Source organism: Rhea pennata, chromosome 8 (genome assembly GCF_028389875.1).
Source record: "Rhea pennata isolate bPtePen1 chromosome 8, bPtePen1.pri, whole genome shotgun sequence".
NCBI lineage: Eukaryota > Metazoa > Chordata > Aves > Rheiformes > Rheidae > Rhea > Rhea pennata.
In genome coordinates, this window is record NC_084670.1 from 30,069,722 (window position 1) to 31,089,968 (window position 1,020,247).

The 1,020,247-nt window shown below is 45.6% G+C and overlaps 22 protein-coding genes and 2 long non-coding RNA genes across 61 annotated transcripts; 8 read left to right on the forward strand and 16 right to left on the reverse strand.

Moving 5' to 3' along the window:
• Positions 1–4,908: 4,908 nt before the first annotated feature.
• On the reverse strand, positions 4,909–138,457 carry CACNA1E (calcium voltage-gated channel subunit alpha1 E). Its single transcript, XM_062581373.1, has 48 exons — positions 138,149–138,457; positions 118,216–118,482; positions 106,347–106,452; positions 105,715–105,854; positions 91,237–91,340; positions 89,124–89,276; positions 88,594–88,775; positions 73,823–73,926; positions 58,526–58,641; positions 57,254–57,307; positions 56,710–56,844; positions 56,204–56,413; positions 54,638–54,750; positions 54,214–54,326; positions 53,951–54,082; positions 53,539–53,611; positions 53,024–53,141; positions 52,586–52,653; positions 50,995–51,092; positions 46,358–46,960; positions 45,018–45,301; positions 43,359–43,518; positions 41,299–41,428; positions 40,411–40,470; positions 39,912–40,018; positions 35,391–35,402; positions 32,770–32,866; positions 31,420–31,580; positions 30,858–30,995; positions 30,077–30,278; positions 29,720–29,884; positions 28,738–28,848; positions 27,019–27,102; positions 26,776–26,901; positions 26,509–26,574; positions 23,848–23,939; positions 23,051–23,216; positions 22,612–22,739; positions 15,309–15,405; positions 13,360–13,465; positions 12,058–12,165; positions 11,431–11,531; positions 10,845–10,951; positions 9,886–9,994; positions 8,305–8,433; positions 6,436–6,616; positions 6,050–6,243; positions 4,909–5,584 (listed from the first exon to the last, which is right to left on the reverse strand). The coding sequence occupies exons 1-48, from the start codon at positions 138,421–138,423 to the stop codon at positions 5,045–5,047; spliced, it is 7,125 nt and encodes a 2,374-aa protein (XP_062437357.1). The 5' UTR covers positions 138,424–138,457; the 3' UTR covers positions 4,909–5,044.
• A 63,247-nt stretch (positions 138,458–201,704) lies between these two features.
• On the reverse strand, positions 201,705–203,041 carry IER5 (immediate early response 5). Its single transcript, XM_062581372.1, has one exon. The coding sequence runs from the start codon at positions 202,956–202,958 to the stop codon at positions 202,209–202,211; it is 750 nt and encodes a 249-aa protein (XP_062437356.1). The 5' UTR covers positions 202,959–203,041; the 3' UTR covers positions 201,705–202,208.
• Positions 203,042–212,386: 9,345 nt separating this feature from the next.
• On the forward strand, positions 212,387–227,949 carry STX6 (syntaxin 6). Of its 2 annotated transcripts, none has more exons than XM_062581368.1 (8): positions 212,387–212,453; positions 214,270–214,439; positions 215,052–215,146; positions 217,071–217,133; positions 219,425–219,547; positions 220,870–220,976; positions 222,744–222,838; positions 224,963–227,949. In XM_062581368.1, exons 1-8 carry the CDS (start codon positions 212,419–212,421, stop codon positions 225,037–225,039), a joined length of 765 nt encoding a protein of 254 aa, XP_062437352.1. In that variant the 5' UTR covers positions 212,387–212,418; the 3' UTR covers positions 225,040–227,949. The 2 variants fall into 2 exon arrangements, with proteins under 2 accessions (XP_062437352.1, XP_062437353.1); XM_062581369.1 differs by lacking the exon at positions 212,387–212,453 and adding an exon at positions 213,317–213,338.
• A 2,632-nt stretch (positions 227,950–230,581) lies between these two features.
• On the reverse strand, positions 230,582–234,852 carry KIAA1614 (KIAA1614 ortholog). Its single transcript, XM_062581691.1, has 7 exons — positions 234,244–234,852; positions 234,083–234,135; positions 233,267–233,419; positions 231,805–232,996; positions 231,566–231,675; positions 231,299–231,507; positions 230,582–231,194 (listed from the first exon to the last, which is right to left on the reverse strand). The coding sequence occupies exons 1-7, from the start codon at positions 234,850–234,852 to the stop codon at positions 231,001–231,003; spliced, it is 2,520 nt and encodes an 839-aa protein (XP_062437675.1). The 3' UTR covers positions 230,582–231,000.
• Positions 234,853–236,439: 1,587 nt separating this feature from the next.
• Positions 236,440–354,935, reverse strand: XPR1 (xenotropic and polytropic retrovirus receptor 1). 2 transcript variants are annotated; one of them, XR_009959063.1, is made up of 16 exons: positions 354,737–354,935; positions 346,923–346,974; positions 282,949–283,050; positions 276,650–276,873; positions 272,318–272,467; positions 271,925–272,008; positions 271,338–271,419; positions 266,959–267,146; positions 266,540–266,719; positions 260,554–260,719; positions 258,622–258,816; positions 246,216–246,382; positions 245,510–245,649; positions 244,450–244,671; positions 237,852–242,826; positions 236,440–237,505 (listed from the first exon to the last, which is right to left on the reverse strand). XR_009959063.1 is itself a non-coding variant. In XM_062581048.1 (15 exons), exons 1-15 carry the CDS (start codon positions 354,803–354,805, stop codon positions 242,766–242,768), a joined length of 2,082 nt encoding a protein of 693 aa, XP_062437032.1. In that variant the 5' UTR covers positions 354,806–354,935; the 3' UTR covers positions 236,440–242,765. The 2 variants fall into 2 exon arrangements, 1 of the variants encoding a protein (XP_062437032.1); XM_062581048.1 differs by having other exon boundaries at positions 236,440–242,826.
• Positions 354,936–362,712: 7,777 nt separating this feature from the next.
• ACBD6 (acyl-CoA binding domain containing 6) lies at positions 362,713–450,471 on the forward strand. Of its 4 annotated transcripts, none has more exons than XM_062582013.1 (8): positions 362,713–362,905; positions 368,588–368,652; positions 369,281–369,377; positions 387,945–388,027; positions 398,864–398,969; positions 405,976–406,065; positions 446,013–446,043; positions 449,856–450,471. In XM_062582013.1, the coding sequence occupies exons 1-8, from the start codon at positions 362,726–362,728 to the stop codon at positions 450,008–450,010; spliced, it is 807 nt and encodes a 268-aa protein (XP_062437997.1). In that variant the 5' UTR covers positions 362,713–362,725; the 3' UTR covers positions 450,011–450,471. The 4 variants fall into 4 exon arrangements, with proteins under 4 accessions (XP_062437997.1, XP_062437999.1, XP_062438000.1 ...); XM_062582015.1 differs by lacking the exon at positions 449,856–450,471 and adding an exon at positions 447,183–447,584; XM_062582016.1 differs by lacking the exon at positions 449,856–450,471 and adding an exon at positions 446,826–447,162.
• A 2,207-nt stretch (positions 450,472–452,678) lies between these two features.
• Positions 452,679–463,127, reverse strand: LHX4 (LIM homeobox 4). Its single transcript, XM_062581524.1, has 6 exons — positions 463,034–463,127; positions 456,032–456,203; positions 454,524–454,726; positions 454,298–454,452; positions 453,154–453,325; positions 452,679–453,064 (listed from the first exon to the last, which is right to left on the reverse strand). The coding sequence occupies exons 1-6, from the start codon at positions 463,107–463,109 to the stop codon at positions 452,679–452,681; spliced, it is 1,164 nt and encodes a 387-aa protein (XP_062437508.1). The 5' UTR covers positions 463,110–463,127.
• A 3,055-nt stretch (positions 463,128–466,182) lies between these two features.
• Positions 466,183–483,215, reverse strand: QSOX1 (quiescin sulfhydryl oxidase 1). Its single transcript, XM_062581692.1, has 12 exons — positions 482,948–483,215; positions 479,740–479,840; positions 476,584–476,632; positions 476,266–476,368; positions 473,820–473,910; positions 473,255–473,400; positions 471,759–471,893; positions 471,240–471,369; positions 468,354–468,476; positions 468,096–468,240; positions 467,814–467,993; positions 466,183–467,063 (listed from the first exon to the last, which is right to left on the reverse strand). The coding sequence occupies exons 1-12, from the start codon at positions 483,213–483,215 to the stop codon at positions 466,243–466,245; spliced, it is 2,292 nt and encodes a 763-aa protein (XP_062437676.1). The 3' UTR covers positions 466,183–466,242.
• A 4,950-nt stretch (positions 483,216–488,165) lies between these two features.
• CEP350 (centrosomal protein 350) lies at positions 488,166–564,133 on the reverse strand. 7 transcript variants are annotated; one of them, XM_062582012.1, is made up of 39 exons: positions 564,064–564,133; positions 552,991–553,076; positions 551,361–551,404; positions 550,353–550,467; positions 549,477–549,609; positions 547,137–547,765; positions 546,504–546,614; positions 542,839–542,952; positions 539,507–539,650; positions 537,663–538,318; positions 536,937–537,058; positions 535,375–536,438; positions 533,592–533,745; positions 532,189–532,352; positions 529,184–529,373; positions 528,486–528,706; positions 528,208–528,371; positions 527,452–527,562; positions 527,068–527,208; positions 524,706–524,842; positions 524,212–524,331; positions 523,315–523,481; positions 522,593–522,789; positions 521,763–521,947; positions 521,158–521,245; positions 520,634–520,780; positions 519,185–519,342; positions 515,281–515,403; positions 512,037–512,236; positions 510,163–510,380; positions 508,766–508,910; positions 505,069–505,229; positions 504,422–504,558; positions 503,525–503,607; positions 500,483–502,584; positions 499,054–499,455; positions 498,819–498,965; positions 497,506–497,628; positions 488,166–492,139 (listed from the first exon to the last, which is right to left on the reverse strand). In XM_062582012.1, exons 2-39 carry the CDS (start codon positions 553,061–553,063, stop codon positions 491,975–491,977), a joined length of 9,555 nt encoding a protein of 3,184 aa, XP_062437996.1. In that variant the 5' UTR covers positions 553,064–553,076; positions 564,064–564,133; the 3' UTR covers positions 488,166–491,974. The 7 variants fall into 7 exon arrangements, with proteins under 7 accessions (XP_062437996.1, XP_062437993.1, XP_062437994.1 ...); XM_062582009.1 differs by lacking the exon at positions 515,281–515,403 and having other exon boundaries at positions 505,069–505,238; positions 537,663–538,315; XM_062582010.1 differs by lacking the exon at positions 515,281–515,403.
• Positions 564,134–569,248: 5,115 nt separating this feature from the next.
• Positions 569,249–580,362, reverse strand: LOC134143609 (torsin-1A-interacting protein 1-like). The gene is made up of 6 exons (XM_062581783.1): positions 580,180–580,362; positions 579,855–579,923; positions 575,956–576,069; positions 575,358–575,414; positions 572,772–572,831; positions 569,249–571,771 (listed from the first exon to the last, which is right to left on the reverse strand). Exons 1-6 carry the CDS (start codon positions 580,328–580,330, stop codon positions 570,969–570,971), a joined length of 1,254 nt encoding a protein of 417 aa, XP_062437767.1. The 5' UTR covers positions 580,331–580,362; the 3' UTR covers positions 569,249–570,968.
• A 1,977-nt stretch (positions 580,363–582,339) lies between these two features.
• TOR1AIP2 (torsin 1A interacting protein 2) lies at positions 582,340–591,135 on the forward strand. 4 transcript variants are annotated; one of them, XM_062581749.1, is made up of 6 exons: positions 582,340–582,608; positions 583,435–583,608; positions 585,470–585,772; positions 585,916–586,236; positions 586,610–586,774; positions 587,597–591,135. In XM_062581749.1, the coding sequence occupies exons 2-6, from the start codon at positions 583,575–583,577 to the stop codon at positions 588,352–588,354; spliced, it is 1,581 nt and encodes a 526-aa protein (XP_062437733.1). In that variant the 5' UTR covers positions 582,340–582,608; positions 583,435–583,574; the 3' UTR covers positions 588,355–591,135. The 4 variants fall into 4 exon arrangements, with proteins under 4 accessions (XP_062437733.1, XP_062437735.1, XP_062437736.1 ...); XM_062581751.1 differs by having other exon boundaries at positions 586,610–586,708; XM_062581752.1 differs by having other exon boundaries at positions 586,709–586,774.
• A 4,649-nt stretch (positions 591,136–595,784) lies between these two features.
• On the forward strand, positions 595,785–617,214 carry LOC134143261 (ADAMTS-like protein 2). Of its 7 annotated transcripts, XM_062581185.1 has the most exons (18): positions 595,785–595,883; positions 600,713–600,855; positions 602,996–603,071; positions 603,563–603,665; positions 604,682–604,827; positions 605,612–605,735; positions 606,995–607,075; positions 607,496–607,671; positions 607,960–608,389; positions 609,078–609,498; positions 610,381–610,487; positions 611,510–611,636; positions 612,177–612,390; positions 612,807–612,962; positions 613,401–613,571; positions 615,522–615,698; positions 616,360–616,504; positions 616,625–617,214. In XM_062581185.1, the coding sequence occupies exons 1-18, from the start codon at positions 595,785–595,787 to the stop codon at positions 616,741–616,743; spliced, it is 3,015 nt and encodes a 1,004-aa protein (XP_062437169.1). In that variant the 3' UTR covers positions 616,744–617,214. The 7 variants fall into 7 exon arrangements, with proteins under 7 accessions (XP_062437169.1, XP_062437163.1, XP_062437165.1 ...); XM_062581179.1 differs by lacking the exon at positions 595,785–595,883 and having other exon boundaries at positions 600,757–600,855; positions 612,174–612,390; XM_062581181.1 differs by lacking the exons at positions 595,785–595,883; positions 616,625–617,214 and having other exon boundaries at positions 600,757–600,855; positions 611,507–611,636; positions 612,174–612,390; positions 616,365–616,498.
• Positions 617,215–619,306: 2,092 nt separating this feature from the next.
• LOC134143412 (protein FAM163A-like) lies at positions 619,307–622,089 on the reverse strand. The gene is made up of 3 exons (XM_062581468.1): positions 622,009–622,089; positions 621,537–621,651; positions 619,307–620,565 (listed from the first exon to the last, which is right to left on the reverse strand). Exons 2-3 carry the CDS (start codon positions 621,627–621,629, stop codon positions 620,167–620,169), a joined length of 492 nt encoding a protein of 163 aa, XP_062437452.1. The 5' UTR covers positions 621,630–621,651; positions 622,009–622,089; the 3' UTR covers positions 619,307–620,166.
• An 11,103-nt stretch (positions 622,090–633,192) lies between these two features.
• Positions 633,193–653,923, reverse strand: TDRD5 (tudor domain containing 5). The gene is made up of 15 exons (XM_062581693.1): positions 653,692–653,923; positions 651,719–652,123; positions 650,785–650,909; positions 649,562–649,645; positions 649,153–649,209; positions 648,428–648,581; positions 647,214–647,374; positions 644,251–644,471; positions 642,788–643,000; positions 642,160–642,226; positions 641,003–641,203; positions 640,005–640,166; positions 637,225–637,374; positions 634,171–634,387; positions 633,193–633,389 (listed from the first exon to the last, which is right to left on the reverse strand). Exons 1-15 carry the CDS (start codon positions 653,921–653,923, stop codon positions 633,193–633,195), a joined length of 2,646 nt encoding a protein of 881 aa, XP_062437677.1.
• A 2,465-nt stretch (positions 653,924–656,388) lies between these two features.
• Positions 656,389–663,407, forward strand: NPHS2 (NPHS2 stomatin family member, podocin). Its single transcript, XM_062581550.1, has 8 exons — positions 656,389–656,665; positions 657,933–658,036; positions 659,037–659,109; positions 659,422–659,504; positions 660,466–660,669; positions 661,382–661,437; positions 662,285–662,363; positions 663,129–663,407. The coding sequence occupies exons 1-8, from the start codon at positions 656,389–656,391 to the stop codon at positions 663,405–663,407; spliced, it is 1,155 nt and encodes a 384-aa protein (XP_062437534.1).
• Positions 663,408–667,433: 4,026 nt separating this feature from the next.
• On the reverse strand, positions 667,434–688,826 carry AXDND1 (axonemal dynein light chain domain containing 1). The gene is given in 25 exon segments (XM_062581694.1): positions 667,434–667,543; positions 668,260–668,399; positions 669,254–669,345; positions 670,633–670,764; positions 670,931–671,041; positions 671,255–671,365; positions 672,460–672,556; positions 673,285–673,487; positions 676,585–676,678; positions 677,343–677,556; positions 679,245–679,479; positions 679,935–679,998; positions 680,839–681,005; positions 681,575–681,676; positions 682,299–682,419; positions 683,076–683,180; positions 683,615–683,755; positions 684,281–684,402; positions 685,073–685,181; positions 685,298–685,354; positions 686,471–686,624; positions 686,973–687,076; positions 687,732–687,832; positions 688,190–688,374; positions 688,733–688,826. Coding segments are annotated over 25 exon segments (3,165 nt in total).
• A 2,585-nt stretch (positions 688,827–691,411) lies between these two features.
• Positions 691,412–763,862, reverse strand: SOAT1 (sterol O-acyltransferase 1). Of its 2 annotated transcripts, none has more exons than XM_062581812.1 (16): positions 763,848–763,862; positions 717,185–717,314; positions 708,996–709,054; positions 705,015–705,148; positions 704,860–704,919; positions 704,317–704,424; positions 702,421–702,703; positions 701,259–701,337; positions 700,461–700,542; positions 699,719–699,764; positions 698,459–698,588; positions 697,863–697,960; positions 697,195–697,293; positions 695,949–696,084; positions 694,981–695,126; positions 691,412–694,122 (listed from the first exon to the last, which is right to left on the reverse strand). In XM_062581812.1, exons 2-16 carry the CDS (start codon positions 717,306–717,308, stop codon positions 694,066–694,068), a joined length of 1,641 nt encoding a protein of 546 aa, XP_062437796.1. In that variant the 5' UTR covers positions 717,309–717,314; positions 763,848–763,862; the 3' UTR covers positions 691,412–694,065. The 2 variants fall into 2 exon arrangements, with proteins under 2 accessions (XP_062437796.1, XP_062437797.1); XM_062581813.1 differs by lacking the exon at positions 763,848–763,862 and adding an exon at positions 720,370–720,384.
• On the forward strand, positions 736,346–785,716 carry ABL2 (ABL proto-oncogene 2, non-receptor tyrosine kinase). 7 transcript variants are annotated; one of them, XM_062581807.1, is made up of 12 exons: positions 736,346–736,520; positions 768,349–768,519; positions 769,293–769,588; positions 770,249–770,521; positions 771,310–771,394; positions 773,113–773,290; positions 773,988–774,172; positions 774,481–774,633; positions 776,111–776,200; positions 777,371–777,544; positions 778,744–780,458; positions 784,448–785,716. In XM_062581807.1, exons 1-11 carry the CDS (start codon positions 736,346–736,348, stop codon positions 780,441–780,443), a joined length of 3,480 nt encoding a protein of 1,159 aa, XP_062437791.1. In that variant the 3' UTR covers positions 780,444–780,458; positions 784,448–785,716. The 7 variants fall into 7 exon arrangements, with proteins under 7 accessions (XP_062437791.1, XP_062437790.1, XP_062437792.1 ...); XM_062581806.1 differs by lacking the exon at positions 784,448–785,716 and adding an exon at positions 781,384–783,018; XM_062581808.1 differs by lacking the exon at positions 736,346–736,520 and adding an exon at positions 758,813–758,897 and having other exon boundaries at positions 778,744–780,439; positions 782,927–785,716.
• LOC134143626 (uncharacterized) lies at positions 766,532–775,754 on the reverse strand. 2 transcript variants are annotated; one of them, XR_009959146.1, is made up of 3 exons: positions 775,618–775,754; positions 769,457–769,608; positions 766,532–766,691 (listed from the first exon to the last, which is right to left on the reverse strand). It is a non-coding gene; the product is annotated as an uncharacterized LOC134143626 (long non-coding RNA). The 2 variants fall into 2 exon arrangements; XR_009959145.1 differs by lacking the exon at positions 775,618–775,754 and adding an exon at positions 772,664–772,753.
• Positions 785,717–785,859: 143 nt separating the features above from the next.
• Positions 785,860–793,793, reverse strand: TOR3A (torsin family 3 member A). Its single transcript, XM_062581815.1, has 6 exons — positions 793,393–793,793; positions 792,531–792,644; positions 791,528–791,793; positions 791,238–791,413; positions 788,820–788,944; positions 785,860–788,098 (listed from the first exon to the last, which is right to left on the reverse strand). Exons 1-6 carry the CDS (start codon positions 793,682–793,684, stop codon positions 787,848–787,850), a joined length of 1,224 nt encoding a protein of 407 aa, XP_062437799.1. The 5' UTR covers positions 793,685–793,793; the 3' UTR covers positions 785,860–787,847.
• An 8,729-nt stretch (positions 793,794–802,522) lies between these two features.
• Positions 802,523–829,741, reverse strand: FAM20B (FAM20B glycosaminoglycan xylosylkinase). Its single transcript, XM_062581338.1, has 8 exons — positions 829,654–829,741; positions 821,395–821,925; positions 818,527–818,613; positions 815,929–816,038; positions 813,597–813,768; positions 807,286–807,477; positions 804,907–804,966; positions 802,523–803,719 (listed from the first exon to the last, which is right to left on the reverse strand). Exons 2-8 carry the CDS (start codon positions 821,769–821,771, stop codon positions 803,488–803,490), a joined length of 1,230 nt encoding a protein of 409 aa, XP_062437322.1. The 5' UTR covers positions 821,772–821,925; positions 829,654–829,741; the 3' UTR covers positions 802,523–803,487.
• A 33,597-nt stretch (positions 829,742–863,338) lies between these two features.
• Positions 863,339–982,514, reverse strand: RALGPS2 (Ral GEF with PH domain and SH3 binding motif 2). 10 transcript variants are annotated; one of them, XM_062580927.1, is made up of 22 exons: positions 981,627–981,750; positions 981,426–981,492; positions 964,017–964,105; positions 958,226–958,357; positions 955,561–955,668; positions 944,810–944,860; positions 934,497–934,580; positions 927,570–927,659; positions 923,352–923,444; positions 918,115–918,241; positions 892,641–892,778; positions 891,612–891,702; positions 888,901–888,968; positions 888,135–888,270; positions 886,950–887,101; positions 883,432–883,486; positions 879,454–879,531; positions 877,832–877,937; positions 877,022–877,114; positions 869,255–869,360; positions 867,589–867,680; positions 863,339–865,677 (listed from the first exon to the last, which is right to left on the reverse strand). In XM_062580927.1, the coding sequence occupies exons 3-22, from the start codon at positions 964,035–964,037 to the stop codon at positions 865,648–865,650; spliced, it is 1,851 nt and encodes a 616-aa protein (XP_062436911.1). In that variant the 5' UTR covers positions 964,038–964,105; positions 981,426–981,492; positions 981,627–981,750; the 3' UTR covers positions 863,339–865,647. The 10 variants fall into 10 exon arrangements, with proteins under 10 accessions (XP_062436911.1, XP_062436905.1, XP_062436912.1 ...); XM_062580921.1 differs by lacking the exon at positions 964,017–964,105 and adding exons at positions 978,668–978,923; positions 979,985–980,249 and having other exon boundaries at positions 981,339–981,750; XM_062580928.1 differs by lacking the exon at positions 964,017–964,105.
• On the forward strand, positions 895,366–914,652 carry ANGPTL1 (angiopoietin like 1). Its single transcript, XM_062581612.1, has 5 exons — positions 895,366–895,712; positions 901,694–902,551; positions 907,898–908,091; positions 910,323–910,593; positions 911,504–914,652. The coding sequence occupies exons 2-5, from the start codon at positions 901,726–901,728 to the stop codon at positions 911,689–911,691; spliced, it is 1,479 nt and encodes a 492-aa protein (XP_062437596.1). The 5' UTR covers positions 895,366–895,712; positions 901,694–901,725; the 3' UTR covers positions 911,692–914,652.
• On the forward strand, positions 982,239–990,607 carry LOC134143153 (uncharacterized). The gene is made up of 4 exons (XR_009959044.1): positions 982,239–982,431; positions 983,244–983,391; positions 988,855–988,927; positions 990,452–990,607. It is a non-coding gene; the product is annotated as an uncharacterized LOC134143153 (long non-coding RNA).
• Positions 990,608–1,020,247: the final 29,640 nt, after the last annotated feature.

Genomic DNA, 1,020,247 nt, shown 5'->3' on the forward strand with positions numbered 1-1,020,247 from the left:
TTCCCAACCTCCCTCCAGCCTCCTGCCAGCCTGGCCACCAGCTTGAGTCTAGTCCTCAGCACCAAACTGGGAACCAGTTGCATGGGACTGGAGAATTTGTGCCAGGACAGTGATTTGTCAAAGAGCACCAGGCCCATAAGCAGAGGTTGAAACATGTCCCCATTTTCTCCTCCCACCGTGGCCAACTGCAGCCAACCACCTCCAGAAAAGCCCCACTTACACCTTTCCAAGCCCCGTGTGCAGCACAGCTATCTCCTGGCATGGCTACACATTGTCATCTGCCACACCGGAGCAGCTGGAAAATCAGCACCCAGCACCCCCAAGGTGCCTGGGAGCTGAAGTCCCCTTAGTGCGGACGTGCCTTCTCAGTCAGCAGCAGCCCGAGCGCAGGCAGAGGTCTTAGCAGCAGGATCCCCTTGGTGTCTCTGAGGTGAAGGAAAGGTCTCTAGGGCCAAAAATCCTCTTAGGCCATGGAAGAGAGATTGTACAGCAGCAAAATGAGTCCAGCGACTTAAAAAGGGAGATGCAGGCTGCAACAGCGCCTCAGAGCCGGGGTTTCTCCTCTCTTTTCCTCAGTCATCCTGGGGGTTGTTTTTGGTTTTACAGGCTTGCTTTGGAGGTGCCACCATGTCCCCATGGATCCCTGGCCTGCCCTCCTGCGTCCAGGCGTGGGAGCAGGACCACCAGGTATTGCACAGTAGACAAGATCAGGCCATTTTCAGGGGATCACCAGGAGGAAAAGCGCTCCCAACCTCAGGGTTGTGTTCTGCTTCGTACACACAGTTTCAGCATGTTAGTAAAACACAGATCTTACAGGAAGAAAAGCTCAGGTCCCACTCGTCTCCACGCTATTGGGGCTGACTCGCGACCCTCGGCTGGTTTTCAGCGAGGTGCGAGCGAGGACGGCGCTCCGGGGCGAGCGGCCCGCTGGGGAGCAGCTCGGGAGCAGGGGCGGCCGCCTTTCCACCGGCACTCCTGGCGAAAGGCCCAGGCGGGTCGCGCCCCGGCCCCTCGCCGGAACAGCACCCGAGCCAGGCACCCGGGCTGCGACGCCACAGCCATGTAGAGATCCTCCAGCACCAGCGCTGGTGCAAACGCTTTGCCAGCTCCCTCATACCCGCACCGACTCCAAAACTTGAATCTGCTCCAGCGATAGGACCCCCATTCCCACCCCCACCTCAGCTTCCCCCAAAGAGCCAGCACATTGTAGCCCACCGCTCTGAGACAGTCCCTCCCAGTACGTCCCAGTGCACTAGGAACCCAATCCTGCACCACCGCTGCACCCAACCAGCCCCACACAAAGCCTGCAACCCCCCTAAATAACGCTGTATCCCTTCTGATCCCCCGCCCAGGCACAACGTGCCCTCAGCGCTGAAAGAGGCCACCTTTCGCTTACAAGATTTGCTAAGAAATACTGCAAAGCATCACTGCACGCTGCTTACTGGCCCTGTTCTGGGTCAGAGGAAAGCAAATGCCCAAAGCTTCAAATCCACATGAAAATCCCACCCCCCCCGCCTTCCCCCTGCCTTTGAGAGCCTCCCTCCCCCTCAGCAAGCACAGACACAAAAAGCCGCCTCCTCACCTACCCTCGGGTTGTTACTCAGAGCACGGCTTATTGTCAGGCACCTTTCTGCATTTAGAAGTAGACGACGCAGCCTCTTTATTTATAGCACGTACGGCATTTCCTCCCCCAGCCTGCAACGCCACCCCCCTGCTCCATCCCAGGGCCTCCACGCCATCCCACGTTGCCCATTGCACCCGTCTGCACCAAACTCGTCCCGAGCACCCGCGGGAGCCCAGCTCCACGCAGCCTGGGGTCGAACGCGCAAAGCGCATCCCGACGGCAGGAAGGAGACGGGCGCTGCCTGCGCCACCAGCCAGCACCAGGGACCTTCCCCACAGCTGCGTGGGGCAGGACTTGTCCCGAAACACGGGAAGGAGAGCACAGAGGCTGGGTGAGGAGAGCAGCGTGGAGACGGTTCCCTGGGGACTTTCATATCTTTTGGCAGAGAAAAGTGTCTGCCCAGAAAGAAAGCAAAGGGCTCGTGTGGGGGTTGCAGGGATGTGGGTCCATCAGCCAGCAGGAGAGCAGAGGCACCACCAGCCAGGAGGGACATTTCAAGACAGCAAGAGGTTTTAGGTCTATATGAAAAACCTCTTTTTTTTTGGATGAGGAGAGGACAATTTGGCAATTAGGAAAAAGACGTTTGGTTCACGACTAAACTGAGGAACTGGGCAGCTTTCAGAGATGGCAAGATTCATTTCTCACAAAGCAGAGCTGCTTCTGAGGAGCTCAGTAAGTGACTGGGGGGCAGCAGCTGAGCTGCACATGCAGAATCAGGGCAGGAGAATTTGGTGATCTGAGGGTGGGACTAAAGCATTGCTTGGCCAGAGCTCCTGTTTGGCTGGCCAGAGGGCTTGGAGAGAGCCAGGAGGAAAGGGGCTACAATAATCCTCAGCAGAGCAAAGCAGCTGGAGGGAGAAGAGCAGGGACAAGGGTTGCTTTGCTCCCCTCTGCCTGGCTCCGCTGGCTCCTGGTGCAAGCAGGCTTAAGGTTATCTCCCACCTCTGCACCTGGACACGCACAGTCCAACTACACTGACCAAACCTACTGCTGTCCCGACCTCCAGCTCCCAGAGCGAGTCCTTCCCCTAGGTGCCAAAGAGCACAACGTTCTCCAGCTCCACAGGACCACCTGCAGGCTCATGACATACAAAACTCACTGCATGCCCAGCAGAAGCATAGCTGATCTCTACAGTGAGAGGCCAACAGCCACAAGTCCACTAACATCTCCCCATCCTGGCAGGCAAAGCACCACACTCACAGTCTTGTGTGTGTGCAGAGGGGAGAACTAGAGTTGACAGCATGTAATTACCAGATTAATTAATGACTGGAGCTGGAAGTTGGCCCTGCACTGCATTTTCAGTGTTTGCACATTACGTAACGTTCCCAGCCAGCTGGACCTCAGGAGCAGCTCGGCTCTCACAGCACTGCGCTCCGCAAGCGGGCACAGCCGCGTCTGCCCCAAGCTGGCGCAGCAAGCCTCGGCCAGCAGCGTGCTGGCCCCAGGGTGCCTGGCAGCCCACCCTGCCCCAGCGCAGGGGGACACCGTGCTCCTCAGGCCGGCGTGCCCATGGGGCACAGATTCACCCGGGAGCAGGGAGCTCCTTGGCCCACGTGGAAGAGGCATACCCACAGCACGTGGCACGGACCGTCCCCACCAACCCCAACCACCTTGGAGGCTCGAGCTAGGCCCGTTGGCCTGTCTGTCCTCCTGAAGCGGGGCACAGCAGGACATCCCCTCTCCTGGCAGCCTGGGCATCCCCTGCAGCCCCTCCATCCCCACAGCCACCCGGGCACAAGCCCTCTGCCCATGAACTGCGCTCCCCTCCAAAAGCCACAGCCAAGCTCTCGAACACCCACCAGCCCACAGAGGGCCCCATGCTGGGGCCAAAGGGTTTACAGACAGCAGCAAAACCCTCAGCCCCTTGCCCACCCCTGTGGGGGCACCAGCCCCAGGGAGAGGGCAGCAGCAAAGGCTGCAGGGAAAACCGAGGCAGGGGGGCTGCAGAAGCTGAGCTCCACCGCCTGCAAGCAGGGATCTTACCGCGATGTCACGTGCGCGCAAAGCCTTTCTGAAAGCCACGTTCTTCTGCCCGGCCTGACCCGATGGCACCGGGGTGCTGGGAGGGCGTGCAGGCCTTTCTGCCGTCCTCCTGCTGACGCACAAGGTGCAGAGAGACCCGAAGCAAAGCCCTGTTGGAGCTGGCGGGACACCTCCTGCACGGGCTGCGGTTTTGCCGTCACAGCACAGCGGACAGAGAGAGGCTTGCACCAAGCAAGCCATACGCTCAAGGGCCTGGGAAGCAGCCCTGCCCTTGTCCCTTGGGCTCCCCACCCGCTGCCCAGCCCCATGGCACGTCCAAGAGAAGATGGGCCTGAAGGTGACGTCCTTGCACCTTGCTCCAGCCAGCTCTAACCCTGCAAACACTATTACTGCTCCTGCAAAACATTCGAGATGGGGGCAAGAAGGCAAGGGGAAACTCCTATTTCTCTTTCACGTTGACTGATTTCCAGCAATCACCCTGACAGCACAAGAGACTTGGTCCTGCCCTCACCAAACGGGGTGCAGATAGTAAAAACTCCCACAGGCTACTGTAACTGCTGGCCGGGGGCTTCCCAGGGCAAAGGCGGTCCTGGGCAGCTTCATGTGTCAGATGACTAAAACAATTCCATGTATGTGTATATCTTTATATATACAGCATATAAATATATATACACACACATACTGTATATACACACACACACACCTAGAGTTCTTGGTATATAAATAAATATATGTCGGTGTGAGATGGGATACATTCAGCAGCACTGAGCCCCCCCTCCCTGCTCCCATCTCTCCTCCCCGTATCCCATGCCCCCGTACAAACCAGTCGGTTTTGCTTTTTCCCCTCCTCGAGGGCAGAGCTGCTCCTATCTGCCCACCGGACACCAACCTGTTGTCCTCTCCAGCCCATTCCTTAACAGCTCACCCCTTTTCCAGGCTGGCGTGAGACCCTCTGGGAAGGAAACTTAAAGCCACAGGCAGCACAAACCCGAGCGACAGCACAAAGGATGCCCCTGATAGCCCCCTGAAGAGACACCAGGCAGAAAGCCATCATTAGAGCCATTCCTGGGGGTCCTGCATTGGCCTGCGCAGGGCGCCCCGTGGGGCAGCGAGCGAGGAGAGGGGCTGTGGCCGTGGGACCGTCGCACACCCCGCCAGCACGTGCACCCAGCTGGGCTGCTGGCTGCTCCGCCTTCAATCAAATGCTTCTCTGTGCAGAAAAAAAAAAGTGATAGTAATAAATGAAAGTCAACAGATTTTAATTTTTTTTTTTGCACAAAGACTTTTTTTTTTCCGTTCCGTTCCGTTTGGTTTGGTTTTTGTTCTTGTTTTTTTCATTTCCCCTGCATTTGATTTTGGTTCTGTTTCATTCCCAGGCGTGGCGAAGAGCATGCATTGGAGAGGGCAGGGCGGAGGGGGCTAAGGAGAGGGCAGCTTCTAGCACTTATCGTCTTCCTCGGTGTCGCTGAGCACGTCGATGCTGGCCCCGCACATCATGCCCTGCCCTGCTCCTCGCCTCCTCCGCCGGTAGTGCCCATTGGGCATCTGCCAGCTGTGCCGCAGCGGCGGCGCCGAGCCGATGGTGTTGGAGCGGCCGAGGCTGGTGGCGACGGCTGCTTCGAAGGTGAGCGTCTCCTCCTCCCCGCAGTCCGAGGCGTGCGAGTCGTCGTGCAGGGCCAGGTAGGGCTCCGAGATGTAGCGCTGCGGGGTCGATTGCCGGCTCTGCTTCCCCTGCGGGGAGCTGGAAGACTCGGTCAGGCAGGCGGCGTTGGGCTCCAGGGCCTTGGAGAGCAGCGGGGACCCCCCCTCGCTCTCCTCGGGGGGCGGCGAGGCGTCTCCAGCGTGCCGCAGCATGGAGGCGTAGGAGAGGAGGGGACGTGGCTTGGGGGGCACCGGCGGGAGCTGGCGGCGCCCTCGCCGGGGGGTGCTGGTGTCCGAGATAGAGGGGATGGAGCTTTCGCTCAAGGAGCCCGTTCCCTGCAATGGCACCAAGACCAGAGACTCAGTACAAGAATTGTTGCTCACTGTTCTTTAGCTGCCGGTCTCTCTACAGGCAGCTTTCTAAGGACAGACCATCTTCACGGGCTTGAAGCATGCTCAAGCGCTGGCACATCCAGGTTTTTGCAGCTGTGATGCCTTGGCCTTGGCTCAGAACAGACACCTCCGTGGTGGGACCAGCCTGAGGCCGCGGGATCAGCTAGAGGCCTGCTTGTTTCCCCAAACGCACTGCAGGCTGCCTCAAACAGCCCTCGTCCTTGCAAGGCACCAGGGCTACGCTCAGCCTCACAGGGGACACGGACAGGAAACACTGTAGCAAGGAGAGACAGCGGGAGCTCCCAGGGTTTGGGTTCATCTCCCTGGCTTTGGCAGGCAGCTTTTTCTAAGTCTCCTTTTGCATTCAGACAGGGGTTTGTCACCCACTGGGGCTCCCACAGTACCTACCTGCCTGCTGGGTGTCTGCGACCTGCCCTCACTGGGTGACCGGGATTCACGCCGCCTCTCCGGAGATTCGTCATGCGCCTGGGGACTCCTCTCCTCCGAGTTGCAGCGGGAGATGTCCGGGGACAGCAAGTGCTTGCGCTCTTTGGATCGCCCCCGCTCCCTGCCACCTGAACGATGTCCGTCAGACCTGTGGCCTGCAGAAAACTCAGGTTAGGCCCTATACCCCCCTGCCCAGAAACAGCAGTGACGGGTAGACAAGGCTTTGCTCCTTCTCTGCAGTGGTGTGGGACCACCAGCAGACCCATGCAACGTGTGGCCTCCAGGCAGCTTGGAGCCAGGTGCTAAAATAGCTTCTTTGCTGACTGCCCCGTCCTTGTTCTACTCACCTGAGTCAGCATTGAGGCGTCGGGCGGTGAGCTGGAGCGAGGAGTGATAGCTGCGCCGGCGGGACTTGTAGGTGTTCTCACTGCTCCGTTCCATGGAGAACTCATCCAGCCAGGAGCTGTTGGTACGCTTGTCCCGGATGGTGGAAAACGATCGCCGCATGGAACTAGTGTCTGTGACCACCTGCAAGGAAGCCCCAGGGCCGGTTGGGGCAGGGGCATTAGCAACAGGGTAAGGGGGTCAGAGGAGCCGCTTTGCAGGACAGCGGTCGAGCAGTTACTGATTCACATGTGATCACTGACACACCAGCCAGTGGGTTAGCTCTTTAGTACGACGGGGAGATTTGGGGGGGGCTTGGGGGCCCGGCCCAGCCCTCCCCAAACAATCTCTGCACAAATGAGTGGTGGGAGACTGTGACAGGAGGAAAGGAGGAGCCACAACATGTTTTAGCCTTTGTGCTTACAGGTTTCCCCGCCCCAGTCAACTGCTAATCGTGCTCTGAACGCAAAGCGAACAACTTCACTTCAAGCCAAGGCACTGAATTTGAGAGCAAGACCAGCAGCACCAGGCACAGAGACGATGGGGGCTATTAGACCATTGCCCCCAGAGCTATTTCAGCATCACTACTTACTTTGAAAAGTAGGGACTGAGCAGTGGAAACAGAGAGACATCTAAGAAGAAATCATTAAGAGAGGGGGAAGGCCTTGGCTCTTCCAGTGCCTGAAACCACTTGCATGGTGTTTATTTTCCAGGCTCCTCCCTTACCTTCCTTTCTTCCTCAGCTACCTTCATCCCCCATTGCTCTATGACCTCTTTCCCTTGCCTTTCCCCTGTATTCCCCTCTTTCCTTGCTCTCGCTTTTGTTTTATTGTCCCATCAATCCTTCCCTCTCCCTTAGTTTATCTCCTCTGTTCTTCTCCCTCCTCCTACCTTCTCCCCTTCCCTCACTTTCCTTATGTCCTCAAATGTTTTGTGCACATCACCTATTTGTATATTTTCTTTTGTTTTATTTTAGCAGCTCTTCCTCTCTCCAGCCTTAGGGTCATTCTCTCCTTCCTCTCTCTCTCCCTTCCTGCCTTCTCATGCTACCTCCATTCTGCTCTCATTGCCTTTTTCTGATCATCACCTCTACTGCTGAATGGTCAACAAAGCACACAAAGAAAAGCTTCTCTTGCTCTTCACATTCCTCCAAAATGCCTCTACAGTCAGGCAATGTAATGTTGCACCAGCACAGATGCAAGAGCCTGGTGCTTGCACCACTGCCGCTAGGAGAGAAGAGACTCTGAGATTTCACAGCAAAAGGTTGCAAAACTGAACTCCATGAACACTTTTGTGCCTTGGTCAGAGCTGAATACAGACAAAAGGACAAAGAAACCAGGCAGACAAACAAGGAGGTGAAACGTGGCTTGGGTTCCCCTGGACAGACTGTCCAGGGGCACAGGCAGAGATGTGTGTGTTGGGACAATGGGAAAGGAAATAAAAGGCTTCATCATCTGCGAAATCATCTTAGAGCTGGGCAGCGACTCTCCAAACCTGTGTCTGCAGCATGGACCGATGAACCCAGCCAGCATCCAGGGCTGGAGAAAAGGAGGGGAGTCCCACAGCATGGGGACCACACAGCAACATCCCGGCAGGGCCCTGCTCCACAATGGACCTCCTGTGTGAACCTGCCCTTAACTGCTCTCTGCTGCTGTCCCCACCACAGAGGGGGACAGCAGCTCTCTCCTCCTTGTGAAGCAACTTGAAGATGGAAAAAATATTCTGTAGCAGAGCATTGGGGATCCAGGAGGCTTAGAGGATGTTCTCAGCAAGGAGAGAAGCACCAGTGTTACCTGGTAGGCTTTGCTTGGACTCGGCTTCCTTGGTTTTACCTGGGGATCCACAGTGAGACGAGGCATGGAGGAGGCCCTCCCAGATACAGCGTGGTCCTGAGTGTCCACGGGAAGGTAGTTGCCACGGTTAGAGGGCTGCACTCTTTGAAACTCCCTAACCTCTGGCTCCTGAAAATAAAGACACAGCCAAACTCTTGGGATTGTGTTGGAGCAGGACAGCATGATGCTTCTGCCAGTGTCTGCAGGGGACAGCCCAGGTCTCATAGCTTGGCAACGGGGAGCAGATTTGAAGTTGGCCAAAAAGTAACTCTAAGAATTATTATTAGTCATGTTGCAACTGAAAAAATAATTTCCATTCACAATCCATTCCAGGCGAGCCCAGAAATGGAGTTTCAGGCTCTCGCCCATCTGATGTTTAATCCACCTTACACCGTTTTCTTTCTAAAATAATACTGAAAAACTTGCCCAAATTTTGGTATACCCTTGAAGACCTAGGCTCTAACTCCTTCCCTTTCTTTCAGAATTGGATCACGTGGGATTTTATCTAAACCTGCTTTAAAGGCTTTCTGGCCACATCCTATTTAAAAGAAAGAATGCCAATTGTTGCACTCTGTGTTTTAGTCAGTTCTCAATTTGAAGGACTGTTGATCTGGTACAGGAAGCAATGCCAAAGAACTATAGAAATTAGCAGGGAGTGACACTGGATATGTGCAACTTTGCTGGAAGGCTACACTTTGAGGGGAGGGATCTCAGCATCACTCCTCCCTGCCAGCGTGCGCCATGCCAGAGGACTGCAGTCCCCGTCTTGGCCGGGGGGCGGGTGAATGGTCAGGGCACATGGGGCGAGGAGACAGCATGTGTGTGTGGTACGCAACTCACAGAGTACTACAGACTCCAGGGGACACAAATCGGGCCAGAGATGTACAGTGATACAACACTGCAGTCCAACAAGTGTCGGGGTGGTGCATGAATGCACACACACAGACATGGAAATATATATAGAGATATGTATATATATACACACACACACGCACAGAGACACTACTGCTGCCGACCAGCAGGTGTGTGGGGCCAGAAGGCTGTGTTCCTGTTGGTGACACAGTTTCACAGCTCAGTTTGGATCAGGGACATCAGCACTGACAACAAAATGAACACAAATCCAAAAACATCAGATACCATCACTCAGCATGGGATAACCCACTGAAATGAGTGTTCAGTGAAAATAAGAGTAGCCTGTGAAGAGAAGGATATTTTACTACAGGACATCAAACCATGATTACAGGTCTCAAGAGGTTGCAGAAGTACTTGCTGCTGTTTGGTGCCAGTGGCACAGAGCCAAGGCCAGCCTAGGACTTGCCACATTCCTACTGCCCAGGCAGAGGCAACAGGCAGGAGCCACAGGTGGCAAGATCAGGGAATGTTCATCCCCTGTTTGGATCTGTACATGACCCAAAGGCTGTCATTGCCTTCGCTGTGCTCACTGCCCCTTCACCTTGTCCACTCCACAGCCATAGGAAGCAGCATTTCACCTCGGTGCTGATACACCTACACCTCCCCCTGCCCACCAGCATCCTTGCGGGTGCCACAGGAAAGCACTTGTAAGGCAATGCGTGACTTTACCAGGGACTGCTGCTCCTGGAACTGCCCATGCGTCGAATCCATGCATGCCAGCTGGAAAATTTCCTGCGGCGAGAGCGGGCTCAGCGAGGGGAACCCACTACGGCTGCTCCTGCAAAGAGAGTCCAGCTTCAGGGAGACCACGAGCTTGATGCTATGATTGCCGGGTAATGCCTCTCCTGAGGCTCTCCTCCTTGCCAATCCCTCACGTTGTCGAGGCTAAGAGCATCAGGACAAATATCATGCTCCTTGGAGAGTGAAAAGAGCTGGGTGGTGGTGTCCAGCCAGGAGAGGGCACCAGCCCCTCAGATCCCACGGCAGAAGAGCCCAACAACCTCTGCATCCAGGGGGCATCCCAAGGTGACTGCCAGCAACTCGTGCTGGCTCCCCTGCCCACCCTGCACCACTGTGGGACGTCCTGCTGAACTGCTCCAAAGCTGTCTGAAGTTCAAGAACTACAGTTTGGCCATCCCAGCTTGTTAAGAATGACCCTGTTTACTTAGTGCAGTAGCTCATGTGAAAAGTGTCCACCTCATGGGAGGATGGGAGGAAGAAAAGCCTTGGTGTTGTTGTCTCAGTGAGCTTTTGAATAGGGAGGACAGAGGAATTCAGAGACAGACCCAGAACCACCTGACATGTGCTTTGCACACTCATCTCGCAACCAACAAAGACAATCCTGGGTTCTGGTAAGGTGCTGCAAGAGGAGTGTCCGCAGACATCTGATCATCCCCCTCTTTGCTGCTCCTGGTGATGCTGATCATATCACCAGGAGTAGCAAACCAGCTATCTGGGATTTTGCCTGCGGCAAACAGGAGCTTTGTGCTGGGAGATTTCTGCCCAGGGACTGGATTTTCACCACTCTAGGTAGCTCTATCACTCCTCACACATCACTAGTGCCAGCTCCAGAAAGCAAAATGAAAAAGCTACAGGAATACCCTGCCTATTCTCAAGGCAGTACTCACAGGCCTGAGAGGGTGTCCTGCTGAAGATAAGGCAGAGCCTTAGCATTTGAGATGATTTCTTGTGGCAAAGAAGAAGGCTCCATGCGCTGGAACATCGGAGCATTTTTCTGTATTGAAGAAAAGAAGAATCTAAGAAGAATGTATAAAATGTGGAAGAACATCCAGTGCATCATCAATAAGCACCTGTTGCTTAGAAAGCTGACTGTGTGTTTATGTTCCTTGTTGGTGACTGGGGATGCTCTGCACACGTTTCTGTATGCTGCAATCTGTACTGACATACTTGCGCCTCAAAGTAGCTACCCAAACCCGCTCAGCAAGCAGCCCTGTGCTTTGCACTGTCCCCTAACAGCCTGGAAGAACCTGGTGGGAGGTGATACCACATTAAAGCTCCTCAGACTTTGGTGTGGTCCAGAGCTGGAGGCCATCATCTCTCCAACTGCTTTCAGCACAGCACCAGCCAGCTGGCTGCTGAGCATCCCTTTGGCAGGGATGCGGTATGAAGCAGCAAACTCCCTGCAGCACCATCCCTGTGAGAATGCTTTGAACTCACCCATTCTGCCCACTTCATACTGCTGTTGGACCTCACCTGTTCCTCCAGCTGCTGCCTCTGCTTCTTCGCTTTGCTTTGCTTGTAGTAATCCATGATCATCATGGCTGCATATATTTTGCCAACAGTCAGGTCAGAGGCTGAGAGCATGAAAGGGGAAGAAGAAGGGATACTTTTGTTTTAAGAGAAACAGCAGGTCTGAAGGCATCAGTGCTGACCGCAGGAAGAGCCCTGACAGCAGATACCTTGGTGACCCTCAAGCTCTGCTCACTGCTCTGAGGGAGAGAGAACTAAACACTCAGACATGCTGGCAGGAATGAAATGGATGAAGGTTGCTTGAAAGCATCATAATAAAGCATCAAAATGCATATTTTTGTCATATCATCAGATGTAATGAAGTAAGCACTTCTCAGCCTCCTGCCCCTATATGCTCCAGAGATGACTTACAGGAGACTGAATTTGGCAAGAGGGGAGCACTGTATTTTTCAAGAGGGTTAATAAGCAGTCAGGCAGAGCAAGACAGAACTAACTTCTATTAGCATACTCCTTTCCCCTCTTCTCCCCCTGCTGTGGGTTGGTATGACTGCTCCCTGCCTTGCTTTGGGAAGATGCTGCTTCAAGTATGACAGGAACTTGGTAATGACGACAGCCCACAGAGAGACTCACTTTTTGGCATGGGTACCAACAGGTCAAGCACCTTCTGAGACAGATGAGGCCAAATGGTCAGGATCTCCTTTTGAAGCTCAGAGTCCAGCTGCTGCCAATCAGCACCACCTGGAACAGCAGGGAACAAAAAGCTCATGTACATCAACACCTAGTGCCAGGGCCCAGCTAAACATATCCCTCTCCAATCCTGAAGCTAGGCTTGTCTGCATCAACAAGCAGCAACCAACTCTTTGGGCTGGGAGGGCCATCTTGCATTAGTGAGACCAGTCTCCTGCTCTTGCAGGCAAACTTTCCTATCATCCCTTCCATATGTGCCTCCATCTCCAGTCCCCTGCCCTCCCACTCAAAGCTGCCATCTTCAAGCTCTCCTTGGGTCTGTCTCTGCAGCTCCAAACCCACTCCAGCCCACACACACCTGCTGCTGCCCCACTTTCTCTTTTCTAGTAACTGGATCATGTGCTGGTGAAAGAGCAGCTCCACTCGGTTGTAATCCTTAAATTCTCATCAATACTGTGTGGGGAGGAGAACACAGCTCTTTGGCCAGCAGTGAAGAGATTCACCAAGCTGTGGAATGCTCAGGCTCAAAAGGAGAGACCCAAGCCCAGAGCAAGAGAACTTGGCTAAGCTAAAAGAGATCCAGGTTCAGTTCCCTGCTTTATCTAGACAGGGCTTGAACTTGTTTTATCTAAGATGCAGGGAGTTCTCTGAGCACTAGGATTATGATGATCTTGCCTTAGATTAGATTTTCTTCCATCAGAAGTTGAGCTTTTCTCAGGGGAGAATTTTTGAAAATTGGATGTTTCCACAAAAAGCTTTTGTTTTGATGAATCAGTTTTGCCAGCAACAACAAACCAAGTCTTCCTGCTCTGAACATTTTATCTCCCCTGTAAGATGGATTTTTGTTCCTCAGCCAGAGTAGGCCAAACATACATGATCTTTCCTCTCCTTGGTTTACTTTTGTAGATCTAGAGGAAGGGAAATTCTCAATCTACCCTATATGCAATGGATATAAAGTTCTGTTTCTGCTTTCCAGGCACAGTAGCTCCTAGGAGAAAGCTGGCTATCTTTTTCACAGAGAAATGTATTTTGACATGTGACAGAAGGTGGCAGAAATTCACCCACCTGGGTCAATCACCTCCAACCACACTCCTAGTTCTGGGCAGCCAGACCCAATTTGACTGTGCATATTCTCAGCCTGTCCGAAGGGACCAAAGTACAACAGAATGAACTGGCTCCCTTTAGCCAATGATGGCAACTCTGAAATACTCCTTCTCTGTCCCCTCTCTATGCCACCAACATTACCTTTGGCAATTTTGATGTCCAGAGCTGTGCGTATCAGTGCCATCAAAGTGGAAGTGAAATGGACTGTCATGTCCTCAGCCACTGGCATGTTCATCAGCACCAGTCTCTGCGCAAGAGAGAGAAGAAAACAGCGGACGGAAAACAATATCGAAAAACACATCGACCAGGCTGGAGGAAAAGAAATTAAACATCAAAAAAGTAAAAAAATAAAAATAAAAAATAAAAAGCAACGAAGAGTGTCAAAACAGCACAGCCAAAAAAGAAGGGCAAGGATCACCCCGTCCTCCTCCCCACTCCACCCCCCGGCTCCTTCCACCCCAGGACACCGGCTCACTGCCTTCCAGGGCTCCTCCTGTAGCCCCCCAGGAATGGCCCCTGGGCCCCTCTCCCCAAGAAAGCGCCTGACACAGGGCTGTCATGGCAACATACAGCACTTCTGGAAAGACACTCCTGATCCATCAGGGATGCAGGCATTACATATGCTCAAGAGGGGGAGATGAGGCTCAGTTTACCGTTCCCAGGCGGTTTGACTTTCCGGCTCTCAACCCTTCCCATCTGGGGCAGGGGAGAAGAGGGTCCCTAACCTTCAGGGACTTCAGATCAGCTTGATTCCTCTAGCATGCTACATCCTGGCGCCCCCTTTTTGCGTCTTTCAGAGATGAAGTTTGCCAGCACATGCACAAGGTCCAAATTATCCAAGGGTGGGGAAGGGAAAGGAGGGGAGGAGAAGTGCAGATGGAAAAAGAGAAGGGCAACTAAGGCAGGTTAGACACGCCATGCTCCTTCCCCACCCTGGGCAGGTGGGGTGCAAACCAAAGTGACCAGATCCACTTTCCAGAGAGTATATTTTGCTTTGCAATTACCTTGGATCATCCCTTCCCCACCCATTCCTTCTCTGCTGGCTTCTCATGTCCTTTCCCTGCCTTCAGCCCTCCCTGATTCTCCTAGACAAGTACAATGGTGGGTGTATGCATGTATCACCGAACATGTGAGAACCAGACAGGATGGCAATGCATTTGCAAGTGTGCAGAAGTCACCCTTCAGCTAGCACCTTTGCCTATACTGCTAAAAGGTCTATGGGCTGTGAAGGCTGGCAGCCCACTGCCAGGAAAGGCTTTAGTTCGCTCCACACCTGGGCTGCAACCCTGGAAGCACATTGCTCCACATCTCTGGGTCTTTTCCCAGTGGCTGCTGCCCTTGGCAGAAGCATGGGCCAGTGGCAAACCACACACAGCTCCCACTCAACATCCTTTAGGGCTTTTTGCTACTCCTGATCTGCAGCTACAAAGCCAGAAGAAAGCTGTGCAAGCATATGCTCCAGCAGTAGGGCACCGCCTACAAAGGAGCAAAGAGGTAAAACCCAGAGCCTTCTTTTGAAGGCACCTCATTTTGCCTGGGTGTCCACCTTGGGATGGCCTGCAGCAGTGTGCTGCTACAAAACTGACTCCTCATATACTGCAGAGCTCTTCCTACAAAATATGCCCTTGGTGGCCTACCTCTCTCTCATCTCCAAGAGCTTTAGCCAAGTTTCTCCACTGGCTGAGTCAAATATGGTTCCAGGATGAGTCCCAAAGCCAATTGGGCCAGTGAGCTCATGAGAGAGGTTACAGCCTCCTGAAAATGCTATGGGGTAACTCATCACCTCATCTTCTCTAGCCCTTTCACTTCCCCACTCTCTGTTTTGCTGATCTCATCCCTCTTCTTCCACAGTGGTCACCTACCCCAGAGCTCCCATGGCTTGCGAGTGACAACAGGGGTGTCACGGACACAGACAGCAAGCATGGCTGAGACTCTTCTGTATACACCATGCTATTTCCAGGAGTGAGCTAAAAACTTGTTGAAAGCCCCAAAACTCCCCCCATCTACCCCCCAAGCCCCACCTCCCGCAACTCCCTTGAGCACCAGCACCTGCTCAGCTCTAGCCCGCATAGAAGGAAGGGTTGATCTACCTTATAGGCCACTTTGGAAGGACATCTCTTGCCGAGGCCTAGTGGTGGTGACATAAGAGTCAGCATTTCATACATCTCAGTGTAATGGATTCGGCCACTGCTCATGAAGGGGGAAGGGGAGGGAGGGAGATGCAGAGAGAGAGGAGGCATTCCCAGAGAGCAGAAAAACATACAAACAAAATAGTACAGGAAAACAGAAGAGAAAAAACAAACGGACAAACAGGAAAAGAACAGGAAACCCGTTAATCAAGGCAAATCATACATGAGAGACTGTCCTGATGTGGATTTATAGCACTACTCACACAGACCCAGGAATGCTCGCATAAAACAGCTCACCCCTCTTCTCTCTGCTGCTGGCCTCAAGTGCCTGTCTCGCTAGCAGTCTGGGAGTTCTTGTCTTGTCTCAACCCCTTTCCTAAAGCCCTCCAGAAGCCCCCAACTTGTCCTACAGGTTCCAGGGCTGTGTGCGAGTGGTATAAATCAGATACACGGCACTCAAGCCATGGGTTATTTGAGATACGGTGGTTTGTACCACAGTGACTCAAAGTGTTCTGTGGCCTCTGTAGCGTCTTCCCTCCCGGGGGCCTGGGTATTGCTTTACATCGCCACCTAACCCATAGCCGGAAGGCTGTGTATCCCCATCTCATAATGTCTATGCAATTGGGAGGCAGCATCTTGCATAGAAGGCAGTGGGCCAGGGTCACTTGTCAAAGGAAGATGCCCAGTTGCTTCCGTCTGGCTCTGCGGATGGACCACTTTCCCACCATGCACCAGTGCAAAAGACATGCTGAATTGGCTGAAAAAACAAAACCAGGAGGAAAAGTTGTACATGCCATGCTCCCGCCCTGGCTCTCTCCCACATGCGGCTGCAAGTTCCACCAGGATGGAGTTTAAAGAGTCTCAGCAGAGGCAGCTGTTTGGGCCTTCCAACATTGCGGTTCTTTTGGCTTTCCCAAGTGAAACAGCTAGGATGGACCCCCACCTTGTGCTCCTCTGCTTTGTAAGAACCTGCCTAGGACTGCTGCGGTGAAGAACACTACCAAAAACAAACAGGCCACTCAACGATGCTCTGAGCTCTCTGCCAGGCAGAAATATTTGGACTGTGCCTCCCTTTCTCCACACATCCTGCAGACTGTTCATATACATCTCCCAGGGGTCCGGGGCTTGGCCACCTCTTCTTCCCCTTGTACCAGGCTTCCAGTCTGCACTGCAGCATTCAGGATTGTTAATGGACAAGGGCAATCTCGCAACAGCAAAGGTGTCAACTATTACAGATGGACTGGGGAAGTGGCTGCTGGAAAAGAACTTCTCTCAGCTGAAGCTGCCTGGAAGAAAGGGAATTGCCAACAAATAAAGTACTCTCTGTAGGATCCTGACCTCTTCCCTAGCCATTTGCTGAGAGCAGCATAGAAAGGGGAGAAGATACTTCCTTTCTCTAGGGTACCAGCTAGTTACAAAGAGTTCCCTGACTAAAGAGGCCCCCACCAAGATTAGTCCTGAAGTTTCTGGTATGAAATAGAGATGTTGATGAATCGTCAGCAGCCACTATGCAAATGGAGCTGTTCAGGATGCAGCCACAGAACAAACTGGGCAAGCTCCATTCCCTTTGTGACCTAGATGAATTGAAAGAGGATTGATAACAACACTGGCATCTATCAAGTGAAATGATCAGGAGAAAATAGCCAGAGCAGGAGGTCCACCACTCCATAAACACATTAGTGTTCATTTCTGCAAGTCACGATTGTTGCAGTGCTTGGCAGGATTGGGCTGTGGGCTCCTTTCTCACTTCATTTTAGAAATTACAGCTCTTCCTGCCACTAGGAAGGTGAAGCTGTACACTGCAGAGCATGAAGCAGGGTCAAACTGAAAGTTGAGCAAGTGCCTTGGGTTTGCATTTTGGATTCTGGTCCACAGTGGCGAGATGTGACCATCATGTGGGTTTTCTTTATTCTTCAGCTGTTTTTCAGGAATTGTTCCAGGCCTATAGTAGAAATCTCTGAAAGACTCTCATGTCCTTGAAATGTCCTCTGCTCAGGGAAGGAGAAGACCAAGGTACAGAAGGCAGAGATGGCTGGAAGGGTATGGCCTCCCTCACAGGAGAGTAGAAGCTAGTCTAGCTTTCTCTGTCTCCACTTCCCCCTTGAGTTCCTTCATCTTTGCTGCACTGCCCATCAAACAGAAGCACAAGAGATCCTGCAGAGCTCTCTCTTATCAGGAAGCATTACAGGTACCTTTCTGAGCACATCTCCCCACAACAGACATAAGCTACACTTTTGTCAGCTCTAGTGAGCACGAAAATCTCTTTCGGGGTATGTTGACGTTTCTCAGCACATCCTGAAACTGGAGAGGGACTGGGAAAATATATCAGAAGAAAACAAAGCTCCAGAACATTCATGCTGTGACTTCTTCTGAATCAGACTCCAAATCTGTCCTGCTGCAGACTTGACTGCTGCCATAGTGAACAGCATTTGCCCAGAATCTCTCCCTTCAGATCCAGAGAAGTCTATGCCAAATAGGCCACTGCACCAGATGATACTGTTTAGGAGAGCAGCCGTTGCCAGTGAAGCCCTGATAGCAACAGAAAAAGACTAGAAATTCTTCCTGAAGGAGTCTTCTCTCTTCAGGGATCTGAGCAAGTACCTTCAACAAAACCCCTTGTCCTTTATCAGGGATGCAACAGAGACGAGGGAAAAGACTGCAAGGACTCTTTCCTTGAATGGATGAGTGTTTTGAGACTCTTGCAAGAAATTCCCACCTTTCTGAAAGGCCTCTTCACTATAGAGATGACGGAGCATCCAGGCCTTGTCTCACTTCCTCTGGTTTACTTCTGGTGTTAGCTTGCTCTACAAGATTTCAGATGTGTGCAGAGTAAATTTTCAATTCTCACACATGCTGGAAAGCAAAAAGATCTTTCATGATGTGAGGAAGGAGATGAAGCTGGCTGGGACAGGGGAAACCTTCCAGTTCCAATCATGACTTTTCTTCTGCATTTCTTGCAGTGACACATGGACTTGAGCACGGGTTCTTAAGCAGACCTTAGCTCATGGAAATGCACTGGGAGGATACTGGTGAGAAGTGTCAGAGCATATTTGCCCCAAAAGGAGTCAACTGAAAAGTGAGGCAGATTCCTGCCCTGTGATCCGGTATACTGCTGTAAAGCCAAGAAAAGGCAAGGGCCATCTTCCCTCCCAGAGCAGACTCTGGGATTCATTCCCATGACCAACTGTGGAGGTTGATAGACCCACTTCAGTGATGCCATCCTGAAGAAGCATTTCTGATGCAGCAGAGAAGGTCTGCAGGCTACATCATACCATGAAGAGGAACCACCTTCCCTTTCAGAACAACAATCTGCAGCTTGGGAGTGTCTGAGCTTCCTTCCTGTATCTTCTTAGGGGCTGAGAGAGGATAAGAGGGAAGGAAGTGCTCAGTGGTCTTGTGCCATGGACAGGGACATGGCCACTGTGACACTTTGGAGAAGGTGGCAGGCACAGGATTTTGCTCAGCTGTCACTGCACAATAGAATTTAAAAGAATGTGCTAGCTAAAGATGCATAAGGAGGCCAAACCATTGCCTCAGACTCACATCTAGAAGCCAAAACTTTGGCCCAAGCAGAGGAAGAGAAGTGGCTGAGCTCTGGAGAGCTGGGACAAGTTTGAATGGCTGCTGGCATCTGTAGCGAGAGGCACAACCCAGGCGTTGCAGATGAGGACGGCCAGCACAGAGACAGTGAGCCTGCTGGCTCCGCTAAGTCCCCTACTCCAGACCCCCCTGCAGACAGCAGGTCCAAGAGTCTTGTTCCCCAGAGAAAAGACTGTGTAGCATCCAAGTGTCACACTTAGAGCAGGTGCTGTCCCACTGTCTGGCATGGCAGGGAGTCCCTTGGATCTCCTACAGGGAAAGGGGTCACTTTGGCCTCTCCTTCCTCCCTTCGCCTTACTCTCTAAATCAAAGTGCCCAATATCCTCCTGCCTTTACTCTTCCCTTCCTTTCCCAGAGAAAATCATATCTGGGCCCCATTCACCAGCAGGGGGAAAAGCCTGCTCTCACTGAGGCCACTTTTAGAAGCAAAAAGGGAACAGAGCCATCGGGCCCAGAAGCCACGCAACTCCATTCCAGGCAGTGCTTGCTCCCTGCCAGGCACGGGGGAGCTGGGCAGCACAGGGGCTTCCCGTGCTGACAGAGCCAGGCGGGGGGCTGGCCTGGGACAAAATTTGTTGAAACCCACCCCAGGAGGCTCTGGGCACCCCCTGGACCCCATTCACGCCTCCCCTGCGGGGACAGCTGCTGGCTCTGGGAAGGCGCGGACCTCTTTAAACTCAAAGGAAAGCAACATAAGGGTTCCCTCAGGAGGCGCAGTGCTGGTGGAGCAGGGGGGGAAGGAGGGGTGGATGGTGCGTCCCGTGGCCAGGTTGTGGCGGAGGACTGGGAGGCAAACCTTGCACGCCACCCTGTAGGGGCAGTTCTCTCCTAGGCCCAGAGGAGGCGAGATCACCCGTACTAATTTGTACATATCCTTATACGAGATCCTGCCGCTGCAAAGGAAGCACAGGTGGGTTAATAGGACACTGAGAGGGTAGAGAAGAGGATGGGGAGCTTAACTGGGGGGTAGGGACTGTCTCCAGGCCTGGGGTCCAGGTCTCTTCTCCTTCTGGCTCTCTTAGACCCAGAGAGGAGAAAGCTGTGAGCTTATCAGCTACTACCTCTCCATTGCAAATCAGTTCATATCTCCTCATACAGACCAACACCGGAGGGGACAATGCCACTGGAGAAATACGGCTTTGGCAGTGAACACTACTCCCATCTCCCTTCCTCCTAGTACCCCTGGCCACTGCACCTGGCGGGATTTTAGACAGGGTGAGGTTGTAACTTGTTTGGGTTCTAGAAACAACAAGCCCTTTCGATGGAATTGTGTCCCATCGCACCACAAGAGAGCCTGGCCTTGCACGGCCAACTCTCTGGTCCTCAAAAGGTCTCAAGAAGGTTGGCAGCTGAGTCAATTGTATCTCCAAAATCTGGGGAACCTGAGACGGGGAGAGATAATGTGACCAGCTGGTGACTGGTGGGTCTGGCACTAGCACTTAGGTCTCTTGAGGGCCAGTCCTGTGCTCTGACCACCAGACCATGCTCTACCAAAGGTACACATTATTAGAAGCAATCCCTCCCATACACACACATCCCTTCTCACCCACAGAAGCACATATTCCCAGACCTGATTGCAGTAATCATGGAATACAACCCATATCCTTCCTTTATCAACAGAAATAGTTAAACAATCAAGGTTGAGAGCAGACCTATAGTGCAAATGCTGAGCTCCCGACACCAGCTCCAGATCATAGTCCTTCAGAAAATGAGACTGTATTGGGTGGAAGTATTGAGGTGCAGAGTGCTGCAGGCCTCCTGGGCATCCTTAGACAAGTTTGGAGGGAAACCACACGAGGAGGCAAAGCATAGCATTACCATTCCGCCTGGCATCTTTGCCTCTGGTTTCACCTCACCCTTCTCCCATCCCCACTCCATTGCTGACCAGAAATAACCCAATCATCAGGTGAAAAGCAATTATTGAGCATTACCAGTGTCAGACCCCGCACAGTCTCCTTGAGAAACCTTTCATGTGACGTTCTTGGTTTTGGTGTTAGGATGCAGAACTGCTGTCCCATTCAAGTAGCAGGACTCATTCAGATCTACTCACCCATTCCTCAGTCAGCGGTGGGGGCTAGGGCTGACTCCATAGCCCCAAAGACTTCTGTGCATGTTCCCTAACAACTGACTACATATCATGACAAAAGAGCACAGTTCACTCTGACAAATCAGAGAGGGTCATGACATCGAGTCATACTCTCAGTGACTGTCCTGGAGACCCACGCAACGACGTAGGGGACAACAGAATTAAATGTTTGGTATGAAGAAGTCCTTTGCAAAAGCCACATGTGAAAAACCCTACATTCAGCAGCTGAATGCCTTATGGCTCTCACTCCCCACCTCTAGAGGTGATGGGCATCTATTTACATGTGCTGAACTCTTCCTCTTTTACAAGGCATAGTCACCTGCTAATAAGCAGAGCAGCTTGCCTAGCAGGGCCTTTCATGGACAGCAAGACTGCTGGGGGGCCACCACGCTGGGTGGAATGCAGCCAGCACTAAACTGAACTGGGTTGTACAGAAATGGCAAAAGAAACTACACCAGGAGCTGATGCTATTAGGCATAAAGAAAAATATCTTGGCTTCAATAGGTCTCTCAGGCTGCAGGAAATTAGCAGTGGAGGTGAAGAGTGTCCAAAGGGAGAGTGTGCAGCTGCTAAGGGCTCCAGAGCTAAGACCACCTGCACTCTCTGGCATGGTGAGGGGTGGGATGTGGTTGTCCTTAGGCTGGGAGAGGAAGGGGTCACACGAGACACCTTCATGGTGCTGGAGCTGAATGGAGAGCAAACTTGCTCCTAAAAGTGCTGAGGGCTTCACAACTGCCCTAGGGATGCTTCAGACAATCTCAGGAGAAGCAGCCGAGAGCAGCTGCTCTGCAGCCATGTTAGGCACAGAGCCAAAACCCTGCAAGCCAGAGTACCTACAGCCTCCATGAGCCCAGCCCATTGCCGGGAACACTCTGCCATCTGCAAATGGGAGCCCTGTTCACTAGGGCTCTTATCATTGAAGGAATGGGTGCAGGAAATAAAGTCCTCCCTATCTCTAGCAGTGTGACTGGGCTGACCAGAGTAACAAGAAGCCAGTCCTCCAGCCTACACAGTTTCTAAAACACATAAAACATGCTCCAGACAAAGCCCTATATGGATGACTGAGTAGGAGCCCAGCAGTTTCCACACCATCTCCCCACAGCTAGGAATAAGCCATGCTCACCCCTGCTCTGACAGGGAGTCATAAGAGTTCAGGGAGGAGGTGATGGAGAGCTGCTGTGCGCCTGCCTCAGGGCTGAGGCTGGTAGATGAAAACAGGGAAGAAAGTTGAGAGGGTTCTGCCCTCTGCCGAGCAGTGTGGTAGGATGGCAGGGCAGTTCGCATGGCCGTAGAGGAGAGGAAGTGCAGGAACCTCCAGCTCTCAGGATAAACACCATGGCAAACCATTAACATCTTTGGAATTTCACCCACTGTGTAGCACTCAAGACACCTCTACTACGAGGCATTGTAAGAACGAGCTGCTATCCTTGTAACGACCATGAGCAAAAGCAGCTCTGATTCCCCTCCCTGACTGTCCTAGGTACCACAGCCAAGCGGTTTCCAATAACAGAACACAGAAATGCATATTTAAAACCAACTCTGTAAGGTTACTTGGGAGAGAAGGAGCTGACTACATACCATGCTGCTCTGTCATACTCTGCCCAGATCCGGACAAACTCATCTAGGTGGTGAGGTCCCAGGATGGAGGAATCCCGAGTCAGGTATTCAAAATTATCCATGATGACCGCCACAAACAGGTTGAGCATCTAAGCGAAAGGGGAAAAGGCAGAGAAGAAGGCAGAGGGGCTCCCACTGAGTCGCATGTCACATCAGTTAGGGATTGCCCAGTAGAAAGGGCCCAGCTCTGCACTGCTCACGGCGCGTGGAGAGGTTAGCGCTAGGGGGTGTCACAGGCCAAGTCGCTGCCGGATTGGTTCACTAGAGGGGCTACCCTGAACATCCCAGCCCCAGGGAAGATGCAGCCAAGGCATTCATGACAACCCTCGGTCTGGGGCATGGGTTAGATATGATGAGAGGGGTCCTGCAAACTGAGGGCTCGCAAAAACAGAGAACTCACCAGGAAAGAGCAAAAGAAGATGAAGGAGACGAAGTAAACGTAGGCCAGGTCAGTGCCACAGCGCTCGTTCTCGTTCTGCCCAGACGTCGCTGTGGTGTCTGGCTCACAGCCTTTGCCCTCCAGACAGGACAGCATGATCTCCTGCCACGCCTCTCCCGTGGCACTCCTGCACCGAGCACAGCCTTGCTCAGCAGCACGCAGCAGCGCGGGAGCAAGCCAGGGAAGGATGCCCCCAGGAAAAGCCAGCTGCCTTAGAAGATGCTAGGTAACCCTCTAGCTGACAAGCATGCCTCCAGCATGCAATGGAGTGAGGCATTGGGTCAGCAGAGAGTGAACTGGACCCACAGGAGTGGAGCCAATGCCAAGGTGATGCTGAGCCCCTTTGGAGGGGCAGGATTTCCAGCACAAGCAGAGCACTCCAGTTGCTCAGGTGGGCTGGTCCCGGCCCCCTAAATCCCATCCCGTGTGGTCCACGCAGCAGAGCTGCCATGCCGTGCACGTCTCTTGTTCTCTGCTCTGACGTGCCTTGCTACTCCACCCCGGTTACTCAGTCGGTTTTGCACAGGGAGATGGCCATTACTTTTTTTTCATATGGTTTCCTCAGCTCCTGCAGCCATGTGATGCTCAACTACTTTTCAGCAACTCCAAAACCTGATGCCACTGATCTCCACTGAGCAGCCTGCAGGAGCATGAGGCTCAGAGGGAGATGGGCAGCCTGTCTTGCTTTGGTCCTGGGATCCCTGGCCCCACAGACAGTGCCAAAAGAATCTTCTATGAGTCAAACACTGTTTGCTTACCTGAAGAGGAGCATCAGGGAGCCCAAGAAGCTGCGGAAGTTGTTATGCCGGTTAATGTGACTTTCCTCATCGAGTTTGATATTCCCAAAAACCTATCAAGGGAGAAAAAGGGATGAAAAACATAAATCTGGCATGAGAGCTGCTGAGCCAGGACGTATACTGGCTCCCTCTGCTAGAGGGCCAACAAGGACAGGAAATGGTTATGTCCCCCTGTGCCAGGCCAAGCCAACAGCCTCCTGCAGCACCCTGGGCAGCATGCAGCATGATGCTTTCACCTGGCAGAGTCCATTCATCAGGCAACAGCTCTGCTCACGGTGAAGCATGTTCACCTCCACCCACATGCGCGTGTAACTCGTGCATGCTGTGCTGCAGGGACCGCTTCCAGCGGGCATACCATCTTTAGTGCCGTGGGCCTCAAAAGCAACTGGAAGCTCACTCACTCCCTCCAGAAACCCTCCAGCAAGCCCCCTCCCTGTAAAGGCCCACCACAAACCTAGCGCGCCGGTGAGGAGAATTGGCACAAGTAGCAATTGGGGAAGGGAGACTCTCCTCTCCTCAACAGAGATTTCTGGCATGCAGTAAAGGCTGCAAGAGGCCAAGCTGCCATGGAAACAGGAGCACAGAAGACCTGAGATCAACCAAGTCCAGTCACTGTGCATTTCACTAGGCTCCGCACGCATTTGCCTCCTGCATTAACAGGAGGCATCTGAGCACCGCATAGCAGCCAGGAGGTCCCTGGTTTCTTGGAGCCACAGGGGCAAGCGACACAATCACTCAGTGCTAGGTTTCAGTCCTAGAGCACTGGCAGGGGTGAATGGAAACCCGCAGGCATATGCCAGCACAGTTGGACACAGCAGCACAGACGGGGGTGACAGGTCTAATCTGGAGTTTGGATGACTCCTGCACAGGCAAAGCTCACAAATGACTGAAAAACTTGTGTCAGATCCATCCAGATCCTCTGCAGCAGCACAGGATAGACCCACCAAGCTCAAATGGCACATAGCCCATTCTCTGTTTTGGGAGCCTTTTTCCTCCACTTTGCAACAGTCCCGCACTGGCTCACTGGAGCAGACCCAGAGAGGAGTCCAGCAGAGACCATCACAGTGGATTGCATGAGAGACAGGCTGACCACTAAGCCACCAAGGACAGCCAGACAACTGAAACTAGTGTGCCTGGATCCTATCCAGGAGGTCCTCGGGGCCAAAAGAGGCAATGAAGCCCCAAACTTGAAAAATATCATAATAATGACCCACAGCCAAGACTATGGAAAGACATAACAAATGTTCGTAAAGTGACTTAAATAGGAAAAATGTGCTGTTATTACCATTAAATATTTATTCTACTTTCCATGAATCTAAAAATACACTAACTGCAGAGTATTTTTTTCCCTGTACAGGTTTTTTGGAATGTGTAATTGTAGAATATTTTCTGCCTCCAGCTATTTTGCTCAAATAACGCCCACAGACTTTACTGCTTGGGGATTTGTTCACAATGGTGTTAAAAAAAATAAATCAAATACTATCACACCGCAGGGAGGGGGTTGAGTCAGATGGCAGTTGTTTAGAGCAGAGAACACCTGGAGCTGGTGCCGAGATGTGTAGGACAGAATGGCCAAAAACAGTCGCTCAATTTTCAGGGCGGGAGAGAGGGGGTGGAAGAGACTAAACACCAGCATTGCCAACCAACAGAGGGAAGCCAGATTCTCTCTGCGTCTGAGCAGGTGGCAACTGATATCCGCTGCCTCCCCAAAATCTACTTCCCCCACCAGCCCTTCCTAACTGTGAGCATCAGGCAATCACATTAGTTATTGAGATGGCTCACTCATCATGCAACTCAAAATCCTAAGTATTAATAGTCAAAGATGCTTTGTCAGATACTCAGCGTGGGTCTTAGTCATCACACTACAAAGCCAACCCTGCAAGGCACTTCAGCACATGTTTAACTCTAAGTGCTTTAACTCACGTGCTTATTTTTTACTGGACTGGAGTCCAAAGCCCACGTTTTTCAGTGCTTTGAGGACCACTACCATCCCCCCCCCGCACCTCCACCCTGTAAGTTCATTGCTTGAGATCCCAAGTAGGTCGTCAGCAGTGTGGCTATCAAATAAACCCTTCACAGAGGGACAAGTAGATACTAGTCTGTAGGGAACAATACGATTAACCATCCGTTCAGATGGAGAACACAGAAGGCTGCTCACCAGGTCTCTCGGACATGAAATCAATCTCTGGAGGCTGGTAGGGACAGGGAGCTGGAGACGACATATAATTTCTAAAACTGAAAGCAGTTGTGATTTGAAAGCAGCTGTCCACGTAGACTGCCCAGCTAAGTCCACAAGGACACATCTCCTGGGGTCCAAATCACCCCAAGGATTCCCTCTCTGCGCGCCTGTCCCTTCGGTGACGTGGGGAAGGCCAGCTCGGGGACTCGATCGAACAAGCAGGCGGCAACCCCACAAGAATATTCACTCCTGCAGCTCATGAACAAACTGTTCTACCCTGAGATAAGACAAATGTTCCACCAGATGTTCCACCTAGATACCGTGACCTAGTAAAGCAATGACAGGCAGGCACCAGGCTGGCTGTTGCTCAGTGTAATGTACAGGACAAGTTCTCTCGAGCCTGTCTGCTCCAGAGAGATGCAATCCTAGCTGTCTGTGCTCACCTGCATCCCAATGATCGCATAGATGAAAAAAAGCATTGCAATCAAGAGGCAGACATACGGAAGGGCCTGCAAGAGAAACATATGAGTCATCTCATTTAGCACAGTCCAACTTCAGAGCAGTGCAGAGAGCACAGTGAGAAGGTAAACTGTGGCAACTCATCCCCTCCTGCAAGGCAACAAGTTGGAAAGGCTTTGTGAACAGCCTGCATTTGGGAGCTTCACCCCAGCCCTGCAGCCCAAGAAGAGACAAGGGCATGCGGGGTTTACCTTGAAGGACTGCACAAAAGTCCAGAGCAGGATTCGGATAGTGTAACCCTGGCGGAGCAGCTTGATGAGCCGAGCAGCCCGGAACAGCTTCAGAAAGCTCATGTTGAAGCTGCTGGTGTTCACCAGCTGGGAGGAGACAGAGCGTGAGAACAAGGCAGAAACCCCCACCCCGTGTCAGTAAGCCCTGCCATTCCCAGCACTGGTACGGAGGCAGACACACCACATGATCCCGCACATTTTCACCTTGGTGTCCGTCAGGATGATCTCTGTAATGCTACCGATGACAGTGATGAAGTCAAAAATGTTCCAGGTGTCCCGGAAATAATTCTGCAAAAGAGAGGAGAGAAGGGAGATGGATTTGAGTACAATGACAGCATGTCTGAACAGCGCTGGGACATGGGCCAAGTCTGCTCACAGGCAACGATGACAGCAGCAGAGACCTGGTCACCCATTTGTATGCGGCCAGAGTCTGGAGCATTGTCTTGTGCTCATTGACTGTGTGCAACAGTGACAGACCAGAACGTGTTTACAGTGAGCAGCTTTTCCTAGGAGATGACTCAGGCATCAAACAGGCCACCCCGATGAAAGGGAGTGCCAAAACAGCACAGCCTTCTCTCACCTGCTATGGTGGAGCCTGAGGGGCAGGATCTCCAGGCTCAGCGCTCCTTATCCAAAAGCGAGAGGGGGAGAGGGTTAAGTGCTCGGTAAATCAGCCCAGAGCCAGGGATGGCACACAGGTCCCCAGATCCTGGCCCCTTGTTTGATTGGCAGGCTCTACAGGCTCCTACACAGAGACCCACCCGTTGCTGCTGCAGGCAGGTCCCTTCTATGCTCTGCCTCGTGAGCATGCAAGCTGCTCCAGCCCTCTGTCTGCTGACACTGCATTCTGGCCTCATGCTCCTGGGAGGCACTTGCAGACCACTTCTCAAGCACCAGAGGTGAACAGGCCCATCCAGAACCAGGAAAGCCAGCCTTTTAGCAGTCACAGTCAACCCTAGTCAGGCTGAAAAGGTAGTGAGGCCTTCAGCTCGTCATACTGACCATTACAGCCATGTGGCTGCTTTGTCCTCTTCCTTCTGGGCATGTGGACCCACCTCAGCCCTCACTGTGTGAAAGGAGCCCTTTCTGCAAGCTCTGCAAGACAGGACTTAACCATGACTGGGGCTGTTGGAAGCAGGGAGGGGGGCTAGAAACTGCTATTGGATCTCACCTACAGGGTCAGAAACAGAAAAGAAACTAAAAAAAAGAGCAAATCCTACAGTTGCTCATAAGCAACAAATACTGGCTAAAGAAAAGGAAGTCCGCAGCTGCAAATCTTAAACAAGCAGCTGGGGACTTGAGGACTGGGAATTAAACAGGAAGGCCTCACCAAGTCAATTGAAACAGTCAAATCTGGTTCAACTGATACAGCCTGAAGACAGCAACAGACTGGCATCTTGTGGCCTTAGTCCAGCTCCCGGAGACAAGTGGTCACACGACGGCCACCGCCAACACAACAGGCGGCAGCAGGCATTTAGCAGAATGACTATACACCATACAGTCTGGACAAAGTACCGCAGAAATGAGGTAAAAAGCAATGGTGTGGTTTCCCTTGGTATGTGCAGTAATGGCAATCTGCTTAAAGTCACAATAGTGCTGAACTTCCACTGTGGCAGGGACCCCTGATACCACAGATGACACTGATCTCTTTAGGACAGTAACTCCACAACCTACAGCAGCTCTGTCTAGTGGTCTGGGAACCTAAAAAGGTTTGCACTAACCAAGGAATCCATCGGTGGGAAGTTTAATGAAAACCAAAAGAGTGATTCCTACACCCAGCCTAAAAGCAGGCCTCAGGCAGACACACAAAATAAATAGCAGCTACCCCACATCGCTAACCCTTCCTTCCACGAACCAGGGAGTTGAACTGCGCTCCCAAGGCCCAAATGAGCTGCAAGCTTGTCAAGAACCGAAGCCACTTACCAGGAAGCCGAAAGCAATGATCTTGAGGACACATTCCAAAGAGAACACCATGGTGAATGCAATGTTCAGGTACTTCAGGGCCAGCTCGTAGGTGTATGGAGCAGAATAATACTGATGGAAAGAGAAAGACGTTACTAGCTAGCACGGGGCCTACCATCATCTTGGCTGCTGACTTTCCCAAGGAAAGATCTGTAGCGATCTGTCTTCTTGCTCTCGGTGCCTTTAGACTGCCTCCTCCTTCCCCATTCCACCCCTCTCACAGGACTGCTGCCATTGCTTCTAAGAAGAAATCACAGAATAAGTCCTGATCTTTCTGCAATAATTAAGAGATCTGAAGCATTCCCTAGTACGGGGAGGGTCTCACCTCCAGTTAGGGGAGGGCATCATATCCATTTTTGAGGTATGTGGTATTTCAAGTGTCAATGCCAAGGGAATATGTGCTGGGACAAGTGTTAGCAGGCAGTCAGCACTCTAGAGTGATCTTGTCACTATTCTCCAAAGGCAGCAGAGATAACTCTTATAGGAATCAGTTTTCTTACATCCTCTCAGTACAAGTTTTGAGGAGAGAATTGCAGCTGGAGGGTGGAATAGAGCAAGTTTCCAGTGTGTGTGGGGGGGGGGAGGGGAAGGTAGAAAAATCCCAAACTCAGACTTGGGAGAGAAGAACTGTGTCCGAACAAGCAAATTACTTTGCCAAATACTTCATCTGGATGTGAAAACTTGCAGGGACCTTCTCAGACCCTTGAAAAGCTGTCCCGGTGCAATGTTGGACTGAACACCATTCACAGCCCCTCAGCACTGTACGCTAAAGACACCACTGCAGGAGCTCAGCTTGTGAATCCCACCAAGCAACAAGATGATGCTCAAACTCTATCTTAAAGCATCTCCTAGAAACAAGCAAAATACCCTCTGATCCTGCCCTGCCTAATCCTCCTTCCCTCCCACCATCCTAACCAAGGCAGGCTTACCCTGGTCAGCTCACCTTCATCATCAGCACCACGGTGTTCAATGCTATCATAGCCATGATGGTGTACTCAAAGGATGGGGAGACCACAAAGTGCCAGACTCGATACTGGAAGGTATGCCGGTTCTGTGGCATGTAGCGCGTGAGGGGCTTGGCGCTGATGGCAAAGTCAATACAGGCTCTCTGGAACAAAACAATGTGCATCAGCCTCAAACAATGGCAATGCAGGGGACAGTGGCTGCCACACTCGCTCATCCACAGGCTGGACAGGCAGGTAGCTCATGAGTTTCTTGCACAACTGGCCAGCTCCAGGCTCTCGAACCATCTGCAACAGCAAACACAAAAACATCCTCTTTTCCCCTCCCCAGACTGTACCTCGTTCTTCTCCAGACTGCACTCCTCCATCATTTTGTCTCCTTGTTCTTGGAATGTGATGATGATGAGAGCCACAAAAATGTTGACGAAGAAGAAAGGGAAGACCACAAAATAGACAACATAAAAAATGGACATCTCCATGCGGTTACTGCGGCTGGGCCCACGGTCCTCCTCCGTCACGTCCACCGAATGTTGCAGCACCCTGCGGGCAGACAGATGAAGAGAAGCAACCAGAGATATGTCCACCACGATTGCCACCATGTGGCACTTTTCACAGGACAAGTATCACCCACACTGTACAGCCACCTCAATCTGCCCACAGTTGTAACAATGACAAGATAAATCTCAGTCTTAATTCACTTTGCAAATATGACCCTTCAGAGTGGCTATAGCTCATTTTATGGTGCTCTGCCTATGCCCCCAATGTAAAACGGATTTTCCAGTGCTGCACACAAAAACAAAAATTGCCCAAGCTCTCTTCTTTAGAATGGAGAGAAGGCTAGTCCTATAGTTACAGGCTTGAAATATACTTCAGAACCACAAGAGAAAGGCTTATCCGTCATTCATTTCCTAAGGAAGGAGCTAGCTGCAGCCATAGTCCCAGCCTCATAAGGGGGCCTATGCTCTTTTGCCCTGAAATTATTTCTCATCCTTCCTCTCCTTGACTGCTCAGCAGTTTCTCTTTCAGCTCTGCATGGATGCTGCCAGTTATTAACCCTACCACACCAATACGGCTGTGCCCAGCATTATTCAAAGAAAGAAGACAGAGCAGGATACTCACTGGGGCCAGCCTTCACCAGTGGAGACTGTGAATAGGGTAAGCAAAGCCCAGATTATATTGTCATAGTGAAATTCATGGCGTTTCCATTCCCGGCACTTCACTTCCATCTTGTTCTTCTCGTGGTCCACATAGTTCCCTCTGTAAGGTGGGGAGAGAGCAATGATCTTGCTTTACACTATCAGTCTACAAGACGGTGGTTTTAAACCATGGGGCAGTGTGCACGTGCAGTGGGGTGGGATGCCTCTCCTCCTGCAGGGCTGGAGGGAGAAACATGGGGAGGCTGGATAACAAAACTGAGGGAAACAGAGAAGAGGAGACAAAAGAGACAGAAGATAGGAGCAGAATATAAGGCTCCCTGTCCTGTGTCCCGCAGAAAACGCACAGCTGCTGACACAGACAGCAGTATGGACAGGGCTCAGCCCTTGCTGTCTGCCCCAAGAAACTACAGCCAGGAGTGAGTCACAACCAAGGACTTAACTAGGAATCCCAAGAGAACACTACCCAGCACCCTGCCTTTGCCAGAGATGTCAGCAGCATCAGACCTACTGAACAGGGCACCTACATGCAGTCTTTCTCCGTGTCCTTAGAGCTGTCAGTACAGTAGAAAAATTTCCCCTTGAAGAGCTGGACAGCAATGACAGCAAAGATGAACATGAAGAGCTTGTAGACAATAAGGATATTGAAGACATTCTTCAGCGAAGTCACAACGCAGTCAAAGACAGCCTGCAGGAGAGGGCATAGCTCACCTTGGGGAACCAACAGACTCAGCAAAGGGCAGGACCAAAACCTTCCTCAAAACTGCCATGTGAAGAGACATTTCCCCACTCCTGATAGGAAAAGGAGGCAAGAGCCAGGCCTCGTCCCAGGCTATTTTGCAGATGAGTAATGTTCAGAGTACCCCCCAACACGCACACACACGCACTTAGCAGCCCCTTAAGGAAGCAGCAATAATGCATATTTATATCCTCCAATGGTCTCTGTAAGCAGGGCAGCAGACAGGAGACCATGATGCAATTAGCAGCACTCAAGACCAATTAGTAAATACTTCTTCGTTTAGCGTCACCTCAAATAATAAGGCAAACTGAATACCTCTGCTTGCACCAGCTGCAACTCCCCAGGCCTCAGAGGCTGTTTCTTCAGCACTAGTTCTCAAAGCATTTTTTTTGAAAGAGAGGAATATCATTATCCCTGCTTTATGGCAAAAACAGCGGTGCCCAGAAATGAACTGACTTGAGCCAAAGTCTGTCCACTGACTGGGAGGAAAAGCTAGGATGAAAAGCTACTTCTGCAGGGTGCCACCCTGTGTCTCATTCATCGGCCCATATGCCCTTGTGAGGAAAATTCAGGGCCTCCTGAATCTCTTACTCCCTGCTGGCTTTATGTCCCTGATGGCTACAGTAGGGCAATCTATAATCCTACTCTCGTTGCACATATAATTCCACTGTTCAGATAGGAGATTCCCCTCTGGTGTAACATGATGACAGCACAGCACAAAAAAAAGGCAGGGGGAGTTGGCTCTGCCAGGAAATATAATGATCTTCAGAAAGAGATCTGAGCTCTCCCAAAGCTGGTGCAGCCTATCGTCAGGAGAGCATCTGGGCTCTACTGCCTTGTTTTCACTCCATCTCCAATTTCCCTGACAGAGGAACTAATCTGATATGTTGCAGATATCCAATTTGAGGGCAAGCTTGCTTGAAATGGCTCATTGGATAGCCAGATGTGAGATGATTTGGAAGGCGCTGTGTTTGAAAACAGGCCTCCTAAACACTTCAAGCGCTCTGAGAATTGCTTGTCTGTTGCTCGTGAGCACATCAGCCCATATGGTGCATACGTAGGGCCTGAGGGCATAATTCTGCTACCAGCCAATTCACATTGGAGGAGGCAGAAATAGGCACAAAATGGGAAGCCTTACCTTGAGTTTGGGCAGTCGCTTGATGGTTTTCAGAGGCCTTAAAACTCGCAGCACACGGAGAGACTTGATGGTCTTGATATCCCGGCCTTTGTTGGTCCTACCATGTTGGAGAGAGGTGCGTGCACCCAAAAATGAAACGGAGAGACAATAACCTTCCAGACACCAGGCTCGACACTCTGGGGTTTTGCAACAGCACACAGTCCCTTCCCAGTACACACACACACACACACACACACAGGAGGGTTACAGTCAACAGCGGAGGGGGAGCAACCACAAACACGTCGCTAACAGAGTGGTTCAGCCCACCTGGGTCTTCTTAACACACGCTGACAACTGCCATAGCTGAAAAGTAAAGCAATCCTCTCCACCTTGGAATCAGCTACCTTCACAAATCCCCTTACTGTGAGAAGGAGTGTGATGACAAGGTTAAGGCAGGGAATGTAACGCGCTCTCAGAGCAAGGCCGTCTGCTTGAAAGGCGTTGTGTCACGCTACACTCCTCTCTGCCCCCAAGCCACACAGCTTGCCAGAACCAAGAGGTTTGCCTCCCTAGTGCAGGCACATGCCATTTGCAAATGGGGTTTTCAAACAACATTGCAAATTGTTTTCTTCTGTTGCTAGTGGCCAGAAGAAATTTGCAATAAAATAAGGAAGACTTATGTTCTCAGTGAGGGTCTACGTACAGATTGCTCACCAAGGGTTGTCTATCACAGTTTAATCTGAACATTCACTGTCCTTACATTCACCTAGGTTAACATTTGCTCTGCATTTGCTTGGTTTGTTTGCCAAACAACAAACGTTTGCTCACTTTGTCTTAGAGCTGCTTGTTGGACTGCAGGAGGGTCTCCCTGCTGGAGGCAAGGGCTGATGGAAGGATAGCAAGGGAAAGGAGTGTTGCTGAAGTAGGGCTGTTGCCCCCTTCTCCCGTCAGCACTACCCAACATGACTGGCCTGGTCCTTCATCTCACACACACGCAATGGCTCAGTCCTCTCTTCATTCAAATCAGGACAGTGCTTGCCTCTACCCCAAGTCAGCTGAGGAAGGCAGAGTTTAGTAGCAGGGCTATTTAGAAAAGTAGTATAAGACCCCTCATAACCCTCACTTCTCGACTGAGAAGACATTTCTTGTCTTTTAGCTAAAGCCTGTGGCTGCCTGTGAGAACATGATCTCTGGATGGTCATGGAATCACCATTTGCACTGATGGAGGAGAGAGGTCCTGGCAAATGTGGCATGGCTTGTATCCACTGCGCATCCTCAAAAAGTGTCAAGGAAATGACTTACACCAACGGACACTATAGACAGCACAGCTCCTTTGCAAAGGTTAATGCAGCAGGGAACACTACAGGCTTATCCGTTAGAGATGTGAACAAAACCACTAGCCCTGACTCCTCCACAGGAGCACAGCCTCACAAATGCATGGGAAGCAACTCTACAAACAGCCCCATGGCCCCAGTTCTCACCTCCCTTGCCTCCTGCTTCTGTTCAGTAACAGCCTAGTAGCTCTCTGACCTGGGTCCCTGGCTGAAGATTTCAGGCCAATATTCACCCTGCATAAACTGCCACCAAGCGTAACTGAACCACTATGTTTTATATCTGCCGAGGATAAGACCTCTTCAGACTGAGTAGCAGGAGTGCCAAGAAACCTGCTGGCATGAATCTGCTTGAGATTCAGCAACGATGTGGATAAAGGATTGGACTACACTCAGAGGAAAGCCTGGCCTTGCTATATCTGCGAGAGGATCAGTTCTCTTCAGAGACATGAGGCTGGCACAAAACACTTCTTTTGCATTTGGGAGGACATCAGGGCCAAAGTCTCTGTGGCATTTCAGCACAGACAAATCCTGACACTGCCAGGATGTCATCAAGCTAAGCTGAGAAAGACCATCCTGCCTTCAACTCCCCCAGAGGCACTGCTTTCCCCATCACCCGCTCCCCTGGGTGTGCTCCCCACCCTGTGCACTTACAGGGTACTTCAGACACTGTGATCAGCAGTTAAAGCACCCTGGGGGAATGGCAGAACAGTGCTCTCCTCTGAAGGAAAGGAATTACATTGCTTTCTAAGATCTCATCCACCTTTTCATTTGGGGACTAGAAATTAAATGTGTTGATACATCCAGGGTCTGCAATTCATAATCTTCCTGCTGTCCACAGTGTAGCATCCTTGAACAGTGGAATGAGTCTCAAGATGCTTGTTCGGTCAATCCAGCTAAGGACACATACTCTTATTAGTGCCTTCTGCGCAGAACAACAAAAACAACCAGGACTTCTTCCTGCACTGAGAGAGGAGTGCATTCCCTGATCTCCAGGGACTCACAAATGCTGTACGCCCTGCTCTCTAACTGAGAATAAAGTTTCCTTCCTTTCTGCTCAAGGTAGCCACCCTTCAGGCATCATCAGTTGGGGTCTGGCATAGAGCTGACCACCTTTAATACATTCCAGGGTGATACACAGGGTGCAGACTAGCACACTCCAATCTCTGCAAACACAGGTGGCAAGAGGGGAAGCTCAGTTAAGAGACAGCACAGACACCAGACAGATGCACAACCACACAACCCAACTCCCCCAGCAACCCACACTCCCCCAGAGCCAGCACCCTGAGGAGAAGCAAACAGCATAGTTACCCCAAAGCATTCCTGTCGGCGATCCGGTCAAGCAGTCACAAACCAGCAAAACCAAAAACACCACAGAGAAAGAAAAAAAGAAGAGAGAAAGAAGATAAGAAAACTGGCAGGAGAAAAGAGTTATCAGGACAGGACTTATCTCCAGGGATATCTCCTTATCTCCAGCATAGGTCAGGAGCCCCCGGTCCTCCTTCCTGGAGGACTTGGGAGGGGAGGGTGTACAGAAACCTCTGTTTCAAGAGGAATCCCTGGATGGAGAGACAGCAGGTGACACCGTGGACATAAGTACAGCCCTCCACTGCCTGGAGTTATTGGGGAGACCTTGAGGTTTGCTGCAACCAGTCAGAGGAAGGCATCTGAGAAGGAACCTATCTGCAAGGCCACAGCTCCCATTCAAACACTGCTTAAATTTGGGAAGTCACCTCCCTTGCAAAACCAACTGAAAATCCAGGAATGGCCAAACTCCCCTGACCTGCAGTGCTGGTTGGACTGGATCTTTTGCCAAGCAGCAAACTAATAGGACTCGGATGAGACAAGCAGCAAGAAAAATCCAGGAGGTCCCCAAATGTGACAGAAGTTCCACTGTGGTTTGAGCTGAGTCTCTGCCACATATAAGCTGAGTGCTCAGCACTACAGGGAAACGAGTCAAAGTCCTACAAAGCAATATGCTTCTTTAAAATCATCCGTATTAAAACAACCCTAGGCTCTACTCATTGAATATGTGTTGATGAAACAGGTGAAGATACACTTAAGAAGTAATAGTTCAGCTTGCTAGCATTTCCCTGATGGAATAAAAGGCCTTTGTCCTGCTCAGTCTCAGACGATGTCTTTTGGCTTTTTACGTGATATTCTTGCTTTCAGACAAAACTTAAAGGTTTGTGGCAATGGGTTCAAGGAAACACTGCTTGGCAAAGAGAAAGAGATAGGTCTGCTGGGTACCTCTGGATGGAGAGACTCCTGCCCTTGCTGATCAGGTCACATTAAGAAGGGGTATGCACTGACCACCCCACTCTGCAGAAATGGGACATGGTCAATCTTTCTTGCTACTGCAAATCCACAGAAATAGGTATTTTCATCTCTTGGCAGCTCTGTAAAGCTGCGGGTGAGTGCTGCTGCTTTGTGTAATGCCTCATCAGAGGGTGCCATGGGAGGCAAAAGCTAGCAGGGTCTTTAGTTATGGTTCTGGTTATTTCAGCTAATTTAATTTGAACTCTTTGGAGATTTATGGTTTTATATTGGGCTTTTTATTTAGGCTGCATTTGGATTGACGTATTAGCTTTCCGTGCTAAGAGCTACGGACGATTGGAGGGAAGAGATGGCCTCTCAATCATGACGTACAGAATCCAAAGGGACAGCAGGCAAGCCACAAGGTCATTGAGAGACAGGGCTTTATGGATGGAAACTTTCTCATTTTTTATTTTAGCCAGAAGCTGGCAGAGGCTATTTCTGTGCCACCCCTGGGGCTCCCAAGGACTATTGACCTGCTTAGGGCAGTACTGTGCCATAAGCCTGCAGGCCAAATCATGAGGGCTAGCAACCTATAAATCCAACATACATTTACTGTTAGTGGATGATGCTGGCAGCCACTGGATTACTTCAGAGACATTTTGCTGACCAAGGCTTTAGAGGAGAGCTGCAGGAAAATCTAAATGCAGAGGGGAGCAAAACTAGCGGAAAACTGAAACACCACGACATGTCCTCGCCTTCCTTCTTCTGGGAAGTGCAAGATCCCTTTCACAAATTCCTTTGTGTACAGCTAGCAATGTAATCCCTCCTGCTGCTCTGCAGGCTGGGTTTTGGGCACCACTCAAGAGAGACTGGTGAACACTGCCACTGTCAGAGGTCCTTCTCCAGCCCAACACTCTTAACCTCCATGAGGAAACATCACCTAAAGCTCTTGCCTTACAGACAGCAGGTCAGAGCAGTGGTTAGATGAGCATATAAGCCAGAAGGGCCAACACAGTGTGCCATCACTTTGCTCAGTCAGCAAAGCAGAGCCAAGGCAGGAGAGAGGTGCACAATTCCTGGGAAGCAGCAGCGGAGAGGGAGGACATGTTCACTCCTGCCCCTCCACCTGCCCATATTGAAGAGCTCATCAAGAGAGAACAAAAAGAATGAAACATCAGCCACGAGGGTTTTCCTCTTGAAACCGCAGTGGAGGGAGGGTGGCAGGTTCGGACATTTATAGATGGGGAACATTCTGTGTCTCCACAGAAGCCGGGGGCAGCAGCTCATAGCCGAGCACCGCGCTGCTCCCGGGCTGTGCTGGTGACGGGCTGCCAACAGGAGAGACAGGTGTTCTTATAAATGCTTTATAATGTAAAAGCCCGTCGGAAACTGCTGTGTTTTCTTTGTTCTCCTCACCCCCAAAGTTATGAGATCATCTCCTCCAACAGGAGCCACAATCGGACGTGGGGGTTAGAGGAAAAAATTCACAGGTTTACATTATAAAGAGCCCTTGTCCACAACACAAGCCATTAGATATCTATCCAACTACAGCCACAACAGAGGGTGGGCAACATATATGTTTGCTGCAAACATACATGATGATGCAAGGGCCTTCTCTGTGTGAGGGGTTATCGGCATTGCAGTCGATGAGAGGTGCTTCCCCATGAGAATTCAGCTGCCCTGTGCCAAGAGAGTCCTCGAGTGGTGTGGAGGAGGCAGGTAGGTTGGCTGGGGCAACACTGCGATGCCGGACACTTGCCAGGGCTAATGCCCGTGCAGCAGTGTTGGAGTGACACCAGCCCATTCCTCCTCGGGACACCAGTGGGGCCAGGGAAGGCAAGGTGGGCTCCTCGGACCCCTTAGTGCTAGTGCTCAGGGACCCCACTATCTTCAGAGCCTCCCCAGGAATCAGGTGCTCTGTTTTCATGCTTCTGGGGTGGGATCAGGGGGGCAGTAAGTGCTGATATGGCAGTTAGAGGTGGTGTGGATAGTCATCCGCTGGGGACCAGGCTGAGCCACTGACCTGCACCTTTTTTGGCCACCAAAACTCCCCACTAAGAAGTCCTGATGAAAGACACATTGGAAGCCAAAGCCTCCATAATTCTCTTTTGAACCACCCAGAGGATCTCCAGGTACAGACACCTCCAAAGCTGCCCAGGATGGCAGAGTCCAAGTGGGGCTGCCTCAGCCAAGGAGGCACCCACGCAGCCCCAGAGGGCTCAGCCTTTCAAAGTCAAAAAGCCTTTCAAAAGCCTTTCAAAGCCAGACTATGGCCTCGCAGCCTCTACGCAACTCTGGGTGGTTCCCAGGGGTTCAGAGCAACATCACCAAGTGTGGGGGTCTGTGATGAGTCCTCCCTCTGGAGTACAGTCCATCCCAGTGTCAAGCGAGCTGAATTCTCCTGTGCTCCTTGCAAAGAGCAGCGACTGAACACACCGGGGAGTCAGGAGGAAAGGGGTTAGGGGAGAGGAAGGGGAAAGGCAAAGCACACGAATGAGCCAGGGAGAGTGTGAGTGAGCAAGAGCAGGGAGAAGGAGCTGCCGTCCGGGGGTGAAATGGGAGGGATGGATTACGGGCTGTAATCCATTGAGTGCCCTTGGGGCTTGGGACCTCAGCGACCCCAAGACCCTCACACAGTACCTGAGCTGTGGACAAAGACAGGGCTTCAGTCTCCGCAGCTGCCAGGCCCTCCCCTTTCACCAGCACTAATGCCACCATCGCAAGTGTCCAAGGCACAAAGAGAGAACAACAACATGACAAACCCATGGCATAGGGGAATACGAGCCTCTCCTCTCCCCTCCTCAAGCACCGTCAATGCACTGTGGCCCCAGGAACCATAGGGACCACTCTCACCATGCCGCAGACCTCCAGCTGATACCAGTGCCCTGCCACATGGCAAAGCCTGGTGGCAGTGTAGAGTGCACATGGCTGTGGTGCAAAGCGCCTGGCTGTCAGTGGGAGGTTGCAGACAACACAAGGCCAGCGGGCTCCTCTGGATAAGGCAAATGCTGCCAGCTATCTGCCAGGCCCTGGAGGGCTCCAGGGAAGCACTACCCTTGGGGCAGAGGGGATGCCACTGGCTGGAGGCACCATCTCCACGGTGAGCACACATTCAGAGGGCAACACCACCTTGCAGGCAGCTGCTTTCACTGTCTACATGCCCCGGGATGTGTACCAGCTGCATAACTCTAGCTTGGCCACCCGTTAGTCTTTTTCTCTTTCTTAATGGTCTTTCTGCCCTCTTCCAAGTCCAGTTTCACCACCAATCTCTTCCTAGCATCTACAGGGCTTTCTTCTTCTTACCCTCCACCTTCTTGCCTGCCAGCTAATCATTTGACAAACAGAGAGAAACAAATATCTGGGGCTACACTCACTTCAGGGTGGCAGTGACACAACCGGGCTTTGCAGGCAGCACTGAGGTGCCATGAGAAAGAGCTGTTTCAGAAGCAGAGCACAGGGGAGCAGGGAAAGCCAGAGAAAATCAGAAGTCTTGTAGTCATAATGCACAGACGCAGCCTCCTCCCACCCTGGCCAAGGAAAAGTCAAGAGCTGAAAGGGAAGACAGCCACTTACGCCAAGGCAAAAGCCACCAGTGCTCCCACCACCACAATGAAATCCAGAATATTCCAGAGGTCTCGGAAGTAGGAGCCATCCTGCAGGATCAAGCCCTGATCGATCATCTAGGGGAAAGCGGTGAGAAAGAGAGGCAGGAAATCAGCAGCTCAGCAGAGTCAAGTGAAAGTGGCCGCAGGTGGGGCATGCTGAGGAACCAAGGATGTTGCTGGAGAACAGCAGACCCATCCATCCTTGGGCCCAGCTAAGCTGGCACTTATGTAAGTAAGCATTGCATTTCTTGGGCTAATGCAGGAGCTCTGCAGCTAGAGATCCACAGAAGCGGTGCTGAGCACTCTCCACTCCCACTGCTGAGAAGCGTGCCTACAAGTTTCCATCATCCAAATTTGCAGACTAAAACTTAAAGACTGAGCTATTTCCCACATGAGATGCCCCACTTGCAGCAAAGATGCTGCCAGACTTGTCACCATCTTTCAGCCAGTCTGCAAGGGACTCTCACCTTGATAACCATCTCGAAGGTGAAGACACCAGTGAAAACATAGTCAAAATACCTCAGGACCTGCAGAGAGAGGGTATAGATGGGATGTTGGTCCAAAACAACTACAACCACCCAGCAGACAGGCTCCCTTGTGCCCACTGAAATATCATTTCTGCCCCACAAGCCAGCACTTGCCCAGTCCAAGTGCAAGCAAAGGGCCTGTTTGCTTGTCCTGAGGCCCAGCCTGTCACCTAAGCAGGCAGAGCAACCATGAATCTAGTCTGTGTAGGAGGAAGATAAATAATTCCTGTGCATAGTGCAAGCTGCTCTGAAACCACTCTGTGAGCCTGAACCATGCCCTGCCGTATCAGTCCCTGCAGGCATCAGTATGTCCCCGCTTTAAGCTACTTTACTGTCAGTCCAGTGCCTTGGTTCTGCTCTCCAGGCTCTACATCTTATGTGTGGGAGGCCCAGAGTGATTTCCAAGTTGGACTGGCATTTTCAAGGAAGTCAACGGGGCAGGAGCTCACATCCTGCAGTGTGGTGCAAGTGCTTCAGCCAGCAGCTCTGAGCTGGGTGCTGCCTGGGCTCCCCTGGCTCCAGCAACTGTGCTATCTCCATGCAGCTCTCTGCGTTCACTGCCCCAAATTCCTGCTCCTACTCTCTGCATTCAGGTAATGGGAAAGGTGTTGGCTGCCATAGCATGCCACCACCACTGCTGCACCTTGCAGGAAGGAGAGAGCAAAAACAAGGCCCCATGCAGCCCTCAGAGCATGTTATCTCATCTCTAAACAACAGCGCTGTGAGAAGAGCCTGATTTTGGAGACAGTCCCTGTCATGGGGACCCTCTCGCCTGTGGTGCTCTGAGGGTCGGGTGGGGTGGGGGAAGCACGGGAGATATGCAATCACTTTGTTGCGATCGGAGTTGGTCAGTACGGGATCCTCTGCTGCCAGGGCGATGCTGCTGGCCGCGATCACCAGGAGGATGCACATCTCGAAGTAGCGCAGGTTCACGATGTAGTGGCAGGCCCTCCGCACCCTGCCGGGAGACAGAGCACACCTGGCCCATCAGCCAGCAGTCCTCATCACAGTCTGCATGCAAAACCCACCCCACATCGCCAGCTGCCAGAGCAGAAAGATGGGCAGCAACAATCAAGGAGCAAAGAGAGGAAGCCCAAGGCTGGCTCGGGCTTGTCCACCCCTTTGCTTTGCTATCCTGGCCCAAAACACCCTGCATGCAGCCAGAGCAAAGCAGTGATAAATCAGTGTACTCATCCTTCCAGCTTCCTGGTGCTGGGCAAGTGCTGAAAGGGCACAAAGCTAAGCTCAAAAAATAAAGAAATGTGCAACAAGCATTGAAGAAAAAATCACAGCTTGCAATTAACAGCAGGAGAGTTCTCTTGGGGTTCAGGGAAGGACACTGGTGTTAAAACTCTTCTAGACAACCTGATTATCTCCCTTTCCAAGGGGATCTCCTTTTCCCCAAGGTGATGTGTAGAGGCTTTCATAGAATCATAGAATCAGTAAGGTTGGAAGGGACCTCCGGAGATCATCTAGTCCAACCTCCCTGCTCTGCAGGGTCACCCAGAGCATGGAAGACAGGGTTGCATCCAGGAGGGCCTTGAATGTCTCCAGAGGAGGAGACTTCACAATCTCTCTAGGCAACCTGTTCCAGTGCTCTGTCACCCTCACAGGGAATTCCCCGTCACAGTCAGGCAGAACTTCCTGTGGTTCAATTCCTGCCCATTGCCTCTTGTCCTGTCACACGGGACAACTGAAAAGAGTTTGTCCCCATCCCCTTGACACCCTCCCTTCAGGTACTTATACACATTGATAAGATCCCCCCTCAGGCTTCTCTTCCCCAGGCTGAAGAGGCCCAGCTCTCGCAGCCGTTCCTCATAGGGCAGATGCTCCAGACCTCTAACCATCCTCTTAGCCCTATGCTGGACTCTCTCCAGTAGCTCCATGTCTCTCTTGTCCTGGGGAGCCCAGAGCTGGACACAGTACTCCAGATGAGGCCTCCCCAGGGCTGAGTAGAGGGGCAGGATCACCTCCCTACACCTGCTGGCAGCAGTCTTCCTAATGCACCCCAGGATACCATTGGCTTTCTTGGCCACAAGGGCACATTGATGGCTCACGGTCAATCTGTCATCCACCAGCACTCCCAGGTCCTTCTCTGCAGAGCTGCTCTCCAGAAGGTCAGCCCCTAGCTTGTACTGGTGCCTAGGGTTATTTTTCCGTAGGTGCAGGATTCTGCATTTGCCCTTGTTGAACCTCATGAGGTTCCTCTCTGCCCAACTCTCCAGCCTGTCCAGGTCTCTCTGAATGGCAGCACAGCCCTCAGGTGTGTCAGCCACTCCTCCCAGCTTGGGATCATCAACAAACTTGCTGAGAAGGCACTGTCCCTTCGTCCAGATCACTGATGAAAAAGTTGAACAGGATGGGACCCAGTACTGAGCCCTGGGGGACGCCACTAGCCACAGGCCTCCAGCTAGACTCTACACCACTGATGACGACCCTCTGAGCTCTGCCTTTCAGCCAGTTTTCAATCCGCCTCACTGTCCACTCGTCTAACCCACACTTCCTGAGCTTCTCTAGGAAGATGTTATGGGAGACAGTGTCAAAAGCCTTGCTGAAGTCAAGGGACACAACGTCCACTGCTCTCTCCTCACCTACCCAGCCAGTCACTCCATCATAGAAGGCCATCAGATTGGTTAAACAGGATTTCCCCTTGGTGAATCCATGCTGGCTACTCCCAATCACCTTCTTTTCCTGCATATGTCTGGAAATGACATCCAGAATGAGCTGTTCCATCACCTTACCAGGGATGGAGGTGAGGCTGACCAGCCTGTAGTTGCCTGGGTCCACCTTCTTGCCCTTTTTGAAGACTGGAGTGACATTTTGCCCCATCCAACCCTCCCCAGTCCCAGTACTAGGCTCATGGTATAAAGGACAAAGAAATATCTCACGGATTTGTTGTGCTGAAGATGAACATGGAACTGTGAGGCACCATTGCTTTGCCCGTCTCACTTTTTTCCTTCTTCCTTTTCTTCTTCTCCATCTCCTCCTCATCCTCTTTGGTCTCTGCCTCCTTTAAGGGGCTGGCCTCTCCGTCTGTCTTGTTGCTAACTGCAAACAAAAAAAAAGTAACCACAAGAGCCTTTGCCTGGCCTTGCATGCAGACAGCTGCACAAGGCAAGCACACAGGCAATAGGAACGTGGTGCCAGGCACCATCAACAGCTGCTCTGCCGTGGGCACAGACGGCAGCCTGCCCTGCCTCCAGTCACGCCCTGCTGTGCTCCCCCCAGGGGCTCCCGAAAGAGTCTTGCAGCTACAACAGCTCCGGGCTCTTCAGCATCACTACGGCTGCTGCAATGCGAATGCAACAAAAATGAATTATGCACCTCCTGAGCAGCCTGAGAATGTCACTTCCACGCAGGGGGAGAGCACGCACATGCAATCTGTGAGCTTTCTGCTTTACATTCCCACTTCTAAGTTGTGCTGTTGCAGAGAGAAAGATCAGAAGGAAAGAAAAGACACAGGCTGCTAGGATGAGACAGACCAAAGGGGTTTTAACAAGACCAGCTTGTGCAGTGCTGTTTAATTAATAACAGTTTAAAGCAGCTCACCTTGACAGCAAGGATGCGTTTAGAGGGTTTGAGTGGCAGCAAGCTGGGCGGAAGCTGCTGATGTGTTAGGAAAAACAGGGGATCCAAATGTTTTGCCCAGGCATTGGCAAGGGGAAGTGGGGGGGAGGGATAGAAGGAAGGTGGAAGGATGCATTAAACAAAGGAGGAGACAGGAAGGAGGTGAGAAAGGGATAAGGAAGAAGAGCTCAAGGGAAGGGGAGAGGAGGTGAGAAAACAGCAGAGACAGTAGGAGGAAGAAACAAAAAGACAAGGACAGGAGGCCCAGCACAAGGACGAGAGAGGGTGGATGCAGCACGTTGCTGTATCCTGCCACAGCAGCCAGGCCTGGCTTTCCAGCACAGCATCTCCCCAGACAGGCTTCCCAGGGAGGGATGTGGGCTCAAGGCAACGCCACAACCACCTCTGGCTCAGAAAGCTCCCGCTTGAGGACATTCCCTGCAATGGAGCTGTTTTCACAAGGCACGGCAAGATCAGAAGAGAGACTGCAGTTTACACCACACACATCAGCTTACTCCAAGCCCAAGTGAGCTGAGTCAAACTGGAGGTCTCCATCTCCACCAGTGCCAGCACTGTTATACTAGAAACAAGCTACCAAACCAATGCCCTGGGCCTACAAGGGCCAGCTCAGACACACGAAGAAGGGAGGATCAGAGCCAGAAGACCTGAGTGGAACTTCACTAGTCTTTGCCCTGTGGTTTCCTATTGGTGCCTCAGCTCTGGCCGGCTGCAAGCCGTCCCCTCTCACGTGAGCCCAGCCATGTCCCTGGTGCATCAGCATGGCATTCTGGGAGGGCTAAGGGCACCGCTTGTCTTGGCAAGGAGCACCACAAAGATGGCTGTCCCACATCAGGCTACAGATGTGGATGGGAAATGAGTCACACAAGTGACCTTCCAACCCCCCAGAGAACTCCTAGGGCACCCCAGCCCCACAGGGGAGCCGAGATACGTGGGCTCAGGAAAGAGAGACAGGTCCTCACTCTGTACCACAGTGGAGTCTTGGACATCGATCATGATGGTGGTGCTCTCCGTGGCCTTTTCGGTGTTGGCAGTGATGGAGGAGAGGTCAGGCTCGCTCCTGCTCACAGCACGACTTGCCTCCAGCTGTAGGCTGCCCAGCAGGGCTTGTTCACTGGTGTCGAGGCTGCTGCAGTCCTGCTCAGTGAGGCTGTCGTTCTTCCCCTGGCCCAGCTCGGGCACAGCTTGCCGGGGGCTTCCCTCTTTGGTGGTCCCAACCAGCTCGGCAGCAGAGACCCCATTTGTCCTGTAGGAGGGAGGGGAGGAAAGGAAGGGAGAAAAAGAGAGGGAAGAAGAAAAGGGGACAGCACCAGGAAGGAACAGTGGGAGAAAATGGGGTGAGAGAAGAGATGAAGTCAGGAGAAGAAAGATTAAAAGCACAGGGAGCAATCACCTCCTTCAGACTTGTTCTTGCAGTTCTTGCATCAAACACCAAGTCACTGCCCAAAAACCAGCTCCCACTCTGAGAATTATGGCAGAGTCCCCCTCCGAGGCTTCCTGTGCTTTTCTTTCTGCCTCAGTCAGTTTTTCTCCAGTCTCTCACGTGGCAGATCGGGATAAGCTCACCTACAAGTAGCCACAAGACTACAAGATCCCTTCTCTTGGCTACAAACACCAAGGGCAGAAATAACAGCATTTTACAGAGCTCATCACCCCATGATATGGCAGCTCATCGCTTCCCTGAGGCCACTCAACTCCTCCAAGACACAATGCACATGGGTCCCTCAAAACCCTCTCCTGGCTGAGAAGCTTGGAGGAGATGGGTTGCAATCCAGGAGGAGAGGTCAAAGGAGTACTCTCCTGTTTTGATGCTCTTCAGTAGCCAAGGACAGGCAATGCATTCCCAGGCTGCAGAAGCCCTGAAAGCAGTAACCTCCAGAGCACGAAGAGGGAGACGTCATGCCCGTTTCGCTCACGTGGAGTCAGACGAGGATACGCGCTGGACAGCATGCAGGGAGGAGGGAGTCACTAAGGCTCCAACTTGGGGAACGGGGGAATTCAAAGAATTGGCTTCAACGCTGGCTCTCATTGCATGACACAGAAGACCAGCAGAGATGGGGACACGCGCTAAAGGGACCCTGGGACAGGCTGGGGGCAGGGTCAGGAATGCGATAAAACGAAAATTAGCTCCACAAAAATTAGATGTAGAAGAAAGAGAGAGAGAACAAAAGAGAAAGAAGAGGAAGTGCTGAGAAGCAGATCTCTCCCCCAAGGCAGACTCCCACGCAACCCCTCCACCTCCCACTCTGCCACCCCAGGGGACAGGGCGTCTGCAGGAAGCAGCAGGGGCAGCAGCAGGTACCTGGTGGTCTCCTGGCTCGCCTCCGGCTCCCCCTCAATCAGCACCTCGGTTGCAGCAGTGGCCCCGTGCCGGTCCCCGTCCTGCATCCCCTCCACGGGGCCAGTTTCCTCTAGGCCTGTTTCCTGGCTGGCCAAGCGGCTCTCCAGGACCCCAGTGGGCTCCTTCCCTTCAGTTCTCACTTTCCGGTGCCGGCTACGCCGCTGGCTCTGTCTCAGCCGGGCTCTGTCCTCGATCCCCCCTCCGCCCCCGTCCTGCTCGCCCGGCTCGCAGTTCCCGTGGCAAGACTTCTGGTGCCACGGCTCCTTGTCCCGCTTGGCCCGGGGCGACGGGCTCCTCCTGTCCTCGCCGGGGTTGGCCCCTGGCGCCGGCTGCTCGGGGCCTTCAGCTGGCGGCCGCTCGCCCTTGCCGCTCTGCTCCTCCTCGCACTTGTCCAGCGCGACGCCTTCCCCGGGCTTCTTCCTCCGGAAGATGCTGGCGTGGGGGTTGACGAGCGGCGGCTCGTCCTTGTTGATGCCCTCCTGGCTGGACATCTGCATGTGCCGCCGGAGCTGGCTGGTGCGCTGCTCCCACACCGACATGTGGTGCCGCCGGCGCCGCTCCCGTCTGCAACGGCGACGGCAAGGGGGTTGGTGTCCCGGCCGCTGGCACGCACCCCCATCCCACCCCGGCCCGCCCCAGTGACGAGACAGACCCACAGGCTGGGGACATCGGGGACGCGCTCGAGCCCCCGCACACACAGAAGAACGACGTGCCCGGCCTGCGGACGTGCGACAGCTCAGCTGCGGGGGGAGGACGGATGGCCGCCAGCGCCAGCACCGTGCCCACGCTGGCCGTGCTGAGGCCGGGCTGCGCTCGCTGCGCCGAGGCCCGGCCTCTCCTCCGGCGGAGAGGAGCCCAGGGCGAGGACGGTGCCGAGGCGCCCAGCCCCAAACTCGGAGGAGGGCGCAGGGCCGTTTACTGCGTGGGGCTGGGGGAGGAAACGCAGTCACGGGGGCTACGGGCTCAGCTTCTGCTCAGTTACCGGCCCTGCAGCGTCCCTCCCGTGCCGGAAACGAGGCAGGAGTGGCGCTTTTGCCCCTTCGGAAGATCGCAAGGTGGAGGAGGCCGCCCCTTCCGGAGGTTTACGGCAGCGCCTCCAGCTCATGAGGAGCAGGACGGGGCCCCGGCGAGCGCCCGGCCCGGCCCGGCCCGGCCCTCGCTCGCGCGCCCCGACGTGCCCCACGGCCTTCGGTGCAACCTTCGGGCGTCACAGCCACGAGCGCCCCGGAGAAGACGGACACGTCCTTCCCGACGGGCCCCTCGGCACACAGAAACGCAACGCGGACGAGCGCGCGGGCGCGCGGCCCTGCACGGCCGTGCGCGAGCGCAGAGGGGCTGGGCACACACGAACCCACAGACACACGCACAAACAGGGGTACGAAGGGGCGCGCACGCCCACGCGCGCCGGCGCCGAGGCGGCGCGCGCGCACGACAAGCACACACAACACGCAACGCCGTGGCCCACATACAGGTGGCTGCTGCGCGGCTCCCACATCGACATGTGGTGTCTCCTTCGCCTGTCTCTTCTGGGGAGGAAAAACAAACCAGTTCAATCGCCCCCACCCCGTCCGCGGACTGCCCGGGGCTCTCGGCGCGTCCGCCGCTGCCCGTTGGGATGCCCGAGCACGCGAGCCGGCAGCAGCCCCCCTCCGCCCGCCCGGCCGGCCGATCCGCCCCGCACGAGCGCCGGCTACCTCCCCGGGTATTTAACCACCCTTCTGTGCTGCTCCCACTGCAGGAAGAAGGGCTATTTGATTCACTTCTAGGGAGCCACACGTTAATTTTACAGTGGAAGCAATGCGTCAGGCCAGCCAAGAGCCGCTCAGAGTCGTCAGCACAGGGTGATGCAGCAGTGTCTGCTCTCCGGAGACAGCAGAGAGGAACACGGATCTCCCCAAGAAAGCAAGGTACGAGCGCGGCGCTGAGGTCTTGGCAGAGCCCGTTCCGCCCAAGTAGCCCCAACACGGAGAGACGCCTAACGCGGCCGTCAGTGTCATTAACCGCAGCCTTCAGGCGGCTCATGAGACTCAAGACTTTACCCTCAGTCTCAGCACACAGAAGATTCAGATCTGCACAGCTCTAAGTAAATAGCCACAAAGAATATGCAAATGCACATGCAGGGATTTACATCTTCTGCTGATCCATATGTGAACGGCATATGCGTGTGCAAGACACGCAAGCAAACATGTTCCACACACGTGAACAAGAGCGTGTGTGTGCGGAACAGGGCGTATCTAGCTGCTTTCACGCAGCTCCAACACCATCCCCAGCAGCCGGGTCAATCACGGTGGCTATTGCTACACGCGCAGGAACAGCCCGGCACCACGCTCGAGGCACGAGACTGCACCTACACGGCCCTGCGTGTGCAGACACAGCTCGCGCAGGCTCCCTCCGCCTGGTGCACGCTACTATTCCCACAGCGAGCGGCCAAGCCTTCAACGGCGACCACGCGCCACAATAGGCAGCAACACGTTACTGCGTCCACATGCGTCCATCTGGACGCCCACTCATCAAGCAGCCCCAGCCATCTGCACCAATGGCGCCCGTGTGCAAACACGGTACTCCAGTCTGCACCACAGCCACCCACGCCAACCTCGCCACGTGGGAGCACTCGCACCGAACGCAGCCGGACCTCGCCGCACGCAGAAACCCATGTACCAAACCTGCCTGCCTCCGGTACCCACATACAAACGAAACCATCTGCGTCTGCAAACACCCAACCACGGAGACCAAATCTGCTTCGTGATTGGAGTTTCCAACGGCCCTGCGGCACCTGCTCTGCTCTTGCTTGCCCCTTGCTGCGATTCCCCACCAGCCCTGCCCCAGCTGCCGAGGAGTGATGGTAGCACCAAAGGGACATCAGAACTGGAGGTGAAAGTGTTACCCTTGCAGCACTGCACACCCTTCTCTGCCCTGGAAATTAATAAGTCTGATGGGGGGGAGGGGGACTGGAAAAAAGATCTGCAAATATCAATACCTCCCATTTCAATGCCACTAAAACAAAGAGATAAGGTTAAAAAAAATCCATTTTCTTCACTAGCTGTATTTGATAATGGCTATAAAATTCTAGCAAGGATGTGCAGCATGGACAAATCCTTTATATGCCCTAATATATTCTATCTTCCCCCTCTTCTGTCATATGTGCCTATTTTCAAGCCTTTACTGCAACCTAAATCCCTTCATTCCCTCCCTTTATCCAACACGTTCACATTGGCAGCCAGAGCCAGCCACAACGCACAGACTCTAAGATCTCAAACCTCCCCCCAAGTATCTTCCCATCAGCCTGTGAGGAAGAGACAGTGGCCAGGCCCAGATTTACATGTTGTTATGAAAATCACTTCACCTCCTGCAAGCCAGGACCGTGTCTGCGGCTGCTTGGAGACTAGGCAGGTCTTAGAGATACCCTCTGGCCCATGCTGCTATTCAAAATGTCAGACGTGCCTGCAAGCTCCTGGCCTTGGACCATCGCAGCCCACTGCTGCAGAGCCAAGGAGTCTGGGGAGCTTGGGCAGTTCCTAGCAAATCAGATGAATTTCGATGCTTTCTCTAACCCCGCTGATCAGAGCTCATCTGAAGACACCAGCCTCTCTTGGCAAATTTGCAAGACATGCTGCAGTGTACAAACTTGGCTTCGTTTCAAAGCATAACGAAACCCAAAATTCCCTGGGAAGGAATTCTATTTAAGAAAAAAAAAAAAAAAAAAAAAAAGTCCTTTCAGCCGTACCGAAATGTACTGCTTTGGAAAACAAATCAAAACGCCTCGTTCCAATGTTGACTTTGAAAGTTTTATGTGATTTAGACCATATGATACTGCAAAATAAAGGGGGGGGGGAAGCATCTAGAAAGGAAAAAACAAAACTTTCTTCTGCTGAAATGCAGAGATGGGGCTTTTTAACACTTTGTCGGAGATTTTATGTGGTTTTGTTTTTTTCTTCCCCAAATCAAATTTCTGTAAAATCAAATGTGATTTTGCAAACCTGTTCCATTTCTCATAACTGCATTTGCTATCAGAAAAGGAGCCTGGGGGAGATTTCTGACACTGCTATTCCTCAGACTCCTTTCTTTCCCCTATATCCCTGGCTACTCTCCTGCACCTTGGCCACAAAAAATTCCAGATGGGAGCAAATGTCACCAGTGTTGTTTCTTCATCCTCAAGAGACGACCGATCTTCCCTTCTCCAGCCTCCTTCCCTATCCCTGGCAGCAACCCTGAGTGTCTGAGCTTTGGAGCAGAAAGCGTCTTTTAGCAGATTCATTCCATACACAAGCATTGAGGCTCCTGCTTGAAGGAGCAATTTGGCAGCCCCAGGTCCTTCCTGGTGGCCTCGTCTCGCTCACTGCCCTGATACCTCTCTGAAAGGCACTGCTGTCTGAAGGGTGCCCACTCACATAGCTACCCATCCATCCTTAGAGAAACACCCTAAGAGGAGGTCAGCTCTTGCAGGGACTTCTCTCTTGCCCAAGTGAGCAGGCAGCACCCCAGAGCCAGCTGAGGCTGGCCCAGCTTTAGGGGCACAGACTTTAGGGCAGCAAAACTCAACTTGCCCACGTTGGGCTCAGGGGGCACTGGGGTGGCAGTGATGGGGGTCAGTCACTCACTCGATAGCAGGCATATTTGGGGCGGACATTGGGCTGACTTCTTTGGCTTTCTGAAGGGCGTGCTTCTGGTTAAAGGCCTCCTCTTCCTCCTGCTCATCCTATGGAGAAAACAGAGTTGCTTAGTGGGATGTTGGCATTTCAAGGAAACATGCACCCATTAGAAATAGCAAGGGCCACACGGGGTTACCTTTGACACCAACAAAAGACCTCACGCTAGGCACAGGGGAGAACGGGGGAGCAGGCACCTGTATTTCCAGGGATAGCCTTTCTTTTCTTCATGTTACAGGAGCACAACTTCCTCACTGCAACAAATCTTTCTGAAGGCGTCGACGCTACTTAAGTAAGTGAACTCAACCTGCTCCAGGCAACAATTGGGCTGTGCGAGCTAAAACAACCCCAGACAGTATAAATCTGCACAGCTCTCTCCTTCACAGTCACAGGGGCGAGACAGGCATCACCCTGGTGGAGTGGGAGGCAAGAGCTCCAAGAATGACCTCGGCAGAGATCATATTACTTTAACAAGCACAGTTGTGTCATTGGGTGAAAAAATTTCATTAGGAGCCATTAATCCTCATTCAGCTTTTTCAAAAGCTCAGTGTTCTCTTAATTGACACTTCAGAGCCACCAGGCGAGGTACAGCACACGAGGGACAGGGAAACCTCGCGATCAGCATGCCCCAGCGCTCTCCTACCCTTCTCATCCGATCGGCAGCCAGCAGCTCTTGGAAGCGCCACCTGCACTAGCCACAGGAGGCAAGGCACTCCCCCATGTGCAGCCCCAAAGACAAATTAGCACCACAAACTCTCCACTCCATTTCCTCTGCTGCTAATGGGTCAGATTTACACCAGCAGGGAGGCCCCTTGGGCAGCCCAGAGGATGTGCATAATAGGCACAAGCTCTGCAAGAAATGGGCAGCGTGGGATCTCTGATCCTATTCAAAGAGCAGCAATGATGCTTGCAGCTTTCACCTACTCACCATTATCCAAATGGTGGCCCAACATTTCAGCATTCCCCAAATATTTCCCAGCACAGCCTTAAAAGCAACCAAATCCAATAACCTTTTCAAGCACCATCCTAAATTGCATCCTAAATCATGTCCACTGCCCCACAGGCAGATGGGGAATAAATATTGACATCACTGAAAAGCGCTTCACACTTTGCATCTCCAGGGTGCTTGACAAATAGTCATCTCTGCATCAGACCCCACCAGAGAGATGAGGGTTATCTCAATCTAGCCTGAGGCAAATAAAGTCAGCAAGTTTAAATGGAGAAACAGTTTAGCCACACTTGATGTGAAGTGTGGGTGCTCCTGAAGAGACGTGAGACAACAGGTTTAAGTACCTTCCTGAATCAAGGTCCAACCAGCTTGCACAATAATATGGGCTTGTGTTTCAGGAATGCTCCTGGAGGAAGAGTCCTCACTTCCAGTTTGACCTGACCCCTTTCAAGACGGTCTGAGCTTAGGGAGAAAATGGCCTTGGCTCTGAAGAAACCATGGCCACAAGTGCTGCTCTTAGTGCCTTTCCTGCTCAGCCCATCCTTCGCAAGCTTCACACCAGCAAGAGAACAAAATCGAGCAATTAGGACGTACCTTGGTGAGCTCCTGAGCATTAGCCAGGTTGTCCACAGCAATGGCCAAGAAAACATTCAGCAGAGTATCTGCAAACAGCTAAGGATGCACAAGTCATGTGCTAAGGGCATGGTGCCAACAAACACCTAGGGAGAAGGAGCCCAAACTCTGGCTCTGGAGGTTCCTGACCAGCTCGGTGAGTAGCAGCTGAAACGACAAACTCCTCCCACATCCCATACATATAGCCCTCGGGGTGTGGGAGGCACAAGCTTTTCCTGACAACCTCCTTCTGTGTGTTTGAAGGTCTGGAGCTGCCCCACATGTGATGAGACTCCCTTGGTTGGGAGAGAGCTACATCTCTGAGGAGAAATAAGGAGTGGGTGGACAGGGTGAATGCCCCTGGAGAGGAAGATGAGAGGGAGTTCTCTCTCACTAAAAGCACAGCAGCCAGGTGGATACAGTTTCCAAACAAGGTGAGGACAATGAAATAGATGGAGGACCACATGCCTGAGCGAACACCTCCCTGGGAGCGAATGCCGTTGTACATCACCTCGTTCCAGTCCTCACCCGTCAGGATCTGCACAAAAACAAGCCAGCAGCTCTATTACCAGTGCTTTCTTGTGACCTAAACAGCCCACTGGATCCATCCCACCCATGTGCACAGGGTAGAGACCCCATTCAGAGAATAATCTAGGTCTACAGCTGCAGTACTTGAACAAGAAGAAGAGAACAGACTCTCTGATGAGAGGTCTCCTCAGAAGAGTTTTGAAACTCTTCCACCTTGCATAACAGAGAAGAGTCATATCCTTTGTTATATGGGAGGAGACAGAGGAAGAGAGTTACACTGCAATGGAGAGGAGCTTCCTTGCTTTAAAAAGCTCCTTCCAGACAGGGGTCAGGATATGACATCTGGGAAGAGTCAGCAGATGGTTCCAATCCATTTGCTTGGTGTTCCAGTACCACCCTGCTCCTACCTGGAACACTGTCATGATGGCTGCAGGGAAAGTGTCAAAGTTGGCTGAAGGTGTCCCATCAATGAAATTAAACCTGAAAGCAGAACCAAAAGGACATAAATAAGCTGTAAAAAAGTCATCAAATTAGAGACTGCTATCCTCTCAGCTCTCTTGTGTTCAGAATGACTTTTCCTCACTTTAAGGAAGGTCTCCTGAGCATTTGGTGCCAGAACCCAAAATGCATCCTAGACAGAAGGGCCCATGCAACCCAGAAGGACTCCCCCCTGCACTGAGAAGGGGCTCTTAAATGGGAGAGGTACCACTGCATACTAAGGTGCAGCCTGCAGTCTTCCTAGGCTCCCAAGAAGGCATCATCATTTGGCTTTGAAAACATCCAGCGAGGTTTCTCTACCCCAGACTTGCAACAACCTACCTGCCTCCAAAGAGCTGCATTCCCAACAGGGCAAAGACTACGATGAAGAGGAAGAGGAGGAAGAGCAGGCTGATAATAGATTTCATGGAGCTCATCAGTGAGACCACCAAATTCCTCAGGGATGCCCAATACCTGGAAAACAGAGGCATTGCTGGAGTGCAAACAGTGAGGCTGCCAGGAGAGCAGGACTGATCAATTTGGGCCACAAGCCAAGCTCCATGCAGGAAGGTGAAAGGCACCTGTTTGGTATGTTTGGTACATACTTGGTTATTTTAAATATTCGCAGGAGCCGGAGGGCTCGTAGGACACTGATCCCAAAAGAAGTCCCTGGTCTGAAGATAGCCCAAACCACTTCGAAGATGCTTCCCACTGTGACCTGAGAAGCAGACACAGCCATAAGAAACAGAGCACGTGCACTTTGAAGATGAGCACAGAGAGCTCAGGTCAGGCTGTAGCAGGAAATCTGCTTCTCATGTCTAAGGATCATGCACCCAGCGACCCTGCCCCAAAATCTGGTGTCTCAGCCCAGCAAGAGCAGGCTGTCCTGGGAGAATGGGCTCCCCTGCACTCTAAGAGGGCTGTCTCCCTTCTCTCCCCCGCCAGTGCCTTATGCTCTCAGTGTTGTCCCAAATCTGGTTCTGTTACCAGCCTGTCAAATATCCCCACAGCATTTTTGGGGCTGCTTACCCCACAGTCGAAGCAGTTGAAGGAAGAATGGAAGTAAAGGCGTGGCCCCATCCCATACATCTTTAGGGACATCTCCAGGAGGAAGAGCCCAAGGAACAGGAATTCTGCATAGTCTGAAAGAGAGAAAACCCAGATGCACAATCCTCAGGGGCACAGAGCTGTACTGAGTGCCCCATTTGCACCCATCAGTAGCCCATGTAGCACACCAAAAGGTGAGATAAGTCAAGGAGTAGGCCGCTTCTCCCAGTTTGCTCAGGCCAGTGTATGAGCTGGAGGAAGCCTTTCTGTGAGGAGCTAACTTGCAAATAACAGAGCACCAACCCCACAAGTTAATGTTTCAGGGCAGGTGCACTGGTGCCCTAGGGATTTCTGAGAAGACCAGAGATGACTAGCATGGGGCAGGGCAGCTCTTCAACATTATACGACAGTGGCTGGGGCATCAGCAAAGATGTTAACCACACCACACTGTAGGGGAATATTAGCAACCTGGATGTAAATCATTGCATATCTGGAATTTGGCCAGTGTAACTGAGGCAAACAGCCAAGAGCCAGTGAAAAGCTCCTCGAGCTATTTCAAGAACATTAGCAGGTAAGAATCTGGCTTTTCACTTTGTCCAAAAGATGCTTCTCACCACAATCAGCTGCCATACCCCACTGTTGTGCTGGGATCCCAGCAGGCCTGAGCATGCAAACCTGGTGCTTGATGGGGACACTCTCAAGGTGAAGTTAGAATAAAATGGCTCAGAAAACAGCACTCTCCCTACTGCAGCAGCTCAGGATTAATACATGACTGCCATGGGGTTGACCATGCCACTCTGCAGTTAGCACCAACACTAGAATGAACATGGATATACTACCTCCAAGACCTGACACGTGGGTCCTTGGCCCACAGAGGGGTGAGGAAATGTTTCAGTAACCAACATCAACCTCTGGAATCTTTCTGTCATGCTGTACCAGCTGCTACTATACCAAAATTTTAACCAGGAGGTTTTTCCATGACCATTGCCCAGACTCCACTGCAAACTTGCACTTTCCAATTTGGCCACTGCAGTTGTTTGTAGGTGTTTAGAGACGGATCTTAATCAAACTTGCCATAGACACTGTTGTAATTTTAGAATAAATCCAACTGGGATTCACAATCTGCTCCTCTTTTTTTCTTTTTTTTTTCTCCAAGAAAAATGTCAGATCTGAAGCGCATGAGGCCTGCAAAAGTCCCCCGTTTGCCCACTGGGCTGAGAGAGTCACCAGCAACCACATTGCCAAGGGCAATAGCAAGTGGCTGTACACAGCCCTTTCATTACCACCAACCAATGTAATTCAGGTTATTCTCCTGACCCCCACCCAAGTTTCATACCAGCACAATGCTGGTGGAATTCATTCCCATGCCTCCTGGGGCAAGAACCCAGCTAGCCCAAGAGATTGCTGCAACCTCTGGGTGCTGGAGCTCCCACACAGTTCACACAGCTTGCAGGAGACAAAAGGTTGGCCCCAGGCTCGGGATGCTTTGCCTTCCCTTTTGTGCCCATGCAATGCTCTAACACACCTACACAAAGACCTGGGACTCACAAAGGAAGTGGGTGAGCCAGGCTGGCTGGTTGTGGTGGACAATGGCCACGCAGGCAGTGTTGAGAGCCACCAGGCTCAAGACAATCCAGTAGAAGACCTGGGATTTCACCATGTGGCGGACAGAGATGCGCAGGAGTCGTTCTTTGTGTCGGAAATAAGAGGCGCCATTGAATCTGGCACCTTTGATGTTGGAGCGACTCAAGGGGTTACCTGAGGGAAAAGAGGGGGGATGTCAAGATGAGTGAACTTGTCAAATGTTTCCAACTGCCTCATGACAAGGAGAGAGGATGGATGGCTCACAGACCTTGCTCTTATGGGACAAAACTTAACCAGACAGCTCCTAAATGGCACAAGACACAGTGGATGGTTTACCCCTCTTTGCTACCACACTAGCAGAGACAGAGGATCTCTGACAACTGCCACATGCTGGGTGCAACCCTCACAACCTGACATGGTGTGCTGGTATAGCAGAAGCTTTGGGGAAGGAAGCTTCATATTGCACTGACCCATGTTTGGATGAAGAGGTCTTCTCTGAGCTAGCCTCCGCTCTCCCACAGAGGCTATATCAACACAGTGCTCATCACTGGAGTCGCGATTCATGGCATCTGTCCGGTTCCTTTTGATGGTTGCTCGTCTGAGCACTGGAAAGGAAAGAGGAGTGGGAATAGGAGTTGTAGTTACCCAGCTCTGGCAGCAATCTGCTCATCAGACCAGGATCTACAAGATAGTACTCGGCTAGCTCAGGTCTGGTAACAGGACAGAACCACGATCTGCAATCCAGCTAGTCCTTTGGGCAGGACCAGATGTCCTCTGGGCTCCACACTCTCCATGGGCTTGTGCTATCCCCAGTCCCACCAGGCTGCTCACAGCCTACCTCCCTACAGACTTCTCTGGGGCCACAGACCTCTAGCCAGGAGGAACCCCTGAGACCATTCCCAGACCCCCCTCCTCACATCATAGCTGGTTCGTGGCCTCTAGAGATTTCAACCTCCTGCAAGCACACACAAGAAAGGATAAGCAGATACTTAGGCAGGGCATTACTCGTCTTACCTTCTAAGGCTGAAGTCCCAGCATTTTTGTTCTCTTCGGCCAACATGACTTCCTCTACGCAAAACACACAGTTTAGCATCAGTATCAGGAAACGAGACACCGTCAGTTGAGGGATGCCGTCAAAGTGCCGCCGAACTTTACTGCCTTGTACCTAAGCATTTTGTCCAGCCCAAAAGTGGTTTATGTAGGTTGCAGGCTCTCATTAAGTGCTAGGTAAGTGTCCATAATCAAATTCTCTGGGATGGCAAGGGTCAGTTACAACACATTATATTGGAAAGAAATATTAATTCTAGCCAACCTTTCTTCCTCCACCATAACCTCACCAAATAGTTTGAATATTGTAGACAGAGAAGCCTGTTTCTGAGCTACGCCTTTTGAGGAGAGACCTTCATATATCTCCTAATGTCTCTGAAGGACTCCTCATCCTAACTCCTCAGAAAAAACACAAAGCTTTTCCCCATACACATTTGCTCACTAACTTTAATCATGGACTCACAGTTTCTAAAAGCTAGTAAATTTGGCTGAGTCTGCTGTAGATCCTACAAAAGCTGGGTCATCAGGCTAGCCAGTCTAGGCAGAAAAGGATCTAACTAATGCACACCAAGCCAGATCTGCATGTAGATAGTGCTAGACTCATTTTAAGAGACTAAGATGGGAGCCTGCAAATTGTCAGCTTTCCAAAAAAGTGATGAACTTGGAACAGCCTGCAAGTCTAGCTGGGACAGGCAAGATGATCTTGGATGCACTGACTTATTAAAACTACCCCACAATGCAGGGATCAACCTGAACTAAACTTCCAGATCCAAATTGCCCTGAGCAGTGGAAACATCTGAATCCAAGACCAAAGCTGAGATCTGTGGCACAGACCTTATTTCAAGTTAACAGTACTTTAAGTCTGTATTTTAGATGTAAGTCATCTTCCCAGAGCAGGATGACTGAACTGGTCCCCACAGCCTAGCAGAACTCTTTGGGTAGCTCTTTCAGTAAGAAGCAAGGAGGCGAGCTGCATGCTCATGACAGGATGGAGGCCAGCACTTGCAAATGGAGCTGGCCCCATCAGAAGTCAGCAGAAAGCCAAGAAGCACCTCTACTGCCACCTATGTTCTCCCTGGTCAGGTCCCTGGTGACCAGGTCACCAAAATGCCGCAGCAACAGATTTAACTGAAAAACCACTGATACCATATGAGGGCAGAGGCAGACAGGGCTCTGGGCCCCGTCACTTTTCTGGCATCTGCCAGGAGCAGCCCCAGCCAACAGCCAGCCAGCTTTTACCTGCTTTGTCTATCCAGGCACGATAGCCGTTCAGCTCCCGCTCGATCTGCTGCTGGCGCCGCAGCTTCATGAAGGCTCGGCGATTCTCCACTCTCTCTCGCTCTTTGGCAAACTCCCTGGAAAAGAGGGGGAGATTTTAGGAGTGCAGTCTGAGAGCAATGGGGTGCACAGGGACCTGGGACACTGTGAGGGAGGACAGAGGGCACTGCTGGCCAGGAGCCCTGAGCGAGAAGCAGTAACTGAGGGTGAGTCCAAGAGCAGAGGAGGGAAGACAGGTGAGACGAATGGCCACCCCCAGGCAAAGTCAGCTAGAGAATGGATGGATGAGAGGAATGAATGAACGAACAGAGGGGGAAAGAGAGGTGGGAGGGGAAAGACACTTCTTCGGTGGAGAAAAGATCCGGACGCACAGGAGCTAACACACCACTGCTCCGCCGTTTGGCCCAGCATGCCCCTGACTAGAAGTTGCTGCTGCTGTTCAAGGAGGACGTTCACACAAGCCCACTCAAAGCCAGTGCCATTTCAGCTTCTCTATGCCACTGCTTTGGGGCACAAAGGTAGGATTTCTTCTGCAGCCCTGCTTGGAGCCGTGCTTGGTCCAAGGGCCCAAGCAGAAGGGGCAGAGACAAATAGAGGGGAGCACAAAATGAGGAGGAGCATGGCTTGCCCCCCGGCTCTCCTCTCCTCTCTTTTCCCTTCCCTGGGGCCCTTCCCATATAGCAAGATCTCAGATGCTCCAAACATGTCAGAAGAGACAGTGCCGAAACGGAGGAATTTACACTCAAGAGAGACAGGACAAACCCAGAAGGAGAGAAAAAGTGCTGTGAAGTCCTTCTTGTAAAGGAAAGGATGAGATGCATGGGGAAGAACAACGACAACGCCCCCATCCAAGGCTCACATAGTTCATTTGCTTCTCTGACAACTGCTACCAAACATCTCCTAGCCCAAAATCCCACTGTGAGCTGGTAACCCAGCATTTACCCTGGACAGCTTCTTGATCTCCAATAAAGCATCACACCTGATGGCTCGAAACCCCTGCCAAAAATCTCGCTCCCTACTAAACCTACAAAGGTAAGTTTAATAGCCATGCAACGGTCACACAGCTTTCTTGCTTCTGACTGCCTTGGCCACACCATGAGGCTGTAAGTTTCATGGCTTTGTGTCATTGCATTATTGTGCAGCTGTGGCTTGTTGTCTTTGCAGTTCATCAGGCCTTCTTCTCGTCTCATGTTGCACAGCAGGAAAGTCAGAAACCCTTAATGATCCTTTGCAAGGTCATTTATTAGGGTGTATGGTTTTAGGCTTGGATTTATGATCTTCCTTTCTTTCTCCCTCTTTTGGAGAGTTTTCCTGGAGCTTCAGACATCCCCTTCGTTCTTCTTTGCACCTCGCTGCTTCCCCAGTTACTGTCAAGGAACCATGACCAGTCCTGCCTCAGCTTCTCCAGCTGAGATCCCACCAGCAACTTACACGCAGACCTTCCAGCATTTTCCCCTATTACTGACCACACACTGCCTTGTGCAACCTGATGTTTTGCACACTGCTGCAGAGGAATAACTGACACACAAAGAGCCTGGGAAGAATGGCCAGAAAAAGCAGCCAGGATGGGTCAGAGTGATCACAGCTCACTCCAGAGCCAGCGTCCACCCTTACAGGTTGGCTAGGTGGAGACCATCCATGAGCAGGCTCAAAGCCTGAAAGAGGAGATGAGAGCAATTGAACTTGCTGCACCTCAGGTGCTTCCAAGGCAGGAGGACAGGCTGTGGCTGGGGTACATGGTGTGCAAATCCCAAATGCGTGATCCAGGCAAGAACTAGCCCCCCTTCCCTTACCCATCCTCACTCCTATCCTACATTCATGGTGCATCCCAAGCCTGAGCTGAGCTGCTGGTTCCTGTCCTGTAGAGGGCTGCAGCCGGGTGCTCCTGCTGTGAAAGCCACTTTGCTCCAGCACCCAGTGGGCCACACAGCTACGAGCTAGTGCTTGGATATGATACTGAGGCTGGTGCTATTGCCATGGGAACTCCGTAAACCTGGCCAGAACCTAGAAGGTGCAATGCTCGGTCACCCAGAGCAAGGTCACATAGCTGCACAGGCTGAGCACCAAGGAACACCGGCCAGGGCTAACACTGTACCCACTGTACGTGCAGATCCGTGCGGTCTCACACACACATGATGCATGGATGTACTAACATCCCTGCGCTGACACACACTCCTAGGCACAAGCATAAACACACTGCTAGGTACATATGACATAAGATTTCACCTATATCCCAGCCAAAGCCGTATGAAGATGCCGATATGCAGCTAAGGCTATACACATTCTCACATTCAGTTAAAATGCAAGACCCTGTTGACAAGCATGGTCCGCTTTCTCATATGCACACATCCGCGGCCATGCACAGAAGGCCTGTTCAAGCAACTCCACCGACAGCAGAAATTTTCACCCACCCTATCTGAAGAAACACACAAAACCCTAAGCATTTATGCAAAGGCCATTGTACACAAACGGAAGTGGAAGTATTTGGCAGGAAACACAGGGGTGAAAACGTAGGCAACCTCACACACACATGCTGTTCTCACACCAGCGTTGTGAGTTGTACATGAGACAACACATTTAGCCTTGCATCTAGAAGGCCTAGTGTTCACACACACCGAGGACCTGGAATGTCTCAACCCAGGTGTTATACCTCTATTGGCAGCCACATTCATGCGCAGTGATGGCGTCCCACACCAGACATCCCCTTAGCACATCCTTTCTTTCTTGCAAATATGCTATTTGGATGAAATTTGCTGGCTGCAGCTCCCCATACAGCACAACAGCCTAGAGATCCCAGCAGCAACAGCCACGTTCCAGTCTGTTAATACACCTGGAGATGGGAGCAGATGGGCAAAGGCCCATGCTCAGCCCTGAAGCCCTGCTCAGCACCCTGAGCTCCCCACACACATGGGGCCACACTCCGTTCCAGTCACTAACTTACAGCAGGTCCAAAGTCCAAGTTGCATAGAGGAAAAAAGCCACTGAGAAATTCAGTTCATAACCTGAGTCCCCTCCCGGTCCCACAGTGCTCTAATTACGCTCTGAAAGCGGCGTGATTGTGAAGAACAAACGGCACTGTGCTTTTTACAAGACAAATGTCTCCTTCCCTGGAGACTAGCAGCATTCTCCATCCTCAAAATATTCAAAGCAACCAAAAGAATTGGTCTGTCTGCTGCAGAGAGAGTTCAAGTGCATTACCCCAGCTGAGCTATTACACCTTTAATGCTGCGTGGGCTTGTGCGTGTGTGTTTGCGCGCGTGTGTGTGTCTGTTTGTGTGAAAAGTCCTAAATGTTCCCTGCATCTCTTGTTTAAGATCCCCAGACAATTCAAGCACTTTCAATTCCACCCTAGGAAGGTTAAGTTTCCTGCCATTCTGGCATTAAGCATCAAATGACTCTCCCCCTCCATCTCTGGATTTCAGACTGAAATGAGACTTTTTCTCTTCCTAGGGCAGGGGAGGGGGAGAGAACAAAAGGAAAGGAAGAGAAAAACAACCTAAATGGAAGGAAGAAGGGCAGGAGGAAAGTAAGGTGACATGGAAGAAGAAAGAACTTCCTATAACCAATGGGCAAATACGCTTCTCTTTTGGGGCACCTCATGTGAAAAAATATCCTTGCGCTACAGAGAGAAGGCAGGATAACTGCAGCTGTGCCTTCATCCCTCAAACCCCTCACCAGCCTCCATTAGCAAATTTGGGGCATCAAGAAAGAGAAGATGTCATTTACAGCTAGAGTCTATAGACAAGTTGCCTTTCTCCCCCTGGATTTGCTCAGCTGGTGAAAGCCAATTCCTCCTGTGCCTGGAAAGTTGGTCCACACAGGCGTAACCTCACACTGGAAAGTTTCTTAGCAGAGAACTTGCACCAGCAGATATACTCTGCCAATGGGAATGCCTGGAAATCTTCCCTCAAATGAAGCAGTAAGTTTTGGACCCATTCACCTGCAGGCGAAGAGCCCAGTGAGCAAGAGCACAGGTCTCTACAAGCCATCCGGGACGAGGCAGCTCTCCTCCTATTACAGTTCCCTGAGTGTCACCTTCTGCAGCTCAGGAGACAGACCTCACAGGCCACATCCTCAGCTGGGATGTGCCAGCATGGCTCCACTGAAGCCAATACAACCACACTGATTTACACCAGCTGGGAATGTGGCTTCCCTCTCTTGCCTCCTGCTTTCCAGAGCACTTGGTAGCTCTTGCTATGCTAAGGCTGGTGTCTTTGCCTCCTTTTACTGCATGGGCTGCTCAGTGAGCAAAGCTGCCATGATGTGTCCACGATGGAACCCAGCCAGAAGGACCAGCTTAGCCTAAAACATCCTTTCTGCAGGAGGGAATGGGAGCATCTTTTTCAGTGATCTCCTTACAAAGCCCCAAGTTTGCTGTGCACAGTTCACTTAGGGAAATGCCCAGCCCATTGCACTGAGGGAACTGGCAGAAGCAGCTAGGCTATTACAGGGAGGGACATTTCCTGCTACCCAGCCATTTACTCAAGGAGCTCTAATTTGCAAGCAGCAGGTGCTCAGCACACTGAGGGACAAGGGCCATTCAGCTGCTGCAGTGTCTCCAAGGGTGACACTTTCCAGACTCCCAGTCCTTAATAGAGTCTAATTGCTTTTGTCCATTAGAAGGAGAAACTGGTGGCAGAGATGGGGGGGGAGTTAAACTCAACTTAATGAATTATTACATTTCAGAGAGACACGTTACTGAGTAGGGCAGCAGCGGGGGCTGGTGACATCTGAAAGTGGGTAGGCGATGCTGACAGATCAAGGATTGCTCAGAGCCAATTTACAGCAGCGGGTAGAGATAATACTGTATGTGAGTGAGAACAGGGCCAGCAACGCTGACTGACAGCCATTTGGGAACGTTCCAAATCAGAAGGAGGGTGGCATCACCGAGAGAGTGAGGCGCCTATCTCCCATTGAAGGATTCTGCTCCTTGGTGTATTTAGGTTACATTGCCAGGGACGTCCCATTTTTGCCTTGCAAAGAGCCCCGGCTAGATGGGCCTGCCCAAGGACAGCAGGGCACTGCTCCTCTGATCAGGGCTGATGTTCTGTGGTTTGGGACATCCAAACTCTGTAAAGCCAGGCTGCTTGGTTACAGTCAGAGCTGTGCTATCTGCTGGGATCCCCACAGAGTGGCTTAAAGGACCCCCAGCAGAAAGCACAGTCCCCACCTGAAACGTCCCTCCTGTCCACCTGGGTCTCCTGGTCAGACAGCTTCATTTCTAGCATGGGAGAGATCCATCACAGGAGCCTCAGCACTCAATAAAGCACAGCTAGACTCAGCAGGGCCTTCAGCATGGGAACATCCACCCACAAAAGCCATCCTCTACTGTGCTAAGCTTGTGCTGCTTTTGACACCTTTGTGTCATTGCAGCCCCTTCCTGTTGGGCCTCATAAAGCCACAGGCACACATGAGCAATGGAGGAGAGCATTAAAGGTTGTGATAGCAAGCAGGAGGGCTTAGTGGGCTGGAGCTAGGGAGAAATAAGCCATCTGCCCTCGTACACACAAGGGCACCATTCAAACTATGTGCTCAGCCCATCTGGGCAGCTAGAGTATCAATGATTTGTTCCTCCTCTCACTCTGCAAATCCTCCTGGCTCCTCACTGCTCTCTGGTCCAACCTTGACATTCCACTCTCATTGCATAAGTGTATCTGTGACCACCAGGCACACCTTAGGGAACACCACCATACTCTGCCTTCTTCAGTAACGCTTTTCCTAGATCACTGTACTCCACTCAAAGGACAGCAGGGCTCAGATCAAGCTTTAATGGGAGAACCCTTCACATGAAAGCATCATGCCTGAAAGTGGGCTCTCCTTTTGAAAAAAAAAACAAAGAACAGCTAAGTGAACAAAAATATCATGGATGCTGCAACATACCTGTATCCTTTCAGGAGCTTTTTGAGTCCAGACTGGGCATACAGCCACTGGGGAGGTCACAACAGCATTCCCACTTCTGTTCTTTGAAACAAGAAGCCATCTATCTTCAAACCCCTTAATCCATTGCTTTTTGCCACCATTAAACATGCTTGCCAAAAGCCAGTTACCAAACAGGTTGTAGAATGGTAAGAGTAGGCAGCAAAAAGGATAGGGTAGGTAGAGGAGAAATATTGGATTATATGCCAAAGATGAGGCAGAAGTACATGCTGCTGTGAAAAAGCCAATTAGAATGGGACTGATAACAAGAAATACTATCTGTAAGACATCAGGTAATACTTCTGCTTAGCAAAGGCTCAGCTCATAGATCACATTCAGTTATGAGCAGCACAATTTTAGGAGAAACACCTTCCTTCCCAGAGGGTGTCAAAAAATGTTATAGGACAGAATTGAAAACAGAAGGTTTGGAAAATGTGGATCGAACAGTAGCAAATCAGTGGGATCAGATGCTATTTACCCAAGAGGCGCAATGGAACTAAAAGAGTGTTGAACTAGCTGTGCAGTGTGTAACCTGCTGCTTAAACAGAAGTTGGCAAACGGACAGTAGAAACGATGTAGTGAATTGCAGACCAGAAAGTCTGACTACTGCACTAAAATGAGAATAAAAACTACATCAGGGAGTCCAAAAGGTACAAAATGCTTCTGTAGAAGGAAGCTGTGCTTCACAAATCCACTCTGAATGAACCAACAGTTATGTGGACAAGAGCAGTCACTTGATTTAAGTTCACATGAATTTCCCAAAAAGGTTTGAGAAGATTCCTTAAGCAGAACTGTCATGAGGAAGTCTTCATAAGAAGTAATAACTCAAGAAAAAAAGGAAAATGGAAACATCCTGCTTCTCATATTCCCTTCTAGCAGCAGCTGCTGGCCTTTGCTTGTTCCTGTGCTCTTAAACAAGAGTCATGTGCCCACCTTATTGTGAGAAAGCTGTAGCAAGAAACAGCATAAAGCTGACTATGCTAAAGAAAGAGAGCACATTTATGGAGTGCCAGCAGACATATGAGTTGGGGAATAAAAAGCTGACAAGCTGTTGGTGACATGGAATGATAAACAGCGAGAAACTATGAGATACAGAGCCTGAGATTACCCATTACATCACTGTCCCATTTAAAAAGGGGCAGGTACTGATGGTACCTTTGAGAAAGCTTGTGATTTAAATCAGATTTTCTTATAGATGTTAACTAATGTCTCTCATTTTCACAAGGTCCTAAAGCCCTAAAGGGGCTTGTAGTAGACAGGATTAATATGAAGCTTTATGAACAATTCAAAAGACCTTGTCATGCTAGTTTGCACTGACACCCCACGCTAATAGGAGAAGACTTTGCTGCGAACAAAAATAGAGGTAGAAAGGAAAGGGAATGACAACATGAAAACACAGAGAAAAGGCAGCCCAAATGGGAAATCATCTCCACAGATGGGGAGAAAACAAGAGGAGACTCCAGATGAGAGGCCAGGACTCATAGTGTGAAAGAGCTCCTTTTATAAGCCAGTCCCTTGAGATAAAGGCCAGTACTGCTCCACATGGGGACCAAGGCAGTGGGACCTGGCCACCCTCAGCTGGCAGAGTTATGGGACATCACACTCTTCCCGAGGAGTGACACTGGTATAGGCACTGATGACAACAGGCTATGGCAAGAGAGATCAAACAATCTGAAGATCGCTTGGGTTCAGCCTTGGGTGGCTTTGCAGGTATCTTTGCAGAGATGCAGGTATCCAACCCAGCATCTGCATTTTAGGGTGAGATCAGCTGAAGGCAGCTTAATGTCTCTTTGAGAGCTTCATGCATGCTCTCCAAGAATAAGAAGCACTTTATGATCAAAGGGAGAAAAGCACATACGGATGCTTGCTTTGGGTTCAATTCAACCCTGCTGTCTCTGGCACTGCTACCTTTTAGAAGCAGATAGGCTTCCCAGGACATATGAGCTCTGCACAACCAAGAGTTTGAAGAGCTTACTGTTTTAAAGTAGAGAAAAATAAATGACAAACAGGATAAATATCACCTGGGGAAGAGAGCCACCGACATTCCAGTTGCAGAGTTCTGGTTTCAATGTCTTTGAGAAGGTAACAATGCTGTGGCTTGCACCTCTGGCCCTTCTGTGCCACTACATCTTCTGGTCATGGTGTTGTGTAGGAGGCAGCATAGCAGAGTCAACTTGTGCTGTCCAAAAGCTAAAGAAAGGTGACAGAGGGTCTTGCAACTGCAGCAGTAAGAACTGGAGATGGAAGCTCCGAACTTTTTTGTGCCTTTCAGGCCAGTGCTGGTATAAGCAGAACAGCTTTACTGCTTCAAGAGCCCCGGGCTTTGTTCACAGTCACTCCCACTGTCTCATGCAGTGCTGGGAAAATGTCACTCCTCTCTTTCCTTCCCATGTTCCATGCACGCAGAGAATAATTTTAGTCCCCCTTTGCAACAGTGATCTGCAGATGAAAGGTGTGGGGCCAATACTGCAGGCAAGCTACAGAAGGAAAAAGTGATGATTTCCAGCAGTTCAGCACATTAACTTCCCAAGGATTTTCAAGCACTCTAACTGAATCCTCCAACAGACATATACAACAAATTCAGAACTAATCTTAAAATGTGAAATCCACAATGCAACTGCTAGATATGTCACTGTCATTGCAAAACAAACAAACAGCCACCCAGTATTTACAAAGAACTGGTAACCTTACATGATCCATTTGGGGGGTTCTGTTTAACTCACCCAACAGAAGAGCCAAACACGCTCTTGTAAGCATGGAGTTGGTCACTTAAGGATTGGACATTTCCAAAGCCAAGCAATCAAATCAAAGAGTTACAGCCACATGACTGTCACAGAATGACAGAAATTACAAAGATCAGGAATAAAACAACTCCAAAAGCAATCTATAGGCAAGAACTATCTGCTGAATGCTTGCATGAAGAGGATTGAAAACTTTCACCCACGGTCTACAGACTATAGGAAGTCCACAGAACAGATCTGCAAGGAGACATGAATAACAACAACACTGAAGCAGTTGAGACCTGCTAGCAAGTAATTTGCACAGAGAAATCAAAGGTGAAAGCCATAGAATCATCTCTTTGTTCTGGGTTTTTTATCCTGTCCAGTCAGCTGTAAGAGGAATCGTTATTTCCTATACCACAGGGGATATGGAAAACCAAACATACATCTCCCACCAAGCAGATCATCTGCAAAGGGCTTGGAGGCCCTCAGCAGAAAGGTGGTAGAATAATGAAAGGCAGAGATGCCCTATTGAATATGGATGCCCACCTGGTTGCTGCATAAAGCTGAATATCTCAAAGGCTCCTTTGCTTCAATCATGAAAGGTGTTCAAATACCACGTTGATGACACAAAAGCTTTCCCAGCACCGAACAAGTGTGCCCAATTCTCACTATACTCAACTCAAGAGAAGGGGTTAGTTTCATGGGTCACCTAAAACACTGTGCATCCCGTGAAGCTGCCAGAAGACCTAGCGGGAGGCATTGGGATGGTGTTGTTTCTCCCCCTTCTCCTGCAGCTCCCCTCTTGCCTCCCTTCCCTCGCACTCCCCTTCAAAAGTAGGTTAAACTACTTCAACTATCACTTTCACCAAGCACAGAGCAGACACAGCCATTATAAGCCTCAGAGCCACTCATAGATACTATACCCATTAAAGAAAATATAATGCTTCCAAGGTTTACTACACCCAATACAATATTTCTTGGGTTATGTTTGCCAGCATCGTGCTATCACTCATAACTTCCCTACAAGCCTTCCTCTATTGTGGCAACACGTCTCCCCACTTTCCCCTCCACAAACTGCCTACCTCCAAGACATTAATCCTCTTTCCACCATTCAGTTGCAAACCACTTGATCCAGCTCAAACACAGGGCCCAGGTTTTGTGTAGAGCCAGAAGAAACCCCTACCTCCATTGAAAATGTACATTTGTTCCTTTAACGTCTTTATTATTAATTGCTAAAACTTAATCTTATTCATCATTTGTTATGCCTCAAAATTGGATGAGAAAAAAATTCAAATTAAGTGAAGTGAAAAGATTTCAGAGATGGTACAGAAGGCTCCTAAAGGAGCTGAAGAATACTCTCCAGAGACTGGGAACACTGCGCTAACCCAACCTGAAAGAAAGAAGATCTTAAGACAAAGAGATCTTGCCAAATTGATCCTTTAATTATAACATTAGTCGTTTCTTTCAAAGGCTTAGTGCTTGAGCTGAGGGTGGGGGACAGAAAAGACTTAAAGGGAGAAAAGACTTAACATCACCACGATGAGTGGAAGCAATTAGGAGGATTTAAATTACTCTGTTGTTTGGTACAAGGCAGATGGATTTCACTTTTCTTGCCATTATGCTCAACTTCTTGCTCTGCCATCAGCTTCAAGGGGACTTCTCTTGAAGCACTACATCAGACCCAAAGACCTGGTCTTTTAGGTTGGTCAGCATCACCTTGCACTCTGGACACACACAGCTACTGATCTGGACTGTGAATATTGGTGATTATAGCAGCTTTTCATCCTTAAAAGGAGTGGAAAGTACAAGACTGTATAGGGGAAAGGAGTCTACCACAGAAACCTTCAACAGGAAGATGGACACTGCAATATGCAGAGGAGGGCTCTACTGCAAACCTGATTTTCTTTGCAGAGGTTGGAGAAGGGAAGATGGAAGAGAGTCAAAACACAGCCTGCCTAGTCTCAGAAACTCTGCATCAGTCCTGAACATTATACCTTTAAGTAGAGCTTACTTTTTCTCTCTGCTCTTGAATCTTTTTAGGACAAGCTAGACATAAGCCATCTTCCTACCAGGAGGGACAAAGCAAACAGGACCTCTGAAGTGTCTGCCTTGGATGGGGCTAGCCATGAGTTATGGTCCTCACCCAGCCGAGACACTGGAGAGAGCATTACTGCTGCTTCTTCACTATGCAGGCCACAAGTCAAGGCCTCAGGCAGCATGATGCTCAGCCAGATCTATGCTGCCAGAGAGCACTGCTGCTTTGGAGATGTACCACGAACAGATACAAATAGTTTCACATGAGAAAAAGCTGAGCAAGAGAAAAAGCCCTGCTACACAAAGAAGGGAGAACAGACCTTTGCAAATCTCCAGCATGGGGGATACGCAATTTTGCATTCCTCTGATTCAGAGCCCATAGCCTGATCTATCTCAGGGCACTGCCTACAAAGGATCAACAGCAGCAGGGTGGAAGGAGGTTCCATCCATACCTCTTATACCTCCAGCAGCAAAGAGATGGCTGTGGCATAAGATTATCTCTCTGCCCAACAGCAGTTCTCCCTGGGTAGAAGTGCATAGCTGTAGGTGTATCCTGCCCCCACCGCAGAAGGATCCTGGATTACATTAACCTTAGGACACACAACAGTACTAAGCAACACTCAATAAGAGAACTACGATCCTTCCTAACTCTCAAATCAACAGAGATCTACATGGCAGAAAACAGGTCATTTTAGCTGATGCTACATCCTCACTTGCTTTGACCAGCTCTCTTCTGCCAAGATTACTTCAGTAGCTTTGGCAGGTTTAAAAGCTGAGCAACCACATCTCCTTGGGCTTCATACCTGCAAAATGTTCTCAAAGTGGAACGAGGCCAATTTTTTTCTTTCTACTTTCAATTAGAATTAATTGATCCATAATTGCACCCATAGAGGTGAAGAGTTAATAGACACAGCAATAAATGCCAAATCTCCAGAAGAACTGGCTCTCCAGTCCCTGCCTGGAGTGACTCCATCTCCTCTTAATAGGGTTAAAACACAATTCCAGTGTGTGTGTATTAGTATTTAGAGAGAAAACTGAGGAGCCTTAGTATGACGGAATTCATTTCTCTTTTTCTCCCACATACTTTATGCTTAGGAGCAGATGGATTCAGGCTGTTTACATCACGGAGGTCATGCCACAGTTTAACAGTTGGGGAACTGACTGCTGAGAGAGATGCCCATCACAACCAGGAGACTGCTAAATCTGGGCTCCAGCAAACTTCTGATGGTAGCAAATTAAACATGCAAATGTCCTTGTCACAGCCTCTTTGCATGCAGGACTTACCTCAGATGTTTGATTGTTTCCCTAATGAAAACAGCTGTCAGGATAAAGTAAGGGCAGAGAAGTAGCTCTGCAGCAACTTATATGTGTGAACTTACAAAAGAAGGATGGAGATCCCAAATGGATCTCATTCTTAGTCAGTGCAGATGGTGCAATTTGCAAGCAGTGTGTGTCCAGGTTTCCATTCTTCATTGCAGATGAGCTTTGTCTGTGTCATAGAGATGACCTTTGGGTTAGGCCAGCGTATAGTAACATCTCTGTAATCCTGTCAGCTGAAGTCTCAAGTAAGCAATGATTTGCAGGAGGGCACAGGACATGGTCTCCTTGGCCAGCAGTGAAAAAGACTTCTGTCCTTAATGGTACCACTTCTTCAAACATCCTCTCCTCTTCCCATAAAATAGCAGGAGGGACCAATACCTGAATAAGAAGGCTACCAGGACTCAGTGCTCACCACAATGCTCTGAGCTAAGAGTCTCAGACTGGCCAGGCGTGAATTTCTTGTGCATGGGAGGGGAGTCTAGATAACAGTTGACGCAGGTGCTTGTACTAAATTATGGTTTCATACACAGAGACTAGACCAGCAGCTGCTTCAAGGTGCGTATGAGCATCTTAAGAGCATTGTGTTGCTGTTTTAGTAATACCATGTCAGACTCCACCAGCCACAGGGACAGAAGCCAAATCCCCATCACTATGGGGACCTCTGCTTCTGCCATTGCTGGAGAGGGGAGCTGATGCAGCTCCTCCTCTGTGGGCATGAGTTCATTCCCTTACAGGCAGGAACAGTCCTCTGCCTCGCTGTTGTTCAGGCTAAGACTCACCACGTTGTCAGAGGAACCTTCCCCCAAAGTAGTGCCATAACCCAAAAGAAACATTTCCTTTGCATGAAGGTGTTTCCATGGCGCTCATCACCAAAGAGACCTTTGCCTCCAAGCTCATCTAAGCTGAGAGAAGTGAAAAGGGAGCACAGATAATCCAACCAGTTTCCTGGGTTGCTCATCTAACTAAGAGACATGGGAATGGAAAGGTCATGATTTGGCTCCTGGAGGAGTGCCAAGTACTTTCTTCTAGCACAAAAGGAATACAAGTGGTTAAAACAATAAAAGCTAAACAAGCAAAGCAGGGAAAAAAGTCATTGAGACCTAATCTTCATGCATTTTCATTCAAAGACCCATGCTGCTTGTGTGCAGAAGCACCTTCTGCCTCCTCACCTCACACCACGGCTCTGCCAGCCACACTATCAAGAGGATGGCCAGCTTCCCCACTGCAGCCAGGGTCTCCAAGGGTGGCACATCAATGGACGCATGTACAGGCAATCTTGGTGCACCTGATGAAGCTTTCCAATCTTGGCTAGGTAGGAGGGCGTGTGTAGTCAGCCACTCCAGTGCTGCTCATCCAGCCACCCCAGAGTAGCATGGGGCACAGTGGACTTGCACCTGGGGTCACAGAGCACAGCTCACCTCCTCCATTCACCTCGCTAAGCCCTCTGGGGAGCTGAGCAGTCATGCTTTTCCCTAGGTATCTGGCACAACACTAGAGCATCTCCATTGCCAATTAGGCCACCCACCCACTTGCATCTTTCCCCAATACAAACCCTATTAGCAATAAACAAACAGTCGAAATGCCAGCCGGTGCCTGGGAAGAGCCCTAGACAACTGCATCCAACTGAGCAAAAGCAGTGAAGAGCTGCCTCGTGCAGATCCAGGATGGGCAAGCACCGAGTCCGAGGTGTCTGTCCATGTGGGCAAGAGCCAGGCAGCCCATGGTCCTCCCACCAGTGCGTTGTTCACCTTGGTCTATACCTAGCTATTTTGCAGGGCAGCGTGGACTTATCTTGCTGAGCTTCACACCCACAGGTTTTTCTCAGCATCACAGAGGCACCAAAAGCCTCACAGTGTGTTCTCAGGACACATTATCCTGGCAGCCTTCAACACCGCAGTAAAGGGCTTTTACAGCTGCCTAGCCCCAAGCTTCCTAACTTTCCTTCTTTGGATGTCTGCAGGAAAAGTCCAGTGTGATGCTGACGTCCAGTTGGACTTTGCTCAAATCCCCAAGTTGGACGCAGCCTCAGAAATGCAAAAGCAGCCCAACACTGCTCAGACATCTTCACAATCCGTAACACCTTCCTCCCCGTAAGGCAGTCTGTAACCCTTACTGCAGCCTGTCCCCCAAAGCCGCTGGGTTTAGCCAGATGCCAGAACGAGACCTGGGGAAATTCAGTCACCAAGACACCCTGCCTGCTGCTCCACCACCACAGGACTCCCAGGGGCATTTAGGACAGTGACAGAGGCCAGTCTCCACATTGATCCCTGCATCCTGGAATGTTCACAAGCACTTCTCCAGCTGGCCAAAATGGTGTTACACCAGCATTTTTGTGCTGGTTTCCCTGAGGGGCAATTAGGTTAAAAAAAAAATCACCTGGCTCAGTGAGCCAGCATCCAGCTGCAGCCTGCTGCCCCACCACTCGCACAGAGGAGCTCATCCCCTCCGTGCTTTCCTCTTGCACTAAGCCCCTGCCAGCGGTTCAGGATGTGCTGATGCAACCGCGATTCATTGTCATGGCGACAAGGAGCCTTTTTCTCTCCAAACCTAGTCTAATAGCTTGGATTAAAATCTCACCCTTGTTCTGGGAAGAGTAGAACGGGGACAGCTGTGTTGTCCTCATGTTCCCCACATCTCCATGTGCATCTCAGGCACACCAAAGCTTCCCTGCTCAGGGCAGCGCATCCCCCCTGACACCAGGCATTGCGACAGAGGTGCCCTGACTCGCTCCCCCATGTGCTTCACATTCCTTCCCTGCATCCGCCATCAGCCACCAAATGCACCCCTTTTCGTATGCATCCTGGCTCAAACGCGTTTCCATAACGCTCTCCTTATCTCTCTTCCCTCCACCAGGTCATGAACGTCCAGAAAATTTACACTGACAATTTCCCACAGGTGACTAAAACACAAGCTTTCCAGCAAGGTGAGTAAGCAATAAAGCATCTTCAACAAGGGGGACAAAACAAGTGACTCTTCTCATGCTAGCCTCGCTTGGAGGTGCAGGGACAACAGCCGCCCGGACGGTGTGCAGGAAGCGAGGACACGCCAGCTGCAGCCCTACCACACCTTGCTGTTTCTAGATTTAATCACACGCCAGCTCCTGCTGTTTCCCAGGCAGCTGTGGAAGGAGGAGAGAGGACCTCACAGCTCCCCAAAGATATGCAGGGCCCCGAGGAAGACGGCTGCGCTGCTGTCCTGCGAGCCGAGCCGCAGGGCTCGGAGGCACACAACGGGCACAACGAGGAAAGGGAAGTCTCCAGCTTACCCTGACAGCACCCCCAGGACGAGGTTGAGGACAAAGAAGGATCCAATGATGATGAGGGGGATGAAGTACAGCCAGTTCCAGGTGGCTCCTAAGGCATCATTGGTCTGGAAGGGAAAAGAAAAATAAGAGCGCGCATTACATTCAACTCTGGCCCAGCCATGGGGAACCAGGGGCGACACGTCACAACTCAGCACAAGATTCCCGGGTGCGGAAAGGATGCTCTTCCCCCTTCGCACTGCCTATTTATTATTGTCTTTATTTGGGGGGGGGAGGCTCGGCTCCCCTCGCTCCCCGGGACAGGATACCCGAGACAGCAGCAGGCTCTGCTTTGCGCAGACAGTGCAGAGCGCAGCCTCGGCAGGCTTTCTGCCTGCCCCCAGAAGAGCGGCGGTGGCGGCACCCTTCATACCTCTCCGCGGTGCCTGGCAGCACCCTCCATGCCCCGCTGCTCGGGCAGAGGCCCCTGCACCCCAGCCCAGCTGGCACCTCTCAGGCAACCACATGGGTGGCAGGGTGAGGACACTGGGTGCCTCATCCCCACGGCCAGGGAGAGCATGGGGCTCCCTCCCAGCACATCCCAGGCAGCTTGACGCAGAACTCCTCCGTGCATCCCACTGAGATGGGAAAAAACAGGCCCACAGCACCCACATCTGCTGAGCAGGGAACAGGTTAAGAGATTTATACGCTGTCTTACAGCCAGGGAAGCTGGCGTCTGCACGAGAGGCTGCCAGCGTTCGTGCTTCCACGCGCAGGGGAAAGGGGCTGCCTTTGGCCTCCCCCCCACCCCTCCGGCTGGGTACTTTGCAAATACCCACCACTGACGCCCTCCCGCCCCGGGGATGTTATCTGGCCCTGGCCGAGGCTGCGAGGAGCTGGGAGCCAGCGCGGGGAGAGCTCTAATCACAGGGCAAAGCCTGACAGCTAAAACGGCTCCTGGCGAGCCCTGCTCAGTATCTCCAGACAATTACTCACGGAGGCTTTTAATAAAGCAGTGCCCCCTCCGCACCTCGCGGCCGCTTCGCGGGCCCATCCGTCCTCCCGCGGCAGGCGGCGCGCGCATGCCGCCGGGCCGGGCGGCGATGCGGCAGAACGTGACTGTCTGGGGGAGGTGGCATCAATCTTGTTGCAATGAAAGACATTCTCTCTTTTTCTTCCCTCCTCGTGCTAATTAAGCCCTCATCTCCATCTGAGTCACCAGCACCACGTCTCCCTGTCGGCCAGCGCAGGAGCCAACTCAAGGCGTTGCGAGACACGAAGAACGTCTCTGAGGAGGGTTGGGGGTCTCCCTTGGACAACCAAGGTGTCAGTGGAAATCCCAGCTAGGTGCCTCTCTCCGTGTGCTGACGGTCCGTGGCCACGGCAGCCCACAGGACCCGGTGCCTGTTGAGATGGGGAGGCCGGGGCGGAGGCACCAGGCGCTGCATGCTGGCCCTCTCCTCCGGGCCCTCCCTTCGCCTGTGCACGGTGCAGCGGGCTCCGCAGCCTGCCCTCGCTCGCCCTGGCTCACCTGCAGGTTCTCGCTGCCGAGAGCGGCAGCAAGGTGGGGACCGGGACAGACGGCCGCGGTGGCACATCTGTGCCGCGAAGGCGCTCGCAGTTCCCAGCCTTCTCACCCGTGCTGCAGCGGCAGCGTTTCCTCTGCGAGAACCTGCCCGGCCGGGGGCGGCATCATCTCTTCCGTCAGCAAACAGGCGCACGCGGCAATTAGCGCATTAGTCCTCGGAGGGAGGCCGAGGAGGCACGGGCGGAGGCAGCAGAGCGGAGACTCGAACCCACATCTCACCAGGCCTCCCTGGAGATGGGAGCGCGAGCAGCAGAGGCTGCTGTGCCATCATCCTCTGGGCTCGGCACTACCCAGGGCTCCTTAGCCTCCCACCACCCCGACGCAGCAGCCTGAAGCGAGCCCGGAGAGATGGAAACCAACCAGGAACGACGCACGAGAACGCCAGCAGCAGGGCAGATGCTCATCACCACCCTGGAGGCACTGGGCACTGCACAAGCCCTGGCTGCGGCCACCGCACTCTTCTCCAGCAGTGCCATTTTTGGTGGCAATGGTCTGCAAGGTGTTCCTGACTCCCCAGGCAGTGCTGAGCGTTTCATGCAGCGGGTGGTGCAAAGGGAGCAGAGCAGAGCGTACCAGCTCTTGCTCCAAGCCTGCTCCAGGTGAGTCACACCACGCTTGCGTTTTCCCTGCATGTTTGTCCACGGGGAGCAATGGCGAAACACAGAGGAAAGAACTGGGAAGCAGGAGCTGCGAAGCGCTCTACAGCGATAGCCGGCTGCACTTGCACATGAAATACATTTGAACAAAAAGCATGGAGCTAATCCCTGGGTGGGAAGGAGGAGAAATAACAAAGCCAGAGGAAGAAGAGAGAGGAGGAGAAGGTGGTCTGCTGAGGCAGACAGCCCATGCTGCTCCCAGACAGGCTGGGAGAATTGCCATCGCTGGAAAAAGCCATCAAATCACATCGCAAGCGTTCTCGCTGTGAACACGCCGTTTGCAAGACACTGGGAACAAAATCCAGGCGCTGCTGGAAAAAGGGAGAGAGCGTGTGTATGGGAGCAATCAAATCACTCCGAGGAGGTTTAAAGAGAGCTTCTGAAGAAATTAACACCATGCAATTTCTTTCTTTCTGCCCACCAGCCAGAAGAGAGGTGACCTCTCAGCAGCGGATTACAAGCAATTTCCCTAGGGTTGTCGGCTAACGACACCAGCAGTAGCTCCCAGACTCCTCTTCCTGGCTGCACACCGCTGCACTTTGCAAGCATGGCTAAAGCCAGCACCACCTGGAGCCTGCAGCCGGGGAAACTGAGACCGCGACTCAGCTGGGGCAGGCTGATCCTGCACCCACATCCAGATGTCATCCTGCAAGGCTGCACACTAAACTGAGGAACAGCCCTGGCCACCACCCTTGCTCCAAGCAGCCACGCGGGTCCCCCAGCTGACACCAGCTTTGGCAGCATCCCCCAACCGCAGGATGGAGGTTGCCGGAGCATGCCCCAGGGCTTCCTACAAAGCCGTGCACTGGAGCTGCCCCATGAGGTGGCCTGGCCACAGCCAGATAGCCAGGAGCTGGGTGGTGACAACCATCCAGCTTTGCCCTTCAATTCCATAACGAGCCGGAAACCTGCTCCAGTCCTCTTGCAACACCCCTGCAGCATGCAGGCTGCCACGGGGGGCCGTGCACCTGCCTAAGCAGGCAGTGGAGGGTCTCCGCTGGAGAAACGAGGGGTTATTTGAGGGGTTTGGGAAACGCACGGGCTGATGGCCACAGCATTTCACAGGCCCTGCTTTTTCAGCAGCTGCTCTAAACCCCTTTGTAGAGACTGAATACAAATACAGCACAGCAGGACATCAGCATGCAGAACAGCATGTGTGCACACGTGCGTGTGCATATATGTATATTTATATGTATTTATATATGCACATGTATATGTATGTATTCCCATCTTTCCACACACAAACCTAAAACACGTCTGCCCAGAAAAATCAAAAGAACCATCAAGCCTGGCCATACGTCCTATTAATCACGACACCTTGACATGTAATATATTCCCTAGCTGAAGTCCACTGGATTTGCCTTTGAGGAAGGATGTGGTCTGCCAGAGTCTTGCAGAGCTGCTGAGTCCAGACCACTGCCATCTCACGTCATGCAATCTCCCCCAGACTCTTTGTGAGCCCTACCTTAAAAATCCACTAATCCCAGTAGAAGGTGTACCCTCAAGCAGATACTCTAACGGTTGCTCTAATTTTCATTCTAAATTTATTTGTGGCCATTTTATACCCATTTGTTCTTTTACCAGCAGTAGTCTTTGGCTTAAATAGCTCTTCTCCTTCCTGTCTCCCATCTTTGTATATTTATAGATAGCAATCATGACCATTCCCAATTTTCAGTATGCTAGCCAAAGTAAGCTAGGTTCCTCTATTTTTCTCTTCTGTGTCTCCCTCCTCATTTTACCTAGGCCCTTCCCTGCTCCAGCCCAAGCTCAGTTCATCCTCCCTAGTCATAGGGGACCGAAAGGGAATGATCCAGATGGGGACCCGCTACCTGGCACAGCACCACTAGAACTTCTTGTGCCACCTGCATGTGTCTGCTCCTGCACTTGCAGGAGCTCAAGGTGACTTGCAGTCACCTTGTGGTCACTAGCTTATTTCCATCCTTCTCCACACTGACATTTTCTAATCAGGAGGACCTGGGATCCTAGATGATTTCTTTGTTATTCTTCCTCAAGTCCATGGCTTTACGTTTTTAACTGCATGTCGTGCCTCCTTCTCCAGGCCATGATCCCCCCACCCAGAGTGATAACCTCCATCCTCCAGTGGCTGCCAACAGCCACTGCCTCAGCTCAGCACCAACCAGTGCCATCTCCATGCTGCTCACTTACTTGCCAGCTTCACAGCTCCTCTTCCACTTCCCATCTTCTCTCGTTCATTAACAGTTTCCCATACCAAATGGTTTACTACGGAAAGGAGCTTTGTGCTTTTCTTGTGCTTAGAAACCAGTTCTCTGATGCCAGGTTAGCCTGGCATGACCTACCTTTGGCAAACTCATGATTCATTTTCCTCTTTTGCCTTCAAAATCTGTTCTGAAATGGCATGTGATTGAGGTCAGGCTTACAGTCCTATTCCTGCCTGGCTTACATTTTTCCTACCCGCTTTTAAATATAGGCATTACATTCGTTATGCTCCAGTCAGATGGTGCCTCCCCCAACTTGATGGAGTTGTTAAAAATACTTGTTACCAGACCTGCCATTTCATGTGCCAGCTCTCTCCAAAGGCTGGGGTGGAGCTAAGCCAGTCGCCAGGTGGATGGGCACAACGGTCTTGGCACTTCACTGCCAGCTCAGCTGTGGTCATGTCCACTCCCTCCCTCCCATGACACAGCCTTCCCCTGCCTCCATCTTTGTGCACATCAAAAGCCGAGATAAAGCACCCAGTGCTGGCTCCGTACCCAAATCTCCCCACCCTTCACTTTGTCTTGCCCTGCTCTTACTTGAAAGGGTGAGGAACCGTCAGCTACTCCTTGAGCACCCTTTGCAAGGTCCATGTCTGCTTGATTTCTGGCAGCTCCTGCATCACCCCCCTACTTCTTCAGCATTAAGCTAGAGTTCTCGTTACTGAGCAGCCCCTTTTCCCACCCTTTGTTGGCACCATTTATTCTTAACATCCCTCATTGCCTTGGTCCATAGCACCTTCCAACAGGCTCTTTCCCTTGTTTCAGACAGCAGTAGATTGCCATGCAGAGAGGTCAGGGTAGACAGAGACCACAACTAATTTAATCCCCAAACTAAATGAATGCTGTAACTCCTTTAATGAAAAAATTCCTTGTTCATGTTCCTGGACTCCTTGCAATGCTTGGCTCCATGTGGTAGAGACCAGGTCCCTTTGCTAATCCAAGGCCTTTGGGAAATTCAGCCTGACAGGCTGATCTTAGTTTATTCTTCCTTTCAGCTTAAGGCAATTACCTTCCTGTTACGTACCACACAAGTCTAAAACACCACTCCCCATGCTCTTCCATGGAAACCAGACCAAAAGATACATTGCCTATTGCATGCAGAAATAGCTGAGCTCCCAATACAAGCAGCCTGAGCTTGTCAGTGAAGATGAAGGAGTTAAAGTTTCCCCGAGGGACAAAGCACCCAGTGGTATTTCTCCTGCTCACCCGGCCGCAGCGATCCCAAGCGATACCCAGCGGGGACGAAATCATTGCACAGCACCGGTCTACTCCCGGCGGACACAGCTTGTCCTCGCTGCCCTCACACATGCTATGCCTGGGGGCCGAGTGCTGCGGGGAAGGTTCACAGCCTAAAAGTGACACAACTCGCCTCCCAGCTCGCGCCACGCTGCAGAGACCTGCGAACGAGCGGGACCTCATGGGGTAACAGGGACGGGCGGGCACGTGCCGCCATGGATCTCCAGCCGATGAAGGAGCTCCTTCCAGCTCACGGCAAGCATGCGCTTCTCAATAGTGTGCTCGGAGGAGGAAATTGCTGGTGCCGGGGAGAATCAGTGGCTGCAGAGACTGATTCCTGGGGACCTGGAGACATCTATTCTTTCTGCAGCTCTTGTGTTTTCCAAGGGCGGGAAACGCATGGAGAGCTGCAAAAGAAGGTCTCACTTGGGGGGCTAGAAATCTAAAGAAGTCTAAATATATACTTAAGTGGAATTCAAAGCACAAGCTTGCAGCCCACACGCATCCTCCCTCAGGCTGCACTCGCATGGGAAACTTTAGGATTTTTTTTTTTGCCATAGGGAAGGAGGAAAAAACCCACAAACTCAGTCTCTCCTACCTAAAAATAAACATAAAGCATTCCTTCAAGCACCACCCATTTCCTGGTGGCTCGGTGAGAGGAATTAGGATCCTGCCTTGGTCGCAAGGCAGTGTGCACCCAACTTGTCCTGAGAGCAGTGAGATCTAGAAAGCCATTGGCCTTCATTCACATACCTGTTCACTTACTTGGTGATTTCTCCAGTGTCTAGTAATAGGGCTGAGCTCTCACTTCAAGCTTCTGGGGGGTAGGTACACAGGAGGGAGTTTTCTCACCTTTACCCAGCTGCCTGTAGGAGCTGTATCCTGGATATCACCGCAAACAGCTCGGGCTGAATTTGGTCAACAAGGCCAAAAATCGCAGACGAAAGAAAAGAAGGAAGAAAAATGGATGGATGTACAATCACTAAACTGTACTAAACTGTGCAGTTACAGAAGCCTTCCCTACTGGGAAGGCCAGGCACAGAAAAAGATGGTCCCTGCTGCAAAACATTAAGGCCAAACTGCTCCATGCAGAGAGAACAGATCCCTCTGCCCCCTCCAAGCTCTAGCAAATGCCTCCCTGCGTATACTAATGTCCTGCATTCAATTGAGCCCCCATCAAAATTCATCTGCATTAGGATAGAGCCCCTGTGATTTCTGTTCAAATCCAGACCAAACAGCACATAATTAGATTGCTATAATATACAATCATTACTGTAACCAACTGTCTGTGACTCGCTCGGGGAATAGATAGCGTTGTACTAAGAGGGAAAAATCCAAACACACGCTTAACCTGCAGTTGTGGGCATCTGCCAGCCACGGGGAAAGGAGAAAACAGCCTCTTCTCCTGGGATGAGGGCTGCAGAGCGGCCCCCGACCCGGCTTTAACTGCTGTCCTTCTGCTACAGCCCCGCAGCACCCCCCATCCCGTGGCAGCGTCACCCCACAGGGACCCACCACCAGGGCCGCCGACGCTGCCACGCCGCTCTGCACGTCTCAGGCGGCACTTGGGCTGCGGACAGGCTTTACGGGGCTGAGACGCTGCGTGCAGACCTCCGCGACTGCCGCAGCAGGGAATTTTTTTAAATTTTAAATTAAAAAAAATATATATAAAAATTAAAAAAATACCCTACAGCACATCCCCTGGCCTAGCCGGCCCCTCAAGACCTCGGCACCCGCCGCTGCTCTCCCCGGCACAGTAACAGATCTCTTTCTTCCCTTTAATAGCTGTAATTTGATCTCCCGCATGCAGGGCCATGCTTCACTCCCCGCCAGCGGTGCCTGGTATCCATCAGCGACCCCGGGACTGTACGAGAGCTGAATGAAAATGCTTTTCTTTCCCAAATTAGGTTAATGAGGAAATTGGTCCATTTCCTCTGCGGGAGGAGGAGGAGGAGGAGGAGGGCCGGCCCTCGGCGGGCCCCATCCTGCCAGGCAGGCCGCGGCGCGGGACGCTGCCTCGAAGCGACGCTCCCGGAGTCCGGCGGGGCCGCTCGGCCGGCGTGCCCCCCGCCGCCCCGGCTGCTCGCCCGGCCGCGGCGCTCCGGGGCCGCTTCTCCCGCGGGACCCGAGCGGCGACGGCCTGGCAGAGCCGCGGGCCCGCGGAGAGGGCCTGCCTTCGCCGCGGGGCGGCGGGGCCCGGCCGGGCCGTCGCGCGATCGCGGGAAGAAGCCGGCCCGGGGCGCAGCGCCGCCGGGGAGGGTTTTCGCCGGCCCTTGGGCGCTGCCGGCGCGGCCAGGAGCCGACAAAAATAGCTGCGGAGGTAATAAGATCTGCGCTTGCTAGCAAGCTGCTAAGAGCGCTGGGTGTTGATTAAATTTTCATACCTCCCCGACAGGATTTTTGTTGTTGTTGTTTTGTTTTAATTTAAAACACACGAGAAGGGACTTCTATTCCCTGGGCAAGTGTTCCAGCTCGAGAGCCTGGCAACGGCCCAGGGCACAGAGGCCTGAAAAGCAAAGCGGCCCGCTGCTTCCACGCGTCTCTCCCATCTCCTTCGGTCACCTGCCTCTCTCCCCCCTCCTCCCCTCTCCGAAACACCCCTTTTTTTCTCCTGCATTCGTGCTAGCCAGACACATCGCTCCTCTGTGCACTGCCAGTTCCCAGCCTTCGGCCTCCGCGTCGCCTCGAGGAGCAGCGGAGCAGGCTGGCAGAGAAGAGTAAGGAGCAAGGAAGAGTCCTCGCTCCTCTGCGAGCGCCCCTACAGCCCACGGCCAGCCAGCACCCTGCAGCTCTCACTGGCGGACCAGGGGCACCGCGGCACTGGGCACAGGCACCCAAAGGAGAGACCGTAGCACAGGAGCTGCAACAGGGCTGTCAGAGAGACAGCTACGAGAGCACGGGGAAGGGACGCGACGGAGTCAAGAGAAAGCAAGGAGCAGTGACTCAAAGCATGCCACCTCCCGGCTCCCGAAAGCGCTGGCTCTGCGGGACGTTTCAGCCAAGGGGAGGCCGTGCCAGGCGCTCTGCTGCGGCCCTGAGCGCAGCCGGGCGGAAGCAAACCCCTCTCTGCCACTGCTGCCCGGCCTCAGTTTGGCTGGGTCGTTTCGTTTCTCTGGCCTTCGGCTGCCCCACGTTAAAGCAGGGGCGGCACCGCCCTCTCTCAGGACAGGGGGAAGGACGCACTCCGGCCTGCGAGATGCTCAGGTGCCGCTCAGAAACGCGGCGGGGAGAGGCGTCGCTCGGCGGAGGCGCTTCGGGGACAGCAGCTAAGCGCCGAGCGTCTCAAGCAGCGACCGTGAAACCCCGCGGATTTAGGCCAATAGGCGATCGGCAGCCCCGTGCGTACACACGCAGAAAGGTGACCGCTCTGCATTTAAAACGGATTTCTTCTCTGAGTTTCTTCAAAGCCACTAGACCATCGCAGCTGGCAGGGAGCAGGAGAGCGGAGCCTGGCGCACATCTCCCATCTCTGTGCTCCGGGGCGATCGGCGATTCAACGCCCCGCTTTCCGCTGCCCCAGTCAGAGCCGCCCCCACACACGGGTTTCACGGGGTACGTGCTTCACCACATTTTAAAACCAGGCTCCAAGGAAAGATCTCACGCTTGGTGCTTCATGCTTAAAACCACCCAGGTCACTGGAAAATCCTATACTCTGCTCGGTAGCGTAAAACCCAGACTTGTGCACACGCCAGGATTTCTCTCGTGTACGAGCGGGGGACAGGGCGGATTCACGGGCTTCTGTGCTCCTTTCGCACCCCACGCTGATCGCCGGTCCTGCTTGGACGCCGCCTCTTCGACGGGAGCTCTCCCGCCCGGGGCAGAGCTGCTTCCCCAGCCCCGACGCCACGAGCGAGGAATCGCGTCTCTCCTGGCCGCGTCCCCGCGGCCGTTATCGACGGCGGAGATCCGAGCTGGCGGCTCCGGGGCCGGCAGGACGGGCTCCCCCGGCCGCCTGCCCCCCGGAGCCGGGCTCCGGCGCGCGTGCAAGGGAGGCTCCTCGGCGCAGCTTGCCCGCTGGAAGCACGTGGCGGCTGAGTCACGCTTACTGCAGATCCCCAGCCCCGCGTTTCAGCTCGACTCCCTGCTTTTTACAGGCGCTCGGCGGAGTTTCTGCCGCGACACGCTCAGCGCCGAGAGAGCTCGCGTTTTGAAACCCCCGTACCTCATTGCTCTCAAGCTTCCCAGTCCCAGCCTTCATGCCACCAGAGTGCTTTTGGCTTTACCATTGGCGCTGGACTAACCTTAAACCAGCGCCCGACTCCAAGGTGCAATTCAGAGGGATCGTGGACTCCCGGGCCAAATCCCCGGCGCTCGGCTGCGGTGGGCGCTTGCCTTCGAATCGCAGCTCCCGGCATTGCGGGGGAACGAGAGGCGCACAGCTGCCTAAAAATCAGGATACTCCTCGCTACCTGCGAACACCGCAGCTGCACGCTTCCGAACCGGGAGGCAAATAAACAACCTCTGGGAATAAACACAGCCCTCGCAGGCAGGGTCGCACGATCTCAAACTCCTCTCCCGTTCTCCTCGGTGGCTCGCGGACCCCCGCCGAGCGCCCGCAGCCGACGGCACTGCCCGTCACCGCGGCCCGGCTGCCCTGCGCCGCGGCCCGCAGCTCCTCGCCAGCCCCAGGGCAGCCCCCCCGGCTGCAGCTCGGCTGTTTAATTAAGAAACCCAAGCCTGGACACTGTCCCGCACAAGCAAGCCTGCATAAGCAGAGAATTAGGGCAGCAGTCCTCTTTGCCAGCATTATTTCTCCCTGTGGTCTCTACAGAAATCAGCTTTAATCTAAATCCAGCCCAGGGAAGAGGTATCTGCTCTAACAAGAATGGGGAAAAAAAGCAAGTGTTTCCCAGCCTTCGTCTTGCACTGCGGCAGGCAGGCAGAGCCAGCCAGAGGAACCTCAAATTCCCTCTGAAAGGAATTAAAGTCCCTCAGGTTCCCAGGGATGGGAGCTGGAAAAGACGTGACATGCCTCGGTTTGAGGGCTTCATTTTATTATTATTTTTTACCACATTGCGATTTCTACATAGCAAGACAGCATCTCATGCTGCCAAGACCAGCGAAAATGATGGGAAAGCAAAGCACACCCATGAAACAACACACGTGGAAAATACCACGGGGCTGATTATCTTCTCGTGGTGCTCCCTACAAATTCTGAGCGCCGCATTGCTAGACCTGGTAAATAGGGGGAAAAAATGGATCTGAAAATCACGATACAGCTACACAGGGGAATACTAGAGTAAGCAATTTCTTTGAGAGATTGCCGAAACATTTCTCCTGTGCTCTGACTCTCCTCTGCATTGCTGACCCGAAAGGAGCCAGTCTCTGCTGCTTTCACGCCAGAGAGAGAGCAGAAGCAGCACCCCCAGTTAGCCCCCAAAAGGGGCAGGTAGCAGGCACAAGCGTGTCCCATGCAAGGGAGGTCCCCCAGCCAGCTCAGCCCGGCGCCACGCAGAGAGGAGCCGGGCGTCCTGAGCTCTGACGCAGAGCAGGAGAAGGGCCAGGTCCCGAATCGCCGGCGCTGGGAGCCTGAGCTTGGGGCACCACGCGTGCACAGCTCCTTCTCTTCCTTGGCACACGTCTGGACATCACAGCTGCGAGAGCGTTTGGCCAGATGGCCTGCTGGCCCCAAGACCACACCAGCAGCCAAGGAGATCCAGGAAACCCATGCCTGCCTCCAGCTAGAGGACACCATGTCATTCCGGCTGCTTTCTGATGTGGCAAGCCCTGTGTGCAGCACCACATCCACCACCACCGGCACGAACCACCTCCTTCTCCCCAGCAGGCTCTGGCCACCCCCAACTCCCCGACACCACTTTACCACGCTCTCTCCTTCCATATCTTTTCTGCAAAAGAGTGAGAAACACATTTTGTTGCCTCCAGTCCCAACTTCTCCACTTGGGCTGCTGTCAGGGGGCCAGGAGGCTCTCCAGCTGCACTCTGAGAACATCCATGCTTTTAATCGCCAAGAGCCTACAAAAGCAGCCAGGCAGCCTATGCACTTCTGTCACTGCACCACCATACGTAGAGGTAAAAGAGAAGCCACCAGCAGAGTATCCAGTCACCAGCCAGACCTAGGAGTCCCGAAGGAGCCAAACTCATCAGGAGCACATCTGTGTCCAGGGAAGGGAGGGGAGGTGCAGTCAAGACAGCCTGAGGAAGAAGTGTCTAAGGGATGGTGTAGGGAAAAGTGGGAGGTGAAGAGGAATGAACAGCAAAGTGAATCAGCAGCATTTTACCACCAAGGCCCAAATCCTCATTCAATTAAAAGCAAAGAAAGGTCCCTAATACTTTCCATTATAGGTAAGTAATAGCTGCTACTCTGCGGAGAAGAACGGGAAAGGGAGGTACCTTACGGTCCCTGCCATTGGGGACATCATGATGGAGAGCATATGGCCAGCGTTGCAGTAGATGCTGGGAAAATCATTTGGTTATCCAGGTGATCACCCAATTTAATAGCTACTGGGTTAAATGCGAAAAAAAAGTAAAATAAAATAAAAACCCTGCTGAGGCCATCTAAGTCCAGCAGAGTCCCACTGGTTTTGCAGCATTTCAATTCTGGCTAGATCTTGGGAGGTGCTAGAAATCTCATTGGTTTAGCTGTCCAGCCTGATTTCTAACCTGATTCAGTCTGAGAGAGCAAGATAATATTTGGGTTTTCTCCAGCTAAGCGCCGAGGCCTTGGGAGAGCCAGGTAAGCCCTGCTGTAGCTGGGAGACCAGCAGCCGTCGCAGCCTGCAAGCACATACATCCACCGCCCCCTGAACAGCCTCCAACAGCCTCCAGGCTGGAAAGGCTTCAGCTCCCAGCTCCACGCCGTAGCACAACAGCGCGTCACCCAGCGCACGTGCCGCAAGGAGAGCAGGAGGTAGCAATGAATCCCACGCAGGAGACCCCGAACCAAGCACATCGCTCCACCACAGGAGCAGGCGGTCACAGCTCACCATTGCCTCTCCCACCAGCACTAAGCCCTTGCCAGGCTGGTTGTCCCAGCTGGGGGGACGATGCTGGTGCCAGGAGAGCTTGGAAACGACTGTTGCATGGGTTAGAGAGGATCAGCTCTAGCCTTCTAAGCAAGAACATCCTAAACGGCAAGAGGTCAGACTTTCCTGAGAGCAATCAGTGCAAACCCGTGAGATGGACAAGATCCTAAATTGCCCATCAGGGTAGCTCACCGGCCCTCTTGCACGCCGCAGAGTGGACTCCCTTGTCGGGAGCCCGGTGCACGCAGCCAGGGGAAGGCTGGATGCGCTGCCTTCGTTAGACCAGCGAGAATGATTCACAGGACAGGGAGCCAGAGGCATGCAGTCCTGGAACGGCGGATGCAGCGCCTCAATTGCAGCCGGTGAAAAGCAGAGGAGGGGACACCGGGGAGCAGGGCAGCCCGCGGAGCCAGCTGCGACGCACCTCATCTCAGCCCCGGCGCCACGCTAGCTCCTCTCACACGTTTGTGGGGAGGAAGGGCTAAGAGCCTGACCGAGAGCCAGGGCCACGCGGCGCTCCCCGCGCCACTGCTGGGCATCCACAGGCCACGATTCAGCAATAGGAATGGGCACTGGCCACCAGACACTTCAAAGGCAGGGGAAACATGCGGCACGCAGATCGGCGGCGGGGAAAAAGAAAAGAAAAAAAAATCACCTTTCATGGTATATTCAATTACACCTGGGCAACACACACTGTAGTTAAGTCTCTAATCGCATTGATACACCAGAAGCAACCGAGAAATGTTCTTTTTTGGCCTCAACTCCCAAGTGGTTTAATTCTGCCTAATTCCCCTGCCGAAGCAGCGAGCTCCAGATGCCGGCCATCTCCTTCAGGATGAGAAAGGACAAATTCTCACGGCGTGGTTAACCCGTTGCCATGAATGCTCCCCTTTTTAGCCTGGTCCAGGTTTCTGCAGTCCTTTCCCTCTGCGCACTAGGCTGCTTGTCCCCTCTGGAAGGACTGTGGGATCTACGGAGGGGAACCGGGCCCCCAAGGCAGGAAGGGCAGCCCCTTCGGTCTGCAGGCCTAGAGATAAAAATCAGCCTTTCTGCTCACAACAGACCAAGTAAATATCCAAGAATGTTTCCCCATCACAGACCATCCGATTTGCCACCCGCAGAGCAATGCCACTCTGCAAGTCTCTGGGCATTATGGGAACCAGAGTATAAAAACATTCCTGGTGCAATGACGCTGAAACTGATGCTGAAATTAGGCTGGGAACAGGACCAGTGTGGTTGTTTCTAGCCCATAAACTAAAACCTACTTATATGGCCAATCACCCACAAAGATATTGCATTTTGTGATAGCCTGTATCTATTTTCTGGTTCCAACTTACTCCCCAAGTGGCTCCCAGCTCAACTCATGGACTCTGGCATTAGAAACTTCATGCAACGGCTCACACATGAGCAAACAACAGAAGCATGGTACAGCTGTTCTACCACCTCATCGGTGCAGACAGACATCTCCAGCGTGAACGCCAAAGGCCCCAGGTCCCAGCAGGACCCCGAAAAGCTTGTCCCTGCCCAGGCACGGACACCACTCGCCCCGCTCTGCCCGTGGCGGTGGTCGGGGCTGAGCTCCGAGGCCGGCACACGCCGGCTGCCATCGCAACCTGCGGCCAGGACAGTCAGTGACATGGGCACAGCCCTCAGGCATGCTGGCACGTCTGCTGCACGGCCCACGGGGAGAGCAAATAAACAGCGCCCAGAAAACATGCTCACAGTTATTAAGCTGCTCTTGGGGAGTGCAAGAGGCCAGCACAGGCAAGGAAGGATGCCTCTCATGCTCCCCAAGGACAGCCCCTGAGCAGGAGGCTTGCTGCAGCCCCTACTCGCAAGGTTTTGCTCTCAGCAACAGGTTGCAAAACCAGCCCAGAGATGAGGCCAAGCCCCTTTGCCCAGGGGACCCAACGAGACATGTAGCACATGCCTCTGCATTCCCCTGACATCTCCTGCCCAAATGGGAAGGACTGGCCCCATCTCCACCACTAAGCACAATCAGGGTTTCAAAGGTTTTCAGGACCTGGAAATATCATCTCCAGCTTCCCAAAGTCATGCCCAGCTGCTCAGAGAGGCCGGAAGCCGCATTACTCACATTGTACAGAACTGTGGTCCACCCTTCCATGGTAATGCACTGAAAGACAGTCAACACAGCAAAGAGGATGTTGTCGAACTGCGTGATCCCGTCATTGGGGCCGATCCACTCCCGGCACTCATAACCTGGGGGGCAACCCTGTGCCCCACATGGATGAGGGGGGTCTAACTCCTCTAGTTCACCTGCAAGCAGACAGCAGAGAGTCAAAGAACACAGAAGTAAAGGAGAAGCAAAGCACAGGAGAGGGGAAAAGCCCAAATGTAGACAGGCTTGACATAGAGCAGGGGGCCTCCACTGGCAGCAGCCCTGGCCGCACACCAACTGACCCCATAAAGGAAGAGAATAAATTGCTATATCCTTAATACAAGTGAGCGATGCCCAGCGTACATGAAGCAAAATGCAGGCTCTTCTCAGCTCTGCGCTTCCCAGGATCACAGCTGCACTGGTTATCAGGACAACACACAAACACAGCTCACCCTGGCTGTTCTCCCCTGCACGGTACAGAGCAGGGAGCGGGGCCATGTCCTCACCTGAATTGTTTGTGTAGCAGGCCCGGTGCAGCTTCCCACTGTAAAATTCCAGGCCGATGATGGCAAACATCAGAATAGCGAAAAAGAGCAGCAAGCCGATCTGGAGAAGAGGCACCATGGCCTTCATGATGGATTTCAGCACGATCTGTAGACCTGGAAGGGGAAAGAGACAGCACAGCTCGGCAAGGTGCTGCAGCCTATCCCACATGTGGCAAGGAAGACAGCAACCACGGACAAAGAGGAAGGGTCGTCAGATAAACACGACAGGCCCAAGCACAGACTGGAGCATCTCTGTTTGGACAGCTAAGGACCGTTGAGGAAAACACTGTCCCAGGAAAAGCAGAAGGTCCAGGGTGCAGAGTCTGGCACCGGGAAGGGGTGGTTTCTGGATCTGCCTCGGACTCACTGAGAGATACTAATCAAGTCCTCCCTCCCGCATTCTGCTTTCCCTCTGGGCTTTGCGTCTTTTGAATGGAAGCTCACCAAGGCAGGAGCCACCATTTGCAATGCATGATACAGAACCCAGCACCACGGCACCTTGATTCCCATAGGACTGTCAAGGTGCTCCCAACGGTGCGCTAACCACCACATCCTCTCAGCCTGCTGCCTGACCGTCTGGGCCTGGCTGTCTGGGTGGGCACCTCCAAGGGACACAGCAAGAGCCATAATCCCTCTGGCGTCCCCCAGCAGCAGTAAGCAAAGGCACATGCTCAGCAAGGAGGTTCATGCCTACCCAGCAACCTGCTTCTCAGGGCAAGCTTTTTCTTCCAAGGAGCTGTAACTCTGAACAGTTCTTCCAATGCAGAACACTTTCCAATGAGAGTCGCACCAAACTGGGCCTGATAAGCATCTCCTCAGCAGCAACTGGTGAAAGGAGCCAGGCTGAGACAGCTCTAGCTAGCAAGGGAAGGGACATCTTCCCCTCAGGATTTCTGTTGCTTGCTTTCAGGTCTTCGCTGCGGACCCTGAGCACTAGAAGCAAGGACTGCACAGCCCCATTGAAGAACTGGCATGTGGTCAATGACTTGCTGCCACCAGCTGTCTGGAGAGGGAAGGTTTTGTATGCCACAGCCCAACTCTAGTAGCCACTGAGATTAAGGGATGTTTTCCTCCTAGAGGAGCTTTTACTGGGACTGCCTTCCAACTTTCCTTCTGGTCCTGCTTGCTGGGAAAGGCTGGGGATGAGCTGCCATTGCCAGTGACAAAAGTCACTAAGTTCTCAGTGCCCCTTGGCTGCACCCTGCTCAGGACACTGGGTTAAACCCCACACAGCACCCAAGTGCAGGAGAATTTCCTAGGGTCTTTAAGGCAGGTTTGCCTACCTACTTCTGCAATAGGTCACAGCTAGCTTCCTAGGACCATTTAGGAGTCTTCTGGAATAAATCCCACAACATTTCCAGAACCTAATAAAGCTGGTGTTACCCTTGATTTCTCCTACTTAAAATTATGGTCCTCTCTGTAGGGCTGCAGCTTGGTACAGGGCTCCATGAAGATTGTGAGAAAGCTCTGAGCATCCAGCAGAGCACTTTTTACATGGCAACAGCAAGCGGTTGGACTCAGAAAGGAGGAGAGAGGAACATGCTCTCCAAGTTATGGATCCAGCATACTGCATGTTCAGTGCCCAAGGAGGGAAGGAAGGGAGGATCAGAGATACCAGCAGCCTAGTTTCTTTATTTATCCCCATTCCTGCAGATGAAATCTTGCAAAAACTAGATCTCCCCTGAATAAGCCTCAGTCCTTAAAGGATCCACCCACTGCCTTCTGGACAGGGAGCTGAACCAGTCTGCGGATCCTGCTGATCTGCAGATCTCTACCTTGTTCTAGCAGAGAATGCTAAGTCTCAAACTGGCTGGTAAGGACGAAATGCCACCTAGGGACACCAAATGTTTCCACACTGTGTAGTTACCTCTTCCTTTTAGTTTACTGAAGGGATTACTGGGAAGATCACATGTAAAATCTGCCCTGATCCATTTGTGATCAGGGAGGTTTACTCTCCCCCACTTCTCTGATTTTCACTCTACATCCAAGGTGGCACAAGGACTATTCTAAATCTGAATGAAATCAGAAGGAGATGTGAACACCCTGGGAGAAGAACCAAGAGCATCCAACTTACTGGGAATGCCTGAGACGAGCTTCAGAGGTCTAAGCACGCGCACAGCCCGCAGGGTCCGCAGGTCCACGTGTGTGTTGAAGTGAGTCCCAGCAGTGGCAAGGATGCTGCAGCCAGACACAAAGAAAGCAGAGTTACTGCAGGCAGAGCCCTCAACCATCCCGCAGCCCCGCGAGCATGAGGTGCCCAGCTGGGTGCCTGGTAACTGAAGCCAGTGAGTCCAGCCTCCCTGAGTCTCCCAGCCGAACACAGCAGCCCCAGGCTATATGAAAAGTCATGTTGAGCAGGCCACCGCCAAGAGTCACACTCCCAAGCTAGGCTTATGGAGCCACAAGGAGGAATGTGCCCCGCTTGGAGCAGAACCTGGGATTCACCTGCTGGCAGGTGCAAAGAGGACAACTTTATGCTGACTTGATGCCTCCCGAAGCCTATAAGCCACCAAGCCCCGTTGAACACAAACACAAAAGCTTACAAGCCAAGCCGTACAGCCAGCCAAAGTCACCCGTGAACACCCAGCCCTGCAGTCCCCCACCTATGCCCCATGTGTCAGGATGGATGGCGAGCCCCACACTGCAGCACTAAACTTCAACCCACGCCACCTCATTGCACTCTTGGAGCTGAACGCTATCAACCTTCACAACTGCAACTTGTCTTGCAGGATTGGTTTGACCTCCCTTCTGGAGGGGAGCAACTCGGACCAGAGATGTAGGTCATCCCTCTGATAATCACTGGGGCTTCTAAAGCCCAGGGGAACCTGTTCCTTCCAGCTGCCAGCCTTACTGCCCAAGAGACCACCACCACAAAGGGTTCAACCATCGCAGGCAAAAACACAACACGTGGGGTGAGCGTTTGCAAAGAAATTCTATTTCCCCCTGCCCCAAGCAGCAAACAGGGCATGTACACCCAGCCTCACCCTGAGGTAGTCAGGGCAACCACATTTAAGTTGTTCAGGACAAGTAGCACAGAAAAAGGTCCACGTGGCCATGACCATGCCTACGGATGAGATTCCAGGCATCTGTCCCATATTGAGCCAACGGGACATTAGCAGAAGTGTCCAGCTAGCAGGCCACTGGCTCATGCAACGAATCCTGTGATGCCAATGACTAGCACTGCTCAGTGCCTCCAACTATCAGCTGCTTTGTGGCTTCTACAACACATGAGTTGCCTTAGAACCTCACCTCTGGGATTTTTGAGAATAAGCTGAGAATCTCATATGCATTAAAAAATATATAGTAATGAAAGTTTGATGACCTTGGAAGGCAACCAGCAGGCAAAAGAAGGACTCCAGAGGTTTTCTTTTAAAACACAAAGAGTTTTAAGTGAATCTCTGGAAAACAAGTTTGGGGAGAGGGGAGCCAGTGCACAAAGAATCCTGCAGGGGAGATACTAAAGGCCACAGCACACGCAAGGGGGACACTGCCTCTGGATGCTGGGAGCAGCGTGGCTCAGACGTCGGACAGAACTGTGGTAGCACTGTTGGGGAATGCAGATTCTCCTTCTCTTCCATGCACCCAGCTCGCCTGGACTTCGCTTGCTTTTCAGCCAAAGCTCTGGGCTCCGCTGTGCACCCGCCCTTCCTGTCGCTCACACCCCAGGGACTACACCTGGCTGCCCGGTTGGGAGAGGGGGACATTTCGGGGGGAATAAACGGAGGAGTCGGGCCACGTGCACCCAAGCAGCCCTGAATCAACCTGCTGCAACCTCTCGCCCTTCTCCGGCTGAAGCAAGCACCCCAAAACAACTTAGGAGAGCTGGTGACAGCTCTGTGCCCAGGGTGCGGCACTGTCAGGATGGAGGAGAGAAGCAGAAGGGTTGCAGTGAGGGAGGAAAGCAAGGGAGCAGGAGAAGGAAGGGGAGGCAGAAAGGAGAGCGGGACAGGGGGAGGCAGCAACCGCGGGGCTGTCTGCGGCAATCCAAAAACTGACGGAAACTGGGTCATTGTTCCACTAATTCATCTAATTACAGGCCAGAACAGCTCTCAGGCGTGCCAAGCAATTAGGACTCTTTCTCTCCTCCTCTCCCCGAGGTACAGCAGGTACCAACCTGCCCCTTCAGAAACACGAGTTCGGTTTCCTAGGATACCCTGACAGCAGAAACTATCTCCCATCAGAAAACCAGGTTGTTACAACTCATTTTCATATTCCCCCTCTTTCTGCCTCCCCCAGTTTACAATGCTTTTCGTGAAAGGGGTCGGACAAAAAGCATCCAGCACGGAAAGCACCTCTCCACTTTTCTCAGTGGCAGGACATAGAGAGGACAGTGCCCACCACCCTCCTGCCACCACTACACCACTGAGCAGTGTGCTGCTGGTGCCTGAGCAGAAGCAGGTCTGGACCTGGCTGCAGTGCTCGCTCTGCAAAGCCGAAGCTGGCTGAAGGGCCGAGGGCGATGAGAGGTGCCCTAGGTGGCCAGGAACAAGGGACATAGTGGAGAAGGACTTGACAAGGGAAACAGAGAGTGAGGGAGGAAAAAAACAGGAGTAGAAAGAGGGTCAGACCAGTCACAGATCTAGAACAGAAACAGAGCAGAGCTCAGAAATGCTGGTGGTCAAGGGACTGCAAGGCGAGCAGAGGAAGGGAGGGGATGGAGGTGCAGAAGGACATACTCCAAGGCCAGCAAGATATTGCCGTGGGAGGGAGAGATTTCCTCCCTCCGTCCCCAGCTTCTCCCACCTCCCGGCCCCCTACCAGGTTGCCTCATCCTGTCATCCTTGCAGGCTCCTGGGTACTGCCAGGACTGCTTACGGCCCTCTGAAGAGGCTTTCTAACGGCACAATCCCCACAACACCTTGCAAACGAAGAGATGGGGCACATGGGGCACGTGGTCTTTCCCCCTTCATGCTACTCTCTTTTCCTCTGCTTCAGCAGGGTCCTTCTGCTAGTGCTTCAGCCCATGAACAGCCTCAGCAAACCACCATGCTGACTGGAGAGCAGAGAGGGACTTAATTAAGTCAGAAGCACCTAGGGGCTCAGGAGAGCTGCTTTGTTAAATTGGTTGTAAGATCAAAATCAATAAGTATGATAAAGCACGACCACTCAGCAGCACGTGGGAGAGAGAAGAGCATAGACATTTTCATCTCTTTCATGTTTTGTGCCAGCAAGAGCCGTGATAACCCAGTACTCTCCAAAATACCAGCGCAGAGGACACCCTGCTCCCAGCCACGCCAATGCCACATGGGAAGCCCCCAGCCCCGCTTCAGCTTTCTTTCCTTACATCTCTACCTTCTGCTGTCCAACCAGCTTCCCAAAGGAAAGAAGGAAACATATTTTGCATTCTCTGAGCTGCCTCTAACTTGAACTCAGCATTGCAATGTGTCTCCAGGAGAACAAGGGTTCTTGGTTGGACATCAGCCATGATTCAACACCAGGACAGTGAAAAGCAAAGGCAGAAAGTTCCTGGAGGAAGATTGGGATTGACAGTTCAGTCCTCCACGACTTGGGCCATGCAGGGGCAGCAAGACAGAGGGGCAGCTATCGCATTTATCCCAGTCTCCATCACAAGAGCTGGTCCAGCCAGCCTTGCTGGCCCACACACAGAGCCACCAGGGCTGGTACCGGCCTCCAGGCTGACATACCTGGTCAGACAGGGCAGAGAGGAGCAGAACCAAAGAGCGGAGTGCTTGGGCTGCAAAGTCCTATGTTAACCCAGATTTGTTTGAAGGGCTTGCGAGCCTTTGTGCTGAGCCTCCAGGCAAGGTTCAGGCAATTTCAGGGCAATACTTCACAGCGCTCTAAATTAGCTGCTAAGAATGGGACTCCTCTGTGGCAAGGCGACATGCTCCTTGTCCTCGCTCGGGGACAGGGGACATCATGAGCTGCCTCAGAAGGGGGTGCAGACAGATCACCAAAGTGGGAAAGGTTGTGCTGCAGACATTTCTCCCAACCACCAGATGACCAGCTGCTACAAGGAGGGTGACTGCACACCCTTTTACAGCTACAGTCTCTGTTTCCTAAGAGAAACGACACGTTGGGCGCAGCACAGCAGCGTCGCAAACGCAACAGCTCTGCCTGCAGCCAGGGAGCAAGTGCTGCCAGAGGTGCAAACTTGTCGACCTCAAAGCCCCAAAACACTCAAGGGCGTCGGATCAGGGGCTGAACTACCCCAAAACTACATATAGACAACTTGAGGCAGCTGGAAAAAAATCCAAGCGAGCTTTCAGGCATGCAAGGCTGCCTTCTGTCTGCTTTCTCCAACCCCTTCGGTTGCTCTAATAAAAGGTATCGCCTCTCGAGCTAGCCAGTCTTTGCTCGTGCTCGCAGGCACCACCACCACAACACTACTGCTAACAAATTGAATGTTCAAAACGTACCCTCCTGCTCTGGACTTCAGCATTTCACCCAGCACCTGTTAACTGTATATTAACCCTATAATTGTGACATTTTTGCACAGTGCGACCCACATTGCACGGTGCGACCCATTTCTGATCTTCCAAAAAGAATCTAATTTGTTTAACACTTCACTCTATGCTTCCTGCAAGTCAAATTGCTCAGGGAAAGACCTGGTTCTGAAATCACATGGGAAAGATCCTCTCTAGATTGTTTTCTAGTCCTTCTTTTTCCCTTAAAATTAAATGTTTGCCATGTGGGGGAGAGGCATTTTTAAAAGCTCAGTCAACTATAACAAATAAACCAACGTGAAATTGGAAACAAGCATTAGGATCAGAAACGTGAAAAGCAGTTTGAGGCAATGGAGAAAGCACACCAGGACTAAACTCCATTAAAAAAATTAACTCCTTTGTGTCAGGGGTTAAGTCTGCGGTAAGGTAAGAACATCTCTTTACTAATCCCGTACTCACGTTCTCGAATATTTTTTACACATTAGGGTTTCTTATTCCTCCTTGCGAAGCACTGCTTAGAGTTGGGATTCAGGGTCTGACAGCTCTTCCTTCTGATGCCAGACAGCAACTCCTGTACCCGTAGAATGATTTAAATCCTATCGAACACTTACAGTATCCATGTCTGATGTACTAATAATTATTCTCTATTTTTAGGCAAAGACCCAAACTAAAATTACATCTCACTATCCAAGTTATCTAAAAAAGCTGGCGGATTGGGCTATAAAAATCCCAATGATCTCATGCTTTTCATCATATGTACTGGAGGGAAAAAAAAAAAAAGAAAAAAAAGGAGTGAAAGCATTTTTATAGGTCATACAGGCAAAGGGGTTAGTTCTACTTTTGGGGAGGAAAGGCAGAAGAGAGATTTCAGGTAGAGAAGAGCAGAGAGGACCTACTGGAAGAATGCAAATGAGAGAGGAGGCAGGATGGGAAATATATGCTAATCCACAAAGTATAGTTGAATAGTGAGCAATCACCAGCAGACAAGAACATGCTTCGGAAAAATCTGATGCTTTGTGCTTGCAACCAGGCTGATTATTTTCTTTTATTTATTTACAGCATCTCAAGTGAGCAGTGAACTCCCACGGCACCTGGTCGCTTTTGGGGCCGGATTCAGACTGCGCCGGGAGGGAGGCAAAGCCCTGGGGCTACGCTCCAGCTGGTAGCCAGGAGAACGCTCCCTTTCGCCTTAGCTCGAGACCTGCACCTACGGGTTTCTCTCTCCAGTGTTCATGTTTGGGGGGAGAGGGGAAAAAAAGTCACATCTAAACCAACCGACGAATGACTCTGCTCGTGGGGCAGAGCTGCTGGAGGGAAAGCAGGACATAAGGAGCGATGTGCACAGAATAAATTACAAGCGGTCTCCACGGCCCCGTCGCATGCAGAGCCGTTTTAGCAGTGCAGAGCATCCTCAGCCCTCTCCCTTCAGAGACCTCTGCTCTTCAGGGTGCAGAGACGCACACGCCAGCGAGCCGCCCCGGCGAAAGGCAGCTCTCAGTGCCCTGGGAGGAGAGAGGATCGGCCGAGACAGACTAATCTCAGCTCAAAATCTGGGACAGGGAGGGCGCTGGCTGGATGACGAGAAAATTAATATTTATAATTAAGTGGAAAGGCCCCTCAAGGCCTGCACTGCCACCTGACTTCACAAGGGAGACTAGTTCATAATTAATAGATCGGCCAAACAACTCACAAAGTAAGTTACCTGATGAATTTACCCCATTCCTCCCCCTTTTCCGCTGGTGAATTTTGCCCCCACCTCTGCAAACGTTTTCCTGTTTAGCAAAGTCTGGCTGGACAAACCCGTCGCAGCCCCTTGGGCTTTCTCCAAGCTTTGCCTTGCAGGCATGCCGCCGGGCTCGCCGAAGGCGCCCGCTTTGCTTCGGCAGTGCTGCCCCAGCCCCGCGGTAGAGCGGTGCTCCCAGGCGCCCTGCAGACGAGCGTCCTGTTCAGCCCGGCGCTCACGAGTTACGCATAAGCCCGGGAACAAACGCGCTCAAAGCAAACACCCGCTCCGTGTGCAGGAGGATACGTGCAAGTTCCACCATCACAAGAGAGGCGGCAACGAAAAGGACCTGCAGGATGTCTCTGTACTTTTGGTTCAGCAGAGGCTCCAGCACGGACCAGTGCTCAGGGAATCGCAGGGTATGGGAGGGACGGGGCCTCCGGAGCCCTCTGGTCCAAGCCCCACTCAACGTGTTCTGGGCCTCAACCATGCCGAGGATGTCCCAGGCCTGTGGGACATTCCTGCTTTGAAGGAGGACACCAGAGGACAGGGACACAAAGCAGGCCCAAGTCCTGCCCTAAGCGCAGTTTAGAGCAACCTCAAAGCTATCGTCATTTTTTCTCGCGTTTTCTAGGTTTTGAGACCATGACACAAGCGAATTGCAGTGCCCACATCCTACGCGATGAGGAGACACCAATCTTGGGGACCTGCCCTTAGACACCCTGCTGAACCAACCTGAGCTGCAGCACACCCCCTCCTCCACCCACGGGATGCCCCGTCAGGCCTGACGGGTCCGTTACCTCCTATCCCACAGAGGCACGAAGAACATGGATATTCACACTTCCTTATGAACTTTTGCCCTCTTTGTAGAATAGCTGAACTAGAGCAGCATAAAAACACCCCGGACTTGGAGCGAGGGGACTGGATTTTCTACCTTCATCAGAGAAGGGCTATGCAGGAGGTGACAGCTTTGCCCTGAGTGCCCCCAGGGCTCCCGGGCAGCCCATGAGCATCCCTAAGAGTCAAGCACCTCTGTGCCGGGAGCTTTGGGACCCTCTTCCCAGAGTTTGCAGTGCTGCAAATCTGCTGATCCTACCGTTCTCCACAGCTTCAGAAGTCCTGAACTGTACCACCAGCTCCCTGCAAGGCTGCGAGGAAACACATAGCTCCCGGCTCGCCTTCCGACCTGCCGTTTCACACCTCCGAGTGGGGCTTCCTCTGCTTGCTGCTTCCTCTGCTGGCTGTTATGAGGCAGCGAAACCCCGGAGCCTCCCCACTCCATGGGGGCTCTGGCTTGGTTCCTGCACGGCCGAAGGCGCCCATGGGATTTTTGGGGAGAGACTCTAGGGAAAGCCCGGAGTGGAGGGGGGCTTGCCCAAGAGCGGCGACGAGCCCGGTGCCGAGCGGCTGCGTGGGAGAGCCTGACTCACCGCTCAGCACAGCAGCTTCTGGGAACCGTCGAAAGAGGAGCTGGGAAGGACGGGGCGAAGCGCGTGAGCGGCACACGGGCCGCATCCTGCGCCGGGGACGGCGGCGGGTCTTCCCCTCGCTGCAGCACAGCTCCCTCTGCGTGCGCCACTGAGCGTCTGTCCCGAAACATCGGGAACCCGAGGAGTCCAGCTCTCACTGGATTTAAAAATAAGGAGCTTTTTACAAACAGGTGCTGCCAGCATCCACGTAGGAGCCGCTCCGCACGGCGCTGAGCACATCTCACAGCGCTGAGGACACGCGAGCCTCCCCGGGCAGCTCTTGGCATCAGCCTGGCCACGTTAGCTCCGTCCACCAAAACCAGGCTCAGTGTGCAGCGCCCCTCGCCGCAGGGTGCGGCACGAGCTAGAGGATCGCGCAGGTACCAGGGCCGCCGAGCAAACGCACGGAGAAGAAATGCAGCAACTCCTTGGCGCTACATCGACGCTGCACCTCCCCGGGCCCTGCTCTTTGGACGAGGTGCCGGCAGCGGGCACAGCCTGTTGCCATGGCATACGGCACATGAATCATTCACAAAGCTCAGGAATTAATTATTCATCCAAACGAAAGACCAAACACTTTTCTAATTGTCCTGGAAGGAAAGAGCCGGGAAGGGAGGAGGGAGATGGGGAAGACATCATGTCGGAGACTGGCTCCCTTCATGAAAGAAAGGGAAAGAAAGGAAGAGGGAAAAAAAATCATGTCTGGTGTGATCAAAGAATTACTCTGTTTTCAGGCTCCAGGGTGTCTCTGCCAGATTACCTTACAAGAGAAACCTTCTCATCTTGCAACGATACGGGCTCTACCATAACAAACCTGTTGGGTGCTACGATTTGTGTTCTGATTTAATACTTGTTCTCCAACCCTGGTAGCCACATCCTGAAACTTTCTTGCTAGGAGATGCCCTTGGCCACATCAAGCCATTCAGAAATCGCTGCATACATATTTGAGGTTCAAAATACCCTTCTCTGCCCCTCTGGTTCCTCCCTGCTCACTGTGGGTAGCGGCCAAACGTGTCCATTGCCTCTGGCAGGCTTGATGGAGTCCTACCACTGGCCAGGATGGTTTGCTGGTGAGGGATGAGTGCAGCCCACAGAGGTGGGACCACACCAGGAGAACCCTGCCGTTCCTCCACTGGGTCCCATGCATCCCGCCCCAAAGGGGCGCGGAGCACGTGGCCCTGACAAGACGGGCCGAGAAACGCTGGGACGCTGCGTCAGCCCAAGGAGGGACTGGCCCTGCAGCGATCTGGACGAACAAGAGGCCAAGAGACAGACTCCTAGCGCTTGTTCGGCCACGAAGAAAAGGGTAGAAAAGCACGCCCACGGGTGCACGTGTGCACGCGGGCACCAGCTGGCCAGCCGCCTGCCTTCGGCGGGGACGGGAACGGCTCCCAGCGCCGCCTCCCCCGCCCCCCTTGCCTGCCGGGCGGCTCTGCGAACACATGAAACTTTAATGGGCTCATTTCTCAGCAGCGCACAGGCTGAATATAGAGCGGGGGGCCAAGGCTCGGATGCTTCCTCCCTGCTCGAGGCAAGCAAGAAAGCCAGCCGGCTGGTCACGCAGCGCGGGAGGCTGGAGCTGGGCAGAGCGCAGGTATAATCCCTGGAGGGACGCCTGAGCGAGTCTCACCCATCTCCTAACCCCTGGGTCGACCCGTCTGTTCTCCTCAGCCTTGTTTGCTAGATCTCTGCCCATTGCTTTCAGGAAGGGGCAACATCCTTAAACGTGGCTGGGGCGAACAGGGACCGTACCTTGCTTAGGGGCTCAGATTGCTGCAGATTTCCCTGGAAGGAAGAGGCTGGGCCAGACCAGCTCAGCACTTTGCTGCTTGGAACGATCCCCAGACAGTTGGAAACACTGTTTGCTTTCAGTTAGGAAAATGCAGACGTCAGCTCTGGGAAAAGAGCCTGTTTCCAGTCGTTGGTGCACGCGTGCCCATATCCACACGCATGCTCTCGCACACGCACGAGTCCTCGGGCACACGGCCAGCAGCAAGTCTCTCCCCACCCAGCACTGTGCGCACAAGCGGGCACCGGGTACCCAAACTACGAGGGGACGCAGAACGTGCCTACCCTGCACAGGGCTACTTCCAGGGCAGCCCAAGAGCTCCCCTTCGATCTCTGGACCTCTGAGACCAAAAGATCTTCCAAGCCATGCAGAACTTGGGTTGCGAGAGGTCCGCTAAATACAACAGGACAGAGACTCTGCTCCCCCTCGCCCTGCCCTCAGCAACGAGGAAACCCAGGTGAGCTGCAAAAAGGGCATCACATGCTTTCCAGGGTGCTCTTCCCAAAGCTCATGCCCATTTCCAAGCAGCACCATCGACTGCAAGGAATGAACCAAGTTGCCTTCTTCTTTGCCATGCTCACGCTGCAGCTCTGCAGCAAGGGAAGAACCAGCCTCCCAGAAAGAGGTCACTCCTGCATCACCCCAGCCACAGCAGAAAGCCGCGTCACTGAGCAGGGTTTCACCAGGATGGCAGAGGGAGAGGTCATCCCAATGCCTGCTGCCTGCCTTTGCAGGGAGAGGACCTTGGTTTCCGCCAGATCAGCCATCAGAGCTTGCAAAAGCAGGGCTTTTCCCCCACTGGCATGCGTTGGAGCCCATCCAAACGGCTCCAAGTTTTCTAACGGCAGGGCAGGTGCTCAAAGGCAACCGGCGAGGCAGGATGCTCTCGGCCGCACGGCCCGGCCGCACGCCAGGCACCGCCGGCGACCATCCCTCCCCTCATCCCCTTGGCCACATTCCACCCACGAAATACCTTAATGAAAAGCACAGAGCTCGTGGGGTTTGCAAAAGGCTTTTCAGGTGTAGCAGTTGTTATTAAACCCTCTGAAAAGCCCTGACGCTAGCGCTTCTTTTTATTGACCCCTGTGTATTCAGCCTGGTTTTACACGGTCAGAAACTCGGCGCTCCTTCCTGCTGCTCCCGTGCAGAGGACGGGGAGACCTCGCTGCCTTGCTCCCACCCAGCCCCACCTCTGCGCGCTCTCCCAGGCACAGCTGTTCTCTGCATTTGACGGGGGTTAATGTCAAAACATTGGGTCTGCCACAGCTAGCTGAAAAGCAAACGCTTTTCCTAACATCTGCAGTGGAAGAGCAGGAAGGCAAAACATGAGCTGGAAAATACAGGGAAATCCACCGACAAGGAGTAGCGTCAGGCAAAACAAAAAAGAAAAAAATCCTTTGTAGCAGCACCGGCAGGCAGCAGCCAGCCTGGTCCTCGCACAGCTTCACAAGGGACTTTTGATTTTGGTCTTTATTTTTTTTTCCAATTTTTGAAAGCCCCCCCCCATCTCTCATGTAACGTGTTATTGTATTAAAGCTGTAATTGCTATAAAAAAAGCCAACACAGCACTGTAATACTGAAGCATCCACGAGTGTGCAATGCACACCCACCCAGCTACGTTCACCGGGAGTTTAACCCCTCTTTGTCGCTCCCGATGCGGCGCAGGCCGCGGAGGGCGCGTTTCGAGCTGGTGCCGGTGACACGGGCCCGGCGCGGAGCACGACGAGCCTGGCCACGTCGGCCTCGCGCGCTGGCAGCGGGGCGTTCCCGAGCCCCGGGGCAAGCACGTGCTTTGCCCCCCTCTCACAAGTCTTCCTCAAAACGAGCGAAGGTATTTTACTCACGTTTTCCGAGAAAAATATTTTTAGCTGGAGGAGAATAGGCTGTTTTTTCAGGCAGTGACAATGATGTGGAAACCACAGGTTATAAAGAGAGCTGGCTTACCTATGTAACTATTAGCATCCCAGTGGAAGCTTTAACATTAGAGAGTATTAAGTGGGCGTTGGTTTCCACCAAAGTGAAAAATCTGGATTTATTGACATAAGAAGCAAACAGCAATTGAATCAAAGTCTGTGTCATCCCTTCCTGCACAGCTTCCCAGGCAAAGGCTCATGCTGGCACCCCCTTGTTACAGGGATTTACGCCGAGGAGATCGCGTCCAGGAAAACCTGCTGCTCACGGAAACCCCAAGTCAGCATCCAAGCCGGTGAGGACATGTCAACTGTCTCCACTACTCTATAGCAGGTCCCTGATGCTCGCAACGTCCTACCACAGCAAACTTCTTGCAGCCACCAGCCCTAAGCCTTGATCAGATCCCAAAGACCATTAATTCTCCCTGGCTTAAAGGCTTCTGTCCAGACACACATATTAATCAAGAGCAAAGTTTTAGTCCGCAAATACAGTCGCGAGACCCAGACTTGTTGAGAGCCAGCCACACATACGTCACCCACGGAGAGGACAGGCTTTGCCACCTGATTATGCAACCAACCTGGCGTGAACTGCAAAGTGCAAATCTCTTCCACAGGCTGTTTGCAAGCGACTCGCTATCCAGTGATATTTGCTGAAGAAATTTGACAATAATTTACAGGCTTAAATGCATGCTAGACTTTCCTAAGTAGGGAGATGCAACCATTACACTGAAGAACAGCTTTTTTGCAAGCTTCACCACCACTGCATGGCAAAACCGAGTTCAACATGGTGCTGAGCAGTACAAAAAGTCCATAACCTGGTCCAGCTGATCCCCCAGTCACCTTATCTTTCTCAGTTTAGATCTCTAAAACCAATCTAGGACCAAAAAAAAAAAAAAGAAGAAGAAGAAGAGGTTGTCTCTTCCATCCATCAAATGACAGAATCAGCCTGGAAAGTGCGGTCTCTCCCACCGGCAGCACCAGCTTCCACGCTCCCAGGCACGATGGGTGGAAAGCCAGCAGCTAGCCTGGTATGTCTTAGAAAGGTATTTTTCCTGCTGAAGCAAAAAATTGGGACACAGGAAAGGAGACACAGCTAAACCGCCCGCTGGAAGACAAACATGCCGCCACCTCTGCGCCCGGCGCGTGGCTGCTGGGGGAGACCAGGGTGCCTCTCCGGGCACCGGCTCGCGTGGCACTAACAGCTCTTCACGGACAATTGATTCCCTGGCAGCGGGCCCAGCGCGCGAAGCAGCGCCGAGAGGAGCTGGCAAGGCGCTTGCGAGTGAGTAATTGCTGAGCGCTGACTCAGCACCGGATCGCTTACAGCCAGCTCGCCTGGACCCGCGGGGAGGGCAGGGAGAGGTCTGTGGTGAGTCTCCCCTTGCAGCCCAGTGCTTCCCCTTGGCTCAAGCCACAAAAGATGCCTGGGCCGGGAGATGGCAGATGGCATTTCTCTGTAACCTGGCCCCTTGCAGGGCCAGCTCAGCGTTGCTGTTAATCCCCTGGTCCCAGGGAGGGCTTTTCTCATCCACAGCGAGGCGCTGGGCCAGCAGTACCCTGAAGCATCCCTGAAGCAGCCATGCCGTCAGACCAGGCTGATCCTCCTCAGCCGACGAGGCTGCTGCCACTAGCAGTGTGTCTCACTGTGTCCCCAGAGATGTGACCCACAGAAGATCTGCCCCTGGCCTGGCCCACCCTCTTTCTTGCAGGCCCACACCGGGACAGCTTCACCCACTGCAGAGGCTCTGCCCAGCTGCTCTCCCCACAGCCCCAGGCCTCTCTACCTCAAAACCCTACCCCAAGAGAGGATGCGGAAGAGCCAGTAGCACCCTAGGCAAAGGTTGGACCTCCACTGCCAGTTCATCTGCAGACAGATGCCAGCCTGTTTGCTGTCCACTCAGAAGCAGCACCCTGCAACTGGCACACCAAGACACCTGACTCGCACGGGCAAAGGCAGTTCCACTCTTCAGCAAGGCCATGAAGCCCACGTCAGACCAAGGAAGACAGACATTCCCAGCCACATTTTCTCAGTCCTTCTCTCAAGCAGAAGCCCAAACTGCACCACTCTGCCACTGAAAGGAAATGACCATTGCCACACCCTTGGCAGCACCAGACTCAACATCAACCTTCCTCTGCAAAACACCCAAACAGGCGCCATCTCCCGCATGGTGCCACCACGCAAGGGAAGGATTCAAACCATGAGACAGCATTGTGTGGCAAGCTGTGGTTCTGACTCAGAAGAGACCTAGCATAGCTCACCTGGCTCCCGTGCCTCAGTTTCCCAGTCTGCCCTGCAGCTGACTAGTCTTCATTAAGGAAAGCCCATGAAGTGCTCAGAGAACCACAGGTGACAAGCACCATCAATTTGCACACATCAAATCAGCTGTCCTGAACATAGTATTTCCACCAGCACACAAAAAGCAATGGCTGTAATCCAGGTCCTCCTTCCCCAGGGCTCTTTGGTGGCTATGGACACCCACCTGCCCTCCATACAACAGTAAGGAGCCGATAGTGGATCACTCTGGGATACTTCTGCTCAAGCCAGTTACCAGTGTTCGCTAGCACAAGCCCAGCAAATTTACTCACTCATTTGTTCTTATGTCACCAGCACACCTCATCACACCCTAGACAAGGACTCAAATCTGGGTCACATCCCTGCCAGGAGACAGAACCAGCTCCTACAAAACTGTGTGCTGCCACTTCAAATACCACTGTTGCACACTGAGATGCTTAGTGAGCATCACCTGGGAACACGTCCCACCAAGATCTGTTTCCCAGCTCTTGGCATGAGGCTAGGAAGGGACCTGGGGAGGCGACAGGAGGAGAGCTTTTCCCCATCCCCCTGTGGTGTTTGGCAAATACCTTCCTCAGACCAACTTGCTCGACAGGCCTTGCTCTCTCGTCTGCCTACTCTGTCTCCATCCTGCTCACCTCCTCCCAGCTCTGATGGGTGAGCGACACCAGGCCACCAGCTCAGGAAAGCATACGTGATGTCTTCAGACCAACCCTCCCTGCCTGATGGAGAAATGTGTCCCACCGCAGGCTGCCCGCTCTGCTGTCAGGGCGAGCAGCCAGGAGCAAGGCCAACCTGTGGCTCTCCAGGACAGGGAACCATCCTTTATCTTCTTGCTGTGACACAGAAACAACACTGACATTCATGAAACAGGGCCTTGCCCCAGGTCCTGGAGCTCATGTCCTCACAGGGATGAGCCCTGTGCCCGGCAGTTCAATTCCCCCTGCACCACTGGACTCACCCACTGAGGACCACGATGAAGTCCATGACGTTCCAGCCATTGCGCAGGTATGAGCCCTTGTGGAAAACGAATCCAAGAGCAACAATCTTAATCCCAGCCTCGAAGCAAAAAATCCCAATGAAGTACGGCTCTGTCTTCTCCTGCCAAAAGGGAAGAGAACACGGTGAGAGGCAGGAATGGGGCCAGGACAAACACTATGCCTGCCATTTTGCACGGGGTGCCTTTGCCTTATGTCACACCCAATTCATGTCCACTCCACCTCCCACCAGTCCTGTCCTCCCCTTTCTGGACTTTCCACTGCCTTTTCTCAGCCAGCATCAACCTTGGAAACGAAAAGGCAGGGTTCTCTTCACACTGAAGATGTCCAGTCCCTCTTCGCCGTTCCACTTTCCATAGATGAGAAGTATGTGACAGCAACCCCCAGACACTCCACAGGGGGAAGGTCCCAGAGGAAGCCTCCTGCATCTCCTGCCCTACCCTAGCCTACGTGGGATTGAAGGAATCAGCCTGTTACAAAGGAATCACTTCCCTCGGCTGGTCCTGCACTCACCCACAGGCACCCTGATGCCAGGACACGCCACACAGCCTGCAGCCCTTTCAGGGCAGAGAGGAGAAGACAGAAGGGTACTTACTAATCTCCGTGACATGGGTGTCTTGTCATCCTCTGGAAGGTGTTGCTCGAGGGCCAGCACAATGCAGTTGGCAATGATAGTCGCCAGGATCATGTACTCGAAGGGAGTGAAAGGGAGTTAAGGAATAGAGAAGAAGTGGAGCACATCTCCAACCCACCAGCTGCCTCCCTTCCCCACCCTTCATTTTATCTGTTCATTAGCCGCAGCTGCTTCCCTGCATGAGGGCATGCACACAGCTCTCATCTCCTGGGCAGGGCCAGGAAGCAGACCCCCATACTGGTTGGAAATAAAAGAACCAAGTGCACCAAAACCATCAGGCCTTCCTCTCTGAAAATCGGTTGAGCTTCATCACCTCCTTTCTGGTCAGTTCTGGTCATAGGTTGCTTAGGGGAAGGGATAATTAATCCATTGCCCTGGCTGGACTGTGAAGAGGTTGTGGAGTCTCCTTCTCTGGAGAGAAGGATGCGATCACGTGCAACATGTTCTAGGTGACCCTGCTTGAGTAGGGGGTGGAACAAGATGATCTCTAGAAGTCCCTTCCAACCTCAACTGTTCTGTGATTCTCTGAACAGAGATTGTGGGCTCAGGACTGAGAGCCAGTGCTTGCAGTGGGAGCTCAGAACATAGATACAACTAAAAAGGTGGATGATGGGACTTTGACCAGGCTGAGCTTTGCCTGGAGAAGGTAAAGGCTTGGCATTGCTAGATTGCACAAAAACCCTCATAATGCCAGGGACACTGTTCCCGGTGAGTTGTCAGCTGGCTAAACTCCGAAGACGGCTTGCACTAGGCACTTGGAGGAAACCTCTGCTCTCCAGATGTCTTCAAAGACTCAGACATCCCTCATAACACAAGCCCAATCCTACCAGCTGGGCACACCACACCTCCGGCCATCGCCTCGACAATCAGGCCAGGCTAGCATCAGAACCAGGGTAAATTTTCACTGACCAGCTGTCTATGTAAAATCCTCTTTGGCTTCTTCTGGGCTGAGGGAAGCGGGATGCTCCTTACCCTCTGCCACAGTTAATAACAGCATTTTAGAAAGCACCAGGAAGTGATAGAAAACCCTAGGGTGTGACAAGGGTGATGGATGCCACTACAGTGAGCAGAGGGAAAGTACCCTCTAAGAATTAGGAACCTTCTGCTCCAAACCTGCTTATCCCAGCTCACCTGCATGATCTGGGTTGGTTTGGCTCTCCACCCTGCTGGTGGCAGCCTACCTGGACTAAACTGTTGCTACTATCCCACTCACTGCCAGCTCCACCAATCTCTCCCACTTGCCCAGGCCCCCACAAAGGTCTTGGCAACAGGCAATGAATGCTTTAGCACTTCCCTCTCTGCAGTGTTTTGGAGGATAAAGCTGAAGACAGTCAAGGATGTCCCCCTCCCCTCCAGCCCAGCTTGGGCTCACATGTTGAACATGCAGCCCCACAGACCCCAGCCAGGCATGTCAACCGCCCTTCATTAGGGAGCTCTGTGGGTGGCTGGATGAGCCTAGGCACCACACCAGCCGCTGCCCTCCTCCCCCATCACAGCTCCTGACAACCTCCTGGGGCACCAAGCACAGCATTTGCAACTCGAGACACTGATCAACAGGGTTTTGTTGGACCCTTAGGGACATCCTGAACTCTGTCGAGAGTTTACAGACCCTCTGCTGAGAGCAAACCAACACCAGGACAAGCCACAACGGATATTAGCACCTTAGGAGCAGAGGGGAGAGGAAAGCACCTCAAAGCAGCTTCCTCGTGCCTTTTGATTTCTAGCAGCTGCAGAGGAAAAGGTGGACGCACAGAGCTCCCTGCTCTCATCTGGCCCGCTGCCAAGTGGCAAAAACAAAGCATTTACAAGTTAAAAGATAGCTGCGTTTTTTGAGTTTCCATCTATCTTCACCATGTCTTTGCAATAAAAACCCTGTTGTCCTCAGGAAAGGTAAGGCGAGAGTCAGCACCAGGCAGCACCCTTTCCCTTCCGCTCCCTCCCCGACAGGAAATCACAAATACGTTACTATCGTCGCTGGCATTAGCGGTGGCCATGGGAGGGGAGCGGGGTCTCCCCAGGCTTCACTCCCCTAGCAAGGCAATGGGATCCCGCCAGAGACAGAGCCGACTGTAAAGAAATCTCGCCAGCTCCAAGCTTTAACTGCTTCAAAGTGGTCTCTGCGTCACGTCACCGGCCATCACAGAAGGCAGCATGGTGGCTAAGGACCCGCCGTGTCTGAGCTAGCAGCTGCTCTTCCCTGCCAGACCAGGCTTTCTCAGACGCTGTGGCCGTAGCCCTGGACGAGGTGGTTTGCACTGCTCGGGCTGGGAGGTGTTGAACGCTCAGGCCTGGGGCACTGCCCCTTGGGAAAGGGATGATTTTGTCTCTCACTCCTTCATTTTCCAGCATCTATCATCCAGGCAAAGCTGCTGACTAAAGCAAAATGCATTAAAACTGGTGGCCCTGAGCCCACAAGACAAGACATCCCGGTGCTGGCTGTGAGCACGGGAAACTGGAAACCGCAGAGGCGGGCGACGGCGGAGGCCAGCCCCAGCAGCCCGGCTGCTCAGCGCTGCCGTCTGCAGCACGCAAGGTAAGAGCGGAGATGGGCTTCGAACCAGGTCTCTGGAGAGCAGGCCAGGAGGTGAAGCCAAAGCAAGCCTACAGGAGCTAGGATTTATTTAGCCTGGCAGGGAGAGGAGCCAGACAGGATTCAGCCAAGACATTTAAAAGGCCACTCAGTGAAATTAATGGTTGATAAATTAAAACCAAATCAAAAGACCTTTGCAGCGCACAGGTCCCTCGCAGAGCTCGCTGCCGCAGGTTCAGGTCTCCGTACTAGCCAGCTGCAGGGGCTAAAAGCGCAAGCCTGGGCACTGCAGGCTGGCAGCACGGAGCAGGCAGCTCTGCCTGCCAGCGCCCGTGCTCCTGGCCAGCAGCTCCAGCAGGACGACAGGGACAGCAATGAAACACCCCATTCGAGGCAGGGTGAAGCACCAAGCCGAAAAACGAGCTCTGCCACGCTCAAGGAAAGGCTAGAGGAATCCAGGGCACAGATGTTTTCCTCTAAGTCTTCGTACAAGTGGGGATTTTATTTCACGGCTCCCGTGAAAGCCGCACGCTTTCTCTGCTTTCCACCAACAGCCACAAACTTCAGCTAATACACAGAACGTAACATTTGGCCACGCGCCATCGGCCTATTTGGGGTCTTTTGTTTCATTTTCCTGAAAGTCTGCAAGCAATTAGCACAGGCTTAAAAGAAAACAGTGCTTTAGCAGGGCGGCTGCTGAGAGGAAGGCAGGTCCCCAGGCGCCAGGCACATTTGCCTGGATGAGAAGTGTGGGAACAGCGTACGGCAAGGCTGTCTGTCAGACCCTTTGCATTTAATCCTGCTGAGCACCCCTCACTCCCCGCCACTCCGGCCCTCCCCAGCGTGCCAGGCGTTTACTACGTCCTCCTCCCTCCTGCAGTCTCTAAAATGCAACTGTCCTGCGGTGGGAACATCCAGGTGGGAAAATCCACACTCTGCACACAGGACAGACCGAGCCCACGGTATTAACATGGGAGTCCTGCCTGGGAGCGGACTGGAGGTCTCAAAACTACATATAATGGCTCAACTCATCCCGAGGCTTGCTTTCTGCCTCAAACAGCTGGATCAAACATCTGGCTCCAGGTGCAGCACAAGGGCAATGCTCATCTGTTACAGCCACACTGCCCCACCACCCGGCCACATCCCTGCTGTACCTCCTATGGGCATGCGCCACCCAGGCTGGCCGTAGGGATGGTGTCCCCGGGCCCTGCTGCCACCGAGGGCTCAGTATCTGTTCCTGCCTGCACGACCCCAGCATGGCTCAGAGACCAACGGGCACCGTAGTGCCCCAAAAGGGCCAAGCGATGTGTTCTTGCTGCCGTCGAATCACAGGGGAACAGGAGCAAAAGGGACCGTGAAGACGGGTCTGCCCCATCCCCATGTATCACTCCCTGCCCACCACAGCATCTCTGACCTTCTCCAGGAGGGCCTGGCGAGGGCTTGGAGACTCTGCCCACCAAGCAGGGTTTGCATCACCAGCTTCAATCTGCTTCATGGCAGTTTGACAGGGAGATGGAGAACACTCATTTCCAAGGCACTCAAACACCATTCTCTGCCCCAGCTTTTTCTCCTGAGGCCAAAACACCCCAGTTCTTTCCATCTGTGACCCTAGGCTGCTCCCAGAATCCCAGCAGCCCATTGATCGGCCCCTCCGCATGACCATGTCGAGTCCCCAGGCAAACTCCCGCACAAGGAGGCAATGTGAAGCCGGGCAGCACCCTGCAAGTCCCCCGCTTCACATCCCCGCACAGCTCCCTTCCCAGGGCAGCCAGGCAGTGCTGCAGACGCAACTCATGATGCCTAGAAAAGCCCCGCGCAGCGGTGGGCTCCACAACACCTGCTGTCACGTGCACGTCTGCTCCCTGGGGCAGGCGGGTCCCAGTGCCCAGTTTTCCAAGGACCCAAACCTGAATCATTACGTCTTAAGCTATGTGAGAGTTCCAAGCCATCAGCACCACCAAAACAAGGACCCCAGTTTTCTCTGTGAATCCAAATATCCCAGGTCCCAATTTTGACAGTCCAAGCGTAAAGAAAATTCCCCTTCAACGGAGAGCAGAACAGGATAAAACTAGCTAAACACAGGGGGATATCTTATCCGCAGGGCAGCCGCACACTCCACCTCTCTGCCAAGTCCGCAAGCGTCCTCCCAACTCAGGGCTCAAGACCACCAGAAGATGCTCCATTACTTTGTTTCCTTACTCATTAGGTGTCTAATTACATGAACTTCCAGCCACCTAAAATTCAGAGTAGCACTCGCTTCCCTCTGAGCCCGGTAATGAAAGCCTGTCTCTCTCTAGCCTTCGCCTCCTCCTTCGTCTAGCTTCTCGTATAGGATCATTAGGGAGCTGATAAAAATAGGTTTTCTTATTGATTTATCTCCTTTATCCAATGCTCTCTCCTCTGAATAGTTGACTTGTTTCCTTAGCAACTCAGCTAATCCCAGCCACACAGCACACCTGCAGGATCCTCATTTCTTTCCCGGTGCACTCGAGGAGGGGAAGGTACCCCGAGGTTGTGCAGCCCCGGCCCATCATCCCCCACCCTCCAAGCTAAGCCGGGGCAGGATGCTGCATGCTAACCCCATGCCTCGCCCTCCACCGTGGGTCCTGCAAGAACCCAAAGCAAGCACTGCAGCAATCAGCCCATCTCACCTCCTGCCACCGCTTTCAACAGCAGTGCAAAAGCGGCAGGCGTTGTGCCACGCAACGGTGGTGGCCAAGAACACCAAACTCGCTGCATCCTCCTCCAAGAGGAGCAGCAAGCCAAAGAAATGCAGCTCTGGAGGAGATGTCCATGAACTGATACATCCTTACTTCTAGCTGCAAGATCTTAATCTGACCCCCTTCTTCACCTCCCTCCACCAGTCACTTCCCCCTTCCTCACAGGGAAAAAAGCTTTGGAGCTAAAAACAGATCCACCCAGAACATATTGCTAATGCAGAGAGTGTGCCCAGCTCTAAGTCCTGAAGATGGATTTATGGTGCTGATAGCACATTGATCTAACCTCCCCAAGTGGCTGGATGTAATATAAATCACTTCCCAGGTCTGGACGAGGGCTGGGAGCTGCAGAGAGCCTCTTCCACCTCACCTCCCCATCCGGGGTTTTCTGCCCGGAAAGCCGTAGGACTGTGTCAGTGTGCGTGTCTCCTGCCCACTTTTTGAATGGCAGGCAGGTATGGAAGGAGCAGAAGAGCCAGTCAGTGGAGGCAGCCATGTGGGCATCTCCAAAAGGGTCCAACCTCTTGGGAAGCACACTTTAAAGTGCCAGCAAGAACAGCAGGAATGATGTAACACCTAGCCCCGACTGCACCACCCAGCCCTCAAAAACTCAGCACCTCCTTAAGTTTTTTTTCCTGGAACCCTCACTTTTTCTCTAGGAGATGCTATGCCAGAAGACTTTCCCTGCTTCTCAGATGTGATCAAGAGGGAAGTTCCTACATCTGCTCCTACATCTGCTGACTTTCCATTTCAGGCCCCAAGCCCACCACAGCTGTCTGCCCAGCACAGACGTTCCACACTCCTCCACCCAGGGCATGAATGCAAACAAAGACCATCTCTACCACCCCCTTCCCCAAGGACACCCCTACCCTGTCCCCTGAGCTCCATACACCAGCAGGAAACCAGCCTCCTCCTCTACAAGGCTGTTTTGCAATAAAAATCCAAAATGCTAAGTAGAGCAAAGAAGGTGAGTAGCCGTAATTCAGCTCAGGGGTTCCCCAGGCTCTCCGTCATCTGCCCATCAGTCCCCAGGGCTCTTTCCCCAGCAGATAAAGCTGTTCGTCATCCTGCAAACTGGAATTCACGACACCTCCCCTAGAAGGGCCATAGAGCTGTGGCCCTGCTAGCTGGATACCTAGCTTGGTGGTGGGAAGACAACCGGCTTCATTTCTAAAATTAGCACTGCCAAGGCCTCACCATCCCACACACACCAATTGTCTGTGGGGAACCAAGCCGGGAAACAGCATGCCGTTATCCCCAGCGCTGACAGCGCTCCGCGGACCCCCTACCCAAATGCATTGTCCAGGCGTACGTCCCAAGCATCTGGGAGCCTGACGGCTGCTTTCAGCCGTGCAGCAAGCCCCAGAAGTACCCGGAGGGCTGTGCGGAAACACAGTGGCTGCTGCTGGGAGGAGCAGCTCTGCCCACCACATACCTGCACCAGGGGTTCCTCCCACCACCAACAGCACCAAGGGTTCCTCCTTCTCCCCCACCTAACCCTGTGCTGAAAACTGGAAATCAGATCTCTCTCCTATCATCCTTTTATATATATATATATATATATATATATGTGTGTATATATATATATATATATATATATGTATATGGGGGGTTTTTTTAAACAAGAAAGAACTGCATCATGTGATTTTCCTGCCTTAACATCAGTTTTTTAACTTTAGTTGCCACAGCAACAGGATGCAACTTGGTGTCACCATGGCAACAGCTGCCTCTGTTTAAAATCACCATCTGACAGGCAGCCTCTCCCTCTTCGGCTGTCAAAAAGATGGACCTGCCATTACACCTACTTGCCCCTCCCCAAAAAACATTTTAAAATCTGATGAATGAAGGGCATAGAAAGCAGCCTTGAAGGAAGAAAAAGGCGAGGAGAGCTTTCCTTGGGTAGTACGAGGAAGAAGCTGCCCAAGAGCAGTGCAACATGGTGCTGCTCTTCGCACAGGCAAGCGAGACCTGCAGAAATCCTGACGAGGCAAAAGCAAAGGGGTCGGAGAGGCTTCCCCACGCACAGCATGGTGCTCCACTACATAGCCTTCCCCACGCCGGCACAGCTGGCCGGCGCTGGGGACGCAGCCTGGCGCACGGAGCCAGGGCAGGGCACATCACTGCCACCGTCCTTGTCAGCGGTGCCAAAGCAGCGTCAGAGATGTGCGGGCTGTGATTCACCGCGGGGGTAGCCACTCGCACCCAGAGAGCTGGCACGTGGAGTGCATGAGGTGCAGAAGCACAACTCACTCCCAGGACACGGCAGGGATGAGTCACCCCTCGCTCAGGATTGGGGTGGGTGCAGCTGTGACACAGCCACGATCTGATACCCACCTAAGAAAAGCTCTGGGTGCTGAGAGGTCGCATTAGAAAGAGCAGCTCAAGCACAGAGTAAAGCTTTGTGGCAGCCAGCAACAACTCAGACATAGAGACCCTCTGCACTGGGTCAAGAGGAGCGTTGGGTGGTCACTGCCTGCAGCTCGGCCACCTCCCCTTAGGTAAACACCTCCTGACACCTCCAGGCCACGCAGGCTCCCCTCCGCAATCACGCTTGCCCCAGCCAGCCCACGCTTTGCAGTTAGATCCCTTGCTGGCTTCTGCTTGTTCTCAGAGCAAAAACAAACGTGTCCTCTGTTCGCACATAGCCAGGAAGGTGTGGAAGCCATCACGAGCAAAACAATGCAGACACACGTGGCTATGCTTCCCACCAAGTGAATGTGTGAATCCCAGCCCAGCCACAAAGGAGAGACGTGAGGCTGGAACGCCCTCCAGCTTTGCCAGGACATTCTTTCTTGCCTGGATATCCTGAACTGGAGACAAGTAGATACTGCTCCCATGTGTATGGCACTTCACAGACACCCCTACTGCTCTCAGCCAAGCCAACTTTCTTATCAAAGCAGCTGAGATAGGACAAAGTCCTCACTGTAAAGAAAAGAAAGGCTCTCAGAAGGCTGATAGATATCCTCCCTTCCAAACTAGGTGGTCAGGTATGAGTGGCTCGTGTACGTCTGCAACAGAAGGCTGTCCTTGGGGACAGAGCCAGAACCACACAAGGTCATCTAGTCTCCTGGGGTGGGAGAGGGATCTTATCCAGGTCAAATGTGATTAAGCAGATGAAGAACTAAGCAGATCTAGATGAGCTGCAGCCCATCTCATATGCTAACTGAATTGTAGCTTTCCAGGCAGCCAAACAAATGAAATCAGGGCTGGAAGCCTGGCCATCAGCTGCTGATCCCCCAGCAGGGAAGAGCAGGCAGGAACAAGGCTTTGTATCGGAGAAGAGAAGGAGAAGAGAAGGAGAAGAGAAGGAGAAGAGAAGGAGAAGAGAAGGAGAAGAGAAGGAGAAGAGAAGGAGAAGAGAAGGAGAAGAGAAGGAGAAGAGAAGGAGAAGAGAAGGAGAAGAGAAGGAGAAGAGAAGGAGAAGAGAAGGAGAAGAGAAGGAGAAGAGAAGGAGAAGAGAAGGAGAAGAGAAGGAGAAGAGAAGGAGAAGAGAAGGAGAGCTACTGTTCTTATAGTCAAAATAACAGCTGTCTCCTGCCTCGTATTTTGAGCGTAAACAGTAAAAAGAGCAGCTCTACTAAAGGTAACAAAGCAGCTTTTCCAGTGCAAAATTCTGGAAAGACTAGATCTCTATAGGAAGATGAATCCCATTCCCATCTTCTCGTATTTCTCTTCCTTCCCCTACATGCATCATCCCTATTTACACCGGGAAGCCAAACTGCAGAGGCTGCTCGTTATAATTATACATTTACCCAGCAGATATACAGGCCTGAATCACCAGTTATTTTTAGCCCTATTACCTAGTCAACTGGAGCTGGATGAAGAAGAGCCTCCACCCCTCCCCTAGCTTCATCCCAGCTCCCAGCTATGTTGGCTTCCCTCTGTGTCATGCCTACTCCAGCCAGCAGCACTGACATTGGCAGGCCTCCCTTTTAAGGCCAGCAACTCTTGTTGACTGTGGCTGAAATTCAAAACTCACCTCCACAAACCACTCTCATCGCAGCCCAGAAACGACGCTAGGCTTCACACTGTGGGCTCCGGTCCAGACGGCTGAGATGCTCACAAAATTCCCTGGCCCTGCTGAAAGGCACTCACAGCTTGTGCCAGGCTACAATTACAAGGAACAGAACAACTTGCCTGGACAACTTTACCAATAACAGCCTGCAATGACAGCGCTCCCTCCTTAGGAGACCTTGCTATGAGGCTAGCATTGCCCCAGGTTACACTGTTTTGAGCTCATCAGTCTCTGAGGCAACAGAATAACTGGCCTGGCATTTCAGGCATCTTGCAGTGCAACAGAAGGTTGCGCTGAGGTCTCCTCCACCAGAAGACGCACCTAGTCTTATACAAAGAAAGATTACTCTACCTTTCCCCAGCTCAAATGATCAGCTTCTAAAGGTCTTTCAATTCCTTTTTTCAACACTTCATCCAATCATTACAGACTCATCACCAAAAAGCCTTATCCATACGCAAGACCTTGAGAGCTCAAGGTGAAAGGCTGTTGTGCAGAAGAGCTACACAAAAGCTCCAGGGCAGATGAGTTTCTTGGAAAGAGAAAGCACTAGTGTGGGAGTGGACACTGAGCCTTAGCTCCTGTTCCTGGAGCAGACGTGAGTGTAATATTTGCACAGGAATATCTCACTTCTTTCGGGAAGAACAAGCCAATCTTTCTCATGCATTGCAAATTCCAGGAAAGAATAACGCTGTAGGATTTTTACAGCATGGTAGCGAAACACTAGTATCTAGGAGACAGAGGCGGTTTTAGATGATATATCATGCAGCACTACACCAGCACGGGACCCTGGCCCACACTGGGAAAGCTGGGCCATCAGCAACACACCAACTAGTTATTGTTTTAAATAAAAGCTGAACAGCGAGGGCCCACCCACACCACACTGAAAAAGCACATGAATAATTTGGCATATTCTGGAAAACAAGACATGCTGGTCTTGCGAATGTTCTGCAGTGCTACGAGCAGAGCTGCCTGTGTGTTTCTGAGGCTAGCTACCCACGTTGCTGCACCGACGCTCCTGCAGGCTGCACGCCAAGCAGGAGCACAAGCGCTGTCAAAAGGGGAACATTTAAGCATGCCACGAGGAATTTAGCAAACCAGCTCCCCCCAAACTGTTCCTTCCCCTCAGGCACACAGTGAGCTCCCTCAGAATCCTTTGTGGTTCCCCAGGCAAGGCTAGCCCCCGCTTAGCAAAGGCTTGACCTCCCCCCTTCAGGGGGGGCTCGGCATTGGCAGGATGACTTTCCCAATGACGTTTAACGCCCCAAATGACCCAACCCATGACCTCATATATTGCTAGAAGGTTTCTCCAAGGTACCTATTGCAACAGACAAGCACATTTCTGCTTTGCATGGCGGCAGGTTCTTCTGCGCCCAGCGCAGGAGCCAACAAGTTAACCAACAAGTTGCAGGAAGAGAAAGAAACAGCAAGACCTGCATATAATCACCACTGCAGAACACAGTTTGGAAAGGGTCCTAAAGCCAAAAGGTGGCCACGGTGAAGTTTTTAGGCTTGGGTCTTTGCAAAGCCCCAGAAGGTCTTAGGGGCAGCAGGGCAAGAAGCAGAGCTGAACCCAGGCTGACAGGAGGGCAAGAGCTGCCAGCGGCGAGGAGCATGCTGCAGTGCTGGGCATCGGGACCTGGCCGCAGTGACAGCTCTGCTGCCTGGGGGTGCCTGCGGGGTGGGGGGAAAGGAGAGGGCACTGAGGGAGAGAGTTGAAAGGACGGAGGAGATCTAGTCTCTCCACCTAGGTGCAGGTCCCTCCTTTGCAACTCCATAGGATAAAACGTGGTCCCTTGAGTTAGATCCCCAATGGGCTGGGGGCGGAGGTGGCAAATTTTCAACCCCTTTCCCTCTGCCACATGGAGCAGGAAGCAGGTCCCCATGGCTGCTGGCAGAGGGGACAGAGGTTGAAGAATGAGGACGACTGTGCCCCTGCCAGGAGTGATCATGAGCTGACGGGGGCAAAGGGGCCACACAGGCACCTGCAGGAAGGGAAGAAAGCCACCATAGCAGAGTCCAGAGACTTACAGGCTCCCAGGGGCTCTATTTCCACCAGGATAGGAGTTTATAGAGGGGAAGAGTAGTGGGAAAAACTCCAACAAGACATTGAGAAACAGAGGAAAGGCCACAGCCCCTAGTCACATAGACAAGGGGTCAGAGAAGGGTGCCTTAAAGCGTGCAGGGCCAACCCAAGATCAAAGACCTACTCAGCACCTCCCTCCTTCCCTAGCCACCGCAGGGGACTTCCAAAACCAAGTCTCAGAAGGAGCTCAGGTCCCCCAAGGTGGGCTCCCTGCAGGAGCCGTGGGCTCAGCTCCCTGTCACGCACCGCGCAGGGGAAGGAAAGAGAAGAGCAAGCACCAGAGAGAGGCAAAGAGCCGGGGAGGAGGAGAGCATCCCTGAGAGGGACGGGATGCCAGGGCATCCTTCTTCGCGTGCTGAAAGGAGAGCAGAAGGCAGGCACTTACCTGCTGGCTAGTGCCACACACACGTGTCCAGGAAGGCCACCAAAGCAAATCCGGGCGCGGGGAAGCAAGGGGAGGTTAGCGAGGGGTGCAGAAAGGATATGGCCAGTCGATGAGCTTCTTGGCATATTTCCTGACTATGTTCTCTTCCCCAAAGAGGAACAACGATCTGTTGACAGTGAAGCAGTTCTGCCGGACGGGGATGGGGTTGTACAGAGCCATAGTCCGGGCTCGCTGCGCTTTGGTTTGCTTGAAAGCTCCCGGGGTGCCTCCCGCAGGGGCAGGAGGTCCTTGCCGGCTCCTGTTCTGGTCGGAGCCTCCATCTCCGGAGCCCAGCCTGCTGGCCACCGCCTCCCCAAAGCGAGCCATCCTGGAAGAAAACACACAGGTGAGCCGAAGCAGCAGCACCGTGGCGGCGAGGGAGATGAGCAAGGCGGGGGGAAGGGGGGGGGGCTACAGGGCGCAATCCCAACCACAGCCCCCTCCTCCTCCTCCTCCTCCTCCTCCTCCTCCTCTCTCAGCGATGCTCAGCTCCGTCTCTCCTCCATCCCTCCGGGGCAGCGCGCAGACCCGGGCGGTGCGCTCAGGAGAGGCAGCAGCCCGGTGGGCAGCCGGCCGCCCCCAACGCGGAGCCGCCCTCCCCTCCCGAGGGGCACGGCGTCCCCCCGGCCGGGTGCCGGGAGAGGGCAGGGAGCTGTCCCAGCAGGTCGCAGCGCGCCGAGCGGAGGCCACGCCGGCTCGGCCCCCAAGCAGCCTGGGCACCTTCCACCACCAAGTAAGGGGTTAAAACCAGCCACATCCTTCCCACCGCTCTGCCCGTAAGCCCAAACCAGCCTCCTTTTAACCCTCCCGTGCAAGACGAGCCCAAGGATCGTCTGCCGGCAGAGCTCAGCCAGGGAAAGGGCTGGGATCCAAGTCCTTCCATCTGCCCGTCGCAAAGGAGAAGGCGGTTTGGTACAGCACCTGGCGGAGCCGAGGGGCGGCGGGGGAACAGGTTGCAGCGCGGTCCAGCCTAGTTGGAGCGAAGCGTCCAACTTCTCCCTGCCGCCTCCATCGCCGGCGGCCTGCGGGAGCGTGGCCCGCGCGCTCCCCGGGGCAGCGAGGCGGAGGCGCTGGGCGCCGCGCCGCCGCCGCTCGGCCCCTCGCTGCCCGGGCGAGGGCACGCAGGCGGCGGCTTCCCGCAGGAGCCGGCCGCGCCTCTGCAGCTCGGGCAGCGCCGGCTTTAACGACGGCGGTGGCGACGCGCGCGCACACGCACGCACACGCATGTGTGTGTGCACAGCCCGGCGGGCGCGTGCACACGCTCGCTCGCTCGCTCCATCCCGCGCGTTTGCTCGGCGAGCGCGGGAGCCGCCGCAAGGCGAAGGGAGGGTCCGAAAGGAACAAAGGCGACGGGGCAGCCCCCCGGCGAAGCCCCCTCCGCGGCGCTCGCCGGCCTCCCGGCGCGCCGAGGTGAGTGCCTACCGCTGGAAAGGGGGCCGGGGAGGCAAAGCGGGGCGCTGCCTCCCCCCCCCCCCCCAAAACCCCGCTCGCAGGGAAGGGGAGATGCTCAGCCCGTGCCGAGCCTGCCTCCGGCCGCGCGCGCGGTCGCCTCCGCGCCCCGGGAAGCCTCGGGGTGCCCTGCCGGAGCCGCCCCGATGCCGGGCGCTGCCTGGGGCGAGCCCTCCCGCTCGCTCACGCGCGGATAAGCCGCCTTCAGCCCCGGCTTGCTATTTTCTTTTTGATGCTCTGTTTCAGCCAGAAGGAGAACAGCTTGTCGGAGACAGACCGGGCTGGATTTGTCCCCACCGCAGTCCTGAACCCGTAGCAAAGAGGCCAGGAAGCGCTGCCGGGGGGGCCGGCCCCAGGGACAGGCTCCCCCGGAGCACCCCTCTGCTGAGATAGGGCAGAGGACCGGGACCTTGAGAGTGCTGCACCCTCCTCTCTGAGGCCACACGGGTGCACACACCAGGGTCCCCCAGACCATGTTGTGCCAGCAGTGCTTGAAGCCTTCTCCCATCCCAGGGTGGGGGGGACGCGCTGGAGGGCTCGCAGCTCCCAAGGGAGGTAGCCCACGTCCCCCGTAGCCAACGGGCAGGGGCTCGCCCCCCCCCCCAAGCACGCCCTCCAGGCTGCGCACACGAGAGCTCCTGGCCCCTCTGTTCAACTCCGATGGGCCCTGTGGCTCTCCCCGGCTGCCCTCAACATAGGGCAGGGCCACTCGCAGCTCCAGCCGGTCGCAGAAGACACCCCGCAGGGCCAGGGTGCAGCTCGACCCTCCGCCCCGGGCCCCGCAGCTGCTGGGCAGTGCCACGGGCGCTCAAGGCCACTCAAAAAAAAAAAAAAAAAAAAACCAACTTTGAACTTTGGTCAGTCCGAGAGGTTTCCGAACAAGCACGTCTGCAGCTCCAAGCGCCCACGTGGCTGGACAGACTGCCACCAAGGTGGCTGCAACGGGCTCGGGCCCACAGCGTGCTCCAGTCTAGGCACAAGCTGAGGAGTTTGGGGCTTCCGTTTGGCCAGCGGCGGGTGGTGGAGAGGACCTGCCAGCCACTATTTACAGCCCCGCCGACTCGTTCTAGGCAGGGTGCTGCCCTAAACACATCAGTCACAATCCACAGGGCCTTCCCTTCGCCTCCCCTTCTCCACCAGCCCCATGTTCCTACCTTTCCCACTTATTAAGCCTCCGTTAGTTAAGCCTGGCAGGTTGCCAGGTGCAAATCCTCAGCCCAGCAAAGCTTCCAGAGCCAGGGCTGAGCTGAGCTGGGAAGTGCTGCAGCCCTCCAAGCCTTTTCCAAGTCCTAGCAGGGCTGCACCACTCGCCTGAACCCACCACTGAGCACCCACCCAGGCATCCCCGCCGGGGCATCGCCGCTCGGGCTCTGGCCATCGTCCCCCTGAGCAGCCCTGCCGGGCTCAGGGGCACCACGGCAGGCTCGCGCCACGGGAGAGGTGCGAGGGGCCGAGCGAGGAAGAGGCAGCGTTTCTGCTCCCTCCTCGAAGCAAGGGCACGCGTCTTACCTGGACGCCTCCGCTCCTGGGGCGGTGGGGTATTCCCCGCTCCCGGCCGGGCTTTGCTCTCTTCTCCGGTTTATATTCGCTGCTGCAAGCACAGGGCTGACCCAGCTGCGAGCCTCTCCCCTGCTCAGCCAGTGTTAAAGGATGGGATATTTATGAGCGCAGCTCCATAAGGGAAGATTGAAAGCAAAAAAAGCCCCAGCTATGCCAAGAGATGCAGGCTCTGTTTCCCAGGATGTTTATTGCCATTCTTGTCCTGACCCTCACCCCAGCACGCTGGGATCTGTGAGTCAGGGAGAAGCGTGGCTGATGCTTACATGATTCAACACAGCAAAGAAATTCAGAGCCAGCTATGTTTTCCTCTGAACAAAGAAAATCCAAGGTGACAGTTGGAGAGTATTGGGACACGAAGGCGCTTGGGTGGGTCTATCTGTTACAGAGGAGGGCCAATTCCTCTCCTCGTGCTGGGCCGGAGCAGTGCAGTAGGGGAATACAGGCCCCCTCCTTGCTTTTTCTCCACAGTCATACCAATAGCCCATGCAGCGGGGCCAGCCCCACATCACTGGAAACAGGCTATCACTTCCAGAGCAAGGCCCAGCCCCAGAGCCATCACCAGCAGCAGCGATGCCAGCGTGCTTCAAGCATCATTGCAGCCTTTCTGGCAGTGCCGCCAGAGAAACTGGAGTCAGGGAGATGAGATTTGCTCCAAGCCTCGCTGCACTGCAAAGCTGCACACATCCCACCACGCTAAACCCTCCACGCTCTTCACAGCCCTGGGGCTTTCCAGCATCCTGGGGACTGTGTCCTCACAGGTGCACAAGGCAGGAGGTGGCCCTTGCCACCTCTCCCCAAACCCAGGCAGGCTGGCATGCCTCTGAAAACGCTTCTCACCATGCCAGGATTGCCATCTAGCGGTCATTTGCGCTTCATTGCAGCCCAAACAGCTGTGCACTACCAGTGCATTGCACCAAGATCGCCCCTCCACATGGGCCCCACATCAGCGCATCTAGCCAGGGCCAAAACGCTCGCGATGCTTCCCTGCTGCTGCAGACACTCTGCTTTCCCCAGCTGGAATCAGGGTAGTTTGATCCAAACTCCCCGCCTGCCCTTCCCCTAGGCTTCGAGGTGTTTTGAACAAGGCTTGATGGACCAGAGCTGCACAAAGCCACCGCATACCTACTGCGATCCTCTGCATGGCTCTTCTCTTGCTCACAACAGGGCGGTTGCCTTGGTGCTGCACCCAGCTCACAAGGACACTAAACCACATGAACTCTCCCACCTTCCTGCTGGGTACCACTCCAGCAGGGACCAAAGGGGAGAAACAGCCTGAGAAGCTCCCCAAAGGAAGGGCAATCGGTTAAGCAAATCCTCTGCTCAGCAGGTTCAAGCTGAAGGCTGCGGTGTGACCCCCTCCTCTTGCTAATACAGCCCAGACAGATGTTTTGAAGCCCAGGGGGCCTGGGGAGTGAGGGCAGGCTCTGCTTTGGTGACCGATGATATTCCTAGTCTGGCTGATGGGCTGCACTCATATTAAAAAGGGGCTTCTGGCATCCTACCTTTTTTCCTTTTTTTTTTTTTTTAATAATGCTTTAGCTATACTGAAAAAAAATAGGATCAAATGAAAATTGTCTACAGTGCTCTGGCCAAATTTCAAGTGAGGACTGGATAATTCTGACTCAGAAGCATGTTTATAACTATGCAGGAATAAGTTTTTTCCAGGAACAAATTTATTACCTGCAATACCAAAAGCGTTCCCCACTTTCGAAAGGGGAGCCAAGCCAGCCAGGCAGACTGCCTCCACAGCAGGGAGGCCCAGAGCCCCAGACCCAGCGTGTGGCTCACGGGGGGGCCATGAAGCTGCGATGCTGGTGGAGCAGGTCCGAGCAGCTCGAGGATGGTGTCTCCAGAGGAGGGTACCGCGCTTGGCAGCGGAGACCGGACCCTCCTCCTGGCACTTCACTGCAGGGGTGCCAGGGGGGTTTGCCCAGCACAGCTGCAGCCAAGTAGAGGCAGCGGCTTCTTCCACACCCAAAGCTGATGTGCAGCTATTAGGACAAACCTGCAGGAGGGACAAGCCACAGAAGCCTCTTCTGGCCAGCATCCTCAGCTGAAGCAGACCCAAAAGCACTCCCGGTCCATAGGGCCCCCACTCTCCATCTCCCTCTGAGAAGGCACAACACGCTCCCCACCACAGAAAACGTGCCAACCCATCTCTGCTCTGGAGAACTAACACTTTCCCAGTCTAGCCCAGGACAGGTATTTCCTTTCTGCTAGCAGCTCTCCAGCACTCTTCCTTTGATGGTGCTTCCCACATCCCACTCACCCCCAGGACAGATTGCCTGCCTCCTTAGGAGGCTTGCCTTTCTCAGCACTAATGGCAGAGATGGGGCATCTTCTTGGATAAATTCCTAGACACATCACCCAGGCATGCCTGAGGAGCTGACTTAGAGCTAACAACATCGTGCACGTACAGAGAAAATTGGCAGCTCAAAGACTAGAGAAAAATCAGTAAATTTCATACCAAGCTATAAATTATGCATCCAAATTTAAATAAGTGCCACTATTCTAAACTCCTCTAGCTCATTCACATGAAACAGCCATGCCAGGTGTCACAAAGCAGCATCAATAGAAAAACTTTAAACTACTAAGTTAAAAGTGTAATTTGCTGGATAATGGCATAAAACACACCAGTAGTCATGAACACTGCTGCTTTTAATCACAGAGACCCAGGAACCCAACATCTGATCTCAGCATCTTTAAAATCAATGGGACAGAAATCCTGCAAAGACATTCTTCCATCTTGGGATGGAAGAATAACCCTTGGGAAGAAGGTTTTGGTCATCTGCTCTTCCAAGCATGAGAAGAAATGAGGAAGGGGCAATGCCACAGCAGGCCACCCCATCTGTGCTGCCTGATTCTTGCAGGGCAATGCAAGTGTGATGCAAAGGGGTTGGTCTCCATAGGTTCAACAGGATGGCCCTGAACGCAGAATGGTCCCTGGTCCCCTGCAGACATGCTAGTCCCCAGCATTTGCAGAGGTGAGATGCCAGAGCTGGCTGTGCTTTTCAGCTGTGTTTTTCTCAGGCTGCTCCAGGCAGAGCCCACAGACAAACCCCTGCACCTCCATCTCTTCCTCCATCCCCCATCGCACCTACGTGCACACACGCACAGGCTTCCTGGTGGCTGGTCTGTTGTGACATCCATCTTTACAAGCAAAAGAGAGACATGCTAAAGCTGTCACCACAAGTCACACAAAATTTCAGAACAGAGCTCAAGCTCTCTATATAAACATGCTTGCTGTGCTCACCCCTTCATGCTCTTTAAGCAATGCACTGGCTTGAAAGGCAAATATATTTTAAACTCTTCCCAGACCTTTTGAAGACACCAATAGGAGGTTCAAATACAACATAAAGCCCTGAAGTAGGATGATCCCCCATGCTGCATTGCTGTGCGACTGGAGCATCTCATCCATCAGAGCCACTAACAGTCAGATGCTGTATCTTCAGTCAAAGGGTGATTTAGCAACCAAATGAGTATGAGCTGAGAGATTCGGAAGAGGTTTATGAGCCAGCAAAAGCCTACAGTCCTGGGCATCTACAGGAGCATGTTGGGCCATGCTTCCCACCCAGAAACGGTCAAGGGAGTTGCTTTTTATGCTTAGTCTCACTCTGCTACAAGCAGCCTCTGTCCTCAGCATCTGGCTGTGCTCATCAGCCTCCCTACAGGCTTTTTCAGTCCTTCGGGCTCTTCCAAAAGCCCAAACTAAACCCAACAGCACCAGAGGTGCTTACCCTTCTAAAACATTATATATTCTTACTCTTCTAGAATATAAAATATAGATAGCAAAGGAAAATAGGAAATTCAAAGCTCCACACATCTTGGGACTGAGGTGACTATGGCTTTCCTGTTCAGCACGCTGCCTCAAAGCTCTATCCACTGCTGCACAAGCGCAGGGTTTGTTGACAGCTCGGGCAAGACCACCTCTGCCCCAACCCACCACAGCCAGTAAGCAGGGCAGCAAAGTGGACACCACTTCACACCACTCATGCCCACCCTGCCCCAAGGCTGCATCCCTGTGCACTGCAGGATGCCGATCACACATTGGGGGAAAGGGCAGTACCTCCTCACATGCCAGCCCCAGGACACTGGCAGGGAGCAGGCAGGAAGCCCCCCACGGCAGCCACCGCTTTGCATTTTGTTGGGACCATCTGCTGCCTAGCTCCTCAGCAGCACCATCTCCCTCTTCATCAGGGTCCCGCTTGGCACTGGGAATTGCTGCCAACCTGGGGCACTGGCTGCTCCTGAGCTCACCACTCTCACCCCATCCTGCCTGCAGCAACCTCACGCGAGAAAGAAAACTCCCTTCCCTGACCTGCCCCTTCCCAGCTTTCCTCCTCCCTAGCAAAACCCTTTCTGCACTGGAGATGGCCAGCAACTGTCACTCCTTGGGCTGTGAGGCTTCACAGCTCAGCTGAAGAGGCCCAAAATAATCACCCATTAATAAAGTGCCTGGAGTGCCCTGCTGCTTTATTTAGCCTTGCAAGGCAGCCAGTAATTAGCATTCACAGCCACATCCCTGCTGCTCCCGGCAGCTCACAGCAATCCCACCTCCTGGAGAAAGCTCTCTGCCAGCCCCTACATTTCCACTGCGCTCATGAAGTCCCATCTCTGAGTCACCATCCTCCAAGGGGCTGCATGATGTATCCTACCAGGCTGTGGTGCAAAGGGCCAGGACCATCACCTCCTGCCCACAGCCCCACACCAGCAACCAGTCTGCACCGGCAGCCACCAAGCTGCCAGTACCCAAGATGGTGCTCTTGCACCCTGCCTGCTCTCAATTGGGTCCAATCCAGTCCTGGGCACCACAGTTCCATAAGGACAGGCTGAGTAGAGAGGGTCCAGAGGTAAAAATTAGGGAGACTGGATATCTCAAAATACCTGCCATGCCGGAAGAAGAAGGGTTGGGCAGCCTAGAGGCAGCCAAAGAAAATTTGTGCCAGGGAGAGATGCCTGGTTCCACCCAGGAAGGTGCCCCAAGGTGCCCCAAATGCATGGGGCCACCAAGCACCACATGTGAGTGAAGACAAGGAAACTGCTCAGAGCAGACAGCCCCACAGCCAGCCTTAGATGCTCAATGCAAGAAAGCTTATTTCTAGACCAAAGGGCTGGATAAGGATTGAAAAATGCATTGTTTCAACCTTCATGCTACCCAGATCAGAGGGAATCCCATACCTTCTCCATCAGCATCCTCGTGCCCCACTTTGCCAAGTATTATCTTTTGCCAAAGCCAACAAGAGATTTGCTTCTCAGATCTCCTTTTTCTCCTCCCAAAAGGCAGGCAAGCTTTGGCTCTCCATGCCCGAGAATCACACTGCAGTCTCTTTGATCCTGCATTTGCGTCAAACACAGCAACCAAGAAACCAGCAAGCAAGACTAAGGTGTCTCCTGCCTTTGGCCTCTAAATAACCTCAGCAACAAAAGCGTGCAGTTGGACCAGAAAACCACTAATCCCGTCCTCAACGTGACAAAACCAAACTCACAGGCTTAGCTTTGTCAGAAGCAACCATGCTTGTCTGCTAGCAAACAGCGAGGCTACAGTAAAAGTTACATTGTCAGGACAAGAGCCAGAAAGAGATGGAGCTGTTGAAGTCTTCCTGCAAGTCTGAACTTCCACTGAGCAGCTGATGCTCAAAGAGCCACAGCGGCACCATGCCTGGATTTCTGCCAGAGAGGAGATGCTGCTTACATGCTCCAAACCTGCAAAAGAAGAGGCCAAAGAGCAAAACCTCTCCTTGAAAGCTATTCAGTGATGGGAGGTGTGAAAAGCATCCCTCTTTCAGTTCCAACAGACAGTCATCAGCTAGAGATCCTTCACACAAACACCCGCACAAATCCCTGGAGGAGCATGGCTGAGCACGTCTGAGCATGTCTTGTCATTTTTTGTGCAATTCTTCAATGGGAAAAAGTTCATTGAAAATTTGCTACACTTATTTCCGCTTGAGCAAACACACAGATGACTTGCAGCATGTTAGCCACTGTTTTACCAACTCATGAACTGCAGTGAAAATAAAGGTCACCTCCACGCAACTCCAACCAGGGGAAAAAATTGACTTGTTTTGTGTAAGAGCTCATGAAGCCGATGCGTGTTTTAACAACGCAACATCCATCGCACTGGTATGCTCCAAGTGACCAAGGAAGCTGCTTCCTGTCAAGCAAACCCTCCTGCACCTGGTTAGCTTCAGCCATGAAAGATCAGCCTTGTAACGCTGGCGCTCTCAAGCTCTCTTTCATCGACAAGACGATGCCATGCCGATCTCCTGCCGCACTGTAACCCCGCAAGGCTGAGGGCAGGCACTGACGTGTTTCCCCCCTCTAAGAGCAAGGAGCCTTGCTGACGTGTGTAATCAGCTCAAAACTAACCAAACAACGGAAACCGCGTGGTTTCGGAGACCCGCGCACCCGCAGCACTGCGCCGAAAGGCTCAGCGAAGACCGCGCATGAGCTTCTCGATCAAGCGTGCCCAGAGGCGAGTAAAGACAAGAAACGCGTCTTTTCTCACCGAGACAGACTCCCTTGATGTTTCAAAGGCTGCTTTTGGAAACCGAGCACCTAGCTTGAAGACTGCTTTGGTATAACTTCAGAGTTCACTTTTCAGACGACTTTTCCAGCTCTCAGGCAGAGCAAGTGGGCAAAGTCAGGCATTAATGTTTGCCAAGCACAACTGCAGCAAATTTCTTTGCAACCCAGAAAAGGCTGACAAGTACAGAAGAAGAGGTCGCAATCTTTTGGAAGAGGTAGAATCAAGATTATTTTCCACACATACATAAACTAGAAATGTCACCATCTATTGTGTTTGGTTGTATAGTTACATAGAATTGCAATTTCCATGATAAAAAAAAAGAAAAAGCCTGCAAGGGAGCAGTTTTTCTCAGGACAAATTGTGCACTATTCCTCACAGCTGTTTTTTCCAAATTTTCCAAAACTTTTTCCAAGCTTGACAAATAATAGGCAATCAAGAAAAATTAAATAAATGCAATTTTAAGTGTGTTAAACAAGAAGTCATTTTTAAGACAAAAAGCATTGCACTTACTGAAAAATGTTAGTCTAGTTGGACTAGATGACCTCCTGAGGTCCTGAATTATCCTATGTTCTTATAATTTAAGTATAAGTAGCTTTTTTAAAACTATATTTAGAAACTGTGAATAATAAATAGCCTGAACCATACGCACTTCAGAGGCTGGAAAGTAATTACCTTGGGCTGGAGCCTGCTTGGGAGAGGCAAACGGATTAGATTATTCCAGTGGAGGAAAGTGGAGAAGGTGCAAATAAGGGCATTAAATATCACAAGTTTCTTTGCATGCATGCGTACGGAGCTCTTTTACAGACCCTGTCCCTTCAAGAGCTGCACCGGATCCTGCACACAGAGCATGACGTGGGGAAACGATACAACACTAGGAGTGGCTGATACACCAGAGGGCTATGATGCCAGAGGGACCTCAACACACTGGAGAGCTCGGCGGAGAGGAACCTCATGAAGTTCATTTAAGATAAACGGTCCTGCCTCTGGGGAGGAATAACTCTGTGCAGCAGGATAGGCTGGGGGCTGACCTGCTGGAAAGCAGCTCTGCAGAGAGAGACCAAGAGTCCTAGTGGATAAACAGTTTGAACACGAGCCAGCAATGTATACTCATGACAAAGGTGCCCAATGGTATCCTGGGCTGCATCAGGCAGAGCTTTACCAGTAAGTCAAGGAAGGTGATCCTTTCATCACCCAGAGACTGTTGGGACTCCATCCCTGAAGACTTTCAGAACCTGACACAGTGACATAGTCCTGGGCAACCTGCTCTAGGTGACTAAGCTTGAGCAGAGAGTTGGACCAGATGATCTCCAGCAGTCCCTGCCAACCACAACTGCTCTGTGATTGAGCCCTGATCAGCCCCAGGCCAAGGGAGAAGCTTTCACTAAAGGCTGATCCCTGGGAAGCACAGAGAAAACACACAGAATAAGCAGCCCACATGCCTCAGCACAGGACACAGCTTCAAAACAGACTGAAGATGTGTTAATGAAGCTTTCTGACACCACTACCAGCAGCTGAGATGCCAGCAAGGGAAGCAATAATAAGATCTGCCAGGAAGCAGTGACAAAAAGCTAGGAAGCATCTCCTGAGCTGAGGCATCCACTGGAAGCTGACTTGTCATCTGCATTCAGCAACTAGTTACTAATGAGCTGAGCTCCTTGAAAGAAAGGCCCCAGCAGTGTAGAAAGGCAGGGAGTGACTAACTGTCCTTGGTGCTGGTGGATCTCCGAGTGCTCCAGGGTCGATGCCCACCTCCCGGAGACCCCTGTTCTTCATAGCCCTTGTGAGATTTACAAAGTCTGGATTCCTCCAGAGTGTGCCAGAAATCCAGACTCCGAGGCAATTCAGGGGAAGATATTGCTATTTCTGTGCTACTGTTAGAACAAATGGAACTAAAGTTGATCTGGCTCAGAAAACAGAACTTTCTCCCTGTGCATCAAAACCATGATCTTTATTGAAAGGAGCAAGGGGAAGGGAAGAAAGAACATGGAGGTTCAAGACAGATACCTCAGAAATACACCACTGTCCAAAGTCAAAGGCCAGGTTACATAACCAAAGCTGTATTTCATTGCACCCAGTGTAAGCAACAGACTTAGCACATCCATGGCCCTTTCTACCAACTGCATTTCTACTCTTCCTGGGCAAGACATGAGCAGGGAGAGTCATCCCAACAGAGAGACCCCCCACTAGGCTCTCAGAGGTTAAGTGCTTTGCCCTGGGTTGCACAGAACTTACATGTTAGATATGTACGCATTTCCCCAAAGGATGCTCTGAGGTACCCAAGCCCCAGCTTTGCCTGTTACTGACATCTTAGGGCCTTTATCTGCAGAGTTCCTGGTAGCTCCTGCCAACTGGTGTTGGATCAGTATTTTTCCTCAGCACCCAAAGGTTCTATTGGGCAGTCCAGTTGAGATGTCAGAGCAACGGAGATGTCCGAGCAGGAGCACGCAGTGGTGGAGGACATGGCTAGGCTACCTCAGACAATGACAGACATTGTAGAAGTGCTAGAAAAGAGTCCTCTGCTTCCAGAGCAGAGTCTTGGAAAGAGGGATTAGGAGAGAGGGTGGCAGGCCCTGATAGAGAAAGGATAGAGCATAACGGGCTGGAGAACAGGAGAGAGCCCAAAAGGCACCAGTAGGTGAGCAGAGAAAGCAGAAGGTGATGATGCAAGTTGCTTAGTCCCCAAGTGGGCTGGGTTCTATCATGCTAAAGTCACAGCTGTATTTCCTTTAGAAATGTCATTCAGCGGCGAAAATTTCACGTAAGAAAAAGAAAAAATGTCCTGGGACTTTGACTACAAAGAACATAGCTTACAGATTAAGGCTCTAATTGAGAGGAGCAACGGCTTGCTCCTCAGAGCTCTGCCTAGAGTTGTTTGCTGTCTTTTTCATTTCACTGAGCAAGGAGGACTTGCCACAGCAGGCCTGGACCATGCACCAGCCCAGCAAGCAAGGTGTGAGGCCTACCAGAGCCTGCCTCAAGCCTCCCGCTAAGCATCACCAACCTGTAACACTCTGTGCTCCAGAAAGGCCCTAAAACGGCAATTGCAGCCTCCAACTCAGACACGACACCTCCAAGAGATGACCTCCACCCTCACAGTTGCTGAGGGTTCACCTCTGTACAGAGTGAGGCCATGGAAAAGTCTCAGACACGCACAAGAAAACTGCACAATCCCAGGAGCTAGAGCTTTAAACTCAGCGAAGCAACTCAAAATCCAGTCACAACCAACTCTGAGTTAGTCAAAGGACAAGGCATCAGTGCACAGTAGTCAACTCCCAGCACCCCCTGCCAGTCTCAGGAAATGACAGAGCCCAAACAAGGCTGGCTATGTGACAGACATGCACAGGAAGAGCTGCACTCGCCGACTTCTTTGCAACTACCAAGACATCACGAGAATTTAAAAACTATACCAGGGATCTGGTGGATCATGTTCAGACTGAAGTTTTCCAGTGTGTAGCTCTGAGCCAGAAAGGACTGACAGGAGAAGAAAATACACCATATATTTTAAAGTATGTATGTAGAAAAACTCAACAGGTAAACTAGTAGAAGCCCCACAGCCTCAAGCCTGCACACATCTGGCCACTGAAGACACTAAAGGGCCCTTTAATACACACCAGGTCATACCCCTCTAGGTGTACATTAATATGAACCAAAAGAGGCATTCTAAGATTAGAGGATTTTCCAACACTCCCCCCAGCCACAGACCCTCCCTGAGAACGTACAACTTCAGGAAGGTGATGAGAAGCCAAGGCAGAGCACACACAGGCACAAAGGCAGCTCTGTCCTATGACAAGACAAGAGCTCCACAGCCATCATACTGAGCAGCTAGGGAAAAAAAAAAAAAAAAAAAATCAGAGGCCTGTGAGGAGGCTCCTCCTTGCCTCCCTCCTCTGGCAGTCAGATGTCCAGGTTCAGCTCCTTGGAGGCAGCCAATGCCCAGCTGTTCCTGCACCAGGACTGCTGTCACATAAACAGCTTTCAGGCACAGTAGCCATCCCCCAAGGAACTTGGAGGTGTCCCCTGTCCCCATCAGGGCATATGCGGAATCTCTCCTAGTCACCTCCTCCTCCACCCCTCAATCCCATCTCCCCACACTGCCTCCGCTGTGGGACAGTGCAAGCACCATGCAGCCTCCTGCTGAACCACACATGGGAACCAATCCAGGTGAGAACAAGCCGCTGAGAGGAGGAGGAAGCAAGGCTGCTTCTTGCAGCAGGGAGGCAGTGTCCACCAGTTCTCAGAGCTGTGCCAGAAAGACACCAGCATCTGTGACACAGGTTCAGCAGAGACATCTTGCAGGAGCCATCCTGGGGCTTGCCCACTCCTTAACAGCAACAGGGCAAGGAAGGGCCGAGGGCAACGGACACCAAAATAGCCTTGGTTGCACTGCAGCAAAACCAGCCTCAGCCAGAGAGCACTTCGTGGGCGATGCAAAGGAGCAAGGCACAGTGTGACATATGTGATCATGCCCTCTCCCAGAGGCTGCGATGCACCGACCCGAGGAACACGGTGCAGGCGGGGGACCGAGCTGGGCTGCCAAGCAGCAGCTCTTATTACTGACCAAGGTCAAAACGATGCCCGTTTCCAAGAAAGCGATAGAAAAATTAGAAACCAGGAGCGAGCAGCGAGCCCAGCGCCCACCCTTGTCTCATTCAGCTCTGGACATGGGAAGTTGAAATTCAGCTTCACTTGTAATCTGGGGTGCAGTGTGCATGTAACCAGGCACAAACCACCAAGTCACAGAGCCACTGAGAGCCTGGAAACACACACACTGCATTTCCACAAGTTCTTCTGTTCTCCTTCTTCCGATACAAGTGCATGTAGCCAGATGACGGTAATATTAAGCTTCTACCCTGACACACTCCAGGTGGTCTGTATTCCAGGTACAGATCAGAAGTGAGCAGCAGAAAGCTCTCCTGCCCAGCTTCTCCATGGACCACAGACACAAACACGCTATCAGGATCTCATTGCAGATTCTACCACACAACCTAGCAAGTTTCAGTTAAATTTAGGATGCTGTTGACATTGCAGGACCTATTGCGGGTGCAGCCAGAACAAGTCGGTTGCCATTCCCCAGCACGCTGCTCTGCTAACATATGACGTTTCCAGCTTTGGGGAATCCAGCATCACTTCGATGCAGTACACTGGTGATTTCATTAAGCCTTGGAAGGCACAGGTAGTGGAGCACCGTGAATACCAAATGAGAGGATATGGCTGCAACAGCTTCTGCTGCATGAGCCAAGGAGAACGCAGTCCAAAGACCGCAAGTGGTCTGCCATATTAATCAGATCGCTTGTAACAGCCCTATCCGTTAGAAGTACCACACTGTAACATGAGCAGAATGCACTTTCCACAGGCATCCAAAATATGCCATTCCTCACCACCAAGCATTCGACACTCTAGGACCGAAGTACGGCACCTACTTCTACACCATAACCTCTGCACAGTGCCCTCCTGCACCGAGACCCAACTGCCTCCCCTCCGGTCTCCTCTGCTCCTACGTTCCCTGACTGTCTCCTGGAAATCAGGTTATTTGCCACGGCCTCACTGCAGCTATTACTCCAAAACGAGGGCCTTCTGGAGCCTAAATTATATATGCTAAATCCAACAAATACACATGTATAATGTGGCTTTAAGACATGCAAGGCTAGTTTGGGTTCTGTCCACCAGAAACTGAGGCTTTTCCCAGGCCAGGGACATTTAAGGTGTCTGCCCACCTTTTTTGCCAGGTAAGAAGCAGTAGCAGCTCTGTTTGGGGAAAAAAAAAACAGGAAATTTCCCATTTGCCTGCTTTAACAGAGAAAAGACCTTTTCCTTTGAGTCCACTCTTTCAGCCAGATGTAATCCCAATGATGCTGCCGGGCATAAGAGGTAGATGCACCAACAGCTCCCCCACAACCATATCACCCCAAGCCCCTAAGCCAGAGCAGATACCACTACGCACCTCCATCCCTGATCCTATTGAATGAGCAGCAGGATGGTGGCTAGGGGTTCGATCTAGGACTCCAGAAAAGCTCCCTAGAACTGCACGCCCCTACAAACAAGGTGCAAACTTCTCATAAGAGCCCTGAACATGCTGGTTTAATTCATCGTTTTGGCAAATTAGTAGGTGGACAGAAAAAAGTCTTTCTGGGAGGCCTCTCTGAAGGCCCGACTTGCTCTCCAAGAGACAGACAGCAGAGCACGAGCTAGACAGAGTCAAATTGCCCCGCCAGGTTGTTCCAACTGCAAAGGAGAAGGCATCGTGGTCAAGCCAGCCATCCTGCTTACACTCACATCACACGAGCAATCTGCTCTGCTTCAAGCTGTGAAAACCCATTTTCCAGGCTCCAGGTGATCTAATGCTGTTTTGCAGATTAAAGATACAGGAAAAAGCCCTGATGACCCTTAGGCATCACCATCCAGCCCAGCAGAAGACTGATGATAGCTTTTCCAATTTTCTGATCATACCCTCCCTTGCACAGGTATCCAACACTTCATTCCAAGGCATGGAGAAACTCCCTTCCCCTCATTTTGTAGCATCCCAGAAGGATAGCTGGTATCTTTCTGCTCCAACCGCTTGTTGATTCCCCCTCCTGAATGCCCACCAGCACCACAGCCACGCTGCATACCTCCAGCCATGCGGGAAAAACAGCTGCAGGAAAACAGCCCCCGCTGATAACTGAGCTCCACACTCGGCCGCTCTCACCAGGAGCTTTAGAGCCAGACCTTTCAGATGAAAATCCCCAGGGCAATTCATTGCATGCCCGCCTGTGAGATAGGCCCTTTTGAAAATTAAATCACAGGGAAATTGCATTACAAATAAAATTATAGATAAGGAAATTAATTTGATTTTTCTCCCTCACATGCTATCCATCTAGTTCCAGGGAGAGCCCACAGCCACAAGGAGACTGTCTCAGCACTGCATAAAGACCTTCGGCAAAGCTTCTGGGTGAGCATCACTGGTTTACGGCCCCGATGTTAAAGCGGAGTCTCCAGTATGTCTTTTGCTGGCTGCATGTTTAGCCCCTCTGGCACACAAGGCTGCACTGGTCCCAGAGCCTGGCGTCCCTGCAACAGCAAGGGCTCCTGCAAAGCTCCAGCACCTCCATGCAGGCAGGCAGCTGCTGTAACGTGGCTATGGAGCTGTGGATATAAGGATCTGCAAGGAAAGAGTCTCTTGGCCAGATCCCAAAGAGCAGTGAGCCTGGGCTGGTAAAGGGAGAATGGCCCCCCAAGGTGGCATTGGGAAGAGGTTCCCACCACATGGCCTCTGCTTCCCAGGATGCAGGGGAGCAGTGGAAGAGGGAAGATGTGTGCCACAAGTGAAAAAAAATTCTCCATGAGAAAGGCTGCCAGACCAGAGGAAAGGGAGACAAACACCAGGACATTCCCACCTGGATCCAAGGCCACAGGGAGAACTGTCCAGACCTCCCACCTAATCTCAGCCAAGGCAGGAAAGCAGAACCTCCTGGTTTTTAAAGCACTCTGAAGTGACCAAATCCAGCATCCAAGAGTTCAGGAACAAAGATGGCTAAGAGCCCCCTGCCTATATCAGCCCAACACAGACCTTCCCACCTCTTTTCCTGACCCTTTCCCAAAGCCCCCATTCCCCTCCTCAGCACATGTTCCCTCCACCAGCACCACAGAACGCTGCCCTGCCCAGCACGATCCACAGCCCTGATGACCCTTAGGCATCACCATCCACCCCAGCAGAAGACTGATGATCACTTTTCCAATTTTTTGATCACTCCCCAAAAAGCCCAAGCACTCCAAATTAGCAGTGCACTGACCCGGACGCTCTGATGCAGCATGCCATGTCTAATAGAGGGGCTCACTGCTCCTTCATCACCCAGGTATTTTACAAGAGATACACTGTGATTATTGCCAATAACAGTGTTAGGGGAGTGACTATTTCCCCTCACAGAGAGCTGTTCTGGACTGGCAATACTGTCCCCTCTGCACAGCAAGGAGCAGAGGGAAGCACTGCACAGCCCAGGTCACCCCACTCCCGCACAGCCAGGCAGGATGACGGTCCCCAATCCCCACCCACATGGTGGTACTTGGACCCTCTCGGCCTGGGAAAACACCTGATTAATAGGCACACACCGCGATGGCAGAAGCCAGGCACAGGCTTCTGCACATTCCCATCGCACTGAACAAGGACGGAAATATCAGACTTTGTGCTTGAGTTACTGCTAGACGGAGAAGCCGACAGCGGTGAAAGGGGCACATCCTGCACAGCGCGAGCAGGAAGGACTCCGGATTCACATCCCTGCAAAGAAATAGAGCTGTAGTCATCAAGGCAGCTAATTAGCGAGCAGCCGTTAGAGGAACTTGCTACACCAACCGACAATTAACGAGGCCAGCCCTCCGCTTCCTGCCTGTCCATGATTTATTCATCTGGCATCCCTAGCAGGTCGCAAAAGATAACAAGGCACTAAGCACTTGCAAAGCCCATATGTCAATTTATTTCCCCTGCACAGGGTTTCGTGAGTCACTCTCCCAGCGCTTCCCCAGGTTCAAACACACAAGCTCGAAGCAGAGAAGGCTGGAGGACGCCTGCCGAAGAACAGCTCAGCTGGCCAGCAGCATCACAAGTTTTATTGCAGGCAAAGCCTCTCACTGGTGCTTTATCATGCAAAGCCCCTCAGAAAAAAAGCCAAGCACTCCAAATTAGCAGTGCACTGACCCGGACGCTCTGATGCAGCATGCCATGTCTAATAGAGGGGCTCACTGCTCCTTCATCACCCAGGTATTTTACAAGTGGTACACTGTGATTATTGCCAACAGCAGTGTTAGGGGAGTGACTATCTCCGCTCACAGAGAGCTGTTCTGGACTGGCAATACTGAAACCGTGTATTCTGCAGCAGCTTACCCTGTCTTTGAGTAGACACAAAGGGAGAAAAAAGTCTCAGTAATTTAATTGCAAGATTGAAGTATGTAGCTGCAGCTTTAAGTGTGTGGCAAGCGCTGGGCAAGGGAGAACAACCCATAACTTGGAGCTGGGGTTTTCTTGCAACACCAAGGCAAGCTATGGAAAGAAGTTAACTATATGAATTAAATGAATGGCCTTAACTCTGCCACACACTTGTTCTTTTCCCCAAATGCACCCAAAAGCCCAGCTACAAGCAAGGCAAACTCTTTCCTAGCTGAACATCAGCAAGCAGAGGTGAGCAGCGTTCTGCGGTGGCCCTGGTCTTCTGCAAGAGAGCTGCTCATCAGGCAGCAACTGGCAGGGATGGGATGGAGACACCCCAGTGCAACATCTGCAGCACAACACAGGTCTGCCCCAGTGCACACCAGCAGCTCTTCATACATAAAGGCAAGACAGATAGCCATCTGGGTCTCTTTTACAAGGCACTGGAAATGAGAAGACGCGTTCTTGTCCACAACCCCACGAGTGATGCTGTCATTGTGGTTCTGACACCAATGTGCAATCTGTCTCCACAGGCATCATCTACTAGCTGCTGTTGGGGTTATGGTCCACTGCTGCCCACAAGAGCTGATGTGCATCAGCTGTCATGACAGTCCACCACCCAAACAGGATCAGCTAGAAGCTATTAGCCAGAAATAGCTCTGCCTCCTCCTTCCTACACGATTACTCTCCAATTCCCACCTCCGGCAGCTGCCACTTAAGTTGTTCCTTGACTTAAATTGCCTCAAGCCTTCAGTGGCAGACCTTGGAGAAAAACTTTGTAAAATTTCTCAAAGCTACCCACACCACTAACAATCTTCTTGTTCAGGATTTAGGGATCCCCCTCATTTGCAGAGGCCTTTCTGCACCATTACGATCAGATGCCATCCTCCAGCACAGACCTGGCACATCTTCAACCACTCTGGTCGATGAATGCTTGTGTCCTGTACACACCACAAAGTTCTCTCACTCCATCTCTCACACGCACACACCACAAAATCACCCCCTGAGCAAAATAACATAATCCAGATGGCTGAGAAACCCCAGCACCGCGAGAGCCTGCCCAGGCGTGCCAAGCCCCAGAGCAAGGACAGGAAGAGCACTGGCAGGTAACAGCAGGAACAGAGGGGACCCTGGAGGGCAGAGCTGCAGGACACAGGGCAGGCCAGCACCAGCAGAGGGGACCATGCTTACAGCACACTTGAGAAAACAAGGAGTTAAAAGGACCCAGAAAAGGTTGGGGGAAGAGGGAAATAAGGGGGAAAAAAAAGAAAAAAAAAGAAAGAAAAAGAAATCTTATCCCCCTTGTCGCAGAAGGTTTCGTGCCTTCCAACATCAGCCTTGGCAGCAGGGGGGAAAATAGCCCAGTTCAGGCACAGCAGGAGGTTTAGCGCAGCTGGTGCTGGTTGCTCCACGGTGTGGCACCTATTGCCACCAGCCCAGCCGGCTGCCCTATGTGCCCCCCCAGCTCTGCAGGTCTGCAGAGCCACTGTCACAGCGAAGGACCCGAAGCAGGGACTGCTCCCACTGGCTGCCCACCTGGGCTGGGGGTTCTCCGGTACTTACTCCCACTCCTTCCTCCGTGCCTGAGGCGTGCTCTGCATCTTGTGAGCCTCGTGTGCTTTGATGATGTCCCTCTGCTCAATCAGCCCGCCTCGCCGGCGCTTGATAACATCCGGGCTCACGGGGATGTACTGGCCGAGGCCCAGGTCGAAGGTGCTGCCGGCCTCGGCATCCCGGGGCCGCGGCTCGTAGAGGGCGTCGAAGCTGGCTGCGCGCGACACCAACGCGTCCGCCAGGCTCTCGGGCTCCAGCAGGTTGCAGGACTGGGTGGTCTGCATGAGGCCGAGCCGATGCTTGCGCCACGTCTCCTCCTCGGGCAGGGCCAGGACATAGCGCTGGGAGCCGGCGCCCAGCTCAGCCGCCCTGCCCGGCGCCAGGGCGCTGGCTTCGGGGAGCATGTGAGCGCTGAGGGAGCACGTGCCGAGTCTGAGCATCCTTGGTGCTGTTGCAGTTCATCACTCTAGAGGAGCACAAGACAGACAGGGGAGACTCAGGGTTTTGCTCCAGAATCGCACACCCCTGCCCTGCTCCTCTGCTCCCCCCCATCCTCCCAGGGCCTGCTGCCAAACCTGTTTCTCATGGGTTTGCTGTGCTAGTCCTCGATCCGGGCACCTGGCACACTAGACTCAGCCCTAGGCTAGGTTGGGGCCTCCTGTGTCACTGCTTTCCTCCTATTTCGGGCACCCCTGCACCCATGGCTCTCTGTCCCCACCACGGCACGGAGCAGGAGTGAGGCCATGGGATGGGGGCAGCACCACACAGAGGCCCCCAAAGGGCCTGGGGAGCCTGCAGCACAGCTCCTCACTCACTGCAGCTGCCCGTGGCCAGACCACAGGGTCTCACATGTGGGAAAAGAGACTCAAGAGACCTGGGTCAAATCATGTCTGCTTTGCACTTCCGGAGGTGTCTTTGCCTGGTGGGGATGGAAAGAGGAAGAACAAGAGGGAGAGCAGAAAGGCGGAGGAGCACCCTCGGCCGTGCCAGGGGTACAAGCTCGCAGCCGGCCCGCCCGCAGCACAGCCGGGGCAGGGCCAGCCGTAACAGCCTCGGCTGTGCTTTCGCCCGCAGGCGGGACGCTGAAGCCCACCCCACTCGCCCACGGGCTGGAGGCAGCGGCTGGCGCAGCCCGAGAAGCCAAGGGATGCAGGCGCCGCGCGCGCCGGCAGATGGTGCAGTGCCCTCGCACCGTGCCCAGCCGCCGCTGCCACCCAGGCAGGCTGCGCCAGCAACCCGGGGGGCCGCGCACGGCGCTGCCCAAGGGCCTGTGGGCACCTGCTGTGGCGACACGTGGGGCTGTCCAAGGCCCCACAAGCCATGCCAGCACCATGCACCATCTCTTTCCCAGGCTTTGCGCTCCCCCATGCAGCACCCCGGTTGCTCCCTGCTCAGCAGGCCCTGCCAGATAGGGCCCTGACACCAAAGGGGCGAGGGGTGTCTATGCAGGGGGCAAGCAGGGCTTTTTGAAAAGGCCCTGTGCCTGAAGGGGCTGGGTGCGCTCACAGGAGCTACCCCTGTCCTCACTCTGTGCTTCTAGAGGCAGAGTCAAGCATGAACAAGCCCAGCAGCTTTCTGCCCAAGAGATGTCTGTTCCCACCCAAAAACATCCCTGTCCCCCCCACTCAGAGCCTCACGCAAACCCACAGCTGGGGTAACAAAAAGCAGGTTCAGATGGTGCATAGCCAGCCGGTGAGATGAAGCTGCCACTCAGCACCATCTCTCCACCTGTCCCAAGGACTGTGGCCAGGAGGTGTGAAGTAGCCCTGGAAGTAACCTGGGCTGGAAACGGAAACCACTGAAGAAAGAAGGTGGCATTTCTACAGCTCTGTCAGGATGCTCTACAGCACAGGCTGGAAACATCATGGGTGATTTGAGCACCAACCTGTCCACAAAGCAGGCAAATAAGACCTAGCAGTGTCCCATGCTCCATCTCACACCAGCTGAGAACACAGGTGTCCCTTGCCAAAGGACCTGTACCATCCTCCAGCCCCACGTTCAAGCTCTGACTGTCAGACAGGCTGGCAGAGGCAGACGGCCGCCTCTGCAGCAGACTCTTAGGAGACTGTTTACGACAGCCATCCCCTCCTGAACACAGAACCAGCACAGTGGATGTCAGCAGGACCAAAATACCAGCACAGTTCTGATTTGGGAGCCATACAACATAGAAAAGGCACAGGAAGATTGCCAGAGATGCTGCTCCTCAGCTAATCAAAATAGCTCAGCAAGATGCTGTTGTCTGACAACGTGCCCCATAAAGTCTCATCGCGGTGAAATGCTGAATTCTTGCTTAGAAGAACAGAGAAATTCTTTATTCAGGACACTGTTGCTACAGGAGATGCTGCAGGCCACGAGGAAGGAGACTATTCTTGGCATGGCATACGTGCTTCCCCAAGACTAGAAAGAGGAAAAAAGGGGGCCAAGAGAAGAGCAGGGCAACACGTTCTCACCATGGCTCTTAATAGCTAAATCATTGAGAAGAGGGCAAGGGAAACAGCTGAAAGAACTAAAGGAGAAATTAACCCCCCCAAACATGGCACTAACATAGCACATTAAGCACATCAGTCATCTCACCACCTTTTTGGTGCATTGTTTGGAGATATGCAGAGATGCACCTGACCATCTCGCTTGCAGCAAAGCAGGCAGGAGCAGGGACAGTTGCCAGGGCACTCAGCTGGCAGCAAGCAGCTGGGCAGAGGGGGACACTCGGGTGCACCCTTCATCACACAAATGATTTTGCTTCACATGTTAGGGAACAGATGCACGAGAAATGAAACCGAGTAAGCCTCACACACGAGCGCAACAGCAGGCTCCGCATCGGAGGGAGAGGGAACATCGTTTCGGTGAACAAAACCCCCCACATCGTAATGGGATGGGGCTCATCCGTGATGCTGCACCACAAATACAAGTTATCTAAATTTACCAGACAGCCCCCAGAATTAAATCTGCCTGGCTCAAAAGGATACTCTCCCTTTGGCAAGTTTTCCAGAAAAAAAAAAGCAACCACCGTTAAGAGCCTCAGCAAACCAGTTAGCACATTAGTAAGAAGAGTTTGGCTGCTCATAGCGTAAGCTATAAACAGATTCTTCACTGCATTACTATGCTTACCACATTTTTAAGAGACATTTTTCAATTCGGTTTTGGGTACCTTAGCAGATTTTCGTTTTCCCACCTTAGCTTTTTCCTTCTATGTGGCTTCACTCAGTTTTTCCCTTCCCCTGTCCTAGTCCAGCCGCTCTGATTTATTGCAGCTGTTCTGCAGCCCTTTCCAGAGCATTCACTTGGGCAGGGGGAAAACAAGAATAAGCAGCTCTCGCGCACAAGCGCTCCAGGCTTCTGCAACAAAGCGGCTGGCAGCCGAGCGGCAGGAGGAGAAGCAGGGCGCCGTGCCGGCAGCAACCAAGACACAGGCAAGGGAAGAACTGCTTCCAGACTCCCCCTTAAAACCGCGGGCACCAAAACCAACTTTCACAGCAGAAACCGGCAACACATCGGCTGCTGGCCCCCAGTGAAAAAAGATGCAAGAGCAGACTGCGACAATTAACGTGTGCACAAAATAACCCCGCCAGCAGCAGGAATAACGTCCCCCCACCCCCCAGCCCCATAGGGTGCAAGAGAACACTTCGTAGTTGTGGCACAATTAACTAAGACCAAAGGAGAAGACATCCTTACAGCCAGTCCAAGGTCTTTGTAGACACAGGTTTTCCTCACACCTCCCCAAGCGTCTCCCATCAGGCTCAAGTTGCTCGAGGAACACGTTTCACAAAGCTGCATAGCGGCTACTGCCAGGCTCGGGAGACAAGTGAAAGGATCAAGTAGAACGATCAAATTAAGTGCTGAGAAAGTTTAAGGAAATAAATAGAAATAATCAGCTCTGCCTTCGCAGAGCAAAGGGCTCACGCTGCCAGCAGAACGAGCCACGTTGCCTTCAAAGAAGTGACAAGCAGAGACGGGAGGATGCCAGAACATTTTGTTAAGGAAAACCGATGAGGCTACATGCTAACAAGGGTGCTTGCAGGATGCCAGGCAGAACATGTGAAAGCATCTGACACAAGTGCATCTGCAGGAAGGTAGCTTGCCTCCTCAGTCTTTGCTTCCCCCCACCCTGCACTGAAAACAAACTGACTTTATTTTTATACAAAATCCAAGTTAGTGGGAAAAACATTTGTCCATGTAACTCCGCTTCCGCTGTTTAATTGCAAGCCCTTCCTCCCACAAAAGTGAAACCTGTGTCAAGCCAACTTGTGGCTAATTTTGAAATTATAGAGCTATTTTACGATCTGTCAGTGTAAATCTACAGCTTTATATCTACTCAAAACCAAAGTAGATGTGGAAGGAAGCATTTTCTTCCCCGTTGCATGCAGAAACCGCCGGCGCAGCAGCCACAGTGGGAAGTGGGACTGCACTGCAGGTTGACTGCCTTGGGCTTTGCTTAATGACAGTTCAGGTGTATACTCATGCTTCCAAATCCTTCCAACTGTAAGCTAGCGTTTGTGTAGGAATAAACTCTGTTGCACAACTCCCCATCAATAGGCAGGCAGAAAATGGTTTTGCAGCTCAGTGTTTTCCAATTCACACAATTACACTCCTCAGACAGGTTTGCAGGTTCAGTTAAAAATCAGACACAACCACCTGGAAACCAGACAGACACTGCTGCCTCTAACTTCCAACAAAAGTGTGTCCCTACCTCTAACACAGCAGAAGCAGCTGGTTTGTCATCAGGGCAGGACAGGGCTAACTCATCCAGACCAGCACAAGGGAAAAAAAATAATGACAGTTAATAAAAATGCAACAAAAAGTCTCATGGGTAGAGAAATTAGCACTGCTTGGGAGAGCCACGTGTCAAGCTACCATGATCAGTTAGTTCCCTGTGTGATCTAGGGTGAGGGAGAAAGAAGTTAACTGACTTTCTCAAGCACAAACTGCCTAAATGCTCTTTTGTTTGTGGAAGACGAGGCACTTGTGCAGACTGGCAGCACGCTAAGTCACACGAACCCAAATCTCTTAACACGCTTCAGGGTTTGGAGGAAGCAAAACTGCAAATTCCCACCACATGCCCATCTCCAACCCTGCTAACAGCAGCTTCCTGGTGCCTTTGCAGCACCCTCCTTCCCCCCACCCCCATATGAGGTCATACAGTGACTAACAGGCAGTTTTCTACTTGGTGACTCCGTTGAGGTACATATCACCCCCTGCATTGGCAGCAGGACCTGGGCACGCATGCAAGTGCAGGGCCTGCAGCCCACCAGCACTGGGACAGGGCCAGAGCATGACCCAGATCAGAGTACTGGGGGGGAGGGACAGGGAGCCCCACTGCTGCCCGCTCACCCAACTGCACCACAAGCAGTAGGAAAGCTATGGCACAAAAGGACGTTACTGCATAGCAACAGCTCATTTATTTGCTTTAATACACAAAAGTCAAGGAACAGCTGCTTTTGTGACACGTAAGAGGTTCTCAGTACCAGACAATGAAGTTTCTGGAGGCTCTTAACTCACAAATTTTGATCCAAAAGTAACAGGAGCCAGGAAACTTACTGCTTGCCCCTGACACAGAGAAGTCACGCAGATAAAATCATAGCTGCAGGGTTCTGGGAGCAAAACTGAACTTGAAGACAACCGTATATTCAAGTGCTAAAGCATTGGCCCTTGTGCTCAACTTGTCAAGCGAGCACAATGCTTACAGCACGCCCCGGCCCCACAGCACCATGCTCAGGGGCACAATCCATAGGATACTCGAGGACATGGGGCACCTAGCTGTGAGAACACCCAGCCAGAGCTCAACAGCCTTGAAAAGCCCTGTTTAACAGAGCTCATTAGAGGTGGCTGCAGATCACGCTCAACAAGCCAGCCATCCCACCTGTACCAGGATTACCATGGCGTAAGAGGGACAACAGAGCAAGCATCTACCACTTTCCCAGCCCGGTCAGGTACAGCCTGTACATCAACATGGGCTGAAATCATATGCAAGTTGTGTTAACTTCTATCCTGTCAACCATAAGAACAACCTTTCCAAGGATCAAGCAGCAGGAAAACATTCAGCTATTTAAAATGGAAGGATCAACTGGAGGAAGCACCTGTGCAAAGGCACTGCACAGCTAAGGGACTTACCTGATTTTGTTCAGCAAACGAGCTCCGACCTTCCATAAAGTGCATGTGTCAAGATTCACCGGTAGAGGGGAATTGCTGGAGATGGGCACAACAGCTGGCTCTCCACACCTCGGTGGTGTGGGATGAGTGACAGAAGACTACATGAGCCTGGGTCCTTCTGCAGCATCCTTGAAATTTCAACAACTATGCCCTGCCAGGTGACCTGGTCCAGTTATTTGAGGTATCAACCCAAATTGCACTCCAAGGTCAAGGGAGCTGCCCCCCAACAGAGAGCACATCCTCTGCAGATGGCAGGCCATAGACTTTCACAACATACTTGATTTTTATTTTTAGTGCCTGATTAAAAATAAAAAGCTACAATGATAAATAAGCTCCCAGCAGCACTGCTGACCTAGTAAAAGGAAACTCCTTTTAGGGGGTTTCTCTGTGTATGTTTGTGTTACAATGGCAGCAATCAAGTCTTTAGCCAACTATGTATTACCTTAATAACTATGCTGAGCACTTAAAGAGCTCAGCAAGCTCTTGCAACCATTATCTGAATAATCTTTGCCAAACCCTGAGAGTTAAAGTAGCAAATGCTTAATGATACACAGGTCAGGCAAAGGCTAATCTCCACCTGACACCACTAGTCTGCCACATCTGGCCAAGTGGGACAAGGACATCCAGGTGGCCCCAGGGTTAGATTCCCTCAACACTGACCTCCAGCACCTCCCACAAGCCACAAAAGCAGGGAGAGGGACACACATCTTCCCATGCTTCTTGAGAAGATGGAAGGTCTGAGCTTGGGACAGACTCAAGCTTTGGGAGCACTGTTCACCAGTCTGTGAGCTCATGTGCGTGGACAGCTCGGTCCCCTTCCCCATCCTTCCTGAAGGATTTTGAATACCTCAAATCCACACTCCCTCCTTCCTGCCCCACTCCCTTGCCTCTCTGGCTGCAGAGGCCACTTATTTTTTGGAATAAGCAAATGGCAACTGCCTCTCTGCCAAGTAGTGCTTACCCAGAGCTGCAGATTCAGTTCCCAGTCAAGGAGGGAGGAGAGAAAAGCAAAGATGATCACTTAACAAGGCAAAGCAACAAGCCTCAGAGCAACAGGAAGAGATTCAGCACCCCAAACAGCAACAGATGGACTCCAAAAGCAAGTGATTCATCCTCACAGCTCTCCTCTCCTGCTTGTTGTTACTCTGCTTCTCCCGCCACACATGCTTCCCCTTGCAACAGTGAGGCAGCAGCAGTGGGCAAGCATAACTCAAGCTTGAAATACAAGGTTCTCCTTCCCAAGCCCCTCCACCTCACTCCATTTCTGTACCATGACTTGGTCTGCACAGGACAGGGGTACCAGCATCCTGCCTGAGTGGCTGTAAAGCTGGTTGTTCCCAGGAGAAAATTGCTGGCACCCAGACTGTTGATACACTGAAGCATCCCCAGGATGTGGTCCAGCTAAAACGCTCTAGGGAGGGCACAGCATCAGCAGAGGTGTCAGCAGGATAAAGTCTCTGCATTACTCTAAGCACATTTCACTGCCATAAGCAGGTCTACACTAGGAGCTTTGCCTGGCTGGAGCCATGCACACCTGGGCTTTGTCCTGCTTCACCTCTGCCAGCAATAGCCAGTCTTGCATCCCACACAAGCTTAGTGTGTTACCAGCAAAGACAGTGGGAGGGGGAGAACTAACAGGCAAAGGCTCCCTAGCTCCATTCTTACACTCAGGAAAAGGTGCAAATGCCAGTACTACGAGGGTTAGATCAAATGCCCCTGTGATACAGGAGACAGACAAAAGGCAGCATTGTGCAGGCAACTGTGTCAGGGCAGAGGCACCATGCAAAACCAAAGGATCTGCTTTACTGGTTTCTCAGGGCGCATGTTAAATTTTCACCATACACTCACATATAATAAACTGTTTTCTGGCCTACACAAGGTAGCACTGAGACACTACAATGAAGGGTGCTGGAGTAATTGCATACAGATCAGCTGGAGGAAAGAGCCACTCCAAATACTCCCGGGCTGCTTCTGGCCAGGAGCAGCTATGACACTAGACATCAGACCACCTTGGGAGGCCTTAGTTCTGATGCAGCAGGGTTTGTGTCTCATGCACGCAAGCCAACAGACAGCTCTCTCCAGTCACCTGCTTCCCTAGGCTGAGCACCACTCATTCCTCAGGAAATGCTGTGCTGAGCCTAGTCTACTAGATGGGACCACCAGGCTCCTGCTTGGGACCACCAGGCTCCTGCTTGGGACCACCCCAACTAGGGGCATCTCACGGGGAAACTACTCCGTTGCAAGAGCAGCCCATAATGGGTAGGAGGGTGTGAACAGCAGCAGGGAGATGGCTCTGCCTGTGCCCAGCTGGGGCACGGGGAGGCCACGCAGCAGCAGAACCAGCGAGATCCAGGTCCCCCGGCACTTCCAGGCGAGGTGTTTTAGCAGTAAGTGCACAGGGTTCAGGAGCAGCCAAGCCTCCTTCCTCTGGCCTGCCTTCGAAACAGGTAAATCAAACAGCCATAATGCTCTGCTGGAGCCACCGTCAGCAAGAGCTGAAACTGCACTTTTCCCAGGCCACAGTAAAGCCCTTACTTGCTTTCATTGCTGCATATACCCCACCTTAATCCTTAAGATGTGAGCAACTGCCTTCCTCTTGCAGCGCTCCCCACTGCTGTTCATCCTTCCCAGGGAGCAGAGGCACTGCCTTGCAGAGCCAGAGAAACACTCTCCCTGCAACACAGTCCCACAGAGCACCACTTGCAAGGGAATCAGCTTTAAGAATATCAAAACATGAAATTATCTCATCTTTCCTTTAAGAGCAAGTGTTAAACCACCCCACTATTATTTATATAAATGTATGTCAAGGAAATCAGCCCTCCATCTCCAGCGTGGAGATGCAGGAGAGCCAGAGACTACGGGGGAGCTGGACCCCATCTCAAGAGCAGAAAGGCTGGCTGCAGCTTCTGGTAGCCCAGCAGGCTTTCAGGTCAGCTGGCAAGAGGCTGCTGGAGGAGGCAGCAAGACAGAACTTCAGCTGGCCAGACCCAATGGTTTGAGGACTGGCTAATGTCACACCTGGCCAGCAAGGTGTCCCAGTACCTGGGAAGCCTGCCCTGCACAGGATCCACTTCCCCAATTTCTTTGTTGCAACATGATCTTTAAAGACCATCTCAGCTCTTCTCTTCCAGACGCTCCTGACAGTCCCTCAGTGACAACAGACAGGCAGATAACTTGTGTTTCAAGGCAAAGTAGAGCTGTCAGCACAGCCTGCCACACTAGCATCACACTCACATGGCTGTGACCCACCACCATACCAGCCCCATGCAAATTCTGATCCCCATCAGGCACCCCAATTCCACCCAAAAGGCACAGGAAACATGCACTGGAAACCTGAGAGAGCAAGTACCTAACCCAGCATGGCTGTTCTGCTAACAGCATAGGACTGAGCTCATCACCAGGAACAACACAAGGGGCACAGAAAAGAAAGCAGTGATTTATGTGACAGCAGTGTCCAGAAATCACAGCTGTTTGGAGCTACGCATACACATAATCAGAGAGCGTGCCACCAGGAGTTTGCTTCCCAAATGAGGGCAGAGTCAGGACACCAAAAGATAATTTCCATCTGTAATCACAAGGCCATCCTTCAGGAATACACCTCTGCTGCTGCACAGGAGTGCAGGCTGTAACCCTCCCAGGGGCAAGGAAATCATACCGCCCTCCTCCATTCAGTTCCCATGGGAAAGGGGTTTTCCTAGGACAGGCACAACCACCCTTGCTGGGCTGTCACATGCGTGATGCAGGGCAGATGGCTGACACTGCACTAACACATGTGTATGCAGACAGCCCTGACCACAAGGGCCTCAAAACCTGTCCCCCTCTCAACCATAAGCACCAGGAGAGCAGCATCTCCACAGCACAGCCTGTGCTTCCCTGGATATTCAGCAAGCCAAGATCCAGCACATTCAGGTAGGCACAGGCAGAGCATCACCAGCTCCAAGGAGAGCACAGGTTTATGCTTTAATAAGCAAGCAACAGCAGTGCTGGCTCAACATATCTCACAGCTCTCCTTCTGCAGGGTGTCCTGCCTCCCCACCTCAAGGACCACTCACCCCACAGCTGTAGCCATAGTGCTGGGAACCTGGACAGGAGGAAAGCATCTCCATACTCACAGGGCTGCTCTTGCAGTCCCAGCAGGAGAGGAAATGGTTCAGCCTGATAACTCTGCCTGAAATACCTTGTTTCAAAGCAGACAAAGCATGAAAGGGTTGACCATCAGTCCCCGTCATCTTCATCCCAAAAACAAGTGCAAAAATTGCCAGGGGGCTGGAGAGGAACAGAAGAAAACAGCCTGGGTCAGGATGTTGTAGGAGAAGCTGCTGTGCAACAGAAAAAAAATGTAGGCAAATCTCAAACACTGTTAGCAGAATCCAGCCTAGCCAGGCCTTGCTATTCACTTCTCCCTAAAGCACCTGAAATATGAAGGCAAACAGAACAGAGTGCTAGATTTAGTGCAGGATATAAACTCTAACCTGATACCGTTGATAGAAAATTTAAAATAAATAGATGGGAAAAAAACACAAGCGGCCATGGAGCATCCAGGCCTCCTACGAATCCCCCCAGAAGAAATTTGTTCCCCCCATGCCACAGCAGGCTGAATGCACATGGTCAATACAGACCACAAGGCTTGGGAACTGCTCGGTCCGAGCTCCTCAAAGGAAGAGTCATGGTCCAAACAGCACCTGAAACATCACCGGCATTGCCAACATATGACCCTTCAACACCAGCTCCACACTGTCTGTAGAAATCTCTGGCTTAGCTAGGAAATGCCTGACACATGCACAGCCCTGCAAGACTATAGCCTCCACAGGAGGGTAACGTCCCACAGAGATGCAACCATCTCTTGGGGCTAGCTTTCTGGGTCTCCTACTTGCATTTAATCTCCAGTGGATCTGTGGCAGCTTTTTAGACTGCCTTTCTTCCTTCCAAGCCATTTACCACACCACTAATAAAATTAACAGTAACAAAATCCTTGTTTAACCTGGCAAAGCCACGGAGAGTAAGTTCTCATTTCCAATGGTGCTTTCGCCAAAGGTGACTCACAAACCACAGTGTGTGTCATTACTTAATAGACCTGCAAAGGCAATTATAAGATCATGCAAAGATCAAGTTCACGGCAGAAGGAGTCAGAGCACCCCTGAGAGGTTAAAACAACAAGATGCTTTAAAGCTGAGCGACAGGAGGCTTTATTCTTTCTTGACTTACATACGAAGACTTGCTGAAAAGGTCTTATTGTATGTGCCAAAAAGAATGAACTGGGTTCCCCCTCTCCCCCCTCCAAACCTTCCTTTCTCCCTCTGTGCCGGGCCAGTCTGGAGAGGCCTGAGGTCCCGGCATCAGGACAGTAGCCTGATCACAGCCCTGCATTCAAGCCTTCACCCTCCTCTCCAAGCAACAAGTTTCTCACTTCTCTTGCTAGAAAGAGCAGAACAGACCCTTATCGTGAACAGAGTGGAGGACATTCTTGCCTGTACAGCAAGGTACTGGAGTCAACTGTTTCAGTCTTGGAAAGAGTGTACACAGCCTGGGTAAACAGTCTGCATCAGCCTGGGGTGGGGGGCAATGCTTATTTTGGATAGGGAAGAAGGAAGACGCCTGAACAAATTTCATGAAGAAAGGAAGAGGAGACAGAAAGTCCACCCTGCCCTGCAGGATACTTGCACCACGCTGTAAGAGCTGACCTGCAGCACTGAGAGGTCCTTCCAAAGCAGTTCCAGCCTGCAAGCACAAGCTCCAGGACAAGACAGCCCCAGGCACAATCAGGATTACAAAATCATGCCAAATCACTAAGGAAACAAAGTGAGACCTTTCTGACTTAATCTTGAGGGAAGGAGACTGACATTTTCTTTTTGTTCCTTTGCCCAGATCCTCTATAACATTTTCCTGTTTACCTTCCGTGTTGCAAAGCAGCAATTACATTTGCATCTTACCTTATCCTGGCTTGAGTGATTTCAAGACAAACAGATAATAAAAAAGTACTTCTTGCCTATCAACATAAATGCACAGACCAGGTCTCAAGGACTCTTCAGCACGCAACCAACATCCCCAGTCTTTGAGTGCAAGGTGCTCAGCAGCAGAGGCCTGGACTGGCCTCGCAGAGCTGCCCTGCCCTTCCTCCACTTCCTACCACATCTCCTAACCTTTCCTCGTTGCACTCATCTCCTCTCAGGAGCTCTTTTCAGCTGTCACACACAGTTCATCCTGAGCCCAGTTTCTCACTGATCCCTCCGCCTCCTGCAGTACAAAAGATGGCAAGATAGATAAATATTTATGAGGAGCTAAGAACACATTTCAGCACCTTTCACATTTCCCCCCTTATTGGCAAGGACTAATAAACCAGCTCTACCCATGCCTAATCTCCACTTCTCACCCACTGAACCCCAGCACACACAACCAAGGAATCCCAGGGGACCCAGGAGAGCAGAGGGCCTCTCTCTTCATTAGGGGATGACCCAGGCAAATTGCTCAGAAAAAAATGTGGCTATTTCATGGCAGCTCCTAAAGATAGGAGCTCTTCTGAACCCCGCAGGAAGCAGCTGGAGAAACGAGCCCAGGCACAAACCCAGCCACTTCATTAAGGTGCCAAATGAGATATTAGCACTTCTGGAAATCATTTGGCTGCAGGCAAGAGGACAACCACTGAGCACTGCAAGCCTTCACACCCATTGCTAAGCTGCTGGCTCAGCCTTCGTGTCCTACCTTTGCACAGGCTCATTCCCTCATCCAAGCAGTCTGGGCCAGGGCAAACCTCTGGGGGCTGAGCACAACACAGGCTCGCCAAGGGGCCAGGCTGCCCGCAGGAGGCTGGAAGCACCATGCCACAAACTCGGTGCAGCAGCATTTCGCACTGGACAAACCACAATGCTGCAGCAGTAGAAGCCAGTAGAGCTGCTCATTTTTTAAGCTGAAAATGAAGGTCTGCCCCCATCACACTGGGAATGCAAGAGGCAGCAGGGCATGTTTTCAGGGCCTGCTTTCAGATGTGGCTCTTTTGCCCTCAGTCACATTCGGCGGTCTCCTCCCCTTCCAGCAGTGCTTCATCTCCAAGGAGCCTCTGCTCCCACTTCTGCTCTCCCTGGTGTTAAATCTCCACCAAAACCCAGCAGCAACAGCACTTACCTGCCTCTTCCTGCCTTGTCTCCTCTGTTCACAGCACCAACTCCAGCACTTCAGCTCAGAAGCAAAGCCACCATGCTACTGTCAGAATCCTCTCCTGCTTGAAGTGTTTTTTTTCTTTCACTGAAAACTCATTTAGCCCTGTCAGCCAGTGAGCTCTGCTTTCGCATCCTTTATCAGTTTGCTACAGTTGCTGACATCAAGCTGTTAATACTGCTATTGGCTCCATTTTTCTCCTGGTTTTTTGCAGCATTATTTCACAGCTGCTTTCTTCATCCCCCTCAAACAGGTTACTCTAATTTATACTGACGAAACCTTCCTGACAGACAGCTGCTTTATGGGACATTTACACCTGCACAGTGCCTAGGTGTGCACCCCAAGCGCAGGGAAAGGGAAATCCTGGAGTAAGCCCTATTTCTAAAAGCTTTAACAGCATACTTGCTCTGCCCCGCACCCGTCCCATGGTCCATCCAGCCCATGCCCTCTCTACAGTAGCGGCTAAGCCACCAGACCAGCCACAGGCAGACCAGACAGCTAGAAGGGGCTTTGCTCTCACCCGGTGCGACTGTTTCGTTTGTCATCCACATCTTCCTACTGAGCTGAATCCTGATGGCTGAATTAGCTCGTAACTCTATCATGAAATTGGCCTTTTTACAGCATCGTGTGTGTATTTAGCATTTTGGACTTTACCATATTTGCAAACATGCGTGATCACGTTGCAACTGCACGTTGTAAAGTGCGTAAGCAACTGCTAATCATTGGCCCTACGATCAATCCCTCGCCATCGCCAGGAAGCCAAATAAGGAGCTTCCTCAGGCAGGATGCAGCTCTTTTTACACTAGCAAATTGCCATCTGTAATTTTTAGAAATCTTGAGGATGTCTGAGTGCTGGCAGTGTATGTTACCTAGCCTGCATTTCCCCAATAAACCCAGCCGGGGAGTTCCCCCCACGCTTTCTGCACCAGCCACCCCGTGCTGCAGCAGGAACAAGGGCTTGACACCGCCACCACCACGGCATGTGTGTTCCCGTTGGGCACCAGCCCCTCAGCCAGGGGCATTGCTCACTGTCAGTCTCAACTCAGAAACAGGCAATGCTATTTCTGCCAGCATCCCTCCCTCCCTCTCCTCCCTAAATAGTTTGTAACCATTGATTTTGCCATGCCAATCATGCACCATCTCCCAGTAAGCTTCAGCAGGACCAGAGAGTTCAAGTGAGACATTTCAGCGCTGCTTGTTTATCACAGGGGCTCCTCGCACTGCAAGAGGAGCGGTTAAATAAATCCTTTCCTTTCAGTCCCTTGGTGCCTGGATTAATCCTGCTTTCAGTACCTTGGTTTGGTGCTAGACAAGCACTCTTATTGCCCTTCGGTGCTGGTTTACCAGCTTTCAGGCTAGCCTGTTCCTCCAGACCCTCCTGGCTGAGGGAGACTCCCCAAACAGCTTCCCAGCCCTACAGAAATCAAAGCTCCTTCTGCAAAAGGCCAAACTTGCTAAATCACACTATGGTGAAAAGCAGGCAATGCTCTCTTGCTGGAAAATACCAGCAGGAGCATCCCCAGACACCTCAAACCCATCTCCACCACAGATGTCCAACAGAGGCAAGAAAGCACCACGTGCTCCTCTGTCCCAGGCCCGTTTCAGCCACAAAACCCCCTCCCCCAGCCCATGAATGGACCAAGGAAGACATGAAAGAGCAAAAGCAGAAAGCAGCATCCCTACCTGCTGGCTCTGCTCTCAGTGCTGCAGGTACGGGGGTGGCTCCAAGCACATCCCCTCTCCCCCTGCCCTCCCCTAACCGCAAGCATCCCTGCCTCCTTTGCCCTCGCTGCCCACAGCCTCTGCCAAAATAGCACATTCTGCACAGGGAAGGGGGAGGACGCCCATCACCAGCTCTGCGGGGCCAAGATGCATTTCTGTTAAGTACTCCATGGCTACAAGAGCAGATGTGAAGCTCAGCTGATGGCATCAAGAGCCAATGACCCTTTGCATCCAGGCACTCCTCAGCTTGCAGATTTCTGCAAGACAGGAGGGATCCAGGAAGCTATCTTTTGTGGACCCCAGCTCTCCACCTCCTTCCCATGCTCTCCTCTCTCCTGTTCAGGAGAGAGGAATACATGCCTTTCAGGAGGGCTCTGCACTAACATCTGCCTTTGCAAGGTTAAAGCTGAATGCAACTCCCCTGGAATATTTGGGTTTAAAATCAGTTCATTTTCCAGGTTTAGACTAGTTTGTTTTCCATTTTTAAACCACATGCATGCGTGTAGCAGACAACAAAATCTCTTGTGAGGGTTCCCGCTTTCCCTTACAAGCTTTCCTCCAACGTCTGTTGGTCTATTTGCTGCTATATTAAAACCTCATCGTTCGACGCACTAGCACAGAATCACCACCTGGGAACACACTGTTTTTCTTCCCCTCCAGCAGCCTCATTTGGCAGCAGATTCCTCCCGGCTGCACAAGGATGCATCCCTTCCTTAATATACACAGCTCCACTAACCTTCCCCGTTTCAGAACGGGGCAGTGGTGCTCATCAAGAGGTGCACAGACTAAAGGCAGCCTCACACTGCCTGTTATCACATGCACAACTAAAGGGCATCTGGGGCTCAACGGTCTCCTTTCCGGGCAGAGGCTGCCACCTGGGAACAGCTCCTGGAAAACGGCTAAACTAGCCAAGACTTTTCAGCCTGCAGACAGAAAAGCCCACAGCTGTCCCACTGCCCACGGTACTACAACACCCTGCTACAGCAAACACCACGTGTCCCCAGCGCCCGAGGAGGGACGGGCCGTGGAGGGCTGCACCTGGCCGAGCAGCGCACACAACCTCCTGCTGCCAGCAGCGGGCCAGACGGTCCCTCCCGACACGGCTGGCGTGCCGCGGGCTCCCGATTTGTTACGGTCCGCGTGGCTCTTTATCGAGCCGCCATCTGTGCGTTGAAACGCACAGCCTGCAGCCCGGCCAAGCTGCTCTGGGGACTGCCGCTCGCTCTGCCGGCTCAGCTGTCCCGACACCTTGCCAAAGCGCATCCGTGGCCGTCCGCCTCACCCAACACATCCCAGAGGGCCCGTCCTCCCAGTGCCAGCCCTGCACGCCTGCCGCCCGCCAGCACCGCGTGGCAGGCGCCGCACAAACGCGGCCCAGACGGAGAGGGAGCAGGGATTTGGGAGCAGCCTGCAGCACCCTGCACCCTGCTCCATACAGGCAGCACGGGTGGGTATTGGGTGCTCTACAAACTGCTCTCATTGACAGGGCCAAAGGGTTTCAGAGGTCCCAGCTGGAAATAGGAGTTGTTTAAAGCCTGTAAACACCCAGAATGGCACAGCTGGGCTCAGAGGGTGCCCAAAACCTCGCAATCTCCAGCTGCTGTGCTGGCTCACAGAGCCCCAGCACCACCCAGCAGCGCAGCTCAGGCACCCTGCGCTCTGCAGAGCCTTTAGAAATGCATGGGCAGCACCTAAAGCTCTGCTGCTCCAGATGGACAGCACTGAGGTCACGGCATTTGCTGGAGCAGGAAGCAGCTCTCCAGCAACACCAAGGTTTCCCCAAAACCACAAGGCTAAAGTTTCTAACACTCTCCAGCTGCACAGCCAATCCCAAGAGCTGTTTGTGGAGCACCATCACTGACCCACAGGCCTCCAGCACGGCCACCACCATCACAGACCTCCTCTGGTCATTAGCCTGCATCAGTTACCAGGCAAATATAACAGGTCTAGCTAAAGGCTGAGCTCATCCCAATCTTTCTTATTGCCTGAAACCTATCCCTTAGTAAAATAACTCTAGAGCTCTGAAAGAGGAAGGCAACTGTGTCTTGCCCTTTCCCATACCCCTTCCTCTTCCAGTTCTCAGAGGGTTCCTCCTCAAGGAAGCCACAGTGGGACAGGCTGTGAGATAACATGGACACACAACCCTGCCCCTTCCCTCCTCACCAGCATCCCTTCAGTCAGGGCACTGAACGCCTTCAAGCCAAACAGCTCCTGGATACAGGCTGTCCCCTTCATTCACAATGTACAAACCCAAGCAGATACCCTGCAAAGGAGCCACCTACCAGGCTGATCATGCACGGCCTTGGGATGTCTCCAGGTCTCCAGCATCTGACCTCCAGCATGTCTCCAGCAGAGACATCTCCCTCCTTGTAATACAACCAGCACACTGAGGACACTAACAGAATTTGCCCTTTCTGCATCTCCTGAAACATCCCACATTTTCCAAAACCAGTCAGTCAGCTGCCCAGAGAAGCCACGCAAACCCCAGTGCTGCTCCTCCCTAATCTCCCCATCCACACTTGTGGCCAAGTACTTTTTGCCAGTCTTTTATTTTTGACTAGAAAGCCTGTCCTCAAACATTTAACTGTGAAGCTTGTTAACACCAACAAAACAAAACACAAAAGACTGTCAATCTGACCATGAAGAAATTTCCAAGCAGTCAGCATCTTTGCAGTGTGGGAGTGAAGCAGCTCGAGACACACTGTGGATCACACTCAGCCACAAAGGGTTTTCTAGACATAGGATTCAACACAGCCTCAGCCATCTAAATTACTATTCTGGAGAAATTTATGTGAGGTAAGAGTAGACCACAGAATTTTTAGGCTCCTTCTAGCCACCTCAGATCTCTATCCAGAGTGTTATCACCATATGTCTTCTGGTGTGGGTCCAAGAGCAAGCTACCCACATGGAGACAGGTATTTTCTCTGCTGCCACATCCCAGCCACAGCTCCATGATTTAAGTGAGGTGCCATGCAGCAGGTGCTGCAAAAACTCTCATCGCCAATGCAAAGACTCAGAGCAAAAGGTCACACAGGAACACTTCCCACATCGTTACAGCAAACATCTCGGAGGTAGCTTAACAGAGCTGAACCTACATGTTTGGGCCAAGTTTCTACCACCTATGGACTTTTTGACCACATTTTAAAATCAAACGATTCAGCGGGGGACTGTAGCATTAACCACATGGCTTAGTATGCTCCCTGATCCAGATGTGTCAAACATCTGGAACGGAGGAAGTCAGGACATACTGCTCTGCAGGAGGGGTAAAGGCCAGGATTCTACCATATTGCCCATCCCTCCAATTACCCAAGGTTTTGACCAAGGATGACTTGCACCAAATGGTGAGATTTCAAAGAGCTGTTCAAGAGACTCAGCTGCTCTGCTGCTGCCACAGGAGCCAACAGGAGTTTCACCATAGGAATGAGCTGAGGCCGATACAGAGTTCCTGAAGAAAAATCCCAGTGTACCAAGATATGGACAGCAATATATACAGCCCACTTGAAACTGCTAACAGATCACACTTATTCCAAGCTCGCTACTTCCATAGGCCAGAGGAAAAAAGTCCAAAACCAGAGCAAAGATAACAAATTTTCTTAAGCTACTATAGCAAGGAAAAACAAAAAACAAAGTCTTATGCCATCTTCCAGAAACTCGCTGCTCTGCAAGTGCCAAATTACTAAGTTAAAAGAAAGAAAAAAATCCCTTCAATAACAGATTGCTATTGTATTTCCTTTCAAAAGAACAACACTAACCGAGTTTCCTTGCTGCGGCTTTCATACTTAACATTTGTTTTAACAGCTTGTTATTTAAGAACTTGGAAGTAAAGCCTGCACCTTTGCTCTTTGGCCTGGAGAGGGGCACGAGAGCAGACAGGAACACGGACAGCCCCCATGCTGCACTCAGCACCTGCTGGCAAGCCACCCCAAGATACTGGTCACGTGTGCCCATAGCAATAAGGACTACACAACACCAGGTTCTTACGCCCACCACACCACCGTCCGAAGGGACTTTTGTAGGGCTGACTGTAGGGACAAGGCCCACCCCAGTGCTAGCAGGACCTTCCCCTGTACTCCCATGGCTGTCTTCAGGAGAGCCAGGATAAACTCTCTCTTCCCATTTCCACCTGTCCTGCTCCCCCGTTCTTGCTGTGCTTCACCCCAAGGCAGCATGTCCCACCGCCGCTGCGCCCCTGTTCCCACGCCGCACACCCAAGGGACGAGGGCCAGAGAGGCGCTCGGAGGTAGCTCAGGGACATCTCCCCTTTGAATCCAAAGCACTTAATAACAACCCTTGTTAAAAATAGGGCCTCTTCTCCCGGTGACTCTCCCACAGGCGTCATCGCCTCAGCGCGCTTCCCGTCGTGACTAACGCCAGCAGCGCGTGACTAACGCCCCACGTCCCGCGAGGGAGCCGGCCCCCCGCCGCACAGGTGGGCACCCAAGCAGCAGCGTTCAGCCTGGAACTGGTTTTCCTGCTCATCCCCATCAGGGTTTCCCTGCCCACCGCCACCTCCCACCCCACGCCGAAGCCAGGAGGCAGGCAACGGGGTGCCCACCTTCCTCCCAGTTCCTCCAAAGCTGCTCTGGCAGATAATCCAGGCAAAAATCTCAGCTCTGTCAACAGAAAAAAATTGTCTAGGTCTCAGCCCCACACCCCTAGAGCAATGCCAGCCTGTTTTGCACTAGACAAGCAGGGGAGTCTAAAACACCCCCAGAGCAGTCTATGGCCCTAAGGCTTTGAGGAAAACACTCATGAGAATGCAGATTTGCTGGAAAGAGTCCAGAACAGAGTAACAAGGCTGAGCAGTCTAGAAAACTCCAAGTTTGGAGGAAAAAATAGGGAGTGCAATATTTTGGCATCAAGAAGAGGAAACAGAGGCGATAACATAACTGTCTTCAACTATGCCAAAGATTGGTAAAAGGCACGGTAAACTCTTCTCCAGCCAAAATTGGACAAAGCAAGAAGTCCCTTCCTATCTCCTCTCACTCTGATCCAAAAGTTTCAGAAAGTAGACAGACCTGAAATATGAATACAAGAAGCACTAACATGAAGCTATTTTTAGAGCACAAATCATGATTTTTAAATGTTCCTATACTGCAAAGCGATGTTTGCATCTCCTCGGCTGGAGAAAAGGTGGCATGCTTAGAAATTTATTCTTCTTTCCTTTTAAGTGAAAAGTCAATTCTTCCCTAATCACTTGACTCGATCTGAAGCTCTGCAAACAAATGCAAATACAGAGAGGTTTGCAGAAAGCCTTTGAGCTGTCAAGGCCTTCCTGGCAGCATAAATAGGCAGGGAGGGGAGGGGAGGGGAGGGATCTGGTAGAGTTGGCCACTACAGCTTGAAACATCCAAACTTGAAGTCATAAAACCAGAGACCAAAAATAAGAGAAAGGACTGAAATCCAGGTGAAAACATTCCTCTCATGCAACCAGCACACAAGGAGACCTTTTCAAGCCAATCATATCCTCCAGCCCTTTGGAAACACATTAAACACTCCTTGAGACAGCTTATATATTGTGCTGGAAAACCAGAACAGCTTGAGGGAGGTTATTTGTCTTCTTCTCCCGTCAGTACACACTAATACCCACTGGCAGGCTAGATGATTTAATGGCAGCAGTGCAGTATGTGCAAAAAGGCATCGGCATCAAGCATGCATGCAGCCTGAGCAGACCACTTCTCCGCAGGCAGGACATGTCTATCCATTGCATCTTCATAGCTGACTTCCTCTACCATCTCACTCCTACGGCCAACCATGCAGCTCCTTCCCTTTCTAGCAACTTTGACAGTGCTGGGAGACTTTGCACAGGCCACAGAACAGACATACACTTGGCACGGGTCTAATGAAAGTAGTGAGAAAAATGAAATCTCCACATCAGTTCAACTAGTGCATGGGAAACCTCCCTGCCCTTCTGCTGTGAATGCAAGAAAGGGCACTGTGCTGTGGGGAGCTGATGTGCTCCAAGCATTATCCTTTAAGGAGCCCGGGGGGGTTAAGCACTTTGGTGCTGCCTGAGCTTTGCAAGAGTGCCCACAAGCAGGTTAAGTGCCCAGCTCTCCTGCAGTTTGGCATTTTCAAAATTCATCCTCAATACTTGTTTTCTTTAAACACACAAATATCACTATACAGATTTGGCCTCAGGCTGCATTTCTGAGCCAAACATCATCTTCATCCTAATACACCAGGGCCATTTGGACCACTACAGCAATACTATTTCATCTGGTCATATCTAAGTGTTTCCTAATGAAATCTCATAAAGCAACATTAATATTGATGCACACAAGAGCATAAGACTGGGTTGATCACAGTTACTGTGCTAGGGTATTCATGATTTCTAGTAAGAAAATTCAATATTACCAGAGGACTTCAAACCTCAGCACTTGCCCTGTAGTTTCAAAAGACATATTTTACTTATTTACCCAGTCTGGCCACCTCTAATATAAAAAACCCTCCAAATTAAGGAAACTGATGAATAACAGAGCAAGGTGGAAGATCTGGAAATCACGTCTGTCAGTCTCAATATTTTTTGAACTATTTAAACTCCCCTTTTGACATCACACTCTTCCTGCTGCACAGAATTTTTCCTAGTCACATCATAAACCTTTTGTTAATAAAATACATATTTGATCTAACAGAGCAGCTTAAAGCTTCCCTCTTACTACCTTCTCTCTCCAGCACTGGTACTGTGGGTGAAACATTCCTCAGTAGACAACAGGATTAGTGCTACACATACATGCACACACATTTGCTTCCCCCTCACTGCAGGCACAAAAGAACAAGGAGCAGTTTCTCAGAGTCATCCCCAACACAGCACCAAACACAGGCAGGAGGAACACAGCAGCACTGAGACCCGAAGCCCCTCCTTGCCCCATCGTGGAAGTGACGATGTTCAGCAGCCCTGGAAATTGCCCCCACACCTCCCGCCAGCCCCCTGGGCATGGAGCACCCCAGCTGCACTGTGCACATCTCGGTTATAGCAGTCTTGCATACTGAAGTCCATGCTTTCAGAAGTAGCCTTCAAGACACTTGGGTTAAAGCAAGACTCTCCTCCCTCTCCTGCGACCCTAGGAGAAGCAATTTTCTTCAGTAGATCCAAAACACAGGAGCCCACTGATCTAACACTTCTTCTTGGCCTGGGCCAAGCAACACCTTTCTTTGGCAACTGGCTGCCAAGCCTCACAGAAGCAGCATGCAAAACGGCTGCGAGAGTTGGGCCTCTTCAGCCTGGGGATCTTATCAATGGGTACAAGTACCTGAAGGGAGGGTGTCAAGGGGATGGGGACAAACTCTTTTCAGTTCTCCCGTGTGACAGGACAAGAGGCAATGGGCAGAAATTGAAGCACAGGAAGTTCTGCCTGAACGTGAAGGGGGTTTCTTTACTGTGAGAGTGACGGAGCCCTGGACCAGGTTGCCCAGAGAGGCTGTGGAGTCTCCTTCTCTGGAGATATTCAAGGCCCTCCTGGATGCAACCCTGTCTACCGTGCTCTGGGTGACCCTGCTGAGCAGGGAGGTTGGACTAGACAATCTCCAGAGGTCCCTTCCAACCTTACTGATTCTGTGAATTCACCCCCGGTAGTTCCACAGCCCCTCTCAGTGGCTCAGTTTCACATCAGGCAAGTAGTCTGCATCTTCAGCTTGCTTCCTGGGGGTTATTTGAGCATTACAGAAGATGGGAGCAGGAGAAAAGAGATCACATAAGATTTCCAAAATTAAAAATGAATAGAATGGCCTTTGGGGAAGAGTCCTAGAAAATTAAAACATTAATTCAGATCACAGCTTTTGCTGAGAGCAAGCAAGCTCGAGTCGCCCAAAAATCCTTATAGTCAACAGCAGCAGCGAGCCTGAGTGATGCTCCGGGATCCGAGCTGCAGTCCCTTCCCCGAGCGCACCCACAGGCACAGAACCCTCTCCTCCACCATCGCCATGGCAGGACAGGGCCTCCAGGGGCACCATTAAGCTCACACTGGACCAGTCTGGCCTGCAGACCCTTCCCTGCCACTCCTACTAGAGATACGTTAAAACTACAAGTGGGGCTGCAAACAGCATGCCTTGTGCCCCAAGGTCTGCTCACATTAGCTTTGCTGTAGCCAACACGTTTCTAAAGGTCTGCAGGCAACTGTGCTGCTTTTGCTTTCACTCGCTGGCAGAGAAGGAAAGCTGAGCCTGGGACACCTCTGAACACCCTTGCCCGTACTGGCAAAGCAAGGTTGAGGTCTTCTGCACCAGTCCTCTATAATAGGTTTCCCTAGCTCAAGCATCCAAGGCTAATGTTTATCCCACCACTGGTCATAATCAACATGTTTCCCAAAAGGGTCAGGGAGAGCATGAGAAAGGGAGTTTAAGGAGCCACTCTGGGACAGAACATCACACACTGCTCTGGGAGAGACATGCCAGGAGTCAAGCTTGAGGTTACCCTCCTCACAAGGAGATAGCAGCAAAAGCAAGATCAAGATCTCATGGAGCAGCAAGAAAACTGGCTGAAATAAGTAGGAAACAGGTAACAGCTTCAAGGTTAAAAGCTGCCTCCCCCAGAAACACTAATACCTTTCTGCATGAGCTAAACAAAGTGACTAAAACAAAGTCACGACCATCACAAGTAAGTGAGACATGCAAATGACTAAGTTTTGGTAATCTGCTGTAAGTAATCACTGGGAAAGAAATCATGGAGAGCCAGCTCCAACATCCCTGCACACCCAGCTCCGTATCCACCAGTAATCAGACAGGCTGACTTTCCAAGAAGTGCAAGCATCTCCCCAAATACAGCACAGTCCTGCCAGCAGGACTGCAAAGCCACCTGCTTCTGCTCAGCAAGGAGCACAGAGATGGAGGGCAGGCTACTTGCATTAGGGCTGCCTTCCACCACTGCAGCTTGCAAGGGCTTGAAAGCATAGAAGCTTGCCACAGAGTAGTACACATGCCACAGCCCCCGCAGGGCCAACGCTGCTCAGCTGTCTCCATACAGCTTCTTGCACTCAGCTTTCATCAAAACAGTCCTGGGCTGGTTCTCCAGCCTTCCGCAGCTGTGGTCAGCACAGAGCCCCTCTGCTTTAATTCCTCCCTGTACAACATGCGATCAAGTTTTTACACAAGAGAGAGGCTACAGCTAACTTTTAAACAGTGCCATAATTCACTAGCACAGCAAAATCCTACAGCTGTATGAGAACATTCTCCCTCCAGACCTTTAATAACGTCCACAATTGCTCACAGACCTGGGTATAAGGGAGAGCCTTGCAGAGGGCAGAAGAGTACTACTGTACAAAGGTGTCCATCTGAAGTCTCCAGAAAAAAAAATGCCAAGAGAGAAAAAAGTCATTTATAGCTAGTAGAAACTGTCTACTCCAACAGAGCAAAAATGCTTCATTTTGATTCTGCTTTTTCATATCACATCCACTAAAAAAATACAACACTAGAGATAAAATAAATAAAAAGCAAAAGCCTCCAAGCATTCAACCTCCCATCCCAACATGCAATGTAACATATCAATGTTTTCAAAACTTCTGCCCTCTCCTCACCCATCTCACTGTCTCTTGAATTTTTTCCAGCTTTGCTCCACAGAAGCATTTCAGCTGCAGCAGAACAGTTTTCTTCAAGGCTGGTAGAGCTCACTCCACCATGCCACCAAAACAAGGATGCTCCTGTATGCCATAACCCAAGCCAACTGAGCAACTCGCCCCGGAGCCCCACAGCCAGCAGGATGGCCAGGCACTGCTCACACTCCAGGGCAGGAAATTCCTCTTCCAAAACAGCTCCAAGCAGTGTCTGCTCCCTCCCCAGTAGCAAGTCAGGAGCCACATGGTGGAAGAGGTGCCTGCAGACAGCCAACACAGGAGAAGGGCCTGAGATGGGTCATTGCAACGCACTGCATCAGCATACAACACTCCTGCGGGCTGCTGCACTGTGAGGAGCAGGCTTACTTCCCTTGCACAGTTTCACCCCAACACACAAGGCATTTGAAAGCATCCCTCATACCCTATAGCATCGCACTCCTATTGCAAGGTGCAGCAGCATTTCTGATGTCAGTCTACCCTCCAGAGCAGATTTTCAGGGCACACTCCATCCAGCCCAGCTCCTAGCACAGCAAGGGGTGTTTTCCTGCATTGGCTCCACCAAAAAGATAGTACTGACACGCTCCTAAATGAAACTACTCTGGGGAAGACCAAACTCAAAGAAAACAGTCCAAAGCCCTTAGAGCCCAACACCTAGCTGCAATAAGCTGAGAAAGTGCAGATGGGAGGGTTTAAGATGAGAAGTTGGGCAGTACCTACATGTGACTGCTGGAAAGACCAAAGCTTTCCAGCCTGTGTCAAAACAGGTTTGGGATAGAGATAGAGGCAGGTGCAAAGGCAAACGTGGGAAGAAAAAAAATGCTCTACCACCAGGACAAACTACCAGCAGGCCCCACGCTCTAGGCCCCTTCCAGGTATCTCTGTGGCTGTTTGCAAGCCAGGCAGTGCAGGCAAGGCCAGAGGCCTGGAGGGCAAGAGCAGGACTGCCAGTGCAGGCAGAGCTGAGGGATTCAGGGTGGGAGCAGTCTCCAGGAAAGCACCAACTGCTGGACACAGGAGGCAGCAAGACTACCAGATGCCAGGCAAAAAGGACTGGGAGAAAGGAAAAGCAGAAATCCATGTAAAGCCTTTCAAGACTGGCAGAGCCACGTGAGCACACCCTTGCCAGAGGATGCCGGCAAAAGAAGCAACTGCCACAAATCTGCATGCATGAGAGCTCACCCCAGGCCCCTGTTCCTCCTCCCAGGAATCTGGCACCCTAGAAAAACCTGCCCAGGATTTGCATTTTTCAAACCTTGGCTCTAAAAATAAACACCAGTGCAAGTGACACATTTTGAGCAGAGCCAGCAAGCAGCAGCCCACAGACCCAGACTCGCCTAGCATCAGCAGAGACATGTTTTGTAAACAGTTTTTTTTTTTTTAAGGTTGCTTAATAAGCCACTGAACAAGCAGCAAGAGCACTTGTGTGATGTGGCAGAAATGAAGAGGGGGAACCAACGAGCAAAAAATTCCTGCAGATGAGAACAGGGTGGGAGAAACTCTACCGGAGTTTGCCCGAGCACATCCCTCGTGCTCCAACTCAAACTTTCAATTGGAGTTTCTCACCCAGTAACTCCAGTCCATTCCCATTGCAACTCCTCTGGGGGACGCACAGTCTCAATGCTGGTAACAGGATGGAGCAAGCAGGGGGTCACTGCACCTGCACAGCCCTGGCACAGCTAGGGAAGGAGCCACGTAGAGGTGCAACCCCAGTCCTGCTCCCTTTCCACTCCTGCCCTCGGAGACTGTGCAGCTGCAGCACAGAGCAGAGGGGCCGCGCTCCTCTCGCAGGAGGCATCCTCACCAGGGGACCCACCTCCAACAGCACCCATGGAGGTCCTTTTGCCAGCAGAGTGGCTGGGCCAAGGAGCTGCTGACATCTTCCATCCAATGCTTTTCCTTGCTGTATAAGCAAACATCCATGAGGCCCGGAGGAGCATGATCCCCTGGCAGCTCCCCACACACACTATTTCCAGCTACTGCTTCTTCCATGGTTTGTACAGAAATCAGTGGAGCAGCACTGGCCAGGCAAAATATTCCACTGCCAGGAGGTGCCAGAAGGACATGAACACCATTTCCTACCTTCCACCCCACACCACTAGCTAACCAGGGCACAATCCTTCCCAGGCTGCGTGGCCGTGGCTAATCCAGCCCACCTGCCCCTGCGAGCACTCCTCCACAGGGGGGGATGATTGGCAGAGCACAGAGCAGAAGGAAGAGTCACCCAAACTGTTGCTCAGTTAATCATGGTAATTAGCTGCAGTCTTGAGCAGCCTGATTTTCTCAGACAGCCGGCACACATTTCAATTAAATCCAACCACACAGCAAACTCTGAAGTGTCCACACCAGCCTACTATGGGGCTCATGCAGGACAGGACCATGTGGAAGAGGTACGCCCTTCCTTAAAGCACTCAGCTTAATTTTAACTGGGTCTTAGTTAGCAGAGCCCCTTGCAAAGCCTCAGCTAACACGCACCAGGTTTGCGGAGCAGACACTGTATGGTTTGAAGGTAGATGCTTGCATTTTTCACACCCAGCAGAGATTGGAGCCATGCCCTAACTGCAAAGATGGAGCTGGGGTTTCTCTCTGGAGCTGTGCCAGCAAGCTCCCCTCATCGCACATACCCCCCACTTACAGTAAGACACATTGCTTGCCCCCTTGCTGGGCCTGCCCAGCTGCTCCGTGTTCCCAGGCACGGCAGGCACTGTGCCTGGCACAGCCTGTACTTCCCACCAGCACCCAGCTCCGCAGGGAGCAGAGGCTGTCTCCATGCAGCCCTCTCTTCGGGGCGCAGGCTAACTGCCTGCAGAGAAGGCACGTTTTCCAGCGCTCTTTGCTGCTGGTGCCTGCCAGGCTGCAGCAGAGGCAGCCCTTTGCACTCCAGGAGTGACCTAGGTATTCATGGAAACCTGCTGGGTGGTTGCACACAGTGCCTCAAAGATGGGTCAAACTGCCCAGCATGGACCAGCTGCTTAAAAGCACTCACACAGGGTCCTCAGCTGGAGGGCATGAAGTGCACACACCTCTGCCACCCCAGCACCACCCTGGACAACAAGGGGTGAAGATCACCTTCTGCATGCAGCTCAGGAAGATGACAAACCAATACAAACATTTTGCTGATCCAGAAAAATATTAGTCAGTTTAACTGGCTTTCTCCAGGGATTCACCTGCCTCATCATTGCCCAGACCTGCCTACACTCTGGTGCTTTAAGAAACCCTTTCTGGCTGGTTTTATACTTATTTATAGGCACGAGTCCTTAGAGATTTGCAGGAAGATACAAAGCTCAACCCCCTCGACAGGAAGCTTGACACCTTTGAGCTTCCTGCCACCTCCCTAAGCAAGGGGAGAGGGAAGCAGCACAACAGGGAGCAGAAATCAGGCTCCAGCCATCACCCTGGCTGCTCAGCACTTTTAGTGCTTGCCTGTGTGTGGTCATAGCAGTGCTTTAGGCAAAGGCCTTAGTGTGCTTTCAAACAGCATCACCCATTCCCTGTTTATTAAAGAAAATATCAAAGTACCTTGGTACCAAAAATATCAAAAAGAGCAAGACGGCAAAGCAATGCTGTGAAGCACAAATATTTACAGATCACACTGGCTGGCAGGACTCATTGCCTCTGCTCCCACAAGGCAACTGATATCAAAGTGTTGGCACCATCTTGTTTAAACAACTGTTTGGGAAATCCAAAAAGCAATTTAAACTGCAAGGGGTATCGGAGGCAGGTACAGGTAACCTCCCATGGTACCTGCTAAAGGTAACACTGCTCCAAGCTCAAAGGACCAAAACATCCCTTCCAAGTCAATAACCAGCACATGACCTGAACGGAGAGGAAAGATGTTAACCTTGGCTTCGGCCAGTGCAACGTCTTGCTCATTTTTAGGAGCGCTTGTGCAGCTAAGCCTGGGGGACCTGGTGCTTCATCCTGCAGGTGACTCACGTTGCAGGGCAATCACCAAATAACTCACATTGGCAGGCACCTCCAGGGGCCTCTCATCCAACTGCTTGCTCAAAGTGGAGTCAGCAAGCTAAAGATGATGCCAGATATCAGAAAAGGAAAAATCCCCAAGCCAGAGACCAGCTTCTGACAAGCCTTTACCCCTGCTCTCGCATCTCCCAAACACTGTGCTCGTTTCTCAGCCTGACAGAGAGCTCAGCAGCCTCTCCCCAGGGCACAAGGCCTCACAGCTGTGACTGATGGTATGTTTTGACATCTCTGAAATACTCCAGCACTTCATTTCAGCCACAGGGAGCAGGAAGGAAGGAGGGGACTTGCTGGCAGGGAGCCAGCACCAGGAGGGAGGGGCAAGAAGAGCTTTTGCAAAAGCAACAGGCACCAAAAAGAAAAGCAGCAGAGAACACACGACATGGACAAGGGGTGGGTCAAGACCCAGAAGACACCTGGGAAGCTTGTCTGATCCACTCTTTTCTGCTCTCCTTGGGGAGATGCAGTGCCTTGCACCTCTAGGGAGCTCCACCACCAGCACCCAAAATAGAGACAGAGCCCCCAGAAACCAGAGACACCAGGATGCTGCACAAATTCCTAGCAAGCCTGTGCTCAGTGGCGAGAGGCACCTGCTTGCCCCAATCCCCTGCCCAGCCTGGCAGGGGAAGGCAGTGCCCAGAGCAGAAGAGTCACCCAAACTGCTGCTCAGTTAATCATGTGCCCAGAGCTCAAGCTCCTCCAGTCCTGCCTCACTTCAGCCTCTCCCACCAGCCCAGGCAGGCAGTAGAAGACGACCGTGGGGAAGTTAATTAACAAAGATCTTGCGTTGAAACAGCAGTCTCCGGTCCCAGGGTGGGCTGTGTCTCTACACAGCCTGAGCTGCTAGTAGGGAAGCAAAGAGTGTCCTGACCACCAGCAGAGCTGTTGGCCACAGCCATCTGTCACCCAGCAGCACAAGGGAGATCAGCCAAGAGCATGGGGTATTTGGCTTTTGTTTTCCTCACAGCTCCTGCTGCTGTTAGCCCCCCCAACACTGGCTTTCAGGTGCTCCTACTGCACCCCCAGTGGGCCAGTGAAGAGGACTAGCACAGTGGCAGGACAACACTGTGAAGCATCTCCATGCTTCACCCCCAGAGGAAAGGATTTTGCAGCCAGACTGGAACAATGCTGGTAGCTCCCGAGAGACCTGACCCAAAATGCCCCCTGCCCAGACAAAGCGCAGGGGAGATGCCTCATCCCCTGCCCCGCGCTCTTGCACGCTCTCCCCTGCGGCTTGCACGGGAAGGCCCTTTGGCACCAAGCAAGCTCCAGGCTGTGCCACCGTCATGCCCACTCATTCATATTTGGATGTGTGCATCCTTGGTGGCATCCAGAGCCCGACTCAAACACAGGATGCAGAAAACTTAGCAGAAGCTTGCTGCTGTTGCCAAGGTGCCACATTCAGACATTTCCTGGGGTCACTGTGAGCAAAGAGCTCAGCAGCACTGATAGTGGTGATGGGGAGAGGGAAGGGGGGTGACTGTTTTCTCTTTTCAGCTGTCACTAAAGTCAGTGTGGCTGTGTGAGTGATTCACACCAGTGTATGAAAAGCCTGTGACTCACTGTACTGGATGCAGTAGGTGGGTGCATTGACTCAACCACTCCAGGGGAGGGGGTCTGGGGGGCTGCAGACTCACAGATTCACAGGGGGTCAAAACCAGAACATGCCTGGAGACTTACCTGGGGAGAAGTGGTTACCACAAAGCATGTTTGCTCCCCTGCAGACAGGCCACGCTCTCACTCAGCCTGCAAGCTAGGAAGAGGTTCACTTCATCCTGTGCAGCAGCAGAAAAGGAAGCCTAGAGCTGCTCAGGGGATGCACATGCATCCCAAACTACTGTGAACAAACTTTATAGACATTGTAGGATCTGAGGAGAAAGGAAAATCAGCCAGGCTCAGAAGCTCCCAAAGCAGTAAACAGGGGAGCTCGGCTCCCGGGACAGTTTGCTCATGTTCCTCTCCTCTGCTACTTGAAGCCAGAGACGGGCAGCAAGGGAAACCAAGTACTCACACCACATCAGTGCTACAAGATCTGCTCCACAGCTTTAGTGACCTCCAGCACCATACTGTCAAAGCCACATTGCTGAGACCCTCACACTAGTGAACAACTGGAGGGACCTCCCGCAGCTGGTTTGGGCAAGGGAATCCAGGTCCCAAGTGCCAGGTGCCCCAGCTGCTGTTTTGCACCAGCAACAATATGCAAACACAACAAGGAACACAAGCAAAAGGGAACCTCTCTGAAAGATACTCCATGTGAATGGTGCTTGGTCTCCAATTATTCTACCGGTGGCTGCACACCCAGGGCTCCAGAGCAGCAATGCCCTGGCCTTTCCAAAGATGCCCTCAGCAGTTATCAGGACTGCAAACACGTCTCATCTTGCTGGCAGTGCCCTCTACAGCACCCTCCCTCCTCTGCCAAACAGCCCCAGCACACTGGATCCAGACCAGCCTGGAGAGTGTCACCACAGCATCCTAAGCCAAGACCTCCCCATCTGCAGCATGGACCAAGGCTGGCCCCACATCAGCACCTTAAGCAGGATGAGATCACCCACCCAAGAGGATGCAGCTCACTGGAGGCAGGCAGTGTGGACTGGAGTGTACAGTAGTGTACGCTTGCTCAAGATCCCTGGGGGAGAATCATCTCTGCCTCCTTCCAACCATGTGAAAAGGCAGAGTGAGCTCCTAAACACAACCTCTCTGCAAGAAGCAAAAGCAGCTAGGAGAGCTGCAGGAGCAGGACAATCACAGTGCCTTGATTTTGGGGTCTGCTCATTCATCTCTGCCATCACCACGTCTAGGGTGGCTCTGCTGGAAAACCCAAACTCCTGAGCATCATATGGATCCACAGAAAAGAGTGCAGACCAGGTGCAGAGGGAGATAGCACAAGCCAGGCAGGAGCCCATGGCTGTCAGGCAGCGAAACCTAAGGGAAGCGTGCAGACTGCATGCTCCTGGCACAGACCTAGATTTCCTTGGGGAAGCCTGATGCATTTGGGAGGCTGCAGGGGTGGCAGAGATAGAGAGGAGGTGGCCAAAACACTACTGGACAGCAGATCTCCAGTTTCTGAGGAAGGGCTCCACAATGCAAACAAGTGTCTCTAGCATCCAAGGCAGAAGAGATGACTTGCACTGTCAGGGTTGGACACCCTGACCCAGCTTAGCCCACTCCACGGCCCCCAAGCCCTCAGATATGAAGCAGGCAGCCCCTGTCCAGCACAGACCCACCCCAAGCCCCTTTCTGAAGGGGGCCAGCTAGGTCCCATGGGTCAGACCCTTCTCCCCACAGCCCAGCAAACACAGCGCCCCAGCACAAGCAAGCCCAAGTTTAGTCTCGGCAAAGCAGGAGCCAGGACAGCTGGGCGAGACCATCACAACCAAGCTTTCAGAGAGAAGCAAAGGTGCAACAGCTCCAGCATGGCTGCGCTCCCCAGTCCCCACACACCTGCTGCTCCCGCCGAGGTCTCCAGCAGGGCCATCCGCTCCTCGTCTTCCCACTGCATCTGCTATACCCCAACCATCCCCCAAGGAGCCAGTGATCCACCTTAAAAATAACTGAATAGCCTCCACACGCTCGTAGGCTACCTTAATAAAAACTTTGTCAAAGCAGAGCTTGTTCCAAAGCACAGCCAAGCCCCAGCGATGCAGACAAATCCTCTCTAAGGAGGAATATGTGCAAAGGATCCCTCAAAACTTGAGTCCTCCAACAAAAAGTGCAGCCGAATTCCCCCGTGCACGGCGGGAACGCAGCGGAGGGGGCAAGCGCGCCCGCGGTGCAGCCCCACGCCGGGCGCGTGGCCCCTGGGGACCGCGGACTGCACGGGAAGATACCGCACCTTCCTCGCCACCCTGCCGCCGGCTCCTTTCCTGGTAGGTCTCCAAACCACAGCTTGCCCGAAGCAGCAGCAGAGGAAGAAGAGCCCAGAGCATCCCTGGAAGCGAAGATAAAGCAAAAGCCTTGGGAGAAGGGAGGGGATGGAAACGTCCACACGTCCACGGAGACTAAAATCACTGGGGGGTGGGAAAGGAGGCAGCCCCAGCCGACAGCAGCGGAGGTGGGGGGTGGATTTTGTCTCCTGGAAGTACCATGGAAAAGGAGGGGGTCGGAGGGAAAGAGCCAGCCGTTCCCCCAACAGGTAGCAGCGCGAGCCTGGCTCCCGTCGGCGCCTTACCTACTTCGAGGAAGTGAGGGAGCGCGCGGCACGTCCTCCATCGCCGCGGACAGCCCGCAACAGCGAGAGCTTACCTTGGGAGAGAGGCATGGCTCCGGCTCTGGGAGCTGGGCGAGGTCGCGATATTATCCCAGAGACATTATTTGTAATATAAAGATGGAGGGGGGGAGAGAAAGGGGGAGGGAGGGAGGGAAGAAGGGAAGGGGGGAGGGAGGGAGACGAGAGAAGGAGGAGAGGAAGGAAGAAATGCAAGGGGAAAGGGGGAGGAAGGGGGGATGAAAACGATTTTTTTTAAAAAAAAAAAGGGGGGGGGGAGAAAATAGAGACAGTTAAAATCTGTCTCCTGCCCACACAGTGGAAAAGAAATTCCTGACAATCGGAGAAAACTCGCACGGATACCAGAGGGGGCAGACGGGGAATAACAAAGCAGGGAAGGAGCCGAGCTCCACTGAAACCAGGGAAGAGCCGTCCAGGCTCGCGCACGCGGGGACGGACGCCGGAGCCCCGGGAAGCCCCACAGGTCCGGTCCGGGCGGGAAGCGCCCGCCGGCCGCGCGTCGCCCTGCTCGGCCCGAGGGAGCCGGACGCCGCCGCCACCGGGCCCGGGGCTCCGGGCCGGGGCGCCAGGCCCAGCGCTGCTCGGTCGCCATGGCGACGGCCGGCTGCCACCGCTGGGATCAGGAGGGGCCGGGGAGGGACGGGCCCCACGGCCGCCACGGCGGTGCTGCCGCCTCCTCAGAGCCTCCCTCGCCGGGCCTGAGCCGGGGGAAAGGAACCAGGTCCCGGGGACGGCGCTTCGCTTCGAGGAGACGCCCAGGCGGCCCCCAGCCGGCGGGCAGCTCCCCGCCTCGGCCCAAGCGCAGGCCGCGGGGAAAGCCCTGCCCGGGCGCAGGCCCCCCTCCCCGCCAAGCAGCGGCCCCCTTCCTCGGGGTCCCGCGCCGTCACCCCCGTGACACCCGGCAGCAGGGCGCCCCTCGCACCCAGCCCCGGCCCGGCCCGGCCGCCCGCCCGCTCGGCCGGCCCCGGTGCGGCGGCAGCAGCCCGCGCGCGGAGGCCTCTCCCTCCCGTCGGGGTCGGGGTCCTCATTTGTACATATAGACGATATCTGCACACGAACGCTGGCGGTTGGGGACCGGCGATGCTTCGCACGAGGACGTCTCCATGGTTACCTGCTGCTGGCGGGAGCGGGGCTAACCGGCCTCGGCGGGTTCGCCGGGCGGCGCGCCTCTCGCGCTCCCTCTCTCCCTGCGCTTCCCCGCCGACCAGCTCCGTTTTGCCTTTCCAGGTACAAGCCGAGGCAACGCGAGCCGTAGCTTTTTGCTAGTTCGGCGGCAGGAGGAGGAGGAGGGAGGCTCCCACCAAGAGCTCGTTACATGTGTAATTCTGCCAGCCGCGCGGGTGATTAGACACAAATGCAGATTAGCTTCCCCATCCCGAAAGAAAAGACACTCCTGATCCGTGCAGAGACGAAACCAAGCTTCTCCTCCCACCACCCCGCGCAGCTACGGCTAGACAGCCGCGAAACACGGTGAGATGCAGTCAAGACAAGCGCTGACATCCGAGCGGCTTCCGTCTCCAGGGAGCGGGCGGCGGCGCCCACCCGCCGGCGCCTCTCCCCGGGCGCCTGCTGCGCTCCTCCCCACGCTCCCACCACGCGGGAGCCCGCGTCCGGCGCCGAAGCCTCCGGCGCCCGCTTCCCTCGGCCGCGCGAACACGGCGCGAGCGAAGTGCCGAGCGCCCTGGGCAGCTCCTGAGGCACCGTCTGGAAAAGCCTGTGCAAAACTGCCGAGTGCCACAGCCCACTAGACCAGCGAGCATCTCCAATGCACCCATGAGCATCCAACTTTGCTCCACCAAATTCAGCCTCCTGGGAGCACCCATCCCTGACACCCCAGCCAGCTGCCCCAAATCCAACCTGCACCATTTTTCAGATGCTTCCTGGGCTTGATCTATTTTCAGTGCCCACTTACTGATCCTATTCCAGTACAGCAGCACTCCACAAGTAACCTAAGGGACCTGGAGCTTTTTCAGTAGTGCTTTCTTCCTTGCAAGCACAAAAGCCTGACTAGCTTTCCTCCTCCTCCCTGCATGTACAGCCACAAACACTTCAGATGCAGACTAATTGGAGAAGGTTCAGAGGGCAGCAGAGCCGCACAGGGCAGCAAAACACAGCCGGCTGTAAAAAAAGTGAAAAAGCAGTTTGTTTAGTTTGGAAATTAAGAGGCAGAAGACAGACATGATAGCAGCCTTCAATTATGTAAAAGGTTGCTACAAAGGTGTATGAATAAATTGCACTCAATCCCCACTGGGGACAGGACAAGGAGTAATGGGCTGTAAATTGTAAATTAGACATTGGAAACAGAACTCCTAATAGCACGATGAGCTAAGCATGGGGACAGGCTGCTGGGGAGCTGCTGACTCAGGCTGGCCAGACAAACCCCAACCAAGAATGGTCTGGATAAAGCAGGTCCCATCTGGAACCAGGGATGGGACTATCCCCCCTTACAAGGCACCTTCCTACCCTGCTTCACATTCAGGAGCCAGTCTGGGCTAGCTCTGCTTCAGTTTCTGCCAAGTGCTACTGGACTTGCAGCTCTACACTGCCCAAAACCATGCATAGCTTTTTTCCATGCCTGTGCCTGAGGTCTCTGCCTCCAGCAGCTGCTGTTCCCCTCCGTGCACAGGTCTCCATGTTGGAGGAGAAACCAAGTAATGGGCAATGCACCTCAAGCAAACTCTGCCAGGACCAGACCTGCCCTGCTCCCCATGTCCTTCATCCTGCGTGTGCACTATCACCACAGGAACACAACAAGGAGTAGTGAGCTTTAAATTGTACATTAGACACTAGGAAAAAAAAAAAAAAAACAACTCTTAATAGCAAGATTATCTTGCCTGTCTCAAAGAAAACCAAGCGAGCTCTGGCCCTTCGTTCAGCCCCTGACGTGCTGGCAGTCGCACACCGTCATCAAGCACCTCTTCTCGGCAGAGAAGCCAGTAGACTTTCTCCTTTCAGGAGAACATCACCTGTTCTCTAACTTCACTTAGAGGGCCTGATTTTTGTGGCATAACTCTGCACTGCCTCTGGGTCATTTAGAAAGCTACAGTTTGAAGGTATTCTGTCAGACGCTCAGCTTTTAGTTAGAAACAGACTCATCTTGTTAGAGCTTCGCACTCGGAATGGCTTTCCGTTCATCTGTTTGTCATTCTGCTAAACAGGTACATAGGTATTTTAACAGAAAGAGACAAGAGGATGCTAGGCACAAGCCAGCTAAAAATCGTTCTTAAAAAATGAACGAGCCATGGGTATTTAGCAAAGTCAAATCCAGCAGAGAACTTCTGCTGAAGGTGCAAATACACCAGCTGGTGGATTATCTTCTGGTACCATCAGGGGCTGAAAGGAGAGCCCAGCTGGGAAGCCACGCTATCCCTGCATGCGAGCGCATACTGCTCAAGAAAGGATCTGCAGCTTCTGTAGAGAGCAGGAGTCTGGTAGGGATTTCTACACCACTTCCACACGGCTGGCAACCTCTCAGAAACCCAGGAAATTACCTCTGGAGAGGGAATAACGCCTTTCAATGACCAAATGCTACCACAATGCTGCGTGGACGTCCTTGCTAAGGTTTGTTTCTGAGGGCCTGCATATGCAAGAAAATATGTGCAAAAATATCTGTTTAATAACAGAAGAGACTATGAAATTTTAAACATTTTTCATTAGACTTTCTCTGTCACAACAATATGATCAACTCCTGCTAGGACTGACAGGGAAAAGATTAGCCTTAATTTTAAGATTTTTTTTTCTTCAAAGTGAGACTAAGGTTTTTTTGAAGTAGAAGAAAAAGTATTAAAAATGTAGTAAAAAAAGGCAGGCAATCCTCACTGGAAAACCTTTTGGTAATGGAAGCTTTTCAAACTGTGCTACAAAAAAGTTAAGTGAACTCTAAACATCAAAAACTTCTTTTTCCACTCCTGAATCCCCAGCTGAAAACCCACCTTGAGCACCTTCCATCAGGTCAGATTCACTCTTTCTGGCTTTAAAGTCACCGCATCAATGCATGAATGGATATTTCACCCACCTGCTCAGTTACTGCTACACAGCCTTGACAGTCAAGGCCCAGATTTTGAGGACCTCTTAGCTCATTTATTTTTATCTGCTGCGGCCAACTCCACATCCATGTTAGCACAATGCAAGCGAACTCTTCCTCTGGCTCTCTCCCTCTGCTGCTGCCTTTGCACCGCATTAGCATCAGCACCGCTGAACTGCTGAATCAGAGCAGTGAACTGATTCAGCTAACCTAATTGCAGCAAAAAAACACAAATTTGTCTTCTGGGGGAATCATATGCCAGACATGCCAGCCCATGAGAAAAATAGCAAATGTCCCTAGAACATTGTTCAATTTTTGTCATTTAGCTTAATGACCACCCAGTGTAGTCCAAGTCATTACTTGGAAAACTGAATTTGCTGAGGACATGCCTTGCCTCATACTTCACCTTAGATTATTTTTATATTCTAGTTACAAAACAAGCATTGCTCTCCATTTTCAAGCTCCCATCTATAGCTGAAATATGTATTTTCCTGGCACTGGTTTCGCTTCAGCACCCAAGGCATAGCTATGCCTTGTGTTTAAAATGTATCTGCCATCTGGAAGCTAGAGACCCAAACCCTTGCTTTGCTCTTCAACTCCACAGAGTCCTAGATTTAAACATGTGACATTTTATCTAATATTTTTCTGCTTGTGCCTGAGCTGTTTGACTAAAATCTGAGCCATTTCTCAGGGTCTGTCTCATAGCCCAGTCAACATGGAGAGAGATGGTGCCAAAATAATATTTCTTTCTGATTGTTTGTTTTCCTCCCTTTCCAGTTTAGGATTTTTGAAAAGAAGCCATGTAAAACCAACTGCTCATTGTTTACTGGAAAGCCTGTAGCTGCATTTCACTAATTCCACTTGCAGAGACCCAAGGATCAGGAGGAAGGTAACTTAGCTCTGTACAGTAGCCTGGTATTTGCAAGCCACTCAGTAGCCACACATGTGTACATGCAAAAGTCAACCCAGATAATTGCCTTAAGGTGCCCTCATTGCTTGCATACACCTGTGGCTCAGGTCAGGCTGTGCTCCCAGTAGCTAGGCAGGTCATCAACACAGAAAACAGGTTTCACACTGCCCTTTGCAACAGAGATGCACGTGAGGTGACGTGGGCTCCTCAGCACCAAAGGTCTCCCAGGCCTCTTCTCAGAGACACTAGCCTCTTGGAAAGCCATGGTTATGCCTTTTATCCCTCCCCTGTTCCCACTTTCCCATTACTCCCTTCCTCCCTTCTCACCTTTCTTCTCCACCCCTGCATTTCCACTCCCTCCTGCCCACTATCCTCAAGATAGTCACATCATCTCCCCAGCACCATCAAGGCCTCCGCCACCCACACTGGCCACCAGGCTCCAACTGAGACAGCCTAGGAACACCATCCCCTGGCAAGCAGCAGGACAGGCACACCTGACTTAAAATAGGTATGATGCTTTTCTTTTGCCCTCTTTGATCTCTCAGCATACCCATTTCCTTGCAATAAAAAGCCCCTCTAAAATAACCAGACAAATGCCAGGTTTTGTTGGTGTTTTTTTTTCTTTTTTAAAAAACTGTGTTCCTGTTTCAGATCACAGTGCTCTGAGCAGACATACAATACAAATTCTCTGCTTGCTCTTCAGCTATCAAGTCTTAAAATGGTCACTTCAACCTCCTGACATGATCTTCTTGCAGTTTCTTTTGACCTGTCTTCATAAGAGCCCAGAACACCCTTGAACTCAGCTGCATGTTTGGGGATGCAACACTGCTTTGCTAGAGGTGGAGTGTGAAGCCACAATGGAAGAATAAACTCAAAGCCAGAGGTTCCTGCTTGCTGCAAAGGGCCTGTCAGCTGCCCTTCAACATCGCACCTGAGGCTGCCAGCTTCAGCACTTCAGTGATGCTCTTTCACCACCAGGGCACTAATCTGGGAGCAGTGAACAGCCTCCCAGCACCCACAGGTGGGAACACGGGTGTTTGATCCCAGTGGGTGCAGGCCATGTGCATTTTGCTGAGGTTTAGTCAATACCATCCTTGGTCTGTGAATCCTCCTCCCCTCCCTGAGCTTGTCTCATCTCTTCTGCTGAAGATGTTCCCTGCCCTTGTCATCAGATGCAATGACTCTGCATACTTCTGCAGTTCCTTGTGCCACGGAGTCCCCCAAGTTGCTATCTCTGTTGAAAAGCATGCCATCCTCCTCATGCTTGTGTGGGACTGGACAGTCCTCATCCTCAGACTGCCACACGCACTTGAGAGCCAGAGATCAAGTCATCTCCCAGTGTTCATCCAAATATCCTGAGCCTCTCACTGGGCCATTCCCACTAAACCTTTAAACATGCTTTGAATTCTCTGATGAACTCTCACTTTCTCCGTACCCTCCCTCCTGACTGCAGGCAAGGACTTGGGAACAAGTAAAAACAACAGCAAAGTCCTTCAACACCAGCCAGCTGCTCCTTTCCACCTCCAGGGCTCAGAGATGGGTACCCACCAGTGTGTCACCCCCAGAGTCAGCACTCAGCTGGTTTTCCAAAACAACTCCTCTTTTTAGGGCCATTGCTTCCTCATCCTGAAGTCCCTCCTGAATGTTTTCATCTAACAGCACCGAAACATACCCAGGTAATCAAGCACCTGCAGTCGGCATTTCAGTCTGCCCTCCTTGATATGCACTGCTACTGCCAGCTGCAGATTTCCAGCAACAGCTGTCATCTTAACATGAGAAAATATTAGCTAGCACAATTTAGTGCTGAGTTGCAGATCCCTCTAGAAACACACTGCCTTTTAATGATTCTCCACTTACAGTAACAATGTAAAGATGATTAGACAAGTTTTATCCACTTCAATAAGTTTGTTAATTTTATCATTCTTATTCAAGTCAAACAGTTCCTAGGTGATTCCTTCTATGAGTGTTCTTTTGCAACATTAGAAGTGACACCAGATTAGCTCAGTATGACCTATTTTCTGTTAAGCTCCTGTTGACTGAATGAATTACACTTTCTATCAATTTCTAGTTGAGCCTTCTCAACCATGCAACTTTTCCTCATTCAAGTTTGATGTTGTTCTGAGAGGTCAACATGCCCCAGTCACCTAAGTTACCTTGTGCAAACTCTGCCAGAAAGTACACAATGCATTCCCCAGTCTCCAAAATTCACATCATGTTAAAAACAGCCCTTATCATCCAAGTCCTCTGCAGAGCCTTCTGAAATTCTTGATTGCTTATCTGCACTTGCTTTTGTAAAACATCTAGCTTCAGTAGATTTTTTAAAAATATATTCAGTTGCAGTGAACAGTAAGTCTGTCATAACCCAATGCAAAATTTTACCTAAAAAACAGTTTGTAGGATAAGTTCACAGGGTAGCAGAAGGTGAATGTGGCCTTTCAAAGTCCATGGCTGCAGCCAGCCCATAGCAAAAGTAGTATTTTCCAAAGCCAAAGCAGGATGGAGAATCCTGTAGGGTGAACAATCAGGGGGATTTCCTGCCATTTTCTCCAGCCCTGATCTGGGCAGAACAGCCTGATCCTCAACCAAGCGTCAGGGTGAGTGTGCTACATGAAGCTCAAAACCCAGGACACTCCCCCACACTCACCCCAAATATTTCTATCCAAACCTCTGAAGAAGCTCAGTGGGCCGAGGCAATTTCACAGGCTGTGCCTAATACACCTATCTGTGATGCATTTGGGCTTGGCAAACCAAGCCTAATTCATCTGCTTTGATCAGGAGAGGTTTCACATGCATCCTTTGATGTCCAGAAACAGAGTGTGGATCTCATTTCCCAATCCTCTGACCAACGAATTTGCATAGACACTCTCTCACCTGGGAGCCCTGGCCCCCATCAGTATCAACACCTGTGGATTTAAACCACATGGCTTCAAAATGACCTTAAAAGGTGCACTGCTCCACACAGCAGCAGTGGTCAACTGTGCACCCTTCACATGCAGACCCTTAAACAACCCTGACACTGCTAGACCACCCCAATTACCCAGCAATAATGGGAATCCTAGCAGAGTCACACTGGGATGAAAAGGAGGAATCAACTGATTTATGATAGTAAAAGGCCTAAAACCAGATTATACCAAGGCAAACAAGGAGAGATCCAAAAATTTGCCAAGCACTTGTTCAGCTGAAGCTTGGGGGTCTGAAGGAAGCTGCTGTGGACTGTTCTGGCTCAGTTTTCTGCAACATGGGACAGACTTGCCACAATTTCCTATCTGCCAGAAGCAAAAAACCTGCTTTTCCAGCTCACTGGATCTTCCTGACACCTGCCAAAGGCTGAGAACAGATGCCCCAAACATGCCTTGTGCTTTGGGACTTTAAGCCACCCATCCCATGTCCCCAGGCACAGACTGCTGTCACTCAGAGGTACAAACTGTCCCTGCATTCGCAGCTACAAGCACCTTCCATCTAGAGGGATGTGCTCTTCTTCCTCCCGTCCTCTCCTGCTGGGTTTCCCAGAAACCATCCTTCAAAGGAAGCCAAGAGCAGGCAAAAGCTCTCCCTAGGGAGACCCCAGCAGTGCTGTCACAGGCAGCCAGCCCCAGAGCTGGCCTGGCACAGGGAACACCACTCACCCCTGGCACCAGCACTCATGCTGCACCAGGCACCCCAGGCTGGTAGACCCCAAGCACTGCTCAGGCTTTGAGGCGTGACTCCAAAATAGGATAATAGCAGTATTTATGAAATAGCGCATAAACAGATCCAGATGGGCTCCTCCTGCGAGCAAGCAAGGATGGCTTTTCACTGCGGGGGGCATACGGGGACACATGAGCAACAGAGATATCTCTTATAACCCTTTACAGCTTTTCTTTTTGGCATCTCTGTTCCTGGTGCAGCTCATCTTGCTTCCAGTCACTGAGCAGGCTCTCCCCTATGCCCATCTATCCTTTTCTTGCCTCATCACATTCCCAGGGCCTTTGCTCCAGAGCAGGCATACACTCTCATATTGCCTCTCCAAAAATTGAACCTTGGAGTCTCCAACATATTGCACCACAGGGAAACCAAACACAGGGTGCCCCTAAACACAACAAATCCCACATGCCACCTCTGTCCTGGGCACAAAGCACTGCTGGAGGAGCCCTGGGGACTGGAAAGGGACAGTGCATTTGCCACTTGGTGGATGAGCACAGGGAAGGGACCCATCAGCACAAGGAGGCTGCAGCCCCCCATGTAGGCTGTGCTCTCAGAGCCGCCTGCAATGCAATAGCATTTGTTCCCGGTGCATTGGTCTAATCCCCAGGCTGCTCACATTAAATCAGCACATATCCTAAACCGCAGCTATTATACATCGCTTTTATCCCTCTGCTCACTGGAACTATTTACAATGGGTGTTAAAGTATTACAGAAGTGGCTGTCAGCTACCGTATTTATGAAAGCTGGGATATCTGAGCCAGCTCTTATCAGGTTTAATACAGTCCTCCCAGAATGCCAGTAGAAATGAGTTTTCAAGGGACCTGGTGAGGAATTTTGTAAGCAGACCACTCAGTTAAATCCAGGGCAAGCTGGTAACCACTGAGGGGAAAAGCAAGCCTCAGCCTCTGGCTGTAATGGTGCACGTGAAACGCGCAACAGCTTTTCAAAACGAGTGGTCAGTAAGGAAAGCCAGGCCCTGAGAGCAGGCCCTTGCTGACAGGCACCAGACATTTCTACACGGCCAGCTGGTGCCTGGGGAATGCTGCTGGGCAGCCCCCAACTGATGGGGTTGCTCCTCAGTAGGGTGGGAAAGCCCCCACCAGCTCCAGGATACCAACTGGAGTATTCCCAAGGCACAAGGGAGCTAGAAGAAAGCACTGACATAAAGCTCTGGTTAGGTGCCACGAAAGCACAGAAGAGCTGCCTCCAACCACAGCCAGACTCATAGGCCTGGATGATGGAGAATCCCACACACCAGTGCCAAGTTCTCTTCCCTAAGTGGAGATAATTTGGTACATGCTGCTCTGGGACAAGTCTGGTATAATGAAGACCAGATTTAAAGCCCTGTGCACAGCTGAGTTTGCCTAGTAGGCATTCACAGTCCCAAAACTACATGAAAAATGAAGGCATTTATAAAAAAGCAGGAGAGAAAGTAAGATATCTATAGGCATTTATGGCCTGATTGTATCAGCAATATCACCAGCCTATTATCCAGCTGATGGAGAACAGGAGTTATCATGCTATTTAAAGCTAAAAATCAGCAGACCCCTGGACTGAGCAATGAAACCAAAAAAGAAATTGCTAAGAGCTCAGCCCAGCTGGGGCTCTCTTGTTTTCTTCCTTCTGCCTTTCAAGCCACTTCAGCTGTAAGGCCTGGGCCAGCCTGAGGGCTCTCTCTCCCAGCCAGAGCAGGACCAGCCTCCAGAAAGCCTGTCACTTGGGTCCACCTTAGAGGAGATGCAAAGGGCTGCCCCACACCACACTGATGGGTGCTGAGGGCACATGCAGGGAGAAGCTGGAGAGCCAGTAGCCAAAGAAACAGCACAAAAACACCCATCAGGTTGAGAGGGCTGTCACAAAAAGGAAAGTCAATGGCTTTGCTTCAGAGAAGACTGCAAGAAGCTTCAGCATTTTAATCTCCGGATTTCAGAAAACACAGCCCATTTGCTCTGGTGTCTGTTCCTCCCCCCACACCTTCCTCTGCATCTCACATTTGGGCAGTTTCAGCTGATAGCAGCAAGAAGCTGAAGAAACTGTTGCTGGGAAACTGTTCAAAACTCCTGTCTAGACAAGGCACCTAGAACACAGGGCTGATGGTACCTAGGCAGTACAGGCTGGCATGAGCAGCACCATTGGTGAACAGTCTCTGTACTAAGTGATTTATTAATCAATCACAGCCCAGATTCTTGCAAATTAGATCATTCTTTAAGATGGACTATGCAGTGCTAACACTAATCAGAGCAGCACATCTGCTAAGCAAACAAGATATTATGGTCCAACATACCCTATTAAACATTTTGCTGGGCCCACAGAGAGGTGACTTCCACTCAAACTGCACCTTGCTGCTGGGTTGCTTTTTGCCTGTTCCTGAACCCAGAGCAATTTTTTCTTCCTCCCAGGCCACAGGCACAGGATCCAGAGCTCAGCACCGAGCACTGCCCTTGGGGACAGTGGGGTTTGTCACCGCCAGAAGTTACTCCCAGTAGCATCATTCTTTGTCATCCTACAGAGCAGAACAAGCGTGTTAGCGTGTAAGTGACCTTGTTTCCTCTTACTTGCTCCCAGGAGCACATTGCAGCCTGTAACACATTCTGCATTACCAAGTTACCATACATTTCACAGCAAAGTTGGGGTTGGAAGGCACCTCTGGAGATCATCTGGTCTAGGCTCAGGCAGGGTCAGCTAGAGCAGGCTGCCCACACACCTGCCCCTAACTCTTGGGGGGACTTTGCTGGCTAGCCCCAACCTTGCTGAGAGGGACATGCAGCTATTCAGCCTAAGCACAGAAGGGGAATGTAGGAGGCAGCAACAAGCTCCTTTAAAAGGAAACAATCTTTTTCTGTTTTTACATACAACAAATTCTCTTGTACTACCATGATGATGGATAACCTATACAGTGCTCCTATGCAACGCTGCTCTAAACTTCCGTTACATGCACACACACTCCCATACCCTGTAACACTGCCTGCTGAGGCCCCCAGCACAGAGGTGCTAGAGCCATCCCCGGCTAGGACAGCCCCAAGGCCCCAACATTGCTGTGCAGCCTAGATCCATACATACCTCTGCCTTGGAAGGATGCTGCCATGGAGCAGAGCTGGCAAGAAGTGAAAGGTATTTTTCCATAGGCACCAAGCAAACTAGCCTAGTGCAGACACTAGGCACCATATCTGGGACACAGTTGTCCTCTCCTTGCCAAGAAAGGATATCAGCCAGCTGGCTTTGGGAGAATGTCAGCTAGGATAAGCAGAGCTCTGAAACACAAGTCCTAAACATCAGGGCAGTGGGCAACCCAGATGTCTGGCACATACCAAACAGATGCAACGGGGCATCGCGACTCAACCCATAACAGCAGGATATCAAGGGACAGAGGGCAGCTTATCCCAGCACGGGACAGGTCCCCTAGCACAGGGGATTACCTCCCCTCACCTCTTTACTGCCCATTTCTCTACAGAAAGGAGGAAATCAGCTCTGCCAGGGAAGCCATCTCCCCTCACACGTCCACAGATGAGGCCAATAACCACCTCTGCCCTCCCACTCTGCCAGTTTGCCTCCTGTCTCAGACTAAACACGAGCACATATGAAGGGCACTGATCTCAGCTGGGGCCTCTAAACACTAATGCACCATAAAAAAAAAATGATAAGAACTGGAGGGCAAATTAAACATATGAATCACTTCCTCTCCTGGCTTTTCCCGCTCCTGTTGTTTGTTATCCCTTTAGAAAAAAAGCCCAAGAACATTCATTTCCTCTTCCTCTCTGCTTTGCAATGAACACTGAGGGGGGTATTTTTCTCTCTATTTTCAACTGCCAGCAACAAAGCTGTGCTGATGTTCCCGAGAGCTGCTGAACACTTGGGCATTCACAAAAACCAGCCCTCGAAGTTTTGAAAAAGTAAACCTACCTAAATGGCTTAGCAGCCAAAGCCATTCATCGGCAGTGATTTAGACACAGGGCCTTGGTCACTGGACAAGCAAACCACTTGAGGAGCTTTAGCAAAGGCCAGTTGCACCAGCTCCATCACCAAAGCAGGTAGGGCACAGCACCAGCCCAGGCCTCATCCTGCCTTTCCTGCTGCAGTCTGCAGCATGCACGCACTGTGTGTGTGTGTGTGTGTGTGTGTATATGTATGTATGTATGTATATACTCACACACCCCTATGTTATAGTCCCTGTGGCTGCTCTAAACACAAGCCCTTCTACCCCATATTCCTAAATATTAGGTGCTTGGACACCCTGAGGCCTCATGGCATATCACAGCCCTCCCTGCCTGCTGCAGCCCAGCCTGGAAAAGTCTGGGTGCTACTGGTCACCTCTGGTATCAACCCCAGCTGGCCCATGGTCAGGGAGAACATCTCTGCTTTGGCGTCTAAAAGGCCATTTCCACCCCTCCTGACTCACACCCAGCCTGGGACAGATGCATCTCCAACACCCAGGACAGCTTCTCATGAGCCCTGTAGTTGCTCATTTCCACAGGAAGATGAGGGTCTCCTGCCATCTCCTCTACATGGGGAACAGGCCTCCCTCCTACCTGCAGGACCTCCTGCCAGGCCAGCCTGTAATTACGACCAGGCAAGAGGATTAGCTTGGCCAGCTCCCAGGGTCTCATCCCAGCCCGCTGCGCACAGCAACATCCTCCTCCCCAGCCCTCCTCCCTTCCCACCTCTCCTCCATTTACCTTCACTGCACTATCGACTGCTCAAGTGTAGCACTAATTACTCCCTGCAAGGAGGAGCTGCCAGAGAAATGAGCCAAGTGGGACACCCCGAAGCAGTAAAAAGCCTGACAAACAAGCAGCAAAAGGACATCTCGCTACAACAGAAAGGCAAAGGGATGTAACCAGCCTCATCACCACCCTGAATCCCTTTAAAAGCCTTTGCCCACAGACTAGGGACAGGGCATGTGGGAAATACTTTGATACCAGCTTTTTCTCCAGCTTTGGGCCTCCTGGTCTGATCCTCCCTGCCTTCATGCCAAGGGGAAGGGGCTGAGAACAAGGCTGATGCCACCAGCTTGCAAGCCTCCCTGGCAGATACCAGGCAGCAGCCCCAAGCCAGGCTCAGGTGGCAACACGAAGAATCAAAATTAAAACCCCTTTTTAATATATTAGAAAGCCCAAGGCAACTCAGAGGGTGTAGGGAGGCTGGAGCCCAGGAGAAATCTGTCTTCATTTCAGTAGTGGGCAGTCCCAGGTCAAGATACCCCAGCACAGCACCTGCCCTCCACATGTTACCCACCCATGGCTCTTCCTCCTTAGCGAAAACCCAGGAGGGCAGAAAGTGTCTGCAATGCACATGAAGCTGCATTTCTCTGCCAGAGAGACACGGGACCCAAGTCCCAGGACAAACCTCCCCACCACCACTCAATCACACTGCTGGGAGAAGACACAGCTTTGGGCTGCATTTGCTCAGACCCAGCATTTCAGGTTACTTCAAAGTATCTAGAAGCTCAAGGATTTCGACTTCGTGAATGCTCTGAAATGTAATTCAATTTACATACTGCATAAATAAATCACCTTTTCTTTACCATCTGAGACAGAGACAAGTGTTGAAATGCTGCAATTTTCCATGGAAAAAACTCACCATGTTTTGTCAGCTCAGGGAAGACTAAATTTGCAACCTGAATTTTCATCCACCTCCCCTAAACTCCTGCTGTCCCCACAGCTCCTCCCGTGATGTTCGTGAGGCAGACTGCAGGCTTCACACAGCAAAGCAAAATAATTTCCATCCTGCTCCCTAAACAATTACCTCAAAAATCTGTCTTCCAAATTACAAGGGGGGGGGGATCATACCACGGCACCAGATCATACCATAGCAAACCCCACTCCCATCTAAAAGAAAGGTCCAGGCAACCACAGAACTAAGCCTCATTACAGTGAGGGAAATGCTCCAATCTGATTATTAAAAGCAGGATTTTAAAAAGTCCTTAGGGGAACACATGGCAGGCATGTGCCAGCAGGTCTTCTGCACTGGAATCAAATTTCTCCAAGCTATAAGTAGTTGACAGTAGAGGAAATAGTGCGATTTATCTGAATTTTTCAAATGCTTTGGCCCAGGAGTCCCTCTTAAGAGGTTAAGGAAACCAAATCAGCAACCTCATGAGACGTAAACCAAATTCATTTACCAGAAACCAGTTAAAGTATCCAGTACCAAGTAGGAATAAGTGATGGATAAAATTCACCACCAGAGACCACACTATGCACCTGCGGTGTTAAAACCTGGCAAAGTGGTTTCACAGGGGCAGGAATATTGATGGCCAGGACTGCAGCATGAGCTGCAGCACAAGGGCAGGTGACACCTCGTGTCGACCAAGGAGCAAAGCCTGTGACCGAGGCAGCAACTGGAACCGACTCACACATTGCTGGGCCCTAGATGCATTACCACTGCTTGGAGGGAGGGTAAGGAGACCTGTGTCACTACTGCTGGCCCTGCAAAAGGCCCCAGAGCAGCAAGCAGCACAATCACAACTCTCAGCTCCGCAAGCCACCACCTGGAAAATGCTGCAGTGGGATCAGGTCCTCCAGCAGGATTGTGCTCCCGCTGGAACTGGTCCTTAGAAAAGCCTGTTTTGCACAGGACAATGCTCGTTCCAGCTCCAAATGGGGCAGGATCAGACCAAGGCACTGGGCTGACAGATGAGTGCAAAGCTTCCAGACACAGGGAGACTGAAAAGGGTCTTTCTGGGTTAGAGCAGGTACACAGGAGAGCGCAACACAGGGGTGAGACAGGAAGCCAGCAGAGTGGTTCTTTTATTTCCATTGCAGAAAGCAAACAAAAAATAATGGCATTGAATTCATACCAAAGCACAATGAATACAGGACAAATAAATAATGGAGTACTTCTTTTGTTTTTTAGATACAATATCCAATTAACCTGTGGGACTCATCCTCACAGGGGTAATTGAGAGCAAGGACTCAAGGGAACTGCAAACATGATGATGATAACATGCACAATGAAGAGCATCCACACCAGCCAGAGATGGAGGAAGAAACATCCCGGGGGGAAGGGTCTTCCTCTGCATCTTTGCACTGAAACATCTCCCTGGAAAAGCCTGCCCAGGAATTCAAGTACGCTTGCCACAGGCCTGGACTGTGCTGTTTTGTCAGAACTCAGAGTGCAGAGGAGATCGGGCACTGAAAAGGTGCTAAACTGCTGTCTAATTGCATGAGTCACCCTGAGCCTGAAAGAGCAAGGTCAGGAGCAGACACATCTGCAGAGCCCATCTCCTCTCTGAGATTATTCCAACTACAACCATGGATCAAAGTGACAAACCCAGGGCAGCGGTATCACAAGAGGACAAACGCTGTAGGACCCCTCCAAGCTGACAAAAGGTCTATAACTTTATATATTTTTTTCTTTTACATATAACTTGCTCTATTTCCACCAGCTCTGGGAGCACAGGAAAACCTTCCATTATATCCACAACCATTCTGAGGCCATTTCTGTTGCCCCATGAGTGCCGAGGGGCCTTATCATACCTGCTGACTTGATGTCTTCATGCTAAAGTGGCCATTGCCTCCCAGGTCAGCACCTGCTCTCCCTCCAGTCCTCAGTCCAGGTTCAGCACACTGCATTCTCACTGCACCCATGGGCTCTGCTTCTGCAGCTTCCCCTACCTCCAGGGACCATGCCCAGCACACACTGCCTCTGTCTAGAGCTTTACAGGGCTAGGATGTTGCCCTGTCTAGCAGTTAAGACAGGGTCTGATATCTGCACATGGCAGAAGTGTCAGAAGGAAGTGTCCAAAATTGTTCTTGGAGCAGTCTGATTCTGCTCCAGCAGCCTTCTGCTCACTTGCACCAGCAGAACATGGAGACAGAGAAGAAAATTGCTACATGCAGCCAGTGTTTGCACAGCCAAGATAGAGATGGATTTTGCCTTTCCTGGCTAAAAAGCTGTGCTGCTGGCTTGTGTATCCGACCATACAGATGTTCACAGATTGCGCCGGCAATCTGAGGGGATGGGTAAGAGGAGCTGACGATCTGTTCCCCCTTTTACACAACGAGGAGACCTACTGCACAGGCTCCCTTCCCTCAAACCCACGTCTGGGGCCCAGCGGAGCTGCTCAGCCCTTCTCAGCCATCCAAGCTGGGGCAAACACTGCACTCGATTTCCAGGGGGAATCTTCAAGCAAAACCCAAATCAGCCACTATTCAGCATCCCAGAGGAGCCTGGTCCAGCCCAGACCCTGACCCCTCTCCGAGGGCTGCCAGGGACCAGGAAGGCAGAGCTCCCTAGAGATCTCTGCAGGGAGTCCTCAAGCTTGCCACGCGAGGAAGCACGTGCTTCCCCAGCAGCAGGGAGCCGACTGCTCAACTTCTCTGCAAATGGAGAAAGCAGAGAAAGGCTAAAGAGGAAAAAAAAAAATCCCATATCTGTAAACAAGCAGCAGGAAAGATCTGGCTCTCTCCCAGCCTGGCACCAGCACAGGGCACAGATTGCCAGGGAGGACGGGGTAACAACCCATTGCCTCCCAGAGCCCACCTCCACCCAGCCCCCACGCTTCAGAGAAGGGCACAGAACTCCTCTACTGCACTTAATTGCAGGCTACCTCATCACCTTTAACTTATACCTAGCTAATAACAGTGAGGAGTTGATCCTTACTCGCTAAATCTACAAGACATCCCTCAGCATCCTCAGCCCTCAACCCCAGAGGAGATACCCGCACCCTCTAACAGCCCCGCCAGCTCGCAGAGCCCCCAGGTCTCAAAGCACAGACACAAGTACATCAGAGCACAGGGACAAGCTCCCATCAAGAGCAAACCAAATGCCAGTAACACAAACTGAAAGCTCGAGGTCTGGCACCCTTGTGGTAGCCCGAGAACAGCCAGCTTGCACAGACCAGAGCTTCCAAACCAGTACCCCATCTCCAGCCACAGCAGGCATGTAGAGAAGCAGATAAAGGAGTGAGCATGTAACGCTTTCCCCAAAATGCTCTCCCAGGCTCAGGGCAGGGAGGGCTGTTATTTAGTAGCCCTCTATGTTCTTTTTTGTTGATTTTTTTTAATTTCCTGGAATTTTGGCCACTTTGAGGTCAGATGCATTTTTAGCACCCACACCATCCTGCAGGAACTAGTCCTGCTACTTAAAGGCACTTTACACAAAGCACCACTAATTTTATAGCCAAACTTGGTGACTCCCCAGACCTCCTGTTCCCCCACCTCAGAAAGCTCCCAGTAGCCGTGCCACCACACATGGGGGTATCCAGCAGCATGACACAGGCAGTATGGCCCAGAGAAAGGAGCCGGCAAGAAAACCTGCCCCCCACCTGCCCCACTTGCTTGAGCAGTGTGCAGCATGGAGCATCTCTAGACCCCCTCCAAGGGGGGAGCTGAGCTCAGCAGCTCTTTGCAGACAGCACAGCAGCTAACGACACTAATGACCATCTCCCAGCTGCCCAACAGCCTTGGGTCCCTGACCTAGCTGCCACAGGCTGTTCCCTGAGACAGAGGCCCCTCGGAGTGGGAAGCACCCGAGGGAGCTCCAGACCAGGACAAAAGCAGCAAGGAGCCAAAGTGACAGCTGGCTGGAACAAGCTGTTTTATGGCTTGTGTAAAACAACGAGGGAAAATAGTTTCAATCAAATCATGAGAGGGATTTTTTATTATTATTTAGAAGATGGCAGAGGGTAGTTTATTGATCAAAGCAGGAGATATTGCTGAACAATTAAAATTAATGCTTTGCCTCAGCACGCAAAGAGACAGCTGGCAACGGGTGGGAAGGGTGCCAGGGAGCAGGCAGGGAGAAGAGCAGACTGCCCTGGTGCACAGAGAGAAGCAAACCTAAACAACAACCAGCCTCTCAGCAGAGACAGGACAGTGACATTAAGAGCAGGCTTTGCAGCATACACTTACCCCCGGGACCGAAGGAAGCCGAGTGACCACTGCAGGAGACCCCATACAGGCACAGACAGGCCAGCAGTGCTCAGGCACAGCAAGAGTAAACGAGACATCAAGGGGCATTCAGCCCACGAGCTCTTCCTCCCGATCTAAAGTCTTCACAGACTTGACAAGACACAGCATCTCACACTGATTCACCACAAGTGCCCGGGTGAATTTGTTGTTATATTTTTAATTTTATTTAATAAAAAAACAAGATAAGATGCTAAACTGATGGCAAATCAATAGCTCTAAATGCTGGCAGAGCAGAGCCAGCCTCATGCCTCCCCTCTGACCAGGTCCTCCCTAGACCTCCACCTCCAGAGGAGCAGAAGAGGCCAATGACACTGCCAAGGGCCCAGTTAGTGAGGAAACCCACCAAACAGCACCTAACTCTCAGCATACTTCCTACACAGCACAAATCCACTGCGAGCTTCCAGCACGTCCAGCCTTCCCAGTACCCCTGAGAAGAAAGGCTCCCCAAGAGCCTCTGTGATCTTCCCTTCTCCATAGCTAGGAACGGCTCAGACATAGGTTTTGGACAAGGTAACAGGAGATGGTTAAGCGGAGGTTGAGGATTCCTTTCCTCCTGAGCAACCAAGCACATAGCAAGACGTAGCATTGCAGAGGAAGAGCCTTGAGGAAAGTGGAGCTCAGCAGTTGCAAGGAGATAATTAGGATGCAAAAATCTGTGCAATGGACTGGAAGTCCTTCATAACTGACAGGGGACTGGGGGACCAGCACTACCCACCCCGGCCGAAGGTGGTTGCATGGCCCCCAGGGCTGCCCCCCCTCTCCCTGGGGATGCCAGGAGCTGAGCCCAGCACAGCCCTCCAGCCCCGCTGCGCCCAGCAGCAGCGCTCGTTGCAGGCAGGAGCCCCATCTGCCGGCTTGGCCATGAAGGAAACATTGTGGGGCTGCTCATCCAGCTCCAGAGGGGAGAAGACATCTGCAGACACACTGGTGGGGGTACAGTGGGTGCTCCTGCAAGTTGCTTGCAAAAATCCCCTTTTCTTGCTACTCCTCTGTTACAGAGAAAGCATGCACATTGCTTCTCACACACAAGCAGGTTCTCTGTTTGAGTGAGCTAGTACCAAAACCACCCAATCTTCACCCAGATACTCAAGTCAGACTTCCCCAGTGCCCAGTATTGGGTGTAAATCAACCCCCAGAGCCACCTGCAGAGACTGAGGAACAAGCCCCTGCTGATGCACCGACCAAAGCCGTAACATACAAAATACCAGCAGAGGTGGCAGGCTGGAGAAACCAAAAGGCTGATGTCACTTGAGCAAAAACACTAAATATTTACACAGTCTGCAATCAGCCCCCAGGCAAGGAGGCGGGGACCATACAATTCAAATGCAACCAGTACGACAATTTTTGTGTAACTAGAAGTGCAAGAAAATTACTTAACCACATACACAGCACAGCAAATTAAAACTGATTCAGGACAAAAGGAATTGAGTGCCCAGGCAGCACAGAGAAAAATCACAGCTCCTGCAGCTCTGATGGGGTTTACTATTCATAAGGCATCGATGCCCCCAAAGCACAAGGGCATCCATCATCCCCTCCTGTAACAGGGCCAGTCTTGCGGTGGAAAAGCACACAGCTAGTGCCAGCAACACCGAAGAGGCTCTCAGATAGAAAAATACCTTCTTCATTTGAGACTACTGGAGAACAAGGTGGGGGCTGTGGCGAGGGGGTGCATTTGAGTAAGGCAAGCTGTGATTATTCAGCCTGGAATTAATCCAGGACTTAGGGGTTCATAATGGAGTAATATTTGCAAGGTGACCATTAACTAGTGCCTCAAAATAAAATGCAAATAATCCCTTAGAGCCATTTGTTCATCGTTCAAGGCACTTAAACGCTGTACGTGGTGGCGTGAAGGACACTGCTTTACAACAAGCAGTGCACGCTGCACTGGGACCGGGCCAGCCGCTCCAGCGGCGCGGCCCACGGCGGGGCGGCGGGACTCGCACGGCCGGCCGCAGCTCCTGCCGCAGGGCCGGGCTTGCCCCCCGCCTTCTCCAGGCACACGGTGCCCGCTGGCAGCAGATCACTGCCCATTCCCAAGCACAGCTCGTTACCGCAGCGGCACGCAGGCAAACACCTCCCCGACCCACTTCATCCCCCCCCCCCCCCCGCCCCAACCCCGCAAGCTTGCCCGGGGCGGCCAGAGCCTGAGCCACCTCCCCGACCTGTCCGCAGCAAGGGGCCGGAGCCGCTGCAGGGGCCCCAGAGCCAGCTCAGCCCCAGGAGGGCACACCACCCTGCGCAGGGCGGCCCAGACCTTACCCGGACCCCTTGTCCTCAGTGGCGGGGGGGAGGTGGCAGCAGCAAGGGGGGGGGGTGGGGGGGGGGTGGCAGCCCAGCCCAGCCCGACCGGAGCCGGAGCCCGCGGCTGAGCTGCCTTAATTGCCATTAAGGCAATTAGCACCTGCGGGCCCCGGCAGCCGGCTCGCCCCTCCGCAGCCAAGCGATGTAAAGGGCCAGAGCCGCGGAGGGGGGGGCGGGGGCGGCCGGACGTCGCTCGAGCTTGGTGTGGGCAGCCCGAGGGGCAGGTGCCACCGCGACCCGAGCGATGCCGCAGCGAGCGAGTCTCGGGCCACCGGCGGCGGCGGCGGCGGCGGGACGCCCGGGCCGCAGCTCCAGCCTTGCCAGGGCGTGGGGCGTGCTGTGCCTCCGCAGCGCCGGGGCGTCCCCGGGGGGCCCCACGGCGGCAGAGCGGAGCTCCCCGCCCGCAGCAAGGCCGGGCGGCCGCTCCGGAGCGGCGTTACGGTTTCGCTGGCGTTTCTGCGCCGGCTTTGCTTGGCTTCGTCTCTGAGCCTCTTTTGCATCAGCTGCTTTTCTTCTCCTCCGTCAAGGCTGAATAAATGCAAGAGGTGGGACGAGGCATCTTTCCCATCTCGGGGGAAGGGGTCTACGGGGCGCCTCCTCCCCGCCAGCAGCCAAAGCAGAGCTCCTGGCCAGGCCCATCTTTTTCGGCTCCCGTCCCTCCAACCCATCAAGACCAACCTTCCTCGAGGTCTATGGAGAAGGCGGCCAACCCACCCATGGGCTGCCCACTGCTGCCCCTGCCAGCACGGGGGCTGCGAAGCAACGCCCGGGCCCGCGCGGTCCCCCCCGGGGGAAATACCAGCAGCCGGCAGCCCTCGGGGCCTCGCCGGCGCCGCGGGGAGGCTCGCGTGCTCCGCGGCAGAGCGCGGCAGCTCCCGAGCCTTCGCCCCGCGGCCAGCAGGCGCTGGCCCCGCTGCGGCGCCCAGCCCACGCCGCGCGCTCCCCCTTCCAATGCGGTTCGGGTCGTTTCCACGGCCGGTTTGGATGGTCTCCGGCCCTGGCCTGCACCCATGGGTGGGCTTGGAAGGACGCTAAGGAAAACAGAGCGGGTACTTATACGTTCACAGAGCTGGGAAGAAGGGGAGGTTGTAAAATGTCTGCACTAGGGATTTATTAACCAAGTGGCTGAGCTGGAAACCTGACATGAAATCACCTTATTAAAAGCAAGGATGCTGCCTGCTCAGGGTGCAGAGGGGCCGCGGGCAGGCTGGGCCCGGCGCCCGCGGGCAGGCGGGAGGGGGCGAAGCCCCGCTGTGCAGGCAGGAGACGTTTCTGCCCGCGCCGCCTGCGTCGGCCCCCAGGCTGCCCAGCACCTCCGGGCGGCCGGGGCACCCACAGAGGACGCGCCTGCTCCTTCGACTCGAGCAGGAGAGAGCCGCCGATGCCGCAGGCTGGGCTGCGCCGAGGTGGCCTCGAAAGTGGTGGCCCATGAAGAGAGCAATGGGTGCGTTTTTCTAAGGGATCAGACCACGCCAGCCAGTGCTGACAGAGCCGGGGGAGCCCCGATTCCCCCAGAAATTACACTTTTTGGCAAGGGTCTCCCTCCTCCCGGCTTCCTCACAGCTGGGGGAAGTCGCCGCAAGGGTCCAGCGTGCAGCAGGGCTGGAGCAAGAGCACACTGAGCAGCTCCCGGGAAAGCCTGAGCCGCTCGCCCCAAGCCGTGCAAGAAATTGGTACGCGATTAAACGCAGAAATGCGACGTTCACATGTGAACGGGCGGTGCTCTGGGGAGGCGAAGGCACTTGGAGGTCTGGGCCGCGTGCTGCCAGCCTGCGCGTGGGGCCGCGGGGCAGCCCTGCTAACAACCCTCTGCAGGACCCCAAGGGATGGCAGCCCCGCGGCCGAGGCCGGGCTCGGGCCCCCCGGGGAAGAGGCAGCACATCCCAGCAGACAGCTTTCTTCGCTGGCAAGCTACTGCAGCCCTCCACGAGAGGGCTTTGCTGCACAAGGAAACGAAATCGGGGGAAGCCCGTTTTCCAGGCGTTCCCGCTTCGGTCGGAAACGTGCGCTTCTCCTCGCGTCTTCTCACGCAAAACTCAGCGGGCAGCGGAAGGACTGGATCACCGAGGATTGCACCCGACAGCTCTGGCTGGTGTTGGGTGTCGGGTGGGACCCCAAGGGTGCCTGCAGGCCTGGCAAGAGCCCGTGGCCGTAAGGGACCCTTCCCTGCTCCTCCTGGCAGGGGTCAGGATGAAAGCGGGCAGATCTGCGATAAATGCCACATCAGATAGGAAATCAGGGTGAGCAGCTGCAATCTGGGGTGCTCAGCAGCACCCAAAGGTGACAGGATTTTGCAGTGGCCCTTGGAGCTCGTTTGGGGTGGGTGAAGAGATGGTCACAGACGTTCACCTGAACTTGGTTACGGGGCTCTGTCTCTGGCCAGGTAACGCGGCAAGGGCTTTGCTTCCCTCCGGCTCTGGCCTGGGTTGCAGGGTGGCTTCAGGGTGCCTGGCGAACAGCAGGGCGCTCAAGCACTCCGTGCCAGCGGTCAGATCCGCGCAGCTCCACCAGCGCCGCTTTGGGAGCTGCTACTACGGCAGCAGAGGCCCTTGGCACAGCGTGCCATGGCTGGAGGCGGTCTGGCAGGGATACGGCCAAATCCAGCGCCTTTCCAGAGAGCCTCTCCCCCGACACGGCTCCTCCGGCAGGATGGAGACGGTGGGAACCGTCAGCCCAGCCCAACCGAAAACGATCCCTCCCTCGTCCCTCCCACATCCTGCTATCCCAAGCGGCTGGTGTGCTCCCGCACGGGATTGCCTCCCCAGATCCGCAGGGCGGAGAAGCTGGAAGCAGCTGTGGCGGGTGCCGCGGCCCCGCGGGCGGCGCGAGCCTTACAGCCGCTGCCACCCCGGGGAGCCCGGCTCCGCTTTTCGGAAGGGAGCTCGCATCCGAAGCATGGACGCAGCCTTTAATGCCAACACATCCCAGCTACGGAGCACTTGCAAAATGAGCTAGCGACTGCATCCCGAGAGCTGCGTCCTTCGGCACTACAAGCCGTGCTCGTGCCCCCGGCCCTGCAGGCAACAGCGGGTGCTGGGCTCCCACTGGTGCCCCGGGGCTCTGCAGGGCAGAGGAGCAGCAGGCGGGAGGAGGGTGGATCTTCTGCCTCTGGCTCGACTGACCGAATTTACCCTGATTTTCGTGCACAGCCTTGCTGGCCTTTAGAAGGAGACATGAATCATCGCGCTTGGTGCTTGCAGGGACAAGTCGCAGGCCGACGGCTGCAGTAAATGATGGCAGCAGCCTGCACCTTACGCTGCCAGCCCGGAGCTGCGCCCTCTCACCATCCTTCAGAGGAGAAGAGGCCTCGTCGAAAGGGGTGCGTCGATGTGGCCGGCTTCGGGTAGCTCTGCCTTAGCCGCAGCCCCCTCGGGAGCAGCTGCCCAGAGGCCCTGCTCGAGACGCGCGCCGCGCGCGTGCCGGCGCTTTCCTCTTTTTGCATCGCCTCGCCGGCCTCTGAAGGTCGCGTCTCTCTCTAGCTCACGTCCATCAGCAGGCACGGCCGCAGCGCGCCGCGTTTTAACCGCCGGCGGAGACCCAGGGGAGCCCGCTCCGTCCGGGCACGGGACGAGCTGCGGGGCGGCGCGGGCCAGCCCCGGAGAGGCTTCGGCTCCGCTGTGCCGGCGGCGGCGGTGGGAATGGAGCCCAGATGGGCCGCCGGGCTCCGGGCTCGGCGCGCTTGGCTTTAACAGCTTTCCCAGCCCTCGCCGCTGCTGCTCGGAGCTGACCCCCGCCGCCGGCCCCGGCTGGAAAACGGGTGCTGTTTGCGCCCCTCTGACCTTTGCTTTCCATTAATGCAAAAGCTGCAGGGCAGGGCAGGGCCCTTCGCCGCCCGCGGAGGTTAAGCAAGCGGCCCGGGAATTTTGCCGACCTTCGTCCTCGGCGGCGCCGGGCTCGTCCCGTCGGGGCAGCGCAAACGCGGCCCCGCGCGGGATACAAGCCCGGCTTTGCCAGAGCGGCGAGCGCCGCGCAGCCCGCCCGAGCCAGGGAGGCCAAGACGGGGCTCCGCGCGGGCGGCGACGAGCGGCAGCCGGCGGCGCGGCGCCGGAGGGCGTCCTCCGGCCGGGCTTTCCGCAGGGGACCCGCGGCGGGCGGAGGAAGCGGCAGGCGACGGCCCCGGCGCCCCCTCTGCGGCCGCGCTGCCTCCTTCCTGCCGGCGCGCACGCCTCCGCTTTCCGGCCTCGCCGAGCGAGCCGCGTCCTTCCCGCCCCGTCCCGTCCCGTCCCGTCCCGTCCGGCGGCACGGCCGCCTGCTCCTCGCAGCGAGGTCGCTCCCCACCGCCCTGCTCAGCGCCTGGAGAAGCGGCAGTAAAACGAGGAGGAGGAGGAGGCCTTTTCCCTGGGAGAGGCCAGCTCAGGTGAGACAGCGTCAGAGGCAGCAGACGCTCGCGCAGCGACGCAGCTCTCAGCCCCCGACGGCCTCGGCGGCCTGCGAGGTGACCCCCCCCCCCCGACCAGCACCACCCCGTTTCCGAGCTGCCGATCCCGAAGGAAGGCTCGGGAAGGCGCTGCCAGGGGAGGCGCGTTCGGCTTCGAACCGCTCCGCTCTGCTTCCAGGGAGGTCCGAGGGAGAGGGGCTGGCCTCGGAGCCGTCGGCCGCCGCGAGCGTGGCGCGCAGCCGGGGGCGAGCCGCGCTGCACCCCGGCCGGGGGAGACGGTCAGAAGGCGGCGAGATGCTGTCCCCTCGCAGGAACCCAGCCCGGAGGCTCGCACGGAGCGGGGCAGGAGGAGAAGATAGGAGCGGAGGCCCGGCATCGCCCCCCGCCGCCTTCCCCCGTGCCTCTCGCGGCGGGCACGGCGGAGCCCCCGCGCCAGCCCCGCCGCCCGAGGCCAGGGCCAGGCTCTGCCCGAGCGCCGCGCCGACGGGGACAGGCGCGGGAGGGCTCGGCTCCGGCAGTCGGGTCCCTGCACCCGCTACCCGGGCAGTTCACCTTCCTCCTCTCCCGTTCTCCCCTCCGCCTCGCGCGACCGCCCGGGAAACACACCACGACTTACCGCTCGCCTCGGTCCGCGGCTCCAAGTCCTGCCCTCCCCCTCTCGCCGGCACCAGCACCAATAAATCACTGCGCTGGGAGAAAAGGCTGGAGAAAACCAGAGGCACAAAACCTCAGAGCCTTTTTTTGCTCTCCCAAGCAGCTCTGCATTTCATTACTGTTGCCTTCAAGGGCGGCCGGGCCGGGCCAGCCCAGCCCTCTCGCAGCTGGGGAGGAGGAGGAGGGCAGGGGGGGCCCTGCAGGGCTTGCATGTGAGCAGCAGAAATTACTGCCAGAAGACAAGCAGAAGAGTTGTGTTTATCGGTGCATCCCGGCACTTGCCCGGCCCTAACCCTGTCCGTGGGAGCCGCTCCAGCCTGGAAGAGCTCTGCTGAAGCCAGGGTGCGAGGACCCCCTCCGCCCACCCAGAATATATATTCGCCTGGCATTGCTGGCGAGCGCAGTAGGTTGGAGACGGATGCAAGCCCCACGGCGGGGCAAGCGCTGGGGAGGGGATCTGAGCTGCGTCTCTAAGCAGCCTCGGGAGCGATAACTTAAGCAAGAAGCTATTTCTGAAGGATGCGGTCCCCCCTCCCATGCAGCACTTCTCTGCTCCTCCCTCCCACAGAAGTCTTCCCCAGGGGATTTAGGCCTCAGCAGAGCATCTGCCCTCCCCGCAGCACTGCTCCCAGGCCCCCCCCCCCCCCCGGTTTTCCTGCTCTCCAGGCTGGGAGAGGCCCCAGCAGGAACGCAGCCCAGCCCCGAGGCGCCTGCCTCCCTCCCAGCAGCTCCCTGGATTCCTGAGCGCTGACACAGCCCCAGCAGGACACCGCAGCAGTGGGCGCCTTCCCCCTCCGCCCCTGCCCCAGGAGGGGAGAAAGGGGACGCACAAGCAGGGTCACACCAGGCCAGCCTGCTCACGGAGAGCATCCCGAGCAAAACCCAGAGCAGGCCGGCGAGCCCCGTGCCCTCCCTCCCCACCGCCTCCCGGCCCAGCTGGTTTCATCCAGCGTCTCACAGAGGATCACTGGCTGGCAGCTCTCCCACAACACGCACTTTCATCCCTTTAAAGGCTGAGATGATTCACACCATTAACACTCCCTCATTGGCAAGGGCATTTTTAGATAATTTCCTCTCTCCAGAAGGTATCCCTGATTAGAGCCACGCTCACGCTCCACGAGCTGCAAGCACGGGTCGCTCATTACCAGTTACAGCAGGAGCAACGCGAAAGTGAGCCGCTCCCCGTCCTCCCCGCTCCCCGTACTCCCCTCTCCCCGTCCTCCCCGCTCCCGGCCCAGCCGCCCTCTCGCTGTACTGCGGGGAAGGGTTTTTAACAGCACCTCTCTTTCAGACTCTCAGGAGACCCCAGTCTGAGCTCAGCGCAGAGAAACGCAGAACGGCATTGCTGCCGGCAGGCTGGGCTAGGGACGCCGGCCCAGCGAGAGCAAGCGCGCTCTGGACAGCTCACCCCTGCCTGCTTGGCTCTGGTTTCGCCTGGCCCGAGATCCACGCAAAGGAATGCGAGCGGCGCAAGGCTGCGCTTTTAAAAGTCTCCGCTGTTCGCTGCTATTATAGGAAGACAAGGGTCCTGCCATCTTACCATTAAGTCATATCCTTCTAGACTTGGTGAAGTAGTTTCCATAGGAGTCACCCTCTCTTCCAAGTGATGGAAGCTTTTATTTTTATCTGGCTTATTTACGCACTTCTCTTTCTTCCATCAGCGTTGGCGTGTGGGGCACATTAGGGCTGTTAGCCTCTCCTCAGGCTTATTCCGCCTTATTCCCATCACTCACCTCCGCGCCGTCTAAATGCGGCACCACAAACAGAAGGAAAAGTCCAGGGACCGAAGCAGCAGGATGGAACAGATGAATTAACATAAACAGAATCTGTTTTCCTAAAGTGGTCATAGGAACAAGAAAAGACATCGGAAAAACAAAAAAGAGCAGAAAGGTTTATTCCAAATATAATACAGTGTAGCAATCACAAGGCTTTTCAATTCGAGATTCATTTTCCAATGCAGGTATAAGCCCTCATCTATGACAAATTAAAAGTTACTGGCAGCCGCTTTGTCTCTCATAATTAATTTTTCCAGGTCTCTCTGAAGCAGCCCACAGTGCCCTGGGGACATGGGGACCACAGGAAGCAAAATCCACAGCAAGCAGCCCCTGGCAGGACTCTCCAGCCTTCTGGGGACAGCCCACTGTTGGTGGCACCTGCACAACCTTGACGCCCCCCCAAAGGGGAGGTGCCGCTACGCCAAGGTCCGAGGAACTGTCTTGGGAAGATCCTACTTCGCTGAACAGACCTCGAGGTGAGAAACAGCAGAGCAGCCTCCTGCTCCTCGCAACACGCTGCTGTTCAGTATCCTCTTCCAAGCTCAGTCATTAAATACAACCGCCAAGAAAAATCTGAAGCATCATCTGCGCTCAGGCTCCGGGGTAGGCTCGTTTCTGGGCACTGACTTCTGCATACAAATCTAAGGCTGATTTTCCCCGAAATGCAGCCTGTTTTCCCCTGACAGACAGATCCCATTTCTCCCCGCTTCCTTACAGCGGGACGCAGCTTTCTTCACCCCATGCCTGGCTAGAGCGCACACACCTTTCAAGGTGCACAGCCACATCCACCAACACAAATGAGGTGCACATTACACAGGGAAAGGTGGTTCTGGCAGCTGATGGACTTGCAAGGACGCAACACCACATCAGCAAGATGGTAACAAGAAAACAGGAACTCGCTTCCTTTCAGAGGCTCCACGGAGGGGTCATGCCAGCCGCAAGAGTGGTATTGGCACCTCAGGATAGTTTTTGCCATGACTCTTTCAGATTTCAAATAAGCTATTACACAACTCCTCTTTGGAAGATAGAGCAGATACGACTGCTGCCAGGTGATACGTGCCAAAGGGGACTTAGGCCTTGGCTGCACAGGGGCATTGGGTACCCCTTCACCAGCTGGATCAGGCTCTCTTCCAGCAGTTGTATGCCCAGAAAACAAGTCCTCCAGATACATGAAGCTGCTTCTGATCAACGCCATGTGCTGACAGCCACAAATAAGAATACCTTGACCCCATTCCAGAGTTCAGAAGCCACCACAAACCCAGAGCAAGGCCATCCAAATGCTTCAAGGAAGCTCCATTTCCTTGGCAATGCCGCTGGCAAACAAGAAGTAGGGCTGAAAACTATCCCCCAAGATTTGGGAAGAAAACTAGGGAAGGAACACAAGACCTTTCCCATCTCCCAGCCCAGCTTCTAATTTGCGAGAGCAATCTGTGCCCCTTCAAGCAAGGCTTTCCTTCTAAAAAGGAGCAGGAAAAGCACAACTGTAGGGAAAAAACCAACACAGCCCTGTCTCTTCAGGGGGAACCTAAACCCCTCCTCCTCTCTTTCACCCTTCTCTTTCCCCTTACCACAAGAGTCCCAAGATGAGTCCTTCTCCCCAGCTGATAGCCAGCTATAGGCTTTTTTTTTTTTTTTTTTTTGGAGATCACTTCTAAAAGTGAAGCAGAAATTGGCCCTTCCTGTCTCCTCCCAACAACTACGAAGCAGAAAGAAGTGTCTCATCATAACCAGTTTGTCTGGAGCACAGGGTTTTCTACCAGGCTACAAAACCGTGTGTCACCAGTAAGCACCAAGATAAACAAACTGATTAAGACTACAGAACTTTCACTTTTGCATCAGAATAGGGAGTTGCTAACTTGTACGCGTATTAGGGAGCTCTCTCCAGCAGACACCTAAACCTAGGAGGCTTCTCTCCCCCCCCCCCCCCCCGCAAGTCCTCCACTCTTTGCTTTCCTAGAGCCTCAGGAGGATTAAGCTTGACACTTCCAGTTTTCACAGAAACAGGATGTAGGGAGGGGAAAAAAATTAACACTCTGCAATCCTCAAACCTCATCTGAAGGGAAAGTTTTGACTCCTGACCACTGAGCCTTTATACAAGCGCAGCGTGATACCTATGAGCCACCTCAGAGAAAGGCAAGAGCAGAACACCCTGTTCCTAACTGCTCAACAGCTCTCTTAAGAGGTGGGCCCCTGAAGTTCACCAAGATATTCCAGGCAGCATATTAGAGGGCATAAAGATATCTTCATTTATTTGCAAGAGATTTAATCCTCAGTTGAAGAGTTCATTAATTAAGAGCTGAGACACCACTACTGATCCTCCCAGCAAGAAGCAGAAAAATTCTCCCACAATTCAATCTAATTACAATGCCTTGAGGCACTCTGTATTTACTGTGAAGTAAGGGCCAAACTTTTCTCCCCACCCACAGAAGCAGGAACTTTAACCCTTTTTTTCTTCTCCCTTCCCCAGCAAAACTAGCTAGACATTCACTATTTTAGGTATTCAGTAAAAGCAAAACAGGAGGTACTGAAAAAAGTTTTTGGCAGAGCAGTATTTGGCCAGTTCACACAGCCTATGTCCAGGAAATACCAGCTCACACACCCCCCACCCCAGGACCTTTGAGCACGCCAAGTCCCATGCCCAGCCCTTGACCTGGCAGTGCTCGAGAGGCAGCTACGCCGACCCAAGCTGGGGCTGCACTGCAGTTGCTCTTTTGGTATTTAGCAACTGCTTTCAACCCAAACAGAGCAATTCTGCACATTAGGTATATTCTGAGCAAGACTTCAAACGCTGCTACAGCCGCATGCCTCACCCCAGAGCCCCAGCTGGGGTCTCGATTCATGAACAGGGTTACAAAGCCAGCAAGACAGCCCAGCACTTCCCACCACGTCCCCGTGTGTCCAAAGTCAGCGCCCCAGAGCTGCGCCGCACAGGGAGGAGGCCGCAGCCAGATGACCTGGAAGATCCCGGGAGCGACTCCAGCCGCCCTGACAGAGGCTTCCTTTCTTCCCAGCTCCCAGAAGAGCCGGGCTCCAGCCCACCCCAAGCCTCTGGCTACACAGGGCGGATCCAGCCACAGACACGCAGCAACCAACCGCACCCTCGCTGCTGCTGCCTCCCCCCTCCAGGCCGAGCGGCTGCACAAACACGGACTACGCGCATACAGTTGAAAATATTTAATACGTGTTGTACACGTAGAGTTACATTTTATACAAAACAAGATACACCACTGGAGAACACTGTACAAAATCCCCACGAGAGCCCCGAGCCTTTATACAACAAAGGCCGGGAGTTACCAAGCCCAACGAACAGGCCCGAGGACTTCCCACCAGAGCGCCTGTAAACTTTGTTCCTCTCAATAAAACACTTTTTAAAAGCACCAGGTAAGAGTTCTGACCTAAGCCTTTCCAAAATATAGACTTTATTTAATAAACTTAATACTTCCCAAGCTTAAAACACGAGCCGGCGCGGCCGGGAAGCGCCGCTCCGGGCCGCTCCCCAGCGCTGCTGCCCCGCGGCGGCGCCACTCCGCGCTGCCGAGCCCCGAGCCGCCGCCGCCCGGGGAGGGGGGGGGGGGGGGGGTCACCTCTGCGTCCGGCTGCCGGTCTGTCCGCGGCGGGGGAGGGAGGGAGCGGGGCGAGTCTGTGCCGCCCGCGGCCGGCCGGTCAGAAGGCCACGATGGCCGTGCTCCAGGGGTTGAGGGTCCGCAGCACCGGCTCGTCGCAGCAGATCTGCCCCGCCTCGGGCGCCGCCTCGGCGGACGCCGCCGCCGCCGCCTCGCCGCCGTCGCGGGGCGGCCGCCGCCGCCGCGCGGGCTCCTTGCCGAGCAGTCCCGAGAAGCTGGAGCCGAAGATGCTGATGAGGTTGGCCACGTTGCTCGTCTCCATGTCCTCCTGCTCGCCGGGCGGCGGCTCGTCCGCCTCGCGCCGCGGCTTCTTCACCGGGGAGCCCGCCTGGCCCCGCTCGCCGGCGCCGCGCTTCCGGGAGCAGCAGGGCGGCGCCGCCGCCGCGCCCCCCCCGCCGCCGGCGGCGCAGCCGGCGCGCCTCGCCTCGCCGCCCGCCGCCGCGCAGCAGCAGCCGCAGCAGCGCCGCGCCCGGCGGCTCTCGCAGTCCGCGCCGGGCCGCCGCGCACCGCCCCTAGGCGCCTCGTCCGGCGGCGGCGGCTCCTCCTCCTCGGCGGGCGCCCACGCTGCGGCGGGCGGCGGCGGCTCCTCCGGCGGCGGCGGCGGCGCGGCGGCGGGCGGCGGCTCGGGCGGGCAGCAGGGCTCGCTCAGGTAGACCTGCCGGGCGCTGCGCAGCACCAGCGACACCAGCAGGTTCTTGTGGAGCTTGAGGCCGCCGCGCTGGCCCCGCGCGCTGTAGATCTTGCCCAGCGAGATGCTGACGATGCGGTGCGCCTCCAGCTTGAACTCCATAGGGACAGACGGGACGGAACCGGACCGGACCGGGCTGCGCCGCCCCCGCCTGCCGCGCTCCGCGCCCGCTCGCCGCTCCCTCGCGCCGCCGACTGAGGCGAGCCCACGCGCCCGGCCGCCTTATATACCGCCCCCGCCGCGGCCAATCAGGGCGCCCCGCCGGCCGCTCCAACCGCCGGCGGGGCCCCGCGCGCCCGCGCCAGCCAATGGCGAGGCAGCGGAGCGGGTTCGAACGCTCGCCCCGCGGAGAGGGCCCTTAAAGCGGCAACGGCACGCGGGGCGGCGGTGGGGACCGCAGGCGGTCAAGAGACGGACCCCGAAGCTGGGGCTCCTCGCTGCAGGTTTCTGGGCTTTGGCAGTGAAGCTCTCAGGAAGCTGAGGATAAAAGAGGAAGATCAAAAACCGGGGGCAGGATCAAAACCAGTGGCCAGCCACAGTGCAGCCTGGGGCCGCCACCAGGACGGACGCGCTCGGAGGGGTGTTTTGGAGGGGTGTTTCGGGGCCTGGGTCCTCCCTTTCCTACCGAGAAGCAATCACCGCCTTCGGTGAAGGTGGCAGAGAGGTGCAAGGAACGTGGGGACAAAATTAAGGAGGTTGAATGCCCTGCCCTGGAGTATCAGTTTCTCTCTCTGCTTCTTGGGCAGACTTCCTGCCCGCGGCTTGGCGAGCTGCTTCCGTCCCTTTTTGCACGGGGAGCCACTCCAGGACTCCCCGAAACGAGGATCACGGGGAGCCGCGAGAAGCGAGGCGGGAGCTGCAGAAGTGCTGGCTTTTGCCATCGAGACGAAGGCTAGCGCGCGGGGGCTCGGAAGGAGTGAACTGCTGCGTAGCAGTGAGTGAAGTGAGTGAGGGTGCTGCAGCCCTGCCGTGCGCCCGCCTCTCCCTCCCCGCCGGAGCAGCCTGCCCCCATTGCCCCCGGTCCTACCGGGGGGGGCTCGACGCCACGCAGAAGCCATCGCTTCCAGCCGGAGCAGCTTCCTCAACCTGCTGTGCGGCGGTGCCGGCGTTGGCAAGGGCCGAGGTTGCTCCCAGCCCGGCACGACAAGGTGGGGCAAACTGGCTCGGGAACATGCCGCCCAAGACAGGAATAAGCAGCAATATCCAAGCGTCGTGCTATCGTGTCATTAAAGACGTAGCTCGGGATGAACAAGCACAGGCAGGGCGGGATGCAGGTTTCTCAAGCAATCTTTATGTTGGCATGTCCTAGCGTTCGAGCGTTTCAGGCCGCGAGCGTCTGCGCGCTGCTGAGCGAGGGTGGCCTGGTCGGGTTTTCAATGCAATGCGGCGTGTAACTCGCTGGCTAGAGGCGACGGGCTGCAGGCACAGTGCGCCACGCGTTTCTCCAAAGGTGTTTTTAGAGATACGCTGTCTCCCTTGAGTCACCAGACGCCCTGCTCCTCCATCTAGCCCAGCTCTCACCTGCTGCTTGTTAGAAATCCTGCTTCCTCGGCGCTACCTGCCGCGCTCCTGGGGTTTCAGAAACGAGTCTTTTGTTTCATGCAGTCAAAAGGAGACAGAAAAAGAACCGGCTTTTATTCTTTTTGAAACACTCGGAACTTGTCCTCAGATTCCTCGGCAACTTTCCCCAGCCTCTCCTGGCACCCTACCCAGCGCATGAAGGCCAAAAACGCAGTCACCTGGGGGTGCAAATAGGAACCTCTGTGAGCTGAAATGCAGAGGACAAGGAGAGCTCTTACAGGGGACCGGAGCAGAAAATGGATGCTATCGTTTTGCCGAAAAAGAGACAGACTCTCCTATTTTGGCCAGCACAGGAATTTCTTCATGGCCCCAGCATCGCCCATGCCAGCTCCCCACTGCTCCAGAGTGAAGGCATCTCACCTCCCTTCTGCTTTTAACCGTGTCTCAGCCTCCCCAGCATGCAGGGTATCGGCCTGCCCGTGCCGGTGACTCTCAGGTGGCCTTTCCTGAGCTGATATCTTATTGGCAAGAATTGCCACCACGTTCTGGCTTCCTGGGAGGACAACAGGGTGGCTGGTAACAACAGTAACAGAAACCAGGTGAACATTCAACCACAAATACATTAAGACATAGTTGACACGGCAGGAGCCTTTCCCAGAAAAACCCCAAACTCAGAACAAATGTATGTTTTTCTCTAGCTCAAACGCAGCTGAAAAACCCCAAACGCCACTCTCTGGACATTTCCTTCTGAGCACAATGGTATGGTTTTCCAAAACAAAGCAGCCTGTGGTTTGACATCTAAAAAGATTCTACCTCCTCTCGCACAAACCTGCCAGGATGCCTCTTCTCAAATGACTAGACCGGAGCACTTGGAGCGTGCTGAAGTGTATGACTGACAACGGCCTAAAAAGCCATTCCTGACATTCCCCCTCCCTGCGACAGCACCACCAAGCCTTTCTCTGGTTGCTCTGCCGCCCACACGGGGCCGTGGGAGGCAGGAGGAATGCGAGTGACAGTGGTGGGAACCGCCGCCATCCTCAAGTTTCCAGACCTGCAGAACCTGATCCTGTGCCTTGGAGGGCCAGCAACTCCCTGGTCTAAGCCCTCAGGTCAGTCTAACCAGCTCAGTCAGGTCTGGCTTGAGACGTTTGGGACTTCAGTCACTCCTCTCCACCTACCAGGGTCATGTCTGCCTGCTGCCAGCTGCTCCATCCAAGATGTGATGTTAGGTTACGCTCTTACAACATGGTATCTCCTCTCTCTGTGACAGCGGATGAGTCACTTTTGGACCCCAGAGCTTGCTTGCAGGACCCGGGCCTCTGGTGTCATCAGCAGAGATGACTCCAGTTAGAAGAGTAAGATCAGACTTCATATTTCTCATTTGAGTTTATTCCTGCTGATTTCGTGAAGCCACATGCCTGACTCAAGAGCTGATGCAGAGCTGTGGTGCAAAGCAGCTCTGTGAGCTGAAGAAGCTAAACATGGGTGGACAAGACACTGCACAGGATCTTTGCTGAGTAAAGGTGACTGCATCCAAAGCTGACTGACTTGTTCTGCCACCTACCACCTCAGCAGAATGATACGAGCCAACATTTCTCTCTGGTAGCCACAGCCTACATTTTGGCCACCTAATCTGCTTAAAATGTTGGCTACTGCACATCTTTTCAGCCTTGGACAGCAATAAATACGATGCTCTTTATGTATGAAGTGTTTCCTAAACGTCCTTAGGGCTCAGGAAGGGGGCTTTGGGAGCCTTGCAGGGAAAGAGCAAAGAAATGCACCCCCCTGGGCAGGAGGAGCTGTTAACCAGTACCCCCTATCACTGGTTTCACTCGCGAACTCCGAGCTTGCCCAGTTTGGGACGAGACACACGGCACGCACGATTAACAGGACTGGAAGGGCAAAACCAGCGCTGCTTCGACCCCCTCCCCGCCCCCGACCGCGACGGCACCTTGTGCTCTTTGCAAAGGGGAACGGGGAGAGGGGGGTATCGCCCTCGTGGCGGGGGGCTGCAAGGGAGGCGCGGGGCGAGGAGCGGCGGCGGGCGGGCGAGGGGGGAGCGCGGTCCCGCGGCGGCCGGCGCACCGCCAGCCCTTTTAAGACGGGCAATATTTTGGTGGCAGTTCTGTCCTTTTTCTTTCCCAGGCTGATGTAATGCTTTAGTAAGTTTGAGGCCGAGTCACATGGCAGCCGCTGAGGTCAGAGGCCCCGGGCGGCTTTGTCGTCTGCCTGCTCGCCCGCCCGCCTCCGGGCTCGCGCCCGCGCGCCGCATCCGGGACGGCCTCGGCCCGCGGCTCCGCGCGCCCCGCGGCTCCGCGCGCCCGGGCTCCCCTCCGAGCCGCCCTCGCTGCCGGCCATCGCCGTGCGCCCGCCGCCAGAGCCCCTCGGCGGCGACGACGAAGAGGATGGTCCGCCCTGCACCGGGAGGGCATCGCCCTCCTCCCGCCAGGCGATAGGAAAAAGAGGCGGAGGAAAGGGTGTGACGAGGGGCTCTAATCTCTGCCTGTGATCTAACTAGGCTGGAAGGGGCTTGACAAACAATTAACAATCCTCCCGCTCAGCTGCTGTTTCCCGAAATAGCTCGCCGGCCCGCCGGCCGGGGAGGCAGAGCGGCGCGCGCGAAGGCGGCCTCCGCGCGAGCAAGCCGCGGCGGGGAGCGCCGGCCAGGGCAGCCGAGGAGGTTAAACAGCAGGGAGCCCGCGGCCCCACCTGGAACGAGAAACAACGCAGGATAAAAGAGGCTCGGGACAGGAAACAGCTTGTGGGGCGAATAACTGCAGAGGGCTGCACACACCGCCGAGTTTTTATAGTCATTTAAATTCGCCTTCGACACGCAGCGAAGGAGGCCGGAGCTGGGAAGTCCAGCGGGGATTCACGCCTCTCGGCCGGGAGGCCCCGTGCAGCGCGGGCCAGGCGCGGCGTGGGCTGCTGCCGCTGCGCGCGGGCGCACGCCAGCTGCCCGACAGCTGCTCCGTCTGCGTCAGCCTGCAGCCCGATGGCCACTGCAGTTTAAGAAGTTACCTTTCCGCCTGCCTCCCCAGCAGCCTCCCCAGCAGAAACGTAAAAGCCGAAGTCCCTTATTCACGTTACTTCAGGGTCCCGCTCTCGTTCCCGACGTCCGCCAGCTTGCGCCACCACCATGCTGCAGAAACGTGGCTCTGGATCCAACCGTCTCCGCCATCTGGCCCGCAGCACGGCCTCCCTAACCTGTCGCGGTGGTGGAGCTGAGGATGTGGTTACCAAGATCCTGTTTTGGCAGCGGCATCGCTGTAAATAGTTCCCTCCCACCAGCCAGTCGTTCCCATCTCCTGCCCCGCTGCTTGCCACCAAATGTGCGGCCCAGGCCCGAGAGGGAAGCAAGTTGCAGCAAAGAGATGGAAAATCCTCCAGCCAGGATTGCCAGTGGGTCTCTTCCAGGCCCAGGCTCAAGCTGGGCTGTTCATCACTTCTCCTTCTGGCTGTCCCAGCCCTGTTTCAGTGCCTCGTCACCTTTCTATTTGATACAGACCAGGAATCGTGAGCTAGACTCTTCGCAGGAAGAAGATGGGAACGACATACATCCATCTCTCTCACCAGAAGTTGGGTTGGGGCAAAATCCTTCCCACGAATAGCTTGTTCAAGTAAAAGTGTAGTTTCAGGACAACTCAATGTCTGAGCAGATCCAGGCTGCATCCCGCAGGGTTTGATGACAAAAGGTTACAAGGCCAGAGGGTAACATTTCAACATGCAGCTTCGTGCGTAGCCACAGCCTGGGTTCTGGGTTCGTTTCTAGACAAGAATAACAGACATCTGAAAATGAGCCATTTGTGACAGACCCACACAGGTTGGAGGAGGAGGAGGTTTGTTTGAGGTCGATTTTTTCCCCCAGAAAAATCAATGATTCCCATCGATGCAGTCTCAAATTGCTGCAGTCAGATATCGATAACCGATCACTCAGGGTTCCCAACTGTTCCGGTTTCTCTGTATTTGAAGATAAGGTCAGAAGAGCTCAGAATCATCCCAAAACACAGCAAAGAGCACTAACCACTAAATACTGCTGAATGATAACAAAACACAACACACAAGCGAAATACAAACAAATCGATACAAACCTAAACCCGAAGGAAGGAAGCAGCTTCCTCAGCTTTTCAGAGCACTAATATACCTGCCCGTGAAACCACAACAGGGTGTGATATTACAGCACAGTTGCACACTAGAAAGCAAAGGGAGCTTTTTAAGAGTTAAAGACCCCCTTCCCATCTGCTGAAAAAAAAACAGTGTAGATGCTCCAGACTACTCCTTCCTTCCCCAAGCAGACAGGACTCTCTCCTCCCTCCCAGGCACCTTTCTTCATCCGTGACCTGGGATTCCCCTCTTCTGTCTCTGCACAAATGATTTAAGACGTCCCCTCCCTCACCCTGAGCCCATGGCTTGGGACTTCCCACCCCTCCTGTGGCCACCCGTGACCCCGACTGCCTGCCTTCAAAAAATCCTGCTACTTCTCCGGCAACCTCTCCAAACACAAAGGGGGGAAAAATATCCCACTATCGGCTTCTTCAGGCAGCAATTTCCCTTGGAAAAATCTGGCCTCGCGCCTTTCCATGTTTTATGGAATTCGCTTTGGTTTCCTGGGGAAAAAATGCATTTATTTGTCTGGGGTTTCCTATCAGCCAACCCTTCTATTGTAGTTCACCTTCCTGTATTTTTTTTTCCTCTCTGATATGCTTGCAGTGGCTTCTGTGCCGTTTCCAGAGAAGTGCAGAGGACCGTGGTGCATATGCTCTCTCTAACCCAGTTACGCAGATGGAGATTGCCTTGTGTCCAGTAACAAAAAACACGACAGCACTGGGACCCTGGTTACAGCCTGGCAGACGGGCCTTCAGCTGCCCAGTGCAGCGTTTGCTTCCAGCTCACAGAAAGCCACGCAACAACATGCTTTTTGCTGGAGCAATTTGCTCCGCAGCTGTGGCCTTGAGGGATGCACTTACTCTTTGCTAAACAGGAGGCAGCCTCAGCAGCAATCACCTACGGCCCAAAACGGGGTTAAAAATCACACGTTAATTGCATGAACTCCACGTAGAGTCAACTAAAGTCACAATTCAGGGAACTGTGGGGCATACTGCGTGCCCACAGGAGTCACACTCTAATTATTTTTTTCTCTCCTCATATCTCAATGTCACCTTCCTTTTAGCTGGCAGGCAAACGACTACTGTAGCTCCGTGTACATCCCAGCGTGCAGATGTGTCCTCTGTTCCACTGCTTCCTATTTAAGCCTGATAGGAAGGTTGTATAGTGACACTCTCAAGTCATGGACCTGTTATCCCTGGAAGAAATTGCTCTGCAAGGGCAGAGCAGATCATGCCTCCATCAAATCTCTCTTCCCACAGTAAAGGGAGACTGCAAAATAAAATGTCTGTGCCTGCTAGCAAGGTTTGATCTCCCTGCTCCATTTGATCCGTGGCCCTTTCCCACTGTAGAGACCTGCCTTTGGCCTCTTTGTCCTTTCCCTCTGCACAGCTGACCTGGTTCGCGAGGCCGACTAACAACCGCCAGCCCTCGGACAGAGCCTAGAGCCCTGGCGAGATGCCTCGGGACGGTCTTCCACGGACAGCAGTGATGAGCAAGGAATGGTTATGGAGTAACGTTGTCTGGGAAAAGATCCTTCCAATTTCCACCCGGGAACAGATTCAGTGGGCATTCACGTGGGTGCCACAGATGATCCACTGCAGTGCCGCAGCTTCCACTACCTACATCACAGCTGGAATCAGCCTGACCTCCTGTCCTACCACTGATTCAAGAAAATAATGATGACTATGGCAATCTGGCATCTGACTACTTATGTAATTAATTCTCAGTAAGCTCCCAGAATCACTGGCATCTCGCTGCAGTGAGTTCCAGAGGTTTGCTGTGCAGAAGGTCACATCTTCTTTGCTCAATTTCATTTCTCATTTTCATCTTAAACGATCGATTGTTCATGCATTATGAAAAATTTCTCCAATTTTTCTCCAAATTTTCTCCAAAACAACCCTTATTCTGAATAGTCATCCTGCATCCTTCACAAAATATCCCTTTGCATTTGCTCATTTATTCCATTCCATGTGTGCAGCTTGGTACCTTCCAGGTTTCGTCTCTAGCTGGCCAAGCATGCAGGACTGGAAGCGTCTAGTATTTAAGCCTTCCTCTTGGCAAGTAACAGTTACCCCTTGAGACCTTTTTGTTTTAATACCTCAGAGTCACTGATATCAATATGCAACACGATTGCACAGTAGGGACCTCATGCCATCTGCCCCCTTTGCATTTTAGAGGCAAGTCACCATAAAACCTCACATGAAATGTCTAAAAGAGAAAAAGCTAGCTATGAACAGAGGGACCACGACTGGATAGGATTTGGTGCAAACTCTTGCAGCCTACCACAGCAGCGAATATTTAACCACAGACTAGTGTTTTGTGTCAAGTTATCACCGGGCTAATCCTCCTGTTATAACCACCATTGAAAATCTTCAACAACTTTTACTAAAAATGCAAACGAGGAGGAAAGGCACGTAGAAGCGTCTGAAACTCATTTACCTTATTTCCTTTATTGCTTCTTTGTTTCATTTTAAAGCCTTGTCAGTAGGGAAAAAAATCCCCTATACTTTTCCTTTTGCAAATCCAAACCCAAACAAATCTAGCTTTTCCCGAGAGGAAAAGCGATCTCTTCTATGGCAAAAGCATATCCTTAACGCTAGACTACTAGCTTGTGTGGGATCAGATACACACACACACACCCCGGTGCATGTATACACTTGCCACACATTGTTTCCTGATGCAAGTTTCAGTGAACCCAGCTCATTTCTGCAGACAGTCTCGATTCTGACGATTTGGCACTTTTCAGCACAGAAGTGTTTAATCAGATCTTTCCTGACCAGTTCTGCAGCTGTGCTGGGTGCCATTCACAGAGCACTCCTTGCCCCTGGAGAAACAGGTTAGCTGAGCACAGTGAAAGCCACCGAAACACTCCCTAACGCTTCGAAGCAAAAAATAAGAACTTCCCGCAATAAACAGAGAAAAAATACTTCATCTCTAAAAAACACAGCAGCAATTTGACTTTTGTGTGAATTTACTGCTGCACGTAAATTCACTTCTCAGCATCAAAAAAGGCTTTTTTCCTTCCTCTGAAGTTTGCAACTTCTCTACGTTTCAAAAGTGCCTCGTCTGCAGCCCTCAACAGCACCGTGAAGCTCTATACTTTTTCACAAAGGCGCATGAGCTATTTTCTCTCCTTAAAGCCACACGAATAAAGGGTTCGTATAATTTATTAAAGGACTTGTGAAATCCCCAGCTAGCCGCTCTCAGAGGCTATCTGAGCTTTGCTCTTTCCTTCGCAGCGCGGTGAAGGTTCAGGGGGGTTCTCGCAAGGCGAGCGAGCTGAACCGCGCAGCCTCGGCGCCCCGAAAGCGAAGCGCTGCCGGTTTTCCACCTCCGTCCAAAAGTCACCGCCAGCTCAAGCCTCCTGGCATTTCCAAAGGCAAAAAGTCCGAAGCTGCCAGAGCAGGCGTGAGGGACAGCGGTGACGGGGGGCCTTTGGCAGCTAACACGAAGCCTCCAGCGAAGGGGGGGGATATGAACGAGCACCGCAAAGGAGCAGCCTTGGCAGCTGCGCACGGGGAAGGCGGAACGGAGAGGTGGGAGCACGAAGCACGGGAGGGCCGCGGGGCTCGGAGGACAAGGTCTCGGCCAGGGGCAGGTGCAACCGAGGCGGCGCCTCCTCGGCCCGCTGCCTTCCGCTCCCTTCTATTAGTCCTCTCCGTGCCCAAGGCACCTCCAGCGCCGCACAGGGCCCCCCCGCGAAACCCGCCTGCGTGAGACACGAGCCGCGCGAGCTGAAGCGCGGCACGGCCGGCAAGCGCGGCCCTGACGGGGAGGCGCCGGGGCAGGGGGAGGCGCCGGCGCGCCCTGAGGTAACCGCCGCCGCCGCCATGGCGCCCAACGGCCGCGCGGCCCCGCCCCGCCGCGTCCCGCCCCCCCCACTGCGCAGGCGCGCGGGGCGCAGGCGGCGGCAGCGAGCGGCGCCGGCGCCGCCATGTCCATGGAGGACCCGTTCTTCGTGGTGAAGGGGTGAGCGCCGCGCCGCGCCGCGGCGGTGAGGGGCGGCGCGGCGCGGCACGGCACGGCGCGGCGCCCCGCTGGCGAGAGCCGGCCTCCCGGCGCGGGGCGGCGGGGCCGTGCCGGCGGCCGAGGGGGAGCGCGGGGGGAGGCGGCGGCGAGCGGGCGCGGCCGGGGCGGGGGTTCGCTCAGCCGGGCCGGTGCTGCTGTCGGGGGAGGAAAGGCGAAAAAAGAGAAGGAAAAGGAAGAGGAAAACCCTGACGGCCGCGGCGGGGGAGCGGATGCGCTGTCAAACTTCTGGGAGAGATGCCCGCGCCGGGAGGGAAAGGGCGGCGAGCGGGGAGGGAGGTGCTGTCGCCTCTGCAGGCTGGTCTGGAAGGGCCCAGCCGTGCCTCAGCGCCTGTCTCCCCTCTTCCTCCACTCCTCCTCCTCCCCCCCTCTTCCCCCCCTCCTCCTCCTCCTCCCCCCCTCTTCCCCCCCTCTTCCTCCTCCTCCCCCCCTCTTCCTCCCCTCCTCCTCCTTCTCCCCCCTTCTTCCTCCCCTTTTCCTCCCCTCCTCCTCTCTTCCTCTTCCTCCTCTCTTCCTCTTCCTCCTCTCTTCCTCCCCTCCTCCTCTCTTCCTCCTCTCCTCCTCCTCCTCTCTTCCTCCCCTGCTCCTCCATCCCCCTCCACTTCCAGCTTCCGCTTGGACGTACTTGAGGAGGTACCTGCAGGTTAAAACAAAAAAAACCCAAACCCAAAGCTTTTGCTAGGCAGTAATGGAGGAAACAAACTGCGCGAGATCCTTAGCACTTGGCACCGACTTTAGGGAGCGAGATGCAACAGGCTCCGAGCTGCACGTGTGCGAGAAGAGGAGCACGCACCGGGGTGTGGAAAGACTTCAGCCTAGTGGTGTAATGTAAGGAGACCCAGAGCCAGCGGCCCTCGGAGGGCTGCAGGGTGAGGACAAGTGTGGGTCACCCATGTAGGCTTCTCCAGCTGATGAACTGCTTTAATTCGCTGGAGATCAGTGCATCTTGCACGACGCTGTGTGCAAGCTCTTTGACTGGCGGCCACCTTTCAGGAGCCAGCGAAGTCTCGTTGGCGTTGGTCTCGTCTGTCTGCGTCGTCCTGACTCGCCGTTAGTCCGAGCGAACGGTCCGTAGTGTTTGTACATACAGATAGTAACACTTACGGACGCTTACCTGTCCTCTTGCCCCAAAGCATGACTGCAGCGTTCAGTGCTGTCAGCTAAGCCTACATTCCCGTGCTGTGAATGCACTCTTCTCAAAAAAGCTGAGAGCAGCAGCAGAGAGTTCTGTTCGCTAAGCCAGTATAGAGGATCCTCTGTACTGTATTTTTTCAATGCTAAATTAAAATAAACAATGCTGTGCTGGACAGTCTGCTTAACTATATTGTGAGGGCAGTTCTTGTAATTCTGTTTGCCCTTGGGGTATCTGGCCTAGGTAGTTAGCTGTCTTTAGAGGAAGGATATTGAGAGAAATGCAAAATAATAATTGCCGAAGAAGAGTCTTGTTCAGGCAGTTGCACTGCCCTGTCTCGCTTTTTGTGACACTTGATAGAAACTTCCCCTAAAGAAAAGGTCCCCTAGCTAATTGTGGTAACTGAACTATAAATTGTTGCTCAGCACTTTGTGCTATAACATGAAAGGAGACAGAGTTGTCCAGAAGTATGGTGAACCCTTATTGTACAAAATAAACTAAAAACATTTGAAAGAAAGATGTTTGCAGGGAGGTTGCACTACCCTGGGCATGAGAATGTCCCAGTATGACTGCTGCAAAAAAACTTGACAATAATCCTTCACTTCTCTTTAAATATTCTGACTGCAGGGAGGTGCAGAAAGCAGTGAATACTGCCCAGGGGCTCTTCCAGAGGTGGACAGAGCTTTTGCAAGATCCTTCTATAGCCACAAGAGAAGAAATCGACTGGACCACTAATGAGCTCAGGAACAATTTGCGGAGCATTGAGTGGGACTTGGAAGACCTGGATGAAACAATTAATATCCTTTTTATACTGCCGGTGCAGTCTTTGGAGTTAGAGACATGCAGTTCCCACCTTGTGATAAGCAATCAAGTGCTGGTACTCACCAGTAGTTACTTTTTGCAGAAACCGAGACTACTTGGGATTGAATTTTCAGTTTATGCCAGGTTTTCTCAAATTGCAAATGAGAGATTACGATGACAAAATGTGCCCTGCAAACTAATTTCACACTGTGTTTGTGTTTTCATTTTGAAAAGATGTATTTAAGATGCTTTATTGAAAAAAAAAAGACTGTTCTGTTGAATGAACTTGGATTTCTGTGTAGTCAGTCCTACTCTAGGCTGGCTTCCAGCAATAGTCCTTTTCCTTTGTGTTCAGCTGAGCATCCTGAAAGTGCTGCACAACATCAGCCAACCAAAAACCACACCAGTGTGAGGTTTCCCTTTTATGTGCACTGCACAGTTCATTGCTGCCATGCTTTTTTCCTTTAGTGTCTTGTACTTTGCTAAGTGAATTTTGGGAAAATGCACAGGTAATTGGAGGAGTGCCACATGATAGATTCATTCTTGGTGGTCTCTATCTGTATGCATAATCCACCCTGAAGACAGTGATTCCTTGACTTGTTGTCTATGTATTGTTGAGGCAAACCCTCGGAAATTCAACCTCGATGCAACGGAGTTGGGTATACGGAAAGCCTTCATCACAAGCACGCGGCAGGTGGTCAGGGTAAGGAACGTGGGCTTCAGGTGGGAACAGGGCAAGAGGATTGGGGTGGAGGAGCTGCTTCACTGGAAAAGCAGAAATCTTGTGGCCATTTCAGTGCCGAACTGGAAACTTTTCCTCTGCAGTGGAGGATAAAGCTGTTACCTGCTCTCTTGGGCTTCTTCCTTTTCCCCGTGTGCTCCCTCCATGGACTTCCCAGATGGGCTTGGGGCAGCAAGGATGCAGAGACCTCATTGCATCCCCTGGATGGCTTTCCTCCATTTCAGCTGCTTCTTTAAGTCTTCAAACATCTCTTGTAATGATGAGCCTAGAAATGCATGAAAACTGGAAATGAAGGCTAAAGATCCCTCTGTTAAGCAGGGAAGACTGGAGTCTCTCTTCAGAGTTGAAGGAAATAGTAACTGTCCTTTACTTGTATCACTACTTTTCAAAAACAGAAGGTCCCCTTTGAACACTCACTAGCATTATTTACATAGTGACTTCAACTTCCTACTGCTACAAAACAGTCAAAACAGCCACTAGTTTTTATTTTTAACTAGGGGAAGTTTTTTTAAAGTTCAGACTCACACTCTTAAATACCAGTCCTTCGAACAGAGGTGGGCTTGGCAGAGCTCTGCAGTTTCACTGCAGCAGTTTCACAAACTCCAAAGCTGCAGACAGGGTTGAAATGAAAAGTATCGACTGCAAAGGGAGTGGCGTTTGCTCGCATTGCTTTTAGGAAGGATTCACAAGCTAGACAGATTTCAACAACTTGATGGTAACAAATGGAGAAAAAATATATTCACAAAAGCTTCACCACCTGATAACAAACTACTAGTTAGGAAGTTTTCTCTGTATTAATATAACACACACTGGCAATGTGGCTTAGTTTCTGCTGTCTCATGATTTGGATGTTCTTGCTTCATAAAATGCATTGCTCTGCCTAGAAGCAAGCTTGTTATCCTACCAGTAATGCTGTGGTCTGGATACAGTTCTTACTGTCTTCTGATGGCCCCAGGTAGCGAGCATGTGCTCGCTGACTTGCCCTCCGTGTAGTTTACATTCCCAGACAAGCAAGAACAGTCAAGCCTGCTTTATGGTCCTCTTTTTCAGGCTGCAAACTGCTGACTAATCAATTTTAGAGCAGCGGCTTCTACTGTTAAATGCAATTTTTTAGTGGCGTTATCGGGTGGCTTCCACAGGGGGAATTTGTGATGCAGAGCAGCACATGCATAAGCTGGTGAAAAGTAACCGAGTGGGTGCTGGTGCTCTTCGAAGATCTGTTGCACATCTCTGAGCAGTAAAAACATACATGCATCTTCCGGTGACATCAGAACTGTGCTGGTGGATGAGATAGATCAAACCTTGCTAGATCATACTGGCTATTTGATAATCCTGTAAAAACTAGGCTACTTTACAAAGTGTTTGGGAGCTTTTTGTGACTAACCAGCTCCTACAGTACCTCAAGAACAAACCTTAAGTCATAATAGAGAAATGTAGGCAGAGTCAGAGAGGATTGCCATAGGACAAGAAATCTACCTTGGCCTATGCCAGGTTAAACCAGAGGCAACTGGGAATAAAGTGCAGGTTACAGGCTTCTAGCACCTTCAGGTCAAGAATATAACTCTTTTCTACAGTCTGTTAATGCGAAGATTAGTTTAATCCTATACAAATCAAAGTGTTTCTGGCTGTGGAGAAGCAAAACTAGTAGTAAATAAGGAATATTTTCAATATAACCCACTGCAAATGATTCTAATGTTAGTACAACTATGAAGTGTGATGGAGATTTATTCAGCATCCTTCCAGGCTCTTTAAAACTGCATGTGTTTTTAAGGAAAATCTGTTGCACAAGAAATCTCGCTGGGAATAGATGACATCGTAACAAACTGAAACTGCCTTTCACCTCAAATCTAATGCTCACATACTGCTTCTTTCCTTGAACAAACAGGAAATGAAGGATCAGATGTCAAACTCTTCCATGCAAGCACTGGCTGAAAGAAGAAACAGGCAGGTGAGACTCAGAAACAGGCAAGTTACATGAATATAGTAATGTTTTTGATACTTTATAAAGTAGGAGGAGGATTTATCAGCTTTAGCAGCTGTTGTGTGAAGGTACGTGTTACATGAAACTTTCGTTTTCACTTAGTTTAGGGTAGTAAGTAGAGTGTATAATGTTGAAAAAAAATGCTTAGAAGTTGTAATTACAGTATATATCCTGTTTTGTAGCTCATCTTCTAAAAATATTTTTGTTGGCAAGGGGCTTACATGCTGTAACAAAGCTGAGTCTTTGAACTAGGTCTGTTTTGCTGACCTGTCATTCCAGAGCCCATGAGAGAGCTGGCTCTCGCAGGCACAGTGCTGTCACACTCTTCCAAACCTGTCTCTCAAAGTAATCAGTTACCACTCACCATCTGTCTCTGTCGTCAGAACTGACTGTGTACAACTGTCAGTGTTGCATCACCCTTCAGGAAAGGGAATCTCCCTCCTTTGCAGGAGGAGCAGAGTCAGAATTCAAGGCACTAAATGTAATCCTGTGCTCTACTGTACTTAGGAGCCAGGATGCTATGTATCCTTGCAGATAGCTCCATCTTGTTAATAGTTAACCTCATAAGAGGATGGAAGAGGTTCTCTCAGGTTGTCCACTCTCATAATCTAAGTAATAGATGCAGTTTTTCCTCCTCTCCAGCTGACAGAGAAATTGGCTGAAGATTTCCTTACAACTCCCAAAGCTTCTTGTAGAAGTTTGTGTGCACTTAGTACAACAGACTTATCTGACTGGATCAATCTTATCACTTGTGGCAAAAATGACAAGCTCTGGAACAGGCTGCTGAGGACAGAGCTAATTCCTGAGCTTTTTACAGGGTTAATTAAGATGCTTGGAAAACACTTGAAGAAGCAAAGCCCTCTATACCCCTGCTCAGAGAAGTCTGTAGATATCTGTGTTCTGCTGCTTTCTTTTCTTTGACGCTCCTGCTAGCTGTAGAAGGCCATATGGCCCAGTACATATAGTGACATCTGTTCAAGAAAACTGATTCCTCTTAGTATCTTCCTCTCCTTTCTCCAGAACTACTTCCCTTCTGACTGCAAAGACTGAGCTGTACTGGGCTGCAGGATGTTCTCCAGGGTGCCTCTGTGTTTGAGAGGCTGGCTTTTGGCTGGTGGTGGCTCGATCTTCATAGTGCTAAGCTAAGGTTGGGAAGCACAAGCTGTTGAAGCTGCAGCAAAGCTAGTGCACAGTGTTAAATAAGTGATAGTAGTACTTGCCCCGAACTGGAGAGAATCAGGAACTTGCCCAGTAACTCGGGGGCGGGCAAGAACAGATGTCCGTCTGGCTTCCTGCTTGCTCCCTCACAGCTTTCTCTGCCCTCCCTGACCTTTACAAACCAGATGAACCGTAGAACCCATCTCGTGTTTAACCTATCTTAGTTGTCTGGTCCTTGTCTAGCTGCTCTTCACAAAAACTCCATTGTCCCCTCCTCCTCAGCTGCCCACATCCAAAAGCTGCAAGATGTTCTCATCTTGCCCTCCTACGCCTCTCTTAAAGAGCTGGCCTTGCCTCTTGCACTGGTGAGCAAAGCTCCCTAACCTGTTAGGCTCCTCGCCTTCTGGCCTCAGATGATTCTCTGGCATCTGTCACTCATGTGACCTGTTCAAGGGACCAGATTTACTCAGCTATAAAGCCTGCTTCTCCCTTGGCTGTACACATGCCTTCCCATTCTGGTTGCAGAGCAAGAAGCAGGTGTAAATTTGTATGTTGTTACTGTGTAAATGGTATGCAGGAGGAACAGATAACTTCTCGAATCAAAGAACCTGATCCCTGCAAACAATGCTGCATTGTTTATATATTGCACTCTTTTACTCTGTCAGCTATTGTGCTCAACTGGTTAAGTACTTCATCCACACCCTCTTAAGCCCCAGTCATTCTTTAGCACAGTATTCAGTTCATGCTATGTATCTGTTAACACTAAATATTGGATGCTTTCCAGCTTACATGTCCTCCTTGCGCACAGTACCATACCTTGAGCAGATTTGGGGACTAATACAGACATCCTTCTTGTGCTCCCTCCCTGTCTGTTAGTTGTACTCCAGCTATCCTGTTGCCTCAGTGGTATATGTGCAGCAATGAGGCTGCAAAGTTTTCTGAGGCTGGCGTCATGTTGTTTGAGTTTGACAGCACTCTGGATGAGCAGCAATCGAGTGCTGTATGTGTTTATACAGGGGTTTCTACTTTCCCACTATGTCCTGTAGACAGGCTGTGAGCAGACACAGAGGTCTCGCTAAGGGCTTTGTGCATCTGTTTAGGCACTCCTGGGAGAAAGTGGGAGTCAGAGTTGGAGCTCTGCACCTGAAAAATACAGCCGTCTGGATCCAGAACTGCAATTAGCAAATTCACACTTCATTGAGGAGCAACAAGCTCAACAACAGGTAAGGCAGCTTCCCTGCAATGTCAACTGAATGGCCTTGCTTGCCAAACGTGTGCCAGGGAGATGGTGTGCAGGTTGCAAGAGCAATAAATAAATAAATAAAATAAATCCAGTCCTTGGCTGTTTTGAAGCCAGGAGCCTAATAACCTGCTGCTTAGCTGCAGTATATATTAGGGTTTGCGTTCTCTGTTCAGTGTGGCTTTGGATATATCTTGGTGCAGAGTTTTTAACCCTTCAGACTTGGGTATTCTCCGTATAGAAGATAAACAAGATGATCTGAAAACTGGAGCATGCTGAACTTGAATATTGCAAGGATTGCCAAAATTCTTGGAAGAGTAGAAATGTAGATAAAAAGAAAGGGCCCATTTCTCTTATATAGCTTTCCCTGATTAAAAAGTGAGCTGATGTTTCCTGGTGTTTCTGTGCATCTTCACCAGAATAGACTAAGCAGGAGCACATGCCTACTTCCTTTTTCTGCTTTTGACCACAAGATTTGCTAGAAGATCTGTGTCATGGTGCCCGGTGCCATGGTTCTCTGAAGCTGGTAGAATTTGGAGAAGTGCCAGGGCAGTGCACAGGTCCATGTGTAGCAGCCCACCCAAACGCAGGCCCTTAAATAAGCCATTCTCAGGCAGCAAACTCTGCAAAGGCTTCTGACACATCGCGCTGGTCCAGCTTTCAAATGAGTTTTACCTAGTGACTCTAGGAAGATAAATAGATTCAGAAGTAGGTAACTAGGGTAAACCTAATCCCTGGTGTGATTGTGCCCTGAAAATGACTTAAAACATCAGCAGACCTATTCCTTTGGCACATTCAGAGCCAAGCTTGTTATTTTTAGCCATAGAAGCTGTAACAGCATTTTGCTTGCATTAACTCTTCATTAACAGCAGCGTCCTCTGGGTTGTTTTCCCTCAGGCACAGCAGCAGCGTGGCTCCTAGGTGCCCACTGTTGTACCTGCTGAAGGCAGTGAGCCTTGTGAAGGTTTTGTTAGCCAGGGGCTCTGTCTTTGAAGAGTCTTCTTAGTGGTGGGCGCACAGGGAAAGGACACAGTGTGGCTGAGTCAAGGCTGAATTTGCAGGAACAGTGGGAGGGACTCTGCAGCTGGCTGTTGTGCAAGGATGCCTGGGAGGCTTTCATGTTGTTGTCAGTTCTCAAGCATTTCTTAGAAATGCAATCTTGGTTCATGGAGGCTTAGACCTGTTCCCAGGCTCCGCAGCTGAAACTGGTGGAGTTAGCAAGCATCCATCCATCCAGCTGGCTTTGACCCAGTTGCAGAAGGCAGCAAGACTGTAATTGCCCGTTTCCCTTCTCTTTGGCCCCAGCTGATTGTCGAGCAGCAAGATGAGCAGTTGGAGCTGGTCTCTGGCAGCATCGGGGTGCTGAAGAACATGTCCCAGCGCATTGGCGGGGAGCTGGAAGAACAGGCAGTGTAAGTGTGGACACCGAAATCACTGTGGGTGTGGGCTGGCTGCAGCACATCTTGGGGGAGGGGGTATCCCTTGCTGACACACCTTTACAGCTGTTAGGGCTTGAATTTCCTCATCCCTTAGGCAGTCGCTCCTAGCTCCCCTCCCCAGCGCCCTAGACTGCCTTTGGTTTCAGGCAGTGGAAAGCATTTCTTATTCAGGCCTTCAAGGATCTAGCCACAGTCATCTTCTTTTGAAAGCCTGCACCTGTGGCAGGTTTAGCTGCTAGTTTTACCTTTCATGTCTCATAGTCTATTTAAACACTCCCCTTAAGGCACACAGTTATGCTCCTTTGACTTCAGGCAGCCAGTGGTATGAACAGATGAGAGGGGGCAGTCATGTGTAAGCAGGATACTAGGCGCTTTCACACTCCACAGGTTTTTTTTTGTTACCCCGGGTAACTGTTTGGGGTTGCACGACTCAGTAGCTCAGAGCTCTGTGCCTTGCTGCGTTTGAAACGTGCAGCACAGAGCTGCTATTCATACTTAAAGCTAAAAATAATGCTCACCCACGCAAAGGGTTAAAGGGTAGCTCACACAGTAGTTTGCATCCACCAATTTACATATAAATTAGATTTCTTTCCCAGTGCATGTCCTTTGCAAAGAAGTGCATAAAATTTCCGACTACGTAGGCTAGCGATTTAGGCATGAATTTAAATGGTTCATGCCTAAAATCTCCCTGTTTGGCTGGTACTAGTCTGGTGAGCTCTGCCCCTTGTGAAGTAGTGTTTCCTTTGATGGATAGGAGGAACTTTAAATACAACATTTATGAAGTCCTGCAGCATGTCTGTGCTCTCACTGAAGCAGGTCAGTGTGGTATATGTGTTTGCAGAACTTCACATATGCCATCAGTGCTTCCTAGAGAGTAGCAGATAGTGAAGGCGATATGGCTTTTTCAAAACTCTCTTTTCTGCTCCAAATGAAGGTTTAACAAAAAGAGAGGACAGAAAAGATGGGATGGTGGAAGAAATTTGAGTGCCCTAGAACTCCAAATGAAGGCAGCTGTCCTCTTAAACATGTGAAAGCTTTAGAATCCTGCCCATTAAAGATGAGTACCTTGATCCTGGATGTACTCGTTTATCTTGACATAGATTCTTGCCACTGACAAAACACTGCTTCAAAAGGCTTTCCGATCCATTACAGTTACTGTGTGAAGGTAGGTAGATGGGTAACTTCCACACAGAGCTCAAAAAGCACAGTAAAAGCAACGCAAGTCTCATTCCTGCTCGATACATATCTGACACAAGAACTTTGCTTCAGCTGTAAAACTTGAACAACAAAACAGTTTTGAAGTCTAAACATTGCCTAAATTTAGCTATTCTCTGCTAATCATGGATTATAAATATGACTTTCATCTTAGAAGGAGGGAAAACCCTGCTCTTCACCTTGCAGAGATCAGTGGATCTTACCTGTAAAATGCCTGCGTACATTCAGGGGGATCTGTCAAGTGGGAATCCCAGCTGAGTTCACTTTCCACCAGAGCAGGGGAATCAGTCAAGCCGAAGTCCCGACTGAGTTCACTTTCCACCAAAGTAGAGCTGTTGCTTGAGCAGGTGGTTTTTGTTTGTTTGTTTGTTTGGGTGCTTTCAAGACAGCAAGCTATGTTGCTTTTCTTTGCTATGGTCTGATACACTGATCTCATTGGTGTTTTTGTCAGTGCGTGGCAGCACACAGAGAAATCCAGAAGGGACACATCACTTGTTAATTAGTTCTGCACTTCTCTGTCCCCAGGATGCTGGACGACTTCTCTCATGAATTAGACAGCACTCAGTCACGGCTTGATAACGTCATGAAGAAGCTTGCAAAAGTGTCTCACATGACTAGCGGTAGGTCCTGGAAAGGGGGAGACAAGCCAGTGGATTTTAGGGCTGTGACCCGTTGTGCTCTTGCCCACTGATGGTCTGCCCTGACCTAAGAAAAAGAGGGAGCAGCTTTTTGCAGGAGCTTGAGAGGTTACAGAGGGGGGAAGTACTGCAAACCTCGTTACTGCTCATGCCGAGACCCTGCTCTGTAGCCTGTCTGAAGCTTTTGTTTTGTTTACAGATGCCTTTCTGTTTGTGCTGCTACTGACTGCTATAGTGGGAAAATACCTCTCACAGATGATGTATGGGAATGCTCTGCAGCCTTCCGCTGTGCTGCAGTTTCCTAGGCTGCCTGCCTAGCAAAAGCTTTCGGTTACAACTATGTGTGGCTTCCCCTACGTAAACTCTCAGCTGCAGCAAGCCCCTTCCTAACTCTCAGTTCCCTGCACAAGGCATTGCTGGCACGTGGCAGGAGCAAGCTGGGGCACTGCAGGCGTGTTGTCAGTTGGAAGCGTCTTAGCTAACAGAGGACAGAGGTGATCTGAAATGGGGGGGGGAAGGCTGAGCCCACAAGAAAAGCCCTTATAAGGCTGTGCCTGAACTTGGCGGGTCTTTCAGCTGGCTGGGTGCCACGGTAGTGCAAACAGGAAATACAGCATGCCTGCTGGGAAGTCCCTTGTCGCTCCTTCTTGAAACGAAGCACTTACTTACTGCATGCTGTGTGATAGCCTCCTCTGTTATCCCCTCTTGCATGGATATGTTGTAGTTCATGGCAGCAGGAGCAAGTCAGGAAAGAGAAGAGCGTTCTTGCTCTGCAGGATTAGGCTGGCCAGGAAATTTACGGGGTTATTGAAATACAGCCCCTTAGAGATAGATGATTCAGAAGGCTGACAGACTCCAGTCTTCTGGTGGTCTTGTGGCAGCGTGACCACTGGCAAATTTTACCTTTCTTGACTTTGCATGAGAAAAAACACTTTGATCATTGCAAAGTGCTTCTGATAGTCACAAAAGACCATCACAAGCAACAGGACCAGTTCAGGGATGTGTGGGCAGGCTCTTCCCACTGCTAATTGCAGTGACCCTGCTGTGTTTGGAGTTGGGGGGTTGGGTATGACAGCAGCTCTGCCCCCACGTGGCACCACCATCTAACAGGGGCTTTATCTCGGCCGTCGCAGATGTGGCCACCAGCAGACAGCAGCCGTGTAGCCTTCTATTGCTCCGTGAAAGCATGCTGCAAACAGAGCTTATCTACGTAGAGGTCTGCACTGCACAAGTGACTCCTGTGGCTGCTGTTCTAGTTCATATTGCACAAGAGCAGTGTCCAGGGGCGGTGGGGTTTCCAGTGTCGAGAAGTCAAAGCTAAACGTTAATTCGGATGGAGGACTCTTCCGCTGCGAGAGTGAAATGACGACAGACGTCTTAGAGCGATAGTACAGGCTGACTTTTGCTCTGTGGCATGCACTAATACATCCTCTCTAAAGAGCAGAATTGGTCTGATGATGCGATGAGCTCCCTGAGAAAGCTCTAAGAGGTGATGCCACACTGGGCATCTGCAGAACATTCCTATGGCCTGAGAGGTGTACCAAGATGTCTGGGAAGGAGAAACCTCATTCCTAGGACTCTGACAGAGAGCTGCGACAAGCTGTTCCCAGCAGAGCTATTTTAGAAACCTTTCTTTGGACCCCTTTTCGTTACTCTAGCAAACAGGTTACACAACAAACTAGCAGCAGCCCACAAGAGCGCTCCACTTGTTCCTCGCAATAGCTTTTGGTCTGGCTTATCAAATCTGCTTGAACTTGGCTAAGGAGAAACCTCAGAATTCATACAGCTGTCAAAAAAAAAAAAAAAAAAAAAACAAAACAAAAAAAAAAAAAAAACAGCCACAATGCTGGAGGAAAAACTGTGTGGCCTCACAGCTTTGGGCTGTAGTGGGAACTCGGCCCTTTCGAACAGCAGGGAGCCTGCAGAGGGACATACTGTTTGTCCTGCTGGTTGTGGAGCTATACCTTTGCCTTTTTATGGGCTTCCTTTAGCTGAAATGGGGATCCTAGGAGTAGACAGTGAAGAAGAGCTCTGCCCTTCTCCCCTTCCCCCCACCCCCAACTTCCATTTTAGAGTGGGAAAACTGACACTTCCTTTTTCTTCCAGATCGACGGCAGTGGTGTGCAATTATCGTCCTCTTTGTTATCTTGCTGGTGGTGCTCATCCTGTTTTTTGTCCTGTGATGGACTGAACTTCCTTGGAAGCCCCCCTTCCCGTCCCCCTGGCCCCTTAAAATGGGGAAATGAAACTGTTACCGTTTCCGTCCGCCCTCAGAGATCCCCGTGGAGAAAACCTGCACCCAGCTCTTACCGTTCTCCTCTGAGGACTTAATGCCTGTGGCTTGGCTCCGCCGTCATCTGACTGTCTCGTCACTTGGCCTTGGGGAGGGGGGATGGAGGATTCAAGTAGTCCGTGGCTCCTCTGGGTAGCGGGCTGCCTTCTCTCCCGGTGCAGCAAGGAGGGCACTAGCTCTGAACCTAGGCAGCTGGAAAGGACTTTACCACTGTGTTTCCACCTCTTGCAGGTATGAGCCGGTTGCAGCTTGGAAGCGGTCCCAAGCCATCTATGGTCAGATGCAGGAACAGAGCAGCAATTCCTTAGAGGGGGGAAGGGAGGGGGGATTATTTCAGTGAGCATTAGGAACTGCACTGCCAGCCAGCTGTGTCGCACTTGCACCCCCATGGGTGGTCACTAGGAAGGCAGGGTGGCCCAGGAGCGCTGGCTCTCCCAGCTGCTGTTTTCATTCCTACTTGGGCCACCTCCACCGTGCAGCCGGGCCCGAGGCCCCCGGCCGAGGCGGGTGTTTTGGCAGCGATGCGTGCGCACCAAGCTGCGGCAGGCGCTTGCCGACCAAAAGCATTAGTCAGAAGAGCGCTGGCTCTCAACTGCTGACAAAACCCCCCAATGTGAGCGTGTACCTGCGTATCTGAGGTGAGGGAGGGGAGCGCTGGCCAGGCTGCCGGCTTCCTGCACGCTGAGTTGCCTTCCTCTTGGTGGCGGGGATCTGACTGCAGAGCGATGCTGAGTTCACTCCAAAATCCTACAGTGAATCTGGAGCAGAGCATCCACATCCAAGACCCCTGGGCAGAAACTTATATACTGCATGTAGGCTAATCATAAGGTATACTGTCCTGCCATAGGTGAGACAGTTGTCATGAGAAACTCCAGAGCTTTAAACTTGTGTTAATGCACTGCAAGCTGAAAGCTGGCAAACAAACATTACCCCGAGGGTGAATTTCATAAAGCTTTTAAGTATCCTTCGTTATACAAGCCTCAAAAGCTCATTGACTGATGCTTTCCTTGCCCTTGTATAACTGAATAACTGCTTCTGTTTAACAGCTGCTTCCCTTCTGCAAGTGATTTGTCAGTTCTAAAATAAGGGAGTTTTTATTTTGTTTTGTTTTTTTTAGGAAAAAGAACGTTAAAGATTTTTTTTGGTGACCGTTAGAGCCACATTCTCTCTCTGTGGATGCAAGACATGCATTATCAGAGGAATTGGCTTAATTATGTATTTTAACTGCATACGAATATGTAAATAGAATGTCTTAACTTTTCCCAACCAATATTTTTTTGGAAACTTTCTTTGTAAGAAACCAAAAGACATGAAATTCAAAGCTCAGTCACTCGTCTGTATTACTGCCTAGTCCTTTTGTTACCTCTGACTTGTCCCGGAAGTATCGGTCAGGCCTAGTTTCCTTGCTCTTCCAGCAAATTAGGAGCCATAGCCAATTAGCTGAAACCAAAATGTGGTCTAGAGAGCTCACCCTGGCAGCATGACTGGGGAGAAGTACAAGTGGGGGAGGTTGTGCTGCAGTAATTGATTGCAGAGATATGGGGTAACTCTTGGTCAAAAAAAAAATACATATATCCTGAAGTCTGTTCCCTTATTTATTTAAGTTTCTTTAGGAAGAGAAACAGAGTCAGGACAAGCTGACTTAGGCCGTCCATCTGTGTCTCAGATGGAGGCGGGGGAGGAAGTTAATTGGTGCTGACACTAGGACTTCCACAAAAGCTGCAAACTCTCCCCGAAAAATCTTCTGCCCCAAGAGTGAAATTCGCCATCTAGATGGCTTTCGTTGCCCTGGGTTTTTAGCCCATGCTTAACATTCCTCTACGCACTGGTGTTTGTGGCTCGGTTTAAGCTACAGCGTGATTTACTGTTCAAATGGTTATGCACTGGAAGCAGGCAGTGTTGTGCCTTTCACCGCGAGGCTCGGGAAGAAAACCTATCGCGCTGCCCCGTGATGTCGGGGTGGAAACTGTTGTAATTAATGCACACGTGTCCTTAACACTAACATGCAAAAATTATTCTGGCAATTGCTCTTAATTATTGCAGAGCATCTTGTTTCTCTCAGTTGTGTTGTATTAAATACATACTGTCTCCTTACCAATAATTGCTATTACAATATCTGTACCCTTTCTTGGGTTTAATACCTCTCAAGACTACGTTTGCAGCAAGCAGGAGTCCGGAAGGTGCCGGTCAGCAGTTACCCTCTCTGGGGACCTGGGCACGACGTCCTGCGCCGGCCTGTTTCCACCTCGCTCTTACGGATTGGGGTCGGGGCGGATTTGGGCGCGAGCATCGCGCGCTGCTCACGCTCGTCTTCTGGGACAAAGCGCCCGGCCGCGCGTTCGGGATCGCCTTCTCTGGAGCGACTGCCTGGCGACTCGTACAGTCGGGGACCCGGAGCCCACGTTTCACAGGCTAGAAGCGACGCGCAGGGGAAGGAGAAAACGTGCCCTCTGCTTTAGCTCGCCCCTGCTCTGCTTCTAGGCCAGCTGAGCGCACGTGGCGCCGACGGATTGGGGCGTAGGGCTCTTCCTTTATTTATATACCTCTGTTCCCCACGTTATTTTAAGCACAGTCGTGCATTCTCCACGAATTACTTCTAACGATTCTTGCAGGACTGCTCCTTTGTTTAGGAAGCTGTTAAGTCTAATGTGTTACCGGAAGGCAACTAGAACTGCTGTGCTTGTGTGTCTGTCTAGGTGTCATCGCTAGCTACCGAGTCGTCTTCGTTCGTCTTTCCGTGTACGTTCGTTTTGTTGGTGGTGCCCTTTCGTTTAATGCTAAATAAACGCATTCCTGCAGGCTGGCGTGTCACGGCAGAGGAAGCAACCTGTAGTTCTCGTAGCAGCCCTTGCCGAAGGGACGAGGCGGGCGTTTCCGTGGGGCGCTTGCTGGACGTCGGCGGGTAGAGCCTCGCTTGGGCCGCTGCCCCGGCTGGCCCGAAGCTCCCCCAGGCTACGGCGAGGCAGGCCGTGCTCTGGCCACGTCCACGCTTCTTTCCTGCGGGTGGCCAGGTGGTCCTGATGGCTCCTGCTGGGCGTCACAGGCGTGGATCGCAGCCAGGGCGCTGCTCCGGCAGATCCAGATTTCCCGTTATTTTTCCTGTCCTCTGGTCAGGGGTGGGCAGGAGGCCGCTCTGCTTCTGGCTTGGCGCGGGGAGCCGGGCTGCGGTTGCTCGTGTCCCCTCCCAAACGCGGCCTGCCTTTGCTGCAGAAGGGTCTTGGAGCCAGCCCCGAGCGGCAGCCGAATCCCCTGCGCTCGAGGGGGCTGGGGCGCACTGCGTGCGAGCGCGGCGGGGGCAGCCTGCAGGCCGTCTGCTCCCCAGAGCTGCCTCTGTGCTCCTGCCCCCCTGGAAACGAGATGTGGGCGAGCGAGCTGGCGAAGGGGACGCTCCCGGCCCGTCGTTTGATCCAGCCATATCGGCTCCATCAAAGCGCCGGCAGCGCGCAGCCCCGCCGCGGCCCGCGGTGCGGCGAAGGCAGCTGCCGCCCAGATGCGCCGGCGAGGCGCCGCCGCTCGCCCCGCCAGCGCGCGGACGCCGGCTCTCCCCCGCGGTGCGGCCCGCGAGCCCCCGGGCTCTGAAAACCTGCTGCTCGCGGCTTCCGCCGCCCGCGAGGGGCCCGCGGGGGCCGAGGCAGGAAGCGGGGCCCGCGGGAGGGAGCGCGCCTCGGCCAGAGGCGCCGCCTCCGCCTCCCCGCGCCCGCACGAGAAGCGGTCCCCGGCCGCGGCCACGTTAGCGGGCACCACCCAGCGGGAAGGGGGCCGGGGGGGGGGCAGAGCCCTACCTGCCGCAGGGCGAGGGCACCAGTCCGAGCCTCGGTACCTGCCAGGCTCAGCTGCCGCGACGCCAGGGCGCGGGTGAGCGGCCACCACGCAGGCGTCGCCGGCGTTTCACGTGGAATTGCAGCCCAGCGCGTGCTGGGGAGCCAGACCCAAGGCAGCAGCACACACAAGTCACCTCACGGCATTGCTGTGCATCCAACCAGGAGCAAAGCTGCCCCGCTTTTCCCTCGCCCTGTTGCTGCTACGTGCGACATTTGGGCACTGGGTGCAAGGCAGCTGCAAAGCTGCCCGGGGCGGCCAGGAGCCGGGGGAGCTGCGGCAGGTGAGAGGCAGCTCGCGGCCGCCCGAGGAGCATTTCAAAATAAGCTTACTTCAAAGCACGGCTGAAGCGCAGTCACCGCGGGAGTGGGCGGCGTTAATCCAAAGCGCATCCTCGCGCGGTTCCACCGCCCGCGCGGGGCTCGCGTTGCAGCCACGCCAGGGAGCTCGCACCCGCGTGCCGCAGGTAAGCAGAGCGACGGCTCCCTCGGGGCAGCGGCGCCACAGTTCGCAAGTCACTGGGGTGAGCGGTGGCAAACGAGGCGGTCTGGAGGCCATCCTGGGGGAAAGAAAAAAAAAAGCCCCAAAACCCCAGAGGCAGAAATGCAAGTCCCGCTGCAAGCAGGCTGAGGCACTTGCCTCAGCACCCCTGAGCTTGGCCGGGCCTGAGGAGGCGGTGGGCTCACCCCTGCCGGGGAGCGGTGGTGCTCCTGAGCAAGGACCACGCGTGGGCAAAAGGAGCTGGGAACCAGCGGGGCCTCCCGCTCGGCACTGCCTTCCTGCAGGAACACGACTGCGAAAACGCAGCTTTTCCGGGAGTTCACCGAGGTTTCTACCCAAAAAGTCTTCTACAAGTGCTGGTGATCAACTTACTTGCCCAGGCCTGGTTGCACCACGAAGGGCAGCGCCGAGGAGCCCAAACGCGCAGGCCGGCGCAGGCGAGGCACCCGTAACCGCTGCACGAGCGGGCGCTGCGGCACGGCCGGCTCCTGCCGAGCTGAAAGGCCCGCACCGCGGGAGCGAGCCGGGGGGCTCGGCCGGGACGAGCCGAGGCCGCGGCGGGAAGAGCCGGCCCCGGCGCGGCGGGTGGGCGCGCGCCCCGGCGCTGCCTCGCTGCAGCAGCACGCCGAGCCGGCGCCGCGGCACGGGGCTCCCTCGCCTCCGAGGGGGAAACCGGATTCCTGCCGCGGGGGCAGGCGCGTGCGGGGGCCGCGGCCCGGCCGGGCCCCGCGGGGACGGCGCAGCCCCTCGCCCTCGGGCGCGCAGGGCGCAGCCGGGCGTCCTCCCTCTCGCCGGAGGCGGAAAGGGCCCGAGCGGCACGCGTCGGGCCTCGCTGCAGCGCTCCCGAGCAGCCGGGCTATCATCGCCGGCATCGCCCCACCGCAGCAAAACCCCGGCCATTAGGAAAGCGAGGGGGGAAAAAAAATACCTGCCTGGTTTCTCCTCCTTGTTTTAGTCTGGCCCAACACCGGGAAAAAAGCAGCGAGGAAAGAGCGCCCGACACCCCGCCGCGCCGCGCGCTCTCGCCTCCGAGCGCGCCCGGCCCTTCTCCCCTCCTGCCACCCCAGAGCCGCGGGCAAGGAGACGTCTGTCGTTGCGCTTTTTTTTCCTCCTCTTTTTTTGATTATTTTGAAATAATTTAAGCAAAACCCGACAGCCCACGGCAGAGGTTTCCAACACTGCTGAGGAGCCCCTTGGGGATGCCAGACACGGTCTGCGATGGATCCTTCATCCGGCTTCACCTCCCGGGGCCCGGGGAAATCAGGTTTCCCCTCCGCGCAGGCGCTGGGGAGGGGGATATTGCACAGAAAGAGCCCAGTTCCCAGAGTCTCGGGGCAGCCTGGACACGGGGAGCCCGCTCGCGCCGTCCACGCTGCCTCTCGGCCACGGACAGGGACCGCAGCGCTGGCCGGCGGCGCTCGGCGCGGGGCGGCGAGCCGCACGGATTCGGCTGCGCTGGCGGAGCCGGCCCGCGGCATCGCCCGGTCCCCGAGACGCCTCCCGCCGTCGCCGTCCTCCTCCTGCCGCCGAGCTACCGGCGGGCCGGCCGCTGCCGCAGCACGCGCAGGGACAGGGTGTCCGCCCGGAGCAGCAGCTCGCGGATGTGGGCCAGCCCCAGGCCGGACACGGCGGCCCCGTTGACCTGCAGGATCTCGTCGCCCACGCCGAGGAGCCCCGCGTAGAGCTTGGCCGTGCTGGCGTCCGCCATCTCCTGCACGTAGACGCCTGCGGAGCGAGGCAGGGCGAGGTGAGCGCCCGCGGGGCCCCTCTGCCGCGGGGTCACCGCCCCGGCCCCGAACCCCGCGGTTTTGGCCCTCGGGCGCCCCTACCTGTGTCGGGCCGGCCGTGCCCGGAGGCGACGCGGAAGCCGAAGGTGCCGTCGGGAGGCCGCTGCAGCTCCAGCTGGCTGGTGCCGTCGGGGAAGACCTCCAGCACGCGCCCCACGGTGCGGAGCAGGGCCGGGGCGCCGATGTCCTCCGCGCTAAGCGAGCGCCGCGGCGCCGGGCCGCCCTTGCTGCCGGCGGCAGTGGGGCCCGAGCTGCCACGGGGCCCGGCGGCGCCGCGGCCCGTCCCCCCGCCCCGTGCCCCCAGCCTACCCGTGCCCCGGCTCGGCCACCGCGTAGGCGCCGGCGCGGGGCGCCTTGTCCGCGGGGGCGGGCAGGTGCTGCACGGAGGACGCTTTCCGGCGCTGGCAGAAGGGTGACGCCTAGGGAGAAAACGCCCGGCTGAGCCCGCAGAGACGCGCGGGGACCGTCGCCCTCCTCCCGGATTTGCTCCCCCCGCCCCCCCGGGGCCAACCCCAAGCCCCGTCCTCCCCGCGCGCGGAGCCGCTCACCAGGCGCAGGGACTGCAGCGAGGGGGATTTCTGCACGCCGGGCGCCGCGGGGCCGGGCGCCGCGAGCTGCTCCATGCTGTAGCAGCGGAAGCGGCCCAGGCGCCGCTTGGTGCTCTGGCTCAGGCTGCCCAGCAGCTTCCTCAGCCCCGCCGCCGAGGGGCTGCCGCCCTCGCGGCTGCTGGGGGGCTCGGGCACCGCGGTGGCGGCGGGGGGCTCAGCACCCGCAGGGCCGGGCGCCTGCCGCGCGCCGCCCCCCGCCGCGCCGCCCGGCCCCCGGCCGCCCGTGTTGTTGCAGTTGTTGGTGGACAAGGCGCCCAGGGGGCTGTCGGGGAGCCGCCGGGGGCTGCGGGGAGCCCGCTCCGGCGCCGCGGCGGAGGGCTCGGGGCCGCCCTCGGCTTGGCCGAGCACCCGCGGCGACGCAGCGCGCGGGGAAGGCGCCTCCGGCCCGCCGGCCGCCCCCTCGGGCCCCCGCGAGCTCGAGTCCCTCGTCCCGTCGGCGCCGCGAGGCTCCAGCTCCGGCTCCCCGGCCGCGGGGCCGTGGGGCCAGCGGGGCCGAGGGGGCCCACGGCCCGCCGGGCGGGCGCCCCCCTCCTCGCTGTCCGTCCGGCAGCCGTCGGAGGTGTCGGTGCTCTCCAGCGCCGAGTCGGCCTCGTCGCCGCAGGTCACGTCCCTGATGTAGGTCTCCTTGATCTTCTCGGTGCGGATGCGCTGCCGGGAGGGCAGGATCCACAGCGGGGACCCCCGGGGGCCCAGCGGCCCGGCTCTCGGCTCCGCCGGCGCGGCGGCCGCCTCCTTGCGCTCGCCAGGGCCGCCCGCCGCCGCCGCGCCACCGCCGTCCCCGAGGTAGGAGCCGCAGGCTCGGCACGTGCCCGCGGCGCTCGGGGCTCCGCCGGGGCCGGCCGCGTCCCCCCGGCTCGGCCGCTCGCCGCCGCGGGGCTGGCGGAGCGGCGGGCCCAGGGCGCCGAGGGCCGAGCCCAGCGCCCGGCGCGGCCGCAGCTGCAGCCGCTCCAGGTAGCGGGCCTCGGCGTCGCGGGCCGACTCGTCCTCGAAGCGCACGCGGGACGGCGAGGGCCCGCGCGCCCGCCGCGGCCCGCAGCCGGACTCCCCGCTCGACGAGTCGCTCAGGCTCCCGCTGCCCGGCGCCTCTCCGTCCCTCTGCTTCCGCTCCGGGGCGGGCGTCCCGCCGGGCTCCCTGAGGCGAGGACAGACGGACAGACAAGCTGCGGAGCCGGCCGGGGGCTGGCAGGGCAGGGCTACAGCCGCCGGGAAAATCCCACCGCGGCCGAGGGAGGGGGGAAAAGCCCAGGGCAGGGGAGGAAACTCGACCCGGCTGCACCCACTGCCCTCGCGGACGACGGCAACGCTCCCCGGCCCTCGCTTTAAGGCCCGACCCGGCTTCGCTGCCCCCCGCCCCGGCCCGGGGGTGCGGAGGGGCCGCGGCGGCGGCGGCGCGCGGGCTCACCTGCGGGCCGGGGCGCCGGCGGGGAGCAGGTCGTGGCTGGCGCGCAGCGGGTTCGTCCGCGCCTTCATGCGGGCGCGCTGCAGCAGCTGCTTGGCCTGCTCGTGCCGCGGGCTCAGCGCGAGCTCCGGTCCGGGGACGAAGGCCCTGCAGCCCGGCAAGCGGGATTAGGAAAAAATAACACGGATTAGGAGCGGTTTAACGGTGACGATGGCGCTGCTCGGCCCCGAGAAAGCGCCCGGCCTCCAATCTGCGACAGGCCGGCCCCGGCGCGGCCCCCGGGAGCCGGGACGGGGGGCGGACGGGCGCCGGTGCTCGCGGGCCGCCCCACCGCCGGCTGCAGCGCACCGGCCGGCCGGCGCGGGAGCCTGAGCACGGCAGCCTCGGCGCCGAGGGAGCGGGCGACGCGTGCGGGGAAACCGCGCCGCCTCCGAGCCCCGCGGCCGCCTCGCCGCGCCCCAGACCGGCGGAAACGCAGGTACGTCGGGGGCGAAGCCGCCGCGCTCCCCGGCCGGCCGCGCCGCCGCCGCCGCGGGCTGTGCGAGGGCTCGGAGCCGCCGCCGCCCCCGTTGGCCGTCACCCTAATCCCCCTGATTAAAATAATCAGCTCGGGCAGGCGCCGGGGGAAGCCTGGCGTTAACCCCTCGGCGCGCGGGCAAGGCCCCCGCGGGGCCGCGGCTTCCTCCGGCCGCCCCGGCGGGAAACCGCGAGCGGCCCCATCGCCACGCGGGGCTCGTCGCAAAGCGAAACGAGGAGCGGGGGGAACGGAGGCGCCGCTCGACCCGTCCCGCCGGGGCCTCGGCCACCTACCCGCGGCCTTCGGCATCCGGCAGGGAGACGCCCGAGTCCCAGCCCACGTCGCTCGCCGGCGGCTCGGAGCCGCCGCGGGGTCCCGCTTCCGCGGGGAGCGTCGCCGGCGCCTCCGGGCGCGCCGAGCTGCAGCCGGCAGCGGGGACGTCGCGCGGGGGCCCGGCGGCCGCCCGGCCCGGCGCCAGCGCCAGCACCTCCTGCAGCAGCCGCCGATTCCTCTCCACGCGCTGGGCCAGCGACAGACCGCTGCCGTCCGCCGGGATCCTCCAGGGCCCCCCGCTGCGGCGCGCGGCAGCCGGGGCGCCGGCGGGGCCCGCGCCGCCGTCCAGCAGCCCGTCCGTCAGGTAGGTGCGGAGCGGCGCCCGGGGCTCAGCGGCGGCGTCTGGCCCCGGCTTGGCCCGGCGGGGACGCGGCTTCTTGGGCGAGGGGCGCTCGGGGGTGGGCGCGGGGCCCCCCGGCCTCCCGGCACCCCGCTTCTCCTTGAGCGCCTTCACCTTGCCCTCGAGGACGGCGTGGGGGCCCCGGGCGGCCGCTGCGGCGGGGGGCCCCCCGGCCTCGGGGCTCTCCGCCGGCGCCTGGGCCCGGCCGCGCTGCTTGGGGGGCCGGGGCGCCCGCCGCGGCTCGGCGGGCGAGCCCCGCTCCATGCCGGCGTGCTGCCTCCCGGGGCGCCCTGCGGCGACAAGAGGCGCCGGAGCCTCGGCCCCGCGGCATCCCACCGCCCCACAGCGTCCCACCGCCCCGGCCCCGCGGCATCCCGGCCCTCCCCGGCCTCCCGGCATCCCACCGCCCCACGGCCTCCCGGCCCTCCCGCTGCCCCCCGGCATCCCACCGCCCCGCGGCATCCCGGCCCTCCCGCCGCCCCCCGGTATCCCGACCCTCCCCAGCAGCAGCGCCGGCACCACGGCCCCGGGGGGCCCCGTCCCCACCCCCCGCCCCAGGGGGGCCCCACGTCCGCGGCGGCTGGTGAGGGGTCTCCTTACCCCGCTGCCCTCCCCCGGGCGCCGGAGCAGAGCATCCCAAACGGGCCGGGAAGAGGGAGAGGAAGGCGGAAGAAGGGAAGGAAGCAGGCAAAAAAAAAAAAAAAAAAAAGGCACAAACCAGCAAATCCCGGCCCCCGCAGCAGCGCCAGGGCTCAGGCGCTTGGCTGGGCTCCCTCGCGGCGGCCGGGCCAGGCGGCCCTCCTTCCTCCTCCTCCTCCTCGGCGCTCCTGCGATCCAGCTGCAGGGCGAAGCGCGCGACGGCGAATACCAGGGCAGCCGACCAAAACCAGCACAAACGCAGCAACGAAAACCCGCCCCCCCTCCCGCCCCGCGCCACGGGGGGCCCCGCGGACGCGGGGGGCCGCGCGCCCCGGCGTAACCCCGCAGCCCTCGCCGCCTCGGCCGGCCGGCGGGCACGGGCTGCGTGGGGGCCGCAGCGCGGCGGGGAGCCCTCGCCCTCCCGCCCGCGGTCCCGGAGGAGGTGGCGGCTCCGCTCACCTGGGCGCCCTCAGGCTGCCATCGCGGACGCGGGGGCTGCGGCCTCGTCCCGCCCGGGGCCGCGGGCGGCTGCGGCCGGGCGGCCCTTTAAGCCGCGGCTGTTGATATTCGTGATTGCTTTCATAATCCCGATGCAAAGGAAATCACCAGGATTATGAAATTGTTTTAATCCGCCCGGCTCCGGCCGCGCCTGGCCCCGCCGGGGCGAGCGGCAGGAGACCACTCGCGTCTCCTTAAACCGCCTCGGGGCGCCGGCGCGGGCTGCGGCGCTCGCCGGGCCGGGGGCCGCGGCCCCCGAGGGCCGGCGCCGCGCGGAGGGCGGCCTTGCCGCGGGGAGAGCGCCGAGGGCCAGCGGGCCGAGGTTAATCTCGAGGCGCCGGCTCTCTTCCGGAGCAAGATTGCTTGCAAGGGACCGACGAAGGGATTTAAACGGAACGAAACGGGAACGCAGACCCCAGACAACGCGCGGCCGGGCCTCCCCGCGGGCCCCGCCGCCTCACCAGCGCGGGCCGAGACGGGCCGCCGAAGGCTCCCCGAGGCCGGAGCCCTCCCGGGAGGCGCGGAGCGGCCCGCGAACCGCTTCTCCTGGCGCTTTCCGAGCGGGCCCAGCCGCTGGCTGCCCCGCAGCCCACGTCACAGGAGCTTTGAACAGCCGCTTACAGCGGGTTTGGACCGTGCTTTGGGGCTCCACAGCCTCCGAGACCTGCTCCTAAAGCGTCACACGTTACGCGCGCCTCCTGCCCCAGCTCCCAGCCGTGCCGCGATCCGGGGCGCGCATGCACCCCCTCGAATAAACCAGACGGCAGAAATTACGGCTGCCCGACTCCAGAGGGAGGGGAGGAGGACACAAAAGAGCCATCAGATCATTGGAAAACAAAGAGCTTGTAATAATGAAAAAAGGACAGATTTAGTAACCAATCACTTTTTCCTTTTAAAAACACAATCACAGTAACTTTGCTTTATACAACCACCTAGAAACTATGAAACAGTATCACATTGTGCATTTTTTTTTAACCTACTTATCAAGAAGGGTATTCCACACTTCAAAAATTATATCCATTCGGGAAGGAAAGAGGAGACAGCTAATAGCGCAGTCACAGATACATCATGAGTCCAAGCAAGCGGCAATTCTTTGTCCTCACCTTTTCCACTTAGCCAAAAAGAAGAGTGGAGAAGGGGATAGCAAAAGAGAAGGGAGGAGGAAAGAAAGAGAGCACCCACAGAGGACTAATCACATTCCATAATTACTTTTGACATCTACAGTTCAGGGCTTCATAGGATAATCATTTAGACCAACACAGCGGGGAGAGGGGGAGAGGAAGATGGCAGCGGGACAAGGGGGAAATTTCAGAAGAGGCGAACGCATTTCCCCCCCCAGGCCCCTTCCAAACACTGTTCATTTGACAGGAGGATCTACAGGATAGTAAGAGAGTCACAAATGCGTTAACAGGCTGCCAAATTTACCGCCTGGAGCAAGGAGGTCACAATTTGGTTGCAAGAGCTCGCGGGAATTTCATGCCACGGTGTGTCCGGTGGGTGCCTCTCGCCTCCATCTCACCAGGACCACGCCGGGCACGTCCAGGCCAGCGCAGCCCACGGGCGCAGGGCTGGGGCACCGCTGTCCGAACAGTGCCAGCACCCAAGGCCCTTTCCTCTTCTCCCCCTCCCCAGACCCACGCGTCTCTCGCAGCCCCCGTGATTCTCCCACGAGGTTGCAGCCGTGACTGAAGCCCCCAGGGTATGATGACGCGCTAGTTTAAGCCCGCAGTGGTGGCAGCTCACACCCTTGTCCCGAAGTGCAGTACTCGGGTCAGATGCATGGCATCGCGTAAGGGAGGCAAAGTTTCATTAAAGAACCACTGAGACCAACTATGACTGGCATAGGGTTACCACAATGACCTTCCCTAGGAGCCCCAGTTCCTTTTCCAAGGAGACCAAATAATCCAACAGCCTTCTGGAATAAAAACAAAAATGAAAAATGTTTAAGGCAGAAGATGTTCTTCCCCCTGTGAGTGCAAATCAGAACCGTGGAAGAGAGAAGGGAGGACACAGGGCCGGGACACCGCACTTGAGCTCAGCTTCTCAAGCAAAACTGGTTTTGTGCTTCCAACGCTTGAGCCAAGCCACCCGCCTGCCCTCCAGCCAGGCACCGCACGCCACCAGAACCCCAGAGGCATTTCCAAACACGAGGGCCTAGTGCTACGGCCACGAACCACCCGCTCTGCGCAGGCCCGGGGTGCACGCCAGTGCCAAAGCAAGAGGCACCCAGCAGCAACCTACCAGGGTAAGGTCAGAGTTACCTGGGTGCTCAGAACACAGACGAAGTTGGAACACTTTGCATCTCCACTGCTTCTCAGAAGATTTGCAGTAAAATCCCAGCAACTTTCATCTCCTGACCTGCACCAGGACTGCGCTCTCCCTCCTCGCCTCTTCCCTGCATGCGCACACACAGCCACGGCCGCAAACACTGCTGCCGGCTGCGCCACGAAGCCCAGCGTGTTCTTCCTCTCCCCTTCAGCGGGGAGGTCCAGCCCGGCGAGGGCTCCTCCGAGGGAGCGAGGCACCCCCGGTTCTTTTTGGCCCTCAGCAGGCAGCAGCCAGAGTCAGAACAAGCAGTCCGAGAGCCGATGACCAGGGAAGCAAGAGCAGCCTCCGTCTCCTAGAGAAAGGACAAAAAACTCACTGCTGCACGAGATATTTTTTCCCCATGGTTTTATGCTGAAAGCTGCTGCCTGTCTTCTCTTCATGTCACCTGTGTCATTATCTTCAGAAAAACAGCAAGGGCAAAGACGCCGACAGAACAAGAACGGCCAGAAGGGCAGGGGAAAGCGTAAGGCAGGCAACATTTGACTTTTTGGGAACATACTGCATTTGAGAGGTAGGAGCTTTTTGATAGGGCCAGATTACAGCCATGAATGCTTCAAATATATTCCTAAAATGTGGTGCAAAATCAGCAGCTGAGGCTGACAGAAGGAGCCCAGCATAGGCTGACCCATTTCTACCCTTGCTTGCCAAATCTAGTTCTTTAAAGCCAAAACTTGCCCTATGACTAAGGTGTTATTCTCCCCCTCCAATCCTCACAGCTTCGTTGCTCCTTTCAGAAGGATTCATCCACAGACCAAGGCATCCTCCTCTGCAAAGCAGGGGGAGGACATGGTTTTTGATGACTATCTGCTGCTCATGCAGCCCCAAAGCCGCAGAAAGCGGTGGGAGCTGGAGGCAATGCAGGGAACTCCAGCTAGCAGATAAACTCTGGATGCTGCAGATCACAATCTGCAACCCCCAAATCCTAATCTCCTGCCCCTGGAAAATCCTTGGAAGAGCAGGAAGGATGGAAAGCACTGGGGAATGAGTTCATCTAAGGGTGCTGGCCAACCTCAGCAGTCACTGGTCATATTGTGGCATCTCCTCCCTTTAGATGGGACCATCCGTAAGGCCTTCAACCAGAGAAGAGGGGGCCTCCGCCCTCCTCAGAGCCAAGCACAAACCACAGCCTCTGGCAAACCTCAGTCCCACTAAGTCACAGGTTCTACTTTCAGAAGCTGAGACCAGTTTTCTAGCAACGTCCCAACGCCTAAAACACTGGATAAAGCAGCTCAGCTCCTTTTTGTTCTGCTCCCCCTCCCCTTCTGGATTATCATCCCGCTTTTCTCTCTCCAGCAGTGTTTTCAAATACCCATTTCAGTTCAATTTACAAAGCCCGCTCATGAAATTAAGTCATCCTAGGACTACCATCTTCTCTCACTCTTGTTTTGCAGACTGTTCACAAGGAGCGAAGGACCAATTTTCTATCGCCATCTGTTCTGCTTTATTATAGCTCATTTTATTGGCCAGATGTTATCACAGACTCAGAGCCATCCTGTTTTTAGTGCTAACTCTTGGGAAGAATCTGCACTCCAGATTTCTCAGAAATCTCTGGTAGGTAGGGAATACACACATGCAGCACCAGGGAAATGGGATTCTTTTAAAGCCATGCTTCCAGGAATTCAGGCTACTTTCCTCACAGAGAGCATCTTCACTGCCAAAAGGGATGATGTTTTATTTTAGGAGATAACACTTGCTAACTGTAGCACATGTCCTCCCCTTTTTCTTATTTTTTTTCTGGCAGCAAAGACAGAAAAAACAGGGAAGGGAAAGAGCAGAGCAGGGAAGAGGAGAGGTTGAAGCAGCAGATGGACATATGGAATTCTTGCTTTCCATAAGGATTTGATAAACTACAGAATAAAAATTTTAATTATTTGCAACTTGATCCTTCCTTTCAGGTTAGGGAATCAAACCATAAGATCCTGCACTATCTCTCACTAACGTGAGAAGCAGGCCACCCAAACACAGCCACCTCTCCCCAGCCGAGCTCAGGAAGGCAGAGAATTCCTAGCGGTTTTGTGTCACTTTAAAAAACTGCTCTCTGTACCAAGCTGCAAAGTATTTTGTTTTCATTCCCCCTCACAGGAAGAATTACTAGTAAGCTCCGTTTCTTTCTATAACGCACCACTTGCTTAAGCAACAACAGTTGTTTGGGGTTTTTTGGATTGCTCCCCTTGGTGTGGCTACCCTCCTCTTAAAACGCCCACGGGTACGTATGGCTTCGCTGTTCTGCAACGATTCTTGTTTGCCGAAAATACCCTATTAGTTAGTTGGCTTCCGCGTCAGAGCGCGCCCCGTTCTCTGTGCACCCACCAAAGGTTTGAACACAGCAACAACTGCTGCAACGCCAAGGGGAAAAAAAAAATAAAAATAAATCAACGCAGTATTTTAAGGGGCTTTACATCCCAGACTCCACTTCCATATGAACAGGAACCTCTGTTTACTACGAGCAACACTCCTCAGGGAGTTAGACAAGGGAAGCCAGACTCCCGGGCACCGAAAGGCTGAGGAGCCGAGCTCCCCGACAACCTCCGCTGATCGGGCTCTCTCCCGCCAGAGCGGACCGAGGCTGATGCAGCAGCTACCCGCACGGGAGCGGCGACACGACACGCACATCATCTACTCCACCATCATGACACAATCACAGCCAGCAGATCAACGACGGAGCAGAGGCATTTCCTGGCAGGTCCATCAGGGTTTCTTGGTAAGTTTAGAGCATGTCACAGAAGCGTAGGTAGCTGCAATTTTGCAATGTTGCCCTTGTTCTGTCAAGGGGCACTGGTTCACTACCACTTAAGTTATTTTAATCTTTTAAAAATTAAACGAATAAAAACTAAGTTTCCTTCTTCAGTTCTTCCGGGCAAGAGGCACAGCAGGCAAACTGAGAAAATGCAATGCACCAGTCACATGAGAAACCATGCTATTAGCTAATGAAAAAATAACAACCGAACAGCAGCCAAGCAGGGACTTCTACCATCCCTTTGTCAAAACTAGACAACTCCATGGACAGACATCAACACAAGGATCCTACTTTAAGAGTTCCAACTCTCAGTTGCAGTCCTAACAGTAGCTACATGTGGCTGGCGACAGCTGCCAAAGAGCTGGGACACGAGGAAAGGTGGTTACTAAAGAAGGAGAGCTGCAGTCCTGGGGACTGTGCCCACACGACAAACTTCAGCAGTCCCGGCCGTGCAGTTCAGCTCCGGGCTGGACACAGGCCTCAAGGGAACTGAGGAGCCTCCTTCAGCCACTGACACTACACTGAGCAGGAGCGGGGCAGGCGATGCGCGCCGGGACTCCGTGCATGCAGAGCCCGCAGCAGCGCAGCGCAGCTGCCCCACGCACGCTTCTTTTTCTAAGGGACAAGAGACCAGTATCAAGTTATCATCACTGTTCTACATAACTTGCTCAGCAATTCAGATGCCCTTTACCTGAGTCTGCTCAGTAGGATCACACTTTCTGAAGCGGGGAGTTAAGACCGGGCAAAGGGCATAAAAGGCAACCAAACCATGGGAAAGTGTGCTGGGACAACACCTGACAGCATCTTTTTGCCAAAGTCGGGCAAAACAGGTATCACGAGGGGACCTTTTATTTCAACTTCAATTTCCCTATCAGGTGGGCACAACACAGTCCTTTCCTTGCTCCATGGCAGCTCCCCAAAGCACAACCACCCCTGAACCAAAGCCTGCTCAATTCCCCGCCCTGCCCACAGGAAGGATCTTGTCCTCACCTTGCCCCACCTCGTTTTTGCTGTACAAAGCTGCAGGAGAATACCAGAAAAGCGCCCTGCTTGGCATGCGATGGATCGTGCCCTCGATTTATTCAGTGAATATTAAGGCTTTGAAAAGCAGCTTTTGATCTGGCAATGAATTTCTCAACCCTCAGTCTACCCTGGCTGTTTGTGCTACTGGTAAGACCTAACTCTCCTTTAAAAAGGTTTTAGGATAATTTGCACTACTTTCATACAGTTGCATGGAAAGTTGGGGATGAACTGGCACACGAGCTATGCCCAGGCATCTGAAGCAGTAGCAGCAACTAAAAATTAGAAAGAGAAACTTTGGTTTAAAATAAAATTGAAAAGAAAGTAAGAGATAAAAGGTAAATGGGTGCAAGTTGTCTCACGAGGGGGGGGTATTTGCAGGGCATAACCCCATAACCTTAGAGATCTAAGTCTACATTCCCGGCTTTGTTTTACCGTTACAACCTTCATTGCACAGGACTCAAAATCACTCTCATATGGTTGTTAAGTTTCATAAATAATGTGAAAACTATATGCAACAGATACATCATATTTCCAAAAAATTATAAGAAAAGTTACATCAAATTAAAAAGTAGCTTCATGAATGAAGATACTGCTCTAAGTGCACTTTCCCTGCAAGTGCAGCCAGTGCCTCAGCGCTGGATATGAAGGAAAAAAACAAAACCAAAAAAATCAGATTTAAAAACCTAAGTCCGGTTTCAACCAGTCAAAACCGGGCCAAGCAGAAACCGAGCATGCTCTCGGCGCTGTCCCATTAGGGAGTCCCTATGATGCTTCTTCATCCAGATAGGTTTGTATGTCCTTGTTGAGACTGTAAACAATCCTTCTTTCCTGAACTGTCCTCTTGATTGGCAAAACGAAGTAAAATATTTTATTTTTTAAAATAGAAAATCAAAATTAACCCAGAAGAAAAGAAACAAAACACAGTGAGCTTGTTGGAGTCCATAGGATCCGGTCTGGAAGAGCTCGGAAAACATGTTCAGTGTTTTCTCCTGTTTTCAGCTGGAACTGTACCAGAGATTGGGTTACTTGGGGAAAAGGGGAATAGAACGAGAAAATAAGGGATGCAGAATAAGAGACTGTGGCCGTTTCATGTGTTTGCTTCATCGTCTGTGTCCTCTATCAATACCTTAGTGTCACGAGCCTTGGACCTAGGAAAAAAACAAAACAAAGAGCACTCTGAGAAGAAAACCCCATTACTAGCCACAGATAATAAAACCACACTGCACTTGCAAATCTTTCTTACACTGATAGGGAATAAGCAGGCTACTGGAATTGTTTTGCACGCCCTTATTCTCACTGGGAACAGAAGAGCCATATAGACATGCACCAGCTGTCCCTTAGCATCTCTCTCCCAGTCCCCCTCCCGTCACCAGGCAGGCTGCTTCCCACGCACATACAATGCCCTCTGCCGGGCTATGCCGGCAAGGGACAGGGCCGGAAACGTTCTGGCACTGCTGGGTGCATCCATCCACTTGTCGGTGCAGGAGTCCATAAAACCCTGCAGCAGACACTGCAAATCAGAGCAAATGTCCCTGTTCAATCTGTCATTGTGCTACGCAAAGGCGCAGCAGTGTTTAATAACATGCTCATGTCTCGGTTCATCATATGTCTCAAGGACAAATGGAGCCTTAAATCTATTTATTTAAATCAGCCTCCACAGCTGACCACTGCTCGGCCAGGGCTGCTGGAGCAGAACAGTGTGGCATCATGCCTCGGAAACCACACCAGTTTCCTTATTCCAGGAGCAACACAATGAACAGACAAAACAGGTTTCGGCTTCTGTTTGGTGTGGATCCTGGCTAGATGGACTGCACCCTTCTGCAGAACTCGGGCTATCCTACTCCTTTTTCTCCATCCTATCTTTGGGGCATGGAAAGAAAATGGAGAGAAAGGACATGAGATGTCTTAGCGAATTCTACACGCCTTTTGTCCACATCCTCTCTGCAACAAGTTTTTTAGTCTCTAATAGCCTCACAGCCAACACAGATGAGACAAGCGGGCCCAAGGCTGTAACTCCAACCAGAGTACATCCTTTACGCAACGCCTATTGCCTCCTTTTCTCCCATCTGTTCCTCCCAGGCAGTGATGAAACAGGGAGATGTACTGTAGTGATTACACAACACACTTTACATGTTGTGCTTCTTTAACCCAGGGGAGCCCACGTTTGCCTATTCACCAAGGGGGAGGGCTCAGGAGCAGTGCATCAGGAAAAGAAAAGTGGTGCCTGGACACTGGAGCACCCTGCGGCACTTAGAGCAGTGAAGACAAGTAGTCTACAGGTGCAGGTGCAATATGAGAAAATGCTTAGGGTGTAAAAATTCAGGGTGGGGAAGAAGTAGAAATACCACCTACATGGCTTTAGACTTGGGAGAAGAAAGGGTCTGAGATCTCAGTTATGAAATCTTAATCAAATGATATTTGAGAACTTGGGGCAGTCTGAAGGCTAGCTGAAGAGAACCTCTCTTCCAGGTGTGGAAACATCACCTCTGGCAACTGCTACAAGCTATTTTTGCAAGAAGGGCCCTCCTCTGGGAAACTCCCTTTCTCAGTGGTTATGGAGGACCCAAAGGTGATGTAAAAGACGCATGAGCTCTGCAGCAGACGCATATTTACTTAGAAATTGGACCTGTCCTTCCTTTGAAGGACTATTTCAGCTGAGGTCTTAGCCCGAGTACCCAATACTTCAAAGCCTTAAATAGCCACCTTACATTAACAACAGGCAGCCCAACGCAAGATTTGGTTTGTTGTGCTAGAGGACAGACAACACATACTGAGAAGCAAGACGAGGTCTGCGCAAGGACACGCTTTGGCTGCGCTTCCACTGTTTGTTCTTCTGGCGGTTTCGGACACCATCTTCCTGGTCCATCATCTGCTCCAAGAGTGTCTGATCATCAGCGTTGAGAGGTGCGACAGAGATGTCCCGCACAGCACGGAACTCACCACAGTTGTTCAGGTGCTCGTTCTCCAACCGGAAGAAGTTCCACACAAACCGTCTAGATAGGGAAAAAAAAAGAAAAAAAAAATCATCAGTTCACTTCCACTTTTACAGGCATCGTCCACTGTTGGCAGAGCACTGGCACAGTCACCCAGATATCACTGAACTTTCTCACTGATCACAAACTGCCTCTGAGAAACACATTGGCGTGATGGAGAGAAACAGCAACAGCAGTACCTGCTACAACATCTTCCCATCAGAGGTAGCCCAAACTCTCTGGAGAATAGCAGATTTGGTAGAGCTTATTTATTGTTCTACCAGTGATCAGTTCTCTTGTCTGAATAGCACAGAGGTAGCCAAGCATTGCAAGTGAATGGAAAGGTATATTGCAACATCCATCACATACATAAGTGATGTTCAGCTTGAAGTTGTTATTCATCTCAAGAGGCTGGGGGAGGCTCCAGCTACAGTGCATGCATAAAGTGCACTGAAACCTTACAGGACCAAAAGCAATGATGTAGAATCCAAATTAGTATTTAGAAAAACAGCAGGGAGTTGAGAAAAATTGTAAATGTAGCATCAAGTGAAATTTCAACTGCTTCTACCAATAAGGCAACTTTAAGGAGAAATTTAGTAATCACAAAACTCAAGATTAGGTCTAGGTTTATAGAAAACATGAGGCACATCATAAAGGACCCACACTCACATTCCTGCAAAGCACTGCAGAGCCTTCATCAGCCAGCACACTACTTGAATTAAACGTTTCTGTAATGCCTAGTCTTTCAAGGACCTGAAGCTTTCTGTGTCAAAGCAGCAAAGCACTTCCCACTGTGCTGACGTTACACAAGTAATAAAAATGTAAAATAGAAATGAACTGTTCAGCCAAGCAGCCTTACCGGAAAACCTCAAGTGGGGCAAAGACAGTGGAAATTATGTCCCCAGCATACGGAAAGATTTGCATGGAAGTGAGGGAGATCTGGATTGTCCAGGCAAAACGCAGGATCACGTCCTCTACAATGGCACAATAGTAGTAAGCCTGAAGAACAAGATAGAAACAGCACAGGTCATCTTACAGACCGACTGGCTCACACCTTCAAGAACAGGCAGGTTTGTAAGCTTAAATTTTAAATTTCTAAACTTTTAAGTTTAATTCCTGTATACTTGAAAGCTAGGAAATGAATTCCAGATTGGCTTCACAATCAGCATCTGCAGGCTTTTTGTAAGAAAGATGCAGTAACACTTCTTCCTTTCCCTATACTTTCCATCCCTGGGGAAAAGACTCTAATAAACCCAGAATTCATTGCAAATGATCAGCATCTCCCACACATTCACACACCTGTGAACTTGGAAGAAACATGATAGTACACTACTGTTAGAACCAGTTTCTTGGGCCATCTGCTGCCAACCTGGAAAGCACCACAGGCCGTTCAGATAACAGAACCCACCAGTGGTCTACACAAAAGCTTTGTACAGATGTGGTAAGATCTGTTTTAAAATCAATTTATGTTTGTGTAGCTTCTCATTGTAGATACAGCTATCCTGTTACAGAAGCAGCAGGCGCATACAGATTTTCTCTAAAATAAGAGCAGGCTGCATACGCACTTTCTGTGGGTAGACAATCTCTTCTCGAAGAAAGGTATTTTCACCAGCATTTTTGTCAAAGAGACCCCAATCCATCTTCAGATCCCAAATAAGGGTATAGCAGGAGCTGATGAAATAGAAGATAATCCACAGGTAGAAGAACACTTGGGTATCACTGTGTTTTTTAGCTGGAAAAGAGAAAAACAGCATACTTCTGTTCAACCTAAAGCAGATTGCTTCTTAAAAGAGCTATACACTGGCTGACTTGATCAGTGTAGTTAATGCTCCTTTTATCCCAATTCCTGGAAAATGGCTAGCTGATGTGAAACAACTGAAGACCTTACCAAGAATCATTTTTAGATTATAATTTAAATTCCATCTTTAAACTCTGTTCAATGTTCTGCACTTGGAATTGAAATTTGCTTCAACATTTTTCTTGTCTTGGAACTTGTGGTAGACCTGTCATTCTAACTCTGAACAGCAGGTGGAAGCTGGGGGCCATATTTCACAAAGGACCCAGCCTTGTACAAAGGAAGAAGCAATGAGGCAATGATCCATTTGTAGGGTTTCTTAAAGAATATTTGAGTTTATATCCATATAAACAACTGTAAATTAGTCTATTAAAGGCCTGAGAGAGGATGGATGACACAGGAACTTTTATTAACTGTTTCAGAGGTGATGGTGATAAGGGGAAAAAAAAAAAAGCAGCGATACATTAACATGTGTGTACAAATCCTAAAGACGACTCAGTATGGAATTCTAAACTCCCATTCAGAGCACAAAGCAGGTCTGCAGGATCAAAGTCTGCTTATTAGTGGGTATGTTTCTGTAACTACGAGTAGGTTCTCAGTTCCACCTGAAAAGGTTACATCACTCCCCCAGTTTGGATAAGTTTCCTTTTATTAGTCACCTAGGAAAAAACAATCAGTTCTATTTTATTTTGTTGTTTTGTTTTTTAATTAGTAACTATATCTGAGTCACCAAGTTCATAAAAATAAAACAAGGTATAATGCTTTATGAGGCTGGGACATTTTGCATCTCACTGCTATCAGGCATCTTTCAATCACTGCACAAAGAGAAGGAAATTGCTCATTCACTGATTCTTTGTAACAAAGCCAATAAAAATGTTTCTTGTGCAAAACTGACACCACACTAACATAAGTGACAGCAGTGTCTTCCATATATGTGGCTTTAAAACAAGAGAATCTTTCACAGGGGCAGTAACAGTGCAATTTGCTCTTTCATTCCCTTTCCATTTTTAACAATTAAGATATAAATGTAATGTGGCAATCCGATAAAATTAATGGAGGTGAAAATGAGAGGCATGGTGTGAGAGTACATTTTTCCCATTATGCCTCTAAGGCTTTCTGGATATGATGTGCAGGATATAGGTCAAATACACACACTCATTCTCCTTTCAAAACACACTCCCTAAAGCAAACCTATTAAAATCATTTATGCAGCAAAGCCTATCTGCAGTGAAGAACAAATTAATAGAGGAAAAGGACAAGAGATTTTCTTTAGCTTTCAGGTTTGACTAGCTTTTCTGCTTTTGTGCAAGGTTACAAGTGTTTAACCAGCGTCCCTCATCTTCCTGCAATTCAGCTTTAGCAAGGAACAGGTCTAACCATCTAACCTCATCACTCGACACTATCCTTTCAGACAGTGCCATGACATCACCTGGAAGCACGCACAAATATCCTTCATAATACGGGCTCTGATGACCAGATATGTTAATGCTGCTGTTTTAAACCACCCTTCCCACTCCTTTTTCAAAGTGCAATTGCCCACAAAACAGGACACAGGTGAGGTTTTTGAAGCTTAGCAACTAGGGCTCTACTGTAAGATACAATTCAGTCCCAGCCATCTCTCCAAAGTCTGCCCTGCATTATTTCATGAGGAAGAAAAGGTTGATGCTGACGCTCAGCGACTTAGAGCCACTAAGCCCATGCTTTCCAACATTATTTTTAGCTCATCAGACCTCTCTGTTCACCTGCTAGAGGATCCTAAAGGACAATTCAGAGAGATATTTAAGGAATTAATTGCTTTAAAAGCATCTATATGCTCCAGACTGCCCTCTGAGGCCACATTCTTTGTATAGGTAGCTTAGCTTTAAGTTAGGTCATGCTGGATTTTTTATTTTTCCAAGGACAGTACTCAAGCAGATGCAGTCCAACACCACCTTTTCAGGGAGCAGAAATGGGGATGGCAGTGCAGACAGTGCCATCCAGTGCCACGTGCTTGGCCACATCGATGGCCTGAGCCAGGCACTGCAGACGTAGTGGTTCAACAGGATGCTCCTTCAGAGTCCTTCACTTGAGGAAGGGGGCAGTCTGGCCCCACAGGTTCACCTCAAGCTATGTAAGGGGCGGCCAGCGAAGCCAGAGCTAACAAAACTGTACCATACACTGGCAATTACATAGCAAAGTGATTTTAAATGTTAATGCTGCTTAAAGCTACACTACCTTAAAGGTTACTGTGTGTAAGTACTGAAAAGAGGAGTATGAGGAAGAGAAAGAGCCAAGTATGGACTCCTGCTGCAATAGCTTTCACCTTCAAAGGATGTGCCTGTTCCCAGTCTGTTATCCCGGCCTCTGCCCCCTCTCCCTCAACCTGTCTTCACAACAGTCTCTTCGTTAGCAGCTGGGGTCATGCTGCCTGCCCCTTAACTCCTGCTTCCTTTCTCACATACAAGCTGTATAATGCATTCAGCTCCTGAAAAACTCCATCACAAAACCTAATCACTCACTGGTAAAATGCCCTACCCAGAACAAGACTATTGTCTTCAGCTTTGCCATTTGAGTCTCTTCCTTTAATCATTTACCCTCTTTTTCTTCCTGCCTGCCATTCTGCTTGATACCTTTCTTCCTTCTGTCCTCATTGGTATTCAGCTGGTGTACAGAAATATGTTACTGCTCTAGGCAAGCAATTATATCTCAATCTCCACTGGCTGGTCCTAGCGGCCCTCTTCAGTGCTGCTCAGGAGGCTGGAAAATCAAGGCATTGATATTCTGCCCAGAAGTTCCATCTACTACTTGTCTGCCAGTTTTTCTAGGAACAGTATGTTGCTAGGTATGCTTATGATGATGTCAGGGTCTATTTAAATAGGAACTGTTTCACCCTATGGTCCTTCTTTGTTTAACGATGTGCTAAAAATCATCAAAAGCAGATCAGAGAGGGATGGATACAGGAAGAGAGAAGCACATTAGACACCTGGTAGAACTTAACCTTCCAGAAAGGAAAGAGTCCCAGTCTTGAGTGTCCCATGGACTAAACTAATTCTTTTGCAATGTAATTGCCAGTAAGAGATACAGGAAGAACCTTTGGATTCAGTGCTGGAAAGGGCACCACCATGCAACAACTTCCCAAACAATGTAGTTACTCAAAATAGCATGCACAAAAACTGACTGAAAACACTGCCAGCACAAAATCTCTACGTCTGAAGTTGCAGCTGCAGCTTCGCTCCCCGCTACCAAGAGGCGGATTTAAACGTATGTTCGTATTAGCACTTTCGCAACTTGGAGGTGTTCAGTCAGGTCAGAGGCCATACAGGTTCCTTGTGCCCTGCTGCAGTGTTTGCTGAAAAGACTATGGACAGCAGTATATCACATGGGCTATGTTTGCAACCTTCACCACAGTTTCCATTAGCATCCTCGGTTTTCCCAGTAGATGCTTTGCACAAATACACCTACAAATTGCCCCAGAAGGTCAACGAGATAAATAATGAAGGCTTCAACCTTTGAACGGAAGCAGTGAATAGTCACAAACCAGAAAAACAGCCAAAGGTACTTCTAGCAGCTGAATTTATTGCCTGCAAAAACTGCTGATAGACAAATATCTTTGATTCTAAAAACAGCCACAGGGGACACAATATCTCACTAACATTTTGAGAGAATAATATCTTGCTTAAATTATAGCCCCTTCTAAAACACAGACAAGAAAAAGGTCCCTTTCCATCAGATAGATAGCAAATGCTATACTGGATGCAGTTAATATTGACTTTACCTCCAAAGAATACTATCTGTTTACCCTGTTGAATTATTCTGGGGAATGTAAACACTATATAGTATTCAACACAGGAAAAAAAATCAATGTCATGTATTATTGAAGATCTGGATAAGAGCACAATGGCCCTCGATAAGCACTCCTAGTGTGTCAGCCACTGCAGCTGGCTGTTGTTTTTGCTGATGGCGAGAGCTGTGATAACCTCAGACTTCTTACAGCTTTTATCAGAAAACACAGCAAGGTAAGCCCCACTACATGATACAAGACTGACTGAGCTGGAACAGTTCTGCCTCCAGTGGAAATTAAAAACCTCTTCAAGGGATACCAAATTCGGTCTCTTTTGATGATGAGCCTTTCAATCACAGATTTTAACAGAATCAGAACAAAAAGGTAAGAACTAAAAGCAGACTAGCCAAGAGATAGTGCAAAACTGAGCGTACACTCTCCGCTGCTCAGTTAAGTCTGTGAATGATGTTTTCACATTAACTCTATCCCATAATACAACGGAAGGCACATGACAGCCAGAAATGACATATCTACAGAAGAACTACCATCAGAATGGCATTCTCAAAGCAATTTTGTCTAACACTTTATGGTTTGAAATGCAGTATTACAGATCCCTCAATAAGTAGATGTATTAATGAAGAAATAGCAGTAGTGCTTCCTTTCCTGTCCAGCTAGCAGGCATCTCCATTCTATACTGAGCATTGGTAAAGACATGACGTGACAGTGGACTTAATGCAGATAGAAAGCCAAATAACCCAGAGGAGCACACGAAGGACTTGCCACTGCTCACTGACAGGCTTTGTCAAATACCATCCACTTCCAAACAAACAACCTTCTTGTTGGATTCTGCAAACTTCTACTATAGCCTCAAGGCACAATTTAAAGCAAAGTAGCACAATACAGCACAGTGAAAAACTGTCAGGAGGCAATCTCTCATTTCCTCTTCTGTTTAGATTCTACACTTGTAAAACAGGCAGATCCCTGAATTCTGCTGTTACTGAAAAATACTGTACAGGCTTGCATTGCTTTGTAGGACAAGACAACTACATTTAATTTCAAGACGACACAGCAGTCTTGTAGCTTATGTCCCACAATCAGGAGAAACATAATTTAATTGCAAAACAGAGGACTCGCATCAGTAATGACTGATTTGATCTGTTCTTCTTCTGGTGTCTTCCCTAGCATTTTTGAGAAGTGTTATCTGGGGATGTTTAACTGCTACCGTGAGAAGGATGGGCTTTTCAATCTGCCGCCCACTTGCCAATAGTCTCTCTAATGGGGACGTCAGGATTCACAACTAGAAATAGTGTGGTAATCAAGGCCTTCACCATGCAATTTAGACATTGTGATACAGTATCATCTAGTACTGCTAAGTGCTTTGAGATCATAAAGTCACAGAACCAATAAGGTTGGAAGGGACCTCTGGAGATCATCTAGTCCAACCTCCCTGCTCAGCAGGGTCACCTAGAGCATGGTAGACAGGGTTGCATCCAGGCAGGCCTTGAATATCTCCAGAGAAGGAGACTCCACAACCTCTCTGGACAACCTGGTCCAGTGCTCTGTCACTCTCACAGGGAAGAAATTCCCCCTCACAGTCAGGCGGAACTTCCTGAGGTTCAATTTCTGCCCATTGCCTCTTGTCCTGACACGTGGGACAACTGAAAAGAGTTTGTCCCCTTGACACCCTCCCTTCAGAGATCCCCCAATATATTCCTACAAAATACAAAAGCAGCAGAAAATATCCAAATAAAATAAATAAATGTTGGGTTACTGTATCTCCTAGACTGCTGCAGCACCAGAGAACTCCAAGACTGTATGCCTTGGAAAGGAAAATTGTTTAATCATGATGCAACTGGCTGCTTTTCTTAAAATACTTTAAAAAAGACTTCTCCCTCAAGTGCCTGTGAAATAAGGTATCAGTAGGCCATCCTTTCTACTTACACCTTAATCAGTAGTGCTCTCGCTTCTCCAGTCACCATTAACTCAACACTGCATTAAGGGATATAAACAGCACTACTAGTCCATTTTTGAAATTCCAGCTATTAAAATTCATCTCTCTCACAGCAGCAAGCTTCAGAACGCAATGCATGAATCACTCCGCTGGTAGGATGCCAAGGTCACCTCTCCCACACAGCTAGGCTGCTGCTGGCACTGGGAAGTATCCCGCTTGACATTTATAGGCCTACAAAACACGGGGAAATCTCCCTGCGGGATTGTATGCCTCATTTGTGCTGACGTTCAGGGTGCAGTGGCAGTTCCCAAAATCATTCTGCCTAGGAAGGCCCCCCACATCTCCTACGGACCACACGCCGCCCTCTCCCCTTCCTCGCTCCCTGGTCACCGCTTGCTGGAGAGCGGGCTCCCGCCAGGCCCGGCTCGTCCCCAAAGCCGCAGCTTCAGGAGCGGCATCTCAGCAATCGGACGAGCTAACAAGCCGCCGCTCAGAAGTCAGGCTCGCTTCCGGCACCGCTGACGCCTGCGTCGGAGCTGGCACGCGGTCAGAGGCCAGCAGGGAAACGCTTGCCCGTGGCAATGCCTCAGCGTCTTCACTAATGACACTGCCACTGCGCTGACGGAAAGGATCAGAAGGACTGGCTAATGAACACCCCTCATTACCGGCGGCCTCCTGGGCACGGGATGACAGTGTTTCAGAAAAAATACGTCCCGGCTCACAGGAATGTGACAGACATCGCACATTTGGGCTCCAAATTACCATCCTGCTAGAGCTGCCAGTACGCTGGGCAATGCAAGTCACAGGAAAACAGCAAGCATTAAGAAAAAAAGACAGCTAATCCCATGGCAAAGTTTGTTTTAGAGGTGAGCCTAAGCTCTCAAAAAAGGCCCTTGTCACATCTAAATCAAGTGATCCGTCTCAGGGCCATGCTGACAACTCTTCCAGTGCTGAGAAGAAAGGGGGATGGGAGATTCTGTACCAACATACACAGACTAAAACTGGAAACAATCTCACAAATGCTGTTAATTTCACTCTTTCATGAAAAAGATCAAGTTGCTTTCTTCTTCTTCTTCTTCTTCTTCTTCTTTTTTTAATAAAAGAACTGTACTTGAACTCCAGATGTCCATTTATTTTGCCTTGCCAATTATCCCTGCTCACTAGATATGAAACTACATTTCTCATTTAAGGTGTCATTAGCTACTGCATCAATGTCTGATTTCTCTAAAAATAATTTTATACAGCTCTCCCAGTTCTCACATCACCTTGTTCTTGTCTCCTGCTGCAACTGTTTAGGATCATAGCTAATTATTGTTCCAACTACCAGCAAATTTACTCTACAGGGGTTGCATCTGGCTGTTCCCAGCACGTTAGCAACAACGGATAAATGACATACTCAAGTCTGCCTGTGTCCACCAGCACTGTACCTGGCAGAGAAGAGCACAGCCAGGAGGCACTCAGACACTCTCCTGCAGATCTTGATACAATGTCACCATCCTCTCCCCCTTCCTGCCATCAGTTGTCCTCCTCCACCTGGAGGTTACCATCCCTCCCCAGCGGAGCTGCTCTGTGACGGTCCGTGGGAGAACCCACAAAGCCGGTTTCTGCAGCGATGGGAAGAGCACCGACAGAAGCAGTGCTCTTTAGAGACACCTATTCAGTTAATATCTATATTTTTAATTACTGTCAATTGCCTGCACTGTTTTAATGAGAGAGTATGCGGCAGCTCTATTGCCTTAGACAGCTCTAGGGCTCTCCACTGGGTTTCCAAGCTGATGACAGCCAGCATTCAGTGCATCCGGAAAGGGCAGGGGAGTAGTTCTGAAGGAGACACTTATATCTCCAAGCCATGCAGATTATCTCTGAAACTCAAAAATTAATAAACAGCTGGACATCAACCAGACCACCATGATTTCATTAAGGTGCATAAATGAAAAATGAAAATTGAGCATAAACCACTACATCTTTCATCCTTTCATCTAGTTAAAGGATAAAATCCCATATAGTCAATTTTAACCTAGTACTTGTGCTTAAGATCAGTAACACATTCCTGAAAAATAAAGGGAAACACAGAAACACTCACACTGAAGCAGCAAATCACACAAAACATGAAAACAACAGAAGACTACCAATGACTCAAGAAGCTTAGTTATTCAAGCACAGAAGCCAAATCTATATGCTGTGAGCCAGACACATTTCAGATAACACCATGAAAAGGCATGAAGGTAAGACAGAAATAACAGACTGTAGAAAAAAAAGCAAAAAGTGTCTCATTTTACAGAACAAAATTACAGCACAAATCACACGCAACACTTAAGCAGCAAACAGCACTCTCAAAGAAGAATAGCAAATTTTTTTTTCCAGCTGCGTACCTCTAGTTGCACTGTTTCTCAATGTGTTACGATTAGAGTTGAATACCTAAGGTTAAATATAACCATTGAATCCTACAAAGACTGAAACATATCCCAAGGGATGAACTAAACCCAGGCTGGCACTTGTAGCTATGCCAGCCTATCCCATTAATGTCAACGCACTCTGTACAAGAGGGAATTCTTCTGGAATACTGCTCTAAATGGGACTGCAGCAGAAACACCTATGCCAGCAATACTGTCAATGTACTTGTCAAAAAAACTGCATCTGCTTCTGGTAGAGCAAAAACACCACACACACAAAAAATAATAATCACGTGTCAAATTCTGCTCTTCTGGTACATTTTTTACTGCAGACTAGGACTTGATCATTTGTTTCCTCAGCACCACTTAAGTTTTCTGCAAATAAGCCAATATAATATTCAGGTGGCCAGCTCCAGGCAAGAGTACTCAGCACCCTCAGGGAAGCTAACGACAGCGCTAAACTACTTAGCGCAAAGTAACAGTAGAAAAGACTTGGGGGCACAAGCTTGCACTAAGACGTGCTGTGAGCAGGCAGGGGCCCGCAGCACACACTCTGGTTGCTAGGTAGCTCAGAGTTGTAGATATGCCTCATTTGCCTGTGTAAACATATCCCGCAGGACTGTATTTACAGAACACGGCCTTTGCTTCCCATTCCTTTGAGTGATACAAAAATGCTTAAAATTCTTCCTCTGGGATCTTAGCAACAGTTGCCTTTTGGTTACTGCTGTCTTCCCCAAAACGTGGTTGTTTTTGTGCTAGTGGCATAGCATACAGCTTGAGTTAGCACTTGTCCACGCAATGCTATGGTCTGCTTCAATCTTATTTTATGGATGGCTACTCTCACTTAAGCTTCACTAATTCAAGAGATGATAGCTTGGAGTTAACTCTAAAACAAGTGCAATTCCAGGACACCAAGATTTCCAGTTTGGAGGAAAAAACTGAATAGACTTTGCTTTTAAGTGTCTAACATCAAAACTGCAATAAGCAGAGAGAAAACTGCATTTTTGCATCTAAATCAAAAGGAAGACAAGCAAGGAAATGGCCTCTCTAAGGGGAGAAGAAATTAGAATTATGCACTGCCCAAGCAATAGGAATTATTAAACAGTGATATACTGGGGAAATTGAGATACTAGTCAAGAGCCCACAGTATAATGTAGTACCTGGGGGGGGATCTTTAACTACACAGGTTTTGAAGAGGGCAGTACCATATATGAATTGAAAAAGCCTATTTGCATCATACATAATAAGGTGACATTTGTACATTTGTTTAGTGCAAGCTGTTTTCGAAGAAATACATGAAAATATAGCACAAACATGCTGTATGTGCACTCTGTATGAATTAACAGCTTTCAACACTGACAAATCCTCCTAAGCACATAGTCCATCTTCACACAGTTGGCAGACGCAGGCTCAAACCTAAAAAGCAGCTACAAATTATTCAACATACTAAATCAGTGGGGAAAGACAACCCTATTCCGGGGACTGCGATTCCCCCAGAACTCACAAGCTGAGAGCAGGCGCCGCTGTGCACTACCTGACCTCCCAAGAAAAGGCCACAAATCACCCTTTCGTCCTGGCAGCTGAAAGCTGTCATTCCACAGTTGTAACTCTCAGATTTGCGCACAGAGGAATGAAAGGCTAATTAAATAAAATGCTAGTTACCACGGCAATTTACTGGTTTGTTACCTACTGCAATTTGAAACAGGTCTAAGTAGCAAGAATCTCCACCAATTTAACACTCATTTTCAGCAGTGTTTTCATTCTTAGTAGCAAACAACTAGCCCCCAGCAGAAGTTTTGGACATATTCCAAGTCAGTGTTTGTCTTTGCTACACTTACAGAGAAAGTGTGGGGAAGCAGTGCGTCTACTTCTAGTGCAAACATCCATACAACCTGATAATAGACCATTTTATTCCAAATTCAAAAAGAACTGGAAGTCTACGCAAAGCAGCAATAATGTCAGAGTTTTAACAGATACAGTATGTTACAAATTACATTCATGCAAGAATGGGAGTAGGCTTGCAAATCTGTCAAGACATGGAGGGGTCTTTAGGAATCCCTCTGAAAATCTCTACAAATCTGTGTTCAGTGACATTTACACTATCTGTACAAATATACAATTTATGAAGGCCACAAAGCTTCCAATTAATTTTATGATACCAACAACTATGTGCTATTGACTCCCACTGACAAAACCAGATGGATAAAAGCTGGGACTCACAAAGGTCTTAGCAATTGGAACAAGCCCTTTGCCTGGCTCATAAACACCTCATTACAACCCACTCAATGCCAGATCTGAACAGTGGGCAACAGTTATGTATGGCAGCAATGAGTACAAGAATAACCAATACTGGCACAGATGCAGATTTCAAGGGGACTAGGAAGAGGTCAAATTCTTAAACAGGACATTTTGACAAATGCAGACTTCCATCTTCATCTCAAACCTGTCTGCAACCTTTCCACAACAGACTGTTTCAGAATGCTTTCATGGGAGCAAGAAACCTTACTCAACCTCCTAAAAGCAGGCACTGCACATAAAATCATGCGAGCACGGACTATAACCAAGCAACCTGCATTTGTCTCATCTTGCAGTTTAGCAGCTGTGACTAACTGGACTGCAGGGCTGGAACCAAAGAGCTGCAGAACATCACTGAACAATCAACTTAAAACTCGAACAAGCTCCACAGATAAAACACAGGAGGTGGGTGCACAGAAGGGGCAGGCACTGGGCCGTGACAACATCTGCCACTGAATGTTCCCCCCCGAGGTTTGTGTGCACATCTGGATACAGAGCACCTGACTGCCAGCCTTCAAACAGCTTGCACCACTGCACTTACGTGCTATTTAAACACTATTAAAATGCGAGGCTTGACAAACTTTATCCATACGACCACAGGCCTGGCTATTTCAAAGCTGCCACTTCTGGGCCACAGGAAGGTTTCTAATAACCCTTCCATCCCTAAAAAGTGCGTTAACTAGATGCATGCCTTGGACACTACACTCTGCCTTGCCACAATCATATTTCAGGATAAGTAATTGCTTCCAAGCATGTGCAGCTGCTAATTCCTGGAGCTATAGAAGGCATATACTTTCAATGGAAAGAATACTGCTTTTAGGACTAAACAACAAAGAAAGGCAGGGCGGTTGCCTGAAGTGCAGAAACTAAAAGCTTTTTCCTTCAGAACAAGAGCAGAATCAAGTAATTGTCGTTTCCACGGAGATGGAGAACTTGAGGGATCAGAGCTCAATCTGCAGTTAAATGGGTTGGAAACAACTCCCTACCAGCTGCAGAAAAAATGTGGATAAAAAGACACAGGAAAATCCAGAGAAGCTTTTTTCCCAGCACTGTGTATATCTTCCTCTGTTCAGAAATGATGGATTACCTTTATTCAGATGATCCAGGGTAGCTTTTCACAAATGCCAAGGGAGAAGTATTTCCTACATTCTCCCTTTCCTTACACATCTCCCACTCAACCTTCATTCACAGAAAAAATTGCTAGGAATTTCAGTTCTCTCCTTTTGACAGAGAAACATGAAAACTCTTCCTGACATTCTTGAAGTACAATTAAAAGCACAGAGTGAGCCAAAAATATCTAAAGGAAAATCTTGAAATACTTCTTGCAAGCTAGGCCAGCGTTTGGTTTTCGACTAAAATGTTTCACAGACACCAACAGACAAAAGCTCATTTTTGAATGGGAAACCAAATTTTGAGCTTGCTTCTTTCCTATGTAAGGAGAAAACCCCCTGACTTAGCCTGAGAAATTCTATTAAAAAGAAAAGCCAGTGAGATACATTAGCTCCAGTGAAGCTGCACATGGACAGATGTGCACAAATGAATGCAGCCCATTCCCCACAAAATCTCAAGTTCCAACAGAAAAATGAGTCAAAGCTGAAGTACAATGGTTAAAAAACAAAGAACAAATACTGCTTTCTCATATTCCTCTCACTGTAACTTAATAAGAAAATGACTGAGGTGGTCCATCAGCAGTCCCATTCTTTCAGATGGTGCCCTGAAAAACAAGTTTGGGGGAGCATAGGCTGACAAGGAAGGGATTTTCCAAAATAACCAATACCTTCATGAGTGCTGTAAAGGGCTGCAAACGTCACCATGAAGAAGGTAGTGGAATATTTTCCAGCATTAACCAGATGAGGAAAGGCCCGTTTGGTATCGCGGTAACGACGCAGGCACTGGATGAATCGCAGCCAAGCAGGGATGCACTGGACAACTGCTCTCACTCCGTAGGAGTAGCTGTTACAAATCTGATTATCTGGAAGAAAAAGCAGTTTCAGGAGACAAAGGAGGCATTAAATTTAAGAAGTTCGATCTTCTTTATTTTTGTATGAGCAATCTCATCATTTTACTTAAGAGTGTAATTCCCATTGTCTTGTACTGACACACATACATGCATTCACAACAGTGAGAGGCTCATCACCAGGTGACTCAGGGAAGGGGAAGTATTCTGAACCCCTTCACTCCTAAGTATGTAGGTGGCATGACATCAATAACACATCCAGACAGATCATTTTCTAACTCTTTCACAGTTGCCAGTACAATTAACGCAAAAGAAGATTAGAAATAATCTATTTTTAATTTGCTTTGTGCCTTTGGCAGTACTGTGAATAATCAAATTAAGGATGGAATTACAAAAGGCCTTCTATACCGAAGCTTTGTGCACAAATGGGAAAGCATTCCCAAACTCCACAGGAGAGCTCAAAAAGGGTACTTTGTCTAAGATGTCCTTGAGCTGATTTTAATTTTTCTTGCCTATTGTAATAATAAATAAATAAAACAGATATCAGAATGCTCTTTTAAGAAAGAGAGGACAGAATCCTGACTTGAACAAATGGGGTCATGGGAAACTAGACAAACACATTATGTCACAGATGCAGGACAATGGGAAGCCCCTATTTTTATCAGGGAGCAACCAGGAAAAATCCAGACTTCATCTGGAATCCCCAAACATGCCATATTCTTACTCTCCCTTGCTCTCTCTTGCTCATCTCACATAAACAACCCGCTGATAAACAAACATTTGCTTGTCATTCAGCCTCATGGAGACAGATTCATAAGCCAACATATACTCCAGGGCACTGTGTTATCATTCCAATGTTCGGACTGGAAGAGGAGAAGTAATAATTCACCCAGTTGCTGTATAATTTTTTTTTAAATAAATAAATGTTCAGCTAATTCCAGCACTGGCTCTAAGGGAATACTGTTCCTCCAATCTGTCTGATCTGTAAGTGATGGATGCTGAAAGAGTTTGCAGTTTGCTTCAACAGGCAAGCATTATAAACTCATCAGACAACACGATTTGCCAGCAGTCACTGCCCAGAATGGAAAGAACACCGCCTGATGCAGTGAGAGACATAACTATTTTGCCACTGGGAAGACCAAAGTCAAAATTCATATGCCATCTCTGGCTTTTCCAGCTAGAAGCAGAGAGGCAGAGCACGCACAATCCTTGTGCCTCAGCATCAGCTCTAATTGAGTAAGGGGTGGCACTAACAAGCTCTGAGGAAGTTCCTCCATCCCCTCTTGCTTAAGGGCACTGTGACAGACCCTGTAAGAAACACATTACAGCACAGATAAAATCATGGTAAACAAGCTCAGGCAGCTCCTTTTATCATTTCCATGCTAAGCAACAATAACAGGCTAAAAGCAAATACATGATTAGACTACTATGAAACAAAACTGTGATGCCAGGAAAATCGCTTTCTCTTTCCAATCAAGCAGCACTATGTCTAAATTTTTTGATGAATATACAAGTTATGCCAAAAGACTGGATTAGGAAATGAACACTGATGTGAAATTCTACTTCCCTGGATGGAAGTAAGAAATGGGAGAATATCTCTAAGGTTATGTTTACAAGAAATGCTAGTTATTTTAGTTTCCTATGTAATTGGTAGGCCTCTTCATAAGGGATAGATGCCTATGAGACTGTCTTAATCAGTGTTTTCTAGGTCATTTTTAACAGCATTCATATGGATCGTCAGCATTACTCTACCTGTGTTTGCCAGAAGTCCAGCATTGTTCTCCCACTGAAGCTCAAAGCTGTAGAAACAGATCATGTACTCCAGATCCATGAGGATCACAGCCAGGCTGTTGAGCTGATCAGCCAGCCAGAAGTCTGCAAAGCCCACCTTGTGGAAGGGAGCCGTGAACACCCGAAACTGTTGGGGAAAAGGAAGAGTTACATGACACACTAGCAAAGACATTAACTGCAGTGACAGATTACAGCACTGAACAACTACGGAAATAACAGAAATGCCTAAAGATTTGTTGCTGATCTTTTGCTCCTATTGCCAGGAGATAACTGTCCTCCCACTTTAAGTGCAAATAAAATTCCCTCTTTCAGACATCTAATTCTCCTCCTGCACCAACCAATTTCCCCCCCCCCTTTTTTTTTTAACCAGCTGAAGAGCCCAGTCTCCTCCAGTGATGCTGTTGTCCAGAAACTCACAGTCTCCATGTAAGTCTTCTTCCTACACAGCTCCCCTTTGCCCCTCACACTGCTCAGCACTTTCCTTTAGGCGCTTGTGTCATACTTATTGACATCTTCCACACTTACCTTGTGCCTCACACTTAATGTCAGCTAGATTACAGGCACACAACTTGACCATTAATCTGTTCATGGCTCAGTTTACTTGACATCTTAGTTGTTCTTTGGTATCAGAAGTTGCAAGAGTGAATACCATTATTGATGGATCGCCCAAACGCTCTAGCATAGAGAGCATTAAAGCGCAGAAGAAATCCTATTAACTGCCGGTTAGACTCCCTCTCAATCCCAGCCCGCTTTCCCTTTCAGGCTTAACAGCAGTTACGCTACTTTCAAACCAGATGCTTTTCATGGTCCATTACCTTTGATTACAACTCTCTCTACCCAGTTAGTTATAGTTACTAACAGCCAATTTCTCAAAGAGACAGCACCAGCATCATCCTATAGTTCAGAGATTTATGAGCCTTTATATTAACGAAAGTGCAGGCTACCATTGATCTTTTATACTGCTCTTCTCATTAACCTAAAAGGCATACAGTTACAGAAACCAGGGAAAGAACGGACATGTTCCCATCCAAATTATAATGTCAGTTTAAGGCTCTGGTCCTAAATTTCAAAATCAAATAGGGGATCCAGACATAGTGACATTAAATAGCAGATACGGATCTTGAAGTAAAGAGCGCTGTGCTCCTGTAAGACACTATCTATTACAAAAACTCAAACAGTACTACGTACAAACATTAGGAACATCTGTTCTTAGTCATAGTGTTCCAGCTAAGGAACAGCTTCTAGAGAGATCAGAGAACCCACAACAAAGCCTTCCTTTCCAAAAAAAGCTCCTTCCTCCATCTAATCACTCCCTGGTACTTTCGATTCATTTAGTTCTAGACACATCTCTGAAATAAAAATCAAACAAACAATTACAAAAACACAGCTTTACAGATAGATCTTCCTGAAAAAAGAGGAAGTCATTAATAAAATCTACCTTGTTATTTAATTTAAGGAAAGACACTTGGACACTGTCAACAGGTGACAGCATAGAAGTTTAAGAGAGCAGAAGTTTTCTATCTCAAGGTTACAGCAGACAAAGACTCTGCAGACACCAGTGTCTTAGGGGGGTTACGTACACATCTCAGTCAACTATTCCCCAAGAAACTGAACTGCCATCTGCACGCTCCTAACCTCTTCTGCGTGCAGCCTCAGACATGTTCTGCTTGCCAAAACTTCTGAGCTTCATCCACGAGGATGGAAGTTGAGCCTCATGCACTTCTTAAGCCATAGAAGACTAGCATTTGCACAGTCTTAATGCAACGGTGTGTTAATGTGCATTCAATTCAGAGGAGCGTAAAAAAAAAGGCACAAAATGCTATTGGATACCCAGTTGGTTCACTTGAACTCCACAAATGCTATTTTGGTTGGGAAATAAATAAATAAATAAAATAGAGAGAGAAATAGGAGAAAAAGAGGAGTCACAACTTGCAGTGTGGTTATAAGAGGGTGCCGGCAGTGGAGGGCATTGCCCACTGCCAGGTACCACAGGCTGATCTATCTTCTCAGCTGAGAAGTGTCAGCAATATCCTCCAGTAAAGACAGGGTGCAAGAATAAAGTCATAAAATACCAAGAGCTAGAGCTGAACTTAAGTTTCAAGTAATTGGTTGCAATTATATTTAAATGGTTCCACAATCCACGTACAGCTTTCCAGGTGCTGATTACTGCAATTTTAGTAAGTGCCGGGACAGCAGATACTGAGCCAGAGCTAGACGCTTCCTAGATTTTCACTTCACACATGCATATATTTCCTGCACTTATTTCACCATTTCAGCACCCTGCAGAAGGTTTTGGTATGCACACATTACTTCATTCTTCGTACTGCAATCTGATTCCTTTGGCTGGCTGTGTTCACCAGCTACAGTTCAGTCTGGAAGAAAGGAAGGCTTTCCTTTGGTTGAGGATAATCAGATTAGAGATCATTTAGACAAACTTGACACTCAGAAATCCATGAACCCTGATGGGATAGACTCATGAGTGCTGAGGGAGCTGGTGGATATAACTGCTAGGCCACTCGCCATCATCTTTGAAAGGTCATAGGGAACAGGAGAGGTGCCTGAGGACTGGTAGAAAGCCAGTGTCACTCTAGTCTTCAAAAAGGGCAAGGAGGAGGACCCAGGAAACTACAGGCCAGTCAGCTTCATCTCTACCCCTAGAAAGGTGATGGAACAGCTCATCCTGGATATCATCTTTAAGCATGTGGAAGAAAAGAAGGTGATTGGAAGTAGCCAGCATGGATTCACCAAGGGGAAATCCTGTTTAACCAATCCAATAGCCTTCTCTGATGGAATGACTGGCTGGGCAGAAGAGGGGAGAGCAGTGGATGTTGCCTACTTTGACTTCAGCAAGGCTTTTGACACTGTCTCCCATAATACCCTCCTAGATAAGCTCAGGAAGTGTGGGTTAGACAAGTGGACAGTGAGGTGGATTGAGAACTAGCTGAATGGTAGAGCTCAGAGGGCTGTGACCAGCAGCACAGAATCTGTAGCTAGTAGTGTCCCCCCGGGGTCTGTACTGGGGCCAGTCTTGTTCAATTTATTCATCAGTGACCTGGACAAAGGGATAGAGCGCCTCCTCAGCAAGTTTGCTGATGATACCAAACTGGGAGGACTGGTTCGTAACATCAGAAGGCTGTGAGGCCATTCAGAGAGATAGATAGGCTGGAGAGTTCAGCAGAGAGGAACCTCATTAAGTTCAACAAAGACAAACGCAGGGTCCTGCACCCGGCAAGAAATAATCCTACACACTAGTACAGATCGGGGATTAACCTGCTGGAAAGCAGCTCAGTGGAGAAGGTCCTGGGAATTCTGGTGGACAAGTTAGCCATAAGCCAGCAATGTGCCCTTGTGGCCAAGAAGGCCAATGGCATTCTGGGGTGCACTAGGAAGAGTGTTGCCAGCAGGTCGAGGGAGGTAATCTCCTCCTCCTCTACTCAGCCCTGGTGAGGCCACACATGGAGTACTATGTCCAATTCTGGGCTCCCCAGTACAAGAGAGACATGCAGCTACTGAAGAGAGTCCAGCGTAGGACTATGAAGATGATCAGAGGACTGGAGCATCTTTCTTATGAGGAAAGGCTGAGAGAACTGGGTCTGTTTAGCCTGGAGGAGGGAAGCCTGAGAGGGGATCTTATCAATGTCTACAAATACCTTAAGGGAGGATGTCAAGAGGATGGGACTGGACTCTTTTTGGTGGTGCCTATCAACAGGACAAAAGGCAATAGGTACAAACTGAACCACAGAAAGTTCCATCTGAGTATGAGGAAAAACTTCTTTACTGTGAGGGTGACAGAGCACAGAGAGGTTGTGGGTGTCCTTCTATGGAGATAACTCAAAACTTGCCTGGACATGATCCTGTGCAACAAGCTCTAGGTGACCCTGCTGGAGCACGGGGGTCGAATTAGGTGATCTCCAGAGGTCTCTTCCAACCTGTGATTCTGTAATTCAAGATGGTTCTCATTTTGGCAGCAAAGGTGCACAGTATGCTCAGCTCAGTTCATTTGTCAGTGGAGAGGCACAGGTAAGCAGGATGCCATATAGGCAAGAAAGAAAAAAGGTGGGAATTAAACACCACATCTTGCTGCAGATTAAATGTACATTCTTCCTATGAGTGAAAAAGTTGAGAGCTAACCTGTAATCTCTCAGAGATTATTAAAACAGATTCCACCTATCCCAACCAAAAAGCAGCTGCTGATGAACAAAGGTGGATGCAGTATGCCTCCTAGCTCCATCAGGAAATGCTACAGAACACTGAAGTATACTCCCAAACTGGTTTTAGGAAAACAGAAGTGCCAACACTCAGCTACACCTGATACACCAGGCTTCATTTTGGCCAGCATGTAAGCTTAGAAAAATAAACATAGCAAAGATGGAAGGGAAAATGCTCGCCAAAAACAGAATTTGTGTGAACAGTACAGTTCTAAGAGCAGCATTCTTTAAACTTCTTTCACCAAGCTAACTGCTGGTGACTGCAGTAAGAAGTAAATTATACTCAGCCAGCCAATTACATACAACAAAAATTAGAAAAGTCGAACAGCTGCTCTTTATATTGTTCATTTGGTCTCTTCCTGTCCCTGCATAACACACACTCAGAAGTACTGTGTCATTTTCCACCATTAAGGTGATCTTGCATTTTGATGAGGCTTTTCTCCCCAGGAGACCTTGGGATGAAGAGGCCTCTGCACGTTTGAAGATACGTCCATATCGCAGACTGCAGTGTAGTCTGAAGATCTCTGAGATAGAGCCAGTACTGGAAACTGTCTAGCCATGGCTACAGAGAGCTCTGTAAAGACAGAGGACCTTATCCTGTCAAGACATTACGGAAAATTAGCACAGAGAGTGCTCAAGCTATTAGACCGTTTCCAGTACTTCACCTAGCACCAGGGGACAGTGATAACACTGATGAGGCTGGGGACCGAAAGGTAAGCTATGAGACGGCTCAATGCCGAAAGGGAAAAAGGAAGGGAAAATCAAATAGCAGTAACATAACAAATCAAACAGAGATGAGTGCACAGAGGTTAAATACCTGTGTGTATACCTGCACATACACGCTTGAAGTATGAGTCTACTTTTCATCTTTGTAATGTTCCAGATAAAGTTAATTGTTTTAATTGGTATTAAATTATGATTCTATGAATAATATCAGCCATTCAAACTCTTTCCCCTTCCCCCTCCAAATGCCCTCAGAGCAATTCCAGTAAGAATGAAGTATCATGGGAACCAATTTAATTAAAGCTAATTTAAAGGGCACATAGGGTGGGGATGAAGTTTTGGAAGAAACTGATGGGTCATCCAAGGAGTCTGAAAGCCACTCTTTTGGATTTTCCACCTATAACTGGAACACGGAATTAGCATGCATCTTTACATTTAATTTATCAGATTTTTATTATCAGGGAAACAGGAGCTGAGGCTAAATAAATGTTTCTGCTTAAGACCAAAAAGAATTTGCAGAAAAAAATATGAACATAATTTTATAAGCAGTAACCTTTGCAAGGGTTCCCTCTCCAAGAGAGAAACCTCTCAATGTTGGCACTCTCCCAGTTCGGGCTGCGGAACACAAATGCAACTTTTCTTAGAGCACTGTAACTCTAACCAAACCGTTTTAATATGTTAAGGGACAAAAAAAAGCAAAGATATATTAGTGTTTCTATATATGCAAAAGTATGCATACAGCTGTATACATGAAGATTAACAAGTAACTGCCTGCAATCTGAAGATAATGCAGACTGGTACAGACAAGCAGTAGTTGCTTTTGTAACCCCATGCTCAACAGACCTTTGCAGTTAATATCTTATCATGCCTAATCTATGAATACATGTGTAAAATGGTATGGCATCCCTCTAGTCTGAAAATTAGCAAGTTTTGTATACTCAAACTGTTACAGCCCACTTACATCCATTTTTCTCTTTCTCTCACTCTTTTTCCTGCAGATCAGGTTTGAGACTTACCAATAGTTTGAGCAGCCAAAAACGGGACTTGTAGTATAAGGTTTTGGTAGGGTTGATGAGAAAAAGTAACATGAAGCCATACAGGATGAGTGGATTCACCTGCATAGGTATGTAGGTGAATTTACCATATATACATGCCAGTAGGCTCAGGCACCACAAAACCCCAAGGAATCCAGCAATCTACAGAAAGAAAGAAGAAAAACAGAATTAGATACCTTGCGACTAAACAACTCCAAATCTTACAATGAATTCTCATTATAGCAAAAGAGAGCAATGTTCAATCCTGTAATCAAATCAGACTTCAGCAACTTCCTCCTCTGGATGCGGTAATTGTGTTACAATTCCTTGCCAGGAAATGGTACAGGATTTATCCTCCTGATATTCACAACTCAACCACTCCTGCAATCTGTTCTGCTTACCTCAAAGAGATGTTGATGGGACAAGTTGCTGCGGGGGTTGAGTTCAAAGATGAGGACATGATTAACTCCAGCCTGTCTCCAGCCATACGTGTTGATGCCCAGCAGAAAGAGGAATTCTATCAGGAGAAAGCCACCTCGATAGATTCTCACTAGTGGCCACACATTTGGTCCATCTATAAAAACCACGCCTAACAAAGAAAAGAAAAAAGCAAAACCTTTATGACAGCACAAGCCACATCACAAATCAAACTGCACTTCTTTATGCTGGTCCTCAGATACTCAGCTATATCCCATGAAAACTGAGTACATTTGTAACTCACCTGCATATTTCAGCAATTGGAAGACAGTTTACCTAGTCTATTAGAGGCTTGGCGTGCTACAATTTTGAGGTTGTCACTTGACTTCAGGCCAACCAAGAGAAAGAGCATCAAGTCCACACTTTAATTAAGTGACTTAAGCTAGATAGGCATGGCTATGGAAAAGAGGTGAGTCATCTTGCCTCCTAGTCTATTATCTTTTTCATCTTGTTACAGAAGATACTTCAAAAATTCCTTTTAACCTAAATTTACTAGAGCCACAGAGTTCCTTAAAATGATTTGAGAGTATTCTAGGGAAATTTCTATCTGTAGCTTGTGTAGTCATTGATTTGATGCATTAGTAGCATCATAAATCCCTTGTCTCACACTACAAGCATAAGGGATAGTATGAGCAGAAATACGACTGTATTCACTTAAAATTCTGGTTTAAGAGAGAAGAAATCTCAGCAGATGGATATACAAATATCTCAGCTTCCCCCAAAAAACAAGAAAGTACAATTTACAGCATTTAAAACAATGCTAAGATGTGCCTAATCACTAAATTCAATGTAACTGTAATGTAGGACATATTTGTAACCAGCAATATAATTCCCAGCCGCACCCAGACAGAACATCCAACATAAGGCAGCAATACTGGAAAGTCTGTTGCTTCCTCTGTTCAGTCTTCAAGGTTTTAGAAAGAGATTCACTTAACTTCAAACAATGAGCAGCCTTATAAAGTAGAAGCATTGTATAACATAAGCCCCTTTGCAAAAACTTGTCCTCCTGATTGCCTGATATGGGCTTTATTAGTAAAGGAAAAAAAAAAAATCAGTCATCAATCTCAACTCCACTGAGCATTTCTCACCCACGTCTTTCCAAAGGGAAAAAGCAACAAACAATCTATTCTCACATATTCTCTTGCCTAAACTGCAGTCCAACTTTTTCCAACCTTTCCTTCAGAGAAAAAAGTATCTGTAAAAAGTTTCACAGAATCACAGAATGGTTGAGGTTGGAAGGGACCTCTGGAGATCATCTACTCAAGCAGGGTCACCAAGGGCACGTTGCACTGGATCGTATCCAGGCAGGTTTTGAAGATCTCCAGAGAAGCGGACTCCACAACCGCTATGGGCAACCTGTGCCAGTGCTTTGTCACTCTAAGAGTAAAAAACCTTTTCCTCATATTCAGGTAAAACTTCCTGTGGTTCAGTTTGTACCTATTGCCTTCTGTCCTGTTGATGGGCACCACCAAAGGGAGTCCAGTCCCATCCTCTTGACATCCTCCCTTAAGGTTATTTGTAGACATTAATAATATCTCCTCTCAGCCTTCCCTCCTCCTCCAGGCTAAACAAGTTCAGCTCTCTCAGCCTTTCCTCATAAGAAAGACGCTCCAGTCCTCTGATCATCTTCGTTGCCCTATGCTGGACCCTCAATCAGGTATCAGCTCAGAGGAACAGGGAGGGGGCTGAAGGGGCCCACCTGACACAAGCCAGGGAGGGGAGAACATTCTGAAACGCCACGGAAATTTAAAGCATCACACAACACATTTTGCAGTGAAGAATCATGCCTCCTCCTCCTCCATCATTTTCTTCAAAACTCGGGCGAGCCACATGCAAAATTGAAATGCCTGATAACAGATACATCAGTGAAGACCAGAGCTAAGATTCAATTTCAAAACATTTTCAAACACTCTTCTGAAGATTCCAGTATTTTTCTTCTCATTTTTAAAATTTACAGACATTTCTCTTCAAGCACGTAAATGATGGGATCTAGTCTGAGTGAAACAGTAGAAAAACTGGAGAAAGAGTTCTGCTTTATAACTACATGCCGCCTCAAACCTATAAGTTTTTTTATGTTGTATTTCTGGCCTTTTGTTAGCATGCTTTCCCTCCTGAGAAGCTGTGCTGATACCATGCAAGACCACCACTCCAATAAAACCCAAACCCAATTCAGAGATCTGTACTTAAGGCCAGAGGCAAAAAGATTTTCCATTAATATATTGTTTCCACTCAAATCTAACACTGTAAATCAAGTCATTTCCCAGAGTCAGCAAGTACATGACATTTGATTAACTTATCCCTCCAGCAACCAACCCCAAAAGGCTCTAGTAGACAAAAGCTCTAAACAAGGTGTTCAGAGAGGAAGATTTCCCTGGTGACAAGCCCAACAACATCACGAGCTGATTCTCTTCTACAGACTCTCATGTTCCCTCAAATGTGTTTTAATAGATCTCTGTACACTCATAGTAACGTTTGAACATGACTACTCACATAATTAAGGGCAAATGTTTTCTTCTCCTCCCCAAGAATACCCTACGATTTTGAGTGCTCGATGACAAAAATCAGTAACAACACTTTCCCTATTCATTCAGTAATATCACGGAGAGACAATACATTCAGTAATTCATTCTGCCATTGTGCAGACATGTTCTTCTGGCTCAAAGCTAGTTCTGTTACCATGCTCCTTTCCTACATAATACACAGCACTGTAACCAGCCTTGAGATTTTGCATGATTTCTTACAGAGTTTTGATTAATAAATCTTATCCCTACTTACATTAAATTTGACTCGCACTAAAGCTGATGTAGAGACTAGTGAGGCCTCAAAATAAATACTCTTCAGGGCAACAGTCTCCTGGGGTCCACTTGTAGAAGTTGCAACCTTTCATGGACCTGAGTTACTGTGAAGTCATCTCTATAAATGTTGCTGTTCTGTTTTCGAAATCAGGGAAATACAGACGCGTTTTGCCAACGGAAGTTATGTTCTAACGCTGTGTTACAAATTCTACACATACAGCAGTACAACCCTAAATGCACCAATCAAATTATAAAAACAATTTGACATAGAGGTATACAGGTTAGTAAAGTAATATCCAATTAAAAATAAGAACTTTAGAGTACAATTTTTACCCAATATTTGAATAACTTACAGATAAAAGAGTATGTCTCCTGATATAAACATATCTATTATTCACACCAGTTTAGTAACACATGCTTTAGAGGCATAATCATGTTTATGAATTCATTCTCACAACTGCATCACTTTTTCATTCTTAATGCTGAGAGATAAAACAAACAGCCACCTTCTATCATATCTGCATCTCATTCAGAGATCAAACATGTAAGTTACAGAGAAAAGAAAATGAATAAAGAACAATCTAATTGCATTAAATAGACCTTTCACATAGAGAGTCAACTTTCTGCCTCTACCACAGAAAGATTAGAAGGGAAGTTCTTGCGAACAGGTTCTAAAACAGATAAATTCTATCCCACGGGATGACTAGATCCAGTTAGAGAAACACTCGATTCAAAATTCTTTAAAATCAAACACAGGTCTTCCCTAATGCAAAAAGTTACATGCTGATCTGTTAGCTTTTTCCTTTGCACTTTTTCAGCAAATTACACCACTCTACTGCAATCACACATACAATTAGTAAAGCTGCTTGCAATATTCTGAATCTAGAGTACTAATATGATATTTACACAAATGGGAGTTTCCAGTAACTCAGAAGGTGCAAACTAGAGTAAAACTAAAGCTTAAAATAGGCAGTAATTTACTGTAGTTTTTAAATGATCTTGCCACAAGTTTGTCAACAAGACAAACCCAATTAACTCAGTTTACAGGCATCAAGCCTTCACGCCCCAGATATTGCCACATGAAAACTTCCTGAATGCCATAGTGCTCACACAGCTATGCGACTGCTCTCATTCTTTGTATAGAGTCAATACTATGCAAAATTTAAGTTCTGTGAGCACCTCTCTCAACACAGTTAGATTTTGGTGTTCACAGAAAGATAAAAGATCATCTTGGATGTTATACTTCCAGGATACCCCCGCTGAGAGTATGGCGAGAACCAGGAACACAAGCCACAGTACACTCAAAGATCAGCATCTGGGTATACAACATGAGAGCTACCGCCCATTACTGAGCAGAACTAAGAATTCACACCAGTGTGATCTGACTCAGCCTGATCCAATCCAGAACATCCTGGCCAATTCAGCTCAGCTCCAGGCTGTTACTAAGCGATACCAAGAAACCCATACCAGGCTGTGGGAGCCAGCTGAGTCCAGCTGAGCAAACCTACCTGAAAGTATGACAGTGATGTTCAGTACAATGAATATTCCACAGAACAATCCAACCCTGAACGTAGTCCAGGCTGGTGCAGGCTGCAAACAAAGCAATGGAGGAATTAAGGGGAGATAAATATGTTATCAAAGTCAGAATTATTCGCAAAATAAACTTAAAATCAGGGATATAACATTCTGTTTTGACTGTATTCTCTCTTCTTCTTGAAGTGAGGTTTCTTTAAACTGACAAATACTGCATAGTGTTCTTCGTTATGCTGATGCTGTGTTAGAACAGAGCTCAGGCATTTCAACACCTCTGAAAAGTCTTCTAGGCTACACTAACAGTAACATATGTTATTATTAGCATGAATTTCCCTTTATTATTCATCTCATCCCTTCATAACTTTGGCTTCATGCATTAGAGCTAGTAAGCTACTACTCTGTCTTTCAAAACTAAAGCAGATTGTGTGACCACGTCCTCTCTCAAAATTTGTGGAACCCACTCACATCCACGTATTTTCCCATTCTCCATTCAGATGTTGAATCTGCATTGGCCCCTTGACAGATCAGAGAAACAGCTTAGCCATATAACTTGATCTCTCACCTGAGCAGCTCCCAAGGGTGGAACACGCAAACGTTTCATAGCCTTCTGCCTGTCTCCATCTTCTAACTCGTTGGTCACCACTGCCTAAGGAGATTAAAAAATACACATCACAGAAGTTCATTGTAATGATACACTCCTACACATTGCCTGCTTTGCATTATTACACAATACAAGCCAATACTGCATTAACTCTTTAGAGTGAAGAGTAACAAGTTGATGATAACACACACAAATTTGAGTGAGTAATGCCAGGTAGCACTTTAAAATCAATTAACAGTTGCCTTGGTGATGGACATAAGATATTCATAGGGCAAAAGATTGTAAGAATAGAACACGAAAAATAAATTGTTTCCTAGCTAAAAGAGAAGCCAGTGCACAGACTAGTATCTTTACCTCTGTTTCAGAGATAAGCTGATTGATTTTCTTGCAAGTGTAGAATGGTGCCACTTCCACCTGGGCCACCCGCCAGTCTGCTCCTCGTGAGGTCTCCAGGATCTTGTCATGCTTCTTCAAGATCTTGCGGAAGCCAGTGAAGTTCAGGTTCTACAAACAAAGGAAAACAAAGTTAACTTGCTTTTAAGCCCAATCAGTTAAGAAGAAAGTTAAAAGGTTATATTCCAGAAGAATCAAAATAGTTATATCTATTATCAGGAGGGTTTTGTGTGTTAGTACTTTTTTTTTTTTTTTTTTTTTTTTTAGAATATAAATCCATTACAAATCACAGAAAGAGTGTGGAGCAAGGGCATACTACAGAGAACTTGTTTGCAGGGAACTAATTAAACCTAACGCTCCTGGAAAAGCCAGACAATTGCCTCTTCCCTGCACAGTCCAGAAAGTGACAACATTCCTGATGAAATTTCACTGAAAATAAACAACCTTTGGACATATCTAAAACTTGTATGTTTAATAATATTTCAAGACATGCTTCTTCTGTTTGGATACACCTTAATGCATATGTCACACGTACATGGACTCTAGAGCACTGGTGGTTGCAATGAGCTCTTAACAAAATCACAAAGCTGCAGAAAGACTGTTTTGGCCCAGTTTCCGCACTCACTATGGAGGTAAGGCATCTATTAATCTTTTCAAGGTGTTCTACTGATTTCTAGTTTCTTTAAATTTTATCTCAGTTTTAAATCAAGTTCTCAAATTCACTGCAAATCAAATCTGGCCAAGTGCATTCCCAGGACAGCATTCTGTTCCTCCTCCAACGTTATGTGAGGAGGGCAAAACAAGCCTGGGCCTGTAGACCAGGGAGACGCAACTATACTCTCGCAAAATACGTGCATGATACTCTGTTAAGAGCAAAAATACTGGTTGATTTCCAAGTTACACATGAGCCCTGATCCAATAGTGTATATGCGGTAACAAAGACATAAAAAGCTCACCACACTGCATCAGGCAGGCAATTACTGTGATAAGATGCATCTGAAATACTCCATCTCACTACACAGAAAATACCACACAGAAAACTTAATATTTTCATTCAATCAATAGGAGAGGCACAGGCAGACTGGGGCACGATTCATTCCTTGCTTCTCAAAAAGCTTAAAAAATAGCTTGGAAAGAAAAACATAGAAAAGAGCAGAATCCAATACCTTGGGGAGAGGCGCCAACTATTCACTAAAATGATTTTCAATCTAATTATGCTTAGAGTGATTTAATACCAGATCGCCATCATCTAGATGGGAAGAGGAGGACAGGGAGATGGGAGCAGGAAGCCAATGCATTAATGATCTGCATTATTGCAGACAAGAGACTTTAATTACTTTCTATTGGAAAAGCCAGCATTCCACCCCTGGGAGAACAGGTCATTCTTTCATAAATTTGAAATGAAAAAGATGCAACAAAATGATAATTTTGGTCAGAGAATTTTCTGTAGCCTGACCTGACATCACTTGATTTGCCATTAGTGCAATCATAGTAACTCTGGGGTGCCTCAGGAGGTAGCAGTGTATTACTGTGCCACACACCCTACAACCTCCACGATGGTGTTTCCTCCTCTGGCTGCAAAAATGCTGCATCCCAGGCTGTACGGAAAAACACTGTTGAATACAATGGTAATTTTAACAATGAATATTCATTGAAGAAATTATGAATGGGAACAGTCAAGTATCATTTACATAGTCAGAGGTTTTGTATTTCTTGCTATTCAAAATACTTATTTGACAGGAAGTTTTCTCCAAGACTGACTTCCACTTCTGCTGATACTAACTGAATCTATTGAAAGGAATCAACTAATGGCATGTTTTTCCATTAAAACTGAAAAAAGAAATCCTGTGCAACTTACACAATAATATTATGTAAGATTAAGTAGGATGAAATGACAGACTCAATCTTTGCTCATACATAAGTGTATTAGTTAGGAAATGCAAAAGCAAGGCAATCACACAGCAGTTTAATAAGACTGAATCAGCCTCCACTGTTTTTTTCCTCATGAGTATACAGTAACATTTAATTTCAAGATTTGTATATTCTAAAACATAATCTTTCAAATAAATTGTAATTAGATTTATATATGTGTGTGTGTGCACATATATGTTGTGTACGTAGAATTATACACTCTTGTTATCAATGAATTAATTTAAATTAAGTTATCACTGGTAAGTTGAGAAAAACAACAGCTGTCCTGAACTAAGTTATGGTTCACTTCTTCCCACGATGTTTTCTGTTTCATTTTAGAAGTATTCCTCTATTACCCACCTAGTACTATACAGCTAGTATCAACCCACAGGCACCTATGCGTTTGTATACCTTAAGATCGACGCATTCAACATTGACTCTTGCTTCAGTGCTAACAGCCTGAGAAGTTTGTGTCATATGGATTTTCTTGTCTTGGTAACCCAACTCGAGACATTGGCATCCTGTTGGAGCCATGGTTCACTACATATAATGACACTGGTGACTTCCTAGAGCAAGGCTTCAGCTACGTCTTCTTCCCACTAAGTTATTGTTTTTGCCTCTTCAAAACTGTAAGAGCTTGAATATTCTTAGTTATTTGTTTCTAGGCCCAAATATGAATGAGTAGTTTTTTTTTATTGTGTTAGCATACATATTCCTCATCCTCAACAAGAGCAACGTGAATGAACTTTTCTTATTCTTTTTGAAGGTAACTACTAGAAAGAAGTTCTACTGCTCTTGAAAACAGTGAAAAGTCTCAACTTCAAGTGGATTTTGTATCATTTACTATATATAAAATAGTCCTGAGTCACAGTTGCAAGAGTCCAAACAATGAGCATGCAAAACGCCTTTCTTCAATGACGTGGAGTAGCAGAGGAATTTCCAAAGGAATGGCCTCTGTTATGCCCTATTTAAATTCTTCATCAAGTATTAGAAGTGATACTTCATAACTAAAAACAGGAGCCTTCTTTTTAAAAAAGGCAAAGAAAATACAGTAGTTAATATTGTTCCGCTCCATTCCAGAAAAGCTGAGAATACTCTACCTCCTCTAGGATCTTGAACTAGAAGTTCTCTCTAATAGTTAAAGGACTTTACTGAAAAACCCATGGACCAGTGCCCCAAATAGTTTCTGCAACTGTAAAATCTGGACTCAGGACTCACAGAGGGCCACCTGCTATCCAACCAACCAAGTAGCCATGTTTCTAAGAGGAGCCCTGAATATATCCCCAAGAACTTCCCTTTAAGGCAGTCTGAAGCCTGTTTTAATGCAAGTTGGACCAAGAATTTCCAGCCTAGAAACCAAATATTAAAACAACGAAACTCCAGTTGAGGCATCTAAGTAAGTGAGTAAATGCTGGCAGCCTAAGCACACATGCTCAAGGGCATAATATCACTTAAGGAAAGTTGCAAATACTCAGAATTTTGGAAGAATTAAGCCTTGTCCATACTACAAAAGAATATTTAAGTATTTCTTCAGTGAATTTTTAGTGAAATTATCAAGTAGATAAAAAATCACTGCATCTTTATTTAGATCTTTACTAGGATTGTCTATTAAAGAATTTAAGTTTCAAAACTTTCTTTTGCCTGTTAAAGAATGTTTAAAAACATTTCAGAATATTTAACGACAAAAGAATTAGTCCAGTGATAAAAGATTCTGACAGTTTCAAATTTTTGTTCTGAGATTATTGCAACAGAACTAGTCTCTGCAACATTTACTGTGCCTTTTTATGTTAGAAATATAAGTACAACTAAAGATTTGTTTTTTCATAATTCCTTCAAGGCATATGAGCCTGTACCTTATGCAACTAAAAACATTTTTTTATGGATGTTTTAAAAAGAAATATTGATACAGCAAGGTCAGAGCCACTACCATGGTAACACCAGGAGGAAATAAAATGTTAATATTTCAAACTTCCACAGCAAATATTATATAAAACAGCTTCTTCCAAAGCCTCCTGGCTCCAACTCTGCACAGAACAACATACCACAGCAGAACATGGCCTCTGAACGCTGGCAGTGATTTCATGTTCTGACCATGCCTGGTGGCAGGGGAGCAGGGGTTAGCCAGCCCCAAAAAGAGGGAAGGAAGGTCTTCCCACTGGTCAGTTTAGCCTTTCTAATTCAATAAAAAACAGCAAAGCAGCATGTTGCTAGCTATCTTAGTCTCTATCCAGGGATGTGCTCTTCCTTTAAAAAGGTTTAGGGGCCCCAAAGTGAAAAAGAAATTGTAATCTGTCTTGAATGAGGCAATTCAAGGATACACAAGCACAGTGATAACACACATGCAAAACAGGGTGTAGTAAAACCACCTCCTCTTGTGGGTACCTGATAGTTCTGCAGTAAGATGAGGCTGAGGTAGAACTCGCTGAAGGCCAGTTTCAGGTCTTTGATATTCCTATGCTGGACACGCTCTTCATGGGACAGGTGGAAGACCGGCTTTCTGCGCTGCCGCAGCGTGGAAATCCCACTGGCTTCTTTTTGTGCATCCAAAGTTGATTGTAATTCAGTCTGAAGAGTAGCGAACCTGCGCTGAGCTTCTGCAAGCTTTTCTGTCAGCAAGGAAAGGAAAACGGCAGGTGAGTGTGTAGCAACTTGCTTATCAAATCTGTAGAAAGCTATATACTCTTCCCCCAAATAATCCACTTGTAGGTAAAAAGCACTGTACAGAATAATCTATTGCATGGCCTTTTCCCATTAATCATTAAATTCAACAACTCTACAAATATTTCATTTATGCAGCTCCTTCTCATTGAAGATTTTAATGTACTCCTACGAATAACTCTCTCAAAGAAAGCCTTCATGTCAGACAAGTCTCATTCACTATAGTCAAAAAATCAAGCATATAAACAACTGTCCCTTTGATGCAGGTTAAGGGAGCAGCAGAAATAGAACTCAGATCTCTTGACTTCCATCCCAGATTCAATTTCTAAATGACACTCGTTCCAGGACCGTATAAATACCCGTTCGTGATGGAAGAAGCCCAACCTGAGCAGCTGCTGCACGCTGAAACTACGCACCTGCCACCTCTAACTAGAAGCTATAGAACAGCCCTTCTGAATGCCAAGGGGACGCGGAGTCCGATCTCCCGACATGCCGCCGTTCTGGCAAAGCCATAGCTGGAGGCAGCCAGGCAGATACTATCTCGTTTAAATACCAAAACAGTGACCACACGTCTATTCTGTGTGCGAAGGAAAGCATGCTTCTCTTATTTCTCAGATAAAGCAAATTCACAAAAAGCATTAAAAACCCCTGTTATCCAATATTCTGAATCAACTCAAGAGCTGGTAAATTAAGCACTTTTCGTACTTGCGCATCCAGTACCAGCTAAGAAGTGTTTGCTATCTTTTCATAAGACAGTAAAGAAATCAAAGGAAAACACACTTCAAAAGTAATGCTGAATTTAGGAGCTCAGAAAGCAATGCAACCCTTTTGCTAAAAACAGCTTCTGCTTTGATCAGGACTTCCAGCACTACAAACTGCTGCATAGAATTTGAAGCAATAATTTACCCCTCCTTACCTCAAATGAGGATTACAGTTCGGAACCATTGCCTTACATTTTTTTATTGGTTAAAAGGATAGTCAACCTGTATTTAACATCATTTTAATGTATTTTCTGAATAAACAGGTCCTCTTCTTCACACCTCGTAAGTATGAAAACGGTATTCCTTTAGACATGCTCCTTTATGTTCTTTCAGAAAATAATCTTCTGTACTAAATAATAATCTTACTATGCTAAAAACAGCATAACTGAACATATTCTCTTTCTTTTAGCTTTGTACAACTAGTTCCTTCTTGGTTTCCCCCCACCTCGCCCCGACGAGAGTTTCAGACACAGCTTTGGTATCTCTACTGACAGGCACCATTGCAGAACACGGCAAATGGCATTTGCCGTGAAGACACCGAGCAGATTCAGAGTCCAGGACAGACCACTGGGAGCTGGAGCCATCTGCACGGAGCCGGCAGAACACAAACCCATTCCGCATCAGAAACTAGGGAGCCACAGGATCGTTCCACAGCACAAAGCTCTGCTAATTGTCAGTTTAATTCTCTTCATTAGTATCTTATATAACAACTTAACGGTAATTCTCAATTACTTCCACCACCCCCCGCACACACACACACACGAGTAAGTCTCACTCTTATGGGAGTTATTCTGACCTTTTCTGAGTCAGTCTTGTTCAATTCTGATTAATTTTAACTGCAAAACTCCTCTGTAAATAATTTTACAGTGTTCTCCATAGGATGTTTTCCAGCAGCAGAATACCTTTCTGAACAAAAAAGGGAGATCAGTGCAGAAAAATCAAGTATGGAAGAGACTGAAACTTTCCATCACTTCATTGATCATAAGCCTAAATACAGAAGAGGTCTTTAAAAAACAGGAATAGACCACCTCTCTCCCACAGCTTCTACATGTGCTAGGAATCCATCGAATGGAGGGAACGCAGGCCACAGCGACGTGTCTGCTCACAGCCTCAGCCACAGGGTATTTAACATGCACAACACTAGAGTGCAAAAAACATTCTCCCCCTTTTGGGAACTCTCTGAGGAAACAGTAGTAGATAGTTATCTGTTGGAAGCAAAAGCCTTCATAAAAACACAACCTACAAGTTCACACTCTATATCCAAAATGTTATATTAAACCATCTGGCGATGCACTAAGATTTCTTTCAGATAAGATTATTAAATATGCTGGCAAGAGTTTTCCATCTCTTGATCCAAAGCACATGTTCTCTTGCCCCAAGGTCCAAATAAAAAAATAAAATAAATAAAAAACACCCTTTAAATTCATTAGTTTAATAGCACAGTATTTAAAGAAAGAAATGCTTCAAAATAATTTTTAAACAGATGTTACAATTTTACTACCTGTTTGCAAACCTCCAACATCCATAAAAAAAAGATCATCTGCCTAAACATTCTACCCAATCATAGAAAAATTTAGTTTGAACCACCTACAAGTCTCCTTTGCTCAACCTCCTGCTCAAAGCAGGGTTAATAGTAAAGTTAAATCAGGTTCCTCAGGACCTTTTCCATTCAAATCTTGAAAATCTTCATGAATGGAGATAGTAAAGCCTCTCCGGGGCCCTGTTCCTGTGCTTTATCATTGCCACGGTGAAGAATCTTACATCTAATAGGGGTTTTCCTTTTTACGGTTTGTGACTGTTGAGTCTCTTCTTTTACCGGGAAAGAGCTGGGTTCTGTCTCCCATACCCGCTCCCGCTGGGCAGGGGAGGGCTGCAGCCCCCTTGGGATGAGGCTCTAAGGACAACCGAACCAGTGCAATCATGCGTGAAAAATGGTGATTCTGCCACCGTCTTAATCCTCCAGCCCTATCCCTAGTGCTGGCTGCAGCTAGCTAACCCACAAATCATCTCGTCTTATTAAGAGGTGATTTTATCACCAATATTTGTTGCAGAATCAAGATAGGGCAAAACGTGTGCTGTTATTCTTAAAACCACCCACTGAATTGCCTAGGGAAGCCACAAAGCGCGGTAGAAATCAAATTTTCAATTTGTAATACACTCCAAAATATTTGAAAAGACATTCACCCCTATTGCTTATTCAGCGCTTTTAAAAGTGACTTTTTAAAAAATTTGCCACAAGAGAGTCAGAGGAAAAAAAACAGTAAGTGTTTAGAAGCTGCAACCATTCCAGTTGCCTTTGCTGCATATTGCATGCCCCGATGGCCACTAACACTGTAGCTAAAGTGTAATCTCACCAGTAAAGGCTAAGGAGAAATCCAAAATGAGCAGAGGCAGACTCAAAAATGCTTGCAATAAAGCAGCAGCTTTGCCCAAAACCTGCTTCTAGATCCTGACTTGAAAGCATGGTCTAAAGTGTTATCGCCTCATCTATGCAACTCCCCGCTGGTTTTGTGCATCATTTTCAGAGGGTAAAGAAAAGTTCCTATGCAAGAAACCTGAAAAAACTATCGCATCAAGGAGCCAAGAAAATATCTCTTGTGGTTAAAGTCCCATACACAGCTTAGCCCCCAGTGAAATTACTGTTTGAACGCCTGGTCATTTGGAGTCCTACTTGTGATCAAACCCCATTGGTTTCAACAGACACGGTGCGATGTAAGAGGCTCACAGCTTCCCAGCCCCTCCTTTCGGGGCTCTGCTCAGCTCACGCAGGCTCTTCCCAGAGCCGGTTCCTCTCTCCATTGCTGCATGCCATGCTTTTGTTTACTAACTTAAAGCCATGACTTCCTACAATTAATAAAAACAGCTCCTAAATGAACCACAAAAAACGCAACTAGTTAAGACTGTTAAGTGATAGGCCAAGAACAACCCGATTCCACTAATTTAAAATATAACAAACTTCCCCTCCACAAAATCCCAACTACAAACCAAAACCGGTCGCAGAAAGTTCTCGCAGAATCTCTGCACTTGAGCAGACATTCCTCTGCAGGGATTATCCATACAATTTACTATTACCATTTTCTTTCAACTGAGGGTACAATTTCTTGGTAGTAACCTAAATAATCACCAACTGTTTTTCAAATCAGGTTTAGATAATGACATTTTTCCTTCCTGCAGGGACAGAATAACGGTCTGTGAAAAGAAGCCTGTATTTGATGACAGAGGACCACCTCTGAGCACATGGCAGAAGGCAAAGACATTCTGCAAAAAGCACCACAGCCGTGAGTGATCTGAGGGGTCTGGGAGGAGCTTGTGGTGGTGGGAACAGCCCAGCTTTGGAGGACAACACTGTCCCCGCTGGGGACATCCCCAACCACATTCACTGCAGATCCCCAAGCACAGGGAAAGAAGGAGATGCAGAGACAAAACGGAGGTTAACGGAAGGATTAGCTTTCTTTAGAAGTGGACAAGACGGGCACGTGCCTCCAATAACTAGCACGTACCAGGTCATAATCCAAGCCAACACATGCCTGCAGATACAATAGGGTCTGACATGACATGACATCTCTCTGACACGAACAAGACAAGAAATGTTTCTTCAATTGTTCCCGCATGTAGCATAATGCTAATAACCATAATAATAGGTTTTCATATTATTCAAGTCATAATTGCTCTTCTGCAAATAAAAGACTTATTTTAATCTTATCACAAGAGATTTTCAAATTGCATGTATTCTCTCTTAAAACTTTTTGAAATGACAGCAAGTAGAAAAAAGATCTATCCTATATTATTAATGCCATTTCAAAAAATGTTCGAACGTGTGTGTATATGTGGGTGCACAAGTGCTAGCAGGTCTTCATTAGGGAAAATTATAATCTGCATTGTGCATATAAATTGAAGAATTGTCTTCATGGAGTCGAGCTTAGAATACACAGGATCTCTTATTAGAGCAGCTGGTATAACTAGAAAAGTAAAATAAGTTTCTGAGCATATGAGCCTTTCCTCAGATCTGCAACAGAAACAGAAGATCTCAAAGCAAAACAAAACTTAGAAGAATTGCTTGGAGTTTAGATAGGTACATAGAATTTACCCATAGAAAAGTGCCCATCAAGTAAAGTGTAAAAAGCAGGACACCTAACAAAATATGCTGCTTCTACTGACAAGCCTACTCTTGCCTCTGTCCTTATACCACTATGGCTATCGCAAAATGCTACTATTCTACAGATGCAAAAGAACTGGCTTAGCCACCACAACAGAGATTAACTTCCCTACATGGAAGCTGAACAGAGGCAAGCTGCCATGCACGGCTGTTGCATCTATTGTGCCTTTAGCTATTCTCATGCTCACAACCCAGATTTTGCTAGCAATAAAATAAATAGCAATAAAATCATTGCCTGATGCTTATTAAAATATTTTGCACAATTCAACTTGTCTTTGTTACCAGATTAAAATCAGAAATAAAGAAGACACCATGAAGTGCTGCAAAAGCATTTTCATAGCAAGAAGTTAATGAATCAACAACATGTTAAGAAAAAGTAGGGCAAAAGTCCATACACCATTGTATCCATATTTAAATGCTTGTCTTATTGGAAACTCAGTTTAAACATTACCAAAAGAGGCTGAGAATTGCTTGGAACATGATGGTGGCCTGAACTAGACACACTATTACAAAATCTTTTCTAGAAACGTTACAGGGAAACACTACATTTCAATTATTCCATTCTAAAGTTATTTTCAAAACACAGAGTGAGAAAGCAAACTTTCTCTGGGAAAACAACAAACAACAGCACTTTGAAATACAAAGCCCAGAAACCTCTAATCTTAATACTATTACATTTTTATTCAAGTTTACCATACACAAGCGAGTCCATGACAGCATTCCTGCAAACTTGGCAAATACTAGCAAGGTAGCTTAGCATTTATGCCTAAAACATGCACAGGAAACAGTCACCATGGATATGCAATGCTAAGAAACAGTGCCCTATATATAAACTGCTAAATAAATTTAAGAGCACCTTCTTAAAGTTCAGCAGATGTTACTCCTAAGCAATGAAATCATTTGCCCTTTATTCTCCCTTCATTTAGACACTATGGTTTAGCTCCACATCTGTGATTAAACCTGAGCAATCTCCCATATAAACCCTGCCTATAATTTACCTGATGGCAGACCTGCATGAGCACTGCAGTAATTCTGGAATTTTGGAGACCTCAGACTCTTTTTTTGTTGCTTTATTTTCTACAAAAATACACAAATAAGCACCTTACCTGAATAGAAAGTGTTGATTTTGGCAAGTTCTTTCTCACAGGTTTGGAAGAACTTCTCTTCAAACTTGGCAAAATACCTTTTCACTGCGTCCTCATCTGTGACTATAAAACAAAAGGAAAAATAACATTTTAAGAGAGGAATACGAGAGCAATTTTCTAAATGGCTACCATGGAAACATTTCTTCAGAGTAAATCCTCATCATTCAGGGAAAGAAGAACAATAAAGCTAAGGGATTCAGCAGGAACAGGTATTTGACCAAAAATGGAGTCCTCCAAGACAGAGGGGGAAAGCCACAGAAGCAGTGACTGCACCTTGGGTGGGTGACCAAAGTTCCCGGGAGCCTTTTCAATCCGCCCTCTACATGCTAATGCAGATCTCACCCGCTTCATTTCTACTCCCCAATTCAGCCTGGGTGCATGACTGCACCTGTAGTGCCTTCCTCAATGAAGACTGAGCTTTAACTATAAGAACTGGGCTAATCCAAGCTTGATCCAAGTAAAGAAGCATCTTCCAAGGCTGTCACAGGAAATAAACTGACAATATTTTGTTTTCTAAATATACTGGAGGGTCCCACCTTCCTCCCCTTCACCCCGGCTTCTCCTTCCTCCCACAGCACTTGTGCAACCATGCAGTGAGCAGATAGGGAAACATTCAAATTAAAAATAAAAAAATAAAAGGCACAGTAAAGTAGCAACATACCCAACCTCGACATGCTACTACTGTCTATGCCAGTTTTAATTTTGTACATTTATCCACCCAAAAGTTGTTCTCCTCTCCAGTCTCAGGCACTAACAAGTCCTCCAACACAAACTTTATTGAGAGCCAAACTCTTTAACACTGAGTGTTTTTTATGATGGGGCTTGGTTTTTCTCCAGGCTGGGCATAGCTGAAAGCCAAGCTTCAGCACCGGAACCTACAGCCGTGTGCTCTGCAGCCCTGCAGTCCCGGTGCCCCAGAGCTAGCCCAGCGCCTCCCTTCCAGCCCATACTGTGCTGCAACTAGCACACACACTCAGTCTTGCCTAGGTCCAGGTCTTATCCTTTAAGAACAAAGCTGACCAAGAAAAGTATTTACACCAAATTATCAAACAACTAATTCTACTTAAAAGAAAAATGCCCAGCTTTTAAACAAAGATTTCATTTGACCTTCCATGCACATTCACTGGCTTCAGCAACCATCCCCACCTTCTCATCACTGCAATCATTCTGCTCTTCACCTGCCACTGTTTCTTTCTCCTCTTTTGAATAGTCTTTCCTCAGCAAACAATTCAGATTTTGCCCAATGCCTCAGCCTATTCCTCTTGTTTATGCTGGCTTGCTACAAAACAGACCACCACATAAAGCTCAGAGACTTTCACTTCGTGTACACAGTTCTGGTGGTCTAAAGAAACGAAGCTAAGTCTTCACTTGCTCCTGCAGTCCTATTTTGAGAGAACTGACCAGCACAGCTGAACAAAACCACTGAGGCAGTCCTTCAGGCTGCAGCACAAAGAGACGAGAGGCTCTGATAAAGAAGCAACTTCAAGACCTTGCTTAAACCTTTTCAAATTTTGTGTCGCTGTGAACTCATGACAGAACAGCTCTTCCTCACCTCAGCCTCTGAGCTGTCAGGTAGTCCGGTAGGACCAGAACAAACAAGCAAAAGGTCTGCCTGGAAAGGAAATGGGAAGTGCTACGTAAAATTTTTTATTTTACAAGAAGGAAGAACGTGGATTCTATCTCACAATGAGTACTTAAAGGAAGAAACCTAAATTATGCCAATTAAAGGAGTTATTCAACAAAGCCTTGTTTCTCACCCACTGGCCGGAGAGTACTTTAGCTCCTGGAGGAACTATGCACAATTCCACAATTAAAGTCTTTGTTATTTATGAAGAATACAGTGCCTCATCTCCAAAAGTGCAGCATTTCACACATGGAACGAATGTTTTTAATAATTAAGAAACAAATTGAATAAGTAAAAATCAGAGGCCACACTACAACCAAAAATTTTACTACTGTCAAATATCTGTCTCAAATGTTCCTAATGATGGAATCAGACTCTTCAGAGTTAGTTTTCTGAGTTCTCACACATTCTTGCAGACTAAAAAAGGTTGTGTTTTTACAAAGAGGAAAAATTAAAAGGTCTACTACACTACAGTGTTGAGAAGGTCAGCAAATAGATCTGAAGCTATATGTTATCTAATAAGAAGTGCCTACTGAAAAACGATGATGAACTAGAAGATAAAAATTCCAGACTGTCAAAACCAAGAAAACCTTATTTTAGCATTAATTTCAAGGTAAAAATAACCCTAAATTAATCAAGAAAATACATACATATGAATTCTCAACTTTTAGAATTATCTGGGGTTTATGGTTACAACACTGATATTAAACGCAATGAACCTATATACATCATATGAATATTTTAAAAGGCTTACAGTTAAGGAATAAATAATAGCGCAAGACTGTCAGGACAATTTGGAACCCTTTTGTTGTTGCAGAGTTTGAGGATGCTTATTTCAACCCCTGAAAGTGTGAAACTTGCACAAGTGATCAGCATTTACAATTCTACCACCCAAGCAGGAGCTTGCAGAAGAGAAGCCACAAAGGCTTCAAGGGTAGTTACACATCCAAAATATTGGCATTTAAGGTCTGAGAAGAGTCACCGTTAAAAGCCCATTATTTATTGCTGATTATCTTCAGACATCCGTGGCTGCTCCCAGGGACGAGGACTCCCCTAGCTGTACACACGCCCCCGAAACGACAGGCTCTGACTCCTCTCGGCTGGCCAGGACCGCAGCGGCTCCGAGGTGTTGTGAGCTGCTGCTGGAAGCTCCTGGCCCAACGGAGCCTTTGAGGAAGCAAACGCGCACATGTGTGTCGTCTGCCTGTTCAGTCTGTTCAGTCTAATGCCTTAATGCAAATCGCTCTCTGCAGAGAGCCTAACACAAGAGGGATGGAAAATAACTCTGCTGTGAGGCTGGTAATTTCTCGCAGCAGCCACAGAGGTTGCAACATCTTCCCCCAGGGCACTACCAGCAAGGCCAAGCAGAACATGCCTGCAAGAGCCCTATTCCTTGACCCAACCGTCACTAGCGTAGGCGAACAAAACACAAACAGGTGGCGAAATAACAGAAATTACTATGTGATACATCATATGCAGAGATTTTAGCTCCCTAACTCCCTGAAACATTTCAAACAGCAGTAATCAAGGAGTATCAAAACAGAGTTGACTTTCAAGGAAGGATCTGAAGGACAAATTCATCCGTCTGCAGAGTTTATATATTTCTAACAGAAGAATTTACCTACAGTTGTTTTCTGAAAACAATCGGCAATCATGAGGCAATTGTTCTTCCCAGCCTTTAAAAATAAGTCATGCAGAAATAAAAGCACACTTGCCTGCTGCTTTCCTGCTTCAGAAATACTGAACCATCTCTATCTCAACTTGTTTCTAAGTTTCAGTAAGTTCACAAAGAAAAAGCAAAACCGAGGAATTTTTTAAAGTTCAGTCACTGGAATTAGGCAAGAACAAAAGATCAGACAGTGGAGCATACCTTTTGTCCGTGAAGCCAAACATAAATATTTCTAATCAAAATATCTTTTGAAGTAACAAAAAGCCCAGTAAAGCACCAAAATGCTAATTCAACAAAACCAAAGCCAAACAAATGCCTTATTCTCTACATTAACTGATGATTACTTTAGGAAATTATAAACAAGCATGAACTGTTTGACTGTATCTGAAGTTTTGAAAGAGGAAAACAGACTTAAAAAAAAAAAAAGGCAAAAAAAAGAAACAAACCAGCCACTACTAGAAGACCTTCCAAAAACCTTGAGATTAGGAATTCAGGTCTGTATTTAAACCTCCAGACATGGCTGACTGAAATGAAAGCAAGGGTCTGTATAAACTATTGAAAATCTTTACCAAATGTCAAACACCTTCTTATAAAAGGTATTTTACAGACTACAAAGGATACCAGTTTAAAAATCAGAATTTTTCTATGAAGAAAAGCTTTCCCTCTGGTTCAGCTCCCACTGCAGTTCAGTAATTTAGCTGCAATAATAGACAAGTACTGCCAAGGCTATTGCCTTTTTTTTATTTTATTTTATTTTATTTATTTATTTTATTTCTCCCCAAGGCTAGGACAGGACAACTTTTTCTGCCATGAGAAAATCACAGTGCCAGAAACCAGCCTTGCATTCAGAAACTCCATGACAACAGAAGCTGTTTTTAAAAGGCCTCTAGCAATTGCTGGCAAGAAAGGCCAGCGCTTCCTTTTGGCTTTTTTCTATAGCCCTAATACTTCATTTACCCTAATCCCCACACTGCTGCCACAAACAAGCTTGCCAGGAAGATGGAAAGCTGCAATCCTGGTTAGCCTGACTTCATCATCCCATGCAATTGCCTGGTGTGAACCAAAGGCGATTCAAGAAGCCTGAAACACTTATGCTTGCAAAGTATATTAGACTACACTAAATAGGTAGGTGATAAATTGAATGTCACCACTATCTCAAATACTGTCAGACTTTTAAGGTTTTCCATACCTGGCCTCTTGTATTCAAAAAACCTGCCCCCAGGGTTCAAACACAACTGCAACAATGGAACTGTGCTCTGAAACTAAAAATTTTTCAACTTAAAGGAGAGTTTTCTCATTCCCAGGTCTATGGAGATAGTAACAGCTTATGTTTCCGGGCTTAGCAGCACACTTGCTTAAGTCTGCAGACAGCTTCAAGCAAAGGCTCTGAAATGTGCAAAATGACATAGTTGCCTAATGACACAACAGCCAAAACTAAGAAAAAAAGGCAGCTTTTATTACCACTTTCTAAAGTTCTAAAAAGGGCAAAATAATAATAAATCCAGCATGAATGAAACCTACTTCAAAAATACCTTCAGAAGTTATGATTTTCAGGTTTGTAAAAATTGTTTGCTTATTTTCAGATTGTATCACTGAAGTCTTACAAGCAAACCAGCCACATCCTTGCAGACGGTTTATCTCGCAGGAAAGGAAAAGAAATCTCTACTCCACAACATGCCCACAAGCTAGATAACTAACAAGGCATCTACTATAAATTATTTAAAACTATGTCTCTGCGAACATATATTCTATAGCACTGGTATCATCCTGGTAATACCACTGCATGCACATAAAAAACTGACAGTGCAGTAGCAGGATGCGAGAAGTCAGCTGTAGCCTGGCTGACAGCTACTACGGAGTGGGTCTAGTTCATCAAGAGTGTTTGCCAGGTACGGCAGTCTGCAAAAACTGGTATGTGGCACGGTGGCCACAGAGCTATTCTATACTTCCACTTCTTCCAACAAGTGTTTACCACTAATAAAAAGTAATTGTGCAAATTTAAAGAAAAATGCAATAGTCTTGGTCATGACTACACCACAAAGTTTTTAAGAAAGCTGGAAAACTGTTAGCACCGAGGTGAATGAGACCAGACTTTGTTGATGGAAGTCACTAATGGCAAGAGCATCCTTGTGCTGTCACTGCAATCCCTTGCAAACGTACAAATACTGATCAGCTCCGTTACTTGCGTATTACCCCGAGACACCAGTTCCACAGAGCAATCTGTGCAATGATGTGAAACCTCAAAGAGAAAATTCGAAGGGGGAAGGAAAAAGGGATATGAAGAGTTTGTCTCCAACTAGAGAAAAACGGTTCCCTAATTCAATTTTTCCAATCCTATGCGGAGTGGGCAGGATGCAGTGGCTCATTCAAGAGCATACCTCCATGTCTTCCCACATCCTTGTGCATCAGCTCTACCCCTTTACAACCTGCTTCTTAATTGTACCTATTTGGGTTCTCTTTTCACTTCCACAACACACAAGTACAGTGGTAACCTCCAAAATAGAAAGCAAAGAGCTAAAACTCATCCCTTTCATCCCTTAAAAACAGATACAAAGTTAGTTGGTAAGATTGTTTCTCTCAGAACTATTTCTGTCCATTTCAGTTTCACTTTACTTCCTATTAAACAATGTTTGGGGTTTTTTTTGCCCTCCAGATAACCACCATATTCAGATATGCATCATTTAACAAGTCTGAATAGACAGTCTGAAAATTTTCCCCAGCGATTTAAGTGCATGTCAGGTCTCTTATTTGGTTTACTTTTCTCTATAATGTCAACATGCTTCCTAGGAAAAACAAGCAAGGAGTATTGTTCTTTATTCATCACTGAAAACAAACAAACAAGAAATTAGAACTATGGAAAAATAGGTTGCTTCAAAGTCAGTATTTTTTAGATTCTCTTATTTCAGGGGGGAAAGTATCTTAACCTTTCAGTAGATGCACAGAAAGCATGTCTAGCTGAATCCTAGCAAGCTGAAAGAGGATCTAAATGACTTCTTTCCATCCTACAGAGGGTTTTGTTTCTTTGTTTTAAACAACAAACTAGGTTGTCATAGCTTTGGAGCAGAGAAGACCCTGAGGCTCTGAAAGCTTTGAAAGCTTACGTCCCAGTTTCCAGACCAACTGGCCCCAGTTTAGCTGTTATAGCTGCACATTATCAGCTTGGGGTCTAAGTTTTGCAGACCACCAAGGTCACTTCAGCTTCAGAGAGAGAGAGAGAGAGAGAGAGAGAGAGAGAGAGAGAGAGAGACTACACAAAGGCCTGATAATATTGCAAAAATTACTATAAAAATACTGTTAATAGAGTATCACAGAATTGAATTCCAGAAGACATTAGAAAATGAGAGAATGACAGGATGCAGAATTACTCCCTTCCATGGTTAAGCATGACCTCTAAATTCTTATTCTTTTCAAGGAAGAAAGTAAAGATTCATTATATGCTTTTATAAAAACATTCCCAATGATCTCAGCTAGAAATATTGCTATACACTTACAGGTTAAGAAGAGATATTCAAAAGACCTACGACTCCAGATGAAATTTCCTGTTGACCATTATACACTCAAGATTGCCATGACAAAGAACAGAGACTATTAAGGTTACGTTGCTCCATCTGTGCACACTAGAACCTGCCCAGACATATTAGTCACGTATGATTGGTTTAAACAAGTAACCACCGATGCAAGAAGAGATACTGCAGCTTTGTGAAATTACTGGGATCACACTGGGACAATCCCTGGTTATAAAACACACCTGTACATTCTTCAAACTGCTAACCTGCTGTCTAGCATCATGACTTTCATTTAAACAAAACAAGGCAGCAACAATTACGGTTGCACAGAAGTCTGTATCATGGTTTACACATACTAAGTACTGCAGAGATGCTCCAGCACTATAGGGAGGAAAGGTCCGGACTAGGCCATAAATTTGTCAGATATTAAATGAGGAAAAAAAACCCACACAACAACAACAAAAAAAACATGGCTTCCATGCCTTCCTTCTGCAGAGAGGTGATTTTTCATCTTTAATCTGAGCAATGTGGCATCTAAGACTCACCCTCTACCCCCTCAATGAAGGGGTCACAAAACTCTAGGAGATTTGCAGTATCTGCCTACCTTTTTAAGCTCTATTGAATGGAATTATTCAGCTACATAACATAATCCAAAAAACTTCCTTCATATGGACGGAAATGAAGGACACTGCCCCAACTTTCCTAGTTTAGTCCTTACACTAAGCAGACAAGCCTAGAACAAATCACAAAAGCAGAAAACAGCAAGGAAACCCAAGACCAGAGTTCTCAGTTTAAAATCAAGCACTGGCATCTAAACTGAAGCTGATCCTTGAATTAATCCATCCATGTTTCCCTTAAGTTTGCTGAAACCCAGTGAATTCAACAAACTCTCTCCTGATACCAGTCCAAGTGCAACAGGTCCCAACCCTTTAGCCAACCGACATTTAAATAAACATATTTATGCTCCAGAAGCAGGTGGAGGAAGATCATCCCAATCCTACAACTGAACCCTTTGGGCCAGCTCCCAGATTAATGCTGGGAGAGATTACTGTGGAGACTGGGAGGTACAGCAAGGAGCAATTAAATGAAACTCAAATACTTCAGTGTTTAATGTAGTAGAGGTCCCTCGCCCACAAATATTCCTTCCCTGCTCCATCTCACAAAGATTCACTAAAGAACATGAATGAAGGTCCATGGCATGGAAACCAAAAAAAAAAAAAAAAATTCAATCTTTTAAGTATATATTCATATCTATGAAAAAGACGCAAGTTCAAGCTTACTAATGTTTTGTCAAGCAGAAACGTTCTTGCCATGAGATGAAGCTTCATAATAAATTGGCTGCTTATGCTCTGTTTATTGAGCCCCAGCTTCTAACAGCTTTATTTCGAGTTTTATTAAGAAATAACAATTACTTTCTCATTAAAACACTGCACAAAAGCTTTTAGAAAATATGATGCAACTAAGGTCATAAGACAGCATTTTAAAGAAAACTAAGCATTTACAGTCAGTTAAAGGAACTGTGATAAGTGCCCTTTTAAAGTCCCGTATTATTCGGTATGGAAAAGTTTTTCCTTCCACTGAAAATGGACCTATAGATGGAACAACGGACAATTTAGGGGGTAGTTCAACCTGCTCCTGATTTCCTCACAGACACGCGCTCATGCCACTTCCCCAGTGCTGGCATTAATACTCAATCAGCCCTGCAGTGAACCAGCTCAGGAAGCCAAACCAGCATTTAGAGAACTAATGAGCCTTAGAAGGAGATCTAAAGAGCATTAAAAAAAAACCAAACCAGTCGATAAAATAGTTTCTTCCAGTTCAGTTTCTCTGAAACGGCTCATTGCAGGCAAGGAGGAGGTAGTAAGAGCAAGACCACCCCCTTTGGCAGCAGCTGGCAGGCTGATTTAACAGGAATATCGCATTACCCCCTGCAACTCCTGTCTATCTTGTGATAGCAGATGACTAAGAGGAACGCACTACCCCACAACTCTGCTGACGAGCAGACATTGGTAAAACCAGCGTTAAGTCACTCGAGTTCAAATCACATGCCCATACCCTTGGTATGAACATAGCAAATGTCTCAGTTCCTGGGTAAACGCAAAGAAAATGTTAACCTTCAGCCTTTTTCTAAACTGCACCTAACTTTGGGCTTGTGCTCCAGCAGTATGCCTGCCTCTCGTCTTCCCGCCATCAAAAACCGCTGTAAGAATGTATTTATAGGCAAAAGCCTTCCTCGTCTTGGATACAAATTTTCTAGTCCAGATTTCAATTTACTCCAGCACAACCTATGTGAAAACATTTTTGCGAGACTTTAACACAGTTTTACCCCTATTTTAAATAGGGGTAAAATTATTTTAGTGTAAACGAGGAAAAAAGCTTAAAAAAGAAGTAAGTTTGAAAAGATGATGAGAAAAGTAAGATGAGAATAAATGCAACACAGTGTTACACAAGTGACGTTGTTCTATGCAAGCTTTATCGGGATCTGTCAAAGAGGCAGTGCCTTCATCAAAGTGCTCTGGGACAGGATGGCTGGTCACTGTCTGAGGGGTCTTGTCAGGAATCCCCTCCACAAGCATCCTCAAGGAGATGTCTTCTGCTGGGTCTGTGATGCTTCTTGAGACACCCATGCTCATAGGTCTTATCTGTACCAGAGATGCCTTGCCCATGACTGGCTCTGCAAGTGGTCAAAGTTTCCATACCTTCCCCTGCTGATATTTCCTTTGTCCCAGCCCCTCAACTGCATAGGGCACATTCTGTATAACTGGTTAATCTCAATAATACACAAACTAGAACATGTGTTTTCCCCAGAAAAGAATTTAAAAGGCTATACAAGGTTCATACATGCATGCCACAATGAACTCAACAAGTCATTGCTCATCTGAAGACCAAGATGAACGCAGGGCAGAATCATTTCTCAAATGTAACGTTACTTATCTCCCATTTTTTCTCCCCTTCCGTCTCCCGAAGGTTAATTTCTACAGTGTGCTTTTTTCCTCTCTCTCTTTTTTTTTTTTTTTTTTTTTAAATTGCTGACAAAACCAGGTTTTGCATGAGCAAGTATTCATGAAAAGTGCTAATTTATGCTGAAATAAAAGGCCCAGGATCTAATCACGTGCTCACAGTGACGAACCAGCGAGTGCAAACTCAGCCTGATAAGCAAATCACCTGAGGTGCACGATCAGCCAGAGCAATCTCACTGCACTTGCCCAAAATGAGTTGCTGTGCGATATAAGCAGTCCCGTTCTTCAGTGGAATTTGCAGGTAGCTACCAGTAGGATGTACGTTCAAAGAGCTTTTGAAAATGCCATCTTCCAATGTTAGCACATGCTCTGTCCTGGCTTCTTGCACTTTAAAAACCACACACACTCCTAAGAGGCCTGCTGCCGTGAAGTGCTTAAAGTTGCAGAAACAGGACCCACCATTTAAAAATAACAAAGACATAAAGACATTAAATTCATTTTACAAAATCTCACTTAAGACACCAGCGTTTCTTTAGCTTTCTCCTCACTCTCAATCTCGATTCGTCTTCAGTTACCCTAGTACAACTTTGTTCAATCAATCAAACAAGGACCTGCTCGAAAGGGTTATTTTTAACCTTCCTCAGTTCATCAAATCAGCTGTCACACAGCTGCCCAACAGCTGTACAGGTACAGCTGAAGGACCAGCACAGCAGCTGAAACAGGTAGCAAGGCCAGTGGAAGACAGAATCAAGAGAAAGGCAGCCAATTTCCAACCATGGTTGCAGTATTCAGAAGACCTCAGTATATCTCTTTGGAAAAACCGAATTGCTCCATCCTGCTGAAGATAATTCAGTCATACATTGGCAAATTGTATGGAACCCTCCACGTGACCATTACTTCTACGAAGAAACTCCTCTGCTTTCTCCTTGTTCTCCTTTGTCAGCGGACATAGAAGTGGCAATCTCAAAGCCGTAACTACCTCAGATCTTGTACACCACATTTTCCCGTTCTCTACCTTACAAAGCATCACTGGAACTGCCATTTCAAATAAGTCTTTAGCCCATTCAACAGAGCATCCTACTTCCGGTAGTTACGTATATTACGCAAAGTCCTTCATTACGTGTTATACGTTTGTACAGTGAGGGGAGCAGTTTCAAAAAGCAGCTCTGAGTCCAAGATAATGGTTTGTTTCCATCCTTACTGACAAAATCGTGACACTCGAAATGGAGCAACGACCCCATGCAGGAGAAACTCTGTATACTAAATGCACATCCCAAACAATATGGACTGCATATGTGAAACTAGTAACTGCTAGGAGGAAAAGAAAAAAAGACAATGTATTTAAAGGTGTTGTAACTAGTTGACAATTAGATGTTTTACTGTCCAACAAGCAGAAGTTACATTTGGACCAACAGGGAGCAAAACAATTGTGATATGTTTCCAAAAAAAGACTCTACATCAACTCAAACGCTTGCTTTCCTTCCCAGAGGTGTTGTACAAGTGTCGAGTTGCAGTATTAAGAGACAATCTAGAGCCTCCTGTAATTTCTGTCACTAGTAATACTGAAAGTCTGCAGGGAAATGTAGTAATTAAAGCTATTACAACCTTTTAAAAACACAGTGAGCAAGAGTGCTTTATGATCCTAGCAGTCTTAAGACAGGGCACTATAGGACAAGGGTCCTCTCCTAGCATAGAGGACACCCCAGGTGAGGGCTTGCTCGTTTATTTTTGTTTTGGGGGAAAGGCAGAGAAAAGAAATTGTGGCTAATTCACTGAAAAACATATTGCATAACTGGAGTTGATAACAGACCTGTACTTACTGCTCTGGAAAACTATTTTTATTCTTTTATCAATTACACAATGTACAGAATTCAGAAGTTGAACAAAGAAAAATCACTAACACCAGGTAGTAAAAACAGGTGAATAAAGGGACCACCAGGCTTAAAAAATAAAAATAAGCTTCTTCTCAGAGACATAAGAATACTTTTGTTGAAGTTAGGGGGTGAGGGAGAATGAGAAAAAAAGATTAACAGATACTGTGTCTTGGGAAAGACTTCAATTAATATTAAGAGCAACCAGAAAAACAAAACAAATGATGCAGAACCAACTACAGGCTCCCCATATGGATGAGAGCGAATGCACAGCACAAAGACAAGTCTACTTTAAACACATCACTGATGGCTTTATTTCCCCCCAGGGACTGAACGCTATTCAAATTCATTTTTCCTTTTTTTATTTTACTAGCTATTAAGAGCAAACAGTTAGCAAGAAAATAATGAGCAAGCAATTATCAGATGAAAAAAAAAGTGTTTCCAAGGTATCTCAGGGAAATGACATAGGGCTTGAGAATGGCACTGTGCAAGGTTTTACCCGGGGACCTTTACAGCTGAATCATGTTCAGTTCTCTCCAATTTCCCAGGAAGGAGGACACTTAAAAGCTTTTTAACCCTTATCAGTGTTAACACCAATGTCTGCCTAACCATTCCACACAATTTATTTTTTTTTTTTTTAATAAGACATATCTAGTTTGAACAGCAGCAGATGAGTACTAAGGTAGGTGCTTACCTACTCAAGATGGTAACAATTCTGTTTAAATTCCTGTAGTGTCCTAGGGAGTGACGTTGTAAGTTCCTCACAAAATCAGGCCACTTAGCCAAAATTATATTCCTTTGCTCTCAGGCACGCGCACAGCAGCGGAGCTGCGCCCTACCCTGCTACTCAGTGAACAGTCAGTCTTGAAGCATGTCTGGAGACACTGTGATAAATGCAAGATAAGCAGAAGTTCTCCAGTGCAGGTCTCTACAAGTCTGGGGTTGTTTTGTTTTAAACACATTCAAGCAGCATCGCTTGCTCTCCTCTATTTACAACCCTGCATCTACAAGGCTTGCTTAAATCCAATTCAAGTGAAACCGTATTTCTCAGATGCCACTTTGCAACTGAAAGTTTTGCTATGATTTAAGTGCCTGGAGGGAACAAGCTGCAGTTCAAATGTCCTTCCTTCAAGGTGATAGATGATGGTCTTTCAAAGGCACTGACTTCAGAGCTTAGGTGATCTTTCAACAGAGCTACTGCGTTCAAGGGGTAATTTTAGTTTAAGATTAAAATGCACCAGAGACCAGGCTTCCGCTTGTTTGTTGGTCTGTCTTCCAAGCTAATTGCTTTCTTTATGTGCAGAACAACTGCCCAGCCAAAATCCCAAGCATCGGGTAGCTCCTCTTAGAGCATCCATGCCAGCCTGGAACTGGAATCCCTTTGAAAAGATTTTTATACCCCAAATGAGAAGAAAAATTCAGAGGCATGTGATCCCACCACAGATTTCTCAAGGCTCAGTGCCTAGCACTGCTGGCACTTCATAAATAAAAAGGCAAAAGGAGCCATTCAGTTATTTCTATTGCTTACAGAATAAAACCTGGTGGGAAGGAAATACAGAAGCTACAGAAGTAACTGCCAGCCAGGAAGGTACATTTTGCATACAAACTCAAACTCTGAAGCAAGTATGCTGCGGGTGGGGAAAGATCAACTTCCTAAGCCACTTTTCTTATTTACCTTTCAAAGGCCACATTACAGAGCCATCACAGCCGCTTTTATTTTCCACCTATTGCTGATAGTGATAAAAAGCATGAATTATAAACCTCAGCGGTTGTCCTGGCTGTGCTAAGGAACAGAACAATGCTTTCAATAAACTTGAAAAATCATCCATGGGTGTTGTCCCAAACAAAGCTACTTGACTTCTGAGATGGCACATTTATCAGTGATATTAGGTAGAAAAACAAAACAAAACAACACAACATTTTACAACATTCAGAGTTGAGATTACAAACCAGCTAAATAAGACAAGTTAAAGCACAGAACTTCAAAACTAGGGTACTCAACCTCAGTTGTATTCTGCAGTACTTCACATAACAACAATAAAAATTAAAAGGAGGACATTTTAGTATGTTGATGCTGTAAATCAAATTAACAAGTTCCTAAAGATGGGGGTAAGGGGAAGGGGTTATAGGGTACATTCCAGAAGTCAGAGACCCATTTCCCTCCCCATCCTACCTTTTCCAGCCTCTGACAACATTCCCTTACCCATAAGCACTTTTTCTAGGTTAAGGGTAAAACAAATGAAACATGCTTTGCTGGAAAAAAACCAAAACAAAACCAAACCAACCTGTCAGCCCCTTGCCCGACTCTGCTGAAGACAACAGCTTTGCCAAGCAGCAGTTAACAAGGCATCTGCCCACTTCGACACTATTGCTAACTTGCAACATTTCTTGCTTGCAAAACTTGTTAAATTAGAGATTGATAGGATAGGTGATAAGATCAGAATGGAGTCAAAAAACCTCAGATCGGCAGTAGATGAAAGCAGGGAGGAACTCAGAACTTCTTCTGCCTTGTATTTGAAAGCTTCCACCATGGTCCATGAAATCTGGATCCAATACCACATTTTCAAGGCAAATCCACTCACAAAGCTTCCTCTCTTAATAACAACAAAAGCCAAAAACGTTATTCTCACTCCATTCGCTGCGCTTTAGCCCTGTGACCGCGTCCTCATCAAAAATTCTAACGCAACAGATGACCGTTGCTTCCAGCAACACTGCTCATGTAGCCGGCATGTTGCTAATCAACAGCCAGAGCAGATGGAATGCAAATCTCACAGCTACGGGGAACCAGGAGGCTGTCACCATCCTTCTCTAAAAATGTAAACGAGCTATTACCAGTTAGGAGCTAAATTCAGAGAGAATTCTGGTGAAAGGCAACACTTGAAGGTGTTTATAGGGAAATCAATCTGTTCCATTACAAAAAGAAAAATCGTGTATTACAAGGTTATTCTGCACTGTTTTAATCTGTCAGCAATGTACAGCACAAGTTGTTATTGCCCTCATTTTATTTACCGTAAGGATTTTAACAGATTATGATTTAAATTAAGATTTAAATTACCCTAGCTATAGATATAGTGAGAATGGCCTTAGAGATAACGATGTTTTCTTCTCAGCAATAGCTAGATTGTTTTTTCTGACATGTATTGCGTAGAGTGGAATCAACCCATCTTCAACAGGAGGAAAGAGTGTAGAAGGCCATAAAACAAAAGTGGGAAGGTAGAGACCCTCTCCTCAAAAAAAAAAAAAAAAGTCATCAGAAAGTCATACTCAACTGAAGAACTCTGCTTCAGGCATGCCACCAGCAATAAGCCAAAAAGAATTAATTGCGTGGGTTTCCAAGAGTTTCTTTTAGGCATATTCACATACATAACTATAAGCAACATTGAAGCTGCTCCAGTTCATTCATTCATTCCATTCACCAACTGTTCTAAAACATGAACAAACATGTAAGTGGTTACTCTATTCTAATTAGTGACATTCAGTGAATCTAATAAGAGAGCCTAGACCTCCGGTCCACACATTTCAGCTTGTACTGTCTCTCTCTTGGGAGCTGAATAGCAGTCAGGTATGATGCATAGATGGTTGCTTTTTTTTCCCATTTAAGCTGGAAAACAAGACAAGGGAGGAGGCCAAAAACAATTAAATCAGGAATGCCATAAAAATGGTGTAAACATGTTTAAATATCTGCTTGAAGGGAGGGGGGAGGAAAAAAAAAGCCTTAGAAATTAAGGAGAAGAAAGGAAGGAAAAATAAAAATTTATTACAATTGTAGAAAATATGAAACAGATGACGCATTTCCTGTGTGATCGTTTAAACAAGTCCCAGGACATGCCTAAGTCTATCAAACACCAGATTTACATAAAATCATTACTCCATTACAGTCATGAAAGAAAAGAGAAATGGGTTAGGAGGGTCAGGATAGAATGAATGAAATTAAAATTTAAGTCAAAGATTCAAGCAAAGATTACAGATCCCCACAAACTCACACATGTATGCAAAGGTTTATATTAATTTCCAGGTTTCTTCGTTGTTTTATTGCTCAACACACACACTCCTTGCAACTGCAATTCTGAAACTATCAATCTGCTGGAAGAGGCAGTGTTATCATGGTAACCCCTCACCACAGCATAACTGGTCTTACAGAAGGTTGCAGTCATTTATGAAGCGCAACAGGGAAGTATTTCCCTTTCTTTTGCCAAATACGCATATGAAGTATGCTAAATAACAGGTAACTAACAGATGACAGAACAAAGTTTAGCTGAAATTCAAGATGGAGTTGTCAAAAGGACGTCAACAACTCTTTGTCAAATAAATACAGCGATACCTATTGCAACAAAAGCTTTAGCATATCTTCATTCTCCAGAGGTGAAAACTTCCACAATTACTACTACTGTTGTAATAAAAACCCCAAGTTCAGTTGAACAAAGGAGAACTACACACAAAGCAAAAGGTCCTTGTCGTTAAGGACAAAGCTCACAAAACCTCAAATCAGTAGCATCTCGCCGCAGGTTAGGAAAATAATAAGCAGAGAAGAGGAAATCACTGAAACTACTCAGCAACAGTAAAACTGAATCCCACTATAGGCTTTACTGGGCAGTTAACAGCCTGCTTTTTTGCAACAGATGAATTTGTTCTGGTCTCTGTTAGCAGAGAATCTCTTATTGCTGCTATCCATGGACAGAAAGTCCACGAGAGAAATAATGGCAGAAGAGACACAAATGAGAAGAGAGAAACCTGTTATATATCAGACCAAGCATTATATCCTTGTGATACTGTACTCCAGTCTAAGAAAAACAACACACACACAGCCCCAAGTATCTGCCATCGCTGCTTAGTAATAAAACACCACAGTACTGAGGAACAAAGCAAACATCTACCGCTGTGTCGAGCTGGGAGAGTGGAGAAACACCTTCCTCATGAGGGAGGAGGGGAAAAATACAGAGGTAGATCTTTACAAGAATTTAAAGCAACCATTTCAAAGAAGTTTCCTTCTAAAGAACCAAAACCCTTCTCACTTCCCAATAGCAAGAACTAAGGTTCTTGTAAACTCTCCCGCTTTGTTTGCATATAGAGTCATTAATGAATTCTCCACCTGCACCTTCACAATTGCTTTTAACATCTGTGCAGTCCGAGACCAAGATCATAACAGTGAATCCACTTCTGGCAGCTTTCAAAAATGAAATGCCAAACCATCTGGCGACATCTTGGACCTATAACAACATTACAGGTTCTTGGATGGAAATCCCTAATGAAACCAAAAAAGCTTACAGTTAAGTGCTAGAAAACCTTGTCAAATTTGCTATCACCCAAAAGAACGGCATCAGCAAGACAAAAGTCCCAGGTCACATGAAGTTATGAAAACCCATCCAACCAGGAGCAGCAGTGGCTTCAGGAGCATAATCCAAGTGGCAGCTGCAGGGTACGCATAGGCTGAAAGGAGACCGCAAAGTGAGCCCTTCTCCTAGTTACGCTCAATTTCACAATTAACAGATAGACATAGAAGCAAAGAGCTCGCTTTTGGCAAAGCAAAACTATATTAAAACTTGGAATAATTCCATAGTCTAACTTTCACTTACTTTTCTTATTTTATCTGCGTATGGCACCATTCTTAAGATACTCTTTCACTGGACTATGGCTAATTTATTTGCAAACTCAGGACGCTGTGAAACAGATTGTGAATGCACAAGAGTTTCCAGACAAGAGCACTCTCCAACACTACCATGTGGGGCGAGAAACATTTTTACCACCACTTCTGTCCAAACAGCATTCTAAAAGCTCCAGCATCTCTGAGCGGCACCGTCCTTGCCTCATGCAAACACGGCTCGCACACACGCAACCCACATGAGAAGGAATGATATTTAAAGCACGCTGACATATCATTTCCCCCTCTTTCACCCTTCAAAATTATTCCACGCTGGCAAGTCCTGGCGTGTGATGGTTTGGGAAGATTGCTCATGTTTTCTGTGAGCCATCGCAGGGAAGGCTAATTGCCTCTTCCCCGAGCTAGCAGCAACCCAAAGCACACACCGTTTTCTGATGTTCGCTATTGTTTTCTCTCCCACTCCTGTAGAATTCCCAGGGGATACTGGCAGATTTCAGTGGTACTGTAGTAACAGCCCAATAATTGCTCCAGACAATAACGTACATTGTATCAAGACCCAGTATGTTGGGGAGAAGTGGGATGGGTTGCCTTGGTAACACCATGGGGGAAAAAAAGGGAAAACAAAACAAAACAAAAAAAACATGACGAAGGGACAGGGAGTTAAAGGACGTGAACTGATCTATCTGCTGCTTACTCAGAAATCCATGGGAAACAGTGAACCTGGCAAGAAAGCAAGGTTCTTATCTTCTGGTCAGAATGAGTGCACATTACTAGAACACAAATTATTTGGAGATGATCTAGAAATTAAGGCTTAGGTAAAATAAAGAGGATCCCAGTGTGCATGATACACAGGCTTTGGAGGAAAAGGTGAGTTGGGGGCACTCAGCAGCCTTTGGGGAAAGGCAAGGTTTACAAAGCTCCCATTTCCCACCCAGAAAATACTGGCAGGAGGGGTAGGTAGTTTGGGAGCTGAAATTTCACCAGATACACACAGCAGAGCCCAACACAGACAGGAGTCAGGCACTATGGAACATACTCCACGGTTTCTTCTTTTCCACTATTGAGGGATGGGATTGCTGAGCTAAAATTAGCCTCATATCCTTCCCCCCACTTCCCAACCATCCCCACAGGACCAGCTCTGCAACAGCCTCAGACTAAGATACAGGTTCCTGTCTGCCGGAGGTCACACATTTTCCTACCACAGCAGTTATTCTCTAGTAGCTGATATCCTCTTCGCTATGCTGAGGCATGAGGAATCAGACACTTAACCCTTTCTTTTAGTCCTAGCAGTTATTGTACATCATAAATGCATACAGCAGTTGAAATTATGTGCTTTCAACACGAAGGGTGCATGACCTAAAGTTTTATCAGTAACAATATAACGGCTAGTAAAGACTCCATTATGATTTAATGCAGTACGGGCTAAAGGCGGCAGACACTAAGGAACTCAGCTTGGGACCAAAACCTGTCCTGAATCGTAATAAGACATGGCTTGTAGCCCAAACAGCTCTTTCAGTGTTGGAGAAAAAGTAATGAGGTCAGTAAACTCATTTCTCAAATGTTTGAAGCTTATGTTTTCTCTTTGCTCTATTTTGATTGAGTTGACAGTTTTTGTTTGAAAGACATCAAATGCAACATACAGCAATTCAAATCCAGCTTTTAAAATATAGCAAGGATTGCATCTGTATGTCTGCAAAAACACATGTACAGACTACACGTTCTTGCATTTGTCATACAGAGCAGAAAAATAACTTCTGCAAGTGCAAGGAACCTAGCTAATCCCTCCATGTTGTTTTTAACCCACAAGCCTGCAGAAAAACTGGCTGCTCCCCAGGAAAAAGCATTCAGAAAAAGGACTGTGGTTATCATCAACATAATGGCTTGCAGGTCTGTGCTCCTCAAAATCCAAAAGCGACAGCAATAGATACAGCAGACTGGCAGCCAACAGCTCGATCTGCCCAAGTGGAGATCACATTAATGGATGTATTAAGGCCAACAAGCCTAACAAATTACAGAGGCGCAGTCATAAATAGGAGCCAGGCAGCAAAGATGCCACTGAAAATGCTCCCCTAGCATTTTCCCATTAGTTATCTCAAATTAAATGCATTTTCCAAAACACAAGAACAATGATAACTAATAACATTTCAGTCCCATGATACCATTTTATGTCCATCTGTTTCACAAAGACTATCAATGACTTGACATATTTACACGCACTGAACTGCTTATACAACATGTAACCCGCACGGTAAACATCTACTAAGGAAAGCTATGAATTAAAGTAATTATCTGGCAATCACACCGAGGGCTGTTTACAAGAAGCAGGGCTAACAAAGCAAAACCAGGAACAAAGCATCTAAGCCCTGAGATGATGGTTGGTGCAAGATGAAGCAGAGAGAGCTTCTCTGCTGAAGACAAGGTCATTTGGAGGCTCTGAAAGCCAAACAAGAGGACCATGAGCTAGACAGGAGTAGGAGGCATTCTCATGTACAAGAGAAAGGGAGGCAGCTATTCACCGTGGCTCACCCGGGGAATAAAAGCCGCCTCAGTCATGCAATAACAGGGAAGCTCAAAGAGGGATACAATGGACAAGAAAAGTTTCTAATAAAAGAGTGGCAGGAGGCTCTCAGAAGGGTAAAGGACAAAGAGACCCTCTTCAAAGGAAAGAGGCACGGGCTGATAAGATGGACTCTTTCCAGCAGGCACTTTCTTTCTAGCAGCCAAGAGGCTGGGCTTCTTAGGATTGCCTTTGGAAACATGATCAGAATATGGATATTTAAAAGCATGTTCTGGCACAGATCCAGTTTCCTTGCCAGAAGGATTTTTGACCTCTAACACTGAGCAAAATCCTACTAATTGCAGAATTGTTCTTTCTTCAGAGTCATTTCTATATAGACATCAGAGGAGGCCTGTAACATTTGTTTATTCTGCAAAATGGAAGAAAGGGAAGAAATTTAAATGGAAGAAATTTAAAGCTATAGGGATCAGAATGAAAAAACATTCAGTACTAACTACAGAGAGCTCAGTGATCTTGAATTTCACATTTCAAGCAGCCTGCAGAACACAGAAAGCAAAGCTGTTAGCTTTCTCTCTGACTGGAAACAGCACTGACAGAGGAGAAAAGGGAAAGAGGGATTAAGAAAGGGTTGGAAAGGTGAAAATCTTTTTTGACATCTTAATCATATTTTGCTTTGTATCACAGGATACCAGACAGCATCTCAGCAATCAAAGCCCCAGCCGCCTCTGCTATCAAGCGCATTTATCTGATGCATTTTCAAACCTGAGAAGGAAGCAGACCAACGATAGTGCAATTTTGGCTATCCGAATTGATTAATCAAACCTACAGATACGACTAAAAAGACAAGTTTATCTCCAATAAATACGTTCATTTTTTTTTCTGCCAGACAAGTAAGGGGGAAAAAAAAAGAACACAATAGCATTATTGTCTATGTTTAAGTATGAGTACCTAAGCTGGTCATCAGCATCTCTGATGTCTACACTCTGCTGAATTATAGATGCAAGAACATGCCATAAAGACATTTATGCAATTCCATAGCTTTTATTTCTAAATAATCCAAATCTTTTCAGTATCCAAAGAATTACAGTTACTTTTTGGTATTCTAGGTAAGAAACTGTGTGCAGAGCTTACAGTAAAAGCTCGCTTAGAAAAATTCCCAAAGACCTTACCCATATCTTTTTCAGCTCAAAGAACTCATAGGAAGTTTAGGTCAATGCTCGAAGGAAGAAAATAGAAAAGAAATAACACAACTATGAGAAACTACTGTGGATACTGGACTATAGTAACACCAGTGTGAGGGGGGAAAGGGTTAAAGAAAAGTAATATTATTTTAATAGGTTCAAAACTAACCTGGTATTAATAAGTACACTAAACACAGCAGAAAAATAGAGCATTAAAATTTAGGAGTAAAATTGGAAGATTGGCAGATTACTGTACTTTTGCAACAATAAGAATGAGACATGCTACAAGATAGTTTAAATCAAAATCAGGATCTTCAAGGAAATCTCCACCAGTTTCTTGAAAATTAAGCAAAGAAGAAAATGGAGACATGGACAGAAGTGCTTGTTTAGAAAACAATTTATAATAAAGCTGGTCTTCTCCTTGCCAGAGTTATAACTCAGAGTAAAAATTAACAGGACTGGAATCCAATCAATTCAATTATGAAATTTAATGAGTTTCACCATTTGTTTTTTTAAAGAAGTATTTCTTCAGGTGGTGTACTCACAAATATCAGGTAGTAAAATGTAGGTAAGAAGGATGCACAGAGTTGGTTGAGAAACTGGAGCTGGAAAATACACTGTGAGTAAATACTAGAAAATCCACACCTTGTCTGCAAATAAACTTACATTATCAATTTCAAGTAAATAATGAACAGTATAACCAGTAAGGAGCTCAAGGCAGGCAATGTCTGAACTGGTTATTTCTGAAAATGCAACCATTACAAAGAAGCTGGTAAAACCACTAGTTTAATCTTCCTGCCTCTACACCCCAGGTCTTTGCCCCAGTCCTTCCTCTTTGCAGCCCAGTGTCTGCCTCTCTGCTGTTTCAACACAACCACCTGTAGGGCTGGGCTAAGCCTGAATCAGGGAGCTGACCCATTCTTAAAAAAAACTGTAAAATCATGGCTCAAGCTTCCAGCATCTCCATTAAAAACAGACTCTCTGATGGCAAGCATATCAGACTGGACAGGACATCTTTAACTGCTCAAATTTGCTTAAACTCACGTGACCAGTGGCCCACGCGCTGTCAGTGGGACTCACCTGCAGCAGCTGTGTAGTTACATAATAAATGAATAAGCATACCTACTCACCTACTCTGTTAAGAGAGGATAAATAAAGGGAGATTTTGGCTGTTCAATATCCCCCTTTACTTTTGAAAGTCACACACTCAAAACCCTATGAGTCTTTAAAAAAAAAAATCTGTCTGAATTTAAAGATATACATCCTTTTCTCAGAACAGACTCCTATTTCTAATTGTATGGGCTGCATTAAATGACAACATGCAATAATTTTGGATACAAGTTAGCTGTCTGGCATATCAGTGAGTTCTCCTTGATTTGGACTTGTTTACAAACGGATCAAGTCTGACACAAGGTACACAATGTCTGCAAAGGGAAGAAGGCTTGTAAGCTGGAACAAACAAGGTCCTGTACGATGAATATTCCCGTTCACCTCAGGAAGCAGCTCAAAGGAAGCCCTCTAGAACATCTGCATCTGTTACAAAAATGCCAAAGACGTCAAAGCTGAGAGATGGATACTAATAGCACTAGGGTTGTTCAGTCTTCAGAGGAGAAGATGAAAGGCAAGGTCTCATTGCTGTCTGCAACTACACTGTGGGAGAGTACAGAAAAGATAGAGTCAAACCTTTCTCAGAAGCACTTGGAGGAGTAAAAGGATAAGTGGTAACGTACACAAGTTGCAACACAGAAAATCCCAACTAGTGAAAAATGTTTTCACTACAAAGACGGTCAAATACTAGAAGAGGGCCCAGAGGTGTGGTGGCACCTCTGTCCTTCAGAGATGCTCAAAACTCAGCTGGATAAGGCCCTGAGCAACCTGATCTAGTTGGACCTGCTTTGAGCAAGGGGCTGGACTAAAATGCTTCTGAGGGTTCTTCGCCTAGATTATTCTATGAAATTACAAGGAACATTTTTCATCACTAGACACATCATACATAATACCTCAAAATGAAACTGAAAAGCATTCCTGGAGTTGCACAGATTACTCATTGGCTTTCTTGTTATATTAAAGAAAGATAACGGACTCAGTGGTCAGTTAATACAGCCTTGATAACCCAGTATTATTCAGCTGAACTAAGAAAACAGTGTGTTTTTACGGGGACCTAAAAAAAAAAGAAAGAAAAAAAGAAAAAAGTGTATCCCATGCTCTATGACCTGACTCAATGAGATGAAATGGAAGAAAACACGGAAGCAGATATTTGCTATGTCTCAAAGACACCTTAAAGCAGAAAGGAAAACTTTATACACCTCCCTCTCCTCCCCTAATATTCCTTCCAAAGTAGCTTCTTTACAAACAGTAAAGAAGTACTGGCAAGAAGGGCTGCAAAACATCAAACATCATTTAATACTGCAATTCTGCTGATCAAAACTGAATTTGGAATACCACAACAGCCATAAAAAGTACATAATTGTTACTTTCAAGGTTAAGTTGCACGTGCTTGACTTTAAAGCATCTTTTCCAAACATGGGAATGCTACAGAAGAAAAATTGGTTCCTTTAGGATCAAAACTCATAGTTCTAGAAATTCAAGCCAGAATTTTTATGTCATAATTACTTTAATCATTAAGAATGTTTTATCTATATTGCAAAGAAAAAAAGCAGCACAAGACTTGAAAAAGTAACAAACTCATGTAGCAAAGTGCAGCTTCTTGCAACAGCAAGTGTTGCTACTTCACCTGTGGGCCAAACCAGTAGCTTTACCCAGCGCTGGAGCAGCGTATTTGCCAGGACTCCTTCCCCGCGCTCCTGACAAGGCTCAAGTCTCACAGCCCGTGGAGCTCCGGGCCAGAAGAGCTTTGCTGCAGCATTGAAATAGCACACATGATATTTGAGATAAGTGGGCGGGGAACTGGACAGGCCTCACTAGCATATTTGTAAAGCCATGCAGAAGATCACAATCTAATTGTTTTAACTTATAGATAGAAATATATATTTTAAAGTAATTACCCAGATGAATGATCATGAAATGCGTTATTAACCTAAGTCTACGTTTGTATTATCCATTCTTAAAACTTCCGATGACAATCCTGGCTAACTGCACCTCTCAAAATCTGAAATTAGAGCCCTGCCTCTGCCCAGGGCTACAGCACACCATTCAAAGTTGTCTACTCAATATAGCTGAATCCCTGAATACATATAGAAAAGCTCTAATCCAGATCAGTACATCACACCAAATTTATTCAAAATCTTTCTCTGTTACAAATCTAGTTTGATTAAGAAAAATCTGGTTTAGTAATTAAAATTCTAGATCAAGTCCCATTGAGAGAAGAGTGAACACTGTCTTTCTTTTTTTATAATGGTGGTATCCAACATTTAGGTGCTCGCTCGCTCTCCCTGCCTCTCAAAAAACATCCCGACTTCCTTCTAGAGGCGAGAGCAGCTGGGCAATTCACGTCCAAGTACACTCTAGGACTGGGTGAAGAGAAGCCTCTTCTGCAGGACTGTAAAGCTCAGTTTTGGAGCCAGGTTTCACCAGTGTTTAAACAGGCATTGAGTGGCTGCACACTACCAGCTACCACCTATTTCATGGACAGTCTCTGCCAACTTTTGGTTACGTGCCATTCGGTTACTGTTGAGGGGAATACAGACTTTTACAAGCTACAAAAGGTTATAGGTAGAAGCCAGTGAAGGGGGAAATTTAGTCTCAGATCTTATTTTCATTTTTGTGAAAAGCAAGTCTGAGTAGCAATGTATTTGATGACAAACTAATCCTGTGGCCTATGGGAGGGAAGTGAAATCAAGAAGGCCTCAGAGCTTAAGAAAGCTATAATCACTGCCGTGCTTCTTGGTCCCAACCTGATTAGGCTTCTGCAAGTTGCTCAACAGCTGCCAACTCAAAAGTAATCCTTATGTTCTGCACTTTATTTTGCTTTAGTTATCCCCCCCCCCCCCCCATGATTAACTCTGCTCTGCTTTAGCTATCCTCAGAATTCACTCCCACGGCACATGGGTAGTACAGCACACAGTGTTAATCCTAGGAGCTGGAGACCTAACAAGCAGCAGCAAGAGCATCAATCTAAACCACTGCTCTTCAGCTGTGATGTAGCAGGTAGCCTGCCAGTTAAGTCAGTTAACAAAGAAAACAGGTATTTCTACCTCCCAGACACCTTGTGACCTCCACTTGTTCCTAACAGCAGGGCAAGTATCCCACAGTTCTACTGTCAAAACTAAGGCTGTTCTGCACTTAGCCTTCGAATCTTCAAATAATGAGGAGGTCTTCACTTCTGGCAAGAAAAACACTGGCATTCCACTTGCATGGGGAGGCAGGCATTCCAGAGAAGAAGGATAAAGGCAGACGTTTGAGGACCTCCCCTACGGTGAGGAAGACATCTCCAGAGATGACTAAAGGAGAAAAAACATTTGACCAAGTAGTAGTAAAACAGGAATTACGATGTTTGGCAGTCTTTGCAAATTTGTAAAGTAAAACATTTACCCTAACTGTGGTAAGAATGGATAAAAAGGCTGCAGAAACTGAGTAGAAAAAACAGCTTTTTAATGTGCAACATGAGAGCAAAGGTCTGGACTGCAAGCAGAGTAAACTGCCAAGAATTCATGTGCCTTATGAAGGCTGTAATATCAAGAGCAAAAAGGTACATGGAAAGGAAAAGGCTTAACTAAAGCACTACATTTTAAAGCTATCATCTTATTATCAAGATGTCATGAGTTGGAACTATATAAACGTTTGAGGCATATTAGAAACTATGAATTTAATTAAATATATTACAGAAAATGCTTCCAATGCTTTCACTGTACTTTATATAGTCCTCATGTTGTGGCAATACAGGAAGTGGTATGCATAGCAAACAGAACCCCATATGTAAAAACGGAATGAGGTATTTATATATGTATTTGAACAGTAACATGACCTAGGCTAACAATCAAAATGGAGGAAAGAAGTAGAACTCATTTGGAACAAAAAGGAAGAAACGTAAAAGACGATCAAAATAAACCCTTAGACAGGAGGAGTGAGGCAAGGGCTAGGTCCTTCTAAAAACTTAAGGTCATCATCACCCTCTCCCCCTGCTACTGGTTTGGCCTTTAATATGTTCATTCAAACTTGCAATAGTTTTATTAAGCATTGCTCTTCTTTTAACCTCCAAAGGAGGGCTGGAATGCAGGAGTCTGACTAATCCTGAGAAGGGAGCAGGAGACATGAGCATGCACAGAGAGACCTTGCCTCCAGAATTCAATGTCATTTTGGAACGAATCGTGGGGCAACACAAGCAGGGTCTTTTCCTGGCCAGTTAGCTGAACTGCAAGAAATACTTGCATATTTGATGAAACAAAGAACACAAGATTGAGGAACTTGAAAATTTAAGTCAGGCACACAGGCCATCTACCTAGAGCAGTGCTCACCAGTTAAATATCTGCTCTCACATTAAAAAGAAAACCAAGAGAAAGAAAGCTAAATAACTAAGTACCAAGGCCACTCCAGCCTTAGTTCTAAGTTCTATTAGTTCTATACTGAGAGAGAGCAAATACATTGTCTCCCATTTTGCTTCAAAAACATATTGTAAAAATGGGTCCAGCTATCGAGATAGAAAAGATTATGCCCTGCGTATTCACTAGCTAGCATTAAAAATACACAAAACAGCAAATGAGCTAATAGAGCACCATGATATTGTAGATGTAACTTGAGAACACACCATTTTTTTTAATAACAGAATTAAAAATTAATCTAAAAAGCATATAGGTCTTGAGATGTCTCTACATGCTTAAATACACATAGTGTAGGAACTTTTGTCAGCACCAGAAATAGGCAACACCTCAGAGGAAAAATTCCGCTTAGCCTGAGATAAGCTATGCTTACTTATGATACTCAGAAGAGTAAACTGTTTTGATATATGACAATATCACTGTTTAGGTTATGTGCAATTTCGCTCTTCAGACTAAAATACCAAAGGTATAATTCTTCTACCTTCTCTTCTAAGCATCTACAAGGGGAGCATTTACCTGTTTTGATTAAAGCTGTCATTGAGTCAATGCTATCTCATCAGTTTAGATCCTCAGCTGTCCAGCCACAACTTTCTAGTGAGTCTCCATTTCTTCAAAATCAATGTTATGACTGAACTTTGGTCAAGAAACAGGAAATCAATTAGATGACAACATTGGAAAGGATACTAAATGCTTTGTTTTAAGTTAAGTTTTTCCAAGAACTACACTACTTGCTGTATCATACATTGTCTTTTAGTAAAACATACCTAACAGCCACAATTTTAGGGTTCAGACCATCATTTTCCACTGTCTCTAGAACAAATCTTTACATATTTTCTTCTGTATTGGACTTTTTTCCAGATAAGGAAATTAAACAAAATTACAATCAAGAATCAGTTTCAACATGATTCCTTTAGAAGACTGTTGTAAAGCAGCAGACTGTAGATCTCACATTGTTTATTTCAATAAACAGGTCTTGATTTTCTCTTCACACATCACGCAACCATAAGCCACTAGGCTCACTTCCGCGTTTGTGGTGTTATTTGGTTGACTGACTTTCTTTTTGAGTATACAAAGAAAAGTCTTTATTTGGACCATTCAACTTTCAGAAGCATAGCAATTCATCTTTTGTACAAAAGCATACAGTTCAAGGGAAAAAAGCAAGTAGAATCTTAACAGGAACTGGAAACACCACCAGTTTGATAACTGCGTTAGAAATGTAAAGCTAAACAAACACTGAAGTTCACTATGTCACCTAAATAACAGTCTACCAAGAGCTGTTAACAAAGAAGGGAGAAGAAAAATGCATCAGAGCAAGGAAGCACAAATCACTAGCAGCAACAAGGGCTATCTTAAAAAAAAAAAAAAAAAAAGAATCAAAATCTCCCTTGGGCTTAGCTAATCGGTATGATCAATTCTGGTTTGTTCACAAAAGCCTGGACAGATAGCTAGAGGAGGGTAAGGAAAGGACGACAGAATGGGCGATGCAACTTTAATGAGCTTTTAAACAGTTAAGACAACATCTCGATCTACAAGCAGGTGCATTACAGCCCCAGAGACCACCTTAACAAAGTACAGCTTCCCACCTGACAGCCAGCCACGAAGGCCTAGGCAGCAGACACGCACATGCATTAATCTCTTTGTGTGAGCGCCTTTGAATTGTAACTACTTCATTTGTATATGTCAGCATCAAGCAAGATGTTCCCAGAAGCCAGCCTCTGCAGCAAGCTTTTTAACAACATTAGACCAATCCAAGCACTGTAGCCTACATCATTAAAACAGAGAGAGCCATAACAGCTTTTAGGGACAAACTTGGTCATATTTTGAATGCTTAAAGCCAAACATGCCATTTCAGCTATATTTTGCCCAACACGATGAGTGAGAGCTTTTGTACTATCAGATAAGTATCAGGCGAAGATTATTCTTAACCCTTCACTCCAGGTAAGGTCTCATTGTACGGCACTGTATGCAGACAGGCTGGCTAACTAAGTTTGTCCATTAGTGTACTTTTTGGATGGAAAGTAGTTAAGAAGCCATATCTCATTCACCATATGTCATACTAATTGATCGCTCTTCAGAAGCGAAGAAACTTTAATAGCATTTATTACACAGGCCCTGACATACTGGGATTTATTTTAGGACACCGGCGCTTTTGATTTCTAAGCAGCATTTACAAAGATCAACACTGGAAACATACTTTCAGTACAGACGACCTATCTTCAGTACAGACAACAAAGACACACAATCCTCTTAAGAAACAACTATTGTGAAGTGTGGATAAGGGTTCATAAGTACCCAGTGTCCTTAGTCTTTTCTTTACACATAATCTGGTTCAATCTAAAACCTCTCACTAAGGTGCTACACACGCACTGTTCACTACTGTGTCTCATAGCTGACCCCCATCTTCATTCCAGCATAACATGAAAAATACTGCTTGATAAAATACAGCCTTATAATCCAAAGAGACATTTCAGCTCAGATTAAAAAATAAATAAATAAAAGGCGCGCCCATCCCACAGTGACAGATTCCACATCTCCATAAAGCAGGCAAGCCTCCTGTGCCAAATGACCTTTACTAGCGAGTTTGAACAGAATTCAGTATTTCTTTAAAAGAAGCGATTTCAGGTTTATGATTTGAGAAGGCATCCTAAATGCAGACTGCAAACTACCCCAGAGCAAACTTGATCATTTCTGCAGATGTATCCTATGCCTACATCACTTGGTGTTTTTTCCAAAACACAGGGTAAAATTAATGCACCATTCTCAGAAGCAAGAAATGACACTTGCCATTGCAATACTTTAATTAAAGCAAGCAGAAGGAACATAAAGGTCTCACCCTCTCCATTTATCATTTCCAATAACTCTATAATAGATCAGACTCTACATTTCTCAGTTCACCAAGTGCAAAGAAAACCTCATCTTACAAACAGCACTAACTCAGGTATTCTTGAAATCCAGAGTGACCAAAATCCAGGATTTTAAAAAATAAAAAACACTCCAGGATGTTTTTTTCCTTCCAATAAGAGAGCATGCGCCGAAATTCACAAGCAAATACACTCACTATTGAGAACATATGTACTTTTCAGCAGCTGCCGTATTTTTCAAATCCTGGTCTGTAAAAGGATTTTGAGAGACAAGGACACTTGACAGCTGAGAGGCAGGATGAGGGTTTATTAAGAAAGGGAAGACCAAGAGAAGATATGCAAACCAGCACATGGCAATTAACGTCCTCCTGAAATGGAAGCTCCCCAGCTCATCTATGTGCCGAGACCAAAACTTACTGCTTCAAGAGTCATTTTCCTAGGGAACATAGGCACTGGCAAAGAAAGCTACTACTTGGGGCACAAGCACAGCAATCAGATGACAGGGAGCATGAGAATCCCAAGATATAAGATGTAATCTAATGTATATTCTTAGATACAATCTAAGGATATACAGCATCCATTTGGCTGACCTCATTCACACACTCTCACCCCACAACTTTTTTTTTTTTAATATAAGAAGCAGATACAGTTAAACTCTTTAAAAGTTAAAGGGAGCTTTGTGAAAGAAAAATTGCACATAAAGTGTGCAGAAAGTGGCATCCTTAGAGGTTTGCATTGTCAAGATATTGTGTTAACAAGCTAATTTTACAGTTTATTCATGCCTACATATAATGATAGAGATACTAGAAGTAACCAATATATTGGACCAAGTCCTTGAAAAATACTGCTTTAAGCCATTATAACTATTATATTTTGTCTTGAAATATAAATAGCAAAACACTGACTTTAAAAAGCTCAAATAAAACCCCAAATCGTGGAGTTTTATTGCAAAAAGGTAATTCTGTTCAATAGTGCATCTGAGAAATTCAGAGAGCAAATATTTGGATCTGTTACAATGTCCTTAGAAGATCTTTTGACAAAGGACTTTTCTTCATAAAAGGTATGTCCACCTTGCCAGCTGCACTGTAAGAACAGCCATATCAATGCTGGCCGAAGGGCTGGTTAGCCCAGTCAAGTCCATCCCCAACATCACACACAAGTAATTATCCAATGAGGAACACAAAGTACAAAAATGTAGCGAAACTTTCTCTAAATACCCTCTCCAAAAGCAGCTATTTGAGGTTAAGAGGCTCCAAGACTTAATATTTAGAACTTAATTTTTTGCCTTCTGTGGAATCTAGTGAACTCCTTTTTGAAGTAATTTCTAAAATCCTCTAGACCCTGTGACAAGGAGCTAACTATTTCTCTGCAAGGAATAACTTCTGTTTTATATCTGGCACCTGCTACTTTCATTTGATGCCCCCTTATTCTTGTTTTGGAAGAAAGAATAAACTGTTCCCCTCCTTTGTACCACGCAGACCTCTACCAGATCACTTATTCAAGGTTGAACAATCCTAATCAACACAAACACTCTTCACACAGAACCATTCCAGGTCTTTATTCATCTTTGTTGCCCTTCTCTGCACCTTTTGAAGCTTTGCTTTAAGTCTTTTGCTATAGGGTAAGCACCGGGGAAGAGAAGCAACACCAGAACTGCACTCACCTGGCCTGATAAAAAGCTGATAAAATCTTTCCCTACCAACCTTGCTTTTATGTGATAAAGTTTTCTTCCACCTCCATCATGCCATGGGACATCTTCCCTCCACCTCAAAGGAGGGTCTGGTTAAGGCAATCCAAATTTTCTTTGGTCCTAAACCAAATTATCTTCCCTTACCTGAAAAGGGCAGCATTGCTGAAGTTATTTATCAGTGGAGAAGGCCAGAGAATATAGCACCTTCTTCCCACACTCAGTTCTCTAATCCTTCCACTAACTTGTCTGCTTCAGGTGCCTGTGCATCAAGGTCAACCCCAATCACAATTCAGGTACATCCACAACTGTACATTTCCGCATTTCACCATGACTAGATGTGCTGGGCAACATTTAAAGCCCAGGATGAAACACAGAGCAACCTGACACAAAATATATCTTCCTTATGTCCTGCCAGTTTCCAGAGTCTTGTTCAGCCATTTGAGTACATGGTCCTTGATAAAGCAACAGCCAAAACCACATAAATAACATTTTAAAAAGTTTGTGTCTTTCCTCCAGCTTAATTTCCACAATTGGGTAGCTATTATAGCAATGCTGTGTTCTTTCACTGGGATGCAAGAGACATCTCATAAAACTCAACTTAGTAAGATTAATAGTGAAAGAGATAAATCCACATGAAAAGCAGACCATGCAGAGCCCATTTTGAATCCTCACGTTTAGAAGATCAAAAAGAAACAGAAACACATTGATTTTTAATTATTCACATGCAGTCCCGATACACACACCTTGAACATTAAGCACAAAGTAGTTATGCATTACCAAAGCCATCATCCTCCCAAGTCCATCATTTACACTGCCACGTGGAGTTCATCTCTTTTTTTTTGCGTCAGATAGAGCTGTCTCAAAAAAAACAGACTTATATTAAAAAAAAAAAAAAACCTGATACAATGCATCTCCACTGAGCATGCCTTTTCATACGCCTCAAATGTAATAAGCCTAGATCTTTCATTAAAATTTTGCTAGTATATTCAGATAACAACAAGAACTTCAATGAGACAAATAGAGCCAGGCTCTCACACAAGCTACAAGGCAATGCAGTATTCTGCAATGATTTAGTTTTAAGTTTTAAGGAGAAAATTTTTACCATGACAGTCTGAGGGCTGAAAGAAGAATGCAACAGCAAATACTGAGTTTAATTTAATTTCTTCATCAGAAAAAACTTTTGGTAGAGTGTGGTTAGTGCAAATAAAGTATATTCCTTCAACAGATCAACTTTTTCAAGTGTATACTAGCCATGCACAGCCAGTAACTTCCCTAGCCTCCAATAAATTTTCCCCTACTCATTTCTTACTACCACTATTGCTCTCCCTCAGTTTCCAGGAAGATGAGAGCAGGTCAGGCAAAGGACAGGTCAAAAAAGTAATGAACTGCAACTTCAACCCACACAAACTTCATTATCACATTCTACTAACGTGTGGAATCCTGCTACTGCTAAAAGATTCCCAACCTATTTTTTAAGGATAACAAAACTTTGGTCAATGCTTTCAAAATCCCTTGCAAAAAAATTAACACAAAAAACCCACCACACAGAAAAACAGAGTGAGGAATCCAAGGCATTAATTCTCTTCTTTACTCCCAAAGAAGAAATCTGAACACTTGGCACACCTCCCAAAGGTAAAAGGCTTTTGCTCTGATGCCAACTCCAACAAGATCGCTGTCCCAACACATTACTTTACTGTAAGCGTATTCAGGTGAAAAGGCAATCTGTTAAAGAGATGTCATTTGTGGTTAGCTCAAGCTGATTGCAAAGGACGACGCAATAAGCCAGTCACAAATCTGTCCAATGCGCTTCACAGATTACCCACAAAATCATAAACTGTTCTATTTATTTATTCAATGTATCACATACTAGTACACAACAAAACAGAAGCTATTTCCCTCTTTCCCTCTCTCATATATTTGTATTAGCTACAAATTATATACCATTTGAAGTCAGAGTTAAAAAGCTTGTTTTGTAGCCTTAATGCTTTTTGGTTGTAGGAACAGTTAAATACAGTCATGCTAATATACAGTCACTAATGGAAAAAAAAAAAAAAAAAAAAGACACATTTAACAACAACTCATGGTCACAAGTCCGTTTGGCTTGCTATCACGGTAGCTGGAAGAAAAATTCAAGAAAACACATTCAGACTTGGTTGTTCCTTTTTTTTATTATTTTTATTTATTTTATTTATTTATTTATTTTACACAGTCACATCCTACTTTCACCATTCTGCAAAACATCAGCCAACTACTGATGAACATACACACAAAGCATGAGGAAATGGAAGTCTAAAGCTTCTCTAAAGCCTTTCCTTCTCAGGGCAGATACCTTGCATCTGCAACCTCACCCTAAGAATGAGAACATGATCTGACAGATTCAAGTTTCCACATTCTTTGCTTTTATCCTCAAACTACTCATATCGTCTCACAACATCAGAGTACCTATGAACATATTTGTGCATACATGAAGACACACACACACATCAGAACACACGAGCAGCCATCCCTGCTACTTATTCTCCAACAAAGCCCAAGTTTGTCCGGGAACACAACCAAACAGCTTTACATCCTTCCATTGCTCTCCAGTGAAGGAATTCTGTGAAGGCATTTTCCTGTTCTTGAAGCTGACCTCTCCCTAGCACTCTCAATTTTTTGTTTTGTTTTTTTTCCACCATAATTTGGAAAACTCCATCATACTGAAAGATTTAATAGTCATGCCTGCTAGCAGTGGACAGACTGCTTTCTTAAGATGTTTCCTCTGCTTTTTTTTTTCAGTAAGATTTATTCAGTCTGTTGGGAGTTTCCGTATACCCAAATCTCTCTGATATTCTGCAGCCAGTTCAAAAGACTGCAATCCAGAAATAAGGTTTGTTTTCTTCCAACTTCAAAGCATATTTTAGGCATTGATTCCATATCTGCTTTTACAAAAGGTTTCAGTGACAGCTCTGTCTTCAGTGATGGGACATCCTGGCCAGGAAAGTGTTTAGAATTACACATAATTCATTCTTCTGAGAATCTGACTTTCCCATGTCAGCAGGAAAACTGATGTGATAGTTGTAGCTAACAACATCTTGTGTAAAGTTCTGGGTGTCTGAACAGAGCAAGCTCCCAAGGAAATCACCAGAAAGACATTTCAGGAAGAACACAGCAAAGACAGAATATTCTGATGCTTGAATAGCGCCAGGGTAACTGTCAAGTTTCTCAGAGCATTCTCCCAAACCCCAGAAATCCTGTCCAAATATAAGGAAGACATGTTTGTCCAGGATCTCCTGCAGTCTCAGAGAAGCTGCACCAGCTGGGCAGCCAACACGTACAAAGCTTCTGAAAAGCACCAAGCCTACTGCTCTTCAACTACCCACATGCTCCGATGATGTGCAACATCTCTGATGATGTCCTGAACAGAGCAAACCCTGAAGCTTAGGACACAAGGGCAGCTGTGCATTTCTGGTTCAATTACATCAGCCAAAGCAAAAGTAGGAGAAGCAAAAAAAGAGCTCTTATCTAAACTAAAGGAAGTCTTGGATCAAGTGAGAGCTGCACACACTTTACAATTACACTCTTTAATTAAATTTACTGAAAATATGTACCGAAAAACATCTAATAAAGGTCACTTTTGAAGGTCAAAGTCTAACAACATTTCTGAATGCCCCTTACCTGTCTGCCTCAATTTCCGAGTTTATAGAAAGTAAATGAAAAACACTCATTTAACCTCAAGATATTAGTATCTCAGCTTGACAAAATTACTTAAAGATCCTGAAAGTCATTTCCACCAACTACCCATCATCTCTGAACATCAAGAAGCAATCCACAAGAGGAACTACACCAGCTATTACGCTATAATAATACACATAAGCTTTTTAAATGCTACACTCTCAAGAGGGGTTCCCTGTGCCCACATCTTTCAAACCTTCTTACAGCACAGCTTCGTGTAACCCACAGACAGTGTCGTAGCATGTCACAGCCATCTGTCTCAGTATATTCCACAATAAGCAAGCCACAGCGACTCAAGGCTGAATAGCACTTGATTCAATAGTCATAGGGGAAACAGTTTAAAAAACAAGAATTGACACTGCTTTCCCATCCATACCTAAGAGCTGATCTCCTCTGCCCACAAAGGACAGCTGAAGGAGCTGTGCACTGCTCTCAGGGCCTAGTTTTAGCAAAATCCCTTGCACTTTGTTTTGGTCCATCTCTCTGTCCCTCCAGGCTTAGAGATTCCTTTTTGCCGCAATTATGTTTTCTTGTTGCTGACCTAAAGATCTAAAAGCTCTAAGAAAACTTCCACTGGCATCAGGGTCAATATGTGCTTCAAGGATATAGCCATTCTTATTATGATGACTAGAAAGACCTCCCATCTCCACAGGGAGCTGTATATACGACCACTGTAATGACATGCAAAAGAGCTGATGTTTTCACGGGAGCAACAATCCACCTCCATCCCATTAGCTAATCATCAAATATTTTCCATTTTAAAAGCCCCTTGCCTCTCTTTTCTTCTAGCACAGCACCAAATACTGAAATCATCCAATCCCTAGATCACAGGATAAGCACAAACAAGCTAGAACAATAAGATACAGCATGACCATCACATCTCAAATATAAATTTCAAACTGCATTATAAGCACAAGCATTGTTAACTTATGATCCATTTTGGTGCTGAATGTTGTAATTTACCTTCATTTTGGTTATGGAGGTAAGCCAGTCAGCCACAACAGTATTATAAAGTTATAGAGCTCACAGAAGCCAATAACAGTAATAGCTGCACCAGAATAGGAGGAGGAGCACAAAACAAAAGAGTCTGCTTGGGGCTCTTCACAACTAGTCGATCATAAGCAGCAAGCTTACACATGCTATACATTCCACCACTTGTACAAGAATATTACTCAGAGTTACTATACTCATGTGTAATTCAGGCCAATTATACTCTAGAGAAATAGTATGAGAAACACTTTAGCACAACAGCTAGCACTGAGATGATATAAAATACCTCACAATAATGATGCACGTGGGATTTATTACCGAATCAACTGTTGAAAGGACATAGCATGTAGAAGTAAAGCAACAAATTGATTGGTAGCTGTGAGCAAAGAAACACTAAGGAATGGAAATTAAGATGGCAACCTTCGTCCTTTACAAACGTCAGGTCGTACACAAGCCCAGGAGGAGGCCCGTCTCTACCACATCCCTGGTTAATCCTCACAGTCAAGGACTCCTAAAGAGCTAAGGATTCTTCAGCACCAAGGACTTCAGACCAATAAAGAAGATAAACTGGCAGCAAAGGTAAACTTCAAAAATAGTATTAGTTTGCAGAACTGCATAGATCCGGGCTTAAAAAGATCATGGCTCATAACCGAATCTCACTAACAGCTTTCAGGGATGCTACCAACAGTCAAATCTTGCCAATGAGAAACCACATTTCACTGTCCATTCTCAAGACAATTTAGCTAATGTATTTGTTCCTATTTCCAGTACAGGTATAAACATTCATTCAACTTCATAGCTCTGATATGAACAGTGACGATACATATTCACAAAAGAAACCCCAAAACTCAGTGATGAACTTTACAATGTGTGAAGCACAGAGTTATTTTATTTCTGACAAAATTTACTATAATTAAAGTAAATAAACAGTACCAAATATAGAGAGGACTTACTCGGTTCTACCAATTAAGTGAAGCAAAATTACTAGGTGGGAGACTTTAGGTAGGCAAACTGGGCAGCTGAAGTTCTGAAGCTGGCACAAGAGACAAGACATTACAGGGCCTGGGATGTTCCAAAGTTACAGATCCTGCCAGCTAGAGAAACAGCTATGCAATAAATACACCAGCAGCGAGCTCTGCTCCCTGTTGACTCACTCAGACTGAAATTTTAGTAACCGCTTCTCAGAAATAAGCACAGGGACTTTCTGAAGTGGCTCAGCTCACACAGCAGAGCTGTAAGTTAAAAGTTACCTTTTCCTTTGTCTACTTCCCAATGAAAGAAAAGCCTCTGAAGTGATATTACAAAAATAACGTCAGGAAGGGATAGTTAAACATCGATCCACAAGAAGTTCATGGTTAGAATACTATGCTTCCCACTATTATTCGTAATAACCCATTTCCTAAATGCTCATAAGAAAAACCAGCAGGATGTGTGTGTGTACACACAGGTGCATCTTCACACAAGTACAGACAGATCCCATCTTCTAAAGGATAATGATAAATCTGAAAGGGATGATTCTCTGGAAAATCCTTCAGAGTATTTTTCAGCATCATACTGAGAAGTTTTCAGTCAGTAAGAAAAAAAAAAAAAAAAACTTCATTAAGCCAGAAGCAACTACTCCACAACAGCAGCTTTCTGATAGCATCTGCTCTCGTGGGCCTGGTGCAAGGCATCATTTTGGAAATGCTGTGTTCCACCTTGCAGAAACCACTACTCTGGGGAAACGCTCATTTTTGTAATATCCTGTATTACACCACTAATCATTTTACATTGTGTTGTATTATGCATATAAACAAAATAATGCAACCACAAGATTTTTATTTTAACATGGATTTCTGTCATAGTAAACCTCACTTTGTTGCCTTATGTCATGTTGAACTTGAAACAGGAAAAATGACTATGAGAAAGCTGACAGATTTGATTAAACAAAGCCTCCACATTTTCTTCTAGTTTTTAACTTTTCTCCTAGGTGATTTTTTCTCAAATCCTGACTACTAGAACTACTGTATATCTAGATGAGGTATTCAAAGGAAACCACAATCTCTCATCCAAATCTCCCTTCATTTTCTGAAGTCTTAGTAGTGTACTATTGGAGTACACTGGAGAGTGTACTATTGCCTCCGATTCCTCCATTTATTTTTTCTTAAATAGCATGAGTGGCCAGCATGAGGTCAGGCTCTGATGATCCATCCTAGAAGTGTATGAGAGTAGGAAACAAACCTGGGTAATGCTCACTCAGCTGTACCAGCTCTTCACTGAAAGAATTCCCCTTGCAAAACACAGGTACGTTTTCTTCTGAGACATCTGTAAGGTTGGAACCAGGGAATTAAGACTAGAGAAAACCCCAAAGAGGAAATAAATAAGCAAAACACCACAAAATCTTCTGATCATGCTAACAGGCTCCCAGAAAATGCCTTGCTTCTCTAGTTCAGAGATCTCTTCATAACTACTACATGAAAAATCAACAGCTCACTTCACAGAATAATCCAAACTCAACTTTACAAAGTTTAAAACTGTTTCAAGTCTTACACAGATGGCATTTTAAAACCACTGGAAGTCGGAGGGCATAGTTAAGCTCGTAAAAATACACCACAGAAATCTCTTGCTTATAGCTAAGCAGGATCTTTTTACAAAAATTCTAATTGTGCAGTTTTCTCCAGATAAGGTATCCTTCTGTCAGTCAGACCTAGTCATGTGATTGCCACTAGCACCTAATATATTTTATATTACTATTCATACTTCTTTAGAGAAATGTAAACAATATAAAATGGCAATATATCAGTGCTAAGTTTTTCAGCAAGCCAGTTCCTTTCCGATTTCAGCTATTTCAGCCGTAAGAAATCAGTCAGTGCAGTAACTGCAGGTCAGGCATACTGCAACACACAGGCAGGCAGATCTGAAGATAACCAAGCATGTGGATGCTGAAACAGCAAGTGTTTAAGAGGCTGATTGAGCTGGATTTTTGCCAGAAAATGTAACTGCGTGAGCCCAGTTATCTGGGCATCTGCCTTCCAGTGCCACCTCTCTTTTCCTCTCACCCCCCAAAACCTCCGACCTCCTCAGCAGCTCGCTCAAATACGACAAAGCGGTAGATACAGGGGGGAGAATGAAACACTGCAGATTCCTATTTCCACGAGACCCTTTAGAAGTGCCTTCCTGACAGAAGAGATTCCAGTCATAGCTTGTGCTGTCTCAGACACCAAAAATCACAACTGGAGACGAGCAGGAAACAAGCTCTAGGTTCCAGAGCTCATGAAACAGGCTGCTCCTAGAATAGACACTGTCTGAAGACATGTAACAAGCTATTAGTATACAGAAATTGGATAATAATGGCTATATAGCCAGCAGATTTAAATATATAAGACTCATTTTTGGACTGACGTTGCATGAAAGGTAATCCATATCCTACAGATTTAGCAACAATTAAATGTATCACATAACCAAGTATTCTTCGGTCAAACCAGGTGTAAGCTAATTTTAACTAATAAAAGATTCAGGAAGACTTGAGTTCAGAACAAAACATGTAAGATACCACATTCAAAAGCCCAAACAAGTAGAGATAACTGCTCTCAACAAGACAGCATAGCTGAAAATCAAGAGACAGGTTTCCATGGTGGCTTACGCTATCAGATAGCAGGGGTGGTGACCAGGCTAGCATACTAAAATAAGACACTAGGGCTTCAAAACAGCTTCCAGCTTCTCGTCTCTTAAGCTGAAGGCACCAGAGAGATGTGAAATGCTGAACCTCTGGCAAAAGAATCAAAAGCATTCCTCAAAGTCTGAATCAACAAGTGCCAAGTATTTGGAAAAATTCTTGTCTCGTCCTTTTCAGCTATGCAGGGAACAGCTACTAACAAAGAATCTCAACAGTGGGAGCTGGGAAAGGAGGTGAGACTCGGTGGATTTTCAGACTGTGACAGAGGCTCTCCCTCCTCATTCACTTCCCTCCACAACTAACATCAGCATGTCCTATCTAGAGCAGCAACTTTGTTATCTCCAAGCAGACTTGTTGAGGCAAAGGCACCCCTTGCACTTGAACAGTATTTGGCATGTGGGTTCTTGAGTTTCTAGAAGTAACTGAAGAAGTCACTCTTACGGATCACTAAAGAGAGCACAAGCATTGTAACTGCTCAGATGCTGTAAGCTAGAACAGTTTAATTTTGAAATAATTCTCTTCTAGGAAGAAACAGATGGATTGGACAGTTGATACAAGATAATTTGAAGTGTAAGTAGTCAACCCAGTAGAGGTTTCTTTTAAAGAATAATTACATTTTAGCATATATTCACTACTGCATAAGATATTAAAAGCCCATCATTACAAATACTATAATAAAGAGGATATATTTTCATCATTTTGTAGCTAAGTTAACTGATCACAGTGATTAACTGGAGATCATGTCAGCAGCTTTCCTTAATTAGAAGGAAAAGAGACACAGCTGACCACTCAGACATGTAAAACAAATTACCAGCTATAAAAATGAAATATTTGTTCAATGCTTTTTATTTTTCAATGAAGAGTAATCTGTTTTTATCTTACCATAAATTAAGCTAGTCCAGTTTATGATGTCTCAAAAAAGACCAAACAATGAATGTTAAAGTTAGAAATTGGATCATATTTAATTATGATGCTGTGGCAGCATGAGCTTCAAAACAGAGAAAGACAAGTGATGAGATGTATATCTAAAATAAGATAAAAGCTCACTGAAGAATGCATTTCAACCTCCAAAAACTTTTAATTTCTATGTGTGAATCAAATTTAGGCTGCAAGATTTAAATACAGTTCTTTGTACTTGAAACAGCAGCAAGCGAACAGTCCCAAGCTGTTGGGCTACAAACAGCTGGCAGAGCAGCTCGCCTGCACCAGACCAAGGACCAAACATTCCTCTTTGGGCGTATGACTGGCAACTCGGAACAGCCGAAATATCACCTCAGAAAAAAATCTATTCTCTGACTATACAGCATATCACAGAGGTAATTAATCTCCAACAGGACTAGCCTACTGATACTCAGAAAGCTTACGGGGGAAGTGGAAAAAAAGAAAAAAGGGGGAAAAAAAAATCACAGAGTCATCAAGCTTCAGGGACATTTTCAGAATATATCATACCCTCATATTTAGCCAGTTACTCAGAAATAAGCTGTTCCAAAGATAGGAAAAAATAACAGAGACAGGTTCTTCATGGATACTTGCTACCTCCCTCCACAGCAGGATAAAACGAACTCTTCTGCCAGAGCTTCGCCAGGTCACCGTCAGCTTTCTCGCGAGTGCCTATGGGCAACAATCCGGGTCTCTCGACCACATCTTTCTACAGAAAAGATGCAGAACTCAGTAACACTAGCGACTTCTACCCCTTAATGAAGCCAGGTAATAGGCTCAGAAACTGAGCAAGAGACAGAGTATCATCACACTTCCTCAAGAAAGCTGGCAGTACTCTGCTGCTTTGTTTATGGGTTTAGTTCATTTGTAGTTAATCAGCTTCAATCTCATTTTAGAGAGACAGTAACACATACGGTCCAAATTTAAAAAACAAACTGAATTCATAGTTTAAACGCAATTCTAAATTTAAATATTACAATTGAGGCAAAAAAATGTGTGGAATATTCTTTAATTGGTATTTTTTATGCAAACTCTAAAATATAATCTAGCAATAAGAGTAGGTTACTAAAGTTTCAGACATCCCAGTGAAAAAAAAAGTTTATTTCTGTTTTTTTAAACTCAATTTCAGTGACCATACTTTGGGTTTCAACGAGCAAAAAGAGAAGCTGGTCCAACTGTTAGTACTACGTGAACAGTTTTACTCTTTTTCCACAGAGAATTCTCACATGTTCAAAACTTTCAGAAAATTACATCTCTAACAGAATATTCCTGTGTTCTGTTATTAATATGAGTGTGAATTAAGTCCTTCCAGTTGTGTAGAGTGGAGAAAAATCCCATATTTTCTAGACTAAAAAGTCTATGTCATTCCTCAAATAATGCTTTCATAAAGGTCAGTTAAACCTTTAACACTGCCACCTACTTGACTTACCCCCCAAGTTACAACGGAAGTCAAAGTTGTTTGAAAATGTACTGCAGCAGCTCAGCACCACTCAGTTCTTAATGCTTTTGCCAAAAATTGCCCATGGCCATAAGAGAAACCTAAATTGTTTCATGCACATTTGAAAATATCTTAAGTTAAAGGACCTCACATACTTTTCTCAACAGTAAAATATCTTATTACTAGTTTCAAATGTCTAACTCACTGCAAGTGCAATCATAAGAGAACAGTCTACCATTTGCTGGCCAACACCCAATAATATCAAACTAGTAAAGCACTGGGAAGAACAGTTTTGCTGTCCAATAGACTCAATTTTATCAGGTTGCCCCAAAGCCACAAGTTTCAGAAACCAGGGATTTGAGGAAAGGGAACTTTGGAGTTGGCCATACTTCCTAAAGTATTAACCAGGCTAAAAGCTCTGAACAAGACCTGTGTGTGATGTATCTAGTGAGGAGTAAGCACACATACAGACTAAATTAATTTAATGCAATTCAGACCTGGTGTAAGCACACGTCATTCCACTACCAAGGACAGCACCTATTTACAAGTGGTAAAAAAATGCCTTGTGTTAATACTGTTGCAAGAATTTTCATATTATTATCACAACTGCAAGTGGGCTAAATTTGGGCAGAAAACTTAAGCATAGTTACAAATGCAGCACCTTAATACCCTTAAGGGCATTATAAACACAAAGCATCTTTCTCTGCAAATGAGCAGTATGTTCTGGGGCTCTCCCCAGAAAGTTAGTCTCTAGAAAGTATTCTATACAGTATGTATTCAAACTAAGAGTCGAGAAATATCTGCATAGAGAAAAAATATGACTGAATGATCCCAGTCACAATTGCAGGGGTCCCAAAGACCAGAACCATTAGGCCTACTTATACATCATCACAAGTACCAATGCTTTCTGTAACAGCACACACACACACAAAATCACAATTCAGACACTTAAAATGAACCTGTTTTTAAGCTGTTCTATCCTACAAACAAAGATTAATGTAAGAAATGCAAAAGTAACCAATACCTGAGATTAAACTACTTCCTACCTCTAAACCCATCCCTTCCAAATCCCCAAATGCTAGGTCTGCAAGTGAATCCTCAAGCCTGGATTTCAGAGATAAAAAATGGGCAAATAGATACTACCACAAAATTAACTTGTTTGAAGACTTTAAAGCAAAAAAGCAGCACCGAGGGAAGTACTTTTTTCTTTGAATGCTGCTAACTGAAGGCTGGCAAAACAGATAACATACAGCTTGCATTGGAAAAATAATATATCCTTTGAAGCTGGAGCTGTGTGAAGAAGTTTCAAAAAAGTTTTCTAGAAGTTAGAAACACAAAAAGCATCCAAAGGAACATCTGACAGATTCCAGCAGAATATAGTATCACTGCACCGGGCTTCTGTCCATAGCAGTACCAGGTCTAACCGTCCTCACAGGTGTCCATCAACATAGCACAGAAACTTGCAGCACATACGCTACAGCAAGACTTCAAGGAGAGATTTACTGATTCCTGCAGTAACTCAGAGCTTTGCCATGACTCTAAGAAGAATTTCATCAATACTGCACACTCTAAATAGCATCTGCTTAAAAACAAAAGGTCCTCCTGCAGTATAGGATTTTAAAAAGCTAATTTATCCACAGGTGAGATATCTTTTTGTATAAAAGAGACAAAAAAACAGGGGTATTTATTTTTATCTGACTTCTTAGGTTACATGGGCTTCTGTATGAGAGGAAGTTAATCTCTTTGTCTTGACTGATAGTAACAATGAATACACCTTGAGAATAAGAACATATTGTAAATCTTTCTCCCCCAGTTAAACTTCTAAAATCAGCCAAAGAACAAGATCAAGAACATCCTGCAGAATCAAACAAGAAACATCAACTTACAAGATGGAAGTAATCTGTTTTGATACAATCAAGAACATGAAGATAACTATACACTTCCCTGAACACAGCTGCATGCAATTTTATCCATCACTGTGCAGTTAGAGATAAGCAAAGTTTTCATCAATGCTTTAGTCAGTGCAGTCATTAACTTACCATTTTATTCCTGAAGTTCAGGTGTGGTTTACATTTTTAAATACACCATATTTTTATTTCATTTAGGTACTGATATAACTATAGCAAAACAAACAAAATAAGTGCTGTAAGATTTATTTGTCTGTAACCTCAATGGTGTTTTGAATAGCTCTTGAAAAACTGCCTAAAGCTGTAAGTCTTGTTGAGCATTATTGCCAGTGGATATGAATTGCTCAAATCAGTCATACGAAACCTGTGATTTATCTGAAACCTTGACTTTGCTTGTGTAAACAATACTAGACTTCTGTAAGATTGGAAAACAATTCATCCTTTCTACTGCAAATAAAATCATTTGTCCCCAGGCAAGAGACATGCACTATCTAGTTTAAACCACTACACTGTGTGTACACTTAACCTTATATATCTGAGTCTCAGTTCAAAAAAACATAATGAAACAAACAAAAAACCCCACAGTGATGTCTGAAACTGAACTATGACACCTATTTGCAATCCCTAGTTAATCATCTGCCTTTCTCATGCTTCAGCTGCTGAGCTCGTAATTGCAAGCACAACTTGTACATCACAGTAAATTAGCATACAAGAAGTCTGTAAGCTCGGAGAGGCGTTTCCCTCCCCCCCCATCTTCATCTTCAAAAGCTGGTGAACTGTAAGACAAACAGTTTAGATAAACTAGTTTAAAATGAATTTTTACATGGCTCATCAACCACACAAGGGGCCAGAGTCTGATTCACTTATTTTTTCCTTACCATATGTCTTCTTCAATCCCATTCAGTAATATTTAATAGCGCTTTACTCCACTTCAGTCATTCAACAACCTAAAGGCTAGAGAGCTAGCGTAACTGTTTTAGTAAATAAAGTATTTTAATTTTTGAAGGAGCCATTTTTACCCCACTGTAATCCACATGCATCTACTTCAGTACTAAGCTATTCAAAGAACAGAGTTTAACTATTAGCACAGGGTCATGGCACATTAATGGATTTTACTGTGTGGTATATATATTGGTGTTCAGAGAGATTAGTTACTGCAATTTTCTACCATTAATCATCTTAATGAGCCTGACTGTTTTGCTAAAAGAAAAGGTTGCAGGAAAAACATTTCTTATCTGCAACTGGAGAAAGTGCGCAGTATTCTACATACCTCTACTGTATTTTTCCTTTAAATATATTCTTTGGTAACCGGAAAGCAAGAACATTTTGTTTGCTCCAGAAACCCATGATCTACAACAGCAGCATTTTTTTGTAAAAGCACCTGCATTTGTGAAAAAAACATCGCCAGGGACTTCTCTATTCTAGGATGGCAAGAAAAGAAAAGAGAAAGAAAAATAAATAAAAGGAGGAGGCGGGGTGAAAGGAGAAGCAGTGTTCTGCTCTCCTCACAGCTTATTTTCCTATAAAGTGCTAATTCATACCATTTCCAACCTAAAACAAGGAACCAGTTCTAGTATCTCCTGTAGGTATCCTTCAACGAATCCTTCAGAAGATTAGTTCCAGAAAAGGCTAATATACACGATTACTATAACGACAAACTACAGGATGCAGCTTTTCCTATGAAGTTGGCTTCTCTGCTCGAGACCATGGCTTTCTTTAGATTAGAGCTTCTCTTTCACCTTGAGGAAATTAAACTTCTGTTACATTTGTTTTCAGCTATTGGCATTTTAACTTCCTTTGAAAGAGAGCTGAAATGGAAAGATTCAGGTCTACTGCTCCTAAAAATATACTTTTACAAATTCTCTCCTCCCTTCATCATCACTTTAATTTCATAGAATCATAGAATCAGTAAGGTTGGAAGGGACCTCTGGAGATCATCTAGTCCAACCACCCAGAGCATGGTAGACAGGGTTGCATCCAGGCAGGCCTTGCATATCTCCAGAGAGGAGACTCCACAGCCTCTCTGGGAAACCTGGTCCAGGGCTCTGTCACCCTCACAGTGAAGAAATTCCCCCTCACGGTCAGGCGGAACTTCTTGTGGTTCAATTTCTGCCCATAGCCTCTTGTCCTGTCACATGGGAGAACTGAAAAGAGTTTGTCCCCGTCCCCTTGATACCCTCCCTTCAGATACTTATACCCATTGACAAGATCCCCTCTCAGTCTTCTCCTCCCTAGGCTGAAGAGGCCCAGCTCTCGCAGCCATTCCTCAGAGGGAAGGTGCTCCAGCCCTCTGATCATCTTTGTAGCCCTATGCTGGGCTCTTTCCAGTAGCTCCATGTCTCTCTCGTACTGGGGAGCCCTGAACTGGATGCAGTACTCGAGATGAGGCCCCCCCAGGGCTGAGGAGTGGGGCAGGATCACCTCCCTACACCTGCTGGCAACACTCTTCCTAATGCACCCCAGGAGACCATTGGCCTTCCTGGCCACAAGGGCACATTGCTGGCTCATGGTCAATTTGTCATCCATCAGCACTCCCAGGTCTTTCTCTGCAGAGCTGCTCTCCAGAAGGTCAGCCCCCAGCTTGTACTGGTGCCTCGGGTTAAATTCCTTAAATTAAAAAAAAATAACAGATCTTAACTCAGCATTCTGGCATTAAAGGTTGCAACAGGCCAACACAACACTTCATCTAGAAGGCCATCTCAGAGAAGCATCTCTGCAACACAGATTTTAGAAGCTGCCTGCAGTGTGAATTTCAAAATCAGCTCAGGTAAGTTCACATCAATCAGAAGAAAATATAGATCTGTTTGCTTGTATTTCCTTCTCAGAAAAAAAAAAGTTCTAAAAAATCATTAAAAAAAGTTTCTTAGAAGTTGTCTCTTGATTTTAACTGAGAGCAAAATGCTCTCAGAAAATCAACACATCAACTCTTTCAATGTTAACCCCTAGGAAAAAGTCCTGCAGCAGGTCTTTTAGCACTTTAGATAAGAAATAGCCAAATAAAGAAACTCATTTATCATGCACTATAGCTGGCCAATCTTACATTTTGCTTTTTTGGCTAAAAATCTAAATATTAGTAATAATCACCAGGACAGACTTATGGGGAAGCCTTCATTTAATCAATGTATCCATATATTTGTCCATTATACTCATTTGCCATGAAACATTCAGACATGCCTTAAGAGGTTACATAATTAGAAGAGTTAAGGAACTATTTTAACATTTTAAATCCATAAGGGTCTTGAAACTTTAGTTTCCTAGATTTCAGGATTTTCCAGGAATTTCCAGCTAATTATGAAGAAATAATAGAAAAAAATAGATGATTAGAGTTCCATCCACAGGATAAGTTTCCTTACTACAAGAACTCACTTTCAAAATATTCAAATATAGTACAAGCATTACCAAGGAAAGCTCCAACATACTTTAATACACAAATGGCAAGAACAGAGGGAGTCCAAAGAAAGATGCAGACCAGAAAGTTTTCTTCCATTCTCAAAGTTATATACACACAAAGCTCTTAATACAACACTGCTTATTAAAGCTAACAGCAGAGTCCAAATCAAACAAACACCCTCTCCAACAGCAACACTTTCATTATGTATAACAGTGTAACAGTTCCCCCTCTAACCAGTAACCTGTAAAAAAACTAAAATTCTAATATAAATATTGTTCACTGGGTGCTTTATAAAAAATACCTCTGCCTTTCACTCATCCCAAAGTGTTATGTACAGAATGATATTAAAAAGAAATCATTATTTACTTATCTCTCCCCTTTCAAATAACTTGCATTGATTCTGCTTGGAAAGCAACAGCCTTATCCCTTCCAATATAAAGGCAAAATACTTTTCCAGATACTCATCACAGCAAGTATTTGACACTGCATTCAACCCATGAAGGAGCAGTAGATGTAAAGGCTAGGCACCTCCCACTACTGGCAGCAGACTACACAAAGCATGAAGCAGGCGGACAGGAGTCCTGATTGCTACCTCTAAGAAGCCGACTGTCACGATTTGGGCTCACTGTCAGTGCCAACCACTAGGAAAGCTTAAAATGAATCACCAAAAACAGTTACAACAGTTGGATTGTGGAATAAAGTGCAATCTAATGGAGAGAGTTCCTTCCACAACTGAAACACAGTCATCCTAAAGACTAGTATAAGATGCTCACAAAGCAAAGTTTGTTCGGTTGTGACTTTGAAAGGATAACCCCAGGGAAAAATGCAATGAAGAAAGCTCGCAGGAGAGTGGTGCAAGTTCCTCCTGAGAGAAACAGCACCCTCAAATTAGTGCAGGCTTGAAGAAGTATACAGCTTTCACTAACATCACTACCTGATCTTCATTATTTAAAAATAATTATGATTATTATAAAATTATGATACATTCAGGGTAACCTGGCAGATCACTTTTTAACAATTCTAAGTAACACAATGTCATATAAGAAAAATGTATTGGATACCAGGAAGAAAGCTCTGATCTTAACTACATACCTATTCGGTAACGTATTCTTTCTATGAGAAGAAAGTCATGGTTCCCACAGTTCTGAAAGCTTTAATAAGTTTGAGGCATCAAATTGAGTTCAACACAATCAATTACATTTCTTCTCCTTGTCAAACACCACTCCTTCTGCCAAAACCTACTCTCATCCAAAAACAAAACCACTGTTTCCTATTAGGTTCTCCCTCCTCTGCTTCCTAACAGATGCATATAACCTGAGTTTAAGCTCTAGCACTAAAGCTTTTTGGAATGTAAAGATATCTTGAGTTACTGGGCACTAAGTTAACTACCCAAAAATCAAGTACTGTACTCCATAAAAGTGAGACAGTAGATTGCTGATCAAACAGAATCAAACACCAGCTCCTATTTTAGTCATAGGATTCTTTACCATGCAATAAGGAGAAATATTGAATAAAAAAGAATAAAGTGACATAACAAAGCTATTCAAATATGCTTTTAAAAATGATCTGATATCACAAATACTATCTGCAGCCTGAATTTAACCAATTTGAAGGGAACAGGAACTAGAAATTGATTGTAGCGGGCAAGCTGATGTACTTCTATAGTCTTGATCCAGCAGGAAAATCTTCAACTTCTAACTGGCTTCCTAACTTTAGATAAAATAACAATGAAAAAAAAAGAGATCAGAACCTCACTACACATGAATAAACAACCACAGATCGCAAGCTTCAGGATTTGCTTGAGTTTCAATTCATCAAGAATCTAGGAAAATTATTAACTGGCAAATAATTTTAAGTTTTAATTTATAAATTCATTGGTGGTCAACTACAAATGGAAACAGTTACGGTCAGAATACATTGAAAAATATTTGGTCTAAAAATTCTAAATGAAGAATATTATATAGACTGACAACAAATATGCAGATACAGGTAGAACAAACACTGTCCAGAGGAGATGTACCAAGCAGAGCCCACTGAAACATTTTGCTGTTTTGAAAGAGGCATAAGCCCGAGAGAAAACACTTGAAATACCATTACAGATATTAAACTTATTTGTTAGTTTTGCAGGATATGGTGTGCAGGGATGTAACTGAACCCAGGCAATTATGCCTACTTGCACTAGAGACAAATTTGTACAACTGTCTTTGGACTGCTTTTTACTCTCTCACTTAAAGATGTGAATGCATAATATACAAGATGTTCCAGCCTTCTGAAGAGCATCACCAAACACAGCTACGTCTTGTTCCACGTAAGCAGGATGGTCCAAGAATGAGAGCAGAATGATTGCTTTTAATTCTGGATAAATCAGTCATTGACTTTTTGCACTTCAGATGAATAGAGAGCAGTATTAGAGACAAAGCAAAGGACTGTCTTTGAACATAGCTACCTAAATAAATGCCACTTAGATAAGAATATCTGGTTAGTTATATAACCTAAAATATATGGGAAGACAAGATGACTACGGGACTGCCTACCCATAGCATAAAAGGAATTGCAACTTTCATCTTTAATGTATTGTTAGTTTCATACATATCTCCATTTCTGGTATAAATGCTGCTTAATAAGAAAGATAACTACCTCCACACAGGTTTTGTATTCAGATTATTAATACATGTGTGCAAAACATGCCCCTCCTTAACATACATACACATGCATGTTTTGAAAAGTAAAACCCACAAAGGATGCCCTATGTTCTTTACAGCTAGGTAACTTTCCATTAAATATTATTTAGTTATTGGCGCTTCGAAACGTAAGAGTAAGTATTCCAGCAGAACAAGCATTATCTCTGCTAAAATAAATAAATAAACAAACAATTTATTCAGATCCTGCTGTCGACAACAAAAAGCCTGTCTGCTCAGTCAGGCTTGCTTCAGAACTGCCATTTATCCCCATTTACCAGTTTAGTCCTACGGCAGCAGCCTAATCCTCCCTCTTTGATCAGCCATGAGACTGCTTGTTAAAAAAAGAAGAAAAAGGAGTCAATTTCTGAAGTCGTCATTTTCTCAAAGTCTCCTTATCCAGACAGCAAATGCCAAAGAGCCAGTTACGGAGCTGGTTTCCTTAATTAGAGATCAAGAACATTTGTAAATAAACATATGCACAGATGCACAGAACATTTTATAACATAGGCTACTTTTTTATTAGAATCTGAACAGAATCGTTTTCCTCACGCACTCCTACTGAAGGAAACAAGTGCACATGTAATTTCAAACCACTGGCCAGACATCGGGTCTTCTCAACGCGGTGCTGCATAACCGGATGGTTGACACGGCCTCCTTTCTTCCGGTTCTTATCGGCAACAGCCAAGGTCCTGACTCAACCACATCAGCTTTCCTCTCCACCCACAACTGTCCCGCTTGACACGCGGTGCAAGCGAGGCAAAGGATAAAACCCAGCAAACTCCATTCGACAGCATCTCCCTTACTCTGTTTAGATTTCAAATAGCTATTTGAGATGGTGTTTTCAGTTCAGATGGCCTCCAGACACCCTAAGAGATGGGAAACCAAAGGTCTTCATTAACTTTAAAATGAAGATCACCGCAACCTTACACAAACGGGACAGAATTAGTATTGCCTAATTCCGCAGCTACAAGCGCTAAGCAGCTGCCTTCCTTCCGGCACCGAAGCAGAACTGACTTCCAATGAAAAAACAGATGTGGGATCAAGCATTTAAGAACTCCCATCAACTAAGTCTCGAAAGATTAAAAACCAAACAGCACAAACAAACGATGACCCAAAAATAAATCTGAATCCACAAATGACTCAAACACCTGATACAGAAGAAGAGCTAATTCTGAACTTACTATTTATAAAGCAAAAGCACTGAACACCTAAACGGTCAGGGCAACTAATCATATTGCTTCAAGCACTACCTCATTTTTTCTGATTTCTGCAAGTGAATTAGAATTGCACTTACAATTCAAAAAGTGAGGAATGATAAAATACCACTGTTTTCAAGCAATCTAAAACACATTCCCTTAGTCTACTCTGTTTTCAAACTCCTGTTCTCCAGGTCAATGTTTGGAAAAAGTAAACAGAAAAATGACAAGATAATTTACAATGGCAGTTTTCTCCATTCCTTTACATTTTGTACTTTTTAAAGTACGTATTTCATGTATTCAGAACACCAGGATGGCACTTAAGAGACCAAAAATATAAAAGGCAAGAGATAAATATTTTCCATCCGAAAACAACAATTTAATGTAAATATTTTCATCTCCTGAGGTTACAGTTATAAGCTATTCCTGAAGCATGAAAAAAAGATGCATTTGACATCATTTGCTGAGGGGGGTAGCTTTTACTTCCTCTGTTAACAAAAACAAACAAACAAACAAAAAAAAAAAATAAAAAAACTTACACACAGCAGCAGAACCCAGGAAAGACTGTAAAGTCCCATGAGCTTCTCATCTCCCTCTCTTTTATTTTTTGAAAATTACAGTGTTTCAAGGGGGATCACCCTTAACTGGTATAACGAGATTCTACAGGAACATTACAGTACCCAAAACTGATCTCTAAATCACACTTGCATGAAAAGTCTTCTAAAAATTCAACACGATTTTGCTCAAATAACTGCAAAATATTCAGAGAAATCACTAAGCGTGAGTACAAAGTGCAATTTCATATAAACTCTAGTTTCTTGCAAAATTAAAAGTGAATCTCCCTGAAAAAATTTAATTTTGCATTTCTAACACAATTAAATACAGGAGTTAAAGAAAACAGTAATAAAAAAATATCAAGCCCTTAGGGTACCATAAAGTTAAGCCAAATTGGAAGCTAATATTTAGAAGTTTTAGTACTATCGTTTAGCATTTAAAAAATTATGCAAAAATAAAGCCCACACCATCAACCATAACCTTGAGTTTCTTTTGCCACTTCCCCTTACTACAGCAGAGATTCACTCAACTTGCTATTCCACAAGGTGTTGTTCTAGCAAAGATAACAGAAAATTTGACAGACTGCGTATTAGCAGTAACAAACTCTCCCTAAGATCCAGCATTGGTGAAAGTCACTATGAGGATATTCATAAGGCAGGAAGAGAAGATTGACACTAGCCTTTTACCCACTCTGAAAGATAAAACAGTTCAATATGTGTATTTGATATTTTCACTTGTGTATGATCCAGTTATGCACAAAAAAAGCCCATAATGTCATCGTTTCTCTTCCTCTTTGAAGTTTCCAAATGTCTTAGAAAACAATTATCATACAGGAGATCAGACATCATGAGCCACATGCCACAATGCAGCACTAACAAAAGGGAAAAAACAAAGGGGTCAAAAATGAGGAGATGGAGTAGAAACATCTCTTTCCAAATATACCCCCTTATCACTGTATTACCACAAAAATCATGAAGTCTCTCCTGAAATTGTTGTGGGATGACAAACCTCTCTGGCATATCGTGCTCACCACATAAATAGGGTTCAGTAAAATCAACCAGTATATGCGCCAAATTGCCATAATAAAGACCTGCTGCCCTTGGTTTTGCAATAGCAAGTTAACACACACAAAAATCAGATGAAGAAGCCAAAGCCTTTAAGCACATATTATAAAGCACTGTATGGACCAATTTAATACCAAACTAAAGGATTCAGCAATCTGGCCTTATTTTATTAGCAGGAGTAGGGGGAACCCTCTCAGCTGTCAAGAGCTCCTACATCAGCAACTCCTGACAGATGGGCTGTACCAGCCTCAGCATCCGTATCCCCAGGGAAATGAATTCCATGCCTGATGACTAATTCATTACTCAAATTTGTGCTTAGGCAAGTCCAAGCACAGATCACACACCTTCCAAGACTGAATTCCTTTTCAGTCAGCAAGAGAGTGGGTACACATCTCCATCTAGAACACCGCATTAAAATGCACACATGTCAATCTAGTTCAATCAGTGGAGAACAAAAGCTGGAATTGAATCTACAGTCACTGGCTGAAAGCAGAAGAAACTGAAAGGGAAACCAGTACACTGCAGCTCTAACTGAACTGTGTTTGGATCTCTAAAACTGGAGAGGCAGCTTTGAAAGGCCCATTAAAGCCCCTTTTGTGAGATGACTCACTCAGGGCCTTTGGAGCCTTTGAGACTCCAGCTCAAAATCCAGCACTGACAGTAGCAAACTAATCTTCCACTCCAGAAAGCAATGAATTCATCTAACACCAGAGTCAATACCAGCTGTGGAAGAACACCAGTGCCCACATGTACACAGAAACATGAGCCAGAAAACAAAACCAGTCTGGGAAGCTCTGTTGGGTAACAAACCTCCTCTGAGAGGCTGGTCACAGTGCACAGAAGACTGACTGCACACAAATGAATCTGTCCAACTTTTCCCTTCATTGATCCCTCCTGATCCTTCACTTTGAGATACCACCACAAAGACGACATCTGCTGAAAACAACAGTATTGAAGCTGTGGCAGGCTCCCCATTGCTGATTTATCACTAAAACTGACACCTGGTAAGAGGCACGTATGCAAGGTTTGAAGGGCTCACCAGAAACAGCACTCTTCTTACAGCCAGGATAATTACAGCAGCCACATCTGATCAAGTGTGGCAAATGCTAGAAATGTGGTAGCCTGTCTCTTAACAGGCTATCTCCAACATCTCCAGTCCTCCTTCCTCCAGTTGCTATGTTCCAAAAAGATGATTTCATTCAGGATCCCCACTTTAGCAACTTACCTTCTGAAGTATGAAATTTTAATAAATAAGTTATTAGCATTCTATTAGAAATATACCATAAATGACTGTATTGTGCATTAACCATCCAAAGCATCCAAAATTCCCAGATGCAAACGCTATACAAGTGGTCATTTGTAAGCACTGACATCAACCTAGTTTAATCATGGAAGAGCTAAAGGTATTCTGACATTTATTTTTGCCTTCGTCCTCTCTAGAAAGCCTTTTTGTCTTTAGGCAACTCTATGAATTAAAATCTTTAAAAGGACACGAAACTTGCAAGAAAAGTTTTCTTGTATCTGTGTGTTCGACCAAGGTCAGAGTAGAACCAAGCCTTGACTCAAACTTCTAAGAAATGTGTTACCCTGTAACTGGGGGAACAAGGAGGGAGGGAGGAACCTGAACTTTTGTCTCTGATTCCTGTAGAGTTCAAGGAGCATTTGGCATACACCAAGCAACGAAAGATTTTCAAGTAACAAAGAATGCCATATCAGGCTCTCAGACTATTTATTTCCTTGCTTTCTAACTGATGCTCCTGATTAGGACAAAAAGTCACACTGAAACACTAAAATATAGTCAAATTCCATTAATCTATTTATAGCATTTGTTTTAGAGGTACATCAGACAATCTAGCTCATTATTACCCCATCTCACTGCATTGACTGTGACTCATTTCTACAGCTGTGCTCATACAGGAGCTGCCTTTAAAAAGGATACTTGGGTTCAAGATCAACACACAAACTGTAACTGCTGATGTCCTGACATACAGCATTAGAAAGACAAAGATATTCACAATGAACTCGCATAAATGATCAAGCACCTAGAATGTGAACGCAGTCCAACCAAAGAATTAAGGTTTAGTATCAATTTTCCCTTACAGCTAACTCAAAATGGGGCTGATGACTAGACATGCTACTCAGTACTGAGCTGCTCTATTTCAGCAAAAGCAAGAAGCCCTGGCTGGAAGGCTCAAAACAGTTGTTCTCTTGAACAGTTGCATAGGGACAGGGCACCAACAAAAGCAGCATCAGAACAGCAGCCTCAGCCACACCACAAATACATTATGAACATTTATAAAAGAATGCCAAGCAACTACAAGAAAAATAAGATTATAAACATAGCCTAGAAGCCAAATTTAGCTGTTTTTGCTACTTAGGACTTGCATTTGAGAATGCAAAGCATTCTCAAACAGCCCAAAACGTGCACCTGAAATTACATAACACTTGCAAAACAAATTGCATTTATATTGGTATGTAACAGCATGCTATTTCCCTCTCTCAGTCTCAGTGACTGAGCCTCTTGTTAAGTCAAATAGCTTGCCAGCTTCTCATCGGGAACTAGAAATTGGTTTTGAGTCTCCCAGGAGATAATCTAGGCTTCGCTCTTTCCAGGGAAGTTGAGCACACACTCTAAGAGTCGCTGCCCATAAACACCCGCAGCGGGCTCTGCTCACAGGCTTCAGAGGGCTCCAGCAGCCAGGCCCAGCCACTTCACCCGTCACCTTGTTATGTAACAAGTATGACAAAAACTACTTTATAAAGGTGGATTCATGCTTTTTCACACAGTTGTTTCCACATGATTTTTAACTAAATGTATACAAATCTGGATCATAGTGTTGCTGCCTTACAATTAACTAGTTTTGATATTCTTGTGAGACCATGCTAATAAAATATCCTTTATATTTTTATGGAGTTTGCCTTGAAGCTGCACTCCTTGTCACACAGGAACAGAACCAAGGGATTTGACTTTCACATTCAGGCTGTACTAATTCAGGGGAGAAGGGATACTATATAATGGAAATGGCAGAAACCAACTTAAAATATATTTTACAAACTCGATTGCCTTTTAAAAACAGGATTGAAAAAATATACTTTAAATCTCAACTTTAATTTTTATTATTGTGTTGAGATTTGAGACATAAATACTATATACTTACAGAAAACACGTTTAAATTGTTAAAGAATTAATTTTCTACTTTTAATAATAAAGGGTCAAACCACAAGGCTATAGATACACTGTATATAAAATGGGTAAAATATGACTTATGCCATCTAAAGGATAAATCTCTTTAAAAACTAGCCTTCGTTTTTACTTTAGCTATCAGGAAAACCAAACATAACCAGTAGTGGCTTGACTTTTATTCAGCATATGTCTTTATTAATTTTAAAAATATTTAATCAAAAGGATAGACCTTCTCATGTTCCAAAAATGTTATTGTGATAGCTACCACATGGTGTGGCCTTTAAGCAGATTAATGTAACAAAACTAAAGGGACAGCTCCGGCAGGGTAGTCTCAGAGGACAGCCTTCGCTCTTCCACTGCATTATGCGGAGACGTCAGGTCTCCATGCGGTATTGGCAGGTTGGCCATTTTTCCAAGGCATCTCACAAAGCAATTCCAATCCAGAAGAATGAAATTTCCTTCCAGGCATAGTCTGCTCCGCTCATTCCCTGCCCACAGCATGCATTTTTAAAGACAGAGAAACCAGTCAAATTTAATTCATACTGCATTATTCACCAAGTAGCTATAGTCTCATCCAAAATCTTAATTGCGTAATAATTCACATCACCTATTTCAAGTACAGTTCCAAAGAAATTACTAGAAACCCAAAAGCTGTGTCCTACACGCACACTAAACTTTGCTGCTGAGGTGTCATTGCAGCCTTTTTTTAAAACCATGCAATAAACACTAGCCCCTTTTGTATACGTGTACATTGTTTCTTTATGTCTACAGCCAAAATGCTATTTGATGATCTGTTACTGTTTCAGGGTATTTCGTTGAAGGCATGGCTATCTGTCAATCAGACAGCTTTGTGAACCCTTTTTTCCTACTTTCTCATACTCAGGTTTTGACCACTAAAATGAAACCTGGAATATATCAGTTAGCTTACAAATGTCATTAATTTCCCTAACCACTGACAAGGGAACATACCAGCCTTTTAAAATTACTGGAAAGCAAAAGCAGGAAGGAAAGAAAGCACAGCTTAACAGTTCTGATGATGCTGTTACCCCACATCATTAATGAATAATCTACAGCCCTTCTGCAGCTGGGCTGATAAGCAGTTTGCAGACTTGCAAAAAAGAAAAGAAAACTACTTCTAGGAGCAGCCTTTCCTACGGGCCAGCCTAGCTTACCAGATCCTACTTTCACTATTACCCTACTGAGCTACCTATAATTCTTTGATTATCCCAAGTTTCATAACTCTTAGTATCCAGTACCAAAGGATGCTTAAATAAAGAAAAAAGTGTACAGAAAAAAAATTACACAGCAATTAACTGCCCCTCTCTAGCCTCAGAAACAGCCTGGAACCTATACTATTTGGTATACTTAAGACTCAATAATCAGCAATATTCGAGTTCCTCATCCAACACAAATGTCTCAAAGTTGTTTGAGCTACTATACAAGTTACCCAGAACACATCACAAGACATAGAAAAATAGAGAAAGACTGGTTCCACAACACTGCAAGTTTCTAAATTTGTTTATGTGTATGAAGCAGTGTATCAGTTCAGGAGCTGGCCACAGAGCAAGCAGAAAGTGAGAGGAGGCTCAGTGTTTCCCCCAGTCCCAGGCACAAGCTTCCCTCAGAAAAAAACAGTAACTGACACCATCCACCTGCTAAACCACTTCCCACCTTCGTTTCCTACCAGCTCCTACCCCAGGCCACACAACACCAGAAAATTCCCTTCCCATATCAGGGATACTCTCCCACTGACTTTCTGGAGCAAGTGGTTGCCAACAGCTGAAAGGACTCATAGGTAGGTTCCACAGTGTGAAAGAGTTTGCAGCCCACAGAAACCAGCACCTGCAATCAAGACCCAAGTGCACCAGTCCCTAGAGGCAACAGCAAGAGCTGTTCCCTGCTGCCAAGACAGTTTTGAAATGTACACCCACACCACAGCCTGGGAACTTGTGGTCTATGCTACAGCAATAAAATCAAAACCTACATTGGCAAGTTGTCTGCACTACCCACAAGTTACTCTCAATCATTCCAGTACGTCACCTGCTCTTTAACCCACATCTGCTTACCTTAATAAACTGTCACTGAGGTTATTTATGCAAAGAAATAAATTTCTGATAAAGCTTAAATAGAATTCAAACACCTGTTCCCCAATTACTCTGAGGAAGTCACTATGTTGATAACATAGTAGGGTCTATGCCCCCCAATGAACAGAAAAACATCTACACTCATACGAAGCAAGCACTGTCATCAGTCTCACTGCTGAATTGTTGTAAATATATGAACTTATTGTTGACAGATAGAATACTTTTACATCATAACAAGGCACACTGAAATAATAATAATGTTCATACATAGGCATCTGTGTTCCAAATACGTTGGTGGTCAGCCAGCTGTTTTCTCATGCTGCACCCTATTCCAACTGTACACACTGTTTACCTCTCAAACTTTATTGCCTTAGGGTAAGAGAAACTAGATATCATCTCCTTCTCTAAATGCTGGTATGCAGCCAGTTTCTCCTCCTATCCACCATCTGCACGCTCCGGAAATCAACATTTTCAACAGGCTTAGCTACTTACTTTTCTAGCTAGCCTAAAACCTGGCATCAGGTATCCAACTGAGAAGAGGAGCGTCATGGGATTTTGAGTTTACACTCTAGTTATAAATATGGAGGCCTCCAGATCAAATTACACCCTGCACAGAATCCAGGACCATCAAAGGCTGTAGGATACTATCCTTCAGGCCAGTGCATCCTTCGAAAGGACACTGATCCCCAAGTCCTTTACATGCGCACAGCAATATAGTGAAAGATACACAAGGTATTAATGTATTTGGCTACTTCACGGTAGTCGATATGAAGCATCTAAATATTCTCATACAAACAAAAACTTGGCCTGCTACAAAGTAAATTTATCTAATTTTACATCTTGTAAATTTATCGAATTTGAAATAAGCATTTATTTTGAAATAAAAAGGATATATATCTTTATATATGAGGTATATAAATATACATACACATATATATATACATACAAACCTTGAAAATTGTCAGTTTCATAACTTTGGAAAACAGAAAACATGATTTTCCACATCTTTTCTTATTTATTGAAAGACTTTATCACTCTAAGGAACATTATTTATTTAGTAACAGACATAAATCCAAACTACTTAAGTTTGGATTTACTGGACTACTCAAAGACGTTTAGCTGTCAGATAATATCGTTAGCGTATTATAAATGAAAGCAGAAACAAGGTTATAACCACACAGAACATGCTGGCAGTGCTGGCACTCAATGTCCCATGCTCACACCTCTTTCTTTTCTAATCTAGAGCAAACAAGTAAATGAATATACAAATTACAAGTACCAAGAGAGGATCTCTTAGTACTAGAGCTTTTTCCCTACAAATCAAGTCTTATTCTAATGTCACCCATTAAATTTATTCATGAGTTGAGCTAGCTTAAAGCATTCCTATCCCTTTCAGATATTCCAGTTTCATAAAGCTTTTTAACAAGCAGTGATGCTTGCTCAAATGGTACTACTGGAATTCAGGACTGGGGTTAAATGGAATAAATAATCTCCATAATGAGAAGACACAACAGAACATTCTTGTACTATCTGATACTACAACATCACTTGTTTACGTAAGTTTTAGAAGGAGGTTAAATTTCAATATCTGAAAGACAAATATTCTAAGAAATAATATTTAAAGTAGACCCTGTCCACTCAGGCAGATAATCAGAATGAATAATTTACAGCCACACTTTCATCTTCACTGCAGCTGAGAAGAGCTGAATTCTAAGGAGCTCAGGGAGACACAGACATATCTGCTCACTAAGTGGAATAACAAGCACCACCAAGTAGACCCCAAGCAACAGTGGTCCAGTAACCTATTTTACTTAGGTGACCAGTCTGCCAGCAAGCAATGGGAGAAATGCTAAAATCAATACGCTCATTGTAAGGTCAGTATTTCATGCTTTTGTTATAAAGCACATTCCACCCCAGAGAAATCAAGTACTACATTAGGTTTTCACCTGTAAATTGTCACAGATTCTTATTGTTAGCTCAAAATAGAGGCTGCGTGCCTGCTCCCACTGACTTTGTATATTGTCATGCAGGTCTTCTGCCATGTCATGAGGACTCAGAAGCAGAGAACAGTGTCATGGCAGCATCAGTTTGCCCTGATCAGTCTGTTAATAGAAATTAGCACAGCACATACCATAAACAAAGCAAACGCATCAAAGAATTCTCCAGAAATTCAAACAAGGCCCATCATTCTACTAGGAATCAACCACCATTTAATAATTCAATCTCTCATACATCACTGGAAGAAGTAACAAGACTAAATGCTGATTTTGTACAGATGCTGCTCAGATAGAAGGATGATGCAGTTTTCATTAATATAAAGCTTCATAAAAAGATGAAGAGAATCTAAAGGAATAATGCCGGCATAAAGAAAACTGTCACCACAAAGCATGCAGACAATGGGGAAAAAAAAAGGTACTTTCAAATAGATTAAAGCTATGCATTTATCTAGCAACTCTGCCACAGAAGACATGCAGACAGTCTGGTACCGCTCTCATGGAGCGCAGGGAGCCATACGGCCTTTTCCCAGTAATGTCTGTTACTGCAGCAGCCAGGAGAATGACACAGATTTTAGTTAAAATGGTCTAAAATGAGATCATTTAAGGCTCCTACTGGGAAGACAGGTTTCAATAACACACTCCTGTAATTTCTATGCGAAGCTCAAAATAACAGAGAAGTACCCATCACGTATTAAACTGAAAACACGCAGGCAACAACCAGCCCCTGACTGTAGTTGCTACATCTTCCTCAAAGTTCAAGGAACTTGCTCTATCAGCTGCGACAGGGACTAGAGCAGTGTTTTGGACACGGTCTGTATGTGGTCACACACTAACTCTAGCCTATGAACAAGGCTTATGCAGCCCAGATACAGGTAAATATTTTTACAAATGTATACTCTCCCCTTTAAGCAATTTCCTAAATGTAGGATTTGGCTTCATATTTTCAGTTGTTACAAATGTCTCAGCTACACTGAAGAATCTTAGACACACAAGATATCATGAAGCTGAGAACTGGTGATCACAGTTTCAAGTAAAGACAAAGGCAGAAGGGCTTAGGGGAAAAGGAACTAAGCAACAGGGATACAGAAATATCTTGATCTGTTTCCAGCCAGTAAAAACTCCTTCCTAAAGCTGCAGCTCATGGAAAGATATTTGCCTTCCCTCTGTTATCTCAGCGCTCCTATGGTCAATGGAAGAATCCACTGGCTCAAATATATCTGCCCTTGTAGACAGCTCAATGACACCAGTACAAATAGCCCAGTCCCATCCGGGGCAACCCACAAGCTTCAGAGGAGGGGAAAAGCCAGAAAAGAAAGAGCAGAACAGATTCTAAACAGAGAGAACAAAGGTGGGAAAGAACACACCAAAAAGAGAAATAAAAAAATCCCACCACACACACCTTCCTCTACTGGTAACCACAGTAAAATCTTCTCAACTACCCACACTTAACTAACAAAAGTTGAGGGAAGCAGTGTAGCCGCTCTGCTTAAAAGAAGTTTGTGCAAGACAGTTAAATGAGTGGCCCAGAGTTGTTTGGATCATTTTGTCTTCTACTCAGGTAACACAGAGGAAGAGATCTGATCTCAAAAAATAGAAATAATAATAAAAAGGGGGAAAAAAGAAAAGAAACACACACACATCACTTGCATAAATATAACTGTCAGGTCATTATTCCTCTTTTTATTGAGCAGGTTTTGAAAGTATCAAAGGAGACAGATGCACAAGTTAAAATTTTTTTAAGCATTTAAAAGAACATAAATACACCATTTTATTCTTCATCCCCTCTTCCTTTGCCAAATGTGTTTACACACAAACTTTACAACACGCACAACGACAGAACATCAATATATCATGATGAGCACCAAAAAAAAGAAACAAAAACATTGAATTATATCACCCGATCCTTAATAAGAGCTTTAAATTTTAGGAACAAAAACATAAAAGTTTTTACCCCTCTCCATTTTAAGATGTGCACTAAGTCCCACACTGTTTGGAAAACAGCAATACCTAAACAAAGAAAGCACCTTCAGAGATGGAGTTTCAGGCTTAACTTGACGTATACCAAGTATTCTGCATTCACATAGTTTCATGTAGGACACATTACTGGCATCAGGAACTCAAATTTCACGCCAGTGGCTCACCGATATTGCCCAAGATTAGGGTACAGAAAAGTGAACACACTCCTTTCTTTCCTTGTTTGATATACATTCAGTCTTTAAGTCATCAAACAACAAACTCATATGGATGAAGGACAGTTGTGAGACAATTACTTCAAAAGAAAAGCTGTGATCCACCCTTCATGCTAGTATGGAGCAGGTGGCTTCCATATACCTCATCTCATCTGATCGTGGAAGCTCAGCAACTCTAAACTCATCTAGTCCTTATATAGAAAGTCACCTTGAAATTCTGGGTATCACGAGCAAAATCTAGTAAGGCACATTCAAACACTAGATTACATATTTTTATTAGCAAAGATATCATTCGCTTCCTGTCAGTGATGAACTGTCAGGTAGAAAAAGGAAAAGAAGCCTTATGAATCATCTATCTTCTATAAAACTAATGCTAGATTTTCAACAAAATCAGTGAATCACCTTTAAAAGTGAATACAGATAGCCAGTTTGATCTACACAGATCTTCTCTGTCTCCCAAGCAGCACAAAATCAATTTTCTACATCAGAGAACTGATTGTTCTATGTTTATGGGTGTTTTTAAGCAATTTTGTCCCCAGTTTAAAAAAAAAAAAGATGACCTTCTTCTTTAGCCAGCATATTGCTTTTAAGATTTTTTCTCCATTTTCCAAAATAACCCATTTTCGATGATGCTAGGACAACTGCCACCTGGCTTTAGAAGTCTAGTTCTAGAAACTCCACTTTAGAGAAAAGTGTTTTTTACAAACCCCATTTATTTCAGCAAAATTAGCAGGTTGAGTCAAATAAGCAGCCAAGTGTCAAGTTAAATCTAAGAATTATACATGTCTGAGCACTGCTTAAAAGAAGAATTTTTCAGCTTAGATTGTGCATTTGAGAAGTATAGCTAAAAACTGCCATCTCACACACACATACATCTAGTCTATTAACTATTACAATGTTTTAACATTCTAATCAAAAACAGATAAGTACAATTAAATCCATCAATTAATATTTCACGTTATTTTAACTATACCACATCTCATTTCCCAAGTCTAATCAACACAAAGCAAGGCAAAGCAAGCAGTTAATGAGATATGCTTAACACCGTTTCAGAAAATATTATTCACGTTAGTCAACTGACCACACTAAAAGCAGCAGTTCTGCTTCTGCACTCATGCATGTGCACTCACTCACGTGCTCTCTCTCTCTCTATATATGCAAATATATATGTGCATACGTGTATGTGTGCATGCGTACACACAAAAGTGAAGCCCAGACTGCAGTTAAAGAAATTTTTGAAATCAATGTTGCACAGAAAATAAGAAAGATTAGGAGAAAAAAAAAGTTTGAAATCCCCATGAAGGGCAAGCAAATATGGACTGAAGTAACATAAAGGCAAGAACTATTCAAGATCTCAAAGATAAAGAAAGGAAGAAGACAGACAAAGAATGTAAAGGGCTATACGGGGAAATGCTGTGCAGATAATTTAATTAAACAAAAGATTCAAAATATACTCAGCCTAAAAAAGTGCTGTTCTAAAATAAGTAAATAAATAAATAAAAAGAACTCTGTGGAAGTAAATGCATGCGTAAGAGAAAATACACTCATGAAATACAAGATGTAAAACAGCATTCAGGGGGACACAGGATAAAAGGAAAAAGTTCTTACAGTTCAAATCATCAGTAACAGATCAGGAACCAATAGCTCCCCAGCACAACTACCTCCTGAAGTGGCTAGTTACCACAGGAAAACAAAGGTCTACTCTCAAGCAATGAAGAAAGTACTTCCACCAGTGAATGTTCTTATAAGTAAGAGGAACTCAGCTGTTAAAGTTCCAAACCACACAAAGACATGTATTGTTCTAGTGACAGAGGACAAAACGTTCTAACAATCCAAAATAGCACACAAGCTGTGAAAGGCCAAGCTTTTGTCCATCACTGTATTAAGTTTACCAATTTAGGAGGACAGAAAAGGAGCTGTATTGTGTGTTCAGTATCCAATGCCAAGAAAAAACATGACGCTAGGTTACAATTTGCTTACCTTCTATAGAAGGGGCCTGGTCCTGAGCTGCATAGAGCATCTCTTTGAAAGCCTGCAAGAAGAAGGAAGAAACAAGTAATCCAATTAGTATTACAAGAAAATGGGTGTTTGTGTGTTTGTTTTTTGCATCCTTTGATAAAACTGCTTGAAAATGCATAATAATTAAGGTCCTTTTACCCCTCCAGACTGACACATACAGCTACAGAATATGATGTCAATGCTATTCCACGTGTTTCTGATAACATAATACACACAAGTTCATGTTAACCAACTGTTTTGTCTAAAGCCTGTTACCTTACTGATCTACTTATTCCAGCAATATTTTTAAGCATCCACCTTGGGAAAAAAAGTTTCCCATCCAGTAGGATGTTAAAAGTTTTACTTCCCCACACACAAAAAAGTGACTATTTCAGAGCTGTGGTGTGACATAGAAGGAAGTTTATCATGGTAAATGGAAGAAAAGCAGCCTCAAGGATTTCTTATCACTTTTATGTAGTAGTACAGAAATATACGTGTTCTAAAAGCTGAAGACAACATGACAAACAAGATGATTAAACCTAGAGTGACTGCCTTCTCTTGAGGTGGAAACTGAAGGACAATATGATACAGACCAGAATTATTAACCAGATCTTCAAGTCCTAGAGACCCTGGGACTTGGCATGCCAGAGACTAGAAGAGCAAACTGCTCCTTTGCTTTGGTGTAATCCTTTCAGTTACCACAAACACTAACTAGAATCACCAGTGGTGCACAACTGCCTGGAAGCAACAAACAGTAAACCTAATATAATGCGACTCTTTTTTAAGGCACCTCCCTTCAGACAGTTAAAGATGCTGGTATTATGTCAACTATAAATTAAACATACAATCTACCTCACATCACAATGCAGGTAAAGAAAAAAAAAAAAGTCAAAGTTAATTCTTATCAACAGCTGAAGAATTTGAACCACAGTTTTGGAAAGAGAAGCAATTAGCAAAGGCCAATTCCCTACTGCAAGAGTTATTTATTTAAATGCACCACATCACTTGATAAAGACAGACCTGTTAGCACACACATAATAAACATGAGTGTGCTTTACACATCACTGCTCCAAGAACTGGATTTTATATCCTAACTTTTGAACTTAAAAATCTAAACCACAAAAGTCATTTAGCCACCTTTCTGGTTTTTGAAGCTTCCCATCTCTTCTGCCTATTACCCAATCCATTCTAGACTTCTGTAATCCTACATCTCTGCATTCACTATGTTGCCCCCACCCCAAACTCCCTCTCAAGTCAAAACATCACAGCCTAATTAGCAAATACCCTCAAGGAAAAAAAAGGAAAAAAGGGAAGGAAAAAAAAAACAAGCTCAGCAATTGGAAACTCAACACTGTTGAAACATAGTGGTTATGATCTTGTTAAGTAAATAAAAGGTCTAAAGGACATGTCTATTTATCAAAGGATATCATAGATGGTAAGTTAAACAGGCAGTTAGTTCAGACATCTCTCAAAGGTCTGATTCCTGAGTCCACAGAGGTCTCCACAAAGGTCACTTGCATAACTATTTTCCTAACTAAGCCATTGCTGAATGATCATCTTTCCAGTGACACAGTTCTCTCCTACCCTCCATTTTTGTTCTAAATTCCCCCTGAACATTGGCCATTTCAATCCTTTTCCTCACATGACTCACTAGTTAGCAGCACATGATCTGGTTCCGTATATCAAGTGGTCAAAAACCCTTCTCCTTTTTCACCCCACTGGTCATCCTCACCTATCTGTAACTTTTTCCATGAACCACCAACAACCACACAACATAGGAGAAAAACTTTAAAAGACAGCAAATTGGAAGCCATAGCAGTAAGAAAACCGTTTCTTCCTTTAATCTACCAAGAGTTAAAACTAGCAGTGTTTCCTATCTCCAGGTTTACGACTCATTTTAAAAAAAGATCACAACACTGAAGGTCTTGCATTAAACAACCTTGAAAGCTGAAGGTGTCAGCTGTCAGGCAGACATCTCCCTCACGCAGACTCTGATGTATTACAATCTGGCAGCTGCACGGCAGCAGATATTGTTACTACTCACCTGACCTATATAAGTAGAGCAATAACCTGAAAGTGAATGGCTTAGTGCTGCTTAACACCTGAAGTATTTAGTCTCCTAGATGACAGAATTTTAGTGGTGATTCTTTCTAAAAGTTATCCATCACCGCCACCTTCTAATGTTCAAGAATTATTCTCTCTGGCCTCAGAACCTAGACAGGAAAGATGTTTTTTTCCTGCTTTAAATTGTGTTGCTGATAGCACCTAGCATCTGCAGCAAGCTTCCAAAAAATGTACATCAGACAACAGAAAAAAAGAAAAAAAAAGAAAAAAAAAGAAAACACACTTAGAAATGCAACTGTCAAGTCACAACATACAAATTCAAGGGCAGAAAACTTAAAATGTTAGAACAAAGCAGTTGTTTAAACTGACTAGTTTTCAAACTGCTCATGCTCTTTTAAGCTTGTCCGCTAACACCCAGAAGGACAAATAGTGAAATAGCACAACAGATTTGTGTCAGGGGGTGGCAAGCTTGGGTGTGAACTGCCTATCATGAAGCACAGTTTGAAGAGCAGAATTGGCCACGTCCCAACAGCCGAAAGACTGTTTCTGGAAAAGAGACTCCAAAGACAAGCAGATTATACAAACTACCAGTTTCATCTTCTCAACCTACTTCTTGATGTAAGGTTTGGTCTCATAAGGAAAGGATTTTTAAAACTTAGCAACCCGTTTCTCTTATTCAAAAGGTAGAGATACTTAAAACCTGAAGTCTCTTTAAAAGAGAGTGGGAGTCATATGCTTATGTACTTTATTCATGAAGTTTATACCTGTAATGTCTGTTCTGATTCTTGTCCTTCCCCAGGCCTTGCCTTTTTTTTTCTTTTTCTTTTCTTTTCTCTTTTTTTTAAAAAAGATTATTAGTTTTAAAATTTTTCTTTAAAACTTCATAAAATTTGCTCAGTAATTCTCAACCTTCTTTGCTTTAACAGAATATAAAGCAATACAAGGAAATACATGTGCAAAAAGACTACAGTCTGATGAGATTTTGTGAGATGACTAAAGAGACTTCTGCATCCAAATAAACAAAATCGGATCAGATTAACCAAAATAAAATTGCCATCTGGCAAGTGTAAAATTCAACTAAGTTTCCATCAGACTGATACGCACACATACACTTAGAAGTCTATAGACTAAGCTCTCCTCTTTCTCCTACAAGTACTCCAGAGATGCACATAGCAGCAAAGGAAACTTGCATCATGATTTGGATAAACAGAGGACTAGCAATCCAACACTGTTACTGCACCTACTAACGTGTATTAAATGCAGCAAAGTATGCTTTTAGAAAAAAGCATTAGTTGAAACTTAGATAAGAGTTACCTCAATTTGGTCAATACTGTCAGCTTTAAAAAGAGAAGTCTATTTCTGACTTTTAAAAATGGGATTTTGTTTCTTGAGCTTTTTTTTTTTCTTTTAAAACATCAAAGGGACTGAAGAGTAAGAGAAGTGAACTGTTTCATAACTTAAAGTTTTAAGACAAAAAGTGTACTAAAGCAGGGCTCTCTAGAATGAGCATTTAACTGACTGGGAAAAGGCTACCAACTTTACAGAAGATATGCTGTCAGCTACCCTAAAACAGGTTGACCAAATCTTTTCAATACCAGGTTTTACTATTGAAACTGCCAGGTTTGGGGTACATCCACAGGTCACTGTCTGGTTACACAATGAGAACATCCCCCCTCCACACTGTGGATGCAGCAGCTCCTGGAGCCGCTTGCCCAGGTGCCCATGTAAGGCATCCAACACCTGATAGTCTTTCCATGCACTCCTAGGGACTGCTGCTCCACTCCCTTCTGGTCTTCATGACCAGAAGATGGTGAGTAAAGTCCAGCCTGCAGGTTGTCTATTATGCTGCCCTATCCTAAGCAATGAAACCAAAAGCAGTTTCTGATGGCTCTTCAGTTACTGAAAAGTGAAGCATTATTTCTAACGACCAGAAAAACATTTCTGATGACAATCATGAAATCAAAAAAAGTTTTAAACATTTTTGACATTGTCACATTTAGCATTTAACATATTTATCAAGCGTTTTCACAAATTAAGTATTTGCCAGTACATTGTTTTAAACTGTTAATCATATCCAAGGAGTATCCTAAGAATGACACTCAGAATTTTCATGGTAAAAAAAATGCCATTTTATGCTGGGATTATATACTACATTATTGCCACTGATGCTCACATAAAGCCTTCCTTACCATTTGCACTGATAGAGGTTTCAGGAAACATCAATTCAGAAAGGACTTTGTGTAGAACATGTGAAATATTAAATCCTGCTTTCAGGCAATCTTTAGAATGGAAAGTTAGAATGAAAAGTCAAATTAAATCCATTATGGCTTTTGTAGAACTCCATCCTCATTTGGATTCAGTCATGGCAAATGGTTTGTGAAATGCTGAATAAAACAGCACACTACACATCTTCCCCCTCACCCTCCATTACAAGCTAAACACTTTCTCAAAACACAAACATACTCCAGTGCTTTTGCTGAAAGAAAGATAATAACCTAACTTGTAACTATCAAAGCATATCTTCATTTCTCCTGTTTACAGAAAAAGAATGAACTTACATCTGTCTAAAGCCCTTTCACTGACCAAGTATCTGCTCTAATTCTGGGCAACTTCCATCCTTCCTAAAAGTAGTTATAATACTTAACCAGATTACAGTTTGAGAGAAAGATCATACTAACAGTAAGAACATAGAAAACTGTAAATTGTTAAAGAACATCTGAAAGCGATACTACATTTTTAGGTATTCAACACCAAACAGACTTCTTTCTCCCTGACGTAATCAGCAACAGATTACGTCCTCCTTCCAGTTTTACTATTAATTTATGTAATACAAAGCTCCTTACACCACCCTAACTGTGCATCTGTTCAAAAGAGAGACATCACCCAGTTTGGATCTCAGAAAGACTTGGGGGCTTCTTGATTGCATGAGTGTCACCTGTTCTCCAACAGAAATAACTAGAAATATCACAGTACAAAAATAAGATGACTACACGTGAGCTTTATGATACAGTGTGACTTAAAGAAAGCGATTTCTATTCCTTTTTTATTGTCCTTTCATTATCATCATGAATTGGACGTGGTAAGTCCCAAGAAACAGGAACAATCCCTTCTGAGTTAAAAACCTACACCACAAAATCTCAGTCCGAAGCTCCACTTGTTTCAATCAAAAAGACAAAAATTATAAGCAGTAAGATAAAAAGAACAATATAATGCCATGAAACAGCAAATATTTTTTTTAATTTTGTACATAATATGTGCTGTAGGAAAAATTTTGCACAAGTAACAAAAGCAGCATTTGACCTTGTGTTTGCTAATCAACAACTCAGTATTTTTCTTGACAAAACCAGAAGGTTGTATGCTTTTTTTTTGCCTCAAGTCTAATCAACAAGTAAACCAAGTTAGTACCACCCTCTTATGCTCCACACCCACCCGATCACCAGTTACTGAATAATAAATGCCAGACTATTCTGTTACTGGAATATGCATGAGCAGGCGGTTGACTCGCATTCAGCCTGCTACGACAAGGGTAACAGAAGGAGTCTTGAGACTTACTACTAAAAAGGAGGGTGATGTTTTATTTTAATTCTCTTTAAGCTCAGCTATGTTTCCAAGGAGGAAATCATTTTTAAATTATATCCAGAAAGAGCAACAAGAAAGATCCTACTGAAAACTTATTTTTATTTTAGTTTGGAGAGGAAATGACACACAATAATACTGCTCTAGTTAAAACATCTGAAAACTAAGAGGCATGTTAACCTCCTGTAACGAGAACAGTAGCAGAGTTCTTCACGCATTAGTCAGAGATGTCATACTTCACTGGGTCTCCTCCACCTTTCCTCTATAGCTCTGGTCAGTACTGTAGGTCAGAAACTAAAACACATGGAGCTAAATCTTCTGCACTTCTACCATCTATTACCTTTTCCATTCCCCACAAACCCACTTCCAAATTTTCATTTTGAAAAGTGTTTCTATTTCCAAGAACAGAAAACAAGTCTGAGAAATCTTCTACAGATAGTTATCAGAGACATAATGCAGAAATAGTCTGGTACTTTGTTATTAGGACAATGGATTTCCTCCTTCACAAATACTGAAGCATTATTTGGTCATCTAATTCTCTGAATTACTTAAGGAACTCACAATTTTGTTCTGAAATCAAATCTGACTGCTATTTTTATCTGAACATCCATTCATTTGCAGTCAGGTAGCAGAAAAGGAAACAAAGGACTAGTCAAAAGGGCAGATGTAAAATTTCTTTTTCAAGTTACTAACAAAGTGATTAATACAATAAATACGATTTTCCTTACAAAAGCAAGCATTGTTTAATAAGGACATTAGAAATAAATTACTGTTCTGGTCCTAAAAAGAGGACCCATGCCTTCAAGTGTAAACAGATGTTATATGGTTTTTGAGTGGCTCAGTCAGACAAGAAGTATTGCTGATCATGCATATCCTATAATCAGTTTTTAGTTGTCCACCTTTAACTATCACCTGTGGAAGAGACTGACATCACTGGAAGCAATCTCTGCCACTGCTAACCCCAAAAGAAAAAAATGGCTTGACTACAAATAACAAACACCACGAGTTTCCCCTAGTTCTAACTGTTAAAACAACCACCACTACAACAAATTTCATATTAAGCAATCGGTGTGACCTCTAGAAAGCTGATATAATGAAAACCTAAAAGCTGTATTCTGTAAACAATTTATGATTAATTCAGTAGAACTTTGTGTAAACTGTGTTCATAAAAAGCCCTAATTACAGTGCTTCACTGGAAGTATGAAACATTGAGATGCAAAGCCTCACTAGCCTTCAAAAAAATAACAGACAATCAATGCTGGATCTACTGCACTGGTTTGAGTCACTAATGTAAGCTGTCGGCATTGCTAAACTGGACTGTGGCCCTGCAGGAATACTGGCGACGCCGGCAGGAATGGAAGAGCCCGAGGGGCTGGAGGGTGCTGCATTACCCGGCTAGCTCTCCTCGGCCGCCCTCCTCGGGAGGCGCAAAACCGGGCCCGGAGCCGCCTTCCCCAGCACCCCGCCGCGGCCTCCCCGCGCACAGAACTGGCGGTGGTGCTGAAAGGCGGCCGCCCCCACGCAGCCACGACGAGCAGCAGCGCGCCGAGGGCCGCCGCGGGGCTCCCGGCGCGGTCCGCGCAGGACGCCCGGGGCCGAGGACGCGCTGCGCAGCTCCGCGCCGCAACCCCACGCGCTTCACGTTGCCTTTAGCCTGCGCGACCGGAAAGCGGAGAGCGGAGAAGCAGCGACTCCCAGCTCCTCTCACGAGCCACCTCTTACGCACGGTGCAAGATCACCGGTTTCCTTGAGAAATCTCCCAGAAAAGATCTTTTTTTATTATTTTTCCTCCATCTCCCAAGCTTCTGACCTTACTCCCGCGTCAAGAGGTTACAGGCAAAGAAAAGCAGATTAATTAAAAACCCAGTGATTTTCCCTCGAGCAGTCGAACCTCTTTGGGAGGGCGAGAGCTTTCGCCCAGATGGATAAACAGACCAATTTTACAACGTCCTCCTACGGAGGGAATCAGCGGGAAACTGCAGGACACCGGCGAACGCGCGAGCCGCCGCGCCGAGCCGCCGGGATTTCACTTAACGCCCCCGCCGCTCCCCAACGGCCGCCAACGGTCGCTAACGGCCGCGCCTCGCGGGCGCGCGCCCCGCCGGCCGCGGCCAGCAGCGGGCACACGGCGACGCTCGCCGCCCCGGGGCCCCTACCTCGTACTGGATGTACTGCTTCCGCCACTCGGGGGTGATGTGCGCGGCGAGGTGCTCGGCGAACTTCATCCTGCCGCCGCGCCGCCGGCGCCGCGCTCGCTCAGCGCCCGCGGAGCCGCCTCAGCGGCACCTCGCTGCGAAGGGGCCGCCGCCGGTAGTGGGGAGGGGGGGCGGCCGCCGCCGCAGCCGCACATGGGCCCCCTCCGCCCGCCCCGCCGCTCCTCAGCCCGCCTCGGGGCTCCTCAGCGCCGCCCCGCCGCCCGCTGCGGCCTCGCTGCGGCCCCGCCCGCGCTCGCCGCCGCCGCCTCTGCCGCCGCCGCCGCCGCCATCTTCCTCGCCCCGCTTCCCCCCCACCCCACCTCCCCTCCGTCAGCCGGCCGGCCAGCCAACCGGCCGCCGGCAAGACGTCATCGCCATGGCAACCGCCGCCGCCGCCCACCTCCTCCGCCGCAGTGCCGGGCGGGCAGGCGGGGCTTGCGGCACGTCACGGGCAGGCCCCGCCCCCCGAGGGGGCGGGGCGAGGCGGGCGGCGGGGCGGGGCCGGTGTTCTGGGGGCGGGGCCGCACCTCCCTCAGCCCCGCCCCCGCCCTCGGGGCGGGCCGGGGCCGTCGCCCCCTCCCGCGTCCGCGGCGCGTCCGCGGCGCCCCCACGCAGGGCACCGACGGCGGCCTCGGCCTGCCCGGAGAGCTCGGAGCGCCCTGTCTTTTCCAGCCGTTTGCCGCTGCCGTCTGTCCGTGTCACCCGCGAGTGCTTCCCGCCGCGAGTTTGTGCCTCCTTCCCGGCCACCGAGGAAAACGCGGGGTTAGGGCAGCCCCAGCCGCACAAACGCGCCGCGGGGCCGCGGGCCGCAGCGGGCGGCTTACTTGGCTTTGTTCTCCTGGTTCGGTGTTGGCTGGGCCGCACTGGAGCGGACGTGGCCCCGACGCACGGCCCGGGGAGCCTTGACCGCGCGGGAGAGCCGTGACGGCCTCGTCTGCTGCCCCGGGTGGGCAGGAAGAGCTTCCCCTCGCTGGGGAAGCCCCTGGCCTGCTGGGGTGGGAAGGGGGCAGCGCGGCAGGGAGAGCCAGAGCGGAGAAGGGTGCTGGCCTCCCTCTGCCCGCGGGCGTCGGAGAGCGGCTCGAGCCCGGTCGCCCAGGGCTCCGGCGGTGCTCGAGCGCGGAGCTCCCCGGGCAAAGCGGTTCCCTTCACCGAGCTGCAAGGACAAGACGCTTCCCTCCGCGGCTCCAGAGCCCGCTGCCAGAGGCGTCTCCGGAGGGTTGCGTGTTGGCAGGGGCTGCGTCGTCCTTTCCTGCCCGGCCGTTTCGTCTGGCCCCGGGTTGCATTGCGCGCACGGCAGCTGGCTGCAACGTGTTGGCCTTGCTCTTGCGGCTCCTCGTTGGTGCTCTGCCAGTCGTCTCCCCTTGCTCAGGGCTCACTGGGTCTTTAAAGACACAAATGATCCTATTGCGGCTGAAAGCCCCGGGGCTCTTTGCATTTCGTCTCTTTTCCTTGCTGTGTTACGCGGCTCCGCAGAGCAAAACTCCCATCGACTTCAGCGTGAGCCAACTCAGACCATCAGTCCGCAGAGCTCATTTGCTGCAGTGATTTAGTGGGGTGTTGTCAGCGGCCCTGGGACCTGTGATTTGTGAGCGCTCTTGTTTGCTCTGAGATTTACCCAGCAGCAAGAAGGGAACATGCAGCAGCGAGGGCCGAGCTCACTGATACCATCTCTTAATTATGTTTGCAGAAAACCATTTAATGAATAGAGCTTTAGTGCCCTTCACCAGAAAATTCACACTCAGCAGCCTCCTCAGTGCTGACCTTAAGAGAGCACTAACCACTATGTCACAGCTTGACTAACATTTAACAGGTCACCAGCTTTTAATGTGTTACCTTTGCGAAATTGTACCAGATAAAATCATTTAGAGTCTGAATCTGCTCCCTCTGTGACTAGCAATGACTTCGGTGGGAGCCGACATGAGAGGTGGGTCTCTGCAGCTCTGACCCTTTGAATCCAGTAGACCTTCCAGAGACAGCATGCAACGTGGGGAGAAAAGAGCAGATTCAGAAATAAATATTCTCTTTGGTATTTGCTAGATGCATCATATGAGCATGTACTGCACCTTGTGATGCGTGGTACTCGAATATCTTGTGATATTATAGCCTGCAAATTCAGCAACTGAAAATAATTACTGATCTTCCCTTCCCTTTGTCCCTTGGATTTTGTTTTTTACTCCAGCATAAAGCAGGTACAAAATGTTGTTTATTCCTGTTATACTAACGTAGACGACAACAGTAGAGGTAGAACAGAGGCTGGAGTCCTTCTGAAACCTTTACAATGTCCTACAGCAAGAGTTTACTTCAATATCTGATAGGCCCAAACCTCTCTGCCGCGTCGGCTGCGCTCTGGGAACATGCTGGGCAGAGGAACAGCGTTTTGGGGGACGGGACTAGGGGGTTTCCTAGTCTTCTAAACGTTTCAAAACTTGCAGCTGTGCACATCTAGTGACTAAGGGAAGGAAGTACGAGGGGAGGAGGAGTGTGAAATAAAGGAGGAAGGGCCATGCTCTCGTGACTCCGCTGTCTTCTGCCTGGAGCTGCGGTCTGGATGGCAGGAAACATCCCGGCCGAGGATGGGCACAGATCCCAGATCCCGATGCCTCGTGTCCGGAGCACGTTCACCTTTGGGTCTAGACCTCGCCGGCCCTCGCAGAGGGCAGGATGCTCCGCTCTGCACCCGGGAGAAGCGCGGACTGCCGCAGAGCCGGGTGTCAAAGGCAGACTAGGGCTCCCTTCACGCTGCTGGGCAAACGGCCTCTGCTGTAAACCAGGGCAGCTTCGGAGCTGCCGAGCTCTGCCTCCCACCTCCGCTTCCCGGAGGCGTTGAGTCGTGCCGCTGTGACGGTAAGGCACGAAGGGCCTTTGCTCGGCCCAGGCTTCCGCTTTCCTCTGATTGCTCGCTCTCTTCCAAGAAATGGTTTGCATTGTGATTTTCCCCCATGCTGTTTTAGCTAGGAGAGAATAAAAAGAAACATTATTTGCATTTTTAAACTGAGCGAGAAAAAGTCAGGAGTGGGCTTTCTGCCAGCGCAGTCTGGCACTTGCTTTGTTGGGAGCATATAGAATAATTTATAAATAGCATGTTTAAAAAAATAATTATACTTTTAAAGATCCTACATTGCTGGGGAGAAACAGCCTTCAAAGAGGCTTTAGAGAAAGAGCCTTTCAGAGGGAAAATTTTCTGTGATGGCATTTTTTAAATCAGGAAGGGGAAGGTTTTGCAAAGCAGGGGAGAACGCAGAACACCCACAGATGACTGTTCCTAGGCCCTTCTTCTTAAGAAGACAACCCACCTCCTCCCCAGGCATCTAATCTTTAAGACACTTGGATAGTTAAAGGGTTGGTTTGTCACAGGAGGAGACGTTTTGAAGCATGATTCTGCCCAGTCCTGTGAGCGGGGCGCGGGGCGCAGAGCCTGGGCGGGCCATTGCTCACATCTCCTTCCTTCCAAACCAGCAGGTCGAAATCGGGCGTAGCCGAGAAGCTGTTGCTGCAAGCTCATCTCCCCTCCATCGAAACCTGAGCGACTCAATGAGGAAAAAAAGGGAAAAAAAAGGAGGCTGGGTGGATGGGAGCACGAGCTCTTCTCGCCTGCGGGAGTCACAGCGACGTGCCCCGGCCTCAGCCTGACGAACGGTACGGCAAAGCCACCAGCCCCCCGCGCACAAAGCCGCCGGCTCGCAGCCTCCCGCGGAGCGCTGGCTCGCAGAGAGCGAGGCAGAAATGCTCTGGAGAGGTGGCAGAGGGGTGGCCGACAGCAAATGGCTATTTCCTGCCTCCTCGGGAAGAACTGGCCCTGCCAAGGCAATTATTCCTCGTTGTGAGGGAGGAGCGGGTGTTTTGCCACGGCAGCTTGGGAAGGAGGGGAAATAAATAAAGAAGGGAATAAAAGCAGGTCAGTCGTGAGCTTGGCGTGGAATTATGAAGGGATTTAGTAAATCATGGCAGGAGACACTGCCCTGCCTGCGGAGATCGATGGAGCGGCAGCCCCGGGCTTCCTGCTGCGCACACTCCGCAGGGCCGGGAGAGACACTGTCGGCGTTAGCTGCCAGCTCCTAGCGCTCCCATGACGTGCTTTTACCAGTACCGTTCTTGAGAAACACGATCGATGTATTAGCTTTCCTGGAGACAGCAGCGCAAATTGCACAAACCCTCCGGCAGCCTCAACCGGAGCTATTGATTTTTCATGCATGCTCCCTCCCCGCTGGGTACCGGCGGAGGCTGAGGGTGTGATGATGAACATCGGAAACCGGAGGGTTTCCCGGTCCCCGGGGCACAGGCGCTGCGCAGAGTCAGATCGGCAGCGGCGCAGCCCAATTCGCTGGGAACTGCTGCGCCGTTTATACGCTCCGGCAAGCTGCCTGCCACCGTTTTTTCAAGCCAAGAGAAGCAATGGTTACCAGGCAATAATAATGCGCTTCCTGGGCCCGATTCCCCCGGTGCGGACGCAGCGGCGCGCGGGCTTCGCCGTGGGTTTGCTTGGCGTAGCCGCTTTGCAGGCTGCTCCTCCCTGGAGGCTCTTCCGCGGCCTTGGAGGGCTCCGGCCTCGGTGGGAGCAGGGAGCTGGGATCAGACTTCAACGAATCGTTTAAAGCAAGCGGCGAGACGTACCGAAAATCCTTGTGCCCACCAGCGGGGAGAGCGAGAGGCTGCGTAGCGGCTGGGTTTCCCAGCCCTGTCGTGGCCTCATCCCAGCCAGAAGGGGCTTTGCCGTGTTAATACTGCAGAGTTCACGTCTGTTTTCATCCAGCTGCACGGAAAACAACAGCTCTGCTCTCCAAGCGCAGCCCGCCGGCTGGCCGGACACACAGCCCGGCTCTGCTCCCCCCGCGAAATTCCTCCCGGGGCTGGAAATCGCACGCGCGCAGAGAAGACCCGGGGCTTTCGCTGGCTCGGCTACGCTGACGGACGCCGGCAGATTTTGCAAGGGTCCCTTCCGCAGCCTGCGCCCGCCTCAGTCCCCCCGGCCGACACGCTCCCCGCTGGCGCCGACCGCGGCTCGGCGGGGCGCCGGGGAGCCCGGGTGCCCCCTCGCCGCGCGCCGCCCCGCCGGCCCGGGCACCGCGCGCTGCGCCCCGCGGCCGGACCAGGCCACAAATCTCCCTGCCGCGAGGTGCCGTCGCTTCTCTTGGGTGCAGACTTCTGCTTGCAGAACTTGTAGCGCCACGTGACAAAAATCTGCAAGCAAAACTCGGACGTGAGCCGTTCGTAACGGCGGCGGTGCGGTTGCTGCTGCTGCTGACAGCCGCAGTTACAGTCGCTTGCTTGAATCTCCCCTCGCCGGGGGAAGGAAAGCGCCAGCCGCCGCCGTCCCGCGCGGCAGCAGGGAAGGGGCCGGGAGCGGCGTTCCCGGGACTTTGTCCCCTCTCTGGTGGCATTAGTCACCGATAGGCAATGCTCCGGGAGCAGCCGGGGGCACAGATGCCGGACAGGCACGGGGACAGTGGCTGCGGCCTCAAAGGAGTAACTGTCTTATTTTGCTATTTTCAACAAGCAGCACCTAGTTTTTTGTTTCCAAACACACAGCGCTCTCGCACTTTTTTGCACAAGTGTGAAAAAAGAAGGGGAAGAGCATGGGCTGAATAAGCAAAAGAGAAGAAAACGAGCTTTTTTCTCTTTTTTTTAGCAAAGCAAAACACTAAGATCAAATGAAAATGCAAATTCTCCTTAGGTGTGAAAAACAAAGTACCATGCCAAACGTCTCTTGATTGACCTGAACTGAAAAGCTCTTACTCAGCGGTGAGATCTGCCGCTCCGCCGACAGCCGCGGCGTTTGCAGAGCTCCCGCCGCGCGCTCTGAGCAGCTGGGCTGCTGCGCGGTTGCAGCCGCGCTGGCGCTTGCATCGGCCGAGGCTGCGCTGTCGGGTGGGGGGCTGTGTTCCTTTTCCTCCACGGCTGCTGCTTTGCGTTCGCCCCAGTTTATGGACGGGGGGAATCGATGCTTTATTGATGCCTGAAAAACTCGATACGATGGATGTGCAAATTACGTGCCTGCAAGCAATTTGCCGCGGTCAATGCGCATCTTGCATTAACCTCGTGCATCCTGCATTAACCAGGCACGGGTCCGGAAAGGCAGCGGGCACCCAGCCGGGACGGAGACGGGTGGGGAAAAGCCCCCTGGGACGCAAGAGCAGCCCGACAGCCCGGAGGGGACGTTCATCAACATCGTGTTCACTAACGACACGGGCCCGCAAGCAACGCGCGTGCCGGGCCAAGGGCTGCTCGGCGCCGCTCCGAGCTCCCTCCCGCCCTTTGCCGGGCTGCCGGGAAGCGGCAAATAAGCAAGGGGGACGGTGCGGAGCGAGCGGGGCGTTTCGGAGGCTGGCACCCACCGCCTTCGCTCTTTCCCCCCACCACGCCAAGCTCCCCGCGCCCCCGCGGGCGGCTCGTAGCAAGCGCGCTCCCACGCCTGCCAGCGCCACGGGGCGGCGGGAAGGACTGGGCCCTCGGCGAGGTCCCGGTGAGCGGGGAGGGAGAAGGCGAGAGCAACCTGCTCCGCGCTGCAAGTGCTTCGGCGAAGGCAGCCCGGGCCTCGCTCGCCATGGGGACGAGACGGAAAGCGTGCGGGGGCCGCGCGCTCCAGCGAGCTCGCCGCGGGTGCTTCGCCAGCTCTTCCTAGGGGGTTTCATCCTGCCCCGGCTGCCGCCTCTCGCCGAACGCTGGCGGGATGGGAGCAGCCTCCCGCGGCTCCCCGGGCGGCAGCGGGGCTTTGGGCTTCCCTGTCCTCCTCCCGCCCGCTCGCCCGGCTGGGGGGCCGGCACTCGAACCCAGCAACCCCCCCCCAGGTGCAGCAACAAGCCACGGTGCCCGTCCGTCCTCGGGCCCGGGCGCCCCGCGTCCCCCTCTCCCGGCTGGGAGTGCGGTGCCGAGGCAGACGGACTCGACAGCTGCGCGCGGGGAAAACTCTCCGCGCCAAGTCGGTGCTGGGCTAAATATAAACCGGGCTGGCGTTTGCCGGGACCCCCCCCCCCCCGGGACCCCCACCGCCTGGTTCCCACGGCTGGGGGAGGGGAGTCCCCCGCCGCCTCTGCTCCTTGCAGAGGGGTGCACCCCCCTACACGCCGCAGGGAGCCCCCCGAGCCGCCGCGGGGAGCCTTGGGCTGCCCTCAAGCGGCACCGAGCTCCCGAGAGCTGCTGGCCCTGCCGCGGACAAGACATCCTCGGCCCTGAACCGGGGGGGGGGTTCAGGCGGGCGAGGGGCCGTGCTCGCAGGACCAGAGGGCTCTGGGGAAAGATCCGACTCCCCCTCCCTCAAAACAACAACAAAAAAAAGACAGAATTAAAAATAAAATTTAAGGAATGTTTGATGAGCAGCTGGCAGGGAATCAAAAGGCTGTTTTCTCATCTCAGTGATAACACAAGTGTTAGAAGCAGCAGGTAGATGTTTTAATTCCAGCTTTCTATGTGGAATTAAAAACAATAAAAATTTCATTTATTTTTTCTTTTTTTTTTCCTCCTTCCTCACACCGCCAGCGGACAGGAGGCCGTTCCCAGGGCAGCGCGCTGCCGCCTGCCCGGGGCTGCTGTCCTCGCCGTCCCCCTCGCCTGTGGGAAGGCGGAGGGGGCTGCCGCCGCCTCTTTGTTCGGCCCCATGGGGCCAGCGGCCCCTCGGGAGCCTCCGGGGACCCTCCCGCTGCTAATGTTTAATCGTAACAGAGCATCGTCCGGCTCCAGCGGCGCAGCCCGGGGGAAGGCGGCGTTGCAAGCTGCTGCTGCTGCTCGGGGCGAAGCAGCGGGGCGAAGCAGCGGCTCCTCCCGGGGGTCCCCGCGCCGCCCGCGGAGCGCCGAGCGATTCGGGTAACCTGCATTTATTGCCGCGGGGGGCAGGGGGGAGCCCGGAACCTCCGCGCGCGGCGCGCGTTTCCCGCCCGGCGCAGCGCGCGCGCGTACCGAGGCGCGGCCGCCGCGCGCAGGGGGGGACGGCGCGGCGGGCGGACCGGCGCGGCCGCCATGGCGTCGCCCCCGCTGGCCGCGGCGGCGGCGAGCGACGGCGAGGCGAGCTCGGGGCCGGAGGCGGCGGCGGGCGGCGAGCTGGGCGCGCTCTTCGAGCAGGCGGCCGCGCGGCTGCCGGCGCTGGTGCCGGCCGCCAGCAAGGAGCAGCTGCTCTACCTGTACGCCAGGTACAAGCAGGTGAGGGCCGCGCCGCCGCCCGCGCCGGCGGCTCGTCGGTCCCGCGTGGGAGGGGGGGGGCGCAGCGCGTCCCGCGTGCCGCCGCCGCGCGTGGGCACCTCCCGGGCCGCGGCTCGGCGCGGCGCGGGGACAGACCCGGGTCGCGGCCCGCGGTGTGCCTGGCTCAGCGAGCGCGGTTCGGCCGCGCGCCGCCCGCCGGTTCCGCGGGCTCCGGAACGCCCCCGCGGATGACCAGCTCAGCCCGGTCTTCCCTTCTTCTCCTTTTTTTTTTCCCCTCCCCCGCTTCTGTTTTCGGTCCGAGGCGGCGTTTTGCCGGTGGGTGAGTGAAATGGCCGCGGCTTGAGCGGCCTCGGCGCTGTCACCGCGCGGAACTGCTCTCCCGCCTTTTTACCACAGCGGCGTTTTGTTCCTGCTCCCGTGGGAGAACCTGCGTGACCAAAACCACCAACCGAGGAAATCACCAGCACGGTACAGAGGACTGTAATAGAGTCTGGAGTGTTGCTCTAGCTTGGAGACTGAAGGGTAAAAGCACGAATGTGGTTGTGTGTGAGAGACAAGAGAGGCTGCCTTGGCTTGAACCTGAACGTGATCCAGTCCCACCAGGCTGGATAAGCACACTGAAAACTAAGTGTGTGCGTCTTCCCCATAATTTTCCTCTAATTTGGGAGGCGCTACAGATACTGCCTCACTTACAAGTTGTGTGTGTTTTTTTTTTTTTTTTTTTTTTTTTTTTTTTTTTTTGAAGCAATATTTAATTATTCTCCAAGCTGGTGGCTCTCAGACTGTGTTTTGTAGACCATTAATTGCATTAAGTGCAGGCTGGTCATGTGATGCTGTGTCTTCAGATTTTTCTGCTGCTTAAACAGGTCTCTAGGATTGTTTTTGCTTTTAAGAAAAAGGGAGGAAAGGTATCTGAGAAACTTTAATAAGAACTTTAAGACCGTGCATGAGATGAAGAGAAAGGGATTTTTCTGTACTATAAACTTTTTTTTATTGTATATAGTTATTGAATGAACATTCCTGTAGCCACAGGAGTCATGATGCAAATAACCTCTATTCTTCATTTTCTTGCAAATGTTTTGGAACTGCCCTGGTTGGAAAAGGGAAGGCATTACTTGCGTATCAGTTTGATAGCCAGCAGGCTACAGAGCATTTCCTGTTGCTGGCTCTGTAAGAGCAGCAGAGTGTTTAATGTTGTTTGGTTTTAAAATTACTGAAATCAGCAGCTATTTCACAGCAGAGATTTGTTTGATGCAAGCCCAGAGAAGGCTAGCCACTACTCCACATGAGTACAGGCTTCAACAGGTTTCCAGCTGACTGCTGCGAGGGGATCCGCATGCTTCTCTCTTCTCCTTCTCTGTCCCTGTTGTGCCTGGCCAAACTGTGTGTGGAAGCAAGAGCTTTCCTGCCCCTTGGTTTTGGGGTGGGTTAGGAGCTGTGCAGTCCATGTTTTACAGTACCTGGGAGGGCAGTGCTTGCAGTGATGGTGAGAGAGGTTTGTTAGCACAGCTACTGCAGGACTAGGCTCTGCTAACTTCAAATTTTGCAGCATTCTGTGCTTTAAATCAAAGTGATGGTGCTTAATGCAACTTTTTTCTATTTAATTATAGCAGCATATCAGTATGCATAATGGGCTGCTAATGTATTACTCCAGTGGACAGTAGGGTAAAAAGGTGCTGACTCAGATATGCCCACTATCCTTGATTTGGCATCTCTGTCTTTCCTCAGTCTAGTGTTTTATGTCACTAACGACTTTGATTTAAGATACAGCACCATCGTAAAAGAGATGACAGTAGCAGCTGAGCGCTCTGTTAAAATACTGTGTATTATTTATTTCAAACTATTTGGGTATATAACCATTTTCTTGGAATTTTATTACCTTTTAGTGGAGGCCATTTCAGGATTTTATTACTTTTCTCTCTGATTTTGTTTACGTGTGAGAGACTTGAAAATAAGGGAATTGCTTAACTGCCGTCTCCAGTGAGCTTTTCAGAAAATGTTACTGAGTTTATGATGCTCTGACCCCAGCAGCGGGAGAAGAATGGACTAGTGGTAGGGCTTGGGACTGGAACTGATTTTGTGATTCTTCCCCTCCTTCACATGTGGCTTTGGGCAAATCACTTGTCCCTTCTGCACCTCGAGCCTTTGGTGATAAGATGAAGGTAGAAGCACTTCCCTGCCGTGTTGAGGATGTGAAAGACTAGGGTCCAAAACTCTTGTGAGACAGGCCAGTACAGTATTTGCTTTTCAAATAGCGCGGAGAATCCAGAGTTCCTGTGCTGGAAGGAGGTGCTGGCATTTAAGCAAATGATGAGAGGTTCAGGGAAACTGGAAATCCAGTGCCGTTATCAAAACGGGGCTTACGCTGTCTCTAGTGGGTGTAGGTTGAATTAGATAATCCCATTTTTATATGACATGTCTTTCAAATGTTCTAGAACATTATGCCACAAATCTGTACTCAAAATAGTGAATATACTGAAAATTTCAGCTTGCAGTTTCCTGTTGTGTTGTGATGGAGCTGACCCCATATTACCAGCATTTTTATTCCCTCAGGTTAAGAGGGGAAATGTTCCCCCTTGGTCTTCAGGGTTAGGATGCTTTGCATCCTATAATTGATGTTTGTTTATTCTTCCTTACGTCCCACCTATAATTGGTAAAATACAGGGCTTTCCTGTGGGGTGATGCAGGTTAATGAGCTTTTGGCAGGAACAGAGGGTATCTCTTGGATGCTGAAGAAATTTGGTTTACATGGTCTGTGACATGTGTAGTCAGAACTAAGTCCTGTTGTGCCTTAACATGAGTGAATCTGTTCTTAGTACTGTTATTCCATAGGGAGGCCTCAAACGTGAATCACTTTGAGAGATTTTTGATCTAGTGAAAATGCTTGGAACCTCCCCCCCCGCCACGTATAAACATATTAGTTGAAAAATTAACCAAGAACGCTTTTTCTCCACCACCACCATGGAAGGAAAATCAGCTGAGGTATAACATGTAAGGGATAAACTGGAGAATCTCAAGGTTTTTCACAGCATGGACCAGCAACTGAAACGGTATACGATGGCATTAATGCACCTCTGAGCACTGGCAGTCTCTCCGAGCAGTCTGCTGAATGCTGTGGCCTCCGTCCCCCCCAGGTGGATGCTTCATACAGAGGTTTCTAAGCTTCCCTTTTGGCCACAAATCGAGACGCCTGCAGACACTTCCCAATCAAAATTGCCTGGCTCGTCTCTTTGCGTGATTCATGACTGTATAATGTCTTCAGGCGACTTTGCATGGACAAACGAAACTAGGGAAGTATGCATTCTAGCTGTCTTTTTCTTTCTTTCTTTTTTTATTTTATTTTATTTTTTATTTTTTTTTTTTACGCAGCTGATGAACTGCAAATGAGGAGAGCTAAGTGTCAAGTGACCGGTCAGCCCCCTGGAGACCATCAGTAATTATTTTGTGGACGCAGAGTGAGAATCTGACTTGAAATAATACTATAGGCTCTTGTCTTTCTGCTGGCTATGGAGAAAATCAGCTTTTGAGGCCCTCCATTGAAGTAGCAGGACTGCTGAATCCTTCACAAAATGTTTTCTTTCCCAGTATTTGTCATGAACTTGCATGGGCATATTTAGCTAAAAATCTCTTCCCTCAGCTGTCAGGCTTTGGTGTCCGCTGGAACAGTCTTTGAATGCCACATCTGAGGAGGGGAAGCTGCTGTCTTGTTTTGATCACGACAGTGAACAGTTAATATTTTAAAATACGAGATTTTTTTTTCTGATTTGTTGGCCAGTTTTTGCAGGCCATGTGTTGGACTGAAGAATTGCAAACTTGTTCCATATGGATAATGAATTTGCATTTTTATTTCCGTATTTCTGTGTTGCAGTCCATTCTATACCTGACAGCTGGAGAAAACATTTATAATACAATGTGAATCATGAGCGATTTATAGGACTTAACCATTGCTAGTCCTTTCTCCAATTTTTCCATGAAACAGTGTGTTTTCTAAGGCTAAGATGTTCTTATTTGAATGGATTGCTTTCTAGTAGACAGACAGCTGTACAGAAAATTAATTTCGGTTACAGTCACTCATATCCTCTGTAACACTTTAAACAAAAACACCGTGTAATTAATAAACATCTCTCAACGTGAACATGCTCTCTTTAAACCCTGATTAATGATTCCATCCTGAGTATAAAATCCCCCACCTTGTTAAGGTGAAGCATTGTTCATTGATTTAAGCGCTTCACCCTGCCTGGACACGGGAGCACGTATCATAACGATTTGATGAATGCCGTCTGGTTTAGCTCCACTAACGAGACGTTCGAGCGGCAGCCTTTCCCTGCCTCTGAAACAAAGTAGGTGCATTTGCTGCTTCGGGTTTGTTAAAGCCTCCCCTCCTTGCTGGGTGTCCTCTGCGCTGGGGAGACCCGCTGGGACGACCGCGTTCCAGGGGATGATTCCATCCGGAGCGGCAGCTCCAGGCTGGTCGCTGGCGTGCGAGTGTGCGGTGGCCGGCAGCCTGCCTTTGAGAGAGGCTTTTTTTTTGTGGGAGATTATAGCTCCTGAGCTAACTTTCAAGAAAATCTCGCTGTTAGAGTGGTGCTGTTCTTGTTCTAGCCTCACCGTAGCAGCGTGGTGGTGCTTTGGAGGCCCGCGCGGCAGCAGGCCCTGGGAAGCCTCCGGGTCCTCCCTTGTGGCCGAGCTGATTATAGAGATGTAGTTGCTAGCCTGAAATGAAAGAAATGGCTTTGTATTTGCCACACCAGTATGCAATTCTGTGGAAACCCATCTGATTCCTACTGGCACTAGGTCCGTATAGGGACTGTTTTGCACAGGTGGGTTTGGGTACCTTCTTGGTTTTGACCTTTCTGAGCTAAAATTGAATCCCAGGAGTGGCGTGTAGGCAGTGTGTGCACTCCCTTCGTGTATCTCATCCTCTCTCTTTCAGTGTTGTTTCCTTCCCGTCTGCGTTCATGTGTATCCATTAATACGGGCTTGTTCCCTCACTTCTCTGTATTTTTTTTTTTCTGTCTCTCTTATTCCTCCTTTTCCTCATTTTAATTTGTGGCCTGCTTTTGACAGACAGTTTCATCTCAGGCATTTCTGCTCAGGCCTTGACTCGTCTCTCTCATTTAGTGCTTCCTCTGCAGCCAGATGCCTTGGAGCAAGTTCAGGAAGTGTTTGGCATTCCTCAACTCTGCGTTTGTTCCCTTGCCTTCCACAGGACCTTGAAAATAATTAAGCAATGTCTGTTTACTTGAGCTTTGTGCAGAAGCAGGTGAATTTCATCCTTCATGAATAATCATCTCTGCAGAAACCGTAATCAACAGAATTTTTCTGGAGACTGGTGGAGGATGAGGCATTTGGCTGGTAATAAACATAACATTGAGTGAGAAATGACTCGCTGGTTATCCCTGTAGGGTAACGCATGTAAAAGAAATGAGCTGCATATCAAAATTGCTTCCCTTGCATTGCACAAAGCAAACACTAGGATGCAGAGCTGCTAATAACTGTGAGTGACAGCTAAAATGAGGGTAAAATGGAGGAGTTTGGTGTGTCAGTTCTTTCCATTCCCTCAAAAAACTTTCATCTGGCACAAGAATAAAATTGTCCAGAAACCAGTGGAGTCCAGTATTTCCTTATGGATATTTCCTTCCCTTTTGTTTGTTCTAACACAAAATAATTTATTTTCTTTAGGTCAAATTTGGAACCTGTAACACTCCAAAGCCAAGCTTCTTTGATTTTGAGGGAAAGCAGAAATGGTAAGAGGAAATCCTTGTAATTCATAGCAATTTCTGGCTCAACTTTTCATTGCGTCTTGTCTCCTGTGTTAATGGATTGCAAACCTGACTAGAGGATATCAGCTCTGAGAATCTGCCTCTGCAATGGTTTTGAAATCTTTTATTTAATACAGAAACATAGTTCTTCTGATGTGGTTAGAGGCACATTGGTGTCGTCTTGACACAGACCTGGGATGTGAGACAGGCAGTCAGGTCAGGGTTTTCAACCTCAGTCACTTGCTGCTCTTGACCGATGCAGGTGTGAAACATGAGACTCTTTAGTTTACTTTGTCCATCCAGAGCTGTCTGTGTACAATGAAAATTTTGTGAAAATAACTACAGTTTTGCAGAACAACTTGGCTTTGTGAACACAAAATGCATTCTAGCCTGAATTGAGATCCCCTGAAAGATTTTTGTATAGCAGAGTATTGTGCTGACGATAGCCATTCATGGCTTGGCTGAGATGTCGACCCCTTCGAACTGAATAAAAGATGGCTTTACACCCCCAAAAGCGTGTAGATGAATCTGATCACTATGTGCAAACTGATGCCGGTATAGAAACACATTGTGCTATCTTTGAATGACTTGCTGGTATTTTGCTCTTTCCTAGGGAAGCCTGGAAAGCTCTGGGAGACTCCAGTCCTCATCAAGCTATGCAGGAGTACATTGCCACAGTGAAAAAACTGGACCCCAATTGGAACCCTCAGGTAGGAAACCTGAAAATACTGTTCAAAAAAGAACCACTATTTTTCTCTTTGTAAAACTAACAAGGGTTCAGCTTCACACACATTTTAATTGCTGTGTAGGAAACTTCATATTTTTTATCGCAGGTTTGAAGTATAAATTCCTTTTAAAAATTCCCCTTTTATTATAATTGAGGCCTGAAGGACCACTTTTTTGTTTGTAATTATCCATATTACAGTGAGTACATGCAGAAGGTTGATTTGGGTATAGTGATCTAATTTATTTTGCTTTTATCGGTTCATGCTGTGTTTAGCATGTAAAGATATTTCTTATCCTTTTCTCATCTTTCTCTTTTCAACTACTACTTAAATGTTGATCAATACAAAGTAATCTTCATAAAAGTAACATGAACTGAATGATCAATTCTGAAAATCTTTCCTTTTTGTTTTGATGCAGCAAATTACCAAATCTGATTATGATTAGGTACTCCAACATAACAATTGCATTTGTAGGCAACATAACAATTGCATTTGTAGGTCCTGTGTTTGTTATAGGGAGATTGTACTATCAGTTTAATTAATCTTTCATCTAACAGATTTGTTACTATATTGAATGTTTAAGATTATCTCCCTGTTTATATATGAATTTTATACAATTTTAAAGAGGATTGTTCTTTAGAAAAAATATTTCTTCTAATTGATGGTAGAATGGATATATTGCAAAATATTTTGTTTAATATCTTTGAGGAAAGGTAGTTTTACATGCTGTACAGTGCAGTTAGCAAAAGCTAGGTGCATGCAGTGTAAATTCTTGTCCAATTAAAATGCTCATATAATATGAAAATATTATCAGAAATACAATGTTTTTTAAAAGCATCTAGACAAGATTCTGAATGAGCAAAGTACCTAGGAGCTAAAGCTGAAATGTCTTGAATATTCAAAAAACAACGATGAAAAAAGCTTTCCCAAACCTTTCATGAGTAGAGCTTCTGCTCATATAAAGATACTTTTCCATGTGTAGTGACAAGTGTAGTTTTGAGTACTCTTTTCAGTTGTTTTGAGTACTCTTTTCAGTTGCTTCCTTCAGAGAAGTATTTATTTTCAGATGTCACCCTCAGCTTACAAAGCTGTCGTCTAGGGAAGCGGAATAATCTGTTAGTCTTTAAACTTTATTTGCTAATGCAGCCATATAGCAGGCGGAGGATGGTTTGCGGTGCGACTCCTCCTCCCTTTCTCTATTTCTGTATTGCGAAGAATGAACGTGCCTGTTTCTTCCTGTCACTGTCTTCCTCGTGGAAGCCTGCCCCCAGGACTAGACAGAAAACAGACCATGCTGGAAAAAACTGCTGCACCAGCTTCTTTGCTGTCAATCTTACTTTTCTGTATATTGTTCCTTCCTCCATTTTTATGTTTTTGATGCAAGCAGTGTGGGTTTGCAGGAGGACAGAATAATGGTAGAGCTTGGACAGAAGTTTCTGTGAAGGTGTTGGGGCTGAAGAAATGTGGCTTTCTTTTTTTTCAAATATTTCTTGCTGCAATGTTTCAATAGATGCTTATCACAGTTGTGTAATTATGCATAACTCTTGACTTCTGAAGGTAGTGGTTTTTTTCCTCCTTTCCTTTCCTCGTGTAGTCTCACCATAGAGTTAAAATGCTGTGGAAAACTTGTAGGACACTATCTGGTTTAGTGTCCATTCACCAGCACACAGGTGCCATATTTTTTGTTCTGACTGTTCTTCTTTTCCTATACTTTGCCTGTGGCTGACCTAGACATGTGTTAAAGAAGTCTGAGAGCTTTATGTGGAAGGAACCGAATCAGCTCCAAAAAGGCCTAACAGAAAAAGTTACGTTAGCAGAGAACGTAAGTTAAGAGTTAACATTAAAATACACGTGACATTGCTTTTTCAGAGGAATCACCCTTCATTCATACTGTATTTTTCTTTAAATTTCACTTTTATACAACCAAAATCCTGACAGTTCTCCCATTCTCTGGTCTCTCTGTTGCACTTCTTCAGTTTACCAGATCCTCCTTCCTGGAGCCACGAGAGGGAGCTCTGTTCTTTAAAATGCTGGAGATAACTTGATTGGGGGATGGCAATGGAATAATAGCTATTTCAGTCTTCAAACTTCAAATCGAATTTATAGATAAGACTTGGAACATTACAAGGTGCTTGGTCACTATCATCTCGTTGCATGCTCATCTATTGACATACTTTGAATTTTTCTTATGGTTAGTAGATTATGACTAAAATAGTGTTTGGTTAAAAACATTGTAAAGTACAAATTTGAAAAGTCTAACTTTTGATCATTGTGGGTCATAAACAATAGAGTAAGAAATTGTTGAATTTCTCTTGTATGTGTTCATGAATTTAGCTATTGGGAAACCTTCCCAATACTGGCTTTGTTTTTTTTTTTTTTTTTTCTTTTTTTTTTTTCCAGCAGTTCATCTTAACCCTTAAAGCTGTTCTTGCTTGTTATCTTAACTTTTCCTCAGTGTCCTGTATCATATACTTGCAAAGGGTTTTAGGGTTTTTAATTTATCCCTTAATGCTAAGTATGCAAAACTTGAAGCTTGGAAATGCCTCGCCTCCTCTAGTCCCACACCCCATGAAACCTAGTAGATTGCTGCTGTTCTGCAGACATCAGTTTGTGAGTATTTTTGTGGCTTGGAACTAAACGCAGTATTTCTTATGCAGTCTCCATAGATCCAGTTCTTCGTTCTTCATTCTGTTTTCCTTAATCTTCATTGATTCCTTCTTTCATGTTCACTTTGCAGTTTCTGTGTTACTACACTTTTGTCATTGGACTGTATTTGCTATAATGTAGCAGTCTTGTTTTCCTTATTCCAGCTGATAAAGGAAGTGGATATATTCTGATATTGTAGGAACATCTTGAAATGAATACTCAGAAGCACTGAGAACACCGGTAGCGGCTACAATCTGGTCTGCTTCCTCTTGCTCCTGCCTTCAAATTAGAGCACCTGAACTTTCTTGGGAGAAAGCTGAACATGGAGAAGCGATGGCCACGGCTGTTCTGTGCTCTCTGGTGCTCAAATGCTGCTTTTGACAATAGTGGCACATCTCTACAGCAGTTTTCAACATATTTATTTAGTTTTATTTCATCCCTAGCCACTGGCAGGCTATCTAATACAGGCTTCTTTCAACTTTCAGGGCTCTGTCTGAGACCTGGGAAGAAATGATCACATTGTATTTATTTTCAGCAATTCTGTTTGCTGGAATATTGTTAAAATAGCAGATAACCTGAAGACTACTGAAGTGAAATCAGTTAACACAATTGCTTGCTTTTGTGGTTCATTGACATTCAGGTCTTCCTATGCTAGTATGATCTTCCAAAGTTTTGTGCTGCTTTGGTCCTTTTCCCCCAAAGCAGTTATTAGGAGCATTGGGACTAAACTCTCCCACGCTTGTCTCCATTCTCCTCTTGATGCCATGTTCCTTGTCATCTTCTACCTTTTAGACATCTTCCGTTTCTTATTCTTTTCTTGTGAGTCATTCCTTTTAGTCTCAAGTTCCAGTCAGTGGAAAGGTAATTGCTTGGACCAGCTCAGCTCTATTTACATATTTCAGAGACATCACCTGTCCTTCAAGTCTTCTCACTCTTCCTCCAGAACAGAGAATAATTTATGAAGCAATTCTTCTGTGTTCTCTGTTCTTAAATAGAAATGTTTCTTGCCGTCAGCAGACTGCTTTGGGTCCTTTAGAGAGAGCGTGTGTCCCGGCTGCTTCTCGGCTTGTACTTGCCTTCTTCCTGCTTTACTGGCCACAAATGGTGCTTTAAACGTGTTGCTTTCTGGGGCTTTTGCTGGTGTGCATCTGAATTTGGCACTGGTATTTGTCTGTTCTCCCTGCCAGCCGCCTATAGATTATTGCCTATGTATGCTCATCTCTCTGACTCCGCTCTCGCACACACTGGGTCTGCAATACCTATTGTTTATTTTATAGTGCCAGCACTGTTTGAGGTAGTTGCATTCACAAACTTAAATCCAATTTTTTCAACCCTCAAACTGACATGGGAATTTGCTGTGTCCACCGGCACTGACTGTTCGGAGACAGGAGCAGGGGAGGACCTCTTTGTCTCGGCAGCATTGTACAAATACCTCTTCAGCTGAGCGTGTTTCATGGGGTGCGTGGGTAGAGGTCTGTACATGATACTGCAGGGAGGCAATTGGGAGCTGTTACTGATTGTTTCTTATAACAAGATGATTATGACACAGTTAATAAAAATAAAAAAAGCATTCAAATCTGCTCATCAGTTTTAGCCTTCCATTTGCTGATTACGGTTTTGGCATCTCTTGATGCAAATATTTCCTTTTGCTTTTTCTTACATTGAATGTTTACCAGGTCCAATCACAACAGCTTGTCACCCTACTAACTTCAGTGATATCCTTCCCCAAACCCTTGCAGAGGCCTTCCTTCTGTCTGCTTTGACTGCTGAAATTCACAGGAGGACTTGATGATTTTCTACCTGTATAAAATAAATGGTACTTTAATTTTTGCTCAACTAGTTTATGAATAGGCTTCCCCAATAACGTGCAAGGTAAGATTTCTACTGTGTAATAGGGAGGTTACATGTTGGGAGTCTGAACAGTACAGACAGATCTTTAAGGGAAAGCAGAAAGAGTTCAAGGAAAAGAAATATTCACCGAACATCTTTCCTAAGCTCTTAGAGGTTTGAAATGCCAGTGCTAACATTTACAGTGAAGAAATATGCTTGTGTGTTACCCAGACAAGATACAGAACAAGAACTGAGAAGAGGAAGCTTCCTCTGTGCTCTGTGACCAAGAAGTTAAGAGGAGGAAAATACCTCTATTGCTGCATTAGTAGTGTGTGAATGAGAGTCACGGTATTTAGAGTGGTCAGGGGAGGATTGCTGGGGAGTAGGCAGCCTGTCTCGTAAAAACTAAAATGAACTTGAGAATGAATAAAATGGCAAAAGCGATATTTCTGCAGGCTCAGAGCAGCCCAGTAAAATGGAAAGCCTGCAGGAGTAAAGCAGATTTATTTGGCTGGTGGTCAGTGAGTGTTTCTGCAGGAGGTACTGCAGGGGGCAATCTTTGCTAAGGTGGGTGCCCAGCTATGTAAGCGCAGGGCTGGGCTAAGTCCCTGCTTCTTTCTGTTGCTGGTCAGATAACCTCTCTCTGTCAAATTTTAAATGCAGCAGGCAAGTTTGGAGAAACTGAAAGAGGTGAAAAGAAATTTGCAATCTGAGGATACAGTGAAAGGCAGGAGAAACAATTTCCGGATTTGCTGAGTGGTTTGTGGGTACATTTTTGTAGGTTGCATCAGGTGTTATTGAAACACTTACTTGAGATGCTCATCAATTTAAGTCAATTGTTTAAGCTGTACTTCCAAGCCAACTTCTGTAGTAAATCAAATGCAAGCTCTGTATCCAAACATGTCAAAATAGGCATTTTGAAATCCAAATCTGAATTTTTCTTAAATTTGGACTCTGCTCAAATTTTGCCTGTTCATATCTGGCTGGAGCAACAAGCTTTGCTCTTTTGCAGTTTACAGGTTTTGTATTAGATCAACTTCTAAGATTTACATTAGCAGATGGATAAATCACACTGCAGTTTGAGGCCTGAATCTGCAGATTTCTTGGTTAGTACTCCAGGCAGACAGACTTTCTTCTGGAAATTAATTAAAAGAATTTCACTGGGGAAAACTATGGTCCATGGATAAAATGAGAGCACCCGTCGTGTTTTCCTGTTTTGTCTATCAGTCAGACAGATGTCTCCCATGACAATCTGTCCGAACTGCCGCTGTTTGGGGTTGGGAAGGAGAAGCAGAGTGGTGTGGGCAGGATTACGAGGGGGATGGGAAGAGCAGGGAGGAAAAGATTTGTTTGAGTCTCTACCTGTTGCAGTCAGCAGTGTGTTCACGTACCTAGTGTGTGCTTAGTTTGGATAAAGGTCTCAGCTTATGGCTCAGTACACTTTGAGGTCAAAAACTTTGAAAATAGTGAATTTATTTCTTTTTAATATAAAAGTGATTTAACTGTAACATGTAAAGTGTGGACTAGCAAAATTACAGCTGTGCTCCTTAAAGCTTGCCGCCTTGTGCCTTGCTGATGCAGCCCAGCACGGGAGAGGAACCACATATATTCCTGCGAGCTGTCCAGCAGTGCTGTCGTTGTCTTGGTTCTCTACCCTTTGCGTTTCTTTTATATAAATGTCTTTTTGTGTGTCAATTAATTTTTAGGAAATTGGGGGGAGGGTTACCCAAACGTTAACAACTCTTAGGAATAAAATCTATATCAACGTGTTGAAAAACAAAATGTGCTTTCCTGTATTTTTTGAAAGCTCTAATTTGAAAGCGTTGAAGACCACATTGGAAGAAGCGGATCACTGAGATAATTTGTCACTTCTAACTCAATCTTCCTCAATTAATTAAAAATATTCTCTTAGCAGAAGAAAACACTAGAAATTATCTTAAAAAATAAAACCAAACAACCTCTACAGGCCCTCCCTGCTCCTGGCTCACGTTCTTCAGTTTTAGGTGGGCTTGCAAACTGTAGAGTTGCTTTTTTGTTTTCTTTCTTTTTTTTTTTTTAATCCAGCCTGCTTTATGTGTTAGTTCAGTATGCATGCTGAGAGGGTGAGATCTTAACACGTGGAGACTGACTTGTCTGCCCTGCTGTTTTTTACCAGCCGTGTGGGGGACTGTTTCTAGTGCTCGTGTGCATGGAGTTAGTGATAGGTGCAGCTTCCGCTGGGGGAGAGCGATCTGTGCTGTGCTTGGCTGGCAGAAGCTCATGGTTCAGACACACCTTGCTTGTTCATGCAAGGCTGCAGGCGAAGATGACCCGTTCCGTTTTATCCAAATTGGAAATACGGCAGCTTGTCAACTGCACAAGTGAAGCCTTGATGTTTGGTTTTGGAGAACATCCTGAGAGCCAACTTCTTTATTCACTAGCAAGTAAATGCTTTGTTTCTCCTCTAGCATGGGATGGTGCTATACCACACTATGATTGCTAACTAAATTTCCCAGTGCTTTTGCAATGAAGGTAAAGGATGTTGTGTCCCTTGCCTCTCTGCGCATTCTCACAAGGAATGCGTTTTAATGCTTCATTATTTTATTTTTGCGTTGCTCGCTTTAGATTCTGCCCGTAAACAAAACTGCACGTAGGTCATTCACTACTTTTCTGTCCCTGTCTTTGCACATGTGATTACGTTTATCAGCTTTATATTGTGCAAAAAAGCTTCAGTCCAGCATATTAAGTTAGGGGCAGCGTGCTGCCCACCCGTTTTGCTGTACAGACTGTTGTTTTGAGTGGCAAGTCAAATTCTATTTCCTGTTGACATTTGCTGCTTTTGAAAGCAGCGTGTGTTAATGGGCAGTGAAAATCCTTGCTCCCCTACTACCAATATAATGTTGCCATCCAATGAATTTTTTTCCCCCTTAAGGAGGAAGGAGGCTAATCAAATGCTTCATGTAATTTCTGTTTGTAACAAGCTCGGTGGAGAAAGAAGCTGGTGGTTGTTTGCCATGAAGCTGGCGTCTGAGATGGCCTGAAGATGCTTTGTGCTAGCAAGTAGCTCTCCTCCCAAGCACTGGGTGCTTGTGGGGCTGGTGGTGGTCTGGGATTTTGCCTGTGGATGAGCTGACAAATGATCCCTTTTTCTTCCCTCTTCTGCAGCAGCATTTTATTACAGCACACAAAAAATGCCAGATCTGGAGTGAGAATTCCAGTTTCTTGGAATTCTTTTTCTATCTTAAACATCATGTCTGTAAATGAAGAAGATGAACACATCTCTTATAGTAAAAATATAAATAGCTGGAGTATGTGTCAGTCTCCCACCCCTTGGGAACATGTTGGTTTGTTCTCTTTGATTTTACATCTCCACAGAAATTTATGGTCTTAGCTCCTTTTATTTATGACATTACAATCCTCATTCAAGCAATTGATTGAAATACAGCAGTGCCAAACTGTAAGTCTATATTTTAGAAAGCAAACCAAATGTGAACAGTTACATGGTTGAAAGCTTCACCTGAATCCTGCTCTTGTACAGTTGCTCATGTTTCTGTACCCCGAAACTTCTTCAAAGTAAATAATAATTATAATAACAATTTATGCAGCCTTTTACTCTTTGTCTCTCAGCTGCCTCTCAAATATGAGATCTTACTAGCTCTGCAAGCGTTAATTTTTGCTTGTAATGGTGTTTGCCTCAATCTTTCCAGCTCAGATACAGCAGTGTTGATGCACTACATTATTAGTGTACTGCAGGCAGTGTCATATGTTCTCTTGCAGCCATTCAGGAATGTAGCTGTATTGTTTTCTGTGATTACCAGGAAGAAATTGGAGTTTGTTTGGGTTTTTTTTGCCACTGTTTGGAGCCAGTGCAGTAGTTCTGGTTAAGCATTTAAGTCAAGAAGAAGTATTTTTCTCTTTGAATATGTCAGTGAATTTATATGCATCATGTTGTTCTGACTAATTCAGAAAATATCTTGTAATGTCTGAAACATACTCAGAAAAAAATAGTAACTGGGGATGTAGCTCTGCCTCGCTGGTGTGTGTGTGCCGCTGCAGCTCAGTGATATGCATGGCATCCAGACAGCACGATTCCTGGCTTACTGCTGGAATAAGACATTGCATGCTGGCTTGATTTACCAGAGGGAACTGAAAAAAAAATTAATAAAAACTTAAAATTCAGACTGATGATGACAAGATATAATAGAATGAGGTGAGGTGTTTTATTGTGTAACTTCTTGTGCAGCAGAGACCTGGTTGCTTCCCCTCCGTTAACGGATGTCCAGAATCCAGGCTGTCGGAGAAGACTGCCAGATTAGGCTTAAGGCGCTGCCAGCCCTCTGCTGAGGGTTGCTGCTGCTACAGCTGAATTGGTAGAATATGGATGGATGCTCAGTTCCAGGGAAAGCCCAAGATCTTGGCTAAAATTAAGATCACAAAATTGAATCTGTTAAGATGTCAGACTGCAAGCTGGGGTGACTGAGGTGCAAACAGGAATTGCCCTCTGCTGTTTCTGCCTCGAGAGGTGGTAGCTCCTGGCAAGGCATGGAGGGGGTTTAATTCCCATATGCGGTTGTTTCATTCGTTGCAGACTTTATCAGCAATATTCTTTACCTGAGCATAATGAAAATGTTGAAAAAACTTCCTTTTTATAAAGTGGCTATGGGAGGCTGAAAGCAGAAAAGAGCGGTATGATATGGTATGAGAAGTAACTCAGTCACAGCTTTCCTGTTGGGTTCATTTCCGTGCCAGAACACCGCTGGCTGTAATGAGCTGCTAAATGAAGCTTTAGGGGGATGTTGCAAAATTGAGGATGGGAGAGGTTGTTTTGTGGACTAAATAAGAGGAGAAGAATTGAATCAAGTAGGATGCTGTCACAACGATTATAGAGGGATGGGAACTAAGGAGGCAGTAAGGTGCAGGTGAGAGTTTGGGGCAAATCTAGAAAGCAGAGAAGACTAATATCAGCCTGAATGTAAGGAGATGTTTGAAAGGGGAGAAAAAACACATAGGAAGTTGCAAGGCTGAGCTGGGGAGAAGGCTGTGAGTAAGAGGACCGTTTTCTGGACAGTCTTAACTTCCTGCTAACCAGGATGCTTCTAAAACAGTGATGAGCCTCCTGGACATTGATGGATTTGGTCTCTCCCCAGGATGCCCAGAATCCTGGAGGAGCCGAGTTTCATGTGCTTCTAAGTCCCACTGCCTTCGTGGGGAAGCGAGGTGGTGACTTTGAGGGTGGCGGGGAGCGGGCAGTCTGCCTACTTGTGACATTGAGCAGACACACAGGAGAAGCGATCTGGATTCCCCTGCAGCTCTTGCTGGAGCACGTGGCAGCCTCTCGTCAAACTTGTTCCTGTTTTGGCCAGCAGCTCACTAGGCTGTGCTTGCAGCTTGGCTGTTTTAAATGGGGAAAGGTGCAACCTCTAACTAAAAAAATCCTATTTTTCAAAGTAATTTAAGCTGTTGTAGAATTTTCAATGAGCTATGTCAGAAACTGTTAAAAAATTCAGAGACATGGGTGGAAATTATGGATATATCTTACTGTGGAGGACGTAATGGCTTGATTTTTAGGCATGAAGTTGTAGACACTTAGTATTGGTGGTAGTATAGGCAGGGGAAGGGTCCATGTACCCTGTTGCTTCACATAGTAATGTAAAGGCTTCTTTAAAAGAGAGAATGCATTGATTAAAAATAGCAAATGTTTTTAGTTAGGAGAAAATAAGTCGTTCTGGGTATGGCAGAATCAAGTTGCTGCTTTAGCAAATGTACAGCTTTTCAGGTTAGAAAAAGGTTAAGTGATCGTGTTTAGTTTGCTCTTTGCACCAAGTATCAATGAGGTACTGAGCGTAATTACTGGAGATTAAGATTTTGTTTGGATGTTAGCTAACATATTGGTTAATATTTTGTAAACACTATTTTTCTCTTAACGTGGAAGAAAAGTTATCCTTTAAAAGAGAATGTATTATGTAGGACTTAAACACTTGGGCTTACAACAGGAATAGATGGCACCCTTTAAATATCTCTGGAGCATCCCATAAGTATTTTGAACTGAATTAACCAGCTCAAAGGCACGTGAAGTCTCAGGTACAGCATGAGTGCACAGACAGCAAGGGCTATTCAGCAGGCAGCTGCATCCGAATCCCACCGCTGTGCTTAATTTCACAGCGCTCTTCCCTTTGAGCCTACAAAGGGCTACGCCTGTAACCGCATAAACCTTCTGTGCCTGCTGAGATGCTCTGATCCTTCACTTACCCTGTTCTGTACGCACAGAGACCAGGGAAGAGCTCTTCATTCTGTTATTTCTTTGTCTGCATAGCCCATAAATCTAGCCTCTGCCTTTATGACCCAGCTCTGTTGGAGGAAACAAATTTCTGTGGCACTGGTCAAGCAGTCTTGGAGCTTGTTCCTTTGGTGGATGTGGGAATTGGCCCCCTCACTGCTGTGACACTGTCTGGTCCAGTGTCTCTCTGGCAAATGAAGGATGAATACGTCAACAGGCAGACTGGGAGAGAGTTAGAGGGGCTGATGCCCTATTACTGTTTTATTTCTCAAAAGTTAGGCCTGCCTTAAGCTTCAGCACATGTATTTCAACCTAAGCTGTTGTTTAGCCTTACAGTGTTCCCGGTGTGGTCCAGAATACATTTCTTGCCTGTATAGATGTCTGTGTAAATCTATTAAATCTATATAAATGAGTATCTTGTATTAAATTGACAAAATCCAGCAATTACAGTGAGACCTGTATTTGTATGTATAGCTTGGTCCGCTGTACTTGGGCATTTGTGGATTTTTATATGGGCATTTTGACAGAAGTGGTTGGTGACTTCCAAGGCAGACAGTGTAGTGCTCTGTGTTCCCCTCGTGAAAGTGCCCGGTTTCTGCAGAGCACCTCGCCTTGGAAGGGTGCAGATACGCTTTGCTCCACAGGCTACTGCAGAAGTCCATGAGACGTGAGGAAAGGTGAGTCTAATGTCAGTCTTATGTTTGCCACATACATCTGCATTTCCATTATTAAAAAAAAAAAAAAATTGTAGCTCCACAAACCAAGCAATGTTGGAAACTCCTGCATTAGGTTTTTTGATTGTGCATTCTATTCCGTTCCATGTGTGTGTTAAAATGTGTACAGCAAATCATACAAAATGAGAGCTACTAGCAAGTGCAGAACTCACTCAGTGTTGGTAAGCATTTTGCATTTATTTCCCTTCCCCTGACTGCCTTTACTACTAATGTCCAACTGTGATTATAGTATAGTTTTTAATTAACTCATTAAGGGCTAAATGAGTAATCTTCAAGGCCCTATTTTATATTATAGCTATTCTTTAAGGCCCTATTTTAGATTATAGCTATTCTTAACTATGCAGCACAATGACATTGATTATAGTGTGCTTGTTTTTATCTTTGGAATATAATCTGGAAAATATTTTCTCTGGCCTAGATCACATTTACAAGAGGAAACTCTGTGAGTTAAAAGCACTAGAAAACTTTTTTTTTTTTTTTTTTTTTTTTAATGTAGCCAGGAATGAAATCTCAACTAAACTGTCTCTGCAATATTAAAGAGAGTCATACTGTACTGGGGAACATGCTGCCATTTTTTTTATAGGACAGTTTGCTCAAATTGTACAGATCCTCAGTGGTCTCTTGAAAACGTTCCAGGTGCTGAGTCATGTGCCTGCACTCACTGAGCTGCTGCGGGGAGCCAAGAAGTATTGTTGAGAGAGGAATATTAAAATAGTCTGTTTATGACAGGCATTAATAGAGCTGGTGCTGAGGGTACAGTAGCCTTTCGTGAAAGGTGGCTTTGCAGAAGCGTCTAATGGGGCGGCTGCCCTCGGCGTGGGCGTATTTTTATCGTGTTTGGATGTAACTGGCCTCTGCCAGCCTGTAAAGAGTGGCAAGAAATGCTGAGCTGTTCATACTTTTTAGTGGAGAAGGGAGGATTTTATGAATCCTGTTCAAGTATTTAATGGGGCAGCTGGTTTTATGGAGAGTTTTTTAAAAAAAAAATCTTTTTCCTTCAGCAGCGTTGCCTCTTCAGGGCTGATATTTACCTTCCCTCTGGCTGCACGTGGTGTGAAGTTCAGCCTAGCTGGGAAGAAGAAAGATACAGGTGGGAAACACCTTTGGCAGCGCACGTTGTTTTGTCCTCGTTCCCTGCTTCAGTAGCCACCCTGTCAAAGGAGCATCCTGCGTTGCTGCAGGGCCAGCGGCCCCCGTGCCTCTTGGGGGAGAAGAGGACACCTCCTCCCCTCCCGAGGACCGTCCTCCTCGGACCACCTGCATCTGAGGTGGAGCTGGCCCTCCTCCCGTTGACTCTCCTGGTGCTGGCCTTTACTAGCAAAGGAAGACGGCAGCAATTATGGCACACACAATTAACGGTCTTCTAATCTCCAGCCTTGCGTGTAATTGCTGCTGTCAAATACAATTAGTGTCTGCCCAAGTTCCCTTCCCAGGGGGGACAGCCGGGCCGTGACACAGAGCGAAAGGAAGGGGCAGAGCGGCTGAAACTTGAGGAGAGTTTACGTGTTCTTGTTGCCTCCCTGATAATCCTCTCTCCTCAAATTGTGTCCAGAAATGTCCTTCCAGGGTATTAAGGGGATGCGGTAGCAAGCAAAGCAGGTCTTGAGGTCTCCCATTGGGTTAATGCTGTGAAGCGCCTTCTGTAAAATTTGTCACCTGAGACTATGCTAGCTTAATTACAATTCAATCAGCACACTTCACTGATTTACTCTTAACTTTGTGTCAGCCTACGGGGGTTAGGATGCCGCCTGCCCTGGCGTGACAGCTGAGCCTGGAGCTACCGAGCATCTCCCCGGTGTCACTTGGGGAGCTTTGGCACAGGCCAGCTTTTCTCCTGCCACTGCCAACAACCCTCCATGAATTCCCAGCGCTGGGAATGCCTCCAGGCTCCCTGGTTCCCCGCTCGGGACCCTGCTGTCACCAACCAAAGCCTCACAGGCGCCTTGCGAGGCCAAGTCAGTTTGCTCCTGTGGTCGCTGCCAAACGCTGGCAGGTTCCTTGCGAGCAGGAGGTTTCCCTGTTCTTCCGCGGTGCTTGTACCGCGGCACTAGCGTGCGGTACCTTGCGGGAAGCCAGTATGCAACAAGGTAAAGTTAGTCTCACGGCCGCAACGCTGAATCCTGCAAGAGGCTCATGTTTGTAAGTCCAGGAGTGTGTCTCACACAGACATAACTTCTCACTCATTCTTCGTGATGATGTTCAGAGGTGAATTATGGGGCGCGTGTAGAATAAATGCTGATTTAAATCTCCGTACTATGTATTCTCTGCTACGAAAAATGCTTCAGAAAAATTTGGAGGGCAGTATTTCTTGTGTCTCTCCCATAAAGCCAGGTACTGTTGCTATTCTGGCTTAAGCTTCATCAGGCTCAGAGAAAGAAGAGCAAACAATATAATAAATATTCTCTGAACTTGACCCAAGTAATTTTTTCCATGCACTGCGGAGTCTTGGATTTGTGGCCCTCATATGTAGCTCTCGTTTAATTCTTCTCACCTTTTTTACTTCCAGGCTGTATGGTGATACAGAGCTAAGTCTTGACTGCTTCAAGGCTTTAGCCTAGTGTAATTTTGAAGACAAATGCTTTGATGTTAAGAACCTTTTACTAGTGACTTTTTCTTAAATATATGTATCTTGGTGTAGAGAAAAGCCTGAGAGATGTGTAACTTCGTAGGAATTAGAGCGGCCTGATGGATGGGCTGTGTAACACAGCCACGTGACTCGCCAAATAGTACGTTGTATGTCTGTATACGCAAAATTAACCAAGCAGTTCTCAGTTTGCTCAGAATAAAATTGGGATGTTTGACACAATGTGTTCCTAAGATTTAGCTCTCGTGTTAAAATCGAACGAGGATTTTAAGAAAAGCTTTTTTTTATTATTATTTATTTTTATATATATATTTTTATATATATATATATTCAAGTTGGACACTTCAAAAAGCTGAAACTTGTGCTGTTCTGCAGCATCTTTGTAGGCCTCTGCTGTGCCGTGGCCATGCCTGCTGTCAGATTCGGGAGGAGTCCTTGCCCTGTGTCCACCGTAGTTGTGCGCGGGTGGCTAGACCCGATTCAGTCCCAGAGCAAATCGCCCGTAGCAGGTCGCCTTGCGGCTCTGGGGCGTTCTGGGAGGTGGGTTGAAACAAGGCCCCGTGGAGGTGCTGTCTTAGGTCTGTGCTAGCCTCTTTCGCCTCTCGAAACTGCGCTTAGGCTCTGAGATGAAAAATAATAAATTGGTGGCCTGTCTTCAGGCCTATAGCAAGAGGTTAACCCACAAACCAACCCCTGACAGAACTATTTCTCTTCCTTTGTCAGACAGTAATTCTTATCCCACTCTCCCGAAGTGCAGGAAGGGGACTGGATCGTGCTGTAGTCGTTGGAGACTTTTAAGACCAACATAGAAGGTGAACTAAAATCCTAGGCCCTTGCGAAGTAAATGTTTGTCTCTGTAATTCTGTTTTTCTTTTCCATAATGCTTAGTGTGGTAAAACTATCTTCCTTCTCCTTTATTTTTCAGTCTTGGTCAGACTATAATGTTGTTAAAGCTTGTAAGTGAGTTTGAGCTACTGTCTCATTGAAGAGAAGATGGAGCTGAAATTGTCAGTGAGGCACCGGACAGGGATTTCTAATGTGTCTGTCGTTATACGTTAACCTCTGAACTGGGACACGACGTCTCTTTTACGGCTGACAACAATTTAAAGGTATATGTCTTGACATCGTGCATAAAGGAGGAAGGGGGAGTGGAGAAGAAAATGAATTAATGATGTTAGCAAATATTAGTCCCTGTATTTCCATTTTGTTCAGAAAGTGGTTGTCAGGCCTGAGGCCGTGCGGAGCGGCATTGTCAGTGACAGGCAGTCAGGATCCGATTGTACCTTGACTCAAGCCGGTCTTTTATTGACAAATACAGTGCATTGAGGCAGCAGTGAGGGTGCTGTGCTGTCCGCTCCGAGAAGTGCGGTTTTTCTCCTGGAATTGTTGGTGACGTTCGAGAAGGATGGTTTTCTGGGTTTAGTGGAGTTCCCCGTGCCCGGGTGTGAATGCAGCAGGAGTCAGGGGAGTTGAAAACGTCTCCTAATGGGTGTGTGCACTGCATACAGAAACACGTATTTGCTTGTGATTTATGCTAGTTTTAGTCGACCAGATCCACCTACTGAAGTTGACTGTCAAGAGTAATAGTGACTTTGCTATCAGCCTTAATTTTAAAAAAGCAATAAAGAATCAATGTGCACAAATTAAAGGTAAGTATGGGAAACTTCAGTGCCTCTGAAGGCATCTCTTGCACTTCTGTATCACCTTTTCACGGATCTCATACGGGCTGCTGCTGCTTTGGCACTCAAGTGCAGTCCTCCAGGGCTTCTCCTGTCATATTACAAACTCATATTTGTTGCTATCGTTTTGAACTGGCAGTTTGAGGGTGACCTCATACTCCATGTACTTTTTGCCTTTTCTGCTGTGTATACCTCTTACATAGTCCTGACTCTGTATGTTGTTGCCATTTTGTTTCTGGGATTCAGATTGCAAATTCTGGGAGTCTGAGATCATGTTATTTCTTAAATATCATTAGTTACATGCATACCTGCCATGCTTTTGGACAGCACTGCCAGCAGTGAATGAAATAGAGCTGATTTAATTGAGAGCTGCATAGTTAATTATTAGCGCCTTTTTTTCAAAGGAGGAGAGAGAACAATTGCAGTCTAAGGGTTTTAATTTCATTGTGGTTTTCAATTTAATGTGATTTTTAAACTCATTGGTTATCATTTATGTGTGTGTGTGTGTGTGTATGTGTGATATATATATATTTTATATATATACATATGTATATATATATGGCATTTGCTTTATTTTCGCAGGATAAAAGCACTTTTTCACTGTAAAAATATCAAGAGATTTGAGAGGGAGTGCACCTGCATGTTACAGATCGCTTCAGCCAGCACGAGTGACAGATGAAAGCATTGGTTCCCGTTAGTGCCGTAGCTATGACGGGGTTTAGAAAGAGCTGCTGCTTTCGTTCTCCCTTTTGCATTGTCCAGTTTGCTTACGAAGTGGTGCTCGGGCACGTGTGTGCAAGTGCCTGGAAGGCAGGAGCGTAGATATTGGAGGTGGGCAAACGAGCTTGTGGTGTAGGCAGCTGTCAAGGGTGCATCGGAAGAAAGCAGTCTGTGTCCGACTGTGGGCAGAGCTTGCAGCGCCTTCGGGAGAAAGCGCTCCTTGAAGCCCGGACGGATCCGCCTTGGGAATTCCTGTGATGACGGAAGTTGGATCCCTGATGGTGTTTTTAGTGACTTTATGGAGAAAAGTCACGCTTGAAATCCTGATAGGATATCTGAGATTTTTCGGGTGCATTTTTCATAAGCTTGTTCTACATGTACAGGACTATGAAGGAACAAGCTTAGCTCGAGACTCATAAATTGTATATTCCAGTTACCTTTTTCTGTGTAAAAGCAATGAGATAAAAGCTGCTTGGACAAAGTAACCTATAAATAGGTTAAGACCCAGAGAGATTCTTGCCCAAGCATTTTTGGGAAGGGCTTTATCATTAATTTTCTCAATAACCTTATATGTACTTGATCAACATAATTAATCTTTGGAAATGCATTAGTTGTGCAACTTTAGAAGGCAACCTTAATCCAAGAAACCTTTTTTTACAATTTTTGCTTCAAGAAGGATGAAATTATATTTGCAAGTGTTGTTTTTGACTTTGAAAAAAAAATCTCCAAATTGCCATGGGGAAGAGATGAAATAATATAGATTAAAAAAAAAAAAAAAAGTAGTTCCTGAAGCTGATTGAATGACTACTGTCTTTCAACATCAAAAAAGATAGACTCATTGTGAATATAGCTTCATTTTATAGGAGTAGCTCTTGCATGTAATAGCAGATGATCTGAAATTAATTTTCTTCGTAAGTGGTGTGGAAATAATTGATGGACAGTAAGGTTCTCTGCTAAATAATTTTTTAAGAGGGGCATTGCACTGTAAAGACTTGAAAGCCCTTTCCCTTCAGGGAGAACTTTGTGTCACCTTTTACTCTAGATTAAAGAGAGACTACTTGCCACAGAATAGTTTGCAAAGCCAATTTTCTTCCTGTTTTTTTTTTTTTTTTTTTTTTCTTTTAAATAAGTGTGTCTGAGATATCTGCAAACCCAAACGTTGTTTGGGCTGTTACAGGAGCTCAAACTGAGCAGGATATAAAAGCGAATGTATTATTGGAGGCGGGAGTAAATGGGTTTAAAGCGAAAGCAATGTAGAGTGCAGGAAGAAAGAAAAACATAAACATATTTTATTTTTTTAAAAATGACATCTTTGCAGGTAGAATTCTGATTCTACCTAACAGTGTATTTTGGGTAATCAGCAATGCATCACATCTTCTAAGGGGGGGCTGGAGGACGGGCTGGCTTTTCCTTTGCTCCTCGGATTTTATTCAACTCGAGCGTGACAATATCTTGTCACTGAAAGCAACAAAACTGTCCACGGACAATACGCGTTGCGCTTGACGGGCTGTTTATGTAAGGTGTTATTGCTGGGAATTGCAGAGCAGTTTGAATTACTTACCTGAAGGCAGAGAGCTGCGATTCCCTAGAATAACTAGATTTTTTTGCACCCTGTAGTAGGGTCAGGCTTTCAGATAGCAGGTGCTTACCCCTTTGTGAAAATCTGGCATCAATTTAAAGCAAGTGTCTTGAATTGCAGGTCCCAAACTGCTGGCTGTTTTTTGAAAAGGGAGGCTTTGGGCTCTGCATCGATCAATCATTATTCTAATTGTTCATTTCTATTATAGTGGGAATCACTCCGAATCCTAGAGTTCCTGGGAGTAAATCATTTGGAAATGCTACCCATTATAAAATTTAATTTTAAATCTATATTAAATAGATTTATAAAGGCAAGCTTTGCAATCTAGTAACGTAACATTATGCTTCCTCACAGCAGCTCAGCGTTTGGGTCCTAGGGGGCCAGAGATGCATCCTCCCGTGCCGATGAGGTTTCCAGAGGGTGATCTCGTCTCTGGGGCTGGGAAGGCGTGGGAGGTGGCGAAGGGGTGGCCCAGTCTGGAGCGAGAGCCGGGATGCTGGACCACTCTTTTCTTTTTCTTCCAGACTACAGAGAAGAGAGGAAAAGAATGCAAAACCGCCTTTGGAGGCCCAGTTGTCAGCTCGTTGTATCAAGAAGAAACAATCAGGTGATTATCTGCTCTGGACTTCAGTTAAAAACCGGTGTTTTTCTAATGGAATTCTGTTAAGCAATTTTTTTTTTTAATATCACACAAGTGTGGTGGCAACTGCAACAGGATAATAAATGACAGGAAAGAACTTTTCAGGTCCATAATCATTTAAATCAATAACTGCCTGTATCACTGCCAGGTACTAACCTTTTCCTAGCACGAAATGTGGGGGAAGGGCAAGGCTTCCCATTTTTCAGTTATATGGCTTAAAAAAAAGTAGTATTGGCTTTTTTTATAGAAAGCTCTTCAGACACTACCTTTTTCAAATAGTTATTTCTTTACCAATACATTCACTAAGAAATGTTCAGTGAAGGTTTTAATATTGGACAATATTTGCCTTCAGGGAGAGCTTGCACCTTTAATTAATTTTTTTTCTAGCTTCTGCAGCTGCCATAGCAGAAATGCACTTACTGATCTAGAATAGCTGCTATTTAAAAACTGCCAAGGTGCAAGCAGTAAGTGACATTAGCTACTGAATGAGGACAGCTGTTGGGTTTTTCTTTTCTTTTTTTTTTTTTTTTTTAGTTCCATAGTAAATGCACAACTATTAAGCATGGGCATAATATTACTTCCAATACATAAATGATTGCCTGGAGAATCTTTGGGAATACAGCATCATATTTTTAATTAAAATGAATAGTCAGAGAAGACTAAATTTTCAGCAGTGTTTGCTGTCATATTGCAGTCACCCAGTTATGTGTATGTGATCATCTTTGTTTTATTTTATGTCTTGCATCATTTTAGTCTCAGTAGATTAAAATATAAACACTGTTTGATTTCATTTCACACACGCACATATTCCCGAGCTTGCTAGGAATTCTCCCGAAGAGTTAAAACTCTAGCACAGCATTTCGGTGACTTGTAGTCACAAACTAATGAAAAATAAATCATGAGCAGGTGGTTCCAAGCTCTTTGCAAGGAGCTCAGGTAGAAATTAATATGGTTGTGTTCTGAATAAGCAAATGCAGGAGCAGCTTTGCGCTCGGCAGTAGTGCGGGCGTTTCCTTAGGCATTGCAATCTGTTTTATAGTAAGATGGAACACTTGGCCAGGACTCGCCCTCTCTACTTTGCACGGAAAGCCAACGCATCTTTAACTTATGCCTGGACCTTGACCAAAGGTGGGCAGGTATGACCTTGTTTTAACATTCTGCTTGAGAAATGGTACTCTTAGTAGCCGCAAGCTCCTTTTTTCTTCCTTGGACTGTCAGTCTAGGTCTTGGCCAGCATCCTTGAGCTCATAATTTGACCTTGTGGTTAAAATCCTGTTTGAGCTGTTCATCCAGCTCTTGAATGATCAGTGCTGCCTGCTGATGGATGCTGAGTGTGAGACATGTTTATTTCTACACCCTTTCAGAGGAGAGGCTATCTCAAGTACCACCTGTGCCCCTTCCTGGTCATGAAATACAGCACTGCCTACAGGAAAACAGGGCTTGTCCTAGTGGGCCTAACTAGGTTAAATATTCTCTTTGTGATTTGTTTTTATTTTCACAAGAGCATGGCATGTGCAGGACTTGCAAATAACTGCAGCTTAAAATGCTTTTTTCTTTCTTTTTTTTTCCCCTCCCAGATCTACCATGAGGAATATTTTGAGTGCCACGTGTAGCAGTTTGCCAGTAGTTGTGTCCCAGTATAGCACAGCCTTAGTCCTTACAAAACAAGGCGGTAGACAGATGTACCATCTGACAAAGCTGGAATAGTTTGCTTGCTGCTGAAAGCCAGTTAAATAAAGTCTCCTAATGCTGCTGAAGCAGGATAGAAACACTCATGTGACTTGTTAACACAGCTCACCTGGTAGACATCAGCATCTTCAAATGCAAGATATGATGTGAGCTTGTGTCAGCACAGTATCTTGCCTGCATGCAAGCTGTAAGACTTCAACTTTCTCAGTGTAGTTTAACATATAACCATATAATATGGCTTATATGTCTATTGTTTGTTCTTTTACCAGAGCAGGGAATAAATTTGTACAAGTATAGTACATCCTTAGTGAGTGGTGATGATTATATGATGAAAAGCATAGCCCTAAGTAACAAAATTGCACTGTTACAAAAACTACAACTAAGTTAGCCTAAGAAGGATGGCACTAGGGCTCTAGACATTTAATTTGGCCTCCAGGTTTATCTAGAGCATGAAGTAAATTGGGTTGATAGCAGTACCACCTTGCCTGAGAAGTGAAGTGACTTTCTGAGGCTGTTAAAAAGAAAAAAGGGGGAGGAGGGCGAGAAGAGAAAGTCATTTTCTGTAGGAAATTAAGATACTAATTTTCTGTATTTTGGTTCTAGGATTCCGTTGTCTATAGGTAAACTCTAAGCTTTTTGTCATCAGGCTTAAGTTTTCCTTTGACCAATCCTAAGTTGGAAATCATGCATGCTGTTACACAATTATAGGCTTTCAGGTGTTGCACCAAAAGCTGGGAACTTCTTTGTACTTTAGGGTTTCATTGGCTGCTGCTTGTAGTTACAATGGAGTTTGAATGCAAGTAATGAAGGTTAGCTGATGGAGAGTTACAGTATGCTCTAGAAAGCTGGGTTGGGGACAGAAGGGGAAAGAAAACTTAATACCTTGAGATAGCAAAAACTTCACTACTTTAGTAGTTATCGATAAGTTCAGCATATGTCTGTATAGCTATAAACTCATAGTCAAAGGTCTGTGAAAAGAAACCTTGCAGACTATTTTATTGACCCATTTGTCAACCCTGGGCCTAATTCAGGCATTAAAACAGACTTGCCAAAATCAGAGTGTAATTTGATCCACTTTAGTCTCTATTTCCCTGAGCTGTTGCTGGGGTGTTTTCTAGTTAAGGGGTCATATTAAGAGAGAATGCCTACGTTCCTATTGTGGAATTAAATGGTTGTTTTTTAGGGTACAAATCTGTAAATGTTGGGCAAAGTGGAATTACCATACCCTGACCTGAAGTCAGGTGGATCAGAATTTGTAAGAACTGGGATGTTGCCAGGGCTCATTTTGCGTTATCACTAGTTATCTCAAATGTTTCTACTTTGAGGACAAGATAGAAAACTGTCTGGCTCACGTAAATAAATTGTACTTATTCCAAATAAATTCAAGAGCATCTGTAGAAACAGGTTATGCTGATCTAATTAAATCAATTTAGAAACAAATTCAGTTAAATCGGTGCAATTTGTGTGTTCATAGATCAATCCTCAAATCAGGAGGAGGTCTCTTGAGCTAACGAGGCATAGCAGTTATTTCCTTTGGGGTGCTGGGCACTGCTCATCAATTAGGAGTCATTAATAAACCCTGGCAATAAAGAGCTGAAGTACCCCCAGTGACTAACGGGGAGAGGTTGCAAAATGTATTAGCATAGTGGTCTGCCTTTTGGTATCTCTCTAAATCACCTATCTCACTTCAGGTGTTGCACAAAAATAATGCATGCTGTTGACTGATGCTGGGACTTGGAGGTTCTGCTTGGAGGAGGGATTTAGAAATTGTCTGTGATTTCACACTGCCCAATCCAGCACCGGTGGCTTATAGTGGTGTTTTGTTGCTAGTGGTGGTGATTTTTTGGTGGGTGATTTTGTTTGTTTGTTTTTATTTATTTATTTATTTATTTATTTTTACTGTTGCATAAAGCATTATGTCCATAGCAGAAATAGTTGAGTTCTTCCATGGACAAGTAGTTATAATTACAGTTTCCCAAACCTGGTAAATAAACAAATGAAGTAGACTGATGTGTCACCAATATAATTCTCATCTAAGACACAAATTGAGGGAGATACCAAAAATGCTGTAGAAGTGGAAATGCAACTTTAAAGTTATTTTAAAATATTTTTAAAGAGTTTTTAAAAAGAGTTTTTTTAAAAAATAAATAAACACATAGTTTACAAGTGTTTCTAGCAAATGAAAGCATTTACTTGGCAGATGGAGACCATGGAAAAAATGTTGCCAAATGTCTACTTCCTTTTTCATTTAGAGCAGGAGCCCTCCTCTGCTGCACAGACGCCCTCTCGACATGCAGACCTTGTTTCTTTTGTGCAGGCATCAGCGTGCAGGTAACGCAAGGAGATGAGCGAGGCCTTGTTGGACTAAGCTGAAATTTTTTCCGGACTGTGGGACGTGTAAGAAAGATGTGCTTTTCTGGTAGAAACTTCTGCCCTTCCTTGCAACTCTAGGAAGGAGGGGAACCGAGATGCATCTCCTTGCATTCCCCAATTAAGAGCTGGGGAGAAGTTTAGGAACTGGATGGTAGAGCAAGGACTAAACTGTTGGGGGGGGTGGAAAGGGCAGGCAGCGCGCTGCACCCCCGCCACCCCTCGTGCGCGGGGAGCTCTCTGGGTGCCGTGCAGAGTCAGAATTGCATTAATGCCGCCGCTGCCGCCGCCGCCATCTGGCCCCTCTGCCGGCCCGGGCTGCGCGCCCTGTGATTGATGGGCTCAGGAATTGATTAGTTGTTCTGTGAGACAAATGAACTGTTTTGGCAGAAAATACCAGAGGTCGCTGCGTGTGGTCAGGCACAAAAGCTGCTGAATTTTAAAGAGCTGCTTCCAGCATCCATTGTGAAGATGCTGCTTCGGAGCAGTACCAGCTTTTGAAACCAGCCCGGCGCTCTGGAGCGTGTTTGGGGTTTTGTTCTTTTCCTGCTCTCTGTCTTCAGGAATGCCAGGGTCGGGAATGAGCACAAAACTGCAGAATTTAAGTGTAAAAATGGGATCGAGCATCCTTGGCTTGGTGGGAATTAAGGGCTTACGCTGGCGTTACAGTGCGTTCACGTGGCTGCATCGCAGCTGTCTGTCACTTACACAAATGTTCGGCTGTGAAATCCCCGTAGGAGAGCGAGCTCTTCCAGTTACAGAGAGCCCGGGCAGCCTGCAGCACGCAGCCGTATTGCAAATGAGAGCAATTGCTCAGAAACAAAACACTTGCAAATCCAAGCGCTTGAGTTACTGGGTTTTTTTGCTTTTGTTTTTGTTTTGTTCTGTTTCTTAAACTTGGTGTAATTTAGAAATGCATCCTCTCCGGGTGGTATTTAGAGACCCTGACTTCAAGATGATTGCCAAGTTTATCCTGGCTTTTATTGCACCCTCCTGTTCCATTTCCTTGGAGCAGTGACCCTTGGGGTCCCGCTTTGTTGTGCAAAGGGGCTGTTTGCTTTGGGCCTCCCTCCCCCTTGGGAGGCTCTGCATCCGTAAATGGCAGCTCCTGTTTTGGGTTTTCGCTGCCGCCTCCGCTCTCCTGATGCTGCTAATCTACCAAAGTGCGAGTGCCTTTCCGAGATGGGTGGGGAATTGGATGACACATGTCTTACTATGTCCCAGCCGCTCTCCAAGGACAGCACACAAGTGTGCAGGCAAGTGGGCAACACTTCCCCTGGGAAAGCCTGCTGGTTCAAAATAAACTTGAGTTATGGATTTATTCAGCTTGTAAAACCTCAGCTGGCATAAATAATTGAGAAAGCAAAGGTTTGTCTGTGGTGCATACCTCTGGGACACGCTCCTGCCTCCCTCCCTCCCACCACCCTTTCTTATGAAAATGATCCCAGTTGCACTGATAGATAATAACAACACCAAGCAATTAAAAGCTATGGGTGGCTGGAGAGAGGAGAAAAGGTTCAGTTAATGAGCTTTTCCTCTTCCTGTGCCCAGGAGAGCCTCAGAAGTGACGAGGCGATTAAAGCGAAGAGATAATTATAGATTATGTGAAAATGGGTCCCTTGGGGACCAGGGGCCTTGACATAAACAGTAACTGTTGCGAGTGGCTCCTGGCTCCCGCGGGCTGCCGGCTCCGCGCGTCGCCGAGCTCCGGCTCGCTGGCAGCGCTGTGCCAGGCGGGCGGGCGAAGCCACCTGTTTGCAGCAGCCGAGGCCCTGGCCGGGGCCGGGGCTGCTCCCCAGGCGGCTGCTCCCCAGGCGGCTCCTCGCTGGGCTCCTTCACCGCTGCCCTGCCTGAAAGCAGCAGCGGGTCGCGGCCTCTGCCCAGAGCTTTGCACTAGAGGTAACCTGCGAGGAGGAGGAAGGAAACGGGCGCAGGGGATGCTCTCGGTGAGGTTACAGGAAGACTTGAATGTTTGAATTTCGAGTCTTTCCCTTGCCTCTTCCTGACAGTCTCTCTTGCTGTTAAGAGAGCAAGTAAGTATATGGTGTTACAGGTAGGATGGAAGTCAAGCCCTGACAGCAGATCCTTGCCTGTGAGCTGTTTGCTGTTGTCTACGCTCAACACCTGCGTAGTTTGGGTGGCTTCTGAGGAAGCCTTGTGAAGCTTTCCAAGATTACAAAGGCTGCAGCGATGGCTTGGTTTAAATTCTTCCACATCCTTTAGTTAAGGACTGAAAAAGCTTCACTTGCACTACCCATAGCACCAGATACGGTTCAGGTTGGTTGTGGATCAGGGCTAATACTGCTTGCTGCGGAGGCAGGAGAACAGAAGAGAATCGCTTTGCAAGCAGAACAGGTGCTGGTGAAGGAAGAGAAGAGAAACCCTTTTGGCCAACCTAAAAAAAAAACAAGTAGAGATGTACACATTTACTACTATTACAGACTATTAAATGGCTGCTGATTTGAAAAGTCTAGCTAAGTAAAAAGAGGTAGTGCTTGTATGTCTCACACAGGGTGATACAGAAATAAAGCTGCTTTTCACTGTCTTCATTTAGCTACGCTTTCTTTAATCTGTGTATATTTTCATGTTGGAGTTTCATGGTCTTTCCCATCTGCAGATGTCTTAAATGCTGTGTTTTTCTTTTTGCAAAATGATTTGTATTTTCAATATAGAAACGGTAGATTGTTTTTTCTCTTTTCTGTAGCATTATTTGAGTAACCTCATTGCAGTGTTTGTTACTGCCGTACTTCTGATGTGTTTCTCTGGGATTTTAGGCTCTGTTTCCACCAGCTTCAAGGCCTCGCTGTCGGCTCTGACCAGTTTCTTATGCAGAGCGCAAAAAGCCACTAGGGACCGGCCTGAAAGCACGGCATGCACTTTGTGTAGCAGTAACCACTACTGTGGAGGGCTTCTTGTGTGTGCATATGTAGACGCATGAAATAAAGGGCAAAAATGAGCTCACAGTTGCAAGGCTTTTTTGAGCTATGATTATTTATTCTGTGTAGTCTTGAATAGGAAGTCAGCCGATAGCAATAGTGTCTTTACTGCATTCACACCCTTTAAGTGGAGTTTTTTTTCTAGTATTGATGCCGCAAAAATTCACTTGAACCTCCAAGTCCTTTTCTGAGTTAATTTTTCTCTGTTTGCCTTGACTTTTTTTTAGCATGTGACTAGATTCAAGTTTTAAATGTCTGAGGTGCAGCTTCCTCAAACTGTTTCTAGGTAAAAATCTTCATTAAGACTGGTTAGAGTTCCTTTGCATTTGTTGAACTGGCTTATTTCTTGCTGTCAAATTTGTAGAATGACCGGGGAGAGAATATGCACTAAGATTTCCCCCCCCCCCCCTTTTTTTAAGGCAGGGGAGTTTTTTAAACTTAAAAATAAATGTACAGTGGAAAGATGAAATTTCCCCACATGACGATAAGGTTTGGGGAAATTGCTTTGTTATCCTGGAATAAATCCATTGTGGAAACTGTTCTGAAATAAAGGTGATTCTGTGGAAGGGGAATATATAGAGCATTAAGAGAGGCAGTTATTCTAGAAAAGCTAAATCACATCCAAATAGCCGTGTCAGTCAGTTTGCACCTTGTGGACAGTGAACTCATGGTTATGGCACAGAAAATCATCCAGACATAACTGTGAAGGAAAAAGTAGTTGGAAGCAAGTTGTTGTGCAGTATTGTCAGAATAGTAGCTTCACCCCAAAAAGCTGCTATTTGGCACCCACGGGCACGTTTAAGCGGTTCAACTAACAAGGTAGAACGGAAGGAACCTCCTGGTGTGTAAAAGCAGCCCTTGCTAGTGGGAGCAGGTGTGTCTCAAAACGTCTATCAGAAATCTCTCCGGCTCCACCTTAAGCAAGTTAGGCTTTTGCCTTTCCTGGTCCTACTACAAGATTTTATTATTTTTTTTCCCCCTCAGAATTCAAAGTAATCACATCCAAAGCATGCAGTGATTTGTTTCGCAGGAGCTTGTGTGTAGTGTACAGACAAGGCCTCGAATGAGTTCACAAGAGACTAGTTAAGAAATTGGAAAACTTTTGTGGTGCCCCTAGGCCACTTCCTTGGGAAGGTACAAGATCTCACACTGCATGGAGAGCAGTGTGCTCTGCAGCTCAGCTGTGCAAGAGGACTGGTTGCATACCAAGCGTAGAGGTGATGTGCAGGAGAAAGGTGCTACTAACAGTGCAAGGGAGATCAGAGGAAGTGACTTCTTCAGAGAAGGGAGCACTTTTTTCTACTGCTAGAGCTAAGTAGCAGAACTTTTTAAAGTATTTTTTCCTACCTTTACTGCCCCTGAGGAAGGAGAAGGGCATTTGAAATCTGAAGAATGAAATATAGTTTACAATTAGATGCATAACAATAAAAGCCTGGAAGTCAAAATTGCTTTACAAAGCTCTGCCTGTCTAGGTGCAAGTTGGCAGACATGGTCTTGGTGGCACCTGTATCTTCATTTTTGTTGGGAGCGCAAGTCAGAAAGCATCGCTTTTTCTTCGTAACTCATTGCCAACTAATGCAAATCATGTTTGGATTTTACTTTCCTTTGTTGTGTCTTTTCAGCCCTCCAGGTTCCAGAGCAGTGCAGATGAGATGGGAGAAGTGCTGTTGCCTTTTAACACCAAGGGGTCAGTTTTCCTGAAACCGCCCCATTACGTTGTGGAGACTGTTCTCTTCTGCGTAAAGGCACTCAGCATAGCAAACTCCCTGGCGGGTCTGACCTACTCCAGCAAGCCCCCGTGCTTATGAGGGATTTCCTTTGGGGCTCTCAGGTCCGAATTCTGCTGAACATATGAACCTTCATAAGTTCAGATTATTGAAAGCTGGGGATGCCATGGGAAAGGTTGGCTACCACGTATTAGTGACTCTTGTTAAACTACCAAATCCATAATAGTGTTGACGGAGTCTTTTGAGCAGTTGTTTTCATGTGGAAATTGGAACAGGAGAGAAGTGTGCAGGGCTTTTATTTAGTTTTAAGCAATGCAACTCTGACTTTTCTTTACTCCTCACTAGGAATACAGTTGTATCAGTTTATCCATACCTAAAGACATTATTATAATAGTGTCTTTTGCTAGTGTGATATAGCCCCTTTCAAAGAATCAGTTGTACTGGGATAAGTAACTTTCTACTGGCATACCAGCATGCAAGGTAGGAGAGTTGTGCTCAGCCATGCTGCTACAGTTCATGTCTCATCTTAACTTGGTGACCTGTGAAGTCCTTGGTGTTCTTTCTGGCTTTTGGCCAAGGACTTCACTTTTTTTTTGCCAGCCTCCAAGCAACTCCTTTGTACTCCTTTTTAGACTGAGGGGATTAAGATGAAGCTTGACTGTACTCCAAGCTCAGAGCAGTAGGCTGGAATATGCAGAGGGACCAGCGTGTGCTTGTGCTAGGATGTCAACAAATGCTCGTTCGGACCTGCTTGCAGGCAGGAAGATCGACAAGTTTTGGAGTCACTGGAGTTTGAATTAGACATAGCTTCTTCTAGATCTGAGTGTGCTACCGTGGCTTCAGAAAACACGTTAAAACTGCTGTTTTTACCAGCCAACCAAACAATCTAATTTAATGAAGTTATGAAGTTAAGACCACCTCCAGATTCTTAAAACATTATGGAAGAGCTTTGCACAAGTAACTGGTGCACAGTGCTTCATGACAAGTAAAAAAAAAATTTTATATATATATATATATATATATATATATAAAAGGAAGAAAAGGAAGATTGAGGAAAGGAATAGAGAGCAGAATGAAGACATTATCCTACTGTATAAATCTATGCACTTGCATATTTAATATAACATGCAGTTCAACCCATCTCAGAGAGGATGTCATAAAAGCAGAGAGACTGAAGAGACTGAAAAAGGGGTATCAGAGAACGAGCAGAATTTCTGCACGAGGAGACAACGTGGGCTAAGAGGAGCAATTAGTCTGGAGGAGGGATGATGTGCAAAGTCATGTGAGAGGTCTGTGGACAGTATGAAGTAGGTGAATAAATAACAATTACTTGTGAAAGAGTACCCAATAATATCAGGCAGCTGTTTTAAAACCATTGAAGGAAAGTATTTGCTCACTGTTCACTCCTTTGTGTGCACAATACCAAGCTGTAGAGCTCATTCTTCCTAGAGGTGAAAGTATAAATGTGTTAAACAGCAGAAAGAGTGGAGAAAAGGACCTGAAAAGGGCTCATAAATGTGACTGGGTGCAGCTTCTGGCTACGGAAATCCTTAAGCCACTGAGTTTTGGAAGCTGGGTTTAACCTGGGGATGGGTTGCTGTGTGCAGGTCCTGTTCCTCCTCTTTCCTGAGCCTTCATTAGCAGCTACTGTCAGAGATATGTGGCACTGGAGGAGCTTTTGGTGTGACCCAGAGTGACTGCTCTTATAAGCAGTTTGTATAGCAAGGAGAAGAAAAGCTTTAGCCTTTTATCTTCTGGAGGGTTGCAGTGATTTATACAAAGACAGAACTGGTTCCGTGTTAACTAGGAACTTTGTAAACTCCTTGTGGTGGTTCACAGGAGCAAAGATGGTATAATAATGCTAAAAGCAACCTTTTTTTTCTAGGAAGCAAGTCCTTCTGTCTCTTCTCTTGGAAGAAACAGTATTCTGCATGTACAACACTAGAAGACTAGAAGACTGTTTTACTCCAGTGATACCGTTGAATGGATGTGTCTGTAGCTAAGTTAGAGCAAAAAGATATGTATGTGGCCTTTGTGTTATGCAGTAAAACAAATTTCTTTTGTCGTTGTTTCCTGAATAGGGAGGAGGACAAGAACATTTTTGATTACTGCAGAGAAAACAACATTGACCATGTAACCAAAGCCATTCGATCAAAAAACGTGGACGTGAATGTCACCGATGAGGAGGTATGGAGAAAAAGATAAAATCTATCAATCTTAATTGTTTTTTGTGTTCACAACTCCAGGCCTTTCTAGGATTCCTAGTTTAGGATTAGTATAATCAGGTACTATGGTGGCTGGACGAACACTTGGTCACTCAGATAATTGTAATCTATTTTAAAGTAGCAATAGCTTTCCCCTGGCTTTCTAGTAGTGTGGGTGTACAAACTGCAATGCCGTGACATCTCAGAAAATGTTCTATATTATTTTAGCAACAGCAGCTGCAACTTGCAGAGTAAGATTTGCTCAGTAACCCCTTTCTCAATCTTGTGCGTTAAATGTGGTCAGATAGAAGCAGGAAGCGAGGGAAATGGCTTTTCAAGAGACTGCAGCCAGTTGACCAATGAACTCATTTTGCCACTCTGTTCAAGACTGAAGTAGTCAAGATTTCTTTTAAGCCATCCCAAACTGTACAGGCTGGGCTAGATGTCATTTGGGTTCCTTGTTGTCCACTAGGCAGAGGGTCAGTGAGCGGCTCCGGCTGTGCTGCCTTCATGAAAATGGTGGCTTCGTCCTGTCTTTTTCTGCTTATCATTCAGTCAAGGCACCATTTCCCCATAGGGAGGTTCATGGACATTGACCAAAGTTTTTAAGAAGGACAAATGTCTAAAATTGTGAATTAACTTAATCTTTTTTTTCCCTTTTTTTGTAAAGGTAAACATTAAACATTCTAAGTGTGCAGTCACATTTTTTATTGATTCTTCAGGAAATGTAGTGGTACCAGCTTTGTCGTGGTGGTTTCAGTGCTTGCATACTGCCACCTAGCCCTCCTCTTGATCCATAGTATCTACAGCTCCGTTTGCCGGCTGCTTCCCAGCACATTGTGTTTTGGTGAACAGATGAAGTGCTTACACATTCATAGACTGAGACGCCACAAATTCAGTTGGGTTCTCTTGTAGCTCTAAGCAGATTTCTGCCCTCTGAGCCATGACAGCCCCGGCTGGGGCTCTGAATGCTGATGGCAGGGACTTTTATTATTAATCAGGAATTCATGTGAATTAATTTTCAGAGGAGAGGAAGGTTGTTCACAATCAGGGTTGGAATTTCACATCATAAATTCAATGAACTGAAACTGTCATGTGCAACACAGTCAATGCAGCAGCGTCGCTGCTGAGCTCCAGCCGTCCCTTCACTGACCACAGGTTATAATAGTAAACATTCAGGGTGGTCATTCAGAACAGGACTGAAATCCTTTCATTGATAAAAGCTCACTTTTTGCAATTATGTGCTTGCATTAAGTGTATGGTAACACGTTACAATTGCTTCATTTTCATTGAAAAGATGCCCTTACATAGTCAGCAGGGTTCAGAAGTGTGTAACTTTCTTTGTGTTCAAATGACAAATGTGTGTGTTTTTAGACAAAACATTTTGGTTTTAAAAAACATAACATTTTTGTGAAAGATGATTAAAATGTTCGTGTTCTCACAACATAAATGCTAGGAGACAGATGTGAAAACTGTCAGGTTTCATCCTCCTTGAGAACTGTCTATGAATCTTTGATGTAAGGGAAGAACTAATTTAGAAATAGCAGCTATTAGCATGCGGCTGTTGCAGGACATGGAATTGCTTCAGCAGAGATAAGAAACCTCTGAAATTCTGCGACAGGTTCATGGAAAGATTCCCACTGGTGCAAAACTCATCCATAGATGAGACTCTCACAGCCTTGGTTATTGTAGCTTATCCCAGCAAATGCTCTAATAGAGAAGTAGGAACCTTTTTTGGCAAGTGCTGGCTTCCGCAGCTTGGTTCCTAGTTTGTGTATATACATATATGTGGTATCTTAAGGAGCTGAAACTATTAACAGTGTTGTTTGATATCCAAACATGTTCTTCAAAATCTGGATGGTAGCTTATTTTCCAATATCATGAAGGCTGATTGAAGTTTTAGAACCCATTTTAGAAGAGATATAACCCAGACCGAGGCTTTGGTAGAATGAAGTGTATGAAAGCATAATCTTGTCATTTTTATTAACTGTCTTAATGTTACTGTATAAATACATCCTGCCATATCCAAAAGATGCATCTCCTGGCCCTCTGAACATAACTCACACTGTCACTTTTTTGATTTAAACACCAATAAATTTGAAATGGCAGTGTGGATACGTACAAAGAGTTAACTTATGGAACAAAATCCGCTGAAGCACTGAATAGTCTTCTGCTAAAGTATTAAAGAAGCTAAGCACATCTTTTTCTTGTAGAATAATCACTTGACTGAGGTTGTAAGATGTTTAGATTGTATCTGCACTTCTTTATTAGTACTGTATCTAATTGTCCTCCTTTTATTTTTTTATTTTTATTTTTTGTAAATCTGCAAAAAGTTAGCAAAAGGAGAAAAGAAATCCCAAATATAAATGTAAAACAGGGACAAGACTCCTTACTAGAAGCAAAAGGATTTCAGAAAGGGCAGGAAAATACTCTAGGTTTTAGAGAGATGCGCTTGGCAAATTTGGAAGAAGAAATTGTCTCCTCCCCTAGAAAAGAAAAGGAAGAAAAATCCCTCGTACAGCACTCAAGCCAGCATACTTGCTAACAGTTCAGATGTAATAAACTCCAATTTAGAATTAAACAAAGAATCTAATGACAGTAATCATGTACAAGCTTCCATTTACTGTATCTAAATTGCCCAGAGTTCAACAGAATAGCTTGCATTCACTTAAGAGTAGCATAGATGGGAGGGAAAAAAAAAAAAAAAAAAAAGCAAGTTTCTTCCATATGTCAGCAGAACTAATGAAATGAGAAGTGAACTCTGGCTGTAGGGCTTCAGGCACATTCTGGTATTGTAGATTGCTGTCTTTTGAGGACAGTGTTTCTTCAACATTTAACAAATCAGAAATTGTTTGGAAGCACAGATAAGTTGCTTTTGTAGCTTATGCCAGGGTCTGCGGAGGCTGTAGATAGAGGGGTTGTTTTGTTAGTTTTTTCTAATTGTCGAAGAAATCATCCTAAACAGGCATGTTACCTGTATACAGTGTTTATGCCCTTGCCAAAAACATAATGAAAGACAGCTGAAACAATTTGAGGACAGCCTAGTCCCCAGGTCTCATGCTCTAGAGACAGCAAATGGCAAACTGATGGCAGCTTCTAAGGAAAGGATGGAAGAAAAATGGGGTTGAAGAAGCATCACACACTTCTCTGTCTGCAGACTTGTTCCCCAAACATCTTAAAGCTCTGAAAGAGAGTGACTTCCAAATCAAATCTCAAGTTTCCTACATACATAATTGCTACAAATGCCCTCCCGTTGACCAATGTTGCTAGCGTTGGTGGGGATGCAGCCATTATATATGTCTCTTAACTACTAGTAAGAACACACTTGCCACAAGTTAGCTCTCTGGTTTTCAGTAATTACAGCAGCAAACGTTGTACCTGGAAGTATAGCTTAATATTGCAGAGTATCCATTTGGTTTGGCTTTGTTCTTCTCTTTCTCTGCACTGGCTAGTTGATGTGAAAATTATTCCCATCCGTCTGTCTGCTGAGGCTCAGTATATTTGCGACAAATCCCTGTCCTGTGCTTTGTTTGTGAACACCCTGTGACTTGGAGCTGAGCAAAACTGATACGCTGTTGGCTTGAGAAACTGCTGCAAAAGCCAGCCAAGCTGGCAGTGGCAACCCAAGCAAAGCACAGAAGATTTAAGAGGCAGGGTTAGTGCACTGGAGCTATTTTTATGCTCTTTTTATTAAATACTTTAGTGGCAGGGGAAAATGCATCCTCTCAAGTAACTTCTGCAACAACTGTTGAGATTTCCCGCTCAGTTTGATTCATCTCTGAAATGGTGTGGGTTTTTTTTTGTTTGGGGGGGGTATTGGGGTTTTTTTTTGCTTGCTCGTTTTTTAATACGCAAGGTAAATAAGTAGATTTTGTAGCTGGCTAAGTGTATTAGCTGGAACTCCTGAACGTTTTTCTGGATATTATGCAAGTAATACAGAATAATTTCTTGTTTTTGAAACAAGTTCCTTAGCGATGCTTTTTGTTGTGTAGTAACTAGACTGGGTTTCTTCTGCAGGTATTTTTATTTCCATCTCAAATGGTGTGCCCTTGCAGAGAAGGGCTCCAAAGTCCTTTGCACCCTATGTTTAAGGGATAATACGCATGCTACTAGAACGTAGCCATTTCTTGCGTGGAACGTGTCAGCTTTTTAATAGCGCACGATTACCATGCAGAACCATTTAAGGCACTAATTGGAAAATATTGTATCCATTTAGAATTGCAGAGAAAATATATAGGTAAGCAGAGTGTAATTACCCAAAGTGGAATTGGCCCAAGACTTGAAATCCATACTCCTGCAAAAAGCACAAGGAGACTTTTAATGACTACAGATGATCAGGCTTCAGTTTCTTGTCTTGTTTAAAAGGCAGCACTTGCAGCAGAACCAGCTTTCCAACATATAGGAAGGGACCAGTCCTGTAGTATTTCAATAACGCTGAATTTACAAAATTGGCAGCCTATTTCCTCCCAAACTGTTTTTTTCTTTACTGATATTGGCCAAGTTCAACATTGATAAAATTGCATTTTACTCGTCTGGAAACGTATGCAAACCAACATGTTATAGCCAATAATTTATAACACTATTTTTGGTATTTAAAGGATAAAAATGACTTTATTTTGTTGATAACTGCACAATAATTATTGTTTAGTTACAGTACTATTTCTATATAATAGATCATTCCAGTTTATATATGTGAAGTATTTATCGCATTTAGGCATGTTGCAGATAAGTGCTGCTTTTGCGTCTTTCTTCTGAAATACACATGTGTGGCACAAAGTTTGTATTACTTGTCCAATTGAAATGCTAAATCGTGAGTAATTAGTAGTATAGAGTTGAATTAAAAATGTTAGAGATGAATTCAAGAGCTTTCAGTGTTTACCAATTGTTTTAAATCAGACTCTTTCCCCATTTTAGACTTTGATAGTGATGTCGAGTGAACATTAATCATTAAATGGCCCATGGATGTCATCAGTGCTTCCATAGAAAGTCATTGTCAGAAAATTCATTCTAATTCAAGGTTAATTAGTGTAACATTAAAAATATGTGTTACAAAAATTAATTACTTGCTGGGTCAAAAGGTATGTTAAAAAGCTTAGTGCCATGTGTTTGAGATTGCATTTCCTTACTCAAAGTAATGTTCTGCCTCTGCTGCCCTCCTGAAGAATATCTAACAGCAGATGTGTGAGCTGCAGTTGCAGATGTCTTCTACCAGTCCTGCAATTTTGGCACTGTGGTTGGGGAATTTGGCTCGCAGTTCCCATTAGCAGATAAATCAGGTTGCTCACCTCGTTCCCCACTGCTGTGTCAAGAGATTTATAACCAGGCACAGAGTCGTGTAACTAATTTCAGCTTTGAAGGTCTGTGAATATTTTGTATAACATCCTGGAAAACACAAGTTGGCCTGACAGTGTCATGGATAGGGGAATGATTTCCTACTCATCTGCAGTGTGATTTCCAGTGAATCTCCTGCAAGCACACCACTTGCTATGTACTAAATCTGGAGAGACAGATACTAACAGGGAGTTTAATAAGCATATACAGTAAACAGTGAAGCAAAGCTTCTATCTTAAACTATTTGGGGCTTTCTCTTTTGACTTGCCACTTTAAAAAAAAAAAATCTAAACATGATAGGAAGAATTTGTACCTATTTGTTAAAAGTGTCTGTTACTCCTTTGGATGCATTTCATGTCTGTGATTATCAGAGGACAAGCACTCCACCCTTGGCTGCTTTTGGGCAGGGAACTGTTCCTAGCTGTGATGCATGGCAGAGAGGAGAGCAGCTCTAGGTGTGGATGTGTCAGTACCTGCAGGTGTAGTTTACATCTGTTCTAGTCTTATTTCCTCCTCTGCTCCATGTAAATACTTTGTTCTTAATCACTAAAGGGAAAATTTGCAGGTCAGGAGATGAATTGACACTGCACAGCAAAACCAGTGAATGCTTCAAGAGCTTTGCATTGCTGGATGCTCTCCTCAGATAGCTTGGAGGAGTGTAAGGAGGGGACAGCGGTGTCTTGTTGTCTACTCATCCTTCTCCTCCACCACAGCCGCTCCTTTTGATAGATGATATATCTCAGGGGAAGAGATGGAAGGGAAGCTAAAGGCCATTTTGAGGTTCTCTTTGCCTTAGCATCATGTTTTGCCCTGTCTTGTCTTATTTTTTTAAAAAGTGGCATAAAGAAGGGATTTGAGTTTATTATGGGGGGAAAATACCACGTGACAACCTCACCCTGCCCACAACAGGCTGATTGGGGCATAGCTTAACAGAGGAGTGCTTAGTATCCAGAAACTGGGGAATATGAAGATCCGAACTTTCATTACATCCCCCTGTATAGGTGGCAGAAGCACATGGGAAGGGTTCAGGTGCAGAGATTTGTCAAAAGGGGACAGGAAACAACGTAGAGTGGTTTGGGAGGTGCTTGAAGTATGAGTGTAACAACCCACATTGCAGAGCTGAGCGGGGGACAGTTGTGGGTGATACCTGCTCAGTCGCTCGATTTTAATCTTCTGCTGCAGGAGAGGCAGGGTCCATTGGCTGAGAGTTTCATATCTGTCAGAGGTATGAGTTTTTGGGCATTTGGGGTCCCACTGCCTTAGGCAGCTTTTGAAAAGTTTATCCTTACTGTGTAAGTCTTTGCTCCTAAAACAGTTAGAGGCATCAAAATCCCAAATCTGTGTAAGAAAGCAAATCATGTTATGGCTCCTGCTTTTCACACCTTGCTGATTTTTCTCCTCTAAATTATTGCTGACTTAGGGCTTTGGCACTAAAGGAATGTGGAATCAAGTCATGCCTCACTGCTAGTATTTCCAGCGTTACTATTAAGTCCAAATCATGAGCAGTAGTATGTTACATACTAATCTTAGCAATTTTTTTAAAAAAAAAACAGTCCATGTTTGTTTTATTAATGGTACTCAGGACTCCATAGCAAGACTGTGATTCTCTCTACCCTGCTTTTGTCTGACTTGGTTAATTTTCCTTTGGATGTTTGTAGGGCAGGGCACTGCTCCACTGGGCTTGCGACAGAGGACACAAGGAGCTCGTTTCAGTACTGTTACAACATGCTGCTGATGTTAATAGCCAGGTAAGAAGAGAATGAAAAGATGAGCCTGAATTATGTTTTGTATTACCTCCCAGCCAAATGCGTCACCTGAAACTGAATTGTTCCCAGACTCCATAGCAAGTTCTTCCAGAGCATTTATCACAGAGAAGAGAATCAAGACATAGCCTGCAAAAAATAGCAGAGTTCAATTACATGAAATGCATGTGTGTAAGGGGCTTTTATCACTTCCCAGTGAAATTTCTCCTTGCAGTAAAGTTTTCTGATGACCTGGCTGTCATTTCCTATATGACTAGTGGTACTGTTGACGAGAGTTTTTTTTTTTTTTTTTTTTTTTTTAATGTGCTAGGTGCTCGGTACATAAAGTAGCAAACTTACATAAAGTAAGTGCTTTCTTTTGGTCTGTTTTTCATAACTCTGCAGTCCCAGCAGACTTTTTGTGGAAGGAGAATTCCACAGCAGCAGCTTCACTTTGCCAAACAGAAAAGCATCCTAGAAATGCCTGTTTGTGACGGAGCACTCCGTAGGATCAGGCTGTGTTTCAGGGCACAGCATGGTGGGCATATGACAGTTCCAGCTGGATCTCAGTGCCTGACTGTGGGCAGATTTAAGTCAAAGAGCTGACGCATTTTTTGTCCCCATATAACTACCTTACTCTCTTGGAGATCACCACTTCTAGGATAAAGGTGACTGCACTGAACATAAAACAGCTTTTCAGCCACTGCAATTTGCAGCCCACATGTAAGCCCAGGTAAGCTGGTGGCAATTTTCAGGTGCCTTAGGACACCAGGCCGTGAATTGCCACTGCTTTATGAATGGTTCATTCTACCATCCAACTGGAATCTGCCCGTGTTCATGAGCCAGCACTCCTAGTTTTGCCAGCTCCTTGTAGGTAAGGCCTGGTCTGTGTAAATGTGGTCATGTCTGAAATAATTGTTCAACATATTTCTGTCAAATTACGATTGACTGCTCTTTACCACAGTCGCTTTTGTTGGCTTTGTTCTCCTGCCCAGTTTGGAGCTGGATACACCTGTTCTGACAAATTTGCTAGCTTATACCAACAGTCTTTTTAACAGCCCAGTGACAAATGCTCTGGGAATCCATACCGGATAGACCTAAGCACAGTTGCGACCTGCAGGGTTCTCAGCAGACCTCTTAAGTTCATAGGATAGAAGAAGCTGCGTTAGTATTTGCACACACGAAATCTTTGTAGAATAGTCTTTCTTGCCTTTACTTGGGCAGAACTGCAGGTGGGATGTACATGAGGAGCCACGGCTCCATTGTAGCTGGTGAGATACTGACCTTCGCGCTTAGGCCTGAGCGGTTTCTCTTACGCAGAGGGCTGTGGTTTTCCTCTCCGTGGAGGAAGGCGGGGAGCCGGTACGAACAGCGGACGTGCGTGGCTGCCTCGGCAGGCCCCGCTGTCGGAATAGGCAGGCACCTTTCACGTGGAGCTCTGAGAGTGACGTGTCAGATAAATTTCTAAACAGCTTGGGCTTAAAATCAGAGGAAGGTAGGATCGAACACCTTCCTGTCCCCTTTACCCTGACAGCCCAGGAGATCTTTATTTGCAATGCTACATACTGTAGCAGCAATCTGAAAATTCACTGCTTTTTGACATTTGTCTCACTTTTTTTTTCCCCCATGGTGTGTTCTGACTCTTGGACAAGGCTGAAGGAAGAATCACCTTTTTTCTTCTGAACATTAATTTTCTATTAAACTCTTTTTCTGTTTTTTTTTTCTTTATGATGTATTGCACGTTTTCTAACCAGATTATTTTTGGCTAGTAACAAAAGGTTAATAATAGCCATAAAAAGAAAATCAATCTTTTGATTTTTTTTTTTTTCCACCAAGGTAATAAAGGAGAATTTTCTTATAAAGGTCTTGGTTCATGCATAGGTATGTTTCCAGAGAAGGCAGACACTTTTTTTATTCTCAGCCATATATAAATTGGAATTACATTTCAAGACTTAATGACTTAAGGTTTATTTTTCTATTTTTTTTATCTTGACTTTTGTCCTGAAAGATTTCACATCCAAAGCAGGAGCAGAAAGAATTTTTTAAAGAGCTATCAAAAGAAAAAGGGAGAGGGAAAAATTCTGGCTTCCTAACAGACCGTAAACACTGCAATATCTGCTATTACACATTACTAAATGCACTGTCAGTTAATGTGTAGGCTATAAAGAAGGATGGGTTAAGTGTAAGGGGGACTCCGGTGACTTGAATCGTGGCACTGTTATTTCAGAAAGATGTGCTCTCTGTGAAAGTTCCCCCTCCGGGCTGCAGGCAGCACTCTGCCAAAGCCCTGCAAGCAAACAGGCTCTGCAATTTCTACCCACTGCTTGAGTCTTCAGATGTTTCCCTGTCTCATTCAATTTTGCAACAGTTCCTAAATGCAGGTGGCACAGGAAGTAAAGGATGAATTAGGGATTATGAAGGTTAAGAGCAGATAATAAAGGAGAGAAATTGTATAGACCAAAATTAAAAAAAAAAAAAAAAAAAAAAAAAAAAAAAAAAGGAAGGAAAAGCCTGTGTTTTAGTATCCTTCTAAAAAGTTAGTCCAAAAGCCCAAATGATTTACACTCTCTTCTATTACCTTCCTGATAAGTGCTCCTCCATCTTGGCTCTCAGTGCGCTAAGGGATTTAGCTGGCCTAAGCAGAAGGTAGCTGGTAGGTAACCTGGAACAAGTCATGCAAGTTCACTGTGCCTCTGACTGTGCCTTACTCACCTTCGCTGCCCTATTTTAGTTCAGCTCAAATAGTGCTTATCCTTGTAGAAGCACTTGCAGTCTCCGTGTCCAGGGGCTGCATGAGAGGCGAGAGTTACCGTCTTCGTTGTGTTGCGCAGACAGCTTTGGAGCGGGAGAGGTTGCCTGCTTCCACTCCTTCCTGTAGCATGCTTAAAACATCTCTAATTCTGGGAATAACCTCACGTTCCCGGGCTGCAGTGGTTGAGTGCCTGTGCTTTTTGTTTTAAACAGTGGTATTGTAGTTTCAAAATGGTGGTTCACTAATTCTGTAAAACTGCAGTCATTAAAATCTCTGATTGTTCATAATTAGCTCTAACAGCACATTTGAAAAGAGGTGGTAAGTGACTGCCATGAGCAAAAGGATGCAGAAAGGCAACAGGCTTCTCTGCTTTGTTGAACAGGGGCATTTATGTAATTGAATCACCTAAATCTTCAGAGCCAGAGGCCATTTCAAAGTGGGTGGTGGTATTGTATTTTGGAGCTCTGCTGGAAGTATCCAGAACTTGGGAATCAGTGTAAAACCAGCCTCCTTCCACTGGAGCACTGCTTGTTTAAATTGTAGGCTTTTAATTGAGTGACGAAGTGAAAGGAAGTATTGTATTCGTAACAATAGTAGTTATGAAGGAGCTCGAATGTGATCATTGTATCCCTTTCTAGCTTTAAAATATATGAAGATACAAAGAAGTTTTCCTTGCAGAAGGACAAGCAATAAAGGAAAACCTCTTACCCCTAGTGAAATGCCAGTTGCTACAGGGGCATTTTTTTCCTTGCAGTGTTTTCTCTGGCCGTAGAAAGGAGGCTTTCGGGGGCTGGGGAGGGATTGAATGCGAGACCTGCAGCACTGGATCCCAGCTTCGCAGTGCCTTGCAGCTGTGCCATGGCGTCCTCTGTGGTCCTGGTGCTGGAAGCAGTTAGCTGGCATGATCAGAGACCTTGTGTCCACCTCGTTTGCATGTCTGGTGGTGTCAGTGTAGTGAAGAAGGTGCAGCTGGATGAAGTACTCTTCAGCCAGTGTTCAGAGGAGCTGTCCTCAGTGGCAGCGTAGCTTTAGTCTCGTGTTGTGCTCCTTTCCTATCACAGGCCAGTGAACTTGTGCATTTTTCTTTCCTTCTCCATCATCCATCATGCAGCATTTACCTCTGTGACTCTGTGCAGTGCCGTTTAACACATCAAATAGGAAGATAGGTAAGACATCTGCAAACAGCTTTCAGTCTGGCAGCAATGCCAAGTGGAAAGGTAGCAGTTCCTACTGGGTGGAAGAGTGCCCTTGGGATAGCACGAGTATCTCTTGACTCTGTTCACCTCCTCTTACAAGAGCAAGGGAAGTAAGGCTGTTTGGAAAGGAGGTTCTGTGCTCTGATTTGTTGTCTTCCACAGAGTTTAAAGAGCAGAGAAATACTGTTAGTGTTATTTTAAGAGAAGTGAAGGGCATCGTGGCCTAATACTTGTAGTGAGAGAGAAAGGGCATGATAAATGGCTTCTCGTGTCTGTAAAACCAAAACAGTATGCTGTAGACTCTCTTCTCCTAGGCTTGCTGTGGCTATACTGTGTTCCAGTTGGGAGTACTTTTTACTCCAGAATAATTTGTGCATTCAAGGTGTGCACTTGGGAGTGCATGGGGAACTATCCTGGAATATTTGTGACAGATAAGCTTTTCAAACATAGCTGTCCTTATGAACAAGTTGTAAGATGTTCATTATTAGTTGCAGGTAGAGTGGTATCACTTGACAAATAGGATAAATAAGAGTTCTGTATATGTGGTGAAGGAGCTAAGGTAAAATTATTTCTAAATATTTTATGATTTATAAACTACAAAATTGTGTAGTTGATCAATCAGCTTATCAATGCTATGCTAGTCACTTGCTTATACTAAAAATTATGCTAGAATTATAGACTGCCTCAAGGATGAAGAGTTGTAAGTGGGACCTTCAATTTTTGTTCTATTTGTTGATATTTCACTTCACGAGAGGAGGTGCAGATCACTGCGCAGAGGATTTAAACCTATTGTCAGGTTTATTCAAGGCTTCCCTGAACACCCAGGGACCCTGTGTGGTCTGAGAAGGAAGCTTGAGAACAAAGCTGAAAAGCGTCAGGTTAGAAGTCTGTTGCTGGTATGTGCTGATTTCATTTTACTCGCTCACATCTGCAGTTTCCGTGAAAGCCCTCCAGCATGCCTGTGGTCTGCAGCGAGAGTTGGTAGCTCTTTGTTGCCAACACTGATTTTTCAGAGGCAGTTTTGAAGACAAATGAATTTGCACTTAGGACAATTGTTTTTGTCTGAGATGTCTGCCTCGTTAGAGGCTCGACAGTAAGGTGAGAGACTTCCTGGAAATGCTGCAGCTTCCTGGTAGTCTGTCCCGCAGAGAACCAGAACTGAGTCAACCTGGCTTTCTTGAGGGCCTCCCAGAGAAGGACACATTTGCTGGGGAGCATCGAATGGAAGGAAGAGGCCTGCAGGCCTTGTTTGCTTCTCTGTTGCCCACATTAGGGCTGCTCTGAGTGGCCTACTCTTGGTCAGGAGAGAGAAATGTGTTGCAGCTGTATCTTGTACTAATTCCCGTGAGGCAGGACAGTGGTCTAGTCACATGTGTTAGCATGTGATTTTGAACGAGTTACAACTGGATTTTTTTTTTCTTTAAAAAGACATCTTGAGCAGCAAGGGGACTGTCATTGCTTCTCCAGCTTCTTTTTTCCCAGGCCACTGCTGTGTTTCTGTAGCAGAGAGCCACTTTCCTCTTTATTTGCATGCTAACACACTTGTGAGTCAGAGGGCTTCTGGAGACCAGGACATGGAGTATCTGTCCCCTTGTAATACCTTCACTCACATCCTCATTGAAAAAAAAAAATCTTTTCAAATGGAGACAATACAAACATAATAAATGGCAGGGAGGGTTCATCTCCCTCATGACTCAATCTTTCTCAAACAACATTATTATTGACTGCCCTATTGGTTGCCAAAAAGGAAAATCAATTGTACTAGAAGTAGTTGCTGGGCCACAGACCATGGTACTAACCCAGCAGAGACAGGTTGATTTTTATCAACTGTCCGAAGACTAATTTCCACCATTAGCTAGAAATGAAGTAGAAATTATGGATATGTCAAAGATTGCAAATAGTGGTGGCTTGTTGTTTTTTGTTTTGTTTATATGGCTTTTTTTATTTTCCTGCCTGACTCTAAAAGGATTGTGTGTATAGGATAAAAAGAAGGGAGGAAAAAAGTTGGGCCTGTTTTCCTTTTTTCAGTTCTTTTTTTTCTTTTTAGTGTTGTCCATTTGGATTTCACAGCATGAGTGTGAAATGCTTCAGGCTCTGCGTGGGACGTATATGATAGACGCATTGGGCAGACATTTAGAAACGAAGCTGGCTTCAGCGAACGTGCATCCCTTCCCTACCTCCTGCAGAGAGTGTACTGCATGCCCTTGATTTTCCATATCCGTGGGGAGATGGTTGAGGGAAGTTGTCTGGCATCTTGGCCGTTTTGACCAAGGACCAACGGCTACAGGCCGTGTCTGCACGGTTTTCCCTCTCCCCACTGAGTGAGTGTGCATGTGTGCGCGTGTGCAGCCCACCACATTTGCAGTTTTCCCAGTACAAGCACACTTTGTAAGATGCCAGCTGTCGAAGTACTGTGCTCTTACAACCATTTTTTGGACCTGTTCAAGATTAAAAAGGAAATCATATAAGAGCCTTGTGCTCTTGCTGTTAATGTCCCTAGTATAAATTTTCCCCTAAATTACCACAAACCTGGCTTATAAAGCTAGGAGAGACCCTCTCCTGGATATGATGATTGCTGCAGAGGTTTGGCTTAGTTATGTTTCCAGCAGGCAAAAGATGTTGCAGGTACTGCTAAATCGACTATAGTTGTAGTAGGAAAGTACAGCAGCAGACAGATGAGGAAACTAAGTGGAGAGGTAAGGCAAAGCAGTGGTTAGGTATTCCAGGGCTGATAGTAAGAACAATGTGTACTTACAGAATTATTAACTCCCAACAGTTGTCGTCTTTCCTTATCCCTCTCCCTGCTCCCAGTCCCCCTCTCAGTTTTCCTGTAGTCAGCTTTGCCAAGCAGCTCTCTGAAGACTGCAGGCTTATACCCCTTCAGTCTTGACACGGTTGCCAATGGGTGTGAAATCTATTAGGCACAAGAAAGGAAAGATCTGCTTAGTGACAGAGGGTAGCTTTCTACATTAAAGCCTTGACTTGGTGCCAGTCCCACAGCAGTTATTGGAAGTGGCACAGCTCCATGTCTCTCCTGCAGGTCTCTCTGTGGAATGGAGATTGGCAGCAGGTTGAATGTTAAATGGTCACCACTCAGCAGATGCTGATTTCACCTACTGAGAGGAAAGTCCCTTTCAGCAGAAGCATTTGCAAAATATTTGCAGCTCCAAATACCTTCTGGGAGATGAAGAGATTTATCCATGTTTTGCCTGCCAGCTTCTGAAGACACCCCAAGCCTCATCAATGTAAACCATAGATTGTACAAATGACAGGATGTTTCCTGCTGCTCATGCATGCTCATTTTTGTTACGTTGTCCCTTTGCATCTTCCAGCTTGATGTGTGCAGTCTTTGTTTTCTCTGGTCCCTGTAGTCATATGAATCACTGCCTCACTGCTGGTGCAGCAGAGGTGTTGGCACCCTTGCTCAGGCAGTGCGTGTGCAGCATAAGGTATTGCCTGCAAAGCAGGCTCACCAGCTTAAAAAAAGCGTGCTTCTATGTTGCTCCAGTGGTAACTTCAGTATCAACACAATTTGTTCGGCTTCTACATGCAAAATTAATATTTGAAAAGGGAAAGATGAAATTCAAGAGCAATTCCTGAAAAATTAGCCGTGTTCTCCATCACCTTATCCTCGTATAATCTAAGTTGAATTTGATGTGCTTTCAGGGTAACAAAAATGCAGGGATGAAAGCAGGGGAATCCAGGATAGCAGCACATGTTTCATGAGGACTGCTGTGAAGTTGTGTGGCTTGTAGACAGCACCTTGTGAGGACTCTGCTGTGCGTAAGGAGGCACTTTGCCAGTGCGGGAGGAATGCTGTGCTGCAGGAGGCATGCAGGTTTTTACCTCCTGAGGGATCAGGGAGTGAGACCGCTGTCCACACTGGGAGGCAATGTCCCCGTTTCTGCACCTGGCCAGCACCGCTGTCTTGTGGCAAAAGGGCTGCGATCTCTGCCAGTGCCCTCTGTAATAGACAGAGGCCACAGCAGGGAGCTTTTGTGCAGGTGGATGATCCTCCTGTGGAGGACGAGGAGCAGGCGGCTTGTTCCCTGCTGTAGTTATATGTCCTTGCAGATGCACAAAACGGGCTTAACTTGAATGCCTCCCTGTGAGGACGTGGGAGGATGGTCCCATGCCCCTTTGTGCCTTAGTCCCAGGGTCATCTTTGAGATAAGCTGTGCTAAATCACCTGTAATTTGTAAAGTCATTGTTGGAAATGCTTTAGTCCCTCATTAAGGTGTTTGGTTAGCTCACAAAGAGGGATAGGACTGGCAGCTGAGCTGTTTTTTCAGGTGACCACATCATCACAGAAGTGGTCTTTAGCCTTGCTCCCTTTCCCATGTCCTGTATGTCACCTCTCAGTGCCAGAGGACATACTTTAGCCAAGCAACCCAACTGTTCTTTGCTCAAGGGAGACTGCACCTAAAACTTTTCTCTTTTTTTTTTCCTTTGGCATTCAGCCACTTGAAAAAACTTTCCCTGTTTTGAAAGAGTTAAATTCCGTCCTTCCTTTTCCCTAATGACTTTTCAATGTAGGGAAAGTGCAGTTTTACTTCCCAAATGGAATTTTGGTATTCATCTGTTGTTTTTGATCATCTCTTTCAGCTTGTTTCAAGAAAGAAAAATCTGAGTATATCATTGGGGCTTCTCGAATTTGCAGTCTTTAGTACGAAGTACTTCTGTTAGAATTTTTTTTCAATAAAAGTTATTTTGTTTAGATTTTTAAATAAGATTTCTGCTTTTTAACTGCTTCATGGATTAGAAGTGAAATGCTCAAAACGACAAAACTAATTTAGGAGGCTTCCATCTCTCAGCTTGTTCATATTTCGGTATCCATGAGAATGGTTGTCAGTCTAGAAGCCTTTCTAGCTCAATAACATGTCTCCAGCAGCAAGGAATAGTGAATGCCTAGGGGACAGAATAAGGTAAGCTTACAGTGATGTTTTCTTAAGTTTCCCAGAGGTTTGTAGCTTGGAGGCTTCCTCAAGCAGCGGTGTTATCTCTCTCTCTTTTTTTTTTTCTCTCTTGTGGATTTTTCTTTCATAAATTTCTTATCCCTGCTTGGATTTCCAGCACTTTATGCCAATGTGAGTTCTTCAGCTTAACTGTTGTGTCAAGTCCAAAGCAAATGCACAGTCATTTCCTGTGATACCGCGTAGCTTTCCTTTAATGAGAAATAAGGAATAATTGTTCCCCTGGTTACCTTCTCTGTGCTGCTTTTGACTTCACAGGCCTCCTCATATTCCCTGTCATCTCTTCTTTTTCAGGCCCAGAAGTTTAATCTATTTCTCAGTTCTTCATTTGGAGGCTGTTCTCTAACTTTGCTCCTCTTTGTTACTTTTCTTTGAATCTTTTCTGGTTCTTCCGTATTCACTTTGAGGTGAGAGGAGCAGCACGTCACATGTTGCAGCTACAGCCTAGGCACTATGAGGTTTAATGAAGCAATATGATGATGTTTTCTGGTTTGCTCTTTCTTTTCTAATGCCTCCTTTTTGTTTGCATTTTATTATCTACCATTGAACACTGAGGTGATGTTATAATAGAAGTGTCTATTATATCCTTTTGCAGCATTTTGCAGTCAGCTTTTGATTTTGCTGCTTTGGAAGACATACCAGACTAGGATGCTCCAATCTCAGCCTGCTTTCCCAGTTCTCGTATGTGTGGATTGGACAACCCAAGCCCTAGCACACTGAGATTCCAGTGATCATCAGCAGTTGGGAAAAGGGATTATTTATTCCTATTCGATCTTCCTTCCCTTTTGTAATTGGTTATCTGTCCGTGCAAGAACTCTTGTTTTGTGGCAGTATCATTTAAGAGCCTTTGAGAGGATGTTATCAATAGCCTTTTGGCAATCCATGTGAACTGGTGAGGGGTAGCAGAGGTCTAAGCCAGGCTTGCCTTGCATAGGGGACCAAAAGCTGCTGCTTTTCTCCCTCTGCCTCTCATAAATGACTGCCTGACAGCTCCCTTTTAGAACAAAACAGGTAAATGCAGTCCCGGACTAACTTTCAAATTTATTTAACAGACAGAATGGTTGTCAGAGCTTAGAAGTCCTGTGTTGAAATGAGACTTTGTCCTCTTACAGCAAGGTTCAGCTTGGTTGAAATAAATCACTCTGTCCTGAGAAGGGCTTCTTGGAAAGCAAATGCCTGAAGTTGCAGGAAGGTGGAAGGTGTGTTGAAGTTGTCTGCCAGGTTTGTTCTTGGGTTAGGACTTAACTATCTGCAAACTGGGTACCAGCTTTTGAAAGAATCGGTGAACTTCCATATTCTAAATTTGTTTCTTCTGTTCCAGTCAATTTAAACGTTAAAAGTGTTCATTTATGGGTCAAGACCTCTGTAGTATGTCTGTGGCATGACTGGCTGAGATAATCCATTTCAGTACTGTCCTGTGTAACTCAACATCTTCAAATATGTAATTGCTTTGATAAAGAAAGAGAAGTGATAAGGATAATGTAGCTATCGGGCCTCGACTCGCTAGTTCAGAAACTTCCTCTTTGCAATCAAATCTGTGTGCTATTTAAGCCCTTTTAGGATGGTTCCAAAGGCATTATTGTGATGTCGGAAAATGTCCTGAATGATACATGGGTTGTCTGCAGTGTTACTGTTACCTTCTTGAAGATGATCAGTTCTGTCCACCAGCCAATTAACTACCTCCACAAAGAGTCTTTAGTGCCTGCTTTGTAGCAACGAATGGGGTTGCCCTGTCCCTCTCCCTTCCTTTTCCCCTCCCCCTATTATATATATATTTTCTCAGCACTATTAGATTATTAAATGCTTAATGACTATTCCATTCCTGCTAACTATACTTTTGATGAGCTGCAGTAATAAAACTTTGGAACAGCACAGTGTGTGTCTGGTTCCTTTATAGGAAGGGCACATTTGGGGAGCTGAAGTAATGGGGGATAAAACTCAATTAATGAATAGAAATAAAAAGAAGTAAATGAGGTAATCAAACTCAGAGAAATTAGTATTGGCAGGTCCTGAATGATGCTCTTGGATGAACAATCTTTCAAAATCCTTCCTTGTATGCTGCTGCTGTCTCTTTATTTATTATTAAAATAACATGATCCATGAGGCGCTCGGGGTGACTCCCAGCCTAGCTAATTCTAATTAATCCAGTCAGGGAGAGCAGCAGGGTAAGTGGAGCAGTCTATCGGATTGAAATTCATAACTTAATTGAGGTCAAAGTCCTGGGTTGGGAGAACAAAAGTCTTTCGCTAGGACCAGGCAGATCAATAGCAATAAATATCTGGCTTGAATACAAGTAGTTTATAGTGACGGATTATCTGACACTGGCCAGAGGTCTTGGTCTTGTTAAGGGCAAAGTCCCGTGGCCTGTACAGTATACAGTGACTTTTGTGAGTGTTCCCTCCAGAACCCCGAGGAACTCGTAAAGGGCTCGTGGGAGCCGCAGAGGGCGGCAGCCCAGAAAGAGCTCTGCAGGAGTCATTCTGGAACAGCACGGCCTTGGATCCCGTTTCTCGAGATCCGGTTCTCTCTTAAGCAGCACAAGGGCATGTGTCACATTAGTGCTGGTGGAGGTTAGAAGAATTTGCTAAGACTTACAGGAACTTGGAGCTAAATCACAGCTTGTCCGGAGAAAGACCTCTAGGATTGAGGGAACTGAGTAATAGATTGATGGGCTTCCTGTCAAGTCTGTATTTACAGTATGTTTACATAAAAGGAGAGAGGAAAGTTGGAAGCGTGAAGTATAAATAATCATTAAGGTAGATCTGTAGTAGTAGAGAAAGCGACAAAAGGGAAATGTGATTTCACATGTTCTTCAGAATAGCAGTCAGCATTTCTGTTGTGACCTCCAAAATGCTCCCTCTGTGTATGTAATATGTATATTATGCCTGTACTGAAATATGAATAATACATTTTTTTCCTGTACCTAGAGACAATCCTGTGATGCTGACCTGATACTTTTTTTTTTTTGTTTTTGTGTGTGTGTGTGTGTGTGTGTGTGTGTGTGTGTGTGTGTGTGTGGAATTGTTTGCTAGTGATGGCTGGCTCCTGCAGTCCTCGTTGAAGCATGGTTCTTCAGTAACACTTTGAGGACTGAGTACAACACTGATTCCATTAACCTCTGAGCCAGGGGAAGAAGCCTGAGGTACCAGCCCGAGACTTGTGATGCTCTGTTTTACACACAGCATTACCCTAGCAGTTGGTGGTGAAATATTGGTCAATGTTAACAACCCAAAAAGCTTCTCTGAACATTTAAATAAGTAGGTACTTCAATTGATATTCATTATTAGAGTGCAATCTCCACCCCCTCCATTTGTTATTAATGCAGTATGTGTGCAGATCCACCTGTCCTGCAGGCTGCTGTCCTCTCTGTACAGGACAAATATTGCTATGGTCAGCACTGACAAATCCCTGATGGGTATTGTTCTGCCAACGTAGTGAGAGATGGAAATTACAGTTCAGATACAGCCGGTGACTTAGTTTGACGTACCTGCACCTCCCTTACCAGATAATACTTAAACATCTGTTAAAAGGTGACTTGCCAAAAATGTTCAAAAAAATCTCTTCACCTCCAGTCTTAAGGTTTAAATGTGTAGGTCAAATATCTTGTCCAGTCAACTTTCAGGTTTTAGCTTAATGAGCAACTGTTGGTATTTATACTTAAATGGTTGTACCCTTGCATCCTTTTGAAACTGTCTCCAGAAAATGCCTCTGGTTTCCCACTGCAAGACATTTGCTTTGTATGCTTATATGGACAGACAAGGTAGCTGTTCAATAACTGTATTAATACTTGATGTTCAGCTTGTTCCTCACTATCTCATTCGTGGCACAACCTCCAACCTCCTCTCTAGGTCAATGGCTTTGCTCCACAGATTTCTACTCTGTTGATTATGTGCTCCTGCCTCATTCTGTTGTCCAGGTTGGGCAGGATCAAAACAGAGTTCCCTAGGTAATTAAAAACTTAAATCTGCATGTGACAGGCACCAGAAACAAAATTGCATTGGCATCTGTCATCTACCCTGTTATCTTGAATTTAGGGTTCTTTTTGTTTGAGTGATTTATGTTGCATCTTTTGTGTTCATGGTAGTTATAAGACCCTTAGAAAAGTGATCAAATGAAATTAAATAGATATTGCAGTCTGGATGAAGTGAAGCAGGCATGAAACTGTTAGTGAAATGAAGATTTCTTTACTTTTCATTTTTATTTGAAGAAGATAATTAAGTGAATCTTTCCTGGCTATTAGGAATAACAGCCCTAGTCAGCTAACTTCTGTCACCCCTGAAAATTAAGTTGCATAGTGCAGTCTTGAATTTAGTATGCTTAAGATAAATACCCCTAAAAACGTTGTCATCCTCTCTGGTGCATGATGTTACTGCTGTGATAGGATGGCAATTACTTGTCTACCAATTAAATTGGTTGTTTTAAATGAGATACTCTAACACAACAATTTGCAAGGTTTTTAATTGTTTCTTCTACGATACTTCCTTCCTTTATTCTGTGTCCAGCAGTATTTTTGTAGGGAAGGGAAAAGGAATGGATAAGGGTGTTGAAGGTTATTTTTATCCAGAATTGTTTCAGTGGTCTGGCTGTAGTATGCACATATTCCAACCAGCTACGGCTGTGTAGCAGAGCCAGGATGGACTCGGGTGGAGATGGAGGCAAGTGGCTGGAGATGGCAGTACCTCGAGTCACATCGGTGCTGGGGCTAACCTATCATGCAGCCATACCCTAAGAAAACTCTTTTTTTAATCCCTGCTGTTGAGAGAGAGAGAGAGAGAGAGAGAGAGAGAGACTGGGTATGTTTAGTTACGAGCGTATGTCTGATGGGGAAGAGGGGGAGAAAGCACCAGCTCTGTATCCATTTTTCCTTCTCTGGCTTGATGATCAGATGAGAAATGTCTCCCTTTTAGTATGGCCCTCAAAGCAAGATAATGATTAATGAACAAAATGGAAAACTGTAAAGAAGGAATTTTGGCTGGTTGACTTCCTTCAAAACAGAAGGAAGACAAGAGTAGTATTTCAAAAAGCAGTAAGCTGGAATACATTGTAGAGGAAGCTTGTTACGTGCTTGGACTTGGACAGAGGCCAGGTTACCTGTGTGCAGGAAACTTCAATGTATTTTTTTTAAAAAAAAATTTAATCATCAATTTAATCACTGTGTAGATGAAATGAGTCAGAAGGTAGATCTGTAAAAGCTACCTGGTTACCTATTGCCAGAAACTTTTAGCTATTTGTGCACAGAATTTTTTTTGTCCTGTGAAAGTCTTGTGGGTAGTTCTGACCCAGAACTGGGGACCTTCAGCACACCATGCCGTCTGGGCTGGGCAGACAAGGAATTCAGGCAGCCTGTTTCTAGTTAACCCTGAAGAGACACCTGTGATTTTAATGAGAAGATAGTGTAAGGTTATATTTGTTTGGGGAGTGGCACTTTTTAGGGATTAGTTACTAAAAATAATTCACCACATCAGTCTCAGTCAATCACTATACGTATTTGCAAATGTGAAGCAATCGGTCCAGCTGGAGTAGGTATAGCAGTGGGCTTATTCATGTCACCGATGAAATAAATGTTGGTCTTCATCTGCTGCTGCACCTTAAAAAGAGGAAAAAATAGCAAGTTAGAACAGTATGATAATTTAGATTCAAAGGGGCTTTTGGAGGTGTCTGGTCCACCCGCTACTCAACAGGACCAACTTAGGTCAGGTTGCCCAAGGCCTTTTCTGGGTGAGTTTTGAGTATCTTCAAGAATAGAGATCCCACAACCTCTCTGTGTCCCTGTTCCAGTGTTTCACTGCCCTCTCTGTGAAAAAAAAGTTTCCTGTTATCTAACCAGAATCTCATTTTGAGATTTGTATCCATTGCCTTTTGCCCTTTCACTTTGCACTTTTGAAAAGAGTCTGACTCCATCTTCTCTGTGCCCTCATGTTAGGTTGCTGGAGATGGCTGAAGCTGTTCCATAAGCTACAGAATTAACAAAGCCTGTTTTTCTGTAGTTTGGGTCTTTTATCCAACCCTCACATCACAGTAACCCTGCTTCTCCAGGATGTCCTCTATGATCCCCAGAGAGAACTTGGGAGACTGTATTCTCTGGATAGTCTCGAGTTCTACACATGCTGCTTGGCCACCCGGGTGCTGCCAAACAGAAACAAGGCCAGGACACAACTTCATGCACTCTCAAAGGGAGCATTGCTTTGGGTAAGTGGTATGAAACTGAGCATTGCACTTCAAATTCCAGCGGTCAGACTCGGAAGAGATTTAGAAAGTTATGCCTCGGCAATTGCAAGTGATTGATTTTTTTTTTCCTAATATGATGACTGAGTGCTTGTCTGCTGAACAGCAGAAAGTGATCCTACACACCCACTCCCTTCGAGCCTAATTGCAAAATAAAACAGGTTAATTTAAACTATGAAGACAGTTTAGATCTGGATGTTTCATGTCAGTAGAAAGAATTAGATCTACGGTGACTTCCACTCATTATTTTTGCTTCTCAGATGGAAAATTGAGACATGGTTGTGGTCACTATCCACATATTGGCTGATTTAAAAAAATAATAATAACTTGTTAAGCCATAGGAGCCCTGCTGCCTGGGATAAGTGGTCTTTACACTGTGGTTTATAAATTGTATATCATCAGTAAGAGTCTAAAAAGTGTGCCATGGGAAGCATTCGTTTAGGTCTGTTTTAAATCATCTTTTGTCTCTTTTCTTTTTGCTAGCTTAAGTGTTCCTCTCATGGACGTGTAAATTGTAAGAAACAACTCAGAATTCACCTAAGAATAACTAGAAAATTACAGAGAATTTTTTTTGACTGGGAGAGACTTAAGTAAGGAAATTAAAAATAATAATAATAAAAGAAAAACCTTCAGATTTTTAAAACACTTACTAAAAGCCCAAATGTTCACTGCTCTGCCCAGTTTTCTCCCTGGTTATATGTGAGCAGTTAAATTTGACTGCAGTGTTTTTTATGCAACAAGCAAAGCAGACCTGTAAGTTGGCACATAAGTAATGACAAGCTCAATTTTGCCCTCAGCTCTTCTAGCTTTTGACTGTTATAGCCAGTAGAAATCATGCCAATCAGACATCAAGCAAGAGCAAAGACCATCCTTATCCCAAAGACTTCATCTTGGCATCAGATGCAGTACAACAGGTAGAACTAATGGAAAGGCTGAGTGAATGAAAATAAGAGAAAATGAAAGATCAGCAGAAAACTGGAATTCTCGGCTTGTTGCTTCCCTAAGCAATGCCAGACGGCAGTGACACGGGGATTGTGGCAGAGGTAGGCTCACTGCGGATTTAAAAGATGGTAAGGTGTCAGTGCTGAGGACTTGTGAGGAGGAATACATAGATGAATTCCCCTTTTAAATCAGTTGGAGTTTTATTTGGATATATGTCAGGGCTGAAGGTGTCCTTTTTTGTGATTAGTTTAAAAAACAACAAAAACCTGCAAGTGTTGCTTTCAGTCCATTGGGAGATAAATTCAGTGATGGGGAACAAATGGGAGACTTTTCACAGAGGAAAAAAGAAATTTGATTCATTTGCATGGGAAGGTATCACAGTTGTACCCAGAGCAGAAAACATTCCTCTTGGGATTGAGTAGTTTCTCTTGGGATTGAGTGATTTAAAAATACAGTCATCTGGCTGCAAAATAATTTTTGGTTTAAGCAGATAGAGGCACTAATGGTGACACTGTATTTCTGGAGAGTTGACACTTTCATCCTTGTCCCCAGCTACTGTTTCAATGGTAAAACATAGGTATCAGAGAAGGGAAGAGATTGAGAAGTTAGAAATTCAATTCCTGAAAGCACTTGGTATTGTGCTGGTGTCCATGATGTCATCTTTCACTTAAAAGTAGGAGTTTTGTGTTTCTAAAAGGAAGACACCTTAGCAATACTTCCTAACCAGAGAAGTTGCCCGTCTAGATTTACCAGTTGCTACCCGTCCTGTCTGATGTGACCACACGCTGGTTCTCTTGCCTCGCCAGAGCAGTTCATGACCGTCCGGCTGAGTGCTCTCTGATTCCTCTCTGCTTTTCAGCCATCATTATGCCTTTGTGGCACTGAAGTTCGTAGCTGGTGCCACGTTCCAGTGAGTGAGCTGTGCAAGTCTTGTGAATCTGGAGTTGCAGCTAGTGGCTGATGGCTCTGAGTGATGAGACAATCCATAGATTCTATTGTGGGTGCCTGATGCTTTTAGCAACACTCTTTGTTTCCCAAATACAAGCAGATTAGTGGTTCTTTAAACGTGTTTGCTTTCAATGCACTGGCCAAGAAAGATTGCTGTAGTCCTGGAGAAGCAATGAGTTAGAAAAAAGGGAGATTTTTGCTGGGCTTTGTTGACCAAATAAATCTTGAAAATGTGAGTTCTAGTTATTGTTGCGGCTCAATAGGTCATTGGCATTAACTGTTTGTTTTTATGTCACCGAATTTATGTCCAACTCTAAACTTGAGGATTAATATTCCATTTGGAATATCAAGACATAGCCACAGTCTTGTGGTATCTTGGCTGTGCTCTGCTATTGCCCATTATGTGCCATTCTATCAAAATCCTTTTTGTTTCTCCTCTTTCTAAAACTTTTTAAAATACTCGACCAATTTTCACCTCCATTTCCCTTTAATGCCCTTTGTAATCACTTGGGCAGCTAAGCTACAGGTCTACAAAACGTCTTAGTGCAAACACCTGATCAGGTCCCGTGCTGGCAAGGTCCGTTGGAGTGAGGTGACCAGGTATTTCTAAGAACGAAGCCTTTGTTTTTTCCTTTTCCTAACATCCTTATTACCTGTTATCCGTAGCTTCAATAGCTGAGACTTCTGCGCCCGCTTGCTGGGCGTTCCTCCGTGCTGCTGTCGCTGATAGCACGCAATTGCAAGCAGCAAGGGATGTTGCCCTCCCTGGTCCACACTCTCTAATAGCATCCAGGAGGAGAGAGAATAATGCAGTAAATGCTTTATCTTTAGCTTCGGGGGGGGGGCATTTTGCTGCAAAAAATAATGTTTTAGAGTAGGATTCAGAAGGTTTCAAGGAGGCATCAGTTAAACATGCCCGCTTTCTGATAGCCAACAAGTGGATCTTTCAGATGTCTGTGCATTCCCTAGGGGTTCACATTATTAATATCTGCCTTATGACAACGTGGCTGTGCTGATGCCAGGTTTTTTCCCCAGCCAGCATGATTAATTTTTCTTTCCTTTCTTAATATCTCTGAGCCAGATGCTTCTAATGTCCTCGTGGGGGGGTGCATTACTGTTCTTAAGCACTACTCCACAACCCCCCTCCCACTCCAGCCAACTAATTCATATAATGGTTCCAGAGATGTGTTTTGCGGAGTCACAAAAAGCAAAATTTTGAAAGCATGGTAAGATGATGGGCTTGACGTGTGCAAATCTGGCCTTGTGACGTTCCTGGTAGACTTGAAAGCTCAGTGCCAGATAGTCTGTCAATCACACTTTCCATTTAGGAGTGTGCTTATTTGCCTAGCACTTTACAAATTATATAGATGTAGAACTGCTGAAATGCAACTATTTCTGGTGAGGGGAGTGACAGGGAGGTGTTGAACTGACATTTTGGAGCAAGCAAAGGGAGTTTTGGCTAAGGAAAAGGAGGCACGCTTGTATTCTCAATGGAAAATGCCACAGAGTCCTCAAGCACTGATTTATTTTAAAGACTTTGAAACACTGCAGTACTGAAAAAGATCTTTATTCTGGAAGCAGAACAGAAATAACTTATCCTTCAGAGCTTTTGTTCAAAAGTGTAACAGCACTGGCTTGGTGTTTACTAGCTTGATTAGAAGACCTTAACAAGCTCTTCAGCAAATGGTTTGTTCCCAAGGAGTTCATACTGTTGCCTTATCTATCCATCGGTTTCCTCCAAATAACAGGATTCATAGGAATTCTGTATCTATCCCTAACTGTTTTCAGTCATTACTGCATATACCTGGATTTCAGGGGATTTCTTCTGCAGGAAGCAATACCCCCAAAAAACAGAAGCAGAGTAGTTAATAGTGAATAGATTGAGTGGTTGCTTATTTTAATGTATTTTGGGAATTTGGCTGGGAAGGTGCAGCCTTCTGGGTTTAAAGGTGAAAGTCTTAATTTGAGAAGCCGAGAAAATAGAGCTTCGTAATTTCCTATGAATCAGACTAAAATCTTTACAGCTGTTATGATCATCTGCATTTTTTAATATAACATTGAGAAAAGGTGTAATATTAAGCAATGAATTTTCCTGTGTGTGTGTGTGTGTGAAGGGTAAAACAATAAGAGTGCAGGAGGATTTTTACAGAATGCCTTTCCATAACGGATAGACACTCGTTTAGCTGTGTGTTAAGCAACATCAGACAGCAGGCAGCCCTTTAGCCCACAGCAGAGTGGAAATTAAGTTAAAATTAACCTGTGTTTGGAAAACAAGTAGCATCACTTTATTTGTCCATTTAACTGAATTATATGACGCTATGTAAGTATTCTGACCCGCAGAGGTAAATTGCTCCACCCTACCCGTTTCTCTCCTTAATTCTTTCATGCTAATGGAGCTGATGGACAGAGATGGAGGGAGGGAGGGAGGGGAAAAAAGGGCTGGAAATAAAGGGACCATTCCAGCCTTGTGCAAACCTTTCCCTCCAGTGAAATGTTGGAGTGTCGCAGCTGCAGTAGCTGCGCTGTGATCTTTGTTGCCATTAAGCTGATTATATCCGCTCAAGGACTCATCCAACTAATCCTGCAACTGGTTGCTTTATATTTAAACACTTTTTTTTTTTTTTTTTTTTTTAAGAAGTAAAAGTCAGTTTGGCTTCAATGGACTCTCAAAATGGGTCAGACTATTATAGGGACCCGCTTTTTCATGTTTGCTTGGTTAATACAGGAAAATAGGACAGATTAATGAGCTCCGTGTATTAATGCCTGCACTCTGTTTGGGAGAGGTCTGTCCACACATTAGGACTCCCCAGCGTCTGGCGTAATTTTGGATGAACAGGCTGTTTTGGGCTCCTCGGTGAAGGTGATCCTGTTCCTGTCGCTGTTCCTTCGAGCCTGTGCCACGATTTTTGTTTCATTTGTGTGGGCATACCATATAGGCACCAGCTTTGCATCTAAATATGACTCTAATGAGAGAGGTTCTGACGCATTGGATTGATTTAATTGATTTAATAATCAATTTAAATCTAGTTCTCAGTTATTTTTCTAAGGAAAGGTTGATTCACATTGGTTACTAATCATTAAAATATGATGATTTGCAGCTAAATGTAGCCTTTACAGTAAATTTGTTTCTTGTTGCTAACTGGATATGCAGTATCTGTGCACATTTACTTATTCGATTATATAGTTTAACCTAGTTTATTCACATCCTTAGTTTTTACATTTGAATTAGGTGCTAAAACAGCAAATGAAGCATTTCTTATTTGTTAGATTATTAGTCATTTTGTTTTCACTTGTGCCAGAGTGCATTTGGATGGAAATTAGAATTTAATCACAAGAAGTTATCGCAAGAGTTTTTTCAAGTACTTCTTACAAATAAACGAAAATCTCCCCTAAAGCATGATGAGTTTGTTTCTGGAAGGGGCAGAATAAATAGAATTTTCTTTGTATTTATAGATAACGCATTTATTAAAGGAGATGTTGTCTGACACATTTTGGCAGGTAATTTTCCTCCCCAAATTTTATTGACAAAATAAAGGATTCACTAGGAGTGAATCAGAAGAGCAACGGAAGAAACTTCAGGACCAAGCAGGAGTTGCAGTTCTGTGGTTGAGCATTCAGTGTTCTGTATACTGTTATCCTCTAGTTTTCTTGTGCAGTCTGTTGTCTGCTCTGAGACATCCAGCTTGAATTTAGCTGGCTAAGTAACACGCTTCCCAGGTCTAGGTGAACTGAGGGGAAAAAGCATACTATGCGTAAAGCGATTTACACCATAAGAAAGAACACAGAGTCCGTTGGTATTGGTTTTCTGCAGGGCTGTGCAGTACACTTTAAGCTTCGTATCTTTTAAAAGCTGTTTCTTCAAATCTGTGTGTCGTTATCCCTTCTTGGGATGCTTCCATCCTGTGGAGATGGCTGTCGCATACAGAAACAAATGGTCATTGTTTCTGGGTTCCTCGGAATTTTAGAGCTAGTAGATCTCTTGTCTTCATTTTTATCCATAAGTAGTCAAAAGTCAGTCTAATAACTCAAGAAAATTGTTGCGAGGGTTTATTGAGTGATTTATCTGTTCAGTAGTTTGACTTTTTTTAGAGCGTAGACACTAGATACTTGCTGGAAAATATGCACCGTTTTTTATTTAAATGTAATGATTTTATAAAATTGTATTTTGTTTGTACCATCACTTCAGTTGTCCGAATTTCAAATAGACTATTGAAATATATTTATCTTCAGCAGAAAAAAACACTGAATTTTGTCCCTCCTATGCTGTGATTGTAACATTACTTTGGTTACCTGAGAGCATCTAAAAAAAGAATTGTTTCATGACTCCCCATGGAACATTTTTTTTTTTTTATAAGCTCTAAGCTTCCATTTAAACCCGTGGAACAAAAAAATGTTCAAACTCCTTTTGTTTTTAATCCTTAAAACTGTGGTGTTTACTGAAGCAAAACTTGTAAAGCTGTCTGCGAGGGGTCCTTGATAAAAGCGAAACAAGAGCAGAGAGAAACAGTCAGAAGGTAGGTGAAAACATGTTAGCCCGGTCGCAGTGAGTACGGTTAGTAGCCAGGAAAGTCCTAAGGCCATAGCTTGTGGTTTCCAACTTTTGGCTGTTCAGTATTTTTGCTCCCCAGACTTCTAAATGAGGAAGAGGTTCTCACCAAAGGTAGACTGAGGTGAAGATACATCTTACTAGAGGAGTGAGGTCCTAGTGTGGAAAAGGACAGCATGTCCTAACAGTCACAGCATAGCATTAGCAACTCTGCATCCAGAAACAAATTCTAGCTGCGGGCTGGATTCCTTCTTTGACCTTGAGTAAATCAGCCAGGTTTTTTTTCTTTTTTGTCTCTGTTTCTGTAACGTGGGAATTTTATGTGCATATATCCGTGGGTCTTGCCTAGATTAATAAATCAATATTTGTAAAGTAAGCCTTGATAAATGCTAACTGTATTAATACATGTACTTGAACCTTGCACAGGACTTTGGGATGACGCCTGCGTATCAGCCGTGCAAGTGGAACGGGTTGCTCAGAGGCCCGAGGCCAGAGGTGGACAGCAATGAGAGAGGCTGGTTTGGGTTGTTTTCTTCCTCCCAAGGGAATGCCCATAGCACATATCTGCGAGAAGGTCTTGAATACAACTTTTCCACTTAACATGCTCCCCCATCACCCACTGTCAGCAATGAGATTAAATTCTGTGCGACTGCAGAGGACGTTGCATGATTAAAATCCTCTTTTAGAAATTAATACGTACCATCGTTCTATACTAGTGTGCCTCTTCTCAGAGAAGGGTATTGTCTCCTGAGCGCTCAAGGTGTGAAAGCCACCACGTGAAGCTGTCTGTCTTTGAATTTTATGCTGTTGCACAGTTGCTCTGATGACAGCTACAACTGCATAAAATCATAGGGGTCTTGAGACTTCTCTCTTCGCAGGGTCACAGTGATGTCTGGGCTAAGTTTTGTAGAGGAAGCAATAGAATAATAAAAGGAATGTTTTGTCCTACTTGCAGTGGAAAAGTTTTCCTGAAAGGGATATGTGGTCGAGTTACACTTTCACCTGTTGCCCTCAGGAATTCCCTTCCATATCTGTGTATCTTGTACTAAAAGCACCTTGTCTCCAGCTGTTGCATGGCTCTTCCTTACCCTTACAGTCTGTATCATCCCAGAGAAATACAGTAATCAGTTCTTTGCATATCCAAAGTCAGTCTTTAGTCTAGTTGGTACAATAGTGTCTACCTGCTTTGAAAATTTGGAAATTTGAAAATTAGGCCTTCCACTGCTATCAGGCCCTTGAGTGCAGCCTGCAGAGGGATTTTACCTGCATGGGCTTCATCTGCTCTCAGCACCTTCATTTGTGTTAAAGGAGGGTTGCTGCAGTCTGTACAAAGTGAAGCTTCTGGGTTGTCTTTACATTCAACTTTGGGTATTGTGAGTCTCTGGTGTAACTGGGAGGTGCAGGTAGTGTGACTTACCCTGGCTGGACTGAGAGTTTTCTGGAGGAGCTCTTCTGGAAACAGATGATATTTGAATATCCATGTTTAGCACTAAAGCAGAACTTCATGTCTTTGTATTGTAAATGGGATTTCAGCAGAATGTGTAAGTGCCTTGGCTGGCTTGCACAAGAAGTCTTCCATCGCAGCTGAGCATCTTTTTTATGGCCATCACCATTAATGTTTTAGAGCTGGGCTTTGTGAAGGCTGAAGTGATATCCTTGCTTCAGTGCTTCTTCAGCTCCTTCACTTGACAAGAGTGTTCCAAATCACTGTTAGTGGATAGAAATCAGTGAGGAAGATACCGGTCTCTTGCTCTTTGTAGTTATCTAACAGTATATGAAGAAGAGTTGGAAACTGTTCGTTAAAAAAATACATAAAGGAAAGGAGAATGATGCTTATTCTTTAAAAGCAGAAATTCAGGTTTTTACCTTGTTAATTTTTTTCTAGTAGGTGTTTAGAAGTTCATAAAAACATATATTTCAGAGAGAAGAAATCTTTAGGGAAATAACTTTTTATTTGAGTGTGTATAACACTGTGGCTTTGTTTGTTGATAACCTTAACTCAAAATAGCAGGCAAATAAGGGGAATAAAAATGCTCTTGTTAGAGCACCATGTTCGGTGGGTGGTAGACAGCACTTCCACTTTTTACCAAGTTAGACTTTTCTGATTTCTTGTAATCTCAAAAAGAAAAAAGGGGGAAGGGAAGAGAGAAAAGAGAGAGAGAACAAGAGGTTTTGAACATCGTGAATCCTTTTCTTCGTTTCAGTGAAGATGAGCTTTTTAATTATTGACCTTTTTCTGGACTGTTTTCTCTCCCACCTTCTTACTGTACTTGATCCTTCTTTTCCATAACTGGTATAGCAGACTGCCAGAGGGCTCCAGGGACAGGATTTGTTCAGATCTATTCCTGTAGCATATTACTGTACTTCCAGACAGCCTAATCGTGTCTCACAATTTCCTAACTTGCTGGTCCTCCTTGGTTCTTTTTTTCCCCACTACAGGAGGGCCCTAGCCTATCGCTAGTGGTTTTTCAGGAGTGGTAACACTGAGATTTAAAAGGAGTTTATGGTTCTTCCATTCTCTTAGTCCTATTGTGTTCTGAAAATACTAATTCAATGTGCTTTAGAGAAATAGCTGTCTTTAGAGGTATACACAGTGGCTGGTTTGGGTGTATGGGCTGTGAGAGGCCCGGATTTAAAAAGGTTCCACAGGCTGGCAGGACAGGAACAGGTCCATGGTGTCGGGTCCCGGGCTGGAGATGCACCTTGGCTGTTGGGTTGAGGGCCCCTGTGTCGCCGTGCCTGCCACTGCGCTGAGCTGAACACCCGCGTGCTGGGCACACTGGTGTGTCCCCTAGGCTGCTGCTGTTTCCAAGGCCGAGTCTGAAACGGCTGCTGAAAGGAAATCTTGGAGACTTATGCAAAAGCATGTATTCTGGGACTGCCCAAGAAACTCAGGGCATCCCGTTATCCTCATCTGTGTGCTTTCGATCATTCCTTTGGGACACTGACAAGTCCTGTCGAGGACCTTACACTCCGCCTGTGCTTCTCTGAATCACACGCAAACAAGATATCCTGAAATAGATTATGTGAATATCCACTTCCCCCTTTTGACTGATACAATTTTTGGAATTGGATACAATTCATGCCTTTTATATGGGGATGTTTAAGGCATCTGTATGTTTTTAGAATATATTTTTTTTCCTGTACTGGCAATGAAGGCATCCTCAGGAGCTGCAGACACTACTGCAGTTTTGCTGAACAGCAGCTACTCTCATCTCCTAATTTGGTCCCAATTACTAAAACCTTTCGTCGTGCTCTGCTGACCAGGTATGATAATAGCTGCTAGTTCAGCCAGACTTGGTCATGCTTCTGTTTAACCCCCCCCTGCCCTGCAGCTTTAGGGACAGGGATGAGTGCCCCAGCTGCAAGGCGCATAGCGTGTACAGCTCTGGAAGCTCTAGGCCAACGTGCTTCAAATGGTGCTCTGAGACTGCCGTGCACACCGTGTCTCAGGCCACATGCATCTTGGGAACAGCCCACGAATCAAATATTTAAGCAACTGTGGGTGTCTATGGCGTTTTACAGATGGGGAAACTGAGGCATGGAATGGTTGAGGCTCTGCCACCGCTTTGGCAGCCCTAACAACAAGCTGAAGATCTCCTTCCCCCCACTGGGTTGTGCTTCTAGCCCGCACCGTTCTTCCCTTATGACGCAGTGAACCTTTGAGGCTGGGTGCCTTTGCCATAGGGACTGGGTTGTGCTGCAGGCTGGATTTGTGCCGACTGCTTGCGAGTGGCTGCTCCGGACATGCGTTTCTCTTGAGGCCTTTCCCTGCCGTCTTGCAGCCTTGTGGCTTCCAAGAGCCCAGTCCTGTTTTTCCCTCAGCACAAGGGAGAATGGGGGAAAATTTGTAAGAATATCAACTCAAAGCTGACGTGCAGTTCCCAAATTGAATCTGATCCTGATCGTTAGCAGGAGGGTTGATTTGGGTCAAAATTAATGCAAACACTTGTGTAGACCATTTAACATTTAGTTTATGGACCTGTTAAGAAAGCAGGATAATCCCTTTAGATTACCCATGTAATTCCTAGTGAATATTTATTTTAAAGTGACTTCTGTGCCCTTAGTCATTAGCAAAGGTTGGTAATGCATCTCCCAGCTGCCAGACTCGATGCATTTGTCAATGAGAGGGTTTCTCCTGCTTGTGTTGGGGTTTTTTTTTTTAACTTATTTTTCTTTTAAGCATTTCCAACTCTTGCCAGCCTAATCCCATGAGCTCACCTCTAACAGCAGGCAAGCCTCCGAGCTGCCTTTGCCACCCACTCGAGGGTGGCTGAGGAGGGCGCCTAATGTAATCCCGGGCTTTTCTGGTGCCGCCTCCCCCGAGGGTGTTGGTTACCCAGCCTGCGTGGGCTGCCGGAGGGGGAGGACGGGAGCACACAGCGGGTTCAAGGACACGCTCCCACTTTAATGTGCGCAGACATGCTCCCGCTCGCTCCCTGATTGGCAAGGTTAACTCTGAGAGGCTGCAGCTTTTTAAACTGATTTGATTAGAACTGCTACTTTATCCCATTCCCTCCCGCCCACCCACCCGCCCCCTGCGGCCCACCACCTCCTGATCCTTTTAACACAGCCCTTGGTCCCAATAACCGTGCGTTTGGATTCCCCCCCCCCTCCTTTTCCAGGTTTCGTGCTGAATTTTGACATTTGGTAAAATAGATTATGGAGCTCTAAAGGGAAAATCAGGAGGCAGTGTCTTAGTCTCAGGGCTGTGTTTTACTGTGACCACGCAAGAGGCTGCGATTTTCCTCCTTTTCCTCGCTCTCTGTAGCCCAGCTCTGTTCCCAGCCCTCTCTGTGTGTGTGGGATTGGGGACAGGAGGGTGAGGACTCGAGTACCCCGTGCTGGATGCTCGTTCCTCTCTTCCTTGCCCAGTAAAACTGCAGCCAGGGGAGGAATATGTATAAAGCCAGTGGCTCGAGATGACTGCTGCTGGTAATCCCTCATTTCTGCCTAGCAGGGAGATGCTGTGGGTGCCTGCTCTGATGCTTTGGTTGGGTCCCTTCATCACCCTTGTTAGGACATAGCATTTATCGCTCCCAAACTGCTTGGACACCTTGCAGTGCATGTGGAGGGAGGGAGCAGGCAGGCTGGGTCTTCCAGGCTCAAAAGTGCTACTGGGAGATGTCCTGGTGTGTCGCACCTGGAGGAGGAGATCTGCCAATAGCTGTTCCCCCCAAAAAATAATAATAAAAAAACCCAGGGATAACGTGGCTAGAGATCTCCATTATCCTGTCGTTGAAGATGGGTGGCTTGCAAGCTGGGCTCAAAGCAGGTTTGGCATTAATGCCACCCAGAGAGCAAAATTACAGGAAAGAGCTCAGTGCTGCTGAATTCTTGGAAATCCCAGAGTGATCTAGGAGAAGGTTAATCTCACCTCTGCATCACTTACATATTTAGTTCTGGTGAAGTATCTCAACTGTTGCAGGAGAGCTGAGCAGCTCAGTGCTGCCAGGGTCCTATTCCAGCGCACACGACCAACCCCGCAGCATCACCCTGGTGAAACTACCCAGGATGAAGACCATCCCCGACACATATATTAGACCTTGACATGCAGCATTACTTAGGAGTTCTCAGGGAAAATTAAAACCCTTTTGACTGGATTCTGCAATGCGGGGGAAATTTTAGTGACATTTAAAAGGTTTCTCTTGTGTTCCTCTAATGGGATAAATAAAAAAAGGGCTTGTTTTAGGCCAGCAAATGGGGGGACAATCCAATTTCCCTGATTCCATCAAGACACTCTCAAAGCATTAGCTTGTGCACTTTTCAAAAAAAAAAAAAAAAGCCACCAGGCTGACCCCTCTGCCTGATGGCTGTGAAAAGTGTCCTGATGTAGAGGTATTTACCCTACACAGCATGCTCATCAAGGCACTCCAGGAGCACTCCTAAACATACTCCTTCCTCCTTTGGTATTAAACTATTCAGGAGGACAGCAGCACTGTGCTGTCTCCCAGGTGGTAAAAACCTGAATGAGGAAAGCGAGCCGGGAGGAAGCGCCCGCTCCAGCGGTCCACGCCGTGCCGCGGGGCTCCGCTACAAGGCTGGTGCTTGATGACGCGCTCTTTAAATTTGATACTTCTGCCCTCAGGGAAAAAAAAAGGGGGGTGGGGGGACTTTAAATAGAAACATTTCAGATGAAAGAGCAAAACCTGGAGTGCCCTTAAGTTTATGTTTCCAGGCATTGTTTTGGTTCCAAATAAATAAGATTCCCCGTTGGAAGGTTGCGTTTGCAGTTTGTTGCTGTCAGTCACAAAGATTAATGTATCAACACTTGCTTCGGCGGGGGCCCTGGGGATTGGTAATGGGCGAGAGGAAGCCTTTCACCTCCAGGTCACCGGTTCAGCGCGGCCCGGGGGCTGCAGCCCCTTCCCATCTGCTGCTCTTGAGGAGCCCGCTCTACGCAACGCGGGCTGGCCCGCTGGCGGCAGATGTCCGCATCGCGGCGGGCTCCCTCGGTGGCCGCGGGAGTAGAAAAGGGCAAGGGCTCAGCCCGACCACGCTGCCCGTCCCGGCGTCAGGCTTGGCCCAAGCAGAACCGGGGGACTGGCACCTCCTGCTGCGCTTGTCCGACGGACGAACGGAGAACCTGTTCTTCCTGCCAAGCGTGGAGCATCTCCTTTGACAAGCGGGACATCCCTGAGCATAAATCTATTACAAAGTTGCCCACGGTTTTTCCTCGTTACCACCTGAGCCCATTGAGTTTTATTAGAAACACCTCTGTAACACAGCACGACGAGGGAGCGAGCGCGGTCTCTAGACTCCGAAAGAGCCTTTTAAAGTGAAGATCAATTTTGCATCTCACTAAATAAGTGATGACAAACCAGACTTCATATATTTAGTTCAGCTACGTTTTAATAGCACTGTGGTTCCTTTGAGCAATTGCAGTTACTGAGACAGTTTGATGTCCTCGGGCAGTTTTTTCCGGATGTTTTTCCACTCTTTCTGCTCTGGTATTGGGACTTTATTAATAGCTGCTTGGAAACCTAACTGCCCGTGAACAGGCAGTACCAATAAACCTCTCTGCTCCCACCCCTCTCTCCTCCTTCCCTTGGGAAGAGTTCCCAGCAATCACAGACTGAGGGGAATTCTCAGTCTAACGTGAAGCTGTACTCGGTGGTGGGTGATAAAATGAAAGATCAGCTTCGTGCACAGTCAGCCCTATAAAATAACAAATGGTAGTTTAGCTACTAGTACCATCCACAGGGGCTGCTAAAAGGCTGCTAGATGTCACAAAAACAGCGGCTCTTTGAGGTGCTGAGAGGAGAGCTTCTTACCTGAACATGTGCCACCAGACTCTCCCTGGCAATGGTCTGCTTCAGGTAGGATCTAGGTCCTGGTGCCTTCATCCTCGGTCGGACGGCTGGGAATGTGCAAATGTCCTCCTCCGATACCAGATAAGCCGCAAAGAGGAGTCGCCACGCTTAGGAAGCAGGCGTGCTTCGAGATGCCTGAACAAGGTGCTTGATCATGTTTGTTCTAAAAGGAGCAAAAAAGGATTACTTTTAATCTGCGGACTGTGGACCACTGTAGTTCAGCTCTCCTGTAGGCTCAGGGTTCCTCCAAAGTTTGTCTTAATACAATCCAGATCTCATTTAATGAGTTTTTATAATGCAAAAGCAGAAGATAGTTCAGGCTTTCCAGCCATGGAAAGTTGTTTTTGCACACCAAACTGGGGAAGGTTAATGAGACCAAAACAGAGTCTCCAAAATTCTTTATCCTCATGAGTTTAAAAAGAAACTAAGCGATCTCTAGGATGTCAGCAGTGCCTCTAGTTCTCTTGGAGCACGTTACCGTGTACTTTCTCCTCACAGTTTTTCATGCTAACGGCAGATGCTGAAATTTGTCGTGGCTGTTGTGCAGTTTGTGGCATACGGAGCGTGGCTTACGGTGTGCACGTTCTGCAGGTCTTCTGGCACTGAGCAGGCACCGCAGAAGTGACTACACTTTGGGGGACGGGGACAAAGTGCCAAAAATGCTCCCTTCCCCGTTCTCCAGCTGGTTTTGCAAGGCTTGCACACTTGCGGCATTTCAGCTAATTCTGCCTTTGCCCAGGTCAGCTCAGATCACAGAACCTGCATTCGCAGCAAACTCCTGCGTTTCCGCATGGCACTGCTTTAGCCCATAGTGGAGGTTTCTGTGCTTTCTTTTTTATTTCTTTATCTCTAATGGCCACTCAGTCATCTTTAAAATGACACTTTAACCTAAGAGGGCATACTGAAATGCAAAGTGGTGATTCTGATTCCATTATAGTTGACAATTAAAAGTGCAGCTTCTCCTTCGCCTTCCAGGGTTGTAGGTTCAATCCTTTGTAGAAAAGGAGGCTATTTACGAAGTCCTGAATCCCTTCAAAGTCTTTTAAATATAAGCCAGCGTTTGCTTTGAAGTCAGGAAGGGCTTGAGCAAACTGAACAGTGGCAGCAACACTCAGCTCCTGCTGTCTCCCTTCCACCCTGCTAAATTTAGCAGAGTAGTCGCGCTCCCTTTCTTCACTCGAATCAGGTAGAGTGGCACGTCGACCTGCTGCTCCTGCTCGCTGCATTTGCAGCCCCTCGGCAGTGGCCGACACCGCCACGCTCCCGCTTAATCTCGGTGCTCCCGTCCACACGTGCTGCCCTGATATCCGACAGCCGGTCCCAGGTGGGCAGTGTGCCAGCAGTGACTTTACAGGCTTTGTGGCGGAGATTATTTAAAGGAGATTAACCCTTCTAAACCCCTTAGATTTTAATTATTTCTGTATGTATTTATAAAACCTGCAGTCTGCTAGTTCCAGGGCACAACTGCCCCAGTCCCCATCCTTAACCTGGATTCATGAATATACAATGCAGCCATATCATGGGACAGTGGCTGGACTGGACAAGGGCCATTGGACTTATTTATTCATTGCCATTCTGGCATAATTCACATCTGGGATGAAAATGAAACATTATGGTTTCAAATTGTTAAAGGAGCTAATAATTGGAATGACTTTAAATAATAGTACTAACATTGCATTAATTGAATTGGTTGGTTTGATGCAGTATCTCTCACTAACTGTTTTGGTGAAGGCAGCTCTTTCATTAATGCGTGCTGTTGCCTCCCCACTTGCCTGTATTTTGAACTGGAACATCTTGCTTCGCTCTGAAGAGGTGACAGTAAACATAGTACTCTCTTTAGATTTGATATATGGGCAGCCAGAAGAGGAAAGGCCTGCGGTTTTTGTTCAATCTCACAGCAAATCTTTTATATGCATATTGATGTTGTGAAGTGATGAAGTCTGGAAAACTCCCATTGCCAGCAGATGCTGTTCAAAGGAAAGAGAAAGGGTGTGCACCACCATCCTCTCATTCTTTCTCTTCTATTTGTCATGTTGGTTGGTGTCTGACTAATTAATTTTTTTAGAGGTAAGGAGTAATGCAGGGTATGTTTCCACTCTGTATGTGAGCTGTAAAATCCAAATGAAACTGGAAATATCTTACTGATGTTTCACAGAGCAACGTGGTGATACATATCATCCCTTGGAGAAGTAGAAAAAGCATTTAAGAATGGGTAAGCCGTTCCCATCGAGACTATTGGATCAAAGAAATTCTAGAGGCCACCTCTTAAAATAGGTTACAGTCTTGGCACGAGTGCTGTAGCTGTATTTCTGTGTGTTTTAGGACTGCTGCTGAAAATTAAAACATCGAAATGAACAGGTACACATTGCCTGATTTGTAAATTCAAGCGTAAAAGGTGGCTACTGAAAAGAAGCAAAACCCAACGTTACAGACCCTGCTGATCTGAGAAAAAAAATAGGTCTTTTGGAATACATTTCTTAAAATCAGGTAGTTTTTTATTTATTCTTGTCCCTTGAGCAAGAAATAAATACAGAGTGCTGAGGAGTCCATAAATAAATTTTGTTCTTGGAGAATCTCTTTAATATGCACATGCTTCTACTTCTGTAGTAGTGAACGTTTGACCAATAGCAATTAATTTCTTATCAGAGCCCTTCTGTGAGGTAAGAAAACATTAGGATCTCCATTAGCAAGTGTTTAACAGAAGCTCTCAGAGAGCAAATGATATGCCCAGCTTTTCTCCCCTGCCCCGGCAGCGCTTGCCAAGAGCAATCGGAGGAAGCGAGAATTACAGTGACGCCTCTACCCCAACCCAATTTGGTGGTCCTCGCCAGGCAGATGCTGTCATCCTAATCGAACGATATACCCTGAAAACGTTCAATATCTGTGTATTTCAGAGCAAATACTGTTCAGCTAATGAATTTTCAACCACTAACTGTGAAACACATAGTGTTTCCTTTAATAGCAGGTGGTAAAATAAAATAATAAAAAAAAGGTCTCTGTATAAATCTTTTCTGTGGCTTCAGTCTAGAAGGGAAGAAAAAGAAAAGGCTTCTTACAAGTCAACCTTACGGAGGATAAGATAGGATCCCGTGGTGTGTAGATGATGAAGCAAACTCTCCCAAAGGTTAGCATCTTTTGTCATTCAGATGGGCAGGATCTTGGGCTGCAGCCACCAGACCCTGTGCCGCGGGGGAGAGGAAGGGTTAAGTTTCGGAGCTGTAGGAGCAGATTGTGTTTTCCTTCTATGATGTGGGCTGACAAGACATCAGTATTCTATTCATCTGTTGGGAATTAGGCTGTTAATCCAATCAATGACTCTTGAGCGAGCTGCAGCCTGCTCCCCACTGGGGAACAATCGGATCAGCCGGGAGATTGTTTAAGAGCACAACGCTGTCCCCGTGTCAGGTGGAATTTCCAAGCGTTCCCTAGTGAATTGGGGATGGGAAAGCTGTCTCAGCCCATTTATCCTGCCCCTTAAATAACCAGGTATCTGCCTTATCCATGCTAAAGTGATAAAGCAGTCCAAGAGCGGAGGAGGGAGCTGCTAACTTTTACACGGCGAGGGGGCAGGGAAGCACCCTGAGAATTAATATTTCAGCGTCTTCTCCGTATTCGTGTTTGATTTCAAAGAAAAGGGAGCAGCTTTCGGCTGGCCCTTTTGCAGCCCGTGACTGTGCTTACATAGTTCTGTTGAAGCTTGGCTCGGCTGCAGCCTTGTGATACTTGTTACAGCTCTGGGTACCAGCCCTTCTGAAACACATTTTTGATCTCAGTTCTTTGAATGGGCTGAGGAAGCACAGCTCTTCCGAGCAGCTTTTATATTGCGTTGATATGCGTGCGTGACAACGAAAAAAGTGCCTGATGCTGGAAGTAACAGACAGTAGAAAATGTTCTTTGGAAAAATGTATAGATATGTAAGTACAAATACACAGTTATGTTCAGAGCACCAAGCGCAAATTGGGGAGAGAATGCACGATAAGAAAACATCCCTGAAAGTTTCTGAGCTGCTGTGTGCATTCAGGAATCAGTTCATTCTGCAATTAAACATAGCCAATTCTGCGGTGCAATACCGAGACTCTTTAGCTGTGCCAGAAGCACTGCAGGATGATGATAGTAGATGTAATAAATCCCGTTGAAATTGCACTTGGAAATTTAGGGACACTACCAGTTAGAAACTAGGGCGATGAGGGATTAGCCTAACCCTGGCACTGTGAACTCTTCAGGCCAGCAGAGTTTGGCTGCATTAGCAGATGCAGGCTTCACAAGGGAGTGAGTGATCATATTCTCTCTGAGCTTTCTTGTGTCTAGTTTTAACAGCAGCTTTGGAAGTGGAAGAATCCTTCCAATTAGAGCACCTAAATGAATCAGGAATATGCACTCAAGCAAAGAATATGAATAGGGAGCTCCCCAGGTAGGAAGAACCCCAGCGCAGAGGCTTGACTTTAAAGGGTTTCAACATCCCTGTTCCCTTGATCATAATTTTGAATCAAACAAAAGCTAATGCAATTTTCTTTGCCTTTCAGTAGCAGATTGTGCTGTGAGGGTCCATACCATTAGAAATGTAATAATTGCTTCCCTATGTAGGTCTAATTTATCTGCGAGGCACTTAGAAGATGGGTCCAGTGATACCCAGTGAGAGAAAGGCCCGAGAGGTGGTGATACAGATCTGCCTAGCACCTTCCATCCTTAAGGTTTCCTGCCCAGCACAGTGAAGGAAATATTGCTGCCTTTGAAAGTCCTGAATGGAGGAAGGGAGCTGAGGAGAGAGCTCTTGGAGAGGGACAGCTCAGTACCAGGCAGAGAGACATCCCTGCCAAGCTTCCCCAGATGCATCGCAGGTGGAAGATTTAACTGAGGAACCAAACTTATGGCACGTCCAAGCCCTGCGCGTGGTAATCTGTGCTATTTGTAATCCCCAAATAATAACTGTTGGTGAGCTGTGCATGAATTGACAACTGTGGATTTGATTTTGCCGGAGGTGGCTGTGTCCTGTGTCTCACAGTTCAGGTCCTCGCAAATGCCCAAGTTGCCCACGAGCCGACCGAGAGGACGCACGTCCTGGTGTTTCACAGCAGCCTAGCCCTCCCATGAACAACTCAGTGTGTTATGAGCACTTCACAAATACCAGCTAGATAATTATACTAGTTCTGGGCACTGAATCTAAAAAAGCAGGTGAAGCTGAACTGTCACAAGTATATTTTGCTTTAGCTAAATCAAAAGCTGAAAAATGGAGAGAAAATGTGAAGTTCTGTGTCATTTTCTTAGGGTCAGAGCCATTTGGGAGTCTAGATGTTCTTGCATAAAGCTGTTTGCTGGTGTTGGTTCTAAAATTGTGCTGACATTGTTAGCGCTTTAAGAATCAGAAGGCCATTAAAAGCAGAAGTATACATGCAGGTGAGTGCACGCTGGTAAAACAGGGATTTTAAAAGAACAGTGTCAAGTTTCAGTACTGCTTTTATATGCCAGCATTTGCACACGTAATGATTTGCTCATCTATCTGCTTTGGTTGGACAAGTGTTCTTCCTGCAGGTATCAATGGCAGGTGTCCAAACCCAGGCTCCTGTGTGCAACAGGAGCGTGAAAACAGCGGCTGTGTTGGGCTGTCCGAAGAGTTGTCCAGTGGTGGTTGGACTGGTTGTGCCAGCCTGCATTGCCTGGTTTTACCTGTTGGTGGACATTAGCATATAAATTCTGCTATGCTTTTAGCTATAGTTTCTCCCTCAGTCATCTTGGAGATAAAATTTCAGAGAGAGAAAAAGAAGACAATGAGGTTAAAGTAAATTGTTGGGAAGTTGAAGCCTAAAGTGGAAATAAATGAGAAATAAAACCATTTCTGAAAGTGGAGAGAAGTATTTTCCTGCTATTTTTCATCTCCTTGGCTTGAGTGAGTCTGTGTCGCGTGGCTGTAGAGATTTATATTCACAGCTCCTGAGCACCAGTGCTTGTTCAGATTCCGTATTATTCCAGCCCTTTTTATTCACTCACCTGCTAAAGACGTAGTGTAAATATTTATCTTCACTCCGGCCCATCCATGCTGCCCAGGCCCCAGCGCTGTTAAACACTGTTATCACCTCATCGGTCTTATCTCATGCAATCCCTGCCAATGTCTGGAATCTGTAAACTGGAGCAAGCACACATCTTCTGGCTTCCCCCAAGCGAACAGAGAAAGAGGTGATGTGGGGGAAATAGTACTGTGAAAAACAGAGTGACGGTGCTATCACTCAAAAGGGACGGGTTAGTGTAAGTGTTTAATCATATAACCACTGAGTTACGTGAGTCCTTGTTTCCCCCATGGCATCTGCACTTGGAGATGTGACTGAGGGACTTGTGAACAAGCTCAGGGGATCGGTAACCGCAGAGACGGGGCCTCTGAGGCCTCCATCAGCCCGTCCGGGATCTTCCTTTTAGGTTAAGCAGGGTACGAAAATTCCCAAGGAGGGAACGTGGGGTGGAAACACCAATATAATCCTATCACTTATGAGACCAAATTGATGCGCAGAAGCCGTAGTACCACTTAACGGATAAGGCAGTTGGTCCATCTGCGCTCGGTCCATCTTCTGTCATTTCTCTTGCTTAAATTTCTCAGGAGCACAACACGATCCTGTTATCCAATAAGTTACCCACTAGTAGGTGGATTTTCGTTGAGTGGCATCTGTTGCAGACCCTGGATGTGGAAGGTCCCGGTAATTTTGTAGCATCTTTGTTTTGATGATTTTAGTGGACTTGAACATTTGTTTTTATTTTTAAAGTATTTGTGTCACTCAGTACTGCGACAGAGTTTAACGGCTCCCAAGGAAGAGAGTGTTAGAAAATAACAAATATTTTTGTTTCTATGTGCTCGTTGTGTGTCTTTATATCAGAAAGATACACTGCTGCCCCAGGTCCTTACAAGGCAGTACGTCCTTACGGACGTTGTGGCCACATACACAAAAATCAGTGGCATTTGCAGTTGAAGTTCAAATGTTGCTCAAGATTTGCTGTACAGAAGCCTGTCATTTGCGTGCAGGAACGTGTGTGGTGTCCTCCGTGTTTTACCAGCCTCGTGATACCAGTGGCACCTCTCTGCAGCTTCGCTCTCCTCGAGGACAGCCTCCGGCTGCCTCCGGGGTGAGATCTGGAGCCCCGTTCCCCATGGGCCGCTCATCCCCTCTCACGGCCCAGGGCTCGGTCTCCTGGGCCGGGAGCAAAGGCGGGAGCGTGCTTGGCGGTGGAGCGTGTCTGGATTCAGGGAGTTTGGCCTTCCCTTCCCAGGTGGCGGTTGTGGCGATCGACGGGTATTGTGGGCTTTGAGAAAAGGCTCTAGTATTTGCCTCTGGAGAGGGAATCTCCACATTTTATCGATGCAGCAGCTAATTTTAGGATTTTAAAGCTACTCATAACTGCGTTGCGTTTTTGCGGGCGACATGGTTCATTGCTGTAGTGTGATGTAGTTTCTGTAAGGAGAACCGCTCTTGCCTCTCCTCACGGTCCTGCCGCTCTGGCGCTCGTCCTGCCCTGGCCAGAGGCAACGCACGGCGGTAAAAGGCTTCACGGGCCGCGGCCGCCGCGTCAGGGAGCCCGGAGGGAGGCTCGGAGGGCTCTGTTGCTCCTCCGCGACTTGCGTGGGCAGCACTGAAGCTCTCTGACGTTTGGGTCTGCATTTGTCTTTGATTTCTCTCCTCCCGCGCTGCTCGCCCGCGCCCACGCCCCTGCTCACACCGTCTCCGTGCGCGCCCGCCGCGCTCCCAAAGCCACGCTGCCTTCAGGAGACGCTACCGTCAGAAAAGTAACAGGTCTCCAGCGTCTTCTAACGCGCCTTAACACATGGAAATGAAGGGTACCAGCACCAGGATTGCCTGACTTTCCAAAGGCAGAGTTTGGAAATAACTGATTAAAGTGCTCAGGTTTTTATGTTACAGACCTATCAAGTGATTGGTTTCAGTGTGTATCGACAGACCGTGGGTTTTGTTGCAGTTGCAGCTCTGTATGAATTTCATTTCAGTAATCTGAAAGCTAAATTGGAGCGGGAAGAAATAAATGATCATGACAAACATTCCCCTCTGACTTGGTTGCTTTATATGAAATAAAGCAACAAAAATCCTGATGGGTTTCAGTGGAGAAAAATTAAGTGCTCCCAGCTGCAAACCAAGTAAATAAAGTGGTTCATTTGATCTCTGCGTTTTTGCGTTCCTTTTGGCCGCGGAAGAGGTGCTCGGGATGCCCATCTCCTGGCCGAGCCGTGGTGGTCCCGTGCCCGTGCTGCGGGACTGGGAGGAGATGCTTTCCCGTGCTTTGGCCGGCACACGGCGCGGAGCCTTGCTGCGCTGCGGGGAGATCCTCCTCCCAGCCAGTTCTCCAGCGGGTTTTTGTACTTGGCCATAAAGTAGTTGACTCCTTTGTCTGGGAAACATCCTTTGCTTCAAGACCATCTAGAAATCATTTTAAGAACACTTCTGCACTTCTTGTTTCATTGTAAAACAACAAACATTTTGAGAGCCAAGGAGGTGATATTCCTCTCACGTAATTTCCGCAATGAGAGCTGTGATACTTGCATTCGTGGCCCATCTTTGATTAGTTTTCAGGTGCGAACATTTTGTGTTGCATTGCCGTAACTGGAGCCAAGCTCTATGTCTCAGCAGCGCGGAGCAGCTGGACACGTAGGGCTCCCATTAGCCATGGTACTCCAAAAAGCCAAATCAAAGAGGGATTGAGCTCAGCAGCCTCAGGAGGGCATTTCAAAGCCCTTAGTGAGTGACCACGCTAGAGCTTTTTCCATTTACCTGGATTAAAATTTGTCACAGAGAAAATAAAAGCAGATAGAATAGCATCTGAAAATTATAACAAACAGCATTTGGCCAGCAGTCAAGCTCAAATGGAAAAAAAAGCCACGGGCTGAATAAAGTGTTAAAAAATGTTTGCATAACATTGGATTAATCATTCTTTTTTAAAAAAACAGCATTGAAATTAAAGAGGTGCTTTTCATATGCTGGGACTTGCGCTCTGCTCTTAGACTAAGAAATGCCAGCAAGTGCATCTCGGGGAAATAAAAAGACTCATTAGCCCCAGGCTGATTGTAGGTCTGCTGAAGCAGCAGTGTTTTACGCAGACCTTTGGAAGAGGAACAAATGCCTGTAGCATTTCTGGATCGGTTCTCTGTATTCGGTGAGGAGTTTTGAGGCTGTGCTCTCCGATAGAAAGGGAATTCTGTCAGGCTGCCCAAGTCCTATTGTGAGTCTCCAATTCAATTCAAGTCCGTATTTTGTTGGCTAAAATTTTGAAAGCGGTAGCGCGGAGTGGAACTCGCTCCCCATCCCCCAGCACGCACACAACCTGCATATTTTAAACCCTGCCTTTGCAATAATTCATCTGCACTGCTCCCGCCTCCTCTTCTCCAGCCCTGCTCCCTATTTTGCTGAAGTCAGTGCAGTCCCTGTCACTCCTCCGGCAGGCATGTGCTTAAGCACCACTCTGTGCCTCTGAATCACATCAGTTACCTTATTAGTGCGGAATAATCAATGACTGTTGTCCTTGATTCCTTCGGTTGTTTTGTTTGTGGTATCTTCTCAAGATACCCGTTTGCCCCCACCCTTCCCCAGAAGTTTGCATTCCCTGCGGCATCTCGGGGGAAGGCGAAGGCCAGTGCTGGAATCGGGGCAGGTACCATTTGGGCTGAAAGCCTCCTAGAACTAGGCACTCGCACACGTCACCGTGAGTACCGCGCATGGTGGGTAAGCTACTGCACGGTGGCATGTTGGAAGAGAAATCTGACCTGCCACCTTCTGCCCAGGAAAGAAGGGAAACAGGTGTTTGGGCAGCAACACCTTTTACACCCGCCTTGTCTCTGGCGCTGCTCCTGTCATTGCTATTGCTCCTGCAGTGCAATGCAGTTGTCCTATTAGTACGGTGTCCCAGTGCAAGGCATGGGGTCTTTCGTCCTCAAGTACAGTCACTCCTGCTTTCTCAGGTGAATATGGTTAATATCAGGCAAAATAACGAGCTTGCAAAGCAGAACTCTCCAAACAGCAGTGTGTGTGATGTCCACCTGTTTTCCTGTTCTTTTTCCCTTCCGCCAGCTCCAGAATCCATGGCAGGTTGTAGAAATTGCATCTTAATCCCAGTGATGATGCTAATGAAAATCTGAGTTTCCATAAGCCACTGCAAATAAATGGAAGGAGTAGAGGACTGAGTTAGAGGCTAATCATGGTGTGGTGGTGAAAGGAAAGGGGCCAGTATTTCTTCCTGTTATTTCACCTGTCCTTGTGGCAGGATGAGGCTGCTCGCTGAGAAACACCTGGTTTTGCCGTGTTCAGACATTCACCAGCAAAGCGCTCAGGCCTGCCGGCCGTGCCGGTGCGTGTTGGTTCTGAGACTGGGACACACTTCCCAGACAAAAGAACAGGGTAGGACAGAAGCCACTGCAACTGATGTCATGATATGCGGGTTAGCTGCAGGAGGGAGTTTTGTGCTGACAACTTCTAACAGTGATATTTGCTTTTACTCTTGTGCTGCAGGTGTTTCAAAGAACCTATTTTGAGTTTGGATCTGGCTTCGTACTGACCTCTGCTGAAGAGTAGGGGCTTAAGTCTTACTCAGTAGAACAAAAAGTGGTTTTTTTCCCCTTGTGTGCTCCCTTGCTCCTGAGAGTGTGGTGTGCTCAGCATCCAGGTGCTTTATCTTTGAATAGCTGGCCAAGGTTGTGCTTGCAAAGGCACTCTCACCAGGCATTTTCAGAGGTGCACCAAAGCATCAGGATTATTGAGGGTCCCAAAGTAAGGCTGCAGGATTGAAATCTTTCATTTTTATGGTCTGGAAATGATAACACTATGAACTGAATTATACTGGTGTCATGACGTGATCCACGTATTTTTATGCGTGGATAGATATTGATTATCCTTCAATAGGGATGGATGATAGGTGATGATTCAAAGCCTGGCTGCTAGGTAGCTGAGTGTCCTGGACTGTTTATCTCGTCAATTAAAATATTGCTGTGATTCACCATATTTACTTCAAACTGGAGTTTACATGTATCCCCATGACCTTGCCTATACCTCTAAAATCAAGTCTGTCTCTGTTTTTCAGGACGGGGAAGGCCAGACTGCACTCCATTATGGTAAGCTGCCTTTCAGCGTTGTTGTTGCCTCTTAACGGGATGCGTTTGCAGCTTGAGTAAATGATCCTGCAAATTTCAGCAGAAATGTTAGCCAGGGAGCTGGGTTTGGTTAACCAGCTGGCTGTATCCATCAGCAAACCCTAGCGTGGCATAGCCACGTTGAGATGAAGATCTGTGCTGGCGTTAACGAGGTACAGCGATCGGCGAGGGGCGACGGGGTCTTAACTTCCAAGTGTCCCAGTTACAAACCGATCTGACCCCAGCTGATACAGCAGCAGAGTCTCCTCTGCCAAAGCAAACAGAGTATTTTGTATGAGGTGAAGTTACAGTTTGTGTCGCTCCTACGATTACATGCTAATTAGATGTGCGGTTTTATAGCAATCTTTTTAATTGAAAGATTGTTCTGTCTCCAAATGAGAAAAGTAGAAAGACTAAAATGACACATGCAGTGCTGATGTGCAGGGAATATAAAGAAGAGTATTGATTTAATATATATCATTTTTGTCCAAAATTAAGACAGTTATCATTTTATACTTTTTCTCAATGCCTGTCACTATGTAATTAAGAATATACTTGTCACTCTTGAAGTATTTGTGCCTATTCCTCTCTCTGTGGTCGTGCCACAAAGACATTAGCAGGATGGCAAAATTACTTTGTAGACTGTCAGTCCAAGATACAACATTTGGATCTGGATCTCAGCTACCAAATTCCAGGGTCCCCAAACAAAAATGTAATTACAGTAATGTATGATTTTTTTTTCTGCCACGTGATCTTTCCCATAGGATACTTTGCTTCTGGTTTTCCCAATTCTTATCATTCTGACTGAAGTAGAAAATCGGTTGCTGAGTGCTGCAGACAGCATCCGAGGAACAGCGACGTTTGGATACCATGTTACACACTCTCTCTCTGCCCAACTCATTCCAAATTTTGGGCTTTCCTTTTTCAGGAGAGATACCCTGCCTGCTCCCTAACTCTAGCACTGACATCCATCTACCAAGACGTACATGGTAGTTTATGCTATGCTGTGGCAGAAGCCTGGCATGTGTGTAATTTATCCAAGAGCACCTGCTTAAAGCAAGTCAAATACTCCAAAGCAGAGGGTGGATGCGTTACCTTAGTGTGAGTTATTTCCTTCACAGGTGGATCCCCCTGGCTGGTGGTGGAAGCTAGTTGTTTAACATAAACAAAAAATATAACTGATTTAATTAAGAGGATGTCAGAAACGGTTTCTTTGGCCACCATGCCAGCTAAGATGTTTAAATAATAAGCGTTTTCCACCTTTGTTCCCCGTTCCCCAAAAATGTTTTGAGTATAGAAAGAAAAAAAAAACCGTCCCCCCTGAGTACTACCGCATCTCCCTTCCCCGTGAGCAATCTTTGGGTCCCTCGCGCGCCGGCCCGCGCTGTCCGTGGGTGTCCTGCTGTCCCTGGTGACCATCGCTGAACCCGGTCTACCGAAGATTTCCTTCCTCGCTTCCTTACTTAGCATGTCTGGTAACAAATCACCCGAATGCTGCAAATATAGCCTGTTAACTTAGCAAATTGTTTTGATTCAAGTGGTTATCGGCCTGGAACTGAGATGCACTGAAAATCCCCCAGTATGAGCGCTGTGAGCGCTGCATAACCGAGTCATTAATTGCAGCGGAGAGCCACGAGAGCGCGCGTGAAAAACGTCGCTTCTGGTGGTGAGCAGAGTATCGCCTCTGCGAGCCCTTCCGCGCTGCTCGAGGTTTTCGGGGAAGGGTTAAATCCCGTTAGCAAGGCCGGTAGGACAGTGACCGCTTTTAGGGGTTATCCATCCCTGTTTATGAGGGCGGTTTTGGCCTGGCGGCAGTCCTTGCGGTGACAGCTCTCCTGATTGCAGCCGGTGGCAAACCGCATCCTGCGGCGGGTTGTAAATTCTGTCTCGTCGCGACTGCCGCTGCCCCTGGCTTTAATCGCAGGTTAAGCGGGGGCCGACGCCGCGGGCCGGGCGGCCCGTGGCCACGGCCTTTGCCTTGGGGGGGCCGCCGGGCGGCCGGCTGCCTCCTGCGCCCCGCGGTGCCTCGCCGAGCGGTTTGAGCGCGGTCTCCTGGCTCAACTCCCCACCGACCGCGGGGAAGACTGGAAATCATTGCCTCGGCGTCTCCCAGAGGAAATCAAGGCTTGTCGCGGCGCTCGCGGCCACGTGGCCGCGGGGAGGGCCGGCTCCGCGTCCTCGCGGGCGCTCTGCCCTCCTTGCGAAGCACCATCTGTTCGGCTCTTTCTGCGCCATGGCAGGGTGGTGGGAGGGGACGCTGGAGTGACGATAAATAAATAAATAAAAATGGAAAAAAAAAAAGAAGAAGAAGAAGAAAGAAAGAAAGAAATTCATCATCCGAACCCTGAGGATTAATGGAGTCGGCAGGCGAACTGCGCTGAATGAAAATTCATCTTCACCCGTGCCGGTGTCAGGGCTGCCGCTCTGGCCCTTGACAAATAGAGGTTCCCGGGGCGCCATAAATCCCGCAGCTGCGCTCGTCCCCGGGGCCCTGGCCGCGCCGCGGGGCGGGCCGGTGCCCGCTCGCCCGCCGCAGCCCCCGGCCCCGGCCCCTGGTTCCTGGGACAACGTGGCCGCTCGCCTTTCGGCCTCGGCGGATCGGCGGCGAGGAGCCGCTGCTCTTCGGGGTCCTCCGCAGCCGCCCGGGGACTGGCTCTCCCCAGCCCTCGTCCCTGCTTTGCCGTCAATCCCTTTTATATATATATATGTATATGTATATGTATATGTATATATATATATATATATATATATATATATATATATATATATATATATATATATATGTTTCAATATAAGCTCCAATCACATGTTGAATTTATTTTAATTAAACTTTGCTGCTTGTCCCTTTGGGTCAGTAGAAAACTGCAGAGTAATGTAAAAGATACTCTAATTACTCCGTTTAATGGCAAAGAAGAGTTAGTCGGTTACGTTGTTAAAGTGCCCGAAATCTAATTAAAAGCAGTACGTAACAACCGCACCGGCCTCAGGCGGAGCGTCAGGATTCCCGGGGAATCTGGGTTCCGGGGATGGCAGAGGGGGCGAACCCAGGGCCGGGCAAGCACAGCGCCTCGGTGTGCAGTACGGTTCCTTTCCTCTTGGGAAACACCTGGGACGAGGCGCGGAGACGGAGCTGAAAACTGTGAGGCCGTGAAGTGCTCGGGGTAGAGCGGAGCTCAGCTCGGGCTTGGTTTGATGTTGCTAGAGTCATTCGAGCTCGTAAAAAAAAAACCCAGCTGCTGGTGGAGGCATTGGTTAGGAGCAAAGGCGCTGTGCCGTGGCAGTGTGTCCGGGGACACCCCCCTTCTCCCACCCTCTCCCAGGGGTGGCCGCCTTGTTACCCGGCCTCACGTGGCTCCAGCCCACGACCTCGGCCTTGGCGCTGTACGAGCGACGCGGGGCGATTTGCTCAGGGCCTAGAGCCCTGCGGGTCCCTTACTCTTGCGCTGCCCTAGCAGCTCCGTCTGCCTTGGTGCTGCAGCCGTGCACCGCGAAGCCGGGTGCTCCCCAGGCCCGGCCTCGCCGCTGCCTGCTGCTCCCGCGTGCGGGTGGAGGGCTCGGGTCTAAGGCTGTATTTTCCCTTTCCCTTCACGTTATTAAATCCGAACGCAAGTAATAAATTGAGTACTAAACGCTGCCCCCAGAAACGATCTGTTCTGCGTGGCCAGTTGCTGAAACGGCATTTCCAGCCTCCGGAACGGAAATGGGGAAGGGGCCGGCGCCGGCGCTCGCCCAGAAATGCGCCGCGCTGCTCCGGCACGTCGGCCCCCGGCTAACCCTGCCCTCTCTCCCGCCAGCTGCCGCCTGCGAGTTCTTCGACATCGTGGAGCTGCTGCTGGAGTCCGGCGCTGACCCCGCGCTCCGGGACCAGGACGGCTGCCTGCCCGAGGAGGTGACGGACTGTAAAGCCATCGTGGCCGCGCTGCAGCAGCGCACGGCCGGCAAGACCTAAGCGCCCGGCCGGGCACCTCCGCGCAGCGGGCGCGAGCTGCCGTAACGCCGCCCTGCCGCTCGCCCCCCCTGCCATGCCCTGGGCCTCGAAGGGGGGGGTTTGGGGCACGGGGCTGGATGTCTGGGTGCTCGTAGCAAGCACACGCGTGCTGCAGGGTAGGCTCAGGGCTTTGCATGCTCTGAACCGAGTCAGTATTCGGGGGGGGGGGGGCGGGAGGGCTGAGGGGGCCTGGAGACACCCCCCAAACTCTGGTTTACTGTATTAAACACGACGGCTGCACTGGCTCTGTCACCAGAGCAGCCTGTGCTGCCCGACCGGGACCTCGGCGGGGAGGGAGGGCTGCCTAGGGCAGGCGAGATGCTCAGCTCGCCAGTTCGGGGTGCGTTTTGTTCGGTTTTGTTTGTTTTATTTCCCCCTGGGTCCAAATAAAGTATTATGAATAAAAGCAAGCAGTGTGCTGAGCCGGCATCCGTGCGCGTGTTCCTTGCAGGGAGTGACTCAGGCCCTCGGAGCTGTCAGGAGGGGAGGCAGCACGGAGGGGCCGGGGGGGGGGGGTACAAAATACGGCAGAGGCAGGCAGGGCACCCACACCGGCCGTCTGGCAACGCTGAGCGGCCCACGTCTCTCCCTGTGTCCCTCTCGCCTAAAACACACGCGCTGCCCGCTGCGCTTCGGCTCGGGTTTCGCAGCAGGGCTCTGCTGCGCTCTTTGCTCTGCCCCGGACGAGGAGATCTGCGGTGGGGAGGGGACGTGGAAAAGCTCCGGCAAGCTTTTTGCCATCAAGTCCTTTCCACGCTGCATCCAGGCTCAGTAAAATAAATGGGAATGTTCCCTGCACTGAGGACTGGCTGGGACCGAGGCGTACGTGGGGGTTTTGGCCCCTCGCGGCTGCTGCAGGCTGTTGCCAGCTTCTGCTAACGCTGACGAAGTTTTGCTGAACCGGCTCGAACTCCACCGGCAGCCACGCGGCCGCCAAAGCGCTACCGCTGCCGGTCCCGCGCGGGGTGGGTTTGGGCCGAAAAAGCTTGGGTGAGTTCACCGGCCGGACGTCCCCACCACTGCCACCACCACCACCACCACCACCGACCACGGCAACTCGCTTTCCGCAGCCCGCCGGCCGAGAGCCTGGGCGCTGCTGCGGCGCGCTGGGGCTTCCCAAAGTCCCCGCGCGGGCGGGCGGCCCGGCTTGGTGCGAAAGGCTGCCGGGTGCCCCCGGCGCCGCCGCCGCGGCTTCCCTGCGGTCGGTAGGAAACTCCAGCTTTCAGTCCGGAGACGCGCTGGAAGGCGGCTGCTGATAAACAGCAAGACTCAGGTTAGCCCCGTTTGCACGTCAGCACTGCAAAGGGAACTTGGCCTTGATGGACGCTTGGAGCAATAAAAAAAAAAAAAAAAAAAATCTCTTAAAACAGAGATGAGAAGTGGTGGCAGCAAGGGCCATGCTTGCAGGGAGTATGTTGGGGGGGGCTCAGCGCTTAGCTTAGCCCTCGGTATGTTTATAGCACTTTAGATCTGTTTGTGAGTTTGGAGCCTTTCCAAAAAAATAAAGGGGGGGGGGATGAAAAAGACATATATTATTGTTTATAATCTGCTTTATTCAGCCAAACCTTTCCCTGGCAGCCCTGCGGATTGCTGTTTAAATCCCTCGGTGCCTTTAACTACCGATACCGAAAGTGGTTAATGTGCATTCGGACTAAGCTTGGCATCTACTCCAGGAAATCACTTTAATTGAGAAGCATTAAATGTTAAAATGATTAAAATATATAAAGCCAACACACCGGTGCCTACGGTGGGAGCGCGGCGTGGGGCATTTTCGGGGCACCGGGCGCTGAGGGTGCTGGGTGGCGCAGAGCAGCTGTGCTCGGCCAGGCCGGGCGGCAGCGGGTGCTGGGTGCCGGGCGCCGGGCGCTGAGGGGGAGAAGAGGGTTGTAAAGTGCATGGGAAAGTGTGGGGGAAAAAAAAAAAGCAGCGCAAGGCACGTTGCGGCCCCCCGGGGCAGCCCGCCGCCTTCCCGAACGCACGGCAGTGATGAATGCTCTTTGAATTATTTTTTTCTTTATTATTATTTTTCTTGCTTTTTTTTTTCTTTTTTTCCAGGAAACAAGACTCTCACTTTTTGGAACTGTACAAAACCGACACCGCGAGGGGAGGGAGGGGACAACGCTCGGCACGGCGCAGGGGGCCAGCGAGCGCGAGCCCGCGCCGGGGACGGGACGCTCCCGCGCCGCGGGCTCCCGCGGGGAGCCGGGAATGCCCAACCGCTGCTGTGCTTCCTTTCCTATTTTATTTTATTTTTTTCCTCCCCCCACCCCTTTTTTTTCTTTCCGCTCTTTTTCTTCCTTCCCCTCCTCCGTCGCTTCGGGAAAGGCCCCGGCCCGGCAGCTCCGGTGCCCTCGGCGCCGCGCGGGCGTTCAGCCCCGGCAGCTCACGGGGATGGCGGCGGGGGCGGCTGCGGAGGAGGGGGGAGAAACTTCAGCAACTCGTCTCAAGGGCTTGCAGCAAACGGGCTCCGGCGGGCGCCTCTCCGCCGCGGCCCTTCCCGGTGCCAAGGGTGCCTTCCCGCCGCTCCCGCCCTGGGCGCGTCGTCCGAAGGCGCCGGGTGGCCGGCGGGGTTGTGCCCCTCACCCAGGCGCCGCGGCGGCGGGCGCCCGCCCGGTGCTCCCCGGGGCGCCTAGAAAGGCGGGTGATCCATGTCATCGAGCCAGGAGGCCGGGCTGGCGGGGAAGTCCGGGTAGCCCACGCTGCTGCCCGTGGAGATGTCGGAGGTGGGGCCGGGCGCCAGGGCCCGCAGCGCCGGGCCGCCCCCCGGCCCGCCGGCGCCCGCCAGCCCCAGCGCGCCGTCGGCCGCGTACTCCAGCAAGGGCGGCGGGACGGGCAGCGACGAGATGGACGAGGGCGACTGCGGCAGGCCGTAGGGGCTGCCGCCGTCCCGCGAGTCCGCCGCGTAGGGCCGCGCGGCGCCGTCGAGGGCGAAGGCGGCGCCGAGCAGCTGCCCGCCGGGCGCCTCGCCGCCGTAGGCGCGGGCGGCGCGGCCGAGCTCCGGGAGGACGCGGTCGTCTGCGCGCGAGAGGAGGGAGGGCGGGCGGTGAGCGACGCCGCCGCGGCCGGGGCCCCCGCGCGCCCCCGCCGCCCGCGGCCCCGCTCACCGCGGAAGCTGAGCTCGCCGTCGCTGGCGCCGCAGTCCTCGGCCGAGCTCTCCTTCTCCAGCTTGCCGCCGCCGCGGCTCCGCTTGACGCTCTTGTAGAAGTGTCCCCAGCGGTGCCGGCCCGCGTCCTTCTTCAGCCGCTTCTCCTTGGCCCGGCGGTTCTGGAACCACACCTGGGCCCCGCCGCCGCCGCCGTCACCGCCACCACCGTCTCCGGGTCGCCGCCCCGCCGCCACCCCGCGGCACCGCCTCAGCGGCACCGTCCCGCCGCCGTCACCGCCACTGTCGCCACCCTCGTGTCGCCGCCCTGGCGTCAGCACCCCGGCGGCACCGCCCCGGCACCACCGCCATCGCCGCCTCGGTGGCACCACCCCACAGTCATCGCTCCACCACCATCGCCGCCTCGGTGGCGCCGCCCCAGTGTCACGGCCCTGCCACCGCCGCCGTCACCACCTCAGTGTCACTGTCCCCACCACCATCACCACCCTGATAGCACCACACCACCAACACCTCAGTGGCACCACCCTGCCACCACCACCACCACCATCATCCACCCCAGTGGCACTGCCCCACCACCACCGTCACCCACCCCAGAGGCACTGCCCCACCATCCCCACCACCATCCTGCTGGCATCAACCCAGTGTCACCACTCTGCTGCCACCACCATCACTGCCCTGGTGTCACCACCCTGCCACCATTGCCCTGCTGCCACTGCCACCCCAGCGTCACTACCACCAGGCACCAGCACCACCCCACCCCAACAGCCTGGTGCCCCCACACCCCAGCACACCAGCATCCCCAGCACACCAGCATCCCAGCACCCTGGTATCCCTGGCACCTTGGCACCCCAATATCACCACCCCACCCCAACAACCTGGTGCCCCCCACACCCCAGCATACCAGCATCCCATCACCCTGGTACCCCTGGCACTTGGCACCCCAATACCCTGATGCTCCCCATCACCCTGGCACCCAGCACCTTGGCACCCCAGCATGCCCAGGCCCCCCATGCCTGGTACATGGGGTCCCAGCCCCTCGCCGTGGGACGGACCCACTCCTGGCTTGCAGGACCAGCTGTCCCACACGCGCCCGGGCTCGGCGGCTGGAGGCGAGGCGGCGCGGGCCGGGCGCCCCCCGGCCTCACCTGCACCACCCTCATGTCGAGCCCCGTCTCGGAGGAGAGCTGCTCCCGCACGTGCCGGGCGGGCTTGGGCGAGTTCTTGTAGGCGTTCTTCAGCGTCTCCAGCTGCTTGGCCGTGATGGTGGTGCGGGGCCGCTTAGCGCCCGCCTCCGAGTCGTCTGCAAGAGAGGGGCCGGCTCGGAGCAGCCCTCGCCGGCCGAGCCCCGGCGGCCGCCGCCGCGGCGCCTACCGTTCTGCTTGGCCGTCTCGTAGTCCTCCTTGCACACCAGCCGCCCGTCCTCCATCAGGTAGAACTCGTCGCCCGTGGCCAGCTGCCGGCTGCAGATGATGCAGGCGAAGCAGTGCAGGTGGTAGACGAAGTCCTGGGCCTTGCGCACCACCTGCGTGGGGGGGATGCCCTGCTGACAGGCCGTGCATTTTGTCCCGAAACGCCTGCAAGGAGAAGCGGCGGCGGTGAGCGCCCCGCCGGCGCCGGGGCCCCGCCACCGCCGCCGCCGCCGCCGCCGCCGGCCCGGCCGGGTGCAAAGCGCCGGGGAGGGCGGGGGGCCGGGAAGCGGGCTGCCCTCGGCGGCCCCCCGCGCCGCGCAGGCCGCCCACCCTCGAGTCGAGGAGCGGGGGGGAGAAAGGCGGCCGAGGCGGCCGAGCGAGCGCCGTGAAGCCATCGATCGGCACGAAATAATCCCGGCGGCACCTAATCTAGGAAAGGCGCCGGTCTCGCGGCTCTAATTACCATCGATCACCTGCACCTTCTGGGCGACTATTTAAATGACTTCGAGATTAATAGTCTGGGAAGCGGCGTGGGCGAAACGCCGCCGCCACCGAGCCCCTGCCTGAATTTTAGCCGGGCGGTTTTGGGGGCGGGGGGGGGGGTTCGGTGACGCTCGCACGCACCCGTTCGCCTTTCCGGCGCGAGGGCCGCAGCGGGCGCTTCGGGGGCAGCGCTGCGAAGCCGCAGCCGACCCGAGCGCAGATTAAATGAGGCTTTTGCACTACCAGGAGGGGAAAAAAAGGAGGGGAGAGAGAGAAAAAAAAGAAAAAAGAAAAAGAAAAAGCAGGTAGGAAGAGAGGAGAGCGGGAGCCGGCATCAGCGAACCCGGCGCCGGCCCTGCGCGGGTTTCTCCTGCCCTCTAGCTCCGAGCGGCGCAGATGTGCCTGCCGCGGCGGGCGGTCAGCGGGGCCGCGACGACCCTCTCGGCCCCTCCGGGTTTAAAAGCGTGGTGGGGAAGGGGGGGGCAGGGAGTATTAGAGAGATTTGGGTCTTTAAGAAGGTTAAATCCTGACAAATAGCATTCAGCCTGTGGCAGCTCTAAAGCAGCAAAATTCCCTTTATTTAAACACTTGGGCTTTTTTTAAAATAAATAAATAAATAAATAAAAATAAAATAAATAAAGATATAAGAAGACTTTGGAGCAATCGCGCTCAGAAGCGGTGCGCGGGCCTGCGCGCCGCGCGGCCGTCCCTGCAGCCCGCGGGTTGCTCTCCTGTGTCCCCATCTCCGCCGGGCCCACGTTGCCGGACGGGCGGACGGACGGAGGGGGCAGGCCGAGGGGCTGGCTGAGGCCGGGGGAGGGCGGAGGGACGGGACACACGTGCTGGTGGCCGGCTCAGGCAGGAGCATTGCTTTGCCGGGCCAATGCGTTTTGGGGGCGCGGGGCGGGGGGGGGAGGGAGGCGCTTTGCGGGGCGGCCGCCGTCCCCGCGTGCCCGGAGGTGGCCGGCCCGCGGCGCGGGGACTCACTTGAAGAAGTCCTCCTTGCAGTAGACGCTGCCGGCGCGGGAGAAGCAGCGGTCGGCCAGCTGCATCTGGCAGTCGGCGCACTTGAGGCAGGAGCTGTGCCAGTGCCTGTCCAGGACCTTCAGGATGAACTTGTCCAAGATGTGCTGGTTGCAGCCGGCGCACTGGGGGATCTCTGCGGGGCCGGCGGGTGGCACGGAGAGGAGAGCGGTGTCAGCGCCCGTGGTCCCTTCGCTCCATGCCCGGCCCCCTCCCCGCGAGCCCCTTGCTCCCAAACCCCCGGCCGGGGCATGCCAGCGCTTTGCAGGACCAAACGTCACCCAGAAATGTCCCGCAGATGCACTGCCACCCCTCACCTTGCTGGTGTCCCAGTGCCTCTTCCCTTGCAGACGTTCACCAAAAACACCCCCCCCCCCCGAGGTACCTGCAGATCCCCCCCATGCATGTGTCTCTTGGGCTTCTCTTCCCCACCTTGGTTTTTAGGCCACCTCCAGCCTCTGCCATGCATTTCCCTACAGGCTCTCAGTCGAGCTTCCCCCTGCCCACTGCTTCCTCTGGGGTGGCCTCTCGACACCCCCTCTCCCAAGTGAGGACATGGCTCTGGAGGGAAGCAGGTGCCCTGCAGGTTTCTCCTGACATAGCGAGGACCTCCCACGGGGTCTGCCTGGATGATCCCCCATAGAGGTGGCTCATCCCCTCCAGGGCATCCCTGCAGAAAAGAGCTGCTGCACAGGGAGAGGACCTTCATGGCCAGGGGAAGGTGGGCATCCCCAGCCATGCTCAGGACAAGATCTGGGATGGGGAGCAGGGATTCGGACAAGTTATTGCAAACTTGTTTTTTGCTGGCATCCTCCTGCCTGCTCCAGACCAGAGGCCAGGGGGCTCCCAGCTAGTCTAAGCCAGGTCTCCAAGCGTGGGTCTTCTCCAACCCACCAGTTACAGCAGCCTCACATGATGAGAAGCAACGAAAGGGAAAAGCCCTGCTTGCAGCCACCTGCTCGTCTCCATGGGCATCCAACACCAAGGTCCAGCTGAAAAGGAGGCGCAGCAAGAGCGCTGGCCTCGGGCAGACCAGCACCACCAGCCCCATCCCGGGCAAGTCCCACCCCAGGAGACTCCCTGCCTGCGCCCTGCACGGCGCCCCTGCGGGCTGGCAGCCGGCTGCGTCTGACCCGCTGGTGTGGTGCAGAGGGACACACGTGCGCAGGGACACATGGGCTGGCGCAGGGTGATCCCCAGGGGAGGACCTAGGACCTCTTCCCTGGCTCTTCCCCTCCTCAGCTGCCCCCTGCGCAGTTGATGTAAAAATTGTTGCATCTCCAGCAGCTTGGAGGATGCTAGAGAGAGACGAGGAGCCAGCGCCCCACCGAGCCCTGCCCTGAGATGTGTCCCCTCCCAGCCATCTCTCTGCCCTCCTGCCTGGCCCCAAGAAAAAAGTAAATCCCAGATTTCTTCAATGTGAGCAAATGTCTTCTCTGCTCTGCTCCAGTTCTTCCCACGAACGCGAACCGCCCGCACTGACCATCCTGGGCAGACCAGGAGCTGCCCCAGGCCCCTCGCCAGCAGCGACCACCAGCACCAGCCTGGTGCAGGGGGACAGTCACCCTCCAGGGCTTTTGTGCTTCAGGAAGATGCTGTAGGATGGTCGGAGCGGGAAGGCTTTTCATAAGGCAAGATATATCTCCAGCCGTCTAGCGTCATATAGGATGCCTGTCTATAGATGGGCAGCTTGTAGACATCTGAATGGCTGGGCAGTCTTCTCTGCTCCTGTCTGCCCACCGCTCAGAATAAACAGGCGACGCTGTAAAAGTCTGCACGAGAAGATTGCCCAGGAAAAGCAGCGCACATAACGCTGACACGCACGCATGAAAGAAGATTGATTTTGGAGAAAACATGCCCAGAGCTGGAGTGTAATAGCACAGGAGATGTTTATGCATAAGGTCTGCCTCCCTCTCCTGCCGGGAGCGCCGGTGCCAGGAGAGCGGCTGACAGTAAATATCTGGTCTTTTTTTTTTTTTTTTTTTTTTTTAATGCTACCACAAATCCTGCGCAGGATTAGGAGCTACTCTATTGTATCCAAACGAACTAGCTGAGCTGATTGGCTTCTTTATTGACCGGCACTAAAAAAAAAAAAAAAAAAAAAAAAAAAACTCGCACACATCAGCTTATCAAAGTCAGCCGGCAAGGCAAGGAAAAAACCTGAGACAGACGGACAGAAACCACTTGCTGCGTGGCCCCAAGCGCCGGCGAGCTGCTGCTCGACGGGCAGGTGTCACCTGGCGAGCGGCACGCAGGGCTCCCTCGCCTCCGTCCCGCCGCGGTCCGGGCTCGGCCCCGGGAACCGGGGAGCCGCCTCGGCCCCGCGCGGGGAACCGGCCCGTGGGGGACAGCGGGAGCCCCTGCTCCCTGCCGCAAGCCGTCCCCAGGGCTCGAGGGGAGAAAGGGGAGGGGGAAAGGGGAAACTGAGGGGAGGGAAAGAGAAAAGGGGGGGGGGAGGGAAAAGAGAGGAAAGGGGGGAAAGGAAAAAAGAGTGGAAAAGGGAAAGGGAGGAAAAGGGGGGGAAGGAATAAAAAGGAGGAGAAAGGGAGGAGAAAGGGGGGAAAGGGAGAAAAAGGGAGAAAAAAGGGGGGAAGGAAAAAAGGAAAAAAGGAGGAAAGAGACACCTTCTATAAGTAATAGTCACCCTGAGAGGGAAGTGTTTTGAGCACAGCTGAAAATTAGATTGTTACTGTCTGAAACAACGTTACCAAAATATACCTTAGGGTGTTGATAGGTATCTCAGGTGAAGTCAGTTTGTTTCATAATTTACCAGATCAATTAGTTACAGTCAGAATTAACTGGCCTTCAAACCACATTTATTGCAGGTCTTTAAGTCTGTTGCATTAACTACGCTAAAATAAATAGAAAATGTGCATACAGATCCCATAGGTCCCTCTTCTCATCCTTGCTCTGAAAACGTGGGTTTCTTCCACGCGTGAATTATTAAGCCTCTCCTTTCGGCGCATTGCTCATCTCAGTAATGCCACCTCCGCAGCCAGCGATAGCTACGCGCTCTGTTTGCCCAATTTCATTTGTTAACCCTGTTTCAGAAATACGTCAAAAACGTTAGGATATACGGCGGTGTGTGGTGCAACACCGTCTCTGGGTAGGGGCACGTGTTATTGGTGAAGAGTAAATCTTTTTCATTTATTTCATAAACGTATTTTATATATAAATATATATATAAATATATATATATATATACACATATATATATAAAAAAATATGCACACGAGCTAACAAACACGGCAGCTTTCTCGTTCTTAAAGCCAACAACCCAGCTTAACCGCAGTAAGCACTCGACCACAACAAATATCTCAGCCTCTTCCTCCGAGTTTCCAGCAGATACTCCGACCCTGCGCGGGGAAGCGGCCCCGGCGGCCGCCGAGGCGCCCGCGCAGCCGACGCGCGGGGCCGGGCGCGCCCCGGCGCGCTGCGCCAGCCCGAACCCGAACCCGAACCCGAACCCGGCGGCGAATTAATGCCCAGGCGGGCAGCAGCCCCAGCGCGAATTTAGTTATTAATTGTTATTATTGTTGTTATTTTGGTCCAGGGGCGGCTCCGATAACCAACGCCGCGGGGGAGGGACGGGGGGGGGGGGACACACACACTCTTATCCCATTTCCCGGCGCTCCCGCCGAGGGAGGTGTCGGTACGAAGCCGTGCCGCCAAGTTGTGCCGGACCCCGAAGGCGAATTGCTGAGTAACGCGCAAAGCGCGGATTTTCCCGGCCCCTCCGGAGCGGATAGCTCCGGCCCCTCCACCCCCTTCTCCCCCCTCCCCCGCCCCAAACCAGGCTGCCCGAGACGGAGCATCCCCCGGGCCCGAGCAGCCCCCGAGCCGCCCCGTCCTGCGGCCGCTGGCTCCCAGACGGACGGACGGACGAGCAGTACAATTTGGCACTAACCCACCGTTTGCTGGGGTCTGTCCCAAAGCCCCCCCCTCTTCCCCCCCAGCAGCGTGTTTTGTAGCAGCTCCGGAGTCACAACGATTTACAGGCAGCACGGGCGGCTTTACCTCACCGCCTCCCTGACGGAAAATCGGGAAATAACCGCGGGAACGAAACGAAACCCGCGGAGAGCCTCCGAAACCCCCCAGCCCGCAAAACCCTGCGGGGGCAAACGCGGGGGCAATCCCCGGGCGCTTCCGCGAGGCTGCGCGCCTGCGGCAGAGCGCGCGGCCGATCCCCTCGGGCCCGGACCCACGCGCGAAGTTTGCAAATGACTCCGTTTACTTAATATATTTTTTTCCTTTTTTTTTTTTTTTTTTTTTTTTTTGACTAGAAGGAATCGCCACCCGCGGACAGGACCGCGCTGCAAACCCGGCGCTTCGCAAAAGCGGGTCCAAAGCAGGCTGCGTTTGGGGGCACAAAGGCGTTTCTGTTCTCCCCACGCGGGGCGGCCCCGCACCGCCGCGCTCACTCCCACGCCGCGCTGCTCGAGCGAGCACAGATCCGCGTCTGTTGTTGTTCCCCCGCCGCACCCCGAAATCTGCTCTCACGAACGCACCAGCCAACGAAACCGCCAGCCCGGGCACTCCTCTAGCGACTTCGTGGGGAGAGGCAAAAAGATCATTCCTTCACCAGCGAAAAACCTCCGCTTGGTTTCGCTGCGTTGCAGCACGCAAACGACTTTCCCAGCGCCAATTAATCAAACTCCCCCCCCCCCCAGACCTTTGGACAGAGGTTGCTCCTGCTGTCTGCACCCGGGCACAATTCCCACATGCTTTGGCAGAAGTTTTGCATAAGTAAGATTTGCAAAACCGTAATAATAATTAATATTATTAATAACATCTCTAAAGCAGGGCTGTAGCTAGGTTCATTGCAGGGGAGCTCCCCACGTTTTGGTGAAGCTGATGCTGTAAGTCCCAGTCCCTCCTAAGTTACTGAGGCTCAACAGTGGTTAAATACAGCGAAAAAAAATGCAATTTAATAGTAATTAGAAATTAAAATGCCAAGTGGTTTTCTGCCCCGGCGTATGCCAGCACTGTTGGGGGGGGGGGGGTCACAACAAAAGCGAGCAAGCCCCTGGCCGTCGTGGCCCTTTGCCCCGGTCTCTGCGGATGGAGCCCCTGGCTGAGCACCCAGGGCTGCGGAGGGAAGCGCAGCCTGACCCACTGCCAGCCGCGAAGCAGAGGCCTTCGAGCTGCTTCTGGATTTTGTATGTCAGGGGCTCGCTAACCTCCGGGGGCTGCAATCATCGGGCGCTGCTGGAAAGATGCCCCTGGCACAGCTGGATTTCCCCCAGCTTTCCCTGCCCAGTGGCAGCCCCCTTTGCCACAGGGGCACCTTGCATGTGTGTAACCCGCGTGGGATCGGGCCCAAAACATGCAATCCCGTCACGACCCGATGGTCGCCAGCATGCGGTGGCCACACGACTCTGGGTGCTGGAGCAGCAAGAGGTTACCCAGCCTTTCCCGAATAGCCAGCAATGAAAACTTTTATAGCATCACATATTATGCTTATGCTGGTATTTTTTTGTGCTTCAATAAATAATAATTTTAGAACTGATTATTTCCTCGCTGAAATACATCAGTTCCTGTGGAATCGGCAATGTCATGGAGAAGGGGCTGTAGCGCTCAGCAGGGCCAAAGGGGAGTTTTGCTGCGCTGATCGCTGCTCCGAGGTGATACAGGCATTTAGGCACCTCATTTCTTGTCAAGCCGACGAGGCTTCAGGGCCAAGAAAGTAACTCTGCGGGCGCAAGGTCTGAGGCGGCGGTGGAGGGCGGCGGGGGCCCGGCTGCGGGACAGACCCCGCGGTGGGACAGTGCACACCGTGGCCGGCTGCGGGCTCGCTCTCCCTGTCGGGGAATTTCTCTCCTGCTCCGTTGCAGTGAAATATCGTTAAAGAAGCGTTTTCACCCGCCTGGGCCAGGCAGCAGCAACGAAATAGGGTGAAACCGGGAAAATACAGCCAAAGCAAGAACGAAGGCGAGAAACAGGCAGCATCAGCTCGCCCCCACGGCGGGGCCGGGGCCGGCGCTGGCAGAGGGAACCAGCCTGAACCCTCGGGGAAAAAGAATTAAAAATAAAAAAGACCGAAAACGAATGAAAGGCACCGGGGGCCGCGGCCGCGCCGTCGGGGGGGGCCGGTGCAACGCGGCCCCCGAGGCCGAGGGGGGGTCGGGCAGCCGCGCCGGGCGCCGCAAGTGCTGCTGCGTGGGTGTTCATGCCTGCGTGGGCATTTGCACACGTACGGGTGCAGCCACGCAGAGCGCACACGGGCGCGCGTTTCCACGCGACCCGGCTGCCCGGGTCGGCGCAGACTGTCCGCGATCCGTTACACTACGCGCTTCCGGGCACGTAGAGACACGGCTAAATTAACCCAGGTGCTACGCGGCGGCGGACCGGCCTCTCCACGCAGGTAACGCGGGCACACGCGCGCGGGCGCCTACCCGGCCCCGCTGTGCTGGAGGCTCCGCGTATCGCGACACACGACACAGCGGGGCTCGGGGCCGGCGGTGCGCGGCGGCGGCGCGGCCCCCGCGCACACCCCTGCACACGCACCGCCGTGCACACACACACACCCCCGCACCCGCGCACCGCCGTGCACACGCGGCCGCCCCGTCAGGGCTGGGGGAGCCGGGCCGTCACCCCCGGCACCCTCCGCCGGGTCCCCCCCCGGCTCCCCGCCGCCTCCGCGGCCGCGGCCCGACGGACCGGCCCCTGCGCGCCCCGCGGCATTGCTCTCCCTACCGCACGCTCCTGCTTTTACGTCTATTAATGCAATTCTTTTACATATATATATAAAGAAAAAAAAAAAAAAAAAAAAAGGAAAGGAAAAAGCATATGCGGACGGAGCCCGGGCCCAGCAGCCCCGGCGCAGCCCGCCCAGCGCTGCCCGTCGCCGCCGCCGGCCCAGGGCCACTTCGCCGCTCGCCGCCCTGCCCGGCTCCACCGCGGCTCCCCACTTCCTTTATTATTAGCCGAAAGAGGGGGGAAAAGGAAAAAAAAAAGCGTCCTTACGTTGCATTGGCACACCAAGAATCTCTGGAAGCCCCTTGACAGCCCCTTCGGCAGCGAGCGCTGAGCTTTGCATCATTTTATTGGACCGGAGGGAGAAGAGAATCAAATCAAACGGAACGGGAGGAAACCGCGGAAGCCGGCTGCTCTCCTCGCGCCTCTCCCGGGCGAGGCCGAGGGCGGCCCCGCTGCCCCGGCGCCTGCCCCGGCAGCCGGGATGCCGCAGCTCTGCCCGCCCGGGTGCTGAGCCGTGCTGAGCAGTGCCGAGCCGCGCCGTGCCGTGCCGTGCCGTGACGGGCCGGACCGTGCCAGCTGAGCCGGGCCGGGCAGGACCGGGCAATATCGGGCCGTGCCGTGCTGAACCGTGCTGTGCTGAACCGAACCGAGCCGTGCCGCCCGCCTTTGATTCATTCACACTGCGGGGAGCGCGCCTGACGTCACCAGCCCCGCAGGGGGGCGGGGCGAGCCGCCCCCCGCAGCCAATCCCCGGCTGCCCGCGCCGCGGGGCGCCGCCGGAGCGTGGCGGGGGCGGGGCTTGAGGTCCACGGGGGCGGGGCCTGCGGGGAAGGGGCGGGGCCTTTGGAGTGCCCCGCCCCTGGCGGCTAGGAAAAAAGGGACGATGGGGCGGGGGCAGCGCGGCCCTGTCGCGACAGGCGCCGTCGCGACAGCGAAGCGGGAGGGGGAGGTGCACGGCCCGCCCTCGGCAGGCCTCGGGGCGGAGGCGGGAGGCGGCAGAATCCCGCCCCCAGGGCCCTGCGCGGTGCGGGCTGGCCCCGCTCCTGCCCCGGGGGCAGGCCTGCTCCCCCAGATTAAAGTAATAATAACGATAATAATAATAAAACAACCAACAAACCAAGGGCTGGGACCGCGAGAGCGCCGGCAGAGCCCGCGCGCGCCCGGGGAGACGTGCCCTCCCTGGGCCTCCCCGGGATGCGCGGCGGCGAGGGATGTGCGGAGCGGTCGTGGCAGCACGGCCGCGGCGCCCGGCCACCCCGAGCGGGAGCCACGCTGCCCCGCCGGTCTGCTTTTCGAAGAACCGGTGCTTTTCAACCCCCAAACCCCATTCCACCGGCAGAATCCCAGCGGGCCCCTCGCCCAGCCCGGGCAGAGCCCAGCGCGTGCTCGCTGCGGCAGCGAGCCCCCCGGCCCAGCCCGGCCCTGCAGGGAAGCCGATTTTCACCCATTTTTCCGCTCCGCTCGGCTGATGCCGCCCCCTCCGCGTCGCTCAGGGTGGCCAAGCCCGGCAGGAATTCCCGCAGTGGAGGGTGGATCGGTGCCGCCCCCTCCTTACTCCGCTGCTGCCCCTGGCTGTCAGCCCCTGTGTAATGAGTTTGCTGGGTCTCAGCCTCTCGCTGCCCAGGTGAGGGTGGCCGGCACGGGGCAAGTCCCATGCAGAGAAACTCCCCTACTTACCGGCGGGGAAGGAAAGTGGGAGGCAGCGCTGGCGGGCGCCTCGCGCCTCCCCGCTGGCCGGGAGCCGCCCTCCGAGGAAATTAAATTGCACCGGAGGGCAAATGCTATTAGGGAATAGGCAGCGTCTCCCGACAGCCTGCGGCCACTTAGGCAATTAGCCGCGGGGCCGGGCGCTCCCCGAGCCCGGCGGCCCCGGGGCACCCACGGTCTGGGCACCGCGCGGGGCCTGGCTCCAGAGCGGGGAGCCCGGGACATGCTACTGGCCCCCAAACGGGATCACAGAAAGTCTTATTTGCCGTGCACTCTTCCCTCCCGCCGTCCCGCAAATCCCCCCGCCAGGGAGGCTAATCCCAGCAACGGGTCCGGGCACCGAGGGAGGAGGAAGGGCCCAAGGGAGAAGCCCCCTTGCCGGGGCCGGGCCAGGGAGGGAGATGCCGGAGCAGCCCCCGGCCGGTCCCGCTCGCTCGGCGGTGCCGCGGGAGCCGCCGGGCTCCTCTCCTCGCACCTGAGCAAAGTGAAGATATCAAGAAAAAAGGCTCCCAATCGGATTGACACCCCCTCTCTCCTCCCCCCTAATAAAGTTTATTATCGGCCGGGCTCTAATCCTTTTAAATCCCCCGTGTGGGGGGAAGGGCTGGGATTAGGGGAGGTAGTGTAATCCCAATGAATTTGTTACAGGGGGATTTAGGCAGCGCCGGGAGAGCAGATGGCCCCAGGCCCAGCTCTGGAAAACAACCATTTTCCTTAATGATTCCTAACAAGGATAAAAGGGCAGGGAGAAATGGGGGCCGGCACCCCCAAGCGCCTCCTCCTCCGAGCATCCTACTTTTATTTCTCCAGACAACCTCTTTGCAGTGGCCCCGATGACTCCTCAGCTCCCCAGCACCGCCGGCAGCCCCCAGCATCCTGCTCCGGCCGCACCAGCGGAGGTTTGCGGGATCAGAGGGATGGGACAGGGGTGCCGCCTCCGTGTTCCCCCCCCCCCACGCACCCACCAGGGACGAGGCAGCGCAGCAGAACCAACGTCGGCAAAAATAATTTATTCCACTAACAGAAGCCGAGAGCGGGCGAGAGCGTGGGGGTGGCAGCCCCGCTCCGCTCCGCCGAGGGGGAAGGAACACGAAATTAAAACGCGCGTCCGATTAAAGCCGAAACCGACGGCTTCCCACCGGCTGCCAGCGGAGCGGCTTCGCTGGGGCCGGGCCCCCCGCGCAGCCCGGGAGGACAACGAAGCGGCACGGCCCGGGCCTTCGGGTTTTATCCGAGCGTAAACCCAGGGCATTTTTGCAAGATTTGGCGTTTCCAGGCAGAGCGCGCCGTGCTGGAGGAGCGAGCCTGCAGCGCCGGGCGCCCGCGCGACCCGGCTTCGCCCCGCAGTCTTGTCCCCCCTCGTCCAAGCCCGGCGCGCTTCGTGCCCAGAAAGGCCGAGCCAAGGGGGAGCGCCCGGAGCCGGAGCGGCCGCACGGACGTTAAGGGCCGCCGGGGCGGAGAAGCGAGGGGCGCTTGGTGCAGGGGGGCCGGGGGCCTCGCTCCGCGCCCTCCCTCCCAGCCCACCGCCCCGAGTGGCTCAACCCCCGCACGGACCCGAGCCCAGCGCCCGCGGGCCGGGGCGACGGGCCCCCAGCAGAGGCGGTGCTGCTCCGACAGCCCCTTGCATCCCCCCCCCCCAAAAAATCAGCCCTGCCACCAGGGCTGGCCGAATCAGTGACCAACCCCCCCCCCCCCCGCCCCGGGGCACAGCGGCCAGGGCGAAACCCTCCCCCTTCTGCTGCGGGGAGCCCCCCGCGCCGTCGCCCCGCTCAGGCCACGGGGAAGCCCGGGCGGCCCTTCCGGGAGCGCGTGCGGAGGCGGAAGAAGGTGTACATGCCCAGGAGGCACATGGAGGAGAGGAAGTAGAGCACGACGCACAGGCTGATGTCCACGCGGGAGAAGCCGAGCCCCAGCACGCGGAACCACTGGCTCCGGCGCAGGCCGGCCCCGGCCTCCTCCTCCTCCTCGTCCGGGCCGCCGCGGCGCCACGAGCCCAGCCGCGGGCGCTCCCAGCCCGCCGCCGCGTCCCGGGGGCCGCCGGGCGCCCGCTGCAGCGGGATGGTGTCCCGCTTGCTGAGCCGCCGGCGCCTGCCGGCCGCCGCGGCCCTCAGCGCCTTGCTCCTGAAGTGCCGCTCGCTGAAGGAGTCCAGGTCCACGATGTCTTCCTCCGTCTCCCGCGGCTTGGGGTTCATCCGCACGATGCTGGGCCTGCGCGGCTCGGAGGAGCCCGGCCGCTCCGGCGCTCCCCCCTCTCCTTCCGCGCCCTCCTCGTTCGGCTTCTCCGCCTCTTTTTCTTCTTCCTCCTCTTCCTCCTCCTTCTCCCTCTCCACCTCCCCCTCCGGGGGCCTGCTGGTGCTGAGCCTCGTGTCTGCCGGCGGTCCCGGCTCCCGGCTCTCCCTGGCCAGGAGGTCCGCATCGGACTCGGTGTAGTCCGGGCGGATGTTGGCCGGGGAGAAGTGGTCCTTGAGGAAGCGCAGCACGGCCGGCTCGTCCCACGCGTGCACCCCGCTCTCCTCCCTGTGGCACAGCGGACACAAGTCCGGCGGAGGCCACTGCAGCTTGGGGAACTTGGGGTCCTCCGTGTCGCTACCTGCGGGAATCGGGTCCAGCAAGGGGGTCAGAGATGCTCCTGCCCTTTCCACGGGCGCCCTGGAAAGCCGGGAGAGCGCCCACCCGCAGGCCCTGCTCCCCTCTGGACACGCCGTCCTCGCTGCAGGAACGACGAGCGGGCTGCTGGGGGAATGAATCCCGGGATTTGGGGGGGCAGGGGGATTTGCTCAGCTGTGGAGGGAAACCAAACAGCCTTTCCTGGGGAATCTCACCCCCCTCCCCTCCCTGGCTGAAAAGGGGCTTTCTCCACTGGGCAGAAGGGGAGAAAAAAAAACAAAAAAATCAAGCTTGAGGGCAGCAGCATTCAGGAGAACTGTGCCACAGCCAGCCAGCCCCGAGCAGCGGGTTTTTTACCCCCCCCGGCTTGGCTTTTCGGGATGTGACAGGGGCTCAGCGCCCCGGAGGCGGCAGCGGGCTGGTCCCCGGCTCGCTCTGCTGGAGACCTCCCTGCAGCAGGCGTCGCGGCCACGGACGGGCATTGCTTCAAGGCCACGTACGGCCGTGTTTTTGGCAGGACGAGACCTCCCAGCCTCCCTCCTCCGGCGCGACCTGGAGCAGGTATCGCTCCTGGGGCTGCCTAGCAGGAGGCGGGTGCTGCTACGTCTCCTCTCTTCCCTTTTCCTGGGGAAACCACCCCCGCTCCCATCTCCCACGGCTCTACGCCGCGCCGCAGCCCCTCCTCTCCCCGGCCCGGGGTCTCGCCCCGAGCTCCCCCCGCCGCAGCGCTTACCGGCCAGCCGAGCGTTCACCTCGTTGTGGTGCGACCAGAGCCAGAGGGCTGCCTCCTCCCGGCCCCGCACCTTCTCCACGGACCCGGCGGCCATGGCCTCGAAGTGCTGGGCGCACTCCCGGCAGCCAAAGAAGCTCTTGACGTAGCAGCGCATGGTGCTCAGGACCTCCAGCGGCAGCTCTAGGGGAGGGCAGGGAGGGCCAGTCCAGACCCAGCGCGCCCACGGCCGCGCCGGCCCCGGCAGGCCCCCTCGGCCCGCGTCCCGCCCCACCGGGCCGTTACCTTCGTCCGGGCCGCTCCGGAGGGCCTGGACCGTCAGCAGGTGGAAGAGGGTCCACAGGGAGCAGGGGTAGCCGCGGAAGTGGGGCTCGCTGCCCTGGCAGCCCACCCAGGTCACGTTGGCGGGCAGCACGGCGGGGTGGGAGGCCTGAAGGACAGACGGACGCAGGGTGACGCAGCCGCTACCTAAAACGCGGGGAAAGCGGGGGGAGAGGGGAGAGCAGGAGCGGGGACGCCGGGAGGTACCGCGGGGCGCCTTACGTCTCCCTGGTTCTTCAGGGCCTCCTTCAGGACGGCGCGAGGCAGCTCGGGCTCCGTCCAGTTCCTCAGCCAGCCGTCCAGAGACCGCAGGTAGGTCCGGACGAAGGGGCGCCCCGGGAAGTGCTGCACCGGGAGCGAGAGCGGACGCAGGTGAGAAGGGCCGCGGGGCCCCTTCGCTCGCTGCCGAGCCGAGCGCCGAACCTCGGCCCCGGCCCCGCGTGGTCCGAGGAGCAGAAAAAGCTACCCTGAAAGCCAACTCAAACCTGGCACGGACAGACCGCCACGGGCAGCGGAGGCCAGCACGGCCATGGAGCGAGACGACAGTGGCGGGACGCAGCAAGAGCGGCGGGGAAGCGAAAGAAAGAAGCGTTTTGCTAGGACCGAGCTACTCTCCCTGGGCCCACGGGGATTTTAAGCGATTCCATGAATTGCACTGAAAGCCCCAAATTCAGCACGGGAACGCATCTACAAACTGAGGTTTCTGCTGCAAAACGCACTTCCTCCACCCTCCCCAAACCTTTCAAAGGAGGTTTTGCTGCATGATGTGTGGCTTCCTAGCCACGATTTCTTTCTGCGCTAAGTTTTTTTCTTTTTTTCTCTTTTTGCTTAAACGCTTCTTGGAAACGCGACAGTTAAAGCCCCGGCGGCAGCGGGAGGGTGAATTCCCCGGCCGGAGCAGGCGGCGGCTGCCAGGGCTGGCAGCAATCCTGGTGCTGCTGCTCCGACCCGTGGACGAGAGCTGGAACGGCAGCGCCGGCTCAGCATCCTCGTCCCCGGCCCGCGGAGCCACGGCACCCTCCCGGCCGGGCGCCCACCGCCTCCGGCCTCCCGCCCGCGCTTCCAGGCCGCACGGGGCTTCATCTGCCCGTCAGACCCGGAGGCTGCAGCTCGCCCTTGGCCAGCAAGGGAAAGGCTCGTAGGGATGGCTAAAAGCTGATCTAAAAGCCACCGCTCCTGCCTACAGCCCTGGCAAGCTCGCAGCCCCGCTGCGGCCCCGCAGCGCGACACAGCGCGCACCGCTCTGGACCCGCAGAGGGGCCACACGGCCATCGGGCATGTGATGGAGAAACGCAGCGGGCTGCAGGCTCTGCGGGGCCTGACCCCTAACAGGGGTCTCATGAGATGGGGCGTTTATTTAATGAACCCCTCCACGTTCCAGAAAGGGAGAAACGCCAAAGGCAGTAACCGGTGGCAAGTAGGAGACGAGACAAACGGGCTTCAGCACAGCCAAGCCAAGGGTAGCTCAGTCTCGACCACCTCCCATGCACCTCTCTTCTGCCACGCACATCCCAGCTCCCTGCCTCCCTTCACACGCACGCATCTTCCCGTCGCTGTGAAAGGAACCACCAGCAACGCCAAATCGTTACGAAGCTCTAAGCTGAGAGCTTAAGACTTGCTGCACTAGTGCCTTGTGTTTGGAGCAGCTGGTTATAGCGCTCAGGAAGGGCAGGCAAACGTGGGAGCAGGGGGAGTCTCGCTCGGTGCAGAAGCCTACGCTCGTTCTGAGACCCAGGAGGTCCAAACGGAGTGCAACGCTCTGGGTAAGGAACGAGGGACAGAAAGCAGACACGGTTGGGGCAAAGGTCTAGCAGAGACCCCAGGTGGGGAAAGCCGTGGGAACAGAACTCCATCTACACCACTAGTAGAAATACTGTCCAAACACAGCACTTGCTAGTACCAGCTAATCAAACTGCCCAGCTCCTCCTGGCTCAAAGCTTCTCCGCACTACTGGTGAGCTTTAACCCTGCCAGCTCCATGCAGGAGAGAAAAAAAAATATCCTAAATCAGGCTTTTCCAGAGCACAGTTCAGAGCAGGAGTCTCTCCCCCCAGACTGTAAAAGGAGCCTGCAGAGATTAACTCCCTAAACTGAGCGTTCAAGTCAGGAGATGAGAATTAGGCAGCGCAAACCCCTCTGCTCGTGTCTGTCGTCTCTGCCACCTCCTGCTGGGAGTCCACGTTTCTTTAGAAAAGATCTTTGCCTTGATACAGCAACTTCTGCAAACCGAGAGCCCGCTCTGCCCACGGATAACTGCGGCTGATCTCTCATCTGAACCTCTCTGGCAGCTGCTTCTGGCTGCTGGCTCTCACCGGGACTTCTAGCCCACCAGAGTAAGGAATCCCCCTCTATCAAGAGTCACATCCGCAGACTCCACTTTGAGCAAATCGCATCTTTGCCTTCCGTCGAATAAAGTCGCCCAAGCTTCTCGAGCTGCGTCCTTGCCTTGGGTCACCGCGGGCAGGATTGCGGGCACAGCTGCTGCGCGGCCGTCTGGAAGGGGGCAGGCGAAAAACATCACGAGCCGGACCAGCCGTGGGCAAACTGCAGGGCGAGAGCCCGGCCGGCTGCAGAGGGCTCTGCCGGGACGAGGACGGCAGGGAACGCCGCCGCGGCCCACGAGGCGGCAAGGGACCCGCCGAGCGGCAGCAGGCACGCTCGCCTCGGGGACCGCCCCGCTCGGCTGCTTACGGAGGCTGGTGAGCTCGGCTTTCCTTATCAGCCCCACGGGGACGCAGTCCGCATCCCGCTTCTACTTTTACCGGTATAAACAGACAGATAGAAACGCAGCTCGTTCCTGCATCAATACTGAAAAGCGGCAGCTACGGCCACGGCTCAGCGCAGGGACCTGACTTGTGCCCACCGGATTTTAACTGGGATTTTTAGCCTGCCAGATTAACGTGTCCCCAGAGATCCAAACTCCCATCCCAGACTTGGCTCCGACCGGCCGACGGCCAAGACGTTTGCCGCGCTCCGGGCACAGGCTGGCCCGGCGGCGAGCACGACTCAGCAGGCCTCCGCAGCGCGAGCGAGCGCGGGTCAGGCCGGCGGCACGGCGGCCAGCACGCCCCGTTGCTCCCCCCCGGCCGGGGCCACCGCCGCTCCTCACCTTCGCCAGCAGCGCCACGTAGCACTTCAAGGCCGACAGCGCGGACCCCGACAGCGCGGCGGCCCGGGTCGCCTCCACCCGCAGCGAGTAGTGAAGCGCAGACTCCAGGTCGGCCATGTACACCTTGGAGCTGGGGAAGCGGGACAGCGCGCACAGCAGGCTGTGAGCGTTTTACTCGACCAAAGACAGCTTTGGAGCCCCGAGGGACCCGGCTGCGTGGAAGGGAATTTTCTTTGCAACAGTGACGTGAGACTTTTCCTGGGGGAAGGGGCATGGTCCCGGCCCGCTGTCGACTCCCCGAGGAGCCACCTTCGCTCCGCTGCTCGCGCAGCCCTGCACGGACACGTTCCCTCCTCCCGCCCTCCCCAAAGCCTTTCCCCCCCAGCTTCCTACAGCTCCAAAATAATTGAGCCATGTGCTTGTCCAGCTCACGCTGGGCACCTGCGCCTTCGCTCCCTGAGAATGGGCCAGTGAAGTGGCTGCATGCGTGTGGGGCTACGCAAGGATGAGGGGTCTCACCGGTCAGCGTGCTTCGGCTGGGATGCGCCGGTCACGTTGGAAGTGCTGGAAGTCACGTTCAGCTTGTAAGAGCCTCGGGTCACGCCAGAGAGTGTCCTCAAGTAGTAGGTGTAGAAGGAGCGTGCCTCCATGTGCCTGCAGGGAAAGAGAAGCCGTGAGCAAGACCTCTCTCCATCCCCAAGGCCTGCTGGCCATGACAAGGAGGCAAATGAGACCCAAGACTTTGAGGTGGACCAGCAGCTCCCAGCCTGGTACGACCACTCTGCGACCTCACGCCCTGCCGGGAACACCTCTGCTCCCAAATGCGGGATTATTAAGGGTCTCCATCTGCCCCTGGCAGCAGGTATGTTGGCCCACAACCCACAGCAAATCTTCTATCGCAGGAGCCAAGGTTGGGACAGTCCAGCCACCAAGCCCTCCCCGGCACCCAGGACAGGGGAGGAAGGTGTCAGGCCAACGAGGGCTGCGGGGAGGAGGGCGTCCCCGCAAAGCCCACCCGGCACGTCAGCAAAGCTGGCAGGCGGCCGCGGGAAAGCCCAGGGGAGCCAGGCAGCGCGGAGCTGCCTCTCCTGCAGCCTGGTGCTCACCCGCAAGCAGATGGCGGAGAAGCAGCTTCGTCGCAAGCAATTTTCCCCTCCGCCAGCTCAGGAACAATAGCTCTGCGCCGGGCAGAGCTGGCATCCCTCCTCCCGCCTCGTGCCTCCCGCGCCGCACAGGCCCCGGTCTTCCCCCGGGGGAGCATCCCCTCTCGCCAGCGAGGTGGCACCGAGGACCGCTTCCCGCGCCCTTCGCGGGGCGGCCACAGCCGGCCCGGCGCTTCGCGACCGCGCCGGGCGCCTCGCCGCCCAGCCGGCCCCGCGTCAGCCGCCCGCCGAGGCCGCGAAGGCACCATCTGGCCGTGCCGCTCCACGGCGGGATCTGCTCGAGGGAGCGGGCGGCCCATCGCTCCCCGGCAGCCGCTCGGCCGCAGCCGCTCTCTGCCTCCTAATGAACTTTTCCACAATTAGAAGACCGACGGGGAAGAGCAGAGAGATGGGGAGAGGGCCAGGCACCAGCCTGGTACCCTGCCAGCCTTGGGATGCGGCAGATTTATCCATCAACCAGCAGGGCAGCAGGTGCAAATGGATAAAAGCCTGTGGCTGGGCAGCTCCCCGGGCGCCGGGAGCTGCACGTCAATCAGGAAACGTCAGGCAGGCCCAGCAGCACGCCAGAGCCAAAATTCATTCCCTCCACCATGGCGAAAACATCCCACAAGGACCTGGCGTGGGACCCCCTCCAGGCCCTGCCGACCCGACAGGAGGGCTTGGAATGAAGCAGCCCTGCAGGAAGGGTGAAGCTCTCTGCTGAAGCCACCAGCTTTTCCCTCTAGCATATCCACAGCACGGACCCCAGTCAGGGGCAAAGCCCGTGCACGACAGGTTTGTGTGGCACGCTAGTGCCACACGAGACCACGGCTCTCCGCAGGCAGGACCTTCAGTCCGTGTCCCCAGACTCACACGGGCAGGCGGGAGAAGGACCCGTTGCTAAGGAGCAGGTAGCCGGAAGGGAAGGTGGTCACTCCAAACTTCTTCACGAGCTCTTCCTCGCTGCTCAGCACCCTCCTCACGGCGATGTTCTCGTACTGCAGCATGTCCAGTGTCACCTGCAACCCAAAGGAGCTCCCGGATCAGGCGGGCCAGGGAGCAGGACATCCCAGCCCTGACTGCACCTGATTTCTCTCTGTGGCAGAGAGGAACATCATGGGGATACTCAGCACCCTTACAACGCCTCGCGGCTTCAAAGCAGCATGCAAACGTGAGCAAAGCCCCCCCAGCTGCCTGTAGGAGCTCCTGCGTGTGTGTTCAGAGGCCTTCGTGTGAGCAGCCCCCTCGGTCCAGGGTCCCTGTCCCCTCCTGGCCCACTTGTTCTCAGAACGAGAAGGCAACACCACTTGGGACTTTGCCACCTCTGCCAAACATGCTCGGGAGTTATTAGGCTGGACTGATAGGACAGCAGGAGACAACACGAACACCGGGGACACCAGCTTAAAAAAAACCGCAGGCTGAACGCGGCCGTACCCACCTCTCTGCCCACAAAGGAGTCGCTCTTCTCAAAGATCAGCGCCAGGTACCTTACGTTGTTTCTCTGGAAGAAGCTGCGAACCTCCTCCGGGCTGCAAGAGAGGGCGAGAGTGAGCGGCAGCGCGTCCCAGGGCCGTGGGACGTCCCCACGGGGCGCCTCCGGCCAGCACGCAGCAGCTTGGCAAAGCGGGCGGATGTTTTGCCCTCTCACATGAAAGGAGTTCAGCCCTAATCCGTGGGGATTTGCCACAGGATGTCGACGCTGGGTTCAGCTTTGCTGAGCTAACAATTTCTCCCCGCTGAAGTTTCCAGCCCCAATTTTCTGCTCTGGTTCACGGCTTCTGTGAAAACCTGCCAGGGCCAGCCAAGGAGGCAGAAAACACAGCGAGCCTACGGAGAAGGGAGCTGCACGCTCACCCAGGGGAAAAACACAGCAAAGAGCGCGAACCAGCATCTCTTTTCTGCGACGCAGAGGCGCCAGAGACGAGCCTGACCGCTGCTCTGGGAAGGCCGAACGCCCTCTTCTCCAGGGCTGAGAGGGCCACGGAGCCAGATGGGGCAAGGGCAGAGGAGATCCCCACCACTGCCACCACTGCCACCCCTGCAAGAGGCAAGGCAGCCTCTCCGCGGAGGCAGAGGAGCCCCGCCGGGGCCGGCCATCGCCTGGACAGCAAAGCGGCCATCTGTGTCTGGCAGAGACAACTCGGACTCCACAGACTTCATAATGAATGAAGAAAACCCTTTCTCAGACGAGGCAGAAAAAAAGCCGCTCTGGGGCCGCTCTAACGACACAGATGCTGGCGATGGCTGCTGGTATCATCCTGCTCCATCGCCAGCTGAGCGCTGGCCTCGCTCGGCACAGCTGGGCGGTGGACACCACCCCGTCCCTGTCCTGCGCCCAGCCCAGGCACCACTTGCTCTAATTCAGCCCAGGCTGACAAGCAGGTTTGTTAGGAGAAACACAAGAGACAACGAAGTTACCCCGGGGAGGCACACGAAACCGGCCGCTCACAGCTACCTGGCTCAGAAAGTCGCCCATCCTGTCCAGGTCACGTCCTAGTATCTCATTCGATCGCAGATGGCACGGCACGCGTCTCTCCCACGCCAGGCGATCAGTTCAGCTTGCACCTCGAGCACGTGTCAGCACTAACAGCTCGCCTAGGTCCACACCTCTCCTTCCTCACCTACCGCTAGCATCGCACCACGCAATCCCTTCCAGAAATGGAATCGAGCCGCGTGTCCGCTGCGTAGATCCCATCACTTCTACCAGGAGCCTGAGCCCTGCTGCTTTTATCGCTACAAGCTACCTTCAAAACAACAGTGGTCTCTTCCCCGATGCTGCGGCGGTCCTCCTCTGAGGCGCCCCGAGCCCCTGAACGCCTCTTCCCCAAGCACGGAGAACCAGCACCAGCTACAGCAATGCTCACACTGCCCTGCCAGGCCTTGTGCTACAGCCCCAAAACTGCCAGAGCCGACAGGGAACAGCTCTGCTGCCAGGCTAGTGCAGCCTCTGGGCTCTTCTCACCTTGTGGACCTCTACCAGGAATCCTTCTCTCCATCTTGATCTCCCCCCCCGCCAAACACTCCCCGTAGACACCTGCCTTTAGTTGCTCCATAGCTCTACTCCATCCCTATGTTCTTCTCTCCTAGATGACAACACATCAAATGTTTCACCAAAGTCCACAGAGCAGGACTATCACATTTCTCACAGCTAGAAACAACTATCAGTTACCTCATCGCAGAAAGATATCCATTCAGTCCGGCACTGCCTGTTACTGGCAAACTGATGTCCCAGCTTTCCCCTATTTTCCATGTTCCTCCATTTTTATTTTTACAATTTTTTTTTCTGATAAAAATGCATTAATCGGGCTGTAAATGGCTGTAGGTTTGCCAGACCTCTCATGTCTCCCCTGGAACTCTGCGCTCACTTTTGACTCAGGACTTTCATTAGAAATCCACCTTCACTACCCAAACTACTCTTCCAGCTGCCAGCTCCTCCCAAGATCCAGGAAGGGTGTCATCCAGTGATTCCCAGCTAAACATACTTGTTTCCACCTCTGGCACAGCTGTTTCTGCCCCCTCCTTCCCAAGAGCCACCCTACTGCTCCATCTACAGAGTCAGAGACGGGAAAGCACAGACAAAATTTGTGCTGTTTCTGGTCACCTCGATTTGGGTTCATCCTAGCCTCCAGAGGCAGATCTCCCCATATCTCTTTTCCTCCTCATTGTTGTCCACTGGGCTGAAAAGCCTGGCGAGACCTCTGCAAAAGGCCAGAGACCCCATCCAGTTCCTTCTGGGGCTTTCAGCCTCTTATAACTCCTCTCTGCGCCAGCATCTCTCTGCTCTTCATGGGAGTGTTCCCAGCGGGCAGCCAGCAGCCATCCCCTCCGTCCCAGCACCCAGTTCCACACCCCATGCACGGCCCTGGGCTGGTGGTCATCCATACCTCGCTGGCTCCAGCGGAGGACAGGCAGGTGGCCAGGCGTCCTGGCTCTGCTCCAGGTTGGTGATGATGCTGTGCCTCAGGTCCCGGACGGTGCTGCTGGGAACTGTCGGGGGGGACGAGACATGGATGGTCAAGCCCAGCTCGTCGCAGGCAGGCGAGGGTGCCAGGCCGAGCGTCCTCCCACCAGCTTCACCTCTGCGCTGACGGCCCAACGGGGGAGCGCTGCCCTCCTCCGTCCCCAGCGCACGGGGGCTGCAGGGACTGCAGCAAGGCCTTTCGCACCCAGGGTAAAAAGCCAGCACGGCTTTGAATACTCACTAGCAATCCTTATCCCATCTTCTGCCTTCTTCGAAAAAGCTCTGAAAAACTAAAAGGAAAGGAAAAACATGAGAAAGTTGGAGAAGGCAGCTGGACAGAGGAAGACAGCCCAGCCCAGCAGGCAGGTTCCCTGCCATGCCTGGCTCTGCCTTCCACCTTGCTGCCTCAGTTTCCCCACAGTCCCCAGGAAACCTGGGCTGTTTCGCAGTGCTCAGCTTTTCCCCCAGAACGGTCACAGAACCACAGAACGGTAGAGGTTGAAAGGGACCTCCGGAGATCATCTAGTTCACTCTACCACCCCCAAAAAGCCCCAAAGTCACCACTGGCACCAAGCCAAGAGACCTCGAGGACAAGTAGTGAGGCAAAAAGCCACAGCAGAGAAAGCCTGGGGTGAACTCAGGTGCACGACCGGCTCAGGAGACAGGGAGGAGACCTTAGGAAAGGGAGGATCAAACGCCTCCCGCAGAGCCCAGGCCCTGCTGCAGATGGGCTGGACAGACCTGTAGTCCAGCCAGACACCGGGGAGACTCTGGTCCCCGCTCCCACGCCTGGCCCGGGCACAGCAGGCTCATCGCGCAAGGGCTGCGGCTCCGGGCCTGGCAGCTAGCGGGCTCAGAGAGCGGTGCCTGGGCGAACCAGCTCCTGCTGAGGGGGACGCCAGCTGGCACGAAGGACGGATGCTGGCCGGCTCCAGGCCCGTCTCGCCTGCCCGGAGGGGAGGGATGCAGACACGCGGCCAGGAGCAGGCATCTCCGCCGAGAGCAGGTGCAGAGGAGACGCTTGCAAGGGACCCAGAGAGGCAGCCAAGACCCTCGTGGTCTTGTGAACTGTTGACTGCTTTGGAGCTTTTGAAAAAGGAGAAGCAAAGGTTTTATCCCAGCTCTGCATGGGCTGCTTCCTGCCCAAACGGTCTGCTGCGCCCGATCCCAGCCTCCCGCAACGGCTCCGCCGCAGCTGGCACAGCCGGAGCAGCGCAACCCGGTTGCGTCAGCTGCGTGTTTGCTAAGCAGGCTGGGCTGGAGCAAGCACTGTTTGCCGAAGGCGCTTGGGTCCGAAGGAGAGGCGGAGAAGACGGCGCAAGGCGAGCGAATCCTCCGTGCTGCCACATCAGCACGTATCCCCACCTGGGAGACCTCTCTGTAAACACCCAGGCAGAGGCATCCGGCGCTAGGAGGCAACCAGGCAAGAGTCCCACGCAGGAGATGCCGCTCCAGCGCCTGCCTCAAGAGGAGGCTCAGTAAACGCATCCATGTCTCCTGGGCCCCCGGCTCAGCCGCCGGGGTGTTGCAGCCGGAGGGCAGAGGCAGACGAGGCCCCGCCGGCTGCGCGAGCTGCCGACGCTGGCCGCCCCGCAGGGAGAGCAGCTGGGACCCTAAGGGGGCTGGAGCACTCGTGGCAGGCCTGGCGCAGGGTGCTCAGGACCTGCAGGCACCCGCTGCTCCTGCGGCTGTGCTGGGCACGCCAGGAGCTGCCCGGGTGCACTGCCACCCTCGTGCTCTCCCGTGTGCCGAGCCGGGTAAAGGCAGCGTTCACCTTCCTTCCCAAGGTCCTAAAAGCTGCCCTTCCCGGAAGGCCCCCAAATCCAATCCCCACCGGACACTCATCACCACAGCTCCCAGCACGTAGCTCCTTTTCCCAGCAGGCAAGGAAACGAGCCAGGTTTTTGCTGCCTCAAAGAGTATAATTTTTGCAGCGAGGTTCTGCAAAAGGCTCATGAACCCAGAACAGGAAGAAAAGGGCCGAGAGCACTCCGCTGTGCCGCAGTTAAGGCTCAGGGAGCCCAGTCCCTGGCAGGGCTCTGCCAAGGCACGTGCAAGGGGCATTAGCAACCGGAGCCAGCAGCCCGTGTGCTCTTGCACACAACGGTTTTGGCTAGCGTAGACGAAGCCAGAGCTTTCAGCCTGGTGAGGCTCCAGCCAGCGATTCTCGTGGTCCAGGACACGACTGCTGCCCGCAGCGCTCCAGGAACGCGCTCCAGGTTAGAGCTTCAAAAGCCCCAGGTCAAGTCTGGAGGCCCAAAGAACAGCTTAACCAGCACCGAGCACCTCGCCGGCTCCTGCCGAACGCAGGAAACGCCCCCGCCACTGGACACCAATTACCGGGACAGAAACCACCTGAATGCCACGCGTCAGGACGGCGCGGAGGAAACGCCACGGCGGGGCTGAGCTCACCGCCAGGACCGCCAGGTACGCACGGGCTCCTGCAGACACCGGCTCTGCGCAGGAATCCTCGGATGCGGCGCTGGCTCCATCTCGGGGGCAGCTCCTCACGGAGGCACCCCCAACGGCGGGAATTCAAGCGGAGGACACTTGACGTACGCCTCGCACGGATCTCCTGGCGCACGTCTCCGAGCTCCGAACGCGAGGAAGAGCCAGCAGTTAACCCCCACCTCCCTCCTCGCCAGGTAGCCCCAGCTCCCGCTTCTCACCTAACAGGCATCCTGCTCGCTGTACCGCTGCTCGTTAGAGGCATCGCGGGTTCTGCGGCTTCACTGCTTGTGTTGGACCGGGCCTTTGTTTGCAGTGGGAAACGCTGAGATCCCATATATTTACACAGCTAAGCTGCCGGGCACAGGATCATAGAGGTGGGACTGCGCCCGGCCAGCCAAAAACAACAGAGCCGCCGGCTGCGGGACGTTCCCAGGCGAGCCGCTGGGGAGCTCGGCCCCACGGCGCCCGCGCGGCCCGGGGGGAGCCGCAGACGGGGCCCGACGCGGCCCCCGCGCCCGCTCCCGGCCGTCTCCTCGCAAAGGCTGAGAAACCGCCTCCCTGGCGCAGCGCAGAAGCCTGCACGTGCAATTGCTCTCCGCCTCCCCGGCGCTGGCTGCGGCCTCGCCGGGGCCGTTTCGGATTCAGGTTTCCGAGTCTCTCTTCGGTCCTAGGATCTCCACGTTTTGTCGCAAAGACGCGTTTCAGTTTTCCCCTCCCTGCTTCTAACCCCGGCAGCGGCCCGCGCAGGCAGCACTTCGGCAGCAGCCTCCTTTCAGCGAGGGCGAAACCGCAGCTTGCAAAGCCCCAAAGGGAACGTTTTGGCGCGGGGCTGCTGCTAATCCGACCGAGCGAGAAAAGGACGGATCAAAAGGAAGCACCCCCGGGCAAGCGGGGCGCCGAGAAGGGCCTCTCGGCCCCGGCCAGCCCCTCGGGGAGCAGCCCTTACCTTCAGCGTGGGGAAGCCGGTGATCCCGAAGTCCGCGCACACCTGCTGGTTAGCCTCGTCGGCACAGTCGAGGGCAGCAATCGTCACGGCGGGCCTCCACTCTGCGGGCACAGAGGGACGCGGTCAGCACAGCCGCGGAGCGAGGACGGCTCGAGCACGGGCCGAGGAGCCCCCGGGCCGGGCGGAAAGCCCATTTCCGGCGTCGGGCCTCCGGCCGCAGCCCCCCGAGGAGCCCCCAGCCGCTGCCTCCTCCCCGGGCACGCAGGCCCCTGCGCAGAGGCTCGCTTGAGCATCCCGCATCCCATCTTGCGGGGGAAACGCAGCCCGGTCTCTTCCCTCACCTCCCAGGACTCAGGGAGTTTCTTCCAAGACAACATCTGCTGGAAAAAAAGAGATCCATCCTCAAAAAGCCTGATCCAGCTTCTCGCCGCTGCCAGAGCCCTGCAGCCCCCGCGCCGAGGGCAGCCCGGCGAGAGCAGCAGTGCCGAGGGGGCAAAGCCCAGCTCGCGCCCTCGGGGAAGCGGCGGGGAAGACCCGCTCCGTGCCCCCGGCCGGGGCGGCAGCTCCCGCCGCACGCGCGCCGCGCCGTGCCGTGCGGTGCGGTCGGCTCCAGGCGGCGCAGGAGCCGAGCCCGGGAGCTGGAGGCGATGGCCGCGAGCCAGGCGGCCGGGGCGCCGGGAGGAGCACGGCCAACCCGGTTCTTCCAGCTGCTGCATCCGGGAGGCCGCATAACCCGACTCGCTCTGCTTCCAGCCAGGTAAACCCATCGCCGCGGGTCAGCAGGCAACCGCTGGCCCGTGCGGCGGGACTGAACGCCAGCAGAGACTGCTCCAGGGGTCTGCAACATCGGGGACAGCCCCAGCCCCCACGGCACCAACCCTGGAGCTACCGCAGGAACGGCACTAGCAGGGCTGCATCTGAGACGCAGCTCTGTGCATCTGTGGCTTGAAGCAAGCTCCAGAAAAAGGGGCTGAAAATGGATTTGGGAAGCCTCCACCCCATCCTGTGCCACCCAGCTGGGCCTGATCCCAGCAGTACGAGGGGATGCCGGCTAGGTGGGCACTGCTGCATGTGGTCCTCATCGCGTGTCTCACCCTCTATCCCTCCTCCTGCAAAGTACGAACTCTTCCCACAGACCCAAATGCTTCAAGCGCCTGGCTGGGTGTTGCTACAGAAGCGCCAAGCCCATGGTTTTGCTTGGGGATGGTCATCCTACAGCTTCTGAAGCCATCGGGGCAAGAAAACCACCAAGGGCAACCCAGGGAGTCACCAGTCCAGGCCATGGGGCCTTCTGCCCAAAAGCACCAGGAACCACCACAGCTACTCAAAACTCAGTTTGGCCCCAGATTGCACCAGGCCTGTTGAGACACGATTCTCGGTGTTTTGTGCCCTATTTTTTGGGTGGCAAGAGCACGGGGAAAGCCACGTGAGGTGGAGCCAGACTTCACGCGCCCTGGTTTCTCACCCGTCCGCGAGCTCTGCCCGGGCGCGCTGCCCGCGACCACGGCCACCCGCCTTTCCAGTTCACCAGGCTGCCAGCCCAGCCTCACTCCTTGCCTGCAGCACCTCCCGCCCCGGCACCTGCGGCCTGCCCAGCGCTGCGGGAAGATGCACGGGGCCGAACAGAGCCCGACATCGCCCTCGGGAGAGGAGGAGGGATTGCTAACCACAGCCCAGAGAGAGTAGATAACACAGGCTCCTGCGTGTCTAACCCCAGACCGAGGGGATGGTCAATAACCAAGGGAGCAACTCAAAGCCGTGCCAGCAACACTGTAGCAAAATCATCCCTGAGGGACGAGCAAGGAAGGGAAAAGACCGTTCACCCAGGGCAGACAAGAGCAACTTAGGACGGATACAAAGACCCACGCCTCCAAACTTGGCCTTGCTGCAGCCAGAAAACCAGCTCACCCCACGCCAGCCCACGTCTCGCCAGCCATCACGTACTGCTTCTGGTGCAGATCTTGAGCAGGAGCAGACAGGGCAGCGAGGAAACACCCCCATTTCTACCTCTCCTCAGTGGGATGCCCACGAGTCGCCTTTCTGCACGTGGTGTTGCAGTTTGGAGTTGCAGAGAGACCAGGACTTTGCCGCTGAGCTTCCCCAGGCATCAGACACATCCTGGGCCTGGCATGTCCTCTCCCACACCCAACGCAAGCATCCAGGCGTGGGATCTCTGCTCTTAACCCACCCCAGGCGGCTTCTCCCACCCTGTGCTCCCAACATAGCCTTGCCCTGGTCCCCCCCACTCGCAACGCCCTGCAAAGTCCTGGCCTTCATAGCTTTTTCGGACCTTTTGCAGCCTTACAGCCCCAGGCCGCACTCCTGGAGCTGCTCTTGGCCTCTCCACAGCTCGCCCCACTCCTCCTCCCACCCTAACGTCTGTCTCCCAGACGAGAGCCGCAGACCCGTGCCGGGTGCCTGCTTCCTGCCTGCAGTGGGTGGCATAGGAAGAAGCCGTGTAAGAGAGAAACGGAGAAAGGCAAGAAGGGATTTCAGCCGGCAGGCTCTGAAAGCCAGCGGCAGAACGGAGACCAAACTTCTGCCTCAGTTCTTGTCTCTGCTCGAAGAAAGGAGCCAACCAGAGCAAGCAGGGCCTCCCCTTCAGACGTGGGAGCCTGCAAGAGGTCAGGACCCGCCTGGACCATCCTGCTTCGAGGGTGACGACGCACGCAAGCTCCTGCGAGATCTCTACTAGCCCTGCGGCAGGCAAGGAAGGGCGCCTCTTTTTTTCCCAGCCCAGGCTAGATGCTGCCCAAAAGCCAGGTCTCCAAGCCACGGCTCTTCCTGATCGCTGGTGCCCGGGGAGGCCCGGACGCCGCGGAGCCGGCAGCGGGGAACTGGATCACCAGGCCGAGCCGGCACCGAGCCCCAGCTCCGGGGGCAGCCGGAGGCAGGACACGCGCCGCGGCGCTCGCCAGCGCGCGGCTCCCGCAGCTTGCTGTAGAGCCAGCACCCTCCCGCACGAGCCCAAAGCTGCAAAAACCCACCTCGGGGAAGAGCGAGGGCTCCTCCCGCCCGCCCCAGCGGGCACCTTCCCAGCCCTCCTCCGGCCGGACCAGGCGCAGCCCCGACGGTGCCGACGTGCAGCAGCCGCAAGCGCCGGGGGAAGCCCGAGGGGCAGCGCAGCCCCCAGGCACCGCTCCCAGCCCCAGGGCCGGCTCCAAGGTCAGCCCGGCGGCGGCGGCGGCGGGGGGGGGGACGGACTCACCGCGGAGGTCGGCGGCCAGGGCCCGCCACGTCGGGGCGAAGTGGACGCAGTGGCCGCACCAGGAGGCGAAGAACTCGACGGCCCAGGCGCTGGGCGAGCGCAGCAGGCGCCGCTCCGCCGTGCCGGCCCCCAGCAGCTCCAGCGGGCCGCCGGGCGCGTAGAGCCCGCGCGGCCGCGCCGCGGGCAGCGCCAGCGCCAGCAGCAGCAGCGCCGCGGGCCACCGCCGCCCCCCGCCGCCGCCGCCGCCGCCCCGCGCCCGCCGCCCCATCGCCCGCCAGGCCGCCGCCGCCGCCCGCCGCCCTTTAGGGCCGCGCCTGGCCCCGCCCGCGGCCCACGGCCCCGCCCACGGCCCCGCCCACGGCGCCCCCTGCCGGCCGCGCCGCGGGGCAGCGGGACCGGCGCCGCCGCCCGGGACCCGGCACCCCCCGGCCAAAGCCCCTCGGGCAGGGGCAGGGCAGGGCGTGGGGGCTTTCCCCCCTCTACCGGTAACGCGGAGGAGGAGAGCCGGGCTTTCCTCTGGAAAACGGCTGGATTTTCACCAGAAAAATCACCACCATCACTGGAAAGGCACGGGTGAAGTGTGAATTTTAAAACGTCCCTTTTTAAGGCAGAGTTCCCAGCTCTGCACGAGTCCCCGTGCGCCAGCTGAGCGGTGGCTTTAGCTCGTTAAGCCAGAGCTCATCAGCCGTAAAGCTTCCTGCCCCGGCTGACAGCCAGCAGGAATCTTTCCCCAAAGTCAAGGAGCTCAAGGGCTCGACTAGGTTATCGGTGAGGGCTGAGCAAGGCCAAGAGGCCACTAAGAGCCCCCTGCTCTCTTTAAAGCCCTGCAGCACGTGTTTCTTACACCCAGAGTGGATCACTTGCATAGCGGCAAAGAGCCCCTCTGTGTGCTCTGCACTGGGTTAGAGAGCAGGAGAAAGAGCAGTTGGATTTCTGTGTATTCAACCACCGAACTGTCTGAGAGGACCCTGTGGAACAGGGTTTCAAAAAACGTGGAAAGGGCTTTACTGTCCACTTTTGAAAGCATGAATCTGGCTGCAGAACACCAATAGCTCAAAAATGACAGAATAAGACAGCTCGGAGCCTTTTCACTTCCTTGCAGTTTTGAAGGCCCCAGAATAGGACAATCCTACTTCTCATCTCTTCTTGGCACTGCAAATGGACTTTCTTCACTGGAAATTAAAGAATACATTCCTAGCTAATTGTGTGATTCCAGAAACCGACTCCAATAAAAACACGCAACTAATGGAAGAGGCACGATAGAGTCACGAGAGCCGGCAGCACTGTCACCTGGCCCTGCCACGTTGGAGGCTGCTCAGGGAGGCTAGCATCCACGGCCTCTAAGGAGGCCTTGAAAAACCAGCCGCAGTAACTTTAAAAGTTTTCTCTCCGGCGTTTATGTGAGGGATTGATGAAACCGGTAAAGTCCTTCTCGGTCTGAATTTTCAGTATTGTACTGCTTAAAGTATGGCACTTCTCTAGATTAAAAAAAAGAAAAAAAAAAGCCTTGTTTCCCTGATTACCGTCTCCAAACAATCCCAGACTGCGAGTGCAGATTTTGCCATCGACCACCTCCCAGCCTGACACAGTCAGCTGGGACGCTCCAAGTCAAGGTGACCCTTTTCCACCGGGAATCAAATCGCACCTTCACTGACACAGTTCTCAGACAACATCTTTAGCAATAGCTTTGTGATAAACCCGCCACCTTCCACGGCTTTGCTGCAGTGCCGCCGGCAGGGACGACACGGCGTGGCTTTGAACCCTGGCTGCTTTCCGCAGCCTGCACAGGCTCTGCCGGAGTAACACCCGCGACAAGCCGGAAACCCCCTCGTAGCCACAGCCAGCAGCCGGTGATTGCCGACTGTGCGAGACAAGCCTGCTCGCGTTTGGTCGAGATCTGTCTTTCAAGCCCAAGAACCCTATAAATAACAATAAATGTGGAAGAAAATCCAGGGTGCATTCTCGGGATGTGACGAACACGTTCACGTTCTCTGTGCCTGCAGAAATACCGTAGCAGTACTAACCCTCCCCCCCGCTGTTCACTGCTGCTGATTCATCCCTGCTCTAAAGGACAGCATCAGCTCTTTGGTCATCATTTCTGGAAGGAGATGGTGTGTGTGTGTGGGGGGGAAGGTAGGGGCAGATGCCGTGCTTGGTATGTCAGGGTTGGAAACGTTTCACTGTAAATTTAAGATCTACTGGAAGTCCCTCCTTATAAATCATCACCACTACCCAGGATGCACAGAGTAGATGTTTTCCATTCCAACTCACCTGCCCAGCTTCCAGGAGCAGATCCGAGGAGTCACAACACCCAAATTTGCCACGTCATCATCTGGCACTGGTTTAATTGCAGCACTTGAAACAGAGAATGCCACACAGGTGACAACGGAGAAACCCTCTCTTTCCGGGGCAGTAGTCCTGCAACACAAGCAAATTCCCACCTGTGAAGGACCAGTGCCCAAATCTCAAGCTCGCCGAGCCATGCCGACTCCATCATCTCTATTGAGTGACGCAGCCAGTTGAGGTGCAGCAGGACAAGGCCACTGAATCCACGTTCCTCACTGAGCTCCTCCTGCAGTCTCCCTTATTTGGCTGGAATAAGACAAAGCAGCCCGAAGGACACAGCAGAGGTTTAGCGCAGTCGGACTACAGGGCTGCAAAACCAGGCTGAGAGCAGGTTTGGAGCAGGAACCAACCAGACCCGCTCCTGGTCAGCCTCACGAAGTGCACTTGCCAGGCAAAACGCCTCCCATACGCCCCACTCCCGCCCAGCCCTTGCTCTCCTGCCAAATTGAGCTACCGTCCCTCCGAACTGTTGTGGGACCTTACCTGGGAGGAGGCAGGATGGTGCAGGTCTAGGGCTGTACGTTCTGCTTCCTACAGATTTAAGGCTTTGCAGGGTCTCGTTCCCTCCCCCCCCCGCCCGCGTTGCTGGGATCCACATCCCCGAGAGAGCGCCGCATGCTTTCAAAATCGTTACAGCTCATCCGCATTTCTGCCAGCCAGCGGCCCCTGCGCTGGGCCGGGTGCCAGCCCAGCAGGCCAAGCAGCCCTCTCTCCCCTCCTCCCTGCGCTCTGAAGAGAGCCGCTGGCGTTCGGCAGCTTCCCACCGGCATCTTGCTGGCCTGGGCACTGCAGAAGGCCTTGTGCTACGCAGGACACCCGAGTTTGGAGCAGAGTCAACACTTCGAGTGCCGTGCAATGCAGCACCCCGCCGAGCTAGCGGGCGTTCAGGCTGTGCCGTGCCCGCAGCTGGCACCACCTCCCCGAGGGAGATGGGTGGCATCCCAGGAACGGAGGTGAGGTCTCGCTCCAAACAGCGCGTTTAACTGCTGCCTTCAGGAAGGTCCCAGCCTGCCATTACCCCACCCGGGAGTTTCACCGGGTAGTAAGTCCACGGGTGAAACAGCTTTCAAAGCCTTTGCAATGCAGTTGCGTTCTGCCAGTTGTTCTGGGAAGAGTTGCACAAACGCCACAGTAGAAAGTCAGTGCCAAAAGTGAAGCAACATAGATTTGCAAACGAGGAAATTAGAGCCTTCATCAAGCTGATTACTGGGCATCTTGGGTAAGGACAGGAGGAGCAATGCAGCACTTTGCTGTGTCACTTGCCAGAGAGTTGTGGCAATGTTCCCAGCACTTGAGCTGCTCTCTTTTGTTTTTTTTTTCTTTTCTTTCTTTTTCTTTTTTCTTTTTTTTTTTTTTTTTTTAGTGAAGCCAATTCTTTAGCCAAGGAAGAATAGATCAATTTTTTCAACGTGAAACGCACCCTGAGCCACTTCCAGGGATGGATGCTGACTGCTGCAAGTAGATCACTGTCCTAAAACACAGGACTCGGAGAGCAAAATAGCTGCAAGGCAAGGAAAAAGCGCCACGGATGATCTTTTGCTTTTCGTTAAGGAGAGCGCACAGGTGCCAGGGCCGCTTTGTTTCGGCCCTTCGGACAGTTAAGTGCTCTGCCACTGAGCTCCAGCCTGCTCAAAGCCCGGGTACCTGCATTAAAGGAAAACGAAGAGCAAGTAACTGCTCAGCACGCAGTGCATGGCTTTTGGTTCTGTTTGCACATGTTTCTGTTTATAATGCACGAATACCACACACAGCCTGTGGGGACTGGAGTCGCGCAGACCAACGGTGTCTTCTGCAGACTGCTTAGGGCACACATGCATACACCTAATTAAGCCATCGTTAAGTCTACACTGTGAACTGCGCGAGTTTAACGTGCAAACTTGCTAGAGGTTCTCCCTGCTGAAACCTCCCTTCCTCTGGCAAAACTGATTTTATTAGATCTGTGAAACCAAACACTCAAGCTGAGAAATTCAAAACCGCAGTAATTTGCTTGGAGAAGACGTTTTCTGCATCTTTTTCTCACTAAAAGGAAAACAAAAACTTTTTACGAGAGGCTACGCGTTAACAAATGGCACCCAAACACGGCCGAGGTGAAAGAGCAGCCCCAGCTCCGGGTACCGGACGGGCTCGGTCAGCACGCTTGCTCTCACCCGTCCCGGGCCGCTCCGTTCTGCTGCTCTTACCTTTATCGGCTGCGGCTGCCGTTCAATTGCCACGTGCTCACGCGGCCGTAGTTTGGCAGCGCGACTCTTCAGCCGTCTCCTTACGGTTTCTTGCAGATCTGGACACTCTCCAAACAGCAGTCAGAGGAGAGGGGAAACCACAAAGCTTTAGAGAAGTTCCACCAATAAATAAAATTTCCAGAGAACAATGTTTGCCCCTAAGTGAACAGATGATCAGAGCTAATAACAGCAGCTTTACAGAACTGCAAACATTTAGGAACCTAATTGAGGGACCTGAAACAAGGCTTAGGCTCTGACAAATTTAATTTCAAGCTAATTGTTTAACTAAAGGCTGTATCCTTTAAAAATGTTTTTAATCACAATATTTTAAAACCTATTTTAAATAAACATATGCCAAGAATAATTTGTTTTCCCCTGACAAGATCATGTCATGCATTTTAGCAATGATTAAGCAGTGCTATTTTCTGGTTTTGCTTTTACCCATAGTCAGCTTTAACAATGAGGAAATTCTAATAATGCATCGTTATAATCAAGGCAACTCTAATGGGATTTCATGGGCTGTGGTTGGCATCCCAAGTACAGCATCAGACAGAAAGGAGAATGTACAAGGGACAAATCTCCAGGACACCTTCAGAATTAGTAACCATTTGGGTAATTATAAAACTCCATCTAATAAAGATTAGGAAACAAGATTAATTTATAAATCAGTTTATTTACAGATTTTATTCTCTTAAAGTACATTTCAGTTACCAAAGATATTTACACTGGTGTACACAGGGACCACCCTGGTTATTTTACAGTTCTAATTACAAAAACCCTACCACATCCTTGGGTCTGTCTACTGTGCAAAGCTGCTCTGCATGTGAACATTAGCTGAAACTGGCCCAAAAACCAAGTTACCAGGTTATTTACACATACACAGTAAACGTGTTTCTTTTTAATATCTCCACAATACAGTACACAGGGAGACGGAGTCTCCCAAAAGGCGGCTTTGCAAATGTGTATCAAAAGGCTCTGCAAAGTCAAGGAAAAAAAACTACTAAATGCAGGTTAATTACAGTATTCCTCTTTTATCTGTATATATTTTTGCATTTAACGTTTAAATTACAAATAAGTTCAACAGTTTGCTTTTCTCCATTTTAGTTGGTTTGTAAACACTTCAGATGCACTAAATACCTTAAAAGATTCAACTGTTTCTCTGCTCAAAAGTATTTTATTTTCCTAATATTCTTAGGGTAGCAAAGGGATATGAAAGTCAGAACTGTACTCAGTTCCTTGCAGAATAGTTACTTAAAAGGTCTCTATCACTGTGCTACTGAAGATCTTCTGCAGGTATGCACTTATTCAAGTATTGCAAAAAGCTAAGGCCACTTTTTCAAGAAAGGAAAGTGAATAAGATAGGACTTTTCAATCCATCATCACACCTTACGAGCAACGAGCCTTTTCTGAAAGGTAAAAGTACTACTGTTCCACAGCTTAGCTCAGGAAGTATCCTGCCGGTGAGAGGGGTCCTCACGCCCTTCATCCGTGAGATCCTGGGCTCGCCCACCTGGCACTGAGATCTTTCTGAAAAGGGAATCTCATCTCCAGTGACGACAGCTGCCACTTCAACCAGCTTACAGGTTTCAAAACAGTTTCTCAGCCGTGATAACTAAGATAAGCAGGGCCCAGGACTATGATTTTGTTCTTACCATAGCAAGGGTTGGGAGAGGGGAGAAATACAGAATTCAGCCTCTGTTTATAATACTCTGGACTTCCCCATGTCTCTTTACCATCAACTTTGGCCTAGACAGACCATTGCTCCACCTCAGTCATCATCAGTTCTAGCATCCAAAGTAACTCAACACACTTGAGGTATTGAGAAGGTAACTCATATACGTTCAAGTCTTTTTAGGGTTGCTCCTATCAGGAATTGCTACCAAAAATAAATGGCGATGTTTGCAAAGGAATAAAATTCCTTTTACACAATTTCCTTCTGCCCAAAAGCTTGTAAAGACAGCTACTGCTGATCCAAATCAGCAAGACAACAGGCATACGATCTCCAGTGGTCCCTGGCACCTTGGCAGGCCAACCGTACACCCTGTTGGTGCACATACCAAAACCAACCATGCCAACCCCGCAGAGCGGCTGAAAACTCTCAGTGATGCAGGGCATCTTTCTATCTCAGCACTAGCCACGTTATCTAGGGAACGGAAACTAACTTTTCATTCCTGTGATACTCAAGCTGCAAACCTACGCTGCAGGTTTCTGCCCTCTTTTCCGTAATTGCTACCTATAAAAATAACAATCATCTCTGTTGAAAAGATACACCCAGGAAAGGGAATCTGAGGCAGTGACCCAATTAGTGACACCGTGCTGGTTAAACGCAGCAGCTTTAGTTTGCCTCTATCATAAGACTTTGCTAATTTCACAGTTCAGCATCATGACACTTTCCGAGGACAAGTGAATCACTTAAGGAAAAAAGCTGAACGATGCTCTATCCACTTGCCTTCTACCCAGCCAGAAAGGCCACTACTGTGGGGCAGACATGCGCATGCCCCATTGGAGGTGTTCCTATGCACCATCACCTCTTCCTTGTTCTTTCACTCACTAAGCTCCCATAGATATGGCTCACCATTAACTCATAACTGAGGTGCTGGCAATACTACACCTGAGAATTTGCTTGGACCTCTGACAAATCCAACGTTTCCCAGTGCTGTCCCTGAAGAATTACCAGCTGTGTGTCATTGTGCAAAATGCAAATATTCCAATGATAGTTTTCCAAAAAAAAAAAAAGTGGATAAGAAAAAACCTAATGGAGAAATAGCAGAGGTATGCCTAGCAGGAAGCCCAAGAAACAAACAGATGAAAAGCTAAAAAGAGATCTCCCCGCCATGCCTATCTTGGGCTACAGCATCTTTGGTGTCCCTCCAAGCAGGCATCAGAGTGTTCCTCTACACTCCAGCTTGTCCAGAGAATCTGACACCCCTCTGGGTGTCGTCCAAGTCAGCAATCAGGACATCCACTATTAAGGCAACATTTGACCCCAGATTGTCTGTGTTTGATCAAGAAAAGCACAAGGATAGGAGGGGCAGATTAGGAAAGAGCACTCTGCAGAAGGACACTGCAGTTGAACTCAGCACCAAACGAAGCACAGAATGGCTGTCTATGGCCTAGGAGTTCTGGGAGAACATGGAAACAGATGGGGCAGGGAAGTTTCACATCTTTTCTTCAGCTCAGTCCCTTCAACTCTCCATTGGCTCTGAATTGGTCGTGAGGAGGCTCCATTCCTAAGTCCTGCTTTTGCTTCCCACCCTCAAGAAGCTGGAATTTTTGTGTGAAGAATACAGACTCTGGAAGTCACCAGAACAGATGCGTGCTCAAGTTCGGCTATCTCAAAATACGAGACAGTGCAGCCTCTGCACAGGACGCTCTCCTATAACCCACTCAATAAATTATCTGAAAATAAATTAAAGAAGAAAAAACCCACAAGCACAAAACATGCAGACAGTCAAGCACTGGGCACTGCTTTCTTTGGTGAATACACTTTTTTCCCCAAATTGTTCAAGTAACGGCTTCTCCGATGTAATAGGTGACAGTAAGGGAGGAAGCTGAGGGACAGAAGGCTACTTTTTTTGAAAAAAAAATTTCCACTCCTGCATGTCACGTGCCTGAGAGAATCCTGAGTATCCATTATCTAGGAGCAGCTGGCACTCCAGGAAGTGAAGAAGTGCTACATGATAGGAGGAAAGTTGTCCACGGGCTCATCTTTTACCCTTGATGTTAGGTGGCCTTTTTCTTGCTCCACCTCTGGACTGAAGCAAGTTACACAGAGAAAAAAAAAAGTAAGAATTCCTTACTTCAATGTAGAAAGCATCATCATCTACTTTTTCAGGATTAACTGGCACCATTATTTGGTACCATATCACAGGAAGAAAGACAAAAAACAGCTTCGGAGAGTACAAAACTAAATGGGCTCTGAAGCAGAAGAAACTGATGCACATTGTTAGGGCTGCAGAAGGAGAGGCGTTAAGACTATAACACTGTTCAGTATGGTAAGTATCCACTTATGACTAAAACCTGACCAAACCATTTCCTCTCCAAATGATGCACATTTCTAAAGACAACTTGAGTACTGATGGCTGACAACCATTCCAGCCAAATAGCCAATATCCCAACTTAACCCAGCCCTTTCAGGGCACAAGCTGAACGTCGAAGCCCCAGGCAGGGGCCACAGACAGCTGCTGACAGTTATGCGGCATACTGCATTGGCACGAGAACAGTCTCAGCGCTCCACAACGCAGCCTCAAGTGAGGCATCAGCTTGTTTCAAAAATAAATCCGGTGCAAAGTCTCTAGTAGAAGAGGATGTAAATTCAGATTCCTTTAATCACATCTGAATTGCCTTTAAAACCCACGCATAGAAGTCCAGCAGCAGTGCTTGCAAGGTGGAGAGTATGTCAGGAGTCAGAAAGGCCCATGACTCAGAGATTATACAGCTTCTAGCTTTATTTTCAGCGCTGTCACACAAGCAGTAATCTCCTCTGTTTCTCATTTATCTGGTTCAGTACATCAACAGTGTCTCTGATTAAGGCCTCAAAAATCCCATCTGCCAACTGCATCTTTACACACAGCTCATCCTCGTCGTAATTCACCCACTGTGCTTCTTCCTCATGAAGTTCCTGCACCTTGGAGGGTAGAAAGGAAAAGACAAAACACAAACATTACAATTCTGTTGCTCTAAGATAATACCCCCTGAAAAGTTCTAGGAAGAGTCCAAAATAGTCTTTATCTGCTAACACCACAATTGTCTTCATAGAAGATTACCGGAAACACTTGGAATAGCAAAACAAATACAGATCTACTCAAAGCAGGTTACTGCACTGCATGAACACTTTCTACTTTCCACCATATTATTCCTTTTAAGGGAGTTCCTATTCCTGCAATAGATTTTTACTTGAAAGAACTCAATTAATGGGATACGATGAATCATTCTTGACCAATGAACTCTATTAAAAAAAGAACACACCCCCAAAACCTTTAACTGCATATTTGCAAGAAGCAACTTTAACTGGTTGCTGTACAACAGTATTATAACCTACTTGCACAGAATATACTACTTTTATAAGCAAGAAGCAACAATTGGATTTGAGAGCATTATTGCAAATTGAACTTTGTGCTGATTACAGCTAGAACAGTAACTCAACAGGTATTTATCTCCTTCTATTCCTAAGCTGTTGATAAAAAAAAAAAAAATTCCTCATTTCACCGCTTGCTGGCAAATAGATGCTTTACTAACAGACAGGAATATATAATTTCATTCAGCAGAACAAGTCTTATCAGGCATCTCTCCAAATCAGACATCTCCAGTTAAAATTATCACTAAAAACTTGTTTTGACCATGTTGCTATTCATTCAAAGCCCAAACCTTCTCAAAAGAAGAAAGACTGGGCACAAATATCACTCATTATATTTAAAATGCCAAAGAACGCCTGCCACAAACTCCTCCATTGCTAAGTCACCTCTGACCATAACTCCTAGACACTGAGCTCTAAAGAGACTGTAAGAGCTATAGCTCCTATATGCTCTCCCTCCTTTTAGTGTGAGGTTCAAGTGCACAGAAACGTGTCTATTTTAAGGGTGATAGCCACTGTTGCAGAATGATGATTCAATAACCCCAGTGCAGTGTGAAGGCCCAAAATCAGGCTGCCATGAGAACCCCAAGGAACTGGCACCGCTTCCCAGGGTTTTAGCCTTTTGTAAGGCCTCAGTTACACAAGCGCTCTCCAGCTGACAGCTCCTTTCTCTTTCTGTTAAGAGAGTTTGGGAAAAGGGGCAGGAACCTTGTTCTCAAACAGCTTTGGAAGAGTCACACTGTGTGCTTACACATCTCCGCGCTACTACTGCTGTACAAAACACAATGTTTTGTTTATGTAAGAAAGGCAAACATTCCTCTTTGTCACAGCCCTCATTTCCCATGCTGCTGTCAAAGATGAGGTGCAATGGTTTCGTTACATTTTTATAAGCAAGAAGCAACAATACTAGCAATCAAAATCGAATGTATGTCACAGGCAAAAAAAAAAATAGCTTGCAATGTGACTGCCAACAGTCAGCAGATAAACAGGCATGTGTGTGTGGACGTGAATGTCCAAAATTGAAATTCTGAACCCTTAAGTAAGAGTCAGTTACTTACTAGCTGCAGCTGGTATAGGCTGTTTGTAAATTCTGATAGCCCCTAGAATAAACAAGAGTGGCATGTCCCAAATCCTCCCATTAATAAAGAGACATGAGACAGAAGCACCAGTTAGGAGGTGGATCTGCACATAGACTACTTAGATGCAGAAAACCGCAGATTTGGCTTCTAGAAAGAAGAGATGGTGCTGAAAATAAGGGGTCCCGAAAAGCAGAAGCAGTCTTGGAAAGAAGGAGGCCCAAAAAGGGAAGGTGAAGATTCTGCCTTGAGGGAAGATCCTGGAGATCAGGGAGATGGATGGAGACAAATGCTGGGGGATGCCCAGGGACCTTGGCCAGTGATGCCCGAGACTGGTAACTGCAAGCAGTTGCACAGCACCAACAAAAGCAACTTTCTGCCTGACCTTACCAGGTCAGCAGCAATCTTCCTGCTTGAAAGGCAAGCTGAGACCTGGTAAATGTAAGTAAGAGTGAAATAATCAACTAGGGTAAAAAAGCCATTTTCTTGGTGGTTCTTAAGTAAACTCCAATATCCAGATCCCTGTGAGCTGTCATTTATTCTCTCACCTGTGACAACCTGATGAGACAGTTCCTTCACTCTGCTTGGGAAGGAAAAGAAGATACATGGGACGATGAAACTCAAGAAAAAGGGAGAGAACAAGGTAACTCGATAAAGGCAGAGAGAAAGGCTGGGTGTTAGACAGCAGTAGAAAGACCAAGGGGGGAAAAATATGTATCTATTGGTATCAGTGATTAGTTTTCTCTTGCCTCTACCATTCTTCTGCCCTTTTCTTTCTCCAAGGCACAGAGCAGTTTCCTTTGGTACTAAGAAGGACTTTTTTGATCATACTCTTGGAAAACTAAGAGAACGTGCTATTTGTAGCCACAGGCAACTCTTGCTAATAGCGTATTCAGAATATGCGTTGAAAGAGTCATGCTGCTTTGTAGCCTTAGCTGCAGACATCTGAGCTGAGGCAGTTGCAACTGCTTTGACTAGGCAACACTCGATCTATTTGTTGCATTACCACAAAACACAAGCGATGGAGTCACAGGTTGCCTGTGTTTGGTGAATACACTATCTTGCATGGAAGTGGGCTTTGCATCACCTTCAGCACATTCACAGTATTTAAACTCTTGCACATTCTCATGACAAAAGAAATACTTTATATCAGGAAGTAAATTACATTTAAGGAGTTACTAATTCATGTGCGAGGTTGAAAGTAACTCAAATGCAGAAGTAAACTAGTGCCCTGGAAGAATGCTCATAACAAGAAGGCAGACGGGTACATTTTGACAGTACTTTCAGATTTTTGTTAATCTTAAGATGCACTGCCATGCATATGACCAGGCTTTGTTTCTCTTCTTACTACTGCATTTCCCACAGGTTTAGATCTTGAGAGCTGCAGAAGTGGGCTTCCAATTAAAGCCGGTCTTACATGAAACATCTTAGCAGGGGTCAGACTGCACAGTGAGAAACATTTTAGCCCTTATATCAACAGCCCAGAAAATGAGGTATTTTTCGGTAGTCTGTCAGCAGGCATCTCAAGCGTGAAAATTAAAGGCATAGGTCTGGCAGTATCCCAAGAGCTTTGCTTCCTCTAAATAATAATAACGGGGAAGGAGAGCAGCAGCATGGCAGTTTGGTCTAGTCCCATGCAAGTAAGTCCATGCAAGGAGTTTTGACTGAAGACCCAAGTGGGAAAAAAGTAAAATAAAATAAAACACAGTAGAGAAAATCTATTGCTAACACTTGCACTCAAAGATGGAGACATGAGGAGTCTCCCTGTAGTTTAAAGACATTTTTTGAAAGGTGTAAAGAGCAATGAGGTACCCAAATGCAGCACCTCAACTGATGTGCACATTTGAGATTTTTCCACAAAGCAGAGAAAAGATAAAAGGTGACAACACTGAGGGACATGGGAAGAAGAAAGTAAACATTTAAACATCTTAAAATTTGATTTCAGACAAAGTAGCTTTTCATAAATGTGAATCTCCCATGCTTGTTTGCTGAAAGCCAAGATTTGCTGAAAACGTTAAGAATAACTGGAGCAACTATCCAACAGATCAGAGTTTCTGTTACGAAATTTCTTTACAAATGCTTTCTGAGAATGATGTCTGGTCCACGTTAACAGTCAAGTTACCTAGTGCTAAAAAAAAGGGGGGGGGGATAGAAGCTGAATTTTTCATCACTGGCAGAAAAGGATTGCTAACAACGATGTCGGTGTAAGAGACAGCTGATTTGAAAACAGAGAAAGGTGTCCAGCTACCTAGTATCTTAAAGAGATTTTAATAAAAAAAATAAAAGAAATTGAACATCATCTCTGTAGGTTTTCAGTTAGAAGTTTCTCTGGCTTGCAGTTTACATTACAGCACAAATTTGGTAGCAGTGCTACTGGGACTGCCCTATCCCTAAAGCAAAGCATGTGGCAGGTTTCACAGAGTTATTCCCAGCCTTCGGCTAAATTTTATTACCATATTCTTGTGAGAACAAAATAAGAATAAACACGTTAAACTATTTATTAGAGCAAACTAGTCAGAGCTGCATTAATCTCTGATGTCTGGGTCTATATGCAAATTGCAGACTAGATTGTCTCAACTTACTGTATCCCACTGTGCAAATTTTCAAACTCATTTCACCTCAAGCACTTTGGATGCTTTCAGCTGTAACAAATTTTTCCAGTTGGGAAACTTTCTTTCTGTGTATGGTTCACAGAAATTAGGAGTAGATGTCTTAAACTGGTACACAGGCATAATGGTTGTATTGTTAGTTCTCTCGGGGATCTAAACTTAAGACTATTTTTTGTGCATTCTGTAACAGCTTCCACATCCCAAAATCAAGCACCCTAGAACACACAGGTCCTGTTTGTAAACACTTTATTTATATACAACTCAAATCAACCCCCTTGGAAAAAGCTTGTGTCACTTTCCGCTGACGAGCAATTAAAAGACCGCAGAAGCTACGGCTTGAAGTTACGTATGTGTGCGCACGTGTGGAATCAACTTCAGGTATAATTAAGTAAAGCACGATGTTGATGACAACTCATGTTCCCAAGCACAACCTTCACTAGCATTATGCCTGATAAAGGTATTAATCATCCTGTAATACAACCTAGTAAGTAATTTTCAAAGGTAGTGTACAACCAGACATACTTTATCTTACGTAAATTTTTAACACTGGAACCGTGTCTCCCCCAGTGGCAGTCTGCATTCCCTAGTTAATGCAAGTATTACGGGAAGAGAAGCCCCGTTCACTGCTTAGCATTGAGGAAACGCTTAGCTGTCAGTACCATCTGGCAGACTGGTTACGTTACATTAAGGAGAATAACTTTCTATACAGTCTCTTTGCGTCTTTGCTATTTTAACCTGAACACTCCTGTAGCCTTTCAGTTGAATCTGGTCAGCCTTCTGGTCTGTTACGTTCTCGGTATCGCTATCTCTAATTAAACAATATTACTTCAAAATAAAAGCGTTTTTAATTAAATGTAAAAAGGAAAACACATTCCCATGCCAAAGAAAAAGTCTGCCCTCTTTTTCATCAAGTATTTCAGTGCTTCGTGCTGTAAATTCATGCTTCAGACCTTTGGGAATGCGTAGATTTCTCCTCCTGTCTAATCAGTAGGTATGAACAGCAAAGTCACTTGAGCACCTTACTTCACTGGCACTGGATTTCTCTTTTTGTCAACAGGGTGCTCTCTAAAATTAAATATCTTCCATTAAGAACTCATGTACACATTCTATTTTGTAGGCAATATGATCAAATACTGAAAATACAATCATGTGTCATATTTTGATATGGAGACAGTATCTGATCATTTTATCAGCAAACAATATTTGACACTATTGCTTATTTTTAACCACTGACCAGTATATGATCCACTCTGTCCCGTTTCTTCCGCCCAAATTTCATCATCTTCTGCCAGTCTGTTCTGTGATTAGGTTCCTTCCTCAGACTGAACAACTTCAGCACTTCAGCTGCAATGAAGCTCTACAGAACAGAAAAGATGAATTGTTATCATATTTGAATACAGAAATGAATTGTATGCACAAAGTACCTGCCATGAAAAGTCAGACTATGGAATGTTTCAGTTTAGCCAAGGGACATATGGTGCAGGAAAAAGATTTACAGTGGAAGTCTTTGAGGCAGCATTACATAAGCAGAACAATTATTAAACATAGAACTGAAAAAAACAAGTGATACTCATTGCTGTAGTGATCTTGAGAGCAAGAACTTTCATGTAAAAGTTTATTAAACAGGAGATTTTATGAAAATGCAGTTTATGAGAAGACATCAGAGTAAAGTAGGTGGGAGTCTGGTGTCCTTCCTGTCCTATGGCCCTGTTCTCTCCTCCCCTCCTCTCTTCCACTTAAAAGTCTTCGGTGGGGGGAGGAGCAGGGGCAGGGGAGATAGAGATACTATTTCTGATTTTGAGAGTTAACATGCATCTTCACAGCAGCTAAATGAAAATACAGTCCAAGGAAAGGAAAAACAAACAAACAAACAAAAACCCCCAAAAAAGCAAAAAAAACTTCCAAAGAAACAATACAGCTGAGAGTTTTCATTTATGTTCTGGTAAGCTGTATGGAAGTGCTCTGTAGAGCACTAAGAGAAACAGTTTTTCCCCTAATGTCCAGTCCTGAGGCTTAACCTAGCCCCAGTCAGGCTTTAGCTTTTTGGAATTCTCTGTTTTCTTGAACACTACCACTGGTAACAGGAGACCTAATTTGGCTTGCCAAATAGAGCAGTGGACTGTGGGTCCATCTCAGCAACTCTCACCATCCTCAGTGAGGTTGGCACAGGTGTGTCTGAGCACAAAATTCAGCTCATTCCATTTGGCCCAATCCTGCAATTCAGTTCATGCCAATATAATACAGAGCTCCACTGAAATCTTCTAAAGCAGCTATCTGTCAGCATACCAGTTTTGTATGGACAATCAAGGTTGTAGAGGACTACGGTTTAAAAGCAACTAGTGTCAGCCAGAAAGAGAGGAAGGCAAATCTGTTGAATAAAAAGGGCTGTTTTTACAAACTCCCTTATTACAGATTTCAGTTTGTCATCTCATTTCTCTTCTCAACTCTTATCTTACTGGATAAATCTGTTACGATCTTTTAACCTTCAGGCAGGCAGCAGTACAAGATTTTTCATCTTACTCCCCCTATATAAGAAAGACTTCCTACCTTGATTTCATCCAGATCATTTGGATCCTTCACTCGGCGAAAGTAAGCAGATGTGATCCTACATGGTTTCATCCAAATAGGCTGATTTAGATTAGGATCTTCAGCAAAGATTTCCCCGAAGATCTCTCTTGTTAAGTCAAATACCGCCTTAACAAAGAAAGAAGTAAAAACTAAAGACTTCTGTTGCTCACAGTAAACATTCAAAGGGCAAGTATAAAAAACCTTAAGAGAGTACCTTTTTATAAACCTGCTTGTTTACCATCTCCATGTCCTGCTCTTTGGTGGTATCACTAAGATCCATAGGAAGGCTGAAACTTTGAAGATCATGACCCAGCTCTTTCAGTTTCCAGAGTTCCTCAGCTGCTGCATGTACCATACCTTCTACCTCCACTGCAGTATGAGGGACTGCCAAAGGCTCCTCACACGGCTTTGTTGGTACTTTCTGTGGTTCTACCTTGGCCAGCACTGCTGTTTCTTCAGCTTGCTTCTGCTGGACTTTACGGGAACTCAAGCCATAGTCCTCATCAAACCAGTCTTGATCATCTCCCAGCACACTCAGGAACTCCCGATTGAGCTCCAACTCTGCCAGTCTCTTGGCAAGTTCTTCCTGACCACTGGCACCAAACACTGGGCTCTCCTGTGGATTAAAAGCAACAGAGTAAACATAAAAATGGTGACACACTGTTGTTTATCAGACATTCAACATAATCAGATTTTTAAAAGCACTCCAGTTGGCAAAATATACACAAGTACTCTACAGTAATTCTCTAAAACACAATAAATAACCCACAGTAAAATCAGAAATGTTTCAACTCAAACACCTGGGTTTTCCATCACTCCTAATGAGTGCTTTCAGAAGGTCCCTTTAGAGCTTAAAAAAGAACTGTGTGTTCCTGCTCAGTCTGTCCTTAACTGTTTATGAAAGGCTGGGCGGTTTAAAAATTGAAAATGTGACATATAACTTATTTCAGTTACCAACACTCTCAGTCAGATCTAAATCAACAGCCTAAAAGCTTTTAGCAGGTGATGGCTGTTTCAGTGACTGAGCCAAAGCTCATATTGGTGAAACGAGTTGATATTTTCTGTGATAATAATATATTGAGATCAAGGGCATAGCAGCCAGGTTTACTGGGATCTTCAGCAAAGAGGCCAAGCCCTGTATCTGTATCATTAACGGCTGCTCTGAGGAAGCTTGAACTTCCACTTTCATGATATATTAGTTCAGTGGATAGAGCAGTCTGACAACTTAATGATCTCTTCTGTAACTAATTATGTTAGAGAATGATTACTTCATATGGAGAGTAGGCAGAGAAGTTTACAGTCCACCATACTTGCACATTTTCAGAACGAAAGAATGAGTGTAAGGATGAAATATGAATTTGAATATGTAAGCAGAAGGCAATCTAAATGAAATAGTTTTCACTTTCTCATGCGCTAAAATATGTCTTTCATACAACTCAAGAGCTACCAAAGCAAGCTGTGAAATGGGATATATGCAAGAATATATATGTAGACACGTACACACATGCACTCTCCACATCACCAAATACAAATGGGGGGGGGGGGAAGAGGGGGAGTACCACACTGCATTGTTCAGATTCAAGCATCATTAATGAAATCAATTATCAGCTCTTAAAAATCAGTGCAAAATATCCGTTACTCACTGGTCTGGGACACATGTCTGGGGAGGAAAGTTCTTCTCTTTCATCTTCCAAATCAGAACTTAGAAAGAAGTTATTCAGACCATCAGAAATCAGCTTTTTTGCATGCTGGACCGGGATACTAGGTTCTTCCTTCACATCACAGAGCTCTTGGTTGCTAAGCTGGATTTTCTCATTCCTGACCTTCTTTATGTGCTGCAGTTGATTGACTGTGTCTTTCACAAAATCTCTGAGGAGACTGTCTGTCAGCAAACTGACCTTTTCTAGTTGTTGTTTTGACTTTTCTTCCTCTCTAAGTGGTAATCTAAGCTGGGCTTCTAACTGGTTCTTCTCTTTGGTTAGCAAATCCAGAAGTGGAGTTGAAGGCTTCTCCAGAATTCCAGGTGAGAGATCATCTAACTTTTCAGCACATTCTTCCCCCAATGTCTTCTGCCTCTCCAGTTTTTCAGAAAGAAAATCTGAGATGTCTTCCAAACGAGCAGTGGAAATCTTCTCCGTGACACCAGAAATAGGAGGAGCAAGGTTGGCTGCCTCTTTTGCAGCATGCTTCAGATAATCCACCACAGACTGTTCTTGGGCAAGTGATTCGATAGCTAAAGAGACCTCCTTTATGTTGCTTGCTTCAGAACAAGAATCCTCATCTACCCTTTCCCCAGCTGAGGTCTCTAAAACAGTGGTATCTGCAGGACCTTTATCCTGAGAATAGTTCTCTGTTGCATCTCTTTTCTGGTTTTCTTCCTCTTTGCCAGGTTTGGAACTTCCTTTCTCTTTCTGCTCAGATTTGTGTTGCTTGCCCAGTGTATCATCAAAAAATGAGTCTTCATCCTTATTCGTGTCTAAATGGCTATCAATACTTTCTGTAATATGGGAGATTTTTTGAGGAGGAGCAAAAATGCCATGCTTTTCTTTGCAAACAAAATATTTTATATCATCGTAAGTTCCGTTATTGTTTCCTTCTGGTTTATCCAACTCCACACCAGCCCAAAACCCTTTGGCAAACTTGGTCAGACCTTTGAATCGCAATGTTCCAGGTTGGACTTTACTCACAAGTACCCTATCACCAATATTGAAATTTAGCAAACTCTCTGTTTCTTCTAAGATTGAAGCAGAGGCCCATGGTGGTGATTCAACAGTGGCCTGTTCTTTCTCCGCATTTCTGTGTTCATTAACTTTTATAAATTCTGTTGGTGACTTAAGTTCTAGTAATCTCTCTGAATGCATGCTGCCAGAGAGGGAGAGAGATCTGTCACTGAGGTATTCACTGATTTCACCATCACTGCCAAGGCTGGTGGACCTGCTTCTGTTGGTCTGCGTGTGGCGTGACTGCTCTCTCAGAGACCGAGTGTCCGCTTTTGGGGAGAGCAGAGACACTTCAAAGTCATCTTTGTAATCTTCCACAAGAAGTGTTTCCTCAATTGATGCATCTTTTCTGGAGAAGGATCCCTCAAAGTCTTCAAGGTATGATTGCTCTTTTTGAGTAAAGGCTTGTTCTGAAAGCAGCTCATCTTTATCCTCAGCAGATTTGCTCAGTTTGTGAGAAGATTCTTCTGCACTTTGTCCAGTTTTGGTGTCTTTGTCTGTCAGTCTCTGATCTAAAATTTCTTCTGTACCTAAGATTTCTTCTGTACCATGAAGACTTTCCACAGTCAAGCCAAAAGATTCCTTCTGAAACTTTTCATTTTCAGAACAGATGACTTGCTTTGGAAGGATGTCCAGTGAGCTCTCCTGCTCTTTATCTAACATCAACAAGACATCAGAATTCTCCAAAGGCTTATCATGAGACTCTTCAAGCTCATATTCTTCCGATTTTATGTATTGTATGTCTTCCTGTATCTCAGATTTATGACTGAAGATAGTTTCATCACTGGATGTATTTACCATATTGTTCACAGACCCACGGGATATCCTGCTAATATCTTTTATTTCTTTGAGAAGAGGTGACGAGGGCACATTATCTAAGGAATCACCAGATTCTGCTCTGGACCTCCTTGTTGACTTCAAAACCAAGGACGATGTTCGAGAAGGCTCTTCTGCATGAACGTCTGTTGCAACCATCTTCTTGGAGTGAACAGAAATAGATCTCTCAGTCCTTGATGATACAGCATCTTGAAGAAAAAGAAAAAGTGAATCATAGCAGACAGTATAGCCTGCATTGTCTTATGAAAAACTGCAACCATAGGCAACAAAATTAACATCAAGGTTTCTATGCAAAAGGATAGAAACCACTGCCCTGGAAATACATACTTCTAGGTTGTCCAATGAATATGGGCGACATTCTTTCAATTCAAGGGCTCTAGTACTTTCTTCCCATTTCCTTTCTTACACTAGTATTTTATAATATCATACAATCCCAAGATAAGGGCTTAGTTATTTGTTTGGAAGTCATATAAAACCAAGCAAGATTAAAATGGTAGATAAGGATTAGATAATGATTGGCAGCAAAATATTGAAAAGTATCTGAAAAATACCTACTACCAAATATCTATTCCTAAAGCTTTCATTATTTTTGGTTTCCTTCAACATATTTTTCTCAAGGGTAAAGGTACAGGAAACAAAGAAAGAAAAAAGGCTGTCATGCCATTATGGTTTCACCCAAACCTCAACAAGAACAGTATTAAATACTGAATATTCAGGAAACAGCAAAAGCAACAGCCTACTGAATGGAAATAATAAAGTGTGAACAAAAAGCCAATCACCTACTGTAGTTTTAGTTTTAATTATTTTATAGATATAGGATCTTCCATCAACAAATTTTTGGATTTTTCTCACTACGGAATTCCTTTAAAATAAGTGAGCCAAAGTACTGTAAGGTTTTAGAATTTTCTGAAGGGGGTCAAATACCACAACTTAAGAACCTCCGCCCCTGAAATACTGCAAATAAGTGCAAACATGAAAGAGTAAAAAATATAACCAGTGCATTATGGTTTGATCTATAAAGTCTGCATGCTCTCTTAAAACCCCTTCTTGAACCAAGAAGGAAAGTTTAAAGGCTGAGACAGTCATCTGAGATCTTTATCTGTAACATTGATTCTTCTAGTTACGTACCTCCGTGCTCTGCAATGGATTCCAGAGATGTTCTGGATCGGTCCGATTCAGTCAGTGATTTCCAATTCTTTGCTGTCTCAGGCCTAAGGTTGAAAAATCAAATTCAGTGAAGCATGGTTAAAATAGACTTTTATTAAAGATAAAAATGGAAATACAAGCATCTACGATTATAAATACCACACTAACGATAACATAATGTAGCATGCCAAGAAAACAGAGTGAAGCTCAAAAATAAGCATGGGCAGAGAGAAGGGTTTGGTGACTCCTGGAATGGGCAACTTTTTCAAAAAGGTTAGTCATGAACTTTTGCCTTTTTGCAGTTAAAAAGAATTTTTTTAAAAAAAAATTATTTACTTAAGCACATTAGAACTGCACCATCTGCTGGAGGAAATGAAACACCTGGAAAACATATGAATTACTTAAGTTTGTTGAATTATCTACCTTTTAAAATGTAAGATCTAAGCCAGATTTAAGTTGCAAAGGTGAATAGCTTGCACACAGCGCAGCAAGCAAGATGAGTGACCAAAATGGGAAGAAATTCCTTCATGTTAGTAACTCAAAACACCATTTGGCACATATTTACACAATCAGAAATTACTTTTCAATAGCAATTTGAGAATAGGACTTGAAAGACAGGGTGGGACAGAAGTGAGATGCATATGATTACAGGGGCAGTATATATAATCTAATTTGTATGATTATAGGGGCAGTGTATCTACTCTGTTTTGGGTCTGGTAAGACCAGCAAATATGATACCAGCAGATAGGAGTGGCTACCATCCAGAGATTTGAAGAGAACAGCAGCTGCCAATCATCTTGCAGTATAGGTTTCCGCTAAAACAGCATTCATTGATGTTTCAGAATAATCTCAGTAAAAAGAAGGAGAAATCCCAGTTACCTATGGAGTGGTGGTGCCTTGATCTTAGGTTTTTCAGCAGCTGAGGATGGAGTTTTAATCTGAGGTTTGGCTGTGGGCGATGTCTCCAAATCTTGGCTCAGTTCTGCTTCGGTCTTCTTGATGAACTCATCATATGACTAAGCATGAAAAACAAGTATGGCTGTTAATCTCCTAAACTACAACTACAATTCAGCAAACAAAACCTATCACACGAATACAGCACAGCCTCGACTACTCGAAGGATGCTGCTTTTATGTAAAGCAACATATTTATCTTCCTAAAATTCCACAGTTGTAATTTGTTATTCAAAGAGAAATATTAAAACTTTCAGATTCACATTAGCATTACTCTTCAATCCTAGCTAGGTTGCTAATGTGCAAAAATAGACATAAACCACCCGAACATTGCTAGTATCCTGTTAATGCTACAAATTTTAGAAGAAATAACATTTTTTCCTCACAGCCTCTGGTTCATTACTGCAAATGGTTAAATGGGCAGAATACAGTCACACTCTACCACAATAAATCCTTCACAGCTGTTAATACAATATTCTATTAGCAACATCTGTAGTATAATGATTTATCCAAGGCTAACAATTTGACTTTTTGACACTTTGACACTTTGCCCTTCTTCCCTCTGTTCCTAACCTCTAGTTGCTTGATCAAACTGGCCTCCTGGGCTTTCAGTCTCTCCTTTTGTCTCTTTTTCTGTTCCTTTTTCAGCTGATAAACCACAGATTTCCTTTTTCGCAGTTCATCCTTCAGGGCCCTGATCCGGCCTTCAATGTCACTCTGGTCAGACGTGGTTTCTGAAAAAGCTTAGTTTTAGCCTTTCGGTAACTTACACGCTGCAGAAGAGTGTTACTCAAAGCACTCAATAGTCATTTAGTAAATACAAAACACTGTCCAAGTGAAATATCAAAGAATTTAATTTCAGTAAGTTAATCTCAACATATTAAGACTTCTAAAGCGGAATCCCAAATTCATAACACTACTATATAATACAAGAAAGAAAAAATCTTGCATCTTATTTAATATAGAGAAGAGAGAGAAGGGCTCTGATACATGCAGTAACTTATTAGCAAACTTGTTCATGTCAGCTGGCCATACTCATGCTGCTACCTTATTAACTCCGTATCACACCAGCGGCTGCAGAAATTAACATTTTCTGATGTATTTGAGAATATGACAACTAAGAAATGCCTAACAAAAATGTATTTGAAAGATTTCTGTAATCACCACATAGGGTGTCAGGCTACACTGTACACTTTACTGATAAGCATTTCACTTGGAATAGCAGACTCCAAAAGCAGATTTGGATTCCTGCCAATTTAGATTTTCCAGACCAAACTAAATGTATTTATGAGAGAACTGACTGTGTGACAGTAGGAAGGAGAGTCAATTTGAACAATGTAGACATTTTACTGTTTGCAAGCCTCTGGATGTCAATTTGTTAAGGGTGAAGGAGGAAGCACTGAGTTAAGACACAAGTTGGACTACCAAATGATATCTCATAAAGCTACTTGGCCTCCAAGTTCAGTTTCACAGATCCTCCTATGATATTATTAGTGACTACAGCTATTTCCTATCTGAATAAGCTTTTCTGATTTTTTTTAAAATAATTTTTCTTAGTAATTTTCATAAGGTCTATTCTGCTCCCCTCTATCCTCAGAACTCCCTCCAGCCTGGCCTGCCAATCCTTTTTATGGCTTCCTGCTTCTGTTATCTTGGGACACTGTTCCCAGCTCTTAGATCCATTCTCCACTGAATAATCACATTCTACCAGTAGCTCTGCTACTTTTATTATTACTGTTCTAACGACCTCTGGGTCTCTTGGACCTCTCAGACCTTATAGAAAGACTGCCTCGGTGTCTCATTATTTATTCTTCCCTACCCATCTCATTACGTCCATTTGCTTCTCATTTTTTAAATTTACACCAACATAGAGCAAAATAAGATCCTGGTGCCAGACAGGTGCTGCCACAACTAAATATCAAAAACTCTTCAAAATATTTATCTGACATAGTCCTACTGGAATCTTCTTCCTGTGCCTGATGTCCCCATTCCTCTTCTATAGCAGCCAGCTCCTAACCAAAGTATCCATGCTGGTTTGCCTTCCTAATGCTGTTTCCTGGACCAAAAAGCTTAGGTGTTCATAAACCCCACCTGCTTCCCTAAAATGTCTAAGAAAATAAGTTACCATTACTATCTGGTCAGCTAGCAAGAGCAGCAGGACATTTTGCTAATCAATCTCATTTCACAAAGCAACAAATAGCAATAATGAAGGATTTCATCAATTACAGCTGGTAAATACAATCAAACTACTGTATTCTTTTTTTTCCATTAACATCTGTTGTTAACCATTTAGAGAACTAAAAAAACAAGCATGAAAAGAATGGAATCTCATTTACTAATCAGGAGTACTTTATGATGCTACTGCAATTTAACTCCTCATCTTGAATGGTAAGTGATCACTATGTGATTATAGCTTTATTGATCAAGTCATAAGGGAAAGATCTGCATATGCTTTCATCTTTGTTGACTGTGTCTATGCAAGGCAGTGACTTCATTACTACTCAGCAACTTGGAAGATTTGTCTCCTTACAATGAAATGATTCATTGGGAAATCAGCACCATTTCGATCCACCTTTCCTTCCTTGATACATTTACCTACTGTTTGAAATGATCAAAGAGTGCAAATTCTTTATTTTTGAAAATTTACTTTCATCACTGCTGCCTGTACTTTTCCTAATGGCTTCCTTGTCTGGTTCCTCAGTTAGAGCTTGAAGATAACTTTATCAAGTTGCTGAATGCTTACCTGTGTTGCAAAGTGCCCTACAGACAGAATGTCAATACCAGAATGCTAATACAATGCAGTATCTAGCTGTTACGTATTCATTTCTATAGCCGGCAGGAGAGCAGTTGTCACAAATTACCATTTTGATTGGACTTACATACGTACTACCAAAGAAACAAAATAATCTTTTATGTTGTTTCTTGGGTAATATGTAAGTCAGTCTTTTATGAAGTCGGCTGTATCAGGCACTAAAAAACCCTGAGATGTATATATGCTAGCAAAGTTATCCAGCAATTATGGGCATCAGCCAGTACATGCAATAAAATCACCAATTTTTTCTCCACTGAAAACTTACTAATCATTTAGGGAATAAAAATAAATAAATAAATAAATAAATAAAGCAGAAAGAAAATACAAACTCATTTGTAATGAGAAGTATTTTATGATGCTATCAAAATTGTATTGTGGAATACAAGATGTTTTAGAAGCTAGAAGTACAGAAGAGTTCAAAACAGACTACACAGTTTAACAGAGTGGATGGTGGTGACCCTCGCTCCCTGCAAGTGTGTGTTCAGAAAGCGTGGGAAGCCACGTGACTAACAGACTGGAAGAGCATATCAGGGAAAGGATCACTCTGTACCAGTCCACTTTCAATACTCTTTTCCTCAGTATTTATCATTAGCCAATTTCGACACTGGGTTAAAAGACTTGGGATATGAGACCAAACAGTAGTTCCTGTATTTTATCACTCAAAACGCAATCTTAGGCCCTACTTTACTGCACACAATTCTAACTCTCCTCCAAAAATAAAGACAGATTCATTTGCTTAGAGGGTTTAGAATGACACAGATTAAGTACAGTTAACAATGCACAGATATTTCTGAATTTCTTTTCCCAGGTGCCTAAGAGAATACCTTTTGGCCACAGCATCATGGAGATTTAGAACACAAAGAAATAAGAAACGCTCGGTAGTTTTGCAAGACTCAGCCTGGCACACCTAGAACGTCATTCTTCTGATGAGTCTTGCAGGCAGACTGTCCTGTTTGTGAACACAAAACTTATGCATATGTACTGAAGTGTCTGTTAGCTCTGCACACACCAGTGCAGGTTCAACTGGCTCGCTTGTACCGCCGTAACAGCTATACTGCTTCTGGAGCCAGGTCGTATTCAGAAGGATGATGATCATGTTTGCAGGCTGCTGAATCTTTTTCTTAAAATAAGTGGGATGAAGCTAACCTGGTATATTTAAATTCTAAAAACATCTTGCCTATCAACTCTTATCTTCATCATACCTGTTTGCAGGAACCTGAATTGTTTTCTTAAAAAAAAAAAAAAAAAAAAAAAAAAGAGAGAGAGAGAGTAATAAATAAACCTCCCTAAGCTTAAGAGATCAAATGACATCATGGGAAAACACTCACACAGGACCCCAAAATCTGACAATCTCCAGGAATTTGTTTCTCCCTGCTCCAACCTAGGTCTGTGAAGTCTACTCATCAAAACAAGCAATCTTGAAAATGCAATTTAAACTCAAGCAGATATTAAACTTACCTGATTGTGTCATAGATAAAGATTCATCAGACCAGCTGTTAGATATCTGATGAGACTTTACAGGTGAACGTAGCTGCCCTCCAACTCTATGGCTGCTTTTGCTGGAATCTTGCTTTGATACAGATATGCTGCTTTTAGGTGGAGACTGTTTAAGAAGAAAAGGACAAATAAATAACTGTTTGTAGCAGTTTGACAGTAGGGGTTTATTGTCGTCAGGAGCTAATCACACGGAAAGGACATAGCCTGACCAGAGAACATCTCATAAGCAACAGTACTTAGCCAAGTATCTTAAGAACCACCTAACTTAGTTTATTAGATATCAGAATAAAAATACCCCAAAGAGCAATAGCTAATTGTTTGCTTGAGTCCTGATTTCAGTAAACTTTAGATTAGTCTATTACCACCTAGGTGAACTGACATGCTTCTGACTCACAGGTATTTGACACAGTTGATGTAATCATATTTGGTAGCAGCTAAGAAAATAAAACCTCCTACTAAACATACCTGTGAAACCAAAAGGACCTCTCTCTAGAAGAGAGTGCCATCCTAAATCCCCAAAACACCACAGTCCTAATCTTTGTAGCCAGGCAAAGTAACTTTGTTTAAGAGTAAATTTTCTTCTAAAATGCTGCTTACTGCATCAAGTTTATAACACAAGCCTTTCACACACCTTGAACACAACCTCTAGCACACATCGCTCATTTTACCACACTGTCGTCTTGGCCTCATAATCTAAGTCAATTTTCCAAGAACAAAGCATTTGTAATAAAAGTCTAGATGAGCATGTTTTTTTCTTCCCCTAGACACTGGTTGTAACTATATCTTTTGTCTTTCAGATTCAGTACAGTGGACCAAAATTACCAGGATGAAGCTTATCAAAATTATCAGGAAAGCAGAACAAAAAAATAAGGCAGAATTCACAAATAGGCATAATCAGAAACCAAAAGGATTGTGCATGAGGCATAATATGCTTCTTCATCCCACAGCTATACTTTGGGATACATTATCTATATATAAAGCAAGGCGGAAAAACAGCATAATTTCCACGACCAAAAGAATTATGTAATAGCAACAAGGTAGCCTACAGCTAATTCACACTGGTAAACTGGCTGAGTGCTCCACCACCTAACACCGCATACCTACGTGACACACGTGAAATATTCTGCAAGACTGCCCACAATTTTAAAAATACCTAAACTCTATGCTGAAGCAATTCTTCCTCAAGACTTAAGGAAGAGATCTGACCACAATGCTTTTCCATACTAATGTAAAATGGCATTGCAAACACAGGAAATAGTTTAAACTGTGCTTAGACAATTGCAATTGCTGTATTTCTTATGTTTTATGATAGTCATTTACCAGTGTAAGAATATATACAGCATAAAAAGCTCACTCACAAGTTTGCTAGGTGAGGTAGAGGACTTGAGCTCTTCAGAATAAGCCATTTCTTCTGTAATTGTACGCTGATTTGGGCTTTCTGATGGCCCATGACCCATAGTCTCTGATGGGACAGACTCAGCCGCTGGACTGCCAAGATCTTCCGGAATAGAGCTTTCACTGTTTACGTGAGAGCAAGAAGGCACTGGAGACTCTTCTCCACTGGCTGTTTCTGAGACTGAACGATGAGAGTGAAAAAGAGTACATAAAAACCAACATACATGCACCTTACATTATTGGGATTTCTGCCTTCGAGGAAACTGTTGCATGCATATAAAGTAATAACTGCTACCAGCATATGTCAAACTGGTGAGTATTTTTCCACTCACCTAGATACCTAGAGTGGAATATACAGAAAGAACAGGCATGTTTACCAGAGAACTATGATTTAACTGTCAAATATTCTTAGTAATTGCCGGATGTCTAAAATAAAAAGCTTTTCAAGATATTCTAACAATTTCCAGACAACAGATTCCAAGAAGGCTCATTAGGGAAACCTGTCTTTCCAGTTGACCATACAAAAGAAAGAACTCCTATTATTATGAAGAAGTCACGGTGGAGCACATAATCTGCAAACAAGATCTGGAACTTAGAAGTGGTTGCTTCCTTTACGGTAGTTGCGGAAACATTTTAATGTTATGATTTCATCATGAGTCTCAACTGGCAACAAGTAAAATAATAACCTGGGTTTTCAATACTCCTGTTTAGTAAATTCTGCAGGACGTACAGCATTGCTGAAGTAGCCATGGAGAACAAATCAATATTCAAGCAAAGATGGCGTAAGGAGTTTTCCCTTCCCAAACTAGGGCCGTGCTCCAATGCTTACCAGTAGACACAATCAATAGAGGCACAGATGGGAAAATACATTTCCTTTCTGTCATCAGCATGATGAATTTTTGTTCAGTAGAATTTAGTAACTCGGGACATCTTTAAAATGTCCTACAGATACAAGAAATCTGCATGGCAGTTTTCAGTAACAAGCATAATGGGACATAATTATGAATTCTCTTTGCACATTCAAAAGATATACTGCCTGCTTTCAACAAAGTGAGAAAAATTTGATAATTTTGGGGACAATCCCTGAAGTTTCAACACTTTCTCCCACTACAATCCTGTTCTCTGCAGCTGATCTTGAACGTGCAACCCACTTAAAACAGGAAAGCTGCTGCTCCCAAAATCTGGGAACTCACTTTTCTCAGAGCAGCATCGTTTATACTCAGTACACCTGAAGATTTCAGTTACTGCACAAACAACAAATGTAGAAAGAAGTTAGGAGCAAAGCCAAGAAAGAAAATACAACTTCCAACTTTTTGAAATGCAAATAACACAGGGAAAGTAGCCTCTGATGGTAAAGAGCTATCCCCATCAATAGTAATAAGGCTAGCTAGAGAGAGACACAAACATTGCTGCAGTGGAAAAGGGTTTTAACAAGTAAGTTAGGAAGAAGATCAGTAAACAACCACAGAGTATTTTTTGGTAATGAAAAGCAAAATATACTTTAAATTGTATGTAGAAACACCTGATAAGCCCAGCCTGAACTACACACCTGAGAGGACAGACATTAAAGGAGGAATACACTTAGTTACATTAAAATAGAGTTAGAAGAACTAGGCAAAAGATAGTAAACAGCAGAGTACAAAAAAGGAGATTCTGAGAGCGTCTAGAAAGAACCATCACCATGAAAACGCCAAAAAAAGGAAAGAAGTGCGAAACCAGGCAATAGTTGATAACAGATTATGTTTTACTCCTTCCATTTGCACCAGCATTCCCCCACACTTGCTCTTTCGAGTATTTATTAGTTTGTATCCTATTTAGTATATATCCTTGCTATTACCTTTGGGCTCAGTTCTCTGATCCCCCAGTTCTTTCTTGGCTATTTTGGTTTTGAGCAGTTCTTTGTCCCAGGCAGCTAGAGCCTGCTTTTCTATCCGCCGTATTTCTGCTTCCTCTGCATCTAGGCGGCGTTTCCACTCCAACAACTCCTCAGCATGTTGTCGACGCTGCATCAGCTTCTGTTCTCGCTTAGTTAGGAACCTGATAGACAGAGTAGAAAGTAATTGAAAAGTAGTCAACCATAGTCAAAGGTCCTAACAGTCAGATACTCTTGCCACAATTCCCAGAATTTTAGCTGTTCAAATTGTTTTCCAGGATAATATCCATACTAACTAGCATCTCCTAGAATTCTGATATGCTGCTAAAAAAAAGTCTATGTATAAAAACCTACATATCAAGGAGACAAGAGATTTTTCTTTGCAGTAAGTAAAATCTACGGTATGTTACAACAGCAGATAAAACAGATATTATTGTCTCCTAAAATTTCTCTATGCATTTTCCTTCTAAAAAAGTGATCAAGTAAAATGCTAGAACATCAAGAAGTCATTCATTTCATCATTTCTTCTCCCTTGCCCTTTTCAGGGATTTTTTTGCACCAGTTCTGTCATTAGAGACAACTGAGTTTTACAATCTATCTTTCACTCTACGTTTTAAACCAGGTAAGCACCCTGTTTACATGCTAAGGGTCTAAAAACTTAAAATCATTAAAAGTGCTACTTACTACTAACTGAAATGAACAGTAAAGTTCCCAATTTCAGGATATGAAAAAGTACCTGTGGTATTAAACTGGAACCCTTCAGAAAGCACTGACTATTTGAAAAATGAAGCTTTCTTGTAGTTTATCCCAAAGACAGAGAAAAGGTTGTATCCCTAACTATTCCACTGCTCTTTCCAAATACATAAGAAAATGTGAATCTGTACTGATAGTTCTCCTGAATTACTGAAGTTTTTATCCTTCTTCCTCTGAAGACAATCCATATGGATCACCACTCTTGGTATGTTAATTGTCAGCTGACAACATCAAGAGAACAAAGATGAGATGTCGAACTGTTCTTTCCAGCTACTAACAAATCTGGCTGCTAGCTTAAGACTAACAGTAGAAGAAAAGTAAAGCTCATGTTGAAAGTTAGCAGATTTTTTTTCCTTTGTGACAAAGATTTCTCAAGTGATCCATGAAACCTCAGAAATAACAAAATTCATGCAAAACTTCACTAGGATGAATGGTTTGTGTGTAGATATTAATTTGCTTTGCCAGTTTTTGAATAACAGCACATCTGGTATTATTTCTCATTGTTAAAATTACCTAGAGGATGGCATGCAACTTCAAGATAATAACTGGAAGGAAGTTCAACATCAATTACACAAACTTCCTTTAACATATCAGGTCCATAGAATAGTGTAACTCAATCCATTAAATTTCCTTAAATTAAATTCTGAACATATCAGAGATTCACTCCGTGGAAAATATATAGTTTGCCAGCTGGAGAGATCTCATAATTAGTAAAGAACTTGTGGTGCCTAATAATACAGTCTTTGAAGATTTGCAGTATTTTGCTTTGCAAATGCCTTTGTAATTTGAAATTTTCAAGCCAACCCAGACACCCAGCATCTAAGTTGATAGTCTCAAAGTAGTTATTAATTTCATACATGCTTTTTAACCTCACATGTTTCAGAGGATGCTCTTACGCACAGAGACTGGACCGATCAGCTATGTAATCCACAGGTCTTGCCTGCTGAGGGATATTTCTCATTTGCTCACTTAGTGCTCTTTCTATTCCCTGGAAAATAAGCTGGCAATTTAACAAAAAGGTAAAGATTCAGATGTGTGCTTCTCTAAGACATGTACAAATAAGGTGAAGAATAGTTACATTATGAAGATAAAAGTTTCAGAAGCCAGAAAGATATCTGGAGCATGGTCTCCATTCTCTTTCCTATGGTCAAAACAAGGGTGGAGGAAAAGCAGAAGTATCTCGTAGATTTTCTGGAATATCTGCCACCTTTCGGGTGGCAATGAGTCCCACAATACTGTACATGATATTATCACTTTCTATAGACAAACATCAAATATTGCCTACCCTTAGAAAAAAATCAACAGATTAAGTATCACTAAGAAACTAGATTACCAACAATACACACTTGTCTGTGTTTTGTCTTTCCCCAGTACTAACAGATTCTTCAATTCTTGTGTTCAGTTACACATTAGTTCCAATGAGTCGAGCAGGTCATGTATTTGGAACTCGTTACAGATATCAATACTATAATAATGACCTCAATGCAAAAGGCAACTTTTTCTTCTTCATCAGAACATCTGGATTTTCATGATTGACTGGATCTTGAAGGAGAGAGTCCAGTTGTAATGAATTTCAAGAGAAAGGCTAAAATAAATGGATTCAAAAGAGTACACCTCCTCAAAAGCAATGTCAAATGAATTAGTCCAGAAGACCACAATAGGAAGGAGAATTAACTAAATGACCATAAAACTAATCACTATGCAAAGACTAGCTAAAAGGAAAATCAGCAGTCAGTTAAAAAAAAAAGTGTTAAGAGAAAGAAAGAAGGTTCCCAAGTTCAATCTATAAAAAGAAAAGGATTAAAGCACCATGTCTAAAGATGGAGATCCTTTTATAAGCTTGGGGTTTAAAAGGTCAGAACAATAAGGTAGCATGCATGCATGCTGCCTTAATATTTACTACACTCCAGAGGGTTCCAGTTGAACACCAAGGGTACACATTCGTCCTCAACAGCAGGGGCATTTCCACAGAAAACATCCAAAACCACATGTAGCCTCTATAAGAGGAGAAAGCCAAGGGAGCAAGGAGGAAGCAGCAGCACTCAGATTACACTATCATGATTTTCAAAGTTTAACTATTTCTCTACAGTCACATGTTTTATCTACCCATTCCAAAAGGTCAGGAAAAGAGACCACAGAACAAGGATGGCCAAATTGCAGAGCTAAACATGTTAACCTGGTGCTCTAGCCTTTATTCATACTGCACGTATATCCAAGGTATCACAACTTTAAGCCCAAACTAGACAGTTTCAGCAGCTATTCTGAGGTAGCAACATGACAGTTGGAATAAAGTGAACTGTCTGCCACTCAAAGTGCAGTAGTAATAAGAAATTAATCAGGAAACAGAGAGAAAAGTCGGTCAAAAATGTTTGCTGACGAGGAATCTCTTGACTTTTTAGGACTGAACGGAGCATGCTCTATCAAAGAGTCTATCACTTGAGAAAGGTACAGTTACCTGACCAATTGGTTGTAGATATACAGCTGGAATTTGGGGTGGAGGTTGGGAAAACAGACACTGAGAGAGGCCCAGTGGTGAGACGTAAAGACAGAGAAGAAGTAGTGAACAGGAGAGCAGTGTCTACAAAATAAGGAGGAAGAGTTTAAAACTGAGATAGCAAAAAAGACAGAAAGAACGAGAAAAGGATAGCATCTAGCAAAGAACTTTAAAACTAATTGCATTTAACATCATATAGTTATTACCTAAAATCTGTAGCAGAAAAACTATATATTGTTATGCAGAAGGCAATAAAACATATACACTTATGCATAAGCAATTAAACTTTATTTTCCTGTTAATTAAAGGCATGCCACTTTCAAACTGTTATAGTTTTTCCTTAAATCTTGGAAGGAGTTTTATTACTTCGATACAAACTTTCACATGTGCTTGTTAACAGATCTCAACCTGATCTTTTTGCAGCTCTTGCTATTCCAGCCCTCAATAGAGAATATTAGCAGCATTAAATAGCATGCTGGTTTTGTGATATGAATGACTTTGTTAGTCTGGAATCCTAAAAACATTTTCATTCACCAGGCTAAACCTGAATCAAGGTAAGCCCCAGTAAAAAGGGGAGGGGGGGGGGAGACCAAAAAAAAAAAAAAAAAAAAGAAAAAAAAAAAAGAGAGAGAGAGAGAGCAAGAGAGAGCACGCTTCTGAACAGTGAGTCTGAGATACGGCAGACTTCTGGCTGCTTTTGTGGTGGATAATTGTGGACCCACTCTGAGAATTGCCACACATTGTATCTTTCGTTTGAGGTATGAACTGCAAATAGTTAACATTAAAAAAAAAAAAAAAAAAAAAAAGCTACAGAAACATACAGCTCTGCTTAAAGTAGCATTTCCTAATGAATGACTGTATTTAAAGAAAAGCACCATGCTTCACAAAGCTCTGTATCACAAAGCATAAAGAAAAGCAAAAGAAAATGAGCAGTTAATCAGTTCTTCTATTTGCACAGACTATCATTAAAGCTGCATACGCATGGGAAATGAGGGGAAAGGGATTAATTCTCTTTGACAGAGCATGCTACTGTTCACATGCAGGCTACGAAGATTCACATATTAAAACTCTTTCATTCCCCTTTTAGCAGAAGAGAAATATTAAAGCTGTCTCATAGTTACAGAAGCCAAAGTATTTTCCCTTTGCTATAGAGCACAGTAAATCCAGCATTGCAGGATTTCCCGGTTCCTTCCTCATAGCTTGCTTATACCTCGCTTGTCATTCAGCTTCTTCCCTTTTGCAATATAGCACAATCTGATCCTAGCTTCCTATTCAAATAGGTAGTTTCCTATTCTTTACATCTTAAATCAACAACGTCTTACTCTATTTCATTATTCTTGTGTCTTACAAATAAGGACATAAAAAGATACGAGGTTGGCACTCTTAAAAAATCAATAATCACTCCTACTATTACCAAAATAATCTGCAGAAGTGTGTGCAAAAGCAATGCAACCAGAAAAATCAAGCTCCAGGGAATCATTTATGTTTAAACAAAGCACTGTTTCCTTTGAAGATAAACAGCACAAAGTAAAGCCATAAAAGCAAAAGCAAAATATTCGAGTGCATACATTAAATGGCACACAAGTACAGTTTCTATTTGTTACTGCTCAAAGCAATTGTTTCTTAGAATCCTTTTCAAAAGGTGGACAGCAGGATTATAGGAAGGTGGGCAAATATTTTGGATAAGTAATGAAAATAACTTTAAGGATATAGCATATTTTCTATCTGCTGCTATCCCTCGTAATAGTAAGGGCAATTATTTACTAATATGTAAGTATTTCTGGAAACACATGTGCTACTTAGGAATGAAGGAACATGGAAAAAATAAGATTTCAAAAACAATATTGACAAAAACACTACCTGATAAAAAGTGACAAAGAGTCTTGAATATAAAAGTATATTGGTTATCTCTTAATTTCTAAAAAGCTGCTGCTTAAATTAATATATTTATCTCAAAATTCATAAGCTTCAACATGGTTTGGTATCACTATCTATCATCATTTTTTATTTTGTATGTTGATTCTCCAATTGTAAAAGAAAGATAGAGACTCTCTTTTTAACACAGAAATAGAATCAGAAAAAAATGTTTTCATGACATTCAGCAAGCCAACAGGGGCTACAGAGTAGATTCTTTCTAAGTCCCCATTTTAAACCATTTACTAACATCTTTTTTTAGAGAAAGAGTTTGCTGCTATAAAGGTGAGCTGGCTTTCACATGGCTAACTTGAAATGACCAGAGTTTACTTTTGGAGACATGGTACTTCAAAAACTTTAAATGCCACTGGTAATTTTGGCTGTTCGGTCCCCTAAAACCTACCAGAAGAGTCAGAGTAAAAAAGCACTCCATGTTCAATACAGGCTTGAACAGGCAAAAGTCATGCAACTAGAACAGATTTTTATCTCCCTCACCACCACTACCTACATTAGTCCTCATTTTTAGCACCTTTTTCTTTTCTTTCTTTTTTCTTTTTTTTTTTTTTAATCTTGATCAAATCTGGGTATACGCAGTTATGGGAAAGGCACTTCCCAACAGACTATAAGCAACTAGGATGGTAAGGAGTCAGCGACAGCTTGCCTTTACAAACTGTAATGCTTGTTTTTTGACATTAATCTCTAACTTTTAAGAGTCAAGAGAAAAAAATATTACAAAGATCATCTACACGGACTAATATGTAATGACCTAACCTAGTAATAGGCTTAAAAACATTTTAAAACCCCCCTATTTCTTGAGGTAACCGGTGTAAGGTCAGACAACTGAGCCAGTCTCAAATAAAAACAAGACTCCAAACTATTCAGTACATGCTTGTAAAATGCTTGCAATGTTCAAAACAGACAAAGCAATTTATACACAGAAAAGATACAGAAACAATTTCTTCAGTTCAAAAAAATTTAACAGGTGAAATCAACAGATTCAATCTTAGTTTTCAGATCCAGAAGCTGGATGTATACTTGATTACTTCCTTTGAACAGAAAAAGCTGTTTCAAATTTTCTTCTAATCTGTGGACCACATAGAAGAAAAGGGAAGATCTTATTAACTACCTGTCTTCTGTCACCCACCTACCACCTCTGTTCATTATCAAAATACTTACAGAAGTCATCTCTAGGCAACTACAACTGAAATTCAGCAGCTGGATACAAGGCAGAGCTCATGTGCCCAACAAGCTCTCTGACTTTCTGTGAATCAGATCTCAAAATCTGTTAAGTTTTCCCACATGACTATAGCTATTAATAATTTATGCTTCAATCCAAAACAGAAATAGGCACTGTAATTCCAGAGTTTCACTCTGTTTTCATCCTTTAAAATAAAAAGAAAAAGAGCAGACAAAAAGTACAGACACCACTATGACTGCCTGAATTCAAGTCTCTGATTTTAAGAGGTACTTTGACAAGATGTATCATAAAGCTGAACTCCATTAAAGTCCTTACATGCACAAACGTCAGTCTTCTAAACTGAAGTGCTTTTATGGAATCTATCAAGTCCATAGAACATTAAAATCAGTACTCTAGAATAAAGTCTTGTGTGTGTATCACTTCACTTCAAAGAATGGACCACACAGCATGCCACCTAACAAGATCTGAATGTCAGTATTCATGCAAAAATGGCAGTCTTTAAAGTAATATTTTCAAAAAAAAAAAAAAACTTTTAATGCTTCAACCAGCTCTTTTTCAGACAAGTCAGATTTGAGTTAAAACTTATATGCCCAGTGTAGATCAAAGTATACATATGTGATACAAATAGCTTTATTTTTAGCTCTGCTTGTTAGTTTTTCTTTCTGATGGTCATTTTAGTGTAGATGCTGGCAAAATTAACTTGTTCTATTAAAATAGTAAACAACTTTTGTAAAAGAAAAAAGAATTAGTTACTTTTCATCCATTCTGCTGCGCATTTTTTTAAGCTTCTGCATGATGCTACTAGTCTCACTGCTGGAGATTGAGATTGGAGAAGGACTGCGTGTTTCTGCATCTGTTGGAAGTGGGCTAGAAGCATTGCTTTGTTTGATGTCATCTTCACTGTGAAGTTCCTGCAATAAACGTTGAAAAACAAGTAAATCCAACATTAAGAGTAAAAACAGTTGTTATCCTACAATCTTTTTTAAAAAACGTGTTAATTTATCCCAGTTTTCTACAGATTACATCAAATAGTACTTCAGATAAGTCTGCCCACCTGCAGATCTCTGATGAACTAACTTCATATTCCAACTTCATTTTTATTTTACACAAAGCTTTTTAGTACACCCTTTTCCTCCATAATTTAAGTTCTCAACTAATTGTAAAACAAAAAACAAAAACAAAAAACAAAAAAAAACAAACAGAAGGCAGTTTGCCTGAGTAGAAAATCAATTCTTTATATATTACTAAACTTCTGTCACAACGTTTTATAAGGAGATAGCTATTTCCCAAAATCCTATCTTGTAAAGTAGATGTGAGAAGCTTAGTGTAACAACACTAAATCACACACATCAAAGCAGTAAGCTTTGTGGGTTTTTTTTTGTTTTGTTTTGTTTTTTTTTTAAGGGTTCTTTAGGGTTTAATAGTTTAACAGAGCTATACTTAAAATGAGTTAAAGCATTCTTTTCTGAACAATGCTCCTTCCACTCACTTATGTGGCAAGTATATTCCAACTTTTCATGACCAAAAAAAACCCAAAGGTCATACCTTTGGAATGGAAAACAATTCGTTACTATAAGTATGTAGACCTTTCAGGAAGCATAACATCTGTTAGCTGTCCATGAGGTAGTAACTCCCTATTAATAAATACCTCAGTCCCATATATTCTTTCACTAGAGCATTATTCTGAAGATAATCTGAAAAGTTTAGTCTACTCATATTAAACCATAGAAACAATGACAGAAAAAACCCACATGGGCAAAATGTTTTGAATTGTTACCAGATTTAACAAATAAAACCCATAACCAGCTTGGAGAATCTCCTTTTGTGATTCTTTAATAGCCTTCAATCTCAAGAGAGAACGAATCAAACTTTACAAAAATCAGAACCTGAAACAGCTGATCATCCAGGAAATTGGTATGCCCAAAGTCACTAGTTAAGTCTGAGAGTTAACAAACACCACTTGCTGCCTGGTTAAATAAAACATCCATTCCAAGTCTCTTCCGAGTATATTTCCTTGAACAATGCTCTAACGAGATTAAATAGACAAAACTGCTGAAATGCAGAGGATGAGTTTGAGAAAAACCAAATTTATAGTTCAGTGATAGGTTCAGTCCAGTAGCTTTACATTCCTATAAACACTGAAGTCAAATACTACCTGCACAGCCAAAAAATGAAGATTCCTTCTTTTATACTGACACTTACCAGTTTGTTTTCTCCTGCAGACTTTAATTTTTCCTGCAGTTTCATTGTTGTCTGACGAATTCTTTCTATTTCTGCCTGTTGTTTAAGAATCAGCTGTCTCTCCTTCCGAGCAGCCTTGTTGGCCTCCTGAAGACGCTTAATTTCTGCCTTTTATGTAGAGATTAAGCAAAGTAGCTGTAGTGACAAACAGCTCAAGGACACATTTTAAACCTGCCACTGTCTGTGCTGCAAGATTTGTTACTTCGTCACATAATTTCAATAATTTTAGTCTGTAACTTCAGCAGCAGAGACAGAAGATCAATTAATACATCTGAGTTTCACCAGGGACAATACTGATATAAAAGGTTCCATTAAAGCAATGTGTTAATACTGTTGAAATATAAATAAAATATATCAGAAAGAAATACTGCTAGCTTCCTATCCAAAAAGCCCTGTACAGTTTTCTCAGTACTTTTACCACCTCTGAAATACTTAAATCACTACACAGTGTTTTCAACAGGATTTTCCTAGAGGGCATTGGTTACCTTTTCCTGCTGTAATCTCAGCAGCAGACCACGCTGTCTCTTTCTTATAGGAGGCATCTTATCATCCTCTCCCTTGTCTCGCAAATGCCTGCAAATAAAATGAGAGAAAGGACTAAATAAGGGGGGAAAAAAAGCCATGCTCAAACCACATACAACAAGTGTTTTACTCTTCAAAGTTAAAAACATCACTTTTCCTCACTTGCAGAAGAGTATATGCCCATAATTAATCACTGGCATTCTCTGTAGTAAAATATTTTGTATTGTCCACTTCATTTAATTTAGTCAAAGACATACAAAGTAAAAAGCCAGCGCAGATAAGATAAGATCTCACACGAAGGGGCAGAAGTTCTGCATCCTCATCATTTAAGAAAGACAAAAGAATGGACACTCGGGTCACTGTCTCTCAATCCTTTGTCAAGCCCACAATGATAAACAGCTGGAAGAAAATGTCTGGTGGACAGAAGTCCTCTCCTGCAGTAAGTGACCAGTATGGAAGAATGGGAAAACATCTTTGAATAAATCAGGCAAGAACCCTCTAATAGTATCAATAGGTACTTCAATCAAAATTCAGTCACGGCAACTGTGCACATTCACAGCTCTCTTACTTCTTCTGGTGTTCCAGCCATGCCAGTTCAGCCTTGGTCTTCTCCTTCAGAGCCTTTTCCCTGAGCCGAAGTAGTGAGGACTGATGAGCTGCCCGCATTTCTTCCTCTTTCATGTACTGTCTTACCATCTCCATGGTAAATTTAGAGAAACTGTCTTGTCCCCCTGAGAACGGCATGCTTAGCTCCTGGAAGGCAAGAAAAATTCAGCATGATTTGATAATATGGAAATTCCAGAGCTTTCAGAAATGATATGCGCATATACATACATACACATATATGTATGCATACCATTTTTAAAAGCTATATATATATATATATTTTATACACACACACATATATGTACATATGTATGTATGTACACACACACAGCTGGATGTGAAAGGGTAATTTGTTTTCTCCCTCTTCAGTTTTGTGCAGGCCAGCCCCCTCTGCCCTGTGCTGTCTGACAGTTTAAGGATGTGCCCTCTGGGTCCACAGAGAAGAGGCAACCATTCGCATTTCCTAGGTGTGCATAGGCATTGTAGGAAAGTCTCATCCACCATGCTTTTATAACCTACCTCAAAAGTCATTTCTCTTCTCCAACAGAAGCTGTGAGAGAAGAGGCAGAGGGCTGGATATGCTGTTCCATAAGCAGAGCTATCTCACTCGCGCAGCACTGACATGCAGTATGATTCATACAACTCTACATTTTGAAATACCCAAAGAACCAAAGGGGAAAAAAGAATCCTAAAGCTTGCAAACACAACTAACAAAGAATGTCCCATGTCAAGCTAACCAACTTAAGCATCTCAGGTCAATATATTTACCTTAACTACAGTTACTTGCCCTACCTTGATAGATGACAGAGCTGTTTTTTCTGGTGAGACTTCCTCATCAGAATCATCACGACTGCCCCGTTTCTTCTCCAGGTTAATTCTGCGATGACTCTCAGAGGGTAGCAAAGACCGAAAAGACTTTTCCTCGATTTCATCCTCTGTCATAGACTCATCAAATTTCAGAGAATACTCCGTTGCAATTGAAGCGGAATCTGAGGGAGAAATCAGAGAAGTGGTTTTACTTTCAGGTAAGTACCATGAAGGCTGTGTTACTCTGCTTCATCTCAGTAAGGGTGCAAAGGGGGAGAGAATGACTAACCTAACGCAGAAAAATGGGAGTTTAGAAAAGAGTGATCCTGAGTTAGAGGACATAATGAAATACCACTATTTAGCTAACAAAGACGTAATGAAATTCTGAATACAGGCACAAGTACATGTCTGGGGCTGCCAAAACACCTAGTCTTCAGCCTACATATTCAGTAAATGAACATCTGGCTACAACTAGCACAGGAAAAGAACAGCCCACAAACTCCACCACTCTGCATTGCAGAATTTCAAAGGTTCCCATCCCATGGTGCCATTCTCTCCTACCTCTTAAGAGGCTACCGGTTCACCTGGCACTCAGCTTTCTTCACCCATATTCCCTCATTTATTTCAGAAACTAATTTTGAAGCATGACCTCCTCCCGCCCACTCTTATCACCTCCAGATTCATCACAGACGAACAATACAGCTAACCTTTTTCATCTGGCAGTGATAAAATACTATCACTTGGCAAGGAATCATCCACAGCAGTACAAGCCCGCTCTTCAATGCGGCTACTTGTCTTCTCACGCCGGGAAAGCTTTTTCTCATTCTCCTTAGAAGATGGAACTGAAGGACTTTCTTGGCGGCTGCTGGTACTACTGTATCACCAACATACATATATATATACACACATGTATACATACATATATATATATATACACACACACACATATATATTTAAATGAAGAAAGTACTTCTGACATTTCAAAATATTTAGTTTACACTACTACTGTACATATTGGTGACTAACATCTCTGTAGTAATCAATATCTACGTTTTGTTTGGGGCTTTTTGGTTCTTTTTTGTTGTTCCTTTGCTGTTTTTTGTTCCTTAAACTGAGAATCCCCAGACAAGACACTGTACTCCAGATAGTCTCACAAGTGCTGAACAGAGGGGAATGAGCATTACCCTTGACCTGCTCACTACACTCTTCCTAATACAGCTTGGTGAGAAAGTAGCTGTGAAATTCTTAGATTCTTAAGTTATCAAACAGAAAAACAAAATATTAAAACAAGTACAGCTAATACAAACCTGAAGATATTAACACACAATATAGAATTATACAGTTGAATCCTATGTAGCAAGATTTTATAATTATAAACAAAGCAAGTTCTAGCACGAATATAAGCCTTCAAGCTTTAGAACATAAGAACAGCTTCACCTGTAGAAGGTTTAATACCAACTTCTGTTTAATACAGACTTTCCCTCTCTCTCTTTTTTTTTTAAAAAAAAAAAACCTTAAGGAAATGTCTCGTTATTTCTTAGTATTTTAGAATTCTATTTCTTATTTATAGCAGAAATAAATTGTGTAATCTAATCTCTTCTTACCTCTGATCATGAATCTTTGATCTTGAGGATTCTGAGTAACTATCAAACACTGGTGAGTATGTTTGTTTTGAGTCACCTGTCTCCTCTTTACTCTGGGAAATGGCACCAGACTCAGATTTCCTGAAAGAGGAGAGCGTTTGGGCTGAATTTGCAGTCTTAGAATGAAAATTAATAATTACAGTTTTCTTAGCTTGTATCAGTTTACTAGATGAAATAATAGCTAGGTTTCTGAAAAGACCACTTAGGGCTTAGACTAGTTAAATAATCCCACACAATGTTTAGAGCATCTTTTTCTACCTTTTTACGTACAGTTTCACAAAACAAATAGTATCTCACATTTGAGATATATTATTAAGGGCAGAAAGATGCAATCTAAATTCTTTTTAAGCGTTCACTTACTATAACATGTTATGATTTTCTTCAAGAAAAGGAGAAGCAAAAACTAATAGATCCTAATTCCCCCTTCCCAAGATGTGAAACACATTAGACAAAACCTGTTTGTATCAGCTCGAGCTCTCAGTTGTTTCATGAACTCTGTATGATGCTGCCGCTGGTGGTCAAACAAGGTTGCCATGGGAGCAGCTGGAGCACTGACAGTATCTGAGATCTGGGTCCGGGCTAACTCTGTCATCTGAGTACAATAAACAAACATGAAATAATATGACAAACTCAACATCATCTAAGTATTTTTTGAAAGAGAAAACATAGCTATTCCTCTTGTAGGCAGCTTGCCGATTTATTGAACAGATGCGTAAGACGAGTTTCTGAGACGGTTTATATTACATACGTGTCAATTTGGTGATAAGAGGTGCATATTGCACTGCATACACTTATTGTTATATTTTAACAGAGTGGAGTTACCCATGTGGAATTACAGATATGCAACAGACACCACTTACCACACTATTCTGATCCACTTACCTGAATTCTACTCACTAGAATGATTTCTACAGAGTAAAGTATTCCAGACCTATAACAACTAAAGTTTGTTTTTAAAAACCTGCTAGAATTTCATTATTCATTCACTCATTTTTCATTACAATGTACATCTTGCCCAAAGAGCAAGAAAATTATTTCCAGGATTAAAGAAGCAGACTGAAGTTCTAATATCATGCAAATTACAAAGACTGAAACTCACAGCATTAAATGAACAGAGTCATAAATTTCCCCTCTTTAATATATGGCACTCACTGTGTACCTGACTAGAAACAAGATACAGAACTTTAAAATTACAGCATATGATAACGCTATTTTTAGAAGCTTCAGAATTTACTGATTTTGCTCTTGTTCAAATGTCTGTATCTTCAGGAGCAGAGAACTAAGGATGGTTTCAAAGGTGAGGTAGTATAGAGTATTAGCAGCAACAATGTGTTTTCCAAGAACTTAAAACATACACATTGAGCTTTTCTTAGTACACAATTTTAGAACATATAAATCAGTTATTTTTAATTGGACTGTCTGCATATATCATTCACTGCTTTTTCTTTCATTAACGCAACAGCCAACTCTAAGCAAACTTATATAACAGCATGCCATAACAACTCTTTTGCATAAGATAAGCATCTAATTTTAAACAATGCATAAAATTAACTCCCCTCCTTTATAAATAAGAAATTACAGTGTACATCCAAAAATATACCTCACACACTGGTGACTGGCATTTCTATTGCTGCATTCCACTTAAATGGGTGTTCAAATGAGTATTGCCCCAGAAGTCACTTCTGAAAATGGATATAAAAGCTACCCTGCTAGCCCATCATTACTGACCAGGTCATTCCCAGCAACCTTTCCACAGGCTTCACTTACTCTCCGACTTCAAGTATAAACCAAGATAAAAAATTAAAACTCTGCACTGAATAAAAGCTGTCTCTGTCTAGTCTGCTTCATTTCTTAATTTATTTCTACTCATTTTGACTCCATTAATGACATTTCTTTGTCTTTCTCTATCCAAGTCATCACTATCTCCTATCAACAATCACTGCACATACCTCAAATGCCTGAGCTTCTCTGTTCCATCAACCAAATCCATTCTTGTCTATTCAGGAATGATTTAAACTTCACATATTTGGCAAAGCCCACAAGTAGTAAATCAGTATTCTACAATCATCACTTATGATAAAAACAGCCTTGTAAACACTAAAATGTGCTTGTGCACAAGCTGCAAAGAAACATCGTTCTGTGTTCATATCCATGAGCCTTCTGCATAGCATCTCACAACCTGAATTCATAATCATTGAGACTGCAGAATGATGACAAAGCAAAAGCATTTTTGGTTATTATGTTTCTTACCCATGTGTGAAGTAGCTGCTATGTGTTGGAAACAGCAAGTATACTTAAAAACTGAAAAAAATTCTGTATACCACACTAAGAATTAAGAGATTCTGAAAGAGAATATTGCAAACTCTGGACGAAAGAGCAAGCTCTGCTGAAGAATTTTTCTTTTAAAAAAATTTGTTGGTTTTAGCTATTCCCTATCCCATTCTAAAGGAAGCAGATTTGCAGTCTTCATTTTTTTCTAGTTAAATTGCATATGAAACAGATGCACTACATCAGGGATTGATCCTGTAATATTTACAAATGAAACATGCTATGTTTACTATCATCAATCTGTCCTTGAAGATCAAATTTCTGAATGGCTTATTAATTGGAAGAATATAAGAATAATGAACAGGGCTTTAAGGCTGACAAATGACTTCTTTCTAAGCTGCAATGCCAGAAGAGCTCTTTTGAAGTCGTATCATTTATCACACTGTGAAGGTGAAGAAGCTGCACTGAACAGAAAACAACCTAGAGGAAAAACAGTATTCCTAGTAATACTGAAATTAGAACAGTATGTCCTTTCATACAGGATCTCACCTCACGGATCTGGCGAGCTGCATCTGTAGTGAGAAGTGCAGCTTCCACCTGCTTGGCTGCAATCTTGCATGTGGTCTCTTGCAGTACTTCTACCGCCTCCTGCCGTGACTGAACCAGATGCTGCAGAGACTCTGCATGGACCTATGCAGAAAAAACAGCCGATCAAGTTCTTCAAAATTCTCTAGCTAGTAAATGCAGTTTTATTTCTCACAAGTCAGGAAAAAAAAAAAAGGCCTGAAATTTGTTCCTTAAGAGTCTTTTCCAGCTATATTAAGCACCTTCACCATTTCCATATGTTCACAGTTTCAGAATGTTCATAGGCTTGGATTTACTTACAGTATTTTGTCTTTTATACATTCCACATTTTTTGAAGGGAAGCATTACCTGAGCTGCCTTCTGCCTTGCCTCTTCCAGCTGTCTCTGACTTTCTAAAGCTTCTTGTTCTGCCTTCATTTTCAAAAGAGCCAAGTCCCGTTCATGGCGCTGCTGCTGCGCCTACAGATTAAGGAATTTTAATGACAGAAGTTAAACGCAAAAATCCTCTCATCTGATCCACTGCATGCAGCTACCTTTGGAAGACAGATCTGCTCCATTGGTACCTCTTCTACTAAAGTCAAGTTTTCAACCTACCTCCTGATTCTCTCCTTTTTTAAGTAGGGTCAACTATGTACATTCCTCATCCTCTTCCATCTCAGTGTGGAAAGAAAGATGATTTAGGAAATCAATTAATTCTACTTAAACTAGAACAAGCAATCTTGTCAATAGAAGGAAATTTTACCCCAAAATGTTTTTTGCATGGAGTAAGAGAAAAGATCATGCCTGAATAACTACACTGCATTGCATCAGGACCCAAAACTAGTCTAAAGTAGTTACACTTTAGTTTTATTGAGGTACCCAGTCAAATCTGATTTCAGCTAGTGGTGACATGCATTCCTGGCCCACTATTTCTTTAATGTCAGTGTAAATAAGATAGATAACACTAGACAATAATCCTAAAAAACTGACATTATCAGAAATGCTCCCGCCTGCCCATTAAGATTCCTTTGCATCTCTAACAAAAGTACCAGCTACCTAATTTGATTAACTTTCTCGCAAAACACAAACCAGGAAGATTAAGACATGGAAATATTTTTCCATTACCTTTAGAATCTGAGCCAAAGAAACACTCTCCTGCTGGGCAAGTGATATGCCTCGTACTCGTTCCACATCTGAAAGCTGTCGCACAGACTCCTCAATGGCACTAAGGTAGTTCAATTCTGCTGACAAGCGATGCTGAAGACCAGCAGGGGAGAAGCGCATACATCCTGCAGGATAAGACTTACTAGTCAGCCTCCATAGGCTTCAATGTCCCACATCACACAAAAAAGAGCAAATACATAACTGCTCTGGGATAGCAGAGCTTTAACAAAACCACTCACCACTTGCTGAGGCTGCTCCTGCTCCAGGCCTGCTCATTCCCAGACTCAGTTCAGAGAAAGCTACGTTAGGTTTCAGCCCTGATGCTGTACTTGTGGAGCAGCCAGCAGGTGACTTGGCTCTTTCTGCTGTATTGCCTATAGAATCAAACTGTGACAATTTTTGGGAGCCTGGAGATGGGGAAGAGGTTGGTGTCTTTTGGGATCTTCCCTTGTCTGAGAAGCTGACAATGAAACCAAAAAAGAAAGGCGTCAATATTCTCTTAAGTCCAGGCATTCGATAAAACATTAAAGCAATAATTTAGTTCTTCTGTATATAAACACTAGAACAGATCTATGCAAAAGGCCTAACCTTCCTTGGCTTGCACAGGTCCAATCTGCATTTAAGAAATGATCTCATGAGTTGTTTTTTGTATCTACATCCCAGCTTGGGAATAAGCTTCTAGAGTGTCCTATTTTCCCCCATAGTATTAAACACAGCATACAACCCACTGTTTTGTATTTTCTCTTACTACAGCCAATACTGGACTTTCATATTTACAGTACAGGAAAAAAAAAAAAGTTTTTCTGCATGTTCATCTAATTAACACTTGATGATTTCTGTTGTTTTCCTTTTGCATACACAAAGACATTGCCATTTTTTGACAATGCAATAGCACTACCAAGATCCAGTTATAGTTGCATATAGTCTTATACAGTACCTCATCAGGGAGTGTCCAGATAAATTTTCTAATGTGCTGTCAGTATCTGCGTTCAGCTCAAGATCTTTATTAGAAATTCTGTTACTAGATAAGGACTTCTTTGGCTGTTGGGATCCCCACTCCAGTTCAGATAGCATTTTCTCTTCTTCCACTGGAAAGTGGTGAGAACTTCCATTGCAAGATTCCAACCCTAAGAATTAACAACGGCAAAGTTCACGTTTGGTACTCTAAATGTGAATATCTTAGCCATCGGGATCCCCCAAACAATTGAGTACTTTTTCTCCATTTAATAATGCCTCCAAGTTAAAAGTATGTACACCCAGTAAGAAAAAATGCAAATCTGGTAGCCTCCTACAAAGATTAACTCAATTGTATTCACTTGTTTAGATACACTAGCATGTGTTCTTGGTTATCTACAGTCAGTTCTCTTTTGCATATAGCATCCACTGTCAATAAAACTATCAAATTTCAAATCGAAAATTCTCAAAAATCTCTACCAGTTTAAATAAAGAAAATATTAGTTTGATTTTATAAATACTGAAAACCAGAATGAAGTCTACTTTTATAACAAACTAAGGAATTTTGAAAAAGTAGCAACAATGAACTTGGAATGCCTTACCATTTATTTTTCTGACTCTTTTACAGAGTTTAAAGCTAGCTTTTCCCTTATGTTTTCCATTGCTTATATAGTAAGTGCAGCAAATCCCAATTTTCTTCATGTTTTTGTAATGTACAAGCTACTGTAGGAGAAGTGTATTTAATTACATTAAATAAATTAAATATAAAAATAAATTAAATGAAAGCTGTTTGTGGTCCAGAGATGGAGCATACAAGTAAACATGTCCATTTTGCAAATGTGGCCATATCTCTGATTGCTCAGAAACCTACTGGAATTTCCTCAGTATAGAATCTGAGGATAGTTCTCACATGATATAAAAGCATGAAGTTAATTAATTAGTTAGAAGGCTGGTTCAGGAAAGGAGTATTTTTCAATACTGTTAATAACCTTTTGCATATTTGTTTTCAGATGACTTTCATTTAAGATCAGAGACAAATCATATAGACTCACTAAAAAAGAAAAAAAATAAGAAGGAACCATGGGAGGTCACCTGATTCATTTACTCAGCTCAGATAAAAGCTAACACCAAAATAAGATCAGCTGGTCAGGGCTTTGTCCAGCTAAGTTTCAAACATCTCTAAGGATGGAGATCTCAATTTTCCTGGGCCCACGCCCAATGCGTGACTACCTTCATTGCGAAAACTTTTTTTCCTACCTTCTGATTGGAATCTCTCTTGTAACTTGTGTTCATTGCCTACCATCCTATCCCTGCACATCTCCAAGAGTCTGGCTTCACCTCTGTACCGTCCCATTAGGTAGCTGAAGATGCCAACAGGGCACCCATTCACCTCAGCCTTTTCTTTAGGCTAAGCAAACCCACTCACGTAAGGCTTTACTCCTATGTCGTGTACTGTACCACTCTAAATCATCTGCACAGTCTCTGTCTCAGTTTGTCACAGAGTCATAGAATCAGAATCACAGAATCACAATGGTTGAGGTGGGAAGTGACCTTCAGAGATCATCTACTTCAATCTCACTGCTTAAGCAGGATCACCTAGTGCACATTATTAAGGCCATGTCCAAACAGCTTTTAAGCATCTCCAAGGAGATTCCATAACCTCTCTGGGCAACCTGATCCAGTCCTCTGTCACCCTTACAGTAAAGAATTTTCTCCTTATCTTCAGACAACTTTCTGTGTTTCACTTCATGCTCCTTGTCTCTCATCCTGTTGCTGGGTACCACTGAAGAGAGTCAGGCCTTATCCTCTCTGCATTCTCCCTTCAGACACTTGTACACATCAATAAGACTCCCCCCAGTCTTCTCTTCTCAAGGCTAAAGAGGCCCAGCTCTGTCTTTCCTCATAAGAGAGATGCTCCAGTCCCTACATCATCTTCGTAGCCCTATGCTGGACTCTCTCCAGTAGCTCCATGTCTCTCTTGTGTTGGAGAGCTCAGAACTAGACACAGTACTCCAGACATGGCCTCCCCAGAGTTGAGTAAAGGAAGAGGATCACCTCCCTCGACCTGCTGGCAACACTCTTTTTAATGCACCCCAGGAAACCATCGGCTTTCTTTGGCCACAAGGACACATTGCTGGCTCACGGTCAACTTGCCCACCAGGGCTCCCAGGGCCTTCTCCAAAGAGCTGCTTTACAGGAGGTTGGTCCTCAGCCTGTACTGGTGCATGGGGTTATTCCTCCCTAGGAGTAGGACTCTGCACTGCCCTTTATTAAACTTCATGAGGTTCCTCTCCGCCCATCTCTCCAGTCTGTTGAGGTCCCTCTGAATGGCAGTACCACACTCTCAGGTATCTGTCACTTCTCCCAGTTTGGTATCGTCAGCAAAACTTGCTGAGAGCATGTTCAGTTCCTTCATCCAGGTCACTGATGAATAAGTTGAACAAGACTGGAGCCAGTACTGACCACTGGGGGTGACTCTCGCTTCCTACTGGGCAGCCCAAAATCAGATACATCTCTCAAGATGCTGGCCTCCTGAGTGCTGAGTAAAAAGGGAACAATCACTTCAAGTGGGCTGCTTCAAATGCAGCCCAAAATAAAATAAGTTGTCACCGCTACAAGGGCATACTGCTGACTCCCGTTGAATTTAATGTTCACCAGGACCCACATAACATCAACACAAGTTGATCACAAACCTATTAACGTAAGTGCATTTTCATCACAAATGAAATATGCTCTGCCCTATAGTAGTCACTAAACTTGGCTGCAACACTGACCAGAGCTTGCACTATCAGAACGTAACTGCTAGAGCCATATTTGCCATTTCCTTACAAATGTGATGGGACAGACATTTTTCAAAGAGGGTTAAGAAGCAAAAGAATCCCTCCACCACTATTAGATTACAGTTTCCAGATAAGTAGAAAGACTGCAACTATCATGATAAAAAAACTTCAAAAACGTAAATATCCTACAGTCAAGTAATACACTTACGTTCCCTTTTCCCTCTCTTTCTAGAGGAAGCAGATGAGCGAGAAGATGCTGCAGATCGGGGTCCAGATGAATGCTGGGATGCAAGCTCTACAGATCGAGGTTCATGGGGAGACTTCCTACTAGGAACTTCTTCCTGAATGCTTGAATTACTGCTGCCAGAAACACTAAAAAAGAACATGCAAATAGTGATTAACTAAAGAGGTCCAATTCCGTTGCATTACACACAAGAAATCCACCATGACTTAGAGAGACAGATGACTAAAACTACACCAAATAACAGCCTTATTATAAATCCATCATGAAAAGCATCAATTTTGAAATTAAAAATGATGACAAGAAAGGCATTTAGAATTTTGACAAAAAATTCAACATACTGAAATGTACTTCCTATAGTATGATGTAATAGAAGCTAGATAACAAACATCCTTTCAGATGCAAAATCTAATGGTTATTTGACTACAGACATGGACTACAGAAGAATGACTCTGAAAACGATTGCTTTTTAGATAAACTATGGACACTTGATAACATCAATAAATTGATAGAAATATGAATGGTTTTCAATAAAGGATTATTTAAAAAAATGCAAAAAAAAGGGGGAACAGTGCGTAATGCATTATATCTGGAATAATATCAACAAAGACCAATAAAGAAGCTTAATCAGAAAGGAAGCAGTTTTTTGCAGCTATTTTCAACATGCAAAACTGCTTTTTACCTTTCTTTTCTGACGTAAAAAATACAAAATAAACACAGTACCTGTGGCTATATTCCTTCCAAGACACACAAAACGTGTATATATACATATATTTCATTAAAAAAAAAAAAAAAAAGTGGTTTTAAAAAATCTAGGAGGCAACATAAATCCACTAACAAAGAAAGCCACTAACAAAGTAGAAACTGTGGGATTTACAGTCTTCTTAATTTAGAGAAAAGGTTTTAAAAGTCCTTACAGAAACTTACATGTTCATTACAAAGCATTACTGAAGCCCTGATAACTTTGATAGTTTGTAAAGAGTATAGAGTTGTTATTATTTAAACACTTCCAGATCTTATTCCTTTCATGATTTTACAGACTAGCCAATTGAGAATTCTAACAGCTACAAAAGTTGTAGAACTGATTTTTGCCTGATCGCAAAGAGTAACAACCCTTCAAAGCTACTTGCCAAAGTAATAAAGAGCCAGAAATACATAGAGCCAAGTACTCTTGATCTCTAACTTTTGTTTCAAAGCCATGACGTTTAATACATTAACTGTAAGGCTCATAAAGAAATACTCGATCACTTTCATCAGTACGATTCAGCATAACAGAAAAGATACCAAAAAAAGAAACAAACTATGCATTAATTATATTCTCTCAGAAATTCTGCATGCTGATTTTTGTGAGAATTCTAATACACAGTTACCTGAGATCATGTGCAATCTTTTTGTCTGTCAAAGTGCTACTTCCCTGTGATGAGGCAAAATCATCTTCATAAGAAACGATGCTCTCTGGAGGGCTGGCAGCAGGGAGCAAAGGCCGCAAAAGGGCAGACCCTCCACTTGACTTTTCATCAAACACTACAGTGTGGACAAAGAGAGAGAAAAGACAAAAAAAATGATACCAAATACAATTTTCACCAAAGAGATAATAAAATTGTAGAAATTAAAATGTTTCCAACCACACTTTGTTAGAAAGATTTATTTTCCAAAACAAAAACATCAGCAAAACAACAGTACAGCCATACCATGACAGATTTAACACAAAATAACAAGCACAGCCTTCTTATTTATAAATTAATACAAACTACTTCATTGATGCACTCAAGCTAAGACATTTTTGAAAATCACAGCAATTGAAAGTAGAGCCATCTGCAGAAAAAGTAAATGCAATCATCTTTATGGAATGCAAAAAAGGAACAAAAAAACCCACCCAAGAACAAACAAGATACAAATTAACTTATTGGAAAACATTCCCCTTCAAAACAAGGAATTCAAGGGAAGAGAAACAGTACTCATAAAACGAAGAAACATCTTGAACAAAAATTAAAATCAAATGAAGCATCCTACATCACACTTTTGCAAAACATGCCCTAAGGCATTAAAATGAGCACTTAATGCTTGAAACGTGCTCATTTAAGGAAGAGGTATTTCCTATCGATATACCAAAACCTTATCTTCTCAAAATCAAATAGTTACAGAGGTTTTAATTCATTCCGGAGTGAAGTCGCACACTTTTCAGAGACATTACTAAGTAACTCATAAAAGCAAAAATGCTGCATAAAACATGAATTTTGTCATTCTGCCCTAAATGAAACAAAAAAGACAATAGGAAGTATGTTATTACACATGATTGGGAATACATACACAGTAGGCAGATGCACATTCCCAACCCCAGGCTCTGTTCTCCTTGGTGGCTCCATTTGTTCCCACAATAACAAAGAAACGTTAAAAACAAAAGTGGCAGGACTACCTCTTCTCATCCAAGGGGTCCTTCTACTTTTAAGTATTTATTTAAAAACTTGTAAGCCTACAAACCAGGAAGATGGTCTGAAATGTGCTATAGGGAGAAAAAGTTTAAAAGGACGGTATTTGTACAGAGCTGAGGTAAATAGAACGGGGAGACACAGAGGTAAGTGACTAATGGGCAGGAAAATTTCAGCAGATTTCTACAAATGAACTCATATGATGAAGCCAGGCAACATAAAAACAACAATTTTCAAACCCAGCCCAGGCAATTTAGTATACAACTTTGGATAAGATAAACAAAGTTTACATTCACATCTGTCTAACTGTATGTGTCCTTAATAAAATTAATATGCATTAAATGATTTTTGCATGACTCTAGACATGTCTCAAATATGGAATTGGCCCAGAATTACTGATTTGATTTAATCATTAACACTGTCCAAGGTATGGGTTAGCTATCAATCTGGAAATATATACAGCAATCTAATACAAAAATAAACTTCCCCCCAAAAGAGGGGCTTTTCTTGTTAGACAACAAAGAAAAACAATCAATCAGGGAATCATTTATCATTCAAAAGTTATGTGACGAAGCCTTATGTAGATTCATGCCCAAGACACTTGAAAGCACATTCCTCACCTGTGAATTATAAAGTATAAGGAGCAGTGAAACTGAAAACAGCAATTCAAAAAAGCTCTCTTTTTTTTTTTTTTTTTCCCCCATTTCTTACTTCTTCTCCTTACCTTTTCCATGAAGCTGGTAACTTTTTGCAAAGATGTTGATGACACTGTGTGGACTTCCCTTCGCTAGTTCCTCCCATGGCCCCTTGCTGTGTGCACTACTTGTCTGAGCAAAAAGTGGCAAATATTTTTCAGCTTCTTTCTGGAACTCTTTTATGGGCTCAAAAGCATTTCTCTCTCGAACACAGAAATCCTTCTCTTTTAATGTCTCCAACAGCTTCAGCGGTGATTGTTTGTGTTGGCCTCCTTCCTCCTCTGAGAGGCTTCCCTCGCTCAGGAGGGGCCCTTCACTGATGGAGTCTATGCTGGACTCATGAGGAATTACTGCTTTGTTCTGACCACAAACCTGGCTTTCACGCCCTGGGGAGTCAGTTTGTTTCTTAGATAAATGTCCAAGTATCCCTTCATGTCTATTACCAGCAGGGGACCTCACCCCAAGGCTGACTGCAGCAGTATGAGGCCTGATCATCTCAGGCAGCTTTTTAAATTCACTAAGGTTGCCTACCCCAGGAAGGTTATCATCAAAGGTTGTATGAGACACACAGGCGCCCAGCATCTTTTGAATTCTAGCTGAAAAAGCATCTTCATTTTCCTCCCTCACAGGAGGGCTCACAGCCTTTGCCCAGCACCCATCATCTTGATTTTCTTGTAGGAATTCATGTTCTGAGTTCCACATGGTGCCATAATTGATGCCAGCCCCCGCCAACTTTTTGGCTTCACTTTCGATCCTGCTAGAAAGGGAAGCAGCTGTAGCTTTCAGAGCTTCAATGCGATCTAATTTGCTCTTATATTGGTTAGCAGTAGGTTTTACTAAAAGATTCTGCTGAGCAGCAGATGAATTCAGGTATGGCTGAGATGTCAAAGTCAGCGATCCCACAGGTGCAGTGTGGCTCCTCCTGCCTGCCAACACTGCATCGCACTCCTTTGACAAAAGGCCCATCTGCTCCAGACTCCAATGTTGGGAGCAAGGGCCTCCACTGGAACCCACAAGAGCTTGTGAGTGAGAGAGCTGGACTCTTGGACTCAATCTGTCTGGCTGCACCCATGCAGGTTCCATCAAATCACTTCTGAAATGAAAAGTCAATGTTCAAGTTGGTGATTTACGAGTACTGTTATTTTAAGTGAACATCTCATTACTGTAAGTTTATTTTCTAGAAAAAATTATTTTGGAAGGAGTGAGAAGGGCAGAGAATGAAAGAGGAAACAGTTGCAAGATGTTAAAAAAAAAAAAAAAAAAAAAAAGGTGATAAAAATAGAGCACCTCCAAAGTTGAAATGCTGCTTACAATACATGGTGGGATGTAGACCACACCATATATTGTTAACAAGCTGAATATTTACGTCAATTCACGTCAACAAAAAGATTAACAGTAATGATCATTCATTTTCTTTAGAGGCTCATTAAATATCAGTAACCAACATTTCCTACACTTCCCTGCATCAGCTTCCTCCTTATTGAGAAAAACCATTATAATTGCCATAAAGACAATTATTCTCTATAGAACATGAACTTAAGAAACCAGTGGCACTGTTTACACCATTCTCAATAGGCCCATAAATGCTCACCTTAGCAGTGGCTGTTGAGGCTCTGACAGTGACATGTCACTACTTGAAGAAGCACTAGGAGGACGCTCTTGAGCCTTGTTTTCTTTGTCAGATTCCCCAGATGGTTGATAACCAGGTCTGGGCTAGAAATGAAGATAATCAGAAGAATACATTTTCCAAAGTCTGTAGGGGTTTTAGAAGCTCATGTCTCATTATAACTGAAAAGACTTAAATTTATCTACATACTATCACATCTTTCCTACAATGCAAAGACTTAAAAAACACAAGACAGATATTCAACTTTGCTCGTACAGCTGAACACATCAAAATGATATTAATCTTTCTGACTAGCAAACTTATTTAATTCATTGCTATTCAGAGTGGCCAATGACTGATAGTAACCTTTGTCAAAGCCCTTCAATTCACGATATGTCTTACATTTACAATTTCTTAAGGATCAATAACTATACTGATTGTTAGTTAGTATTATGAACTCTGCTTCTTTTTATAAGAACTCTACTTCTATTTGTAACAGAAAGATAATTTCCATTCACCTTTCCGTCAGGCATTGCCGTGCTGAGAAGCAGTCACTAGCAGGAGGTCTGGATCAATGCCACTGTATCTTGTAAGCAAAAGCTGCTTTCACAGCTTGCTTTATGTCATTTCTCTTAATTGCACGAGGACAACTCATGACCTTTCTAAACATATGACCTACACAAACAACCGCAACACATGAATCAGCTATACCTGTGTTTCCTGTACCGTGGGCAGCTGAGCTGGCTCTTCTAAAAAAGTCCGTTCCAGCAGTAGTTTAGAATATGTTTCCTGTAAGCGTTTTGCTGCAGAAGGCTCAGAAGGTGCTACGTTCTTTGCTTTAGTAAAAGCCTCCTTCTGCTTTCTGTAGAGCTCTTGGAGTCTTTTGTTTTTCTGTTCAGTTGCCTCCTTTTGTGCTTTCTTCTCTTCATTCTGCTTCTTCTTCCTCTCCTCTTGCTGCCTAATAATGTACTGACGAACCTCATCTGTATCATAGTGCCGTTTCTTAGAGATTACCTGAGGCTCCTCACTGGCAGCTAGCTTGTCTGGTTTCCTTTTGGTTGGACTGTGGCTCCTGGCATTTTGTGTAGGCAAAACACATTTCTGATTCTGCTTCTCCAAATCTTTCTCTTGCTTTGTACTCATGGAATCCAGCTGCAAGTCATCAAGAATTCCACGTATCTCCACTGGCAGGAAGTCTTTATTTAAGGAGGTGTGATCTCCTTGGTTATCATCTGGATGAGTAGATTCCAGCTTCTTCAGATTATTCTCAGACCGTACTTTACTCCTCGACCTTTCAGAGCTTCTTGAAGAGGTTTTATGGGTAACATCCAGCCTGGAATCTGAACCTGTTCTTCCAATACGGCCTGCTAAAAGAGTAAGACAGGTCAAGTACTTAAGGTAAAAATCAAATTTGCAAATTACATGCCATCACTGAAACAGCTGCAAAAATGAGGATGGAAGAGGGGTGAGCTATACAGAAGTGATGAGAAATTGTTGAAAAGATTGCAGTCATGATGGAGACAGTGATAAACACAGCCAAAAAAAAAAGGGGGGGCAGCTATACCTTTGTTAAAACCTAGCTGCAAATCTACTGCACAAGAAAACTTTACCAGCTTTAACTCTGCATACAACTCATCTTTAGACAAATAGCTTCAGACAGATACTTTCAACTTTATAACTCAGTTGGCACAATATACCTTTTTCCTAATGACTGAAATACGCACAACCAAACACAATTCTGTTCTTCAGTATTCCGGGAAACTTCTTTCTTTGGAGCAAAACCCCTGCTTAGTTACCTCAAGTGTGATTCTCCAAGATGACATCATGTATGCAGATCTTACTACAGATGTGCTTCTGCTTCAAACGTGCAGTTCATAACCTCTCTTTCAGCTCAGCTCACAGCCTACTCTTGTATTAACCTCACAACTTCCTCAAGGGCGTAAGAAACACAGCTGCTATCACCCCTTACTTGGCCCACCTGAGATTCTGGATAGCTTCTGAAAAGGGGTGGAGGAGGAATTATTAAAGACTTAGGAATGCAAATGGATGACAGTATACAGTATCTACAAGATACACAGTTCCTGTAATATAGGGATGCCCAACTATAGCTTACATATTATATGCAGCACATCTGCAAAATTCATGTAGGCTGTAAGCCATTTATAGCCATCCTTTTTTCCACAAGCCTCAAGAAGCAAAGTCAGAGTACAAGTGATCCATTTTTCCAGTTGCAAACTGTTTCAAATCTTTTCCTGAGCTCCTAAGCACCTGCATATCATGTGCGTGTATTGTGGGTCACATCAAGTGGGCAAGACAGACTTCCCATGACCCCAAAAAGCTTCATGCTCCACCCAGAGAGGCTATACATCACAACTATAAGCATAAGTAATATCCCTCCATCCTTTCCTTCCCTACTCCTCCTTCCAAACTTAAAAATCAGACTTATTTTATTAAGAAATAGATTACATTCCATCTCAGGAGTCTGCTTAAATTCACACATATGCAGTTATATAGTAAATAATAAAAAAGAAATGCAACAATAAAGTACAACCTACCAGACTTCGTAGCTCTTTCTCGTCCTGTTCTGTCACTAGACATAGCTCTTCTGTCCTGTTCTATTCGAGGGGCTGGGCCTAGTATCTTTTTTACCAGTTTTTGTCCTTCTCGCCAGGAAGATGCACTAATTACATAGTTTCCACCTGCACAGAAAATAATAAATAAAAGTCAAGCACTAGATGAATTTTTCTGTGTATGAGAAAGAAAGTAAAGCATGTATTGCAACCGTTAACCATTAGTACACCAAGGGCCACCATTTAACTCCACATAAGTGGTATAACTGCAGTTACACAGAACTGTCACACAGTAGTGATGCACATGAAGATACTCCACAGCTGAAACGTACAACTATCAAGGCTTCACACCTGCACATAATACAATGTAAAAATTCAAAAAATCTTGTAGCCTACTAAAGCCCTACGAAATTTGAAAAAAAAAAATAGAAGGATTATATAGGCCTAAAACTTAATGGGCAAATGTTACTGGAGGGACAGGGAAATATTTATAGAATATTCAAAAGCAGCTGTTCATCTGCACTTCAAACAAGAAAATAAGAAAAAGAATGATCTGAAGTGTCAAAACATTAAGAACAAAAGCAAAGGCGGTGCATTAAAAAAAAAAAAGATTCATTTTCACATTAAGAGAATGCTAGCCGAGTTCCTAGAAAGAACTTTAAAAACTATCTTAAGGACAGGTGTCCTACAAGAAGGTAACAAATACCAGCAGTAATTGTCCTAAGCAGCATTACTTCACTGTCTTCTAACTGCGATTTCCGTACCATAACTGGAAAAAATGCTGAGATATTACCCTACTAGCCAATACCTGAATGAAGTACAGACTGCCTTGCAGATGGCAGAAACCAAATTAAAAAAGTAATTAATATCATTTTATCATCCTACATGTAATTAAATGATGAAAACTGGTACAGTGGCATTTTTACCAAACATTGATTAAATACTAAATTCAACTAATTCATTTTTCTTCCTATTACCTTCCAATACTATTAATCATTTTTTTGAAATAATCATCTTAAAATACTTTGGAGGAAAAGTTTCACAAAAAAAGTGAAGTATGAATTACCTAGTTTAGATCATTTAGGAGTTTTTTTTTTTTTTTTTTGCTGCAAAAATATCTAACTCTAATACATAAATTCCAGTTGATTTCAAACCACTCAATTTGAGTTTTTACTTTTGACAGTATTGTTTTAACAAATAAACCCACACATCATGGCATGAACACAACACAGAAGCTAGGAAAATGAAATGGGATTGTAGTCCAGGGCCCTATAGCACTCTGAAAACATGGTATGAAAGCAACTTAAGGTGGAATCCAGCACAGCAGATGGACAGTGCTTTGACACTTCAGGTCCTCCATCTCCTCACCCCCCTCCCTCCTTTTTTTCCACCCCGAACGAGGGAAGTGTTCAGGAAGAAATCTGTAACCTAGTATTTCATCCATTTACTGACAGTGCTATCTGCTTGCACTGTAAACTATCCAAAGATTTTACAAATCTCTCATTTGAAACATGCTACTACAAGCCTTTTTTTCCTGGAGAGATGCATCAGTCAAAGGGGTTCTCTTGCCTATCTCGCTGTTCTCAATTACTGCTGCTCTCCTTCAAAAAGGCAGTGGAAAGACTCATCTTCCATTTCAAGTCAGCTGTCTGCACTAAAACCAGCTAAGGGAGCAGAACATGAGCTGTGTTTATTTATAGCCTTTGCTACACTGAGCAGTTTCTTACTGCTGTGACTGGAGGAGGATGGACCATCACTGACATGCCACTGAATCAGACCTGGTTCTTCTTTCTCTTCTAGGGATTTCAGGACATCTTTCTCCTCACATTTAGTTCCCTATAGAGACAGCCAGTGCCATTAAAACATGAAAGACTCTCTGTGCTCCTCTCTCATTAGTGATTGTCACAAATCTTTAAAAGACAGTTTACTACAGTTCCTTAAACATTATTAATTGATCAGCATAGGAAGAAGCAAACCCATACTTATTTGATTGACTTTCAGTACCAGTTTCAAGTATTAGCAATCATTATCACAAAATAACATTTACACACAGCTTCATTACCTATGGCATGCACAAGTGCATATTCACTTTAGCCTCAAAAACTCTTTGTAATAATTTATTTTTAAAAATCACCTTTTTTTTGTTTACAGGCTTTCTTCAACAAAGCAGAATGTTTACTGGTTATGTGTCACCATACATAAGGAGAAATATACAGCCTTTAATGGTGCAAGAGATGACTACCTGGACATACCTTGCATGTATCTAAAGAAAGAAAATGAAAAAAACCCTCCCTAGTGTGAACGCACTCTTAACTGCTTACTTCTTTTGCAAATTAAAAACAAATATGAAACAGAAGTGAAAATCCTCCCACTTCTTTTGTTACTCACAATATAAAAGATTAATAATACAACTATACAACTAAGAAATAGTGACAGAATCATATGGTGCAGTTAATTTCACTTTCTACTCTAAGGCATTACTCTACAGTCAGTGATCCATATGATCTTTTCTAAATACTGTAACATTATTTAACATACAGAAATGTTTAAGACAATAGCAAAACTTAAAAAAAGAAACCTCCATTAGTAAATGAGATAAAGACTCTAAGAAGGGCCAGGCAATATACTTCTACATCTTTCACTAACTGGAAAAATACATCAAGAATTGACCAAGCCAGAACCAAAGGTGCAGGATGGTAATAACTTTGACATAGCACGCAGAAGAGCATTAGAGCACCTAGCCAGAGAAGAAATGGAAGGAAATTCTGTTCTCTGCCTCCTGACTGAGACATCATGAGAACTCACACAAGAGAGCAGCCTTCACTCAGCCCCTCCTCACAACTCCAGCAACTCAACTAGACCCACTGGCTCCATCCCTATTCCTTGCTTAACTATGAGCATTTTAATCCATTTCTCCTCTTATCATTGTTCACTGAGCTATGGGTCAGGTACTGAACAGCTTCCACAGAAGCAAAACAGAAGCAGGATCTAGAATAAAGCTGCTGTTACTTCTTGTCTCCGCTGGCCTGACAAGTACCTATGGATATCGCATGAGACCTGCATTCTTCAGCAGTTTCCATAAGCTGCACACAGCAAGTGGGAAAATGTAAAATTAATAAAATAAAATACAACCTCACACACAGCACAGCACACAATCCACAAAGATACTATAAGAGCATTTTTGCACATCTGAGAAGAATTCAAAAACATCATTATTTTCATTTAATCCCCACTCCCCAGCTTCCCCCATTTCTTCAAAACAAATTAATCTCTGAAGCACACACAACAGCCCTCCCTGCAGGAGCAGCACTCGTCACCTTGTCTGGAATCCGGACTTGACAATCGCGTCAGTTTTTGAACTTTCCGCACTGGTCTGGTTGCTTTTTTCTCTTTGTTTCTCTCACTAGGTTTTTCTTTCACTGTTGAATCCTCTAAAAACAAATGAGAATTGTTAAGTAATATCCCATGAGAAAGAGCAAACACAAAAGCAAGCTTGCTTCAACATTTATCTTGAAAAAGTGGAGCTCAGAAATACAAAAATCACTCACTCCTCCAGATCATTATTGAGACCAATTACCTTCGAGTTGAGCATTTTAAAATCCTCTCTGGAGCTTCAAAGCTTACAAATAAGCTCCATAATTTTTGGTGGTATATCTTTTTATTTTTTTTTTCCTAAGACATTATACATGAACATTCTGAACCAACTATGGTTTACCTGTGCTCCAGAACACAGCAAAGCCATAGATAACAGCCATAATAAAGCTTTACAAAGCTCCTTTTCAATTTTAAGAGCATTTTTTTACAGTTTGACAGGAACAACTGCTGGTCCTCTTCTACTGAAGACATTACATTTCCAGTATTAACATTCTCCAAGAACACACAGTTCCCTCACTACTCAGACACATGGGCTGCTGCCTCCACATTAATGCACAATAGCACATTCATTCGTTCATCTACGTTTAGGTGTGAAAGCGAGAACCCGTACACTCCACTTTCTGCAAAATTTGTCACATAATGCACCCAGGGAAGCAGAATTACTCTCCACCACTTAAGCCCTCACTTACAATACAATTAGACCTTAGAGATGCCAGGAACATTTACTGAAGGTGAAATAAAAATCATATTTTACTAAATTGCTTGTACATTAGGGCAAACAGAACAAAAAAGGAAGCTAGGGATGTGATTTGCAATCACATCATCCCACTGAGCGAGCTTCTCAGCTGTCTCGGGTACAGCGCAAGCAGAGACAAACACAGAAAGAACAAGCAGACCCTGTGCTCCAAGACAGCAGTCCACACTGGGCATTTCTAAGGACTTGTTAAAACACTTCAGTTTACATGCTTTGCAGATGCTCTTCTCTTCATCCTATTTTAAGGGGAGCTGTATGCTAAACAACTACATGGCCACTATTACCATGGTTTGTTCACTCCTCTTCTACAAAGAACCTGAAGACAACCTAAAATAATCTTTGGAAGCAACACAATGTTGACAGATTTGAAGCCTTACTATTTAGATGCCAACGCTAACTTTTACAATCCATAATTTCAGCTGAACCTGTGATGAATGCCCACATAGGAAGTATTAGAGAGAGAACATTAAAAGATGTGGGAATGGGATTTTAAAGAGTTTGTTATATTATTTATATTCTTTCTGCACAATTTTCCAGTCATCTTTCACCTGCCAACAAGTGCAAGGAAGCCAGACTCAATGCATCAAATACAAGGCCAGAGGCCTCAGTGACCGTGCTTGCAGAAATCAAAATTGTCTCTTCACTTCTTTCAGTGGTGAACAGTCACCAGAGCCATAAGAACCCACAAGTTGCTTCCCACTCACTCTACTCATAGGAACTTTGTTCTAGTGAGGCCAATCCTGAGCATCTTTAAAACACAGTTACTGAAAGGCTGGAGGACAAATAATATCCTCCAAACTAATTGCTAAACAAGGTAAAGTATTCTGCATGGTCTACACTTTATATATAAAAGCCTCAATTTAGAGGAAGAAAAAACTTGTGGAGATATTAGAGCTTATTTTAGCACTGGAGAGCATGGAACAGTTCTGATACAACTGACTACCTACACCCAAAGCCCCACATGCCTTAAATTTAGTTGAAGGTTACTGCTGTTACAATGGGCATCAGGATAGGCACATAGCTGAACACGCACACAGCTCTTTGCTTTTAGCAACAGAAGTCCTCTGAAAGCGTGATTTAAATGCCCTTTTAATTGGACAGTTGAATTGGACACATGAAACTTAAAAAAAAAAAAAAAAAAAAAAAAAAAAAATCCGTCTTTCTTTACAAAGTGCATGAATAATTCATATTAAGTTTGTCAAAACTAATTAAAAAAGTTAACATAAATTGGAAATCTTAAGAAATGTGGCATTAAATGCATAGACCAATGTTGAATATTTGCACAACTTATTTTTCAATAAAGTGGCTACCCTTTACAAACCTTTCTTTGAGTGGTTCCCGAAAAATTCTTCAACACCTTGACAACTTGTACAAGCAAAAGAAAACTGAAGTCTAATCATTTCCACACCAATCACTAGCAACACACAAAGCAAGCTACAGATATACCATCACAACACATTTTACTCTGGTCTTAAATATGTTTTGACCATATGAGAAAAATTCTTTTTGCTACGTAATCCCTTAAGCTGCAAAGCTAGAAGTCCTTGGCAGATTTTATTTTCTATTCCCTTCCTTTTTATTCCTCACTTCTCCCCCAAGCTTGGTCAGTCAAAAGCAATTCAATCTTACAGCACTTCACTGCAACCAGTCTAACAAATTAAATAGCACACTTGGGTATCCAACCCTAGATTGGCTAGAGAAAAGAGTTGTCAACGATAGCACAGATTTGCAGAGTGAAAAAATGAATAAAGACGGGGTCTTGGAGCAGTAAATCTAAAAGCCTAAAGCACGTATTAAGTTCTGATCATCTAACAGCTTAATCGTAAAACAAAGATAAAGCAAATTTTAACATCTTTGCTTACAGTTTCAAGCATCAAAATACTATGTCATTAAATGAATTCATCACCTAAAAAAACCTCTTCTACTGACCCTCCCCAATAAAAATCACGTAATAATAGCACTACAGCAGTTATCCTAATTACTCTGTAAAACAGAAACCACTTTCTTAGAGGACACCAACCTCTCTGAAAGAAAGCTCAATACATCTGAATTTTGTTTTCTGGAACACAGGAAAAACCTCTGAACAAGTCCTTGGGTGCAAGCCTTTCAGATAGTAAGAATCTCAAGGATTCAGATTATTTTAGTGTAATACATGACAGTTCTACAATCAGGAAACATGACATCCACTCAATGGCATATAATACTATCTCCTTCACCCACAGCTGAACGCATAGCCCAATAAGCCGTTCTGAGAGATATTCCACAGCTCCCCTTTAGCTACCTGTGCATTTCCAGTAAAGCCCTGCCATACTAACAATTCTCACATTAGTTTCAGGACTGACAATTTGTTAACATCACACTGAAGAAAGTAGAACTTAGGCTTCAACATGTAGTATGCGGTGCACTGATCACTTTAATGGTGTTAAAAATGGCAAAAAAAAGAATATCAGAATGGCTTCCATAAGGAATATGGATCACCAAACTCAAAAGTGGCTTTGTTTCATTCTTTTAAATAGGAAATAATTTTCAAGTGAATGTGTATAAAGAAATCACTACATTGAACAAAAAACTGTTTTACTGAAAACCTTTTTTTACTTCTCATTTCAAAGAAAAGCCATCATTTGACTCTTTTCAGAGAAGGACTTTTTTTTTTTTTTTTTTTTTTTTTGCGTTCAGCTAGTTACTTCTCCTGTGGACAGAGGTACAATGTATTTAACACTCACTTCTTATTTATTTATTTATTTATTATTTTTATTTTTTTATTTCTATGAATTGGTGGATTTGTACCAAGTAAATTATCTGCCTCTTAAGAGAAAAGTCTGCACGGCTTAATAAATTCAGCTTGTATCTCACCTGTTATCTGGAGTGCTATATCTCTATACAGTTCCTGGCTAATGTGAAATTCTTCTTCATGCCAGACCTTTCCATCTGGAGTGCGAATCTTCGTTTCAGCAGGATTGAAACCTGAAAGTAAACAATTATAAGAGTTTAAAACAACTCTGTAAAATATAAGTAAAGCCTTTTTTGGGGTGCAAAGGAACTGTCAAGCAAAAAAACAACTACTTCAGTTTGTAAAAATAAAACAGAAGAAAGCAATATAGCAGCCTACCAATAGCTGAAAAATAGACTGGATGAAGGGAAGAATTACTAAAAATGCAAAAAGATCTTGCAATACAGACAATGTTACTGATCTCTAGGACCATAAAAAGACATATCCAAATAAACACAAATAGTAATACAGTAAGACTCCTTTTTATGGCAATTTGTGAGAAAAGAAAGGAAGAATTTCAAAAGAAAGTATATTTTTGAAAACTGGCAAGAATTTCTTTTCTTTCTTGCTCATTTCTGTGAGCATATGATCCTGTCCACTCCTGCATTGCCCAAACTCCACTATGAGTCACTTCCGTGTCTTGACATACTGCTCAAGAAATTTAACTCTACTCCTTTTCCACGTGTAACTAACAGTCAAATTCTGTACCTCCGTACCTTTGTATGCTGGAGCAGCAGGTGCAGCTGCCACCTTTCTGACCTTGGGAGTCACTGCATTCTCTGTATTTGTGATGACTACAGGTTGCTCAGCATGTCCTAAGTGCTGCCCTCTGCCACCCAGCTCTTCAGAATGCTCCCACTGCTTTCGAATCCGCTCCTTCAGCTTCTCCAATTTCGCATCATGCTGCCGCCGTTTCAAAATTTCCAGCCTATGAGCACCAGAAGTACTGGTGGCAGAAGAGGAAGACTCTGCCAGCGGGAACCCTTTCCATTCAGTGTCCCGGGGTGCACTACTCACGGGAGTTTTGGTGCTAATCTCATCTCTGGAACCACTATTTTTTTCTTCTTCCAATTTTGGAGGTGTTGCAACTTTAAGAAATACCTCATTATTCTGCAAGGCGTCAATTGCTGGTCGGTCATTCAAATACCTAACAACAGTCTCATCCGCAGCAGAAGAACCTGGGCTTTCAAAATCTCTGCTGTGTAGATCCCGTTCATCTCTGTCATATACCATACGGCTTGCTATTTCAGTCTTCCCTTCTGCTTCGCTGAAGTCCAAACTAGACAAAAGTCGCTTGGCCTCTACTTGGCTAGAACTTTGATAAGATGGAGAACCATAGGTATCCCTGATGTAAATAAAATAGGGAAGAAAAAGACAGCATTAGAAACAAAATGCTGTAGACCTTCCAACCCAGCAATTACTACCATCTATTAACGAAAAGAACACCTTCCTAGGCTCACTTTCCACTGTAAGTTATTCAGAATTTGAATGCAATATCTTTAACAGTGCCAATCTGACAAAACTGAAAAAGCTTTCTATTCAAAATTTCAAAGTATTTTCTGCACTCTCTATTTAAATAACATTACATATAAAGCTGAAGAGTTGAAACCACAGCATAAATAAAACTAGCAAGCAGTAATGTCATCCTTCAATTAAAAAAATCTTTAAATAAAAACAAGTGTACAAACTTAAATGAGATGCATATAAATACATATTCTCTAAAAGCAATGCACACATGCACAGTTACTCAAGACCATACTCATTAGCAGACAGAAAGAAAAATTGCACCAAAACACCTTGCTTTATATTTGGGCACTACAACCACTAAGAAGTATCACAATGAATTTAAAGCTTACTGAGTGCTCAGAAATTCAGCAAGTTAAGTACCACTAAGCATTTTTCAACAATCATCTTCCCTACCCATTTTTTCAGAGGAATATTTATAGCATATGGAAATTTACAATATCAACTAATGAAAATATTTTTTTGCTAGGACAAATCCTCTCATTCAACATATTTTACATATTTTTATATATATATTGTGTGTATACACACACACACACACACACAGACCTTACAGCTGACATGAGAAGCAGAAAAATGCATTTCATTTTTACTTTGACCAAAGCACTAGGATAACAGAATTTTTGATAGATATATAGTGGAATTAAAAAATATCACCGTCTCAACTCCACTCTAATTAGTCGGCAGCCGTTTGACTTTATTGGGAGTACATTTCCAACAAAATGCTAAGTGTATGTTAGAAAACATCCAAAAACCATTACCAACCCAACCAAGCTATTCATCAGGGATAAAGCCTGCCATGTGAAAAACATACTGCTGATAAAATACAAGGAATGAAGAAGTTATGGCAAAAGTTCCCTATGCTCTGATAATACAGCAAGTTATAACCAGTTTAATTCTGCAATAGATCCCCCCCCCTTTTTTTTTCTTAAGCTTCTGAGTCATCTTGTATTTGCTGCAGTACTTAACCCAGGCTAAGAAAAAAAGACTCTTCATTCTTCACCCCCTGACATTTTCTATGGCTTGCACGATTCTCTGCCACTTTTTCTCCTTGATCCAGCTGTTCTTATTCCTTTGATGACCTAGTTTTGGGGCTTCTCACAGACAAACATGCATAATGAAAACTGAATACATCTCTAGTAGTAGATATTCTTGATCTACACTGCCTTATGGTAATACGTGTCAGGACTCGTGCTGAAGAACAGACCAAATACAGGTGAAAAAAGCATGAGGAAATACTCTTTTCAGTGGTTGCTACTGAAGCTAAATATGTAAGAAACCTAGCAGTCCACCAAGGCCAAAGCCAGGTCAACTTGATGATGCAGCCCCTTTACACACACATAACTTCAAACTCATATTAATTTATAACATGTTTAAAAGGGAAGACACCTGTCCAGCAACACATGCTGCCTATATGTGTAGGTGACAGGAGGGAGCAAATTAGCTTTTGAGGAGCTGTCAAAAACTTTGGTGTTAGCTTAGTTCTGGTCTTAGCATATTTTTCGTTAATGGTCAGTTCTCCCAGCACTAACCTGTATGAAGCCAACGGCTCACGAAATTCCACACGGTTGCTTTTCTTCACGTTGTTTTCAAGAGTGGTCGCTCGAAGAGGGCTGCGTGAGGACTTCTCCTTGTTTGATTTATTTTGGCTGGAGGACCGGGAAGCTGAAGCAGAAACCAAAGAACGTGCTCTAGGCTTGATTCTCTAGGAAGAGAAGGCTCTTGGGGCTGAACAATCAAGAAAGCAGTTGCTCTTGGGTTCAACCAATGCTCAAAAATGGCACAAAAAGTATTACCTCTCTTTTTCAAAAAGCTGACCCAAGATAGTAGGAGCAAGGCAGTAAATGTTTGAAACAATGGAAATATTTACAAAGAGACAACAACGCTTAAACCTTAATCAGAAGTAATTAAATCTAAGCAAGCTGACTGCGTTGCCACTAGAGGTCAATCTGTTTTTGTCCAAAGTCAAGCTACTAGAGTTCTCTAAAATTTATCATTAAAATTTCTTACACGCAAATACTCCTCTAAAATGAAATTATGGACACAGACTTTGCATTCCTTCAGAGTGTAACAGGTGACAAACATCAGAAAATATAAATGGTTACTCCAATGTAACATAGGCACATACGGCTGTTACTTGAAATGCCACAAAAATAAGGTATCAAGGTAGTTTAAGCAGTGGTCACTCACGTATCTGGCAAGTCCTGTCACTGCCTCCTGCCAGAAGACTACATTAGTACGTGTTTTTTTCCCAAGCTAAGGGAAGGAAAAATGTGTTTCTCCTGGACGTTAGACCTTCATGAATAAAGATCCTTTAGAGGAGATAATTCCGGGAGGAGGGAGACAGGGTTTCCCAGAAAGCAGTGAGTTTACCCAGCCTTACGCTCTACATCTTAAATAATACATACCTTTACGGCTTATCTTCCTGCTAGTGCTAGCACAGGGCTTCTTGGCGTCCATGACGGAATCGAATACAGCTGTGCTAGTAGGAAATATTTCCAATTTGTTCTCTATATGACGTAGCTAGAAATGGAAGGTAATAAAAATTAAAATTATTTGCAATTTTTAAGCTAAAGGCTTTTTCTTATATGGTAAGATTTTCCTCGTTTTCATAAAGAAAGAAACTACAGGTGAAAGTAACTTCTGAATGCTGTTGTTGCAAAACAGTCTTATGACCAGAAACTACATCAGATTAAAAAGATTAGTTAAAAAAAGATTACCTACATTAGGTTTTGCTGCATAGTTGTGTTTCTGTAAGTAGACTGTTGTGAAGAAATGAATAATAACATGCCATTCAAAGTCTTAATGCTTGGCCTCAGTGAAATATAATACTCCTCTCAAAATGGAGCTTGATACAGGCTTCCACATGTAAAACCCCACACTGATATTCAGCTATTCAAGCAAGAGAGACAAAGCTACACAAAAAAGTCAAATTCCCAAAAAAACAAGTAGTTTGGCTTCACTGAAGCTAATATTTAGAAAACACAGTAGGGTATCGTAAACACCTAAGTTCTCACAGAAAGACAGCAAATCCATTGCTCAAAGTAACATGCAAGATTATGAAATGCACTGGTATGGACACAGTGTCTGACTGTTTTAGGTAAGCAAGGGAGATTTATTTTCTCAGAACAATGAGAACTCAGCACTTTCTTAAATTGGAGTTAAGATAATATTATACTCAAGACTTTGCAGGTATTACCACACTCAAGACTAAACTTAGAGTAGTAAAAAGTTATTCTACTGTGTGTAGAAGAATACAAATATCTGAATACCCAACATCCACGTACTCCAAAAATTTGCTTATTTTCCACTTACCTAAAATCAAAGCACTGAGCAAAGTAATACTCTGGTTAAAAACGTTACAGACATTAATTGAAGGTGGTGAGGATGGGGGGAAAAAAGAAAAAAGTACTTACAGCAGCCTTAGTCTGAGAAAAAGTTGCCCACGCTGCAGTTAGGTCTTAGAATAGAAACACAGGAATAAATTTCTTATTAGTACATAGAAAACGAAAGAAAAAGTGGCTTCAAAACAATTTTCAATGTCTCATTAATCAAATTATTTTAATAACTCAATTCCAGCTGTATCTCTCCTCTGTGAGAGGCTGCTATCAGTCAAGATTCATTTTAACAGAGCAACAAGTAGTATTAAATATCAAATTTAATGAGTTCATCAAGTGTAATAATGCACTCAACCTAACTTAAAGCCAAATCTGCCCTATATTTTACAAGATGTTTAGAAGATAACATAAAGCTGGTTATCTACCAACACAAATAGCTTACATTTTTCCATTATATTATAGTTTTGACTACTATTAATTTTTATTTTCTTCTTTAGTAAACTGAGCATGAACACACTTCAAATACTAATGTTTTTGAATTGTACACATTAGAAACAAAATAGAAGCAATGTTTGCAAAAGCCAAGCAGAAGGCAATAATCAACTTCAGCCTTTTAATCTAAACAGACAGCATGAACTCTATGCATAATCAAGTTCAGTAGTAGGCAGTAGTATTTCCCTATTTTCCTTTAAAAATATTTACTTACTCAGGACTGTCCTCATTCTTAAAAAAAAAAAAAAAGAAGAAGTTTACAAACACAATATCCAAAACATCAATGTGGGCCAGAGCCATGGAGAGTGATAGTACTAAATTGTTCTAAAAGACAAGTATTTTTCTTGCAGTAAGAAAGTTGCTTATTTGTATTTCATGTAAGATGCAATAACGCAAAAAAAAGAGGAGAGCTAAGGAAATAACACAAACAACTTTGCTGTGTCTTTGAGAGATGGTGCTTGAGCAAAATGTGTACCAATCACCTCAGTTTCAAAAGTTATATAATTTGGTAAGAAATTTGAAAAGAACATGAAAATATCATGGGAGACAATCAGGAACGATGTGCTGAAATATGCATCTCTGTTATCTGTTTCTACTTTTAAAATAGCTTCTGGTGTCAAGTTTTGCCACAGTGGAGATCATATGCCTGATCTTGAACCACAGACTGTTAGCATGTGACTCAACTGCTACACAGACTAGAGCTTTCTTCCTCTCAAGGATGTACTACACTTCTTTTTCTTTCCTAAATTAGAGGATAATCAAGGCTGTAAAAAGCTAACAGGCTTCCTCCTTCTCAGGGAGATATAAAATGCCATCAATCATCACGGATGTTTACCTCCTGACCACTTCGGAATTGAGCTAGAGTCAGGAGTAACTGCCTCTCACACACTTCTAACAGGTTATGGTTCCCAATTTCTGTTCCTGTACTGTTCCTCCTCTAAGCCATCCAAAAATAAGTAAATAAATAAATAAAAAGCTCTCTTCCATCATGGCAACCATATCATAGACTGGTAATTTCTAATGCAGATCAGCAAATACCCTGCAGATCGGAGTATGAAACTACTATCCCTGCAGAAAGGAAGCCATATAACACATGGTCTTAACTTCCAAGTTAAGGCAGAAAACTTTATCTGTTAAAATTCCAAAAAAGTTTCAAAGAGCTCACAATAGAAAAAAAACTTCTAACACAAAGGAATAAAACAGACCAAGTCATTACCTCTGGCAGAATCTTTGCTTTGGTTATGCCTCGGATTTTGTGAAGACACCTCATTTGACTTGTTGCTCCACATCACGTCAGTTTATCTACACATAAACAAAAAATATTCACATAGGAATCAAAGAAGTATGAAACAAGAGCAAATTTATCTCATGCTAAAGATAGAATAACCTTGATCGCTATGAAGAATTTTCACTTTCACACGATGATTTCAAATTCCCATCATGAACAAAATCAGCACCAGAGCGCAAGTGTTTGTAGCTTGCAGGTGTTCAGAAATAGGATCTCGCTTTTGTTCTCCTTTTTTGTTACAAAAAGGAGTGAATTTGATAAAAGGAAACCCAGAGATGATGCAAGTTAAACCATAGCAGGAAGCATTCTGACGAATCTGAAGAGAAGATACACTGAAATATTGTACATAAAGGAAAACAGGCAGTGCCACAAAACTGAAACCAATAGACGTTTGATGAAAATACCTGATCCCGCCAGCGACAGACGAAAAGCCAACATTAACAGAGACAGGTGACAAGTGCAAAGGATAAAGCAAGAGAACTGCACAGCAGGACGCTGAAGCCAGGCAAAAGCCTCAAGCTGCAGTTGTTCTCCTGTCAGCGTCAAAGGCAACGCTCCCAGCGAACCGCTCTGAGTAACAAACCAGATAATCCCCATCAACAAAGGGGTTTCTGATAAAGGAGGAAAGAAAGCTATTCAACCAAGAAGGATAACTTTTTAAAGAAAAAGCAGGTAATTTAAGTAAATCATTTTCTTGCCCCCCCCCAATTTTTTTTTAAACAGAAGATGGTTTGTCAGACTAAGTAAAGGTAATATACTTTAAAGAAGTGCAATATAAGAAGAAAGTAATCTTAAGCACGCGGCTTAAGAAATTTAAGAGGAGTTCACCCTGCCAACAAAAACTTTGATTAGTCAGTACTGTTGTAACCCTCCTAGCCAAGGGTCTCGTATTTGGTGGCACGTGCTTATTTAGCTCTCTTGGCAATAGACTGAGGGCATTTCATTACAGAAAGTAAAAATAAAATGACCACAGAACGACTAATATTTATATGGGAAGTTTTGGGCTTCTAAAGAGTCGTAAGAGTGTTTATTCTCTTCTTTCTCTCATACAATCTCAGATACCATTTTTCTTGTTTTAAATAGCCCAGAATTTCTGAAAATCCCTCACTTCCCTACATAGTCTGCCACGTAAGAGTATTCAAATATAAAGATCACTCTTCCCAAAAAAGGTGACTCAAAGTCCCATGAAACTAACACTCTGTACCACTTACCGAGGCAATAAGTCATTGCCTGTATATTTTGTGAGGAGGATTCCCTCATATATTGTTTTAAGGACATTCACATTGATCAACGGTGAAGTTTGATCCTCACTTTCAGATACAGAGCACATACTTACGGTAGTAAGTTAACCCACAGAATCAACCTGATACTCCAAGAGAGACTATTAATTAAAGGAAAACAGGTCTTCACAAGACCTTTAGCTCTGCCCTTCTAAAAAGAATCATACAAAAACAGATTTATTCAAATAAATGCAATACAGATTCTGCTTCCAGGATAGGTGACGCAGAATTTATTCGTGCAGAACTGCAGCTTTTGGTCTCACATCATTCATGCTCAAAAGCCCTACCCTGTACTGTCCTACCACGGAAATCACCTAATTAATCTTCTCCATCACTGCAGCAAAGACCTGTTCTGCTAGAAAAGTAGAAAGCAAGTATTAATAAAAGCAGATGACTCTTTCCACAAAGAACCAATTTTGAGAGCAGCTGAAAATATCATACCATTATCCAGGTTCTAGACAAAACAGTAGCATAACAGAACCCACGCAACAGTAAAGTTAGCCTGAGAGATCTTCTGGAAAAGTAGTCATTCCTTTAAAAAGGTCCCATTATCCCTCTTTAAATAATTATTTGGAATTTATTCTTATCCTTAGAATTACAGATATACTTAAGACAACTTAGGGACCAGAATTGTTCAAATCTATATAGTTTATTTTATGATTCCCCAATGAATATACTACTGAAATAAACTCTAAGTATTCCTAAACTCCTTATGAAAAGTACTAGATTTAAAAAGTGTGAAATTACTTATTATATCTTTCATCCTGACTAAGAGATAAAGCAATATGAGTTAAACAGAATACAAGACAAACTGAAACAATATACTCTTTTGAGAACACCTTAGGTTTGCTAATAACTTATGCCTAATGATCTTTAAGTGCTGCTGATCACCAGTGGTCAACAACAGGGTCTCGGTACCTCAATTCAGAAGTATGTTACCCCCTTCCATAAAAAGCAATCCAATCTTTCCTCTATTCTGTAAGAGTCAGAAAGTGATCATAAAGCATCCTGCTGTATTCCTCCTAACGTATACCTCCAGCGTCAGCCTCTGGTGTACAATAGGATTCTGGCTCATTTTGGTGCAGCCTGCTGAGATCCACTGAGCAGTTTTGCTTACTCAGGTTGCTGCTGTTTGAAAAAAAGACACATAAGCACTGGTGCCTTTGGAGCTGTCTACCATTTCAGGAGGCAAACATTGCTTTAGCTTTCATTTGCAATGTAATCTGCATAATTATAAAGCTTGTGGTTTAGGTTTTGTTTTTTCATTTTGGAAGAGAGGAGGGAAATTTAGCAGCTTTTCAGGATTTGCCTAACAGCAATGTTGATTCTCATCAACCTCTGAAGTCCTACAGATGAATAAAATAACATCTTTCTATTGCTACAGCTTACATGAGTAAGCAGAACCCTACCAAAAAAAAAAAAAAAAGTACTTGTATAGTTTGATACCCTACCTCCACAAAAAGTTGAACCAGGTAAAACAGATGTTTCAACACAATCAGAATATGACTGGATGCGTGTGTGGGGAGGAAAATCAACATTGCTATTTCTATTCATAGTATTTCACGCACAGGAATGGGCCATTTAAACAATAAAATTCATTGAAATGAATATTGACCAGAGAAAAATACTACAGTAGGAAGTTTTGCAAAGAAGGCTTAAATGATTTTTGAAAACTCACCTTACGTCAATACAAAGGTTGTCTCAAAGTTCCATGAACATTAAGAAAAAAAGATATTGCAAAAATTACATTCTGAAGTGGGTGCTTCAACAAGATTTCTTTGCTCAACCAAATACTCCATCTCTATTTAATACATGTAACTTAAAGAATGGAACTTAACTTACAAAATCAGCTCATTTTTGTATATTTGTGCACAAGCAAACACAGGCTATATTTTACACATCTGTTTTGCATGTGCCTTTTAAATAACAGAAGCCTGATCTCTAGACACATGGATATAAAGCTTAAGTTTTCATATAAAGATGAATTATTGCAAGAGAAAATCATCATCACCAGATATACCAAATGGCATCTAAATTCATGATAAAATCTGTCACTCTTAGCTATATAAAGAGAAAAGTGCCCCCTTTCTTTGATGATCAATTCTTTAAGGAAGCCAGATAAATACAACAAAGTGTTTTCTCCGCAAATCAAATACAATCCTGGAAACAGAGACAAGCTAAACAAAAATAAGACAAAATTCAAGTCAAGTCCTAACTTTGACATGTGTCCTAAACCTCTCTACATTTGGAAAAAAAAAAAAAAAAAAAAAAAAAAAAAAAACCCTATAGGCATTAACACACAGTTATAAATTCATGATGATAAAAATTCTTTAGAATACTAACTACGCTGCTACTATTAGAGAAGGGGAACTTTAGTTCTAAAAAATCAGAAGTCATGCATAACTCAAATTTTTACCAAAAAATCAGTTTAAGACTATCACTTAGGCTTCCATTTCTCAAAAACGAGAAAATTTCAAGACACCACAGAAGGGCCTCACTACTGAAGCAAACTTTGGAAGTTGAGTTTTACTTGCTACAGTCCTCCAGAAAAACATTTGAGACACCAATACTCCTCACCTCCTTGTCTTCTCAAGCCTCCTAATTAAAGACTTAAAATAACATTCTGGAGAAGAACAATAGTATTCTTGGATCACAATCCTAACAACAGTCAGGTAGTCTGGCAAAGCACACTACCAATATTATTCTTCCTTTCTCAAACAAATCTCAACAAAAGAGCAAAAAGACTCAACTGAATACATTCTTGGTGAGAAAATTCTCTGGTAACAATCCCCCCTCCCCCCTTTTTTTTCCCCTCTCCTAAATGTTTCATCTTTTCCTGACCATGTGGTGGTGGTGGATAATCAACACTTGCCACCATTCTTCTTAACTACATGAAACATGAGCCATAAAGAATAAGGTTACAAAAAAATCTACATGAGTATATATGTAAACATTCAAGTTATTTTAAGTAACTACTCTGATGTGTATCCATGAGAGTTGGCAGCAGTACCTTACTTACGTTTTGTTTGATGACATATAAGCCAACCAGGGAAGGAGAGGAGCAAAAAGCTTAACAGAGAAAATGCAGGAGAACTTTCAGCAGCCCTCAGATGTTCATGTCTGAGAAGAAAGCAGCAATGGCAAAAGGCTATCCTGCAGGTCAGATGAGGCTACAAGGATCTTAAAAGTCTGAGGAAAAAGGTGGAACACTGCTGATTCAGCACACCGTATCTCCTGTTTATTTGATCATTCACTGGTAGACACAGAAAACCCACACAAGTTCACTAAACAGTAGTATGTCTAGCCTTGGGTGAATGGTTAAGATTAAATATAGTTTTGGTCTCACATTTCACTACAAGCGCCTGTCTCATTCTCCATCTGGTTGTCCAATACAAAAACAGCATACAAGAGGAAGTACAGCAGAACGGGTATAGATCAGACCATCAGCACTTCGTGAAGAGGATTCAGAGGAGGCAGAGAATATGAGCAAGACACTGCCCACTGCTATTTTCATTAACATTTAGTGGTTATGTGGAAAAATCAGTTCGTAAAGCAAACAGTATTCCTCAAGACTTTGTTCCTTATAAAAATACAAGGGACACCAGCTGAAAGCAAACAGCACACAGAAGATGAAGCTTTGCTTACAGTACTGAAAGAAATGAATATGATTAATATTTATTTCTAAGAAATATTCTTAGACATTTAAACCCAAAGCGGAACTTTTTGTTACTGATTAGGGATGTAGCATGCGAGACCAGTGCTTCAAACAGTTTAAATCACAATAAAGCAGCACAGCCACTAAAAGAAGCTGTCTTGTCCTTTCTTTATTCCCCTGTCTGTCTTGCCTTACTCCAGCAGAAAGCCAATGGGATTCTGTGGTACAGTGGACTGGGAATTTGGCATGGGACGAAAGTAGCTTTTTTGTTCTTTTTGTTTTAGGGGGTTTAGCTGTGTTCTGCATTGAACTACAGTCTCCAGGCAAGCAGAAGGAGAAGGAATGGAAACATCAGAGAACAGTAAGATCATTCCCTTCCTTTCGTACCAGCTGCGTTGTGCACACAGCTTTCAGTCCCTGCTCAAGGGCCAATGCTTGAAGCTGCTCTTGCCTTTACCTGGTGAAGACAGCATGAGACTGGGGAAAACACCAATCGCCCACCTTCACCCTCTCCTTACTCGTGGAGCTGTCCCTGGAGCGCAAGGGCACAACAGGAAGCTCTTGCCCCTGCTCTAGCATGTCCCAGTGCACAGTGCAAATAGACAGTTTGTCTCAGAAGGGAAACAAAGACAAATTAGAAGTGTTAGGGATTCTTTTTTCGGTATACAAAAATATTTTCATTTTGCATTTTTGAATAATTGAAAATTAACATCTGAATTCTAAAAATCCTCTCTGAACTCCTGTCTGCACAGCTATGGTTTTGCCTTACTGGCAATAACAGACATACACAGGTGGACAGACACGATCAGACCCAGTCAAGCAAACTATTTTTCTGAGCAAGCCTGCTGAAAGTTATGGAATTTCTATTTAAAGATGCCAGGAACACTTTCCATGTCTCCTGAAATACCAGAGAATACAATTTTTGATGGTATGTTTGAGTTTGGAATAGGAATACCTTTTCCCACTCACTGCTCTGGGATGTAACCTTTTACCAAACTGCTTTATCCCATCTAAATGAAAGCTTAAAACATCCATAATAGATTGTTCTAAGATTTTTTTTAATATTAATTTGATAAAAGACTAACAATTTTTTGCTTGATATATTTTGAGAAATCTTTATCTCTGCAATTTACTGACCATTCTCAAGACTGAGGAAAAATTCCAGTGTGACAAACACATACACGGCACATTTGCAGAAACCCCACATCTCCAGAAACTACAGCCTACTCTGCAGAATCAACAGGGTTCCTTCCTCACCTTCTTTCAAGGCTCAGTTATACAATAAGCCCTCAAATGACAATAATTGTCAGGGTGACAGTATTTCAGAGGCAAAGGTTTTGAAAAGAAACTAATATCCAAAACCAAGTACAACTTCAATGCTCCACAAACTACGACTTAACACTTTTCTGTCATTACTTCTCTTTTTGTAATCTCTGCATCGCCTTTCCAAAATGATTTCTGCTAGAAAGTTAGGGATCTTTGTTCTCATGACTTCAGTCATGCTTCACTATACAGTCTACGCATTCAAGCTCACCAGAGTGCCTTCGCAGGTCATTTTGGTTGGTATTTAATCTGACCAGCTGCTAGTACTATTTGACTTTGAAATATTGTACTGGCCCAGGTTGCACTGCACTCCGTGAGTAAGGGTGTATGTAATCAAAATGGACACAATTAGGTACAGCTGATGTGAGGAAAAAAGTGAAAGCAACAAACACCAAGAACACCCGGTGAGCTTGTGAACCTCAGCCATTCCGAACGAGTAAAATTTAGGCAACATTCAGTACTTTGTCTTGAGGCACACACTGCAAATACATCAAAACATCTCACATTGCACTCAAGCTTTTGGAAAATAACATCAACCAAAAAAACCCTTCAAAAGTAAAATTTGATCTGTCAGAGCTAGAAAAACAAAAATGTTTTTAGGAATACCAAGGTAATTTAAAAAAAGAGCAAAATATCACATACATTTGCAGACAGAAAAGCAGTAAAGAATTTCACAGCACATGTCACTACCTCTAATTGTAACAGGGAAGTTAAAATACAGTCATACCTTCATCATACATCAGAAAATACATTTGAAAAATAAATAGAAACACTTTTCATGAGCTCTAAGATAAATTCACTGACATCAGCCAGCTACTAAATTTGCATTCAAAATATATTGAAAATTTTTCTATAAATGAAGCATTACTGAATCTAGTTCTCTCCAAGACGATGGTATTTACAAATGATGGATGCTTACAATGCACTTCTGCTTTGAGAAGATATGGCAGCTTGCAAAAGCATTCCTGCTTCATCGCAAATGCTGTAAAAGCAATGACTGGCTGTAAAAAATGGATTAGTAGCTTTACTAAAAGTAAAGTGCATTGAATGTCTTACTTGGCTGCACCACATGTTACAAGATACTTTGAAGAAATCTATTAAAATGAATGTTGTGATAGGTAGTGTAACTTGATTCATTGCTCAGGAAGAAATCAGAGTACAAAGGCACAGAGAACGTGCCTTTAACCCGTTTGTTAAAGGGATGAATACAAGGGTTTGCTAATCTATTCTGAAGTTCTGTATTTCCTTTGACTTAAGAGATCTTTGCATTTGTGATAGAAAAGAAGCAACATATGCCAGTTCCAAAAACAGAAAGAAAAATATTCCTGCTTTTATTTTTTTCCCTGGCCATCATAACAAACATTCATTCATTTACCTCCAGTTACATGAGACTGCATATCAGATTATTTCAATTCTTGCAGTCCACAATCAATCCATTCAGCAGAAAAAGCTTAAATTCTTCCATGAGTCCTGTCTTTGAAAGACTGGCACCCTCTATTTTTTGTCTCACGAGGAACACTTCATTTGGATGGAGAGCCTTCTTTGAACTCACACACAGCCTTCTCAGCCAACTATAAGAACAAGATCTGCAAATTCTGAGTGTAAGATACAGCCCTCAACTGTTCAACAATGCCACACACATACGAGCAGAGCAGCAATTTAATTATAGCTGTGTCAGCTGCAGTGATCCTTATTTTCTTTTGAAGCAGAATGAAGTCAATGAAAATTTAAGGGAAATTGTTCCAAAAGTCACCTTATCAAATTTCATGTCCCTGCTCTCAAGTTGCATTCAGGAAGGAACAGTGAAAATCTCTAAATAACAAAATGTGAGAGGTCACCAAAAAAAAAAAAAAAAAAAAGTTGAATGGTGTTAACCAGAATGCTGTCTCCGACTTGATGTTCCAAAGACTGCATACTCAGATTCTGCAGAGAATCTTTCTTGCATTAACTAAATACCACAATAAACTCTTCTTTTAGAAGGTTACTATTCCATCCCATTAAATGTTTTACATGCCTAAACTCTAAATCCAGACTTTTCTGTTTCTGTATGACACTTCCAGCTGATATATTTTGCTGTTAACAAATGTAACACATCATGTTAATATAACTGGATTAGCATGTTAATATAACTGGATTAGAGAAAAAATTAACCTTTTTTAAATTTGTTCACTTTTTACTCTTGAGCTCACTCTTGTGCAAAATCACTGACCTCAGTGAGCATTCTTACGAAGTTAAAATACAGCCCAAACTTCTGTTAGTATTCAGGAAGTTGCAGTTGACCAAGTGTAATTGATCGGTTAACTTATTTTCTCTATTCTCTCTACCATATATTGACAAAGATCCCAGATTTATGCATACAAGCACTTTTGTTCTCAATTGAATAGTCCATTAAAGTCTATTAGATAGATATCATTAGAACAATGATACATACACATCTTCTAAGCACTTGTATCCAACAATAAATTTTACACTCAGACACTCTGATCCAGCACGTGCTTAAAATGTTAACCATACATACCGGGAAGGTCTACTCAGCGCACCACTTCCAAAACTCTTCTGTTACAGTTATACTGCCATACCTGTTCTCTTATTAACACAGTCTAAATAAATTTGCTGACTGACAAAAAAAAAATCATACTCCTAATGTGAATTTACAAGTATAGTCAATCTGCTAAATTTGTTCAACAATGATGAGAGGAATACATTCCTCCCACCAACCAATGCTTGTCTGACTGTATAATAAGCCAGTTCAACTCACTAACCCAGAAGAACATTATTTACTTTCTATTTTGTTGTTGCTGGGTTAGTTTTCTATCCATTTATCAAATTGAATCAGGTTGCTGCAGGGTCAATGCCAGAACTTTAGTCAAACCAGGGGGAAAAACAGCAGCAGCAAACCATTATGTTTCCTCACCTTATGTTCTGCAGCTGCCATAGATACAGTAATATAAAACAGATCTAGTGCTATGCAAACTAACACTCCTGATTTCAACTGATATTATTCGCATCTTTAAAGTTAAGCACGTGCTTAAGACTACAGCCTCATCTGATCACACTAAAGTCGATGAGACTGGTTACATTAACAGTTTTACATCGGTGTGTTTGACATGACATAACTTTCTTAGCAGAAACCAGCAGTTACGTTGGATATAGACGGATACAAAAAGATGCAAAAGATCATTATACCCAAGTCAACAGAAACCTTTAGAGTGGAACAAGCTACAATAGCAAAGTTAGGCTCTAATCCATTTAATTTATTTACTTCACAAGGGACGCTTTTACTATAGTGCCACAAATAGCCAATACAGCTATTTTTATACATGAAGGACACTATCTACCTTGGGACTGTTGTATTTCTAAAGTTTTCCCAAGGTAGATGTAGCTATAGTGGCAAAATTGAGCTAGGCACCAACTTAGTAAAATGACCCTATGTGAGCTAGGTGATTTATAGTGGTAAAATCATGGTTCTTCTGGTACAGCCACACTTGGCCTATCATATCTACCAGAATATCCAAAGCAGACAGTAACGCAATTTCTCCAGTAACCTGGCCCCTTGTACAAATACATGTCGTCACTACATAAATTGCTTCATTCTGTTTAGTGGATGCAGCATACCTTTGCTTTAGGTAGCGTCACTCTAAGAAACCGAAGCTTTCAACAGTTTACAGTGTTACTGTGGCCCCACCCTCAGCTGGATTTAATTACCTAAAGCATTACCTAATGAAACTGTTGTAGCAACTAGAAGTACAGCAAGCAGCCAGCAGCTCTCATGGCCTTGCCTGAGCACTTTGAGAGTTGACAGAACACTTTGCTGAGTTCACATGCAACGCGACAAGCAAGTATCAGGGCCTACAAGCTAAACGTCCGCTCAGATTTGTCCCACATATAGTGTGTCTTTGGTCACAGTAGACTTTTCAGCCCATTTTTGAATATGTGCATCCCGTAGCGCAGTGAAGTAATTGAAGAGGGCTAAAATACAGGACTGACCAGTCAAGTTACAGATTTTCAACCACAGACATTGGAGAGTTCAATTACACGAGAAAGTTGTTCGACTCATAAACCTCTACCCGCAAATACGCACTTTGCCGGTATACGCCCAGCTGCCGAGGCATACAGCTTACTTCCAAAGACAGAAGGACATACATTATTTCAGAAAAACTACATAAAGGCCAGGCATTAGCTCAAAAAATACTGTATCCACAGAACAAAACCGCAGTTGCACAAGTATAAAAATCTTAACGCAAAGTCCGAGCTAAGCCCTGGGGCAGCGAGCCCAGCGCGCACGTACCAGCAGAGCGGACATTTAAACTTCCCTTTCCGCGTTTAAACGCCGTCCGGAGCCGGAGCCGGCGGCGCAGGAAGCGGAGACGGACAGCGAGCCGCGGCGCTGAAGAAACACCCCGCTTCGGCGCTCTCCCCGCGCACGGCGGACGCGGCACTAGAGCCCCCTTCCCCGCGCCTCTCCCCCGGCCCGCTCGCCCCTCGCGGAGACCGGGGCCAGCCCGAGCGGAGAGACGTGGCGGGCGGCCAGGGGCAAAGCGCGGAGGCCGCGGCGGCGCCGCGCAGCGCGGAGGCCGCGGCAGGTGACAGCCGGCGGCCCCGCCCGGCCGCGACCCGCCGAGCCCGGCTCCGCTCCGCGCCGCCGCCCCACCGCGCCCCGGCCCCGAGCGCGACGGCAGCCGCGGCCGGGCCCGGCGCGGCCTGCGGCGGCGGCGGCTCGGGCCGCTCCCGGCGCCTCCTCACCTGGCGGCGGCGGCGGCGCCCGCCGCATCCCGCGGAGTCCGAGGGGAGGGCGGCGGGGCGCGGCGGCGGCGCCCCGAGCTCAGCTGCGCGGCCGCGGGCTCGCGGTGCCCCCGGCGGCGCTACCCCGCCGCCATTACCGGCCAAAGACTGACACGGAGCGGCGGCGGCGGCGGCGAGAGCGGCGGCGCGGGGCACGGCGGGAGCGGCCGGCGAGGTCTCGCGAGACCGGGCGCGCCGGAGACCTTCCCAAGATGGCGGCGGCTCCCCCCGCCCCCACAGAAACGGTTTTCCCCAACGTTTTCCGGCGCGGGCGGCTGTTGCTTGCGTGCAAACACGGCAAAAACAAGCGCCCCTCGGAGCCAGGAGCCTCGGCGCGGCTGCCGCTGCCGGCTAAAGCCGCGCTGCGCGGCGGGCCGAGGCTCCCTTTCCAGCCGACGCCCGGACGCTCTTCTTTAGCCATTTGTATTCACAGGTAAGTCATTGAAAACGTGTGTGTGTATATATATATATATAAAAATCTCCTTTTTATTTTTTTCAAAATGAAAATAACTCTGATTACCATCTCCCGGTTTCCAAAATTAACTTTAAATAAACAAAACATTTGCAGAACTTCACAGAGGTGACCAAGTACCACAGGTTTCATTTCGCCCTCAATAGTTCGCACAAACCCCGGAGAGCTTGTTGCTATACTGTCTTCTGTTCAACATATTTCGCTTCAGAGAGGCATTAAAACCACCCACGTTTCACAAATAGGTATCAGATGTTATCCAACTACAACAAGATTGTTTCCGCTGAAGAAGGAAAATCATTAGAATAGGGGAAAAAAAAGGAATTCTTCTTCAAGGTGTTTGGGAAGAATGTCTCCTGTACGACTCCCTCAGGGCTCATCTGCAGCTTTACCAGACTCCTCTTTTCACCTATTAGCATGAGTGTTTGACTGCAGCTGCCAAATTCGTGGGCAAACATAGGGGCAGAGTTATCTACCCCAGCCCCTAAAGGATCCATTAAAATTACTGGAGCAGGCTTTCCTCTTAAAAAAAGAAAAAGAAAAATGAAAAGGTTATTTTTTACATTGCCCCTCTTCTTGCAAACAGTGGACATTTTCCAAGATTAAGCAGCTCAGAACTTAATCGTGTCACAATTATAGGATACTCATTTAACCTTAATTTGGCTCCTTTACATACACAAACTAATTACAGAGCATATTTTCCAGAGTAAGCATACCTCATTCAGAACAAAAGGTAAGTTCGAGATGTCAGCAGTTAAACCTTTGAAAACCAATTTTGTTTTGTTAGACAAGGGAAAAAAATACGAACACTGATAAAAATGCACGACTCCCATGGGAAAAAGCGGAAAGTAGTACCTTATTCCCTCCAGACTCCTGAAAGGGTAAACCTGCTCCTCCCAAATGTGGAGATTGTTAGTAATAATAATAATAATGACAGTTTCAGTCAGTGAAAGCATTATTACTACAGCATACAAGAGCTCTGATTGCAGACGAGGACAATTTAAATTATTGCATTCCCATCATCACCTAGTGTTTGCTTAAATTTACTGCTTAATATTGCTGGTTTGGCAGTCTGTTTAAATTATTCAGCACTTTTGTAATGCTTTGCCTCTTTAAGTATGCTTTTAAACATAGGTTCTCTTTTCTGTTTGGAAGCAGTTAATCTAGTTTCATGCTCCTCCTTTTCGTCTTCAGGGAAACAAGGCATCGTATTAGGATTTTTTCAAAGTTACCATTTTCAGTCAGTAAAATAAAATCAAAAGGCAATCTTTGCCTATTTTAATTTTGCTTCTACATGAATGGCTTCTAGTTGTTTTCTGTATCTGTCCATGGAACTTAATCATAAAACTTTGGATGACTTTTTTTAAAGATGCCCTTCCAGTGGGCATAAAGATCTCAAAGGTGGACTTCACAAAAAAAAAAAAAAAAAAAAAAAAAAAAAAAAAAAAGGAAAAAAACTGAATTCTTACAGGAAGTATGGTTCTTGTGTGAAATTTGCTACTCCTAGAAGTAAAGAAACTGTTTACCTGCAAACAACTGCGCCTGAGAGAAAAGCAAAAATCAAGTTCCAATCCAGGCTGATGAACTGGCCATTAAACTGCAAAGCAACCAAGATACTGCAGCGAGCACTGAATGTAGTGTGTGGAGGCAGACTGCAGGCTAAGCCTGGAGAACCACAATCTCATTTTACACTAACTTGGCTATTGCAGCTTTAAGAGAGACGTTTGGAAAGTTTTCCACTCCACACTACTCTTGCACACCCCTTCTAAAATTAGAGAAGGGCAGCTGGCTATTGCAGCAGAAAGAAGAGCAGGCTGCTTCTCCCTCCCCCTTCCTTGACTGACATGCCTCCTGAGAGCCATCGAGGAATTTGGGGAAGGGTGCTTCCACCTGTCGAGCATGGCATGAGGTTGTCCAGGCATTCAATTATAAACCCAACTGTCAGGAGCTGACAATAAAACAGGACACCCGACAGCTGTGAGGACTACAACCCTCCCCCCTTCTCCTTCTCTACACTCCTACACTTTTGCAGTTTGTATTACAGTGGAAATAACATAAGAAAAATTGTTTTCTGCATGTGATTTGGGATTGTAAAACAGAAAGGCTCATTATAGAGCGCTTACTCCAGATTTCCAAATTTGTTCTCAGAGGTTTCCAGCTGCACTACAGGACCATAATACAGAATCTGGCAAGCTGTTCATTTATCATTATATACTGCCAAAATCATATTTTTTTTTCTAAATACATTATGCAGGCAGTTGCACTGCAGATGGTGCATATAGCTACATTCTGTAAACCACATACTGACCATTTACAGCAGGTGCTTGTGTACCTACCTTGCCATGGAGTTCAGCTTGCCTTTTGAACCCAGTTTGACCTGAATCTCTTACCAGTTCAGAACAGAAAAATTTATCAAAAAAAGCATCCCAAATCCAAAACAGTGGGTTTTTTTTTAATTTGTGGAGAAAAGAGCGAATGCTTTTGTTGGAGTAAAGAAAGGGGAAAAAATTAGTCTTTCAAACTAATCTTTTAAGCACATTCCAAACTCCTCTTTGCTCAGTGCATCAGGACTCGGAGCACAGTGAAAAACAAGGTAACAACAGATGGGGCTGTGCATTACTCTAGGTCCCTTTTGCCTCATTCACTGCTGAAGGCAAAACAGGTATTGTCATCCTCCAGCCACACAAAGGCGACAGAAGCAGCTACAGAAGAGGGCTCATGCTACACCTTCTGCTTTGGATCGCTACCTGCGGGGCAGCAACTCTCCCTGGCTCTCAGGTGTCTGCTCACAGCAGAGGCAGCATTTTAGGTGCCCCAAAAACAGGGCAAACTCCCTAATTCTCATTCCTAATGTCTCACCCTGGAACAAGCAGGTTAAGATCCTGAGTGGATCAGTGGAGAAAGCAGTGAGGGAAATCAATTTGTCACCCTTCAATACACCCTGCTGAAATTATTATTTTTTAAAATATTTCCATTAATGCATGCATTCCACTGTTTAAAACAACAGACTGATCTGTGCCTCCATTTCCTGTCATCAGGATGGCACTACATTTTCCAGTCATCCTTGCAGCACATTTCAGACCCAGAAAGCCTTATCTTCAGACTGTCAGCATGTATGTGCCTATATTTGAGATTCTAGTAACTTCTTCCTATGCATGCCCTACTTCACACCTGTTTTGTTTCCCAGTGATTTGTCTGTACTTTATCAAAATTTTTCTCCTAGACTGTTCTCTTTAACAAAATTCTGTTTTAAGTAGCTCAAAGGTCTTGAAACCCTCTACAGTAACATTCCTGCTCACAGGAACCATATTGCCAGTAGGCACTCACAAAGAACTCATTTGCAGAGTGCTAGAAAATAAGTGTTCTGCATTGTTTCAATTATAAATTGGAGTTCAACTGGTTTTGCTCCCCAAAGAATGTTTCTATCCAAAGATTATACACTCTAAGCCCCCAGAATATTGAGAAACATTCCCTTTTCAGTCTCAAGGTCAGACCTGGTGCCTTTCCTATAAACACATCTTTCTATTGCAGACTATTTTACTTGTTGAGCAGTTGACAATTAGGGATAGTTCAACTGCAGAAATGAGTTTTCTCTGGAAGAAGCCAAAGTTTTGGAGAGTTTGGAAAACAGCAAATGGCTGTTGGCTACAAGCAATGAAGTAGTAATGAGGACAGCAGTCAGCTGCCTGTGAGCAACACAGACAAAGGTAACTCTTTAGCTCTGGCTGAGGAGGAGGTACTTAATGAGATCTGCATTAAGTACCTGCAGATACCTAATGACAGCCTTTTCAGAACAAAGCCACAGGAGGCTATAAAGAGGACCTGCTTCTTCAGCAGCACCTACAGCCTTCTAATCCTGAGTCTTCCCACTTCTCCAAAAGGGGCAATGACTGCTGTGTAGCATCTTGCTTTTATTTTTCCCAGGCTTAGTCTGTATTTGGAAATACACTTCACTTTTCCTAAAGTTAATATAAAACACAACTCTCATCTGGCACAACACTAAATAGACCATTAAGTCTTTTATTTCTAGGTACCTTCCTGTTTTGCCTTTAAATAGCAGAACATAGCTCCTTAATACTCAGTAATCTCATAGGTGGGGCAGTTTAAGAAACAAAATAACCTGGATTACATATGTTTTATTAGTATATAAGCGTGGAATCTCTTGCCTTCATGTCTCTCCTTAGTCTTCTCAGTGGCTGCTGATTCCACCAAGTATATCCATTTTTCCCCAAGTTAAGTTTTCAGTAAGATCTGTCCCCCTAGCTGGTTCATAGTGTACTAATCTGGCACAGTAGCAGTACAGGACCATGCATCTAAGAGTAGGACAAAAATAGAGTAATCTTATTTGTCAGCTGCTGACACTTATACCATACTAATGGTGAACCATATCTTACTGTTAGTTCCATTTGAAATCAGAACTGAGGAACAGTACAAGAACATTAAGTAAGAGGAAATTCAGAGCTACTGCAATTTCCCTTGTTGTGTCCAGTTAGAGAAAAGCCTTGGTGGCATCAAATACACGCATCCACATCCCAATATCTACCCGCTATTCAAGTTCCTAAGAAATTTTGCTAAGGCTTGTATTTTACATGTCTATATGTGATCAAAGTTAAAAGAAACAGTCTTAAACATGTAAACAAAAACAGTCCAACCACTTTAAAATTGAATTGACAAATCTTAAGTTATAAAACAAGTAAATTTTTATTGATTACTAAAATATTTTACATAATATACAAACAAGTATACACTCAGAAATGTCACATTAAAAAAAAAAACATTTGTCCAGTGAAATGTCTAAAATGTAAATGCCATCTTTTTCTTCCTGAGTGATTCTTAAACATCTAGAACAGTAGCACTTCCACATCTCTTTACTGTTTCTGTTTCTTCACATTAAAATAAAAAGCACGGTCCATTTCTGGCTCTCAGTGCTCAGAACAAACCCACCTGTGGTTTAAGTGACTACAGCTGCAAGTCTCTGAAACTGTGTTCCTTTGTACATTTACGGTGATTTTGGTCCACTCCACATCCAACCCCAAACCTTTACTGGCACAATGAAGCCAGAGGCTCCAGCACCTCTGACAGGTGTTCCTGCTTAAGAAGGATGTTTACAGCAGGGTAGCTCAGGGGGAGCTTCTGAATAAAGGATGTGTCCAAGAGTCACAAATCCCTCAGCTGTTACGAGAAAATATTCCCCTAATTTGAGACCAGTCTTCACGCATTCCTTCATGCGCATTAAAATTGAACATACACGGACCAATGCTCAAGAGCATACACTAACAATAATGATAATAGAAGTGCTGCAATTCTCTTATATATACACACAATATTTACAATAGAAACAAGTACATACTTTTTAGTTTGATGTGAAGGATTCTTGGCATGAAGCACTATAAAATATATTTTAGACACAGGCGTTGAAAATCTGCTCTTCTCTAAAATTTATGGTAAGCAGCAGGTTATACGCAGACACATGAAAAGTTATTTTCTAGGATACTCAGTACCACAAATAAATAAATCCTCTTGATGCAAAAATAGTTATCTTATTAAAATGAGAAATAACCTATGTCTTTCTAAATTTTTATTTGGAAAGGAGATGCAGTTAAGTCTTCAGTGCGCGCACACACACTAGGCTGACATTTATCATTTCTCCCCGAGTTTTAAGACTTGAAAAACTTGACAAAGCAGAAAATTCTTGGCAGCAGGGGTGCTGAGGGATTATTTAACTGATGTCTAATACTAACATTGTACCTCAGCTTTTTCCTTGCTCTCCAGAGCTGTTTGGGGCAGACTCATTTAAGGAAGAAATCCTTGCTGAAAGGTTCTCTAAAAATCACAGGTCTCTTGAGCAATTTTGCCATTTCTAGAAGTCCTCAGAGACAGCTAACATCTATGCTGTAGTCAACTGGACCAAGAAGCAGCTTGCACTTGAACTCATACTGCTTTATTATCATTTTCAGTTCATTGAATGTCCCAGACAAAAAGAAAAGCGATTTGTCAGATGGAGTCGAGCTTTTTCATCCCAATATCTGTCTCACTCAGTACTAGCATTTCCGACCACTAGAAGAGATCCTCAGGGCAAAGTCAATAGTACACCAAGACTGCTTTACAAGCAGTTGAATGTTTTGCAGTAGGGGACACCTGTTTCCAGCTCCAGGGTGCTCGACCTGAGTAAGTTACCAAATACAACTTAACATGAATTACATTCCTTTCTCACATTTTGCAGTTTTAGAGAAGTCCCAGTTACTTAGCAGAAACAACCTTGCCAATTGGTTGGATTTCCTTGCACAGAAAGCACCGTGTGCTGCCCGAGCTCAGCAGCTGTAGGAAGTTCTGCCCCGTTCAGCCATTACAACACACATTTTCTGTCTTCCTCCTTTTCTGATCATTCTCTAACAATTTATGTGCATCCCTCCACAGAGAGGCTCTTTTCAGGCCAAACGGGCAAGACAAGATGAGATATACGGCTCCATAGTCCGCTCAGCTTATCTGTGTCCATGTTCTTAAAAGAACTAGGAACATCTGAACCAGTGAACTTGGTCCAGAGGAAATCCCGTACTTTCTCCTCAACTTCCTGCAAGGTCAGGCTCTTTCTCAGAGACTGCTCATCCAGGAGAACTGTCAGCAGAAGAGCCACGTCCTTAAACGCTGCGTTTTCATGGTCACAGTACTTGTAAAAGATTAAGGTGGAGCCTGCAGGCAGTAATTCAAATCGATGCACCACTGCTATCTTCTTGCCTCCTCTGAACCCAGAGCTGAGCTCATTATCTACCTCCAGCTTAACAATATCGCTATCCAATACAGCTTTGTCTGCCCCATTAATTTTGATTGCACTAGCATTCTGGGAGAAGGCAAAAGCATCTGCAATCGCATTACTTAAACAATTCAGCGCCTTCTCAGCCTCTTGGCCAGCTGCGAACAGCAAAATGGCTGGCTCCAAATGCAGATGGGATGCATTGAGGTGTTTCTCAAGGAGCACGTGTGTTCTCTTCCATAGGTTGGGATCCTGACTTTGGTAAGTATTTTTGAGTTTCCTCATCCGGGCCCGAAATGCTTGCAGAATTTGAGTATCTCTACTTGACATTGCATCTAGAAACCTTGGCATTCCACTCCACAGGACCCAAAGCAATGGGATACTAATTAACAGAATAAACAGTAACAGAGTCCAGCCCTTGTGAAATCCACTCTGCAATCCACCAGCACCTACAGAAAGGAGGACAGAACAGGGAGAAGAAAATGTTTTAAAATGATTCAGAAGTCAACAAGCAAGAGGAAAATAAGAGGAACCAGTAGAAGTCAGTGAACTAATTTTGTGCTATCAGTACAGACACTGACTACAGAATATATTCTATTTTTTAAAAAAAAGCTTTCATCGTCTTTAACATAGTGAAGTAATAGCATTAATACACATTTTTGAAATATTTCTGAAAATGACAGAGTAACTGCAGAGCCTTCTGGAAAAAAGGAGTTCTTCAAGTTTAATCGCTACCACACCCTTTATTTAATCAAAAACAAATTAACAACTAAAAATAATTCTGAAAAAAGGTCAGGTTTGTTCCTACATTTAGGTTGGGGAGAAACAGACCAATACAAAACCTTGCATCACTAGAATGCTTTCTGTGGTGCTATTTCTCCTCCCTATCCCAATAAAGATAATAAAAGTAGTTTCTGCAGCAATATTTGCATTTTAAACACTGGAGCTCAACACTATCAAAGTACAGATGATTTGATTTGATTTTGTTTTGAACAGTTAAATTAACACGTTTGACCTACTATGAAGCCTAAGTCCTGATTCTATTCCCAACAAAACTGGTGACAAAATACCAGTAAGTTCCCTGAAAACAGGAAAAAAAAAAAAAAAAAAAAAAAAACAAAAAAAAACTTAAACCTTTTTTACATCCTAACCTACAGGAGAACAGCAAAACAACAGCTGTTAAATAAGAACAACATTAGGCCTGCCTCTATTCTAATCTTGCAGCAAATTTGTAAGCACTACAGACGGAAGACCTTAAACCCTGGTGGAAACATTACTTCTAAGACTCCTCTTTCCTTAATGCTGAAAACATATGCTAGCGGAGCAAGTCACCTGTTCAGGCAAGGACCTTCAGTTTAACACCAACTACCAGGAGATTTAATACTCGGACAGGCATGAAAATGGTTAAACAACATAAATATGAAACAGAAGTGAAAGCAGAAGTCTTACTTTTGGCCAAAGGCTGCGGCTGCTTCCCTGTACTGGGCCGATCTAGAGATTTAATTCTGTCTGTTAAGAGATTGAGAGCGCAACATGAGACTAACACATAAGACAATAATTCTAACCAACATTCCAGCAGAGAATTTGACAGGACACTGAAATCACAAAATTGAATTACTTTAGTTGGAAAGCTAGTACAAGTTATGTTCTTACATATTAAATTCTACAAAACCTTCAAGAAGGTTAAAACCTTTGATTGATTTGAACCCAGTCCTGCTAAATAGGAGCAAAGGCAAGGCCATGACCTCATCCTGGGTATTATTTTTTCAGGAATGGGGCATCCTATTCCCTTCTGCATCAAGAGCTTTCTCTGCTGAAGAAAAGCTAATCCTGAACTAGAAAAACAACATGTCCACCACTATTAATAGCCTGAGAAGAAATCCCATTTACCTGGCAGACCAGCTCTAGGATTCTCATCTATACTGTTCGACAAATGCCAGTTCTTAAGTCATCTTGACAATTTTGCATAAAAAGCATAAATCAACAACTGATCATAGATTGCCTCCAAAGATTTTTAACTCTTAAAGAGTTATACAGATAAAAACTGAGGCATTTCAATTATAAAATGACAAACTGTCAAAGGCTGAGCAGCTTACATGTTTTTCTACGCGGGGTACCGCATCCTGATTAAGGTCTTTCATTTTGTTCAAGAAGTTTGAAGACAGAAAAATAGAAGCTCAGTTGATACATATTTTAGGAAAATAACATCATGAAAGACTTAAGTAGCAAAAGCAGAGTGTTATTTTAAAGACAGAATCTTCTATTTCCTCTCCAGCTAGTGTGAGATGTCTGTTTTATTGGCAGTCAGTCTATTGGGATGAATCATGCTTTTAAAGCAAAATACAAGCTTTCAACTGAAAATATATTCTTGGTCTATTTATTTAAATGGGGTCAGACAGCAAGATACTAGAGACATTATCCATAAAAGAGTTGTGAACAGTTTTCCTTATCCCAAGAGACCCGCATGAATTCATACGGTACAATTATTGGTCAGCCTGTTTTCTACATTAAGTCAGTTAATTAAAAAACTAGATTTTTTTCTTCTTGAAAACTATAGCAACTAGTTCAACAGTGAAGACTCTTTATTAATATATAGACCAATGAAGATGTCAGTGACATCAAGAATAAATTGATCACACACACACACACCCTGCAGCAGTTATTTCAAGAACACCAAAATAAATGCTACAACCTTGTTTCGGTATGAATGTAATCACCCAGGTGCTAAAAGCAGCTCTGCTTTAAGCCAGAGTTTTAACTGCCTTAACAGAACTACTCCATTGCCCACTTTTTCTCCTTGACAGAGCATGGATATTGAACTTAACTGGCTAATCTGAAGCAGGTGTTCTAATAGTTAACAGGTTACTGTCTGTAATATTTTGCAATGCAACCCTGTTTAGGGACATTAGTTTTTATATTTACGAAACAGCAGTAACTCATACCTTGAAGTAAACAATATTTCAATAAAGGGTCTAATAACAGATTCTACTCTACCTATGGATCTTGGCTTATTTACAACACAACTTCCTTAAAGATCAAACAAATTATTGTCTTGCCTAACTCCAGTGGAGTACTTCTGTAGGCACTCTAAAACTTTCAGATTCAAGTGCCTCTACAAATTCTTCACTCAACCTCATAATTGATCACTCCTAGAGCACATATTTTTTCTTGCCTGTGGCAGAGGCAGTATCAGACTAGCAAAAACTAGTTTTCACTAATATGCAGCTACCACAAGATAAGCATCTCTTAAAGAGGGCACCATAGTTTAAAAAACCCAAACAAAATATACATGCAAGCCCTCTAAATTGAATTTTGATTTACTGAACTTGTTTCTACCCTAAACAGACTCTGATAAGAAAAAAAAACATTCAGATAAACAAAGTGCTAACCTTTTAAGAACAAAAACGGAAGACTCAACTTAAAATTCAGAGCATTTTTTTTCCTATTTCAAGAACTCTGCTGAGAAAAAAAACTCCCCACAAAACACAAAAGCTGAACCACGGGTCACTGGATGAGCAGACTAGAGCATGCCAGTGGAGAAAAGCACTGCTCTACTCCAAGAGTATCAGACAATTAGTTCAATCATAGCAGGCCACTGTCACCCAGGCTAGAGAGCAATGTGGCGTGTGTGTATGCATGAGATCTGATTTAACAATCATTGCTACCAAAAGGTGACAGTCATGCTCCCTTCCTCACCTTGCCCACACAATACTACTGCTGCGTGCTCTGGCGCTTACTGATTGTCCAATGAGTCAATTCAACTACCTAACCCAGCTGGGGAAAAAAAAAGTGCATTATTTTCTGTTGGGTCAGCAAGGTGAATAACCTCATAGAAGAATCTGGCTCTGAGACATACTGGTGTTGCTATTTCATCTATTTAGGTCTGCCTCCTGGGTCTCTCTCTCTCTACCTTCTCAAGCAAAGTGTTACAAGAAAATTAAGCACAAATAAGGAAAAGGGCCCTTTTCACTTAGCTCTTTTTTCTTGGTTCACTTTTAATTTACATAAAAATTAAGTATTTACTCTTCCACCTACTTTGTGATGTAGGTGAGTGGTGCTCTTTCTTTTTCTCAATGAAGTCAGCCTTGCTTTCTGAAACCAAAGCAAAAAAGGGAGGACTTGGTTATCACATCAGAGTTTAGAATAAGAAAGACAAGCTATGAACATTTTTAGCTCTTTCTGTGAATTCTTCAAATGATTATCAGAGAGGCAGTCACATCTGTATGAATTACCAAATCAAACCTGCTCCATATGACAACCTCTTAAGACTCCTGTGCAGAGGGAGGAAGCTATAATATCTAATAGAAAGGGCTTAGTTTGGCCCTTCACCCTGTTTTTCCCAGCAGGCCACAAACATTAGTGTTTATTCCCATTTTTTTTCAGTGCAATAATAAAAAAAACCACAAAGGATGAGAAATTAGCAGCATCAATTGAATTCTCATAAGTAGTACCAGATTTGTTGCTTTCTAAACTGAAAGCTGAGTTGATAGATATAACTTTCGTAATGAACAGTCTAATTCAGACTTTCTTTCTTTTAGAGCAAGATACACAAGCCAAAAAACAAGCACAACCAGCACCAACTGAGGATAAAACAGAGTGGTGGAAAAGGTATTGACAAAACTACTGTTGTTACCGTTCAACAGTGTATCAGTGTCTAGCTGATCCCCTGCTGGTTTCTTGGGTTCATTGCTGTCATAAGCCTTTTCCTTTTTCGATTGCTCTGGAAGGAAGGAAGTTGAAGGACTACCTGATAGAGGAAAAAAAGGATTTGTATAGTCAGTACCATTTGTGTTCATGACACTGAAGGACCAGGACAAACCAATGGTTTCCAAGTTGTGATCTCCCAAGGGTCATTTTCTTGAAAAGTCCCCAAAAGAAAAGCTTACAGCAAATTCAAGTCCACTACAAATAAAGCTGCTTATGCACCACTCAGAAATTTTGAGTCCTCAGCTTAAAAATGCTTGGAAGGAAAAATAAATAAAAGCCAAATACCAGATGCTAAGAGCTAAGAAATGTCATATTAAAGGGATTCAGTGTAAACTAGTAAATACACAAACATGACAGTTAAAAGAATTTTTCCCCAAGTTTTGGGCACACCATTTACAAAGAATAATCATTCTGTGTTCTCAATACTGCCAGGCAGAATGGAAACGAAAGAGAAGTACCTTAAGAACGTAAATTCTCTTCTTAAGCAGTCCAAGCCATTCTTTAGTTGGGCCTCCCCCTCTCTCACCATAAAGGAAATCTAGGGTACCTGCACTCCTAGCTTAATCCCCTCACTCAGCTGGGAAGAATCTTACCCAACATTTTTAGTTGGCTTGCCAAATTTTGCAGCTATTTAGACACTAAAACCTATCTTAGTTAATGTTACTATCTAGAAAGAATAAAGTCCAGTAAGGCAACAGGAGTTGCAGAGCAAAGGTCGACGCTGGAAAGCCAGTCAGATGTGGAGCACCAAGAGAAGACGTTTGAAAGGATAAAGTGCAACCACATGGTTGCCCAGATCCATAGAAGGGGAAAAAATATTAAATTCAGGTACGCAATGAAAGCTGTAGTACAACTGCAGAACAGAGATCACGACACGGTGATCAAGCTGAGGGCATAAATGGAAGGAATTGCAAACAGAAGAATACATTTGGTATCGCTTTTCTCTCTGTGATACCCACACTGGGCCCTTTTTTTATTCTTTGAACAGTACAGGGTTCTCCAGTGGTCTTTAATATGTTTCTATAGCTCTTATACCACACACATGAAAGCAACACACATCTTGCCACCTAGTGTTTATTATTGTACCTCAAGAAAAGAAAACTACCTGGTTAGAACGTGTTCTGGCACCTTTGGCATGCCAGTGTATATGAAGCACATGAAGGAAAAAAGAAACATAAATTTTAAACTAAAAGTCACAGATACAATAGTAAAGTATCTGCAGATTCTTAAATGGGATATTGTGTTTTCAAAGCTATCCTAAACAATTGTGTAAAATAATGATTTTAATTTCTCATCAAGAAAAAAAACTTACCCATTTACTCAACTTTTCAAGACTGCCAAACAACATAGCCATATTTCAGTATGTATGGAGGCTTTGCAAGAAAAATCTCACTAGTACTGTTAGCTAGTAATCATAGTCAAGAAGGTCTATGGAAGAGGGCTACTCGCACACACTGACACAAAGAGGGGGAGAGAAATTAAAACAGTGTAACCAGTACACTGCATCTCCCCAAGTATCCTGAGAAAGTTGTTGCAAGCAGAAAAGAAGATATGAACACACAAAACTTTGTTTCACACATGAAGACAGCCTGTGAATCAGCAGTTTCTGCTTCATCTAACAGTGGTTATCTCCAACAGACAGGAAGACTATTAGTGTAGCAGGCTGCATGCATCGCACCCCTTCCAGAGAAAAGTAAACTCCCTGTTCATAAACTTTAACTTTCAAAAACAAACAAACATTGCTTTTCTTCCCTTACAAGACCCTTAGCCTCCTACCAAAAGGATCATTCCTGCCTCCTAACAAAGTAGGGAGAATTTACTATTCCCATCTTAAATCTGCCAGTCAGCCACTTTCTGCACAATCAGGCAGCACCTGCCAACAGAGAATGATCTACCCCCATTTCATATGCCAGTTTGATCAAAGGGATTAGAAAACCATGAGTTTATAAAGGGCTTATAAATCAACACATAAAGTTGCTATTTTAACATTGTGCAGCTCACTCTTGAAGTCTAGTAAATCTCTAGCGTTATGGGTTCAGTCTTTTTCAATACCAAGATGAGACTGCATGCAACACACACACTGCAATATTCCATAGCCACTATAGACTGCAGGAATTCAAGTGCCACAAACATCTAGCTCATGCTTTTAACTTGTAGAGTCACACATTCTACTTGCATATTTTAGGACAATTTCAACAGATATACATCATCTAGATCAGCTAGCAAAAGATCTTTTGCTAGCTAATCTAGAAGATGCCTTATTTGTGACAGGGTTTATAGGGCTTTTTAAGCTTTTTAGCTTTAGAAGTAAGTAACTCAATTCATATTTAAAACCTCAAAGCAGGAGAAGCTGGAGTCAGAAACTAGTTTTTCAAGTTGCAGTTTTGTTTCTATTCTGCTCTCAGGAAAGAACAACTACAATGAAACTGAAAGTCCTTACAAAAAGCTATGCAGTCCCACTGCTCTTCCCTAAACTCTCCAGAAAATAAATAAATATTGTTATACCTACAAACAAGAGGACTGTGAGGGGGACGCTTCTTCAGTTCTGTATAAAACACTTAACATTCTACCTTTACACCTGTTGCCAATATAATCAAATACCACTGATGTTAAAATCCTGGCATCTCTCTCCCCCCACCCCCGCTCATTTTTCAGCGTGCAAGCCTAAGAAAAAATCCACTCATACCTTGTAAGACAGCGCAGACACGTTTATCCTAATAAGCACGCTAGTGCTGTAACAGCCATCTTTTGGGAGTAATGGTTTCCCACAGCATTTTTCACCAGTAAAGCTAACAGTACTTTTTTATGCACTAACTAGTTGTGCATAAAACAGTTTCCATTCTTAAATGAGTAACTATTGATATTTCTTACTTTTCCCCCAAAATATACACACTCGGTCCCTTCCTCCCTCAAGGAAAGATTCTTCCATGTCTCCTGGAAGTTTTAAAACTGAAGCATAATGCTGGCAGTCCTTATCCAAGTTAGCATTTCAGTGGCAAAGACTAATGACAATACTGTGTACTTAATGCCACGCACTGTAGCTGTAACAAGAGTTCCGTCACAGCCCCAGCACAAGAGTACAAATGAAAACAGAGGAGTCTCAGGCTAGCCCAGTTCACCCATCTGGAAATTACCAAACACGCTTGACTCAGAGAGACCAGAGGACAAAAAAAGAAGGAAACGAATGATTTGCTTGCACTTTTCTGATGGAATGACAATTTTCTAAAGCTATAGCCACATGGCTAGGTGTTATGCAGTTACCATTGCTAAAGTTTTAAAAAGGATACCATTTGCATCAGGAAAAAAAATAAGAATGTGCCACACAGGTAACACAGCTGCTTGTCCAGCTCAGTGTCCGATAGCAAATAACAACATATGTTTGGTATTTCAGGGAAGGACTGACATGCACTTCCTCAAAAGCTGGGTTGCACACTGGACGGTGAATCATAGAATGGTGAGGTTGAAGCATTACTATAATCTGTTTGGTTTTGCAAATCAAGATATTTTCTTTAAATTCAGGCTCTTAAAGCAAAGTAGCTTTAATAAAATCAACCACCCCCAATTTAATCCCCTGACTAAACACTGTTCCAAGTCATACAGTGGCTGAAATAGTCATCTACAGGCTCCAGAGTGCACTTGGAAGACCGAGAAGCACTTCCAGCCTCCTCCGTACAGAATCAAAGCAGAAGTAGGATCTCCTCATCTGTACGCCACAACAGTGGTAAGATCAGCAAAGGAGCTAAAACCCAGTGAACTGTCCTTCCTCGGGCCTTCTGCATTTCAGTATCTTTGCAATGCTTCTCTGCGTTAGAAGTCCAAACTTACCTGCCCATCTATATCCTCTAATAGGGGGCCGAGTCAAGGAATCTGGACTTCCAAAGGGATGCTCGTTTGCTAAAACGAGAAAAATATTAAATACAGCTAACGTGTTCGCCGGGGGCGGCCCGCCCGACGCCACCCGAGGGACCGTCTCCCCCGGCCGTTAACAGCGCCATTTGCCGCTCCCTTGGCAGGAGGCTGCACGGCCCCGAGGGCCGAGGAGCCCCGAGGGGGAGGCCGCGCCCGCCCGCGTCGCCCCGCGCCGCCCGCCCGCGCCCTCAACCGCGAGATCCACCGCGGGGCGCTGCGCGCGCCCGCCCGCGCCGCTCACCCTCCGCGGCGCCGCCAGGGCCGGGATCGGGAGCGGCCTCCTCCGCCTGCGCCGCTCCTCCCGCGCCCGACAGCCGGGGGCTCTTCCGCCTGCGCTTCAGCTCGGTGGCGGCCGGCGAAGCCTGCTCGTCGCTGCCTCCCACCATCCTCATCCTCCCCGCCGCCGCCGCGCCGAAGCTGCCGCCGTCCCGCGGAGGGGGCGTCGCCGCGCACCTCACTTCCGGCCAGCGCCGCCGCTTCCGGCGGGCCGCGCGCGCGGAGCGCCGCGACGTCACGTGGCCGCCGCCGGGGCGGGCGCGGCGGAGGCTCCCGGTCGCGGGTCGCTGCGCTGCGCGGCGGCTTTGCCGTAGCTGGTCGCGGGTCGGGAGTTGCAGCCCGCTCCTGGCACCGCCCGCCCGGCAGCTGCGGAGCCACCAGGGCGCTCCGCAGATGGGCCGCGGGGAGCGGGCACCCTGCCCGGAGCTGCAGGCCTCCGCCGCAGCCTGCGGGAGGGTGGCCGTGATGGAAGAGCTCGCGGGGTCCGCCCCGGAGGGGGTGGACTGTGTCCCCCCGGCCGCTGTCGGCGGCGGGGCTCTGCGATTCACCGGGGAAGCTGCTGCTTTCCTCGTTGCTGGAGAGCAGGTGCAGTCTCGCCGCTGCTACAGGAGGGACGAGAGCAGGAGATCAGTACTGACCGTGAAGAAGCCCGTCTGTTCCCTATCCAGCCCAAATCAACATCCATCTTGGAAGTATTCTGGGCCTTCCCATGTCATGTGACCAGATTTGTTTCTGTCATAAAACCGGGATAATCCTGTGCCCATGCACACATCTTATCATAAAATGCTGCTTTTCTGATATGACCAGCGTGAGTGTTGATACACACACGCACACTTACATCTCTGTAGCACGGTGCACAGACATGCACGTCTGTCTCATAGCTGAGCAATTACAGTAGGTTGAGGGACAGACACAAAAGCAGGCACAGGATGGGGGACAGGTCATGGAAGCTTTAGGGAAAGGAAGCAGGCCGTCTGGCAGACCCGATGGCACAGTTAACCTCCTTTTGCCTTTAACACCTGCCGTAAACCCTTTGGGGTGCTGGAGAAGCGTGAGAATGACCACAGAGCAGCACCAGGCTCGTGTGTGCCGCCTAAATGGCATGTCTTCTTGGCAGGTACATCCCTGCCCTATCTGCTGGTAGACCTGCTGTCCAAGAATGAGCCCAATTCTTTTTCTGAACCTGCTGACACTCCGCCTCCACAGCCTTCTGTAGCAACAAAGTCCATAAGTTTTCTGTACACGGCATTAAAAAGTTTTTTTTTTTTTTTTTTCCTGCCCACTTGAACCCAGCCTCCTACCTGTTTTATCAAGTACCCCACCTTCCCTTATTGAGGGATCTGGGAAACAACAACTCCACGTCAATCAAATCACTTCTCTGCCTTCCAAATTGAAGAGTCCCAGCTGTTCAGTCTCCGCTCCATACAGACACCGTTTTGGCTGCCTTTCTCTGTACTTTATGTCAGCTGTATTCCACTGGGCTCCCCTGGGCTGCTAGTGAAAAGGCTACGGGCTGAGAGGGGGGCTGCAGGCTCAGCGTTGCTGCTCCTCCCACCGGGTGCCTTCCCACCCTGCGTGCCCTGCTCCATGCCACCGGTCCCCTTCAAATGCCCCCCAGCAAGGTATCGGGTGGCAGGGGGCAGAACATACCTGTCACCTGTGTGGATATAGCAAGGCCAATTATATATATATATGTTTTTTCTTTTAAAAAGGCATTGCCCCAGTGAGGCTGGGAGCAGTACACAGGCTCGCTCTGGGCTCTTCTGTGGAGCGCGCTGCAAGGGAGGTGCTGGGAGCGTCCACACGCCTGGTCCCCCTCCAGGTTGCTGCTCAGCACGCTGCCTTTTACTGCACACTGGTCCCCCACCTCCCTGAGCTCGCAGAAGGTGACGTTTCCAGAGTCTGGGGGTCAGTGGCTACATTTGGGGCTTTTTGTAACACTGCCAGCTTCCTAAATCATCTCTTCTCTCCAAACAATTTCTCTCCCTGCTGCTATTTATTTAAATCTGCAACATTGTTACTTAACATGGAAAAAACCTAGTCATTCGGTTTGCCTGGAGGAAATTACGTGCAACTCTAGAGTATTGGAACTGCAGCTAGAAAAAACGTACAGTCTCCAAAGCGCTCTGGAGAGCAACGCCCTTGCTGATGTGGTTATTGCTCATTACGGAGAAGCCAGTCGTCTTTGGAGGGTGAGAAGGAAAACTACAGCTCCCAGCAGCCTGCCTGGGCACCGGGAAGGGCAGAGTTCACTGTCACGTTGACAGCGGAGGGTTAAGGGTGCGGGGCCGGGGAGCGGGCTGCCCTGCCAGCCGCAGGGCCCCGGGGCCTCCAGCCACCTCCTAGAGCCCCCTGCTCCGCTTCGCCGCCCGGACCGGCTCCAAACGCGCCCGGGTAAGCGCCGACTCCACCAGCGACTTTGCTCCTCCAACTCCTTCTTCTGAGAGCGTCACAGCGAGGACCCAGCGTGGGGAGGGCGCGGGAGGGAGGAGAGCCCGGCAGCAGTAACACCGCAGTCTCTTAGCCAGCAGGAAAACTCCGTTGTAGAGACAGCATCGGGCGGCCGAAGGTGCCCCTTTCTGTTAGAAGGGCCGCTGTAAAGATCGGATATTGAGATCTTGTATTTCACAGGATCTGCAGGATCCGGTCCCCGGCGGGGAAAGTTCCTCACGTGTTTAACCCACTGCCTATTGCTTGCGCTTGCTGGCTGCTTGTCGGGCAGGCGGATGCGGTAGGAGAGTCAGCCTGCAGCTCCAAGTTCATTAATTCCCATTAATTAATATTAAATACTAACCACTAACGCGATCACAGCAGAGCCGGGGCTTCGCTCTGCGTCGACGCGGCTGCGTTGCGCGAGGTACCGGCTGTCTCAATCCGTGGGGAGCAGCCCCCAGGCGCGGAGGCAACGCTGCCCGGCAGCGGCTGCCTGCCCGGGTGAGAAACCCGTGTCCCCGCGCACCGGCTCGTCCCAAGGCAGCTCTGCAAAGCGCCCGTAGACGCCGGGCTGGTAGCCTGCTGGGCAGGCGAGATATTTGCTATTGCTTGGGCTCAGTTACAGGTCGTGGGTTATCAAAAATGTGCCGGGGCACATCCATCCATTTTCACATCGCCCAACCAGCCTGATAAGCGCAGCCGGGGAGGGAGCGGCCTGCTTTGCTGCTCAGTCACTCCTCTGTGCTTGTGCTTATCAGCTTTGCTGTGGGTGCGGGTGTCCTTGCAGTTCCTGAGGCCCCAGAAGGGATGGCACCTGCGCGCAGGGTAGGACTCGCTCCGTCACACCAGCAGCGAGGAGACCGGTCTCCTTATGACCAAATTAGAAAGTGAAACAAAACAGTGCAGAGCCCACGACTCCGCAGGAAGATGGAAGAGAATTCAAGTGTGGACCTCTGCGGAGGTAAGTGAATCCTACACCTACTCCCTGTACTAGGAAAAACTCTTTGCAAGAAAATTCCAACAGTGAAAAGGGAAACCTGAAAAAAAGAAAGGGGGGGGGGAAATCAAAACTTTTCTCTTTTCCAAGCCAAGAAAAGCATGCTGCTACCCCCTCCCCTCCCTTAAAAAATAATTAAAAAGGACAAGGAGTAAGAAGTTACTTTCAGTTTTGGATTCCCAGCAGCAACATGCTTAGACTTGATGACCAGGATTGTAGTGCAAGAAGAGTCAGAGATTAGGGCTCCAGAATGGGAAAGGTTTTTTCCCAGCCTCCCAGGGCTTCCTCCTGAGAGGCAGCTTTGGGGAGCTGGTTGCATAGAGGTGAAAACAGTCTCTGGGGTAGCAACCCAGTGAGAGGTCAATCCCGTGGAGCACCTCCCGCTGCAGGGTTACATACGACGGGTGGCAGGGGTAGGGAGCAACTCCCTCCTGTTACCAGCCCAGGAGGAAGAGGCTCTGTTGAATGCCAATATCTCAGATCGACCCACTGAGGGAGGCAGCTCTGAGTTTATAACACGCACACTCCCAGCTGAGCGAGTCTCATAGGTTTATACTTGGCAGGCGGGCACACATTTCACAGAGACACAACTTGGGTCAAGGCAAGGATCCGAACTCTGCAGAGCCCAGAAACCACAAATCTACAGGTGCTTCAACAACAAGCCCTTCTTCCACCGTTTATGGATGAGAAGCCTCCCTGTGGAGGCAGGACAAGGCAGCACTGTTTGTGCCCAGCTTGAATAACAGGATATTTCTCAGGTTCTTCATATTTCAATGTCTAGCATGTACTTACTTTCTCCTGGTGCTTTGTTATTACTGCTAGATGTGGCTCTTTCAGTGATACCTGGATGCTATAATCAGATGAGACCTGTCCTAAAAGTTCTGACATGTTCCCATAATAATTAGCAAGAATGAATGTAATAATCATGCTCCAAAGGACAGCATGTTCTGACATGAAACAAGCTATTTTCATGTTTTCAAAATAGTGGGGAGTTCCTTGCCATTTTTATCTATCTTTATTCCAATTTTAACATGATCATTTCTGTCATTTTAAGCGTTTGATCCGTAGGATCATTCAAAAGTAACTTTTTACAAAGAGTGTCAGAGATTTGAGCTGCATATGTTTGCTTTTGTAAGATTCAGAATATGTTGCAAATACTTATGTTCAACCTCAATAGAATTCTGCGTTGAATTATGCTCTGATATTTGCTTTTGATTTGCTGTTTCTACAACACTTGATTGTAATTGTTTGGGAGAACAGCTCCAGAACAGAGAGAGGAAGAGCACAAGCAGAGCTGACATTTAATTTTTCTTCAGGCAGATGCTCAAACTGCACTGATATTAACTATTCTGGCCAATACCCAACAACAGCTTTAGAAATGCTTTAAATCCATCATTATGATTTATCAGCCTAGGAAAACAACTTTCCATGGAAGATGTGGTAACATATCCTAACACTTAATGAAGAAATTGCTCCCTATCATAGGACAATGTTAATGGGGTTTGTGCATTAAAAGCATTTCAAGTTGCTAGCACTGAACAGGTTGTAGTGTGAATAGAGGAGTGCGTCCCTAAAGGTGGTCTGTCATTGCGTGGCCACTATTGCAGTCACAAGTGTGGAGACCTGGTTGAATCCTTTTTGAAAGCATGAGGCAGCACAAATTCATTGGTGATGATGGCTGGTCATGGTAAATTCTCTTCTTAGTAGTTTGTTTGATAGATGTTTCTGAAGTGCAAAGACTAGGAGTTTTGCTGTGTGGTGGTAAAGAAGTGGGTTTTCTTGACTCCTTTACGGATAGTTGAGCTGTGAACTCTGATCCCAACAGCTGGACCAGCCCAGGATGAGGTGGAGAGCATTGCAGAGCATCCTGCCTACCAAGAGACCCCTCCAGAAACACATGGGCACCAAGTGACAGGCAGCTGGCCTGACACCTCCTGCAAACCAGAGGAGAAAGATCCTTTGGTGGGTGAATCACCAACTGCTGACAGCAACGAGGTGACAGACTCAAGGCTGGCTGGCTCTACAGTGGAGAAGGGCCTCCAGGAAATTCAAGTGTCATTGGAAGAATCTGGGGAGACAGGAGATGGTATCTCAGAAAGATCCCAGGCAAAAGATGACATGGACGGAGGTGAGTCCTCTCCCCATCTGTATGTTTGTGTGGTACTTCCAAAATGCTGATTACCAGGAGAGAGGAGGCAAAACAGGAAGGAGGATTGTGTTTCTTGTGCTGAAAGAAACTGAGCTTAGATCTGTGAATTTTATTCCCTACAGCCAGGCTAGCCCAAGAGAAAACAGACAACAAAGGAGAGAGCCCTGTCCACCAGGAAACATGCAGGCACGAGGAGACAAGCGGGCTACATGAAAGCTCCCACAGACCAGAGGAAGATGATTTATCAATAGACAAGTCACTGATCTCTGACAGTAAAAGGAGGCATTCAGGTCTGACTGCCACAGAAGGTGTCACCGGCAGCCTCTTGGCAGCGGAGAACACCAGTGCCTCCCTCCTGCACAAGGAGCCAGCAGAGCATACAGAGCCAGAAATTCCAGAGAGTGAATCCCATGGCATGCTAAGGAGGAGACATGGGACTGAAGGTGAGTTATGGTTGCACGTTGCTGCTGCTCCACTCTCCACATGCCCACATTTTGTAGAAACAACGGAAAAATTTTATCTGGAGATCTCTAGCACCTGCTGTCAGTTTTCCAAAGTCAAGCAGGAAAGAAGGTATTTGCTTCTCAGCACAAAATTTACCTGCTTCTCTCTCTCCCCTTTGCTGTCCTGCTTTGAAAGGCATGAAAGCATGCTGAGCTCCGTGTTTCTTCCTCTTTTTCCTGCTTAAAAAGCAGAAAGAGCCAATACTCCAAGCAGTATCACTGCTCCTTCTAACTTTCTCAGCTGGAAGTTCCTGGCAGCCCAGTTTGCCTGTTCCCTCAGCAGTGAGTGGCAAATTTCCTTCTCTTACTGTAGGACACACAGCCCAAAAGCCAGAGGCTCAGTCGCACCTGCAGAATGTCACCACCCAAAACACAAAGCCGGAGAAGACTAAAAAGCTCTTCTTGCTGACAGGTGAGGAACAGAAGCTTCCCTTGCGAGTTACTCATCGACCAGAAGGCACTGACCCTCCAGGAACAAGTAAAGAAGCACATTTAATTATTATTCTCTCTCAGGACCCTTCAGTCTTTTCTGAGGGTTTGTGGGAATTGCTGTCCATAGGATTTTAGAGAAATAGCTTCCAAGTAAAAAGCAAACCATACCCTTAAAAATAGTCCCATTTGGAGCCTTATAGTACAGGGTTTTCCCTGCAGCTCTCCAGTTTGAATGCAGTACTAACATGTCCTTGGAGGGCTGAGGCTAAGCTGATGAGCCTCTCCTCCCCAGTCTCCCTCTATGTCATAAGATGTCAAGAAGCCATAGCATTGACATGCCCCTCTTACTTCTGGGGCACAGAGATCCCACCTTGCTGTGGAGAGCAACAAGCAGTTGTGGCCTGAACCTTGCTGTCCTCCTTTTCTGGACAGGACACAGTAGCCCTTGTTCATCTAGCGTAGCTAGGAGACTGGCCGTGAACCCGATCCCTTTGCTGAATCAGCCACCTCGGTATATGGAGGCAGGTGCTGTAAATAGTCACAAACCTTAAAGAAAACAGAAGAGTGGGGAGAGGAAGAGAGCTTGTGATCAGCTGTACTTTCTTCAGGAATTATGCCCCGGGACTCCAAAGCTGTAACCTTGTCTCCATCTGTGGAGCAATAGCTCCCAAGCTGATGTGTGGGTCCCACAACATGAGGCAAGAGGTTTCTCTGCAGGTCCTGGGCCCCTGAAGCATACCAACATCAACTACCTTCCAGTTGTAGGGGAGAAGAAAGAGAGCCCTCATGGCTCTCTTCTAGCTTACCACTGCTGACTGCCTTGAACTGACTTCTGTTCCCTGTCTTGGGTCTCTCCTCGGTTAAACAGGGCTTATAATCTTCGTACTGTTCATCATCATGCTCTGCTTTAGCATCCTGGCCTCCAAGTCCCAGCAAGCCCCCGTGAACCCCACAGTGGAGGCTTTCCTGTTCCAGTTCAACCAGCTGCAGGACAGGTTTCCAGGGCAGAGCCCCCAGCTATGGCTTCGGGGACGCAAGTTCCTGCAGAAGCACCTCAATGCGTCTCACCACACAGAACCAGCCATCGTTATCTTCACGGCTGCCCGTGAGGGCAAACGGACCTTGCGGTGCCTTACCGCCTACGTGGCTGACTCCTACGCAGCCGCCTTGCATGCCAGCACAGTCCAGATTGACGGCACGGATAAATCCAGGCTCCAGAGTGATCAGGCAAAGCTGGAGATGGACAGGGAGCTTAGCTCCGCTTTCCAGGCTGGAGGCCGTGCTGCAGTGATACACCACTTTGAGTTGCTGCCGGCAGGGGCCACCCTCATCTTTTACAAATATTGTGACCATGAAAGTGCTGCTTTCAAGGATGTGGCCCTGCTGCTGACTGTGCTGCTGGACGAGGAGATGCTGGAGACCCACATCAGCCTCTCGCAGGTGGAGGAAAGAGTCCGTGACTTCCTCTGGGCCAAGTTCACTGACACCAGTACTCCCAGCTCCTACAACCGCATGGACTCTGACAAGCTGAGTGGGTTGTGGAGCCGCATCTCCCACCTGGTCCTCCCAATCCATCCGGTGCAGGCCATCGAGAAGGGAGGCTGTCACCTGCACACCAAACCCTAGAGGCAAGGGCTGCCATAGCCCCTGTGAAGGGCTGGAAAGCCAGTCCTGGCCACCTGAGGCAGGCAGAGGCACAAACAAGCACAGCACTCGCTTGATAATGAGTGCTATTTCTCTACCTTCTTTGACAGATACAAGTGAATCCAACCCTTTTGGCCAGCTGCATCTTGAAGGTAATAAATTGCATGCTTCCTTCCAAGGGACAGGAAGAGCTGACATTTTAAACTGCTAATGTCACATGAGAACATTATTGCCACTGTGGGGCTGGAGGAGGAAGGTAGGAGAACAATTCTTTGCAGGTAGCATTTCTCTCAGAAAACACTGTCCTTGTAGCAGTATGGATAACATAACTATTACACCAGAAAGATATTTCAGCTCAGGAGCTTTTTCATTTCTCCCTTCCTCTGTTTGCTAACATCCAAGCACACCAGTGTCACAGTTTCCTTTACCTAGAGCGTTTTTCTCTCTTTGACTCAAAAGACCCCCTGCGACAAGGGAGGTTGAACTCCCTAAACCCCACGCTTTGAAGTCATGCTTCAAAAAGAAAATTAGGACTGGCTAGCACAATCGTAGCTTGTGCTAGTTCAGTGTATGGCCAATCAGTCCTGATAGAGCTCCACTTGCACAAACTGATTTACACCAAGCGAAGACCTGATCCTAAACATAGCGTGTTCAAACAAACCTGCAATTCAAAAATCCTCACACATCAATTAAAAATTATTTCAGGTTGTCAGCACTTAACTGCTTCACTAAACAGGGGAATCCTGCAGGGTCACCCTTACATCAGAGAACATTTGAAATCTGAAAACCAAGAAAACCCCCAGCAGCAGTTAAGCAAAAGCCACCTCATTAATGCTCTGATGGTGTGAAGCATCAAGGGATTGCACAGGTAAAGGAATGAGTAATACCGTTTAACTTAATGCTGCCTCTTAAAGAAAAAAAAAAAACCAAAACACTCTTGATCCTTTTTTCCACCACAAGGTTACAACATCTCTTGGGGCTGATGCATCAGGTTTGGCCCTACGCGATAGGTTCCCCTTCAGCCAGAACTCTCATCTGTGCGTAGGGCAGAAGCTGTGAGAATCATTTCTACACTTCTGTGCTGCGCGCAGAGAGCCTGGTAGTGTCCTCAGGATCAAGGCAGGGACGCGCAGACAAAACACTGCTGGCTGCCCCGCCAGGGCTTTTCCAGGCTGTCTCCATCCATGCTACACGTAGCCCAGGAACCGTGAGACTTTGCAGCCTGGCGTTCTCCCAGCTTTCTTCCTCTGTTTCTACCTGCCCCTCCTCAGCTAACTCTTACTGATGAATGTAGACATTAACACAAATATTTATGTCAAACCCCATAGAGAGCAGCACACCAGGTCATTGCTCACCAGGGATGTGTTTGCCTTCCTGCTAGCCAGCTGATGGCCCGGTCTGGTCTAAGAGTGACAAGGAATAGAGCTGATAACAGCTGGAAAAGATGAAACCTCATGCACTAACACTATAAACCCTCAGCTAAAGAGGTTGGTTCCTTACCATGCCTCCTTTTCTGCACACCATGAAGAGAAATCTAAGTCCTATAAACACTGTATTGCTCTTGCACACTGAATTTCTGTAAAAGCTCTAGGGTAGAGCTGCTAACTCAGGGAAAACCTGGGGTAAGTGCAGGTTAAAGCATTTAATAACACAACAGTCAGCCCCTGGTGCCTACAGTCACACCTGCTAGAGGAGGAGCAGCTGTAGCAAAGCGGGGCTTAATTCCATACAAAAAGCATAGGCTAAGGCCTCTCAAAGGCAGAGCCTATAGCTGAACAAGACACTAATCAAGAGCACTCAAGTGTGTTTAAAAGCTGTATTTTAGTGCTCCTTAGAGCATCTCAGCCCCTGCATTGGCTGGGTCTCCTACCAATGGTGCCTTGCAGATCTGTCCTGACTGATGGCTCAGCTGAGGCACAGTCATTCACCCCAAAGCCTAAAATCACAACCTGCCCCTTCTTCCCTCCTGCCATGTGCCTTGTCCTATCTCAGGACACAATGGACTTGGAGAAGGGGATGAAATGAAGGAAGAGTGGGTTATTAGTTCAAATTTTGACCAAAGAACAGACATTTTGTTTCTTTACAATGTCAGTCATATGAAGACAAAACCAAGGACAGTTACCGATATTTTCCACAGCTGGCAGGATTTTAACCACTACCCTGATCTGACTGAGCAGCTGCGATTGCTGCTCAGTTTATGTCTCATTGCAGATAGGAAGTTGAGCTATTGCTGCAGAATGAAGCACTAGTGTGAAGTGGTTCATACAGGTTATAACTAAAGCAAACACTGGGCTAGACAAGGAAACTGCCTGCTGGAGTCCAGCATCACAAGGGCCAAGACATGCTTTTGTACAAGATATGAGCAAGAACAAACTTGGTTGCTTCATCCCCTTCCTCCTTTTCATTGCTCTGTGCTATTTTGGAAAACACCTTTTCTGCTCTGCACAGTTCAGTGTTAGCAGTGATGTAAAAACTGGCAAGGCATTAATCATGTTATGTCAACATCTTTAAGGAAATGAGTATTTAAAAGCTATCTCACAATTTTATGTATGTACTGTGTTTGCAATGCATAGTCAAGGTATGCAACTGCAACTTCATGCTGCTTGGGCACATCCCTGTAAGCTTCATCCACCACAACTGTTCCAATATGGAGATACTTTTATGATCTTTTAAAGGCAAAAGAAAAATGCTTGCTTCTGAAACAAGACTTCTAATCAAAATAAATAATGAGATCATGAAAAAAAAAACAGCAAAGCCTTCAAAGTGAGACTGAGTCTTATCAATTCTCTCATTTTTTTCCTAGTTATTTCCAGTTCATTAAGCAAACGAGATCATCATATTGGATAAACTTTTATTTAGGTCAAGGCTAGAGTTGTGCAAACAAAGTGAATATTTGCTTTTCCTGAGAGAACCCCAAACAATCTTTCTTGTCTTGTTTGGGATAAACATTCACAGCTTTCCAACGGAGGGTAGAACTAAGAACAAACCCACAAACTGCTTAAGCTGCTGAATTCAATTGAAAATGAAACATACTGATGTTTGCATAATATTTAATGACAATAATTAAACTGCCCCCCCAACAACATTATGGAAATTCAGAAAGCAAATACTTCACATTTCAATAACCTTCTGCGGCACCTGGAAAAAACAAACCCCCCCAAAATCAGATCAGTTCCACCCAATTTCACAACACCTCAACACACCCAAATTCAAAGTTGGCATTGAATCATTTTGCCCAGCTCCGGTCTAAACAGATACATGCCTGAAAAGAGGGATTAAGTACGGCCAGATGAGACAAGAACTCCAAGGCCAGTGATGACAGATCTTTGTCACTGCTGCTGGGTTTGGCCTCCCCACCACTGCCCGTGCACTGAAGGTGCAACACTGAAGGTGTTTGGTGCCAGAGAGGTTTGGTACCCATCAGCGCAGGTGTAATAGTTCCTCTAGGGGCAGCTCATCAGCAGTGCCTTCCTAATGTGATCTAGGTGATCTGCATCTGTCTCCTTCCACATGTTATAGGGAGATCCACGGGAGATTTATTTCCTGGGACTGTAAACGTTAGTGACTGACCTTTGCCCACAGGCCTAAGCCCCATGCAAACACTGATTGCTTTCCACTGAGGTCAGAGCACAGGATCAAGCCGTAAGGGGGACCAGGGAATCATATACATCAGTCCTCATGCCTTTATGATGCCCTTGGGTTCATGGAGACTCCTCTGGCAGACAAGCAGGGATGAGGGTGTTGACTCACGGCTCAGATAGCTCTTATGCCCTGACCTCTTGCTGTCAGCAATGTAACTGGCGTTATCCTGTCATTCTGGATTTTCTTTGTCCATGCCCAGGTCATACCAACTTAAATACCTGGAACATGTGAATCTATTTTCAAATAGGCACTTGCTCAAGTGATCAATTGCCAGAAGTACATATCACTCATCTTCCATCGTCCTTTGGTGCGACAGGGAGGATTCAGTCCTACCCTGACAAGGATTCGGATGAAAATGTGCTGTCACCAGGTGCCTTTTCAGCAGTGATCCTTCTACCTGCTCCAAAAAAAAGGTGGAAGTCAGGGTGGGAAGGATGTACTCTGCTGAGCAGCAGCAGGGAGATCAGGGCAGATGGGTCTAGTGGCCATTTGGCTGTGGCAGCACCTCTGTCCTGACACAGGGGGCAGCACCAACCTCTGCTCAGAGCTGCTCCACCAAAGGTGCTCTGAATGCTGCCCAACTTGAGCGTCACCTATTTCTACTCAGAACTGAAGAGCAAGCCATCGTGCTGCCTGCAGCGGTTGGCGATGGGAACTGGGGGCTGGACGCAGCACCTTGGCTCAGCCTCTGCAGCCCCTGCACCTGTGGCAACCCACCTCACCGTGTCTTGCCTCTCCTTCTGTGAAGGAGGTGCTGGCATTTCGCATTCTTCTTTTCTTTCGTTTTGTCGAGAAAAAAAAAGGAAAATATCATTCTTACTCTATTTGGTCTATTAAAAATGAAACACACTCCACCCCACCCCACCCCACCCAACAACTATTTCCTTGTATTTTATTTTATTTTAGTATCTTAGTACTAAAGCCCCAAGCCAAGCCAAGCTGGATGAAGCTATGTTTTTGGCAGGGTAGGGTGACAGCTTTCCCTGCTGCTAAAAGTGCAACACTAATTTTGTAGGGAAGGATGTATTGGAATAAGGCATTCAATAATCCCCAAAATTACTTTGAAAATTACATAGCAGCCCCGTGGAGGGGCAAAACTAGTTCTGGAAGGCCACTCTGGACTGCTCTGCCACCAAATTAGCAGTGATTATAAGAGCAAGCATCCTACTGCCATGTGAGCTGTCATTTTGCTCCCCTAGCCCCAGTGTTTAAGGCAGATCACTCCACCCACACTGCACAGGCCAGGCTGGGCAGCGGTCTCCATCTCTGCAGGCTGCCCTCCTGTGCCGGCAGCAGCCAGCTCCTCGGGTGCTAACATTGCTCCACATCTTTCTTTTTCTCTCTGCACCAACTCGGACTGAGGCTGGAACAACCCGGAGGCCTCGTGGATGTCTTTGTCCTGGCTTATCTAGCCAAGCAGGAGGATTGTTTGTCCATTTTTTAATGCCCTCCACAGCTGTCATTCTGCTCGCAACAAAGACATTGTGCTGGGCTAAGCTTTCCCCACGAGCTCATGTCCCTACTCCTGGTACCGAGGTGGTATTTTGACTCCGAAGCAATACTGAAGACTGTCTGATATCAGTGCAGCTCTGTGTTGGGCCTGTGACCCTGTAGGAGGCAGGGCCCATGACAAGTCAATTTGCTAAAAATGGCCAAATGCACTAGCCTGGAAGGAGGGAGGAGAAGGAGGACAAAACCTCAGCATCTGTCTAGCACACACAAGAGGACTTTGCTCAAAACAGGAGCCCTGCTCTGCAGTGAGAGATCAGAAGGGCCTGCTCTGCAGGGAGCAGCAACAGACTGCTCCGAGACCCCCAGGGCCACAGCCAGCAACAGTGGGGCACTCTCAAGTGCAGACTCAAAGTCTGCACTTTGCCACCCCAGTTGAGGGATGTCTGTGTTGCAGTCTGGTCTTCCTGCTTCGTCTCCCTCAGAGACAGCAGAGCTCCAGCTCTACCACATCCCCAGGGGACTGAATGGGACATGTCCATATGTTCACTAGAAAGTGTCAAAATTTGACCTATGGGGAAAAGTAAGGTTGTCTATATTCATCCACAACATATCCTGCCGTTCCAATGGACAGAACATCTCTACCGAGGCAAGTACCAGATCAAGCCAGTTAATTTATTGGACCTGTTCTGCCAGTGGAACTGGCTAAAAACCCAGCGCAAGAGCCATGAAGTCAGCAAGAAAGATTGCTATAAAAGACAGTGTCCTTCCAGCAGCTTGGTCAATGGGAGACAAATGTCGGAGAGCAGGGAAGAAAACATGCACACACAGAAACAGAGATGTCTAAAGACCTCTATGCCAGCCTAGTGTCTTGCATGCATTCTTCTAACCTCTCAGGCTCCGTAACTATGACCCCAGCAGGACTTTCCCCGCTGGCAGACAACTTCCCTCCACGACATCTGCAAATGGGCTGTGGGCAGAGGAAATCCCCCCAGGTCCTGCTAGAGGATGCAGTTCCTCAGCAGGACCAGCTGCGACAGCAGCCAGCGACACTGGTCCTCCTCGCCAAAGGCAATATGCTTTGATGCTCCTCCTGACTGCATTTAAGGCTTTTAAGAGAGACACGAATCTCAATTCAATGAAATAAGCAAGAGACTGAAATCTCAGGCGACGTCTGGAGCGTAGGAGATCGGTGCAAATCAGTTCTCTGCAAGCAGCCCGTGGTCTGAACGCGGCTTACAGCCACGGCGAAACAGGCTGGCTGGCCCCAGCTCAGTCCTGGTTATGTGGATACTGTGGCAAATTAAGTTCTCCTGACAACAACAGGCTGGCTGGAAAACCACGGGCATCTACTTTCCATTCACAGGAAGCTAGAAAGCAAATGAGGAAAAGCCCCTTGTTATGGCAGGGTTATTGGTTTGGGAGTGCAAAACCACCAAGAGCTTCTGCACGTGCAGAGATCAGTCTGCAACACGCAGCAGAGCCGTCCGTAACGCGGAGCCCGCAGGAGAACCAGTCCGGCCAGTCAGAAATTGGCCAAGTGGCAACTTTACCTTACGGTCTAAACAAAGATGGTAGGAAAAAGATACAAATCGGGAGAGGCAGATTACGAGCGGTTATGACACTGAACGGTTTTGTTAAAAAGCTTTTAAACATATTAAGCTGTTAAACGGCACTTCCAGGCCCTTCTGTACGCTGGTGACCCGAGGGAGTCGCAGGGCTGCGGGGAAACCATCACATGGCGTGTGCTTGCCCCCGCGCCAACTACAAGCATTCAAAAATCTCCTCCGAACATTAAGAAGGCATCAAGACAGCTTAAAGTCAGGACCTAAGCCTGCGAGCGGCTTAGCTCTGCCTTGATGCACCTCACGCCACGCTGGCATCGCCCCTGCGCGGGATCTGCCCACGTGAGGTGGGAGCGGGAGCCGCCGGGGCGGCCGCCTCCACCTCGCTCCTCGCGCTCCGGCGGCGGGCGCCGAGGCCCGGGGCCTGCCCAGGGGCGCCGGCCAGGCGGCCGCCGGCCCGCCGAGGCCGAGAGGAAGCGACCTCGTGAGCCGGCGGCGCCTCCGGGGTGGCGGCGCCTCCCGCGCGCGCAGGCCCCGAGCCATGGCGCCGCCGTGGCCCCGCTTCGTGCGCGCCGCCCTCGCCTCGCCTCGCCTCCCCTGCGCCGGGGCGGCCGCCCCCGCCGCTCTCTTTCCCCCCCGCCGCCCGGCAGGCTGTAAAGTCATTAATTTCGGCAGCCATGCCGGCTCCCGCTCCCGCCGCTGGTGGGCCGCCGCGCCGCCTCCTCCGCGCCTCCGCGGCGGCAGCAGCAGCGCGGCATGGCCGCCGCTCCCCGCCGCCTCCGCCTCCTCCGCCTCCTCCTCCTCCTCCTCGGCGCCGCCGCCCCCCTCGGCGCTAAGGTAAGCGGCGGCGGCGGCGCCCCCCGCCACGGGCCCCTCGCGGAGGCAGGGCCGCCCCCGCCTCCCGGAGCCTCCCCGCGGCAGCGCTCGCTCCGAGGCCCCAGGCCCGCCCGCGGGGCCCCCCGCGCCCGCCCCGGCGACGCAGGCGGCTGCGCCCCGGCCCCCCACCCTCCCGGCGGGTGCCGGGGCCTCCCCGGCGGGCGCGAGCGCGGGGGAGACGCGGGCCCCGGACGGCGGAGATCTCCCTCCCGTCCCTCCGCTGCCCTCCTCCCGCAGCGGCGGCGCGAAGCCCCCCGCTCCCCTCCGCGAAGCACCGGCCGCCCGGGCGCTCTCCCTCCTCCGGACACTTGTCGCACGCCCGGCCGTGAAACCCCGGCGCCGGCGTCCGTCCCCTTCCCCGGGCCTGGCCGGGGCAGCGGCCTCCGCGCTGACCGCAGGCCGGGGTCGCCGCGGCTCCGTGCTCGCCTCCCCCCTGCGGGGAAGCGGCCCAGCTGCTCCGCGGCGAAAGCCCGTCTGCTTTGCCAGAGGAAGAGGAGGGTGTCCTAGGCAAAGCCTCCGCGGAGGTGAAGCTGCCGCACCTGAGCTGCCTCTAAACACAGCGAGGACCGGACCCCGCAGCTTTCTTGCAGATAACCCGGGTCCGAGCCGCCGCGTGCCCTCTTCCGGGGCCGCCTTCATTTTAAAACTCAAACGTCTCGTTTTCAGTGTGTTTTATCTTTGTCAAGGAGCGAAATCCTTCCTTCAAGCCTGGAGGAGCAGGTTCAGCTCATCAGCGCTGCGCTCAAGCCTTGGTTTCCAGTGCTTCTCCCCATTTTTTGTGTGCAGCACGACTGCACAGAGACCGTAACAGAAATTCCTAGGCAGGGCAGGCGAATTTCTCCCTCTGTGAAGCTAACGCAGCTCGGTATGCTCAACACCTCTGAAAAACGATGCTGTAGATACTTCTTTCGTACCCAACATATTGCTCCCTTCTTTCCATTCACAAATTTCCATCTTTTCTACCTGAGTGCCCGAGGAGAAGCGTGTTATCCCACTTCGAGGCAATGACTTACTTGGATCAAGTATTTTCTGATGAAGTGTGGCAGTTGCATGTGAACTTTCTGTCACTGCAGGATTAGAAACAGGACTTCATAGTTCTCAACTGGCTTCTGTCACTGGCTTTCTAGTTTGTTTCTCTTCTGCACCTCATTATACATCCAGATTTCTGTTAGCAAGCTTACTTTCCCCCCAGGTTGGCATTCTTCCTGATCCTGCAAAAATTAGTCTGCATTGCTCATTTTATCTCCTGCTTCTCTCCCATCATGGGAAGTTCCTTCTAAAATATCTTGTCTTGATTTTTCTAAGCAAAATTGTCTGTGTCTGACATTGAATCTCTCGTATAAACCATCGAGTCTATCCAAATATGATAAAACAATGACAGAATAAGAAATAACTGTAGCCAAGCATCAGCTTTTTGTAAAGCATAGGGCAGAATTGTTAATGATGGCGTGTTTTCAGTGCTGTGGTAGAGTCTCTTACCACAGCTTTAATCAGAGTACAACACAGGGAACCCAAACCAGGTGGCTAAACATGGTCATTCATTTCCAAGAGTGTAAGAGGAGAATCTGTTTTCCATTCCAGGCATTAAACATCTCAAGCTACTTAATATTTCAGTAAGTAGTGTAGTTTGCTGTATGCAGAAGCCTTTAGGTGAGGGATCATGGTAGAGGCCATGCAGTCAGAAAAAGGCTGCGGAGAGTTTAATGAGTTTAATTTGTTTTCAGCTGCTACTTCCAATAGTCTTACAAACTTTGACAACATTGAGTGGAGCAGCCTATAGCAACTCCTGCATTTCAGTAGTAGATGGGGCCTCAGGGGGTGTCAGACCTGCAGTGCAGAGATTCCCCCTCCAAGTTTCTCTAGTAAGTACAACTCAATAGAGACGTTTGTTGTCTTTCTTCCTAGACAGCTTTTTCCTGGGGCACAGGCTCTTACGAACCTGAAGATTAGGCACAACGATAAGCAATAAGGAAGGCCGGGCCAATGACACAGTAATTGCAATTATTTCCAGGTTTCTGGGAAAGCCAGTGTAGCTTACAGCTGATCCAGAGCATGACAGGGAATTGTTGGATAATTTAGTTTATGTCTTTCAGCTCTTTAGCAAGCCTGCCTGCAGCACTGATAATGCATCAGTCCAAGCCCACCGTGCACTTCAGGGCTGAAGTGCTGTGTTTCGGTAGCCTGTTTGGTGGGGAGAGAAGGGAAACAGCCGCTGAGCTGTCAGTTAGACAGAAAAAGCTTTTAGCAGTGCTTGCACAGAGACTGATGCTTCTGGAAAGCGTCGTGCCCTCCCATATCTTTTCAGTCTCTGTGTAGGAGCACTAGAAATAGGGTTGCATGCATAATCTACTGCAGTGCTCCTTGTCCTCCTCTGCACCAGTCCACAGAAGCTATACTACTTGCCTTGATCCTTAAATTATAGCAGATTGAGTTTTAAAGTTCTGGTCACAAGGAGATTAGTCCCAAGAAGGGGACAGGAGCTATTTGGTTGCAGGCCACCAGTATAGGTGTTGAGGCACTGACAGCACTTGGTTAGCCTCAGAGAGGAAGAACTGCAGCTGTATAATCACCACATGCCAAACCACAAGTGCCTTAGGGAAATTCTTGCAGAGAGCACCTGGCTGAATGGGAATATGGTCTATCTTGTAATTTCCAGCCCTTACATTTCTCTTCAGTTGAGGAATAGTACCTAATCCTCTTACCTTCTTTAGGCAGAGCCCTCATCCAAGCCTAGGCAGAACCACTGTATAAACACTGGACCGATGCCCTTTTCTTGCTCCACTGTTTCTAATCTGCTCTGTTTCCTCCCCAAACCTCAATCCTGCCCATCAGCTCAGCCTCCCTGCATCGAGGCAGAGCAACCAAAAGCAGTAACCTTGAACAGGAGCCAAAAGCTTTCTACCACTGTGCCTTAGCTAATGCCAGGGAACAAAATCTGCCTTCTCCCTCTTCAGGCGCCCTGGAGCGCTCGGAGCCTTGGCAGGTCAGCGGGGATGGTGGCTCTCGTCTCCTTGGCCCTCTTCCCCCAGGCAGTGGCCGCTCTCTTGCACTCGAGAGCAATAGGCTCTGTGGATTGTACTGCAAATACACAAACCCGTTTCCAGGGCTAGGTCGGGAGGACAGGGTACTTCACTTCCCTTTGCTGTTTCCCTTCGTCTTGTCTCACCTAGTTGAATTGTATGGTCTTTGGAGCAGCACTCTCTTGCAGGTCCCAGCTACGCTGATTTTCATTACTGCTACCAGAGCTGCATAAATGCTATGCTACTGCTTTTGGTCCATATGCCTTCCCTCTAGGCACCCCATGTGCCTCATAGTGCTCTTGACTACTTAGTCACGTGGTAAGACACCAGCTTTGGTTATAGATGTGAGGTCTTACTCCAGCTATGTTGAGTCCTCCACATGAACACCAGATAAATCATTGTCTTCCTCCCTCCTAACAGTCGCAAAGGGCTCTCCCTCCACAGGCTTTGAGCCACTTATCATAGAGGAGTGTACAGGGAAAGACTTTAACTGAAAATACTTTACGATAAGAGACCTTTAATTTCTTCCCTTTGTAACTATAAAAGCGACATAGTCATCATTTCCATTTATAGGCTGGTAATCAGGCAAAAATTCTCATAGCACATAGGTTGAAACGAGCATTTGGCCAAAACAAAAAAAAGGAATATTTGAAAACATATTTGTTTCTTTTAAATTTGCTTTTTCTCTTTATCAGCTTAGCTGCTAGCCACAGTGTTTGGTCTCTGTCAGACAAATCAGCTCCATTCAGAACATCTAAGTACAGCTAAGAATTTAAGTTGTTGTATTGTTTTCAAAATCAGTTACTGTGATCACTGGAAAAATAGATCATAAAGTAACATAGTGCTTTTTTACAACAGAGTAGGTTACTTTCAATATGCTCTATGTGTGGAATTATCACCCAGAAGATGCACTCTGCACACTTCAACCATGCTAAGTTACAACTTACAGCTGTTTTTATGCAAATATTGTCTCCTCTGCCCAGAGGATGTTCTGGTGGCAGATGGTGTAGAAACTATGAGTTCTCAGGCAGGAGAGATTAGCCTACAAGATGAATAACGCTTCAATTTTATTACACCATAAAAGAGCATAAAGTCAAGACACAGTCAACCAAAACAGTGAGCTGAGCACATTTAGCAGTGAGCGACCTTTGCTGAGTTTTCTTTCACATCTATCAACTATGTTTTGCAGATTAGCTCTTCAGAACATGGCTACCAGCCATGGCTACAAACCAGCACATTTTGCTAACAGTAATATTGATATAACTTCCCTGTACTCCCTTATTTTAATATATCAGATTTTATACACACAGAAATTATTCATTTTCTTCTATTAATACCAGAACATTGTCAGCATTTTCATCTGGATAAATCACCTCCAATCACTGTGCTGTGCTAAACTCACTGCCATGTCCAACACCATTCACAGCTGTGTTTCAGTAAACAGCCAGCAAATTCCTTCACGTGCAAGTCTGCAAAGATCTCTGCGAGCTTTTAGGCCATCAAACATAAAATAGGAAGATGTTGCCATGAAAAAATCTAGCTGAAACATAGAAGCACATACCTGGTGGGAAACAGAGAGCCAGAGCCAACAACAATCTGCTGCAACGATGGCTTTAGGGCAGGGAGACCTTCTCTTTGCCAAATTTGTCTTTCAGGAATGAAGCATTTGCCCTCATGGTAGTCTCTGGGCTGGGTATGCAGGAAACGAAAGCAGTATAACAGCAGCAAGTTCTCCTTGCAGGCAGGGGGAGGCAGGTTCTCCAGCCAACCATTCTCTGTTTCCGTCAGGACAGTAGTGAGGCAACAGATGGAGCTGGCCCCTGGGACGAAGAGGTCACCAAGTGGTGGGGAGAGTGGAGCTCCTGGTCCACCTGCTCCCGGTCCTGCGGCGGAGGTGTGATGTCCCGGGAGAGGCACTGCTTGCGGCAGAGGTGAGTCATGTCCTGATGGGAGCCCTGGCCTGGGTGCCGGAACTGCCCCCCAGTTCTCAGGGTCACTTGTGCTGCCAAGGACAGGGGTTGCTGCCATGGAACGGGTGGTGAGCGGCTGCAGTGGGGATGATTGATATGGGAGAAACATCTGCGAGTGGGGTAGGCCCTATAACATGTCCCTCAGCCTGGCTCATCTAATGGGGAGAGGAGGCTGCTCACCTCATGGGATCTGTGCTGGAGGAGGTGACCTTTATTCAACCTCCCCTTTCCTTCACAAACCCCAACTTATTGCCACTGTTCTGCCCAGCCTGACCCTGATTTGTAACCAGCTCTTGAGCTTAGGATGTGGCTGTATATTCCCGGACACCTTCTGGGCACTTGATTTACTCCTGGCAGCAGCCAGCTCAGCTGCGTCTCAGCAATTTCCCCTCCTTATTGCCTGCAGAGCCTGCAAGGTTTCTTTCCCTATCATTTATCTGACTCCATCGCTTGATGGCATCTCCCGTTGTCACCTACATCCCTGTAAGTCCCCTTCAGCTACCAAAGCTGAACGGCTCCGCGTTGGCGGAGCAGTTTTGCGGGAGCAGGGAGAGCTGGGGAGCTTTAGCTGCCAAGCTCCTGCCATTGCCTGCTGGGTCAGCCTGCCACCGAGCCCCGCTCGCCACCGTGGGGGCACCTCGCTAACCCGCTGTGCCAGGCTCTGGAGACGTTAACGAGAGCCGGCATCAGAGAGCCCGGGGGCTGCTCAGCTCCTTTCCTTTCTGCATGAGTGCACTCCTGAGCAGAGGCCCCTTCCCACTCCCCTTCCTTCAGAAGAAATGAAATTTGCTTTTATGTGGGCCGGCTGGCAGCATAACGAGGGTCTGGATGTGCAGAGGTACCGTCCGTCTGGATGTGGCCTCGCCGCTAATGAGGCTTGAAAACATCTCTGACCCTGCTCCTCCTCCCCAGCACACACGGCCATTATGGGAAACAGTAGCCAGGAAGGAGCTTGGGGCTTTCCCATTCCCCTACGCAACCAGAGCAGCCTTTCTGCTCTTTGCATGCCTCAAGAAAAGAGATCGCCTCCTGGTTCGGCTTCTGCTCTATCCGTGACCCCACAACCTGGGCAGGGGAGGGCTTTATTGTAGAGTCTTACTCCAAAATTCAAGCCTCAATTAAACAAAACAAAACAAAAAAACAAAAACACCCTACCAACATAAAATCCAGCCCAAAGGTTTCTGTGGCTTAAGGAAAGCAGCTTAAGTGTGAGCCAAGCATGCCCAATGAAACAATTTCTGCCAGAGTCTGCAGGCAGCCTCTTCCTCAGCTGAAAGGGATGGCAATTTTGAAGCCTTATGGTGCAAAGTTAGGCTTTGTCTGCATTGTAAGTGCTGCTCTGAGGGACAGCTGCACTACCTCTGACCAGTCCACCTTAAATATGTCTACATGGTGCTTCTTTACACAGCGCACCCTAAGTTTCCAATAGTATTAACCCGTTGTCTGCTGCTGACCTTTACAGAGAGCACGTTGCCTTAATCTGTAGTCTCAGTATTTCTTCCTACATCTTCTCAGCTTTCCAGAATTTTTTAGCTTTTATGTCAATCAAGCACTCCTGCATCCCCAAACAACTTTTGATGGCATGAACTAAAGCATCAGGTGTTGTGAAACTTGATGGGCTTTGGTCCATCATCAGCACAAAGCCTTCCCTGCTAATTTTTTGAGGTAGCCAGTCCCTGTGAGAGGTGCTGTCTCTCTGCCTACTGCCTGGTGAGTCCTGAAATCCCTGGTCACTGCAAATTACAGATGCCTCTGTGGGAATGGTGGATCATTAGTATCTATTGATCTTTTGTCACATCAACCTTTCTGAAGCTCAGAGGTGAAAGGAAACAGCATATTGATACTGCATATGCTCCGTTTATGCTTGACCTGCCTCAAAGCAAGAGTAACCTAAAATCAAAGTTCACTCAAAAGCACTAAAAATGCATTTCACAGGAATTGTTGGCTTATCCAGATCCAGAAAGCTTTGTGCTGATAAAATGCCTGCCTTGCTTCACCTGATTATGTCAGGTGTGACTTCTCTATCATCCTCACTGTCTTAGTGCTTCACTGTCCTCCAGCTCATTACTGCTTATTACTGCTTGCTCTCTCTGCTTTGCAGGCTCCAGATGCCCCAGGGAACAAACAGCACCATGTGTGTTGGCCAAGCCAAACACTACCAGCTGTGCCAGCAGCAGGTGAGAACCACTTCCAGCGCTGCTGGGTCCTCATCGGGGCATGTGGAACTCAGAGTGCCACACCTGGAGCTGTGAGAGTACCTGCACTCAGGGTGCGACTGGTCTGTCAGAAGAGTGCTGACAAGGGGTGTAGTCCACTCCTGGGACAGTTGCTGGTGTGCCTTTGAACACATGGGAAATAGATTCTACTCCCTGTGAAAAGTAGTGAAAAGGATATAAAAACATGTTTTGCTGGGAGAAGTTCTTCCAATACGCTTTTTTCTTTCCTGCAAGTAATTTTGCAGGATTTAAATACAGCTGTCTGAGGGGCCCTTAGAGATGGAGGCCTGGCCTTGCTGCCTGCATTGCAGCACCTCGAAGACCGGCATTGATTGCCCTCTTCTGTGCTGGATAGGACGTCTGCATCCTCGAAGAATACAGCTGGGACAAGCAGTTGTCGCAAGCATAGCTGTGCCATAGGGAGCTTTTGATCATGTTTGTTCCCTCCACAGTCCTGCCCAGCCAACACAGCAAGCTTCAAACAACAGCAGTGCTCAAGTTTCAATGCTAAATCCTTTGGGAAGCGCTACTACCACTGGATGCCCCTTTATCCAGGTGGGTCTCCACAGCCTCCACACAAAGACATGGGCAGGGGATCAGGATGAAAAAGCACCCGCAGGATTGTCTCAGACAAGATGGGAGAGGGGAAGGTCACAGGGGATAAGAGATGGGCGTTACTGGCTAGTTTGGAAGCTTCCTTATGCTCCCTGCTTTGAAGGGATCATTCCCCATCTCTTCACAGAGCCACTCCACCCAGCCAAGTCTCCTTTCTCACCATACCTACTCCCGCTTTGGATCCTACCTCAGCAAGCACCAGTGTGCAAACAGGGCACAGGCTTTTCTTGAGCTGTCTTGGCTACCCAGCAATCATCTTGGCAGCGTGCATGTTCACTGTCTTCATGCCTTCTCCCAGCTTGGCTGCCTCTATCACCCAGCATGCCTTCCCACAGGGGTGGTGGTGGGTTATTCTGAACAGGAGGCACAACCATTTGCGGCACAGAGGCAGAGACAACCAAATTACTTCACAGGGGTTGCCAGATAGCTTCTGAGGCCAAGATTCAGCTCACTTGAGATCTGACTGTCGTTCCAGACCTGCCTGTTTCTCTCTTTCCATTAACTGCAGAGGAGACACAGAACATCTACACTTCTGGGTTAAGCTGCTGAGTTGGATGGGATGTAGCTGACTACAGCCTCACACAGCTGTCAATTCTCTCACAGGTTTTGCTTGCTCTTGTGTACTTACGCATGGCCTGAGATCCACTGATGTGGAGCCTTACATCTGGCACAGAGAGTAGCAATCCTTAGGAGAGAGGCTGTGGCAAGGAAGAGGGTTTGCCACCAAGGCAGACTTCTTCTTCTTCCCTTCTGCTAGGCATGGTCCCCAGTTGCAGCCTCATACCATGACCCCTTTACCACTAGAAGATCTGTAGCCTTGGGGTCTCCTCTTGGGAAGCAAGAACATCCCAGATGACATCAAATGAACAATATAGATAAGAGGAAAGTCCCCTTCCTTGCTGCCCATCTCTGATCACCTTGACCTGCCTAGTGATTTTCTGTCTTTATTCCTTCAGATGACTACACCAGTATCTCCAACAAACCATGTGACCTCCAATGCACTACCAGGAGTGGAGAGAGGCAGCTCATGGCCCGGGCACAGGATGGTACCTCTTGCAAGGACAGGACCTATCAAGGGGTCTGCATCAATGGGAAGTGTGAGGTAAGGCCTTAGGAGGAAGCAGTATGGGAGCTGGGAGCGTAAGCACATGGCTGGAACTCCCGGTCATTGCAAGGCTAGTGGCCCTAGCAGGGAAGTGAAACTGAGGCCTGGCATGGAGTAATTACACATACCTGTGGATGTCTGTGGGTTAGAATGGAGCAGAGAGGCTCACACAGAGGACATTAGACACATGCATGCATTCCCACTGAGTGACAGCACTTTCCTCCCAGCACAGAGACGACTAGAATCTTAGGTTTGTTTTCATAGTCATCCAACATTGCAAAAATCTTTCATCTGATTTTTCCGTCACATTGCAAGGATGGAAGATAGGTGTATGCAGCATTATGTAGAGAAGAGCCTTACAACCTCAGATACACCTGTCTTTGATGCAGCATCTCCTGAGGGAGCAATGATGTTGTGTGTCAGTTTTTCAGTGAGAAGGGTTAACCTAAAAGTAGAGAGAGAAGGAACCAAAACAGCTTCCCCAGTTCTTACTCCATTCACCTCCACACACAAGCCCTCGTCCCCTGTTCAAGAGCACAAGGTAGACAGTCACAAGTTACGCAGGTGAATTTCTGCAGCATGTGGATTTATTTGCTCATCATTCCTCTACAAGCTACCCTACATCCAGACCTATAGCCTCTCCTAAAGAACATGGTAGCATTTCCTTGATAAGGCCCTGACCTGTAGAGATGAGGTGGTCCCAGGAAACTCTCTCTCTCCTTTTTTCTTCTCCTTCTCCTTCTTTTTTTTTTTTTTTTTTTTTTTTTTTAATTCTTTGCAGCCAGTCGGGTGCGATGGGAGCCTGTATTCACCCCGGACGATGGACAGATGCAGGGTGTGTGGAGGGGACGGCAGCACTTGCCACCGTGTCTCGGGCAGCTTCCGAAAGGGAATCTCACAGATAGGTACTCCCTGCTACCGCAGTCCAGAGACTTCACTGCTGCTTCTTACCACCAGCTAACATCAAGGGTGACTGGTCTGAACTGGGGTAGGAATTTCCCAGGTGCTTGGTGGAAAGAGCTGAAGAATGACACCCCTGCTAAAATACCTGTATTTGTCCTTTCAGCTTAATCATCAGAGGACGTTGGTTTGATGTGCTGTGTATTGGGTTGGCAAAGTTTACCTTCACCTCTTTGTGACAGGAAGCAGCTGGGGATCTATTTGTTCCTATTGATTTGGGCATTTTGCCCATGTCAGATGATGCGAACAGGTCATTGAATCTGCTTTTATTTGTGCTACCAGTTCATTGGAAGCTTAAGCTCCTGTGTTGAGGGTCACATCATATATTTCAACTCCTGCACTTGGTCTCCTACTTTCCCCAGCCCTATAGCTGGCACAGCTGAGGGACAGTCAGTCCCTTGCAACCTCCTGATCCATTCCTCCCAGAAGGAATAGATCTGTGGTGTGGCCATGCTCATTAATAATTAAGTAACTGCAGTTTTGGAATATTCTGGAACATTATTTCAAGTTGTTGTTCCACTAGTCTACCTAGTTCTTAAGCACTCAGGCCTCTTTATATAGCAGAAGTAATGGTGCTAACTGCTCTAGCTGTACTGATACAATCATTGGCCTCTCATTCCAGTCCTCAAAATTCTTGCAGAGTGGGCGAGACCTAACTTTCTAACAGGAAAGATAAGCTGGCAAACCATGCAAGTTTAAGAGCCTTCTTATTTCCTCTCCTTTTGAAGGCCAATTTTTATGCTCCTGTTGAGATAAACTCTATTGAGTCAGGAGCTGAGGAGGCTTCCTTTTCCCTCCAGTCTCTCCAGACACTCTTGGTCCTCCAGTGTTCAGCATCAGTCCTGGTCAGGGGTAAGCTTTTTCTGTGCTCTTGGCAGAAAGAGCAGAGAACACATTTATTTACACACCTAAAGCTAATCTATTATACTTGTTCAATTCTTTCTTGTCCCTACCCCTAGCAGTGCTCAGACTGAGCCTTAGAGACCTATAATAGTGATATGTAGAAAGGCTTCAGAGGAGAGCTAGGATTAGATCTCATGACCCAGCATGACATGCATGTACACCGTTAACATCCTACCCATGAAGGGAAGCACTGCCTTGCTACATGCAAACTTATCCCATGAACTGCATGAAAAGCTCATGAACCTAGAGCTTTTTGTTCTGTCCTCATACTTTTCTGATCCTTTCTGTTCCCGTTCCTCAGGTTATGTGTTCATCACCAACATCCCTGCTGGTGCCACAGACATCCTCATCATTGAGCGCAGGAAAACTGAAAACATCCTGGGTAAGCAGAGAAGCGGGATGGACATGGAGAGCCAAGTTCAGCTGCCTGGGAGGTGGGAGGAGGGCTCTGGTCACCCTCATCTTTGCTATGGGAGAGCTGGATCAACAAGCATCTCCAGGGCAGCATAGGGGCACTTCATCTCTCCAAAAACCAAGGCTATCACATCTCAAGCATTTGGAAATCAAGCTCACTATGAGCAGTCCCTACCGTGAAGACTCTTGTTGGAGAGGAAAGTGAAAGCGCCAGGCATTGGATACCACTGATCTGACCAGGCATGGAAGATGAACGCTGAAGGGCCTGCAGTTCTTTGTTTTCTAGAGGGCTTTTCCCAGTGATGAACTGTCTGCTCTCCTCAGTGCCATTGCAGTCCCACTGCTCTGCGTGGAGTGTCATACTTGTCCCTTTTCTCTCTCTTTGAAGCACTTGCAGATGAATCCGGGCATTTCTTCTTCAACGGCAACTCCGCCATTGACAACCCCCAGAACTTCAGGGTAGCTGGCACGATCTTCAAGTATCGGCGGCCCTCGAGCCTGAACTCGGATGGGCTGGAGTATATCATAGCTCATGGGCCCACCAACCAGTCTCTGAATGCCATGGTATGTGGGGAGCTACTTTTAGGCTTTCCTGTCTTGTGTGTCCATTTTAGAGCTCCCAAAATTATAAGCCTCCCTCAGACAAAGGGACAATTAATCTAGTTCCCAAGTCAAGCCTGAATATGTAGGCAGCTGAGGAAGCCAGATACTGTCTTGAGAGGGTTTCCTCTTGGGTTTACAAGAATGCTTTCTCCTCAGCATCCATCACAAAGTGGATGTGATTAAGAGATCTCTGTGAAAAAATCGTCCATAAAATAAAAGGATTTCATTTTCTTTCCCTGTTGCCTCCAGTACTATAACTTTAACGGGAAAATGCCGCACATAACTTATGACTACACTGTGCCACGAACACCAGCACTCCGAACTGCAGCCCCTGCTGTTGACGCACCTCTCTATCATCACCTAACAGAGACCAGCCAGAACAAACCCATTCCCACCAACTCCAGAGCTGGCCAGGACTTCAATGCCACATGGCTTTCCCTGTTGCCAGATGACACCAGTGAACAGCTTCCTCTAGGAGAAGGGCATGAAGATTTAGGCTTCAACCGCCAGGATTTCTTTCAGACTAACTCTACTAGCGAGCCTCGAGGCCGGGGCTGGAAACAAGGTGGAGAGAAGGAGGAGAAGTATGACTTCCAGATAAGACAGGTCTACCATGCAAATACAGCAAGAGAGGAAGAAGAGAAGGAGGCAACAACAATTGGTGGAGAAACAGAGTTGGGTTGGTTGCTTTGTTTTATCTTGACTCCCAAGTCTTCACCCATTGAAAGTGGACATTCGAATCTGATCTTCTTGAAATCTAGGGTGGCTTTCCCATCACGGCAGACAGTAGGAAAAGATGATTAACGGGCATGGGCAGAGACTATCAGGGAGCAGCAAGGAAAAGGGAGCTGGGAGCTGAGGGCAGCCACAACACAGGCAAGGCAGTGCCCTCTCCAGAAAGGTGTAATCCCACAGCACCTAAGCCTGGCAAGCAGAGCAGGGTGGTGGCAGCAACAGATCCTAGGGACAGTCCAGTGATCATCAGGTGAAAGCAAGGGAATTCTGAGGTCAATCTGGGAAACCCAAACAATTCAGGAACAGGACTGGGAACAAAGTACACCTGTAACACAGCTCATGCCAGGACTAAAGGCCCAGGCCTGAGCTTAAATGGAGTTCCTGGCCCATGGGCAGAGAGTGTGTGTGAGGATCCCAGGTGAGGCTTAATGGTGCACTTAGGGCCCTGATAGCAACTTACGATCTGAAGTCCAAATACTCAGTGTTTTTTGCCTTTTTAGGTACCACTAAACCACACGCTAAAGTTTAAGCCATCCGAGGTGGTTGAAGACCTATTTGGCCCTCAGTCTCCTTAATACAATCAAGGTAGAGGATATTTTACCCTCATAAGCATCCCCGTGTTTTTCCTCCAGCCCTCAGATTCACTCAGATTTCCACCAGCACGGCCGTACCCTACAGCATGAGGAGACCTGAGCTTTCAGAGAACAGCCACGTAGCATCCTCCAGGCTTCGTCTCTTCAGGCGGCTGTGTCACCGGGACCCGCACAACACTGCCTTCTGTAGGGAGCTGCAGCACCTGGCTGCTAGGCTGGCCCGGAGAAACTCCACAGCAGGGCTACGGAGCGAGTGGCCTGCCCAGTGGCCACAGGGCCTTCACAAAGCATCAGCCCGTAAGAACTTGCTGGAGGACTTGAAGGTGGAGACGTTCACTGAGAGTCAGGGGGAAGCAGCTAACTACAGCTTGATGGCGTCTGTGGAGAGCCCTCTACTAGGTGCCAGTACTACTGCGGACATCAGCCAGGCAGAGCCTCTGCAAGCCCCTGGCACTGAAAGGTGGCACTTGATATCCAGGGCAAAACAGGAGCATGGTTAGCTGGGGAGGGAGGGTTGAGCCAATCCTCTGGTGGTCTTGCCGCTGTCCTTGGTGTTCCTGTTTTCCAGTGTCTATCCTTGGCAGCTGCTGTAGATGCTTCACCAATGGTGTGTCCACTGAAGATTAATTTACACAACTCCTGGTCTGACACAGAGCCTCCAGAGCATATTTGCTGGCTCCCCTCTTTCTAAGGGATCCATGTAACTGAGTTTTGAAGGACTTGTAAGGTCAACACTAACCTGACTGGCCAGGAGTCTTTAGCACATCATACACACACCCCTTCCCTCACATGCTGCCCCATTCTGTCCCGTTGCTCTACACACACACACACACACACACACACACACACACACACACACACCCCTCTCTAACTTCAATAAATCTTTTACAGGAAACTGAGGGCCAACTTTAAACATCTTTTGCAAGTGACATGTGAGCTTTCCCTACCATGCTATGCAATATTAAGAGGGATCTTGCTTGGGCACCTCTTTGGAACCTAACGTGATACCTTTCAAAGTGATCCTATCAGCTGAGGCTGAGGTCCCCCAAATGTTCCAAGTGTGATGTCTACAAGTCTCACTAGAAACTACATCCTCTCAGAGGGGTTGACCCATGGCCAGTCACAGCCTTGCTGGTTGAATTCAGGGGGCAGATCAGGGATTTGCACTCTCTGCTTGTCAGTGATGTATCTTGCCCAAGGTGGGGGAGATGGGGATCGAGAGCAGAACCATTAGGTTCATTCTCCTGTCTTCAAAGAATGTCAGAAGGAAGTTAACTCCACTTGCATTTGCTATCCTGCAGTAGATATTTCATTTTAGTTCATACTTCTCCTTTCTCCACAGCAATGAGTTTGATGTGAGCCCTGGGGGCCACGATGACATCAGCTTGGCTGACATGTATCGGTGGAAGGTCTCAGCTTATGCCCCTTGCAGCTCCACGTGCACATCAGGTAGGTTTGGCATTAGGGCTTCAGAGCCCTTTGCTGGAAAGTCCTCGGTGCTAGTTCAGCTGAGATCTGGAGCCTCCAAAGTGCTTACAACACTGAATCTGTTCCCTGTGTTCTGCAAATTCACAAAGGAGCAGTTTCTTAAGGACAGGAACCTCTATAGCTTTGAAGACTTAGTGCTTATTTTCAAGGCCAGTTTCCACTGAAGACACATCCGTATCGGAAAAGGTGTCACATCTGGTACCCACATTTGCAATTGCAGTAAATGGTAGTGGGGAAGAAACCAATCTCATCCAGCCACAGTCAGGACCCAAAGCTCTGAATAGTACTATAGTCCTTTAACAGTGAGTCTGTTCTCCAGGTCTCACTCACATCTTCCACTAGCATCAGACCTGCTTGAAAATGACAAATAGATAGCACGATGAAAACTTAGTCTGTGTCTGGATGTGACACGAGCCAAGCTTAACTCCTACTGGCAATGATTTGCTGAACAAGATTCATTGGTCTGAACAAATGACTTTCTGTAATTTCAATCCATATACTGGCCTCCAACTTCTTCACCATTTGCTTCCCTCTGTGTATGGTAACTGAAGAGGGCAGCTGTGTTTTGGTGGAAAAACAGGACAGTTTCAAGTTCTATTGGTCTGAAAATGGCATCTTGAAGTGATTGACTTTTGCAGTGGTGCCAGCCTGAATTTCCATGCTTTAGAGGATGATTTTTGACATCCATTTTCCTTCCCAGGAGAGTAGGTAAAGTGACAGCTCTAAAATAAGTCTGAGGAGAGAAGAAACCTATCCATACATCTGGCTGATTTTTGTCTTTAGCCTTTTATCAGTTCATGCCTCTCCTAGGAGACTGATCATGTGAGGTCCTTTTTGGCTGCTGAAGGAGAGAATATTGGTATTTTGAAAATGACGGGTAGAGGTTGAGATGCAGCGAGCACTCTCCAATAATCTAATCAAGGTAGGAGGAGGCTTTTGGATCTGATGGAGCCTGACAAGAGAAGTTCTTGATTGTCCAGCAGGTATCAGTGCCTCGTATGCGATGTGTGTCCGATATGATGGCGTGGAAGTGGATGAAACATACTGTGATGCCCTAATGCGACCAGAACCTACTCATGAGTTTTGCATGGGGAGAGATTGCCAGCCCAGGTGAGTGGAAATGATTGACCCTTAGTCGCACATCTCCATCTGCCAAACACTGAGATATAGAGGGAAGGAGCAAAGATGGGGCTGGCATGGTCCCATCACCCACAGGCCTATCTTGCTCTAGGCACTGTGAGTCACTTTAGTGACTCACAGTGGGGAGCACTGGTTGAACAACCTACTAGAGCCCCTCACAAACTAAGCAATTGGCTGTGCATAGGGACAACATATCTTTGTAATCATTTTCTGCTCAAAATATACAGCCATTTCTGGACTGGAAGGTATGCTTAAGCAGCTAAACCCATGTATCCCCACATATGCAAGAAGGAAGGAATTTACTGCGTCTGCATTACCTACTAAGGGCAAAGTTGGCTCTTAGGACCAGACCTCCTCAACACAGACACATGCATGAGGAGCAGATTTGTACCAGCAGTTATTAGGGCAGAGAGTCCCAGGCTTGCAGACATAGCCAAGCCACCCTGTGTCCCGTGGCCCGCTTACCTGGGTTTTGCTTTGTGCTTTCTCTCCTGGGGACTGTTTGAGGAGGTGGGAGACCAGCCGGTGGAGTGAATGCTCCAGGACCTGTGGAGAGGGCTATCAGTACCGAACCGTGCGCTGCTGGAAGATGCTGGCTCCAGGCTTTGACAGCTCTGTTTATGATGATCTCTGCGAGTCAGCTGGGCTGGCCAGGCCCATGGAGAGGAAAGCCTGCAAGAACACAGCCTGTGGGCCCCAGTGGGAGCTCTCTGAGTGGTCTGAGGTAGGCAGCAAAGAGTCTTTGATCCCAGAGGTAAGCAGCCAGGGGAGTTGAACTGAGGGTGGATGGGGAAACTGTGGTGTGGAGACAGAGATAAGCTAAACCCCATATCTTCATATAAATCCTTTCCACTGACTTCCCATGACCCAGTTGGGACTGGGGCATGAGAAGTGCTCAAGGACTCCATATAGCAGGCCAGGCCTCAACATCTTGGACCACTGGAGTGCTAGGACCCAAAGAAAGTTAGCTGCAGAGATGAGAGACGGACTCACCTTTCTCTTTGCCTGCTCAGGTCCTTTCTCTCTGTGCTAGTGCAGCAGAAACGAAACAGAAGGAAGCATTTGCACATTCGCACTTTGTGTTTTCTATCCTTTGCTCATCCCCCTTAGTCTGCTTCTAACTCCACGTGGCCTTTGCAGTGTTCAGCCCGATGTGGCACGCAAGGGACGATGAAGAGGGAGGTGCGCTGCTCAGTAGAAGCACCCCTCTGTGACAAGTCCCGAAAGCCCAGCAGCGAGAAGATGTGCACAGGCCCGCCCTGTGACCGCCACTGGATCGCCTCAGACTGGGGCCCGGTGAGTGCAGAGAAGCTGCCTGTCCTTGCCCCTGACGAGGGTAACACGAGGTGGGCAGGAGGGAGGTATCAGCTCTGGAGCAGATGGGGCAGGCACATTGCTGCTCTCCTTCAGCTCTCATCTGGCAGAGGCTGAGCTAGCGAAACCGTGTTGCTCTGCAGTTTTGCCTCTGCCACTCGATGCACTATGAATTTTGGTCAGCTATGAGGTAAACAAGTACAAAATCCATTCAAAAAATCGAGGAAGCTCTTGGCACCTGGAGACAAGGGGCTCAAATGGAAACCCCTGACCCGACATGCCTCTACAAACTGCTGGGGTCAAGTGCCACAGCCCCAGTAGCAGAGCTAAACTTCAAATTCAGGTCTTCTGGCACCCACCAACATCTCTTCTTCTCCTACCTGCTTCCTGCTGTGTCTAAATGCCCTTTATTCCTCCAAGTGCTCAGGTTCATGTGGTGAGGGACGTATGAGCCGCTTCATCGCTTGTCGCAACCTGGAGGGCAAGGTGATTTCTGACTCGCAGTGCGATCCAGCTTCCAAGCCTCTGGCTGTCCATCCATGTGGTGACAAGAACTGCCCTGCGCACTGGGTAGAGCAGGAGTGGGACCAGGTAAAGCCAGGCATGGCCTCAGCCCTCTTCCCCCAACCGTCCATCTGTCTCCCTCAACAGACAGGCAAGTCTGTTTTACCGGAGCACAGTCTATTTTACCTGAGCTCCCAGAGAAAGGGAGCAGGAGCAGGTGGAGTAGTCACTGCTGCCCCGGCTGAATCAAGGGCCTCTTTCCACCCTACATCCCACAAGAGGTCGTGGGCACTTCGCTTCCTTGGCAGAGCAGGGCTGTTCACTCTGACCTCCAACTGCAGATTCAAGCCCGCATCGTGCCTCCTTCCAGAAAGAGAAAAGGAGTGATACTCCTGCTTGTCCCCTGCACCTTGTAGGCCACCCTAAAATTTGTGGCACTTGCTGCCTTCCCTGGGATGTCCATTGGAGGGCAGCAGTGTCCTGAGGAAACCATCCTTCTCTCCCACCCCTGGCTCCCAGCAAGGATCCAGCAGTTACAGACACCACAGCAGAGCTCTTCAACCAAAACCTACACTCACGGCCTCGAGATTTTGCTCCCACCACTAAAAGGAAAGCGCCAACAAAACCAGCCTCATGTCTGGAGCTGGAGATAATTGGAGATAAACATGAGCTGGAGATAAACGTGAGCCACACAGCCCAAGACCATACCCTGGAAAATACATCCAGCCTGTGAACATGTGTTTGTCTCAGGTCTCAGTCCAGCGAGAATGGCCCATTTGCCCCCCCTCTACATGTGGGTGAGTGACGGGTCTCTGCTGCTCTACTCCCCCTGTTTTGCTCAAGGCCTTGCAGAATTGTGCTTCCAGTTAGAAGGTGGTCCAAATCTCCAGGAGGAACATGTTGATACATTTGTTAGAGTTGGGCTTTGTCTTATAAAGCCCTGAGCAAAATAGGGATTCATAAATCACTAGGGAAGAAGGTTGCTAGCTTTCTAGGGAACCAGTGAAACAGCCAAGCCCTGTCCCCTCCATCCATTGGTAAAATCCTGCTCTCCTTTTGCTGCCCTTTCCCACCTCTTGACAGCATTCAGCCGAGTCTCCTTCCAGCATTGGTAAATAGCACAAACTGATTAAACCTGGAGACCTGTGGCAGTCCTGTAGCCCCTTCTTGTCCTGGTTTGTGGTGTGGGTCACTCATTGTTCTGCAGTACAGTTTTTTCAGCTGTTGCTAGGCTATTAAACTCAGCCTGAGCTCTGAAAGGCCAGCTGAGCTCCTCACCCTGATGCATGCTAGCTTCTTTGCCTTTGCTGTGTTCTCCCAGGTGGCTGATTAGCTCTTGATGAGCCAGCCATTCTCAGGGTGACTAAGGGGGGGATGCAAACCAGCTTCCTCCCTCTGTGGCTGTGCTCGCCCTGGCATAGTGGAGAAGGGCATAAAGCAGTGAAATCTCAAACCAGTAACTGCCATCAGGGAGCAGAGCAAAGCTAGAATCAGATATTTCCTGCTGCCTGCATGCTTCTCCCAATGTCATCCTAAGACACCGAGCCCTCCCACCTAGGCCAGTATGGCTTTGGGCTGAGCAGTACATGTTTGTGCAAGTGACCTGTAATGTACTCGTTTGGCCCCTTTGGCCCCAGGCAAAGGTTGTCATTGCACCAGATGTCAACCACAGTTGCTGCACAAATACATTACTGTGTACCTGGCTTACATGGTCTTTGAGGACATGGATGTATGTGAAATAAGACAGAATTCTTTTAGTCTTGCTTTAGCTGCTCAGGTCCCTTGTGGTAGCTGCTTTCAGGCCAGCCAAGCAGCGCTGGCTAAACTCTGATACCAGCTCCTGTCTCCACTCTCCAAGAAATTCAGCTCCTTTGCAGACACCCATTGCTCCTGTGACTTGGGAAGCACCAGCTCCACTGGTGTTAGCACAAGCACTAAGCAACTTGCTTCTGAACAAGATGCTGTCTTACCTGCAGCCTGAGGCTCTGCAGCTGAGGAGCATCATTCATTACCTGGCTGTTATGTTCTCTTTCTCAGTGTGATGCCACCTGTGGGCGAGGAATGAAGACTCGGATTGTCTTGTGCGCGGGCCTGGAGAACGGTGTGTACAGGGAGTACCCTGAGAAGCGCTGTGAGGCCTCTCAGAAGCCTGAGGAGCAAGCTACCTGTTTCAAGAGACCCTGTTCAACATGGTTCACTACCTCCTGGTCTCAGGTAGGGCTCAGGGATGCAGAGAGAGGTGGTCTCGTAACCTAGGTTGATGGAGCATGAACTGCTCGGAGCACTGAGGACTTGTACTGCCTTGTTCTTCTAATGCACTGCATTAGATCTAGACAGGCCCCTGAACTGTGTTCTGTAGCAGACCAGATAGCCAACGGAGGGACTGGCGTGTGCTAGCTGAAGAAAATCTTAGAGCATGTAGATTACTGCCTCAGGCAAGACAATGACCATGCTGCAGCAGATAGAGGCCTGTCCCCTCCCTCTGCTAGGAGTCCATGTTCTGTTCTCCTCCACTGCTTTCCCTTCATTTTAATTGCTAAGCGTTCAGAGAATCAGGGGAGAGGGGACTGGGGCTGGCTCACAGCAGCCATTTTGTCCATCTTCATTCACAGCATCAGCATCCAAAGCAAAAACCTTTCTAAGTTCCACTAAAGAGGCAAAAACAAACTCTTTCATCACCCTGCCCAACCCCCAGCTTTGTCTGGCTCTCCTCCAGCAATGAGAGGGAAGTGGGGGTTTGAGACTGGTGCGTTCTCAGGAACAGTCCCCAAAGCCAGGAGACTGAGAGGCCTGACTGAAAAAAAAAAACACTTGGAACATACAGGAGAGAAAGAAGATGCCTCTCACAAACCCTTTTCTCTCTTGATCCCGACAGTGCAGCAAGACGTGTGGGGCTGGTGTGCGACTGCGTGAGGTGAAGTGTTATCAAGGGGAGGTGCTGGGTCAGGGCTGTGACCCCACATCCAAACCAGAAGCCAGGCAGAGCTGCCAGCTCCAGCCATGCCCCACAGAGGCACCAGGTAAGACTGGGAGGGCCAGGAGAGAGAGGAGCCCTTGGGAGTCCTTTGCTCCATCCAGCTGTCAGCTGGAGGAAGCACATCTCTGCTCTAACGCCTTCTGTGGGTGCTTCTGTCCCCTAGAAGAAGACTGTGAAGACAAAGCAACAGCCAACTGTGTGCTGGTGCTGAAGGTGAAGCTGTGCTCTCATTGGTACTACAGGAAGGCTTGCTGCCGGTCGTGTCGGACCAAGTCACCTTGACTGCTGTCAGGCTATACTTTGCTTCCAAGCTCAGGGGCAAGAGCCCCCGGAACCAGACTTTACCACATGAAGCCACCCCGCTTGGCTTGGCCATGGAGCCAGTCCCTGCAGACAAGCCTGCTTAGCGAGGAAGGATTTTAGGACTTAGTCATCACTGTCCCCTCTCCACTGAGAGGATTTTACTTGAGACAAACCACCAGTTCCTACAAAGCTACTGAGAAGTGAGTTGGGAAAGCCTGTCTCTGCTGTCAGTCATCTCTGAAGAGCTCTTCCTCTTCCTCAGTGCTCCAGTAATTCACGTGCAGCCCCAACTAGGCTCACAACAGTGAAAGGCCTAGTTGGAGGTGGTGAGGCACAGAGGCCAGCCTACAGCAGAGCCCAGATGGTAGCAGCAGCCACTCTGCTCTGCTCTGCAGATTTTTCAACTATAAGGTCAATATCTAAAACACACCAAAAATTTCTGTGTCACAATAAAGAGCTAAACTAGAAGTGTGTGTTTTTGGGCTGCATGCACCTAGGCCAGGTGTGAAGGAGCAAGAAGGGCAGAAGACGAAGGACAGAAAAGCAGGAAGGGTGGGAAGGACAAATCCTTGAGCCAGGACAGCTTCCAGGGCAACACTGCAAAAATCCCCTTTTGTGTTGCCTGCTAAAGGACAGAAATCACTCGTGTTTTGTATTTCAAAGTCCTCATTTATTTCTGACACTGTATTTGGATCCACAGCTGAGCAACAAAGACAGAGAATAGTAAGAGGAGAAATCTAAAGTGGAAAAAATCTGAGATCCCTCCCTTCCCCTCCTTGTTCCTCCACCTTCCCCAAAAGCTTAGACCCCACGCTTGGATATCCCATGTTTCCTGCCCTTTTAGACTCACCAATTCATGTGTAGATGTGCCAGGCCCAGGGTTTCATATGTTGGCTCTGAGGATAATCCTCACCTTGGCCATCCAGCTAATCTGGAATTGCCTTGTCAGGCTTGGCACCCTGTTAACTGGCAACAAATTATGCTTAATTTGCATACGATTAAGATGACAATATGGTTGCCAGAAGATTGGCTATGAAAGCCTTTCACCAGAAGGGTAACTCACAGAAACAAGAGCCCAGTGTGTTATCACCACCCTCTCGAGGCAACAGCCCAGCACATACTGCCGTGGCGGTGGGAAGCTTTGCTTCACCCCAAGAGGTAGAACTGGATGCCAGGACATGTAGCATCCTTGAGCTGGCTCTGTTGCATTGGCTGAGATGGTGCTTCAGGGCTGCCTGGCAGAGCGGTGCAGGTGGGAGCCCACAGCTCACACTGCAGCACCTGAACTTCTTGTGGCTCCTAGCAGGGTGGAAGCTTAGCTGGACAGATGTTCTAACAGGAAAGGATAGGATTTGCTGAGTTAGCCTAGAAGAACAGCCAGAGACCATACTATCAGGAGAGAGTACTGTCTGGACAGGCAGCAGAAGGAGCCATGGACTATCAGTTAGTGTGCTCCAGGGCACTTTGTTGCTACAGTCTGATTTTCTTCTTCCTTCCTGCTTGCCTGCTCGTAACACGAGAGAACATTTAAAGACCTGCCATCACTATATGGAGAACTGAAGGAGAGACTCTGTAAAAGAGATACAGCTAGACTGAGTCTCAGGATAATGGAAATGGCAATGTCTTTCTGGTCTGCAGTCAGGGAGATGGTGAATAATGTTGAACCAAAGGCTGTGTAAATGGAGGCTGGGGAAAGGTATTTGGGTTATGAGGACCTTCATCATATTTAGTATTCATCTGGCTCCCTCTTTTCTGACAGTCTGAGCAGAGGTGCCAAGGCATGAACTGGTCTAAAGCGTAAGATCGCCTTTTGCCTGGTAACGCAGACGACTGAGGCTCAGGTGACGTGTGCCTTCATACTGAGACCTACTGTAGCTGCGCATAAATAGGGAAGTTAAGACTGGCCAGCCCAAATCCTTCTACGAGGAGCAGGCCAATTTCAAATTTGTAGTAGTGAAAAAAAGCCTCGCTCATATTTCTGAGCAATTCTACCATATATTGCAAAAGCAGAGTAAGCATTTTCCTGCTATTACTTCTAATAACATCTGTAAGGCTATGGGAATCTTTGCTGTCTGGGTCCTTCCTCCCTACCATCAATGAGAAGTGCTCAGCAGACCCATCCTGCTTTGGTTGCTATGGAAGTGCCTGTGAATGACGAAGATGCCTTTTTAGTAATTTTTCACCTAATTTGATTTATGGAGGAAGAAGGAACTTTCCCACATTCATTTTTGCAGAAAGACAGAGTCACTGGCCAAGTTGTCATTACTGGCTGCAGAACCAATGAACTCAGGCTCAAGTCTTGCATCCTCTTCTTCAGAAAGGAAAGGAGGGGTGCCCCTTTGGAGGTCATGGTCCCATCAAAGGAGGAAAAGTGACCTAGTGGTCTCCTCTGTTACTATCAAAAGCAAAAGCTGTCCTAATCACAATCTTCATTCCAGCGTGCCAGAAATGTCAGGGTAATCTGAGGGCTTTGAACGCTGGAGGTGAGCAAGACTGCAGTTCCTTAAGGGTGCAATTCTTCCTGTAAGTAAAATCTTGGCATTTTTAATGGCCCAAGTTAAAATCACTCCTAAGAAAGCTTGTGAAGATTAGAAGGCATGGGGGCTTTGGAAGCAGAAGGATCAACCTGTGTCCATCAGTGTACGCGAGTAGTTTTGCCAGCTCCTTTGCCTCCCTTTGCAGTCATCTAAATTCATTTCCTCTTTAACTTCTTCAGCACGTGTAAAGACTGAAGCAGGTGGGAGAGAGTGTCCTGTTTTACGTTCTAATACAAAAGCTAACCATTTATGGAAACTAATATGGTATGAAGGGAGAAGAACGATCAAAACCTTTGCCTGTTTTCTCTTCCACTAGTTAGGAGCACTCGGTGTTGGGATTTTCTGCCTCTCTCCTTCCCCCTGCCCCATTGCTGCTGTCACTGAGGGAGGCAGCAGCTCCGAGGATGTCATGCGTTGCTCTGTGTGCTCTGTTCATCCATACTCTGGACAAACTGGAGGCTGTGGGTATTGCCTTGGGTAGTGACAACAAGGGTTGCTTAGTGTAGACACCAAAGACCTCGTTCTAGGCTCGGAAGTCCGGAAGGTCAGGGAAATCTTGGATAGTTATGTTGGTTTGTACTGTACATAGCCCTCATTAGACAAGTCCCTTCAGGAGATAGAGTAGAATAACAAACACGCTTATTACAGGTTCAAGGATCACTGTTTTAACATCGTCCTTTGATGTCTCTCTCATCTTCTTACCCCTAAAGCTTAGCAGTGCTGGGCAGTTCAGCAGGAGGACTGTGCTGGTCTTGGACTGGACTACGGGGTCCTCTCTGCACGACCCCCCCACAAATACAAGCGAAAAGCCCCTTCCCTCGAGCGAGCATCCGCTTGGAGCACCCTGTGCTAGTGACGATGGTGATTATACTTCTGTACTGATAGCCCTCGGGTTTGGGAAGCTCTCGCGAAGGATGCCGTGGCGGCTCACCGGGTAGCTTTGGAGGGTCGCCATGCTGATGGGTTGCCCCATCTCCTTGTAGCACGTGGGCGTGTAGGTGATCCTCTCGCCCCCATTGCGCACCATGTCGGCAGTCCGTATGTAAAAGGGGGAGCCGTAGGGAGAGCAGGTTGGGCAGTAGTTGTGAGCCCCTTGCTGGTTGAGCTCGTTGGGTGGGGACACGGGGCTGCCCTGGCCATCCACGATGCGAGAGCTGCAGGCATTGCAAGTGCCGAGATATGAGTGAGCGGGAAGGTCAGGCTCTTCCTCTTCCTCCTCCTCCTCCTCTTCTTCATCAGATTCATCTTTCTTGCAGCAGTAGTACTGGAGACAAGGGAAAGGTTTTCATCAGGAAGGGTAAGGCACCTCCACCCCCAGGAACCAGCTAGTTCTCCCCACCCTGAATACAACGGGCTAGAAAGGGAGGAAAGGAGAATAATATTCAGCCTTATCCATCGTGCTTGACTACTGTAGCTTGAGCGAGACCAGGCTGGGCTCTGCGTACCAGCAATGGAAAATAATGAGAAAATAGATAGTGAGAAAGTATTGCAATGAAACCGAGTGAGGTTCAGCTCCTCCTCTCGGGCTGCGCTCCAGGCAGAGCCGGTTCAGCTCCTCCACTCTGCGCCAGCCGGCTGGAAGGGAAGGCAAGGAGCTGGCGGGCAGATCTGGCTCCGCAGAGAGCCCTGCCACGTCCCGACTCACCTCGTCCCCCTGCCACAGAAACTCCCTGCCGGCCCCTCGCTGCTCGAGTTGGCTGCTCCGCTCTGCCCGATCGATACCTGGGCCCCGCGGAGCAGCTGGCGCGGGGCCGTATCCGGTTGCTGGCGGGGGACTCGGCCTCTCCCCAAACGCCGCGCGCAGCGGGGCTTGCCAGCAGTAAGAGATTTTATCATGCCAGCCGGGAACACCCCCCACAGCTGCTGGACTTTTCATCGCATGGGTAACGCGTAGCTGCGTAGCACAGGCATCGCATTAACTTTTAAAAAGACAGAGGTTGTGGCTCGCCGTTGCTGAAAGCCTCCTCGTCAAATTTACAGGAAAAAAAAAAATCTCCACCTAGTATGGCAAACCCAGCCAAAGCAACACCTAAATTAGCAGGTGCTGCAGATCCCCCAAAGCATCAGGGGAGTCGTCCCGAGCCAGGAGGCGGAAAGGTCGCTGGTCCTCCACAGCGCGCTGGGAAAAGGGGCTTCCCAACCCCCTGCCCTCACGGGCGGGACGCCTCTCCCGCCCCACGCCAGCAGCCTGGACGGAGGAACAGCAGCTCCGCTGGGATTCACGGCGACGCTTACCTGTAGCCTACAGTAGCAGAGCACGGCGATGATGCACAGTAGGATCACCGTCGCTAGGATTCCCCCGGTGATAACAACAGTTCCCGCTGTCATCCGACCGGTTCTCCATCAAACTCTGGAGGGCAGGGCAAGGAGACACGTGTCATCCCTGAGGGACCTGAACGTCGGCAACCTTGCGGCTAGGGAAGCCGGTCCGACCGCTAGCGGGCAACGGGCAGAGCTGCCGGAGGTCCGAGGCCTCGAGGACCACGGGTAACCAGCAGTAGCGTCAGCAGACTCATGGTGTCTGGGGTGGGCCACGCTGGGGTGCGACGTCCCGCACGCTGACCGCGCTGCAGATCTCACCTCCCCGCAGGCTGCGCCCGGCGCGGGGGGGGGACGTAAAAGTCACCCCGGGGCGTAAAAGTCACCACGGCCAAAGCCACCGGCGCCAGCACCCCTCCCTCCGACCCGGCGCCCCGCTCGCACCCACCTTCCTCCCTCCCCGCAGCTGGGAAACTAGCGGCCCCTCGGAGAGCCAAGGCGCGGCGGCGGCTGCCGGTCCCTCGCGCCGCGCCGGGAAGCGCCGTCGGCCCGGCTCCGAAGCGGCGCTTCTGGAAGGGCTTTCCGAAGGCGAACCGCTCGCGTCCGCCGGACCTGGAAGAGCCGGGAGGGAGACGTCAGCCGCGTCCCGCTGCGCGGGCGCCCGGCCTCGGCCGCGCTGCCGTCGGGGAGAAGGGCCGAGTCGGCTCGCGCAGCGCGCGGGCTAATTCGATGAAACGTCTGCCTGGTAAATTAGAGCGGGGGGGCGGCCGCTGCCTCGCCAGCGTCAGCTAGCAGGGCCTAATTGCAGGGCGGGGGGGGGAAAAAGGAGGAAAAAAAAAAAAAAAAAAGGAAAAACCACAGCATCAGAGGCTGCCTTTCCTACAGGGATGACGGCAGCAAACAGCGGCGCGCGGCCCCACGCCGGCTCCTCTGCCTCTGCTCTGCTGTCCGTGCCTCAGCATACGGAGGCAAAAGCCTCTGTAATTTCGCAGTGCAAAAAAAAAAAAAAAAAAAAAAAAATCACGTGCAGAAGTGCAGAAATCACGGCAGCAGCTGCAAAACAGCTTTGGCTTCAGCCCCTCGCGGCGAGCGCTCGGGAAAGCTCACGGGGCTGGGGAGAGGAGGGGCGCCGGGACCTCGGCTCGATCCCGCCGTCGCCCCAGCGCTTTGAACGCATCCGAGGGAGACTCGACCCGCTCCCGGATTCGATTTCCTTGCCGCTTCCCCCAGAGGGATTCGCGTGCGACGCGCTTTGGCGCGGACGATCCTATCAGGGGACGTAGCGACACCAAACGCGTCTTCAGCACGGGCAGGAATTGAAGGAGCAGGATCAGTTGCAGCCAGGTCGTCAGGCGAAACGGCTCGGGGCCCCGCGCCGACCCCGCACCTCAAGCCCGGCCGAGCCCAGGGGCTGCGGCGTCCTCCTCGGCGCCCGCGCGGGCCGTGATGGCACCAGCAACCTCAGCCCCTGTGGTGGCACCTAGCAGAGGCTGATCCAAGCCCACAGTGGATCTAAGCTTTTGGGTCGGTCCCCATGGTGGGACCTGGCGGAGGTTCACCCAAGCCCATGGTGGGTCTAAGCTTTTGGGCCGGTCCCCATGGTGGGACCTGGCAGAGGTTCACCCAAGCCCATGGTGGGTCTAAGCTTTTGGGCCGGTCCCCATGGTGGGACCTGGCAGAGGTTCACCCAAGCCCATGGTGGGTCTAAGCTTTTGGGCCGGTCCCCATGGTGGGACCTGGCAGAGGTTCACCCAAGCCCATGGTGGGTCTAAGCTTTTGGGTCAAAGCCCCTTGTTCAGGGCACTCTCTTCCACGGGCCGAGCCATGCCAGCCCAACACACTTCTCTATCAGCCTCCCTTTCAAATCGTTACTTTTTTTTAAGTCTCATTCACCAACACGAAAGCTTTCCGTGGGGGATCACCCGCGACGTGTTAAAGCCCGCTCCTGCCCGCGGGACCCGGGCACACACGTCCATACGCCGTCAGCAGCTCTAAGACACCTGGAGCCGGAGGCTTGGGGCGGTGACGGCACTGCCGCCTCCGGCAGGGCAGGGGACCTGCAACATCAGACTGCAGACAACCCCCCAGGCACTGCTCCCCCCCAAAACCTCGGGCCGGTTCCAACTACAACTCCCGTCCCGCAGCAGCGGCTCGATTTGGAAACGCGCTCGGCGAAAGTCTCCTTTTCATGGAAAAGGGACGTGGAAGCGGGCAAGGCCCCCTGGGAGGGACGGGCCGGAGAGCGCAGGCTCCTGCTGGGCATGATGCAAGACCTGCTGCTCCGACTGTCAGCATCCTCCCGGCATGTCTGCTCGGAGTATAAACAGAGATTTATTTTAATGACTCATTAAAGCCTAATTACATTCCCCGAGCAATACACAGAGAGGAGCCTCCCACGTGCCGCAGTACTAGAGTCAGGAGCGCTCGGATAACCTCCCCCTCCCCAAAAGCGCAGCCGAGACAGTCTGTCTCTCTGAAATGGGACCAGACGGCAGGGCCAGGTGCCGGAGCCGGGGGGCTGGAGACCACCGCAGCGCGGCCAGCGTCTAACAGCCCCCAAGACCCCCTTCTCTCCGCGTTTACCTCTACCCTTCCGCACTCGCGGAGGCCGTGATGGCCCGGAGTCCAGGCGCTCTGCCCAGTGCGATTGCCAGCACGGCTCAGCCCTCCTGCACGTGGGCCTCCGAGGCCCTGGGAAGAAATAAATCCTGCTCAGGGAGAGCTGGAAACCCGCTGCCCGTCTCCAGAGCCTCGGGCCAGCACCCGCACCGCGGGCTGTCCGTCACCCGGCGTTACGGACACTCGTGCTTTCAGCAGTCGCTGTAGCCAAGCTCAGGTTCGTGCCCTCCTTGATGCCGGCTGCAGGAAAAGCCCCCGGCGCGGTGGGATTTCGCGCCGAGCCGGCACGGGCAGCCCTAGCAGCGAGCCCCGCACAGCGCGAGGAGGGGACGGGCTGCCACGGTCCCCGCCAGCAGATCTCCCGGTGGTGCGCGGCGCCTCGGCTGGAAAGGCAGACCTGGCAGGAGGCAGCGAGCTCCCAGAGGAAACGTCTCGCCCCGCACGCCTCCTCCGTCCCGGGAGCACCCTCTCCCCGCACCCGCGGCGGCCGGGGCACGCGGCCTCTCCGGCGACGCCGCGTGCTCTCCCGCCCTAGGCCGCTGGAGCCTGGCCCCGTCTGCTCACGCTGCTCGCGGTAGCGCTCGGCCGTCCTGCTAATTGCTGCAATTAGCAGAGAGAAAAATTTTCCGATGGTTGCGCTGCCTCGCTCCTCGCGCTGCCTTTGGTCCCCAGCGGAGCGGGCGTAAAACGCTTCCCGCGGGGACGCGGTGCGGGATCACGTCTGCCCTCTCGGCTCGCTGCTAACACGCGACGGTGCCGCCTAAAAGAGCCCCGTCCCCGGGAGTCGCAACGCAACGGGAAAACCCCGTCCGCGGGGTCTTCGCAGGACCCGCCGCCCTCCTCCCGGCCGCCCGCGCCGGGCTGACCGCGTCACCAGCCAGGGCAAGGCGGCTCCGTACGGCCAAAGCGGCAAGGCGCGAGTCAACTTTGCGGAGTAACTAGCACGGAGCAGGAGGCGGAAGAACCCGGAGGGCGCCGAGCAGGCGCGCGCGGCGGGGAGGCAGCTCGCTGCGAAACGGTTTTTCTTTCCAGGTGATTTAAGCAGCGGTGCAGACGCAGACGGTTCATCACCGAAAGCTCTTCCCAGCTCGCCCGTCCCTCGCCGCCCGCCGCGCACGCGAGCGGGGACGGTCGCACGTGCGGGGACGGGACGGAGGGAAAAACGCGGCGCGAAATCGCCTAACGTCTCGAGCGAACGAAGCGTGAGACGCGCTCGCAAGAAAACGAGCGTAGCAGAGCCTCCGTAAACATTTCACCTCGCTTGGCGAAGCAGCGACGGGGAAGGTCGGGGCGGCAGAACGCGGGGGCTCGATTTCCGCTCTCGGCGCGGACGCACGGGAGAGGAAGCCTGGAGGGGGGGAGGAAAGGGGGAGGCCCCCGGGCAGAGAGCACCACCAACGCAGCCTGACCTTCTCTCTGCTCGCCGCTAGCCCCGGCCACCGCCAGGGTTCGGGCGTAGCCACGGAGCAGGCCCGCGGCAGGGAAGCAGCTGCTGTGCTTCTGCTCGTGCCCGCGGCTCAACTCGGCGAACCTGCCGGAGCCAGGAGCAGCAGCAGCAGCAGCAGGGGCATCCGTTTCTGGAACGGGCTCGGAGCCCCGCTTCTGCCGGCCGTGCCCTGCCGCCGGGCTCCTCCGCGGCTGAAACCGAGCAGCAGGACGCCGAAAAGCGCCTCCGGCGCGGACGGAGCCTCCCCGCGCTGCCACCGCCCTCCGCCCCGGCTCCCCGGCAGAACGAGGATCGTTTCATCGCTCCCTTCCGAGAGCACCGTGGCGGCGTTCCCCGACAAACGGCCACTTTGCTGGGTCTCCGTTCAGCTCCCCAACGGGTGAGCTCCCTTCCTAGCAGGAGAGTTGCAGCCCCCTCGCCGGCAAAGCCCCGCTTAGCCCGCCGGCTCCCGCGGGGGCCACAGCAAAGGCGAGCGAGCAGGAGCAGCCCGGACGCGCCCAACACCCCGCAAACCGCCTCAGGCGGACGCTCGGCTACGCAGCAAAGCGAGGAGCAGCGGCGGGGGAGAAGGCGGATCCGGTAACGCAGCTCCGTGCGCCGGGGCGGAACGGCCCGCGGCGCTCCTGGAAAACCTCTCTGCTGGAGGAGCGATCGACAGCACGCGCGCAAAACCGATCCGGCCGAAAATACCGGGCGGTTCCACGTGCCCCTTTTCAGAGAACAGGAACCCTCCAGCGCAACCTTAAGAGAAGCAAAAGGCAGCTGAACGACCCGAGCAGGGGTCTCCTTCCATCACCGAGGCGCGCGCGAGATGCAGCAGCGATCCCGACCCCTCGGGAGGACCCGAGGGCTTTGATCTCCTTCGCTTCCGCGCACCGAGGTGCGGCTGGGGGCTCGCGGGACAGCCGCGTCCCGGCCGAGGAGGCGAGAGGCAGAGCCCCGGGATCGGGACTTTGCCAAAACTTAGCCAGGCTGAGAGCGCCGGGAAGAGCCGAGCTCGGCCCTGCCCGCCCGCGCCGCCGCAGCTCGTAACGAAAAACCCAGCCGGCGGCGAAGTTCAACACTGAAACACCGGGGGGAAAAGAAAAAAAAAAAAAAAAAAAAAAAGAAGGAAAAAGAAAAAAACCCAACAGACCCAACCTGCCGCTCGGGACCTCGCAGGGAGCCGCGGCTGCTCCCGGCCGCCTCCAGCCGCCCCCGGCCCCGCACCGCTCCGCTCCGTACCTGGGCCGGGCAGGACCGAACCCGCCGCGGCGGCGGAGCCGAGCCCGGCAGCACCGACGCGGCGGATGGCTGAGCTGGGGGAGGAAGGGGAGGACCGGAGGAGGAGGAGGAGGAGGAGGGTAATATCGCTATTAATAATAACCAGCGGCCGCGGGAGGCCGCTCGGCGGAGGCGAAGCGAGGGAGGAGCCAGCCCGCAGCCCCCCGGCTCGGCGGGCCGGGGAGGGGGTGTCCGGCGCGGAGCCGACCGGCGCCACGTGTCGGCCGCGCGGGCTCGAGGCCCGCCGCTCCCTCCGCCCGCAGCCCGGCCCCTCTCCGCGCAGCCCCGGAGCAACGCGGCCGCGCGCGGAGCGGCGCCCCCCGAACCCGGCCGTGCCCCCCCAAACCCGCCCCGGCGGCGAGAGACCTTCGAACGCCGCTCGGAGCTCGAACCGGAGGCAGCGCGGCGGGGGGGGGGGGGGGCCGAGCCGTGCCTCGGTTTCCCCACCTCCGCTGAGGCACCTCACTCCGCGCCGCGGGAGGGGAAAAAACCCGCTTCTGCTTCTCGCGCGCCCGAGGCCCTCCCGAAAGGCTTCGGAAGCCCCCGCGCGCCTCTCCCCGGCCCCTCTCCCCGCCGCGCCGCCTCCCGCGGCAGCCCGGCCCCAGCGGCAGCGAGATGATGCCCGGGCTCCTAATGGAGCTTGACAGCAGCGGGATTGAAAGCGCCGGTGAGATCGTAACCCCTCCGCAAGCCGCTTCTTCCCCGCGAGAGCCGAACCAGGAAAAGCAGCATCGCGGCAGCGGGGAGGGAGCGCGCGTGCGGCGCCGAGCCCCGGCCGGGGGGCGCGCGGGAGAGCCGAGCCTCATCCGCCCCGGGGGCCGGGGCGAGCGAATTTAAGGGAATTCCACCGCTTTGAGCGAAAGCACAGCGCCCGCGGCCGGAGGGGAGCGCGGCGGCGAGGAGCTCGCCGCGGCACGCGCCAGCTCCTCGCCGAACGCAGCGGGAAACTGGGGCTTTTTACTGCAAAAAAAATAAATAAAAAAAATAAGAAAAATCCGGACGCACCCCAGAGACCAGTGCATGTGCTTGGGAGAGGTGAGAGGAGCCGATATTTTTATTTTTTTGGCAGAGCGCTCGAGCTCAAAAGCTAGCTGCAGCTCAAGACCTTGTTTTCAGTGACCTGTGCTGACAATTTGCTTTCTCCTTTTTTTAGGTTTTTCTTGCCAAATGGAAAGAAAAAGAAATCCTTCCAGGTCAGAGGAAAGAAAAGCAGTTACTTGTGGGTCACATGAAACTATCCCCTTCAGGCTTGAATGCTGTTTCAGCCTTCCCCAAGCAGGAAAAGGCTCCATTTCCACGTGAAAAATAAACGTGTGGAACACGAAAAGCCAAAGCGATCTACTTGGGTTTTTAAACCGGCGTTGCTTACCGGAGGGCGGCGCTCCGTGAAGCGGAGGCGCGTGCGAACGCAGCTCGGGGCCCTTCGCCCCCTCTCCCGCTGCCGTCGGTGACGAACGCAGAACCGGGACCAGCCGCACGGGCGAGACGCGGCCCGAGCGGGAGCGACGGCCAGCTGCCGGCGGGCTCCGCATCCCCATCTCCCGGCGCGCGGGCTGCCCAGGGGACCGGCCGCGCACCGTGCCGGCACGGCAGCAGGCGCAGAGCCAGGCCCAGCAGGACGCTCGCACCCGGCGGAGCTGCTGCGGTGGCTCCTCGCCTCCCTCGCCCTGCGTATTTTTGCCTCTCAGTTCCCCCAAAGGGTCCTGGGTCCCAGCTGGAGCTAGAGGTCCCAGGGGTGCAGACGGGAGCAAGGGGCTCCGGGCAGAGCTGTGCCAAGGTCCAGCGACAGGCATGGAGGTGGCACCAGAGCCCCGTGCAGCAGGATCCCACGTCCCCACGTTTGCAGCTGCAGCAACCCAGGCTGCCCCGGGCCTCCCCCAGCCCACCAGCAGCACCAGCTTGCGGCCACCTGGCTCCCTCCCCAGCCTTTGGCAGCCAGCAGCCGCCCGGCTGCTCCCACTGCTAATTAACTGTCTCCGCAAACAAACAGAAAAGGTGCTGGAGCAGCACGTTCCCAGCGCGGATCTCCCCGGCCCACCGGCTCGTGCTGCCTGCATCAGCCCTCCCTCGCGCTGCGGCCCGGCAGCGGGCAAGGCAGGGAGGACGTGTAGGGCTCGTCGGGGGGTTCCCCATCTACTGGCCCCCCCTTGCCCTCTCCCCCTGCTCGGGTCCCCAGACCCAATAAATATCCTGGCAGTTGTCATCCCCCGGTTGGGTTGGTCCAACAGCCAAGAAATTAGGCAAGAGGAAGACAATGCGCTTGGGGCAACAAGGTTTGGGCCAGCCAGGCCCAGAAGATCATGTCTCAGCCACCAAGAGGTCCTCAGCTGAGGAGCTCTTAGGCTCAAAATCAGCCAGCAACTACAAAACCCCAGAAAGGTTCCTCTAGCAGGGGCATCAAAGCACAGGTAGAAGCAGCCTTTCCAACATGTGAGTGAAGAACCAGCCCCAGAGTTTCCCAGCAGGTGCCCCTGGGAATGCCACCTCCTGGAGGAGGAATAGAAGCAGCATGTCACTTTGCAGCTCAGGGAACAGAAGAGGAGCTCAAACATCTAGGCAGGACACTGAGGTATTGAACAAGACTGCTGTAGGGGTGACAGCAGCACCTCTGCAGGCCTTCTGGTTTAAGTGCAGTGACCCAAAAGGAACATTTGTGAGATCCCACCTGTTTCTCACTGAAACCAGACCCCTAGAACTGACAGAGCCCTGCGGGAAACAAGCACTGCCTTTCTAGCGCGTCTCCTTCAATATCTGCTGCCCCCTGGCAGGAAGAAGCAAATGGATGATAGAGACAACTGCTGCATGAGCCAAGCCACATGCATCTTCACCTTTCCAAATTTAGAGACATCTCTTCCCATCTCCACATCAGCACTCTAGGTACAGCATCCTGACAGCAGTCTCTGATTGCTCTCTGAGCCCATGTGTGGGTCTCCAAGGGAAGAAACATAAAGGACTACCAGGACCACCAAGCAACGGATACCAAAGAAACCCCATCATTAGAAGAGGGCATCACAAAGACTAGTGCCCACGAGCATCCACCCAGCACTGAACTCTTCTAATCCAGCTAATCCGAGAGCCCAGCAACCTCATCAATATCCTTACAGGCCAGCAGGAATTTCAAGCGTGCACCCAACAGCGTAGCCAGTTTGTTATCCAGCCAGGATCTATCTTGTCTGCATTTCCTCAAGCTTCCTAAGTGCATCTACATCTGTCCTCTGGCTTTGGGCTAACACTCAGAGCCAAAAGATCTCAAGACAGCAACTAGCATTTTTGTTCCACCTTGCAGACATCTTGTTCTTTTTCTGGTTGTGTTAGTCTAGATGAACAAGACCTCTGCTGAAGCAGGAGATTTGAGCCGGAGGAGCTGGGTTACCCCACCTGGAACTAAAGCCCATAATAGCTGGTGCTATGAGAAAACAGCCTGGAGAACAGATCATCCTTTTCCTCTTCACAACAGTCCATAAGCTTGTGAAGTGGGACTGGGAAGGCAACGGCAGCATTTAATAGCTGGAGGGGCAGTTGCATTACTTCACTGACAGACAGCAATGAACTCAGCATCTGGGAAGGAGGCAGTGGCGAGCAGCTCACGTCGAACTTGGCCCACCACGGGAAACGCTGGAAGTAGTGCGGAGCTGCCCATACGCGGCTCCCTACGACAGCCCCTCAGCGCTGTGCCCGGGAGCCCTGCATTACCCCAGCGGTGCTGTGAATAAGCAGTTTCCACTCAGGGTCATTTACGTCCCACGAGCTCCAGATGAACCTGGGTGAGAGATGGTAGCCCCAGAATATTTCCTCCCCCGCTGCTCGTGGCAGCGCCAAAAGCCACCATCGCTCAGATTTGTCTGCCCAGCCTGAAGACTCGGCGTTCCCCCCCTTCCTTACCAGATGCCATTCTCCCTCTACAGACAGAAACAGCCACGAAAGCAGGTTTTCCAGGGAGGAAAAAAACCCAACAACAGCCCTCCTCCTGAGGGAGGTGGGGGAGTGCAAGCAGCGTCTCTGCCAGGAGGCGCTCCCCACGTTGAGCTGCTGAGCGTGCAGAAGATGGCACCTTTCCCCTGCATTCGGCCTGCTCAAGTCTCAGCCACATGGAAACCAAGCAGGCGTTACTGCTCAACGTGGCCTTTATGATACGGAGAACAAGGACATCCAGTGTCTGTCAGTACAAGAAGCCCCTTCCCATCTCCTCAGTCTGGAAGGACTCAAAACGCACATCCTTCCCACTGGATTGCCCGCTGCTCAGTCCACAGAGAACCATATCCAGTCCCTCCTGTGTCTCATCCTCCAAAAGCACCACAGTGACTAGTTTTCTGCAGAAATGAGAACTTGAATCCACCTGGGACCTGAAAACTTACATTTCTGTGAGAAGCATAAAAAAAAAATCTGCAGGAATTTTCCCGTTTCAATACTTCTGTTCAGATGCAATCAAAGGGGGGAAAAAAAAAAGCACTCATATCTGGCCAGCTGCACTGCCCAGAGCCCTGAGAAAGCTCAGCTCCGTTTCAGCCATTCCCTACGCTTGGTGAGGAACACAACGCAGCCCCACAGTCCTAGCACGGGACCAGAAAAATCAAGGAACTTCTGAAACTCCCTGCGGGGCTGTACTGCCATCTGCCCAAAACACAGCCCCCGTAACTCCATCTCGCTGCCTCCATTTTCCTCATTAGCTTTCTGTCTGCCTGTTTTTAAGTGAGGACCATATAGACCCTGTATAGAATTAAGGGAGGAAAAAAACAAACCAAAAAAAGCCCCTTACTTTTGTTGTAGCAAACGATTTAGAAACAAGACGCGCTTTCTCTCTTCCTCCTCTCTACGTGCTTAGCCCTTCCGCATCCGAACACTTCCAAACGCTGCAGTCGAAACACGACAGCCGCCCTTCCGTCGTCACCAGCTCTCAGGGAAACCTCCCCGAGCCCCGGCTGCACAGAGCTCAGCCCAGGGCAGCCTCTCAGTTCACGAAACACGGCACCGCCTGTTCGGCCCCTGCGAGCTTTTGCCTGGCACAACAGCAGTCTGGAGGCACGAAGTACTTTCATTCTGCAGTTTGGGTTTCTTACTCTAAATGTCACTCCGTTCTTCATTTTCACCTCAGGGACCCAGGACCTGACTGCGACATGATCTAGCGTGACGAAGACCTAGCAAAGGCACGGGCTTCCCCGGTTCAGAGCGATGCACCGACCCTGGCAGCGCACAGAGATGTATTTAACTGACTCACCTGTTGCACATAAAGCACCGTCATCAGGTCTGTCATATAGTATCTCCCCTCAGTAACACCCTCCTCCTGCTCCAGCTGTTTCCTAGAAGGATTCCTGACCCCTCACCAGCCACAACAGGTGCCGTAAAATGAATTTTCCTCTCTGCGGCCTTCAGCAAATACTCTCCTTGTACACCACCACCGAGGCCACGCTCAGAGCAAGTGCAATTAACTGCTTAGCAGGATTATACACAGCCTCAGGTGGAGAGCAACGTTGGCATGAAAGCCATAATACTTGTACTTTTAGAGGCCGGGTAGACTCAGCATCTCTCCCCATTCCTGTGAATTATATGTAAAATGCCACTCCTGACGGACACAAGTTGTATGATTATTATTGCTCTCTGCTGAAGTCATTGAAGGCCATGGAAAGGGCATTATTTCATATGCTCGTCTGAAAGGGCAGTCATGACAGAACATGGTCAACATATCAAGCTTCAAAATATATATATATAGGCTGTGTATATATATATATAAAATTCAGTAAGTGTAAAATGGGATTCTTGAGGCTTTGTGTTTGTTGCATCCTAATTCATTAACAAATCAAAGTGACTTTTTCTTGAGGTAGAAAACTTCAGTTTTGCAGGTTAGCCCCACTCGGACAGGTGGAGACTTAAGCTAAGATATAACTGAAAGAAAGCTTCCCCTCATCCTCAGTCAAAACTGCATTTTAAGAGTAAAAAATTTAAATCTTAAAAAATTTAAGAGTATTAAAGGGACAGACCTGTATACAGTTTTTCTCTCCGCACCTTAGAGGGTGCAACACAAGATGACACTAGATATTCTTCCAAAACATTAAAAAGCAATAAATCAGTACAACGGCAGTACAACACGAACATAATCTATTTTCCTGAAAGTAAAAGTAACATTTATCACATATATTGAGCACATCAGAGAAGATGCCAGACTCCAAGTTATTCCAGGGATGAAATGTTTCTGAACCAAGAAAGTGACAGGACAGTTGCACAGACAGCCCTCGCTGCTCCAAGCAATTGCAGCAGAGGACAACTCCTTCCTCAGCAGTCGCTCCAGCTACGGCTTCTCCCCCTTCCTCACATCTCCTTTCTCAGGCTCGGAAACCACTGGAAGAGGCCACTGGAAGCAGCCAAGCGTGCAGCGGCTCCCAACGTTGCAGATGGTGAGGTAGGAGGAACATAAAGTTTCTGATGTGCCTCCTGGTCAGCTAACCTACTGGCACTGCAAAGGACAACTGCTTCTCTCTTGGGAAGGTCTTCGTTCTTCACTTTATCTGCATAAGGAGGAAAACAGGAAAGATAATACCTATCTGCAAGGCAATTCCAATAGTTCCAGTTTAGATAGCAAATCCCTTTTGCCAGGACCTTACCAAGCCATGGTATGGGGACTACCCTGCCCCCACCTTTGGAGTGAGCCTGGCACAGTATAAGCCAGGAGCATCTCTCCCTCCTCTCCCATTTCCTCAGAAGTGGGAAAGCAGACACGAATCAAGTTGCTCCATCTGGAGGACTGGGCCTCCATTTCAGAGACAGCTCAGTTCTAAGGCACAAAGAGGCACTGCTTTGGGCAAGTGACTTAATATAGCTTGTAAACTGAGCCATTGCTGCAATGTCTTGTAAATTCATTCATGATTCAGAAGTTGGAAGGAGAAAGACCCCTCTCAGGTGGTCTTACAAGGTTAAAAATAATAATAATAATAAAAAAAAAATCTTCTCTCTCTCATGGATGGGAGATTGAAAGATTCCCAGTATGAAGTGAACACACACTAACGTATGGAGGAAGACACCTGCATGAAAATACTAGAAAGTCTGGAAAAGACAGCAAAAATCAAAGAGAGAAATAACCCTCAATTCGTTTGTCCCCATTAGACCTTTAGAAATCCATTTTGCTGCATCTGTGCATCTGCTGCACAGAAACACCAACTTTTTCATCTGTTCTAGCAAAGAAGCTTCTACCAATCCTGAGATACCCAGCGCTGACTGCAAGACTCCTAGCACATTGGCAGACTCTCAACATTCCTCCATGTTAAACTCTATTGACAAATCTATTCATACTGTTACATTGGTCCAAGATAAATGGTGTTGCCAGAAGCAGAACAGAGGCAGGTACAGCTTCAAGAAGTTGGGCTTTGTTAGAACATCTTTCTGTCTGACCAGGGTCGTCTTGGCTCATTTCTGCTGGTTGGTTGGAGTAGATGAGGGAGATGTAAAAGTCTTCCAGTGGCTTGGGTAAGACAGCAGGCTTTGAGGACTCTCCAAGAGAATGTGGTGTCTGCAAACGTATATAAAAAACTCAGGAGAGGTGTGATTAGTGCATACTCAGTTCATTAGCTGCTCTGATTTTTGTTATCCTTCAGAGTCCAAGAAGGACTGGAATGTCAGCAACTGTATTTTTTTTTAAATACTAGTTACTCACAACCTTGCCAAAGGGCAGCTCTTCCTGCACAGCAAGCTGAAAGCGTGACAGCTTATTACAAGATGCAAACGACCATCTCTTAGCAAAGCATTAACAGCTGGCTGATCTCTCAGCAGCCCCACGCAGAACAAGTGACGGCAATGATGGAGGGAGTTTCTGCAAGGGAGCGGGAACCAAGTTTGAGGAAGTCCCTCCACACTTTTGGTTAAGAAAACAAATTAAACTTAAGTTTCAGAGATGAGCACCCATGTCTCAGCCATAGACACTGACTATATCCAATGTCTGTATCTATTAATTCAGCACAGAGGGGAGAAACAGGGAAACGTCAAAAGACCACCAGTCGTGCAATTTACTTTGTCCAACCATAGCTGTTTAAAAATTAGGTGCCTGCTCTCTAGGCTTTTTCTGCTGCCAACAGAGAGAGAAAGCCTCCCATCTTCAGGGGGAGTGAATCGCCATCTGGACGTGCTTCTCGTTGGTCAGAGGAGAGTGTGGTCAGAGAACTAGCCCAGAACAACACACTTAATTTTTTACAGAAGTAAACTTCAGTAGTTTAAACTGTGTACAACAATGGGACCAGGAGCAGCTCCTGAAGCAGGAAAGACTGCTAGATGGCTGGGCACAAGAAATTCCGTGCTGACAAGATGCTGAGACAGAATAATTTGAGTGACTGAAACACCAACGGCGTCTAATTAACTGGCTACTCACCTTGACACCATCAGCCTACTGAAAAACTCTGCCTAACACGCAGTAAAAAAACAGAGCGTTAGGATAAGAACGAACAGGGCTGAAAGATAATAAGCCTCTCCTCTTGCCACCCATGCTATCTCAGCTGGGGGACAGTTAAGGAGTCCTTGCCCCTACAGGGCAAAATAGAAACAGACAGGGTGCGAGCGTGGACAGTGAAAATCTCTGCAAGTATTAGAAAAAACTGGGATGGAAATAATTCAAAAAGACAGAGGCTATTCAGTTTAGAGAAGGGACAAATGAGATGGGATACCCTAGAGAGTACTGTGAAGGGCAGGAAGTAGGTAAGGCAATATCTGCTCTTTGTCCTAATGCATTACGGGGGACAGCAATACCGTTTTGTGACATTGCTTGTAGATTCAGGTGCCACAAAGACCTATTGCAGCCAAGAGATAAGCGGGGATCAGCAAAAGGAAACCCCCCTGTCCTAAGAGGGGAGAAGCACTCCAGCCAGCTAGCTAACGCCTACAGGCACGATTCCTGCTCCCCCCCATAGTTTTCCGCAATAGAAATTGTTGTCACTTCTTCTAAAGACTATAACAGAGATCCCTGCCAGGGACAATGAGCCCAGGACTTCTCTGATCCAGTCAGGAATTCCCGTGCTTCTAAATCCACGCGGCTTAACACCTGCAGGGGACTGTTGGAGTCACCTCTTGCAAGCTACGCACCTGCCTCCATCTCTTCCTTGCTCCTCATACTTGCTATCACAAACTTCCTCTTCTCTCAGTATCACTTTTCCTAGTCTCCGTGTCTTTCAGGTAACATCCCCTAGATCCACCATTTCTTCCAGGTCTGCCGCAGGCTATTTCAAAGCCACTTTTCCCCTCATTCTTCCGAGGGCGCTTTATCTCTGCCCACACAATCTACAGATATGTAAGGAGTTCTAATCATCCACAGCCTTGTATGAACAGTCTCATTTTCAGCTGTGCGTTGCCTTCTGTGGCTCAGCAATGCCAGAGCACTATGGCTCCCTACTGAACCCAAAGCAGGGCATTTGTAAAGAGCAATGCTACAGGTCCTGTTAAACTCATCTTTAACCACTACTTAAGACAAAAGCGGACAACACCAGCTCCACATAATGCCTAGAAGCATATCCCACAGTGCAACCCTCTCAAATCCACCTCCCTAACTCACTGAACAGGAAGAAACTTGGGTAATGCACAGCACCCTCATGCTAACTCCCATGGGTCAGGCCTTTGAATCCCTCTGCACCCACAGTGTTCTACAGCAAACACACGGCCTGCTCCCTCATCAACAAACCCCTGACTTCAGCCATGTGACATCAATGCCCGTGTGAAAACGGGCAGAATAGGCTCTGCAGATTTGCTCCCAGTGGCACAGCCAGCATGCCCACAAAGACAAGCAGCCACACACAGACCTGCTGTGGAAGCTGAGCCATTTCTGTCACTCCCAGCTCTAGCTGATGCAACAAAAGCTGAATTTCTAATTATTCTTCCCGAGGAACCATTTACTTGCATTCACCTCTGTCTCTCTCACAGACGGTCCCATGAGTAGGGCCTCTCAGTCTCCGTCTCTGACTGACAGTGACATAAACGTGACACATTCACACTCCCCACTGAACTCTGGCTGAGGATTCATGTTGCTCTACAGCACTCTGCCCTAGCTCCAGTGGTCCCAGCACTGCTGTCCTAAAAGCTGCCTCCAGCCCACCACATGGGGAGAGAGGAGGGAAGGAGGGCCAGGACTGATGTAGAAAGTGCTGAAATGATTGCTCTTGTTTCTGCAATCCACAGCATGAGGGATTAGTGTCAATCGAGCATGCACCGACATACTATTAATAGCATCCCAGAAAACAGCAAGGAAGAGGCAACAGTACTGCTCTGAGCTAGTAAACAGTCGTTATTTCATTATTAGTTCCTTTTCTGAGATATGGTAAAAGGATCAAAGGCCTCTCAACAGCAGTAGACAAGGAAGAACACCCTTACCTTAACCACTGTCATAAGCTCCGAGGTGTTTTCATTTGTATGCTCCTTTGCAACCTCAGCTTCTTCATCTGTTGTTCTTGGGATATCTACCTGATCTAAAAATGGCCACACATCATCCCACATCTCTTTGTTAGCGGACAAGTGCCATTCCTAAGGAGCGGGACAAAGCAAGGAAAGGTTCAGCCAGTGTGGGTAGAATAAAGTGGAAGGCACTGCAGTAAATCTAGTAATGCACAGATCACAGAGCAATGAGATATCACCCTGACGGATTAACTGATAGGAGAGAGAAGTTCTCTGTTCTGCTAAGAAATGCTCTAACACTTTTTTGGAGAAGTTTTGGCAAGTTGGAGAGGACAGAAGGAAGAAGGAACAGAAGAAAATAATCTGAACAAGAAACTAGCTGTCACTTTAACTTCCTGCCTCCACAGTAAAACTTGTATATATTGAATAAAACTGCATTTTCTAAGTGGTAAGTAAGTTTTACTGTTAGTGCAGACTCCCCAGATTTTCCGCATGAAGTCAAAGTCAAGGAGGCACTCAAACAAAGGATGTTTAAAACTCTCCAAGATAATTTCCCCGAGGGCATTACTTGAACCTAACCTGTTGTAGCTGCTCTTTGTTTTGCTGGTTCTCACTTCCTTCGTCACTGACAGACTGGCAGGAAGATGCCACAGCATGCAAATCCACAGCCTCACCACTGACACAGGTGTCCTTCTCAACAGCTGGCAGAGGGAGCCCATTCTTGTTCCAGAAATCTGAGCCCACATAGACTGGCTCTAGGTATGGCATCCCCAGAGAAAGGTCTGCCCCATCCTAGAACGTTTTCCGAAAGAAAAGGAATCTTAGTAAATTTCTGGAGTAAGGAATAAGTTTAGAGCCATTTAACTGAAGGACAGGCTAGAACTCTACTTATCACACCAGGACTTCCATGATTTAAACAACAGCTTCATCTCCTCTGTGCCACAAAAGTGGCTTAGACAGTTCACTACAGTTACTCACAAAGACAAACCACTGCAGATCCACGCTCAAAACCACTGCAACTTGTCTCCAGGTAAAAAAAAAAAACAGCCTAGATATATGATATTTGACTCTCAGACATCTCAAGGAGGTTGCTCCTTTTTGCAAATAAGCTAAACTCAATTTCTTAGATATTATAATCCTTCTAGCCCTCATTTTCACTTACCAGTATTTATGCTAATCTGATGTATTCTTAATGACAAATTAATCAGTGAACACCCACTCACTATAACCAACAAAACAATTAGCTATAACATTCTAAGTATTGAAAGGTAATTTGTGACACTTGAAAGCACTGAAACTCATTCTACTATTATTACACCCACAGGTTCCAGGAAGATGGGCATCCCCTTTTTTTAAGGCAACATATACATATACTAGAGTGAAAAGTCTCTTTCTACAAAGATTTAATGTAAGACACAAGGTGAATTATTCTCTCCTTTTTATATCTAACTAACTAAGGCTTAGGAAGATTAAATGACCCCTCCAAAGTCATCTGAATCACCTATCAGAGGGCCAAGAATCAAAACCAGATTTGCAGAGTCTTGGTCACACACTTAAATGCAGGATGAAACATTAATTTCTTCCAAATATATAAAATAAGATGTTGATTTGGGACCTTCAGTTCAGATGATATGTTAATCTTCAGCAGTGCAGGGCCACTAATATCCAAGATAAACAGCTTATATAGTTTCTCTAGTATAGAAATTCAGACTGCTAAAACAAAACCTAGGTAAAATGAGTGCTTTACAAATTGCTAACATTCCACTAGCTTTTGTGCTAATTTCAGTTTTATATTCTGAAAAATGTGATGGAAAACATTCCTGCAACAGGCACACTGCTGAGCACTTCAACAACTGACACCTACTTGAAAAGTGCTTTGGCCTCTGTGTTAAAATGTGTCATTAAAACGCTACAGTAAGTAATACAGGAAAACAGAGAACACATTGGTAGAAAATTGTTCCTGGTGCTTCTAATGGCAGCACATTAGACTGGGCTCAAGACTTAGCTTTTACTCCCAGCTTAACTCTGCTCATCAGTTACTCCATCTGTTAAACAGAAAAGAGCTCCTCTTTTTCAAGCACTCTGAAGTCCAAAGATGTAAAGCAGCATCCAGATCTGAACATTATTTGCTGTTGCAGAGTATCTTTTGAAAAAGATTACAGTTGTGTGCAACCTTACCACCTGTAGCAGTCAGGATTGCAAATTGCTTCCTTTCAGATAAATTTAGAATGAGCAAGACCCTTAATGCAAAAAATACCAAAAGTTCTTCTGTTCTTCTCTGACATTTGAATGACACCTTTAATTATCACACAGCCTTTGCCAAACATGAGTGAAGTGAGGGGAAGACACACCGTTTTTCAACTACAGGAGGTGCAAAAGGGGAAAGCGTTAAGTCAAGCTGATCTCAAGGATCAGGCACTGCTCTGAGTTCTTAAGAGCATTCTCTAAGAAATGATAGTGCATAGGAGAGTTTTCAAGACGCTATGACAGACTGAGGCCAGAGGAATTCAGTGAGCTGACAGTGGGCGAAAGGATCAGAGGACAAGCATCCAGAGCAGTATTTGTGTTCCTCACATAATGATTTTTATGTTACAGTCCTTCTTGCCCTTGTTAAAAAAAAAAAAGAAAAAAAAAATAAATCAAACAAAACAAAACAAAAAAAATCCACCCTCAAACTGCAAGGGACTAAAATAATACATGTCACCAACCCTTGGTGCTGATTTCACTGGATCACAGTTACAGCACAGCCAAATGCTCACCTGGTCACACAGCTCACCCCCATCGAGACTTGAGCTTGCTGTTCCGTTATCTACACATAGACATTCCTGCTGCAGGGGAACGTCTGGCTCCCCCAGTCCAGCACTCCCCTGCTTTGCACTCGGCTGAACATACAAGGCCAAAGGATTCAGTTCCTCGAACCCCTAGTAACAGGGGAAAAAAAAACAAACAAAAAACAAAAGAAAAACAAAAAACTCCACATCAAATACAGTCAAGAAAACATTTTGAAATTACCACAAAGGATAAAAGAGATCCAGCAAGATTTCCAAGCGTTTTAAGCAGCAGCATACCACCCTCCAGTTAGCTCCAAATTCTGGCAGAAATTATCTTACTGCAAAAATCAACTCGCCTCCCTCCAACAACAAAATTGTTCAGCCATGTCCTCCTCCCTGCAAAACTGGATATGCCCATGCATATCTTAATTAATCTAATTGCCCCTGCCACCAACACACTTGACTGTTTACCTACAGAGTCTCAGCAACTCGCTCTCATTAACTATTTGGATGAATAAGGGACCTCTCCAATTACAAAAGGCAAAACTAGCTGAAATTAGCAATGGCTGGGTAAGAATCTAACACATCTCTTAACACCCTTTCAATGGCATCTCAGTTTGGCCTGATGCTCAGAATATCTATGGCTATCTTACTTTTCCATATTATTTATAAAAGACATATCAATTCCAGAATGCAAACTCATCAACTTTAATTCCTAATTCAGCATTAGAAGACAGGACTGAAATAATTTGTTCTACAAAGCCAGAACATTCCTGTAGCATCATCAGTTGCCACCTTAACTATAAAGAAAGCTCTCATCATAGAGTTCAGACACTGTGGGATGCATACACAGGATGTGCAGTTATGAGTTACCAGTTTTGCTCATCACAAAGCTACTTATTTCAAAGTAAAGATTGCTCCCTTACGGATGCCCAGCCCCCCCTTTCACTGCCCTTTCCTTCAGCAGGACACGGGTTCCTCCTGACCTGGGAAGGAATATTCTCTCTGCAGACCTCTGCATGCCCTTCATCCTTCAAGACACTGTGGAAGTAGACATCCCCCTCAGAGGACGTGTCACACAGGAAGAGATGCAAAACACCGTTCACATACTCATCCACGATGCCCACGAGCAGCTTTGAGCCACACAACTTTCGGAATCGGAGAGTTGCTGCATCGGTCCATGTACCCTCAAGAAGAAACAAGGATGAGAAGTTACTATGACCAAGTCAGCATCAACTACCTGAGACCTTCCCTTACGGGCACTTGTCAAAAAGGCAATTAGGCTAAATCAGGCTTAGGACAACAACAGAAAAGTCGGTCAGATGAGCTTCCCAACACTAAACTAAATCAAACTACTCAAAAGCCTGCAATGCTAGTTACCACTGGCGATGCCCTTTCACTCTAATTATCTGTTTCCAAGCATGGTACACTGTCACTCGCTCTTAAATACTGGGCTTTTTTAAAAAGTCACCATTCATGGAATCATGCAATTACAAAAGCCAGAAGTCTCACAAGCTTTTAAAGAAGCTGCTAAGCCTCAGAGCAAAGAAAAATGTGAATCTTTAACCCCCACTCCCAACATAGGAAAGAACTGAAAATGAACTTTAAAAAATTATTATTTGTAAAACACAGGCAGCAAATTTGCGCACATGTTTTCCTTTGGAGTCTGTGTTTTCAGGTTTTTTGATCAAGAGGTTTCTCAGCATAGGGTGAGCACTGTAATTCTTTGGCTGTACTGATTGCACCAAACTAATTCAAAATTAACTCACCCGAAGTGCAGTCATAGAAGAAATGTTAAAAACAGAGGAACCTGTACTGGAGCTACCAAGGCTTCAAAAGAACTATGCAGAACTACTGGGAAAGAAATGAATTTGCTCATTTCCTTAACAATAGCTATCTGTTTCTAAAACCATATAAGCAAGAATACTCTGAACCTAACGAAGACAGACTGTGGAAAAGTGGTTACTTGTAAAGCAACAGACTTACCCAGTCACATTCTGCCAAACATGGAAGTAACTCTGCTATGAACCTCAATGAGATCTAAATTAGTCTAAATGCTTGCCAATAACAAGATATAAAGCCCACTGCCACTTAATGGTTCTCATACATATGCCAGTAAACAAAACCAAATGTGAAAACACACCTCCACGGGTTTCACCCATGCCAAGGAACACGCAACAGCCTGAGCAGGGAGCTTCAAGTAGCACCACCTAAAACAGGAGATAAAGCCATCACCATCACTGCAAACTACAGAGCGAAAACCGCTGGAGTAGCAGAACTTCCTCTCTTCTGGGTTTTAAAACCCAACGGCTATCTCTGCTCTTGATTTTGCACTTACGAGTAAGACTGGTCAACCGCTCTGGAACGCACTTCATATCCAGAGAATGAGCACAGCAGAAAAAATAACAATGACCAGTCCCTTATGCTCTCCTTTACCCAAAGCATTTTCCCATCATAACCTTTTATGAATACCAAGTTACAGACAGAGAGCAGTGACTGTTGAGCCAAGGAATGCCAATGGCCATGTATGAACAGAGGCAAGAGAGAGCAAAAATACCGCATTACAGAGGAGAATGATGCTACCCGATGCAGCAAACGCAGCCTGCTTAGACTGATGTCCGTTCACAAGGATGTCTGCATCCACTCGCAAAACCCACAGAGAAGGATTAGTGAGCCTCAAAATGACCAAAAGTGACAAAAGGCAAGGCTAAGGAATAAAGGCAGAAATGCAGAAGGATTTAGCCCAAGGTCCCCCTGTGTAATCTACTTACTTGAGGAATCTCAGCCAAGACTTTTGGACGGTGCCCAGGTTTCCAAAATCTGCATAGAACACCTCCACTTCCTGGTCACTGAGCACCCGGTGGATGATAACCCGGTACCACCACTTATCCTCAGAGATCATTACACAGCAAAGCTGTCCAGGCTGCATTGAGGACTCAGGCATGATGTAACGATCAGAAATGATTTTATTTGAATAACAGCGTCTGAAAACACCAAAAGGAAAGCCTACACTTGGTAGGAAACAGAAGAAGAGCAAAGAGAAACATACAGGGGCTCCTAAAGAACCCTGATTTCTTAAAGTCCCCATTATATGAATTTTCAGGCATTCAGCTTAAGACAAAACGTGGAAAAGCTTCCAGAGTCAATGCAAGTGTTAGGAAATACTGTACAGGGAAACCCCTTGGGCATGGGGGGAAACCTGTAGCTTTCCTGTATTATTCTTGCACATCACAGATATAAATCATACATACTTCAAAGGTTTATGAATTATTTACTTGGCTTTCATCAACACAGTTTCCACCATTAGCTAGTCACGATGGAGCACTGTATCTCTACCAGTTAAGCCAGCAACTGAGTTGTTTTAATGGATGTTTTACGTCTCTGTTCCAGTGAACTTACATTGAAATGACAAAATAAAGGAGATGCAAATCTAAACTTTAACATTTGACTGTTCTTCCTGCGGTCCAACAGAAAGTGAATTAACGAGATGACAATAATTACAAACTTAATATAGTCCTAGTACCAGTCTCAATACTGGTCCCTAGTCTTCAGACTCCATTATTATTTTTTTCAATTTCTTCTGCAAAAAAAAAATAATGTTCTGGAACCACTCTCTGACATATTGCTGCTTCTTATGAACATGTTTCTGGAGTATTGGCTAAACATCCACGGTATTTGTCTGCAGCGTCTGTAACTACACTTATATACGCTCTATGAACATCAAGCATCTGCTTTAGCACAGAATTTAAAAGCAGCTGTAGCACTGCTGCAGTTGAATAGAATCCCAAATGTGTCATGCACCTGACAGTGTCACTGAGTGGGTTTTGCTGCCAAATACAGGCATGACAAAAACCTGCTACCTGTTGCTTTTTGACCACTGTTAGGATGGAAGCAAAAGCCTTAACTGAGCAGATGAACAACAGTAGCACAGGCAACACAGGGAGGAGATGCAAAGGAACACAAAAGTCCCTAAATTTACTTCCAGGCTTTTAAAAGTTTAGGACTGTCCAGGAGACAGCCAGCCAAATGTGAATGGCTATTAACCATACGTTTTGCTTGCTAGCTAAAAGGAGTAAGTAAGCATTATGCATATGTCTAGGAGTACATTGCACCCATCTCTGTATCAACTTATTAAGCCAGCAGCGACCGTAACTAACAGCTGGACGTCCAGTTCTCTCAGCGCATGCACACACAGAACAGGCAGCAGTACCAAATCAGCACAGCACGTTCGCACCTCATCTCAATCATCAGATCCTGCAGTTTATCAGATGTTTCCCTGCTGTAGACCTGGATGTAGAACTGGCTAGGAGAGATGATGAATTCCACAAAGACCCCCACCAAGCAGTTTTTCTCCAGCAGTGGCAAGCTGCTAAGGCTTATGTTCTGAACAGCATCTGGGGGGATTTCTGAAGTCGTCATCTCCACGGCTAGCAGGGAGTACTCCAAACCTTGGGGCTACAAAGGAGTAAGAGGAAGACAGCACTCAGATGTTTTGCCTGGCACAGAACACACATGAATGGTCTCTTAAGGTAAAAATACTAGTTCTTGCTTCCCAGGGACTTGTGATGTACTGAGTTTCACAGAATCCCACCAAACTGTGCAAATTTGACCTCCCCTGTGATAAGAGAGTTAATTTTCACTCTCACTTTCTTCCTCCTTCCCTCACTCCAGCAAAAGAGAGTGGTGGAACAAAAATACCTTGCTTGTACTCCTGTAATGAATAGAGGAGGAGTCAAAATCATGCCACAGATGTAGATAAAAGTGTTTTGAGTTGAATTGCTATCGCTCAAAAAAAGAAAAAAAACCTCTGATTTTGTTGCATTTAACACAAAAGATGTTATTTGTAAGATCTGTGACTACGAAAGTGCGTATGGTTGGAATTGCAAAACTCTATTTGAAAATGATGTAAAAGTGACAGAAGACACAAAAGCATCTCATTTTCACACTCAGCAAATTGCTGTCACTACAGATATTTTCCAAGGACAAAACCAAACAAAACCTACAAACCTGTTCTCTTCTCATTCTACACAGATCTACCCACATAAGTGAGCCAGCACAGCTTCCTACTTTTTGTGCTGTTCTTCAACTGTTTTATGTTGAAAGGGTTAATTCATCCGAGTTAGTGTAGAGGGGAGCCTTGATAGTACATTAGCTACTTTCACTGCCTCAAGAGCTTACCTTCATACTAATTAACAGTGCTCTTCCAATGATCAGAAGTCAAAGTGATTTAATCTTTCTTCACAGTGAACACACTATAAGTTATCACTGGGTTATACATGAGGGAATGCATGCAAAATTTGCCTTCCAGCACACACTCCACTAAATGGCTAATGCAACTGCAAATGAGGCTTCTTACAATGGTGTCTCTTTAAAGCACGTTTTCAAATAAATGACAGCCTCTCCTTCTCTGAGACTGTGCAAGGACTAACACCCTTGAGTTTGTGTTCCGCATTTAGAGTAAAACATTGAGTTAAATACTAAATTCACATTTTGAGTTAAAGAACAACTGAGAAAATTCTTGCCTGGGAAGCAGCATCACTTCCAAAAATCCACATTTCATAGATTTCCTCTTAGAAGTGCCTGTGAATAGTGACATTTCTGAGGGAGAGTTTTGTTCCCAGATTGCTCTTCATATTTTACTCTAGGGGCACACATGGCATCTACAATCTAGTTCACACACTGATAGCGATGACAGAAATCTATGTGAAAGATGTAGGAGACATACTTAAAAAACAAGTTTACAAAAAGCCAACAAGCTTATTAAAGAAATCACAACTCTAAAAATCACACTTTTACAGATTACATCCCCTCCTATGTGGAGGATGCATTTGTAGCATTATGGCTTGGGAGACTGGTAGACTCCTCTCCCTAGCCCGTGTAGGCAGACGCAAGAGTGGTGTGAATTACATCCTTCCTGGTCCTCTTGCTCAGGACGGAGAGAAGCCGCTGAGAGCGGTGGCTCTGGATATTATCCCTTTCTCTGGGCCAAGTGGATTGACTCGGCCCTTTTCCCTCACTCGTTCATTACAACACTTCCATTATTTGTCTCTTGTGACGGGATATTTGGATACCTTACAACAGTGCAGGGATCAGGTTGAGACCCCTCCCCTTCTCCTCATAGCTTCCTGATTAATGTTTACATTATTTATCCTAACTGGCACACTCCAGGAAGCTTTCCTCCCCTTTAGAGCCTTTGTAAAACAAAATGATAAACTTCACAGATTGCTTTTCATAAGAAATTTTAGTTGTACAAACATCTTTCAAGATGTATCTTGCTAGGAGCTTTGAACAGGTTCTTTTTGTAATATACAAGAACAAAAATCTCATTTGAGGTTGGGTTTACCTGGACCATGCATCCCCTTTTCTCTCCTTCCCACATGCACACTTTGTCTGATGTAGGGGAATTCACTGTGGACTTCATCACATCAAACTAAAATTTCTTCAAAGGACCAAGGCAGCCTGCATAAATCTCCGAAGGGTATGTTTACATAATGCCATACTCCTAATCTCAGGCTTCCAAGATCATTAGCAAACAAAACAGTAAAGTCAGGAAGAATTCCTGGAATCTTTTCCCTACACACATGCTCCAAACCACCAGTTTGACACAAACACAAGACTAAGTTGGCTGGAAAAATAACTCACGTTAGGAGGATTTTCTGGGAAATGGGAAAGTCTAAAGATGCTCAACAGGGGGAAAAACAGAGTGGTGATACAAACATATTATTCCAATCACACTGGGTAGACACTTGGAGCTGCATTTTCTCAATTTCCTTCTGAAAATACACTGCCAAACAAAATCAGAATGCTCAAAGTCCAACTGAATAGCTGCAAGGACCATGAACGGATACAACTTAAGGTGGTTAACAGTCTTACTGGCTTCCTTTAGTTATTACAGGTTTATAAAGCCGCCTAAAGTAAATGGTTTACACTGCTTCACATACCCCATACCTGCAAAAAGAACGTGCGTTCCCAAGATAAGGAGAAAAGGAGTAAAAGCATTCACAACTTGTAACAACAATGATGAAAGGACACGGGAGTAATACAATGAACTGAAAAGATTTGTCCTGAGTAACATACTGGCATGCAACATGGGAAAAACAAAAACATCGAAGATGCACATTTCTGAGCGCAAAACACCCAACAGCCAGTGCTGTTCTATGCGCAGCTTAACTACTAGCTGCTACTTTGCCTACTCACCGGTTTAAATGACTTTGTGACCACATTGAATGTTCTGCTTTGATTCAGGTTCACATCATCCTCAGGCTTTCCGAGAGAGGAGTTCTGGGAGACCTCAGCAGCAGGAGGGGGTGGGGACCAACGCCAGGAGTCCTCACACTGTGACTGCTCATCTGGTGGAACTAAGAGCGCTACGTCAAAACCCAAAGCTCATGCCTGTCCCAGAGCCAGAGTTGCTCCTTTCCACATTTGAAAACGAGCACTGGCAAAGTGCATGTGTAAGAAGCAGAGCTAATACAAATGAACACAAATCCAGCGGAGGAAAATTTGCACTGACATACTTACTGGGATTTAACAAAGCCTAGCCAAACCTCTAACCAAGGGTATGGTGGTGCTTTTGAAAATGTGTCAAAGTACAGTGTATTCAGCAAGTTATTCTACTCTCATGCACATTTCTTTCAAGCAGATGGCCTAAGCAAGGAAGACGGTTAAAACACTTCCAGACACATACAAAGCACTGAGAAAAAGAATCAATTTGTCTTCACACACCCAGAAGCAGGAGCAGTAACACATTCACTCCTTGTCCAGTTCAACAGCCTAGAACTCAGTCTTCAAAATCAAATCAATCGGAATGTTTCTCAAGGCTCCACAAAAAGGCTGCATGTATGTAGAATTGAGAAAGTAAGGACAGAGCAAACTTCCATCTTGTGAGAACACAGTAGCTACTGCAGAAAAGTTCTGCATCAAAATTCAAACAGCACCAATATTTTTACAGCCAAGATAGTCACTGTAGAATCAATACTTCCAATTTTTAAAATTAAGCAAATATTTTATTTCTGTGAAAATAATCTTGATCATTAACAAAGATAGACCAACACACTATGGTAGTCATGACTAAAAAATGACAACTGAAGAAGATATAAACCACAGTTGCTTGCTTTATTCAGACCTGATTACAACTGACTCAAGCCATTTTGCTGTAGCTTGACAAATTTAGTTATCCCTTTTCAGTAGAAAAAAAATACATGTTAACATTCTAGCATGTAAGAAATCTTTAGGTTCCAGGCACTGTCCCACTTAACTCAAAACTGGTGCACAAGACCTTTGGGCATCTACTTCTCTTTTAAAGAGAGCAATCCCAAAGCTCCCTGTAGGTCCACGTGGTTGAATTTTCATCCCCAAAGCAGCACCGTTGTGATCCTTGCACAAAAACATAACATACAAAGCCACCTTACCTTCTGTTAAGCACCTGGATTTGAGGTCAAACACCAGCCAGTCTTGTTCATCTTCCTTGCACTCAACATGGAGGACATCATGAAGGCTGCCAACAAACTCTAACATGTCTACAAAGCCAAGTTCCCCCACACAGAGATTCTCTTTGAAATGTGCCTAGTGCCAGAAAACAAACAAACAAAAAAGCAGCTTTTTACAATGCACTGAATTGAACCTCACACACTGAGAAGGATTAAGATTCACAATAAGCAATAGGTTGCCATATCTCAAACTATTAGCAGATTTTGGATTATGAGAACCGCTAGCAGCAGGGGAGGTCCATAACAAGAGAGAAAAAAAAAAAGGAATGTTTGAGCTTTTCAGAGAATATCTGAAACATTAGAAAGAAAATACTAAGTCACACAAACAGTTCTAGTTCAGCAAGCATTTTCTAAGCATCTCTCAGCCAGGATTAAAAATTTGTCTCCCTGTTGGTTTCTCTTCTCTCTTCAAGAAATGCTCCAGTCCTTCACCTTCCAAGACCATCACCTTGTTAGATGGCCACTGTGATGGATTTTTAAGACTGGACTTTGTGTGAAAGCGTGCACTGTGACAGAAGTAGCTTAAGTAGCAATAAAAGAAAGCCCCACCTCTCAGCTCTGACACAATCATATCTTAGATCATCACAGGTATAACACTGCTGCAAATTTTAGCAAGTAAAAAGATTAACCCTAATAGTAAAAATTACCTCAAACTCATCATGTAGCTTGGAAACAAGTAAACCATCTGGATACTTAGCTACAACCTAAACAGAAAAGGAGACACCATTAGCAGACAGTTGCATGCTCAGACACTCACACAGACACACAAACACTAAACTATACACATGCTTAATAAATATTTGTAAAAGTTGGACATCTCAGGGCCTTGTGATGCACACTTATTTGCCACTGGTCCCAGAGACACTTGAGGTTTCGGACTATAGCATCCCTGCTGCAGAGTTTTAATAGCTAGCCACAGCATTAGACTAGAATGATAGTTTTCAAGGTGCCTACAAAACAGAAAAAAGTCTTTGGAACACATACCCATACCCAGGAAAACAATACTGAACAGCAGAAAGAAGCATCTATGAAAGATTTGCAACTAACAGTACTTACAGTTTGAATTTTTTCCTTAAGGGCTGAGCTCACTGTCCCTCCAGCTCCTTTCTCACACAGCATTATCTTAAAATCTTTCTCCAACTATAAAGGAAAAAAAAAATCACACCAAGGTAGGAGAGAGGAAGGAATTCCAAGGCTCATGAAAATTCCTGTTAATTAGGTAAGTCACTTGTGAGAGAAGAAACACAAACGCACACATTAACAAAGGAAACATGCACGAACAGCAGAAGTTACCTAAGGTTAAGAACACCACGAAACAGAGTTGCACATATGGGTTTAGTAAAGGATATTTTAAAAACACGATCACATACGCTAGACTCTACTATTCTAACTGCAAAGGAACAGACACTCCCTGATACAGGCCTTCCCTGCAAGGACCGCTCCACACCCTCAGCCAGAAAGAGCTCCAGGCACAGGTACCATCCATCTCTTGCATTTGCCAGAGCTGCACTGGTGGTACAGGATCAAATGCAGCCCTCACTTTCTACAGGTTCTGGAGATCTTGAAACACCTCACACTTTTCAGCTAAGATGAACCATTCCCCAGATTCTTGCTATCACATTCCTCCTCCATTCTCCCTTACTAAACCAATCCCTACATCCTAACCTATGGATACCTTACCACCTTCCTTACATTGTCATTTGCAGTTTGAACATACCTTCTTTTTTAAGCCCCTCTCTCTGGGGGGATACAATAAGGGAGGTATCTTTCAAACCTTGGCATCACCTGGAAAAGACTTCTTTCACTTTTGTCCCTGCAGACAACATTATCCAGGTGTCAGAGCAAGACTGCAGGCAACAAGGTCTCTTGAGAATCAACCCCCAGCTCTGTCACACAGGTTGCTCGACTGAACAAGTCACTTCACACAGCTCAAGTCTCAAAAAAAGGGGTTATTGAAGTCTAATTATAAAGGAGTACACCAAAGGACATCACCACTATTATCAGGGAGAAAGATGATGCTTAACTGACCTTGGATGATCTGTAACATAGATCTGAAGACCAGAGACATGAGAATGACCTAGGTTTTGACAGTGTATAAAGCTAGATAGCAGGCTGGTATGAGTCTCATCACTGCCAGACTCATCTAAAATGAGTACTAACATTTTTGGAAGAGGTAGTGCATCCACAACACAATGTATCTCAACAGAAATGAAAGCAGTAAGCCTTTCCCCCAGGATTAAAACACGAAAGAGCTACAGATCTCTTGTCCAGCCACTTACTTGTTTCAATTTATCACCAAAATCCACTGCTTGTGTTTCCTCTGGTTCTGACTTCTCTTCTGTAGTCTGATTGGAGCTTTCTGTTTCACAACTGGGTTCTGGAGGAGGTATCTCAACTGCAGGGGCTGCAGAAAAGACAGTAGCTGGGGTTGTGATTCTTTCTCAGACTGATGCAATGTTACATATTAAGCAGAAAGAGAAGATATCTAAAAATTAAAGTATGAAGCACCAGTGCCCTTTTTCTGATCTCCTGTGGCATTCACAGCTATCATGTTCATCAGCATTCTCTAGAGGCATCCTTTACTGTATTAACGCAAAACAAAAACTCTTGCTCTTGAGAGCACACCATCAATTGCTAGACTGATGCAAAAAGGAATTCTCTCCAGAAAAGTCAGGAATTTGGCAGGAACCACATGCGATTTTCTGCTCTCCCTCGCACCCATTGCAGGAACACTGAGAATATCTGCAACCTCTTCTGTTTTCTTTTGTGGAACGTTACTGTTGTGACTTTTAGTCTAGTACTAGTAAATTTTCAGTCTCAGGGTGTTCAATAGGCTTTAGTGGCCTGTAAAGCAGGTGTTCAGGACATCCTTCCAGTTTTGTTACCTACTGCCTGGAATGACCAGGAATTCTAGCCCGCATTCAGAAAGCCTGTATTCTGACTAGCCTAAACACCCCCTCTTTCACCTGCTACCAAAAATGGTGGTGGTGGGAATCTTCCAGGTAAGTTCTCTGCTCTCAAGACATTGCCCTTGCAATAAGCTGCACGTGCAGCTGCTTCTACAGTATCCCATAGCCCTTCTGTGCTAAATTTTAGAGGAACCGGGACTCTTACAGCAGATGAAAATATAGCAACATCCATTCGAAAGACAGCTGCTTGGCCACAGACAGTGCTTACAGGAACTACACATCTCCTAATACAGGTAAGCCTCACCCTGTGGTGTCTTTTCCTGTTGTTCTTCAGTTGAGGGGCTTTTCTTCAGGGTTAGCAAAGACCCTGCTCTTGACTGTTCAATTGCAATGATATCAGACACACTACTAAGCATTTCAAGCATGGAAAAAAATCCATATTGCATGTACTTGAACGCCCGGCCAAAGCGTCTGGAGAAGGCCTTATTGAAGTCTGAGAGCAGAACTGGCGAGGAACTCAGCAGATCCTTTAGCTCACTCTTCACTGCTGCTGGCAAGACAGGAGGAGTCCTGCCCCTCCGAGGGAACTTCTGCTGATTCCTGGAGCTAGGCAAAGCATTTGCCCTTGGTGCAGCATTCCGTGTCTTAACACTTGTCTTTTGTTTGGCGATCAGTTTGGCAATGTCTTTGGTGGTCTCATCTGCAACAGCTAAGCAGAATACATGAACTATTAGAACCACTGAAATAGTAAATCACTAAAACCTCTACACAGTCAAAACTCTTCCTCTTTTAATTCTTTTCTCTTCTCCCTCCCTTCTTCAGAAGGGCCTCTTTCAAAAGCAAACACAATTAATCATGGCTGATTTTCAGCATGGCAACGACTTTTCCTCTCCCTTTGCAAATTCGGCTGGACTGGATTTATCAGCCAACATCCAATTAGCATCCTTATCATTACAAATGCAGATACAAGTAGGAAGGCTGGTGAAATGCTTGCATATAGCATCACAACAGGAAATCAGCCGCCACAGATTTTGTTGGGAGAGCACTAAGTGGCTCATTGCCCCCACCCCCAAGCCAGAACCATGGCAAACCCTTGCTATAATTTAACAGTACCAGGCTGTTGCTGGACTCAGAGTCTTTTCCAAAACACTCATATAGGAAAAAAAGGAGAAAAAAAAGCAAGCTACTCTAATCAGTTCACAAAACCAAAAGGTGCTGGCAACATATTCAAAAAAAAAAAATCCAGGTTGTGCAGTTGTTCTTTATCTAAATTCATCCTCAATTCACCATCAGAGACAACAGTGTTGGAATCATACAATCAAGTAGATTTGGAAGGACCTGAGGAGGTCATCTGGTCTAACCCACTCAACTCAAAGCAGGGCTGACTTAATCTTCACCCACTTTGAACTTCTTCATCCACCACTCCTCTGTATTCTGCCAGGCAACAGAGAGCAAACAACAAAAAAAAAGATTTCTGAACAAGTAGCTTGCACTGCATCCCATAAGCTGTGTGTCAAAATGCCTAGCACCACGGCATTAGTACCAGCAAAAGTAGGTGGTTATAGTTCTGCCTTGGATAGCCTGTGTGTGACAGAGAACACACACAGCTAGGTAAGGTCTTTCCAGAGAGGACCTGGGAACCCAGGTCTTTCTTGTGCTTTTAGGTAACTTCTCATCTTGCAGTAAAGCTCCATGAAAACATCATTTCATCCTTCCTAATCAACTCTTTGCATCCATAACTCTTTCCAAAGACAAAGTAAGTGAGAAAGGTTCTTTAGGACAGAGACCGAGCTTTCCTCAGGGTCAGAAAGGGAAACATTTAAAGCTTCTTCTGAGAGGCTCTGTCCCTGGTTTTGGCTTCTACTGTACTCTACATTTACAGAAAAATGAGGCTTACACATCCTGGTGTAGCCCTAAGAAAAGTTACTGCAGTTTCTCATCTAAGTCCAGAGGTCCCTTCCAACCTTACTGATTCTACGATTCTATGTCCAGAATGCAAAATGCAGAAAAATAACTAGAAGCCTGAGTGGTTTTTCAGAGAGGAAAAAAAAAAAAAAAGGAAACAGCAGAAGAGCACTAAAAAGCAGGTCAACATCTGGGAAAAACAACAACGAAAGGCAAGAAATGATGCATAAAGCTATATGAGGAAAAAGTAACGGAGGGATGTGACCTATAGCTCAGGGAACTCATCCGGCAAATCCCTGTTTCAGAGCATCACTTAACGCCAAGATGAGGTTCCAAATAACTCCTCCCCCCACCATGGGAGCAACACCTCACCTTTCAGGATAAAAGTGCCTTTGCCGTGGGGACAGATTCTGACAACCTCAGGCATATCTGCCACCAGCTCCATGGTGGACTGGAAGCCCAGGTCATGCAGAGGAAGAGGTCTGCCAATCATCGCCAGGTACTCCTGCTCCAGCTGCGCTGGGGTTAGCCCCTCTTTGGCAGCCATCAGCAGCGATCTCACCTCCTTCCTGAGCACGTCCGTAAGCTGCACCTGCCTCGACATGTCTGCACTGAAGTGGAAACAGAAACAACAACTCGTACCACGCGGACAGAAGCTGCTCAGATGCCCACAGCCATCACCTGCCAACCCGGCTCGTCCCTTGCCCGCCCCCCTAGACCGCCACCCCGGGGCCCACCACCTGAGCTGAGGTTAGGGCTGCTCCTGCCCCACTGCCTGTCCCCGTGGGGCCACCCCCCCCCCCCCGCAGGCACTCCTCCCCACGGAGGCCACTGCAGCCCTAAACCACGGCCCCAGGGACTGTCCCCACGCAGCACCGCACCCCCCTCCCCGGGGCAGGCGCACCTCTACGTGGCTGCCCCCAGCAGCCACCCCGAGGGTCACCACGCTGCAAACTCTTCCCCCACTGCTTCGCGCACCCTGACGCCCCACGGCGACCCCTGCACCCCCAAAGCACTGCCGGGAGGGCGGAGGCAGAGGGAGGTGGTATCCTCCCTGCCCCACAGCGCCGCTGCCCCCCACCGAGCTCCCTCTGCCCCTACACCGCAGTCCTGGGGACCCGCCCCTCACCGCCCCGGGGGGTCACTGTCCGCCCCGCACCCCCCAAGCCACCGCCGCGGCGGCGCCCGCACCCCCCACCGCGCCCCACCGCCTGCCTCACGTGACCCCACGCGCGCATGCGCACTCGGCGCCCCCGCTCCCCTTCTTCTCGAGGCGTGAAGGCGGCGGGGGGGGGGGGGGGCGCGGCCCGCGCGCGCATGCGCCCTCGCCGCCCGCTCGCCGCTCCCCCCGGCAAGGCGCGAAGGCGGGGCTGTCTCCGCGCGCGCACGCGCACTCGCCGCTCCCCCGCTCCCCCTCTGGAGGCGCGAAGGCGGGGGGCGGCCCCGCGCGCGCATGCGCACTCGCCGCTCCCCCGCTCCCCCTCTGGAGGCGCGAAGGCGGGGTGGGGCCCCGCGCGCTGCCCCGCTTCTGGCCGCGGCGCCGCTGGGCGCTGAGGCGGGCGGGGGGCGGCGGCAGCGGCGTTGGCGGCAGCTCGCTCCAGCCCCGGCCGCGGCCCCGCGAGCCCTCCAGGACAGCCCAAGGGGAACCCACGCCTCAGCGTGGTCAAGAATACGCTTGTATTTTTCATCCCATCGCAGGGCGGGAGGGGGGAAGTGCACGGCAGGGTGGATGCTGCCCGGCTGAAATCAAACCTGGGAAATTGTTCTATTGCTGCTAAAAATCCGACTCGTGCTTTCAGTGGATGGAAACTGTGTCTTTCTGTCCCACGCTGGCCCAGCGTTAACATGAAAAAGGCGCACACATTAAAGGTCTCCGAAACACTGAAAGCGAGTACAGACGCTGTATGAATTCATTAATTGTGCCCTATTTCCCCACAATTTTTCTCCTCTTCCATCAGCCCTATTCATTCGTTGCTTCCCCGGTGACCCACTAGCAAGGCACGAAGGAGCGCAGAAAGCAGTGAACCAGTGCTCCTGCCCACCCTGCATCTAATATCCTGACTCTAGGCAGGCCAAAGGTCTCCAATAAAACAGGAATCCAAGAGAAAACAAGGCCGGCATCTCCCCTCTCCCGCTCCTCCGCGCCGTCGGTCTCCCTGCTGGGAAGCCCCACGCTCAGCTCATTAAAAGGGACGTCACCACTCCTGCATTTGAGCCACGTCCTGCTCCTACGCCTTGACATCTGCCTTGCACCAAAACCTCGTCCTCAACTGCAGCCTGACGAAGCCAAAATGCCTGTTACCTCCCCTCTCCCCAGAGAAGACAGGACCCGCGTTTCCACAGATGTCCCCACGGTCGGTGCCGTACGGCAGCCTTTTCCTGAAGGAGCTGAAAACTCGGCTCTTCGTGGAGCCCTCGCAGAGGTTGACGCAGCAGCAGCCGGTATCAGTGTCTGCACGGCCCCTCTCCTGCTGTGGAGTTTGCCACCAACATCCCTCGTTCTGCTGGCCAAAGGGCTTGTAGGGAGCAGAGCCAGCGTGAGGTGCTGCTCACCCAGCCGTTCTCAGCAACGCCCTCTCCCAGCATTGCTGAGTTAGAAATTGGTCTCGCTAGCACAGGCTTTTTACCCTGATCTTAAGTGGGCTGGGTCATTCTCACCCTTGAGGTCTTCTGAGCCAACTGCCTGACAGTTATTTTCAAGTTGCTTTTCAACAGCTTTGCAGAAACCATCTAATAAAAATAATCTGAGTGCTTTTGATAGTATTTTTTTTTCCAAAGCCAGGAAGATACATGAAGAACATCGACCTGGAGTCCACTCTGTGCGGGTCTAACCTTCCTTCCCATCTCCCCAGCAGTGTGCAATGAGAGCAGAGCAGCTGGGAAACAGCTTGCTCACGTCACTGCCCACTACGTCTGACAAGCCTATGTTAAATTTGGAACAGGCCTCCCACATCTGGCGCCTCCCTTTCTCTCCTCCCCTGCCCAGTTTTCCTGCCTGCAGCAATAAATTCAAGCACAAATTCACCTACTGCCACAGGCAGCTGCATTCTCCTCAGCTCAGAGAATCAGATGAAGATGGATAAGAGGTCCCGTAGCTCCTCCAGGGAGTCTCAGAGGAGAAACAGGGAGTCCCCAGCTACGCAGAGCAGATGGGAGAAGAGGGAGAGCAACAGAGAAGCCAGCAAGGGAAGGGGAGACGTAAAGCAAGAGAAAGCAAAGGAGATCAAGAGCACCACAGGGGCGGACGGTAAGGTGCACACATCCACAGTGGTGGACGTGGATGACGTGATATCTGATGAAGAAATGGAGGCGTTGGCATTGCTGGACAGTGAGCGGCAAGAGGAAGGTATGATTCATACAAGGGTTGAAAAGCTATGGGCTTTTGGACCCTGCGTGTGTTGCATATGACTGCTCTCTGCATGGTGAGTGCCTTCACACCCACCTTGCAGAGACATGTAGTTTTTCTGGGAGATTCAACCCTCCCAGCCAGCTTCTGCAATCAGTATGGGTGGATCAGTGCTCTCTAGCAAAGCAACAAACTTTACAACAAGCAGTAACATCCTCAGCATCCTCTGTGCTTCGGCTCACTGCTCTCTAGCTGCATCTGTTGTCTGCTCTCATCTCCTTTCTGCTTGCCCTCTCTTAGGTGGAAGGAGTTAGCCTTAGGAGTACAGCACTAATAACTGCACCACAGGGATGTGCTTGAGGCTCATACTCAGTGCTCCCCTTCTGGTAACACTCGAGAGCAGCTCTCATCCGGGCCATGTGTTAACCAGACTTCTGGCCTGCTGCAATAGGATGAAGCATTGCTGGAACATTAAAGGTTGAGGCAGCATCCTTGCAGTCCTAGCAGAAGGAACTAAGGCTGAGACATGCAGGGCCACCCTCTTGTCTGAGAGTCATCTGACAGGGGAAGCCTCCAGGCCAGGCAGAAGTCATTTCCATTTAAAGCTGAGATAACCTGAGATCATTTCTGTGGCTTGGGCCTGCTCACCCGAGCAAAGGGTAAAGGCCAGTTCTGGGGGACAGGGCTGTCTTTTGACTCAATCTGCATCACAAGTCCTTATGCAGATGGCTGGGCCTCCTTGGCCCCTAAATCACCACAGGCTTGTCAGATGTATGTTACAGGAGCCAGCATCACTTTTCCTCTCCCGTATCAGCCACTTCGCTGCCCTAGAGTTGCATGAAGGTTTTAGCTTGCTCCTATCTCCCTGGTAGTCACTTTGTCTTTCAGATAAGCTTCTAGGGTCCCAACCCAGCCAACAGGTTGCCCATTTGAAGCCCTTACATACTACTTAGCTGCCTCAGGTCTTCAAACTGAAGGCTCTAGTAAAGGCATTATATAGAAGCATAGAGACCCAAGCTCAATTTTTGCCAGCCAAGTAGAGGCAGAATATATCCTGGCATATGGCAGGATCCATGTCCTGGCAATGCCTAGCCACGTGGGGCAGGAGCTATTCTTTAATATAGCTCGAGAGAGAGTCAATGGTTCACACATGCACCAGGTCTTGGGAAACGTCAATATAGAGGCTGATTTATGCAGGCAAGTCTCAGCACATCATTTCCTTGGGAGCAGACCCCTCCTAACACAGTCATGTTGGATTTCTCCCTAGGTATAAAGTCTCCAGGTCTAGGCATCTGTGAATGGCTTCTGACCATCTTGTCTTTCCTGTTCATCATAATGACCTTCCCCATTTCTGTCTGGTTCTGCATGAAGGTGAGAATGGTCATGGGACCTCTCCGTGTTTAGCATTTGATGTCTGAGGTGGGTGTAACCCACTGATTCAGCATGTGTGGGACACCATCATAAAACTTTGTTGGTCTACAGCCTTCTTATTTGCACTTCATCAGCTCATCATTAATTTTGTCTTATTCTTTATCATATATTACTGCAGCAGATGGGCTTCACAGGGGGGTCCAACCATTGCCTGCCTAATACTTCTGTTGTCACATCAGCAGAGGGAGCATATGTTCCTCCTTCTTAAAATTAGTTATGGGGGTGACATTTCTGTTCACTTTTAAACATAACCTTCAGCCTACCCAGCCAGGAGATGGCTGCATTACAACAACAGAATGAATAGATTTTGCAATGTACAGTTTTTAAATCATTTTAAGGTAAAACAAATCTGTAAATGTATGAAATTTAGTCTAATAAGTCAATCTGATGTTCATAGTTGATTTTTCCCCTACCTCCTGTTCTCCCAGAGGTTTATAACACGGCTCAGAGTAGGCACATTTCAGTTTCCATTCCTCAGGAAGTTCAGCATGCATCTTGTTCTCAAAAAGAGCATCACTACTGTGGCTCAGATCTTACACATGTATGTGAACGCACACACAGACATGCACATGTAGTTTCTTTGGAGGCAAATAACCAAGGTGAAACATTTAAGTTTAGGGTGTTCAAGTTTGGCCAAACAATATGGAAGCAGAGCGCTGGCCTCATCCTGGGAAACTCCGGGCAGAACCAACATGGGCTGCTCTCACCCAGCCACAGGCCGTCACAGGGCTGCTATTCTTGTGCCTTTCATGCACAAGCCAACTGGTAGTTCTAGACTAGGTTCTCTGCTGGGGTAAAGGACTCTTAGTGACAGGTGAATCCAATAGTTCACATCTGCTGAAATCCTCCTGTTGCAGGGCTTTGCAGCCCCTTTCTTTCCTCTGGCCCTAGCCCTTCCCTCCAGCCTAGTCTCGCTCTCTTTTTTTTTTTCCCCTGGCAGGTAGTGCGGGAGTATGAGAGAGCCATTGTTTTCCGACTTGGTCATCTCCTTCCTGGCAGAGCCAGAGGGCCTGGTAAGATCTTCCTTCAGCTCCCCACAGCTGTCCCTCCTCTTCTCCGTGCTCTCCCAAAGCTCACATGCTAGTACCTTTTTACCTCTGCAACAGGCCCAACCAGCCAGGAGATGATAGAACCATCAGCTTCTGATGAAGGAGTCTATACTGAAGTCCATGCTTTCCATACTGAAGTAGTCCCAGATTTTGAGCCCATATATTGCTATTTCTTTCTAGTTCTTCATGCTAATCCCTCTCCTGGTCCTCAGAGCAGGAAAGGAAATTTCTGTGGTTCTGATGCTAACCAGCTGCCTCTTTCTCTTCCCCCCACAGGCCTTTTCTTCTTCCTTCCCTGTTTGGACACATATCACAAGGTAGACCTCCGTGTCAAAACCCTAGAGATCCCCTTCCACCAGGTATGGTTCTCCACCCTGTATGTTCACTCTCGAGTCTCTCTGTAGCATTACACCTCTCTGGGACTGGTCAGGCCTGCCTGAGTTCAGCACTGATTTGGTCCTGCTGTTAAGAAAGCAGCATATAATTAAAACAACGATTCTTGTTCCACGTCACAAAGTACCAATCTATTGGCCATAAAATACTATGCAGCACTGCCATTTCTTTTCTATGAGAAGTCCCTATCTCCCTAGTCTTAACTTTCCAGCCTTCACGATTGCATAGAAAAGCTTGAAAAAAAAATCTCAGAGTAACCCTAATGCCTCAGAAAATGGAAGGCAAAAATATACCAACCATAGTATTTTTCTTTTATTGTAAAACTACTGGTAAAGTCCTGTTCAATTTGAAATGCTTTAATGATAACATACAGCAAAAAGAGGAGGTGGTTCGGCTACAGATACAGGACTAGGTTTTTACCTACCACACTGAAGAATCCGTGCAGAGATGTCAGGAGCACAGACTGTAAGATCTTACAAGGATGTCCCTTAAGAGAGGAGCTGCTGCTCCTGTTAAGGCTGGGAAGAAGGAGGGGCTGAACCCTCCCTACTAACCTAGGAATCTGTAGCCTCCCTAGCCACGGTTAAGCAGGACAAACATGTAATATCGCCTCTTGTTTTGGGACCTGTTGCCTGTGCTGCTTCATGGCCAGCAGCACTGTCTTAATCTGGCAGCAAACCCAGGCTCACCTTTGTGGTATGAAGCAGGTCTTTCTGGACACTCTACTCAGTAACACTGAGCAAGGCTCTGTGCACAGACTGCAGGACACAGCCTGTGTGCTCAGAACAGGAATGGACCAGACAGCAATGGGCAGGAAAACGTGGCCGAGGATGGTTGGTGGCTTGCACAGGGTCCCACAGCTACCTTAGAGGATCTACCTTAGAATTGTCAGAACCAGCTCCATCTCCCTTAATGTCTTCTGCTTAGGTGGTGACCAAAGACATGATTACCTTGGAGATAGATGCTGTCTGCTACTACCGGCTGGAGAACGCCTCTCTTCTCCTCACCACCCTGACCAGCATCTCCAGTGCCATCCAGCTGCTGGTGCAGACTACCACAAAGCACCTCCTAGCACACCGAGCCTTCTCTGAACTCCTACTGGAGAGGAAGAGTATCAGCCAGGAGATAAAGGTGCTTCCACAGGGAGAGAGTGGGCAGAACAAGGAGTGAATTGAGGCTCCACAGAGAGGCTTGGAGGGTGATCAGCCCCACAGAATCACATACACAGGGTTGAAAAGGGTGCAATAACAACACATAGTCCTTCACAGAAAAATGGGATGTGTATTTTAAACTCAGATCACTTTAGGGGAAGAATCGACAGTGTGGCCACTAAAGGCAGCCACAGGGAGTAGTAAATGGTGTGGTGTGAGGAGATGAAGGAACATCTTAAAATAGCTTCACAAGTGCTTTGCAATAGCCCAGTTTCAGTACTTATCCAGAGAGGAGATTCTCACAGGAAATTTCTTCTGCAGCCTGACCAATTTGCCATAAATCCTGTGTATAAGGGATTTCTAGTAGCAGTTCTGTGGTGGCATAACACCTACACATATGAGGCCAGTCAGGAACTCAGTTTTCTGGGGAACTGAATTGGTTTCACACTCAAACCAGTATGGACAGATTAAATTGTGTAAAACTTACGGGAGACACATGAATCAAAAGTGAAATGAGGGAGATAATTTTAGTTCTGAGCGGCCTCCTACAATAGCGCGCACAAACTGACAAAGCTATCCTAAAGTCCTGCTGTTAATTACCTTGAGTTAATGTCCCTGCACTGTCTGACTCCCTAAGAGGGGCGTGGGCAAGGGCTGGTGTCCTTACACTCAGAAAATCCTCCTCTTTGCAGGTGGCCTTGGATGCTGTCACAGGCTGCTGGGGGATCAAGATGGAGAGAACAGAAATGTAGGTAGGAAGTGCCAGTAGAGGAGGCCTCCCTGGCTCTTTGCAATTACCTGTCTTGCCGTGGTCGCTGCTGCCTGCTCCTCTTCCTGCCTTTCCTCTGGCCCTCTCCTGACAGGTTTTTCCTTGCCCCTTTCAGCCATTGCTTAGAGTAAAACTTTCACAAGCAAAGATAGCACTTGCTCCTGTACTGACAGCCAGGGCAAGATCCTTAGCTAGGATCTCATTGCCATTTCACTACTGTTCGTGGCAGAGTTGTACCCACTTCTCGTGGCCCAGGAGTCAGAGCAGACACCAGACCTTCTGTTTCTCAGACTGGATCAAAGGCCTTGGGGTCTCAGCACTGGTTGGGATGGGCTTATTGCTCAGAAGCCCATGGAGAAGGGTGAGTCTCACTCATCACACAGAGGGCCACAGAAGCAGGAGCCAAGTGAATTTGGGTCTAATAAATGACTAAGCAACTGTATGAACAGAAGAAAATTAATATGACTGTGTCTTAAGAGTGGTCTCCCAGTGGATTCTCTGATGTCTCATAAAGGGTAAACATAGGCTTCAAGCATCAAAAATACAAGTAAGAGAGGTCTCATTGCTGTCTAGTGATTGTGAACACCAGGCTTCATTAGAAAAGCACACTAGAAAAGAAGAATGAGGATGGAGGTAGAAAGCTAAAGCAAGAAAAAGGGGCATTCAGGGAGTTCAGAGCAAAGGACGTTAACCAACAGCTTTACAGAGACTGACTGAGGAGCCAGTTCTGAGCAGTCTAACCATACAGTCGGATTGACTACCCACAGCTGCCAGCGGAAGCCTAGCTTTGTGAAGCCCAGCTAATTCTTGTCTCTTACTCCCACAGCAACAACATTCAGCTACCTGCTGAAGTCCGCCAGTCCCTGGCTGTGGAAGCAGAGGCTCAGAGGCAGGCCAAAGTGCGGGTATGCCCATACTGAAGACCTCCCATCTCCTTGCAAAGCATTCCTCTTTCCTCTCCCACCTCCAGCTGAGGTTCTGGAATATGCCACATTAGGGTATAGCTCACGGCATACCCTTTTATCTATCTCCTTTTATTCCTGCCCAAGAGCTGTAAGGGGAGCTGCAATAGGAGGCTTGTCCAGCCCAGGGGAGTCTGCTTGGAAAGCCCAGATCTAGCCTCTGGCCTATGTGTAGGACTGAAAGACATGCAAGAAGTCTGGGATTATCTGCAGCCTGTGGAGGTGCTTGTGGAGCAGTATATTATGCTTGTGGAGGTCTCTCTCTTCCTCAGTGCTGCTTCAGGAGGCTAGAGCAGGGCTCTCCCCTCTGTGCCTCCTCACCTTGCTGAGTGCAGGCTGGCCACCATCATTTGCACTGAGCTGCTCAACAGCCTGGATAAAATCCATGTCCAGCATCCCTCCCAGCCCAGCCTAGGTGGGCTGCCTTTTCCTGTGTTTTTGCAGCAGGAATCTGTCCAGCTGTGAGCCCTGATGGGCCTAATAGCACCTGAACTGCCTGTAGCATCAACAAAAACAAGACAGATGTGAGTTCCTAAACTTTTGGGGCATCGATACATCTATCACATGCTGTGATCTTCAGAGAGCAGGGATGTTGCATTTGCACCAGTTCTAGGGAGATCACAGTGATAACCTCTCTCTGTAATAAACAGTCCATGTCTTCTTACACTCCAGCCTCACTGATGTCCTCTTTGTTCCCCTTCTTGGTAGGTGATTGCTGCTGAGGGGGAAAAGGCTGCTTCAGAGTCCTTGCGGATGGCAGCTGAGATTCTGTCTGGTGCCCCTGCTGCTGCTCAGCTCCGTTACCTCCATGCACTGCACTCTTTTGCTGCGGAGAAACCTGCTGCCTTCATCTTGCCCTTGCCTTTGGATCTCATGAACCTGGTCTCTTCAGCCACCCGCAGTCCCCTAGGAGTAAGCAGCCTCCTCAAGGAGGACACAAACCTCCCAGAAAGCCCAAAAGACAAGAAGGACTCACCCATGCTGTAAGAGCTGCCCCAGAAACGGTTGCCGCAGTGCTGTAGTCAGTTCTGCCTAGAGAGGAGCAAGAAGGCTAGTCTACAGCCCACCAGCAGCGCGTGGGCCAGAGGCGGGAGGAAAGGCAGCCCAGGCCTGTAATATAAAGCGGATTGTACGTGCAAAAAGTTTCTGCTTGCTTTGGAAAGGAAAAAAACATGGAGCACAAGGAGCATGGGTGGGTGTGTGAGCAGGGGGGTCAAGGGAGGAGGGATGTCTTCACTTCCTTTCTTCTTTCACCTGGCCAGACACACCTCTGACACCACAGAGCTTTACTCCAGTGGTCTGATCCATCCTTCCTCATCACATCAGCAGGAAGGACAGACTAGCCTTTATAACCTTAAAAGCCCTAAATCCCTAAACTCCCCTCCCAGCATGAGCTGCAGGGAATTAAAGTGCAGAAAGCCTGACACTGGGATCAAGAAGGCATGCACAGGCTGCCCCCCAGGAAAGACATCTTATCAGAGGCATTGGTTTCCTGGGGCTCTGTCCTCGTACTTGAACACTTGGGGTTTTCCTTCTGCACCCAAGGCTGTAAGTGGCTATTTTTTAAAGGGCAGGTCTTAACAGCAGGGTGGTAAAACAAAGCCAAATTATGACTGGCTGGACTGCTTGGGCAGGAGCATGCGCCTCTTCACAGCCAGTCTCCAGGTGCAGTGCCCTGGGAAAGGGCAACTGCTCAGGTGGCATGGAAGGGATCCTTGCTCAAGTGCCTTTTCCCTCAGTGTGATGGCTGATTAGGAGTGAGAAGAGCCAGGCAGGCTAGGATAGGAGCCTGACAAACTGGAGCTGCTCCTGGGGAGGGCAACAGGAGCAGGCTCAGCCTGCAGGCAGGTTGGTGGGCACTGCTGGGCTGGTTTCCTTACAGCTTCACTGCTTGCCTGGTGGCCCTGGAGGCAGTCCTGGATGCCAGATTTCAGTTACCATCTACACACACACACACACACACACACACAACTAAGATGTTTAACCTCTAGTACTAAACTAGGTAGAGAGGAGGAAGAAGGAAAATGAGGAAAGAGCAGCATTTTATGGCTTGGCACTTGCTAGCAAGGCACACCAGCTGTGCTGCTGCTTCCTTCCGCTGGGTGGTGAGCAAGGACAAGATCTAAGCTTGTAGGTGGCTGCTTCCAGCAGTAGTGTATGTCCAAAAAGAGAGATGATCTGCTTAGCCAGGTCCCACTGAGCTGACAAGGAGAATCCAGCACCACACTGGAAAAGCTAGCTATCTGCCTTGAGAAGAATAATTCTTTTGCAGACTCCAGCTACCTTGTGCAGCCCTATAGACAGGGCAGAATCAGAAAAAGACCTCAAAACTCCTATAAAATCCTTGCTTTGTTGCCCTTGGCAAAGATACGGAGCACAAAGGAAATCCCAATACTCACTTTCTTTCATCTTGGTGTCCTTCGGTGGATACACACTCTGCCTCTGCCCTTTTACAAGACCTGCAGTATCTCCCCAGGCTTTGAAGCAGCCCCCCACCCCAACGTCAAGTGTTCTGGTGCTGGAGGCAAGCAGTGACCTATAGAGGCTGAACTAGAAAGCACTTTTGGGCTCTTCTCTAACTGCCCATATAATAGTTTGCCACCATGACAGGCCCTAGCAGGGATATCCTGGCCTATCCACTTATTTTTGTGCTTCCACTAGTTTTTTTCAATCCCTCTTCAGCTGCTAGTAACGCTCCATGAGCAAGGCCCATGTTATTGGTACTAATTCCTTTAAATGCAATTGTATCATAAGGAGGGACTGCAGATACTTCTTTAATACTGTGAAGCACAAGAAGTCCACTTCTGCTACTAAGTGCTCTGTATTTAATCAGAGACTTCAGCTTCCTTGAGCTCCTTCCCAATATGCAGTGTTCCTATAACGTTCTCCACAAATATTTGTCAGCTTTCTTAAAGCAAAGGATACTCAGCAAAAAGTGGTAGGAAAGTGGAAAATTTCCACCTGTGAAATTACGAGTGATCACACAAGCATCTAAGCTCTGGATGTAAATTCCTGAGAGCATTTCACATACAGCTTGCTCTCTCACTGTAACTTCTCATGAGAGGACTGAGGCGCGAATGTGGCCCCAGTTCCCAAATCCGTAATAGATCTCAGCAGTAAACTGGTCATGCAAAACTGGCTCTGGGGCATGTAACAGCTCTGTCGTCTTCCACTGATGAACCTGAGCTGTATGGTTCTGATTATTTCTCATGCTGCTTGCATAGGTGCCTGTTTCCCAACCTAGAGCAGAAGGGTGTAAATACTGCACAGCATGAACTACAGCTGATCATTTCTCTGAGCACTTTAGCTAAATTTCTAACTCCATGTAAAATGATCCATCCACACCAAGGTTCTTTGGCAAATCAAGGAATAGAATAAAGCACAAAAAGAACAACTCTTAGCCTGAACAACAAATAAGACTGAGACACATGGTACTATATACACACACATTACCCTGTTTACAGTCATATCTGCAGAAGTCAGGGCATAATTACTGAGTCAAGCATTAAAACTTCTCAGCAATATTCAGTTATAAAAAAGGCAAATGCTAGCTAAGAGTATCATCAGTTCAAAAGAATGCACCTAGTTCCAGCAAGATCTTCTCTCTTTTAAGTACACATTGCTGGTGGAAACTTGTCATTTTACCTTTAGGAGATATTACCTTCAAAAACCTTGCAGCACGAAAACATAGTTTAAGAATGTATTTCGGGATTACTGGCATACGATGTTTACAAAATAGAATTTACTCCCAGGGAGTTGGCAGTGGCTGCCTGAGGCAAACGCAATTCATGACAGTTTTACTGCCTGCTCTTTCCTGCTGAGATTGGGTCAGACTGAGAAGAGCCATGCCAGATTCAGGCAGCTGCTGCTGGACTTCCAACACATTGCAACCCCACTGACTGCCTCAGGGCCTGGGCTCAGCAGAGGCAGAAGCCCAGGGCAACTGCCCTACCATGCAGTTTGGCCTATTCATGCTGCAGGACTCCTGCAGATGTGGAGCCAGGAGGCTCAAACCCTAAACTCATAAGTCAGAGCAAGATGGAGCAGGTGTTTTAAATTTATCTCAATGCAGTGAGGGGGTGAAGTGGAATCATCTGAGGTCTGATCTTGTGACCTTGGCTGCTCTCCTGTGGCATCAAACTGAGAAAGGCCTTCAGGATCATGCATAGCTTCAGGCTGCTTCATGCCTTCTGAAAGAAGGACAAAACTTTCAAAAGAAGATTCAGTTTGGGAAGAATCTGTACATTTCTGTACAATTTCTTCCTAACCAGTCAGCAGATAACTATAGCATCTGAAAGCCCAGAGAATGAAGGAGGTACCCTCCTCAAATACACATGAAAAAGCAACAACTTTTAAGTTAAAAACAAAAATAGGAAAGAAAATTAAAAGATTAGAGTGATCAGAAATCTAGCCAGGAATTTGGTCAAGAAGGTGCAACTTGCATGACTTACAACCAGGCCACACTGGCACTGAGGGGAAAAAAAAAAAAAAAAAAAAAAAAACTCAGTACAAGAGGAAAGAGGTGCAAATGACTTGCATGATTCAACATGGAGTGAGGCAGAACGAGATGGAGCAACAGAAGAACAGTGAATACATCAGGAGCCAAGCACAGGGCAAGGCAGGGCATGGGTAGCACAGATGGGAGAGGTATGGGTAGGAAAAAGTTGAGGTAGTGATAGTATTACAGGAAGACAAGCCACAAAGTCATTTAGAGGTATGGGGGGAGTAGAGGATAAGCAGAGACAAGTAGAGAAGTGGCAGAACCAGCTGGAAGAACAGCATAAATGCAGAGTGAACTGAGTAGGAGGAACACTGCAGTTGTGCTTCTGTTTGCACATGTACGATGAGATCAGCAATTCTAGGGAGTGCTGAACCCACTAGTTGTACGACACAGGCACAGAGATGTTGCAGTAGTGGAGGAAGAAGTAAAGGCAATGAAACAGGGGGGGAGATGTTCTATAAATGGGCACTATAAATCGGCATTAAGAAACTTCCCTTGGGCATTGCTACTCTTTAATGTTTGGTTTTGCGGGGTTTCTTGGATCGGCCAGAGGTAGAAGCTTTGGGCGAAGTTTGAGCCCTTTGAGCCAGAGCTTCTGACACTTTTTCTTGAAAATTTTTTTCTGAAAGGAAAAAAAAAAGAATGAAGCCAGTAAAAATACAGAGTAATAATGTAATACACTGAGCACACTTAAATTGGCCTCCCTGGCCTGCTTTTATGTCAGAGATAAGCTACACCGCCTGCGCAAGCCAGGACTGTGCTGTGCCCAAGTTCTGTGTAGCAAACAGGGGAAGCTTTCTCAGAGCTCCTCTGGCTCCTGGTGCCTCTTTACACCTTCCTCTGCAGTGCAAAGGAGTACCCCCCACACACACTACTGGTGACAGGATAGGAAAGCTGGCACAACTCCGATGACAGGTCCCAAAGCTATCTACATGAAGATCTGTGGCCTTTGAGAGTGAAAGACCTGAAAAATAATTTCTTTTGTACCTGGGAATCAGTGTTCCTGAACAGAACATCTTTATTGTAACAGGGAGCACTTATTTACGAGAAAGATAAAGCCAGTTATAGTGCTGTCCTAGAAATAGCTTGCATCAGCACCAAACAAAATACCTTTCTCTCAGAAGCAGGCTGAGTCCAGCAGCTCCTGCTGCCTCTGGTCTAAAAATCATCTCCCAGGGGAATGGTAAAAGCCTCCTCGTTTGGCATCTGACAACAAAACCCTAGAATGTGCCTAGGAGGGGACTGTCCTGCACTGAATGGGAGATGAATGAAGTGGCTCAAAGTTTGCTTCTCTCTCTGAGACCCAACAGAGGGTTCAAACCCATTGATTCTCCTGACCTTGCCCTTGTTTAGATGTTGCTTCTGGGACAGATTTATGCTCTTTCTCCAACTCCTGGATTCTCTCCAGAGCTTCTTCCAGCTTCTCTTCAAGACATTCTGATCTCTCCTCTGCATTCTGAGCACGGATCTCTGTTTCCCTGAAATGCAGAGGCCAAGATAATGCTGAAACCTGAGTTTAAGCAGCTGCTGGCAGGATACCCCCCCAAAAAAAGATTTAGAAAATCTTTCAGTAGAACTGACTCTATAAAACACATCTAACATTTCAGAGAATGGCATTATTAAAAAGCCTATAGCAAACAGACTTCATTGCACAGCTATGTAATTCCTGAAAATTCAATTCATTTTAAAATTCAGTGTTTGCTAGCAAAGGGTGAAGTATTGGTCTTCGTTGTACAAGGATAAATACAGAGTACAGTCTGTTAAGCAGGCTAATGGGGCAGGGATAACCTGGACAACGCAAAATCACAGATAAAGCAGATAGCACGAGGGAATATAATGCAGATGTGCTCAAGCCTGCATAGGCATGGAAAACGTTGTTATACTAGGCTCAGGACAAACCACGGTATGATTCTGCATGGAGCCACTTGGGTGCCTCTTCACTGTGTTCCTCACGCTTAGGCACAACATCACACTCACGCCTGCCCAGCTGCTGGGCACTGGCAGGCCCAGGAAGCACTCAGCTGCAATCACAGAGCACCCTGAAAGTGCTAACAAGACCTGACCAATTAAGACATCTTGCATGAAAGCATCCTGAATATCTCTGTTGATCCACAAAGCAAACAATTTGCAGACAGATAAGGGACAGCTCCAGTATTAAAAGAGGTCATATCTTCAGCTAACATAAATCACAATGAATGCCCAAGACAACGAGAAGAGAAGGAAGCCATAATTAAGCTGGCAGAGATGGATGAAGTAGAATCTCAGAAACCAGAATAGCTCCTTGCCTGGAATGAAACCCTGCCCATGCCTCCAGTAGAGCATCAGTACTCACAAGAGCCGCGCTTGCAGGTGCTCCACCATTGCCAGGGTTTCAAACTCTTTCTGAGAAAAGGAGGTTGATGACTTGGTGGCAGTCATCTCCCTCTGGTTGGGAAGAACAAAACCTTCCATAAGTGAGATGAAATGCACCATTGGTGGTTTCATGCTACAACACGTGCCTGGTTTGGTGCTGGTGCACAGTCACCACACAGACAAAAGCTCAGTGTCAGCATAGCATGTAAATACAGGGGCTAGCAAGCATTTCATTTTGACTGGATCTGCTCGTATCCTGGCATTAAAAATAGACTTATATGCTTCTCTGCTTCAGACATGAATGTCTCACTGGCTAATCGTCCTCAACTGCCAGTGCATTCATTGGGCTTTTTTTTCCCCTTGAGGTCAGAGATGGCTGCAGCCTAATCAGGAGTCGAGAAACCAAAAAGAGGTTCAGAGAACAGAAAGAGGCAGCTCCTCAAAGGGGCCAACAAGGCACAAGATAGTGTGCTTCATCTGAAGCAAGCAACCAGGACTTCTATGGAAATGTAACAAAAGGCTCCTATTCTAAGCTTTGGAGGATTAATTGTAATTTCCAGGGATTCATTTTTTTACAATAAATCAAGGTCCATAAAGAAAAACTCCTACGTCTGCCACTGTAACTCTGCTCTAGCCACCCACCTGTACAGTGTGAAGCATAGCACACACTCGGTTCCCTACCAGTACAGCATGCTTGAAGAGTGAGACCATCCCGTGACAGTTTGATCCACAACTCCTGTAGGTCATGGTCCCCCTCCAGATTACTAACCAGCTATGGAGTGGTTGCAAAAGGCCCCGTGACCCCTGGCTGGAGACTAACTTTACCAAAAGCAGCCTTTAGCCTGGAGTCCTCTTCCAAAGAGTACCATTCCCAAAGATGTGGAGCAAACAGAGACCCAGTAGGCACAGCTGGCCAAAACAACCTGAACTTCTTGCTTATCTGTTGCTCTGGGACCTCCCTGAATCGCTGATCCCTCTTCAACTCCCCTCCAACATGCTCAGTCATTTTATCATTTTCACCATCCCCGAAAGTGCTGCCAGCCCTCACCTGATCTCTGTTGGTAGTCCTGACCCAGACTACACACTCTGCTCATCATTGGTCCCATGGAAGCCCTGGGGCCATGGCACAGGGTGGTAATGCATGTGCCAGGGAGACCAACTGAGACTATAACTGTTCCAATGAATAATTTATAGTTATAAGAGAAGAATCAAAGAACACCAGCACCTTGCACTGCCCCAGCAGGGTTTGACACAAGCATTAAGCAGGATCTGCTGAAAGACATTGACTACGCAGCTCTACTCCAGGCTCCAGATCTCTGCCTACAGGCTAAAAAACACTGTTGTGGTGGAAGTGCCTACCCCAGTGACTGAAATGATGTCTGACTTCAGGGACTTCAGGTGGATATTGAAGTCATGTCCTACATATCTGATCATGTCTGCAGTTGCTTCATCATCTTCAGTCAGGAAATCAGTGCCAGCCCCTGGCTGCTGCTGAGAGAGAAAATGAACAAGAAATAGGAGAAATAATATTAGCTCAGGGCAACTGTAATGCCTGCTTCATGCAGTATACAGCGAGCAATAACTAAAAAAGGTCCTCCTGGAAAGCAGCATGCTGCAGCTACTACAGTCATCTGCATAATAGCAATTTTCTCCTTACTTTCAGTGTTTCTTCCTCCATTATGGGTTTCTTATCACTGTTGATGTCCTCAGCTTCAAACCCTTCCTGAGACGAAGGAACAACAGTATCCTTAAGCTTCAGTTGCAATGCCTGTAAGGTACCATAAGGGTCTGGTTAATAGCACACTCCCTTTGTCCATCCAGATAATCTAGGCAAAACTAATCATCTTTCACCTTCTCTTCCACACGTTCGCCTCTTCCCTCCCCCCTAGCCCTGAAACTGGACTGTAGCTGCTTAAGAAAAATTTTTGAAACAGATCTTTAAACTGGTTCAACCTAGAATAGCAAAAGCAGTCTTATATACCTCTGACCCAAAGAGTTTTTTCAGTTCTTCTAAATTCAGAAAGGAGACTGGAGTGCCTTTGATCTCTGAAAGAATGAGACTACATGCTTGAATCCAATTCCAGCACTCAATCTGAGAAGACATAACAGAAAAAAAGGATAACAGAGTACAAAAAATATCTGTGATCGTATTCATTTGTTCGGTTAAATAACTTCATCATTCTGTGCTTATCTGTTCCAAGAACCAGCCTGAACTGTTGCATGCTCACCCTACAGAGGGCACATTTCTCCAAGCTTTTAGACATGGCATCTGCCACTGGCTAATCACTCACACCAACTCATTCATTCAACAAGCTCTTCCTCAGGCCAGCCCTAAGGATGATCTGTCAGACCACTGCCCTACCTTTGGGAGGTGGAGGGGGCGGGGGGGGGGGGAGAGAGAAATGAGTGTGAATCTCAAGTGTTAATTTTTTATTCACTAAGCTAATACAGAACAATCATTGCAGAAAAAATATTTTCAATTCTTGCAAAGGATCAACACTGCTTTAAGGAAAGTAAGGTATCTGTCCTGTACTCAACACAGCTTGGGCTTTGGGAAGGGTCTACATCTCACATTCCTAAAACATAGGCAAAGCTCAGCTAAGCCCTGGAGATGATTATGTAGTAATTACAGGAGGAAGATGGAAAATATATACTGTCATGATCCCCCAGGTGCTCCAGAACAAGACATTGTCATTAACGTATATTTGAGTAAATTATCTCTCTACACATTGTACAGATGCAGTAATACGTAGAATAAGAAAGAGGCAAGTAGGTCAGCTGCCTGCACAAGGTTGTGTAAAGGTACATTGCATCAAGCACACCCAGGAACTCTTAAGTACCACTCAAGTCCAGACATACATGGCTCTGACAAGTTTTAAATCAGAGCTGAATCTCCTGCTATTCATATAATACATGTAACAGAAGAGCCCTTAAGTACGTGCAACACAGTAAGGAAAATAACAAAACGCAATCCAAACTCATCAAAATTCTGGGCTCTCCAGAGCTGCAGAGTTAGTAGGAAACTTGGAGGACTGAGGGAATCCACAGGAGCAGCAGAGGGTTTCCTCCTTCTTGAAGCCATTGCATATATTTTTCTCTATCTTTCATAAATGCCTTCTCTACCTTTCAGAAATGCAGTCTGGCCTACCCCAGACCTGGACAGCAAGAAATGCAGGCACCTACTACCTTGATCTTATTCAGCTCCTGCAATTCCAAGTCATCTTCTAAATCCATCTCTGACTGCTTCTTCCAAAGGATAGTGCTGACAATCTCCTGGCAGGAGCTGCAGAGATGCAGAATGCCATCAGCCCTGCAGCCATGCCCTCAGATGCTCTCTTCTCTTCAGTCAGGATCCTGCTGCTCTCACAGGACCCATGTGCTGTCTCCAGACCTTGGCACAAGAGAAGTCTCAAGAAGAGCCATCCTTCCCCATCCTACTCGCATGGTGACCTCCCAGACAGCCTGTCTGTGCCTGTGCTGTACTAACCCATGGAGGACATGTGAGCGCTGCTCCTAAATAAGGCAGAAGCCGTGCTCCGGGGTCCTGAACTGCAAGTTCACTGCCTACACTGCCCTTGCGGCCTCCAGAGGTCATCCACTGCAGCATAGGCAAAGTCCTTGCAATCACCGACACCAGCATGTTTTACAGCAGAGCTAGCAATAAACGAGGGACAGCTGCTCCCTTTAGATGTGCCCAACCTCAGCTACATCTTGTCTTTGCAAATGAAGTCATAACCCTGAGTCTGTAACATCATCACAGTCTCTAAGGACAGAAACACAGCGCTAGGCTGACATAGGCAGCAAGTCCTCTAGGCATTTTCACAGTAAGATTGCACATTTAGGACCTGGGAAAAGATTTAAGGAAAACCAGATTTGGAATCCATTTTTCATCCAACCTCTCTCGCTTTCCTGAAAATTGACGGGATCTTTCAACATGATGAATCTCTCACCACACCGCACATTTTCCCTAGAGAAAATCCCTTTGACGAAATTAAAAGCCTCCATTAATACCTGATTATATAGCTAGAGAGTCTGCTGATCTTGGCAACCAGCTCTTCAGCTTCTTCTTCCAGCTTATGAGCACTCAGAAATCTGAGTTCCTCTTCCATATCAGCATCCTGCCTTTGGGGACACTCACAGCACAAACTGTCCGGGACCATGTATATCAGCAAATTTGCCAGCCACAGGGTCAGATTTCTGTGCAGTTCAGTCACCTGTACAAAATAAAGCAAATCTAAGTCAATCATAAATGACTGGTCTCACCAAGCGTTCGGAAGTCAGTAACATTTCACACACTTCAATGTCAAAACTAATTCCATTTGTAAACTAACCTAGGTAGGAGGGGGAAGGGGGAAGGGGGAGTGTCATAGAGACAGGGTAGACAACAAAACACAAGTTGGGTTGGGGGGCCTCCAACGGGTGCATGCAGCTGGGGATGTGCATTTGGGACATGGCTATGGGGGACCCCTGTACACCCTTCCTGGGAAACCTGCAGGCATGACCACCTCTTTGAAATGCACGTACACCAATACAACAAGCAGGATTGCAACCCTGGACTTCTGGAGAGCGGACTTGGGACTCTTCAGAGACCTAACTGGTAGAATCTCATGGGGTTAAGGCCCTAAAAGGAAGGGAGGTCCACGAGAGCTGGCTAGTATTCAAGCATCACTTCCTCCAAGCTCAAGAGTGGTGCAACCCTATGAGTAAGAAGTGCAGCAAAAGGGGTAAGAGACCTGCATGGGTGAGCAAGGAGCTCTTGGCCAAATTCAGACAGAAGAAGAAAGTACACAGAATGTGGAAGAAGGGACAGGCTACATGGGAGAATGATAGGAACGCAGCCAGAGTATGTAGAGATGCTGCAAGGAAGGCTAAGGCCCAGCTGGAGTCGAGTCTGGCAAGGGATGTCAAGGACAACAGGAAGGGCTCCTTCAAATACATCAGCAGCAAGAGGAGGACTAGGGAAAACGCGGGTCCGCTACTGGATGGGGAGAGGGCCCTGGTGACAAGGGATACAGAGAAGGCAGAATTACTGAATGCCGCCTTTGCTTCAGTCTTCTCTGCTGAGGGCAGCCCTCAGGAATCCTGCAGCCTGGACGTGAGAAAGTCTGGAGAAGGGAAGACTTTGCTTTGGTTGAGGAGGAAAGGATTAGAGACCTTCTGGGCAGGCTAGACAGCCACAAATGCATGGGCCCGGATGGGATGCACCCATGGGTACTGAGGGAGCTGGCGGATGTTCTTGCCAGGCTGCTCTCCATCATCATTGAGAGGTCCTGGAGAACTGGAGAGGTGCCTGAGGACTGGAAGAAAGCCGGTGTCACTCCAGTCTTGAAGAAGGGCAAGAAGGAGGACCCAGGCAACTACAGGCCGGTCAGCCTCACCTCCATCCCTGGAAAGGTGATGGAACAGCTTCTTCTGGATGTCACTCCAGACGTATGGAGGAAAAGAAGGTGTTTGGGAGTAGCCAACATGGATTCACCAAGGGGAAGTCCTGCTTAACCAATCTGATAGCCTTCTCTGATAGAATGACTGGCTGGGTAGATGAGGGGAGAGCAGCGGACGTTGTGTCCCTTGACTTCAGCAAGGCTTTTGACACTGTCTCCCATAACCTCCTCCTAGAGAAGCTCAGGAAGTGTGGGTTAGACGAGTGGACAGTGAGGTGGATTGAGAACTGGCTGAAAGGCAGAGCTCAGAGGGTCATCATCAGTGGCACAGAGTCTAGCTGGAGGCCTATGGCTAGTGGTGTCCCCAGAGCTTGGTACTGGGTCCCATCCTGTTCAACTTTTTCATCAGTGACCTGGATGAAGGGACAGAGTGCATCCTCAGCAAGTTTGCTGATGATCCCAAGCAGGGAGGAGTGGCTGACACGCCTGAGGGCTGTGCTGCCATTCAGAGAGACCTGGAGAGGCTGGAGAGCTGGGCAGAGAGGAACCTCCTGAGGTTCAACAAGGGCAAGTGCAGTGTCCTGCACCTAGGGAGAAATAACCCTAGGCACCAGTACAAGCTGGGGGCTGACCTGCTGGAGAGCAGCTCTGCAGAGAAGGACCTGGGAGTGCTGGTGGATGATGAGTTGTGCCCAGCAACGTGCCCTCGTAGCCAAGAAAGCCAATGGTATCATGGGGTGCATTGGGAAGACTGCTGCCAGCAGGTCGAGGGAGGTGATCCTGCTGCCCTTCTGCTCAGCCCTGGGGAGGCCTCATCTCGAGTACTGTGTCCAGTTCTGGGCTCCCCAGGACAAGAGAGACATGGAGCTACTGGAGAGAGTCCAGCGTAAGGCTATGAGGATGATCAGAGGGCTGGAGCATCTGCCCTGTGAGGAACAGCTGTGAGAGCTGGGCCTCTTCAGCCTGGGGAAGAGAAGACTGAGGGGGATCTGATCAGTGTGTACAAGTACCTGAAGGGAGGGTGTCAAGGGGACGGGGACAAACTCTTTTCAGTTGTCCCATGTGACAGGACAAGAGGCAATGGGCAGAAATTGAAGCACAGGAAGTTCTGCCTGAACGTGAGGGGAAATTTCTTCCTTGGGAGAGTGACAGAGCACTGGAACAGGTTGCCCAGAGAGGTTGTGGAGTCTCCTTCTCCGGAGATCTTCAAGGCCTGCCTGGCTGCAACCCTGTCTACCGTGCTCTGGGTGACCCTGCTGAGCAGGGAGGTTGGACTAGATGATCTCCAGAGGTCCCCCTTCCAACCTTACTGATTCTATGGTTCTGTGATTCTAAAGACAGAAACATTTACATTTACTGTATTTTCCTCCCATTTTCCTTCCCACTGCCAAAACTTCTTTTCCTACTAGGGATACAACCTCCTTTCAATTCTTCTTTAAGGTCATAAGCTGGTTATCAGCTACACAGCACTCTGTCCAGAATTCAGCTGCATGCCAAAAAAAAAAAAAAAAAACAAAGCAAAACAAAAAAGCCCAAAACCACACCATACTGATAGGACATTTTAAAAAATACTCAGTAAAAGCTTTCATTCTACAATCCTGGGGGGAAGATAAAACAAAACAGAGGGATCAACATGAAATAGTAATATTATTCCAGAGCTAATGTTCAGTAAAAATTGGGGGTGGGGGAAGCTTATATTCACGTTCTAAATAGATGACCTTCCAAGTACATAAATAGCAGCAAAAACTTATTAGAGGGGTCCTTTTATGCTCCCTTGGCTGGAAGAGGAAAGCCACAATTCTCAACTCAAAGATGTCAAAGCAGAAAAGAGGTATCCTTACAACTGTGCTCTGGACAGAGGAAAATTAAAGGGAAGAGTGAATACTAGATATAGTGCTTATATCCCTAGCTGTTTCAGGCTTGCACTTACTTCTTGGTTAAGATGAGTTATGTTCTTCTCAGTCTCATTATTCATGGATAGAATCCATTGCTGAATCATTTTAAACACTTCTCCGGGTATCACTCTGGAGAAAGAGGGTGGAAAAACAAAAAAAAAAAGAAAAGAAAGAAAGAAAGAAAAGAAAGAAAGAAAACCCCCAAACAAATACAGAAACAAAGTGACTTCTAGTGCATGAAACCTGACGAGCTCTTGTCTCAGACATTTTTTGCTTCCCAACTGAAGGAAAGCTACACATTTAGCGTTCTACATACTGGGAACATGAAACAGGCAATTTTGTTAATGCTATAATGTTATAATGTTAATGCTATAGTTGTGGTCGAACTTGTCATTTGCAAGCAACCTCTTACTACAGATTATGTATGTGCTCTGCAAATAAAGCATTACCACAGACAATAAAGCACCACAAGATGGACTATACCCCCCAACACATCTAACTGTAAATGAATCTCATATTTTGTTTTTCCTTCACATGTCAAGCATGTGGCAGTTTTGAGGAAGACAGTGATGTTTCTGGAGCAATACTGTAGCCACCAACTCTTTCCACAGATACTGCCAAATCAAAGCAAATGAAAGGCAGCCACTGATTATTTTAATAGCTGGACTGGTCATTTGTATACCACTGCCAGCTTCCTCTGCTGGGTTTCCCACAAAAGAGCACTTTGCTTTTCCTACGCGTGTAGTTTACTGTGCAAGGCCAGCCCAGATGCAACAAACCACCCAATCCTTACGGTAGATGTGGTCTCTCGTCGCTCTCATCTTCATGCAACTGGCCAGAGCCTATGAAGCTTATCACAGCATCCACCTGGGCCAACCATGCGGGAAGCGGGTGACGAAACGCCTGCAGCTCAGATTCGTGCATGCCACAACCTCGCTTCAGCTTTTGCGCCCTAACTAACCAATCTTCCATGCTTCTCACCAAGCCTGTCAAAAATTTAGCTGTACCTGGAGGGGAAGAAAATAGGACCCCTTAATTACATTCTTTCAGCCAACAAAAACAAAGCTCAATTCAAAACACTATGCCAAGAGGGAGGAAAACTCTATGCAGGAACTGCCTGGACTTATACTAAGAATGAACTGTTTAACAAGTACCGAATTTAAAAGAAGCTAAAAGAAAACGGGCTTGATTCAAAGCCCTGACTTTCCTTCTTGCCTTGGCAGATTTGGCTCTCCAGTTGCATAAAGGGATGCAATGGCTTAATATAAATCTCTTTAAAGACGCTTAGCCCAAGGTGATACAGTGTACACAGATTTGCAAAAATGCCTGGGCAAAGGCATAAATTACCTGTTCACTCACTCATCTAGCACACACTGATGGATACCCTCCATTTTTTTGAGGAGTACACTCAAAATGTAACAACGGTTGTTCTCGACATCCATACACAATGCTTAAAGTTCAAGTCCTGCTAAAGCCCTGGCCTCCGGGACATTTTGTGGCACAGATGTCACGTTATGTCCATAGAGGAGAGGGCAATTTCCATAACACTTTAATGAGTGTGATGCATGCCTCAGTTTCCCCACTGCATTGCGGCAAAGTAGAAGTGGTTAACTTCCACACTGGATTGGGAGACACGCGACATGAAACACTGCTGAGGGATATCAGGGGGATATCAAGAGGGATATCTTGCCTCTCCTACTGAGAGGCAGTTAAACTACAACACAGCGATGAGCCCAAGTAGTTCAAAATACATTACCCTGTATGGATCAATAAAATACTTTTGCTCTGGTCCAGTCCCCAAAGTCTCATCTTCTAATGAGAACTACTGGGACTGTTTACTTCCTTTGGCAGTCTCATATGATGGAGAGACTTATTCTATCTCAGTTCCTTTAGCGAGCCTAAATATAATACCTAGCATAATATAGAAAAAAGCACAGGATAAACTTAAAGTGAAAGAATAAGATGACAGTATAAGAAGCAGCTTAGAAAATATGAGTAGCAGTTCTAGACAACACGTTTTCAGTTTAGCTTCAGTTTGCTAAAAGCAAATAAGATGATTACAAAACAGAGATAAAAATTCTGAAATCAGAAATGTGTCAAGGCCTTTCACAGGCAAAGGTCAGGAAGGTTAGTTGCAAACTACCCAACAAATGTTTGTTATCTTATACAGTACAAGACAACTTTATATCAGCAATGAAAATATTTATTTACATGTTTTATTATCGGGATAGTTCAGTATCTAGATTAAGATAACCCTGTATTAGTGATACAGTAATAAAGTATTCCGCTCTGAGACAGTGTTTTCTAGTTAATGATCCCCAAAGCAACATTGCAGTTTCAAAACCAAACCTCTATTCTTTCCTTTCACATTTTCTTTTACACACATTAGCCACATAATCACAGGACGAACAAATTCCTTCTGAATGTGACACAACTTCCCCACATCACATCTGTATTGCATTGTTCTTTGATTCCAGTGTACTGCTTTTCAAATATGCTTTTTGTGTGTTACTGAGAGTCAGATTTTTTCAGAGCAGATCCCTTGAGCTCTCTTCATTCCCAGCACAAATCTGAGGGTCAGACTTTGGCTTTATGGAAAAAGTCAAAACAGACTACATAAACTGGTTCTCTATTATGCAGTACTTTCCAGGCATATCTGAGGAAAGACTGAACTGCAAAACCAGTAATTTCTTACCATTATCCCCACTTATCCTTATTTGATATTGTCGGCAGAGTTCACATGCTCTTTGGTTTATTTCTTCCATGGTAGCATGCTCCGGAGGCAACGCTCCATTGAAGTCCCGGTGTCGATTCAGCACCTTGTGTCCTCGCTCTATCCAGTGTTCCTGTAGACTGGAAACGTTCTGCAGACTTTCCATTTTTGTTAGGTACACCTCCCCTTCATACTGCTGCAGGTTTTCATCTAACATCTGAAAGAAAAGCAGCAAGCTTTCCATGCCCCGCAAAGTTGGGCCACCTCTTATCTGCAAGAGAGAGGCAATAGAAACAGGTAAGAAACATAAGGATCCATGAGCACAAAGATGTCACAGTCCAAGCAAACAGCAAAATAAATTGGAAACTTACTTCACAAGAGTGACAATTGAGTGCTTCTGCAGATTAGTATCATTTATCAGTCACCAGAGCTATCAGTCAGACAGTGCTTAGGTGGATGACTAAGTTTAATGTTTCAGCTGAGCTATTGGTATCAATTTATTATAACTTTGCGTGTAGACTCTTAGCTTAACCTTCAGAACAAAAAATGTAAGTTGATAGGTTTTCTCCTCACATTTGTGATGGGCACAAATACGCACTGTGGCTCAGCTGACAAGTGGTAATTTGCTGAGCAGATATTATTCAATTATATGGCCAACCCTCAAAATCTTACATTTTCCAAGTTCTTGATATCTTGTAGCATTTCGTCCAATAGCTCTTCCTTCACTGGAGAGGAACTAAAGCAAAGACAAGAAAGGGATGAGAGATAAGGATGAGGAAAAAATGAATCCTTCAGTAGTTGACGTAAAGCTAGAAGTAAAGATATATTTTATGCATACTGAGTTTGTGATATAAATTGTAACTTGAAACAAAAGTAGAAAACAAGAGGTTCTACCCAGTCACAGATTTTTGTTCCCTCACTCAGCATCACAAAAGCACTGGGTGTCAACTAAAGGAAATATGTTACTTTCAGCAGAGAAGAAAATCTAATTCAAGTAAATGCCAAAAATTGAACCTTTATTCAGTCCATGAATGAAGTATCAAACAACATGTTTGCAGTTATAGTATTTAACATACAGCAATGTACAAACAAAACGTCTGCAAAATACAATTATGTTAACATACAAAGAGATCCCGGGTTTGCAATCTCAAGACTTTGGCTCATTTTCTCCATCCTGCTCTATTGGAAGCACTAATACATGTGCATTCAGGTTAAAATTAACAAACTAAACAGAAAATTCCATCGTAACACAGAAAAATGCTCAATGCAAAACTGGTTCATGGAGGGTAAAATCCTTTCTTCACTGGAGTCAGCAGCAACCTCCCTATCAAATTCAACTATGACCTTCCGGTATCATTTTGGAGGTACCAATATCTGTCATGGACCTGATTATCAAAATGTCTCAAGCAGAAAAGTAGAACAGTGAGGGACATGCAAACCACGGACCACGCCAAATTGCCCTACCCCTTAGAGTCGAAGTCAAGGCAGCCTTTGCGCTGGCCCAGTGAGACCTTCTGCCACAAAGCAAAAGTGGAGGGAACCAGCTGCTGCCACCCAGCCCCTCTGCACCACTCACAAGATATTGTCCTGGAAGTACTGAAGCCAGTTGGCGAGGCCTCGGCGGACAACGTGCAGTTTTTCCTTGCTGGATTCCTCAAAGCAATCTATTTCTGCTCCGATGCAACCCAGCATTTTTCTGAACTGCTCAGTCTCCTCCTGCAGACCAGCAAGGTCTCTTGTGTCCTGCAGGCACCAGGTAGGAGAGTGGGAAAAGGAAATGTTTTCGTGACCAGTTTGGTCCAGGTCAAAGGAAGTCTCCCTTTGCCTGAGCTATTTTGAGACATACGTATGTCAGAGATCTGGGAGCTGGGAAGTTTCTGTAATTCCACAGCGCAGCCCTCACAAACCCTTGCGTGCGACTCGAGGATGCCTGACCCTCCCAGGGCATGCCAGATCCGGGTGCCTGACTCCTTGCTGCCTGTATGCTATGCGGAGACCACACCTTGGGGCCCAAATTACACTAGTGTTGATCTGTTTTGGTTTTATGAATATGGAACAGGGAAAGCCAAAAAGAAAAAGGGGAAATAAAGGAATAAGAAAAGCATCAAGGAGAACGTAGGGCATGGAGGAAAGAGAAGCTGGAAGAAAGAAAACAGATTCAAATCTTAATGCTCATTCAAAACTAGACCAAGATTTAAAAGCTCAAATCAGAGTCAGAATACTGAAAGATTCACTGAGATCCAGGGGGTTACATAAACCTTCACACACATGCAAACACTCAGAGCAGTTACCCATCACAGGCAGGTTCCTACCTGCGATGCCAAGAGGACTATGAAATGTTTGAGAACTTTGGTCAGTGTCTTTTCACTAACATAGAGCTTGCGAGCCAATATGAGCCGGTTTCTGTTTATCACCTGAAAGAAATATTTATTATTCGTACTGTACTCTTCGGAGAGGAGGGGCATTGCAGGACAACGCAACTCTGATAGTAACACAGGAGCTTTATTACCAAAGAAATGGAGCACAGGTAGCTGAGTCTCCTTTCCTTGCAAGTATACTTATCTCCCAGGAAGCTCCAAAAGTTCTAGTATCAGATTTTCAACTTGAAGGGGATAAAGTAAAAGATCACAAACAAGGGACACACACAAACAAGGAAGCACACTGTTAACTCACTCATACATATCAAAATATCATTCTAAGTCTAAAGAATTAGGCTAGGATATTCTAAGTTATAATGAAATCAGGAAACTTTAGCCAAATCTGCTTCTGAACAGAAGTACTAATTTCGCAGAAGTTCTTCCCACACAGGATCCAGAGATCCGTGCCAAAAATACCATGAGAATCATTTGGTTCCCATACAAAAACCATGTGAAATACAACAGACTTCAGAAAATGACATCAGTGCAGGTATGAGATGTGCTAGTGCCTGATGGCATTAAATAAAAACATGCTTTGGGATGAAATCTTTCCTTGGAAGAAGATTGCTAGTTATGACAGTTCATGTCTCACAGTGTATGCTTGATCTTCTGCACCTACCTTCAGTGCCAGATCATAGGTAGCTGAGCTCCAGATGTCTCTCTCTTGGCTTAGCAGAAGAATCTGCTCTTCCAGCCTGGTTCTCTGTAACTCATATAACTCACGATACTCTTCTACAAGGCTACAAAAAGAGAAAGACAACGAAATAGGTGCACATCCCTTTCTTCTTAGTAAGGTTTACTGTCTTTCTCCCAATTCCCAAAGCATTTCTTAGACATTTCCTTCCTCTCCTTCCTTTTTTCAGTCACCTCCTACAGTAGTCTGTGAATTCACAGTTCTTTTTCCCTAAGCCCCTACAACACCTTTCTGTTGATACTCCCACTGTGAATTTCCAACTGGCATGGATACAGATCTCTGCTGGGCTTAGACTAGTTGTTTTCTTCATGACACAAGAGCTGCTTAAGTCAGTGCCTCAGTACTCAACACAGCTCTGATACCAACCACCTAAATCCTGCATTTCTGAAGCATGGGGATGTGCCCACAGGCCCCCGAAAGTTGAGACCGGCAGGCACAACTAGACTGTGAAGACACTTGCTGCGAATGTAAAGGAATGGGAATACCAACAGCTGAGCAACAAATGCAACTGCTATGGCTTAAAAATATAAATATTTTGAACATCCTTTTGAGGAATTTAGGGTAAACGGAAAAATAATTGCGTGTGTCAAACAGCCAAGCTGTTTTTCACAGAAGACAATCAGTCCTTCTACCTCCTTCCAGACAATCCCAAGAGAACGATACCAGCACAATTCAGCAACCTCAGCTTTGAAAGGAACTTACTTTGCATTCATCTCTGCCTCCTGCACTGCTGCAGCAAGCTCCTGTTGAGCTTGCTCTGCTTCTCTGGTCACGTTGTGGTCATGTTCTCGTAGCTCATACAGCTCTCTGAAACAGCAAGAAACAGTCTGAATGCAACTTAGCACAACCTAAAGAGCTCTCCCCTGGTAAACAGACTGGTGTGCCCTATGCTATCATGAAGGGCTCTCTTCCTCAACCACAATCATCTCTCTTCAAGCGTGAAAGGCATCTTTAAAACCTTCTCTTCCTCTGCATGGACACTGCTCAGTAAATCCTTTCTGCCAAAGGTGCTAAGGCAAGGAGGTGACCTTGCTGTTGCTCTCTGCTCCTGTGCTGCACAGCCTGCAGTGGAAGCGTATAGAATAAAGCGTGAAAAGGCTCTAGTATGCTCCCTGTGGCTCTGGTTCAAATCATAAAACTGATTTCCTGCTCCTAAGGGAGGCAGATTAGAAAACTGAACAAATCAGCGTGCTAAGCCTACTGCAGCGAGGTAATTTCTTAGAATCAGACAGGATTCAGACCTGGACAGCTGTGCAACAGATTCCTTGAAATAGAATAACTCCTCTGTAATATATCTATCAACCAAGCGCTGGGCCATCATTTCTTTGTGGAGGGTCTTGATCTGTTGAGGAATCCGCTCCAGCAGACTCACATAGCGCTGCCTGTAATAGAGTATAAAAAAGGAAGTTACCTTACCTCCCAGAGAACGCAGCTCTCTCACCTCGTCTGAAGATCCCTTCCTTTCACTGCGGAAAGCTATCTAGAAGACAATCTACTGACCGTTTGGACTTGGGATTTTAAACACTTGGAAACAATTTAGTTGCTACAAATAATGGTAGTTAATGTGCACAGTGGAGAAGAGCACAGGAACTCAGCTATTTAACAAGTGAAAACTTCCCTTCAGTGTCACAGCCATACAGCACCCGTACAGCTGTCAAGCTTGCTGACACTGTCACTGCAGTGGGGGGCAAGCTCCAAGCTAGGTAACGGAGGGCCTTCAGCACTCGGCGTTAACTATGCAGGCAAATCTATTTCACTTATGGCATTAGATCCCATGGCAACTATATTACGACAGGGTAGCGTTGCTGGGCAAAGACATTAAGAACGATCTGCAAGCGCTAATGCTATTGCTGAGAGGATACTGCCATAAATCAAGAGGGGAATTAGGGTACTCAGCTAAGTATGACCTGAGCTTGGAAAGCAGCTGTCCTCTCTCTACGCAGTCCACGCTGACCTGCCGAATCAGCTCATGGAAAACTATGTTGTAAATGTTCTGCTCTGCCTTCATCAGCTCCAGCATATTGTGCAGCTGGCAAAACATGTGAGAAAAGTCACAGCCTTGCAGAGCCTGGCAAACGCAGTCCTTTAACAACCGAGATTAGCAAAGACTTCTTCTGAAACAGGTTTCTCTTTGAGGATAAAGCACTTCTAAAGGCAGAAAGAGGAAGGGGAAAAAGCCATCCTACATGCATTTAATGGTTCATTTTTAAAAGTGCTGTTCATTAACTACCCTCCTGTCAAAGTCCACAGGAGCTTTTCCACTAATTCCAGTGGACTGCTACTGAGACAAAAGGCTCAGCTTTTTTCAGGAACCTACCTCATCTCTTTAAGCCTTCCCCCTTACTGTGCAAGAATAACAGCAAATAAGCCCCATTCTGCTTTTAGGTTTTCGCAGATCTCCAAAAGCCCAGCCCGTAACACAACAGCCTGTCTCGCAACGAGGAGGCACGGCAGCCGCTGCCTTGACTCCGTTGCAGCAACGCTGCTTGCATCCCTCCCTGGTGTTTGTGCCAGGAAATGTTTGTCATGGTCAGACCAAGATGAACAGCAGCTCAAGGATGGAAACCCACAGTTACGACAGGATCTCCAGGCAGCTGGCTTCAGTAGAAACTAACTGCTAGGAGACACTTTAAACACAGCAGGGTTGAACACTTGGGAAAACGGGACTTCGTTTTTCTGGTGACGAGGGAATTATCCACCTGCGAAGGTCCTGTTATTCCAATTAGCTTATTGTCTACTCCAGCTTTTTCCAACATGCTGTCCATGGTCTCCATCAGCTGGACGACCTCTAACCTCCCCGAAGGTTTCCTGAGAGACCCAGATGACAGAGATGCATCAGTATTTTCTAAAAAATGTGATATTTTACCATAAAGTGAAATTAACAGTCTTTTTCTGATAGCAACTTCACATACGGTGGCACTTACATGGATGGGAATAGTCGTAGCCTCTTTTCATGGTCTTCAAGCAGAGTTGTGTATTTACTGAAACAAAGACAAACGTTAAAACCTGATTGCAATGCAACCCTTCCACTGCTAGTTGAGAGCCAGTTTTCTGTTGTGATCTCTGTCCTGTGTATAAACACAGGACAGAGTGGCTGAGCATGGTGGGAGAGGCAGAGAGGCCAAGAGTGGCCTTCAGAGGAAATCTTGTCAAAACATCCTCCCCTTAAGATCTCTTTTCTCCATCATACTTAGCTAAAATTGACCATTGGGTTTAGAAGTTATTGGTGGCACCAAAAGCCACATCATACTCACCAAGACACTGATGACAAAAGCCACATTTCATAGGAAACCATCATAACAAGATGGTGTTCTAACTACATTGTGTTACTAAACCAATTCTGAAGATTTTGCTCATATTCTTAATATTTCAATCCTTGAAAAATAAAAAAAGAATCTTCAAACTTAATGAGTTGTCCAGAGATATCACAGGAAGTGCTCTGTAGCCTTTTGGGGGCAAGATCTGGTAAACGCAATTCAAAACTCATGTCCTTAAAAAGTAAAAAACGAAAAAACAAAAAGTAAAAGAATCCCAGTGGTTAGATTCAAGATGTTAGTGGGTATGTAAAAGCTCCATTAAAATGAAAAATATTCAGCATCGACACAGCTTTACTGCAGAAAGCGATTATAAAAGGAAGGTAGAAATATAGAGAGAAGAGCCAAAAATCATAAAAACACCCAGACACCTCCAGATAAAACTGGACAATCCCCCCCACACCTACACACACATGTACAACAGTGGCAACTTCCAAAATTTGCCTCAAGGGATCAAGCCAAATTTCAGCTTCCACATTCAGGTCCAACCATAGAAAAACTTTTGAGAAATAGTAAGAGCATATAGGGAGTTGTGATCTTTTGGCCACTCCAAAGCAGTTGAGGCAAGGAAAAGGCAGTCCACATTGCTCTGTACAGTTGATTATAGCCTGGTCACCACTGTGGGATTTGCACAACCATCCTTTCTACAACCTCCTCTCCCCTCCTGCAAGAAGCATTTCTGGCCACTGTTCTCTGTCTTTCATCAATTTATCCCCCAGCTCCAAGCTGCTGTGGAGGCCTCACAGCTCAAGGACAAATCTTTGTAAATCAGAAAACACTCACTCATCAAAATACTTCAAGGGCAAAACTCCCCTGTTCTTCACAATGTGAAACTCCTCTGGAACCAGACTCTCTGCCACATTTGCTTGCTAGAAATAGAAAAGAGAGCAGAGCATGGAACACATTGGTATAAATGATGTGCACAAACCCCCAGCTCCTCCCAAGGAGGACACAGTTTCAGCAGCCCAGAAAGCAGAAGTCATATCGCAGCTTTTCATGCTGGTTTTCTACTTCTCACTCAGTTCATTGAGAGCCTGCCAGAAATACTAAATCTGGCAAAAAAAAAAAAGAAAAAAAGTCAAAAGAGCTAACAATAAACTGTGCTGGGGATCTGCGAGCTTCAAGAACCACTGAGTTTTAACTTAAAAGCTACTGGATTAGCAGTCAAACGTGTCTGCAACCAGGGCATCGTCAGGAGAAGGCTACAAAGATTCCCCATCTCTCCCCTACGCACAGACGATGTTCGGAACAAGAGCACTCACAGCAAGTCCTGAGGAGGCACCACTGCTCCATCTTTGCTCCTGACCACGCTCGGAAAAAAAGCTCCTGGGAGTCCCCGATTTTTTATCTTCTCGGCCGGTCACAATGTCACACAGGTAAGAGATATCCCTGAAACAGAGGGAAGAGCTTGTCGGCTGAGCCAGCCCGCAGGCAGCCCCCTGCTTGCTCGCTGCCCACTCAGCCATGTGCAAAACGGCTCTGCTCAGTCTGAGGCCAGGCTCAGAGCCAGGGTGCTCTCCTCAGGGCCAAAACAGACTGGCAAGATCATGGTTTTCAGGCAGATTAGTCTCACATTGGCAACAGATGTGAAAAATAATCTTTGGCTAGGGATAGACAGTGTCCTATTGGATACATATCTTACATCTCTTAAAGGCAGTATAACATCAAAACATTTTCGCTTCCTAATGTTGTTAAGCAATGCTTATTTACAAAGGTCTGTAAAGCTATTTCCTGCTAAGCCTGTTAAAGCCAGAAGAGCTTTTCTTAATCCTGGATCATGCAGGATATCGCTGCAAATCCTGGCTCTTATAAGAGCATAGTGCCACGATGAACACAGTTAGCAAGACTTTATTTATTATTCCTGAAAGAAACAACTTCCCCTCCAGCCTCTCCAGCCTGAGCTCTGCTGGGTCAGCGGTTCTGGTCGCGCATCCGTGTTAGGTAGCACAGTCATCTGATGTGAAAAAGAGCAACGGAGCGATACCTCCCCATTCCCAGCTCTGTCTTTCCATTGCCCTCATCCCTTGACCCCTTCCTCGCTCACCTTCCAGCTCCCGTCAGGCTGACGGGGTGGTCCGTAAGGTGTCGGAACTTGTTGCGGCGATTCGGGTAATGCCAAAGCCCGTCGGGGGTCTGCAGGCAGCCCTGCGGACAAAGCACGTGGGGCCGTCGCTTCCCCGCGGGACGCGCGCCAAGCGGGGGCAGAGATGAGGGTGGCTTGTCTAAGCACAATGGCTTCTATCTTGGCACTAAAGACACTAACGCAGACAAAACAGGCTCTCTAAGAGTTTGTATTAGCACAAGCATGCCAGCGCATTTCCCTTTTTTGCGGTCATTAGAAGACAGCACTTCGGATATGCAGCAAACCACGTGATGAAGAAAGCAATGTGACAAGGTAAATCTGTCCTTTAGAGTCGGCAAGCTTTCATTTTGTCCACAGAAAGAATACGCTCGCCTAACAAGGGGGCATTTCTGTGCAGAAAAAGGCAGTAGTGGACTCACCTTGAGGCCCGCTGCGTTTTTTGTCGTTTGGGGGGATCGCAGGTGCTCTGGGCTGGAGAGAGAGCCGGCAGCAGAAGTCAGAGTTCGAAAAATCTCTTCTGGGACAAAGCTATACTCCAGGGAGGAAGAGGAGACAGGCCTGGTATGGCTGAGCATCCTTGATGTGCCCCTTAGCTCAGGGAACTCTAGAAAACAGCATATTAAAGCCTATTTCGTATCTGCACATTTACTTGGCTGGAGGAAGAGAAAACAAGCTCATAAAATACAGGGCTGGGAAGAGCCCCGAGATTACACCTACTCCATTCACACCCCAAAGCAGGAGCAACTCTGTCCAAAACAAAACCAGCTAAGTCCATTCTCAGCTGTTGTTGGTGTTATACCTTCAGTGAAGCCTAGAACAAGAGCTTTATCTCCCATGGTTTGAATATAAGAACTGATTACACCAAGCTATTGGGTACACAAGTACTAAGTGAAGCTGTAAAGCAGCAGAACCCCCCAAGGAGCCAGGCGTCCAGCCCCACCAGCCCTCAAAACAAGCCCTACCTGAGCGGTCCTTGCTTCCAGACACGCATAAGTCACCTCTCATTTTCCTTCCATCTGTTTTTGATCCAGGAACTGGTGCTCCAATGATGGGCATGGCAAATGGTTGTTTTATTTTATTTTTTCAAATACTTAAAGAAAATTTTCAGTAATGAGTAACCTGAAAATAGAATTAAACCTGTGTATGTATGTTGTAGGGTTACCTGCTTTTTGTTATTTGTTGGGGGAGGAGGAGACAAACACACTCATGTCTGATATTAGATACATTAAATTGACAGAGATCAGCTGATGTTTTGATTCCTGGGAGGCAATTAAATGTCTCTACCAAGGGAGACACTTTAAGAATGTGCCTTACCCTTCATCTAATTGGACTCATGAAAATGTTTCATAACCAAAATTCATACAGCAAATGATTGTTTAGCAGTTATTAACTGCTTCATAAATGCCTGTGATTATACTGCATTAAAGTCAAATACCATTTTGCAATTTAATAATTTTTAGCATTGCAAAATGATAATTTACTGTACAAGCACTCAGCCAGAAGAGCTCTGCTCTACATGTTTCATCCACCACAGGGATGCTTGTTTTTCTATTTACAAACTGCATTAAGAATTAAAGTTAATAGTTGCTACTTTTACACATTTAACAATTGTGCTAGAGGTTTAATTGCTTGAATTCCTCCAGTTACTACTCTTCCCACTTTTTAACCATTAATGCCATGCTAACGAGGAAGAATACTCTTATTTTCCTTAGCTTTAAGATTCTCACCTGAGGAGCCTTTCCCTCCCGCCCCCCCTACTCCTGCCACTTTTGTTCATCACACTCTTGCTATTAAATTTCCTTTGACCTGCTCAGCAGCTGCATCCCAGTGTACTATGGTTTTTAATTACATTAACTATGTTTTGCCTCCATATACACATTTGTATATGCATATAGGTATAACCACGGCATAACCTTGCCAGGTGAATGGTTTCTTGGAAAGAAAATACAAGAGTTTGCTAAGAGACCTCCTGTCAGTAGAAAGTATTTTGGTTTTCTTCCTTTACAACTATTTGGCAGTTCACTGCATTCCCCTCCAGAAACGGTGAGCAGATTAATGGGGCTGTTGCATAGCTGCTACAGCTTAAGGACACAGGCAAGAACAGACTTTAGAGCATCTGCTACACAGCTGGAAAATTTCAGATGAAGTTCTTGGCACACAAACCCCTCTTCAGACCCAAACTAAAGGCAGAAATCATTAAGCCAAATATATTTGGCAACTGCTCCACTTTAACATGCATTCAGTGAGGAAGAGGTTAGCATAGCTTTTGGAGCAGGTCAGTGCCTAAGTTCCTCTCCCACAGTGTTCCAGCACTTCCAGCTCCCCAGGACCCTCTCCTCTTATCAGGGGCAGCACAGCCAACCTACAAGCTCACCAACAACCCTTCTCTGCTGGTATTTTGCTTTGGCAGTCCCACACAGCATGGCCTGTCCCTGCTCCATGATGCCTGGAAGGAGGCAGCTTGCAGCCTTGGCCAGGACAGCAAAGCAGTTCTGGGCTGCCCCACAGCCCCTTGGCTTGCAGCCCTCAGCCCCAAGAGCAGGCCAGACTCTTCCTGCTGCAGAGGAGCCCCTGTACCTGCCCAGCAGCTCTCCCATGTCACTACGGGAAGATGTTCCCCCCTCACCCCGCAGTGCCCTCCTGCCACAGGCCCTGGGCTGGCACCCACAGCCCCCCACCCAGGAGATCAGCCCAAGCTCAGGAGCCTCAGAGAGGAAAATAAGAGGCCACAGCAACTTTTCTCCCCTAATAGCAAAATATATTTCAACTGCTGTAATACAGTAGATTATAATAAACAGCTCTTCTGCAGGACAGAGCATGGTACAGGTTGCATACATTGACACGCCGGCAGCCGCCCAAGGCCGAGCCGCTGGGTCCCGCATGGCCCATCCCTGGAAGGGAGCAGCCGGGCTGGCCACTAGCACGGGAGCGGAGGCAAGGCCGAAGCCGGCTGGCTCCTAACCCCAGGCACAGCAAGAGCACACAGGCTCGCTCCCAGGGCACGTTCACGCTGGTCCGGCTGACCTGTTGGCCCATCTACATTCAGGAGCCCAAACAATTCAGTTTTCCATTAAACAGGTGGACTGCCTCATGTCAACCACACCATTTCATGTTTAAAAAAATACATCAGGATTCCCCCCTTCCCACCACAGCCTTATCTGGACAGCTCTCGCAGGACAGCACAGTTATCAGCTCAGACCCAGGATTGTTTCCGTTCTGCAGATTGGAAGCCAAATATCCCCACAGAAAGGACATACTAGGCATGAAGATCCTGCACAGATACAGTCTTCCTGAGAAGAAACAGTTATCTGTATGAAAACTGGAACATGTTTCACCAGATTAATACTGTTTTTTGATGTTGAGCGAAGAGCTGCAGCTGTCTTGGCTGCTATTCCAGAGATGGAAGCTTCTCCCACTTCAAAACGGCTGAGTTACCATGGAAGCAAGCTTCACAATTCTTAGGCTGGGAAGAACCTCAGGAAACAGTACACAGTATTATTATTAAGAATTTGAGAAGGACAGGTTGGTAGCCTCAGCATCTAAGTTATTGACCAGAATACCATACTGCTGGCTCTGGCACCCACAGCCTAAGAAAACTCTTCTCAAACAAACATGGTATAATTGACTCTAATTAAACAAGCAATGTGCAAAAGACTTTTTATTTCCCCTCAAATACTATCGAAAAATGAAAACAAACCCACATTGAAAGGCAATTGGAAACTCCCCCTAGAAGTTGAAAGTAATCCCAATTGTTAATGCCTTAACAGCACAGTTGCCAGATGCCTTGATCTACAAGGCTATAAATCTCCCCCACCTCCCCCCCGTCAAGACTAATTCCAACAGCTGAGCATCCCTTTCTGGTTGAGTTTTGCTTGTCAGACACTCGAGCCCTTAGGCTCCACACACTGAGGTTGCTGACACAGTAGAAGCGGAGAGTCTTCATTAGGGATATGGCACAATGCCAGCTGTGAGGGAAACACCACTACTTGGCATAAAGTGCCGTGATTTTATCTCCTTTTGAGAACACTGAGATAGTAGCAAGACCTGACACAGGCATCAAGAAAAATCAAGTACCCAATCCATCACACCCTATCCGAGTGCAATTAAATCTGTACATAATTGTTTTGAGCACCATGACTCAAGAGTACTGGACTTGCATTCACCCTCTATTAAGCAGGTGACAAAGCTGTTTGGCCACAAAGGGTTTGGGGGCTGGTTTTTATGTATCTCTAATTTTTATAAAGGAATCTTGGGTTGAGATTGACTCCTTAATTGATCTGGATTCCCTTGCCTCCCTCCCAAAAGGTAACCTGGAAAAAATAGGATTATTCAAACTGAATGAGGAGAAAGTAATCCATCTCATTCTCACAATTTTATATACTAATACTGCCAAGTTCAAGTATATCCATAAACTCCCTCCAAAATTAGCAGAACTGTTTCAGTAAACAACTTCTAGCAGGAAGGCTTTTTTTTTTTTTTGAGAAGAGCCATATATGCAAAGCCGAGATTTGGCAAATTTAATCTGACACAATGAATGTCCTTTCTGAAGGGCAGATTTTTTTCACGGAAAACTGAAAACCAGGAAGAGTTGAAGTATCACCTAGCTTTTGTGAAATTACTTTTGACTCAGGTTAATAAAAACAGTAGCCCAAAAGACAGTCCTAAGTGGATTGAGAGACAAGCTCATCAAGAGTCCAGTGACACTGGCATCTAACATTTAGGCTAAAGGTCAGTAAAGAAAAGTCTCTACTGAGAAGTGTCAATAAAAGAACACTTGAGTAATTGAGAAATTCCTTTGATCAAAGTTAAGGTACCTCTAATCAGTCACCCTCCTTCTCCAATAACAAGAGCTGTGATGGCAGTAAACCTGGATAGATACGTACCTGAGTAGTATTTACAATCTTGCTCTGTCAAACTAAGCACAGAAAACTGAAAAGACTCTGCCTGATAGATCAGTTAACTGTTGTTACCAAATAGATATAGACACAAATTCATATATACCTCTCCCCATAACAGTAGATATGGAAGCATGTCCTTCCTCTTTGGAAGGTGGAGGCAATGCCTAGGAAATCAATCTTCACCTGAAATCTTCCCTGATGCAAGGACAGACAGATGAAAGGAAAAGCAGCTCTGACTCCAGCCACTGTGTCTACCCTTATACCCCCTTGACAGGGTATTAGAAGCTGTAACAATACACATTGGCAAGAGGCACCAAGACCTGCTGGCACTGGATTTGATGTAGCCATTTCAAGTGGGAATGCACTAACCACCTGTAAAAGTCAGTTGTATTTTCTTACAGTGGGTCATAGTACTTCAGAGCTTTCTCACTATTGAGATCCTAACTTGTATACCTTAAAGCACCTGTCTAATTAAAGCAAAAGCTCTTTAACTTGCCAAAAAAAAGCATTAAGAGAACTGATCATCTTGGAACAACAATAAGAACAACTGAAGAAACCAGAAACCCCATCACTATTCCTCAAGTCACAGGGCCTTCAGAGCACAAAGATGCTAAGGATGTAAGTCAGTTAGAAACTTAAATACAGAGATTGGGCTTATCTAAGAAAAGACTTTCAGTATTAAAACAAGAAAAGAAGGATTTATAAAAACTGAACACCATGCCCTGCTTCTGAACGTAACAAATCTTTGTAAAGCCAGAAAGAACCAATTCTCCAATGCAACAAGCAAGCTGACAATCCCTTCTTCCTCTACACATTTTAAATCTCTAGACAGCTGACATTAGCAGAATGTAGTTCAAAGCCATCCAGGAATACTTTGGCTATTTTCACAGCAAGGATGTAAATAACCTGTTGCTCTGCCACTTGTCAGTGCCATAGCAACAAACAGGGTCACAAAGAATACAAGTTTTGTAGACATATTTCATTACAAATGGAAAAAAAATAATTGCGAAGGGATGGCTAAGGAACATGGACGGAGGCCAGTAGTGAGCTACTAGCAAATCTGACCAGAGCATCTGCTGTCCAGAAGAGCAGCAACTTGGAGGACCCCTGGTTGAGTAAGATTCCAGTAGATTCCACCCCTTCAGCTCAATGTTTTACTGGCATGGAAATGGCTCAAATTGGGACAGTGTGCATCAGATGCTGCTTGTGAAGCCTGTCGCAATCCAGTTCAACTGGGTTGCCTCAGTAAAGTTACAAAAAAATATTACAGTTTCTCCTCAGTAATCAGGAGGCACAACTTCCTTTATAAAAAGTCTGTAGTGAGTTAGGTCAGTGGTCCGAACACTTGGAGGATGACTCCGATCTTCTGCGGTGATGACGCAGTCAGAGCATATCACTTACATCTGCATATGACATGACCACGAGCGTGGTTTTAAGTAGTCCAGGAATGTAGGCTGAAAAATATGGACAGGCAGTGTGTTAGTCACAGGCAAATAGCACTAGCTGTGGTGCTAGCAAGGGCAATCAAACATTTTCATATCCTGCAACCCTGTTCCAGCTCCACTTAACAGAGCCATGAGAGTAGCTACAGCCGCAAACAAGCTGTTCCCGTCATCCCCCTCACCCTCAGTTCTGAGGCACCAGCTGAACACTGTGTCGAGTAAACGTTGTGTCAGGGAGATGGTCATATTTACAACTGCAAACTCTTAAAGTGAGATAAACTCAAACTGAAGTTTGATTCTCCTGAGAACAGCCTTGGGTAAGACTGAAATCAACTAGTACAGCAGGATTTTTTTTTTTAATGAAGAATAGAACTGAATATTAGAAAAGTGAGCTATAAGTTGTCCATTTGATTTTAGAATTACACTCATTTTTTTCTGCTTTATAAGCAAATCAACTCACTGCCACCCACACTAACCCTGGAACACACAACAGGCTCAGTTTTTGTGGGTACCTTAGAAAAGTTTCTCCTGACCTCGTTGGCCAAGCGCTGCTCTTCTATTCATGCAGTCTGAATGGCCTAACCATACTCTCAAGTAGTAGCTTATATCCTCTCAGAGATGTGGGAAAAAACATCCTCAGTTTCAAGCAGTGGCATACCATTGGCATAGGAAGAGTGCTAGTGAAAGCAATTCTGCTAGACAAAGCTTTCCTAGAGTCTCCACAGTTTCTAGACTAAATACATCTTAATAAACTGACACAATATACTGTCAGAAAGGCTCATGCCATTTAATTCCTGCCCTGTTCCCATGGCAAGAATGGGAAAGCTACTTACATAGTCAGTTATCTCATAGAAAAGGTCAGTCACTCACATTTTCCAGAGGGCAGTACTGGCGGGCGTACCACTCCTGGCTATAGAGGCAAATGATGACACCTTGACCCAGGAAAAGGGACGTCCACATGATCACATTCCAGATGGGTCCTTTCCGACGGTCATTAAGGATGAAGTTGAAGACCACTGGGAAGAGGTTACATGAAAGGCAATATTCAGAAAAAAAATCAAGATTAAAGAATCAAAGACCCACTGATACTGGGGGGCCTCTGCTGTTCCCGCCAACACTACATCTCTGCCTTGAGCAGCACAAGGCTGTTTCAAAAGGCTAGTACAGCACACAAACTTGATACCTGGCAATACAGCAAATCCTACAAGTTGATCTGATGCTACCATCAGAATGCCATTGCCTGCCAAAAAGCTGGCAGAGCAGTCTCTGTTCAGGATCAGAATTGTTTGGGCTAGGCAGAGGATCAAGACATGTTGGCAGATATGTCCTAGAGTTCTAGCTAATTCATTCTAGCTCAGAACCCAAAATAAAATGCGAAGAGCTATAACTGGTAAGTAACAGGCTACTTGCTGTAATAGTTAAGTAATAATTTGCCTCACACTGTGGCCTTAAGAAGGATACATGTCAGCAAGTTGGAAATCTTCAATTCAACTAAGGCTTAACAAAGGGAAGTAGTGCTATTAAAATATATACATTGTATGAACAGCAGTGTGTCATATATAGCTTTCTCCTCCCTATCCATGGCCTGCTTGTCTCCTGAAGTCCCAAGCTTGCTAACCCGGTCTGTATATACTGAGCTACTTAGCTGCACAAACCATTCAGAGGGCTCATGCCCATATTTCCTGGACAAGAAACAGTTCTGTGAGTCAAGTGCAAGTAACCTAACGGGACCAGTTGTCTTTTACATGCTACCTGAAGAGCAGAATGTATTGAGAACCACATTCATCACCCAACCCCCAATATCTACAACACTTGCACACACACTCTCAGGAACTTACTTCCAAAGCACATGAAGAGGCAAAAGAGAACTGGATAGAAGTAGCCAAAGCAGATACTCAGGACATATTCATGCACAGCAGCTGAGACAGTGAAGACAGACAGCATAGCTGCTGCTTTGAACTTCTTACCAAAAAACTGGAAGAGAAAAGACAGCCAAGGATAAGCTATTTTTCTATGGTATAGTTTGCTCATTTCAACAATCATTTACCCGAGCTAAGAAAAGTCCGCTCCAACATGAAATGCTGTGCGCTTTCACTACACCTTAGATTTTTAAGCATTTATCTCCAGAGATCTTTCTGTTCTGCTGCATGAGTACTCACCTTGAGTCCACTCATGAAATATCTATCGTAGTTCAGCAAAAACAGAGGAACAGGAGTTGAGACTGTTGAGTCAACTATCACTCTAAAGGCTAGGTTTCAGACCTCTTTTACACACACACACAGAGGACTTTAAACTGAACAGATACTCTAGGAGAGCTACCCACATCAGCATAGCTGAATCAGCTATGGACTTACCAGACAGCAATGCTGCTTTTGGACAAGTGCACTGCCTTGCCCAATAGTTAAATGTTTAAATAACCTTTACTTAACCTTGGACAACAGAAAGTGGTAGCCTACATCTTTAGATCACTAAGATAAGGCTTATGGGATATCACCATTACCATTGTTGCTGGAGAACAGACAAGATTTCAGATATACAAACATATATGACAATACAGATATACAAATATATTCTTCATTTGCCACAAGACCTACAAACTTCACCATGTTTGTGCTTATATAGCCTTCCCCTGCCTAAAACTCTTTGAGATGCCTCACCCCAAATCCATCCAGCTATTGGAGTTCACTGGCAAAGTCTGAGAGGTAAGAAATTGTAAGTTTTTAAACACCACTAAAGGAACTGCTTTTCCCTACTGCTAAAAAAACCAATGGTTTGGATACTCCTTAGTACCAAACAGGTTTCTAGAAACAATCCCATTGGGACAGCAGCACATTTTTTTTTTTTTAAACAGAAAGACAAAAGGTAGATTAGATCTACTTTTATGTGTAAGCCACCGCAGAACATCACCAGCTCACAGCCATCCCAAGACACTGGAGGACAACAGCTACAAATTTCTTATTCATATTTCGTTAACTGTACTTACAAATCCCCACCACCATTTCTAGACAAGCTGATGTTGGAGGAAGGAAAGAAATGTCTTACTGTTTGGGAGAAAGAGGAGAAGTAAGTTTGCTTGTTACTCACCCAAAGGAAGTCTCTGTAGGCATAGTAATAGAGCCAGTCATGCACTACCACGTTCCAGGTTCGGTAGTAGTTTGCATAGGAAGTGGAGTTCCACCAGTCCTGAAAGCATTCAATGAAGAGTAAATCTGAACAAGCATAATACATTCTAGAAGTCCTTTTGGGCATACCACAACATTGATCAAAGTAACACCAAACCAATATAACAAGCTATGCCATGAAATAGTGTGTTCCACTGCACTTCCAACATTTTACTCTGTACTATGTACAGTTTTATCTCAAACTGCAGTGGCTGATATGATAAAGGAAGAGGAGAGCACTAACAGGGCTATTAGACAGGTCTGGTGGCTGGTTCTGTTCATGTAAAGGCCACATGACCTTAGAAAAATTCAGACTGCTAAATAGGTCAATTCTCTTCTATATTGACCTAATTCTATAGTCTATTCTAAATTTATTGCTAATAAATTTAAACCCTAACAATATACAACAAGCAAAACTGAATGCTCCATTTGGTAAAACTATCTGCAGTTACCTTCTCTTTCCATTTCACTAGAGAAAGAAATTCTAGAAGCTTTACAAAGCTTGCTTCTCCTAGTATTTTCATTTGACCTAAGAGAAGGAAAAGCTGACACTGGATGGAATACTAATAACCTATAGTTTGTGTGTCCTACCTTGTAGAACATCCTATCGGCAAAGCGCAGCATCTCAGCAAATGCATTAAGCCAACAGTGAAGGAATGCAAAGAAAACCAGGAAGAGAATCAGTACACCTGGAAACATGGAAGAGAATGATTTTGTAGTGGTTTTGCTCAGATATAATCAGGAATATGTAACAGTCAAGACTACTCTTAAACATACTGAAGTTGACAAGCTTTATGCTACCTATAAAAAAAAGTAAACACAATTCAATTTCTCACCACACAGGGTCACCCTTATACAGGGCAATTGCAAAGCTACCCCAGAGCCTCAAACCTAGCTATGAGAAGGCTATATTCAAACCTAGCCTTTCACTTTGCGCTGCTCATTCTGAAGTCTAGCATCACAACACCAAAGCCTCCCCACAAAACCTCCTTTGCTGAGCTTTGCCTGATGCTTCCCTCAGGAAGGATTCCTCTTCTACTTCTGAATGGACAAAAAAAAAAAAAAAAAAAAAAAAAAGCAAAAAAAGCACTGTTATCATTAATGTGTCTTATAACACTTATAACAAGCACTTCCTCTTCCTTCTGCCTCTTCCATAGTTGCACAGAGACTGCAAGTCCAGGCCTTACCTGGCAGAATAGAGTTGAAGATGCAGAGGACCAGTCCTCGAAGATTAAATGTTTCTTGACTACTGTTGCGAAACTGAGGAATGCAGAGCCTCACAAAGATGTAGTAGGCATAAAAAAGCGAACCAAGGACCTGGAACAAAAAAGCTTGGCTTCATAAGAGAAATGCACAATTAACACATCACACAGCTCCAGAAGGATAGAACAGCAGCTGCCAGTATAAGTCAAAGTATTTTATTTTACATTGTTACCAATAAGCTTCCAAAAGAGTACAAGTAGAAAGTAAACCACAACTATCTCTACAGCATGTTGATAGCAAAAAGCAAAGTCAACCACAGCAGTTTTAAGTTCCTCTTGATCCTATTTATTTAAATTATGATGCAAAATGCAAAACTTGCCAATGCCAAGTTAAGTGTGGAAGGTATTTTGTGATCTAGGTCTGAGACAAGAATGGAAACAACTAAAAAGTTACTGTAGTTCAATTTAATGTTTGATCCCAGAAGAGATGTTAACAGGACAAACCACCTCAGAGCTTATTTGGCTAATGAACTGATCCTCCAGAAGTAGAGCTCAAAATGCAAGCCACTGCTATAAGTGACTGGGTGCTTGTAAGCCACCTGTGTGCTTTGCCATCCTCTTTTGTCAAAGGGCAAGTGGCCAAAGGTCCTTGCATGTTTTAGGTTTTTCATTTGTTTTTTGTTTTTTTAACAGTATGCATCATGTGAAAGCACAGGCTTTGATCACCTTCTCAAAATTCAAAGAAAGTCATTATTTGGAAGCACATCTGCAAGAAGCTATTGAAGCTCATGTCCAGACAGGTTCTCTTTCAACCCTGAAGTGAAGATCAGGTCAGACTTAAGCTCAAATAAGTACCGAAGACTTGATTTCACGATTTCAGAACTGAAATCGTGGTCTGAAATTGATGGTCTGAACATCTGCAGATAATTAGTTGTGCCAATGTAGTACAAGAGTATAAAGATGGTCAGAGCATAGACATTGCTCTCCCGCCACTTTCCCCAAAATTAAGGGGTCTTTTCCTTATAGAATGGAGTCTGCCTAAGAATAGCTCAGTTAAGCACACGGTTTTTTTGGACACATTCATTAATGCAGTAAGATGACCATGACTATTTTTAATCACTAAAAGGTATTCTTTTCTACTAAGTACACACCAAATAAAAAGCAATTCAGTGCAAAAGGCACAGTTGTTCAGCAACACAGTTTGGATTTCTGAAAATGCATTAGTCAGATAACTGCATTACTCACCTGTGCAAACTTGGTAGCTACATACCCCCATCTTATTGTGGGATTCCTAGGAAAAGCATACACAATGTCACATCTAAATATAGTCTCAGAGCAGCAAAAGCCTCCTTTCACATACTGGTTTTACTACCCTATACCCTAAAGAACCCATTTTAAGAATTCGGAGGTTCTTGATCTGTTGATATTTTACAGGACATCTGCTCAAATTGCTCATTCCTCACTTTCAACTAAAGCAAGACAACTACAACAATTCTGTAAGTGGGAAAGTATCTTGAGAGTGGCATTATGCAATTACGTAGGAGGTGGTGATCCACCCAATACTGACATAAAGGATTGCTGACTTGACACACTCAAAGTGCAACAGAATTGTTCAGAAGAACACCTGGTCTTAAATGAGTCAACCTGCCTCCTCAAACTCAAGATGGGGTTGCTTACTAGTACCACATCAAGCTTAACATGTAACCCTTCTGCAGGACTTCTGTATCACTCCTGCTATTCAGTAGCTAGATCTTAATTTGTTTCACTTCAGTGTGCCTCCCAAAGGCACTGAAACTGTAAAGTTAGAATACTTAGTGAGTTTGCATTACCAAGTTCTGCAAAGAAACTTGTATTGCCCTTGTCAAATTACCAACTTAACTATATCTGAAAGCTCCAACTCAAACTGAACAGATCACATCCAGGGATGCTTAATGCTGGCTTCAGTTTTTAGACTACTTTAATGTTCCACTGATGTTGTTCACATTACCTGGGATAGTTGTCTCTATAGATGAGGGTGGGAGCAAAGAGGAAGTACAGGTACTGAGTAATTCGGGGAATAGGTACAGGGCCTGGAAGAAGTGGGAGGAAAAAAAAAAGAAAAAGGAAAAACTTTGCAATACTGAATCTGTGCACTGAAAGGCCAGTCTCCCCAGTACTCTTTCACAACATACCACCCATCTCACTTCAAAAAGATCAGTCTGGAATGAGAAGAGTGGGATATCCAGGGAAAAAAAAAAAAAAAAAACCACACACAAACAAGCTAAACTTACAGATTGAATTACTCACATGAAACAGTTTAAAAGTCAGGGTTACTGACAAGCAGAGTTGTGTTAACACCTTGATATCATATTTTCTCTCCACTCAGGGAAGAATGAAACTCTAAAGCCCATATCAACATGTGGGTTCATGTTCAGTTCTGACATGCCTTGCTGGAAGAGTTTCTGTGCTTCTAGAATTGTTACTTCAACTAGAACACTGAAGTGGATGGCAGACAGTGTAGAGGCTGCCTTCCCACTGACAAGAGCAGGAAAAAGGGAAGTGCTGTTGAAGCAAGACTTCAGATTGATAGCTTAGACCTGAACAGAATCTGTCTCATTGTCTAATACCAAGTCAAAAGATTCAGGCTGAAATTCATGATGCAGAATGCCAGCCTAGACCCTCTTCAGATCCCCATCCACAAAGTCACCTACTCAAACATTGCCTTGAGCTGGCCACATGAATAGGAGAAAAGTAGCAGAGGGAATACAAGAGCTGCTTGCATCCAGCTGCAAGAAAAGTTACTCACTGGACTTCTCCTTCACACAGGACAAGACCCGGGGAACATTCTCTCGGACAAATGAATGAGCCTTCATAACAAGACGAACCTGTAAGATTGAGAGACTGAGATAGAATTTTAGGGTAACCCCTCTAAAATCTTGGTATCTTGCCAATTTTCCCCTTTTAAAAGGAAATCGCTGATTCATCTGCTCACAAGCCTGTTTAGTTGACACATATTAGAACAGTGCAAGGGGAGAAATGCAGTAATAGTTGTGACTCAGGAAAACCAAACATTTCATTTACTCATAGGACTGCAGTCAATGCAAGGAAACCAAATCAGGGAAACCAAATCAGGGCAAAAATCATTAACAAATTAACATCAACCTAAAATTGAAACAAACAAACAAAAATCAATCTATTCATTTCAATAGCCAATTATGTTTTAAAGCCCTGAAACTGAGTCCTTGAGGTTAGATATATTCCAGTTACCACTATGTTGGAATAGGGTGATGCCACACACAGAGTCTGCAATAGCTACACAAGGTTCTTCAGTTTTAAAACTGAAGAACCAAAACAGGGTCCTCAAGCCTGCACTCATCTCTGGCCAACCTTGTTGTCTTAACCTGATGCTTTGACAGGTCTTCCATATGAACTCTCTCACCCTCCAAAAAAAAAAAAAAAAAACAAAAACAAAAACCCCTCCACTCTCAGTAAAATTGTCACAGACTGCTGCTTCTTGGGAAGAGGAGAAAGAACAGTAACCACTTGCTGACTACAAGTGTCTGTTATTTTAGTTTTAGCAGAATGTTACATCTTCCTTTAAACTACGGCACAAAGGGTTCTTAAGCTTGTTTTTAAGCATTTAGCATCCACAAGACAGCTAGAAATAGATACAACTTCAGCCTTGAAGTATGTTCCGAAAACAATAATAAAGTCCTTCAACACAGGGTAAAAACAAGAGTGGTTTCCAGGCCAAAACAAAATTTACTATTTACTCTCTCTCATTAGACCTGCCTCACAGAAGTCTGTCTTCACCTCAAAGCTTAGCCCGATCTAGAGCCCTGGCTTAAATTAATGAATATGAAAAAAAAAAAACCCACCAGCACTTGTGACCCTTAGAGATCCTAAAGCGATCCTTTCCATTTGAAAGTAAATTTCACTGCATCCAAAGATACCAGGTAGAGACCTACCTGTTCCAGTATTACAATAAATCGGGAAGCCGGAGGCAGGGCATATGATATAGCAACATAGGTCGGTCCAAGCCCAAGCCCAACTGTCTGGAAGAGCGTGAACAGCATCCCATAGAAGAGAGAGTGGATTACACGATGGGAGGAACTGCAGTAGCCCTGGGCCCATTGGAAGAAAAGACTGTACGGAACAATGACTGTGGCAGAGAACATGAACAGCCAAGTACAGAAAACAACAGGAAACTTTCCAAAAACAAAGACCAAGAGATCAAATCCCAGGACCAGCCTAGAAGACACAAAGAGAGACAACATTCAGTGTCCGTTGTTTCGTTAAGACACACTTCTACTCAACTTAATGGCTACAGAAGGCCAAGTTCCCAGATCCTAGTTTGACAGTTCAGTGAGGAGCCACTGTGACAGTTTTAGCTCAGAAGCAGAGGGCTGTCTGTTGCAGATTTAAGTGACCATCAGATAGCACATCAGAAGATAGAAGATGAAAGACTCAAGTCACTAGTGCTGTCAAGCACAGCTTATCTTCAAATCCTACAGGGCTTAAGCACATTAAGACCAGCATGTGCTTTAAAAGTGTGCTCAAGCTCATCCCTGATAAGGAGGAGCATGTGACTAAACAATCCACTGCTGAATCAGTCCAAAAAAGCTCCTGAGGAACACTTGTAGGACATCAGCTCAAAGATTCAGTTTTTCCAGGAGTTTGAACACCTAAAGAGGCTTTCCCCAGACCCCTTAGGCACAGCGCATTTAATCATCCTACACTCAAGCCTGATGTAATCCTGTATGGTGAAAACTGCAGGCATTCCACATGGATTCAGTTTAGAAGTCACCCAGAAGCTTAGGGACATTAGATGGTCAGTCCAAATACCCAAGCAGTGTGCACCAGATAGTTCATTTCATTAATCAAAATTTTAAAAGCACTAGATATTTAACCAAATACAGCAACACAATTTGTTCCTGTGTAGAGGTTCAATTACAGATTGGATCCAAACTTTCAGATCTAGCTGAGAATACAGCTACTCTCCTCCCTGCTTCAGTAATTGCAAAGAACCTCTCCCTATTAGACGATTTTATAGAGGTAAATGCCTATTTTCCCCTCAATGCCCATACTACTACTAAGATAGTAGTCAGCTAAGTAATATTCAGTACTGCATCAGACAGTTTTAATACTTAGACAAAATGGGCAATTATAACCAAGACAGGTTTAGACACTAAAAATAAGATAATCAGCAAGACAAATATGTAATCCAACTTGTGTGCAGCAGATATTTTAAACAGTATCTTTCTGGCAAGCTGTAACAAGCAAGTGTTAAGAAAGCAGTCTTTCACAATATTGTTCAGAACCTGCTACCTGCAGAGTACAATGTCCTTGAGGTTTCCCTCAGGAAAAATAGGGCTCTATTTTTATTTAAGCACAAGCACAGTTCTCCAGAACTATTACTTCTAAACAGAGAAAGGACTGCCAAAGCATTTAAATGTTTTTGTAAACATTGTCCTCCTTCAGTCAAAACAGGCAGTTGAAAGCTGCTGTTTCCCTAGTGGCACTTGCAGAACTAAAGTAGTCTATGTTCAAAGGCAACCCCTCCCTTATATCAGTCTTGCAATGAACTAAGCACGTGACCTAAGTGTACTGGCCACAGCACTCAAGGAATACATACACCTGCAGGATTTTGCAAATGCTTGGCTACCTGATTTGAAATTACCACTTTGCCACAAAAGGCATTTCAGCATGCATTTTAAGCATGTCAATTCACCCACCCCCACTGCACATCCCAGGAAAGCATTTCCCCCTTCTTCCTTCACCATTCTGCAATTTCATGTACCTCTGCTTCCTCAGAAGCACACACTTAGCAGTCCTGTCCCTTGCTTTTTCAAAAGCACTCTTACCTTCCTTCATCAATGAAGTCTACTAAAAGCGTGCTGAGGATGAAGACAATGAGAAGAGCGATGAACATGTGGTAGATTGTCCTGATGTGACTCACTTCAAACAGTTCACTAAGGGGGAAAAGAGATTCAAATACCATCAGGTCATTGACATAGCACATCACACCTCCAATATGTTAGCCTTACAAGCATTTCACAGTAAGGCAAGATGATATCACTGCCATCCCAATTCAAGAGACACAAAGTTAATGCACAGCTCAGAAATCAGTCTCCATGCTTGCCACTTCCCTCAGTTTATCCACAGATAAAGAATAATTAGTCATCATCTCAGTGGAACTGAGATGCACTGTAACTAAGGTTCTCATTAGGAAAATCCTGCAAGTTGCAGTAGAAGCATGCTAGAAAGAAAAAGGTGATTAAACAGAAATTGGTCCACAGCAGTTTGAACATGAGAAGGAAAAAGGAAAAAGAAAAGGCTATTTTGCTAGCAAGAGGATTTTTTTGTTAGTTCTTCCACAGGGAAAAAAGTCAAATTAAGCTACTCACTCCAGCAGAGATTTCCTGGCTGTAAAGATCTTGCCATGTTCTGGAGGGGCTCTCAAAATCCTGCAAACAGAAAAGGCAAACATTCAAGACAAAAAAGGAAGTAAAGCTCCCAGGATATGTAACTTTGTTATAGGACAAACTTAAAACTGACTTACTTGGCTTTGTGTAGGTCTTTTTCTGAAGAAGAGAGGGAAGATGAAGAATCCAGGAGCGCTGATTTTGCTACCAAACTGTTCACAAACTCTGTGAAATGACTGTCTACTTCCTTCATGAAAGCTGGCTTCAATTGCTGATAGAATGGAAATAGCACAAGTTGTTTAAGCCTCCCATACGTTTCCGTAAGGGATTTATGCCAGGAGACAACAGGACAAGGCATCAAAATGCTCCTGTTCAACCTGCCAGCAGTTAGAGCCAACTTGGATAAGATCAGGGGCTTATCCTGACCTATTCACACACCTCAGGCCAGAGGACTTAGAACAATATTTATCTTCTCTATTAGATGCAATACAGAGCAGGAAAGTAAATACTCCAGCCTTCATATAAACATCTGGAGTGGCAGGTATTTTATGTATTTTATGGAACCAAGAAAGTTTAGCTCAGCTTAATAAGTAAGCTCCAGAAAACACTTCCCATGCTTAATCAGTCACACTATTAGCATAAAACCCAGTACAAACAAGATTTACAGAGGCCAATCTAGTGTTACCGGGGAAAAATGGAAGGATCTAGTATTTAGTCTCAGAGCATGAAGGCTTAGAGAACTTCTCCTATACCCTAGGCAGAGTTTTTAAAACAAGATGCATTTTGAACATTTTACCACATGAGTTAGTTGTTTCTGTAGAAAGTGCAATACTGAGCTCTAAATAGCTATATACCCTTTCCTGCAGTACAAATTCTCTTATTCTTTATATCAAAATAGATGCCTGGGTGCAAATCTCAGAGCAAGCATTACACTTCCTACTAGAAAAAGCAGGTAATATGAATTTTCTCAAGAAAAAAAAACCAACATGCACTCATTTTACATCTTTAAGAACTTAGGGAATCTAAAGTTCAAGACCTGTGTCACTTAAGACAGTGATTTATAGGACTTTTGAGCATCTAGTTCTTCAATGTCAAACCCTCAGAAACAGATTTCTTTTCCCAGTATTTGAGTCTGGTGATGAAGCATGACTGAAAGCTAACCCCTGAGTTCCTGAACCACAAGCTTTTCCAGAATGCTCTGTCAAGTCATCTTCATCACAGGAGATAGTTAAGTTTCAAGAAAGGACTACAAACCCAGCAGCATGCTATGTTTTGTTTTCAGGCAAGTGTCTATTGGTGACATTTGTCTGGCCATCCTTTGACCTGGTATTTTCCCAGTTTCTCTCCAGATTCAAGGACCTTTTTTTAAAATGGTAACTATTTATTATTTATTTATTTATTATCTAGTCTTCCTACTGATCAGCTGCTCAAAACATTATGTCCCTGATCACCTTTAAAATTTTTTACTGCTACCATTTTCTAATCTTTAAGGCTGATAAGGAACAAGAGAGAGAAACTCATTTTCAAGGAGAGAAAGAAAGCAGCAAAAAGTTGTGTGCAGAAATGATGCATTCTGAAAGGCCCATTTGTGACACATGGTTCTTGTCAATAGGTGTTTATGGATCACTGCTGCACTTTTTTTTCGCTGAAGAGGAACAGGAATGAAGCCTAACGAAACAGGGAAAAATTAGACAACTGAAAACAGGAGCTTTTAGCTCTAAGCTGTAGTATTGATCTGGCTCTCTCAGAGATCCTTCCACAACTGTGTTTTAAAAGTCTTGTTTTCACTGATTGACGCTGGTCATCGGTGACATAGCTCTCATTTTCCAGACATGCTCAGAATGATTTTTAAATGGTAGACTTCAAAACACTACACTAAGACCACCTCTTCTAACACAGGAGCTTTTAAACTAAAACACATGATAGACTCTTACAAGGTGCTACTGTCTAATATGTGGCAACAGCCAAGTGCGCAACGAGTTTAACTCTACAGCAACATATATAACAATCTGAAATAAAGCTACATGAAATCAGAAGACCCTGAAGTCAGTATGTATCAGAACTGTTTCTCCTGTTTCACAGCAGCCAGATCCAGAGACACTTCCCAAAAGAAAAGCTGCAGTAGAAGAAGGAATAGATTAATATTTAACTTAAACATTTTCCCCCTATTTGGCAGTTGCCAATGTAGAACAAACAAGCTTCACCAGTACTTAATGAAACAGCAGCTCTCAGTAGCTAGTTACTCTCAAAAATTGCTTTCCAAGGGGTAGTGAAGAGGATTATTTTTCTCCTGCAGTGACCATGTAGCTTTGTTCCCTTTATAAACAGGAAAAAAATTAGAGTACTCTAGAACTACTACACGATCTGAATTTACAACATGCACATACCCCTACCAAAAAAGCCATGTTGAAATTCCCATTCTTCTTGGAGCAAGTTTCCACACCAAAAGAAGCACTACTCATTCCTAGCAAACCAGCTTTTTTTGTTTTGTCTCCCCCCTAGGTGGAAGCCCTGTCTTCAACCAAACGAACTGTCAGAGCTCAACAGATTTTCCTTAAACCAGTTCTTGGTCTTTAAGGCTTTCCTCTTCCTAGCACAACCCTAACACCTACTTATTTGCATGTTTGGATGGGAGAGAAGGGGGGGAGGGAGCAGAGCTTAAACTGTCATTAGATTTAATCAGATAAACCAGATTACAAACCCTATACTAACTGTAATACTGTACAACATATACCAGTATCCATTGCCTATCAAAAGGCTGTCATTTGAGCAACTGCTAGTGTACCCGTTAGCGCTTAATAAGCCACGTGTATTCCACTCAGAAGTGGAAGAAATAATACACCTCCCACCAGCTTTCACAATAGTAGCCTTGTTGTATGCTTCTCCAGTTCAGAGCACTTAACCAAGAGCTTCCTGAAGTATACTTAGTCTTTACAGACAAGGAATTGAGCAAATCCACTCAGCTGTCACAACTAAAGATAAACTGCTCATTCCAAGAAAAAGAGAGGCAAGTATGAAGAGAATGCTATGCCATAAAAAGCAGAAGCTGGCTATAAATGATCAGAAGTCAGAGGAAGTTGAGGCAAATATCCCTGCAACCTACCACTAAAGGAAAAGTTGCAAGAGTTCTCTAGTATTTTACTCACTCTTTTGTTATATTTTAATAAAATACAACCATAATTAAAATATAGTAACTCTTTAGCTATATCTGTTAATAGTTATATACCTACCACCTGTGAAGGAGGGGAAAAAGACTAATACAGAAAAATCTCAAAGGTACAACGCTTTTCTGCCTTAAAAGCATTCATTCCCTAACTTGCATGGAGGACTGGGACAATTAGATGACTTCATCTTTATCATTGAAATCTCCACAGTAAAATGAAGCAAGAGTGTAGGACAATTTGCCCTGAAGAATACATGTACTAAGAAACAATGGTTCGCATGGAGGGTGCGGTTCATCACTGGCTAACTTCACGTAATTTGGGCGTAAGCCATCTTCCCCACAACAGTCTGGAAAGGTGCACAAAATGCCTTCTCATCTCAGCTAAGATAACAGCAGCTCTCAGACTCAAAATACATTAAAAATACCCAGCACTATTTTCCTTTAGGAAGGAAAATGTTGGTATCGCTTAGTGACAAAAAAAGTAGGCTCAAACTCAGGAAGGTCTTTTCGATCATTAAAAGAACAGAAGCTGTGGAATACCAGCTACATGCTGCCTTTTATTCAGTGGATAGCAGGACACCAAGCACTTTAAACATTTAAACATTAAATATGCATGCCGTCAGAGGGAGCAGGCTCAGCTGACAATCACATTGCCAGAGGTTAGCAGCAAGGAAAGTCCAGTTATTACAGGCCTCAAAGTTCTAATCTTTGGAGTTTAATCTTTTGGGGCTAAGTAAGATAAAACCGCAATTTGATAATATCAACTCTTTTGTGCAAGGTGAGAAAAGTAAGATGCAGAGGATGAAGAACAGGTGGTATTAAAAAAAAAATAATCACTGCTCTCACACTGCCCATGGAAAGAAGAGTGTGTGTTCCAGAACTAGAGACTCTCCGAAAGATGTCCATAGACAGTTATCCCCCTTCTCTCCACCAACATCCATTAGAGTATATTTACCTCAGCTTCTGCTATTAGCTGCATTTTCCTTGTTATCACATGGTCCACATCAACTCGGCCTAAGGAAGGAAAGCAAATATTTAACAGTTGCATTTTCAATTATATGACTTGCATGACTGAAAACAAGCAGCACCGTGTGTAGCTCAGCCACCAATTTTTTCATAAATGCTTTTGACTTCTAATAAGGTTCCAATAAGTTCACAACTAAGCAGCAGGAAGTTCACAGACTATAAGCAAATATTTTAGACAACCATTCAGGATCACAGCATTGTAAGGCAGGGAACAGCTGATAACACATTGGACTTTTAAAGCTTTATTTTCCATCAGCAATTCTGCAAATCTTCAAGGTCTCTAAATATGTTCAGCCTTGAAACAACAACTAGAACAACCTCCAGAAGGTCATATGCAAGTGTGCTGATCTTTTATCAGGGCTTTATCTTATGCACAGTGAACTAGACATAAGATTAGGTTGTCTGGAGGACTTTGCATTGCCAACAGACAAGGTGGTCAGTCATGACTATCTGTACAAATAGAGCAAGTTATCAGCTCTGAAGACAGGCAGAACAGTGAGTTGGAATACTAGCCCATACTGAAACCTGGCTACTCCCACTCCTTTCATCCACTAGACTTTGGTCTGACTGTATTTCTCACTGATTTATCACTTAAGCAAACAGAATCAGGTCTAATTATGTCATGAACATCATCTGATTTTTGTCATTACCAATATCTTTGGCTGATAATTCAAATCTCAAAAATCCACTTGTCTTTTGCATAAAGAACTATACACATCTGACATGCCTGTGTTACATACAGAGGAACACCACACAGAAAGGAAATCACCATTTCATACAAGTAGTGTTGTAAGACCATCTTTGTCTGCTATGGTTGCACACTGCTGATAAACCACCTGGCATTTTACTTCACCAAAAACAAGAACTAAAATAGGGAAAACAGTTACTTAACATAGAGGTTCTGGCATATGAAGAAAAACGACTAACAGCAATATCTACTGCCTAAAATACTGGTTAGTGTGAAGATACTACCTTTATCAGTAAACCTTGTCTTTTGTGTGTCCTTCAGCAATTATAGCCACAGTACCTTACATAGTAACTCATAGTTAGTATTGCAACTTCTATATTCAGTTTCTAAGATAACATTGCCATGTTTAGAAGAGATGCTACAAACTGAATTTCTGTATAACATTTCAGTAAAGCCCAAATTACCAGATTTGCAGTTTATGTAGAGGTGCCAATGTTGTGCTGCTGCGTAACCAGAAAACAAATACATAAAATATCACAGTTCATAATGTAGCCTCGTTGTCCCTGCCCTGCTTTTATGCGCACAAGTTACACAGACTGTCCAGTGCTATTCCAAATAGAAGAAAGTGCTTCTGTGATGCAAACTAGTCTGAAGGTGCTCGTATGAGCTGCTAGTTATAAAAGGTACAGATAGACCTGCTGCAGCAACGACTTCAATTCTAATACTGTAAGAGTTACGTGAAACAGGAGAAACTAATCAAGCCGTGCTCAGTTATCACAACACCTAGGACTGACAGCATTAGTCTGACGTCCCCCCACTTCATATCAAGCAGTAACATCAGTTTTTGTCTGCAAAAACTGCTACACAAGCTCAAGCTATAGACTTACAGATGGGCCAGTGGCAATAACCCATTTCTTAGCAACCTTGTGGTGCAGCAATAAACACAAGAATTACTAACACCATGGATTTTTGTATACGTAGCTGCATACAAAGATCCAATAAATAAATAAATAAATAAATAAATAAAAATCCTGGTTGCTAAGTATCTCATCTCCACAGCAAAAAATTACCTGAGCATTTAAGCTTATCACATTGTTACACTTGTTGAACGAAAGCAGTTCATGGAAAATGATTCAAAAGAGTGTAAGAGGCTGCTAGAGAATCCTTCCTCCCACTCAGCCTGTGCACTTTGCTGGAATCAAATTGGGATTCCTCCCTCCCCACCTCACCAAAACCAAGCTTTTCCATGAGCAGAACTGTTCTGTATGTATCAACAGCTCTACTCCCCGACTTCAAAACCATGTTAATACCTCATTATTACTGCAGCAAGAACCACCATGTGCTTATCTGCTAGCCAGCAGCACAGAGCTGTTAGAGCACGCTAACCTTTCCTGAAAAAGGTAGGAAATCTTTCTTTGACCCGGCTGCCAATCTCCAAGACCTTATCAAGTTTGCCTCAAGTTGTTCAGTGCCAAAGACAACAGGACACATGAGAATGAGGACTGTGCTACTTCCTGTATAAGCTAAGCTACAAGCAAATAGCTCTAGCTTTGACCATATACTTCCTGCCACATCTTGCATTTGAAGCCTTAGTTACTGCAACTACCCAGGAGTGATTTCCAGTTTGGAAATAAAACATTCTTTTTGACTTAAAAGATGGACATAATTTTACAGATACCCAAAGTATACCTCTGATTGCGCAGGAAAGGTCTGTCATGCTCATGCTGCAATTGCTAAATCATGCACAGCGTTCCTTCTGTCACTCCACCCACTCACACACTAATGTGCACAGACTACACAGGCTAAAAACATACCAAGGTTCAAAAAGGCTTTACATCAAGATCTGAACTTCCTTAGTGTACTCATGTAACAAACCAAGTAAAATAACTTGTAAGCTCAGTTGCCTCTTATCCAAGTTAAGAGGTCTCCTGAAAAAGAGAAGAACCACCCTGAACAAGTCATTCTGCTGCCTAGCACTGCCCAATAAACTCACACCAAGTCACCAGACAGGAAACAGAAGCTGTAATTCATCCTCTTTCCAAGTCATTCATCTTCTATTGTGCAAGCTACCACTTAATCTCAAAGAACATTCAAAAAAGGAATCACATGGTTTTGAGTCTAAAAGGAGTTGGGCACTAACAGAAATCTGAATCTTTGTTTTTCCTTTGACACTGAAAAATGAAAGCTGGCTCCCCCTATATCACTCTGGGATTGCAGCATTAGTACAAGAATTGGACTCGAGGTTGCACAGGACAAACAAGTATATCTTAACATTTAAAGCAAGGTGGGGTATATCTTAAGAGAAGAAGAAATAATTTAAAACTTGTAAGAAGAAAGTCTCCTTTGAAGATTATTATGAAATAGTAGCAAATTCCACAACAGAGTGAAACAGAATTTGCTTTAAAAGAGCTCTGCTACACAGAAAGAAGTTTCATTTTAAAGGGAACTGTCCTCCCTTCCTAACAGAAGGGGCACTGATAAGAACTTTTTCTACCTGACCACTTATCTTGGGCTTGTGGAAACAGATTCTTGCAAGATCTTTGACACCTCTGCACCCCCTCTTCCCCAAATTCAAAGCAGACTCAAAAATCAGAAGAACAAATAAGAAATTTGGAAGTAAACTTATAGCCTAGTTCCTAAGGCAACAAAAAAGATCACCTGAAAATTGAGCAAGGTTTTTACTGTTAAAAATTTTAGAAAAGTAGTTTCACAAGAAATTTTACATACGACCTTTTCCAAAGAGTCTCATTTCCCCTTTTTCAACCTATTCTTATACATGACTACAGAATCATCCCATTCATATGATGTTAGCACTGCAGCTTAGGATCAAAAAAAAAAAAAAATCCATGAGACTCTAATCCAGCACTCTACTGAACAAGCTTTACAAAATGAACTGTGTTAAAAAGCAGTCAAAAATTTTGCTTAACCACTAAGTCTGAAACTACAGCCAGAGGCACAAATGGGAATAAATCATTTGAATAAAGGCAGGGTTTTTAATGCAGTATCACTGTTTCAGCTTGTAATGACTTCAGCAGCCACAGGAGCTGCCTGCAGTTCAGCACTCTGAGCCATTCCCAGTCCAATTGGGACAGCTTTGTGGCAGCACATTTGTTATCAAGCAGTTAGGACAATCCAGAGAGACTGTTGCTGCCTAAATCACTGAAGAGCATTCATGACAAAATGTCTCCCTGCAGAAAAACTAAGGAAGGCACATGAAGAACAAACTACAGTTTATTGCCACCTGTACTTCAAGAAAGTTATTTCCCAGATTGAACAACCAATCACACCAGAAAAGACTGTGCTAGACAGTCACTCACAGTTCAGAAGGATTTTCCCTTAATGTTTACAATGAGATCCTGAAACTAATATCTTGGTAAGTCCCAGCTACAAAGCGATACTTTTGTATTTGGTATTGCCCCTACCCTAAAAGGGTTTAAAAATACTATTGTTAACCATTCTTGATTGGGCATCTTACTACTAATTACTAATTTCCTATTACTGTCTGATACCAAAGCTTCTCTAACCACTGAGGATGTTATCTGAAGGACAGCTATGTTAAAGCCACCCTAGTGCAAGTCTACTGCAAAGAGGGAAGCTTTTCCATATCCACTACAATACAACACATTATTAGTTTGATGCAAGTAAGCCTTACTCTGAGTTATGCTAATTTGTTTGGCCAGTCAGCAAATAAGGCAAGTCATGACGGGACTGACTCCACAGTTCAGCTGATCTGCTTAAAGAACACAAAGGCCATATGATCATTGCGACGCAATCTGGCAAGGAATTCAGTTCAGGAGTCAAGCCTGCAGGAACACAGCACCCGAACAGACTCTACCCCAGCAGAAGGAAACGCTAGCATTTTCCAATTTGTAAAAAGCCAGCATGGCCTTGGGCTTTCTACATGGACCTCTTCAGCCTTTACCAAACCCATGTGTTGCAAACCAGGAAAGAGTCTAAAATTACCAGAATCCACTTAAGATTAGAAATGACAACTCTGATTCATCCCCTTGAAACATATCCAAGAAACCTCAACTCAAACAACTTAATTCCAAATTTATTAATCTGCAAGAAGTGGCCTGTACAAGTCACCCTTGTTGCCGCAGGTCAGACTGCAAACATTAAACAGCTTTCTAAATTGCTCCCTTCATGAACTTTTGCACACAGAATGGTCAATAGCAACCCCATAGCTAATAACGACACATTTCAAGATCAGCTTCACCAAACAGGCTTACTTTAGCAAAGATATGCTACAAAGCTTGTCTGCAGATCAGCCAGACTTGCAGACCTTTTCTGATTTCTTGGGATACAAGGGCAGACCCTACAACCATAATTTTGCTATTTTGAGGGGTCTAATCATAGCATTCTTGAAGCTCTCTAAGGCATGTTGAAGACCTATGTCTTCTCTAACTTTTCACACCTTTCCAGCTAGTTTCTACTGCAGTAAGGCTTTTCTTCCACCAGCATCATCATCAGTATCCCACTAGGCAAACAGCTTTAGATTCATTTACAAATTTTCAACTGAAAACAGAGAGGACTACTTTTATTAAGGATGCCTGGCTCTCAACAGGGGATTATCGCTGCCTAGATGCATCACTTGTTGACTCCATGTCAGTACAAAATTAGTTATTCAAATGACATTGGAGCCAATTCAATAGAGGGAAAAAAAAAAAAAAAAAGGAGGTAATGAGCCTAAAGTTCAGCTATTCTGTGGGAGCAAAATTATAGGCTGAATCATTCCAAGATAAACACAAAGACAGCAGAATCCTTCTGGCAATCTCAAAGTTACGAACATTTCTACCTCACTATAAATGTGGAAAAACCTAAACACAAACTGTTCAGTCATATAACTTGGCAAGCAGTGAGATCATTTCCAGCAACACTGATGGAACAAGGAAAAAAATTGCTATACGGATAGAAGAACCAGAAACTTTCATCTAAAGCCAATATACAGATTCTAATTATGCTTCCAAACAGGTTCAGGTCAGTCAATGCATTTTAGTTTTAAACAGGAGAGGGATAACTGGCCTAGAGGTCTCTGTAAGGAATTTATGCACTTCTGGAAACAAACGACTCAGCCTCTGAAACAAACTCAAGTTTAAAAGCAGATTCTGTGCATTAATCAGAAGACTCAAGGATGGAAAAAATTACAGTAGTAGTTTAACTTTTCTGCAGGAAGAATTGCCACAAAGATGCTACTTGCATACAAGTTATAGTTATTACGGTCTCTAACCTGTCTGGAATCCCTTGATTGCAATAAACATGCATCTTGTTCAAAATTCTGCACAGCACCCAGTATTAAAATGTCACAGTGTACGTATGATGTTGCCAGACACATCAAACCACAAAAGGCAGCTCGAGACTAATACCAAGGCTAAGGCCTGAGGAAAAAAAAAAAAAGCTATTCACAAGTGAATGGCTAACACAAAAGAAACCATTCTCCTGAGAAATTCTTTCACCTGAGCTGTTCTTTCAGAGAAAGACCTATTACTGGTATAAACATACCATACAACATTAAGAGGCCACATACTCAGCACAGGAGTGCTTTCCTTAACTTTTGAAACCTTACCAGTTTGTGTCAGAGCTGACAACCTAATCCCACCACGCATACGAACTTCTGGCCAAAGGGATACATCTTCCTCATGTTCTATGACGTGGTCAGGCATCAGAGACTGACTCCTGTCTCCTACCTGCTGTGGCACTCATACTGCTCCTATCACTGTGTCAAGTGAAGCATCTGCAGAAACTGGTAACACTACTGAGTCTTCATGACACTTCTGAGTTGACAGCAAAGTTCAGAGACAGAGACTCCAATCTCAACTAAAGAGGAGTCCTCTCAGCTTTCCTTGTTATCCTTTACAGCAGTTTGGACTGTATTAAAATGTACAGCTTCACACTTAGTCCCAGACGGGCTCAGATGTAACACGTCAGTCTAAAATGATACCCAAAAATGAGTACTTAGACAAATGTTTCAGCTCCAACCCCAGGGCCAGCCTGCTCAAAATGCTGCTGGTCTTTTTGTCAACTTAAGCCTCATAAAAAGGGAAATTAAGAAAAGGGACATGGTAACTTGTCAGCATTTCACAAAAACACAGGGGTCTGCCCAAACTCAAACTGCAGGATTATGGCTCTAACATACCCATGCACCTTAGCTTTGCAAAATAATCAAGAGCCCTAATATTACAGCAAAACCCACCAGGCATACGTGTACAGATGAGAGCTTAGTACATATTCAAGAGGTCTGCCCCAGAACACTTACTTGCTCTCAACCCACACTATCTTACCTACAGTGATACTGTCACATTTCAGAGGGATTAAAAATGAAAAGGCTTATAAAATGAGCATGCTCACCTACAATGCTCACTAGCACAGAAAGCTGTGCCTTTATCACAGCTATATTCATTCCTCATCCACAAGCCAGCAAGAACTCGATCTATCTTATCGATGTTTCCACAGATAATGAAGTAGAAGACTGTTTCTAATCCCATAACTCCTTTTCCAGTTATCACTACCTCCCTGCAAGTTTAACACCACCATGACTGGAAGTCACATTTGACTGGCATAAAATGTTGGCATCACCAAAACCTTAGAATCTCATTCTATAAACTTCATGCAATAGTTTTCCCTCCAACATATTTTTGTAAGAAACATGACTCCTCCTAAAGGGGACAGTATAACTCACAAGTCTGAGACTATTGGTGTCCATAGAACACACACAGGCAAAACCTAAACTCCCACACAATTTCCCTGCAAATCAAGGAACATAAATATATGGCAGCAATCACCCCACAAAACCAATTCAAGCCACATAACCTAATATTATGGCCACATCAAAGGTAAATACAAATTCACTTGTTTTTGTATTAAACTTTGTCTGGTAAACAAGGTTAAGAACAGGTAGGGGTTATTTGGACAGTAACATAAGGCACGTTAGACACTCTGTGTCAGCCCTACAAGCACCAAGGACAATTCTTTGTGGCAGCCTGCCATCTCCCACAAACACACACACTTTGTCTGATATGAGTCTTCAGGAACACACATACACAAAGCCTATGTGGAAGGAAGAAGTCCCCAGAAGAAGTGTTTAAATACGCCACGAGTTGAAAGAAAAGAGTCAAGACACATTTACACCATTTATAGCTTTAAAGCCTTTCCTCCTCATCTCACACATTTTTGTGATAATTAACCATTTTACTCCAGATCCCTGCAAACACTGCAGTCCATATCCCCCAAGGCAGGCTTCTGCAGAACAGCACTCCAGTCAACCTGAATCTGCTGAGAAATGCAGTTGGTACACAGAGAGCTCCACCTTGGGAACCAGTCTAAGAGCAGAATAGCTGAAACAGAGTAAAGGGGCAAGAGCCATGAGCTGGGAAGGAGACTTTAGGGGAGATCAGGTGTCACAGATAGAACTATCCCTGAATGAATCTCACCATTGCTTGCATTTTGGAATGATCTCTCGCCCTCAGCTCTCCTCTGCATTTCTTCATTTTCAGAGGTCCTGTAGGTCATAGTGGAGCCAGACTGGCGTTTTCTTACACAGTCTTCACCTGCCATTGTTATCTAGTGGAACAGAAAAGGATAGGAAATTAGTAATGAAGAAACTCTTAAAAAAAAAAAAAACACTGATTAAGAATAGATTTACAAAGCCTTCTTCATCCTAAAGTTAGATTTTCTTCCTTCCATTACAAATGCAAAGCAAGGGTAGGGGAAAACAAACATATATGTATATCAGCCATTTATTGTGTATCACACTCCCTACTTTTTCCCCTACTGCAAGTTCTAAAGGAGTAAAGTAACCAAGCAAGTTACAAGTTAGTCAGTTAGTTAGTTACAAGCAAGTTAGTAACCAAGCAACCACAATAACAAGCCCTGCTACCCCCTGCAAACCTTCTAAGTAAGTATTTAAAGTAATCTAATTCTTTGCAGAATCCTAAAGGCCAAAAAAGCCCTTGCAAATGCCTTTAGATAGTTCATCTATCTGTCATGTTCTCATGACAGCAAAAACGGTCTTGCAAGAGATCTGGCATGTTTGTTTTGCAGAATCACCCACAAGATTTCATGTGAGTCAAGTCCCTTCCTGTCAAGCCTTGAGTTCTACTGAAAAAGCAGCTTCCTCAATAGATCTTTGTACTCCATTTGGCCTGCAAATCAGGGAAAAGCAGGAAGAGAGAATCAGGTTTGAAGTACACTACATTCAACAACAAAGGTCACAGCTGTGGACAGAACTGTTAGCAGTGAACAGTTGAACTACCAGAGTTAGGCTGAAAATACAGTGGGGGGAAGGATGCTTTCAGATTCTGATCTGGTCAAAGTGACACTCCAGCATACACTCCACTAAAGACAACTCAGGAGACTCTCAGGTGTAGCTAGAATCAGGGACAATTATCAGAACTAGGCTTCTAGAATACTGCACAGGCATAAAAGTAGTTACATTTACAACTAATGCTTCTCTTCTATGATACACTTTTCACACCGGTGCAAACTCTTTAACAGACATGCATTTTGTTGTTAGAAAATAGAATAAACACACTAGCACAGATGGGTCATTAGAGACAGGCAAGGAAAATTCACACACCTGGAGAAAAAAAACTAGAATAGACAGGATATAATTATTTAAGGTCTGGTTTATTCAAAATACTGAGACTGTCATTTCTGCAAAAGGGAAACAGGACTTCTGAGATCACATGCTGTCATGACCTCAGCTTCCTGCGTTTGTCCCTCTAGCAGAACCATCTCCTACCCTCCTTTTGAGCACTACAAAATACAGGAAAAAAAAATCTGCAATACCAAACAGCAAATCACTAACTTGATCTCCAACATTGTTTCTTGCAGCACACTGCCTATCCTCATCCTGTCTTACAAAATCACAGCTAGGTCAAGAAGCTATTAAACAGAGACCATAAAAGTGACAAACTTTCCAGCTGACAGCTCATGCTGTCATAATTTTCATAAAGTAGAATACATTTTTACTCATACTCTTCAGAATAGAAGAGAACCAGGCAAGAATATGCTAAATCTTCCTATAGCAAGTATGCTCACTAGCACAGAAAGCTAGTTCAGAGACCATAATCTACTTCTACCAGCTCTGTCAGTAGCTATTGCTACCACCCTCTTAAATAACCCTCTTAGCTTTAAATGGAACACAGTCACCACCATGAAGACATTGCATCTTCCACCTCCCACTTTTCTATACAGTTCCACGTACAGACGTCAGCATGAAGAATTATTTTGCCCACTGGGGGCTTACAACTGTAAGGAGACTCTGGACAGGCAGAAATTTCAATTCTTCTCTTACACATTTAAGATGCGCCAAATCCTATCACACCCTCTTCCCAGCTCTAACAGAGGACTAAGAGTTTGTTTCTTTTCTCAACATGCTCTCCACCCGTTCTGAGGGGTAATAAAGATATTCCTTCCTCTCCAGTGCAGCTGTGGGAGTGGTTACAGTACCTGACTGAAAGGTTAAGAGAAAGAAATTAAAGAGATTCAGGATGGAAGAAGGAAGAACCATGTGTGAGAATAGAGTTAAGTCATGAAGTTAAAGAGTTGCTATTGTAACTGAACTTTATGACTTTAAAAACTGTAACAAAACAACTCAGTTCAGATGGCTGACTGATCAGAACATAGCCTTTTTGGCAAAGCAGCAAGAATTGCACTGGGGAGTCTAGAAAGACACGAACATTTTCCTTGTGCAGTTGCCATATGAAAAGAGGTATAACATCACAATAAGTAAGCATCTACCAGCACACCAGTCTTTAAAGAGGACATCAGATCTTCCCCCTAACCCCTGCTAGAGCCAAATCAATCCCAACAGAGTGCCAGGATAAGTCTGAAATGTTCACCATCTTCTTCACAGAAGGAAGCATCTCCCTGCAGTTTGAAAACACTCCTTTCACCCCACTCTGAGCACTTGTTGTGTATCTGGAATCACAAACACATCCCATTAGCAGGCTTCCCAGCAGAAATGCACCGATTTTATAGCTATTCTGACCATATTATAACACTCGTAAACCAAGTTTCTCCTCTTTGCCTTTCAAAAGGCTGCTACTTAAAAATATGCCTTAGGAGGAAAGCAACACCCTGCAGGAAGTACACCTTCAAGTTTCAGAGAGTGTAGCAACACAGTCGGGGCACATCTTCTAGTTCCCATAAAGTTTATGCTAAATAACAAGCTCACGCCAAACACCTTTGAGCATCCCGCAGGTTTTCCCTTTGCCTTTAGGCACAGCTTTAATTAAGAGAAGCGCTGCCGCAGCAGGAGAACTCTTCCCGCGCTGCAGAGGTACCGGAGCGGAGCTGTCTCTCCACAGCCGGCCGCAACACGCAAACCCCGCAGGAGGAAGCCAAGCCCAAAACCGCCACGCAGCAGCGGGAGCCGCCAAGGGCCCACGGCGGGGCGGAAAGGCAGCTCCCGCCTCCACACACACACACACACACGGCAGCGAGGACGGAGCCCACCGCGAGCGACACGCCGCCCCGCGCCGCCCCGAGGCCTGAGCCGCCCGCACGGCGCTGCCCGCGGGGCCGCCGCCTCCCCTCCGCCGCGGGGGCGGGCCGGGCCGGGCCTCACGGAGCGAGCGAGCCCGCGGCGGGGCCGGGGCCGCAGGAGCGTCACCTCGAGGGCGCCGGGCGCCGGCTCTCCGCGCGTAACGGCTTCCCGCCTCCCCGCGCGCGCGCGCGGGGGCCCCTCTGCGCCCGGCCTGCGCACGTCACCGCGCAGGGGCAGGGCGGAGCGCCGCCGCCGCCGCCGCCCATTGGCTGAGGAGCCGTTCCGGGAGGAGGGGGGCGGGGCGGCACGCGAGGCGCACGTGGGCGTGCGCCCCGCCCCGCCCGCGGCCCCCCCCCACCCCGAGCTCGCGCTGCGTCCCTCACGGTTTCCCGCCTCCCCCTTCCCCCCCTCCCCCACCGCGGCGCGCCGTAACGGCCGGTGGCGGCGGGACGGGGCGGCCGCCGGTCCCACCCGCTCCCGCCGCCGCCCGCCTCCCCCCAGCCCTCTTGAGGCCTCTTACAGATGGAGGGGGAGAGCAGTACCTAGCCCTAGAGACGGGGGACGGTCCTGGCTAAAACCACAGCAGACCCCCGCATCCTCCCCGCCGCCCCCCAAGCCCCTCCGCGGCGCGCGGAAAGCTTGTTTCAAAGACCCGGGAGGACACTCGGTCAAGGCTGGGAGGCCGAGGGGAGCTGCAGCTCCGTGTGTCCTCGTCCTTTGGAAGGAACACAGCGGTTGCTCAACAAGTGCTTCACCCGGCCTCCGGGGATTTCGTACACGTGCCTGTCCCTGGTTGTGAAATTCCAGCAGCTTCACAGAGGCGAGGATAAAACTGAGGATAACTATTTCTGAAGGGGAGTAGAACTGGAGCGCCTGCCTGTTCGAGTAGCACCATCAGTTATCTGCGCCAGGGGATAAATAATCACAGAAGTTTTCCCCCAGGGACTCCAAGCTCTTGGAGGAAATGTTTCCTGTGAAGGAGCAAAGTTGGCGGTCCCCAGAGCAGGAGCCCAGAAAGGGACCTCACAGGAGAGGTCTCATCCCAGGCTCAGCCTGTCACCTGCCGTGTCAAAAAACTGGGTGAAGGGCTCAGGTTTGCGCTCTGGTTCCTGTCCTTGTCCGGGAAGGGACAGGCATGTGACAGACCGTGAGTCACTGGAACGCTCAGCAGCAAACAAACTCTAGTAACCTTTGGGGAGCTGCGTTTCACAAGTGCAAACGGGAGGGTATTCCCGAAACAGGGAGAACCAACTCACTCATTTTCTACCAGCAGGCACGTGTCTTCCCCATCTTTGCATGACTTCCCTGGGCTATGCACCCTACTTCTGTAGATACATCTCCGGAGGTTGTCTCAAAGCTACGACCTGCTTTTAGAATATTTCATCGTTTCTGTCACGCTTCACGTTATCAGTCCTGTTCTCTGCTGATAAAAACAAATTTGTTTTGACCAACACATACCTGAGAAACACTTTTTTAAATGTTTAACTCTGCTGGGGCTCTTTGGACTTTTTTAAAAAATAGTCTTTGGGGACACTGAGCAGAGCCACTGAGTGAAAAGTTAGAGAGAGATTCAGGTTTGCAATATTAATCCACCACCCATCTTTCACGTGGCTTAGTATGAGAGCTCCTGTGAACATTAAAAGCCAAAGCCTATCATTGCTAACACGCAAGCAGCCCCGTGGATGATACCACTGGGAATTTTCACATAACTGACTGCTGCAAGCCCATTTTAACACATTTCTTAGAGCTACCCTAAAGTCAGGCTATACATGATCACTGATGCTGAAAATGCCGCACCAGCCATCTACACTGAAGTGTCTGGTGGTGCCAACATGAGCTGCCTGAGCAAGTGAAAAAGAAAAAAAAAAAACTCCAGAACTTCCCTAAATATGCGCTGTTCGTGAAACTGTTTCATCAAATAAGTAAAACACTAACTCTGGATGGAGATGCCTTTAACAGAAAGAAAAGCAAACATAACCTTCCGAGCTAATGAATTTGTTTTTCTTATTCTGCACATAAAGAAGCAAGAGACAGGTGCCATCACATTTTATTAGCATCTCTTAAAAAAACCTCCTCCGGTTACATCATTAACTCTGCTTCTCGCCCATGTGCTTATGATGGTGATTTGTCCAGGAGTGTTATTTCACCTTCATCCTGCTAGCTGCATTGCTCAACGATTGCCTAACCACCGTTGCTCTCCCATCCGAATCGCTGTAGGGTCATTTCCATGTGTTGACATGGGAAGCCGTGCCCTGACACTGCAGCCGTTTGCTTAGGCCTTGCTCGCTCTCGCCTCACCTGGCACCGGGCAGCCACTCCTGCCTCTTCGATTTCTGCCGCTTGTCTCCGGTTCTCTTTTCTTTTTCTTTTTCCCTGATTCTGTGTGCATGTTCTGTACCAGCACTTAGACTGCTGATGCACTGGACGCTGGATGTGTCTGCCTTAAACCTACCAGCTAAGAGGGAGCATAAAGAAAAGCCGTTGTATTTATTATGTTCTGCCTGGGGTGGATGGATACACCCGCATCATGTCTGGGAAGGGTCCGTGCAGCCGAGCAGGGGCAGCACGCGAGGCAGCAGCACGGCCTGTATCGGCCGGCGTTGGAGAGGTGGGGACCGCGACGGGGGGAGGCAAAGGGTTAAGGCTTTCACATCCCCACTGGAAAATCTGTGCCTCATCCTGTTCCTTTCTGCCATTCTTGGCACTGTTGCAAAAGAGATGTGATTAACGCTGCCTATTTTTAATTCTATGTAACTCAGATTTACTTTCTATTTTAGGATTTTTGGTTTCAGTTGTCTCAGGTACTAAGTAGCTGTGGTGCTTTCTGATGCCTGCATTTATTGCCACTGATTTTAACTAGAATGACTCATTCCTTTATAACTTCTATCTGGCCTTTATAGTCAGTTATCCAAGAGCTTCAATACTTCCACATATTTTAATATAGTGTAGTATTTCCTAAAATATACTGCTTAAAAGTACAGTTTATAATTTCTCATTAATGGAAACAAATGCATGCACCATAGCAATGTCCTACTGTATTAATGAAAGAGCTCCCTCAAGTGGTACAAAATGTTGTACACCTCCACCTTTCTTTGAAGTCAACTTTTAACCTTTTAATCTAACACTAATAAAATGCCAGTAAAATTAAATGTATAATGCAAAACTGGCTATAAATGTAGCAATGAATGAGCTTCCATCTTCCCACAACCAGAAAAAATGTCACTAAGACTGAGATCAAAACTCAAGCAGCCAACTGCTGCTGTTAAAAATGACATTTAAGAAACTGTAGAAGATTTCAGACTGATCAGTAATGCATGAATGAATTTTGGCAAGGAGACCTAAAACTAGCTCCAGCAGATATCAGGTTGTTGAGGATGTCTGATGTGTTTATAAATCTTAAAGATTATTTTCTAAAGCTCAGGTTCAAGTTTTCACAGTTCCTACTATCACCATATCAAGATTTTGCATGTAATTACCCTTGCTCCTCTTTATTTTGCATGAGGCATACAGTTTTCAAAATATTTGGTGACAGAGACTGAGCTTAGCAGACTTCTGGGATAAGAAAGAAGCAGCAGGAATCAAACTCAGACTTCAGAGAGTAATTCCTCGCGCAGTTACGTTCCAAGCAATAAAGTCACAGCATTTTTGCTGGCAGATGGAACAGTCAGAAAGAAACAAGTTTATTTCTTTCAGCAGAGGGCAGTGGTATCCTTACTGGAGCATCACGCCACCTCTTGCTCCTGGACTGAAATCCTTCCTTAACCCTGCTGCCACCAGCAGGTTGCTGGCTTCCACTCAGACCTCCGCAAATCACGGGTTGAGCTTTTTCATCCGACCAAGCAGGAGACACATCAGCCAACTTCATTGCTGTGATTCCATTGCTCAAGTATGAAAGGGGAAAATCTGCGTTACTTTCTGAGGGGCAAATAATTTTCTTTTTCCCTACCATTTTCGAAGTAATCACATTAATCTTGCCAACTGGGGTACTGTAATAGCAGTTTTTTTTTTTTTTTTTTTTTTTTTTTTTTTTTAATGAGGAGGTTATTTCTTCAGTATAGTTAAAAAGGAGACCCTCCTAACCTGCTAAACAGCAAATTAGGAAAGATATTGAATCTGTATTAGATATAATTACCAGGTAACACATAAAACACAGCTTAGCTGTGTTTTCTGAAACTGTTCTTTACTTTCCATAATAAAATCAGTTTTTCCTCTCTTTTAGGCTGAGAAACAATTTCATCGGGGTCTCGACAACACTATGCCATTATAATCACTCTCCTTGGGGCACTAGCTCAGCTTCAGATTTATTTTGCAGCATGTTCTGCTGCTTATTAAAATTGCATGAAAAAATTGAAACCAGCTCAGTGATAGAGTCTCTGAAGTTGTATCAGCAGGAATGCTCTGCACAAAATGTGCAGTCAACCCTGGAAGAGTAACTTCAGAGATTAGTTCCAGAACAAACAGGTCTAGTTAATGGTATTGACTCATCTGCTTTTAAGGGCTTTCTAAAATTTTTTTTTTTTTTTTTTTTTTTTTTTTGTGGAAATATAGCACTGAGTTTGGCCAGGCTCTCCTTCCCATTCCTACAGTAGCAACCGTACATATTGCTTGAGACTTCACAGATTTCCAGCTGTGTTGTAGAGCTGGGACCTTTGCTTGTAAAGGTAGGATACAGTACATGGAAGACTAGACATTTTGCACCTAGTATAATGCCTGCTTACTATTCCCTAGGTCATTTGCCCCGCACTGTAGCTGTGGTGGCCCTCACAGCATGTTGTGTGGTACTGGTCTGGACAGAGATGGACGGGTGCCTTCTGCCCCAGGCAGTTAACATCTTGTTGTACCTGCTATGGGTCTGTTTTGGTCCTTTCAGACATCAGTCCATAAACACTTCAGATGTTCTAAATTTGGTCTTCAATACGAATGCTAGCTTAAAAGGGGGAATTTTCTGGCATATTACAAATAAGGAGAAAGCAAAAAAGAAAGAGGAATTTAACTGCAGATGTGCACAAACACATATCAGAAAAAAATAGTGGATATAAATGTCATGTGATACAATTCTGAAAGATGATCTGGGTCTTCCTATATTCTCTTTGTGGTGTTTCTTCTGCAACAAAGAAAACCTAACACTGCATCTCAGAAACAACTACGCATTGCTCTAATGTAGAAAAGCCCAGAGCTGAAGAGGAGCTAGCATGGCTTGCCAATAAGATCCATTGGCTAGCTGCTTTGGACCAGAAATCTCTTCCTCTCAATATTTCACAATAATTTACATTTTTTTTCTCTTTTTCTTAATGTAAATACAAAAACAAAAAAAAATGCTACAGTTCTCCCCATAAGCTTCTAAGATGCTCTGGTAGACAAAACTTCCTTGTCTCCTGTTTGTTTTGTAACAGTATAAATCCACTGACTGCTGATAAACATGGGGGAGAATTAGGGCTTATGTAATGACTGGACCAGGAAAGGCAGTTTTTTTGGAGGTGATCATACAGTCCTACCTATTTGGTATTTCACAAAGCACAGGTTATGGGAGCTAATAACCTTCCTATGTGCAGTAATGAACATTTTAACTTTTCTAACATAGGAGATTTTCATAGCTTTCTCTACTTCCCAGTTCTAGAAACAGTAGCATGTTCTAGGGACAGGGCTGTGGCAGATTCCAACTTGAGTTGGAATATGATTTTTTTTGTAATCTTTTATACAGTTTTCAGAAATAACACAATAAGGCAATGGGAAAAGTATTATACTTGAAAGATGCAGGAAAAAAAAAAAAAAAAAAAAAAAAAAAAAAAAAAAAAAAACCTCCAGCTGGCATGGTGAGAACAAAGCAGCCAGGTTTTCTCTTTAAGGGATTGTGAAATCCTTAGGGTTATTTATCCTGGAGAGAAGTTACAGAGACATGCAATGTAGATAGTCACTGTTTACAAGATATATAGGGAGCACCGCAGAGAAATCTAGAAGCATCAACATGGCAGCTAGAAGCATAATGCTAAAAGTCGTTGATCTAAAGATAATGAAAGTCCCCAAAAGTAAGAGGATGTGGAGAAAAATAATCCTCCTCAAGAATATGACTATTTCTCAGAGGACAGCAAGTATGTTCATAAAGCAGCGGAAGGTTGGCTCTTCATTACAAACTTAAGACAGAAAACATGCTTTCAGCTTTCACTGTAAGACATTTCTTCTTCCTCCACCTTGTTTTAATGTCTGCAAAGATAGGTGACATCTACTGAAAGTAGTCCCAAGCAGGAGACATTTCTAAATCTGTCCAACCAGTTCTTTAGCTGTTTCCATGGTAATGATGCAGCAAGGCCTGCTGCTTTCCCTTCTGTGAGAGCCTTTATCAAGCTTGATACGGATTGAAACACCATGCATTTGCAGCTCTCCTGCCAAAAACTTCCCTATTCTCTGCTCAAGGCCATTTCCATCTGTTCCTTTTTACTCCTCCCTGAGTACTCCTTCCCTTTGGAAATACCTGGCCAGAGAGGGTATCCACACGTGTTATCTCCCTGCTCAGTTCTTTACTGAAATGTGTCTGATACAGGCAAAAGGAGGACTGCTGCTGGTTATACAAGTTGAGGGAGGAGAGGGCAGCACTTACTTACACTCCAAGCTGCCTTGGAAAGAAGTTCTGGATGACTGTAAGATAAGTGAGAAAGCTGTAGGGTCCAAGAGCATAAACAAAACTGAAAAAAAAAGAAAATCCAAATTTCTATCCAGTCATGTCTAGTCTCCCAAAAGAATCAGACTGAAACTTGGCATCTCTGGCCATAGCAACAAGTAGAGCAGTAAAGAATGTGCAGACTAGGTACAATGCAGTGCTTATTGAAGGAGATGACAAGCCTGAAGGAACACTTCCAAAACCCTGAATTCAGATAGATCTATGTCACAGCTGAATCTCTGGCAGCTCTCAACAGAATTTTGAAAAGGGGGAAAACAAAAGGATCAGAGTTACAAAACCATTCTCTGAAAGAGGAGCTTTTACTATCAGCTGAGCACTTGCAAAAGTTAGAGACTGTAATGGAACTACAGTGGGTCATGAAGCAATCTGCAGGGTTTGCTGCAGCTGATCTGCATTGGGCTGAGTTGATGTGGTTACAAAAACATCTTTGTGTTCAGCAATATTCCGTTGTTGGCCTAGTGCCTTGAGGCTTACATGCTTTGGAAATATGGATGAGGAGATGAAAACTTGAGCTTGTTTAAAGGATTTAAATCTGAAGATGGCAGGCCCAGGAGAGGGATTCTGAGTTCAGGCACGTAGGTCATGCAAGAGAAGTCTTGTCTTTGCTAGCAAGTTAATATGAAATATAGTAAAAGTATTCCTGTTAGTTCAACCCTTACCCCCACAAAAAGAAAATTCCCTTATTGCATAAAGTGGCTGGAGAAACAAGAATTGCCATATAAATGAGAGTACAGGGTAAACCTGGAGTGAGTTCACTTCATCCCTTAACCTGCTGCCATTTCTCTGCAGTATGGACTCAAGTCAGCACCATCAAGACAACCAGCAGTGCTCACTCCCCAGTCTTTTCCCTTGTGCTTTCCTCACTATCTGTCTGCTCCTTGCTTCCTATTCATGAGCTCGTTCATCCAGTGGCATAAGGCTTCCAGCACCCACAACAGCAATCACCAGTGCAGAAGTCTTTGTGTTATTATTATGAAAATGTGCCTAATGACCTCATTTCACTGTGCTGCCTGCTGTTCAGCCATCAAGTTATGGGCGAATCACTGGTCTGAGGTTACTGTAGTCAATGATCTTAGAAGCAAGGATTCAAGCTGAATTCTGGTGTTATTCCAAATGAGATGTCATGAGAAGAGAATCCAACACACAGGACCTCTGTGCTAGGGAAAAATTAAAGGGATTCAGGGAAAAGTGTAGAATTGTAAATGCTAATTCAGTAACTGCCCAGGAATGAGCATGTGCCATGCTGAGACTGAATGCATCATTAGCAAATCCCTGAGGCCGGAACTCTGTTTCAGACTGCACGGTATAACAGCTCCAGGGAACATACAAACACAGAGGATGCTGATAATTTCACGTTTCTGCTTCCCTGTGAGGCAGAAAATAGAAGCGCTCTGAAACTCTTTCCCAGAAAAATAGTGTTGTCAGGCCCATCAAAAGCAGATGAAGACAGGTGTGTTCTCTGCAAGCTGGAAGGAAGTAGAATAATCTGGTGCCATCAATTTGAAAGGAGTCATTCAGCTGATCAGACAAGTATGGTGGACTGAAGCTATACAACAAAGCCATTGAAGAAAAGATTTTGTGGAGGGGGGTGAAGCTTGTTCAGGTAGACAGAAATTTCAGGATTACATACAATCCGTAGTGCGTTCAAGTCATAACAACCTTTCTCCCAGCAGCACAAATTTATAATGCGTAGTATGTCTGCCCTTTATCACAAAGACCTTCTAGAAAAACCTGAGGACAGATCACTCAAGGCAATTTGTAGTGTGACCAAATCCTGAGAAAGAATAAGACAAAAAGGGAAAGGCAGAAAGCCAGGCGGTCTTCAGCATGTTGAGGACAAATACCCCTTTCTGTCACTCGAGGGTATGAGAAAGTTGAAGAAGACAAGACAAGTAATAGAAATATTGAATCTATGTCTACTGATGGTGACGAACAAGGCAGCAGGCAGACTTAAACACACGCTCATGTGAGCACAATGATATAATCTCTGACTATCAGAAAGAAGATGCCCAGGTTTCACTGTTAAATGTCTCAACTCCTCCGCATAGTTCAGATTGCACAGTAAGTATCTCAGCCGTAAGAAATGTGCTGTTTACTCTAGGGAGGTATTATTTCAGGTTGACTGCACCTGGGAGTACATAGCATGACTTCAGGCCTCATTAGCTGCACATTTGACAAGTTTTCTGCACAAACATAAAGGGAAGAAAGGTTTTCTTAAGGAAACAAAGGAAACAAAGTTGCCGAATGTACGCCTGTGGAGAGGGCGTATCTGTCTGGCCTACCTGCCTTTTACCTCCACAAACTTTTGAACCTGTTGGCCAATTTTACCCAAATCAGATGAGAGATAGCAGTCTCAGAGATAATCAGTTCCTGTGAGTTTTGTAAAAAAGTTAGCCTGGTTAGAGGACAGTCTTAATTACTGAGTTCTCTGAACGGAGAAAACCTGCAGCTGAACCCAGCTTTTATTAGAATTACAGAACAATTTAAGTCAGCAGGGATCAGCAGAATTGATGTAGTCCTGTCTCCTGATCAAAGCAGAGCTAGTTTCACAGCTAAATCAGGTTGCTCAGAGTCTCATCCAGTAAACTTTTGAAACTCTCCAAGATAGCAGAGAATCCACTCCAGATCTCAGCTTCACAGCACGAGTTTAGAGCATGCGACTCCTTTGGCTCTGCTGATCAGGGAACTACTTTTCCCCCTTTTAAAAGAAAGCACAGAAGTGGCAGCGAATGGTAAAGCCTGCAACCAGACGTCCACATGGCTCTGCTTTTGTTAAATGTATTTAACCATCAGCTAGTTGCTTTATATTGGCATTCTGCGTTAGTTAATGATTAAAAGTACAAAGGTCAAACTCAGAAACACAAGGCTTTGTATATCTCATGATTTGATTTACCAGAAGCTACAAGGGAAGGAGCACTGTTCTGTATGAGCAGGAACTGCAGGATACATATCCAGCCTGACAAGCTAATGAGAACAAGTCATTCATTAACAGACGACTTGCTGCTAGGCAAACACACACAGCTGGTATGGGAGAAGAATTTCGATGTGAAATGAGACAGTGTAGTTGTTTTTTTGTATGGCATATCCTACTTTAGCAAGTTTCCAGTCTAAATAAAGACCACTCAAAACACATTAAGAGCCTGATCAGAAGATCTGGGTTTTGCATATTGTGAAAGATTTGGTAATGAACAGAGAGGCAGAATTTGCAAAGAGAATAGAAATATTTAGCAGAAGGAACAAGTTTTAAACTTTGAGACTTGATTACAAATGTATGTGCTGATACATTTGGATCTTGGATACCACTGCATTCTTTGCATTCACATATAAATATACATTCACACAGACATGCTAAAAAATCCTGATGCTTTCTCCTACTTCATTTGTATAAGCCCTACTTTCTTTAGTTTAAGTAGTTTCACACTACTGTATATTTTAAAAAGAAATAAATCTGAAAACTGGAAAGCAGGGATATTTATATTATATTACACTATGAGGCAGGATCAGAATGCCATTTAAAAGACAAAGTAATCACTTACAATTCTTGCATAATTAAATAAAAAAGCCTGCCAAGGAAGAATCTATCAGGTCTTTGTAGAATTAAACAATAGCAATAATTTATACTAAACTTTGACTTTAAAAAGTGATTTAATTATTTAGGACTATTGTATAGTGCACACAGGCATATGGATATTTACCAAAGCGATCCAGAGGGGCTGGATCCCTGCCACTCTATAACAGAGAGCACCAATCCTGCAAGAAGCTGTGCCCGCAGGCTTCCTTACAAGATCAAAGACTAAATTCATAAGTGTATACAATTCAAAATAATGCGAGGAATGCCATCACAGGGAGACTAATTATTGTAATAAGGGCGACATTGGAAGATACAGTTTTCAGTATAATTTAGAAAAGAGAAGCGAAGATGCTGGGAACTCACTGGTTGGCAAAGGGTTTTGAACATAAGTGACAACTTGAGGACACTAGAAAAAAGATACAGGTGAAGGAAGAGTAAGGGAAAAGTGGCATGTAAAGCAAAGAGGAGGGAAAGGAAGTGCTGATAAATCTTAACTTCATCTTACTTTTAGCTGAACATCTTGGAAAAAACAATCTCAGGTGAAGAAAAAGGAAAGAACTGAATCGATCATCCTTCCATAATCTCGTACGTAAGCTGAAATCAGAGGGAAGCGTAACAAATTTTCTGAGAGAGATTCCTCTAATAATATTTCAGTTCTGACTAACATAGCCTTTATTTTGTTTTGGAATATCTTGGTGCTTATTCTAATTCAAATACAGTAGTCATCAGAGGAATCTAAGATGGGACGAGCTGTGCTGCAGAGGCACTGATGGAGACAGGCACTATAGCACTATGCTCCAAAGCATTTACTGTACCTTACCTACATGTCAGCTTTTTGGCTACAAACCTTTCAGGGAGATAAAAACAGAAAACACAGGAAGAAAAGCTTCCATCTGCAAACTAGACATCCCTCACTGTTCAACGAGCCAGTAAGATTTCAAATTAGGAACCAAAAAAATCAGGCTCCTAAACAGGAATTAAGGAAACCCTGGAACTCTGGTAGCAAAACACTTATCTTGACTCGCCTGAAGGCAAATGCCTAAAAGCCTGAATCATCACCAGTGCTTCGAGGGACCTCATATTACCTCAGCATATGTACTTTATCAGTGATCACACTGTGCAAGCTGAGTACTAATTTGCAATTCCCAGCAGAGGCAGAGACTTGTAATCATTTTTGCTTGGTAGAGGCATCATTTTTGCGCAGAAAGAGGCAAACAAACAACATTCCTAATGTTTGTATTAGCATACCCTTCTAGAACCGTTCATGCCTTAAACAGATGCTTGGGAAAGACGTGTAGCTGTAGTACTCAAATAAACATATCAGATAGGAAAACAACTATTGAAGAAGTCCTTATAATCTGCTTATTCCGTGTTCCCCCACTCCAGCTCTACTCTGGCAGAGGCTATGAAAAAAAGAAGAGGTACCACGATGAGTATAATTCATGCAAAATCTCAGAGCAGTTCATGTTTTCGTACTTAAAATTAATCAAGAAATACACAATGAGCTGTTGTGCACTGTTATGATCCAGCAAAGCTAGACACTCAGTATACCTAACACAAAACTACAGGGGCAAATAAACGAAGAATCAGGATCCCTAACATGCTGTAGTGGGCTGGTTGTGTCTACATACACTCACACTGACTATTTCTCACTACAGTACAGTGCACCTACGTCTCCATGCACAGCCCTATATTTGCTTTCTCTACCCCAAGTGTTGATATTTAAAAAAGTAGTAGTTAACTGTGACAGAAGAGGGTGGCTTGAAAGAAGATTATGCTGAAGCAAGATCAAAGAGATAACGGGAGTTGGCAGCACCTTTCAGTAGAAAGGTAGAAAGATTTTCAATAGAAAGGTTGAGACGGTGGGATACAGCATTTTGGGGGAGGGTGTGTGTATACAGAGAGTTTGCATTTTAACTATGGTGGAAGAAAGAACAGCTATTAACAGAGGAAATTTCATCAGTCAAGGGCTGCATGTGAACCTTTCTGTGCTGTTGGGCAAAATTTGTCGGAAAACCCTACTTCCTGAGAAAGCTTTTATGTTTATAGACCCTCACAAAACAGGCATGTGAGTAACCCAAGCTATCTTTCATGCACTGTACAGAAATTCTCATTTAAATCGTAGCAATGATTAAAAATAACTCTTAAGGCAACACTGAAACACTAACTACTGTGCCATGAAAGATTTGTGTAGACAGTACATTTTAAGAGCTGTCAATCAAAGCAGAAAGAATAAGTGCTCGTATATGTTTCATCCAGAAATGACACTTTCCTTTAAAATAGCTCAGCACTTAGAAGCTTTCAGGGTTTACTGCCGAGCTGAGCAACTAACCTTATGTTACAAATCCATTATCAGTCCAGACTTCAAAATCTTTCTGTATCTATGCTTCTTTTTTTTGTTTTTCCATGTCTGTTCCCCAAACCCCTTCTTTAAGGCTAGGAGAGGGCTCCCCAATTTTGCACAAGGGTGGGGGAAGGCCAGCGGTGTTTCCAGGTACGCTAGGCAGCAATGCCAGGGGCCATCTAGTGGACATTACACCCTGCCTCTGCAGACATCCCAGGGGAATTAGATTGCCCTCATTTCCAGGATTTGTTCTGGCATTGCAATAAAAGCACAGAAAGCCTGACATGTTAAGTGCGTGTAACCAGTATCGTTTGCTCTTGAGAACTCTTCAAATGCGTCAGTTGGGATCAGGCCTCTGTTTTCTTGGGTGTTTTACAAATACATCACTTAATGCCACCCATCTCCTTAGTACCAGCTAAATGTTTAACAGAAGTCTGTTTCTCGGTGTACCTTTGATACAGAGAAGGCATATGAGCTGGAAGAAAAGATTACTCCTAGAATTAATTTTCAAGCCAGTGACAGAGCAGCATCAGTTAATTTTCCAGAGTTACAAACAGGAACTGCCCCGTTAACTCAATACTTAGGCTCAGGAGTCTCCAATTTATCCACAGGCTGCTTCTGGCACAGAAACTACACTTCAGGCAAGCGACAGTGACGGCGGTGAGTCCGTGACATGTAACGCAGAGCACGTAACCCTGCTCAGCCAGTGATTATTCGATCGTGTGACTTCTGGAACCCGCTATGAATGCGGAGCAGTGCACTGCCAGTGTTTGGAGGAAACTCTGAGAAATGCATATATGGAGAATATTTAAAGTCAGCTCAGAAGTGATTTTAGAAATATCCAATTTTTGGTCAGGCATATCACTGCAATCTCAATGCTGCCTTTGTTCCTTGGTCCTTTTATCCCTTATTCGAACAGCTCGTGAGAATGAGACAGCAGATTGACTGGAAACCCCAAACTGTCAGGAGGGCAGTAACTGTTAGGATGCCTAGTTAAATGCACACCACCAGACCTCTTCAAAAGAAATTACCGTCTGAGAAACCACGTCGTCCTAACACTTCACGAGCTTGGTAACATCACAGCTGATAATAGCAGGGAGCATTGATACAGATTTTACCTCTTCAAAGCACTTTGTAATCTTTGCATAATTTATAACCACGACACTCTGTGAAGTAAATAATTATTAGCCCCATTTTAATGATAAGAAATGGTGTGACTCAGTGTCTTCAGTGATGCAGCAGGAAGGACTAACTTTCAATTTGGGGAGTTTCTTGTTTATATCCTTATTGCTTTTCTAGCAGACAGTCTAGAAGAGTGGCCCTCAACCAGGGCTTGACATTGCCTGCTGCTGTGTGGGGCCATAGGAAATGATAACAATAAAAAGATGTTATTGAGAGCACCAAGCAGGATAGAGTCTGAGGACACGGCCTGTTTAGCACAGCGTCCACAACCATCAATGGCTCAGGCACTAATATTGAAGCTTATTACATAGGGTATGGCATGGTCTTAAAGTACTATTACTATAGCAGACAGTAACCATTTTGCAGCTCCCTTCCCCTTGCAACAGGCCTTTTTACAAGCCCCCACCTGACTCCACACCCAGTAAGGTGCATCTGCGGGTCAGAGAAGTCCCATGTGATCAAACATTAATATAAACCCCGCTGAGTTGTTACATGCACACATTGATATACGCATATTGTTATGTGCACATATTGATACGAAGAATGAGGGATTTCATGAGATCTAAGGAATAAGAACAGCAATAAACACAATTCTCTTTACTGTACTTAAGCATAGTAGTCTCTTGATATTGGCATCTTCTTTTAAAATGCTAATGGTCTTCCTCTGGATAGTTCTTTAAGATTAGTACGTAAAAGACATTAGGAAAGAAAAATACGATTTCTGTTAAAGAGTAGTTCTATTCTACAGTGCAGTTGTAAATGGCATAAGAGAGTTTTAGGTTTGTTTTTTTTCTACAGTCTCCAGAGAACATACATTTTGTTTACAAGGCAAACCATCTGTAAGTGCCAACCCTGCAAATTCTGGCTGGAATGAAACCAGGAAGTATCTCCACTGCAGAGTTCACCCATGTGGGCCAACCCTGCTTGAGACTGTCCCGAGAAACCCTCTGCTCATATTCACATAGTCACATCCATACTACAGCAAGACTGTCTGTAATTCCTGACCTCCACCATGTTCTTAGTCCATTAATTCAGTCAGCTGAAGCATTTCTGGCTCCACGTGCTCCTCGACCTTATTTATTCTAGCCTGTGTCAGCGCATACACCAGCCCAGCTGGATGAAATACCCCTATTTGAGGTTGAACTGCTACTGCAACAGGGCACGACTGGAGTTTGCGACAGTACGGAGAGCGTTTTGGTGCACCGAGAAGGCAGATCATAACCTCAAAAGTGTTGCTAACGATTTCACATAAAACAGCTGACTCGCACGGGGCGCAGAGCGTTTCCCCGACCTTCCCGCCCCAAGGCGCCTCCGCAACGGAGGCCGCACGGATCCGGGCGCGGGCTGCTGCGTCTCCCGGGAAGTCGGCTGGCTCCGAGTACTACCGAGCCAATCTGCCGCTGTCGTGTCGGCCCTTGGCGACGAGCCGCGGTGACGCTCGGCGCCCTCGCCACATCCCTGAAGCCGCGAACGCTGCCAACGCGTTGCTGAAGCCGCGGCCGGCTCGTGGGGAGAGCCGCCGCCGAAGGGGCAGCCCCGCCAGCAGCCCCGCGCCCCGGCGCTTGCCGGCGTGAGGCCTGCCCCCTTCCGCGACCCACTGCAAGGCCGCCGGCTGGCATCAGAGGAGCCGAAGCCACCAGCGGAAAGGTGGTTTTGGGACAACAGTCCCGGCTTCGAATCTCGCATCTGCTTGGATTTGTGTTTCTTTGCTGGTGTAAAATGTAGAAAGTCAGGCGCACGGGCCCGGCTTCGGCGTCAAGCGCTCTCCAGCACGGGGAAGCCTCCAGCAGGGGCCACGGCTGGACGCGTGTCACCCCCCGCGTGGGCGCTGCCCCCCGCCGCGAGGGGCAGCGTGCACAGACCGGCCCCTCGTCCCCAGCTCCAGCGGCCCCGCCGGGACAGCACGTCTACCCCGCCGCTCCCGCAACAACGCGTCAAAGGGCCGGGGCGCCCCGCACAGCTCCCCTCGCAAGCGGGGAAAGAGGGGAACGAGCGGGCGGAGGGGCGGCTCCGCCGGGCCGTGCCGGGCCGGGCCGGGCCCGCCGACACGCGGCGCCCGCGTGTGCGCGGCGCGGCGGGGGCGGAGAGACGCGGGGCGGGGGGGGGGGGGGGGGGGGGGGGGGGGCGGGAGGACCGGAGGTGGCTGCGGGAGCCGCTCTGTCCGCGCCGCCGGAGCTCTGTGGTTAAGATGGCGGCGGGGGCTGAGGGGGCGAGTCCGTGAGCGCCAGGCCGGAGCGCGGCGGGGGCCGGCGGTGGCGGCGAGGCGGGCGGGGGCCGCCGCCGGGAGCCGCCGCGCCGCGCCGCGCCGCGCCGGCATGTGAGCGCGGCGATGGGGCAGCAGGTGGGCCGCGTCGGGGAGCCGGGCGCCGCGCTCCAGGCGCCGCCGCAGCAGCCGGCGGCGGCGCGGGGGCTGCGCGGGAGCAGCGCGGCCAGGCCGGCGGGCCGCCGGCGGGAGGCGGCCGGGCGCGCCGCCGACGGCGCCTTCAACGTCTTCGCGCAGCACGGTGAGGGGCCGCGCCGCGGGCTCCCCCCCCCCCCGCCCTCCTTTGTTATTGTTATTGTTATTGTTATTGTTGCGGGTGCCAGCGCCCCCCCCCGGCCCCTCCTCAGGCGACGCTCCCGCCCGACCCCCCCCCCCCCCCCCCCGGTCCGCGCCGCTGCGAAGCGGCAGCCGCCGCCTTAAACGCAGCGCGGTGTTGGTCCCTGTCCCCCCCCCCCCCCCCAGGAGGGGCCCGCAGCTTGAGCTCCCCCCCCCTCTTTTGTGACCCCTCTGTGCGCTTCACTCCCAGTCTTCGTTTTGGCAACTTCTTGCTGCAGTGCACTGGTTTGAGGAAGTATAATGCGCCGAAACCTGCCTGCCTTGGCAAGCGCGTCGAAAATAGATGTTGTGTTGATACGTCTCTGCTCGTAAAGAACCGAGCCTGCTACTGAGAGCATCGCTGATTTGGCTCGTTTGAGGTGGAGAGAGATGTCAGTGTTTATAGAACAAGGCTGCTTCTGACAATACATGTTTTCCTTCGCTCAGTAGAATGAGCACAGGCAAAAAGATTAAGGAACATGCAGCCAGCAGTCTAAATGTAAATATCGTCTGCTGTGACTGCTGACACGTAAGTCGCTATCAAAACAAGAGTGCAGCACTAAATCTGGTTCTTAAATTCTCAGTGTTATCACAGCTTTTGGGTTCAGGGAGCACTGACAACTTCAAAACCAAAACAGAACTCCACATTTACTGAAACGCCTGACCTGCCATTACTACAATTAAAGCTAACGATTACTAATTTATTTCGCCTTTAACTGCGATATCATCAACATCATGTTTTACTATATTTGTCTTCATTGCCTTTCCTTTTTTTACGTAAGGCCTATTGGGAGAAACATTAGTAAAAAGCAGAATGCTACTGTAAATCAACGTTAGGAACAGGTCTCATATCATGCACTTACCCTGATTCTTTTCAGTATGCTGAAGCCTGAGTCTTTAGAAGCCAAGCAAAACTGCTTTATAGGATGCTTAGCATAACTTAGCAGCTAGAATACCCCCACTAACGGCAAACTGTTTTTTAGTGTTTTGGTAGCAAAGATGGCTTTTACGTTCTTGCTCTTACAAGACAAGCGTACTATGAAGGACAGAAAGGACATTTGTGGAAAGTATGGTACAGCAGGCGAGGCCCTGTAGGTGCTTAAGAGAAACACAGTTAGGATTTCCTAGATTCAGTACCTCTTTTCACTTCTCTGTGTTTTAGTAATAAATTAGTTCAAGATCCCGAAAAAAATTTTCTTTTCCTTTCCTCTGCCCTACTGAATTTTAAAGGTAGAAGTCAGGGAGAATTATTTACTTGCAGAGATAGGGAAATGAAGAGAAAAAGCTTTCTTTTTTTAAGCAAGTGTGTATATCAAGACCACTTGACAAATTACATGCTCTGTCCAGCCTTCTGCTCTGTCTTACATAGAGCTGAAAACAAGAATGATCCTTGAACACTGAGCAGTCTTACTCAGAGCCTGTTTGTGGCAGTTAAAGAGAGCATTTCTCAGTGGTACAGTGATTGTAACTTTTAAAATAATTGCTATTTATATTGCATAGTTTATCTACATCTGCAGTAACCTGATAAATATGATTTTACTCAGATTTTTGTTTTCTGTAATTTTCTTTGCAAAAGGTAAAGGAAGGTGTGTCTATTGAAAATAAGATACAATGTAGCATCTTATTCTTTTAGATTATGTAAAAGCCTTTTTTCTGACAATCCAGCTTTTGAGAGTTGCAGGTGCAGCCTTCAGACTCCTGTCCCATCTCAGTGAATATCTCAGCACTGTAAAATTGACCCTCGAGCCCAATGTATGTTTCACTAGAAGTGAGTAGTGAACACCTTAACTCCCTATGAATAACCTGTGGCAAATGTTCCTCGGTGTTGGGTACCTATTTAAACATTTGTTTTGGGCAATAACCAAAGCTTTTTGTGGTGTTCCTGAATCAAGAGTTCACTTCCTTTCTCAGAGAAATTGTTTTCTCGTGATCCTCACTTCCTCTTGTCCGAGAGATTATTTTCCCTAACTTCTATTCTTATTTTTCATTTACTGACCTTTTCCTGTCTGTCTTAACCTGCCTTCCTGCTCATTTTCCTTAAGAGCTCCACTTTTGCTGAGAGACTGGTTGCTGGCAATACAACTTGATTCCTCTTTTCTAGACATTTCTTTACGAACCTGACCTTCCATCCCGTTTCCTGTGGGAAGTATTATAGTGTGTGACAAGTGATGGAAAATCACAAGATTATGGGCTAGTACTCTTGGACTAGTGACTAACCCAGCCAGTCTAGGAATAAGTCTGGATTATCTGCCTTCCTTGGCTTCTCCTGACACATTCACGGATGCGAGGAAGAGAGCCAGTTGGCTGCGCTAGACCCCTACAGGTATAAATCCCTGCTTTAGCTCCTGTTGGCAGATTTGTGTCAGGAGTAAAGTAAACCTTACTAAATACTCTTGCCAAAGTTCATTTTGAGGGGTTTACTGCTTCTGGGTCACTTATGAAAAAGGATAGCAGTAAACAATGTTTTCTACCTAAGGCCAATTTGGTTACAGGATTTTGAAGAACTGTTTGTCTGAGGTCGGTAAAGAAGTGTAAAAATCTCTTATGCTGTGCTATGACGAACCTGAGACAATGGTATTTTTTATGCAGCTAACATCAACTGCAGTTGTCCTTGAAAAGTTGAAAGGCTGAGTTCTAGCAGTTTGTTACAAGCTCGTTTTGCGCGTTACATCCAATAGCTGGAGTTGTGTAGGAGAAAACAGTACAAGTATCCACAAGTAGGTAGTGCCTGTATGCCTTTCTGGAAGAAGCAAGGAATTCAAAGATGTTTTCTGCTTTATGGAAAGAGTAAGGAAATCTGCACTGGGGTACCTCACTATGCCATCGTAGAATCAGTAAGGTTGGAAGGGACCTCTGGAGATCATCTAGTCCAACCTCCCTGCTCAGAAGGGTCACCTAGACAGGGTTGCATCCAGGCGGGCCTTGAATATCTCCAAAGAAGGAGACTCCATGAGAACAGACACCTAGACTCCCTGGGGGTTTCATCTTACCATAGCATTGGATCCTGTGAGCGCTGCTATGAAGTTGAGCAGCAAAACCCTAAGGAAGCTGATACACTGCTGTGATTTGTTACCTGTGGAGCAGAGGTTCCTCAAGATGCAAAAGATTATTGTGGATTTTGCAGCCTTTTAGAATTAGTCCTTCAAAGTGTCTCACTACTAGCATTCCTAGTACATAATCTGTGACTTATAAAAGCAAGCAAGGGATCATCAAGCATGTTTAGTTGCTAATGTCCTAGAAAGAAAGAGTAAAAACTAAAGAACTGTTCAAACACTAGTGATCTTATTTACACTGCATCAAAATTAGTTAGTAAGGAGAAGTTGTAGCAAATACGAGTTATGATCAGATTCTTATATTTAACTCAGTGCAGCCAAGAAAGAAAAATAATACTTGGTGCTGTTACAGGATGAGCTTGCTTTGCCTTTTAGAGAAGAAACGGGGAGAGAACAGGGAGGTAGGTTTTCACTTCTTTACAGCACAGTGTTCAAGGGGGAGCAAACAACCGATGACAACCAGCAACTTCCAAGTTGCATTGGCTCTGCTTGACTCCTCATATGACCTTTGAACAGGCTCACGCTCAAACTTTCTTTTTGAAGAGCAGTGATAACTGCCTACTTTACCAACATACTCTTTAGCATGATTTTCATCTCCAAAAAGATTTGCTGAATGTTGTAGAAAACTGGAGGAAGATCAGATTATTTGAATCTTGGCTGGGAAGCATTTGCAATACCTGCTTGCAATACTGCTACAGTTGCCTTGGTGATGTATTTTGGGGTGGTGGCAGGCTCTGCCACACTTGAGCTTTTGATCTAGCAGGCACAGGACATTTGTTCCCTGTTTTGTTTTCTAGAGGAGGAGCTTAGCAACCCTTTACTATGTGCATCAAGGTCAAGCAAGATAAGCTTATACTTTTAAAAATAAAATTATCATTAAAGCTCTCCTAAGGCAGTTGAAGTGCTATGCCACATGATAAAAAACATTCTAAAATAGGGAGAAACATAAATAACACTATTCCTTTGAAATTCAGTGAAACTGAAGGGGTTGGATTCAGGAAAAGGGAAAGGAGAGAAAATAGGGTCAGTTTAACAACTGAACTTTGTGGGCCTCCTAAAGTGTTCTTTATTTTTCATCACAGTGAAATGCAGCAAGTTTGGACCAGAGCTGTGTGTGCCCGCAGACCTTCCTGTCAGTAAATGCCCTGTGCAGATGGAATATAATCACTGTATTCAGTGTGTGACTCTTTGTACTGTAAATCAGAAATCTTGTGGGATCATAATGTATAAATAACTCTCCTAACTAATTATTTGGACAATAAAGGATGGTTCAGCTGAGTGTCCGGAGGAACACTCCTCTCCTGCAGAACATTAGGTCATAGGCGTGGTGTTCTCTATTGCATCATTCACTGTGATATCTAAATTATTCCTGCCGATTCACTTGCTTTCAATACTCTTTTCACACCTTGTCTTAAGCTGGGGTTTTTGCACACGCTGCTGCACGAGTGAGAGAACTCCACCAGCTTCATGGAAGGGACAATACAATACAGGCTACTAATCTGTTATGAGTTTGGGCTTATGAAAATTTCCTATATTCTTTTCACGTGCACAGGGGAACTCAGTCTAAAGAAGGCAGGACTGAAATGAAGTTACTCCAGAACATGTTTGTCAGAACTACCTTAATCGATTTTCAAAGCCCAGATGGATCTCTGCAATTTCTCGGCTCTCCACATGTAGCAGATGGTGTGGTACAAGTTGTTCTAGCAATATTTCACAAACTTGCTATTGCTTGCAAGTGCCGTGTTTTACAAAAAAAATGTACTTTTTTTTTTTTTTTTTTTTTTGGAAATAAGGACATGACCAATTTCATGGAATGTGACTTTGAGTGAGAACCCTGGACACAAAAGGAGTCGTCACGGGTGGCTTATGAAGTCTTTTTTAATGTAGCTGGACTAACAGCTCGCATAGTCCAACTGTCTCCTCAGTCCACCTATCTCCTAGAGATGCTATTGTGGAGCTGGTTTTAGGAAGATCTTATTGCTATTATTGATTACAGATTCTGGGACAGTAGGCTTGAAATCATGTTTTCACTGGTGTTTAGAGTAAGTGACCTGTTCTGTGACTCACTCACTTCAGCAAATGTCCTGTTTGTTCCTAAAGCAAGCCAGTCCTTGCTAAAGTCAAATCGTACTTTTTAGATCTTTGTTTTACAGACAAAGATAAATGATCATCAGTGTGACGTAGTCTACCCCATTTTGTCAGTGACCACCACTTAATGTTTCCAACATATACTGAAATTACTATCCTAACGTTCTCTTCTAAACACTGCTGACAGGTGTCTAGTTCAGACTCCTAAGAAACTGTGCAAAAATCCGGTTAACATAAAACAGGAAACAGCAGTTTAATAATTTGATACTTATTTTAGTAGGGATCTGTGTGAAAGTTAATAAAAGTAGTACCATGAGGTTTTGCTTAGTGACTTGACTTTCCAAATTAACTTGCATGTGGTTGTATTTCAGAGGGCTAAGGACTGATGGCTTTTCACTAAAGCCTCACCTATATTATAACTGTTTCAGAATCTGATATCCCAAATCACTGCTTGCTGAATGTTTGGCAATAGTATTATATACCAACAATATATAATTATGAGTGCAGCAAAGCTTGGTAGCTGTAGTGTGAATGGTGCCTTGATTTAATAAGCAGATGAATTTGCAGAAATAAACATACAGGTTCCTCCTTAAGAGCATTCACAGGAGTATTTACTTGAAAAGAAATTTTCCCGTAGTTATTTGGACCACCAGATACTCTTTCTCTCAGCAGCACAGGAAAGAAAGAAAAGCTTGCACTGGTTGTTTTGCTGGGTCGGAAGTAATAGTTCTCTCACTGCTGTTGTATTGTCCCTGACATTCGTCTGGTTTTGTGGTTATGAAATACTTTGTTTTATTTTAAAGGCTCATCTCAATACTACCCATAGAGATTATTCCGGGTAGAGTAAGTGACTCTTACAAAACCATTGAGGCTTCCTGTTGGTAACACTGTAAACCACAACAACAAAGCTTAGTTATATTAGCAATATCTGCTTAGAAAGTTTAATGTGCTTTATGGAAAGACATAAGCAATCATATTGGGAGATGCCTGTCTGCAGCTTTGTGTAAATTAACTTTTTAATGGGAAAGGTAATTTCCAGTATAAGCTAAACAGCTACAGGAGTTTCAGAAAACAACTTTGTTGCTTTTAGGGGAGGTAAAGATGGACAGAAATGCTTCACTAAGAATTGCATTGGTTTTATTCCAAGCTTCTTTGGCACTTGAATTGCCATTTAAATATATTTCTTCTAAGACTGGACTTCAAGGAATTTTTCTCCTTCTTCTTCCCCCTCTCCCCTGGCCCCTGAAAAAGTATTTTAATCTGCAAATATTGACCTTAGAATCTTAATTTTCCTACAGTACTTCAGGTAAAGACAATTACATGTTTTAATAAACTTTGAGCTTCATTTACGTTGATTTGAAAGTATCTTAATTTAACAGTGATGTTAAAATTGAGGCTACAGTACTGAGGGTAATGTTGCTCTGAAATAAAGGAAAACACACTTGCTGTAGGACAGTTCTGCATCTCTTAATTTTTCTGTAATTTGATAATGTTATTGGTTTGTTTAGGTTTTTTTTTGAGTTATGTTATTTAATACTAAAATGATAGTGGAGCAGCTTCTCTTTGGTTTCAGCTACATATGGAAAAGGCACAAGCACCATCTTCTGCTCCTATTGGGATCAATTTTCTAATAAAGTTAGAGAAGGAGTGGGTCAGAACACTTTGGATTTGTGACCTTATGCACATTCCAGCCTATTTCTCCTTCCTTTCTCCTCTAATTCCAACCACAAAGCATCAAGTGCTTCTGCTGTTCCTGTTTGTTGTCATCTCAAGTAGGATGTGTAGGGTGAGCAACTGTAGAGAAGAAAATCTCCAGAAAGACAGATAATGTGGGAGAAGAAAGAATAGGAATGAGAAAGACTAGGGAAAGAAAAAAAGGTAAAGATGATGTTGCAATGTCTCCCTAATATTGCATTTCTGTATATTGGATTGTTCACCTTTGCAGCTATGCTCTAAAATACATTCTCAGTTATACTTAATACTGGTTGAATGAGATGAGGGTGGGGCTTCTAAACCATCGTGCAAAGTCAGATGTGGATTACTGACTATTTGAAGCCCTTGTAAAGGGTAGCATACCAATAGGGGGGATTTCCCCAATAGCTGAAGACTGACATCAGACACAAAAAGATCAAGTGGCCACCTAGATTAAGAGATAAGAGACTGTGGACTTTTGAGAAGGAAAAACCCACCAATAAGATCTCCTCCTCCTGTTCCCTTCTTATCAGTGGTAGTCTCACATCTCTCATGAGAAAAGGCTGAGAGAGCTGGGACTCTTTAGCCTAGAGAAGAGAAAACTGAGGGGGGGGGGGGAATCTTCTCAAGAGGCCAGGCTCTTTTCCGTGGTGTCCAGCAATGGTAGGACGAGAGGCAACGGGCACAAGCTGCAACAAAGAAAGGTCCAGCTAAACGTGAGGAAGAACTTCCTTACTCTGAGGGTGATTGAGCACTGGCACAAGTTGTCCAGAAAGGTTGTGGAGTCCTGGGCAATGTGCTCTAGGTGGCATTGCTTAAGTGAGGGGATTGAGCTAGATGATCTAGAGGTCCTTTCCAACCTCCACCATCCTGTGAATTGCGAATAACTGAATAGTGAATGCACACCTGTACTCTCTAAGTTCAGGGATGGGGGACTTACAGTGGGCTGGCATAAGACATTGCTAATCACTTTTGCTGCAGGTTAAGTGTCCTCAGAACCATAGCTAATTTTGAAAAGGGTGGTAGGCTTGCTTCTGGCTGAAGGAAACAACTTCAAATTTGTCTATTGTGTTGGTAGTGTGTAGCATTAGTAATGAAGTTCTCCTGTTTTTTCACATTTTGTGTTCCACTAAACCCAATATTTCTGGAAGAGCTGACTGTAGCATGCCTGCATGCAGGCCAGCATTCAGTAGCATGCCTGTTCGGTAGCTGCTAAAACTGGTCAACATATGGACCCTGCAAACTGAAGAGCATATTCTCACCACAGATCTTTAGATGTTTTAATGTGACCTTAGCCTAGAAACTTGTTTTAATTTTGTATCCAAGTAAATTAGTATTACCTCCTATATTTATCCTGGAAGTGAGGAGCCTGAAAGGTTTTCACAGAGCAAGGTTATATGCTTTCTGGACAAAAACCAGAAAAGCTTTGTGCACGCTCATTTAGCATTTCTTAGATTGTGACGATAACCCTTCAAACTGAAACCGGGCTATGAGTTAATATAACGAGGCTTTCCTTAGTTTACAGGGTCAGCTTAGTTTCTCAAGATTATTTCAAAGCTTTCGTGGCCCTGGGTTCATTTTGCTAATTTTGCTTATTATGGAGTTAACAAGACTGTTCAGTTTTACTGCTGCTATTCAGAAACTTGTGGGAGGGTGTGCAACTGCTGAGAATATCAGTTTTGTGTTGCTCCTTAGAAAAGCCAAGAGCAGAAGCAGAGGCTAGACAGCGACACTGGTATCTTTGGACTTTAAAAACAGAAAGAAACTATAAAAATGATTGATTTAGGTTATCCTTGAATGGATTTCAAAAGAAGTCATTTTAAGTGTTGTTTCTAGTCCAACAGCTTAATGTTAGAACTTGCAAATTAATGAAAGCATGATGATTGTTTTAAGCAATAAAAACTTTTCACGCAAACTTTTTAAATCAATGCAAGTTAAAGTCATTTGAGAAGAGAAAATTGGAGTCTCAAGACATATCAAAGTAGCCTTGAAGAGCTTTGAAATAATCTGTGGCATGACTTCCTTTCTCCTCTCCTGTTAAGTTACTAGACCCAGCAAAACTTGAGTTTCAGCTGGCCTGAGCTGGATTGCATAAACATAGACTTACTCACTGCTTGTGTTTTAATGCAGTTTCTTCTTGGAACACAGATTTTAACTGTAAAGCTTTCTTTGTGTCCACAGTTTACTTCAGTACAAGAGAGAGAGAGAGAAACAGTGTCCTTTGTGTTTGAGAGCTGATTTGTGGTTCCTCTTCTTCTGTAAATTAAGTCTTTTCATCTTTAGAGTAGCTATAAACCAGCACATCAGAAATCTAGTCCAACAGTTGGCACTTCTCAGGCTCCAATATAAGATATCTGAAGCTAAAATATCAAGTTCTTCAAATGTGACGTTTCAATAGCCGAAGGTCCTATACACTCTCTTTAAAAGTAACTTGACCAAGACACAACTGTAATATCAGTGATACTCTGGAGTTGCGCATTGATCAAAGAATAAATGTTGTGGTATAGGTAAGACCTATAGAATAGAAGCTTTGAACGTTTCTTCTTTAATAGCTTTACGGTGATATGGCTCAGATCTAGCTGGTTTTCAAAACTACTTTTTTTTTTTTTTTTTTTTTTTTTTTTTTTTTTTTAAACTCTGTGGCTAGATATCAAGTGAACCATGATAAATTTTATGTGGTGTGGCAGTAATGTGTATAAATAGTGAAAGCCTGCTCTCTGCAGGCTCCAGAGAATTCTTGCACTTCTCGATGAGGAAGATGAGCATTGTGTTGGTTTTTTCTAAGGCGAAAAGGTGTACAGCTTGGGGAAGGGTACAGAGCCTTTGTAAGCGATATCAGTGTAAAACCTGTGCTCTGTCCCAGTTACCCAAGGAAGCAAAATACTTTTCTACTGATCATAAGTTTTATGCTTCTAATCCAAGATTAAATTTGCTCTTTTTACTTAATTTTGATATATGGCTTTTTTAAAAAAATCTCAAGGGTAAGCAGAGGTACTTCATCAGATTAGAAAGGCTTTGTCTAGAGAAGGCCCCGGCTTATATAGGGAAATAGTATGTAGTTTCTGGCAGTTTTAGCATTTCAACTTGGGTATGAAGGTTTACAGTATAATAGTGAGGGAGAAGCTAATTTTTCATGTTAGAAGCAGCTGAGATCTGTTTTTCAAAGAGTCTGATAAATTTGAGTCTGATACAAACTGCAGAAGAACATCTAGCCTAATTTTTTTTTTCTTCCAGAGATGGATTATGTGGTTTAAGATTGATGTGCAAGATCAGTAGATGCTTAAAAGATGGAGTAGCCTGCCACAGCTAGCTGGTGAAACAGAAGTCTAGCAGTCTTGCTCTTCTGATAAAACCACTTAATCTGTTTTATTCACACAGTTTTATTGTTCTCTGTTTTTAAGTGATCATAGTTATTAATTGTATTCAACTTCTTTAGGGCTAAAATGTTTTAAAACGGCATTGCACTCTTAAGAGTCATCATTTAATTGCAAAGAAATCCCGCACTGTGTTTAGCACCTAATTAGAAATGCAGCTAGACTGAGAAGTTGAAATAGGACATAGCTTTAAGTTAGTTAACGCTAAGCTTGTCTGTAGTCTTGTACAGAAGTTATAACTCTTATTTTTGTGTATAAGTCTGTGCAGCTTCTATTTTATCCAAATGGTTAAGCTAAACTTGAATAAGGCTCTTGATAGGCGTCCTGTATCAATGCACAAACTTGGAGTATAATAGTAAAAGTGCAATGACTTTCTCTGTGCATGCCTTGTGGTAGCATTTCTGCTTAATAAAACACTTTTGTCATTTTAGAGATTGGTGGCAAAGCACATAACCATGCTTCTAGGTTCAGCTTGGCTCTGGTCTAATGCTCCTCTACTCTCACAATACCTGCATGGGTGGAGGTGCCTGGCCTTAATGCCAGCATTATACTCACTTGTGATCTACAGAAGCTGACATACCTTAAGGCAACACAATTACAGGCTGTTTGGACTCAGGTGAGCATTGCTAGTGATCTTGCTTTGCACCTGGGAGAAGGGTATATCCCCAGGTGCTGATTATAAGCAAATTTTCTCTTGGGTGTTAGCTGCTGTATCATACAGTGCAGCTGGCGTGTGAGAGACATTGGCAGTTGGTATTTGTTCCTGAACAAGAACGGCATCAAACTGAGGAACCTTTTACATGGCCTTTTCTCCTCCTCAAAGCCCACCTTGTTATGCTGGAGCAGGGAAGCTGTCTTTGAAACGTGTCTTGCAGCGGGTGAGTGAGAAAGCACAGCTGTCAAGGTGCTGGAGAAGCTGGGGCAGCACCTAGAAGGCTGTGTGGAGTTAAAAGCAACTTGGTCAAAGGATCAGTTGCTGCTCCTTAGGTAGGACACAATATTCCAGCCTACCATGAGAGGGTGCTACAATCCTTTAACTTTCCTGCTTTTGAAAGGTTTTTGTGTTAGGAAGAAGTAGAAGGGTTTTTGACATTACCATGGAAAAAGGTGTTTTAAATAAACTTTGGCTTATGAAAGCAGGCAAGATCCATAATAAAAAAAAATGTATGTAGCTGTTTTAGCTTTTAGTTGATTCACGTTTGTGTGAGATCTGCTTTTGCCTTAAAGTGCTAAAGCTTCCTTTTTAATTGTTTAGTTTGCTAGGCTTTATCCTAGTTAACCTCATCTGCCAGTAAGAGGCATTTTCCAACTGTTTGTGTATATTTTTCCAAATGTTTATGTTTAAAAATACAAACATTTCTTGTGTGAAAAGACAAATCCGATTCTTGTGCCAGTTGATCTGAGCCCTGAAATTAGAATTAATTCTAGTTGCTCCTGTGCACTTCTCTCTTCTATAAAATGGAAATAATGCTGGCCTGTCCTGTGGAGGTGTTTACACTTAAAACTCTTGCATAAACAAACACAGAAAAGCTGTCTGCAGGCTAAATGTTGTCATGTACTCTTGTCTCATCTTGGAGGCTGTTGGGGGAAAATGTGCTTGTTGTGGTTCTAGTGTATTTTCCAAAACGTTTGTGGCACAACAGTAGGTCTGTATGAAGGTTAGTATTTATCCTGAGTTAATTGTTTGGCTTGTCTTGAAATGGAAACTCAAAGCACTGTGCTTTGCTGAATATTTTCTATCAAATTTGCTTGTGGAGTCTGTAGTTGTAATGAATTGGCAACACAGTGAAATCTAGTATACTATTTGGTTGTGCTTATTGCTCTACTAAACAAAAAAAAATAAATTGCAGTAAATATTCATGTACTTGGATACTAGTTTGAGAGGCAAGATCTTTTGCAGAGACTCTAACCCTGATGTTTAGGGCTTAGGCATGTAATTGCCAAAAATAAGAGCACCTGACACTGTTGCAGAATTGAGCCTTGACTGCTGAACTGTGGAATAGTTGATATGCTAAATTGGGATGCATTTGTATTTTTCTACAAGTCACCTGTCATTCATTTAATGCTAGTCACTTAAAGTCATTAAATGGAACATATTAATGGATCATAATGGATAAAACAGACAACTAAAAAGGAGATAAGAAAATCTGTTTAAATCATAACTAAGACTGATTACCCCAGCTTATGCACTGTCATGTAAATGCAAGGGCATAGCTTCTGGTATGCTGTAGCTGTCCATCTTCTCTCCTGCACTCTCCTAAGTTGTTAGGAGGGAGGGGATCTAGGTGCTTTTTCAGGCCTTGGCATCAGGCTTTGGTGCATCTATCCATCCATTATTTCCTCTTACAGAGAGATTAAAACACTCTTCAGTACGCAGTTATCCCTAGCCTCCCCCCTCTAGCCTCCAGGGGCATGGATATGTAATACTTTAAACCATAAAAAGCTATTATAGAAGTAACATCTTAGCTTGTTAATAAGAAACGCGAGTTTTAGAATATAGAAGAAACTATTCTGGCACAGTGGTGTTTCATTTCACCAAACCAAAGGTTACCCTTCCAGGAATCATACTGGCACTTTTTAAAAATAAGATTATTCTGTGTGTTAGAGAACCAGCAATGTCATTCCATGTTAAATACTATGTGGAATGAGGGGATCTGTGGCTCAGATGAAGGGAAGCAAAAGTGAATGTCCAGGAATTGGTGTTGATGACAAATTAGGAAGAATGGCTATTTCCTTTCCTGTGAGCATGCAGCATTCTTATTCAGCTGCCTATATCTTTATTTTGAGCCCTGTCTGTTCTGAAAGTAAGACTGGGGTAAAGTCCCATAGCAGTGCAGCTTAGTCTGTTCCCTTGTCTTGCTATTCCTTTTGGATCTAACAACTCTGTTGTGGGGATCTTGCGTTGTTTTAAGGTGTTGCACTACCATTCCTTGTTTTCAAGTCTAGTTTCTGCCCCTACAGTTCCTTTCTGTGTTGTTCAACATACCAACTCTTCTGTTACTTCTGCACTTTTCATCCTTCCGATTATTTTCATAAGTTGTCTGGCTTCCCCCCTCCCCACCCCAATGTTTTGTTGCTTCCTTGAGTAGGCCCTCCTCTTTCTTGCCCCGCTAACACACCCAGTATATTCCTAACTGACTCTCGCCACTTGGTGAAGCTGAGTTTGTACCTCGGTTGCTTGCATGTGCTGACTACAGGGGGCAGCTCTGGAATCAAAATGAAAAAAGTTTCTCCTGATCTTGTGTCCTTTGTGTTGAAAGCATCACTCTTGAGTATGAGATACTGAAAAGATACTGTAATGAAAGCTCTAAGTATTGAACACTGGGAAGAAATGCTGACCAGTGCTAGTCTGAGTCTGTAAATAACTGAGTTTCTTTGCTTTAGAGCTTCCTGTGCACAGCAGGGATATTTCCCTGCTCTGCAGGGCTGTCAAGTGAATAAAGTATCAAAACTGTGAGGCACTCAATACCAAGTGCTGTGAAAATACGTTATGCAGTATCAAGGTATAACATTAGCGTGCCCTGACTGAGAATGTTCACTGGCAGTGAATTTAATGCATGTCAGAATGAGCATTTAGTACTAAGGAAGGGTACTGCCTGGTTCGCACTGCAGGTCATCACCTACCAAACAGGCAGGGCCTCGGCAGAGGCACGTGCTCTGACGCTCTGTATTCCCTCTTCCTCTTTCTCTGGAGGGAACAAGCCAAAGGCACAATGAGTTCCTTAAATTATTAAGTTTTATAGCAAAAATTGTGGTTCTGTGTGTAGTTGTGGTTACCTGAGCAGGCTAGGTGGTTACCTACTAGAAGATTAAGATCATGTTGTTTGGAAATAAATCTTAGAGCCATAGAATCAGTAAGGTTGGAAGGGACCTCTGGAGATCATCTAGTCCAACCTCCCTGCTCAGTAGGGTCACCCAGAGCATGGTAGACAGGGTTGCATCCAGGTGGGCCTTGAAGATCTCCAGAGAAGGAGACTCCACAACCTCTCTGGGCAACCTGTTCCCTGTGAGTGACAGAGCCCTGGAAGAAATTCCCCCTCATGTTCGGGCAGAACTTCCTGTGCTTCGATTTCTGCCCATTGCCTCTTGTCCTGTCACACGGGACAACTGAAAAGAGTTTGTCCACATCCCCTTGACACCCTCCCTTCAGGTACTTATATACCTTCATTATGACAAGATGCAGAGATCTTGTGCAAGTCTGGAAAATAATGCTGCCTCTAGAGACTTTAAAAAAAAAAAAAAAAACTTCTGTTTGGGATGAGATGCTGCTGCTGTTGTTATCTAAGAGTAAAAGAACAGGCTCGTCACCATGTGACACGTGTTTGCTCTCAACTTTGCATGTTAGCAGTCATGCAATTTTAAATCCAACAAGAAATACTACAGCTCATCTCAGGCCCGGTCTCGGAGGAGGAATGTCCTGTCCGTTCGGCAGCGTGCCTCCGAGGACAGCTGCACAGCGCGCCTTCACGCCTGCCAGACTCTGCTCTCCCCAGCGATCCCCACCCCGAGGCTCCAGACAAAAACAGGATGTGAATCGCAGCAGCTGCTGAAGTCTGTTTGTGAATCTTCGAGTAAGCAGTTATTTTGCAGTTTTCCTTTTTGTAACTCTCTAACGGTGCTTTTAAGGGCTACATAGCCCTGTTCAAGTTGTCAGGGTAAGCCTAACCTCTTTACAGAGGTGGTCTGAGCCCGCGTGACTGCCACTTCCCTCTAACCATAAACACTTGTGTACGCTATTTGGCGTCTCTTACGCTGCACCAGTGAGCTCTCAGTTGTCCTTCCTCTTTTCCCCTGCCCAGGTTGTACCTCGACGCATGCAGAATTTTCCAGTTATATTTTTTCCTTGAGAATAGGCTACCACCATAGCGGTTTCATAACGTTGGAGCAATGCCTATTAAAACTTGGCTGAAGCCTCCACACCCAGAGCTGAATATTTTTCCTCCCTAATTTAAAGGAATGACCTGCATTTTGTGTATTTGCCTTAGATTACAGCAGCCACCTTCCTGTATGAAGAACAAAGCCAATACTGTGTTTCTCCATAATTACATAGTACATGTCATTGTGTAGGAAGTCCTGCCCTGTCTTTGAAGTAAAATGGTTAAATTCCATATATTTTAGTTGAGTCATTCAGTTTCATTCCTATTGCAAGGGCATATGTCTATAGTACTTAAGGTTAATGGTAATCTCCCCTTAACTGGGCCAACAGTAGTACTACCAGTAGTATGAAGTCCATCATAACTAATCTCCACCATATTCACAGTACATAATTTTTAAAAGTTTCACTCAGGATTTTCAAAGAAAGAATGCTTATATTAATTTTTTTTTCCTTAGGAAGGTTTGTAAGTAGATCCAAGAAATACCTAATCTTGAAGTAAAAATTATAGAACATAGCCACCTTCAGAGCTGGTTATTTGAATTTCAGTATGGCTAAACTGGTGGAAAACTGTCAAAAGAAAAGCTTTTTCCCCTACTACTGTGCTCTTTCCTTACCAGCACTGGTTCTCATCTAGCCCTGTGGTGAGCCAGTCCAGGGAGCTAAACCACCAGCAAACTCGGAAGCGCTCGTTTGGTTTCCTGAAGCAGCACACTGCAGAGCAGACGGATGTGTGGGAAGCAGCAAAGGAGGCAGCCGGGAGCAGGGGAAGAACCACCTTTCTGGCAGCTGCTGCCTGCTAGATTCACTTAGCCACATGGTCAGCTGGCACCCTCAAAACCTTAAACTGGTTCAGTGGTTTTGTCTGTTGTGCTTTGAATAAGGCTTTTTTACAAGTCAGGTTTAAGATTATTTAAAAAAAACAACAGTAAACTTTGCACAGACACTTAGCATTGCATCTCTTTTGCAAGATTGCTGCCTGAAACAAGCCCCTTAAATCTGTCCTTCTTGTCTTTGAAATTCAGAAGTTGGTTAAGTTGGATGCTTAGAGAGTCAAAGGCAGGTATCTCTTAAGAGGTTACTTCCCCAGGTTTCTAAGAATAGGGGCACCTCTTACGTGCTTTAAGATTTTTTTTTTCAGTCTACTTGTTGAGTTCTTAGCCTTAATAGCTTTCCACAGTGCTATACATGTATGCCTTTAAGGAAAGGCTGACTGTATCCAGTGCTCATGAACAGCATCCCTTCACTGCTGTAACTGAACTGATGTGGGACTGACAGCTAAAGGAGAAGACTGGCTGGCCTTCATGCTAAACGAGGTGTGAATTTTAAGTTCCATTAAATAAATGGATTACTTGACCGACTTCTGTCAAGAAATTCACAGTTCTGTGAGCAGATCGGTTAGTCTAGTTTCTCTAGTGATTAGGATTCAAGTTTTTTTACGTTGGTAGTCTTGCTTTCTGCTGCATTTTACTTAAATCCAGTCAAACTAACTGATAATTGAACAGTCATATTTGATGATAGTAACAATGACAACAAGCAACAAGCCTAGATTAGTCAGTCCTTTTGAGGACTGATTCAATTTGGAGTATTTGATCAGCACAATTCTGTTTGGTATTATTCAGCTTTTCCAGCTTCAGAAGCTGGAAGGTGTGACCTGGTGTTTGCTTAGAATTAGTGGTCTTTCTGTTGAAAAGAGAACATTTTGGGCTGTAGGCAGGTCTCTCCTGGGCATTCATCATGCTCTCCTCTTTGCATTTCAGAGTTACGGATTTGTGCACTGTTAGTCTTTAGAGGTGCTTCAGAGGCTTCTCATTTTGTGGATACTGGTGATCTGTTTCTCTATAGGAAAGCATAACCTTAAGGAGTTTTCCCCCCAGAATCCTTGCTGCTGATGTATCCTGTTGGAGCTCGGATGTGCTGGGTGACCAGCATGACTGAATGTGCAGCCCTATATAAAATTTAACATTATGTTTTTGTGGTTGACTTCAGCTAAGGTTTAGAGGTTTAGATATCAAGACAATACATCCATATAAACATCTTTCCTTGCCTCACTTCTCCTCACCTTTTTTTGGTAGCTTTGGCACCTGCTCAGTTTTATAACCTGACCAAGAAGCTATTTCTAATCACCTCATGCAGTGTGTGGTTATATTGGCTTTGAGTGCTGAAAGGGGCTGGAAAGAATGGAAAGATTGTTTCTGGCAATGATGAGCAGGAAGCAGGTCAGTAATTCTGAAGACATTTTAACTTTCAAAATATTGCTTGGCTTCCTATCTTAAAAAGTCTTTCTAAGCTCAAAGACTCGTGTTAAGCCTGCATGGTGCAGCAGCTTTCAATCTGAAGATGGTTGTATCTGCTTCTGGATGCTTCATTTGCTTGCTGAATAGCAGTTCTTTAGCTGAGATGCATCTTGTACTTTACCACAAAGGTACTCCGTGAGGCTCCTTTTTCAAAAGCTTTGCAAGTTAAGTAATAAGCCACAACAGCATGGAATTGTAATCATAGAATCAGTAAGGTTGGAAGGGACCTCTGGAGATCATCTAGTCCAACCTCCCTGCTCAAGCAGGGTCAGCCAGAGCGTGTTAGACAGGGTTGCATAGGGTAATAAAGGAGTGCCCTAAAAGATGAGGATTTAGGTTGATAATGCAGAGGCAACTTAAGAAACCGACAGTGTTTGAGTACCTTTCAAATGTCTTCCAAAAGATGAGACTGAGTAGGACTTTGTTCGAACCAGTATCTACATGGGATGGGAAATGTTCTGTTTCAGCCACTGCACAGAGGAGAACCACAGGTATTTTGAAAACATTTAAATACATAATTGTCATGGATAAGTGCTGTAAGTACTAGAAATATAGCTGGAACTAGATACCAAAAGGCAGAGTTGCTTAAGTTTCTAACACCTGGACAAGACACAGAATACAAAATTCTGTCCCTCCTTTTTGAAAGGTTAAGTCAGAATTGAGTTTGAGTTCACTGTAATTTCAGATACTTATGTATCTGGTTTGGAATAGGCTTGTACAGAAGAGAATCGAGAGGGAGAATGGTTTTGCGAGAAGCATTTGCAGCATTGCCTGTTGTCTTGGAATTTCAGATTTGAAGACAGCACCTGGTATGCTGGTGTCGGTGCAGTGGCGAGCCCTGGTCCCAAAGGAAGCACTTAGTGTGGCTGGTTCCTGAAGGGATACAGTATAGCCCAGTGTAATCCAGGCAGTCAGCTGTCCTGACAACCTATATAGGCTAGAAACAACTGGGAATGTTTTTCTATGGAGTGGGAGGAAGAAGGAATGAGGTGGAACACTCACAAGTTGGGGCGGGGGGGGGGTATACGGGTATATTTAAAGAAGATAAAGGGACTTTCTTAGCCTCTCAGACCAGATGATGAAGGGGCACTTCAAGCAAGTTGCCTTCCAAATGTCACAAAATTAGACCTTGTTGGCCTCAAGATCAGTTAAAATTTACAAAACATTAATCCTAAGTTATGAATGAGGGAGATATGTAAAACCAATGTAAGCTGTGTGACACAACTGGCAGAAATCTTGCCATGAGTCTGTGAGTGCAGTTAAAGCTCTGTTTTCAGAGATCTTATTTTCTAGTTTAGGTTAAATCATGTTGCCCTTCACTGATTTCCCCTCTCTTTGTAGAGAATACAAATATCACTTCTGCTATGGGCTATAGGTTCTCCTATGAACTATATAGTTTGTCTTCTATTCTGTGTGTGACTTGTAAAAAGTCACATTTTCTGTTTTGTTCATGCACTTCATGTATCGGTGATAACTTGAAACAACTTGAATGGTTGTTTCTGAATATTTCTGCTTGTCGCTGCTGCCATTGCTGGTGGTGATGGTTTAAAATCTGTCCGTGCCGCAAGAGGCACAGTGGTATTGCTCTGCCCTCCTAGGTTAGGATGTAGCTCTTGATGCTTTGTACTCCTTGTCTCTACAGAAAAGCACATTACCTTCCACAGCAAACTCCACAGAAACATGTGTTGTAAATGGGTGCAATTTAAAAACTAACCTTTGCTTTACAGAGCAAGAGGAAATGAACTGCTGAGTGAGCAGCAATGTTAGACCTCCCAGTGGGAATTTCCAGCCCTTTCCCTCTTCCTTCCTCCCTTGGAAAATATATAGTAAATAGAGTAAATTAACCATTGGAGAAGGAGGCGCCCAAATGCAGAAGTAGTAATAGAGGCTAGAATAACCTTCAATTAAAAACAGCTGACAATATCCTGGCCAATCCCCTGGGCACCAGAGTCGTACCACCGCAAGTGCTGGCCGCAGTAGAGATGTCCCAGACAGCCGTGCCAGTATGAAGTGGGAGGAAGGCTCCGTAAATAACTAGCAACAGCTCTGATTCCCTGACTGTGTCAATACTGAGGTTTTTTCCCACCCTCTGAACAGGAAATATTGGTGAAGTAATTGTGTGGCAAACAAGTGTCCAAATGAATTTTTTTTTTTTTTTTTTTTTGCTGCCACTAGTTGTTGGATCTATTTTTGAAGGAAGTGGACCCTATTCTTGTCATTTTGCATTTCTGTTCAAAAGCCTCTGAGCAACAAATGAAGATCAGTAATACCTGATGATTTAACCAGGTCATACACTGCACTAAGCACTGATTATAGTGTGTGACTGCTTTAATGCCTTCACTTTGAGAAGAGTTACTCAAAATGGAGCAGCTATCAAATAGGAAGCTGAATATAGAAGACATTTTCTATATTTCTGCATTTCTTCAACTCGCATATTTGCTCCTTAAAAGCTGCTATTAGATTATAACAAATGTGAAAAGGCAGAAATTGAATAGCAAAGTGGTAAAGTTGCTGATAATGCCAAGCTGCTCAAGACAGAGACAAAGACTGACAGAAGAACTGCAGGAGGATCTTGTAGTATTGAGTGATTCATTGAGGAAATGGTGTGAAATTAAGTGTAAATTTGTGGAAAGTGACGCAGAGAAAAACAGTTCCAGCTTTACAAATGATGCTGAGCTGACTGCTAGTGCGATAGAATAGGAGTTATAAGACAGTGGCATGAAGATATCCCCATATTCAATGGCAGTTCAAAAAGCAGACTGTTAGGAATAGAGGGAAAAAATCAGTTAGGCAGCTTTAAAAATCTGTTTGTGCAGCTATGGGTTGAATACTGTATATAATTCTGATCTCTGCATCTGGAGCAGCGTATGGGGAAGGAGAGAAGAAACGCAAAGGAGGACTACTAAAAGACGACAGCAAGTAACTACTTCAGTAGCCGAATGCCTGAGACCAAAGCTCTTCAGCCTGGCAGAGAGATGGCTGAGGCAGGGATACAATAAAGGCATATAAAATCCTGGCTGGCGGAGAAAGGAGGATCGGGAGGGTTCAGCATCTCCCCTTGTAAGGCTGCACAGCATCAAATGAAGCTAGCAGAAGTCATGCTCGGAACAAATGAGAGCCGGTTCTTCGCCGTGCGGCGCGTAGCTGAGCCGCTGGTGACATTGCGGCAGGATATTGTGTGTGTGACAGGTTTAGTTTGCATGACTTCAGACAGCGACTGGACAACGTAAGGGAAGAAGCCTGTTAAGAAGGTTAAATGCAAAGACGCCAGCTCTGGCTCATCAAGTCTCTCAGATGCAATATGCTGGAGGCTTGGAAGTTACTCTGAAATAATTTCATTACCCTTTTCCCCAAGTAGCTTCTGTTGGCAATGTAAAGGCAGGATATGGGGCCATATATGACCCAGTATGGCTATTCTCGCGTAATTGAAGAATCCCAGTTGTCAGCTGGAGACTTACTTTTGTTGGCATGCTTAAGCCTTTTAATGAGTCTGAGAGCAGGGCTTGTTTTTCTTATCACACTTCCTTCAAATATTCTGTTGTTCTGATGTGAATAATAGGTCTCTTTCCATAATCAAGAAGTATCTCTACTTAAAAAAATCTCAGTACCTACTAACTTTACAATAAATGAAACATTTACTACCTCTGGAGTAGTGGATTATGTAAAATGTATGTTTGTGTCTTAGCTGCTTAACATTCAAGTTGAATATACTTGCTAGTCCTGTCTGTCTTCAATTATTTTTTTAACACTTCTTACTTTTATTATTATCAAATAAATCTGACCTCTACTGAATAATATTCATAACTAACCTACCACACAGTAAACACTATCAATCCACTCAATTTACTCATAATCCTTGTCTTTTCATTCACAGTTACCCTTCTTTGTAGTAGCACTGACTTTTAATTAATACACCGGCAATCCAAACAGTGACTTTTTTGTAGCGTTAATCCCCCAGAAAGGGGATTTTTGTGAACATGCTATTTCAGCGAGTCCGTTGTTGCCTCAATACGGGACTCAGACATATGAGGACTAAACACTGCTGCTAGTAGATTTGCAAAAACAACTGTAGCGACAGCCTGAAATGGCAAAGCTGTCCAAGCTGAGCTAGGAATTCATCCTGCCGAGCCCGGGGTTTGTGTTACCCTGGTTCTCCAGCAGCTGTTGGAAGCGGGCGGTGAATGGAGTCCCTTGTCTGCTCCGCGGAGCCGGTTAGGAGCGTCTGGGTTTAGCCAACGGGAAGTGGCACAGCAGCCAGTAACTAAGTATAGGTCAGAGAAACACAGCTATTGCACTCATATGTGCATGTTCACACTGCCCCGCGCACAAGTGGATCAGCCCACAGGACTGAGGAGGGACGGGCAGCTAAGACTCCTTCAAACCAGGACTAAGCCGAATATCAGATTCTGTGCATGTCTTTAACAAGAATCCGCATTTTTTTTTAAAAATTCCGCAGTTCAAGTTAATAGAGCCTGCGATTTTTGAGCACATATTCATGCTGAAGTTGGGTTTTTCTTGGATAAAAGGAAACACTGGTTTATTTTCTAAGGCAAGAGTATCTCAAGGAGCCAAGATCACAAGAGTTTTAGTCAAATGAAGTAAATATTTTAATAAGTCATCTGTCTTCAAGAAAAGAAAATGGCTGCAGACAATGCCTTGAAAAGCATGTTGGTTGCTGACAAATGAGGTTGACAGTTTTGATTTATTTTAGCTAAAGTACTTAAAAAAAAAAACAGTACTTCAAGCTGTGCAGCTTTGGCAGTTGCTGCATATTCAGTGTGGGTGGATGGAACTGAGAAGTCGCATCTGTGCTAACAAGCATTTTGGGATTGCATTGAAAAACTGAACTTGTTAAACTCATGTATTGGAAGCTGAAGCTGTATCAGCTCACCTGGGGAGCTCTGCCCACTGAATATCCTCCAAAAGGTAAGCAGTAGTGTTGCCTGTTCCAGGAACTTGCAAAAATCATTACATGGGCCTCAAGTCATGATATTTAATCAAATTTTGGCTGTTAGTTTGACTTTTTCCTTTGACTCTTGAGACTAGAAATCAGTGAGTTAGATTCTGCCCCTCCTTCCAAATTTTCCCCTCTAACTACAAAAGCTAAATATAAACTTTAAAAAGCCAGCTGAGAAACAGATGAACATGGTCATTTCCCAGGTGCTGAGTCTGAGGAGAGTACCTGATAATGTAGTACTTCTGGTAAGAGTTAATTATGTCACTTGGAAAGCAGCTTGAACATACATGTCATGTTAACTCAAAAGATGTGATCAGTCACTGCTTTACAAGTAGTCTTTTTGCAAGAGCTCTCACTGCAGATGTTCGTTTTTCCTCAACCTCCTACCCCACATAACACTGTGTAAGCAAATACCTGTGTTTGATTTGCTTAGAAGTAGACAATATCTTGACTTCAAGCTAGCTGGTATTAATGGCTCTTCAGGAATTCTGTTGGAGTAAAGTTTAATCCACATTAAGCAACTTCTTTCCCACAGCACTGATTAAAAAATGCTAAATGACTTGCTGTAAGCTTTCATAATGTTTGGCCAGCCCACCTTTCCTGGAGAAGGACGGGGTGATCTAATCCTCCTTACCCTTCATACTGCAGATGTTTACTGGAACCTACCGCAACTGAGGAAGAATGTCAAATAGACTTTTGATCTACATGTGTGCAGTTTCCCAGTTATCTTTGAAATCCTTGTGTCCCTTCGTAGCGCTCCTTTCCCTAAAACTGTCATTGTGGGAGTAGTTACTGTCCATTATAGGCAGGATTCAGAGGAACAAAGATTGGAACTTCACCACCTCTGTACTCAATGGAAAGAGGTATGTAACAGAGCATCTCAAGCTGGTGGTCTCTCTGCTTGTTTCTAGGTACCAACAATTGTAAAGCTGTCTAGCTTTATAGCAACTGAACAAATCCGTAGTAATTAAGGTAGCAGACATTTTGATACAGTATTTAGGATTTTTAAATAAGGTATATTTGTAGCTTGTCATTCTAAAAGCCCCCTTTTCTGTCTTATTTTAATTACATTAATTTTTCTCCCACTGCAGAAAAGCTTTTTCCATTGCCTGTTGTGCTGTTGAGTTTTGTCAGAATGAGCTGCATCATTTTGCTAGCTGCCTTTATTCCATTAGTGTCGTCCTTTCCAGAGTTTTGAGGTGAAGAAATATTATATGTAATGAGAGCTTGTTCAATGAGTTAGCAGCTTTTGTCCTGATTACATGCGAGTATGTTTGAAATTCTCTCCTGAAACAGCAGTGCTACTAAATGTTTCAGTAGCGGGTACAGTAACTTATAGCCCATATAGGCATAGAAGTTACTTATGTGCCTTGGATTCAACAAGGAATGATCAAACAGTTTGAAATGAGTACTATGGAGCTTAAGCTTGATTTATTTCATCATGGATTTTATACCAAAAAGGTATTTCCAGAAATTTGTTCTTTACAAGAGAGAATGTAGAGAAATTATGAATTGTTGCATTAGGTAGACATGGAAGAGAAACAGCATATGTGCATCAGTGTTATCTGAACAAGGAAACAGGCTAAGGACACCTCTAAATGTTTGATGGCATTAAAGTGTGAGGATAACTGGGACCAGTGAAAAGACAATTTCTTCTTTCAAATTCTGTGAGTTTGGGGGTGGTTTTGTTTTTTAATCTTGCATAACAAACCTCATATAAAGTTCAGGTGGACTCAGAAAAGGTCTTGAATTTTTCACACTTAGATTTAGCTCAGTTGGTTAGAGTATAGTGCTAATAATGCCAAGGTTGTGGGTTTGATCCCTGTATGGGCCACTCATTTGAGGGTTGGACTAGATGATCTCTAGAGGTTCCTTCCAACCTTACCAATTCTATAATAACTAATTGAGATCAATCTGTCTGACTTTTTCCACCATTTAAACTTCGGTGACACCAAAAACTCAAATCTTGTCTTTACTTGGATTTTATATCAAGCTAGACAAAAACATCTTCTAGATAAAGACCCACCACTCTAACCATGAAATAACTACAGGGAAGTACCTCAAGCAGCAGTGTCCTAGGTTTCAGAATAAATTTGTTCTTCAGAGCTTGAAGGAGAGCTTTTAGATTCTCATATAGTTTATTCTCGCTAACCAAAGATCACTTTTATTCACCTTTTCCTCTTTCAGAAATATTCTGATAATTGAGGCAAGAAGATTCTATCACTTCTGTGTGTTTTTTTTTTTTTTTTTTTTTTTTTTTTTAATGATTTGGGCTGTTCATGATGCAATTTTGTCGTTGACACTGAAGTCTCCTCCCACTCTGTTTCTCCCAGGCTGGGACCGTAAATAGAAACCTATTCCTCACCCATCTCAAATTCTTGGTTTGGAACTGTGTTTCTTGGCTTTACTTAGTGGGTTGTTTACAGTCCTTAAACCTTGTGCTGCTCTGTGGGAGGCCTAAAGACTAACTATGGATCGGTGCTTAGCTCAAGCAAACCGCGTTATTAAGAGTCTGGTTGCTCGCAGGAGAGGAACACCTAGGAATGGCATTTAGTTAGATTGCCTGTATTTTACCAAAGCCATATGCGAGTTATCTGAAAGCTTTTAATCTGATGTTTTTCATGGCCACATGTATGTCAGCAAAGAGACTAGGTGGTCTCTTTAGGTGGGGGCTAAAAATCTGTTAATAGGGTAAAGAAAGTTCATAGTTCTACCTCTACGATACCACATTATTAGCAGCAGCTTGCCCTATTCAGCACTGGTTGGCTTTATAACATGGAGTAAGTTTGCCTTGAGTATTTTTGGTTAGTAGGAAGTGCTGAGACTTGGCTTCAGCAACGAAGCTACTGTAGAACTTGACGCTATTCCAGTCATGTCAGCAAAATAGGAAACTTGCTTGCTGCTGTATTACCAATTTTGTTTCCTCACATTCATTAAGACAGAAATGCTCCCACTGACAAGCTGGTTGAAGTTCTCGAAGTCTAGCGCGCGAAGTGAGGTACACTTTGAAGATGCAGTGGAAAACGCCAGCCGTGTTAACAATGATTAGTTACTTGGCCATCTGCTCCTCGTGATTTAAGTTGACCAATGCCTATTCCTTGATAGTCTTAAAATCAGGCATATAGAATGAGTCTACATATGCAATAGCAGCATGGATATTTATACTGATACTTAAAAACCCAAAGTGAAAATAAAGTGTAAGATGTGGCACGTGCAGGAATCTTTGTGGCCTTGTATTCAAGCATCCCTTTGTAAATAAGAGGCCTGTGAAAAGCCAGAAGCTAGAACCCTGTTTATACACCTTATGTTTTTTAATGTGTAATGCTAATTATCTCAGCTTGAGACTGTGTAATAAGCAGTATTTACCCTATAGCCCTTCCTTTGTCTCTCTTCCTTCCCTTGCCAAGCCAGTCACTTCGGCTTATTGCCAACAACACCAATTCCTTTTCAGAGCTGTATTTCTATTTACACATTCTTTTGTTTGCTTAAGAGACATTGACAGTTAATAAATTTAAATATATAGCGATTTTTTAGACGCTCCCTCAGCTGTGCATTTCAAAGTATTGTAGTCAGCAAAGATTTCAGATATTTACATTTAACTCTCTCCCACTGCTGGATGAGCTAGAGAAATTTTTCCAAATGGAAGATTTAAATCGTACAGGAAGGGTAAGCAGTCTCCGGAAACTGCTTTGAACAGCACCACAGGGAACAGTCTCAAGACTTTGGAAGAGCTGCTGTGCCTAAGAGGTGGGTTCCTCCACAGAGGAAGCTGAGTATGCCAGAATGAAGAGTTTATATTGCACCCTTACTGTGAAGGGAATAGGAACAGGAGGTTTATTGTGGTGGATGCATGTGCCATAGTGATGGGCAAAAGGGAAAGTAACTATCTAGAAAGATTGCAAAGGAAATAATGCTTATGTAAAAGTCAGGGGAAAAAAAGCTGTGTTTCTTTATTCTGCCCGGGTGCGTTTGATGGGGACTTGGGAACAGCTGCCTGCTGCGCAGCACGGGGATCCCTGCGCTTGCCCCGGTTACAGCAGTGCGAAACACACCAAGCAGCGCGGCTGGAGCGTTACGGGGACAGCACCGCCGTTTCACTGCGGGAGACTTGGAGAGAGAGGCGAGGCGTTACCCAGGCGCCCGCAGCTTTGGCCGAGAGCACGCTTCCGATAGAGGCCGAGCATAACAGGTTCAGTAGATATGGTTGCAAGTTGCATTTGGAACCTAACCTGCCTTCTGCTAACCCTACCTTGTCCCAGCAATACTGGTGACACATCTCTTGTATTTTAACAAATAAGTAAATAAGTTATTCACTTTTTAAACTGTTACAGTTAAGACTAATTTATTAACAAAGCTATATGTAGCTTGCCATTTCTTGATTGTATTTCAGCCCTAACTCAGAAGCTTGCTTGTCCCAAACCTAATCCACATTTTTTCTCAAGCTATGCATTCTTACAGATTCTGCTTATTCTGCTCATCAGAGATACCAAGGTTAGTTTAAGTACCAGTGTAATTCAGTGCACATAGGAGGGGAGAAAAGAGTAAACTACAAGAGACAAAAACCAAAGGGGAGAAAGATGAAGCTTAGGATACTTGTAAGGAAAGGCAGGTTGGCCTCAAACAGGTTGCATGTTGCAGGGCTCAGTAAAGCTTCATTATGGAGGAGCAGGAGAGCAGGTGACTCAGTTGTTAGAACTTGAGGAAGACGATGGCACACTGGGATCCTAAGACATTTTGTCTAGCTGTTTTTTGCACTTAGGTAATACAGGGGGATTAACTATAGCACAGGCCATATAGCAGAAAAATAACTCCTTGTCAGCATTACACCAGGGCGTCCACAGATTTATCTCATAGGTTTTCAGTCCCATAACTTTACAAAACACAAGAATTTAGAGCAAGCCAAGTCACTCATTTCTTACCTTTAGTCTCTTCTGAGTCCTTATCACGTGGTCCAGCTGCTTTTCCTGCTGTGCTGCAGCAGCAGCTCCTCTCCCTCCAGAGAAGGCCAAACCGCTCACCCCCCTGTGCCTGCCCCCTTTTATACCCCTTGGTAGGCTCGCCAGGCTCCCAGGTGTGAGCCCTCCGAGGTGATCCCTTGTTCCTTAACCCTTCCTTGCCTGCATGTTAAGAAGAGCTTCTCCTGCTACAAACCTTACAAGCTTTGCTAGAAACCTGAGGCTTTTCATCAAGCAATCCTTACGTTTTTGAGGGGTAATTTGATAGTGTTCTTTGAGAGAGCGGACCTGAATCTTACTAAAACAGCAAATTTGCAGCTCTGAATGGGCTTCTTGTACTGTCCTTCCTTTCTATTTCTTTGTGAAATCCTGAAACGTTCAGGAGTGCTATTTTAGGGCTTGTACCTCTCTTTTGACTTTTAGTTTCGTGAGTGTTAGTTTCCTGTTGATTCATGTAAACAGTGCTCCAGCAATGGTATGTGGAGTGGAAAATGAATCAGTCTGGGCGGTCCCCTTCGTGGATGAGCTGTTCTGTGATTTGTACAAAAGAATTTCTCCAAGGAAACTGTTTGCTTTCTCCCAAACACTTTGTTGCCTAACTCTAACGGAACAAAACTGTCCGTCTTTGTAGCTCATCTCAATATTGCTTCGACTTGCGCTCTGGTCCCCACACCCGCTGTTTGTGCAGCGCTCCCTGGGAGGCTCCACCCTTACTTCCAGCTCGTAACCCGGTTGAATCCGCAGCTCGGATTTTCCGCGTTTCTCCTTCACCGGCTCGGCAGCGCTTTGCTTTCTCATTGGCTCCCGGCCCGGCGAGCGTTGGCGCTGGCAGCGGCGAGCCGCGTCGTCCGGTGGCAAGCAGCCTCTTCGGCTCGCTGTGAAGGCCCAGCATGATCGTGGGGACGGTCCTGCTCCAGTCCAGCAGCTATGGCAAAGACGAGGGCGGGCTGCTCGGCTGCCTGGCTGCCGATGCCTCTAAGCCTGGTGCGTCGGGGTTCGCAGGTATGATGCTCGGGGCGTTGCGCTGTGCCAGCCTTTTCCTCTATCACTCGGGGTGCTTAGAGGACAACACGGGTCTTTTTCAAGTCTCTTTTTGTCTTGCAGTACGAGACCAGCCAAAGAAGGGTGAGCGCGTGCGCTTTTGCCTACTTTTGAGGATTATTGAAATGGTTCATTTTTATGAGCAGTTACACAGCTAGTGTTTCAGAAAAACAGACCACTTCAGCAGTTGATAGGATTCTGACATTTGAGACTTGGCGTGTGCGAGGCTGTTCCCCTGTTGGCTCTTGGCCACGTGAGATCGGTAACTGTAGTCTTGGCAGCGCGGGGTGGGGGACGTAACATCCCGTGCGTGCTGGCAGAATAGGAAAAGCGCTCATGGCCGGAAAGAAGCGTATTGTATTGTGGGAATAATGAAAAGGAAGGAGATGGATGAAGCATAACCTCCTTGCTTAATCGTGTAGAATTTGTACAATACACCAGGATGTAAGCTTTCCGTTGTGTGGGAAATGAAAGTAGTAATATACAATTTATGGTTAGGCTTTAGAAAGAGCTGATATAAAACAGACCTTTGCACCTCACTTCCTTATTCTTGGTGTGAACCGAGCTTATGAAACATTCACTCGGAGGGGTATTATTTGTCATATGTTTTGATTATGTGAATGTTTCCTTAATGAGGTCTATGCAGTTGTCATATTTAACTAGTCTTTCGTACATGTTGGACCATTTAGATCCTGCACGGTGTAGGTTATTACATAATAATATGTGCTTTTATACTCCGGTAAATCCCCAGTTTAATAGCTTTTGGGTAAATCTTGCAGTTATCTAAGTGTCTGAGTCACTCCAAAAATGAGAGTGAAGGAAGTCAGTGAGATGTGAGCTCTTTAGAGCATTTCATTTTTAGGTATGCACTGTAGCTAAGTGATTAAAAGTCCTCATCAACCATTAACTTCTTTTGGCTCTTTTTGTACATAAAACGCGGGTGTTAGGAACACGTGCCAGCCTCCCGGGCATTCCCAAGGAAGTGGTAGTAGTCCCACATCTGCTTCGAATCCTTGCTGGCAGCTCAGCGCAGCACCACAAATGGTTTAATGTGGGCAGCGCCGCTGAGCGCCGAGCAGCAGGTGGCCTCGGCCAAAGCGCGTGCTGCCCCGCTGCGAGGCTGCTCCGGGCTTGCCCGTCGGGTACGTGGGGGGCCGCGTGCTTGACCATGCTCTCCAGTAGCTCAAGGAAGAGTTCGATGCTCAGTTCTCGCTTGAAAAAGAAACTGAAGAAACTACGCTTTGACTGTAAAATAAAACGAATGCAGGTATTTTTGTTTAAAGCCTTTGACATTTCAGCAGATATTTAATTGGAAGTTACTTGAACAGCATTAAGGTATTATGGAGCTGAAAGGTCGGGACATTTCCTGAAAGCTCTGCATGCTTCTCTGTTTGCTCCTTGGAGCTAGCGCAGATCAAAGTCACGTTTTGTGTACAGCAGACTTGCTGAGTGATTTTGCTTAAGGCACTGAAACGCTCTCACTAACACAAGGCGCTATAGGAGTGCAAAGAATGTATTATTTAATTCATATGTACTTTTTAACTCCATAAATACAGCTGGATTTAGCAGTTGGTGTTCTTTTCTGCTGCCACCCAGACAGCTCCTAATGCTTAATAACTTGGCACGTTTATGCACGCTCAGCCCCCCAAAACTACTGCTATGTTTGCAGCGGTGCTCTGATGTAGCAGGCTGGGAAGGCCCTGGGATTTTCCTCTTTTCCATGATAGTGCCAGGTTTCTTATGTTCTTCATCTGATGGGTTAGGATGCTGTAAAAGTAATTGCAATTGATAGTTAGGAACAAGAAGTGTATGTTAATATTGCATCTGCAGCCAATTAAATAACAGAAGTGGAATTTTGGTCACTGAATGTCTATACACTTTGTTCTTGCTAGGAGGACCTTGGTAGGGAGTTAAGCTATTAAATAATTGCAAGATTAGCAAATTTTGCAAGCAGTATAACTTGGAATTATTACCAGAAGTGCATTCAGAAGACACTTAGCTACATGTTTAAAACCAAAACCGAACAAACCTGAACCGTTTACTTTCTTGTGTACATATAATAAGGTCCAAAAATTGAATATAGATTCCGGGAAACCCCCTGCATTCTGCTTTTCCAGGCTTGAGCTTGGTCACGTGACACGGATTTGGCGTATGTTTGCCTGCTGCTTGGCATAGACCCCTTCCTGTTTTGTGTCTCACTGACTTCCCAGTTTTCGCGTCCTGCGTCGCGTTTAGACTCTGCTCTCTTTTGAAGTGCCGCGTAGGGTAGCTCTCGCTCACGCGTGCACACGTGGGAGGGTGGGGACGCGGGCAGCTATGTGCACGGCGGTCTGCTCCAAAACATCCTGCGCCTGACTTCTCTGCCCCTCAGAATTGTGCCAAAGCAATGATTCAAAATCAAAGAAATCCTCAGACTTTGTAAAGGAGACTTTGTATGTTTGGTGCATTGTAACTGAGTCTGTTTACAGTATAGTTCTGTAAGTTCAGGAAGAGGATTTGGAAATGCACAGCAGGGCAGAAACTTGTTAGTTGTGCCATCAGAGGAAACGCTTGTATTCTTACACTTTTTTTGCTCTGCTTGAGCAGCCCGCATGTATGAAGTTACATAATTGCTCTTTCTCTTATCTTAATATTGAATTTTATTCTGCTACATGTTCCTGGAAAGCTTCTTTGTGGATGAGAAAGCTCATGATGGTCTTAGAAAAAAATTCTAGTTATAACACTAACATGAAGTGTTCATTCACATTTGCTTTTTACTACAGTTCTTTCCAAAACCTGGTGTATTTACATTATTTTTATCATCACAAGAACTTTGGGGTTTTTTTTTCCTTTGGTCTATAAAACAAGCTCAAACCTAGTACCTTCCCCCACGTCCTTGTACTATGAAGTTTGCATCAGTTGTCATATGAAACAGCAGAACAGAATTATCTGGGTTTTCAGGAAGGCTGCCAGTAAATACCTAGTATCACCCTAACATCTTAGTCTCCCTGACAATATTAAACCTCTTATTTATACAGTCTTGAAATGCATCACAAATCACCATCATTCCTACTAACACCAAATCGGCCACTCACCCAACCCTGTAGATCACATTCAGTCTGTCCTAGCTGCTGTAATGTTGGCTTCAAATCCAACTATCTACTTCAGCCATGCAAACAATAGAGATTTAAAGCATAACACTTCAGTATAGACATTTTTTCCTTTGTTTCTTCAAATCACTTTTAAACAGAGGTACAGCCTCCCTAAGAAATTGGGGGGGGGGGATTAAAAAGTGGGGATTGATCACTGATCTGAATGTCCAGATGTGGTGTTCCTGCTCCATAAAGGGCATACTGCGCAGTAGGAGCTTTGCTGTGCTCTATGCTGGATTTTGATTTATTTACAGTTGTACACAAAGTGATTTGCTCATCTGCTCTTTCTTTAGAGGCCCTGCACCGCCCCTATGGTTGTGAGGTTGAACCCCAGGCACTGACCGAAGCCATCAGATGGAGCTCCAAGGAGAACCTGCTCGGAGCCACTGAGAGCGATCCCAATCTCTTTGTTGCACTTTACGATTTTGTAGCAAGCGGTGACAACACACTCAGTATCACCAAAGGTAAGGGCTCTGAGTCGCGGAGCAGCAATTAGCCTGTAAACGCAGCCACACAAAATAGAAAGTCGAATCCTTCTCCAGTCATTTTGCTGGAAAGAACAGGAATGAACGTAGCTGCCGATTACTTTTCAAGTTGCTGAGAGCAAGCGTACGCCCTCTCTCACTTGTGTTAGAGGGACACCTGCTGGGAAGTTCTCCTAGTACAGCGAGGGCTTTGCATGATGTTGCTCAACAGTCTAGCCAGCTACTGCTGTTCCTATCCTAAGCTCCCCAAATCACCTCCCTGGGGAGGGGAAGGGAAGAACCTTTACATTATTGGTGATAACAGAGCTCATCACTCTTTCAAGTGGAGCAAAATCTACAATTTTAAGAACTGTCCAGAGATTTTTCTGTCTCTATTCACTGTGTATATCAGAATACACTCTGTTGCACAACTGTTTTAAATCAAATGCTATTTAAGGCTTCAAGATGGAGACAATCCTTAGCCCTCCAAGAAAAAAAAAAAAAAAAAAAAGTCTTGTCTAAAAATCTGAACCACGGGAAGCTTTTGAATTGATCATCCAAACTGCAGTAAATTAGGGAACAGTATCTTAAATCGTTCTGTTATCTATCTGAGACTTTACTTTTAAAATATTTTAAATAGAGCAATGCAATTGTGATTTCGCTGCTGTGGATTTTTATTGTTAGCTACAAACATAGGCTTATTCAGCTCATTGTGAGTGTCTCTCTTAATGAGACCCAATAGATTATTTTGCTTTTTTGCTTTCTGGTCCTAGGTGAGAAGTTGAGAGTCCTGGGTTATAACCAGAATGGTGAATGGAGCGAGGTACGTTCTAAGAATGGGCAGGGCTGGGTACCAAGCAACTACATCACACCGGTGAACAGCCTGGAAAAGCATTCGTGGTATCATGGGCCAGTGTCACGCAGTGCAGCCGAATACCTGTTGAGCAGCCTCATCAACGGCAGCTTCCTGGTTCGTGAAAGCGAGAGCAGCCCAGGGCAGCTATCCATCTCGCTCAGGTACGAAGGACGTGTTTACCACTACAGGATCAACACCACCTCAGATGGGAAGGTAAGGTTCTCCGGACAACGCTGTGGGTAGAGGAGATAAGCACATTAATTAAGAGGTGGTGCAGATTCCTAAGCTGCAGACTGCACTAGTTAGAGGAGGGATGTGTGTGAAGGAAAACAGGCCTACTGGCTTATTAATAAAAGAAAGGAACATCTCTCCTTATGCTGTATTTCTTAACTCACAGAGCACCACTTTGGAGAAAGTGCAGACAGTATTTATCCAGGCTGAGAGCGTAACTGGGGAGCAAAGCAGTTGCTGTTTGATGCAGCGATATGTTTCCACTGGTCCAGTTGGAACAAGCAGAGCTTTGTTATATCAACATTTTTAACCTTGGTCAATCTCATAACAGCATGTTGGGTCAAGGGGTGCAGAGACTGAACTTAACCCTTGGCTACAAAGAATTCCAGTTTCTAGTCCTGTAAAGCATGAGGCAGGAGGCAGCACTGCTCTGGAACGATAGCCCTCTTTCATTTCCAGCTGCCTTCTGCTGGTAAAAATCCCATAGATAGAATATTCATTTTCCCAAACTGTGAACAACAACTACTTTAAATTATATTTCTCATAGTATCTTTTTAAGCCATTACACGTATTTGTCTTCCAGTGTTACTGAAAGGTTCCAGCTGCCTTCTTTTAAGTAGATTCTTGGTTCTTTTTTCACAGGTATATGTGACAGCAGAAAGCCGTTTCAGCACCCTAGCAGAGCTGGTGCATCATCATTCAACAGTAGCAGACGGACTGGTGACAACTTTACATTACCCAGCACCCAAGTGCAATAAGCCCACTGTCTATGGGGTGTCTCCCATCCACGACAAGTGGGAGATGGAGCGAACTGATATCACTATGAAGCATAAACTTGGGGGAGGGCAGTATGGCGAAGTGTACGTTGGCGTCTGGAAGAAATATAATCTCACGGTTGCTGTGAAAACATTAAAGGTAAGTTTATAGATTGTTGTGTACCAGTCATTCTGCCATCGTTCATACTCAGGCATAAAGGAATTGTAATGTGTTCTCAATTCTGCCACCTAATGATACAAATATCTCATCTGTATAAAATCCATGCTTGCGAGCAGTATGTAGAACAAAGTTAGCGTATCGAACTTGCCACTACGCATGTGGCTTGGAAAGGATTTTGATTTTTTTGGCCCTGCAACCTCCTGCTGGAGCGGCGTATCCAAGTCAGACCTGTAGAAATGGTTACCAAGTCCACTTCTTTTCCCTCAGAAGAGATGTGGAGGTTTCTAAGAAACCAAAGGTGCTGGAAACATCATCTACAAGCTTTCCTCTACTCCTGCAAAAATTCAACTTCTCCGTTTATATTTCTTATCAAAGCCTTTTGTTTATTTCAACATCACAGCTGCAATTCTAGGTACCTCCTACCTAAGGGAGCTTTGAAACTTGATTTTATATCTTCTTATAGTAGAACTAAGTCAGTGACCCTGAGAGTTTTCCTCTCACCACCCACACTACTTTGGTAGCTGTAGCATCTACCAACCAAAAAGCATAACACCTTCTGGGTACTACATATCTGTCGCTTGGCCACGCTGCAGGCTGGCCAGCCAGCTTTTCAGGTCTGTTAAATTCCCTTTTTGCTCTGGTAAGAGCCAAAATAGCAAAATGGAGATGAGTCTTCTATCATCTATATTCAGCTAGAATGTGTGGTGTTAAACAGACCTTGGTCATAAAGATAAATTTTGTCATCTTTTGTCTCCCTGTTTGTCTAGGAAGATACCATGGAGGTGGAAGAGTTCTTGAAAGAAGCTGCTGTAATGAAGGAAATCAAACACCCAAACCTAGTGCAGTTATTAGGTTAGTGAAGTAGCTTGATCTTTCTATTCTTACTTGTTTTCCATCAAATTGAAATCTCCCTACAAGCAGTGGCAGATACTCTCTATCTGTATAACTTCTTTTTCAATCAGGTCAGGTTATGGGGTGATGCTTTTGACAACTTGCTCCTTTATGTAGTGTTGGAGATAAGATAAACTGATTTTAAACAAAACATCAAATAGCTACTTAATACACAAGTTTGTTGTTGAGGCCTGACTATGCATTATATACAAGTTTACCATGTCAGTCTCCTTTAATTTATACCCTTGGTTTTAGCTGTGTTCCAGGAGTCAGTTACCAATTAAGAGTTTGATTCCTTTTCTGCTTAGTTAAATGAGCCTTTCAAAATAATTTTCAGTCATTGTATTGATAGAGCAGATTGAAAACATAAGAGCATTCAAAAGAGAAGAAAAAAACATACTGGAAATGCAACAGTTATCTTTCCTCATGTTTCCCATTTAGCAAATCAGAGATGTCTTTAGAAAAAGCAGCACTAAATAAAACAAATCTATCTGTAATTAAGTACAAGACAACCAGATTGCTGCTGCTGTGAGAAGGGACCACTAGATATCACCAAATAAGTACATGAGATCAAGGCAATGGAGATCAAAGTCAATTAGACAGCACATGGATGGGAGAAATCTGTAGGCTTTACAGCTTGGCTGTGCCCTGCTTATCTCTCTGGCAAATGCATGACATACATCTGATGATATGATATGAAATCACTCTTAAATAGTCCAAATAGCTGTTAATTCTACATGTAAAAGATTCTTAAGCAGATACCTTTACTAGTGTTTAATTGCATCTGGATTTCTGCTGCTTTCAGGAGCAGAAGTGTCAAGCCAAGTGTAGGATTAAAGGAGAAATGTGAAGAATGTGAATGATTTTAATAGTCTCTACTATTCTGTACCCATTTAAGAAATGGACACAGACGATATGTCTGCCCAACTGTGTCTGCTACCAGGAGCAGAGATGAAGTTTTCTGCTCGGATGCATTTTTGCCCTTCTGATGCACAGTGTCATTTTGTTTTACTCCTGTGTGCGCTTAACAGAATGAGCAGACATTCAGCAGCACTGCAGTGGGACAGAGAATGCGTTGCTCAGAGATTTGGCACGAGTATCCTACTGCTGCCCTCCTCTGCTAGGACATGCTTTGTACATAACTGCAATGACTGTAGCAAGTAGTCATCTGAGGAATGTGAGTGTGAGAATGCTGCCTTAGGAGCAGGTCCCACAGTGCTGATCACTTACCAGCTAGCACACATGGGAGTGCTTCACATTACTCTGTAGTGACATTTCAGTCTGGAAATCTTGCCAGTTGACAGGTACCTCCTTCCAGCTGGCCACTCTTTAGCTTGAGGAAGAGGGAGGGGAGGGAAAAAGCAGATAACATGCTCAAAATACCTCCTATTTCATTCTGAACCCTCCAAAGGACAGAATGGCTCCTTTTTGTGTAAAGAGCACTGCTAATTTTATATACGTGTTTCTCTCTATCCATAAAGTGGAAGGACAGCTAGATCGATAGAAGTACTGAATATTAAGTTAGGCTGCACTAATCCTGGTTGTAGATGAAAATCGTCAATTTTTCACAAAAATACTAATTGGTACAAAATACAACAAATGGACATTAGACCGTTAGATTGGTGAGTTAAGGAAGAAAGGGAAGCTTTACTCACATGCTCCTTCTTTCTCGCTGCTAGGTGTATGTACCCTGGAGCCACCTTTTTACATTGTGACAGAATATATGCCATATGGGAACCTGCTAGACTATTTACGAGAATGCAACCGGGAGGAAGTGAGTGCTGTTGTGCTTCTTTACATGGCCACACAGATCTCCTCTGCTATGGAATACTTAGAGAAGAAGAACTTCATTCACAGGTGGGTCAAATCCTATTGCGCTGGTACAGTCTCAGGTTGTAACGATGGATGGGCCACCACCATGGTGGCCCAGGAACTCCTTTCTCTGAGAAGCTTTCTTCCAGAATTGGGTTTCATGCTGGGACATCTATTGGCTGTTTTGTTTTTGACATTACATCTTATGATGAAAGGAGATTTGAATGGCTTTGTAATGTGCTGCCATTTAGGTCTTTGGCACTGGCTTGCGTTATCTTCTTCTCATGACTTTCATAGTAAACTTATAATCTTGTGCATGACAGCCTGACAGCTATGAAAGTTAGTTGGTGTTCCCAGCCCTGATGTCCCCCTTCAGGGCAAAACATTGAAAACCAGAATGTCCTATTTTAATCCCATCAGATAAAACGGTGCCATAAAGCTGTTACCAGTACATGATGAGCTACTGGTCTCATCCTGTTCTTAGGAAACATAAACCTTTTACCGTAACAGCTGTTGTACTGGAATCGCAATAGAATTTAAAGAATGAACCCTAATCTTACTGTTCTTAGGAATAACTCCAATCAGTGTCTAACCCTATTTAGAGTAAAGCTCATATTATCTTTACCTGCTGCATGTAGAGAGTGCTTTTTTCCTAAGACAGAGGGACAGACTACTCAACTACAAAACTGTATTTAAAAGTGCTTTTGCCTCAGTAAAACATTGTGCATTTTTCTTTATGCAGGGACCTGGCAGCCCGGAATTGCTTAGTTGGAGAAAATCATGTGGTGAAGGTGGCTGACTTTGGCTTAAGTCGACTTATGACTGGAGATACCTACACAGCTCATGCTGGAGCCAAGTTCCCAATCAAGTGGACAGCTCCTGAGAGCCTGGCCTATAACACCTTTTCAATCAAATCAGACGTGTGGGGTAAGAAAACTCTAATGTTCTGTTCTGTTGCATTTTGTTTTTCTTTGATATTCTGGAGAGTAGGTTGCTTTCTGTCCTGGGCAGAAACATATGGATAAGGAGGAGCTCCAATGCCAGGCTATAACATCACAACTCAATAGCATTTTTAGCGTGTAATGTCTCTGTCGAGGCTGACCTGAAACATCTGTGAGAAAGAGATGCTGCCTCAAGCTGCAGTGAAGGCCACAATTTTAATACGCCCAAAATTTAACAAACACAAAAGATGAGGGCAGTCTTATGACTCGGATTTTTTTTTCCTCCTTTTGCAGCTTTTGGGGTGCTGTTATGGGAAATTGCCACCTATGGCATGTCACCATACCCAGGCATTGACCTGTCTCAGGTGTATGATCTGCTGGAGAAGGGCTATCGAATGGAACAACCTGAGGGGTGCCCTCCGAAGGTTTATGAACTGATGAGGGCGTGTAAGTATTTTCTTCCAGTCTGGGGGACAAAGCCTGGGATGGGTGGGAGAAATCTGTAATTAAGTCTTTTGCTTTCTATGTGCCATTCGGCTAGCTAGTGTAGAAGTCTCCACCTGAGAGATACCTGGTTACTGATGCCAGGCAAGTCTAATCTCAAGGGGGTGAGAATTCACCACCAAAATTATCATTGTTATGAGTACAGCTAGATAGTACATTGTGGCAAATTGTACTAGAATTTTGTGAGCGGTAACTCTTGCTATGGAAACACAAAATCAGAAGGAAACTCATTTCTCCTTAAACACAGCAGCTGTGCAGGAGAGCTGTAGTTGTGAAGGTTGCATGAAATGAATCCTCCAAGACACTGCTCATCAGTGGCCATGAAAAGCTCCCTTGTGCTGTTTAACAAACTGAAAATCTAGCAGCAAATGACCTAAAGCCACAGTTAGTGTGCTACAAGAAGAGAGCAAAAAAACATTACGGGAATTGCCAATATCCTTCAGTCTCAGAAGAGCAGAAAAATATATTCAGCAGAAGGCTGAAAGGATCCTAAGAAGCAAACCATGACATGTTGTTGAGGAAAGTAGACAACTCTGAGTAGACCCTGCCAGTCTGACCGAGGTGATGCTAACCTGTGTTACTAGTGTGGCCCTAAACATACAAGACACATGAACCAAGGCTTAAGAAGGCCCTCTGTGATTTGTTTCCAGCCCAGTACCAAGCTCTTCAGGGAAAGGTGGCGGGAACTTAAGTTAGGAAACAAGGATGCAGAGTAGTGAGGAAGGAGATTCCTCCAAAATCTCTGCAGGACAAAAGCTAAGAGGCAGGTAATTAATATGATATTAATCCACCACAACATGAGCAGAATGCCAGTCACCTTTCACACCACTCGCTGACGTCAAAAGATCAGCGCTCCCAGGATACCTTCCCCCAGTGTAGTTTTCTAACTATAGAAATTCCACCTTTTATCATCATTCCGTAACTTACCGAGCTCTGCCGTAGAGCGCTGCGCTCTGTTCCTCCTTCCCCACAGGGCGCGTGTGCACACACTTTTCCTTTTGGAAGAGACTGTCTGAATTTCAGTATTCAGAGCACATGAGCAGAACGCTGCCTGCAGTTTTTTGCAGACAGTTATCTGTGACCTGGTAGATGAGTTCAGTCCCCACAGCCAGGATAGCAAACATGGAATTCTCCTTTGCCTGGAAGAGGAAAGGGGTTGGGGAGATCAGAAAAACCTGTGGAGAGGGGAGAGACTGAGCTTTCTAAAATTGGTTCCTTTGCTCTCGAGACCTCATTTGTTAGGTTATGTAAGGGCGATTGCCGCTGTGAATTAGTACCTGACTGAATCTAAAGCCTACATAGTAGTAGGCGGTCACAGTCTGCGGTTCAGAGAGCTTAGGTATGTTCTGCCTCCTGAACAGAATAAAAAATTGCCTTCTGTTGTGCTTCAGAGAGAGACCTTTCTTTTCTCATGCTGCAGGTTGGAAGTGGAATCCACCAGACAGACCTTCTTTTGCTGAGACCCACCAGGCCTTTGAAACCATGTTCCATGACTCGAGCATCTCTGAAGGTGAGTGTCCCTTTTGCCTTATTTCTGAAATATTAGTAATACAGTTTCACCTCCAGAATGCTATCTGGAGGCTTATGGACAGACTCTTAAGGCTCATCTGCTGGCCTTGAAGTGCTAGCCGTGTGATGAAGGCTTCATCCCTTACTTAACTTTTCAACTCCATATCTGCAAATATGTCATCTTATTTGCTGCACAAATACTGAATACATTTTAGAAATATTCTGGTGCAGGGAACAGTATAGTAATTTATTTGAGCACCAAGGTACAAAGGAACAGATTTAAAGAATATTGTCTCTTGCTTCCCAGACTCGAGCATGAAGGTGAGTGATGCTGAGAGAGAGGAAGATACATGCATATCATGGTCCATTTTTGACTTTAGAAATTGTGTGATGAAATATTATTCTACCAGGTTTCATTTTAGAAAGTCTGCCTTGATCTCTGGATCTTCTGCTTCACTACTTCTAGGAGCAAAACTGTGCACCTAAGCTCTCAAACATAGTCAACTAGGAGATAAATACTTGGGAGAAGTGTGAAACTAGACAGGAAATGGGCAGAACCATCCATCCATTTCCCTACTACAGAAAAAAAACCACATCAGGTGATTGAATGCTATCAGGGAAGATTTAGAACATGCACTTCAGTTGGTGCCCAGCAATGCCAACCTGGGGGTGGCCAGGAGATCTGTTTTTGTTGTTTTTAATCGCTTACCCTGTATTGGTGTTGGGAAGGAAGCGTGCTGTCTTCACTTCTAATAGGGAGATCCAGTGCTTTGTCTCAAGCAAAGGAGCTTAGATCCAGAGGGAACACAACTTTGGGGGATCCCAACGACATCTGTATGCAACACCTTGATTAGAAACAGAGGCAGCTGCTTTCTAGAACTTGAGCTCTAGCCCGTGAGCAGCCCTTATCCCAGCACAGACCTTCTCTTGTACAGATCTTAACCACCTTTTTTTGTGCTGAATTTACAAAGATATAGATGAGTTAATTTGAAAGCATTAGGGGAGGCATCTTAGCATAAACACCTCTGAACTCGAGCAAAAATTGCGTTTATAGATTGCTTTCTCCGTCATGTACCTCTTCTTCCTAGTCTGGGTCTGCAGACCTAGATTTCTTTTTCCCTTCCTCTGCTGGTCTCTCTTCCAACTATTCCCTCTGTTTTTTTTCTTACAGAGGTAGCAGAGGAGCTTGGAAGAACAGCCTCCTCCTCATCCATAGTTCCCTACTTGCCCCGGTTACCCATGCTTCCCTCCAAGACTAGAACACTGAAGAAACAGGCAGAGAACAAGGAGAATATTGAAGGAACACAAGATACTGTGGAGCACTCAGCTTCCAGCTCAGCACCAGGTATGGGCATTAGGACAGTGGCAATGACACCGTGTCTTCTGTGATAGGTTAGCTGCTGGTGTAAGTTGCCAGAGAAATAGAAGAAAATGGAACAACGTCTCCCAGCTGGAGATCTACAGCAAACTATCCTTGCAGGATGGCTTGTTGGCTCAACGTTTCAGTGAGGATGCAATTAAGTACAGTGACTTTTCTGAATTTGTAACCCAAATGCAGTACTTACTGTGTTTCTATAGTAGGAGAGGCAGGGCTAGAAATCTCCCTGGCTGTGTTTACTCTTGAAGTAGTGAAGTGGAGTGGTCAGAAAAAGGGAAGATTTGCTTTGCTTTCTCGGGGAACTGAGGCAGCTGAGGGATGAGATGACTGATGTGGAAGCAGGAGAGCCTTTTTGTTTGGTGGTGTAGAATGGTACAGGACGATGGGAGTTCTTGATCACAGTACAGGTGTCACTTTTCATTGCTGAGAATGCAGGACTACCCTTGACAGCTAAGACCATGTCTGGGCAGACACTGCGCAGACTTCTCCGTTTTGTTGTCAGGCTGTGGAACAAAGGAACAAAATCCTGGAACACGAAACAGTTTTGTGGCAAACGTGCTTGCGGGCTCGGGCTAGATGATTCTTCAGGCTTACTTAAGTTGACAACTAAGCCCACATCTGGCCCAAGCACTCCTTCCTGTGACAGGCCAGAGCTTTGAGCTGCAGGCATTCAGGCTGTTTGCCACTGCAGCAGCACAGTCATTTACTAGCAACTAGAAGACACTGCAGCTTGTTGGTTGTCCTTTCAATAAATGCCATTGTATTTTTTTCCTTTAAATTTGGTTTTGTTGTTGTTTAAACAAGACAGCTTCAAAACTAAAACTGACAAAATACAGCAGGAGATTTTCTTTTATAATGGCTGTATTTAGGGAAGGAGGACAAAGCTACAGGAAGAGAGTAAGAAACTAACTGGACAAAAAAGAGCACGTCATTTTCTCCTGAACTCTCTCCTAAATGCTAGGTAATAGGCAAGTTTTACATGCAGAAGTAGAGAAAAAGAAATCAAAAGCACACCAGCACAAAACCAAAAATGCTAGTTTCCTCTCTCAGTCCATCTCTGCAGACCCTGGGCAGCTAAATATCCCAGGACCGTAAAACCTCCTGCAGCATAGGAAAGTGGAAACGGAGAATGATTTTTCAGATTTGCATTTGTTTATTTTGTCTAGGTTTTATCAGAAGCACACAGCCAACAAGTGGGTCTCCTGCGCTGCCTCGCAAGCAGAGGGACAAGTCACCCAGCAGCCTGCTGGAGGATGCCAAAGAGACCACTTTCACTAGGGACAGGAAAGGCGGCTTCTTCAGCTCCTTTATGAAGAAGAGGAATGCTCCTACACCTCCAAAGCGCAGCAGTTCCTTCCGGGAGATGGAGAATCAGCCCCACAAGAAATACGAGCTAACGGGTAACTTTTCATCTGTTGCTTCCTTGCAGCACATAGACGGGTTCTCTTTTGCTCCCGCTCAGCAGGATGCAAGCCTGGCACCATCAAAGTGCTATGGAGGGGGCTTTGTGCCAAGGACCTTCTACAGTGATGACAGCAGTGGTACCAGTGCTGGTGGGGGCGTGAGCACCAGTGGCGGGTGGTCGGGCATCACAGGTTTCTTTACACCACGCTTGATCAAAAAGACACTGGGTTTACGAGCAGGAAAACCCACTGGCAGTGAAGAAGCTTCAAAGCCTTTTCCAAGGTCAAACTCTACATCTTCCATGTCCTCAGGGCTTCCAGAGCAGGATAGGATGGCAATGACCCTTCCCAGAAATTCCCAGAGGTCAAAAATCCAGCTGGAACGGACAGTGTCCACCTCCTCTCAGCCAGATGAGAGCATGGGGAGGGCCAATGACCTGCTTCCCAAAAGGTTTGAAGAAGGCCCTGCTTTGACCAGAGAGAGACCAAAAGCAAAACTCTTGCCGAGGGGTGCCACAGCTCTCCCTTTCCGAACCCCCTCTGGTTTGGAAGAAAAGGAGGGTCCGGGGCTGGCAGCAGCTCCTAAGAGTAAAGAAAAAAACACTGGCCCACGACAGGGGGCCCTTGAGGATGGTGAGAGACCAGGGTGGTCATCTCCAGTAAAGGCTGCAGCAATACTTCCAACCACTCATAACCACAAAGTGCCAGTCCTAATCTCACCCACTCTAAAACACAGTCCAGCAGACGTGCAGCTTATTGGCACAGACTCTCAGGGTAATAAATTTAAGCTCTTATCTGAGCATCAGGTCACTTCTTCTGGCGACAGGGACCGGCCCAGACGGGTAAAACCAAAGTGTGCTCCACCTCCACCACCAGTGATGAGGCTCCTACAGCAGCCAGCTGCCTGCTCAGATGCAGCAGAAGATCTGGGCATCATGGCAGGAGTGCAGCACGGACTGGAATCGAGTGAAGGGAGTAAGAAGGCGGCGGCAGCAGCAGCAGCACCTGTTGGTGGAAAATCTGGGAGGCCCGTGCTGCCTCCACCTCAAGTGCCTCTGTCATCGTCTTCCACCTCCCCGGTGAAAATGGCCAATGGCACAGCTGGCGCAAAAGTGGCGCTGAGAAAGACCAAACAGGCAGCCGAGAAAATCTCAGCAGATAAAATCAGCAAGGAAGCACTGCTGGAGTGTGCAGATCTTCTTTCGAGTGCCATCACCGAGCCAACACCAAACAGCCAGCTGGTGGACACAGGGCACCAGCTGTTGGATTACTGCTCAGGCTACGTGGACTGCATCCCGCATACACGCAACAAATTTGCCTTCCGCGAAGCTGTGAGCAAACTGGAACTCAGCCTGCAGGAACTGCAGGTGTCATCAACAGCTGCTAGCGTCCCTGGGGCAAACCCTGTCCTTAATAACTTATTGTCATGTGTCCAAGAAATCAGCGATGTGGTGCAAAGGTAGCTACTGTCGATCTGGGTAAGAGAAACGTACATGGGTGGGGGGGGACTTTTTTCTGTACTGATGCTTTCAAAAGGAAAGATTGATACTTGAGTATGTGAAGTACCTCACATCACTGAGTTCTCCTCACGTTTACAGGTTCATCTCAAAAATGGGGAGGGAGAGGGTAGATTAAAGCTGTAAGGGACAGAACACCAAGCATTTGTCCCTACCCAGTCAGTCTGATCTGCTTGGGTTGGCAAGGGGAGGAAGTTCTTGCTCCTCCCTTTGAGGGGCAGGAGAATCAATGGCAGGTTCTTGCTTTGGGCAGGACGGTTTGCCGCGTGATAGCTGCAGTACTGCAGTGGCTGCAGGCCACTTGGCTGTACAGATCCTTCCCTGTCTGCACTAATGCATGCCTTGGCCTCCTGACAACGCAAAGGAAAGGCACTGGGGCTCTGTTTGTTGGTACCAACTGCCAAGCAGTCTGAGCTGGAGCAGCTCTGAAGGGGATGGTAGCATGCGTTTGGGGAAAAGGTCTAATGCACTGACAGTATTTGGAGCTGCTGGAGGTGGATGCACGAGCCCAGATGGCTTACTTCCACAGTGCTGTTGCTGCTGTAACGAGAACTACACAATGAGTTAATATATGGAAACTGTCCCTTTTCCCTCCTGTCCACCTCATCCATCACACGTTCTCATTTTCATTATACCTGAAGCATCAGGGATGCTGGGCAGACTTACCACTGGAATACCCTGCTTCCCCACCACACAGCCTTCACTTGGTTGATACCCATTTCTAGTGGTCTAGCACGGGTGCTACTTGATGGTCATATGTGAGTAGTTTGGAGTTCTTGCACAACTTGCCAGTGTTGTCGTTACTGAGGGGGTGGTGGTGTTGGGTTTTGTTTTGTTTTGTTTTTTAAGTAAGTAAGTGCTAGATTGTTTTTTAACTCGTTACCAGGTTGACCTCCCAATTCTGTTTTGTTACCTTGGGGACCCATAGTAGGTAAGGCAGAGCCCCCACCACCTGCATCCGCTGGCTGCTCTCTACATTCCTTTAGCAGTCAGAGTGCTGCTGCAGCCAGCTGGAAAACCAGAAGATACAGCCTTGCCTGCCCTGCTGCGCCCCCGCACTGCTGCAGGCATCACTGGACCAGTCGCTACTCTGCCATGACACTAACTCTGCACACTGATAGCTTTCTGGGGTTTGCTCTGTTGCCTACCTTGCAGGCACTTCACCTCCCCTGGATACGAAGGTGAAGAGTTGTGTGAGCACGCGTGGGAATCGCAGCCATCTTTTCATTTGCTTAGACTAGACCAGACTCGCATGCTGCAGGGTAGGGAAGGTGCACATATAACTGCACCCTCCTCTGCCCGAGGCTTTACAAAAACTAGTATGGCTCTGCCTTGGAGGGGTCCCACCGCTCTCTGCTGCCTATTGACAATCCCAGAATGAAAGCAATCATGTGGTGGACGGTGTCTTCCTCAGTCCTAGTGCTGTTAGTAGACTGTGGTGGCCTCAAAAAGCCAGTGTCTGTGTACGCGCACAACTCCCTAGGCTGTAAACATGCTGGCACATAGGAAGACCTCAACCAATCACTTGGCTTGAGAAAGGGAGAAAACAGGCCTGGTGGTACCTATCTCCAAATACAGATGTGCTCCTGCATGCTGCTGCTCACTTCTCACACTGTTGGTGATGATAGAGGATCTGGCTTGCTTTGCACCTTAAATCTTTTATTTTTGGCTAAAATGCTTTTTAAACTTGTTTTTGAAGTGTGACTGTGCTGCTTTTAATCTGAGCATTTAGAGTTGAGCTGGGGCACAGGCGTAATTTAGAGGATTGGCACTTCTATTTTTATCTAGAAGCATTGCCTTGTTGGTGCACAGAAGTAGGCTGCGCAGTCTCAGCATAGGTCCCTAGCTTTTCCAATGCAGCCTAGTGAGACATTGGCCTGAAAAATCTTTAAAAATGTGCTAGTGTCTGGGAATCTTTTTTTTTTTTTTTTTTTTTTAAAAAAAAAAAAAAAAAACTGTTCTGTGGTAAGTAAAGCTGTGTCACGATGCATGAATGCACACCGGTGGAGCGGTGCAGAAGGTGAAATGGACCATGCAAGTTTCACTGTCAAAGTAAGTGAAATGGTGGGGGAAGGAAAAAAAAAAACCCTCCACCATAAATCAGACAGATATTAAAGTGATTGAATTGATCTCACAAGTCAGTTTTACTCTGATGAGCTGGTACCAAGTGGAGACAGCCTGAGTTAGTTAGCAGGCCGGACTTAGTCATACGGAGCCCACCTGGCAGAGCCTGCTGTCTAGTTTTGCAGTAGCGTGGAGCTCCTGCCTCTCCTCTCCTATAGTCCTTACGCTCCAAACCCCACTGAGCAGCGGGGCAGAGGGGATGGCGGAAAGGCTGCACTGGGATTCTTTCACAGTAAGGCAGAGTACCAAACCATTATCTTGCAGACTTTACTGAGGGCTTTTGTGGTTTACCTTATCTCTTCCAGTCATCGTTATTGCGTGTGTGCATCCCTGCACACCAAACTGTCTGCCTTTGGAAAGGTGACCTGCAAAGGGAAAAGCCTTGTGGTGTTGCTTCATGTTGCCTTTTAAACATCAAAGGGATTGAAAAGGTATGCGAGCTTCTGTACTGTCAGATAGCCAGGTCTTGCGTGTCCTGGGAGACAGTCTTACCGTTTCATCGTTGTACTACTACTCAGCCTAGTAGAAACAGATTGAAACTGAAGCAATTCTTAGAGGAAACGTGTTTTAACCAGAAAATTTTAAGCCTATTATAGACATTACTCCAATTCTGATAAGAATTTTGAAAGAAGCCTTTTTTTTCCCCTGAATGCCAGTCTCCCAGAAAAGCTCCAGCAAAAGTGACAGAACAGCAGACAATTCCTGGAATTTCTAATTATTTAAACTCTCTTTCAACCTGTTTTTACTCTTCTGGGAAAACTAATTGTGTCCTATCAAACTGATTCCCAGCACTAGTTATCCACCCTTCTTTTAAGATGCCCAATTTCTCCTTCCCTACTCCAGAGGTGGTGGACAGTGTGACAGAGCAATGCCCTGGTCTGGTCAGGGCGGTATCATTGCTCTGCAGTCTCTGAGCTGAAAAACCCAGCTGCTTTTAAGTGGAAGCTGAGTGTCAATTCTGATCCCTCCAGCAGAGGCAAAGCAGGACAGTGGAATTTGGGGGACTTGCCTGTCACTGGTTCTCCAAAGAATGTTTTCTTTGCTCGTAACATGTACTATCTTACTGGCAGCTGGTAGACGGTGATGGAGGTATTGCTGACTTGACACTCAGTTCCCCCCACCAGCACCTAAACATTGCTGCTGCCCCTGCTCACTCTCTTGCCCAACATTACTTTATTCCACAGTCTGAATTTCCTCATGCCCTCTGGCAAGGTAGCAAAAGGACGGTATCTGGGGAAGTTGATTCTGTTACAAATCACAGGTCAAATTTTCATCCTTCCACAGCCACTCTCCTAAATTGTCACAGCTCTGTCTCCCTTCTGATGATACCAATTTAGCTTTCTGTTCAGCTTTACAGCTCTCTACTGTAGCAGTTGCTCTGCTTTCAGCCTTGCACCGTATGTTTAAAATACCATAAGGAGGCAGAAGCCTTGATACTTCTTCCAGTGAAGAGCAGGCGTTGCTCTGCTGTTTGTGGAGAAGGCATAAACACCTGTTGGGTTTCTTTTTCACCACTGTGAGAAGGACTTGTGCAGTAAGAATGCAGTTGTAGCCTGGCTCCCTAATTAACTTGCACTAGTACGGGCTAGAATTTAAAAGTAAGGAGATGGTATCAAATAGAGCCTGGTAATGCCAAGCACAAAGCATGTGCTCACACAAGTGAGCTGACTTGGAGCACTTTCTCTTCTTAGCTACTGTGGGGAATTAGCCAGCTCCCAGGTGCAATTCTCTTCTCTTCCTGCAGTGCAGACCCTTTTAACCCCCAAACTGGTGCACTCTGCTGTCTGACTGGCAGCACTTTGATTTAATCATGATTTTCATCATAGGGATGAAGCTGAAATAAGAGTTTTGGTCTTGGGACTGCATCAAGTTAAGCAGCTGGAAAAGCAGAATTGAAGGGAGCAGTGTTCCTGACGCAGAACACGGTGGGGAGGTGCACCTACCTATTCCTGTCATCCTCACGCAGGACCTTCCTCCTCAAAGCCACTGGCCTTATGTCAACGAGAACACAGTCAAAACGCCCGCGTGTTGACATGCAGTTACGAGTGTGCTTGTCTAAGAGCTTTGTGGCACGCCGTGCTCTGCAGGCAGCAGGAGCTGAACCCCACAGGGAGGGGTTCAGTAATCCCTCTGTTACTGCACTATGGGCAATAGCTGTACCAGAACTGCTGGGTTCAACGGAGCAGCCCTTTTTTTAAAAGGCAGAGGGGTGAGACTGATCAGGTAAGACAGGGTACGTGCCCTTTGCAGTCAGTGTGTTTCAGGTAAAGGAACACAGACGTCGTCTGTACCACTTACCTGACACCGGCTTCCCAGGCAGCAGAAGGGCTCAGGATTGTATCCGTTGGTGCTCCTGGGCAATAGCAGCTGTGACAAGCACTAAATGAATCAAGGTGCATTTTTTCTTTTTGCAAGTGTTGCAGACTGCTGTTTTGTTTTAAAACACTCAACCCCAGGCCTGTTACTAACCAGTAGCTGACAGAAACTGAAGAGTAGCAACTACAGCATGCTCAAAAACCTCCTCCTTCTGTGCAAATAGCATTATCCAGTTCCTTGTGCAAGTGGATGTTTTGCATGAATGGGCAGTGGAGTTGCACTCCAATTGCCTGTAGTATAGAACAAATCCTTTAGTCTATTCCATGCTGGTAGGAAACAATCTGTTACAGGACACACGACTGACTGACTGACTTACCTGTAATATCGACAAGATGAGAAGTGTCTGTACCAAAGGAGGTCGCTCTTCCAAACGCGTCTGTTGTGCATGGGGGGGGTGGGTAAAGACTGATCAACTCAGCACGCTGTTTGTATCAGTAGTGAACTTGCAGAGGACAGGAATGGATTAAACTGAAACACATTAATCACCAATCACTCTACCAGTGTTGTCAACTGTTTTTGTTTTTAATTGTTATTGTAATATATTTTGGTTGTTTTTCTAATTTAATTTTCTCACTATTGTCTGACTGTGAACTGCGAACAGTGTTAAACTTGATGTAAATAAGGCCCTTTGAAGGGCCTCTTTGCCTGTCGTTCCACAAAGTTTTGCCAATTTGCATTTTGTTTTAAATAAAGGTTGCAATATTTTATTGGCAAATAAACGTGACTAGATGTTGCTTTTTTTTTTTTTTTTTGTAAGTCTATTTGAGCTTGCTCATTATTAAGCTGAAATTTGTTATTTGGGCTTGAAAAGAAGAGATGATTTATAAACCTGTTAATACCGGAGGTAATTTAATTCTGCCAGTTTGCAAAGAAAAGCAATCAATCATCTTTATTTATGCCTTTAAAACTGAACTTAATGGTGCCATGGAGTGGTCATGGGAAAGTGGTTCCTGGTACTGCAGTTGCATAATCAAATGCTCACTTAACTCTCAAACATACACCCTGGTGTGACCCATACGCCCCGATGTGACCCACCAGCATGCAGGGTCTTGCATCATCAGTTTAATAGTTGCCCTCATTACTAACACTGCCTTCATTTAAATCAATAATGGTAAGAAGAACTGTTCAACATGCCAACTTCATACAAGCCCACCACTGTTGAAATGCTTGTCAAAGCCACTGTCTTCCACTCTAAGCAGCAGTCTGAACAGCTAAGGATTCTTTTCTATTTTTTAAAAAATCTTAACTCATCCTGTCTTAGAAAATTAACTAAGCAGGTTAGTTAGTTATAACACAGCACCTGAGGTGTGCTCCTGTCATGCTGCATTCTGACTTTGTCAGCTGACTTCCCTGTGCACATCTCCCTCTTCTCTTAGGCTGCAGCATTAGGATTGAGGCTTGTGATCAGATGATCAGCCATAAACCAAAGCTCATAAAGTAAGTGCAGGCTGGCATAAACCTTAAGGTCCCAGTCCAGAGTCAAACACCAGATAGGTTTAAAGTAACTTTGCATGAAGAGAAGAAAGCAGCTGGCCCATCTGCCTGCCTTGGACTATGAAGCCTCATTAGATAACGAGCCAGCAGGCCAGGAGGGAAACACTAACCTGCGGTCTGCAGTAGTATTAAGTATGTCTGGTCAATCTTTTCCCAGAGGTCGTGCTACTCACCACTGGCATCGCAGCGCCGTTCAAAGCTTAAAATAGACCAAAGGCCACACATCCAGTGGCCAGGTAACTAAACACTGTCCTTGGCATGTGCTGTTTCTCCTGATCTTCCTTAGCATGGCTGTGTTGGAAGGGAGTTTTGACCTAGAGGTCACAAAGCAATTCCTGTAACACTGTTGAAATTTTTTGGTCCTGCTGTAACATACTTATCATTTGGCAAGTACCCAGACAGCAAACAGCCCCTTTGTGTAGTAATACTGATACTAGCCTAAAGCTACAGCATGCAACATACTTACTTAAATTAAAAAATAATAAAAAAACCCTTACTCCATCTCTGCAATCCAGAACTCAACGGTAACCTCTTCTTTTGATCACTATCCTCTTCAACAGCCCTTTGTCCTTGAGAGTGGAGTTCACCTCTCCCTAAACCAGCTCCTGCTGTGGAGCAAACAGCCCTTCAAACTGCTTAGAAAAATAACTTCAGTCTCAGCACATGCCCTATGTTCACCTCATCCCCATAGTTGCTTCCATACAACGGAAGACTCCAATGGGAAAGGGGAGAGCAAGGACACTCCAAAGCAAGAGCCTAAGGGTCTTACATCTCCAGAGGAGATGATTACTCTGTCGTTTTCTTCACGCAAGGGCCTCCTTACTCAAAAGCATGAACTTGTCATGTGTGTCATGGCAGACAATCTTGTGAATGCAGGAGAGCAACAGAGAAAACTCCAGCATACAGCTGGGTGCAGTGTGAGAGCTTGTAAAGCGACTGAGAAAGATGGGGCAGGGAAGAGGGAGCAGTTTCGGCTGGACTGTCTCACTAACACCAGTCGGTCCAAGGCCTTCACTACACTGTAACAAAGCAAGGATTGGGGCACCACTGCTCACCTGAAACACAGCTTCTATCAGCACAACCAAATCACTACTTCAGGCTAATACCTGCTAAAAGATGGGACTTAAAAACACTGGATGACTTAAAACACAGTCAAGTGCAGGCTGTCCCAGTGTCCCATCAGTAAGATTCAGCAGGGTGCACTTCCCTGCAAACAGCCCTCACAGTAACAAGGAGTGAAGTTTCTGTCCCAGTGCAAGTGTGCAGCTGGGTAATCTGCTTGCCTGATCTTGAGAACGGAGAGCAGCTCTAAGTATGCAGAACCACCTTCATCACTGGCATAGTCCCACCTAGTGTTCAGGGAAGAAAGTAATTGATACGCTGAGATACAGATTTACAGCCCTGTGCTGAGAAAAGTTTCTCCTCTTTGGGGACAAACACCATCATCTTGGCCACCTCATCAAGGGCTGCCTCTGTGTATGGAAGTCCACGGGCCAGGAAAGCATCCCTTGCACACAGTTTCACGTGGCGATACTCCAAGGGCAGGAACGGCACAAAGAAGTCAATGAGGTTCTCTTCAAGGAAGTGGCTGCGGGCGTAACTGTTGTCTGCAGCAAAAACCAAGACAACACAAACTTCAGAGCAGTGAACAGCCCTGCTTGTTACCATCTGCACTTGCAGAGTTTCACACATCTTAGCCAGGCATTAGGAGAGACTGTGCAGTCAGGAGAAGCCACCTTGATAAGGAAGCACAGGCCAAGAGAGGTCAGGTTGGTCTTGCCGGGGTTACATCTTTCAGCTGAGATCTGGCATCCCATTGCAAATACATCTCTCTCTCCTGAAGGGCTGTCTCAGATGGCTCATCCAGCCCTACGTGCTGGGAGAGAGACACCCTTCCACTTGTAAAAAGTTGTCCAGTAGTCTGAACACAGCTACGCCACCATGGCTTACCCACCAGACGCCAAGAGGAGCCTAAATTCCCTGAGGAGCCCTGATATCTAAGACATTAGATGTGCCCCTTGGCACAGCCTGCAGGAAAGGCTGCTTTTCACAGCCTGGCTGTGAAAGGGGGCAAGTGCCTCATGGCTCCCTTCTCTCTGAGCTGGTACTGCAGCAGTGTCATGCTCACAGGGCTGTGCTTACGTGGATCAGGTAACAAATACACAATAAAAATAATCCTGGGGCAGGGCTGGAATAAATGCTTGTTCCATGGTGCGCACACCTGAGCACCACAACATGCACGTTACTGTGTAACCAAGGACCCCGGCCAGCACACGAGGTCAGGCGTGCAGCCTGCCTGCGCCACCCCAGACAGCCCAGCTCTGTTACCTGCAGGTTCCAGCAACTCCAGCCGCAGCTGCTGCTCCAGGAACTCCATGGAAATCTCTTCCCGTGCCCGCCCGGCTCGCCAGAAGTCCAGGGCTACCTCATTGATGGTGTTGCCACCAATATTGCTGCAGAGACAAGGGAAGTCACTCAACCTCACCACCAGTGACAAACTGCTCAGGGCTGCCAGCAACTTCCCCTACGAACAGGTCTCAACAATTCTGCTAGCAATAAAGAATTTACTGTATAGGATCAGCACCCGAAATATTCGCATACAGGGGAACTTGCTTGCTTCCCAAAGAGCCCCTTTCTAAAGGCATCTATAGACCGAGTATCTTCCACCATGCCAGCATGGACCCTGAGGCAGCTGCTTTCTCTCCCAGGATGGCACCAGGAACCAGCAGAGCCCCCCACCATCTATCAGTCTCCTGTCCCAGCTACGACGCAATTGGCATTGCAGGTGACCCTTGGCCTCCCACCAAACTCTGTCACTGAAAGTGCAAGTTAGAGGGCAGCGCACATGGCAGGAGTCCCACTAGAAGCAAAGGCCCTGGGAAGCTATTCAAGCAGCAGCCCAGGACTTAGCAAAGCATCCCCTGCCTGAGGGACAGAAGAGCTGCAGTTCCTATTTGAAGACTCCTCTGAAAACCCACCACAGGGGCAGCTGGATGCCCAGGGACACAGGGTCCTGACAGCCATCAAGGCTCCAGGGCAGCCCCTGTATTTCTGAAAACAGTCCCAGGTCAGACAACCCCCCGAGTGCTGGTGAGGGGGTTGCAGCACGCTCAACAGCCATTGGCCCCTAGCAGTGCTCTACCAGCAACCTGGTGATACTAGAAACCAGTTGCCCACGGGGCTTGTGTAGGCAGGAGGCAGGAAGAGGAGCCTGGCACAGGATCACTCTGATCTGAGACCCATTTCCTCTCACGTCAGTGACTCTTGACCCCTTCCCCCAAACAGAGGGAAGGCAAAACAAAAAAGCCACCCGTTTTCCTCCTTCTTCCAGCAGAGCTCGTACTGATTCTGCTCCTACCCAGACTGCAGGAGGAACAGCCAGTCAGGCAGACTGACACAGCCAGTCCCATCCCATCCCCATCACCCAAACCTGGCCAAGGCTGCACGACCAGGCCAGCACCTGCACACGAGCCCTGGGGGGACAGCCAGCCCTCCTGCAGCAGATTTGTGTCATGCTGCCACAACATATGATGAAACCACCCCAAGATTACACGCTGCTGCAGTTCATGGCACCCTGCTCCCATCTGTTTGGCAGCACCAAGGGGCTGACATAAGGTGAACTGGCCCAGTGCCGTGCTGCTCCCTGCAACATGCACCTGCAAGGCTTGCCAGGCAGGGCACAACGTCCGCTCAGCACGGCCACCCTGCCAGCAACAAACGCTCCGACCGGGAAAGCGAGCACAACCAGGGAGAATCTGCCCCTCTATCCATAGCCCCTGACAGATGCCTGTGAGGGTAGGATTGAAATCTGGTCAGCTCAGCAAACACCAGGCAGACACACAGGTCTTCTGTAAGCAGAAAAACTCCCTTGGGAATGAACCAAACTTGGAGGTTAGAACACTTGTCTGGATGGTTGGAGGTAGGGGTAGAAATCCCTTCTCATGTAGAGAGGAAATAGAATGTGGCTTCTACATCTGGGGCAAAGGTTTTACCACCTCATGCCTGTGGGAGACACCTCCCACCAGAACCAAGCTGAAGGCCATGAATTCTGAAAGAGAGGGGCCCAGGATGCTTCTCTCGCCTCAGCATTTCTCTACCTTACACCCTAGTTTTGGTGTGCCTCACTTGTCCCTCCAGATGCTGTTCTACCTCAGCCTGAGTAAGGGATGGTGGTAGGGTACAGAGATGTCAAAGAGCTTTGTGCCTCTGGATGGAAAAGGAACCAATTTCCAATCAGTGAACGCAGGATGAGTTGATGCCAGCATCAGCCCTTAGAGTATACAGACTAATGGCACCTCAAATCCAGCCTCCAGCCACAGCCAGACAGGTGAGAGCTCCCTTCTCCCACTGCTGACTAATGGTGCAGTGCTGCACATGAAAAACTTCCCATAAAGGCCTGTGGCCCCAGTTTCACCCCCCAGAGAATGGGATCTCCCACTCAGCCATTCAGGGTGGCACCATGCTGGCTGTGAGCTACAACTCTCACTGGTACGCCCTGGTTCCTCATCTCAGAGCCTAGACACTGGCTCAGGTGTCCCAGCTTAGACGTACCTCAGCTCCTCCTGCAACTGGCCTGTACCCAGGGAAGGTAGCCAGCATCAACAATAAAACTGACCCTGGAGCCAAATAACCCTTGCAGGCACATCTCTTTCCCTTCTCCAAAACTGAGCTCCTCATATCACAGGTCCTAGGGACAGAATCAATCACTTCTGTTCCTCCTCATGTATTTGGGGTGCCAGAAATCACCTGAGAAAGAGGAAGATGGACCTCTGGTAATCCACCTGGCCCTTGTTGTCATAGCGAGCCATGAAGGGTTTGATTGTGTCCAGAAGGCCCAAATGAAGTTTCTCGGCTTCATCAAAGATGAACAGGGACTGCTTGCAGAGCTGTATGGTCTCGCTTATTTGCTTCTTCAGCTGAACCTGCAGATCAGCAGGGAGGAATATGAAATGCCTGGCAGCAGCCACAGCCACCAGCAAATGGTAAAGGCTGAGCCTAGACCATCACCCTAGCAACACCACGCTGAGAGCTCTCACCTTGTATGAGTCCACGTAATTGTGATGGGGGAAGTGGAAGAGAGAGATGAACATCCTGACACATTCACTCTTCAGCCCATCCCGATATAGGTGACTGGCCACCATCCGGGCCACAAAGTTCTTGCCTGTGCCAGACCAGCCGTGGAAGGACAGGACTAGAGCCTTCTCTGGCCGTGGGCTCTGCAGAAACCCTCGCACTGCCTGGACAACAACTTCTTTGGCCAAGTGCTGCCCATGGAGTTGTCCATTCAGGTCCAATTCTAGTCCTGCAGGAAAGAGAGAAAGCAATAGCTCGGCTTTAAACCTCCAAGTCCAACTGCTGCTGCTTCAGGTAGGAGTAAGAGGAGGAGAGAGGCCACAGAGCTAAGGTGGGTTAGCAGGGTTCATGAGGCAGATCACACTTAAAGAATTCTGAGCACAGCACAGGAATGGAGAAGCTTGTGCTCTGCCTGCATCTGCCACTGACTGCAAAGAGACACAAAACTTCCACAGACTCAATTTTTCCTTTGGAAACCGGAGGAAATACTTGATGACTGTTAAGAGAGCACTGAAACCTAAAAGGTGCTCATGAGCTCTAAATACCACTCAGCAGACAGCAGGGAATACCGGAAGTCTCAGCGCCAGTAAAATGCAAGGACATCTGCACACAGGCCTCAGTGTACCCTCCTGACCTGCAACTTGATACTAGGCCAAGCTGGGTCCCACTGCATACACCCGGGGACCGCAGGATGGACAAGGGCAGGACTTGTGGAGAACCAGAACAGATATGCCGTACTACAGAGGACATAGTCTCAGAACTGCAAAGGTTCTGAAACAGGACTTGGCTCAGCACCTCAGCCCTCCCCACCTGCTCAGCACCCAGTTGAGAGAAGCACTTTAGTTACATCACTTGCTCAATAAATAAATAAATACATGTTAAAAAAAATAAAAAGAGGAGATAACAGGGAGCAGCAGCAGAGAAAAGCACCAGTTGGGGTCTCCCAAGGGGCAGCACAGCACCTACCTGTGATGTTGTTGACTACCCTGCAGTCTCCAGTCTCACAGCACTTGCCAAAGCTGCAGTACCAGGAAGAGAGGATCTCTAGGTAATCCTGGCCCACCAGGGGCAAGCTCCAACCTGGGAAAGGACAGCAGTCAGAACAGAGAAGTGCCAGCTACTGTCTTGCACCTCAAGAGGGAGAAGAGCCCCACTCATTTCTGACTGCCCCCTAGACACGAGCTAACAGTCTGCTGGTGCCGTGCACATCCGCAGCAAAAGCCGTGAGCAAGGGGACAGGTAACTCACAGTCACTCAAGGGCATGCACAACCCAAAAGCAGCTGCTGAGATACAGCCTCTGTCCTATCACTGCGTGGAAGAACAGACACCTGAGAAAAACAAAGCAGGCCAGCACGGCCATGAGACAAACCCACGGTGTGCTGAAAAGCTCAGCGGGACTTCTTCCTTCAGTAGGAAATGGGCATCCTCTTCCCTTCCAAAGAAATACCAGCTTGGCACTGCAAGCCCCTCATGCAGACAAGAGTATTTTGTGTTGGAGCTCAGCTGCGCCTTGTTATCAGTCACCCCCTCACAGATGCAGACAATTGCAGGCTGCCCCACCAGGCCCCACACCAGGGGCTTGGGGAGAGGGGATAATCATGTACCTGGCAGCAGCTGAATCAAGCAGGCAGGGAGCCACGCGGGGCATAAGCACACTGCCCTCACCAGCGCATACAGTTGTAGCAATGCATCCCTGCTGAATAACCCTCAGAAAGGGAACTACACCAGTCTGCAGGAGTTGGAGGTGTGGACCCCCCAGCTGGCCGCAGGAAGGAGAAGCAGCAGGGTGTTTTATGGGAGAGGGAGAGAAAGGAAGAACGTTCTTACCTGGATGGAGACCGGCCTCATCTTCCTCCCGCTCTTCTTCACAGCCCTCCTGCCAGACCTTGCAAGCCAGCAACTGCCAGTACTGCTTGGAGAGAGCACCCACAGCTCCGAAGTGCTTCTTCAGGGCTTGGTACTTTGCTGTGCCCCATGGTCCCCCCTCTGCCACTGCACCATGATCCTCTTCCTGGGAACTCTGTTCTTTTCCTCTGCTCCCCAGCGCTTCGGAGCCTGCCAGCAGCAGCAGCAGACAGCAAGCCAACCCCAGGCAGGACAGGAGCATGCTCTGGCCCATGGCTGCTGGTGGGGGACCCACAGTGGGGGTGTGAGCTGACCCTCCGCCCTAGCAGTGCCGGGTGTCCGCAGGCTCCCATCTTCCCTTAAACCGCGGGAGCCGTGATCTCACTTCCTGCTCGCCGGCAATTGGAGCCGCTGCAGGGAAAGCCGTGGGGTGGGATCACCCACACGGGTGGGCCTGGCCTGCCACCCTGCAGCCTCCTCCAGCCATCCCTGGCTCCTGACACACGGAGATCCTGCGTGCCTCCGCCATGCCCCGCTGCGCCTGGCTCAGGCGCGCCTTCCTCCTCGCGTCGCTGTGCAGCAGAAAGGACCCTGTTCCTGACGGGACGCCCTGGCGACTCCGCACATCCCACCTCTGCACACCACTTGCAATGGCAGCACTGCCTAATGCCCGAGGAAGGCAAATCGCCTGACTTTTAAACAGCCCAATAGCCCAACTGCACTTTTGCTGCCAAGGAATTACACAGCTTTAGTGGGTTTCATTTTCAGGATTAGGTTTTTTTTTCCAGCAATATGCCTGGGTGTTGGTTTAGTACTGAAACTTCAGATTTCTCTTTCGTTGAAATACATCTCCATTTCAGTGGAAATCAGAATACTCAAATGCCAGCAGGGAAATGAGGGTGGATGTTGGTAGCACATCTCTATCTGCCTCCTATCTCGCTGTTCTCAGCAAAAAATTGGTTACACAGGCCTGTGCACACTGGCAGTTGCTGTTCATAAGAATCATAAAATCGGTAAGGTTGGAAGGGGCCTCTGGAGATCATCTAGTCCAGCCTCCCTGCTCTGCAGGGTCACCCAGTGCATGTTAGACAGGGTTGCATCCAGGCGGGCCTTGAAGATCTCCAGAGAGGAGACTCCACAGCCTCTCTGGGCAACCTGTTCCAGTGCTCCATCACTCTCACAGTGAAGAAATTCCCCCTCACGTTCAGGCAGAACTTCCTGTGGTTCAGTTTCTGCCCATTGCCTCTTGTCCTGTCACACAGGACAACTAAAAAGAGTTTGTCCCCATCCCCTTGGCACCGTCCCTTCAGGTATTTATCAATAAGATGTTGATAAGATCCCCTCTAAGTCTTCTCCTCCCCAGGCTGAAGAGGCCCAGCTCTCACAGCCGTTCCTCAGAGGGCAGGTGCTCCAGCCCTCTGATCATTGTTGTAGCCCTGCGCTGGACTCTCTCCAGTAGCTCCATGTCTCTCTTGTCCTGGGGAGCCCAGAACTGGACGCAGTACTCGAGATGAGGCCTCCCCAGGGCTGAGGAGAGGGGCAGGATCACCTCCCTCGACCTGCTGGCAGCAGTCTTCCCAATGCACCCCACGATACCATTGGCCTTCTTGGCCACACAGGCACATTGCTGGCTCATGGCCAACTTGTCATCCACCAGCACTCCCAGGTCCTTCTCTGCAGAGCTGCTCTCCAGCAGGTCAGCCCCCAGCTTGTACTGGTGCCTAGGGTTATTTCTCCCTAGGTGCAGGACTCTGCACTTGCCCTTGTTGAACCTCAGGAGGTTCCTCTCTGCCCAGCTCTCCAGCCTCTCCAGGTCTCTCTGAATGGCAGCACAGCCCTCAGGTGTCTCAGCCCCTCCTCCCAGCTTGGGATCATCAGCAGACTTGCTGAGGATGCACTCTGTCCCTTCATCCAGGTCACTGATGAAAAAGTTGAACAGGATGGGACCCAGTACCGAGCTCTGGGGGACACCACTAGCCACACACCTCCAGCTAGACTCCACGCCACTGATGACGACCCTCTGAGCTCTGCCTTTCAGCCAGTTCTCAATCCACCTCACTGTCCACTCGTCTAACCCGCACTTCCTGAGCTTCTCTAGGAGGAGGTTATGGGAGACAGTGTCGAAAGCCTTGCTGAAGTCAAGGGACACAACGTCCGCTGCTCTCCCCTCATCTACCCAGCCAGTCGTTCCATCAGAGAAGGCCATCAGATTGGTTAAGCAGGACTTCCCCTTGGTGAATCCATGTTGGCTACTCCCAAACACCTTCTTTTCCTCCATACGTCTGGAGATGACATCCAGAAGAAGCTGTTCCATCACCTTTCCAGGGATGGAGGTGAGGCTGACCGGCCTGTAGTTGCCTGGGTCCTCCTTCTTGCCCTTCTTCCAAGACTGGAGTGACACCGGCTTTCTTCCAGTCCTCAGGCACCTCTCCAGTTCTCCAGGACCTCTCAACGACGATGGAGAGCGGCCTGGCAACAACATCCGCCAGCTCCCTCAGTACCCGTGGGTGCATCCCATCCGGGCCCATGCATTTGTGGCTGTCTAGCCTGCCCAGAAGGTCTCTAATCCTTTCCTCCTCAACCAAAGCAAAGTCTTCGCTTCTCTGGACTTTCTCCCTCACGTCCAGGCTGCAGGATTCCTGGGGGCTGCCCTCAGCAGAGAAGACTGAAGCAAAGGCGGCATTCAGTAATTCTGCCTTCTCCGTATCCCTTGTCACCAGGGCGCTCTCCCCATCCAGTAGCGGACCCGTGTTTTCCCTAGTCCTCCTCTTGCTGCTGATGTATTTGAAGGAGCCCTTCCTGTTGTCCTTGACATCCCTTGCCAGACTCGACTCCAGCTGGGCCTTAGCCTTCCTCGCAGCATCTCTACATACTCTGGCTGCATTCATGGTTATTTCCAAGGAGCACAAGAATAACAGGCATTAACAAGGGAGCAAAGGACAGTCAATGAGTCAGACCAGCAGCATAAGGAGCTGGGATGTGCTATCCAGAGAGTATCTGTTAGTTGCTGTGGTATGAGTTCAGTAAAACAGTTTAGCAATTAGATCAAAGCTCTAGGAGAAAAGATCTTGCTGCTGGCTCTGGGATGGGCCTACTGTGTGACTTTGGTAAGTCTCATTCCTAATCTACCCTAGCAAGTTTGGCTGTTTGCTTTTGCATCTGTGCATCCTTATACACTGATTGACACAGGTAGGGTGGGCTCCACTCAACCAGCTATGAAAAAATTTCAGATCAGCACAGAACCACATGAAAAGAGAGATACAACTCATCACAGCCACAGCGAAGCACACCACCACCAACCACATGCCAGTTTCTCCAACAAGCTGTAAGCCCTCTCTGTACAAGAAAGCAGTGAGTGCAGTTATTAGGGCTGGCTGCTTCTGCAGGAGATTCTGGGATGATATGCAAAGCCTGACTTTTTGGAAACAGGTAGTAGGAGGGGCCCAACTCAAGCCTCCAAGGAAAAACTGGCAGAGTGCTGTCATGCTAAGTATACAAACTGGGTTGTGTAGTGGAGATGAATATGTGGGTCAGCCCCATTTAATATGCCTTTTACCATAAGCTATACCCACTGCTGGCTTACTGTGAGATACTAACACCTATACAAATCACTGAGCATCAAGACAAGTTCATCCACAACTTACCGTACTAACAAGGCTGAGATGCATCGCTTTGGAAAATAGGAAGAATTTCAAGGACACTAACTGCTCAGAAAAATAATGAAATGCATCTGAAGTCATCTAGTTCAGCAATTCATTCATTCAGGTAGATGGGGAGCTGACTTCCGGCATGATCAGGGCATGGAATGGAACATAAAGCCACCTAGAGGTGGCTATAAATATTACAGATCTGCATTAAAAAGATTAAGCATTAATACAGTTCCCCCTGGTCTAGCTTAAAAATAATCTATAAGGCCCAAACCTTAACACTACTTGCAATAATTTAACTGAAACAGAACTAAAACCAAGGCACATAAAAATCAATTAAAAATTGAAATTGCTGTGGCCATAGCAAATTAAATTAAATTGCTATCAGCCTGTTTGAAAATTAATTGAGACATCTGGCAGGTTTCATTTATATACAGCTTATAAAAAAAATTCCTAGCTATGACATTCAGTGCCCTGTCTCCTGCAGAAAAAATGCTTTAGCTAAAAAGTGCTTATCAAGAGGGACAGACTTCACAGAAAAATACCTGAGATGCTTCTAAGTCCCAAAGGAAAAAAGTTTGAAAAAGCAAATTCTGAAAGATATAACGACTGGCCGTCCATCAAGACACCAGCTTCACAGTAATACAGCATAATTCCTCAAATGTTAGCTTCATTTAATTGCAGCACATCCTAAGGGCTAGAGGGGAAAATACAAGTAGCTGCTTAGCAACCTGCCAAGTATATGTTGTTTGACCAGGCTGAGATTAACAAGACACTGAAGGAAAAAAAAAAAATCCCAAACCCACTGAGTAATTGTCAATTCTCTTTGCATGGCCTCAGGCAAGTCTGCTTTCGTGACAATATAAGAAACTATGTACAAGGAGTAGAAGGGAACCTGCAGAACCCTGGAAGACACCCCGCTGCATCAAACTGAGACCCGCTCACACCTGACTGGGGAAGGATGGGGTCTAGGAAACACAGCAGTCAGCACCCTACTACATCTTGGCAGCATTACATCCCTTCCCTTGCGGGCCTCTCACTCACTGCAATACTTGCTAATCTTCAGTTGACTGTCTCACAGGAAGAAGAGGTAGCTGCAGGGATCTGCATGGCCCCAGAGTAGGATGCATAGCTTTCCACTTTGCAGCTGGCTAATTCAAAGCAGTCCCGGCAAGCAGCCACCATCTGATTAAAAATTCACGATCTCAGGTCAAGACAAGTCTAACAGTGGAGATACCACCTGAAAAAAAAAAAAACAAAAAACAAAACAGCACCACAAAAAACATGGTTATGTCTGGCTTGTTCAGCACCCTAATACAACTCAGCACAGGCAAGTACTCACTGCAGTCCAGGTGTTCACACAACAGGCTGTGTCAGCTGGTGTGCCTGACAAATGGCAGGGAAAGGCCACCGATCCTTTTATGGTTTTTCTGTTTCCATACAGTAATTCCCTCTGCGCATCCATATATAAACTCTGATAGAAGGCAGCAGCAGGAGAGTCTCTCTCCAGCAGCTCACTACAATGCAGTCAAGGAAAAGATTAGTAAATTAAAGGAAAATCTGAAATAAATGACAGTTGGGAGTCCCTCCCCTTCCTTATTTCCTCCGTCTCCCAAAAAACAAGAGACTCTGTAAAGAAGAAATAATGGACCACTAGTCCCGCAGGTGAGATACGTGAGCTAAGAACTGGTTTTCATCTCTGATTTTTAGAGTTGATAAAAATTGTAAGGAAAGAATCCAAAAGACATTTGGGGAAAATGCTGATTTTCAAACCCACTTGTTTTCCACTGGCTCAAAGTTGTTTCTATTCATTTTTCTGTAAAATTGTGACAATTTTATAATCAATACTTGAAAAATCTTCTAGTTGTAAGAACTCCCATCCTGTTACTAACGCCAAACATGTCAAAATTACATAGCAGTAATATGACGAAGTGTTTGTAAAAACAGCTTTCAAAACTAGCTATTTTAGCCTTTTAGAACTTAAAAACTCTAGGATTTGTAGTTTCTACAAGTTGCTTGAACTGCTTATACAGAAGCAGGAATCCTGTCCCCTCCACTGAGCAAACTGACGCATGAAAAATAGAGATGGAAGATATGAAAAATTGTCACTGCACAATCTAACATGCAAAAAAAAAAAAAAAAAAAAAAAAAAAAAAAAAAAAGTAAACAAGTTCTTACAAAACTCAGCAATGTTCAAGACCAAGATTTCAACATGGAAACTGCAGCTTAAAGAAAACAGATGCCTTTGGTCATTTACCAACATCTATCTGACAGGCCAGACAGCTCTCAATCGCTTCATTTGCTTCCAGATGCCTGACCTCTAAAACTGGGAGCATCACCCTCCTAAAAACCTCACTGCAGCGAGCTATTGAGAAAACAAGCTCTGGCATGGCTGGATGACAACCCTGTGCTCTCTGGGAATAGATCTTTGATGTCTGCTTGCTTATCCCCTGCCTCAGAAGGGGCTTCAATAAAACCTTAGAAAAAACAACCACAAACACTTGGCAGCGGCATATACATCCCTTGCTAGTGCAATATCCATCCCTCAACTCTGTGTAACAGCCAACTTATTTAAGTACCACTAAGAAATTCACCTAGATGCTTTGCAGCTGCAAGGCCCTGGGATGAACCTTCTAAAGAAAAAATATGCTCTCTCTGGAGATCATTTAAACCTAGGTGTGTGGTTCTTTTGTATCGCTTTGGGACACTCCTCTTAAATATGTTTCCTTACCAACACAGCACTGCAACCAACCTCCACAGCTGACCCCATTCTTGGAAATGAATTATTGGCATAAACACTATTGACGCTGCTAGTGAAGGAATAACGAAATACCAGTAGCAAAACACTTTAAACATTTAGCTTATCACATGTTCAAATAAGAGAGAGAGATATATATAGAGAGAAACACTTAAACAATCCATCAAGGTTGCTTTATTAAAATCTTTATTCACACAATGTTGCTTTATGCAGAATCTGACCCTGGGGGATACACGCAGAGAGTCGTGATTGCTTCTGTTTTCTTATTAGTAACCTCCATTTGTGCAGCAGCTCCCAGAGGCAATCCCCTGACAGCTCCAAGCGGGGTGTGTGTTTCAAACATTTTGCTCCAGCTGACGCAGCAAATAAGTTACCTTCTTAATAAATTATTATTTTTCAATTGAAGTTTGTCTGGCAAGACACACGCCAGTTCATTAGTTGCTGGAAGAGAAGCAGATTTCAGTGTTTCCTCCTGCCTGACTGCTGATTTAGGAAGAAGGAGATAAATAGCATACAGCTGAGGATGTTTGCTTTTTAATTAGTTCTTGACTTCTTTGCTTCAAGCACTCCAGTATTACTAATAACCACGACACAACAATTTTCTAGCATCTGAAGCCAGCCAATCACAGTGTGCACAGCTTCTGGAACAAGAATTAGAAGGGGTCACGAAAAACTCGTTGAGCATAGCACCTGCCTCCCAAATAAACAATGCTATTTTTTTCCAAAGATTCAAGCGGACCCCGTTCACACATGGATGCTGCTTTTTATTTCCCTTGCAATAGTTATAGTTGAGTTTAAAATTTCTCAGAGTTCTGTATACAAGCAAAAGAACGATCACTGCCAAAATGTCAGAGGGGACCACAAGGCCAAAATTTGATCTTCCTAATCTTGGATGAAAGAGGAATTGATTCTTTCCTGTTGCAGAACACCAAGCTCCAGTGCGTGTACAATAAAGAGTCACCAGGTCAAGAAAAGAAACAAAAAAGCAACCTTTTCCTGCTTCCTTCTCCTCAAGCTTCCTGTTCTTCACACCCTTTGTTTACAACTAAACCAATGCAGTGCCTTAGTCTTTGACGCTCATACTGTGGGAAAACTTACCCCCAAATCCCAGCTGACTCCAAGAGCTGCAGCTTAAAGCCCAGGGAGCAAACAAAGCACAGGGTCTGAATACTAACTTCATTGCACAGAGAGAGCAAGATTTTTTTTGGAATTCATCATCAAATCAAGCATAAATGATCAGCAAGTGATCAAACAGAAATCAAAACTTCAAATTCTGATAAATTTTCCCCAAAATATTACATGTTAATAATTATGTTCAAAAAGAAGAACATGCTTTTAAAATGCTACAAATACTACCATGTGCCTCACACGCTCCCTCTTTGTGCGAACGATCTTCAGTTTCTTGGGAAACAGTTTATGCCAAAACACCCGAGTATGAAACTGTCTTGCGTTAAAATAAAACCATTCATTAAGCATCTGTTACCCACCATACTTCTCAGAGATGTTCCCTGAAATCTGACTGCAAGCCAAATGACATCCTAGCTCGGCCAGCAAGAGCCAAGGGTAATCCCTCAGTTGTTCTTGCCCACGCTCACTATTAGCTAAGTGCACTCAAAACAGTTCTGCTCTAAGGGAACCCACAAGGTACAACCACTATAGTAGGTTAAATTTGCCAAAGGATCACGGCTTCTAAAGTAGGCATATTATCAGGTATGGCAATAAATAGGCACTAGTTTAACACCAGAGTCTGAAGAGCTGACTGTGCATTTCAGTTGACTAGTAATACCTATAAATACTCCAGACCCAATCCTCACTGTTTGGCAAGTCGTGATGTGGCATGTCCAGAAGAGATCTAGAAGAACATAGGATTAATTTTCAGGTCAACAGTTGCATTCTACTTTCAAGATACTCTGCTTAGACAATGACAAAGTCTTAAACAAAACAAAACCACATTTTTAAAATAATCTCTTTCACTAACACCTCTGATCGGGTACGGCAGCAGTCCAATAAATACATAAAGGAAGCTTCAGGAAGTGATCTCTTTCCTCACTCCCAAGGACCAAACTGGCTGAACTGAAAATCAAAGCAAAGTAGTTATATTCAGAAACATAACAACAAAGCTTCTTCCCTTCTGGAGACAAATTTAAACCTATCACAAATGTGACAGGTTTTACGGCTGCAAGTTCATCTATAGACTGAAGCACTGCTGAGGGATGACAGGACACAAAATGAGTTTGTAGCACAAAATGAGAGCTGCAAGTCCACACTGAAAAGCAAACTTGCACAGACCCTCCCCATCTTATGACAAAACCATTAGAAGTGATCCAGCATGATCACCTCAGTCAGAACATCACAGTGAAGGTGACAGGAAGCAGCTGGGGGAGGAAGAAAACCTACAGGAGTTGCTCACAGTTTCAGAGCTCAGCCACAAGCCAGGTCAAGTAGAAGATGGGACTAAAAAACTGCCGGTGTTTCACAAAACAGCAGCATCGAGCTGTGATAATGACCACAAGCAGCAAGAAGCTCCCTCCATACAAGATGATGAGGAAAAGAGCATGGCTCAGGGTTCTCTATACACTTCAGGGCCTTGCCCACAGCTCTTGATTACTGGAGAAGTTCAGCAATACAACTCTTTTGCCAGTGCTATGAATTCAAATACCACCCTCTTCCCTCCCCCCCCCCCCCCCCCCCCCCATTAAACAGGGCCTACAGTAAGCAGCATAACCTGGCTAAATGGAACCTGCTTCCAAGGACAGATTCTGTCCTGCTTTTCAGCTACAATATAAGAAAAATTTGGTTAATATGGACACAGGACTGCAAGGAGGGGATTTCCTACACTCAGACCTTGCTAGATTCCTTATCAACAGAAAACAGTGATAGAACACATGGAAATTTCTCCTGGAAACTTAGGTTAACCCCTTAATGATTAAGTGCTTTTTAACCACCCTGTCCTCCCCTCAATCTCCAACCCTGTGGATAAATCTTTGATAAGACTTCAGTGATAATACTGAAGCATTATCACGTACAAGGCAAACCCCTGTCCCAGACTTTTAAGGAGAGGACAACTGAGTAGCAGAGGTCCCCTCTCTCACACCTAACGGCATTCACAAGAACATCCCACCCCTGGAGGGGGTGCAATTGTTCAGTCTAATAATTAATTTTATTCACCACTTCCTCTTTCTTTAGAGAAGCAGTAAAATGCCTAACCAGCTCATAGCTGATTATATACAACCCTGAATCAGACAAAAACTCCTAAGAGTATATGTGGGGAAGAGAAGGGGAAAGGATTGCACTGTTCATCTCCATTTGCCCCCTCTAGAATCAGTCCACAAATTAGTGTCTGTATTCTACACACTTCCACCAACACCAAGAGCCATTTTTTTCCAGTGCAATGTCCACTGCCGGCAATGGACACACCACAATGGCCACAATGCCATTATGGGTACTGAGCCGTCCAAGGCTCAAGACTTCCCACTTCCTCTCATGGCTGTCAGCCCAAGGTAAAAGCCAGTATCACCTTTGTTTCTCTGGCTTGGAAGTTTTCCTGTTCATTTCAGTTCATCCTGGCCACAGCCTTTTAGAACTGATTGTGCTGTTTTTCTATGATTTGGGTTTTTGTTTTTTGTTTCTGTTTTTTTTTTTTAAAGGAGTTTCATCTGTGTTCCACTACAATTACAAATGAGACAGTGTCATCCTGTCTTCCACCAGCACAACATCTGGCCCAAACTGGTCTGTGCACTGCTTCACTGTAGCCAGAACGCTGAGGAGTCGCTGATCTAGGGCATCCAGATGAGCATCGGAAAGCACTGGTGAGATGGGGTCATGCGACATAGCAGTTTTTAAGGCAGACTTTAGCACTCCATTCTTCAGGTAATTGAGTCTGTTCCAGGTAGAAACCCGGATGCTGCAAAAGAAAGAAATGCACATCATCTGCACTGTCCATCTGAAGTCTCATAAGCAATACCAAAAGCCAGCCTCTTGAGGGAGCCTGTTACATCATGGTTGCATCTAAACAGAAAATAGTAAGTCTAACCACAACTGGTTTGGGGATGAAAAGGTCCAGTTATAACTGCCAGCATACACAATACCAAAATAAGATTTAAAAACTGAAGGTGAAGAAGTAAGAATCCAACATGTCGCAATTCTTACGAGAGTTATTATATGAAAACACTTTCAACTGCTAGCAAGGAAATTCTTCAGTCCTGAGCCTCCCAAAGTTCGAAAAGGGAAGAAAGTAAACCAGCCTAACTGCTAATTCAAAAGAAAACTCTTATTACTTCAGGAAGAGCATCACTGACCAAGAGTTAATCACCAAGGACAAAAAGTCTCATGACAGAACTTCCACTGAAAGTAGAAACAGATGCATCAGTGATCTTTATATTCCATTTGCCATTGCACTTTTCATGTTATTCTATATAAACTGTTTGGTCTGTGAAGTTTCTTGGGATTGTCTTCAAAATTACCATGTTTTAGCACCACCAGTTTAAACTCTATTCTTAGCCCTTGATGGCATGTACCATAATTGTTTTAACCATATATTTGTTATGATAGATTTTAGCATGTGACTTCTTTTATAACATTTGCCTGGTATTAGAAAAAAGGGATATCTGAAAAGGAGGGAACTGCAAACTCTGTTACACTGATAAATTTCTCTTTTGGGGCTGTGTTTAGGAGACTCTGAAAAAAGGAGACAGAAATGCCAAAAGATCCTCATAAAACAGAAAATTAAAAGTGCATTTAAAATTAATGTAGGAAAACGAAGGAATTTGAAAACCATTTAGTTAAACTGTTCTCCACATGCCTCCAACTGTACGTCTCCAACTGTTACTCATATCACATAATTTCACTCTGTGTTACACACACCAAGAGAATCGCAGAAGAATGTAGGTCTGACATACTGTAGGATGCACAGAGCTTTGCTCAGAGCAAGCAGTGGGTGACTGCTCAGGCCTTCTGCATAGGTTTTGCAAACCTTGAGCAATTCAGGGACACAACCCCTCAAGGACAGGCTCAAGAAACTCCCAAGTAAACACCTATCTAAGGAGAGTAATTGCACAAGAAAAGTAAAAAGTATCTCTGTACTCTACTCACATGCAGCACTGATAGAGAGGAGCAAGGATGCTTCTTTCATCCAGGGCAGGGTTTCCAAAGCTGAAAAACAAAATTAAAAACAAATGGACCAGTTGAACACTTAATGTCTTTCACATCATCAACAGATTTGTAAAGAATTCAAAAATCAATACTAGACAATTTCATGCTCCAACAGCTCAAATAATTTAAGTTAAAATATAAGTAGGCCATGACCAATCACAGATATAACTGTCAAGAGCATCAGCTAACATACCAGATAAACAGAAGCAGTATCAGTGTACCTAGGTCTTTATCTGGCCAAGGCACTCTGCAAACAAACTTCAGAGGAGTTTAGAAATTGAGCTCATTTGCATTCTGGACATAAAGAGGGGGAGCAATGCATATTTGACTCAGCTAGACAGGGAATGAATGAAATTGCCATTTCAGATGGCCAAGCTTAGACCAACGATTCAAACATACAGGTGATCACCTTTCAACAAGATGATTGCATTTCACGACAACACTTTCAAAGGGGCACCTTTCAACAGGATTTCATAGTACTTTTAAGCTTCACCTAAACACATGCTGAATTTTTTTTTCATTATTTCTCTCTCCTCATAACATCGTTTCCAACAAAGAACTTTCTCCTCAATAAGGATAATTTATACTACAAGTCAGGCATTATTCTGCTCAAATAATTCTGTTGTTAATAGTTGTTCTCTCCCAACACACAGCACTTATCTCAAAGAAGCTGGAAGAACTTTATTCAAGTTGTCAGGAAAACAATTTACTTCTAAGCCTGCAAAGCCCCAGAGGAAATAGTTTCATAATGTTATGAGCACATACGGTAATAAAAGGTCTGACATGACCTTCAACTATCATATTTACTTCCAGTGACAGATACACTAACTTCCTCCTAGACTATTGGCAGAGCATTATAGAAAGATAGTATTTGCCAAATTCACCTACAGCAATCTGAAAGCAGCAATAATTAAGCACACTCATTGTGGAACACATCTGCTGGCATAACTGAAGGCGCATTACTGAAAAGCCTGATGCCCAAAGACAAAATACTCAGTCACTTCCAATTCAGCCAAATGAGAACAATGGATGGGAGAAAGAGAGGGACAGAATCCACTATAGAAAAAGTAGAACTGGAAATAAAGATCAGTGAGGAAAGAGTGATAACTGTAAGCCTTTCAAGGATCTGTCTAGCTCAGAAGTCTCAACTGCAGCGTATACATCCTACACGGGAAATGCAAAGCCACTGCAGAGCAGAGTGAGGCACAGGAACCACCAATGCTAACAACCATAAGCTGATCCATTCACAACGGTGAAACTCACTGCCACTGCAGATGGTGATACTCATCAGGAAAAAGCTTGAGAGTCTCTAGCCTAAGTCATTAAAAAGCAGGATGGGTTATTTTTGCTTTTAAGAAGAATTAAACAAGTTATGTCCAATGGGATTTTTAATTTCAAACATGCCAGCCAATACGCTAGAATGGATAGCAAAGACAGAGCAACTCACATTTTACACATACACAACAAAGACTGGCCTCACACAGGACTTCTCATCAGCTCCTCCCAGTTACAACATGCTTCCTTTTTGTTGTGAAGATGGTTAATATCTTATAACAACAATTAAACACGTTCATAATAGGGCTAAAAATACTGAAGGGACTTTGTTAAAGGTGTGATGCTACATAAAGTGGTACTTCTGATCAGGTTATTGCACGAAAGTACGGCTTTTTCTCATCAGTCCCAGTTATTCTCAGAATTCACTGGCTGGTGAGTTAGGCAGTTAGTACCTAACACACACTGGGCATCATCCTATTTTGCTCTCAATGGCAAATTTATCTCCATTTTAAGTTTTTAGACTTTTATTGCTGCAGTAGACAGATTCATAAGGCAGGGAACAACAGGTTATTCAGAGACACATTTTGAAATGATCTGCTTCTACTGCAGCACTCCCTAATACATGCTAGTAGGTAATAAATCTTAAGTTTATAATCCTCCACCACTTGAAAACACAATAGGGAGGGACCTGGGGAGGAGGAAGGAGAGAAGACACAAACAAACATTTGAAAGTTTCTCTTAAAATTCAAATCACATTGTGCTGATTTAGAAGTCTTTGTAGTTTGATTAAGACTTGCCCGGTGCAGTCCTAATTACGTATCTAGAAGACAGAGTAAGTGCCACAGGCTTTGAAAGACCCCAATATTTGGTAAGTAATTTCTAATAAGAAGAAAAGCTTTGGGTTTTCAGTACCCAAAAGATATTACTGAAAAAATACTTAAAAAAAAAGAAAGAAAGAAAAAAAAAAAAAAGAAACACATAGCAGATAAATGTGTGCCTTTGTGCTTGCCACTGCCTTGCCACCAGGATTCCCGTGATCCTCACCTCTTGGCATTATCTAGGAGGATGAGCATACTGGCTCCTTCATCATCCTGGAAACTCTCATAGTGATGCCGGTCAGCATTCCCAATCAAATAATCAAAGATGGCAGTGTCAATGATATCAAGAAGACGAGGACCTGAATCATAGGGTGAAGTCTTCTTCACAGCATCACAATAACTTTCGTCATACTCCCACCTGTGCGACAACAAGAGAAACTAAATCATATCTTCAAGGAAAGCTCCATCATTGTACACCATTTGACTTGTGAGGTACTTATACCTGCTCTTTTGTTCATATTTGTGCTTAAAGAAAAGGCCAGTACAACAGTTAAGTCTATTCAAAGACAAAAGAGTTAGACAAACGTATCTTATTAATAGAGTAACTCCTACATTAATATCCTGTATTAACATACAAAGCAAACTGTAGTCTTCATACAAGATTAGTCATCGTTTGCCTACAGAAAACAAGGTCAGAGTTAGCTTCCTTACTGCTCACATTCAGCCATGGTTGGCATGCTTCACGGCAAGATTTTTGCTATGACTTGCCTCCCTTAATTTCCTAAGGTCTTCAAGTACAGCGTTTATTTATATTGCCTCGACCCATTCCCATCAGTCTGTCTTTCCAGTGATCCTCTCCTCATTTTTCCTTCTAATGCAAATAACCTCATCATGGTTACTAGTGACCGCCACTGGCCTAAGAGGAAGCACCTCATATATGTTCATTCTCCCTCACTCACAGATGCTACTTTACTCCCTATTTTTCTTTCAGAGTATCTTACCTGCTTCTCTCCTGGCAAGATTTCAAGTTTCCCTTTTCTCTCCTATCCTTACATACATAACTTAGGCATGTTAGGAGTAGGAAGATTTTCCAAATCAACAACTGGCTACGCCACTGGTGTTGGCAACAGGGTTTTGGATTCTATGACCACGGTTTGAAGATCAACAACTGGTGGGGAGAGATGGGATTCACCTTTCCAAGCAGGGCACATTTGCCTTTGCAAGCAGGTTTGCCAGCCTAGTAAAGAGCGCTTTAAACTAGGTAGGAGGGGGAGTGTCATAGAGACAGGGTAGACAACAAAACACAAGTTGGGCTGGGGGGCCTCCAACGGGTGCATGCAGCTGAGGATGTGTGTTTCGGACATGGCTATGGGGGACCCCTGTACACCCTTCCTGGGAAACCTGCAGGCATGACCACCTCTTTAAAATGCAGGTATACTAATGCACATGGCATGGGGAACAAACAGGAGGAGCTGGAGATCTGTGTGCGATCGCAGGGCCATGATCTCATTGCAGTCACAGAGATGGTGGGATAGCCCACATGACTGGAATGCTGCCGTGGATGGCTATGTGTTTTTTAGGAGAGACAGGCCAGGAAGGCGAGGTGGTGGAGCTGCTCTTTATGTGAGGGAGCAACTGGAGGCAGGCCTAAGAGGGGAGGAGGAGGAGGAGGCAGCCGAGAGCTTATGGGTAAAGATCAAAGGGCAGGCTAAAACAGGGGACACTGTTGTGGGTGTCTACTACAGGCCACCTGACTAGGAAGAGAAGGTTGATGATGCCTTCTACAGAAAGCTGGAAGTAGCATCAAGATCACAGGCCCTGGTTCTCATGGGGGACTTCAATCACCCTGACATCTGCTGGAAGGACTACAAAGCAAGGCACAGACAGTCCAGGAGGCTCCTGCAATGCATTGACGATAACTTCTTGTCACAAACGGTGGAGAAGCCCATGAGGAAGGGTGTCCTGCTGGACCTTGTCCTTATCAACAGACAGGGACTGGTTAGAGATGTGAAGGCTGGGGGCAGCCTTGGCTGCAGTGACCACGAGATGGTGGAGTTCAGGATCCTGCAGGAAAGAAGTAAGGCAACAAGCAGGACTGCAACCCTGGACTTCAGGAGAGCAGACTTGGGACTCTTCAGAGACCTAACTGGTGGAATCTCATGGGGTTAAGGCCCTAGAATGAAGGGGGGTCCATGAGAGCTGGCTAGTATTCAAGCATCACTTCCTCCAAGCTCAAGAGCAGTGCATCCCTATGAGTAAGAAGCGCAGCAAAAGGGGCAGGAGACCTGCATGGGTGAGCAAGGAGCTCTTGGTCAAATTCAGACAGAAGAAGAAAGTACACAGACTGTGGAAGAGGGGACAGGCTACGTGGGAGAATGATAGGAACGCAGCCAGAGTATGTAGAGATGCTGCAAGGAAGGTTAAGGCCCAGCTGGAGTCGAGTCTGGCAAGGGATGTCAAGGACAACAGGAAGGGCTCCTTCAAATACATCAGCAGCAAGAGGAGGACTAGGGAAAACGCGGGTCCGCTACTGGATGGGGAGAGCGCCCTGGTGACAAGGGATACGGAGAAGGCAGAATTACTGAATGCCGCCTTTGCTTCAGTCTTCTCTGCTGAGGACAGCCCTCAGGAATCCTGCAGCCTGGACGTGAGGGAGAAAGTCCAGAGAAGCGAAGACTTTGCTTTGGTTGAGGAGGAAAGGATTAGAGACCTTCTGGGCAGGCTAGACAGCCACAAATGCATGGGCCTGGACGGGATGCACCCACGGGTACTGAAGGAGCTGGCGGATGTTGTTGCCAGGCCACTCTCCATCATCGTTGAGAGGTCCTGGAGAACTGGAGAGGTGCCTGAGGACTGGAAGAAAGCCGGTGTCACTCCAGTCTTGAAGAAGGGCAAGAAGGAGGACCCAGGCAACTACAGGCCGGTCAGCCTCACCTCCATCCCTGGAAAGGTGATGGAACAGCTTCTTCTGGATGTCATCTCCAGACGTATGGAGGAAAAGAAGGTGTTTGGGAGTAGCCAACATGGATTCACCAAGGGGAAGTCCTGCTTAACCAATCTGATGGCCTTCTCTGATGGAACGACTGGCTGGGTAGATGAGGGGAGAGCAGCGGACGTTGTGTCCCTTGACTTCAGCAAGGCTTTTGACACTGTCTCCCATAACCTCCTCCTAGAGAAGCTCAGGAAGTGCGGGTTAGACGAGTGGACAGTGAGGTGGATTGAGAACTGGCTGAAAGGCAGAGCTCAGAGGGTCGTCATCAGTGGCGTGGAGTCTAGCTGGAGGTGTGTGGCTAGTGGTGTCCCCCAGAGCTCGGTACTGGGTCCCATCCTGTTCAACTTTTTCATCAGTGACCTGGATGAGGGGACGGAGTGCATCCTCAGCAAGTCTGCTGATGATCCGAACCTGGGAGGAGGGGCTGAGACACCTGAGGGCTGTGCTGCCATTCAGAGAGACCTGGAGAGGCTGGAGAGCTGGGCAGAGAGGAACCTCCTGAGGTTCAACAAGGGCAAGTGCAGAGTCCTGCACCTAGGGAGAAATAACCCTAGGCACCAGTACAAGCTGGGGGCTGACCTGCTGGAGAGCAGCTCTGCAGAGAAGGACCTGGGAGTGCTGGTGGATGACAAGTTGGCCATGAGCCAGCAATGTGCCTGTGTGGCCAAGAAGGCCAATGGTATCGTGGGGTGCATTGGGAAGACTGCTGCCAGCAGGTCGAGGGAGGTGATCCTGCCCCTCTCCTCAGCCCTGGGGAGGCCTCATCTCGAGTACTGCGTCCAGTTCTGGGCTCCCCAGGACAAGAGAGACATGGAGCTACTGGAGAGAGTCCAGCGCAGGGCTACAACAATGATCAGAGGGCTGGAGCACCTGCCCTCTGAGGAACGGCTGTGAGAGCTGGGCCTCTTCAGCCTGGGGAGGAGAAGACTTAGAGGGGATCTTATCAACATCTTATTGATAAATACCTGAAGGGACGGTGCCAAGGGGATGGGGACAAACTCTTTTTAGTTGTCCTGTGTGACAGGACAAGAGGCAATGGGCAGAAACTGAACCACAGGAAGTTCTGCCTGAACGTGAGGGGGAATTTCTTCACTGTGAGAGTGATGGAGCCCTGGAACAGGTTGCCTAGAGAGGCTGTGGAGTCTCCTCTCTGGAGATCTTCAAGGCCCGCCTGGCTGCAACCCTGTCTAACATGCTCTGGGTGACCCTGCAGAGCAGGGAGGCTGGACTAGATTATTTTCAGAGGTCCCTTCCTAACCTTACTGATTCTATGATTCTACAATTCTACGTACTTGCAGTCTTATAACATGGATGTCATGTCTCAATTCTCCACAACTAGGATTTTAAGTTTCCTCATTTCTTTCTTTAGTTTTCAAAGCTGTACACCACCATCACCAAAACAGTCACATCTCCTTTCCATATGTCATCACAAATAACAAGCATCACATCTTCCACATGTTCCAGGGACTGAAACAGTCCTTTGCTAAATAGCAGTTAGATTAGAAATGCTTTAAACCATCTGTGAACTGGAAACGGAGAAAACAAAAGCTGGAGAAACTCACTGACATGTTCAAAATCGCACAGTAAGTCACAAAAGGAGGGGGAATATCAAACTTAACTGCTACAGCTGTCACATGCCCCACCCTATCTTCTACAGATATAGGCTCAGAGCTCCCAATATGTCATTTTTCCTCCAGTTATCCTAAATACAGTGACCAAAAGCTTATCTTCTCGATGTTTGGGATAATATACCACAAATACTCCTCATTCCTGACTCTAGTTCCCTCTTCCCTTTGCAACGTCAAACTTGCATTCATCTTTCAGCATAAAACCAAAGTCTCATCATATACTCTTCCTTGTATTCAGCATATTTCCTTTATACTACATTTCTTTCTCCCTCAAATGTTTCTTTTTCTCTCATCTTCCTCTAGATCATTACTTAATCTCCTTGTAAGAGCTTTTCTGATATATGGTGTTCTCTCTCCTCTTCCTCTGATTTTTCATTCAGTCTTTCCAGAGAGACTTTTCTCCAACGTTTACTTCAGATCATTCATACCGTATCAGCGTAGGACTTCAAAGGTCAGAGATTTTATCTATTATGTGTCCATTAGGATTACGTACACTAATGGCTCTATATGAATTGTGTTCAAAAGGTCAACTTGGGGCAGAGCAGAAGCAGCTAAATGGAGAAGAAAATTCCTACAAAGTTATTTCTCCATAATTATCAGATGCAAAAAAAGGAGAGCATAACATATAGAATGTTTCACCTGATGCTCTCAGAGCGAGAAGTACAACATGACATGGCGCATAACACAGAAATAGAATTTTGCAATCCCATCACAGCAAGACAAAACCAAGTAAGTTTAAAATACAGTGAATATTAAAACAGATTTTAACTTGTTAAAATCACGTGCAAGAAGGCCTCTGTGATAAAAAAACAACCTCTCAAAAAAAGAAACATCTCCAAGAAATTCAACAGATCCATTATTGCAATTTAACATGTACTAAATACAGCTGATTGTGACCTTTTAAAAAGGAGGTAACTTCTGCTGCTCAGAAAGCCAACTGTACATTTAATATTCTAAAACATTTCAGTGAAGTCACTGAATATGAGATTCTTTCTGAGAACAGTCACATCATTGGGAATCAATGGAAGTTTTGGCTCAAGGACTAAAAATCTTTTTCTAACCACTTGTCTAGGCCCAACACTTACAAAAATATTACTAAGTTCAATAAAATCTGCTTTAGTCATGGCAAGTAGATGTCCTTCACAAACACACTGATATAGTATATCTTAGTACATGCAGCAGCTAGATTCCATTCTTGTCCTTCTCTAAAAGCAATTTTTATATGCTGAGCACAGTCTCCAAATACTAGTGATGTTTGTATCAGTGAAGAACTTTTCAATTCTTACCCATTTAGGTTAGATGCACTTTGCAGAAAATATACATATAGAGAAGGTCATAAAGAAGCAAGCAGTTCTCTATTTCACAACCATACTAAATCTTGCTAGGAAAACTTTTGAGGCAAGTAAAGAACACTTAAAAGCAAAAGGAAAAACAACCCGCCTAGCTCCTGGTTCTCCCCCTTCCTCTCAAATCTCCCACAACTCTTGTACAAAGTTTAAAGATCATGAAATTAGGTTTATCATAAAATAGCACAGTGTCATGGTATTTTACTAGGCCAAAGATAGGCATCCAAAAAAAAAAAAAAAAAAAAAGAAGTTTAGTAGAAAAAGAGAAGAACCTTGATTTGCCCACAGCCAAGATGTCCAAAGCCTGGAGTGATTGTGTGGTTGAGCTATATTCCAGGCAAAAAAAGTAGAAAAAGAACAATACTCAGTATCCTGAGAAATCATGAAAATTTCTTTCTTGCTCATTTTAATCTAAACCTCATCCTAGACATCTTCTAATATCATGTCAAGTTAGCCACTGCTAAAACTCCAGATTTTGAGAACATCTGCTCTGTAATTAGCCATTGTATTGCAAGGGTTCTTCTAGTCTAAATTATCACGTATAAGGATGAACCCTATCAGGTTCTCATACCTGGCAAGTTTCCCTTCACGGTAAGTCCTACCCCACGGGTGACGGTGCTTCTGGAGAGGCCAAACATCCGGTAGCCAAAGAGTCACTGACCCTTCCATGATATCTCCATCCGCACAAGCTGGTTCTGTTTCTCGACAATAGTAGCACTTCCCATAGAAGCAAGTGCTATTACCTTAAAAACAAAACAAAGCAAAGACATCACAAGAGCAGAATTTAATCCAAGGGACGTCAACTGAAATTCAGGAGCATGTTGTTGCAGCAAAGACACCCCTGCTGCAGGACTTCACTTCACCTCATGCTTCCTCCTCTCTAAGGTGGGGGGCAAAAGAGATGAAATAGATGTTCATTCATTCAAAACACCACGAAAGATTAATTTTCAAAGAAGCCAGTAATTATATTGCCTAACGTTTTTAACCATACTGACAGTTAAGGCAATACTGTATTATCAACAAGTTTTTGTGATCCCTTTCTAATTCCTCAGTGACTTGACTTCGCAACCTTAGCACTGCTTGTTTAACACACTCCACACGACAGGTTTCCTGATTTTTTCAAAAGGCAAATGAAAAAAGTCAGGTGAATAAAGACAAAGTACCACTCAAATGACGCTGGAGCCCTTAGACTTGCCACACATCTCTGCTACTTGAGCTGGAAATAAAAATGAGCTGCCATTCCTATGTGACCTAGGATCATGGATCTGTCAAATTTCATGGATGTCTTCTGACAGGCGGGGAGTAATGAAACCCAGCAGTCTTCAATCCATTAATGGCTACGGAAGAGGATGTTATTAACTTATTTAGCTTAACCTCTTCTGCTTCATCCTTCTAACCCTCTTTACTTTGTCCCTTGCCAAGTCAATCACAGCTCCACATGCACAGATGTTCTTCCAAAGCACTCCTCAACTAAGTCTCACTTCCTTGATTTCCCTTATTCTCTTCCCTTTCTTCCTTTGGTTCCACATCCAGCATCCTCTCCAGCACAGGCCCAGCTCACTGACAGATCTGTTTTTCACTCTCTAGCCTTACATCGTGTGTGCAAATTCCACATCACAATTCTTTACTCAGCCAACACTCCTTTGCAGTTCTCCATCCAGACCTGGCTCTGATGCTCCTCATATATCTGAATCAGATAACTTCAGGACATCAGATAGATGACCATTTACAACAGAGAGCTTGCAGTGGACCACATGTCTATTTGCATAAAAAGTCTTGCAAATCTCTCTTTCTACTCAAAGTGCAGCTGACCTAGCAAGGGCCAGAATTTCCCAGAATTCAGCTGTAGCTCTAGCAAAGCTCTACTGAATACGTTTGAACTATCATTTCTTCAAAAATTCAGAAAAATTGGTTAAATTTGGGTCGACAAGTGATTTACTCCTGACAAAAACATTTCCCCAATTCTGTCAATTTTTTTAGTTCACGCTCTGCAGAACAGGAATCTAAGGAAAGGCAACAAATATTTTTTTTGAGTCATACTTTTCAAGTCAGCATTTTTTGCTAGAAAATTGCCTAGCTATTTTGGCTGAAATTAAAAAAAGTAAAGTTTGCCTGAGGCAATCTGAATGCAAAAAGAGGTTGGCAAGGCAAAGCTACTCTCATCTGAAAGCTAAACCTTAAAACTAAGTGTTAAGCAAATTTAGTAGGTGAAGAAATACACACACACATATATATCAGCTGTAATGAACAACTGACTCTAGATTCTGTCTGAAAAAAAAAACAGTACCTTCATATTTCACAAAAAGCCCAAAGGAGTTAAGGCAGTAGCATAAGTCTTTTGGGTGCTTAATGAACACCTTGTAGGCGCTTACATTAACAATTCCCATTAAGTGCCCCTCACAGTATTATTTCTGTAAACAACATAAGAAGTTCTGATGCATTTAGTTAGGAATGCTCAGTAGACTGATGTGGCACAGAAAACATCTAACATCAGCTGATGCACCAACCCTACAAATTATCCCAAGTAACTACTGTATTTACATTAGAGTTAAATACAATTCCTTTTTTTCTTTCAGGTCTAGTCAAAGTCTTCAAAGACTTTCTAACCATTTCTAACATCAGAAAGAAAATACTCAAAAAAAAAAAAAAATCTCTAACAGCGGCCTGAGGGAACAGAAAGAAGTTATAGATAAAACCAACTACATTTTTGGAGAAAACTGAGACCTCTTCTCCCACCAAATGGAGTTTTACAAGTGTTAAAATTTCTCTTGGGACTGAAAGAGGCTTATAACCTTCCACTACCATAGCTAACTGTTCCAGACCTGTGTCAGATTCCCATGGCTCTTTTTCTCATTTAACATGATTTTCTTTACCAGGCTGCATAATACATAGAATCCACTTACCCGCAGTCATGAAGGTACCCAGAAGCTGCTCTGTGGCAACTGGTTTGATCTCTGTACGAAGATTCACAAACCTGCCAACCACCAATGGAGCTCGTCGGAAACCTAGGATTCTGATTTTGGGTGAAAGAACATGATGAGGGATGAGAATTTTTGACACTAGGCAGCAGTTCTAAATTTTAAAAAAACATTAAAAGGTCTCTGTGCCATTGCAGGAAATCACAGATTTGAGACTAAAGTCGGAACCCCATGACAACCTCCTCTCTTTTCCAGGGCAAAGTGAGGACCCTCCTTTTTCCTAAGTGCCAAAGCATAAAATTTGCTTTATAGGCTGCCAACAACACTCTTTTATTAGAGCATTTGCAGAAGAGCAACACAGGATGCATCATGCTCCAACTCCCAGAAATCAGATCTCATACAAGAAAAAAAAAAATCCATCATCTCTCTTGTGTACAAGCTCAAGCACTAACCATACAGCCTTTAGGCTGCTCACCTGGAAAGATCATTTATAATTTACAGGAATTAGTATCTAGTAAAATCTTACATTTATGCTCCAGTTCAATGACACTTCAAAGCAAGCAGTCTGGAAGTTATTTTGTTTGGCATGAGGGAGAGGAAGGAAGGGAGAGTGGTAGAACAAACGTGAATGCTTGATGCATCAAAAAAAAAAAAAAAAAAGAGGTGGAAAGGATAATCAAAAAATTGGCAGTAAGAAGATCCAGGTTCCACCCTTATGTCTGCCACAGCCTTTGCTCTGTGACTGCAAATGATTTGGGTATTTGTAATGAGACTTTAAGAGTGCTTAAAGGAGGACTACAAACGTAAGTGCAATGTCAGATCTACCTCTCTTAAAGCACTTCTGATAATCTTCACATTTCAGTTCCCTTCCTTCCCATTTTTTGAAAAACAGACAATCTCCATTCCACAGAGATACAGGGAAAGTTGCTCTTTAACAGCTGCAAACTATTTTTAAAATATTCAAGCAGTAAGTTCCTTTCTGCCTCTAAAGTACAAAACAGCTCTAAGAAAGGACAACACAAAACGTCTGCCTGAACAAATCACATAAGCACAAAGACAAAAGTCACAGCCAATAAGACAGTTGCGCACAGTTTGAGAAAAATGTAGGAGTTACAGGTTAATAAACACAGAACTTAGATCTGGAAAACTCATCTCTGTAAGTTCAAACCCACAGGTGAAAGTTCAGTATGCTGGATAATACAGCCTCCCCCTTAGCAGTAAGCACACATCATCATTCAGGTTCTTGGTGAAAAAATAGCACCTGGGGCCAAGATATCTAATTGCCACCATTCAAAACAACAGTGCATGCAAAAGTTATGTGGGCAGGTAGTTTCTGCTAAGTATTCTTGAAAGAGATCAAGGTGCATATCTGAAGCAAGAAAGGTTAGAGAAACCGAGCACCACAACACAGTCAAAGAGAAAGTAAAGAAGAAGTAGGACAAAAGGAGTTTGGACTTTGGTCTAGCCAGAAAGCGGCTTTTAATTGTTCCTTTACATTGTTTGATCTTCATATTTTCAGGGAAACTGAACACTGTATTTTTCTTAAAAACACAAATGAATAATAGACATTTGGCTCCAGGATCAACTTCCTGTCTTAAAGTAATTCAAAGATCTCAACTTCATCCACCATCTGAAGATTCCAATGACAGTGCTGGTATTATACAACCAGTTATCACAAAACCTTCCTAGAATAGTAATTTCCATAGCCTGTGCAATAAGTTCCAAAGATAAATCAGGACTAATAAATGTATCTCTCACCACCTATGAATTTGGCCACAGTAAGAAGCTTCTTATTTATGTACTGAGAAAGGAAGAATAAAATCTCAGTTTAAGTTGGACCATTCTGTTCTTTATTTTATTAGTTGCTCATCATTCTTATTCCCAAGATTTTAAGTCTCTTCACATGAAAATTTTTCACATCTTTAATTAGCTTCATAAACCTTCTCTGAAGCAGAAGAGTAGTCTTTTTAAAAAGGAGAGACCAAAACTGCAGTCATTTGTTCTACATGAAACTGCACCACTAACTTACATTTTGTAGCTATCAATACTCAGCATTTAGTATTTTCCATCCCATTCCTTATGTTTCCTCTAGCTGTTTTTCTTACAGTAGCTGCACCTCCAGCTTGAGTCCACAGTAACGCCTGGAAATCCCTGAATGCAATCAGGATATGAACACCTGTTTTTTTCTGCAGGATGCACTGATTCATATTTAGAATTATTAGCCTAATTAGACTTTTTTTTTTTAATCACACTGGACATTATTTTAGTGTTTCAGACTTTTCCACAGGACTTGGCTAAGCAATTTTTTCCATATTATATGAAACATCAGTGGTGTCAGTCCCTCATCCACCATTTCAAATTTTTCACAAAAAGCTTAATATTAGACTCTGGCACAGATCTTTGAAATGAAGCTTCACAAAATAAATGTTCGTTTTTATTCTTGGCCTCAATTTGTTAGAGGCACATGTTAGAAACAATTTACACCTGGGATGCATTCTTCAAGAGATGTCTGCCCCGTTTCCCCCAACTCTGAAAAAAAATACACCACAGACAATAAAACCAAATAATCTAACAGATACATACCTATCCAAGTGAAAGGCTGCTACTTCTGCATTGTGTCTGTCATATCCAGCATATGGCTCTCCTTCCACAACATAGTCCCTGGCATATCTGTAATTGCAATAAGCCAGAAAGTGATTCATGCAGGATTCTCATCAACTTTGCCATTCAGAGTAAAAAGTGCATGAACAACACCAAGTCAAACAGACTCTGGGTCACTTTCAAAATGATTGCTTATGGGAGAGAGAAAAATCATTAATGAGAGGAAACAGTTTACAGACTGATGAAGAAGTAAACAAGGAGGAAAGGTCAGTAATTCACAGTGGTCTCAAGTGCTTGGGAAGCTGGGCCCATTCAAACTAATGAGTTTTAATTCAACTATATGCCAAATCACATCTAAGAACAGAGAATACAAACCCAACCAGAGAATAAGAGACTATTTATACTGGCAAGCAGTAACTGTGCAAATGATTTGGGGTTAGAATGGATTGTAGATTAACATGAAAATACAATTTGATATCACAGCAGAAATGCCAAATGCAATCTTTGGTAGTTAGAAGATCAGCAAGCATGAATCTGAGGAGAATATTGGCTATAAGAAGGCCCTTTATTTTGGTAGAGAAAAGGCACAATGAACAGAAGAAAAAGAAATTAGACACACATAACAGCAGCAATGGTATATTTTGGCAGAGTGAAGATTTGTGTTTGGGTTTTTTTTTGTTTTTTAAATAACGAAGATGTTACCAAACTAGTCAAGGCAAGTAAAAATATCAGAGATTCTTGAAACCTGAATCAGGTCTAGATACTCCTTAAGAGGTATGCTTCAGATATGCATAAATTACCACAGTCAAAACTGAGGAGCAAATGGGTGAAATGAACTATATTTTCACATTAAGTAAAACCAAAATAGATTATCTATTTTCTCATTTCCACCTATGAATCTAAACTGTATAAATTCGATTATTTCTAACAAACTCAGGGTTCAAGCAGCAGTGTAAGTTCAGCTGCAATGCTCTACTTGGATGCTTTAACCCTGCCCAGAGAAGACCTCTAGGGCAAGACAATAGACCATTTCATCGGACTGAGTAAATGCCTTAGCTTCACTGCTAGAAGCTGAGAGAATTAACTAGTACTAAATGATGTAGAGCTCTGGGGAGGCAGATTCCTGTCAAATTTGGAACTTGCTCCAGACAAGCATCTTATTTCACATAAACTACTAGCATGTAATGGCAGCGAGTTTTAATCATTACAAACTTAGAGATGGACTTCAAGTAATTTTGAGATGAGATGGCTATCCTCAAAACAGGTCCTCAAAATCAGGTCTTTTCTATGTATTTACAGCAGGCTTTTGAAAGTATGGCCACACTTTGAAAGCTGTAGAGCTGATTTTTTGGGGGTAAAACACAATCAGCTTAGTGCTTCCCTGCATAGCAAATAAAATCTTTATAAAACAAAAATGGCAAATCAAGAGAATTCATTCTTCCCAAACCAGTAAGCTTTCTCAAAAAGACTGTTTAAACATATTATCTTGCAGCAGCAAAACAAGACTCTATCTACATGTCAAGCCATTCAGTGGTCACAAACAGAACATGAGTGTACCAGTATGGCCAAGGCCACACTGTCTAGTATTCCCATAAACTGTCTAGCATTCCTATAAACATTCCCAGTTGCACATGTCCTTGATGGAGCATACTTGTAGGCCACTTTGTTGGCCTACACAGATGTTCCATTACTGGAATGTAATTTAATGCTTCAAGAAACACTTTATAGCATTCACTTACATAGAAAACGCTACAGCAATGCCATGTCTTGTTCCTGTGTTTATTGGAAAAGCTGTCTGTGGTGCCACCAACACTTCTGTGCAGAAGGCTCATACTGTTTAAACACAGCCCAGCCCTTCAGTGCAGCTCCAGCGAGACCAGTAAGCGACCATACAGGAACAGCATTGTGAATTCAAGTAGTTGAGGGCAGATATTTTTTCTCATTCTCTAATCAGTCATTACCCTGACAGGAAAACTTCATACCTCCTTCAACCAACATCCGTTAGGGAGAGACGTACTTATTTCATGATGTCAAACACTACATATTTACAGTGCACTCCCACAAAACACCTGCCTTATATCCTTACATCTTTGTTCCTCCCAAAGGCAATCAATCCAGAAAGCTTTATAGGCCTGCCCAAGACTCTTCATAAATGTTCTGTCCCGTCAAATTTCCCTACTGACAACTATCAAAATAAATGCGAAAGAACTACATCCAATTGCCTCTAGTTTAGTAAGTCCCTGAGCTGCTGATCACTGTAAACACACGGCGTACCAAGGATCACTGCCAGCACACCTCATTCTTTTATTGCCCCTCTGGCACTCACTGTCAGCCAGTGGCAGAGACAGGATCAATCTGACCTAGTGAGCCATTCTTGCATTCATCATGCAGAAACACTGGACACCCAGATCTACTTTTAAGACCGGTGTCAATTCTCACTCCTTCCTTATTCTTGAACTGCATTCTCACATGGAAGATTGCCATGACTCTTGTTCAGGAAGATCAGGCAAGATTTCTCTCGACACTTCCAGAACCTGTAAATCCAGAATCAGCAAGACACTGCTCAAAAACACCAGGCTTAACCAACATTCCCTTGGGACTGAGCAGAAGGTTATTCTTTTAACCTAAAGAAAGGCTGTTTTGAGTATGGAAGCTATATTGCTTAGGAGTCAGTTGGAAGAGCCACCGAATGAGACTAGAAGATGAGCACGACACAATATTGCCCATCTCCCAAACGGCAGAATGGATTCTGTTTATATATGAATTTGTAAATTAAAAGCACAGCAAAAGAGCATGTAGACAAAAATACATGAAGTAGTAATTCATTCAATCATTGAAGGGAATATTTACCTCTTAGGTTTGAAGACTACCTTCTGTCCTCCTTCAAGTATCAGCAAAGCTTTCAGCTGGGTCCCTTTATATCCCACATCAGCTTTTATTATTTTCTTTGTCGACATGGCATGCATAACAGCCCCCAGCTCAGGTGTCTCCTCAGGATACACCTCCCGGGGCACCACCCACTGGGCTGCAATCTCCCAAGGGGACTGCAATGTATGGTCAAGTCGGGGGTCTAGTTCAACACGGAGGCTCGCCATCATACGGTGAAAGGCTCGCTGGTCTTCACGGTTGGCAGCTGAGGTGTCCAAGTTGTCAATGAGGAAAACTTTTGTGAAAATGAAGATAACAAGGAGGATGGCCAACAGCACAACTCGCTGCTTTAGCTTCATGGTGACATTCAACCCTTGCTCCCTGACTCTTTCTTCCAAGCGTTACAGGAAGTCTATAGGAGATCAGGGTGAGGAGTGAGATGTTAGTTGATGAATTTCATTCATAACTTGCATTGAGAAAGAGTTATTGCCACCGCAGCATCTTCTGGTTCCTCTAGAAAGAATAAATAAATAAATAAATAAATAAATTTACAGAAATGCCTTCCTTTAGATCCCCCAAAGTTCAAAATCTAGTCCATTTTTGGTGCATAAGGCTAGATTATATATACTTGTATCCTAAAGCCCTGGCATTTCTGTTAAAACGTAAGGGGTTGGTCATCTCCCCATAGCCTTTAAGTGATCACACGAAAGGAGGAATTGACTGATACCATCTCTACTCAACTGAAATCACAACAGCTTGTATTGCTAGATGTGACTACAATTGGTAAAATATTTTCAGAAAATTATACCGCAAGTCAATGGCTTCAATTTCACAAACACCTCCCTGTTATCAACAGAACCTATGACCTCTGATTTCTTAAAGATTTGTCCCTCGAGAGAGTTCCCATGCAGATTTCTCCGACATCTAGCAATGCCTGTGCAGCCACATAGCGTAGTTTCCTAAAGATGTAATGTATAAGAAGAGAAAAGACTTAATTTGTCTGTTGCCTTTCATTTTCAGTTAGTCTAGTTAACCCACCTTTTCTTCATTCTCAAAAACAATTTGAGGACATCCTTATTTCCTCGTACCTAACTATGCACCTTCTGCAGTCAATTGTAAAACTAACGACCACAAAAATATACAAAAAAATCCATATTCTCAATGCCAAAGTAACACTGAAAAAACAAAATAAAACACTAATTTTGCCTCTTCTCATAAATTTAACCCATGTATAAAGTCACACTGTTTTTCTATATTTATGGTGGGCTGCAAGACATGCCTCACTTCTCAACAAGCCTTTGCCAGCCAAGTTTTAGTATACAGGGATCATATAATAAACAGCTCATCAACTGTAATTCAATTACAAAGAGAGAATTTATCTTCATATTATTAGTGAAATATAGTTGAAAACCAAACAGAAACTGATACTTAGTCACATCTCTGAGGAACACTCAGAGTCAACAGAAAATTTCTCTTTCCATAAACTGTGTTAATCATGGAAACCACAAACGGCACCCTGAACTGTGGTAAGACTAATATAAGAAAGCTGTCTCATGCAATTTAACAATAAGCATATAAACCAGTCGCTATTAATCATGTCACTGGAAAAACAAGCTGCACAGGCTAAGTTAATTTGCCAGTAGCAATCAAGGGACAACAAGACTACACGGCCAAACACAGACCACAACCATCTTCAATGTCTGTGTGCACATCATGCTCTGCTTGCAAAGGTCACAAGGGGATTCAGTTGTTCTGAGAGACCTAAGCATCCCTTGTGAGGTACGTCTGTATTGGAGTTAAGGCTACAGCAAAGAGCAGATGACAGTAAGGTGCATCCCTGGACACTGAACAAGTCATCACTACAGAATCAGGTCTAGCACAGTATGAGAATACTGGTATAAAACTACACGCAAGCCCTAGGCTGCGATTCTGCTATACCTTAAGTAAATTTGCATTAGGTAAGCAGCAGACTCACCCTCCCCCTCCCAGCCATGCGGCTCTCCCACCTTCTCATTTGTCAGTGCTAGCATTCATACAATCAGTCTGTGAGCCAGTTCAACAACTCAACCAAACAACAACCAAGTTGCTGATTCACCCAAACATGAACTATTTTCTTTGGTTTGTGTGGACAGGTTAGTTTTATGCCAGCACATGGCTTATCATCTGACTACAAGCAGCTCAATACTGGTTAGCAAGTTAGAGAGAGAAAAGAGGTTGGCACAGCAGCTCCAATAATGAGGTGACACAGAAACTGTACAAAGTCCATCTCCATACAAAACTGCACCTCAAGTTACTCAAGTCCGCATTGCCACCTAAAAAAATGTCCTGTCGTGCACATACTTCCCACCTTCACAAAATAAACTCCATGAAAGACCTGATCAGTGTTAAAGTTTGAACATTTTTAATTACTGACTTTTAGCTAACAGTTACTGTTAGCTGTAACTGTTTAGGAAACAGTTACAAAAAGCCCATCTTCAGGGACAAGGAAATTCTTTAACAGATTGTGAAATCTTTTGCGAAGTAACTTTCAGAACAGCCACCAAGTTGAACACCACTCAAACTTATAGGCAACCCCCTTAGATGATATACAAGAATGGCTTTTAACCTTGCTTACTATTTAATTTTTTTGCTGCCATTGTCCTGCTTTGTGTGGCAGCTCAGTGCAGTTTGGCTCTTCCCAGGTAACACATTTTGCCTCTTAAATTCTCTAGATAAAATCTGTCTGTAGAAGCAGGTAAGAAAGTGAAAGGAAAAGGTAGAACATAGAGTAAAAAGCATCCACCAAGTATCACAGATGCTTTAAACAATACTATAGCCCCCTGTCAGCTCTGTAAATTTGACTTCAATCTGTACTAATAATGAAAGACAATAAGCTAGACATTTATATAGAAATTAAAACAAATTCTTGTTCATCTTGTTTCTGTTCAGGCGCCATATGATTCCTCCAAACAACCTGACAACCTGCATGCTACACGCAGGAAACACGAGGGTAAGCACAGGCAAGAAAGATAGACCTGACCAGAACTGTTACAGTCCGTCTCTTGGAGAAATGGCTGTAAATAACGAACACTATTTTTAAACTTAAGAAAACAAAGTAGATCCAACTAGAACTCTGCCCTCAGATAGTTATTTCATTTCTTTCATTACTTAATGAAAGTAATTTCTTTCATTACTTTCTAGTAATTCTAAATCATTTTGAACTTTGCTGTTATCAAGATCTACTTTCATTCATTGCTTAAACTGCAAGAACTTGCATGGAAGAATGCTGTTTATTTCAGAACCATTATTCTCAATTATGACACTTTCTATTATGAGATATAAATATCCTTTAGAAGTCTCTCACTCTAATGCTGTTCAACTAAAGTACTGGGCAGAGGTGTTTCACACCTTTAAACTTCAAGCTGGGCAGTCATTTACCTGGTATGATTTTCAAGAATGCTGAGCTTCTCTGAGATGTAGGGTTTTTCTGTTTCTTTTTTTTTCCCTTTTTTTTTGGGGGGGGGGGGGGCACAACATAACTAGAATCACTACTTAAAGATCATTTACTTAGCTTATCCTTGTGATAGTTTTGAAACTCATTTTGTCTGAAAATCTCCAACTACGTAGAGTTTAGCAAAAAATAAAAATAAATATTTGATACAAGATATTTTAGTAATTCCTTTAATAAGAAATTCTCACTAAAAATTTCCCTCAAGTTACGCCATCAACCCTAACAGCCCTACACTAAACTGTTACTATAATTTTGCACTCTACAGCTTTAAGCAGGTGAGACTGATCCAACCTAAGGCTGCTATACAATCAATTTCAGAATAGCTGCAGAGCTGCACAGTTTGTTGCTGTACAAGGCAAAAAAACAAAAAAAAAAACAAAAAAAAAAAAAAACACACACACACACACATATACATAAAAGATCAATCCCTTCATGAAGAAGTTTACCACAGAGAGCAAGAACTTAAGCGTTACTGTTTTTAATTAAAGTTCGTAAGAGTAACAGCACTATCATATCATAAGAAAATATTTACACTGTTTTGGAAGAAATTAATTTGAAGATGAGGACAGGTCTCTGTCACGATGGATTGGAAAAGCAGGATAATGAAAACTCAGGAAGCATGAAGCTGACCCTGGAACGAGGACAGATACGGAAAGGCAAGCTACAGAAACAAATGGACAGGGAAAAAATAAGAGAGAGAGAGACAAAGCTGAAAGTAAAACTCCATGAAACAGAGGGCAAAAACATCTAGGAGATGAAAGTAAACCCAGAGGTAATCTTGGAAGGAGATACAAAAAGAAAACAGTTCCAGAAAAAGTGATGGGAATACAGAGTAAGCGAATGATCTTCCAACTTGCCAAAAAAGAGGCAAAGGGCTCTCCTTTGTGGATGAGTACTTTTGTGCAAGAGCCATAGGAATAAGAGATGTATAAAATGATAAAATGATGCCTTTAAACAGGCATCAGTGCAGCAGAAGCCAAACAGTTTCCAGCAGTCAAACAAATATTAAGCCTGCAACCTGAGCTGACGTGACAGCGAGAGACTAATCCCTACATGCACAGTCCCAGGACACAGACTCCTCACGCTACCAGGTAGCAGCCACTGATCTCTTGCCAAGGTCATGTAATTGTAAGTTTTCAGGTTTGTTTTCATTTTTTTGTCTAAGTTTCTTTTTTTGCATCATATTCAGCCATCATTAGTGAACGGAAGACTTAATCCAAAGAGATTTGTTGCTCCATTATCCAAATTCCATTTAAATGTTACAGGACCACAGAAAAGTCAAACTCCCTCTGTGCCATTTTATCATATCCTTGATCTACTGGAAAAAAAAGAAACAGAAGTAAACAACAGTACCAGCTTTTTAACAGTGTAGTCGGCTGGCAGGTTTGAATCAAGGCTTCCTGTTTTTCACCATCTCTTCAGGATATTTCCTGACCGGTTTTATTTCTACTTATAGTCACATCTGTACTCTCAGCAAGTAACAATTCTTCCAAGACAATACCCACATAATAGCATCTGTTATAGTCATTATGCATGCAAGCACCTGAGCTAAAGAAGTTCACTAGCATTACATACCGACATGATGCTACTTCACTCCCAGTTCAACAAGCAGCATGAAACTTGCCTGCTATGAACAGCAGCAAAATCATACCTACTGTAAGCAGCCTACAGAGTGCACAAAGCAGTATATCTCAGAAAATATTTTTCATTAGAGATGCAAGACCAATGCTGTCACATATCGTATTTTTTTATAAGGCTAGAAAACTACTATCTCAAAAAACCTGTGTACATTAGACAAGGATTTTATTATGTCCCAAATGAAAGAAAAGGTCTGACATCAGACAAATGTTAGGTCTGTCAGCACCCAGACACAGAATATCATAGTTCAGGCAGATGACTATCTGGAATAAATATGGGCAAGTATGCTTTAAATGATTTTCCCCCTCTTTTTAAATAAGCTTCTTGTGATCTCCTATGAAAAGGTCTTTAAAAGTTCTCCAGTAAATCTGTGAAGAAGTAGTGAAGAAACAGTGTATACAGTAGTAACATTTTCCTCTTCCTAAAATGTATTTCAGTCTCATTAGACCAATCTTTGTTCCTATCCTCCTCTCTTTGGCAGACTCCTTGGTAGCTTAACTTTTTCTCTCTGCAAAAATGTTGTTGCTTTAGCTTTTCTAGCCAGGCTCCCACAGACCTTAGCTTGTATTTTTTTCATTCCGTCACTTCCATTCGCTGCATGTGGATCATTCTGAGTACTAGTTTAGTAATCTCATGCATAAGGCTTCCTACATATTCCCTTATTCTGTTAAAACTCATACTATCTATAGACACAACTGTTCTTTTACGTACCCACCACTGCATTTCCGGATGACAGCTAGAGTACAGATAAAATATAAAAGATCACAAATATTTTAACTGCTGTATTTTCTGTGCCTATCACTATAAATGTCAGTAATTGCCCTAGATCATCTCAACAAATTTGAGAAACAAAATCATTTTGTCTGTCCACTTTGCCCATTCCACAGGCATTTATTAAAAAAAAGAAAGAAAAAAAGAAAAAAAAAACTTGCTGGATCAAGGACAGAAAACTCAAAAAGTCAGGAATAACTCATTCCACATTCTCAGTCTTTACCAGCAGCTAGTTGGCCACTTTGCAAACAGTAAGATCTGAATCAGCTAGCTACACAAGGAATATGGGGCAAGCAGGGAGGTGTGAAGGAGCTCGGTGTCCCGTAGGAGAGACAGAGGGTACACAAGGCACTAAGGGTCGTGGGAGACAGGCGGGAGGGTAGAGAAAAGGCAGGCAGGAATTACTGTAGTAATATTGTGGCAAGCAAATTCACAGGAAACCAGGCTTCACTAATTCTTCTCTTTATAGGAAAACCTTCTTTTAAGCAGTTTCCTATGGAAACAAAGTTTATATAATCATACTTTTACCAGTAAACTTTTGGATCCATTGGCTAATTCAAAAAAAAAAAAAAAAAAAAAAAAAAAAAAAAGAAAAAAAACCCAAAACAGTAAATGTTTCAAAGATAAAGTTCATGTGTTTATTGGAAATTAGCAGCTGGCTAGAGCTAAAGGAAAGGCTGCAGCATTAGCTCAACAGTTGTCTGTTTGCCTTGGCCATCTGGCTAACCATCGTGTGCACAGCTGGTACATGGGAGAGAGCTGGAAGTACTGTATGAGAAAGAGAGAATCAGAAATATTGTAAAGTGGAATCATAAGGGACATGGGCAAGAGCTAGGGTTACGGAAGTGGTGGATGGTGCTGAGATCCAGAACAGAAAATAACAGAAAATCTGTTAAGATTTGCTACTCAGGGAACAATTCTCCCTTTCCCCCCACCCAAGTTATTGAAGTTCTACCTAACTATTAGAGATAGATGTATAACTACCGCAATAAAGAAAGCTGCAAACATTTTAGGGAGCCTTGTTCAGCTTTGAAGTCAAGCCAAGGAAGTAGGAAAATTCTGTAATTCTCCTTTTCAGCTTGACATTCTTATATTTATTCAGTTCACAGGCACCAAAAATCCAACTCAAGTCCAGGCATCCATCTAGTATTCAGCAACAATAAGCCTAAGTCTGCCATAAGATAGCCCCAATCGATTTCCATCACTCGCAAGAAAGGAGGCAGAAAGCAATAAACCACAAGGTAGGAGATTCTGCTGTCAGAATTTAGATGCCAACTTTGTTGATGTACAAGAGTTCAAGAAAAGCACCTCACCTGCCTGAGACTTCAGACTGCAAGCGGAAACAAATTTTGTTGCAACTAAGTAGGTCAGAATTAAGGACATGAGATGTACACAGAGTCACCTTCAAAATAAAATCAAATCAGAGTATTAATGCTCTGTTCCCCCACAAGTGTTGGGTGAGATTCACTGCTGTAGAATTCACAAGAGCAGAACCTACATTTTCCAGGTTCCTCTGTTCGCTCAGAGCCAAGAACGTTTAAGTATTTTAGGACTAGTGCCTCAACCAGCACAAACGAGAACAGCTGCACTACTCATACAAGCAGCTACCTAGTAAGGCTCCATCGACCAGGAACAAGACAGAATTGCTTTAAAAAATCATTAAACCCCTTGCATTTATGCTCAATCATACAAATCTTACTTTTCACAACTACACAACGGCATTAGCTGAGCTGCAAGTTGTACTTTATGCATCAGCAAGACAGCTATTCACAAGTGTTTTTAAAAGATAGATTACACAGCCGTAAAAGGTCTTTTTGCATCTGACACCAACAATCCAGACACACAAGGAAATGCAAGACAGCAGATAAACATTCACGTGTGTTACAGGACCATCAGCAGATGAAATCAAGTGGCGTTTCTGGAGATGGATCTTTCGCACGCAGAAATCGTAAACGCGCTTTTAACGAAGCAAACCTGCCGGGGCGCCAGGCTCCGCTCTGCCGGCGGACCGGGCTGCGCAGACCGCAGCCTGCTGCTACGGCAGGCGCCGGGCTGCGCTGGGCCCGGCGGGGCCGCCGCGCGCCGCCAGGCCCGAGCCGCTGCGCACCTGCGCCGCCGCCTAACGGCCCTAACGGTTCTAACGGCTCCAACGGCCCCGCCCTCACGGCGCCCCGGGCCGGGCGAGGCGGCGGGGGCGTGTCCGCCCCTCAGGTGCCACCGCCCCGCCGAGCCACGCAGGCAGGCAGGCACCGGAGCGGCCCCTCCTCGCCCGCCGGCGGCGGCGCGGCGCGGAGCGGCGCGGCCCGCGCAGCCTCGGCCCCCCCTTCCCCCGCCGCACTCACCCCGCGCGGCGCCCACGCTCCATGTCCCCGGCCGGCGCCGCCGCCGCCGCCAGCTCGCCAACATGGTGCCGCCCGGCGCCATGCCCCTGCCTCGCAGCCAATAGGCAGGCTCACCGCCCCTCCCGCTGCCCGCCTCCCAGCCAATCAGGCGGCCGCTTTCTCCTCGCGAACGGCAGCGGACGCGCTCGCCCATAGGCCGGCGCCTCGGACCCTCTTCCCCCTTCGTCCAATAGCAGCGCCCGATGGAGCACCGCCTCTGGCCGGGCGGGAGGGGGAGTAACCGCCCTCCCCGCTCCCTCCCACGGGTCACACACACCTCGCGGCGCCATGTTGGCGCTCGTCCGGCCCCGCCGAGCCTGAGCAGCCCCTGCCTCCCATCTTTCTGCCCCTCGCCAAGCCGAGGAGAGCACGCAAAAGGGGCAACGACCGCTAGCTTATCTGCCAGGGTGCTGGCTTGCAGGCCAGGGCCGCTCTAGGGTCCGCAGGCCCCAGCCTTTAAGGCAGGAGCCTGAGGCGCCAAGTTACTCACCAGCACTATGGAAGAGACCTAGGAGGCGGCAGGGGCTACTCGTGTACAAAGCAGCATTGCTCTGAGCAGCGAGGGGCAGGGGAGGGTCCGTTCACCTGCCCCCCACTGGCTGCTGCAGCATCTCGCCCGCGCCCTGGTCCTGCGCTGCCCTGAGAAGCCCAGATGGCCCCGTCCCTCCCTGGGGATCACCCTGGAGACATTGGTGACTGTTCCCTCAAGCATCAAAGGTTTCAGCAGTATCGACAGGACAGCAGGCAGCAGAAAGCTATCACCACTTAAAAAATTTTTAAAAACGCCACACCAAGTCAAATAACAGATCCAAAGAGCTGTAAGGGCAGAAAGCCCATCCAGCAGAGCTCAGCAAGGATGGCACCAAGGAAGGCAAATCAAAGCTGTGCCAGCAACCCTCATGCGCACGCTGACAGCAGCCTTCAGTACAAGAGGCATGTGCTGTTTCTTCCCCTGGGTCCCAGCACACAGAGCAGATAATACCTAATCAGTTTTCACCCCTTCTGCAAATCAGATGTTAAGGTCTCTAATAGGACACTTGGGAAATGAGGAAGAGTCTTATGAAAAGCCTAGTTTAAATAACTTGTCTGGCATCACGTAGGAACTCTGACTGAAGCAAGACTGGACTTTCATCCTGTAAGAAAACATTTAACCATTGTCACTAGGAGACATCTTTTTTCCCTTCTGGGCATCCCTGCTAACATGTGCAAAAGGCAAGGCAGAGTCCCACAGATATTTCCTTCACACACAGCAGTCTTCCCCAAAGGCATAAACACACTCTCAAAGGATGCATTTTCCCTGTGTAGTCTATGGGTCTCAAAACTGCAGCTAAATCACAATAACCGCATTTAAATGGCAGCAATGATAAAGATCCTTAAGCTGATTCTGTTTCACTTTCCTTTCCCTCCCTGAGATTTCTGCCTGACTACAGTATTCCTAACTCACCAGCACCTACCAGTTTCATACTTGCCTGCCTTGTATATGGGACAAGATCTAGATCATACCCTTCCATACATCGCTTGGAAATCTCAAAATACTTTTAAACTAAACACAAGCCCATACTTGGCTAGAAGTGAGGATATGCTTTAACAAGGGCTTTACAAGTCAAAGCCCTTTTAAAACTTGTTTAAACAAGAACTAAAGGCTAAAGGCTTAAAACTGCTGGCTTTGCATCAGCCTGTCATTTAGAAAAAAGTCTCTTAAAAAATGTAGTTTATATTTTTCTAGAATAACATTTTATCAGTTATTATTTAAATGACATGACTGTAGCTGTGTAACTGCTCTTCATTGCTTTACACTCCCAAAACAAGGCAATTCCCTGGCCAGCAGTGCCCTGGCTAGTTTTTTCTGCTCCATTTCTCTTTACAGTGTGTCTTGGCCTGAGAGCTCCTTTTACACTGGCCTCCCTTTCCCATCTGACTTGCTTTTTCCTTTTAGTCCCCAAATTCAGACAGACATCCCCTGTCCCGTCCCCAGGATTCCTGAAGCTGTGGGTCATTGCAAATTTAACTCAGTCAGAGCCCTCCATTAGTGTGCATCTGTTTCAGCCCTTCGGCTTCCTACTCTCCTATAGAGCACATGCAGGGAGACACTACTGCATTCAGAATTAAGCATTTTGCTTATGGTAGCCAAGCTGCAACTGTATGGACTACTTAGTATTTTATTATTCCAATTGAAGGAATTAAACATTTTAGAATGAGTCAGTAGCATCAGTGGAAATACACAACCTGTTTTAAGGGGCTTTAAAAATACCAAGCTCTTGCTGAATGCTGCAATCTACATTTAGAGCACTGCGTGAGCGCAGTTCCTCAGGGAATCTTTTACAGATTCAAAATAATAGATGATATGGCTTTATACTTTAGTTAATGGATATGAAAAATATTATGTCAGTCTCAAATAGATTTTGTGACAAAAATTCCTATAGCAATGTACAAAATATTCAGAGGTATCTGATTTCTGTGAATCTAAAAGTATGGACCTAAAAATATTCCTGCTTTTAAAATTCACTTATAGCATGAATACAATATATATATTCACATTCATGCTATTTAAAATAATCCATTTTTCATTTTTCTATGTTTATCCATTCCTAATTAAATAAAATAATGCTACAGTGTTGATTTAATTTAGCAGGAATTACTTGGAACTTTGGCAGGGGATATGCAGCTGGTGCAATGCCAACCTATCTCAGCAGGAGTCACCAGTGAACAGCATAGAAATGTTCTCAGAAAATATTACAGCAAGTAACACAGGGGAGCAGTTGGTTGACAACACACAGCTATTCCAGTCACGCACACCCAGGTGCACAATCCCTCTATTCACTCCATATTGCCATCTACGCATCCCACACCTCTATGGTCCCTCGCTATTCAAGAACACTCTCGCCATCTTTACAGCTCCCCTTGCCGTTCCCGATTGCCTTTTGTCCCTTTTGCCTGCTCTGCTTCTACTTGGTCTGGAATTAGTCCATCAAACCACAGAAGATCACTCGCTCCCTCCCTCCTACTCCTCCTGAGAGCACTCCATGCAGAGCAAAGCATTTGTACTACTGCAACGTTCCCAACCAACCTGGTACACCATCCAGTTCTCCTAAAATTGCATCTTTTTATTGCACAAACTGCTGCTTAAGACTAGACGTTTTTTTTAAAAAAAAAATTTTTGCCTGAGAGGAGGCAATTCCCTTGCATATAGACTTGCAAGATAGTCTCTTATACAAACCATCCCTTGGATGAGAGATGCAAATTAAGCAGATCTGAAGGCCAAGTCAGAGAAACAGGGAATGCCAAGTCTTAATTACTGGGGTAATGAGAGCAACTAAACGATTTCCATTCTTCCAGGATAGATTCTGTTCTTGCAGTCATTCACAGTGAAGGAAATGAGTTGCTACTCAGCAGCTTAGATACTCTCCATCTCTTGTTTTCTCCTTAATGCTGCAGGAGAACAGAGCTCACCACCAGCCAAGGAGGAGCTGCAGGAATGCAGACATGTTTCTGGTTGTCAAGAAAGAGTGGGGCTTGTTGAGAAATGCACTGCACTTCTGTCCTGAGCAGTCTGACTTCTGATTCCTCCATAAGCCAAAAAACCAAACAAGCAAACAAAAAAAAAAAAAAAAAAAAATCAAAAAAAATTTTTTTTGTGGTGTTGGAAAGCAGTCTTGTCCAGAAGAAAGGACAGAATTTGGCTGGGATTTTCTCATTTTGCATGTGGTTATAACCTTTTCTGCGCAGAACATTTGAGATTTGTTCGGCACTATACATCCCAACAGCACTATCTTTGTTATCATTGCCCAACTGTGACTAGATAAGCATATTTCAATGCAATACCTTTTACTCATTTAGAATTGCAACAGTTACTGCATTTGCAAGCTGGAACAACTGAAGTGGAAAATAAATATATCTCTTTCCAAGGATCTTCCCTCCCATACCCTTTCATTTTTAAGTTTAGGGATGAAAACTTTTAAAAACAGATTTTAAAAAGGCCCTTTGAAAGTTATGCCTAATATTTTATGATTTCCTACTTCCAGCCTCCAAGAGTCACATGCAAACATATTCACAGACATTCATACACAATATTCTTTCCTCGTGCACAGTTATTGCTAGAGGAAAAGATACATATGTATGTAGTAATAGCATAGTTGCATTGTTATGGACTGCATTGCTGCTAAGCTCTCATCAAATTAAAGTTTTAAACTCAGCTACAATTATGATTTTCATTATTAATTACTACATCAATATTTTAGTGCTGAGCACTTGGGTACAATTACAGAAACATTAACAGCTAGAAGTGGCCAAATGGGTTAGGTTATGGACAAGTCACAGAGCTGGGGGTGATGGATGACAGGGGGACCTGGAAGAGAGCATAGCTGAGAGAGGCAACCACCTTTGGAAGCGGACAGATGAACAGCTCTGTTATCCTTCGCTGAGGAGGGACAGCAGACTCTGGGAAGATCAAGAAAATGAGCTGAGAGAACTGGGGTTGCCTAGAAAACCTGAGCTAAAACTGGCTGTGGCAGCAAGGACTATCTTGGTCTGGGGAACAAGGTCTGGCTGGGGAACAGCAGTCAAATGACTGCCTCAAAAGCTGGGGCCAGTATGGGAAAGAAGCCAGAGAGACTGTTAAATAATTCTATCTGCTCCAGGAAAATCTTTGCATGCCCAGAAAAGAAAGCTTTAAATCAACATACACACTGTCACCAGATGCTGCACAGATCTTCCTGTTAAAGAGGTGTGTGATCCAGGCAACAGACTAGAACCACAGATTTATAAAATAGAAATTCCTAAGTCAAGACCACCACTTAGACCCAGTGAAGTGTGTTAAGTGTTGCTCCACAGAAGATATCTGTATAAAATAAAACCATGAGCCAATGGAAACAATAGGCTAAAGTTACAGAAATAATTTCAGGCAGGGTGACACCAAGGTCAGGTATCAATCACAAGCCATCAGACAATCTCTCAAACCAAACAGGTGCTCTCCCCAGCTGTGTATTCATCCCCATGAGGCAATAGTGAGAACAACAGATATCACTGCTTTTACTTTGGAGTTCTTGAATACTGTGGGTAATGGAAATAGCAAAAGAGCCTGAAATAGCATGACCTGCTCAGTGCTTGTTGGCAGCACAGACAAAACAGAGCCTGGGGAAGGATGGGGCTGAGTGGGTCAGAGGCAATTTTATGCATGGAGTCTTCTCCATCTTGCCAGACCTGGCCATATTGCATAAAGTTAGTAGGCTGGTTAAGGCAACCCAGTGCCAGTCTCCCACACGCTCCTTGCGGTGCTAACTTTAGGCAAAGGTCACTGTCCATTAAGGAAAAAAAAAACCAAAAAAACCTGCTGCAGCAAAGCTTTCACAGTGACTAGAACGTAAGTAGCAAAGGGGCCCCTTAGTCAAAAGGTCAGATCCTTAGTCCTGAGACCAGCTGGTTGGGAGTCAGGCTTTGGATGATACACAGATCATGTAGGAGTCTCACTGCTGACCAGATCTCGACAGCAGGTGCTGGATTTGTGCCTTCTGTGCTGACTACACAGCCCACTGCACTGCTCCACTTCCATGTGCTGACAGTGAGTTGTAGGCACCCTTCTTTCATTCACTATTTCAGTTTAAAAAAAAAGAAAAGATACTTGCACACATCAGAGCTTTAACTACCAGCTAAATCAAGCCAGCCTTTGTAGGGCAGAGGAGAAGCAAGCATGGCACGAGAGGACTCAACCAAGGTGACCTAATCAGCTGTAAGTTCACAGCAGCTTTGCTGGCATCTAGGGAACAGATAGGCCAGATGGGGATTGCTCCTCTTTCCTGACCCCTGTATAGAGGAAAGGACAGGGACTCTGTTTTGTGAAAAACTCCCCCATAACCAGTGAAACACCAACTGCTTGCTGCACACAGCAGTATGTCCGTACCTATGGTAGAGTATAAAATGTTGGACATGTACAGCCAGTCACAGTTCCAAAGACAAGGCTATTTAAATAAATACCAGTATTGGGCATCTTCACAAGGCAAACTTTTACTATAACTATAGCAACAAAACTATACCCAATTTTTTATTAGATCATAAAAATACATCTATCACATAAAATCAGATGCTATCACATGAGAATGACCCAAACTTTGCACTTGCACAGAACTTGGTATACACACAGACCTCCCTTTCTAGATCCAGTCTGATAATAGTGCAGCCTTGGGCTGCCCCTTGCTTCCCCTTGCTGAGGCCACCAGCACCAAATTTCTGCCAGCAGAGAAATCCTGCATTACCACCATCCCCTAATCTGCTTCAGGGAAAAGTCAAGAAGGTGGCCTTGTACAGGTGCATTAATTTGGGGGATTTTGCCTGAAGCAGATTGGAAAATGCACACAAGAACTGCTCCCCAAACAGCACCAACAGTTAGAATAAGAAACTATACGTGTTAAAGTATGAGTAAGTCACCACACCCTGAAGCATGAAGTTAAAACAGTTGTACAAGAGATTGCAGAGTCAAAGAAAAGGCCATCATGAATTTCAGCAGAGGTTTTCACTGACCTCCAAAATAAGAAGCAAGCCAGGGGTAAACTTAAGGATTATGGAGTACTGGTCATTCAGTATATTTATTTTGGATATTAAGGGGGAAAATAGGGAGTCAGGCTTGTTTATAAGGTTAAATTCTGATTTCTATAATTAAATAGTTGAGGATTCCCCCCGAAAAAAAAGCTTTAAGAGAAACAAGAGGTATATGCTTAATATTTAACCTCCTCTTTAATTGCTTTTAAATGTTGCTTAAATCAACTTTTTTTTTTTTTGCTTGCAATACAAGTGACAGGCAACGCTAGCACTCGGCCGCTCCATCTGAGCGAGGAGACTGGTCAGAACATAGTACAGCATCAAAAACTCACATTACATAAGCTGATTTTATGCTTTCTGCCTCACCACTGGCATCTACGTGCATACCCTTAAAAATTCATCTCAGTGCTGGAAAATACCCCTCATACATTCTCTTTTCTCTAGCCTCCTCTCCCCATGTAGATGGTGCAACAGTAAGAAAAAGAAATTGAGTCTCATCGATGACCCCTTTCAGGCTGCCGCCTATTTTTGTGTGGTAGCAGCCAAATCCCAGGTGGATCAGCTGGTGGAGCAGCAGCCAGTTCATTATCGATCAGACTCAGCTGCCTCTTGACAAGAGGGAAGGAGTCCCAGCCCCTTCACCACAAACCTTTCTCTTCTAAGTATTCAGAGGAACAAAATGAGTGATAAGCAGGTAAGTCAGTAATGGCTTCATGAAACCCAGATGTTAGTTGGGGTGGATTTCCCACAGAGCACAGCTACATCCTGCATCCTTCAGCACCAGCGACAGTGTCAAGTGGAGAAGGAAAACAGGAATCATTAATATTTCAGAGGCCACTAAAGTGGCCATTGCAAATTGGTCAGCTCAGACATTGCATAAACAAAATCCAGGTAATTAAACGTTTTCTGCATGTTCATGTTTTGCAGCAAAGGAGTAAGAGATTAAAAAGCGCTGTTATTTTGTTGAGAGGACTCATTTTTAAACTAAACTGCAAATCTGGTTGGGTTGTGCCAGGAACTATCATGAGTCAAACTCACTTTTTGTAAGGTAGAGTCTAGTAAATAAAACCTGGGTGCATTATCATGAGCCTTGTTTGAAAGATTAGGTTTCCACGCAGAATGGGGAAAAAAGAAAGGAAGAGGAGGGCTGCCTTGCACGGCAAGCAAATTCCAGAGAGCAGGACAGCACCAAAGAAAAGGAGCAATCCTTGTAATATTGAGAATTGTACCATTCCCATTAGAAATTAGTGTTACAGATACTGGGTTCAAAAAACAACACTCTCACTAGGTTCTCATAAAATGAGCCCCATGCAGCTGAGAGGTCAGAAGAGCCCCTCTGCTGCGATGAGATGCCAGCCAGGTGGGGTAAGGTTTATATACATTTGTTTCTTTCTTTTGTATGCTTGTATTAGCCCACAGTAATTAAAGATGATATCTAAATCATAGCTCTCTGACCCAAGAGTCTTTGTACAATTTACTGGGTTCACTCTAATGGTTCTTCCTGCTGCTTTTCTAGGCTGTGAGCAGACCCATGCAGATATTACTGTTTTATCTAATTCACAGGGCAAGAGTTCTTCAGTCTTCAGGCAAGCTTTCTAAAATGAGCTCAACAGTCCTGAGATAGCTCAGAGCAAGGATCCTGAAGACAGGCTTCAGAGACTGACTTCAAGACCTGCCCCCCTCATCGCCTCACGTTATTTAATCTTGACCCTAACCTGACTGCCTATATGACAGTTAAGATCCTGGGGCAGGAGATAGCTGCTTTAATGAAAAAGGCCACCAATTTCATCTCCTGATGAGAAGGGAGATCACCCAAACTTGCTTAACCTTTATTAAAAAGGAATGATTGATACTGTCTGTACTGCACGGTTACGGGTCGAGACACATCCTTACAGATACGCTCTTGCTCGTTTCCCTTCAGGGCTTTGAGCAATTGCTGCAGAATATGGGATGAATTCACCTATTTTTGTTCAGAAGGCGGCTGGAGTACCATTCCTAGGCAGGAGACAACTGCAGGGAAAGACACCACTGGGAACAACAGGCTAGACCTTCCCTCCACCCCTTTTTTTTGGAGGAGTGCGGGGGGGGGAAGGGCAAGCTCAGCTATTTGGGGCTAAGCTAGTCATATTTAGAGTCTTTAATCTCATTTCCATGAGCTTTTCCAGTCTTGGAAGCTGGGCCTGTGCATAAAAATTTTTTAGATGTCTATAAATACCTTTTATCTCAAAGCTCTTTACAAACAGACATGCAAGGTCTGCACAGAAATCCCTTCACCCATCATTGAGATAGGGCTCCCTCTTAAAAAATGAAGTGATGGGTTGGCCAGCTTATTGCTACTCTACACAGCAGTTTTGGATAGAATATTAAATATTGATCTTAATCCAGCTAAAGTTATGTGGGTAGAGAGAGTACTGACCTGGCTTGTTAGTTAAATAAAATTGTAATTGGGCCACCACCCTGGAGCTGAAATACCAATTCTTACAAGCAGCAAGATGGTATCCTTGAAGGTCTTGTTATGTCACAGCTTGAGCTTCCTGTAAGATGGAAAGTGTCTCCAAAATGGAGTGCCAGTCCAGCACTAAGACTGATCCCCTAGCACCATTCCTTCAGCGGGCAGATGATTCCTGAGCGTCCTATAGCTTAAGAGGAACAACAACCTGTCTTATCCACAAAAACAAAGATTAAATTTTCCATGCAGATTGTTCTAGCAACAGTGAAGTTCATTTCTACTGTGCCTTCTTGTCCCTACTCTGCCCAATCTGCCCTGAAAGTTTTCCCCTCTGCAGACAATGCAAATGTGAGAATTAATTACATTCTAAAGCACCAGCCTTGAAGGAAATTAGTTAAACAAGGCATTCTCAACGTGAATACTGAACTACCAGCGTTCAATTTTGCTGTGTTGCAGGGAGAATATGAAAAACAGAGTGCTCTCATGCTTCCATCTTTTCCTGTGCAACGCATGGTTGCTCCCAAATTACCAGGGACCCCCTCACTAGGCGTCCTCTTATTTTTGATCTTTAGCTCTGAATGCCAAAGGAGATCCCATCCTCAACTGGAGCAAGCAGGGAAGCTTCTCCCATTTTAATTGGGTCTCTTTTTGCCCAGAAGTAACGTCAGACCACACACACACATGGTAGGCCAATCTGAGGGGAGCCTTCCTGCAAGTCCCACTTGCAATAGCTAGGCGGTCACATACATCATCCACAGCAAGAACAAGCAGAACAAAGCTATTGCTTCTGCATATTAGAAATGCACAGTTACTACTGGACAAACCTTTTTTGCTCTTACGTTTTTAAGCAACTGTCCAAACCTCACTGCAACGTGGAACCAATCGCTCCGATGGCTCTAGCTGCAAAGAAGAAAGTCTCTTGGAACTAAATCTTTCAAAATAGTTCTCACAATGCAAGAACTGTTCTTTTGGGCAAATGAATTTCTGTGGATTTAGCTACAAGATAATTTGTTTTAGCTATGTATTACTTTTAACAGAAAAATATAAAGGGCTTTTATATTTTAATTATACTTCTGCTTTACAAAAAGATGAAAATTTTCAGTGAAAAAATTTAAGTTTTATCTAAAAAGAGAGGACATGCAGGTATATAATCAGTCATTTCTGGTCCCAAATTATCAGGAACAAGAATGGACTAGACTTGCAGAATGTCCCTCCATGTGTCTCCACAGGGTGTCAGTGTTATTTCAAATTTGGGTCATTTTACATTGGGATAGGATTAATTTCCTCATTGCATTATTATTATGAGTCTGCTCCTCCGAGAGCAGAGCAAACAGCCACAGCCCGTTTGCTGCAGAGCTCTCTCCTTCTTCGTGAGGTCAGCGTTAAAATAAAACTACTTAAAATGGGGAGACAGAAACACAAGGTCGCGGAGGACTGCAGACCCAACCGGAGGATTTCAGAGAGATTCGGGAAGGCAGCTGACATTCACCACTCTGCCCGGTGGTGTTCCCAGTTCCTCCTGTGCGACTGGCTGTCAGCAGGCGACCCAAAGCTCTCTTTTATTTGCACCTACCCAGGACTGAGCATCCTTTCCCTGATAATATGTAGCCATATCTCTGGCTCCTCAGGAGATTGCTGCAATTCGCTCGCTATTTTAAACCTGCTTGAAAGGCTAAACCTGAGGCAGAAAAAAGCTGTTCAAGTTGAGACCTGCCAAAAATGATTTTATCATCATGTTGCTAACATGGCTCTACTGAAACAAAGTCCCCGCCAAAGCCTGGCAAGGGTGGCAACTGTGGGCCACAGCACATGGTATACCTGCCAGCCTATCCCCAGGCATATGCGGACCAGCTGCGCTTCTTCTGCAAGGACTCTGCTAGGACACTTGCCAAATCAGCACTGCTGTTCTCGGTCACTTTCCTCAATTTCCATATCCGATATCCATTTAAGCCCATCTTCAGGTCAGGCTGACATTCACACACTAGTTCCTCAGCTAATCTGCAATTTGGGGACAGTTATTGGACTTAAAATTGAAGCCTGGAGCCCAACGGGGATGAATCCTGGGTCAGGAAGTTTCCACAGGTAAGTTACTCATCATTTCAGTTTGTTATTGCATTATTCTAAAATGGGGCATTTCTTGTCTGTGCTGAGAATCAGCATCATCTCAAAGAGCTTTTGCTGAAAACAGCACTTGAGAACAAGCTTGTGCGGGGACAGCCAATAAGCAGGCAATATGCTGCGTGCTTCAGCCCCACAGATGATGCACTCTGCCCTATATATTAGGCAGTAGTCTGGCAAACAGTTGTATCTTTTTACAGAGAAACCAGCTAAAGGTACCCCTCCTTACCACCCTTGTCACTGTTTATCCTCCCATTCCTAAGTCAGCCCCTGAGCTGTGTGACTACAGTTGTCTGCAAGGCCTTGCAGTAAACCAAATGGCAGAACTGAGCTAGGTTTAAAAATAATCTGGCAAACAGTAAGTACAGCCATCATTTAGCCCAGAACATTTATCCTGCCTAATTCAGCAGCTGGCTGCACAAGATTGGTGCCAGCAGGAGCAAACACTGGAGGAGCAGAGGGGAGAAAGGTGCCGACCACCTAAGTCGGTGCTGCTGCCAATAGCAATGTTCGACCAAGACCCTTCAAGTTTGATCTGCGTTAGAGCAGAGATGAATGCCCACATCTGCAAAAGTATCTGGGGGGCTTGGGGGGCTGATTTCCCATAGATTCAGGAGGACCATGAAAACCCTCCGTAAGCAAGCTCCTTGCTTTCCTTACGAATGCATCCCCAAACTCACGAAGCCAACAAGCAGGGGCTGGGAAGAGGCCCCTGGGCTCCACAGTAGTTCTCGGTAGCTCACAGGTAACCATCCATGTGATCACAGTCAGTCAGAAGCTAGTCTGTGGTCTGGGCTTTACCCTCCACTCAGTGCCCAGCAGCCCCTGCTATAGCCCAGCTGAAGGATGACTCTCCTATGGGATGCCCACTACCCCTGCAAAGTTATTGCTGCTTTTTCTATTGCAAGAGACCTGGAGGAATTGGAATGTGACAGGGCCAGGCCACCCAACAGGCTAAAGGCCTTGCATTGCATTAAATGACCTGAAGAAAGGCCAAGCTCTGGGACCTCTACCAACTATTTTCAGAGAAGAGGCAGGACAAGAAGAAATTTCCTCAGGCCACAGCTTGCAAAAGGTTATGTGCCCCCCAAAACACTGTAGAACAAGAGAGCATCTTGCAGACTTTCAACGAGACTCCAGCTGCTGCTCTCTGGGTTGGAACTGGCTGGACGAAGACAGCTGGTCCTTTCTCCTTTCTTTTACCACAGCTGAGCAGAGCGCCAGACAGCCTACCAGCCTCACAGCAAGCCTCGCTCCTACTTGAAGCTACCTGGTGGTCTGCAGAACATTAAAAAAGAAAAAAAAAATTTGGAACAGCTGCATGAGATGATGGTAGAGACGGGATACTGACTGGGACCACTGTGGCTATTTCTTAGCCTTTAAAAAAAAGAAGTATCATGGCAGCTATTTAGTATGGTTTTGAAAATTCAAATATTGACAGAAGGAAGTTTTCCAAAGGATGCCAGCAGCTTTTGCAGCAACCCCAGCAGTAGAAACACACTGCAGTGTCAGATGTGGGCTGCAGCACAGACCAAACCCACAAGCTCCACACAGGCAGGAGAACAACCAGCTGAGCAGCAGCAGCACTTCACCTTTCCATGAGATGTTTGCCTGTGCACTGGAGAAAGGGGCCGCAAGGGCTGGAGGATGGGAGGGAGAGACTGAAATGCCCTGAGGAACTACAATTGCGCTTGCCAAATTCTGCATTTTACTGGGAAAGGGAGAGAGTGACTTCACTTTTTACCCCCCTTCCCCACTTCCCCTGCCCCAAACAGACAGATGTGGCTTTGCATGAAAATTAATTACAGATGGAAGCTAAAAAGGGGGGAAAAAAAAGCCCTCAACCACAAGGCTTTTTCCTCTGCAGACTTGAGGATGGATGGGGCGACCTGGGAAAACTGGCAGATGGAAAACTCATTACAGATGTGAAGTTTGGAGAATAAGGCTGCAGGACAATTTGAGAGTTGTAAATTTTAAGTTTGGGGTGGGGGTATAAATGCATTGCTTAGCAACAAAAAACAAATAGGAAACAAGAAGCCACACAAGAGAGATGCTTAAATATTTTCAAATCCGTATTTAAGGTGAAGACTACATTACCAGAGACCTGAGGAGCTGCTATTCTCAACAGCTAATGCAGTGAGTTGAGAGAGAAAGAAAATCGGGACTTTAATCTCTTTTGTGCACACAGGTTGTGTTTAACTTATTTTGAGGAAAAAAAAAGAAATATTCATTTGTTTCCATACATGTTTTGCACAGTGTATACATGACAAGCTCAGAATACATGGTGCACCTTTAAGCACCCTGCTGCTGAGGAAAGATTTCTCACTATGTGTGCAAATATCTGCAGGAAAGCTGCTTTGCTGGGATGTAGAGTCATTGCTACCATATGCCTGACCGTGACTACGTGGTCCAATGCCTTCCTAGGCTGCTGCATAAATCTTATCCTAAAATTTCTGACATGTCAAAGGATGGCCAGGGAATCCTTTAATCTTTGATCCTCTGAATCTCCATCTCAAAAAAACAGGAGAACGGTGAAAAAGAACAGATCACTTGGAAATAAGTGTTGAATGCTTTGCACCGTTTCTTCACCAACATCAAAAAAGACATTACCAGCTTTGGAAGGTCAGAAGTTACTGCTTTTAGCTTTTTTTTTTTTTTTTTTTTTTTTTTTAATCCCTTCATACACTAGGAATAAAAAAAAAAGTAAAGTACAAAGCTTCTAGATGAGCCAGTGACCAAAGCCTCACCTTCTGCAGGAAAACAAAGGGAACTTGTTAAGTATTAAAAAACAAATTCAAAAAAAACCCAAAGCTCATCTTTTCCTTCCAAGAACCTGTAAAAGTAGTTCTTCAGATATACATATATATATATATATATATATATATATATATACACACATGCATACACTTGTATATAAAAGTAAACAAAGGATTAAATCAGCCTCAGTTAGTTCTTTGCACTGGTATGTGCCAGGTCTGGGATGTTGAAGTGGTAGGAGCAGGCGCGGAGCCCGTCCTGCACCACCGAGCCTGACGTCTTTCTGCTTCTTTCACGGGGGAGGCCCAGGTTAGCGCAGCTGTGAAATAAAAGCCAGAGCCTCTGGCTAAAAGGGATGCTCTGGCCATCTCCCTCCCCCCTCCCTCCTCCTTTCTGTGCAATCCTTGGGAAAAGAAACAAGAAAAAAAAACATCAAAACTCCTGAGATGACTAAATTCCATAGCTTACAAAAGTTGAAATCAATATGAAAGTTTCTTAGAAGCTTAAAACATCAAGTCAATAAAAAAAAAAACTGTTTGGATGTAAACATTGCCTTCAAAATTAAGGAAGAAATGGAAACATACTGGACCCATCTCATTTAACCCAAAGGTCAGAAATCCAGAGAGCAAACGAACACTTGGAGAAAAGGCATTTTGACACTAGCCTCAACAGTTCACCACTCACCTGGCTCTCCTAATTTGGAAGGCCGTAAGGGTTTTGTCATTCTCTGGAAAGGAAAGACAGGAAATCCGGTGTCAAAGGCAACTGAATTTTTTTCCTAGAAAAGCATTCAGTTGCAGTAGTCTTTGGTATACTAACGAAGCCAGCTCAGGGTTAAAAAACCTAGCACCAACAAAAAAAACCTCTCCAAAACCAAAAATAACACAGCCTCAAAAAAACAACCAGGAAATCTGGGTAGTCATCATTCTTTACTTCACTAAAGGACAGAATAAGGACGGCCACCTGGAAGGGCGGCCCTGGGCCGTGGTGCCCTGTCTCGTCGCAAGCTCTGGGCTCACGTGATCCCTTCCAGAGGTTCCCTGAGCTCTCACCACCAAGGCACAAGTCCCAGACTGCCCTGGTGGGACAGTCACAGTCACGCTAGCCAGCTACTGCCCTCTGCTTTCCAGCCCAGGCGTATTCTGCCGTAACACACTGGTCTCCTGCTTTTGCAGGAAACATTTTCCCCTCTTTCTTTCCTCCTTCCTGTATCCAAGCTTGCTAATCTTTTTCTAAGCAAGTGCTCCATCCTTGGTTATCAGAGGAAGCTCTCTGCTCTCTAGACTTGCAACATGGCTAAATCAAAATCATGTTTGGCAACTCTTGTCAGCAAGTGCACTTGAGGGAAGTGGGGCTTGGGGGGGGGGGGCTCTAGTTCCATCTCACAGTATGCGCCAATTTAAGCTCTATCATTTGTCTCCAAAGCTAAGAATTACTGTTCAAAAAAAGTGAGGTAACATCTAAGTCACCTGAAACTGCAAAGATGATGTTCATATGACAAACATTAACTTAAAATAAATAAATAAATAAAGTTACTACAACGTAAGGTATTTCTATATAGATCCTCTGTTCTGTTAAAAATTAGTGATACATCAAGTTTGAATCTTGACCTTAGATATCTTCAGAATAGGCTTCAACCATAATTAATCTTCTAGCATTGGAAGTTGTCCAAAATCCAGGATACCATAGTGTAGCACACTATGTAGACACACAGCGTAAATCAGAAAACACTGTCTGCTGCAATATGTCTGTACACCTGCCTAAAAGCCAATATGAAGCCATTCCTAGAAAATAGGCCCTTGGGAAATGGTTTGATGTTCAGCCCAGAGTGCCACGCAACAAAACCTTGTATAGAAAAGATTTGAGAAAGATGGTTTTAGCTTTGCTTGGGACATGAGCAGAGACTAAACAGGCATACAGTGCAAAGGCAGAGTACTGAAGGTACATGAACTTGTCCACCCCCCCCCCCCTTTTTTTTTTTTTTTTTTTTTTGAGACAAGAGAGAAAGGTGAAGATGTTTTGAAGGGCATCGTTGGTCTTATTTTCCTGTCTTTCTGTTTCCCTGCTTTGGAAGGGAAAGGTGGATTTGATATAGCAATAATACTCTAGAAAGAGGGAGGGGAAGAGATAGGAAAGAGGGTAGGAGACCTGCACAGCCTTTGGCCATCATCAGACACATCACATGCAGTATATCAGAGGGTGCTAGGTGGGTGGGTGGGGGGCACAAAACACTAAATATCCCCTTTTCTCTCTCCCTCTCTAAACTGTGCTAACAGGACTACCGAGACAGCTTTCTTCCATTGTCCTTGCAAGAAGTCCCCTGCTTTGCAGACCAAAGTAGCCATCCACATATCTCATTTACCATAGTGAAGAATCAGGAAAGGCAAATCCATACTGGTGCAAAAATCACTTGGTACAGGAGCGATGACCTTCATAAACAAGGCCCTAGCAGCTCCCAGGGTTTTTTCAGCCATCAGTTAGAACTAGTTGACAAGATGGTAAATATATGCCAGAAGCTGAGGGTCTCATCTAAGCCTGGACTCCTCGCTGCTGCTACTGCTGCTAGTAACGCACCTGGTCTAGCAGGTAACATTAGCTGGGAAGTTTTACAGAGCCCCAGTAGGCGGTCAGGGGCTTTGATTTCTAGGATCAAAAGAGACAGGACAAAGCCTTGGATCTCACACGAGAAAAGCCCTAAAATTTCTTCATTTTCCCTCTCTCCGAGATTCATCTTGGTCTTCATTGTACAATGCAGGAAAGCAAAATAGAGAACAAACTCATTACTCCACCTTTGCCAGCTGCTTTTCATTATAACAAAGCTTCTTTTCCCATAATGTTCTCATCACAACCGAACAGGGAGCGACTGGCCTGTTGTAGCACTGCCGTGGAGCCTGGCCTGCATTTTTCTGGAACAGAGGGGCATAGAGAATGTGAGAAACAAACCTTACTTGGCTGTTTATACAGGGAAAAAAAATAAAAAAAAAAAAAAAAAGCCCACACCCTCAGAGTTTACCCATCCTCCTGAGTGATGCTGCTACAAATTACACTCATATTCAAGAGCATTCTGTGTGGAAACCGAAATCTCAGATGTTCCACTGGAAAAGAGACAGAGCAGCTTCTCCAAGTGCAAGACAGCGCTGCTGCTCTCGGAGAGCGAAGGGGAAGGAGCAGCCAGGGACTTGCCCGGCCGGACAAATCTCACCATCTCACCGCTGCCGAGACCCTGTGTTTGATCCGCACTGCATGCGGAGGAGAGAGATTTGGGGCAGGAGGGCTGACGGGAAGGAGCGGGCAGAGCGATAGGAAGGCAAAGGGGCTGCTGTGTTTCTGAAACCCCTGGCTGCCTCCGTCACTAGTGAAAAGACTCCTTCAGCTATACATATCTGTCAGTCTCCAATCTGCCTTTCAAGATTATGATGCTCTTTGATTTCATTCATGCCTGCTGGAGGCTTTGCTTAAATACAAACAGCACCGTATTTCAGCAGGAATTAAAAAAATACAAATAAAAAATGAAATAAGCAATTCCCCAAACCTCCAGGCACATTTTAAAGCACATTAAAAAGACACAACAGTAACAGCTTCATGCATACCACAGCTCCAGTGATCTGGAGCAAGAGTAAGAAACGTTGAATGCGCTAGTGTTTTGTTGTAAAATACGGCCTGCAGACTTCGCCTTCGGGCAGGGGACCTCTGCAACACCAAGATTTCCCCTTCCCAAGCTGCATCTTCTGCTATGCGCAGACATTCGTTCTGGCCTTTGTCAACTTCGCCATCCTCTTGGGCTCCGTCCTCCTTCCTCACCCGCAGCCTGAGGGTCTGCATCCACTCAGTGAGGCTGGAGAGAGATGAGGACATCATGCCGTGTGCTCTGTCCAGAGGGAAAGCGCCTGCCTCCCTGCGTTTGGCTGTGAAAGATGAAGGCAGGCAGCACCGACCGAAGCGCTCGCTGCGTTTCCAGAAGGGCCATTTGCCGTCTTCTGCGCTTCCCAGAAGCTGCCTCGAAGGAGGGCGAGAAATTCACTGATTCCCGCTCCTCCCACCCTTATCCCTGCTCTTCTCTCTGCTTCACATGTCAAACGGGCTGGACTCTGTGATAGCAGAAGCTTTTGTAAGGTCCCCAGGACTCCAGGAAACACACGCAACTTTACATTAGGATTTACAACCAGTAGGAGAACAACAACTCAAGAGGTGTTTTATTACTTGTGATGAGGGACTATCAAGGCAGCCACAAGGTACTTTGCCAGCTGTTTGGTGTTGTTTCTTTAGTTCTTACTGGCAGCAGTCTTGGCTATTGCTCTATTTTTCTTTCCCCTCCCACTCACTTATCTTTCATCTTGCAACCTCCAACGTTGGGTTAATTGCAGCGTACTGTGTACGTTGGAAATCAATACGCACAAATGCCAAAGAAATTTCGGCTGCTAAAAAAGGGGCAGCAGCTCAAGCTCCTGACAAACTTAGGCCTGGACATCACTCTAGCACTCTCACCACAGTACTGGCTGCACACCAAGTAAAAAAATGAAATCCCGATCCTCAACTTCAGAGCTCCTAGGAATCGGGAACCGCGGCCTCTCAGCAGAGCTTCCTGCGATTCTGCTCCGCCAACGCGAAGGCTGCAGCAAGACTAAGAGGAACTAGGAACACGGCCCTTGTGTTGGACCGCCCGCAGCCACAAAACCCACCCTGTAAAAACGTGAGGACAATCACGAACCCGTGAGCTCCTTCCTTCTTTACTCAACCCAGATGCTTACCGCATCAGCTTCTCTTTTTCTTCTGTCCAGGCGACGAAGCTTTGCTGCCCTTGTCTGAAGGCTACTCCGCAAACCTCTCTAGCTACCGGTAAAGGCAGAGTGCTCGAGTGCTCGTGTGCAGATTTTGACATTTGTTGTGTTCTGGTTTGAAACAAGGCCAAAAGATGAACGGTTTTTCCTTTGGTAAGCAGAGGGACTTGCCAACACACGCAGCTTTGTGATTAACGGTAATGTCCTGGTTTCCTTTTTTTTTTTTTTTTTTAATGATTTGAAGATTCCTCAAATACTAGCAAAAAAAAAACAACAAAAAAAGCCTGATTTGCACTGTAAATTGCATGTGTACAAAATCTCTCTCTGAAAGACAAAGCAATTTGCCCATTAAAAAGATGTAGGTGAATATATACTGACACTCATTTGCACTGTGTGCAGATTAAGGGGCCAAAACCAGGGCAGTTGTTTTATAGCATCACAAATGTCAGTAGAGACGGACTAGCTGCCTGTGTAACTTAAACAAAAACGGAGAGAAGGAGGTGGTATATGCTGCTAATCTATGCTGGAGGGTTTAGAAGCAAATAAACTTCTATTAATCTTCTCAGGCTTGTATGTACAGATGTTTTACTTTTGGTAATACTATTTTAAGTTGAACCTAGACATCGTAAATCAAGTTGCATTGCTCATTAAAAAAAAAGAAAAGAAAAGAAAAGAAAAAAGCAAGCATTTATCCTTTCTGCAGCGCTCGGAGGAGCTCACCAGGGCAGGGCAGTCACCCCATGCACAGAGGACCTGCTCCATGGCAAACCTGAGCCTGGTCACAAAATGTGGTTCAAAAAGCAGCTCTCTTTGTGACTGCTTCCTCCTCACGCTGCAATTAGAGACTAGTGTTTCTCTGAAACAGAAGGCGCTGGTGTGTGTATACACACACACACATATACATACGCACACACACACACATATGTGTGTGTGTATATACACATATACATATACATATATATATATATATATATATATATATATATAAATAAGAAGGAATGAGATGACAATGACCATAGTTGTTTTCTTGCCTTCCTCCATTTTTTTTATTTAGCACCATGTACACTAGTTTTTTAGAACCAGATCCATTTTTTGGTTTGTTTGGGGTTTTTCGTTTGTCCTGCTGAGTGCTACAAGACATTTTGGATGCCAAAACTGAATTAAAAAAAAAAAACTATCAATTTTTAAAGAATCAGATTTATGTTGTCTTCACTAATAATCCCTCATGTTTATGCAAGCCCCTATTCACCTTTTTCAGGGACCACACTGTTTAGAGCGACTGTTCAATTCTATATACCGACTCCTATGTAAACAGCCCCACGAGCCCAAGCAGACACTCATTTTGTTTCTCCAACCTCATCATTACTATTGTATTTACTCCTTTATTTTGTTTTGCAGGGCCTTTTCTTGGTCTTCCAACTATATTTACTAGCTACTACAATCTTTACTACTACCAAATTGTTCAAAATAAATGACTATGCTGTTATGCAATAAAACATGAGAACTGCACTTTCTTATCCAAAGGATAAAAAACTGCAGTCCAGGGTAAATCACGATGGGACAGTGATAATAAACCAACCTTATCCATGCCAGAAAAAGCAACAAATGCTCATTTAACACACCAAATAATTTATCCTTAGCCAGAAAGACACTCAGTCTTAAATTCAAACAGCCGTCTTTGTACATACAGAGAAGGTGCCAAGTCTCCATACTTGAATGATCTCATAGGCACTGGAGAAAAAAGAAAACAAGACATTTTACCATACTAGCTGAATACACAGGGGCACAAAAGGATTGACTTTAAAGCATTTTAGAGGTTTGGGTCTCAGTACAGGTCTGTAAACAAACTTCAGGGGAAAAAAAAAAGCAAACACAGAAAAATAAGACCCAAGCAAAACCTTGTTTTAAGCTCTCACCGCTACAACAGAGCTATCAGTAAGAAACAGTCCCCTCTAAATATCTACTTCTGTTCTCTACCACAGTCAAAAACAAACACAAGCTGCACTTATTTCACAAATAAAGAAAAAAAATACGTAGCAAGTTATAACCACCATTGCAGAAGTTAAATTCTTACGGCATTAACGCTTTTCTCTGACCTATCACAAAATGCAATCGGTTTTTATCTATTACGACTCTCTCTCTTGGTTTCACGAGGCAGCATATAAACAGAAGGGGAAGGAGAACAGTGGACAACCGAGAGCGCAACAGGAGAGGACGAGGACACAAGCGAACAAGAGGACATTGAGCAGTGTGCTGCTAACCGGGAGGAATATCTGCGCGCGCAGCAGTTGGCTTGTGCTTAGGACTGAGTACAGCTCATTACTGAGCTCAGCTTGGTTCCCAGCTGTGTACACTGGACCTGATCCTCTACTTGTATAAGTTTCCATAGTTCACTTAGCCTGTGAACTGTGACAGTTTTACCAGCTGGAGACTGGCTACATTTTGGGTTTCTAAAAACACTGCAGTTCCTTTCATCATAGGACTTCACAGATGAAACGGGCCTGGGAGCACTGAGGTTTGTCTTCTCCTGGTTGGGAGACAAAGGCAGGCAGAAACTGCAGCTTTAAAAGACTGATAGAATCGGATCCCCCCTTTGCCAGCTGCTAGGTTAAGATGGGCAGAATTTCCAAACATGCTACATACTCAAACTCCCAGCTGACAAGAGAGACCCATAGTCCATAATAGCACTGAAAATTGTCCCTTGATGTGTAAAGCCAGCCACCAAATATGTATACCCAATCTTAAAAAAACAAAAAAAACCCAAAACCCAAACCAGGGTAAGTTACTTGCTTCATCTCACACAGTGCATAAATTGCAGAACATGGCAAGAGTACCAGGGGGTATTACGGAGAGATAACATGATTTTTTTTGAAGCCTTACGTACAGGTATCTACAATTTAACAATATGGTGAAGTATCTATGCTGCTTTTCAGAAATGAGGAAAGCGACATCAGATGCAAAAACCGTTTCAGAAGCTCCAGCTTATTATCCTTCTTTCAGCTTCTCCCTTCCACCCCCATACAGCAAAGGCCTCCTGCGCTTCCCCAGTCCCCTCTGAGAGCAGGACCGCGCTGGAACCGCCACGCTTGGTGCGTTTGAACGTGCGGTACATAAGCTCAGTTCTGTCCGTCTAAGTCCCGGGACTGTGGTAGCTGTGTATGTATGGACAAAGCTGTGCCAGGCTCTCGCACCCTGCTGCACACACCTGCAGGTAGTTCACACTCGGCGCACAGCTCTGGAATCTCTCTCCCTAGCGCTCTTGGCATAAATCACGCAGCGGGGAGGCTCAGAAACATGACGAATGCATTGGCTGGAATATCTCCTGCTGTAAAGACACAGGGAGGAAGGGGGATACTAAACTAACCTTGCCTTGGATGGAAAAGCAGCTGGAATTTAATGTTCTTGGAAGCTGGCCCTGGCTGTTCAGACATGGATCTGCCAGGGAAGTCCCCAGTGGAGGCATTGCTCATTCTCCCAAGCTAAAATGTCAAGAGAAAGCACTGGAAATCATTAGGCACTCTGTTCAACATTTTTTGGACCATCTCAGGCAGCGGGAAAAAAGCCCTCAACCACAAACACAACAGAAACAAATTTGCAATGTTAATACAAAACAGGAGAGATCATCAGAAATCCGAGGTAGGATTTCGCTTAATCTTGTCAGTCTGAAGCATTACAATATTGAGCCAGCCTTTAAAAAAGGGACAAGAGCAGAAGGAAGGAGCAGAAAAGGGAAGGAAAAAATTGCTTTGGGGCCTGTGTCTTCAGAAATTTCACTATCACAGACAGCTGTGTGGACGTGCCCCTGCGTCCACCACACCACCTGCACATGGCAGGCCATGCTTGGGTCCGCTGCAGATTCCCCAGAAAGGAGAAGTTGTGATCAAACAGAAAGCAGCAAGGGAAGATTTCCCCTGAAGAACAGGTTAAGAGTCACACAAGAACTAAAGCCCACTGGCATAAATCCTATTTGGACTCACCACCACTATTTTCCCAGCGTTCAGATTAGAAAGGAGGTCATCTTGCCATTTGCTACAAAACTCCAGCTCTATAAAAATAGGTTGTGACAGTTTTAATCCTACACCTATTTAGGGACACACACCAATTGGCTATTATGAAAATAAGCTTCTGGAGTACCCTGCTCCTCCTGGGTAAGGGAAGGCAGACGCGCCTTTCCTCCAAAGCCTTCACTAGCAAAGGACCTTCTAAATTACCAACCAAAAAACACAATCAGTGCTGAATTTGATACCATGCTAGGGAAATGTGCACCATGGGAACCACCACCTTTCAACTGAAATATAAATCAAGAAGTCACATCCATTGAAGTAGCTAAAAGCCCGCTGGCTATTTTCACTAAGTCAGGAAAAAATACAGCAAGTTTAACTCGATGGTTAACTTGTGGCAGGTTCAATTGGAACATTTCCCTGTTTGATGGTAGGAAGGTTCCTACATTCCTACATACAAAATAAAGTTCTGTATTTCATGAGTTGTGGGAACTGGTTGCTCAGTGTTGACTAATCCAATAGGTGTTAGAAATGCTTTCTTGTTTTCTGTATGATTTGCAAAGCATTTGAGGCTCCTGTTTTGATGAATGCTGATATTTCAAGGCAGAAAGTCAGTATTGTACTCAACTGAAGGAGTATATTCTCAGGAGCTGATTAAGAAAGTGCTCTGCATTACCCAAACTTGATTTTTTTTTTTTTTTTTTTGAAAAAAAAGCTAAAATTAGTAGTATTTCTTACAATGCTGGAAAATACAGGTAACAGTACATTTTCCTGAATGGTCATACCAAAGACCACTGCACGTTAATGAAGCACAGTCTCAGAGCAACGGAAAAACAGACTTGATTCTCCTCCCTGAATGCCTGGAGAGGCTTTTCCTAAGGAGTTGCTAGAGCGCACACGGAAGGGACAGTTTTTGAGGCAAGCTAAAAGAGTGCCTCTCCCCCAGTGTGATGCTGAGCAGCTCTTTGAAACTAGACCATATGTGGTACCTGAACCCAGCAGCTATTATTGCTGTGCATCAAACCGGGGCCCAAAACACAAAGACCACCAAAACAGGGCTGAATGGCACAGCTGTGCTACTTCTTTGGGGCCTGCAAAGGGGAACAAGAGCAACAGCAATCTCAGATAGAAGGGAGAGGATTTCCCTAATTTGTCCATACACATGTATTAATGGGCATGTTCCAGAAGGAAGGGTGGATGCTGCTATAAAAAAAAAAAAAAATGCGGAACAGCCTGTGTGCTTTGGGATGAAGCACCTCCTCCCAGGACAAGCTTGCAAGCAGGAACTCCACACATTTATTCCAACATCTAGCAGCCTATGCTGGATTTAAATTCACAGGATTAAAGAACGAAAAGTTTCTCGCCCTGCAAGCTGTCTGGTATAGCAATTTTCCTCTAAAGCAGAAGCAGATCACCACGACAAACATATTCACAGGGATCTCCTGTCAAGAAGTCTCTCTGATACAAACATATTGGGAGAAAAGAGAGCTCACTAGTGACATCAGCAGAACACACTATTTCCATTTAAATGGAGATTGTGGCAACTTCAAAGTTTCAGTGGAAATTAAAGCATACTGGCATCATCAACTAACTGTTAAGCCACTTAATTTTTATTTTTTTTTTTAATAATACTTCTGAGTTGGACAGACTGTTAATACTTCCACAGATCCAATCCCACTTTCCATGTGCACTAATGGAACCCGTATGGTTCTTCATTCACGTGATCTGACATTGTGTTACCACAATAAGCGTGTTGCAACTTGAAATCTTGAGCTTGATCTTTCAAAGACTGAAAGAGTACTTTTCCGTAGCTTGTGATTAGTTACACACAAAATATCAACATGCGCATTGTTTTTCTGATTAATCCTCCAGTATGAACAGAAGAAGAAACCAGCCTCATCTCTGGATAAGCTGCATCAGTTAAGTTTGCTTTTCAGCGAAGCTGAGAGACACCCACAATTTAAGATAAACAGAAGCTCACAGGTACTTGGAACCTCAAATTCTTTAATGTTCAAGCACCATAACTCGACTATTTTGCTTCTAAATGGACTAAAATGGAGTATTCTTGTACTGATTACAAACTAGATGAAAGCATTTTTAAAAATACGTTTTGAAATAAAAAAAAAAAGTCTTATCTTCAGCAGTCTCTGTGATCATCCATAAAAAATACAGCACAGAAGGGACTTCCTGTATCTGAGGGCTGTCTCTTGGCATTGCAGAGATTAAGTAATATTACAACTCCTTTTGTGATCTGATAAAGCTCCACCAAAAAAGCAGTTAGGGGGTTGTTTCTTTGAGCAGTTCACCTCTTGGATGGCCTGAGACTTAACTTTTATTCATAGCCAGTTTAGACACATTTGTTCATGTGACAATCTTCTCTCTTACTTTAGATGGTTCTTCTCCATTCATGGGGGTCTAAGATAGGGATTTAAGAGCATTTTCAGGTTCCAGAATGTGGGAAATACTAAAGTAAATTAGGAAACGGATTTGTAACAGGAGTGTAACTAATACATGAAAGTGCTGGGTGTCTAAGTAAATACAACTATGAGAGTAAAATTCATCTAGTTATCAACATGCAAAGCAACATCAACTTAATCCAATTTATTTCTTTGCTAGCAGCATATTCTTATTTTTGATTTATTTTCTTTGCATAGACTTGACACTGAAGGAACAGGCAAATACTACATTGATATCATCAGGGCATTCAATGTCATTAACTAGAAATAACAGTGAGAACAACATATTAAAGAACTTGCATGTAACTGAGGAGTTGCAAGAGCTTAGGGCAAACTAACTTGATGCATCAGAAGCTCATTCACAGCAACAAGAAAAGAAACCAAGTATCTTCTTGTTTCTTTGTATCTTCTTGCCCCACAAATGAGGCATTTCAAGGATCAAAAGAGGGCACAGAGCAGAGTTACAGAGCCCAGCATGATTTCCATTACCTCTTTTTACTTTTGAAAAGGACCATAACATGGCAATGATTTAAGAGGTTTGTGTACTTTCCCTTTTAATCAATATTTTCCCCCTTACCTTTTCATTTTGAAAGAACTATTTTGCTCAATGACTTACCCCTTCTGAGACTGGCAGGAGAGCTACAGGAGCAGTAGGCTGTCTCACAGTCATCCAAATGCATTAATCATAAGTAAACCACTTTTGGGGAACACCAACTGATGCGCTATTGGAAAGCCTTCCACCCAGTAAAAATTTGTCCAGAAACCCTTTCTTATAGTGGTTCTTACAAGCTTCTTTGAGTGAAAAGCTCATTTTGACTGCATGGAGTCCTGCTGAAGTCCCTGGGGTCCCACTTCCTACCAGGAATGAAATGACTTAGCTTGCTTAATGCTTTTGTCAGTCTGTCTGTCTGAAAGACATGGCCAGGCCACTGATGGTTTTCCCGTCCCACAATACAAAGTCATATGATTTAATTTGAATAATGGACATACTTTCCCCAGAAACACTTACGTTGTTAGAAGCAGATATGCTCCTGGAAGTTCTTGTTAATTTACTCAAAGCTGAAAGGCACCAGAGAGTACAAGGACTGCTCATATACGGTTACGGCCCACCAGAAAGAGCACTGGATATAACCTAAGCAGAGCTGGCTTCATCTCCCGCCTGGCGCCGTTGCATACTGAACAAAACGCTTGCCTCTTCTCCATTGTGTCTCAGTTTCTTCATCTGTAGCAAAAGGATGATACAATTCCAATTTCCTCTATAAGACACTGTGAGGCTTGATGAATCCCATGGCAAGAGCAGACACGCTTATCTTAAGATACCTTAGTAGCAAGTATGGTATGTCTGTATAATGGCTAGCAGATAGCTCTGATAACCAAAAGGTTAATAAGTTTATCCTCAAATATTCCAACACCTCAAAACTCAAATGCAAAGCTGTATGCCACACTCTTACACATGAACACTACATAAAATATTTTGACTCCTAAAAAGTCTGTAACAAGATGTAAACTAACATTTAAGACAAAGCCTGCAGCACATTTCACATTGGGTCTAACTTCGCACACGGCACAGTGATTCTGCTTTATTATCCTACATGCGCAGCTTCAATCTCTTTGAAAAATCATTTTTTCCTGAACATGCACAGAAAGCACCTCACACTCCCCTGCCTTTCCTCTGTCCCCTCCCCAAATACACCTTGTGATTTACAACAAAATAAGCTTTACACAAAGAGCTTCAGGTACAACCTTGCTTTCAGCTGACATGTAAAAAAAAAAAATTCTTCTAGAGCTTTGGTGGTACACAGTACTACAGAGGCACCAAGAATGGACTGTCCCTTCCTTTATAATTCTTACATTTGGATACTACTGGAAGCAAAAATTTAGGTTAAATTAACACTGAGCACATATACTGAGAACACGATCCTTGTTTCCTATCTGGCACTTTACTAGATGCATTTGGCGCTTTACTAGCATACACGAATGTTGAATGTGCTGTTTATACGGCCCGTCCAAGTCATCACCCCGATACGTTGCAGGGTAAAGGGGTTGCATGCTGCAATCTGAGGTCTCTAGGTTTGCCTGGTCCCTTTCACCAGCATTAATATTAATTTGTATAAACCAGAGTTTGCTTCCAACGGGAAACTGGAATTTAGTACTTACTGTTTAATATGAATAGTCAGCTGAGGCCTGAGGAAGGAGTTCCCATAGCTTCTGAGCTCCAGCAGACAGCATTTTATGCTATAACATATATCCCTTTCCATGTATGTTTTCTCATGAATTGGATCCTTTCTAGAAGGACCAAGATTTTTGTTCAGCCATTCATTTGCTGTCCAGTCTTTAACAAAATATTCATTCTGCAATGGAAAGCGGGATTGCTGAGATCTCCCGTGTGCTCTCTCATACGGTCAATTAAATGCTTGCAAAGGCTTCCGGGTCAGACAAGACCAGAAGCAGCGCTGGTACGTGTTACTTCTTTTGGAAGGGTATTTAAGCTAGCCTGAGAAGTCCCCACCTCCCTGGATCCACAACTTGCAGTTCTCCTCGCTGTGCTGATAGAGCTGTTTGCAGGGCTACTTTGCAGCCTGGACTGCAACAATCTATGTTTAAAAAGGATCATTTTAAACAAACTTTTAACATACCTCTCAAATACATTTATTTTCAGAAGTATTTTAGCTTTCATTAATGCACATTCAGGCAAATTTATGCCAGGGAAACTAAGAGATTAGCAGGACCATTTCCATTACTACAGCTACCATCAGAGTGGCTGACATTAAAAAACTCCCAACTATAGAACCCTCAAGACATGAGCCAACCATCAAGCAACTGAAGCTACTTACCTTGCTAAAGCTCACCCCACCGCTGCAGCCTGTAGGCTTCCTCTTTCTTCCCAAGGCCCTGGTGCAGGTATCAGAGACGCGCTATTACAGCAAAAGAACCACTGGCGTAACACAGCGTTACAAATTTCAGACCGATGGAGAACTCCGAGGACAGCAGCTCTGGTTCGGTAACTGTCTATATTGAATATTCTGGACACGTAGCACAAGTCACAAATTCCTGAAGTGCTTGCTAATACCACATATCCTGAGTCAAAAGTTACAACAGATCACAGTTACTCCAAGGACTAGTTAAGACTGCCTCGCATTGAGTAAATCTTACATGTCTGCATGCTTACAGTCATTAAAGCACAGACCGTTTCAGCATTGGGAAGTTTAGAATTTGCATATGCTTTTCCCAGTTCTATCATTTATTGCTACTGAGCTATTCACGATGCTGTAAATTCTTCTCTAAGCCACTGCTTTGGGATTGCGCCTGGGTGAGGCAATGACTCCCTGTTCCCATGCTTGCTCACTCTAATTCCATATATCTTCATCTACAGAATGAGCCGCTTCTGTATTTCCAGACAGCCCTAAAACATTAGAGAAATTCTGCACAGTCAGTTAGCGAGCCACACAAGCCACAGTTTACCCTTGGCTGCACTGCACCTTTTCAGCGAGCAATGAATTACCTAAATGTTTAGATATATTATTTGACCTTAAAACAGTTCGACTCCTTATCCTTTTTCCATAATGAAAGCAAAATATTTTCCTACCTGGAAAGAAAACTGAAGATATATTAGCACTTTACTGCTGGCTGTATTCTAACATGAGGTATCTCTTTGGCTTTAAAAGCGTCTTGGACATTTTTGGGGGGTATTGCTACATGTAAAAAGCCTTTTTTAATTTGAAAACATACATTTTCATTTTTCCCTCTGCAGACTACCTTCGGGCAGGCCATTTTCAATGTTTCAGAACAAAAGTTGCATCATACCCTGGAGCTGTTCATCAATTCCTCTGACATCCTCTATCATGTTACACACATTATATACAAACCGCTTTTTTTGAACAGCTAGTAAAGGCTGGTTCTGCACAGCAGCATCTAACAGGCTCTTCAACTAGTTCAGGGAGAAACTGGCTGATCCTGTTCAGTAAGGCTTAACAGAATCAAAAGGGCACAAAGCAGAGGAAAGTGCGTCAAACTAAGCTAATGAAGTAGAATGCTTTGCATGTTGATTAATCAGTTCTTCCTTTTTAGTTTACCTTCCATGCAGTTGCTCCTTAAGTTAAAAAGGAATCTGCCTGAGGTCTGCTTGCAGTGACTTAAATTTATCATACCTGTATGCATAGAGGCAACAAAAGAAGAAATATCTGATAAATTGTACGCTATCGTGAAGAGAAAAACACATGCTCAAATGATTTAACAGAATGATCTGTAAAAGCAAATAAACCCAAGTCTTTTCAGTGAACTGTATTTTCCTGCTAGGTTATAGATTTCTTTCATACCAACTGACAGTGGTGTATTTCTATGCTACATTTTAGAGGTTTATTGGAAAGAGCTACAAATAAACTCAGGCACCATTCTGAAAGAGTCAAATTCCACATTCCCCAAATTGGTTGCAATATCAATGCATCCCTCCCCCCCTTCTTAAATGAGAAATTAAAACTTCAGACACAGTCCATATTTTAAATCATTTATTTTAGTAGGAAAAATTCTTGAAACCTGTACTTAAATTCATTTAAACTAGCTTATGCAAACACACAATTTTCACACACACACTTAAGTATTAAAAAGTTGAAGAAAAGGCTACAGGACAGCCAAACTGCACATCACTCAAGGAGATCATAGTGCAATCGCTCTATCTCTATAATGCCTCACACCAGCAGGGAATATTAAAAATGGCTTGTGTTCACTGCATGACAATCTTGATCCCTCTTCCCATGATGGTTGGTCCTAACAGGATTATTAAAGATAGATGATTTCCTGGTGCTCTCCACACTTCAATACAGTAGTATTTGAATGGATATCCGTCTCTACACAAGGAGCTAGGGGCACCCTAGAAATTCTTTCTTTTAGTGTTTAATAAATCAGTTCACACTGCTTTTCAGTTTTAGCTGTGAACAGTCCTGGAATGGTAAGAAATACCTTCAGGAAACATATTTTGAGGCCAGAAGCTAATAAAAAAACTATATGCTCATCAAGCACACAAAGGCAATGGAATACTCATGTTTTTAGTCATTCAAGAGCAAGTTTGGGCAAACAGCCACAACCATGCTGTGATCTGCAGAAACCTCCATTTCATTACAGCCCTTTTCTTAGCAACATAACTTCAAGAAAATTTGTCAGCTGTTTGGTAACATGCATGGCTAAACTAAGTAATTTGTCTTTTCACCTTTGAGCTAATCCTTTCTATTGTCTTGAAGTTTCTTAGAAAGGGTATGATCAATTTTCAAAGTTATCCTTCCCTTTCCAGCATCTGAATTTATCAAACTACAGGAAAACTGCTATTTTTTTAAGGGTGCATTCCAAGAAAACAAAACATTTAATAGCTTAAGAACAACATATTCTTTCTTTCATTTCTCCTTCAAAAGCTTACAGATTTGCTAATAAAACAACCTCTAGCATTTGTTGCAGTGAAGGTCAGTACTCTCTACGTAGTGTTGAAACTGGACACAGAACATGCAAGCCTACAAAACTGAGCTTATGGGATACAGAGAAACAGCAAGATAGATTTATTCAAGCCTTCTCTCTCTCTCTCTCTCTCTCTCTCTCTCTCTCTCTCTCTCTCTCTCCAAATTTTCCCTGTAGTTACATATTTTACATTAACAAAAAGCTTGTAAGGAATAAATCCTTTCAGGGTTAACACTTCAGTGTTAAATCAAATAAAAGGGAGAGAGAAAAGCATTCTCATTTCTAAAAAAAAAACTACTAAGTTTGTATGCTCTAGACCATGACTTATACTACCCTTTTCAATTCTCCTCCTTCTCCCCACTAATAAACCTATTTAAAGACATACCAAATACAGAAGTCTGAGCTATTTTTGATAAAAGCTGTAAAAGCCCAAGCTATCAAATAGTGCTGCACTTAGAAAATACACTGAAGCAGCTCAAGTCACAACTGCTCTACACTGACCAAAACGACTTCTGCAGAAACATGAGTGTAGGGAATATCACCCCTCTCCCTATGTAAAGGGCATAGTTCAAATCCACAGTTGTGATTCTCTAAGCACTGAAATAAAAGAATTAGTCTTCAAGCTGATAAGGCACTGACCAAAGTCCTCTTTAAATCCATGCACTCACCTCTTGACATGTCATAAAATACAGTAACAGTTTTAAGAAAGGATAAGCTCTTCAAATTCAGTATCCACTTGTACAAATTCTGTTAGTTACAACTTTCCCAAGCCAATCACCTCATCCACAAGCCATTTTTAGACTAAAAGGAAAGAAAAAGGGTAGTATTTAAACAACAACAAAACTTTAAAAACTTGACCTTGTAAGGAGAATGAACAAATTGATGCGATTTAGTACCAGCCCTGGTGTCATGATGTTTATAACAGGCAGCATACTACAGCCAGCCATGAAAAAGATCAGAACTACTAATATTGGTGTGTTAGCACACAAAAAAAAGGGGGGGGAGGGGAAAAAAAAAAAAAAAAAAAAAGGAAAAAAGAAAAAGTGTCATCAACAGAGCCAGAAAAAAACCCAACAATTTATCTCATCTTGATTTGGAAAAGGTTTGCTAAAGCTAAAGAAAAAAAGCACAAATTCAATTTGCTTTTGATCAAAAGGGATCCCAAACTGCCTTAGCAGCACAAAAAAACCACAGCTCTCCTGGAAGGGAAAGCATTTCCTTTCAAAATTTATGTCTCACATGAATAGAACTGTATTGTTCCAAGTGTATAAATGTAAATAGAAGAGCCTGACATTGCAAGAAAAATTATTTTACTTCCCTTAAGGAAAAGATAAGCGATAAAAATCCTGCTGTATTCTTCTGTGCTTTCTTTTACTCCACATGTTTTCCAAAATACATACTACTACTATAAAAACTTTTGCTGGCAAAGTTCATGTACTCCACAGTTGAACCGCAAGGAAGAAAGTTAATCAGCCGATTCCCCAAAACAGACACCGATGCTTTAAGCAAGAGCCTAAAACATTATGCACAATTAGGGAACTGCTTAATGTACAAGCTGCAGAATTGACAAATAATGTCTGCCATTATGTTATTTTCCTGTTCAGATCTTTTAAGCAGTATTTGATTTCTACAGCAAACAAAAAACCCAACTGCAACACAATTTCAAAGCCAGATGTTAAAGCTCTTTCATTGAGTATTTATTCATTTAGCATTTATAATTTTAAAACCTAAACTTAAGTACTTGAGGAATCACAATAACCAGAGCAGTGTTCCTATGGCATGAGATGTCCGCAAAATTAAAAACATGCCTAGGATGAGCTATATTTACTCAAATTACCTTTTTCCAAAACCAAACCTCCTTACTTACTTTCTCGAAACACAAGCGTAGAAGACAAACTTGAAAAACCTAGCTAAAATTAAAAAAGATTGAGTTGGGTGATAAAAGCAGCAGTAAGTATTCAACGTCTACTAGCAAGAGATCTTCAAGGCCCGCCTGGCTGCAACCCTATCTAACATGCTCTAGGTGACCCTGCTTGAGCAGGGGGTTGGACTAGATGATCTCCAGAGGTCCCTTCCAACCTTACTGATTCTATGATTCTAAGAGCAGCGTAATTATATTTTTACTGCATTTGCACCAATTTTTTAAACTAGACAGTCTCTGTTGCCCAAGCTTTCCCCAAACCACTGGTTTCACTAACAAAAGCGGTTGGCAGTCAGCAGGTGATTTACACTTACATATAAAGTTTTGCTATGAAGATCTATTCTAAATGACTTGTGTTCATATTCCTGCAACCAGGAAATTGTAAAGGGGAATCTTTAATTTCAAAACCAAAATACTATGAAAAAAGTGACAAAGATTAGCTGAAATATTTCAGCAGTTACTGACAAGATGAAGACTTAGAGCAACACATTACAGCATTAATCAAAGAGAAACAGTCAACTGAGATAGTCTGGATAACAGTCTTACCTGAACAATACGTGCTCACTGCTGTCCTTGTTTTCTCAGCTCTAGTTTTACTATAGTTATTATTTTAAAAAAGGAACATTATTTTCTTTACAATGTATATGACTTGTCTCATTCTTTCCAAAGCTTAACTGGGACAGTTTTCCCTCAGGTGACAAAACCATCACCCCTTCCTGAGGGCCATCTATCTCCAAATACGTTAACACTTCAGTATTTCTGTGCTCTGCAGGATGGCATGAATAAGCATGAGGTAAACCAGAGGAAAGCACTGTAACAAGTGCCAATGAAGTTTTCTGTGTTATTATTCTCTCCAGTCTCTCTACCGAGGTATTTTAAGAAACTCCTCCCACAAGAGTCAGTCTGCCCTGTGGCGTGTCTGCCCAAATGGCCAATCTCTGAGTAGAAAAGCAAAGATGAAGAGGAGCAGGAGGCCCAAAGTTTGTAACAACAATTCACTAGATGAGTTGTGCACCGTTTTCACCATCCTCCTACCACAAATATCTAACATAAAACAGCTGGAAAAATACAAAAAATTACCAAAAAAATACAAAGGACATCTTCTGATCTGGCTCTGTCTTTAGCAAAGCTGAGAGGTCAGGCTGTGGCTCCCGGCTGCATGTTTCCTTTCACTAACAGGAAAACAGATACAATTATGCTGCAATGTCTCTGTATTAGCTTATTTAAAAAAAAATCAAAATTCACAGGGCTATTATCCACAATGCTTAAAAAAGTACACACATTGTTAAAAAACCACTTGGTTGTTGAGAAGAAATACACATTAAGTAATATTTTTTAAATGAAAGACCCAAACAGAAGTTGTGCAAATTCTACTACAGTAACACTGCCGGCTATGAAGATGTTGTCTTTACTATACACCCAACGTGGGTTAACTTGGGAGACATGAGAATTGAAGAGGGATTCAGCACAAGCAACCTCTTTCCAAAAATATGTGACTTCAGGATCAGAACAGACTATTCATTGCCCATCAAAACAGTAAGAAATCGCAAAGGGACACAAATCCCCACACTACTTTTGATGTAATTCTAACAGAAACATCCTTCTACTGTTTTCTCTCTACCAAGAGCCAATCCACAAGAACAACTCCTGTAAACATAATCCAGCCTATTACTATTTACTCCAGGTCACCAAGAGGTTGTTTTTTTTTGTTTTGATTTCTTTTAAATGAGGATTATCCTTCTCTCCCCCTCCCCCAAATCAGAAATTAAATCATTTCTATTAAGAGATTAATTTGCCTCTGGAAAAATTAAAAAGTGAACTTACAGGCTTCTACTCTGATGCAATAAATAAACTGTACATTTTCAAAATAAATCACTACTACTAGCAACCTTTATTACATAGAGAACTCTGCCACAGACTGGTAGATAGTTTGTTTCTTTTCAAAAGCAGCATCATGGTGGAGTCTGCAAGCTTATTTATGGCCACTAAACCACAATGTCAATGGAACATTTACTTACTTTTTCACAGACTAGAAGTTCTGATATAAATTTTTTTTTTGGACAATGTTTCCTTGCTTTAAAAAGATCACATTTCTGAAGATTAAATAAAGACTAGCCATCTAAGAAATTCCATCCGACTTCACGGAAATCCAAACAAAGCAAGAACCAAATTCTTACGCGTAACACACACATGTAAAGCATGGCTTCCTTTTTACAATCCAAATGTTTGTCTTGGAGAGTAATTTCAGTGACCAAGAATTATTTCCATCAAGAATGGAATATTGATAATCCTACATCTTTTCTTTCCCTAAGATATTCCAAGTTTAACTAAATTATGTATTTTTCTGAAGATCAAAACAGCTTCTGTACATATGGTCTGCTTTAGGTCACATCACCAATAATGCTCAATGTCATATTTTGACTAAGATAGATAATAAAATCAGTAATTGCAAAATGAGAACATGAAACCTTGAAATTGTGCCTTTATCTTTTTTAAACGTAGGCCTTTAAGCAATATTAAAGTGTTCCCTAGCTGGTAATTAATAGATACCCAGAGAAGTAAAATGCCTCAGTGAACTTCAGCAAGGTGGAGGTTTTTTTTTTGTCATGGAACCTTCATGTGTAGAAGTTTGAAAAGCATAGAAATAAAAAGGGAAGAAAACACTCAGTTCTGACCCAGCATTGCTCTCAAAGGTCTCTTTCACACACACCAGCCACCCAAAACACGTGAACTACGTTTTAACCAGTAATTAGGTAACAACGTACCAAAAAAATTTTTGGTGTCTAAGTGCTCAGCCTTTATGCCACTTGCCGGGACTATGGCTCCCATACAGTACTAAGGTTTGCAAGCTTACTGCTATATTAAACCTGCATTTGTTACAATTTTCATACTCTTAGATCTGAGAGAAATGCTGCTGCTCCAGGTTCAGTGTGCCTGGGGAAAGCTCCCATTGAGAACTCCTGGTATAGTCTAAACAACATCTTTAGAATGTTTAGTACCTCTTTTACTCAGTTTTAACCCAGCCTTTGATACAACCCTCAAATATCAATTTACTTGTTTTCTTAGGAATACCTAAAAAGGTGAGTTATTTTCAAAATTAGTATAAAGTTAAAAGAAACTCAAACTAGCTACAATCTATTTAACTCAAACACAGCACCGCCAGAAGTTTCTCACACGCTATTTGGTGTTTCATGTTGGCTTTCCTTTCACTCTTTAAGGCAGTGGTTTCCACAGGTCAGTTCAGAGAATATCACGAAGCATGGTCCATGGCAATTTATGTTGTAACTCCTTTCTTTTTTTTTTTTTTTTTTTTTTCCTTTCCTTAGAGGACTTACTCCCCAACCAGTAGCGTTTTTTTCAGGGCTCCAGAGTTCCAGAGTTCAGAGATTGAGTTGACAGGCTCTGTTCTGGCACAGAATACAGCTGGCACATTTTTCATCAGGACCTCATTCTCAATTATGAGATGGTACGAATTGTTCGCTTTTTGTTTTGAATTAGCCTATTATTCAAAAGTCATCAAGTTGGCGGGAACCTGAAAATGCAAGAGATATAAGTAACAGCTGATGTTGTGTAGCACATTCCACTGTTTCAGACCATTCATCTGTTTACATGTATATTGAAGCATTCAGAAAAAAGGGGAAAAACCTAACTGTAATAAAGCATTCAAGTATACTTCAAGCTCTAGAAAACCCAAGTATAACCAAGATATTAAAACTAGAGCATGGTTTATAGTTATATTGTATGGCTTAAGATTAAGTTTTGCTAATTTTGATGAAATTTGAGCTGTAGAAGAAACAATATTAATATGATCATTCTCAGTGCAAAATTGTACAGGCAGAACCTTCTCACTTGATTCCCAGTTAAGAGACCCAGTTAGAGGTTTCTTTGCACACAGGTCAGGGTGCCTCTGAAACCCCCAAACAAAATACAAAACCTAACTTTGCAGTAGATTTCCCCAAATAATGGAGGAGAGCTATTCTTTTGTTAATTGTTAGAAAAAAAATGGAAGCCACAGAGGGCAGTGCTGCCAAAATCATAGGGTAGGTATAGGCCAGAAGCAAGTCAGCTGTTTTCTCCCCACTGAGGATGACATTTTGTGAATGTTTCTTCCTACCACCCCCACTCCAACACAGGAGGGAAAAGTTTCAGAACAAGTTTCCTGTTTTATATCCTAAGGTGATTCAAATTAGACTGAGAGTTTTTAATGGATCTACATCATTTTTATGATATAGATCTCTAGAGGTGTCTTGCCTTTCAGCATCAATAAATCTTTACTCTGTGCTAGACTGAACTTTCAGGATCTGAAAAGTCTTTCCCCTGCAAGTGACTGAGGTAGACCCTCTAGTATTTGAGATGAATTTATAAAAACAAGGTACATAAACACTTCCCTAGGCTTCTCTTATAGAAAAGGAAAGTGTTTGTTGTGGACATCACTCCCTTTCATGAATATTAAAACTATTCTGAATTACTATAGTTTACATTCTTTTGTCTACAGAAAATTTGCATGACAGCAACAACTCTTGTTTATCCAGGTTATTAGAGAGCTGTTGCATTCCTGATGACTGCCAGTAACTATCCAATTTGGTCATATTTGAAGAAAGCATTTCTTGCCTACATTTATCATTCACATGGAGTAAGAATGTTCAGCTGGGCCACCATTAAAATTTTTTAAATTGTTAAAATGATTTCCAGTACCATTCAGCTTGGTAGGTGCCTATACTCTATCAAAAGCAGGTTTAAACATCCAAGCTTTTTTATGCAGTCATTCTCTCAATAACAGAGCAATGTGTTCCATTTTCATCAGTACTACAAGTATTTTTCTAGGGAAAGTACTGGTCAGGAGTCAAATCAGGATAAGGAGAAAAAAATTAAAAGGATCATTTTTACTCATTTTACTAAGGAGGAGGAAGATTTCAGGACAACAGAATGGTAACTTCAGAAGGTATTTTTGCAGAATGTGAGAGTCAGGAAGAATTTATATAGGAACAGGAGAATTAGTAAGCATTGGAATGGGAGTCTTTCCTTTTTGATTCACAGAAAATTCAAAACAGCACTATAGATAGCTATCTGGACCTGATAGTGAATGCTACAGCTTACAACGTTTCATGTAACTGTAAAATAGCCTTTTTTTTTTTTTTTTTTTTTAAATGGACAGTGACAAAAATATTGCTACCAGGACAGAGATTTTTAGAGCACTTCTTCCATTTCCCAAATTGCCCAATTGCTTTAAATTAGTGTCAAGATAGACAAATGATCTTTCTTCATTACCACTGAAGCTCTGGGGACTTGTTTACAAAGGAAAGCTAAGGCAAATCTATAAGCAAGTGAAATCAATGCACAGACTGGTCAGAGTATTCTGCTTTTCATACAAAGTAATTCATTGCAGTTTGGTCATCTTGAAGATCTGTCAGTGCTGAGCTCTTTTGCAACACCTTGCTCTCACCTGTTGTCTGTTACTTTGGCAGGCAGCACTCAAGTGTTTAAACCAGAGCATTGCATTCATTCTATTTCCAGCTTGAAACTTATATGAATTTCCTAAGTGAGAGAGGTAGGGAAAGAAATGATGAAGAAAAACAATACTATTTTTAATTTCTATTTATATCCAAATAATTCTAAATTGAAACATTATCAAAACATTTAATTGCAAAAGGTTCATGTAACTTTACACATTTGACTGGCATAGGTACAACTTAAAATGTTTGGCCTAGTGCAAGAGAAGTCTCAGCTTGTGAAGGACCATCTTCCTTCCAGATGTTACAGATTTCAACTAAGACCAGAGACAAATAGAAGAAAAAGTTTCCCCAAATCATACCACTAAGATACAGTTTTGTTCAATGCCATTATTCCAATTATAGTATATCATTTCATTATCTGTATTTCTATGAAGTACTACACAGCTCTGAAATGCATTTTAGAAAGCTACTTTTGAAAATATTTGAAAATTAATTCTAAACATATTGATGTATTTCAGACCAATATTTTCAGCATCTAGTGTTATACAGTTCTTGATTGCATGCTTGGGCCCAGAAAGGCCAATTATCACAAAAGTATTTCTGATTGCTGTTGTTAAGGTGACAAGTGTTCATAATTTATATTAGTAATAATTTATGCATCAGTTCCATAGGAAAGAAATTAAAATGTACTGAGACGGGAAGTGAACAAAGCAATGAATAATGTTAAGCTATTCTAGCACAGCTGCTTTTGATGCTCTTTCTGCTTGGTTTGAAGTGCTATGGAAAAGTAACAATTTCTTAACTCACAGTTTAAACTGAGACCAGAGCTCTACATTGGAACAAAGGGAACCATTTTTTCTTTTTGGTTCTTTCACAGCTTCTCTCTCTCTGCAATACAGTCAAATTGTACTGTTTTTCAGGGTAAGAGTGCTGCATTTGATTAGATGTTTTGCCCTGGGTTTTGGTTTTATCTGGAGAGGATTGGGGACTGGTCTTAGTAGAATATTGAATTTTTTATTGTCACTTCTATCATCGTGTATTTCAAAAGGTCTCTGAATGGCCTAAATATAGTTCAAAAGAATGCAAGTGAGTACTTAAAAAACATAAAGTAGATTTGTTGTCATTTGACAACACTGACTCAATTGTCTTTGGCTCAATCTGCCAATACAAAAGGAAGTCTTTATAAGGAATCTCATCTCTACAGGTAATTGTTCCCCTAACACTGGAGGTAAACATAGAATCATAGAATAAATAAGGTTGGAAGGGACCTCTGGAGATCTTCTAAGTCCAACCCCCCTGCTCAGCAGGGTCACCTAGAGCACGTTAGACAGGGTTGCATCCAGGCAGGCCTTGAAGATCTCCAGAGGAGGAGACTCCACAACCTCTCTGGGCAACCTGGTCCAGTGCTCCATCACTTTCACAGGGAAGAAATTCCCCCTCACGTTCAGGTGGAACTTCCTGTGCTTCAATTTCTGCCCATTGCCTCTTGTCCTGTCGCACAGGACAACTCAAAAAAGTTTGTCCCCATCCCACATGACATTTGAGAGCAGCTGAGGTAGTAAAATTCCAAATTACATTATAGTTGCTTTTGAACCTCACAACAAAATAAGTGCTTATTCTGGGAATCACTGCACTGCGGATGTTGGTGTTACTTACCCTTCTCAGAATCTGTCAACAAAAAGAGATCTGGATGTTCAGGGTCATCTGCCATCATCACCATCCAGCCTACCACTGACACATTCTTACTCGGTGTGGATTTGAACTGAAAATACAAGCACAGACAAACTAATGTAAAGTAAAAAGCATCCACTTGACTGACAGCCCTACACATAGCAAATTCACAAAGGTGGTTCCTCTCAATGTCACTGTTACAGACACAGAATAATGTTATTAAATTTAGTAGAAGCATAGCAGTTCATAAAACTTAGGCAGGCTGAGTTTTAAATGGAATTAGTGAAAACAGAATTTGCCACAATGAATGAAATTCAAAATAAATTAAAAGTAACACAATCCAAACCATGTGTTGACAAACATCTGAACCGCACTGTATGAACATAAAAGCATTCCTCACCACGTTATTGCACACATGTGAGCATCATAGTACAAAAAGCATTACGAGAACATTAAGGCTGCAAAGCTAAACTATTAATTGTTAACAGAAGAACTAAACCTGTCTGTGCAATAACTGCTCAAAGTTAACATGCCAGTTGATTACAATAGTCTGTAACTACACATAGCATGAGTCCTGTAGACAAGGTAACAACCATGTAATTAAGTATTATGACTTTATAAATGAAATGCATGAAATGAGGGAGAATATGATAAACAACTACACAGAACATTGTGTTCATTTGTTGTCAGGATATTAGAAAAAGAGTTTTCTTGTTCAAGGTGTTACTTGTACTTTGAAATATAACTTATGCCATTTCTTCCAAGCACAGTACCTGTCTCCTCTTCACTAGTTTCTCCCTCAACTGCCCCTTGGATCCCAATCCTTGTCATTCACCTGCTCAACATTATTTTTCTACTTCTCAGGCTTCTCATCCATGTTCCATGCAACCTGCTCATAAAATTCAACTCATTTCCAACCCACAAGCTTCCTTCTCCCTAAACTCTTTATCTATTAGCAGACCATCACAATTCACCTTTTACTACATGCTCAGACAGTCCTGTCTTTCTCCAATATCTAATTCAGTCTCCCTCAGGTCTTCAGTTGCCACATCTCCTCTTCCCCTCATTCATGGCTCCTTCACAGACTTTTCGTTCAATCTGAGCATTCCACCTTCTGCAGTGCTTTATCCCACTTCTGAGCCCAGAACCACCAACTCTGCTACATCCTGTTCCTTACCAGATGTGTTCTCCTCCTGTCTCGTGAAATCCTACTCTTTTGTAAGGTAACATTGACCTCTAATTACAGTTATCTTTTAGAAACCATAAAGTTAAAACATCTTATCACTTTAGAAATAACACTGTTTTACTGCTATATGTCTAATAAAGAGGGAACATTAGCAAGAGAAATCATTCCCGTCATTTAGTTTGAAGGTATCATGAACAAAATAAGAGTTTATATTACCTTGTTATAATTATTTCATAAACAAAATATTCCATTGCAAGTTTAATGTCAGTCATTCCAATCTATACCATACATTAACCAGAGACTTTAAATATCTAAAAAAGTTTAACTGTCTGGGAGTTGTGCAAAAGGCTACATTTTAAAGATCAGTCTAAAATACGAACAAATTTTAAATGAACAAGTGTTAGGCCGATACTTGAAGAACAAAGCATCTTAACCAAGTTCAAAACAATTTAACACCACAGTCTCTCCAAACCTTACTGCCTTCTGAATGCATCACTTGCATACTGTCATCTCTTCATTGCTACACTTGCAGGGAACATTCCATTTCAAGTTCCTACCAGCCACATTTAGCTCAAAATTTCATAGCATCAGTGGAAATACAAAACTTGGAAACTCTGAAGTGATGTTTTAACTTAAGTTTTTTTTTCTTTTCTTTCTTTTTTTTTTTAAGTGAAAGTATATATGAAGGACTTGTTACGGACTCACTGAAGACACTGTCTTCAAAAATAAGATGAAGACTTACATTTAAAAGTGATCGAAAAAATGCAAGCTTCAAATAGTCTTACAATAGTGTATATATATATATATATATATACACATATATATATATATGTATATTTTTAATACAGATGTGGAAATATAAGTCAAAGAGGTTTTAATGGGTTAGAGAACAGCACTGCAGCTCCTGAACTGCACACATATTTTTAAAGTTTCATGAAAATGAGAATAAATGACATATAACCAAGGTGGCTAAGAGCAAATTCACATTTGCTGACAGTAGACCTACAATATATGTAACGCAACTGAAACCGCTAGAGTTTGCCTTTATTTTTAAAAATCACCACTGCAAGATTTTTTAAATCTTTCAGAACAATTAGTTAATCATGGAGCTTCTCCAGGAAATAATACAGTCTGCACTGGGGAAGAGCCTCCTGCCAGCATCAATCCATCATCACTCTAAACGCTTGTCAGCTTTCCATCCATTTGCACTGCTGGATTCATATTCTGTGTTTATATAGTCCCCCAAGGCAGTTCATTCTCCACTGATGCATAGAGCCTTGCTAACAGCAAGTCTGCTTTGTTCACTTGAAGGGAATGAAAGCTTCATTGTAATTTAATGTTTCTGGTTTCTCTTTGCCTTTTCATATAGGCCACTGGAATGACGCTGTCTTATTATATACATAGAAAACTACAGAGCTCTGGTGCTAGGCTTCACATAACTAGCTTTTTTTGTTGCTGTTCTGAGCTTAAAAGCATTTATACAAAAATCTTTGAACCAAAACTCCGAATTCACTTGTGAACAGACTTTCCAGTCCAATCTCTTGGCACATACAGTCTTCCTCATCTCCTGTCAGGGTTTTACAGCTTTCTAATATTCAAATTATTCTCTCAGCAGTGGAACATACCTCCTAGAATGACAGCAGTAAGAAGTGCCAGAGCAACAACTACCAAGTCTTCCAGAGCTCTAACAAACAGGTAAAATTCTGTATACAACACGTAGAGGTAAGTTTGGAATGAAGAAAGGTGCTCTTGAGAGTGAAGGCTCAAAGTCTCTGTTGCTTTCCCAAATATTTGCAAACATGGAAGTCTCCTGAGCATGCTATACTGTCACACAAATTTTTCCATCCCAGTCCCTATGAGCAGCCTTTTATTGATGTATTCTAATTTCTCAACAAAAATGCTTTTATTTAAGTCTAAATTTAAATATGGCTGTTTTCACTGTCTATCTTTTCTAAAGGCACAGAAGTGCTGTAAGTTTTATCATAGATATCTATTGTGGGTACCGTTTAAACACAAAAGAAAACCTTAAGCCTCCTCCAAACATTTGTCTGAAATTCTCCTGTACCTCATCTCTGCGCTCAAAGGTTCATGTACTCATTATAGACAATTTTTCATTACCACCTTAACTGAAACCTTTTCACTAGTTTACATACAAGGCTCATTCCATACAGTAGTCTTACCTGGTGAGCACAACACAAGAAAAAAAAAAAAAAAAAAAAAGCAACTAAACCAACCCACACTGAAGTTTATCCAGAGCTAACAAGTTTTGTCCCATCTAGGTATCTACAGCATCTTCTTCATTTGAATTAGTATTGTGCCTAGAATACACACTGGAAGTGCCTCTTTTTCTTTGACCACAGGTATGTCAAGAAGAACTGGTCTGCCTTTGCCTAAAAGAGGAGATTTATTGACCTTTTTGTTAGATTACACTGCGATTTTTATGAGGTACTTTTCCAAAGAGGTTGGCTATCAGTTGAGGTTGGATAGCTTGGAAGAGCTTTCAGTGTCTGCGCATTCCAAGTCCTCAGTCTCAACTGCCTGAAGCAATAGCAGCAGAACAGCCAAACGCATGCCTATAATCAAGACCGCGATTTACCATTAGAGCTCTAGCCAGGAAACTTTATATAGCACAGACTGACTGTCGTTTCCAGCGTTCCTTTTCTTGTCACAGAGGCCTAGAGAAAAGCAATTGCAGAGAGATTCTATTTGACTGCAGATGATGTCGGGGAACATTTTAGATACAGGGGACCCCACGTAACTGCTGCCTATCTACAGTTTATTCTCTCTCGATTAAACTTTCATTCTGAAATTACAACCAAGCATGAACTGAAGCATGACCCTTGACAAACTGTCATCGTAAACTCCAGAAGAAAAGCTGAGGCTTTGGTACAATAACCCTGTAGCAACATGGTTGGAAATCTAAACCACCAACAAAAGCACAAAGTACTACTACATGGGCAGAGTAACTAAACAAAGTTATCATCATCTTTTATTAGGCTGTTTAATAAACTGAAGCCTCTCCTCCTATTCCCTCAATCTTTGTCTCCCACAGGAATTACAAGGGTATCTTCCACCTTAATTCCAGCATAAAGATTACACTCTGGGTGAAAATAATCTTTGGAGCAGATACGTCTACTCACAGTGAGCTGTTTACTTGATAAAAGTAATACAATTCCTACTAGTTACAGTTTGAATCGTCTTCTAATTATCACTATACTTGGGAAACCAAATTACAGACCTGGGCTTCACAATGTTCTTTGTGAACAAAAGCAGGAAAAAAAAGTTTGCTGCCTTAAACAGCTAAAAGCAAGACATCAGCTGCATATAGACAAATCCAAGGCTGTGCTGGATAGTTCAGTCCAATTCTCTAAAAACAACTGTTAAAAACAAGTCTGCTCTAGGAGGCATTGCTCTTTACTACAGTTGCTCCATCCTCCCTTTCTTGGAAACTTCACTGCTCAAACTCAGCTCAGCATTCACCACCTATCAGAAGCCTGCCCACATTATGGATTTTAAGGTCTCCTAGCCTCCATCTATAAACGTGGTTATTTGTCTGCCAGTATATCCTTGAACAAATAGGACAGCAAAAGGATGCAAGACATTCCTAGAGATGTTTAGCTTGCCAAGAACTTGTCTCAGTTCACTAGCAGTTTGGTTCTAGATATCACAAATAAGAGTGATCTGGGGGAGACAAAACTTAATTTAATGAAAATGATTTTTCAAATCCAGAAAATGATTTCTGAAAGAGCATTGTAAATGGATACGATTCCTTTGTCAAGACCAAACTAAAGGCTTTTGGACTAACTGAGACTCAAGATGATCAAATACCAGATTTAAGTTTTTATATTTGATATTTTTACTTCATTTACTTTTCTTGAAGACAGACAAAATATTTAAATGATTAAAACTGTTATTCTGAAGGAAGTGTATAAGCAAATGGACCATGTAAAAATGCAATTCACCAGTCATGCATTCCACCCCTCCCCCTGAAGCTCTCTGTATGTTATTTAGGTTTAAGAACATTTAAGAACACAATCACAGAATCGCTGACTTTGGAATGGACCCTGGGAGATCCATCTTGTCCAACCTCCTTAGCTGAAGGAAGGTCACCTAAAGCAAGTTGCCCAGGACCATGTCCAGCTGAGTTTTGACTATCTCTAAGGATGGAGACTCCACAACCTCTGAGCAATCTCTTCCAACATTCAACCACCCTCACAGTAAAGAAGGGTTCTCTCATGTTCAGACAGAACTTTCTGTGTTTCAGTCTGTGTCCTTTGTCTCTCATCCTGTCACTGGGCACCACTGAGAAGAGTCTGGTTCCATCATCTTTACTCCCTCCCATCAGATACTTATAAACACTGGCAAGACCCCCCTCTCTGAGCCTTCTCTTCTCCAGGCTAAATCAGACCTTGGTCTCTCGGTGTAAGAAAGCAGGGACTCTCATATAAGCCTCAACTTACACATGAGATGCTTCACTCCCTTAATCATCTTTGCAGTCCTTTGCTGAACTCACTCCAATAAATCCACGTCTTTCCTGTAGCCCAGCCTGGGAGCCCAGCACTGGGCCCAGCACTCCAGATGTGGTCTTACTAGTGCTGAGCAGAGAGGGGAAGGATCACTTCCCTCGACCTGCTGGCAATGCTCTGCTTAACGCAGTCTAAGATACTGTTAGGCTTCTTTGCCACGAGGGTACATTGCTGGCTTGTGTTCAGTTTGTCCACAGGACCGTCAGGTCCTTCTCAGCAAAACTGCTTCCCAGCTGGTTGGCCCCCAGTCTGTCCTGATACATGGGGTTATTCTTCCCCAGGGGCAGGACTTTGCAGTACTGAAAAGCTTTCCACTGAGTAGGTTCATGTATGGTAAAGTCTTCCATCATTCAATACTCTTGACAGAAGAAACAATGAACAAAAGATATTTACAGAATGCATATTCTGTTCTTAAAAGAAAACAGAGTACAGTTTTGGCATAAAGCCTAAAGTCATTACATCAGCAACAGAAGCGCAATGTCTGACATTAGAAATTTTTTTTCCCCCCATTTCTTGTTTTTCCCCCAACTGTTGGTGACAACGTCAGTGCAAGTTTTCTTTTGGTTGTTTCTTTTAATTATGTAAAATTTAACTTTTAACAGCTCGCATTCTCAATACTTCACATTTCTGCTCATAATAGTTGCTCATAATAGCATAATAGTCTGCTGTTTCCAACTACCTTTATTTTTAATGAGGCCGAGTCCTTCCATAAGTTTTTCACTGATACTAGAGGTAAATGAATACAAACACATACACTTTTAATTCTAGACATCCTGGAGAGAGGATGATGGCTAACAGGCCTTTGGTCTGGACCAGGATAGTAATTTTTAACTGATAGAACAAATTAAGTAGGCTCAGCATAGCTTTCACCTAAGCAATCAAAGCCAGCAAGGGTGAGGCAGGCTGATGACGGTAAAGAAATTATGCAAGCCTTTCTACAGATAACTGGCTATTATTCAAATGACTGAGTAGCAGAATATTGTTTCCTAATTAACTACTTTTGATGAAAATGAAAAATACTTTTTTGTAAATTATGGCAACATTATACACAAAATTTACACATAGAACAGAAAATTCAAATATCCAGAAGCCTACTAAATCAGAAATTCTAAGCTCTGCCCTCTGAATACAAAAATGCTAGAATCATGAAGCAGTATTTTGTGCCAAAAAGAAATGAGAGTCCCCTTTCTAAGATTCCACAGCACATCTCAGTTTCTAAAATTACATAACTTTATGCAAAGCAAATGTTCTTCAGTGACAGTTGTCATAAATTAAACCGAATCACTGGCCAGGGCAACTGCCTGCAATTAATGGTTACAGAAGAAAATGAACACATAAAAAGACCCCTCTCAAATTTCATCCATTTTCCTAGCAGAGATAATCTGTGGCACATCCTATTCCTTTATAGCTAACTAGTGAAAAGAGAAGTGAACTATGCACAGCATAACATCCCTTGAACATCTACAGAAAAATCCTTTTATTACTTTCCCACATAAGCACAGTATTTTTAGCTTTTTTCAAAGTTGCAGTGAATGAGAGGATAGCCATCATCATGTGATGGGCTGGCTCTGTGTGACATACAAAGCATTTTGTAGTCAGTAGTATTAAACTACAGGAGAGTAGAGCAGAGTAGTCTAATTTAACCTCATATATAAAATCAGGACATGTTTAATTTCATATATGGTGAGTTCTCATTCTTTCCACACCAATGCTTGTTTGGATTTCAAGTAGGAATAAACAACTGCAATGCTTGGAGGTCATCAAAAGATGCAACTTCTACCTTATAAAAGCAGGCAGACCAAAAGGCATAACTCCTTCCTTTCCAGACTAGCAGTTTTGGAGAGACCTATGGCATACGCAAAGCAGATGTTCCTGGAGTAGCATGTAACAATGCATGGTATTTCCATTAGGCCATACGCATATGAAGTGACAGACTGACTGGAAGACAGGATAGTGCTGACTAGAAACCAAGCAACTCCTAAACTACTGTATTTACATCAGAAAAGCACATTTTAATTTGGCAAATACCTATTTACATACATGTTTTCTCTCTGTAGCCTTCAGAGACTTTGCAGCATAGTAGAAGAGTTGAGTTCCACACAGTGCTGCCCAGTATTTCGTCCAAGACGCTACCTAGAGAGACAGAGAGAGAAGTGAAGCTTTTTGTGTTAGAAATGTACGTTAGAGCTATAAAATAGTTGGCATCATTCTGCAATAAAATGACAGCACTAACTCTCCAGCCAAGCCATCATCCATTTTTTTCAACTCTGCTGTTTCTAGTTAGATTTATATAGGTCCACAAATGCATTAAGAATCTAGAAATGCAAAAACATGCATTTTTCCTCATAACTTGAGAAAATTTTTCCATATCTTCTACTTTTTGTGCCCTTTATGGAACACTGAGCTAGACAGAAAATACAATGCAAAAGAAAAGGATAGGTATGTACTGCCACAGAGTGTCACCCACTGCCAAGAATTAAAATATGTGTTCTGATTTACAATTGATATCAAAGCATTTACAATGCAACTATTTAGGGTTACTACCTATTAATAAAGTTGTCAGGACCCACCTACTATTCAGGAAGATAAAACATGCTCCTCCTCTGTTATAAAAGTTATCTGCAATTGTATGTAATTTTACGTAGCATTACACGTTGCTTCCTATCCCAGTATTACAGGGCATAGCCTTATAATTTGAATAAATTCAAATAGAAGAACATTAACTCTAGCAGTGCCCATAAGCCTTAATCAGCAAAGCAAAGGAGATCAAGACACTCAGCTTAGTTGTACCACGGTCATTTTATAATTGGCCAAAAGAAGATGGTGAGAGAATGAATTCAGAAGTCTTACAGTAGGTTTTTTGCCTTCTTTCAACAAAGTCTTCCTCCTGAGAACACCTTGAATAGTAACTGCTCCTGGATACAAATGAACTGCCAAGTCTTCAGATTCTAGAGAGCTGAAAGGAGTATGTAAAGAATAGCATGAAAAAATATTTTTCCTAAAGTAGTTCTCCAATCATTACTTCAAGCTAATGCAAACATCTGTATTTTAATTTAGAAATGCCAGCTTTTTATTTATTGGACTTCATTGTGGAAAAAGACTTAGGCCGTTACAAGGGATTGCTATTGTGGAATTTACAATCACAAGCAAAAGTGATCATAAAATTAATTAGCCAAGCAGGTAGTCTATAAAAAAATTAACACTCAAGACAACTAAAATTCAAGAACAATTAATTCTAACTGGCAAACATTCACAGTATATTTATATTGTTTTGCAGCTGTTAAAACCTCTCTTTGAGCCCTTGCAGGAAAGACAGTGGTTTTTGTTAGAAACACTGGAATCATTAACATATCAAAAATGAAGCAAAAGCTCAAACATGCACAATTTAAAAAATATCTGAAAGCAAGAACAGTGGCAGGAGCAGTGATAAAGAACAGAAACCTGAACCACAGCTTTAAGGTGTTTTAATGCATTTGGTGCTCTACTAATCCTCCACCTTGTGTCGGGTCTAATAGGATAGGCACAAAAACATATGCCAGAACTGTGAAAAAAAAAACTAGTTTTATTAAAATTAGGAAGCTGACCAGCTTAAATAACATTTTCAGTTAGAAAAAGAATTTACAACAGGAATCATTTCAGTAAACACTGGTCAGAATATGTAACTAAATTGCTGAACCCAGCAGTTTTCTAAAAAAGTTAAACAGTGCCTGAAACATCTTTTGAAATAAACCAGGATTTGCCTCTTATCCATCCTAGCACTCCAGTGCATTCAAAGCAAAGGGAAATTTAGCAAGTATTTTCACTGCAACAACTGCCAAGGACATGCAATTTTGGACACTGACATGGGCGTGAACTTAAGTCACTGAGAGAATGCTTGCTTCTTAACGCAGGGGGGAAAAATAACCGTAACTGCTCTCTTTCACCGCTACAGTGCCACACGGCTGCGCGCAGAATCTGCCATTTGGTTACTCAGCAGAACGAATGCTACGACTACGACACCTTTCAGAGAATGCTGCGTTCAAGGAGTTGGAGCCAGTTTTAACACGTGACTCATTTTAACCGGATCTGTTACTTTGGGGAAAGGGGAAAGCACAAATTCAATTAAAAGCTGTTAGCAAAGAAAACATCTCGAATGCCATCCATGAGCACAAGCAGCAGCTTTGTTGCCCACATGAGAACTGCCAACACTACCACACAGTGACACACGGCTGAAAAGCTGCCTACAGTAAAACATCCTGATACAAAGATGCAATGGTTCAGAACTTGCATTTGCAGACCAGAGTTAACTAAAGTCCATATGGTGACTAAGTCAGAGAAGAGGAAAGCTCTAAGATTTAAGAAAAAAGGTCTATACCTTTATTTTGTCACACAAGTTAGAAAGATAACACCAGAGAACACCCGCTTAATTATTAAACCGAATCACCAACACCAGAGGGAAAGCCTGTGCCCTCTGTGTGCAGGGGAGATTGTACCTGCTGGCCTTCATGTGGCCTCGATAGCCATTTCGTGCCACTCTTGTCCCCGGACCGAGAGAATGGTACAACCTGTTCCTGTTGGATTCCATTATAAATTGTACGTATTACATATACTTTCATTCACACAAACAGCACGATTCCTACAACAGCGTAACAACTTTTTGTGCGTGTCACAAAGCCGTTTCTTCTACATAAGAAATAGAGGATAACTTTATTCAGGAAAATGCACAAAGAGGCAGATATCTCCTATTTGAGGAGATATGCTCTTTGTCAGTACTCATAATACGGAGCTGTTTTATCAGCATTGAACATTAGAAAACTTTGAGAACAAAGTCCGCATTTTCTTTGATTAGATCAAAACATAAAGAAGGGGCAATATGAAAAAAGCTTTGCCGTTTTTCAATTCTGACTACAGATTTTACTACAAAAGCCAGAGGTTTCAAATTCTGTAAGTAGGCACACACTGCTGGGCTGAAAGGAATAAGAAATTTGCTAAAACAATTTCACATATTGGCATTACTTCTTCAAACCAACCACTGAAGCCAACAACTCACAATGAAAAATAGGACTCTGCTATGATACAGTATCTAGTTAAATCATACACATTTTAGAAAAAATACGGCCATTTCACTTGAGTAAGCCCGCACCGTTTGAAGCAAGTCAGCAGATCAATACCATGGTATCAGCTAACACTTGCTGCTTAAAATGTTGCTGTGTTAAGTAACGCTGAAGCAAGCTCAGCAACATTTCAATCCCCCAATTTATAGAGGCTTTGAACTTTACATACAAATCTCACATTTCAAAGCCCTTAATCTGATCTATAAATCTATCCGTATCTAGGACTTGAGTTCTAGTCTTATCTTTTGAATACATTACTTTGCTTCATTCAAAGCTGCTTTTCCAGACCAGATCCTTAGTTGACAGAATGCTATTTAAGTCAGTAGAAATACAAATACATATACTGATTTATACTGCTATACTGTTGCCTCATTTTTTAAATCTTTGCTTTTGTAATTTCTTTTATTGTCTTGAAAGAGTGAAAATCAGCTCTAATTCTGTAGAAATCATCTAGTTAAAATACAAGAATGTGGAATACAATTCTTGTTAAATACAGTAAGTTTACAAGCAACATCTCTTACATACTACAAATTTAATAAATAATCTGTCCCCTGTCAGAGGTGCTTTGTACTAACTGAAGAGCTGTTTTGGTGTGGACAGCCAATATTTCTCATCATGGGAAATCTAAACAAGTTAACATCTTCAGGTTTCATTCTGAACACAGAATAGCATACAGCAGGCAAACAAAAATCCTGGAAAGCAAGAGTTTTAAAGGGACACAAAGATCAAAAGCATTAAATAAAAAGTACAATTTTAATTTCTTACCATCTGAAACTACTTCCTTTGCTGAAGGAAGAATTACCAACACACTACAAATGAATTACCACCTACTAATCTTTTCCAGAATAAGCCTGATTTTCAGCATAATAGAAATCTTTGAATTTATGATATTAAATAATATAGTCAAGATTTAGATAAAGCAATAATTAAAACAAAATTGTAATACGAGTTGTATATCTGTGTATACGTACACTTTGCACACAAACAAAATACATTTTATTCTTACCTTTAAGCTTGATTTTGCATAACAAGGAGGCTATCACTCTGGATTCAAGCTATTTCAGGTAAATCTATTCAGAGACACTCAGGATGACAACCGACGAGACTAAAGCGTCACTTAGCATACTACCCTCACAGGATACAACTGCCAGGACTTGGAATTAAAACCCTTTTCTGACTGATTTTGATTAGCCTAAAGGGACTCCCATTGGTGTAAGCTTTTTCAAGTTTCAGTCTAACTTTCCTTTGCTTTTAAGCACAATCAGTGACTCTGAGTCTCATCCCTTCTGCATTTTCCAGTTACAAACAGCAGGAGGGCTAAGAAAACAAAAGAATATTTGATATTACACACACGGATTTCCAAGGTAACAAAAAGAAGCGTATCTCATTTCTTCCTGTTAGGCACGTCATGCTGATTTAAGCCCTCCTACCCAAAGACCCCGTTGCTAAATTGCTGGGCAATATCATCTTCCCACTCACATGATATAGGAAGTGGTCATTAAGATGACTGGATACATCCCAGTTGTTAACTGCTATCAATTCCAACCAGCTAATGTTTTTTCCCTGCTTAGATAAAAACTCTTATAATAGAAATCCACTGCAGAGATTAAAACTACAGACACGCTCTCTTAACATAACTTAACATACTTATTTCAGTGTATTACCTATTAAAATCCAAAACATGTTTCATTGCTTTATACAAAGAATAGATGCAAGTACGTTGTGTATCTGCAGGAATTTCACACATGACATTTTAAATGTTCCTGCAGAATTCTATCCCTGTCCTGGGAAGCCTACCAGAGAACCTGTCCTCAGAAACATGCAACCTCAAATGGTGTTCCCAAAGAGCTCTCAGGAAAGAAGAAAACACTGAAGGCACATGGAATTTGGAGTAGGAGGAGAAAATTTGAGACAATTATGCACAACAAGGAGCAAACATTTTAATTCATGGGGAGTCTTGGCCAGCCAGTTTTCATTATGACAGAGATGAAAAAAACAAAAACAGACCCCTCTGCTTTATTTCAAGAGTCACACAAACAATTCTGGAGAGCATTATTATTCTCCAAAAACATGAGCTTAAACCTGCGGATTGCTAAAATTTAAATTCCCTGTGTCTGAGGTATGAAAGCACTCAGTTCATTACTTTGTCTAAGGCTTTCCCATATAACTTTTTGGGCCTGAAAGATAACCTGGGCTAGATTAATTCTGTAATGCAATGGGAAAGGAAGAGCAAGAAGAACACCCTTCTAACATTGCCTAAGTTGCATAACAAGTTGTTGCAACAACAAGTTGCAAGTTGTAACATAAAAGTTACAGATTTCTTTTCTGACCCTATTTTCTTTCTATGCTCATGTGAAACACTTAGTTCTTAGCCAGTGGAACCTTAACAGCATTTCTTCTTGTATACAATCATATTTATAGAATAAAATATCAGAGGGTTGACCTTTGGCACTGAACAAACTTCAAAGCTTCTTCCAAAGAGTAGTACAAAACTTGAACTGCTTCAATAAATGCAAGCAGAATAAAAGGTTTGAGACACACTTCCTAACTACAAAGAAAAAGTTCTTTGACAAAAATTTCTACCAAACGTGTCTTGATACCATGGCAGAAAAAGCACTCTGTGGCAATTCTGAGGCTGAAGAATTACCTGAAAATGAGTTATAGCAGCAAACTATGTACTTTATGGTACATCTTAACTGAGTTGTAGGAAGACGAAATTTCCACTTTTCACCGTATTCAACTACTGTTGTTAGTCTTTTTCCACATTCTCAAACACACCATGAAAAAGGACTGCCGTGGTCAACGCCAGCTGGATGTTTGCAAGTATTTAATTAAACAGCAGGACATTAAACTTCAACTACATAAAATCAGACCTTAGCAAGGGTCCCTACTGCACTTTGTCAGGTAAAACGGGGATGACAGTAACAATGAACTGAAGAGAGACAGAACAGGTGATGATCTCAACAACAAAAGAACCAAGGATGGCAGTAATCTCTCAGGTAAAGTGAAAATGGAAAACAGGTCATGTGAATAGTAGATATGTAAATATTTAAGAACAGAATATCAATGGGGGCTTGGTGGCACTCTGGCTAGTCATCTTAGAAGATTTTGAGCCAGGAATAAGCATCCAATTAGACAACACTCTGCTAACTACTAGTGAGCAGAAGCTACTTCTCAGCTGCTTTACTAGAACTTAGTGTGCGAGCTTACTATGGTTTATTAATATCGGCTCTCAAATTCTTACAGATTGAAGACTTGCACATCACCAAAATAAAGCATCATTTAAAGACCTAGAGAGTCTAAGCAAGAATGTCTGAAAAAAGAGAAATGCCTATTTTTAGTGACAGTTTTCCTTACCTTTCAAATGCTGGCCAGGATGTCTCTTCACTAAGTTCAGAACCATCACTGCTACCTTAAAGATCAGAAGGCATGATAATTGAACTAGTTAGTTTGATGATGAAATAAAGTATGTAAATTTCTTTTCAGAATATTTATTAAGATTAAATGTGTAGCACATACTTCGCTAAAATATTAGAACAAAAGTACTTTAGGATATGTTTCAGGAATTTCAAATTAAACTGAGGTAGAGATTGGAAGAGACAGGTTCTAGATACTGATTAAGTACAAAAAGCACAGTCCTCATATAGAGGGAAGGCATTTTTGAAATTCAGCGGTGGTTTCCAAATGCTAACTTGATGATTAACACAATAGGCATTTAAGAAGAAAGTTGCTTTATACAAATAATTTCTTAAACCATGTACAGTGATGATGAAGGCGTACACTTTCAGTATAATGCAGACTCATCACAAAATCTGTGATATATTAAAAGGCTTTGCTGATACGTGCAATTTCTATAACTTTAAAGTTGTTTCCCACTTATTATATCAGCTCACAGCAGCCTTTTTCCCTTTCATACTTCATGAAGACATCCAATATTAGCACAAGTATTTTGTTTACCACTATACAAAGTGGAGGAGGATGGCACACACAACCCACTTATCTGATGCATCTACTCGTGGCATCTCAGTAAGTAAACTAATTTTACAGTTACAGTAAATCCCTTTAGTGTGAAAGATAGTATTTAAATATGAAGAAAATTATACATATGTATATAAATCTGTGATTAACATCTCGGGAATTTGAAACAAGCCCCTGACAAACATATTTGCCTTTTTTTCAGATTCATCTTACTTACAAATGCTTCGTTTTTAACGAGAACAATTTTAGGTGCATGCATTTGAAGTATAAAGGCCCTTAAAAAAAGAGTTGAAACAAGCTCTACAGTACTCGTAATTGCTTCCATTTGTATCAAGATGCTAATTTTTGTTACTGCGCCTTAGGTACTTGTAAGGTTTCATTGCCAAAGGATCAGTTTTAAATAGTCTTTATCTACTCCCTCAAAAATCCACACTGCAATACAGAAGCATTGTTAACTCTCAAAGTGCAAAATGAAGCTAAAACGTCACTCGTTCAAGGTTACAAGAGAAGTCAGGCTGTGCTAGGTTCAACTGAGTGCTCTAAACACTGGATACTTTCTCTGCCACCTGTATCAGGTACTTACATGTGTACATTTACACACACAGGTATAAAGTATACACACACGTATGTATGTATATTTTAGTACATAAATACTGTTAACAGACCTCAGTAATTTCAGTTGGTGTTATAAATTACACTCATGCTGCTCTCTTGCTGCTCTTTACCCCTCAGCCCAGCCTCCCATGCCCAGCTATCATCCTTGCCTCCACTTCCAGTAAACATGTGATGTTGGCTCCAGAAAAAACCCTGTTCCTCAGTTTCAGCTGAATCTATGTCAGCCACTGCTAAAGTCCATCCTCTTGGGTTCCCAATGCCATCCAGCCAACATCTAGCACATCTAACCAAAAACCGAAGCTTAGCGACAACTACAGTCCTATTTGCTTATTACTGAAGGGATCTTCCTTTCTATTAGCAAGAAGTATAACTTCAATACTAGAACTCGGCTTGATTGTGTTGATAGTATCTATATTAGCTTTGCTAACAAGGTTGCATTTCAAACACTGCATTATGCATTCTACAACATTTAAAAGCTAATTTAAAGATGCAAAACAATCTAGTAAAAAAGAGCTCAAGTATCACCTTCCCGAAAGCAACAATCCTTGTTACAGTATCATTACAGTTACAAAAATCAAATGCATTTTGGGGGTGTGTAATCAAAACACTACTTTTAAGTTTAATCAAAGAAATTACCAATTACTCCTCTTAAAACAATGTTAATATAGAAAAACAGGAGGGTACAGATCACAGCTGTATGCTTTGATGCCTATACAGTTTTTCAAAAACTAACAGAAACTTGGAAAAGGTTGATTTCTAGTGTTTGAAGTGTCCTGTGCTGCTTTAACATCTATAAAGAACATATAAAGGGATCTTTTTAGATTCTAAATGTTTCTAAAAGGCTTTTTCACAACAAAAGCTCTGACACACAAAAGCACCTTTCCTAAAAAAGCAAGGAAGTATACAACCCTCCCTCCAAAACAAAACAGAGGTGAAACAAGCCGTTTTTAACTTAGAAGTAGTTAGGTGCCTAGCCAATTTCTGCTGAAACATTAAGTACACTATTTGACTATCACCTCAACTGGAAATATTTCATTCATTCAGTACTTTAAAAATATATCACCTTCTTAAATTCTTCTTAAGTATGTACTCAATATTTTTTTCACTTGACAACCTCAAGTAGGTCTTCAGGTTAAAATTAATAACACATCTTATGTAGTTTAAACTCTTTCTATTAAGTAATTTTTTATACAACTTTCAGTTTGACATTAGAAACCACTTGGGTCAAGCCACAGTGATTTTCTTTACTGCTGATAAAATTATAGATTACTTGCATGGCCTTAAAAGCAATTGGAATTGTGTTTTTCCCTACTCCAATATAACAGAAAGGCTTCTTCTTCATCTTAGGTATATCATCAATTGGCAAAAACAATTTTCAAACTATGGTGAAGATCTCTTGTGACATTTCAGTATTTTTTTAATGCAGATCTCTAGTACTGCAGCTGAATACTGCGGCTGAATTTCGTGCCTGTGGATTTGTAGATGTGCGTATGCAGACATCTTGGCTGTAGCCACCCAAACAGCATGAGGCTAGGTTCCTAGTTATGTGATAGGGGAATATCCACAGCACGGCATACTCATTTCCCCCTGCCTCCAGTCACAGCATCCACTCATTCCTGAAAGTTTGAGCATATGGAACGTTTAACACAGGCTTCCTTTATCCATAACCTAGTCCCCAAAGTTAAACAGGTGTTAATATAAACAAACCAACCCCAAAATGTTTAAAAAGCATTCAGTCTGAAAATTCTTTCCCCCTTGTGCAACCGACACACTTTTGGCTCCAGTTATACAGTGTTTCCAGAGCTCTACTTGCTATAGCTAGTCACTGACCTGAGGGAACTTGAAATGCTAATGTGAAAACACCAGAATTGGTCAGCAGGCCAGACCATCAGTTGGTATAGCATGGCACAGCCCTGCTAAGGTCATGGAGATAGACTCCATCTCCCAAAATTCATGGTCTGCCCAGTTGAATCCATTATTATACCAAAAATCCCCACAGATATTTTAACTACTGCAATGCCACTAAACTATTGCACTATAAACTTTAAACAAGCTTGAGTTTGGCTTGCTAGCCAAATAAACAGGGGGCAAAGACTGGCAAATGGCTCACACAGTAAATTGCCAGAGAATCAACGCAAAACACACAGTATTATCACTGACAGATATGAGCTGCATTACCCAAGCAGAAGTACACATAACCAAATGTGTAATGTAAATTAAATATTGTCCAACAATATTTAATAAAAGCCCATTTGCTGCACAACTATATTTGCAGTTCCCACCTATTGAAATCCCACTGGAAAGGGTGGAGCTTTCTGCCTGCCCTCTGGATGGGGCATGAGGTTCCATGACACTGTCATCCAGCAGGTGCCTTGGTCCTGCATTGGGGAATGTTGCGCTTTTAAATTCGGCCGTATTCATTTTATGTATGAAACTAGGAACAAATAAAGATAAAATTATGTTATTTTTGATACCTTTTAAAAGTTGCTGCTTTAATATTCTGAAGGATATCATGTAGCGTGTTCTGAACCCCAAACAAAATCATGGTTTGCACCATAAGCAAGAGTGTAAGAACTGTATTACCTGCATGAACTGTTAATATCAAAACTGCATTCTCAGAGCAAAGAGAAAATTAGAAGGATTTAAAAAGATTACTTCTTACACTTAGGGGCTTTTTGTCTCAACACTTACATGATTAAGCTTCGGAATTTCATTCCTGTTCATAAAATGAGGGGCTAGCAAGTACACTTATACAATAAAAAGGTAAGAATTGAATTACAGAATATCGACAATCTTGCATTTTGAAAAAGCAACAAGAGGACTGATGAGATGACGAACAAAATATTAAAGTAAACCTAGCTAGAAAGAGGAACTAATACCATTATTTTTACAAAATTATATAACCACCTACAAAACATCTCTCGTGACAAGAATACCAGCAAAACAACTATTTTAGAATTAAAGAGTTGCACTGGGATTTAGCTATAAGTGATAGTTTTAAAAACTGAAAATAAAAAAAACCCCATAATTTCTGCTGCTTACGTAAGATCACATCAGCATTAATGACTCTTACATGAAAGCATATGAGTCTCTTATGTGAAAGCTTTGTTTTAAAGCCTGCAATGAAGAGATCCATGGGAGAAATTTCAGGAAGACCCATTTTGTCATTACCTGAGCAATTTCAAGGAAGACAAACTGTAAGAAATGCACAGTTTATTCCAGAAACAGAAACACAGAACATGTGTTTCGTGACCTATACTTATTATCACAGTAGCCACACAAACTATTTTGACTACTTATCTTCATTTGGGAAATTCACCATTATATTTCTGAGCTTGCTCTCTCATTATAAATTGATCCTTAAGTGAAACTGAGTATAAACAATGTTATTTTTTCAAAGTAAAGCTTTTATATTGAAAGACGACACAATGCGCATCATAAAGTTTAGGATTAAATAAAATGCTGACTTGTATCCCAGACTATGACATTTCCTATGTCCATGGGGTATCAAGTTCCTAGGTGAAGGGGGTGTTGGTGGCAGCAAGGCTCCTTCAGCTGCAACATTTTTCCGTCCACTTTGTGGAGATGCTCCGACCTCAGAGCCTAGGAACAAGACAGACATAATTCTAAGTTTATTCAGAAGTAACTATCAGAGCTACTTCTAAGAAAACTGTGGGCGAGTTACACAAATAACTTCCTAAACTCGAATTGTAAAAGACAGCACGTGGCCCTAAAACTCACTGCTGTATGCATACGGATATTTAGAAAAACTGTATTTGATTTCTGTTGCACAAGATAAAAAGAAGTTCTTAAATTTGCTGCATTAGCCGCATTGACATTAAACATGTCCTATTGATTTCTGCATTTTGAAACTCCTATCTTCAACCACTTCAGATATAGATCAAAAATAATGTACGTCTTTGGAAATATATTATTCTGTAATGAGGTTTCGATGAAGCTGTTCTGTCTAGACAGAGTAAAGCATAAGTATTTAATAATTCTTCACTCCAAATGACCCTACCAAGCTAGTGCAACAATACATACAAGAACCTAAACACCTGACCCAATTCCTTGAAAAAAATCTCTTTAGAGAACACACTAGATTTTTTATTACCAGTATACAGTGTTTACAATTCCCAACTCTTTACTATCCTCAGGCAGGTATCTTCCATATTCACAACTCAATAAAGTATTTGATCACCTGAAGTCTTCTCATATTTATTAAGCATTTACCTACTAAATCTTCTCTGGAAGCAGCAGAATGTGGGGTGCTGGTCCCTGGTTCTATCTTTAACGAAAGTCTGCATTAAAAAGTATTAAAAATTACTTTACGAGGAAAGAGAAGGATACAAGAGTACATTTTTGAAAACTAAAAGTTCTCTGATTTACAACTGAAAGCTTCTCGTTTCTATAATTGCAAGAAACATGATGAAGTTAATACAAAACTTGCACAGTTACTATCTTTAGTACCTAGTATTCCCAACCATTCTTTTTCTCGAGTGAAAAAAACTACTGCTGCAGCAGGGTCCAGGGTTCAGAAAAATCACATGCTAAGGCACAGCACAGTAAATAAGTCTATTGCTTTGGATCACAGGGAGCAGGACAAGCTTGCAATATTATGCTAGGGGAGGACCAGATTGCAACCAAACCCTGGCTACAGAATAGCACTACAGCATCTTCTGCCCCAGGAAACCAGGCAGCTGCCAGCAGCCATGGGCAGCAATACAGGGTTGCAGCCAAACAGCCACCAGTTGCCCTCCCCTCTCTCTAAGCAAAAGCTCACTATGAGCTGCCAACCAACCGGGGCAGAGTCGCACTGTGGAAGGAGCGAAGGAAGAGGCCACAGGTCTGCATTGGCACCAGCCTCTGGGGAACATGCAGCCACACATGAGCTGGGGCCACACTGCCCAGGGACCACCAGCAGTTACACGGGACTCTGAAATTACCTCTACCCTAGCATAACAAGGCTAAAGACCAAGCAACATGGCAAAATATTTACATTTACTGTATTTTGTATTTTGAACTTTCTGTGAAGTAATAAAAGCGTGTGCACAAATGTGCACAGTCAAACCTTTCGTTGCCATTACTAGTCTAAAAAAACCAAAATCTTTCTTTGGGATTTTGGAAAATATATGATCAACTTGACTGGGTCAATCATTCTAGCCTTCTCTAAGACAGTTCAGTACTTTTCATTGGTGAGCAATCCATCCCCTTGCAATACTAACAGAGATAACCAGAGAACGCCAAAAAAAGATCGAGTGCCTTGTAACTCAAACTGCAGACCTAGAATCTTTGAAATTAGCAAGTTTAGAAAAGCTTCTACTTAATGGTTAGAAGAAAAAGCCTAATATTTGACAGCTCCTCTCCCTCTAATTCCCAGTTTAGTATAGATTCATGACAACTTTAAACTTTCATTTTCTTAAATATAATTCCTTAGCAAGAGAAAACAGGAATTCAAGTCACAATGATGGTTGTCTAACCTCAGCCTTTTCACAGATGCCTTATGAGAGAAAAAGTGTTTTCTAATGCTAATAATGTTTTTTCAAAATATACTCTGCCTCCATCCATATTTCAGTCTGGGGACATGTGTAACTCACAGGTGTAAAATCAGACTCTTAATAGTAGTCCTGGCCATTGCATTATAAGCAACTGTCTCCGTTTTCCAGCTACCAAAACTGGGGTCGTATAGGCTAAATTGACTGTAGCTCCTTCAGCGATACAACTCCCACTACCATAGAGTCCCGACTAATGAAGGAAAGTGGATTGTGGAATTCATAAAGACTACATACCACAAAGAACCAGACACTGCAGTTAAGTTACTTTATTTTTCTTCATCAAGTGTTTAACCACAGAGCTTTACTCTGAGATAAGCAAGCAGTACTTCCAAAGGCAGGCTATAGAACGTTTCAGCAAAAAGTTAAAACTAGATGCTTGCACACTAATGTCGAGACAGTGCTCCAAAGAACAACCAACCCACCTTAAAGACTATAACACTTGGAGAAGCCAGGTGTTCGAGCCCTTATTAACTGTCCCTTGACACAAACTGAAGGGTGCCTATTTGTTGCCATCTAGTAAAGTCTAATTACGGCTATTAAATGGTAAGCCATTTATAAATTGTTTTTACAAGAGATAATCTGTTCCTTCAGTGTGCCTCCCCCGCCCACCATAGAAAACAGCTACACAAGCAACCAATTCAACACACCCGCAGGGACAAACTTCCAGGGTGGGCAGGACAGGAATGGGTGGGAACCTCCTTGAGCAAGTCAGCCAGGGAACAGAAACTTTCCTCATGTGCAACAGATTTGCTTTAGCCAGCTCCCTATCCTCTGGGTTTGTTCCTGTCTCTTATCAGACTTGTCCAGCCCTCGGTTTTACTGAATGCCAAATCCCTAAATATAATAACCTTCTAACTCGGGAAGCAGAACCCTCTGTTTGGGGTGCTATAAGGGGAGGCAAACAACACTTTGCTTTTCAAATTCAAGCGTTTACATCTGATTCACCCTGTGAACCTTACTCAAAGGATAAAAATTTAAAATGAGGACTTGAGAAAGCAGAAATTCCAAGTCCTCCTTGGTAAGACCTTAGGACCAGATGCACAGATGCACTGTTCTGATGGAAAAAAAATGACACAAAACAGATCTGACAATGAGATCCACATCTTACTCTCTAGAGAGTCTTCCAGAACAAACACTCAGGTCTGCAGATTAAGTACATCCAACAGACCAAACATACCTGAAGCCAGTTCTTGATGCAGATGTAGAAGAGAAAGGAAACACACCATTTATCATGTTGAAAATAATTCTTTCTGAGCATAGGACCCTGCTACAACCTTTCTGGTTGCAATAGATGCACCCGAGATTCAAACTCTTGTTGCAAATGGAAACAAAGTGACAGGTTGTTTGTTACTTCTAAAGAATTAGTCAGTTACAACATTTCATACTTACTTGTAATTGTCATCTTCTACAAACTTTTGTAGCTCTTCTATGTACTGAACTGAGTTCAGATATTTTTGGACATGAGGCAACAGAGGAATATCTGGAGAACAAATTACATCCATTAGCCCTGTACCACTCATAGGTAAGTGAAGTATTTTCTGGAATGTATTTATACAGAACCAGACCCCTTACCTTTTCCACATGAGACAGAAGTACAAGCTACAATCCATACTGATGTTGAAATATTTATTTATTTTTAAATCCTTCATACCCATTACCATGCACCGAGCTGACATTCCCTACATCCACAGGGCTGCTACAACACTTTGGGCCGCTCTGCTTATCACAGCACGTGGAAGAGAAGAAAGCGGGAATCTCTGGTCAATCTAAAGATCCAAACCTGGAAACTGGAGCACTGTGTCAGAGCAGATTTTCCCTCACGGCCCAAGTTTTCATTATATTTTGCTTTTAGTGAAAGCACAATTCAGGGCTAGTATCACATTCCATTGCTAACGGTCAGTCTGTACCATAAAATGTAACCTTATAACTTTACTAGAAGAGAAAGCGGAATTGGATTGTGAGGGAGACCACCTCTGAAGGAAAAAAATTTTCTATGAACAGCACTATAAACGTGCAATAGACAAGTTTTATGTATTTTACCATCTCCAGTAAAAGCATACTCCAAAAGCAATCATACTATTTTTAGGACCATAGTTATAAAAATAAAATGTATATAAATTTATAATTTACTAGCTTTTGTTAAGTTTGAAGATTGTATTTCACATTTTCATCAGAAAGAAAACACTGCAAGAGGTGAGCTGTAAGAAAAGGAAAATTTTATTTTATCTCTTCATACTGATGCTCCAACAACCTACAATACCAGAATAAAGTTTTAGACTCTGAGGGGACAGAGCGGTGGAGGGAGGGTGGTAACAGCACACAAATGGATCAGGCCTTATTAAGACAGTATTATGGAAGACAAATATTAACACTTTAGAAGTTACTCTTCAATACTACAAAATCAACATGCTAGCTTACCATATTCACAGGACTGCTGTAAATCTGAGATGATTCGAAGTATGTTGTTCATTAAATTTGTTCTTTGCTCACTTTCCAGAATGCTCCCTGTTGATGGGTATGCAGAATCAATATATGTCAAGTCTGAGAGGTAAATACCTGAAAACATTAGAATGAAGAATTTTTTAGTCTCACACTTAACAGAAAATTAAAAAAAAAAACAGTACTTTGGAGAATTATTTCTTTTCTTGACTAATGGACATAGAGATTGATGACAGCATTACTTCACTGTGTTATTTTTGATGTATTTGGAAAATAATCTCTAAAAGATGTTCAAGAACCTCTGCACTTCAGAGAAAAACAGTAACTATATCTGGACTTACAGGAAAGTATACCACCATACCACCACTGTCTGGGATTCAGTTTGAATCACTTCACCCTCAATTTTGTCAACCCTGTCTTACCTGTATTTGCAGATGCCATGTTACATATCCAGCTAGGTTTTTGAGTGCAAACCCTTCGTTCTGCACACAACAAATCAGAACGGGAGATGGAGAGGGTCTTTTTCTCATGCATCATACCAAACATGTGCAATATGACTTTGTCTTTGACAGTATCGCAATTTCTAAATCTAAAAGCAATTATGAGGGTATGCACAGCTGCTCATGATCTTGATCTTCTGTCAAACTACCAATTCACCATTCTCTTGACAAATATGAAGCATATTAAACATAAAACGCTAAAATACATAAATACTAATAAATTTATGAAGTTGCCTATTGCTCCAACTCAGCACATTTCAAAAACCACAACAAAAACAGACAGAAAAAAAATCTTTGTAATGTCAACATAAATAGAAATTGAGAAAAAAACTCAATTCGTAGCAACATGAGAAGTGATATGCACACAAAAAGTGCATTTAGACTGAACTGTAGCACAAATTCTGCTGTTTTTATTAGCTTTAACAGCTAAAATTCCACAGGCTTAGATTCACCTCTTCAAGTCTTCTACCTGTTTCTTTCCATCACCGCTGTCTTACTATTCTGCCAGTCTTTTTGTCATATGGAGAACAGAGAGGAAAGCTCTCTTCCTTGAATATTATTGCTGCAAATAAACTGCTCATTTTAATTCGAATTCTATTAATTTCCAAAACTTTACCCAAAGTCTGATCATTTCCTGTCTCAAACAAAGCATCTCTCAACCAACTTCACCATTACAAAAGGAAAAGCTCCTCTTCTCCTTCATCCTCCACAATATGAAAGCCCTACATAACTTAAAACATCCAAACTTACCTAGTATTTTCTAGAAGCTGTTACTGAAGTAACCTGGAATTTCTAAAATTATATTTTTCTTACCTCAGACTTTTATAACCAAAGTCATAACAAGAAGTTTGGCTTTACAGGTGGAAGAATATTAATACAACCTCACTAGAACAGCAGTTGTGTTTGTATAGCACCTAGCCAGTAGGTTCTTCAGTCCCGAGTTGGGGAAACTCTGGGCACCACTCCAAAGTCAACACATACATGCATGGGTGCACACACACACACAGAAACAAATTAAAATACTTGTGGTTGAATGGTGGCACAAAAAAAGTGAATAGAAAGGTATTACACATGACCTAACATACTACTAAATTTTTCGATCTTGTGTTCTACTAGAAGTAGTTTGTTATAAAATAGAAAGGATGATCAGAAAAGTGTTATTCACACTTATATTCTAATGCTACCTGAACTATGTAAGTTGTCCTTAGCCTAACTTTGCTAAGCAATGTCCAAACAGGCATTAAAAAAAAAAAAAAAAACCCAATCCCACTCAATCTTCCACAGAAAATCATGCTTATTATTGATAATGAAATTCATTATGAACAAGACCCTGCAATATTACACAAAATTTTATAAATTTGCAGGATTATCCTTCTGAATAACTTCTAAAGTAGTACCTTTTTTCTTGTAGCCAAGACAAGACTTTTGTCGACAGCTGTTCTCTAAAATTCATTATTTCATGCATCTTTATAAAATCTAAAACAACGTTAAAAGACTACAAAGGTAATTCTTCCAAATGCAGCTGTTTTCAGTTTCTTTGGAAAAAAAAAAAAAAAAAGATCAAGGAAAACAAAAGGGATGCGCTTAAGCACTGCCTGAATACTGACAGAACTAAAAGCAGTATTCTGCATTTCCTTTAAGGTACGATCTCTGTGACTTTTGCTACTTTTTACACTAATCAGATCTTATTGAATATTCTGATACCTACCCAAAACCATCACGTGCAGTTTTAATGTTTTCCACATGTATCAGGGGCTTTGAGTTTAACAACTAGAACTGTTTCTTATTAAGCAAATGTCAAGAATTGAACATGACGTTCGGCCGAACAGTCGTCAAGCCTATGAACAGTTCATTTTTCCTGTTGTATCCAGTCAGGCTGCCTTTTTATTCCCGGCAACACAAATCAAGATGCATCAGTCTGAAAGAATCTTTCTTCTAAATGAAGCCCGGTACTGTAATAACTTGAAAGACATCTTTAGGCTCCGTAGTAAAAATGTTTGATTTGCAATTGCCTGCTGAACTCGGGCACAGCCTGTTGCCATCTGGTACCCTCCCTCTGAGGGGCAAACAACCTTTCCTTGTTCCCAGCCGTGCTGCCTCCCTACCCCCTCCGTCGCTGGCGGGTCCGGATAGGAAATCCGAAGGAGGAGTTTTGCAGGCTCGCAGTGACATCATCGGGGAGCTGAACGCCCAAGTGCTGTGCGCTCGTTTAAAAAAACCTGTCCAAAGGGGATGTACATGGAATCTGGGTCAGCTGTAGCTGGTTAGTGCACTTCTGCGTGTGAGTGTGAAACACTGCATCCTCTTCGCTGGAAGAAAATACACTGGCATATTAATTGTTTTGTAAAAACGATGTAGTTAGCTTGGTTATCGCACGGAGAAACCCAATTCCTCAATGCAGCTTGGATCTAACAGAGAAAGACAAAAGCAGTTTTCAACTGCAACTGCAGATTAACAGCCCACAACATCGGGTAGCATAAGAAAACGCCAAGTTGGTCTCTGGATTTTGCATCTACTACAGAAGCAACGCAGCTGCACAATTTTCTTCTTGGTAAGTTTTGAAGTCATTCTTACTTGCAAGCTTCATTTTGAACCATTTGCAAATTCTATGTGCATCTATCATCTGCACACATCCGTGTGCAGACCCAACTCTCTGCCTAACAACTATCTGATAGTCTAAAATACAAAACTCACTCTTATGGCATTTGGCAGACTCTGGGAACTTGGAAAGAATTAAAGACAACTGGCCTAAGAGCAGAAACTAGCTCATTTTGTTTGTGAAGATGAACAAGCTTTAGCAGTTTAGCTGTAAAGCTTCTGTAGATTGTACTATACACAGTTACAGAAAATTAACATTGCCAGATTCTTTGCTAAGCATATTATTTGGTATTGTGAACACAGCAATAATTCTGATCCTACCACCAAGCAAAAGCCAAAATTCCTCTTGATTTCAGGGAAACTAGGATTTTACTCAAAATCAGAGCATAGACCTAACATTACTAGAACTAGGAAATGGATACCTCACTAAAACCACCGTAAAAAAATCCCAAGTAAATCAACGCACACCTCTTAGTTAATTTTTAGCATATCTTTTCAACTAATTTTTAATAGGGACTTCTCAGATCAAAATCTTCAAAAGTAGCCTGAGCTGTACAACCAAAACACCCGTCATCATATAAACATTCAGAAAATAATTCTATTTGTATCACAGGCAATTGTGCAGTTGAAAATCCAAAGAAATTACTGGAGCAGATGCTAACCCCTTCCTTCAGCAATTTGGGGAATAATAGGGAAGTTAACTGTACCTTAATTTAGCAGCAGTGTTCCTAAATAGATTTATAAAGATGAACTTTAAAACAATGAGCATTCATAGTTGAATTTTTGGTTAAAGTACAAACCAAGCAATGCATGTGTTTCATGAACATGAAATGCAGCACACAAAGCAACAGTGTGCTAAGTGGAAAATAAAGTTTTTGTTACAGCTCTTTGGAGGCAGGGGGAGGGGGGGAAGGATGCAGTTGCGAGCCAAAGACTAAAAACCAGAAAGCTTTTCAAAAAACTCACAAAACAGTACAGAGAAAAACCTCCCAGAAGTTAAAACAAATTTCTACTGTTTGCCTTTTTTCATGCTGTCTTTGAAATAAAAATACAGTAAATAATCCAAAACAATGCAAAAGAATAGAAGTTACATGTTTGTATTAAACTCTCAGAAATGTGTGCAAAATAAAAGAAAATGAAGGGGTGATTCTAAAGAGAGAGAAAGTGTTACAGAAAGCAAGCTTAATTAAAATTTAGTAGCTATGGAATGAAACGACCCCTGAAGCAGTCTTAACAGAAAAATGGATCCTTTCCAAGTTCTTAAGCATTTTTTTAAGCTATCCTTTTTGCTTCTCTCCAAATTTAAAGAGAATAATCTAAACAAACAGAAAAAAAAAGAACTTTTGAAATCTACTTTGTGTGCTTTGAACACCAGGCTCCACTCATTCATCATTATCCAAGCTTTTGCTGAGCACTGCTTAGAATAATTCCTAAATCTTTGACAAAAGAAAACAGCTGAGTCAATAACTTTAAAGCAAAAAATAAGTCTGCAAGAATTTAACTCCTTCTCCTTTGCTGTCTTCTAACTTGAGTTCAAATTTTGAAATGATAATTTTAAATAAACAATGGACTAACGTTACAGTGTTGCCAAAAGACAGCTCTGAAGCATAAGAGAAAAACATTCCATTTAAATTTTACATGAATTTCAGTCACAGTAAAGAAATCTTGAATTTTGCAACTTTCATTATTGTTTTCACTATCATTTTACAAGTTTTAGTTTGTTGTTCACAACATACTCTATCTAGTCCTTGAAATTTATACACCAATGAAGCAAACTTCTTATAGCAAACATTGCCAAATGCTTAATATCTTCAATATCCATCTGATAGGGCATTCTAGATCACCTAAATAACACATTTCTGAACACAAGATGCCTCAGTGTGTTGTGCCTGCTTGTTAAAATGTTGCAAACAAACATAATTGGTTCAAAAAAATTAAAAGAACCTCCAGCTGCCAAAAAACTAAGCATTGCATAAAAATAACTTCATAAAAACTCTGAAAGAGTTAAGATATTTTACTGTATTTTCAGAACGTCTAAGACGAGCTTTACAGAACTCTTCTGCAGAGAGAATTTGTAAGAGTCTGTCAGTTTATGGAGGACACATTTTTCAATGACTACTTCAAAAGCACTTGAAGATTTTTAGATTTCTTTTCCTAAAAGAAATCAGATTCCTGTTACTATCAGAGAAGTAGCATTCTGTGGCTCAATACATTGTACAGCCGACCAAAAAAATCAAATCTGTATTATTCCTGGTTTCTAGTCAATACAAACAGAAGTAATCCTGTTACTTTACCAAAAACAGAGTGACTTTTTGGAAAAAGGCTTGTTTATACAGGGAAAAGTAATTCACAGAAGTACGCAGATACTGTATCATCAAAACTCCTTGCAAACGTTTCTCTCCTATAGCAGGACTGCTTCCCCAGCCCAGTTCAAGTTCTGATGCTACGGACACTGTCTGACCAGATATCATGTTTACGGATATCATGGAAGCATCTTTATTCTCAGTAGTATCATTTATTTCTGTTTTTAAAAAGTGGCTATTCCTCTTCCTGTTGCATGCATTTAGAAACACAGGCATATATAAGAGGGCAATGTCAGTATTTATCATTTGACTTAATAAGTATTCTGGATAAAAATACATACTGAGACCATGCACTGAGATCCAAGACCACCAGATAGAAGCAGTCTGTCAGCTCAAAAAGAACAGAATTTCTAGTCTGCGCTGCAGGGCTCCGAATTCTACATCTTGACCTGACAGTCACAGCATTTCAACAAGTACTTTTCTATTTAGACAGTTAAAATATGTCATACTATTTTTTTGGGTAATATACCCCAAGCTGTAATAGTTTCCCCGTGAAAGTTAAAATGCTAAAGCTTCACTTTGCTCTCAAGTGGAATTTTGTTCCTTATTGCCAATTAAGTATGGCTTTTTAAAATAACATATCAGAGTAATTTTGGAAATAGATTTTTTTTTTTGGCATGAGGATCAGTGAAAAGAAACAAGAAAAAAGGAAAAGGAACAGTATTAAGCTCGAAATGTTATTGAAGTCCTACCACAACTTGAATATTTTTGACATAATCATTATGAGGTTTATTGCGCTGACACGAGCAGTTCTAAATTTTCTTCTGCAGATGCAATAAAGCATCAACACGCCAGAACACGTGTAATACCACCTCCTCAGACATATGAGGGACAAAACTGAGGGACAAAGAAACATGGCAGAACCAACTAAGTAAAGGGATCGTGTCTGCTAATTTCAAAGACATGACAGCTCACGTTAAGTTAGGTATTGCATTTTAGAGTAACAGTATCTGCAGTCACTTTTTCCTCTTGTTTATTTGTCAAGGCCCGCGTTTAGGTTCTTCACCAGTACCACCACAAGCAACTCTAACCTTGCATGGCAACTTTAGACTGTGGCTCTACGTGAAGTGATCCCTGAACCTCAGCCACTTCATCCCACAGCAGTTATGGCCCTTATTAAGGCATAAACAAATATTCAAAATGACCATATACAATTCATTAAAAGAAGTGTGGAAAGCAGACTGCAGCAGAATAGCTGATCAGACAAAGCTGCATTGCAACATGCCTGTTTTTGAAAGATTCATTTTTAGTTCTTGTGTGTTTGAAGGAAGTTAAATGTGCTCTTTTCTTCCCCCAGCCATTCCGTATTTAAACAACGGCACTGAAACTTTAACATCAACTACACATAGGTTATTAAGGAGCCACTGTACACTGCAAAAGCAGAAACACTAGAATACTGGACTTTCGCTAGCTTCACCCTTAATGTGTCAAGAAGTCACTTTCCTGCATCTGAAAACACTGCATGTAAAATACTGAAAAATAACTTAAAGAGGACCAAAAAGTTCCAAAGTCCAGACAATTCAGCTCCTCTTCGTTGAGCGCCACACACAGTCCCATTTCCCATGTTTGTAGCCACAATTCGTGTGAAAGCACAGTGTAATGAACTTCCAACTGAGCACTGCTCAACCATTATACTAAAGTCTGAAACTTGAGAAAATCAGGTGGTTAGTTCCACCAAGCGATGCTTATCCGATTTTTTTTTATACAGAGTGTACCTTTAGCAGTCTAATATTAACTAAAATTGTTTTTGAAAAAACTATTTACCTGTAGCAGCTCATACACCAGAACAGTTACTACATACTAACAATAAAATATACAGGCATAAGTATTTAAACATAAATGCATAATTCTCAAACTTCTGCGTATACCCAGTATTTATAGAGGGTAAGAAACAATTTTCAGTATGCATTAAGACCAAATGCTTTTTCTTCCTCCCAGAAGCACAACTTGTAACACAACTGCCAGCAAGACAAGTTATTTTTTAGACTACAATAGACTATTCGACCAAGATTCCTAGATCGAAGGGCCGACTGTACGTACAGCAGGCTTTGAAGGTGGTAACCACTGCACTTAATCAAAAACTAAAGATTAGATACGCTCATTCTGAAGCGGACTGGGTATCATTCGCAGCAATAACATTAAAGCCACTAACAGAACGGTGAGTAGCGACCGGCCACAAAAGCCACCGCAGCTCACGAGCTGGGCAGCCGAGGGGAAGGCAGCACTACTACGCCGCCTCTCCTTCGGGCAACTGTCTCAGGATTGCCAAATGCACTTGAACTTGAATTTGGCAGGGGCAGCATGAAAAGCATGAACTTTCTAGTTTTATTTGATTCCTCTTGGGAACCATACCGAGGCCTCTGCACAAGGCCTTGTACAACGGTACCAGTAGACTGGAAAGACAGATCAAGGACTGATATAAGACAGAGGAGAGTGATCCGCTTACAAGGTATCAGGCAAATAACACAGAAAAAATTTTTCCTGACTTGAATACTGCTGTTTGAAATCTTAAACATGTAAAAAGTAAGACAAAAACAAGTCTTAAAAATATTCAAGTTTTTCCTCACTGCATTTTAGTTTTTTCACACATTTTTTTTTTAAAACACTACTTTCAGAAAGGCAAATGACGCACTCCAGTGTGGTATTTATATTCATATTAACACACCTGAGACTTCAGTGTTATTTGGATTAGTGATCTCATAAAAGAAAAATGAGATCATAAAAGGATTAATGTTCTTATAAAGATGTCAGGAAGCAGAACGACAACAATTTAGAAACATTTGTCTCAGAAGTTAGCTAAGTAGACACACACGTATTGAGCAAACCACCGTATACGTTCTCTCCTCCACAAATTTAAGGGTACTCGAATGCATGATTTTAATCAATAAATACAACTATATTAGACTAGCCTAACACTAATACCAAAAGCAGGTTAGATATGTAATTTCATATTATAAGTCTGTATGTGTGCATGTACCTAGAGTAAACTTGAAAAATGTATGTATGTGCATAGATAGGTGAATAGATGGGTATATAGTGAATACATTTTATATACGTGTGCCCTTGTAAACCTAAATAAGCAGAAAGGCCAGATTAATCCAAATTACAAACATTCCAAATGATAAAAATTTTTAAGACTGTATCAACCACCTCTGTCTCCCTACTTTCATTCTATGAAGATATTCTGCAAGAACTGTAAGTTTTATAACCTCATGCTTTAGTTTGCACTGATTACAGATCTAAGCAAATTTATAACAGAAACAAAACACAACCTGAAAAGGAATGTCGTTTCTGGAAGCGTACTCATTACAAATGCCCTAATATAGCTAATATACAAATTTTCAGGGCTTGCTGCTCAAAATAGAAAGCTGTTCTTTGAAATGCTATCTGATGGACTAACTCCACATAGCAGATTCCACCGTCCAGTCTACATCCACATGGCACGGCAAACCCCCATCAGATTAGATAGTTTGGCCTTAGTTATAGCCCAAATGCAAGGAAGTGTTTTCCTCCAGAACAGTGCTTGATATAATGAAATCTGAAATTATTTTACCTTTGATCTGTTCAATAGTCTCTTCTGAAAGTCATCACCCTTGCTTGAAAATGAAGATATTTAAAAGGACTTTGGGTGTACTACTGTTCCTCCTGTTGTCTATTGGACGTTGTACAGAACGCTCGAAGTTTAATAAAACATCCCAACGGAGGCACCCTCGTTCAGCAGATAGCGGAGAGGAAGGAAAGAAATGTGGTTACACATTCTTGGTCCCAGAACAAAAAATTACAGGGCCAATTTGTGTGAATACCAATGGACCGAGTACTGGTAACAGAAAAGATGAAGTCACAAGAATGGACATAGAAAACTTGAAGGACGTGTTGTCCAAGCAAAAGCGTGAGATTGATATATTGCAATTGGTGGTGGATGTGGATGGAAACATTGTGAATGAAGTAAAATTACTGAGGAAAGAAAGTCGTAATATGAACTCTCGGGTCACTCAACTCTACATGCAACTCTTGCACGAGATAATTAGAAAGCGTGATAACTCACTTGAGCTTTCCCAGCTGGAAAACAAAGTCCTTAATGTTACAACAGAAATGTTGAAGATAGCTACAAAATACAAGGAGCTTGAAGTAAAGTATGCAGCGCTAACTGATCTTGTAAATAACCAGTCTGTGACTATCTCTCTATTGGAAGAGCAGTGCTTGAGAATCTTCTCCCGACAGGACACCCATGGGTCTCCACCTCTTGTTCAAGTGGTGCCACAGCACATTCCCAACGGCCAGCCATATCCTCCCGTTCTTTTGGGAGGTAATGAGATACAGCGAGACCCAGGTTATCCTAGAGACAGAGATGTAAGACCACCACCTGATCCAGCTACTTCTCCTACAAAAAGTCCTTTCAGAGTTCCACCATTAGCTTTAATTAACGAAGGTGAGTTACCTATCTCTACTTATCTAACCTGAGATTTCTTCTTTCAGAAAGACTCTCTAGACCATGTAACTAGAATGAGGAATAAAAGTACCTGGCACAGCTAGCTCTTTCTCCCAATTGTGATTTTCTCCCCCTACTCTCCCAAAGAAAGCATCAGGTTTAATTTCCCCAAAGAGTCTACTCTTAAGCTATTGTTGCAGAATTTCTAACTTTCATCTGCAAGTTACTGGGTTTTTGCATATTACAACTCCAACGGCTGAGGTGGATTTATGGAAATGAACATTCAGTTTTAGAGTTTCTTTGAAGATGCCTATTAGTTATATGTTACAGCATTTGGCAAAAGTGAATGCAAAAGCAGCTAATTCATATTAAATTAAAATAATTTTAAATAGTTGCCTGCATTTGCCTGAAGTAATTCATGTTACAAGAATTGTAGTCTTACTCTAAACTGTTTTAAAATAGAGACCTAAACCCACCAACACAATGATGCAAGGAGGATTTTTTGGTTTTTGCTTTAAATTGTTGGTTGAAATACTAAAGAGAACAAAGTAAGTTTGAATGGGTAATTCAGTAACAGATGATCCAATCAGATACAGTCAACTTTGAAAATTTAAAACAAGTAACTACATTCTCAGTAATTTGATATTGGCAGGGGAAGTGAGTTAAACTAATACCATAAATACTATGGAAATACATTCAGAATACTATATCACATTCTCAAGAGTTGCACTTTTCAGGTCATTGCACAGATTCATTTAGCACTAGAAATAAAACTAGTGATGAGGAGAAAATGTCTTTCCAAGTTAAACTCCCTGATCAAATCCCTGAATGCTATCATGATTCTCAAGTCTGACAGAACTATAACTTGTTTTTCTGAATCCTTAGATTTATCACATTTTCCTCAGGCAATCATCTCTGCTCTTGCTTTTGTTAGATTACATAGCAAAAGCCTTCTATTTTTTAAATTGCCTTTAGTCATTTGAAAAGTCATCTTGGTTCCTGAGATGAAGACACAGTTATGACTGTTCTACAACATTACAGGCAACTAGCTGCCGATGTAAAGCAATTATTTTTATTCGGGGTCTGCAAAAAATTCAGGCACAAGCCCAACCAAAATGCCAGATGTCATGAGAATTTAAATCACACATCATGATACAAAGGAAACTACTAAAAATAAAAGCATTACGTTAATGTCTGGTCAGACAAAGTATAATTCTAAAAAACAGTGATTTCCTGTTTCCCAGGAAACTCATTCTTTAGAGTTTTGTTTAAAATACATTTTTTTCTCTCTTCATATGTTGGTTGTACATACACTAAAGCAATAGCACTACATTTTTCCCCTAAAGTATCCTCCACAGTTTTTGCTCCCTCTTCCCACTCCTTCGAGTTCAGATTTCGCATCCAAATTTGCAAGAAAACACAAGGGAATCTCAGGGAATTTTAACAATATTCAACTTCCTTTATTAATATTTAAGTCCTGACTTAGAGTTTAAGTAGTGGTTTTTGCGGTGTCTTGGGAAAACAAGAGTTGAGAATTACTGCAGCTGGCAGAGCAATCAATCATTAAAAACAAACACAATTTATCATAAACTGCAAGACAACACCTAGTTATCTCTGAGGTTTGAAATTAAGATAAACACGCTTAATGGAATACAGATGCAAAATGGTCTATGCTATTGAAAAATGAGGTTTCCGGTTAAAAGATAATGACTATTTATATAAATTATAAAGACATTAAATAAGACAAATGAAAATCAAAGTCCCCATTAGAAACCGGATTGTCTAAGACTTGATTATGACAGAACAACTGGATCAACAATTTAGGATATTTCTCCTATCGTTTTTGAAGAAATTTTACCTTACTTGCACACACCAGAAGTTTACAAAAGGCTCAAAATGCATCTTAAAAGTGTGCAACAACTTTTGTTGTACAACTCAAAAGATAGGGGGAACAGAAGGATGAGGTCTTGCAGCAGGAGAAGTATTTCAACTTGCATAAAAGTTGCTCTGAAACTTCAGGAAGACGTGTTCCTGTGCATGGAAAAATTATTTTCATAATTTTCTTAATCACTGGAATAATAGGCAATGTACAAAATCAGTGCCACTATGTTGCAAAATAACTGCAGGTAAAAAAAGGATACTTGAAAATTCCACACAGAGCCCACTCTGCTGCTAATATAGCTTATAACTTTTTTTTTTTTTTTTTTGGTAATGCCCAGTTTTATCTTGTAATTTTCCTTTACTGTTGTCCCCAAAATATTCTCTATATAGCTTAAAGTTAACAAGCCTGATTTCTAAACAATCTGCCTACGACAATCTTTGGCATCCTAAATTAGGATTCAGTCATTATTTACTAAGTTTCCAACTTCAAATATTGCATTACTTTTCCTCTCTACCATCTAGTTTATGTTAAAATACGATGCGCACCAAATCATTATAAGTGTAACAATTTTAGAAGAGAAATAGTTAACAGTCAGGTCACCTTCACAAAGAACCCTAAAAACCTAAAAGCCAGTTTCATCTCTAGGTCTGTGTGTCCAGACTGTTATAAAAGAGTAAATAATGCATTGAGATGCATATCTAAAGTTTTAACATGAGATCATTTTCAGTTTACTTCCTTGGATTTTAAAAAAAATAAAAATAAAAAAAGGAAATCTTAAAACTGTTACAAATCCTGAAATACTAGTGAGGATTAGTTCTGAAGAGACTCTTAAAACTAAACAGCCATGAGTTTTGATACTGTTGCCCTTGTGATTACAGCAGCACTCAAGTAACCGGGCAGAATTCAGTGCCGGGGGTGGGGGGGACAGACGGACAACGTTAGAGGACACACGACTGCATTTCTGTATCACTCCCGCACTGAAAGCTTGCCAGCCCGCTCCACGTGCTGCCCGCCGACGCGCCCGCAGCGTCGCAGTGCACGCACCGACCGCCGGGGCTGAGAAGCAGCAAGCCGACCCTCGCAGCTAGGCGATCTGGGATGTTAAGAGCTGTGTTTCCTGCTAATATTGCATTTATGAACGGCAACTACACAGACATCATAGCTAATCACATTTTAAATAGGAAAATTACACAGCTTTTTTTCTTTTTTAAAAAAATTAGTCAGTGTCCATTCAGACCAACACTGTGGGGAATCTTTCACAAGTGTCTGCATTTCCCATGAACAAGAATAAGAAGTGGATTAGTTCTTACACCACAAACTTAACACAATTACATGTAGTAAAGAGTTTGCTTTTGAAAAAATGTTTTAAGACTACAAATCAAAAGTTAGAATAAGGAAATTGAAAAAATCCCAACTTATGTTAAGCACAGACAAATCCAAACATCAAAAGGCAGACAAGTTACGGCCTGTGACCTGAATGCCAGCTGAATTTTGTAAGCGATCCGTCTGTTATATAAGCAGTTTAGTATATTTGTCTGCCTCTAAAGCTATTGAAAATCACCCCAATATCTGCTTGGGTCTGTCATGGAGAAGCAAGTCCATAATTCCTCCTCCAGAAGAAATCACGTCACATAATATCTAGCAGATCTATTGAGCTAACCTTAATATTCAGTCAATGCTATAAAACGATACTACTTTTTTTTCACTAATGCCATTATTGCTTTACAGTAATACTTCTAGAATGACCCATTTAGTTATACAGCATCTAAATTTACTTCAGGTAATACATGAAAAGGAACGAGACAGAACTAAGCCCAGGGAATTATATATTCACTGTATAAGCTCTGCAAGGTGCACAAGCTGCACAGAAATTCTGATTATGAACACAGGAAAAAGCACCCAAACCAAAAACTACCATACTACTTTCCCAAGTTATTATTCCATGCTTGCTTGCACATTGTAAGAGTGACAAAACCATCATCAAATATTGACAGTATAATACACAGCAGCACTTACAACAGTCTAGGCTGAGTGCCTGCCACGTTCATGGGGAGCACTGTCACAGCCAGCTCCGAGTTGTCACCCTCATTAGGCACATGAGCTGTTTTCACTCTAACACACTATCTTTTTAGGATTTCCCGTTGATTATGGATTTATGCAACTATCAGCGACTATCGATTTGCTTTTCTCATTGAACCTCAATTTGTGATGAGGGTCACTTGTACTCGAACTCTCCTTTACCTGAGGAATAATCACAACTGTCCTTATGCTTCCTTGCACATCAGCTTCTCTTGTGACTGATAAAGAGTTCTCTATGCTTTCAAGCAGGTTTGAAAAAAAAAAATCAGCCGTTAAATGTTAAATAGTCAGTAATTATTTTCAGATTTAGTGAGTTTGTATTTTCAAATACAGGCATCCACCACTAACAAGCCACCAGAACATAACCTGCTCTTCATTATTAAATAACTGATCTCTAATCAACTGCTTAAAAGTAACAGAAGTAACGACAGCTGGCATAAAATCTGTTCTAAAAGGTGGGAAAAATAAAAAATTTGAAAGGCAGACAAAGCAAAGCAAAGCGCTTAGAGGTATGTAAGCTGCATGCTTCTCAGAGTGGCTAGATGCTCTTCTGTAAATAGTGAGACAAGTTGCAAACCCAGTACGCACACGGCTAAAACAGAACCTTCAAGCAGGGCTGTCAGCAGCAACAGCGTCATTCTGGAACTGTAACCCTTAGAGGAAGCCAATGAGCTCTACTAGCTGCTCAGAAGACCCTTCTCCATTACATATGCACTTTCTTCACTAGTAGCCATCCACACATCGCACAAGGACAGCATTTGAAACATATATAGGTTTCTATCTACAGTTAATAGGGTTAACCGGGAAATGGGAAGGTACATAAAGGCAAAAAAGTTATGTAGCATAAAATATCCTATTTCACTAAATCCCATACCTGTAGACTTCGACAGTATGTCTCCTATAAAAACTCTCCATCTAAAATTGTGTATGTATTCAGATGTGTGGAGATTTGGTTTGGGGATTTTTTTTTAATTCAACTAATGTCAAAAGAATGCACTAGGGCAAAGAAGCAAATTTACATCAAACCTTCGTTAAATGGTACAGAAGAAAATAGTTAATTAAAAATCACAATGCATTTGAATATCAAAAGTCAGAGCAAGCATTTTTTAACATGGTATATAGTTACTTTAGTGTTGGTAAGTGAAATGTATTATCTGTTCAGTAAATTAATGTTTTTGTTAAAAATATATACAGGATATGAATGTATTTTAATATATAAGTACGCAATCTAAGACAATATTTTAGATCGTTTTCCATGGCAGTTTTATATTTAGTTATTATTGGCTTTTTATTACCTCCGAGTCTTTCACTGACGCACAAAATATTCAACAATTTATGTACTGCTTAGCCAAGCTGGAAAACTTACAGTACCTCTTTTCAAAAAGGTCCATTCAAAGATTGTCAACAAGCCAAAGAAGCTGGGTACTCCAATAGCGGGATTTATATGATCAAACCTGAAAATAGCAATGAACCAATGCAGTTATGGTGCGAGAACAGCTTGGATCCTGGAGGATGGGCAGTTATTCAGAAGAGGACAGATGGATCTGTCAACTTTTTCAGAAACTGGGACAGTTACAAGGTAAATTTGGGAATTCAAAGTCAGCAGCTTCATTTTGGTGCAGCCATGATTACATCATCTATTGCAATGAGGAGGGTGCTAACATTTCCAGTGCAGCTGCTCATTGCAAGTGTTTGTACTGAATGGTAAATACTGAAATGTTGAAAATAAAGCATTAATTGCTTAAGCTAGACAATTGAAGTGACTTGTACAGAACAGATATCATCAAGAATCTCTCAGAGGCAAACATATTTCAGCAGGAATGTCATATTTCACTCAAATGCACTACTTTGCATTAACTAACTTGCGCTCTGAAATATTCTGCATTTGTAATGCAGAACAGGGCTGTGGAGAGATGTTGTTCTAGAGAATGACTTGGAACTCATTGATTACAAAGCCTTAACTAAACACATGATTTCTATTACAACACTGAGAGCTACAGCACAGTACTTGAAAAGCTGAATTGTCTCCCCTATGACCAAGTAGTCTCAGCCACTGGAATTATTCATTGAAGCAGACTAACAGTTTTGCAGGATCAAGGCCTCAACTTAAGAATGTTCTTAATAATGAATTAAGGGAAATCACCTCCACCTTTAGAATTAATGTTGAAATCTCCTGAAGACACAGACAGGGCTGGTAAAAAAGAAACAGTCTTGTGCATGTATCCTGAGCTAAGCTCTGCTTTGCATAGTTTAACTTTGGAGTCCAAATTTCAGCAGGACTACTCGTGCGCTCAAAGTTATGTGTACGTTTAGCTTGCTTGCAGGCCTTTAGAGACATTTGGGATCACAGGACTAGCAGGCACCATATCTAAGGCAGCCACTGCATGCTGCTTTGGAATAATTACATGCTAGACGGGAAATGTGAAAAAAGTTTCTTTTTATATCATAACCATGCTTTGACCTCACACATATAGGACACAATTTTTTCCCTCTGATACTGTGATCGCTTTAAATGGATCCACAGTTACAATGTGCTTTGTAATCAGAGAGAACTGAGCTACATTTACATCTAACAATATCATATATACAAAGGCAATGACAAAAAGATTACCATATGGATTTTCACTTTTACATTCTTGAAATTTAAACATTTAAAAGGGTATTCTTAGTAACTGCTCAATCTTTACTTCTCTAAGTACAAACTCACTTATGTGATAAGGTAGTTAAGGAGTTTAGTTACTGCCTTATTTCAACTACCTAAAGGTGCACTTTTGTGAGCAACCTGGGAAAGTGAAGACTGCATCCCCGACAAAAGGGGCAGCCTATTCCTTTCTCCCTTGCCCACACTTCTACTTCTTTGCCGATCTGCGTGGCTGCCCAGCTACAGCATTGATGCAAGGGAAGCACTGCAAATGTGGCCAGGAGCCAGGAGAAAAGCAGCACTACCATTTTTGGCAGCAGCACGATCCTAGATCAACTTAAGCCACTCATTAAATGTCAGCTCAAGTTAGAAACCTAGACTATTTACTTACTGGAGAGAGAGACTCCCTCAAAGTGATTCAATCCAGGACATTAACAGCAGGCCCCACATAATCGATGGCCATAGAAAGGAGGGTAGGAAGATCTCAGAAACAACAAAACTTTAATAGATACCACTTATGTTGTTAGGTGATGTAAATACCTACTTCGGCTGTAACTCCAAAACACCCACAGTGGTTTTTCTCAGGAACAAGAGATAGCAGGCATAAAATATCACTTCAAGGGTACCATGCTGGTAGTCCACAATTCAACAGAAAAGTATCTTTAGATCTCACTTCTAATAAATCTAGTGAAGACTACAGACAAATTACCCAATTAAATCTATAGTAAAAACAGTATTTGGTATACGAAAGGCAACAATAGGTTATTCAGTTTGAACACCAAGATTGTTAATCTACATATATCTTTTCCACCCTAAACAATTTCACTATTCATACGTTCTTACAGATCCCGTTTAGTGTACCATGAAAAATACTGTTTCAACTCCCTATTCTCTATACTTTAAATAAGCAGAGGACGTCACAGAAAATAGACACGGCTATTTTTGCTGCCTGTACTGATTTTGGTAGTACCTTATATTGTGAGCAGTCCAACTGAGTAAATGGCTAGTGCAGCAGAATAAAAGCATTTAAATGCATGGAGTGAACAGTCATTCAGAAGCTTAAAAGACTTCCAGTACCCAAGTTCCCTTGGTTTATAATACTTCTGCTGATGAGTGTTTTGACAAACAAGACAGACTAAGCTAACATCACATTCTCATCTTTTGCGCAGAAAGGATTTGGAAACATTGACGGAGAGTACTGGCTGGGACTAGAAAATATTTACATGCTTACCAATCAGGATAATTACAGACTACTGATCGAATTAGAAGACTGGAGCAATAAGAAAGTCTATGCAGAATACAGCAGTTTCCGCCTGGAGCCGGAGAGTGAATTCTACAAGCTGCGCTTAGGAACGTACCAGGGCAACGCAGGCGACTCCATGATATGGCACAACGGAAAACAATTCACAACACTGGACAGAGACAGGGATATGTATACAGGTAAGGAAACTATTAGGTAGGGGAAAAGTGAATACAACAGATATCACTGTGGCGATACCACCTTTAATGAAAGAATACAATACACAAGCCACAGAAATTCCAATAAAAATTCTACAGAAAGATGCTTCAAACAGATAATGATAAAAATCTCACTGACAAGGCCCCCTTTAAGCTACTGCACAGTTCAGAAATTCAGATTCTATCATCTTCACTGCAGGTACCCCTTGAGTAAACTCTGTATTCAGTTAAATTATATCCTTACCACTTTCATGTGACTGAGGTCAGAGCACCATTCCGGGTGACGTCTCGGCGAGCAGTGCTGCGGCCACCTAACAGTAATCACCACTGACCAAATCTTCTGAATAGCACGAAAAGAGTTTCAGCTGTGTGCAGGTTTAGTTACACACCAATACTTGAAAAAAGGGCAGGTCCCTTTCTTTATTTCCTTCTCCTTATGAAGGGAGGCATCATCTAAAAGGGATATTCTGACCAAAACAGTTGTAATTACTAAACTTTTGTCTTTGCAAAACTGTGGCTACTTAGGACCATATCAAATGACGTAACTTCCATTTAAATATTTCTAAACAGTTCACAATTTAAGTTTCCTAAATGCCAGCTCATGGCAAGCACTGCTTGTAGTCCGAGAAAAGTCCACCTCCTTAGTTTTCAGCTGTCGCATTAAATCTGTAGTTAAAAAAAAAAAAAGCACACTAGGCACATCTGTATTGATCTCCTCTACTGGCAATGATACTACAGAATACTTAATTTAGGTAAAAGCAACAATTGATATGAGCACAAGAGGATCCAAAGTGCTTCAAACCTTCAAGAATAACACACAACACAGAAGAGTTAACCTATACTATTTCTCTTCCTAAATGCTGAAGTTTACCTATTTCTTTCTGTTCCACAGGCAACTGTGCTCATTTTCACAAAGGTGGTTGGTGGTATAACGCGTGTGCACATTCTAACCTTAACGGAGTGTGGTACAGAGGAGGCCACTACAGAAGCAAGTATCAGGACGGAATTTTTTGGGCAGAGTACCGGGGAGGTTCCTACTCCTTGAAAGCAGTTCAAATGATGATCAGACCTATAGACTGAGAATAAAAATCCCACAGCGCTCAAATGATTGAATAACCTTCAAGTGCTCGAGTTCCCCAAAAAATAAAATATTACACTTAAATGAGTGTTTTGCACAATCTGCTTCTGCAAAATGCAGGTCTACAATTGTTTTTTTCTTGTTATGCCCCTCCCCCCTTTTAAAACCCCTTTTCTTCTGTGAGAAACGGTATTTTTAAAACATACAGATTTGAGTAACTCAGAAGCAGGTGATTGTATTTGCAATGCATATTTACTTTGTTCTAATCCAACATGCATTACATAAACAGTCATTAAAGCTGGTAAAAGAAACTACAGATAGGACAAACTAAGTTTTCATTTAAAAAGATTAGCCTTTTCCAGGTCAACCGAATCCTTAAATATAGATACGTGAACTGGCATTGTCTCGCTTTAATGTGAAAATTGATTGGTTACTTAACAATTTATTTTAAAATTGTTAGGATTACTTTCAAAGAAAATTACATTACTGTTTAAGGAACTGAATACGTTCTAGCTTTGCCAGAGAGATATTTTGCAACAAGCAACTATTTCAAAATGAAGTGGTACATTAAATACAAAATATATAATTTCTTAATGGTGTAGAGAATTCCTTAAGATCCGCATATCCTACCTTCTGTAAAACACTTCAGTAAAACGTTCCTAAGATAATTGTAGAAAATGGTTGATAAATTTTAGAATAGCAAATTACTTCTCTACTTCTTACCTTCATATTCAAAACTACAACATAACATTCTATTTAAGCAAAAACATTTCTTGATACACCAAGCTCAGATGGCAAAAGAGTCATGACCTACCATTTACAGATCCCTCCACTGCTCCAAATTAGGAGTAATGAAAGCCAAACAAATGTTCAGCTATACTAAAAGAGCGATACTGTAAATATTTATAAAATGAACTTTTCCCTCTAAGACAGCTTTATAATGCTAGAGTAAAACATCCAGACTAGAAATTAGCTCTGAGTGTATTCTCCCTGTCCCCAAACTTGGGCTGCTCTCACGATATACAGATTTCCTTTCTCCTACAAACTTAATCATTATAACTTGCGTTATATAAAGTTTAAAAAAACCAAAGTCCCGACAACCTTCCAGAATTAGTATAAATAAAAAAGTAAAACATAGCACAAGGAGGCAAAATGAAGGATGAAAATCAATTTATGAGAAACACTACAGCTCTTACATATCTACGAACGGAATCCATTTCCCTCTCATCAATTAGGACTTCTAAAATATTAGTGTGGTTTGGTGTCATAACAGCAGTCACACAGGTTTTCCTTTCCAAAGGGACACGTATACAATTGATCCTCTAGCTTGAATTTTTGACTTTCTGGATATCAGTTTTCTGCAGAAATTAACATGTAATTGAAGAAATTAATTAGAAAGTAAATTTCCAACTTAAGTACAGGATACTGCAGTAAAAAAAAAGATACTTTATAACCTGAAGCACGAAATGTTCACTTTAAGCACCAGAGTGTCTGAAACTAAAGCTTTCTTCCTGGTTTATAAAGTTACTTAATAAATTGTACTTAGTCATACATCTTAATCTTTTATGCTCTATTACAAGAAAATTAAACACACCATTTTAAACTGCAGCTAATATATTTGTTTTACAATTCAAACGGTCCTTCAGGATTTTATTGAACTTTGGTCTCATTTAATCTAAGAAATCTTAGCAGCTAATCAAAAGAGGAATCAAATCTTGTTACACTTAAATGCACTAAAATTCATAGCCATGAAAAACACTGTTTCTAATTCAAGAGGGAAAACAACATTTTGGTTTCAAAATGTCTTCTCTGGACTAAATAAAGCCTCGTTGATATTATAAGGCTGTAAAGGTTGTAGTTAAATCTGTCAATGAGATCAGAGGCAATATATTTCAATATTTGAGAGGTAGAAGGGGGAAAACACAGAATTTGACTTAGCATATTCCTTTCTCAGACCCCAAGAATTTTAACTGAAACAAAAGCTTAAGATTACAACATTGCAGATGTTCTTCATTTGGACAATCTACAGCCTAATCTTTTTTCTATGTCAATGGGATAAAAGAGCACTTCAGGTAAATTTAAAAGCTGAAAAATATCCTCTGAAGCATTCCTTCAAGAAATACTTTTGACAGCTTTAGTTTTTTCAACCTATAGACTTCCTCTCCTTGGAAGAGAACTTACTTTTCCATAAAAATCTACCTTCTGCTACAGAAATGTTTTATTCAAACAGTCAGTTAAAAAAAAAAAATTCTACAAACCCCGGAACAAGTGAAATTAGCTTCCATTCAGCCTTTAAGTTAAATGTTATATATTTGACATCTAAAACAGGTAGTCTCTCCCAACTTAAAGTTACAAGATGAGGTTATCTAAACCTTATTATAAAACATACACGGTAAGCTCAGGCTGCACAAATGCTGGGCTCTAGAACGAAAGAATTCATTTTAAGTTGCCAGTTTAGGATTACAAGTATCACTTCTTATTGAGGCTGGTCCACAATATGTATGATAATTTATTATTTTCAAAAACTCATACTCTACCAAATTTCAACCTTTGGGTTGAGTTTTCTAATGACTTCTGAAATTCAGAGTTTTTGCCTCTGAAAAGTTTTTCAGAAGAGGCTGTAGCATCCCTCAAACTTAGCGCCCCTGAAATTCAGAAGCAGTCTTTGTGTCAGGATATAGCTTTCATCATTCCTGTGTTATCAATCACATCTAATCAAATTCCCTTGAAAAGTTTAATCTGTACTAAGATCTGACACACAGTTTGCACAAATATTTCTAAAGTCTACTTGCAAGCATTATCACTTCAGTCATATAGTGAATAGCTGACTATTCAACAGATAAATGTTTTAATAACCTGTTTTTAGCTTTCTCATTTTGGATACAACTCCTGAAAGACAGACATAAGAAACTGTATGTTACAAGACAGCACGCCTTCGTTAAAGTAAAGATCTTATTTCCAGAGACATGGCTCAATTGTTTCATTGTGCAATTTCAAGTTTGTCAGAATTAAGATGTTCTTTCAGTAAGGTCTTTTCATCCTGTGGCAAAACATAATTCACATTCATGTAATATTTTCCATTTGCTTTGGCTATTTTAGTTGGCAAGGTGACAACGCTGATGACTTGCACCAGATCAAGTAATGTGGGCCTAAGGCTGAACATCTGCACTGGTGTCACCCAGCTCTTAACATTCTTGTTTAAGTTACGAGTCCATGCATTTCTCTTCCTTGCCTTTCTGTAACTTTGGAATCCCATCTCTCTTCTTCCTGCAAGGAACTGAAATATCCTATGGGCATTTTTTCCCTATTTAAAAGTGGAAGGACATCTTTATCTTATCCACAGTGAAGAAGCTGTATTAAGAATAAGATCAATACTTCAGTGGCTCAGAGTTCATTTCCACAGCAAAAAAAAAAAAAAAGCATTTAGGCTTCATCTTACAATCCTAAGACATCAAGGAAAACTCCACGCTCATGTTTAGATACTGGACTGCACGATGCAAGTCTAGTTGCTTCTGAAGGGTAAACACTCATCCTGGAAATCATAGTTGAAATTCCTTTATATGCACGCTCCCTGCAATCTTCCAAGCAAGGTCCATCACGAGCAGTGCCAGCATTGCTCTGGAGGGCCTTCGCAGCAGCAATCATTAACCTGTGGAAGGCTGGATTCACTGTGCTCTTCTATGAGGAATTCAGAAGAACAGTGACTTCAGGTTCTCTGTATCACCACTGAAGAGAGCTCCCCCCATCCCTGTCTTTTCCATGAAAGGAAACGGACCTCACAGGAATTCCCTTCCCCAGCACATGCTATTAGTAGACTCTCAGGTAGCAAACCTGCAAGAAGCAGCACTATTCCCATAGATAACTCCAATACTGGATGCAACAGCAGAAAAAACCTACAACTAGAAAGTTTCAAACACTAAGTAGAGTAAGTAACTTAAGCTGCTTCTGTTCCATACTCTTGTTTCATTAGAAGAAATTCCTTGGAAGGACATTTTAGAAATATTCTTGCAAATCTGCTGAAGTCTAACTGGAGATTAAAGCTTTGTTCAAATGAGAAAAAATTTGGCTCAATGGCCAATCTGCCAACATAGATCCTGAGTTAGCATGACTATGATTGCTTTCTAACCAAAGAGAGAACTGAGCCATATTTAACTCTATCAGTAACTAACAGAAGTATCATAGATACAAAGGCAATGACAAAAAAAGATTACTACATGGATTTTCACTTTTACATTCTTGAAATTTAATCATTTAAAAGGTTTCATCATTTAAAAGACTGCATTCGTTGGCATTCATTATTCCTTTTGAAAATAATATAAATTAAATAAAAAGGCTTGAGGACATTCTTCAGGTCATTAGAAGAATTTCATTAGAAGAATTCATGCTGTATGAAATCAGATAAAACATTAACTACAACCGGTTTCAGCAGAGTGCAAAGACTAACACCTTCCTCCTCACTCGAAGTAGAAAGGCAATACACGTTTAGGTCTTTAAAAATAACTAAGAAGTCAAGCCCAAAGCTTATTCTACAAAAGCAAGACAGGAAATTGCTACTGTATTTAAGGGGTTCTTGTTAACAGAGCCAACTTAAAATACTGTTTTCCAACATTTTTGCTTTTTATACACACACACATCTATGCTTGCACAAAAAGGAAATCTTTTTAAAAAAAATACCAAACAAGTATACCAACAGTGGGTTGGCTTGAGACTTTTATAACCAGCGAGGAAAAGATTTGGGCCTGGCTTCACACACATTTCATAAATCATAATATTTATAAATATATTATATACACAATTTACAAAATGTATATATGTGTGTGTGTATATGTAGATATATATATAAAAAAATCTGTAAAAGCTTCTGGAAAGCTAGAAACTGCATTTCTGACCTACATAGTAGGCGTATGTATTGCGTGTACACACGAAGGGAGAGCCGCAAAGTAACAGGCTGAAATCACACTCACATTATGCTTGGCTGCTTCTTTGCCCCTTTCAATTCAGGCCTAGTTTTAGCAGCTATGTCACCAAGCAGGGTAGCCTGAGACCGCACGCTACCCCAGCAACTTTCACACACGGACTTCAGACAAAACAGGCTCATGCCAAGTCTGTCACACTTCCATTCTAAGTGATACCAACCACCCACTGCTCAATACATGAAAACACAGAATTAGCAGCTGTTAAGATCACGCTGGAATTGCTGGATTTTTTGGGGAGCCAAGAAACAGGGAAGCAAAAAGCCTACAGAAAGGAGAACAAACTCCACAGGAATGCTTGGGATTGAAATTATTATTGGTTCTCCACAGAAATGTATTTTTCTAATTGAGCACAAAACATGTAAAAATTCAAGCAACTTCACAAAATAATAAGTTTAATACATATTTTAAATGTACCATTCCAGATTCTAATGTCAGTGAAGGTCTTGCCCATTGCATCAAGCTATGAAGCAATCAAAACATCATGACAGGCACATGGATCTCAATTTAAAGAATGTCAAGTTAAATAAAATAGCCCAGCTAAATAGAGGAGGTGCCTCGCCCCTCACCCAAAATAAGAGACTTCAGGAACAAAGGGATTAAAATTTCATGAACTTTAGTGACTGCAGGAGGTCATCTTGAATGTAAATAGAAGAACAGGTATCTGTTAAAAATATCAACCATCTTTTCCAGAAAAGGAAGCAAATAGGAAAACATTTCTTTAGTTTTATGTAACTACTAACATCTTAGGCAATCAAATAAAAGTTACATAAACTTAAGAGCACACTGGTCACTAAGCAAACTAAAATATTTTGAGATGTTGAGTAACACTAGATTATCCTGGCAACAAAACCAATACACATTGAACAAGAACATATTCATCAAGATTTCCCAAATATACAGCACTATCACTTACTCATAGTTATTCCATATAGCTGAAGCAGGAATAGCAATCCAATTTCTATCATCACTAATGCAATTAAATGTAACAATACCTGCAGATTTTAGCATGTTTCAAACCCTAAGATCTATATCTATCTGATTTATAGCTGATAATATAGGTGATTTATAGCTTCTCATTATTTAAAAGCCATCATTACTGTAACAGTCAAGTATTTAGTTCTCAAAGAACACTACCAGGCCTAACAGTTTAAGTACTTCTCCAGAAGTCAATCCCCACATCTACACAACATCAGGGAAAATCATTTCCTAGAAAACTGATACCGTATGTAAAACCTAAATAGTTTGGGAGAGTTAATAGAAATTTCTTTCTGAAGGTAAAGAAGCTTTTACTTGCCATACACAGAGTATTGAAACCAACTAGATAGTAATAGATTCTCTGCTTATGTATTGAAAGAGTTTCACGTACTGCTTAAAAGAGCGTTCAGTTTGCGTAGTCACTGGAGAAATACGCTTTTCTTTAATGCTCTCCTAAGAAATAGTTCAGCTTACCTAAATAAGGGATACATGGAGTCATCTTCAAGCTGCTGATATAGTCTCTAAGCCTTTTGTAATTATCTTCTTTACTCATTACATACTCCAGCTTTTCAAATGTGGCTTTATCCTTCCGACTCAGTAACTAGAAATTAAGCAGAAAACAGATGAGCTAAAGCTTGACCTTTACGATTTCTCTTTTGCCCTTAAACAGATTTAATTTTTTTTTGCTTTTTTCTTTAAAATAGGACATCTCTAGAATTGTAGCATTTACTCTCCAAGGATGAGTACTATGAAAATTTACAGAGAAAACGAGCTAGTTTGGGAGTTAATTTTAAATTAGCCTTTAAAAAAAAAAAAAAAAAAAAAAAAACCAAACAAACAAACAAAAAAAAAAAACACAGTAAGTGTTGGTGTCCTAGAGGATCCTTCTGAAATAACGCTAGTTTTCCCTAAGAGTCACCCAACTGAAATACATTGCAATTTCATGTCTGCCCACATCTGCAATATTTTAAGGCAGTCATTTATTCACTGCAATTATCCGTAAGTTAATGTTTCTTCTTTAGATGTTGAGAAGTTTTTACACACAAAAACCCAACTTCCAAAATATGTTCTCATTCTTAAGAGCCTCTCAAAAAATTTTCAAGACAAAATAATAGCATTAGGATCTGATAAACACCTTTAATTAAACTACAATTTTAAAAACAATGAATGCATATACATGCATAGCCACCAACTTGATGGTCTGGAAAGGAATAAGGATTTGACCTGTTTTGGGTTTTTTTCCTCTTCAGAAAGCTATGACAACCTGACTACAGACTGTTGTATTTTGCTCCGCCAATAAGCAAGCAGTTGACTTGTGGTATCACAAATCTCCACTTAGAATTTTAAGTTCATGGATCTCCTTCGTCCCTCGTTCCCTCCCTCTCCCCCTCCAGATAGAATTAACAGCAACTAAGCTCTCTACAAGACTGGGACACCAAGTAAGATGGGACTTATCTAGTTGAACTACTATTGCAAAACCACATTAAAGGGCTTTACATTAATTTAGAGCTAAGATTTAAAGGGTAGAAAACATTTAGTATAAACATTTTGGCAGAAGGCTCACTATTCTAATCTCCAAGCTGTAATTTCACTGCCATATAAAAATCCCCAGTAGTGCAAAAATTATATAGACACAGATTGTTAAGTTTTTATACATATTCCTTTTTCTCTTTCAATTAAAATTGACCTATGTGATCATGGTAGTTGAAATGAAATGCCTCTTCCATAAAGCTTTAATTTCACGGTTTAAATAACTGTTCTTTCCAGCTACGATTTCTATACTTTTGTCTTCATTAGGATAACTAACACACTGGCAAACTGAACACCAGCTTTCAGAAGAAAGTCACTTCAAAAGAGGGAATTGTTTTCCGAGATACACTGCTCTCTGTCATTCCAGCACTTTACACCTTTAGCTTTGGCATCAGTTTTCAGATGAGCAGTATCTCACATTCAGTAAGACAGCAGCTATCTGTCAATTCCAGGACAAAGAAACAGTAGAGATGTATGACTGCTTTCCAACCATAGAACCATAGAATCAGTAAGGTTGGAAGAGACATCTGGAGGTCATCTAGTCCAACCTCCCTGCTCAGCAGGGTCACCCAGAGCATGGTAGACAGGGTTGCATCCAGGCGGGCCTTGAAGATCTCCAGAGAAGGAGACTCCACAACCTCTCTGGGCAACCTGGTCCAGTGCTCCATCACTCTCACAGGGAAGAAATTCCCCCTCACGTTCAGGCAGAACTTCCTGTGGTTCAATTCCTGCCCATTGCCTCTTGTCCTGTCACACAGGACAACTCAAAAGAGTTTGTCCCCATCCCCTTGACACCCTCCCTTCAGGTACTTGTACGCATTGATCAGATCCGCCCTCAGGCTTCTCTTCCCCAGGCTGAAGGGGCCCAGCTCTCGCAGCTGTTCCTCAGAGGGCAGGTGCTCCAGCCCTCTGATCATCGTTGTAGCCCTACACTGCCCTCTCTCCAGTAGCTCCATGTCTCTCTTGTACTGGGGAGCCCAGAACTGGACACAGTACTCGAGATGAGGCCTCCCCAGGGCTGAGCAGAGGGGCAGGATCACCTCCCTCGACCTGCTGGCAGCAGTCTTCCCAATGCACCCCAGGAGACCATTGGCCTTCTTGGCCACACAGGCACATTGCTGGCTCATGGCCAACTTGTCATCCACCAGCACTCCCAGGTCTTTCTCCGCAGAGCTGCTCTCCAGCAGGTCAGCCCCCAGCTTGTACTGGTGCCTAGGGTTATTTCTCCCTAGGTGCAGGACACTGCACTTGCCCTTGTTGAACCTCAGGAGGTTCCTCTCTGCCCAGCTCTCCAGCCTGTCCAGGTCTCTCTGAATGGCAGCACAGCCCTCAGGTGTCTCAGCCCCTCCTCCCAGCTTGGGATCATCAGCAAACCATCCGAACATGACATCCACCTTTTGAAATTTGCCAAAGATGGCTTATAAACACCTAAAGCATTTTTGTCTCCATTTAGTGTCTGTAAGGTTTGCATGTAGTTTTGTGGTTTTCTGACCGAAAGGTACGACATAACTAACAGGAATAGTAATGGTGTAAATTTAGACTGGAATGAAGCTGACTGCATTTTCTTCAAAGCACGCTGATTTGCACAAACTTTTTCAAGGCTCTTTAAACAGTCTCTAAAGAAGTTGTTCTCATATGAGTTTCCCTTGTACTGATGGTGCAGTACGTATCATGTTTCTGCTGCCTGTGTTAATAGGAAAGTGCAAAGAACCTGAAAACATTGCACGCACTACCATGTGGGAAAGGGCCCAATTGCTGCTACTTCAGTTTTGGAGCTATCGCTTTTCCTAAATAATCTTTCAGCTGTCTCTTCTGGTATCTTATGCTCAAAGGATGCAAAGAATGATAAACAGATGTACATACGCACAGACAACAAAAGCTAAGGCTGACAATTTACTTTTATTGTAGCAGGGAAGGATTCAGACCTTGCTGACTACTTCCTCTAATTAGAGCACTCCAGGACTGAAAACCACCTTTGCGAAATGCCAGAAAGAAGAGCTGGGGTTTAAGGACTCTGGTGGAGTGTGGCAGAATTCAACTCACTCAACTTCAGATGTCTAGTACTTACTCACGTCATCCAAGTCCAAGCTAGTCATCTATACTTCCTTTATATTAAATGGACAGAGGCAGTGTTTCAGGAAGGTTCACAATTAAGTCTTGAATGGTGCAAATCACCCATTAGAAGTGGTTGTTACTTTCCACAGACTTCAGAGGGAACATAGGTAACAAATGAGACAAGTAACTTTCAGACACTTTCAGACATCAGATGACATGAATTTCATCCTGAATTACTGACATTAGATTATGAAGCAAACACTTAATAGCTTCCTTAAACTCTTAATTCAAACAAAAAAAAAGTTTCTTTTGAGGAAGTGATTATATTTACAGCAATTTGCCTCATTATGTCTAAAGTTGAGATAATTGTAGGTTGTTACAAACTCTCGCCCCCCCTGAATGAAAGCATGAGGAAAATCACTACTGTAACAAGATTTAAGCTCAAAAATGGGCAGGAAATCCTTCCCTACCTGAAGATTTTGGAAAATTACTAGATAACTTATTCAAATGACAGTAATTGCTTGGTGCTCCTTTTCATGTCTTTTCTTGCTTTTAATACACAGAAAGCCAAAGCCTTACACTTACTTCAAAAATTTATAAAGTGAACCTCCAAAAGAAAGATATCTACATCAATTTGCAGTACACACAGCTAGGAGCTATCCTTGCAACTTTGCAAAGGCTTAAATTGATGTAAAGCACAGACTTCCCTGGGATTGCATGAGAAATCAAACACACCTGAGAAATGTGGGAGAAGCTACATGGCACTTCAGAGGTTGAAAAAGGACCTAACTTGAAAAGAATCATATACATCACAACAGCGGAAGGAGAATCCTCAAAAGAGGTGCAAACTAGCATCTGCAGGTCAACAAAGGAGAAAAACTGGGGACTCCCAGTCCTGAATAGCATAATCATAGCAGTAACTAATACGGTTATGTTAGTCCAGGGTTACAGTGGACACTCACTTTGAGTCATGCAGAAAAATCAATTTGGCATCACTATTTTATAGAGCTGCTGAGGTTGCCTCAAAGCATCTCAAGACAAAACCATAAAAACAGAAGTGCTCCGCCAGAACACTTTGAAGTGTTAACTTCATTAAGGTTTCCTTAGAAAGATCTGGGCATTTTGAAACAAGGAATGTCTGTCCTAACTATTTGTTTGCAAAACAAGTAACAAAATTCTGAATGAGTTAATCTTAGCAGAAGTGAGCTATATTCTATTTCGGTAACACATTTATCAACAGAACAAGATTATCTTCCAGTTATTCCTGCCTTGGTAGGAGAAGAAAGCAGACAAGGAAAGAAATCCCTTGTGAATCACAATGCAAAGATGCATCAACGTGTCTTGCTGGAAAATTTTCAGGACTCTTTTTAGTGATCTATTTACATGAATGCCTTGCAGAGGAATTTCGGTCACTTGATTATCTCATTTGTTTATATGGCTCAACCACTACCCAATGTACAGCTGAATCAAGTTCCCCGTTTTCCTGAGCTCTCTTATCAGTGAGTTATTCCTGAAGTTCTACTGATCCAGGATGCAACTATACAAAAATCATATTAACATTTTAATCAGAAAATATGGGTAAAATAGATGTTTCTAGAGAATAAAATTATTTCAAAAGTGTAAAACACAGACATACAAACATATTGTTTAGTACAGCTACTTTAACTATGAAAATTATGCTAAGCACACTGGACAAGATAACTAAATTTAGTTATCAGTAAAACACAAATACTTTATGGAAACCAAATTGGAGTTTTTGGACATCTGTTCTCCATAGAAAAAATTCCAATAGTATAAGCCCCTAAATGATTAAAATACGACCCACTTTGGCATTCAGGATTTTCCAGCAACTAAATACAAAATAGCTTCTGGCCAAATTAGAAGCTTCTGCATTTAGTAGAATCTGCAGGGAACTATTTTTCAAAGGAAAAATATTTCTATGCCAGAATGGAAAAAACTCAACAGGAAACCATAGACTTAAGAGGCACTAGAAACATTATGTACACAGCACAAGAGATCAAGAGCATCTGTAATAATCATCGTATTCTTGAAAATAAGCTATAGGACTATTACAGTTTTTTTCAAGAATAAATTAAAAACCCTCCATTATCCTGCTGTTTACTTACCGCCCACGTTTTAGTTAGCCTGAAGATTGGAGCACTCTGTAGGCCTGACACAACTGCCATGAGAGCATGCAGATTATTCAGCTCATAGAGTTTCTGAGGACAAAAAATATATACAATAACAAACAGGATTTCAGCTATTGTTAATAACGCACACAGAATAATGATCTAAATGTACGCAAAGCCTTTTCAATATGGCAACATTATGGAAATTTTGTGTGCTCTGAATAATTATAGTTGACTGATGTGCACCTACACCACCCTAATTTTTTATGACACCCCTCCCTAATTTGTCAGCATTTTATCTATATGATTTTGGATGAGATAATATTAGCTAATAGTTCAGAGATAGCTCATAACATATTTTTGTCATCTCTAACTTCTTTAAAGGCCGACTATGGGGAGGGTCATATATCAGAAGTGCTGGAAATTCTGACATTCAAAACCAACAAGTTTTTCATAGCATCAATGGAATTTTCAACCTTAAGATGTTGAAGAGGAAAACCCAGTTGTGAACGATGCAATCACAGTAAGGTTTAATGGTTAATCTGGCACCACAGAGTTACAGAGCTATTGATACTGCAAAGCATCTAACCAAAAAAAAAGGGGGGGGGGGGAATAGTTGCAGGATGAAAACAAGTGGTTAAATTTTGAAAAGCGTGCAACTGGAATACTTTTCTCATTGAAAGGCAATTTTCACTAACTAGTGGAAAAAAGCAATGATAACAAAATTGAATGCCAAAAGCATCAGAACAAAAATGATTTTCTTAAAAAAAAAAAAAAAAATGTAGAACAGATACAGCATTCACTAACACAAGAAGGCAGCAGAAACAGCATGCAGTTCCTGGCCTTCCAGCATCTCCACCAGGACAGCCTAGAGCAGTGCTTCCTATCACATTCTTTTTACAATAACAGCAACATTTACAATATACATCTACATTATTTTGTTATTTTTCTTGTGGGATAACATTTGGAAATTTCTGGAGCTCATAACTGAAATTTAGTAGTTCTGGTGTTTGTCCAACCATTCACACAATAGCTCATTTTGATTTCCCTACATGTCCCCAGACAAGGCAATGAAGTGCACAAACTGAAGAGGGATGCAGCATAATAATGTAGCTGATTAAAAATGAGAAAAGGCTTTCCTTGCCGCTGCCAACATCGAAGCAGAGGTCATAGCTATTCATGATACTCTGCGAACTTCAGGGGAAAACAGCTATTAAGTTCAATTAGCTCGTGCATAAAGCAATATAACACAAGATACCATTAAAAGACTACTATCTAATTACTGTATGGCTAGCAGTTGGCACAAACAAGTTCACTGCAGAGTGGATTTACAGCTTCCCTAAAAAAATTTGATGTGTGTGACCTGTGGCACAAAACTGCTTTGATAATAGTTTGGTGTAGACAAAATCCCTCAAAGAGTATTAGCCGCAGTGACTTCATGTTAGCAGACATACATAAACAAAGTCAATAGAATACATGTAGTAAGTAAACTAACAGACATAAAAACACATCATATATAATTATAAAAAGCAATAAATTGTAATTTTACAGTGTATAGCTAAGCAGTGCTTAATCAACTTCAGCTGTTAAAGCACATAATTGTCTCAAAAAGATTACCATTTCAGCAGAAACTGCTGCCTGTAGCCCACAGATGAGATTGGGCACGTGGTGTGGCTCTGCAAAAACCTACAGTATCCCGTATTTATGGGCAGCCTCCCACCCAAGTACTAACCAGGCATGACCTGCTTAGCTTCGAAGATCACTTTTGCACTACGATCGTTACAGGCGAATCCACCTTCTCTACACAGAGGCACTAATTGATCATCTAGCAATTTTTTTGTACATCCATTTCAAACAAAAAAAAACATTGATTTTTTTAAATACACAGGAAGATATATCAAGTCTCACCAGCTACCCAAGAATATTTTAGAGATACTTGGTGTCTTTGTATTTTTAATATTCTCAACCATTATGACTACAGCATGATTACTGAGCAAAGTTTGCAAAATCCTACAAAATTAACTTTCTTTGCACAACATGTATGCAGTCATAGCCTGTAAGATTAAATGACGAATATTGATTGGGTTTTTATTTTTCTGTTGCTGAAGAAATAATTTCCTCTTCTACCAAATATTCAGATATGAAAGATTATCACACATTATTTGATTTGCAGGAAGTGGCATGTTATTAGCCTGTAGTAACTATTAGGCAAGCGTGATTTAACTTTGCTTTTTAGTAACTGTTGAAAGTTTAAACTTGAATCTGAATGAATGTACAAAGGGTCAGCTGATGAACAGAGTCTGAGCCCGCAGTCTTTAATCAACAATATTTTCCTTCAACTTTTAATACAATTGTACCTGGCACTATGTGGGGTCATAAGAAAAGAAGAACGTGGGTCACTTGCCATGTTGCACCTCTGTATCAGCAGACCTAATCCTGTAGCCACACAGCTTTAAATGCCGTACCACTCATTCTTGCAAGGAAAAATAGAGAATTCAGAGGTCTGCTGGGATCCTCAGCTTTCCCCTTCCCCTACATGTCCCTATGACCGTCACTGGCAGTGCGACCAGATGCAATGGCACTTACCCTAAACTCTACAGTCATCTTAAGGACAACTTTAGTTCACTGTTTAGCTATGCACTTCCACACAAGACAAATTTTCCTCAATATAATATTGAAATTCAACAATATGCTCCCTAAAGTTATGTTTACATGTAAGCTGAAGTATGACTTATGTAACAAACAATTAGTTGATTTTGGGGATCCACATATAAAAATTGAATATGCGATACTAAGGTTTTCCCACAAGTAAAAATAAATTCACCCACAACAAGAAGATCTCTCTCCACACAAACTCACACACCCACATTTATTGTAAATCAGAGACCCTTAAATGCTACCTGTCCACTTCAAGGAAATCTGAAAGTTAATACAGTAGTCTTGTGATCCATCTCACTGAAGTAGATTACAAGTTTACTTGCAGTATTCATCGCTACAAACCATACAGATAGGACCTCTTATGACTGAAATGCAGCTTTTTTTTTTTTGATGAAAATTCATTCTGATTGATAACAATTTCAGAAGTTTGAACAAAAACATAAAATACATTTGGTCAACGAAGCTCATTCCTTGTAGAAAAGGGCTCAATATGATTACTTAAAACTTAAAATTAACACCTTATAGAAAAAATTATTATCTGTGACAAAACCACCTCTGACTTAGGAGCACAACAGGGCACTAGGCTCAGGGAAGACTGGCGGGTAACATGCTCAGTTATAAAATTAATGGTTGATTAAGATGGATGAGCTTAGTTAACAAGCTCATAGCCAGAAATACTATGTACACAAAGCCACCCTTCATCCATAAGGGCTGCAACTTCAAACAAATAACATTTGAAAAATAGATGCCATGATAATTAACAAATTTAAAATCATTTTAGCAGGTAACCTGTGATGGTCAAAGTTAGCTGTTCTAACCATCAGCCATCTTGTGACAGTAAAAATCTGGGAAAAAAATATCCTTCTCTTTACAGTATAACTAACAAGTTTGATTCTGTTTGGAGGGCCAGGACCCTGGATCATCTGCACCTAATTCAAGGTTTGCTCCCACTTTTCATCTAAGTGGGAGTGGTAAAAGTCAGTGGTAAAGACTTTCAGGATGATATCACAGGGTAAGAGCTACCTAAACACTGATACCACCAACTCTGGAGCCATCTGCTATTTCATCTTCAAAATGTCTGACTCCAAATACGTTTTCAAAACTGTTTTTGAAACAATGTTTATTAGGTTGATATTAGCCATGCCACACCTGCAAGAGGTAACAGACCCTCCCTTCCAATAACAAAAGCATGAAAGCAGCACTTCCAACAGCATCAGTCAGAGCAGGACTGATTCCACATGTACTGTTTGGGTTTAACCACCGTTAGAAAACACACTGTAAATTACATTACCTAGTAAACAGTATTTGAAGTGAATCATTTCATTCCTTAGTTAAGCAGTTGTTTTGGTAAATAAAAAATTCCATTTGGGGATTTTGGTTTGTCACTATTTCTGTCAGCTTTGTTACATATACAAACCAAACACCTATTCATGTCAACAGATAAAACCATAACTTGAGCGTCAGACATTCATTCACGTGTATTCTTGAAATTACCAATTTAAGCATAAGACTCACCATGGTTAACCCCAAATCAAAACAAAAACAAACCCAACTTACCTTAGCCGTTTTAATATAGTGGCTCAAAACTTCAGCTCTTATTTTTAAAGTTTGTGCATGTAGAATTTCTCTAACAACCCAGAAGCTTACCTAAAAAGAAGAAAATTGTTTTCAAAAATATATACAGCTTCAATTACACTTAATATTTTTATTTCATAAACAGCATGAAAAGTTACATAACACTCAAGTTCCATCTATAAAGAATGAATAAATCTGAAAGATGCAAGTCCTTATTCTATAAAAATCTCAACCAATACAACTGAGCTACTAGGTCTTTAAGTTAATATATTAAAAAAAAAATACAAACATGAACTTTTTAATTCCACAATCAACTTCTGAATTTCCTCATTTTAATATTTGAATAGCATTTTTAATGCTGTATTTGTGTAAAACTTGCACAAAATGCTGAACTTTTAATAAACAAAATTCTTGTTTCACAGAAGTATCACTTCTCACAGTATTTTATCCTGTCCTAAACATCTGAAGAGAAAGACACTAAGCTCTCCACACAGCCTATAATAAATTTTTTTTAGTAGAAACTTAGAATACCATATCTAGCTTATTCTTTTTATGATCAAAGTCCAATATATTGTTTTTTCATTAATACAGTAAACTATTCACCACAGACCAAAGATTTTTTTTCTTTGAAGTTACCTTTCATGTTAGTCAAAAGCTTAAGTTGTCACCTAAATTCTCTCCTTAGAGCTAAGCAACTTCAAGTATTTCAACTTTTCACAATCATGCTTTTCATTCTCATTCTCCTCTCCAAGTTCTCTTCAACTGGATAATATCTTTTGTAGTATAATGCCTAAAACCAGACAGTTTCACAGCTGTGAAACCACTGGGTAGTACACAAAGATCATGCAAGATATTAAAAAAAAAAAGTGTGCTATACTGCTGCTTAAAAACAGCACCATTTTTTCCAGAGCAATGCAGCACAGCTTGCCTGTGCAAAGCTCTGATCCACGATAACCCCAAGATTCTCAGGTCTGCTACTGCATCAAGTCATGCAGGTAGCTCCCATCCTGCATTTGTGCAGCCTAAGTATAATATTCAGTTTTCAATTCTCTTCCAATTTTTCAAACTGTTTCTCTAGCTTGTTTAATCCTTCCTTCCCATATACTTGCAGTCTCCCCCAGTTTTATCTCTTTTCAAAACGTAAAACCATCATCTGTCAAAAAGAGTGACCAGAACAAGGACCAGAATGGATTCCTGGGGACCTCCAAACCACACATCATATTGCCAGGTGGGCAATGAACCAGGCATCCCCAAGACCAAACCTTCTGCACACAGCGAGGGTGGATGCCAACCCATTGGCTATCAGTATTTTCATCCGGACTTGTTTCTCAGAGGGAAAGAGGAGAAAGTGCTGTTAGCTGTTGGGGAGCACGCGGGAGCAGCGGAAAACGGGGCCAGGGAAAACTAAGGCCAAAGCAGCTTTAGGACATATTTGGCGAGGGAAAGGGCAGCTGGCCAGCAAGATGCAGGAGTTCACAGCTGCCAAAAGCTCCTCCTACTCCAGTCTCTCCAACATCCACTTGGCCTTCTAATAGCCTACAATGAAAATCAGAGCCAGGCAATCCAGAAAGCTTAAATAACTGTTTTGTAACCTTGTTTTCTATGGTGCTGTTTTTAACACTTTAATAACGGCAGGGTGTTACTGTTGTCTGCAGCTTCCCTCTCGTGTCTGAAAGCACCAAAGGTTTACCTGCTTAGTCATGTTTGACCCTCCCACCCTGTGGGCATGGAAATAATTTGAGCTTGGATGTTTGGTATGACTAGCTTTACAAATTACCAACTATCCTTGTATTTAACTCCCAGAGCTAAACTATCACAGTTTATTAAAATTACCTTCAAGTCCATGCTTTCAGTTTACCGTTCTTCCCTTCCTTCAAAAACTCCTGAGAACAGTGTATGAAGAAACATATTCTTGCCTACATAAACAGCTTTCAACTTGTCATGCTGCTGTGATTTTTAAGAATAGTATTAAACTTCTTTTATGCCACAGTTGTACATATATTTTAAGGTTTTTGCCCTTAATTTCAGTTAAAACAATAAAATACATCTTGTTTATCCTCTCCCACACTGCGCAGTCTGACAGCTCAAAATATGTTTACACAGAATAGCACCAGGAGGATCCAAGTCTCCAAAAAATATGCATTCTCACTGAAATTAAGAGTGACTTGATGAGAAATGAGGTATCAAAACACCATGGCTCTTTGGAAGTGGTTAAGGAAGCAAACATGCAAGTTCCAGCAACCTATAAAATGTCCTTAGCATTTTTTTTTATTCATTCTTTACTGAGGTCAATGGAAAACCAGAACAAACCCCCAAACCAGAACATCTTATACAGCATCCTCTTGCTATTGGTCTAAGGCTGTATCAGCCAGCAAAGAATTAGACACAGAGCTCAGTTTCCCCCTCTTTTCTTTTAGGCTTCTAAAGAAAAAAAAGAAGAAAAAAGAAAAAAGAAAAAAAAAGGCAAGGAAGCCAAGTAGCTCCAGATACTACCCTGACAAATATCAAAAATGGTTCTGTGCAGACAGCATTCCTATAAAATATGCAAGTACTGAATATATACCTCACCAAGTACTGTCAAAAACATTTTAAACCTCAGTTTGATGTTCTGTTGTAGATACACAGCTTGAGAAAACCAGCTTGCCCCTTGACTAACGAAAGGGATTTGAGGAGAGAGTTCCCCTTTGAAGATGAAAGAAGTGTAAAACTGTAATAGTTTCACATATCATAAAGAATCAGGCAGAGACAACACACACCTTGCTGTACGTTACAAGCCTAAATCTCTTCAGTGAAGTTAACAGAACTTCTGTCCTAGTCCCACCAGACTAAGGCTCAACATTGCCAAGCTCTTATAGGAAAAAACAAAACAAAACAAAAATGCACAATATTATTCTCAGCCTGGAGCCCTCCTACCTCTCCAGTGACAAAGGGGCACAGGAGATGTGGAACAAAAGGAAGCTTCATTCTTTCATGCCAGCTGTTCTACTCCTCTTGGACATGTTTTTACTGGCATCAAGATTTTTTTTTTGGCTGGTCTTATCCATTTACTGGTATCCTTTAAAGAATACCTCTACCCAATTTCTTCCACATTAGAAAAAAATTAAATAAAACCTATTCTTTTAATGAGCCATATAAAACCACTCCGGTTTGGTCCACATTCTTAGGTTCTTACTTGAACCAGGTACTTAGGTTCTTACCCCAGTGAAATCACCAGGTATTTGGGAAGCAGGCAAACTTGACAACTATCCACTCTGCCAGACCTATCAGTAACAATAGCACTCATTATTTTTCTAAAGAAAAAAAATCCAAAAAAATAGAAATCAGTGTTTTGAAAAGATATGTAGAGCGATTATATATCTAAACACAATACTTAATAGCAGATGTGTAAATCTGCAGACTACCTTGTATCAATCACTTCAAGATTTAAAGAATTCTGACATGGAATGATCCAATGATTTCTCCTCTTTCCAAATTTGATCTGTTTTTTTACAGACTCCATATGTAATTATCAGACAACTAATGCTGGAAACACACACTTCATTCTCAGTAGACTGCAATCTACTGCACATAATTACTGTTTCCAAAATGCTATCAGCAGATCCGTTTGCTGTGAAACAGCTGTTAGTGATTTCATACTCTCTTTTCTTAAATACACATGGGTTTCTTGTGGTGAGTTGGGGAAGAAGGAAAGACAGATGCATAATGCATAATTTAAATGCAGTGAAGTTTCAGAGGTTAATGTCTAATGAATTGTATTCATGCCAGATAAAGCCAAAAGCCACAGTTATTTTTACTGATTACTTCAAATCTAAAAGTTAGCGCTTCTCAAGTGAAGAGCGTAGTGCCCAACAGGAAGTAGATTCTACTGAATGAGCATCTGGTGTAGACCTGAACTTGGCTACAGCAGATTAGACCTAGAGGCAAAGACAACAGGAACTGCCTGCTCCACTACATGTTCCCATTCCCAGCTGCTACTGCCAACCCTATTTGAATTCCTGATTTTCACTGCTTCCAAGAGGATGGCAAATCTAAACAGAGTCACACTATCAGAACGCACAACTCCTTTGCAATGACAACATTTTGAACCATAAGCCCACTCATGATGTCAAAAGTTATTCAAGCTACTGTCTCAGTAAGTCAGAAGTTGAGGCATTAACATGAATAAAATAAGAACCTGCAACTGAAACAATACCTCCCCCATTTCGCTCTCCTCCTCTTCAGGTAAGACTGATGACTTTCCTTAGTGCCAGAATAAAGACTGATACAAATGATGTGTCCCTCAGCCAAAGCTGCATACAGCAGTTCCCCAGAAGGTGGTTCCAGTCAAACTAACCCAACATTTGGGTAGAACTTAAACAGCTCAGCTTGCCTTTTTTTTTTTTTTTTCTCTCCCTTTAAAAGAATTTTTGTCTCTTTGTGGCAGAGTTTGGTATGAGTTGTAGCACAAACTCTTTAACTGACATGTTAAAGACAGCAGAAATGAATGAGAAAAATGAAATAGGAAGGCAGGTCTATAAATACCTCAGCAGGAGGAAAACAAGTGACAGAACAGCTCAAAGCCAATTATAGTTCTGCATTTTATTTAAGGCCCTACTTCACTGAAGAAATAAAAAACCAAAGCAAAGCAGAAAAGACATGATGCACATCTTCCAGTCTGTCTGAAAGCAAACAAGTTCAAAGACCACCACAAAGCTTGAAAATCACCTAAATTTATAATTTCCTTTAGATATGACTTGTCTTTTAATCAAAAGTAACAGTTCCTTGATATAAAGTACAGTAGAAAAAGGAGATTAAAGCAAATGAAATAGCATGTATTTTGGGATAATAAAGTATATAAAGGTTCACCTTATCAAAAGCTTGCTAGAGAAGTGGGACTGCTGACAAAGTACTCAGTACTACAAGAGGTGTTTCCAGTATTTTGTTCTCTTTGTTACTCTTACAGTATGCATATAGCCTTTTCTAAAATAGATTTTTTTTTTTACACAAGACAGAACAAAAAAAATCACCCAAATTACACTGAGTAATCAAATCTGATAGAGATTTCATAGAAAAGTAGAATACAGACTATCAAAAGTAAATATATATATAGAGAGAGAACTCTGAAATCTCATTTGGTCACAACAAGAAATCAAGGATGCGTAAGAATGGGAGATGTAAGATAGGATTAAGATAACAGAATTTTGCTAACAGATATGGAATTACTGTATGAATACCAAGAATACTGATACTGCCTAAGAATACTGCATTTAACAGTTTTCTAAACATTCAGCAACAGATTTAACATCTTTAATGATTACTTTTAAACTGTATATCTCTTGCTGGTCCTGGCCAGCACAATGCAGGTCTTTTCTCCCTCTATCCTTAACATACTTTACAAGTTGGATATCTCTCAACTGTGGTTCTGCAATGACAAAAGTCAGTTTGCAGACAGTAAGTATATTTTACCAGTTCTCTAATTTAGCAAGTCTGAAGTCAAATTTCTGTTTAGCAATTCCTGCAGTTGCTATTATACAACAAAGGAGAAATGAGATACTTGATTAGGGGTGCACTACTAGTACATGGGCCTTCCTATGGAAATATTTCAGAACTCGCTGTCCACCATCCAGCAAAACCAAAGTGATTCTTTGATGAGAGAACTTATGGGAATAAACAAGACAAAGGCTGGAATTACTGGTACATCAGTGAGATTAGGAGCAGTGTAAGAATAGCCTTGGGCTGGATATACAGTCCAACAGACAAGCAGCTTCAAAAGCTAGATCAGAAAAATTTCAGCTATAACATCTGTTGAAATCTGTTTATGGTCAGATGAAGTCTGAGGTGTAACGTTTTTGCCTTTGGTCAAGAGGCAAACCAGGCAAGAGTCCAAAACATTCAAGGACAACAAGCACTTCAGTCATTAGATGATTAAGAAATGTAGTAAATATTACAGAGAAGCCATAGAATTTGGTCATATCTTGAATATGAGGAATGATGGTAAAGTGTAGTAGTACACAGCAAGTTTGCTTTTTGTCCCGTCCCTCCCCAATTGCCCCAGCAATAGGAAAAAAAAAAACAAGAAAAATTAAAAGCTTAGCTTGGCCCAAGTTTAAGAGCATTAACAAAGATGTCTAAAAGCAAGACTAGGCACAGAAAATAGGCCTGGAATTGAGCTTGTATGTTTGAGACATTAAACATTTACAAAAGGAGAAACGTACTTCCTCTAACATATAAAATACGGCATTAAAAAAGCATTACATTTTTGAGACTATTGGCTAACTACATACTTATTCCTTTAACTGTGGAAAATGCTACAATTTTATTCATGTAAGTTCACTTAGTACAGAGAAAGTTTTAAGAAAAAAGCCACTTTCACATATCTCAAACGAATATATTCCATCTGAATAATTATGCTTGACCGAAAATTTAAAGGTAAGTTTTGTAGGATCAAATTGTTTAGAACTAAGTTTGCTCAGAATTACCTTAACAAAAACCTACACTTAAAGGTTCAAGTTGCTAAGGACAAAAACTTCCACAGAAGACACTTAGCTGTTTCACGAAAATAAATTATATCCAATTATTAGTCCAATTATTAGTCCAAACATCCTTCTATACATTAAGCCTTTAACATGGGATGGAGATTCAGTCTGAAAATGACAGACATCATCTGCAGGGAAAGGCACTTAATATTTTATTGGTCAGTAACTTTAAAAAAAGCTTAATGAAACAAGCTGCAACAAAAACATAGCTATATCTTCAGTACTGATTTGGTCTAAAGCAATCTTTCTGTATTTCCAGTAGATAAGGAACTCCTTTAAGCAGGCATTTGGAGTAATTAGCTATAAACAAAAATGAAAGTGATGTGCCAGAACACACTGTCCACTAAAGTTTTAAATACATACATGTAATGACACTAGGGGAAAAAAAACTCACATGATTGAATCTTCTGGTGAAAGCAACTGCATTCGGTGCTGAACTGTATTTCTCTTTTTTATTCCACCCACAACTTGCCAGTTCCTGGAAGCATAAGGATGAAAATTCATTCTTTTGAATTAGGGAGTAAGGTAAATTCAGAGCCAAAGACAAACAGACAAATCATCTAAATTTCAAGATATTTATTTTTCCACATTTTGTAGCTAACAGAACAATGACACATTGAAGAAATACATGCAATTGCATTTCTTCTAACTTTTTTTTGTAAGTCTTTTGTAAGTTTTGAGATTCCACAAATATCATTCATGAATTGTTTTTAAATATTTTCACAATTCATCTTCTACTGAACTAAGGACTTCTCTTAATTGAATTTTTACTATTAAAAACAAGTAAAATACAAGGTCTATTCCATTACCACAGAAAATACCCCTTTAAACTTAAATTTGAGCTAGGAAGAGCACCATGCCTCATGGTTTTAGATGACCTTAAGACATTTATTTTTAAGTCTACCAAGTTGGTATACCTCATTAGCTTCATCTAGACACGTCCCATTGTTTTTAGTGAGCTGCATTGAAGGAAAACCAGAATTGTCATCTTTTGTGGCAACAATTAAAGACAACACTATTTCCAACTCTCTTCCAAAAAGGCTAGTTTTATTTTATTAAGTTAGCACCCAAGCAATTAGTTTGAGTAAAAGGGGGCCAGTGGATATGTGTTTAAAATATATACACATATAGTTCCTGTACTTGAACACTCTATAAAACTGTAGGCTTAACTGATTTAAATAATTTATAAAGTCTAAGAAAGCATTACTTTGTGACTCCTAGATGTTATAATATCTAGGATCAGTCAGCAGTTGGGCTGACTAACTTGTCTAACTGACAAGTAAATTTTTAAAAGTAAACACTAATAAGCTTCTATTCATGTAAAACAGTACACAGAATAGATGCAAATATACACAGCATGCAGCATATATAGCCTATTCCGCAGCGATGATCGAAACCCATCATGAAAAACATCCTATACAGAGACAACTTAATCGACGTGGCAGAATAGCAAGGTCCAGCCTTTCATTTTTATTTACTCATATTTTATTTTCACATCTTCCACTCAGTTTTATTACATTGATAATCCCTTAGCAAAACCATTATTGCATTATGCATTCAACTAACATGTAAAGTAGATATACAGATTCATATTTCACTAGTAATTGTACCATTTAAGACAGCCATATTTAAAAGGAAGATCTCAGAATCTGGATATTCTAAACTTTAACCTCAGAACAGGATGTTATCCCGAAGTGCTCTAAGGGGAGGAGAGACATTTGAAAAGCAGTTAAGTTCTAATTAAATCTCCCACTTGAAGTCTGTGCATTTGGTAGAGAAGACTACAAACACTCCTGTTCACAGACACTGGAAAGAATGCAGTCTAACTTTGCATTTAGGGCCATTCCTCTGAATTTCTCCAGGAAGTTCTGCATTCAAAAGCTAGCCTGGAAAATTCTATCATTTATCACACGCACATCTTACATTTGCGCTTCAAAGATGAAGTGCTAGATGTCTGCTCAGCCCTGAGTTGTTTCCATTGCAAGGAGGTACAAACAAGAAAGGAAACAACCTGGGCGCCTTCCTAAGATTCTCTATGCTTCAACATCTCCCAGTGCTGGAGTTTCCACTGGATCAACATAAGCACAGCACTGCATTTCAGGAGAATACACAGCAACTCATTGCTACTGGCATCTGATTATTACAATTCCTTAAGAGTGGGGGGGGGGAAAAAAAATCTAGCTGCTATTTGAAGTTTAGTGAAAACATGGTAATTTTGTAATAATTCAGGGCATGTCCTTGCATTCATTCAATTATCATTACTGAGGGGAAAAAAAAGCTATGATGATTCAGGGTAAAAGCCACCCATCTTGATACTGTACATGTAAGGGCTTACACGGTACATATGGCAGAAGCAGACCTTGTTAGTTGGCACTGGGGTTGGTGGCACAGACAATTAGCTACAGAAACAACTTTTAAGTAGAAAATACTACTAAGGACCTTTAGCTAGTACACAAGTAACAGGATTAAGCTTAAGGACAAATTTATATTTATACAATCAGAATTAGAGGTGGATTAAATTTGTGGAGAATGCAATAGGAAACATGTACAGGTTTGAGGTATACAACAAGGTAGGTGAGTTATGAGTAGATTCGAGCTCCAAGATTTAAAGGGGAAAGAAGACAACCTCTGAGATGAGAGGAGGTAGGAGGCATGAGCTGAAGTTGTCAACTAAAGAGGAGATAAAGTAGCAAAACACCAGTAACAGATTTAGGGTTAAGATAATTTGAGAACATAGGGGTACGGTAGAAAGAAAATAGGAACGGGACTGAGATGGTTCTAGACTACATTGCATCCCCTGAGAAAAGGCAGGGTCAAAGGCTTATCCTTTCTTACCCATGCTTGAAACTTAGCACAGAAGCAGAAGTAACTCACACAGCAGTACCGGTAGCTGCTTATGGCATCAAATTTGAGAATCCTTTGGCTCTGTGCACGTTCTTTAGTGAAGAGTTTAACAGGCACATAATAATGTTCTAAAGATTCTGCTCATGACTGAAAAGGCACGCATCAAAATCTTTTAGAGAAACGTTGAGGAACAGTTATGCAGGCCCTCACTCCGTGCTGTCGCTTCAGGTTCTTCGAGAGCTTAACCCAACATCTACATGACTGGCCAGCAGCAAAGTAACTGCAGTAGAGACACAGGCTTCGGAGCTTTCAGTAGTGTAAGAAAAATGTAAAAGGCATACAAAAATGCACGCACGTATCTTCTTGCTTTAATTTCCTCTCTGTTATTAGACATTCTCTTCTACCTCCTGCACAGATGGCTTCTCCACTTTACTTGTGGGACATCTCTCCTATGTATAACTAGCTTGTTTTTCCCCTTCAATAGTCCCAAAATGGAACTAGCTTCCCTCTGCTGCTTGTCCTTAGTTTCTCCAACATTCCCTCTGTTATTATCCTTTTCCCACACTGATTTTACATCAGCATTACTACCTGCACATTCCACTTCAGGACAAGTGCCATTTATTAACATATATATGTTATTAACCTAACTAGAGGCAATACAAGTGAGCAAACCCATGACCACCCTTTGCTTTTTCATCATTGCTGTCTAGAAAATTGTAACCACTAAAAGAAAGAAAAACCAGTTCATTCACAGGGAACAGATGGAAAACTTATGACTGACTTGAGGAATTCCATGTTTCTTGTTTCACAGACAAGGAAAATGCAGATTGCTTTCATACAGATTGAATTTTCCACAGCAGATAAAAGTTCTTGTATTAGCTGCATTTCTTATACTGTAGTCCACTCAGAATAATTATTAATAAAAAAAACAGTTCTACTTTGCTTTCTCAAAAGTAACTTGCAACAATAAGATCTGCTGAAAGCTCAGACAAGGGATGTCACTGTATACTACCTAAGCCATGGTAACTGTTTAGATGAATGCTCTGGGCTCCCCCTGAACAAAAGTGATCAACTGCACTATAATCCTGAGTCACGTGAGTTATGCTAAGCTCTCCATCTCTCTTTTGCTAGCAGCATGAAACAAAGTTGTTGTGGCTGATATGTAGGAAATCAAGCAACATGTTTGAACCCAGGATATTAATACAGGTCAATCTGTGGGGCAGCAATTAGTACTAAGGAAAAGGCATGGCTTTACAAGCTCAGGTAGGGGCAAACCGGATAGCTACTGCTACAAAAGGGGCAGGGGGGAGAACACCACTAATAGCAGAACTGTATCACCACCTTTTGTTTCGACTGCGTTGCAAAGATTGGTCTTTCCTAATTAAACATTTCCTTGCAATATGATAAAGCGACATTAGCCTCATCTTTTCCCTCTATTCACAAACTGCCAGTCAACTTGATTGCTGCTGCTGTCACGATACATATATAGTGTATCAGAAATCTTTTGACGTGCTATTTGCTTCCCCAGTCCGAATAGTTTGTTCCCACTTCCACAGAATAAGCTGCAATTTTCAGAGACTCTCCCTGTAAAAAAGCTAATGAATAGATTCCACTTATATTGAAAATAATTCTCAAGCAGCTGCCTAACACTGTGCAATAAATATCCTATTCGTCAAAAAAGCTATTATTAATGTGGACTACTCAAGGTTCATCCTTAGACAAGATGTGCGTAGAAAGCACAGGTTATCACTCTGAAGGACTGCCAACAGTGACCTGTATTTGGGGTTTGCTGCCAGCTTCCCTAAGGACAGCAGGGGACAGAACTGCCAACCTGTTGCAATCTGATAGGCCTGATTTTGCCAAATCTGTCTTTAGGCAACAACATCTAGGTACATTCGAAAGTTCTTTTCAGAACTTCCTGAGACAGAGAATCAAATGCTTCAGACAATATACTGTTTCAGAGACTGCACAAAAAAAGGCAAAAGCATCTAACAGAAATGAGGCAACTGACTGCCAGCACAAAATCATGAACCTGAAAAAAGCAGGGATGGAATAAAGGCTGAAAGGCGTCGTCTGAAACAAATAACAAATTTCTGCTTTAGCTCTGTGGAGAGAGAACATCAATAAAGGACTGTCAAGGACTGGATGAAAATCTTTTCATTGTTTTTTCAGATCAATAGAAAATAAAATCTTTGGGAGCAGTACACAGGACTATTACTTGTAATAGTTGTGAGGCAAGAAACAAGCTTAAAAAGTAGATGGATATGGTTTGTTCAAGAGCAACAAAGATAATGACTACACGGAAAGCTTGTGTGACAAGGTAATTTCAGAGTTTGGATTTTCACCGCTCTAGCTGAGGTAGCAGCATTCCTGTTGGTCACAATACAAACAAGATTTTAAAAAAACCTATTGCATTGTTTCAATAAAATGAAGTGATACAGACCATCATTATTTGTTACTTTATAATACAATTACAGCAGCTACTTGATAATAATTGACTTGATAGTAACTGAAGTAAAAAGTTAGCACGAACCACAATCCGGGAGAACAGTCTTTCACAAGAAAAAAGAAACATCAATTCTCTTTCCAACTCTGTAAAAATGAAAACAGCACACACCACTCGCTGTTCTGGACTTTTTGCTATAGATGAACAATGAGGTCTCAGCAATTCCCTGCTATTAGTTACGCAGTTTAGCTGTGGAAAAATGCAGACACCAAGTGATACGGTTACCTAAAGTCTTCTAAAGAGGATGTTTGGGGGAGCGGGGGGGAACAACATGAAAAAAAGCATCAGTGTTAGAAGAGAAAAACAAACCAAGACATTGGCCCATGAGAAAAGGCTGCTATCTGCTAGCCATCAACAGGAAAGAACTGCAGTGGTGGTGAACTCTAGCTCTGTTTGTAATACTGACTCCAAAAATTTGCTTTCATAAAGTCTCAGTAGGAACCGACTTGCTATAAGGTTCCTGAACCTCTGTCAGTCCACAAAACCATATACCGCTATTAGGAGTGCGCAAAGCCAGCTGAAGACTGTTTACAGGTCATATTACTCAAAGAGTTTGTGTGATACTGAAATAGGATTAAAATTAAGTACCTTGAAAGCAAGGTTTGTGTTTTTGCATAGAACTATGTATCATTACCATTCTTTCAATGTATTAGTCTGAGTCCATGAGAACCATGGATCTTTCAAATATGCATCCTTAACTTAATTCTTTGCTAATTTATTCTATCCAGCATTAAAAATGAGAACTTACCTGTTTCCAAAGAACAGAATACACGAACCAGCCCTCAAGTGTTACCACATCTCAAAAAACATGCTTTGCTATGATACATTGGACAACAGGAATTTGAATATAGGCAGGAAAAGCTGTATTTGTTAAATACACTGGCAAAAGGCTCAAGAACTGCTTAAGTATGTGCTATGAGTTTGCTCACTAATTTTGATGCCTGAAGAAAAATTACTATGTATGACTGTAAAAAAATTAGTTCCTTGACAAAATCCAGAGCTGAATGACACCAAGGAGAAATAAAATTCTGATGTCAGTTTTTAGAAAACAAGCCTTCAATACTTTAATGAAAAAGATTCAACACATTAGATAGCTGTTCTTACACACTTCCTAAAGGTGAAAATTCACCTCTGGTTGTACTAAAAAAAAGCATATTGGAATACACCTTTCAGAATCCTTACTCAGGAAGGGTGGAACATGAAAAGCTATTAAACTGTAACGAACACTCATTCAAATATTGTTTTATGAAGTTTAGGATGATGATGGAAATTCAGACTGTTAGGGTCTGCTAGTGAACTACAACCATCTGTAATAAGCAGTAGGTTTTAAAATATTTACGTGTCAGGGAAGACGCTTTTTATACCCCTCCTACTACACACACGGAAAAAGGCTGTTATTTCTAAATAGAGCATCTATTGAGTACTGATGTTAAAAAAAACTCACTCTCAATGCGTTTAATGCATTTTACTCATTTACTCAAGCTTCAATTTAGAAGTGCTTTTATATGGAGAAAATAGGCTCAGTGGTTTGTGTTTAAGTGCACATCTAAAGGCATGTGTAAGGGCCTGCCTCTTGAATCAAGGCATGGCTATAGCATGCCTAGCCTGATAAATGCTTCAAAGAAATTCAGAGACCTAAAACACTTCATTAATCTGCTGTCAACACATCTCTGGGCACACTGGGAGTGTTCCATGTCTGTTCTCTTCTGAAAATGGGAGAAGAGCCTTTTAATTGTGCCTAGCTGTTTTTGACCTGAAAAGCAATCTGTATGCCCCTTTTCCATATATATGACTCAGAGGCATGTCAGATGCAAGACCACATACCTCCGCCTACCTGTGTTGGAGCACCAATGGATAGATCATACCTGCTCGTTGTCAATGCCTTCAGCTGCCTGTGTGCAAACATGTGAGGAGTGACAAAACAGTTTCCTTATAAGGTAAGGTTATTTTTCAGTGAATACTTCTAGGAAGTATAAGTGTGATAGGGATTTATATGGCATAGTACATACAGATTTCTTTAAAGGAATTATATTACATTGATTTACTTTCCTACCTTAATTTCCATTTTTTTCAAAAACAAAACTCCACTACTTTAGTCTGCTTTTCCCCTTCACGCTTTACAATTAATGAGTTGAAATAGCCTGTAAAACTAGGTGTGGTTTCTTGACATTGCTTCTCTCCCAGTGGCTTGCTGTAGTGACTTACTCATACTTATGAGTGACTTGCTCATACAACAAAGCATGATAGAGGAGGTAGTATTAAAACAGCAGCAAATTCTGAGATATGGAGGTCTGGATCACTACCAATATCTCTAATTCACTTATTTCCTCGTTGTGGCTGTTGTATAGCTGACTGCTCGTTCTGTGCACTCTATCATCAAGCTTGAGCAGTGATAAGATATCTATGTATATCATTTAAACTAGATTTCTGCATCAGCAGATCATTAGGAAGTCTTAAACAGTTAAACTGCTGATGTTTTTGATATCCAGTCCTTTGAAGCTGTGTAACCAAAAGAGGCATTCTGTAAAAGCATCCAATACCTATTCAACTTTATGATTCAAGCAAGAATCAAATAAAAAGAAAGAAAAACCCTACACAGCCATAACAGCATTAGAAAGAAAAGTACACAGATATGAGGAAAGTATTCAAAAGGATCAGCAAAGATGGTAAAAGACTTGAAAGATTATGAGAAGGGCAATTTTTACACTGGTGTCCTAGTGGAATAACCTGGTAACATTCTGCCCATTAAAACAAACAACAACAACAAAAAAAAAACCTGCTACGGAAGACTAAAATAAGCCAGAGACATGAAACAGAAGGCTCTTTAAGGGATTAAAACAAAAGAATAAACAAGCAAAAAAATACACAGGACTGTTTGCTGAAGACAGGAAAGCTAAGTCACAAAATCTTTTACAAATACACACTAAAAGGAAGTCTTCAAAAATTTGTGGGTAGACAAATGATCAAATACAGTAATCACAATTAAGGGACTTATTCCACAGTTGTCTCTGCTAGAAGCAAAACTTTCTTCAGCAATCTGCAAGAGACAAATAGCAACATGACAAAAGCTTGCTATCAGTAAAACAGTTTGATGGTCAAAGTATGACTGACGGGCTGAAACGACTTCTAAGCTACTGGAACAAATGGGCAGTTAAAAAAAAAACTTTGAGAAGCATAAAACAGTGCCCACAGAATAAAAAATTTATAATTTTAGTCATTGTGTAGACTGAAAACATCAGTTCAAGTCAGGCTACAATCCGAAAGGAATATGGAGTTATTTAAAAACAGAAAGAAAACAACAAGATATCTGTATATTATCCTAATATACCCACAAATCAAATGCATCTCAAATACAAGGTGCAGTTATGATCACTTTTTTTCCAAAGAAGATGTAAAGCAGTTAGAGAAACCCAGGAAAGGATGAGTAAAGGCACTATTTTTCCCCTTGCCATATAAAGACAACATGGGTAGTATTTCTGTTTCAAACTGAAGTTCAGAAAAGATACAATAAAAGCATAATAAAATCCTGAAGGGCATAGAAAAGGCAACTGCAAAATAATTAACTAGTGCTCAGAATAGCACAAGTCATACATAAAATAAGATTTAAACATAAATAAAATGAAGTATTTTCATATTACACTTCAGTTGCAGAAAGCATTGTCTCAGTAAAATGTGACGTGTAACTTACTTCCAATTTATTACCATGAGTATAATCAAGTTCAAAGTGGGTTAGCTGAATTCATAGAAGAAATGCCCATCATGAGCTATTAGACATGGCATGCGGATGGCAGCTTTCAGCTCAGGAAGTCCCTAGCTTCCTACTGCTAGAAGGATATACGAATATATACATACAGTTTCTCATACCGTCTCACTAACCGTCTACTACTGGCTACTTGGAGAAAGGCTAATAGGACTCCTGATATGGCTCTATAGGACCATTCTCATGTTCTCTGACTTAGAGATAAAAAAATAAAATACATACCTCTGGCATAAAGTACAAGTTTGAAGGCTAAGAATTTCATACATTTTGCTAATGTTGAATTCCCCTATTCAGAATCAAGATCAAGTACAGACTTACAAAAAATCCACGAAGAAACTGCTATGCACATGTGAGGTTCAGAAATTAGTTTTTGCAAGAAAAAAAGAAGCATTTGAATATTGGTTCAAAGAACAGCTGAAATAACCAGTTACAAACAATACCCCTCTCCTCAGTGAGGCCACACACAGCAATATAAAAGCATGACAACACTGAAGCACAAAGGCTGCTGATACAACAGAAGCACTATTCAGCTCCTGTAAGAGACAAGACTACACATTCAGCTACAGTTTCTGTTAAACTTAGATATGACAAACTCCATTATTTCCATGTACAAAAAAAAAAAAAAAAAAAAAAAAAAAAAAAAAGCTACTCAGTAGCTGAATTTAGAGTCATGATTGAAAACTAGGCAAAACTAAGAAAAGTTACATGCAGCTATTTGCTAAAAAACACCACTAGTTCTGGTACACAATATAGAAGCTTTTGAAAATGTTAGCAATTACTGAACAAATCTCATTAAAGTGCAAAGTTAAAAAGAATAACAGAAAACATTAAAGCCCTTTAAGGTGCATTTTCTGCTGGAGATGAGACTGCACTTCTGGATCTCCCTCATATAACTTTGGGCCAGATGTGCATGTGCACTCTAGGTAGAGCAAGTAGCAAGAGTGCAGAAAGGCTGCTGTATCCATTAAGACAATGTAATGTACATGTGCATACATACAAAGAGGGATTGCTATTTGCTTTTAGCTCTACTAACATTTTAACTTCTTCCTGTTATACCTTTAATATATGCTGAGATGCACAGTTAGTCTCACAACTCTAAGGCTGGGATGGTATCTTGTTCGTTAAACATTTTCAAAAAGTCAAAAAATGTCAATTCAAACTTAATACATATTTTGGCATACTATAACTTCAATTCAACCATTAGTTAGGCAATAGTTTGTTTTTTTCTTTGGACCTAACAGGAGCTGTAATCATGAACATGACAATCAGTACAGTCAAGATGTTTATGGAATCTAAAACATTATGATCAGTATAGTCAAGAAGTTGAACATTCGAAAATATTAAAAACAGATACTTTACCCCTAGCATTAGTTGAACATGTTTAAATACCAATAGTTCTTTCCTCAACACACTATTAGTTCCAGATATCTTTGTCTAAAACCATCTGCTTCAGAGCTGTAAGAAGTGGAAAAAAACCCAATATGCATTGAATGTACTTACACTTTCCAATTCCAGGATTTATGTGCTAGCTGACATTGCAAGAAATCCTGAACTTTTCTCGACTAGAAACTGAAAACAAAATCCATGAACTACTCACCTCTGGCTGAATTGCTTTAAATACAGGAACATCCATTAGCGTTATCTGACCCTGAAATAAAAAGTCGTAAGTTAAGCTCAAAATTAACCCTGTTCCATTAAGATGTTGTGCTGCATAATAACAACTGTATTTGTTTTTTCTAGTTTCCTTTTATTATTTCAGTTTTATTCAGTAGCTAATTTCAGAGGTTACAGCTCTCAGAGCCAGCCTGTACAAGAGAATCAAGTGGTCAGAGGTTTAATAAATTATGAGAAATTACTTTCCTTAACAATCTTGCAGTTGTATGGGCAAATCAGTTTATATTTAGAAACACTGTATAGAAACTATAGGAAGTAACTTCAGTTGCTCAAAGTTTCTCTTAAAACTGTGAATCTCACTCTAGGTATTGCACACTTCTGTTGAAATATCCCTAAAATTAAGTCTGTATTTGGACTGTAGTTGAAACATAGGAACCAGCAAATTTAAGTAATTGTTCAGTTACATAGCAACAGATATTTTAAAAATAAGTATAGCTATTTTACTTCTAAGGAGTCAGAATTAACAAGTACATTTTTAATCATGGATGTCTTTTAGTTTTAGGACAGTAAGCAAAGGTGAACTCAAAAAAAAAAAAAGTAGCTTCGCATTTTGAAAAATATTCACAGAGCCTTCATTTAAGCACAGAATCTGCCTATAATCCAAAGGAAAATATAATCTCTTTCAAAGAGTACATAGGTAGCCCAGAAAGACCAGTACCATTTGACGTAGACATTACAATACCCTTGTAACATTGAATCCAGAGATTTAAGTTTCCTTAGATGCAAGTCACACAGATGTTTTCCTGCATCCCTGAAAACTGCAGTTTCTCCTTGCATTCACTCTGCAGCATGTACTGGCAGCTTTGTGACTCTTGCAAACTAATTCCCATTGATTGCCATAGTAGAATAGCTTCTCAGGTGAAGTCAATTTTACAGAAAAGAATAAAATATGATCCTGTATTTTACAGAAAGCAGTAGCAAGGAGAATAAAATACTCTAGTAAATGAGAAGGGATGTGTTTAGCCAAACAAGACAGAAATCTATTTTGTAGCAGATAAAGCTCCTTGACCCCTACACCTACTTTTGGGCATGAATTCTGGCATTCAAACACGCTAAAATTATATTGAGCAGTAACAATTTCTATAACCAACACTCGATGCAGGAGAAAATCTTCCACTCTTTTGCAGGAGAAAAGAACTTATTTTGCCACCATGGCTCTTTGGAGTCTTGCTTCCTCAGTAAAGAGTTCCAAAAGAAGCAATGAGCCCTTCATACACTTCCTTTTTCCAAGCTGTATGGCCCCTAATTTAGTCTAGGCTCAACTTTGTCAGCTGCTGCTGCTGCTGCTTTAGACACCTGCTACTGCTTCTAAAATAAATTTTTTTTAGAAGCTATTTTATATTCCCCTAATCTTAGGATAAAGTGAGACTAAGACAGACCAATCCAAGTAGAAATCATATACTCTCAACTACAAATAACATGATACGCACCCACAAACGTGCTTGTCTGAATGCTTTTTTGTAACAGTAAATCCTGTACAAAACCTTTACCTCTTGGTCCTCTAACATGAATATACTCACATGTGCTATGATGTAGATAATTTAGACCTACAATTTATTAATATCTAGAAACTATTTAAATGTCAGCTTAAAAATTAATTTCGTAACTACCATTTTTTAATGTCGTTTAACAATCAATCAACAACACTATCCATCTCCAAAGTATAAGTTAGAGTATATGTTATTATTAACATGTATGTTAATAATATAAATGCTTAAATGAAGTCAAGCGTATCAGACAAATCAAGGTTTATTTTAGGAGCCAAGAATTAATAAGAACATGAAGTCAGGAATATGAACGTACCCCCAAATATTCTTTGCCCTCAACTCTTCTGTTCCCCTGTACTCACTGCAACTATAAGAATATATGATAACCTTCTGTCAAAAACTGAAGATGGCTTTCAAATTAAAAACAAACTTGCTGCATGAAAACATTCTATTATAATTACAAGGCATAACAAAAGTTGACTTAATCTTGAAAGAAAAAAAGCTCTCACCCTACTTTTAAGAACTATTTCATAATATTAAGTATTCTATTTCAAATCACCAGGACTGCAAATGCAGTGTCCTTGGCACACACCTATTTGCAAGAAGGGCAATTTTAGCTTACCCCACAAAGAACTGACACCAACAAGTAAATTATACTTGAAGTGAGATTACCTTTATTTTCTTGCAGGCACCAACATCTTAGCAATAACTAACAGACCTAAAGAACACTGTAATCAGTTCAGTCTCTCAACCAGCAGTCTATCAGCTGCCAAAGTAAGGTACCAGCCAGTAAATAGAAGTTCAAGATGAATTGGTCAAACGCCCCTTCACACTACAGGAACAAATGTTCATCCCTTGAGCCAGAGATTTCTGTTTTTTCGGCTTTGGTGACGCCTGAAGACAAGCTCTGGGCTCCTCCCTATTGCCCGGTACACACCTATGGCAAAACTGGGCAAAAGCAGCCCTAAAGTAACTTTGCTCTCAACCCCAGCATCCCAAAACTACATTTTTTTGCACTCCAAGGTTGGTGAAGAAATTGAGTAAGTTGTGAAAGTGCACCAGACAACACAAGCATTTACCAATTGCAATTAAGAGAATTTTGCTTCAGAATGATTTTGCACATAAGCACAGACAAATGTTGGGGATTCTTCATGCTATTTCCCACCCCTTCCCAACATGGTCAGATTATCTGGGAAAGGATTAGGATGCCATGGACAGGACACTACTGCCACCTTACTAACAGCCACCACATGCTTGACAACTCTCTGCAGTAGATGAGGATACAGCTGAAACTTTACATTACACACACATGATCATCAGAAAGGGAAACATCAACCACACAAACCGATTTCTTGACTTACCCACAAATCAAGATGAGTTCAGAGACCACTCTTACAGAAAAAAATGGAAACATAACAAATATAAAGGCTGCTGGAAAAGCCATTTTCCCTCAAAAGGTGTGGAAGGAAGACAGCAGGAGAACAAGGGCTCAAAAGGATTCTACAGATGTTATTTCTTAAATTTTAAGAGTCTTAAATAGAGCATGCATAAGAAGTGCTTCCCTGAGAGGCCAGGATCTATCTAAATACTGCACAGGGAGTCTGTACCATTGTAAAAAAAAACTCCTGTAACAGAGGTGGGGTCTGCCACCCCCTGCCTTAAAAAAGAAAAGCAGCTTCTGGAACAGATGTCACTCACTAGGAAGGACAAGATCTATCCCACTCCTGTAAAGCATTCAACAGCATTCTGGGCAGACAAATTATACTTCCTTGCCTGCAGCGAATACTCAGGAGCTAAAAGGACATGAGCACAGCACGGATTTATTCCTCCTTAACCCAACCCAACTCACTGAACAGCCACACATTGCAGCAAAAAGGTTAATGCTTCCTTTTGGTTTCCAAGGTGAAGACTCCCGTCCTGAACACCAGTTACAGGACCCAACCTTCGGTCTCCCGTGGGTACACACCAGGGCTTCTGGAAAACGCACGGTTTTAAGTCAATTTGGGGCTGAATGTATCATTGTGCTTCCCAATATATGAACAAAACTAAAAAACTGGGGGTTGAGGGGGAAAACCCAGAAGTGTGGACACTTAGGGTCCAAACAGCAGAGACAGGCTATGAGGAGAAAATTTCAAAGCTTTCTTTCAATTGCATTCTTGTCCTAGGTTCAAATCCCTAGCAGCTGGGAACAGACTGGATCTCTGTCCAGCACCTCTGCTGAAAGAAAATCAAGTGAAGAAAGAAAGAGTCTGTCTTCTCACAAAAGGAAAAGCAAAATAATGGGAAATTGTGTCCTTAGATTTCTGATTTTTTCTGAAAGAGAATGAGTTCTTCAAAGTTTCTGAAATAAGCATGACAAAACCTGACTAGACTAAGAGGTGACTTTCTTAGTATGGCATTAAAAGTTTAATTGACTCAATGGATGTATTCCTGAATCTAAAACTTTTCATGATGAAATTCTTTAAAAAGTTAACTTAGCCTGCAAAGCTGATTTCTAAAAATTAAGGATTGCCACTATTCAGTGGTCTACTGTTCTGCTTGCAGAGAATTCATCAGGCTGTCTTCTTCAAAACAGTCATTTTTGTTCAATGGCTTAAAGACCAAGAGGGCCCCAAAAGACAACTATGGCTTGCCTCATATTTATAATAAGTAATTCTCTATTGCATCTTCAAAGAGTTGATGTTTAGCCATAAAAATGGATTTTACACTGTTACAGGAGATACCATGTAACAGGACGAGAGACACAAAGCCAAGGTTCGTTACATGTGAGAGGGATCCAGGGTAGATTAAAAAAAAAAAATCTTTACAAACTCATGCATTTCAATGGTTACTGACATTCAAGTGCAAACTCTCACTACAAACTCATGCATTACAATGGTTACACCGACATTCAAGTGCAAACTCTCACCACTAAAACAAAATTACAACAATAGCCTCAAAAATAAAACAGAAAACTGATTTGTTGTTCATACAAAATGCAGAACAGAATGCTGGGGAATTTGTTCCTCCCCCCCCCCACCCAGGTCTCCAAAATTTTTCTTAGTTGATTTAAATGTCTTAGCTAAACTAGAATAATACTTGCCTGAATACTGACTCCAAATCAAATTGCTACTTTAGTGTAGGAAAAAAAGAAATCTTTGTTCCATAAATATTTGGTAATAACTTTGTAGATGCGACAGTGTGCCTCAGGTAATAGTTTAGAAATATGTTTTGTAAAAACATTTAAACATTAAATTATTCAAAGTCATAAAGCCTAAATACCTTACTGAGTGTTTATCCCTTTAAAAGGTGGTTGCTCACTGCTAAGCAAATCAAAACACTGTAGTTCTAATCAATAACATTTTTAGATGACAAAACTTAGAAAATAATTTGCAATATTCATCTTACATGGCACTGCTCAAGTCTTATAAATAACTTCTACCAAGACCATACCAAGACCAAATCATGAGCAATTTCAACCCCAACAAACAAGGACACTAGTTTGGTTTCTATAGTGCAGAGATGCAATAAGTAGACTTTTCTCCTCCCAACTCCTTAACCCAGCCAACGCAAATTCCTGGATAGCTCCCTCTCTTGAACGTGCCTTAATGTTTTGCTATTTGAACCAAAAAACAAGCATTCACACTGATTACATGAAGCAAGCCAACAATAACCATTCTGCTTTTTGAGCTCTCAGCTTTGTACGTTAGAAAGAGATTATATGTGCAATATAAAATGTAGAGGTTACCCTTACTCAGCATTTACCTCATCATTCTGTTGTCTGGACAGCTCTTTGTAAATAAGCATTTCAGTTATACAAGGATAAGGAAACTTAATTTTTTCTTCTTACAGATGTGTTGTGTCTAGCAAGTTCATTTATATATTGAAGAGCTTCTTCATTGCCCAGGCAGAGAGAACAATATATATATATATTTTTATTCATTTTGGTCCTAAATCCTATATTAACAATTCAAGCAGTTTTTTTTTTAATGTATGAATGCATGAGCAATATTTCCAGACCCTCAACTACTTGAGAGAAAATCATATTTTAGAAACAGTGAATGATCATCATGCAATTAAGGCTCTGAAACAAGACACTGGCACAGTTGGGAGATGCCTTCTTCCCCCCTGCATAACTATAGGAGTTTTTGCATGCCCTCAGGGAAAGCCTTTCCATGAGAGTCCCCACAACTGAGTTTAAAAACATTTTAGCCCTCATGGGTATTGAGGGATTGGACTTGGTACCGAAGTACACCAAAATACTGACCCAATTACCACACAGCTTCATATAAAGACATTTTCCTCTCTCAACAAGGCTGTCAGGCTAGAGATTCTTCACTGAGATGAATCAGAACCATACCTCATTGCACTTTTCCTTTGAGAAATATAGAGAAGCCCAGTGAAACAGAATTTTAAAGTATTTCCAATTCCTTCCCTCAGTTCGGTGAGCACATATGGATTGCCTTCCTTCTCAGAAAACCATAACTTACTTGCAGCAATGCAGCTCCTATCCCTCCTCCAGATTCCTCTTTGAAAATTCCCGTTTAATCTGCATTATAATGCCATATTTCCAGTCCCTAGATCTTCTCAAGCAAAAACTCATTCTATCCAGTTACTTACTCTATTACAGCTTTGCCTGACACATTCCTACCACAAGAATAATGCATGTTCAATAGCTCCAGCAGAGCGTCTCCTTGCGAGGAGGAAACAAAAAAAAGGAAGTTTGTGTGTGATTTTAAAAAAAGATTTAAGTCAGTTTGGTTACTGAAAAATGCGCGCCATATTCTGATTTTCCTTTAAGCCATGTTGGTTCTGCAAGCAGCACTTCATAAATTGTTCCATAATCTGAATTTTTCAAATGAAATACATTTAAGACTTCAAACTTGGCTTAAGCATGGTCTCTCTGGGCTCCCAGAGTATTTTTCCTCACAGGAAAAAAAAAATATATATATATAGCTGAGTCCATTAAGCATTGCATCAGTAGTAAAATAATTCTGTTCCCTTAAATGAACACTGTGGGATTACAGTTCCTATGCTGAAACTCTACTACTTTCCCTCAAAGTCTGTTCCAGAACTTATCATTAATAGTTTCTCTACACACTAAAATGAAGTTGCTTCCCCTTGCTCTCATTTGGAACATACTTAATATTCTTCTGTAAAACGAAGCTAAGTGAGACTGGAATGTATATGATCAGAAGTCCTGTTTCTCCTGAAGCTCCTAGGGCCCCACACCTTACTTGACGAAAACTGTGCTCAGAGGCGGACAGACCCACCGCCCACTCCCCAGCCCACGGACAGCGGCCGGCGGCCTCCGGAGAGGCCGGGAGTGGGGCTACGCCACAAGCTGCTCCCCCAACGGCACCAGCAGCTATGCAGCAGCTCGTGCAGGCAATTGCTGAACCCGCTAGTGTCCTGCGGAAGCGAGGAAGCTCTCCTGTGGGCAAGCATCAGCCAGGGTAAGTTATTTTTCTTCTTTCAAAGGGGCAAAGAAAATGAATTTAAACCCCCTCCCCCTGCCATCTCAACAGCTAGTCCTGTACTTTTATTACCCAGGTAATGTGTTTGCAGAACTCTTGGTATCTGCTTCATTTACAAAAAAGAAAAAAATCATGCTCTTTACCACATAAAGACATCTTGATGTTCCACTGGAATGCCTCTGAGAAAAGTCTCTTATGTTTCACCTAGAGATTTTTAAATAAACTTAACTCCTATACTGTTTACAAAATAAGCAGTCCTTTTTCCAGACATCCATTTGATCAACTTTAAGTGGAACAAAAAAAAGAGAAGGAACATGCATACACCTTAATCCAAGCTTGTTTCATAGCACTTTTAGAAACCACTGCAAAGAATAAATAATCCCTCTTAGGTAACTAGGTGGAAGAAAAAAAGCAATGGATTTATACAGCTGCGCTTCCCCTAATTCTACCTCAAATATTTACACCACAGTAGCTAAGTTGAAGTATAAAATGGAAAGAGGAGTAAAAAAAAGCAATAAGCCGTTAAATAATTAAACAGTAGCAGTCTAAGGAATAAAAATTTACTGTAAAGCAAAAAAATAAATATTTCTTCAGCCTGAGGCACACCAGTATCTTAATTTGGAGCCCATGTTCCCAAAGCATTTTCTTTTCCCTTCCAGTCTCACCAACAACCCTTTCTTCTGCCCCCACACCATTAATAGATCCCTCCCCAACAAATTGGGCCATGTACATTCAAAACCACAGTTCTCCCTTGAAAGAAAATGGGCAGCATTCACTGGAGCTGCCGCTAACCCGGAAGGGCACAGAATGGCTGCATCTGCAGGGCCAGACTCCAGCGGGCAATCCTGGCACCAACCCCTCTTGTGGCTTCTAGCCATTCCAAGTCAGCGAGCAGCCTGAAAGCCGGGTTCAGATACAGGCAGTCTCCTCACCAGCTACAGCTAGAAAGCTGTCTGCAGAATCCTTAGCAGGGGACAAACGTGTCCTGCTTTATACTCACTGCACAGGGTTCTGCATGCCCCCCAGATCTATGGACACGCAGGCATTCAAAAAATACTCCCAGAAACTTCGTTTTTGTCAGCTGCAGTGGAGTAAAATAAATTAAGTTTTCAAAAGCAGCAGCTAGTCCTAAAGAAGTTCTCACTTGTTTCAGCTTTAACTTGGCCCTTTTGTTTTTTTGAGCCAAGACTCCTGAACCATTAGGTAGGCATCTGTCTAGCTAGCTCTGGTGCAGCAACTTCCTTGTATTGCTATTGTACTGGCTTTGTCACATTATATTTTCTCCCCAAGCATAAGAAACTACAGAGCCCACAAACTATTTCCTCTGTTCACCACTTCAAAAAAAAGTCATCTAAAAAACAGCCCTCATTCTGCAGTCGGTAATGGAATTCAGCCTTCCCTAAATCACAGATGTAAGTAGTCTGTGCTGCTTCCTCATCTTGAAAAAGCAATTGGTAACATATCCACGTCCAATCTGAGGTGTGCATATCCATTATAAGGAAAAGATTACTAGCAGAGTTTTGCATTCTCATCAGTTCTGATAGTTCAAAAATCTCGATCATACTGCACCACTCTGGTCTTCATACGAACATTCAAATCCAGATGAAGATTTTATAGTTTATCAAGGCAGGACTGAAAGCGGGAAGAATAAGGAAATGGCCAATAAAATGCAAACAAGGGGGTCAGGTACCTTGGAGGAAACTCTGTGTTTAAGTTCTCAGCTAATTTACTTATTTCCACAAATTTCAGCAAGAATGACTAGAAAAAGATAACATCCAAACAAGCAAACGCTACTGGAAAAGCATGTAAACTTGCCTAAGAAAACAATCATCAACTAAGAAGTGCAGCTGCATACAATAACATCCTTGAAAAAATGAAAATTATAATTTTTACCAATGGACCATACACTGCCTACTGGTAATTTTGCTCAACTGTTCAGAATGCTGCCAATAAAGCATTTCAGACCTGATCAAAGCAAAAAAAAAAAATAAATAAAATAAAAAAACAGAAAAAAATAAAACAAAACAAAAAACTCTCACACATTGAAATGAAGAACTAGATCCTTTAAGAGAGAGAAGGCTAAGAATAAAGCTAAGGGTTTTCTAAAACACAGAATCTTCCCAGAAATTAAGAAAACAGAAAATTATACAGGGTAATATTAGCCAAAAAATATAATCTTGTACTTGTAGTATTGTGAAATGCTTAATAAAATACTCCTTTTTCTAAGTAGAGCCATATCTCATTTGAAGCACAATATGAAAAAAAAAAGACTATTTTAATAAATATTTTTATCTAAGATTGACTAGGTAATGTTTTATATTTAAAATGCCCATACAACCTATAGGTTTCTACACAGAAGAAATGCTTTAGGAGAATAGAAGGATTAGGAAGCATGATGCACTCAAAGAATTTTTGTATTTTCCTATCCAGGGCAGTGACAGCAACCGCACAGAGACTAAAGAACTACCAGCTGTGACAGCATTCGCCACTGGCTCTCCCATTTAGCCAAAGGACGCTAGTTATTTTGGCCTAAATGTATAATTTAACTTGAAATCATGCCACCAACCCAATACCATGAGTGCTCAGATATTCTTTATGTAGAGAATGCATCTTATGATTACAGGATAAAACTGAGAGGATGGCCAGCCCCAAACACTGCTGTCTGCAAAAAGTCACCAATTCACTGGCCAGCTCTTCCTGACCACAGAGCAAGGAAGAGGTCTGAATGGCATGCCTGGAGCCTCAGTCAGGGGTAAATCTACTAACTACCCAAAAAGAATTTAAGATTTAAGTACCACCTCATAATCCAGATGCTTAAAATTTTTGGTATGCTCATTAAAATTAGTTCATTCTTTAATAACTAAGACAGGTATTAATGGTTTAAAAGGCCAGCAAATTTAATGGTAATGCTCTCTAATTTATACTAATTTCTCATGTATATACACATATAGACCATCTCCCCATGACAACTCACCATGAATCTAATCATATGAATTGATCATGAGATATGAGTGTTTATATTCACAATCTCTAACAACCTCTTGCAACATATGTAGCAAAAGAAGCCACTAACTGAAATATTCAATGTTTAGCCTCAATAAAAACTCTTCAAGAGCAACAATCCAGCTTGTGCTCTGCTTTGTTACTGTTGACCTTCAGCATTTGTAGGCTGTTGATGAACTAAAGGCAATTCAACCTGAGAATCTACAATCTTGAATCATAGCCAACAAATGTTCAGCAGAACTATTAAAAATGCTATTTTGATGGAGAAGAGATGAAATGCAAAAAGACTTGACTGAATATCACACAGGCTTTATGCGACATAATCAAGAACCCAGACTGTTCAACTATAAGCTAATCATAATTACATTTTTTTCCTTGAAAAGCGTAAAAAGTAATTACCATGTTCCCTAAGCTAGGCCAAGATTATAAAATAAAATGTTTTATATAACATCTTATTATGATACATTACATACAAGAATAACATGAAAAATGCTAGAAACAGCTCAGGACACAGCATGGCCTCAAAAGACTAAATAAGCAGAATATACACACAAAGCAGCTCCATTTTTATAGTACAGGTTCCTTTTGGAGTACAGGCCCTATTTTTGAAACTCAAGGATGAAAGAAGTTAGGCACAAACCATAGGAACAAAGAAGAGGAGGAAAAGTTGCCTCCACCCACACCCCCCAAAAGTGTATTTACACATACAAGTTACTTAAATTGCTTACTGCATATTCTTCTGGTGTGACCCTGAGAACATCAAATACCACTGCATCAAAGCTCTTCTTCAGTTCAGCTGAACCTTTTTCACTTAGGGATTCAGAGCTGCTACTCTTCTGCAGAAATATAAGCAAAAAACACTGATGTTTGATTTTTTTTTTTTTATCCTTAACAACATTTTTTTTTTTAATCCTTAACAACATTTTCTTCCCCCCAAACATCACTGTCATACTACATTTTTCTACCTGTCAAAATCTACTGAAACAAAATCACAAGATATTTTCTCCTGACATGGAGACCCCTAAAATGAGAGGGCCTGAAGTTGGCAACGAACTTCAAAGGTGGTTCTCAACACACAGTGCTTATATTTCAGGGCATAATTCTTGCCAATTTTGTTGACAGAAAAGTTTCTTAAAAAATCAGTTCCACTGAACTCACAGAAAATCATTATAGTGAGAACAAAATGCAAGGTCTGCTCCAAAGGAACAATTAACATCAGAGGATGGTATCATTCTCTTCCTATTCCTCCTACAAGCATTGAAACTAATAAAAAAATACACTAATAGCTACATGTGTTTCCATTTTAAGAAACTCCATAGAAGCAATTTTAGTGACACTTTTTTTAATGTAAACTAAAAATTCAAGTTTTGAGAAGACATCAGATCCTATATTACGATTATATAGTTAGAACATATCAAGACACTAGCTTCCCTGCTAAATACAAATACGGTTCAAAAATTAACGCTTCATACAGTATGAAGACAATACATCTATGTTACGAGTAATTCTTTTGATATATAGCTACAAGCTTATATTCTCTGTTCAATCATTATAAGAAAGTTTGTCACACTGAAGTATGAAATATCACATCCAGATGTGTATTTCATAAATGAACTCAGACATTTATTTTGGAAATACGCATGTTGCATGCGATCACTTTGCCCCCCTGTCACCTCCTAGCCCTTTCCTTTGAGGGCAAGAGCAGTTACACATATTCCTATTCGTGGTTTCTTCTCACTTTCAGAATCCTTGGGTAAAGCAAACTCCTGATTAAAAAGCAAAACATATGATACACATGGACAAAACCTTATGAAAGGCCTCAGTAATTATGGTCAGTAGCTTCAAATACTTTGACTTCAGCAAAAAAGAGGAACCCTTGAACCACACTATGAAGCCTATGGGCTTCAGCAATAGCATAACCTTGAAGCTCCCACAATAGTTTTGCTAATACTTTGTAGAAAACATTCCAGAGGAAGAAAACAAGTATTGACACACATTGTATTCTCACTATTGTTGTGAGCTCTACCTCAGCAGTGGCAAAACACACTGAACAAAACAAGACCCATTTAGTCTCATCTTGGAGACTGGATGTATCCTTAGGCACTCTATTCTATCATTATGTGGAAGGCACCTCTTAGGAAGTTTAACTCCTTACTAAAAGGCAGAAGAGCAAATATCCTGATCTTGGAGTGATGTCTGTTCAAAAAAAAATTAAAAAAATAAAAAACACAAAAGAAAACAAGATTTGCAGGATATTATCAGCAAGTAGCTGTTACATCAAGCAAAACTGCAAGTACTCCTAAAGCAAGAAACTGGAAAGCATCCAAAAGACCTTTCCTTGAGTGGATGTCAAGAAGATACATGACTAAGTCCTTCTCAAGGGGAGCAGCAGAAATCAGAATGCCCAATTTCAGGAGCAGATGAGAAAAACAAGCAGAGAATTGTTGGCTCGGAGGATGGGATGTTTGCATTGTTTTAACATTTTCTCCTGAAAATCTAACAAGGCAGAACTATTATAGCTGTACTACGTATTTCTACTTTCACTTCCCACTCACAGAAGTGAGAACATTTGAGTTCCTGAAAATTCAGCCAGCTGAAATAAATCCTGCTCCATTTTTAAATATTTTGGGGTTCAAAGATCTGAAGAATATATTTGCTTGTTTAATAATCACAACTGTTTTAAATAGTTAAGTTCTTCTGACAGCACCATACCTTTGAAAAAACTGATTTTGGAAAACAAAACAAAACCCCCAAACTACACAGGCATCCGTTTTCAGTAACGTGTACACTGTACTTTCAGAAACTTTTCAGTTATGAATTTTCCCTCCTCCTCAGTTAGTCATGACAAACTATAACCTACTGAAGGCAAATTCATTTAGTACAGTTGATACAGACTCTTAACTCATGAGCTGTCCAATTCCAGATGGTAGAAACTTTGCAGGGGGGTCCCATACCAATCCCTCTCAAGTCCAGGAGGGAAAGGGAATGACCTTATCATTCCACAACACTACAGTGTCAGAACCCCAGTACTACTACTGCTGAAAAAGATAGTATTTCCCACGGGCCTCCCCAACTCCAAATATTGTGCCAAGAGTATCTCACACTATTATAACTTAAAAAGAAGAGCTTTCTTATCTGGCTCTGATGGAAAATGACACAGAAAAGGCAGTTACTGACAAGGCTGTGAATAACAGTTCACGCTTTCTATTGCTATATAAAGATCAGAACTTTAAATTAATCTAAATTGTGGAGCATTAAACCACAACACCCATATAAGTAAGAATCTGCTGCGTAAGATCTGTTAAAAGACAGACACTTTTGTTTGGGGGCATTTTAAAAAGTTTTAAGTTTTATGGTTTTAAATACTCAAGCACTGAGTTTTGTAATCCTTACCTCTGAAGCAGTAGCCGCAATATTAACACTGCTTGACTGTCCGTTCATTAGGTCCATACTGACCACACTGTTAATCTCCTGTCCTACATTTAAGGCAGCAGGATCATCTCCAAGGCAACAGAATAACCATTCCTACAAAGGACAAATAATCAGAAGTCATTTTGTTCAAGTGTTTTAAGAAAGATTCAGCATTGCAATCATAATAAAACCTGAACTACTTTAAACTGCTACACTGCCTTGAGGAGCAAGCTTTAGTTTCAAACACAAATTATCTACTTCAGAATGTCCTCATACACACAACTGAAGATTCTTCTACAATCTGTTACTTCCTGCTAGTATAGAAATTTTCATGGTTTTTATATTTTCCTTTATACCAAGCATTGATATGTAAATGCATGCATTAACCCACAGCTTAGAAGTTATACTTACGGCATTAGTTGAAGATTCTTTTCCTTTGATTACAAATGTTAAAATCAAGACCAACTCTATCAGATTTATTTTTATAAGTTATCCAATAGCCTTCTACTTTATATTCCTATTTACTAGCTTCAAGTGAAAAGCATCACAATGAAAGCACTTTAAACACACAAATGAAAGTTACTTTCTTTTCTTCCAGAAATCATTCCCCAAATTACTGTTTAGGCAATAAAAATATCACTAATGCATCCATCTGACACATCCTTGCAAGAAGGCTACTATTTCAGTTTTCATTGTTACAGGGAGAACGCTGTAAAGAAATTAAGAATTCTGGCCTCTCTACAGAAGGCACAGGACTACCTAATACATAAACATTGTAGACAATAAAAACTTGTTTGGGCTTAAATTTCATGGGATGTTAGTGCCCTCTAGCGTGAAAAAGAGGTCATAAATTACTTTTCATAGGTGCACATTTATAACAAGTCTGACTTTTTCCAAACTTGCAATTATTTACGATATTCACTTTTGGTTTGTCACTTAACTCAACTACAGACAGGCTGCAAATTAACGGAGAAGCTACATGACAGGTAACTACAAGTTATGACAAAACAGTATTACAGCATTTCATATTTAAGACTTCTACATTATTGAAAAATAAAATAAAGTTATGTGAAAAGCTCTATCTGCAAGTGATCTAAAAAGAGGTATAACAAATAAGCCTGGAAGGCAGGAAACTGCAGTGTTTGTATAATAAAGTGTCCTCAAAAAAAACAGTATCTTGAAAATGTCATTGTAGGAAAGTAATACACAAAAGGAGATCAACTGAAATAGAGAACCATATAGCAAATTTCAGCCAAACACTATACCTTGTAGGCATAGTGTTAACATGTATTATATATGTATTAACAGCCCCATCCGATCCATGTTGAGCTAGATTTCTGCAGATCAGAACCATCATTCGTGGTAGTTTTGTGGGTGTGGGTGTGTGCATGCTTTTTTGCTTAACCCTAATGGGACTGTCTCATTCTCAGGGTAGAAAACACTGCATTTCGCTTTAGTATTACGTTCCCAACTGTAAGCTGTAAGGTGATGTAATTGCCTTCACTAATGTCAGAAGACCTAGTGACTCTAAAAAAAAAAATGCCAGCTCAAGTCTTAGGATAACACACTTATTAACTGTTCTAACTGTTCATGTCAAAAGAAAAAATATTTCATCTTTGGCTTGTGACTTAGTTTCCATCACCACCATCTTTCCCCATCCCAATTACCCTCCAGATTGTCTCACACAGCCTATTTCCAAATGCTTAGCTCCCCAGTGCCTTTTTCCTGTTCCCTTTCCTTGACGTTTACAGAACTGAAGAGCAAGGAAACAAACCCTGGAACTGATGTAGTAGTGATGGTAGGATACAGAGGTATCACAGCTCCAAAGCCAGTTTCAGGCTCTCTGCACGTTCAGAATGTCATTCTTGTCCCAAGATGGGAAGGTACTTGCAGTTTTATTATGACACAGAATAATCAGTATTTTTAAAGAAGTTGTGCATGTTATAGAAGCCTATAGAGTTGGCAGAGCAACCTAAGAGAAGCAAGAGAAATGATTCCTCTATAAGCAACACAGTTAAAACCTAATTCCCTAACGATTAGTCTCCTGTAACCCTTACACATCCAGATGGGCCCCAGCAACGTATTTCCCCCCCCCACACACACACACCACCAATACTCCCTATTGCTTCACCCTTGGCCCCTTAATACAATACTTCCCATTCTCTACCTGCTCTGTAAGCTTTACCAATTTAAACTGTTTGCATCTTCCCATCTACTTGGAGTACTAGACAGACAGGTACTTACGGCTGCCCTGACCCAACAGCAGAACAAAATAAACATGGAAATTTTGCAATGGATTTTTTTTCCCCTTGGGAGTTGGGGGGGGGGGGGAGAGGTACAGAGGTGGTGAATACTGATCTGGGTTTTTCCTCTTCTAATTTTCACTATAGTCACTAATTTTAAAGAAATTTTTAAGAACTCTGCTCTTATGAACTCTATCCCTTGGGTATGGTTGAAATTGGCCACCATGCTGAAAAGTGTGCATAGATAGGCAGCAGAGAAAGCAATCGCATATGCCTCAGGAAGCTAGACTTTCCTCTGATCTCTCCTCTCCCCAAGCCCCCAAGGCATCCCAGACTAGGTCCACCAGCCTGAACCACATATTCCCTTCTCCCTCTCAAAATCCAGCCAGAGCTCTCTCCTCTTCAGAGGACAGAAAGCACTCTCTCCAGACCCAGGCTGCAGCTCCAGAAGCAAGCTTGTCTTCCTTCTGCTAAAACTCTGTCAGCTGGCAGGCAAAAGAGACTTTCCTGTGGATTCAGCAGCCTATCTACTCCACCCCTACCAGAACAATTATTCTTGTAACTTGTGCAACGATAAACTACGCTCTAGTGCTGAAGTTCAGATTTCAAGAACTACTCCTCTCAGACTGGTAAGACCATCAGAGGCATACAACAAAACGTGTGTTCAACTTCCATTTTAAATAGGTAGAAAATTGCTTAGAAAAACCCTATATTAAGAGGAAATCAAGATTAAAAATATTTACAAATTAGGTTTATTATATCAAAGCTGTCCATACAGTCTTCATTTCATACCCATTGCTGCATTACTACATTATCTTTTATTACATTAATTTATTACATTTATTACATTATCTTATTACTACTTTTACATATGCTTTTTCCTACTTCATAGATATTTAGTAAGAGGCTGAAACAACAATCTAAGTTAACATTTATCAACTTCCAAGTCCTGGAATGTGCAATACCAAGCAGCATACTTTTGAAAGCTTTATTAGATACGAGACCACCAGACCCTTCCTAAAACAAAGAAAAGGAACAGTAACAATTTTGGTCAGTATACTAGACGAGTGTAAAAATAATCCTAACCCTGGAATAAGGAAATAATGCTTTGCATACTACACTGGCCTTCTGCTTAATACCACAATAAGCAGTACTCAGCAATATCAGGAAGATCAACAGCAGAGTTATTCAGAACAACATAATGGGATACGTGCAATGACTGTCACCACACTGCAGTAGTGAGTCACACAGCTTTTAGTGTGTACCCACTATATCCAATTACAAAAACTAAATTACATTCAGTAATTTGAACTTCCAGCTTGTTTCTCCTCTTCAAGTCAATAAATGCCCATGTTCTCAGAAGTGCATTAAATATGGAGGTGAAAGTTTCATATGAAGCATAAAATGCTGGACAAGCAGGCATTTGTGCCAACCTGAAGTCTGGGCTACTGGATGCACTATGTGGTGCTTTCCTACCTCTGTAAGCCATGCATACTGTACATAAGGGGGAAAAAAAAAACACATCCAGTTAAAATATTCATCAAGTCCAAAGAGCAAAAGCATCTATACTAAGCAAGGGCTGCCATCTTCAATGAGTCTGAGTTTTTGTGCAAATTCACCCAAGGCTGTATTTGATAACTATTCCGTTACAGTAAGGTGTCTAATGGGAAGCCTAACCTTGAATCCTTTCCACAGCAGAATTCAGGGAAATTCTTGCTTCAGACTAAGTATAACACTGCCTGAATAGAGGGAAAGAGGGAGGAAAAAAAAAAAGCCATACAGCCGGACAAACAGCATTTTAAAGACCACCCTAAGGTTACATTAAAAAATGAGCCAGCTAAGCTCACTGATCAGGGCAATCCACGAGCTTTGAGGAGACAGAGCCACCGCTAGGTTTATGAGCGGCTTGAGTCACAATGACCAAGATCCTATTTTCTACTAACATTATGAATTGTAACAGTGCCATTTATTTTGATCACTGTTCTCCAAGTTAAAAAACAGAAGTGCCTTGCATGAATTACAATCAACTACAAATGCAAGGCCAGTACTAAAAACTCTGGGACCAAAGAACTGTAAGAGTCGAACAACAGTTCAGGTAAAATTAACTTGTGCATCTGATCTTGTGGAAACTCTAATCATTATCTTGAAAAACAGTACAGAAAAGGTATTTCCTTTCAAACATGAAACAGAAGCATACTGGACTCCACAGAATCTGCACTTCCCTATGAACACAGATCTACCTAGGTTAGTTAAATCTCCCTATTTCACAGAAGTCTCACAAAACACTTAGAATTCAGTGGACGGCTGCATGATTTCAAATTCTGGATCAGAGCCTTCTCACTCATAAAAGTATACTTCTTCCTACACTGCTTGGCACTTTCCAAATCATACCCATTGAACAAAAGGTACAAACTTTAGTGAAACAGAACCTCAAGATCTTCAAGCAACTGTCACAGTGGCTTCATATGCACCAAGTAGGCTTCTTCTGGCTGGAAGTACCTTGTGGAACTGCTTCTGTATTTAGGATGCTCACTGCCCTTTAATCAGAAGTTAAATACAGAATGGGCCAACTAATCCATAATTCCTTCTTACCATAAATAGCTACAATTAAGCTAAAATAAAGAATCCCTATTACAATTATTCACTTGGCACACTAATGTTTGCCACAGATGAAGAACACCCACATTCAGAAACACTGATCTTTTGGATGCGGGTCATCTCCATACTCCATCCAGTGGCTTAAGGTACAGTCTCTGTGCTATAAGATCCAAAACAGTATGGCCCAAATAAATCCAACACCAAAAAAAAGGCACATTTATTATATTGCTATCTTAATTGCCATCTTTTTTTCTTAACTTTTGCAAGATGCACACTCATGAAAGACCATTTAGTCTGTCTTATTCAGATAAATATCTTGTGGGAAGTACAATCCATATGCCTCCAGGCAAAACAGAACTTTCCGAATATTCTAAAACCAGGTTTTGTTTTTGAAAAAAATCAATGAAGAACTTTGAAGTGCACCTCTCAAGTTATCAACAGATTGCTCAGAGCCTTGTCTAGCTCACTTCTGAATACCTTCAAGGACGGAAATGCCACCACCTCTCTGGGAAAACTTGATCAGTGTTCAATCACGCTCATCACGAAAACGTTTTTCCTAACATATGATCAGAATTTCCCTTGTCTCAACTTGTGTCTGTTATGCCACATCCTTCAACTTTGCCCTTCTGAGAAATGTTTAGTTCCACCTCCTCTATAGCCTCCCCTCAGGTATTTGAGGACAGCAATAAAACTCCACCTAGCCTTTTTGTCTTAAGGCTGAATAAACCCAGTACACTCAGCCTCTTGCAAAGCACTTCTCTCTAGGCATGTGTGCCAGTCCCCCAGTTCTACTTGTTCATCATACTGGGCTTGTTCCAAGTACACCAAATGCCTTTCCTGTACTGGGGAGCCCCCAAACAGACAGTTCTCCAGATATAGTCTCATAAGTGTTGAATAGAGGAGAAAAGTCATTCTCTTAACTAGCTAGCTACCTTTCTTTTAAGGGAGCCCATTGAGCTGTTCGACTTCTTTGCTGCAAGGGCACACTGCTGACTTGCATCAACTTGCTGTCCAGTAGGACCTTCAGAGAAAAAAAAATTTAAAGTAGCACAAGTTTGAAAATAGAAAATCTGTCTTATGTTCACAGAAAGGCATTAAGATCCTGTCTCCATGAGTCTAGGAAAAGCACTTGGTAAGTCACCACAACCAGTGAAGGTTAAGACTAAGGACACTACTAAAAGAAAGTAAGTGGAAAAAGACATGGATAGAACAGAGATAAAGGGACATAATCTTGAACAGAATATTATACTGGAAAGAGACTACTAACAGTTATTAGATATGTGACGCTAGCACAAACATTAAACATTGGGAAATACATGAGAACACTACAACGCAGGAAGAATAAAATCATCTAATGGACAAGAAAATGAAAAGTAAAATTCAGTCATAAAATTTGAGAAGATCACTCTAAGTTTCTGCTACGACTTTCAGCTCATTTCTTGGAAATCACTGTCACCCTGTTCTAAACATGAAATCGTTTTTCTTCATACCTAATGCAAAGGTTTTTACTTGATCTCATGTGACTACCACCAAAACATTCCACAAGAGATCTTGACTGTTGTATCATACACAACTCTAGACACCCAGCTTCAAAATATTTTCAAATCCAAATATATGCAAGGAGCATACCATTATGTAAGAGCCTATCATGTAAACAGAAACCAACAGACCTCAGGTTGCCCAGGCTAACAAAACAAAACCTGCAGCAGGATACACTTGCTATGTGTAAATATCAGGAGGGCAAACAAAAGGAGTATGAATAAAGTGTAAATTTAAGTCAGAAATCAGAATATAACAATCAGGTTGTCAAATATTTTCCCCAAAACCATAAAAAAGCAAAAAGTCATAGCTGCAAGTCGATACTACATTCACTCCTTAAAGAATTTGCAGTATGATGCCTGCAAAAGCAGTAAAGCTAATCCAGTAATGCAAGAGATTTCTTTTTTTAAGGTTCAGTTGATCCTGTTTTGCAAGCTTAAAGCATTTCTATATTCCTTCCAATAAGACTTAGTAGCTCAAAGTTGTGTAACATCTCTCTCTTTTCCTAAGCACGTCTTGCCCATCAGAATAAACACAGTACCAGCTGAGTTCCAGATATGAAACCCCAAATCCACAGGTCTCCATCAGAGTTTGAAAGTTTTAAGACAAAAGAGAGCCCCAGGTAAGTAGATAAGTTTACTGCACAGGAATTCAAGCTTCTGTTCGCAAACTGCCTAAAAACTATCAAGTTCTCAGAACCTCAGGTTCTTTCTTCATAGATCATTTACAAGCCTCTGTTCAACTTTGTTGTTCTTTAGAAAGAACATCGCATACAGAAGCATTTTATTCTTTTGGATTTTGCTACTTTTTTCAGATGTCAGAATCAACTAAACACTTAAAGTTACGATGTATTGTTTGTTTTTCCCTCCCATATGCCAAAATATAAATATTAGAGAAGCCAATTATTTAAGCACTGAAAGCATATTGCGTATTGTAAGGTTTTGGTCTCCTCTTCCTCCAGATTTCAAGTCTACTGTTAGTCTAGCAAATTTTTTTAGAAATAAGTATAGTCTTTCTCTAATTGCTTGAAGAAGGAATCAAAACTTGTTCAGTCAGGAAGCAGAGGAGGACCTCTCCTCACAAACACACACAAAATAGGAGAAATCCGATCTTGGAGATAAGTTTGAAAGACAGGAACTATGACAATTAGTTCCATGGATCAGAGGTACAAAGGAAGCAAAGAAAATAAACAGGAGAAATTTAAGCTGAGACAGATGCTCCAATAAATTATGCAGATCTATAAACCTTTCCACAATTAGCTTTACCAAGATGTCCACCACATGGCCTTCGAGCAATCAGCTTTGTTTGTAAACAAGATGAGTAGAAGATATGCCGATTAACTCGTGTTCAGTTTGCAAAGTATCTTATGGTTTAGAAGTACAAGCAGGGCACCAGTGGAACTACAAAAGGAAGAATACAGCCACGGACAACATTCTGCAACATCATAAACAAAATACTTAAAATAAAGCAGCAGAATACACAATGCCACTCTAGTGTGAACTTCAAGACCAGTAATGCATTACTCTTGAGTTATCTGGATCCACAGTTTTGCTTAATTTCTGGATACTGCAAACAATACCAAGTAAGGGAAAATTATTACAGACTTTAAATCAGAAAAGATACCACTTGTTCACTGTGAAAAGTCTCTAGATGCTGCCCTTTTGAATCTTAGGTCTGAGAACTTAATAATGCAGTAGCAAGAATTTCAGCCTAGCAAAAATTCCAGCAGAAGAGAAACTTGGAGATCATCATTATAATAGGCTACAAATAGATCCACATGGGTGACAAATTGTGATCAACCAACGAACTCTTACAATGGAATAGGGTTCAGAGGAGATGGGCAAGGGTGAGGTGCCCAGGAAGCTCAGGAATGATGTAGTGTGTGATTCACTGACCGCAGCTGTGGCACAGAACCCTGACTAGCTCAACACAAAGGGGACCAGAGGGTAGCCTAAGATAAACAGCTATGTCAGTTGAGTGGATTAACTGGTGTAAATATTTCTTCCTGAGCTTATCAAGAGTGTGAATGTGTCCCTGAGTCAGCCAGACCAGCAAGGGAGAAGTGCACACACTGCTCAGCCCAATATAGAGTATAAAACCCGAACAACTAACAAAAGAATTTGAGAGAGCAACCCACAGATTCCTTCTTGGAGACTGGGGACACCCAGCATCATGACGGTGAGCATACTAGAGACCAGCAATGGGGACCACATTGGTATTGCAGTTGAACTGTATAATGTAATTGTTGTATTTTGCTAGGTTTATACACTTGTACTGTGATTTCAGTATACTGCTGTATCACCCTGCTAAATCAAATATCCCATGTAACACCAAATACCTTCAAAGGAAGCTTTTATATTAAAATATTACACACTCTACATGTAGAATATCTAAAAGAATTTGGTCAGAGAGTATTTGACAAGTCTTTTGTCTTCTGACTGAAATATCATTTAATGAAGAAAAATGAAAAAATTTAAAAAATTTTATGTACAGCTACACACCTGCAAATTCTGAAATAACGGGGACAGAGAACACATGTTCTTTATTACTGTCACTAAGGTGCAGGAACTGTCATCCACAACCACCACCACTTATGCACCAGCAGCTTGTATGGTTAAAAAAAAAATGTATCAGCTATGATAGGATGTAGACATTGAATACTCTAAAATAGAAAATGACAGATACCAAAAACAGCTGGCAATCATGAGAACTTTTTCTTAACCAAAGCAAATAGTGGCAACAAATACTACAACAAAATTATGGGGTTACCTGGAAGACAGCAACTAAAAGACTCGATTAGAAATCACATTCATTTTAAGCTAAATATGAAGGAAGTCTATACTTCACACATGGATGTAAGAACAGCTCACATAGCCACACAGCTAGCTCTTCGAATAATCTTCTACAGACAGTAAGTGCTACATAAACAACAAAATCAAAAACATGATAACCAAACCAGGTTAGGGGTAAGTTTTTAAACAAATGAGATGACAAAGTACAACTGCTGCCGAGTAACAGTTTTCAAAGCTACAGAAATAAAGATTCAGTACGATTGTCTGCCTCAACTGAACTCTTTCTTTGTTCAATAACACACAAAAAAAGGTAGATTTCTTGTTTCGGAGGAGGAAGGCAGAACTCCTCCCACTGAATACCTCACACTTTCTAACGCAGGAAGAAAATACTGTTTGAAGAACACTTTGATTGATGATTTGATGGTTTTTGAGAAGACATTAACAGGCAGTAAGGCTCTTACCTGAACAGACAATGTCTCAGACCATTTTAAAATTCAGCATTTGGAGAGATCAATACAGACCTTATCAATGACACCCATGATGACATTTCAACAATGTTCTCCATAGTTTTTTTTTTTTTTTTTAATTAGCATGCACCTATATAGAACTTTATACAGTTGCTATAAAAATGGTGCTAACAGGAAAAATCCTGACAGCCTATGAATTGCCTACATTCAGCATGATGAGTATTATGGGGAAATGCAATAGTCATTTACAAAGGGGAGCTGAAAATCCAGAGTGAATTCTGCCTGTGCCATTATCCCTAAATTTGTTTGTGAAAGGGTGTTGAGGTCAGCTTGTCCAGCTTCTACAAGCAAACAATGCATGTAGTGGTTACCCATCCATCCAACCATTCACACCTTTTCTGAGTTTCTAACTCCTTTTAGAAGGGCCACAGTAAATCAGGCAACTGATTTAACAGCAAACACTCAAACACCAGTAGTTTAATATTAAATCCTTTTCTTCACCCAAGAAAAGTCAGCAAGAACTATGTAACTGCTGACCACCAAAGCGTCTGCATAAGAAAAAATGACACAGAAATAGGATAAATCTGGGTGAACTCATGCAGACCTAGGACTTCAACAAAACAAACAGATTTTAGAGTCTTGTTATAAATGCTTGAGAACCACCAGAAAGATCTAACGACTCATCAGCTGGCTCAGCTAGATGTCAGTGGCGTACTGAAAATGTCTGAAATTGAAGACTAAGCATATGTTCATTTCAACCAAAATAATTTAGAACAAATATTTTCAAGAAGGAGAATAATATATTAAGATATTATCTGACACCAAGTTTCTGTTTGAATAACAGGCAAAAACAGGGAAAATTTCCCCGCAATTTACCAATATACTCTATGTAAACAGGAATTTATTTGGAAGTGTGAAATTCTTGGTACACCAATCTTATTCTTTGTGCACTAACAGCAATAGCTGAATCACCACAAAAACAAAAAGTAATTTTAGGCAAATGGATAGTATAAATGAGAGCCCTGGTGGAGCTATTCCCAAGCCATCTATCTACATTATTGATGAAGAATTTGCTCCAAAGAAGGAATGACATAATAACTATCTACAGTTTGCAGAACTTGTATAATTGATGTAGCATTCAGTGTTTTCCAGGACACATCAAGAAAGATCCTGAAATACAATACAAGCATTAACTTAAAAGACTTAAAAAGAGCATAGCTAGCAATGCATGGGAACCAACTATGCAGAATCATTTGCATACCTCTACTAGTAAAGTCAAGTCTCAAATTCTTGGTTACAGAACAGGGGAAGATGACAAATCACAGGGGGGAGGAGTGGGGAACATGATAATTCTTTACATCACACACAGCAACCTCATGGTAACTAGTAAGAGACCAAGGAAAACCAAGTAATTTTTCAAATTACTTCCTAAGGAGGTAGAAGTACGTTATTGCATAAGTAAGCAAAGCTTCAAATAAGTGCAAACAGCAAAGATGCTCAGATCCCATGAAAGCTAATTCTTGACTTTATCTACATGCAAACACAGCACTCTTTGAGATCTAGCCACACTCACCACTCCTGCCTTAAAAATGAGTTTTAAAAGGCTTGAATTGGCACCCAAATTAATAAACAGATTTACCAAGACAAACATTTTTCATTTCACACAAAATTTACCTTGAAATGAGGAAAAAAGTGCTGTAAGACTGACAGAACTGGAAGGATCTGGGGTAGTTTTTAGCATTTGGATCCAGTATCACAAATTACGATTTGGTGAGGGATTTGATACCATTTCATGGTATCATGATGATCATGATGACCGTTACTGAGGTCAAACTGTCCACAGCCTGAAAGGACAAGAAAACTGGTCAACAGGGGAAAACATGAGTGGACACTACACACCAGTAAACAGCCTGGGCTGGGAAACACAACCTGAGCTAGGAGGGCTGGATGGGGAATAAATTCTCTGTTAACGGTTGGCAAGAAACTTCATTGCCCTACAGAGACAGAACACAGCCCATGGACTGCCAGTTGAAGAAACTGTTGTAGAGAGTTGTATTTAAATTTTATATTTTTTACTGCGTAATAGATACAAAGAAGATCATGCACAATATTGACCAAACACTATTTTAAAATGCATCACTCCCAGCAATCAGCTTCTGGCACGGGCATGTTCTCTTAACCAGGAAAGACAGCACTGTGGTAGATATCTCCTAGTTCTGAGGTATTTGCGTGCAATCCATACGGTCTCTCTCCTTCAACATTAATGAGACCTAGAAGTAGGTCACAGTCCATTTTGTCTTTCCAGAAAAAGTGTCATAGCAAAGCAAGACTGCTAAACGCACGCACAGGTTCAGAGGTAAGAAAGCCTGAGGATCCCAGGATGAGAAGAGAGTTGTACTGAGGGACAAAATACCATATTTTGGTATAGAAATAGGAGAGAAAACCTGTAACCCACCATGCCCAGCCTGCAGTACAAGCAAAACAGCAGGGTGTCATGGAAGAGGAAGGGGAAAGGAGAGAGAACCTACTCCAAACACAAAACTTCCCAAACCTCACTGTATCTTTGTCAAAAGGTTTCATAATAATTGATACTTGCCAATACTGCAACACTTTATGGTATCAGTACCATAAGATTTTCAACTGCTACCACTCATCAAGATCTCAGATTCCAAATAAATTTGAACTACAAATAATTCTTTGAAAGAAGTAAAAAAAAAAAAAAAAAAAAAAAGACCAGACAATTTTCTTCTGATTCAAAACCAAATTATTTTAATTAGATAAAATAAACACAGATGTTTTGGTGTTATCTCAAAAGCCAAAATCATCTATTTCAGGGAAATCTCACCTGCTGCCTTTACCTACCGCATTTCTCTTATTTAGTTCCATATTCGACTTACAAGGCTGACTGTGAACACCATTTAAACACACACACACAAAAGGTTAAGCAGCTTCATAGATTGGTAATATCTAATTGCTGAAATAGCTAAACAACAACTTAGAAAAAGTCATTAGCCACAATACAGTTACAGTATTTAGGACAGGTGGTATGCTTTTGAAACTATTTCACTACTTAAAAGAGCTGAGATTCTAATAAGCTATATTAGCTTATTTTCCACCAGCCTCCAAAACTGAGGATACCAACCTCAGCAAAACCAGCATAAATGCTGCTACCTATATACACAGTATTCATACAGTAGCCTTCTGATCTAAGAAGCTAGTTTTTTTCCAAGAGCATCAGATGAGGGCTTTTTTCAGCTAACAAGAGCAAGCAAGCAAGAGTTCCATGCAGCTAACAAACAGTGTAAATCTGGCAGAGCTGTGAAACAGCAGGCAGTAGGGCTGTGCTACCACAGACAATGCTGCATAAACCTCCTCCCTTGCTGAGGAATGAAGCAAACATCCATTCACTATAGGATCCAGTTGCACGCTCGACTCAGCCCCACCCCCCCCGAAAAAAGAACGTGATGCAAACAGTGTCTCCAATCTAGGAACCACCCCTTTGTATCTTCCAAGGTATGTTAACTGATTTCGAAGATCATTATGTCAAACAAACGTTAGCCATCTCTGTATTAGAGAGGTAAAAACGCCATTTAAGAATTCCAAAACATTCCAATTTTCTTTCTGTAAGCAATTAGCTCTATCAATATTAGAAGAGTAATAGAGAAAAAGCCACAAAGAAGTACTGATCAGCTTGTCTAAAGATAAGATCATAGAAACACACCCTACTGCCCTAGGGAGGAAAAGAATATCCGACTCCATTAGTGACCTGGAAGGTAATAGGGAAAGAAGACACCAGAGAGAGTGAGACTGGCAAGTAAAACTTCAGTTGCTGAAGCCCATCACTTCTCCCCATCTTCCCTCCCCACTCCCACAAGCAAAGCCAACAAGACATCTGTGACACTCAGTACCAGTCTGCCCAGAAATCTGACACCTAGAAGCAATACAGAAACTCCAGATGTCCCCAGACAGGAAAAGTCTGAAGCTTGTTTCCTATTCCCTGGAGAGATCTCATTCCTGCCCCTGTCCTCTAACTCTAAGACTCCCCAATTCTGTTCTTTACTTAAGCCTACTGCTTCAGAGAGCAAGGGGAAGCAAAAATACTTAAAATAATGCAAGTTAAAGAACAAAAGTGCTATGGAAATAAGAGCTAACTTTTAGTAGGTACAGATGAAATAATTATTAAAGCCTTCAGCTTTTCTACAATATACTTATGCTTATGAATGCATAATGGATTTAATGGAAGTTTTGTGAGCACAATGGCATAGCCTGACTTCTTTCATTCATTTACTTGCACTATCAAACAAGTCTCCCTTTTTAGCAAAATCACTTCACATTGGCCAACGAGATTAAAGTCCATCCAGCCTAGCATTACGTAGATATGACATCTCCAAACTATTACAGTGCTATAACAAAATCTGTATTAAATGACTAATTCCCATTACAACATATTTCATATTTTCCTAAACTATCATTAAAAAAATGCTTTTTGGTCTTAACAATATTCCTTTAATTAATACCTTCATTGTCTAACAAGTTATAGAATTGACACCATGAACTATACTTCATCAAAAACGTGTCAGCCTCAAGTCATTAGCACGCAAATTCAAAACGCAGTTTTGTTACTGCAAGTCTAAATTTGATTAAAATTCACACCTACTTCACATCTTCACTTTGGACTTATATCAAACATACTAAGCATACAGCTTAGTTCCCACACCCATAGGCATTTCAGTTTTCTCCTACAAGCTAATCAAGTTACATATGGAAGGTAGACCATTTCACAGGACAAAACACATTTGTGATGAGTTTCTCCAGGCATCCTGGGATAATGTGATCATAAGTATTTTAAAATTTATATTGTACATGCACACAAGTAATTGGGATCATGTAGTAAGAAATACTCAGATACTCCTTTTCCCTCTCCTAGTCATACAATATTCCTTACCAAAAGCTACAACAAAGTAAAGCTACTGCAGTTCTGATTGCTGGTCTGCAACAGAACTTTGAGACCACTTCTTTTAACAAACTGAAGTCCCTGAATGTCATCTTGCATACAGATTTGTATGAATACTTAAGACAAGTTTCTCACTCTGAAACATGATCTAGTACCTAACAAACAAACCTTACCAACATTAAGACAGCTTCAGGAAAGAGTTAAAATGGCCGAGTGGATGTATTAAACACATATCACAGACCCTAGCCACAAAAACACAGACCCGAGCCACACAAAAAAAAGCAAAGTGTCAGCAAGGTAATTAAGTGCAAGCTACTACATGCAGACATTGGGGAAATACTACCTGCAAGCAGATCCTAAAGCAGAATATTTGCTTGTGAATAGCTGCCATTCTTCATACATAAAAAAATCTCCAGAATAATTTTCCATTTCTTCAGCATCACTTTAATGTACCTTCAACTTTCCAAAACATTGCATATCTGGCACCCACCCCAAATGAAGAGTATCAGCTTGCTTTCTGGGTTGCTTTGCCGACTACAATTCAGTTAACATCACTTTCCTCTCCAAATTATTTTAGTATTATTCTGGACACTTTGAACACTTCAATACATACTGCAGTATAGTTAACTAAGTTCCACAAATAACATAAATTTTCTGTCAGCATAGCTAGATTTACACAAGGGCTTCACATAGTATAAATGATAAGAACTATAATTTAATATTTAAACTTGCTACTATTAAAGCTGGTACATACTTCTAATAAAGACCAGGACCAAGTTTCCTCTTCATTTTTGAAGCTTAACATAACAAGCACTTTTTTTTTTAAAGTTGCACTGAAAAACATCTATTACCATGACTGGAAATTGCATATATTAGACTAGATCAGAAAGCAAGCTACCAACTACTAGTAAGGAGAAGAACACTTTCAGAAAAACAGTAAGCGTATTAAAATCCATTAGCAAAGAGTTATCTGGCAAAATTTGTTTCAAATCTTGCTCTGAAGCTTGGCCAGACAGTTCTGTTATTAGTTGATTATGCCTGACTTTTCCAAACTGAGGGTAGACCAAGCATATTATCAATACTTGCAAGATGATCTCACATTAAATATTCTTCTGTGTGAAGTGCCAGAGGTAACTGCTCAAAATAAGCTCAGATGAAAAAAAATCCACACATCATCAATACAGAAAATGACATGGGGAAAAAAGGAAAAAAAATTCTAGATAAGCACTTTTTAAACTAGCAGCAGCAAAAGTATTTCTACCTTTACATAGGGACATCTGCTATTATTATATAAACATAACACGAAACAATTTCATTAGAAACTGCATGCCTGATATCATCCATGCCCTGAAATAGCATATTTAAAAAAGCAAAGCCTTATACTCAGGTAATGTTTATTGTCATCCTATCTTCAGGCAGACCTGCAAGGCCTAGGTTTTGACCTCCCCAAACAAGTATCTCAGTCTCCTTGCCAGTACATTCAGTCCTCAAAAAATAAAGGGTTAGCAGCTAGCTAAGAAATCCTACTTCAGTAATTTTGCATGATAATCTCAAACAAAGTACCTGTAGATCACCTTAACTTGGTAGAAGGACTGAACTCAAATAGATTCCTACTGTTTTTATATCAACAGGCCTTTTTGTAAGACACAATCTACACTTCCAAAAGATTTTGATCACTAAGAGGACCACAATTATTCAAAGTTACCTACCAGGAAATTGGCTAGTAATCAAAAACAGATTGATGGCAGAGTGGTCTGGATTCACTAGCAACAGCAACATATTTCAGGTGCCCTTTAACCATACAAAGTTAATTATGTGATAGGGTAGAAGAGGAAACACAATGCTTCTGAGCCATCCCATTTCACTATATGCTTTCTCAAAACACCTCATGATATTAGAGTGAGTAACTAGCACAAAACAGTGATGCATTAATAGAAAGAGTAGTCCAAATCTTTGAGTTTTTTTTTTTTGATTTAGCACTTCAAATAGTTTTTATGCATTTTGTAAATCAAAACATATGCTTAAGAAACTATGAGATGCTACCAGCATGCTAATACTAAACAAAGTTGATTGTAGTTGATGTTGTAATCCACAAAATACTCCAAAAGTTTGAGGATTGTTTAAGACAGATAGCTCTAATGCCCAGTTTTGAGTAACATCAACATTACTCCCAGCTCATTCCACTGGGTTACTGTAAAAGATGTTACACTCAAAGTTAAGCCCTATTCCAAAGAGGTTTTCAAGAACATCACAAGGATCCCACAATGCCTGAAGCGTTTCTGTGTGCAATCTGATAGGGCTTTAGTTCACCAGTACGGATAGACTAAGACAGCTGGAGAAGACTAAGATTTTTTTCTTCTCCCAAGCTAGGAATTCAAAACAGATTCCTTCTTGTTTTCTATTAACAATGGTTCCACAAGCTAAGTTAGAGCTGAAGAGACAACTGACCCCCTGTCTGACTTCAGTCAGTTTTACTAGAGCATTGATTTTGCATTTACCAGTATTGTCTGCCCCCAATTGCTTCCTCCTCCATTACATTTGACAGGGTATCAGCACAAGAGTGTGTACGGCTGCAGAATCAAATAGCTTGGGGGAAGTGATCAAACTGAAAAATAAGATAGTGGGGGGGAGGGGAGGGTAATTTCTGAGCTGGGTAAGTTCACTGATCCAGTTCACCCAACTGGTATTTCTGCAAGAATAGACAGTGCCAGTAGTGAGCAGTCAAGAAATACTCTGCCAAGAAAAAATGTACATGGCGTAACAATTCAATTACAAATCATTTCAATTCATTATCAAGTTGTAGTCCTCCACATTTGTAAAGTGGGGATAAAACTTAAGAGCAATAGGAATAAAGTCACAATTTGTTATTAAAACAAGTAGACTGGAAACAGGAGCTGTTAAAAAGTTTCTAAGCTTGAGTTTTATGCAAAACTAACAAGTCAGAAGTCCACCCGTAGTTACTTGCCTCTTCAATACAACCAATTCAGACATGAAGCGTACAGAGAAAACCTCAATAATTTGAGACTTTGTTTTCCATTTACAGACTCCTCAGCCTGCCCATACATTATTGCTGCTTGATAATCTGAAAATTATGTAACTACAGAAAGTGTGCTTTGTACTAGTCCTATTTGTTCACTCATTCATCCAACTGTAGCTACTTTATCACTTTATACCATGTATTTTTAATCTGAATAAAAAAAATATAATACTACAGTTAAGCCAATTACCCAAAGCCCTTGGTACCTTAATTACATGATAAAAGCAATCTGATTTGCCAACTGCATTAAGATCACTTACTCAGGATGTCTGCCAATCATCTCACCACTATTATCCAAGAAATACACCCTCTTCTTTTTTAAAAAAAGATCAATATTATTCTTCCTCAGCGTGATCTGAGTCACTCTCAATGAGAAAAGCAAACGCCATAGTTTCAAAGTTGTCTCTGAATGCATAGTAAGACAGGTTCAAATCTAACAGCTTTTAATGCCATACTACTACAACTATGGTCAGAGAGTTGATTCTTTAGAAGCCAGTCCTAGTTCACTGCAGACTTAATTGATTGCAACCAATACTACAGCTCCATTAGGAGAAAAAGAGATAACAAATACACATCTGAAATATCAGTGCTGCTGATTGATAATGGCTCCAAAGCCATCAAAACATTCTGCACAAGATTGCTTCCACAGTTTTAAGACACAGTTTCAACATGAACGTCAGCAAATCTCAAACTTCTCCTCTTCAACCCCCTTTATACACTTCTCTCCCACTCTGACAGTTTCAGCCCTCGGACAACCTACGGACATATAGTAGAGACAGTATAAGCACAGAGATTCAAGACCTCCTAGGAATTCCTAAGTCAAGTCCACCACTTTTCAGCAGAGGACCTCATGGCAAGATTAAAAATGAGTCTCCCTCTATCCCATTTCTGATTATCCTCTGGCAAGCTGTTCTGTCTTCCTTAACTTATCCACATTTTGCCCATGTTGTGCTTCATTATTTGCACTAAGAACTGCTAATCACAGAATCATAGAATTGGTAAGGTTGAAAGGGACCTCTGGAGACCACCTAGTCCAACCCTCAAACAAGTGGCTCGCACGGGGATCAGACTCGCAACTTTAGCATTATTAGCACCATGCTCTAACCAACTGAGCTATACCTAACCCCAATAACGACCTAAAAACAAAGGAGGAAGAACAGTAACGATTTCTAGCCAGATCCTAGTCAGATTAGGTCTCAGTCTTCTAGTTAAAGAACTAAAAAAACTGATTTTACTGTTTCATTATGATTGCTAAAAAACAACTAAGATCAGAGGGCACCGACGCTTTTACCTAACAGCAAATACACTCCTTCAATCAGGAAGGCCAATAATTATATCCACATCATCATGTATACTTTATCTGGATTGAACCTCAGCCAGCTTGTTCTAATCCATGTCCAAATCTCAACTACATGCTGATGAGGCACTAAGCTACATTAACCACTTTTGCAGTATATGGGCAAGACTTATAGCCCCCTCCCCCCCAGTATAGACCAGAAAGAAAAATAGAACAGACAAATGCCTTTCCCAGTTCACTTACAATCTGAAGATTATACTGTTTATGAAATACATTTCTATTCCCCCCTCACCCACAAAATCTAAATTAGGTGTAGAGAACAGACCACAAGTCCTACATCTCAAAGAAACAGAATAAATAACTATTCTTAGAGTTTACACCAGTATGAACACAACTAGAGGACTGCAAGCAATATCCACCTTAAAAAAAAAATTAATAAAAAAAATAAGGGCTTTTAATTTAACCATCAAGCAACAACAGATGTACTGCTCTCAAATCTGGCATCACATCAACTGCCATGTTACATTCTTAATCTTTAACAAAGGAGGCTGCTCTTCACAACTAAGAAATAAGCAGGTTTTTAAACCACCAAGATAATGTATACAGAAACGCCCTGTCAGCTTGCTTGACATTCTAACAAAGAAGCTCTTCAATTGTTCAATGTTCAGCAGAGAGAGACCCTTGCAGAACATCCAGAGATTTGCTTCAGCCAGAAACTAACTTTTTGATGCACTTGATACAGCCACAAAGAGCCAGAACACAGCCAGACAAGTATAACCCTAAAGAAATAAGGGTAAAGCTTCTAGAATTTGCAAATTCTAGATTTTTTTTTCCAGCCCTGCAGTACTACCTAAGCAGTCATCCTTGCACTTCAAACAGTACAACAGTGTGGAGGACAACCTTGCCCTTACAAAAAAGGATACAAGAAGCACAGAGGCAATCACCTCTCTGCACAGAAATTACAGCCTTGAAAAAAGAAAAACTGATAGTAAAGATGAGATTGCAAGGTTTGAAAGCATTCTCAAGGAAAGCTCCACGAGTTCAAAAAAGACAATATTTATGCCATATAGGAGTCTACAATCTGTCTAGAAGCCTTTAAGGAATTTTGAAAAGGCCAAGTGTAACCGTACTGGCACATAACTCCTCTCAGAAAAGTGACTCCAAAGTTAAACACTAACCTTTTATGCATTTTGGGAAAACGGTCTTTCAAAATATTTAGCACTGGCCCAGTAGAGGCCCCTGTATTTTGTTTTGCTATGCTAGAAGATTCCATGAAGAGGTTGAGTTTTTGTAGTCAAAGTCTCCGACAAACTGAAACCTGTACATCAGGCAGAAAGACATCAGACTAAGTCTCCCTCTTAGCAAGCCAATGAATGGGTTCAATGCCTACTGATTCCACCACACTAACTTGAGAGTCACGGCAAGAAGTTCTAGCATTCAGAATATACCATGCTGCCCAACACCTGCTCCCCTTCTGTGATTTAGGGCCACCCTTACCTTTTCCATTATCTTCTCTGCTCCTCACAGTTGCTTCTGGCTACACAAAGCTGCTGCCATCAGCTTCGTCCAATGCCTGGACTGCCGCTGGAGCAAGAGCTGCAGTTTCTTCATCTGACACACCACTACAGTCTTCCTAGAGCTCCGATTTCATATGTCCTTTTAACTGCTTGGCAAAATGCTGGATTTCACTAGCCTGCCCACAAGTAGGATTCTAATGCCAACTTCCTTGGAGCCCTACAAAGTTTTTAAGGACCTTTGCAGAAGGAAAGAGCTGCAGTTACACATCTGCATGTTCTAGCAAACAAAGTACACAGAGCATCTGCTTTGAACAGCCAACTCTAACAGTAAGCCTCTCTTGCTTAAGCAGTCTTCTGAGAGGATCAGTTTGTAACAGGAAAAAAACAAAACAAAACACAAGCTTGTGTTCATGCAATAAAAAATATATGCATGCACATACTCATGATTAACAACATTATTTTTACTACAGCAGTTCCAGGTATCTAAACACAAAGGCATTAACGTGTTCTTCCAAATATATTGAAAATGTATTTAAGTATCTCCTTCAATATAATCGCATCCAATAAAGGGCTATTAAAAAGTCAAATCAGAAGCATACCATGGCTTTGATGTCTTACAGTTGGACAAAAGACCAGCATTTACCCTCCTCAGCTTTAAAGCAAGTTTTCAACCAAGCTTCCATTACTGAATCAAAGGCGGAGCCCAAGTGATTCATAGTTCCAAGGAAATATAAAAAAATTAAAAAACTAATCTCAATGACAGGGAAATAGTAGAAGAAACTTTAAGATAGAGATGTGTCCTTATCAATTCAAATCTTTTAATAATTGAACATAAGCCAAATAGAAGATTAATACACTAAGATCAGTAGCTTTTTGAAGTCCTAAACACCCATTTATTAGACAGATCAGTTTAAAATAAAAGTTAATACAAGTAATTGAAGTTTAAAAGTTAGCTCTCTACATTTATACATATTCAATTATACTCATCAGCATGAAGACCACCAAAATACAAAAATAGCAAGTGGGTTTTCTTGGTCTACACAGTCTACCAAGATGTAAGAGTGCAAGCGAAATAATCTTCAAAAAAATTCTGCACAAAGGTAATTTCTAGAGAAAAAGAACTGACATTAAACAGGATATCTTCTTGAACACTATTTTCCATTGATTGAATAATAAGATATAGCTTGCTAAAAATCTAGCAAAATAAACTAGAAGGTAGAATATTTCACAAGGAGGTCAACAGGCTCGAAACTACTGGAGTACATCTTCCACACATTTTTCCCCAAGGACCACTCACCCTCCATCTCAAATATGCTATACTTTAGCATTTTAGTGAAGAATAAACTTCAATTCTTTTCAGAAGGAATATTTAACTTCAGAATAGCAAGAGTAGTTCTTCATATATACTCCGAATTCTAAATACAGATGTCACCAGAGGGCACTATTTCAATCCAAGTGACTTAGCTTTAGCAGAAGTTCTGAGCAAGACAGTAGCCAACCCAAATGCAGGGATGTGCAGAGGCTGTATAGGGACTAACAATTTGCTTCTGCAAGTGATTCCCCTAAAAAAAACAAATAAGTGAAATGAAAAATATTTCACTTTTCTGAGATATTTACAGCATAAGTAGAGGCACTGCTATTAAACAGTTAATATCAACTTACTCACTATGCTATTCTGTGCACTTGATGACACCTTTCAGTTCATTCATGCAAGTTCTTTAAACTGATGTTTCACACAAGTGCAAAAACAAAAACAAAACAAAAACACAGGATCCATGCCAGTACAGCTCATGTAGGGCTTTCACAGGCACCTCTATGACTGTATTATCATTGATTCTAAACTTTACAATAATACATGAAAAAAACACGTACAAGTTGTCAAAAGATCAGCTTTGAAAACAATATATTTCTCTATTCCTCATTGTTCTGTATTTGACACTGTGTTGAGAGGCTCCAAAATTAGACTATTAACGCAAAGATAATGCAAACATATCATTGATGTCAGTACATTTCAACCTGTGGTCCACATGTCATTTCTAAAGGTCTGAGATCTAATAGAGATTAAAAAAAATCCAGGTGAGTTGAAGCTTACTAGACAGAAATGTGCACAGCCACCAGAAAATGCAATAGGTCTACAAATCAAAAGAGGCTGCACATCTCTGTTCAGTGTGAATAGAAAAATGTGTCCATTTTATTCTGAAACAGAACATCATCAGCACAGCAGTAGTAAAAAAAAAAAAATAGTTACAAGCAGACAGTGACAAGAAAAAAAAAATCCACTGCACTTCCCATGGCAATTTCCAGTCCTTAAAAAAAAAAAAAAAAAAAAAAAGCTGAAAACTGTATGTCTACAAAACACTGACTACCTGGTTACCTGCCTATACCATTCACCCACCTATCTCACTTTTAAAAGGAAGAGATTCTCCATCTCTTTCATCTACCTGTGTTATCAAAACCCCTTAGTTCCACATAAGAACAAGAAAGAAGAAGCAAGGTCTGCACAAAAGCATTTTTTGTTAGCATAGGAATCTCTCAAATACACAAACATATCTGCCAAGACTGACCAGGCAGTCACTGCCATTAAACACACAGGTGGAAGTTACTTCGGACTATTACCTATCATCACCACTCATCTCAGCTTTAAGAGATACCTGTAACTGCTTTTCCAGCATCTGCTGCCAGGAAACAAATACGTCGAACAGGTTTGATGTCAAATAAACAGCATCTGTTTGTCTAACCTCTAAAGCAGATCCCCGTCTCCTGCAGGACAATGGTATCGCCAGTCTTCGTGCAGCACAAACCGCCCTGTTTGACAGGGAATTGCTATCGCGGCTCCACACCCCGAAGAGCCCCCCGCTCCCCTCGGGCTGGGCGCACCCTGCCCCGGCCTAGGGCTGCTGCTGCCACTCTACACCTCGCCTCGCGGTAACGCGGCTCACCCTGAAGGTGCCCCAACCCCCCGCTCTGGGCGCCAGTTGCTCGGTATCAGTATCCAGCAGCCACAGGCGCGTCCAGACCGCGCCACCGCCACTTCGCCCTGCGCTGGGGCCTCCGCAGGGCGCCCTGCCCGGCACCGCGGCCCCCGGGACCGGCCGCTGCCGCCGAGGGCTCGCGCCGCGGCCCCGAGAGGCTCCCGTGGCGGCGGCGGCCTCCGCGGCCCCTCACGCAGCCGGGCGAGGCCGAGGGGCTCGCGCGCATCCCTCCATCTTGCGGGCCCCCCCCGCCGCGCGCAGGGGGCGCTGCCGAGCCGCGCGCCCGCCCGCCCCCCCCCCCCCCCCCCCCCCGCGCCACCGCCGCCGCCCCCTCCCTTCCCGCCCGCCCAACGGCCGCCCCCCGCCGCCGCGGCGCCCGCGCGGGGAGCCGGCGGGCAGGGCGGCGGGCGGGCTGCCGCCGCCGCCACGAGGAGCCGGCCCGAGGCAGGGCGAGCAGTGGGAGCAGGGACCCTCCCCGGATCTGGGAGGGGACGGCGCGCCTCCAATCCCCGGCCGGCAGCGCTGCAGGGCCCGGCACGCGAGCAAGCTCCTGCCTCTCCTCCTCCTCCTCCCGGGAGCCGGACAATAAGCCCCGCCGCGGCTCCCCGCGGAGGCGGGCGCCGGCCCCGCCACAGCCGAGCTCACCTGCAGGAGGGAGATGAGTGAGGCGCGGGGGCGGGCGCCGGCGGGGAAACCACCCCGGCTGCTGAGAGGGCTCCGCTGCGGTCGCTCAGCGCCTCCGGACTCCGCTCACGCGGCGGCGGCTGCCGCGGTGAGGGGCAGCCGCGAGCTCCGCCACACACATACACACGCGCGTGCACGCGCGCGCACACACACACACACATATACAGGCGTGCGCGCGCGGGCGGGGGAGGTGTAAAGAGCGGCGGCCGGCCGCGCATGCGCGCCGGGCCTCCCTCGGTCCTCCCTCTCGCCTGTGGCGGAGCGCCCGTGCCCGTGCGAACTGCGCAAGCGCCACGTGAGGAGCGCGCGCCCAACGGCCCAACCGCCGCCGAGGGGGCGTGGCGCACGCCCGCGCGCGTTGCCCTGGCGACGGCGGGGCGCGCGGGCTGTCAGGCGCGTCTGCCAGCAGCTGTTCCCCCCTCCCCGGCTTCCCCCTCCCCCCCCGCTCCCCGCCCCAGCCCGGCGCCGGCGGGCGGCGCGGCCGCCTCAGCGAGCGCCTCCCCGGGGGCTCTGCCCCCCTCGCGGGGCCCCTGGGGGCCCGCTGCCGCCTCGTGGTGCCGCCGGCTGAGCCCGCTCCTCGCCGCCGTTTCGCCTCGCTGACAGCTGTCCCGACCGCTGGGCGCGGCGGCTCGCTGCAGACCCCTCCCGCCGGCGAGAACGCGGGCGTTGGTGGAGACACCGAAACACGAGCGCTGCTCGGGGGCTCCTCTCTCCTTCTTAAGGCAGCGGGGACAAGGAAGCGGACTGGCCCCCCAAGCACTAGTAAACTAAGGCATTCGTTCGTTTAAAAGGAATACAGGGCAAGAACTTTCTAGACTCTTCTCTGCTCCCAGGAGGGTTAGGAGATTATTAGCTTACAAAAGGAAAACGGGGGCCCGCAAGGTGTTTGCATCATTTCAGGAGGGAAAGCTGTCGGAAAACCACCAAATTTTGCAAGAGTTGCCATGAAGTCGGAAGCGGTAGCAATAGTGCTGTCACGGAGACGAGACTTGGCATCGCCCACTTTTCCCTTCACCTCCCCTCCCCTCCCGGGGATGCTCCAGCCCAAGTGAGTGATCATAATAATTAATAGTTAGTGTTTATACATATTCAGAGGGCTTTACAAACAATACCTAATCTCATTAACTAATTGACTTGCTGTTTTTATCCTGTCGTGGATTTAAGGTGGTTATTGCTTCTTTCACATTCTGGGGAGAGGGAATCAGTAATTCATTCGTATATGAGCTGATCTATTGCTGCCATCCAAATAGGGCCACCTGCTATACATCGTCCCTCCCTTCTAATGCAGCTGCAGACTGCTGTGAATATAGATACCAGGATCTGAGATACCTGAGCAGTCTGGATTAAATGAGCAGGCCGAAAGGATAGTACTGACGTGGTATCGAGCGCTTTCATTTTGTATTGGCACAAATGATAGGAAAATAAAATGCCAAACTCCACCCTTCTGCAAAGTTTTCAGCTGGTGGGTCAGTGGCAAGGTCTGTGCAATCACAAAACACTTAGAAATAAGAAAGGGATTATAGGAAGACAGAAAGGAATTAAAGACAGCTCAGAAGAGGGAAGCAAAGGTAAATTTTGTGTAAGTTGCTCTCTTTCACTGAAGCAGGAGGAAATAAATTTACTTCACCAAATTTCTTAGAATGAATTATTTAAGTGATGGATAGAGGGGGCTGGGTGACACAAATTTTGAAAGACGTCTTAATGTCTCTTGGGAAATGCTTCCAGAAAAAACACATAGTAGGTTGTGAGAAAGAAGGAATGCTGCAGACTATAAGCAGAGATGAAACAGGAGAGCTAATGCTCAGTCAAAATGACGGTGAAAAGCCATTAGGAAGGTGTTTTAAGATCCTGAGCTAGGATATTTATTGTTAACACATTTACAGATGGTCTAGGAAAGGACAGAGCAGAAGGAGACACGGCAACGCTCGTAGAGGGCACATCAGCCACCTTAGTGGGGCAGATCGTGAAGATACTTGAAGTCACCTAACTGACGAGGAGTGCAATGACAAATTCAATATTGATAAATAATCATCAATAAAACATAGTGTATGCTGAAGGGAGGAAACCTGCTTATATATTGTAGAGGATCCCATAACGAAGGTTAATGTAGGTAGTTTAAGAAATACATGGACATCCTTGACAGTAGATCAGGAGAAATGTCTACTCAGTATATAAACACAGTCAAGCAAACAACATGCCAAGATGTGAAATGGAGAAGAGTAGAGAAAATGTTGGGATCCCATGCTATTATTTTGTAGCAATAACAAAAGGTCAAAAAGACCTTTAAAGAATTTGGGAGGGAGGAGAAGTGTTAAGAGAAAAAAAAAAGGATCTTTTGTTACTCATGATAAATTGGACTGTGGAGCTGAAACATGCGGCTCTGTTTAAGTGTTGAAATGCTGCAGTTTCACACTGGAGCCTCATGTTGAATTGTTCTTCCCCTGGGATTCCTAAATCTTTTCCAGGACAGCATTTTCCAATATTCAGTTGCCCATTCTATATACATGGCTGATGTTCCTTTATTATTTTATAGGTATAGTTTTCCCCGCTATATTAAACACTCAATTTAAAATTCATTATTAGTAGAAAATTCCAGCTGTGCTGTTAAATATTCAAATGACAGGAAGCATCAAAAAGAGAGGAAATGACTAGATGAAAATGTGTGGCAATATAGTTGATTGTAATGCAGAAAGCTCCTGTCGAAAGTAACAGGAAACCACTGTCATTTGTGACTGTCAGACTGTTTGGATATGTGTACAGATGGCCAAACCTGAACAAATATCATTACACAAATTATCTCAGAATTTTACTGCTCAGGGGACATCACATTTGCCATCACCACATTCATTTATGAGAATAAATTTAGAAATTCTTTTTGCCTATCTATCCATCCTGCAGATAGGTACTCTTCTGAATAATTATTTATTACAGAATCTCAGAAGTTAGTTTTCAGACATACTTATCTCTAATCACATCAGCAATGTTTGTTTGTATGTCCCATTGCTCAGCTCTGTCTCTCTCCAGAAGTGTAAATAGTTTCATTGTAAACAGAACCGCCTCGATCTATAAAGAAAATAATTACTTCTTTTTGAGACTCACAGCTTGCATCTTTGACATCTATCAACCAATTGAAATTATGGAAATTTATCATTTTATTTCTAATTTCACAGATTAAAAACATTTTTTCCATTAGGCAACATAATATGTGTATTTTTCAGAATACAAACTATAGTATGTTTGCAGTAGCAGGTATAATGAAATGTTGTTGAGGCTGCAAACAAAGCACTTACTATTGCAATTCAAATCTAAGTCTATAAAAATGCCAGCAGATTGCATTCACTGTTTATTATACTTTTATTAAGAGAATATAGTGTAAGCATTTTAGAATAAAAAATTTATAAATTACTTTAATGGAATCTGCGTTGCTTGTATAGATCACAGAACAAATTATTGTAAAATTCTAAGGCAAAAAAGAAATGGTATTTGATTATGACAGATCATATCATGCTGCGTACAAAGCTCCAGTATTAAAACTGTACATTAATATAAAATCAAATTAATTCAGTTGCCTTTCAGCCAAGCTTCCTGAGTACTGCAGAGTGCTGCAGAAAAGATACTCCTTAATCTTGTTTTAGTAACTAATGATTTGAAAGAATATAGTTTACATTTTGGCACCTAGTTAACACTTCGTTAATTAGTAATTACTTGGCACTAAGTAAAGTTCTTCTAACATTGCCTGAATCTAGAAACAGTTATTATCATAAAAAGTCGTTAGTTAAAATCAGTTTTATATGAGCTGTCCCAGCAAGATAGTTGTTAAAGTATGTCGTTTCCTAAGAATGAGAATATAGGAGAAAATATTTTACTTAGGTATGCTAAGTGCTATTCTTTTCTGCTCTTATTCTTTGAATAAGTCATTCCATGAGTCTATCTGCGCATAATTCATGCAGTACTTCTGGAAAATAGATGATGAAGAAATATAAAGTACCGCTAAACTATTTTCACTTTATGAAAATAAAGACTGAAAATATATTGTTTCCGACTGTACAGTCATAAATCAATCGCTTTACTAAAGCAGAGTTGGTTTATATGCCACTTTAATTTTGTTGTTTTATAATTTTGGACTGCTTACCTATACAAGTCTGACATTCTAGAGCAGTGCTTTATATTGTACATACTGGTGTCCAGGTTCTAGTAAGGTAGGTAGTCTCTGACATTTATTCCTATGTTTTTGGTCTATGTTTCTCTCTCATGTCCTTGACTTTGTTATAGATAAAATAAGAGTCAAAACAGGATAAATGTAACTATTACCACCTTCCTCTTTCCTTTTGGAGGATGTTTATGCTTGATACATATGAGAGACGTACTGTCTTCTACCCTTTATTAAGGAGGATAAATTTCCTGCTTCAGTCGTAACAAAATGCAATTTTCAGTCTGTTCAGTTAAACATGAAACTAATCATAAAAATATTCTAATGGATAAAAATGGCAGCACTATAGGAATCTGGTAGAAATAGACACAAGACACTGTATTTTTAGAGTTTACAGTTAGAGGAAGAAAGCATTACAAAGGATACTGTATCAAAGAGTAGAAGTGTACTTCACAGCTGCTCTAATTCAATGTGTTCAATTGACATGCTAATATTTTCTCCTAAAAGTAATATGATTAATAACAGAACACCTTCTTAGGAAGGCGTGTCTACTTGTTTCTCAAATTCAGCAATAATGTAATAAATTCCGAGTTGGAATTACAATTAAATAGTAACAATCTGAACTGGTTCTGTTTTTTTCTTAAATTTTTAAGATCACAAGTTTTTTAAGAGTGTATTAAAGCAGCAGCTTCTAATTTCACCCAAATACGTATACTATGTACATATATATATATATACATACATATATATATATACACACTCACTTACACACACACACATGTGTGTGTGTATAAAGGAAGCTGCACATAGATAACATTATTTCCTCACTGTCTGTCACGCAACATACGGATTTTTCCACAGGAAGAGAATTCTTTACTATATTGCCCTCCTTCACCCAAGAGCCATAGAGGTAGGAAGGTCAGTAATTTGCTTTATGTTAGGATCCCAAGAGGAACCATCTGCAGCAGGGACAATGCTGATAGTATCAGAGAAGGAGCTATAAGCAAAAAACTGGCAGTGTAGAGGCTGAATACAGATATTCTTCTTTTTCTGTTCTCCCAGTACCGCTGTATATCACAGGGGACAGTACATTATTAGAGACAGCACTAGCAGACTGCTAATAGAAAGAAATCCCCCACATTTTTTTTATGTTGTATAAATATCTATCTGCACATATTTTCCATAAAGAATGGAGATGCTAGGATCCCTAAATGATTTATACACAGTATGGAAGTAGGACAAACATAAGGATTTACAACAGGTTTTAATGACCATCTGAAGAGGAAAGATCCCAAATACGGACAACAGCAACTGCTAATTGTAACTGGTAATATTTCATCTATGTAAACAGTCTAATGATCATGTCTGCCACAAGACTTCAAGAGATTTATTTCCAAGCTCCCTAATATGGATACATCTGTCCCCTGCTTAAATCCTGTGTTCCTGCCATCTGCTCCAAAACAGTTCTTTCAACCTCAAACACTGATTAAACAGCTATTTGGAGAAGGAAAAAAAAGGTATCCTCTTCTAATTTTTGGCCAAAATGTTTAATAACCGAAAAAAAAAACAAAAAGAAAAAAAACAACAAAATGACACTCCTTTTGGATCACCATTGTTTTTTGTGATATGAAATGTCATTAAGAGATGCTCCACTAAAGTTTCCAGGTAGTATTTAGATTTGATCATACAGTAGGGTATATTGCACCCACAGATTCAATGTAGTTTAATTATAGAATGCAATAAATTAGGAGCTAATTAAGTTAATATTTAGTTAATCAGCCAAATTGGCTTTAAGAGGTAACTTTATTTTAGTGAATCAAGAGGCATTCTGGCTTAAAAAGAGGCAGAGGCATCTCCTTAAAAGAGGGGAGCTTCCTAGACTTCTTTAGTTGCACCACGGGAAGTTTGGCCAGTTACATTCCTTTGAGATGTGCTATGCACTTACCTCTTCATGTCTGGGATGTGGGGATGGGGAGGGACAGAGCTATAGTGCTCTCCTTTCTGTATGAGGATAACCAAGGCAGAGAATTCAGTAGATCCTGTGCTCCTGCTTTCTGGGGCAGGACTGCTGCCTGCCTGGTCCTTATGTGGGCCGTGTAAATTAGGAAAGCTCCTTATTCTGGATCCATCATTCACTGCAGTCGCACAATGGTCAACAACAATCCATCTCTTAGTGCTTATTAAGAGCATTGAAATCCTTGGAAGGTATTAGAGATGTGCTGAGTGTTTTGTTACTTGTTGTGGTAGAGGCACAATGCAATGATAATAGTCATAAAAAGAAACATTAAGGAATTTCTCTTATCCTTTCACAATGAGTTTCATCAAAATCCTTTTTTTTTCTTTTTCTTTTTTTTTTTTTAGATTGTTTCTTCCTCCTGCATAGAAAAAAAATAAGGATTTCACCTCATCATGATTCCCCAGAGCTCCATAGGAGGTAACTAGACTCAATACCCATGCTTTTTTGCCCTTGCTCTTTTGGCTGGTTTACTATGCTTCTACTATCCCCTGCAATTATAATTGTTACTGCTTACAAGGATATGTGAAACAATGATGTGGTGTCTTTCAGGAATAATGTACATCAGAGCAAATGTACAATGTCTTTTATATCCACAGCTAATAATCTTTGTCTGAAAATATTAGAATATTATGTTTGTTGGTATAAATAGGTGCAGCTCTGCTGGAAGGCCTTGCCATCCATTACATAGCCTTGCTATGTGGGAGGCAGATGGCGTGCTTGTGCAGATTTAAATTTAATAAATATCATCATTTAAATTATTGGACACAAATAGATAAAATAGATTGCTTTATAGTCAGTGTTTTCAGAATTATCTATTTAACAGTTCTTTTAGGTATTACTGAGATAAGCAGAGGGGCAAGACATCATCTTTTATAGTCTATATACTAGCAGATAAGACCTATAGAGCAAGATAATCACTTTGATATCATGCACCTGCAAGTAAAGCTGCTTGTCAGGAACTGGAGTTAGACAACTTAGGTATTCTGATGTTATGCACCATACATACTTAATGAAAATTAGGAAGGCAGATTATAACATACTTTCAGACATCATGTGCAGATGAACAGAAGAGGTAGACATAAAGTCTCAGATACTTCATACTTTCCTGTATATCTCAAGCATTATGAGGATGAAAGAATTTCATTTTAGAGACAGAACATCTAGGAAGTGCTGAATGCTTGGAGCCAGCATATGTTATTCAAGATTGTTTTTGTTAAAAGAAGGAAAGACAACGTAACCTTTAGAAGAACTGTGTGTGTAACAAAGTATCAACATCTATTATTAGAACTATCTGAAAAAAAAGAAAGAAATTAACCCAACTTTCTAGATCCAAATTTCATCTTAAGCCGTGAAACAATGTTCACATCAATATAAATATAATGGGGATTGTAGAAACTTCAGAAAATTTCACTTTAAAAGGATCATTGTGCCACTTTCACAGCCCTAGAACATGCCTACTGCAAATCACTTTAGCATTCATCAGAATACCATCTATTAAACAGCAAAAGAAAAAACAATAAACATTTTTTATGTAAATAAGTCACGGTATGAAAACAAGGCCTATTTCATGAGAAGAATCATCTGATATGGAGCAGTTGTACTGGAAGGTCTAGTGTTTATAAATGTGTCTCAGCTGGAGACAGCTGTTGAACTTTTGAAATAGAAGAGATTTTTCCTGTATACTCTGGAAGGGCTTCAAAGTGCATGCAGCAAGCAAATTCCATAAATACAATGGGCCTATTTTGGCCAGTGTTCACCTAAACTTTTACTCCAGTCTGATTCATTCTGGGGCCAAAACTGACATCTGAAAACTAATTTTCATTTGCATTTTATGCTTTCCCACTGACATACTTGGGAAGTTGAAGAGTGAAATCTGAGTCTTAAAAATCTAAACTAGATATATGCTAAAAATATCAGAGAATGAAACCTCTATTTCCACAGAACTCTGATCTTTCCGAAGAGAAGCCATGTATCATAAGGACAAGGAACCCCATCCTTGAAGCTATTTTATAGAACAGCTTCTGACTGTTAGGATGAAATTTCTGGTTAATGCTGTCTACAAATTAGTTCTGTAAAGATAAAAGCATTAGAAATAAATATTTACCACTATTAAAATCTAAAAGTTTGTCACTGTGTAGTGTCCTCCCTGGCTGCTGCTATATGCCACACATCAGCAAAAACATATGCCTGAGATTTGGGAATATTACACTTCAAAAAATTACCTGTTACAAATTAATCTGTGAGAGCTGTATGAAAAAACTTTGTCAAAGATTATTCTAATATAATGTAGAATTTGAGTATTTTATTCTGTATAACAGATTAGTATGTTGCTTTCATCACCGTGCTAGCTAAACACTTCTCAGCACATTAAGAACTGCAACTAAAATTTGACAGGTTTATTCTTGTTCTCTTCCTGGAAGAGAAGTGCGAATAAGCTAAATTGTTTTGTTACACTTCGTCTTTTAGATGTAGATGCAGATATTTTTAGTTTTCACTACAGAAGACAAAACTGAAGTACATTTTGAACTTGGTTGAGAAATTAGTGAGTTTCACCGTGGTCTTTAATTCTTACAGGAATCATTTCCGAAGTTTCACCTTGGCCTCCTCTTGCATAGATGATATTCACCTATATAGCAGAAAGCTCTCTTATGTCTATGTCTAATTTGTTTCCAGAACTGAGTCTGTTATTTAGAAATAGTGGACTTGGATCACTGACTAACCTGAGCTAAGACTAACACTTCGAACATGACACGACATTATGCAGAAGGGGAATGCAGAGAATAGGAGAAAGTTTGATGTGCTCCTGATAGCTCACATTGCCCATACTGCATCATTTTTTATTAACTGGCATTTCTTAAGAGCCACTATTCGTTACCCTTCTCTCAGCCTGAGTCAAAACCTGTTTAAACTGGAAGTGAGACAAATTTAGAAAATTCTGAGTTTTCAGAAAATACCTACAAATAAAAATAACTACAGGCAAAGACAGGACTTGCAGATGTACTGTCTTTTTTTTTTTTCCAAAGAGAAAATATGTGTGATAATGTCCTGATCTCCCTTTCAGGGAGAAGGCTGCCAGATTTGAATGTGTGTTGTCCTTGGCATTCCCAAATAGTCATACACTTATGCATGCACACGCATTCAGCAAAAGCATTTGGAGATAGCTCGCAGTTATACTAATTGGCCAATGAGGCTAGAAACAGCTGGGTGAAGGGATGAGGTTTGGGACTGTTCTGGGTGGCTGCAGGAGGTAGATCAAGGCAGCCTTTCACCTTTGGAGGTGAAAAGAGGTGGAAGAGGATGGCACAAGAGACAGGGATACAGTTTTGGTGAGTGGGCTGCTGTGAAGTCAGACTCAGGAGAAGGCCGATGCCTTCTCCTGCGTGTAACTACAGTCACTTGTACCAGGACAATCATGACTTTTACATAATAGCCAAGCAAAGTGGATTTGCATACCCCTATCTAAATCAACAACAGCTCAGATGAGTTTTATGGCAATAAGAGAAACATAATGAAATGGAAATTTTTTCTTTTGGATTTTAGAATATAGATATAAAATCAAGTATGTAATAGACCTCAGATATGAGTATATTCCAATAAAAACAGAATAGGGCACCAGCACTGTGTAACTAAACAAAGTATATGGAAAACACAGTGAATACTACAGCATTTTCCATAATATATCCTCAGCTTAAATGCTATTTTACATTTTGGCTTTTGGCTTTAAAAATGTATCAAAAATAAAAGAGGATCAGGAAAAGGAACCTAAAAGAACAACAGGAAGAAGGCTGTAAGAGAAGACGCTAGAACAAGATAAACTAAATCTAGCAAATTTAATTGTTTTCATCTACAGACGAGAATTAGAGACAAATTTCCTATCTGCATTATCGTCATCATCCAGTGAAATCAGCCAGCCAGTACATGAACATATAGAAAAAGACAGTTTCTACTAAAGATCGAAAAGATCAATAGCATACAGTACTACAGATCTCTTCTAGCAGCACGGTGGGCTAGTTGTGAGAAGAGGGGGTGCCTAGGCTTCCTGCAGAATTTACCCCCCAGCCTTTCTCACTGCCGCAGTCCCCTGCGTCAGGCCCATGTTCTCCCACCTCCAGCTTTGCTCTGCTCTCTGCAGACAAGCGTGTGAGCACAGCTCCCAGCCCAGTCTCTGCTCCTGTGGCAGCTTCCCAGCTTGATTCAGACACAGAGCAGCAGTTGAGTAGAGACTTCTGTCTTACCCCTTGGGGAGAGAGAGGCCAGGCAGTATGAGCCTAAAGAAAACCTCCGCACAGGCAGGGAGGTATAGCTGGACTTAGGAAGCAAACAAAACACATGAGAAAGAAACATTTGAAATGAAGAGACAGTGAAAGTTTGCATGAACACCCTCCTCCCTGCAGATGCATTTTAATTTAATATACCACTTTGTCTCTGGAACTCTGTGCTTTAGAGCTGAGAGTTCAGCAAATGAAACAAATGGCTTAGAAGATTTTTTTTGAGGATTAGACATGTACATGAATAACAACGACATGCTGACAGGGAGAACAACTGCAAACATTAGTGTCAGTGATGCTTAACAGACTGATCACTTACTGGAGACATCTCTCTCCTTTATATGTTTTGCATAGGTTTCAGGTACGTTATGTTTTCTGCTGAAGCATTAAATGTAGGTTACTGTTGGAGATAGAGGAGATACTCTAGACTAACAATGCTTGGTTTTATTCTTTATTTTTAATTACTAGTTATTTATAATACACTTTTAAAAAGTCATACTGTACCAATTCTGTTTGAGGTGGCATATGTAAGAGAGAGCAAGCATGTGCATATGTGAGATTTAAGCCAATGTGTATTTGGAAAATGAACCTTAAAGTATATGTCCTTTCACCTCAGAAATGCTTTCATATACTCATTCTTTCCTAAGTTATTCTTAAATGCATTTAAGAAAGAAAAAGATCTGTTTCTGCCTTGTATCTTCTAATCTCACTTGAGCTAAGTGCTTATAGTTGGATTCACACAGGTGGGAAACGTCTTTCAAACTTTTCCGTTTCAAATTAATCTGTTTCTTCTGTTGGTTTCTTACTGGTCTGTTAGATAACTGGAAACATGTATTTAAACTAATCATTGCACAATGAGCCATGAGAAAAGGCAGCAGGTTGGACGAACGCTTGTAAGGCAGGAGGCTTGAAGTATTGACAAGATATTACCCAGTTTACAGCTCTTATCTGTCGAAAGCAGCAGAACAGAATGAGGGTAATTAGACTTACTAGCTGGTCTACTGACCTGTAAGAATAAAGGGAATAAAAGTGCCAGGGTGTAATAAAACAGGCAACACTGCAGAACAATAATGGACCATGCATAATAGTGCAAGAAAAGCCCTTAGGAAAAAATTATCTTTGCACTTGGTTTTGTTAGGAAAACTATAAATGGAGAGAATTACCAACAGCTATGCAGAATAGAGCTAGCACTTCAGGGAAGTATACAGGGCCAGATCTTGCCTCCTACATCTGCACATACTGTCTGTTCTTCAGGCCCATGGAAATAAGCCAGGAAAAAATAATCGTCAGAGGACTGTATTATCTCTTCTGCATAGTTCTCATGCAGTGTCTCAGAGAAAGACCATGCAGCTAGGGCAGTGGCAGGAAAAGCTGCCTGCCAGGGGAAAGCTGTCCTTAATTCCCACTCCATATCCCTGAGGATATGCCACATATAGGTGGGGCATCTCTTTCTTTTCGATCTGAGATGATCTGAAGAATTCTGTCACTGAGATTTTCTCCATGATGAAAAGGAAGGGTTGATTTGGGTGTCAAGGTTTTTTTACACACTGTGTAAGTTCGAGGCAGAAATGTGAATGCTGATACAACAGCGACTGTGGAAGCGCTGCTGGCCACCATTAGACGGCTAGGCCATCCAGTCTGCTATTGCCTTAGACATTTGCTAGAAGAGGAATTGATTTTAGAAAAGGGAACCAGGGGCATTGTAAGTCCTGGCTTCCTCCCATACAGCCCACTCCCTCCCCTACCAATTACCCCTCCCCTACCTTTCATTTCAGTAGTTTCCAGGTACCCAGGGAGAAGAGATGATGTCTGAAGAATGGATAATCCCCTATTTTTACATAATATAATCATAAATTCATGATCTAGCTTGCTGATTTATAAAGGAAATATCAGACAACCTTCTTTTCAGTTTCCCATTAAGTAATGCATATCTTTCTCTTTCTTGTCTAGTGGAAAATCCCACAAAGTAAGAAAAACATCCTGGAGTTCGCACTGATGAATTACTTAAATTGCCTCCCTAGTAGGGGTCTGCAAGACATATGGAAGGGTCATAGCCCTCATATCCCCAGACCTAAGCTTCTCTGGGGAATTCTACATCACTTCGATTAAGTGTCATTGGAGTATCTCCCCTCCTCCATCATTTCCTGCTCCCTTTTCTGCCTCCTTACCACTCTTGCAGCAGTGCTCACTAAGAAATTGTTTTGCCATTAGCTCCCTCCCGTATGGCTGTTCACTAATCCATGATCCCACACACGTTCATGCAAAGAGAGGAGAAACTATAGATGTAGAAGAAATGCTTCACTGAGCAGCACTGTTTGCTACTCAGATTATATCTGGCAATTAAAAGATGCAAAAGAATCGTGCTAACAGTAGTACTGCTTCTCTCCCCATGCCTGACAACATCTGCAGAGCTCTCAAATATTCTGAATTTGAAAAAAAAAATGTTTTGAAGCATCTCGGAATTGAGAGGTAGCTTATAATCACTTTTCTTCTCTGTTAACAATCTCAAGGTATTTTTCCACAGGATTTTTTATTGTTATTTTTGCTCCTCTGTCTATTCTGTTTGGTCAAAAGAAGACTCAACCTTGGAATTTACTGAAGAGTGAGGGGAGGTAGGAAAGCTATTCACTGAAATCAAACCAGATTTGGGAGACTAACTTTTTAAAAAACTCCAGTCCTGCTTATTTACACTGAAGCTTTTTTTACATCCTGAGAAGCTTGTCAAGAAACAGACAATTTGTCAGGTGCTTACAATAGTGAGCTCTCAGCTCACTGCCTAGCAACTCACTCACACTGTATACGGGTATCCTGGCATGACACATACTGTCACGTCTCGTTGTCTAATACTCGCCTTGATGCTGTCTCACTTGCTAACAGGCCATTACATCAGGTCCCTCACTTGGGAGATGCTAAGCTGCTGCTCTGTGTTATCTGGCCCAGTGAGCTCACCTAATTACACCAATAGGAAAAGCAGTATTATGATTTATCTAGATACCAGATTTACTACACTACCGAAGTCACAATGTATTTACACAGGATTTTATGGTAAGTAGAAACTCAGCATTGGTGTAGTGTGAACATCAGGCACCTTGAAATGTCAGCAGGTACTTTGGTATGTTATTTCCCAAAACGAGTTAGCACTGCCCTGTGGAAGAAAGCTGTAAACTTTAAGCTAAGAGAAAAACCCAAGCACATAAAGGCCTTTTGCTTTACTCAGACAAAGCAGCCCAGTAGTTCAGTAAAATGTGATTTGGTAATTGAATGAGCTGAATAATGTTCAGAGTCAAGAGCTCCTACATAGGAAATCTGAGGTTCTAGCTCCCATCAGTTACAGCAATTCATATAGAGTATTTGCAGCCTCAAATGATGGTAGTGTGCTATTGATTGTCATCCTGCAAGTCATGACTTCCCCCTCAAAAAGTATTCTGTCCTCCAAAACTTCTGTTATAGGACAGGGTAATTGGAAGAACAAAACAGAATCACAATCCTATATTATTAAAAACCTTTAAGAACAAATAGAAAAACCTTAAACTGAACTCACTAAATAACGGGCAGATCTCAGAGGTCACAAGAATGCTGATTTTTGCAGTTCTTCATAAAGCTCTCTGCTGTTTTCAACATGGCTGTGTTAAATACTTGTATTCTGGGAATATAAAGCACTAAGGTTTGCGACTGTGGCCAGCAGCAAATGCTTTTCTACTTTGGTCAAGAGTTCTGAACCACAGACTTTAATTTGATGTTGAAGAGATGATTTAAGCAAGAAGTAGTATAAATGTTTTCCCTCTACTGTGTCTTTCGCTAGACATAACTGTTGAGAAATGTAGTCTAAACCTGTGGATTCTGTGCTTGTATATAACTTGGCATTGTCTCATGCATGTACATTTTGAATTCGCTGCACATTCCTGTACAACTGTATGGGGAATAGACAAAAACACAGATTTTTTTTAATGCAAGTCTTAATGCAAAGTCAGTGTAACAAGGGGCTCTACTACATACAAAAAATGGAAAACACAATCCCCAACTAAAGGAGTCTGGTGGTAAAAGCATCTCAGAGGGTTAAAAGTGATAAATTACCATGGAAGTAGAGAAGTCCTGCTTCAGGGAGTGCATCTGTTTAGAGCAGAAGAGCCGAACAATCCCTGAAATCTCTACTGTTCACCTCGATCACAAATGCAGTGGTAATGTTTACCATGCTCTTATGGCACAGCAGAGACAACATCTAGCTCCACATGCATACTAGACAAATGAGCAAAAGGGGCAAACTGGTTAAATTAATCCCTACAAAGTTCTGCACAGGACCCTTAGACCTGATCAATGATTTTACATCCCTAACAAACTAAGGCCTCTCCAAAAGAATACATGACATGTTTCTCAGTGGGTTTCATTCATACTTTTGCTAATCTATGTGTCTGGGATAGTATCAGTAGTGATCAGAGGAAGAAACTATTTTTGACCAAGTGGACAAACCTTGTGCAATCAGAGCAGAAGACTGCCCGAAGAAAGTTCTTCCATCGTAGCTAACGTGCTGTATATATACACTGCAGTGGGACATGAAAAGCTAGATGATTTTTTAGGAAGCCAAAATCTAAGAAATCTTAATTAGAAGGGTTCTCTCTGTAATTAATCCTTTTGTAATTACCTGAATATATGCATAAATTCTTATTTATTTCTTTAGTAAGCTCTCTTAAATACAATTACTGTACTGCATGTCACATAAACAAATAGATTTTCCATGGAAAAATTGTATTATTGATAATTACACCTTTTGTATTAATCAGACAGCAAGGTAAAACAAATAACTTGGTGAGGGTGGTTTAATCTAATACATTTCATTTAAGGTTGTAACCAGGCGGGTGTGTGCACTAGGCTAGTTGTCATGTCTCAGCTGAGGATATGATATGGTAATAATTAAAAAAATGCTAACATGACTTTTATGAATATAACTCTGTGAATCAATAACCTAATTCTGTTAGAAAGACTACTGAAATATCTTCTGATAAAAAATAAAGCCAGATTATATACAGATTTTCATTTTTAAACAAAGAAGAATCTTGCTGTAATGCTACTTTATCAGCACGACCCTTCATTTGCCTCAGGAAGGTTTCGATAAGAACCAAAACACTGTCGGAACTGCATACTTTACAGCATTTGATGTATTTGGCACATTAGCAACTCTACAAACTCTGCCCTCTGCATTACTTTCATGAAGCCTTCTTTTCTCAGACCACATTGAAAGTATCTGTACAGATGTAGGTAATTATTATGCTAAGTGTGATTCTTAAGCTTAATTTTGTCTAGAAAACACATTAAATATAGAAAAACATTTTAAAAGTCTTTAGAGTCTATCACATTTGATACTTCATTTGATACTTGGTTTTTATTGGAACATATCTATTTTTAGACACAAACTCATGCTAATCATTGCATCTCTTTCACAATATGTCATAAGGACATGCATATAAGTGGCACTTGTATGGTACGTATTGTAGCACTAGTGGAAGATGTAGATGAACATGCACACAGACATCCCCCATCCCGTTGCATTTTGTGCTCTGTATGTAATCACCAGCCTGTTATTCTTAATCAACTTTATTCTCAAGTAAGGATGGGGTGGTGCACATCAGGGAAGTAGACCTACTTCCTTGGTAGCTGAAACTAAGCTGAAGAACTGCCCATGAAAGTGTATAATTGCTTGCCAGAAAATTAATGCAGAAAGAACTTGGACTCGAAACAACAAAACTGTCTCACAGATCATTTAGCACCATGCTGACTCAGTAAGTTATCCAGTTCCATAGAAGTTGATAGTTCTTGAGCTTGTTAGTTAAAGGGGTCATCTGAATTAGTATGTCTAAAATTTGAGCTAGCAACTGCATTTCTTTGGGCAGCCTGTCCCTTCAGTCTCCCTCTCTGCCATATTCATAGGAGCAGGCTAGGCATTGAGAAATAATTTTCCTCCTCAAAACACTTAGGCATCACTTTGCCTTGCTGCTAAGCCAAAACAGAGCGTAGCAAGGTCCGAGAGTGGCTTAGTGTCTAGACACTCCAGACTCACTGTGCTGTACCTGCCATGGTCCCAATCTATACCCAGAAAGGGAAGGAAGGTCTGCAGTTACTTGATTCCATAAATACCACACAGCCAGTTGAACCCAAGGGGCAAACTGAAATGGTTTTGGCTCAGTACAACAAGGGATCTGTGGAATGCACCCGTGCTCCAGCCATGCCCTTTTCACTGTCAGCTCTTGCCTGTATTGGAGGAGAAATGAGGATAATTCCCAGCTGACTGCACAGCTGTACCCTTACTAGGGCTCTTCTGACACCTGAGAATCCTTTTACAGCCAGATAGCTTTAGAACTATTTGGTGGTGTCCTACAGTGCCAGAGGGTCTCAGGGCAGGGTTACGCCTGCTGAGCCCTTGTTCCCACATGTTCTTTTCCATGCTGCTAGCCTGGCTGTAGTGGAAATGCAAAACATCTACACATGCTGACAAAGAATCATGTCTAAGATACGTGTTGTGGTCTGCACAGCAATGTGCCCAACCCTAGTCATGACTGGCGCAGGAATGGCAGCCCAGGCCTACACTCACATGCACTGGTGTTTAAGAGATCGAACAAAGCTTTCCTCAGCCCAGGTTGGGGTGTAAACACCAGGCTTTGGATGCAAGTCTGGTCTCAAATGCATGCCCAGACCTGTGCTTGACTGAGCATAAACTAAGCTACGTGACTTCAGCAGAGCCAGGATGTGGCTATTAAAACTACAAAAAAAAAAAAAAAAAAAAAAAAAAAAAGGCAACTTACAGATTCCTATTTTAGTGTTACCAAAAAGAAAGAGACAGTATGTGTTGTTAACAGCTTTTGTAGCTTTTGTTTTGTGAAGCTATAAGCTCTTCCAAGGTTCTCAATCCCCACAAAATGGTATCATGAAAGAATACGAATATCCACAAGTCATGCAATAGTAAGGACCCATACTCCTTGTGGTTTTACCTAGCAAGCTCACATCTGAAATCTTGTCCCTGTCCCTGCTCCAATTGCTAATATTGCCAACAGTTCAAGTCCTATAAGGAATTTCCTACTGTTTTTTTTTTCCCCTTCAATCTCTGAGTCTTTGTATAGGTTACTATGCTTCATCCAGCTCAGGTTTCAGAGAGAACTTTCTCTAGCTATTCTCTGTGCTAATCAGTCACAGGAACCGCACTGTCAAAGATGCCAAATACCTTCCTCAGTCAGTCACTAGCTGAAGGAGATGTTCTGGCAGACTGAAGGAGAGAGAGAAAGATCCTGCTGGGCTGAGGTGTGGTGTTTCCACTCAGATAGTCCTGACCTCTTAAAGATTTCCCAAGATCCATTCAGTTCTTGAAGAATCTGCACAACAGGGATTACACCTATGTTTCATTTAGAGGAAAGGTTCAAGAGTGGATTTTATCCTATGTGGGTCACTCTTGTGAGCTTTCCAGTTTGGATTAACCCAGATGTCAATGATTACTTGCTTATCATAGAGAAAAGTAACTATGATACTTGAATAATAAGAATAAGAAGTTCCTTTATCTAATTCCTCCTGTGTTTTTAAATCTAAATAAAAACTTAACAGAGTTCATATTCAAATATCTGGAATCTGTAATAAGGGCTGAAAAACAGTGAAGCAGCTCTAAACCTGATCCAGAAGCAGTCTTCCCTGGAGCTTTGTCCATGAGCGCTTGGCTCAGTATCATGACAGGTGTTGGGTCGGGTGGTTTCTGAAAGTGGATAATCTCTAACTCTTAGAAGCATAGAGATTTCTTAATTGCATAAGTCTTATCTGAAAAATAAAATAAATGTTTTAAACAAAAATTAGATGAACCAAAACTATGGAGATGGAGATACAGAATCATCACACAGCAAGACTGGGCCTTCAGGTGATCTTAAAGCTCTATAGTAACACAAGGGTTTTAACTTGGCTGTATCTTACTAAATTCTGCTATGTAAGTGCAATTACAACTAGCCTGAGAAGGCTTAAGGGACAAACTAGATTTTTGATTTGTAATACAAGATTTTTGTTTGGCTAGTTCTGTATTGCCATATCCTCTAATCTGGGCCTATTACTTACAGGAGATAAATGTAATTTCAGGTGAAAGTAGCACAAAATAAGAAGTATCTGTGTCTGTAGAGATGGTATTAGCAGTTCACTAATGTAAAGTGAAATGAACAATTCTGCATTAACTATTTGCTCCCTTTTTTACATTTTAAAACACATAAACAGAACATTTGTTTCTCCAACTTGAGTTAATGCCAGAAGTCACCTCTTCAATATAAGAGGTCTAAACTTCTCGCTGCGTGCCTTTTACGTGAGAAAGATAAGTTTGACAGCAGGAAAATATCATAGGAGAGATGAAGGAGGAAACTGATGAGAAGAGTTTTCTAGAAGTGATAAGCCTCTAAGATGGATAATACCTTAGCACAAATATTTGTTTATAGAAATTATTGTGCAATAGTTAGTATCACCATTTGAAGAATATATATACATACATTCCCCATGCATTAATCTCTAATAACTATTCACTTTTTCAACTTTCTTGTTAGAAAGGGTTAAAGTTACTGGGGATGTTTAAAGTACCAATGTCCTGAAAGACACCATACAATGCCACATTTCCTGTTGACTCAGATACTGCCACATACAGACATAAGGACAAACTGTTACTGTGACTGAGGCAAAGAACAGAGCCAAGCTGGACACTGCAAAGAACACTGCACATTTGGTGGCTGCAGTGATTTTAAATAGAAGTATTTAACATGAAGTAAAAGAGCTAAGGTATTTCTGGTTAAAAAGCATGCCATGGTATAAAGGCGGAATATAAGGGTAGATAAACAGAAGGAGAAGATTTATTTGCAATAGATGTAAGAGAAATCGTAATGCATGAAATGGGTTCAGTACAAGGGGTTCAGTGTCATGCCTGCCAAAAGCAAGCAATGTGCGATTATACATTGCACTCACTACAAATTGGAAAGGAATTTAGTACCAAAACATATGCATGAACCTGCAGTCAGAGAATGTTCTGTTTATGGTAGATTGCATTTTAGGGGGCATCCTAAAATGTTTACAAAATAGAAAAGCAAAAAATTGCTTTAGAACCTTGTAAATAAATGAAAAGGAATGATGTGAAATATAGCTACTGAAATGGAATGCTGAATAATTGTAATAAGTGTATAAAATATTATTGGCAGGCCTACTTTAAAAGAAAGAAAGAAAGAAAGAAAATAAACACTGTTTCAAATATGAGCATGTGGCAAATGGCACTGCTAAGAGCAGATGTACCTCCACAGGATTTGTAGTAGCAGAACAAAAAGTCCCATATGTGCTCAGGTTAAAAAGCACTCCTCAGATGAAAATGATCAAACTGGTATACAAACCAATCTACAGAACAGGATGCAAAAGCTAATCCTAAGGAATTTGATTAAGTATTTAAGAGTCTGTAATACATTCAGGAGATAATATCCTATATTAATACATGTACCAGTGTATTTATGTATTATGTAAACCATATTAGCACAGAAAATTAACCTAAGGAGTGAAGCTGACCAAATGCTAAGATGAGATGTTATTGACAGAATATTGGTATTCACTAGATGAATTGACTATTTGGTACCCGTAAGAGCAGCTATCAAAAATGTGCATAGTTCGAAACAACAAAACCACCCAATACTGAGTACTGCTTCATTGGGCCAGGTGATGACACTGTCATTTCTAGATAAAGATTTCAGAAGATAGTCATTCCAACAGAGAAACTCCAACAGTTACACTCACAGCTCCCCTTTTAGCAACTTTTAAAAAAAGTAATCTCAGAACCGTATACTACTTATAATGCTACCTAAATAATATTATGCTTAAAAAAAAAAAAACACACTAAAATCTCCATCAATATAAACACATATGTGCTAGGAGCCATCCAGCAAGATTCCTGCCCACCAGCGTATATTTAGGACTGTCTAAAATTGACATATCTATAGTATAGAGGTTTCTATAATGTAGAAGGACACTTCCTACTCTTCAGAAAAATGATCAGGAGGCTGCAAAAGTACGTATCAGCTGTGAAACACACGAGCTTCTAATAGCTTACACTTCTCATTGTAAAATCTGAAAGCTGCAGGAGAAAATATCTTTAGGAAATATGACTCAATACTACTATTTCTTTCTGGAACACAAAGCAATATGTCAGATTCATATAGGAAATATGAAATGGCTCAAACTTATCAGAGCTTGGGAAAGTAACACTTGGTGGAGGTAAGGGTTGCTTCGTTCTAGGTGATGGGGGAGAGAGAAAAGTGCTCCATGATGCACTCCTTTACCCCAGGAGCGAGGTCCCCTGCACTGTAAAGGAGAGGACAGAAAACAGGAGCCTGCCTACCTGCTTAGTTGGTCTGCCTCCCTGCTCCATTTGCATTTGGGATCCTCAGTTACACATTGCTGTTATCGCGCCATCCTCTTTTTATTTAAAGAACAAAAGTTTACCATCCTAATAGTTTCACTCCCGGTTCCAGCCTTTGGTTGGCTAAGTCCTCATCTAGTGTACACTTAAATTCATACAAACTTCACATTGCTGGGATGCTTTGGGATGAAAAATGTGTCAACCCCTAATGTCTATAAAAGCCAATCCAGATGATCAGAAGGTGAGTCTATTGTGTCCCGTGAGGTACTTGCAACTACATTTCCAGAGGTGGATAGGCTGCTTTTCTTGTAGAAGTGGATGCAGAGTGAGGAAACATGCAGCTTCTATTTTGGTAATAAGTAGTTTGGTAATAAATGGTTTGACCTTTTATTTTTCAGACCACAATAGCCTTATTGACTGCAAAGTCCAAAAAGAAGAGTTGCAAAGGTCCTTGAGCTATCCAGAAAGAAAAATATCACAAAAAGTAGAGCAATTAATTGGCTATTATATACATATTCTATTGCTGTATACTGAATAGTAACTGAACACTTTAATTTAGGAACATAGGTGTTTAATTTTAAAAGAGTCCTTTCTTTGTCTAGAATTGTAATTATATAATTTTGCCAATAGCAGTCTTGCCTGCTAGTATCATTACTCCTGATAGATACCGAACATACACACCCTACATTTCAACTCTTTTTTAAAACTTGGCCTCAGAATTTAAATGGCATTCTTAAATATAAGCAATAATAAAGCTCCAGTCAAGGCAGTTTTAAAGATCCATGATCCACATTATCAGCCTAAAGGGGGATGGGGGAATTACAAACTGAAAGAGAGAAATATTCCAGTAATAAAAGATAAAATAGAATAGACAGCAAACAGACTGTCCGCACTCCAAATCCTTTTAGAGCTGGATCTGTCATAGCCTATTCAATAGAATATCAGCATAAACTTCCTCTAGTGCTAACATGCCCCTTGGGTTTCCTCAAAGTATGAGAAGGAGAAGAAAGTGTTTTCTTTTTCAGTACTGCGAACAGAAATAATTTTTGAAAAACAGTGTTTTAGGATGTTTGCTATGGAAAATTAGTGTCAAAAATTAAACAAATCCATCCCAGAGCACAGTCGTATGGAATTACAGTACCCCTCAGCCAAAAGAAGAAAATAAAAATGACCCTCCAGATCACTGCAGATACACTACCAGCACAGGTACTCACAGAGAGCTTGGCACTTCTGCAGGGTTTTTGTGGAGTGATCCGTCAGGCCTAGAGCAATCATGTGTAATAAAGCTCATCTGTTATGGGTACCTACCTATGTCACATGCTAGGCAGACAGCATTTGCTTCTTGCTAAAAATACTTCCCTTCCCTCTCCAAAATGACAAAAGTATAACTTTGCCTGACCTAGTTTTCGTTCTTATTAATTCTGTGCAAATCTTGCAAAATTGATACCTAATTTCCAGGTGCTGTTGCTTAGCTTCCTAAATTATTAATGAGTGTAATAATTTTCCCTTTTCATCATCACATGGAACAGGAAATAGATGCAAAGATTACAATCACACCACTATCATCATATCTGAGCATGTTTAGAGTATCAGAAGATAACTTCTGCCACTTTCAATCAGTGGGATGTATTATTACAAGATGCATTTTATGCCATGGTCTAATGATATTCAGACATGGCCTCTGCTATTCTGTGAAGATGAATGATAGACCTGAAACTCTTTCTTTAAGATCACTGGATAGCAAGAACATCTTTGCTATTCTTAACTTGCATGTTAAGGTAGTGTAAGACTTGGAAGCCAGACGGGCAAGAAGTGCTTTGCTTCCTCCTTGCGAGATCGATACCGCTGAGCTCTGATGGGCACATGTAAAAGGTGTATTCCAGAGACAGAGACCTTTCCCTGGGAACATCCTACCATCAACATCTTGCCAACAAATACTTCCACTCCAGACTAGTGCTCACTGAATATGAATCACAGTTAATCAGACAATTCCTCACAGGAACAGCCCCATATTATACTAGTCCAATCCTGGGCGCTCCTGGGACAGAGCACAAAAAGTACAGGGGAAATACAGACCAAAATCAGGGATATCTGATTTAGTCAGTGTATTCAAGAGTGTTGCCAAGCCAAAAGCCTTCAATGAGTCGGTGCATAGTGTGTGCTGATTCTGACATGAGGGGGAATGAGAGGAGCAGAGGAGATGTGAGACTTGTGAAGGAGAGTGTCAGGGAACTACTGAAAATTAGGAAAAGTTCAATCATTCTGTAAATGTTAGGAATGATTTCAAAAGTGAAAATGAGAAATATTCATGTCACCATGTTTTCACAGCTATCCTTGTACCAGCATAGCCGTATCAGCTGGACTTCCTATCAGCAACACAGCCAACAGGGAGAGTTTTTCTGCCCATCTCCCGAGGTCAATGACAGACATCATTATCTGGCCCTTCCTAGCTGAGTTGACTGAAGATGTTCTGCCTTGCAATCCCATCAGCATTTGCTAGCTGAGAGTTACCACCCACAGAAGAAATCACTTGAGCATTCTCATATGCTATGGAAAATGTTGGGTGAGTTAGCTCTGACCACTTCCGTCAGCATTTTAAATTACTACATTGGACATATTGCCTAAAGTGGACTGTGGCATAATCTCTTCTCCCTTTAGATAAAGGTGGCAGCAGCTTCTGGAAGAGCAATAGCAAGCCACCAGAGAACAGTAAGATCTTCCATGATCTTCCATATTGCAGTTTGCAATATGGATATCTTCTCATGGCCTGAACAACATCAGTCAAGGTAACAAAAGCACCTGCTGGTCAATATTTGTGCATCTACACCTGTAACTTTTTCTGGTATGGCTATGTCAGCAGATCTTCAGATTACTATGACTGGAGTCACAATTGCTGCTGTATTTAGCTGTCTCAGCTAAAGATGTTTCTGCTCTGAGAACTGTGAGGCAGTGAGCTATTAGTCACTGTAGCTAAATCCAACAGGGATCATCAAATAGAGCTCCTGACCTCCACAATTCACATCTCAGGAAGCTCAGCTCCCTGGTGGTATAAGCTGCTTGTGTAGGTGGTGACCTGTGGCACTTGCAGAGCAGAGAAACAGCCTGGTGTGCTGCCTGTGCTGTGCATGGGCTGCCCTCCAGGAGAGAGGCAATGAGGACTGGGAGGGCAGGAACTTCCTAAATTACCACAGCCTGAATGGCCAGAATTCAAGGGAGTAGGCTCTAGTCTGTACCAGCCATGGGAAAAGAGAACATTTAGCAAAGCACTAAGAAGATAAATCAGAATGAGATGGGAGGAGGCTACTTGCTGGTGAAAAAGGGGGAACTGGAACCCAACTAAGTGGGACAGGGTGAAGAACAAGTAATGAATGCCAAGTGTTGTGGACAGCTGCTTTCACCCTCCTGTTGCCCTGTCCATCTACTCAGAATTTACTTTCAATCTGAGTCCTATTTCTACCATCTTGTCGTTTATGGATCTGGTGCTTTCCCTCAAAATCATTTAATCCAGAAAAGATGAATTAAGAAACAAAGAAAACTATTATTTAACATGCAAATTCTTCACTCTCATAAGTTTCTTTTAGCTGTATTTTCCCTTCATGCAGTCAGGTCAGAGTCTTGTGGCTAATTTATTACAATCATTTAAAGGTGAAAATGAGTTCATACAACCATGTCTAATTGTGTTACAAATTTTTCACAAGTAATCACAAGTCCTGGCCATATCCGAGATTTAAGGCCAAACAACTGCATACTGTTGGAAACCCCTTTCCCCCCACCCCCCCAAGGAAATACATTCACTGTCCTCCCCTTCCAGAAGAATGGAAATCATTAGTAGAGTAAGCTCTCCAAATCAATCTGTAAATAGCCTAGTTCACAGTTTTTCTCTCCAGAAGAGAAGGAAGTGAGGAAAGGAGCAGTTTAAACAAAAGGGCTTTAGCTCCACCCAGTGGTAATCAAAAATCTTCAAACCATTCCTCTCCCCATCATTTGCCTGCTGTGTTCCAGGGTCTTTTCTGGGAATCTGATGCCGAGTAGATATACAACAGGGTATTTTTTTTTAAGCTGATGTATTAGAGACCTCTGCTTACAGACTGGTGTGTTACAGGTGTGAATTGTCTTTCCTTATTAGAGTGTGCCTTCAAAAGCTGGTATTAACTGTTATGCTGAGATTGTCTACATCAGCCATCACTATCCTCTTTGGTATTTGCAAATTTTGAACATTTCTCCTCACTCACCAGCTTCCAGATAGCCAGCTGGCTGGGCATGGCATCATGACCTCTTTTGGACCTCTTCTCTCTCAGCAGTGATTTCAGGGCAGGGGCATGAGCAGGGTGTGGCACTTTTTTCATTATTTTTTTTCCCCTGGTATACCAGCGTTTCACCCCCCCTTCTTTTCTTTTTTTTTTCCCTAATAGGACACCACTTTCTAACATAACTCACAAAACTATTTTTAGACTTGTGGAGTCTTTTAAAGAAGGGTTTTTCTTATCCACATTTTCAAGCACAAAATGGCTCTCTAAAAGGACTTTATGGATTTACATGACACGCATCTGGAGGATGTTAGCTGGCCAGCAGTTCCCGACATCTGACTTCATTAATGCTTAGATACATATCATCAACTCTCAGGCTCTAGGGCATAAACCCATGACACCATCAGCTAAATGCATTATGCTTTTTAGGTACCACTAAAACATCAATTTTTGATTCTATTGGAAGCAGGGTTCTGGGTGAGAGGAACACAAGTCCTGTGGGTAACTCTGAAATGCTACAAACTGTATTCATTATCTTACAACCCTTTCCATCCTTCCTCTATGCCCCTTCTTAACATTTTGGAAGGAGTTTCTCGTGTTTTACCTGATCATTGCACCACATAAGTATCATTATCGTGGTTATATTTACATTTCAAAGTGTTGAGCCTGTTGCATTTGTCCATGGATTTTGAGATGATAAGTAGACTGAGAGTGGCTCATTTTTAGTTAACCAGTTCAAAACATATGTATCTGGACTGTATTTTAAACCAGTGTGTGCTGCATGCAAGCAAAACTATTATTTTTCCCTGTCTGAAAAGCTTCCAAGTCTATTCACCTTATACACTCTGTTGTGCTCTCTCTCACCTCCTTACAGATTCTCATATTTGTTTTTCATTTTAATAACATTTTCCACCACAAAAGTGATCTGATATTTTTAACAATCAAACTATATCACATTCATCAATTAAGGTATTAAAATGATATATGAACAACACGAAACAAAATTCAGCCAGCCTTTCTTCTCCCACACAAAATCTAATTCATAAACCCCATATTTCACAGGGTGTATAGCAGCTATTTCATTTTTCATCTCATCAGTGACATCATAACCCGATAAAGCCAGTGTTATACGCAATAACAATTTGTACAGTGCATTGAGTAAGAAAGACATTATGTGTTATTACTTACAGGAGAAAGGGAAGTAGCCAATTCACATAGTGGACTTGTATTAATGTCGGTCTGTCGAATGGCAAGAATGTGGAGAAGTGGCAGGTTGTGCAGCCCAGGCGCAATGAGGCTTCCTGAGGGAACCTAGAAGAGATGGTCATGCTCTGGCTGCCCCCATCCCAGCATTGCTTTTGCTGCCAGGAACTGTCATAGAGAAGAGGCAGAATTTCCCTGACTTGAATTCAGCATTTTGTCGTCAAAAACGCCTCAGAATTTGGCCCCTTCCTAACACACATCTCTAAGACCAAGGGAGTTTGAGACACTGAGCACTTTGAAATAACACCTGATAGACAAATGAACCTTATCTACCCGAGTAGCCAGATCTCTTCAGCTATTGCATTTGAAATCTGAAGCCCTGCTGTGCAACACCATGCTACCTGTCAGTAGCGTCTCCCACGCTTGTGTAGAGAGAACATCTTGCTAGACAAGTTGCTTTCATTTTAACACCTACATTCATGTATGCAATAAAGCCAAGAGAGTTACCTTAAAAGTGCCTTTCCTGGGCCGTATTCAGTCAGTCTTCTCTTGAACTGCTGCCCCTGTTATGTCTAATAACCAGCTACCTGGGTGTGACTCCCAGCACCCAACCAAACCTGGATAACCAGGCAAGTGGCTACAAGAATATTGCTTGGGGAACTGAACGTGTTCCTCCTCACCTACCTATCAGCTCTGGTGCATAATTTAGAGAGGCAGCATCTTCTGAAGCAGCCCAGCCTAACCTTTTTTTTTGCAGCTATAATCAGTTGCCCATCAGCTGTGGGAGAAAGAAAAAAAAAACAAAGTCAATTCCTGCGTGTTAATCAAATGTGCTGAGTGTACCGTGAGCCACAGCTAGCAGCACCTCTGATGATATGAAACCCCCCCCCCCTTTTCCCTCAATCTATTCCCTTTTCCCTACTGTTTGAGTTGTGGTATCAGTGACTGAGGAGGTTCTTGTTGATTTAGAGTATTTTTACAATGCAGGAATTTGATTTTCTTTAATGGAAGGTGGGCTTTTACACATTATGTTAGGGGAAAAAAAACCTTACAAGAGATATGATACACAGATTTATAAGAAAAATAATTCTCTGCAGAAAGAACAGTTGTTACTTCAGCTTTCTCTTTCTAAGTTATATAGCAAAGCTGGAAGATAGATGGATAGTTTGTTTTCTACCTTTCTGTCACTAACACAGCTGTTTGTTTCTGGCCTTTGTTCAAGTCTTTGGCCAAATGTGGCCTGGTGGCACATCTCCAAATAGTGCTTTAATACTCAGGAAAGTTTTCCAGGAGGAAAAGGAGAATTACAGCTCCACACCCTCTGAAGATGACCAGAACCACAGTTCATATTTCAGTTAAGTTCTATCAGGTAGATTAAACTCAAGATAAAAACAAACATCAGGTTGCCAAGCAGGCTACTGCTAGACCACAACAAACAAACAAGAAAGAAAACCAGGCTTTTACCAAAGTCAGCAGTGACGCTGATGATAGGTAGGAATGCTTTGATATTTTCATGAAACATTAACCTTCAAACATAATTGCTATAGGCACTTAAATTGTACCTAAGGCTGCACTGTTGGGGAGAATTGCTATGAAACTGGCCTGCAGGGCAAGACCATGGCAGGTAAACAAAAGTAATGTTTGTGGAGAGATACTGGGATACAGGTCAAAGCATAAAAAACACAGCTTTAGGGAATGGAAGTGCTGTTACTGACAGGAGATCTGTGCCACTTTCTGCATACCAGCAAAGGTGATGGTGACTAGTTTGATATTGCATGAATAGTAATCTCTGAAGACAACCACTGCTGAAACATAAAAAGCTGGATGTTGGGAGACCATAGAAACAATGCTTTCCCCTTTAAAAATCTTCAGTTATACTGTTGAAACCATTTTATTTTAATAGCTGGACAAAATTAAGCTAGATCTACTCTGAACAGTTAAACGTCTGCATTCTGCCCTGAGACTCGAGATTAAAGAGTCAGACGTCTCAGATGGAAGTCTGTATTTGGAAGATTTCCAGCCCATATTCACAGATTTATGAGTTAAGGAAGACACAAAAGATAAGCATCCAAAATCTTGTGTGGTTATAGTCTCCCTATCTCCAATCTGTATTATCTGGTATTTGTAAAATACAAGGGCTGAGACTGTGGGCTGTTTCTTCTGAAAATATGACATGGAGAGGAAATGACAGGACAATGCAACTTAAAATCCAGCTATGGAGGGCTGGATAGCATAGTATTAAATCTAGCAGAGAGGTGGAAGGGGCCAGGCCTGTTTTGTGTGATTTTCAGAAGTAGCTGAACTGGAAGATCTTGGTGTACCAACTCACTCCAGGTAGGCATAGGAAAAAAGGTAGACAACAAGTTTTGAACTGCTGCAATTTCCACCTGAGCGCTTCTTCTTGGCCTTCTAGGCTTTCTATGCCTGGGATAAATTTAGGGAGGGGATTAGGGATTGGGTGCTCTGGCCCACGGTACATGGAAGCACAATCTCTTTGCAAATGAGGTTCTGAAATGTTTAGTACTTAGAAAAAGCCAAACCTCTGGTACATCAGCCCTTCCCCACCTTCTCCTGCTGTTTGAATCAGTTTTTAAATATAGAAAAGAAATGGTAACTTCCACCCATGTGTAATTTAACCAGTGCTGAGGAGTTCTAATCTGCTAGGAGGAAAAAACTAGTGTGGGATGAGCTGTTCCTCCCAGCCAGCAGCAATTCTACTATCCCATTTGGAATTTCCTCTTCTCTACCTACTACATATGCTCTTTACTGCCCCAAGGTGGAGATGTGCCTGGAAGGCCAAGGCACAATATGGCTCCACTTCCTATACAGCAGGGACACATCACAGCATCACCTCTGAGAGTAAAGCACAGGCCAGACCGCAAGGTCTAAAGCAGAGGGGCAGCCAGGAGGTTTGAGGGCAGGGATGCAGCACAGGACAAATGAAGGCATTGGGATCTACTGACTTGCTGTGCAGTCCTGAGCAGATCACGTTGCCTCCTTGACTCAGTTTCTCTCTCTCAAACAGAGAAAAAGAGGCTACCTAAGGCTCCTTTGCTGCTTCCCCAGTAAATGCCTGGTTGTGGAAACAGGAAGGCTGTATGTTTTAGAGATGAGATTACAAAATCAGCTTTCCCCAGTATTCCACTGAACTAAACATAAAGGACTGCAGCTCATGGCAGCCACAGCTCTGTGTGCAAGGTTGCAGGGATGGTGGAGTGTCACTTTGGGTTTGCCCGCATGTCATCTCAGAAATCTGCATGCTTTGGTGACTATGATAATTTTGTGTTTTAAAACCATTAATGGTTCGATCACAGAGCTGAGCTCAGTGGCTTTTACAGCATCCTTCTTGTCTGCTTTCAACTCTACAGGGGACCTTTCTGGCTCTAGAGATCAGTGCATGACAGGAGAGGGGACGGCAGGAAACACTGGGACTCAGACAGGCGCACATCTTCCCTGCTTTCTCACCTCCGTAGTTTGCAGTATATAGTCATGAGCAGAAGTTCTGCTTTTGTGTTGATTTTCTGTTCCTGGCAGACTTAGTGCCTCAGGAAAGAGGGAGCTAGTATACCTAAGTGGAAGCCATTGCTTTGTAGCTTAGTGTAAAATGAAGATAAGCCCAAGAGGTTTCTACTGAGAATACACTACTACAATCCTCAAACTTGGATTAACTTCCTCAACTCTGTATTGGTTTTGACCTGCTTGCCTAGCATGTGTTTTGGACGGAGCTGCATAAGCCAGCTCTCACAGGCTGCTGCACACTTTGAATAATGCACTGCAACGTGCAGATGTCATTCCCAGGGCAACTAGCATCCTCTAAAATGTTATCATCTCAGGTGGCACAAAAGCAGAGTCTCTTTTCAGTTTTGTTTCCAGTGAGAAAACAAGCCAGCCAGTGTGACTGGTTACTTCTCATTCTCCCCAGGATTTCTGATGATTTTGAGCACATGGGAGAAATTAAAATACCTGATATGGGTAATGAACTATTTCCATCCCTTTAAAGGAAAGGTAAATAACATAGTGTTCCCATGACTCCCATATGGTTTGCATGGATGCACGCAGAACAGCATTGCTATGCCTACTGTTTGACTGGCTGATAGGCCAGCTGGAAGTCTATCATGCGTTTCTACACTGTGAATTATTAATTATAACATGTAAATACGATCACAGTGTTCTTACTGTGTCTACTTTCAATACAACTTCCTTCCTTTTCCCCCACATAAACCTCAATTCCTTTTATCCTCATTCATAAGGTCATTCAGTTAATTTTGTATGATGTTGTGGTCCTCCTGTGTTTGCAGATGGCTCTCACCCTTGTTTCCCAACCAGTCTTGTAAGTACATTTGTGCTGTTCCTGCTGAGGTCAAAAAAAAGCCCATTAAATAGGATCTCAGAATTGCAATTCATGTTTCAGCACAGTATGTTCCTCTTCAGACCAATTTACTCTCTTTTCAGTCTGGTTGTAATCTTCTGATGTCCAGTCTAAGCAATAGCTTTCCCTGTGGCAGCCAATATTTTTTCTGAGCTCAGGTAGATAGATCTACTGCATATTCTTCAGGTAGAAACCCCCTGATTTTCCTAACAGAAGCTGTTACCACTCCTTGTTCCCAGAAACATGTTGTTCTTTACTCACAGCTTCAGAGCTTGATCCCTGACTTGTTTGTTGAGTTGAAACCGTATTATAGAAAAGTAGGTCACATGCTGAAGAACAGGGTAAATCTTCAGAAATATGACGTATAGCGGCTATAGATACAAATATTATCATCTCTTCTCCCTCTCAATTCTTGAAAATTCTTCCTGAACTCCTGAGGGAAGGCCCTAAGGGCACAATAATGGGAGGGAGGCTTTCTCAAAGCAGAGGAGGAAGAATTTGGATTTATCACTAGTCTATTAATTTGGATGCCTTACATTAATATCTAGACTGCTCCAACCAGTAGTCTTGGTTTAAAGTCAGGAGTCAGTCACAGCAAAAGAAATCAGCATAGGCCAAGAGTTAACAAACAAACAAACAAATAAATAAATAAAAGGACTAGTGGAACGTGGCACAGTACTTACAGAATGTTATAGAAGCGCAAAGCTACCGTTTTGCACTGGTAGCAAATGCCAATGTCTTTTATCGCAGTTGTGTAAGGGAAGTGAAGGTGAAACGACAGGCAAAGCAGTCGGCTATGCTGCTCTACAAAACCACGCATGTATGTGGAAGGCATCAGTAGCTAACCTAGCAAAAGCACAGCGTTACGATGGCATCTAGGCCTGACGGTACGACTGGTACTGTGTTAGCAAGAGAGGAGTAAATGAAGCAGCCAGGGCAAACACAGTGTAGCACCAGGACAAATACCAGTACATTTGTGGGTCAGCTTTTCCAGGGCAATTGCCCTGAGAATTGACATTTCAACTTCTTCTAGGAGTAGTTTGATCATCCAAGAGCCTATTTAATGTAGATTTTCATGTGTACGCAAATTTTCTCCCCAGAGTAATCCCCCTAGAGATTACACAGTGCTGCTGCTTCCATTGCTGCCTGCAGCAGGTAGGGTGTTTCGCTGCATTTGGATTCCTGACTTCAGGGTTATGCTTAGAAACAAGATCTTCTGCAAACTTCATTTTACCTCACCCCCCCCCCCCCAAGAACAAAAAGATATTCTTTTTTTCCTCTTTGGCCTTTCCTTGTGTTATTTTTCTGGAAGATCTGTTGACAAGTTTGTTCTTTGAGCAGATATGTCACTGGGAAGCTCTGTGTCTTCGGACCTTTTCCATTAACAGTTTTGCATTTTTTTGCATTTTTTTGTGATCATCCTTGTTCCTAGGATATCTGCTTACAAACATCATTAGAGGGCTGGGGAGTAGAAGTAAAATTGGAGGAAAGGAATGGAACAAGGTATGCAAACTTAAGTATTGTATATGTATGGAATTCCAAATAGCCTGTTTGAATCTTGCCTAAATTCACAATTACTAAAAAATACAGCTTTACATGGTATTTGTTTGACAGCTCAAAAGAAATCATTTGCCACAATTCCTATCAAAATGTGTTGCTGCTACTGGCTGTTTTGCAGTCTGTGTGATGAAGGACTGAAATACCTTTTTATTCTCAGCATGATTTGCCCAGCTTAGGACTCATCCATGTTGATCAACTGTATAAAGTTGCCCACGCTGCTCAATTTAAGCTGTTTATTCACATTACTGCATTATTGCACACCGGTTAATCACTAGTTGTCTTTTCTTACAAATGTCACTTCTGTAATACGTACATATTTCAGATCAGTCTGAGGGTGGGAAGGAGAGATTTGTTATTTTGCTAATCAGTATCTGCTTTGTGCACTATTTTGTTTCCAGAACTTTAGTAGTGCATTAATTCGAGGACAGTGTGTGTGGGAAATCTTTGTGGACTTTGTCACAGTAACGTATTTGATGTGGTCTCAGATAGCGTGGGGGTAATTCAGCGTGGATGGCCCAAGGCTTTCAGGATAGATGAACACTTTACTGACAGCAATTCAAAATGTAGTGAATTGCAAATATATCCCTGAGCCAATTTGCTGATAACACTTGTAGCATCTGCACAAGTGTATTTGCCCCCAAGATACTCCACATACTTGTTTGTCATGCTGATAAAGGAGCAGTGGTTAAAGAAACACTTGTAGCAGTGCATGTTCGTGTGTCACGTCTGCATGCAATTCATTTATCAGATTAATTCGAGATTCACTGCAGTAGGGGCCTGTGTGATAGCTGTTGCCCTTATGAGCCACAGCACACAGGTGAGCCAGAAAGTGCAGTGGGAAACAGGAGAAACCAGAGAAGAATGGTCATAGGGCCTGGTACTCAGTGCAGTATGTACTCAAATGGTCATTTATAAATGTATTAATAGACTAAAACAGAAGGAAGACTGTGCAACCTGCATGTGGTATACTGCCAATGAGAATTAATCTTCACTTGGAGGAACCATGGTTATGTTGAAAGCATGTCTCCAACACTCCTGGCTCACCAAATTTTCTCCCTCTAGCTGCTGCTGCTGATGATGCTGATCTTTCTGATGAGGAAGACTGCCAGCCTGCTACCAATTGGCCTAGGCCCAGTTGTAAGCCAAGCAGATTCAGTGTTGTTGAACTCCTCCATGCTCATCAGCAGCAGACTGACACCTTCGAGCTGCTGTACTGCCGAGATCACAGGAATAGTCCCTTATGGCCAAGCGCATCCTGTTTCTGACCAGACAACAGCAAATATCTTACTGGAAGGTGTAAAAACTTCCCTGTCAATATAAATATTCAAACTATTTAATTATATCCCACTTAGTGTTTACGGGATCAGCACCCAAAGTGCTGATTTGCTGATGCCATTAAGCCTGTGGGACAATAAGCCTTTTTACTTCTGTGCTGAGTAGAGTGATTAAGAACATAATTGAAGCAAAAGCCATTTTTATTGTTTAGGATATGGAAAAGGCTAGGTTAGCATTTCCCCAAACCAGAAGGCCACACTGTTGGGGAGCATGAAGTCTGTACCACAGACCTGTCCTGATTAGAAGGAATAAATCTGTATCAGCATACCATACATCTGGAAACTGCTGTGAAACTGGTATACTGCTGGGAAAGGTGTAAATACGGGAAGGATGCACAGAGCAAAAAATCACCCAAAAAACATCTAGCCAAGCTTTAGTTTCTACAACTGAGAGACTGAAAACAGCCAAATACCCAGATCCACAAGATACTTAAATCCACTTGAAACAGATGCCTGAATATTTTTGAAATAAGAACTAGCCAGGCTCCCTGGGAACACAAATCTCAGTGGCTTCTAATGGCCACTGTCTCATTTTTGATCTTCTGTCTTTGGCAATCACTTTGTTACCCACAGCAAATTTTTGCATGGACTCCTTAGCGGGCTGGGACCTTTGGTTGCACTGCGTATTTTCTTTCTTGCATCTAGTCCCATCCCAGGTAGTTTCCAGTCATTGTGCTTTTACATTGGTCAGGCCTGATCTGAGATGGCTGTAGCTAAGGAGTATTACATGAGCTGCTACCCAGGCAAGAAGACTTCCTCAGTGTGGTAGGCCTACCCACAGCTGTTGGTGCAAGGGGTGCGAGGGTCTGCAGATGATGGGACATACGTGTTCCTATCAGCTTGTTTTTCTTCTATGCCACCACAGGCAGCTCTTCCTTCTTCACTCACCTCCTCTGATCCTAATCTCAGCCTCTCTGCCACTGACTAGCTTCTTGCTGCAAAAGTAAGAGGCCCAAGAGCACAACATCTTGGATGGAGGCAGCTAACTTCCACCCAGGTCCGCCAACACAGCTCCGTCGTGCCCTAGAGCATCGCAGCCGTTCCTTTCCTCCGCTGAATGGGCAGAGATGAGCAGTTTTGCGAGCCCCTGAAGCCAGGTGACAGGACACACACATCTATGTGAGGTGGGTTTGGGACTGTCACCTGGTGTCCTTTAGGAATGATTGTAATGTGCATTCAGGGCCCAAACAGTTAACAGCTAGTGAGATAATTTTAGTAGCTTCTAATAGCACTTGAAAAGCCACTATCAGTACTATAGCAGTAAATAGCTCTTTTTACCCAGGATTTTTGATCTTTGGGATAACTAACATTCGCTTTTCACAGACTCCCCTGGCACTGATACTTTTTCAGCAGCTAACACAGGAGTCAGCGCTAACACTCTGCTTCTGTCCCTAACCACAACAGGAAATGCTTTGCATACAGATGGGAACATTACTGTTGGTGATATTATGCTAACTTTACTCTCTAGGGAACAATCATCATGGAAAAACCCAGTCCAAGCCTTCAGGAAAATTTCCTAGCAGCTGTTAGACCACCAACACGTTGGCATAGGTCTCCTAAGAACACTTCCGCCGTGACCGAACAGAGCGTTACTGTGCCCGCATTAGTGAACTGGAAGAGGGACCAAGTGTGCTGCCTCCTAGGTTTTCTCCATCTTACCGTTTTAGGAACACAACTTACTCCAACATCACAGTTGTCAAGTCAGCAGTTGGACTTTCCTTTTTAAGCTCCATATTTTGACAAAGCCACAATCTGGAATCTGCCTGCAGGAAATATATTTCTTTCAAGAAAAAAAAAAATCTTATGCATGGAGCAGCAATCTCTCTGTCCTTCAGTCAACTCCAGAGGAGATGGTACCCATTCTTTCAGCTTTTTTTAGCTGTATTGGTTGCTGTGGAAATGACTTTCTAAATGTAGCCTTATTGAGTGTATATCCTGGCATAGTGGGGAGCTACCATTTGCACAGTTTCCCTGTAGTGAAAAAAAAAAATCTCAAAGGGCAAATCTGCATTCTCCAGGGATTCCTGATACTGAAAAAAAATCCAACAATATAAATTAAAATGTTGCAGTGGTTTCTGGTACTAACAGGGAATATGAAGTCTGCCCTCCTCTTTCATTGCCTTATTGCCAGGGAAGCCCTAGATCCTGAAAAAAAAATCCTTTGAAAATACTGTATGAAACAGTACACACAGAAAATAATGGAGAGCAAAGCTTTAAATAGCGAAACTTAGACTATTTAACCACACCTGAGATGAAGGAAAAAAGGCACACATTCTAGGAACAAACTTATGGACAAAGCCCTATGTGTCTAAAGGAGATGTATGATCTTAGGTACTTCAGCTAAATTGCAGGCAGAAGTTAATCCACTGTTTGTGATGAGGACTGAAACCCAGCCCTGAACACCTTTTAAAGGCCTTTACAAAGTAGTTTTTTACAGGATAGTCCTGGTTAGTGTCCCCTGTAAGGACAAGCCTGCCTTACAGGACAATGCTGGCTCTGCAAAATGAATCTCTGCACTTAAGTCAGCTGCTGAGCGTGCAGAGGGTGTTAGGCTGTCTGCCAGCGCGGGAGAGCAGCAGGCAGGTGGCTCTATCAGGGAAGACCTGCCCTCTGAGAAAGAGAGCAGAAAACAAGCCAGCAACACATTTCTTCCTTCCTTCCTTCCCCATATGCTGTCTCCCAGATGAGGGACATCTCACCCAAATGCCTGAGTCCAGATGGGGAGGGGCTCCCCCAAATGCCCAGCCAGGCTGGTCCAACACAGGCTTTCATGGAGATCAAACCAGCTTCTCCTCACAGGACCTGCTTCTGTGACTGCTGCTTCCTGGGTGGTGGTTGAACACAGTTGGTTGTTCTCCCCCATTCTGTCAAGCCTAGAAGAAGGTCCCATAAAAAGTTTCCTTTTCTTTAGTGAGCTCCTGCCGTATTATCCACAGAATGCTCATGTGAACAAGGTCTCCTTCAATCTCTTCTTTGCTACACCTCCCAAAGACACAAATCTTTCCTTCTGCCTCAGCCAAGACAAAGGATGGGCATAACATTAGAAGCAGCACTGACACCGAGCCTCTCGCCAGCAGTTTTTTTGCAGGCAGTAGGCTATTTCAAAGCACCCATCTCAAAGGCAGGTATCTACTACAGCTTTACTTTGTTCGCTTTCATTCCCCATCATGTTTGTTTTGCTGCTGCAAAACACTCTCGCACAGACTGCCTGTAGCCACCTCTGTGAGCCTTCCAGTGGTAAAGGGTGTCGCACGTACTACCAGGAGGAACTGTCCCTTTGTGAAACCACACACTGTATGGTACTCAGCATCTGTTCTGTTCATTGGTACTACTCTCTTGTAAATATACTGGGCGCATGATTCTGCAAATGGATTTTATCTCATGTGGCTCTGAAGACCTGAAGAACATAAAAGAGTAGTTAACTTAGGGAGGCAAGATGCAGCTCTTATCGATAAAACAGCTGTTCCTGCAGTAATGATTTGTAAAATGATGGTTTCATGTAGGCTGCAGCACAGCATCTGCACGTTGTCTGACATGAGTGAGCTAGGTGGAGACAGAGAAATAGTGAAGGATAGGAGTGAATAAATGCAGCCTACAAATTAGCTGCAGTTCTTTCTTTACAGCATGCAAGTCATCTTTTCCTAGCAAGATTGGAACTGTTCTCCGCATCTGTATCCTGCTGCAAATAGAAGCCTAGGCAGCAGGGAGAAGGGAGTGAGAAATGCCATTCATTTCTGTGCAGATCATATTTCATCCCACATTAGTTTCTATCATTACCATATCACCCTTCACTCCTGCTCCCAGCACTGTTATTTGTCTCTCAAGGTTCCCCTCTCCGCAGTGTTAACACCACTGTCTTTAGGGTCATAGCAGAGGCTGAAAGTTGGATGAATTCAGGGGGCAAGGGGAACCCCTATCCTGAGCGCCCTGCTCTTGCCAGCCACACTGCAGTCAGCAATGCTTGGTAATGTGCCTTTCCCTCTACTTCAGCCAAAGCTGTTCTGTTGTTTAGCTGGGCCAAGCGTGTGTACTGAAAAGGGGAGTCAGGTCTGCAGAAGCCACGTTCCCAGCGGCACCAGCACGATTACGTGTTCCCATAGAGCTTAGTAAGGACAGGTATTCATACTTGCTGTAGGAAGAATTAAGGGTTAGCCAGGTTTCATGCCTACAACCAAGATATTTGATCTACCTCTCTGCAGCAAAAAGCCAGAATTTGATACATCTTCTGGAGACATGAGGATATTCAGTCTGTGGGACCAGGAGAAAGGTGAAGGGCAAGAACGTGAGATGGGTTCTAGTAACAGCAAGTATTCTCTTCTCATGAGACTAATACCTCAGTGTAAGCAAATTGCTATTCCAC

What these genes read in the sequence shown, in the direction of transcription:
- XPR1 (XM_062581048.1), bottom strand. Translation starts at nt 354,805, where the DNA reads ATGAAGTTCGCCGAGCACCTCGCCGCGCACATCACCCCCGAGTGGCGG. An exon ending in CATCACTGTCATACTTTCAG is followed by an intron (nt 267,147 to 271,337) that starts GTAGGTTTGCTC and finishes TTTCTTTGTTAG; the next exon opens with GCGTGGTTTTTATAGATGGA. An exon ending in CCCATCAACATCTCTTTGAG is followed by an intron (nt 266,720 to 266,958) that starts GTAAGCAGAACA and finishes TTCTTTCTGTAG; the next exon opens with ATTGCTGGATTCCTTGGGGT.
- KIAA1614 (XM_062581691.1), bottom strand. Translation starts at nt 234,852, where the DNA reads ATGCCGGGAGGCCGGGGAGGGCCGGGATGCCGCGGGGCCGGGGCGGTG. An exon ending in GTCTCCCTGCCGGATGCCGA is followed by an intron (nt 233,420 to 234,082) that starts AGGCCGCGGGTA and finishes ATCCCGCTTGCC; the next exon opens with GGGCTGCAGGGCCTTCGTCC. An exon ending in CGCTGCAGTCCCTGCGCCTG is followed by an intron (nt 231,676 to 231,804) that starts GTGAGCGGCTCC and finishes TTTTCTCCCTAG; the next exon opens with GCGTCACCCTTCTGCCAGCG.
- ABL2 (XM_062581805.1), top strand. Translation starts at nt 764,774, where the DNA reads ATGATCGTGGGGACGGTCCTGCTCCAGTCCAGCAGCTATGGCAAAGAC. An exon ending in TGACTCGAGCATCTCTGAAG is followed by an intron (nt 776,201 to 777,370) that starts GTGAGTGTCCCT and finishes TTTTTCTTACAG; the next exon opens with AGGTAGCAGAGGAGCTTGGA. An exon ending in AGCTTCCAGCTCAGCACCAG is followed by an intron (nt 777,545 to 778,743) that starts GTATGGGCATTA and finishes TATTTTGTCTAG; the next exon opens with GTTTTATCAGAAGCACACAG.
- TDRD5 (XM_062581693.1), bottom strand. Translation starts at nt 653,923, where the DNA reads ATGTCGAGGCAGGTGCAGCTTACGGACGTGCTCAGGAAGGAGGTGAGA. An exon ending in ACAGGAAAAGACACCACAGG is followed by an intron (nt 650,910 to 651,718) that starts GTGAGGCTTACC and finishes TCTTTTCTGCAG; the next exon opens with CCCCTGCAGTTGAGATACCT. An exon ending in ATCCAGGTGCTTAACAGAAG is followed by an intron (nt 647,375 to 648,427) that starts GTAAGGTGGCTT and finishes TAGCGCTCTTAG; the next exon opens with TTCCACCAGATGAGCAGTCA.
- QSOX1 (XM_062581692.1), bottom strand. Translation starts at nt 483,215, where the DNA reads ATGGGGCGGCGGGCGCGGGGCGGCGGCGGCGGCGGCGGGGGGCGGCGG. An exon ending in CCTGGCCGCCGACCTCCGCG is followed by an intron (nt 479,841 to 482,947) that starts GTGAGTCCGTCC and finishes CTGTGCCCGCAG; the next exon opens with AGTGGAGGCCCGCCGTGACG. An exon ending in CCGGAGCGGCCCGGACGAAG is followed by an intron (nt 467,994 to 468,095) that starts GTAACGGCCCGG and finishes GCCCTCCCCTAG; the next exon opens with AGCTGCCGCTGGAGGTCCTG.
- TOR3A (XM_062581815.1), bottom strand. Translation starts at nt 793,684, where the DNA reads ATGGGCCAGAGCATGCTCCTGTCCTGCCTGGGGTTGGCTTGCTGTCTG. An exon ending in TGAGGCCGGTCTCCATCCAG is followed by an intron (nt 792,645 to 793,392) that starts GTAAGAACGTTC and finishes GTCCTTTCCCAG; the next exon opens with GTTGGAGCTTGCCCCTGGTG. An exon ending in TCCATCTTCCTCTTTCTCAG is followed by an intron (nt 788,945 to 791,237) that starts GTGATTTCTGGC and finishes TTGTCTCTGCAG; the next exon opens with CAATATTGGTGGCAACACCA.
- LOC134143609 (XM_062581783.1), bottom strand. Translation starts at nt 580,330, where the DNA reads ATGAGGATGGTGGGAGGCAGCGACGAGCAGGCTTCGCCGGCCGCCACC. An exon ending in CCACTCACCTACATCACAAA is followed by an intron (nt 572,832 to 575,357) that starts GTAGGTGGAAGA and finishes ATCTCTTAACAG; the next exon opens with ACAGAATTAAATCTCTAGAT. An exon ending in GCCGCAGCCTTTGGCCAAAA is followed by an intron (nt 571,772 to 572,771) that starts GTAAGACTTCTG and finishes TCCTTTCTGTAG; the next exon opens with GTGCTGGTGGATTGCAGAGT.
- CACNA1E (XM_062581373.1), bottom strand. Translation starts at nt 138,423, where the DNA reads ATGCAGACCACCCAGTCCTGCAACCTGCTGGAGCCCGAGAGCCTGGCG. An exon ending in CCTCACCTTGTTTGGAAACT is followed by an intron (nt 52,654 to 53,023) that starts GTATCCACCTGG and finishes AGCTGTTTGCAG; the next exon opens with ATACTCTGCTGAATGTTTTC. An exon ending in TCATTGCTTTCGGCTTCCTG is followed by an intron (nt 27,103 to 28,737) that starts GTAAGTGGCTTC and finishes TCTCTTTTGCAG; the next exon opens with AATTATTTCCGGGACACCTG.
- ACBD6 (XM_062582013.1), top strand. Translation starts at nt 362,726, where the DNA reads ATGGCGTCGCCCCCGCTGGCCGCGGCGGCGGCGAGCGACGGCGAGGCG. An exon ending in TGAATGTCACCGATGAGGAG is followed by an intron (nt 398,970 to 405,975) that starts GTATGGAGAAAA and finishes GGATGTTTGTAG; the next exon opens with GGCAGGGCACTGCTCCACTG. An exon ending in CTGCTGATGTTAATAGCCAG is followed by an intron (nt 406,066 to 446,012) that starts GTAAGAAGAGAA and finishes TCTGTTTTTCAG; the next exon opens with GACGGGGAAGGCCAGACTGC.
- LOC134143261 (XM_062581185.1), top strand. Translation starts at nt 595,785, where the DNA reads ATGGCCGCCGCTCCCCGCCGCCTCCGCCTCCTCCGCCTCCTCCTCCTC. An exon ending in AGGCACTGCTTGCGGCAGAG is followed by an intron (nt 600,856 to 602,995) that starts GTGAGTCATGTC and finishes TCTGCTTTGCAG; the next exon opens with GCTCCAGATGCCCCAGGGAA. An exon ending in TGGTGGAGAAACAGAGTTGG is followed by an intron (nt 608,390 to 609,077) that starts GTTGGTTGCTTT and finishes TTTTTCCTCCAG; the next exon opens with CCCTCAGATTCACTCAGATT.
- CEP350 (XM_062582012.1), bottom strand. Translation starts at nt 553,063, where the DNA reads ATGTGGAGCAACAAGTCAAATGAGGTGTCTTCACAAAATCCGAGGCAT. An exon ending in CAGCTCGCCAGATCCGTGAG is followed by an intron (nt 524,843 to 527,067) that starts GTGAGATCCTGT and finishes TATTGTACTCAG; the next exon opens with ATGACAGAGTTAGCCCGGAC. An exon ending in GCTCGAGCTGATACAAACAG is followed by an intron (nt 524,332 to 524,705) that starts GTTTTGTCTAAT and finishes CTCCTCTTTCAG; the next exon opens with GAAATCTGAGTCTGGTGCCA.
- STX6 (XM_062581368.1), top strand. Translation starts at nt 212,419, where the DNA reads ATGTCCATGGAGGACCCGTTCTTCGTGGTGAAGGG. An exon ending in GCACGCGGCAGGTGGTCAGG is followed by an intron (nt 215,147 to 217,070) that starts GTAAGGAACGTG and finishes TTGAACAAACAG; the next exon opens with GAAATGAAGGATCAGATGTC. An exon ending in AGTGTCTCACATGACTAGCG is followed by an intron (nt 222,839 to 224,962) that starts GTAGGTCCTGGA and finishes TTTTTCTTCCAG; the next exon opens with ATCGACGGCAGTGGTGTGCA.
- IER5 (XM_062581372.1), bottom strand. Translation starts at nt 202,958, where the DNA reads ATGGAGTTCAAGCTGGAGGCGCACCGCATCGTCAGCATCTCGCTGGGC.
- LHX4 (XM_062581524.1), bottom strand. Translation starts at nt 463,109, where the DNA reads ATGATGCAAAGCTCAGCGCTCGCTGCCGAAGGGGCTGTCAAGGGGCTT. An exon ending in TCTTGGTGTGCCAATGCAAC is followed by an intron (nt 456,204 to 463,033) that starts GTAAGGACGCTT and finishes CCGGCCCCGCAG; the next exon opens with AGATCCCCCAGTGCGCCGGC. An exon ending in TCGACATGAGGGTGGTGCAG is followed by an intron (nt 453,326 to 454,297) that starts GTGAGGCCGGGG and finishes GGCGGGGCCCAG; the next exon opens with GTGTGGTTCCAGAACCGCCG.
- LOC134143412 (XM_062581468.1), bottom strand. Translation starts at nt 621,629, where the DNA reads ATGACAGCGGGAACTGTTGTTATCACCGGGGGAATCCTAGCGACGGTG. An exon ending in TCTGCTACTGTAGGCTACAG is followed by an intron (nt 620,566 to 621,536) that starts GTAAGCGTCGCC and finishes CCTTGTCTCCAG; the next exon opens with TACTACTGCTGCAAGAAAGA.
- ANGPTL1 (XM_062581612.1), top strand. Translation starts at nt 901,726, where the DNA reads ATGAAGATATTTAAAAGGACTTTGGGTGTACTACTGTTCCTCCTGTTG. An exon ending in ATTAGCTTTAATTAACGAAG is followed by an intron (nt 902,552 to 907,897) that starts GTGAGTTACCTA and finishes CTTTTCAAAAAG; the next exon opens with GTCCATTCAAAGATTGTCAA. An exon ending in GAAACTGGGACAGTTACAAG is followed by an intron (nt 908,092 to 910,322) that starts GTAAATTTGGGA and finishes TCTTTTGCGCAG; the next exon opens with AAAGGATTTGGAAACATTGA.
- RALGPS2 (XM_062580927.1), bottom strand. Translation starts at nt 964,037, where the DNA reads ATGGGCTCCCTTAAAAGAAAG. An exon ending in TCACACCAGAAGAATATGCA is followed by an intron (nt 944,861 to 955,560) that starts GTAAGCAATTTA and finishes TTTTTATTTCAG; the next exon opens with GGTCAGATAACGCTAATGGA. An exon ending in TCCTGGCCAGCATTTGAAAG is followed by an intron (nt 879,532 to 883,431) that starts GTAAGGAAAACT and finishes GGAATCCAACAG; the next exon opens with GAACAGGTTGTACCATTCTC.
- FAM20B (XM_062581338.1), bottom strand. Translation starts at nt 821,771, where the DNA reads ATGAAGCTAAAGCAGCGAGTTGTGCTGTTGGCCATCCTCCTTGTTATC. An exon ending in GGGTACCTTCATGACTGCGG is followed by an intron (nt 813,769 to 815,928) that starts GTAAGTGGATTC and finishes TTTGTTTTTAAG; the next exon opens with GTAATAGCACTTGCTTCTAT. An exon ending in CGTGAAGGGAAACTTGCCAG is followed by an intron (nt 807,478 to 813,596) that starts GTATGAGAACCT and finishes GTTGTCGCACAG; the next exon opens with GTGGGAGTATGACGAAAGTT.
- NPHS2 (XM_062581550.1), top strand. Translation starts at nt 656,389, where the DNA reads ATGAAGATGGATAAGAGGTCCCGTAGCTCCTCCAGGGAGTCTCAGAGG. An exon ending in TAGAGATCCCCTTCCACCAG is followed by an intron (nt 659,505 to 660,465) that starts GTATGGTTCTCC and finishes TCTTCTGCTTAG; the next exon opens with GTGGTGACCAAAGACATGAT. An exon ending in AAGATGGAGAGAACAGAAAT is followed by an intron (nt 661,438 to 662,284) that starts GTAGGTAGGAAG and finishes TTACTCCCACAG; the next exon opens with CAACAACATTCAGCTACCTG.
- TOR1AIP2 (XM_062581749.1), top strand. Translation starts at nt 583,575, where the DNA reads ATGGAAGAGAATTCAAGTGTGGACCTCTGCGGAG. An exon ending in AAGTGTGGACCTCTGCGGAG is followed by an intron (nt 583,609 to 585,469) that starts GTAAGTGAATCC and finishes TGATCCCAACAG; the next exon opens with CTGGACCAGCCCAGGATGAG. An exon ending in AAAAGATGACATGGACGGAG is followed by an intron (nt 585,773 to 585,915) that starts GTGAGTCCTCTC and finishes TATTCCCTACAG; the next exon opens with CCAGGCTAGCCCAAGAGAAA.
- SOAT1 (XM_062581812.1), bottom strand. Translation starts at nt 717,308, where the DNA reads ATGGCAGGTGAAGACTGTGTAAGAAAACGCCAGTCTGGCTCCACTATG. An exon ending in CCGATAGGATGTTCTACAAG is followed by an intron (nt 697,294 to 697,862) that starts GTAGGACACACA and finishes GAATGCTTTCAG; the next exon opens with GACTGGTGGAACTCCACTTC. An exon ending in CCTCTTCATGTGCTTTGGAA is followed by an intron (nt 695,127 to 695,948) that starts GTAAGTTCCTGA and finishes ACCTCTTCCCAG; the next exon opens with TGGTCTTCAACTTCATCCTT.